This window comes from Phasianus colchicus, chromosome 3 (assembly GCF_987193195.1).
Source record: "Phasianus colchicus chromosome 3, bPhaCol1.hap1.1, whole genome shotgun sequence".
Classification (NCBI taxonomy): Eukaryota; Metazoa; Chordata; class Aves; order Galliformes; family Phasianidae; genus Phasianus; species Phasianus colchicus.
This window is the reverse complement of record NC_143438.1, coordinates 847,804-2,001,236: the sequence shown is the minus strand read 5'-3', so window position 1 is coordinate 2,001,236 and position 1,153,433 is coordinate 847,804. Positions and strand designations below refer to the sequence as shown.

The window sequence follows — 1,153,433 nt, the reverse complement described above, 5'->3', positions numbered from 1 at the left end:
ACTGTTTTTTCCTTTCCCTTTTTCAGGTCATCAATCTCTTACAGTATTCTGCCTTTTATCCTTATTTTCACTAGAAAGCACATTCTACAAGTGAAAACCTGTAGGAGATATTCCTCAAGCTGTTCAACTTCCTGGTGCCAGAGTATTGCTCAAGACAGGTTTTGTTTTCCTGCTGCTTTGACACAGTTGTACTCATTTACTGTAAAGAGGGACAAAATTAAGAATATTAAATCTTTTGAAAGACCAGCACAAATCTCGCAAAAGACTGAAATGTAACTGGAAAAAAAAAAAAAAAAGTAACTGAAAACGTTAGTGATTAGAAAAAGGTGTGTAGAGGAAGATAAAGTTACTCTAGCTGAGACTGTAAACATTCTCCATGGAATATGTCAACATCCCTAGCTCTTGGGATGCTGCAAATTAAAAATGCTCATTAAGTGTTTCCAGATTCAGATATAGCACAAAAATTTCCTATGGGAAAACAGAGTGCAGGACAATTTGCTGTAACCTACTACCACTACAGATGAGTGGAAACTGTGTTAGAAAAGCCATGGAGATTCCAATTGCTTTTCAGCTGATGCATATAAAAAGCTACTTTTAACCTTGAAAGAACTCTTGAAATCAAAGAAAGGTTTTCAGGTTTCTTAAGGAATAGTGAAATCTCTTTATAAGAACACTGGACTTTCTAGACAGAAAAATTATGCTATAAAATATAAACAGTATACAACAAGAGTTTATAATCCAGGTTCATCAGTGTTTACCTACAGTGCAGAGCCATGGATCAGTGGAGATAACAACTTCCTGTATTTTGCAGTGCTAAAAGAAAATGATTTTATATAATAGGAGAGGCTGAAAGACCCAACAGTTTTTTCTTAATGTTCTGCCATGGTTACTGCTTTGTGTCATTTTGGCTTAAGCAAGCAGAGGAAGAAAATAGCACTGAAGAGGAGGCAGAGGGTAAAAAGACACAGCCTTAGTGAAGGACACTTGGTTCCAAAAAGAAGCCTTGAGAAAGGGTTTTATTTCACGGAATCACAGCATGGCTGAGGCTGGCAAAAATCTCTGGGTTCATTTGGCTCAAACCCTGCTCAAGAGGAGCCACCCAGATCACAGTGCCCTGGCCCATGTCCTGGTGATCTCCAAGGAAGAGAATCCATAGCCTTTCTGGGCAACCTGTATTGTACAGAAGTGCTTCCTGGTGTTTAAGGAGAACCTCTTGTGTTCTAATTTGTGCACTTTGCCTCTTGTCTTGGCATTGGATACAACTGAATAGAATCCAATACCATCCTCTTCACATCCTCCCTTCAGATCATGGGCATCCAACATTTTGGCTTGCCTGGGCTGCAATGAGGAATTATCTTTGGACACACATAAAATATGTAGATCACTCCAAAAGTAGTGCTTCCTTTTTTCTTCCATGGAAACTGCAGCAGCTACAAAGAGCACAATAACACCATTTGATAGAGAATATTCTGAACTACAAAACGCTATTTCTCAGCGTAGTCACCACCATTAGCTATGCATTCTCACCTGCAGCGAACAAAGCCTGCATGCCACACTCATAAAAATCTGAACCAGCAGAGGTGACCTGCTGTTGCCACTGCTGAAACACACCACCACCTCACAGTGCTAACATCCACTGTTTGATCTCCATAAACATTCAGCATGTGTCCATGAATGCCAATGAGTAATCTTTTCCACGTGGAAAAATTAAATTCCACATCCTTAGCTTCATATATACTACCATGTCAGATACCGTTTTACCACTCTGCCTTTCTGCTGCCATGCGTTGCATGGCAACAAAACTTTGAACATTGAACAAACAGAACATTGGTGGAAAGGTTCAACCTCTACTACCATGCCAGCAACATCTGCCTCTGGGCAATGAGGCAATGTCGTATAACAGGAGGCATTACTTTCAGAGCAGACCTTGTATGTAATACAGTTAATATATATAAACAACAAAACGTTTTAAAAATGTTTTTTATTAAAACATGAAAAAGGAGAGAAATGCATTAAACTAGTGGGATATTTGACCTTGTTTTTGCCAAACTAAGCCATCAATGTCTGGTTCAGTGGAAATGGTTGCAATTCCTATCGGGTTCTCAAGGTGCTCATCAGACATTTTTAATGAAATTTTACTCTTCCTATACTTCACACTTGGAAATATTTGCTCACAAATGTAGGTACTGCCAAGAAGTGATGACATGAAAAAGGCATGATTGTGAAGAAAGGGATATTTTTATCCCATAGGATAGGTCTTAAAAAAATCTGGTAAAGAGACATGATCAAAAATTTTGGTTAAATATCTAATTGTAACACTATACATTCCATTTGAAAATTTGTAGATAATGTATAATTTTGATGAATGTACTGTTGCAACTACACAAAAAAAAATTGATGATTTTTTCATCAACCTTGAAACCCATTCTCAATTTCCAGTATCAAAAGAGAAAGCAAAGCTTTCTTCTTTTTGCTGTTCAGAGGACTGTGTATAGTCAGTGTATCAAAATGCACAACATTATTTGCCATAACTTGAGTTAGCACCACACTGTGCCTTTCATGTGTCCTGGTTTCAGCTGAGAGAGCGTAAAGAGCACTTTAATGGTTTGATTGTTGCTGAATGATAACTGCATGCTGGGTCTGGGACAAGATGCTCACTGGGGAAGAGACGCTGCCATGATGGTGTGGGGCAGTGAATGGGTTGCAGTGTAAGGCATGTTGGGACACACGTGGCCCACAGGCCATGGGTTGGACATGCTGTAAATACCTTCAGGTATTTGTAGATTTTAATAACACCTGCCTGAGCCTCCTTTTTTCCAGGCCGAACAGGCCCTCTCAGCTTCTCCTCCTGGAGAGAGGCTCCAGTTCATAACTGGACCTAACTGATCATGGAACAAAGAACCAAAAGATTTGTCTTCTACACTGCCTGGGGTTCAGGAGTTGGCACTTCATTTTCACAAGGCCATGAGAGTACTTAACATTTCCAAGCTATTACAATCAGATTTTAGCCTTAATCCCTTGTTTACCTACAGAACCCTATAATTTTGTCGAACTCCTCACGTCAAAGGGATAACTCTCCAAATCATCCTTGATGTATTAAGCTAGGTACTCTTAAGATTTTATTTAAAGCAACAGAATAGGCTACAGGTTTCATTCTCAAACATTCTGATACTTTCAAATGTATCCAAATTTGATGGATGGATAAATGCTGTCATTTCAGCCAAGCAGTGCAGTAAGCTACTTTGATCATCCATATACAGCATGGAAATCCTCAGAGAAATGTGTTATACCTCAGCAGGAAAGATTCTGAAAAATGTCCTCCTACACATTCTTACTTTTAACCCACAGAAGTAATAGTAGTTTCTAGCTCAGGTTTTAGCTTCAGTTGGATGAGAAGAGTGAACTCAGAGTAGGCTGCCATACTCATTATATATGCACTTACATGATTTTTGAAGAGTAGCCTAATAAGCACCTAATTAAAATTGAACCTAACATCACAGTATATTCAGTTATGACTAATTGGCATTAGGTTTACATACATAATAATACAGTATAATATTACAAAGTTATGAAGTGACAGTAGTGAGAAGGCGCACACGCAAAAAAAGATGAACAATAAATGACTTTAATTAATTTGGCTGATGTGTCTGGAGTAATTCTCACGTAAGGAAGAGCAGAGCTACAGAAGCAACTTGCCATGAGTCAGAAAGAATACAAGCATTCAGATTTTAACTGTAGTGCTGGCTGCAAAAAGCACTCCCATTGACACTTAGTCCCCTTTGGCATTCACAGGCAGACTTTCTGAGGTCAAGGAGGCATGTACATGACCTCTCTCATGACTTTTGTCATAGACTTTGCCAGAGGAAGTTAAGAACATGGAATGAAAATAAACACTGGACCACACTTAATAAACAATGGTTGTCTCTGCTCGCCCCACCCAGAAGTCTGAAAAAGAAAAAATAAATCTTTCATAATGAAGCACGAGCAGACTTAAATGCAAAGATAATTAAACTGTATACAGATATGTATATGTACACACATACATAAGCAACTCTAAGGTCATATTTGCATTCATTTCCACCCTTTTAAAGAAACAGTTTCTTAGGAATAGTGAAATCTAAATGCAGCAAATAGTAATTTGGTAAGAAATAACTCACAGTTAGACAAGTCTAAAATTTCAATATTACCCTTCAGATGAACTAGAAAAAGTATTATCTAGGAAGGGCACACAAGACTTAATATTTTTTCTCTATCCACATCTAAGTACAATGGTGCTTCTGAAAAGTAAGCTACTCAGACAGGTGCTGGGGTTTGTCCTGGATCCTATGTGGAATAGCAGCCAAATGGGAGCTCACCCATGTTGTAGTCTCCTGCTGCTGCCTGGCAGTGGACAAAGCAGCCCCAGTCTAACCATGCTGGTGAGCTTTTGGATCGTTGGAAATGCATCAACCAGTGAAGGACTGGCATTGCAGCTGTGGAACAGTTAGCAATATTCATAGCAATTTATGTGAAAACAAATGAATTTGAAATTATACTGTTGTTTTGTACATAAAATCCTGCTTCTCCAAGCACATGAAGCAGATTATTCCTTTGCTTATAAACTTAAAAGTTTAACACTTAAGCAAGTACTTTATCCCCAAACTCCCACAATAAATAAACTGTTCTTCTCTTTTCCCAGTAGATATTAATAACCACTCAAATACTTCTGCAGGCTGAAGCCCTCCCAAATACATATACTTCCAAAATTAAGCCTGCATTACTAGGCAATGCAGCCCAACGGATGAAGCAGTTAGTTGATAATGTCTCAGCCTATGCACATTTCAGAAGTTTCACTTAGTGGCAGCCTGATCCCATGGACAGAATGACGACTGGAATCCTGAATTCATGAGGTATGCATTTGGAACACATCTTTCAGTTTTGTTTCTTCCCAGTGCAATCCAACTCACACATTGAGATTGCTTTGAAGAGGGCACTGAAGTCCAGTAAGAAGAAAACAATCAGGAGATTCACTTCAAAACTCTAGATTAAAAACAAACAAACAAACAAACAAACAGAAAACCTACTATAGATGCAACCAAAAGCAATTGAGATAGCAAATTCTTATTATTTCAGCTGTTTAAGCTAACCCAGTCAGTTGGCATTGGATCAGCCAGAGCAGAATGCTTGTCAAAACCCTACATCTTCCATCATTCTGCAGGCTAATTATCCCTAAGAACCAGCATCTTAGTACATCTGCTTATTCACGTAATGAACATCTCCAAATCAAAGCAGGAACTGCCAGTATTTGCAGTTGAACTGAGCACTCCTGACATGTCCTTCTGCTTTCAAGTCATCACACATACATGATCATCCAACAATCCAAGGTTCCAAAGTAAAAGACACTATGAATTTTGATAGATTAAGGATACTCATGGGGAGCTGGGGGGGTGGGGGGAAAGAGGGGAGGGAAAGTGGTTCAAAACAGTAAAAACAGAAACAGAAGCCCAGAGCATATAAAACTCAGGAGAAGATTAGACACTTGCTAAGCTAAGTAAAATAACTCTGTAAGGCTCAGCCTTAGCCAAAGGTAGGCGTTCTAGCCAATTATTTGAAGAAACATTGAAATAATTTGCCCAGGGGATTGTCCAATCCTGCCTGCATTCACCCTCTCCTCCACCAGGGAAAGCACTCGAGAAACTTCACATTTCCTAGTGTAATTTTAATCTAACAAGGAAAAAATATATTCCATTCCTTATTCTGATTACATTATTTTCAAATGAAAAATACCTTGTGTATATTTTATTGAAGAAATCACCTATTTTCTTAACTGTTGTTACTAAGACGTTATTTTTTTACTGTTATTGACACAATGAAAATATTCTCAAATGTAATATTATATTGGCTTATTATATGTCTTTTTCATAAAAATTCAACGTATAATATAAACAAAAGCAATGTCATACATTTCACATTCTGTGAAAAAACAATCAGCATTTCAAGATTGCAACAAATTCTATTTGATTCTGGAACACATAGCGTGGTGAAGACTTACATATAATTTCCTGCTTTTATTAAAAAAGTAAATATTCCTCAAATCAGTCTCCAACATGTAAAAGCACAAGAACAAACAGCTGTTATAGTTTATAGCTGTCTTATTCATTCCATTTCTTTTTTTAACAATTCTAACAACCTTTTAAGCAAACACAGTGAAGCTTAATTCAATATAAATGCATAGCATGATGGCTGCACTTAACAAGTACAGTAGTCTCTCTCTACAATCTCTCCTCTAATTTTTGTAACCCTACTGTGAATCAAATTAATTGATACTGGAATGTACGAAAGTTCAGTGGTTGCTTCTGAACTCAGGGAGCCCAGCAAGAGGCTGCAGGATTACCAACATTTGTTGGTTGACCTGGGGTGGCCCTGGATGCAGAGCAGTGTATGGTCTTCCTGATCCATTTCTATCATGGTTCTGGTCTGGTTCATACTCTTTCCCAGACTCTCCCTCTCAGCTTGGAGACTTTCTCTACCCTCTCTGAGTTAGTACTGAGCAAGGCTCACTTGGCATAAGCCAGGCCCCAAATAATTTGTGCCACCTCAGATCTGCCTGAACTGCAACAACCTTGTCTCAAATACCCGCTTATGTTCTTAGGATCTTGCAGGTGTTCAAGCATAAAGTTCCATGAAACCAGTGATGCCCATTTCTCTAAAGTCTCTCCCAGGTCCCTCCACACTCCCTGTCACTCAGTATTCTCTGTCTTTGGGGAAGGCTTCCTCAAAATATTATAAATACAGATACTGAGTGAAATGATGAGAAGCACATTCAGGGAGATTGACAACATGATCATTGAATGAGCATTCAAAAATGTCTAAGTGATTCAAGGGAGAGACTGGAAGCCTGTTTACAAATCACATGTTCTGTAAAATTAGTAACTCCCTTTGGGATGTACCTTTCAACCATACCACACTTAATGCAGACACCATATAGGTGTTTCCATCAGCGTTTTTAATTTGTTGTATATACAAACAACTCCAAAAAGAGTCACAGACTGGAGACCCAGTATGTTGTAAGTATTAAAAGAGGAAACCTAATCAAATGCAATCTCTTGCAAAAGTGTTTCAAAAGAGAAAACAAATTCTTTTTTTTTTCTCTTTACAAAAGCAAGTTGGTGCAGAGGTCCCAGAAGGGGACAAGAGAGTATTTTGGACTGTGTGGATTAGATGGACTGGCACATCAGAACTGCAGACAAGGCCACAGTTTGCTTTCACCTGGAGGGGTGTTCAGTATATGTGGGAATACAAGAAAGATTATTCAGAGCAGCAGCTGTGAAACAAGATAAGCAATGCTGAGAACCAAGGACCCCTCTAGAAAAAGAGAAAAAGCAAAAGGAACGTGGCTCTGATTGGATAAGAGCCTGCATCCACAGTTACAGAGTGTTGGTGGAATACTCTGTTGACATGTAAAGGTGGATGGGAAAGTTGTAAGGGTAGATGGGGAAGCTAAAAAAGGAAACTTGTGAATGCATATAAGTGATGGTGAGAACTTGTAATAAATGATTTGGATCGTTCACATCTGAGTCTGTGCATCAGATGCTACTAATGGCGCCCACTGTGCGGGGCAAATCAAGCCAAGACTGAGTGAAATCAACAGAGAGATTGTTTTGTGCATGCCCGCACTGTTTTGCAGGACAGAAGGAGCAACAAGTAAATCTCCAAGTATTACGGTTAGTTTTAAAGTTTCAGAATCAAAAATATCCCAGCCCAGTAAATCCGGAGGACGAACCAAATCTTCTCCCTCCTGATGATAATTTGAAGGGAGCAGGGAGGAAAAGTTTGTCTACAGCGTGCTACAATGCTTTAGAGCAGTGCAGAAAAGAAGCAATATTACAGGGTGATGCTGATATGTTGCAAGCCTTTACTGTGTTGTATCATGCAAATCAGCCCCCTCCCCCCCCCCATGGAAATCCCTACCTTATGAGGCAGTAAAGGAGCTAAGGAAGTCAGTGAGAGATCATGGAATTCAGTCTGCCTTTAAGTATCATCTTTGAGTTGCAATTGCACTCCTCATCCACCAGGACCCTGAAGTCCTTCCCCACAGGGCTGCTCTCAAGGAGTTCTTCCCCCAGTTTGTATAAATACCTGGAATTGCACCGGCCCAAGTGCAACGCCTAACACTTGGCCTTGTTGAACCTCATTATGTTCACATGGGCCTCTCCAGCCTGTCCAGGCTCCTCTGGGTTGCCTCCCTTCTCTCCAAAGTATCAACCTTACTGCTCAGCCTGGTATTGTCTTAAAACTTGCTGACGGTGTACTTGATTCCATCATCTATGTCACTGATAAAGATGTTGAAGAGCACTGGTCCCAAGATCAACCCTTGCAGGACACCACTTGTGACCAGCCTCCACCCTGACATAGAATCATTGATCAGAATCCTTTGACTGTGACCAGCAAACCAGTTCTTAATTCATCAAACAGTTCATCTTTCAATTCAAATCCATACCTCTACAATTTAGAGAGACGGATGTGGTGAGAGACCATGTTAGTGTCAAAGGAACAGTAGCACTCCCGTATCATTACCCGTCCTGGCTACTCAGCGAGCCTCCTGACCAAACCACAAGTCCCATCACAGTTGGGTCAGTGGTGAAGCAATGGCCTTCTTTCTGCTTTGTCCAGCCTTTCTCACACTATTACACCTGCACTGCACTGGGCTGATGATCTCTCATTTTCTCTCAGGAGACTAAGACCAAATGCTGTCTTGAGGACATTACAAGAAATACCAAACCTCTATAGTTTCCCAACAAGGCAGAAGTCACAAACAAGCAGGTTTTTGTGAAGTATCTGCATGAGTTCTGCAAATTATTAATGAGAAAATAGAACAATCCAATAAATAATGAAGTTAATAGCAGTGGTTACATGGCATTTCCTTTTGTTCAATTACTCCTTCTAAGAGAAATACAAAACAGCTGTTCCAATGTTGTACCAGCAGCTTTTTCTGGATTTCAGTATCATAGGTTCAGGAAGGTGCTTTTTCAAACTTGTTGGAAACACAGCAGAGCTTCTATAAACCTGTGAAACCCTGGGTAAGCATAAATGTTGAATATGCAGAGTTCTCTTCCTCGAGACACGAAGATCCTCTAAAACCATTTTCAAGTTACCAAATCTATGAGAAAGGGTAGGATTTGAGAGAAAAGTCCCAAACAATTCACAAGCAGCATGTTGTCTAGACCCTCCCAACGCCAGCATCCAGGGCATTGAGTGCACCCTCAGTAAGTTTGCCTTCAAGTTGGCAGGAAGTGTCAATCTGTCTGGGGGGTAGGAAAGCCCTACAGACAGGTATGGACAGGCTGGATAGCTGGGCTTAAGCTAGTGGGATGAAGTTCAGCAAGATCAAGTGCCAGGCCCTGCACTTTGTCCACAACAATGCTACAGTCTTGGGGCAAAGTGACTGGAAGATTGTGTAGAGGAAACACAATTGGAGATATTGGTTGACGGTCAACATGAGCCAGCAGTGCGCCCAGGTGGCCAAGGCCAATGGCATCCTGGCTTGTATCAGAAATAGCGTTGCCAGCATGAGCAGGGAAGTGATCATCCCTCTGTACTCAGCCCTGGTATTTGCACCTCGAGTACTGCATTGTTTGTGCCCCTCACTACAAGAGACTGATGCCCTGAAGCACGTCCACAGAAGGGCAACAAAAGTGGTAAGGGATCTGGACCCCAAATCTTATGAGGAACGACTCAGGGAGCTGGGATTGTTTAGTCTGGAGAATAGGAGGCTCAGGAGTGATTTATCACTCTACAAATACCTGAAGGAAGATCATGGTGAGGTGGGTGTCAGCCTCTTCTCCCATGTAACTAGTGATAGGACTAGAGGGAATAGTCTCAAGTTGTGCCAGAGGAGATGGAGGTTAGAAGTTAGAAAATAATCCTTTTCCGAGAGAGTGGTCAGTTGCTGGAATGGGTCACGTAGGGAGGTGGTGAAATCATTATCCCTGGAGGTTCAAGAAACACTTAGATGTTGTACTGAGGGACATGGTTTAGTGGGAAATATTGGTGGACTGTTGAAATGGATGATCTTAGAGGTCTTTTCCAACCTTGGTGATTCTATGATTCTATCCAGCAGCAACAGCTGTATCTATGTCTGAATGATAACCAACTGATGTATTACTAATCTGTGTACATGAATCCCAGTTTCCAGGCTGACAAAGAAATCACCTTGACAGGACGGATGTGCATTTTCAATGATCTGAAAAACAGACATTATGCAGAATAGTATTATGCAGAACACCGGGGTCTTGTGTGCTGTTTGTAGCTCAAGGACTGAATAAGCTCTAATAAGTTGATCCTCATCTCACTGCCTAAAGGGCAGAGCAAAAATGGAAGCCATAAGATAGACTGGTTGCCAGCTAGTGAAGACATATTATTCAGATGATCAAAGAACAATTAACTAATCACAAGGGAAGAGTGACCCCCACAGGACAACTGCTCTAAGAACAAGAGCCTCCCTCTCTGAAACTCTTCCTGCATCTATTATACTACCTGCTCCTGCCTGCCTCAAAGGGGTCTCAGCTTCTCTGTGGAGTCTGATGTGCAAAAGCAAACAAAAACCAGCATGCATGCAGCTGGGAAAATTCCTAGACTGTGTTGTGGCTTCAAGTCCAATGTTACACAGCTTCTGCTTGATAGGGGCCAGTGCAGCGACAGTTCCTTGCAGTGTTCCCAGAACAGGGAGCCGGGAGATTTTGATTTCATCTACAAACTCCCGTATCAACTTTCTCTCTGACAACGGCACCTTGTGGCCAACCATGCATGTAACAAAACTCCTACTCTGATGAAGATGGGATCTTAATTTCAAGGGGGTGCTTACTCCATTCTATATCCCCTTTTTTCTCTATGGATTTGGTGAATCATTCTGCAGGCCAGGTGGATTGTTGTTGGAACAAAATTGAGACTAGTGCCAAAATCCATGCAGGTGCTGAGGCATAAATAATACCTGGCAAAGCTGCATTTTCACCAGCCTTATTAATCTCAGACATCATCCTAAAATGAAGCCAGTGCTTCCAGTGACTGTATGGCACCATCAGCACAACTGCTCCTCCGTACAGGTCCATCACCTTTGCTGCAAAAGAGTATAGCTTCTCTTTTTCTCTTCTGCTTATTTAAGATACATGCTTCAATACTCACCTCTTACAGCCTTTTCTGATCCCTGTTTGGGAAGCACACACCATAATCCTGCCATAATCTAGGGTCCTTTTTGGCAGGTCACAGTAGAAGTAACAATGTTTTCTCTGTCTACAGACAGGTGTTCCTGCTTTCCAGATTGGATTCAGGCCAGGCAAAACCAACCAGGAAATCTCTTTCCTACATTAAATTATTTTTTCAGATGGAAAGATGCACCCAAACACTGTGACACTTCCGACCTTTGCAAAACTTATAACATCTTCTGCAAGGTAATAATATTTTTTCTAGTTTTCCAACATAAGCTGGAAGTAGCATTGCATTCACAAGCATTTGTTCTCATGGAAGACTTCAACCACTCTGACACTTGTAAAAGCAACACTGCCAGGCACACATAGTCTGGGAGGTTCCTGCAATGCATTGAAGAAAATTTTCTGAACAGGTGGCAGAGAAGCCGACAAGAAGAGTTGTGCTGCTGGCCTTCACTCTTACTAACAAGTAAGGGCTGACTGGGAATGCATAGGGGAAGCCTATGATGCAGTTATCATGAAATAGCGGAGTTCAGGATCTCACATGGATGAAACAAGGCAATAAGAGTAGGATTGAAACCCTGGACTTCCATAGAGCCAACCCTGATTTCTTCAAGGGCCAACTTGGCAGTATCCCATAGGCAGCAAGTGGCCTGCTTCCTGACCCACAACATCATGGCAGCAGATATTCCCCACCAAGCAGCACAGCCCAGAACCTGGCACGCATCTGTCACTCAGCAGCAATCAAGCATCGGTGCCCTATTTACACTGTCTTGGCTGAAATCAGGAAAAGGAAAGGGCACAGAGTAGTGCTAACTGAAGTTATGGCAATTCTGTGTACTTTGATACATTGACTAGACACAGACCGGAGAACAGAGAAAAATAAGCAGCTTGGCTTTCCATTTTGATATAGGAATTAAAGAATGGATTTCAAGATTTATTTTAAAAATCATCAATTTTTTTGTATATTTGTGATTCTACTTTCAGTTGACATAAACTACCAATGAATTTTCAAGTGGAATGTATGGGATTGCAATCATAGAATCATAGAATCCTTAAAGTTGGAAAAGACTTTTAAAGGTCAGTTAGTCCAACTCCCCTGCAATGAACAGGGACATCACAGCTAGATCAAGTTTCCCAAGGCTGGATCCAGCCTCACCTTGAGAATCTTCATGGATGGAGCCTGCACCCACCACAGCACTAGGTAACCTGTTCCAGTGCCTCACCACCTCACTGTAAAAGACTTCTTCCTTATATCCAACATAAATCTACCCTCTTTAAGCTTGAAGCCATTTCCCCTTGTTCTGTCACCACAGACCCTGCTAAAGACTCTGTCCCCTTCTTTCCCGTAGCTCCCCTACAGATACCAAAAGGCCACTATCAGGTTCCCTCAGAGCCTTCTGTTCTCCAAGGTGAACAACCCCAGCTCTCTCAGCCTGTCCTTATAGGAGAGGCATTCCATACTGTGGATCATTTTTGTAGCTCTTCTCTGAATGCACTCCAACAGGCCCAGGTCTATCCTGTACTGAGGAGTCCACATCTGGATGCAGTACTCCAGGTGAGGCCTCACCAGCACAGAGTAGAGGAGTGGGATCACCTTCCCCAAACTTCTGGTCACGCATCTTTTGATGCAGCCCGGGATACTGTTGGCTTATGTTCAACTTTCCATCCACCATTACCCTCAGGTCTTTTACGGCAGGGCTGCTCTCAATCCTTTCGTCCCTCTGTTTGTATTAGTAAAGGGGGTTGCCTCGACCCAGGAAAATCTGTTCCATGATCTTTCCTGGCACAGACGTGAGACTGATAGGATGGTAGTTCCCAGCATCGTCATTTTTACCCTTAAAAATGAGTTAAAGATGAGTATATTGTTGCATTTTTCCAGTCAACAGAAACTCCGGCTGGTGGAGTCACCACGACTTTTCAAGTATCATAGAGAGTGGCTTGGCGACTACATGAGCTAATTCCCTTAGGACTCCAGGATGCATCTCATTGGGACCCATAGACTTGGGGACGTTCAGGTTCAGGTGGTCATGAATCTGATCCTCCACTACCATGGGAGAGACACTGCTTCCACAGTCCTCTCCTGCTTAGCCAAATGCTTGAGGGCTGTGTGGCAAGCAGTTATCCGAGAAGACAGAGGCAAAAAAAGTTGTTAAGTACTTCAGCCTTCTTCTTGCCTGTTGTTACCAGCCTGCCTGTATCATTCACTAGGGGATGTATGTCCTCCTGGACTTTCCTTTTCTGGCTGGGGTCCTAGTAGATGAAAAATGTGACACGAGCCAACAGTGCATACTTGCAGCCCAGAAGGCTAACAGTATTGCCAGGCTGAATTAAAAGAGGGAAGGCCAGCAGAGAAAGGGAGGCAATTGTCCCTCTCTATTCTGCCCTTGTGAGACCCCCCTCTGGAGTACTGTGTCCAGGTCAGGGGACCCCAGCACCAAGAAAGATGCAGAGCTTTTAGAATGGGTCCAAAGGAGGGCTATGAAGATGATCACAGGACTGGAGCACCTCTCCTATGAAGACAAGCTGTGAGTTTATAAACAGGAAGGAAACTGACTTGTTACTTGGGAAGATAGCAATAGGACAGGGGGGAAAGGCTTTAAACTAAACTAAAACTAAAATTTTCATTAAGAGTACCGTGAATTGCTTGAACAGGCTGTGCAGACAGGTTGTGATGCCCCATTCCTGGAAGCATTCCAGGCCAGGTTGGATGAGGCCCAGGGCAACCTGATCTGGTGGCTGGCAACCCTGCTCACAGTTGGGAACTAGACGGTCTCTGAGGTCCCTTCCAACTCAAGCCATTCTATGATCAAATAAGTGAGGTTTTACAACTCAACTTGTTGTTTTGTGTGGTTGGTTTATTTTTTGTTTGGTTTTTTTTTGTTTGTTTTTTAATGAGTTTTGAGAGTATTTCCCCAAAATGATTCAGAACTATGCATATATTGCAACGTCAGGTGTGCATTTGCAGCATTTTGATCCATAGTTCAGACTGCCAGTGAGTGGCATTAACAGCATCTTCGTGAAAATCTGAACCAGCAAAGGTGACCCGCTCTTGCTACTGCTGAAACGCATCACCTACTGCCTCACTGTGCTAATATTCACTGTCTGGTCTCCATAAATGTTCAATAAGCATCCACAAATATCAATGGGTGACATTTTTCTGCATGGAGAAACACAATTACACATCTTTGCTTCATAGAATCATAGAATTATAGAATTACTCAGGTTGGAAGGGACCTCAATGATCATCAAGTCCAACCACAGCCTAACCATGGTACCCTAACTAACAACCCTCTGCTAAATCTTATCTCCGAGTACCACATCCAAACAGCTCTAAAACACATCCAGGCACTACTTTCAGAGCAGCCTTCATACTCAAAAACAGTAATTTAAATTTCTTGCACCTCTATTCAGGCCAGTATCAGTGTCACCCTGTGATATTAAGAATTATAATGACTTAAAGCAGCTACCACATAAATTAGACTGCTGTAATTACTCAGTATCCTTGTAAGTTGCCACTCTTCTATTAGACTGTGAAAAGCCGAGTAGGTTCAAATCCATTTTTGAGATTGTAGTAGAGTTTAATAGCAGAAGATTGATGTAGATTAGTTTGTCAATTTTCAGGACTTCTGGAGAAGAATACTGGCATTTTCTTCTTTATCATTTACTGCTGCATGTCCCTTCCACAAATACCAATGACAGCATCCCATAGAATCTGCAGAACAATGTACATACAGTGATTAGTTCCAAGATCACCTTTTGAAAGGGAAAATTTCAGTACAGCATAAAGTCAGTGTACCACTGACTAGTGCTGGAAAACACAGTTACCTTCTGTGAAGATTTTAAGGTAGCTACTGACAACTTAAAACAACAGGAATGACACTCACTAGACATTCCTAACGAAAATATTTTTAAGGAGTATGACTGACTGCTTGTTTCTGAGGATACAAATCTATGCAGACTGATTTATTCCAATTAATGAAAGAGAAAAATATCCAAACATCCAATAATAACTTTGCTCGTATTTCTGTGGAACTTGGCAGCATATGCTTATGATTTTCAACATCGCTTTGCAATGAACTTGCAAGATAATATTTTTCTGTTTTGCATGAAGAAAATTTCTAGCTTTGCTTTGGATATTACATCTTTTTTTGAATTCCTATGTAACTATTAACTCCTTTAATTTCACAGCTGACTTTGTATATATAATACAAAGAAATGGAGAATAGAAGTATTTTAAAAATAGTATGTCACTTCTGTAAACACTATCTAGAATGCTATTTGCTAGGGGCAGATATACAGATTATTCTGAACCCTAATGGCTGAAAAAAGGCTAACACCATTTAGATTATTGATTAGAAATATTCAGCCTCATCCTGAATCACCTTGGTCTGGCAATAGTAGAAACTAACAAATTATAAGGAACTCAAAACACAAAATGCACAAAATGTAATTAATTTTCAAAAGTGTGCCAACATGTGGAATTTTCTGCAGCACAGCAACTATATAAGAAAAAAAATATATATTTTATCCAGAACTGCTCCATAGGTGCTCTGAGGTCATATACTTTCAGTGCTTGTTTGCTCACTAGTGATGTATAGAGCAGCAGTGTTGCACTCTTACACTAAGTTTAGTTTCACCAAGCTACACCACAGATGGTCTCTGAAGAATTAAGTTTCTCTTTGGTGTCTTATTTAGGACCCACTGCATTATCCTGCTACCCCCAATTAATATGATTAGAAGACCAATCAGATTGTGTTTTTTTTTTGCCAAGGTCCTGTTTGTCTAACAGGACTTGCCCAAGATCCAGGCTTCTGTAACACACTAACCCACATCTTCAACAGATCTCTCAGTCAGATAATCAGACTGCATGAACAGGGGTTACAGGGTTTCTGTCTTGCAGATATAGTTCAAACAAATCCCAATGCTATGTTTGTACTATCTGCACTGCCTTTTTCACTGTCTAGCCAGATGATGGTTCTTCACATCTTGAGTGTCCTACTGGTTTCATTTTTCAACTTGGTTAACAAGCATAGACATAAAACGCAATCACCATAAAACTCAGCCATCATAAAAGAAATATAACTATTGACTATTTTATTTAAACTAATTATTTTTAACTGTTTAGCTAATTGAAATACTTCATAATCCTGTATTTCATGTTCTAACAACTAAAGCGACAGTCCCACCACTTCTCCAATCTCCACCAATTCTCCCTTATTTTTTTCTGCAAGCTTTTTGTACTCATCTCCTGACTGTCCAAACAATGCCAGGCCTGACGGAATACCTCTCTCCTGACAGATCAGCTGCCCAGTGGATAACGTCCACTGTGTCGGGATAAATAGATTACAACAGCCTCTCTTTTTCCTACAAACCCAGATGAGGAAGGCAGTAAATATTTCACACACAAACACAACATTCAGTTGTGTTAACCAAACAGTAAGCATCCTCTAGACAACAACTTCCTATTATCTGAGTTATTCCTATGCCAAACGCTGCCCAATCTGACTACCGTTTTACTGCCTATCTACGTGAAGAAAACAAAACTTCAACACGTTATTTTTATAAACACCAAAATCAGGTGGGACCCACGTACTTTTTCAGACCAGGTCTCACAGCAGATCCCCTCTGACTGTATTTCAATTTGAAAAGCTGCTTCTGCATCAGCGGCAGCACTTCTAAGAGACTCGTTTGGCTGCTGCGCGAAGGTCCAGCACGGAGCCCTGCGCTGTAACTGACGGACGAAGAACAAAGCAGGGTATTAACTTCCTTCCTCAGACAAATGCTGAGTGACAACCCAGGAGCATCGGTAGCCCTCCAGAGTAACGCAACGCCTCCTCAGCCCCTCACATCGCGCTTTTCGCGTTACGAGCTCGCTCTTCGAGTAGCTGAAGGCTACGTTATCACAACGTACTGCTAATATTTTACAACTGCTGCACGCCAAACTTATCCTGCCTTATACGCCACCCGCTCAAGGATCAGAAGCTCTGACCGCGAAAAAGCAATTGCTAAATAACCCCAAAACAACCCCGATCGGCCCGTCTGCGCAGCCGCCCTTCTCCCCTCAGGCGGGGCTCACGCTGCGGGGCTCACGCTGCACGCCAGCACGCGGCGCGCCCTCACAGGCTGACTCCGCTCTCCTCCCCTCCCCTCCCGCCCCCTGCAGTTCCCGCCAATCCCGAGCGCCGGTGTTGCGTCCCGACCCCGCGAAGCCCCGCCCTCCCCCGTCGCCGCTCGGAGCGCGGCCGCGCCCGCTGCTCGTGGCGGCTGCCGGTTGGCGGCCTGCGAGCAGCCAATGAGGAGGCGGCAACTCAGAGCAGGCGCTCGGCCGTGCGCGGAGCCTGCGGCCGGTCGGCGTGCGTCCGAGTCGCGGGGGGTCGGAGCGGGGTCGCGTTGTTTTGCTGTGCGGCGGCGAGATGAGGCAGCGCGGGCTGTGGCGGCTGCTGCTGCTGCTGCTGCTGACGGCGCAGCTGGCCGTGCTGGCGGCGCAGGAGGACGGCGGAGGTGAGCGGGCAGCGGGAGCTGGGAGGGGCGGAGGCCGCCGGGCGAGCTGGGGCCGCGATCGGTCGGCGCAGGGAGCAGTCGGTGCAGCGATCAGTCCGAAATTGACGTGAAGCCAAGCTTGCTGTTGGGGAACAACTTGGGCTAGGGCAGTGCGGTAAATGCGCTCAGAGAAAGGCGAGGCTGGTGCTGGTGGTCGTGGCTGCCAGCCCCTCTGCGGACACGTGAAGGGGAAGGAAGGGAACGTGCGGTCAGTGGTTGCTTTATGAAATGGCTATTTGAATCACCTGGCGACGTATGACATGTCTTGACTCTTTTTTTCTGGAGATGGGGTTCACCTAGAATGATAGAATTGCTCAGGTTGGAAAAGACCTTAAAGAGCATCAAGTCCAACCGTGACCTAACCGTACTACTGTAACAATCCTCTGCTAAATCACGTCCCTGAGCACCACATCCAAACAGTTTTTAAGCACGTCCAGGGATGGTGACTCAACCACCTCCGTGGGGAGCCTATTCCAGAGCTTAACCACCCTATCTGTAAAGAAGGTCCTCGCTGTGCTCAGACTGAGAGATGCGATAACGCCCTTCTTAAAAGGAAACTCAGGCAGAATCTGAAAGAGCTGCACCTAAACTCCACAGGCTTTCGTACAGGATCCATTTCACCTGAGGAAAAAATAAGCAGGCCAGATTTCCAGTAAGTGTTGAAGAGTGAAGCCAAGCGTGTGGGTTAGTTTCAGAGTAACCCATCATCCTGCCGGTCAGCACCACCTATGTGAAGTTTTAAAACAAGGGTCAGCTTCACTATTTATTTATTTTTTTAATTATGTACTTTTGTAGAAATTTCTGGGAATGTTTTGTTGGAGTTTTACTGGAAGACAGGTTCTAGCAAAGCTGTTGTTTCATTGCTTTGACCACCTTCTTTGCATGTGGCTTCGAGAAACAAAAATACTTCCTTGCATGCAGCTGCTTTGTAGAATGAAGATCCTTAATGAAGGGCGCCCCAAAGCCCCTTATCTCCTCAGGTAGTTCATGAAGAGCTTCAGCCCTGATATATTACAGGTAGCTCAGGTGGCTGTAGGTGTTGGTGAAGTTGTAGATTCCAGGGGGATGAGTTCGTGGGCTTCCCAGCAACATGTGCTCTGCTTCAGCAAGGGGCAGGATGGAGTGCTGCTGTTCAGTGCCTCCCTCCTTTGGGATGAGGAAGTGCTCGTGGGTATTTGTGTAGCAATCTAAATACCTCCCTGTCAAAAAAAAAAAAAAAAAAAAAAAAAACAACTTGGTGTTGGCAGACAGGCAGCTACTTCCAGTGAAAGATACAAAATTACTTCAGTGGTATATGTTGCATCTTGTGGTTTAGCACTTCACCTCTGCAGAATCTTTGTTGCTTTTCCAGACTCTGAGCATTTCCTGGGCTCCATCAAGAGAGGGGTGGCCAGCAGGGACGGGGAGGTGATTGTTCCCCTCTACTCTGCTCTGGTGAGGCCCCATCTGGAGTACTGTGTCCAAGTCTGGAGCCCCCAGTACAAGAAAGACAGGGAGCTGTTGGAGAGGGTCCAGAGGAGGGCCACAAAGATGATCAGGGGACTGGAGCACATCCCCTGTGAGGACAGGTTGAGGGAGCTGGGCTTGTTCAGCCTGGAGAAAAGAAGGCTGTGGGGTGACCTCATTTCAGCCTTTCAGTACCTAAAGGGAGCCTACAAACAGGAGGGGAATCAACTCTTTGAAAGGGTGAGTGACAGCAGGACAAGGGGAAATGGTTTTAAGCTGAGAGAAGGGAGATTTAGGTTGGATGTCAGGGGGAAATTCTTTACAGAGAGAGTGGTGAGGTACTGGAACAGCTGCCCAGGGAGGTTGTGGATGCCCCGTCCCTGGAGGTGTTCAAGGCCAGATTGGATGGGGCCCTGGGCAGCCTGGTCTAGCATTAGGTGGGATGGTTGGTGGCCCTGCGTGTGGCAGGGGGGTTGGAGATTCATGATCCTTGAGGTCCCTTCCAACCCTGGCAATTCTGTGAGCATACGCTGCTGATACGGCTGTGTGCCTTCTCATCAGGGAAGAAAGGTTAGCATTGTGAGCACAAACAAGACTAGCAGCCTGATGGTTAGAATCAGAGCTGCATGAGAATTGACTGACAAATTTTGCTCAGACTTTTTTTTGTCAGTGGAAGTCAAGTCTGACATGCTTCCCTTTGAAAAGCAACAGGCATGGTACAGCTCACTGGGAGGGAGTTCAGGCACAGACCAACCTTGGACATCTTTTTGTGAAATATCCCTCAGAACCATGGAGCACTGTTAGTAGAAGTTGTGACTGCTGAACCCCTTGAAAAATTGGCTTTTTCACCATGGTGTTCCCAAGTGTAAATGAATGCCCTGGTAGTTCTCTCTGGAAGCTTAATCCTTTATTGCAACTGTTCTGATGCAGCAACAGAGAAGCTGTTGTCCAGTTGTAAAGTTTAGCTTCAATCAGATAAAACAATGCTGAGAAACTTGATCCAAAAACTCCTGTTGTGTGAGAAATGATCTCCTGTGATCTTTCACTTCATCAGACTTGAATATTTTAGTGTCATACAAAGTTGCATTCAAATCAAAATAAGCATATCTTCTGCACGAGTGTATTGTTTTGTGAGAGCTTACACACTTTTTATCTTTTTTTTTCATGGAAAAATGGTTGCTGCTGTTTAATGATATGTGGCGTTTAATGTCTGCAGTGAGCTTGTTGCTATGGTTTGCTCTTGGCCTGAGAATAGGCTGGGAATTCTTTTTTATTGCCTGTACCTTCCCGCTGGATATTACATGCTTCTAATGCTTGCATTTCAAATTTCAGGTGAAGTCAGAAGTATTTTCAGCATTCTTGTCTTGGACAAGTAAACTGCATGTATGTTGTCTACTGCCTACTGCAGTCAGTCGTGTCAACTTAGACAAAAGCCAACTAAACTGTAGATAGTACACTGTTTTGAACAATGAAACTTTCAACTTTCATTGTACTTCTTTTAATTGCTGGAGCTTACAGTGGTAAAAGGTCCTTAGTTTCAATGATGTATGGTTTATATTAGGGATAAGGTATTCTCATCGCTTGTCCTCTGACAGAAATTCCTTTAGAACCATTTAGTAAGATTTGACTAAAATTATAGAAGTTTTGACAAAAATCTTTAAAAGATGTGAACAATCAAATGTTAGAGGAACAGTCTCATCTTCCAAATCAAGGCAGACTGAACTGTCTTGGTGCAGATTTCATGTGTAAACCCTGCTTCTCTAATTTAGCAAGTGTCTTCTCCAAAGGCCTGTTTTGGATTGGTGGTCTTAAGCCAGAGGCCTCACCTGAAGTTCCTGAGGGCAGTTCTGACTCCATTTGTTTCACAAGGGCACCTCGCATCTCCACACATGTTGAGTAGGAGTTTTGGGGTGCTGTGTGATGTTGCTGTGATCCTGCACTCACTCAACAAGTCTGACATTGGATATCAACTCTGTGCCCGTCTCGCCCAAGGAAACGTATCTGATGCCCTACTTTCCCATGATTCAGGAAGATACCAACATACTTTAGTAGCAAGTGTTGCATAGGTTGGAATATATTAATTCTCACTGTGTCTCTTTTAACTTGCTTTGAAGAGCAAAATATGTAGTGAGACTTGGGTGAAGCTAACAGTGTATGTGTGGAATTGAAATGGGGCACGTCAAACACCTGAGTCCAGTTCCTTTGCAAACGTGGGCAGCTGCCGAATGTGAAGGAGGAATTAACCTGTTTTGATGCTTTCTTTTTCTAACTATGAGGTATATTTAATCTGTCATTAAGTTGATAGGCTTATTTTAACGTTAAACTTCACACAACCTAATCTGTACCGATTATTATTTTTTTTTTTACATTTTTCTTTTCCAGAATCTGTTATACAAGAAGTTGATGATGAAGAAGAAGAAGAAGATGATGATGATGACGATGATGATGATTCTGAAGTTAAAGAAGAAAATGGTGTGCTAGTTTTGAATGATGCAAACTTTGACAGCTTTACTGCAGACAAGGACACTGTGCTCCTGGAGTTCTACGCACCATGGTGGGTTTGCAGCCTGTGATGCCTCCTTAAGTGCAGTGTGAGATGGGTGGTAGGAGCTTCTTTGGCAATGTGCAGTCCTAGAAAGTGTGATTGGAAGGTTGTTGATTTTGAGGTAGAAATAGTTACTTGTTTGCTTCTATTTTTTTTTCCCAGTTGTTTTTATTGGAATGGTTTTAAGGAGTGAGAAATTCTTGATGGCATTTTTAACACAGCAGTTGGATAATGTGAAAAAGCAGATATTTGGATTAGGACTGGTTTTAAAGATTTGTACAGGAGTCGTGCTGTGATGTTGGTCCTGGAAGGCCCCTTGCTCCTGTACCATAAGAGTATGTGTCTGTCTCCACAAGTGTCATGGAGATCATTCAGAGTCATAGAATCACCAAGGTTGGAAAAGACTTGCATCGCTTGTGCTGAAGGCTCCTGTGCCAAGGGCAGCACTGTCCTGGCTCTGTCTCTGCTCTGTACCTGTTGTAGAACAGGGATTATTTCAGTCAGGCCCTGAAAGGCCATGTGATGTGACTTGACAGCTTGCTACCTTGTCCTATTGGCCTACCAAGAACGTGTGCGCTCATATAAATAGAGAAAGCTTCCCTAGTTAGGAAGTTGTCCTTCAGAAGTTGGAATCTGTGTCTTTGTTGGAAGGATGTTATGATGTGAGGACACTGCTGCTTTGTATTACTAGTTTTAATAGTGCCTTGTGTACTGCTGTTGTACTGGTGTACGCTGAATAACACCAGGGTACTACAGGGTGCTGTCATGGGTACAAAGATCTTTAGGCAGAATGCATCTCCTCTTGCATTCTTATGGGCAAAAGTAGTAGGATTATTAAAGGGAAAAGCAAGAGTAAATGTTTGCAGTCAAGGTGATTATTTTGTGCTAGTGTTTCAATGAAGAGGGGGGAATATGTTCTTGCTTGAAGTAGACTTGGCTTTTAATTAATACCAGTCTCATCATGCAGGATTCTATCCCTGTTTGGTAGCAGTAGTTTGCTAGCATGAAAACTGAACGTGAAGTATAGCATAAGGATGTGTAAGAACCACAAACTGGTGTTTTTTCTTTTTTTTTCTTCTACATTCCCTCCTGCCAGTTGAGAGACTAAAGAATACAGGCTCTTGCATACTAGTTTCTATCTTTGTTTTCCTTTGTCTCCAGTTTATCAAACTATATTCACTTCTTTGTATGCTTTGTATACTGGCCCTGTTGTGCCAGCTCTTTCAGCAGTAGCTTCTGCTCTTCCCAGAGAATTCTGAGTAGACCAGGTGCTCTGATGCCGGGGTGTGTGTGAGGTGAGGATTCATTAAGGCCCAATTAACTTCTGGTTCATTTTTCTCTTCAGTTTGAATTTAGGATACCATGTAGAGAAGATGAACCCAAACTAGGGAGAAGCTGAAGTCTTGAGTGAGATGGTATCTGGGGGCAGGGAGGAGAAGCACAGTACAAGGTTTGCAACTTTGTAAAAGTAATTACTAAATTTTTTTACAGTGGCTTAGAAACTTAGAATGGAGAGTGGAAAAATAAAAGGTTGGGATTTGTACAAACAGTAACTGTCTGTAGTTTTTCTTGCCCTCACACCACCATCATTCCTCCCTATCCCTCTTCCCACTCTTTCTCCCCCCTTCCCAGATCTGAAAATACAGCCAGACAAATAGTGTTAGGTTGGTGATGTGAACATCTGGCAGAAGGCCTTCTCGAAATGCAGAGTAGCAAAATACTCCTCCATGTCTGTCTTGCATTTGTATATCTACATATGTATTCCTTTGACAGGTGTGGGCATTGCAAGCAGTTTGCTCCTGAGTATGAAAAGATAGCCAAAACCCTGAAGGAAAATGACCCTCCTATTCCAGTTGCCAAAATTGATGCTACTGCAGCCACTGCACTAGCAAGTCGTTTTGATGTCAGTGGTTACCCAACCATTAAAATCCTGAAAAAAGGCCAGCCTGTTGACTACGATGGCTCTCGAACAGAAGATGGTAAGCATTGGTCCTTGCAGTTCTTTGTAACAAAGCAAGGAAGTGTATGGTCTTGCTGCTTGAAGGGGTTATTATGAAGGACTTTGATTTCAAGTTCCATCATGTGAACTAGAATAATATTAGGAAGGTTGAAACTTTGCCCAGTCTTCTAAAGCCTGTTTAGAGGACAATTTTGTTGGTAGTGGGTGGTTCTCTTAGTCATGGAAGACTTCCTGAATAATGGTTTGATTATAGTAGGAGGTATTGTCGTGCTTTTTGAGGGATTGACCTGTAGGAAACAGCAGGTCTGTAAATTGTCAGTGGATATAAAACCAGGTATTTCTCACTTCATGAATGTGTCCAGCTTCATTGCAGTCAGAAGGAGAAACTGCCTTTTCTGTCTCCTTAGAATGGAATTTATGTAGTAATTTCTTAATGTAATAATATGATATCAATTGTTGCATTTGATATACTACAGAAATGATAGTGCAAACTTTGTAACTGAGCTATTGAACTGTTTTTCAGCAATTGTAGCCAAAGTCAAGGAGATTTCTGACCCCAATTGGACCCCTCCACCAGAAGCTACTCTTGTATTGACCCAGGATAATTTTGACGATGTTGTGAACGATGCTGACATAATTCTGGTGGAATTCTATGCTCCATGGTAAGCAAGAAGGCAGTTGCCTCTGCTTTCCTAGCGCACCTGTTCTGAACACACTTGGTGAAGCTGTTTTGCTATTATGCCTCTTCGAAGTCTTCTAAAGAGGCTCGCAGCTCATCCAGTGCAGAGGAAGAAGGTAGCTAGCAGGGCCTGGCTTATTAAAACTGCCCTCCACCCTCCAACTTCCTTAGGTGTGGACACTGCAAAAGGCTTGCTCCTGAATATGAGAAGGCCGCCCAAGAGCTCAGCAAGCGCACACCTCCCATTCCTCTGGCTAAAGTCGATGCCACTGCTGAAACTGAGCTTGCAAAGAAGTTTGATGTTACTGGCTACCCAACTCTGAAAATCTTTCGCAAAGGCAAACCTTATGACTACAGTGGTCCGCGAGAGAAATACGGTATTGTGACTCTTAATCTTCTTAAGGGCTTGACTACAAATGCATAAGGGTATAGAGCATACACATGTGTTCATAAGAATAGCATGGGGAAGGTGAAAAAACATGGTCTTGTATCTACATATGCCATCAGTATAAAGTTGTTTCATCTTTGTAACATCACTCTATGCTCCTTAACAAGCTCCTTTAATATAAAAATAATTTAAATATGCAAGCAAGCAGTATGAGTAAATGGGCAGCCATTAGTTACACTTGAATGCCCTATAAGGGCTGGTGAAATGCTTAATACTAGCCTGTAGAAAAATTAGGAATAACCAAGTGGAATACTGTCTTGTAGCAGGGTCATGAGATGGTAAAGGGTCTAAAATTTCAGAAAGGTGGGTTACTTGAAAGGTCAGCTGACATACCTTGAATTCCTGAAACCAACCTAAAAGAGAATACCAAGAACTTGAAGACTATGACCATTTTTTTTATCACTTTGTTGGTTATTTTGGAAAGATTGCACAGAAATGAACGTGTCAATGTGAAATATACTATTATGCTTTTCTATAGAGTAAGTGCCTGAACCTTTCAGTTCAATAAATATTTAAGCAACTTCTTGGGTGTGGATTTGTCTAACAGGTATCGTTGACTACATGATTGAACAGGCTGGTCCTCCATCTAAGCAGATTCAGGCTACGAAGCAGGTACAGGAATTTCTGAAGGATGGAGATGATGTCATTATCATTGGTGTTTTTAGTGGAGAAACTGATGAAGCCTATCAGCTCTATCAGGAAGCAGGTAATGTGTGCTTTAAATTATTAGAAGCGTGCTTTGTTGAGCCTCGTTGCTCAAGGCTTTGGGCATGGAAAGTTCCCTTATTTAGTCTCTGAATTCAGTAAGGGGAGTTTAAAAAGGGAAAAGGAAGAGAGAGACTCAGAGATGATCTTCCACTTCTATTAAAGGGAGGAAAAACCCTCATGCTAGATCTTGTGCGCGTAACTGAAGTCACAGTAAGTCACAGGAAATAAAATACTCCTGATGTGGTGTCTCTAAAAATACATGATCTACAGAGATGGGAAAATTCTTAGCTGAGGAACAAATCAAAACGTCTTGCTAGGTATACCATATGCTTTTGCTGGTTTTATACTTGACCATTCCAAAGGCTGGACTCTGCTGAGCTTGTTCAGGCTGGGGGAACTTGAAAGAAGAATCATTATCCATCTCTGAATGACTTTAGCTAGACCCTTCCTGACAGTGCTTATTCTTAAAAATTGTTGGTCAAGTTAAAGCACTCTTCAACATGTCAACAGTGTTTATGTGTCAGCGGTGTTTGCTTCCAGTGAAAAGCACTGGAAGTGCCCTCTAATGAACATCTGTGTCTCATGTGATTGAACTACACGCAGCCATTCTTGGTTTCTGTTTGATTATTCAGAGTAGTAGGGGCAAATTCTGTACTTATGCTTGCTTCTGACATTGTTTTCGTCTGGATGCTCCAACATGGAAAGATACAAAACTGTCTCCCAGGTAGCCCCGAAAGAAATGGATTGATTAGGTGACTTCCAGAGTTCCTTTCCAGCTCTGCTCTTATTTGGAAGAAAGCCAAAGAGTAGGTGACTGAAAAAAGCAGCTGCTTCACTGTGTATGTTTTGGAAGCTGTACAGTGCTTTTAAATACTTATTCTAAATCAAATAGATAAGCAGTTGAGTAGCATTCAACTAGTGCTTCTCAAAGTATGTTTTCTCACTCTGTTTGGGGGCAAGAGCTGTTCTCTAAGACCCTGAGTTGTTCCATGCCTGCATGAGTGACTGTCCTTACAGTAACAAGATTTAGGTTGAAAGCCATCAATTCAGTTCTTGGTGACTTTTCATTCTCTTTAATTTGAATCTTTTAGCTAACAGTTTAAGAGAAGATTACAAGTTCCATCACACCTTCAGCAACGAGATTGCAAAACAATTGAAAGTATCTCCTGGAAAACTGGTTGTCATGCAGCCGGAAAAATTTCAATCAAAGCATGAATCCAAGATGTATGTTTTGGATCTTAAAGTGAGTAAGAATATGATTGCTTATAACATGTCCCTTCCTTATTCATGTATGTACTGATACTAGTTTCTGGTACTGTGTAACAGAATCAGTGCTTACATGATGTCTTGTCCCCATTTTTTTTTTTCTTTTAAGCAGCATTCTACAGATGAATCAGAGATCAAAGAGCATGTAGTGAAACATGCTTTGCCTCTAGTTGGTCATCGCAAGCCTTCCAATGATGCTAAAAGATATGCTAAGCGTCCCCTAGTGGTTGTCTATTATACTGTTGACTTCAGTTTTGACTATCGTGTTGGTAAGTTAAGTTTGCTGTTCTTCTGCTTTAGAAGGAAACAAATTAGAAATTACTAACCCTGCTGCATTCTGGTTCTTCAGCTACCCAGTACTGGAGAGGCAAAGTCCTAGAAGTAGCCAAGGACTTCCCTGAATATGTGTTTGCTGTTTCTGATGAGGAAGATTATTCTTCTGAAATAAAAGATCTAGGTCTGCTTGAGAGTGGAGAGGATGTAAATGTTGCCATTCTGGATGAAGGTGGCAAGAAATATGCCATGGAGCCGGAAGAGTTTGACTCTGATGTCCTCAGGCAGTTTGTGCTGGCATTCAAAAAAGGTAAAGGATTGTTTTTCTTTTTTTTTCTAAAGAGCCATTTGCTTTGCTTTTTCCTTCAGTGGATACTCTTCTGAATTATATTCACGTGTTATTCATGGCTGCACTGAAATCATATGTGAAGTCTTAGAATGCTTTATGGCTTAAATCTTATTGGATGTTCTTTGCCTCCCCCATCCTTCCTTTTTTTCTTTAACCTCACTCCATTAACTTTGCCGTTCAAACTGTGCTGTGACATCTAGCAGTATTTTAACAGATGTATTTGGCAAGCCTGAAATGTTCTCGTAGCTTTGAAGTGTCAGGTGATTGTTCGTATTCATGGTTAGAGTAATACATAAATGGCTGTCAAACACATTATGGCTGGATACCTGTGAGCAGAGGGAGAAAGCTTCTAAGGTACTGTGAAACAACTTGTCCATGTTTCACAAGATCACTGTACTAAATGTCATCAGCAAGCTGCAGTGTTTCCTGCAGAGGTGAAATGGATTACTAGAGCAGTGCTTTTCTTTGGTGTGAAGATGTACTTCTTACCCTTTTTTTCTTAGTGGAAATACAACGGTTGCTCTTACTGTAATTAACAATGGTGTGTGTTATCCTTTCTCCTAGGAAAACTGAAGCCTATTGTGAAGTCACAGCCAGTGCCAAAAAATAACAAAGGGCCTGTGAAAGTGGTAGTGGGTAAAACTTTTGATACCATAGTAATGGATCCAAAGAGTGATGTTCTCATAGAGTTCTATGCCCCGTGGTGTGGACACTGCAAGAAACTAGAACCGGTGTATACTGAGCTAGGCAAAAAATACAAGAATGAGAAAAATCTAGTCATAGCCAAGATGGATGCTACTGCCAACGATGTGACAAATGATCACTACAAAGTGGAAGGATTCCCTACCATCTACTTTGCTCCAAGGGACAAGAAGAACAATCCTATTAAATTTGAAGGCGGTGAAAGAGATCTAGAGCATTTGAGTAAATTTATAGAGGAGCATGCAACAAAACTCTCTAGAACAAAAGAAGAGCTTTAGATAAGATGAGGGTGATAAAGAATTCTTTGTACGTTGTAGTTTAAAGAAAGTTACTGACAAAACTTCAATGAGAGAAGAATTCAGCAGCTTGAACAAGGAAATTCTTGAGCAGTAAAGTAATTGCAATATCTCTTTTTGTATTACAGAAAAAAATTCTGGACACTGAACTTTGATACAATTGTCTTGTTTGTTATAGATCTATGGAGGAAAAATACATCATTTATTTTTTTGTGACTACCTTGAGCTTGATTCTTCTTGATTCCAATACAGCTGTGGTTTTTTTTGTTGGTTTTTTTTGTTTGTTTGTTTGTTTTTAAGTTAAAAGAAACTACCAAAAAAGAGAACCAAATCCTTCTGCCAAATAGATTTGTCTGATTTGTTGGTCTGGTTATTTTGGTGGGCTTGGGGGGGTTAGCCAAGCTTTCTCTTGCTATATTTCTGTGTATCTATTGAGGTGACTATTACTGTATTCAGTGCTGAGAGTAAGAAAGGGTGTTGGTTTTTTTTTTGCTTTTTTTTTTTTTTTAAGTGTGGATAAACTATTAAATCCTACTTAGATAAGACAAAGTGAGTTGCTAATTAAATACATTCTAGGCCTTGTCTGCTTTTGCTTTGTGCATCTCTGAAGAATGGATGATGCTATAGTACCAATTTTTTCTAATTGAATTCTAATTACAAGTTCATATTAACCAATTTATATATGTAGTCTTCTCAAAAATAATGTCTAGTGGAAGTAGTGCTTGGATTTTACCAGATCTATGCATTGATGTCTCCTTTTTAAGAGGAGAAAGTGTTTGCTGGTGATTCTCAAGGAAAACAGGCTGAGATATTCTCAGTGACCCCTGGAAAAACACCAATTATCATAGTCTCCTCTTTTTCACTGTAGCTTTCCTCTTCTATCCCTAAACATCAGATAAATATTAAGCTTAGGCAGTGCTTCATCTTTAAGACTCAGCCCAAGTGTGTTGCCTTCACATCATTTGCTGTTTCTGTTTACAGCTTTTCTGTAGAGCCTTCAAAAGCCATGATCTTTGGTAAGTGTCTCTGCATTGGCAACAGATTGGACTTAGCTGAGCATTAACTAATGTTAGGGACAATGTTTTCAGCTTTAAAGAATGTATACAAGTGTAATAACACATTCTGTCCTGCGTCTGCCAGTTGCTATCAGTATCAGAAAGAAGTAAAAACAGACCTTCTAAATCTGTTTTCAAGCATAGTTCAGTTTCTGTCCTGAAACAGATACTTTGCCTTTAGGAAGCTGGATTGCACTTGTTCTTGTGATACATTAGTTACAGGCTTGCAGAGATTTATTCCAAAGCAGATGCCTGACCAACAGGAGAGCAGGGATAAATATAGAACATGTAGAAGGGAGGGGAAAAAGTCCCTTCTTGGTGATGAATATTACAACTAGGACTGATGCTGATTTCTTGGGACTGTGTCAAAGCTGACAAATTCCCACCTCCTCCTTTAGCTGCGAATTTACTGCTGGTGCTGTGCTGCTGCTGTATATCTTTGCATCCCACAGGAGGTGGTGTGGACAGAAGCCACAAACAAAGTTCACCAGCTTGTAGAAATTTTTTGCAGCAATACAAGGCGTGCTGGCACAGTGCTCCTTCACACTTTCCCTAACTTCTGCATGTGGAGGCACCCAGGGTCACCACTATTTCAGAGCCTAAATTATTTTTCTGGGGTGGCAGAGCTTAAGTCAGAGCTGTGTCTCAGAGAAATAAACCTAGCTGTAGTATTACTAATTTAATTTCTATGTGTCTGTGAGCTGAAAGAGCAGGCGCTGTTACCACTGTTGTGGGGTTATAAGTATCAGGGAGAATGAGGAATTCTTTTCCTTATGTTTGTGTCATTTGGCTGTATTTACTACAAGTGTTTGTGCTACCTTAGCATTTGTACCCCATAACTGTTGTATTCATCTTCACTGCTTTTCAGTAAAGTAGAGAATAGTGTTGACTTTGAGAACAGTCACACTGGAAAGCAAACTGTTTTCCTGTATTGTGTTCCCTGCTGTCAATAATAGACTTTGTGATGCTGAGTCCTGTGCCAGTGTTCTTGCTGGGATGGCTTCATTATTAAGCCCCTGCTGTATAGAACTATCTATGTGAAGGGTGATTTAAAAAAAAATATTTTTAATGTGCTTCATGTCTTTTAAGGAGTATGAGTCATGCCATCTTTTGGAATTTCTATCAAAAGTGTTATGCTTGTCTGCTTTTCATTTTCTAGCACATTAGGATGCTTTCCTTATCTACAGTTAGGCATTACCTGCATACCAGTGATCATTTTTGATGCTACCCCTTTTACAGAAGGGGGAAAAAATGCATGCAGTGCAGAAAATGAAGAGGGATTGTCACTCGTTTGCTCTCACCCATAACGACACGAACATATGGAGCCATCTTGGGTTGTAGTTACAAGTGGAGCTACAACAACTCCAGTTTAGGCTTCAGCGCTGGTTTTTGTAGTAGTAACAGTTCTCAGGCTCCAAGGAGCTTGGCCTTGTGTAAATTTCTTCCAGTGTGCTCACGCATACAGCTTAGAGAAAGCAGAAATTGACCTGTAACCTAGTACAGTTTAGAGCTGAGTGTTCAGGGCAAAAACAAGGACAGGGGTATGAAGCACCATCAGCATAGCCAGTGTTTTGTAATGTGTTAGTATCTATGCTAACTGTAAAGCAGTAAATACTGGCCCGGGGTCTTGATATTGTGTTAAATGCTAGCTTTTTTTTAGTACTGAGGACTACAGTAGAATATGTCTCTGCAATAAGTTATTGTATGGTTCCTATTTCAAATAATTTTATTATTATAAACTGTTCATTATGGTGATTTGGGGATGGACCAAGATCTGACTGGTAGCAAGCAAGGCACTGCAGAGCAGGAAACTAGTCTGCAAAGTCTATCTTAGCTCTTATAAGACTGTGTTCAGGCAGCAGGGTCCTGGAAAGTGAAATGTGAATTAGTGTGTATGACAAAGGCTAAAAGGCTCCTCAGAAAGTAGCATGAGCCTAGTGGTCAGATTTCTGTCCTAGCTCTCAGGAAAGGACAGAAGCCACTGTGAGCTGTCTGTGCACCAGAATACTTTTTGGTCACGGATCAGAGGACTGTGTTCTGCAGCCTGCGGAGTAACTGCATCAAGTTTCATGTAAGCAAGTATGTAACCCACTTCATTAAACTGATACAGGGCCATGTATTTGTTAAGGCTTTAGCTTGCTGTACTCAAATTGTTTATCTCCCTTTTTGGCACAGATCTGTGAGCAATCCTAGCTGAAGGCATTGTAATACTATAGTACCTTACCCCAGTTGCCAAGTATTTCTGGGACATGAAGCATGAGGTGTGGGCTGTTGCATGAATCACTGCACATCCCAGTGGCATCAGGGACTTTCCCTGGTGCCCTCTGCTTTCTGAACCTGTAGTAGGCTGCAGGAAGCCACAAGCAGAAGAAAACTGGGCACACACAACCCTGCTTGTTGTCAGTGTCCAGAATCTCATAGAGCACACAAGGCAGCTCGTTCAACAGTCACTTGTCCCTGGAGCAACTGCTTTAGACACTGTTGTGCCTACTTTCAGAGACCTGAGCCACAGACTGCTGTCACTTCAACATCCATAGTGAAGTGTGCCATGAACAGCTGATCTATGTGGCCACTCTAGTCTTCGTATCATGGATTCTGGGGCAATTTTTTTGGTGGGAGCTGGGGTAGCACTGCCCATGTTGGGAAGTATTTGCATTGGGAAAGATGCTGCATGTAGGGAGAGAAACAGTTTCTCTATGATTTACCACAAATCTGCACATCGGCGAGGTAGAAGATTTCCTTTCAGAAAAATGCTGTTCATTCAAATCCTAACCTGTATGTCCTTGATATAATTAAAAAAAAAAAAAAATAGTGGAGGACATGCATCTTCATTTAACACAAACATGCAAAAGCTTATCACTTTCTATCTATATCTTATCACTATCTATAACTCAGTCTTCTGATGGATTTCCTTATACTGGGGTTTTGAACAGCTATTTGTTTCTTCATGCGTGAAAGCTGATTCCTGTCAACCTGCTCTTGATTAATGTGCTACTTGCTTTATCTAAGCTACGTAACCTTCCTGAAATTCAGTATGTTTTGCCTTACATTAGAGGGGAGTTATTCTGCAGTACAGCCTAGCAGATTACTGCTGAAAGTGACAGAAGCAGTGGAAAAGAAAATGCAGCAGAAGATGGACTCAAAGAAAAAGAAAAATGATAGCCCAGATTACCATAAAGGCAGAGAAATCAGGACTAGATGGGATCATTTCCTACTTATTTTAATTGCTTTATATAGCAGGCCAAATTTCCAGCTGTTAATCGAGCCTAATAACTTGCAATTAAGCTAAGCATCTGTTCAAAAAAAGAAAAAAAAAGTGTGACATAACAGAATATAGAGCTTTGGTTAAGTGCTGATGCTACACTAATTTAAATATAAGATCTGGATCATGTTGTGAAAGTGATACTTTTATGAATAAGGAAGGCAATGTTGCGTTCACCTGTGAAGTGACGCTTCTGCCTTTACCTAAAAAATGGTCTTCACAGAGGGCCTGCAAGTAGTTGGCCTTCAGTAGTGCTCGAGATCCTTCCAACGAATCTGAAGGAGAAATAATAAAACCTGTAACTACAGTAGATGCAAATTCAGAGCAGAATTTATTGGTGTACTAGGCAGACCACTGAAATATAAGTAGCCGTATTGATCCACTCCTATTTTTCTGAAGGATCATCCTTAGTGTGCAATTCAGACAAAGCTGTTAAATCTTTAAATACGGAAGCCATTGCTTAAGTGAAAATAAACTCACAAGGGGATGTTCAATCCATCCTTGTTCACTGTTTTTGCTGTAGTGAAAATGTCCATTTCTCTTAGGAGTCCTTTTCTGTCTTTTACCAGGATCCAATCTCCGGGCTGAATGCTGCGCACCACAAAGTCTGAGGTGAAGGTTTGTGCTAACTGGCCTGCTGCCAAAGAGATTTGATGAGAGACAATAAATTGCCCACATATTGCCTTAAGTAAATATCGCTTTTTTCCTACTCTCCTCCAGGTCAGAGTGTGCTTGGATAAGGCATTCTGAACACCGACTCATAGGGAAATACCCTTATGTCTCCCCTAGGTTTTGCACTTGTTTGGGCCAGGATCAAGACTAAAGGTAACAGTCTGACCCAAGGGAAGCAAGTTTCTATTACTAGTTACAGAAAATGTTTCTTCGAGGTGCCAGAGGGTCCTATTGCATCCCTAGCGCGGTTACCGTTCCCCACAGCACCTTCCCAGTGAAGTGAGTTCCTCTGTCTGAATCTATTGCCTTTTTTATCTCATACCTGAGAATCATTTGTTCCGGGAATATCTTTATGATGAACCTGGAAGTCACCAAGGCTACAGGAAATGCTTCCAGCCATCCTATAAGCTGGTGTGCTGTCACTAGTAGGTATTTAAGTCATCCATCCTTGGCGCCTCAGTAAAATCTACCTGACATCGCTGGAAGGGTCACGCTGCCCAGGGTTGGCCTCCTTTTGCTATTTGCTTTATTTATTATTTACTTCAGCACATCTCTCAGTGTCTCATTTTGCTAGGGCAGATAGCCTTATGGTAGCAAAGATTTTCTTAAAGGCTCCCATTGAGCCCCAGCAGCTTCCCTCGTTGTTTCAAAACTCGTCGGGTAGGCCAATGGCTTGGGTAGCCACTGTTTGCTGTCCTCTGTAAATCAGTTCTTCTTTTTCTCCATCCCCACTACTTTTAATTATTTCTAACTCCTCTGGCAGGAAGCACATTTTATTCAGCAGCAGCTGAGCTATGAGTAAAGGGAAGATCTTAGATACTTCAGGCAGAAGTGCTCCACCACTTCTTCATCTGTCAATCAATTACCCAGATTGCCTCAAATGTCTTCTGAAAATCCTGCCTGATGTCCCCTGACAAGTATTATAGTGGTAGATTCACCATCTTCAATAGGGAAGTAATTAAGCACTCACTGGCTATTGCTTTTCTTCACAAGTTAACAATCCTCTCAGCTTTTGGTGCCATTTGGCTTCCAATCCTTAAAAAAAAATAAAGCTATTTGCCTGTTGTGGTTTAATCCAGCAGGTGGCCCAGCACCACACAGTCATCTGCCCACTCCTCCTCTATCCTGGTGTGGTGGGGAAGATAACCGGGGAGAAAAATTGAGAACTCGTGTGCTGAGACAAATTCAGGCAGAAAAAATGACTGATGCCCAGCTAGGCCCCAAACAGTGGAGAGATGGACTCCCACCTCCTTAAGAACTGCTTCCCCATGATATCATAGAGTATGAAATACCCTGAAATACCCCTTTTGCCTGTTTTAGTCAGTTTTAATTCTGTTCTCTCTCAGCTCCTTGGGCCCTTTGCTGTGAATGGCCTGGGCTCCGTATGACACTGCCTAAAAACACCAGTGTGTCATCAACATTGTGCATCTCCTAGAAACAAAACATAGCATCGTATCAGACACGCTGAAGAAAATTATTCCATCTTCTTTCTCTCAACTGAATTAATCCTGGCCCCAGTATACAAAACGTACTAAGTAAAATGTCCTCCATGGGGGGGTCCTCTGCCTCTTCTCCCCATCCCACTGTCCCCCCTTCCAACAAAGGTGTTATTACCCGGTGTAGAATAACATAATCGTGTCACAAAACACAAAAGCAACATTCTATTTCCCATTTTCACAATCATTTGAAAGAAAGGCTCAAACTTGTTCACAGGTCTTTTCAACTATTTAATGTGCAATACATTTCCCCTGCATGAACTAAGAATTCTAACTGTCTCATTACTCTGCGTTTTCTCCTGCTTGTCCTCGGGGGACACCTGAAACCTCTTCTGAATGGAAGAAATCGATGCACAGAAACTTACCAGCAAAGCTTTGTTAGCAGTAAGCAAGGTATCCTTTATTGGCAGCACTGGGGTAGGATTGAGATAACCCTCCAAGAATGCCCCACCAGTTGATCGTTTGTGAACAGGTAATATTTTCACATGTATTACATACTCTTTACATTCCCAATTCATTATCCTATCCACTCCCCATGACTGCCTAACTGACATAGCCTGATTCGGCAAACTTCAATGCCATCCGGCTTCCCTCCAGCATCGTGATGGTCCATCGTTAGTCCATTGTTAGTCCTTGGGGTCCTTTACTTCCTCCCAAGATGTCTGTGGAATGCAAGGACAATCGGAGAAGTCTCTGCACACACAGATAAGGAAGACAAAGGGGAACATCTTGATGCTATCTGTCACATTTTAGGCGTTCCCTTGTTATTTCTTCGGCCTTGTTACATCAGAACAGCTTTACATTATGTCTCCCTGTTTAAAATCACAATTAATCATCCACAACATCTAAAGACAACTGTGTTGTTTTAAGCAAGCATTAACAGATGTTTTGTGTGATTTCTTCTTCAAATCACTCTCCTTACCTTCAAATCACTCACCTGAAAGAGGTAATTCAGCTCCAAAAATTCCCTCACCCCCTAACTTCCCTTTGTTTCTTCTTCCATTATTTGACACCACCTACAATTCATCACATCAGCTATCTTATCTGGAGGGGGTTAGATTTTCGATTTGCAGTTTCCCATGATTTCCTGGTGTAGCCCAAACCACGGGGTTGACTTCTGCATCTGCTTCTTCTGATAATTTATGCAGGGTTACTATAGTACCAGATTTGCTTTATCTCTTGGTTATATTAATCTGCATTTCCAATTTAGCCATTAAATCTCCTCCCAGTGAATTACAATCACAATTTGGTACATACAAAAACTCGTGCATCTTACCTTTATCTCCCACATTGATTAACAGTGGTTGAAGGAGGTGTACCCTTTCATCTTTTCCAGTGACTCCTTGAATTACTGAAGATGTTGTCCTTCTCTTCACTGGACTTTGTTCTGACCAGGAGCTGCCTCAAGACTGGCTTCTCTCTGTGGACAGCTTCTCAAACAGTGCCCTCTTTCTCTGCATCCCCAACACCGATCCCTTCCTGGCTTAGGTCAGGGAGATTCCTGTCTTGTTATGGGATATTCAGCTCCCCCTCTACTCGGGGATCTCCTGAAACCTCTCCAGCCCTCCTCTCCCTTCCTCAAGGTCTTACAGGTCCCTGCACCCCTCCCTAAGGAGGCTGAAGCCCTCGTTTTTACCTTTTCCTCATCCTTTCTCCTGTCTGTGGCTGTTCCAGAACTTAAACAACATTAAAAGGTTATCTGGGGGTATCAAAGAGTCATCACCCTCCTTGCTGAGATTCCTTTCCTCCACTTACTGCTGCACTCCCTCGAGTGTCCTTCCCCTTTTACTCACCCTGGTCACTATTTCAACTCACTGATGAGATTTCTTCACAGAGTCTCCAGCTCCTCCATTACTTCCTTTATCTTTCTTTACGGTCTTCCTAGTCTGTCATCCTGTCTGTGTCTGGGATGGTCCTGAAAACTCAGTCCCCTGGTGCTGATGAACTCCAAAAAAGTGAGGGAGCCCATCAGCTCACTCAGACACCCGCTGACTCCAGAGTGGACAGATCCCAGATAGCATCAAGTTGTTGGGAAAATTTTACTCAAATGATCGAACAAAGGAGTCTGGGGCTTTATTTGAATAAAGGGAGAGTCCACTGGGACACAGCCCTGTGGGGTCTCTCAAAGTATTGAGTGACAGAGCCCCTCTTTTATCCCTGTACCCCAAAGCTAGTGAGCTCTTCCCCCTTTCCATTGGTTAAGGTGATAAGAGTTACAGTAATATAGTTAAGCTTGCTAGTGTTCGTTGATGTCCTGCAATTTGTGTTTAGATAACAGAAAGTGATAGAAGGAGATAAGGAAGCTCCGCTGAGTCTTTGTACCAAGGAAATAGCAGATTGCGTTCGGAATCGGTCACTCGATCTGTAACATACTTCTGCATACGTAACAGACCTCTTGGAAAACTTCTGCACATGTAACACGTGTATATGGACTGAAGATCTTTTGATGCATCCAGTTCTAGCAAAGAATGTCTGCTTTCTCACACTCCAGCTCAAGGCTTAGAGTTCCTGATCGACCATCTTATGGTAGCAGAGGTACTCAGGGTTCACATTCTTCTCTGTTGCTTGTCATGCACTCATTCCTCCCGGTAGGTACCCCCGTTTGTTTCCTTTGTTCACACATACTTTGTAATCTGGATTCAGTTTGTTGCTTTGTCCAACTAGAGTTATCCCCCTCTGCCCTGTCAAGCAGTTGATGAAGCCTCTTTGTCCTGTCAAGAAAGCAGAACTTACAAATAATTGGCAAGCTAGCATCTCCTGCCATATATCTGCAAGATAAGTTTGTTTAAGCATTTTTTCCTCTCGGGCTTTAGTTTGCAAGGACACGATATCCCTTCTTTTTTCATCTCACCACAAAAGTCCTGACATGCGCAGACTTATTATGCTTCTGAGGTGGGATTTCCTTACACCCCGTGGCTTCAAACTCACGACCCCCTTCCCCCCGCCCCCCAACTACCGGCACCCGTGCTTGCTGCAGAACCAGACGTGTTTAAAACCGAAAGCAGTGAAAGCAGGTAGGAGGCGCCGTCTTCTTGAAATACAGGTTTAAAGGCTCTGCTTTCGCTTTTTGAGCACTTTTCCCAGGACCCAGCCAATCCACGCGGCTGCAATCCGCAAAAAGGCCAAATGAAAGCCTGAGCGAAAAAGACCAGTCAAGTGCAGTAGTGGGAAGGGGGGAAAGAGAGAACGAGGAGATCAATCTGTAACTGACTGTGAACAATCAATTGAGACACCCCACTACCATCGGACCAGCCAGCAACTGCTGCCACCTCCTCAATATTTATAGCTCTTATAGTTTATAACTTTCATGTGATGGTGATGCTAGCTGGCTATCGATGTCTACACATCCTCTCTTCCATCCTCTTCCACTAGCAACACACTCGTGTTTATAGTTGACTTCGGATAAAAGCTTCGATTTCTTGTACGTGTAGGAGAAAAACTCCTCCATTCCGGGCTGTCCGCAGCCGCACTGCACTCTGGGAAGCCGGTATGCAAATCTAGAGGCGCCTCGGAGCGCTCGCCGCTCGCTTTCTGCTGGGATTGGCGGCACGGAGCGTGCAGCCGCTCGCTGCTTCTGGCCGTGCGCCGCCGTTCCTCGTTGGTCTTTCTCGTTCCTCCCTCTACTTTTTTTTTTCCGCAATATCAACTCTGGCAAATTTTATCCCAAGCGGGCAGTTTTTCCACAAAAATGACTTCCTGGATCATTTAATTACAATATGACTGCTAGCAGTATGCATCTCCTGCCATCAGCGTATGTCACTGTTCTTAGAATCAGGTAATCATTCGAGTTGGAAAGGACCATTAAAGGTCATCTGGTCCAGCTCCCCTGCAACGGAGAGGGGTATCTACAGCTAGATCAGGATGCTCAGCCAGGAATACTTTGATTTGTACAGTACTGGATTAGTGTTCCCATTGACAGCTGTAAAGAAGATGTTCATTAAGGTCTTGGATGCCTGTAGCCTGCACTTTGTTCTCAGTTGTACATGATTTTATCTGGTAAAAGACAAGATAGATTTCCTGTTCTATGGCCTTCACAGCTCAGTGGCTGTGTTTCTGCATCACTTGTGAGAGGATGCAGGGCTCAGTTTTCTCCTCAGGACTGGCTTGCCAGCCAAAGCTGGTCCTTTCCTCCTGAACTGTCCTGTTTTATGTGCCCAAGCTGCGTGTTGTTTTGGTGCTGACCACTGAATAGATGTGTTTGGTACTTCAAGTACCAGTGCATATGCTAGAGACTGACTACCTATCCCTCACAGGATTTTCATGTCATCTCCTACCAATCCCTTCCCAGAACCATCTACTTTTTCTTTTCCAACCGCAGCCCTGTAAATTGCATCTGCAATTGCTATTGCACGACCAACTGAGAGCAGTCCATGTGACAGTAACAAAATCTCATGCAGTAAACAGCTGAAAAATCTTTGGGCTGCCTCAGAGTGGCACGTAATTATGGGCAGAAGTATGAGACAGGCAAAATTATGACAGGAGAGGAAACTCTCCCCAACTCTTGAGCAGAAAGATAGCTGAGCAGTAGGTGTAATACAGTTTAATTTATTTTGAGGCGCTGTGTTTTCTCAGCAGGAGCAAAACCTGAAACACAGAAGGTGGTAAAGAAGAGAGGCTATCTTTCCTGTAGTTGGTCTGGAATCATGTGATAAATGTTCTTTCTTTTCTTGAATACTAAAAATACTCATCTGTTGGGAAGATACATAGCAAGAAGATGAAGTTCTTCGTTGTTTGAATGCACTATTAGTAGCAATGCTTTGACTTTTTGTTTTGCAATAAAAGCTGCAATATTATTAACTATCCCAAACTAAAAGCTTTGTAACTGATCTTTATCTTATGTTTGCAGAACATGGACTGCGATTAAATGTAGTCACAGATAATCACTGAGATACTGATCTCCTGTACTTTGATATCAACTTATTCTTTCTGCTTTTCTCCTATGAAAATTTCATTATCTGTATGTGTTGCTACTACAGAGTGACTTCTAGTCTGTTTGACTTAAAGGCTGTGCTTTTTCAAACCTCGTAAGATTTCATTTGAAACTTAGCAGATGAATACAAATTTCCAAGTTTCAAAATGTTATGAAGGTAAGAAATTTTCTGGAGACATAATCATCAAGCAGATGTAAAAGACACTGTATGTCATTCTTACCTTCAGAGAAAAAGTACAGCGTAAAGATTTGCTGTTTGGAGTATATGGTGAGCTGACAGCTGTGATAAGAATTTATCAGCTGACCTAGTGAATGTGAAGCCAGACATGAGATGTAATCATCAGAGATGACCAGTACGTTTTTAGTAGGCTTCCAAATATTTGAAGTCAGAAAGTCCTGATGTTAAAAAAGTAAAAGTCTCGATTTTCCACTCCCCCAAATTCACAACTGCTTATTTTTTGAAGAAAATGTTTTGAGGCAAACTTTTTCCTACAGCCTTTTCCGTATACAGTGGTTGCCTCTTCTTTCTCCCAAAACTACTGACCTTTGGGATATTTTTGAGAAACCATGATGTGAACTGTACATTTGGAGTGTACTTATTACCCCAGACTTTTGCACAGATTTCATAGATTGGGATTAAATTTTGCCATTGGGCAAGCTGCTAAGGCTTTTTTTTTGACATAATCTTGACGTTGTTTTATCCTCAAAGGTTTGGTAAACTGAGTCACAGCTGGGAAGAGTGGTTTGTTAACAGGATTGGCAGAATGTAGAGCTATCATCCCTCTGGTGTCTGAGTTTAGAAAAGACCTCCATGACCAAAAGAAGCAAAAGACAGAAAATACACGTTAGACAAATGGTTTTTATCTTACTTGCCCCCAGTAGGCTAAGCAACATTAGGAACTTGCACTTGCATAGTAAATGAGTACTAAGAAATGAGACAATATGTGACCTTCATGGTTGAATCTGTGCGAGGCTGTATCAGTAATTAAAGTGAATGCAAGAAAAAGACTTATTGTCAGTTACAAAAACAAAATAATGGATATGTTATGATATAAATGATAATTGTTTATGCTGAGAGCTCCCTATTCAACTGCAGTACCTGGTGCAGGTGCATCGGGCTGCCTCTATCCCACAAAAATGTATAGGGCATGGGATGTAAAACACCGAAATAAAAGATTTGGTCAGTACATCAGTTCTGCTGGAGCCCTAAAGAGGGTTGTACTGTTTTAAGAGATTTTATTCAAAAATGTGTGTGCAATGGATTGCTTGGAGGATTCAGCAGGTAGGAAGGAGAAGTGGTTAGGAAAAAAAAAAAATCAAGATCAAGTTTCTCAAGCAGGAAAGAGAGGAAAAAAATTCTCTGTGAAGGGAGAGCAAAAGAGAATTGTGTGCTGCAAAATAAAAGGAATAGTTAAGTCACCTGAACGTGTTGGTGAATAATGCAGGCATCTTTTCTCAGGCTCTGGAGACTGCCTCGGTTTTATTAAATTTATTTTAATAAATAAATAAAATATTTTAATTTGTGATTAATTCATTTTTAATTAAATTTGCAGTAATGCTGATTTTACATAGCACTTCGAAGACGGGTGTAAAGGAGGCCTCTCTCACCACAGACATGATAGCATCAAATGCAGCACTGGGCCAAACCTGAAGTTCATCCCCCCAGCACCAGCAGAAAGAATCCTCCCTGTGGGGAGGCAGGCAGTGCCTGGGAAAAGGAATGCCCCAGTCAGGCACCAGTAAGACTGCTGGAATGGGAAGAGAAACTGGCAGAGGCCTTTCTGCTGGCAGGGCAGGAAGGCTGCTGGCACAGGCAAGGAGGCAAGCAGCAGCTCAAAATGCAAAATGCTGTTTTGAACCTGGATCAATAAATCCATCTACTCAGTAAGAAGTCTAACAGGCTGCCTGTTATGCAAACATGGATGCTGCAGCATTAAGTGAACATACCACCCTTGTGCTGAGATCGCTGTATGGGCCACAGCTATCTCTGATCAGCACCTCAGGTGGCTCTATGCCTTGCATATTAACTTTAATTTCTGACTCTAGGATTTCAGTATTATCCCTGGAGAATAACATCTACACATGCTGATCCTTCAAGTCTTGTCTGCTTCTCCAGTTTTTCTTCTGCTCATCACAAGCTGTTCCTCCTTCCTTAATCAGCATTAGTGAGCTGCTCCAAGGGGGAATTAGGAACCAGAACTCCTAGCTTGTAGGCATATAACAAAAAAAATAAAGAAACAGACAGAAATCCCTCCTGGCTTGTCCTCAATCAATTTTATTATGGAGTAAAAAAGATTGCAAGCCTCAAAAGAAAATATTTCTAATACAAACACAATTTGTATCCCTCACGGTACAGAAGCAGAGCCCTCTTGAAATACAGATATACTCTTCACAGTGACATTGCATGGCTGCTTAAATGGTAACTGACTTGGGACTCCATTCAGTGCTTTGTTCTCTTGGCTGAAGCAGTTCTTTGTAGTTAAATTGTTACTGTTAGTATAGTATTAAAGTATACTTAGTTTTGTTCTCTCACAAAAATGCAGAGGTACAGATGGGTGTCATAGGTCCTGCATCCGACAGAAAGCTAAGATTCTTTCATTATGAAATTTGTAGCTTTGTAATGAGGATCACCCCAACTTCTGGGGGGTATGAACACTCTCTCCTGGCCTGTTCAGATGGGTCCTGCTCTCCTGTGAGGCAAATGGACAAGCCAGGAGGAGGCAGATGGTGGAAGGTCACGTATGTGACTATTGGCTGTTCCCTGTCCTGACAAATTCATCCAGAAAATGGGAGAAAGGCTCCAGGGTGCAGGGTGATGAGGTTTCCGTTCACAGCCTGAGGGGACATTTTTTAAGACAGAGAGGTCAGGAGAAGGATCGTAAGTGGGGAAGTTGGATGTTTCCAACCACAGCACAGCGCCAGAATAGGGGACACAGTCATCACGCTGATTAACAGCACTAAATTCTTTGTTTATATGTGATCTAAGCGAGTTATCAGAAGGCCATCTTTGGTCCCCATTAAGAAAAACTTCTACAGCATTTGAGAAGGCAGAGCAGTAAAATACTGTAAGAGAGAAACAAAGAAACATGGCAGAAAATGCTGAAGGAAGACAAGTCAGCAGAAACAATAGCATTTGAGTCAGTAGACTTCAATAATTTAACAATAACTGCACGTTTCAAATAAATGAGAAACTCTGATATAATGAACCCACTGAAAAAAGAATCTGTTGTGGCTGTAAGGATGTATGCCTGTCAGCTTCATTAATGTCACATCTAGCTTTAAGAAATGAAAACATGATTGCCTAGTCTATAACAAGAGGGCTGAGACTGATGGAGAAAAGGAGCTTCAAGCAGCTACCTGTAGGAAGTAATCAGAGAAATGTTTGAAGATCAGTACTGCCTCAAATGAAATTACCTTTCTGTGTAAAACCAGGGCCCCCACCTTGCACAGCTTTTGCATTCTCTAGTAATCAAATGGTATTGTTGCATAAAGCACCTAGAGGAAATGGTTCTCATATCTACTACGTAGAATGTACAGGCACTCAATCATCACTTAACGTTTACTATTTATATTTTTGACTGCTATTTGAGTTTCTCATTCTGTTAAAACCTCACTTGCAGTTTTAAGTATAATGTAATAAAATAGAAAAAAAATATAAGTCAAGCAACATTTGCTTACCTTACTCCTCTACCCCAGAAGTGAGTAACTCTGCTGTAGTACAAATGCCTTTGAAGCAGTGACTGTTTTATTAACAGTGGTAAATATATATATATATAATATAAATGTAAATTATGTAAATATTAAATGTCATTTATTCCAGAAAATCAGAAGCTACCAAAAGGGAGCGTCAGCTTACAGATTAAAGGAAATAAAGGCAAAGAGCTGTTGAAGTGACAAAAGCATTTGAAAAAGCAGAGGAAGGATGAGAAAAGTTAAATTATATGTATAATACCTGAACTCATACTGAACCACTGTTTCCTTCTGCACGTTAGATCAACATCAATAGTATTTCAGTGATGTTCCACTGTCAGTAGTATAAGAAAAAGCAGAATTTCTGCACCAAAAGACTAGTCAAATGCAGCAGTGGGAGTGGAGAAAGAACAAAGAAATCTGTAACGGACTGTGATCAATTATTATAATAGCCATTGCCATCGGACCAGCCGGAGAACATCTGCTATCACAAAATATTTATAGCTCAAGAATATTTCAACTTTGCAGTTACGGCAATAATGCATTTTAGGTTTACAACACAAAATAATTGAATTCACTTTTAGAAACTGTAGAGTTGTATTTATCTTAAGAACGCACCACGTAATTTATTTCATTTGGGCGTTTGGCTTTTGTTGCCGACAGACACCGTTGCATGATGGGTAAGCAGTATGCAAATCAGCAGCCCGAAGCTACGAATAGCGAATTGGTGGAGAAATCTGCCGCTTTCAAAAGGAGCAGCCTAGCGCCTGTGTGGACAAGTATTACGAGGTGATCTCTGATGTGAAGGTGGTAAACACTGTTCCCATCACTCGTTAGCAAATAAAACAGGTAGAGCTTAAGCTGGAAGCCCTGTATTGAATGCGCTCCATGCTTACACATCCGTGCTCGTAGCTCTCCAGAGGCAGACAAGCAGCATCGTGCACTTACACACACGTACCCCTCCCGTTCTGTCTGCCGTCACTTATAACTAACAGCTTTTTTATTCAAGAAGGGCTGCTGGAGCCTTTTTACCACTGGCAACTCTGTTATGCAGCACAGAGCTTCGAAATAGGAGTCAGGGAGGGCAGCAGCAGCAGGTGAGAATGGATGAGATCTGGGTGACAATAGATACTAAGAAACTATCCTTGAAAAATAGAATGACAGAAATTCCCACCCAGGAGTAAAGTAAATGCCTCAAAAAATATATTATTTTTCCTGGATGATCTTAAAGTGCATTGGGTAAAGAACGCATCCAAAATGTACAATTTTTGTGAAATGCTCTGCTTGCAAGCAAAGCGAGTTTTAAAAAATATCACCCTCTTGCCCAACTCACTCACATCCCCACCGCCCACCTCTCCTGGTCAATGCAGAGAAAACAACTTCAGCAGCAGCGCTGCAAACTTCAAGGAGAAAATAACCTCAGTTCTGGAAAGCAAAAGGCACGAAGTATGAGAAGGGTTCTGGTTGGTGTGGGTCAGTCCGCTTCTATGCATAGGACAATGATGAGGATGATTAATTACTACACAGGGTCAGGAGTTGTTCCGCCCTCCAAAGTCAGCATTTTATTCACTGCTATTTAGTTTTACGGAAGCTCTTTTCGTTATCTCCTTTCTGACTGCCTCGCAAGAGAGACTTTCAGAGCACTTCTGATTTAAGTCTGAGCTCCTGAGGTCTCACCTTTTCTCCACTATTCAGTGATTGCATATAGGAATACGCATAAGGGAATTCCCATGCAACAACTTTGTGAAGATGAAGCAATTCCCCGTGCACCATCCTAAGAGCCACTCAGGAGGTGGTTGGAAACAAATGAAATCCAGTGATTTCCTTGCTGCTCACTGGCTGAACGTACACAGGGTGCAACGCAAAGCTACTTGCAGGCTCTACACGTGAGCAGGACTCTGCTGCAGAAGTTTATAGAGGATTTGTCAGATTCGCAGCAGAAAAATAGGCTTTTTTTTTTTTTAACTCAATCACAGCTAGCACTCATTTCACTTTCTACCATTTTGGTATCTGTTTTGCTGTGAAATTTATTTCCCACCATGAAGTTGCAAAAAATCAAGCTATTCACAGCTGTCTTTAGTGCTTTGTCATAAAGCCATTGTTATGGCAGGCTCCACCACTGTCCTTCTCATCCTATTTTAGAATTGTTAACAGCTGCGTATGCACATGAATTAATCCCTGTTTTTACCATTAAGATATATTGTCTTCTGCTTTGAGTTTTTATGTCTCCATTCTCATGTATACTCTCCATTTTTCACAGCAGGGCCCTCTTTTGCCTACTGCAGAGGTCTTCAAGGGATTGTAGGATTAGACTGGAAACAAACAAACAAGGAGATGCAGCTCCATAATTGTGATATAATTATCATGGAAATACGAGATTGTTTGCACAGCTGGAGTGTTGGAGTAGCTATAAATGTCCAGAAGATATAGGCAAAGATGGATAGGTGGTGGAGTTGTATGTAAAGGAATGGCCTGACTGCTGAGAACTGTCACTGGAAAATAGTAATGATCAGGCTGAGAGCTTATGGGTGAGATGTAAAGACCCAGTCAAAGTAAACCTCACAGTACATTCTTAATGCAAGCTGTCTGATCAACACTGAAGGTGAGTTGTTCTTTATTCTACTACCAGAAGTATCATGCTCTCAAGCTCTGCTTGGGTGCTTCAGTCACTCTGCTATCTGCTGGAAAAGCAGCACAGCAACCTACAAACTGGGAGAACTGGAGTCTGTGGAGGGAGCTTCCTGGTGTAAAGGATAGGAAGCCCAACCAAAGGGGATGCGTTACTGGACAAGTTATTCACCAGTGTGGAAAAACTTACTGGAGAGGTCAGGATTAGAGGTAGCCTGGGCTACACCTAATGAAGTACAGGAACAACCAAGAGACCTACTGATAGGCAACATCAACTGAAATTAAAGTTTCTGAGAGGAGATGGTTGGAGTTATGTAAATAAAATAAGCAGCAAAGTAGTTTTCTTATTTGAAAGTGATAGAAGTACATTTTAAGCAATTTCTTCTATAGTTGTATAAGAGGAGCAAATTAAATTTAGTCTTTGAATAGCTTATTTTAGGCTAATAACAATTAACATGAAAAGTCTATAAATATTTTGGTCAGAATCTCTTGCCACTAGAGGAGGAAAGCTTATTACTCTGATTCAATAGTATTAAGACATTGTTAAACTAAAAGTGGACATGTTAGAGAAACATTTTCTCCCAAATTCAAAACCTTCAGAAAGTTCTTGAAAGACAGAAATCCTGTTCTAATTTGCAGTTTTAGAAATTACAATGTAAAGATTTTTCCTTAGATGAAACAGCCATGTGCTGTGCCCAAAAGTATGGTGTCCCTGTCAGATCATTTCTCAGTGTCTGAAATATCCTGTCATAAATAGACACAAAAATCTTATTTTAGGGCTATGTTTGTACAGCAGGATAGCTATTTTCCTGCTACACGTAGTTTGTGATAATCTTGAAATATTGCAGATGTATTAAGACTCCTGGAAAGAAAGAACAAGGAGCACATGCTTGAAAGAAATTTAGTTATACTCATAATCCCATTTTGTATTGAGTGAATGCTTTTAAGTCTGTAATGAATTAGAGAGCTCATCAACAAGGTACAGAGAACAAAAAGAAATTATTAAAAAAATGAATCTCATACTGTCATATGCAGTCTTGCACTCGAGTTGGGGCAATCCCAAGTGCAGATACAGGTTGGGCAATACAAAATAATGGCTTGAACACAGCCCTGAGAAGGATTTGAGGGTGCTGGTTGGTGAAAGGGTCAATGTGAATTCAACACCAGCTGGCAATGTGCACTTGCAACTCAGAAGGCCAACAATCATTTGGTCTGCATCAAGAGAAGCAGGCCAAGGGAGGTGGCTCAGCCACTCTACTCTTGTGAGACCCAACCTGGAGTACTGTGTCTAGTTCTGGGGTCCTCAACACAGGAAGAACATCGAGCTTGTTGGAGTGCGTCCAGAATATTATCAGAGAGCTGGAATGCCTCCTCTACAGGAACAGAATATGAGTTGGGACTTTTCAGCCTAGAGAATAGAAGGCTCCAGGGGCACCTAATAGCAGCCTTCTAGTACCTGAAGGGGGCCCACAGGAAAGCTGGAGATGGACTTTATAAGGGCATATAGCAACAGGACAAGAGGAAATAGCTTTGAACAGGAAGAGAGTAGATTTAGACTAGATATTAGAAAGAAATTCTTTACTGTGAGGGTAGTGGGACACTGGAATAGGTTGCCCAGCAAGGTTGTGGATGCCCCTTCCTCTAGAAGCATTCAAGGCCAAGGTGGATGGGGTGTTGAGCAATCTAGTCTAATAGAAGATGTCCCTGCCCTCCTTGCCAGGAGTAGGAATTGGATGATCTTAAAGATCCCTACCAACCCAAACCATCTTATGATTCTATGATCCTATTATTTTTTCACTGATCAGTTCTCACCAGGAAACCTGGTCATCCACAGGAAATTTGGATCATGAAACACTATTTTTATTACTGCAACTTGACAAAAGCTGTGATGGTTTTTAAAACTGCAGGAGCCCAGGGAACTTCAGAACATTATAAAAAATAAACAATGTGTTGCTGTAATTGGATGGGAAGTATCACAACAATCGTGGGGTAGCAAAGTCTTCGGCTACAGCAAATGAGAATGAGCCCAAATACAGCAGCCACAGACATAAAAATGAAGGAAAGAGTGACTTACCTTCAGAAGGCCTCAGGTAAGCAGAGACCTCCAACAGAAGATGCCTTCGCTTTCACTGCCAACACTTAAATGAGATCTGGGAAGGAGTGGTGCCAGGATCCACACCTTCTGGTCACTCAGGTGCATTGCTTACACCTGAGATCCCCTGGGTTGGTCCTGCCTTCCCACCAGGTGCACAATCACAATTTCAGGCCATGACTTAAAATTTCCGCCACAGTTGCTATTAGAAAATAGCAAAGTAAAGGGGAAAACAGATGTCTTTGGGATCTTATCTCCACCCACTGAAACTCTACTGAGAGAATGAATCACTTGGAAAGATTATTTTTTTGTCTCCATACTCTTGTATTTTCCATTGCTAGCTTAAAACTGTATGAAAATCAAGGAGGTTTTTACTTCTCAGTGCTTTGAATGAGTATCCTGGGAAAAAAAAGAAAAAAAAGATCTTTTCTGACATATGAGCTATGCTACTGTTTGTTAAGATTAACAGTATTGATAAAATATTTCCTGTTAAGGAAAAGTTGCTATTCTTAAGGAAAGAGTTTTGACTAAAATGAGTTGCTTTTCCCATCTGCTGCAATAGGAGGAGCCATCTCCTAGCCTTTACATCATCAGAACTAATGATGTGAAAACAATCATAGGTTTGCATGTTGCTTGCATTCAGTGCACTTAGGAATATAGTTTACAGAGCATATTGAAATGTCAGGTGAGGTCATTTGTTGCTTTTAGTAAATACCTGTACAACTCAAACTAATATTAAATGTAGAAATGTTGAGTAGCACACTATTTGAAATACTTTGTCACCTTTTAATTAATCTGTAATAATTAAAAGTAACCATATGTAAACAATAATGATAGATTCTGTAGTAACATTAACTCTCTCACTTTATATGTCAATTATTTTGTTTGTAGATTAAGTCTTTAAAGATACAGCTGAAAACACAGACAGCAGAGAGGAAGTCAGCATTAAAATCAACTAAGCTAGTTGGAAGACCAGTGAGTTAAAATAAACATACTAACACAAGCTATATGTAGAAATCCTTGTGAGCTCTTACCAGAAACTGTCCTGTTACATTCCAAGTGGCTCTTCACTGTATTATTAGATTTATATTGAAAAAGTTCATACAGAAAATGAACTATGTCCCCCACTTCAGCTCTGAACTGAACCTCAGTTCATGCTGCAAGGTATCTAATTAGTGTGATAAAAAATATTGAATTTGAGACCATGGTTCCACTGTTGCTGGAACAAAATCAAGGATGAAGTTCAGAGTAAGGAGCATGGGACCAATATTGATGACTTTCTGCAGGATGGCCCAGCTTCCATCAGCAGGGTTTACGAATATTTTGGGTCTCTGCTATGATAAGGGATTATTATAGAACGATAGAATGGTTTGGGTTGGAAAGGACCTTATAGATCATTTAGTTATAGCAGTTTTGCAAAGGGCAGGATTGCCACCCTCTAGACCAGCCTGCTGAAGGTGCGCCACCAGGGAAGGATTATCCACAGTTTCTCTGGGCAACTTGTTGCAGCACCTTGCCACTGTCTGAGTAAAGAACTTCTTCCTCACATCTCATCTAGATCTCCCATTATTAGTCTATAATGGTTATCCATTCTATTTTAAACTCCCTGATAAAGTGTTTCTCCCCATCTTTCTTGTAGGCTTCCTTTATTTTATAGCATTAACAAAGCTTGCTATAGCAGACAGTCTGATAACCTACTGTATAATCAGTGAATATACAAGTGTTATAATTAAGGAATATACAAGAGAGTTTGGCTAAGCAGGTTATTAAACCAAATAGATAGAGGGCTTACCTTTGTCCTAAGCTCCCTGGAAAACTCCAAAGGAGGGATCTCCAGAAGAAACCCTTCCTCCCAGCTACTCAGCTCTTAAATGGGTCCAGGAGAGGTGCAGCCAGGCTCCACCCCTTCCAGCAGCACAGCTGAATTACTTTCACCTGTGCTCCCAGGGCTGACTCATTGCTTGCCTCAGGTGATCAATCAGAGGTTCAGGCTGTGATTTAGCAGTTCCCATACACCTCCTCAGTGTATTATGTATCCGGTGAGATGTCTTTTCTGAAGCATATCTCAGATAGAAAGGGTTAGTTTCACCAGCATTTCAGAACTTCTTTCTGCTTTCTTGCATAATTATTCAAAAAACACAATAACGTTTTGAGATATTGGATTTGTTTCAAACTACTAACTGCAGAGAATTTTCTTTCATTTTCCCCTACTCCATTTCCCCCTAGTAAATGCCACTTGACACTCAAACACTGTGGGAAGAGTTATATTAATGAAATAAATATGTGAAGTCCATTTTTCTGACAGTTTGTCCTGCTGAATTTGAGGATTTTTTTAATGATGTTTACAGAGTTGACCCTGAATCATTCTGACTTCTTGAGAACAGCAAAAAAATTCTGACTTCTGGAGAACTATCTTAAATTAAATTACTGGAAAAATCAATGGACAGTAGGATCCTCCAAATGTGTCTGTGGAGTGAAAGATTTTTGGAAACGAGCAGGATTTTCTCAGAGGCTGCTAAGAATACAGAACATTTGTCTGGTATGATAACTCATAACCAAGGCCAATTCTCAAGAGATCAGTTTCTATAGAAGCACACAAGAACCACTAACCACTAATTTTTTTTCTTTGAACAGGTCCAACTTTACCACAAATCTTTCACATTTCTTAACTGTTTCATAACATTTCATAGCTTTTTTGTGTGAGCTTTTTTAATGGGGGGGGGGGGGAAAGGGGGGAGCAGAGGGATGGGGGTGGTTGTTTCTATTGTTTTATGTATGTGTAATGCTGGTTTTTTTTCCCAATTAAGACACCATAGATGAATTCCATGTTCCTTTTGAGGAAACTGTCTTAACTTACAGTTTGCCATGAAACATGTGCATCTTCCTTTCTTTCTGAAGATTCTTCTGTCTGCTTAGATTCTTTCTGTCAAAGGAGTAGACACTTCCACAGCATTGTTTCCTATTTTGTAACATGCATTTTTTTATATCAAGTAAATGTAGGATGACCTACTGGAAGGCAAAATATTCCATATTTCCATTGGTATTTCATAGGCCATTCATAGGGCAACAATCAAACAGCTCACTGAAGAAACTTCATCTGGATTATAGCTCAACTTACAAGGTGCTGAGTTGTGCTCTTTGATGACAGCAACAGGATCTGAGGGAATGGAATGCCATTGTTCCAGGTGAGGGCATGGTTGTTGATTAGGAAAAGGTTCTTCAGCAGAAAGTGGTTGGGCATTGGAACAGGCTACTCAAGTCACTGGTCATGGCACCAAGCCTGTTAGAATTCAAGGAATGTTTGGGCAAAACTCTCAGACATATAATTTAGATTTGGGTGATTCTGTGTGAAGCCAGGAGTTGGACTCAGTGATCCTTATGGGTCCGTCCCTTCTGATGCACAATATTCTGTGATTTTATGACTCTACACTGAGTATGAGAAAGGGAGAATTTTAAGTCCAACAGGTACATTAACATGTCAACATGACTGAAATGTAGCCAGAATGACAGACTCGAGTCCTGGGACTTACAGAAAAGCAGCCAGATGTAGAGGGAACAGCATGTTTTAAATTTATCTTAGAATTGCTATAGAGTGGCCCTGACCATTTTGTCTTAGAAACATCTTTCTGCCTTACAACCCTGATAAAGGTATGAAAAACATTATAAATGAATCTAAAACTTGCCTTTTGGGACAGGTACTAGGAATTCTTCTGTGGTGGGAAAATGTCACAAAACTCAATTTTCATTTCAGTCCTCCTATCTAGCAGACCTTTGCACAGAACAGATATAAATCCATAGAAAATGTGGCAGGTGACAGTCTTGGTAATGTATAATCATGAAAAGCACATACTTGCTGTATTTCTCTTAGACAAGAATACTTTTGCTAATTGCTCTGTGTGGATAGAATTTACATTATTTATCTCTGATCATCACTGGGGCTTAATAATTAGGTCTTGTCATGGTGAATACAACCATCATTTTTTTTGTGTGTGAAATAGGTAGTAGAACTTATAGTGTCCCTCCTCCTCAATATATCAAGTCTCATAGCCTTCAGTGTCAGTGTTTTCTTCTCCCCTTGCTTTTTATTTAAAACCATCATCAGTACTTCTTTATATTCAAAAGTGTGAAACATGAAAGGTGTATACCGAAGGAGATCATAAAATATTGTTGACGTAACAATTTACCAGAAAGCTGCAAATGAATCTTAATAAATATCTGCATTTTAATAAAAAGTGGTAGTTATCTGTAACAAATGGCAGAGGATGGTAAAAATCAAGTCTTTGTGAAATATTATAATACTCACAGAAAGGTTAGTTTAACTAGCAGTAGTAATTCATGTTGACTCGCTACTATTGGACCAGCTAAGCTTGCCTTTCAGCTTTTATATAAATCTCTTAAATTACTGTTCCACCCTAATTAGGATGACTCTTAACTAATATAAGTGAATATAATGATAAATCTTCACTATGAATTTGTTTTGTGAGCACTAGTGCATGAGGACTCTGTGCCCTCTCTGTATTTCTTTGTGTTCTTGGATTGTAACAAATCCATGTGATGGGAAATACATGTAAATGACCAAACTGTAAACTCTCTGTGGTGTTAGAACATCATTTTAGTTATTTGGATACTGAGACAAAGGTGTGTTTAGTTACTGAACTAAAAATAATATGGGGCACTTTGTAACTGCTGCAGAAATGCAGATTATTATTTTTTTTTCTGATGTCTTTGGACTGTAATTCAGAAGAAAAAATATGACAAAATGCAGCAGATGGCAGTAATGTACAAAGGAAACATGATCCTTTGCTTATCTCAGGATTACTCTGAGCATGCAGACTTTATTGCTCTGCACACTGACTGGCTAGCCTCAAGCTGCCAGATGACTCCATTGACTTGTCTGGATTTCGACTTGCTTTAGTATGTTTGTCAGCATGTGTCTTACATCAAGATCCAGACAGGAAGATTCAAAGCTGAGTGCCTTTACAAGATCAAAAGAACATCATGAAGATGCTGTCAGTGTGAATAAACAACCAGAGAGAAGAAATAACTGTTGATATGAGGACACAGCTACTCAGAATGTCATCCTGACTTCATTTTAGATATATTTTTAATGCATTTGCAACTGTAATTAAAGGAGTGAATCGGATAAATCCCATTTAATGGCTTTTAAAGAGCAGTGTTTCATTAATCCATATCTATGGAGAAAAGACAGATCAATATGGCTATCCTGAACGTTGCTGGGGTATGAATTTCATTGTATGTTTCCTGCAAAATTTATAAAAACTTTCAGCTAAAATAAAGCATGTATTAAGGAGAAACTTCAAGTGTTATCTAAGTGTTTCAAGGCATTATAGCACCCTAGGAACATCTATCTAAAAATAATACAAAACATAAATTATTTGTTGTTTCATGCATCTCAGAAGAGCGTTATGAGAGAGGTCTGCAAATCCATTCTAATCCTGGCCTCTCTCACTCTCCTTTCTGTCAAATTAATAGTTCTAGGCTTATGAGGTACTCATTCCTCTCATTAGAAACAATTTTTGAAATAAACTAGTCAATGAAAATGAAATTAATTATTTCATGGTGTATGGGAACTGTTAGGCCATGGCCTGAACCAGTGATTAAGCATCAGGGGAAGGGACATAGTCAGCCCAGGGAGCACAGGTGGAATCAATTCACCTGTGTGATTGGACCCTGACTCTATCCCTCCCAAACTTCATTTAAGGGCTGCAAGATGCAAGGGAAGAACCTCTACTTGGAGACTGCTTCTTTTGGAGTGTTTGGCCTTTTCCCTCAGAAAAAGGTAAGCAGTTCCTTCTTTATTGGAACAGTCACTGGATTGTGACTGTTGTCTTTCTTGGGTTTAGAACGGCTATATTTCCTGCTGCCTATTCTTATGTGTGCTCATCCAGGCAGGAGTTCAGGTGTTTCTGAAGAGTTGCATGATATCTTGTTCTTCAGTGACATTTAACAATGGACTTTTTGAATATCTTTTGCAGAAGAACCTGGAGAGATAAATTGAAAACCACGGACTATTTATGCCGTGATGGGAAAAACTGTATCTGTGTCATAATGTGAAATAATACCAGCATTGCAGCAAACTGTCTCTCTGTCATGAATGCAGTGTAGACTAGACTGTAAAGTATAGCTTGACCCTGATGTGCTCAGTCATAGTTTCATGTGGTAAAGGGGTGATGAGTATGGGAAATGGTAGATCATGGCCTGAACCAGTGACTGTATATGTGGTAAAGGGGATGTGGCCAGCCCTGAGAGAACAGGTGGAAGCAATTCACCTGTGTGACTGGAAGGGGTGGACCTACTCCTCTCTAACTGAGGATGCATAGCTTCAAGGGAAGCACCTCTTCTTGGAGACTGCCTCCTTTAGAGTGTTCAGCCAACCCTGGTCATCAGAAAGGGGTAAGCAATTCCTTCTTTGTTACTGGGTTGTGATTGCTGCCTTTCATGAGTTTAGAGCAACTACGTCTGCTGTGACCTGTCCTTACAAGCACTGAGAGAGAAAACAAAACACTGTTCTCTATCAGTAATGTGATGGATAGAAATGAATGCTATTTGCTGTAAATAAACTAATTGAAATTATGAGAAAACCTGCTGTGTTCTGAGTGATGCTCAGTATGCATGTTTAAGCATTTATGTCAAAGTATCTGTGGATTTCATAGTGATTCATGTAGCAGCTCTTTAGCCTTCAAAAGGAAGATGTTCTTACACAGTGTGAACCAAAAAACAGAGATGATATGAAGACTATGCAACATAACCTCAGTTATCATGGATTATCATGGATATGTCTTTAATGTGAGCCAATTTTTCCCAGCTGAGGAGTCATGTAGAATAGGGTTTGTTTCTGTTGGTTGAATGCTTAGATGCTCCTGGGTTGAGGAAAAAATGGTTCTTCTATTTTATGGATTTTAGTTCACGCTGTGCCCATTGCCCTACTTTAGTATCTTTTAATAGTCTATTTTTATTAGGCGTATCACATGTTTTCTTAATTACAGGTATCTGAATGAAATTCATAGTCTTAATACTCTCATTTTTTGGAAAACAGTTTTAAGTGTAAGTTTTCCTTGAATGTGGTGAAGTGGAAATTCGAATCAGTGGAAGTTCTGACAGTGATAGGCCATGCTGCAGTCAGTTCTTTGAGTCATTATGTGCGTGTAAGTAATGAGATACTGCTCAATTTCTTCTGTGGATGAGATATTGAAAAGGATAATTACAAGAAACACTCCCTCCAAGAGGAAGAAATTTTTTTAAGTAAGAAAATGCCAACGACACTTCAAAGGGATTATGAATATAATTCAGAAAGAAGTGGTATAAAAGAGGAAAATGTCATAAGCAAAATATAAACAAAAAAAAACCCACCAAACGAGAACTGCTTGTGGGTGTTTCTATTCCTGCTTTGTAGGAAGTAGGAAAAGATAATTAAAAATAGGAAACTCACTGTATTATGTTTACACTTGCAGAACAAACTGAAGATGTGCAACACATGGTAATTAAAAAAACAGCTAGATTTCTATTTTAGCAACATAGTTATGCTACATGCTAATTATTATGGTTTGAACAGAATATTAACTAGTAGGGACAGTTAAGCCTGAACATAAATCAAGGTGTTAAAAGAATAATTTTGGTGGATCCTTACATCTGTAGTTCTTCCGTTAGCTTGCAATTATATTTACTTGTACAATGAAATGCTAATTGTAAAATACCTGTAATTAAGAAAACATGTGATATGCCTAATAAAAATAGACCATTAAAAGATACTAAAGTAGAGCAATGGGCACAGCGTGAACTAAAATCCATAAAATAGAAGAACCATTTTTTCCTCAACCCAGGAGCATCTAAGCATTCAACCAACAGAAACAAACCCTATTCTACATGACATTTCATTGTACAAGTAAATATTAATTGCAAGCTAACTGAAGAACTACAGAAAAAGCTGTAGTTTTGACCATGTTAGTGGCTCAGTATGGCTGCATTTAATCATCAAAGGCATCTGGATAAACATGCTCTCAGTTCTCCCTAATCCATAGCAAGTGGATTATTCTTAATGTCTGTCAAGACAATGACTGTTGGTTTGCTTTTTGTGGTGTTGGATTTTTTTTCCCCCTTAGTCAAATAGGAAACTGGCCAGGAGTTCCCTGACCTTGTGGTCACTTTTAGAATTTGCTCAGTGAGAAAAGTTGTCTGTGCCATGTGATATCCCACACATTTCAGCAGAATTCTGCCTACCCAAAGGGAGCCTCACACTGTCCCTGTCAAAACGTGGCACTGCCCATCAGCAATGATCTGAACGCTCTGTCTGCTTCACGTGCTACCACTGGTAGAAAGATACAGGAATTGGAACTTGGTTGTAATTCCATTTGGGATTCACAAGGCTGAATAAAATCCAGCTGACTCTCTAGTTCTACAAGACTAACAGTAGTTAAGGTTAGTAGTTTAAGGTCTAGTTCTGTCAGCAGTGCAAGCACTAGAAGTCAGGGAAGATATACACCACACAGTAAAATAACAATTTTAATAACATAGAGGATTTTAAGACTTTGCCTTCAATGTTTTCTAAATATTTGACTGTTATGTAATAGTCTAGAAATACTCTAATTGTAAATACAAATATTTTTAACTGCAGCTTTTTCGTGAGGGTAGTTCTTGCAATTAAACAACAAAGTAATATTTTTATATCACTTCTGCCTGCACTACCAGAACTAAAAATAGAAAATACTGTTATTTAACCTAGCACTGTTGCATAACTTCCAATAACGCATTGGATACATTAAGAAAACTCTACATCACCTGGAAGGAACGTGGTGTTTGATTTTTCCCGCATGAAACAGTGATATGCAACTTAAATGAAGTCAAAAACATTTTTGTTCTGGTATAATATCTTTTATTTCAACATAAAAAAAAAAAAATCATAGAAGTAGATACTTGTAGAAAGCAGCAAGAAGCTCTAAGCAACTGTTTTTTTTTTTTCCCCTGTGCAAAGACAAATCAGTCTGCAGTCCTAAGAAATCATATGTGTGTGGCCTTTCCTATAAAATACCTTTCTTGATCTGTTGAGTCAGCTGCAATTTGTAGTAAGCTTGAAAGCTGAAGCAAACATGGCACTGATTCAACAGGATTCTTAAACCTGCACTTCTCAGGGTTTGCTGAATAAGGAGCTCTGATTGCAAGACATCATTATGTGATTGTAGACACCTTCATTAATGCATACAAATATACACAATCATGACTTTTACTAAAAGTATCCTAACTGTGAAATTAAGATTCAAGTTTTAACACTGTTCTCTGATCCCCTGCAAGTAAGCATCTTTACTCTTGTCTCCTGATCAGTGTGGGACTAGCAGAGACCTACAGCAGATCTCAGGATCTGGAGGCCAGGATTCGGGCATATGAATAAGCTGCTGGCTGGCTCTTTGAAAAGCAAACTTGATTCCGTAACTTAAAAAGTGAATTTAAATAGTTATCTATTTCATCTTTCAATGAAATCTGATAGTTTACAATTGTTTTCTATCAGAAAACTTTGCTGCAATTTTCATTACAGCATTCGTGATTTACAATTAGAAAATATCAGAACAGTGGACCAGCTGTATTTCAAATGTCTTCAAGGTTTTCTAATCTATTACACATTTTGTTATGTGTTTTGGATATGTGTGGTAAGAAGATAACAGTACTGGTGTCAGACCATTATGTAATGATGTACTCATAGTCTTGGATCATCTTATGTACATGTTAGACTTGAGCTTCAGTTTTTAAAACCCAATTGTAAGGGTGATCACACAAGACAGGAAGGATAACACGTGGATTTGTCAATGCATGGATGAAAAGCTTGAGTAAAACAACAAAGCAAAATCAAGGAGAAGCAACTGAAAACCAATGACTAGGAAAGAGAATTGAATAAAACAAGAATTCATTGAAAAATATCAATAATTCTAAAACTATCAATCATTAAATTGCAGAACTAAGTACTTCACAAGAGGGTCATGTAATATGTTGTAATATGTCAAAACCACAGATTTCAAAGCTTTAGACTAGTGTTTGTCTATGTTTAATGACATGCTATTCCTCTCTGCTTTTCCCTGCATGAACTACTCTGTATATGGGTTTGCACAAGTGTGATTATTTATTAGGAAATCAACCTAACTGTCCAAATGCACATGCAATTATTATAATAAAAGGCCATTTTGCCAATAGGTGAATGTTATTAAAATACTTTTCCTCCAAACTTGATAGACACTTATGAGCCATTCAAAAATCTCAAATGAATACTTACGAAAGAGGTGTCTACTATTAAAAGTTATGTAGGCAGTAAATCTCTGAAGTTCCTGGTTGAAATGTCATATTCTTATGATACGGAATTTCCAATAAATATGAAGGCAAATATTTTACAGTGGATATATCAAGTTCCAACTTTAACTTTGCAACTGATTTAAAAAAAAATGAAGCATATGAAAACAGTTAAGCAAATGATTAGAGACGTTCTACTGAAAAACAGTAACGTTACATTAAAATCAACAGACAAGACTAGTATACTGAATTTTGAAGTGTATTGAACTGCTACGCTATTACTGTTTTCCAGAAATAAGGCAGGTAGAAAGTGCTTTCCATAGCTTTTTTTTTTTTGGGGGGGGGGGTCTTTGACATACAAATATACAACTTTTGGTTATATTTTTTTTATAATGAAAATACTATAATTCAAACGAAGCTGCTCCTTTTGCTTTTTTTCATAGAATCATGAAATGGCCTGGGTTGAAACGGATCTCAAAGATCATCTAGTTTCAACTTAGCAGTATCTGGGTGGTTGAAATCTTCCATCAGGACAAGAGCCTGTAAGTGTGACACCAGCCCAGGCTGCCCAGAGCCACATCCAGCCTGGCCTTGAGTGCTTCCAGGGATGGGGCATCCACAACCTCCTTGGGCAACCTGTTCCAGTGTGTCACCACCCTCTGAGTGAAAATCTTCCTCCTAATATCTAATTTAAATCTCCCCGTCTCAGTTCAGGACCATTCCTCCTTGTCCTGTCACTATCCACCCATGAAAACCATTGTATCCCCTCCTGTTTATACACTCCCTTGCTTACTGGAAGGCCACAATGAGGTCTCCCCAGAGCCTTCTATTCTCCAAGCTAAACAAGCCCAGTTCCCTTAACCTTTCTTCATAGGAAAGGTGCTCCAGCCCTTGGTTGATCTGCTCTAAGAGCTCCACGTCCTTCCTGTACTGGGGGCCCCAGGCCTGGACGCAGTGCTGCAGATGGGGCCTCACAAGAGCCGAGCAGAGGGGGACAATCACCTCCCTCTCCCTGCTGGCCACCCCTTTTTTCATGCAGCCCAGCACACAGTTGGCCTTCCGGGCTGCAAGCGCACACTGCTGGCTCATGTCCAGCTTCTCATCCACCAGGACCCCCAAGTCCTTCTCCACAGGGCTGCTCTCAAGGAGAACTCCCCCCAGTTTGTATAAATACCTGGGATTGCCCCGACCCAAGTGCAGCACCCTGCACTTGGCAGTATTGAACCTCATTAGGTTTTCATGGGCCCACCTCTCCAGCTTGTCCAGGTCCCTCTGGATGGCTTCCTGTCAATGGAACTGCACTGTTCAGCTTGGTGTCATCTGCAAACTTGCTGAGGGTGCACTCGATGCCATCATCTGTATCGTTGATGAAGATGTTGAAGAGCACCGGTCCCAAGACCAACCTCTACCCTGACACAGAACCATTAAGTCAACCCTTTGACTGCAAGACTGCAACCCACCAACCAGTTCTTAATCCATTGAACTGACCATCTTTCAAATCCACGCCTCCTCAATGTAGAGAGAAGGGTGTGATGATGGACCATGCAAAAGGCTTTGCAGAAGTCCAGGTAGATGACATTTGTTACCCTTCACTTGTCCTCTGATGCTTCACTCCATCATTGAAGGCCATCAGATTGGTCAGGCAAGATCTGCCTTTGGTGAAGCCATGCTGGCTGTCTCGGATCTCCTCTTTATTTTGTATGTGCCTTAATATAACTTCTTGGGGGGGTCTGTTCCATGATCTTCCCAGGCGTGGAAGTGATGCCCATCAGCCCTACTTCCCTGGGTCATCCTTTCTCCCTTTCTTAAAAATGGGAGTAATGTTTCCCTTTTTCCAATCACCGGGGACTTCACCAGACAGTCATGATTTTTCAGATATGATGGAAAGCAGTTCAGCAACCACATCAGCCATCTCTTTCAGAACCCTAGGATGGATATCATCCAGCCCCATGGACTTATATACATTCAATGGCATGAAGAGGTCTCGGACTTGTTCCACTGTTACAGTGGGGTAGAATCCACTCCCCAAACCCTCACCTAGAGGTTCAGGGTCCTGGCAGATGTGTGAAGCCTGACCACCTGTGAAGACTGAGGCAAAACACTCACTGGGTACTCAGCTTTTTCCATGTCTGAGGAAGCCAGCTTTTCACTGCCTTTAATCAGAGGGGGAATGCTCTCCTTAATCTGTCTCTTTTTGCAGTGCTCACATATAATAGTAATATCTGAGAAACAAAAAACATTATAGGTCTTTGTGCATGTAAGACACCATTTTGTCAGGCTGCCCCTCTGCTGCCATCTATTGCATGACAATAAAATGGAATTTTGGTAGGAGGTAATGCTTCCAGAGCAGCCCTCATATGTATATATATGTACACATGTGCTTATTTTATACATGAAAAAAAATAAGGCCAACTAGACATAATTTGTCTTGAGACAAAATTTACAAAATAGATGTTCATCTGCACCCAAACTTGCTTTCACTAGTTATGTCTAACAGAATTTTAAGTGGAAAAAATCCTGCAAAACTGCAAACTTATTTCTACAGGCTTACAATGTCATAATGTGACACATATAATGTGGCATTACAGATATTCACAAAGAAGGTAAAAACAGGCTCCCTATGGTTTTTCAACTATACCTGTTAACATTTGTACCTATATATATAAAATATCCTTTTCTGTTATCATAGAATGTCTTGGGTTGAAAGGGACCTTAACAATCATTCCATTCAAAACCCTCTGACATGGGCACTGTTGCCAGCTACTACATCAGGCTGTCTATGGTCCCATCTGACCTGGCCCTGAACACTTTCAAGGATGGGGCATCCACAACTTCTTCGGGTGATCTGTTCCAATGTCTCACTCTTTTCTCTCTGAGTAAATAATTTCTTCTTAACAACTAATATAAAATTATCCTCTTTTAGTTCAAAGCCATTCCCTCTTTTCTTCAACTCTTAGACCAAGTAAAATGAGCTGTGCTCAGCTTTTCACTGACCAGCATCCTCAAGCCCTTTATTGCAGGGCTGCTCTCAATGAGTTGTTCTTCCAGTCTGTATACATATCTGGGATTGCCTCCAGCTCAAATACAACACCTTGCACTTGGCCTTGCTGAACCTCATTAGATTCTTGTGGGCCCACGTGTTAAGCTTTGTCCAGATCCCTTTGGATGGCATCCCTTCCTTCTATTGTGTCATCTGCACCGCTCAGATCAGTGTCATTTGCACAATTGCTGAGGGTGCACTCAATCCCACTGTCTATGCTATTTATAGAGATGACCCCAAGGTGGACCGCTGGAGGACACCACTCATCATCAGCCTGGACATCAGTCATTGGCCACAACCATCTTGCTGTGACCATCCAACCAATTCCATATCCACTGAACAGTTTATCCTTCAAATCTGCATCTTTTCAATTTACAGATAATAATATGTTGTGCAACTGTACAAAAATCCTTGCAGAAATCCAGGTAGATGACAGCAGTAGCTCTTCCTTTGTTTCCTCTTGCTTCCACTCCATCGTTGAAGGCCACCACATTGGTTAGGCAAAATCTGCATCTGTTGAAACCACGCTGGCTTTCTTGTATCACTTCCTCAAATTGCACGTACCTTAAAGTGGCTTCCAGGAGGATCTGCTACATGATCTCTTCAGGTACAGAGGTGAGGATCATCAGCCTGTAGCTTCCTGAATCTTTCTTTCTCACGTTCTTAAAAGCAGGATTGATGTTTCCCTTTCTCCAGTCACTGGGGACTTCAACTGACAGCTATGACTTCTTAAATACAATGGACAGTGGCTTGGCAACCACACCAGCCAGTTTGTTGTGTCATCAGGCCCAATAGACTTGTACATGTTCAGTCTCATCAGGTGGCTTCAAACTTGCTCGTTTACAGTGAGAGGGAGTTTTCTCCCCTGATCCCTGCCAAGAGATTTAAGGATATGAGAGACATGGAAAGCCTGACTCTGACTGCCAGTGAAAACTGGTGCAAATATCTTGTTGAGCATATCAGTCTTCTCTGTCTCCATAATAGCCATTTCTCCTTTCTCATTTATCAGAGGCAGTATATTCTCCATGACCTTTTTCTTCTGAACAATGTACCTTCAGAATCGTGGAATGGAGTGGATTAGAAGGCACCTTTAAGATCATCTGGTTCCAACCCCCCTGCTATAGGCAGTGACACCTCCTTTGCAACCTGGTCTCGAGTCCCTCCAGGAAGGGGACATCTACAACCTCCCTGGGCAACCTGTTCCAGTGTCTCACCAGCCTCACAGTAAGGAATTTCGTTATAATATCTAGTCTAAATCTACCCTCTTCCTGTTTAAAGCCATTTCCCCTTGACCTGTCACTACATGCCTTTATAAAAGTTGGTCCCCAGCTTTCCTATAGGCCATTTTTATGTACTGGAATGCCACTTCCAGTGAAGGTTCCTCCAGAGTCTCTTCTCCAGGCTGAAGAGACCCCAACTCTCAGACTGTCCTCGTAGGGGAGGTACTCCAGCCTTCTGATCACCTTTGTGGTCCTCCTCTGGACCCTCTCCAACATCTTGGAATCTCTTGTTATTTTTCACCTCTTGATATTATCCCTCGCCAAGTTCAGTTCCATCTGTACCTTGACTGTCTTGGTTCCATTTCTGCATGTATGGATGGCATCCCTGTATTCTTCCCAGGCCACATATCCCTACTTTCACTGCACGTACATTTCCCCTTTTTCCTTCAGTTTAACCAGCATTTCCTTTTTCAGTCACGAAGGTTACCTGCCTTGCTTTCTTAGGCTCTAGACAGAGAGCTCTTGTGCATTCAGAAAGAAGTCCTTGAAGAGCTGCCAGTTCTGTTCTTTTCCTTTGTACCTAAGACAGCTTCTCAGGGGATCTAAGCAAATCATTTTTTAAACAAACAGAGGTTAACTCTTCTGAAGTTGTGAATACCCATCTGTGGTCTTTGTCAGGACCATATTCCTTGAGATCATTAACTTAACTAGGCCATGGTCACTATAGTCTAGACTGCCTGCTTTCTTAACATCTTTGATGAGTTCACTTGCAAAAGGTCCAGTAACTGCTTTCCTCTGGATAGAATACTTGGACCAGGAACTCCTCGGTGCACTCCAGGAGTCTCCTGGATTGCTTGTAGCTAGCCATGTTTCTTTTTCTGCAGATATCCAGGTGGTTGAAATCCTGGCGAGACTGTGAGCCCAATGCTTCTTGTAGCTGAAGCAATGAAGCTTCATCAATAGGCTCCTCTTGATCAAGTTTCCTGTAGTGTATTCCAATCATCAGATGGGATGGCAGTCCTCTAGAGAAAGACATGATTTGGCAAACAGAGTATGACTTAGGAAAATGCTGATATTCTGCATATCCTTCCATCTTTCCAAGTGTATTTGGTTTTGGATGTAATTAGCTTTAAAGAGAGTAAATTTATTTTTTATTTTTGTGGGCTTATATAGCCAAAAGGGCTATCTGGCATTATACGCAAAATTAATCATTGATGAATATGAAAGACCAATGGCAAAGATCAAATTATGTGACTTCTGCTCTGACTGAAGTTAGTTTTTAGTTGTACATACACTGATAAAACTAAGATGGGATCCAATACAGGTAACTCTCACATTTTCAAAACGAAGATGAGGTCAATAAATATTTATAATGCACCAAGTGAAAAGGAGACCATGAACATCTAAGGATGTCATTATTAGAGTGGAAACTTACCATATTAAATTGTCACTGATACTCATTTTTATTTATTTATTTATTTTTTAATTATAAACCATTCTGTATTGGAAGATTTTAATGTAACACTAAAATACAATATCACAAGAAAAGTATGATTTAAAACATTATATTTGTTTTTGTTAGTCAAAATTGCCCACACCTGGATCAGCTTATCAGATTAGAAAGGGCAGGGTGCCATATCATTAACACCACACAGCAAGCAAATGCTTGTCTTCATTTGATCCCTGTAGACCTTCAAAGGGTCACAGTCTGGCCGTGGCAGTGACATCTTCCATGGATCATGGTGCTCAGCTGAAGTGCATCCTCAGTGTGAGGGACTGCAGCCTGTTTCTTTAAGTAGGTTAATAGTTGAAAGTAAATTAAATTTGTGAACAGTTCATCTTGTATTTGTCTTTGGCCTTACAGTGATGCACAAAAGGACCTCTTGAATATTTCTAAGCACAGGATTGTTAAGGATATCAGACTGTCCACTGGAAGTGCTGCATTTTTTGTGAGATATTCAGATCTGGAGTGGATGCATTCTGCACCAAAGCAGGGAATTGCCTCAGCTTGTTGACGGGGAGCCTTGTCAGGGAGAAGCTGATGGGTGCCATTGTCCTCTGTGTTGCAGCAGCATTCTGATAAAGCTCGGACGGAGCCAGGAGCAACAGCAAGACCACCCTTTGCATATGTAAAATCTGCCACTAGGGAGCCCGCTGACCCAGGAGCAGGGCAAGAAGGAAGAGCAAAAAGGGCATGGTGTGGCACAGCACAGCAGTTTCTGAGGGCAGTTCGCATAGGGCACATGAAGAGGTAAGGTACCTCTGTGCACTCGAGAGACTGGTTCACCTATTGATTGCCTCCGAGACAAGAAATGTAGCCGAGGTCTCTGGTAGGCAGAAAGCTCTGGTAAGAAAGTGGCTACTCAGACAGAATGCCTGACTGTTGCTGCTGGTGAAGGGCAGCGAGAGATTCCACTTGTGTGAAGTTTCAGCAGGTGGATCATCTGCTCAGCATGGTGACAGAGCTCAAGGAGGAGGTGAAGAGATTAAGGAATATCAGAGAGTGTGAGCAGGAGATAGATTAACGGAGTAACTCTCTGACAAACCAGCAAGAAAGACACAGGGTCTTACACCCCCAAACAGTGGTGGACCCCCTGCTCTGCCATCATTGAGCAGAGGAAGGTGATTTAAGGGAAGAGAAGGAGTGGAAACAGGTTCCAGATCGGAGTCACAGGTATCGCCCATCCTGACCTACCTCAGGTCCCCGAGTGCCCCTGCATAATAGGTTTGAGGCTCTGGAACCTGAGGGAAAAGTAAGTGAGGATGTGGTGGGAGATCCACCTGTGAAGTTGTGTAGGGTGAGGTGATGGACTCCACACCTCAAGACCACCTCCACCAGGAAGGACAGAAAGGTTATTGTCATAGGTGACTCCCTTCTGAGAGAAACAGAGGGCCCTAAATGTCGGACCCTACCTGTAGAGAAGTGTGCTGCCTTCCTGGGGCCTGAGTCAGGGATATTTCTAGGAAATTTGCTAGTCTGATTTGCCTCTCTGGTTATTATCCTTTATTGATAGTTCAGGCCAGCAGCAAGTCGCTGAGAGAAGCCTGAAGATTATCAAAAAGGACTTCAGGTGACTAGGGTGGTTAGTGAACAAAGTAGGCATACAGGTTGTATTTTCCTCCATTCCGTCAGTGGCATGGAAGGATGCTGAGAGGAGCAGGAAAACCCATCTCATAAACACAGCTGAGAGGCTGGTGCAAATGCAAGTTTTTGTTTTTTTTTTTCTGCTGAGCTGGCAGGGAAGAAGTCCGACATGGATGAACAGGGAGCTTTTCCTGAGACTCCAGGAGAAAAAGAGAATCTTCCTCCTGGGGAGGAAGGGATGGACAACTCAGGGAGAGTACAAAGAAGGTCTTAGGTTGAGCAAGGAGAAAATTAGAAAAGCAAAAGCCCAGTTTGAACTCAACTTGTCTGGGGGTAAAAGAGAACAAAACATTTTTTAAAAATCAACAGTAAGAGGAGGAGGGCTAAGGAGAATCTCCATCCTTTACTGGATGCAACGGGGAATGTGAGCACTGGGAATAAGGAAAAGGCTGAGGTTTACAGTGCATTCTTTGCGTCTGTCTTTAAAAGTCAGATCAGTTATCCTCAGGGATACCCTCAGGTTCTACCCTCTGATCTGGAAGTCTCTGATGGGGAGCAGAATAAACTCCCCACAATTCGGGTGGAAACAGTTGGAGACCTACTACTCTACATGGACTATCAGAAGTTCATGGGGCCAGATAGGATCCACTCATCTATCAGCACTCCTGGTGAATTGGAGAGGTATTGGAGGCTTGCCAGTGTGACTCCCATCTACAAGAAGGGTCATAAGGAGGATCCAGAGAACTACAAGTCTATCAGCCTGATCTTGGTGCCAGGTAAGTTTATGGAGTAGATCATCTTAGAGAGATCACGCAGCATGTGTGGGATAGCTGAAGGATAAGGCCTAGCTAGTGTGGGTTTATGACAGGCAGGTCCTGCTTGGCCAACCTGATCTCCTTCTACGATTGAGTGACACACCTGCTGGATCAGGGAAAGGCTATTGACGTAGTCAGCCTAGACTTCAGCAAAGCCTTTGACACCATCTCCCACAGTGTTCCCCTGGAGAAGCTGGCAGCCCATGGCTTGGACAAGTACTGTCTTTGCTGGGTAAAGAATTGGCTGGATGTCTGGGCCCAAAGAGTGGTTGTAAATGTACTTAAATCCAACTGGTGACTGGTCATGAGTAGTGTTCTCCAGGATTCAGTACTGGTGCCTGTCCTGTTCAATACCTTTATTGATGACTTGGATAAGGGCATTGAGTGCACCTTCAGTAAGTTTGCAGATGACACCAAGTTGGCTAGGATTGTTGAAGTTCCTCATGCTTCTTCATTGCATGGAAGTCACACATACATACCCACTGCAGCTCAAGTGCTCTTTTGTAGATTCTTTTTTACAAAGCATGTCACAAACTGAAATGTTTACACAGTGTGAATGCAGAGCTTCCACTTAACAGCCGTCCAAGCATGCATCGTGACTATGCAAATATATGAGTGCTTCTCCTAAAGTAATGCCTCCTATTTCATTATACGAAATATATTATTCATTACATGGTCCACAATGTGAGAGGCAGATGTTGGTGGTGTGGTATCAGATGTAGTCGATGGCATCGATTGACACTCACCAACACTTGCTGAACATTCACAGAGAACAAACAGTGGAAGTGGTGGGTGATGTGTTTCAGCAGTAGTGACAGCAATGTGAAATGCAAGCCATTTTCCAGACAGACGTGCAGAATTTTACAAGTATGTTATACAGGATCTAGTTCATTACTGGCAACAGTGCATAGGCGATGGTGGCGACAATGCTGAAAAATAGTGTTTTGCAGCTGAGGAGGTGTTCCATCAACCAGTATTATTGTGCCCTTTCCATCTGTTGTAGTTTCATGAAAATAAATAGAAGGCATTACTTTTGGAACAGCCTGAGTATTTCTGCATCTGAGACACCTTTGCTGCAACTGCTGGATAGAATCTCAAGGCCCCTGAAAACCATCATTTCAGGGACTGGATGTTTAAAACCATGCATGTTTGTACAGTGATGCAGCACGAATATCTTTAGATTCATGCTTTGAGTAAATTCAATGCATCCTCAGAGCTGTAGCTCAATTATGTATTGTATATACAGTGTTTTGTTGTGAAACTTTGTGAAGACAGATAAATAGAAACTTCATTAAGGTAGAAATTAAAGCAAAGACAGATCCATAGTTCAGGGAGCTCTCTTGAAGTGCGCAATTGGGGAAAACTTCATGCTTGTCCAACATACAGCAAGTACCACACCAAAAGCATCAAATTAGCTTCATCAGGCTGCATAAACAGAAGGCTTTTTGTTTTTATTTTCTCTCCCACTCTTGTCTGAAAATAAAACCTTTTTGGAAAATAAATAAATGAAACCCTACGTGCATGCTCTATTAAATGTAAGAAACCAGAAATTGTGTAATGTTCTTATACCAGCTCTGCCATCACTGAATGGAGTGAGTCTTTCTCCTTTTCCTGTTTCCTATTCAAGAGTATCAGACCTAAATATCAAACCTAGCTCAATCTCCAGAAACTTCTCATTTTTGAGAATAAGGTTTTAAGATCTGGAACAAAAAAACTGAACTGTCCACACTCCTTTAGAAAAACAAAATCAGAACTTTTTTAAATAATAAAATGCAATTTAGAAATACAACAACAATACAAATAACAAAAATAACTGAATACATTGCTTGCTGTGTTTTACTGTTCAGAGCATACTGTAAAATACATTACTGGATATACGCTGTGACCAAGTTAATGTTTCAGTAGAAGCTTAGCATTTGCATTTTGTGACTGCTAACATCTTGCATTAGTGAACTCTGCTGAATACATGAAAAGTTGGACTCTTCATTTGGTGCACATTAATAAAATTTTTCATGGAAGTTGAGTCTTCTTGATTAATTTTTTAAAGGGATAAACATCTGAATCCTTACTATTACTTCTGAGCTTAGTGCTGGATATTAAATATGCCTGAAAAGACCAATAGAAACCACATGGACAGAAAATCCTCAATTATGTTAGGAAGATAAACACTGTGCTACTGCCCCAAAAACCTACTTATAGTTATGTTTTCTAGTTGAAGTCATCTGCTAAGTTTTATTTATAGGGAAGTAATCTTGCCCCTGTACTCAGTGCTGGTGAGGCTCCGCTTCAAGTACTGTGTTCAGTTTTGGGCACCTCGGTACAGAAAGGACATGGAGGTGCTGGAGCAGGTCCAAAGAAGGGCAACAAGGCTCGTGAAGGGCTTGGAGAATGTGCCCTACGAGGAGAGACTGGAGGAACTGGGGCTGTTTAGTCTGGGGAAGAGGAGACTGAGGGAAGATCTTATTGTTCTCTTCCAGTATCTAAAAGGTGATTGCAGTGAGTGGGGTTGGACTCTTCTCACGGGTGACAGGTGACAGGACGAGGGGAAATGGCCTCAAGCTGTGCCAGGGAAGGTTTAGGTTAGATATAAGGAAAAACAACTTTACAGAATTGGTTGTTAAGCACTAGAACAGGCTCCCCAGGGAGGTGGTTGAGTCAGCATCCGTGGATGTGTTAAAAAACTGTTTGGATGTGGTGCTCAGGGACATGATTTAGCAGAGGGTTGTTAGAGTTAGGGTAGTATGGTTAGGTTGCGGTTGAACTTGATCTTTAATGTCTTTTCCAACCTGAGCAATTATTTGATTTAGTAGCAACAATCTGACATTTTAAAGCTTGATTTGCAACGGAGCTTGCATGTAAACATGCCTTGAAAATTGATGTTTCAAATAGTTAGTTGTAAACTTTTTGTGCAAGTCTGCAGTTTGTAGTGAGAAAAGAAAAAAGCAGCTTGCAAAAACAAGTGCAGACCTTGAGTAGCTGTTATTTGTTTATTCAGTATTCATTGCTTATAATCAATAGCAGTAAAAATGTTTATGTATTTGGACTTTTTCCTTAAGTTTACCAATGTAAGAATCTGTACAAAAGCATTTTATTCTCCATTTATGCATCATTTAGTCTCTCGAATTTTAGTCAACTCTGTTTCAAGACATGACAAGAGATGGGTGTGTAAAGGAGTCAAGGCTTTTTTGAGTAATGCATGTAAAGTATAGAATACGCCAATTAACCAACTATCACAAAATTTATTATGTTTTATTTCAAACATCTGACCTTTTCCTAATCTTGTCGTTCCTGAGGAAAAACATCTAGAATTCACATTTACCTGATGTGAAATAAATAATAAAAATGGAGCCTATATATGCACTACTCACAGAACAACAGAAGGGATCCTGTTAGTTGAATAACCTACATTTCAAAGGCTAAACTTCATCAGCTGATGATGAATTGGGCCCAAGTTTGAAAAATACTCGGACATAGCCCCACACAGCCTCAGCAATTGTGCAGATGACACAATAGAAGGAAGGGATGCCATCCAAAGGGATCTGGACAAAGCTTGACAAGTGGGTCCACAAGAATCTAATGAGGTTCAGCAAGGCCAAGTGCAAGGTGTTGCATTTGTGCTGGGGGCAATCCCTGATATGTATACAGACTGGAAGAACAACTCATTGAGAGCAGCCCTGCAATAAAGGGCTTGGAGATGCTGGTCAGTGAAAAACTCTACATGAGCCAACAGTATGTGCTTGCAGCCCAGAAATCAAACTATATCCTGGGCTGCATCAAAAGAGGAGTGGACAGCAAGACAAGGGAGGTGATTGTTCCCTTCTGCTCTGCCTTTGTGAGGCCCCTGAAGTACTGTGGCTAAGCCTAGGGCCCCCAACACAAGAAGGGTATGGAGCTGTTGGAGGAAGGCCAGAGAGGGGCTGCAAAGATGGTAAAAGGGCTGAAGCACCTCTCCTATGAGGAAAAGCTGAGGGATCTGTGCTAATAATTCTTCAGTTTATATTTTACAATTAGCTTTACAATCAACTACCTAAGGTTTGGATAATGTCACTGGTAACAAGAATCCTGAAAGAGGTAATAACGTACCTCTCATGCATATCAACAGCAGTGGGCTCAAAGCAACCTACTTTGGAACAGCTGATCACCCCATGTAGAGCTACATTTATGCAAATGAAACCAGGCTTTGACATGTTACTGCTTAATTTTTTTTTTTTTTTTTTTTTTTTTTTTTGGTCTCCAAACTACAAAACAAGTTTAGCTCTATTTTACATATATTAAGATTCCAAACACTTGACTCATTAGTCTAATCAGAAAATGGAAAGACCACACAGGTATATGACTTGTTCAGCAACCCTGACCCCATTCGTTCTTACAAGTGCAATAGCCTTGCCCTTTACTCATGCATAAAAATGATCACAAAAGCAAACAATGGCATGTTCATTCACTTTATTAATTCATCACTGTTTCATTCACTTGGTTGACTCAGTCTTTCATACTTAAATCTTTAGAACGTCATCTCATTTTGCAGTAAGACACAGGAGTAGTGCCAATTAAAAATTACTTAAGACTCACAGATTGAAAATATCTAAATTACACTCTCAATCCGATTGGTATTAAACTTCATGAAACAATCCCTCTATGTATGCTGTACATAAATTAAAATCTCATGTAAATATTCAGTGCTGCACAAGTCTTTTCTGACCTTCTCTTTTTCTCTTTTTACTGTACTTGCTTTGAAAGCAAAAATGAGTTTCTGCCTTTGGTATTATGCATTTAACTAAGCATTATGGAGGATAAAATGTAGCCAGCTGCACGTAAATTTAAGTTTTAACACCTCTATATTCATCAGCCATCAGACTTCCATAAAGCATTTCTCAACATCAGACTGTGCAGACACTCATTTATTTAAAATTTTATTGGCTACAGTCCAGTACATGTAATTAGTCACTTTAAGTTCCATTAATTTCTCTTCATGCTATGTTTCATACTCAGGAACAAGTCTTCAGAGAAGGAATATAATATAATATTTCTCAGTTGTTACAGCAGTGGCCTTTTTTTTGTTCTATGATACAAGTTTATACAAATTCCAACCAGTGATTTTTCTATTAAGTATCTGACTAGCACATTCACCTGGTCAAATATAACTTCACCAACTCATCTAAAGACCAAATGATGCATTAGTGATGGTAGACTTTGATGTACGGGTATGTTTGTATTTGTACATATACATATGAATCTCTGCAATGGTGATTCTTTTGGTCATAAAACAAACAAACAAAAAAACACTTCTGTATCACCATCTGATTTTAGAAACAGAACACCTTTCTTGGAACAGCAGGAGAGTTATTTCTGTTTTTATCATTTTGATCTTCAAAAATACGTGTATGATAAAGAACCACGAATTTGGCAAAAAAAGACTGCTAACTAACTACAAATCCTTAAGGCTAGAAAGTAAATTCTTTGATACAAAGTCACAGCAGTGAATGGGTCTGCACAATAGTTTTTGAAATTTGCATTTATTTTTGAATAAAGCCATCACCCAAGGCTAAGACTGAAAAACAAAAAGCCAGGGGTATTGTAATACTTGCTCTCTGTTGGAAGGGAAGGGATGGGTACCTAGACTTGCCACACTCTATTTACACATGACAGACAAAGAACAGGAACAGCTTAATATGGTCCCCAACTTCATAGAATTTTTCTGCAACCAAGGCCCAAGAGATTAAATCTGGAATTTGCTATCATCTAAAAATCCTCCTGAATCGTAAGAAATACAGCATATAAGCACTAGCACAACCAAACACTAGCACAACCCCTTACTTTTAATGACTTATTTTAAATCTGTTTGTGAGTTTCAGTTTTTAACTTCCAGTGTAAACTCTTTATCACACATCTTAAACTGACATTTTGACAATAAAACTTACTATTCTGGAGAGATTTTAACAGATCCTCAAATCCATCTACAAAGTGTAGATTTTCCCAGTTTTGTCCAGAAAATAATTTATTTTTTTTATTTATTTTTTTTTTTTAATATCAGTTTTAACCAAGTTTATGTTACTACACATTACTTTCATTTTCAACTTTTATGAGATGACTAATGTGGAGTATATGAGTTCATGTGTATACACGCACACATATAATTACCTTAATAAAAAAAATTAGCTAGGGTCAACACCTTCTACTATTTTATATGTCACAATTAGGCAATTATGTCATAGGACTGCACCTTTACAAAAAGAGAAATGAAGGTGGGTGTATGAGAAAGAGAATAAGAAGGGGCAAATAAGGCATAATATAGCAGTGTAGAAAATTCTCAAATATGTAGGTTACTCTGAAAGTAATGCCTCTTATTTATCTCCTTGGAAACTATGACAAAGAGCACAACACTATTCAATAGAGTAAATTCTCAGCTAAAAAAACCCCTATTTTTCAACACAGTCACCATCACTAACTATGCCAGTGTTGAACAAGAGCCAGTATGCTACTCTTGTAAAAATCTGCAACAATGATTTGTCTTTCATGTTGCTGTCATCACTGCTGAAACACTGCCTCACTGTGTTAACACCCACTGTTTGGTCTCCATAAGCATTCAGCAAGCATCCATAAATGTTAGTGGGAACATTTTTTCCTGCATGGAGGAACTCAGTCACGCACCTTTGCCTCGTACACATTTCCATGTCAGACACCATTTTATCAGACTGCCCTTCTGCTGCCACAGCAACAGAATGTAATGGATTTTTTTTGTGGGAAGATTCGACTTCTACTGCCATACCACCAATATCCACCTCTGACATCTTGGGCCAACATAATAAAGTAGGAGGTGTTACTTTCAGAGTAGCCCTTATAGAATAGGAATACTTAAAACTCAGGCCTTTAATCCTGGATGTGGGTCAAAGGGAGGCCATCTATTAACTCCCATTGAATGCCCACTTGAAGGTTTATATTTACAGCTTTTTCTCCTCAGGAAAATCTTTGCCTATGACTGGCATGCAACAATATCATAGTACCACACTGACAAATACAGCTGAAAATAGGCTCTGGAATATAAGCTCTCAAGTATATGCTTTCATGGCATATGCTTGACCATTTTTATTAAAATCAAAGATTTGAATGTATCAGTAAATACAGGTCAGGAAAAAAATAAAGAGAAAGGTGAAAAACAAGCAGACAAAAGAATGTATTTTTCCTACACAGCTAAAATATCTTCTGTGACAATAAGATTTCACTTTTCTTTAAAGTGAAATCATCACCTACAGGTAATTTTAACAATCAAGTTAATTTTGAATTGAGGCATTTAATCTTTTTTTTTTTTTTTTTTTCTTTTTTTTTTTTTCACAGTTTGAAATGAATGATTACATGCAGTAAGTTTTATCTCCACATGTTAAGAAAGAGTTAATAAAAAGTCACTTATTCTGCTTCTGTTATTGCATGAAAACAACATTGGACTTTTCATTTTGGCAACATTTCTTCTTAAGCAAAAAGATACTACACTGTATTTGACACAGTGCCATAGTTTGAGTTAACTGTGTGATGCACCTACACCTTTATTTGACTTGCATAACCTTCTCTCAAAGGGAAATGAAAAATCTCCTTGAGCTCATCATGATGGACCACCTCAGATCTGTTTCTGATAGATCTACAGTGGTCCAGCATGTTGAAAGTATGAAATGTATTACACCCCGTATGGTAATGCACTATGACACAGGAGACGCAGTGTGTGAAACTTGGCAAGCCTGAAAAGCACTGGCTAGGCATGAGGGGATCGTGTCTGCTGTAACTGGGCTCCTAGATTTATTCATCTGGCCTAACAGCCTTTGTGTTCAAAGTTACTTCAGCTGTACACTGAATTCAATTCTATGGATAAGCAATAGAAATAGTCGATAGAAAAGCAGAAACTGTGTCCAGTTCTGGGCTCCTTGTGTTCAATTCTGGGCTCTCCCAGTTCAAAATAAACAGAGATCTCCTAGAAAGAGTCCAATGGAGGGCAACAAAATGATTAAGGGCCTGGAGCATCTCTTCTGAGGAAAAGCTGAGAGACCTGGGACTCTTCTGTTTGGAGAAGGCTGAGAGGGGATCTGATTACTATTTATAAACATCTTAAGTGTAGGAATCGAGTTGATGGGGCAGACTCTTTCCAATGGAGTGCAGTAATAGAACAATGGGAAATGGGCAGAAACTGAAACACAGGAAGTTCCACGCTAATGCAAGGAAGAACTTCTTTACTAGTAGAGTGACAGAGCACTGGAACAGGCTGCCCAGAGAAGCTGTGGAGTTTCCTTCTCTGAAGGTATTCACTATACACCCAGACACTCACCTGTGCAACCTGATATAGGGAATGTGCAAGGGATTGGACTCAGTGATCTCTTCCAACCCCTGCAGCTCAATGGTTCTATGAAATAGATTGTGAAATGGGACACATGGTTACATTTCTTTCAGGGAAATTAGATCCTAAGTACCATCAGGAATCTACAGAAAAACATTGTAAAATGTATTTGATCTTGAAATAGCTACATTGTCATTAAGTAATCAAGTATTGCTAAAAATTAACACAATAAAAGAACTGCTTTTTTTTTTTTTTTTTTTTTTTTTTTTTAATAATGTAACAAGTGGTCAGCTCTGGTTGGGTACCTGCTGACTCACACTATGTAGTTACTGCAGGGTGTTACAATTTTATGCCTTTACAAATTCATCATTTTAGGCTCCCCTTTTAGTTCTCCACATACATTTCTATGTTTGTAAAACCTTGTCAAATTCACATGGACTAAAGTTCAGGATTTGATCCACAAAATATGCCAAGATACCTGCAAAAGTACAGGTTAGAGTTAGGAATTGAATGAATATTGAATATTCAATGTGAGGCACATCTTCCGATGCTTGAAACAGCATTACAAAACTAAATAAATTCAAAGAAAGAAAGAAAGATCTTACTTCTAACAGCCTACTGGATATTATTTTCAGTGCAAAAGGCTTTGCTTGTAGGGCAGTGCAATGGTAGCTGTAAAAAGGCAGGGTGTGCATCCTCTTTCTCTCTCCACCAAAGAGCACATGAGTTCAAAACCAGCTAGAAAAAAAACTTTCAAAGCTATGTGACTGTATGGGAACTGCTGAATCACAGCCTGAACCTCTGACTGACCACCTGAGGCAAGCAATGGGTCAGCCATGGGAGCACAGGTGAAGGAAATTCACTTGTGCTACCAGAAGGGGTGGAGCATGGCTGCACCTCTCCTAGATCCCATTTAAGAGCTGACTACCAGTGGGGAAGGATCTCTTTTGGAGATCACTGCTCATAGAGAATATTGTAAGCCTACATTATTAGTAAGCATTTTCCATTTATTACTCTCCTGTTGCAATAATCTTACTTAGCTAATCTTGCTTAGCCTAACGTTCCTGTATATTTCCTAATAATAACATCTGTATATTTGTTGATTATACGCTTGGTGAGCCAGCAGGCCAAATATACTAAAATTTGCATCATGTCTTTTCTATGGAATTTCTATAACTGGGTCAGGGGAGGATGGTACCCCTCTAGATAAAATGATTCCAGGGCAGATCCCAGGATGTGTGGGATCTCCCTATTATGAACTAGTGATTATCACTGAAAAATGGGGTCCCCTATGTGTTATGGGAAATATCTCCCCATATCGCATGGCAGATTACTTTCAGGGACTTAGCAAAGATATACTGATCACAAAAGAATGACAACTAGCTGCCTCCACGGTGGCATGGGTGCTATTAAATGTTTTAAATCATGCTGAAATTAGGAATAATACTTTAGAAAATGAAAACTAACTTCTGAGAGAGTGTATCAAAAAACTGGAGCAAGAACTTGGAATTTTAACAGAGAAGAAACCAATTCTGCATCTTCCAATTGGTTAGGTTTGCAACACTTCAATAGATAATGACCAGACTCTTGAATCAATGACTCGGTTAATCAGGAAAATAAAAATTCTAAATTAGATCTCGAATCTCCAATTGCGACAGATCTGCTAGAGGTCCATCCTGTTATAACTCATAAAACAAAGGAAATCAGAATAGACTGGCAGGGGATCAGAGGCTCATTTGCATGTAACAGCCTGGCCATACATGGCAATGGAATTCATGGAGTTACTACAACGACTTTGGCAGAAGCCTAGAGAAGATGTACCAGCTTGGTTATTAAGACTGTGGGATTCTGGGGCAGCTATGGGACTGGGGGAAAACATAGCAGAACACTTTCCAACAGGCAAAACTGGCAGTTAAACAAGTCCAGGCATTGGGTATATTTGATCCTACCCTCCCAGCCTGCCTCAGCCAAAGGAGTAGCCTATTTTCATCACCATTGAAAGAAGAACTTCAGAAGGTCCTAGGTCCTGTGACGTATCACAGTGATGCACCAAAAGAAACATTAGTTGCTTCTGTCAGAGAAAAGTCCTGTTCAGAAGAGAAAATATCCTATCCCTGAAGATGCCTGGTACACAGATGGGTCCAAAAAGGGCAACCCAAGTAAGTGTATAGTATGCCATCCCTCCACCGAGACAATCTGGTTTGACGAGGGGGATGGTCAGAGCAGCCAGTGGGCAGAACTGTGAGCCATGTGGATGGTTATAACCAAGGAACCCTGTGATGGTATTCTGAATATCTGTACAGATAGTTAGTTGGGCTGTGTATTGGGGATTCACTCTTTGGATTGCACAGTGGGCCACCCAAGAATGGACTATCCATGCCCAACCAATCTGGGGCAAAGACATGCGGTTAGACATATGGAATACAGTCAAACACAGGACTGTACATGTTTACCATGTTTCTGGTCATCAGCCCCTACAGTCACTGGGAAATGATGAAGCTGACACTCTGGCCCGAGTTCAATGGATTGAGAATTCACCATCTGAGAACATCGCCCGTTGGTTACATCAGAAGTGGTGCCATGCAGGACAAAAGACAATGTGGGCAGCTGCTAAAGCATGGGGGCTGCCCATACAGCTACCTGACATCATCCAGGCATGCTGAGATTGTGACACTTGCTCTAAGATGAAACTGAGATCGTTGCCCGAAACAACAGCCCATCTTGCTAGAGGACACAATCCTCTCCAGCGATGGCAGGTAGATTACATCGGGCTCCTTCCTCGGTCTGAGGGGGCGAGATATGCCCTGACCTGCGTCGACACTGCAAGTGGGCTACTGCAGGCCTATCCAGTACTGAAAGTAAACCAGGCACTCACTAAACTGATGTCTGCCTATGGGACACCTCAAGTCATTGAGAGCGACCAAGGGACTCATTTTACTGGTGCAGTGATACAGCTCTGGGCAGAAGAAAATAACATCGAATGGCGATTCCACCTGCCATACAATCCAACGGGGGCAGGCCTCATTGAACGTTATAACGATATTCTTAAGGCTGCCGTGAAGACAGACTCCCAGTCCCTGCAGGGGTGGACGAAAAGACTGTATGAAACCTTGCGGGACCTGAATGAAAGACCCTGAGATGGCAGACCCAGTGCCCTGAAAATGTTATAGACAACATGGGCCACCCCGCTTAGGATCGAAATCATGGGCACTGATCATCTGGTAAGACCTCACATCGGCAATGAAAACCTTCTGCTTCCTGCCCCTGAGAATTTAGATCCAGGTACCCATAGAATAAAATGGCCTTGGAAGGTGCAGGTAGGACTGCAGTGGTGTGGCCTACTTGCACCTTGGGGGAGGTTATTGGAGGTGGGAAGCTCAGTGGTCCCTTCAGTAATAGGTACGTGGCCTACTGATATTGTGGTCAAGACTCCAATCTTCATTGCTAAAGGGACCCCCATCATGTCCCTGTGGCAGATCAGGACACCCCCTCTGGTGCCTGACATAGTTATGCAGCTGCAGATATCTGGCCAGAAGGTGTGGTACAGGCGGCCGGGACATGCCCCAGTACAAGCTGAAGTGTTGACCCAGGATAAAAATACGGCCTGTATCTTGCCCTGGATGGCAGACCTTCCCCTCCTGGTACCCCTGAAACATCTGTACTACTCTCCATGAGTCTTTGAGCCTTCAGGATCACCGGAAGGAACGAAATGCCATCAAAGCGTTCCAGTGTTGCTGTCAGATCACGTGTGACACCTGGTGATGGTCTATATGGGACTGATGGAACATAGGACAGACCTGCACCTCACGACCGCATGCCTCCAGTAACATCATTGAGCACTGGCTCATACAAGAATATCAGTGTTCACTGATTGTCACTCATCTTGAATTGTACCAACATGCATCACGATAGAAATTGTGTGAGTGTCATTATGTATCAGATCTCTGTATTAGGAAAAGCTTACCCTCTAGTCAACTCAATCATTAGTTCATGCTATGAAGGGGTGGAGTGTATGGGAACTGCTGAGTCACGGCCTGAACCTCTGATTGATCACTTGAGGCAAGCAATGAGTCAGCCCTGGGAGCACAGGTGAAGGTAATTCAGCTGTGCTGCCAGAAGGGGTGGAGCCTGGCTGCACCTCTCCTAGACCCATTTAAGAGCTGACTGCCACTGAGGAAGGATCTCTTCCTGGAGATCTCTTCTCATGGAGAATATTGCGAGCCTGCAACATCGGTAAGCATTTTCCATTTATAACTTTCCTGTTGCAATAATCTTACTTATACAGGAAAGTTAGGCTATTTCTTAATGAAAGAATGTTAAGAATCCAGATGTTATAATTATATAGTGACTAAAGAGTAAGTCCACCAGACTGCACTGCAGAATGGACTTGCCCAAAAGCTAAGCACAGCTTTGTTACAGCTAGACCTCCAAGTATAAGGGAAACAACATTGTGATCAATAAGTCAGAAGGTAATTTATGAGAATTGTCCAGCCAAGATTCCTGAGTGGCCAACAGTGGGGTAACCCAGCTATGCCTGTCTTAAACAAAAAGGGTATGCAATGGAAATACTGGCCAACGCTTATGCATATTTCAAGCTAAGGCAGTTCCCCGACTGTTTTCCCCTGACAGATGGAAGAAACACCATGCAATTCTGACTGCAGGAGTCAGCAGATTATCAGGATAATAATTAGGAAAACAATGCATAAAGAATAATCCTTGTCTTGGAAATACCACCTTATTTGAGACATTAAAATCTTTAAAATAAATCAGTCAGCTGTTGAGTTTGCCTTGTAGTAGTGTACCTCTTTTTTTCTTTATATTATTATACCTGGACGTGAGCAAGGCCTTTGACATAGTCCCCCACAACATCCTTGTCTCCAAATTGGAGGAATATGGATTTGTTGGGTGGACTACTCAATGGATAAGAAACTGGTTGAAAGGCTGCAGACAGAGGATGGTCATCAATGGCTTTATGTCCAGGTGGAGGCTGGTAATGAGTGCTATCCCCCAGGGCTCTGTTGTGGGACCGGTGCTCTTAACATCTTTATCTATGACTTCAGTGATGGAATTGAGTGCACCCTTGGTAAGTTTGCTGGTGACACCAAGCTGAGTGGTGCGGTTGACACGGTGGAAGGAAAGGATGCCATTCAGAGGGACCTCAACAGGCTGGAAAGGTGGGCCCAGGTGAACCTGATGAGGTTCAACACAGCAAAGTGCAGAGTTTTGCACTTGGGCCGGAGGAATCCCAGGCCTCCACACAGACTGGAAGGAGTGGTCCTTGAGAGCAGCCCTGCAGAGAAGGACCCAGGGATCTTAATAGATGAAAAACAGACCATGAGCCAGCAGTGTGCTCTTGCAGCTTGGAAAGCAAATGGTATCCTGGGCTCCATCAGAAGAGAGGTGGCCAACAGGAACAGGATGTGATTGTCCCTCTCTACTCTGCTCTTGTGAGGCCCCGTTTGGAGTGTTGTGTCCAGGTCTGGAGCCCCCAGTGCGAAAAAGACAGGGAGCTGTTGGAGAGGGTCCAGAGGAGCCACAAAGATGATCAGGGGACTGGAGCACTTCCCCTATGAGGACAGGCTGAGGGAGCTGGGCTTGTTCAGCCTGGAGAAAAGAAGGCTGCGGGGTGACCTCATTGCAGCCTTTCAGTACCTAAAGGGTACAGAGGTGAGGGGAATCAACTCTTTGAAGGGGTAGATGACTGCAGGACAAGGGGAAATGGTTTTAAGTTTAGGGAGGGAGATTTAGGTTGGATGTCGGGGGAAGTTCTTTACAGAGAGAGTGGTGAGGTGCTGGAACAGCTGTGGATGCCCTGTCCCTGGAGGTGCTCGAGGCCAGGTTGGATGGGGCCCTGGGCAGCCTGGTCTGGTATTAAATGTGGAGGTTGATGACCCTGCCTGTGGCAGGGGGGTTGGAGATTTGTGATCCTTCCAACCCTGGCCATTCTGTGATATTAATATTGCTGACTTTTTTTTTTTAAAGTGACATATAAGTAAATCTCAAAGTAAGCAATCATAATTAGGAATATCCTATAACATTATTACTCAACTAATGAGTCAGATCAATATTAGTGAACCAGTACTAACAAATCCTGATTTTACCTTTTTATGAAATACCTGAACAGTCACTTTTCATTCATGTATTGAGAACACAGAAAAATCTCTTCAGGAGACTTTCTTGTAAAAGAGAGGCAAAAGATTTCAACAATTCCCCAAGGATTCAAGCCAAGTAAGATACTTTTTCCCAGAGTCTACTTCTATTTTGATTGTTAAGTAAAATACATATGTGTTCAATTTTAGTTACTTTTCTCAGAACTATTACATTTTGCCACCAGAACTGACTCCTTTCAGAATAACTCATCAGAATACCAGATTTCATAATTATTTCAGAAACCTTTTTAATATTTTTTTTTTGCTCGCATATCTGGTCCAAATGCATCTTCATAAAGCAGATCAGTGTTCAGACATTCTTTAATCAGGAAAATGCAGTAGAAACAGAAAAACATTTGAGTGGTTTACTCCGTAAAAAACAGAAAGTCTATAAGTAACTCATTACAACATTAAACATCCATGTGAAGAAAAAAAGCCATTTGCCAGAATTCTCCAGGTTTTATTTAATAGCCCGAATGATCAGAAAATTGGCACTTAATGGATATCCTCACTGAGGGTTCATCACTTTAAGCGTCTAGACCTGAAACTCAGTGTGGAAAGACTGTTTTCACGCAGTGCAAAACAGAGTAGTTCCATTCAAAATGTGTTTTATTCTCTAGTAAGCATTAGCTTCGCATACAGCAGCTGAATAATTTTCTGTGCAAGACAGAAAAAGTGAAGTCTGTACTACAATCTATTTCAGTGTTGGCTGCGTAACACATTATTTTTCACCTTCTGACTGACTATACTACTTACTGTAAGTTACCGTATGCTTATTTATAAGTTATACATATATATATATATGTGTAAGTTACATACTTATATGTGTAAGTATTTAAGTTATATACTTTTTGACTAAGATCAGATCTCATGAATCTCAATTCTAACAACAACAACAACAAAAAAACTACAAGTTCCAAGCTGCGAAGAGGCTGGGTAGCCATTTTGGTGGTGGCAGCCATCTTGGGGCAGAATAGATTTAAATAGCTGAATTTTGAGAAATGGCTGATATTTTGTGAAGTTGACAGTTTAACGTAATCTTGGGAAAGGTCATCTACTCTGGTAGAATCAGAGAAAGAGTATGGCAATATGTCATTCTGTGACATGTAAACATAAGAAGAAATCATTTCTGTTCCATGTTAGAAGAACTCTGAGCCTCGTTTGGCCTACGATGCAGCTGGAATTTTTGGGCATGAAGCTGTGTTAGTGATCTTTCATAGGATTTTTATCACTCAGAACCTCATTGTGGTGGACAGTGCTCATTTTTGGTCTTCACGCAAAGACGAGATGGGGCAACTGGAGGCGTCACGAGTGACTCGCAAGGGAAGGGGAAGGCAATGCTCGTTAATGAGAAACATTGGGAGCAGACAGCGAGAGGACGAGGCTCACAATCTGTTCTACTTCAGAAGCAGAGCTGAACACAGGAGGCACAGGAAGGAGAGGTGGTTACAAGTGCAGGTGAAACAGTGAGAAACTTATCGTGGCAATTTTATTTTTCGCCAACAAAAAAGCAGCAGCGAGACAACAGAAGGCTAAAGGGGAACGAATCCTTGAGGTTTGAAGTATATCCTTGTCAACGTGACTTGGGCACGGGTCGCAGATTAGAAACGAGGGAAAACGGTAGCAACCTGAAGCTAAGTATCACTAGCAACAGGATCCCAGCCTTATGCAGAACGAACGCCTTGCTGTTGCTGTGATTTACCACAGCACTGCGTCCAGGATGGGACACAATGGGATTCCGGCAGCTTAGAATCCACACTGTGTGCAGAGCAGCAAGGCGCCGCGAGGAGCAGCAGGAAACAAAACGGCAGACGCGCCCCAGGTTTGGGCGCACGAAGCTCAGACGACACGGCAGGACGCCGCATCACGTATCGACACGGCGCGAGGCCGGCAAAGAGAGAAGCCCGCCGCGGCGGGGAGCGGGCCCTGCTGAGGTAAGCAGCTCCCGCCAGCCCCGCCCCCAGCCCCGCCCGGCTCTTCCCGCCCGGTCGCCGCCGCGCCTCTCCCACGCTCGCCCGTCCCGTCCCCTCCCCTCTCTGCCGCGCGCGGAAGCAGCAGCGCGACTGTTAAAACCGTTACGGCTCCCACTTTCGAACTGATTCAAACTCCGGCACCGAGCCGCGAGGCCCCTCCCCGCTCCCGTCGGGCCCCTCGCCTCCTTCCTCTCCCCGATCCCCGCGAAGCGGCGGTCGGAGCGCCTCAAGCTCCGGCCCCGCCGCCCGCTCGGTTTAGACGGACGGGCGAACGGAGCGCAAAGCCGCCCGCTCGGGCGAGCGGCGCGAGAACAAAGAGCTCCCCCACCCCTCCTTCCCGCCAGCACGTGGGGCGCGGGCCCCGCCCCTCGCCCCGCCCACCGCCGGCCCCGATTGGCGCGGGGCGCTCCGTCCGCGTCCGTCCAATCGGGGCGGCGCTCGGCCCTCGCCAATGAACGCGATAGCGATTGGGCCGCTGTATTTGGCGCTCGGTCCGGGAGGGTGAATCCGGCAGCCGGAGGCAATAGGGGAAGAAGAGCCGGGAGGAGAAGCGGCGCCGAGCGGCGGCGGCACGAGATCGGAGCGAGGGGACGGGTGAGCGGAGCGGCGGCACCGCGGCCGTCGAGCGCAACCACCGTGCGGGCGGCGGGCCGGGAGCGGTTATTTATAACCGCCTCCCTTTGTCATGGGCGGGCGGGGGGGCAGGCAGGCAGGGAGGGCGCGACCGCCTCGGTCCCGAGCGGCAGCGCCGATGGGGCGGCGGGGAGCTCGGGGCCGGCTCTGCAGCCGAGGGAGCGGCGCGGGGCCGGCGGTGCCTTTTGTCTGAGTTGGCTCTGTCCATCCCGGCCGCGCCGCGCTCGACGGAGCGGAGCCTTGGGCGGTGCGGGGGGGGGTGGGGGCGGGGGGGTGGGGGCGCGATTGGCGCCGTGCGGGAGAAAGAGCCGGCCGGTAGGTGAGGTCCGAAAGGCGAGAAGTCCGTCTCGTCCGCCTCGCCCCCTGAGAGAGAAGCGGGGTGCAGAAGTTCTCCTTGCGCGGCGGCAGCCCCGCGTGCCCGCCGTGTCCCGGAAGCGCAGCGCTCGCACGTTGCCGTCCCGCCGGTCAGCCCGCGACAGAACGCTCCTGTGCCGGGCTGCTTTCACGTGCGGCGAGAGCGGGAGAGTGAGAAGGGAGACGGGGGGGGGGTCAACCTGTCCGGCCGGCTTCCTCGTCGGGAAAGGCGGTCCTGAGTTCGGAGAGAGCTGGAACTGCTGAGTTGGAGACCTCGTGTCGCCGAGCGCGGGTGTGTAGGGCGATGTCTGAGATGGGAAAAGGGAAGGAGCTGTGCTGGAGCAACAGGCGTGTGTGCGATGGGACAGAGGTGATGAAATCCGTGTGCTGTAGCACAGCGTGCGTGTGTCCGGTGTTAACAAGTGTGATCATCCAAGAATGGGCAAAAAAAAAAAAAAAGAAAAAAAAAGCAGTCTCAGCATAATGCAGTCAGAACGGTATAACGAACATGTACCTGGCTCAAGATACTTTTTCGAAGTTATGACACACAGTGTTTCATTGGAACTAGGGACGTGTGTGTTTGTTTGTTTTTTGACTGTCGAGCTGGAAGTTCGGATTCTTTGTCTCTAAGTAAAATCATGTAGCGATTTCAGCAAGCCCGTTTATTTGTTGCAGGATAGGTTTGTCTTTCTGTAAGTCTAGCAACTGCAGATCCAACTGTTCTGTGTTTCAACGAAAGACTTTACCGATATTTCTAGTACAAGATTAACTTCTAAACTGAGATTTTCTCATACATAAGTCCTTTCTTTTTCTCTTTTCCTCCTTCCCCCCGCCACCTCCCCCTTTTTTCCCCCTTTTTTTCCTTTTTTCTTTTTTTTTTTTTTAGGGGTTGGCACATTCAGGTTCTTTGTGATTTGTAAAAATAAAAAGGTCATTCTTTGTTTGTCCCCAGTGTCTGTATCAAATTGAGAGTCCGGGGAATGTTTATTTGTGATAACAATAATGCATCTTCAGAAGGGTGAGTATTACTTGTCCACAGTGTATGACAGCTATTCTTGCTTTAGACTAGATCGTTATAATATAAATAAGATTGACAGTGTCTTTCAGAAAATATGCTTCCAGTACTTTAGGAGATATCATTCAAAAGTTTTATGCAACGCGTCGAATGAATGTTTTTTTAATTTTGAGAGCTGGTGCTTTATCACTTGTGTACTTTACGTTTATTCCTTCAAAATGTCATTTCTCGTTACAGAGAAAAATTGAGGGAAAGTACCCCCCTTTTTTTTTTTCCTCTTTTTTGAGAACTCTGCGACAGTAAAATGCTTATGAGATGTCAACAGTTACTATCTTCTGGAACTTCGTAAGAATTCAAGGTTTTAATTCAGGAGAAAAAATGGAAAAATATATATTTTTTAGGCATTTTAAAGTATGTAATGTTACTCTGAAAGTGGCAGGCACTGAAAATCCTTATTGTAAAAAAAAAACAAAAAACCCATGAAATATCTTTGCTCAGTTTAAAATCAGGTGAAGCAGTAGTCCATAAGCTTAGGCTGAAGACTTGAAATTCAAACTTTTTTGCTTTCCATGTGGTATTTTTTTCCTTTTACCTAGAATTTTCAACCAGTTGAAATATGGTGGGTGGCTTGGTTGAAAATATGCCTTCTAATGGGTTTCTGTTTGTTCTGTGATAGTATGACATTCATAGGTGAAATGTAAATGTACTTTGCCTTATCTGCAAAGAAACTTAGCTTAGCAAGCAAGGAATTCTTGTAGTACATTAGTGAGTGTACTAATTGAATATATGGAGAGTGAAAACTAACTGCTGCTTTCTGTGAAGTAACACATGTCAGAATAAGCTCCATGTAGTAGTGTGCTCCAACAGTGCCCACAGAAAAGCTGGTGCGTTTCAAACATCCTCTGGAAATTAATTTAAAAAAAACAAAAACCTCTCCTTGTCAGCATTCATTCACAAGAACGTTCCGCTGCTTTAGCTGAATACATCATATGTACATTTTATTGATTTCACATCTATATTGTTGAAGCTGGAGAACAGTTTTAAAAGGCGGTGTTATCTTCATTTGATGAAGCAGGGGAAGTTGCTGTAATACTGACGGAAGGCAAATTTAACAAATGCTTGCTCTATGTTGTGCTTGAGCAAAAGTATTGTAGAAAACTCTAGTGATGGCTATAGTCTGCACGTTTTGTCCTCCAATTAGCTATGATTCACTCTAGCTGACTTGAAGCATCTGAAACTTTAGGGGGAACAACATTTTCCTCAGCAAAGATGTTGAGAATCTCAGGATCAAGAGTTTTTGTTTTTGCTAAACCAGAAAAATGCAGAAGTTTACTGAAACAAGTAGATCTTTGCAGAATTATGTGTCCAAGGAAAATTCAGCTGACCAGAGTTTGAAAAAAAAAAAAAAAAAAAAGTTGAGAAAATGGAACGTACTGTGAATATAATTCTTAATAATTTTGTGTGATGTTTGCTTACTTGAGAAAAACTAAGACTGCCCTTAAGAAAAGCTGTCAGCTAGTAATGAGAGGATTTTTTTTAATTTTAATTTTTAACAATACTATTGCAACCACCCTTGGAGTTGGATCATAGAATGAAGGTGGAGAGTGCTGCCAAACTCACTGTAATGGCATCTGAAGACAGCAGCTATGTTGTCTGTGTCTCCAAATGTATTTATGTAGGTACATTTAGCATCTATGTATATGACTTGTGCAAACATACTGGTATGGCTAAATTCAGTCTTTAAGAGGATGACTTACTCAGTGGTGTCATAGTTCAGGTGATAATTTCAGTGAAGCCTGTATGTCTGGGGAAAGGAAGGTGAGACAGAAAAGCCTCATATGAAATTGATGCAAAAAAGGGAGAGACCTTTTGGGGGAACATTGAAGATGTTCCTTCAATTTAGCTGATTACTTTGATTTGTTTTTGGAGTATATGCCATGACTTTTTGTTGAGTTAAAGATTAAAAGGAAAATAAAAAAGTGCTGGGTATTTGACATGTTCTAACAGATGTCAGCTAAAGACTTTGAGATTTATTACAGTGTGTGAGGTAGAACTAAAGAGTGAGATTTGTTGGAGGAGGAAGTAGATTCTGATGAGGCCCAAACGAAAAGCAGTGACATTTTCTAAAAACATGAATGCAATTTTCTGTAGCTGACAATAGCAGGCAATTTGATTGATACAGGGTTGTTTTATCTGTACATCTAGATTTCCGTTAACTGCGGACATGTTCTGGGTCTTCAATGAAAGCAAAAAAGCTACTTCCAAATCTGCATTAGATAGCTTGAATTAATTAAGTAAACTTAGGTAGAGGCAACTCTAAAAAATAGGAGTGAAAATTCAGTACTACTGCAAATGATAATCTTGCATTTTAAACTTAGTTTTTTAAAAAGTGAAAAACAAAGGAATATTTAAATATATAGCTTATTATTTAACTATAGGCTTTTAAATTTACTAGCACTTAAAAAACAAAACAAAACAACGGGAGATGTCTAAAACACATCTTTATATTCTTTCTGTGCCCATAAAAATATGAAAAAAAAAACCAAACCCAAAACAGTTAGATTGTTGTATGTTAGACCCTTATTTTGGCTATCTGGCCTAAATGTGCAGATAGTGTTGCAGTGATGTACCTCTCAGCTCAATGGGTGAAGAACACTTTCTTCTTGGAAGGATTTACAGTGTTTACTCTGCTCCATGTAATGGTAAAATCAATAGTACTTATAAGGTGAGATGACCATCTGGAAATCTAGTTATATACTATGTGTGTCCTAAATGTGGATAAAAGTAACGGTGTAATGATATGAGTGGATCAGTGCAATACTGGGAAGTGCTTGAAAATGTGGCATAATATTTCTAAAACTTCTGATTTGGATATATAAATTTATAGTAACAAATGAGATAAAGCCAACAGAATATACTGTCATAATTCTGTATGTAACTAAAACTTCTTTAGTGTGCAACTGCAAGGAATATTTCAGAATTGTCTTGTTTTTATGTATATGGTGCCTGCGTAGAAATAAAAAATGCAGATCTTGTATGCAGACATAGCAGTCCATGTCTTGGGCTTTCTAGGATGTGTTGTAAATCTACAGGGGAAAAAAAAAATCTTCACCGGAGTGTCTGATTGATTTACACTTCGTTAATCTAGAGCCAGCTCTGTTGTCTTTGTCATTTTATGTTGCATTCATTTTTTTTCTCTCATTCAGCCTTTTATACAGTTGGTTTCTTCTACCATGCATTCAGCTTTTCACAGCCTATGTGTTCAGTTTAAATCTAAAAGCCATCAAACATAATTTAAAGCGATAGAGTAGTTGAAAGGAAGGAAACTTAGGTCTTAATAGTAAAAAAAAAAATTATATATAAATGTATACATGCATAGGTATTTATATATATATATACAAGGGAAGCTCTGCTAGTAATACCTCTATTTTACTGTGTTGGCTCACAATGTCCAAGGCAGATGTTGGTGGTAATAGAAGTATGGCAGTAGAAGCTGAACCTTCCTGCCAGTATTCCATTACATTTTGTTGCTGTGTGACAGATGACAGGAGAGGGGCAGTCTGACAAAATGGCATCTGACGTGGAAATGTGTGTGAAGCAAAAGTGTGTGATTGAATTCCTCCATGCAGAAAGATTGCACCCACTGACGTTCATAGATGCTTGCTGAACATTTATGGAGGCCAAACAATGGATGTTAGCACAGTGAGGTGGCAGTGGGTGGTAAATTTTAACAAAACTTAATGTAAACTTCTCTTGGATTAATCATCATATATATATACTTTATGGGGATGCTGTATGCTATACCCAGTTATTTTGAGGGTTTCAAAACAAGAGGTGATTAAATGACCCGCTTGCTTTCATTGCTTGAAGCTTGTTTAGAGACTTTTTTAGATCAATTTACTAAATGTACTAAATACAAATTCAGCTACAGCATTTACATACTTCCCTACTGTAAATTCTGTTTGAACTTACTGCATACATGGAAATGTAACAATCATTTTGAAATTTTCAGCTCTTTGCTTATGCAGAAAAAGAAGTATGTCGTAGCTGTTGGACCACTTAACTGTTGTGTGGCAGGGATTTTTCAGTAGGGAGTATTGTTTGTGTGTGTGGATTGAACTGAAGAACTCCTAGATATTTTAGAGTCTTTAGACTAACAAAAAAAGGTGGGCCAACAAAACAAGTTAGAGTGGAATAGTCACTGCATTTCATACCCTAAAATATTTTGCCTGTGTAGACATGCCTTAAGTGGTGCAAGTACTATTTCTTCTGCCAGGTTTATCCAGGATATCAAAAAGATTTACATTAAAAGAGTTGGAGGTGTTAGACAACAGAGTCTATGGATGAGTGTGAGTGGAGAAATGTGGTGGAGTGCATTTGTAGAACTAAAAGTTTGTCTGAAACTTTACTATATTCTGACAAATAGCCAAACTTGGTCTCGTGCAAGAGATGTGGATGTTTTAATGGTGACTTGTAAAGAACATTGTCAAAATCAGGCCCAAAACTTTTTGCTGTCCTGCTGTTTGGAGTTTAAAAATGTTTAAAATGTTTTTTTGATCCAGAGATCTGTAGGCATGAATGAGACTATTTAAAAGCATTATTCATGCAAATATCCCAATAAAGAAATAAACAGTTGGATTACCTGCTATGTGGTGTGTTGCTGATGTTGCCCAAACTGAAGTAAGTTTTCTCATTCTGTGGGTGAGTGAGAGAGAGGAGAGATGTGCATCTCTTCCTGGTCAGCTTACAATGATGGTAGAAACTCCTGAAAAGAATATTCAAGCAATATGGCTTTAAACTTTGTGAAGGAACTATTAGAGGAGAAAACAAAAAATAAAATATTGTGGGAGCCAAATTAACACACTTAAAAAAAAAAAAAAAAAAAAAGTGGAGAAAATGATTGAAGAAAATGTGATTGCTAGCATTGCCTTGTTTCCTTCCTGTCTTGATTTACTCTGTGAGGTGAGTGTTATAAATGATATGAGTTTCAGTATGATTTGAGTACAGTCAGAGGATTATCTGCAGTCTTAGTTGTTTAGCACTCTGGGGAGTGGGGAATTGAATCTATAAGGCCATAGTTTCACAGTGTGGTTAGATGGTGGCAGTGGGTGTGGATGCCTCACTTTTCTTCAGCACAGAGGACTGACTCTCTCTCCCTCCGCTGCAAAAATGCTGGTGCCATCAGGAAAGAAATGATAGCACAGATATGGTTACAAGTGGCAGGTGTTTCTTATTGTAGCTAGCAGTGCTGGCAGGATGTCAGGGTGATACCTAAAAGTCCATGCCTCTGTTCTACATACAGCTTTTATCTGGGATAATGTTTGGTCAATGAGAAACAGTGTTTGAAGAGATCCATCTATATGTTAAAAACGGGTTAGAAAGGAAGATTAATTAAAGATAGATGTGCTTCAAGCAAGCATGTGGATGGAAAACAGGGATTGCTTCCAAATCTGGACACTGGATCCCAGCAAGATCTAGGGGTGCAGTGTAAAGCACTGTGTGTAATTAAGTTACAGAGCTGGAACAGAGAGCAAGTATGTCAGTGAGTCTTCTGAGTTGCAGCTAATGGCAGTGGCACTATGTGATTAGGGATATACTACTACGTTTGATACGTTTGCATGTTTTTCATGACTTTTTTTGTTTGATTTTTCCATAAAGTATGAATTCATTCTGTAATGTTTCATAGTGCTGGGGCATTTGCTGATCTTTGAATCTATTGCAGAAAGCATGAAATAATTAGTTATATCTAAGCGATCTCACATTTGATTTGTTTGCTATTTGAGTCAGGAATGACTGTAAAGAGTATATACAGAATGATGCTGTCAGCCATTGGAGGGCTAAAATCAGCTATTCAAAGAAAATGATCACATTCATGATGAGCTCATTTACAAGGTCTTGCCTACGCTACTGCTAGTTAATAAACATTCCAACTAATTTTAGTTTGAAGATACTGTAAATAAATCAGGTTCTTAATGTTATTTGTTTAGTTCAGCATATGGTTATGAGATGTATAGACTAGGACACAAAATTTAACAGCATGAAGAAATGAGTGAACAGTGGGCTGTCATTTCTTACAGGAGAATGTCATTGGATTGGATTAAGTATATTATGAAACTCTTAGTTCAGTGATAGCTGTTCATGTAATTGTAAGAAAAAAGGTTGTGTGCAATTTTTTTTCTATATGATGACTATCTGGATCAAGATAGCATGCGATGGTTGCCAAAAGAGTGAATCTTTCACAATGTGGTGATTTTATTTATTTATTTTTAAGCATACTTTGAAAGAAGGATGAGGTGTAGAGGGTTTTTTCTAACAATGAAATCTGAAAAAGTGAGGGACTGATTTAACAAGGAAGAGTAATTAACTTTAAAACGAAATTAAATGTAAAACTGATGATTTTTGAAAAAAATCTGTTGCATCTGTGTTTTCAAAACTACAGAAAACTTTTATATTGTAAAGATATAAGGATTGATAGATGCAGCTTAAAGAAGCTGGTGACTCTAGCTTAAGGCTGAATACAATAGGATCAGAAAGATTCTGGAAGTGAAAGCAGAAAAATCAGTTGCTGACAAGGTGAGAATAAGCTCCTGGATGAGTAATTCCTTATAGGTAATTATAAGGGGGTGGAAAATTTTTGAAGTAGTGAAGAAAAATATGATTAGGACTTAAAATACTTGCTTAAAGAACATAGGAAAAAAAATGTGAAGTATCTTGAATATTCTAAAGTATCAATTGGGATCTATCAACCCCAAGGGGCTACTGAGATGGTAACAAGTGAGAGCCTGTTGTCTGGATACATTAATTCAGACAGTGAACAATTGTTCCTTGAAGAACTTACAAAGTTACTACTTTGCTATATACTAATTAAAGGAAAAGTGGTCTTTAGCTTAGCTTTGAGAGGAGCGCTGCATTGTAAGTTCTTTATTTTAATCTTGGTAAGTTTATGGAGAATATTTAGTATTATCGTTAGACTACATTCTTAATTAGTGAAGTGCTTTTCTAGTTTGTCCTTTTTTTATTAATATTTTCAAGAGGAGAAACTGAAGGTTGTACTGTTAAGTGGAGAAGGCCTCATTCAATTATACAAGCACAACAGGATTGCAGTGGGAAGAAGTGTGTGAAATAGCTAGTTGTGGAGTTCTTAAAGGAGACTATAATGTAAGGGGTGTCTATGCTAATTGGAACAACCAGTGATTGTACACTGAAGTAGAGTTCAGTTTGATTAAGCTCTTAAGCATTTTAATTTAGAAATTATTGTTCCCTTTATAGTACTTGTGTTTTCCAAATTATACTTGTAGTTGATTGAAATATCAAGAATTTTAGAGAGTAGTGATGATTGTTTTCATCTTCTGGAATGCTAGATCAGAATTTAAAAGGCAATCAAGCTCTATAGCATCAGCTGTAAAAGCAGTGTGATCCTTGGTTTTGAGATGGCAGGCCCAGCATAGAATTGTATTACATAATATTTTAGATTGGCAGGGAAATAAGGAGATTATCTGATCCTGTCTCCCCCTCAGACAAGGCCAACACTGAAATTGCATCAGGCTATTCAGTGTCTTTTTAATGCCACTTTTTAGATGATTTCAAGAATGGAGGTTCCAGAATCTGTCTGTTAAGTGTGTTGCTCTGCTGGACTGTACTCAAAGTGTATAACTTTATCTCTGTATTGAAGTGAAATCCTTGCTGAGACTTGCTTGTTGCCTCTCGTACTCCCATTTAGCATAGATGAACATGTCACAATAGTAAGGCTGGAATACTACTTCTGTGATCATCTGGCTTTAGCTCTGATTTGTGTAAGAAAGCACACGGCTCATGGAACTGAATCTTTTATGCATTTGTTGAAATTCTCAAAATGACTCTTCCAGTTTTGATAAGGTCCAGAAAAGGCAAAAGCATTATACATTTGAAAGATTCTGTTTAGGAGGTTGCATTCCTGTATGTGGTTTTCTTAAATAATTTTTCACTTCCTATTACTAGTACAAATCTAAGACTTCAAGATGATGGTTCTATTGACTCTTAAAAAAAAAATAAATTACTGTTGATTTGGAAAAAAATATACATATATATGTATATTTCTGTGTGTGAGGCAGGACTGAACTATAAGACCCAGGGTCCACTCCTTAACCTCACTTAAAGTGCTGACAGTCAAAGGAAAAGCATCTCTACTTGGAGCTGGCCTCCTTTGGGAGTTTTTCAGTGAGCCCTTATCCTTGGTAAGGGTAAGTTCTTCCTTCTTTATTACCTAATTATGACCACTACCTTTCTTGAGTGATTTGAGAATGAGTCGGTGACAGCTATATCCTCTGCCTTATACAAGACAAGGTGTGCATCTTGAAATCACATAGAAGTAATCACCAGATTTACTCATTTGATGGTGCAAAAACTTGAGAGGAAAAACAAGATTACACGGTGTGAATGTGTATGCTATATGTGGTATGGAAGAGAAGTGTTCTAATCTAATGCAGGAAGATAAGATGCTCCAGCAGGTTGCTGATATTGACAAGAGCAGCTTTACTTTGTTTCCTTAGCCCTGGTTGCATGGCACTTCTTCCAGTTTGGGTGCTAATCAGGTCAGCGTGAGTTACTTTGACTCTTTGGTCCAATTAGGAAATTGTATTTTGAGGGTAGAACAAGTCTGATCTAGCTTAGCTGATCACTGCACTCAAGTTTACCATATTTGCCATGTAAACTCTGTCTGAAATGCTAAAGTATTTACACAGATGATGAAAAGGTATATGCTGTTTTAAGGTCCTATTCCTCTTCCAGTCCTAGCCAAGAAATACATTAGGATTTATTTGTCATCAGCTTCTAAAAGCAAATAGGTAAGTAAGCGTGCTTAGCTTAGGTTAAGTTGGAATACTTTTCAAAGTTAAGTCATGTTAGGCAACTGTTAAAGCATTCATAATTTGATTGTGCATATGTCAGGGAGGGGGGGGGGCACTGGCCTCAAATCTGAAGACTTTCAAGACATCAAAACATAATACTATGAAGGCAGACTGCTGATTTTTAGAGAGATTTCACTGCTTAAACTTCAGTGTTGCAAGTACTAATTGCAAGTAACTTAATTGCGGTGAGAATGGTCATAATAAATTCATGCCTATTTGTAGATCCAGACTTCTGTTGCTGACTTTCGGTGATGCTGTACTACCTGGAAGATCTGTCTGTGACTGTCATTGGTCTGTCTTGCGTTAGGGCTGATACTAAAATGTTTTGCTACCCACACTGCAACTGAAACACAGGCTGTTAATTCTTGTAAGCTGGGGTATTTTGGCATAAAGGGAGAGTGAGAGTAAACATTCTGAGAATTGGATACTTCCATACAGGCAGACATTTCCTTCTCAGATTAAGGTTATGGTGCTGGTATATCTGAAACTGTTGATTGTTCTTGTCCTTACATTAAGTTCATTAAACTTAATCATTTTTTTTCCTGTTGGTGATAGCTTGTCTAACAGTTTTCATCTCTTGAGCAATTGAGTACATTTGCAGAATGTGGAATCCTGTTAGAGTTGGTCATGAATGTTACTACCCCACATTCCTCACCAGCCACTGATGTTCCAAAGAATGGGGAAGAACAAGTGAGCTGTTGAGAGTTGGGTGCACAGCCTAGATTCATGGATTAATCTGCTTCTTTACTGCACTCTTTTTCATGATATCTAAGAGGTTAAGCCTTATCATTCTGCTGGCATTTGTTTGACCAGTGAATGGCGCAGCTTGCATGGATGGCTTCATAAATGTTTATTGTTTCTAGCTGGTAAGAATAATTTTAATGTACTGGTACATCTATGTGACAGAGAGATGATGTATCTCGATGGACATCACTGTTGAAAGTGGGGCTGGTCTGAGCTTCTGCCCTCTCCAGTTTCAGTTTTTTGCCTCTCATTTCTGCTTCAGTCTTGCTCTCTTCCCTTTTTGTTGATTCAAGTATTTCTGTGGCTGCTGAACAAGCCTGTTTGCAGAATTGATTTTGTTGAAAATTTCTGTTTAAAAATGAAATTTGTTTATGGGCTGTTCAGACAGATTTTTTTTTTTCCTGACCTAGTTTGATTAATAGAATCGTAAGTACTTAAGCTCTCACAAGAGAGGAGGTTGAGCAGAGGTGGAGATGAGTGATGTAGGGCCTCTGATACAGAGGATATATGTTTTTTCTAGGCAAAACGGATGCCAAACAATGTCTGAAGATGGTTTAGCTTTAAAATAACAGAAAATGTTAGATATGTCTTAAATGAAGTATTCTCAGTGATGCAGAACTTCAGCACAGAAAATAGCATGAAGTATGTTTCAAAGCATAGACATGTATTTCTTGGTTAAGATTTTTAAAAGTTGAGCTGCACTGTATGCTTAAAATTCTGTGTTTCTATAATATAGAAAAAAAATGCTGCAGTGTATTCTCAGCTATTATTATTAATAGTCAGCTATTATGACTAATTCTATGAAGAGTGAACATGCTCTATTTGGATACCATTAATAAACTGTGCTAGTTTTTCTGTTGTACTTGCATAAGATATTTCTGTTGGTGTGGATTAGCGTCTGAAGTGCAAAAGGTGGCAGTAGCCTTGAGAGTATTTTTCTTTATATGGAAATAAGTGTGCAAGTTTGCCTAGATAAATTTGAAAGATATTTTTTTTTCTCTTCAGAAAACCTAGAAAGTAGAGCAATAAGCAACTGCAGAAGTTCTGTTCATAGCACAGGTGCAAAGGCTGTTCATCTGCTAGGAGTGTTTTGTCCCCTCACCCTCTTCTCTTGCTTAACTTAACATGTTAGTAACTCTGAAATGTTAGCAACCAACAAATTTTCTTGCTTTGCCCAATAGTAAAACTGTTTTGTGACCATAGTTTTTTCAGCAATCTGCACACTATTAATGAAATATTGGAATAAATAGAGACAAATACTTGCCGTGCAGATTATAACAGTAATTTATAATTAAATTTGATAAAATTTTTTTGAAGTCTGGCATTGTGTGTGTTTTACTGATGGTTTATTTTCATGTGCTTGAGAATTGTAATAAGAATCTACTGGAAACTGCTTACCTTTAGAATAGATTCGTTAGAAAGTATTTGCTTGTTCTTCGTTTAGGGTGTGTGAAATAAAATACTAAGGAGTACATTTCCAAGAGTTTCAATTAGTAAAGTTTGGCTAACACAGTTGATAAATGCACAGCTGCAGTTAAGCAATCATTTAGCAGTACTTAAATGTTGTTACTTACTGCTGTATTAAATTTTGCAATTGGAAAATGATTTGAAGTTTTTTTATCAGATGATTTTTGGAAGTTGAATGTTCTGGAAGATAGACGTTTAGTTGTACTCTGAATACATTGATTTTGGTACTTCACATTTAGGTTTTTGTTAATTTTCTAGTAGGGTGGATTTTTTTTTTTTTTTTTTTGAGGTTATGAAGAGGTCCTCTCAATCTCTTTTTCTCTTCTGTTGCTAAAATTCTGCTTTTTGAGCTGAATGTGAAAATCGTTGTCAACTATGCTGCCTGAACAGCTTTGTTTCATTTTTGTCTTAATTTGAGGAAAAGCATATGAAGTATGCTTAGACTGAGGGATATAAATGCTGTCTGGATCTGCTAACAGTTTACAGTTAAAGAGCTAGTCTGCTATTCCAGAGCAAACCAGCATGTGAAAGCAGTGCTTCTTTATGGTATAATTGTGTGCACAATTCTTTTTCCCAATGTTAATCAGAGTTCCTAACAATTCCTTTCTGATTTATAGCCATGCACAAATTGCTTACATTACCATTGTGGGTAGTATCATAGTATGGCTGGAGTTGGAAGAGACCTTAAAGATAGTCCATTTTCTGCCCGGGGCCCCATCATCGAACAGATTGTTTTAGGGAATTAAAAAAATAAAAACACAATTGTAAAAGTGAGGTTTTCACTTATATTTGGTCGATTTCATCCAGCTTACCATGCGTGCCATCACAAAGATTGGCTACAACTCAGCCGGCACTGTTGGAAAAGGTGGGCTGATTGTAAACTGCTGCTGAGGAAATCACTTGGATGAATATCTTCATTGTGTAGTATTGAATCTAAATGAACCATCACTTTGGATGCCATAAACTTGTAAATGAAGCCAGCTCAGATGTATGCTTTGAGCTTACTAGTGCATGTGGTCAAGAGAACTTAATAAATGTCACAGTATTCATGTTATCAGTGAGGTAGAAGAGATCTAGAAGTGTGATGCAGTTTTCTGAGTTGGGCTGTGCAGTTCTGTAAGTCCCCCTAAAACTTGAAGTACTTAAAAGCACATGTGGGTGCATGCACACCTGGCTTTATGTGAGGTTCTTAAAGTCCTCTGATCCCCAGACAGAATTATTTTATTCTTTCATTACTTCAGGCCCCAGAAAACTATTAGTTGGTTGTTCATTGGTTTGCATCAGGTTAAACATACCCTTTCTCTGTTGCATTTTCTATTCTTTTTCCCCTCGTACTTTCAGAATTGAAACTGTTGGTTAAGAGTGATCTGACGTGCAGTATTTTATCACTCTATATGTAGGTTTAAAGTAGATTAACTCACTGCAAAGACCTGAGAAGCTGTGCTATGCACTGTATGTTTGATTCTGAAGTATCTCAATTTCTGAGCAGTCAGAAGATGATGTAATTTGTTATGTTTTTGAAATATAGTATAATATAAAGCCCAATTGTAGAATTAATAACAGCCTTTTAAAAGTGCAGACCCTTGCATTTATTCCCCATTCTTTCCAATTTGGAAATTTTTATTTTTTCTGAAATTTGACAGGGTAGCCAGAGGAGCTTAAGTATAGTTCTTGGCAGTAATATGACTGCTTGAGTAGGCTGCCTAATTTATAGAGTTGTTTATGTTCTTGTCTTGCACTGATGGATATTATCAAAGTGACTGAAGAAAAATAGGATGCTATTTAAAATAAGGCTTTTCTGTGGGCGAAACAGAAACAATATGAAAGTATTTTTTTCTATACTTTATTGTCTCTTGTGAATTACAGGTATGTTGTAAATACTGTAGCTGCCTACACCTAGTAGTTGTCTGACTTAAACTAATGCAATTTTTTAAAAAACTTTCTGTAAAGCCTATGGATCTTGCACATTAATTATGAAACACTTAACAGAGTTTATTTAAAACACAAGCATGTGTATTCTAGCACACTAGTTTCTTGTTGCCTTTCATTTCTAGCTATGCAAGCATGAATGGAAAAAAAAAACCAATGCATTTTTTTTTGTTTTGATGGTGCTCTGCTTTAAATAACATCCTTCTTTTTAGTATGAATCTCTAATGGCTAATCCTATCCACGCACTTAGTTATACTGTAAAAGCATTATACCTATGGCATCGAGGTGTTTGTAATATTACAAGAAATGGAATGGATGAGATGGCAGTGGAGCTGGGGATAAGGTGTGGGAACACTTGGCTGTACGGAGCAGGCACTATGGGGTCGGTTGAGTTCTGTAGCATTGCCCTCTTGGAAGGGCTGGCTGGGTTATGATCAGTATTGGACCCAAGGGCATAAGACTTTGCATTTAGGTGGGATGCACGCATCCCTTGCTTTTCATGTCATGAAGATGATTGTCTAGTCTGGAATGAGATAATTAGTCTGTCCTTGACTGGCCAGATAGAAGCTAGAATTTTTTGGAAGTGATCTGCTGCGTTTCTCAACCTTCCCTGTTTTGTGGAGGGTGTGTGAAGTTCTGGCAGGTTTTCCTCCTTAGAATGAGGCCAAATAAGATCAAGCAAGATTACTTCAGGAGGTGGGCTTTCTCTAGAGATGGTATTGCTGTTTTGGAGTTATGCTTCCTTTCTCATTTTGTTTTGGAAGTGATATAAATTGCCCTTAAATAAAAACTGAGTTGACCGCACTGTTTTCTTCTAGATAAAATTTTCAGGACTTAAACTGTTAAATGATTTCTGTAGACTCTCTGTGCAAAGAAGATGAAGAAATAAGAAAGAAAGATTTGAAACAATAGAAATAGCTAGCAGAATCCAGAAAGGATAATAAGACAGAAGGAGGAGATGGCCTGGGGGCTGTCTGAATCAGATCATTACAGAAAAACAATCTAATATCATTTTTTAGTTTGTTATATGGAAAATGTTTAACGTTATACTGTCTTAACGTTATACTGTCTTATGATAGGTTTCCTTCTGTAAGAATTCATCTATCTCATTTTTTTCATTTCTTACTCATGATCCTGCATACGCTATGCTTCTCTATGCAACTCATCCCAGTTTCTGAAGCTTAGTTTCTTAAATGCATGTTTTTTGTTTTTTTTTGACAAACCTTTTAGTTGGTGTTAACAAAATGCCACTGACAATTCCTATAGTCCTAATACAAAGGTGTCAGACCAGCTGCACTATGGGAATTAACTCTGTTCTGTATGAAAACGCCTTTTTCTTACAGCCTGCCCTCCCCATTTTTTTAATATTCTCCTGAGATTGTGGACAAAAACAAACAAACAAAAAAACCCAACAAAGAAAGAAAACAAACCAACAGTCAATTCTTTCTTATGTGTTGAAACACTGTAGTTCTACCTTGGAGATATTCAGCTGCCCAGAATTATACAAATGTGGTTCACTTGCTGTCATGGATTTATGGGCTGGTAGGGGCCAGTCACGGAACTGAGCCGAACTGGCCCATAAACCATTGACACTTCTTTTGAAAGACTTCTAAAAGCCAATATTGAAAAAAGTTTTCAATATTGAAAAAAGTTTTCTCATGGTTTTTCAAGGTTAGAACAAGCTTGGATACAAGTTTGGATCTTTAACTCGTTGCATTACATTGCAAGTAATTTTTGTATAACTTCTGTGTGTGTACACTTCCTTTTCACTCAAGTGCTTTGTCTTACTATGGACTTAGCATTTAAAAGGACATTTCTAGGCTTTTTTTAACGCTTATTTGTCTTAACACACTGTGTGTATCCCACTTATCTTTGCAGATTAACATTATTACTTTATCTAGAAAAACTTTTTCATAGGCAACTTAGCATAAGCAATATTGTGTTTTTTTATTTTCTGTCATTTATTTGCTACCTTCCAAGCAAGTTAGTTATCCATGTTGTACCCCAGACAGCATCTTGAAACTACCACAAGAAGAATGTCCTTGTAAGTCTCATTGTTTTCAGAGGAGTGGCCAGAGTGTGCAGTGTGTATATCATCTTGTCAACTACAAAGTATTATTTTCCTTCCCAGTTTATTATATCGTTTAACAATTATGTTTATTACTGAGAAACTGTTATGCTAGATTTTTTTCTCTTGGGTTTTAGACCATAGTTATGGGATTTTCTGAGACTGTTTCAGGTATGTGAGAGAATGATGGGAATTCTGGTTATTTTTGTTGTTGTTAATATAACTGTATGTGGTTTCCATATAGATGTGTTTTTGATGGATAGGCCTTATGCGGCAGTTTAATTTTCTTTAAGAAAACAGTAAGTAGAGTTAGTAGTGCTTAAACCAAATGCTGAATGGCCTGTTGATTTGTTACTAAAATTACTTTTTTCAGTGTCTATCACTGAGGGGGTGGTTGTTTGCGTTGGGATGGTATTCAAAGTGTCTGGTTGGGCACAAAAAAAAAAAAAAGGATATAATAGGTATTGAAGAATTATCTCTGTCCTGCCCTTTCCATCACTCTTACTTCCTTTGTAAGCAGACTGGTTTGGTAGTACTAATGACACTCTTTCTTACAGGTTAATCATGGGACAAACAGGAAAAAAATCTGAGAAAGGACCAATTTGTTGGCGAAAACGTGTAAAATCAGAATATATGAGACTGAGGCAGCTCAAGAGATTCCGACGTGCAGATGAAGTAAAGGTATAGGATGCTTTGATTCTCTTGTTTAATAACTGTTACCAGAATCAATTTTAAGTACTGAGTGACTCTTAAAGTTGTCCTGCATTTAGCACCTGCAATAACAATTTTGTGAATTTTTTTGTTAACATACTGAAAACTTGTCTTAACTCTAATCTTATAAGCAGGTGTGTTACATTTGTATGTGGTTGAATCAAGCATGCTAAGTATCAGAAGAGACTGAAGAGAGAAAGTATGGCAATTTGTTTAGCCACATACTCTTTTCTAATTCCATTTAGAATTTAACCTTTAGATCTCTAAACATGATAACTTCTTTTCAGTCCAAGAAAGTGATAATGAAATCTATTGAGCCTGAGTGACATTTAAACAAAATTGGAAGAGTTCAATGTTGAGAATTTTTAAAAACTATTTGTGTTTTTAGTGAATGTTGTGATTCCTAAAGATTTTAGCAGGTGAGTCTTCAGCTTATTTGTAATGTTCACAATTGTGGTTAATTTTTAGAGTATGTTTAATTCTAATCGTCAGAAGATACTGGAAAGAACTGAGATCTTAAACCAAGAATGGAAGCAGCGTAGGATACAGCCTGTACACATCATGACTTCTGTGAGCTCTTTGCGCGGGACCAGGGAGGTTGGTTAACATGTGTTGTGGTAATTCCACTTACAAGGTTGTTAGCATGTTTTTGTTTGATTAACTGGAAAGTTGGCTGTTCTTTCTTTTCTAGTTTTACATGACTTCTCAGCCAATTTTTTTTTTTTATAAGTAAAGGAATAATTTATGTCCTTTAGGTGACTTCTATCTGGAAAGCAATAAATAAGTAGCAGGTTGCATAGCTTTGAGCAACATGTGAGTCTGAAACTTATTTGGATTGTACTTCAACATCCATTAATCTTTTCATCTCTCTGATATTGGAAGTCTAATCTTGGTCCTTGATGGAGCTGATCTCCAGTGGTACAAATGAGCAGATATACTTTGGTTCTTATTGAGTTAAAGCACATGGAAGCTGTCAATGCAGCTATTTGAATAACTCTACTTTACACTAAGTAAAGTCTTTAAACAAGTATGTTCTGTAAGAAGCCAATTCTGATGTCAGCCTGCTCGGCTGTTCAGATTGGCAAGTTAGTAGCTCCTCTCCAACTTCCAGTTTTAAGTGGAGGTTCAATTTATCTTATGTTAGTTGCACTTCTTCAAATTAAGACAGTTTGAGGGTGCATCATGTGTGATAATCTGTAAAGCTAGTTCTTTTTCAGTAGGATAAGAATGAAGATTTTACTGTGAACAGGTTAAAAAAAAATCAGATAAAACCACATCTTTTCTATGGAAGGAAATCAGTCAGACTTATGCTTTCATAACTTTTTGGAGGGAAGCTCGTGTTGTGTGTATCAGGAAGGTGCATTTGTGTGCTTCACTATTTTCTTTTAAACATGCTTGAACGTGCAATTACTCATGTCTAGCTGCACATCTGTTCTATGGCAGTGTAGAGTCAGAAATTCTTGAAAACAGATGTGTACATTTTTGATAGTAAAAGATCATGTCACCATTCGTCTTTTTAAATTTTTTTATAGCCTGGCTCACTATTTTATGTTAACACCCTACGCGAATTGATGGAGCACACTAATAACTGTATTAAAATGCAGTCTGTCTTATGAATTGGAAGAATTCTAATGCTTGAACTATATAGAACACTGGGTGGTTTTGTTACCTGACTGAAAGATTTTGAGAAATTCCATGGTTTTGATTGAGACTGTGGTGATACAGGTTTTCTCCAATGGTTAGCCCAGTGAGTGTCAACCAGAAACCTTAATATGTTCTGTTAGGCTAATAAATATCTAGCTGAGTTCCATACCTAAACAAGGGAAACAGAATTGTGACACAGTTCTAAATGCATTCAACCATTTTAACTTATCTTTGAAATTGGAAGTCTCAGGTGGACAATAAGCTGAAAGTAATTATTTTTTGCTTTTGTATTTTTCTCTAAGATTAAAAATTTGCTAGAAGACTGGTAGATAGAAAATATACCTTCTTTCAAGTCAATGTTTTAAAGCACTATCATAATATGGTATTTTGAGTATTTGTATACATGGCAGAAATCTAACTTCATGGCCCACAGATCTTAAATCTGAAACAAAAACCAAACAAACCAAGAAAAAAATGAAAAAAAAAAATCTAACTTTTGTCATTCTACTGGGTACTGCCTCTGTATGTTGTTTGTTACATTACTTTGTATATTTCTTTAGAAATGTGAAGCTCTGTTCATCTTTCTCTTCTGGAAAGGAGAAAAATCTCTTGTCTCCACTTCCATTTTTCATTTCAGGTAGCTGTGAGAGCTATTCTAAACGTAGTTTTACCTAACTCCTAGTCTTCGTTGTACTTTCCCTACTATTGTATTTTCCTATCTGCCTTTTTTTGTAAATTTTTTTGGAGATTTTCCATATTGTTCCTCAAATATTTGAGAAGAGCTGATCTGTTGACTGGATTGAAGAATAACCCAGAAGTTATCTGTATTCTGTGACATGTCTGGCCTTTGGAGGCTGTGTAAGTCTCCAAAAAGAATGGAGTCCCACAGCTGACAAGGATGTGTTCTGAGCTGAATATTGAGTCTTCTTTTTTCCTCTATTCTTTGTAAACAATAGGCATAATCAAAGATTTGAGGATAGGATAAAGATAAGAAGTCAATATCAGGGAAGCAGAGCAGGAATTAACAAGACACATGGAGCATCTTTTTCCAGAAGGTGTCTTGATGGTATTATAATACTTTTTTAACATATATTATACATGATTTCTGCAGTGAATTGATCTAAAGCCAGAGGAATTCAACTGCCACTCTGATGGCTTGAGTAAATAGTCTAAGACCAGCGTCACAGCAACAAGTACTAAATCTCTTCTGAAATACCTGAAATAGCTTATATTGTAGGCTGAATAGTTTGAATAAAATACTAAATACCTTAAAACAGCCATTTTACTATTATGTGGAGGGGGAAAAAAAAACCTCCACCATGATCTATTAAAAAAGGTACTAAACCAGAAATAATTCTTTTTTCCTTCTAAACTCGTTCTTGTTAAGCCCTGAAGGTCTGATTCATTTTTCAAAGGTGGATCTAGCTAGTTTTGGTAAACACTTGTTTTGTTTGTTGTAAAGTATACTTCCTTGATTTTTATTTTTATTTTTTTCTGAAGTTGCTATTGTAAGTGTAACTTCAATCTCTGATTTCAGTGCTCTGTTACCAGTGACATAGATTTTCCAAAACAAGTAATCCCACTAAAGACTCTCAATGCTGTTGCTTCTGTGCCTATAATGTATTCTTGGTCGCCCCTTCAACAAAATTTTATGGTAAGTTTAAAAAGGTGGTGTTGGAAGAAATATGGGTGAAAAGAGAGGAACTTACTTTTCACTCTTAGTTCTAAAACTATCATTAGTTGCAAACTAAATCTATATTTTTAATGGCCTTCAGTATCTCTAAAACAGTGCTTTAAAGAGAGCCTTAATGACAGGTTACTACGTATGTTGTATTGCATTTTACAAATGTAGCTTTGAGTGTTTATATAATGATAAACATTTTCTGAGAGATATCAATATTCTTATTTAAGACGGTTGAAGAACATACCTGAGCAGAATGGTAATTTCAGTGGAATAGAAATAATTTAATCCTGAATTAGTCTTCTCATGTAATGGTGATATTAGCAGTATAGCCTTTTCTTATAATGAGTTTTGTTATATATATAAGCTTTCATGTTAATTTTCTGATATAGATATCTGACATATTTGAAAAGGTTAACTTATTAAAAATCTTTGTCACAGTGGCTTTTGCAGAAATGGTTACTACAGTAATCATAGCAAAGTGATTTAAATAACCAGTTTTATCAGTATGTTCAGAGTTCCTCCACTTTTTTTGTTTCTACTTGCTTCCATTTTGTCATTATTTGGGTATTTTGCACTGCTGCAGAATCATGATCAGCAGGAAAGTTTGCGTTTATTTTCCTAACAATAAGGTTCTTCTGAAATACTGGAAGATGCTGTTGAGTATCAAGGTCTGTAAATTCTTCTTTACAGACAAAACAAAACTGACAGTGGCATTTGCATTAAATTGTAAGGCATGTTTCTGTGCTAACTGTTTAGACAACTTGAATTTAGAGTGTTTCTATATTATGTTTCCTTATCTCTAATAAAGAAATGAAAGGGTTATTTCTATCGCATATTAACATGGATGGGAAGCAAGGAAGGGAGAATTAATTTATCAGTGTAAGCTTTCCAAAAGCTAGGTAGCTTATTGTGCTGCTTCAGTAGAAGCTTTGTTGTAGCATAGTGCTAACCTAAATGCTAGGAGTTATTGTCAGTACCTTGAGCTAGTCACAACTGGTACAAAATAATGTTGATTAAACATGGGGGAGTTTGGTTTATTTAGTTAACTGTGAATATGGTTAATATGCTCAATGTGCTCAAATGGTTAAGCCAGTTTAACTGTGATATTTAGACATGTGCGGATTGTGAAAACATCAATGCTGACACTGCCAACTGGACATGTAACTTAAAATTGTTTGATCATATCTGTTGTTACTAGGTAGAGGATGAAACTGTTTTACATAACATTCCATATATGGGAGATGAAGTGCTTGACCAGGATGGTACCTTTATTGAAGAGCTGATAAAGAACTATGATGGGAAAGTGCATGGAGATAGAGGTGAGCCCAAACACTTAGGTATATTTATCACTTCTTCCTACATAAACAGTTGCTGTCAGTTTTGTTTATTAAGGCCTGATGCTTGCCTATTGCAGCAGTATTTCTAGAATTCCTTCTCTATGTAAGTATTGGGTATAACAGAGTCTGTTTAAATCTATTGGTTTTCGTGAGGATATAGACTATTTAAGTATTAGTACAGAGAAAATGAATGCATGTATATACTTTTTTTTTCCCAAGGCCTTAAAATATTTCTTTATAATTCCTAGGTTTAACATGGAGAATTTTCTGGTCTTCAGTGTTCAGAGCTTTGAAATACAACAGTATAATGTTCTGATGTATGCCCTACCTCAGAAAGTGGCAGGAGAAGCGTGCAAAACTGATTATGACAACATTTACAAATGCAATTCAGTAGAAAAATTTTCTTTTCTTGAGTTCACGGTGTACTACTGTTCTTTCACTGTGTACTACTACTTACTACTCACTTCTTACTACTGTGTACTACTACTTTCGTTGGTTATCACAAATTACTGGCTGCTTTAAAAACATGAATTCTATAAATCAGATTGAACAAAACTGTCCTGGTGGTACACTGTATGCATATATATTCACAGGTGTTGTTTTTCTTTGAATCAGTGGATCTGCCAACTCTATACCCACTCAGAACGATTTACACAAGGCTAAACATTTTTCGTCGCTTATGAAAGTTAAGCTTGCAGTAGAAAATATTTGATGTTATACCAATCTTGTTGGTTTACATCAGGCATTTGGATAGCTAGTGTCTTTACACTTCTTGAAGAACATTAAGTTTTTGCCTTTGGATAGTTTTATGAATTTGCTGATGGTTGGTTGTCTTGTCAGAAAACTGATTAGGTCAGCATGTTGAAATTACTAGTAAGTGTATCCTGTTACTAATTTCACCATTTCATCAAATGAGTCTATCTTTAAAATTAATCTTTTTTCACTGTCTCATTTGCTATCATGAAATTAGAACTTACTGTTACTAGGGGTACTTTGTAACTATCTCTAAAGTTGAAAGAACGCTTTTCATTTTCCTGATATATTTTTTTTTTCATTATAGCCACACACAAAGAACTTAAATGCCATGGAAATCTGTAATTCAGAGACACTCTCATATAGGAGCCAGAATTATAAAATATTTCTGTAATTGTAATTCTGATAGGAAAATTCATACTAGCCTGTGTGTATATATTGAGAATTCTGTTTAAAACATCCAGATGATGTAGCTGCCTGTTTCCATTGTTTACATAGGAATAAATCCATTAGCTTCCTACATATGTATGCCTTCTGTTCAAGTTCTAAAGTATAGTGATAAACAGTACAGTTCCCACATGGCTCAGTTACTTTTGGAAAGTAACATCACTATGTACAGTTTTTCCCTCTCTTCAAAATTACGTTTTTGTCTGTCTGTACTGTCCTGTGATTTTCTGAGCTAGTAAGCAGATACGGTGTTGTATCCTTCACTTTTCTCATGATTTTATTTCATTTCTATCTGAGGTGTTTTGTTTCTTTTTTAACATTTTGCCAGTGGAATCTTTAATGGGGGAAGTGATGCTGTGAAACTATCAACCAAAAATATCTTCTCTAGCTAAGGGTAGCTTCATAGGCTGTTTGCATGCATTGCCCAACTAGCTTTACCTAACCTAATGGAATTAGACTTCTGGTATAAAACTTCTTAAGCAGTCCTGTTAGTAAGCCTACTCTTTTCTTTAAGAAAACTTTTCAAATTTTTCTTCTCTTCTTCCTAGTTGTCACTTTAAAAAATAAACGCCAAGTGCTTTTAACTCTTCTTCATTCATACAAGGAGGCAAAGTAGAAAAAACACAAAATTGCTTTTCATAAATTAAGAGGTTTTACCATAATCCAAGTGTAAAGAGGATTAAAAATACTTCATGTGCACGATGTGATTTTTTTTGTTCACTCCCAATTTTGCTGAATTTCAGAATGTGGATTTATCAATGATGAAATATTTGTTGAGCTGGTCAATGCACTTGGTCAATATAGTGATGATGAAGATGATGATGGAGATGACAATCCTGATGAAAGAGATGACAAGCAAAAAGATCGGGAAGGTAACAGGATGGGTATGTCTGTCTGCAGACTTCAAAAATAAGACCAAAAAGCTCTTTTATTTAATCACTTGATAAATTTGTTCAAATCATTCTACTTAATAGTTTTCAGATCTGAAGTAACATTATTTTCTTCATCATGTCCTTTGCCATTTAGTTCAAGAATTATACAGAGAATACTACAAAAATGCTTTTGCTAGTTTTCTTTCTCTGTGACTTAAGACATTCAAATGCTCACAAATCAGTTGGGGATCTAAATATGTATCAAAGTCTTAATAAATAATTTAGTACTCAGAAAATTGACTAATACTAATCTTAAGCAGGCAGAGTTCTGAATTGCCATCTCCATCTGCTGGTGAAATAGTGGTTTCTCCAAATTTTATTAGTGCAGTTCTGTCAGCAGGGAAGATCACTTTAAGGAATTTACTTTAAATTCTTGGTAACTTAGAAATAAACTTTGTTTCTTTTATTAGGATTTTGGCGAAGTCCCTCTTTTTCTGAATGCCTCTTTGAGGTAGCAAAGGAGCAGAAAAATAATTTCTTTTGTTTTGTTTTCCACACATTTTCCTGCTTTGACAGAGAAAGAAAGCCACCCACCTCGGAGGTTTCCATCTGACAAGATATTTGAAGCCATTTCCTCAATGTTTCCAGATAAGGGTACAGCAGAAGAATTGAAAGAGAAGTAAGGGTATTTCATATATTATTAGTTTGTAATATGAAACAAAGATTCCATGACTTCATTAAATACTTGTTGATAAGGAATCTTCTCCCATCCTCTTAACAAGCTTCTAGCTTCTGTAGCGGTTGTATAACTTCTAACTCCCTTTGAATACCACTTGCAGATGTTCTCTCTAGCTGAGTGAAACAATGAAGACAGGTTTATTTGTCTTTCAAACTAATGAGAAGTGAGTGCTTGCATGTGATTAATAATGTCATTTGTTAGCGAATAATATATATGAGATGGTGATGTTCATGAAAGTAAATGCATGCCTTCCTAAAAATTTTATATTAATGAGTATAGAATTAATAACTTGTCACACTATTTGCTGATGAACAGCCACTTACCTTTCCTACAATTTGTAAAAATTTGTTTCTAAAAACACATAGTGTTACTGCAGTTGAAAGTTACTATGGTTTTTATTATACTGAATAGAAACTTTGTATTTCTTTCTCTTAAGATACAAAGAACTCACTGAACAGCAGCTTCCAGGAGCTCTTCCTCCTGAATGCACACCAAACATAGATGGACCAAACGCTAAGTCTGTTCAGAGGGAGCAAAGCCTACATTCTTTTCATACACTTTTCTGTAGGCGTTGTTTTAAATATGATTGCTTCTTACATCGTAAGTACTATTGTATTGTGCTTCTATATCTTTCTTTTTGCAAGTTGGAAAACTTAAAAGAACCATGAGATGCAGTACTGAAAGAAAGAGGAAAAGTAATAACAGTAATATCACTGAAGCTTACAAAAGAGTTCTGTCCAGGTTGATGTTACTTTATGGTGGAAACTATCTCGTAGAACCTTGAGTGTACCTGTTAAGGTGGTTTGTTATCCTTTTTGCATTCAGCAATTTTTATAGATATTATTTCTCTTCATATGGTCTACAAGAAAACTCCCCTTTTTTTCCCCACTGTAGTTATACTTTTGCAGCTTTTGTGGAGAAACTGAGAACTGAGTGTATTTCTCCATAAAAATATCTGTTGTTTAGCAGACTTGCTTCATCTTCCGTGAGGGAGAATGAATATCCATGAAGTTTTATCTTCAGTTCTCCTAGGTTACTTTCTAGCCATGTTGCATCTACCTGATGATTTGAAGAATAGTTTCAGTCATTTGAATTGTAGCAACTGTGATATCCTTTCCACTGTATTCCTTCCATGTTGCACCATTCTTCTGGGGAATTTAATGAGAACTTCAGCAATTACACACGTTTTCTTTTGCAAACAGTTAAAAATAAGATTCTGTACTGCTGTGTGAGACCGTTCTTTGAAAATGGAGTCAAGCATGAAAGGAAACCTACCAGTCAAAGATGAAGTGGTTTGGACTTCTAGTTGAATACTGCAATGCCCTCTATTCAAAATTAATTTTCTCAACTGACTTAACTGCTCCTGTGTATATTAGACTGAGTATATGTACATGTCTATCTGGAAATCTTTGTGCTTTGTCAGCAGCTCCTTGTCTAGCACATGTGCATTTTGTATTTGTACTTCCTGCTGAAGGCTTTGCACAGAGCTGCTTCTTTTTGGTATCCCTTATTTGCCTTTTGGTTTAAAGAGGAACTGGAGTTATTGTCAGATGGGAGGGAGGGGGAAATTTCTAGTTTCATCAGTGTTTGTGGCTTTTGGAGTTGGGTCAGTTAGTTTCACTTTCTCCCTATATTCCACTGGCAGGTCTTGAAACTACATGCTGAGAAGCTCTTTATCCAGCCATCTTCAACATTGTGTGTTGTGTTAAGCTGTAGGTATTGTTTTGAAGTGTCTTAGTTACCCGGGTGACTCATTTTTGTGTGGAGCTTGGTTTGTAGGACAGGGAAGGGAAGCTGTGTGCTACCTCTTGGCCTATCCGTTAGTCTGGACCTTTTGGTAGTGTCAGTAGTCTACCAGGGAGTTTGAATGTCAGTCTAGTTTTCCTATTTCAAAAACATTTTGGTTTTTAAGACAACAAGAATGGAAGGCTTCTTGCAATAGTGTTGGGTTTTTTGGTCATTTTTCTCACTATTTTTAGTAACTTGAAATAGTTTTATACCGTTTATGTAGATATATCTTTATATAGATTTACCTTTTCTAATTATTTTTTAAGCTTTTTAGAAGAAGAGATGAACAAATATACAGATCCATTGGCCCTGCAGGGATGCACCTACAAGTGCTGAGGAAGTTGGCAAATATGATTGTGATGCCACTTAATATTTGATCAATTGTGGTAATCTGTAGAAGTGCTTGGAGAGTGCAGAAAAGCAAATGTCAGTTCTATCTTCAAGAAGTGCAGCAAAGAGGATGCAGAAAACTAACCCAGGTCAGCCTTACCTTGATGTCTGGGAAGACAGAACAACTAACCCTCATAAGCATTTTTAAGCACAGAAGGTCAGGAGTTCTCCATATGGATTCAACAAGGGAAAGTTGTGCTTAACCAACCTGATGAGTTTCTTTAGTAAAATGACTGGCCTGGTAGATTTAGGAAGAGTGGTAGGTGTTGTCCATCTGGACTTCAGCAAGGTCTTTAACAATGTGCCCATAAGATTCCCATAGAAAAGCTGTTGAAGTGTTGGCTGGATGAGCAGATTGTGAGGTGGCTTGAAAATGCTGAGTAACTGGATCTAGAAGTCAGTGGTGCGAAGTCTAGTTGGAGGCCAGGAATGAGCAGAATACATTGGAGTGAATGCTGGGCCCTGTCCTGTGGGGCATCTTTGTTAATGATCTGGATAATGGAGAAGAATGCACCTTCATGGTTGATAGGTGGGGAAGTGGCTGAATCATGCAGCTAGCCAGAGGATAATTAAGTGCTGGAGAAGTGTGCCAACAGGGATCTCATGCAAGAAGTGCCAAGTCTTAAACGTGGGAAGAAGTGAAGTAACCCTAGGCACTAGGACATGCTGATAGTCCCACAGGTAGACAGCAGCTTCATAGAAAAGGCCCTGGAAGGTATGGTGGACATTAAGTTAAGCATGAGTCAGCAATGTGCCTTTGTTACAAGGAAAGCCCATGTTGTCCTGGGCTGCTTTAGGCAAAATATTGCTGGTAGATTGAGAAAAGTGGTCCTCCTCTCCTCCGTTCACTCTGGAGCATTATGTCATGGCAGTGTGAAGTTATCTGCAATGATTATGCCCTTCATCAGAATTTGTGGCACAGTCATTGTTGCCAATTTAAAAAAAATAATTGATCATTGCAAAGAGATCTCTTGAAGCCTTACTTACGCATTCACCATATAACTTTCAGAACAGGTACTGAGTGTAGTAAACTGATATTTCAGTCACCATTCCCTAAAGAGATACCCAAATCTTACCTCCACAATGATTAGTAGATTCCTTCTGCTTTCTGTAAATTAGATTCCCTCTGCTTTTTTTTTTTTTCCTCCTGTAGTAACACCAAAGAAGTTTTTTTTGTGTGTCTAGAGGTGGAAGTTGATCTGTTAAGAATCAAGAAAATTCAGCTGTGTGGCTTTTCTCTTTCTATGACTTTTTTAGACTTACAGTCCAAATGCATTGGATTAACTGCTGAGGAATAAGAAACTCTTCAACAGAAGAATACACTCGTTATCAGATGGCTACAATAATAGATTATAGCATATCTGCAACAATTTGACTAACTTTTGAACAAGTTGATAGCATTTCTACTAGCACCCTAATGAATTATCCACATGTTCTCTACTTGCAATTGGCAAACACCTCAGGATAATGTCCTGGTTTCTGTAGATGATATTTTGGATTAATTGTCCTGGAGATGTGGGTGGTGGGCTGCAGTTATCTGCTTTGAAAAGTAGGTTGAAAATTCTCTGGAAAAGGCATTGAAAATTTAAGAGAAATGAATACAAGCATTGTATTTATTCTGGTTTTGATTTCCTAACTCCCACTCTTGCGTTCTGGTTTTGTTAACTTTATCCTTATTATATATAGTTTCAGATCTTTAATCTAGAAAGTTTCAATTAAATATTAGAAAAGCCATCATTAATTATTTAATGTGTCAAGTCCCTTGATGAGCTGGCAATCCCTTTATGTGGAGATAATGACATTACTGAAAAAACTTGTGTACCAACTTCATTTGCTGACAGCAAGGAATTATGCCTAAATGTCTGAACTAGCAAAGAAATTAGAAGAAGAAAAGATATCAGGTAGGGAGAATTTCCCAAATAGCCTGACTGTGAAGCAAATGTACATTTCAGGTTAAGCTACCCTGTACTCTCATGAAAATATGAGAATTGAGCCCACTGGGGATGAGACAAATAATAAATCACACAGATGGAAAACAGAGCAGTTTTAGAGTAAATTTGAGGAAATTGTTAAAGAAATATGGACTTCAGTTCTTTAGGAAATGATACAATGTTGTCTCCCATTTTGGAAAGTACATCTGATATTTGGAACATTCAGAATACAGCTATAAAAACAGTTTTGTTCTTGTAGTAGTCTTTTCTTTTGTAGCAAGCCATCCAGATACCTCACAACAGTTGTGATAGATTCTGGTTATAGTGGTCAGTATTATATTTTGTTGTATGTTTTTGAAATAATGGAATACAAGGCATGACTCTTAATTTAATTGTAAAGTACAACATTTCATCTTTCTGGTTTAGAAAAGCCAAAGGATTTGTCTTGCTTCCTTACAAACAAAGTGATTTTTTTTTATTTAAGGGGAGATACGTTTTTAATAGATAAGCAGTCATTTTTGGACTTCATAGACACTTGTAAAGCAAATGTATTTATTTCTGCACATTGCAACAGTCTGACATAGATCATTGCCTACAGATGTTTCACTGTGCTCTTGCATTTTTGCAAAATCCTTTTTCTTTTGGTATGATGGGAGAGTAAAACAAGTTGATCTTGAGTTGTTAAAATGCAAATTTTATTAACTATTAAACTATGCAAATTTTAAGATGCAATCTTATGTGGTTTTTTTTTCCTCTCCTCCATTTTGGATTTGGGAAGCTCCCATCATTTTGTTTCTTGAAAGCAGAAGGGTAACTTCACCTTAAAATGTAAGCTTTCTTCCTCATTTAACTACTTCTTACAGAAAATATGAACGCTTCAAGGATATGTGAAACATATGTGACACAATGAAAGTTTTTAAATAAATGTGTAGAAAGAGTGGAAGAAAGGCTAACAGCAGCAACATGCATAAATTACATTTCCTATACTTGCTTGTAATCGGTTTTTACATATCTATATCAGTATGTGGTGAATTGAAGTCTTCTTGTGTTTCCTGATTTATAAAACATCTGTGGAGAAAAAGATGCAGTATTTAGTTAAATGTTTTATATCCTTTTATGCTTTTTATTTTTTTTTTTAACACCAGCCTTGGAAGAATGCATTGCTCCCCCAAGATCCCTATGTGTGAGATCTCTACAACATCTTCCCTTATGGGAGGGAAGCATGTAATGATGGTTTTAAGATGTCAGAGAAGCCCCCTTAAGATGTACACACTAGCACTGACTCACTTTCCCTATTGCTCCCAAATCAAGTGCTAGAAGAGTTATGTTATAATTCAGTTGCTGGCAGATATTGCTTGAAAATGTAATAACTACTGGGAAAGTTCAGTCTTGAAGGCACAGTGGTGGATTAATATAGCAAGAAACCTCATGTAGAATCTAGAAATAAGTAGGAAAAGCTATGGTGGTGGTGTACTGAAGGAGAAAGATGTGAGTTCCGTTAATACAGAAGAGGATGGATTTGTATGGGTTGAGAGGGAAGGGCTTTGTTCTTTCAGTTCAAAAAATGGTACTTCACTGAGTGATGAAAAACAAAACTATAACTTAAAGTAGCTTATCTGTAACTGTGTTTAAAAAGTGCCTGGGATTACAGTATTTTCTGACAGGAGTCTCTTTGGCCTTCATGGAGTGTTAGAGAACAGGCAGCTAGTGCTGAGTCTTGTGTTTTGTTGGTTTTTCTTATTAAGCTTCAGTACACTGACCACTTACTTTTTCTTGTAGTTGTATGTGCTACTGTTACTACATCTATGGGGGAAAAGTATGTATTGGAGGACTTAAAAATATATATAGAATTGTGGAAAATGATATTATTTTTGAAATCTCATAATTTGGGAACTTGAGTGTGTCAGTTCCTATGTGACTCTAGCTGCAGATTTCCTGCGTTCAGTGGGGATTCTAGGGAGTTCCTAATGCTTCCAGTGAACATGCTCTGTTGAGAGGCAAGTATCATATGATAGAAGATCTGGTGAAGACAAGCTCTGGCAAAAAATATGGCTGGGGAACTTAGTCACTCTGTAAAAGTATTAACATTGCATTTGTAATGTACCCAGTTCTGCATCATTCTAAGTCACTGCTCTGCAGCTTGAGTGCTTTACAGATTCCATCGGTATACATGAGCATTTAAGTCTGCAGCTTGGAGAGGACTTAGTTTTGGTGCTGATAACTAGTAGAGTAAAAATGATCATAGTTCCTTCCCAGTAACTAAAATGAAAACTGGGTTATTTGCTTTGTTAAAGCGTATGGAGTTGTTAATTAACTTTTATGTAAAAAAAAAAAAGGTAAAAATTGAACATGGGATGCGTACAGCTTGAGAGATGATCATTCATAGGAGAAGCTCTGAATAGTTCAATTTAACTTGGTGGTGGTAATCAAGTTTGTTCTGTTTGTTTGGAAGTCAAATATAAGTAGGTAGCATCTATCTTGAGGCTTTTTCCATTTTTTCTAATTTTTATGCTGTTCTTGGTAAAGTCTTGGTAAATCTTGTGTTTTTAATACTATTTGAGGTTAGATATCTAATGCATTTATTTTACTTTTAAGATTTGCAAATGTTATTTTCTTGATTCAACAGCATTCCATGCAACTCCAAATACTTACAAAAGAAAGAATACAGAAACAGCATTAGATAATAAGCCCTGTGGACCGCACTGTTATCAGCATCTGGTAAGATAATTTCAAATGAACTGTAAGAATTTACTAAAGCACAATTTCTTGTAAGTACACCAAGCTGCACTTAATGTTAGGATGTGCTATGTATATGAACATGTTTGTACCTGCAGGCTGCTTGCAGTCAAATGTGTCATCTTCAGTTTTTGTGAAAAAAAAGTGTTAGTCACAAAATGGATGTTTGAGTAGGAATGGCTTTTCACTCTGTTACATGTAGCCTGACATACTTGTAAGGAGGTAAGATCATTTCCTACTAACAGTGTATTGCTGTCCACACACTAGTCCAAACTAGTCAAAGAACTGGATTTTACAGACTTAACTCTCTCATAAGTTGCCTATCAACTAAAAATTGGACAGATTTGTTTGCTGAAGAAGGGTTATTGCCAGAATCTTTGTTTTTTAAGGAGCACAAACAAGAGAACTCATACTTCCCCTAAATGAAACTACATGTCTAATCTTCTGATGTAAAAACTTCCTATCTATTATCATACTCCTTTCCACTACAAAACAAATTACCATACTGATGGTCTTTTGAAATTGCAGAATGCTTATTGTTTAGATGCCATGTGCAAAAAGAGTTCTTGTGTTTTGGAAGGACTCTGTGGAACATTCTCACTACTTCTGTCTCCTAGGAAGATGAAAGCTTACTACTGAATAAATTGTATTTTTACTTGGCAGTGAAAGTGAAAATAGAACTGAAATAAATACTTGGTAAATGTAGATTTATCATAACATCAGAAGCATTCACGTTCATGATAGTAAACTTGAATATGGAGAGACCTTAATTGCATCAATGTTATGGGTAAATTAACTGGAATTTGTGTACGTGATTAAATGTATAGAATAATATGCAGGTATCCCACACCTCAGGCAACAGGTGGAAACGCTCCTAAACTTCTAACGAAAATCAATGTTTTGTTTTTAGGAAGGTGCAAAGGAGTTTGCAGCTGCCCTGACTGCTGAGCGTATAAAGACGCCTCCAAAGCGCCCAGGTGGTCGCCGAAGGGGAAGACTTCCAAACAACACCAGCAGACCTAGCACACCAACAATAAACGTGTTGGAATCAAAAGACACAGACAGTGACAGAGAAGCTGGGACGGAAACTGGAGGAGAAAACAATGATAAAGAGGAAGAAGAAAAGAAAGATGAAACATCCAGTTCCTCTGGTAAGGCTAGTCAAAAATTCTATTTGGCTTGACAGCATGAATCCACCTCATGCAGTGCAATTTTAGAAGCAGTGTATTTGAAACACTTGGAAATCAGTGGATAAAGCAGAGTAACAATGAGTTTAATAGATCTCTGTAACAAAATGTCCAGATCGTCTCAACTTAGTTTAGAAATGAGGTCTGTAACTTTAATAGCCAGTGTTACCTAGTTCTGGACTTCAAGAGCTGGGTGAAAGTTACTGTTTTGTTGTAGTGCTTAAATCAGTAAAACCAACAGGACTCTGGGCTATTTTTTAACTACAGTTGGGTAGATTATATGTTTTTAAAGGCTGTAGAAACTTCCTGAAATATAACCTTACATTGATTCATACTTTCAATGATTATTTATTACAGAAGCAAATTCTAGGTGTCAAACACCAATAAAAATGAAGCCAAATATTGAGCCCCCAGAGAACGTGGAATGGAGTGGTGCAGAAGCCTCAATGTTTAGAGTTCTTATTGGCACTTACTATGACAACTTCTGTGCAATCGCCAGACTAATTGGGACCAAAACATGCAGACAGGTAAGGAGGGAAGCTATTACTGAGGATGATAGTGTTTTACTTTTAAAACCTGAAATACAGTAGTATTACAATAGTATTAGTTAATAATAGTATTAATTACTTCTGTAATTCAGGTATTTCTGTAAATACTAATTAATACTATTTCTGTATTATTAATTAATAGTATTAATTACTGAAATAGAAAAGTAATTTCTTTGGTTTTCCCAAGAATGTGATGATCCAGAATTCATGCTACAATTATACAGAAGTTAATTTAATTTAAAAACAGATTTAAAACTTACAAGAGGCTATAGGTAGAGTATCTATTCTACAGTGACAAAAATAATCAACCTTGCAGATCCATCTTTTTAGCATGTTTAAGATACTGATTGGAGGAAATAGTAATACTATAGTAAATTAGCAACTTTCTACTTGTGAGAGATTTATCATGGATGTATTTTGGTATCTCTTGTTAGGTGTATGAGTTTAGAGTAAAAGAATCTAGTATTATTGCTCCGGTCCCTGCTGAAGATGTTGATACTCCTCCCAGAAAGAAGAAAAGGAAACACAGGTAAATCTGTTACTAAATGCCCTTTGCATAACAGAAAATTGGAGATAGAGGGGATCTGAACAGAAGGTATTTTGAAGAAATAGTCATCCATATCCTTCCTTTTCTTTTCAAAAACAAAATTTGCTGCAATAAAACACTTCTTTGTTTTTTTTTGTTTGTTTGTTTGTTTGTTTTTCCCAGACAAAAGCACCACCACATGGGGATGGGAAATGTTACATTTGCCTCCCTTCCTCCCCCTTTTTTAGCTTCCTAAAGAGGCAGATTCTTGAAGGTTTATTGCTGCAAATAATCAAAGTGTAGTTTGAAAATACTCTTCTATATGGCCGGTTACAATATTCAAGAAATGGCAGTGGAATTTTGAAGCAATAAATACTAAATTCACAAGCATTATACTAGTATTAAATAATGACGTATTATTTTTCAAATCAAACCTGTGCTTTTTATGTTGAAATGTATTGAATCAAAAGATTCAGGTGATGGTTAAGAAAAAAAAAATGTAACTGTAGGATAGCTTTTTAAGGGACATGGCAGGAATTCCTTTGTTACACCCAGCTGCATTATCAACTAGAGCTTCAATTGAAGAAAAAGGTCAATAGACTGTTAATTGCAGCTTCACTTTTAATAATAAGCTTCAATTAAGTACAAAATAAAGCTGTATGTTGAGCCAGAAACACCTTCTAAAACAATTCCTGTTGAAATTTTAAACTTACTATCTACTGTCAGTGAAATGTAACTTTCTTTGGGAATACTGAGGTTCAAAAAACATAGCTCAGTGTTATGACTGTTTTTATTCCTGGGGATAAGAAAATAGGAGATAAATAACTGACTGAAAGTTAGCAAGAACTTTTAGGAAGGAATAAGTATGCTTTTTTTCAGTGTTTCTTATTTTTCCCTTCATCTTTCCTTACCTTCCCTTTGTTCATTCTTCCTGTTCTTCCAGTAATTCCAGGTATCTTTATTATTTCCAGCCTTAGTGAAATTCCTAATGTTGATTTAAAAACTGATGGTGGAGTAGAACGTTTCTGTTTTGTAGTGCAGAAACAGCTGATGTAAGCTAAGAAAAAAATCTGGAAGGAATCGTCTGTTCTGAGCAAAACTTATTGATTTACTTTTTTTGTCACATTTTTCAAGTTTGGGGGCATTTGCTGGACTTCTTTTTTTAAATCTGGAGCTAATAGGTACAGTGCAAGTTTAGAATATGCAGTTGGGAATTAGCTTACTTTCAGGTTCTTGCAAATTGCTATAAAAACAATGCCACTACATCTGTTTCTAAAGTGCGACTAAAAGGCTCAAGTGCACTTTGAAGCTGAAATTGGTTGTATAGGTAGCACAGTGACATTGTTTCTGGAGGAGTTTTGAGTCTTTTGTATGAAATAAGTGGTCACGTGCCAGCGTGTGGAGTTTCTTGCTATTTTATTCCTACTAGCTGCAACAAACAGGTCTTGTATACCAGTAATTTAATTTTGAAATGCCTTTCAATTTTCACTGAAAGGTAAAATCACTTTTTTCCTTCAATTTCATAGAATATGGCAATCAAGCAATATCTGTTCAGTGCCCAATAGCCTTTCAGAAAGGAAAACTGTTTAGTCCACGTACATACTAGTATAATCTGAGCACTGTGTAAAGATGTCACACAACTGGGATGACTGGGAAACCACCTGCGAGTCTTTCTGTTTCTTATTCTGTTTGAGTTTATCCATTCGTGGAGTAAATCCACTTCTGGAAGGACCAGTGTCCTGTCCTTTGCTCTTCACATTGCAAGAGTCTGATCTGTGATTTTTACCTGTGCTCATGAGGTGAAAGGCAGCATTCACTGAAGAGAAAAGCAGTTGCAGATGGCTTAGTTAATGGCCTTTTCTCTCTGATTTGATAGCTGATTCTCTTAAGGCTTTACTTCAACATGCATATAGTATCATCAAAATGAAAATTCTAACCTTGCAAGTGAAACTAGTACTGTTAGCTGTATGACACGTCTTCCATGCCATCTTGTACCCATATGGGTACACTGAACAACTAGTTGGTATGGCTGCACCCATCCTGGATAGTAAATACTCTCTCCCTCCATCCAGTGTCTTTTTAGTTAGATAGTTGCAGTAAGATCGAGAACCAGAAAAAATCTTTATGTAGTGGTTTCTGGAGATAGTTTGTGTCAACTTTCCTTGGCAGGACTGATAAGTATTCTGCATAGGAAGCAGACAATAGAAAAACCTGAGAGAACAAAAAATGCAGAAAGCATGGCTATATGCTGAAAGAAGGGTCCTTTGTTCACTCTCTTACATATTTGTTTTTCCTTGGCTGGGAGCTGACTTACATGCTTGCTTTAACTAATTGGCACTTTCTCCCATGGATTGATAAGAATCTGATTGTAGTGTCATATAATGCTGCTGCTTGATTTCTTTTCTCTCCCTCCCCTTTCTCATCCTCTATTCAGATGTGAGTTTACTTAGTAAGCTTTATTTGAAAGTACTTTTTTTCCCACTTCTCTCCTCTTTCATCCTGCTTTTCCCTACCTTCCCCCAGACTGCTGCATGTGTCTAAGTAGCTTTATACAGTTCTGCATAGTGTTTATGGTACAAAGATGTATGGCAGCAGAGAAGAACATGAATATTTTTGACAACTGCTGTCATAGCGCTTCTGGAAATGCTTGCTTTCAAAACTGGCTATCAAGCAGGTATCAGCTATCAGATGTATACAAATCCACCTATTTGCTTGGAAATCTGTTTACAGTTTATTTTTTTCTGTAACATCATGTTGCAAGCTCTTTCTCAACCGTCTTCTTGCCTTCACTCCCTAGTCCATGAGATCAGATCTTCTCTTCTGATAGAGATAGCAAATTAGAGGGTGGATGCAAGACATCAGTCCATTTCTGATATGGTACTTGGACTTCAACTTCACGGACTAGTAAGAGGAACTTACAGCTCTTCCTGACAGTCCTTAAGAGTTATGAGGAAATGGCTGCAGTATTTGGTTTTATCAGTCAAATTTACCTAGTTGGTGAGTGTTGGCAGCTTTGTGCTGCCATCTGCCACTTCCCTCAAGTCACAGTCATGCTGCATGCAAGCCTTGTTCATTTCTTGCCAGGGTCTCTGACACCGGTCGCTGTTAGGAGAGCAGCAAATCTGGTGCCTTTGTCATTGTGACTTCCATACTGATCTCTGTACTGATCCTGGGTTGTTGGTATTCCGAACTTATGGTTGATGATGATCTTTGTCATATTCAGGTGGCCACGTCAATATAATCCACTTTCCCACAAAACCAAAAAGTCCTAGCTGGCAACTAGTCAGCAAGTGGCATTTTACACTAAGGTATTAGGATAGCTGTAAGGGAACTGTTGAGTCATGGCCTGAACCCCAGTGATTGAGCACCTGGCGAAAGGACGGAGCCTGCCCTGGCAGTGCAGGTGAAGGCAATTCAGCTGTGAAACACGAAGGGGTGGAGCCTGGCTGCACCTCTCCTAGACCCTGTTGAAGGGCTGAGTGTCACTGGAGGGATCTCCAGAAAGAGATCCTTCCCCTTTGTGGACTTCTCCCCTGTGAACCTAGATCTTTGGAGACAGGTGAGCAGTCCCTTCTCCTTCCCTTATAACAACTTTCTATTGTGTTAGTCCCTCTGTCATTACACCTCTTGCATCAACTTTCCATCATGCTGATCTTTTTGATTGTTACAGGTAGTGCTTAACTTGAAATAAGTATTCATATTAATTGCTAATAAAATAATGCTTTAAGGAGTTTTGTATTCACAGAAAGCTTTGAAGGGTTTATCATGCGTTTTGGGAAGGATTTGTTTAAAATCTGTTTAAAAGTGTTTCCTACATTTGCCAAAAGCCAGCCAGCAAAAAAAAAGTTTGATGCACATTAGAGTAATTTAAGTCAAAATTGCACTTGTATCAGTGTCTTCCTTGAAAGAGTTTATGTTCATAAATATATGCTGGCACCTTTTTTCTTTTTTTTTCTTTCCTCTTCTAGAGCAAACCACTCTTGATAAGAATGTCATCTACTTCTTGTAGTGTTTTGTATCTCTGGTGGGTAGTCTGGTTCTGAGCCCTGTCCACAGCTTCAGTAGCCTTGATAAGTCTGCCACTGTGCATGGCAGGAAGGTGCAGCACACCATTGAATTAAAGTAGAAATTGAGATAATGCATTTACAAAATAAAGTACTATGTAAAAACTTCAAGCTGAGGTGGTACAGTGGGAGATTGAGATGACAGACTTTTAAAATATTATTTTACAGATTTTTTTTTTAGTATTACTGAAATTCAAGTGCTAACAAAAATGCATATAATTGAACAAACCTTAAGAAACATCAATTTCTACTTTAAAGCTAGTGAAATTTTCTGTCTAGCATGTGTGTGTTACCTAAGGCCAAACAGATACTTTTTCTCGATTCCCTGCTCCTGAAACTTGCAATCTACAAAATAAAGGAGTAATAATGACTTACAAGTACATTGAGCTATGTTGTGGTAAGCAAAAGCATGCTATATTTCAACAAATGTACATTCCACCTTCTCCTAGCCTCTGCCCCAAAGCAAACTTGCAAAAGCACTGTTTAGGCAATGTAACAAAGAAAGAGAATGCTGAAGGGCAATTTTAAGGATTTAAGAGAGGTATGTAAGGCATATAAAGTTTGAAGCAGAAGGGAAACGGCTTAGCACTGTGATCCTGTTGGAGATTAGCAGATAAAGGGTGATACCTGGCTGTGATCTTGAGGAGACTACTGGTGAGGTGTTGAAGAAAACAGCTGTGAGAATTTCACTCCTCTATTTAGATGTGCCCCTGCGTGTTTGCAATTCAGTATACTTCCTTCTGCTGCTGCCTGCTCCAGTGCTTTCCTATTTGCAGGTTTTCCTTAAAAGCCAGATGAATTTAAGCCTAGGGCTGGGTAGATGCTGCTTGTACAATCTTGGGACTAGTGCAATGCTGAGGGGGGTGGGGGGAATGATTAGTCTGCAGTGTTGATACAGTCAGCTCCAAGGAACTGGAACAGGGTGCTTCTGCTGCAACCAATCCTGTGGGTCTAGCAGACATTTATGTTACCAGAAACTTGCCCATTTTAAATCAAATATGGGTACAAGATGCAGAGGACTTTCCCAGCCCACTGCAGGTGGAGTGGAGTTCCTGTCAACTTTCTTGTGTTTGTTTTGTGTTTTTTGCAGGTTGTGGGCTGCTCATTGCAGAAAGATACAGCTGAAAAAGGGTTAGCATCTTTCCATTCAATTTATGTCCTGAACTTTTAAGATCCTACTATTGTTTTTTTCGGTTTGGGTTTTGTTGGTTTTTTTTCCCCATTTTCAATTTTAGGCCATTATATACTTTCCATAGGGAGCTAGAGATATAAAGCAAGCTCTCATTAGAGATATAGTAGAGGTAAAAGGTATTAACTGATTTATATAACTGTTTGGAAATAGTCTGTATAACTCAGAAGGAGGCTGAATTAACAACTTCTTATAGCACGTGCTGATAAAGTATGGAAAACAGTACCAGGAGCTGCAGTAAAAAGCAGCATTTGCCTTTAAAAAGAAAAAAACTTAAAAAATTTGTTGAGAACAACATTAAAAGAAAAATTGATTCTTTCCCCTTTCTCATTGCTGATGGATCATTTTTGCAAACACAACAAACGCTCAGTACAATTAACAGGAAACATAATCTATGGCACCAAATTCTCTTCACTGCTGTATAGATAAAGCTAGACTTTGCTCCAACAGTCCCTTCTAGCCTGTAAGATGTTGGCTTTGTCTGGATTAGAAAATTGGCTTTGGAAAGCTTGGTATTGTAATGAATGGGTGTTATTTTGCCCACGTGTCTGTTTTAAAGTTGATTGTTTGTTTCTCAAGCGTAAAAATGACTTAATGACTTGGAGCATTTGAGCAAATTTATTTTGCTAGATAAAAACAATGTTACTCTGGTGCATATTTACACAGGAAATTATACTATTTTAGCTTCATTTTTCGGTTTGCCACAGTAGAGAGTGTTCAGCTCTGAATACACTTAAGCAGCTGAGTAATGGGAAGAATAAGATGCACGAAGATGCAAGCAACTAGTGGTATCAAGCACCTAACTAATATTACATTTTTTTTCTAAACACACACCTCCCTTCTTTCCCCTCCCACCACTGATGGTAGAACTGGGTCTGTTTGGTTTTGGGCTTTCTCAGTTAAGGGGACTTCAAGGGAATTTCTGCTTTAAACAATGAGGGGAACTGCACGTTGTTTGCAACTTTCACTATTAAAAATGTTGCAATTTTTATTCAGATGGTTCATCAAACCATGTTTACAACTATCAGCCATGTGATCATCCGCGTCAGCCTTGTGACAGCTCATGCCCTTGTGTTATTGCTCAAAACTTCTGTGAGAAGTTTTGCCAGTGCAGCTCAGAATGTAAGTAAAAGTAGACAACTTATCTATAAACTTTCCTCACTGTTTCAGTATCTTTGCTAGCACTCTGTCCCCTCTGCAGGCAGTGTTTGTGAGAGCACTAAACAGTATCAAACAGTTGAAAAGGAAGCACGTGTTCAATTTAAGTTGGCCCTCTTAATTAGTCATTGAACAAAGTCAAAAGCAGTCTTAATGATTGGACTCGAGGAAGAGTGAAGTAAAATTGGAGGTGTTAGGGAGTCTTGGGACTCTTCTGTCTCTACTAGTAGATGTTATTTTAATTTCCCTCTCTTTGCTAGACAGTTTGAAGAACATCTCTCAATCTTTTTTTTTTTCTTTTCCTTGCCTCTTGAATTTGGGAAGGGAGAGAATATACTGTCCTCATTCACCATTTTTGCCACTGAATAAAAATACAATCTTGGCTTTCTGTGGTCTGTAATAGAAGCAATGCTTTTCCAAGCAGACATAGAATAGCTTTTACTGAAGAAAGATCTCTAACTTCTCCCAGAATTCTGCTTGTTAATGGCTGTCATAAATGTGTCCATATGATGATTTATTGTGTAAAATGGTTCTGTTTAAGACCCATCACCTTTTAATGATTTGAGCCTGAGTTCCTGCTTACATCCCACCTGTGCATCTCTCCTAGCTGGACTGCTGCTAGAGGTGTTTTGAGCATAATTCTTTTTTTGCTCCAAAACTAGCTCAGCATTTCTCAGTTCAGAACTACAATGGGCAGATTACTTGGAAGTCTTATACTCCCTCTCTGCTGTGTTGAGCCTAATAACGTATCCTTGCAAAATGTCAGTGCTTGACAAATGCTGTGAATCAGCATTTCCTGATGCAAGTCTTTCCTGTTGGTATTTTTCCAGCCATCTCTGACCACAGCTGCAGGTCAGTCCTTGCAGTGGACACTGGCAGTAACTCTGCAGGGTCCATGCAGGTCCATTAGGGAAAATCTCTGAAATTATGGTCAGGCACTGTAACGGGCTGCCCAGACAGGTGATTGAGTCACCATTCCTGCCAGGTGCCCAAGAAATGTGTAGATATGCCACTTAGTGGGGAAATGCTGGGTGTAGGTGGATGTTTGGACTGGATGATCTTAGAGGTCTCTTCCAACCTTAATGATTGTGAATTTATAGTAATTCACAGAATGGCCAGGGTTGGAAGGGACCCCGAGGATCATGAATCTCCAACCCCCCTGCCATGTGCACAGCCACCAACCTCCACATTTAATACCAGACCAGGCTGCCCAGGGCCCCATCCAACCTGGCTTCAAATACCTCCAGGGATGGGGCATTCACAGCCTCTCTGGGCAGCTGTTCCAGCACCTCACCACTCTCATAGTAAAAGAATTCCCCCTGACACCCAACCTAAATCTTCCCTCCCTCAACTTAAAACCATTTCCCCTTGTTTTTCATGATGTCCTACAAAGAAATCAATGGTTATGCTTGTTGTTTTTAATTGTTATTATTGTTTATTTTTTAATATTGATATGCTGAAAGCTATAGTGTTTTATTTTTACTTGGTACTTTTTCACACTTGCCTTTTTTTTCATCTATTCCTTTGTAGGCCAAAACAGATTTCCTGGATGTCGTTGTAAAGCACAGTGCAACACTAAGCAGTGTCCCTGTTACCTAGCTGTTCGTGAATGTGATCCTGATCTCTGTTTAACTTGTGGAGCAGCTGACCACTGGGACAGCAAAAATGTTTCTTGCAAGAACTGCAGCATTCAGAGAGGATCCAAAAAAGTATGTAGATAGTCACAGAACTATGTGCCTGTTGCCTTTTATCTTTTTTTTTTTTTTTGAAGTGTTTGTGTTTTCATACCAGAGAACAGAATTTCTTCAGCTTCATCATTTCAAACAGGAAGAAACAAATCCAATAAAGCAAGCAAAAAAAAAAAAAAAAAAAAAGGGAGGGGGGAGGTTGTGGTGGTGACAACAAGAAAACCTTTCAAACATACAAAAAACAATCAAAAATAAAATCAAAAGGGAAGATAACATAGATGACAGCTATCTTGCTTATATGTTGCTTTTAAGTACTGTATACGTTTTAGCATTTTCCAACACCAAGTTAGCATTTCTTGTGTTTTCTGAAAAATACCGTGGAAGGATCTCTTCTTTCTCCCATTCAGGTTTCACTTGTGATTTGCAGATAGGCTGCAGTTTTGAAGGGTAACTAGCTGCTGGATCAGTACAAGAAAACTTCACTCAGACATTAGTACTGGCTATTTCTATGTTCACTTGTAGATTGTAATGCACTTAACTTGTACAAAGCCTACCAAGTATCTCTGTGAAGCTTGTTCAGCTCATTTAAAATATCAGTTTGATATTTTAAAAACAAATTCTTAATTCTGCTCTGCAGCATCTTCTCACAAGTTGGTCAGTCAAACAATGAGTTAATCAGCATTATGCTCCCATCAGCAAACCTTCCTAGTCTGAAGTTCTTAATGTCTGTTTGTGCTTGTCAGTTAGAAGAATCCTTGTGTCAAGGTGGGGAGGGAAGGTCAATCTAAGCCAACCATGTCTGTTGTTTTTTTTTCTGTTCACCTCCCACAGCACTTACTATTGGCACCTTCAGATGTGGCAGGCTGGGGAATTTTCATCAAAGATCCTGTACAGAAGAATGAATTCATCTCTGAATACTGTGGTGAGGTAAAGGACACCTCTGGTTATGTATGAACTTAATTGGTAGAGTTGTGTGTTAGAGAAAATCTCTTGGTTTCAAACCAAGTTGATGTTGTTCTCTAGAGAGAGAGAGTGAGAGGTGACTGGCTAAGTATATAGCTACTGCTCCAAATCCAAGAGTTAAATGGTTGAAATGTCACCAAAAGTTGAGGCTCTTAAGAGAATGAGTACTGGAGTGCCATTTTTAATCTTCGATGTGATTTTCACTAAAATTCAGTGAGCACTTCCATTAAATGTTATTCCATGGTTTAAAAAAAAAAAAGATTGAAGACTAAATGACTTACACAGTCTTACTTTTTAAGCTGAAAAGCAATTCTTTCTTCCTACTCTGAAAGAACTTATTCATGCTAAAAGCAAGCTGTGATTGTTTGATAAACCTAGAATATTCTTCAGAATGTCTTGTTTTCTTAGCCTTAAGCTGTTACAGTTACAAAAGGGGAGAGGTGGTTTACAAGAACTATTTCTTTCAGATTATCTCTCAGGATGAGGCAGACAGAAGAGGAAAAGTGTATGACAAGTACATGTGCAGCTTTCTGTTTAACTTGAATAATGGTACGTGTTTACTAGTCACAATCCTTGCAGCACAAATAAAATGTCTGTTCACAATATAATTTGGCTCTTTTTTTTTGCTGGCAGTAAGACTATAAGCAGCTCTTTCAGTTCCACATCTTTTCCTAGCTATTTGCTGATTCCTAATACTGAGAGCAGAGGGTATTTATATAAATGATATTCAAGGAGATATTAGTGAAAGAGCCCAATAGACAAGGCAGCTACAGACAATGAGTTGAGAAATTGTAATTTTACTCCATGAAATACTTACAAGCATTAGTAAACTAGCCTGAATACTTTGTCTTTCTAGGTATTATTTGAAATAATTTCACTGTGAGTTAAATAGCTGTAAATTGTGAAGGTAATTTTGTGTGGGGAGAAAAATGTGCAGATGGACAGCTGCTGCTGCTTGCAGGAAATAAAAGACTATACTGTGTCAGTTATGGAATACAATAAATCATTTGAAAGAAAAGCTTTGCCTTCTGTAAATGTTGGCTTAATTTATTAATGGAGCTACCCTTGTGGAGTAAGGGCAGAGAAGCTTCCAGTGGGAGCTCCTGTGGCAGGAGATGAATGGACTGCAGAGGGTGGGGCAGTAGGATCATTCTGAGCTGCAGAATAACAAAGCTGCTATATAAAGATGTGCCACCTCTTCAGTGTAGAAAGTTGAGCGGTTGTCTTTTCCAGCTGCTACAATCTAAGCATATTAATCATTAAACAATTACAAAGAGACTGTTTGTAGGTGACCTTCCTATCGCTTATGGTTTTTACTCCTAGATTTTGTGGTTGATGCAACACGCAAGGGAAACAAGATTAGATTTGCAAACCATTCAGTAAATCCCAACTGCTATGCAAAAGGTATGTTTTATATTTAGCTTTCATTTAACACTGTATAAAGTGTTGTGGGATATGTAAATATGCATTTTATCAGTATTTACCTTAACATGAGTTTGTTTCTTTTTAACAGTTATGATGGTTAATGGTGATCACAGAATAGGAATATTTGCTAAAAGAGCCATTCAGACTGGTGAAGAACTTTTCTTTGACTACAGGTTGGTAGATGTTTCCTCTAACTTCTTTTTATGACATGTTCAATTAGTTACCTGTATTTCTAAGCAGATCCAAATGAGTTACTGTACGTGCTTCCTGATAACTTCAGGTCTCAGCACCTGTGAGCAGTGACAGGCAGTCCTCTGGCTATTTTATTTTTTTTTAATTGAGAAAAGCATTTGGCTAAGAGCCTTGTGAACTTGGAAAGGTGGCTTGTATCAATAAAAGAAATGTAACTTAAGAAGGGAGACAGACTTACATAATGTTTCTGTGCAGATGAACATAAAACTTCCTCTGGTACTCTGGCACTTCCTTAGATAAGCAGTGCAGGTTGTTTCTACTATTATTCAGAAATGGGTAAGGAAAGCTTGTTTTATTACAGAGAAGTGCTTGCTAAGATAATCTTGCTAGAGGAGAACTTACCTGTCTAGTGAAAACAATATTATGTAAGTCAATTTTGAGAAATGCAATTAATTGAACTTTAGCAGTGAGTACAGTACAGAAAGTGTGAAACTTTACGGACTACTTACTCCCTTTTGGATCAAGCTCCTCTAATAGCATTTCTTGAATGTTCAGTATTGTTCTGCCTTTGCAAATTTACACAGGAAGTAAAGGCTTCAGTGGTGAGGAAACTATGGGAAAGCAGAAAGCATTCCAGACTGTGCTGTGTTATGTCAGAACAATGAAGCTGAAATGCTCCGTGCTACTGCTCCAGTGATACCAGTTTTTATTTTTGTTCTTATTTTTATTTCAGATATAGCCAAGCTGATGCCCTTAAGTATGTGGGTATAGAAAGAGAAATGGAAATCCCTTGACACCAGCTACCTCTTCTTATAAGCATACAGCTGCCTTATCTTCAGGAAAATCTAGTACTGTGGGCAATTAAAAAAAAAAAAAGCTATTTGAAATTCTGTGTTTGCAAAGTACTGTAACAGTAATTTATAGCAACCAATTTAAAAAAAAAAAAACTTTTTATTGCCTTCTCACCAGCTGCAGTGTTTTGTACCTATGACCTTTTGCAATAATGTGGTGTGGTGCATTTTTCAATCTTGAATAAATGATACTTGAACTTCTTCATTTTTATGGGAATGGAGTTGAAATTCTGTTTTAGCCAGTTCACAACACTTAATTTCTAAATAAAGGCAGTACATACTTGCCTAGTTCAGTTCAACTGTAATTGTTATTCTTCTACTTCTGCTCTGCCTTATCAGTCCTAATGTGGGGTCAGTTGGATTTAAAGATGGAGGCAGATGGATTTAAAAATGGAGGGAGTGTACTCAAAAAAAAAAAAAGTGGAAGGGAGGCTGGGAGGAAGTAGGTAGTTGTAATGATATATGAAGCTACAGGTGTTAATGCCAAGTTTAAGATGAGTAACATACTTAAAAGCTTTCCTTCTACCTGTGTACTAGCTTAATATGCAGCTTCCCAAATAGGTGCCATGATTTTGTCTACTCACTTCACTCTATAGAAATAACACAGACAAGATTCCATTTGTATCACATGGTAAGGGAACAGGTAATGGTGACTCCAGTAACTGCCACCCTGCATGGGGGGTATCTCTCAAGCTGCAAACAGAATAACATGACTAATTATGTACGTACCTCACTTGAATCAAACCGGTCTGAGACCATTTCTGTTGTATCCTTTGTATTGCTTAGCTGTAAGCAACAACTATTTTGCTTCTAGTGATACAGATTCCTCTCTTATGTTATGAAATTTCAATCTAAACTTGTTTAGAGTGCGCTATTGCACTGCTGGAGTCCTGTTCCCTTCTTTCCTGTAGCTGCCCTTCAGATATTGAAAGGCTGCTATCAGGTCACCTTGCAGCCTTCTCTTCTCCAGGCTCAAGCCCCAGCTCTCTCAGCCTGTCCTTGTAGGAGAGGTGTTCCATCTCTGGAATCATTTTTGTGTCCATTCTATATATGCACAGCCACAAATCCATATCTCTCCTGTACTGAGAGCTCCAAATCTGGATGCAGTACTCCAGCTGGGGCCTCACCAGTACAGAGAAGAGGGGCAGGATCAGCTTCTGATGCAACCCAGGATAGGGTTGGCTTTCTGGCCTGTGAGGGCACACTGTTGGCTCATGTCCAGCTTCCCATCCACCATTATCCCCAGGTCCTTTTCAGCAGGGCTGTGCTCAACCCTTTCATCCCCCATTGGTAGTGAGGGTTGCCTCAACCCAGGTGCAAGACCTTGCATTTGGGTTTATTGAACCTCATGTGGTTCACCTGTGCCCACTGCTCAAGCTTGTTTCTGTCCCTCTGGATGGCATCCTGTCCTTCTGGTGTGTTGATCCCACCATTTGGTGTCATCAGTGAACTTGCTGAGGTTTTGCTTGACCCCACTGTCAGTGCCATTTATGAAGATATTATAGAGTATTGGCATCTGCACTTGTCACTGATCTTCACCCAGACACTGAACCACTCACTGGCCTTGACTTGTTGAGGAGTGTGTTAAGTTGTGAAGGGGTGGCTTTCCTTTCTCTGGTCATTTGTGACGAGTAACCCAACAAGACAACTTATCTCCTTTTGCAGAAGTTAATTCCTCCCTGCTTAGATAAAGTACATCTGTTACATAGAGCTAAGTTGACAGCAAGTGCTATTTAAGAAGAGCTCTGCACAATACAGTATATAAACTATACTAAGCAATCCTGCTTTAACCAGTGATGGCTTTGAGGGGCAGCTTGCAGTACTGTAGTTCTGGGCTTCCACAGGTGATTATCATTTTTAATGCCTCTTTAGCACCATGCTACTACTCCTTTCTTCTACAAAGCTCATCTTAAAATCTTCAGAAGGCATTTCAAAAAATGAACAACAAAGTGTTTCTATTAATTGTAACCAAGCATGGTTAAAGTTCTTTCAGTACAGGAAGAACAAGCTTGCAGAAGCTCAAGTGCAATAAGATACTTTCTCAATTTTTAAAGTATGTCAGGATCACATCTAATACTCCCCAGTTCAAGCTGGAACTTTGTGAAAAATCAAATATCTCTATAGATCGGAGCCTAACTGTAACCGTAAAACAGCTTTTCTCTCAGAAAAATGGGAAGCCACCATGTCTAAAGGTGAATAAGTTGTTTGGATGCAGAAGCAGAAGTCCTTTCACCATCAAGGACAAAAAAGATAAGAGAGAACTGGAAAGGCAGCTTTTTGTTTGTAACATGTAGAAAACTAGTATTTACCTCACATACATATGTTGAACACACAACATTCTGATAAGATGGAATAAAACTTGGTCAATCATGTATATACATGTATAGCAACACTCATATTTTATTCTCATCACAAGTACTATTTAGTAAGAGTTAGTCTTTAGGAACACAGTTTTCTGTTCAATGAAATGGGCAGCCTTAACCTTATTCAAGGCAGTACTTAGGGAATCATAGAGGCTGGAAAAGATTCCCAATATTATCCAGTTCAACTACTGCCAACATTGCCCACTAAACCATGTCCCTAAGTACCACACCTACACATTCTTCAAACAACTCCAGGGACAGTAACTCAACTACTTCACTGGCAGCCTGTTCCAGTGCCTGACCACTCCTTTAGAGAAGCTTTTCCTAATATCCAACTGACCCCTAAGGCCTTTCTCACTAGTCCTATCACTAGTTAATCAAGAGAAGAGGCCAACCCCCACCTCATCACACACACACCTTTCAGGGAGTTGTAGAGAGCAACAATTCTGAAGTCCCTCCTCAGAAGAAACTAAACGATCCCACTTCCCTCAGCTGCTCCCCTTAAGACTCGTGTTTCAGTGCCTTCACCAACTTCGTTGCCCTTCTTGTATTGAGGGGCCCAAAACTGGACACATCATGAGGCTGAGTACACCAAGATGCTCACCTCCCTGGTCCTGCAACTACGCTATTTCTGATAAAAGCCAGGATGCTACTGGCCTTCTCAGCCCTCTGCACACAATACTTGCTTGCATTCAACCAAGTATTGAAAAACACCCCCACATCAACATGTAGGCACTGCCTGGGGTTGCTGTGACTTAAGTGCAAGATCCAGCACGCCATCTTGCTGAACTTCATCCCCTTGGCCTCAGCTCATCAATCCTGATCCCAACTTCCTGTTCTTACAGAGGGTGTATGAACTCCCTCATCCAGATCACCAATAAAAATGTTAAACAGGACCCAACAGCTGAGGAATACCACTTGTGACCAGGCCCCAGATGGAAATAACTCCATTCACCAAAACTCTGTTTTCCCAGCCCTCCAGCCACTTCTTTATCCTGCAGCACACATGCATGTCCAGGCCCTGGCCTGCCAGCTTTTCCAGAAGACTGTGGGAGACGGGGAGAAGAGTGATATGATGTATTAAAAAAAAAAAGGTCAAATTTCAGATGACCAGGGATGTCCACATATATTTCACTTATCTTCTGTTCTGCTCTCCCTTGTGAAAGGAGCACAATTTTCTTCTTTTTCAAAACACATTTCCTCTTAAAAAGAAATAACATTTATGTTTGATTACAGATAAAAGTTAATTTCTTCAGAGAACAGCATACTTTAAATCACCAGGAAAGGAGGAAAAGCAAAACAAATTTCTGTAGCTTTCATAACCATTATTATACCTTTTATTTACATTTAGAAATCATGAAACTTAATAAAACCAAATGCAACTTGTACAGAAATCTTTTAACTTTTTTTTTTTTTATTTATCACACATTAAAAAATGAAACACACTATACAAATGGTTTTTCCATAGCAGATTACACATGGGTCCATTCAGACTTGCTCTCAAAGTGCTGCCAACATTTGTAAGTGCTGCCAGTGATGGCAGCTGTTTACCATATAGCCAATGTATTGATTTAAATGCAGTAGCATGCAACCCTTAAATGAGAAGGGTCTGATTCCTCTCTGTTCTTAAATTAGGTTAAATGGCATTGGTGTCCATATTTACATACTTGAAATGTATCAATCCTGAGCAGTTCTGATGTAAATCTGAGACTGGCTGATGGGGAGTCCTGGTCTCAGTTATTAAAAAGGGAGGTCCAAATGGCAGCAGGGTGGCTGCTATGAAGTTCCGTTGCTTTCATTCTTTCCATCACATACCTATTTGCCGAGTGTCACACAGTCAGAAAATTGCTAATAAAAACATTAAGCCAAGTAACTGTAGGTGTCCTTCTCACCATCGACACGTTCCAAGTACTCCTTCTCAATCAAGATATCAATGCATTTCTATGGGGAGAAACAAAGGTAAGTGGAGAGAGACTGGCAGAATGCTTCTGGTTACTACAAGCTTTGAACAATTCTGGCCACTGAAACATATGCCAAGTAGAGGATGGCAGTAGGCTACAAGCACAGACAAAGGCAATTCACTCTCCTGTTTCTGACCACAGCCAAAAAGAGGAGTCTCCACTAAACTGAGTTATGCTTACTTGTGCCATTCATGGTAGTGACTTGGAGATCAATTCACTATTCTACTCACTGCTGAGCAACTTAGTAAGACTGCACCTGTTTAACTTTTTGTTTGCTCAGTGTTTACTGAACATTGCTACTGTAGTAACTAGTTGCCTAGAATAACTTGTCTGTATGCATCTCTTTCAGCATCGGTGCCTGGTTTGGCAATGGCTCTCCACTGTCTGTTCCTTGCTCCACCTGTCCCTCCAGGATGGAAAAAACCATCCTTGACAATGCTAAACCAACTAATCATGAAACCATAATTAAACCATAATCCCTTCCCCCCCAACACTTTGATTCTTGAGGAGATTAGGAAAACTAATACATTAACCAGGCCTGCAAAGAGGTGGAACTTGCACAACTGTTAGAGCAAGTGGGTAGGCATGGAAGAGGGGCTACTGCATGCTGGCGTTGATGCAAAACTACGACAGTTTGAGAAGTCGTAAAAGAAATCTGCATTTTTCTGCTTAAAATATTTACTGCTTAGTTACAACTTTGAAAATCTGTTTCTACCCATTTCATCTTTTTAGAATCATAGAACATCCCATGTTGGAAGAGACCCTTATGGATCATCAGGTCCAACTCCTGGCTCCACACAGGACAACCCAAAAAAAAAAAGTCAGACCATATGTCTGAGAGCACTGTCCAGACACTTCTGAACTCTGGAAAACTCAGTGCTGTTACCACTTCCCTGGTAAGGCTGTTCCAGTGCCCAACCATCTCTTTAGTGAAGAAACTTCACCTGATACCCAACCTGAATGTCCCATCACAGCTTCATGCTGTTCTCCTCAGGTTCTATTGCTGGTCACCAGAGAAGTGATCAGTGCCTTTTCCGCTGCTTCCCTTTGTGAGGAAGCTGTAGTCATGATGAGGTCTCCCCTCACATCCACGCTTAACAAACCTTCAGCTCCTCAAAGAATCCCCAAGGTTGGAAGGGACCTGAAGGATCATGAATCTTCAACTGCCCTGCCACACAGGCAGGGCCACCAACCTCCCCATTTAATACTAGACCAGTACTCAAGGTAAGGCTGCACCAGTGCAGTACAGAACAGGGCAAATCACTTCCTTTGACTGGCTAGCAATGTTGCACTTGATGCACCCCAGTATATGGTTGGCCTTCCTGGCTGCCTGGGCACACTGTTCAACTTGCTGTCAACCAAGACCCTCTCAGCAGGGCTGCCCTCCAGCATCTCATCCCCACATCTGTATGAATAGCCAGGGTTGCCCCTTGGTGCAGAATCCAGTACTTGCTCTCAGGCAGTAGGTGGTTACCCAGCTATCTAATTTTCTCTGCAATGCCTCTCCATCCTCAGAGGAAACCGCTTCTCCCAATTTAGTACCACCAAACTTGCTCAAAACATCTTCTTGTTCTACCATCCAAGTCATTTATGAAAACATTAAAGAGAACTTGCCCTAAAATGGAGCCCTGGGGAAGTCCACTTGTGATTGTTTGTCACTGAAGTGATACCATTTGGGCCCAACCTGTCAACCAATTGCTCACATATCACATTGTTTTTGTCTAGCTGTATGCTGGACATTTTGTACAGCATACTGTTGAGAAACAGTATCAAAAATTTTACTGAAATCTAAAAAGATAACATCAATCAGCTTCTCTTTGTCAGCCAGATGGGTGATCTTGTCCTGTTTAACTAAATTTCCTTGTATGACGTTTCCCTTATGAACTTATGTTGGCTGTGACTAATGATGACATTGTTCTTCATGTGTTTTTCATTAATTCCCAGCATAATTTCCTCCATAATTTTACCAGTCACTGAAGTGAGACTAACAGGCCTACAACTGCCAGAATCTTCTTCCTTGCCATTCCTGAAAATTGGAATGTTTGCCAGCTTCTAGTCAACTGAGACCTCTCCAGATTCTTAAGACTGCTGGAAAATAATTGAGACAGGTCTCATGATGGTATCAGTCAGCACTCTGAGTACCCTGGGATGAATTCCATCAGGTCCAGTAAGCTTATATGCGTCCATGTGGAGCAGAAAACCTCACACATGTTCAACTTCCAGCAAACTCTGATCGTTCCTACAGTCACAGATCTCCAACCCAACTGGGGCACCTGGAGTGCCAGAGCTCATCATTAGTGCTAAAGACAAAGGCCAAGACTGCATTAAACTATGCCCCATTTGTAAGATGACCATTCTCAACAAAATAATGTTCTCTCTGGTTCTCCCCATTTGCAGGTAACATATTTAGTTAGTATTGGTCAGCCTCAACTTGTAACCAAGATTCAGCCACAAGAATTCTCTCTCTACAAAGGCATGCAGTATCCCTGTAATATTCCCATATTACCTCACCTTGCTTTTAGTGATCATACATTTTCTTTTCCTGCTGAAGGTTCTCTAGAAGAACAACCCTGTTCAGCCAAGCTGAAAATGACCAGCACTAATGAAGCCAAATGCCTTCAAAAGCAGTTTCCCAGGGGACTTTACTACCTACTACCTGAGCTGCCTGAAATTTGCTCTCCCCATATCCAGGGTTGAAGTTTTGGTGGCAGTTTTCCTCCAGTCACCAAGGGTTTAAAATTCAACTGCTTCACGGTCGCTATGACGAAGATAGCCACCAAGCACCACTTGACTCAAGAGATCTCTGTTCACAAACAACAGATCTAGGAGGGCACCTTTATTCATCAGCTCCCATACCAGGTAATTGTTATCAAAGTGTTTTAGGAACCTCCTGGACCTGTTTGTATCAGCTGTGTGGTGTTCTCAGTTAATGCCTGAGAAACTGAAGTCCCCCATGAGGGATTAGGACAGTTGATCTAGAGGCTTCTCTTAGTTTTGTAAAGAATAATTCATTGGTGTTGTCATACTGGCTGGGTGGTCTACAGCAAACTCCCACAATGACATCTCTTTATTTGCTTGTCCTTTAATCCTGACCCATAGGCTCTCAACCACATCGTTCCCAAATGACAAATCTGTACAGTCCATCATCTGCAGGAAAAGCCTTTTTTTTTTTTTTTTAAAATGGAGTTGTTGTGATACAGGGAGCAGGTTGATTTGCCCTAGGTGACCCCTCCAACTCAGATGCACCTTCATTCACACAGTCATTAGCTTATCCCTAATGTGTAAGGGCATCTGGGAAAGTGAGGTAGACAGGGAGGGAGGTTCATCTGCTGCCCTAAGCAGAAACACTTGCTTTCATTTCTCCATCTCTTAGATCTCCTTTTTTTTTTTTCTGCTGTGGGGAGAGTATAGAAACCCTTGTTTCTTGTGTTGAGTGGCTGAAGAATCATACTCCTGAAACAGATTCAGTCGTATTTCCTTTTCTGACTTCCTAATGCTCCTCAGCCTGCCCACATCCTCCTAAAGCTCTACCAACAGGCTAAGCATCTCTTTAACCTGGGTACTTTTTCCACAGGGGTACTCACTGCTACCAACAGCCACTGGCTGAAGACTTCAGCAGACCCTGTGCCTGAGACCTGGATGGCCACCTGTTCCCTTAGGAGCTCTGTCTGGGTTGCCACATTGCTCCCTCTGGCTCGAGAGGCCACAGGAGACACAGAGGACATGGCTTTCTTCTGGATGGATGCCATGGTGGAACTCTGCACAAGCAGATTACAGCCACTGCTGGAAACCACAGTGATAGCACCCTCCCACATGAACTGCCAAGCCAACTGCCATGCCATGCCATGCCTTTGAAGATGTTTTTTTTAGTTTCCTTTTTTAGTTCAGAAAGATATATTTAATACTCCTCACCAAAAGGAGGACAGAGAGCAATAATTCTCACATACCTTAATTACTGGAACGCGTGGCTTGAACCTTGAGGACAGCTGTGTTAACACTTCTCCAAGTAGTTGCTGGTGTTTTAGAACCTTCCTCATTTTCATGATTCTTACAATAGCAGCCTGCACAACAAAGTCAGAAAGATATGCTTGGGAGCTTGTCCTGCATAAAGCTATTTTATTTCTTCAGTGGATCACATCTACTACCACAGCAGTATTGTAAACACAACTTCAGCAGGAGGTGGGGATAAACTTATCTACTGTAGGAAAAGACAATGGCAGATCTCCAGCTCTAACCTACCCAAAAAAAGGGTTACGGTCACAATCCAGTTAAAGAAAAAGATTTGCTTACCCACCCCAAGGATTAGGGCTCACCAAATACTCCAAAAGGAGGGATCTCCAGGTAGACATCATTCCCTTGTGGCAGCCAGCCCTTAAATGAGGCTTGGGGTGGGGTGGAACCTGAATTGCTTTTGCCTGTGCTCTCAGGGCTGGCTGTGTCCCTTCACTTGGGGCTCAATCATTGGTTCAGGCCTTGACTTAGCAATTCCCTTACACCTACAGAGCGCCAACTATTCACATTGATTTTTAGAACTCAGATTTTACATAGAATACAGTCAAGTGTTTTTCACATAGGAATTTTAAGAACTATGTTACTACGATCAGTAGAATAACAGTACCACCACTAACAAAAAAAATTTGTATAACATGAAATATTACTTATATATTTAACCTTATTGTGACATTCTTTTAGTAGTACATTTGTAATCTCGGGGCAATTGGACAACATCTCACTGATGTGCATTAACTTTTGCTTAGCCCTGAAGAAGAAAGGCAGTTAGAACTTGGGTCTTTGAATGCCCCTTCCAACTGAAGGACCCTATTAGATCTACTTTCTGTGCCTCCTCTACTTCTTAAGTACTTCTAAATGAAGTGACAAAAAATACCTTCAAGTTCATCTAACCCAGTATTTCCAATTTTCAGTTAGAACAGAAGTCTCATGAGCAAATGCATCCATGGAACCCAAATACCAACATGTTAAAACAATATGGAGAACAGTATCACAGTATGTCTTTCTACTCTTTCTATTACAGACCAGAAGGAACTTTAAAACTGTAATATATTTTTAGTTTCAGCCTATTACGTAGGAATGCTACACTGCTTTTAGTTCTTTGCAGTCTGCTTCACTCAAGGATTATAAACTTGAAATTTTTTGTGCATTGTGCAGCAGAATCCTGCAATGTAAGTCACCTGAATCAGTAGTTTCCTATCTTCCTCTATATTTTTATGTGTAGTTTCTTGCTCCTGCTTCTGTTCAGTTTTCATTGGCACATTGATGTTCACCCTTAACTTTTTGCTGTAAAGAAAAACAGAAGTTCAGATGAATCAGCCTATTTTCATAATTAAAAAAACCCACAAAAATCTCACCAAAACAACTTACACACCACACTATCAGAATTTTACAAGGAAAGTGGACTTCAGCACTCCTGAAAGTTTTAGACAATATTATTCAAGTTAAATAAAAGAACAAACAACCAAACAACAGAAACCCCAAATATCTATGCTCTGGTTAGAATGGTAAAAAAGTCACCAGAGTGGTGAGAGCAGCTTAAAATACACGAACATTAAAAACAGCACTGATTAGGTAAGAAAAACTACTGAGAATCATGTTGAAGTTATCACTGCACTTTACACTCTGAAGTTCTACAATGAGCCTGCTGATGTTCTCAAGTTATCTCCACCGGATGAATATTTAAGTGCTTGGCCTCTGCCAACCACAGAATATGAATTATTTTGCCAACTGCATTTAAGTCATGCACCTTATAAATTATGCAAAAAATACATAAGATTCAAGGAACAAAATGGAGATGTGAAGACATTAAGGTCATGACAGCCCCTGTGACAAAATCAAAGTCAGACAGCTGAAATCTTCTCTATTTCCTTATTAGCCATCTGTATCCTCTGAAGCTGATATGGGGATCCATATCTGAATTGGTACTTGAACTCAGGAGCTTTCATTTCAGGAATATCAAATTCTACTAAAATTTCAAAAGCAAACAAGGTGCTATCCATACTATCAACAATATATAGCTGAAGTTTTTCCCTTACTTTTTATAACCAAGATACAGCTTTATTAAGGTATCCGGTTTTAGCTCCACCTCATCAACATTTGCATTTTCATCTTCCAAAACCTGGAACAAAATAAACAAACATATGTTAATCAGTACATTTTGCTGACTGTTAAGCAAATCATAAAAAAAGCAAGAGGTACTTACAAGTAATTTTGATTTCAACAGTATCTGTAGAACTTGTGCCAAGATATCCTACAAAATTACAGAAAACATCAGCACAGCCAGCCAGTCATCTCCTTTCCTTTCCATAAATTAAAATCCTTTAATAAGAATACACAGATTTACACTAAGAACTACTGAGTGCAGAACACCATAAAATGAGCCTGGAAAGCAATAAAAAAACGTACTCCACAGAAATAAAATGTAGTGAGCCTTCTTGGGTGTTAGGACATAGTACCCTTCAACTGGCAACTACCATTAAATTCCTTATAAAGACTAATTCCAAACCTCCCAGTTGTCGTGCTATAAATCTGCTTGCAAATCACTCTTAAGTTTAAGAAATCATTTTTCTTCAAGCCATGTAAATATAAGTGCCATGCCAAAACTTAAGCCTCAAGAAGCAAGCACCTTCTGTTTTCTGATTAATACATTTCTCTTGTCTTCAGTACAATAGGAGGTTGGTTCTGCTTACTTTCACTAGTCAGTCACCCAGATGGCTATACCAGTCAATGTTCTGTGCAAGCCTGCAAAGTTGCCATTTTAGTACAGTCCAAGTCTTCTGGGTTTCACGTTGCTAGGTTTCATCTGTATGGAGTTTTATTGTATTCCAACTACAATCTGCACAAAACACTTATTCTACATACAGATATCTATGTTTGCATCTATCTACAGAAATCTGCAAAAAGGCATCTGTAATAAATGGCAATCCTGTGGAAGACTTCTGTATTCGCTATAAACTAACTGCAGTGACATATTAGATTTGCATTTCTAAAATTAAAAATTAAAAATCCACCTGACTAGGGATTGCCAAGCTTTCCAGAAGTCCCAGCAGACTTGATTCAGTACTACTAAGAAAAGACACAAATGCCAAATAAACATTGGGCCACAAAAGCTACTTGGGAAGAAGAAGAGGTGAACCTTTTCTACAGGAGACAGTGAACTTATGACATACAGATTTTGATACGATTACATACATAACCCTTGAAATGCAGAAAACAGAAATGCAAAACACAATCATTTAGAAAAAATGCTGTTCCTCCTATAGTGCCATCTTATTAAATACCAGGGGTCAGCATGAAGCTACACAATTCATTCTAGTGACAAGGCAGACTAAGATTTATCAAAAGACTAAGCAGTTAGTAATTACACAAAAGTAAACCAGGGAAGCGCATCTGCACCTTTAGGACAGAAACCAATTCTGGCTCCAAGCATATCTAAACACAATTTCTTACAATAGCAGGAAGAGCCCTGACGACCAAAAGTGCAGTTAAATGTGCAAAGGCACTACCATTTTTATTTGAGTACTGTCTGTCAACTGCTGCACGGTGTAGGCATCTTCTGTGTTGTACTGCAGTAAAATTGCCATCTGGAATGTGGATGCCTACCAGATACAAAAATCAGAATATGAGAAAATACACACACATACTTACTGAACTTGAGCAGTTTGAAATTCACCAGTGTAAAAGTACACACTGAAATAACTGGACAAAGGAAAATAGCCAACTAGTGCTGATCATTACACACACAATACAGATACTATTTATACAACCAGAACTCCATCTTCCAGCATCATCTAAACATAAAGACTAATATTCTGAGCATTTAACTAGCTGCAGACACTTCATAATCTTTTCCTCTACCACTCCCTGACTTTTACTCGTTTACTGTTCATTAAATACCTACACAGATTACTGAATTAATCTTCACAACCCTACTAAATCTAGCAGAGTAACAAAACCAGACTTACAAGTGAACAGCTATCAGTAGCTTATCAAACCTATCAAGACTGAGTTAACGTATGTTGATTATAAAAGTTCAGAGACTAGGATTATCTTGTTTCTTCTCACTGTTTTGAGCTCTCCTACTTTTTGAGAGAATGCACACAGAAAAGCTAAACATACAAGATGTCTTTCACAAAGAGGCTGCAGTTGCCTCACACAGCGCAGCTTGAAAACCATTTAAGCCAAAAGTAATACGTAAAATTTCTAAGTCAAATTTATTATAAATAGGTCTTAAGTAATATCATAGTAAATAGATCAAATATATAATAAAGGTTCTATTTATCATAACACCAAGAACTTTGTTGTTTTTTTTTTTTTTTAAAGCCAGTAGCATTATTCACATGAGTAAAGCAAATGAATGCTTAGTAGTTGAACACGTGTATACATACACACACACACTAATGCAACAATTAGGAAAATGAATATTTTGACATACAAATATAAGACTGCTCAGCTCACTGTATCATCAACTAAAATTCATTTGTGTGGGGGTACAGGTATTCTACATGAATTCTGCTCAACTAACTACATACTTCACTGTTTTAAACACATTTATCTATGCAATGATCCCTAACTGTGAAGAAAACCAGTTATCTCCAAAAGAGGATTGAAGAGACTGAGCAGCTCATCCTAAACACATGAAAGCACCAGAGCAGAGTGTGAATGCAAGTCTCCTAAGCAATCACTGCAATCAGCTCTAAGACTGCAAACATCACCAAGTGTTTCTATTGACACAACCTATTCTTACCTGTAATGTGTATCTATTTTTGAAACAGTTAGTGACCAGTTCCCCTTTGGAAAGCTGATACAACCACGTTAATTTTCTTCCACTATGACGACTGGCATAAAATGCAGTAAATCTCTGATAGCTCCGTTCTAACTGTATAAAAAAGAACAAGAAAACCAACAATGTTGTTTTCCTTCACCCACTACTAGAACATGCTGTAGAACACCACACAGGAATTAAATCTGATCACTCTATACTGCCATATTGTTTGAAATTAAAAACATCCACATTCTTCAGTCTGGATGGTAATTCTCCTTTTTAAAAGCATCACTAACAATAAAAATCTAAATAAGAATCTAAATTTCATTCTTCCCTTTATGAAATGAGAGGCAAGATGAGGTGATTTAACAAGCATGATACTCCACTAATAGCAGTTAAATTCAAGCATTAAACATTCATATCTCATCTATTTTCAATATGCGCTCAGTAGAAAACTAATGGTTACAGTATCCAACCAGTTTATTGGACAGAGCAGAAGCAACTACCAAGGAAGTTTCTTACATAGTAGTATATTAAAATAGATATGCTAACAAATTTTTCAATTACTATATAACGCTTTGAAATATCATTAATCACCACCTTTCTACAGGAGAAGGAAGCTAGATATTTCACGCAAATTCCTCCTGCTACCTTCACTCATTTATCTTGTTCCAAACATCCTTCAGCCAAAAGACAAGTACAAAATATGCATACAAAGCTTCTAGACAAAAAAGAACCTTCTAAGCCTCTCTGATGCACCAAACAAAACAAACCACAAAAAAAAAAAAAAAAAAAACAGATGGACACATTTAGCCTGGTAACTTCCTTTCTTGCTTATTAATTTCATTGCTCAGTTGAACAAAGTTCAGAACCTTACCTCAGAGGGCAGAGCAAACGTGCAAGACTGCTGAAATGGCCATGATCCAGAACTCAGCACCTGTATGCTGAAATCCACTGGAAGGGAGAAGAATGCACATTAGTAGGACGAACTGCATTATCATCCTTGCTTCCACTTGTTGCTCAAATTTGAGTTCTAACACAAGGACAGGAAATGGTTCTGCCTTGCTCAAACTGCCACAGTGAAAAATCATTCAACAATGTATCTTTTTTTCTTTATTCAGACCATAGAACAAAGGAATTCTTACAAGATGATGGAGAAAGTTGAATAAGTTTAGGTTTTCTATGATAGTCATTAAATTTTCTCCCTTGTAGAAACTTTTAGCCTGTTTCTATTCCAACAACAGACTGCTCACCTAACATACAAATTTACGTGTATTGAAAATGCATCACAATATATGTTGGCAAGAGCAAAAAAAAAAACCACACAATTAGATTTGTAAGACATTTTGGATATGTTAACAGGTATAATACAAGAAAACTAAATAAAATTTAAGCCTGAAAATACTGTAACGTAATCCAGCAAATAGTTATTGGTTTTTGAAAGTGTTTGTTTCAATATACTTCAATTAATAGACTTTCTTCCAAAACAAAACAGTAAAGCTTTCTAACAACTTAAAACACAGCATCCTTTTTTTAATGCTTTTGTTGAAGATAGCTTAAGCTATGTTGTGCTCAAAAGCAAAACCATTAAAACCATTACAAAAAGACAGGACTCAACTTGATTTGATTATGTACCTAATCGTGAGTTGCAAAAGCTATGAAGTGTTACCAGACAATAAAACACAGACCTAAAAAGTCTAGTATAAAATCTATCTTGGTCAAAATAACAACTCTAAACTTTGGGGATTATGATGTGCCAATTAAGTATTACCCTCATGTAATTAGCTTTTATGTGTAGAAATAAGACAAAACTAAAAGAACTCAAAAGGTAACATAAGTAAACATATATCTTACAATCCAGTGGTTCTGAATTGGTCAGGTGCTTTTTAAATTGCTCATTCAAGTCCTTGCTTACACCAATATCTTGGAACATCCGCTGCAACTTGGATGTATATTCAAAACCACAAGCTTGCTGGATTTAAAAAAAATAAAAGGACATATGTCAGCAAGATCCATTTTGACAATAAAGAATGAAAACAAAGAATTCTGAAAGGAGCCCATTTTCTTAAATGAAAACGTACAAAGCTCAGTGTTTCTCTTATTGAAATCCCAACTAAACATGCTCTTCATCAGAAGCTGAAAACTGTTTTAAAAATGGGAAAGCACATAATGAAACAGACTACTAGATCATTACATCTTATTTTGTTTGACTTCGTACAAACAAGGGTTAACTAAATCAAACTGTTCATTTGGATAACAATATCTAAGTCATCTATTGGATGAAAATATATTTAATCCCAATCTGACAGATCTGCACTCCAAGTTCACGGGAGTTTAAATTAAAAAAAAAAAAAATCAGAAGTGGAAGTGAACTCAACTGTGTACTTATTTGGTTATACATGACACAAGAAAAAGCATGAAATGAAAGTACATACATCAGTGCATTCCATGGCAGTGTGAAGACCTGCAATATGGTAAATCATGGGACAATCATGGAATACTCACTTTAAGTTTAGAGATCATGCTTGCCTCAGCATCATCACTAGCACTGTTCTGATGTACAAGTCTTTTTGCAAGCATTTTAGCATAGAATTTTTGAAACACATCTTTATCTTCAATGTATTTGAAGACAACCATCTGGAAAAATAAAAGGTAAGTTGTAAGAAAAAAAAAAGTAAGTAGTTGTAGTGAAAAAACTGTAAGAGTATCTGCTTCATTAGCAGAGCAAATCTGGACCTGAGCAGTTTGAGGCTTTTTTTTGTGTGACTTTTTAAAAAAAAAAAAAACAGTTTAAAACACATTAACTGTGTATTCCAAATCAAAAATCTAATTTATTCATAAATCTACATAGCCACAAGTATTATTATATAAGAACATATTGCAGACACTATCTATACACACATATATATAAAAAACTGAAGTTAGCAGAAATTCCCCCTACTCGCTTTAAATAAGTAATTTGTATTAAAATAAAATACAACTAGTCTCACAGATGTGAAGATTATTACTGAAAAGCTACTGAAATGAAGCATACAAAAGAAAAGGTTTGATCTCATCTGACTTATAACTGACAAATATTAGTGACTGGTCAGAACGTAAACTGAAGAGAACAGATATTTACAGATATCTTACCACTTGATTGAGTGTATCTTCCAATTCTGCTTCTTCTGGATTCTTTGAGCTGCAATGAAAGAAGTGCATTTTTTTTTTTTTCCTAAGATTCTCCAAATTGCTATATTAAACCAACTTGAAGGAAGTATGTGGAAATTTATTTCATAAATAAATACAAATTGAATAGTTTGGGGACCAAAGACTCTTAAGAGGAAAAGGCGCAATGAACTGAATATTTGTGTCTTTATTTCATACAACACACATGTGAGCATATAAAGCATGTGATTCTGAAACAGTAGGTAGAACTCTTGTACCATTAACTGCTTGGGACTTCCTGATAGTCTGATATTTCTCAGGATTTCTGGAATTAGATATCTTTTTCTTTCTGCTTTCTTACCTGCTGCTAAATGCTACCATCGCTTCTTATCAAAGGTAATACAGAAAAAACTGCTCAGAGAGCTGGGTCTTGACTGGGTGACAGCTAACCTGGCATCACACTCTTTTCCTCCACATCATGCTTACACATCAGGTATACCTAATATATCATGTATATCTATACACTGCAGAAGGGAAAAATCAATCCTTTTCAGGAGGAAAAAAGAGATGATGGGAAGAGGAAGAAAGAGTAACTTTTCCTGGTTTTATTTCCCAACCTCCCTACCAGAAACAGCTAGCAAACATGTCAGTGACAAAACTGACATAAATCCAGCATGAACTGGACTGACATCAACTCACTTTATAAGCTGCTTAATCATTTGAAGCCACATGCCATAATTATGAATTGATGATAAATCAGAAAAGTTTTTGTCCTCAATTTCTGCCCAGATGGAAGGAGATACAAAGAAAATGACAGGAAGAAAGCAAGAGCTTTAATGGAAAAGGGGAATGTGCATCTTTTCCTCATGACACACACGTATACTATAACTCAAATTTCAGAAAAACAAAGAAAATAACATCTAGAACAGAAAACAAACAAAAAAACCCTGGAACTTAAAAAAAAAAAAAAAATTGAGCTTATATTACTACAAGAAAAAAGTACTACTACTTCCCTATTCCTCCCCCACACTTCTTTAAGAAGTAAAATTATCTCTAGGATATTCCCCACCGATTTTTATTTTTTATTTTTAAATCAGAATTTGGTATAATTAAGTTGTCTTGAAACGCTTTTGAAGGCACAGAAAAAAACTTCTAAATCCTTTTAAAACAAAAGCCAATCTGGAATAATAATTTGTCTTCAAAAACATACCTTTTCTTCAGTAAAGAATCGCAGTATCGTGCCAGTAGCTCTGGGGATTTACTGGATGATTGAGCCATTTTTGTCACTGCATTATTATTTATAAATCGACCACAAGCCTATAAATCACAAAAGACAGTGAAATTTTTGGGAAATGAAACTCCAGGGATAGAAAATGGTTGCCATACTTCAACACACATACTTACTTTGTCTAGTGCAGCCACAAAACCGGCATCATTGTTGAATGCTGACATGACTAAAGCATTGTATTTCTTATGGACATCCAGCACTGTCTGTACATACATTTTTGGATCCTGTAATAAAGAGAGATTACTTTCTCCTTCCTCCAAAATGAAGTTATTCCCTGGCAAAACTTTCGTGGTGAAAATGTGCAGTGTGTTAGCAGTTTACTACTAATGTCATGAATAATATCTTTGACACATCCTCCCCATAACATCCTTCTTGACAGATTGGAAAGATATGGAATTGATGGGTAGACTGTTCGATGGATGAGGAACCAGGTGCAAGACCACACCCAGACAGCAGTGGTCAATGACTATCTCTGGACAGATCAATGACAAATGATGTCCCTCAAGAGTCAGTACTGCGATTGCTGCTCTATAATATTTTTATCAATGACACTGACAGTGGGACTGAGTGCACCCTCAGCAAACAAACTGCATCCAGAGGAGGGCCACAAATAGGAGCAAATGGATGGAATACCTCCCATATGAGGACAGGCTTAGAGAGTTGGACCTGCTCAGGCTGGAGAACAGAAGGCTCTAGGAAGGACAGATAGCAGTATCTATAGAGGGGCTATAAGAAAGAAGGGGACAGATTCTTTACCAAGGTCTGGAGTGGTAAGACAGGCAATGGTTTCAGACTAGAACAAAGGAGATTCAGATTGGATATCAGGAAAAACATTTTTACAATAAGAATGGTGAAACACTGGAACAGGCTTCCCCACAAAGGCTGTGGAAGCCCTGAACTTGAGGACATTTAAGGCTATATGAGACTCTGAGCAATCTGATATAGCTGTAGATATCTCTGTTCATTGCAGGGGATTTGGACTAGATGAGCTTTAAGGGTACCCTCCAATTCAGAAGATTCTATGATTCCACGTCTGACTAAGTATGAGTAAGCATTACATACTATTGGTACTAGTATCTATCCAGACTAGTTTGCACTCTCCTGTCGGACCAACATTACTGGAAGCCTTCATTAACAGCAACTAGGAATAAAACCAAAATCACTTAGTCAGACATGGCCAAAAATATGAGCTTTATCCTGATCAGACCTGAGAGATCCAGGCAATTATGAATTGGCAACTGTTATAGGAAATGACTGAAAAACATTCTCTGTGCTAAGAATGTAACAATGTATTGCCAATACATACAATTTAGTACTGAGATCTCAATCACCACTGACTTAAAAATTACCAACTCAACACATAATGGCAGCCAAATATCAGTAAGCATGAAACTTATGGCACTCATAATGCAAGTGCTGCATGCAATTATTAACCTCTGCATCTGCATAAAGATGTAGTGGTCAGTAGAAACCATGAAAAGCAACCAGAACACCAAACAGTAACTACTTTACAGGAATCTAAGAAGGCTAGAAATCTCCAGCTAGTAGATCTGAACTTTAAAAACAGGTACGATCGAAGTCAAAATATCAGGAAGATGAGTGAAAAGATGAGAGTTCACAAAACTCATTTTAAAACTAAAGGGCACTTGATGAAGGTAATAGCACACAGGTTTAAAACAGATAATATATATTAATACATGTAAGTAGTGAACTTCTGTAACCTGCTGCCTCAGTAGACCTCTGGAAACATATAAGATAACCAGGACCAAAAATAGATGAACTCATGTACAGCAGGTCCATGAACAAAATGATTGTGCATTAAGTGTTCCTGTTAAATCTCTACCATAAGAATTCCAGAGGCTATGAATAAATGGCAAAAGATGGGCAAGGTTTTATCAGGATCCTGAAGAATTTTTTGTTGCCACTGAATTCAGATACAGATTATGTAGACTGCCAAGCTAAGGCTTTATTTGAGATAGAGAACTGACAGATTACTAAATAACTTGTGGGCAAGAAATTGAAGAGAACTAGAGTACATCTGAAGAGCAGTCTCCTGATTACGACACCAGAAAAGATAACCTAAGGCACTAGAAGCAGTAGTCTTCTGACTGAAGAGCGGTCTAATCAATATAGATAATTGAGTTTAGAACACAACTCATTCTGCAGTAAAAATCTAAAATAGGTCACATGAGTTGAGCTGGTATCACTTTCATCTCCACTGACTACAGAAAAGCTGAGAGATGTTTGCTCAGCTGACTGTTCGGACACAGTGCAGAAACTGAGGTTAGAATCAATCCTATCTAAATGTGGTAGAGGACTTACAAAGCAATGACGAAAAAAGAGACACAGCAGAGTAAAGGATACTGGAAGAAGTGGCAAGATGCTTCTCAAGGAAAATCAGTCAGAAATAGAATTGTGAAAATACACAAGAACAACACACAAAAAAGAAGAAAGGAACAAGAAAGAGATAAAGAACATAATTAACAAACAAGAAAGCACTGTGATCAGGAAAAGTTTAAATGGATAGAGTTGAAGGAATGAATATAGATCTCAGGTTTCCTTTTTCTCAAAGATGAGCTAATTCCAATAAAAAGGAGTTTTCACTTTTCTATGAACTTCAAGGCCCAGGTATGAAGAAACTTGAGAACGATAACCCATGGATGGATGCATAACTATAGAACACGGTTGATTTCTAAATTTAAGGCGACATCTTTGAACAAAACAGAAGATTCCTGAAGTTACTTTATGATTCAGAAAACCTCAATATTGTTGAAAAGCTACATACTGACAGTTACAGAAGTTAACAGATGAACATGAACTTCAGACATGTAAAACACGTTCATCTGAAAGCATTGTTTTTATTGCTGTCCATGAAGCTGTTACAGGCTACTGCTTCAGTGTTTAGCAGCACTATTCTAAGCACTATTAGTAGTGCTATTTCAGCAGTATCCAAGACAATTACTGATTGAAATGAAATCTGTCAGAAGCAAAATTTCATCCTGCTTTAAATTGAATATAAACCTTTAGTAAATTTTAATCTTAATCTTGCTTTGTCTTACTCTATTTTTATTGCTTATTTTCTATAAGAAGTGTCACATTGTCTACATTCAAAAAGGCTAACAATAGTTTTAAGCAACTTTTTAATGCTGCTGAGATTCAGCCCCAAACCCTCCTCCTTCTCCTTACCATTCATGATGTTTTTGCAAATAGAATGCGAAAAGAATAAAGCAATTCATCAAAATATTAAAAACAAAACTTCTTCAGTCTCATTCAAACAACAATACTGAGATAAGATAGAAACGAAATAAAATACAAAACGCTTCTTATAGCATGGACTTCAAACTATAATCGTAGTGTAGGATGCCATATTTGCACAGCCAGCTTTATGAGCAGCATGAAATCCTGACAGCCAAAACTCATAAGGAAAAGAAACCTCAGAAAAAAGAAAACAACAACAACAATTTGGTTGTTGTTTCAAGCCTATTACAAATGTGTGAGAATTGTCTAGTCCGCACAAATTGAATGACCAAGAAGGAAAACACATAAGGATTGAAAATCTGAATTTGAGGAGGGTTCTTGATATAAACAATATCATGCAAAAAGCAATCATGTACAGACATATCTTTATGGGGATACTTGCATTTAGAGCTGCTTCGCCACATTTCTCAATTGCAGCTAGACCCTGATTATGAATGTGAGTTTCCAACAGCTTTTTCAGCTCTCCGAGGCCATCCTGGATTCGAGATACGAGATTATACATACGCCCCAAGTCTGAAAAATAAGGGAAGCCAGTATCTTATCTGTATTACCTATAACTCCAAATTATCATTTAAAAATTGCCAATATGAGTTCAACAATCAGCACTAATGAAAATATGCATTCAAATTCTATGGTAAAAAGTAAGAAAAGTTCAAACAAATTATCTAGTATATTAAGTCTTTCCATTGACCTCAAAAGCTAAGACAAATTCAATAGAAAACAATTAACAACCTTAAATACTAAAACATTTTACCTTTACATTGCTACTTACCAAGAAGGAAAAAAATATTTCATTTACAGAAATACGCCTACTTCTGATCATTCTAGTTTTCATACGTGTATGATTTAAAAATAGAATTTAAATCCTCTTATTTATATGAGGTTTTGAATTTATATAATGAATTAAGACTTTAATTAGTGTTACCGCTGGCTGTGCCAGAAATACAAGATTCTCCAGCTGACCGTCATCCTATAAAATTTATCAAGAACAGGACAGCTTTTAAGAGAAATGTTAATATAGAAAAGGCAATAAGTGGTGGTACTTCAACTTGTGGCAGCAATGGCAGAAATGATAGGAAATGCAAGGCAAACTGGGACACTGATAACACGTTTGGCAGACACACTTCTTAATCTGCCAAAAAAAATATATCACATTTAGCCATCAACAGGATTTGTGTTATTCGCAAACCAGAGAGGAACTTTAAGCCTAAAAGAGACGTCTGGATTGGTGTACCTTCATTTTTATCAGCATCCAATAAATTCTGAAACTCTGTATGAAATATCTCCAGGTGCTTTTCAATAAGTACTTGCTCACACTTTCGTGCTAATTCATCTTGTGTGCTCTCATGGAGATACACTTGAACCCTACGTTGCTCCTCAAGAAGGCGAGCCTCAGCCTACAGGAGAGAAAAGATAAACATGAAACCTGTATGAAAAATCTAGTAGCAGAAAACCTGTATATTAAGTAAACTCATCTAGAAAACAAACAAAAACCAAACATCTCAACTAATTCTTATGGTACACCTTAACAGACATTTCTCCAGGACTCATAATGTGGCTTCTGCCATGCTATTCACATATGGAATCAATGTCAATGCTGATGAGTAACATTTTATACCGCTGAAACAGGCGGAGAATTAAAGAAAAAGTTGTTTTTCCTTGTCCTTCTGAACAAAAAGTTTTCACATCTGTTTGAAAGATCTGTTGTCAGAAAGAGAAAGCTGGTTACATAGTATGCTTGCAGTTTTGGCATCAGAAAGCTCCCCAGCTACAGACTTAGCACTGTTTAAAACAAGCATGAACAAGTTCTGTGCTTGCACAAAACTGCAGTTAAACAGTACAACCATTACAAACTTAATTGAAAGTTCTCATATACATTCTCACACAGGAAAGCTTCCCAATAACCTAGAATCACTTAAATTGTACCTATATTTAATTTAGCTCATCTTTCTAGCGAACAAAAATTCTAAAAAGCACTCGGGGAACTACTTTGTTCTAAAATGTAAAACAGAAATTGTTTATGTAACAACTGTTATACAACAATATCATAAATTATTTAAATCAATAATTCCAACAAGATGCTATCTCCAGTTAGAATTCAATACACAGACCTTCAGTGAGAAAGTAAGGTATACAGATAGCATGCATTATTAAAATACCCAAACAACAACAAGAACCATTATAAGATACTTTTGTGAAAGTAAAAAATTCATTAAGAATTCCTGGTGTAAAATAAAGCTGAGGGACAAGCCCATCTGAATTTTAAGTTAACAGTTCTGATAACTTGCATAAACTCTCTTTACCTGTCCAGTAGAAAACAGACAATAGAGAAATCAGTCAAGACTGATAGCCTCAATAATTCCCCTTTCCCTAAGGTCACATCCCTTAGACTGTACCATTTAGGAAGATTTAAAAAGCTCTGATCGCATTTACTGTAGAGTCTAATACACACCTTGATCAGTTTAATTAATTAAATCCCAGTTTTAAATCCCAGATCAGTTAGAAGGAGATGCTAAGACAGCAAAAATGGCTATATATATGGTCATTATATATACACACACACAATGGCTGTATATACACACACGCGTACATACTATATAGTCAGAGACTACACACTTCCTTGCTGAAGGTTTTCCCTGCCTTCTAACAGCTTTCTATACATTCTGAGCTTCAAGCAAAGCAAGTTGCTTCTGTGAGTTTTTGAAGTTTAAGGTTCAGTTACTATTAAGTTCATTCTACTTGTCACTAATCCCTAGTTCTTGAAATAGCAATGACCTTCAGACAGCTTTTTACTGTGCAGAGGAATCCTGCATGAGCCATTCATTTGCATTGTGAACAGCTGAAATTCCCTTATTCTGTTATATCTATACGTGCAACTATGTAAGATATATAGTAGAGGATGAAAGTAAAGAAAGTGAAGGGGAAAACGCAAATGAATTCAACAAGAATGTAAATACAGATATGCCAGGGAAAAACTGATTCTGAATAGCTATTCTAATGCACTTAAAACCGGATTCATTTTACAGCAGTATTTCTAGTACTTTCCCTCAAAAAGTCTTTTTTATTCTCCTTCAGTAAGTCATTAACTGAGGAGATGTACTAAGAAAAAAAGACACATCTGTGTAGATCTGAAAGCAGTGCCTCCTATTTATTTCCATGGAAACCAGAACAGCTACATGAAGCATAACAACACTACCTGACATAGCATTTTCTCAGCAACAAAACTATTTTTCAACATAGTCACCAGCATTAGTTACGCCTTTTCACCTGCAATGAACAAGCGGAAGTGACCTACCGTCACTGCTGCTGCTACTAAAATGCACCACCCACCACCTCACTGTACTAACACTCACTGTTTGGGCTCCAAAAACATTCCGCAAGCATCAATGAATGTTAATGGATACAATTTTTTCCACATGGAGGAATTCAATTCCACACAATTCCATGTCAGATGACATTTTGTCTAACTGCCCCAATGCTGCCAGGCAACAAAATGTAATGGAATACTGGCAGGAAGGGTCGATCTCCACCAACATCTGTCTCTGATATCACAGGCCAACATAAAATAAGAGGCATTACTTTCAGAGTAGCCTTTATATATAGCAACATTTGTCTAATATGGAACACAAACTATTTATTTTAAATTCAGCCAATAACCAGGCAAGAAATAGTACTGTTTATCCAGCTTACTTTTAATCACCTTGTCTCTGGTTTTGGGGGATCCTAGACATTAACAATTTAAATCCTAACTCTGATGATCAGAATTAACGCGTAAGGTTCAGTAACTGAAAATATTTCAGATCATTATTAGCATTCTAATTTCTCTATGGAGGTCAGCTTACTCAGGAAGAGATTTCAATAATGTGCTAGCACACAAGTTCCTCATACAAGAACAGCAAGTTGCAGGTCTAAAGCAAATGGTTAATCTGGTGTCAAATTCTGAAGCCTAACAAAAATTTCTGTCTAACACCCTCTTCTGGTTTGCCCACTAAGAAATTTTCAAACATTCACTGTGCTTCCTGAAACTCACTCAGGAGACAAACTTCAGAACAGATTAAAAGGAAAACACAGATGCAAATCACCTCACGGAACAAGAGCTGATTGATTTTGCCTCTATAAAATAACTCATTTTAAGAAACCGATAATAAAAGTCAAGAATTTTTTTTATTATTTTACCTCTACGCAGAAAATAACCTACCTTCTTCATGTACTCTGTGACTGGGTTCTGTTGTAAGAATTCAGTACTTTCTCGTGTATAAAATCTCTCTGTGTCAGCAAGAAACTGAGATTCAAATGATTCTTTATAGACAGTTAGTGTAGGTCCTTTTGCAAACGCATCATCTTCATTCAGCCCCAGTTCCACTAAAAAAAATGAGCAAACAATGATAAGACTATCTTCTATGAAGTAGTCCCTTGCAAATACCTTCCAGTACCTACAGGAAAGCTGGACACAGACTTTTTATAAGGGCATGTAGCAACAGAGCAAGGGGAAACGGCTTTAAACTGGAAGAGGGCAGATTTAGACTAGATATTAGGAAGAAATTCTTTACTGTGTGAGTGGTGAGACACTTCAACAGGTTGCCCAGAGATGATGTGGATGCCCTCTCCCTGGAAGCATTCAAGGCCAGGCTGGACAGGGCTTTGGGCAACCTGGTCCAGTCAGAGGTGTCCCTGCCTATAGCAGGAGGGTTGGAACTAGATGATATTAAATGTTCCTTCCAACCCAAACCATTCTATGATTCCATGAAGTAAACAGGTCACCTCCCCTCTAACTTAAATGAAGGTAATCAACTGTGACAACATCAGCATCGCTTTTTTTTTTTTTTTAAGCAAGCATTTATTTTGCATTTAAAAAATAATCAGTGTAAGTTGTTACTCATATAAACTCTACTTCCTGATACTACAGATTACAGGAAATGATAAACTCCACATTCATAAAACCTGGTTAAAACTACCCTTCCATATTTCCCCTCTTAGAGTTACAGGTTATGAGCATATATATTTTTAGCAATTAAACTGATAATTAATCTGTATGGTGAAACTCTCAACTTTATGCAAATGAAAAAAAATGAACATTCAATTTCATCAGCTATCATGTTTTTACCTCTCTAGTTTTTTCTCCTACAAAACAGAATAAGCACTCAGTGCTCTTGTATATCAATTCTCTTTTCAACCTTGACAACTATTTTATTATTAACTGTAGTTGTGTGTCTACCATCTCCACGTACATAAAAAGAAACTTATAGTAAAATAAACATAGTTATATCAAAAGTATCTACTGGACATCCAAGGACGTGGCAGCCTACTTCTGAATTCTGATAAGATTATTATTCTAACTTTTTAAAAAAGAAAATAACAAAACAACTTTAATGGAATCTCATTTACCGTAAGATTGTACGACTCCACTGATCAGCCTTGTATTGATAGTTTCACCATTTCTTTCCTTTTCAATCAATTTCAATACAGCATTTGTTACCTTAGGGAACAGAGAATAAAAGCAGGTCAACAGAGAAAACTCTGATAGGTCACAAACAGGATTTAATCAGGTATGTATTCCTATATTCAAGACAAATTAAGCCCTTTAAGAACAAAATTTAAAGACACCTGAAGATATAAAATTTATACAAACATTACTGCCAGTATACTACAGCTCTAAGTTCTACAATGTGACTATACTACAGTTAGTCATGAGCCATAAAAGAGTATGAATATGCTTAAGATTTTTGTGCTTGTTCCCTTTATTTCAGTTTTTTCATTCTTAAAAAAGCTTTAAGTACTTAAATGAAACTTCTGAGTGTTTTATACCTGAAAAAAAAGAAAACTGCAAGAGCAGAACTTCAACACCTATACCTTTATGCAAAGAAAGCTACTGACCATGCTGATGAGTGAAGTGGTGTAACTACTTTTCTTCAACTGAAATCTAATTTGTACTTAATAAAATACTTCTTTTAATCATGAAATACTGGTAAATAAGAGCGAAATATAAATAAATAAATACAATATTTCATTGTGATGTAACTTGTTGTTTTATATTGATCGAATAAACTAATTCAAAATATTTGGTTGACCTGAATTTCCCAGGCATCAGTATAAACGAAAAGGTTTACAGTAATACAAAAAGAGATCAAAAATCCAGGTCTGTTACTTATCTGTTTTTTTTTTCACTGAATCTTTACTTTCTCCAATTTTAATACAACACTGTCATGTACATACATCACACAGATGTACATACATCATGTACTCCTGCCTGTCCTGACAACATTTAAGTACTGGAATTTCAGGCTTCATAAATGCTTTAGAAGTTTATATTGGTTAAAAAATAACAATACAAAAGGAAAATTACATGCCTAGCTGTCATTCACACAAAGAATATATCTGCTAATCTTACACTTACATACGATACAAAAAGGATACAACTTGACATTCTGCTTCATTTAAAGACTTTTTTTTAAGACCAGCTTTTTTTTTTTTCTTTTTTTTTTTTTTTTAAGAATGCCAGGTATTCTCTAAGCAAAGAGGGAACACAATGGGTTGAATATGGAAGTACAACCATTGGAAAAAACAAAATTCAAGACAAAGTTAATTCCTTCAAAATAATTATATTTTTAACATCATAAAAAAGCAGCAAAAAGATCTGCTTTATTTTCTAGGGCTTTTTTTTTTTTTGCACCTGAAATTCTCCCTGGAAGAGTTATAAAATTAATCCTCTAAAATAATGCTACAATTATATAATCTATATATACCTGCTTATTTAACGGCCTGAATAAGCAGTCTCTCCAGGTCACCAAGGCAAGCTGTAAGTAAGGGAAGGGAGATGAAAAATGGAATAAAAAAGTACTTATACACACATGCATAACATATACACACAGTAACTTCTAAGAAAAGCTGATACAGTATGCAAAACACTCCAAATTTTTATGATTATGTGGCGGTGCACATATTTCTCATTCAATAAAACAGATTTACAACAAAATCACCATTTATTTTGTTACTAATTCCTCCTATGGGGTTCCTTTTCCAGACTGAGAGTGATCTCCCACCAGCTCTGAAAAATAATGAACTTTGCAACTTTGACAATGGACAGCTTTTTCTATTGAGGATATTCAGGCTGGCACAATCCCTTAGTATGGGACTAGTGAAAGGTAGAACAATTGAAAGGCAATTAAATAAGGATAAAAACTGATATTCTATCCAACGTAAAGTTATTTTAGTGAAGTAGTAAAATAACATCTCTTTCCTAGTGCATCACCAGCAAGGACAATCCTTACCCTTTACTCTCAGAAGGGTTCCATATTTTGGATAATTATGTTCTTTCCTTTTTTTTTTTCCCCTTTTTTTTTTTTTTTCTTTTTTAAATTACTGTACATTTGGGGAAAAAAAAATTATCAATATCAAATCAATTTTCCAGTCTGTTATTGCAGTCAACACTTGGCTTGCGTCTTAGCAGCTTGGATGCTAGAGATCTGAAGTGTGTACTGAAGCAAACAGAAAAGAACTGCAGTTCGTTCCCTGTTCTCTATTTGAAGCATTTGACTGAATTCTATGTGGAAAACTGAGTCCACACAGATAACAGCACATACAGCAAGTATTCAAGTCAGCTTGTGACAATCTAATGTTGGTAGCCTCAATGGGTACAAAGTGAGTACATCTCATGAAGCATTTACATATATACTGAGTTGGTGGGGGGAAAGGAAGGGTATCCTAAAAGGACACTGAAAGGAGTCAAACTTCTTTCAGCAAATTGTACAACAATGCCCACTTAAAAACTTCTGTGAACTTCGTACAAGCACTAAATTTTCACGAGCAATGGTAATACAAATACAGCAAATGCCAGCAGACAGAATGAGCAAACCACTCACTTCAAAAAAGTCACCTACCGAATAAATTTCATATATTCCTTTACGACCTTCATCACACTCACGACGAACCCAGTGTCGATTGAGGTAGGCACATATCCCATTCAGTACTTTGCTTGAAAACCTATAATCTTCCCACTGTTGAGTGTAGAATTTCAACACACTTTCATCCATCAAATCCTCACCATCCTAAAAAAAAAAAGTTTGCCAGTAGTGTAGGGTAATTTTAAAGCGCAACAGAGACACGTATAGGTGTACAATATATCTACACTAAGCAATAATTTAGAAGGAACAATAAGGGTTAATGAATTTATTCTTGCAATAATAAAGCACAAAACAAAAATGGCTCTTCCTAAACAAAGAAAAAATAGATAAATAAAAAATAATACACAGAAAACCACCCACAAAAAAAAAAAACACAGACAAAACTCCAGGAGACTCTACTCCCTACAAGAGAGCAAGACAGATCTGCACTGGAAACAGGCAGCTAGACTAATGAGAGTGATCTGTAAAATGCACCAGGACAACCATAAAATATTCAAAAAAAAAAATAACCTCTTCACCCACTCCTACTGCTATTACTTGGGTGGCTGAAACAAATGAGCATAGATGGATAAGGTCTTCTATAGAAATGTGTCAGGTAATAAATGGAAACAGTTCGAATTATCATGGCAATAAAACAGGCATGCATCCTGGATAAAACTGGGAGCCAACTTTCTGTCTTGTAATTAATTTACACAGCTGCATACTTACAGGACTCAATTCTTTTATTGTTGCTCAAAATTAAAATCCTAGAAGTTAAAAGCTTAATATTGAACACCTTCTCAAAAATAACTAGAAATTGCTCTCTTACAAAGCAGCCTTAAGGGTAATTAGCAAATTAGTGTCTAACATCAGACATTTTCAACATTACAGGCAACCATCCTCTCAGGATTACTAACATGCTAGTTAACTGATTAGAAAGTCTGGCTACACTTGTTCAAGTTACAGGACAGCTTAAGTTGGCATCTGATTTTACTTTAACAACCCACATACATAACTCTTTTGCAAGATTAGGAAAAAAAAGCTCACGCCAAGGTAGATCCTACAATACCTTCTAATGGTTAACAGAATAACTGAGACAAAACAAGTTTAAGTTAATTCAATTTACTTTTGATGACTGCATACAGTTCTAATTTTGCAGGTATGAGTTTTCTCCTCAACTCGGCCCATCTTACTACAAATACCAATCCACTATCTTACCTTAAGGAGATTCGTCAAGTAGTTCTTCAGGAATTCTTTTAGTCGTTTGTACAATTCCAAACCCACAAACTGAGCACCTCCAGGTGTCTGACCTTTTTTCGATTTAGAAGGAGGTACTCCAGCTCCTCGTGCTTGATTAGACTGGTGTACACTAGTACAGTAGTTATAAACATGACTAACAAGGAAGTTAAGGAATATCTGTGTGAGTATAAGCTATTAAGAATACAATTAAAAAAAAAACACATTAATTTCAAGAAGCTGTTTTTATATGGTCATAAATGACCTAACCATAATACGTTACAAGACACATTAACGAATGGAAAATAAAAACAAAACTAGAAAAAATAATTTTAAGCAGAATTATCTGTAGCAGAATGTGCAGAACTGAGAGTTTACAGCAAATACTGAAACAAACACTGAACTTACATAATGCTTAACAAGACCACTGGGAAAACAAAGCAATACAGTTCGTTGACATTATTCCAAAGCAGTAAGTGGAAATCACATTGTTTGAAACACTTCATGTAAGTAAGCAAAGTGGAAGAAGATGCACTCCACAAAAAAGAAGGAGACTAACAACTGAACTTCAACTGGATATAGACTTGGATGCCACAAGAAGTTACTCTGATGATTCACTCAATAAATTATTAGCCAACAAGAACAAAGATGCTAAGCAGTTACACTTCTGTTGTGAGTCTGAGGGTGCTGTCTCTGTGACATCCCTTGCTAGAATAACACTGTAGTAAGTAATCTAGAAGGTCTAATACAGTTTTAACTTCTGTTAAAGCCAAGCTTTAACCACTAGACAGGCTTTGCCTGTGGTATGCCACACATTAGGAAATTAGTATAGTACTATACAGAATTCCTCATTGAAGAGAGTAATGTCATACATTTTTTCTCTGGATATAAAACTCACTCTTCTCACAAAGAAAAGAAGCAGGGCTTATCTCACTGCTTAACTTTAAAATACGTAAAGTGCTTTGGATCGTATATGGAAGACCCTTCACAGTGACACAAGGAATATGGGGCTTTGATTCATAAACACCCAGCTGGGAATCTTGCCTCCTCCTTCCTTAGCTCTCCTAAACCAAGTGGCTTTGAGCAAGCCTAAGAATAAAATGACAGTGGGTAATTCTTACAGGTTTGGTAAATACTGCCTGATTAGAATACTTCCTGCTCTTCTCTAACAACAATCCCAATAACCTTCAGAAAAATAAACAAACAAATAAAAAAAAACAAAAATAGAAGACATAAAACCTTTTTCCAACTCTGTACACTTTGCTATTTACAATCAAAACTTCTTTTAAACACTGAGATAGACTTAATCTTTTATCCGTTTCCATCCAAAGCAATCCCAGAGCTGCAGAAGAAATTGTATTAGTAGTGACCATCTTTATTCACTATTCCAGCTTGAGTCTTGCTAATCAAAGTGTCCAAAATAACACTTTGAGCTCTACTTTAGTTGTTCTGCACCTGTTATGTTGGACTGCCTGTATAACAGGCAGCTTGTAAATGCAGAACTCTGACACATTACACATAAAAGACTACTCTCTCACACTTTCTTACCCCAGATCTACATTCTTACCAGCTAAACCTAACTACTGACAGAAAGACACTGACATTCTCAGAGATGTCCAGCCCTGCCTTTTGACAGAGCTTTAGCTTGGGGCTGCTCTGTGTTCACTGAGCTGAGTATGTGCACTGCCTTGTGCTTGCCCTATCCCGTGAAAAGGAGCTCAGGAGAAACCTTATGGCTCTCTACAACTACCAGAAAGGACATTTTAGCAAACAGGGTCAGCCTCCTGTTCTGTCACTAGTTACCTTGAAAAAGAGGTAATGGCCTCAAGTTGTGCCAGGGGAGGTTCAGGAATGATGTTCGGAAAAATTTCTTCTCAGAAGGAGCAGTGGGGTATTGGAACACACTGCCCAGGGAGGTGGTGGAGTCAAAAGAGGTCACAGGCATGAGTTGATGGTTGGACTAGGTGATCTTACTGGTCCTTCCAACCTTAATGATCCAATGATTTTATGTTCTGCTTGCAGCAAAGTACCTGTTAGGAAATACTTCTGTGGACATTTGCACGTAGTGATTCTCACACTATAACAAGAAGGGAAGTTAATTTGCCAACAGCCTGCACTATAGTGAAATTGCACTCCTCCCCAGGCTTCTGGCTGCTAACTTCAAGCTTACACTAGCAAACAAGCAAACCACCTACAGGATGAACAGATTAATCTTTAACTTCCACCTCATTCTTATGGTGAAAGGAGATCAGATCTACTTATCTGAATTAAAATTTGAGGTGGGAAGATCAAAACGAAGCTTAAAAATGTATACAGCACTGTGTGAATTAAGATGAAAAATCTTTCAGAACTTTATTTTTCCCTAAAGCTCTTTAAAAATGTGACACAAGAAGCATCCAGAGACAAAAACTAGTTTTACCACCTTCAGTACAGCATACACTGCTTTTGACAATCTCTACTTTAAAAAGAGCGGGTCAAAAGAACAGTGGTCCCCACAAAACTATTCCATAGTGAGTTTATGGCCCTGTACATCATCGTTTCCTTGAAGGAAAACATCCTGACATGACAATGCACCTGCGTGCTTCACCTCATCTTTGCCACCTCCTTTTTTCCAATAGTACAGGAGTTCACACACAGCACCATCAATTTGGGCTGGCCAAGTAACTGCCATTACATTAGCCATTTTCCTTTTCCCACATCATTTGCTGAGCAGTTCTGAACTTTTGTCACATGGAAAGTGAAACACACTCAGCAGCACTGCAAATACACCACCAAAATAGAAGCTTGAAAGTGCCATGGCCACCTCTAAACTAACTTCTGCCCCAGAAAAATGCTAAAATACTCCATGCAGGAATTTTTTCCTGAAGAAGCAGGTGCGAAGAAAAAATATAGGAGACAAGTATCAGTTCTGTAATACAACACAACAGGAAAACACTTGCACTTTGTACAGATGATACAGATAAGTCAGTTCCACAAGTCCCTAATCTTAAGTAAACTCAGAAGCCCCATTTTCTTTAAAATGGATTCCCCTTTAAGTGAGGCAGCTGGGTCCCCACAGCTTTTCCATACTGCTGTGAAAAATTAGCATAGCTGCAATAAGTCTGCTTGAGGAACAGATAAATAAAAAATAAAAGGAACTGAAGAGAAAGTAGAAATAATATAGTACAAAGCTATACAGCAGAGAAAAATTACAATAAGGCTTTCAAAAAGGAGGAGGTATGCAACAACAACTAAGCCAAACAACTTCCCAATCAGTTTCTATCGCTGCTTCTAATCCCTTTCATATAAAAATCAATTTTAGGCATAAATTTGCTATTTTGATTATCAACAGCAGCAGTTAGCTATACGCTGAGTACTCTTGTCATTTCAAGGGTAAGTCAGGGTAGAATAGTTTCAGATTTGGCTACACTTGTCAAAAATTTGTATTTTTGTTAATAATTACAAAGCTATGCAAGAATAACATATACATAGGGAATTATTGAAAACTCTGACCAAAATAGTTTTCTATACTTGTAAAACCACTTCTAATAGAAGCAATACAAGTTATTATTTAAATAGAAAAGTATTTCACATATTTTCTTCAGGAAGATTAAAGTAATTTCAACACAGATGCATCCAATTTTGTAACACAACCTCATGCGTACCTAAAGTTTCCAAGAGAAGTAGACAAATCTACATGACTTAAACTGCTTATTAACCAGATTAATAAAATTCTGTACAACTTTCTGAAATCATGAGGTTGCCAAGATCACATCACTTTTCAAAATAAGCGCTTTCAACTTGAACTTCAACCTCCTGAGGAGTTGCAATGGAAAAACAAAACAAAGTACCACAAAATAACCAAAGAAAAAACTCATAAAAATAAACACAAAACCAGAAGAGTTAATTCTTTTCAGGGAGGTATCAGCAAGAGTCTCTTCTACATGCGTTAAGTTCATTCAGAACACGAATTTACAAATACCCTACAGAGTTTAAGCAGACCAAAGGGAAGAAGAAAAAGAATCACACATTTCAGTCTTTGTACAACGCACTACTGCTCTGTTACGCCATTCCCATTTTAGCCAGGGAAGGACTGAGGCAGAGAAAGAAAGGACCTGCTACAGAATCAGTCATGCATTTACTGTGAGAATTCAGGCATAAAACTCTGATACATTAATGTATGTCTGAGATCTGAGAAACTTCCAGCAAAAACTATTTGAAGACTAGCAGGTAACATTCTGTTTCCCTCTGCATGGTATAAGCTCAAGAAAAGAGCAGAGAAATACTGAAGTGCAAGGAAAAAAGGCATTTTCAAACATAAATACATATATAAAGTCTAGAGCCTTTATTTGAACATGCAAGAACCAACATAACTGAGGCTGTTTTTACGCTTAAAGTACTTGAATTGACAGAAGTCTGTTTTCTACAGAATATTCTTGGTTACTATAGAAGCAAGTAGAATAGGAAGCAATCAGCATAGAGAAGAAAATTAAAGGAACTGATCACATTAGTATAAATACACTCTGCACTTCTTTCAATCCAAAGCAGCAGCTTTCACAAGAATACCTAAGACCATGCGATTATATCTACATTTCCGCACAAGTAGTAGTAGATCCTTCAAAAAGCATAAATATATACCATTACTTCTATCTTCACATTCCACGTAAGCATTAACTGGTAGAAATTCTAATAAACATTATATTGAATTTAAATAGGATTAATAGTAGACAGCTGAGGTTGCTTTGATGCATCCAGAGTAATCAAACCATTTAACATTAAAATGAAAGAATGGCTTTGAATGAAGGAATTTCAAAAGGAACGCTTTCTGAGGTTTAAGAACTGCATGCCCTAACAAGCTGGTATCTTTTTCTGTGCAGAAAGAGTAACAGTCTGTTCAGAGGGAAAAAAAACCCACACTGTACTGCCTAGTAATATCAGATCCATGTGATCAGTACCCTCTGCTTATTAAAAACCTTATTAAAGACAGGATTTTTAGTGAAAGCCCCTAGGACAAGGATTCCAACGGAAGCAATTACAGAGACCTTGGCAAATAGTTGCCAAGGGAATAACATGATGCTGCTTGGGCAGAATATTTAACTGGTACTGACTATCCACAGGTAAGAACACGTTGAATGTATTTAGGTATTCTATTTTATGAACGGGGAGATTATCCTAAGTCATCTGGCATTTTTAAAATGTTAATACACTATATCATTATTTAAGGTTTCTCTTTTTGCTAACATCTGAGATGAATTAACTACCTCAAAAGACACATCATAATAACCTTTTTTCATATGCTTGCTTACATTTTATATGCTTACAATTACTTACATTTCATGCAACGGATAATCAATAACCCATGCTGCCATTCTAGAAATATAGTTAATCTTCTTTACTATTTATCTTCCCTGGATGAAGTTGATGCTTGCCAGGTAACTCTATGCTTGCTTGTAACACAGCCTAGGACATTATTGCTGCAGGAGTTACTGGGCTCTTCAGTCCTAGAAATAGTCTAATTATCTGGGTAAGAGACAGAAAAGCACCCGAATAAAGTACTTCATTTCAACTGTGGAGGGCCAGGGGGAAAAACAGTCATCTTTGAGAACAAGCAGTATTTTAAAGGAATTTTCTTTCTAAATGGAAACTGTACGTTCTCAACAGGAAATAAAGAACATGCACAAGAATGTAATTAAAGTACAATTCATCAGAAGTTGGTAAACAATGGTGAATAAATAAGACTGCTAAGGTGCTCTGGCACAGCAAAAGAGAACCACATCAATATATGCAGTACTAAGAAACATTTGGGAATGGTCTGATCTGACAAAAAAAAATCACCTTGAAATCAGAAGCACAAATTAATCTAGATTAGTAAGATTAGGGATGAGAATCTTTCAAACTACCATTCAGAAACAAGATTTCTTGGTTCATCTCTCCAGTATTTCCAAATCTAGAAAACCTTTGGAATAATCCCTGTGTTACTTACGCTAGAAAAAAAAAGGAGAAAAATACTATCTTAAATACAAGCTCTGACCCATACTCAGAGATTGAAGCCAGTGTTTCACACAGGAGACTCTCTAAATAAAGAGAACAGACAAGAAATTGGATCTGCATCCTAACAGTCTGAGCTACACAACTCCTTCTAAGATTCATTTGAAAAAAAAAAAAACACAAAAAACTTGCACATCTCTTATCAATTCTGGCCCAAAATTTAATAGCAGACAGAAGTAAGGGCAGCTGTGCTTACATTAATGGTTATTTAATGGTTAATTAGAGATATCAAACATGTTATTTCAGAAGCAATATCTCATCCAAATAAATAAATAAAGATAAAACAAGTAAAATAAAAGAAAACACAACACAGTGGGAGAGCACAGGCAGACAAAAAAAGGATGAAGAAATGACTACGCTGTCCACTTCACAAAATTTCCAAAGTTGGTGTTGCATGATCTGGCATTTTTTTAAAAAAAGAATAGGATTGATCTTCAGACATTACAGCTGCAGCTGAAACGAATCTGCTTTGCTTTCTAATCCAAGTTTTTTCATAGTCAGAGCCTCCCGAAAATAAGTCTATCCATCTTGTGGACTTGTTGAGCAAACGTTTCACGCATAGCATTTAAAAGGGCAGAAACCTTTAAAGCACCATTTTGGACATACGCACTTGATACAGAATGTAAACTCCACTCTTATCATCACAGCTGTTTTAAAACTCAGCCTAATCAGTGCCAAATATTGTGAAGTACCACATTATTAAATTAATCCACAAATAGAAGTCAACCACCAGAATTATGCACTAAACAAATTCACTTATGAAAGAAGCAAAACTTACCTTAAACTCTTCAGGCTCAGCCTCTCTTGCTGCTTCTCTTGAAGCAACAGCAAGAAGGAAATGAGAAGTTAATGTGCAACATACCCCTTTTTCATCCCATGAACACTTAGGAATATCAGGTAGAGAAGAAAAAGGCCAATGTTTGTAAGAATAACAGTATACTAAGTATGTAGGTCACCCCAAAAGTAATGCCTCGTTTGTTTCCATGGAAACTACAAGAGCATAACAACACTATTTGATAGAGCACATTCTCAGCTACAAAACACTACTTTTCAACATAATCATCACCATTAACTATGCACTTTCACCAGCTATGAACAACAGCCTGCATGGCAGGCTCCTAAAAATTCCAACTGTCACTGCTGCTGAAACAAACCACCCACCAACTCACTATACTAACATCCACTGCATAGTCTCCGTTAATGTTCAGCAAGTCCACAAATGTCAATGGATGCCAGTTTTTCTATGTGGAAGAATTCTATGACACCTTTGCTTCATACACACTTTCCAGTCAGATGCCATTCTGTCAGACTGCCCCTCCAACTGCCATTTGCCACAGCAACAAGATACAATGGAATACTGTCAGGAAGTTTCAACCTCTATTGCCATACCAACACATGCCACTGATACTGTGGGCCAATATAATAAAATAGGAGGCATTCCAACATTCCATTACATATGAAACTTTTCAAACTTCTGTAGATTTCTTGCACTTGGTCAAGAACAATACCACTACTAGCACCACAAGGAATCAGTCTCAGAAAAGACCTCAAGTCTTAGAAAAGTTCTGATCCGAAACCAAATGGTATTCCATCTTCCCATCTCTACTAAAAAAGTAACCTAGATCCTCAGACTGTTCAAGGTTTTTTTCCTTCTTAGGAGCACGAAGTCGGCAGGTACAGATAAGATTCTATAACCATTCTGATCATGTAATCACACGTACAGAAAACCAACTTCTGTCTTCTTACAAAGCTCAGAGAATCACAGATCCTTATAGCCTCAAAGCTTGTCTTTTCAAATAAATTAATAGTGACTAAAACTTGAGGTGCAATTCCAAATATGTATCAAAAAAGCTTTGAACATGGTTTTATGTATCAGAATAATAATCTATACAAAAAAACCTCAAAGAAAAAAAAAAGAAAAATATCACAGTTGCTTGAAGCAAGAGAGGAAATATATTCAACTATTATTTCTTTAATCATAGTTGTCTACATGCTTGGCTTGGCTGTACAACAATCTTTTTAAGGAGCACTTACTCTGCTATATAATCGGTTTGTAAAGCAAACACTGACCAACAGATGCAGAACAGGTCTGGTGAGAAGTTTTATCTTACTGTAGTTCCTCATCAAATCCATTTATATACTTCTTCCTCAAAAAGGCAAAAAAAGTAGGATTACTCAGTTTCCAAACAAAGTTTGGAAATCAAACACTGAAGCTGTGATACAAAAAGAAGCACAATTCTCCTTAAAATTAGTGATTAAAAGCCTTTGCACGTTACTTGACAGAAACAAGTTGCTCGAAATCTTCCAAATAGAAGCTTAATAAACACATATAGCAACAATTGCCAGCATGGGAGATGATGGAAAATTTCACCAATTCTTAGATTCAAGCTTGAAATTCAAGATAAATCCATTGTGCACATCCTCACACTAGCTGGAAAATTATAAAATCAACTCAGAATAAAGTACTATTCTGATGTTAAGAAAGGAAAAATTTTCAAGGTAACTGGAGATGACTGCAAATAAAGCGTAATGACTAAAACTAACATAAAAAGGGAGAAAAATTTTGTTTCTTTCGCCGTATCATTGACTCAAAATTAGACCAACTAATAGAATCACTTTAAATATCTGTTCTGTCAAAGATAATCATAATCAGATCTGAAACTCAGACGTATACATCATTACAGTTTTCCAGACAACAGATTGTTTCCGCTTATTTGCCAGACAAATTAAACAGAAAAGGCTAATCTTCAAAATTAAAACATATTCTTAGAAGCGACTAAGTCAAATACAAAGCAATTTTGAGTTTAAATATATAAAAAACTATCTTATACTAACAATGAAAGCATTAATTGCTTAGACGGTAGGATACGTGTAGAGTTCCATATATCTGGATTTTGCCATGCTTTGTCTGGTGTAAACCTGTTGAATTCCAGCTCTTAGGTCATCCCATATCTGGTCAAGACCAATTTGTTTAAGTCCATGTGGGTTCTGACTCCTATTAGATGACATTTTTTATTTCCTGTAAGGTCTTCCAGTGCAGCAGCCTGAGATCTGGTTATTCCTCCATCAGAATCACAAGTAAAGTAACATTCTACACTCAGTTGCAGTAATTCAGCAAGAGATTCTCTATATGCAAACAGCGATGTTTCCCAGGAAGATAACCTGCATGAGGGAAAAAAAAAAAAAGTATATATTATAAAACATTCCACTAGAGAAAAGGAGAAAATTAATGGTATCATTCACACAGATAAGAAATCCATTATGAGATCTGAAATACAAGAAACAAAGAATTCTGCAGTTTAGTAATTTGCTACAAAACATGACTATTAGTGTCCAGATCTGTCCAAAGTCTGTACATACCTCTATCGGTGTTGCTGACCAATAAAAGCCTAATGCTAATAAGAAAATAGAAGCAACTGTTCCAAGTAGCAGATAGTATCCTACTAAGAAGTGTTTCCTTTCTATACAACAAGGAAACCCTAGTGCTTCACATCAGCTCAATGTTTAGTTATAACTTATGGTTTTAACAAATATCTAAGACAACCAGAAGATACTAAATATCATTATTTTTCTTCTTTTATCACTAAACCTTTCCAGATTTGAGGTTCTATCACAGGTAATCTTAAAATCCAAGGAATTTTGGACGAATTTTTATCTGGCAAACGCATGCCTACGTGAATTTCTATGTTAAGTAAATGAACATCACTTTCCTGATGTGCTTGTATGAACAAGAGAACACGCACTATTTGGTAGGAAGAAAACTAACTGAGTGCATAAAAGAAAGATTTGCTTTTATAGAAGTCCTCCACTGTAGCAATTAGAATTAGCAATACAGAATTAAGAGATTCCCCTATGTGTCAAAGCAGTTAACTTGGTAAAAAAAAAAAAAAAAAAATTAACAAGTAACCAACTTGTAATAAATAAGGATCAACTGACATTATAGACCATTTGCTGTGAAACATTATTACGATTTGTTATGCTTCTATAGAGAAAGAAACAGTGCCTTATGATAATGGAGCCTGCACCTGCCAAGGATCACATGCAATGTTTCGTAATTTCAAAGATAAGGTATACCAAGGCCTGATAAACCTTATTATTTATTTTCATCTCTTTGCAGTAGAATACAAAGATGCTCTCCCAGGGTCTACAATTTGACATCTGTTCTTTGTCACAGCCACTTCTGGACTACTGCACATTCCACTTGAGATTTCATGCAGTTTTCAAGGGTCAATATTACATTGTACCCCCCGTGTACGACCCCCTTGCAAATTATAGGTGGTGGAGGGCTGGGAAGGGATGACAACATTTAGGTTTTTTCAATCAATGAATCAGCCTTTCCACAGTAACACAGAAGCTAACAAACCTCATAGGCCTTTACTATCTGTCATATCTAAGCATTCAAACCTCATTTCAAAGTAAAAAAACAAACAAACAACATTTAGAAGTATTTCCATTACATCAATCTGTGCAACAAGTATTGTCTCATTTCAATCTGTTTCTAAAGCTAATTTTTCTTTTACATGAGCGACAATTACGTGGAAGATTAGGGGGAGAAAAAACAGGAACAAAAGCAATATATAACCCATAGAAGGTATATAACACTTAACTTTGCTGCTTTGTGTTTCTACAATTATGGCAAACTAACTAAGAAAGACACACTGGAACAATGCATCACACTAAAGCGTAAAACAAATCATATCTTATTCATATTTAATGTCCTAAACAAGTGAGCCACAGAACTAATAATGAAGGAATTTCACAGCTTTGCAACGAAAGCCAAGAAGTTCAAAGGTACAAGAGTGGCTATTCAGCTCTTTTTGAGGCCATAGTTTGAAGTGCATGTTACACACCCACAAGCCTGGACTACAGTCCTAGTAGTCCTACAATCCTATTGTGCTGTAAGAGGAAGCAAACAAATTAATTTCATCTCTAGAATCCAAGATAAACAACTTCTAATTTCTGGTACTACTTGAACTCTCCACGTAAGCAAAAAAAAGACAGTTATGAACCTATATACTACTCTATCAGTACCTGTAAAAAGTAACTGACCATTACTCTTACTTATCTGTAAAAAGTAAACAGCCTAGAATTTGAACATAGTTTAGAAAAAATAAATAATACATATGTATTTGTCCCAACTCCTACAAAATACTTAGTCAACGTATAAAAGTTCACAACAGAAGACCAATCCCTTAATTAGCTAAGAGAAGGTGCTATAACCATCACAACAACCCACTCAATGATGCCATTCTGTCACACTGCCCCACCGCTGCCAAAATACGATGGAATGCTGTCAGGAAGTTTCATCCTCTACTGCCATACCACCAAAATAAGCTGCTAGATGTTGTGGGCCAACATAATAAAACAGGAGGCATTACTTTCAGAGCAGTTCTTGTACTTCTCCCAAAACTTTAGAACAGAGAGATGTGCTACTCCCTCTGCTTTCCTCTACTCGGGGTGGAACACAGCTCATATGCAAGGCATCAGATCTCACTTGAAAACAGCATCTTGAGTTTTACTGACCTTTTAATAGTAAGCTCTATTTCTTGTAACTATCCTTTATGAGGAAAATAACGTGCATGTTGGATAGGTTCTATAAAAAGAGTTAATTTTCAGGAATCATATATAAAAAGCACACTGAAATCTGCCTGACTTACTATGTCTCAAGTCACATGCTGGAATTACTACTTTATTTTGATGTCCCAATACAACTTCTGCCTTAAGAGTTATACAGCCCATGTACTGTCCTCTCATAACCATTTATTTCTAGACTATAGTTTTAAAAGACAGTTTACTTCTGCAACTGTATAAATAATTACAGATGGAATTTGAAGCTGCTAGCTTCTTGATCCACTGAGAACTTGCAGGCTTTTTTCAACTGATCAAGATCCCAGGGAGCCTTTTGCTGGGTTTGGATGTGGGAGATTTTTTTCCTATTGTTGTTATTGTTCTTGATCTTATTTCCTCCCACTCTCCTGTATTTCAGCAAGTCTGATCAAGAATTTCAACAGATGCTCTTGTACTCAGCAAACAGCAACTTTCAAAGAGACTATCAGCAGTTTGGCTCCCAGAGTCTCATAACCTAATAAGTCTATTTACTCTTCATATATCCCCACTTGCAGGCAGTTCTATAGATATAAAACAGTCTAAGACTCCTCAAGTCATGCAGAAACACACCTTTAGGAAAGGCATGTAAATGAAGAGAGCCAAGAACAACATACCTTCTTCCACTGCCAGCTAATCCATAAGATGCAATTTACAACATTACACAGTTACAAGTATTAGCCTGGGCAGAAAGGAGGACAACTTAAAAATTCTCTTCCACTTTTCACTTTTGTGTCTTTAAAATTTACATAAACTGTTTCTAGGAATATATATATTTTTTTTTTCAAGATTTTCTGTTTAACTTCTCAAATCTCACAAACTCTAAAGGATACAGCCTCCATCTAGCACATTTATTTCTGAAGGAGGGGGAAGAGGCAGGAGAAATAATTCTGTTTTGTCCCTCTACTCACTTGCACTAATCATTTACAATTTCTAAGACACTTCCTATAATCACGTGCCTCCAAATTAATTATTATCAACTAAGTTTAAGTGAGGTTATCATTATGAACTCAAAGCTCCAACATAATATAGCTTAGTTGAGCCATGGTCCATTACACAACATTTTACAGCACTGTGGTTTCTGTCCAGAAGTATTTTAGGTCACTAAACTGTATAACCAGTTTATTCATGTAAAATGACCTAATCCTTACAGCAAGACTAGAAGCAAACAAGCAAGCATATACTTCACACAGTACAAACACGTAAGTAATCAAAACCTAGACAATCTGCCTACAGTAGACATTTATTTCCACTGTTCCAACAAAATGAATCCACAACTACTCTTTTATAAAAAAAAGTTATTCCAAAATCACAAATTATATCAATACCAGAAGAGAAATATTCCTTTTTCCCTTTTCAACTCTAGCAAAGATAATTTAAGAAACAAATTATGCAAGTTACAACGCTCAGTATTTCTGTATTATTATTACACACACTACTGAGCTACACGTAGTGTGGAAATCTTTAGTTCATCTTTTTTTCAGGAGTTAAATTCAGTCCCTGTCATTAAAAAAAAAAAAAAAAAAGAACGTAAGGGAATATGCTTAATTTGACAGTACTTGAATACCAAGCTATGCTCATGTGGTGTACAGTTTGAACAGTTACTAGTTTACCTTAATGAGCTTTAAAGTTGTCTTCTTCCACCTTCTTTCTGTGAGTTACTACTCCAACAGACAGTATCTAAAGCTCTACAAGGAACACACTTCTACCTTCATTCATGTACCAATGACTAAGTTGCCAACTGGAAACAAGTTATTCCTCACAGGTAGAAAGATATAAAAATACAGATGAATTTAAATATTTAAGCAAAACAAGGAAGTAATGGGAAATTGCAGTTTTCACATGTTCTTAAATTATGCATAACTGTGTTCACTAAAAGACTTTTAACTGACATTGTTTTAACTTGCATGCCTAATTTCAAGGATTTTTCCAAAAGATGACAGTTCCTGAGAGCATAAAGAAAGTTTCAATGTGCTGCTTTTTTACTTCTCTCTACTTATTCTTTTACTGATTCTCAACATTGTTCCATGGCTTCTTGTTTTCAGCTTTACCCGTATCTTTCTTGAGCAAAAGTTCCTGAAGCTAATGACAGGAATCTCAGTACAGTAATGCATTAGCTAGTGCAAAATGAACAAGTGCTGTCTCATAAACAAAGGCTAAGTCTAGACAAGGCAAATTTTCCTGGTACATCTATACAGTCCTCTCCACTGGAAGTTGAAGTAAACTTCTGTAAATATTAATCATCTACTAAGAAAAGTTTCAGAGTAGTCTTACTGTATTGACATCAACTTCATAAATAAGAGACCACATCCCTAACACAAGTATACTTCTGAAGTGAACACGTCTTCTCTAATTTGAAGTCTCACATCTTTTTGTGTTGCAAGCGAGATGTGTTTTATTGTTATTCTTTCATTTGTTTTAAACTGAGTGTGCAGTGATAAGCCTTATAGTTTCTTAAAATACTGATTGTTTTCAGCCCTTGCATCATGGAAAAATGAAGGCAGATGACATGAAGAAAAACAATACTGAGTGCAGAGAATCAAGTCAAGATATGAGCATGTTGAAGAGGAGTAAGAAAGGCTTTGACAAAAAAGATGACCCTCAGAAACAGTTTATCTGTACTCCTGCTCTGTGACTTAAAATATATATGGATACAATCTGAATTAAAAAAAAAACACAACACATGCCTGGGTAGACAACATGGACCAAGGTGCATTTACTGAATTAGCAAGGAAGGTGGAGCTGATGAAAATGAGGGAGAGCCAGTTGTGAAAGCTGCTTGGCATATCATGTATCTGCCATTGTGAAGGCAGAACAATGTACCTTGCTTTTCTTAAAAAGCAAGTTCAGCAGTAGTAACAGCAGGGAATCATACTGAATTCGATTTAGCAAGAATAAACAGAGTAGGCTCTGGAAACTCTGAAATACCCTGAGCCGGCTTAGAGACCCTATTTATCCTGTAAGATCAATTCTTACAGAGAAAAAAATTTCTAAAAGCTCTTACCAGTTTACCCGTTTACCAATTTAGTAGGTTAGAACACTGATCCTACAGATCTACACCAAGAAAATTTTGGTCTGGTTTTACAGTTCACTTCAGTCACAGTATCACAGAATCATCAAGGCTGGAAAAGACCTCTGAGATCACCTAGTCCAACTGTCCACCTACCAGCAATGTTGCCCAATAAACTGTGTTCCTTAGTACCACGTTCCTTAGTACCACATCCACGTGTTTCCTGAAGAGCTCCAGGGACAATCACTCAACCTCTTTTCTGGGTAGCCCATTCCAGTGCCTGACCAGTCCTTTAGAGATGATGTTTTTCCTAATATCCAACCTGAACCTCCCCTGGCACAACTTAAAAGTCATTACATGTTGTACTGCTGCCAGTTACCTGGGAGATGCTGACCCTCATTTCACTACAACCTCCTTTCAGGTAGCACTCTCTACAACTAAGATCTCCCCTGAGCCTCTTTTTTTTCCTCCAGACTAAACAATCCCAGTTCCTTCAGCTCCTCCCTCATAAGGCTTATGTTCCAGACCTTTCACCAGCTTTGCTGCCCTTCTCTGAACATACTCCAGGGCCTCAATGTCTTTCTTGTAGTGAGGGGCCCAAAACTCAACACACTACACAAGATGTGGCCTCACCAGAGCTGCACGCAGGAAGATGATCACCTCCCTGCTCCTGCTGGCTGTGTTGAACATTCAAGACAATTCTCTAAGTGTCAGCACACATCACTGTGCATCATAGTACCATTCAGTGCACCAACACATACAAATTCATACTGACCTGTTAAACATAAAAAGCAATTTTCACTTAAAATAATGTTCGCACTGAAAGTTTCTACATTGCACTTGGAGACTGGTGATTCTTATTTCTAAGTAGTACTAATGTTTACAAGTGTCTGTCAGTCCTGACTAGAATCTCCTCCCAGCAGCATACTAATTTCACAGCATCTTCCATCTTGGTACTTCTGCTAGAGAACTGCCTCATTAAAGTCTAAACAGGGATTCACACATGATTTTTTTTCTGGCTCAACTAAAATATCTAAACTGTGAAAGCACAATCTTATAGCAAAGAATTTATACTGCACAAAAAGATTCATAAAGTCAGCTAAATTTCAGCTAGTTTTTAATCACTTTTAATCTCCAACAGCTGCAAGAGGCAATACTGGTACAAAAGTGAAACATCTTAACATCTTAAGTGAAGCAAAAGTTAAAACTGATGCACATCTCTAACAGCCACACCTAAATCCTTATTATCCCACACCATTAAGTCTTAAAGCTAAGCCTGCACCTAATGAAATCAATTTTAATCAATTTACTTAAGCATATTTATCTTTGTGTTTCACTTCTCCTACTAGTGATGGCACACCCACAAAAGCATGCTTTCAGAGATCACAAAATTTTTATAATAAAGCTAGACAGTAAAAGAACAGACTGCTTTCTTAAGAATCACAGAATCACAGGGGTTGAAAGGGACCTCCAGAGGTCATTGAGTCCAACCCCCCTGCCAAAGCAGGCTTTTTCAATAAGTGTTTTAAATTGTATGGTGAAGTTTCTTCCTTGACTACCCGTAACATTTGCTCATGGTAGTACTATCACAAAAAGCAAAGCAGAAAGAAAAACACCCAACAAAAACGGTTTACTATAATCCTTCTTCGCCCCTCCACCTCTGCCCTCCCCAATTAAGTCCTGCAAACCTTAGATAAACTTTCCAGATTTTTTTTAGACAAAATTGCAAAGTCTACAATGCTGTGACACTGGATAAAATGAAGAACTTACATATGAAATTAAGCTTAAATTACAGAAAAAAGCAGAGTGAACCTCATATAGCAAACTACTCATAATGTAGTTCTGAAATCTAACCACGTTCCAATTCCGCAGTTACATTACAGTTAGGTTCTAAGTTACAGCACTACATCAGTGCATACCAGCGCAGGACAAATTTGCTACTTAATTCTGTCTGTAAGAGGTCCCAACTGTGCCGTAAAGCAACCAATAGTCAATCTGTGGTAGTTCCTCCATTGAAAAACCTCCATTTCTCACAACAAAAAAATTTATATATATATATATATATACACACATATATATACACACATATATATATATACACATACATACACACACACACAAAAAAAGAAAAACATACAAGCTCAATGATTCTCTGTAACTTTCCAAGCACTGAATTTACTTACGTTTGTCTTTTCCTTAAGGAAAATCCCACTTTAACAAGTAAGGGCAACACAACAGTGTCAGTACCAATAATAAAAATTTTTAAGTTTACACCCTATACAGGGTGTAACTTGCTTGCTTCCTCAGACACACCAAGTTAAGGCTGCACAGCGAGTACAAAGGCAGAACCACCACCCAGTTACCTTATCTAACCCACTCCTGCCCTCAGCAAATTGGAAAACACAGGTTAAAAAGCACAATATGGCACAACGTGCATCAGTACTCATCTATACCATAATGACAGTTCCAAATCTTCAAATTTAGTAATGCATATTTTTGATGTTAAAACAAGTGTAAGTGAGACATCTTTGAAATGACTTCATCCACTAGGAAAATTTTTTAAAAAATAAGTTTAAACGCCAGAGAAGACTTCATGTATAACCTATCTACATAACTACTGGCTCCCAGTATGTGACTCATCATTAAACTGGGCCCTACTGAAATAAGTGTAACTATGCAGAACTACACGCTACTTGAGAAAGTTAACAGTTCTCAGAGATCTTAATGTACAAATTGTAAGAAAACACTTTAAGCTGAATACCTGAGATAACTTTTTCAAAGTACTAATATTATCTGCCTAACAGTACAGCTAGAATGCCCTACATTACACCACGATGGAGAATGGAGTCAAATTCAAAAAAGCCACCCTCAGATCAGTATCCAAATGAGGGTATGCATCAATATAGATTAATTTCAATGCTTTAAAGAAATGCAATGAAATCTTCTCATGCGGTGGAAAAAGGACGATAGTGAAAGGAGGATAATTTAGTTAAGCCAGCACAATCATTTTGTCACTTCAGCAGTGAAACGTGTATGCCTAATTCAGGTGCCCAAACTGTAAACTATTCTCAATATAGAACAGGCAAATAAAAAAGTTTCCTCCAGAGGGGTAATTCAGCTCAGAAGCCCAGTTCAGCTGCTCTGAGTTGTTGTCACTCAGTTGAGAAAACAACATCAAGTCATCAAAATTAGACACCAAACTTGGATTCTAAAGTTAAGTGCAGAAATTACTCTCCAGATTCAATGTATTCTCCACACTGCCACAGGACAGCAGCATTTAGTGTTTAAATCATACTCAAATACATCACAACAGTAAGATTGGTTACATCTCATAACCTTAAGAACCAAAGCAAGTAGAACAGACCTAAGAAATTTGGCAGCAACTCCTGAGAAACAAGAGAAATCACAAAGCAGAGGGAAAAGACTACAGCAGTCACCAGCAGGCACCAAGTGCCAGTGCAATACACTCCTAACCATCAAATGACAGTACTGTAGCAGCTCACTACAAGCATATCTGGAGCAAAAACCATTTACTGTGGTACTAAAGAAGTTTCTTACTACTTCCTCAAAGCAAATGCATCCTAAACACACTCTGTATCTTCTAAGAACCAACTTAAACTATTACAACAATACAGTATTATGAGTATTTAGCATAATTTAAGTCACACAGCCACTAGGTATTCCTGCTCCCCATGAAAAACTTTTGGCAGGACTAAGAGGATGGTCTGAGCTGGAATTTCTTTTTCTAGACTAGCATCAGGTTAAGCATATATTAAAGTGATCATATATGAAGGCATTTATTGACAAAAGGTTATTAAGGAAGCCAGTAACAAACAAATGAAAACAAAATAAGGTGAAACAAGCAAATAATCTGTAATCTCCTAATGCTTAAAGATCAACTAAGCTCACATTCCATTCCTGTCAAAGGCACAGCTGGAGAACTTAAACACAAACGGCAGGAGATGGCAAGTGAGCCCACAGAGGAAAGGAATATGTCAAGGGAAAAGAGGTGAGATAACAAAGAAGATTTTTAAGACAAGAAAATATGATCAGAAGGGCAAAAAACAAAAACAAACAAACAAACAAAAACAGCATCGGTAAAGGAAATAGTTACTGGGACGAAGAAAGCTGAAACAGAAAAGGTCATAAGGGAATGATGACGATTAAGAAATATTGCTTGAAAAGGAAAAAAGGACTGGAAAAGAATCCTAGTAAGGACACAGCTTTCAGTGGCAGACAAAGTTACTAGGAGACAAAGGAGGTGATAAGCTGCAATGACAAAAAAATGCAGGATTAGCCACCTGAATGGAGGCAATAAATACATGAACAAACAATCAGGTAAGAGGTTACCTGGGGGGGAACCTCTCCCCGGGAACACGGCAGAAGGGAGCTACAAGGGAAAGCCTGAGTCACAGCACGCTTTCTGATAGAGAGAAAGCTGGGGAAGATGAGAAGAACAGAAATAAATACTTTAGAGACGACGGTAAGGGGTTGGAGGACACAGAGAAATTTAGCTACAACCACACAGGTCCAAACAGACCTGAGAGCCGCTAGAGCTTTGCGATGGAGACAACAGGGCGAAAGGCAGCCACATGGAGAAGGCAAAGGAGAAGCGAAGGCAGGCAAAAAAACTAACACCGCTGACGAGCCAGGCTACGGGAAAAGCTGCAGGAGGCTCACGATAGAACAGACGAGGCCTAGGACGAACGCGGCTCGGGCGTGCAGCCCTAGGGCCGATGGGAGGGCAGAGGAGGTGCGGGGCTCCGGGAAGAAGGGCCAGGATCCGAGAGAGACGTAAGGCTGGAGCAACGACCAGGTCCGGGCCACGTGCCGGGAAGGGCCGGGCCGCGGGAGGGATGGAGGCCGGGCCGACCTCGGGACGGCAGCGGGCACAACAGGCGGATCTGCGAGGGCAGGGCTGCCGGCAGCGCGGGCCCCCGCGGCCCGGCGGGGCGACGTAATTCCAGCGCGTAGCGAGAGGCCGCAGGTTCGAGGCCGGAGCTGCGATCCCGTCAGACAACGGCTCCCGCCGCCTCTGGAACGCGGCGTTCGCCCGGGAGAAGAAAGGCGGGCGGGCGGGCCGGCCGGGCTCAGCCGCTCCCGCTCCTCGCCGCGCCGCTCAGGGCCGAGCCGCGCTCCGTCAGGCCCCGATCGCCTCAGCCCGGCCGGGCCTCCCCGCCCGACCCGGCTCAGCTGCGACACGGCACCGCGGCCTCCCGCACTCACCAGTATCGCACGTCCCGCAGAGTCAGGCCGCGTCCGCCCGCCCCTTCCGCCTCCGCCGAGCCCAGATCCGCCGCCGCCTCCCCTCGGCGCGGCTCAGAGAGCGCGAAGGCGCCGCCCCCCCGCCCGGCTCGGCGCGGAGGAGACCCGAGGCGCGGGTAGGCCCCGAAGGTGGGCGAGAGGCTGGCAGAGGCGGCGCGGCGCGACCTCTCCCCGCCTGAGCCACCGGAAGGGATCGGCGTCGCTCGAGCCTCGCGGCCGGAACTAAAAATAACCGGCAGCCGCGGCGGGGAGGGGTTTGCCCTTCGGCTGTGCTCGTATCCGCCGGCTTTCCTCCTCCGGCTGCCCGGCGGAAATGACAAGGGCAGGTGTGCGCAGCCGGAAACGGCCGCGGTGGTGCGGCGGCCCTCGGCTGTGTTGTGCGCGTCCTGCTGCACCTCAGGGTCGCCCGGCCGGACCCCAGAGTTTGCCGCTGCCGGAGGCATCGGGTGTTCTCGCTTCCAATCTAAACTGCTGAGATTCACACCCTTCCGTGATGAAATCGCGGATGCTTTCGTATTTGTTAGATGCGGATTCTTTACTTGCACTGAGCCGCTGAATTACACGCTATCCAGTTTCAAAGTTCCAATGAATGCTAAAGAAGATCCCCGCCTGGCATTACTAAACTAAACGGCTCTCACCCGAATGGCAGCAAGGGCTGTTAGCTTCAAGTGAACGCTGAGCTGAGAAATGACAGAGAGATTATCATCATAACCTAAACATAACTAGAAATCTTAATGTAATAGTGAATTACAAATAAAATAAAATCAAATCTCAGGGAACAGCATTATGAAGAGAATAGTGTAGAAATTCTTTGAAAGAAAAGTTGAACCATTCGGTTTGCAAGCTGGTGGGGAGATGTCTGACTGATAGAGAAATAGATCTAAACAAATAGAACTAAATAGAACTAAATAATTGTGTTTGTGGTCCGTGAACAAACGTATGGGATTTTAATGCAGGATGATAAAATACAAACTCCTAGCTTTCGCATCATGGTCGTTGTGGATTGCAAGAGGGGCAGTTAATTTTTAACAGCATGGAATGGATTATGCAAAATCATACTAAAATTAAGACAGGTAATTAAAATTAAGGTTTTGGAAAAGTAATGTTTTGGACTCCGTCCTGCCTTAAAATTCCGCAGTCGTCAGGAATAAATATTCATGGAACTGTGCTGCAAAGGAGGAGAATGGGATTAATGGATCCTCTGTATTTTGCTTAGTCAAGGCTCTCTGTACTGTATCCTCCCAAACTATGCAAACTTTCCCTGCCAAGATAAAGTCAAATGCTGGTCTGAATTATACCTGAAGGTACTTAAAGCAATTTGCATGGAGTCATAAAAAAGTTTTGTTCTTTATATGAAGAATTCTGCCCAGAAAATGTAATGCTTCTTATGAAGAGAGAAATGGGGAAGCAACAAAAGAGAAACAAAAGATTTCTTTGCTCTCCAAAATGTTTCACTTGGTTGCTGGCTCCATCAGCTTTATATGATTTTCAAAAACCAGCCTTCTTAAAGGTTAAACTCAAAGCCCTTAGTCACTTAAGTGCTTGCAAATATATTTCCCTCTAACAGTGCCTTCAGCACAGCCTGCTGAAGTGGACACAAGCAAAACCACTGATATAGCTCTTCCAGTGAAACAGCTCTGGTTTAACTTGAGAAGCACTGTCTGAGAAACTGGTGTAATGTAGAGCATGGACACATCAGTCAGCTGGCATCATAGTGCTTATATTAATTTTGTCCATGGAGACATACTTTGCAAATATTATTCTTAGGCATGACTAAGTTTCTGGTTTGCCAGTATGGACTGCACTGGAGTAGAGTCAGTGTTAGTCATCCTCTGTGTTGCATCACTGTGGCCAGCTCTGCACAATACAGTAAAGATGAGGAAGGGTGAGAGCAAATAAAGTAGTATGAGGAAGATGGAACCAAATCCAATGGACTGATAAAAGATAAGGACTCGTTTTTTTCAGTCTTAGAAAGTAAGTTTTAGTCACGTATTTTCAAATAGTTATATTTACAGAGGAACTCCACCACCTTCCTGGGCAACCTGTCCTAATACCTCACCACTTTTCCTGAGATGTTTTTCCTAATATTCAACCTAAATTTCCCCCTGCACAACTTAACGTCATTACATATTTTCCTATCACTAGTTAACAGGGAAAAAAGGCTAACCCTCACATTGCTACAACCTCCTTTTCAGGTAGTTGTAGAGAGCTAGAAGGTCTCTCCTGAGCCTCCTTTTATCCAGACTAAACATTCCCTGTTCCCTCATATGCTCCTCATAAGACTTGTGTTCCAGACTCTTCACCAGCTTTGTTACTCTTCTTGGGACTCAATGTCTCTCTTACAGCAAGGGGCTCAAATCTGAACATAGTGCTTGAGTTGCATCCTCAGCAGTGCTGAGTACAGAGGGATATAGTCTCTAGTCCTGTGACTAAACTGTTTCTGTTACAAGCCAGGATGCCATTCACCTACCTGTCACACTGCTGACTCATGTTTAGCTGGCTGTCAGCTAACACCTCCAGATCCTTTTCCTCCTTTCCAGCCACTCTGCCCCAATCCTGTAGGGATGCATGGGGTTGTTGTAACCAAAATGCAGGACTCAGCACTTGGGCTGTTAAAGCTGACACAATTGGCCTCAGTTCATTGATCCAGCCTATCCAGATTCCTCTGTAGAGCATTCCTACCCTCAAGCACATCAACACTCCTCCCAACTCAGTGTCATCTGCATACTTACTGAGGATATTCTCACTTCCTTTGTGCAGATCATCAGTGAAGATATTAAATAGGGCTGGCCCCAATACTGACCCCTGAGGAACGTCGCTCATGATTGGTCACCAGCTGGGATTAACTCCATTCATCACCACTCTCTGGGCCCAGCCATCCAATCAGTTTTTTACCCAGGGCCACAGATAAACAAGGCAAGTGGAAAAGAAATGAGCAAAAAGTATGGGAGGAAAGCAGGTCCTGCACTAGATTGGGGTTTTTGTTTGAGATCTGAGAATTATGCATGTTGCTGTTTGTTTGCGTTGATTTGTTGTTACTTTAAGGAGGCAAGGCACAGTCCTCTACTTTTAATTGTGATGCTGGTAGTTTCTTTGGCACCCTGAAGAGATAGGCCAAAAAAAAAAAAAAATCCACACTGTAAGATGGAGACATCATGTGTAATATGATTCATTCATACACATACTGAAAAAAAATCCAGTTTCAGGGTAAGTGGTCACAGAAAGAAAAAAGGAAATGAATACTAAAGTAAATATCACTTTTTTCCCCCCAAATGCAGAATGTTTACTGTATTTTAAATTGTCCAGTGAAATTTATGCGCATGACTTGAAAGGGGAGACATTTCCTTCAGAAGAAGCAGCAGCCAAAAATATCAAGGACAAACTTCATGGGATAAATCAACTCCAGAATGAGTTTACGAAACTGCTGAGAGGGATCTGCTTTTAATTTCCAGAAATTTCTCACTTGTTGCAGTGTTCTACTACATTGAGACTGTACTAGAGTTCCCAGGAATATATGATGAAAGAGTAGCTAATAGCAGAGAGGCTACTGCTGAACTTGCTTCTGTCATAACAATTAGTGTAGAGTTATGCTACAGAGATTCCCAAACATATTCACACTTTCTAATCAGTGAGAAGGTACTTAGTATTTTTAATTTCTTTGGCCATACTCAGCATGCTCACAAAATGGGACACAAGTTTGAAAGTCTCCCTCAAAGACATCTTAGCTGTAGTCAAAGTTTGTCACTAACCGATACATTTATTTGATGAATTTTAGGTGGTTTTTTTATATACGTTATAAAAACATAACTGGAACTACTAGGAGTCTTCAGTACTCAATGCAGTTAATGAATTTATATATGCACATCTGACTTTTCTTAAAGGTGTGCAAGTTTTAATTACTATTATTTTCATCTCAGTTACTTAGTCCAGTGCTTCCAATTTTGAAGCATACAACCTGTCAGTGAAAGCGATGAAGAGGTCCTGCAATTTACTTTCTGCCAAGAAAATCCTTCAGATGCCATGAGCACTAAGAATGTTATTATGATTTGATTGGAGCAATAGAGTAATAGAGATGCAAAAATAAGTTATTGTGTGGATATGCAAGGTAGGTGAAGGGAGAGAAGAGGTTTTGCTGAAAAAAAAAATCACTCAGGAGTAGATTTAGCACTAAGCTGGTGGCACAAACACTGCTGTGCGTGTGAGTTTGTGATGTAACTGGAGCATATAGAAGGAAAAAGACTATAACCATGTACACTAGCCTGATAAATCTCTGAGCACACATGCCAAAAAAAAAAAAAAAAAAAAGTTTGATCAATTTCCCAGTAGTTAGTGGGAGGTGGTGGTTTGGTTTTCCTCAGTACTGTGCTACATACATATAGTCTGATAAATTTTTAATCAGATTTGAGAGAAGTATGTTATATTTTCTTTCTCTAAAGAAAGGTATTCCCTGAGTCCCAGAGTGGAGGTTAATCACATCTGACTGTGACGCTGTCAGTGGTGTGACTCAAATATTCAGACCTAAAGGTAAGAGATTCTCATAGTCCAAAGGCAAGTTTTTTTTCCTGCACTGTGAAAAGCAGCATGGAAAGTTCTGAATTATCCATCTGATCTTATCACCAGGAAGGATATATTTATGTCTGGAAGTCTGCTCAGCACTCAGTTCCAACCAGTCTTGTGAGCGCAGCACAGTTCCACTATCCTTCCTTGAGAACAGATGAACCCAGGGCTACTCAGAAATGAAATATAGCTAAATGATATTGGATCATTTGATAAGTCAAGCTTCTAAGGAGTTTGATATGAGTTCGGCACTAGCTGAGTAACGATTTTTCTTGCTACAAGTCAGAGTGACATTTTTTATCGTGCAACCTGGTAGAGTTGTCTGGATACTTTTCATGTACATAGTGGATAAGGATGCCCTAATGCATGTTTTTTCCATCCTTCTTCATAACCAGCATACTTGGTACTCCTTTGTGCATCCTCAAGCCCTGACAGGAGCTACATTTTCCAGATATCTGGAGTCTGTTCAGAGCAACCTTCAGTAGTCTTGCATATCAAGAGTTTGTACCAGAACAGTTTCTCTGTATCTCATGCATTCTTGTGAACTGTATTATGATGATTGTATGTTTTTACCTCCAGGAAGTAGCTTAAAATATGCTCCTACTCTTTTTGTTCTTAAAGAAATGCCATCAGAAATCAGTGGAAAGTATTCTCTATTCCCAAGGTAAAGACACAAAGTTTCACCCCTTATCTAAACAAACTGCTTTCTCAGAAGTCTTATTACTTCTCGATACTATGAGTACTTTGTATTCAAATCTAACATTAACAATTTAAAGGAAAAATGTTTTGAATAACCTCTCTTTATGAGATACTTAACAGTCATTTTCTTTTCCAGGAGAAAGTTGGTGTGGATAACTTATTTTGTAAATTATTGCAGATCACAATAGATGTACATTTTCAGGGTTTTCTTTTTCTGGCCAGAACAACTATATCCTTCTTTTCTTCCCTTTTTTTTTTGCCGCCCTTCCCCTCCTAGGTCTTCACATTGTTTGACATAACGCATATTATTTGACCTGGAAGGAAATAGTGTGTCTATGAGTACCAGAAACTGAGTTTTGTTTTCTTTTCAGTCAGAGCATTGCAGAGATCTATAAATTTGCCTTATTTACAAGAAGAATGCTCTTCTAAAGTAGCATTAGGCTTTGGCTATGCTAGCATGAGCCTTTCTCACCATATACTGCACTTTATAGAAGTGAAAAAGAGTAGGAGAGATTCTCTTGCTATTACACCCTGCAGCTGGGAGGTGGGACTTCCTGCCTGTAGGTTCACATCTAATAGCTGAAAATGACTAAGCTACAGCTGTCATTTTTCAAAAATGTATTACATTTGCCAGAGAAAGCAAGGATTGTTACGAGTGCTACAAGAAAAAGTGTTGTCAAGCTGATGTAAGAAATACACACTGACTATAACCATATTTACTCATATGTAGTATCTACTGAAACACAAAATATCCTCCTCTGGGGTCTTCCAATTTCCACGCCATAGGGAAACTCTTAGGTCACTGCTTGAGCTGGGGATTGAGCACCTGGTGGAAGTGTGGGTGGCCTAAGGAGCACAAGCAAATGTTTGCACCTGTGCACACAACCAGACGGGGTTAGACCCAAGGTGGAACCACCCTGGACTTCTAAGGGCCAGACACTGAAGAGAGGGCATCTTTTGAACTAGGCTGCTTGCTGAGAAGTGATTTTGCTTCTTTTGAAGAGAACACATGCCTAATGTCAGATAGAGTCTCAAAACAAGGCAAAATTGAGCTTAAAGCCTTTCTGTGGTGGTCTGCTGGTCTTTGTGTGTGGCTAATTATTAATCTCTTTCAGATCGTAGATTTAAGGGACAATACAATTGCTTCTAGTAATGCTTAGCTATTCCTGTTAGGCTATATTGCTGAACAGATGCTTCTGAAGATTGTTTGACTGTATTGAATATCTCTTTCTTTTTCTGGCAGATCTGTTTTTCTGAATGTTTCAGTCAAGAACATTTGACTTAGTTTGTAAGTGATTGTTCCCATTTTAAGACCTCATTCTTCCTTTTAAGCTGAATATAGTTAGTTCCTAGCTTTGAGAACCTCCCTCTCTTTAACTAGTTAGAGGCTACAGGTATATTTTTGTCCTTACTGTTACTTCTTGAGGGGTTGTGAACCAAGGTACAGTAAATATCAAACAAAATGTTCAGGGAAGGGATGAATGGTTGACTGCAGTAATTAAATATACTGGGAAGAAGTGATAGATTTTGCAGCTTTTCTGCTGAGTGGTGTAGCAATTGGACAAATCAGTGTGATGGGAAAAGGCATTTCACCAGAGGTGCAATGACAGAAGGATCAGCACAATAGAAAGATGCTGGAAAGAGATAAACTTACCTGTATCAGAAGATTTCACGTTCACTGAGGAAAGCTTCACCAAGGAGAGATCTCCAAAAAGAGATCCTTGCCCAGTGGCAATCAGCCCTTAAGGGGGGGGTCTAAGAGAGGTACAGTCGGGCTCCACCCCTTCTTGTCACACAGCTGAATTGCCTTCCCCTGTGCTCCCAGGGCTGACCCAGTCCTTTCCCCAGGTGCTCAATTCAGGCTGTGACTCAACAGTTCCCATACAAGCGGAAAGTTTGAGTTTCAGGATTATCCATCACGGCTCATAAATCAGTGCCACTATCTATCATGAATGTTTGTATAAGCTAATTGAAATAAGAGATCATCTGTCCTTCCGAATTCAGAGGTACCTGGAAGATTCTACCTCTTCCTGTGTTGTCACCATTTGCCTTTTGATTTTGCAGAGATCACGTTGTTTTTCACAAAGACAAAGCTCTGCATGTGGAAGGTAGGTAGTGCCGTATCCACATATTGAATAAGAAGGCACTCTTAAGAACAGCTGCACCAATAAGGTAATCTAGTTAATCTGCTGCTCTTTCATTCACAGGTAGCTGCAGGCCAGTGTTAACATTGGCGAGTCCTCTTGCTTGTCTGTGTCACCAAGAATAGCACAGGATTGTACTTGTCCTCCAAACTGCTGATTTTGCTCTTCTCTACCAAGTGCTTTTCACCTGAACTATTGTATTGGAAGTCTGCAACAGACTGAATTTTAGCACTGAATGTCCTGACCACAACAGTAAGTAGCCTGCCAGAGGATTTCTAATTCTTGCTGCTGAAGACAGTTGTATGTTTGATTCTAAATCTCATCATCTTGCTATCTCTCCACCTGGGAGCTGCAGGTAGATAGCTGATCACTATGATATTTCAGTCTGCAGGCAGAAATGGGAATAGGTTTGCTAGAGCGCTCGTGGCTACTTGAGGGACTATCAGAAAAGAGTATCACGATATCAGACATACATTGGTAAGAACATCAATCCTTTTGGCATCTTAGGTTTGTGGGTTTTTTTCTCCAGAGGTTGGCAAACATTTTTATGTCAGTGACCACAGCTTCTTTAATTCTTTAACTGTTCAGGAACCTGGGAAATCAGTACTTGAGTGATGGTCTGAACAGTGAATGATCTGAATTGGTGTATGTAGGGGAACTGTTAGGTCACAACTTGAACTGGGAATTGAGCACCTGGAGAGAAGATGTAGGCTGCCTCCTGAGAAGGAGTGCTGCATAGTCAGAAATCCCCTTCACCAGCTGGGTGCGTTCATCTCTTCTTTCTGCATATGACTATTGGCCTACCTGTAAGTTCTGGTATAACTAAGAACCTCTCAGAAGAAATTTGGTCTCTTTGTGAGCAGAACAGAGTATAAACAATATTGTAACACAAGTGGTTCTTTGGCATCGACAGAAACAAGAAGTGTTTAAAAGTATTACAGCTGGAACCCAATAATTAAAAATAAGACACTTGGTCTCTAGATTCTTAAGGTCTAGCACAACCAAGACTTTGAGTTACTATGAAGAAGAGTTAGCAAATATCCAAGTATATATTTTGTGTCGTTTCTGTCTAGATCAGATGAGTTTCAGTAATTTGCATATTGAGGTAGCTGCCAGAATGCTTTAATGTTTTATTTCAGAAGACTGAGAAAACCTAATGAATTTTTACAGGCAGAAGACACATTTTTTTGATTAATCACAACCACCTTCACACCATCATGAAGAACTGACTTACATTCAGTTGAGCAAGTAATTATTTTTACTCTAATTCTGGTGTGTTTTTTTCATAGTCAAGTACAAGCTTTTTTCAAACCCAGATAGCAGTGGAAGATGTACTTTTCTTTTTCTTGAAAAGAAAGCTAATTTGCAAGTAAATTATGAAGGAATTAAAATTACTGATGCTAAAATAAACCGAGAACACTGTGTCACTTGTGACTTATGCTTTTAGTTATTTGCAATTACAATTTGCTTTTATTGTTCAGTAATATATGGTAGATCTCCCACATATTTTTGAAAATTCACCTAGTTTGATGGATAACAATTTTGTCTCTTCACTAAATAAAAGAATGCATAAAATGAATAATGATAATATTAGTATGTGGAGAAAAAAAAAAAAATCCATTGTAACTACACTGGATGATAATTACAGGAAACAATGCTTCCACTCCTTGCAATTTGTCACAGACTAAAACCTGGGACCATTTGGAACACTATATACTTAAAGACATTACCAAACTACAACTGCCCCCTGTAAACAAAAGTACCTGCAGAAACTGAGAATGTGTTTATTTTACTCTGATTTCCACATTTCAAATACCACAAGTATTTCTGGTCAGTGTATACTTACTTAGCATTTGTACGTCTATCTGTATGAACTGCAGTTACATGACATGGACAGACAAATGTCTGGAGCTAACATGAATTGTTCAAGTCCAGGTGTCATCAAAAGTGAGGTGCTGTACTGTGTGTGCCCCTGCCTCCATGCAGATGAATTTTCAATTCCTGCTAAGTTTATCTTTTCATCTGGAAAAATAAAATAGTGTGAACTTTGATCCTTTAGCTCAAGTTTGGAAAGGATTACTTGTGTTTAGGGTCATGGCAATTTTCTTAAATCAGAGTATCAAAAACTTGCCCCACTTCTGCACCATTTAAGGCTATCTTTGGAGACAGTGCTTTGCCAGGGAGGAAAATAATGTTAAATAGTACAAGTCATTCCCAAGGCAACTAATCCCTGAAGAACAGCATATAAAAACATTTGAAAATAATTCTGGCGACATTGAGGTTGGCAGATAATGCAGTTGCACTGTGCACCTTTACTGTGAATGGATAATTCACAACCTGTGAAGTTGTAGGTTGAAAACATTTCTTATCTATGTATTGGCACTAACTATGATGTTGATAATTCCTTGTTTCCATACTGTGTAAGATGACATAAAACTGGGATTCATTTTGACTAAGATGGCCTAGCCACTGTTTTGAACTTGCTTAGGCTTTTCTAGACCTTTCTGTGTTCAAGAAAGCATTTGAAATAAAGCAGGTGAATGCCTGTGTGTAATGAATTGACTGGACTGGAAGGTTTACAATGCATTAGAACACAAGTGAATAAAATGCTAAATATAATATAGTTTTCCAGGTGAACAGCTTTGATTATGTCTAATATAACTATAGATAACTATAGTCACATAAATATAGTTGGTAAATTCCTGATGGTAGCTGATGCATCACTCCAGACAATCCAAACAAGCCCTCCATATACTCTAGCCGAGTGTCAACATACTTGCTCAAGATGCCAGACACTACTGCTTTTTATCATAAATGTGAAAAATTTAATATTTTATTTAAAACACCCTGAATATGCCATTTAATATTGGAAGACCACCTGAGGAATGAAAGAAAACTCCCTCTCCAAACAACTGGAAGAGAAGAATGTTATTGGTAGCAGTCAGCATGGATTCAACACGGGGAAGTCATGCTTGACCAACCTGTAGCTTTCTGTGATGTCATCACTGGCTGAGTAGTTGGGGAGAATGGTGGATACCATTCTCAATAAGAGCAAAAGAAGTATCTTGCACCTGGGGAGGAATAACCGCATGTACCAATCCAAAGACCTGCTGGAGAAAAGCTCTGCAGAGAAGGACCTGACTGTTCTGATTGGCAACAAGTTGTCCATGGGCCAGCAGTGTGCCTTTGTGGACAAGAAGGCTGTCCTGGGATGCATTAAAAAGAATGTGGCCAGCGGGTTGAGGGAGGTGATCTTCCCCTGCTCCTCTGCCCTGCTGAGTTCATATCTGCAATATTGACTTCAGTTCAGGGCTCCCTGGTTCAAAAAAGACAAGGAATCTCCTAGAATGAGTCCTGTGGAGGGTAACAAAGATTATTAAGGGCCTGAAGCATCTCCCTTATGAGGAAAGGCTGAGAGACCCAGAACTCTTCAGTCTGGAGAAGAGAGAGCTGAGAGGGAATCACATAACTGCTTATAAAAGTGTGAGAGTCAAGTTGATGAGACTCTTTTTGGTGGTGAGCAACTGTAGAACAAGGGGAAATGGGCAGAAACTGGGAGACAGGAAGTTCCATGCTAATGCAATGAAGAACTTATTTACTGTTAGAGTGATGGAGCACTGGAACAGACTGCCCAGACAGGTCATGGAGTCTCCTCTGGAGTTAGTCAAGATCCACCTGGACAGCCACCTGTGTGACCTATTGTAGGGAACCTGCTTTAGCAAGGAGGTTGTGCTCTATGATCTCCCTCCCAACTCCTGCAATTCTATGATTACTGCAACTTTCCCATCTTAACATCATTTCTTCTTGTTAAGACTTTGAGTATTTAATTGTAAGGTGTCTTCAATGTCTCCTTTTATGTTTCCTCTGAGCTGGGAATGTAATTTTCACAAATCATGCAAATAAACTGGATAATATGCTAGTGCCCAACTGCTTTATATAGGGAAACTGGCCTGACAGGTAAGAAGGCTTGTGTGATCTCCTTTGAGGACATGGGATAGTTTTTGGTTTTTTTGTCATCTATGACATTTCTGCCCTTGAAAACAGCAGGTACCCCTGGTAAGTCTCATAAAATTCCTGCTGATACCCAGCCATCAAAGGACCAAAACAGCTGTGCTAAACTCTGGCTGCACTAGGTGGCATCACCCATGTGAGCATCAGTGTTTTAGTCCACTTGGTGTGGGGGAGTGCTGGGGCTGCTGCCTTCCCCATTGCTCTCAGAGGGTGGAATTTTCTTGTCATTGAAGTGTTTGTTAATGCACTGATGTCATTCCATTGGTGTTCAGTGGCACCTAGAACAAATTACTTCTCTGCTTCCAAAGATAAGGAATTTGTTGGGGAGAGGGAAAGAAAGGTTTTCTTAATAAATCTTCCAGTAACAGGATCCTAACAAGCATAGCTTCTGCTTTAGTTTAGCTGTAGGTTTTTGAAATGTTCTGCTTTTAAACTGGAAACTGTGTACCACAGCTTTCCAAAACTGAGGCTTATTGCTTCATATTTGTGCAGCTGATCTGGACTGAACTGTAGTGGTGCTTAGCAAATGTAAGTTTCCATGTGTGCTCTTGGTGTTCATCAGTGAAAGTGCTTTATCTAAGTGCCACGTAGTTATATCTTCAGGTGGTAAAAATTTGATACTTTGAATAGAAGCACAGAATCTTTGTAAGGTAAGGTTAATCTTCTGTCACTTTATAAAAGTATATGTATGTGCTCATAAAAGTATATGAGGTGCGCTCATTACACTTAGTTGTCTTTCTCTTCTGAGTGTCACTAATGGAAAATGCAAGCTTTATGAAGCAAATTTTTAAAGCAGTTCATAAGCAATTGAGAAGACTTTAACCCCTGTGTAGGTTATATGAAGAAATCAAACACAAATGGAATGCACAGTGTCTGTAGCATGCCTAGCCTCGTTTTCTATAAAGAACAAAGTACCAAAAGTATTTACAAAAATGTTTTCTACAGAAAGCAATCATCTACTCAGAACAAAGCAAGCAATGCATGAAAATAGACTAGCAACAAGAAAAAAATGGCCAGTTTCTTCTAGCTGGATATGCTATTCTATAACACTCACAAGAAATCAAGAACAATTCAGCAGTAGTCTTGTAGAATTGTAATCAGTTCTCTTCACAATACATCTATGTTGTAGTGAATTATTGTATTGTGGAAGTGGAAATAGGTGCCCTGAAAGACTACAGTTGCCTATATTTTTTAATGTCTGAAGTTGAAGATATATATGCAGTGAGATTTTCTACATATTTTTCTTGCTTTTAACAGAAGTTAGGTTTATACATGCTGTTATAAGTAGCATACAAACTTCTGTTTGCAAGTTGAAATAGATGAATTCTAATTCATTTCATTAAATTCAAATTCATTCTAATCAATTTATTAAATTTAATTCATTTATTACATTTAATTCATTTATTAAACCATTTTTCACGTCATCTGTTTGTGTGTCCCCCTGCAGTTCCCCCCCAGTTTTTAATCCTAATTTTTTTTAAAGGCTGAATAACATTTCCTACTTAAAAAAGAACAAAAAACAACCTTACAAAAAAACTTCTTGCTGGATTTTTCTCATTGATTTTTCTGGACACTTTTCATTCCTGAATTTTTCATCTTAGATATTTCATTTCTCATTGATTTTTTTTTTTCCAGATTTGCTCACTTGTATTTCCCTTTCCCTGTGCATTTTTGTTAAATGTTTTTTTCTGAAATTTCCTTACTTCCATTTTCTGTCTGGTTTATCCCATGAGCTTTACTTTTGAGAATCATGAGTGACACCACACAAAACATGACAGAAAATGTTCAGCTTAACATCAAAGACTGAAAAACAATCATTGGAACACACACAAAAAAGAAAATATCACTGATGTGAAGAAGAAGGTCAGGGTATATTTTCCATTTATCAGGAATTCTTTGATCTTGGAGAGCCTCACGCGGAAGATAAGCATTACACAAAGTGTAATGGATGTACTTGTTGGTGCATTTGGTGAATCAGTTTAACATCTGTATCTGCATTTTTACAGCTATGGTTTTTACAAGAAAACTCTATTTCTGCTCTTGATATTCACTTAGAAGTTATAGGCTTGAGTAAGGCTGCTCTCTCTTACAGAAAATGACACCCAAACAAACGGATGACAAGTGTTACAAAGCTGAATCACTGATCGTACTCTGCTGTTTCTCATTTTAGTAGCCTAAGGAAAGAGAAAAGTTGGCTGATCTTCCAGACACTGAGCACGGCCCTCCACAACTCAAATAGAGCAAACAGACTAAGCAGCTTCTGGAAAACAGAAGGACTTTATTAGAGTAGCTTAAGTTAGGCCATTGGTTTTCAACTCTTAATCTGAAAGAGTGAGCTACAAATTACATAGAAAACCTGGGAGAGCAGTCATTCAGATCTGGGATTTTCCAACCTTCAATTACGGTACAGTATGCACTCCAGGCTCCGGGGAGACCTTGTTGTGGCCTTCCAATATTTGAAGAGAGTGTATAAACAGGAGGGGAAATGGCTGATTACAGGGGTGGATGGTGGATGGTGATAGGACAAGGGGGAATGGTCTTAAACTGAGACAGGGGAGGTTTAGGTTGGATATTAGGAGGAAGTTTTTCACCCAGAGGGTGGTGAGGCACTGGAACAGGTTGCCCAAGGAGGCTGTGGATGCCCCATCCCTGGAGGCATTCAAGGCCAGGCTGGATGTGGCTCTGGGCAGCCTGGTCTGCTGGTTGGCGACCTGCACACAGCAAGGGGTTGGAACTGGATCAGCATTGTGGTCCTTTTCAACCCAGGCCATTCTGTGATTCTATATGGATTTTTAATTGCACAGCAAATAATTTTGAATACAATATGCCCCCATTTTCACATGTTGTCTCTGTTCTAAGTTCTGTTTCAGCACACAGAAATATCACTGCAGACTCTAAAGGAGTATGGCAAAGGCTGATGATGTGGCTGGACCTGTTTTCAGTTCAATTCTGTATCATCTGAGAGCTATGCATATATAATGACCACAATTACATTGCCTACCTGGACCAATAACTCCTTCAAATCCCTTCCCAGACATCAAATATGTAGTGAAACAATAGTGTCTATGAATGGAAGAACTGTGGCCCAAAAGAGCAGGACGATAGGCTTAAGCTGTAACCCAACTTGCTGGACCCATTTGTTCTTCTGCTGTGGGGAAGGTCTTAGGCAGTAGTAGACTAAAAGTACTACACCTTCAGGTGTAGGAGTCCTAGTGACGAGGCACAGGCATGAAAGCAGAGTAGGGTGCTGAGGACTTGTCCTCCTGTGATGTCCAGCTGCAGGAACAGAGGTGTTACACACAGCAGGACTCGGCAGGCCAATATGAAGGCTGCTCAGAAGCAGCAGGTAAGAGGCAGGGGCAGTTCTTCTCACCTTTGCTCTGAGGGCAAATATAGCACAACCACCTGCATGGGTTGTTTTTTGCTTTTTTTTTTTTTTTTTTTTCTGGCAGAAAACACAATTATCAAGGTAGTAAAGATGTGTTATATATGTGTGTTTCATGCAGTTTTTAGCTAGTACTTTTGCCCCCACAGAGACTTACTACAGTGTACTAAGCAAGCTGCAGCAGAGAATTACTGGCTTCCTGGAGGCACAGCCCAGACTGATCCATCCTTCACTGTTTCCTCATAGATGTTAACATATCAACAAGCCCATGTTTTGAAAGGTTTGCAGGCAAGATTTTTGTTTGACAAGATTTTGTAACGACAACAACAACAAAAAACCAACTTTCACTAATAACTTCAATATATGTACCACTGGCTGGGTGGAAGCGTTTTTTTCTTTGGCAGAAGAAGCAAGCCACTGCATGTGAGCAATCAAATATAGGGGGTTGCTTTCAGATTCGCTGACTAGCATTCCTCTTTTACTGTGCTGCTTTTGACTTTGTCCATTTCTGACGCATCAGATATGAAAAGTTTGCATTGATGAAAACACAAAGTACAAATCCTGTTCAGTTCTTTTAGCTCCCTCCAGTCTAAACATGCCTGCAACCCACAGCAGTTAGGTACCCATTCCTAAGGAGAAGTTGAAGAAGACAACTATTTACTGTGTGAAGCAACCTTCGAACTTTACATCAGTCTGCCTCCAAACTTCTAGGTCCAAAAGCAGTACCTGAGACACTAGCAATTCCTGCAGCCCTACTGTGTGCCTGATTTTACAGATATATGTTCAAATCTGGCTGAGCAGAAGAGATTGCACTGACATCTGCAGTGAGTGGCAATCAGTTACAGGCAGCAGTGTGGTATTCACCATATGGTATTTGCCCCCAGTAAAGGAAGGACGTGGAGCTCTTGGAGCAGGTCCAGAGGAGGGAAACTAAAATGATCAGAGGGCTGGAGCAGCTCTCCTATGAGGAAAGGTTGAGGGAACTGGGCTTGTTTAGCTTGGAGATGAGAAGGCTCCAGGGAGACCTCATTGTGGCCTTCCAGCATATAAACAGGAAGGGAAATGGCTGTTTACAAGGGTGGATAGTGATAGGACAAGGGGGAATGGTCTTAAACTGAAACAGGGGAGGTTTAGGTTGGATAGTAGGAGGAATGTTTTCAGCCAGAGGGTGGTGAGGCACTGTTCACAGGTTGCCCAAGGAGGCTGTGGATGCCCCATCCCTGCAGGCATTCAAGGCCAGGCTGGATGTGGCTCTGGGCAGCCTGGGCTGCTGGTTGGTGACCCTGCACACAGCAGGGGGTTGGAACTGGATGAGCATTGTGGTCCTTTTCAGCCCAGGCCATTCTGTGATTCTATGATTTACATTTATTTTATTAGATATAGGAAAGTCTTCAAGGGAAAAAGCTTAGGGAGGTGGTTAGCTATTTTTTTTTTCTTTTTTTCTTTTCTTTTTGAAAAATGGTTATTAAAATGTTACTAGATTGACAGCAAATGAATACTTAAAAAATGAAATGAGATGTTAAAAAGCAACAATATCAGTTACCATTGTCATGGATTTTTTTTTTTTTAAAAGAGTTGACTTAAACCATGTTATCTCACCGAGAAGCAACCTGATTCTATTGCTGTTACAGAGAAATGTTGGGGTGTAACCATGTCTTTTCACACTCCTAAAAAAATTCAAAAAGGAGGAAAAAAATATTTGCAGTCCTCAAGCTTTCCATTGAGAAATAAATTTTTGCCAGATAATTTGCAATACGTTTGCCTAGCAAATCTTATTCATCCACTCTATTATACAAGCTTGGTAAATCCTGTCCTTAATATGCAAAGTACACAAGAAGATGCTATAAGAAACGTGGGCTTGTTAATTGCAGGGTGTTATCCTGGAAGCGTATTATTAAATTTCGTGTTCTGGAATAAAAGGAGCAACGTCTTTCCTCTCCTATGCCTGACTACTCGATCGGTTTTGCGGCAGTCGATAGGAAGTTCTGCTTACTAATGCTGCTCCGCACAGCAAACAGGCGCCTACGAGACGAAGCAGCCGCCCGAGGCTGCCCCCTGGTGGCGACATCTGGCAATGCGGCCGCCGGAGGACCAGCGGGAGCGCGTGTTGGGCATTAAGGGAAGTAAAACGGGTATCCATATAGCAGCAGGCTATGGGTTTAATCTTTAATCTCTCACACTTGTATGTGTGATCCCCTGAATCCCAGGTCCCAGCAGTGATGCTATCTCTAACACAACATGTAAGAATCTGGATGATTTTGATACACTCTAGAATTATGAAATTATCATAGTTATTAAATTATTAAAATGCTGTTATGGGGTCAGGTGCGTATTTACCTTTCAACATATACTTAATCAAGACTGCTGCTGTGAATCAAGATAAGCCCTCAGCTACCATATCCAAAATCTGGGAAGAAAACTCTCTAACCCCAGTATGGTGTTAGGAAGCAGCATCCCTTTATTCCTCACTATATGTACCAGGCCACTAGACAAATCAAGCACACACTATCAGAGTTCAGGCTGTACATTTAAGCAGTTAAGACCCACATATGCAGTACACTGGCATACATATTCATTCTTTTCCAAGAACTCATTAATACATACTAACGTCCTTCTGGGCATGCGTGGTAGAGGATTCTTGTGGTCTTAGACCACTTACTTCCTCCTCATTTTTTCATCACCTTCTTCATGGTGAACTTCTTCATGGTGAATTTTGGCCAACCTTTTAGCTATTTTTCCCCAGTTTTGCAAGTTTCCATTGCTTGCTATGTACTATCTTGGTGCACTGTAACTCAAAACAATATATGTGAAATCTAGAAAGAAGTCCTTGCACCTGATGAATGCAAAGATAAAAATAGTTTATCATGACTTCAGTGCTTCTGTGAAGTTGGGTCATGTATCTGTGATTACTCTGACCTAGGTAGGAAACCTTGCATTTTGTTATGTTAAACCTCATTAGGTTCACAGTGGCCCACCTATGTGTCAACTGCATCACTCTGCTTGGTGTGATTGGAAAACTTGATAAGGGTGCACTTGAGCCCATCACTGATGTCACTGATGAAGATGTTGAAGGGCACTGGTCCCAAGATAGACCCTTAGGAGGCAATGCTCACCACCAGCTTCCACCTGAACATAGTGCCATTCAACACAACCCTCTGTCTACAGCTTTCCAACCAATTCCTTAGCCGCCAGTCCTTAGTCCTTCCCTCAAATCTGTATCTCCCCAGTTCAGAGAGAAGGATGTGGTTGGGGACCATGTCAAAGGCCTTGCACAAAGATCAGGTAAATGATATTGTTCACCTTTCCCTTGCCCACCAGTGTCATCACTCCATCATAGAAGGGTACCAGATTGCTCAGGCAAGATTTTCGCTTGGTAAAGCCATGCTGCCTGTCGTGGATCACCTGCCCACTGCTCATGTGCCTTAACATGTCTTCTAGGAGGATCTGTTCTATGATCTTCACAGGCACAGAGGTGAGGCTCAGCGCCCTGTAATTCCCTGGGTCATCCTTCCTCCCTTTCTTGTAAATGTCAGTGATGTTTCCTTTTTTCCTGCCCCCAGGAACTTCACCCAATAGCCACATGATGCAACCACAGCAACCACATCAGCCAGCTCCTTTAGGACACTGGGATGCATGTCATCCAGACCAATAGGCTTGTATACATTCAGCCTCTTGAGGTGATCACAGACGTGCCCTGCCTCTAGAGAGCCGGGAGGAATTTACTTCCCCTGTTCACATCTAGAGGCCAAGGGATGCAGGCTTCACTGGTATGAGGCAAAAAACTCATTTAGCACTTCAACCTTCTTCATATCTATCATAGCCAGTTCTCTTTTCTCATTTACTAAAAAAGTTATGCTCTCTTAGGCCTGCCTTTTCTGGCCACTGTACCTATTGGTTGTTTTTAAACATCCTTCACCACGTTGAGTTCCATCTGTGCTTTGGCTTTCCTAATCCCCTGTCTGCAGGTCCAGGCAGTATCCCTGTATTCTTCTCAGGTGACATGCACTTGTTTCCACAGCCAGTACAAACCTGTTTATATGAGATATAAATATTTATATATTTTGCTATATAAAACCTATGGTTTATGTAGCGCATCAACTACAGAAGTGGACCTCCCTTTCTCACTTTCTTATTCTGAGGGCAGAGAGCTCTTTTGCTCTCAGAAAGACATCCTTAATGAGTAGCAAGTGTACTTCCACTCCTTTTTCTCTAAGTACAGCTTCCCAGAAGATCTCATCCAATAATTCTGTAAACAGCCTGAAGTTCACTCTCACGAAGTTCAGAGTTCTGACTGCGCTCTTTGAAAGGCCCACAATCCTCAAGATCACAAACTCAATGGTCACTGCATGGTCACTGCAGCCTAGGCTGCCTCCAATCTTAATGCCTTTAATTATCTGTTCTGCACTGGTGAGCACAAGACCCAGCAGCACGTTACATCTGTTTGGTCTATCCAATACTTGAATGATATCATCCATGCACTCCAGGAGATTCCTGGATCTCTCACAGCTCACTGTGTGGTTTACCCAACAGATATCCAAGTGGTTGAAATCCCCCATCAAGACAAGAGCCTGTGAGTGCAACACATCCAACATTTCAAGGAAGAAGGTCTCATCAGCAGGCTCCCCTTGATCAGGTAGCCTGTAGTCTACCCCTACCACCAGCTGCTCTTTATTAGTCCAATCTTTAATTCGAACGCACAGGCTCTCAACCTGCTCCTCACCATTTCTCAGAGGGAGTTCCTCACAGTGGATCAAATCTTAGAGGACAAGTCCCCCACCCTTACTACCTAGCCTATCCCTTTTAAAAATGTGATACCCCTCTATAGTGGTATTTCAGTTACGGGAGTCATCCCACCACATGATAGCAATGAGATCACAATTTTCCAAGCACATCACAGTTTCCAACTACTTCTGCTTATTTCCCATGCTGTGTGAGTTGTGTAAAGGCACTTCAGCTGGGCATTCTGACACATACACCTTTCTAGAGGGGCCTCCTTCAAACTTCCAGAAGAAATCCGAAGTTTTCCCCCACTGCTTCCTAAAGGGAAACAAGGATGTTTCAGATGGGGAGTTGGCAATTTTACCTCCTCTGAGGATTCCCTGCAAGATCCTGTAGGATAGTTCAGAGGTTTTTCCATGAAATCTCCTGGTGTGACAGCAACCCCAAGACTTTCTCTGTCTTGTTGCACACGACATTTTTCCTCCATTAGATCTAGTATAAAGCTCCAGCTGCCCTAAAGCCCAAAAGTCTTTTTTGATAGTTTTCAGGCTTCTCTGAACTACTACATTGCCTGAACAATCAGTAATGGGTAGAAATCAGAGAGGCAAACCAGATCTGGGAGTTTTCCAATTATGTCCTTGACATGGGCCCCAGTTGAGTCTGGTGTCACCTACAACAATAACCCTTCTGTTTTTCTTAGCAAAGGCAGTCTGGAGATGCAACGTCGACTCCCTCACCATTGGCAATATCATCAACAAACCTTCCCATGCCTGCTCACTAACCTCTTCAATTTCCATTTCCTCAAACCTACTACTCAGTGGCACATAGGGAAGTAAGGTTGGCAGGGAAGTGGTTAAGGGAGCAAACTGATCTTGGTATTTTTTTTCCTGATGTAGTAGACAATAAGCACTGTAATATCTGGAATTTATTTTAATACCATTTTATCTGATAGCACAATAAAAGGTGATACAGGTTGATGTTAGTTTAAGAACCAATACATTAGATTAACAAAATAAATGCATGAGGGATAGTTCTAAAATTTTCCATTACAACTTTAGTGGGTGCATATTGTTATTTTCCTCAATAATTTTGCACTGGGGACATATCTTTTGCCTCAAATGTGCAAGGACATCCTCTGATTCCATCTATATTTTTTAAAAAAGCTTGATCAGTTAGCCTAGAATACTGCATAAAGTTCTGGGGATAGAAAGCAGAATAGGAACAATAAATGTAGGAGAAGGAAGAGGAGGGCTGGAAGTAGCAAAAGATCAGCTGACAAGAAAAATTTTTAATAGATTAACGGTTTCTGAAACCTTTGTCAAAAATGTATGTGTGTGAGAGAGAAAATTTCTCACCAAACTGCTGACAGAATCTGTAACCTTTCTATCTCTGTTTGCTCCTGCTTACTTTCTAGAATAAATTTCTTTTCTGTTGTCCCCCCCCAGAAGGCTTGAATCTTGTTATTCGCCTTGCACTAATTTATGCCAATGACCTCGGGCAGTTATGATAGGTTAGTGATTTTGGAACGAAACTAATCTTTTGGGTTTTTTTTTTTTTGTAACCTAACTAGTCTTTGCCTTAGAAATTTAGCTGCTGTCTTTCCAGAATAATGATGTAGTGCTAGACCACTGGTAATAAATTAACTGCAGAAGAATGAAACTAGACAGGGAAGGAGGAACTAAATAGAGAAGTGCTTAGCTATGCAGATGATGCGATTCCTGGTCAGGCATGCTTGGCTTGGTTCAGGATGCCTGGCATCAGTGTCATGAATAAAGAATGCCTGTTTTCTAATATCTCATTGGAGTTATAGAGTTATTTCCCAATTTTGTATGACAGTTTGACTTTTCATTAACCTTTCTATAGCATCAGAACTCATGTCCATAACATTTAATGTAACTCCATGTTGCTTCAGATAAAGCTAAAATAGCAATTGGAAAGAAGATATATTGGATACATGTTGATCTTTACACAAGGGAAGAAATTAACATTGATTCTTTTGTGGGTAAAATGTTTAACAGAAGTATTTTAGAACTCAAAAGGGCTTTTTGATTTTATGAAAAAAGTCATTATGCAATGTTTTTAAATACAAACAACAAACTGAATAAGAGTAACATTCTCTTTCTTCATTTCTTTCAGTGTTTTTAAGCATGAAGAATACCATAAGAGGAAGTCAACCAGCCTTTCCTTAAAATCATTTGCATGCTGAGACCATCTTCTAATTTGCATCCTTCAGTATCTTTCTTGTTTGACTCTCTAAGTGCAGTGGGATCCCCTGTCTTTGGTGACAAACTTACTGTTTGTTTGCCAGCACAAACGAGAGTTAATACCTCTCATTCCCTCAATCATTCTTTTATCCAGGCCTTATCTTAATGCTAATACTTCCACTCCTTGCTAATTTTGGCCACAACGTCATTTTTTGTTGTGGTACAATGCAAAGGCATTCACTGAGATAAAGGCTAGGACTGGAACTTTATTTGCTTCTAGTATCACTTACTAAGTAAAACATTTCATTTGCAGAGACAAAAGACAGTAAGAAGTAGGGAAATGCAATGAATGAAGAATTGGATTTCTATGCATAATGATTCTGAACTTTGTCAAAAGGCTGTATTTTTCAGTGTTTTAAATATTCAGAATACTTCAGTCCAGTGAACAGTCAAGACCAGCAGAGAAGCTTTGACCAGGCAGGAGATCCAGCCCTGATGCCCTACTTGCCTTGCAACAGCTGGCTCTCAGCTGGATTAAGGAAAACCTTGTGTTCCACCAGTGACTGTGATGATGTATGTTTTGTTTGTAAGAGCATATAATGGTTTAAGTTCAGTGGCATTATTTTCAGAAGAGCTAAGCATGCCTAAAGACACCTAATCTGTACACTATTCCACACCGCTCCTTAGGAAAGTGAAGAGTCAGCTAAACCTTTGATTTGCTCAGGCTGATCGGTCTAATGAAATCAGATCCAACAGAAAGACTGTCTTTCATTGCCAAGTCGGGCAGTTAAAGCTTTAGTGCTCTAAAAAGCAATAAGAGTTGCATTTTGTGATAACAATCCAGAAGCTTGATCAGCGTATGTGTGCAGAATAGAAGGTGTTAGAGAGTTAGATTGTGTGTTTGCAGCAGAAGCTTCCAATACCCAGGTATAGATCCTTACTGGACTTATGACTTTCTTACAGAATGGGTGATTCATGACAGATGCTGAGCAGGAAAACAGAGCGGAGGCTAGGACACCCTGAGCAGGGCAAGGAATTAATCCAGAAGGCCTGAGCAAAAACCATCATGATGGAACATGAACAATGTGAGCTTTTGTAAAGAAATCTAAATAAATGTAAATATATAATTAAATTTCTGCTTGCTAGTACAGCATAGGAGGTATCATGAGACAGGAACTGGGGCTTACTATCCTTTGGATATTTTCTGATACGGGTTTTTTCTTAAACAAGGCTTTTGTAAGTAGTAAAGGAAGGAAGAATACAAAGTAGGGTAAGGAAAGCCTGGCATAGGATAAAACAGGTGTAACAGCTTCAAGAAATATTGCCCTCCTGTACCATGGAAATGTACAAAACAATCCTAAAAGAAATAGGTTGGTGGCTGGCTTCATATGGAAAAAATGGATTAGCAATTGTGCTATGTAGATTATAAGCCTGCAGTACTTAGCCAAGAGGAAAAAGGAAAATAAAAACCAGAGATGGGAGAAAGGGGTATATAATGAGAAGTGTTTCACTTGCATGTGTGATTTCTCTCTTGCCATAAAAGGCTATTGCATTAACAAAAAATTTCCTGCTTCACTGAGATCCTTGCCTGATTGGAAATGACTGGAGCTGAGCATTTCTCACGAAGGTGAGGGTTAATTTCCCAATTGCAGATGTTTCACAGAAGTGTTTGCTTTCCCCATGAGGTCAGCCTCCCCTCTATCCCACTACTACAGCCTTCTTTCTGTGACTTAGATGCCATGTGCACTTGGGACTGGGAGATGATACAGTGGAAATTCCATCCGTAAGTGCTAGTGGACTCTGACCCTCTATGCCCTGCAATGAACAATGCATATGGAATGCCAAGAGACCTCTTCAGAAGACATTTATCTGAAGGACACACAGATTCTTTCAACATCCACGCTGTTCTTCTTCCTGCTGAAGTCAGCTCCTATAGAGTGCAGCATTTGTGTATTCACCACTTAGACTGCATCTTCCTTTCATACCTACTTGTGTCAATGTACCGAAAGCTATAAGGTAATGCTTCGTGCTGCAGCAAATAGCTGCTAGAATGAGTCATCCTGGTGGAATCCTGGGGGAACTTGTCTCTCCTCAAACTGCAGATGTTGTGGGGTTAAGCAGAAAACAAAATCAAAAGATAAAACCCCGCCCTCGCTTGCATCCACATGCTTATGCATATACAAATGCCAAGTTTGTTAAAATGACAACATGTGCTAAAGCTCTTGTAACTTCAGGCCAACTGGATTTTTCTGAATCTGGGACTCTCCTAAAGCAGCTTTCTGAGGAAGGAAAGGAAGACCAATAATCACACAGAAATGGTCAACTATTTGTGTGTGTGTGTGTGTATACACAGTCCCACCTAGTTCCTGACCAAACACGGTTTTTTACTGATCCTGAAATCAACGAATCATTGAATGGGTTGGATTGGAAGGGACCTATAAGACTGCCTACTTCAAACCCTCCTGGTATTTGCAGGGACACCTTTGAATAGAACAGGCTGCTCAAAGCCACATCCAGCCTGGCCCTGAATGCTTCCAGGGAGGGGGCATCCACATTATCTCTGGGAAACCTGTTAAAGTGCCTCACCACCCTCACAGTAAAGAATTTCTTCCTAACATATAGTCTAAATCTGAGCTCTTCCAGTTCAAAACATTTCCTCTTGTCCTGACACTACATGCCCTTATAAAAAGTCCATCTCCAGCTTTCCTTTAGGCCCCCCTTCAGGTACTGGAAGGCTGCTATGAAGTCTCCTCAGAGAATTCTTTCTAAGCTGAAAGAATTCTATCTCTATCAGCCTATCCTCACTGGGATGCTCCAGCCATCTGATCATCTTTGTGGAACTCTACTCGAGTCACTCCAACAGCTTCATTTCCTTCTTGAGTTGGGGGCCACAGGACTCAGTACTCCAGGTGAGGTCTCATGGGAGCAGAGTAGAGGGGCAGACTCACCTCCCTTGGTCATGCTTCTTTTGATGCAAAATGATGAAGAGTTGCATTTAGCAGGAAAAGCTGTGAGAACATCTGTTTATGCCAGTGTTTGAGCCTTGGTGCACTTTCTTCCCATCCTTATCTAATTGTACCACTGAATTTGGTTAGGTTCTGTATTTCTGTGCTAATTAGTGTGGATTTCTGTTACATTTTTCCCCCAAGGGTTTTCCATGACACACTCAAAATGGAAATGCATGTGGATGTAGAACGTGTCGCCCATTTATTTGGTCATCGGTGCAATATGGGATGCCTAACACTCATTTGAGGTATCCTAGGGCCAATTGAAATGTCATTTGCTGCCCAGCTTAACTATTCTGTAAAAAATCCTACAGAAAGCCATTCAGACTACAATGTCTTAACACATAGACTGATATTGTAAGAAATGTCTTTATATGTTTCAATTTGTAATTCACAGATACGCAACATCATCAATGTAGGTAGAAACACCAGTATTTCTCTACAAAGAAAATGTATTAAGGAATATCATGATTCTGTGATAAGTTTCAGATTCCAGAGTGACAAAAGAAGAATGATAAGGTATGGAGGTCTTTGTGCTTGACTACACACTGCTACCCGAGCAGCATAACAAACAGCAATGTTGAAGACTTCGTTCTCAGATGCAAGCTGGTGCATGGTGCATACAAAAGATTCATACTGACAGTTAAAGCCTGCAGTGCAATAAGCAAGTCAGTATTAACTTTAAGGGGAAAAAATACAAAACCAAACAATTAAAAAAAAAAAACAAAAAAAAACAAAAAACCACAACCAAAAAAACCCACAGTCTTTTATTACTTTCCTAAGAGAAGAGCTGGTGTGATTCTGGGACTACTGTTCCCTCCAGACAGACTCTCAGGTTTGGGTTAATTCTAAGAAGGACTTAAAACAGTCTATCTAACGTCCTCATACCATGAAGACAACTTCATGCAGGAAACCACAACCACATCCAACAACTATCTTTGCTGAAATGTAACTATTTTTATAAGCAGCAGATGGCACTCTTTAGATTAACTTGCTCTAAATAATTTGATATTAATATACAAACATACGTTTACACACACACAAATTTTTGTCTCTTAACTAAAAATTTAAAAGAGAAAATTCCATTTATTTGTATTTAGACTGTTGTAAGGGACATTTAATATCATCTAGTTGCAATTCCCCTGCTATAGGCAGGGACAGCTCTGACTAGAACAGGTTGTCAAAGCCCTGTCCAGCCTGGCTGGGGAGAGGGCATCCACATCATCTCTGGGCAACCTGTTGCACTGTCTCATCACCATCACAGTAAAGAATTACTTCCTAATATTTTAATCTGCCCTCTTCCAATTCAAAACCATTTCCTCTTGTCCTGACACTACATGCCCTTATAAAAAGTCCATCTCCAGCTTTCCTTTAGGCCCCCCTTCAGGTGCAGGAAGGCTGCTTTGAGGCCTCTTCAGAGTCCTCTACTCTCTAAGCTGAAGAGTCCCAGCTCACTCAGCATGTCCTCATAGGGGAGGTGCTCCAGCCCTCTGACATTTTCCTTCCCTCCTCTGGACTGGCTCCAGCAACAAAAAACAGCTCAAAACAAAGACAGAGCACAAATTTTAATCCAAAATTTCCAGGGCTTCGTGCCTTCTCTGCGCTATTTCCAGTTTTCCTATCCATTTATTTTACTCCATGTGTAAAAAGATGTCTGCTTTTTCCATGTCATCCTCTTTCAGGACTACTACATGACCTAGGCGGAGGAAAACCATCCCCACCAGCAAAAGAACTAGCCTTTATCACAGATTCTCTACAACATGTTCCCAATAGTATATGCTCGGGGTAGTTTATTTTCTTTTATCAACCTTTAAGGAGGGTGATGTTTACAAGAATAAGCACAAACTCAGAACGAACATCACTTTGCACTATTTTTATCTTCAGCAAGGTATTTGACACTATTTCCCACAACATCGTATTACGAAACTTAAAAAGTTTAGGATAGATGAGTGGACAGTGAGGTGGATTGAGAACTGGCTGACTAGCAGAGCTCAGAGGGCTGTCATCAGTGGCACAGAAACTAGTTGGAGGCTTGTAAATAGCAGTGTTCCCCAGCAGTGAGTTCTAGGTCAGGTATCGTTGGACATCTTCATCAGCAACCTGGATGAATGGATAGAGTCCACCCTCAGCAAGTTCACTGATGATACAAAGCTGGGAGGAGTGGCTGACTCACTTGAAGGCTGTGCTGCCATTCACCGAGACCTGGACAGACTGGTGAGTTGGACAGAGAGGAACTTGATGAGATTCAACAAGAGCAAGAGAAAAGTCTTGCACCTGGGGAGGAATAACTGCATGTACCAATCCAAAGACCTGCTGGAGAAAAGCTCTGCAGAGAAGGACCTGACTGTTCTGATTGGCAACAAGTTGTCCGTGGGCCAGCAGTGTGCCTTTGTGGACAAGAAGGCAGTCCTGGGATGCATTAAAAAGAACGTGGCCAGCAGGTTGAGGGAGGTGATCTTCCCCTGCTCCTCTGCCCTGCTGAGTTCATATCTGCAATATTGACTCCAGTTCCGGGCTCCCTGGTTCAAAAAAGACAAGGAATCTCCTAGAATGAGTCCTGTGGAGGGTAACAAAGATTATTAAGGGCCTGAAGCATCTCCCTTATGAGGAAAGGCTGAGAGACCTGGAACTCTTCAGTCTGGAGAAGAGAGAGCTGAGAGAGAATCACATAACTGCTTATAAAAGTGTGAGAGTCAAGTTGATGAGACTCTTTTTGGTGGTGAGCAACTGTAGAACAAGGGGAAATGGGCAGAAACTGGGAGACAGGAAGTTCCATGCTAATGCAATGAAGAACTTATTTACTGTCAGTATGACGGGGCACTGCAATTCTAGAGGTCTTTTCCAACCCCTACTGTTCTCTGATTGTGTGATTTTAGTGAAGTTGGTGATTTGAATATCCTCTTCCTCTCTTGTTGCACAGGCAGAATGCACACAGAATGGCCCAGGTTGGAAGGTACCTCAAGGATCATGAATATCCAACTCCCCTGCCACAAACATAGGGCCACCAACCTGCAGATCTGGTACTAGACCAGGCTGCCCAGCGCCCCATCCAACCTGGCCTCGAATACCTCCATGTATTGGGCATCCACAACCTCTCTGGGCAGCTGTTCCAGCACCTCACTGCTCTCTCTGTAAAGAACTTCCCCCTGACATCCAACCAAAATCTTCCCTCCCTCAACTTAAAACCATTTCCCCTTGCCCTGCAGTTATCTACCCTTTCAAAGAGTTGATTCCCCTCCTGTTTGTAGGCTCCCTTTAGGTACTGAAAGGCTGCAGTGAGGTCACCCCGCAGCCTTCTTTTCTCCAGGCTGAACAAGCCCAGCTTCCTCAGCCTGTCCTCATAGGGGAGGTGCTCCAGTCCCCTGATCACCTTCGTGGCTCTCCTCTGGACCTTCTCCAACAGCCCTCTGTCTTCCTCATACTTTTGGCCCCAGATCTTTCTGTGTCTGAAGTTGTGATGCTTATCTCTGTTGTGATGCTGCTTATTCATACACTTATCAAACGCTATCATGGTGTTAAAGAAACCTTTATGTCGGTGGCATGTTCTGACACACCCAGTACTACAGCAAACCCTTTCTGCAAGCAGATTGTCACAGTGGTATTGAGATGCCAGCCACACTACGCCTGTGCTTGGGGAGGAGGAGATGCCTATGTGCTTTAATAGATGTATCAGGCATTTGCAAGTGAATTAATATTCAGTACATGCAAGATGATATCAGAAATGCCATTGTGTGGAAATGAAATGACTAATCCTGCTTCTCATTTATACCTCTACCAGGGCTTATAATCATAGATGTTCAAAATCAGGTGCTTCGTTGTACAGCAGGAAATATTCTAAGAAGATGATTTACAGCAATTATTTGTAAGAAAAGCGTATTCTCTGTGTCTGTGTTGGTAGTTTGAATCTGTTGCTTTTGCATTGGTCATGTGATTTACAAAGAGGTAAAACAACTGAAAAGAGAAGCTAGCAAATGCTTTATGCAGAAGGATCCCCTTCTTTCTTCCTCATTGTCTTGTGTGGAGAGTTTTAGAGAAAAGAACTCAAAGTCTTTATCCTGGATCAAATCCAGTGTGCAAAAGATAATTGTGATTAGCATCTTCAGTTCTGATGAAGTTTTGTAAGCTTATTTTCAATTCAGATTTTATGGAAGTAGTTTTTTGAGGTATTTTTAGCCTAAAATTATCCAAAGCTCCAAGTAACAAAATCAAATTCTTGACAAAAGTCAAAAATTCCTTTACAGAATAGCAGTAAGTCTCAAGAACATCCTCTGCAGCTCATGAGAGTATCAATTGAGGTATGTTCAATCCGAAGCTTGGAGACTGAGCGCATCACTATGTTGGCAGCTCTGCCTTACCCAGCCCAGCCGTGGGTGTGTACCCATTGCTCAGCAGCAATCAAACACAAGCATTCATTGTCATTATCTGCACTGAAACCAATACGCCGGATGGCGCAGTGCATTGCCAACTCATGTTGCAGCAAATAATTTTATGCATTTTGATACATTGGCTGAACGTAGTCATGTGAGCAGTGAAAAATAGGCAGGTTTGCGTTGAAAAAGAAATTTGAACGCAGGTTTCAGGATTACAAAAAAAAATCTTTTTGTTTGTGTGTGTGTGTGTATTTGTGATTCCTCTTTCCGTCAACATGAAAACACGACCTGTGGATTTTCAAATGGGGTGCATAGGGTTGTAATCAGATATTCAACTCGAAAATTTGATCCCATATCATTATCTGAATTTTATGTCTTACCAGAGGAAAAAATATCCCCTACTTCACAATCATGCTTTATAACCTTCAGAATCATGCATTATTATTACCTGGAGCTGCATTTTGAAAGCAGGCACATTTGTGGACAACTATTTTCAGGGGAAAAATACAGAAAGAGTAGAATTTCATCCCTGCGAGCTCACGAGGCTTTGCAGCTACTTTCTTTGAACCATTCTGATGAATTAATTTCACAAAAACAAGGTTTTTATGGTTTTGCCGCTCTTTCTTTTCTTTAATTTTTTAAAACAGCAATACTGTGAGGTTCTGTCAAGCCTAGTCAACAAGGTGAGGTAAAACCCTACCTGTGGAAGACCTGAAGGAATACTTTTGGAAAAATCACAGAGATAATTTGAGGTAAAGGAATCCAGAAATGTCACTAGGTCTTTCTGTTTGTCCTAGTTTCAGCTAGGACAGTTTTTTTTCTTTTGTGGTGTCCTGTATGGTGTAAAGTATTCGCAGTGGGAGAAAACTGATGTTGATATCACATCAATCTTTTAATTGTTGCTGAGGAGTGGCTGCACCATGCCAAGTATGATTCAATTTCTAGTATTTTCCTGCTACCAAGGGGGGCTCAGGGGTCACAAAGAACTGGGAGAAGGTAGAATCAGGACAGCTAACATAAACTGGCCAAAAGGTTATCCTATATCATATGATGTAACACAAAATTTTTAAAAATATCTTGTATTTTATCATTACTGTCATTTTTCTCCTTTTCCCTATCCTTCTCTCTCAATCCACAAGTTCAACTTAATTTTTTCCTGATTCTCTCCCTTACGCTGGTATGGTGTTGTGGGCAAACAACTGTGCAGTGCATAGCTGCCTGATGGGCTAAACCCTAACAGTGGTTTGTATGGAATCTGCACAAATAGCCAGTCAGGACTGGGAGGTATTGATGCCTTTAGTTCTTAATTGACCTGAGTATTCCAAAGGTGCTTCCAGTTTCACAGCTCGAATTCATTTTAAACCAAACTGGTGCAATGAAGCTTCTGAAAACAAAGGAAAGTAAACAAATCTTCCTCCCAGGTTTTATGGGTGATTTAGAGAAGAAGTAAAGCTGATTTCACATTCCTGCATTGCCTTTCCACAGCAGCCCCTTTCTTTCATCCCAGTTCTCTGTTTAAATACTTTCCATACCCTTTTGGGATACAACAAGCCTGGCAAAGCCTCTCTTGGGGTTTTTCTTTCTGTCATCCCCTTTTGTCTCTGTCCAGGCAGCATCACAGTCCTCCCTATGCTGCATCTCCCCTCTGCTCTCACACCAAACACCAGCAGCCCCACCCCAGGCAGCAAACAGCACAGCACACCAAGATCTGTGGCAGTGGATTAAGCTCTAGCTGCTGTGCTGGCTCCTTTAATCATGGAAATATCAGCAGCCAGCTGCAGGAAGCAGTGTCTGCCTGTATTATGTGAAAACTGACTATCCATGGGCACAATAAATGAGGAAGTCACAGACTAAGTGTTATTCCTATGTACACGCACAGTGTAGAATCAAGCTGCCTATCTCATTAAACAGTGGCAGGGAACACTGTCTAGAAATAAATTTTTGCAGGGCTGCAGATGTTTCTGGACATCAGTGCTACAGATCCTGTCGTCAGCGTATCATTATAAAATGCACTGCATCTCTATAGGCAAATGCAACAATTTAATTGAGACTGGGACAGAGTGCAAAATATATCTGAAAATTTTCTTCTGCATCTGTGCTTCATGACATGATGAGATTGTTTCTGTAGCAAGTAGAGATTTAAAACAAACAAACAAAAAACTATCTCCTTGCTCATTTGCTAGTGTTTTGTTTTGTTTTATAACTCGAATAGCACATCAACTCACTGTTTTGTAGGACCAAAGTGGTAAGGAGATATTACATGCTCTGTACAAACACACAACAAGTACATATGGAAAAGGTGACTAAGGTGATAAAGAAGCAATCCAGAGCCTGAAAATCCTTAAACTGCAAACGTTTGGCTGCTTAGGAACTATTCCAAGGACTATCCCAAGTATATAGAGCCATCTACTTACCTTGTCATCACCATTTTTTGGGAAGAAATTTTGCTCAGTTATCTTTATCCCAAAAAGAGACAGAGAAGAGTAATTTGCTTTCTTTATTCAAATAAAGGGTCAGTCTACTGGGGACATTTCCTGGTATGATCTTCCAAAATATGAGGGGTTGTAGCCCTCTTTTATCCTTATTTCCTGACCACATTGTCCCACCTTCTTTCCTCTTTGGCTGCAGTACACAGAGTCGACATAATACACATTTCCCCTGGCATGCGACACCCCTTCATATAATTCACTGTATGTGTAATTAACTCCAACTTTATGCTGCCCAGGGAGGAGAAGTTAATTTTAATTAGCCTTTATGTCTGTGTAGTAAGTCCAAAGTTCATAAGTTCAAGTTGTCTATAGACTTTTGTAATTAAAATATCATTTGGTGATGGTGTACATACACCGAGTGGAAAGGAATTTGCATGTTTCTGCAGAAGTTTGAGAGCACAAGCATTTTGTGCAAGATCTTCTGCACAAATCATTTTGCATGGCCATCGTGTTTGGAAGCCTTTTTTTAGTCTCAGTTAATCCTTTTCTTATCATCTGATTATCCTTGCAAAATTTTTTTAACATAGCCTGTACTATTTCTTCCAGTGTAGTTCTGGTGGCAGATGTATGCCTTGGCACCACTATCTTCCTTACCTAGTAATTTCTGCGAGGGAATGGAGTGCACTACTCATCACACATTCTACTTGGCCCATATCTATTATCAAAAAACAAATCCCTATCAATAAAATGGCTCCAATCCTTGCCAGACAAAACCCAACTGTCTAGTCCCAGTGACTGGGCACTGTGAGGTAAGTGAGCCATTCACTGTCATCTTGTTTAAAATTTTTCATTAAATATTCTAAATTCTCAATCTTCTCTTCTACCAAACTAGGAACTATCAGTAATACGAAAACGACACCTTGAAATTTCTTGTGCCAAAGATTGTGCGTTAGTAACAGATAATCAGTAGTTGCTCTATTTTGATTGATCTCATGTCTGATTTCTCCTAATTCCTTACTTAAGGCTGTCAGAGCATGGGAAGTAAAATTAACTGTTTTTGCAAGGGTGAAAGCAACCATGGAAAGCTGTGACTCTCCCAGGCATGGAGGTGATGCCCATCAGCCCTAGTTCCCTGGGTCATCCTTTCTCCCTTTCTTAAAAATGGGAGTAATGTTTCCCTTTTTCCAATCACCAGGGGCAGACGGTCATGATTTTTCAGATATGATGGAAAGCAGCTCAGCAACCACATCATCCATCTCTTTCAGAACCCTAGGATGGACATCATCCAGCCCCATGGACTTATATACATTCAATGGCATGAAGAGGTCTCGGACTTGTTCCATTGTTACAATGGGGCAGAATCCACTCCCCAAACCCTCACCTAGAGGTTCAGGGTCCTGGCAGATGTGTGAAGCCTGACCACCTTTGAAGACTGAGGCAAAGCACTCACTGAGTATTCAGCATTTTCCATGTCTGAGGAAGCCAGCTTTCCACTGCCTTTTATCAGAGGGGGAATAGTCCTCTTGATCTGTCTCCTCCTGCCTATGAACTTGTGGAAACCCTACTTGTTATCTTTCACATCCCTTGCCAAGTTCAGCTCCACCTGTGTCTTGGCTTTCCTGATCTTACTTCTAAACGTGCGGACAACGTCGCTATCTTCTCAGGCTACACAACCCTGCTTCCACTTCCTGTACATTTTCCCTCAGTTTAAGCTGCACAGTGATGTTGGTTGCCTGCCTCCCCTGCTTGACTTCTTCTGTTGGGGGATGGATAGCTACTGTGCTTGCAGAAGTGTGTTCTTATAGAGCTGCCAGCTCTGTTCTGTTCCTGAGACGTTAAGGACAATTTCCCAGGAGATCCCATCGACAGTTCCTTAAGCAGCTGGAATTTTGCTCTCCTGAAGCTGGTCCTGACTCTTTCTGAGAGCACAAGTGCTCTCCATTCCTCTGAATTAGAAAGCGGGCAGAGCAGGTAGGAAAACAGAATGGCATGGCTCCACAAGCACCTGCTGGGCACATTGATGGCAAAGAAAGATGAGTACAAGCCCTGGAAACAAGGGTCACCTGGGAAGAATACAGGGATGCCATCCGGACTTGCAGATGTGGGATCAGGAAAGCCAAGGCGCAGGCGAAACTGAACTTGGTGAGGGACGTGAAAAACAACAGGAAGACTTTCTACAGGTACATTGGCCAGAAGAGGCAGGCCAAAGTGAGTGTACCTCCTTTGGTAAATGTAAAAGGAGAACTGGCTTCAGTGATGAAGAGAAGGCTGAGGTACTGAATGAGTTCTTTGCCTTGGTCTTCACTGGTGGCCAGGATTCCAGTACTTCTTCCATCCCTGGACCCTGCATCCCTAAACCCCTAGGTGGGGACGGGGGTGGTAAATCCCCCCCCCCCCACTGCAAGGGCAGAGCAAGTCCAAGACTGCCAGAGCACCTCCCCTATATGAAGACAGGCTGAGGGAGCTGGGCTTGTTCAGCTTTGAGAAAAGAAGGCTGCAGGGTGACCTCATTGCAGTCTTTCAATACCTAAAGGGAGCCTACAAGCAGGAGGGGAATCAACTCTTTGAAAGGGTAGATAACAGCAGTATAAGGGCTGGAGGAATCCCAGGCATTTATGCAGACTGGAAGGAGCGGTCCTTGAGAACAGCCCTCCGGAGAAGGACCTGGGTTCTTGATGGATGAAAAGCTCAACATGAGCCAGCAGTGTGCCCTTGCGGCTCGGAAGGCAAATGGTATCCTGGGCTCCATCAAAAGCGGGGTGGCCGGCAGGGTAAGGGAGGTGATTGTTCCCCTCTACTCTGCTCTTGTGAGGCCCCATCTGGAGTACTGCATCCAAGTGTGGAGCCCCCAGTACAAAAAAGACAGGGAGCTGTTGGAGAGGATCCAGAGGAGGGCCACGAAGATGGTCAGGGGAGCACCTCCCCTATGAGGACAGGCTGAGGGAGCTGGGCTTGTTCAGCCTGGAGAAAAGAAGGCTGCGGGGTGACTTCATTGCAGCATTTAAATACCTAAAGGGAGCCTACAAACAGGAGGGGAATCAACTCTTTGAAAGGGTAGATAACTGCAGGACAAGGGGAAATGGTTTTAAGTTGAGGGAGGGGAGATTTTGGTTGGATGTCAGGGGGAAATTCTTTACAGAGAGAGCAGTGAGGTGCTGGAACAGCTGCCCAGAGAGGCTGTGGATGCTCCATCCCTGGAGGTGTTCAAGGCCAGATTAGATGGGGCCCTGGGCAGCCTGGTCTAGCATTAAATGAGGAGGTTGGTGGCCACGTGTGTGGCAGGAGGGTTGGAGATTCATCCTTGAGGTCCCTTCCAACCCTGGCCATTCTGTGATTCTGTGAAATATCTTCTTAGGCTTTCAGGATCTTGCAGGTGTTCATGACACCAGGGATGCCCATTTCTCTAACGTCTCTCCGAAGTGCCTCCAGACTCTCTGCCACTCAGTATTCTCTGGCTTTGGGGAAGGCTTCCTCAAAATGTTATGAATACAGATATTGAGTGAAATAATTAGTATGTTGAGGGAGAATTACATGATCATCATGATCATCAGGTGTACATTCAAAAACTACATAAATGTAGGGACTGGGAGGCTGCTTAACAATCGCAGGTTCTGTGTAATTAGCAGTTCCCTCTGGAAACAGTATTAAAAGAGAAAGCAGATTCCTTTTTTCCTTTCCTCTTTACAGTAGCAGGCTGGCAGTGCTGAAAAGTTTACAAATATCCCAGAATATTTGAAGTCTGCCTGGACATCAAGGTCTTGTTTTCAGCAACCTGCAGTACTGATAAGCTTTCTAACAAAGCTCTCTGAGAGCAGAGAGAGATTCGTTATAAGGCCAAAAAAGTGGTTGATGCCTGCAGTCTCCTCCAAGAATTTCAATGCTTTCTGGGCTGGTACAGCCTGGTTCTGTGACTAGCATGGAACCATGTCCAGGAAGGGGAAAAGGGGAAAGGGTAGGGAGATGGGCCTAAAGAAAAAATAGCGGCTGTGATCTCAGGAGAACAAACTAGATAAGATACTGGAATGCCAGATAACACACTATAATGCAAAATAAGACATTATAATTGAAAGTGGAACTATTAAATAAAAGGAGTGTCCAAAAACGTAAGTCCTTACTAAGTAAGCTGAGGAGATATGGCTTGGAGCAGAGATTTGTCAGAAGATCAAAAAGAGGAGGCCAAGTGATCTACAAACTGCTTTTATCTTTCCCTCTGAGTGGGAATGGTGACAGAACTGCGAACAGTCCTCAGGGAGATGTAGTTCTTCTCTTCTGAGACAGCTGGAACTATCCAAAATCCATGGAACAGGAGCATTAAATCTTCAACTCCTAGTGCACTACATGATGTTATGGAGTGCCAATAACAAAACCCATAAAACCACGACAACTATCAAAAATGGGTAGCAATCAGAAGAGCGAACCAGACCCAGGAGTTATTTGGTGATGCCCTTGACCCAGGCCCTTGGAAGGAAGCACTCCTCCTTACGAGCTGGGTTGGGTCTGCGTATAGGGCCCTCCCTTCCAATGAGAAGGGAATCACCTACCACCATTATCCTCCTGCCTTTCTTGGCAGAGGCAATCTGTCTCAAGGTATGGGGATGACCATCTCACCCCAAGCCTCTTCCTACATGGTTTCTCCCTCGCCTCCCCACTCAGCACCCGTTCAATTTCCAGCACCACAAACCTATTTCTTTGGGGGACACTAATGTTTCATAGAGCAAAATACCTGCCACAGGGATTGGATCTGGAGTCGGGGGATTTGTCTTTTGGTTGGTCAGGGTATGGCTGATCCCCCGGTGGTCTGCAAATGTTCAACACCTGGGAGATCATCCAGGTGATTAATAAAAACAGACAGATCAGTCCCATCTCTGGGCCACAGAAATCTGAAGAGCATTTGTTTTTTCAAAACAAACAAAAAAAAATGATCAAGATTTAAATATTCAAAATCATCTGTACATGCACACACTCAAAAAAGCAGTCCTCATCCGGCAAGGCTCTTTTAATTTTGTACTTTTACCAAACCACAGTACATACTTCAAATAAGGCCTAACAGATTATACTCTTAATAAATTTACAAACAGTTTATTCTCTGTAAAGAGATAATATTATTTTTGTAAATCTTGTGTATTTCAATGAATTATATGTTTATTCAAGCATAACATAGCAAATGTAGCCATAAATCTGTAGACTAAATGTCTATAACAGAAGAATCCCAGATACAGTATACTTTCAGATTAGGATTTATTTTAATATATATGTTTTCATTTAAATAGGGTAAGTGTCATATCCTGATTATGCTTTCTCTTCCCATGGAAAAGTTGTGCTCAAGAAAGAAAGCTGTTGACTGGAGTAACTGCAGACGGGCACCATCTTTATTCACCCACCAGAAACCTGGGCCAGCTTTGTAAGCACACAAACTTAGGACCAATTCTCAGCCTGCTGATTTGGAAGGAAATTGTGTGGGAGGCTGGCTTAGCTTTCCTGATAGCTGATGACCTTGGTGCCGTCCTGGCTACAGACTGCTTTACAGCAGCAGAGGTGAGATAGGAAAGCACAACCACATTTCTATCTCTAAACAGGAGCTCAGGTTACTGAGATCAGGCTTGTACACATGGCATACTGAGGATATTAAAAAAAAAAAAATAAGAGTAAGAGAAAAGAGGGAGTAAGGTAGCCTGCCTCAGTAGCAATTTTGGCAATGTTTTGTTACTGTTTTGTTTATGAATGTAATTCAGAATCCTTATTCATGTCCTTGTCCTTGCTGGGCCCCTTTCCTGCCTGAGAGGCTATGTCTGTAGGCCAGTGATTAATAGTTTACAATCTTGTTGAGCAAAGCTAGAGAAATAGCAGTACCTCAACAAAGTGTGAAAAGCTGAATAGATTGCTTAAAGACATTTTGCTAAGGTCCTCAGACTGATAAATGACATGGGCTGTGCAAAGCAGGTGCTTCTGTCATGTTACATGGCAATGATGGTTTCAATCTGTCTCTCGAAGGCTTATAGAAAAGTTCCTGCTTGAGCCCAGTGTGTCCCTGCCAGAAAACCAACAAGGAAAATAAAAAAGACACTGAGACAAAAACCAAATCAAACCATGCAAATTATAGCTGAGTAATAAAAATTAAAACCAAATCCTCACCCACTTGCTGCAGAACCAGCCGTTTTGTAGCTCCTAAATAATAAGAATTTGGCAATAATTACCATGCACAAAGTAAAGGCCACTTATAAAACATCTCCATAAAAATATCTATTTCTATATCTTTATTTATATATATATCAGGAAGAAGCTTCACACTGAGCACATCCCAACCACTCTGTAGTGGTGAGAATCTGTTTAATCCCCATGAAATTAAGCACTATTCGTTAGGGCTGAATTCCACGTGTAGATCAATACAGATAAGTGCCAGCAGGCTTCTACTAATTAATCAGATGGGGTAGAACTGTCAAGGAGCTGAAGCCTTTCAGGAATATCATGCCAAACCATGGTTTTGTATCAGAGGAACCGCATGGGCTTTGGCTGCTCAATGCAAAGAACAGGTCACTAGGACTGAAGATATTTTGTATCATAGCTGCACTGCCTGCAGATGGGATCTTGATCCACTGAAGAGTAGAGCAGAATGAATGATACTCCTTAACAGAGCAAGAGAGGGATGAACTGTGTGAAGTGGATTTGTGGAAAGCCAGTTCTCTGTGCTTCAGTAACTTAATGGGAATCAAGTGATACCATAATCTTCATTCAAAAATTACTTCGATCCCACATCTTAACTAGGTGGGGTTTCAGCAGATTTGACACAATGTAGGAATTACAGTGGACTTAAGTACAGTATCTCAGAAACTTCAAATGCATGAAGCAGGTGATTTTTTTTTTTTTTTTTTTTTCCTTCCATGATATGCTGGTCCAACGTAAATAAGATTCTTTAATAACAGGTGTTGACAATTTTCTTACCTGTGCTAATAATAAACATTTTTAAGGATGCTAGTTTGTTGCCCCTTTTGAGATGGACTTTTAGAACCCCAAGTAACTGAAAGCACCAGGAGCAATGGTTTCTTCATGCCACTGTGTATACTCCTTTGGAGGATACAGTGGCTTTGTATACGTGCAAGACATAGCAAAAGCAGCAGGGAAAGAGAAAGCTGAGAGTTCATTCTGACATCTTGTGACTCTGTAACCATTTTTCTATTTACCTTAAAATGTATTTTGCCACACACTTATTTTAGCATTTATATATCTTGGGAAAAATGCGAAAAACAACAAAAAGGCTGTTCTCAATGGAATGAGGCGCAGGCCCATTGTTTTTAGACACTCGTTGCCAGATAGTGCCATCATTCTGGAACGCATGCAGACAAGTTATAAAATAGTACTGCAGCTGGCAAAAAAATGCTACTTTCAATCACTAAGTCCTATAAGCAGATAAAACCAGCTGCAAATATAGCACAAGACAGGCATTCGGTGTCATACACCTTTCCCAATAAAACAGCCACATTTTGCTGTGAAGGAACTACACATTCTGTCAGGAAAAGGTGATGGATTTATCAGTGAGAAGAAGCATTTCCGAAGGAGAGGAAGAGATGGAAACAAACCAGAACTGTTAGCCAAGCTCTTTCTGTGCTACCCTTGCAGTGGTGGATAAGAACTTAGTAAACACGGAGCGCTGGATGTATACTGAGATCTTACTCCTACATACTATCAGCAACAAAAGCATCATTGTTGTGTTTCAGGATGTGCATCAAAGGGGATTTCTCTTTGTTCCACGGCCCTTTATGCAGTTTCAGGGCTAAAGATGGTGTTAGTGCAAGTTATACAACAAAGCTCTGCAGGTATCCCTTATATTCTAACAAAAACAGTCTACAGCTATGTAATGACACAGTGTCCAGCCCTCCCAATGAAGTCCATACTTTATGAAGGCAAACCATAAATGCATGTTTAAACATGTAACTAAAATGGACCTTTAAGACAAAACAGTAATGGGTTTAGGGCCAGCTTGTGAATGGCTCAGCCAAGGTCAGTTTGTTTTAGTAACACATTAACTAGATGTACAGTTTAGGTAAAGAACATTAGCATAAAGGGTTTGACTACCTTTTCTTTACTAAATGAACTTTATTTACCTTATATACATGGACATGGCTTGAAAAAAAAATAGCACGAACTTGACTAGTTGCTAGCCTAAGCCAAGATTAAATCTGAGAGGGCTGTTCTGCTGGGAATTTTCTCTGTACAGCCTGCTTCAGACTGACTTGGTTCACCTAAAGTTATCATTTTTTTTGCCGACTCAAGGGTTTCATATCCAGATATTTCTTCCAGAAAACACACAAAAAAAAAACAACCCAAGAAAACCCAAGTGGAAGCAGTGGAAGCATATATAACATTATCAAAAGCTGCTGCATCACAGAAAGTAACTTTGTTACTTGATTTAAGAATATTTGCAGAGTATTTTAATCTGAACTTCTTTTTCACAGAGGCAGTTCTGGTTGTGCTTTATTATACCATATGTAAAATGTACTTAACTTTTCCAAGATGATGGTTGAAAAATGGAAAAGTATTAAAAGAAACAATTAACTGTGCAGGAATCTACTGAAACAATTTTCTTTTTAACATAAAGTAAATAAAAAAAAAAATTACATCTGCTACTTCTCTTCCTGGTTCTTAACTAGTGGCCCTGATTTTGAGCACAGTGCTTTAGGAATTCTGCTTCTATGTGAAAGTCAGAGTTTAATTTACAAATATTAGAGATTTGTTAATTGCTTTTTGGTAACTTGGTCCAAGTCAGCTGTCACTTGAAGAAGTATGTGAAATACTGTAGTGTAAAGTCCAAGTTTGTCTCCAAAATTACATTTAATTTCAAGAATGAAGGATTCTGCTAGTACTGCAGGCTTAGGAATTTGAAGGAATTTTGTATGTAACTTTTTAATTCATCATATGTTGATGCCCTACGAGCAAGAATTACTCCAGAGCTGTGGATCTCACATCCAAAATACTCTTTTTTTTTTTCAGGCCCATATGGTTTTGTCCTCATTGAAGCTTCCATGGCGACAGAAAGAAGAAACAAATTTGCTCAGTCTCACAGTGCACAAGTATTGGAATAGCTTTAAGCTTAAACCTTTGCTCCCTTCTTTTTCCTCTAGGACTTTCCTATACAAATGACAAATGCCCCTCTATCCCCTTCTAGAGGTTTCAACAGCAGTACAAATGAACAGTCCAAGCATGGTCACAAGGCATTACTGGACCTTGCCACAATTATACATTCAACAAAGCAGGGCCTTGCAGTTGGGTTAAGGCAATTCACCCTGCAGAAAAAGAAATAGGTTAGGACAGTCCCAGTCTCCTTGATTCTGGAGGCTGTTGCACCCTCTGTTTCTTTGCCTAGAGCATTCTTATTCGGATGTATTAAATGTAGCACTTCTATAAAATGCTTCACATAAAAAAAATAATAATAATAAAGTCTGATAAGGTAGTTTATTTAAAAAAAAAAAACATGCAAGTCTGTTGAACTAGCACATTTTTCTCGATGACTTCAATAAAAGGCTCACATTCATAAGGGAAAGGACAGTTATGGTAGGACAGGGAGGCAAACCACTCCCAGTCATTTTTAGCACGTAGCTCTTGTGAAGCTGGCAATGCCACTGAATTTGCAATAACAAACATTAGCAGAAGTGGCACTAGACTGCTTGCTGCTATCAAAGGAATCAGAAAGAGAAAAAGCTCAGTCATTTTGATTCCATCAAAACTCTGTGGTCAGACTCAGCTCACTCCAGCAGATACAGATTTACTGTGCTCAGGGTTCTCATCTGTAACACAGTCACAGCAGCCTGAGATGCAAGGAATATGTGCACACATCTTAATAATTCATCCCTGGCTTCAGTACCCTCTCTCTTTATAGATAACTGTGCTGTGAAGTTCTTTTTTATTTTATCTTTTTTTTCCATGTACCTTGAGTCTTTTTTTATGAGGCCTCTTCTACTTGTAACCTTTTTCAAATTGATTTCCTTGCACTAGAGAAGAAAAAAATTACAGACAATGATAACAATGAAAAAGCTTTTAGGTTAATTAAAACTACTTAGAATTGTTTTCTTTCTTTTTTCTTTTTTTTTCTTTTTCTTTTTTCTTTTTTTTTTTTTATTTAGCAATCTGATTTCTAGTAGAACTTCAGTTAAAAGGAAAGACATTCACAGAAGATATTAAGATATGAGGCGTACATACATGTTGTTCTTTCATTCTAATTTACATGCTGTGGCTTTTTGATTTGTTTAATTTCTCTAGGATTGGCAATAGAATCTGATCAACAAAATACAGGTTCTGCTGTTCAAAGACGAAAACCTTTCAGAGTTACCATGTTTGCTAGGTGACATGGCTCAAGGGAGAAACCATGTTAAAAGCTATTGCTTATCAAAATGAGATAGCTTCCCATTTCAACAGATACCCTGGAAATTAGATGCATCTGCCATTAAAGGACATAGTTTGAATTAAAACATAATTATTTACTAGACTATTTTAAACAAATTCTTATCACTACAATAAACTTGTACATATACACCACCACTCTGGCAATCTTAGTAAAATATTTATGGTAACCATCCTTTGACATACATCATGCTAGCTAGAGCACGATACTAAAATACTATCATGTTTGAAGTCTTAATCGCTACAGGAAATATAAAAGGTAAAGGTAAGGTTTAAGACAAGAAAAATACAATGTAGAATTGTTCCAGTACCAATTAAAGATGCATATTCTTATGTAACACACTGGAATCTCCAATTAGTAAACATGGAATAAGCAATATGTGAAAGACTTGTTTCGAAACCAACAGATAAGACTCTGGATTTCCCCTCAAAGCTGAGTTGATTTGTTTTTTACCATTTTGGCTCTTTGGAGCTCCACAGCTCATTTCCCTGCGGTCTGTGTGTGTTGTGAATGAGTACTCAAAAGCTGCTAACACAGAGGATTCTGGTCTTCAGCCCAGTCTTGCACTCCCCAGAGCTGTTGGCAGTTTTGCCATTGATCTCAAGGGAATCAGCACAAGCCTTTCAGAAACACAGCTGGGATACTTTGGTGGCTCAATCAGTGCAAGAAGTAACATTTTCCTATGCAGTTTGAATAGATGAAGCAGCTAAAAGCAGGTGATACAAGACTGCTTAGTTTAGTGTCCTCTGGGGGAAAAGCACAGGTTCTTATAAAAGCAGGCTCCATTCTACTCTCCAACAGATTTTCCCATTACAAGCATTTGGATAGCACCTGTCAAACAACACTGGCACAAATAAAAATGGGTAAACTAAACTATGGGTGTTGTTGCAACTTCCAATAATAGGCCCATAGGGGAAGAGATTCTCAAAATAGTATGGTGTTAGCAAAAATATCCAAGCTACATTTCTGAGCCTGCTCAGAAAGTAGGCCAGTGCCTATATTAAGCTTATTACATTTTCAGAAATTAAATGCGAGACAGAAAAAGGAATTCACCTAGTCATGAAAGACATGACTACATGTTATGAACACAATTTACACAGAGAACATATGATAGTCTAAAATATCATGACTAAGATCCACTATAAGAGGCAGGATTAATTCAGAAAGTTTCTAAAGTTATGAAGGCAATTGTATCTGGAAAATAGACCATCACCATTTTGATACAGCATTAGTGAACTTCACTTACAAGAAACATGGTGTCCAGTGGAGAGATGAAGATGCATTCAACTTAATTTACGAAATGTAAATCCTGTCTTTTGAAATTTAAGACATGCATTTACAAGTATTGCATGTGCAATAGTCAAAGGTTGTTTTCCAGAAATTCTTGCTTGCAGGATTGTGAGAGCTAAACTGGAAATCTTTTGGAAAGTCAGTGAATAGATGCCACAGACCCCATTACCATAATTCAACAAGTGTTTCTAGCTTGGCCAAGGACTCGGATAGGCACACAGACCAAGCCATCTTTCCCTTCTAGTACCATGCTAAGGCATTTGGCTACTTTGTCCTCTAGCATCAGAGGATTCCAGCTTCTCAGTATACATGAGTCCGATCCCCGTCACAGACATTAAGTTCAGATTAGTAATTTTTTCTGCAAACTGAATTCCAGTCTATGCAAATGATGCTGTATTCACTGCTCTTGATAACTTGAAGTTGTAGGAAAGGATGTTTTTCAGGGTGGACTAAAGTACAATTAAAATCAAATATAGAATATCATATAGAAAAGTGAACACCAATTACAGAAAGTCATCTGAAATTGCAACATAGAACAACCAAAGTATTTTGCTGAATAATCAGTGGTGCAGGCTGGAGTCATCCCAGGCTGATATTCTCCAAAGGATTAGAGTTTAATCTTACGCCCACAAGTAAACATGATCAGGGACTCATCTATTTAATTAAGCACAAGAGAGGGAGATGCTGATACTGGAGGCAAGGCAAAAGACTGTAGAGCACATGGATGACAGAGGTAGCTTTCATGTTTACCTGAATACCTCTGTCACATAAAATTACCTGAGAAACAGTAAATCTCACTCGAACCGTTTTGTATGCTAATTCCAAATCCATGAACAGGAAGAAATCAATGGATTTGATTTGGTCTGATACATGTCCAATGAATCCGCCAGATGACTTTATTCTACCATCCTTAAATCAAACTATCTATCCCTGTCTAGCTCTCAAATTGTGCTTACAAACTTCTCGTCAGGTAAAACTCAAATATTTTCCTCCCTCTCTGTGATTTTTTAAAATTAAATTTTAAATCATTACCTATTATAATAAAAATACAATCAAAAAGATAAGGAAATTAGTGATGCCAGCACTGATCAGTGTAGTAGATTTCAGATTTGGATTTGAAAAATAAATCCTTCTTACAAAGAAAAATGGATTAAATCTTCGCATACTAAACCCATCAATATTAAAAGATAAAGCAAATCTGAGACTGTCACAAGCATAAAAGGAAATTCTTGGTGTTGCATCTGTTCTTTTAGCATTCAGGAAATGTTTTGCAATACATTCATTCTCCTGTTCCAGCAAAACCTGCCCACTAAGGCCCTAAATTTCTGTGCAATCAGACCTGGAGGACCACGCATACCTGCACAGGGCAAGCTACGGCTTTTTTGTTGCTATCAAAAGATACAAGGTCTTCAGGCAGCCCCCTTGCCTTTCTACTACTGCCGTCCTGCTTCTCAGGTGGGATCTGCAACTTCCCTGGTCTAAGAGGGGACATGGGGTAAAATGATGCACTTGGCACTCACCGTGACATTCTTAAAAATGCTTTAGATAAGTAATAGTTCAGGTGAATCTGCATACTGAAAAATATGTCTTTTCTAGCACCGTGTGTTTTTCACGTGCTCTTGAGGCAGAGCTTTCACATCTTTGTTGCTTCATTTTTCTTCCTGTGCAAATGCTGTCAACAAAGACTTTCATCAGAAGGCAATTAAAAAAAAAAAAAAAAAAAGAGGATTTAAAGTATGAATTGTTATGCCAAAGCTGTAAAAAGTATCATGTGAAGTCCATGAGTTTAAATACATTGACTAGAACTGTACTAGTTAATATTTCTGTGACAGTCTATAAAAAAGAAACAGAAGCAAATGAAGTTTGGCTATAATTTCCTACTACAATGCTTATGCCTAAGTCCAGGATATACACACCAGCACATCACAGGCAGAGCTGAATTTAGTCTGGCATGTACCTTGGGTCACCAGTGCCCTAGCCAAAGACACAAGAACAGGTCTACAGACTTGCACAGCACCATCTGCCCTCAGAGTTCACAAAAATAATAAAAAATAAGATTGCTGTGCTCTCTGGTAGAAGTAGTAGTAGTAGTAGTAGTAGAGGTCATAATAATATTTTTACATTGCTGATGAGAACTGTACAGAATCAATGAAGTATGTGTGTCAAAAAAAGATGAATTCTGCCAGGATTGACAAGAGCCGATGATATTTTGAAAAACTGCAAGGTTTAGTTGCATTAAGTATCCTTCCTCACCCCTCAGTTCTGCCCCCAGCTCTGAACACCTGTTCAAACACCACCAAAATGAAGCATAATACAGTGAAGGTGCAGGGCTGATAGCAGCCTGTGGGGAAGTGGCCAGATAAGAAGAAACACAACATCAGAACAAAGTTCTGTCACTTGTTCTCAGGACAGAACCACCTCCATTTTAAACAGCTTTTTTAAAAAAGTAGGGGAAAAAAAAAAAAAAGGCCCCATTTCTTGTTCTTTAGAATACCTCTAAACACACACACGAAAAGATAGTTATTACTGGAAATTTTAACCAATGCTGAAGCTGTGAAACAGTTCTTTGTTACAATTGTTCGAATACAGAAGGGCAATTCACTGTAAGTAAATGTTTAAAAGTATTTTTCTTAAATGCTTGTGATATTTTTCTCCTCCAGTCTCAGTGATTTTTCCTGTCACTTGCTCCTCTAGTTGTGCTGATCTTTTTACCATATGTGTGCTCAAGTTTCCAATGCAGAATGTTCTCTCCCCACTGCAAGAGTCATTCCAGTCCCAACCTGGCCCAGCTTGTATCCCATCCCAAGCTCCCTCTCTATGGGCTTAGATAAGCCATTCCTTCTTGCTCTCGTCAATGGTCTCTGTAAAGTTGGGGTCATTGTTCATGATGGCAGCATCGGCGCTTTCAGCTGACTCTGCTCCTTTGGCCTCATTGGTGTGGTAGGTTCCCTTGTGGCGAAACATGTAGCGGATCAGGAACACCAAAGTGCAGAGGATGGTGAAGATCACCACAGCGATGACACCTGAGCAGAGGAGGAAAGAAAAGATGACTAAAGAGAAGAACAGATTCTGATACAAAGAAAGAGGTTCATAGCTACATGGGCAGCTGAATATCACCACAGTTGCTTGGCTTCCACTTCTCTAAAAGTTGTTATAATAAATGAGGGGAATCTGCTAGTGACTTCCATCCCATAGTTTATCTTTTATATTAATACCTAGTTACAGAGGTGAGCTTCATTGACCTTTAGGCAGAGGATGCTGTGTTCCTAAAATGAGGGGATGAAATGGGGATATGATGTTGGCTGGGCAGCTATTCAGAGATAGAGGACATTAGAGTATCATCCAGGATGAAGAAATTACATTTGTCATTTAAAAAAAATCTCATAGTCAGACAGAATTATTTTATGTCACTTATGTTAAATGTGTTGGGCAGCCAGATTGTTCAGGCATGGTCTAAATTTTCTGAGGAATGCAATACTATCCTCACTATTTGGTTGGGTACCAAAGTAAAAGTACTAAAGTAAAAGTCATAAGTGGTAATAATAAAATAAAATAAAAATGAAAAATAACGTAACAAATCAAAACTAAAGCAACTGACCTAAACCTGGTTATGGAATCACAGTCCTTTGTTGGGGACACAGAAAAGAAACAAGAAATTCCATTTGACTACACATATTACTATACTTAGTGTTGCTTCACAAGACAGAATATCTCTCACCACCACCGTGTCATTTTATACGCATCTAGAACTGGCTAAAATATATTAGGATGACCCTTAAAACATTTTCATATGCCTTCAGAATTTGCTGCACTACCAAAGTTGTCTCCAGAAAATTCTGGTGTAACACTTCAGTACAGTGGGATGGAGTAGGGCAAATTGCAGGTATGCATAAATTTATTCAGGATCCAAGCTGGAGACGGCTTGGCTGAAAGTCTTCAATTTAATGCTAATTTAAGATCCAAGTTCTGGCATTACGTCCCATCACCTGAGGACCTATCACACAGAATGGCACTCCCAGGCACATAAGTTGTAGCAGAACCTGGCCTTGAAAAACAAGGCAAGATTATGAGTTATTTCTGTCAAGAGTGCAACTAATGTTTTTTTGCCATAGATTCATGTTGAATCTGATGTAACTGGAGAAGTGTCCTTGCGATTTAACATAAATGAATTACTCTATTACCACAAGTAAGTACTCAAGAATAGATCCTCACAAGCATGCTTGCTATGTGGATTAAACATATGAATATTCTGATTTGGTTAAAATTGAATTGGAGGGAACAAACTAAGTGAAAACAAGCCATTTCACTAGAACAAATTACCTGAACAGAATTATACAAACTTCTTCTTTGGTGTAATTTTCCCAAAGTCAGTTCTTAGCAAATAGATTGAATATGTCACCAACTGCAACTAAGCCTCACAGCTGTGCTGCAAAATCTCTTAGGAAAGTAGATATTTTTCCTACCTCCAATAATAGCAGAGTTTCTGTTAACTCCATCTCCTATAGCTTGACCGTTGTATGGGAAATCAGCACTGGCTGTAAATAGAGAATTAAAGATTCACGTTATAATATCAGCAGAACTTACCAAACTAGTTCAGAAATGCATCTGACATACTTACATACAATTTAAAGAAAAAGTAAACAGATGATATTTATCTAAATAAATATGAAAGAAAAATATCTTTCACTATTATCTGATCCCTTATGACTTTTTGCTTCCTCCTCAACAAAAACAAAAATAAAACAAAGGAGGTACTTTCAATAAGCATTGCTGTTTAATACAGAAGGTAATTTTATTACTCTACTAACCTAAATATGGTGAGTTTCATTAGCAAAAAACCAAAAACATAAATACATCTTTCTTTCAAAAGCGTGTGAACTCACGCGTGGTTTTAACCTTGAGGAAACATTACAGAGGCTTTTAAAAGACAATCTGTTCTAGTTCAGCTGGGACAGAGTTGAGTTTCTTCATTGTGTTTGATATGATGCTATGTTTTGGCTGTAGGAGAAAAACTCTGTTGCTGAGCAGTGCTGTACAGAGGTGGTTTCAGTTTTTCCGCTTCTTGTACTGTCCTGCCAGTGTGGGGGTTGTGGGGGCATAAGGACCTGGGAGGAAACAGAACCAGCTGACCTATACTGGCCAAAGGCATATCCCATACTATATGACATCATGAGGGGAATTGGCCAGGGGAGTCTGCCATCGTTCAAAGATTGGATGGATGTTGGTCAGCAAATGGTGAGTTCAGTGCACTGCTTGTTTTGTGTGTATTTATATAGAGACAGCAATTATACATATATAAAATTATCGTCACTGTTATTTCTCTTTTCCTCCTTTGTCTTAGTATACAGTTTTAATCTCAACCTACTTTATTTTTCCAATTCTGCCCCCATCCTACTGGGAGGCAGGGAAGTGAAAAACTGTGTGTTCTTTAGCTGCTCGTCAGGTTAAATCACAAAAAATTTCATCAATTCAACCTGTCATCAAAATTTTTCTTTATAGTCAGACACAGCAACTAGATGCTGCAGTAACTGTAGAACCTTAGGGAGCTAGGTGAAGGGCTGCAATAATTTGCTATTTTGTCAGTGCTATTGATTTTGGGATAGGAAAAATGTTTTTAAAAGACTTTCATAGAATCATAGAATCCTTGGAGTTGAAAGGGACTTCTGAAGGCCATCTAGTCCAACTCCCCTACAAGGAACAGGGATGACTGTAGCTAGATCAGGTTATTCAGGGCATTATCCAGCCTCGCCTTGAAAGTCTCCAGGGACAGGGCATAAATCACATAACTAAGTATCCTGTTCCAGTGCCTCACCACCCTCACTGTAAAAGACTTTTTCCTTATATCTAACCTAAATCCACCCTCTTTGAGCTTGAAGCCATTTTCCCTTGTTCTATCACCCCAGACCCTGCTAAAGAGTCTGTCCCCTTCTTTCCTGTAGCTCTTCTATATGTACTAAAAGGCCACTATCAGGTCACCTCAGAGCCTTCTCCAAGCTGAACAACCCCAGGTCTCTGAGCCTGTCCTCATAGAAGAGGTGTTCCATCCCTGGGATCATTTTCGTGACCCTTCTCTGAATGTGCACCAACAGCTCTATGTCTCTCCGATACTGAGGACCCCACACCTGGATGCAGTACTCCAGGTGAGATCTCACCAGTGTAGAGCAGAAGGACAGGATCATCTCCCTTGACCTGCTGGCCATGTTTCTTTTGATGCAGCCCAGGATACGGTTGGCTTTCTGAGCTTTGAGGGCACATTGCTGGCTTGTGTCCAGCTTCCCATTCACCAGTACCCTCAGGTCTTTTTCAGAAGTGCTGGGCACAATCCCTTCATCCCCTAGTTTATACTGGTAATGAGAGTTGACTTGACCCAGGTCAAGGCCTTACACTTGGATTTGTTGAAACTCATTAGGTGAACCTGGACCCACTGCTCAAGCATGTCTAGGTCTCTCTGGTTGGTATCTCACCCCTCTAGTGTGTTGACTGCACCCCACAGCTTGGTGTCATCAGCAAACTTGCTGAGGGTGCATTCGACCCCACTGGTGATGTCACTGATGAGGATATTAAAGAATAATGGCCCCAGCACCAACCACTGGGGGACACCACTCATCACCGATCTCCATCCAGACATTGAGCCACTGACCACCACTCTTTGGACTTGATCCTGCAGCCAGTTCTTCATCCATCTAACAGACAACCCATCAAATCCACATCTTTCCAATCTGAAGAGAAAGATGTTGTGGGATGCCACGTCAAAGACCTAACTGAAGTCCAGACAGATGATGTCAGTGGCTCTTCCCTTGTTCATTGATGCAGTGACACCATCATAGACGGTGACTAGGTTGGTCAAGCAGGATTTGCCCCTGGTAAATCCCTGCTGGTTCTCCTCTATCACCTCCCTGCCTTCCATGTGCTGTAGCATAGCTTCCAGGAGGATCTGTTCCATGATCCTCCCTGGCACAGAGGTGAGGCTGATATTTTCATTTAATTGGAAATGGTTCAAATAATCAAGGACTCTAATTCCTAATTATGTCAGTACTTAAAACCCAGCTGTATTTTTCTTGTCTGATGGATTAGGTGATATTTTAATAATTTGATTTTACAGCCAATGATGTATTCACTATACCAAAAACCGTCTAAGGGAATTCAACTGGCTTTTTGTTAGCATGAAGTAAAAACCACAATAAAGTTCCTTCTGTATTGTGAAGAAGCTGTACAATGGAATGAATTGCTTCAGCTTGCCACATGGCCTGAAAAAAGGTTTGTGTGTAAACTCTCAGGGAGAGTTGAGCCAGCTCTGTATGGTTGTCTGTGGAACAAACAAGAGAACATTTCTCAGGACTCAATGAAGGGAGACTGGCCAGCAGTTTTTGCCAGTGGCACTTGTCTCTGACATTTATTGGCACTCTATCTTCTAAAAAACACATTTCTGTGCCTCTCTAAAAGAAAAGCTGTTCTGAATGTCAGATAAATTCACAACTCCATACTAGTTTCTAACAGAGACATCTTGGAACAGTATCTGTACTATTATCCTTACATCAATGAAAAGGAAGGACTAAAAGTAGGAAAATAAATCCGAATTTTAAACTTACACTCTCAGACCCTCAGGTAAAATCTGAAATCTAAATGTCTCCATTTAGAAAATTATTAAGTTTGCCAAATAGCTCTCTAATTCAAAAGAAGGTTCCTATCCATCCCAGCAACACTGCAGCCAGTCACAAGTCCCACCGCTTCCTGCTGAGTGAATAATTTTGCTTCACTATGGTAGGTGTGATTTTACATCTATTATTTTCAGAGGTAGGTTTTTTCATGACGCTTTCCACATAGAAGCCTCTTGCAAATTCACAAAATTGAAATGTAAAATGACTGTCAGAGTAGAAAAGTGGTCCAGAAAGTGGATGTGGGCAGAGAAATCAGCGTGTTCTGGACAGCCAGGGGTCAGGCCCAGCCAGCACAGGTTCATGAAAGGCAGGTCCTGATTGACACACCTGATCTCCTTCTATGATCAAGTGACCTTCCTGGAGGGAAAGGCTGTTGACATCATCCATCTTAGTCTTCACCAAAGTCTTTGACACTGTCTCCTACAAGATTTTCCTTGAGAAGCTGGCAAGTCTATGGCTTGGATGGTTACACTCTTCACTGGGTAAAGAACTGGCTGGAGAGCCTGGACCAGAGAGTAGTTGTGAATGCAGTTAAATCCAGGTGGAGACTGGTCACTGGATGTTCCCCAGGAGTTGGTACTATTCTGTTCAATATCTTTATTGACCTAGATGAGGGCGTTAAGTGCACCCTCACTTACCCTAAGTAAGTTTGCAGATGACACCAAGTTGGCAGGAATTATTCATTTGCCTGGCGGTAGGCAGGCCCTACAGAGATATATGGACAGTTTGGAAAAGACCTCTAAGACCATCCAGTCCAACCATTCACCTACCCCCAATATTTCCCTCTAAACCATGTCCCTTAGTACAACATCTAAATGTTTCTTAATACCTCCAGAGATGGTGATTCCACCACCTCCCTGGGCAGCCTGTTCCAGTGCCTGATCACTGTCTTGGAGAAGTATTTCCTAATGTCCAACCTGAATCTCTCCTGGTGCAACTTGAGGCCTTTCCCTCTAGTTACATGGGAGGTGATCCCTACCTCATCACAGCCTCCCTTCAGGTAGTTGTAGAGAGTGATAATAAAGTCCTTTAACACGATAATGCTATTTGGACTAATTATTTAAACTAAATTATGTTATATATGTTCTATTAGCTCAAAAAACATTTTGAAAGGTTTAATTTTTATAGGAGATACTGAATCTCAAGTGTTTTTACACTGATCAGTTCTGATGAATCACAGAAGCACAATGGCTGAGGTTGGAAGGGACCTATGAAAGACATCTTGTCTAATCCCCCCGCCATGCTATGCATAGAGATTATGGAAAATATAAGCTTTTCTACTAAAAAATCTAATTTAACTTTTTTTTGGTGAAACCTCTCAATTCATGTCATTATGCCAATGTCAAATGTTTATAAATTAAAAAATGCTCTGAAATGATGGTTTAATAGAAATACTGTCCTTTGAGTACTTCTGTACAAAAACGTCTGTGACTGTGTGGGAGAGTAATTGAAGATTACAGAAGAAAGAATAGTTGGAAGATTATGTAAAAAATGCATGAAATTTGAAATGAAAAATAGGAATGCTAAGAATGAATAATTAGACCATTTGGAGAAAGCTTAGCAAACACTCTCTGGTCAGCAAACTGGTACAATGTAAATTCCCACCATTAGATTTCAGAATCAGCTACCCAGTCAGCCGAGATCATTGTTTCCCCACTGGGAGCTTCATCAAACCTTTCAGTTTACACTGCAGACAAATTTTGCTGTCCATACCCCTAAGCAGAGGAGGAAATGGGAGTTTTATGAATATTTTGCTCTGAGAGGGCAATACAATGTTCTTTGTTTTGGTCTTAAGAAGTAATCTTCCTGGTGAAGGGATAGAAAAGCTTGTACCTTATAAAAAGACTTGGCCTTGCAGCTTACTCTCCTTCAGATAAAGCCCGGATGAAATATCAAACAGGGAATGCATTCCCTTCAACGGGATGGCTTAGACTATTTCCTCATTTTCCTCTTTGAATGTTTGTTTCCCAGTAATAACATTTAGACTTTCTTTTGCCCACAAGCAAGTACTTGTACAAAGTAGTTGGAAGGCATGATCAAAACACCTTCTGCATTTACGAACCAATATCTGTATACAAAATATTTTTCTTCCTTATTTTAAAATATTAGAGCAGGTAGTTACAAACAAGTCCTGCTTCAGATGCATTATTTTGATCACTTTCCATTCCACATTTTCAGTTGATTTGCAGCATGTAAGAACATATTCATTCATCAAAGACCTAAATTCATCTGTCTAATTCCTGGTAGTAACACTTGTTTGACACTGGGTCTCAGATAAGAACTGCTGACCTAAGTTATCACTTTCATGAAAATTTTATGAGCAAGGCTTACATTTCACCTGTTAAGGAAGACAAACAAATTTATAATTAACATAAAACATGAAATGCTTTGGTGCTCTCACAGCAAGTAAAGTGCTGACCAATGCCTTTCTGTATTATATAATTGCTGATAACAGACCCACAAGGAATATTTGAGTGAAACAAAATACAAAATTAAAATCCAGACAAATGAGCAAGAAAATCAAAGAGCAAACCTTAAGTAAAGAAAGATTTGCCTTTACGGAAGGAGAAAGTAACACACAGATTTGTTCTTCTGCAGCACCTATAAAAAAATACATGTAGCATTTCACTCTAAACTTGGTGTATTATATGTATATAACCTCGATGTTAGCATTTGCTAACTCAGACACTGTGTATTGTGGCATTAAAAATTTGTTATATGTAAGAGACAGGTCAGAGTAGGCTGTTTCAATCTAAACATAACTGTAACACAGGAAGTGAAGTTCTTTTCAGCCTAGGGAAAGGAAAAAGAAGGCAGTTACATGAAGTACTTGGGTATCCATATGCTTCTTACTCCATTTTTTTACTCATTCATTCCATACCTATGTTCCAAGTTAGAATTGTGCTTGTGGAAAAAAATTCAGCCTTTGCAGAGGATCTTTTCAATATTGCCACCTTCTTGTCTTGATGTTAGGTAGCAGTATTAATGCTCAAATCACTACTCATGGAATAGCTACAATGCTGGTCTCTCAAAGAATGCCAGTTTGGCAGCTTGACAGCTGTCTGATACATTCGACAGAATGTCACAAATTTCACAGTGAAATTAGGTATTTTTAATGATCAGAGAAAGCTATATATAACTGTGTGAAGTAAGTAGATGATTTTTGTTCTCAATCAAAACAGTCTTACAGCAATTCAAGCACCATAATTAAGAGAGAGAGTGCCAGTTCCCACATTACCACTGTTTTTCATCCTTCCAGTGAATTCACTGATGCATACAGGACATTAAGCTCAGGATGTGCTATCAACACTCTTTCAGTGTCCACAGTCAGGAAAAGATCCTTTTGTTCATGTGTCCATAACCTATGATGGTTGCTCTACCAAGTAATGCTTTTGATTCCTTCTTCCCACTGTGAACTCAATGACAAAGGCAAGAGTTTCCCATCCTGGCAGCCACATCCATGCCAGTGCACTTCTCACATAGCTTCTCCCCAAAAACTGCTGCTCAATCCCCTGGGATGTGGTACATGGTGGTACAGCATGGGAACCTATCTAATGAGAATCTGAATCAGGAAGGTGGCCTTCAGTGCTGTCACTTGTAACATGTAGCCCAGAAACTGCCTGTTATCATTTGCTTAGCAAAGATAACCAGTTAGTCAATTAGGTGAGCATGGATCATAAGGCCTACATTCAGCCCTTTGACACTCTGCTCCTGGCACCATCACCAAAAAAAAGAGAGTAAATTTGACAGACATTTTAATCTTGATGACAGTGGTGCATATCTTCATGCAGTGGGTTTGCTAGACGTGCTCAATATACATTTCAAAGCAAGCTGTTTATTCTTAAAACACAAGGCCTTTCACCTTCATCAAGAATAGAGATCCATTAAGTCAGAAAAAAATCAAATCACACACTTGGAAAAAAAAACCACTGCAGATTTAATCCACTCACATTTAATTCTCAATGTGATGATGAAGCTAGCATGGGTTTAACTAAATTCCATATTAAATACTGCACTGCATTTACACACTTAGAATGAATGCATCTTGCAGCTCCATACTGGCTTTTGTTTTCATATGTATGCCAGACAGGTAATTCACTGGCTTTAGACAATATGCAAAGGTGGACATAACATTTTAAAATAACCTGGTCATCGTTTTTGCTTCCCTTCTACTCTTCAGGTAAGCAAGACAAATTGGATTGTCTCACAAGAACTGATATAATTGAGATGGGAGGAAAACACAGGAGGGGAACAATATTGATGATCTGCTTAGTTTTGATTAGTGTCTCTTCTTTTTTTTTTTTAAGCCACCACAGCCACATTCTAGAAACAAATTACTTGTTGAATTCCTGTGCTTCATCACCACCAAGAAAAGATTACCATAGCAACAGAAAAAGAAGTATTCCCAAGCTGAACAAGATAATGTTCTGATAGCATGGCAAAAAGCCAGCGGTGGATGGGGAGGGACGGAAATGATATTTTTGCACTGGTAAATTTTTTTTTAGAAGAACTAATATTAGAAATCAGAAATATGTTAATCCAAGGCCAACAGAAAATGCAAGACAACTAATCTAGAGGCTGAATGGCTCATTTGTCTAGAGAGCAAATCAAAAAGCTCTCTTATTGACAAAAACCCTGAACTTGACCTTAAGGATCAGTTACATATGAATGACTGATATGTGTCTTTATGGCTTCCCCCCTTTTTGTCACAGCATCCACAGTGTTTTGCAAGTAACAGGAGGTGCCCACCATGGTAACTATATAAAAGAGTTTAAGGCAAACATCTTATGTAGGCCAGCCACCAGGCAGAACCTGCTTAACATCTAGTTAACTATCCACAAGGTATGATCCAGTATTGCAGTTTAGAGGTGAGGGAATCATTACTTTACTTCCACAGCTACCTGTCTTATTTAGACACATACCCTTTTTCATTTTCACTACTAATCACCTGTTCTCAACACTTAATTAAGTTCATTTTAAAGAGAAACCAATGACACAATAATATAAATAACAGATAAAAAATATGCATGAAATGACAAATTCTACATGCTGCTTTAAAACACATGCTCCTTGTAACCATTTCTTTGCAGCAGAGTGAGTGTGAACATCCTGTGTCTTTTGCTTTAACACCAATACAAATGTTCCCATGAGCTTCAAAAGAGATCTTTGCCTTTGCCCTTTCATCCAGTTTAATGAAGAAATAAATTCACAATGAGAGCACCAAGACTATTTCAGCTCTGCAATCAACAGAAACTATTACTTACACCATCAACTTTTAGATTTTCTCCTTCCACACGTTTTGTGTTAAAAAGTTTTCTAGTGGGGTATGGGCAACAAACAAAATAATCTGTGCAAACTGCCGATTTGCTAATGCATTGTGACACTATTAGCAATGTTTTCGTTTATCATTCACCACCATCTATTTCTAAGTTAATGCAATTTACAGTACATATTTTTCCTGAAACTGAAAGAGATCCCACTGTGTCAGATCAGAGGTACTTTTACAAAACCTGAGTAGTTCTTATTTGATGTTGCTAAATGAGCTCTTGTGGTACCTCCTCTTGCTATCAAGGAAATTTAACTCAGAGTGGAAATCTGAAATCATTCACACACAGCTCCTTTCTACTATATATCTACTAATATCCTTTCTACTATCCCCATTCACACATTATACCATAATTGTTGCACTCTCTAGCATTTCCTTAGTAGTCTTTAAAGCAATATAATATTTTCCCTCTACTGTTGCTGAACACTGGTGAGGACAAGAGGGGCAATGCCTAGCTTTAGTTCTTACTAAAGCTTCTCATCACTAGAAGTGAACGTAAGCCATCATGCTCTGGTTGCCCAAGACTGAAACAGCCAAGTAAAACCCTGCTATTACAAAAAGATTTTTTTTTTTTTTACTGGGCAAAAGCTAACAGATCACTTGAAGCACCCTAAACACATGCTACACAGTCCCCGATACCCTTCATGACTGAGTACTGCAACTAATCAAGATTAAATTTATAATTTTTTATCTGTCAGGTCAAAGTAGAATTGATTCAGTACAGCTTTCCTATGCAAGACCAAGCACAGTAGCACAGGGCAAGGACAAATAGAACATGCTTTTTTAACACGAATGAGCTATCAGGAAAAATTCAACTATCTTGCATAAATCCAGCCAGTCTTTTGTCAGCTTGCAGTCAAATTATCTATTGGAAAAAGATTAAAAAATTAAAACAAAAATTAACAACCAATACACGTTAACTGCGCAGGATTTACAGAACCACTTAGTTTTCAAGAAGTTTTTGGCACGCTTTTTAGAGACATGAGTCAGTGAGGCAAAATCTGTCAGGAAATGTGCTTCTATGGAAAAAGGAGCTTAGAACATAACCTTCACATACAAACTAATTTCATAATTTCAGAGAAAAAACAGACTACTAAGGTTTCTGATGAAATAAATCAAGTAGGAGGTAGGAAACCGGAATGGCTCCACAAGCACCTGCTGGGCACACTGATGGCAAAGAAAGATTAGTACAAGCTCTGGAAACAAGGGCGTGCCATCTGGGAAGAATACAGGGGTGCCATCCGGACTTGCAGACATGGGATCAGGAAAGCCAAGGCGCAGGCGGAACTGAACTTAGCGAGGGACATGAAAAACAATAGGAAGACTTTCTACTGGTACATTGGCTAGAAGAGACAGGCCAAAGCGAGTGTACCTCCTTTGGTAAATGTAAAAGGAAAGCTGGCTTCAACGGACGGACAGAGAGAAGGCTGAGGTACTGAATGAGTTCTTTGCCTTGGTCTTCACAGGCGGCCAGGATTCCAGTATTCTTCACGTTCCTGAACCCTGCATCCCTAAACCTCTAGGTAGGGAATGGAGTGGTAAATCCCTCCCCACTGCAAGGACAGAGCAGGTCCGAGTCCACGTCATGAGACTGAATGTGTACAAGTCTATGGGGTTGGATGGCATGCATCCCAGGGTTCTGAAGGAGCTGGCTGAGGTGGTTGCCGAGCCACTGTACATCATATTTGAAAAGTCGTGGCTGTCAGGTGAGGTCCCGGATGACTGGAGGAAGGGTCACGTCACTCCTATTTACAAGAAAGGGAGCAAGGAGGACCCCGGGAACTACAGGCCGGTGAGTCTCACCTCTGTGCCTGGGAAGATCGTGCAACAGATTCTCCTGGACAACATGCTTGATCACATGAGGAATGAGCGTGTGACCCATGACAGCCAGCACAGCTTCACCAGAGGAAGGTCATGCTTGACCAATCTGGTGGCCTTCTATGATGGAGTGACAGCATCGGTGGACAAGGGAAAGGCGACCGATGTCATTTACCTGGACTTGAGCAAGGCCTTTGACATGGTCCCCCACCACATCCTTATCTCCAAACTGGAGGGATGTGGATTTGATGGGTGGACCACTCGATGGATAAGAAACTTTCTGAAAGGCCGCAGACAGAGGGTGGTCATCAATGGCTCCATGTCCAGGTGGAGGCCGGTAACGAGCGGTGTCCCCCAGGAGTCTGTCTTGGGACCGGTGCTCTTTAACATCTTTATCAATGACATCGATGATGGAATCGAGTGCACCCTCAGCAAGTTTGCTGATGACACCAAGCTGAGTGGTGTGGTTGACACGGTTGAAAGACGGGATGCCATTCAGAGGGACCTCAAGAGGCTAGAAAGTTGGGCCTGGGTGAACCTGATGAGGTTCAACACAGCAAAGTGCAGAGTTTGGCACTTGGGCTGGAGGAATCCCAGGCATCCCTACAGACTGGAAGGAGCGGTCCTTGAGAGCAGCCCTGCAGAGAAGGACCTGGGGTCTTGATGGATGAAAAGCTCAACATGAGCCAGCAGTGTGCTCTTGCAGCTCGGAAGGCAAATGGTATCCTGGGCTCCATCAGAAGAGGAGTGGCCAACAGGGACAGGGAGGTGATTGTCCCTCTCTACTCTGCTCTTGAGAAGCCCCATCTGAAGTACTGTGTCCAGGTCTGGAGCCTCCAGTACAAGAAAGACAGGGAGCTGTGGGAGAGTCCAGAGGATGGGCCAGAGCATTTCTCCTATACGAAGACAAGGTGAGGGAACTGGGCTTATTCAGCCTGGAGAAAAAAAGGCTGCGGGGTGACCTCATTGCAGTCTTTCAATACCTAAAGGGAGCCTACAAGCAGGAGGGTAATCAACTCTTTGAAAGGGTAGATAACAGCAGGACAAGGGGAAATGGTTTTAAGTTGAGGGAGGGAAGATTCAGGTTGGATGTCAGGGGGAAGTTCTTTACAGAGAGAGTGGTGAGGTGCTGGAACAGCTGCCCAGAGAGGTTGTGGATGCTTCATCCCTAGAGGTGTTCAAGGCCAGGTTGGATGGGGCCCTGGGTAACATGGTCTAGTATTAAATGGGGAGGTTGGTGGCCCTGTGTGTGTGGCAGGGGAGTTGGAGATTCATGATCCTTCAGGTTCCCTTCCAACCCGGGCCATTCTGTGATTCTGTGATTCTGCAATAGGAGATTGCATGTCATCAATAGTGAAGAGATGCAGTAAAACCTTGGTAAAAAAAGGTTTGGTGGCATGAAGGGAATGAGAAGTTTTAGATCAAGAAGTATCTGTATTTGGGACCTTCATCTCCAGAGGAAGCTCCTCTTCTTCTTACTAACCCTGTTACTAAACTTGCTAACCTACCTTTCTACTGAAGAAGAGCGGAAAAGAAGGGCTGCAAGGAATTGTTTGAGATTTTGAAAAACAATGACAAAGGTATGACCTTGCCACACGCTTCTCTTGCATACCAAAACTGACAGAGAGACAAATGCATTCTCAATGATAATAGGACTACTTAGTGTCAAAACCAAACACAGTCCCGGTTTTTCCTCTCACATTTTAATTTTATACCACTGTGAAGCCATCAACTTGCCAGGACAGTTTCTAATTTATGTTAATAAATGAAATCAGTAAAACTAGAAAAAAGTGAAATCAGAATGAGGCCAAAATATGACGCATGTCAATGCAAACATGAATGCAAATTTAAAGGGAACTGATTTTTTTTTTTTTTTTTCTAAACTGTATATCTAACACCCAGCTAGAAGAAAAAATACAATCCTCTGAAGTTAGGAACAGTACATCCAAAGACTGTCAAGCACAATGCAGAATAAGATTGCTGAGATCAGAAAATTGTTTCTAGCGTAAGAGGAATGCAGTAATGACTGATAGGATTTCCCATTAAACATGGCCTAAGAAAAGCAGACATTTCAGAATACAAATCAGCACTTTATAAATACATTTATGTCTAAAATTACTTTTTTTTTTTTTTTTTTGTATGAAGCTGACTACAATAGAATTACTAGCAATTCAACAGAAGAAATACTACCATGCTTAATCTACACATACTACCAATGTCTTGCTTACTACATATCTAATACTACAAAGTACTACCACAGCAGCATTATGTTCCTTCACAAATCTAAAAAAAAGCCAACAAAACATAAGCAACAAGAAGAGGAGGAAAAAAAAAAAAAGATATATTTATTCTCTGAACTGCTCGGCTGACTTAACATGGAATGAAGCCCAGTTTACCTGAATCTAAGTGCCATGGGTCAGTTGCAGCAGACATTGGTGGGATTGTCAGTGGCGATGCTCCACAGTTGGATTCCACCAGTTCTCCTTGAATGTGGACGTGAGAGGAGGTATTGGTAGATCTCAAAGCTGCTTTGAGGGGAGCAATCTGGTTGAACTGTACTCTTGATAGGCAACCAGTGAATCCTGGTGTGTTGTATTTATATATATCTTGGTCGATCTTCCCAATTTCTATAGGAAATCAAGAAACAAAAAGATATAGCAAAACAATTCACTGCTTTGGAAAGCACGGTCTTAGCTCTCACATCCCAGAACTCAGTTAGCTCAGTTCCAAAGTCTCTGTTTCAGGAGACTAAGAATGTTTCAGACCCTGTCAGATTTCTTTCCATTTTGCTACAGAATAAAGCAAGAAATCTTCAAACCTTGTTGAGACATGGTTTTGGTATGCTATCATTAAAATGAAAAGCTGGGGAGAAGGAGTCATCAACAAACAAAACACCAGGAAAAAACCCTCTCCTCTAAGAGGTGGTGAAAGAGAAGTTACAGGATAATTGTGGCTGGAATGTCTCCTCAAAGCTTCTTCATTCACCCCAGCTCCTTGCCCCAGTCTGCCCTGATTGGTGAGGACCCTATCAACAGAACCATTGCACAAATTTGTGCCATTAGCATTCACACTCCATTGCAGTTCACTTCTTTTCCCTCCCATTTCATCTCAGAGATCAGATTTTGGATGACAAGTTGAGCAACATACCATGGTACACCAGGACAGAAAACATGAAGCAGCCCGAGGTTGCTCAAAGGCCACCTCTTCAGATAGGAATAATGCTAAGGGTTTAAAGAGTTACTAAAAAACAAAACAAAACAAAACACAAAACCAAACAACATATAATTGCAAGATTGTGTCATAAAAAAAAAAAAAAAGAAAATACAGACCTGAGACAGATGCTTCTGCTGTGAGAGGAGTGAGGAAAAAGTGCAAAAGATTTTTTTTAAGCATAAAAGCTAGGGGAAGAGCTAGGAAGTAAAGCACTTCTAGGTTTTTGTGCTACTGAACATAAAAGAAAACAAAACAAAACAAAGACCACATGAAGTTAGTAGAAAATGCATTTCAAACCTTTTGGATTAGTTTGTGTTCTGCTCTAACCAAACTAGGCCCAATTATAACCTGCAGGCAAACAGGCATGCTAAAACCTACCATGCAATATGTAACAGTGCTATTTCTACAAGTACTAAGGGTTTTGCATCATAGATATGTACAAGGAGTTCCAAAGCTATAAACCAGAGTATTTTCAAGCTGGATTTTTTGGGGTGGTTTACACACTGGACATGAATTATTGGACAGCTGGTGGAAACTGGACAAATCTTATGCACATTTAAAGCAACTTACTGATTTTCACACAAACTTAAATTGTACCTTTTATGTCGTGGCAACCAATTTAGAATGAGAAACATGAAACATTTAATGCCACACCTAACATGGGTAAAAGAAGTGACAAAAATTGAGTCACAAAATCTGATAATTAGTAGACCCATTAGCTCCTTATGTGATCCTTACTACAAGAATTGATTTGTTCTATCTCTTCCATTTTCCTTTTCCCTTCTCACTTGAGAACATCCTCCTCCTCGCTGCTAGTGCTTATCCAGCTTGCATCAATATTACAGCCATGTTTCACAAATTGTCAGTGAGCACTGGCTGTCACATGTGAGAAAGCAGAAACATGCTCAGACTTGGCTAGAAACTAGCTAAAATTCATTAACATAATTGTATGTCACGTCAGTCTTATATCCAACCATCTTTTAAGAAAGTAACCTGACTGAACAATTAACATCATCTCCTTCAAAAATGTGGTGTTAAGAAAATTTTCCATACTTAGGAGAAAAGCTGTACAAAAATTGGAATTCATGCACCTGAATGCTACCTCTATACGACATCTATCAAAAAAGACTCATACCTGACCACAATATTTACCATCTCCTACTTCAGAATAATATTTATGATATTTTCAGTGAATGGCTGTAACGTTGAGTAATCCTTACAATATAACAGTTAAAAGATCACATTCCTTGTTCAACATGGTAACCTCTCAATAGCTGTTTACTGATTATCTTTTATTCATATTTTTATTCAGTCAGTGGGATTTTGTGTAGCATTTGCTAATAGCCTTCCACGTACAATCTTGAATGACAAGAGCAAAAATCCATGCATATGATCAAATTTAGTGGCTTCAGAACCATTCTTCTCTATACTCTGTGAATAATAAAGGATGGACACTAGATGCTGAAAGAACTGAAGAAGAAAAAAAACGAAAAGCACCCAACAAGACACCATACTAATGACCTGCGTTTTTGTTTAAGACAAATGATAGTTGTGCAAGTCGTATCATGTAACTTACTATCAACTCACACAACATCAATGCTAAAACAAGATGGATTGAGTTCTCTGTGAACATATTCCTCTATGCACATCCCTTGGGGTTCTGCACACTGATACTCTAATGTTAGGCTGATTCAGGTCAGTTTGTTTAGCAATAGGGATTAGTACATTAGTTTAAGAACAAATATATTAGTTTAGCAAAAGTAATGAGTAGTAGTTCTAAAACTTTCCGTTTCAACTTTACTGGGTGATGAAGTGGGATCACTATATACACTGTAAGAACAAACTTTATGGATAAGCAACTCATCCTGTTATGCAAGCAAAGATGCAGAACTGAAAAGTTTGACACTAGACAAGAACCTGTACTGAGCCCTTAACTGTAACAGGTTTAAGAGTTGAGTGTGAGGAAGACATCGAGACCTTCATCCCCAACCACCAGGAGGGGCTCCAAAGACCACTGAAAGGACCACAGAGAAATACTACCTATGCCTGAAGAAGGGGTGGAACAATCTGCTAGTTCTAGGACTCATTCAGAATGTAATGAATATGCATGACCTAAGCCTTTAAATCTGCAACTACTGATTCCTTTGGTGTTCATGTTTGGTGTAGTGATCCCCCTGCACCTAGAGCTGTGATAAAGGGAAGACCTGCTTGACATAACTCACTGGTGTGTCGAATTACTTTGGTGGGTTTTCTCCACTTCAGTGAATAGTCTTGTTTTCCTCAATAATTTTGCACTGGGAGGTAATAGAATACTTTCATCCTTTGCCTCCATGATTTTGCCTCACAAGAAGCACAGGAGTCATAATAGAATACTTTTACCTTTTGCACCCAGTAGGTGCAGGGACATCTTCCTTGGATTCCACATATATTGTTTTAAAAGCTGCTTACTAGGGCCTAATAATCAACGGAAGTTATCCAAATTGGGGAAAAGCGGCTGAAAGTTATGAATCCTTGAAAAAAGAATGAATATGTATGCCAAAGTACTGCATACGTATGTCTTGACTGTTTAAATGTAGAACCTGAGGTCTGAAAGAGCGTACTTGCTTGTCAAGTCACCTGATACATATCGTGAGGATAAAAGGAATGCCACTTTCTAACACCACATTGGAGTTAGAGTTTTCTTCCTAGATTATGGATGAGAAGGCCATTATACTTTGCCTTTGAATTGTGAGAACAGCTTTTCCATATTATGAGAAAAGCCTTTTGCATAGCTTGAGAGGATACAAGCTGAAGGACTGGAGGCTTCCTTAAATGTAAGCTCAAGAACAAAATGTGGAGGCCGTGAAACTTGTCGAGTAAAGATAAGAAAGTAGAATAGATGTCTTGTTACTGAAGATAAGACAGCAAAAAGCTCATCACAACACCAGTGAGAGCTGGTTTGTGCTATCCCCCTCTTAAAGGACTGGAAATTCACAGAGAGGATGATCAATTACTAGCCTTCATCCTGCAGCCATCAGAGACCCCCACCACACTCTTACAACACATGCCTGAAAGGGTGGGACAGTATGTTAATTATTTCTTGGAATTTCTGCCTGTGTCCTTGGTATGTCATGAATATGTATACGCTTTAAATATGTAGTTGCTGCTTCCCTTGGTGGAGCAATCCCCCATTCACCCAGAGCTGTAATAAAGGGAATACCTGCTGGATGTAACTCACTGGTGTGTCTAGTTACTATGCTGGTTTTCTTGGCTTCACCTCCCTGAGTATTTTAGCCTGCTGTAAGCCTAACCTTTGGAGAGTGTACCAATTATATAATGAAATATACCTTTGTTGTTACGACTAAAATTCAATTTTCTCCCTGTAAGAAAGGAGAGAGAAAATAAAAAAGAAGATGACAGTCACATTACTGAAAGGAAATGGACAGTGCAACTAGCTTCCATTGTTCTAAGCTGGTGAAATGTTGTAAAAATTGATATTATAGCATATAGTATTATTAGCAATTAGCCATATTAGTATTATTATTTTCAGATCTAATACACTAATATGTTGGACCCTGCCCACAAGTATTTCTGTAATGAAAGACTTCCAAAAATACCATTAATTGGCTTTTAATAATTTTACCTGGTTTTAACCATTTGCTTTTTTGACAACATAACATGCAGGCATGAGATGAAGGCCATGATTACACAACATTTAGGCAAACCCATCCTAATAGAGGCACATTGCAGCATGTAAATGCTTAAGATTGAACATTCACATAAAAACTATACAACTGCTTACCCAGATTAATTACCATTTAAAAATGTACATAACTACTGCAGAGTATACTAAAAAACATCACAGATACTGCTACATCTTGACTGACTATAATTCAGTCAGTGTATACTTAATCTCAATTACTTGATGAAGAAAAAACAAGGATAAAGTTTCTTTACAAAATAAAATTTGGGAAGAACAAAGGAAGGATAGGGGTCCCTGCAAAACAAGATAAAGAAAAAGCTGAGAAGAAGAGTTTCAGTTCACAAGGATCTGGTTAAGCAAACTTATCTTGAAGGTATATGGCAGGAGATGTTAGCTTAGCACCTGCATGTAAATCTTGTTGGCTGTGTAGAACAAAGAGTGATAGCCTTCAGTGGATACAAATACAGTTCTAGTTGGGCAAAACAGCAAACTCAGATTACAAAGTATGAATAAACAAAGGAAATTAAGGGGGTACCTACTGGAGGGGTGGCTGATAGATGAATCAAGAAGAATGTGAATACCGAGTACCTCAGCCAGTGGGGAATAGGGAAAGGGCTCACTAGCATTAGAGAACAGGGATAAAAGAGGAGCCCTCAGAGGTACACCCCAGTGGACTCTCCCTTTATTTGAATAAATAAAACTCCCCTCTGTCTTTTTCAAGGACAAAGATGATTGAGCAAGCTTATTGGAGCAGAAACTTTCCTAACAACTTGAGGGCTCATCTGGGATCTGTCCACCCTCTGGTGTAGGCAGACATCTAAGTGAGCTGACAGGCACCCTCACTGATTTCTTCTGATCAGCTCACTCTGGAGTTCATCAGCACTGGGGAATTTACTGGGTTCTTAGGACCATCCCAGAGACAGATGGGATGATGGACTGGGAAGTCCATGAAGAAAGAAAAAGGAAGGTGTAAGAGACTATTTCTGCACCTTTGTCTCAAAGCTTGCAGCTGGACAACTTCAACAGATGGAGAAGACCAGGCAACTCTCAGAAAAGTCCAAGACAGTCTCAGACAAGCCCAAGAAATCTTTTGTCTGAAGACTTGCAGGACAAAGGCAAAGAGAGAATAAGCAGCTGCCAGAGATAGGCAGCTGCTAAATGGCTAATGAGCAGCCTTTTGTGGGCACATCTTGAGGGAGATAACCATCCAGAAGATCTGCGTGCCCACAGGTGCTGCACGTGACTCTAGTGCCCAGGAATGCTGCACTGGCAGAATAAGAGGATGAAAAAAAGGCACCTACAACTAAGAAACGGTGTGCCCAATATTGGATGCCTTGTGCCTGCTGCCTGATTTTTCTGGGCCAGCTACCTGAGACCTGCCTGTTTCTCCTGGACTTGTTGTCAGTTGCCTTCCATTTACCTGCTTGCTGCCTAAGGCCAGCTATTTTGCTGCAACCTCCCCCTAAACCCTTACTCCTGAACTGGCCTTGGACCATCGGAACAGAGCACAATAGGACCCTGCTGGATCCTTGGTGGTGACTATCCCTGCTTTACGTAATTCTTGATCTTTTCCTATCTTTTCTATGGCCTGCCTTCCATTCCCCATTGCCCTAACTTGTAATAATCACCAGCCTTTCCATTCCCCATCACTTTAATTGATAATAAACTGTTTGGATGACATTTGACTGAGCTTGTGTCTCAGTCTCATTCCAGGTATATCAAAGAATCTCCCCTAATGGAGGAGCCGAGGACTCTGTGAAGAAATCTCACCAGAGGCTCAACTAGCACAAGCTTTACTCTTGGACTTTGCAGTGTATAATATCCAACCTGGAGACTGGATCCTGGTGAAAGACTGGAAAGAATCACAATTCACTTCATGTGGAACAGAACATTTCTTGTGCTGCTTACTACGGAGACTGCAGTAAAAACTGTGAAACATGGATGGATCCACCATACTTGTGTTAAACCTGCACAGGCCCAGACAGCTGGACCTCAAAGGTAGAAGAGAATGGAGGTCTACTATTAACATTCACTTGAAATTGGTCAAGTAGTGATCCTGAGCTCCTAGCCTCTAGGGAAGCTGAAGAGGATGGCAAAAGAGGGAACATGGAGGTCACTGAGTGTTACTGAAGGAGTATGCTGCCTGGAGTCTACAGATATGGGCATGGACATGAATGAACCCACCCAATTTTTGTATACCAGGACTATCATTGATTGGGTAAAGTGAGTGGATAAGTAATATGGACTTTGACAGGAATTTGTTTCCACGAGGATTGCTAGTTTTTCTGTTAAGTATAATTTTGCTTTTTTGTTGATAGCAATATGAGGGCCAAATTTCGAATAGTACTACTTTGCACTCCAGGAGTCATGGGGTTAGAAAATAATTTGCTCCTAAAACTAATGCAAGGGTTGGGAAACTACAAAATCTCACTAGCATTACTACCTGACTACTGATACCAAAGTCAGGTAAAGATCTTCTCCAATGGGAAATTTTAACTCTAAAAAAGCTCTAGTGAATTAATAGACATTAGCAGAAAGGCCAGACAAAACTGAATAAATGGCATCATAGAGGGAAGTCTCATGGCGTTTTGAATGGAAAGAAAAACCTCAAGACACAAATAGTGTTGATCCTCATTGTAAGGAAACTTTCACTCATACAGAGAAAGGGGCAGTAGCCGATAAATGAAATTGTAAGGTAGAATATAATTGTACCAGTTTCAGATAGGAATGGATTAGAAACCCAACTGGTATATGGCAGGCAATGGCTGCTTGTTGAAGTTGTAGAAAGCTCGATTATATGGGAGGAAATCTTGGATGATCAATCTCATGTAAATCCTTTGCTTTCCCATTCACTGGATATACAAATTCACCTAACCACCAATTTACTACTGGAGCTTTAACTCTTTGCCCTCCTCAGAAAACAAACCCTCTGTCCATGACATTTTGGGGAAAAATAAAATGATCAGAGGATTCTGAAAAATGGCAAGGACCATCCACTTCAGTAAGGGTAGGAGGGATTTCAGGCTTTCTTTGCACTGGGAATTATGGCTTTAGAGAATAGAATACTATTGTCCGATCTCACTTGGCAAGTTGAAAGCCTTGCAAATACCACTGGGCAAGGTGAGGATGAAAACATAATATTATTTTTCTGCTGAAAATTATGTGCTACTACTGAAGAAGATTTTACCCATCTAGATGAAAAGTTGTAAAAAAGATCTATTTTTGAGCATGCTGGTGACACAAGGTGCCATGAATGAGAACCCACAAATTGAAATTAATTATTCCTTGAATCTAGAAGAAAACAAAAATATCTATAGAGAAAAAAAAGGTACATAAATCCCCTCTCCCCCCCCCCCCCCAAAAAAAAAAAAGTTTAAAACAAATGTTTTTACCGAATGTATGTGCAGATTTTTTTTTTTTTTTTAATATTAGCTGATCAGTGCATTATTATTATTGTTGTTGTTATTATTATTATTATTTACTAGGACTCTGAAATGCCAGTTGATACAAAGTTATAAAAAATTCTACTTGCACAGTGTTCAATACATATAAAGAGGATCCAGACATCCATTCATCGTGAATTATGCTACATTAGGAAGGAAGTTGAAGTATGCTTTGTGGATACAATGTACCTATTATCCTGCTATGAATTCCCTTGGAGTTCAGTAGTGGTGCCCTCCACAGTAGAAAGAAGGCATACCAAAGGATGCTTCTGGTATGGCCAGGCTTTCAGTAAACACTATAGCCATCCAGCTCTTTTTTTCTTTGAAACTGGGAAAGCTCTGGCAAAAAAAAAAAAAAAAAAAAACAAAAAAAAAAAACCAAACACATAGTGGGGCAGGGAGAATAAAAGCATAAGCATAATAGATATGCTCAAATGATTTTGACTGAGACAAAAGATGCCTTTTAAACAAAAGAATCTCGGAAGCACAACTCATCGGTATAATTTACTAGAGACTATTTCTTATACATCTTAATCAGGACAGCTTATGAGTTTTGATTTGAAAATGGTGAAAAACAGAGCTGCTCAGATTTAGGATGATGACTTATTGATATGTGCCCATTCGTGATGAGAAACACAACAGTGTAACAATTCTTTTGGGGTCAACCTTAGCTACAGTAAAGAATCTTGAGTTCTCTTGTTCCCTGCAGTCAGAAAGACACATTGTTATATTACCCACTGCTCAAAGAGCAGCCTATAGGCATCTTAAGCACCTCTGTGTTACTGTAGTCACAGTGTACTGAGATTAATGAAACATTTTCTCTTATTTGAGGATTTAATGCCTAACTTCAGCTATTCAGTGCACCATCAAAACCTAGCACAGGCTGATACTTGAGAACTCACACGGTTTAAAAAGCATGGAGAGATTAAATCAGCTTGAACCCCAATCAATACACAATCAGTCTGAGCTGTCATATATCCACACGACCGAAGCAACAGGGAGAAAGAAGTGCAACTGCAATGCTCCCAGTAAGGCAGATAATGCCAGATAAAGGATAACTACATTCTGACACATCACCTACCTCTTCTAATGAACATGCTGCACTGTGAAGCCCAAGTACCTGTTTGCCTACTGGCTGTTTATCTCTACTGTCTTAAGATCAGCAGTATGTATGAAGAAATACTGACAGTACACGTGTAGATGCTAAGCATGGCACCAGATATGCTGCACATCCACAGTATGAAGAAAAGAAGTTACACTCCCAGGCTGATGCTTAATGGAGCTGTAGCTGTGATGTAAAATTACAGGATAGGCACCAAACTGAACTGCTGTAAAGACTTAACCTCAAGCTTTCTTTGCAATTTCAGTTTATTGTTCAAAATTCAGTAGTTGATGTAAATCAAGTACAAAGCACTAGGAACATTATTTTTTTGGCCATTATTTGAAAGAGTGCATATTGCTCTCTGCATGCAAGAGAAGGTACTTCATTACGGAGGACTTGTTACAGGGGTGCTGTGAGCAGCAAGAGAGTGAACAACCCTGAAAGCAGGGACTTGAGCTTCACAGGACCTGAATGCAAATCACTACCACCTACTCCTACACAAATTCCAAATCCCACAAAGCAAACATGCTTTTTTTCTAGTGGGTACCTGGATGCCTATCCTTTTATAAGAAACCGTAGATTGTAAAGAGCAATTTTCTTCAGACAGTTTGTATCTAGACTGACAAACTCACTGATCACTATTTGAAATATAGAGAAGACATTATTTGCAGTGTATGAAGGACTCTGCCAACTGTCCCAGCCAATAGCTTTGTGCAAAAAGCATACAGTGTATTCATTTGCTGTCTTGACACTTAAGAAATGGTCCTATCCATGGCTTATGCAAGAGAAAAATTACTTTTGAAGACTGTAACAGCTCAGAGTGAGCTACAGTTGCAATAGCAGCTCCACTGTTAGTGCTGAAACTAAAACCATTTCCTTCAAAAATGTTTTCAGTGCTTTGAGCATGCACTTAAAATGATTGAACCAAGCAAAAACCACACAACATCAGAGGGGGGGAGCAGGATGGGAAGCTGTGCTGCTGGACGACTCTAGAACAGTTCCAAAACAGAGCCGTACCTTTAAGGTCACTGCATAGTGAAGATTGTAAATCACTAATTTGAAACATATGCCAACCAAAGTTTAATTATTGCAGAAATAATTGAGACTAACACTGGCCTGCGGTTCTTCAATTAAAAAAAAAAAAAAAAAAGCGCTCCTAATAAAACCAAGACATTATTTGACAGAAGAATGGTTTTGCATTGCCACTAAGAAAGGTTTTGAGAACAAGTTGCATTTTTCCCCTGCTATTTTATACCTATATTAGTTACTGAATGTTTCAAGATTGTGTACTTCGATTTCCTGCAGTTTTCCATTTTACAATTCCCTGTAGAGCCAACAGTTATGTTCACTGCCTTTTAGTGAAAAAATAAAAAAATAAAAATAAAAATAAAGAAATAACTGATGCTGCAAGGTCTTAGTATTTGCATTGTCAAAAATCCCACAGAATTAAGGCCAGCCCAGAGCATCACTTTCAAGGGAAGAACTGCTGCTGACTTACTGTGTAACCTTAACTCAGCCACTTCAGATACCCACCTCAATTCTCCTCCTCTCTCTTAGCAGGGCATGGAGTATGTCCCCAACCTTCTAATTGGGATGGCAGTATGTGTCCCTTAAGACACTTTGAAATCTAAGTAAAAAAGGTATGGACAATGCTTTTAAACATGATTTTTTTTTTTTTTTTTAAAACATCCCACAAACTTCTCATGACTTTCAAAATGTCACTGACAGAGGTACAGTTTGTACTGTACATTTCTATTATTAAAACATAAAACCCTCCCAAGGGCAATGGAACAATGGAAAATCAGGGCAAAAGAGAAGATATTCACATTTCTAGAGACCACTGTGAAGCCAAAGAATGACATTGTCAAATGTTTACTCTCTAGAGAGAACTGAGAAGTGTTCAGCTGGGGTCAGAACCCCAATGGGAGGTAAGAGAGCTCTCTGTATCAGTGAGACCAAAGCCCACAGAGGTTCCAGGGGAAAAGGGACCTCTTCATACATTACACTTTACAACCAATATCACATACAGTCACTGCATGCATTTGTCCAACATTTTATTTCTCACTTGGATATCTAATCATTTTCCCCTGGTATGGGAGGCAAAAAGACTGTTGTTTAAAGCAGGAATTTTGTTTGTATGGACAGCTAAAAGCAATAGGCATTCACCTAGACCAAACATGTCCAAGCTCACAAGGCATCCCACCCCCTTTCCATGATTTAAAGGTGGCTCTTCCCCGCCAAGCAGCCCCAGCCATGCACCGATTGCTCAGCAACAGCCAAACTGTCAGTGCACTATTAGCATTGTGCTGACAGAAACCAGGGCATGGGAAGGGCAATTCTGTGCAGTGCTGACTCAAGTGATGACAAATAATCGTATGCATTTTGATATACTGGCTAAACACAGGGCTCTGAACAGTGAAGAATACACCTGCTTTCTGTTTCGATAAAGAAATTTGAAAACAGAGTCATACAATCAAAGAATCCTAAGAGTTCAAAGGGATAATTTAAAGATCAAGTCCAACTTTGTTTCAATTAACAGGGACATCTATTGCTCAACCAGGTGCTCAGAGCCTGGTCCAGCCTGGCCTTGAAAGTCTCCAGGGACAGGGCTTTCAAAACATCTCTAGGCAACCTATTCCAGTGCCTCACCATCCACACTGTAAGAGACTTTTTCCTTATACCCAACCTAAATCTTTTCCCTTTAAGTCTGAAATGTTTTTCCCTTGTCCTATCACCACAGACTCTGCTAGAGAGTATGTCCCCTCTAAATACAGAAAGGCCACTCACAGGTTCCCCTGGAGCCTTCTCTTCTCCAAGCTGAACAGCCCCAGCTCTCTCAGCCTGTCCTCACAGGGGACGTTTCCATCCCTCAGATCATTTTTGTGGCCCTCCTCTGGATGCACTCCAATAGGTCTATTGTCTCTCCTGAAATGAGGGCTCCTCATCTGGACACAGTGCTCTAGGTGAGGCCTCACCAGCACAGAATAGAGGAGCAGGATCACCTCCCAGACCTTCTGGCCTTGCTTCTTTTGATTAAGCTCCGGATATAGTTGACTTTCTGGGCTACGAGGGCACTTTGCTGGCTCATGTCCAGCTTCCCATCCACCAGTACCCCTAAGTCCTTTTTGGCAGGGTTGTTCTCAATCCTTTCATCCCCCAGTTTGTACTGGCAGCGAGGGTTGTCTCAATCCAGGTGCAAGACCTCGCACTTTGATTTGTTGAACCCTTTGAGGTTTTCCTGGGCTCATTGATCAAGCCTGTCTAGATCTCTCTGGAAAGCATCCCATCGCTTGGGTGTGTCAACCACACTCCACACCTTGGATTGAATAAATAAACAAACAAACAAACAAATAAATAAATACTCCATCAATTTACATTCATGAGATCATTTTCAGTTGATATAAATACGTGACCTAAAAAATTTCAAATACAAAGTCGCAATCAGCTACTCAACTAAAAAATCTGACCTTATGTGCTATGACCAAGGTGTGTCATTGAATTCCTCCATGTGGAAAAAATTGTACCCATTGACACTCAGCGATGCTTTCTTAATTGTTATTGAGACAAACTGTGAGCACAGTAAAATGCTGGGTGGTGTTTTTCAGCAGTGGAGACAGTAGGCAAGATTTTTACGAGTGCGGCATGCAGGCTCTTGCTCACTGCTGGGGAAAATGCATAGCTAATGGTGATGACTATGTCAAAAAATAGTGTTTTGTAGCTAAGAATTTGCTCTATCAAATAGTGATATTGTGCTCTTTGTATCTGTTGTTGTTTCCATAGAGGCATTACTTTTGGAATGACTTACATATATGTGGCCCAAGACAATTTCTATTCATTAAAATGTGGTCCAGGCAAGCCAAAAAGTTGGACATATTGCCTAGACTATAGCCTGAAATGACAGAATGGAAAACAAACGTTCAGTCAGGCTGTACCATGCATTGCAACTGCAAATCCTGCTGGGGGATAATGGAAATCATTTGACTGACAAGTGAAGTGCTCAGAATACATTTATTCCAAGATGCAGAAATCAGCAGTTCCCAAGGTAAAACTGCTTAAGAAGTATCTCACATTTAGCTTCAAGATCAGTGATTTTTTTTTTTTTTTTTTTTTTTTCCCTCACCTCATCCTCTATGCTCTCCACGTGATGCAGGAGCAGTGGGATCATGGATGGAAAGCAGCAGAGAAGAACAGACTACGTATTTTTCATTCTCAACAATAACATCTACATTTCTCAGCAGACAGGCTCGAAATAGCATGTGGAAGTGGATGATAGGGAAGAAGTAATTACATAGCTGAAGCTTCTTAAAAAAAGCAATAAAACCAAAACAAAAAAATCCCTGAAAAAAGTGAGTAATCTTCATCATTTTTTATATCAATATCAAAAAAACGTTTGATTTGAGAAAAAAAACAATCCTCAAAACTCAGTGGGACAAAGTATTTCAGCAGATTTACAAATTCATTCCAATTCAAGCTCAAAATAAATTATCTAGACAGCATCTTTCATAACATTAGAGAAGAACGTAACATAAATACATTGAGGTGGCATTAGAATGCAAAAGAAATATGAGGTTTCATTCGCATAGTTTCTCTAAGTGTGCTTTTATGTCTTATGGAAGCAAGATGTATCATAACTCAGCAAATTCCTTTCAAGCCAGAAAATAAACAATCAAATCAGATTCTTGCAGTGTGGAGTCAAAAGTAATGTGCATTTACGTAATGTGCAATCTACATTTTGGCCAAACTCCAGAGCATTTGTTATATTGTGTGTTTGTTAAAATTGTAATAAAATATTATAAAATACTATAATAAATTACTATAAAATACTACAGCCTGATTGTTATTATGTATTTTTAGCGGTACCCTTTTATGACTTTCATAAATGTCCTCAGGCTACACTTAATCTTCTCTATAACCAGCTTCAAATATCTTTATAAAACTGCAGCATCATCAAAGTGTAGGCAGGCTGAAATTTCTCCTCTCACCTTCTGCCTCCCTTTTTAATCTTATTATTCTGTTCGTAGATGGAGAAAAAGCAAGAATAACCAGCTGGAGAAGATTCATGGTATGAATCTAAAACTCAAACTAGACTTCTAAATAAGATTATCTGTATTCCTTTACCATGTATGCCTTATATTAACTTGCTGTTTTCTTAAAGTTTTTTTTTGAAAAACAAAACAAAACAAAACAAAAACAAAACATTAAAAAATATAAAGCTCTGCAATCTTTTTGTCAAGAAACCGCATAAACTACATTAGTAGTGGACTCTAGTATCGCCAAGTTCACCTGTCCCACACAATTTTTTCTTATTTATTTAATAGAAATCTGTGGCTACTGCACCTACAGTGTTAGATTTCAATGCAGTGTAGGATATAAATCAAGTTTTTTCAGCAATGACATATTTTTCAGAGGATAACCACACTGGTACACCATGGACAAGCAATGATCTTTCTCAGTTGTGGAAATATGTTTTAGTAATCAAAGCATGGACTGGCAAGAAAATGAAAAGGTTGATGCCATCGAGGACATGGGAGGATTGGCTGACACACCCGAAGGCTGTGCTGCCATTCAGCAAGACCTGGACAGGCTGGAGAGCTGGGCAGTAAGAAACCAGATGAGGTTTAACAAAAGCAAGTGTAGAGTCTTGCACCTAGGGAGGAATAATTGCATGCACCGGTACAGGTTGGGGGATGACCTGCTGGAGAGGAGCTCTGCAGAGAGGGGCCTGGGTGTCCTGGTCGACGACAGGTTGGCCATGAGCCAGCAGTGTGCCCTTGTGGCCAAGAGGGCCAACGGCATGCTGGGGTGCATTAAAAAGAGCGTGGCCAGCAGGTCGAGGGAGGTGATCCTCCCCCTCTACTCTGCCCTGGTAAGGCCTCATCTGGAGTACTGTGTCCAGTTCTGGGCTCCTCAGTACAAAAAAGACAGGGATCTCTTGGAAAGAGTCCAGCGGAGAGCCACAAAGATGGTGAAGGGCCTGGAGCATCTCTCCTATGAAGAAAGGCTAAGTGAACTGGGTCTGTTTAGCCTTGAGAAGAGAAGACTGAGAGGGGACCTGATCCAGGTCTATAAATATCTAAGGTGTGGGGGGCAGAGTGGTGAGTCCAGACTGTTTTCAGCAGTGTGCGGAGACAGGACAAGGGGGAAATGGCCAGAAGCTGGAGCATAGGAAGTTCCGCACCAATGTGCGCAAGAACTTCTTTACGGTGAGGTGACGGAGCACTGGAACAGGCTGCCCAGGGAGGTTGTGGAGTCTCCTTCTCTGGAGATATTCAAGACCCGCCTGGACGCCTACCTGTGCGACCTGGTGTAGGGATCCTGCTTTGGCAGGGGGGTTGGACTCGATGATCTCTGGAGGTCCCTTCCAACCCCTACGATTCTGTGATTCTGTGACATGAATACTGTACCTTAGCAGGTCCTTTTTCTTTCCACAGTTTGATTCTGTTTGTCTTACTTTCTCATTTTGAATCTATTTCTTTTCTTGGATCAAAACACCCTTCTTTTATACAGCCAGTAAAAATCTGTATGTACTACTGAAAGGCACCATTTATTTTGACAATTGGAAACACACTTTAAGACAGTGTAGGAAAAAATGAATGTGTTTTTTTTTTTTTTTTTTAGCAACAATTTCTTTTATGCATTTTTTCTAGAACTGTATGCCACACAATTTGAAGGTAAGTCATATGTGAACAGCCTCTATTATGTCTCAAAGTGAGTGATGGGGTTCATCTAAGCAAAGCTTTTGCTTCTTTTCTTTGTTACATTTATCCACACATGGAATGTGTTGTATTTCCACTGCTCAAGCACACATTTATGCAATAAATTCACTTCTGAAAACTGTTGCTATTCAGTGTGCAATGTCAAATTATCACACAGATGTCACAACCACGTTAAATCAGATAAGTGAGATACCTTGTTTGTTGTCTTTCTTGTAATAAAAGGTCATTGACATTAAATGAGCCAGAAGTCATACAACAAGATGGAAGATGTATGATGATCCACCCAGCACAACCTTCTGGATTGCCATAAACATATGCTTCAAACAGTGCTGAGATGGAGGCTACACCTGGCATTTTATTTTCAGTTACTGGCAAGACTGTCTTCCATGAATGCATCCAGTGCTTTTGGAAGCCATTAACGTTTTGGTCTCCGTGACATCTCATGGCATTTAGTGCCACTGTTGCAATATTCATTGTGACAAATGACTTCTTTCAGTTCATTATAAGGCTGTGACTCTGTTTATTGGACATCTCAACTTCTTCCATTGCAGAAAGAACAGCAGACCTCCACCCTTCAAGGTCACCACTGCATTTGGTAGCTCAGAAAGTCAGGTGAGATTTCAGCCTTCAGACATTCCAGTTACAGTGTCAGAGCTGGGCAGAAGATCCTCCCTTACACTGGGCAGTGGGACACACAAGTCCATAGAGAATGAAATGTCAAAAGCCTTGCACCATGCTTGTGTTTTCCCCAGGTCTATAAAATACATCAGGGATGAGAGAAATTGATGTGCTTTTGATACTGTTGGTGGAAAATTGCCAGCCAACAAATTCCTCTCCATGAAAGTAAGGAAGTACACTTCCTGTTCCAGTCCTGACAATCTCAGATATAACCCGTATCATTTAACCACGTATGGTTTTTTACTGCTTTTTAGATCTGATGTAGAATATTACATTAGGCATCCTCAGTATGCGTATTTTGGACTTTCTATGATATACTTATCAGCAGCCTCACTTGGGAGTTAATGACAATAGGTAGCATAGACATTTTGACACAAAAGACTGTGTGGTAGGATGATGGAAGCAGATAACATGCAAGCATTAACTTTGTGACCACCTTTCTACTTCATAAGATGGAGTAAACTCCACAATTCTAGCTGGCCTAAGGCAATCTGTGCCTCAGCCAACATACTTTATTATTATTACATCCAGACAAGCATGTAATCAGGAACTGTGTTGGCACAGTGTTATTTGCAGTACGATGGCTTTGCTAACAAGCTGCTGCAAGTGCTCCCACCCAAACACTGAAAATGATTTTTGGGTATTTTTTAATCTCAAACCTAAAGGATTTCTTTCAAGGAAAACTGAAACCTTTGATTAAACTGTATTAAAGATAATAATAATAAATAAGATTAGGATTATAGCCTCTCCTAATGCTTGCTTTGCTACAGAGATATATTAAAACAATGCATTAAGTTAGTTCAAGATGCTATGCTGACAACAGATAGAACAATTTGCTTCTTTCTTAAGTCTTATATTCAATTAGGCTTCAAACATTCAGCTTCACATCAGTTGCGTCAGGAAACCGACGTGTCCAACAGACTGCTTATTAACTTGCCTCTTTAATAACCACCTTGGAAAACAAACAAACAAACAGTAAACAACTTACAGGTGGGGTTAAGCATCCGCCTCCGAAGGTGATCTCCATCAGATCTGTCCATCAGATCTGTCCTTCCCTTTGAAATGCCTCTCTTTCCCCTCACCCCCATTGAAACTGAGCCCCATGCAGAGATTAAGCGCTTAAAGGAGGAAAAATAAAGAAAAATAACCTCAAGCTGGAATCTTGGATGCGCGCACCGCAGCTTTGTTCGGGCGGCAGACGCACGCTCGCGTATCTCGCATTGAACGGACTCTCGTGGGCGGATCTCTGGCCCCTGCCTTCCTGAGCTTCCAGGCAGAGGCCTGGCGCCGGTTCATCACACAGGAGCCCGGCCGTACCCAGCGCTGCCCCGTGCGGGTTACCTGCAGCCGCCCCGCCTTGCAGTGCCGTGTCGCGCCGTGCCTCCGCGCCCTGAGCCGGCCCGTGGCTGACACAGAGCCATGCGGCAGGTGGAGGGAGGGCAGAAAACGCGGAGCGGAGCGGGTGGAGGAGGGAATACGCGGACTGGATTCGGCGAAAGAGCCGGGCGGAGGCCGGGGATGGTGTTGGAGGCTGGCGTGCCGGCCGCGGCTTGGCGGGCTGTGGCTCCTTGTGTGGATGCCCACTGGCTGCTGGGGCCACGGAATGCCATGAGAGAATGCCTCAGAAGGCATGAGAGTGGCTTGGGAGCTGTAGGACTCATACATAGAAACCACCAGCCTTTCTGAGTAGTTCACCAGACAGCCCAAAGCTCCCAGAGATGGGTAATGACACGAGCCCAGCTCGGTTGCCCCATTTGTATTTCTGTCAGCAGAACCATTTTAGCACTAGAAGAACATTAAAGCTTATAAATTATCTTTGTAGGACACGCCTCTCAACATCCAGGGCTGGAACTGGTGAGCAGCCTTCTCAGGGATAAAGTGACCCCTTCAGTGCTAGACACTGTTCTGGTGTTGGATAGGTTTTGAAAGGCATAGTTCAAATACTTTATTAACAAAACAATGAGGGAAACCAAATAAGAACCTGAATAGAATGGCTTTAAAAAGTTAAAATTACTGAGAAAACTTCACATCCTTCATTTGAGGATGACAGAATGGAAATCCACAAGCTTCAGAGCACTGGAAAATAGTAAAGGACACAAAGGAAGGATTATAGCCACCAGTTACCAACACAGAACCCATCTGTTTGCACTGAGACTGTAAGGTCTCCTCTTCTTCTTCCACTTCAGACTGAAAACTATTTTGTTTCTCTTGCTCCTCTGATTGCACTGCTGCCTTCCTTGCCTTGCTTTCACTCCATCAGCTGTGCTGACAAATGGGAGAGGGTTTGCTGTGCTGGGCAGGAGGTTGATAGGGCAGAGGACAGACAGGCAGAACTTGGGGACTGCCATAAGCCAGAATAGTGGGCTGCATTCCGTGGGGTGACTTGCCTTGACTATTGCCATCATCCCCCATTTCATTGCTGCTTGTGCTGTGTAGCTCTGGGGGAAAGATGGAGGCTGCCAGCGCTTTCACGCACCAAAAGTACTGCTACAGCCAAAAGAATCTACTGGCCAGAGGACAGGGAATTTTATGGGCCTGTCTGGCTTGTCCACCAGCAAGAAGGAGCCAGACGTGAACAAGCAATGCCAACAAATTTAGCACTTTACTAGAAATGTGCTGGGGCCTAATTACTGTAATGGGAATAATTGATGTTGGAAGAACCAAGATGGAGGTAACATGGGACTAGACTTTCAGACTGGAAGGCCTACCAGCTGCATTTCGAGAGACCAAGTAAGAGATCAGCAGGACCTTATGTAAGACTTCCATCCACCTACTGTGGTATAACGTTTAGGGCACTTATTGCACACTTTCACTTCCCCATCTGCATCCTGTAGACTTCAGTATCACATAGAACAGCAAAAATTTCCCGTGGTCCCTGCTGAATCAGCCAGCTATTATTGCTATAGGAATAGCCACTATTACCTTCTCCGTGATGGTGTAGACAGAATATTTTAGATGAATTCCAGAAGAAAAGCAGTAATTCCTCCACTCTGTATTTGTAGAATGATTTCTTTACATTATTGCTTCTTAATTTGACTGAGGTCTATTATCTTTGATTGTTCTGAAGGAAGTGAGGTTTAATGTAATAAAATTGATAACTATTCTGCACAGGCACACTATGTCCTGGTCTTACTGAGTATTTGACCCCCCCAAAAAAAAAATAATAATAATGTATCCTTAGTCTCAAAGTGAGTTTCCTCAATGTCCACAAGCAACGCGTGGCACTGCTCATATTAATACTTAAACGAACAACAGAAAACAGGAAATAAGGAATCTGTTGAGTGGTTATTTTAAATAATTCTAGCAGAGACAACAGGCAACGTGTTCAAGCAGCAGTTCAGCTGTAGGTATTGAAGGCACCAAGAAATTAACAGAAAGCTGAAATGTCTGTTGTGTGTCAGCTTGGCAGTTTGCAATTTAGAGATACTCAGAATAAATGTAAATTAGTTAGCCCACGGTCTGGAAGGAGTCAGCTGCAGAGGGACAGAACTCTAAGCAGGATATTTATTCCACCTCTTGGAATTATAAAATAATAATCTGGTAGAAAAGGACACTGCCAGTATCAATTTTTAAATGCCTGTAATTGTAAACTCTGAATCTGAGATGCGAAGGGAATGGAAAACTCTCACTTATAATTACACTCTTGAGAGACAATTTGCTTGACAGGAATATTAATTTCTGGCTACACGGTGCTGAGAACAGCTTGAGATATAAAGAAGGAAAGGAACACTGTTTGAAAATCCATCATTGGTGAGCCTATATTTGAGAACAACTCAAAACAACATGATCTTAAATGTGAATTTCCCAACATGTATGCTAGTACCATGTATGAAAAGAGGATGGCAGTTATATCTTCTGTTGTGTTGGAAAAAACTCTTATTCTCATTTCATGTAGACTTCAATTGGCGTGCTTATTCCATATTCCCATACAGCCAGTAGTAAAGCATCATTAGATTTTTGAAAAATACTTGTTTTTTCTTTTTTTTCCTCTCCTAAATACATTACTGTCTGACACAAGGTAATTAGTTTGGATTCCATTATGATGGATAATGATGGACTAGAAGATGGTGGTTGCTTAGGGACCAACAATCATAAAATCATAACCTGATTACATTCAGTGTGTGATGTACGTGCTTTAAAAAGCCTAACTGTACTAGGCAAATATTGAACTGCAGAGGGAGTAGAGGCAGGAAGAAATCCATGGATGGAAGTGGATATTTCAGAATAGGTATCTCAAATAGCAAGGCTCCGCAGCCTCAAGACGTATGAAAATATGAATGTTTCTCTTAAAGGAAAACTCCAAGCAAAATCTAAAATGTGTAATTCATTTGAATCGATTCCTTAGTATTCTTTAAAAATTAGATATAAATTGAAAAGATTACTGTCTCTACAGTGTTTCATATACCTTCAAGCACAAGAGAAGACTGGAACATTCTGTAGGTTGTGTTAAATATATATATATATATACAAATGGATGATTAACTGTTTAATAATTAGCCCAACACTATTTTTCCAAGCAGTGGAAGCAATAACTTAGAATTCCATTATTAATACATCAGAAAAGATTTCTTAAATAAATTTCAGATTTCAGACTCTGAGTAGAGACTTGGTCAACCATGAATAATGTTTTCTAATGTCAAATACTACGTCTACAAAAAATGAATGCATACTATTTAGTATATCCAACAGAGAAGGCAGGACTTACATTTAGCTACTATTGCTACTCAGAAAATAAAGAGTCTGAAGAGTATAAAATGAATGAAAGGCAGGCTGAAGAATACAGACAAGTTGAACACAGCTTCTGGCTATAATCACAATTATTTCTTAATTAAATATTTTTTATCTTTGCAATTGCATTGGAACTGTTCTCTTGAAGTTACAGTGTGAGGTGAGGGCCTTAGGAACTAATCACATGTAGCCGTTGTCCATCATTGTTCAGACTGATGAAAGGTTCAGCATTCTGGTCCGAAAAACCCTCCTACCAGTAACTGTTGCAGTCTATTGAGAGAGAATTCATGCTGCAGTGAAGAAAAGGAATTGCATTTACTCTCTTAGTTATTAAAAAAAATTCTGTCCTGCAGAATTAAGTTTGAGGGGGATCTTCTACTTTAATCAGCCCTTTCTAGCTTTTTCTTTCTTTTTTCTTTTCCCACATATATAGTTAAGACTGATTCCACTGAAGTGAATAAAAAAAAATATTATAAAAAGTTCACTCCCAGGATTTGGTTATGATTTTCTGCTTATTGCTCCATTTTATGTGGTCCTGTTAAATCATGCTTCAGTATAAGCATGATGGTTTTGTGAAGCTGCCTAATTAGGTACCTTTTTGCATCCTCTGAGACCTATATTTAAGGTAATGGCTGCTCAAATTCAAGAGGACGGAATTATTTTTGGGAGAAAGCACAAGAGCTTATTCATTTTGTTAAATGCGCCTGTCATTATTAAGTGAGAAGTACCTTTACAAAATCTGATGTTTTGTTTGAGGTCCAGAGGCACGCTCAGCTTTTCCATCAAGTACTCAATGGAAAACAACACAACTTTGCTTTCAGTGTTACTTTTGGCATCTCTTGCATGCTACTGGAACATCAAGACCCGTCTCTAGCTAGCTCATTACAGCAACCTCTATTGCTCCCTTGGTTGGAAATCAAGAAAACATGCACAGGTTTTCTACTTGTCATGGTTTTTTGATTTCTATTGTTGGTATTCCACATCATAACATCATGTAAAGCAGTGGGAGTTAAGAGGAAGAAAGGTGGAGCTCCTGGCAGGACCCCAGCTGCTCTCCCTTTCACTTGCTCTTTCCCATTCCGTGGCGGAGTAGCACGTGGTTCCCTGCAGTCTACTGAATAAGACCTCGGTTTTGGACATTCTCTTTCTCATTTTGTTTGGTTTGATGGCCTCAATCCCAATTGTATTGTGTTGTATTGTATTATCTTGCATTCTGAGATCATCGTTAGTGAATTAATGTTCCTCCTCAGATCATTGCCAATGTTCTGTTGTTTTTTAGACCCATCTACTATCTCCCTACCCTTCCCCCCCTTCTTGGAAAAGAACTATTGAAATAAAAAATCCACCTCCCTTAACACACTGGTCTGAATCACCAGTTTCTCCAGTATGTGGTTTGATCCTGCAACCAAGACCTATTGTAAACCTGACATTCCCAAGAATACTATGTCAGTAAAGATTAAAAAAAAAAAAAAAAAGAAAAGAAAAAGAAGACAGTAGAAGACTATCTGTAAAGTGTTTGTATAGCTCATAAATAGAGAGATATTTGGCAGTAAGACAGAAGTTTGCTTTATGCCTTCCCTGTCTTCAATCAGAAAAACTGGATTCCAGGGTTCTTCTTTATAAAGATTGTTGAAAGGAAATAATACAAATAAAATGGAAGAACTCATTAAAAATACCTATTTCATATCCTACTTTGACGAATGCTGACAGTGTAAAGTACACGTGGGGCTTCAGGATACTCACAAGCAGAAATGGTGCTTCTACAGCTCGTTTCAGAAGGGCCACATGATTCAGAATGCTATCAGGTTTTGCAATCGTGCAACAACAGATGGCATTATGCTATTTTAAGCCATTTCAGAAATCCCAAACGAGCAGACCAGTTTACTACATCATTGCAGATGACACAATGAATGCACTGCAAAACCGTTTTGAAATACTGCCAGCACAGTTTCAAGCACCGTCTGTCTCCATGCTATTTAACGCGTGCTGCCTCTGTAACGAGGTTACCAGGGTAAAAGGCTAACTGGTCATGTGGGTAGTTCAACAAGCTTTGAAAAGCTCACAAATAGTCTGATGAGAAGGCCGATTGTCCTACTCCTTTATTATTTTTATTATTATTTTTATTAATTTTTCCTACTAGATATCTCCTCTGGAATGCTGGGCATTGCAAGGTCAGGGTGGATGGAGTTCTGAGCTCCAAACCAAACTGTACGTGTTTCTGTTCATTGCAAGGGAGTTGGACTAGATGACCTCTTAGGATCCCTTCCAAATCAAACGATTTTATGGTTCCGTGGTTCTATGTTTTGCCTCTGCAAAATAAATCTCTGAGCTCAGTGAGACTTTGATGAGATTGTTGTATAAGACAGACCTCAACAGTGTAACAGGAAAGTAGAAAAGTGAGAGAAATTTTAGAGGACATAAAAGTGAAAAATAACGTCTATGTCAGACGTGGATCAAGCTGTAATTGACCAGAAAATAGTAGTGATAGCAGTCTCAGAGCATAATACAACAGTGGCATTTACCAGGACTCAAAATCAGGCCTGTGATTGGTATTCTACAGCAAATACAAAGAGCTTTCACTATAGATATTTCAGAAAAAATGTCATGTAGCAGATGAGGAAAATATAAAACTTTTCCAGCAGTAGAAACAAGAGAGAGGTAATAAAATGACAGCTTTGGAAGTACAAGTGCTTTCCCAATCACTTCCTAACTGCCCGGATACTCTTCATTGAATGGAAACATCACTTGATGGTATATTGCAGTATAAAGACTGAACATGATCTAAAAATAATTAGACACTTTGTTTGGAGTGTTTGAAGTCTCTTGACCAGAAATACAGTTCCTTGTGATGAACAGATTTATTTGTTGCTGATTTGAGATTTTATTTTTTCTTGTCTGAATGCCTTTTCAATTTCTAAAATGATGTACCAAGCATAAAAAGAGATAAAGAATTAACATGACAAGATACCAAAGACAAGAAGGTAAGATAATTAAAATAAGATTTTCTTTTTTAAAAATGAATATATTAGACATGATTCTGTTCTTCAAGGAATGAAGTAATTATCTCCAATCAAAAGGGTAATAATGAATAAACTGGAAACATTTCAGATCTAAATCAGAGACTCAAAGAGAAAATTAGATATTTAATTAATACATATAGAAATGCATGAACTGTAGTATCACCAGAATGGAAGAATATTCAGATGGGATTTCACTGCAAGAAGGGAAATGCTATTTAAATAGATAAAAAAACTCCAGTCTTTAGCATGCCAATGCATGCACACAATCTAGGAAGAAATCAGTTTCCTTCAGCAATCTGCTTGGATCATTTTCTTTGACATTTCTACAAAAAAAACCATAAAAATATCTATGTAAAAATCAACATATTTCAAGAGATCTCTGTTCAAGTAAGTGATGCTGTTTATGAAATACAGATTACACCTGCCTATTAAGGTTTCCCATTCAGTGTTTGCTGCCCATCTTATTAACCACCACTTTTTTTTCCACATGCTCCTTTATTTTGCATTTCAGCTGTTTTATTCTTTCTTGTTCTCTTGGAAGTATTACCATAACTTAAATCTTTTATTATGTTGATGCTGATTTTTTATTTTGCCTTGGCTTTTATGGAATTAAAACAACTGTTTTTAAATGTTTTCATGTCATGTTGCTCAGGCACTTAGAACAAAATCTTTTCTTTGAGAAAACATGATTGATTCAGGCTTCTAGGTGGTGTAGTGTTAATTTGCTGTCTGAGTTGGGGAGAAGACAATTGTTTAATGCTGGAAGAATTATTCACAGAAATCTGGAAAACTTTCCTTATATAATTAGCATATATATAATGTGTATGTGTATGTGAAGATTTCTAAGCTAGGAAATCTTAGTTTTTTTCATCATGATCTCCATGCTGAAATTTACTGAATTAGTATGACTTCTGGAATGCTACTTGTTTCCATCACTCCACAGTACACAAACTATTACCTACTGATCAGAACATTTTAATGTAATTTGAGGACAGAATAAGCCACTAAATATTCTTTTACCTCAAAGAATAGAAGATTAGTTCTTTCCATCTATACTTCTCTATACTGATAAAAATAAGTACTTTAAATACAGCATGCTGATAGTTTCAGCATTGCCACACACATATGGCAGCATTGAACTGCATAAGGAAAACTGTCTGACACACTGATAGATGTATAGTAATGCTGAAATATTCTGAATATAATGAGTTTACTGGGCATAACATTTATCCATGCACCTGCTAATATATCCACAACATCTTCCAATTCCCTATCAGTACCAAGTGATGCTTAGCTTCCCAGTAGGCATTAAAAAATAATTATTATACTTAGGATTTTTGTGGATGAATCCATCTGAAAGCTAAAAACAAAATATTTTCTTACTTTCTTCTCTATCTCCAGTTCATTGCTAACAGAAGTCTGATTCAGGCACCAGTCTAGAGAATAATCGTTAAACTGGAATTAGACTGTAGAGTTTTAAGTTGTAGTAGTTCATTTTTCTCAATAGATAGAAAATTTATGACAACTTGGTACATTTGCCTTAGAAGTCTGGCTGACACGTTTGTTGAGCAGTTAAAAAGCAAAACAGTGAGGTTGGAGGTAAGAGCAGGAAACTTTCTGTCAGTTGGTCAAACCCTGAATGCCATTGGAAAGGCAGTACTGAAAAAAAAGATCACATAAACCCATACAACAGCTTTCCCTTACCTACAGAGGGGATAACAATGTGTTAATAACTTTATTTATGATACTGAAGTACTGTATTGGAAATGCAAGAGGATGGAAATGTGCCAGCACAAAAGCTGTTGTAATTAGTTAGGAGTGGGAGTTGAGGTAAAGATACCAGGGGCTGTGGGGAATCTCCAAGGAGACAGGCTGGGGACTGGAAGAAAAATGTGGAAGAACTTATATGCACAAGGCTTTGAATATGTCTCCGCTATATTATAATCTGGCTCATGTTTAATTTGTCTTTTAATTTGAGTGAATGCTTTAGTATGGGAATTATGTAAATGGTAAATTTCTTAAAAACCAACAACCTAACAGTCATAATCACAGAATCACAGAATCACAGAATGTCCAGGGTTGGAAGGGACCTCAAGGATCATGAATCTCCAACCCCCCTGCCACATGCAGGGCCACCAACCTTCCCACCTAATGCTAGACCAGGCTGCCCAGGGCCCCATCCAATCTGGCCTTGAACATTTCCAGGGATGGGGCATCCACAGCCTCTCTGGGCAGCTGTTCCAGCACCTCACCACTCTCTCTGTAAAGAACTTCCTCCTGACGTCCAACATAAATCTCCCCTCCCTCAACTTAAAACCATTTCCCCTCATCCTGCAGTTATCTACCCTTTCAAAGAGTTGATTTCCTTCCCCTCTGTAGGCTCCCTTTAGGTACTGAAAGGCTGCAATGAGGTCACCCCGCAGCCTTCTTTTCTCCAGGCTGAACAAGCCCAGCTCCCTCAGCCTGTCCTCACAGGGGAGGTGCTCCAGTCCCCTGATCATGTTAGTGGCTCTCCTCTGGACCATCTCCAACAGCTCCCTGTCTTTCTTGTACTGGGGGCTCCACACTTGGATGCAGTATTTCAGATGGGGCCTCACAAGAGCAGAGTAGAGAGGGACAATCACCTCTCTGTCCCTGCTGACCACCCCTCTTCTGATGGAGCCCAGGATACCATTTGTTTTCCAAGCTGCAAGAGCACACTGCTGGCTCATGTTGAGCTTTTCATCCATCCAGACCCCAGGTCCTTCTCCACAGGGCTGTTCTCAAGGCCCGCTCCTTCCAGTCTGTATGGATGCTTGGGATTCCTCCGGCCCAAGTGCAAAACTCTGCACTTTGCCGTGTTGAACCTCATCAGGTTCACCCAGGCCCACCTTTCTAGCCTCTTGAGGTCCCTCTGAATGGCATCCCTTCCTTCAACCGTGTCAACCACACCGCTCAGCTTGGTGTCATCAGCAAACTTGCTGAGGTGCACTCAATTCCGTCATCGATGTCATTGATAAAGATGTTAAAGAGCACCGGTCCCAAGACAAACCCCTGGGGAACGCTGCTCGTTACCGGCCTCCACCTGGAAAACCATTGATGACCACCCTCTGTCTGCGGCCTTTCAACCAGTTTCTTATCCATCGAGTAGTCTACCCATCAAATCCACATCCCTCCAGTTTGGAGATAAGGATGTGGTGGGGACCATGTCAAAGGCCTTGCTCAAGTCCAGGTAAATGACTTTGGTCGCCTTTCCCTTGTCCACCGATGCTGTCACTCCATCGTAGAAGGCCACCAGATTGGTCAAGCATGACCTTCCTCTGGTGAAGCTGTGCTGGCTGTCTCAGATCACACGCCCTTTCCTCATGTGATCAAGCATGTTGTCCAGGAGGATCTGTTGCACGATCTTCCCAGGCACAGAGGTGAGACTCACTGGCCTGTAGTTCCCCAGATCCTCCTTGCTCACTTTCTTGTAAGTGGGAGTGACGTGACCCTTCCTCCAGTCATCTGGGACCTCACCTGACAGCCACGACTTTTCAAATATGATGTACAGTGGCTCGGCAACCACCTCAGCCAGCTCTTTCAGAACCCTGGGATGCACGCCATCCGGCCCCATAGACTTGTACACATTCAGTCTCATGAGGAGGTCTCGGACCTGCTCTGTCCTCACAGCGGGGGGGGGGATTTACCACCCCAGTCCCCACCTAGAGGTGTAGAGATGCAGGGCTCAGGGAAATACTGGAATCCTGGCTGCCAGTGAAGACCGAGGCAAAGAACTCATTCAGTACCTCAGCCTTCTCTCCGTCCGTTCTCCTTTTACATTTGCCAAAGGAGGTACACTCTCTTTGGCCTGTTTCTTCTGGCCAGTGTACCAGTAGAAAGTCTTCCTGTTGTTTTTCATGTCCCTCGCCAAGTTCAGTTCCGCCTGCGCCTTGGATTTCCTGATCCCACATCTGCAAGTCCAGACAGCATCCCTGTATTCTTCCCAGGTGGCACGGCCTTGTTTCCAGAGTTTGTACACACCTTTCTTCTCGCTCAGCACGCCCAGCAGGTCCTTACTGAGCCACGCCAGCTTCCTACCTCCTCTGCCCGCTTTCTTGTTCAGAGGGACAGAGAGTTCTTGCGCTCTCTGGAAGGCATCCTTGAAGAGTAACCAGCTCTCTCAACGTTTTTGTTTTTAAAGACAGCAGTAAGTAAGTAAGGAATGGAAAAAGTCATCACAGAAGTAGTAGAAATGGGCTTGGTGTGTTCTATACACACCTTCAAACAGGCAAAAACTCAAATCAAGAAACAGCTGTGTAAGCGGTAGTGCTGGAAAAGGTGTGAATCTGAATCTGAATCACTGCCACTAATTTCTGATGGGGAAAACAAGGAGGACATATCCTGATTTAAAACACAAACTGTTTTTGAGAGGGGGTTTTAATTCCCCCTCTCCTTCCATGACCCCCTCTCTCTACTCGTTCTCCTAAGAGTAAAGCAGAAATGCAATGCAGCTGCAGTGTATTTACTTTGCTGTATGAGTACAGGGTCCAGCATATCATCCTGATTCCAGCAGTTATAAAATTAATGCACTGGTTTCAGTGCACTTCTCAGTAGAAAGGTCTTGGCAAGCTTAGCTGCCAGCCAGGCACCCATTAATTTCTAGAGGGACCACTGTGACAACATTAGGACAACAGCCTTAAGCAATTAAGAAATACTGTATACATTAAAGGGGAAAAATCTGCAGGCTTCTGCAGGCTTGCACGCATTTATCAGAGCTGCTGACTAGTATTCTTCTTCAAAGAGCACCTGCCAATGCAAAATGCCATTTGCTTCAGCTGAAAAAAAGCTAAGACATCACTTAAAAATACTGCTTTTTCATTTTGATTCAGAAACTCTGCAGGTCCACGTGTACTGTGAAACAACCATTTTGCTTCCTTGTTGTTAGAGGAAATGCTCTTGACTGTCTGTGCAGGGCGATGTGGGGACTGAAGAGGCTGCCCAGTAATGTGTCCAGTATCTGGTGTGTTATGCGATAAATCTGAAAAGCAGCCTTGACAGAGGAGAGCTTAGTGTCTTAGTGAAAAGTGAAAATTCTATAAATATTAAGATTCATCCCCCAAGAGGACTGGCTACCATTTATTGAGTTGCAAGGATCTAATATCTCTTCTAGCTGAATGTATGCAGGAAATAATTTGAGAACTATTTTGAAGGTATTTGATATTTTCAAATATTTAGCTTTTCAGTGTTCTGCTAGGTAGAGTATCGTGGAACAAAGCACTGGAGGGAATAGAGGTCAGATAAATCTGGTTGATATTCAAGAATCACCTCCATTGAAATCAGGAGCAATGGGACCCAATAACCCAAAACACAAGTAGGCCAGTGTGGATGAACATGGGGCTCCTGGACAAACTACAAAAAGGAAACCTACGGAGCATCAAAGCAAGGATGGGTATTAGACACAAGTTTTTTTAAAAAAACAACAACAAATAAAAAAAATTACCACAGATAAGGTACAGTTGCATGAAATCTGATCCTTATGGATTAGTGAAAGTGGGTTATTTTATAGGTGTGCTGCAAGGGGGAGGAACGTAGTACTTGCATTTTGTTGTTGCATATATAGACTAAGATGGTATTATGGCAAAGTAATAATATTGCAGCAAGAAAAAAATGAGAAATTATTAATGAGCTGTCCTCTTAAATAAGTAGGAAAAAAAAAATGTCTGCCTTCAATTTTCTACTTAGAAATGCAGCCAAGAGCTGAAATGTAACAATCAGGAAACAAATGTTTTATAAAAAATGATCTAGAGAGGAAAGCAAGTCATTTAAATCACAAAAACTTGACTGTAGGTCACATAGCACAGAGCAGCATTAAGCAGAAGTACTTGATCTGGCTCATATATGGGAAGCAAGGTCAGCAGAGCCTCCCAGCTCTGTTAATGATGCCACTGACATCCTTCTCAAGGCATCTTGCCCAGTGCCATTACTTCTACTGCAGTTCACTGTGTGAACTGTCACAGTTTCTTTTCCCAGCTCTGCATCTCTGGTGGGAAAGCAGAGATTTTCAGGTTTCCTTCATGACAGAAGTTGGTCTCTATAGGAGCACAGAGTGTCAGTGACATGGTTGCCATGATATGAAGGTACTGCCAGATTGGTACACAGATGTATCCATATGACAAGGCACAGGTGCTGAGCTGCTTTTCCATCCTTCTTTTCTGCTGTCTCATCCAAGCATACCCGATGGATGAAGCATTTGCTGCTTGTACCACATCACATCTCCCCACAGTAGGTGGCCCTGCATCTGTGGGCCATCTTTCAGCATGGCCAGTAAGGCAGAGTGGGCTCCTACAGCTTCCACCAGCTTTCCCATCTCTTTGACCCCAAGATCTTCACTCTCTAGAACTTGATTTGTTTTGGGAGATTTGATTGCTGTCATGAACCTCATGGCTTTAAAAGGTAGCCTGCTTCATCCAGTTGAATATTTAGGTGCAGATGATACTGAAGTTTCTGATAGGAAACATAACCCTACAAAACTTAATAATTCATCATCACTGCCACTTGATATTTCTTATGAGTGGAATAAGTATTTTCCAAATATACCATTATATCCAAATCCAGATATAACGTGGAGTATTTTCCTCTTCTAGATTCTTTCATGATTAAAACCAAGAAACTTACTTTATACATATTAAAATCAAAATATATGTCACACAGTACAGTCTTCATTATCTGAATCACTTATCAAAATACAATGAATAGAATCAATTTCTCAAAATGGTTTATTCAGATTTTTGACAAATCCCAACCATTCTGAAGCTCTTGACTGCTATATGTAAACATTTTCTAGTCACAGAATCATAGAATGGTTTGGGTTGGAAGGGACCTCAAGGTCATCAAGCTCCAAACCCCCCTTGCTGCAGGCAGGGCCACCAACCCCCTGATCATCTTTGTGGCCCTCCTCTGGACTCCCTCTAGCAGCTTTCTGTCTTTCTTGTACTAGGTGCTGCAGACCTGGAGGCAGTACTCCAAATGGGGCCTCATAAGGGATGAGTAGAGAGGGACAATCAACTCCCTGTCCCTGCTGGGCACCCCTCTTTTGATAGAATCTAGGATACCATTTGCCTACGGTGAGCTGTAAGAGCACACTGCTGGCTCATGTTAAGTTTTTCATCCACCAGGACCCCTGAGTCCTTCTTTGCAGGGCAAAGATTGCCCCTCCCAGTCTGTATATAAGCCTGGAATTCCTCTGGCCCGAATGCAAAACCTTACACTTTGCTGTGTTGAACCTCATTAGGCTCACCTGGGCCCACCTTTTGAGTCTGCCGAGGTCCCTCTGAGTGGCATCCCTTCCTTCCACTGTGTCAAACACACCACTCAGCTTGGTGTCATCAGCAAACTTGCTGATGAAAACTTTTTAGTTTTCTTGTTCAGTGTGTACAAAACTTTCTACTTAACTCCTTTATAAACTATTGCACTTAAGTCTTAGTAGAATCTTTTAATATGAAAACAGTATAAGAAAAACTTAAATTTAACCTATTTGCTATTTTAGCAATTATGTTATTTCTGCAAGTTAATGAGCATTAGAAGCACTTCTGAGAAAGAATATGCCCATGTTAGGGGGGGTGAAACAACTGATAGAGAATTAAATTAGCTACCTACATTTAATTTATTAAGCCTGTTATTCAAGAAACAATCCTTTCAACTGTCAGTTTCTTTATGTACCACTTCAATGGGATGTAGGTGAATATTAACAAAAACTGAACAGATCTTATCAATGAATTCTAGGGCAGTATGGATGACTGCGTGAGGATTAGTTTTAAATCCTCTAACTAGTGGCTAGAATGTCCACAGCTCAACTTTCAAACTTTCAAATTAAATTGGATACTCAGCTGTCTCCCTTCATATGCTTTTTCGTTGTATTGCTTTCCAGATATTTCCAGGGAAAAAAAAAACAAACGTTCAAACATGTCTTTCAATTCTTTGATTACATTCCAGAGATCTAAGACTTTATTATCTGAAACAAGAGGCAAGTACCAAAGAACACCAAGTCCTCTTTTCTAATACATCAGCAAAGAACTCCTTAAAGGCCACAAAAGATCTCAGTGGCTACAGTTGTATTTGAGAGTAGTGAAGAGTATCTTCATGAGTGCTGTGAAAAGGGTATTATTGGCATTATTAACCTCCCTAAAATGTAGTGTTCAGAAATCAAGTGTGATGGTAGTAGTGTGTCTACTGCAGAAGTAACTCAAAATAGAACAGTTTGCAAAGGTAATTTAAATTATTTTTAAGCATGAGAAATCACAGACCTTGCTACATTAAGTTTTATTAGTGTCCTGTTTGTCCATATTTATAGTGCAAGAGCAGAAAAAAATAATGCTAATGGTTTGAGTGAGTAATATCAAAGATGACTCAGAAACTTTCAGCAAAGTACAGTTATCTGGTTTTCTATATTCCACAAAGATGCCCATCTGAATCACAGATGGGCATTTGGGCTACACTGAATTGGGAAGGAGGAAAAGGAACATCTCTATGAACAAGCAGAAAAAATGTTCTTGGTTCAGGAAGGAAGTTATACCACTAGGAAAAGTGTATTCCTTTAATGAAAAAAAAAAAAAATCTTAAAAAATACTCAGACTTCTAGTACTGTTACATATATAACAGTACAGACACTGAAGTATATTTACGTAACAGTACCTGTATATTATTTTAATTATTAACAACTAAGTTTGAGTTTTCTTCACTGTTTAGTTCATAACTGGGAGAATAGGACACACATTTCAACAAGAACAAAGTGAAGCAAATTTTATTTATCTTGCCATTTGTGTATTCTCAAGCACCTTTTCCAAAAGATTTCGTGGGAGAAATGATTAAGAGAAGATTAGACAATAATTTAATATTAAATTAATTAATTACAATCTTTTTAGAACATTGTCAGTTCTTTATTCTGCTCTACTGTTCCAATACGTGTTATGGCTTATTAAATTTTTGTACTTTATTTCCATTTTTATTACATTGGGGAATGGAAAAAGAGGGTGCTTGACTGTTGAAGTAGTCTTTCTCAGGTAAAATACAAGTAAAATTTTGATTTGCTTAAAAGAAAGTAAAATAGTTTGAGAAGCAGTATTTGAAATTCCTGTCCCTCTGCTTCTTGCACAGCTTTTGCAGTCACTCAGCTTCTGTACTTCTAGACTCAGGTCAGCTCCAGCTGCTAATAGAATTCTTGGTCTTCTGATTGGGTGCTGCTCTTTCCTGTGAGCTCTGTATTCTCTTCTCATAATAAAAGAGATAAATTACCAGAGACTCCATTAACTTTTTGCATGTCTTTTATAATCTCTGATTCTTATGTTGCCTATGTAACATGGAAGCATATTCTGTAATTCCTAGTCTAATCAGGGCACACATAGCAGACTATTCCCATCTTTATTTGTTACATTATTGATTGCCCTGAAAAAAAATCCCACAAGATTATAGGAGCAAGCATGAAACCAAACAGAGATCGCCACTACCCAAAGGATGCATGACCTGTTCATGATTTTATGTTTGCAAATACTTACTGTGTGAGAAAAGTACATGTTTTCAAGGTGCTAAACTGAAATCAAATTTGGCTAAAGGATAACAATATGACAGCTTGATGACACTATTACCCTGTAACGGCATTGTGCCTGACAATGTCTTACGGTATCAGCATTTTGGAGGTGCCTCATCATCTACAGCTCAAGAAATCTTTTAAAAATAGTACGAAAAGAGTTTTTTGAGAGGTCATTCTAGCTCGATTGTTTAAAATGATTCCATTTGATATGTACAAAACCCCAGTGCAGCTTTAGTGAGAAGACTGCTCAGAAGAAAGGTCTGAAGCGCTTGAGGGAGAGGTGAATGAGGATGCAGTGGGAAGTCCATCCATGAGGATGTCTACAGTGAGGTGGTCGACTCCACACCTAGGAGACGTCTTTCTGAGAGGCTGTATTAGTTGGCCTGATCCTACTGCAGGGATGTGTGCTGCCTCCATGGGGCCAGGAGACCCAAGTCAGGAATATTTCTAGGAAATTTCCTAGTCTGATTTGACCCTCTGATTATTATCCTTTATTGATAGTTCAGGTTGGCAGCAATGAAGTTGGTGAGAGATGCCTGAGGATTATCAAAAAGGACTTCAGGGGACTGGGCAATTAGTGGACAGACTGAGGGTATAGGTCATATTTTCCTCTATCCCTTCAGTGGCAGGGAAGGGTACTGAGAGTAGCAGGAAAACCCATCTCATAAATACATGGCTGAGAGGCTGACACAGTTGCAAGAATTATTTTGATCATGGGGTGGTTTCCTCAGTGCTTGGCCTGATGGCTGCTGATGGTTCTCACCTGTCTGAAAGGGGGAAATGAATCGTAGCCCAGGAGCTAGCAGGGCTCATTGAGAGGGCTTTAAACTAGGTACAGGGATAGGTGCACAGTTGGGCTGGATGACCTTAGAGGTCTTTGCCAACCTTGGTGATTCTTGATTCTTTTTTTTTTTAACACTACTCATGACAAACATTTGCTATGCCTGGACATTTTTTTAATAACTCTGTATTTTCACACTGCTTTCTTTCAGTGGAGTGCTACAGCCTGACATTTCCGTAGCTGAAAATTACTGAGAGAGATTTGTAATTTCATGTAGTCATAAAGGAGATCTTTCTGGAAAGTGGCGTACATTTATGGGAGAGAAAGCAGCACTTTCTAAAAAGAAAATGTTAATTTATTCCTATTGTATTTAAATGAGGTGTTTATGAACTAGCCACTGTACTGCAAATTAAATAGAATTTTATAATGGCATCTAAACCTGAGGATCACTAACTGTCATGGTCAATGTTATGGCCTTCTACTAATATATTACTGGTGGCTGAGATACAGCGAACCTCAGTGATGGTTTTGGGTTGACTGATTCCTAGTCAGGAAGTTGCCCCTTAGTTATATCTTAATACAAGACGTAGAGCAAACAAAGATGATGACAGAGCCTTTATTTGAGAAATAGGTGCTATAGGAAAAGATATCAAAGAGAAATTAACTCACCCCTCCCAGTAACAGTTTGGAGAAAGGGGAGAGCTGAGGAATGCAGCCTGCTTACTCATGCTGCTGGAGGAGAAGGCGGGGGAAAAGGGGGACCCACGCAGACTCAGATTGCACATGTGCTCCCTGAAGCATCACTGAGACAAAAAGGGTGGCTTTAGCCCCCCCCTGTTCCAGGCAGTCATGTATTTGTTCAGGCTGTGACCTTGGAATTCCACTACACCAGGCAAATAAAAAGGGCCAATGAACCCATGCTGAGTATTGCCAAGACTATAGTGCTCTGGCAAGTTTTAAGCTAGATCACTTTTGTAACCGTGATGCACGTTGTTATCTACAGCACGGACATGACAAAAGCCATTCAAAATGGAACAAGCAATCTTTTGAATTAATTTCTTCTCGGTGGCATTTAATTGTGTTTTAGCTGTTCCCTGAAATATGCAGATGAAGAATATGTTAATTCTTCTATCAGAAAGTGTTTATGTAAATAGCAAGTGTGTAGCTTGAAAATTTTTTGGACGGTAATATCTAAAAGCCATAATTAGGCTGGTGGTTCTGTAATTCAACTAATGAGAGCATATCTTTTATAAGAAATATAAAATAACCTACAGTCAAAGGTCTTAATGGGAAAATGTGAAATTATTTCCAATAACATATTTCTTTCCATTTTATTTGTGATGATGGGATTTGAGCAAATTATTCACAGTGAATAATTTAGCCTATGAATTACTACTTCAATATAAAGTACCTGTAAGAAGATTGTCTCTTCACATTTATCCATTACTTAATACTGTTTGAGAATATTTACTTTATTTTACTAAACCTTGAACAGAGGGAATTTTTCTGATACTGAAAAGAGAGGCAGAGATTGGACATGTTAGGTGAAATGATGTAAAATCTAAAGAATCATGCCTTGACATGGTGATGATTTTTTCTTCTTTCTCTCTTTTTTTTTTTGTTTTTATTTTTTATTTTTATTTTTCATTTTTATTATTTCTTTTTATTTTGGTCAATTCTGTCTTCCTATTATCTTAGTAGAGATCTATTTTGATTTTTATTTTTTCCTTGAAGTACGTTTGGAGAAAAATTGTAATGTGGTTTCTTTCCAGTTCAGGTATACTTTCTATTTCTATTTCCAGACTGCCTAACACTGTTTTATAATGCACAAACCACGGTGCTCTCACATCTCTGTTTCCACTGTCTATGCTATTGTAATTTTATAGGACCAGCAGCAGATTTCATTAATCCTAGGAGATCTCAGTTTGTTCATTTTCCCTCTCTGACCTTTTGGAACAGATATATTTGAAATAGAATAGAACTATATACAACCCAGTAAAGGTGAAAAGATTTCTCTCTTCCTATAATATAGGAAAATTCTATGGCAAAGACATGCCACCATAATGAAATGCAGAAGTTGGGAAAAGATCATTTTAATTACTGAAGTTTATTATTATTTTTTAAAAAATTCAATTACTTTTCAATGTTGTTATCACATAGTTTCGAATGTCAGATAAGACTTATGCCTCTTCAAAATGGCGTAAACTGTATATTTACAGTCTCCTCATCTATTTTATTTTTTTCATGACCAACATATATACACTTTGCATAGAATGGAAGAGCAATGAGAATACTGTCTACAAATTTTTGCAGAGTGACATATAAAGAACAATTTTCAGAGAAATCTTAAAGCTTAAAGGAAAAAAAGAGCAAATTATAAGAACAGTGAGACTCTGACATCCAATCACACACTGGTATGAATGCTAGAATGGCATGAAATAAAAAAGGCAGATGAACCTTTGGAGGTGTGAAATCTCCACAGAAGATCTGAGGACCAATAGTCAGTGAAGTCTTTCTACAGAGAGTACTGCAATAAGGAAGTGCAAGGGCAGCCACCAACTACAAAGTACAGGAGAGGCTGAGAGATGAAATGACCTGAGGAATTGGTGGGAGAGGACAAGTTGAGGTGATGCACCAAGCTCTACTTAAGTTTTTGAAGAGCAGAGCTGGCTGTACTCAAGACACCAGCAATTACCGTAGCACCCAATTGTGCTACACCCAATCCAGCTTTTTTGTGGTCTGCCATTCTACTTCTTTGGAGCAGCCATCTGGAGAAGGAGCAGCAGCTGAATACTACAAGATACTGAAAAATTGAGAGAAGTTGCAGTGCAAGTAAACAAAAAACTCTTGGTTTTACTCCACTTCATTCCAGTTCTTAAACAAAAGATAAAATCCACTAAAGCTGCCCTGATTTCTTCCACAGCTATTATTGAGGAGGCACTGGCATTTCTAAGTGCTTTTATGGCCTCCTTTCTGATGAGAGGCTTGTAGGTGGGGGGTGTTCCTTTCTGCATACAACTTACAGATCTAATTTCTTGGCAAAATCAGTTAAATCAAAAATCAGGGTCTGAAAGAAAAAAATACGTAAATTTTATTTTAGTTCTTTTTTAACTAGAAGAGTTGTGGAACATTTCTGTCACTACCATAAACACTTCAGAGAGTACAGTGTGGACAGACAGATGGATTTGAGGCCAGAGTGGTAGGCAATATTAAATCCCAGAGGAGTTTTAACCAGGCTGATGCAGGGTTAGTGTGGAAGCACTTGGTAGACAAGAAGGGAAGATGACCAGATATTGTACCTTGAGTGATAATTAATGCATGTACAGGAAAGCATATCTTTAATATTCAGCTGCTACTGTATCAGAAAGTTTCCTAATATGACAATATTCATATTTACTCTCTCTGAGTTTACAGTACTGAACATTAATGCTGACGATGAGAAATAAAGTTGTAGGCAGAGTTACTTTGAAGCAAGTTAGTGGATGAATTTACTGCATGCTAGCTGTTTTCTGCTCATTATCTGTGAAAGTCTGATAAACTACCTTGCACTCAGATTATCTGTCAAAATAAAGAACCACAGAGCCAACTCAAGCTGTGGAGCCCTTGCTGCCACATTGTTGGTACATATAATGACTGGTAACCTCATTATGATCATGAGGTAGAAGTAGATACATGTCAAAGATGTATAGTAAAAGAATACCTTTATGTTACATTCATAATTTTATATTACATTCGTAATCTACTTACATTTCTGAATTATATTTTAAGTGCTGAGCACAGCACCTTGCAGCATCAGAGACCTAATTCTAAACTGTTATTGGGGTAAATTATTCCTTTGTTTGATGTTAGCTTCATATCAGACTATGGAAACATCAAGCAGCATACTCAAACTGTCAATGATGACAATGTTCAGGTCTTGTACAGATATTTTTTCCAAGGCTGTTGAAATGCTCTTTTTGGAGATGGTAAATGTTCTTGAATAGACATACTGCAAATGTCTAAACAGTGCAAAACACCAAGGAAATAGCACATCTGTAGGTAGGCCTTCTATCTCTTCTTTTTGAGCAATCCCTACTCAGAGAAAAGACAGTCCTGAGTTGATTTCCAGAATTTCTCTTCCACTGAAGAGCATTGCCAGACGCTCTTTGAAGCAGGACTACAGACTCTAAAGTTTTTTCTCTTTCTAAATATTCTTTCTGGAAGTACCTGAGAAACAATAGGGTGAGCCAGAGGTGTTTAATGGAGTCTACAGTGCTAGTTGAAGTTCTGAAATGATAATCTGTACATACTAGAGAAGACATACCATGTTAATTGTTTCCAAATAAATATGTAAGTGTTTCTGGTATCTTTTGATTTGGAGTGGTTGGTGGAGATGGACTGCAAACAAGGCACATATTACCTTTGCTTCCCTACTCTCAACAGCAAATCCAGTCTGATGGCAGTGTTTCTGAGCTCAATAAAATGTGCTGTTAAGAAACCCTCAAACTATTTCTGTTCAGCAGAATGGTACTTTTACAAAATTATGTTGAATTGTGCAGTTAGTTCTTTAGTAATGTATATTAAAACTTAAAGAAGTAATTGTATGGGAACTGTTGAGTCACAGCCTGAACCACTAAACCTCACTGATCACCTGGGGAAAAGAACCAGCTCAGCCCTGGGAGTGCTGGTGAAGGCAATTCAGCTGTGTGATCGAAGGGGCAGGACCCTGGCTGCACTTCTCTTAGACCCCCATACCCCCCTTTAAGGACTGACTGCCACCATGGAAGGATCTCTGGTTGGAGATCCCTCCCTTGTGGAATCTTTACTGTGAGCCTAGATCTTTAGAAATGAATCAGTACTTTTAGTTTTCCTTTGAAATACCATCCTATCCACACTGGTCCCTTAGCTGTTTCACTCCTGTATCACCCTTCTGCTGCATTAATCTTTCCAATTGTAACTACTCCTCCTTCATTTATATGATACAGTAGAGACATCAGTTCTCCCTATATAAAGTTCATATAACAGAAATTGCTGTAGGTCTTCAAAAAAGGATGTGAAGACAAACCTAAGCATTGCGTCCAAAACCACAGCACTTAGAAGGAAAAGTGAACCTCTGCTCTGTGCTGACTCAGTACTGAGTCTCAAGTTGCAGCACAAATGGGAATTTAGGTTCAGATCTGAACTATGACACGCAGTGAGTCATGCCATATTGTTAACTTTTTTTTCTCTTTAATGCTGTCATCTTGATTACTAGCTTCTCCCTCTTACCATGCCTGCATCAGCCATCAGAGCCTAAGTATGTTTAAGTAGCAGATTAATCACCTTCCTTGAAACATTAACAATTTCCTTCTGTTTAGTTTACAAAATCTTGCGTTTCTCTAGTGCTTTTACAACCCTTTCATGTAAAACAAGATTGTTGATTATTTATCTCCTTCATCTTTATTTCGTACCTCAGATCAGAAATTCATTTTGCCCGTGTAAGAATGCTAGACATACTGAAAACCTTTAGAGTTTCCAGAAGATTGGACATGTTTTCTATCATTGTTTTTAAGGTTAGTGAGCAACTGTGTTTTCTGAAAACTATTTCAGGAAAGCAGAAAATACTTCAATTTCTAGAAGAAGAAATACTCGTTGATTACTACTGCAATTCAATCATTTATTTTTGTTCCTAGCCTGACTCTCCTGATTTACAGAAAGTACTATAAACAGTTATGAGGCACAGAAATATTTCATGATGATTTTTATATCAGCCATAATGTTGTAACTCCTAACGCAGAATGGTGTTACAGTCGTAGGTATTATACAAGTGATCATCACTGATTGGCAGCAGATGACAGCTGCTGCTCCTGTGCAAATAACCCTAACAAAAAAATGGAAATAAGACAAACAGAAGGTCAGTTCCTTAATAATATAGGGCCTTGCCACCAAAGAATTGCATACTAGGGAAGTAACAGAAACTGAATGCAACCAGTGCCAAGCTAGAAGTGAAATATGAGACTACTGCCATATTGCACTTTTAGAGAATGTAGTTGCAGATGGGCACAAGTTATAACTTGGTGTATGTATTCAGAAACTCCACTGGTGCCACTGGAATACATGTAGCCAATATGATGTGACAATTAGAAGCTTTAAAGATACTGCATCTTCTTTGCCCTTCAAACTGCTGCAACAGTATTGACAGTGTTAACTGTGCTCTTCCCTCATTCAACATTACGCTGAAAGTCGCATAGTGAAGCTGATAAATAGTGGTGGTCAGCTGCATGATAATATTACACCAGAAAATTCACGTTTCTGAAGATAAATATGAATATTCTATGTTGAAAGGAATATATTTTTTGTTGGTGGTTTGTTTCTTCACTACAGACTTGCTCTTACTTAATAAAATATCCTATTCTGCAGAAGACAATGAATTAAGAAGAGAAGATTAACCAGAATAATCTTAATTCCTCATATTCCCAAATTTGAAAAAGTAAGCATTTAAAAAATGAAGGAATAAATCCTGGGAATAGTAGGATACAACAAATAGGATAGGATATAGCAAATAGGATAGGACATAACAAATAGGATAGGATATAACAAATAGTAGGGTATAACAAATAATACAGTTCATAGAATGGAAGTGGATGAAAACATGAAACAGAGATGCAGTTTTGTGAGGGTTAAGTTCATAAAGAAGCAGAGGAAAACAGGAATATAGTCTACTTATAAGTTACTCCATTAGGATATTGCAAGACCTTTGCCTGTTCCCCACCCCTAGTTAGCAGAGGAGCTGAAGGTGATGCATTTGCCGTGGCAATGTTTCCTAACGACAACCTTCAGCTGCATGTATTCCATTCCAAGCCATTCCATGATTCTATGCATTTATAGGACAGATACTATCAGGACAGTGGTTACTCCTTCAAATGTTAGATTTGGAACTTTCTTTCAATTTCAAATTTCAACGTACTATATTTATAAAGAGTCAGAGGAAAATAAAGTGTGAGTTTCAAGGTATTTAAAACTTCCTTTATTAAAATAAAATTATATTTACTTGCCTTAACTATTATTTTTCCTTATTTCTCTATTCTGAAAAAGCCCTGTGAATCCTACAATCAGGCTCTGGATATTAGCAGGATGAAGTTCTTTTGTTACCAAACTTCATCTTTAGTAGGATCCAACGGAAACAGTCATAGGACTCTTGAAACTCTATTTTCAACCATATAATTAACTTTTTGCAAATAAGCAAGTAATGTGAGCTGTCTTGGGTCTACATCTGTAGAAACAGAACTGAATCAATAATTCATTTTGTTTGGATTTATGAAATGGTTATCAAGCCTTTCAGTAACTACACTTAAACAAGTAGCCTAAATAAGAAAGGTTGAGCCATGACCCATCTGGGCCACCCAGCTCTTGCAGCTCTTTTATTCTCCAAGAACGTCTAGAGAAAATTTCCAATCAGAGTACTTAAATGTAACAAAGAAATCAGCACTTGGACATGGGGTGATGTTGGAGGCAGCTTGGAGGTGTGCCATGTTGTGCTGTGAATAGGTTAAAAATTCAGCTTAAAAAGAATAGTCTAGACCTGCAATCTGTGTCACAGTTGCATCTGTGTTGTTGCCTGACTGTGTTACTGGTTCAGCAATTCAAAAGCATTGAACTCCACAAGATTTTCCTTGTGGAGTTCTGTCTACTCACTCTGCAGTCAGCATATTTGAAGTTTAGCACACTCAGTGTTTCCTACTTTCTCTTTTGTTTTGTGTTTTTTCCATTCTTTCTTTTCACTTCACACTACACAGTGTGTTGTTTTCTACTGTGTTTTAGGAGTTGTCCTTTTCTTTCCCTTCCCTCTTTCAATGTAAATTTTTCACAGAAGTATTTTCCCTCTTGTACGCCTGTCGCCATGCTCATCTTATAAAACATTGACTCAATAGGGAAAGAGCCAGTTTTACTGGATTCAAACAACAATTCACCATTGTTAAGGTTATTTAGAAGACTGAATTGTGGAGGCAGTACTGCCATACTGTGGTAGTTTCTTAGGCACACAGATCTTTCCAAAGAACATCTTAAAGCAAACAGAACCTCTCTGACAATGATTCCATTATATGAGATGGTCACAACTATTACATTAAGCAAATTAATAGATTTTTATCTTGATATTTTTGCTAACAATTATCTGTGAGGAAAGTGTCGACTTTTTTTTTTTTTTTTTTTTTTCTTTCCAGCAGAGTTATTCCAGTTGCTGGATGCGTCAGCTGAAGTCCTTCATCTACCTGCTTGAATTAATGGAAGAGCAGCCTGGCTGAAGATGAAGACAGCTTTGGTCTGACTGCCCTGATCCAGAGATGAAAATGCAGATAATTTCCAGTTACTCAACAAAATCATACCACATAGTTTTTTCTATTTTCTACAGAGCTGACCTCTTTTGAGAGCACCAGAAAATACTTAACAGCTCTTTTGCTATACAACCATTTTAAAGACCTCTGATTTCCTATTTCACAGGAACGTAACGCATTAAATTTTAAAAGCAGAACAAATGGAGAAGTGTTATCTTTGAAAAGTCACATTAGCTACAAGGTCAATTGCTTTTCCACATCAAAAAATAGTGCACGGGGGTCACAGATTGCTGTCTTACACAACTTAAAAGTCTGCAATTTTCTGAATTAAGCACTTCACTTAGTTCAAACAACCACATTACCCTACAAAGCACTTAGAGGAAATAATATCAATACCCTCTCTCCCTGAAAACTGAAAAAATGTACCTTGATTGCTGCAAATGTTGGGGGAATCATTGAATCCCGAAGTGAGTAATTCTGGAAATTTATTTAAAAGGTCAGTAGTGGAGAAACTGAACAATGGAAATTAGGATGGCCTAAAAAGAAGATGAGCGCAGTTTGAGATGGATCTGCATTGCCTCTCAAGTTCATCTGGGGAGCTGGTCCGGAAGATGCTGTACTGAGGAATGGTGGTGAGTTTCATAAAGGGGAGGAAAATGTACAGAGGGTTACCTCAGTTACATGTCCAGCGAGTGTCCTGCTGCAGAAGTTACACATATCATTGCCCCAGGTCCTTATAATTTTTACTGTTCTCTGAAAATACCTAATGAATTAACGGATTATAAAATGAAACCTTACCTATGACTTTTCCTAGGAAGAGTGCCTTTGGGGAGTTGAACTGAATGTCAGATGCTGCTGGCAGGTTATAGGTTGCTGGAGGGTAGTGATCAATCTGTGAAAAGAGAAATGAAGTGATGAATATTTCAAACTGGTCCTCCTGTTCACAGTGATACCAAATGAGACCTACTTTTCAAAGCTTATGCCAACACAATATATATGATATATGCTGATATGCTCTGCTTCATTTTGATAAAGGGGAAATATTAGTTAATACTCCTGCTTCCATATCTGCCATCTGTAGGATACAGAAAGCTTGGAAAGGACAACACTGGATACGTATGCTTTCTGGTTGTTGTAGAATCATTTCAGCTTTTGCTTGCATACTTCCATATAATAATTTAAAACAACAGAAATAACATCAAAATCAACAACAAAACAGCATGGTAAGTAAATTTTAATTTGGGACCTGTGTACTGCTAAATCTACATTTACATGTTTTGCCCATATGAGAATAGCTGGGAATTTGAGACAAATGCAGGCATTGTCCATTCGCCTTCTCTCTCTGAAAATTCATAAATTAATAAGACATACATTTTTGTACTTCATGTTTATTATTTTCTTTTTGAAAATGCTGTTCAACTTAATTGTGATGATACCGAGAGAAATCTAATAAATACATTCTAAAGTAATCAACGTAGCTAAATAATTTATTCTATAGAAAACTACCTAGTATGGCACAACAATCGCTTTATCCTGTAACATTTTTTCCTATTTATTGAGTTTTTTTTATATAACAGAAAAGTGTGGATAGAGGAAAAATAACACATGGCCTATGCTAGTAATAGTACTATTAAGCTAGTTCAATACAGCCCAATAGAGTTTTTATGCTTGTAATTTATAAAGGTGTTAAGGATGAGTTTTTACTTTGTTGTTTTTGGTTTTGTTTGTTTGTTTGTTTGTTTTCTTTAACTGCTTATAGCACAAGCAGAACATCAATTTTTATTATATTTTTCTCTGGTCTTACTTAGGTGGGAAACATTCTTATTTCAGAATACAAATAATAATGACTCAGTTCTCAGAGCTCCCGTGGTACTTAACAGAAGGGTTATTAAATTGTATAGTATTGAGTTTGGAGAGTCATATTAGGGAAAGATGGATGAAAGGACTGATGCACAAAGCCTGATTCTCCAGCCTGTCAAATGCCAAGATTTTAACTGCATGTAATTTCTTTACCTGCAGTAGTACTCTTTCTCATACATTTTAATGCACAGAATTTGTCTTCTAGATTCTCCTTTCATGTGTATGACAAAATAAACTGCGTATTACCGGGTACTCTGGTACTTGTCAACATTGACAACATTTCCAAAGTCAGTCAGGAAGTGTTAAATATTTATTTTTATCATGACATGGAAACTGACTTGTGAGTTTGGTTAGATACTATTAAGTCATAATAACTATTACCAGTCTGTCAGTTCATTTCTCAATGCATTGTGGGTGTCCTCGAGTCATAGCAATGGTCCAGATTTCCATTTAAAAATATAGGAATAAGTAATAAAGCAGTCATCCCTGCCTAAGAATGCTAATTGTGTCCACAAGATTTACCTTAAAATGAAAAGTAAATTTAAGTGACAAATCTCTGTGAGCTTTTACATGAATAAGTACAGTGTTAAAGATGTGGGAATTCTGGAATTAAAATAAAATTGGTACGTTAGATATGTAAAGTTACAGCTTATTTCTTTGCTGGAAGAATACCAGGCTGCCTTCTATCCATGCAATACAAAAACAGCTTTGAGGTCTGACTTTACAATCATCTATAATTTGGGTTTGGATTACCTAATATAAAACCTAAAGCTTAGTTATTTTAGGTAATCAAACATACTGTGTTTGCTAAGAAGCTCTTCTAACGTAATGTCAAAAATTCTTCAGGAGTAAAAGAGTACTGTAACCCTTACATTGTCCTACCAGACACAATTCTCTAGCTTTTTATTTGCATTTTAAACAAGTGAAAAGATACCATTACGCTATGACTGATAGCAAAATACTGATAGCACTATAAGAGGGTTGGTCTGAATGTAATGCCTTCCATTATATTATGTTGGCCCGCAATGTGAGAGCTGGATGTTGATGGTTTGCCAGTGGAAGTTGAATCTTCTAATCAATTTTCCATTAAATTTTGTTGCCGTGTGATAGACAGCAGAAGTTGGCCAAAATGGCATCTGGCAAGAAAGTGTGTATGAAGCAATATGTGTAACTGAACTCCTCTGTGTGGAAAAAATGGCACCCAATGACATTCATGGGCTCTTGCTGAGTGTTTATGGAGATCCAACAGTGAATGTTAGCACAGTGAGTTGATGGGTGAGTTTCTGTGGTGAGTTGATGGGTGGTGCATTTCAGCAGCAGTGACAGAAAGTAGTGTGACCAGCAGGAGTAGGGAAGTAATTGTTCCCCTGTACTCAGCTCTGGTGAGGCCGCACCTTGAGTACTGTGTCCAGTTCTGGGCCCCTCACTGCAAGAAAGACGTTGAGGCCCTGGAGCGTGTTCAAAGAAGGGCAACAAAGCTGGTGAGGGGTCTGGAGCACAGGCCTTATGAGGAGCAGCTGAAGGAGCTGTGATTGTTCAGTCTGGAGAAGAGGAGGCTCAGGGGAGACCTTATTGCTCTCTATAACTACCTGAAGGGAGGTTGTAGCGAGCTGGGGGTCGGCCTCTTCTCTCATGTAACTGGTGATACGACTAGAGGGAATGGTTTCAAGCTGCGCCAGGGAAGATTCAGGCTGGATATTAGGAAATACTACTTCTCTGAAAGGGTGGTCAGGCACTGGAATGGGCTGCCCAGGGAGGTGGTGGAATCCCCTTCCCTGGAGGTGTTCAAGGAACGTTTGGATGTTGTGTTGAGGGATATGGTTTAGCGAGAACCATTGGTGATAGGTGGATGGTTGGACTGGGTGATCTTATAGGTCTTTTCCAACCATAGTGATTCTGTGATTCTGTGATTCTGTGAAACAGCGAGTCAAGTCTTCTGTTGCAGGTTTTTACAAGTGTGACATGAAGTTCATCGCTGATGAAAATGAGTAGCTAATGGTGGTGACTGTGTTGGAAAATTGCATTTTATATATAAGACTGTGCTCTGTCAAATAGTGCTATTGAGCTCTTTGTATGTTCTAGTTTCCATGGTAATAAATAAGAGGCATTAGGTTTCCATGGGAACAAATAGGAGGCATTACTTTCAGAGCTCCCTATGCTTATGGTCACCAGTTCTGTGATTTTGGAAACAGGGATGGTGTCAGAGTGTGGTGGAGGAGGAAAAAACAGGGTTCTAGGGCTGTGCTGCCCTCTCTCCTCTCTCTTCTAGAGTTTTTCCAATTTGGTGAGAAATCTCTATCCACATGAGCAAAACACCCAAGCACAGGAATATCCACATGCATGCCTATGCACTAAAGTCTTCCACTGATTTTTCTGTGGCAAAGCTTGAAGTTATAGACCACAGCAGGCATTTCAGAATGGGTTCAGTTGTTAAATGTTTTAAGGGTTTAACAACTCTGTTTGTTAAGTTTTGGGTTGTTTTGGTTATGGGTTAAAATAAATAGCCATAAATAAATACCTTAAAGTTGTTGATACTTATTTCCTATCCTTGTCATCAATAGAGGGCAAATATTTCTGATTAGCAATGGATCTAGCTTCTGCTCCATTGACAGCTCTAGCTTGTCTTATAGTAACGGGGAAGCCTGCATTTCTTTCCACGTCCAACTTTATGGGATGTAGGATGCACCCTTCTCTCCAGGGACCAGGAACGAAACAGTGCACCAGAACACAGCAGTGAGTGAATGGTGAGGTCTTAATCCTCTTGTTTTAATTGCTTGTCTTTGTTCTAAACTAACATTATTATTTTTTTAAACTTTTATTATTATTATTATTAAGAATTTTAAAGAGAATTTAAAAGAGGATTATTTGAGGTCAGTAAGTTAAAAAACCACACTGAATTCTTTCCAAAGTTGTGTTTGACTGCCATCCAGTGGGGTGCTCAATTAAGCAGCTGGAACTGAGATATTAGCAATCTTAATATGAAATACTGGGCTGTCATTTTAATATAAGACACAGAGTAAAAAAAATGAATTACTGGTGTCAAATGATATTTGAAAAAAGATATTACATTATTTAATGAGAATTAAATAGAACCTCTGCATACAGAAAGTTTAATGTCATGAATTTATATTAAAATACAGTTACTAAGTTACATGTAAGATTTTTCATTGCAGTTATTCTTCTTTAAAAAAAATATTAACTTCTTTTGATCTTAATATAAACACACAGTGTGGCTTTGAACACCACACAGATGAAAGTACATGGCAATTTCTGAGGAACCTGCAGCTTCGGCTCTCAAGTCACATTACACCAACCACACTGTCTTTATCTGAAATTGCTGGGATTTAGGCAGAACTTCAATGAAATGCTATTTCTTTTAAATTACTGTTCACTTGGATAATGCTACTAATCTTGACAGTAGTGCTTAGATTAACAGGCATATCAATCTAAGGGCAAATACACTACGTGCCATGTCTTAGAGTTCTCAGAAAAATCATATGTAATTATATAAAAATACATACAGTATGTATACAGACACATTTTATTCAGTGCAGGTGTATCTACATCTGTGTTGTTGTCAAACCATCCTGTTCGTATACACTAAGGTTTTTCTTTATGCTGAAGTCATTTTATAAGAAAGATTTTCAAAATGATATGCAACAGTAATGCTTACCCTTGCAACATCTGAAGTCAACAGATCTTTACTGTTGTGTTTACTAAGAGCAGAATAATGAAGGGGATGGTTTATCCTCATTAACAATGCATGTGGATTGCTTTGATAGCAATGTCTCCTATTTTATTATGTTGGCCAACAATGTCAGAGGTGGATGTTGGTGGTATAGCAGCAGAGGTTGAACCGTCCTGTCAATATTCCATTAAATTTTGTTGCCATGCAACAGATGATAGCAGAAGGGCAGTTGGATAAAATTGAGTCTGAAATGGACGCGTGTACAAAGAAAAGGTGTGTAATAAAATTCCTCCATGGGGAAAAAAATGGCACTCACTGGCATTCATGGGCTCTTGCTGAGTGTTTATGGAGATCCAACAGCGAATGTTAGCTCAGCGAGTTGGTGGGTGGTGCATTTCAGCCGTAGCAACAGAAACAGCGAGTCACCTCTTCTGTTGCAGGTTTTTACAAGTGTGACATGCAGGCTCTTGTTCATCGCCGATGAAAATGCACAGCTATTGGTGGTGATTATGTTGAAAAATAACGTTCTGTGCTCTATCAAATAGTGTTACTGAGCTCTCAGTATGTTCTGGTTTCCATGGAAATTAATGAGAGGCATTATTTTTGAAGCAACCTACATATTATTTATTTTTTGTATTACTGCAGTGATGTGTCAGCTGTATTAAAACCCTTGTACATTGTTGGACAATGGCCTTTTGTGCTAAATGCTGTAACTCTGCAGAACAATAAGATGGTTTCTACTCAAAAAATATTTACAAATTTAGAATAGACTAAGCATGAGAGCATAAGCTAAAAAAATACAGCATGTAGGTGCATAAGCATAGCTCCTCCTGAGCATGACAGTAGTGCAGGACAAAGCAGAAGTAGGGTGCCTTTAATACTTTGTCCTTTTTAATACAACGAGAAATGAGTAAATTTGGTTGGCAGTTATGGCAGTTCCTTAGAACGATCAAAGTCATTCTCACTGCACACTCCTTCCTTAGCGTGGCAATGGTGTTTCACTGATCTTTTTCTGCCAGAGAGGGTCCTTGACAGAGGTTATTGCAGATCAAATCAGAGCGAGAATTCTGATAAGCCAGAGGCTGTAAATAAACAGTAAAGCAGATAAAAAGAGGACCATAAACTCAGCATTTTTTACTGGCTTAGACCTTCAGCCACGCTGCTCATTTGGTACACAAGGAGACATATACCTCACTGGCACAGTGCAAGGCAAACTTAAGGTTTGCACTGAGTTTTGAGCTTCTCAGAGTTTCTGTAGAGGCATAGGTAATACTGTTTTAGATGCTACTCAGGCCACTTCAAATCTGTTTTGCCTGTTTAATGCACTGGCTTACCTATTGCAGGTTTTTAAATGTATAAGTCAACTGAAGTCTCTTGTAATTTTTTTTTTTTTTCCCCCAGGGATTTAAATAAGAAATGTGTTTAATAAGGAATACAGAAACAGGAAAAAAAAATAGATGCACTGAAGAAAATATGTATATCTGCCTAAATACTCAAGTACTTTCTGTGCAGTAAATTTCTATATTTTTCTGGTCACTGTTACTCTAGTAAATTAAGTAAAGTGTAATTTGCCTCAATGTAAAAAGCAAACAAAAACAATCAAAAAACTAAACATTAAACATTTTGATAAATTTTAAATGGAAATTGAGATGTATCAGAGGCTGAGGAAAGGGACACTATTTATTCTGGCCATTTTCATTTGAAACTCTGATGCTTCTTTCAGATCTTTTATTGCTTTTTTTTTTTTTTTTTTTAGTAGATGAGTTGTATCAAATGTTAAGGAATCAATATAATTTCACATTATTAAAATTAGATGTCTACCTAAAGATGACTTTCACAGGTCATTAATTTGCCCAACTTTGTTGCCATATAATAGAAAGAACCTATTTCATGTTGAGTTTCGATGTTTTTAGGTTTAATGTTAGAATGAAATAAATAATGATTATTTTGTTCTTGTTTCTTTAACATGAATAAAAATTGATGCCAAAACAGCAATTGTACAGGGTAAGGTGATTACACACACATTCACCATTGGAAATACATTATAGAATCACAGAGTCATTTGAGTTGAAAAGGACCCTTAAAGATCATCTAGTCCAACACTCCTGCAATGAACAGAGATATTTACAGCTAGATCAAGTTGCTCAGAATTCCATCCAGCCTGACCTTGAATGTCTCCAGGGATGGGGCATGTACCACATTTCTGAGCAACCTGTTCCAGTGTCTCACTACTCTTATTGTAGAAACTTCTTCCTTATTATGAATCTAAATCTCCCCTATTCTAATTTGAAGCCACTTTCCCTTGTCCTATCATAACAGATCCTGCTAGAGTCTGTCCACTTCTTTCTTATAGACCTCCTTCAGATACTGAAAGGCTGCCATTGGGTCTCCCAAGAGCCTTCCAGTATTCCAATCTTTGGATCATTTCTGTGGCCTTCCTCTGGACATGCCCCAGTAGGTTTCTCCTGTGCTGAGGACTCCACATCTGGTCACAGCACCCTGGGTGAGGCCTCATCAGCGCAGAGTAGAGAGGCAGGATCATCTCCCTCAACCTGCTGACCACGCTTCTTTTGATGCAGCCTAGAATACAGTTGGCTTTCTGGGCTGCAAGGGAACATTGCTGGCTCATGTCCAGTTTACCATCCACCAGTACCCTCAAGTCCCCTTTGACACAGTTGTGCTCTATCCTTCCATCCCCCAGCTTGTATTGATACTGGGTGTTGCCACAACCCAGGTGCAAGACCTTGCACTTGGCTTTCTGGAATCTCATAGTTCTCTTGCACCCAGTACTGGAGTCTATGTAGGTCTCTCTGGATGGCACTCTGTCCCTCAGTTGTGTTGAGTGCACTGTACAGCTTGGTGTCATTTGCTAAGGTGCTGAGGGTGCCACTATCCCACTAGTGATGAATACATATCCCACTATTGATGAATATATGAAAAAGCACCAATCTGAGCACTGACCCCTGAGGGACCCATTTGTCGCTGATCTCTGTCTGGACATTGAGCCATTGATGACCTATCTCTGAGTACAAACTTGCAACCAGTTCCTTGTCCATTGAGCAGTCCGCTTGTCAAATCCATACCATTAAAATTTGGAGTGAAGGATGTCGTGGGGGACCGTGTCAAAGGCCTTACTGAAGTCCAGATAGATGACATCAGTGGTTCCTTTGTCCACTGATGCAGTTATGCCACTGTGGGTAGTACACCACAAGGTAGTTCAGGCAGAACTTGTCCTAGCCACGCTAGTTATCCCATATCACATCCCTGGCTTCTGTATGTCTTAGTATAGCTTCCAAGAGGATCACTCCCTGATCTTTCCTCTCATTGAGGTGAGCTAAAAGGTTGGTAGTTCCTTGGGTCATCTTTTCTACTCTTCTTAAAAATGGGCATGATATTGCCATTGCCTTTCTTTCCAGTCACCAGGTACTTCACCTGACTGCCATGAGCTCTAAAATGTCATTGAGAGTGTCTTGGTGCATTAGCCAATTCCCTCAGAACTCTAGGATACATCTCATCAGGACCCATACACTTAGGGATGTTCAGGTTTCTCAGATGGTCACGAGTCTGATCTATGCTTACAGATGGAGGGATATTGCTCCCTCAGTTCCCACCTTCTGAACCATTCACTGGGAGACTGTTTGAAGAACAGTCGTTAGTGAAGACTGAGACAAGAAATTGTTGAGTACCTCAGCCTTCTCCTTGTCTGTTTTTACTATCTTGCCTGTGTTGATGTGGAAATTTTCTGGCTGATGTATACCTGTGAAAGCCTTTATTTTCCCCTTGCTAAATCCAGTTCCAGTTGGGCCTTGTCCTTTCACAGTATCCTGATCTACATCCCTAGAAGCATTCTTATGATCTTCCCAGGCTATTTATCCCTACTTTCACTACCTGTACATTTTCTTCTTGCTCTTCGCTTGTACAGAAATTCTCGATTCAAACTTGCCAGTCTCTTGCCTTCCTTCCTGGTGGGGCTCTTTATCACTTGGCTCAGAAAAATCAGTGTTTCTTTTCTTTTTATTTGGAAAGGTCATTTAGGATTGAAGGAATTATCTACTTGATCAATATTAGCTCTGATTTATTTTCAAAATCTCTCATATCAATACTTTTTTTATATTACATGGTCATATTTTTTCAGCTATGAGCTAAGAAAATTTTCTTATGACTTCTGATTGAGTACAAGAGCTTAGTTGCTATGGCTAAACTGACTGCTAATGCATTAAACAAGCAGATGTATTTCATAGCTCTGCTTTAGAAAATGGTGTGAGTTTGCCTTTCTGTTGCACTACTTTTGAATAATATATTGCAGCATAGCAATACTTTATAGAAATAAAGTATCTCTAGGGATTTTAAATAATTCATGTTAGAAGGAAAGACTCTGCTATTAATGGAACAAATGATTTTTCTTTTTCTGTATACACTGCTTCTTTTTCCGATAATTAGAAAAAAAGATTACAGTCTGATATTAGTTATGGTTTACATGTTTCCTGTGGTTTAAGTCCTGGGTATTTGAAACATGTTCAGTTCTGCTGCTACTCAATTTGTGCATACTGACAGGCTGGTTTATTTCAAATTATGCTCCTTCTCACTTGAGCTTGTTAAATAATAGGTAAATCAGTCATTAAATGAATCATTCCATTGCCCCAAAGTATGTTGTAGACATACATTTGCCTAGAAAATGAAGGAAATTGATAAATAAAGATGTTTTGATAACTACCATTACCACATCTAGTCCTAGGGCAAACATTTTCAAAATGAGACAGAATGGGACAATTTTCAGAGAAGAGTTAAAAATTAATTTTATAGCTCAAAAATATTAGACTTCTTATGATAAGAAAAAATAGTTCAATTTATTTAGCTTCTTACAGACAAGATGAAAAGATCTTTTAACTAGCATCCCTAAGAATATGTGAATCGGAATGACATCTGACACCAAGCAACTCTATCATCTATCAGGCATAGATATAAAGATCTCAAAGTTAAATGCTGATGTCTGCTGAATTAAAATATAAATTAGTTGCAAATACTTTACAGGATTTACTCTTAGCCAGTGGATGATATGGCCAAAGGATATGGTAAATCTTCTATTGTCTAAAATCTTTGAAGTATTTTTCTAGAAAATGTGTTACACTACTATCATTACTTTTTGTGTTAGCTACAGAATATCATTTGTTGAAATTTTATGGCTTGTGTTAAAGCAAGATATCAAACAGAGTCACATTTTTTTCAAGCTTCAAAACACATGAAACAAGATTGTTAGCTATGATTCTACACTACAGTAGTGATAATAGGTGAAATCACAACTTCATCCAAGTCTGTGAGAACTTTCTGCTCACTTTAATGAGATCAAAACTTAATTTTTAATTACATGGATATATTCATTGCATTTAAGCTCAATGCAATGCAGACTGCCTCCTTCTACTTTACCTATTTTTGTTATTGCTATTATGCTTACCATTTATTTTATACTTCAGGTTAGTTTTGAATTAACTATATTTAATTTATTTTTAAGCATTTTCGTGTTTGTAATGTTATCTCTACTTCTATAGTGCAAAATAGAAGAGGTCAAAATGGAAATAAGAGTGCAGACTTGCAAAAATTCTGCTGCTTCTGGGTTTCGGCTGGGTCATGGGCAAATCTTTCAGTAATCATTTTTCATGGAATCCAGATATTTCTACTGCCTCTGGTGAAACTGGGAAAATGGAGATCTGTACAAATATATTTTCAAGGCTATTCTGAATGCCATGAGTAGCTGAGACCAGAATACCTTTTTGGGATTATTCTGAATCTTATGAACACTGGAGATTAGGCCAGGATTTCCATGAAGCCTCTGGATTATGTTCACTTTGCATGGTCAATAACTAGTATTAGAATCATAGAATCACCAAGGTTGGAAAAAACCTCCAAGATCATCTAGCCTAAATGTCCTCCTACCACGTACATTTCCCCACTAAATCATGTTGTATTTTGATCATCTTCTATTGTTGTGTAAACTCTCTCTATTACAGTTCTCCAGATTGTTCCAGCATGAAAGTGGGAACTGTCAGGTGTCCTTGGATAAGGTCTTCTGAGCATATATGTGCAGGCTGCTGCTAGCAGATCTGAAAGTAGATGACTGGGCTTGGGAAAGTTGATCTTGTGAAAATTGCTCATATCTAATATTTTTCTGGAACAAAGAGGACATTAGGAAATAAGACTTGTAACAAGAAATGGCTTAAAGAATACATGAAGAATTGGAGATCTGTTTAAAATGTGTAACAGTATTTTAGTCTGGAAATAGAAGGCTCAATCTGATTGTGTTAAGCATCAACTTTACTCCATTAAAAAGTAAAGCACATCATACTTTTTTTTTGTTTGTTTGTTTGTTTGTTGTATAACATACTGATATGGTTTTTGTTCAAGGGAACAATAAGTAGGCTTTGAAACCTACTGAAGTCAATGGAAGTTCATTTGTAGGCAGTGAGCTTTGGATCAGAACTTATTGTCTGAGACTGGTAAGGAATGCATTTTCTCAAATTAACGTGAGACAATCAGCAACACTTTGTGGACTGTTTTACATTCATAAGTATTTCTTTGGACAGAACCAAAAGCTGTTTGCTCTTGAATGGGAAGACTCAGAAATGTTTTTCTGGCTGAAGACTTGGTCTGGGAGCAAATATTTTCAGCTTGATACAGCAAAGCTGGGAGGTGATATCACTGTATCCTGTGAAGGCAAGGTACAAGCTGGTGTCTCCCTACTTCCTCGTCTCTGCTGATTTAAATTTGTAAGGCATGGAAGATAGAAACAGAAGAGCTCCTGCTCAGATCCCTGAAGCCAGAAACTCTGACTGCAAGGAGCAGTCTTGACCGCTCTGGACTGTCAGTAAGAGAATGTGTACATTTGTCATTGTCATCATCTGACCATCACACCTTTGGATGACCTATCACTACCAAAGTACCCTCTGACAGTAAGATATCACTGGACTGAGGACAGGTGAAACACTTCACTGTGTTGTGTTTGTATATTTGTCTATTTGTCTGTCTCTTTTTCCCCATTATCTATCTTTTTTCTTCTTTTATTCATTCACTTTTTGTAGTATCCATTGCTTAGGTATTGTTTTTGAACTTTTAGCATATATATAACTCTTGTGCCAAAATACTCTTACCTGTAATGCTTATTAATAGTTAACAGCAAATTAGCCAATTCTACCTTCAAGTAGAGTACTAGTTGTTGTTAGAAAGCTCTCAATAAATTGATTTATGTTATTCCTCTGAGTCTTGGATGATTCCATTGCAGTAGCGACCCCTGATGACTAGGGGTGGCACGACTCAGGAGATCTCTGCTGAGCCATGAAGTCTTCTAATGAAGACAAACAAAATAAGGCTTGCCTTCCAAAAACTAAAGCTCAGCTCTTGAAATGTCATTTACTGGGATAATGCATTCTACATCTGTCAGTCTGGGCGTTTTCTTGTTCATAGGTAAATTAATGAGGTTTTATGATTACAAGTATTTGGTATTATAGTTGAGGTTAGAGAGAGGAATTATTAGCCAATCTCAGTTTTGTGCCCTTCATTTCAAAAACAGAGAATATGAAGATATTTGCCTTGGAATTTATGTCATTTTTCTTTACTGATACCTAAATCAACCACATGTATTTAATCTTATCCTTGAGAAACCACTGGCATCACAAATAAGAGCTTGTTATTTAATGTATAACTAAGTATTGATTTGTCTGCAGTCATTGAATTAGAAAATTGGAATGGAAAACCCATTTGAGAGGTGTTTGCTGCCACCTTTCATCTTGACTGTCTTGGCGTATTAGGAATAGGGATATAAATCTAATGAAAATAATTCACAATACAAATATTTGTTCTTGTGCTTATGTTACGGATATACGATATTGTGAATGCATTTATTTTGAAGCTCAACTTAATATAGGTTGGCTTAGCAATAGGGATCAGTGTATTGCTTAAGGAGCAATACATTAATTTAGTAGAAGGAATCAGTGTATGCTAGTTCTAAAACTTTCCAGTTTAGCTTTACTTGTTATGTGAACGGACTTGTTTTTCTCAATTATCCTGCTTCACAGAAGCACTGAACTTGCAATCAGACTTTTATCCTTGCATCCACCAGGTGCAAGGACTTTTTCTTGAGTTCCACATAAACTGTTTTGAGTTATAGTGCACCAAGAAAGAAAGTTGCATAACAAGAAATGGAAATTTGACTAATTGTTAAAAAACAGCTAAAGGTTGGACAGAAGTCACTGTGATGAAGCTGATGGAGAAATAAAAAGGAGGAAGTGGGTGGTTGTATAACCACCTTAGATGCAACCTCACATGCTCAGAGGGGCATTAGCAAATGTTCATGAGTTCTTTGAAAAAAAAAGAATATGTATATCGATGTATTGAGTATGTATGACTTAACTGTTTAAATGTAGAACCTGAACTGTAGGAGCACACACGCGCTTGATTTATTGAGTCGCTTGGTATGTATAGTGAGAAATAAAGGAATGCCACATTCTAACATCAGTTTGGAGTTAGTTTTCTTCCCAGATTTCAGATGGCAAACTCAAAGTTCAACTGACCAGAGAGTAACTCTGACTTTAAATAATAATCATCATCATAAAATCTCCTAGCTTCCAGCACTGGATGAAGTCTTGTATGTTGAATAATAAGTTTTTTTACAATGAGAATCATGAAAAAAGTCTGGTTCACATAGTTCATTATGGTAGCAATTTATTGCCTCACTGCAGATTTTTTAAATCTCTCTGTCACTACGAGGATATTATAGCAAGTTAGAAAGACATATTTTAAGCATGAGCTTGCTATTGCGACTGCAGAAATACTGAGTGCTCTTGGTTTCAAGATTTGATGAGAAATAAATCATTCTTATGACATTTTTACACAATGTGGAAGTGTGAGTAACAGCACCAGCAAGCAAACTGTCTTCTTTAAAAGTAAGCAAATCAACTGCTCTTCAGTTTGGAGAAGAATTTAGCAGGAAATAGAAGTCTACTTAAATGTTCATTGCTTAGATCTGCAAGAGAAAAGCCATACTTCATGATCTGTCCTCCTGATAGCTGAGAAAAATTATATTGCTATTATATATATTTTATATTTGAAAGTGGTACTCATTTTCAAGTGAACAGTCTACTTAACAGATCCATCTTTGTTCCCGTCTCAATTATGTAACCAAGTAAGTAACAAAATCAACCTCTTATGGAAAAAAACCAGAACTGGATAGAAAGCTTTTTCAGGATATAACAAGGGTGTTATTTCTGGATTTTTTTTTATATGGGTTCCCTACTTTCCCTATTCTTGTATATGCATCAAATGGAGTCTAGTTTAATAAGATTGAAATGGATCTTCTTCCCAATCATATAAAACAGCTGTGTTCTAAGCAGACTGATTGAGAGATGTTTACCTCAGCGAAGAAACACTAAATAAAACATTTTTTGCTCATGAAAGCCCTAGGTGACAACTGCCTCATCATAAACTGAGACGAAAAATCTTTAGAATTTAAATGTAGGTGGGATGATGCAAGACAGGTATACTTAACTGAATATGTGTTTTCTGACTGATTTCATCTGATTTCTTCAGCAAATCATAAAATCATTAAAGTTGAAAAAGACCCCTAAGATCATCTGGTCCAACCATCAGCCATCAATAATTTATTTAGTCTTGCAACTGTCTAAATCAGCCACATATGACTCCATAGTATAAATGCCACATATCTCCCAAATTTAAGCCTTTAATAACAGAAGGCAGCCTTATTGCTCTTTATCTTCCATTTAGCAGTGAGAGAGAGAGAGAGAGAGAAGAAAATTGAAATGCTTCAGCATGCGAGGAAGATGCATATATCAAAGTACAGCCCCTGGCCTCCTAAAATCTGAAAAGCTGTTATAAATATCACCAATATATTTTTCAGTATATATGTTATTTTATTAGTGTTAATTTTAGTTGACAGCCTCAGCCAAATGACATTGTAATCCATTGAAAAGGTTTCATTTTAATGCCTGGAAAAAACAGCTTTCAGGGATCTATTTTAATCTGTAGGTAGATTATACTGCGATAGCTACACTTCTGGCTTGGTTCCCAAGGAGACTTCCTCTATTTATATTTCATTTATTACTGGTTTTTTATTTCATTCTTATGAACTATCAAATCCATATTAATCCATCCAAACTATCTGACTCTCCTGCCAATAAAACTGTTCTCATACCCTGCTGCAGTCTCCATGTTTGTAGATGGGACAGCCAGGGAATGAAAACAGAGTTCTGTAATGACTACACAGAAAAGGCTGACTAGAAATATTGATTTCTTCTTGCAAAGCTCTCCTCAGTTATTTAAATTCTATGATATTATCTCTAAGATTTGTGAACTAAGATACAAAGAGAAAAAGTTCCTGTCAGTGTGGTACTGAAAACTAAGTAGGCCAGAAGTACAGGTGCCATCAATAATACTCTCCTGTCTTAGACTCCTGCCACATAAACACTGAATAATCTGCTCATCTTTCCTTGTGTGAACAGCTCTTCTATTTCACTGAACAGCAGGGTAAATTTAAATTTTAAGACATTCTTATTTGCAGACGCAGGTCTTAAGGCATGATATTTATTTGTATGTCAGCATCTACTGCCATTTAAAATGCTGTAGGTTATCCCTCGTGGTTTTCAGCTACTGTTCCAGAATAGTGCAGGTTTATCCTAAGCCTCAGGCTATTTCCCACTCAGATGTTTCTGATGTCCTTGAGCATCTACAATGACATATGTTTTATCCCAGCTGTCATCACGCTAGAGCAAGGATTTGAACAAATATGACTCAATGCAATAGAGAGAATAGCTTTTGTTAAGTCCTAGGACTGAGATTTCCAAGCAGAATACCATCTACTGTATTTTTATTTCCCACATTGCACTGATATCCTCAGGGGAAAGGACGTCATCAAATTACAAAATGTTACAAGCTACAAGCAATAAACTAGATGGAACCAAAACACATTTATTGTCTGCTTACCTGTAGTATGATGTCCCGTTCATTCCGTGTGATGTTAACAGTATGGGGCTGTCCATTTGCCATGTTTCTGTGGTCAACATCAATGTTATATGGCTCCTTGGTACCTCCTAGGCTGTACCGAATTTGCAGATTCCCTAATGAAAGGAATGTGAAAAGTACCTTCAGATACGTCAATATTTATTCACCAGTTATTTTCCCCTCTTTATTTCCTCATACCACTGTTACTTAACATTTAAATTGCTCATGGCTGCTATCTGCTGCAGGAGAATTTTAAAAAGGGCTAGTATTTTAGATTGTTCAGCTATTGGACTGAAAACAACTTTCAGTTTACAACTCAGAAGCATGACAATGATCAGCATCTCAAAACCAGTGTTTGTACATTCTCTGGATTGCAAACTAAACAAATCAGAGCTATGCCTTGAACAACTCAGATAATTATTTCAAATTTGAGCACATCAAGTAGCATGCTGTTGTTGAGATTATAATCCCTGCTGTACTAAAATTATTTGAAGTTATATAAAGTATGAGTTTTTTTTTAAAGAATAAAATGATATGCCTTGAATAAAGTGAAATTGCAACAAATTTACGCTGGCTTTCAATCAACACAGAGGATTTGATTTCCTTGCTCTCATCTTTTACTTTGGTTGACATATGACCATCTGGATTTTATGGAAATTTAATAGTATGTGGTAGAATGAAAACTTCAGGTTATACTGTTAGAAAAGAGTAATCAAAAGTTCTAAACTGATATGCTGCCAGTGTTATTTTCCAAATAACTGTCTACTCTTCATAGCAGATTTTAACATTCCTTTAAAAGGAAGGATTTTTGAAAATGGAAAAGTAGGCCTCATTATTGATAAAAACCTGAAATGTTCTGGGCCTGGAAAGTATCTCAAGGCCTTTAAAACTACATAATTTTGGGGGGTCACAAAGGCACCATTTGGAATTGAGATATATTATCTTTTTATATTCCACCAGTAAATGGTCTATCTCCAATATCCAATAATCACCAAATTTTTTATAACGTATTTTATGCTACATCCACATTTAGTCACCTCATTCATAGTTGGATTTTCAGAAAAATAGTGCATTACACTGATACATGTGGTAATGATATTATTAAGCTTGCTAGTGTTTGCTGATGGATATCCCTGCCCTGCAGTTCATTTAGGTAGCAGAAAGAGCTGTGTCTCTGAACCAAGGAGATAAGGAAGCTCTGCTGAATCTTTTTACCAAGGAAATAGGAGATAGATCCTGCTTGGAACTGGTCACCAAATATGTAACATACTTCTGGGAAACTTGCATATGTAATATAACTCTGAGTAACTTCTGCATATGTAATATGACTCCTGGAAAACTTCTGCATGTGTAACACAAGTTATGCATATATGCTGAAGATCATTTATATAAAGTATGCATGATGGAAGGATTACCCCCATGAATCCAACACTGCTATTAAATGTCTAACCCTCCAACTTGAGTCTTAGAGTTTCCTGATTAACTGTCGTATGGTAATAACACTTACTATTGACTACAGGGGATGTTGCCATTGATTATGAATCATTTATTTCAGTGCCTACATGTTGTTGCCTACTTATCACCTTCATAATGCTATTTTATGGCATGGATCTAGCTGTTACAAGAATTTTTTTTAGAAATGATTTATTGTTTTTGTTTGTTTGCTTTGAGAAGAAGTGTTGGAAGCTTCGGCTAATGAAACACCTCAAAAATGAAGAGTTACATCAGACAAAATCTAGTAAAGCAGAATCAGTATTCAGGTCTTGTGTATTTTACTTTTAAATGACAAGGGTGAAGATAATTTCTCATTAGTTCAGAGTTCAACTGGATGTCAAACTGATGTTATTATCAATTGTTCCTTCAGTGGAAAGAATCCAAAGCAGTTGCTTACCGGATGGCTTGACAAGCACTGCCATGAAGTCCTGGGTATAGGAACTGATATACAAAAGGACACAAGGGGACTTGGTGGTACTGAAGCTGAAGCTGAGTTCTTCTTTATTCAAGTTATGGTTGGTCGCTGTAATCTCAGGATCTGTAGAACTCAACAGTGTTCGGCTAACTAAATCCTTCATGCTAGTCCCTGGGGAATGGAAGTTGTAACGAAGCCACATTCCTTCTTCAAAAAATGCTCCAACATCTTGAAAATAAGAATAAAAGAAAAAAAAAAAAAGAAAAAAAAGAAGACAACAACAAAAAAAGAGTCAACAACAAAGGGAAAGTCAAATTGAATGCGCTGACACTTCTTGTTTGAAACATATTACTGTTGACCTGAGCAGTACTAATATGCACATGTTACTACTGCTGCATTATTTAAAATCTTTCCTAGTATTTAAGTTAAAAGCCTCACTGTTTTCCAATGATAACGAAAAGGATAATGGAGATTATACTTTGCTATGAATCCTGGATGCCTGGATTCACACAGTTAAGGAAAGATTTCTTTCAGGTCACAAAGAATATATATACCTACATTCCATACTAATACCACAGATCAGCAGAACCACACTTCAGATTTAATCTCAGAGAGGTCTTGCAGTAGATAATGTTCCACAGAAGGAGATACAAGGAGGAGAGATTTAGGAGGCACCATTAGCAAACACTGTCAATGAAAAGGAAATGCAGAAGTTCTGACCAGCAAATTCCAGTAGATTTGGAATAACCTCGCAAAGGAATGAAGATGATTTTTGAACATGAAATATTTGAAATATCATTGGACAAAGCAGTATAATATAATCTTCTTCAACCACTGTCCTTCATGAGAGTTGCCTAATAGGGATGACTTATGGGAAAAAAATTAACTGGGGGGCTTGACTTATGGTGGGAAACAAGTCACCTGACATATAGCTCTCAAGAGGTGCTGCTCCACAAAGTTTTCAAAGCAATCTGAGACAAAATCTCATTTTAAAATACTCTGGAAAGAAAATAAAACTACTTTTACCAGAGTTAATACTTTAACTAGAAAAAACATTGCTACTATTTTGCATTATGATAAATTCTGCCTATCTTTTAACATTGAAAACGTAATTCAAGGTTGTCATTCTCATAGTGAAGGCTAATTTTGACAGGCCCCTATGGGAATCACTGCACAATTGCCTATAATTTATAGAGTATAGTCTTCTTGGTCTATTGAGAATCACTGGACTAGTTTTCTATGACAATCATTCATTCGCTGATATTGTAATACTGGATAGGCTTTTCTATCTGGAACAATATAATTAAAGGAAAATACAAACTATGTGTGATCTTACTTAAGGAGACACCTTTGTGAACATTTATAAGGGATTAAAAAAAGATGAATAAATACTATGAATATAGCAAATAAGTACTGTATTTGAAGAATAGTTGGAAGCAATGCTCAAAAACATCACCACTCATTAAAAAAAAATCCTTCATCACTTAATATCTTTTGATATATAAAGAAGTTGCCATAGATTGGTACCTTTTTCCCATCTAACTTCTGGGAAACTAATACGCTATCTTTATTTAAAAGGAAATATTCTTTTATCCTCTTTTAGTACTTGGAGCCATCATATCTTTCACAAAATTCAAAGCAGAAGTGTTATCACAAAATGTATGAAGCAAGATGTACATTTTACAAGCTATGTTGTGATATAGGTTGACTCAGGAATAAGTCTGCTGTCTTTATTCCAAGTATCTGAGCACAGAACAGATAAGAAGATGGGTGAAATTACTGTAGATTTTGTTGATGATTCTTTCCAGAACTTTGCTAAATCTGGTTCTGGAAAAGTTTATGCTTATTTGTTCCTACATAAAAGTTCTCCAAACCTCAAAATATCATGATCTATCTCACTGTGTGGCCACATAAAATATGGAATCAAGTTGTGTTCCCAAGGTACTGTAAGTAATCTGATCATTCTGATAGATTTAAAACTATCATTTGATGGCAGAAATCTTAAATAACCTTGAGATAGTCATAAGACATGCAATTCAGTTTAACAGCTATATTTTACAGTAAGGCTCAGTTTAAGCACTCCTGGATTAAACATGAAAGATCCTAACCTGAAACTGTGATGCTTCTGCTGTTCACAGTGGGGTTGAAAATGTGTGGTAGTACTTAAAGTAGTATACACTGTAGAACTAAGCATATGTAAGACTGGTTTAAATATATATCCTTGCAGCATCTAGTTTATTCTCCTTCAACACCTGCTTATGGTTTACACAGGGCATGGTACGCTGGGAAGATCTGCTATCTGACAGTGACAGCTGGCAGCCTCTGCAGAGACTCCAATTACACACAGCACACTGATGTAACATTGTGTGTACAGCTTCTTTCTCCTTCTGACCCTTCTGTCATGCTTTTTATTTTAGATGTGATTTTTGGGATTGCCCAGTGGTGTGGTTGTCCAAGGTATTGTGCATTGGGACTACTGGGACTTTCAGTCCTGACCTCAGTGAGACGTGGGGCTGAACTGGAGGCTGTGCATATTTCACAGCTGTAACTGTTGTTAATGAAATTCAATTGTTCATTACTGCAAAGAAAGCTGTAAGCCATGGGCGTCCAACCTTTTGGCTTGTCTGGGCTGCATTTCGTGAATAGAAATTTTCTTGGCTACACATATGTAGGTAATTCCAAAAGTAATCCTCCTATTTATTTCAGTGGAAACAACAACAGATACAAAGAGCACAATATCACTATTTGATAGAGCAAATTCTTAGCTACAAAACAATATTTTTTCAACATAAGTCACCACCATTAGCTATGTATTTTCACCAGAAATGATCAAGAGCCTGCATGCTGCATTCATAACAGTCTGACCAACTGTCACACTGCTGAAACACACCACCCACCACCTTACTGTACTCACATTCACTATTTAATCTCAATAACAATTAAGAAAATGTTGATAAATGTCAGTGGGTGCAGTTTTTTCCACATGGAGGAATTCACTTTGCTTCATACACACTTCCATGTCAGACATCATTTTGTCAGACTGCCCCTCTGCTGCCATCTGCCACACAGCAACAAAATGTAATGGAATATTGGTGGGAAGGCTTAACTTCTACTGCCATAATACCAATATCCACCTCTGATATTATGGGTCAACATAAAACAGGAGGCATTATTTTTGGAGCATCCCTCACAAAATATACAATACCGTTACTATATTAATAACATAACATTTTAAATATTTTTCTTAAAACACTGAAAAATAAAAGAGGGGGAGGAACAAGAACGTAAAACTAGTGGGATATTTGACCTTGTTTTTGTGAAACTAACAACCCAATCTGGTTTGATGGCAGTGGTTGCAATTATTGTGAGGTCTCAAGGTGTTTATAAGAGATTTTTGATGAAATTTTACTCTTCCTGTATTTCATTCTTGACAATAATTGCTCAAAATGTGCATACTGCCATAAAGTGATGACATGATGTCATGGTTTTATTATCTTTTTCCCCTTGTCATGGACACAGATCTAGAGATAACTCCATGACAGTTATTGGTGGAGAATGCAGGTAGTCTGAACAAATCTGAACTTTTTACATTAGCAGGAAAAAAAAAAAAAAAAAAAAAAAAAGATTTCTTAAAGTCAGAGATTTGCAGAGTGCTGTAGCTAGCTTTGACCTTCATAGATTAGATTTTAGTCTAGGCAGTCTGCCAGACTCTGGACACTGTTCTGAGTTTGTTTTTTTTTCTCCTTCTAGCAACTGCCAGCCATGGATTTGTTCTTTATTTTAGGAGTGCTGTATAAAGGGCTAAAGGCCATTATGTTTTTTTGGGATGTATTAGTTTCTTATTAAGTTGATCATGTTCTGTTTTGGAGCTTTATATGTATATAACCAAGTAAGGGCACTGATGGAGACACATGCCTGGTACCTATATACAATGTTGTATGATTTGAACATTGACAGTTACATCTCAGAGGGAGCAACTAATTTTATAAACAATTCAATGTTTATACCAGTATCCAGGTTCTCTTCTCAGTTCCTTATGCATTTTTGGAATTCTGGGTTAATGTTATCAATTCCCCTTGTATTCCTCTTCATTTACATTACCTGGAAGAAGCCTTCCCTAAAACCAGAGAATGTTGAGTGGCAGGGAATACGGAAAAGTTTAGGAAAAATATTAGAAGCGTGAGGAACCCTGGTGTCATGGGATTTCACTCTTGAACACCTGTGGTTACCAGAGAATGAAATTTGCCCTGTTCACAGATGGATCATGTCTTATTGTGGAGAAGAATCGCAGATGGAAAGCTGCTGTGGGGAGCACCACAAGACAAGTTGCAGAGGTCACTGAAGGAAAAGGACAATCAAGCCAATTTGCTGAAGTAAAGGCTGTCCAGCTGGCCTTAGATGTTGCTGAATGGGAGAAGTGGCCAATGATTTTTCTTTATACTGACTCATTAATGGTGGCAAATGCCTTATGCGGGTGGTTACAGTAGTGGGAACAGAACAACTGGCAACAGAGGGGTAAAACTAGTTGGGCTGCTGAACTGTGGAAAGACATTGCTGCCCAAATAAAGAATATGGATGTAAAGGTGCGCCATGTAGATTCTCATGTGTCCAAGAATCGGGCTACTGAAGAACAGCAAAATAACCATCAGGTAGGTCGAGCTGCCAGAATTGAGGTGGCTCAGATAGACTTGGACTGGCAGAACAAGGGTGAATTATTTCTAGCTCAGTAGGCGCATGAGTCCTCTGGCCATCAAGGAAGAAATGCAACATATAAGTGGGCTAGAGACCGAGGGGTGGACTTAACTATGGACATTATTGCACAGGTTATTCATGACTGTGACACATGCACCACAGTTAAACAAGCCAAGAGAATGAAACCTCTCTGGGGGGGAAGGTCATTAGCAAAAGTAAAAATACTGGGAGGCATGGCAGGTTGACTATATCACCTTGATCATGACATGTGTCACGATCTTACAATGGTAAGCATTATGTGCTTACCATGATGGAGGTAACCACTGGGTGGCTTGAAACATATCTTGCACCCCATGGTACTGCCCAAAAAACCATATTAGGTCTCGAGAAGCAAGTCCTATAGAAACATGGCACTCCAGAAAGAATTGAGTCAGATAATGGGTCTCATTTCAAAAATTCCCTTGTGAATACTTGGGGCAAAGATCACGGCATTGAGTGGATTTACCATATCCCTTATCATGTGCCAGCTTCTGGTAATCTTGAACAATACAATGGGTTGTTAAAGACTTTGTTGAAAGGAATGGGTGGCAGAACATTTAAGCACTGGAGAAACATTTGACAGAAGCCACCTATTTGGTCAACACCAGGGGATCAATCAAGAGAGATCTTACCCAGTCCATCTCCCTACATATTGTCAAGGGAGATAAGGTCCTTGTAGTACATGTAAAGGACATGTTGGGAAAAGCAGTTTGGTTCTTTCCAGCTTCTGGAAAGGGCAAACCTCTCAGTGGAATTATTTTTGCTCAGGGACCTGGGTCCACTTGGTGGGTGATGCAGAAAGATGGGGATGTTCAGTGTGTACCACAAGGGGATTTGATACTGGGGGCGTGCAGTCAGTAATTCCATGTCTGTATATAGATATATGTGTGCAATGGATTTTAATTATTGTTTGTTTGTGTATATATATATATATATGCATATATATATATATATATGTAAAGCATGATATACTGATGTGGAATAAGGGATGGAATGCCATGGTTTTATGATTTTTGCTATCGATATTACATATCAGAACATCATGTAAAGCTTGGGGAATTAAAGAGTTAATATTCCAGTTGTGTGGGCTGACAACTTTCCGGATATGTGGTCCTCAGAAAGAAGAAGAACATATCCCAAGAGACTTAATGTTCAGAGAGGCAGATAAGACCTGCAGGTCTCTTGCTGCCTGGCACTGTGTGGGTGTGCTTCCCAGCTGTTTCACCCCCAAAGGCCTTTGCTTTTGGACACACTCTTTCTCATTTTATTTAATTTATTAGCCTCAATTCCAATTATATATTGTGTTACAGTGTGTTATCTTGCATTCCGATATCATATTTAGTAAATTAACTTTCCTCCTCAGATTGTTTTCACTGTTCTGTTTTTAGGCCCATCTCCATTTCCCTACCCTTCCCCCTTTCCCCTTTCCCAGGGGGTCCCCAGCCCCATTAGTCACAGTACTGGGCTGTACCAGCCTGTAAACCACTGACACCCCCTCTCCCCTTTCCTCCCCTTTCCTCCCCTTTCCTCCCCTTTTTGGGCTGGTGGGCCTGCTGTCCCTGTCACAGACACAGATAGATCTAGAGATAACTCCCTAACACTTAAATAAGTTGTGATTGTGAAGTGAAGATTATTTTTCTCTGCTAAGATGGGGATTATGAAAGTCCATTAAATAGACATGCTTCAGCCACCTTCTTTTATGTCCATATATTTTGATCTTCATTTCCTTCTGTCATAATGGAGGTTTGCCCTTTGCTGAAGATGCTCATGCATTAAAGCACTTCACCAAAAACTAAGGGCTGTTCGTCAGATCACAAGATGTTCTAATGAGTCTTTAGCGTTATTTTATAAATCTCCATAAATACAGTGTATTTCTAGTGCATAGTCACAAGCAAAGCATGTGACTGCTGACCTAGGTAATGGCTTTTACTGTTCCTGCATACAGGAATTTCATCAGGTTTCACTGTATGGCTCTACTTCAAAGACAAATAATAAAATGTGTCCATCACAACTAGAACCATATGAAGTAGTGCCTGGGAATGTGAATGCAATGATCTCAATTAATTTAATAAGCGGTTTGTGATGAGCTGTAGAAGAATGGTAATGTATATTTAGCAATGTGTTATATTGTTTATATATATATATGTATAATGTATACATGGTTAAATTCTTCATATCAGTCTCCCAGTCCAGCCAGATGCCTGCAGCACAGACAGTGATATTTTAGGCATTTTTTCTCTCTTCAATGTCATTATTTTTTTCTCTTCACCATCCTAATGAAATTTGGAACATATTGAAAACTCTGTGTTCTGGAGCAGGAAACTGGAAATAGAGATCAAATTTTTTTGAAAGACTTCTAATTTTTGCCATCTTCCCTTTCATTGTCTATGTTTTCTTTATCAACAGTAAAGTTTATGTAGGTACCAAGTACCTAGCAATTCTGCTGCACTAGTGTAGGGGTGCTAAAAACATCTCTTTATATCCATAAGATTTAATAAAAAAATTCAGATTGCCCATTTCCATTCTTTGAGTGCAGAAAACCAATGTACTCATCCAGAATATCCCCAGGCACTATTTACTGCGGATGACTTCACGGGGCTGCTCTGTAAACCCAACCATGAAATACTAGAATAAGAGTTAAAGCATAAATTAAGCACAGAATAGATTGGTTTGGGACCATTGTGTGATCAAAATAATAATGAAATCTCTGTAACAAATGGTGTTGATAATGAGATATTAAAAACAAGTCATTTCCAATCCATCAAATTTTACATTGTAAAGTTAAGTGGCATTAAGACTTCTAAATCAAGAAAAGCAGTTGAACACCTTGTAAATGTTGCTGAATGATCTAGACTTGAAAACAAAGAGCCAGCAATATTCCCTTGTGGTCAAGAAGGCCAATGCTACCCTAGGTGCATAAAAAGGAGGGTGGCCAGAGGGTGGTTTTCTTCCTCCTCTGCCCTGGTGAGATCTCATCTGGTGTACTGTGCCCAATTCTGGGCTCTTCAGTTTAATAATAATAGAATCATACAATGATCATGGAAGGGCTTGAGTTGAAAATGACCTTAAAGATCATCTCGTTCCAAACTCCATAGACTAGGCAGGATTGTCAACCACTAAATCAGGTACTCAATCAGGCTGTCCAGGACCCCATTCAACCTGGCCTTGATCATATCCAGGAATGGGGAACAAAGATTATTACAAGGAAAGGCTGAGAGACCTGAGACTCTTCAGCCTGGAGAAGGCTGAGGAGGAGATCTTGTCAGTGCTTAAAATGTGCTTATAATGCTTATGATGTCTTCTAAAGACTTGTACAAAGTGTTTGACCCTGTCCCACATGACATCCTGGTTGCCGAATTGGACAAGTACATTTGATAGATGGACCACTTTCTGAGTAAGGAATTGGCTGAGTGGTTGCATTCAATGAGTTGTGGTCAATGGCTCAATGTCCAAGTTGAGTCTGGTGACAAATGGTATTCCTCAGGGACTGGTGGTGGCACCAGTGCTATTTGACATCTTTGTAGGCAACATGGACAGTGGGATTGAATGCGCCCTCAGCAAGTTTGCTGATGACACCAAGCTGAGTGGTGCAATTGACACACTAGAGGGAAGGGATGCCATCCAGAGGGATCTGGTCAGACTTGAGAGTTGGGTCCATGCAAACCTCATGAAGATCAACAAGGCCAAGTACAAAGTCCTGCACCTGTGCTGGGGTAATCCCAACCACAGATATGGGCTGGATGGTGAGTGTTGATGAAAGATTCAACATGCACCAGCAATGTATATTTGCAGCCCAGAAAGGCAACCATATCCTGGATTGCATCAAAGGGAGCATGACCAGCTGGTCAAGAGAGATGATTCTGTCCCTCTACTCTCCTTCTGTGAGACCCCACCTGCAATACTGCATCCAGTTGTGGGTCCCGCAATATAAAAAGGACTTTGAATTGTTGGAGTGGTTCCAGAGAGGGGTCATGAAATGATCAGAGGGTTAGAGCACCTCCCCTACGAGGACAGGCTGAGGCATCTGGGTTTGTTCAGAATGGAGAAGAGAAGGCTCTAAGGAGACCTTATAGCAGGCTTCCTGTACCTGAAAGGGGCCTACAGGAAAGCTGGGGAGGGACATTTATGGGACCAGGTAGTGACAGGATGAGGGGAAGTGGTTTTAAACTAGAATACGGTAGATTTAGCCTAGATATTAGATGGAAATTCTTTACTATGAGGGTGGTGAGACACTGTAAAATGTTGCCCAGAGATTATGTGGATGCCCCCTCCTTGGAAGCATTCAAGGCCAGGCTGGGTGGGGTTTTGAGCAACCTGGTCTAGTGGGAGGTGTCCCTTCCCATAGCAGGGGGGTTGGAAGTAGACAATCTTAATGGTCCCTTTCTATGATTCTATGACATACTATGAGTAGCAGCATTGCTGCTTTTACAAAATATCAAATTTAAATCATGGATGCATAATTTGACTTGCCAGTAAGAAGTATTAAACAGGATTTAGTTTTTAAATTAATAAAATCTCAAAAATTGATTTAATTATTCACCCATACTCTGCCTTCTGCATATTTCATTTACCTTTAATGCAAAATGGTCCATCATATGCTGTTTTGGAGCAATCACAGGAGTAGCCATTGTATTTCTCAACACACTTTCCTCCGTTGGCACAGTACATTCCATAGCTTGTGCAGTGGCCAGAGCAGCCAGGTTTCACCCCTAGAGTGACTTTTGCTCTTTCTTCCAAGTCCAGTGTTATCCCATTCATCCTTAATGAGCGAATGCAACCTAGGAAGCCCTGCTGTCCGCCTGCAGCACCTGAGCAGAAATATTAAAAAGACAACAGTGAAGAGTTTTATAGGAAATATCCTACTAGGCTTGTGACAACAGGTAAGTAAATTAAGTAATTTATTTATAAAAGAGAGGAATTACCACATCCTAGTGAAATCGAAATCAGTGAAAAGTTAAACCTCAGTTTTCAGACTGTGCCAAGAATATACCTAAAGAGTAAGTGCCTTTGCTTTACACTTATCAAGCTTTAAGATTTTTAGAGATGACCATAGAAGAAATGGGCTTGGCTACATTGCTAAGATATAACTTTGTTTGGTAATTATTGCTGATGGTTGCTAATTATGATATCATAATATGTTACATATTTGAAACATGTTTAATATATTTTAAAACAGAAATGGAGAAAGAGGGAGTAAGAATAAAGATGCTCATTTCCAAGCAACATCGGGCATAATGCTAAATTGCCTAAATATAGGGAGAAGGACACAGCACTGAAGAGCTGTATTTGAAAATATAGAAAATCTGGATTGGAATGTTTTTCTTAGCAGTCACTAAGGACTTTTTTTTTTTTCTTTTTTTTTTCTGGTAAATACCTGCTGAAAAACATGAGTCTATCTCAGAAAGTCTTACTCAGAGCTGGATTAAAAACAAACAAACAACAACAACAACAAAACCCCAAATCCTGAAACTGCAAGCAAAAAACAGTGAGAAGTTGTCATACAGTGCTCTCATCCCTTTGATTACTGCAGTGCCACAGATGCTGAAGAGTCCCACATATGCCTGAGGAGATCTGAACACTCATCTCTGCAGAGCACAGAGTACCTGGATAGGGCAGAGGACTAAATACAGACCATCTGCTGCTTCAAATCAGTCACAGAAATCAAAGACGCTGCTTCAAATCTGTGTCTGGTAACTGGGTAATTTGGATTAAGAGGAGACAGTTCATTCTGGTCTCTTTTGAAGTGCACAGGGTAGAGGCCATGCTGGTGTGGTTCCACTTTATGCAAAATAATATGCACCATGGTGACAAAAGAATTCTAACGCTTACAATTCTCACATCTTTCCTGTCCTGATGGATGTCCTAGCCCCTAGGATTTTAAGTCACGCTTCAGGTTCCCTCATTGTCCCAAGGAATATTTATCACAGAAAAGGGAGTACTGAAATAATTCTTATTCTGTGTCACTCTGCAGGCTGTGATACTCAGAGTGTTCACTGAGGACATTTGAACTCACATCAATTCTCTGTCAGACTCGGCTAGAATTTAAATCAGAGACACTATTCTTTGTAAGTTATAGGAAATGTATCTGATTCAGAAAGAAAGTCAGCTGCAGGTTTGGACATTCAGCTTTTGGCAGTACAAGTACCAAGTATTTTAAAAGATGGATGGTATAAGTGTTAATTCAAAACAATTTATAAAAATCAAGAGTTATTAGCAATTCCCCAAGAACTCAGGTTTGAATATTTTCAGCTTTTTCTGTTTTCATAAAAAGTCTTGGTGTTTCTTAAGCTTTGTCTTCTAAAAAAAATTCATATTTCAATTTACTTGGAAACAGGCTTTTATTGGGATCACAGTCAGCAGTAAAGGAGAAACTCATTGTGTAAACAATGGCTATATCTCTGGTGACACTTGTAAAGTGGTCTACAGCAACATGTGCTGCTTACCAAGGAGGGAACGGCTTTAAACAACATTTTGATTAATTTCTGCTGTTTTATCTGGACTAACATGGAAAAAAATAAGGTAACATCTGTTTTTTCTTCTTCCTTCCTTTCTTCACTTAACAGATATGTAAAGAGGTAGGAAGGTGCTGCTTCTTTGCTCACTTTCTTTTAATTCCAACTACTGGCACTTGCCATGTCTGGCCTTTGGATTCCTAGGTCTAGCAGTCAGAGAAATACAAGTACAGCTGGAATAACATGCTAAAAATGCACTAGAAACCAGCGTCTCCAGAAAGCGGCTGTATTCATTTGGTTCTGGTGAATGAATTTTTTTGTGGCACGATGTGATTCTTTCCTACAGCAAATGGAAAAACAGCCCATATGACTAAAGAGAAATTACTGCAGTAAGACCAGAAGCATGGACAGTGACCAAACCTGTGCGACTAGGATGGACACAGCAGGTTCACACAGTCCTGGCATGATCTATACAGAGATTTTAAATTCAATTGTAAATAAGTACAAGTGAGAGAGAAACTGGCCAAAACAGGAGTTTGGCCAAAAAATGACATGTTGCCAGTACAGAATATTTTCTCTTAGCTAATCCTCTTATCTCTGTAGTTTTGCAGGTGCTTGTCATTTCTCCTTCTGTATTATTTTTTCTCAAATATTTGGGAAGGCATCTTCCCATGTTAAATTAACTGATGCTTGCTAGAGATGAGGCAGAGAGTTCATCCAGTACCTGAAAGCCTGGTAATTTTCTCTGCACCTTACCTACATAGAGCTGGCTGTACAATTCCAATCGTGTGTGTCCTTCCGTTGGTGCTTTCCGGACTTCTGGTGGCAACTGATCTACCTGCAGGCTGGCCTGTTTGACGTTCCTCTCTGCACTGACCCGATGCCACTGGTCATCATTCAGCTGATTGGGAGACCGGACGATTATTTCCACAGGTCCATTTCCAACATCAAATGAAAAGGAAACCTCTGTAGCAGCTGAAACATTGATCAAATCCATATTATGCTGTAAACATATACATCTACACTTTTTAAACAGAAAATATTTAAGTAAAGATACATACTGCTCAGACACCCTTCAGAATTTATAAGCACATTTAGCTCCTTCTAACATGAGGAGAAATCAGAGAAATGGCTTTCCAAGAAGCCATTCTGAAAATGTTCTACAGCGCGTGACAGAAATTAAACCAGTTAAAATTAACTCAGAGTGAAATATATCCCAAAAGAAGAATTTTTATTTCCACATATATTTTCAATAATATCAGAAAAAATACGCTCACAAACTTTTAAAACATCAACAGATCCTGAAATAAATTCTTTTTTTTTTTTAATTTTCAGAGCTTTTTTTTTTTTTTTTTCTTCTTCTTCTTCTGGGAGGCAGTTAATTTCTACAACAAACTAATACATATATGAAATGGTGGTAAATAAGTGATGTGAAATTTTATGACTGAAAAAGGAATAGATTCTCAGCAAACAGTATAGCATTCTATTCATAGTAAAAATGAAAAGAATGTTTAGATATTCTACAGATGTTCAATAAGCTCTACTAGACATTCCATCAGATCATATCCATCATGATATATCAATATAATTGATACTGGTGGTTGTACAGGGAATGTACGTAGATGATTTTGACTGAAGAAATATAAATTTAAATTTCCTATTGAGACTTAATTTATATTAAATGTATTTTAAAAAATATTTTACAGTGGCAAAACACTAGATGAAACAGTTACCACAGAATGGGTTATTATTGACAGCATTCACAAAGGAGCAAAAATAAAGACACCTGAGACTTCCATTTGATTTGTTTTTCTAAAACATACAAAGCTATAATGCCATTTTATTTTTCTGAAAAATCTCTGGTCAAAGCTTGTCATTAAAGAAATAAAGATGCTTCATTTTAGTGCTATCACGCCTTATAATTTGAGGTATTCTGACAATAAACAAAGGCTAAATAAGCAGTAGAGTAAAATCTCTTCAGTACTTCTGCTGTATCCATGTTTATTTTCAAGGAGATGTCCCTTACATTTTGCTTTGAAGAAACACCTGAGATCTCTTCACTGTCAGGCTTGTCTTACTTCCAAAACACTATCTTTCCACAATACTGTAAAATGAGAATGCCTTTGTAGAATATTCCTCTTATTCTGAGGCAACAGACAGCACTATTGATATTTTTATGGGTTCCCTGAGTGTAAAACCATCCTGGATTTTGGAAATTTCTGCAAGGATACTTCTTGATTTGCAAGTTTTTGATCTTCTGGAAGGAATTGGAAGTGTTTTTTTTTTTTTTTTTTTTTTTTTTTTTTAAATAAGGGAAATTATTTTTCTTTTAAAAAAAAAAGTGAAATGCAGAGATACATCATGCAGAAGTCTTAATGCCTGTACAGTCCAGCTATATGCATGTCTTTATATTGACTGTTTCACAGTCTGAAGACCTATTTTATAATGAAATTCATGCTTAGCGAAGAGAATCATTAGCTCTAATGTAAAAATAAGAGCACTAGACATATAAATTCATATTATATTCTTATAACGAATCTTATTTTTGGGGGGAAGGAGAAGCATCCCAGAACAATCTTCTCATCAAAGTTTTATTTTCAGCGCAGGTACCTACTGACTTGCTGAAAGTTAGAGATGTGAAAGGGCAGCACAGAATCTATGGGTTGTACTTATCCATCCCTGGGCAACATGAACACACAAGTCTTAAAAACCAAAGGAGAAGAAATTATTTGCTAGATTGAAAAAAACCCATGAAGGACATCAATGAAAAGATCAATCCAGATAATCACTGGCTGCATGGCAGCATCTTACATGCAAGTTCTGTTGCTAGTTCTGATTCTTAATTCTCTTCTATTTGAATGAAAATTTCAGTCCACAGTGTAATAATATTCTTCAACCAGGGCAGCATCTAGATAAAATGATTTGTTTTGGCATTTTATTAGAAGAGGATGAGCATCTGTGGTGGGTTGACTCTGGTCAACAGCTCAGCAGTTGAACAGTTCACCTGTTCACCCTCTCATTCCAACTTTCCTCAGAGAGCAGGAAGAGCAAAAGTGAGAAAAATCGTGTGCTAAGACGAAGAAAATTTAATAGGTCAGATAGAGAGGTTAGAAAAAGTAAATTAACAAGCAAAACAAAAAAAATGTCTCACTACCTCCCACCACTACCTTCCACTAGCAGAACAATGTCTAGCTTGTTTCCAAACAAGGACCACCTTTGCAGCCCTATCACCTTCCTCTCTGCACCCTAGCTTCATCCCACCCAGACCCAGTATAATATCAAATTTATTCAGAAGTTCAGTTTATTATTTATTTACGTGGAATATAGCAACTGTTCAGGTTTTTTTTTCTCTCTAAAAGTATAGTTTTCATTTTCTCTATATCTATACATACAACCTTGGATTATGTGGCATTTTGGACTCAAATACATCCTTATTTGACACAAAAATGGTACTATTCTGACAAACTTTTGAAGGGAAGGATTAAAAATCATTTAACATGTAAGCTGATTAGCTGTTCACAGTGATCAGCTGGATTTTTCAGAAACATGTACGCAATGAGCAGTACAGATACCTGAGATTTCTATAAAGGCCAATCACTTTGTAGCTCAGGAAGTGAGCTTCCATTATGACCATTTTCTGTCTTACTAAATACCATAAAACTCAAGGTGATTCTTTTAAAAAATGTGAATGTGGATCAAACTTTGAAAAAACAACTGAAACTGCTTAATTAAGGTATTAAAAAAGAAAATATATATATTTAGTGTATTTGGTCAATATCAAGTTTTGAGATGGAAATTCCATAAAACTGAACAAGGATGAATTTTTTTTATGCTCTTCTGGCACATATACCCTCTCAGTAAATTGAGGTTTGTGGCCTTGTGGCTACACTTAGATTTACAATTTCTGTGCCTTGTGCAATTATATGTAATTAAATCTGAACATGTTTCTTTCATCAATTCAATTTTCAAAGGTCTTAGGTCATAGCCAGCCATCCGTTCAAAATGTAGAAGTGCAACTTTGGCAAACACAATGCCCTTCTCATTTTTCTTACTATATAGAAGTAACTTTTTTTTCTCTAACATGGGGGTTCACTGCACAGATTAGACATGTTCTGTCTCTGTCTGTGGGTTAAGAAGGCAGACAAAAAAGAGCATGCAGCATTACACGATCTTGGATCTTATACTGCCAAGGTAGTGAAGGAAGATGAAAGTTGGAAGGTAGGTGTATGGCAACTGCTGAATCACAGCCTGAACCTCTGGTTGATCACCCGAGGCAAGCAATGAGTCAGCCACAGGAACACAGGTGAAGGCAATTCAGCTGTGCTGCCAGAAGGGGTGGAGCACCTCTCCTAGACCCATTTAAGAGCTGACTAGCAGTGAGAAAGGATCTCTTCTGGAGATCCTCTTTGGAGTTTCATAGCAAGCTCAGGATACAGGTAAGCATCCTATCTACTCTGTTTTGGTATAATAACTGCGTAGCCTGGCTCTCTGGTACATCTCATAACATCTGTACATTCATTGATTATACAGTAGGAAATACAATGACAGTGTACCCAGTAACTAGCCTAGGTTAACTGGTAGATAAACACAAAGACTAGACTCTAGTGGTACTGCTGGAGTCAGTGCTGGTTTCAAACTTACCTAGTATCTAATCCAGCATTCTGCCCTGGGATGATGGGGTAAGATGTACTGTCAGATGATTTGCTGATGATTTAAAACTAGAAGGAATAGCTGATATACTGGAAGTTTGTGCAGCCAACCAGAGGAATCTCAGCATATTAGTGAAACAGACTGATTAGGAACCTTATGCAGATCAGCACATGAAAGTGCAAAGTCCCTCATCTGCGGAAGAACATCCCCAGCCACCAGAACTTGCTGGAAGCTGTGCTACTGGAAAGCAGCAGTTCATGTACCTCAGCACCCTGGTGAACGCCAATTTGAACACAAGCCAGCAGTGTGCCCTTGCTGCAGAAGAAGGTGAATGGTATCCTGGGCTACATTAGGTAAAGTACTATCACCACTGAGAGAAGTTATACTTTTCCTCTATACTCAGCCCTAGTGAGGCCACATCTGGAGTCCTGTGTCCAATACTGGTCCCCCAGTACCAGACAGACATGGATATACTAGAGAGAGTTCAAAGAAGGGTGATGAAGGTGAACAAAGGACTGGAGCACCTATTCTGTGAACAGAAACTTAGAGGGATCTCATCAGTGTCTGTAAACATCTGAAACGAATGTGCAAAGAAGACAAAGCAAGGCTCTTTTCAATTGTGCAATAAGCACAAACTGTTACATAGCAGGCACTGTCTGAACATCAGGTAACAATTCTTTAATGTAAAGCTGGTTGAGCTCTCTATGGGGATATAGTTGAAATCTTTTGGAATTCTTTTTCATAAAATCTAGTGCAATAGAAGGTTGACAGGTTATAACACCAGTTGTTTGCTTATGAAATCAGTTCATTTTCTTTATTCCCCTTGATTAACCATTGTTTTGGGCTCCCCAGAACAAAAAAGACAGGAATCTCATTGAAAGAGTCCAGCAGAGGGCCACAAAGATGGTGAAAGTCCTGGAGCATCTCCCCTGTGAAGAAAGGCTGAGTGAACTGGGTCTGTTTAGCCTTGAGAAAAGAAGACTGAGAGGGGACCTGATCCAGGTCTATAAATATCTAAGGTGTGGGGGGCAGAGTGGTGAGGCCAGACTCTTTACAGCAATATGTGGAGACAGGACAAGGGGAAATGGCCAGAAACTGCAGCATAGGAAGTTCCGCACCAATGTGTGCAAGAACTTCTTTACGGTGAGGGTGACGGAGCACTGGAACAGGCTGCCCAGGGAGGTTGTGGAGTCTCCTTCTCTGGAGATATTCAAGACCCGCCTGGACACCGACTTGTGTGACCTGGTGTAGGAAACCTGCTTTGGCAGGGGGTTGGACTCGATGATCTCTGGAGGTCCCTTCCAACTCCTACGATTCTGTGTAATGTTTACTTCTCTGGGTAGAACTAGAGTATAGCTATGAGGTTGTTCACAGAGGCTCACATGAAATGAGGCTACAGTGATCCCAGCAAGTACAAGGAAGAAGATAAAATGCATAGCAATTAGCAGCAGTATATCACTCAGAGTGAAGGTATATTTCTGGAGCATGGCACCAGAACGGTTTTCCTCTCTCTTCAGATGACTAAAGTGTCTATCAGATACAGATTTTGCACTTGTGTTCTTTTCTGGCAGCTAAAAGTATACATAACTGCTGTGTCCCTGTAACCTTCGGTTCCAAAAAGTAAATCATGAAGTTATGTGATTTCAGTTTTTCTTTATTGCATGATTAGTTCTCTTGGGTCCCATTAAGGGAGTCGAAGATATTACAGACGTACTAAATGCCTTCTTTACCTCAGTCCTTACTAGGAAGATAGGACTTACTAGGGAAAAGCATGGAGGAAGGGAGAAGTACCCTTGGTAGAAAAAGTTTGACTTGGAGAACACTAAATTAAAGTGTACATTTGCATGTCTGTGACTCCTGAAAACATACACAAATCAGTACTGAGAATGCTGGTTAGTATAATTGTGAAGCCAGTCTCTCCAATTTTTGAATGATCTTGGCAATTGAGAGAGGTGACTGAGGACCAGAGGAAAGGAAACATCAGTCCTGTCTTCAGAAAGGGCAAGAAGGAGGGCCCAGGAAACTACAGGCTTCTCAGCCTCAACTTGAATCCTGGGAAAGTGATGAAAAAACTAATCCTAGAAATAATTTCCAGTCACACGCAAGGCAAGAAATGATTTTATGAAGAAAGTAGATTGAAAACTACCCGAATGATAGGGTCTATAACATAGGTGGTGTGAGGGCTTGCTGAAGGCCAGTAACAAACAGTAAACCCCTGGAGTCAATATTGGGTCCTGTCCCTTTCAAAATTATTAATGATCTGGATGATGGGTCAGAATGCATCCATAGCAAGTTTACAGATGACAAAAAACTGGAAGGAGTCCCAGAGGAACTTTGTCAGTCAGGAGAAACGGACTGACAAGAAACTCATACGGTTCAAGAAGTGTAAAGTCCTGCATCTGGGAAGGAATGATCCTCCACATCCTTCCTGTACTAGGGGCCCCAGGTCTGGATGCAGTACTGCAGATGGGGCCTCACAAGAGCTGAGTAGAGGGGGACAATTACCTCCCTCTCCCTGCTGGCCACTGCTCTTTTAATGCAGCCCAGAACACAGTTGGCATTCTGGGCTGCAAGCGCACACTGCTGGCTCATGTCCAGCTTCTTGTCTACCAGGACCCCCAAGTCCTTCTCGGCAGGGCTGCTCTCCAGGAGATCTTCCCCCAGTTTGTATAAATACCTGGGATTGCCCCAACCCAAGTACAGCACCCTGCACTTGGCCTTATTGAACCTCATCTGATTTTCATGGGACCACTTCTCCAGCCTGTCCAGGTCCCTCTGGATCCATCCCTTCCTTTCCAGTGTATCAACTGCACCTCTCAACTTGGTGTCATCTGCAAACTTGCTGAGGGTGCACTCGATGCCATCATCTGCATCACTGATGAAGATGTTGAAGAGCATGGGTCCCAAGACTGATCCCTAAGGGATGCTGCTTGTGATCGGCCTCTCTCTCTTGTGACAGAGAACCATTGATCACAACACTTTGGCTGTACCAGCCAGCCAATTCCTAATCCATCAAACATTTCATCCTTCAAATCCATACCTCTCTAATTTAGAGAGAGGGATGTGGTGAGGGACCATGTCAAAGTCCTTGCAGAAGTCCGGGTAAATGACATCCACTGCCCTTCTGCCGTCCACTGAAGCTGTCATCCATCACAAAAGGCCACCAGATCAGTCAGGCATGATCTGCCCTTAGTGAAGCCATGCTGGCTGTCTTGAATCACCTCTTTTATCTCGTAAAAGACCAAAATGGTTGTCCAGCAGGCAAAAATTGATTTTGTTTTCAATAGAGTTTGACATATTTGAGAAGATAAATACAGGTTATGTACTGTGGTTACCTGTGACATGATTTTAATTCAAGGGCATAGAAAGACTGTTCCTGTTACATGCCTAAGATACTCAACATTTTTGTTCAGTAAATATTTGTAGGCTGCCTGAAAAAGATGAGTATAAATGAAGAAACTAACAGAGCACGTTCAGTTTTAGCATTTAACACAAAGCTGACTGGACTTAAAGAAAATTTCCTTGGATGAGTGGTTGGACTAGGAATGATTTATTATGTGTTTTCACTGCAATACAAATTGAAGTTGAGGACAACTGTGTTTTCTACAGCCAACCATTTCCCACCTTGAATTTTACATTATTTGTACCTGATAAACTGTGCCATAAAATTTCTACCTTTTGGCATTTGTGGTAATGAGAAAAGCACCCCAACACCCTTGAAAGGGTGCTTCAGGGATGCTATACAGATCTGTGCAGTGCAGGACTTGTTGTCATTGGGGATTACCAACCTGTACTCAACAACCCATACTCTATCAGAGACTAAGCTAATTACAGCAGAGCTACTGATCTTAATTTTCCCACATCCCTATGCCTAAAGTTATCTATTGGTCAGTGTTAGCAAGTTCTCCATTCAGAATTTTTTTGCTGCTTTTGACTTGATCCCACACAGAATTCTCAGCACCTATGCCCTTTGCTAATTAGGCACAAGAATAAAGAGATAACAGATCATCTCACGTGGGTCATCAATTGCCATGTTTGAATATCAGGCTTTTCTATACACATACCACTGCTGAAAATAAATCTTACCTGTAGAAGATTTATACTTGCAGTTTTTCAGATATGGTGGTTTGTATTTTTTTTGTTTGTTTTGTTTGCTTCCAACTTTCATATTGTCCCAGAATAGGATAAGAGTTTGAAAAAACAGGGTCAAAGATTTCCCCGAAGAATTTAAATGCTTTTCCATTTAATTTGTCAGCATCCTACTGGCCCCTGGGATGGAGATATTCTTTAGTTTCTTATATAGTCTTTGACATGTGGCTTATGCAAAGTGCTTTCCCAGGGGATTGTTTTTCAAAAAAGGTAACCTTCTGCTAGGAGAGCAGAATAACAACTGAATTGAAAAAAAAAAACAAAAAAAAAACAAAAAACAAAAAAAACAACAATGAAGGTCACAACAGTCTCCCTTCTCAGCTACAAAGATAAAGCAGGGGAAGACGTAAGCTGCATTTACATTAACATATCGCAATTTAAAGAGAACAATGTAGAAAACTCATTGATTTCATAGAATTCCATTTCTGGATACTCCTGAAGAAAAGCGTGATAAAATTATTAAAATCTGTAAGAAAATATATGAACTGATCATCTGTTAGAGCTTTCAGTCTGGGGGAACGAATGCTGTTAAGGAGGAGGCAAAAAGCAATGGGAATCATGGTTCACGGTCGTCACTGTTCCTTGGCTGATTTTGGAGAAGTTACGTATGTCTCAGTTAAGTAGCCTAGAAGCAACCAAACACAAGAAGGAACAAGGGACTTTTCTCTTCAAGTATAAATATTAGCTATTAAAGTGCTTATGGGTGACTAAGTTAGAAACAAGGCAGCAAAGGGAGCCTTGTAATTGGCATCTACTTACAGGCCACCTGATCGAATGGAGGCTTCTGATGAGGCCTTCCAGCTCCAGAAGGTGTTGCAATTGCAACTGTTTGTCCTGCTGGGAGACTTAAACCACCCAGAGATCTGCTGGAAAAGAAGCGTGGTGAGATGTAGACAATCCAGTAGGCTACTGGAATGCAATAAGGATAACTTCCTGAGTCAAATAATAGACAGCCCCACCAGGGTGATGCAATACTGGACCTGATGCTCAAGAATGCAAATGAACTGATTGGTGACATCAGGATTGAGGCTGTCTGGGCTGTAGTGACAATGCTGTGGTTGAGTCCATGCTGCAGAGGGATATGAGTCTGGCAAGGAGTAAAATTAGGAAAGCTACACTTCAGCTCTTCAGGGAGTTAGTCAATAAAATACCCTGCGAAACTGTCCTCATAGGCAAGGGTGCAGTATAGAGTTGGCAGATCTTTAAGGAAGCTTTCCTCAGTATACAAGAGCTCTCCATCCCCAGGTGTAGCAAGGCAGGAAAGGAAGATAAAAGACGTGGGTGGCTGAACCAGGACATGCTGGTCAAACTGAAGAGTAATAGGAGATGCACAAGCAGTGGAAACAGGGATACATACTGTAAGAAGAATATAAGGAAGCTAGACTGTGTAGGGATGGGGTCATGAAAGCCAAGGCCCAACTTGAACCAATATTGCATGGTGTACCAAGAACAAGAAAGGCTTCTATAGGTACCTCAACAAGAAAAGGAAAGTCCAGGGGGGTGTACCCTCACTAGTGAGTGACAAAGACAAGCTGGTAACAATAAAAAGAAGTCTGAGATACTCAACAACTTTTTGCCTCAGTCTTCTCTGATAACTGCTCATCATGGAGTTTCAAATGTTTGGATCAGTAGAAGAGGATATTTGAAGCAACATTCCTCCCACTGTAAGCAAAGATCGGGTTCATGACCACCTGTGGAACCTGAACACCCACAAGTCTATGTGTCCCTATGAGATGCATCCCAGATTCCCAGAGGAAATTAACTTATATAATTGCCAAGCCACTCTCAATATTTGAAAAGCCAAGGCAATCAGGTGAAGTCCCAGATGACTGGAAAAAAGGCAACAACACACCCATTTTTAAAAAGGGTGAAAAGGATGAACCCAGAAACTACTGACCTGTCAGTCTCACCTCTGTGCTGGCAAAGATCGTGGAGCAGAGCCATCTGTAAGGTATATGGAAGGGAGGGAGGTGATACAGGAGAACCAGAATGGCTTCACCAAGAGCAAAATCTGCTTGACCAACCTAGCAGCCTCTTATGATGGTGCAACTGCATCAATGGACAAGAGAAGAGCCACTGACATCATCTGTCTAGATATCAGTAAGGTCTTTGACACAGTATCCTATAACATCCTTTCCTCCAGATTGGAAAGATATGGATTTGATGGGTGGACTGACTGTTCAATGGATGAAGAACTGACTGCAGGATCAAGTCCAGAGAGTGGTGGTCAATAGCTCAATGTCCAGATGGAGAACAGTGATGGTGCTGATATTCTCTAGCATCTTCATCAATGACATTGACAATGGGGTTGAGTGCACCAAAACAAGTTTGTTGATGTCTACAAGCAGTGTGGCACGGTGAACACACCAGAGGGATGGGATGCCATCCAATGAGACCTAGGCAGACTTGAACAGTGGCTCCAGAAGAATCTCATGAAGTTCAACAAATTCAAGTGCAAGGTCTTACACTTGGGTTGAAGCAACATCTACTACCAATACAAGCTGGGGGATGAAACAATGAACACAGCTGAAAAAGACCTAGGGGATGGGAAGCTGGATGTGAGCCAGCAAAGTGCTCTCACAGCCCAGAAAGCCAATCGTATCCCAGGCTGTATCAAAAGAAGCATGGTCAGCAGATTGAGGGGAGTGATCCTGTCCCTCTACACTAGTGAGGCCTCACCTGTAGTACTACGGAGTCATCAGTATAGGACCAACATAACTGTTGGAGTACTGCATCCAGAGGAAGGAAATAAATATGTTCCAAGGGACAGAACAGCTCTCCTACAAAGACAGACTGAAAGAGCTAGGGCTTTTCAGCCTGGAGAAGAGAAGGCAGCAAGGTGACCTGATAACAGCCTTCCAATAAGTAAAAGGAAAGAAGGGGGTACACTTGCCAGCGGTGTCTGTTGTGATAGAACACATGATTTCATGGTTAAAGAAGGTAGATTTATATTGGTGCAGGAAAAGGTATGTTGGTATGGTCTTTTACAGTGAGGGCAGTGAGGCACTGGGACTGGTTGCCCAGTCATACAGTGGATGCCCCATTCCTGAAGACTCTCAAGGTGAGGCTGGATCAGGCTCTGGGCAATCTGTCTGAGCTGTGGATGTCCCTGTTCATTCCAAGAGATTTCACAGAATCATAAAATCACCAAGTTTGGAAAAGACCTTGTCATGATTTTATGATTTTTTTGTTATTGATATTCCTGTGGACTGGGAGTTAAAGAGTTAATGCTTAATTAGTTAATTAGTTTTGTGGACTGTTGATTTTTCCAGGTTCCAACTTCTCAGAAGAAAAGAACTACATATCCCAAAAGGCTTTTACTGTTTTGTTTCCCTTTTCTGTTTAGAGAAAGAGGAAGGAGAGGAGCACCCAGAGAAGCGGCCCTCAAGAAGGCTGCTATCACTGACACCAAGAAAGGCGATAGCAAAAACTAGAAGAAGGTGAAAACAATAGCATCACTATCACTACTTGACCTCTGAAAATGACTGAAATTCAAGGTTTGAGAAAAGATCTGTCACGGCACCCAAATGAACCCACTGTCACCTGCCTACTTCAGTATTAGGACAAGAGGGCCAAGAGTGTGTAGTTAGATAGTAGAGAAGCTCATCAGGTGGGAAGCATTGCTAAGGATTCAGCTACTGACAAAGGTTTTAACAGATGTCAGGATGAGGCCTTCACTTTCTGGAAGCAGATGCTGTTAGCTGTAAAGGAAAAATACCCCTTCAAAGATGATCTGATGTCTGAGATAAAGAAATGGACTACTATGGAAAAACACATCCATTATTTGAGAGAATGAGCCGTGGTGGAAATCTTACATGACCCCATGTTCTTTCTCAATAATCCAAACCAGGAGCGTGATCCTGAGAGAGTCAGGTACACCAAATCTGTGGCAGAAATTCACAAGAACTGCACCAGAAAAGTATGCTGGTACACTAGAAGGAACACAGAGCAGAGACATAAGACAACACCTTTTCTGAACTCATTATTAGACTTCATGACTTTTAGCAACATTTAAACCCTCCACAAACTTGTTTCTGACATTTCAGAAATAACTGAAAGACTGGATAGAATAGAGAGTAAACAAGAAGGAGGAACTGTCTACCTTGCTTCACTGTGATGAACCCGATGAAACCATGGAGGCTTCAGAGGCACCTGATAAGGATTGGGATTATCAACACGATCTACTAAAGGGGATGATCAAATTGATTTCCTCTCTATCTGTATCATCTAATATCCCAGCTATTAAAAGCAGATGTCTTCCTACTTGAGCAAGTGACAATAATAATGCTATGTTGTGTATTGCCTTGTGGTGTTACCTACATGAGCATTGAGAAGATATGAAGAAGTGGCATAAAAAACCCACTCCTGCACTATGTGCACAAATAAGAGAATTGCAAAAAGATCAACCACCAAGGCAAACTTCCCCAAGAAGGGATTGCTCCAGTTGCTGTGGGACATGGCAAAAACCATAAGGGTCCTGATCATGACTGATCAGGAGGAGAATGATAGAGGTAACAATTAGAGGGGCCCTGTCCCCAGCCAGTGTGATGGGAAAGGGATAATAGAGTATATTAGACTGTGCGACTGACACATCAAAACCACAGACATGTTAGTGCAGTGCACTCTAACACCCTTGAGTGACAAAGAGAGAGAATCAATTTATATTTCTGGAGTGACTGGGGGTTCCCAAGAGTTGTCTATATTGGAGGCTGAAATAAACCTCACTGGTAAAGGCTGCCAAAAGCATCCTATCGGGACAGGCTCAGGGGCTCCATGTATACTTGGTATCGATTACCTTAGAAGGGATATTTTAAGGATCCCAAGGGCTATTGATGGGGCCTTGGAATAGCAGCTGTAGACACAAAAGATGTTAAGCAGCTATCTGTTTTTCCTGGCCTATCAGAAGATCCATCTGTTGTGGGGTTGCTACAAGTAGAAGAGCAACAGGTACCAATAGCTACAAAAACAGTGCACAGATGGCACTAACACACCAACAGGGATTCCTTGCTCCCTTTTTGTGAGTTGATTCATCATCTAGAGATTCAGAGAGTGATAAGCAAAACTCACTCACCTTTCAACAGCCCCATATGGTCAGGGTATAAATCTAGTTGAGACTGACAACAGATTACTGTGGTCTGCATGAAGTCACAACCCCCACTGAGTATTGCTGTACTAGATATGCTAGAACTCCAATATGAATTGGAGTAAAAAGCAGCCAAGTAGTATTCTACAACTGACGTTGCTAATGTCTTTTTCTCCATTCCTTTGGCCGCAGAGTGTAGGCTATGGTTTGCTTTCACCTGGAGGGGGTTTCAGTATATTTGGAATCGTTTGCCCCCAGGATGGAAACACAGTCCAACAATTTGCCATGGGTTGATCCAAATTGCACTGGAACAGTGCAGTGCTCCTGAGCACACACTGTAGATTGATGACACATTTGTGTGGGGCAATACAGCAAGGGACGTTTTCACAAAAGGAGACAGGATAATCCATATCCTTCTGTGAGCTGGTTTCACTATTAAGTGAAACAAAGGGTCTTCACAAGAAATTCAGTTCCTTGGTATAAAGCAGCAAGGAGGACGTCATCATATCCCAGTAGACATGATCAAGAAAATTACACCCGTATCTCCACCCAGTAGTAAGAAAGAGACACAATCTTTTCTGTGCAGAGTGGGCTTCTGGAGAATGCATGCTCTAAACTACAGCCTCACTGTTAGTTCCCTTTATCAGGTGATGCGGAAGAAGTATGGTTTTAAGTGGGGTCCTGAACAGCAGGAGGCTTTTGAGCAAATTAAACAGGAGATAGCCCATGCCGTAGCCCTGGAACCAGTATGGATAGGACAGCATGTAAAGAATCCGCTACACTGCTGCTGGAGAGAAAGATCCCACTTGGAGCTTATGGCAAAGAGCCTCAGGAGACACTCAAGGCCCGAACCCTAGGATTCTTGAGTCAAGCATACAGGGGTCCAAAGAGTACTACACTCCAATTGAGAAGGAGATATTAGCCACATGTGAGAGGGTTCGACCTGATTCCAAAGTAGTTGGTACTGAAACGGAGCTCCTTTTAGCATCTTGACTGCTGAAACTCAACTGGATGTTTAAAGGAAAGGTTCCCTCCACCCATCCTGCTAACGATGCCACGTGGATTAAGCAGACTTCGCTGGTTACTCAGCAAGCTTGAATGGGGAACCTCAGTCATCCAGAAGTCTTAGAAGCGATCATAGACTGGCTTGAAGGTAAGAAGTTTGGAACATCACTAGCAGAAGAGGTACTGCATGCTGAAGATGTCCACCATACAACAAATTGCCAGAAAACTAAAAGAAATATAATCCATCAGTGAACAGGGTGTGTCAGACAGAGGGGAAACGTCAGAGATGGAAAGCTGCTGTGGGGAGCCCTACATGACAACTTGCAGAGGTCACTGAAGCATAAGTCAAGCCAATATGCTGAAGTAAAGGCTGTCCAGCTGGCCTTAGATATTGCTGAATGGGAGAAGTGGCCAATGATTTTTCTTTATACTGACTCATTAATGGTGGCAAATGCCTTATGCGGGTGGTTACAGTAGTGGGAACAGAACAACTGGCAACAGAGGGGTAAAACTATTTGGGCTGCTGAACTGTGGAAAGACATTGCTGCCTAAATAAAGAATATGGTTGTAAAGGTGCGCCATGTAGATTCTCATGTGTCCAAGAATCGGGCTACTGAAGAACAGCAAAATAACCATCAGGTAGGTCAAGCTGCCAGAATTGAGGTGGCTCAGATAGACTTGGACTGGCAGAACAAGGGTGAATTATTTCTAGCTCAGTAGGCGCATGAGTCCTCTGGCCATCAAGGAAGAGATGCAACATATAAGTGGGCTAGAGACCGAGGGGTGGACTTAACTGTGGATGCTATTGCACGTGCTGTTGTGAAACATGTGCTACAATTAAACAAGCCAAGAGAATGAAACCTCTCTGGGGGGGGAAGGTCGTTAGCAAAAGTAAAAATATGGGGAGGCAAGGCAGGTTGAGTATTTCACCTTGTCACGATCTTACAATGGTAAGCATTATGTGCTTATCATGATGGAGGTAACCACTGGGTGGCTTGAAACATATCTTGCATCCCATGGTATTGCCCAAAAAACCATATTAGGTCTCGAGAAGCAAGTCTATGGAAACACGGCACTCCAGAAAGAATTGAGTCAGATAATGGGTCTCATTTCAAAAATTCCCTTGTGAATACTTGGGGCAAAGATCACGGCATTGAGTGGATTTATCACATCCCTTATCATGTGCCAGCTTCTGGTAAGTTTGAATAATACAATGGGTTGTTAAAAACTATGTTGAAAGGAATGGGTGGCAGAACATTTAAGTACTGGGAGAAACATTTGGCAGAAGCCATCTGTTTGGTCAATACCTGAGGATCTATCAGTTGAGATGGTCCTGCTTAGTCCAGCTCCCCATACACTGTAGAGGGAGATAAGGTCCCTGTAGTACATGTAAAGAGCACGCTGGGAAAAGCAGTTTGGGTCTTTCCAACTTCTGAAAAGGGCAAAACTCTCTGTGGAATTGTTTTCACTCAGGACCTCGGTCTACTTGGCAGATAATGCAGAAAGATGGGGATGTTCAGTGTGTACCACAAGGAAATTTGCTTGAATGCTGGGGGAATGTTGTCAATAATTCCATATATGTGTGTGTTTAATGATGTAAATTACTGTTTGTATGTATATTAAGCATGATGTAGTGATGTGGAATAAAGGGTATAATGTCATCATTTTATGACTGTTATCACTATTCCACATCATAACGCTATGTAGTGTGGTTGGATTTAGAGAGTTAATGCTCCATTTTTGTTGTTTGTCTATTTTTTCCGGATTCCTGGCTCTCAGAAGAGAACTACATATCCCAGAAGATTTTCACTTTTCTATTTTCTGTCTAGTGGGAAAGATAAAGCTGCTTGCAAGTCGTGAGACTGCCCTTTTACTTCTTGATCTTACCCTGTGTGCTCCCCAGCCATCTCACTTTCACCATTAGAGTAAGGCCTTTAGTTTTGAACACTCTCTTACTCATTTTGATTTATTAGCCTCAATTCCAATTATACTGTAATATATTATCTCATCTTATTCCTATATCATATTTAGTAAATCAGTTTTCTCCCATAGCTCATTGCTGCTATTATGTTTTTAGAACCACCTCTCTTCTCCCTGTTCCCCTTTTCCTCCATCCTCCTCTCCCAGGGTGTGGGCCTGTGGGTTCCTCTGCCCCATTAGTCGTGCAACCAGGCCGAACAAGACCTGAAACCAGCAACAGACCTCTGAGATCATTCAGTCCAACCATCCACATATCCCAGTATTTCCCACTAAACCAAGTTCTTCAGTACAATGTCTAAATATTTCTCAAACACCTCCACGAACAGTGACTCCACCACATCCCTGGGCAGCCCATTTCAGTTCCTGACCATTCTCTTGGAGAAGTAGTATTTCCAAATATCCAACCTGAATCTCCCCTGGCTCATCTTCAGGCCATTTCTTCCAGTCCTGTCACTAACTACATGGGAGAAAAGGCCAGCCCCTCCCTTCAGATAGTTGTAGAGAGCAATAAGGACACCTCTGGGCGTCCTCTTCTCCAAAATAAATGATCCCAGCTCCCTCAGCCACTCCTCATAAGGCTTGTGCTCCAGACCCTTCACCAGCTTTGTTACTCTTCTCTGAACATGCTCCAGGACCTCAATGTCTTTCTTGTAATAAAGGTCCCCAGACTGAACCCAATATTTGAGGTGTAACCTCACCAGGGTTGGGTGCAGAAGGATGGTCTCTTCTCTCCTCCTATTGGCATGCTATTTCTGTACAATCCAGGATAAGAAAAGAAAATGACCACAACAGCAAGACTAGTATAAAGGAAAAAAGTGGTGTTCTCAGAAGAGTTCTGATAGGAAAACTGTATTTTAAGTCAAACCTTCCAAAAACTGTGTAGGAAAGCTGAAAGAGAGGAAAAAAAAATATCTACTTTCCCTCCCTAACAATATTTTTAATGTAAAAACAAATCTAGAACTTGTGACCAACGAGGTATGATTTCTAGAAGGCTTATTTGCAGAAAAATTTACACCCTATCCAGCTACCTCTTCTGTAAGAAAGTTGTCAGCTGACAAGCCAGCTGTCAAAGTAATGACTGTCTGTAGATTTACTTACGTATGTAAAACTGAGGCTTAAGATAGTTCTACATCTCTACCTACTGTTCCTTGAACGGTAATAAGTAAGAAGCTGTCAGAGGAGCTGCTTGATAATAGGAACAGCCAAAAATTTTAGTCACATTCATAGCAGTGCCTTATCACTGCATTTTTCATGACAGTCATCCTTGTCAGTTGTTTGGAAAAAATCAGTTTCTTAGATTATATAAACACATTCTTCTCTTCCTTTCTCCCCATTCTCAGAGATTACAATACGAAGCTTCATTGAAGACACATGAAGATACTCTACATTCTGCAAGAATGCACATCTTTTTCTTATAAATCTTGAGAGTTAGAAAATAAGCTGTGTAGTTATTACACCTTAAGACAGCATATCAATAAAACAATTTCATGTGCATTACTAGTGGCAACTGCTGTGGTCTGAATACAGTACAAAATACCAAACTTCTTTCCAAAGACTGGAATCTAAGAATCAACAAACCAAATGATTTGTTTCCTTTATATATTTACCAAGTGCAATAAAGTGATTACAAAAATCAGAACTTCACAGCTCCTGATCTGTACAACTGAACCTATGCTTCACATACTACAATTATATACAGACATTTAACATGTAGGGGACAAAGAACAAAGAACTTGCACTTTTTGCTGGAAGAAGACACAGATTTTTTACTTTCTACAATTCCAAATGGAAAATGTAAAGAAATCTTTTTTTTTTTTTTTTTTTTTTTTTTTTTAAGGAAGTAATTCTTCAATGAGGATTGCACCTGTACAAGGCAAAGAAAAAGAAAATATATCCACTGTTTGAACTGCAGCACCTTGCAGCAAATATATCTCAAATACTTTTACATGAAAAGCTTTAGTGCAAAATAACAGTTCTGGTAGAGAATTTGACGGGTTAACTAGAAAGTACTTTGCCAAGGGCAGCCTTCTCTAGGGTTTAAAGGTAACTCTAATTATCTTACTGACTTCATTTTGTGTTCCTATTAAGAAACAAATTCACACATCAATTTCATCAGAGTTCTGTAAAGGTGAAGTAAACTCTTAAAGAAGTTGATGGTCTGTAAGCCATGCAAGGAATATTTGAAAACCTGAAACTCTGGTTTTCAATTCAGTGAATTCCAACAAAACCTAAGTGCAGATTAGAATGAAACAAACTGTAATGAAAACTAGATAAAAACGCTATTAATTATATAAATGCATAATTTTGAAAAGAGAATGAACTCGTCTTTGTTGCTAAAACCACAGTATTTAACTCTTTTTGAGCTGTGACTGGTATAAACTTCAAGTTATGGAAAGGAGTATTCTCCAGGACTCTGAAAATTTCAAAACTGAGTTTTCAGGAAAGAAAGGCTAGAATGAATGCAATTATGTTCAAGTGGTCTGCTCTGTACAGTTCAGCAAATGCATTCAGGATAGTTTTGTTCAAGAGCGTTGAACAGCAGCACTACATTTGGCCTTACAGGCTGTTTCTACAGATGATATTTCTGTCATAAAATATTTGTAATCTATGGCTTAGATTCAGGTACTGGAGATTAGAGTTGAATAGAGGCGAATGCCAAGCCACAGCAAAGTTAGCAGGCTTCAAGCATAGGCTTAAAATAAAACTCTTGTTTAACAGTATTTAGGTACCCTGCCACATTGCTTTCTTGATTTGGTACATCTATTCAGCAAACAACTTCAATGTTACTATTATTTAATCTGTGTCGAGTTCAGAAGATTTATGGCTGCTTTCAGGTCACCTTTATTAACTGCTATTGCCACTTTTAAGAGGCTTGGTACAAAATTCATGTGTCAGAAGAACAAGAAGCTCTGGAGATGCTCACCTCAACCAGCTCTAAGTACTACTTAAATTCATAATTAAATTAGAAATATCTGCCACTTTATTATTTAAGGGCCACGTTCCTTGTTAATACAAACAAATACGTTTCCTTGACTCATTAGGAACTTCAGCTGTGGATTACAGAAAACTGGAGTTAGTAACATCAACTAAGTTCCTCATAGAACTACAGGAAAAAGCTGTCACTTGCTTCGAATTTGCCACTTCACTCTTTCTAGAGGAGAAAGTTGAGTATCTTTTAAAGGAGCAGTCTCGCTGTTTCTAGATTCCCATGCTGCAGTTTGTGTGGTTAGACTTCAAAAACTGTCAAAAAGAGCTTTTTCTTTTTAAATTAGATTCATGCGTGTAAATCTTATTTTATACAAATTTGAATCTGTATAAAAACAGATACTACACTGAACTTCTCTCTTTCAGCATGAGCAACTTTTGCCATTGAATTTCCACATGTACATTTTGAACTGAGTTCTTGACCTAGCTTCCACAGCAAACAGAAGTAGAGATACTCTTCTCTATACTAGAGTACAGACAAAGAACTTGTTATGCTCACAGAGCCATAGTGCTGTAACACATCTCTAGAATTTGTAATAACAAGTGCATGTAGCACTGCAGGCCTGCCACTACTCCAGTTTATGGCAGGTTAAAAAGTGTTGAAGGAGAAGAAAGGAGAAATAAAACATTTTTTTCTCTCTAATTCAACCACTTCAATTTCACTAAGAAGAGTACAGCTAAACATTTCAAAGTCTTTCTTGGAATGCTTGCCCTTGGAACATTAGAAATTTAAATAATAAAGTTGATTTGCCCCCTGATATATTAAGCCCTCTTTTTCAGATCAATAGCTTCATTATCAAATAATGCTGGCAAAGCATTAATTATATGAGATTTTTAGAAGAGATTTTAAATATCACATGCGATTTTTCAGCTCTGGATCCTTACAGTGCTGCTGATTAGATATGTCTCTGAACAGAGAGCTGAAGACATATATTTTAAAGTAATACATCTGGCACACGATTTTGAAAAATATTCTTAAGTCCTTTTTATAAATGTGTTACCAGTTCTGTCTATTTCTTTCCTTCATAAATAAATCAAATAGACTTCAGCTGTTCCTCCTGGCAACCTGAAAACAAGTCAAATAGTTTGATTTGGAGGTTCATTTCCTGACTTAACTGAACTTACATGTTTTGCTAAACAATACACTTCTCTTAAAATCAATTATCTGCTACAAACCAAGCAAAGTTAGGGAAAAAGCAAATACTTACATTTCAGCTCTAGTTTGATGAAGTCAGTATTCCCCAGATTCTCAAGAAATACTCCATCTGAGGCTGATGTTTTGAAATAGAAAGAGATATCTGCACTGGTTTCCCCTTGGAAGGTGGAGAAGTGAAGGTAGGATGATGATGTGATGAAAGAAGCTGCATTCCAGTAGTTCCCTGCAGGGATGAGACAGATGAGAAACAAACATTTGAGTGCTGTTTGGAAATTTGAAAATTTTAACATTAATATATGCTACAGTAGTGTCTATACTAAAAGAATCAACACATCTTCCTTTTATTACTTTCTTTCCACTTTTCTGGTTGTGTCATGTCTAGTTTCTGATGCTTGTATTCCCAAATTCTTGATTTATGATTTCGAGTAGAACATAAATGTGCTGTTAAGAGAAGCCCTCAATAGAGTACAGTTACCACTTTAAACATGTAATAGTAACACTGAACTTACAGGTGATACACCATAAGGGGAAAATGCTGATTTGGTGGCTGACTCACCTCAGGCACAGGTCACGTATTCGTATATTGCCTCATGCAGAGCTAATTTGCTTTCAGAATTACTCCACACAATACACATTTCTGAAAATGTAGCCAGATCTATTAGAAGTCTCTTAATATGTACCACAGGAAGAATCCTGTATATGAAGCTACACAATATAGCCACAATTAACACAAGCCCCTAAGAATCCTCTAATGTTTCCCCTGGAAAAAGATTGTCATCAATGATATCCAAGCACTATAACAGTACTTAGCTAGTAAGTACTAGTACTTAACTAGCTAGACACTCAATATTTATGCAAAATAGCATCACATCATAAACGCACAAAAAATTCGTAACATACTGATGTAATGCAATGAAAAGCACAATGACGGCAGAGCAGCAAGATCCCAGGCTGCAGCAAGTGAGGATCAGCCCAAGCACAATAGCAGTGGGTGCAAAAATAAGAAAAAGAAACTGCTTACCTTCAGAAGACCTGTAAGGTCCTCAGGTAGACAAGGACCTCCAAAGGACATACCCTCATGCCCTTTGCCAGCCCTAAAATGAGGCCTGGGAAGGGTGGATCATGGCTGTACCTCTTTGGCCACTCAAGTACATTTCACGCACCTGAGCCCCCCTGGGTTGTCCCTGCCTGCCTAATGGTACTCACTGTTTCAAGTCATGACGTAGTATTTCCAATACACTCAACCCATTCACAAGATAAACCAATGATTCAGCAGGTTAAAAGTAAGCTTTTTCCATTATGGTGATCCAGTACACTGTGACATTTTTACAGTTGCCCACTGCAAAGTGGACTGTGAAATTATGAGGCAACAGATGACTGCTTCTGTCCTTCGAACAGAACTTAATGGTTTTTCTGAAGGCACATAGTTGCTCAGACCAGCGAAGGTTCAGCTTGTGTTCCCTGAGTACAATATAGTCTATCACTAGCTGTCAACACTGATCGCACTATGACACTGGAGTGTATTGATGTCATGTTTCTCCTCCCAGTGATCCTGTAGGCTTACAGAGACTAACGGGCAGTAATGTAGATGTTTCAGAGGTACAAGGATAACTATATCAGGTACCAAAGGGAGGGACTCGACTTGCCACAGGGACATAATTAATGTCCACTTAGCAATGAAGACCAGAGCTTTAACCACAATGGCTGTAGACATTGTACCAATTACCAGCGGGACTACTGAGCCTCCCATCTCTAATAATCTTTCCCAAGGTGCAAGTAGACCACACCACTTCTGACCTACTTGCACCTTCCAAGACCATTCTCTTCTATGGGTACTTGGTTCTATGTTCATAGGGGCAGGGAGCAGAAGGTTATTTTGGGTTTTACCTGTCAGTGCCTGCAACTTGGATCCTAAATGGGGAGGCCTATGTTGTCCATAATATCTTCAGGGCAGTGGGTCTGCCATCTCTAGGTCTATCATTCAGGTACTGCAGGGTTTCTTACAGTCTCTTTGTCCACCCCTGCAGGGAATGAGAGTCTGTCTTCAGAGCAACTATAAGAATTTCATTATAACACTCAATAAGGCCTGTCCCTGTTGGATTATACGGCAGGTGGAATCACCACCCAATATTCTTTTCCAATGCCCAGTGTTGTACTATTGCACCAGTAAAATGAGCCCCTTGGTCACTCTTGAGGAGTCCCACAGGCAGCCATCAACTTGATGAGTGCCTTGATGGTATGTGCCTCGATAGTATGTGCCTCATTAGCTCCTGGCGATGGATAGGTCTGCCAAGATACTTGCTGCATCAGTGCAGGTCAGGGCATATCTTACCCCTCAAACCAAGGGAGGGGCCCAATTTAATTGACTTGCCATCACTGAAGAGGATTGTGTCCTCTAGCAAGATGGGCTGCTGTTTTGGGCAACTGTCTCAGCCTTGAAGCAAACACTGTAATCTCAGCATGCCTGGGCAATGTCAGATGGTTGTATGGGCAGTCCCCATGCTTTAACATCTGCCCACATTGTCTTTTGTCCAGTATGCCACAGCTTCTGATATAATCAGTGGGCGATGTTCTTGGATGATGAATCCTCTAATCCATCAAACTCAGACCAGAGTGTTGGCTTCCTTGCTTCCCAGTGACTGTAGAGATTGGTGGTCAGAAATGCGGTAGACACGTACGATCCCATATTTAATACATTCTTTATGTCCAACCACATATCTCTGCTCCAGCTGGGTCAGGCATGAATAGTCCATTCCTGGTTGGCCCACTGGACTATCCAAAGAGTGAGCCCCCAGCACACAGCTCAACTATCTGTGCAGATGTTCAGTATGCTGTCACTGATTTCCTTTGTTACATCTACCAACACTACTCGCAGCTCTGTCTATTGGTTACTCTGACCATCCCCCTCTCCTAACTAGTTTGTTTCAGTAGAGAGATGGTATGCCATTGCTCTCCACTTGCTCAAGTTATCCTTGCTGGACCCATCCATATACCAGGCATCTTCAGGAATGGGATATTTCCCTTCCTGAAAAGGACGGTTCTCCAGTCGAGCAACCATTGTCTCTTCTGGCGTATCATTGTGATAATGTCCTAGGATCTTCTGAAGCTCTTTTTTTCAACTGTGACAAAAGACAGACTAATCCGCTGGCTGAGATAGGCAACTTACTGTACCACTGAGCATGCTTAGCTGCCTGTCTTAGAAAGGTGGGTCAGATCTTCCACCCACCTTTAAACTGTCAAGGTTGTCTTAACTACAACTTTTGTTCAGTTTATTGGGTCTACCGCCTGTAAATTGGACTATATGCGGCCAATAACTGATTTTTCAATCATACTATACCTCCCTTCTGCTCTGTGCCAGACCTGAGACCAGAACCCTTACAGGGCTTGAATGGAATTCTGTCTCTTCCATGTGCCCCAGCCAACCTATCCTGAATTATATAGATACCTAGTCTGGCTGGAAAGAGTAGGATCAAACATACTCAATGACTGGGCCTGTTATGGCTTCAAGCTGTGCCAGGGCAGATTTAGACTGGATGTTAGGAAATACTAGTTCTCCAAAAGAGTGGTCAGACACTGGAATGGGCTGCTCAGGGAGGTGGTGGAGTCACCGACCCTGGAGGTGTTCAAGGAACTTTCAGATATTGTGTTGAGGGATATGGTTTAGTGAGAACTATTGGCGATAGTTAGATGGTTGGACTGGATGATCTTGTAGGTCTTTTCCAACCTTGGTGTTTCTGTGATTCTGTTCATTGATTCTGTTTAACAGCTAGTTTCGGTTGCTGGCCACAGTAAGGGAGGATCCACTCAGACATAATAGTAGTAAGCACAGAAATAAGGGGAAAGACACTGCTTACATTCAGAAGGCCTATAAGGCCGTCAGGTACAGAAGGATCTCCAGGTGAGATGCTCTCATCTTCATTGCCAACCCTTAAATGAGGTCTGGGAAGGGGTAGATCATGCCTCCACCCCTTCTGGTTACTCAAGTGAATTACATGCATCTGAGCTCCCCTGCGTTGGCCCTGCCTTCCTATCAGGTTCTCAATTACTGTTTTGAGCCATGACTTAGCATTTCCACTACAGCATGTAATCAGTGATAGACTGAAACATATAATATGTATATATATTATATATATAAAATGCATATAATTATATATATGTAATTCAAATTCATTCATTTCAAATTAAAATTATTAATATGAAGTCATTAATTCACAACAGGTCAGCGCTCAGTATTCTGGCTAAATTACACAGCAAACCACATTCTATCACAGTTGTAGCCCTCAGAGATTGATTCTCTGCTCTTTTATTTCTCTGGTTACCACTAGATGTATGTAATGGAGCACACCGCAGCTCCAGAAACTTAATACTGTTTGTATAACATTACTGGCCCTCATCCATGTCAGACATTTTATAATTTGTGTAATTTATAAATCTCTATTCAAATTTAAATTGAAAATCTAAATTATCAGAAGAAAGCTATAGGTTTAAATACTTGTGTACTCTTCCCTTTCACATTTCCATCCCTTAAGAGGGAGGGAAATTCCATTTCCTTAATTTAATTCTGCCTCCCTTAAGAGAGCAGAATGGGTGGCTTTGAGAAAAGAAGCAGCTTTCCATTTTACTTCAGTCAATTCCAGGAAGAAAGTTGCAACAGAGTGTGTGTGAGTAACATGCTTGTATGAGCAAATAAAAGGGGACCAAATAGGCTTCGTACAGTAGATACACATATATATTTTCTGAATTAACCAGTTAGGTTATGTCAACTGTTTTTGAACAGAAGTAGCATTTCATATTTTCTTTGTCTATGTTGTAGTTTCCACAGAAATAAATGGGAGGCATTACTTTTGGTGCAATCTACAGATGTGGAGTCCAAGGCAATTCCTCTTCATTCAGTGTGGCCCAGGGAAGGCAAAAGGTTGGACAGCCATGACTTACGTTTTCACTGACTATGAAACAGTATTAGTATCCTCTTCTTTCAGGGAAGAACATTACCAAGTTATTCTATTTTCTATCCTAACTTATTGTATCCTATTCTGCTCTTCTCTTCTCTATGCCCAGCAACATCTAAATCAAATATTCAAATATTTGAAGGAGCAAACACCATCTTACAGTTAAAAGACATTTACAGGATCATATATTTTTGCCCTAATGAAAGGAACATGGTAAGACAAATTCTAGCTTCCATTTTTGTAAGCTTCCAGCTTTCCATTTTCTCCTTTTGTGACCAATATTTTTGATTTCAAAATTAATGTTGTCAGATGAAATTTTTCTTTTCCCCTGCTCCATACCTTGTCCCACTCACATAACTATAAAATTTAGTTTAAAAAGAAATCAGATTATTTATCTGCAGACTGCTGCAATCCGATAAGTAGATTCACCCTGTTCCTAACTTAGGTGTGCTAGTACTGAAATAGGATAATATAGGAAAACTAACAGTAGGATAATAGTTTGCTGAAGTTTACTATAGGACAGAATGGGATGTTTTCTTTAATGACTCAAGGTAGTATTGCAATGTATAAGAAAAACTACTCTTCAGAATGGGTAGTATGTACTCCACTACTGTAGACGTAAATCAGGAAATGTTATACTGACCTTAACATCTTTTAGTTCTTATAGAACTTGAATATGCCACTGCTTTAAAATCTCTTCAGCTTATCCAATCTTTTAACGTTACAAGGAGTTTTCTGCAACACTGCTATAGCTGAAGAGACACGATTGAAATTAAGAATCCAGCAAAAAAAAACAAAACAAAAGAAACCTATATGCACATGAAGCTTTGAAGGTGTTTTTAAATGTGTGAAGAATGCCTTCTTATTTTTTATAATAAAGTGGCATATGTGGCTATTACACCTGGACACAAAGCCTAACGTCCCATTTTCTGTTTAACTCTTGCAAGTATTTCTGCTGAGCAGCTTTAGCCAACCAGGCTCTCAGAGGAAAAGACTAAAGCCTTCCTCCTGATTCCATGAGTTTTAATCTTGTGGGAAGAGAAGTTAAAATGATTGAAATGGCAACATGAAGAATCACATCCAGCTTTGGATGATGTACAGTCAATGAATGTGCAGATGTTACAGTTATGAGATAAACCAGAGAGCTTGGCTACTCAGTTATTATACCAAAACAGAATAGATAGGATGCTTACCTATATCCTGGGCTCACTGTGAAACTCCAGAGGAGGGAATCTCCAGAAGAGATCCTTCCTCACTGGTAATCAGCTCTTAAATGGGTCTAGGAGAGGTGCAGCCAGGCTCCACCCCTTCTGGCAGCACAGCTGAATTGCCTTCACCTGTGTTCCCGTGGCTGACTCATTGCTTGCCTCAGGTGATCAATCAGAGGTTCAGGCTGCGATTCAGCAGTTCCCATACAGAGGGCAATAGCCAAGCATAGAAAACTCGAGATATTGACATGATCTGACATTACTTCTGTGTGAATATGGCCGAATCAGAGGTTTCTGCACAAGAAGAATCCAAGATTTGAGCAAATTTCCTGGGCTTTCTGCCAGTAAACCTTACAACTGAGTGTTGCTATCAGCCCCTTAGAAAGGAAGAGAAGAAAAATGGCATGCAAGAAAAGTTCTTGTCCTTCTGATAATCTTAGCATGTGAACATGTATGTTGGAGGTGCCCACTCCAAATCCTGGATTTTATTTTAATGAACAGAAGCGCTCTGCAAGAGGCTTGAACTGTCTGAAGGTAAACACTACTAATAAAAAGTAGAAGTAGGGTGAAAAGTTGTTCCTCCTGCAAAAAGGAGAAGAGAATCTGGTATCTCCCTTAATTGACACTGTCCATTTGAGTTTCAAACAGTATCTGTCAGTTACTCAGCTTTTAAGGTCAATATTTAGCCCGGAATTGTAAAAACACATGGACAAACAAAAATCTAGGCAGAAATCACAAGCTTTTGGAATGAGAATAATTCACATCAACAAATGCTTGTTGTGAAACAAAACTGATGACTACGAGTCTTCATGCTTTTTCTGCTGTCTTTCCTGTTTTAAGGTTTATCCTATAATGAAGCTTTCTCTCAGAAAATCTTCTTCATTGCCTGATTCAACTCCATGTCTCGTAATATTCATTTAATAGTGCATCCGTTTATTTGGTATGGACATATCAGAGAATGTGTTAATAGCTTTTCCTGTACAGTTGTTGAAGTGAAAACTAGAATTCATGTTTTGTTTTGCTTTTAGTTTTTATTTTTTCCTCATAGGAGCTGTGCCCTCTTGGTCAATCTTATTTTTAGCCTTCATAATATTCACTTCCTGCTTCAAGAGTTGTCAAGTTCTCCAACTTGTTGGAGGCTACAAAATGGTAGATAGATGAACAACATAGTGTGCAAACCAATGCTTTGTGGCGGTATTTATCCAGTTGTTACATTTTCTGCAGTGTTTCTGTTACTTGCCTGCAATTCTCAATTTCTGTCTGACGAAGCCAGGCTCCAGATGCAACTTCAGATTAAGGTGTTTCTCTCTATGTTATCTAAATTGCTGAGTTTATGCTCATCTCTAAGATCATTTTGCCAGAATTTTGAAGGCTGAAATCGCAGGGGAGGTAGTTTTCTTGTTTGTTTGTACATTTCTTAACAGCCTTGCTATTATTTCATGTCCTTGCTGGATTACAGCATATCCAGAGAGATGTAATTTTGACCAGATGCTACTTCTCTGAATAGAATAAAATATACAAGTTACCATGCCTGCTGGATCTGTGAATTCATGCACAGCAGTGCCTGGCACGCTGACAGATGAGTTGTGTGTTAGGCCTAACATGGTCTTAAACATGCTATCCGAGATGAGGGAAACAATTATTCAAGCAAATAGTGATCTCTCTGCATCTTACAGTAATGGAAGGAAAATGGAGTGAGAGGAGATACAGTCATGTCATCAGCTCATCTGAACTACACTTTAAGAAGTTGTAAGGCTTTTATTCTGTGCTCTGCTACATTGGGTATCGTGGCTGCATGACCTCAAAAGTCTGCTTGGAGTTTTCAGAGGTGTTCCTTCATAGCGCAACTCCTTTTTGTGCCACATGCATGTCAAAATCACCATGCACATGAACAAACATTGCTATAGTGGCCAAAGCGATGAGGAAGGCAGGCTAAAATTTCATCTTCTTTTGGTTTCACAAGAGACTTTCAGAGATATTTCTTGGCACTTCTGAGGCCAAATTTGTTATGTGCAGCCACAGCTCTGTAGATAGTTCTCCATAAGTGTTTGCAAAAAATAATCTGCTCCTAATCATCGTGCAATAGAATAACTCCTATTAAATCTAAGCTAAATGCATGTTAAGGAACTTAAATTTGCAGTACTACCTGATACAAACCACCAGAAGTGGCAGTTTTGATTCCATTACTCCTAGCTTTATCACTATGCCTCTAAATGACTTATGACCATGGGTAACTCATAATGCTATTAAATTAAACACTGACTTATTACTGAAGTAAAAGACTTCAGTGACTGTCAGGCTGGCTTGTTTTGCAAACCATATTTAATGGCAGACTCAGCTGATACACCTTAAACAGAGCTCAAACAAATGAAATATGCTTTGTTTTACGTGAAAGCAGACAAAAGAAAAGACTGGCTTCTGACTGTTCACAGTATTGTTTTTCAGATTTTTTTTTTAACCTCATAGGCCAAATGGGTAAAGGAATGACCATATCCACTGCTGTCACTGGTGGCTAGAAATAGTAAACAAAACCATTATTTATATACATCACCTCCTGGGTTTTTATCACTTCTGCTTTGTGCTAGCATTGCTAGTCAGACATGGGACTGATAATACCCTTCCTAAAAATTCAGTTGCAACAATCTCATTAACATCAAATGGAGCATGTGCAGGAATGGCAGTGCTTTCTCTTTTATGGCTGCTATTCACTCCTCCTAGAGTTCATCCAACACCGTAGCAGGTTCAAGCATAAATCCTGCATCTACTGTATTATATTTGAGAAGGAAGAAGAATGAATACAATGCACAATATTGTTACAATATAATTATCTATTCAGCAAATGCTCAAATCAATGGTGAAACCAATCCATCACATTTTCAGAAGTCTTACAGGAGAAATATGTGACCCCAGAAATATTGGAATGTTGAATTACTTTCTTATATGATTGCTGATCTTCAACACCTTGTAGCATTCACATTTCTTCGTTCTGACACGGCCCAGAAATCCAATTTATTCCTTGTCTTTAAAAGTTGTCCACCAGATGACAGCAGAGTACAATTTTTAGACCAAGGCTGATCAGGAGGGAGTTTTGCCGTTACTTCTAAGGAGCAGTCAACGAACAGCTTAGCTATTTAGATCTTTTTAGATCAGATTCTTTTTCCTTGCCTGCTCGTGTTGAAAACACAGTGTATTTCCCCATTACATCAGATCTCCAGCCAGTGTATGCCATCCTCAGAGAATGTGTTTCAGGCACCCTGTGACTCCAATCCTTGGGACTGTAGATAGCCCAATTGGTTTGCAGCCCTCCTGTTTGTCCTGTACAGGAAGAGCATCAAGGAACTGCTGGGCAAACTCCGGAGGAAGTTTGGCATTGGCCTCGGTGCCTTCTCTGAAGTCTCTCCCTCTATGGAGAGACTATGTGGCTATGTGACTGTATGTCTCTTTGCAGTGCATTCACATCCCTCAGACCCCTCATGGCCATATTGGGAATTGCTTATCGGTTTCACTCCCCTGTGCTTTAGAAATGAAAGCCTGCCCTCCCCACAGCCAAGTTTACAGCAGCTGTCTGACAGTCTTTAAAGACAAGACATTCCTAAAATGTACCGGTCTGGGGCTGTGAGGAATTGGACATAACAACTTCAAAGCCTGCTGAGATATCTTCTGTGCCTGCCTAGACACAGATTACCCACAGGCTGTACCCATCACTCATGAAATATTGGTGGCTAATTGATGTGGCATATTATCTGACAGTTTGCACTGAATAAGTAAATGTCCAGGGCCATAGCTGCTCTGGTTTCCTCTCATGACACTGCATGCTCTGCCAATCATGTGTCCTGACTGCCCACATCCCACCCTCTTCCAAGGTGCATTATGTCAGTGCTGGGACTCAGTCTTTCCCATTTTTCTCCAACATTTTCCTTCACCCTTCTTTCCATGTGGCTTTCAATCACTGTATCTCAAAACACATTGTAATTTCTCTGCAATAAAGACAAGTTTTTGTTGTTTTCTTTTCTCCGCAATAAACAGTAAATGCAAACCCCAGTAAAAATTGAGAGTTTCTACTTCCACTACAAAATGCACTAACTTATTTCATAAATAAGGACAAAATGATCATATAGTATTGCGCAAAAGAAAAAAGCCAGTGTATGGTGGGCAGACAGGAGACAGCTAGAGAGAAAAGAGTTTTTCTCGAGGGTGGCTAGAGCAGCAGGCAGTATTCCTTGAAAGCCTGCTTCATCCCCAGAGCAGAAGGAAAAGCTCAGGGCAGACTTTGACTCTCTGATTCATAATCTGCTTCCTGGGCTTCTCCAGTGATAGCTTGGAAATATCCTGTCAGAATGATTTCCTCAGTATCAGACAAAGTGTGGCAGGGAATTCTGCTATGCATGGTATCTGCCCAGGAATATGTGCACAAGTCTGGCATGGGGTATCTGATACACTGATAAATTATAATGGACATATTCCTCAGGTAATATGAATAGGAAGAGTGATGCTTGAGAAATCTGTTCAGACTGTGAGAAGAAGCTGAAGATAAAACAGTCTTATAGCTTTAAGAGAACAGTTTCATTTTATCTTGAATTCTTAATGCCAAATGGAATAAGAATTAATCCTTACATTTTTATCCCAACAATTATCCACATGACATTTCTGCAGTTCTTCCGTTAACTTTCATATTTCTTCAGTGGAGTTCATTTCTATATATTTCTTATTCAACGTTCTACAGGAGGCAAAAATACTGTATAGCAATCACTGTCAGGAGAAAAGCACCAATCTTTGGAAATAACCAATCTGCATGTTTTTTTTTAATTGTGTTGGGCAAAAGACTCCTTTGATTTGAAAGAAGACAGAGGACATGATGAAAGGCAATCTGTGCCACTTCTACTGATGCTCTTGAATGCCTTTAAGAACTGCATTCATATCTCCTGAAATATATACATACACAACTTTGAGGGGACTGCTCATAAATTAACCATTTCTACATCCTTTTCATGCATGGTGGACTTGGCAAGTGCCAAAATAAATCAGCCCAACCTTACTAAACCTCAGCTAGTTGAAAGTCTGACAAAATATTTTCATTAACAAAAGTCCCTTTCACCCATTAGAAAATGAGGCAGTGAAATATCCTTATCCTGAAGATCAGAAAACTGGAGTCAGATTTCTCTATGCTGGCAGATACACAGTTGGGAAAATACAAGCCATAGTAGTGAGGTGCAGGAACAGCTGCCCAGAGAGGCTGTGGATGCCCTGTCTCTGGAGGTGTTCAAGGCCAGATTGGATGGGGCCCTGGGCAACCTGGTCTAGTATTAAATGTGGAAGTTGGAGGCCCTGCATTTGGCAGGGGGATTGGAGCTTCATGATCCTTGAGGTCCCTTCCAAGCCTGGCCATCCTGTGATTCTGCGTGATTCTTTGAGGGTAGCATCTTGTCCTGTGGTATAACAGTTGTAAAAACACAGGCCTGTCACCTTTGCCTGTAGGTACTACAGGGATAGATGCTGAAGTAGCTATCTTTATAAAAGTTTTTCCCTTTCTGGGCATAAGCTGAGATAGTTTAAAATCTTGAGGACTTTTGGAATAATATTCTTTTATTTCTGCACCATAAAACTGTTCAGCAAGACTCAGAAAGAGAAGAGCTCTTTTACACATCCATACTTTTTCTCATATTTGAAGTACTCAGCATTGCACATATTGAACAAACAAGTGGAGCCTGTCTTGCTAGATTCAGAGGAATTTTTCTGGTGTATTCAACTGTGTCCAGGCCTGATATTGTGATAAGTCCCTGAATGGAAATTTCTTCCTCACCTTATATCACCTTGGAAGTACAGTGAGAGCATTCACAGCACAAGGAAATACGGAACAGTCTGATAGCTCCTGTATATGTGTACCAAGGCAGAGCTAAGGCCTACAGGGCATGTCAGAATGTATATCTGTCTCACTATCCATGTTGCCAAAGTCTGGCTAATGTTGAGATCCTTCTATAAGTTCCTTCTGTGTCTAAAACCATGAACTCACTGTAATCCACTGTAACCTCCACCTCAGTGAAGTCTCGAGGGGACCAGCTCTAGAGCAGAGTGCTGGGAAACATTTCCCAGTGAGACAATACTGCAGTTAGAACTGCAAACTCAGAAGCGTGGATCTGCAGTGCAACATAGGCAGAGTCAGGAGGAACAACAGAATCTCCCAACATTTACAAAGGCAGCATCTATGAGCAACCCACCAGCATCCAAGGCATGGCGCATCAGTTTGCGTAGCAGTTCATGCAAGCAGGGCAAGCAGGGAGAGCTATCACTTTGTTGGCTAGAGAGGTACATTCAGTAGGTGATTACTGCCTTCTAAGCACAGAGCCATAATCCTCTCATTATAGGATTTGCACCCTCTGAGAACAGAGACCCTATCATGGAATCGTAGGGGTTGGAAAGGACCTCCAGAGACCATTGAGTCCAACCCCCTCTGTTGGTATCAACCCAACAGAGAGCCAGAGCATCTGCACCCATGGGGAAGGAAGATGAAACCCAGATGGATCCTTGAGGCAAATGTGCAGCCACCCAGACCACTGTCTGCACCTTTCACAGGCATCTGGGGTCAGTGGTGAGAACAGCTGCAAGAAGTGTGAGCTAGCTGATGATCTCCCCAGGTTAGTGATGAGGCTACAAGTTGAAATATGTAGCTTAAAAAGCGTCACAGACACCAAGAGGATGGAGCAAAGGAACTACATTCTGTCCTCAGAGGGGCAGGTTCCACCACAGAAGAAAGTGCAAGATCCAAGGCAACCTGTCTCCCCTCACTGCCAGGTTGAAGACAAGAACTCAAAGGAAAGGAATGAATGGAGGTAAGTCCATGGCCAGGACTGCAAGTGAAATCCTTCCTTGTCTACTCCATCCCTCTAGGTATCTCTGTAGAACAGGTGCAAGGCTCTGGATGTGGAGTGCACATCTCTAGGTGATAACAACTACTTACACTAGAGAAATCAACAAAACCTAGACAAGAAGTCTTTCACCATTATCAAACCTACATTGTTAAAGAAGAAGAGATTGGTATCAGTCGTAGGCAGCTATTCCCTGCATGGAACTGAACACGCAATATGCTGAGCAGACCCTTTTCTTAGAGAAGACTGCTACCTCTCTGGGTATCAAGTAACAGATATTGCAAAGGAAACTGCCTACCCTGGTACTGCTTTTCTATGCAGGGAGTGGTGAAGCAGCTACATACAGTTCAAAAGCCATTAAAAGGGGCTTCAGGTTCATGGCACATCAGCAAAAAGATTTGAGGGCACAGCTCATCCTTTCTTCCCTGCTCCCTGTACTGGATTAAGTACATTGAAAGAAATTGAATGATCCTATTGATAACTACCTGGAATCATGGCTGGTTCCATTGCCAAAACTTTTTTTTTTTTTTCCTAGACAGCTGAGTGGCCTATATGTTATCAGGCTTCCAGGCACCAGATGGATCTCACCTTTATCAAAGAGCGAAGTGGGTCCCTGTGGAAAAGCTATCAGGGAACATTGGCAGGGCTTTAAGCTAGGTTTGAAGTGGGAGGCCTGCTCATGGTAAGGCATGGAACTGCATACCTAGGTTAGAGAGATAGGGTGCCAGCAGGTGCCCTCAACCTGCTGCACATTTGAAATCCTATGACAATTAAGGCAACAGGGAGACTCAAAGTAAATACTTCAAAGGAATTAAGGTGTTGAGCCTGTTGATGAAGTCTTCTTCCTCCTGCTAAAGGAGGTGTCACAATTACAGGTTCTTGCCCTGCAGGGGGACTTGAAGCACCATAATACCTACTGGAAAAGTAGCACAGGGTGCTGTAGGAAATACAGGAGGCTCCTGGAATGCATCTCACTTTCCTAGCCAACTGATAAACAACCTCCCTGAGGGGAATGTGATATGGGACCAGTTGCTCACCACTGCAAATTAACTGATCGGTGACATCAGGACTGGAAGCTGTCTGAGCTGTAGTGACCATGCAGTGGTGGAGTTCACACTCCCAAGGGATATAGGACAGACAAAAAGTAAAACTGGTGTCATGGTTTAACAGTTTTTCATTAGTATTCCACATCATAATATCACACAGAGCACTGGAAGTTAAAGAGTCAATGTTGCAGTTCCATGGATTGTTGCTATTTCCAGTCCCTGAACTTAGAAGAGAAGAATGAACTACAACTCCCAGAAGACTTCATTTTTCCATTTCCTTCTTTCATTTGGAGGGGAAGATAAAACTGACTGTGAGTCATATGTCTCTCTCTCCTTCATCCATTTTGCCTACAGAATTAGAGTAAGGACTTCAGTTTCGGAAACTCTCCTTCATTTTATTATTAGCTTGAATCCCAATCATACTGTATTATATTTGTATTATCTCACATTCCGTTATAATATTTAGTAAACTAGATTTTTTTTTTTCCCTTAGCTTTTCATCAAAACCTTTCTTGGCTTGCCTGCCTCACCACCTCCATAACCCTTGACTGATTTCCAGTCACTTAGGCATCACTTTCAAGCTCTCATTTCCAATACTTGATCTTTGTTTCTGAAAAGAAGAAACCTCTTGTTCACAGAGCATTAGCTGCCTGCAATTATTAGCCTGTTCTGGGAGTGTAGCCAGGAAATTGATAGTAGGATAATGAGTATTGGATTTGCAGGAAATGCTCCTTCCTCTTGTCTCTGATATGTGTGTTGGGAAGACAAGGGAACTGGTTTCTGATCTGGAAGGAAGGAGAAAGGAGAAGGAACAGCTTAGGTGAGGATTTCAAAGATACAAACGAGGATTGTGGTTTTGTGGGTTGTTTTTTTTTTTTTGTGTGTGTGTGTGTGTGTGTTTGTTTGTTTTTAATACAACAGCTTAATAACTGTTTTCACCACACTATACTGAGCCATTTCCAGCTCACATTGCTGATTTTTCCCTGACCACCTATTTTCTTAATGCAGTTTTCCAGACTATATTGAATTCTAAGTCTATTTTCATTTCTCCATTTCCTTCTCTTCTCAGCATTACACTTGCAGTCTACTTGTCTAGCCTTTTCACAGAGTCAAGGAATACAGTCTCACATTTTCAACAGGGATTGTCCCTGGTCAGCCAGTTAATGAAAATGAGCAAATCAAATGTGAACATTCACAAGATTCATACATTTATGATAAGGATAAAAATGAATACTAGGGGAAAAGAAATTTGATTGAGGGGTATTTAAAAGGGAGTCAGTTAAAGATATTTAATTACTTCTTTATTGTCAGTTCTAATATGGTAGCAATGGCTTCAGCTTATTTTCTTTAGCTGACACAGTTTGTTATTCACCACGTCTCCATGAATATACCCAGCACACAAACAGAATGCCTTGCAATTGCAAAAGACTATTATGCTAATAATATATGCATAATAAAATGTGACTGCATTATCTTTTTGCCCTTAATAAGACCAGTTTATATTTTTGCAATTTATGATGCATTTTTTTTTCCCTTTAAGATATCTATTTGCATGGTTTTTTTTTTTTGTTGTTGTTTTTTTTTTTTTTTAAAAAAAAAAGAGGATGGAAAATACAAGGAACAGTGCAGGGCAAGTAGCCCAAATGAATATATTCAGGATGAATATATAGCATTTCTAATTATGGTGCAGACAAAAAGGAAGAAAGCATTTATACAAGGATTTCCCTTCCTCTCTTAATCATATGGGACATAGCTGAAGAAGTAGTCAGCTTCTGACACCTCAGAACAATGCCAGCTGCCTCTGGAAAAGGAACCGGACAAGCTAAAGCAATACCATGTACTTTTGCCTATTGTCTTCTTGTTGGGACAGGTGCCAGAAATAGTCTGAACTCTGGCAGATTACCTGGGAGATTATTGAAAGCCATACAATTTCCAATAGCCAGTGGCTCACAGAAATACATAAAAAAGCTTATAAATATACAATCATATGTATATATACGAGCCTACACTGACTTCATTTCTCCATTGTGACACCTAGTAATTTTACTGACATTCTTTTAATGGCAGTTATAAATAAATGTGACATTGCATCTGGTTCAGCATTGCTTATGTACTGTGGTGCAGATAGCATGGTCTTGCACAGCAAGTTTCTCAGAGAGTTTAATGGAAGTGTTGATAATTCAAAGTTGTTAATTCAGTTCAACTTGAATAATTCCTGGGGAACTCTGAATAGACAAGAACATATTAGATGATATGAGTTTCTGTTTGGTCAAAATAAATTAGAAGTATTCAGATAATCCATTTAATTTAAGTAATTAGCAAACTGTCTTTATACATTTAGTTTTAAATAGATGGATAGGTGATGCTTTAGCAGAAACTTCAGTCTCAGCATCTAACACTCATTATTCCACTGAGCTCTGTTTCATTGTGTCAAAATGATGGAGCATGCCACTTATCAAGAAGCTAAAACTATGAAGTATGAAATATAAATAGATATTTCAGTATCACAAGGGTGCTGAACTGTCTGGAGATTTATTAAAATGCGCAGCTAATACACCATCTATAGTAACCACAGATTATGTTTTTTTTCATTGTTTCCAAGAAGCATTGTTGAAGAAACCACCAACTTAAACAGTTTTGCATAGGAAAAGGTAAAGCTGTAGTGTAACGAGGCCTTTCAAGCCTGATTATATAACCCATCTGCACCAAAACTAAGATAACTTCTTGCTTTAAGTTACATTTAGTATACTGCAGGCGTTTACTCTGCCCAGTGTTTACCCCTCTCAGACATGGAACTGACTATTTTTTCTGGCTCATATTCATGTTTACACGACAGCGGTGCCCAACATCTTTGTTCAAGCGTGATACAGAACTATGGGATATGATATTTCAAGTCAAAGAATAAATTAATATAGGATCAAAAATATTGCTATTAAGAATTTATTGTATTCAGCATTTCTGAAGTTTCAAGGGCCCGAAGTATCTCCTCAAAGCCATTCTGTCTATTTGAAGGGGTTTAAAGTAACCATAGTATTACCAAATTAACCACTCTGGAAGAGTTCTTGTCAGATTGGAGCAAGTCGTGGTCTTTGCAAGAGGTGTTCATAAGGTAGTAGGGCTCCTGGGATTTTTTTCCTCTTCAGTAACTAGGAAACACTCTGCTTAGTTCCTCCATCCACAGGTTTGTCTTTCTTTCTCACTGCACTTCCTGAGAGTCACCGTACAGAGTCTTAACAGAGATTGTAAGTCCAATGATTTCCATTTAAGTTGATAAGATGTTGTCATCAGGATTCCGTGTTGCACATACGAAGCAACTTGACACAGATAATTAGAATTATTTGCTTTGACGTAATCTAAACCTGTGACAAAGCTGAGAGTACTACCTTACCACCAATCTTTCTGGCAGTGTCTTCCTTCCAACAGGCATAATTAATAATAGCTAGTAAAAATTAATGAAATTATTTCATGAAATATAATCTTTGCCATACTCTCCACACGGAAGCAGAAATCACAAAGTAAAGCCATGCTGACATATGCAGTCCTGCATTTTGAATTCTCAGCTTTCATCCAAGCAGTTTTTAATGGAGATGTTAGTAATTAAAACAGAGTAAAGCAACGGTCATCCTCAATAGTCTTGTCTACAGAAATTGCAAAAAGAAGTAGACAGTTGAAAGATGAATTAAATTAAAAAAAAAAGAAACTGGTTATTGCTTTTCTTTACAAACTATGTAAGAGCATTAAGACCATAAGGCATTTTCCTTACATTGTAATCATAGTAAATATAGATTTTAAAAAGTGCTGTAGAAGCACTTGAAATCAGAAAGAAATCTTAATCAGAAAGCCTGTTTTCTATGCCTCTTATTCGTGATGAATGAAATCAAAGATTAAATAAATAAATCAAAGCTTAAATTAATGTTGAACAGTGGAAAAGAGATTTTATTTTTAAGCTGATATTGTAATAGTAAGTGGTATGGGTAGAAGAGACAAATATCTAAAGACTGTTCGTAGAAGTCTTACTAGCACAAGCGTATACTCAGATGGAAGACTGGATTTTTCAGGGCAAATTTGATGTCAGGACTGATGCAATAGTTATCAACAGCACTCAGTTCAAGCTGTGACAGTTCACCATCACCACAGTTTAAATATGTTTTGTTTGTGCCTTTGGGTTCTAATAAATTCGTATCATTTTTTCATTGTATGGTTGCAATCCCTGCTGAAATCTTTGAGAGCTTCTGCAGCATCAACAACTGCAGCTGCTTTAAATCATGTTTATATTGCAACTCTTGACCTGTGTCTGCCTGTCTTACTAACCTTACAACAGTAATTTTCCAAGTAATATTGCATAACCTTCTTTTGCAATAACTCTAGCTCACTGTTACAGAATCCAAAAGCCCCTAAGTGCTATATTGTAAATACAGATATTTAGGGCATTCTTTTAGAAGACAGATCCTTCCAAATGAAATTTTATCTGTGTCTTAGCTTTTTGAAGCCTTTATTCCTGAGGGTCTGACTTTAACCTTCCTCTGATAAACTTAGCTTGAGTGGCACTACTGAAATACACTGTGTGATTCCTCCAGATTAAGTATGATTTAGTTAGGTGCAGGTTAGCTTTTTATTATCCCACAAGAGTTTTATACCCAAGAGAAAACATATGTTACAAATCCTCTGAGAGAGGCAATGCTGTGTATGCTGAATGTGTTGTCACTTAATTTACAACCAAGACTCCAGATAACGACTATATATGGTTCAAGGCCTTCAGTTGCCCAGGGTATTTAGTTAAAAATATGCATGAGGAGATAAAATAACATGGAAATCTTAGGTACTGTTCTAGTCTTAATTTTCAAAACTTTTGCATACAATATTTCTAAATGATTCATTAAGTATTTATTTTATGCTGTAACTACACTTCTGCTCTTTTTTTCTCCACAGTTTTCTTTGAAGTACTCTTTCATTCTTGAAACTGACTTTCAAAATTAGGCATTTTATTCTGTGTAGTGAAGAAGACAAAAACTTTAATGTTTCTTCCTACACACACTGACCAGGAAAAAACAGGTAACGTAGTCTATCACCTAGCTCAAATTCTATAGACAGTCATAAAGCCTATGCCAGGCTAGAAGCAAACTTTCACCTGTGTTGCATTGGAATTGCCAGTCTGAACTAGTGGGTGCCCAGAGGAGGGGGAGCCCAGATTCTCTGCTCAACTCAGTGGTCCTGCCAGAGTGCTTACAGGAGCATGCATGCACTCTGAGTCTGAGCAGTTTGCCCCCTACCTCCGCATCCCTGGAGGTTTTCAAGGCCAGGTTCGATGGAGCCCTGGGCAATGGGTCTAGTATTAAATGTGGAAATTGATGGCCCTGCCTGTGGTGGGGGGAGGGCTGGAGATTCGTGATTCTTGAGGTCCCTTCCAACCTGGGCCATTCTGTGATTCTGTAATTACAATTACCAATCTGTAATTACAGAGTATCTCTTTATCCCTGCAGAAAGGGATACGCAGATGGACACTATAATGAAAATTAATTAGCAGCTTGTCCATGATTGATGATGAGTCAAGGAAAAGCTCAGCCCATCTACTTGCTGGAATGTAGATTCTCTTGGACCAATCCCAGAGAAAGCAGAACAGATAGCATCCTGATAATTGTATAAGCAGCTGGCCCTATGAAGATAACCCCATGACTATAAGATGTCATGCCTATATAATCAACTTTCAAACCAGATTTGTTTTTACGTAGAAATTCTCTCAGAGAAAGATACAGCAAGAAACACTATGTGCTGCTTTCAGCACTCTTTTTTTTTTCTTCTTCAGTAACACACATGAACTCCAGAAAAATGAGTCTTGTGACACACAAAGACAGCAGTCTTGTTTTTACTTCTCTCACATTTCTGAACATAATTTGAACCCAGGGCCTCGCCACATCAGTTGTTCCTGATCATACTTTGTACTTGGTTTTGAAAGCGCTGTTATTTCTCCAAGAAAACAGCCAAACTCTATTTTGATTGTACAATGAGAAAGGTTTATCATGCCCTCTGAATAATACAAAACAAGCCTCATGGTTTCTAAAATCTCAAAATCTAGTTTTCAATTCCTTTCTTTTTGACTCTGCTGCAAGGAGCTTGGTGTTACCGCTTAGACAAGTATGAAAAGGAAAGAAGGCAATGCAAGTGTGAGACACATCAAATTGACAACTGCTGTTCTGGAGTGAGGAGACAAGCATGCAGTCACCATGCATCAGCATGACAAGGGTGGACTATGATGTATGTCCAAGGGATACCAGGACAAACTTATTAATGAACCTGTGCTAAGATAAACAATAAGAAAATGCATGCGTTCATAACAATCAATGTGATGGAATGGTGATAGTGGTAAATGGTGATAATGATAAAAGGTGTAATGACAAAGGGACTAGCATAATAGAAAGGTGTAACAAAAGAAAAAGTGTTCACCCATCTCTGGAGAGATGGGCTTGTAATAGAAAATCCACAAGAGAGGGATCTCCAATCAGAGATTCTTGCACAGTAGCAGTTGGCCCTTAAGTGATGTCTAAGAGAGGTGGAGTTAGGCTGCACCCCTTCCAGTCACACAGCTGAATTGCCTTCAACTGTGCTCCCAGGGTTGACCGAATCCTTTCCCCAGGTGCTCAGTCAGTGGTTCAAGCCATGACTCAACAGTTACCATATAGTGCTAAGCAAGAGGTTGAATTAAAATACGTATGTCTTTTGCTGTGGTCATGATTTTATGATTTTGTTATTTCACATCATGACATTGTGCAGTGCACTGGGAGTTAAGGAGTTAATGCTCCAGTTCTGTGAATTGTCGATATTTCCACGTACCTGATTCTCAGAAGAGAAAAACTATATATCTCAGAAGACTTTCACTGTTGTATTTCCATTTTCCATTTAGAGGGAAAGATAAAAGTGCTCACAAGTCATGAGATCCTATTTGTTTTACTGTTCATCACTGTGGTTGTGTGATCCCTAGCTGTCTCTTCTTCAGCATTAGAGTAAGGTCTTCAGTTTTGGACTATCATTTTGAGATATTAGACTCAACTCCAATTATATTGTTCTATCTTGCATTATAATATCATATTTAGTAAATTTAGTAAATTAAGTGTTCCCCTCAGATAATCACCATTAACAGTTGTCAATCTCTTGCCCTTCTGTTGGTATAAAATGATAACAGCGAGTCTTTTCAGTTCAGGGGGAAACCCTTTGTTGTCTAAAACAAAGTGCATGTAGTCCTGCTAGACAATACCTGGAGAAGAGATCTTTGGACAAACGTGTCTATTTCTACCTCATTTGAATGAGACCTTGCCTAATTTTCACTATCAGTTTAAGTTCCTCATGCAAATAGAATAAAATTTTGCTGTTTCTTCTCTTCAGAACTTACTACTCTTGAAATTTCTTTATAAAAGATTCTGCTCCTGAAGGCACAGATATGTAGGAAATTTAACTACTTTCAAAAAAAGAAAAGCCCCAAATACACACAGACACACAAAACAGCAACCAAGAAAAGGAGAAGGAAAGAAGAATAGAAAGAAAATGGTCCTATATTTAATGATTGCATTGGAAAATTTTTGTAAATAGATGCATAGTTAGAAAACAGAACTCAGAGAAAGAAATGTACATTTAAAGAGACTCAATCTCATGCTGTTTTTATTTGCAATATTGTAATATGTTAATTTGAATGCCACATTAAAAGTGTTTATATTGTGTGTATTGAGACAGAGCACACTTGCATTAAATAACTGTATGTACTATATTATGCAACATCAGATGTTTGTCCTGTCAAAACCTTTCCTAAAGCTCATGTCTATCCCAAATGGAATCTAAATCCTGAATACTGAAACTGCAGTGAAGCACATTTTTACTTGCTGTTGTGGAACTATAATATTGCACAAAATTCTGAGATATATATGCAGCTGAATCTCATGAAGATAGACTGCAATTATTGCAGCTGCTACTTTTTCTACATGGGATAAACTAATAATCAGAATTAAATTTATGGTCACAAATTTGGAACCTGCCAGATAATTGCTTGCTCATAGTTTACCATCACTAACCAAGAATAATAATTGAAAAGAAAACTCATACAGGCTGTAGAATTCACTAAGTTCACATTTCTTATCCCCTAACTTTGCTGCCAAGTCTTTTCAAAATAATATAAGATAAAATAATAAACTTTTTAATGAAATATAACACAAGGTACTATGACTAGCTGGTTGGGGTTTTTTTTGTTGTTTGTTTGTTTGTTTTAGCAGACTAAACCTGTAAAACAAATGTCCTTCAGTACTTGGTTATCATTTAATATCTCAAATATATAAGCATTTAGAAGTATTTTTTTCTTCATATCAGCAAAGATTTTTTTTTTTTCTCTGATCCTGAGATGTTCCCTGTGAAGAGCAAGAGATATGGAAAGCAGATCTGAATATCCTATCATGTTTTCTGAACACTACACTGGCATATGGGTGTGTGCATACAGTAATGTAAATTAAAACAGCTCCAGAGATAGCTGCTCACATCTTCCTGTGAAGTTGTTTCAATTCTGCAGCTACATCTCCATCATTTCTGCTCCTGCTAGGCTCATTTTCAGACTTTAGAGAGAACAGCAAGGAAGAAATACAGACCTCCTAAGATCTTCCCTCTTGTATCTCTCTCATATGGACTTTACCTCCAAGAGTGACCCAGAATTAAGATCCTATCATGAGCAAAAAATTCAAGTTCCATGTCAGAAAATTTAAAATAAAATAACTACACAGGCAATGCCTTATATGAAGGAGAGTCTGATACTAGGGAAAACACATATTAGGACCGGGAAACCTGAAACCTCTAAGAACTTCAGAAAAGAGTAGGGGCTATGCAGTCAGCAGATATGGATAAAAACATGATATACCTTCTAATATTTTGAGAAAATATCCCTACAGGGAATAGTGCTTTGAGATAAAACTAGTTCAGTAAGTATATTTGAATTAATAGGAACAATTCTGAGATACAATGCCACTGATTATACCCCCACAGAGAAAAGACTGGCAAGAACACTGGAGGTAGCAACAGACTACCCATTAGATTGCTCCATAGGAGAAACAAATAATCTGCCTTTCCCTGTTGCTCTTTTCAGTTCAAAAACCCCCTTCAACTTTCCTAGAGATACAAAAAATTGCCAATAAAATTAAATGTAGTGCATTCTGAATACAATGATTGACCATCAATTTTCAGGTCTGTAATGTATTCCAAATCAGTTGACTATAAAGGTTAACTGAATTATTATTATTATTATTTTAGTAGTTGTTATGCTGTAATGTGATTTAAAAGTCAGCAATAATAGCCAAGTAGCAGAATCCTAGGCTACAGCAAATGAGAACAAACCCAAGTGCAGCAGCTTTAGATACAGAAACAAAGAAAGAAAAACTGCTTACCTTTTGAAGGCCTCCAGTAGGCAGGAAGCTCCAGCAAAATACTCTTACCTCCCCTGCCAACACTTAAATGAGAACTGGGAAGGGATAGATCCTGACTCCGACCCTTCTAGTCATTCAGGTGCTTTGTATGCATCTGAGCTCCCCTAGGTTGGCCATTAAATGAGTGAAAGAAAAGTTATGGGTACATAAAGCAAGACTGTATTTTTATTTTAATGTAGGTATTGGAAGGTACCTCTGGAGATTATCTTGTCCAACTCTCTCTGCTAAAGCAGGTTCTCTAGAGTAAGTTGCACAGGAAAGAGTGCAGGTGGATTTTGAATGTTTCTAGAGAAGGAGACTCCACAACCTCCCTAGACAGCTTGTTCCAGTTATAAGTCGCCCTCAAAGTAGAGTACTTTTCCTCATGATCATATGGTACTTTCTATATTCCAGTTTATGACTGTTGCATCTTGTTTTGTCCCTGAGTGTAGAGAAAATGCTAAGTCCTGTCTGGAAACAGTGATTGAGCACCTGGTAGGAAGGCAGGATGAACCCAGGGAAGCTCAGGTTCAATGCACCTTAGTGACCAGAAGGGGTGAAGCCAGGATCTACCCCTTCACACATCTCATTTAAGGGTTGGCAGGGGAGGCAAAGGTACTTCTCTGGAGATTCCTGTGTACCTGAGGCCTTCTGAAGGTAAGTATACTTTTTCTTTTATTTCTAGGTTTCCTACTGTTGTGTTTGATTGAATCCTCACTTTCTGCAGCCTGGGATCTCGCTGCTCTGCTGTCACTGTTGTATTTTTTATTATGTTATCCTTGATGAGCCAGCAAGGAGTGACAGCAGTGTATGTACATAGAATGGATTATCTTAAAAAGATAACATACTGGCTGGTTATTGGGACCCCTAATACCCCAGAAGTTGAAAAAAGATCTTCTAGGAGAAAACATAGAATTCCTGTGTTCTTCAGGACTGAGTGCTGCATGGGTTATTGAAGATTAATGACCCATAAGGGACAATGGTCCAATTCTTAAATCCTCTTCTAAAGTGGAAGAATTATTGAAGAAACTAAAGCAAATTTTCCTAACAACAGAGAGAAGAATAATAGCAGCATCTGCTGTGGCATGGCTTCCATGACTAACATTAACACATATAATTTCCTTTGTTTTTTTTCTTCAGTCTGAGGAGTTGTGTATTTCTCAGCTTTTTCTCTGAGGGAGGCCTCAAATAGTACAGGCCCCAAATAGTATTTTTGGCCGCTGCTAGACTTTCTTGTCTTTCTTGAACTGAGGAGTTATGAAGCTTTCTTAACTTCTTTCGTCACACTAGAAGTCTATCCAACTCTGCATCCTTCTGCTCAGGACAGTGGTGGAAATATATAGATGAGTACAAGCCCAGGACAAGTAGATTATAAAACTCCCAGTAAATATTTTTGAAGGACTGAAATATATCTATTTTCTTATTCAGAAGCAGCAGAAGTATATTTATTAACTGTGAGGGTAATCTTCATCAGTTTGTTGATCCCTTTGTGCATACCTAGCATTTGCAGTATCCTTTGGCAAGAAGAATGTACTGATTTTGGTTTGTGTATTTTTAAGAAGCTACCTTCACTAAGGATCATTAAAAGTCAAAATAAATTTTCAAAAAGAATTGCTTTCATAAATTATAGCTTTGGTTATTAAAACTTCCAAAATTTCCTTACCAATTTCACATTACTCAAGTTCTTCATGTGTTGAACTTTGAATGCTACAGCAGTAGAAGTTAGCAGGAAGAGTAATTTTTGTTTGAATTAAAAATAAATAAATAAATCTCTGAGCAATGTAGAATCAAAACTACAGCTTGAAAATGCAAAACTGCTGCTATTATTGCTAGCAGTCTAAAAATATAATGCAGTGCACTATCGTTAAGATGCTTTACATTTCTATTTTATAGCTCATATCGATCTTGACAGTTCTGTCTTTTCCTACATATAGAGAGGTATTGTATATGGGGTAAAAAAAAAAAAAAAAAGTATTAATCTACACTTTGCACAATGCATAATTAAATTCATATACTACCTTGGAAAAATCTTCACTCTAGAAACAGTATTCTTTTAATTTTTTTTTTTTTTTCCAAATAAAAATTGACATTTTAATTGTTCTAATCTGAAAAGTCTGACAGTGAATTTGTTTTCATGTATTTATCCATTTAAACAAAAGCGAAAAACAGCACGGCACTGAATGATTTCTATTTCCTCTTGAAATTTGAATTCCAAACAAGTTTTAGTATAAATTTTTATTTAAAATATACCAAGAAAAATTGGAGAAAGTAATTCCAAAACACAAGGAAACAGGGGAATGAACATGTGGGAATAACACAAAACTGCAAGAGGGGAGTTTTATACTGGGTATTGAGAAATGTTTCTGTACTGTAAGGATAGCCAAACACTGGAAAGACTTCCTAGTGAGATGGTTGATGCTGCGTGTGTGTTGGTGATAATAAGGCATTTGGATAATGCCTTCTTTAATATTCTTTAACTTATGGTTAGCTCTTCCTCCCTAGTCTAGTCTCCCTTCTCATCTTCTTTTTTTGTCACACTAGCAAAAGCTCCATGTACAGCAGAGCACAGAACCATGTCCAGATAATTTGTCTCTGCTGCTGGATGAATTGAAAACTGATGAAGAAACGTGGTGGCTATGTTTTGTCTCTCCTCTAGACTTCATGTGAGTAATGAAGGTGACTTTTTTCCTTATAGGCAAGGCTAAGAACAGAACAAGATTTAGTACAGCAACAGAAATTGTATTTTTGAAACGTATCAGGCTTTGAGTGCATCCTGTTATGGCAGGATTAGTATTCATTTCTTTCTAGAGGTCAGGGACTATTCGGTTTACTCTTAGGTAAAAAATAAACTATGTTGAGGAAAAGAAAACATTGTTAGAGTTCATAGCATCAGTATTTAAGATCCTTGTTACAGCTACACTTTTTCTACATAGATATGGGTCATCTGTGTCTCTAACGAGTCCTTTCAGAAGTGTGTGTGTGTATACATATAATGGGCAAAACAGATGGTCAGGAAAATGAATTCAGAATACAGAAGAAAAAGGTTAAAGAGGTAAAAGGAATGAAGAAGTCAGAGAAGACATTCTGTAAAATCCTGTAAAATATATTAGAATTTAAAAGAATGTATATTTCCTCTAGGGTTTAGTATTCTTCATGCTTGCAAAGTGTCCTTTCTCCCTTCGCTATTTCAAAAGTATGGAGATGTCAGTATGGATATTTTGGAAGATGAATACTCTTGCTGTGCTCTGCTTTGACAGGAATGAAACTGAGCCTGAGACAAACACCTTAGTTTGTTGTCCTGCAGATGGGCAGGAAAAAAAAAAAAAAGCAAAAAAAGCATGGTCAACACTCAATGAAGGTTGACTTCTTAATGAGAGTTACCTTGTTTCCCAGATATATAATGTTTTTAGTACTTAAACTGCAAAGTACTCTAAGAACGACAAACTCATCAGATGTTACAGCTGGCAGTAGTTCTTATTGCAACTGTGTTCTTTTGATTTAATTCAAATTTCCAGGCACCGCCACGCTGATGTTCACTCAGCTGGAAAATAGTTTGCAGAAAGGACCAAGGTGTCTTGGTGGATACCAACTTGAACACGAGTTAGCAGTGTGACCCTAGTGCTAAGAAGGTTAACAGCATCCTGGGCTGTGCTAGGCAACGTAACAACAGCAGGTCTGGAAAGGTGATTCTTCTGTTCTACTCAGCACTGGTTAAGTTCTCTCCTAGAGTACTGTGTCCATGTCTAGGCTCCCCAGTAAGAGAAACATGCTGGAAAGGGTCCAGTGAAGATTATTAAAAAGCTTGAATGTCTGCTCTTGGAAAAGAGACTGAGAGAGACGGTTTAACCTGGAGAAAAGACTCAGGAGGAGATCTCATGAATGTACAGAAATCCTGAAGGGGGGGTACGAAGAAGACAAAGCCAGGCTCTTTTCAATGATTCTTAGTGGCAGGACAAGAGGCAATGGGCACAAACAGGAAAAGATTTCCTCTGAACATCAAAAAGCACTTCTACACTGTGTGGGTGACAAAACACTGGAATAGACTGCCCAGAGAGGCTGTGGAGTCTCCTCCCTGGAGATCAGAAGCAACCTGGACATGGGCCTGTGTATCCTGCCCTGCAAGTGTATGTCCCTGCAATGAGCAGTGCTGGAATAAATGGGCCCAGAGGTACCTTCTCTCTTCAGCCACTCTTATTTCTGTGATCTCTGTTATAAAAAATGTCTTTAAACTATTATTAGTGTTGTAGAAGACTTAAATTAGCATTAATATGAACATTTCAGCATGTATTCAATGCATATTTTAAAAAAGAGAGAAAATGCTGTGTGTAACTTCTAAGTACTCTTTGAAAGAACTAGCCTACAACTACAACTTCCATTTCCAGAGGCTGCATTTTGCCTTGCTGGTGCAGCATACAGTAGTCTACAGTTTTGACACAAAAAGATACCATTAAACCTTTTCAGCCCTGCTATTTGCATCTGCTCTTTGCAGAAACAACCTCATGCTTTTCAAACAGAGAAGTTAAATGACTGTAATTCTAAGACTTTTCAAGTAGGATTGCTGTAAGCTCCAAAGAGTAAATGGGTAGAACTACTCTGTATTAATTTGAGAAAAAAATGGTGATATCAAATTAAAGGATTTTTCACTTATCTTTTTTTTTTCAGCCCATCTGAACTGATAAAAGTTAAAACCTTGACTGAAATTATGAAATTATAAGTGTTTTCCAATTTCTACTTTTTTTTTTTTTTTTTGCCTCATTGTACACACCTCACAGAAGATGCACTTTTAGTGCAGAGAAGAGGAAGCATGAAGAGAAACTGCAAGCTTACTTCTGAAACTTGCTCCGATTTATGGCACTTCACAGGTTGCTACTTTAGTTTGGAAGTGAGGATGTTGAAACATAAAACTTTAATAGTGGAAGTTCTCCTTGGCCTCAGCAATGGTAAAGGGAACATGTTTTCATATTTCTTCATATTTCTCATACAGTTCTGTAATCAATATTTTTCCCACTTTTGTAAGTTTGACCACAGAAGACAAAGGTCAGAGAAAAAATGAATAGAGCAAAAGCTTTTCAGACTTCTAAGGACTTTTCCAAAATGCACAGCTTTTAACTCTGTGATAATAAGTACTGCAGTTGATCCTTTGAGACCGCCTACAAATCTACATAAAATTGTAGACTGACATACTTACACAGAGAAAAATCAGGATTGCATTCCTTAGAAAATCCTGGGGATGTGATATACACCCCACGTACTGTGTGTTCTCAATCCTTTCATCCCCCAGCTTGTACTGATAGTGAGATGCAAGACCTCGCACTTTGATTCGTTGAACCCCATGAGGTTCTCCTGGGCTCGTGAGTTGATGACAGGAATGTTTAGAACAAAAACAGTCTGAAACAATCCCTACAGTTGAGCTACTTTAAAGTTTTGTATTAAGACATAATTATACCTAACAAGGTTCACTGGTGAAGAGATAATCGGTGCAAGTTCACTTAGCATTGAAGGTCCTCAACAACTTCTCTATTAGTTTTTTCATTTGGTGGCTGGACACTTCACAGTGTTACTGAGTTACTTTGTATTTTGTTTTATGCTAGGTGTTATGAAGTTAGAGCAGATCCTTCTATCCTGATATACTCCGCTCTACTTTCACTCACTTTTCTATATCTAAATGAGACTAAGTTAGCACAACTTACTTACATATATCAACAACAACAAAAAAGGGTCTCTTTACTTCACCTTCAATGATTTTTTGCCTCTTTATGCTTTTACAATATCAGTTAGTGCTGCAGGAATACGTAGGCTGAAAATACTAAGGTCAGGAGAAGTTTCATCTAACCAGATGAACATAGATATTTTTTTCCCCATTTTATTTCTAAGATTATACAGATTTATGGGGTGAAATTTAAAGATGACTGTAAATTTATGTATGCACATGATTGATGGGATTCCAACAATTTATGATTCTGCAGTTTAGTCTTCAGCTCTTAGTTACTTATTGCTTTACTGACACTCCTCAGCATCTCTCTCCATACCATGGGAATTTTTTCATCACTTTATTTTTAGATTTTGTATCCTGCACAATTGCTGTTATAATTTTGCCATTGGTAAGTTGCAAGACATATGCATTCTAGTAACATAGATGATAAAACTTTATAAATAATAATTAAAGCTCAACCCTAAGACGATTTGGGTTCAATATGAACAACTACTTTATACCATAGAATCATAGCATTGCCTGGGTTGAAAAGGACCACAATCATCACCTAGTTTCAACCCCCCTGCTGTGTGCAGGGTCGCCAACCACTGAGACCAGGCTGCTCAGAGCCCCATCCAGCCTGGCATTAAATGCATCCAGGGATGGATGTACTCTCATATCATCTAGCAGACTAGTTTGCCTTTGCTTAAATTCCCTAGGAATTTAGAAACAATACTTTACATAAAATACTTCATTCTTTTTTTGTTTTAAGAAGATAAAATTAGCCTGTAATATAATCATAATGTTGATATAAATTTGAATAAAATAATCTCTTACATTTGAATTCTCTATCTCTGAAATATTAAGCTCAAAACTCCTCCACGAATTTTCACTTTTTTTTTTTTTTTTTTTTTTTTTTTAATGATCAGTTGCAGAATTGAACATGGGTGATGAGTACCATGTATTTTTCCTACTTCAGCAAACACATAAGGATATAATTTATTAGTTTTGAAATCCAAACAAACTTCCTTCTGTAGTTTATATCAACATACATATTTAGCTAGGACTGAAAGCATGGGAGAATTCCGAACTTAAAGCATATAAAATATCTCTGACACTTTCCAATTTAAACTTCCTAATGAATCTAGGAGGAGTGGAAATGTAAATTGTGAAATTGTTTCCTTGTACCTAAATTCAATATTTGTGTAAAACAGGTGTAATTTTAATTCTAGAAGACAGTAAATAGTGCAGAAAAAAATAACTGGCTGGAAAATACACAGTAAAGACTATGAGGATCAGACATATGTCTCATTATAATAAATGCACGGAGCATAACTTTTTCTTCTCCTTAAGGACAACATTGTAAATTGTATTCATAGTGAAAATACTTATTGATTGTATAATCTCTAATATTTTTACACACAACCAGGTATTGGCAACAGTCACATAAGTCTTGCTCTTCTTATTCACATTCCCAGACTCTAGCAGATCTTGGTAAATCTTGAACAGGTTTAAAAAGAAGGGGTTAAGCTACATCAAAAGTCAATGCTTGCTATTGAAAATTTCTCTTTTTTTTTTTTTTTTTTTTTTTCCTAACAAGATCAGTCCCATATATATAGTTTTCCTTTTCTCTCTCCCCACCTATTTCTGATGTAGGGACTTGAAGAATACTGACTGTATGCAGTAGTGGTTTTCCCTGTATGCCCAAATAGAACTATATTTTTACTTTTTTGTTTATTATCCTACATTACTTGTAGATATCCTGCAGCTTCAGGCAAACTATAAAAAGTCATGTTCCTCTAGGATGATGGTTAAATTTTCTGTGATGTGTATTTCTTCCTGCTCTGTAAGATGTGTAGAGCTCATAGGTACGGTTTGCTTTCAGAAAGCAAAAAACAGAACAAAACCTGATAGTAAAAGGGATACATTAGATAATATATGACCTATGAGTCAATGTGATTCATGTTAAAATTGGGTCATATTACAAGTATTTATTCCAGAAATACACCTGTATGCAAATTTATAACTGAAAGAGTCTTACAGCCAAGTGACAAACTTCAGAAAATGTTTTCTGGTTGAATGTTGAGAGCTTGTAATGAGTGCATGAATACAGGAATACCTTGTCCTTACCAATGAGGAGGAGCTGGTGAGTAATATGAAGCTCAAGGGCAGCCTTGGCTGCAGTGACCATGGAATGGTGGCGTTTAAGATCTTTAGGGTGTCAAAGAGTGTGCACAGCAAGCTTGCTCCTCTGGACTTCAGGGGAGCAGACTTTGACCTCTTCAGGGGCAGAGTGACATGGGGGAAAGCTCTGGATGGAAGGCGTGCCCAAGAAAGGAAGTCAGTAATCAAGGACTGTTTTCTCCAAGCTCAGAAGCAGTGCATGCCAAGAAAAAGGAAGGCAGGCAAGAATGCCAGGAAGAAACTGTGGATCAGCAAGGAACTCCTAGACTTACTCACGTTCAAAAACAGAGTTTATAGAGAGTGGAGGCAATAATGGGTTACCTGGGAGGACTACAAAAATATTGTCTGGGTAGCCAGACATAATTAAATCTAGCCAGAGACTGACAGGGGAACAAGAAGAAAATCTACAGATATACTAGTGATTAAAGGAAGGTCACGGAAGATGTGGGCCCTCTTTGGAAGGAAACTGGAGACTTGGTCATGAGCGATATGGAGAAAGTTGAGGTGCTCAAGGACTTACTTGCCTTAGTCTTGACTGGCAAGGACTCTAGCCACACCACCCTTCAGAAAAGAAAGGTAAGAAGAGGGAGAAGGAAGTTCTGCCTGCTGTAAGTGAGGATTAGATTTGAGATCCAAAGAACCTGAAGGTGCACAAGTCCATGGGTCCTGGCAAGATCCAACCATGGGTTCTGAGGAAACCAGCGGATGAACCTGCCAAACAGCTATCCATCACATTTGAAGGATAATGGCAGTCTGGTGAAGTTCCCTCTGACTAGAAAAGGGGAAACACAGCCCCATTTTCAAGAAGAGTAAAAAAGAAGATTCAGGGAACTACAAACTAGTCACTCTTACTTCTGTACCTGACAAGATTATGGAGCAAATCCTCCTGAAAGCCCAAGTAAAGCACATGGAAAATAAAGATGAGGTGATTGGTGGTAACCAATATGACTTCACAAAGTACAAATCATGCCTGACAAACTTGTTGGCTTTCCACGATGGAGTTACAGCATCAGAAGATAAATGAAGAGCAACTGACGTGATCTATATGGTTATATACAAAGCATTTGACACTGTCCTAAATGACATCCTGGTTGCCATATTAGAGAAAAATGGATTTGATGGATGGGCTACTTGCTGGAAAAGGGATTGGTTGGATTGTCACACTTGGAGAGTTGTGGCTCGTTGTCCAAATGGAGACAACCATGAAGTAATTTTATCTAGGTATATATAGCTATTAAATGACTATAAAAGAGTAGATTTGTTTACTTAGAAAAAGTAGCTCATTTTACTCTGTTGTGTCACTGAGAAAAGAAATCACATAATAATCACAGCAATATGATTAGTTCAACTGGATGATCCTATCCCAAAGCATGGGTGCCCATCAGTACTTATTTTATCACCTTCAACAGATTCCACTGAAAAATCAAGTAACTTTGAAATACTGTTTCTTGGATTCTTTAATGGAAAAGGAACTTCTATTTCTTCTGCTTTGCTGGTAGAATCAGAAGGCTGTGTCAAAGGGTGAGAAGAATATTGTGATAATCTTTGAATGTATCTGTATTGTACATGCAATACATATTATCCAAGGCAACAAATACGTGATGAGGAAAATAGCTGTGGAAATTAAGCAGAACTTTTTAAATGATTACTAAAGGCAGATACTCTGAAAAATAATAAAACTCTTAAATGTATCAAGTGTTGACCTATGTTTACAGTACAATTTCCAACTGATTGGAAATTCATAAGGTTAATAAAAATAAATGTATATACATAAACTCAGCAATAAAAGCAAAATTTGGGAAAACACAGATACTTTGATTAGTTTTCTAACTCAAATAACAAAGAAAACCATAAATGGGATTAAATACCTGAAGTTCCCATTGTGCTTTCAGTCTAATTACTAATTCAAAAATTAAGAAATAAAATATTTTCATCCTTAATCATGTCAAAGACATCATCTACAAGCACCCAGACTAGAACTTTTTTTTTAATCACTGACCTTAATTTTCATTTGATAGTATTTTTACTTCTAGAAATCAGCAATGCAAGTCACTACAATACTTTAATATTCTACTAACATTTTGATTAGCTCTTTCACCTATTATAATTTTTATCTATTTATTTATTGCTGGTGTACTTTCCAGCTTATCTTGGTTTTGTAAAAACAACTTCACTTTTCTTCTGACTGTCAACACGTTCCCTAGATGTACAATTAGAGAACTCCCTTTGTTCATAGCTTTAGTGTGTTACCGAGATCTGCAAGCTAATGATATGGCAGTGTTATTTTCTCTTGAAACTCAGGGTACCATTAAAAAAAGCTAGTTCAAGATGTTAAAAGAACAGAACTGTAAGGAAGAAGGGAAAACAAATCATTAGGTCATGCTTGTTAAATAGATTCCTTCTGCTATGAATGTATATTTCTGTGTAATGTTAGCTTTCAAGGTATTCTATGTCAAAGAGCTATCACTGAGTACCCAAATAAAGCATGGACTAATAAGTTTACTAACCATTTTTTTTCCAATATACTTTATTATTATTATTGAAATTTGTCATCATCTTCATTTCAGCTGACACTAACAGGAATGAATTTCTTGTTTGTAGCACAATCTAAGCTTAGTTTACCACTTTTTTTTTTCTTCTGGGAAGCATATAATCAGTTTGGAATGTAATGCAAATGGGCTTGGATACGCAAGAAAGAGTAAATTTATTTTTCATGTTCACGAGAATTTTGCGTCACCAACTTGTAGATGCGATAGAAAAGAAGTCCTTTATGGAATACATTGCTGATGAAAGGTCAGTTAGAAGGAAGGAAACTGAATGATACAATACAGATTTTTTTTTTTATTTATTACATGTGCTGAAATAGCATGCTCTCAGCTGCCTGCACTTACAGATAGCAAAGGCCAGCAGCTCTGCTGTACCCTTACAGTTGCAACTGGGCTTAAGTGACATGTCAGTGTTTCTACACCTAATAGAGAAGTAGCTATGAAATACATCACAAATGATATTGTAATTCTGATGTGAGAATAGAGTCTCTTACGTGCAGGGAAGCAATATCACTAGGCTATGCAATGTTCTACCATTTGCAACTATTACAGAAACATGACATGTATATGTGTAGCACTGGCAAGCCCTGCACAGAAATCTTTCCAAATAAATAACTTTTTGCTTAACTGGTTGGACATTTTTACTTTTAACACCTTTCTTCCAAAAAGCTGTATTTCTTACCTAATTTTCATAGCACTAGCTGGATCGTGTTTTCTACTTTAATAAAAAAAATTATACAATGATAACTACATACAAAATATATGCAACAGAACTTCTTTTGTTGACAAAAATGTCAAGATCTTTAGTATTTATAATGTTGGTTTTGATGCATATAGTGCATTAAAATATGGATTAATTCAGTTTTCTAGAAATCCTTTCCATAAATTCATCAATTTTGATTTTTCTTCCTTAAAGAGCAATGGCGTATTTTGGAATTTTCCCCAGGGCAAAGAACACTTTTTGCAGCAATATATGGTGAGACAGTAGAGGCCTTGAGTATGGCAGGTGCTGTATGTGGTCGAGAAAGAACATTAAGGAGAATGCAGCATAAATGCAGAGAACATGAAATGGGAGCTGGCAAGGGATTGGAGTTTGTGTTATTGGCTGTGAAAAAGCTTATACCAACTTCCTGACAATAATACTTGGTCAGGGAATTAAATTCAAACTAATTCATAGGCCAAATTATATCTCCACAAATTACATCTGCAAAGTTGCTGCAAAAAAATCCATTAATCAGGATGTTAGGAGTACACCCATTCAGTTCCCTAAATAATAAAACCTACTGTCTCCTCAAATGAGGTTTCATTTGTACTAATATTTAGAAATGACTCAGGCTTCAGGGACTGCTAATATGAGTAATAGCATCACATTGATTCAGGATATAAGGAACAAATGTAACAAAGGTTCAAGAAAAGTAGTATTCATTATTAATCATTAGTTGCAAGAGCTTAATATGAAAATGTCAAACAGCTGAGAAACAAACACATAATGACCTGTAATTAGTAATATATAAATAACAAGCACCATTATAGGCAATATGAAAGTTTGCAGGCACCTCATTCTCCTGCTCATTAGCCATTTGATTGATTAATTACCTCCAGAAAGACTACAAACAACCAAAAAAAAAAAAAAAAAAAAAAAGAGCTAAGTGCACTCAGCTGTATCAGTGAGCAATGGCTTAGAGCAAGCATGTACAGCCCACGGGCCACATGAGGCCCACCATAGCTTGCAGTGCAGCCCACCTCGTCTCCACAATTTAAAGGCAGCTCTTCTCCATGGAGCAACCCCAGGCACACGCCGATTGCTCAGCAACAGCCAAACTCTCAGTGGGCTATTAACACTGTGCTGACTGAAACCAGGGTATGGGGAAGACAGTGCAGTGCAGTGCTGACTCAAGTGAAGGCAAATGATTGTATGCGTTTTGATACATTAGCTAAACACAGAGCTCTGAACAGTGAACAATATGCAACTGTGCTTTCCATTTTGATAAATTTGAAAACAGAATCATACAAACCTTAGATTTGGAAGGGACCTTTACAGATTATCTAGTCCAACTCCCCAGCAGTTAACAGGGATATCCACAGCTCAATCAGGTGCTCAAGAGTCTGGACCAGCCTGGCCTTGAATGTCTCCAAGAATGGGACTTCTACAGCATCTCTGGGCAACATGTTCCAGTGCCTCACCACCCTCACCACCCACGCAGTTCTTACAGCGGCTTTTTCCTTATAGTCAACCTAATTTTTCCCTCTTTCCCTGCAGCTTTCTCTTCCAGCTCTTTCAGCCTGTCCTTATATGGGAGGTATTCCATTCCTCAGATCATTTTTGTGGCCCTCCTCTGGACATGCTTCAACAGGTCAGTGTTTTTCCTGCACTGAGGAATCCACATGTGAACACAGTATTTCAAGTGATGTCTCACAAGCACAGAGTAGATGGACAGGATTATAGAATGATAGAATGGCTTGGGTTGGAAGGGACCTTAAGGATCATCAAGTTCCAACTCCCCTGCCACCAACCTCAAGATCTGGTACTCGATGAGGTTGCCCAGGGCTCCATCCCACCTGATCTTGAATATCCAGGGATGGGGTATCCACAACCTCTCTAGGCAGCCTGTTCCAGCATCTCACCAGTCTCTGCAAAAAACTTCCACGACACCTAACTTAAACCTCCCTTCCTTGAGCTTACAACCATTCCCCCTTGTCCTGCTGCTATCTACAAGAGTGAAAAGTTCCCCTCCTGTTTATAATCCCCTTTTAAATACTGGAAGGCTTCAATGTGCAGCCTTCTCTTCTCCAGGCTGAACAAGTCCAGCTCCCACAGCCTGTCTTTGTAGGGATCTTATTAATGTTTACAAATATCTTAAGGATCACCTCCCTCACCCTGCTGGCCATGTTCCTTTGAATGCTGCCCAAGATATGGCTGGCCTTCTAGACTGTGAAGGCGCACTGCTGGCCATTCCAGCTTACAATTCACCAGTACTCCCAAGTCCATTTTGACAGGGCTGTGATTAATCCTTTCATCTTCCAGCTTGTATTGATAGTGGAGGTTGCCTTAACCCAGGTGCAAGACATTCCACTTGGATTTGTTGAACCTCATTGGGCTCTCGTGGGCCCACTGCTCAAGCCAGTCTAGGTCTCTCTGGATAACATCCAGTTTCTTGGGTGTGTCAACCACACCCCCGACTTTGGGGTTGCAAGATCACAAAAGAGAAAAAAACCATCAATTCACATTTGTAAGACCCTTTTCAGTTGATATAAATACATGATGTACAAAATTTCAAATGGAATATACAGAGCAGCAATCAGATATTCAACTAAAAAGTCTCATCATGTCTCTTTAACTGGGTTTTCATGATCCTTATTTTAGCAGAGAAAAATGAATAATAGAAAAAGAAGCAAAAAATGGTTTGAGTTGGAAGGGACCTATAAGATCATATAGTTGTAAACTCTTGCTATGGGCCGGGACATCTCCAACTAGCCCAGTTGCTCAAAGCCCCATCCAGCTGGGCCTTGAACACCTCCAGGGAGAGGGCATCTGCAGCCTACCTGGGAAATATGTTCAATTGTCTCACCACCCTCACAGTAAAGAATTTCTTCCTGAGTCTTGTCTTCTTCTGGCTGAAGAGCCCCAGCTCTCTCAGCCTGTCCTTGTAAGGGAGGTGCTCTATCCCTCTGTTCATCTCTGTGGCCCTGCTCTGGACCTGCTCCGACAACCCCATGTTCTTCCGGTACTGGGGGCTCCAGAACTGCACACAATACTCCAGCTGGGGTCTCATTAATGCAGAGTAGAGGGGCACAATCACCTTCCTCAACCTGCTGATCACACTTCTCTTGATGCAACCCAGAATATGGTTGGCCTTTTGGGCTTGCAAGCACTTTGATAGCTCATATTGAATCTTTCATCAATCAGCACTATGCAATTGTATATTTTGCGAGGGATGCTCCAAAAATAATGCCTCCTGTTTCATTATGTTGACCATAATATCAGATGTTGGTGTTATGGCAGTAGTAGACATTCCCACTAAAATTCCATTACATTTTGTTGCTATGTGGCAGATGACAACAGAGGGGCAGTCTGACAAAATAATGTCTGTCACCTAAGTGTGTATGAAACAAAGGTGAGTCACTGAATTCCTCCATGTGGAAAAAATTGCACCCATTGGCATTTGTCGCTTTTTTCACAATTGCTATTGAGACCAAATAGCGAATGTGAGTACAGTGAGGTGGTGGATGATGTGTTTCAGCAGTAGAAACAGTTAGTCAGATTGTTCTGAGTGAAACATGCAGGCTCTTGATCATTGCTGGTGAAAATACATAGATAATGGTGGTGACTATGTTGAAAAAATTGTGTTCTGTAGCTGAAAATTTGTTCTATGAAACAGTGATGTTGTACTCTATCTGTTGTTGTTTCCATGGAAATAAATAGGAGGCATTACTTTTGGAATGACCTATGTATATGTGGACCAAGATAATTTCTATTCATGAAATGTGGCCCAGGCAAGGCAAGAGGTTAGATACCCATGGTATAGGGTTTTTCAGCCCTGAATTTTAAGAGATGTTCTTGTGCAGTCTGTGTCACTGTACCTACATAAGCTTACCTGAATAATCAAAGTTGCCACATCTACCATAAAGACGAATACCCACATTTTAAATGCAAAGATGAACATGCTGTTTCATAGACAGTTTCTCAAGTCACATCATCCTTTCATGCTTTGACTAGGCAGCCACTTGCCTAAAAATAATTTAGTTGATTCCTCATGCATAATTTAGTAATGTTGTATTCTTTCTATGCAGTATTAAGCAGAAGAAAAATAGACAACTTACGATCTCCTTGACAACGCACAGGACCCACAGATATCTTTGCTTCAGACCCAGGCCGGTCAATGTCTCCAACCACTACTTGACTCACTGGTAGGTGCTCTTTGTATGACAGCATCCCAGAGTCTTTTCTCCTGAATCACAAGAAAGCAACCGTGAAATACATGATTTGCTTCATTGTTATTATCATCCAATGAACTGATGAAATAACTACACCAGTACAATTTTATTCTGAAAAATTAGACTAGAATGTCATCAGTTTGATGAAAATACAAAGAAAAGCATAAATTTGCTAAAAAATGGATGGATGAATAGCAGGAATACAATAAGAATAGTGGGTTGTTAGTTTTTTGTTTGTTTTTGTTTTGATTTGTTTTGTTTTTATTATGACAATTCCTGGACTTAGCTGGAATTCTTAGGGTTTTTCTGCTTTCTGGCCTGACCATCTAAATTTGCTGTTGATTTCTTTGCTGATGTCTTGTGAGTAGGAATGAAAGTAAGACTTCCTTGTAGCCTTGTTAGCTCTAGATGTTGCCAGTTACCATCATATTGATATGACCTCCACATGCTAAAGAATGTTTCTTTTACATTGATTATTTTTAATAGTAGACTAAAAGAGAACCGTTAGAGTCTAATTATCTGAAAAGGCTTGTCATGTTAGTTCTGTTATTTCTAACACTAAAAGTATAAGTCCAAAAATATAAATCCAAAAAATATGGGTATGCAGCCACTCCACAAGTACTATTTCAGTTAGTAAGATATCTAAAATTCAATTCAGTCATGTGCAGAAATTCCTCATTCCAATTGCCATGAATAACTGTCTTTTTTTTCCATCTAGACCAAATCATTATGCACTTGTATAACACTCATCATTTACCATTTCAGGAGATTCTGCTGGTACGTTAAGGACTATTTCCTCCAAATATAAAATGAAACAAACCAAATTTAATAAGATACTTCATCTCTCAGTTCTCTTCATTTCTGTATGAACATATTGAAAAACAAAAGTATACACATTGTAAGTGTAGTGCTTTTTCTTCTTAACAAGACTACACAATTTAACACAAAATAGAGTAGGAGGAACCGTAACAAATCCATCTATTCTGATTTCTTTTTCCTACTTTGTTTCTAGCTATACCTTGCCATGTTATTGAGTACATGAAGTAACTAACTTTTTCATGTGATGTTCCTTTGCATAACAATAAGATAGGATGAAGGATGAATTCAGAATCTGGAAAAGAAGTGCATAGCGTGAACGAAACAGTGAAACAGGAACCTGAAAGTCTTTCTTATCTTTAAGTTAAATAACTCCATGATCTGACTTATTAGTAACTGGGAAGTAGAGCAGGCATTTCATGATCTGCAGTAATGCTCAGTATTTTCCACTACTGTCCAGTCACCATCTTCACTATGTCCTTCTGAATAGATGGAAAGTATGATTCTCTTATTTTTTAAAAACAAAATACAATTAAAAAAATGAGAAAATAATTATCACATTTTTGAATAACAAATCATTAGAACGGGCATCTCTTCTCTATGATGAAGAGTATAATTAGATTCAATTACTAGAATTTTTCGAACATTTGGTTGTCTGCTCTCTTTAACTGTATGTTCTTCCTCTTCAGGTTATTTGCCTTTCTTCCTGGGCCCTTTGTGTTGGAGAGATCATTAACTGGCTGTGGTTGAACACAAATACTAAATAAGATGAAGACAGGTTGGCAAGGAATCAATGTCTGTTAAAAAGGAAGGAAAACAGAATGCAAAACCCTCACAGCTTCTTGTATAGATTATGATAGACTGCAGCTTACTGTTTTTTTTGTTGTTGTTTTTTGTTTTTTTCCTTCTTTTTCTTTAGGTATCAATACCCTTTACAAAGGTTTCTTTGTCATTAATTTGGAGACAAGAGATGTAAAAAGAGGGAGATTAAAATAGTTTCCCTTATACGAAAGAAAAGAGACTAACAAAGTATGCTGTCCTAATCTTCTACCTCTGCTAACAGCAGAGAGACATAGAACCCACTCCTTTATAATGAAGGATATTTGTAGGTCATCACTTTATTCTTCGTGATATTTTCTTTTGAGATTGGATTTCTCTGCTGCTTACTTTCAGAGAATTTCAGAGAACTTTCAGAGATTGCCTAAAAATGAACGCAATCGTTTGAAACAAACGATTCTTCAAAGAATGGTAAAAAGAAAACTACTGGCATTCCTCTTCTTTCTTTCCCCTCTCACAGACAGATCTAGTATCTCTGCTGCAAAAAAAGGATGTCAAAAGGTAGTCATTTAATTGTCACCATTGGAGCTTTCCTCTTTTGAAGGAAATAAAAAGTCTTCCTCTAGTGATCATGTTTCTATTCATTTTTTTGTTGTGTGTTTGTATTTAATGATGTGGTCAGGTGCTGTCATGAAAGTGAAGATAAGTATTACAGCTGTTTTCAGGAATATTTTCTGACAATTTGTTAATTGTCTCATCATTGTAGAAAATGCAGTCTCCCATGCAAAAGAACCATTATTGAGTGGTACAAGACTAAAAGTTGGGAGAAGTGACATGTCTCTTCTCCAACAGATCCTGTGTAATTTGATTGCTCTTAAAAAATAAGAAAAAGAGGCAGAATGATCGCTTTTGCAGCATCTGTGCACTAAAAAGACAAGTACTATGAGAAATATTACTTGTACTAGAATGGCTCTTCTAGTACTTGTAGTAGAATGGCTCTTCTACGCTTTTCTGAGGTACCTGCAGATCCTGAAGACAGAGAAATCAGTGCTGACAAAGACATAAGAGTTACAAACTAAAGACTGACTATAATGATAGACTTCGTATTATATATTTAGAAATAACCACATCTGGAACACTCAATTCCAAAAAATGTTAATACTTTTGCCAGTATCTAAAGATTTTGCACATTAAGAGTCCCTGAAGTTTTTCCTCACAAAAAAAAAAAATTCCCTTAAAAGAGTAAAAATTGAAATCAGAGTGTTTCATATTCTTATTAACAGCCAAGTGGAAGATGTCTGAATCTGATCAAATCCTTTAATTATTACTAGGAGTTATTTATGACGTCTCAGCATAATTTTCTATTTCTAATTTCTGTTCCTTTATAAAACTGTCTGCAAAGTCCTTCAGAATGTCTTTGAATGAAGGCAGCAGATATTAGTGTAAGATTTTTCATTCTTTTGACTATGAACACCTTTTTACTTTTTATAAGCATTATGTAATATGTAAAAAGGAAACTTATGTTTCAGCAAAAAAAAAAAAACCCAACATCTAAAGTAACAGTAATATTCTATATTAGATTAGTTTACTTATATAGTAATTTTATACAGACTTCTGATAACAGTGATATTAACTTTCTCCTTCTTTCTTAGACATTTCAGTTATCAGTGTAGTCCTATTCAGGTAAACACAAAGACAATGCTACAGGTACAAATGTATTCAGTTACAAAGAAAGGTTTATATGATCTGAAGAACTGGAACTGTTTGAATATGAAAAAAAAACAATGCTTTTTGAATGGGAAGTGGGTGGAAAGTTAAACAAATTGCTTAATTATACTTATTACTAATAATGTGAAGAATACAATCTCTCTAGAATTCCCAATTAAAATCTGCATGGTTGTCCAACTCTCACAAGCATTCATATTGTAATTCATGAAATTCTATAAATTCTGAAATTCTATACTTAGGCTGCTCTGAAAATAATGCCTCCTATTTAATTCCATGGAAACCTCAACTGCTACAGAGAGAACAATAGCACTATTTGATAGAGCAAGTATCTGACTACAGCAACCTGAAAGGAGATTGTGGTGAGGTAGGGGCTGGCCTCTTCTCCCATGTAACCAGCAATGGGACTAGAGGGAACGGCATCAAGTTGCAGCAGGGGACATTTAGGTTGGATATTAGGAAATAGTTTTTCTCCAAGAGAAGTCAGGCGCTGGAACAGACTGCCCAGGGAGGTGATGGAGTCACCATCCCTAGAGGCGTTCAAGAAACATTTAGATGTTGTACTGAGGGACGTGGTTTGGTGGGAAATATTGGTGATAGGGGATGGTTGGATCTTAGAAATCTTTTCCAACCTTGGTGATTCTAAGGTCTCGGCTACAAAATACTACTTTTTAACAGCACGATTAGATATGCATTTTTGTCAGTGAGGAATGAGAGCCTGCATGTTGCAGTTGTAAAAATCTGCACTGGAGGAAGTGACCAACTATTCCACAGCTGCTACAATGTTGTTGCCAGGAAGATGCTGTCCACTCATTCCATCATTCATAGAACCATAGAATGTCCTGTGTTGAAAAGGACCACATCATCATCTTTTTTCAACCCCCCTGCCATGGCAGGATCTCCAGCTACTAGACCAGGCTGCCCAGAGCCACATCCAGCCTGGCCTTGAATGCCTTCAGGGATGGGGCATCCACAGCCTCCTTGGGCAACCTGTTCCAATGTGTCACTACCCTCTGTGTGAAAAACACAGATAATTAAAAAAGAGATCTTTTTGTTGAGTAAAGAAAAGTAGGTGCAGCTATAAGGTATAGGCAAAACAAAGTTTTACAACGGGTTGTTCCATGGAAACTGCAGAGCAAAAATAAGGAAGTTATTCAGACTTCTTTCATTTTTTTCGAGAGAGCTTGTCTCCTGAAAATCTAAATAATATGATCAAAGACTCTCTCCTCCTAGGACTCAAATTCCAAGCATAATCAAGTCCATCCTTTAACACTATTTACTAAAACTAAATTATAGTAAAGACATAATATTGGTTGTACATCAAGCACAAGTAATCCATGTAAAGAAAATAGAAAAGATATAATGGGTTAAATGACCCATTCATTTATATACCTACACTGACAATCAGATCTGCATTTAGCACTAATCACTTAAATAACTTTGAGGAATATTTCCTCCCTACTCTTCCCTCCCCTCAACCCTCCCCCCAAACCAACAATGCAAAGATAGGTTTAATTCGCACATTTTTCCTGGGTTTGAGAATTAGATATCTTCGTTTTGCAGATTGCCTATCCCTTCCCTGGCCTTTAGGCAGAAAATTTTTTTAAAGTGTATGAGAAAATAAATTTCCCCCTTTGAATACCTCTTGAATTTTTCTATCTTGTAACATGAACATTTTTAACAGAATCCAAGTTCATTTGAGTTACTATAAACATTGCTATGAGGACTATATGCTTTATTGTTTATTGTTGTTGATTAGAAAACGATTATTTGATGAGTCATATAGTATGCAATTCAAAAACTTGGTAATAAAATGCTTAAATTGTTTTAAGTTTGTAAGGATTTCTGCTCTTCAAAAAAATCTTAAGACATCATGAGTTTCTAACAACCCATGACAACATGATCATGGCCAAAGGAGGCTGATGATGAAATATCTGAGAAGTTTTAATTCTCTTTACTTACAAAAGCAGTGCTTTTTGGGACTGCAAAAAGTCCTGGATATGTGCCATGGGGAAGCCAACCCTGAAGCAACCAGACTGTGCTTCTCTAATCTTTCAAGCGAGGTTCAGCAGCATTTTTATCAGCATTAGGTGAAGACAGAAATTAAAATGTAATAGCTTGAGTGCAAAGGCCTAAGGCTGATAGCATTTGAACCTGCTGCATTCAGAACTTTGACAACACTGTGCTACACTTTAATGCAATAAATACATTAACGTGCCAGTTGTTGATGTATTTTTTTTCTTTCCCGATGGCTCAAATGTAGTTTACTGCAAAAAAATTATTGCCTTAAAATAAAAATCTATGAGAGATCTCATGGGTGTAAGAGATACTTAGAAATTTATCACTTCTGCCTGTAAGCCAAGGCTACGCAAGTAACACTGCAGAGGCTGCAGTCACTGAGGACACCTTTCTGCTATTGCAACCAACCACACTACTTAATCTTCAGAATCTGATCATACCCCAGATAAGAACAATTTGGCTGCTCTATTCCAACACTTGCCCTTAGAAGCTGATTCAGAACTTTCATACCCTAATTTCCATGTTTAAATATTTGATTCACAGGACATTCCTTTTTGTGCTCACAAGTGTGTTAGAGTAAATATTTCTTCCTTGTTTATGTTTACCATAATATATTTTTAGGGAACAATATACCACAGCTGTTTAGCACTTGGAATACTGAAGAGAATTCAGACACAAATAAGCTATTGCCAGCCTCATCTAGTGCACGTAATGCTGTGCAAAGTCTAGTTTTGCACTGAGAAGAAGTTAGTCTGTGCTGACAAGGACTACAGTTGAGCAATAAGACTTTCCAAAGGCTTTCTGAAGAACATATGTGTAGAAGTGTACTATGGGATCAAAAAAATGTATGTGTAGAAGTGTACTGTGGGATCAACCTGCTCCACCATGCGTCTATAGACAGAGGCAGTAAGACACTGCTCAGGAAAAAACTATAAGCCTGGTCCTTTCTGTTATCTGCTGACCTTCTTCTTCCTTAACAGTTACCATAATTATATTAAAAATGTTAAGGTGTACAGGTGCTTATAGTATCCATTTATTTCCCTGTTGCTTATGAATCTACTAAATACTTTTCTGACTGTATTTGCACAATGTTCTGTGGTAGTATGTTCTAGAAGTTTATTATCAGCTTTGTAGGTAAGTAGTTCTTTTCCCTATCTGTTCTCATACCAATTAAGTATTACAAACATGGCTGTAGCTAGATTTGACTGTCACTGTCTTATGCTTCAGTGCACTACATAAGTATGTTAATAGTGTTCTGTTATATATTAGCATCTCTTTTTTTTTTCTTCTTTGTCAAATTACAAAAATAAATAAATAAATAAAATAAAATAAAATAAAATAAAAAAATAAATAAACAAACAAAACCACCCTATATGTACACAATAATAATACCGGTTCAAATTACCCCAATTCTTTCTGAGTAATGTATTACATCTTAGGAACACAAAATAGCATAGATAGATTAAGTGAGGAAATAATGCTCGTATATTACTAAGGAAGGGAACTTCAGAAATGAAAATGTATGGATTAACTGTTCTCTAATATCTTCCAAAGTCCTACCAAAAAAAAAAAAAAAAAAAAAAAAAGCTTTCAAATAATAATAAAAATAATAGTGAGTTCACACAGTCAATAAATGCAACAGAAGTACTTTTTGCAGACACATTCTTCAGCTTTATCAGTATAATATATTATACTGATAAAAGAATTTATACTTGGCTGTAAGTGATTTGCAAACTAGATATCTAGCTTGAAAAGCTGGGTTATACTGGAGTTTGAAAATTAATTCATACCCTCTTCTATAAATGCAAAGGAAATTAAAATCTGAATCACATGTACAGGTGTGTACTTATCAATTTCTTGTGATTAGTGTAGTATTTACTAGTGTTCTTTAATGACAGGATAGAAGTGATTCTACAAAATACTGTTAAAAACAGCTGACTAAGTCAGACATAGCTGATTTAAACCAAAATTTCCAGCATTTGAGAAGGCCTCTGTTGTATTTAGAGAAGCTCTATATTAGAACAAGATAGATCTACACAGATGCATACATGTATGCATATAAGTATACATATAAGGAGGTAACTGTCTTAAGTTGGAGCATGGGAAATTGCTCCAACTTGAGTAAGGGTGGTCAAATACTAGTACAGGTTGCCCAAAGAGATTCTGGAATTTCCTTTCTTGGAGCTTTTCAGAACTCAGATACAGACCTCAACCAACCAGTCTGGTTAGATCTGCACTGAATAGCAAGATTGGATTAGGGGTCCTAGATGCTACTGAATTACTCTGTGCTCCAATGAAGGTAGGCACCTATGCATGTATGTGCAAAACCTAACAATTGTCAATGACTCCAAATAGATCTGTCTTTAGCATTTAGTAATCTTAAATTTCTGTTCTTCAGCTCAGTCTCTTTAATGATCTTCCACTTCTTTGCCCAAATTAATCAATTCCAGTATTTATCACTATTCTGAACACCATTTAGCTGTTCTCCAGTTTTCAGGACAGAAGCTGAAGATATCCTTTTGGTCTGACCTGCTTCACAATCATTACATACGATAATTTAATAGTTTAAAAAGTCATATTAATAAAATAAGTTAAATGAGATTTGAGCTGCCTGTTCATGTTTTCCCACAATCTGCTGTCTTTATTCAGAGGATTTACATTATTAGATATTTCTTTTGCTGTTTTTTTCTTTCCCACCCCTCAAGCCCCTCAGTTCATGAAGGAATAAATAATTCCTCTGCTTTTCATGACAGCGATAAAAATTTTCTTGTTCTAGGTTACTTATTAAATAAAATGGCACCAGGAGACAATCACAGTTTTAAGAGCATTATTTGAAGTGTGTTGTGCCAAATAGAAACATGAATTTAATTATTGAGTCTTCTAAGATTTTAAGATTTCTGATACTGTTTTCTTCTAGAAAAAAAATAGTTAAATACCTTAAATTTGATACTTAAATACTTAAATTCACGCTGTTTTTTGAGATGTTTTAATTCTACAGTTAAACTACAGACCACTAAATGTTATTACCATACTTTCCTACAGTGTCTTTCTCCACCCCTGCATAGACTGAGAGTCTGTCTTCAGGGCAGCCTTAAGAATACCATTATAGTGTTCAATAAAGCCTGCCCCTTTCACATTATATGGCAGTTGGAATCTTCATTCAGTGTTGTTTTCATCTGTCCAGCATTGAATAATTGCATATAAAATGAGTCCCTTGGTCGCTCTCCATGACTTGAGGTGTCCTGTAGGCAGCCATCAGCTTGGTAAGTGCCTTGACGGTATATGCCTGTTTTGCTCTGGATCGGCCTGCATTAACTCACTTGCGGTGTTGATGCATGTCAAGGCATATCTTGCCCCCTCAGACTGAGGGAGGGGCCCAATGTAATCCACCTGCCATCCCTGGAGACATCTGTGTCCTCTAACAAAATGGACTGTTGTTTCAGACAATGATTTAGGTCTCATCTTGGAGCAAGTGTCACAGTCTTGGCATGCCTAATGTCAGATAGTTGTATGGGCAGTCCCCATGCTTTAGCAGCTGCCCATGTTGTCTTCTGTCCTGCATGCTGCAGCTTCTGATGTAACCAATGTAAGATGTTTTTAGATGGTGTATTTTAAAACTGTCGAACTTGGGCCAGTGTGTTGGCTTCATTATTTCCTGGTGACTGTAGGGGTTGGTGACCAGAAATGTGTTAGACACATACACTCCTGTGTTTAACCACATTCCATATGTCTAACTACATATCTCTGCCCCAGAAGGGTCAGGCATGGATAGCCCATCCCTGGGTGATCCACTGTGCAATCTGAAGAGTGAGCCCCCGGTACACAGCCTAGCTACCCATGCAGATATCCAGGATACCATCACTGGGTTCTTTGGTTATAACCATCCACACGGCTTGCCACTGGCCACTCTGACTATCCCCTTTTTCAAACCAAATTGTTTCAGTGGAGGGATGATATGCTACCGCTCTCCATTTGCTTGCATTGCCCTTGCTGGATCCGTCTACCAGGCATCTTCAGGAATGGGATATTTCCTTTCCTGAATGGGACTCTTCTCTGGTGGAGCAACCAATGTTTCTTTCTTTTGGCACATCACTGTGATACATCACTGGGCCTAAGCTTTTGAAGCTCTTCTTTCAGTGGTGATGAAGACAGATTACTCTTCTGGCTGAGACAGGCAACCCACTGTGCCACCATCTGTGTGTGCACCACCCCATCTCAGGAAGGTGGATCAGATTTTTCACCCACCCCTGAGTCAGCAGGGTGGTCTTAACTATGATCTCAGCTATTTGGGTTATTGGCGCTACCACCTATAATGTAGCGTAGGCAGCCAATAGCTTTTTCAGTCACACTGTATCTTTTTTCTGCTCCATGCCAGACCTGAACCCAATGGGGCTTTTAGTGTTGCCACAGGCCCCAGTCAAACCCATCTTGAATGACATGAACATCCACTTTGACTGGGAAGGTTGGGTCAAATATATCCAATGCCTGGATTTGTTTAACAGCCAGTTTTGCTTGTTGGAAAGCCTTGTGTTCTATTCTTCCCCAGTCCCATAGTTGCCCCTTTTTCGTGAGTCTGTATAATGGTCTCGGCAGCTGCACTGAATGAGATATAAAAGAATGCCAATACCCCAATATACCCAAGATTTCCTGCAGCTGCTTTGGTGTTGTAGGGATTGGGAATGCCTGAACCTTATTTATTACAGCACTGGATAGTACTTTGGTCTTTTCTGACCAAACTAACCCCAGGAATTTCAAGGACAGGCCTGGACCTTGCACCTTCTGAGGATTTATAGCCCATCCTCTTTCTTGCAGATATCTTGCAGATATCTTGCAGAATCTGCCACCTGTCGTACTGCCTCCAGTGAATCAGATGTCAACGGGAGATCAATATAATGATACAAGCTAACATTATTAGATTTTTCCCAATTTGCTTCATCATGCATCACTAGGTTATGACAATACGCTGGCGAAAGTACATACCCTTGTGACAGGAACTGAAAAGTCCACTGCCTGCCTCTCCATGTAATTGCAAGCTGTCTCGAGATTCTTCAGCAATTGGAATACTGAAGAATGCATTTGCCAGGTCTAGGACACAGTGATAGGTTTTTATTTCCTTACTTAGTATGTCCATTAAGGAGGCAATATTGGGTACGGCTGCTTGAACAGACAGCGTGTCCTTAATTAATTCTCTATAATCTACTGTCATTCTCCAAGTACCATCTGATTCTTGCACTGGCCGTATGGGGGAATTATATGGTCTATGTGCAGGTTTTATAATCACAACTTTTTCTAATTCCTGCACCGTCCTTAATATTTCATCTTACACCCCACAGGAGTCTATACTGTCTCAAATTAGTAAATCATCACAGTTCTGGCAGGCTAATAGGCTCATGCTTTGCATGGCCGCTCAATATCGCCTGGATCACCCAGACATTAATACACCTCTTTCTGAACTCTCCTACGGTTGTCTGGAGAGCCAGACCTCATAAAATGTCTATGGCCAAGATGTGCTCTGGGACTGGGGCAATAGACATTTTATGCTCCTGGAGTGGGAGATGCCCAACCCCCAATTTCAAACATGTTTTGATGACAGGAATGGTCTGTTCCCCAAAAGCCCTAATCATTATTCTTTCTCCTTTAAATTCAGTTGGATCACTGTTGACAATTGAAGTTTCTGTGCCTGTGTCTACCAATGCCATAACTTGTACATTTTTCTGGGTCCAAAAAATTGTTAGTTCAACATAGGGTCTCCAATCCTAACTGGAGCCTCTACTTACAGGGGAACTAACACCACCAGTCATGCCATAAACTGTCCTATGAAAAGGTCTTTATCCTCAGGTGGCTCAGGCATTGTAGCTCGAGTCACCTGAGGAGGTTTTTTCCTTCTGTTAGGGACTATAACATCCTCTAAGTTCCAAGTTCTTCTTGGCACTTGTTGAATTATTCATATACCTGATTTTTTTGGAACATTTTGAAATTTCTGATCATCTCATAGTTGTTTCCACAATTGAAGTGAAATATGATTAGGCTGACGATTGGTTTTGGCAAAGGCCACCCCACCCTGTATGAGATCATTAAACACTTGTTTCTGGGACATCCATATGGGTCCTGATCAGAGTGCCCATGGGACAGCCTTTCTGGTCTTAATAATTGGGAGAATCTCAGCTCCTTTTACCTCCCAAATATTAAACCTTGTTCTTAGGCATTCTGTTTCCCCCAAATCGGCTACAACTGGGCATCCTGTTGGACAATGGCCTCCAAGGTCACTAGGGAGTTCAGTATGGACTAAGGTTCCATAAAGGTGGGAAGGAGTCCGTTGTAAAATCAGGTCTCATTCCTGCTGAAAATTTTGCCAAGTCTGGGCTATCAAACATTTCTTCATATACTGCTTCTCTTATGCCTAATTCATGAATATAGGTTTGAAGGTCCTCCATGGAGGACCATAAACCTGTGTGCAATGGTATGCTAGTCTTTTTAGGCCAAATCACGCAGCATGCTGCCATCAAACAATCTATTAATGAATAATTTTCATCCTGGTGTTGAATTGCAGTGAATTAATCTTTGTTTAAGGGCAGGATGTGAGGTAATGGACACCAACTAAGAAATTTATGGTCCATTAACCACAACACTTTCTGCCCCTGAGTCCCATGACCTTAAAAGCCAGGCTGGTTTGCTTTCTCTAGGCTTCTGTTGAAATCGTTGAACTAAATCCATTAATTCATTTGCTGTATAGTGATGAGCTGTTACATACAAATGAGTTTGGTCAGGGGGCACCCCGCTAGTCTATCTTGTACTTTCTTTGTTTTCTGAGTTATTATAGGATGGACCTCAAAGGGATCCATCTCATATGGAACCTCAAGATCCAATCTGGAAGCTTTGTTTTCTGAATCATTATTTAGGAGCCTGGGTATTTTCTAATGTAATGTTGCAGACCTGTTTTATCGGGAAAATTCTGCTTGATTTTTTTCCTGTTAACATGTCAAGTTGTTGTTCTAGGTTTTCAATACAACCTTGTAGTAGTTGATTTTCATTTTCTGAGGTATTGTTTCATATCAGTGAATCAATGCTTGATTTAAAGCATTTAATAATGGTCATGCCACAGTAGATGCAGCTAGCTGGCGCTCTTTTGTAATTAAGATACCTTTATCTAATCCCTGAAAATAATCCTCCATCTCCCCATCGTGGGATGGGGAGAAAATATTTCCAGTAACCTGCAGATGACACCATTTCTTAATTATAATTGCAGGTTTGTACTAGGGTGATCCCACAAATCTTGGGATATGTCCAGGGATAGTCTTATCTAGGAGGGCAATGTTCTCCTATTTAAAGACACTCCAAAGAAAGAACATGTAAGTATTTTAGTTTGGCTGGCTTGCCAAATGTTACAACAGAAAGGATCAATGCGGTAGAAAGGCGATACAGGAATGTAACAGCAAAGGGACTAGCATGGATAGGATTGTATTTCAAGGCAAAAGTAAAGATGTTCACCCGTCTCCAAACACCTAGGCTTACAAGAAAGACTCTACAAAAGTCCCTTCCGGCCACACATGTAAATTGCCTTTACCTGTGCTCTCAGAACTGACTAGGTTCTTTCCCCAGATGCTCAATCAGTGATTCTGGTCGTGACTCAATGGTTACTATACAGCAAGTGACATTAGTCTTTTAGATATAGTAAGGTAGTATGCATATTGTAATAGTTTTATGGCAAACAGCACGCTGCATAATATACTTGCATTTTTACTTTTATTTACCAAGTCTTTTGCAGTGCTAAGTTTCAAATGGACAACATGAGCAAAGGATGAAGAATGAAATGATTCTTCTTCAAAAGAAAGAACAAGCTGAGGTACTCAGTGAGTTCTTTGCCTCAGTCTTCATGAGTGGTCAGGCTTCCCATTTCTTCTAGGACCACGAGCCTCGAGGTGAGGGTGTGGGGAGTGGTTTCTGTCCCACTGTAACAGTGGAACAAGTCTGAGACTTCCTCATGAAATGGAACGTGTATAAGTCCATGGGGCCAGGGTTCTGAAAGATGGCTGATGTAGTTGCCAAGCTGCTCTCCATCATATTTGAAAAATCATGTCTATCTGGTGAAGTTCCTGGCAACTGGATAAAGGGAGATGTTACTCCCATTTTTAAGAAAGGAAGAAAGGAAGACCCAGGGAACTACAGACCAGTGAGCCTCACCTCTGTGCCTGGATAGATCATGGATAGATCATCCTAGAAGCTTTGTTAAGGCACATATGAGATAAAGATTTGATTCATGGTTTCACTAAGGGCAGATTGTTCCTGACTGATCTGGTGGCCTTCTGTGATGGAATGACAGCTTGGGTGGGCAGGGGAAGGGTGATTAGATGTCATCTACCTGGACTTCTGCAAAGACTTTGACATGGTCCCTCACCACATCCCTCTCTCTAAATTAGAGAGGTATGGATTTGAAGGATGAAATGATCGATGGATTAGGAATTGGCTGGCTGGTCACAGCCAAAGTGTTGTGATCAATGGTTCTCTGTCAGTCTGGAGGCTGGTCACAAGTGGTGGCCCTCAGGGGTTGGTCTTGGGACCCATGCTCTTCAACATCTTCATCAAAGACATAGACGATGGCATTGGGTGCACTCTTAGCAAGTTAGCTGATGACACCAAGCTGAGCAGTGTAGTTGATATATTGGAGGGAAGGGAAGCCATCCAGAGGAACCTGGACAGGCTGGAGAAGTGGGCCCTTGAAAACCTAATGAGGTTCAATAAGGCCAAGTGCAGGGTGCTGCACTTGGGTTGGGGCAATCCCAGGTATTTCTACAAACTGGGGGAAGATCTCCTTGAGAGCAGCCCTGTGGAGAAGGACTTTGGGGCCCCGGTAGACAAGAAGCTGAACATGAGCCAGCAGTGTGCGCTTGTAGCTTGGAAGGCAAACCATGTTCTGGGCTGCATTAAAAGAGCAGTGGCCAGCAGGGACAGGGAGGTGATTGTCCCCCTCTACTCAGCTCTTGTGAGTCCCCATCTGCAGTGCTGCATCCAAGCCTGGGGCCCCCAGTACAGGAAGGATGTGGAGCTCTTGAAACAGTTCCAGAGGAGAGCCACTAAGATGATCAGAAGGCTGGAGCACCTCTCCTATGAGGAAAGGTTGAGTGAACCAGGCTTGTTTAGCTTGGAGAAGAGAAGGCTCCAGGAGACCTCATTGTGGCCTTCCAGTACTTGAAGGGAAAATTTAAACAGGAGGGGGAATGGCTGTTTATGAAAGTGGATAGTGATAGGACACAGGGGAATGGTCTTAAACTGAGTCAGGGGAGGTTTAGGTTAGATATTAAGAGGAAGTTTTTCAACCAGAAGGTGGTGACACACTGGAACAGATTGCCCAAAGAGGTAGTGGAGGCCCCATCCCTGGAGGCATTCAAGGCCAGGCTGGATGTGGCAGCCCGCTCTGGTGGTTGGCGACCCTGCACATAGCAGGGGGATTGAAACTAGGTGATGATCGTGGTCCTTTTGAACCCAGGCCATTCTATGATCATTATCTTCAAGTTCTCCATTAATTATTTTCAATCATCTTTTAGGGCCACTAAATATTTCTTGAAACATTATCATGCACATCAATAGTCAGCAAAGAAGTCTGTGCCTGTGAGAGGTAGATTGTGTTTTTGCAGTGGAAATTTCTGGTATTTCTGCATGTATAGTAGGATAAGTTGCCTTTCACAAAGAAAGCTGCTGAACAGAATAAAGTTGAGATTGGGGTGTTCTGACCTAGGTAGATTTGGCACAGCATTAGGTATGGTAGGGGTCAGGAAGGGTCTGGTACAGGACAGAACTAGTGTGCTAATTGTTGAAAATATTGTCTTCCTATCACCATAAAAAGTACAGAACATACCCAAAAACAATGGGTTGGTAACAGACATTCTATGGAAGCATAATGTAGCAACAGCTTCAGAAGATTGTGAGCCTGAGACTCTCAACCACTGAGTGCCAGGAGAGGCTTTACCTGTGTCAGACCTAGGGTATGTAACAGAATGGATTTCACTGACTAGTTGAGCAATTTCTCCCTTGTCAGTAGGGGGTGTGCGCCCATTATTACAAAAATAAATAAACTGCTCTTCACAGAAATCTTTGCCTGATCAGAAATTTTTGACCTTGAGCATGTTTCTCACATGCCATAGTGAGAAATTTAAATTGTATCCTCATGACGAAGTTCTAATTGAAGACATTTTCCCAGTAAATACACCCATAAGATCACATCGTGTCTTCTCAGATCAGGGCTACGTAAGAAAAATTAGCCTGTAGAATAGAAACCTTGTAAAATCTGGGTATTACAACTGTCTTTAGTATCAAAGGAGTAGGAACCAAAATGCTTTGTAGATTTTTACATTTACTGTTCAGTTGATACAGTTTGTCTACCTCTACATTGTTGCTCTTTTTTTTTTTTTTTTTTTTTTACGAAACTCCACAAATAGTCATGTGTAAAGTAAAGACTTGGTTTAACAAATAACCATGGAATTTCTTGTTGCTAGTAACAGCAACCTCAGAAGTATTTATTTTCTCATTTGAATGGTGGCCACACTCTTAAATAAATGATCTTTGTAGGCAAGTAAAACTAATATTTTAAATTTAATTTGATTCACTTTTCTCTGAGTTAATCTCATAGAGGCCACAAATAGTGGATAAAGTTCACATTAGTGGGATTATTCTGGGTAAAGCTCTTCCCAGTTGTAGTTTCCCTCCTGGCCCACTATCCATAAAACTTTACCATGAAAAAATAATTAAATATTAACATTGAAACAACAGTATGAGTCTCACCTAATATTTTAGATGCAGATTACAAATATGCATAAATTCCTTAACAATATCTACTATCTGTCCTATTTACCTATTTACTTTCTATTATCAAGGACCAATAATCAACATAAAAGGCACAATCTAATATCAGTACCACTTCCAGAATCCTCTCTTTTCTTAATTCAGAGAGAGAGAGTGTAAAGTTGATTGTGAGCTTTTAAAAACATTAACACAATCTTGTCCAGAATCCAGATATAGCAAGACTAAGTTATAAGTTAGCAACCTGAGAAATACCGTATCATAATTGAGTTCAAAATGGACATAACCAATCCTGGACTTATATAAAATAACTCAGACATCAGATTAAAAAAATAAATTAAATCAGGCACTAAGTTTTGATAAAGTTTAAGTTTAGACAAAACAAATATTGCAGATTGCTTAAAGGTTTTTCATTTGTCCTCTGTGTCTATCACTATTTTTTATTTTTATTTTTTTCTGGATGACTGCAGCATCATTCAGTACAGGATGAATACAATGCTCTTTCAGTAAAAGATTATTCACAATTCTAATTTATTCTCATGCTTCAATACCTGGACTGTCTCATATTAAAAGTATACTTCAACTTATTAGGTAATGACAAAATTTCCTTGTTGTATTTTCTGGATTTTGAAAAGTTGTGGCAGCCAGCATGAGTCCCCAGTTACTGGGAAAGGGGAAACACATTGTTCATTTCTAAAAAGGTAACAAGGAGAACCTGTGGAAATACACACCAGTCAGTCATAACTCTGCAACAAATAAGAGCGTGGCAATCATGTTAAGATATATGGAAGACAGGGAGGTGATTGGAGACAGTTAATGTGGCTTGATAAAGGGCAAATCAAGCCTGACTAACTTGTTGGCCTTCTTTTATATAGAGATAGCACATATGGACAAGGGAAGAACAACTGATATAATTTACATGGACTTGTGCAAAGCTTTTGATAAGGCTCCACAAAAAATCTTTGTGTCTAAGTTGGAAAGACATGGATATGATGGATGGACTAATCAGTGGATAAGGATTTAAAACATCACAGTCACAGTGGCTCAATGTCCAAGTGAAGGCCACTGATGAGTGGGGTACCTAAGAGGTCTGTACAGGTACTAGTACTGTTTAGTATCTTTATTAACATTGACAGTGAAATCGAATGCACCCTCAAGTACATTTGTGGAGGACACCAAGCTGAGTGGTACAGTTGGTATTCTAGAACAGGCATATCCAATCCACAGTATGCAGCCCTGTGCAGCTAGTAATATGCCCCAACCCCCCACCATAGAGCTGCTGCTCTATCATGGTGGTGGCTGCTCCCTAGCTAGTGGTCCATCCTGGCCCCAGGCATGCACTCATCACTCAGTAACAACTAAAACATTAGCCTAAGACAATTCTTCTCCACTCAACACAGTTCAGGCAAGCCAAAAAGTTGGATGCCCATGCTCTGGAAAGAAGGGATGCTCTCTAGAGGGATCTTGACAAGCTTGAAAGTTGGGCCCATGTGACTCTCATAAATTTCAACAGGACAAACACAAGGTCATACACTTGGGTCAGGGCAGCATCCATACAAACTAGGCAATGAATGGATTGAGAGTAGCCCTACAGAGACAGATTGAAAACTGGACATGAGCTGAAAATGTACCACTGAACAACAACAACAAAAAGTTAATCACAGCCTAAGCTCCATAAAAACAAGTATGCCTGGCAGATCAAGAGAGATGGTCCTCCTTCTCTACTTTGCATTCATGAGATTCCACCTGGAGTACTGATGGAGGTCCCAGTCACAAGGTAGAATTAGATTAGATAGAATTAGGCTCTACCTTAGTACTGTGTTCAGTTTTGGGCCCATCACTACAAAAAAGACATTGAGGCCCTTGAGCATGCTCAAAGAAAGGCAACAAACCTGATGATAGGTATGGAACACAAATGAGGAACAGCTGAGGGAACTTGGATTGTTTAGACTGGAGAAGATGAGGCTCAGGGAAGACCTTATCACTCTCTACAATCATCTGAAAGGAGGTTGGAGTGAGGAGGGAGTTGCCCTCTTTTCCCAGTTAACTAGTAATAGTGGCCTTAAGTTGTGCCAGGTAAAGTTCAAGTTAGACAACTGGAGAACTTTCTTCTCAGAAGTAGTGGTGAGTCATCAGAATAAGTTGCCTAGTGAGGTGATGGAATCCCTGTTCCTAGAGGTTTGCAAGTAAAGGATAGGTGTGGCACTTAGGGTCATAGTTTAGTGGACATGGTGGAGTGACAGTTGGACTAGGTAGATTTTTGTGGTCTTTCTTAACCTTAATGATTCTATGATTCTATGATAAGGAAGAATTTTTTTACTATGAAGGTGGTTAAATCCTAGAAATTTTGGCCAGAGAAGTTGTGGTTGATCTACCCCTGGGAGTGTTGAAGGCCAGGCTGGATGGGGCTTTGAGAGACCTGGTCTTTAGAAGGTGCCCCTATCCATGGCAGGGGGTTTGGAACTGAATGATCTTTAAAGTTCTTCTCAATCCAAGCCATTCTACTATTCTATTATTCAATGACTTTAAGCTGCTATTGATGAGAAAAGTGCTCATAGAAGCATGAGTCTAGTCAGTCATTGAACATTGCATACCGTTTAAAAAATACCACCTATATTATAAGTACATACTCTGAATCATCAGATGAAAAAATATTTAGTTATCTCGTGCAGAGCGCAGTAGCTTCTTCTGAAATAAAAAGCCTTGTTCTGTGATAATCTTCAGGCTTAGATCTCAGTACTTTTTTTTTTTTTTTTTTTTTTTTTTTTTTTTTTTCTTAATGAAAAATGAATAATGAGGGTTAGAGTCACTGGGTGAGTGACTTGAACTCGTATCTCTCACATTATTCAGGCAAATGCAGCATTAGTACTCCATAAATGAGAAATGCTAGAAAAAATGAAGTTGCAGACACAAAATTAAATGTTATATTGTAATACAAACTAACATCATGTAGACAAAGTTGCATGGGCAATGAAAATGATACTCATTCCTATTTGGACTTGACTTTTCAACTTTAGCTACAGTTAAATGTACTTGAAAACACATTCCTTACAGTTGACAGTCACAAGTACTGTGAGTAAAATGAAAATGAAAACATGGGTAGATACTTCGAGTAAGAGAATTCAGAAACATTATTTTTCCTTCATTCTATAGTAGGGAAGAAAATATTTTAATAAAAGACATTCAGAATAACTGCAGTAGTTGCAAAAGTTAGGAGATTCTGGTCATCCTCACCATTGTTTATAATCAGCATCACAGTTGCAGTAGTACTTGGGATCAGTACAGTTGCGTTCAATTCCACAGGCACATTTCTGAATACCAGGTCCTGATCCACCCCAATAGTAATGCTTCTCATTGGCTTTTCCAACCCACCACGTATATGGATTCCCTTCTGAAAGGAATGAAAATGAAAGGTTACGGTACATCACAGAAATAGATCTCCATTATGCATTAACTGGGCTCAGATATTTAATATGCAGACATTTGTAACACATAACTGGACTGCCACCTTGCATTTCTGGCAAACAAATGCACTCAGTTACCACTGAACAAAGGACCTTGCCAGGTAAACAAAGCACATTTTCTTTTCTGTATTCACATGATTTATAATGACTGAGAAGAATTAAATATTTTTGTGGTGTTCAGGGACATGATTTAACAGAGGGCTATTAGTTAGGGTAGTATGGTTAGGTCATGGTTGGACTAGATGATATTTAAGGTCTTTTCCAACCTGAGTGATTCTATGATTCTATCTTCTATGTTCTTTGTTCTCAGTTTATATAATCAAAATATGTGGGTAGGTTCCATAATTATTTTCAATTAATTTCAGATTCATATATTTAGCTATCAGATAGATTATTCAATATTTATGCAAAACACTTGATTGAAACATACATTCTTCTTACACATGCACAAAACAGCTTTTATTTGGAAATTAATCTGTTTTCACTTGAAAGCAAGTGCGCTCATTGTGGTCTCTCCATCTGGCCCAAAGGAAACCAGAAAATCCCTAAACATCTTAGCCATTTTTAAAGAATACATGTAAAAGTTTTGATTCAGTACTAGAGCAATGGTAATTTGACCTTCAGTATTTCTTGGCATTGAGTTTGTAACTTCATATTTTTATAAACATCTCTAAGCTGATTTCTAATGTTTTTGGACAAATGAAGACTCCTAGATGTAATTTAAAAAAGTAAATAAATCCCATCCTTATTTAGAAGTCACCTTTTATGCCTCCAGTTCAGCATATGAGAATACATGAGCTTAACTTCAACCTCAAGAGAGCAACTCAGTCAACTGCAATACAGTTAACTTGGTGCTTTTTGACATTTAGAAAATATGATGGAACTCAGCCTATAATCATTTCTATTTACAATGTTTTTTTCCCCCCACCTGTACTGCTGTGCAACCTATTTACTCCTTAAATCAAATGAAGCCATTAGCATGAAATTCACTTATTAATAAATTTTATAGATGAAATTCTACAAAACAAATTCTATTTTTTGATAATTTTCTGTCTATGTATCTCTTACACATCTCACAAAACTGACATCCATAATTGTAAAAACAGAACCTTATAATTAAAGTAGATCATCTAGACCATAAATTTACTTATCTCAGACATATGTGGAGAGAGATTCAGACAAACATTTAAAGAAAATTCCAGAGATAGAGAGTAAACAAATATGATCAGATATGTTAAGCAAACAAGAACAAATGAAAAGAACCCGAGAACTCTCTAAAATATGCACTTTGTTAAATGATTTTGATTGTTAGGTATTATATAAAATACTACATTTGAAAATACAGTAATGAGAAAAATTCATGATTACTGAAGATTTTTATTTTGTTAATTTGCAGCATATTGTTAATATGCTGCACAGTTTGATCATTCAGTCTAGCACTAATGCAGAGTATGGTAATAGAATCTGGGATTTAAGTTGATCATTTTGGTTTCTGTGAGTTGACTATCATGGAACTAACTATTGTGAGCTAAAAGAACATGGCATGTAAATGATACAACAGCATTTTCAAGTTGCAATATGATCTATCATATATGAAAATATGCAGTCCTGTCCTTCAAAAGATTGTTTAATGCAAGTTGTGTAATGATAAATGTCTTTCCAACAGCTAATGATAGAATGTGGTAGCTTCCTGATGGGTATTCTTAGAGATATTCTTATTCCCTCAGAATAAGAAAACAGGAAGGGGAGGCACGAAATTAGAATGGCTTTTCAAGGTTCTGCTGGACAAACTGAGGGAAAAGAACAAGTACAGGTAGTGAAAGCAAGGGCATGTCACATACATAGATCAGAAGAGACAGACCAAAGAGAGCATATCTCCCCTGTTAAATGAGAAAAGAGAATTGGTTACAACGGATAAAAAAAAAAGGTTGAGGTACCCAATAAGTTATTTGCTTCAGTCTTCACTAGAAGCCAGGATTTTCACATCCCTGAACCTCATATCCCTGAACCCAAACCTCTAGGTGGGAACTGGGGAAGCAAACTTCTCCCCACTATAAAAGTGAAGCAAGTCCAAGATCAACTCATGAGATGAGTGTATACAAGTCCATGGGGTGAGATGGTATGCCCTCCAGGGCCCTAAGGGAGCTGTCCGACGTAGTTGCCAAGTTACTCTTCACCATATTTGAAAAACTGTGTCTGTCAGCAAGAAAAAAGGGAAACATTACTCCCAGTTACAAGAAAGGAATAAAGAAGGACCTGAGGAAATACAGGCTGGTGAGCCTCACCTCTGTGCCTGGGAAGATCATGGGACAGATCCTCCTGGAAAACATGTTAAGGCACTTGAGAGATGAGTGGGTGATCTGAGATGGCCACCGTGGTTCATCAAGGAAAGTCCATCTCTGACCAATCTGGTGGCCTTATATAATGGAGTGACAGCATCGGTCAAGGGGAAGGCAAAAAATGTCATCTACCTGGATTTCTGCAAGGCCTTTGAAGCAGTCCCCCACCACATTCTAATCTCCAAATTGGAGAGATATGGATTTGAAGGGTGAACTATTGGGTGGATAAGGAATTGGGTCAAGGTCGCAGCCAGAGAATTGTGGCCTACGGCTCTATGTCCAAGTGGAAGCCAGAGATGAGTAGTGTCCCCTATGGCTCTGTCTTAGATCTGGTACTCTTTAGCATCTTTATCAGTGACATAGACAATGGTATTGTGTACACATTCAGAGAGTTTGTTGATGACACCAAGCTGAGTGGTGTGGTTGTACAGCAGAAGGAAGGGATGACATTCAGAGGAAACTTGATAAATTCAAAAGGTGGGCCCTTGTGAACCTAATAAGGTTTAACAAAGCAAAGCAAAGGGTTTTTTACTTAGGTTGAGGTAATCCCAGATATGTATACAAACTGGACGAAGAACTCCTTAAGAGTTCTGAACTCCTTAAAGTCCTGAAAAGGACTTAGAGGTTCTGGTTGGTGAAAATCTTAACATGAGTCAGCAGTGTGCGCTTGCAGCCTGGAAAGCCAATGGTATCTTGGGCTGCATCAGAAGAGGGGTAGCCAGCAGGGAGAAGGAGGTGATTGTCCCCTTCTATTCTACCCTTATGAGGCCCAAGCTGGAGTAATATGTCTAGAGCCCAAAAGTCAGAAAAGATGTGGAGCTTTTGGAGAGGGTCCAGAGGAAGGCCACAAAGATGATCGAAGGGCTAGAGCACCTCTCCTGTGAAGACAGGCTGAAGAAACTGGACTTATTCAGCTTGAAAAATAGAAGGCAGCAGGAAGACCTCATTATGACCTTCCAGTGTTTAAAAGGAGTTGATGAACATGAGGGAAACCAACTTTTGACATGGGTAGATAGAGATAGGATAAGGGGGATTTGTGTTAAACTAAAGGAAGGGAGATTCAGATTAGATGTCAAGGGGAAGTTTTTTACTAAAACAATGGTGTGGTGCTGGAACAAGTTTCCCACAGAGGTTGTGTATGCCCCATTCCTGGAGGTGTTCAAGGTCAGGTTAGATGGGGCTCTGAGAAATCTGATCTAATACAAGATCTAGTGGCTGGCAACTCTGCCTGTAGCAGGGAGGTTGAAACTTGATGGTCCTTGAAGTCCCTTACAACCCAAGCCATTCTATGACTCTATAAGATCCAACACGCTGTTCTCCCTTCTCAAAATGACAAGGAATAAATTTGAGTTAAAAAAAAGGTTCATGGGTTTGAGATAAGAACAGGGAGCAGTTACCATAATGGATTAAACAGATTCTGTAGATGGAGATTAATGTTATTTGTTGCCTGTTGATAGCAGACTAGAACAGAAAGAACCAACTGTTTTTATCTTGCCCTGAATGGCACAGGGGAATGGGGTCTGAGGTCAGTCTCTAGCACTTAATCTTGCCACTCCTTCATGGTTATTCTCTGACCCTACTCCAGCATGGGCTCCCTCCCATGGGATGCCATCCTTCCTAAACTGATCCTGAATGGGCTTTCCACAGGCTGCAGCTCTCCAAGGGGCCATCCTTCAAGACTGGAATGTCTCCAGTGATGGACTCTCAGATCCTTGTTATCAAGCAAAGGACTACATGATTCAATCAGTAAGCTCTTCATCCAGAAGTGAAACTTCCAGTTAAAACATGAAAAGGAAATTATATTACTTAGAGGTAGAAACAGGTAAACTGGATAGAAGTGATAGCAGGATTACAGACTATAGTACTGGGTGTCACAGACCAGAATGACAGATAAAATAGGGCATATTCTAATTCACTATATTATAAATGAGATACAGTTTTATATCTAAACTGTGTTATAGCTTAGATGGGCGTATTTTTTATATCTATTGTTTTCAGTGTTCATTACGTAGGGATCTGGCTCACAATCAGGAATGCTATGCAGATGTATTGCTGATGTCAATATGACAAAGTGCAACAAATAGTAAACCTTTGTAATGGAAAAATTGAAAGGTAAATAATAGGTAAAAAATAAGCATGTACGACCACATTTTGTTTCTCCCATTTTGCACTGTTTATACCTCTACAGTTTCTTTCTGAGAATGTGGGCTTTGTTTTCTTTTTCCATTTTGGAAGCTGTTGGAAAGGGTTATGATATACTGTAATACAAAGACTGATAACTAATGGATATCATTCTAAACATCAGATTATTTAATCGTTCATAATTATTTGGCTACAATATCAATACTACTGATCATATTGAAATAAAAGCGTATAAATTCAAGGAAGGAAAATTCAATGGAGGAAAAACATTGGAGAAAAAAAGTTACACGTGAAAGTTGCCAAGTGTATTGTGATCGATCACAAGAATACCAGAAGCCATTTTTTATATTATTGAAATTACCTTTTCTTAATGTAGTAACAAGTTTTAAGTTGTGACAGAGCTTTTTTGTTGCTGTTGCCTGACTTTTTTTTTTTTTTTTCCCATTCAGGCTTTTTGGAGCAATAGCATTATAAGAAGGACTAGGAGAGAAACTCACTGACTACCCTGGAGATCTTCAATAATATTTGAATAGGTTTGAATAACTTCTTGACAAAAAAACTGCTCCATGAACATGAAACAACTCTCCTTTGAGGACTGCTGAAGGAAATGTTTAACTTGATGCACACCAAGTAATGACCAGGATGCATTTTCATTTCCTTTCCCAAACCTAAAACCAAACATAATACCTGTGTTATGAGAATAGACTTCTAAGGGCAAAATGGCCAATTTCATTTAAATTGCATAAAGGGACATAGAAGTTTGGCCAGAATATCAGATTCAATTTTCATTTTTAGTGATTCAGAACTCTTTCCAAAAAAAGGCTTTAAGATTTACATGCAATATAGTCAACAGTAGTTGCAATTTCTTTGTAGTACTGGACTTCGGTTAAAATGTATGCTCTTTTATTTAAATCTGTGTATAATGATAGCTGAGTTCTGCAATTATTAAGTCAAGGTAGATAAAGAACCTGGTCATTACATTTTGGCTTTTTTTTATTAAGCGTTCCCCTTCACAGAAAGTTCAGGAAAAAATGAAGAACTAATATAACTCCCTTGTCACAGGTCTTTGAGTGTCATGAAAAGGAGATTCCTTTTTCAACCCTTTCCATAAATGTACCTGTATGAAATATTTCATTTCATACAAAAATATACCCAGACAGGGTTAATGTAGTATTAACAGAACTCTTGACATTCAATAATATATTTATTTCTAATATAGCAGATCATTCTCAAAATATGTAACTTTTACTAGCACACTTTATCCTTGACTGAGTGTTTAATAAAATCTATGGAGTTTATTATTTTTGAATGCAACTGATTAATTAAAATGGCATTAATTTCAGTACTTCAAAGCTATTGTTTCAAAGATTTTCAGTTCCAGTAACAAAAATGCTACCACACCAAGGCAGTTCAGATTAGGCAACTGAGTAAAGTGGACAGATACTCCATGGCATTCAGAAGTTCCATTTACAACACAATCCACAGAAAGATGTGATTTCTAATTTTAAACTACTTGGAGAAATTAAATATTTCTTTTTTCAGCATTTCTTCCCAGTCTCACCATTCTTCCTTCACTAGAAAATATCACTTTTTGCAATAACGGTCCGCAAAAAGATATTTTCATCTCCATCAATTGCACCCTTTTCAGCTTGTGGAATCAAAGGAGAAGCACTGCTAACTACCCAAGACTCTTCCATTGGTTTCCTGCTTCAGATTTTTCTCATTCCTACCACTTTATCTGGAGAAGAATAGAAACAGATGATAATTTCGGCAGCCTTGCTAAGAACACGGTCCATCTCATCCCATATTCTGTGCCTGACAGAGGTAATGAGAGGCAATAGATCTGAATTTAGATACTCGTGGTTCATTACCTGTGCACTCCCCCAGCATCCAGACACTGCATTCAAGATGCCAGGGGGTATTTTTCTGCATGTCTCTTGTCAGTGTCTGTTTATAGTCCATGAATTTGCCTAATTCCTTTTTTATACTATCAGTACCTACAATACAGATTAAAAATTTGTGGTGCACGTAACTTGCTCTAGATAAGAATGAGTGTGCATCTGCTTGCCATCCACTTTTTTCTAATCTTTATTTTATCTTAATAATTAAAGGGAACGGTTTATTTCAAAGCTAAGAACTTCCGAAAAACAAGAACTGAAAATTACTCATTGGAGACTTTGCCCTGCTCTAACAGCTATCCCACCCTTTCTAAGCTTATCTACAAGGAGGTAATGGGATACAATATCAAAATCTTGATGAAGTCAAGGTAGACAACATCCACTGCTTTTCCCTCATCTACCCAGACAGTCATGACCTCATAGGAAGCTAATAGATTGGTCAAGCATATTTTCCCTTTGGTGAACCCAGGTAAAGTACTCCTGTACTTCATGTTAAATGCTCCCATATTTTAAGTTGAAAGAAATTAAAGCCATTATAAAAACCAGAAGGACTTTAGGAGTCTTTTCACTTATGAGAATGTAATATCTGGCACTTCATATGGAATATGGACACAGTCAGTAATTGGTTTTTGGGTAGCACAGGCCTTTAGTTTGGTTGATGAGGCTGCAGCTGCAGCTGCTACTGCTGTCCATTTTCTTTCTCCACTGACTCTTGAGGAACTTCAAAACAAAATACCTCTTCTTCTCCATTTTGTCTCCACTGAAGTATTAAGAGCAATAGCAGTGATAATAGGAGTGATATTTCTATGTCAGAACACATCAAATCACAATCAGAACAATTTTTTCCACTTTTTTTCCCCCAAATTACATGTCGTACATACATAGATATTGGCTATATGCATGGCAGCCACAGTGATGATTCTCAGCACTGAGGCTTACAGAAGGCGGATTATTGAGTATATTCAAATTGAAATTAAGGAAGCTCCGCAACACAAACAGCAATAATTTTCTTCAATAAAACTGAAGGTCCAAAACCAAGACATCTGTTAAGAAAGGCTTATTTGAAACTGAAATGGAAAGTGTAACAGAAAAATACTCCTAAACAAGTTTCTTTTGTCAGGACCAGGAGTTTATCTTCCTATCTTCACAGCCATTGCTAAGACCTCAGCTGACTTTAGAGCTCCTCTAGAAAAAGCTGAGGAAGATTCAGCAAAGTGTCTCCCCTAAAGATTTCTGCAAGGAAGGCTCGTTTAGAGCTTTTTGTTTTCCTTGGGAGTTCCGTTAATGATGATGCTTTCAGGCGTGTTTCCACCTGACACTACAGCTGCGTTGCAGGCGCAGACCTCTGACTAGGACTCAGGCCCAATGGACTGGCACCCTGGCTGAATCTGCCTTTTCATCATGGACTTGCCTGATGATTTGATAGGCTTTCTTTGTATGAGCCTGGCAGTCGTCTCTGGGACTCACCCTGACTTGCTTTGGAAATGCCTTCAATATTAATATTAACGAAAATAAATTGACAGACCCTTGATAACAATACATGAAAGTAATGTGTTTTCAAGTGTTCAGATCAGGTGCAGGCAATAACTTTATGCAATAAATCCATAATTTTAGCGTACTTCTGTACTTGTCATTTTTACATTGTCCTCTACATCTTCTCTTTATCTCTTATGACAAATGTGGTCAGTTCACATAAGGAAAACTGTTGCCTCCTAACCATTTATTTTAAACGTGTTTAAAGAAAACAGCTATCAACAAATGGCATTTTGAATACACCCTCAACAAAACAGACTACAACAAACATGGAAAAGACACTGTATAATGTATTTTTTATCTATATGGTCTGTTAGTTGACTGTCATTGAAACAGCATGTTCATGGATTCTTGCCAGAATGAAAGTTTAAAAAGGGAGGGATCTGAATCTCATTTCAATGATGGGTTGAAAAATCAGTTTTTTGAATAAGCAGGCCTGAATCCCTAGTTTATCTTACAGAATTTTCCTCAACTTGTGCATCACAAGGATTTTGCAAACGTGCTGTCCTGCTGCATTGTAGTCAATACAATCTGAGGGCTATCCCACAGTGTCCATGCTCCACAAGGCACAGGGCACTGTGAGTTCTGACAATTGTTAAAAGAGCTGAAAGCCCTGGGATAAAATGGTAAAAAGCAAACTTGGTTACACTCTGTAAATATCTAGTGGAAAAACAGAAATTTCAAAAGCCATTATGAAATTTCTCACTGCAGTTAGCTAAATAGAAAATCATCCCACCGGTAGAAGATGAAACCAGAAAACTTTAAGCTAGAAATAAAGTTCAGTGAATTTCTTTAACCTTTGGCACAATTCAACTAGAATTATCTTTTTTTACCACTACACATTTATATAATTAAAAATGAGATCTTTTCTAATATACACAATCTACGTAAATAGAAAATGATAGACTTGTTCTATACAGGAGGACAGATTAAATGACTGTAAAAATTCCTTCTGGCTTTATAGTCTACTTTGCAAATAAAAGATAGTGGCTACTCTCGAATGCTACTTGGAAGCTTTAGTGCATAATGTGACCGATTTTCCACTTGTACTTGCTAGGTAATTTATAAGATGAATACTCCATTATTTCTCTGCAAACAGCATTAGATTCCTGTTTGCTTTTAGAAGTGTATTTTAGGGCAGTCACTTTTTGTGTCATTAAATGAGTTCTGAATCTTATAGATCTCTTCTTATGTTTAACTGCTATTATTTTATGACTGGTCTGTGGTTATAAACTCTACAGCAACATGTGACATTGTCAAGCTCTCTCCTTAGCATGCTTTGGTTGCATCTGTCCATCAATTCCTAGTGAGAAATTGCTTCCTCCATTAGTCCCATAGAAATACAGAGTGATTTAAAATCAAAGGGATGTCTGGAGATAATTCCAAACAGCTTCTCCAAACAGTACTAACATCAAATTAATATCAGAATACTTAACAGCTTGAAAATCTCCACAGACAGATTCCACAACCTTTCTGAGCAACTTGTTACAATGGTTACGTTTGCTCAGTGAAGATTTTCTTTTTTTCTTTTGACAAGCTGGAATTTCCTCTGCTGTAATTTATTATAATTATTTGTTGTAATTTATGCTCATTGTGCCCTAGACGTTCACTGATAAGTTTATTTCTTCACTCTCTAAAACCACAACTTATGAAATAGAAGACAGTAATTAGATATTCCCTCTAGCTTTCTCTTGTTCAGCTTGAACATATTCAACTTTTTCTTCTCATACTTTGACGTTATCCACTCTAGCATACAAAACTTTCCTGCTGGACTTGCTCCAGCTTTTAAGTGTCTTTCTCATGTTTAATAGTTCCAAATCAAATTCTTAAACTTCAGCATGTAAAGCTTCCTCTGAGTGATAACCAGTCTTCAGCATACTGGCTATTCTGGTACTATCTGTGAAATAGCTGAGTGCCCACTGTAAACCATGGTCTTTAGGATGTACATTGCACTGTAACGAGTCCTGTTTGTTTCCATGGAAACTACAACAAAGACAAAGAGCACAATATCACTATTTGATAGAACAAATTCTCTACAATAAAACACTATTTTTCAGCATAGCTGCCACCATTAGCTATGCATTTTCACCGGTATTTTCAACAAGAGCCTGAGCATGCATCACACATAAAAATCTGCACCAGCAAAGGCGATGAACTGTTGCTGTCACCACTGCTGAAATACACCAGCCACAGCCTCATTGTGCGCACATCCACTGTTTGGTCTCCATAAATATTCAGCAAGCGCCAATGAATGTCAGTGGGTGCAATTTTTTCTTCTTGGAGGAATTCAATTATCTACTTTTTCTTCACATGCACTTCCATGTCAGAAGCCATTTTGTCAGACTGCCCCTCTGCTGCCATGTGTTGCACAGCAATAAAGTGTGATGAGGTACTGGCAAGAAGATTCAGCCTCTACTGCCACATCACAAACACCCACCTTTGTGTTGTGGGATAACATCATAAAATAGGAGACATTACTTTCAGAGCAGTTAAATAGTATTAGCTCTGATAGCAGATCCTGAAGAGTAGACATACTGATTTTTAGTTTTTAATGTTCTGTCTGCACTGAAAGTCTGAGAAGAGCCATACAGATTATTTTTAATAGCCTTTCCAGGATACACAGCAATCGTGCTTTTTAAGATATTTATACGATACAAATAAAGACATTTACTCCTCACTTATAAACTATTTTGCCTTGATATTAATTGAAATACATTTAGATATACTTAATTTGTGCTAAATAATACAAAACCTTGATGTTTCTCTTCTAAGTCACTTATGGTGATCTTTTAATTAGGTGCAGTTGTTTCCAAAGAACTGTTGTTTAGTCCAATTAGGCTACAAAATATCTAATTTCATAAGAAGAAATAATGCAATTTGACAGTTTTAGTATATTTGGACTGATTACACAACTCACTGCTAGCTTTTAGATACTGATCTCTTTCCAGAGAAACTGGGAAAAGATACTGATGGCCAGAATGAAACACTTAGTTCTATACTTAGCAAGTGAGGTCTAGCAAGATCTGCAAGCTAGTGTTTCTATTAATAAGCAACTTTTAAAATTCACTACATTTTCTATAACAAATGTACATTTAAAAAAAATCCTACTGTAGTCATTTGTGTATTACCAGCAATGGTCATGCCCCAATTGCTGTCTCTTCTTCATGTCTTAAACTCTGCCAGTCTCTGGAAGAGTAGAAGTATTATATAGTCTGACCTAATAAAACCAGTAGCTGAGAGTCTGATTAACTGATGGACCAAGAGAACAAAGTGCTATCTGAACAAACTATTACCAGGGAAATCTGTCTTTGGACTGGGACTGGACATATTTGTTTCAGAAAGAGAAACATATTCAAGGACTGAATCAGGTAGTAAAGAGCAGTTTGTAACACAGTTCAGAATGTTTCAGTTTTTCCTAAGAAATAATCTCCAGCTTTGAATCATACACTCGAGATATTTGGAGCTGCATATGGAGCAGAATATACTCTGATCTGTGAGCTGTTCTATGATAAGGCATAAGGAAACAATAATTATGAATGAGCTGAGAGCTAAACTCATCAATTTTGTATGCAGCTGTGCTGGTTTCACCACTGATGGCTATCTGAATTCCACCACAGTGTTCTTTCCTCTAAAGGAGAAGAAAATAGACCTCTGTACCTGGGAAGATCATGGAATAGATCTTCCTGGATGACATACTTGATCACATGAGGAATGAGTGTGTGGTCTGAGACAGCCAGCACGGCTTCACCAAGGGAAGGTCATGCCTAACCAATCTGGTGGCCTTCTATGATGGAGTGACGGCATCAGTGGACAAAGGGAAGGCAACTGATGTCATTTACCTGGACTTGAGCAAGGCCTTTGACATGGTCCCCCACCACATCCTTATCTCCAAATTGGACGGGTGCAGATTTGATGGGTGAACCACCCAATGGATAAGGAATTGGTTGAAAGGCTGCAGACAGAGGGTGGTGATTAGTGGTTCTGTGTCCATGTGGAGGCTGGTAAGGAGCGGCGTCCCCCAGGGCTCTGTTGTGGGACCGGTGCTCTTTAACATCTTTATCAGTGACATCAACGACGGAATTGAGTGCACCCTCAGCAAGTTTGCTGATGACGCAGTACTGCAGATGGGAACTCACAGGGGCAAAGTGCACACTGATGAAAAACTTAACATGAACCAGCAGTGTGCACTTGCAGCCTGGAAGGTCAGCTGTATACTAGCATGCATCAAAAGATATGTAGCCAATAAGGCAAAGAAGGTGATTGTCTCTTTCTACTCTGCCCTTGTGAGTTCCCATCTGGAATACTGCATCCAGGACTGAAGCCCCAAACACAGGAGAGATGTGGAGCTTTGGAGAGGATCTGGAGGAGGACCACAATGATGATGAGAGGGCTGCAGCACTGCTCTTACAAAAACAAGTTGAGGGAGCTGGGCTTGTTTGGAGAAGAGAAGGCTCCTGGGAGAGCTCATTACACTTTGCAATATTTAAAGGGAGATTATAAATAGAAGGGAGACTGACTTTTTACATGGGCATAGGACAGGTGGGAATGCTTTTAAGTGGAAAAAGGGGAGATTTAGATTAGACATCAAGGGGAAATTTTTCACAAAGAGGGGTGCTGAGGTGCTGGAACAGGCTGCCCAGAGAGGTTGTAGATGTCCTGTCCTTGAAGCTGTTCAAGGGTGGCTTTGTTGGGACCATGGGCAAGCTGATCTAGTGCCTGATCTATAGGTTAGCAACGCTGCCCATGGCAGGCAGATGATTTTTGAGGTCCCTTCCAATCCAAGTCATTATACCATATGAGATGCCAAATAGTAATTATGCACTGCAGTATTAAATCTTCATATTTTGGTTTTACGAGCTAATTTTTTGAAAGAAATTCTTGAATTGTTGTGAAGCAGTTATTTCTTAGATAGTTGTAGAAAGCAGCCAATGTGTTTATTCTGTACTTTGATCTTTCAATATAGAATTTAATTTTGGTGCAATTTTTATCAAAAAATGAACTTTAATTAGTGAGAAATTGGATCAGTACTTATCATTGAGTACAATGAATCAATATTTTCTTTTTTGGAAAGAGTATTTCTTTTCCTGGATTATGACATCTGATACTGCTAATTAGCTGTTTATCCATTATTTGCTGATGATGGATGAATGAGTGATCTTTGACAAAGCGCAGTCTGCTGCGATAGAACTGCATTTATAAAGACACTTGGTCTTTGCACTGCTTAATGTTGTGCCATGAAAGGTGCAAAGCTCTTCTCATTCACAGAAAGCCAGTCTTTAACATAAAAGCTCCTTCCCACCTTAATCTAAATTAGGGAGTAAGAACACCTAAGTCATGTTCTAAGCCCTTTCCTTTTCATCCCTTGGTAACTTAGTTGAAAAGCTGACCAAAATAAAAGAAAATCTTTAATTTCTTGCAAAGTATCTGAGCAAATTGGAGTCATGTGAACAATTTTTGAGGCTCATATCTTTCACTATTCATTTGAGACAGCATCCTCTTTTATTGGGTATAGCTATTCCTGGCCAGCAATCCCAACATTGATGAGAAACAATTTTGTAATGGGTTTCCTGAAAAAAAAAGAAAAAACTAACAAACCAACCAAACAAAAAAAAAAAGCACCTTCCACTCTCTTTCTCTCATCCCATTAAATCTATCATAAAGTTTTTAAGAGTCTAGTTAATCCTTTTCAGAAGAAAACTCATTTCCAGTTGGTGATTTCCAGTTGATAAGATTTAAGTATTTGTTAAATAGTAAAAGGAAATTGTACATTTCTGATGTCTAGTTTATGTAAGTATTAAAACTGTTCAAAAAACTCTTCCTTCTAGAAAAGGTACAATAAGCATAAACTTGCATACATATTTATATATACACTATTTCTGGTGCTTCAGAATATAGCATTTATAGTGCGGAGTTTTGCTTAACTCCATGGAAATTACAGTAAGCCTAAAGTCCACAGCTGTGCTGTGAGCTTTGATTAACAAATGTCTGGTAGGAAGATAGAGTCTACAGAAGAGTTCTCACTGGTTTTGATGAGCTTTGATTCAGACCCAGTGCCTGTACAAAGCAGGAAATTTGTCTCAGCAGAAGTGACTGAAATGATCCTTCCTGTATTTCTAGTTCTCTGATGAGATGATTTGTGGATTTAATTAGTTTCATTGATTTACTTCATATAATTCCTTTTTTTTTTTTTTTTTTTTTTTTCCTTATGGGATCTGTTTATTTTAAGGACAAGAGAGTCCAAGACAGAGAGTCCTCTATATGCTCTGACAGCATATAGAACAGATATCCAGTATCATATCACAGTAAGCTATAATTCATTACTTATCGGAACAGACCAGATGACCAATTTAAAATATCCTGCAATCCTATGATAACAGCAGAATTGACCTTACAGTTGTTTTTGTAATTTCTAATACTTTTTGCAGCAAACTTTTCCCTGTGTATTGTTTGCTGTTCATCCACAATATTTTTTAATTCCTGAACTGCAAACCATAGACAAATACAATTTTCTGTCAGTATTATTGGTATGTCTAAAACATCATATCTTACTTCACCAAAGATAAATCACTCATATTTTTCTTTTAGTCAGAAATTCCTACACCACATTCGTCTCTTTTGTTTAATTACCTAATTTAATTTTTACATTTGTGAAGATGGCACAGTTTAAGATTACTTCATCCCTAAAGTATTTCTTGTGAATACTTGCACATTAATCACGTATGAAGAATGTCAGAGTGTTTAAATCTTAATAGAACAAATCTACACTTCAGTTTTCATACCATATGGGTTCAGAATCACAGCAGCATGCAGTTTCCTATACCCTTAGGATACTAAAAATTCTCCAAATAATCAGTGATCATACCAACTAGAGATTACACAGGGACCTAGGGAAAAGAGTAAAATTCACATTGCCTTGAACTAAAATTAATACAGTTATATTAAGGATATAAACAAATCAATAAAACAAAACCCAAGATAAAGTCAAAGACAGAAACAAATGGTCTTACATTACAAGTTGAAATATGAGAAGCTGGAGATGAAGAAATAATGAAGCAATGGCAGAAATTGATCATAGGTTCTAGCCGTAAAAAAATATCATCTAACATCTAACAAAAATCTAACCAAGTCTAATATTCCCAATTCTGTAATTTATATTAATGAAGGAAAATACTAGTTTGGAGTTGTATTTATGTGTGGTGGAGAATGCTTTTTCCTACGCTAGTTATGTGCTTTGGGAGAATGCAAATGATTCCATCACTTAAACCCTACATAAAAGAAAATGTGGTGTTTAGGATCTTGATTAAGATGGTCCTCAAATATGTGTTTTGGCACATGCTTTGTCCCTAAACCACTCTGAATGAAGTTTGCACTTATTACTGGTAAGGACTAGCATGAGCTTTATACCTTGCTACCAGTCCTTGTCAAACCCTATTCTGGATGCACTGCAATTACTTTCATGGACATTGCATTTGATCACAGAATCACAGAATCACAGAATCACAGAATCACTAAGGTTGGAAAAGACCTACAAGATCATCCAGTCCAGCCGTCCACCTATCACCAGTAGTTCTCGCTAAACCATGTCCCTCAACACAACATCCAAACGTTCCTTGAACACCTCCAGTGTTGCTGACTCCACCACCTCCCTAGGCAGCTCATGCCAGTGCCTGACCACTCTTTCAGAAAAGTAGTGTTTCCTAATATCCAATCTAAATCTCCCCTGGTGCAGCTTGAAGCCATTCCCTCTAGTTCTAGCACTAGTTACATGAGAGAAGAGGCTGACCCCCAGCTCACTACAGCCTCCCTTCAGGTAGTTACAGAGAGCAATAACATCTGCCTTGAGCCTCCTCTTCTCCAGACTGAACAATCCTAGCTCCTTCAGCCGCTCCTCAGAAGGCCTGTGCTCCAGACCCCTCACCAGCTTTGGCACGCTTCTTTGAACCTGCTCCAGGGCCTCAGTGTCTTTCTTGCAGTGGGGGCCCAAAACTGGACTCGAGGTACTGAAGTCTAGGTAGACTACATCAACAGACTTTCCCTAATCCAGCAGGTGGGTCATTCAATCATAGAAATAGATCAGGTTGGTCAAGCAGGACCTGCCCTTTGTGAACCCCATGCTGGCTAGGCCTGTTCCCCTGGTTGTCCCGCACTTGCCGTGTGATCTCCCTCAAGACAATCTGCTCCATAACCTTCCCTGGCACCGTGGTCAGGCTAAAAGGCCTGTAGTTCCCCGGATCCTCCTTACAGCCCTTCTTGTAGATGGGAGTCACATTGGCAAGCCTCCAGCCTTCTGGGACCTCGCCAGTCAACAAGGAGCGCTGATAGATGATGGCGAGTGGTTCAGCTATCACCTCTGCCAGTTCCCTCAGCACTCTTGGGTGAATCCCATCTGGCCCAAGGACTTATGACAGTCCAGCTGGAGTAGTTGGTCTCTGACTGAGTCCTCCTGAATTGCGGGGGGTTCCATCTGCACCCCAGCTGAGACTACCAGGTCAGAGAGCGGAGTTCCCCGAGGATACCTGGTCTGACCTTTAAAGACAGACACAAAGAAGGCATTCAGAACCTCTGCCTTTACCTTATCCTCAGTGGTCACATTCCCAGCCTCATCCAGTAAAGAACGGAGATTCTCTTTAGTCCTCCTCTTACCGTTGATGTATTTGTAAAAGAGTTTCTTATTCCTTTTTACCCCAGCAGCCAGGTTGAGTTCAAGCTGGGCTTTTGCCTTTCTGATTTTCTCTCTACACATCTTAACTTCTCTGTACTCTTTCTGAGTCGCCTGTCCCTTCTTCCACAGGAGATAGATTCTCCTTTTTCTCCCGGAGCCTCAAGAATAGCTCCCTATTCATCCACGCCAGTCTTCCCCACCAGCTCATTTTGCAGCTCAGGGGGACAACCTGCTCCTGCGCCTTTAAGACTTCCTTCTTGAAGAGCAACCAGCCAGATTGCGGCAGAAGAGTGAATTTCACCATCATACCTTAATTGTTCATTATGAATTCCTACTCTTTTGGAGAAAAGCTAGAAATATAGACAAAATACTGTTCCAAAATGGTAGATAAGTCTTCACAAACTTGTGCAATGCATGTATTTCTTTTTGTCACCAGTTCACTCATTTTAAGGTGAAAACTGTACCAGTCACTGTGAAGGATGACTTAGTACACAACATCTGGAAAAGATTTAGAGTTTTTCTGAACAAAAGACAATAATACACAACAAGTAAAGTATTGCTAATTGAACATTCAAATGCTTTTTGATGAAGAATTTAGTGAATACTGTTATTACAATGTGCGAAATTTCATTGTTTATTATAATGTCTACAGAATATCTGCTGGCAAGAAGACAATCTTTTCTTTCACATTTTGAATAAATAAATTATTTGATTCAGTTATTATTATGAGTGATTTGCAGTTGAATTGGTGAACCTTCTTTGTTTTGTACAATTTTGTTAACTTTTTTCACTTGTTCTACTGTCACTTAAAATATGTACAGACTACACTATGCTCTTCCTTCCTTTTTTGGTTCAGTATCTTTATCTGGTATTTTTAGCGGTCACTCTAGCAGGTCCAGTCAAAAATTGTCTGCTGTTTTTAATGGATATAGCAACATACATTTTACATAACTGATTTGTTTTTCAGTATTTTATGTTTTAGTTAATGCAAAGATTTTATTTCAGTGGTACTCAGCTCAGATGGACGCTGAGACATGAGTAAAATGACCCAGACTGTGCTGTATACTTACACAAGCAATAAACAGAAGATCCAAGTGCAACAAACTGCAGACCCTTCCTGGATGACTTTATGACAGAAGTCTTCCATTGAGGAAGTACTTCTGAAAGAGTGATAAAAATTGGAGCCCTGAAGAAAGAACTTAGGATCTCTAAGTACGACACAGGCCACCAGCTTTTTTTCTTCACTTTTATCATGTTTGTTTCCAGAATACTATTGTGACTACTACTGAGATTCCGGCAAGATGCAAAATATTATCTTCTATTTTATAAGCTCAGTTGACCCTTTATTAACTGTTTCTTTCTTTCTCTGGAGCTTGTCTTTTGCCCAATACCACAAAACTCCTTCAAGATTTTTTATCAAGTGATTACAATTCCTTATTCTCTCTTTCTTTTGGCTGCAATAATAATTGCTTAAATAAATACCATACTCTTTTCTAGCATTTTTTTTTCATTTTCTATACTTACATAGAAGTCCCATTTTTATCTATACATTTACTATTTGGAATAGTAGAAGAAACACTATCTAAGTCTTTGATTTATTCAGGAAAAATAATTCTCAAATATGTGTGATTTTTAAAGTGGCTTCTGTGATTATCTGGTAGATTATAAGTACTAAAAATGAATATTAGAAAGAAAGCTTGTAACACAGAATTCCAATGCACATACATACTGTACTTTAAGTCTTGAAAGGCTAATCTTCATAGTAACCACTTGTAACTCTCTTCTGGGAATTAAAACACAAAAGCTGACTCCCTCCACTGAAAAAAATCTATTTCATTTTGACACCTTAAACCGTATCTCAGACATTTGCTGATGCAACAGTCTTATTCAAAGGAGGTACTTCTGCCTGAAGCATTAAAGACAGAGATATGCTCCAAAGCACATTTTTTCTCACTTTCTTCCTCTCATTTATTCCAGAAGGAGGCTTTGTCTCAACCTGACTGTACTAAGTCACATGAACTGCATATGTTTGCCCTAGTCTGCACTGGCTGTACCTTTATATAGGTAAAAGTGGCCACCTGACAGGTTCCTGACTTGGCTGGTTTTCAGCTGTTTCACAGACAGTGAAGAGATGATGTGCATATTGTCTGCAAAATAAACAACTAGTGTTTGTGTTCTGGCAACGTAATCTCAAATAATGAGTGGTGGGATTTGGAAACTGATGACAAGACTATGAAAATAAGATGAAAGTTCCCCAAAAAATTCAGAGGCTGAAGTTATCAGGAATACTTCATAAAGTATCTTCCTGAGTGTCAGAGAAAACTAGAGAAAAAAAAAATCTACAAAGAAAGGAAAGAAAAAATTCTGAAAACATGAGGTATTGATTAAATAGAGCAAACATTAGTATAAATCTGTGCGTTTTTAACTAATCATTCTTTTACCCTTCTTTTAAGAACAAAAAGAAAAGATGTACATTTGCTATAAATGCAAAAAAAAAAAAAAAAAAAAAAAAAGAAAACAAAATTAAACGGAAATGTCATGCATCTCTCCAACTGGATTTGTTGGGTATTTCTAACAATCTGAGCAATTTCTTTATTCTGAAGTGAACTAAAAACAGTATAAGGAAGAAAAGAATTGAAAATAAGAAAATGGAAAAATAAGATATGTGAAGATATTTAAATATTTATGATTCAATGTACTCTAAAAATTATTTGAACATTCTACAGTGTTGCCTTTGGCCTTTGCCCATGTTAGTGGACTCCACAGTAATTATTATTACCATTAAAATGAACTAATTACTTTATAAATTTCCTTCATTGCAGATAATCATATTCTTGCCAAAAGTGTATATATATATATACACTTATATATATATATATATATTTACTTCAAAAATAGATTTTCTACTGTTGGGATTTTAGAAATGCAAAAGTTCAAAAGCTGCTGAGCAGATTTAATAAAAAATATAAATATTTTACAAATCCTCATACTCCTTACACACAGCCCCAGAATATTCTGGGTGAGGGGTTGGAATCTTTAATACTTTGCAAATTAAACCCAATCTCCTTTTTTTTTTTTTTTTTTTTTTTTTTTTTTCCCTAATCTGTAAGCTAGGAGCAGAATGTACTATATTTTTCACCCACTTCCTGTTGAATCCAGAATGCATTTATTCACGCTATATAAAAAAGTGCTGTATCTACGATTATCATGCAAAGCAACATTGCAGAAAAGTTGAGATCCTTTTTTAGGTTCTATTAGATTCAAAGCCAGACATGTAACTTTACAATTCAGTAATAATGAAAACCAAAGACAGCATCATTTTATTGGATAACACATTCTAATAAAAATGCCTGCCATATAAAAATGTTTGCTATCAGTAAATGAATATATATAACTCAAAATTTACAGATCTCAAAGCATGTTATTATGCATTTATAGAAAAACTGTAGAAGATAAGCTTGTCTAAGAGCAAAAATAAATACAAGGAATAACCGGATACACGTCTGGTGGCAATGGAGTTATAAATGGAATATGCAGTATTTCAGACTATATTCCTACTATTGTGAACTTCATTATTGAATTTAGCTATATGTCTGACTATCAGATTGATGATTTTTACTCCTTAATTTCTAAACTATGCTGTTTGTGGATGAATTTAGGGTGCAAACACTGCTCCAACAAACAGTGTTACTGAAAAACAGCATCATTTCAGATGCTGGGCCTGACAGGTGGAATCAGTATGAACAGTCACACAACAGACACACAAGAGGTTTATAACATCTTACAAAGAGACAATTTATCAGTCACAGTAATCTTTTTCTCATGTAAAATTAGTTGTGAATTGTTAAGAAAGAATTAAGTTCTGTCTCAAACAGTTGCAGTGGTTTCAACTAAAACCTCTTTCACCATGAGTCAACAAGATTTTTTTTCTTTTAAATGTGAGTGACTAGCAAAATTGTTTCAGGCATAGTAGCAGAAATGAAATTTTAAATAAGTTTCAAACTTAGACTGACACATTTCATAAAGAGCTTTTGTAATATTGATGAGTAATTTTGATGTATTAGGATTTTTTTTTTTTCAAATGATTGCATAAAAGTGCTTCATAAAGCAAGCCTGTGAGTGAGAAAGTGTGATAGAACACAGCAAGCTCTGTTATCTATTTATTACTAACAACAGCTTTTAAAGAAGACATGACATTTGTGAATTTGTTTTTACAGTAACTCTACCATGATAGGTAGAAAACCAATATACTAAAATCTCATGGAAAAATAATCTGTTCTGAATGCTTGATAATAATGACTCAAATGATTCATTAGTTTCAAACCAGAAATACAGAATCTGATGCAATGGGATTTGGATAATTTTCAGAAAAAAAGTATTAACATTGAGCTGATGTGTAAGTATTCAGAAGTATTTTTTGTTAGTATTTTTAATCATTAGGATTTTAGGAAATAAACATCTGAAGAGTTATTGTTCAATTCAAATGAAATTCTTTCTTTGCCCTGGAGAAATAGGTCAGTAGCTTTTCTCATTCTAAAATTTTAAAAATTTTGAAGTTTATTTTATATAGCCACTGCACACAGGTAACGGTGACCTGTGGCTTTCTCTGTGCTAGAAAGACTGTGCAAAGTGTAAAGGAAAAAGGGATTACTGTCTGCATCCCCTGCAACCACTTCATGAGTGAAACTATTCATGTGCTAGCATCCAGGTTAAGGTTTGCAGTCACAAACAAACAGCATTTTCTTCTTGTCAGAAGCTTCAGACATGCTACTACAAACAGGGTCCTGTGAAATCCCAGGTTAATTTGGGGCTCTGCATTTCAGAATGGGTCTTAGAGGAAATGAAGTGCAAGTCAGTGATAAAGATGAGAAATTTAGAAAGCATTATGTATAAAAAAAAAAGATTGAAAGAAAAGGATTATTTATCTTAAGAAGCATTTAAGATGCTACTGGAAAGAGAGAAGAACTCTTGCCTGGGACTCAAAGTTCAAGAAGGAAGGTTCAGATTAGGATAAAATCTACCTCTAAAGATGGTGTAGTGCTGGAATATCTTGACTGTAGAGGTCCTGACAGTTAGTGGACATTTTCATTTAAAAAAAGCTGAAGGTTAAATTTCAGTCAAGCACAATTGGCCTGCTTTGATAGGAGGTGACATGGAGAAATCAAACCCTATAGGATATAGAGAAGGTATGTTTTATTGGCAATTGTGCATAAGCCCTGGTGCAAGGGGGATAATTCCTCCAAGCTTGGACACTGTCTGGAAAAATCATGCTACAGATATAGGCCAAACTAATACATAATCAATAGCTTTCCTAGAATTTGGATACATATTCATTACATCCCTGAGAGTTCATTAGCAGGCAGACCCTCCCCGCTTGTGTGTGCATAGCGGGTCGTGGGATGAAGACTTGCTGTGATCCTCGTGAATGCTTCTGATCTTTCTCGTTGTAAACTTCTGACCTAAAGGGGGTGCATCCCCCCAAACTGGTTTCTTCTAGCCCTGTGGACATCTAATCATCTCTCTACCAAATGTCCTTGGGCTGTTCTCAAACACTTTTCATTATGGCCTCCATCCCCCTCACTATCACAGACCCAGTGTCTTCCATCCCTTATTTTCTAACAAGCTCTACATTCTTGCTTCTATAAACTATCTCTAACTACTCCCCTTCACTCCCCCTATTTTCAGTCACTGTGAAGCCTTCTTGCCTTTTTTACTTTCACTTATGGGGGCCCTTCTCACCTTTCAGGAGTATGGATTAAATCTCCCTAATTCTCTTCTAGCACTCTATTTCCATAAGAATCTAACAGACTGACTCTCTCCAGACATACTGTGTTCAACTACAGGAAGGTAAGATGGAATGTAGTTTTCACCGGTACCCTGGAAAGTCCAGGACCCATGGGGTGGAACAGACATCAATGCTTGCTGGAAGCTGAACCTCCCACCCAAATAGCCTTCCATCAGCTGGCACATGACAGGCCAATTAGCCAACTGCAGTGGGGTTGAGATTTCATATGGTAAGGAAAACCAACAATTGTATGAGATAAATAAGTGTTCAGTAAATCGACATGTTCAATAAACTTACATGTTACAGGAATGAGAATACTTGCCATGCCACTATGTACTGGAAGTATGAAGATATAGTAAGACATCTGCATGATTACACAAATAGTAGCTATGAAAACACGGTCATTACTGCAGTTGACGTAAGAGCAGAAGAAAGGAAAAATAAAAGTTGTGCTTTCTGCTAATTGTCACATCTAACCTTGCCTTTACAGAGAGCAAAGTGGACACACATCAAGACTATTTTCCTGGCAACGTTGTGGATATTTTGTGCCAACACACTGGTGACTCAAAAACACTGGAGTCTGTAGCCACCCAGATTCCTTCAGGTTATGCTTTGCTTGAGCAGTATCAGCGTTCAGCTGTGGAATGGGTGCACTGTATTTCCATTTTGTTGCTTGATGCTGTGCAGCTCTCACTTCAGAGTAAGGTGATTTCTGCTGCTCTAACTCCTGTGAAGGAGTAATTACTTTAATCCATTCTTGAATCTTCAAAGAGATAATAAGGAAATCCTATTAAACAAAATACTAATTTATTCTTCCAGAAAATGGCAGAAATAGAGGCTGTCAAAATGTGATTCTTTGTAATTTCTGATCTTCAAATATAATTTCTGTTGTCAGAACTGTCATTTTAATTACTGTCACATAAAAAGCAAGATGCAGACCTATATCACAGCATGAGCCATAACAACTGCACTGCATTTTTCATTACTAATATGTGAAGTTTTCTCACCAAACACACAGTGTCAACTATACTTCAGCATGGTCCATTTTTACATTTAGTCAAATTGCAGGAAAATCTATAGCTACAGAACACTTAGTATATTTTCATTCTGAAAATGCATAAGTCTTATCCCCCACCCCACAACCAAAGCCCTCCCTGAGAGCAGACTGTTGCATGCAATGGATGATCCAAGGATGTATGTATTTTTTACAGGGCTTTTGCTTTTCTGAGGAACAGGGAGAGCTCTTACTGTAGACAAGTAACACACTGCTGAGAGAATTTCAAGCAGAGTCTCAGGGAGATGATGCAGTGGTTCACAAGACTCTTTACTCCCATCCTTTAGCTACTGACCTGCAAGAAATGCAGGCTATATAGGAAGGCACACAACAACTTGATCTGCTCCTTCCTCCTCAACAGCCAGGATTGCACCTCTATTTTCTGTCCGAGGATTGAGTTCAAAATACTGAACAAGTGGTCTTTCTGAAGACCACTGAAGAAAGGTGTCATGGAGTTATCTAGATCAATTTATGCCTGTTACAGGGGGACAGTAGGCTCATGGCCCCTGGCCATAGAACCGGAGTATTAACTCTTTAATTACCTGTGCTTTGCATGATGTTATGCGTGGAATATCGATAGCGAAAAATTACAAAATCATGACAAAAGGAAGTACAACTGCCTATCTTGAATATGACAGTTCAAGATGAAGCATTTGTGAATACAAGTAGGGAAGTTTTATATGACTTTGTCACCTTAAAATGGATCAGTCTTTGCAAAACATGACCTGTGAAAATTCCACAGCAAACACTGGGGGTGGAGATGGGGAGGGGGGAAATTTCTTGTGACTGGGGAACTGAGATACCAAAAGCAAAATATTGCTGGGAAGAATAGCCACTTAACAGAAGAGTATGCTGTTTTATGTAGGTAAGACTGAGGGTAAAGCAACCAAATACCTCCTTATTTAATAGGGAGACAAAAAATATCTTATTCATCCATTGGATCTGCATATTTGAAAGCTACATCCTTTATTCAAAGACAGTGTTTAGCCTCTTACTGTTTTCTGATCACATTTATCTATTGTTGCAGGATGTCATAAAAAATTAGTAATTTTTTTTTTTTTTTTTTTTTTTTAATCCCTGAAAAAGGTGGAAGCTATTTTGGGAGATTTCCAATAGTTTTAAATTGCATGTGAATTCTTCTATTTAAAACTCCTGACTAGCTTTTCCTGATAATGGCTCTTCTTTCACCTGAAGTCCTGCTACTCTCAAGTTCTCCATCTCCTACACACTTGAGGCATAGTTCTCATCTCACTCATTTATTGTCAGTGAAAGCGATACAAGTGGCACTAGGCCTTCAGTCCATAGAACTGAAGGCTTTTCATATCAAATACACCATTATCCAAAAAATGAACTCCAGGAGTTAGGTCTCCAGGGAAGAATGGGAAAGAAAAATACAGTTCTTGTTTCACTTTTTAGCTGAAAAACTAGCCTATAATCCTGTTATTCACACATAATGGATGACACTAGGAACTACTTCATTACCAAATCTGCTTGTGCCACAGGACAAAAAAGAATAATAAATAAAATCATAAAAAGATAAAAGGAAGCTGGCAGCATTTTTAATAGTCCTTAGAAGAAGCTAAGAGTAGTCCTCTACCTGTAAATAAGCATATCCAGCCAGATTGGTAATCAACAACATTGGCACTAATAACCTCTGGCAACATGGAGGCATGCGGATGCCAGTTAGGATTCCTGCAATCATTACTGAAGAAAGAAGGAATAAGTACTGGAATTTGCACTGATGGGGGAAATGGAGGTAATAAAAGTATTTGAGAGTAAGAAGATAAAGTTTATGGGCTAGAAAAAGTGGCAGGTTTTGAACTAAAGTTAAGCTTTTCTTCCAAATAAACTGCATCTCAAGCACACCACTATTTAGAAATGGAAAGGAAAATGTATTTTCTGTCAGCAGTTTGAATATAACTGACCATTTTAAGGCAGAAGCCGCTGGAAAATTAGCTGGTGTTCAGCCATGGTAAAAACTGAAATAAGAAGTTACATACAATTTTCCAGTGACATTTTTTGAGGCCTAATCCATTGGCTTTCTACAGTACCTTCCCTTAATAATGTTCCTATCATACAGGAAACATCACCCAAAAGAGTGCATTGGAAAAAGGATTCTGTAGGTACACTGAAATTAAACAGAAGACAGCCACTGGGAACAGAGTCAATCAGCTGACAGTTTTTCAGAGGAATTATGCAGTTATCATCCGTTTCCCTGAACAAAGTAAAATTTCCATACTGTGACATAGGTGTTCGCGTTAGTAAAAATTAAAAATGATTCAGGCACATTGTAAAGGTATCTTGTGAAACTGAGCAGTTGAGAAACAGAATAAAACTAAATGTTGATAAATGTAAAGCAATGTTTATGGGGAAAAGAATCTTAATGTGCAATAACATGCTCCGAATGAGTTTAAACACTCAGGTAAGAGATATTGGTATTGTACAAGTCCTATGAAAAAGTCAGTAAAGAATTTTGAGTACTAGGAAATATTGATAAATAACTGAAGGTCAAAACGGAAGACACCATTCTACTATTATATAAATGAACTTACATTTTTTAACATTATCTGCACTAATAGTATTCAAATCAACTCTCAAAAGTTACGGATATGTTAGAAAAGGCATTGAGTAAAGTTGAAGGAAGATCCATGGAATATAATGGTACCTGTTGAAGAAGAAATTGAATACATAATGTTGTTGAAGCTGCATTTCCCCACAGTGGAAATGATATAAATACAGATAGAATGTTACATTATCATAAATGCTGTGGGAAATATTAACACAGATCTGCTTCTAATAAATAACATTTACATGTCAACAAATGAAATTATCAGGTGAGAGTCAGGAAACAAAAGAACATATCTTTTAAATGTAGCCCATACATTTTTTCATGTGATGATACTATGTGCATTTGAAAAAAAAAAATGAAGGAAGAAATGACTCCTTAAAATTTTAGTGGTGTAAAGATATCTTCTCCAGTTCAAGAAACCCTTGAGTCACAGACTCAGGAAAGCTAGGAATAACATAAAATATTTACTATACTTTAATCTTCTCATACAGGCAGATACTACTTTTTCTAGACAGAGAATGAAAATTTGGCTTTTTTATTTGACTCAGAGCTCCATTCTTATGATTTCATGCCCTTCATACTCTCATGCTCCTATTGCATTGAAAAAAGGAAGAACAAAATAAGCAAGATTTGCAGATATATTTCCAGGACTTTCACCAACACAGAGGCTAGTATTACAAACTGTCTGGAATAAGAGAAACAGTGGTTCAGGTTAACCTCTGAATGTATTCTTATCCCCAGCTAAATACTATACATTCAGCCTTTCAAACTTTGCATATAATAACTATAACAGACTATTTTCTATTGATTTTACACACAAGATTTAGAATATCATTTAGAGTGCAGCCTTTGAATGATAATTTATTGAAAGAAGCATAGGTATTTTTTCTTATTAAGATCAGGTTAAAAAAAATAATCAAGAGGAAAGAGATAAAAAGCATATGTAAGTGAAATAAGACCTTAAATTTACTTCCTAAACTGTTTCTTTACTTGCTCTCCCTCATAAGTTGTGCCTTGGGAAATGAAACTTAACAAGGGTAAATAATAATAATTAAACATCTAAAAATGAACAAAGGTTTGGAGTTAGCCTATCAGGGCCTCTGAAAGTCCAGAAATTTGGTGGTGATAAACAAGAGTGCATAGAGAAATCAAAAAAAGAAAGTCTTGATTACAATGTCACAATCACAAGTGATTCTTTGTATTTATTTTCCACCTATTCTCCCACGAAATGATTTTATAGAAACTATATCATTCCAGTCTATATATGCAGAAACTATTTACCTTTCACTAGCAAAAGTATCTGTATCTCTGGCAAATCATTGTCTATTTATTTACCTAAATTATTAAAACCATTGTGCTGAGATGCTTTGAAATAGCCCAAACAGAGCACCTAGGAACCCTTCAGCATCTGAGGATTCCACAGAAAGTGCCATCAATTCTTTTTTCCTGTTTTAAGGGCAAGATTCCTAGCTTCACTTTTCTGACTTGAAATGGAATAGAATGCATAGAACAGAGCAATGCTTAACTACAGTTATAGCTCATTGTGATCATATTATTTTAAATGAAAGGAAGAAAGATTAAAGATTAATGAAGATAAATGGATCCAGTAAATTACATTACAAGTGAAAAATATGTTTAGTGAAATCTTTCACAGAAAGAATGTATAACTAGGTTAGAGACAATGTTTTGTTCTTATGTTTAAACATAAGAAACATTGTGTACCTATAAAATTAACATCAAAATTAGGATACCATTCCTCTCAAATGTACAAATCTTAATTAGAAATCTTAATAACAAAATATTTTTGGTCAGATACAGGTTTGTAAACATATTGTGCAGATTTTTATTTTATTTTGAGCTCATGAAGCAAATCTCTGTATATTGCATCTACATTCAGATACATAGTATATACTATGACATAATAAAACTTTTGTGATCGTGGTAAAAGAATGTCACCTTTTACACAGGCTTTGTAGTAGCATATGGATAGCTAATTCTTTCTATAAAAGTCAATGACAGACAGTCTTTTGTTTCCTTCTGGTTTCCTTCTAAGACTTTATGCTCAAATAACTTGCCTGCACTTATATTCTTCTAAGAAATCATATTATCAATCAAAACACAGATCAGATATTTCTGAGTGATTTCTCATGTTTCCTGATACTTAGTTATTTTGCAGAAGTGTCCATTGTGATCCAAGTATACTTAAAAAATTATGAGGAACAGGAAGGCCCAAGGTCTTCACAGAATCACAGAATGGCCAGGGTTGGAAGGGACCTCAAGGATCATGAATCTCCAACCCCCCTGCCACATGCAGGGCCACCAACCTCCATGTTTAATACTAGACCAGGCTGCCCAGGGCCCCATCCAATCTGGCCTTGAACACCTCTAGCGACGGGGCATCCACAACCTCTCTGAGCAGCTGTTCCAGCACCTCACCACTCTCTCTGTAAAGAACTTCCCCCGACATCCAACTTAAATCTTCCCTCCTTCAGCTTAAAACCATTTCCCCTTGTCCTGCCATTATCTACCCTTTCCAAGAGTTGATTTCCCTCCTGTTTGTAGGCTCCCTTTAGGTACTGAAAGGCTGCAATGAGGTCACCCCGCAGCCTTCTTTTCTCCAGGCTGAACAAGCCCAGCTCCCTCAGCCTGTCTTCATAGGGGAAGTGCTCCAGTCCCCTGATCATCTTTGTAGCTCTCCTCTGGACCCTCTCCAACAGCTCCCTGTCTTTCCAGTACTGGGTGTTCCAGACCTATACCTTCCACATAGAACATACAGCTATTGGTAAAATATAAAAATAAAAGACTAAATCAATAAGAGAACCTAAAGCTACTTCAGTCAGAGCTCACTTATGGTACTGTAATGTTTAATCATGATTGCACCACCTTAAACTTCAGCAAAACAGGAGTTACTCAGGAGCTGCAGACATACTACAAAAGAATGTGCTTTAAAAGCTGAAAAGTAACTAAAGCCACAGAAAACTCCAATGTCAGAGCAAGACTGATGCATGCAAGATGTTAAATGTGACTCAGTGCAGGCTTAGAGTGCCTCATGTTTTTCACTTATTTTCATAATATACTCTTTAATTCCACTTACATCACAATTAAGATCCCACATACAGAAACAAATAAGGACACACTTCTCTAAGAATGTGCCACTGAATTCTTTACCTCATCAAAATAGATCTGATTACTTAAGAAATGAAAGGAAGCAATAAGCTTAACTTTAAATTTTAAACCAAACTCAGGTAAAATGCTTAATGAACGTCAGCAGGTTCCTGCTCATATAGAGACTGCTATGTAATCCTTAAATTGTCAAATTAATATGAAGCAATTCTGTAAACAGCAAACACACTGTGAAACAGACCAATAATCTAGTCACAGGGAATGTATATTGCAGGTGTGTATTAAAACTCATTCACCATATTTGGAATTTTATCGAGTATTTTAAATATAAATGCAAAATTACAATCACAAAAAATAACGTCACCCTGTGACACACTCATGGTTTTGATTAACAGTGATGTTAAGCTTTTCAAAAGTTTTAGATAGAGTAGTACTTCTTTTCAGTGTATGGGCTATTCAAGTAGTATTTCCCTTGGTGGGGGAACAAAGAACTAAATTTTTCACAGCAGTTTTTATTTGTGTACTTGTGTCACAGAATGTTTGTGAGTTTTAATTAAAAAAAAAAAAAGAAAAAAGATGACTGTCAAAATAAAATATGAGATAATGACATCTGATTACTGAGAAGTAGACAGATACTATATATCAAAAATATGTACCACATTAAAGTTCAAAGATTTTCAAAGCCAGTATACATTCAAAAATAATCATGAACAATTACAACTCAAAGAATGATACAAAACAGAGAGAATACATTATTTGTATCATAAAAGTTATTAATTAAAAATTTTCTAACCCTTTAAAATATGTTTTGTTGAATTAAGTGCACACTTTAGTGGAAACATTATCTACCAAAAGTATGTATCATTCAGCAAAGTCTAACATCCCTGTACCATCAATGAGATCCTTAAGAATAGAGAAGGAAAAAAAAAATAAAAAGAAAAAAAGAACATATCAAACAAAGAAAATCTGTTAGAACAAATTTTCCCATAGTCTGTACTGCATGCATAATATTTTGAAGTTACTAGGACACATTTTATGCCTAAATCCAGCCATATTTCCAGATTGACATCAAATTGATGATACTCATTCTATCAGAATTCAGAGTGTTCTCCAGCTGTGTTACTACTAGCAAAGTTTGCAGACTAAAGGCTCATTATACGGAATAGCAACTATCCCCTTTCTGAATAACTGAAATAATCACCAAAGTGTATTTCAGAAGAAAATTCAAACTCAGAAGAGTCTTTCAGCATAAACAGATGTTCACTGTTGTCTCTCCCAGCATTTGCTCCCACAGCTACCTGCTTCTGTCCCTGTGGAAGGTAGCTGTGGAGGAGTAGCACATCCTTGCTTACCAGATCTAATCCCACTATTCACTTCACTGATTTCCACAATCAAGATAAAATTTCATGCTTTTCAGCTCCCTTATGCTCAATAAAATCAACACTTCAATAGGAGTCTAAATATCTTTTTTTTTTTTTTTTTTTAGTATGTTACAGGCAGCTCTATTAAATCCCATTCGGTTGCAGCTTGGCAGACAGGCTTGTAGATAGCAACAGGAAAGCAAAGACGCACCAAAGATGACTTACACTTCACAAATGCAAAACATTAGCCTAAGGTTTTTTTTGACAAACCTGGAATTCACTGTACTACTTGTCAAGTTAAAACGACTTTATTCGTAGAGTTGAAAACTGAATATGATTTTTGTTAAAGCAGAATGTTTGGATGGCTTTTTACACAACAAAACAAAACACCAGACATGTATTTTCAGAATTTTTCAAGAGTACTGGCTGAAAGAATCATGTCAGCCTGCATCCACCAAGCTGTATTAAGTTAAACAGTATGCTGGTGTATACAATACACAAGTTATAAACAATGTTATATTTAATTCCTGTTCTCTGCTTACACAAAGTTCACACATACTGTAATAATGGGAATGTACTTACCAGAAGAAAATATAGCAAAAAAAAAAACAAAAAAATAAAAAAACTTGAATTGAAATCTATAAAAAGTGAATATAATCAGATGATAGCAAAATCTATTTGACAATCAAACAAAGCACATTTTAATCCTGATTTGTAACTGCTTTTTGCCTGGATGACTATGTTTAGTCATAAGCCAGTTTCCCTCAAAAATTAGGAATTTATATTAATGCAGTGCAAAGACAATGCAGTTAAAAAATATTTCTCCATTAATTTTAGTTTAGTATTACACTAAAAACAGACTGAATGAAAGAATTAATAATATGTAATTATTTAACTATCGTAACTAGTAAATATATAACTAGTAATTGGTACATGTTAGGGAATGACCTGCTGGAGAGGAGATCTGCAGAGAAAGACATGGGTGTTAAGGTGAACAACGGATTGACCTTGAGCCAGGAGTGAGCTCATAGTCAATGCTATCTTGGGATGTATTAAAGAGTGTGTCCAGCAGGTTGAGGGAAGTGATGCTTTTCATCTATTCTGCCCTGCTGAAGCCGCATCTAAAATACCTTGCCAAGTTCTGGGCTCCTCAGTTCAAAAAAAGATACAGATCTCCTAGAAGGAGTCCAGCAGAGAGCAACAAAGGTGGTAACAGGCCTGGAGTACTTCCCATATAAAGAAAGAGTGAATAACCTGGATCTGTTCATCCTGGGGAAAAGAAGACTGAGGGGGGATCTGGTAATTTTGTAGATATCTAGTTCTAGAAGTAGAAGGGAGAGGCGAATGGACGAAGCCAAGCTCTTCTTGGTGGTGCATAGTAATAGAACAAGGAGCAATAGCCTAAAACTTGGACATAGAAAGTTCCATATAAACACGCAGAATAACTTCTTGATAAGGGTGATGAAGCACTAGAACAGGTTGCCCAGAGAGGTTGTAGACTTTCCTATGGAGATATTCAAGACCCATCTGAACACCAACCTGCATGACCTATTGCAGGGTATCTGCTTTGGGAGGGGGGTTGATAATCAGTAATCTCTTGAGGTCCCTTCCAAACCCTGCAACTGTGGAATTCTGTAATATGGTACTCAAGTCTTCAGAATGCCTAATAACCACAGATAATATATAACTTTAAATCTGGCTGTCTGCTTAGTAACAGTGATGTAATTTGGATGAACAGAGCCAGTTCTCTTAAAAGAAAAGTGAATTTACAAAATGGAAGAGGAAACTGAGGTTTCTTATACACCACAGGAATATATTTCTCCATACAGATACACACGTACATTGAAGGTATTTTTGTTACCAATATTTTTTTAAACAACAACAAACTTGACAACCACTAAATAAAGCTAGCCAGGGCCAGATCCAGTTGCCTTGAACACCTCCAGAGATTGGGGATCCACAACTTCTCTGGCCAGCTTGTTTCAGTGCCTCTTCACCTACTGATTAAAAAATTGAAATCGAACCTATATCTCCTCTCTCTTAGTTTAAAATCATTCCCCTTTGTCCCATCACTATTAAACCACATAAGACGACAGTCTTGCTCCTATTTGTAAGCTCCCTTTAAGTTTGAGAAGGATGCACTGAGTCTCTCTTCAGCCTCCAAGGTAAACAAGCTCAACTCCCTCAATCCTTCTCAAAGGAGAGGTTCTCCAGCCCTTTGATCATCTTTGTGGCCCTCCTCTGACCCAATAAAATAGCTCTGCACTTTTCCTGTGCTAGGGGACACAGGACTGGGTGCTGTACTCCACATAGGGTCTTACTAGTGCAGAGCAGAAGAGGAGAATCACCTCCCTCTCCGGGCTGTCTACGACTGTTTTGATGCAGCACAGGGTGCAGATGGAATCCACATTATCTGATTTTTTTTTTTTTCCATCTTTTACAGTGTCTACACCTTCTGCAAATATTTGTCTTGAACTATATTTCTCAACATTCCAACAGGAAGCAAAAGCTTGAAGTTTAAGGGACTGTAAAATATGCAATTACAAGAACACTCAATGTGCAATCACACCAGATTGCATAGCTCCCAAATTATTTACTAAGAAATGAGGTAATAGAAACTGAAACGTGTATTAGGCCATGACCAACACTAGGATATGTACTTTCCCTTTCAAATTTTATACAGAATCTTCTAGTGAGCTTATAAAAATAGATACTAAAAACCATTGACAGTAAAAATCACAAAACTGAAGAGCTGGCCTTTTAGTGTTTATTCTTCTCAAAGGCTTAAAAGATTCTCTGTATGAAAACTACTTTCTCACACTCATCACAGTATAAGTCCCTATGTTACCACATTTATCCTTGAATAACAAGGTAATGAACACAAGAGTGTATGTAACTTCTTCTGCTGTCAGTAAGTACTGCTCCCAGTCTACTATGAGCATATTTAAAATCACTTATCTCCAACCTGGAGCTGATGCAGGAGTGTATTTAGTAGTCAATATTCTACTTAAATTTTACTGAGCACATCCTTTGAAGAAGTGGAACCTTGTTCCGCTGCCTAATTGAAGTACTCTAAGAAAGTTCTGTTCCCCACATTTCACTTTAGCTCTGTGCTTACAAACTGCCTACAGAACTCCCTCTTATAATACGACAGGGCAAGAAGAAAATGGCAAATTAAACTAAGAGATTACAGATCTTATATTAAGCAGTGCTAAACTCCCACAAGCCTTTACACACAGCCGAAGGTATAAAAGTAAAATTAAAATTGAATCAGTTAGAACTCTGATAACTCTATACTTTCAAATATACCATGGCTATAACTACTTAAAATAGGCTTTATCCAAGACCACCAAAGATGAAGCATTACAGTAAAATATCAGTACAGAACAAAATTATACACTTTGATGTCTCCCTGGTGTGTTACAGGACCTGCACTCTGCAGGTTTCTTGTAGTTTGCACTGAACATTTGTAATTTTCTTGGGTGTTGCTGTAGATCTCTTTGAATCAGTATTCTGGTCTTCCTTCCAGATATCTGGTAAAACTGATTGTCCCTAAAATTGATCACATCACAGGAGAACAATATACCTGTAATGAAACTTCAGAACAATCTCAACAGATTGTGATTTGAGGAGTAAATATGAGGGAAGTGACAGATGGATTCTGAATTTATGTCTGTTTGAAGAAGACCTGCCCAAACTGGAAGGTCTGCCTTAGAATATACAGATTGAATCTTGGAGTACTGCTTTATGTTTTTGTTCAAAACCTTTTCCCCCATGTCTGTTAAGAAAGCTAATCATTACTCATGGCATTTTTTTCAAAGGGCTGAACAGAATTTTCCTGTTCTCATTTGTGCAAGTTGGAGATGTTGCAGCTCAGATCACCAACTAAGAATGCAGGAATTCTGCCACTGGATCCAATTTCACTAGAGTTCCAAGGTAGATAAGATTGGAGAAATAGAAAGATTTTGGTCCAGCTTCTTTGTTCAAGGTACTGTTCCTTATACACAGCATATAAACAGTGTATTTTTAGAAAGCACTTATTGGAAATATTATTCTGAACAACATAAAAATAGAGTCGATAATTTGAGTCAGAGAGGCACTGCTTCTAATGTATATTGAATGATTATACTCCAGTTGTGATTAGTGGCTCCTATTAGGAGAATATCAGTTTCTGCACAGAGTCAATACTAACAATCCTAATCTGCTCAGGGAATTATACTCCTAAAAGAATATTTTACTCACAGGTGCATTTACCTCTGCTAACTTCTAGGTGCACAGTTTTGATCTGCTAAGTTTTCACATTTCTTACCACTAGAATGATTCCATATATCTGAACATCGATTTACAAATAATTGGAGGTCCTTTGAGATGAAAGATTATTGATTAATATAAGTAATATGTAAATACTTTAAATCCTTCACACCTTCTGATCTCTGTGTGCTTGTATTTCTGCATACTGAGCCCAGCCATTTCAATAACACTTAGTCCCACTTATGATTCTGCTGAAAAAAATGTGAATGCTAGTGAATATTATAGAGCCATTATAACCAGTTTTGATCACGTTTCATCTTGAGTTTCAAGGAAGAGAACTATTCCACCGAAAAAAAGAAAACAAAACAAACAAAAAAAGCATGCTTAAAGATTACCTCCAGGCACTATGAGGTCAGGACATCTGTAATATCTACATAAATTCATCTTCTTCCATCATGTCTAATTTAATTCTAGGCAGAAAAGAAGATACCTACTTTGCTCTTACACTCTTGTGAAAATGATTTTTATGATTTCTTCTTATTATTATTTAGACATTTCCTCTCAAAGATCATGTATCAAAGGCAGATAAAAAAAAAAATCTTGAGCTTAATCAAAAACAAGCAGAATTATACTTCAATCCACACACAAAACTGAGTTTTTTGGAGACACTAGCAGAATACTGTCACAGTTCATGCATGCACAAGAAGAAGTGAGGAAAGAATTATTGTATATAATTTCATGCATAACAGGCAAGATACAGTAATTATCTTTGGCCAAAGAATACATCTTGTTCTGTGCATAACTTTTATCTTTTACATATTCATTAAGCTATTTGTATTAATATGTTGTTTTAAAATGAGTCTAGTCTAATTTTGCTGATTAAAAAAAAAATGATTACTAGCTCTCATTATTCTCTAAAATCCCTGGTTAATTACTTGTTATTTAGACTAAAAGTGCAATCGCTAATGTGATTATTGTGCTAATAGCCAGCACTCTTGCTTCTGCTTTTGGGGATAAATCTGTTTATGTACTTAGCTATAACTATAATCCAAATGTCCTTTCAAATTATTGCTTAGTCTTGATCCATAGTTAAATGTTTTCAAGAAAAAAATATTATGCTGATGTGGCCTCAAAGTAAACCTGTCAGTCTCTTCAATCTATATGCAGTTTTATAGTCTACATGTAGACAACTTCCCAGAACAGATTCCAGAGAGGAAAATGTTAAGAAGTGAAGTTTTTTCCCAGAAACAATGTACGTTGTATTTTAGTGAAACAATTACCAGCAATTTCTAAGTTTAGTTCAGCTCTATTTTATGTCTGCTCATGCAATCTCTGAAACAGTTCTATTTCAGAGAAAGCTGCTAAGGGGAATTACCCACTGCCATAATTCTGAAAGCAGATTGTGAATTTAGGAAAGGAGATGCACAAAATCTTCCATTCAGCGGCTCTCACCATTACCTGTTATCAGGTTCCTTATGCTCTTTTGGAAAATTAAATAAAATCACATTTGGATAAACAGAGGATTTTGAAGGATCAGCTACACTGTCCCTTGTCTCCTTTAGATGGTTTAGCCTGATTTTTTTTCTTTAGATCTGTTTTACATAACTTAAAACAGTAAGTGAATAGTAAAATTCCATCGCTATTCACAGGTTTCACAGAGTAAATTTGATACAGTTTTTTTTTCCTTTGTCTCCTTACCTTTTATGAAGTTGTTGCTTTTTTGTCATGCAAGAATTACCAAAGAATAGTGAAAATTTTCCTTCACTGATGAAACTGAATATTTTTGCAACTTACCTAACTGGAGAAACTTGGCCAAGATGAGCACTAAATGCACTAACTTTCATACTTGCATCTCAAACAGATAATGTAATACAGTAACATTTCTGCTGTTGGACATTTGGCTAGGTTCACCAATGCTTATCTAAAAAAATATACGTAGTATTAAAAACATCACTAACAATTTTCCCTGTAAAGGAAGAGTCTGATGTTAAGCTCTCAAATACAGATTTAGACATGCTGATTGTATTATAGGATTTTTTAAGAAGTGGAATAATCAAGTGGGCACTTAAGGATTACTGCCCAACTATTCCAAATATTAGATTTGCACGCTGATTCAGCTAATAATCTTAGCTATGACTATAATGACCCTATTTTTCTTTGAAGCAACCCTTTTAAACAGTGGTACCCTGCCCTTCAAAAATAATCAAGAATATTTTGGAGCCATAAATAATTTGTCTCAGATGGATATCTGAGAGCAGTGAAACTGTTTGTTTAATTAGAAAACAAACAAAAAGCCTGTGAATGGAATTTCAGGACTGCCTGATTAATGTAAAAGTGATGTTAATAGGAATAAATGTGCTTGTAACATAGCAACTCAGGCTAATTCACTCAAAATCTTTCTGCTGACAGCTCTCTTCAGTTCTGGGTACAAGCTTAGGTTTTCAAGCTGAGAACTAAATTTTTCTAAAATTGACATTTTCCTACATATCAAACCTTAACCGTGTTCAACTGTTTGCTTCATTGTTTAGCTTCTCATGAACTGTCCAGTGTTCCTTATCCTTTGTCTATCTTTAAAAATATTAGGACTGCTCCAAAAGCAATACCTTTTTTTACTTTTTTTATTCTGTTGGCTTAAGATATCAGAGGCAGATGCTGGTGATATGGTAGTAGAGGCTGAACCTTGCCACCAATATTCTGTTCAACATTTTTTCCATGCAACAGATCACAGCGGAGGGGCAGTGTTCCAAAATGGAGCCTGACATGGAAGTATGTGTGAAGCAAAGATGTGTAATTGAATTCCTTCATGCAAATAAAATGGCACCCACTGACACTGATAGATGCTTGCTGTACATTTATGGAAATTGCAAAGTGAATACTGACACAATGTGGGGTGAGTGGTGAAACACAGTGAAACAGTGGTTCAGCTCTGCTGGTGCAAAATTTTATGAGCATAATATGTAGGCTCTTGTTCATTGCTGGGGAAAACATAGAGCTAATGATGGTGACTATGTTGAAAAATAGTGTGTTATAGCTGAGAATTTGATTTATCAAATAGTGTTACTGAGCTCTTTGTATCTGTTGTAGTTTCCATGAACATAAGGCATTACTCTTGGAGTGCCCTACATATGTTATAATAAATCAGTCCTTGACATATGAAATGACAGACATCTCTGAATTGCTCTGAAAACCACATCTGAGTCAAAGCTATGAAAATATGATTTGATCGTAAAGCCACTGCAGATTTTTTCTATCTATAGTGAGTTTTCCAGATTTCTTTAATGTGTAAAGATTCAGAGTTAAAGGGAATTTAATTAGCATCAATTTCATTCCCTAAAATTAGATAAAATATCATTTTACTGTAATGTGTAAAACAGACTGCAGTCTTAATGTTACTAATAAAATGGTTTGTAATGGATGCAGTGTCAGTTGACCCTGTGAACTCAAAATACCTGTATGACATCTATGAGCTGTAAGAAAACATTACTTGGAATAAATGGCATATAAATCCCTGCAAAGCCTTAACAAAAAGTCAGTCTCTGAAAACACAAAAAATAGACTTAGTAGGTTTTATATTGTTGGTAATAACAGGTATATTTTTAATAAAATGAGATCTAGAAACTGGTCTTTCTTAAGATCTTATCACAGTTACTCGCTCTCAAGTGTGATTAACCTGTAGTGCACATCCAGAAGACCTGCATGGAAAAGTCATGGTTCCATCTGTGGCAACAGGTCAGGAATACATCATAGTAGGCAGTACTCTTTTACTAGAACATGCAAATGCTTTTTGTCATGCTGTGCCTTAAAAACCATTGAAAATGACTAGAAAAACAAAGTTATGTTTCTAAACTATTGTTTGTGGAATAGTTCGAAAGTAACAACAGGATGCATAAAACATTGGTCTAATCAATGAACCGGAATGAAAACTAGATTCAAATACCCAACTGAGACACTTAGACACCTAAAATACCATGGATAAGGGGTAGAGACTGCATATTATCCATTAGCTATAGTTCAAGCTGGCAGTGATGGGAAAAGCTAGAGGGCTATCAAAAGGGACTTCAGGGGGCTTGGGGGTAGGTAGTTGATGGAGTGGTGGTACAGGTGGTATTCTCATCTATACCTTCAGTGGCAGAGAAGGATACTGATAAAACTAGAAAAGCACATCTGATAAGTACATGACTGAGGGGCTAGTACCACTGCATGGTTTTGGGTTTTTTTTTTGTGGGGCATGGGGTAGTTTACTTAGCATCTGTCCTTACAGTTGTAGATGGGTCTCATCCATCTCAAAGAGGAAAATGGATTCTTGCCCAGGAGTTAGCAGGATTTCTTGGGGAGCTTTAAACTAGGTATGAAGGGGAATGGGGATAAAATGAATCTTGTTTGAGATAGGACTGGGCTAACAATGCCAGGGTGAGGCCAGTATCTTGGCTGAAATTCTTCTACACCAATGCACACAGCCTTTTTAATGCTGCCTTTATGTCTGTCTTTAATAGTCAGACCAGTTATCCTTGGGGTACTTAGCCTCCTGACCTGGAAGCCTGGAATGGGGAGCAGAGTAAACCTTCCATGACTTCGGTGGAAACAGCTAAAGGCCTGCTAGTGCACCTGGACTGTCAAAAGTCCATGGTGAAGGGACAGAAGGGATGCACCTGAGGGAGCTGATGGCAGTGACTGTCAAGCTGCTTTCCACCATTTATCAGTAGTCCTGGTCAATTATTGAGGTACCAGATGACAGGAAACTAGCTAATGTGATGGCCATCAATAATAAAGGTCATAAGGAGGATCTGGAGAACTACAGGCCTATCTGCCTGACTTGGTGCCAAGAAAGGTTATGGAATAGATCATCTCTAATGTGATCAAATAACATGTGCCAGACAATCAGGGTATTGGGCCAGTCAACATGGGTTCATGAAATGCAGGTTCTGCATGATCAACTTCATCCATCAGACAAGTCATCTGGTCATAGAAAGAGATGAGGAAAAGATTGTTGATGTGGTCCACCTAGATGTTGGCACCATCTCCCACAGAATTATCCTGGAGAAGCTGGCAACTCATTGCTTCAACAGGCATACTAATTGTTGGGTAAAAAAACTGGCTGGATTGCTGGACTCAGAAAGTGGTGGTAAATGGAGTTAAATCCAGCTGGCAACCAGTCATAAGTGGTGCTGCTTATTGGTCCATACTGGGAGCCATCCCATTTAATATCTGTATTGATGATTTGGATGAGAGAATTGAGTGCAACCTCATTAAGTTTGCAGATGACACCAAGCTGGAGAGGACAGGTCAATCTGCATGAGGGTAGGAAAAAGGCCCTACAGAGGAACCTTGAAAGGCTGGGTTGATGGGATGAAGTTCAACAAGACCAAGAGTCATGTCCTACACTTTGGTACAACAATACCATACAACACTATAGGCTTGGAGCAGAGAGACTTGAAAACACATTGGAGGAAAGGGTTCTGGGGGAGCTGGTTGATGCTCATCTTAATATGAGCCAGCAATATGCCCGGTAGAATAAAGGCCAATGGCATCCTGGCTTGTATCAAAAATAGGGTATCCAACAAGACCAGGGAGCTGACTGTCCTTCTGCACTCAGTGCTAAGGAAGTCACAACTTGATTACTGTGTTTAGTTTTGGACCCATCACTATAAAACAGACATTGAGACCCTGAATCATGTTCAGAGAAGGGACAACAAAACTGGTGAAGGACTTGGAGCACATGTCTTATGAGGAGCATCTGAGGGAGATGGGACTGTTTAGTCTGGAGATGGGGCTCAAGGGAGACAGTATTGCTCTCTACAACTATCTGAAAGGAGGGTGTAGCTAGACAAGATGGGTATTCTCTTCTTTTCCTAGATAACTAGCAACAGGAAAAGAGGTTTTAAATTGTGCCAGGGAAGGTTCAGTTTGGATATTAGGAAGATTTTCTTCTCAGAAGGACTAGTGTGGCATTGGAACAGGCTTCGTAGGTAAGTACTGCGGTCACTGTCCCTGGAGGTTCTTAAGGAAAGGGTAGATGTAGTAATTAGAGATAATGTTTTTTGTGGGCAACATTGGTGGTAGGTGGACCTTTGGACTAGGTGATCTTAATAGTCTTTTAGAACCTCAGTGATTCTATGATCAGACTGGCACAAAGCTGCTGGTTGATTTGTCTCGTATTTTATCTGCAAAATACCAAAAAACTGTAGTCATAGATGAAATTGTGTGATATTCTGCACACTGGAATTGCAATCCACCTGCAAAATTTTGTTGCAAAGGGTGTGTTGTGTACCCAGCAGGTAGCTCAGCACCGCATATCTATTTACTCTCACCCTCCAAGGTAGATGAGAGAGAATTGGAAATGTGACAGAGAGCTTGTGAGTTGACATTAAAACTGTTTACTGAAATATAAAAGGAAAGCAGAAAAAAAAATGTGAGAATGTACATATCTTCACAATGTAACTTCTTCCCACTGAATGACACCCAGCTCACAATACAACTGGCATCTAACTGATACTCTGATTCAGTGCAACAACTCATTCATCTCTCTCTGACTGACATCCAATCAATCCCCAGGTAGCAGCTCATACCTAGCCAGCTCCTCGCAACTTTATTGCTTTCTGTATGATGTCACATGGTATGAAATAAGTCGTTATTAATCCAGACCAGATGTCCTGGCTCTGCCACATCCCCTGTTGCCATGCTATAATGGCAGTAAGTCTTCACTGTGGCCCTGCCCTGCCTGCACTCCCATCACTCAGTAACAAGCACAACATTGGTGTGCTATCAACACTGACTTAGTTAAAACCAATGTAGCGTAAAATCAAATAAATGGAAATTCCTCATTCCGTAAAAAGAATAAATATACCATAAAAGAAGGGGCTGATTTTCTACCTCTTGTTCACTTATCAATGGTGTTAAATGAGGGAAAACATTCCCACCTGTCACAAAAGCATGTCTAACTAGTAGTTAGGTTAGAATGTTTCCACTCAGGAGTCACTTCTTGAAGCTATTATAAATAAATTACTTTTCTTTTTTCTTTCTATTGTCCTTAAAAGTGTACAGCATGCTATCTTACAAACACAGGTATTTGAAGATTGTTTTTTTTCTCCAAGAGGAGAAGAAAAATGCTGTTTCATTGACTCTTCCATGAGAAGAGAAACTTTGTCTATGTAGTATGATGATTAGGGCCTGCAGACTAAGAGCCATAGTAAAGCCCACTAAAATGATAATTCATTCAACAGTCAGGGGAAAAAAAAAAAAAAGTGATATCACTGTAAGTGATCTTTTAGGATAATTCAATCTTCCACTTTTGCTAAAATGGTTAGTTTTAGAGATGTTAACCATGTTGCTTTCAAACCCTACAAACGTAATGGTTAGCACTTCTTACAAGACTTAAACAGAATCAGACAATTCTTTATTACACACTCATTTTCAGGAAACAATACTTATGAATACATTTATATGGCTATATATATGTGCTGTTAGTTGCATTCATACGATAGTCAACAGATGCTGAAAGACAATAGTTCTCATAGATTTGATGCTTTATACACTGCCTTTTCCCTTTTTCTTTACTTTCTCCCAGCTTGTCCTAAATAAATGTTCTGTCAGTAGAAAGGCAACAGATAATTAAATAATCCCTTCTGGTTCTCCTGGTTGCTGGATCTCACAGAAAGCTGCATAGCCAGTAACGGTAGCTTCTTGAATCTCCACAACAGAAAAGAGATGTCTTCTATTAGTTATGCCACTGGTCATATATGATGGTAGACTTAAGTAAACGACATATTTTAGGCTCTGACTTGAATGATGCATAGTTTTCTTCAAGAATTGGGTTTGGTGATGTTTTAGAGAGCTGTCACTTGCAAGAACATCAAAAGTGTCTGAGCTACATTTTATTCTCCACAAGAATTTCTTGTCAATATTAATTTACTCGAAAAAGCAATTATCCAATTATCTTCACATTTAAATTACCTAAATGTCCAGGTTATGATTGAATTCATCAGTTACTGAAATTGCACCTGCAAATCCTATATCACAAATATAGTTGTTAAATATTCATGCTGATTTTCTGTAATGGATATTAAACAATTTAATTGCATTATTAATAATTCCTAGCATATTTAAGCAGTTTTGTAAAAATATTCATTGCTGGAGGTATTTTTCTTTGTGAAGGAAAGGAGAGCAACCAAGGAAAACAGTATTAGTTTTTCCTTTTCCTTCTGTGGTCAGCGCCAAAGGTTGGCTACTACAGTTCCATAGTCAATGTGAACAACAATCAGAAATCAACTTACATGGGAAATTAGTGGTGACTTTTAATGTTCTCAGAATGGATGTTCTACTCTTTTTTACCAAAGTCTGAGTACTCCACTTTGGCAAGAAGTATCTGCAGTTTAAAATCATTGCCATTGCTCTCATACTGGGAGAACTCAGGTCAAGAAGAGAAAATGGACTGAAAGAAAAAAAAGCACTGCTGTAAAGATAAATTAGCAGAGATAAAAACTTCTTCAAAGTATACAACTCACTGAATTGGTTTTGTTCTTCAAAACTCACCCAATTGTTCCTGAAAGTGACTTATCAAAATGTCTGTATGATCTGCATGTACTTACAGAGAGCTAGATAAGCTGCATGGGAATTACATTTTCCAGAGTTCAAATTTAAAAATACGAACAAAAAGTATTATTGACAAATCTAATATCACAACTGAAATACTAATATAAAAATATGCTAGTTACAGAGAGACAATCTCCCAGTTGTCTTCCTTTCCTTTCCTCCTTCTGGTGGCCACCTCACAGAAACAACTGTCAAACAACAAAAGAAAAATAAAGAGAGCACTACTGTAAAGGATTTGACAATTTATCCACTGTTGGACATTCTTGATATTTTTCAAAAGCCTTCCATTATACTGCAGTGATCATATCTGGTATTGAACTGCTACAGGGGTTGACACTGATGGCCTATTTAATTACACAGTGGTCTGCCACATCTTGAAATGTCTACTTTGTAAAAACAGATGGACATTTAAAGCTTATTTTTTCTCCTATTCTCAATGTTTCAAGATGAATTGGCTGCCTCCTACAGGTCTTCACTGTACAAATCACATATCACTGAAAGACCAGATTAGACCCAGCTCTTAGCTGATTGCTTGCTTCATTTCTATAAAGGAAATGGGAATGGGATTGTGGATTGGTTGTTGCAATTGTACAAGCTCCAATGTCATAATAATTAGCAAAAATACTTCATCTCTGTCATTCTGAAGCCTTTAGAGATTACAGAGAATCAACAGCTCAAGGAAAACTAGTCTGTACTCAGGCTGGTTATCAAATGTATTTAAAAACATGCTTGCATAATCTCATTCTCCATCATGCTCACTGTTGTTTTACTTCAGATCTTTTGGGTTCTTTCACTTCCCTCTCTACCTTCATATCTCCACCTCCTTATAAAACAATATCTCCATCTGCTTATAAAATGAAGCTTTCCTCAGGTGAATAAAAAGAATTATTTGAAGATTTTATTCACCTGATTCATTGTTCCCAAACTAAGAGAATGGTTAATGAGAGATGCGATACTGGGAGTCTGGTAACAAAACATTTTACAAGATGAGATTATTTAACAAATGTTAAATTACAGATTTTCACTTGTAGTCTTCTCCAGGAGATGGGATATTTCTTAATTGTATAAATAGAGAAGTATTGTTGAACCTGATCAAATTGTCCAAAGGACTTGAGCTATCATACATAAGAGAAACAGCAAGAAAAATCTGTACTGCTTAAAGACAGTGAAAATTCATCCATATTAGTAACTTCAAGCATTTCTCAAGAACATTTCTTGGTACTGTAATGCTATTATCTAGGCCATTTCAGACTGCACTTGAAACAAGTCCTAACACACTTGACAGCAACTCAAAAGATGTTTAACCTCAGATGGCACCAGTGCCAGTTGTTTTTCACATAAGTAAAGGTATGCCCTTAAAAAGAACTTTATTCTTTTGATTGCTTATGGAATCCTGTTTTAAGCAAGCTGGTGTCTGTGCATTTCTTCTAATTGTCATAAACTACAGCAATTCTGTAAAATAGAGAACACAGCAGTCTAAAATATTTATTTGATCATTCTAAAATTTTTTTAAAAAATTGTCACATAAACTTCTAACCATTACATTTTTAAGAAAGTAATTGACACATGGCATATCTGTAGACATGCCTACTCTAAGTCTAAAAATGTATGTTCACGGCATGCAACATGTTATGAATACTGCTTCTTTGATTAAGCTTGTAAATTCATATGGCAAGGTATTATGCCATAGCAATGGTTGCAATGGCTGTGGACCAGTTCAGTACCTCTGGAACATCAATCTCTGCAGAAATCTCCACCACTTGTTTTTTAAACAAATTGTCTTAGAGAAAATAAATGAGTTAGATGGAGGTTTCAGCTAATGTAGATAGGGCTTTAATTGCCCTTGATGGTTTTTTTTGCCTATAATTTGTGATAAGTGGGTACTGAATGTATCACAGCTTTTGTAATCCTAAATAACTTGCGACAGTAGATAGAATAAAGTCCTGCTGGTGGGAAAATGCATCTTTTTTATTTGCATTGAACCACCTACCTACTACATTAGGACTGATATGATGAGAAGCAGAAAGTTTTAATCAATTAATTTGATCTGCTACAATATGGTCATAAAGTTGATAGATGAATGAAAGGCAGTGGATGTAATTTTTCTGAATTTCAGGAAGGCTTTTAATATCACTTCTCACAGCATAATTCTGGGTGAATTGTTCAGCTGTCAGATAAACCAGGATCATGATTTACATATGACTTCCATATTGTATCAATTATCCCATTACATCTTGGTCTTAGAATATCCTCACCCTTTAAAATTTATGCAATTAGCTTATTTGTCTGGATTCTCAGTTTATATTCTTGTGTTAACTCTCACAAGATTTGTTTGTTTGTTTGTTTGTTTAATTTTTATCATACTCTGTGAAGAAACCTGGAAATGAATGTTTGGGTTCTTTGGTTCCTCTTGATTTAGAAGTCTATACCATATTGAGAAGTAGAATGTGGCTTATTATTTCACACTTCTGCCTAATTTTCAGATTTTGTCTTCTGCCAAATGTTTCCTGATTTAGCTGAAACCTTTTATCGAATAAGGAAATTACTTCAGCCTTGCTATGCTAATACTTATAGCAGATCTTCCATCTATTTTCACATTACATAAAATGAACTAGTTCTTTGTTATAAAAATTTTTAATTTAGTTCTTGCACTATAATGAAAGGAAAGCCTGTGGATGTTATTTACCTAGACTTCAGTAAAGCCTTTCACACTGTCTCCTACGGTATTCTCCAAGAAAAGACAGCAGCTTATGTCTTGGGCAAGTTTATTTTCTTCTGGGTGAAAACCTGGCTGGATGGCTGGCCGCAGTGAGTGGTGGAGAATGGAGCTGAATCCAGTTATGACTGGTCATTAGTGGTGTTCCTTATGGGTGAGTATTAGGGCACGCCCTGTTTAATATCTCTATTGATGATCTGTACAAGAGGAGTGAGTGCACCATCAGTAACACTGCAGATGACACAAAGTCAGAATGAAATGTTGATCTGCCTGAGGGTAGGAAGACCCAACAGTGGGATCTGGATAGGCTGATTTGACGTAGGAAGAATATATTTCACTGTGAAGAAGCCCTTAGTAAACAACTCGTGATCACGCAAATTAAAGGAGCAGCATGTCTGCTAGTCACAAGACGTCTTGGTTGTTTATATCCAGTATTAAAAATGTATCAAATATAAAAAGCAATGAATTGCTTAGGTCTGTATGAGAGGGTTGAAGCTGTAAATAATACAAAATAACTTTTTTTTTGGCATAAATTCAAAAATGAGCTGACAAAATTCTCTATCTTTCTGTTTCATAAATAACTTACTGGAAGGGGAATTTAAGACACGAAATGGTAATTACTGGGATTACCATCATTCTGGAACATGTAGGATTATATTCTGTTCCTTGTCTATTTAAAAACAATGTGTCAGAACTCTGAAAAAATGTATGAAAACTGGTATTGCTGGTGATTTTCAAAGAAGCACCTAAACATACACATGGGCATGTGTGGAGTTAGAGTAATAAGACACGTTAGGCCAGAGGTTACAATAATTTCATTAAAAACTCCATACAGGAACTTCACCATGCTCCTCTTGTATTAATCAAAAGACTCATTATCTTTAGCTTTACTTATTTCATTGTCTCACCATATTATTAATCTATAACTAAGATCTTAGCGTACAAGAAACTGCTATGAAATACAAATAGTGATTATAATCACTGGATTATCAATACAAAAAAAAATACTTTTTCTGACTATTGAGTTTTACTACAATGTATGTTTTTTGACAAATAGATTATTTTAGCATTTAAGGGAAATATTTTCTCTGTTGTTTTATTGAGAGATGTTCTTTTTATAACACCTAATTTAACCTTATATTTTTTCATTCTCATACAGTTCTATAGTATTTTTATAATGTCTTCTGCTCTCATGAGAAATTTCAAACAGAACAGAATATTTCTTCTTTTTTAATATATAATCTATAGTAAAATTTGTTCAAATATTTCCAGGAATTATCTCATTGCCCCAATAAAAGCTTCTTTAAATGTTATTGCATTTCCTCAAAAAGATTAGTTATCCTTTGAGTTTCCTAGTATAATTATTCCGTTAGTTTTTTGTAAAACTGTATTTTTGTATAATGAAAGTAAGTGAATTCTGTTGTTAAAGTTTCAGGGTAATACATGTTCATTTAAGTATATTTCTTTTTCATTTGTGAGTATTTTAATGTAAAACCGAAATCATGGTGCAAAACCAAAATTTTTATCTGAGCCAGACATGGTAACTTACACAAATATATAAGTGCTACATCATAAGAACTTTTTTTATTTATTCTTTTATTTCCCACTTGATTTATATTTATAAATAGTCAGCAATACTGAAGTGTATTTTTTTTAAAGGATGCTATCTTTTGTTTGAATGTAGTTTAACTGAAGACAAAAATTCATGAATTGTCATTGGTGACAAAAAAAAATTCATTCTCCTATGACTCAGAAAGTTAATAATGAAAATCAGCCTAATTTCCTGCCATATTTTGATTTTAAATTAGTGAACAAAATTTTATGATTTAGTACCCAAATTTACCCAAGAACGTAGTCAGTAAATATCTGGTCAAAATTAACAATGAACTAAGATTTCTGTATTAGATAACTCTAAGAATTCATCATGAAAAGAAAGAAAATATTTTGAAGGTAAGAGGATTCAAAGTATTTACCATATAGACAGTAAATATTCAGTAGTAGTTGAGAATTTAAATAGCAACCTTGTAAAGGAAAAAAAAAAAAAAAAAAAAAAGCACAACAGCAGAAATATATAGCTTCAATTCTAAAGAAACAATTGTTTTTAATTATTTTAATTGTTATGCCTTTTTAAATTGATTCACTTCTATATTTTTCCTCTTCCTCTTACTTGCTTTTGGCTGAGAGATTTGGTGTTCTTCAGCCTAGGGAAGAGAAGGTTCCAGAGGGACCTTATAGCTTCCTTCCAATACCTGAAGAGGGCCTCATCATAGGATGAGGTTGCACAAATAAATTGGTAACTGATTTTCTTAAGTCAGTCTCTGTCTGAGAATGAACCTACAAAGTCTGGAACAATTCCATATTTCTAGGTTCAGGTAAATGATGTGGCCATGCACAGTGCTTTGTCCTCCCTTTTGTTCCCAGCCTCAGGAAAAGGAAAAAAGGTAAACTGTTAAGAGGACAATAGTACTGCACTCTGATCAAACTTCAGGGTGAAACAGCTGAGGATTAGGACACAGATTTTTGCCCCAGCTGTGTTTGCAATTGCACTGACTGTTTCTGTATATATGCTGTGGGGTCTTCTGTTTGGCCAGGACTAGTGAATCTTTGGAGCATACAGGAAAGTTACTGTCCTTTCATTTGTTTGTTAGAAAGGGCTTCAGTGCTCTTGTTATTCCACAGGCTAAATGCAATATTCCATCTAAATTATCCTAAATTTCCCTGAATTGTCCATTCATGTTTTTGGGATTGGTATAGCTAAGCATTTTTTTTTACCTAGTTCAATGATTTTCTTGTAGCGCCATTCTTCTGACATACTTACCTCCTCATATAGCTGTTTCACCTTTGTTTAGAATTTGGTAAGTAGATTAGCCACAGATTGGTGACTTCCCATGATCCCTTGCTTGTATAATAGTGTTATGACGTTCACATATGATACAGTACCATCCTTGTCTCTGTCGATTGTATAGACATGTGGAACACATCATATGGCTTTGGTAATTAACTATTCATAACTACCCATCTGTTAGATGAAGAGATTCAGATAGACTACATGAGTATCAATGATAGGAAAATATAAAAAGGTACAGAAAGTTGAATTCCACATGAATTAGTGGAATTTAGAGATACTTTGAGTTGTTACCATTGCAAAAGATGACATTTCGATCTGATTATAATCAAGAGATTTCACAAATCAGTGAATTAGAAAAAATCAAAACAACAAAACCTTAAAATTCTGTGGGAATGAAATTTTATGAAAGAGAAATATCCCAGATATTTCTCCAGATCCATTATTTCTTCCTTGGATACAGAACCTGAAAATCCAGGGGTGTTCAATTCTACTTTTTCTCCATCCTAAAGCTAAGGGCTTGGAGTTTCTTCTAGTATCACAGGAAAGATATATTTAGTTCATACTGACATGACAGCTTCAATTTTGCTTTTAGTATCTAATTAGTACTAGTATTTTCTTGCCTTTTATAATCATTTTATGATGACACCAAAATTCTGGAATTTTTAGTCCACTCTGGGGGAGATAGGTTTAGGCTATTAGTATAGTTTTTATTACTGAGTTATGGCAGTTTAACAAGATAAAAATATATGCTCTTACTACAATAACCACAATTAGAATAATACATAATTAATTTTTAAGGAAGCCATAAGGTTTAAACTCCAAATTGTTCTTAAGTGCTGAAGATCTTTGAATATGTATTTATCTAAAGTTTCCATTCAGTACTCTGTTTTTCCAGAGGAAAACTCAAGAGATTGCAAATACTTATGTAGATTGAAAAATTAAGACAGATAATAGATATATCCTGAAACTAACTGAGGTTTTATTTTTTTTTATCTGGTTAACAGGAGGTTAATATGCATCTTTAAAATCAGACTAGGCACTTTTTTTTTGGTAGCAGATCTAGTTGTTTGAAGATGTTAAATAGCACTGACTGATGTTTTTCATTTGTCTGTCTTACATTCAATACAATGAACACCGCATCCATATGTGTTTATTGTATTACATCAAATTAGATATGATTGCACTTAGAAGTCACATTGACAGTTTTTCAGTGATAGATAGATAGATAGATAATCAAAGGACTTAGTTATGGATTGCTACTCCCAAACCAATATGAACTGCAAATTCTTAATTTCATACCGATGGTGAGTTTATATCTCACATAAGACTGCGCAAATTTTAACAACTTCTGAACTTGAAATTGTATTTACTTTGACCTATTGCATATTACAATACCAAAACCACAGAGAAACACTAAACAAGAAAAGCACTAAATAAATAAAAGTAGCATTAGAAAATGCTGTTTTTGTTTAATTCTGTGTTGTATAGACAGTAGAATACAAACACAGATCCATGGTCTCCAGCTGGCTGAAAGACATTGCCAAAAATACTGTGGTGATCCAGACCAAGCACCCATACAAACATGTGGCTGTCAAAGTCTCTGGCTGCAGGGAATGCCTGAGCCTGGCACAAGTGCTGGGGAGTAGCATGTGATGTGAGCAGATCGACAATCTGCTCTGTCTTGTGTAACAGCTAAAGGAGAAGGTAAAAAGATTAAAAGGTATCAGAGAGTGTGAAAAGGAAATCAACTTGTGGAGCTGATCCCTGGCAACCCTGCAAAAAAGTAATGAGGGGCACACTCAGCTAGTGATGATGGATCCTCTGCTGTCTCAGAGCCAGGCAGAAGAGGGGACCTGGAAGACAAGGAGAAATGGAAACAGGTTCCTGCTTGGGATGACAGGCGATCCCAGTCCTGGCTTATCTCACCTTCCTAGGTACCCCTGCACAACGGGTACTAGGCCCTGGGATTCAAGGAACAGGTAAGTGAAGAAATAGAAGAAAACCCATCCAGAGAGCGGTCAAGGATGAGGCAGTCATCCCCATGCCATAAGACAGCCTGTCAAGAAGAAAAGAAGGGTAATTGTCATAGAAGACTCCTTCTGAGCAGTGCTGAGGCCGACTGGATCCTACTCATAGGGTAGTCTACTGCCTCCCCAGGACCTGGGTCAGAGACATCAGATGGAAGCTCTCTGGTCTAATGCAGGCCTCTGATTATTACCCACTTCTGGTCTTTCAGGTAGGTAAAAATGAGGTTGCAGAGCAAAGTCTAAGGGCTGTCAAGAGAGACTTCAGGGGATCGGGGCAGTTACATTATGAAGCAGAAGCTCAGGTGTTAGTTTTCTTGATAACTTCAGTAGCAGGGAAAGATACAGAGAAGAACAGGAAAACCCATCTGATCAACAGGTGGATAAGAGGCTGGTGCCATTGGAAGATTTATTATTTTTATTATTTGTGGGAATACAAGAAAAACTGTCCAGAGCAGCAGCTGTGAAGCAAGATAAACAGCATGAGAACCAAGGACAACTCTAGAAGAAGAGAAAAAGCAGAAGGAATGACTCATGGCTCTGATTGGATAAGTGCCTGCATGCATGATTAAGGAGTGTTTGTGGAGTACTCTGTTGACATGTAAAGGTGGATGGGAAAGTTGTAAGAGAAGATGGGAAAGCTAAAAAAGGAAACTTGTGAATGTGTAAAAGTGATATGAGAATTTGTAATAAAGGATTTGGATCGTTCATATCTGAGTCCATGCATCAGACACTGCAATTATTATTATTATTATTATCATTTTTATCATGGGACAGTTTATTCAGAACCAGAACTGCTGGCAACAGATTGGGTCCACATGGGTACAAGGGGGAAAAGTTTTCTAGCCCAGGAATTGTTAAGGTTCATTGACAGGGCCTTAAATTAGGTTTGAAGGGGGAAGGAGAATAAAATCAGGCATTCCAGGATTAGAGGTGAGACCAACAGCCCAGCTGAAGTGCACATGTACTAATGCATTCCACATGGGCAACAAACAGGATGAGCTCGAAGCTGTGGTGTGACAGGAGAATTATGACTTAATTGCCATCACTAAAACATGGTGAGATCATTCTTATGACTGGAGTGCTAAAAGGGAGGGCTACGAGCTCTTCAAGAGACATAGGCAAAGAAAGAAGGGTGGTGGTGTACCTTTCTGCGTTAAGGAATGTATTGATGTAGAGCTCAATACAGGGAATGATAACTATGAGTCATGGATGAAGATCATGGGGAAGGCCAGTGAGGCTTACATCCTTGTGGGACTCTTAGACTGTGCAACTAGAATGAAGAGACAGACAAACGACTCTATAAACAGCTGGAATAAGTCACATAATCACTAGCCCTTGTTCTCTTGGGGACTTTGAATTTACAGATGTCTGCTGGAAATACAATACAGTGGAGAATAAGCAGTCTAGGAGTCTAGGAGCATACTTGAATGTGTGGAAGATAAGTTCCTGACATAGCTGGTAAGATACCCTACTGGAGAAATACCCTACAAGACCTTCTGTTTACAAACAGAAAAGGACTGGTAGGAGATGTGGTGGTCAGAAGCTGTAATGGGCATAGCAACCACCAAATGATTGATTTTTCTGTTCTTGGTGAAATCAAGAATATGGTCAGCAAAACTGCTACCTTGGACTTCTGGAGAGGAGACTTAGATTGTTGCTTGGGAAAGTTCCTTGGGAGTCAGTCTTTAAGGACAAAAGGGTTTCAGAAGGGTGGACATTGCTCAAGAATGAAATCTTGAAGGCACAGGAACAGGCTTTCTGCTTGTGCCTTAAAATGAGCCAGCTTGAAAGAAGACTGACCTGGCTGAACAGGGAGTTTCTGCTGAGAGTCCAGGAAAAAAATTCACAGTCTATGGGAGAAGGGTCAGACAACTTGGGAAGAGTACAAGGACGTCACTAGGGAATGAAGAGGAAAAAATAGAAAACCAAACAAGAACTAAATCTGACCACCACGATTAAAGATAATAAAAAGGGCTTTTACAAATTAATATTTAATATTAATAAATAATATTAATAAAAATATTACCAGAAAGAGGAGGGCCAAGGAGGGCTCTAGTCTTTATTGGATGAGGCAGGGAAAGTTATCACTGAGGATGAGGAAAAGGCTGATGTTCTCAACGCACACTACACTTCTGTCTTTAATATTAAGACCTGTTATCCTCAGGGTACTCAGACCCCTGAGCTGGAAGAGAAGGATGAGGAGAAGAACTATCCACAAATCAGAAAGGAGCAGTTTGCAACCTGCTACTCCACCTGGACAGTCACAAGTTCATGGGGTATATGGGATCCACCCAAAGGTACTGAGGGTGCCGCCAGAAGTGATTGGAAGCTGTGGAACAAGATAAACAGCATGAGAACCAAGGACACCTGTAGAAGAAGAACGTCTCACGGCTTCGATTGGATAAGCGCCTGCATGAACAGTTGAAGAGTGTTTTGCAGAATGCTCTGTTGATATGTAAAAGTGGATGGGAAGATTGTAGGGGTGGATGGGAAAGCTAGAAAAAGAAAACTTGTGAAGGTATACAAGTGATATGAAGACTTGTAATAAACAATTTGGATCATTCACATCTGAGTCCGTGCATCAGACGCTACAAATGGTGCCCACCGGGTGGGACAAATCAAGCCAACATTGAGCAAGCCTGGTCCGGCAGTGCCGCCTGACTGAACTACAGAGAAATTGTTTTGTGCATGCCTGCACTGTTCTGCAGGATAGAAGGTGAGCAGTCGGGAACTGTGGGAAGTTCCCTAATGAAGGAACAGCAACTAAATCTCGCAGCATTACAGTTAAACATTTCAGAATCAGCCTGTATCTACCTCAGCATTAGTTACTTTTCTTAAATGGATAAGCAAAAATGTCCCTGAATTTCCAAAAACTGGATTCTCTTTTGATGGAGGGCATTGGGACAAAATTGGCGCAAAACTCTGGAAGGCTTCTGTTACTAAAGACAGAACAGCTGCTAAACTTTGGCATCAAATAATGGAAGGGCTTAAACAAATTTGACAAGGAAGAATTTCTTCCGACTACTCCCCATCACCCTACCTCCCACCCCTGCTGCTGCCCCTGGGTGCAGAAAGCAGCTGCAGCCCAGATTCGATCCGCTGCTCTGACCCCACCCCTGGTCATGGAGAAGAGAAATCGAAGGCCCCTCTGGTGCTGCTGCCCTCCACTTTGCCTCCAACACTCATCCCGCTCCCGCCCTCCACTTCACCCCTGATGCCCGCCGCATCGCTCGCTTCCTCTGCCCCACCTACATTTCCTGCTGCTGGGTCTTTGCAGCCTGCGTGTAACTTGGTTAAAGACAAGGACAAACCGGAACCAGAGGAACTTTCTGATCCTGGTCCAGTAGATCTGGAAGACAAACCGAGCATTTTCCTTCCTGATGATAATTTGAAGAGTGCAGGAAAGAAAAATTCTTCTACAACGTACTACGGTGCTCAAGAGCAGTGCATAAAAGAAGAAATATTATGGGGTGATGTTGATACAATGCAAGTCTTTCCTGTGATGTATCGTCCAAATCAGCTCCCCTAGTGGAAATCCTTGCCTTATGATGCAGTAAAGGAGCTAAGGAAGTCAGTGAGAGACTATGGAGTTCAGTGTGCCTTTACATATAACCTTTTGGTTGCAATTGGTGACAGTTATGTTATGACCCCTCATGACTGGAAAATTCTGTTCTGAACAATCCTGTCTCCCATGCAGTGTACCGTGTTTATGGCTGAACACTAAGAACAGGCTACCATCCAGACTATGAATAATTTGAATAACTTAAATCATATTGGGATGGAGGAACTCGTGGGGCCGGGGGTCCGGGCAACACTTTAGGTCCAGGCACAGATGGATAGGCAATGCCTTGAACAAGTGAACACTTTGGTGTTGCTTGCTATCCGTCAGGTACCTGGTGCTACTTCATCTAATTCCACATTTTCATCAATTAAGCAGGGGGCTGCCGAGCCCTACATTAAATTTCCTGACCGTTTACAAAATGCGCTAGAGAGACAAGTAGAAAAATCAAGCCACTCGCATGTTTTGCTTAAGCAATTAGCAGTAGAAAATGCAAATGTGGACTGTCAAAAAGTTTTACAACCCTTAAAGAATGCAGATCCATCTATTACTGACACAATTAAAGCCTGTCAAGATGTAGGCACAGAAAGTCATAAAATGGGCTTGCTAGCAGACATGCTGGCAGCTCCACTCCATGCAAGGTCAGCTAAAAGAATGAAATGTTACAGTTGTGGGGAACCTAGTCATGTACAAAGGGACTGCAAAAAGCCTAAGCAAACAAACAGAAATGCATGTGCTATTCCAACTCACCCCTGTCCCTGGTGCAGGAGGAGGCTACACTGGGAGAGAAAATTCCGATCTATACTCCCTGTTGCTGCACGGCACTGCAATCTGCTGGGAAACGGGAAGAAGAGCACGAGATCATGTGCCATGACAGCAAATATGGTCCCGAATCCGTCAGCCACTGCCTGGCCAACTCAATCAGACCAACCACCGCCAGCAGTGCAGGAGTGGATTTGGCCACTGCCCAGTCGGTGATGCTGACTGACAGCACCGTGACTCTCACTCCAACAGGTGTCATGGGCCCCAATGGGGATGGGCATTGAGCCCTCTTATTAGGACATTCTTCTGTTACACGGATGGGACTTTTTGTTTTACCAGGAATTATAGATGCTGACCACACTGGGGAGATTAAGATAATGGCATGGATGCCCTCACCTCCCTGCTTTATTCCCAAAGGCAAAAAAAAATATCACAATTAATTCCTTTTCATTCTATGGCTGAACCTGGCATCAGGAACTGAACTGGTGGATTTGGAAGCATGGACAAACTTGCCATGCTATGGACCACACAATTGTCAAAAGACAAACCATTGTTAACGTGCTTAGTAAACAGACAGATATTAGGCCTAGTGGATACTGGAACAGATGTTACCATCATTAAGTTAAGTGAATGGCCCTCTGAGTGGCCACTAAGAGACCCTAATTCTGCTATCATAGGTGTTGGAGGTTTGCAGCTGCCCAAACAAAGTGCCAGAATTTTATGTTTTGAAGGGACTGATGGTTGCATCGCTCATGCTTCTCCTTATATCTTGCCAGTTCCCTGTACTTCATGGGTTTGTGTGATCTTTTAAGTCAATGGGGCATGATTTTGCAGACAAATTTTCAATAAGGACCACTGATCGGCAGCAACCTATATCCCTGGCTTGGAAAACAGAACAACATATTTGGGTAGATCACTGGCCTTTAACAGAGGAAAAGTTGCTGCATTTACATGAGCTAGTTCAAGAACAGCTAGCTGCTGGTCACATACTACTGTAATATGTGACCTTGAAATACTCCAGTCTTTGTCATCCTCAAAGAGAATGGAAAATGGAGGCTTTTACTGGACCTGTGCGCTGTCAGTGCAGTAATTGAGCCCATGGGGGTGTTGCAGCCTCGTCTTCCTTCACCTTCAAAGTTACCTTCAAAATGGCCTATAGCAATTACTGATTTAAAAGACAGGTTTTTTTACATTCGACTTCATCCAAAAGATTCACCATGATTTGCTTTCTCAGTGCCCTCCATCAACCAACAAAGCCCTGCTCAGCGGTATCACCGGACCGTATTATCACAAGGAATGCTTAGTAGTCCAACAATATGTCAATTGACTGTAGCAAATGCATTACAATCAGTACAAAAATCTAGACCTCATGTCCTTATTTATCATTACATGGATGACATATTAATAGCAGCAGAACAAGAAGAGGATCTAAAGGATGCTTTACTGCTCATCCAGCAGGCAGTCCAATCTGTCAGTTTACAAATAGCAGAAGAAAAGGTACAGCTTAGTTCTCCATGGAAATATTTAGGATGGAAAATCCATTCTTAATAAGAAAAAAGGGGGAATAAAGGAGACATACGACAAGGAAGATCATGGAAGGCTTTGCTTGTGCTGAATTTTTTGAATTGTGATCATACAGATACAACTTGTGTGGATCGTCATTTTGAGGCCTCCCCAATGCTCAAGGAACGGCTAATGGTCAATGCTTGGAATATGGCCACAGGGCATTGGGAAGGTCCCTTACCACTGATAAGCTGGGGTTGTAATAAACGATTTGGATCATTCACATCTGAGTCTGTGTATCAGACACTGCATGTATATACCTCAACAACCTTGTAAGAAAACATGCAATTATGGCAGGAAAAGATACAGTTCAGTAATGGCTAGTTAATTGCTTGTAATTAATAGATCAGTAAACTACTTAAATCTTGACTGTGTTTGAATTACTTTAACTGAGCGGTTTCTTCCTGAGAAGGAATCAACTTGTGAAGTGATGTATTTCCCAGGTGGCAAAATGTGAAAATACTGAGCTGCTGTTCTGTCTTCTCAATTTTCTCTGTTCTCCTTGAAGAAATTTAAAACAAAAAGTCTATTCTAATTGGCTATTGAAATGTATGAAAGATATAAAGGAAGAGTTTTGAACTAAAAAAGGATTTTTGATCAAGGCCACAAATAGTGTCCTGATCCCATGAAGTTTGTAGAGGTTTTATCACTGGCTTCAACAAAATCAGGACTTTCCACTTTCTGAGGAATATGACATTTCTTTTTATTTTCATTTATTTCTGTGGGTATGATACTGGAATGATTTATATAGAAAGATCTGTGGTGGAAGAAGCTATGTAAGTACCTGGAACTGTGCTCAGAGATGAACAGGGTGCCATAATACCTCTAAGAAAATAAGGCAACACTCCAGGAAAAAAATATATATATATATATATATATATATATATATATATATATATATATATATATATATATCTTTCTTTATATGTATATGTATAAAGAAAGAGAGAGATAGAAACAGAAAGTTGTGAAGTTTTTTTCCCCCTTACCCTAGACATCATAGACAGTGGCCAACATTTCATAGGTAAGAAAGAAAATGAATTGTCCTCCTCTGCTAACACGCAAACACTGCTGTGCAATGTGTACAATTACAGATGTTATGCAAACAATGTAATATGATTCCTTGTTACTATCTAGGTTAAAATTACTTTCATTTCTTGCTTCTTTCTCCCACTCACAGGTTAAAAAAGAAAAAACAAACAGAAAAGAAACACTTTGAAGAATATCTCCAGAAGGTCAGTTTCCAGTCAAAGAAGCTAGCTTAGAAAGATTTTATAAGATAATTACTCTTTTTATGCAAAAAAGTAAAAACATGGTGAAAGAGACATCTGCAAATTACACCTGAAACATTTCTGAGGTTAAAAGTGTGAATATTTAGAATTGAAAAATACCCCCCTTTTTTTTTTTTTTTTTTCTTTTCAGTTCCTAAAAGGAATGTGTCTTTCTTAATTACTTTAAATCTGGAAGCAGAAGCAAACATATGAAATTACAATATATATTTATTTTACTGCAATATATACATATGCTAACAAGTACAATTTAGTACTGAAATAATAGTTCTACACATTCATATAAGTAGAATCTAACACTGTGCTCTGTGTAAACTCTATGTACATTATATCCAGCTCTAGTCCCTAAGTACATTCAATTTCAAAGGGCTTCCCCAGATACATATGCATATACTACACTTCTGAAACATGTGCAAACAGTGAGCGTATATCCATCAGCAGAATCTAATCATGTTACCTCTAGTTATAAACAAAATTCAGAATCCCTTTTAAATTAAAGGTCAAGAAAGAAAAAATATTTCTTACTTTGCAGAAACTTTTCACTATGCTAAATTAAGGAAAATAATAGCAACAAACTAGCAGAAGTATTTCTAGTTCAGGAACAGAAGGGAGGAAGCAGAGGAGTAGCAAGCATTACAGTTATCTATTAACTAACAAAACACTTAGGAAATAGTGATAACATGCACATGTGTGCCAAATGAATCCTAATCTGTACCACCATTAGAAAACATATCAAAATAAATGAGGGGAAGCGTCATGAAGTGAAGTACAACACTGTAAGCACCCAGCCATTAATTTAATCTGAAATGCATTTAACTCCTTCTATAAAAATGAATTCATTTCACAATCACAGAAATCATATTTCCATATATAAGGCAGTCTTCGTTAAGTTCTATTACAGAATTATTTAATGTCAAATGCTATCATGCATAATTAGAACATAGATACAGTACTAGGTACAAATTAAAAGAGTTTCTAAAAACTAATTCCTTCTTTATATGCTCTTATTGATTCTGCAACTAGTATTTTTGTCTCTATCAGTAAAGCTAAGATTTTGTAAGCAGGCACATACGTTATTGCAAGATCTCTATCAGTAAAGCTACAGACTAAAATGAGGAACTTACAGTTAATTTACTCGTAATTAACAGCATATAGCATTTCCCATACAACCACATTACTGACCATGCCAGTACTTCCGTGTTGTGTAAAACATCGGATCACCCCATATACCCTTGGTTTAAGAAAGTGTTACAGATATATTAGTGGGAAATTCCAACAGTTATTCAGACAATGCCTTTGGCAACTGTAGCATATGAAGACTGACAAGTGAATAACTGGGATAAAATTCAAATAATTTTTTCAGTGCCTTTGATGATTAAACTTCCATATCTACCCTGTTTACCAAAACCTGTTTAAGAAGCAACAAATCTGACTGAAAAACATACAGATCTGTAACACAATAACACAACCAAATTCATTTTAGTAGCAAGTACAAAGGAAGACTTTCCCAAGAAGATAATTCCGTGTGGATTTTCAATTATTTAGCTCTTTGCTTAGTGAAGAAGAACAAAGAAATATTTTCACTGAATGGACAGGTCTAAATGCAGAACTTGATATTTTTTCAGATAAAGGTGTTTAAGACTTCATTTAACTGATAACCCATTCTCAGCCTACCTGGTGTATTCAGCAGCCGGGACATCTTGCAAGAATATGAGATAAACTGCTCACAGTATTCAGCACTACTGGTAATAGCAGAAATCTGGTCCATTGTTGCACTGTAATTTAGCTGCAGTACAGATACTTTTTCTAGGCTGTTGCCTCCAACGGAAGTCTGCATTTGCAGATCATGATACACAGTTGTCCATACTTTATCCTCTGAAATTTAGAATGGAAAAAGAACAGACAAGAATTAGTAAAAGACATACAATGTAGCTGAATTAAAAATAGTCTTTGCCTTTGACAACACATGAATATGTTCTGCGAGGGAATTTTGTGTGGACAGGGAAAAAGGACATTATACACAGTCATCAAGTGAGATCGTATACCTGAAAGAATGAAAGCCTGAAACTTTTATTGCCCATTTTAGTTTTTTTGCCCATTGTAGATTTGATAAAAAATATACAATCATAGAATTGTCGGGGTTGGAATGGACCTTTACAGATCATCTAGTCGCCCTGCTATGGGTAGACACATCGCTCATGAGAGCAGGTTGTCCAAAACCCCATCCAACGTCACCTTATATGCTTCCAGGAATGGGCAATCCACAAATTCTCTTTTGCAACCTCCTCCAGTGTCTTGCCACACACATCATGTAGAATTTCTTTCTTTTATCTCATCTAATCTACCATCTTTCATCTTAAACCATTGCCTCTTGTCCTATTACAATAGGCCCTTAAAAATTTCTCCATCTTTCTTAAAAGCCCTCTTTAATTATTGGAATGTTGCAGTGAGGTATCCCAGAAGCCTTCTCTTCTAAACAACAACAACCCATTCAGCCTTTCTTCATAGGAGAGATGCTCCATCTGATCATTTTTGTGGCCTTCCTCTATATCTGTTTCAAGAGCTGCACATCTTTCTTGTGCTGGAGACCCCAGATCTAGATGAAGTTTTGCAAGTGAGGCCTGATTATTGCAAGGATAATCACTTAGCTCACCCTGCTGGGCACTCCTCTTTTGGTGCGGCCCATGATAGTATTGGCTTTCCAGGCTGCAAGTTCCCTCTGTCAGCTCGTGTTGAAATTTTCATCCACCAGTACCTTTGCTCTTTGTCTGCAGAGCTGTTCTCAACCCAATTATCCTCTAGACATGTAAGAGTTCTAACATGCTAGAAAGGCAGGTTCTAAGCCATTTAGAGACCCTCCTTGGATTTCTGAGCCAGAACTAGTCCTTAAAATACCATAAGAATGGTATTAGCAACAGGAGCTGTATTGGATCTCATGTCTTTGAAGGGAGCTTCAGTCAGATACCAGATTCCAGACAATGAAGCCCTGATACGTCCTCTCATAATGAGAGTATTTTGGACTTTACTGTGGGCCCCTGTGTGAAGGAAGGTGGAAACATATTCATGGATGGATTTAGATTGCCTTTATTTAGAATGGGCTGAATGCCTCATGGACAGAAGAAATGCATGAAAAAAAACTTTGCACTACACAGCCAAAACACAGCATGCTCATACAGATTACCTATCACCAAACAGATCTTGATCGCTGTAGTAGAAATGCTAAATCATAGACTGAAAGAGTGTTTGAACACTTAGTAGGAAAGCACAGCCAGTTCAGGGGAGCTCAGGTGCAAGCAATGCACCTAAATGAGCAGAAGGGGTACAGCTAGCATCCATGCATTCCCAAACCTCATTTAAGGGTTGGCAGTGGAGGCAAGAGTATCTTGCTGGAGATCCCTGTCTACCCAAGGCCTTCTGAAAGCAAGCAGCTTCTTTCCCTGATATCTGAGCCCACTGCTGTTGCAGTGTTAGAATGAATCTTACCTTGCTGCAGCCTGGATTCTTGCTGCTCAATGGGCATGACAGCAGTGTACGCACTTAGGATGGATTACCTTAAAAGGACAATGCATTTACTGGTCATCAGAATTACTAATACTCCAAAAGAGGGAGAAACTCTGAATTTCCCATGGCTGAGTGCCTAATTGATTATTGAGGAATATGACCAATAAAAGCAATGGTTTAATTATTAAATCCCCTTCCAAGATTGCAGAATTTCTGAATAGATTAGAACAAGATTTCATGACAACAGAGGAAAGAGTAGCAGTGGCATCTGCTGTAGCTTGGCTGCTACTACTAACTATAAATGAATTTCATTCCTTGGAGGAAGAACTGAAAGGTGAAATGAGCTCTTAAAAGCTCATATCAAACAACTGAAAAATTAAATTACATTTATGATGGGGCAAATCACCTAATCTTCACATGGTATTTCCCTTCTAAAATTAAGAACTGTATTATTAGAAGGTGAAAAAGACTTAGATCAACGGAATCCTTGGATCCTGGTTGAATCTAAAAAATAAAAGGAAAATTAAGAAGATTGAAGTCCAACTAGAGAATCTGGAAACCTCGTATCCTCTAGAAATAAGACCAATAACTACTCAAAAAACTGAGCAAGTGCAAGATAGACTGGTGGAGTTGGGAGTCAAGGAGTGGCCCCCTGCCCACACTCACATTACAGGTGACAAAATGCCTGTACACGGGAGCTGAACTCATTGATTTATTACACTGATTTACCCAAACCACAAGAGAGCATACCAGCTTGGCTCTTAAGATCATGGGACACGAAGGTCGAGTGTATGGTTATTAATGGTCTGCAGATTTCTAAACTTGCATCCATCACTGCACATCCAGCCCTCAGACAAAGACTATATGTGACTGTAATTTTCATAATGATGAAAATTATTGTCTGATTCATAGAGTCACAGAATGGCCTGGGTTGAAAAGGACCATAATGATACAGTAATGATGAACAGACCTACCAGACTCACTTTGGTGCCAAGGAAGGTCTGAAAACGAATAATCTTGGAAGCTATTCTGGACAAATTAAAAGTCAACCAGGGGATCAGGCCCAGTCAGCATGGGTTTACGAATGGTAGATCCTGTTTGACAAACCTGATTTTGTTCTATGACAAGGTGACCCGCTTAGTGGATGAAGGTAAGGCTGTCAATGTGGTCTACCTGGACTTCAGTAAAACTTTTGACACTGTCCCCCACAATATTCTTGGGGAGAAGCTGGCTGCCCATGGTTTGGATGGGCATACACTCTACTGGGTGAAACACTGGCTGGTGGCTGGGCCCAAAGTGTTGTGGTGAATGGAGTTAAATCCAGCTGGCAGCTGATAAGCAGTGTCCCCCAGGGTTTGGTACTGGGGCTGCTTCTATTTAACATCTTTATTAACGATCTTGATGAGGGAATTGAATGCATCCTCAGTAAGTTTGCAGGCTACACCAAATTGGGAGGGAGTGTTGATCTGCCAGAGAGGAGAAATGCACCACAGAAGGGCTTGGATAGACTGGATTGATGGGTCAAGATAAACTGTAGGTATTTCAGTGGGGTCAAGTGTAGGGTCCTACATTTTAGTCACAACAACCCCAGGTAACCCTATAGGTTTGGGAAAGAGTGGCTATCTAATGGAAAGGGACCTTGGCGTACTGATGGACAGTCAGCTGAATATGAGCCAGCAGTGTTCCCAAGTGGCCAAGAAGGCCAATGGCATCCTGGCTTGTATTAGGAATAATGTGGTGAGCAGAACTAGGGAAGTAATCCTGTCCCCGTACTCAGCACTGATGAGGCCCCACCTTGAGTACTGTGTTCAGTTTTGGGCACCTCAATACAGAAAGGACATTGAGGTACTGCAGGAGGTCCAAAGAAGGGCCATGAGGCTTCTGAAGGGTTTGGAAAATATGAACTATGAGGAATGACTAAAGGAAGTGGGGCTGTTTAGTCTCAAGAAGAGGAGGCTGAGAGGAAACTTATTGCTCTCTTCAAATACCTGAAATGTGATTGCAGTGAGGGTGAGGTTGGTCTATTCTCACTGGTGACAGGACGAGGGGAAATGTTCTCAAATCGTGCCAGAGTAAGTTTAGGTTGGATATCAGGAAAAACTTCTTTACATAAAGGGTTGTTAAGCACTGGAACAGAGTCCCCAGGGAGGTGGTTGAGTCACCACCCCTGGATGTGTTTAAAAACCATTTGGATGTGGTGCTCAGGGACTTGATTTAGCAGAGAGTTGTTAGGTTGGGTTGGACTTGATGATCTTTGAGGTCTTTTCCAACCTGAGCTATTCTATGATTCTATGATTCTACGTGAGAAACTTTAGGAAAATGAAATGATTACTTTTAATTTCTTATTCTTATTCTATTTTCTTTTTTTTTTTTTCCCTCAGTTTTGCAGAACCTATTTGTACATTCCACTGTGTGCTTACATTTAAAACATAAGCAACAACACAGTACTGGATATGTATACTCTTTTTTTGTGCCTGATGCCACAACCACAGTATATTTTCACTTTAAAAAATTACTCTTGAATTACTCTTGAAGAGTACTCAAAAGCCACAGCTGGTGCTGAAAACAGAATTTATTTTCCATAGTAGAAATCACTATAATGTATCAGCAGTTCTCAGTGTTGTTCTTTCCAGTGCCTGTCTGATTAGTTACCAATACAGTTCAAAGTGCTAGTTATGATTTTAAAAACCCTAAGTGGGTCAGGATCTACTTATCTGAAAGACTGCCTTTACACATCTGTCTCAGTACAAATTGTCTGACCTATCTCTCCAGACATAGAACAATTTATGGCAGTCTCAGAGTTAAGATCAGATTTCTTTCTCACACACACATTTATTATTCAAACATATGAATTAATGGTAATATGAAACAATGGTAATATCTAGTCTACAACAGGCACTTGCTCTGGAGTCTTTTGTATGTGCCTTGCATCCCTCTTCAAGTATCTCCCCCTGCCGGTGACAATCTCTCTCCCCTGGTCAAACTGGATTAAGGACAAAGCACCCACAAGCCCAAAGTGATACCGGTTTCTGAAAAGAGATACATATGAGATTCAGGGACTGTGACCCCCTAGAAAGGCAAAGTTACTGTTTCATACTCTAATAGCAATTTCATATTCTAGCTGCTGATGTTGAAGTCCAAGACTCACAGGTATGACACATTTCCAGTGCAAAAAGATTAAAATTCAAGCTTATTGTGCTGACATTTGGGGAAAGTCAGGGGACAGATCTATTTTATCAGCAGCCCTAAATTTGAAATCAGTGGAAGTGCTGAGATGATTGCCATGTATTAACAGAATAAATAAATAATATACTCCCAGAGCAAAAAATTACCCCATTTTCATCTTTCATGATCACAACTTTCTGCCTCAGCATATCAACACAGATGACTGAGACAGGGTAGCTCAAATGAGAATGCCCAACTGAGAAATTAACCACACAAACCAGTATTAAAAGCAGAAAACAACAACAAACAAACAAACAAAAACAAACAAAAACAAAACAAATAGACAAACAAAATGAAATCCAAGACCCACACAACAAAACAAAAACTTAAGTGATTTGATGAAGTTTTATACTGTAGTCTCAGAAACGATGAAAGATAAATCATTCTAACACAAGTTAAATACATTAAAAAGAGGAATACAAGAAAACTCATATTTTGTTTCTCCTGTAGGTGTGGGAAAGACATTAATACCTTGACAGAAAAAAAAAAAAAGTAATATGACATTCTGAGAAGTTACCTTTGGATAAACCACAGACATTACTGAATTAGTTTTCAACAAACATAGCATGTTAGGATCATAGAATCATATAATATACCATGCTGGAAGAGATCTACAAGCATTATTGAGTCCAAATCCTTGCTCCACACAGGACCACACAAGATAAAACTCTGCGTCTCATAACATTATCCAAATTCTTCTTAAACTCCAGCAAGTTTGGTGCAATGATTGCTGCTCCAGGCAGCCCGTTCTAGTGCTGGACCATACTCCTGGTGGGGAATCTTTTCCTAACACCCAGTCTGACCCTTCCTTGATACAGCTCCGTGTCTTTCTCTCAGGTCCTGTTGCTGTCACCAGAGAGAAGAGCTCAGTTCCTGCTCCTCTGCTCCCCTCATGAGAAAGCTGTAGGCTGTTATGAAGCCATCAGTCTCCTCTTCTCTAGAACGAACAAACCAAGATATTTACGTTGTGTTCTATATCTTTCAAAATCTTCATAGTTCTCCATAAAGTGTTCTCTAACAGTTTTATGTATGTATATCGAGTTGCCCAAAGCTACATGCAGTGCTTGAGGTAAGACTGCACCAATGCAGAGCATAGTGGAAAAAATGATTCACTCAGTTGGCTGGTAGTGCTAGGCCTGATGCAACCCGGAGTATGATTGGCCCTTTTAGCTGCTATGGTCCATTGCTGATTCACCTTCAACTTCCATCAACCAGGACCCCATCTAATTTCCACTGAGCTCATCCCTCCACCTGTTCATATACTTAGAGTTCCCTCATCCCTGTGCAGAATTCTGTATTTGCTCTTTTCAAACTTCATATATTTTGGAATTGTTCAGCTCTCCAATTTGTCAAGACATCTCTGCAAAGCCTCTATAACCTTGTGGGGGTCAGCAGTTCCTCTCAATTCAGTGTCATCCATAAACTTACTAAGTGTACCTTCAAGTCCTCTATCCAAGTCATTACAGAAAACTTTAAAAAGGCTGGTCCTAAAATGAAGCCCTGTGGAAACCCATTAATGACTGGCCGCCATCCTGGTGGAACTCCATTAACTGTACTACCTTTATAGCCTGACCTGCTATAGTTCATCCACCATATTATGTATTTATCTAGCCATATGCTGGACATATTTATCCAGTAGTGTATTGTGAGAAATAGTATAAAAAACTTTGCAAAATAAAATATAAAAAATTTACAAAAATATAGAGTTTAAAAAAAAACATTGTTGTATTGGTAAATGGTTACATATGCCTATGCATATTTTAAATGATGCAGCACTGAAGATATTGAAATTAATAGCTTTGGTTCAAAAAGCTTATGAAATGAAGAAGTTACTGCCTTTATCAGACTATAATGCATGATGTCTACGTTTTAATGACCCTAACCTCTCCCACGAAAATTTCTTAGCAATAATTTTTCTTTTGCCTACTAACATGAATTATGAAAAATCCTATTTTCCTCGATGCTAACAAACAAAAAAACAAACAAACAAACAAATAAGGATTAACAAATAAAGCACAGTTACCTGTCATGTTGCAGTAAACTTTCAAAGGTCCCAGTGCTCCACTTCCATCTGGATCTATCCAGTAGTAATTTGAAGTTTTGCCCAAGTGTTTGTATGCTTCACAAGAGAGCTCATAAATAGCTGGAATAAAATAAAATACAGCAGTAAGGATTTTCATATCCTGGAGGAAAAAAAAAATAAATAAATAAAATCCACAAAGACAATAAATTGTCTTTATTTATGTTTCAAGAACCATGCCTTTGTCATTAAAATATCACTGACTTGCACAGAAAACAAAGAATCTTTCTGAAAAATACAGAAGTGGTTAAACTCCTGATGCATAAAATTTTATTTTATTTTATTTTCACATGAGAAAAAGGCAGAATGGGAAGAGAAATCCAGTAATTTGGAGAAAAGGGAAAACTGAGCATTTTCAAAAGTAACTTTTCCATTTAGTTTTGTTTTGAGAGATATATGAGTTTTGTTTTATTTTTTCTTGAAGTGAATTTTAGATTTTTTTCAGGTTTAATTACAATTCAGAATAAATTCAAGTCTTGACATTGTGAACTTTGTCAGTACAAGTAATACCTGCCCCTAAATAGTTCTGCAACTGTGTTAGCACATACCTACATATGTATACTCTGTTGCAGGAATGTCTAAAATGCCTCAGTATTTACTGAAGAAATTTAACTGACATAGAAGCTTTCTTTGGTTCTTGTTTTACCTTGAACTCTGTATACTCCTTTTTAATTCAAGTCATAAATCCTCTTGTCAGATTCTGCTGTATGAACAGCTCAGACATAATATTATGATGAGTACCATTGAAAGGCTTTTTTTAGTACTGCCCACACTTTCTTTGGAATTTAGGATTATTTTGACGTGAATTATAATTGAACACAAATCATTTTATGCACAGAAAATGTTATATATATTATGTTATACAATTCTTTTTTTATGTAACATTACTTTTTTTGTTTATTTGTTTGTTTGTAATTCTTCTACCATGTCTAGGATTGGACAACTTTTTTATATGTTTGTTTGCTTGAAATCAATCAATCAGCTCTTAAAATAAAGGAAATGTTTGCTTAACCTGATTTTATATTCACTCTAAAATTTCATCAAATTTTTTAGCAATTCTTACAACTGATCTGCCACAAGACTGATTTTATTTCTGATGTCCACAAGGATGAGATGTTTTGTTGGTCTCAGATGCAGGAGGGAAAGCAGATTTGGAAAAAAAAAAAAAAAAAAAAAAAAAGAAACCCTCAAATTTTAATGTGACTTGAATGCAAAGGGTTGTTATATATGAATGAAGAAAATCTTTGTTATTGCTAAAAAAATAAAATAAAATAAAATAAAAATAAAATAAAATAAAATAAAATAAAATAAAATAAAATAAAATAAAATAAAATAAATCTGTAAGATGTTACTTGTTCATTACAGGGTCTAAAGTCAATTTAGTAGAAGTAGACACTCATTAAACTATGAACTATTCCAAGTCATTTCCCATTTCCATTTTTTTTTTCCCAACCAGAAATATATCCCTAGCTCTCTACATATTATGTAAGTATAACCACAAAATAGCAACATTTTTAATAATTGTGACACTGCAAAACAAATTTTAACAGATGGTATATGGAGACACTTGCTCAAAGTAAGAGACCTTCATGTTCAATTCAGATGGCTAATTGTAGCCAGTAATGTAACAGCAAATAATTGGAAAGCTCAGGTAGACTAGGCAGCTTTGCAGGGGAATGGAGTATGACACAATAACAAGATGCCAAAGGAGAAGATGATGCAGAAGGAAAGGTGCCACAGGAACACATTGTGATTCAATGTTTCCTTCAAATGAGCTTTTGAAATGCTGCAAAAAAAAAGAAAAGACCAGTGAAATATATATCAGGTAAAACTAGAAGATCTGTCAAACCAAAGAATACCTATAGTAGTTGAAAAGATAAACATTTGACAAGTCATAGATGTAGAAGTCATTCAAGTTCATTAAGTCCTGTAAGAAAATGCAAGTAGAATATAGCTAGGAAAAGACCTTGACAGAATAAAATAAAGTAAAATAAAATAAAATAAAATAAAATAAAACAAAACAAAATAAAATAAAATAAAATAACAAACAAACAAAAAAAAACTTGAATCAGAAGATTGGTAAAGGTTACTATAAGGAAGCAAAAACAATCAATAGATCTAGTAAAGGACAAGTCAGCAAAATGCAAGACTTCAGTGAGGGGAGATCTTATTGCTCTTTTCAAATATCTGAAAGATGATTGCAGAGAGAGCAGGGATGATCTCGCCGGTGACAGGATGAAGAGAAATGGCCTCAAGTTGCACCAGGAGAGGCTTAGGTTGAATATCAGGGAAAAACTTCTTTACAGAAAGAGTTGTTAAGCACTAGAACAGGGTCCCCAGGGAGGTGGTTGAGTCACCACCCCTGGATGTGTTTAAAAACCCTTTGGATGTGGTGCTCAGGGACATGATTTAGCAGAGGGTTGTTAGAGTTAGGGTAGTATGCTTAGGTTGTGATTGGAATTGATGATCTTTGAGGTTTTTTCCAACTTGAGTAATTCTATGATTCTATGATTCTATAGAGTATAAGTGTAAGTGGAGAAAAATGGCTAGAGAGGAAAGAACAAGGAGAGGGACAGGTCTTACACTCATTATTTGTTTTGAAAGATAGGAAAAAAAAGAACCCAAAAGCTGAAACACATGGGGGAAACAGATTTCTGTTCTTCAAGCCAGTAAAATTAACATGCAGAAAAAAGTGCATTTGCTTTCTTGGTAGTTGGTCAAAAACCACAATACACCTTTAGCGGAATTCAGAATATATCAAAATATCAAAATATTTCAAGCTAAAGGTAAAAGTCACTACAGCTGCCTTGATGGCCAGATACGCAATTTCTAGCACAATGCATTCAGGTATTAAAAGAAAAAAATCAGTTATATTCTTTCTGGAAAGAATAGGAGAAAAACCTCAACAAATTATTTTCTCACTCATCTTGACATTCTCTCACATCATATCAAAAACTTTAAGCAGTAAGAGACAGAGCAGACAGAGCAGACAGAGCAGAACAGAACAGTTATCTGAGCTTTAATGATCATGGGAAAAGTACAGAAGAATGAAAAAACAGAAAGAGTAGCAAAAATATGGCAGTCTTTTAAAAGTTTAATCACCTGAATAATACAGATCAAACTGAGATGACCAAGTCCACATCATGCTAAAAGTTGAAAGTTGCTGAGTTCTAAAACAAAGTATAAAGATGTACCAAAGGAAGAAAAAAGAAAAATGTCATTTAAAGTTTTAGAATAAAACACCAAACTTCTTTAACAGTAGTAGCACTGGCAGAAAATCTAGTAATCTAAACATCTGACAAAATAACTACTACTGTATTTTGAAGTTCACCATTTACTATGCCATGACAGTGGGCTTGAGTATGACTTGATAGAAGAAGTGTCTCTTACAAAAATTAGCTGAGGGGGGCAGAGTAAGGGAGAACAAGTTAGGAGTAATACAAAAGTTAAAAACTTTCCAACCATGTAGAATTCTACAGCATATTCATTGATGAATTTACTCATGAGTCCTATTTCACTTCAGAAGAACTTCTTAACTGAACAGCTAAGGGAAGGTATTTCTTTCCTAGTTTTAGAATTTTAACAGCTGTGGAAAAATATATGGTTCAGAAACACAGTTTACAGAATACTCTTTCCAGCTCCAGATTGTTAGCCAAAAGATGGAAAAAGACAACTCCCCTTAGGATGTTGTTGTTGATTTTCCTCATGGAGGTAAACAGATGTTCTTAATCCAGTTTTACTTTTTGACTGATTGTCTCACTCCAATTTATAGAAGGGAGATGAGGTTCTTTTAATATCTGTATGCCCGGCGTTATAAATCCTAATCAGGGAAACAGGAAAGGGAAGGAGGGCAATAGAAAAGAAGCAAGAATTGCGTAAAGCAGGGATAGTCACCACCAGGATCCAGGAGCAGTCCTGTTGCATGCCGTTTCGAAGGTTTGAGGCAGAAGCAGCAGGGGCAGAGCAGCAGCAGCATGGTCAGCATTGGGCAGCAAGCAGGCAGCAGGAAGAAGTCGCAGAGCCAATCCAAGGGGAAGCAGCAGGACTCAGGTATCAGGCCCAGGAGAGTCCGTCAGCAAGCAGGCATTCCGTAGTGAGGAATCTGACGGCAGGCACTTCTGCTCTTCTTCAGCATCGTGATAGAGTGCAGAGCAAGTCCAGGAGGGAGAGAGGCAGGTCATGAGGCATCTCATGGCAGAAACCTCTTCTTCACGAGGAATCTGTTGCCAGAAAACCTCAACCTCATGATTGTAGGTCCCCATTTTATCCTTCTTCTTTTCCTGCCTACGTGACATCCCTGGGTGCTTGAGCAAGAGTCATGTGAGTACCCCCTGAGATGGCCATCTTCCTTGAGATAAATCCACACAAAAGGCCATTTCACAGCCATTAAGCTGCAGCTTATCTCTCATTGCCCCTGGCCTTGTCCATCTGTGTCCCTCAGACAAAGGATTTCACAACCCTTGCCCAGGACTTGCCCGGACTTGTTCATCTGTGTCCCCAGCAGACTTTGAGACAATGATGTAAAAGAATAATCTCTTACACTGATACAAAGATCAAGTTATCCCAAATACACACATCTGATAGCACTGCTGTTGGCTATCTCTAAAAAGCAGAGTAACTGAAAGATAAAAAGGACTTAGCAAACTCTAGGTTGCTGTAACTCTAAATACATGCTTTTACCATAGAGTTCCAGTAAGACTTCAACGAAATAAAGTTTCTTCATCACTGTAAAAAGGCAATTTTCTTTTTAGGGCTGTGAAATAGCCTGCTTTTACATGTGTAAAACTAATAAACGTGAGACCTATCTTATGCAAAATGGCAAAATGAACATATTACTATATGGCGTCTTTTTTTTTTTTTTTTCCTGTAAGTGAATATGGTTGCTGCAGGGGATAAACTCCTCTAAGATGTTGCTAATGAAGGAATACATCTCTTCAGCCTTACGGGAGCACAAGATAGGTGTAGGTTCATTGGAATCAATAAAATTAAAAAATCATAAAACTGACAAAAATAGGAGTGCATCACATCCGTGAAGCCCAGCTATACCTCTCCATCACTTTCAATTTCCTAGGAAAATACTGAAAATTAAATGGTCTACAAAGTGCTGGAGTTCATATCACTCAAGTGGGTTACAGCTCTTAAATCCTTTTAAAGGGGCTAAAAGCATAAACAGAAAAATGAGAAAGAGGAACACAACAAATTTACTTCATAAATACAAGAGTTGCTCCAAACACATCTGTTGTAGTATCAACACAGGAGCATATGAGCTATCTAGATCCATGGAATGCATTGATGATAACTTTCTTCTTCAAGAAACAGAGAAGCCAACAAGGAGAGGTTCTGTGCTAGACTTCGTTCTCACCTATAAAGTCTTCTCTGCAGTTATTATGAAAGAGTGGAATTCAAGATCTTCAGGGCAATGAGACAAGTGCACAGCAAGCTTACCACCCTGCACTTCAGGAGAGCACTTTGGCCTCATAAGTGATCTGCTTCATACAGTACAATGAGATAGAACCCTGGGGGGAAGAAGGGTTCAAGGAAATTGGTTGGTATTCAAGGATTACCTCCTCTAATCTCAGGAGCAATTAACCCCAACCAAGAGGAGGTCAGGTGAAAACACCAGGAGGCCTGTATGGATGAACAAAAAGCTCCTGGACAGAAGCAAGCACAAAAAGAAAACATACTGAGGATGGAAGCAAGGACATACAGGATGGGAGCAATATACAGAAACTGTCCGAGAACCTGTGACCAAGTTGGGAAAACAAAAGCCCAAATAGAAATAAATCTGTCCATGGGCATTGAAGAGAACAGGAAAATCTTCTACAGGTATCTCAGTGATAAAAAGAAACACTAGGGAAAACGTGGTCCCTTTCCTGAAGGAAATGGAAGACTTAGTTTCCTGAGACAGTGAAAATGCTGAGGAACTGAATGCCTTCTATGCTTTAGTCTTCACTTCCAAGATGGATCATCAAGAATTCCAGATCCTAGGCTGAATGGCTGGAGAAAGGCTGATGTATCTTCAATGGAAAAGGATCAGGCAGGAACTACTTGAGCAAACTGGAAATTCCTAACTCCATGGACCCTAATGCAATGCAATTGTAAGTGTTAAGGAATCTGGCAGATGTGATTGTAAGGCTAGTCTATACAATCTTTACCGAATTGTGGCAGGTGAGGGAAGTGTTCAAAGATTGGGGAAAAGCAAACATCACTCTTCTCTTCAAGAAGGGTAAGAAAGAGGAATCAGAGAACCATAAACCAGTCAGTCTTGATCCTTGGGAAGGTGATGTAGCAGCTAATATTGGGAAAAAAGTTCCTGGTACACAAAGTAGAAGAAAATAACTAGCAGTATTTAAAGTTAGCAGCTAATTCCCCACAACCTTATGACCTTCCTTGTGATATCATGTATTATGGAATAATCCCTTGCCCAAATCAGGTTTGCTGTTCTGTCTCTACCTCATTCCCTGCTGCTCTGTCATCATGGTAGTGGCTCCTCCCAGACCAGGTGTGCTCCCATCACTCAGCAACAACCAAAACACCGGTGTGCTAGTAACATAGTTTTGGCTGAAATCAGGACAGCTCAGAAGGATTATGCAGAAGGGGTTCCATAAAACCTCACACAAACAAAGGCAACATAATATTTAAATGTTAAAAGTGTAATTTATATTGGTCTTATAGATTGAATAGACTGGGAACACAATTCTAACTCCATTCAGATATAAAGTGCATATTATTAATTCAAATTATCAAGGTTGTAATTAAAACCAATTTATAACCTATTTGAAAAATATCTAGTGTCTTTTTTTCCTTGCTTATTAACAGATGAGAATTAAATTTTAAACATCAGAAGTGTCGTTATACTATTACTACCGGTAGCGTAACCCTACCATACAAGACTTCTTTTTTTTTCCTTCTATGTGTTTTAAATCACTGCCATTAATTAATCAAATTAAATGTCCCCATAATATCTCCAATAGCCTGATAAAACACAAATCATAGACCTTTCCAAAATATTTTAGCATAGATTTTACATTGTAAATCAAAACTTGGATGTAACAACAAAAATACACAAGTAATTCTTAAAAACTTCAAAGGAACTCTTTGAACATGTAAATGATGAAAGCAATCCATAGAAAGAGTAGTAAGAGTCATTAATAGAGATGCACAAGTCACAGACATATACTCATCTGGTTACAAATCTCTAAGGTACGATACCTGCAACCCCCATCAGTCCCAGATGGAGCCTTTTTCATACATGGACATCCTAAAGAGTCTGAACTTGAATTGTAGATTAATCAGGCTCACTCGTGATCTTACAATTATCTAAGTAACAAGAACAGAGAACTAAAAAAAAAAAAAAAGGGAAGCAAAAGACTTTAATTTGCTGATTCAAGATCAATTTTATTGTTTTTGATAAAAATCTGCTGTACTTCATGAAACTAACAAGGCTCAGTAATGATGAGACTAAGTCTTGTTTTACTGGCTGCAGTAAAATCAGCACAGATATTAAGAAGATTTCTCAGGAAATAACAGAAGTAGAGCTGAATGTGAGGTTCTCTGGTGGACTGCAGTATTTCATTTTTTACCAGATTATTTGTTCCAACACTAGCTGCATCTGATAGAGAACAAAAGCTATTTCCCACCTCAAACTGACTCTTCAGCAAGCTGTGCAAAACACATGTAGATTTTCAGTCTTCACCCTAAACAGATTATAAACTTCTTCTCACATGTGAAGTCAACTGTTAAAATGGTTGGTTTTAAATAAACTGTAGAGAATAAGTTGGAAATTGTGTTCTTATAGAGGCTCATCTGCTCTTGAGTGGTGTGTCTTCAGGCCAATAATGAGTTGAAACTGAGGTGTTGCTCACCCTACCGATGGCAATACAATCCTCCTAGAACTTAGTGACAAGATCTTGGTGTCTGGAGATCTATTTTGTGATCTCATGTGATAGCTAGATCAATAGATCTAAACTGTTCAGAAGAAGTTGTGCAAATGAAATCCAGTGCTTGTTTCTTATTAAGAATTAAAAGTGGCAAGTGGTATAGATGCATACAAAAACTGACTAGGAAGCAATACCATTTATCTTCACATTTTTTGAAGAACATAATGCTTGTCTGGTACATTATAACTCACTGAAGTATCCAGAAACACTGTGCTTTAAAGCTAGCATCTCTGTGCACTTTTTAAAAGCCGTATACGTACTATCTTGCTTCTTCCACTTAACTGGAATCCAAACAGGATGCTAAGCTAAAACTAAAAAAAAAAAAAAAACACAACGAAACAAACAAACAAACAAACAACAACAACAACAACAAACCAATAAAACAAAACAAAGAGAAAAAAAAAAGAGAGAAAAATCCACCTCTTCTTCCTTCTGGAAAATTCTTCACATTCTTTGGACACTTGCACAAGTATTATGGTTTTTTTAGAAAACAACACAAGCAGGGTTGCTGTTTTAAGGGGCCAGGCCACCCGTTACCCCTGGACAGGTTGTGCAGTCACTGAAGGGCACTGTCCCCAGGATTTTAAGGACAATGTTGATAGTCCAAGGGAAATTCATTCATGTGAAGAATTGGATAAGGCCCAGGAAGCCCAAGCACAACATGAGGGCTGGGCACAAACCTAACCCAGGAGAACTCAGGGCAGACTGGTGGATCCTAGCACCAGCCACAATTTGACCACCAAGACCTATGAGCAGATGGGGTAGGAAGTGGACTCAGCAAGAATATCAGGCAATTGGGATGTATTAGTACTTTCAGGATATGTGGTTTCCTCTGTACATAACTACTTCTTTAAATCCCAGACATCAAAGATGTTTACCAGACTCACTCATAGGCTTATTAAAAATCCAGACTGAAAAAGGAATTTTTTTGTTACCTCTGCATTTGGGAAAAAAATAAATTAGAAACAGCTTGATTCCTTAATTTCATAGGAGAAGACTAAATAAAAGTTCTAGTAAAGAACACATGCATGATAATGCATACCCAAAGTATGTTACTTGCGAGCAAAGGATGTGAAAGAAAATTAATCAGTGGAGGACAGTTTGAGAGACTGAATAAAAACAAACATGAGGAAAGTAAGAGACATTAACTCCTTTCTTCCGTCACTCTCTTCAACACACTAGCAAAGAGCCTCAGAATATCCTGGATGAAAATAGATAATACAACTTTTTGTTTCCAGTTTGTAAGAATGTCCCCAATGACTTTCCTGAGAAACTTAACTATTTTTTATGTACTGTTTAGTCTTCACTTCAGTATTTTTTTCAGGAAGATAGTTTGAAAAAATAAAAAAGGAAAAGAAACAAACAAACAAACAGATTTATTCTTCCAGTTGTTGTGGGGGTTTTAAAGGATCAGGATAGGAACATAATTTTAATCTACTAGGCCCATGAAAAATAGATAATTTCAATTTTGGCCTCCTGGATATGTTTTTGATTCTTCTTTCTTAAGGCAGAGCTATATGAATGTACAGTTAGATTTCACAGTACAGGCCCTGGGTACTCAATTCTGGTTTTAATGCTGAAGGCTTCATATTATCCTTGAAATATATAACTGGTTTCTATTAACATGAAATTCTTATCGACATCAAACCAAAATCTCTTTCTGAGCACAGATGAGAAAGCTCTAGTATACAGCTGATAGATGGTATCAACTATTAAATTATAATGCAATATTCAGATGACAGTTAAATATTAAAGTAATGAACTGAGGAAAATACTCCAGTGTTTTTAAATTTTCTTAAGCAGAGGTTCTGCTAGTCAATTCTGACATTTTAGACATTTTTGAAAAACGTACTAGGGAAAAATGCAAACTACTTTCATCTTGGAAAATGTTAGCAGCTTTACACTTCTTCTTAGTTTTGTCAAAAATGACATTTAACACTTGGATTAGTAGGTTATTCTACTGTTTCCTGGAGGCACTCTAGTTGCCTGTACATTCTGTTATGATAATTAGAGCACCTATGTGTTCATCATTATACAACCTGACACATGAGAACCTAAGTATCATTACTATTAGTGGACGGTCTCACCTATTTCACTCAGATCAAGGAAACAAGTAAAATAGTCTGCAGTGTTATTATCAGTTGCAGGAGTTGCATTTTTGAAAGTTTGTTTTCAATTGTTTCTTCAGATTCTCCACTTCTTTCTATTAAACTGTAAGATAAAAATGTTTCCACAGCCAGTGAATTATTAGGAATTGTATTGATCTCATAATGCATTAATATGTCTGTGGATCTGTAAGTCATTGCCTTTTCTAGGTTTTTTTAATAAATCTGTTTGAGTTACAAAATAAAAAAGTTCTCAAAACTCTCCCTGTCTTTGCCACTAGTGAAGTGGAAAGCCATACTTGTTTCTTATGACCATGTATTTGTAAATTTGTAAAATTTTAAACAAAGTTGAAAGCATATTTTGATAAATCATGTTATTATTCTTCTGCTATGAAACAACAGTGTTGGCAAGACAAATACTGTAACACTATCTTTTCTCATCTAGACTCTGAATGTAGAAAATCAAATGTTTCAGATGTTCAGCTGTATATTCTGACGCAATTTCTAAGTGTGTCTTCTGCAGACAAGACTAAGTATTTAAGGCTGTGGATGTAGTCTAGGATGGCTGGGTCCAGAGAGTAGGAGTGAACAGAGTTAAACCCAGTTGCTAGTGGTACTCCTCAGGGATCAGTACTTTAGTACTTTAGATCAGTTATTTATGATCTGGGTGAAGAGATTGAGTGAATTCTCAGTAAGCTGGAAGGGCACCATGTTGGGAGGAAGTGTTTATCTAGCTGAGGGTAGGAGGGCTCTACAGGGAGCTCAGGATAGGCCGAATTGCTGGGCTGAGCTCAATTGTACATGCTTTAACAAGAGTAAGTGCTGGGTCCTGTGTTTGTGTCACAGCAACCTCTTACATTGCTACTTAGGGCAGAGTGGCTGGATGAGGAAAGGGACCTGGGAGTGTTAGTTGACAGCTGGCTGAACATGAGCCAGAAGGGTGCTCAGGTGGCCAAGAAGGCCAATGGCACCCTGGCTTGTATCAGAAATAATGTAATCAGCAGAACTAGAGGGTGCTTGTCCCTCTGTACTCACTCCATGTGAGGCCACACCTCAAGTACTGTGTTCACTTTTGGGCTTCTTACTACAAGAAAGTTATTAAGGCCCTGGAATATGCACAACGAAGAACAAAGCTAGTGAAGTATCTGAAAGAGATCTTATGAAGCAGCTAAGGGAACTGGGATTGTTTATTCTGGAGAAGAGTAGGTTCAGAAGTGACTTTTTTACTCTCTACAAATACCTGAAAGAGATCGTGGTGACATAGGGGCCAGACTCTTTTCTAAGGTAACTAGCAACAGGACAAGAGGGCCTCAAGTCGTACTAGAGGAGATTTAAGTTGGATATTAGGAAAATTTCATTCTCTGAAATAGTGGTGAGTTATTGGAAAAAGCTGCCCAGGGAGGTGATGTACACTGTCTCTGGGGGTTTTCAAGAAAAGGATAAATGTGAAACAGAGAGACAAGGTTTATTGGGTAAAATGTCGATAGATTGAAAGTTGGACTAGTGGTCCTTACCAACCTTAATTATTCTATGATTCTAAATTTGTATTTCTCCTTTGCTTTTATAGAACTAACAAATAACTGAATGTAAAATGGACTTTATTCCCTTCTGTTGAATAATTAAAGATTTATAAGCAAACCACTTCCTTTTCAATATTCTCGAAGGAAAGGAGATAGTACACTGGTAAAAATAGAGACAATGTTTATTTGAAGGTGTCTGAACCTTTCTTTGTTTTTGGTTCAAAGTTTGCTTTCCGCGGAATTTCTTGTGATAAGATTCTGACTTATCTAGGAGATGACAAGGAAAATGAGAGACAGTTCTTAATGGCTCCAGGAAACATTTCCCAATATATACCAGAGAACTCTTCATGTTAGGGCACACTTGGGTAAGCTGTAAAGCTTAGGCAGATATTAAAATGTAATTGATACAACAAAGCTTAAACAGATTATGCCTACTCTTAATTATAACCTTAATTAATTTTAAAAATAATTTTGTAACAGTTTCATTTCTATAAGTCATGATTTTTAAATAAATGTATTAATTTAACTTTCAGTCTTGACTAACGATAAAGTTGATGTTATAGCCCGATATTTGCCAGGCCACAGCGTTCCCTTGGGCACTGTGTGTTAGCCAGAGCAATCTGGCAGATTTCCAGGGTGTTTACTATGCAATGAGAGATACAACTTAAACTTTGGGTACCCAGCAGTAACTGTAAAAACACCAAATTTCTATGGATTAGAGATTACTGCAAATGGTAACTTAAGCCTCTGACAAATAATGAGAAGGTGGACACATGGCTTGAAATCTTAGCATGTCTTTGAAAAATGAAGAGACTTTGTAACATGAAGGCTCTTGTTTATCACTGAAAAAATGAACAGCTAATGGTGGTGTCTATTTCAAAAAAAAAAGTGTTCTGTAGCTAAGAATTTCCTCTACCAAATAGTATTATTACACTCTCTGTATCTTTTGGACTTTCCAAGGAAATAAATAAGAAATGTTATTTTTGGATCAGTCTATGTATATTATGTAAATATGCATGAAAAAAAAAGCCATTTTGATTCACAAGGTTTTCAAGCAAACATTTTTCTGATTCATTTCAGGGAGATTATCCCTTGAGTATGTTTTTGAATTTCAACTTCAAAGAAACCTAAAAAACTAATCTGAAATTCAGCAAAGACTTGCCTTGTTGCAGGTCAAAAACTCAGGTTAATGTTAAATTCCATGACTAAAGCAAAATCAATTCACTGACAAAAGCCTTCAATATCACAGAATTACACTGCTCCTTTGAGTTCAGCAAAACTCAAGTTCTAGAAAATCATAAGGAACAGAATTAAGATATCCACTATTATAATCTTGAATCCAACATTTTTGAGGAATACCCTGTTACATACAGAGCACAAACACAGGAATCACTGAAAAAAGAAATATTTTTCTGCAGAGTAATAATATATATATATATATATATATATATATATATAATTATGCTATTAAACAAATGGTTTTAAGTAAGATAGTACTGAACAAACACTTGTAGTACTACGTCTGCTTGAACAATTTCCTACTCCATAGAGTCATGACATCTGCTAAATTTTATAGCTTTTTCACACAACTCATAATCCTGTTCAAAATTACTTCCAGTTATTTTTATACTGTACAACAGTTGTCATTCCAACTTCCTTTCTCCTCCAGCATCTCTTTTATACTGCTTGACTTGTATTATCACAAACATCAGAAATATCATAAGATATTGAAAGGTAACACCATACAGATTCAAGAACAGATACACTCCGTGGAAGTAGGAAAGGACATACTGAGTCAGTATCACTGTAGCAGAGATGAGGACCCAAATCTCAGAATAAGCTAACTACAACCTTTAGCAAACTTCAGCTAATCCCCTTATTATTTACACTTCTGTTCTACTTAGAACACAGGTGGAATATGCTCTTCTATTTACTGATAACTATCACTTGCTCTGTAAGGGCAGAATAAAGGTTCTGTAGGTCTATACTTAAACATTATATTTTTTGTTTTTCACTGATTCTGATGCCCTTGAATTGGAACTCCAGAAAGTTGCAAGACTTCACATATTCTGATAGCACCTCCACTTAAAAAATTTCAGCTCACTCCATTTTTATAGGAAAGAAGACTTCTGAAATTATAGCAATACAAGTTAAAAACTAAAATGAGGTTCTTGGAATATAAACAAAACAAAAACTTATCCATCGAAGTTAGAAACTTCAGCTGAATTAAAAAGTAAATTTTGAAAAATGCATCTCTGAATGACAATGATAATGTAATCCCATGTGCTTTATACATCCCATAACTAAATACAGGACAAAAGACTTCAAATTCCCCTTCTGGTATTGCAGTCCAACAGTGCCCTTTACTTGCTTTATTACAGCTTATCCATAAAATGCAGGTGAAAATCCTGTTAAGCTCCTTTAGTTCTTTCCTTTTTAATGACCGTGATTTAAGAAGTTACATCATCCATTCATTCTTTCCTTTGTGATTCAAGAAGGGAAGTTAGACCTCTTAGGTTATATGTTAAGTCATCTACCCTCCCAAAAAGGAGCAAAAGAAGTCATTAGCAGGAAGGAGAGCACAAATGATAGCCTGCAAGGCTGTCCAAGGTCCAGGCATCAGCAACCGGGAAGACAAGGATCTAAGGCCAGATACAAGGTGGACTGCCTTAGCCCAATCGCTGGAGAAATCCACCACGTGTGTGTAAATTATTCCAATCTTCCTCACGTGTTTCCCCTAGTGAATCTCCATCCTACACAGCTACTGCTGCCGTATAAAATTGAGTGCTCTATGAGTTGTGCAGCTTGTGACATACATGTACACATGGTGCACCTGTGCTGTGTGTGCATGTCCCTACTGGGAATGGATGCAGCTGCAGGAATCTTGCATCTGTCTGGTGGTTAGATTCAGCATGACACATTTTCCTCTAACAGATTACACTCGTTTTCAGACACTTGCTAGATAAAATATAATTAATTAAATAAGCTTCCATCCCTACATTTCTCCAGTTAAACACCTTAACAGCCTATCATTTGCTTAGGAAGCATGTTTTTCCAGATGTTCATACTGGAACAGTAAAAACTCTATAAATATAATACTTCCAGAAAGAAACATATGCAGTTTTTGATTTGTTTAATCAAAATACTACCTCGTTCTAAATTCTTTCTCAAGAGTACATACATGCCATTTACTCTTAGGTAGGAAAAGTGTTGCCCATGAAATTTGTCCTCAAGCACAAGTACTTCAAGTATCTTCCTTTAGTAAACATTTATTTGCCATTTAACTCATTCAATTTCACTAGCTCAGTTGCCAGATCATGAAGGACTGTGACACTTAATATATATGTATTCATAGTTATTATATAAAATACATTACCTCCCATGCTAATACATTATTTCAAAACAGAATAGATTTTTGTGTTTTTTTTTGTTGTTGAAACTCGGACACTTGTGAATTATCACCATTATTCTCATTACTTTTTTTTTTTTTTTTTTTGTTAAGAATGAAATAATCTTTTTCTATCTTTCTAACAAGTTACACTGTTGTAGCTAAAGAAGATTATATTTATTTATATCTTTATCTACATGATAAAGTAGAAATTCAAATTTTCAACTGTTCAGAGGCATCGTTATGGTCTCTTGAATATTAAGAGGCAACTTGCTAAAGAAAGAAAAGAGAAAAAGTAAGGACTGGATATATTTCCTACATTTTCCAGACATTTTATAACACTTTACTTGGCAGATGAATATTCTGTTTTTAGTATATAAGGAAGGAACAGAAGACACATATAAGTGAATCTGCATATGCTTCAGAACCCGTATCAAGAGCAACTGCAAGTGTTTCTTTTCTTTCTGTGCTTTCATATCATATAACACAAGTAGAGCTCATAATAAATATTCTTACTTGCAAAACATCACAACAGAGTGGATAGCATGATTCTAGAACAGTTGAAAACCAGTTCGTAAATGTGACTCGTGATGAACAACCAGAAACTGTCTCTTGCAGTGGTCAGCATTTCCCTGCAATAGCCAAGGTAATAATCACTGTGTCCATATGAAATTGAGGATGTTTTTCATCGGGATACTCAGCTAAGACAACTGTTCTGCTTTTGTCCTGTGCATGGCACAGAATAGTACTATATAAATGCAGCCCTAGGGACACAAGGTGGAACATGTTGAATTGAAATTTGCCTTAGGAAAAAAAAAAAAAAAATTAGGTTACGGGATGTTTAGCAAGCAGAGAGGAAGACTGAGTTTTTAATTTCAACTAAAAGACATCAGTGCCTTCTGTACTCAGTTACAGTTTTGAAATGGCAGTATGGCTTACAGTTATGACAAGTTGTCCCGCTGTATCCAGTTCCATCACAAGTACACTTGAAGCTGTCCCACGTCTGGGTGCATTTGCCATCATGTTCACAGTGATTGGGCACACACCTGTCAGAATAAGATACAAAGAGAGGAAAACAACTAAATGAGCATCAAAATTTACACATGGCTAAACTAGGAGCTGCACAAATATTATATCATGTCCTTGCCTGATAATTAATCCTTGTTATGTTATGCATAATAACAGAATTGTATCCAAACACAGAAGTGTACAAGTGATGATTAATCTGCAGACCCTGCACAAAAAAAAAAAAAAAAAAAAAAAGGGGGGGGGGATAAAGGTAGAATGCAATTGCTTATCATGAATTAAGGTTCTAAGCTAAGCATTTCTGATGCTTAGCTGTCAAAACAAAAAGAACATCACAAGGTGCATTTCCTTCAGCTGTACTGGTAGTGTCATGTTTCATGGAGTGATCAAAAGTTAAGAAAAGAATGCCAATGATTTTCTATTGAACATTCTATTGCCAGAAATGGGATAAAGTGAGAAAGATTGCCTGCTGGTTAGTAAGGAACTTACTAATGCTGCATTACTAAAACAAGGTGGTACAGTCTTCAGTATTAATGGTACAACTGTATTTTCTTCACAGGGATTCATGGCAAGTGCTATTCTCCTTTATCCTATCCATTTGGACACGGACAGTGGGATTGAGTGCACCCTCAACAAATTTGCAGACAACACCAAGCAGAGTGGTGCTGCTGAAATGCTAGAGGGAAGGGATGCTATCCAGAGGGACCTGGACAAGCTTGAGAGGTGGGCCCATGCCAACCTCATGAAGACCAGAAGCGCAAGGTCCTGCACCTGGTCAGGACAATCCCAAGCACGGATAAAGGCTGAGCAGAGAATGGCTTGGGAGCAGCCCAAAGGAGAAGGATTTGGGAGTGTTGATTGACAAAAGATTCAGCATGAGCTGTCAATATGCACTTGCAACCCAGAAGGCCAACCGTATCATGGGTTGCATCAAGAGAAGTGTGACCAGCAGGTTGAGGGAGATGATTCTGCCCCTCTACTCCGCTCTCATGAGACAACCTGGAATACTGCAGCAAGTTCTAGAGCCCCCAATACAAGTTGGAGCAGGCCCAGACAAGGGCCACAAAGACGATCAGAAGGCTACAGTACATTCCCTACAGAAGAGCATGCTGAGAGTTAGGGTTCTTCAGCCTGGAGAAGAGAAGGCTCTGAGACCTTACATCAGTGTTCAGTACCTGAAGGCAGCTGATAAGAAAGCTGGGGAGGGATTTTGTATAATGGTGTATAACAACAGGATGAGGATAAATGTTTTTAAATAGGTTTAAATGGTTTAGACTCTTCATTTGTCTAACTTTGACAAGGACATATAGATTAAGTTTCCTGAGTCACAAACTGGAATTTGACTCAGACCAACCACAATTCAATGAGATAGTATTTAATAGTGGTTTATTTATTTTACAGTGTTCTCCCTGAGCTAAACCATGTGCTCACAAATCTTAATGATGTGTGTGTATTGTTCATTAGTAGCAATGTAAAATGCATATTCATTTAAAATCCTCTTCCTTTTATCTATGCACATCTCCCATCTTCTTAATTTGTGAGATTTTGGGATAAGAAAGAAGATTTTAGTTTATATTTGCTGAGGGTTTATGACAGTGGAATTTCCTCACTTCATTGCAGTCAACTGGATCAAGAGCAGTAATGAACAGTAACAAAGAAATGAATGACCTTTTTACGCTTCACTATTCTCCTCTAAATCATCATTGAGCATATTTATATTGGTTGGTAATCTGCTTTTTTTTCCTTTTCCTGTGATGATTCACCCCTCTCTAAGCAGCAGCATGCCTAGCTAAAATTCTGTACAGAAAATATTAAGCATAGTTTCAGCTGACTTATTCCCCTGTCCTTTCTGTGTGTCCTTAGTGTATACCTGTATTTTATCGTTTTATTGAAGCCCTATAATATTTTTGTAAATTACAGTATAATGAATGTTTTAGATGTTTAAGACATGCTTAAGACAACAAAGGAAGTACACTCCAACAAATGAAGTGCTGTGCACATGTGTGGTCACAGCTCTGTAATAAATATAGAAATACAATGCTTAACTCACAACCTATTACTTAATCAATTTTAAATTCACTGAAAACAGATACATAGAGTAATAACTCATTCATTACCTAGAACCTGTGCAATGAACTGTTTTGATGCCAGAAGGCTTCCTGTTGAAGCAGTAAATAGGTGCAAATATATGTACGTGTGTGTGAGATTCTGCATAAACATATACAATATATTTTTTTTCCCTGCAGGAATGATGACAATTTCAGGCTTTTGAAAATGGAGAGCACTTTCAAAAAAACCACAAAACATTCATATGAACTGCAAAACTGTTTTCAAGGACAATTTAACAATGAGGATAAAACAGTTTAAATAATATGTATTTGACTATAAAATTATAATAACATGACCCTGGTATGCCTAGAGCATTGCTGGGAACCTATTATTCTACATAAATACCCTTGTGATTGCCCTATAGAAAAATTGACTATTGATTCTTATTTGAATGTAATTTAATAGCTCTTTATTCTATTTTTCAAGCAGCCCAATTTCAGCACAATAATCACTAATACAGTTTATTATAAACTTTGATTTTTCAAGGTTTTAGATTTCATTTATAAAAATGAAATTATAAAAATTTATAAAAATCCAGAAATCAGCATACAAAGAATAAGATGTAAAAGGAATAAATAGTAGTGTACTGCCAAACAGGTTGCTGCAAAGCACTTGCAACTGGCTTACCACTTAGTATTTCATCAGAATAAGGATAGGCTAGAAGATAGTGATACAAAATATATTTTAAACAGAAGAGAAAAAAGTCCCTACAAAATATTTTGATTTTGCTAGACAGTTCGGCATGAAATATTTTACACTTCCTTGAAACAGTGCTCAGTGGAAAGGTGGAAAGTGCCAGTTTTGATTAATACCTCAACTTGAGTAGATGTTGGAAATTGAAATCCTTGAAATATGTCATTTGAAATGTTCTGAATGAATACCAACTTTTTTTCCAATTTAAAGCAATTTTTTATTTGGATATATATGTTAAAATATGCTGTATGCTTAATGCTCTACCAAACCAAGTAATAATGTCTTTCAAATTTCTATTTCAAAATGAAAGCATTTTCAGAGTGTGCACTGGGTTGTTGCAGTTGAGTGGTACAGTACTGAAGAAAAAGTTTGAAGGTATGTAGCTTTGATAACTGCTTTGATAGTTAATAGTTGAAGCCTGCTCAAAGTAGTAAAATAAAAATAAATATAAACCACCGTTCTTCATATATAGCTTGCATCTTTGTGCATAATGAAAACATATGGTCAATGCACTAATGTAAATGAGATGATTTCTCAAAAGTCATTCAGGGGGCTGTTCCTCAAGAATAGATTGAATTATTCTAATCAGTATTTACTAAAGCCTGGGGTTCTTTTGGAGAGGAATTATAAGAGGATATCTCCGCATAGTATCATAGAACTCTCTGTAAAGGCAGATGGGGTAAAAAGAGAAATTTGGGTCATATCAGATTGAACTAATATTTAGGATGGGTTGTACTTCTGCAACATTGTTCAAAGCAGAGGTTATCGATCTGAAAAAAAAAAAAAGTGGAAACAAGACATCCTGGTAAAGGCTATCAACTCTTAGAACAGCAATTTCTGTAAAAGAATCAAGTGTTCTAATACTCTTAACACCAGTCATTTAAGAGACAAAATATCTGGATGTCTGAAATAATTGTTGTGGCTAGCATGACAAAGTAGAACCAACTAATACCCATGTCAGGGTACTTGCACTTGCATACCAGCACAGAGGATCTTTTTGTCTGTGTTATGTTATTTGATTTTATTTAAATGAAGGAATTTTGACCATTTCAGTGGATATTTACTAAGGTCTTTTCCTTTCACTTATAGACATAGTGCCATACGTAAATAAAAAGAATGAACCATGGTAACTGCTACAGAAATGGTTATCTTTTCATTGCTTAACTACTTACAGCAACAGCTGTATTTTGAACAGAAATCCTTATTAGAAGAAATTTGTGCTTTGAGTTCAGTATTCGTAAGATGAAATACCTTATTCATAAGTATATTGGCCATCACTTGCACAGGTATTATAAAAATACAATCTTAATTTCTTTAGAGATTTTTTTTTTTCAGTATGCAACACCAGCAGCAGAATGAAATAAACCATCACTATTTCCATTTCAATATAAACTGGATACAAAACTAAAAAATGGTGTAATATGAAGTAGCTAACATGGATTACTAAGATAGCAATGCAAGACAAATGATAATTAAATGTGTTTATAATATGACAATATGGCTATTACAAGGAAAGGGTTATTAAATTTTTGAAATGATGCCTGGTTATTTCCCTTTCAGTAGAAGAATATTCCTTTGTCTTTTGCTCACTATTAAAACCAACATTAAACAGAATGGATAGCAAACACTTCTAGCTTATTATCCTGAATCATATAGGCTGTCCATCTCATTAATGGCTTTACTCACATCCATCTTTTCTTTTTCTCCCCAAATTTTGCTCTAACACTTTAACTTTAGTTCAGTGTAATCCCTGCTACTTCATCTCCCTTTTCTACAACAAATTTAAAAGAAACACTGAAACAATGTTTTCCTGTGATCAAGGCCTTTTTAACAGAAAGTAAAGCTCCAATATCTAGAGCTTTATAGCTCTTCTCTCCTTCATAGAATTGTAGAACCTCAGGGTATCCTAAATTGAAAAGATTGCTTAAGAATGACTGAATCCAATTCCTGTCTCCACACAGGACCACCGAAAATGCAAAATCTATGTTTGAGAGTGTTGTCCAAATACTTCTTGGACTCCAACAGCTTGGGGCTGTGTTCACTGCCCTGAGGAGCCTCTTCCCATACATGATAATTGTCTGTTGAAGAACCTTTTCCTAATACCCAACATGATCCTCCCCTCTGTGGCATTGCCTCAAGTTCTAGGATGATATGCTTCCATTTACACATAGCAGGTAATACATGAATGAGCAGTGCAAGAAAAAAAAAAAAAAAGTATCTTAGGTTTTCAGTCATCTCTTTGCTAACCTGTAGTTACAAAATAACAAATACTGTCACAAAAGCTATCAGTGCCCATAGCTTCTGGACAGGTACCACAGGAATGCATATATTACCTTTTCTTCCTTCCTTGTTTACTCTGTCCTAACATACACCACTAGAATACTTAAGCCTGTTAGAGATAACTACAGTTTTAGCTCTATATTTTCAGTCTCATTTCTAGTTGTGCTTGAGCAGGCTTCCTTCATGCCCAGTTCCCTAATGTAATTTTGTAAATCTCCCATGGATGATACTGGTCCACTTAATGTTATACTTTTGGCTCCTGTATCCCATAGTTTGAGTAACTAGGGTGTGGGGAATTTTTCCATGGCTCTGTCAGAAGAACTGGCTTAGAACCATTAGTTCAGCTGCTTTATTGGAGCAAGCTGTAAAACGTAAGGTGATTTGAGGAGGAAGCTGATCTTCCGGTGATACCTTTCCCACTGGCCTTTCTTGTACTTTCTCAATTTTTTGCATGAGTATAGGATGGATTTTTAGAGGTTCTCTAGGAGCTCCAGACTTGTTAAAACTCTTTTACAAAATAGTTAGGGCTATGAGGATCTAATCTCTTGGGGTACTCTTTTCTTGCAATTGGCAAGACCCTGACTTGAGGTATTGGGCCAATTTAGATAATTTTATCTGTAAGCACAGGAAGCTTATACTCAGGCTCTTTGATTCAGTTATGCAGTAAACTTGTTTCTTCCTTGATTTTGTTCTGATGTATTTAGATGGTGTAATGCCATTAACAGAAGCCATGCCACAGTAGAGGCAGTGAGCTGTCTCTCCTTATTATTCATAATGCACTTTCCTAGGCCCTCAAATCAATTAGCCAAATGGACTGAAGAGTTAGCAATGTTTCCCTTATCTCTCACCAGCCCCCATTTTTCTACAATAGAGGCTAGCCCATGCCACAGGGAGCCTAGGAATCTCAGGATGTGTTTGGATAGCTCTTTTTACAGGGGACAGATTTCTTCCATCCTTCTACACCTTTCAGGAAAACCATAATTCTTCCTTTTCAGGAGACCTGAAAAAGAAGTATCTTTAGAAGGTCAGTTCCTAGCTCACTGCTGGTGTTGAGCAAAGGAAGGCTCAAGAGTGAGAGGATTTCTTTTTTTTTTTAACCTTGCTTCTTGGAAACTTCAGTAGACTCTCATTAGTTCTTCTACTATGTGCTGTTGAGTTTTTTTGTTTTAAATTCCAGGAGTCATTCAAATAACTTCCCTCACTTACAAAATAAGCTCCCACAGTCTAACTCAAGCAATTTTTACAGATAATTTTCCAGGAGGCCCTCTTGATAGCATGTTGAAATTAGATCTGTTGCAGAGAAATCACAAATCATTTTGCAGTTTCATATTAAAGGAGAAGTGGGCCGTCCAGGCACAGATAGAAGATAACAGTTAGTGCTTGATCTTAGTTATTTGGAAATTCAAGAGAATGGTAGTTCAGACATCGCATTGAGAATATAAACTCAGCTGACAAAGATGTCTACTATTTGACCATCAGAAGGTACCCCAGGATCCCACTGTATTCATTTAAATATTTTCACTTTTTTTTTTTTCCCATAGGACATCTGTGTTTGTTTGTTTCTATGGCTGTTCGATCTGTTAGTTTCTATACTTCTGACCAATTCTGGCAAGGAACTGCAATTTTCCTTGAAAATACAATGGTAACTGTGTAACATTCTGTTATTTTTCTCATTCATTAAACAGAAGGATGACATGAGATCACTTAGAAAATCTTTTGGTCAGAAGGAACAGTGCTGTCCTCTAAAATGGAAGACACTTAGAAACATTAGTGTTCTCCAAATTTCCCAGAAAATTTTTAGCTAAAGAGGCCATGCTCTAGTTAATACATAGTGGAAAACAATGCCGCAGCAACACTCTGCAGATCTAAGTCAAAGAGTGTGTAATCTAACTAGAGGTGATGCTGTCTATTGTCCTAATATTACTTCCCATAATACCATCCAAATCAAACTGTACCTTAGAAGTATCCTTCCATCAAAGGAAGAGAGAATCCTTCATAATGATGGAAACTAGGCATCCAGAAGAGAGATGCTAAGTAGTCCTCTGGCAACCAGTTACAAAAAGGTGGAGCTGGGTAGATGATTAGTTGTGTAGGCATGCATGCTGATAGCTTCTTCATTCAGCTTCACTCACAGAAAGTCACTTGTAGGTAGGAAGGTTGTTTTTTTTTTTTTTTTTACCACCTGAATCTGAGAATCAGTTTCTCTTCCACATGCAGAGCTGTAAATGGTACCAAAGCCTGTTTATTCTAACTTCCCATTGCTTCCTCAATCTGAGTTAATCATCCTCCAAGAGAGAAGTTATTTGAATGTGCTGCCCTGTACAGGCTCTTGTGTTACAACAGTTCTGAGCTGTCACTGTTGTGACATTGCATTATAACTACTTTTTCAACAACAAAAAGATGGTATCTTAATATAATTATATTTTCCTGGTGCATATTAAGCATCTTATTTCTTTTGAAAGTCTAGAAATTAATGTAACAATAGAAATGGACTGCAGTTACAAGAAAAAGTTTTGTATGAGATCCCCATCAAATTCCCAAGCCTCCTTTTACTCTCTTATCCTAAATCTAGCAAATGTTGCAAATGGGCTATGAGAAGTGGAATTGTTTGTACTTAAAGTGGTATTGTCTTAAGATACTCATCTATTTATGATCATTATACTCTACGCAGCATGCTCAAGAATAATGGTCTCAATGTTTTTCAAAGCAGATAGTAGCCAGGTGAGCTCAGTATCTTCTCACTGAAAGATGGAAAGAAGAGACCTGAATTTTTTTGTGCTGAGCTGTTCTTATCACTGTGCATAAAAATGATAGATTACGGTGATATATGCCCCTATAAATGAGATCTATATATTCCCATTAAAAGCTAACTATATTTACAATATTCCAAGATCTAAGTGCTTAGGGTTAAAAAAAAAAAAAAAAAAAAAAAAAAAAAAAAAAAAGCAGACAAAGGAAGGAGTGTGTGCAGCTGATAGAGCTTGAAATTTATGACAGCCATTATAAGAGTATCTACGAATTATAGCAAATTATTCTGGATCTACTAATTTGTTGAAGGCAAATTTAACCTAGGCTTAAAGCAGAAGTTAAGTCATAGAAACTTTTATTCAAATATATTTTGTTGAAATACAAATCAGAATATGTGCAGAAACTAACCACTAGAAAATGGAAAGGAGAGAAAGCTCCTCCATTTAGGGAGAAACTAGAAATGTTTGCACAATAAGGTACGTGCCAGGATAAAATGGACTAATTAGATCCTGGAAATTCACATCCTTTCTCTCTCTAGTGTTCACTACTTTGTGTTACAGACTTTAACAGAGGCCTTCTGCATCCTGATATTAACAACCTGGACATCATCACCTTATGTGACACTGAGCTGTGGAGTGTTGTTGACACACCAGAGGGATGGGATGCCATCCAGAGGGTCCTAGACAAACCTGAGCAGTCGGTCCAGGTGAACCTCATGAGGTTCAACAAATCCAAATGCAAGATCTTGCACCTAGGTTGAGGCAACTCCCATTACCAATACAAACTGGAGGATGAGAGGATTGAGAGCAGCCCTGCAGAAAAAGACCTGGGGAGGGTAATGGTGGATGACAAGTTGGACAAGAGCCAGTAGAGTGCTCTTGCAGCCCAGAAAGCCAACCCTATCCTGGGCTGCATCAAAAGATGTGCAGCCAGCAGGTCAAAGGAGGTGACCCTGTCCCTCTACTCTGTGCTGGTGAGGCATCACCTGGAGTACTTCATCCAGATGTGGAGTTCTCAATACAGGAGAGACATAGACCTGTTGGAGTGCATCCAGAGAAAGGCCACAGAAATGATCTGTGGAATGGAACACCTCTTCTATGAGGACAAGCTGAGAGAGCTGGAGCTCTTCAGCCTGGAGAAGAGAAGGATGCAAGGTGACCTGTTAGCAGTCTACCAGTGTCTAAAGGGAAACTACAGGAAAGGAGAGGGCAGACCCTTTAGCAGGGTATGTGGTCATAGAACAAAGGGAAATGGTTTCAAGCTCAGGGAGGGTAGATTGAGGTTAGGTGTAAAGAAAAAAAATTCATACAGTGAGAGTGGTGAGGCACTGGAACATGTTGCCTATTGATGTGGTGAGTGCACTGTCTCTGAGGACTTTTAAGGCAAGGCTGGCTCAGGCCCTGGGCAACATGATCTAGCTGTGGTGTCCCTGTTCATTGCAGATGAGTTGGATTAGATGACCCTCAGAGGTCCCTTCCAACTCTAAGGATTCTATGACTATTTTTTTTTTAATCAATGTCTAGGAAATAGTATTTTCCCAGATTTACCAAGACATAGCATGCATGAGATTTGATCTGATTCTCTTCAGAAATTTTTTTGTATGCCTTTGGACCAAAAAACGCATACAGAATATATAGAACTCCCTGAGGGCTTGATTTTTTAGGATGAGATTAGTGCTTGATGTCATGTTTGCTCATTACCATTCTACTTCTCCAGGTTATTCCTTTGCCCTCACTGTGCATCAAGAGTGTTTGCTGGTTAGAGAATATAGTCATGCTGAAATGGATAACTACTCAAAGGGCTGTATGGAAGATTACAGTGGATGTACGGCCCAGATTATGGAACATTAAGAAAAACCTCACTCATACTAAGTGTGACAGAGGAGGTGTTGTCTGGAATAGTACATTGGCACACCCCAGACAGCAGTGGGGAATAGAGATATTTTAAAAACTTGATTTAAATATTTTTACCTCGGACAACTTCACAGGACCAGGCTACAGCAGCAATACCACTGGAATCATTGGGCATCTGTGCTTCATGAACCTGTTCATAGTCATAGAAGTAAATGTTCTGAATTTTATTAGAATAGTATATTCAGGAACTATATACTAATAGTATATTTAGGAACTAATAGTATATTTAGGAACTATTTGGGAGATTCTTTGATACCATGTACACTGCAAATCTTGTTGTGACTATTGTGCTGTAGCAAGATGCCAGAATATGGCAGATATTAAAATGTAATAAGATATGAAGATCACAAATTCTGACAGCTTAAGAAGGGGTCAGAATGAGACACTGACATCTTAAAGCAAATGTTCACTTATCTTAAACATTTTGAGAGTAATAGAATTGTGATACTTCTGCTGGCTGCTAATGATCTCGTGGTATTTATTTATTTTGTGAGGATAGCATAATTAAAAAAAAAATTAAGCTGTGTGTCCTAACTGCAGTGACTTTTATCTGTGATTTTTATTTCACTACGTGCCTTTCAGTTGTCTTCAGAACTTCTTCTAATTTTCTTTATCTGCAGTTCTCTTTGCAAGCAAAATTAATCATGTATCCTTGGTTTCACAATACTGCTATTATTTGACATCATGTATGCACTATTTCCATTCAGTGACATCGTGCTCAGAGCTTTGGTATGAACTATGTATGTTATCTTCCACAGCTAGGTAAGCCCAGAATTCTCAAGTGACCATATAACAAACTAACCTATTGGAGATTCTCACTCACATAAGGTTCATATATTGTAAATTCTGTTAGCTTGGAAGATCCTGATCTGATTGTCTCCCAGGGTAAAACAAAATTATAAAAAATAATTTCTTCTCCTATCTATGAGGAAAATAATTACAGGTCTTCATGTGTTTTAAGATTTTAAAAATCATATTTGAATTTATTAATGCAAATAAATAAGGGCAATGTGAAATATTCTTTAAGTACATAACAGCTAAAAGGAAAATGGGGAAAACTTTGGCGTCCTGCTGAATCAAGCAGGAAAATTGGTGATATCCAACAAGTATTGGATATTTTCTTTGTCTCAGTCTTACCCAGTAAAACTGACCATTAGAAATTCCAGGAACCTCAGATCAGAGGAAAGATCTGAAGCAAGAAATAGTTATTTTTTATGGAAGAAGACCAGGTTAGGGAGTACTTCCAACAAAGTGGATGTATGTAACTCCATAGGGCCTAGTAGGTTATACCTGCAAATCTGAGTAAGCTGGCTGATGCCATTACGAGGCCACCATCATTGAAAGCCCATTGCTAATGGGGGAGGTTGTAGAAGCCTATGCACCTGATGGCTCATTATGGGCACTAACATTTTTCAACGCTTTTGTTAATGAACTGGGTACAGGGACAGCATACTCTTAGTATGTCTATAGACAATTAAAAAAAAAAAAACAAACTGGGAAGAACATCTGGACTTGGGCAGGCTGAAGAAGTAAAATGCAACAAGGAGAAAGGAAAACTCTCACACTTGGAAAGGCACTTGTACGAACTGTTGGCTCACCACCTGGAAAAGAGCTTTGCAGAGAAAGCCCTAGAGGTAATGCTGTTCACCAAGCTGACCATGAATGAGCAATGCACTGTTGTGGCAAAAAAGGCCAAAGATTTTTGTTTATCTGTCTAGCTCATTTGTTTACTAGCACTCTTTCTCCATCTGATGCACAACGAAACCACTTTTCCTCACACCAGATACTTCTAATTAAACCTGATAATGAAACAAAAATACTAGGTATTATTTTATGATCCTTCAGTTTCTAGCAGTCAGTTTTGTCAAAGGAGCTCCTGGTTAAATTATAGTTCATAGCCTATTGTGAACCATGTATTCTTCTGTTTGTGAGGTAATACCATTATCCTGTAAAGCTTACTCATTTTCTAGGGGAAAATAGCAGTATAATTTCACTAATCTTGCACGGAATTTCATATTGGTTGGAGCTGTGATTTCTGAATTACAATCTCCTCAGTATGAACTATGCAGCTATTCATAACTTGTATGTGACCTATCTTTTCAAGAATGGTGACTCAATATTAAAGTCTTCCTGAGTAGCTTGCAAAACTCCAGGCAAGCTTTGGTAGTTGATTTTCTCTCCTCTGATCTGTAACATATCGTGAATGTTTGGCTGTTATATGTTTGACAGTGCTGTGAGGCCCCCAAATTGGTCTCTTGTTCTCTTACTATAATGAAAGGAGGTGGCTCACAAGATAATCAGGAGAACACAAGCTCTCACCTGTGCAACCCAAAGGGGTGGAACCTGGCTCCACCTCTCTTTGACCCCATTTAAGGGCCAACTGCCACTGGAGGAGGATCTCTTTCTGGAGATTCCTCCCTGGTGAACTTTTCTTTGTGGATCTGGAGTCTTCTGATATCAGTAAGTAATCTTTTTCCCTTCCTATCATGCTGATCCTCCGATCTTATTGATCTGCCCAATTGCTACATTTGGCAATCCAGGCAGGTGCTTAATTATGATGGATTACTTTAAAAAAATTTTGTGATGGCTGGTTGTTATGGTCCTGAATACACTGAAAGAAGAACTCCCTGGGGAGACCCCAGGATTCTTAGGTTTTCCAGATTTGGTTTTTCGGATTATTGAAGAATGGGAACCTATAAGGAACAATAGTGCCATTATTAAAACCCCATCAAAAATGGCTGATTACCTGAATAAATTAGGACAAAATCTTTTGACAACTGAGGAAGGAATAGTAACAGCATCTTCTGTGGCATGATGGCTGCTTCTCACTATTAATGCATTTCATTCTTTGGAAGAAGACTTAAAAGATGAAAGTGAGCTTTTGAAAGCTTGTATTAGACAGCTGAAAAATAAAATTACATCTTTGATGGGGGAAGCTGCCCCACCTTTAAATGGAATTTCCCCTTTGACATTAAGAACCAGATTACTAGAAGAGGAAGAAGACAGCTCAGCAGGATCTTTGGATCCCAGTTGAACCCGAGAATATCAAGCAAACTGAAAGTCAACTGGAGGATCTGGGAAGATGTGTATCAATGATGTGGTTGGTTTTTTTTTTGTTTTTTTTTCCCCCTAGAAATCAGTTTGGGGGAAAAAAAAAAAAAAGACCTGAGTTGTAAAAGCATGATAGAAATTGAAGTCTACTTTATAAGTGTATATTGGTTTATCTTTAAAAAATGTCGGCCAGCATTCTTGCCTAGTTCCTTTAATCACAAACAATTTCCCTTCAAATCAATTTATGTCCACTAGAACAGGATTCTTCAAACAAGACTCAGTCCTTGCACATGATCTTGTCAAAGCAAGGGAGTGAGAGAATCACTGCTTGGGTGCCTTGCAGCCAGGCAAGGTTAACCACCACAGTTGTTTATAGCAACAGATAAATAAGATGGAACACAAATAGAATTTTCATCTGAACAAATATCAAAGTAGGTTTTGCTTACTTTTTAGTTGATATGAAGCTTCTCAGAAAATATAGAAGTCAGCAAATTCATTCATTTAGAATGGTGAATCATTAATATAAATTAAGATACAAATCACTGGTGTCCAGAGCCTAGTTATTTCACACTTGCAAAACCTTACCTTGCTAATGTAGTCTGTATATTAAAAAAGAAGGGTAAAATTGAAGGGGATGTAATTTTATTTCATGATACTTACTAGGGTCTTATTTTTACAAGCTGATGAAAATACCTGAAAACTTGAGTCTGCAATATACAGAAAACTTATACTTCTTATTGACTTCAACTGGGATTGATAGTTGTTTGAGCCTGAAAAAGAGGCCTCTCACCGTGATATTAGTTTAGTTAAATTTAAAATATATACCTCATCTATTAATGAGATATGTAATATTAAACTCTATAGTGAATTCACTTTGCTTTTGTCCACCAAAGTAGAAGAAAATTATTGGATGAAAGAACTCAAAAATGTACACATCAAAGAACGGTCAAAATACTACTGAAAAGTAAAGTTAATGTAAGTTGTACTGGGAATGATGTGGCATTCCTTTAGAATATGTCTAAGGTTCTGTATCAGAGTATTTTGGCTCATAACTGAAAACTAGATTGATTCTTGTTTGCAAAGCATGGAGTGAATATGTTAATCTAAGTAGAATGAAACAGTTCTGAACTCTGAGATCAGATGTTATTTTCATAATGCTGCTACTCACACTCCCTGGGCAGCAAGAGAAGGAAAACAGTATCAGTGTACTTCCCTGTTAATGCCATCTGTAACGATTATATTGATAAAGTATATAATAAAAAAGTTTATTAGAATGTATATTTTAACTTTTTAAACTGTGAAATCCTTACTTATTTAGTGGCTGAGTGTAAGTTATTTCTCATACAATTAGAAATAATATGCTGCAATGTATATAAATTAATGAAAGGCAGGATTAATTGTGTAGACCACATAAAAATATAAGATGTTTTTTTGTGAATCTAAAAATCAATTACAAAAGTTTCATTAAGTATATAAAGTTATAAGAGATTTCTAAAACAAGACTGAAATATGAATGTGTTAGTCCTGTAACAGAAAACGTTACTTGTGTTTGTGGAACATTTTCATATATTAACAGTCTGAAACTGAAAAAATATTACAATATTAGTATGGCTGTAGTTTTGGAAGAGATATAACAGTGAGTAAGGCAGCTTCTGTAAACGATAGCAGTTCAGTTTCAGTGTTCTCTGTCATTTAAGGGTAGAAAGTATGATTAGGGTGCAACCAGTTGCATGGGAACTGTTGAGTCATGGCCTGAACCACTGATTGATCAACTGGGGGAAGAACTCTTAGCCCTGGGAGCACAGGTAAAGGCAATTCACCTGTGTGACTGGAAGGTCATGAGGTTCCACAGAGCCAAGAGTAAGGTCTTGTATTTGGGTCTTTGCAACCTTTGCTGTCAATACAACCTGAGAAATGAAAGGATAGAGCAGAGCCCTCAGAAGAGGACCTGGGAGTACTGGTGGATGGTAATCTGCACATGAGCCAGCAGTGTGTCCTCACAGCCCACAGAGTCAGACATATCCTGAGCTGCATCAAAAGAAGAGTGTCCAGCAGTTCAAGGGAAGTGATTCTGCCCCTCTACTCAGCACTGGTGAGACCTCACCTAGAGTATTTCATTCAGAGAGACAAGGACCCTTTAGAGCTTGGCCAGAGGAGGTTCACAAAGATCCAAGGGATGGAACACTTAATGGAACTGGGGCTGTTCAGCCTGGAGAAGGTTCTAGGGGGAATCCAATAGTGGCCATTCAGTATTTAAAGAAGGGCTATAATTAAAAATAGGACAGACTCTTAGCAGGGTCTGTTGTGATAGGACAAGGGGAAATTTTTTCTGACTAAAAGAGGGGAAACTTTGACTGGATTATAGAGGGGGGGGAAAAAAAAAAAATTACAGTGAAGTTGGTGAAGCTCTGGAACAGTTTACCCAGAGAGGTGGTGGGCACCCCATTCCTGGAGGCATTCAAGATAAGGCTGGATCAGGCTCTAAGTAAATTGATCTAGCTGTAGATGTCCCTGCTTATTGCAGGAGTTGGACTAGATGATCTTCAAATGTCCCTTACATCACAAACAGTTCTGATTCTTTGATTCTATACAGGCAAGTGTCCAATTGAAACACTACTAGAACTTCTGAGTCTGTAGGATTTCAGGCATGTCTTTCATCTTATTGTAACCCTGCTCTGGAGATTATGACCTTATCTCTGTGTAGTGAGGTCCCACAGGGTAAACACAAATTGGAGATGAGGGTACTGCCTTTAAAGAAAGGTCCCTAAAACTCTTCATCTCACAAAGAAAAAGCAGGCCACTTTTGCCAAGAGCTCTGCATACAGGCTGGCTTGGTGGTTGACCCACTAGCTAATGGAAACTGGACGAAAAGACAAGGGAGTCTTAACTGAATACTTTAACTACAGTCTGTGCAAAGTGCTTGTAACATCTTGGGCTGCACAGGAGTTCAGCCACCTGAAAGGAGTTGTTCGTTAGGCTTCACCAGTTTACTCCTGAACCTGATTGTATTTCTGTGTGCTTTGCTCGTCTCCAGTATTTTGCTGGGAAGCATCACAATCAGACAGGGTTAAGATATCTGTAGAAAAGAAGAAAGTATCTGGGGGCAAAGGGAGAAGTGATAACAAGAGAGTGAGCAATCCAGAGGGCTAGATCCCACAGAACTATCATGAGTTCTAAGGAGTGGCTGGAACCACAATGGTGTTATTGCCTAGGAAATTGTGGCATAATATATGGCACCAATAACCGGGAATCCACTATAGTGGTATCGCTCTATATTATCACTATCTGCTAAATTGGATTACCTCTTCTAATTACTTGTGTATAGAAAACATGCGGCCAGAGAACTGCCGGCTTTCCATGTTGGGAATCATACCTCTGAAGATCACTGCAAATAGATGGGGGGGAAAAAAATATCTCAAGCCCACCTCAGAACTTATGCTGACAACTATAGTTTCTATTAACTAACCTCTAAAGGATGTTTTCTTCAGATGGATAAATTTTAAAAGATTTTAAGAGATGAAATTTTTGCAATTATCTATACGTAACACATACTGCGGATCCAACTGTGCTTTCAAATAAGATTTAGTTCACGTGGAACTAAAAAAAAAAACAATTATACCTACACCTTAAGATAAAATGTGCAACATGAAGACCATGTTAAAATTCCCAGCTCAGAGGAGTTGTCATGGACATATTAAGCATATCTCAAATTTATTTTCATTTTAGTGTAGAAAAGCCTATTTAACAACCAGTTATTCCTCAGTTCTTCATTTATTGCATAAAAATGTTACTGGTATTGCAACAAATTACTTACTAAGGAATGTCAAGTACGCGTGATCATCTAATGACGTAACTCATACAGAAAAATCCCATAGTTTTTTTTTTTTTTTTTCCCCTTATTGTTTCCAGTTCTGTGAGTATTAAAAGATTATTATCTACCCATAAACAGTTTAAAAATACCCACAGGCATCTTTTTTTAACTGCAGTTAGAAGTTTTGAAGGAAAGCAGTACAATATCGAGCTGGAAAAACCTCTAACATATATATAGAAATAAATGTGTCATTTTGAGGTATTTCAATTTCTGAGACTTATGCTGGGGGGTCTCATTTTTCCACTGGTAAAATAGTCTTACTATTCCCGTGAATTCTATGCAATTACTCTTTAGCAGAAACAAATTGCTTGAGGCAGTTCTACAAAATACATCAGTTTGAAAAATAAATGCACCCCTTGGCTGAAACTGATATTTTTTTCCTAAGTACAAGAGATTGTAGTAGTTACCTCCCAAAGAATGCAGAAAAGTGGACTGCTAAGCACAAGTAGCATAATAATTGCATTAGTAACGATTAGAAAAACACACACACACAAACAAACAAAAAAAACCCAACTATCCTTACAGTTAGTGAAGATATACTGAGGTAAATGAAATCTTAATAATATTTGAGCATCTAACAGTAGTTCAAAAAGATGAAATTAAGTTGTAATACAGAAAAAAAATATTGAATTGCCAATTTCTTCAGTATTTTCTCACAAGAAAATCACTCGTGTTACAACAATAAAAATGTATTTTCTATTGATTAACAGCTTTAATAATATGAAGTAACAATTATTATAGTGATCTTTCAGAATTTTCATGATTTAGAAAATTGCATCCAAGAACATTAAAAGAATCGGCTGAGAAGTTTCATGAACTGTCAAAAAAATCTTAAGACTGCAGTGGAGGTTTTGGAAAAAAAAAAAAAAAAGCCAGTATTACACCAGTACTTGAAAAGAGGAATTGAGATGAATGCAGAAACCAGAGACAGCTTGATAGAAATCTTATCAAAAGGATAAAGAAGAAAAGTAATAGACAGTAGATGTGTACAAGTGAAGAGTGGTTGAAGAGAAATGATGAGCAATATGAGAGGTGAGAGAGATGAGCTTACCACTTAAATATTTATATGAGAGAGTAGACCTGGATAGACTTTGTTCAATATTCTGGAATTGACCATTAAGAAACTTTAATCCAAGGTGCTGTTCTGTTAGGAAAGACAAACTTTCTGTTTGGTTATCGTAACTCAGGTTTTTAACAAAGCAAATACATAAGCTAGCAAGTGATTAAAGGGCTCATGGAGTAAGAAATGGGTTTGTGTCAGTCTGATATCAAATGATGCAACAGCAACCACTCACAGTCAAAATGTACATAGTTCCTTGCAGAATCAGCTATCCAGACAAAAGTGCCATTGGTAAGCTTTTATGACTACATTAATGATTTAACAGCTGGGAAGGGATGCTATAAAATATCACTCAAATTTCTTGGTAAAATGAGCTCACCTGAACAATTTACATTTTAATACTCTTAAACACAATCTCTTTGAATACAACCTTCAGTTAAAAGGACAGTAATGTGGTACCTCTCCATGCTAAGTCTAGACAACCAGTTAAAAATAAAATGAAAATTACATGTAAGAACAGGAACATGAGCCCTAAGCATATAAACCAAAGAGTGTAGGGAGGGAAAAAAAAAAAAAAGAGTACTGATTTCTGTCTGCTACATTAAAAATCTTTTCATGAGCAAGTAAAGAACATATTCTACAAGTGAAGATAAGAACTTCCTGTCAGTTTACTTAATATTTAATGTTTGAATAAATCAGATTAGTACAGAAAAAATCCATGAATAATAGTTAAAATCGTTATCCAAACTTTTTTAGTACTTATAATTCTTATTGCTCACTCTTCAATGATCTCTCTGGGTCTATCTGTTGATCTTTCAGTTTTCCCTAAGAAGAATGAGGGCAGACGGTGAAGAGAGAGAGCTATTATGGGATCCTTATTAGGAGAAATTCAACGTTCACAGCATTGGAGCTCACTTTTCCATCTTGGGTTGTTCCACACATTTTCCATAACAGTCCTTTTTGTCCAAGCAAAAGGTTGAAAGTTAAATAAAAGCTTCCCCTGCTCCCAGGTCAAACATATAGCTGCTTTTTTTAGAACAGAGACCACAGGATCTGTCAGCTCTTTGCTGTCTAGGGAATTTACTGAGCTGAAGCCGAGGCAGGTCAGACGGCAGATTGCAAATGCTAACCAAGCTACAACCAGCTAGGCCCAAGAGCCTGCTATCAGTTTGACACCAAGTCTGTTGTCTTCTACTACTTATAGTAAAAAACTGAGCTGTATGTTTTGACTAAAACTTTACACTAAAAATAAAAACAATAACCAACCAATGGATAAATTAGAAGAGTTTGAGGAGGAGCAGTAGTTTGGAAGATCACACCTGATCGTCACTGTCTATAGATTCACAAAATCTTCTATTGAATATGATGAAGAAGCTTTCAAGGAAGACTTATTATTTTTTTATTTTTTTTGATAATGAGATCTGAACCTAGATGAATTCCAGGTTGAAATTAAATATATCCTTTTAACTGAAAAAACAAAACAAACAAACAAACAAAACCCACCAAAAACAACACTGGGGAACAATTGTCTTAAGATATAAAAGGCTTTCTATGTCTTGAAATAATTGTGTGAAAATTGTCTTTAAAATAATAGAAAAGAAAAAGAGGAGAAAGAATAATTGATGAACTATTAATACAGTAAAACTTTATCTTTTATAATTCAAAGGGTTTAGGCTAAGGGATCTTCGTGATTTGTTCTGATCATAATTTTTTGGTAATCTACTCTGTCAATTTCCTGTAGGGTGATCTAATTTTCCTATAATTCTAAAGATGATCCTACATCTTGGAAAAATCAGCAAAAACAAAATCTTCATTCAATCCCTGGGTTTTGTAAAGTCAAGATTTAAAATCTTAGAAGCCAACTCAGGAGTGTGTATAGCATTAGCACATACATCTTAGTGTGCTGTTAGATCTCATTTTGATGTCAGTTTGTGTAATGGAACTGAGTTAGTCCATTGCTAGACTTTAGTGAAGGAAATGCAAAGGAAATGGCAGAGCTGAGGTTTATTGTAGAATTAAAAAGTGCAAAAATAGAAAAGGCACATCATTAAGTCCAGTTACAGTAGATGCAGATATTTCTCTCTTGTACCAATAGAAAGAAACTGGATTTTAGCAGTTGGAGTTCTTTTTTTTTTTTTCCCCCCTAGAAACTACTGCAGTTTGGTATTTTGCCTTTATTAGAAAAGTGAAAAGGAAAGTGAAAATAATAGCTACCCTCTGTATAATTGACAGTGGATTTGCAGCCTTGGTTCACAAAAGAGGAAGTTAATGGATATAACATATGAAAAAACTATCTTGTCCATGTGCACAATCTACTGTAAAATGTTGAGACAGCTTTTGATCAGAAAAGTACTCAGCATTCTACAAAAACCAGGAGGATGCACTGGTAATATTTCCAGACAGAAAGTAAATATTTTAAGTGAAAAATTAGAAACCCTTGAAAACTATGGGACTCAGTGAAAATTAGAATTTACCTAGCATCACAGCCTAGAGAACAATTAAGATCTTTCCTTATAACCATTTTACGTTATTAGATTAATACTTATGATTTGATCTGTTTATTTAAATCTTATTTTCTTGTTCATTAACTTCTGAAAATGATTAAAGAAAAATTTTCATAGTATTTCAGCATGGAAGTGAAAAATCTCTCTAGATAAAAGTTTTCCACAAAATTCAATGGGAGATATTTCATAAATTAAATTCTGGAAACCAAAATCTTTCAGTAACACAGTCATACGACAGTAAGATTTTGTATATTATTATCAAATAAATCTTTCTGGATGTCATTTCACTATGCTATCTTAGAAATGACTACTATATACATCTATAAAAAAAATACAGATAAGTCAATCAAATAGGTTTTTCTACCAACTTGTTTGACTCAGTCTTTTAACAATGATCTAAAACAGTACTTAATATTGATTAAATGAAATCCATACATTGTCATATAGACTAGTCACAACAATCATGAGACAGTGACATGAAAAGTGCTAAACAGGACCAATTAAATTTTTATTATTTCTCCTAGGTTGGTTCAATTCTGAAGTTCCAGCCTGAAGTGCCAAAATAAAAATTTGAAGTCAATTAATTGCCGCCTTCTATCAAGTCTGACTGAGTGATGAAATGTCATAACAAGAGAGAAACAAGAGAGAAACAAGATAAATGCAACACATGTACAAACAATGATTAGCTTTTTGAAGAAATAAGAATCAAATGTTTTTTTAAGAAAATGGCTCTATAGGTCTAAAGTCTAAAATACCTTAGAGAAAATATCTAATTTTGCTATACCATGTCAGTTCAGTTTAAATTTTTGATTTAAGTGCCCTTGCAGGCAGCTCTAAGTGCTTTCAAATCTTAGCATACAACATCATTCATGTCTAGGCCCTGGCTTGTACTATTTTGTTAGACTGTCCTTTGCAGCTGTCTGCTACATGGCAACAAAATGTAACAAGATATTGGTAGGAAGGTTCAACATTTACTGCCATCAACATCTGTCTCTGATATTATGGGCCAACATAATTAAACAGAAGGCATTACTATCAGAAGAAACGTGAAATCGTACAGAATAATTAAGAGTAATAAATAAATAAAATAAAATAAAATAAACCTGGAAGAGAGAGGGTCAATCCAAGTCTTTATCTGCTGGCTCTCCATGTTCACCTCTGGGAAAAGACAGGAGAGCTCTTCCCCCAGCCTCTGGAATTGGAAATCATGAGGAGGTTCCTGGAAAATGCAGTACGTTCTAATGTCTCTCTTGGAGAGTCAGAACTCAAGTGAGACTGCTAGAGATAAACCCAGCTCTGCAGCACACTGTGTCTCTGCATTCAAAACCCCATTGTGCGATGTTATTATATGGAATACTGATAAAGCCAGGACAGAAGCAAAGGATATTTCTCTCTGGTAAGGAAGGTCTAGTGAAAGTTAGATAAAGGGACGTGATCAGGTTTTTGAGTTGAATATTTTATTGCAGCTCTATACATTCCATTTGAAAATTTGCAGATGAAAACGGAACTGAAGATGGTGTCACAAACATAACTTGATATTGCTGCCAATTTTGAAACCTATACTTAAACTCCTTTATCAAAATGAAAAGTGTATTCTTTGCTGTTCAGAGCCCACTGTTTAGCCAATGTACCAAAATGCATACAATTATTTGCCACCACTTGAGTCAGCACTTCTCAGCACTGTGCTCCTTGTGCCCTTTTTTCAGTTGAGTCTGTTACTGGCACACTGATGGTTTGGTTGTTGCTGAGTGAAGGGTGCATGCCCTGGATCACTCCGTGTTGAAGAGTTGCTTGCTGCCTATAAAGTGCAGGGTAGGGGGATGGCTATATTGCAAGCCGTGCTGGGCTGCATGCAGTCCATGGGTTGGACACTGCCTGCAGCTAAAGCTGGCAGCAACCTATGTAAACTTCACTGGCTTTTCTTCTTTAAAGAATTGCCACGGATACTGTTTCCCGAATAGATATGCCACATACAGCAAAATTAGTGAGCAATTAATATAATGTAACTTACTTTCAATGGAGTCCAACACAAGCTTGTGGGCAGAAACCTTACTTCTGTAGGGCTGCTAGATTTTTCTGAATGAAAAACCTGAGAGGGTCATCTTAGCAATCTGCCTTCAACTGTTATTGTTTCAAAGGTATTATTATGGGATCTGTTCAATATTTGCTGTATAGTCTCATGAGAATACAAATTTCATATAAAAGGGGGAGCTTTGTGGAGGTTTGCTCAGTGTTTACTTCTTTCTAACAGGAGATAACAAAATCATTAAGCATGAATATAACAAATTGTGTGTACAAGCAAACCCCTGCAGAAAGTAATTCATTTAAGGGAAAACAATAAATGACTTTCCAGACTGAGCTTTCAGTTATGATCTTTATAAAAGTTATAGATTACTTCATTTCATTAAACTTCCCCAATGGTGACATACTACCACAGGACAAAAGAAAAGCAGAGGTTCTGCCAAACAGAGATTTTATAACTGCTACTGTTGACAGGTTTTTCAAATCCTTGCCCTAATGTTCTTACCAGATTACTAAGAGAAGGTAGGCATGCACCTCTGTGAGAGCAACAACTTATTTCTCATGTACAAATAACATATTCAGTGTAGAACATCCAGTGTGTTTCTGGGCAGCACACTGACTCACAACCATGCTGGTTGAAACAGCTTGTTTCAGGATTTGAAGCTGCTAGAATTAAACAGCAAAGTTTGCCCAGACACGCTTAAGGGTAAGACAGACAGGAGTTGACCAGAATAAAAGAGTTTGATTAGCAGACAATTTTAAATGCTTCTGAGTCAACTGGATTGTCTCCCATGTCAACTCAGGGATTCTGGTTATCTCTGACAGGCATGGAATGAGGATGCATTATCATCACTTTCCCTTCCAAGAATGACAATGGTAATTCAGTCTCCTGTAAACAACTAGATAGAGACAGCTAGGAAGAAGTGCTGTGTATTGATGATCCTGCTTGATCCTCCTTGATGATCCTGGTGATTCTTGATGATCCTCCTGTCATGAAGGCTGCAGATGGAACTCACCTGTCTGCCAGGGGCAAAAGGATCCTAGCCCAAGAACTGGTGGGACTCACTGTAAGGTGCTTAAATTAGGTAAGAAGAGGGAGAAGGACAAAATGAGGGCCACTGGGGTTGAGTGGGTAGTTTGAGGCTCAAAACAGACCTTAATGGGTGATGAGAGTGGAGTTCAAAGGGATGGAGAGGGGCAGGGGGATGCTGCTTCCCTCAAGTGTCTGTACACTAATGAGCACAGTATGGGAAATAGGAAGAGTTGGAGATCTGCGTGCAGTCGCACGGCCACGATCTCATTGCAATCATGGAGACGTGGTGGGACAGCTCGCATGACTGGAATGTTGTCATGGAGGGCTATGTGCTTTTTAGGAAAGATCAGCTGGTAAGGCAGGGTGGCGGAGTTGCTCTTCATGTGAGAGAGCAGTTAGAATGTATTGAACTCCACCTGGGGGAGACTGGTGTAGCAGTGGAGAGCTTGTGGGTGAGAACCAAGGGGCAGGTTGGTGCGGCTGACACTGTTGTGGGTGCATACTACAGGCCCCCTGATCTGGAGGAGGAGGTTGATGAGGCCTGCCATAAGCAACTGGAAGTAGCATCACGATCCCAGGCACTGGTGCTTATGGGGGACTTCAATTATCCAGATATTTGCTGGAAAAGCAACATGGCCAGGCACGCACAGTCCAGACAGTTCCTGCAGTGTGTTGAAGCCAACTTTCTGGTGCAGGTGATGGAGTAACCGATGAGGGGTTGGGTGTTGCTGAACCTTATTCTCACTAATAAGGAAGGGCTTGTCAAGGAAGTAAAGGTCAGGGGCAGCTTGGGTTGTAGTGACCATGAGACGGTGGAGTTCAAGATCTTGAGTGGAAGAAGCAAAGCAAGAAGTAGGACTGCTACCCTGGACTTTAGGAGAGCCAACTTTGATCTCTTCTGGGACATACTTGGAGATATCCTGTGGGCTAGGGTGTTAGAAGGTAAGGGGGCCTGTGAGAGCTGGTCGGCATTTAAACAACCCTTCTTCTAAACTCAGGATCAGTGCGTCCCTGTGAGCAAGAAATCAGGAAAGGGTGGCAGGAGACCTGTGTGGATGAGCAAGGAGCTCGTGCACAAACTCAAAGGGAAGAAGGTCTATGAAATGTGGAAAAAGGGTCTGACCACTTGGGAAGAATATAGAAATGGTGTCAGCGCCTGCAGGGATGCAACGAGGAAGGCTAAAGCCCACCTGGAATTGAATCCGGCAAAAATGATAAAGGATAATAAAAAAGGCTTTAAGTATGTTAACAGTAAAAGGAAGAATAGAGAGAATGTGACTCCCCTACTAAATGAGGGGAGCGTTCTGGTGACAGGGGGTGCTGAGAAAGTGGAGATACAGAATGCCTTCTTTGCTTCTGTCTTCAGTGAAAAAGCTCTCCATCAGGAATCCCAGACCCTGGAGGTTAGTGAGAGAGTCTGGGGAATGGAAGACTTCCCTTTAGTCAGGGAAGAGGCGGTCTGAGAGCACCTAGGCAACACCAATGTTCACAAATCCAGGGGACCCGATGGGATGCATCCACGGGAGCTGAGGGAACTGGCGGAGGTGAATGCTGAACCGCTCTCTGTCATCTTGGAGAATGGGGGAGGTACCTGAAGACTGGAGAATAGCCAGTGCCACTCTGGTCTTCAAAAAGGGCAAGAAGGAAGATCCAGGTAATTACAGGCCACTCAGCCTCACCTCTGCCCCTGGAAAGGTGATGTAACAGTTTGTGCTGGATGCCATCACCAGACAACTGGAAGAAAAGGAGGCTATCAGAAGTACTCAGCATGGGCTCACCAGGGGGAGGTCGTGCTTGACCAACCTGGTAGCCTTCTACGATGTTGTCACTGGCTGGGCGGATGAGGTGAAGAACAGTGGATGTAGTCTACCTTGATTTCAGCAAGGCATTTGATACTGTCTCCCACAACATCCTTATAACAAAGTGAGGAAGTGTGGAATAGACGAGTAGACAGTGAGGTTGGTTGAGAATTGACTGACTGGCAGAGTGCAGAGGGTTGTCATTGGCTCTGCAGAGTCTGGTTGGAGACCTGTAACCAGCGGTGTTCCCCAGGGGTCAGTGCTGGATCCGGTCTTGTTCAACATCTTCATCAATGACCTTAATGAGGGGATAGTGGCCACCCTCAGCAAGCTTGCTGATGATAAGAAGTAGGGAGGATTGGCTGACACACCCGAAGGCTGTGCTGCCATTCAGCGAGACCTGGACAGCCGGGCAGAAAGAAACCAGATGAGGTTTAACAAAAGCAAGTGTAGAGTCTTGCATCTGGGGAGGAATAATTGCATACACTGGTACAGGTTGAGGGATGACCTGCTGGAGAGGAGCTCCATGGAGAGGGAGCTGGTGGACGACAGGTTGGCCATGAGCCAGCAGTGTGCCCTTGTGGCCAAAAAGGCCAACGGCATGCTGGAGTGCATAAAAAAGAGCGTGGCCAGCAGGTCGAGGGAGGTGATCCTCCCTCTCTACTCTGCCCTGGTAAGGCCTCATCTGGAGTACTGTGTCCAGTTCTGGGCTCCCCAGTACAAAAAAGACAGGGATCTCTTGGAAAGAGTCCAGCAGAGGGCCACAAAGATGGTGAAAGGCCTGTAGTATCTCTGCTATGAAGAAAGGCTAAGTGGACTGGGTCTGTTTAGCCTTGAGAAAAGACTGAGAGGGGATCTGATCCAGGTCTATAAATATCTAAGGCGTGAGGGGCAGAGTGGCAAGGCCAGACTGTTTTCAGCAGCGTGTGGAGACAGAACAAGGGGAAACAGCCAGAAACTGGAGCATAGAAAGTTCTGCAGAAGTGCACACAAGAACTTCTTTATGGTAAGGGTGATGGAGTGCTGGAGAACAGACTGCCCAGGGAGGTGGTGGAGTCTCCTTCTCTGGAGATATTCAAGACCCACCTGGACACCTACTTGTGCAAGCTGGTGTAGGGAACCTGCTTTGGCAGGGGGGTTGACTCCATGTCTGGAGGTCCCTTCCAACCCCTACAATTCTGTGGTAGGATTTTCAAGTTAAGGGCTCTCTGGGATCTATTATTTTTCCCAAAACATCATCTACCACTCCCCTCACTCACCTTGAGATTAACATCAGTTTTCTACTCTCTTTTCTACTCTCTGCCTGTATCTATTCTGTACTGAACCAGGAAGAGCTTTAAACTGAGCTCTTTTGTGTTAATACAGAGTATAAAAGTCCCTGTAACAGTTAGTGTAAACTTCCCCATATAGGTATACAGTCTGTGCATGGCAAAGGAGAGAAAAAGCAATACGTATTTATTTATATAAAGTTTTTAAGAGAGATGTCTGTGAAAAAAAAAATGTCTGTAAAATCAAATGCTTTGGGGGCGGGGGAAAAGGTTAAGTATTTATCTCTGTACAGGTTTCATTTCCATGTGACCTAACCAAATATTTGGCCCATAATTCCTATTTTCTTATCAGGCTCACTATATATCATTTTCTGAAATAAACTTTGATCACTACACAAAATTATGTAGCATATCACGTTGTCCATAAATCTGCTTTACAAATTCTTCTCAATAGTATACTGCAGTGTTAATGAGGTGCTTATTTAAGGCTAAAGCCTTAGTTTTTGTTTTAGCAAGAACAAGCATTTATCATGAACAAATCTACCTGCTCTAGATAACAATTTCAATAGCACTCTCTTCATAATATAAATAGGGATTTATAGTGTTTGTTTTCCTCTCTCTTTCTGAAGATTTTAATCAAGAATTAAATATAAGACAAGGAAAAACTGAGGATTTGGGGAATTTCTAACTTGTTAGACATCAGACTACAAGTATAAGCCCCAGAGTTGCTTGAAAAGTTCTGATCTGAATGCTGTTGGCTACAGTAACTTGTGAAATATAAGTGAACATAGAAAAAAACACCACATTAAAAAGGACATACATATAAAAGTGTTCAAACCATTTGCATTTCAAACTGTTCTAATTTAAGAGCAACTAATTACATTATTAAGCTATTTAACAGGCAGTGCCATTAATCATACTGTTCCAAATAGGGAAACATCTCATGTTTTAAAGTGATTGTAGCCCTCACTAAGAATTAGAGAAAAGAAAAAGCTTATTTCTCTCTCCTTTCTATTCTACAGTAGTGCAGATCTATCCACTTCATGTTGCCTTGCTTTTAATCCCTATCCTCTCTACTCCTGAGTATATCCTTTCCAGGTCCCCAGCTTCCATCTTTATGTGCATCTTCTACTTTCAAGGTGCCCTCAGCTATTCTAGAATGTGTTGTTCAATCTGTTTTGGCTCTTACCACATTCTTAAGAAAAATATAAATGAAAAGATCATAGATTAATTCTCATGAACTTTAAAAAAAAAATCTCAAATTTTTATGAAAGACAAAGTTGTTCTCAATACAGCCTGTGTGACTACTCTACCTAAATGTTCATCTTTTGCCTTCATTCCTCTTTCAAGCACTGGCAAGTGCCATTTTCATCTCTACAATCTAAACAGGCAACTGTTAAAAATGGATGTGGCGCTGTCCTTGTTGAAATAACCATCAATAAAGCTTGTTTGGCAAGCCCAGGAAAAAGTGGGAAGAATCAAATTGAGTGAGAAAACATTCTGAAATCATTCCTCTTTTCACAGCTTATTCCACAGAGTTAATGTACGTTCAGTGTTCCCTCAAGTATTCCATAATGACTACCATTATGACTTTTTAGAACTAGTGACAGTAACTCAATACCGTTTCTGTTTCAAATTCTATGTTAACACCTTTTAACATTTAATCAGTACTACTTCAATGTATTCCACTGACCTATCTTCAGATAAAGTGATGAATCCTAAATCTCTGGAAAAAAAAAATTGTCACAAGAAATTTCATAACTTTACTAAGTAGGTCAAATAATGAAATAAGCACTTAGTAAAAAATCATTCCTATACTTTCTGCATAAGTCATACCCTTACATGTGCATTATAACAAGGGAATAGTATTATCTTAGACAAAAAAAAAAAAAGAATCAAATGAAAAATACCTTTCTGAGAAAAGTTTACTATAAAGACTATTATGATTACCAAAACACATGGAATCGCTAAACATAATTTATTTGAAGCACTAAAGCCAGCTCATAGCAATTCACTTGACTAGCCTGTAGGCCCAAAGTATTATTTAATAAATCTGCATATATTTCACTAACTTCAAAACTCCCTTCTAATTAAGGATAATTAGAAGGCACGGTCAATCTCTTGAGGATACCAAACTGCTGTATAAGCATCTTAAATCAAGCAATGTATATCTGCATTTTATCTCTACAAGATAATGAATTTTAATTCTCATTTACCTCAGTCTTCATCCAATTTTGCAAGCTAAAAATTATCAGTTAAGTGGGATGAAGGCTAATTACCTACACTTATCCAAATTTTTCCAACTTCATGAAAGGGAGAAAGTCTGTGAACATATGGGAAAACTCAGTTCATTCACTTCACTGGCATTTCTCATTTTTGATGTGTTAGAATGGACATTTTTTCCACAATTAAAAAATATTGAAGAAAACTAAGATAAAATGTCAAGAGGGAACACAGTTAAAATCTCTTATTTTTGGCCATTTCCGTAGAGCAAGTAACCTTCTAGCTGCATACTGAACTGTGTTAAATATGGCAATTGTGGTACTGTGGTACATAGGTATTAAAAGCATCATCACTGCTACTTGAGTCATCACCTATGTCTGTTGATTTGCTTTTCTGGAAATGGATCATGAATTAAATGCATTTGAAGTGATCCTATTAAAAGCTTTAGTATTTTCAAATCATTTCCATATCAGAAAGTATTTCCACATATAGAGGTACATACAGTTTCAAAGAGAAGAAGGGAGATGGAGAGGGTTTGTGGGAAGTGCATAGGCACATCCCTTCTGATGGGAAGATAGGCTGAAACCATGATATGGATTCAATTCTTCTCTTGTCCTGTTTCACTTTAGTTTTGTGGAATTGTCTTGGGAACAGATCAACTGTAAAGCAGGTCCAGTTGCAAGCCTGAATATTTGTATATTGTGTTTCTCATGCAGAACTGCATGAAGAAATTTTCCTTCTCATGCAGATGGAAAATTTCTTCTTCCTCACTGACTGCTTCACCACTGAACTGGCAGAGAGAGCTTGTAAACAGAGGAGAAGATCAGAAACTTGAACTTTAAAAAGCTAAAAGTAAAGAATTTTAAGACTGAAATGATCTCTAATTTCAAAAAACCTCCCTGTTTTATCTCTGGTTACACTGTGGCCATTTTTACACATTAGCATGCTTGAAGTACTCAGTTAATTTAAGGAATTATTTCAGATTTTGATTAGCAATCACATGGTATAGACAATATATCTACACAGGATTAGAGCAGAACACTGACATTTTGTCATACAGAGGTGAGCAATAATCACCACCCATAAATGCACTGCCACGTCTGGCTTCTTGCATTAACTTTAACATGAAATCAGAAAATTAGTATCTAATTCATTTCAATGTGATACAGAACAAGCCAAGCATTGTACACCAACAGTTTTTCTTTAAAGTTGCATAAATCCTACATAGCTTACAGAAACATACTGGGCACTATTTTGAAATCATTTTAGTGCCTCCTCCTTATGATCCTGAGAACTCTACTTTAGCCATAACCAGATCAGGTGAGTTTAACAATTCTCTGAAGCTCTGATAAAGTTGGTTATTAACAATTCTCTTTCAATGCCCACTGTTAAAATCCTTAAGTACAACTGTACCATTTGGACTGTAACAACTCTGTTAATGTAAAAGAGATGTAACAAAGACTTGTTCTGCCACAAGCAGTACAGCATGTTGATCATTGTGAGAACAATACAACTTCCAATGCTAATACAATTAAAGTCAAGGTACAGATGGAGGGACTTCTTCCCCCCCCCCCTCGGTAGTATTTTGACTAACTAACTATATATATGTATACACACACACAGCACTTGTACAGTTTGGCCAGTGGTAAAAAGAGAACGCCCTTTAGCATCAATGTTCCCTGTTAGTAAGACCTCAGTCTGTAAGTCTAGATGTAATAGCAAAGCATCTGAGGGGAGAGGACTAAAAATAATAATAATAAAACAAAACATTTGATCAGCATCTCTCTTTCCCAAGTATAAGCGCAACACTAATGTAACCATTCTTCCTGCATCTTAAACAGAAAACTGAAATGCAGAAATCTTTTCCATATTGAGCTGGGAGAATTTGCGTCTTCAGGATCAGTTACCTCCAGACTGATGCAGCACAAGAACTCATCACGCTGAGTACCTTTCATCATATATTAGATAAAATTGTCCCCTATCCATTCTGGTTAATCATGAAAATTTCCATCATTCCCAACTTCATGGTTTTTTTTTCCTCCAAGCAAATGGGGGAGAGGTCTGCAATAAGAATAATTTAGTGTGACAGCTTATCTTTCTGCCTAGTGGGTGTCTTCATAAAAATGTGGCTATGAAAGCCATTTCCATATTGATGAAGAATGAATTATTTCTGATATTGATGAAGAATGAATTCATCCTGATACAGAGTGAAACAATTGTTCTTTCAAAAAAGCAGGAGGATCTCAGTATCACAGGCATAAATATCCTCCTCATTCAGAGGTAATGAAGATAAGTTATAACACACGTGGCACTTAGCTAAATATACAATAAATAAAGTTATACGTAATGACATATTGTTAAAAGAGTCATTGTAAAAATCTCACTTGAAATAAGGTAGACTATAAAATCCAGTTTTATTTTCAAGCCTGACACCACTACTTCTCAGTAAGAGTTGCTCTTGAAGTGCAAACTACAAAGAAATAAAATTGATCACGGGAATGCAACAAGCCAGGTGGCATCTCAATTCTTATAAAAAAAAGAACTGTAAGTTTATAGGCACACTCTCCTAATTTCCACTGATCACAGAATTGTTACTCTGCTTGTCACATGACCTGCTAGTATATAGAAAGCATAGAAGACATGCTTTGAATTTTAGTTATATATATAAAATTTTTTTATAGTAGTTGTATTTATTGTTTACATGTACTTTTACATCAATTATGCATTTATATATACTTAGTATATATAAAGGTGTACAGCAAATTTAAAGGTGGCAGAAAAAACGTGGAATACTTTGTATATAAAGAAAATATATGTAGATATCTGAAAAATATTGCTTATTACGCCATATTACAAATACATTGTCTATTTTTGTTATGTAAAATTATAAAATGCATATTAAGTATGTAAAATACATTAACAGTTCAATGCATCACAATGTATTCCTCATATTTAGCATGTATCATTGTACTACAATATATGAGATACTTAAATATAGCATATATTGTATAAGGAAGTATGTACATGAACTTCAGTTTGAAAGTAAAGTGCTTGACATATAGGAAGCTTCTATTTTTCCAAAATTACAATGCATTTCTCTGACTGTAGTAAAACCACTGTCAGGTATTTTTAGTAACACTAATACATTGAAAAGGCTAATTCCAACTAGCTTCAATTTGACAATGGAGTTAATGCTAGTGTCTACTAGACTAAGCAGGATCAATACAAACTACTCCTTGAGCTTAAGTTTATTCACTTGGGGAAAAAGCAGAGACTAAATTAAATGTACCTTCACATAATTTCTTCTAAGTCTATTTCCAAAAAAAAAAAAAAAACACCAAAGATTCAAAATAAGATTCAAATTATCGAATACTAACAACATGAGTCCTTTCTAACATTAGTATGGTAGGAGACAACATATTCTTCTCTTTCACTTCAGCCCTTCATCCATTACCCCTTTTCACTATGATTTTCAACTCTCAACACGTCCATGAGAAGCAACAATCCGAAGAGTCCTTGACATGCCAAAACCATGTCACTGCCACTCCACAAAGGACACTCTTCAACCTTAAACTGCAGTACCCATTCTGACTAGGATGAAGTTATGTAGTTAAAGTCCTTCAATGGCAGCCGGTACAGTTGATGTTGTGGCTAAAGCACTTTGGAATACATCACTATTTTGGCCACTGTTGAATAGGGCTTGCACAGAAATGAGGTTCTCCTTCCACAGAACCCTCTCTCCCAGTGTAAACTGGGGATGGGCAAAATACAGGGAGAGGACTGACCAAAGGCTTTTATCTCATATGACATCATACTCAGCAATTAAAACCTCAAGAAAAGGAGAAGAAAGGAGGAATATTCATGGTTATGGCATTTGCTGAGGATATTCAGAGTCAGATGATTTGTGGAATTCCCACCACTGGAGATACTTATCATTTGACTGGAAATGACCCTGAGCAACGTGTTGCAGTTTTGGAATTGGCCTCACTTTGAGTAAAAGTTGGACCACATGAACTCCTGATGCTTCTTGTAACCTAAATTATTCTAGAATTCTTCAGTCCTGTGATCCTTGCTTTTTTCAAAAGAAAATTACAAAAAAATCCATGTTCAACTTTCCAGCAGACATGCAATTATTTAAAACTTAGGTAATTATCATGAGAAGCTTGAGAAGAGTCACTTACTCCTTCCCTGTCTGTCCTAATACACTGCAGTTAATAGTTTTAGATTTGCTAAATAACAAGACCTTGTAAATTAGAAGAAATAGAAGTCAGCACAAGATTAGTAAGTAAATCTCAAAGCAAAAGCCTGCTACTGTATTAAGATTTTGCAATTATTGAGTTACTTCTAAATTATTTTTCTCAGATTGGTGGGAAATAAAACAGGAAAACACAAACAAACCAGAACAACTAGGCATTATTTCAATCAAGTTTATGCATTTATTACCTGGAAACTTGTGCAAGTCTGCACACACTTATTTTAGTTCTCTGAGGAATTCATTGATACTAGAAGGCAATGGATCCACAAAACAACTTCTGGCTGCAAAATGATTACTATAATATCTATTTAAGAAACTTATAAAACATGTGACTTCTGAATAGTTTTCTCTATTAAAGACAGTCATGACATGAATTGAATTTGGCTTACAATCACTTTTCACTCCCTCTGTCTGAAAAAGTAGGAACTGAAGATGAAATCTCCCTCCAAGAACTGCAAAATCCACAGAATCACCAAGGTTGGAAAAGATCCGCAAGATCATCCAGTCCAACCATCCACCTATCACCAATAGTCCTCAATAAACCATGTCCCTCAACAAAAAAATCTAACCGTTCCTTGAACACCTCCAGGTGACTCCACCACCTCCTTGGGCAGCCCATTCCAGTGCCTGACCACTCTTTCAGAGAAGTAGTATTTCGTAACATCCAGCCTAGATCTCCACTGGCGCAGCTTGAAGTCATTACCTCTAGTCCTATCACCAGTTACACAAGAGAAGAGGACAACCCCCCCTTCAGGTAGTTATAAAGAGCAATAACATCTCCCCTGAGCCTCCTCTTCTCCAGATTGAACAATCCCAACTCCCTCAGCTGCTCCTCATAAGACCTGTGCTCCAGACCCCTCACCAGCTTTGTTGCCCTTCTCTAAACATGCTCCAGGGCCTCAATGTCTTTCTTGCAGTGAGGGTCCCAAAACTGGACACAGTACTCGAGTTGCAGCCTCACCAGAGCTGAGTACAGGGAGGCAATCGCTTCCCTGTTCCTGCTGGCAAGACTGTTTCTGATACAAGCCTTCTTGGCCACCCAGGCACACTGCTGGCTCATGTGCAGCCAAGCATCAATCAATACCGCCAGGTTCATTTCCTCTATACAGTCTTCCAGCTATTCCACCCCAAGCCTGTAGTATTACCTGGGGTTGTTGTGGCCAAAGTGCAGGACATGGGATGAGGTTCAACAAGGCCAAACACCATTGGCTGCAGCCCAGCTTTCCAGATCCCTCAGTAGGGCCTCACTACCCCAGGCATATCAACACTCCCAGCCAACTTGGTGTCATCCGCAAATCTACTAAGGGTGCAGTCAATGCCCTCATCCAGGTCATCAATCAAAGAGGACAGGCTCCAGCACCGACCCCTGGAAAGCACCACTCGTGACATGTTGCCAGCTGCATTTAGCTCCATTCACTACCACTCTCTGGGCCTGGCCTTCCAGCCACTTCCTTATCCAGCCAAGCCTGTACTTGTCCAAGCCATGGGCTGTCAACTTTTGCAGGAGAATACTGTGGGAGACAGTGTTAAAGGCTTTGCTGAAGTCTAGATAGACTATATCAACAGCCTTTTCTTCATCTACCAGATGGGTCACTAGATCATAGAAGGAGATCAGGTTGGTTGCCCTTCATGAACCCATGCTGGCCAGAAACCTAAAGCCATCATCTTTATCATCTAAACATCTCTTTATACTCTGTATACTTCCAGAATATGTAGAATGTGCGTCAGTATTAGAATATTAGTGATTCTGTGACTTACCTGTCAATAATGGCACACATGTCAATGCTGACATTGGCAAAGCTTCCCAGCTGGCCCTGCTCCACTGCTTGCAAATCCACCAGCTGATCATCCACATGAATAAACTGCATGCATCCTTGAAACGAATGGTGAAATAGAGAGTGATCCGAGTCATTCATCTGTAGAGGAAACCCTGGAATGCAGCAGAAGGAATAGCATTAATTTCACATACTGATAATCAAGGCAGATTTTTTTTTTTTTTTTTTTACTGGAAAAGAGATGTTTTCTAGACAAGAGAAAAAAGGCAAAATGGGGTACAGTTACTAGATTTCATTGCTATGCTATTAAGTCACTGGAACTACTTGCAAGAATTTATACAGTATAGCTGATGATTCTTCCATTAGTCTTCTGCTACTTTTCTTCTCTCCCATCCCCATATCACTATTTCTAATTAATTCTCATTTTAAAATCAGTTTAAGGAAATTGAGAAAAGATTAATCTTTTTAGCATATTTTAAGGATCACATTGCAATTTCTCAGTATATTTCTGTCACATATTTCATGAAACATCATCCCAGTTCAGATTTCTGCAGAAGAAATCTTCCTATACAATACTTGTGCTCAAAACTTTCTACAAACCTAGAACTAGCTCTGAATTCCATGCCTATTTCTGAAAAAATCTGAGAACAATGTTTAAAATTTTCATTTTTGCTCTGAACGTGTTCATTTATATGCTAATTTCATGAAGGTTTCTTAAGAAAGATGAGAATGAATTAGATTCTTGACCCAGGTGAAAGAATAGGGAAATGGAGAACATGTATATATACCATTGCTTAGCTGAACGTCCTTTATAGTTGAATGTATCAATTTACCTGAGAAAAATATCCTGGAAAAGACAGTGCAGTGCCTTATCCATTACTCACAATTGTTTAACAATAGATGGCCTCAGTACATTCATCTAAACAGAATATTTACATAAAGAGTAGGAAAGAAGAGAGACGGGCTGACAGGCATGTTCAATCCAAGTCCCATGGGCTTCATGCAACACAGCTCAACTTGAACTGAAGTGCAAGCCTTTTACTGCTGTGTCATCACATTGGCAGCTCTGCCCTGCCAAGCAATACGACCTGGCCCTGGACACTGGGAGGGCACAATACACTGAAGACAAGTAATACTGCACAGTGATTGGTTTGCAAGGAAATTATGTTAGTTTTCAAAGATTACAGTTCAAAAAGACACTACATACAAAAAACATGCTGCCAAATTCAATGCGTACTAGAAATTCTTTGTAAAGACAAAATAGCAGAACTGATAGAAGTCAGTCTCCTCAACCAAATATTTTTAGAAAGTTAAAACTCAGACTCCATTTTAAAAACAAGTTATGTTAATAGCAAATCTGACTGCAAAAAAAAATCAAAACAATTTCCTCACTGTGAGTTTGTTAAGCAACGTATGGAAAAACGTGGAAACGTATGTTTCTTTATCAGAACACATCTTTTTCAGTAGATTTGGAGAGTAAAACTGATAATTTCAAATTTTATGCTCTGGCAATACATGAAAATACTGATGCTACAGATATAGCTCATCTTGCAAATTTCATTAGAGGTACTGATAACAAATACAGTGACACTGAGGAAATGGCTTCTTTGGTGCCATGAAAGGTACAACTAAATTTGTATAAAGCAGTAAAAACTATATTAAAGAAATTTAACCTTTGCCAATCTATATGGTCTAGCTACTGATGGTGCCCCAGTGATGACTGGAAAAGAAGAGATACTTATAAAATCAATAAAAGATGTAATTAACACCAGTAACTTATGTTTGATGAAATACCATTGCATCTGGCATCAAGAAAACTTATATGCAAAAGACAGAAAAATAGATATGTCCTGCAAATTCTCATCAAATCTGTGAATTTCATGAAGTAGAAGGATCTGAATCATTACCAGTTCTAGCAGTTCATTAAAATTACAGATGTTGATTATGGGGTCATAGAATCACAGAACGGCTAGGGTTGGAAGGGACCAAGGATCATCAAGCTCCAACAACCCTGCCACAGGCACAGCCACCACCCTCCACATTTAATACTAGACCAGACTGCCCAGGGCCCCATCCAATCTGGCCTTGGACACCTCCAGGGCCAGGGCATCCACAGTCTCTCTGGGCAGCCTGTTCCAAAACCTCACCACTCTCTCTGTAAAGAACTTCCCCCTGACATCCAACCTAAATCTTCCCTCCCTCAACTTCAAACCATTTCCCCTTATCCTGCTGTTATCTACCCTTTCAAAGAGTTGATTCCCCTCCTGTTTGTAGTCTCCCTTAAGGTACCAAAATACTGCAGTGAGGTCACCCTGCAGCTTTCTTTTCTGTCTTTCTTGTATGGGGGCTCCAGACCTGGACACAGTACTCCAGATGAGTCCTCACAAGAGCAGAGTAGAGGGGGACAATTGCCTCCCTGTCCCTGCTGGCCACCCCTCTTCTGATGGAGCCCAAGAAACCATTTGCAAGAGCACCCTGCTGGCTCATGTTAAGCTTTTCATCCATCAAGACCCACAAGTCCTTCTCTGTAGGGCTGCTCTCAAGGACCATTCCTTCCAGTCTGTATATATGCCTGGATTGACATCATCATTTGCTTTTCTGAAGTAAGGTGGCTAAGTCAGGGTAAAATGCTAGAAACGCTCTGCAAAACTATGGGCTATCATATGTTTATTCAGAAAGATGGTAAAAAGTCTGAAAAATACATAATGATTTTGCAGACTTTTTGTTACGATGATAACAGGCCATGCAGTTCTTGACAAGGGAAACAGTTCACAGAAATTTATTTGGGTAGCTAAGACAAATTGTATAGCTACTATTCATTCTTTCACTTTCATATTCAATTCAATTCAATGCTTTACCACTCTCTTCAATAGCATGGAAACTGCTATTACAATAACAGATAGCAGAACTGAAGGCCAAAAACAACCCGATAATAACATCAGCAGGAAGAAGGAATGAACACCATTCTAAATTCTGCTCCTGAATACAATTTACAGAGTGCCATACAAAGCATTGGACTGGCTTCACAGAGAGAGCAATGAATGGAGGGCAGAAAGAAGCAACTGCAAGTTGAGACTGCGTAGCGCGGCAGATATTACTAAAATAGTCACACCTGAAGTCTACACCAAAATAGGATTAAGATACACATTGACCAAATAAGTTTGCCAGTTTATCTGTATGACTGACTGTTGTAAGCTAGAGAAGCTGGAAGTGCTACTGCTTCTACTTCAAGACTGATTAGTTGAGGATTCTGAATTCTGCTATATATTCCTGTATAATCAATGAGTATACAGATGTATAATTGGCAAATATACAAAGAATTTAGGCTGGTCTTCAGAGAGTGCATAGCTGGAAAGATTATCATGTTGGAAAGGGATATCAGAAATGAATGGAAAAGCTTACCTACATCCTGGGCTTGCAAAAAAAACTTCAAAAAGAGCAATCTCCAAATAGAGATCCTTCCTCAGAGGCAGTCAGCCCTTAAATGGGGTCTGGGAGAGGTAGAGCCAGGCTCCATCCCTTCCAGTCACACAGCTGAATTGCGTTCACTCGTGCTCCCATGACTGACTCATTGCTTGCCTCAGGTGATCAATCAGAGGTTTAGGCTGTGATTCAATAGTTCCCTTGCAGTACCGATGGATAAACAGTGTGATTTATTTACTCATATCTCTTTATTTGCCTATCTACCATTGTTGTTTCAGTAAGGAATTGGAAAAGGGTTATTTTTAAGCAGCAGTATAACTCATTGCATAAATGTTGAGGCTAATTGTGAATCAAGGCATTTTAGTATTCTATTAACATAACATATAGCTAATAAAAATGAGACCATTTTAGAAATCCTACAAGGAGCTAATTTTAGAAAACATTTCCCTATCCATGGGATAAGGAAACACACAACTATTTTCAACCATACACTTCCTTTGCTCTCACAAACAGCCTTCCTTAATAGTTATTTTTTTTTGTTCTTTAATATTGCTGCAATAGCTTTCACAAAATGCAGTTAATAAGTATCGTGTTATAAAAAGAAAACACCTCATTGGGTTCTTATTTTTACCTTTAGCTTAATTTTTAAGTTAACAGTGGCATACTAACTCATATAAGCAACAAGATTAACTGTATATATAATAGAAATGTTGTTTTCAGTCTATTAAGTATACCTAGTAATTTTGGTGGAGCCAAAGATTTAGACACTAGATAACTCCAGTACAAGTCAGTAAGGGCAAGGCTGTGTTTAAATCAGTAAGAGATCCCATGGATTGTAATTGTTATTTCAATGCACAATAATGCTTTTCCCTTCGAGCTTTCTGTTACAGAGGGATGATTCACTTGCTGATTCTTCCTACACTGAGTCAAATTTTAAATGAAATTCTATAAAAAAGCTTGATAGCAATGCTGTTACTGGGAAGGAATTTCTTGCAGACAAGAAAAATGTACATTTATGAACTACTAATACATTGCAATTTATACAATTCAAACTGCTAAATACACCTTAAACTGCATTATTTTGAAATTTTGACATCCTTCTGCCTTTCTTCCTCTACTAAATCTGAAACTTACCAGTTTTTGTTTTGTTTTGTTTTGTTTTTGTTTTTTCCATATTTCAAGCCCCCCAAAATACGGATTATTCTGCAAAGGTTGGATATGGATTGAATCTTAACTTCAGCCAGAGTACAAGGAAATTTTTTTCCAGGATGTCACTCTGTCATTCCAAACTAAAAACAGCTACAGGTCTAAGTTCAAACAACCTAAAATTTTAAAATCTACCGTTTTCATTCATACTATTTTCCATTAGAATTATCATTCTACTTTTTCATGCTGTTGGACCCATGCAATTTTCTATGCAATTTTAATGTATTAAATACAATAAAAATCATAATATATTTAATAAAATACCTAAAAAGAGAAAAAAAAGTATTTCTTTGCCAAAGTCAAGATTCATTACGCTTCTCTTCTAATTGCCTGAGTAAGATTATAGCAAGAAAACTATAAGAACAGAAGTGTAAGGAAGAATTGTACTAGTAATATAATAATGAATATAATCAAAAGAGAATAAACATCTAATGCACCAGCTGTTTCTGAGATCTGGCCTAAGAATAGTATCTTGTACTAGGTTTTTTTAAAGAGAGGTTCAATTTTTAACTGCTCAACAATGATAATTTGTGAGGCATTATCTGGCACGTATTTAACTCGGATCTGACAGTGATTTTTATCTGCATGGTTTTTCAGCTATACACCCTAGGTCTTTGCTATCCAGAATGAAGAGAAGGAAAAATTATTTCTCTAGAAAGCAACAGTGTAACACCACTGAAGAGCCAAGTGATCCTTAACTTTCTATACATCATTAGAAGATGATTATCTTTTTTACCCACAAAAAAAAAAAAAAAAGCAAAAAACAAAACAAAACAAAACAAAACACCACAAATCCTATGTATATTGATGATGTTATTTTGAAGATGCAACTGGTGTTTCATACCTGCACCTACCCACCTACATTCACCTAACACTTTCACACAATGGAATTAGAACAGTGTCTTTAGTATGAAGTAGAACACAGGCAATAACTTTACAAAACTAGAATTTTACTGCTCAAGAAGCAAGAAATAAATTAAACAGACTGTATAAGTGATCAAAGAATTGTAGGGGTTGGAAGGTATATCTGGATATCACTGAGTCCAACATTCCTACTAAATGAAGTTCCCTACAGCAAGTCACATAGGTATATGTTCAGATGGATCTTGAATATGTCCAAGGAAGGAGAATCTACAACATCTCCAGGCAGCCTGTTCCAGTGCTAGGTCACTCAAAAAGTAAAGAAATTCTTCATCTTAGTATGGAACTTCCTGTGTTCCAATTTCCCTTGTTCTATTGACACACATCACTGAGAAAAGAAGTCCAGCACCATTAACTTTAATCACACTCTTAAGTTATTTAAAAATAAAAGTATGAGATCCCCTCTCAGCCTTCTCTTCTTCAGAAGGAAGAGTCCCAGGTCTCTCGCTTTTCTCACATGGAAGATTCTCCAGGCCCTTTATAATCTTTGTTGACTTCCACTGAACCCTTTCTAGGGGATACCTGTCTTTTTTTGAAATTGGTAGTCCAGAATTGAGTACACCATTCCAGATATGGCCCCACCAGGGCAGATTAAAGACAAAGGATTGTTTTCCTTGACCTGCTAGCCACACTTTTTTAAATATATTATGCACCTCAGAATACCATTAGGCTTCTTGGCCACAAGGGCTGGCTCATAGCCTACCTGTTGTCCACCAGGACGTTTAGGCCCTTCTCTGTAGAGGTCTTTTCAAGTAGATCAGCCCCTAACACAAGGGTTTTGAATCTTTTGACTTGCTAGGCCACACTGAGCAAAGAATTGTCTTGAGCCATATATTTGAGGCTGTATCAGAAATAATACCTCCTATTTATTTCTATGGAAACTACAACAGATACAAAGAGCATAACAGTACCTGATAGGACAAATTTTCAACTACAAAATTCTATATTTCAACATAATCATCACTACTAGGAACAATTAGGTCACAGCCCAAACTAGTGATTGAGCATCTGGATATATGTGGCAAGCAATTCACCTGCATGACAGGAGGTTGACTCATTTAAGGGCTGGCAGCCAAGAGTACCTCTACTTGGAGATTTTGTCCTCTGGGGAATGTTCCAGTGAACCCTAGTTTTTGGAGTAGGGTAAATTCTTCTTTTCTTAGTATCAGATTATAGCTAAAGCCTTTCTTAGGTTATCCAAAAGCCAGTTAGAGGCAGCTACGTGCCTCTATTTTATGCCTTACAACCAGTGTTAGCTATTCATTTTCACCAGCAATGAACAAGAGCCTGCATGCTATACTTACAAAAATCTGCAGGAGTGGAGGTGACCCACTATCACCACTGTAGAAGTGTACCACCCATCACCTCGCTGTGTTCACATCTACTGTTTGGTCTCAAAAAAAAAAAAAAAAAAAAAAAAAAAAAAAAAGGTTCAGCAGTGAATGAATACCAATGAGTTTTTCCTCAATGGAGGAATTCAATTAACTACCTTTGCTTCATATACACTTCTGTGTCAGATGCCATTTTGTTAGACAGCCCCTCTGTTGCCATCTGTCACACGGCAACACAATGTAATGGAATGTTGTCAGGGAGGTTCAGCCTCCACTCTTACACTATTAACATCTGATGTCATGGCCTACCATAATAACGTAGGAGGCATTACTTTTGGAGCAGTTCTTGTAAACTATATAATAGTTTACATACGTAAGTAAAATAACTTAATTTTTAATGCATTTTATTAAAACAAAAAAGAGGGCAACAGAAACTGATGGGGTTATTTGACTGGGTATTGACTGGGTTATTTGACCTCAGTTTTGTGAGAACAGTATGTCAGCCTGATTTGATCAAAGTGGTTGCAATTCTTTTTGTGTTCTTGAGGTGTTCAGAGATAAATTTATTCTTCCTGTGCTTCATCCTCAAAAGTAGTTTGCAAATATATACTGCCAGAGGGCAGTGATGTGAATAAGGTGGGATGGTGAAGTAAGGGATGTTTTTCCTCTGGTAAGTGAGGTCTTATGAAAGTCTGGTGAAGAAACATTGAGTTGGATACTAGACACTATTTACATTACATAAATTAACTGCAATTTTTAAAATATGAACTGAAGACAGAATCACAGGTATACCAGAAAATTAACTTTTTTTTCCCAGCAAGCTTGAAACCTAGTCTCAAACTCCCTTATCAAAACAGAAAGCATGGCTACTTGTTTTTCACTGTTTACAGTATTATGTTTAACCAAAATACCTAAAACTATTTGCCATAATTTGAGTTAGTGATGCTCTGAGCCCTCCCATGTCCTGGTTTCAGTTGACACTGTTAATAGCATACTGATGTGTGGTTGTTGCTGAGTGATGGATAGCACCTGTGGCCAGACTGGGCCAGTAGCCAAGGAAGAGCTCCCATCACGATGGTGAGGGGCAGGGGCTACACTGCTTGTCAGGCTGCACTGAGCCACCTGTGGGCAGTGGGTTGGAGGTTGGATAGATCTATCCTAACTTGTATTGATGCATACAGTTATTCCTCCCCAGGCATTGGAGTCTACACTTGCTCTTTTTGTACCTCACCAGGCTCCTCTCTGCCCAGCCCTCTAGTCTGTTCAGGTGTTGCAGAATAGCAACACAGCCTTCTGGAATTATGAATGGCTGGAGCTAAAACATATTTTTATTTTCATTGCATTGCAAATTTGTAAAGCTATGGAAATGCTCAAAAACAGTAAACAAGGAAGTATTTGAAGGAACACATGACTAAACTTTAAGTTCCAACAGTTTCACCTGTTTAATTGAAGTCATAGTTCTGTATAAGGGAATACTAGGACTAAGTTTGCCAAGACAGTTGGATCCATGTCTAGTAACAGGCATGAACTGTCCTGAAAATAATCACAACTTTAGAGTCTCCCCACTTGGCGTGGCACAGGAATGCAAACTAGAGCAGGAATGATAAGTCTTCTGTGCATTTCAAAAGATAATCACTGACTTCTTAAGTCTTCAATTTTCCTAAGAAAATCATCTTTACTTTTGTCTTCAATGTTTCATTTATAAAAATAAAGGCTGAGCATACAATTATTGTATCTTTGCTATCTTTGCTATTTTTAAACTCATCTGCAAGTCTCATATAGACCACAGTGTCTGGTGGACTGTACCAGGTAAGAGGAAATGCACATATAGCTCATCTTTGTTCTCAGGTCACATAATATATGGACTACACTTCTCAAAAAAAGTCTATCCATTTTATCACTACTATGCATATAATGCATTTGAACTGGATGGGAGTACAAAAGGGATGGTTCAGAGTGAGTAAATGTGATGAATACTTTGCTGCTTCTCTGGCTCTGGACATGTGTCACTGCATCGAGAATGAGAAAAATCAAGCTGCAGTAGTTTCTCATGATGTTATATTCAGTTCTCATTCTTCTCCCAGAAATGTGGTGGTGTTCAAAAACTGTAGAGATAAAACATCTCTCTGCAGTCATCTGAGCATGCAGAGAGATAAAAATGAACATAGTGCTGTTGCAATTACAAGGTGAATGAAAGCAGGTCAAGATCCTGCTCGTAGATCATTCGTGTCATTTCTGTCTTGGCTGGACTAAGTCTAACCAAATCCCATGTTGGGATGACTGCCAAGATGATGAAGAGTGGGGCCGGCTGCATTCACTTCTCTTAGCCACTGCTATAAGCCATCCAAGTGAAGGAAGAAGTCTTGAGACCCACAAGGAGGTGAAGTGGTCAGAGATAGCATCATGGTAAAGAACAGCAATGCTGAGGATCATAGAATCATAGAATCATAGAATTGCTCAGGTTGGAAACGACCTTCAAGATCATCAAGTCCAACCTCAACTTAACCATCTCACACTTCAAAAGGCTTTGAATGTTCCCTTTCTTTCAGCCGGCAAGTCATTTATTTACGTATCTCTCCACAAGAACTGTGGCAATTCTGGGAGCAAACCAGCCTTCATCAACTTTCAAATGGCATGGAGCTTCAAACCCCAAATAGGTCTGAAGTCTGAAGATTTGTCCTTGTTATCCTCACATCCATCATGGCTATGAAAGGTCAAAAGAGTTTGTCTTGCCCGCGCTGCAGAGCAGACATCTGCCCAGCTTCCTCGAGCTACAGCAAGCTTTCAAACCAAATGGGCCAATAATAGCTTTTAAAAATTATCATCAAGAAATGAAGGGCTTGGCATCACAAATCCACTTAGGTAGCTGTAACTACAGCAAATTAACATGAAACTGAAGTCGGTCCCAAATGAAAGCTTGTCTCTGAGACACTGGAGCCTGAAATGGCCTTTATGATGTAAATTTCTATTAAGTACCAGCAATCTTTTGTGCTTCCTTCTTTATCATTTTACTTTCAGTTGGCTTCTTTCCGAGTCTATTTTAGCAGGAGATTTCCTAGACATGGGGACAAAGTAGCTGTCAGTCATGTTTCTATTTATGCTTTCTGAAGATATTGATGGTCAGCTGAACTATAGACTAGGGCTATTTAAGAGAAGTGTGTGTGCTCAAGGCTTGGGTTGGAAATCTCTCTGCTCTGATTTCCTAGGCTGGATAGCGTGGTTCCTATTATAAGTGTGTAGCAGACCTAGAATGGGTCCAATGGGCTTCTGGGGTCCTCAACAGTCATTTTTGGGGGTTTGACGGAGCAATAAATCCATCAGAGACACATCATGGGGACAGAGAAAGCACAAGAAGTCCTGTTCTGGTTTCCTTCACTTGCTCAATCTCTAGCTGCCATAATGCACAAATTTCCAGCAGCTGACCTCGCAGATGGCTATGGATGTGTTCTCTCACTTCTTGTGTGACTGCTGTGGAAGTACACATTGTAAGATGCCCCTTGATTGTGTGAGGGCTAGGTCCGATCTGCATCCACAAAGGCAATGAGGTGCCCAATGCCCATTGATTTCAATGGCACAGAGAAATCCAAAAAACTTCTGAGAACATGCTCCTTGCTGTCAGGCTCTCTGTTCTCCATGTTCCTCAGTGCCACATCTGCACTCTTCCTGAACACCTCCAGGAAGGGGATGATCCCATGATAACATCCAGGCCATTTTAGTCCATGCTGCAGAATCTCAAGCACTCTGCAGGGAGAGGTGATACTTCGGCATAATGGAGTCCTTGGGCAGTTAGTCAGCAGGTTCTCACATCACCACATTCCTAGCGCCCATTCTGAGAGCCTGGATCAGTGGGATGAAAAAGATATAAGGTAACCAGCTGCTTCAGGGACTTTGTTGCAAGTGGATACAACACTGTGATGAGATGTTTGAAAAGCAGTAATAGATAAAAGATAATGGCTGCTATTCCTTTCCATCAGACTGGACAGAGCTGGCTGAGCCTTCCCTCAACTCAGTGCTAGAGCTATTGTGACTTGCCTAATAATTCTGCTTTAGGGGCCCAGCAAAGCGGAGAAGAACACCCTGCTGAGTCTGGGTGAGACAGCCCTCAGATACATCTGCTGGGGTGGTTGTGTGAAGAAAACAAGCTTCTGTCGCTTGCACAAACTTTTCCAGCTAGAACATGCAAAGCCATTTGCAAGCTGGATTGGAATGCCTGCTGTTAATGCATCCTTAATTGAGATAAAAATTTCTGAGAGATCCTGTGGAACAGTGAAGCACCTACAGTGAAGAGCATCATGTACATCCTTCCATAGTGTGCATTTGATGTTATTGCTTATATTAAGATCTGCAGGCCCAGGACAAACATACAAAATACCTGCACAGATAAATATGTTACATCTTCTTTTAGTTCACTTGCTTAGGTTAGCTGCAGGCTGACGTATGTTAGAGTACATCTTAAAATCTTCAGAGTAAAATATTTTGAAAGCAAACCTATTAGGGTCAATACAATGAACTTATAATACCCATGGTTAAAAAGGAGGGGAAGTAAGACCATCAGTAAATTTCTTTCTAAATGACCTGTCACCTCTAAGTCTGCAGCTGGAGGCCTGCAAATGGATCATTCTATTACCGGTAATGAACTTAATTTTAAAGTGATATCCACATCAAATTTAATACAGCAGTATCAGTTTTGTTGTCTATGATTCTGTATCATCTCTAAGTTCATTAATAAATGTGTTGTGCAATCTAAGAAAGTGCAACAGCATTACATGCTCATCACTGAACTAAAAAATACATCGCATTTAAAACAAAGTACTTCTGTTCATTAAATTATTCCATACAATAAATAAATAAATAATAGTACGGTATATAAAAACGTACAAAGTAATTTCTAGAAAGTGTGAATTCAGAATCACCAAGCTAAAGCTTCTTGTCTGTTTATACCTACTTAATGAACGAACGGGTAGTTATTCAGTCAAGACTTAAGACTCGGACTTTTAAAGTGCTTAAATGTGAATTAGTATCCTATGAGATTGTAGTTGATTGCATTCATGCTTTGACAACTCTTCACCTTAGAAAATCCTATGGCTCCTATGTTTAAAGACAGACTCCCCCATACCGAAGGACTGCCCACGAATGAGATGAAACAAAAAACAAATTCCTGCTCTTGTAAAGTCTCTGCCTTTCCTTCCTTCCTTTTCAGAAAGGGTGCTGGGTGTTTCGCAATAACTGTAACATTTGCTCAGTGACATTTTGGATGTTTTAACCCTTCAGCCATAGCTCACCACATGGTTTCATGTGGTTTAATTTACTCCCTCCCCAACACTTCCAAGTCATGGACTTCCACTGCAGGATTGTTCTATTTGTTGGAGCGTTGCTAAGAGCTTTCTAACCATGATATCCAAATATCAGTGAGAAAAATTAAAACTGAGTTTCAGTGGATATCAGCCCAGTCATGGTATATAATTACTCAAGATCACTAAATATTATTATTTTCAGTCCAAGATTCTGCATGCAAACACTAAGGTCAAAGAGGAGCCCGACAGCCTAGCTGCTGAAGGGAAGAGTTGGATAAAGCTAGTAGAACAGAGCTTGAGGGAATTCTCTCTTTCAGTATAGCTGAAATGGCAAGTGGGACAAAAGCAGAAGGGGAAATCAATTCTTATAACAAGATTTGACAGCAATGGAATGGCAAAACCACCACATGATGGTTACATTCTGGTGAACCTAGTTGTAGATCAATGTTAGCACATATTAATTCACCAAAGTTAATCACACCTGAAGCAGTCCATGTACATGGCATGTACTTTGGCCTGGATGATACTGCCTTATTGATTTTATGTGTGAAATCTGTTCTGTAGAGTCAGATAAAGTCACAAACATAGCTAAGATTTTTAAACATTGTATGTTGACACACCAAATTCTACTAGTTTAATTGCAGTTGTCTCATGCTAACTCATGGCTCTTATTTATTTACAAAGCTCTGAAGTATTTAAGCCTTGAATTGCATAACTGCTATTGTTCAGGATCCCTGTACTTCGTATGATTCCTTTATCCTCACTTTATCTTGTTTTAATATTTGTTCCCTCTTTCCTTTTTATTTCCTCCTTACTGATACCTGAACTTTTCTTCCCTTCTGTTGAGTTCTAAGCTTGTTTTCCCATGAGCCCTCCAACTCAAAATAATGGAGCAGAGTAAGTTTAGCAAAGTTGATTAAAGTCATTTTCTGCATTTTCTGCCTTGGCAAGAAGTAGAACAGGGAATTCTTGTGTAAATCTCACCTACTTTGGATGGTAAGCCAAAGAAATCTGTGCTATAGTTGACATCATACATTACAAAACATTTATCTTTCAAAAATCTAAACTTCTTTGTGGGGAGAAATAAACTGCTGACTTTTGGTGAGTCTTTCCTAAAAAGTTCTAATCTGGGATATGAGTTCTGTCCCAGTTCAATATAATTTTAGTGCAGTTATAAAGTATGTGATGCTCTCCCTTCTCTCCCTTAGAAATCAATTTTTGTCATACAGTTGTACTCAGGCTTTTACTACAAACATGTTGTTTTAGAGCAAATTTGTTAGTGGAACAATGACCTTGAAACTGCTTTAAAGAAGGAAAGACTGGTAAAAAAAAATGTCATACTGTTGCATGCTGTGAATTATGTTTTTATTTATACCAGCTGCATCATTGGACAGACAGATTCCATAATGTAGTAGATTTTATATTCCCTGAATAGAGGAACTGATTGCAGAAAAATATTTTATAAGTAAAAGGAGAAGGCTTTTAGGCCATTTTTTTAATGGACGTGAATAGCTGAGATTTAAGACCAAAACACACAAAAAAAATCTCAGTTCTGGAATAATTAGAGAGTAAAGATCCATCTAGTATTGAGTTATTTACTTCATTCCGACTATGAGATATATTTTATCACCTTGTACTATAGTGCAAAATATTTACTTTGTTCATTAGGGCAATGAATGTATGGCAGATGTGAGAAAAAAGTGAATACCATGAGTACAATAAAGAACACATGCACTACCGAAGGGTGGATGACAGACTGTAATAAGTCATTACATCTTTAGTGCCTGTAATAATTTAAAAGCATTATGCATTTGGGAATACAAGCTTGCCATCAGAACATAGTATATTGATTCAACAGCAAATCAGATTAAGAGAATGGTATAAAAAGACTTTACAAACCCCCTGCCCTTATTCATGATGTGTCTCATCCCACTCAGTGGACTTGGAGGAAGGAAAGTAGATTTTGAGGGATGTGAATCTTTTCCTATCTCTTGAGCTGCGCCTCCCCTACTCAGCAGAGGTCACTACAACAATGGAGTCATTTAAGACTCGGAGGAGTAACACCCATCAATTTATTGAGAACTTTCTTAAAAACAACCAATCTCCTATTTGGAGGTAAAATTCAGTAATTTGCTAGTTACAATTAATAAACATTACAGGTAATACAATATTAGGCAACAGCTACTACAAAGAGTAAAAGAATAAAAGATTAAGAGAAAAATAGAAAATGAGGAAAGAGAAACAGACAGACATACAAGGTGGTTCACCACTCCTCTTTCCAGCAATGTCATGGTGTCAAGAGCTGATATTCAATAGTGTTGGGTTGTCTAAGGTTGTGCTGGTCAGTTGACGATGACTAAAGATAACAGTACAAACTTTTACTTATAGTCCAAAGTGGTCAAGCCTGTGCCAGTTAACACTCCTGGGCCTACCCATTCAAAGGCAAATAGCTCCAAAGAAATGCTTTAAGATATAAAACACAAAAAGTGATACTGACTGCCTCATTATGATTTGGGACATTCCTTACCAGTCTCAGACAATGAAGAAAACTCATTTGTAGAACACGTAAACAAGGAACAAGTTTGGTGCTGTCTCTTGGTAGCTTAAAATGGCTTCCTAGCCTAGTTTGCAAGATAAAATTAAGTAAATCATGAGAATGTGGAAATGTGAGAAAGATAAAGGATTTGGGTATCCCTAAGTAACCGCTGAATTTACAGCTTGGTTTTCATGCAGACTGACAAAGCAGCAGATAAATTTTTACCAGTTTCATAAGGAAAGCAATGACGAAGAACAGAAATTCTAGAGTTTCACATTACAAGACAATGGAGACAGCTGACTTTTCAAATTTCATAATATTCTGGAAAATAATTTTTATAAATTTACAGTTAGTCTCATCACACACATTGCCCATATGTGAAAATTTCAGCCCTCCATTCAAGTAAAGGAGAATGCAGTTTGGGTTTCAAAGACAGAGAGCTAGTAAACTTATTGCCAGCCCAATCATGTCCTCCTTCAGCTATGGAAGCAGTTGAAAGACAATGAAAAAATTGCCATGATGCCTGAACCACCTGAGGTAAAATACCTAGCCATAGGATAGTCTGTGGTATGACGGGGGATGTTAGTTCCCCTAGGGCCTCCAGACGAGACCAGAGGTGCTATGTTGAGTTGATACTTTCTTGGTCCCAAAAGAATATTCAAAGGGTCATGGCATTGGTTGATACAGGTGCAGAAAAGTGGGAATTTGACCAAATTTAATGGAGATAGAGTGATGATCGGTGGCTTTGGAGGATAGACCATTCCAGTTACCCAGACATGGTTGAAAGTGGGGCTTGGGCATCTCCTGCCCCGAGACTATAAAGTGTCTATTGCCCCAGTTCCAGAGTGCATCTTGGGCATTTTGTAGATCTGGCTGTAGTAGTTGTCCCAGAGTCGACTGTGGGAGAGTTCAGACTTCGACAGAGGTGCATTAGTGTCCAGGCTCTACAGCCAATATTGAGAGGTCATGTGAAGCATGAGCCTACTAGGCTGCCAAAACTGTGCCGGATTACTAATTGGAGACAATATAGACTCCTGGGAGGGCAAGATGAAATATCAAGGGTGGTGCAAGAATTAGAAAAAGTTGGCATTGTAAGACTTGCACATAGCTCATATGATTTGTCCATATGGTCAGTGTGAAAGTTGGATGGAACATGGAGAATGACAGTAAATTATAGAGAATTAACCAAGGTCATGCCACCTATTCATGCAGCCATACCCAATATTGCCTCCTTAATGGACATATTGAGTAGGGAAATAAAAAACTACCATTGTGTATTAGACTTGGCAAATGCATTCTTCAGTGTTCCAATTGCTGAAGAATTGCAAGACCAGTTAGCGTTTACACAGGGAGGCAGGCAGTGGACCTTACAGGTTCTGCCAAAAGTGTATTCGCCAACGTATTGCCATAAGATAGTGGAACGTGACTTAGCTAAATGGAGAAAACCTAATAATGTTAACTTATATTTTATACTAATGATCTCCTGTTGTTATCTAATTCACTGGAGGCAGTAGGCAGCAGACTCATTATCTGTCTGCAAGAAAGAGGATGGACTATAAATCCTCAGAAGGTGCAAGGTCCAGGCCTGTCCATGAAATTCCTGCAGGTTTGGTTAGAAAAGACCAAAATACTACCCAGTGCTGTAATAGATAAGGTTCAGGCATTCATGGTCCTGACAACTCCAAAGCAGCCACAGGAGATTTTAGGTATATTGAAATATTGGCGTTCCTTTATACCTCATTTAGCACAGCTGCTGAGACAATTATACAGACTCACAAAAAAGGGGCAACTATGGGAATAGAGGAGAACAGAACACAAGGCTTTCCAACAGGAAAAGCTGGCAGTAAAACAAGCCCAGGCATTGGGTATATTTGATCCTACCTCCCCAGCTGGGTTGGACTTTCATGTCACTCAGGATAGCTTTGGCTGGGGCTTGTGGCAACACCAGAGTTCTTTTTGGACCCTAACTGGATTCTGGTCTCAGGTCTGGCATGGAGCAGAAGAAAGATACAGTATGATTGAAAAGCAGCTATTGGCAGCTTATTCCACATTACAGGTGGTAGAGTGGATAACTCAAGCAGCTGAGATCATAGTTAAAACCAACCCCCCGATTCAGGGCTGCAGTGTAGCCTAGGCACGATGGGTCACCTATCTTGGCCAGGGGAGTAGTCTGTCTTCATCGCCAAAAGAACTACAGAAGATCCCAGGCCCAGTGACGTAACGCAGTGATACACCAGAAGAAGTATCAGTTGTTCCTGAAGAGTCCCGTTCAGGAAAGAAAATATCCTATTCCTTAAAATGCCACATACAGAGACGGGTACAGCAAAGGCGTCATGAGCCAGTGGAGAACAGTAGTATACAATCCCTTGACTGAAATGATCTGGTTTGAAGATGCGGATGGTCAGTGTAGCTAATGGGCAGAACTGCGAGCCATATGGATGGTTATAACCAAAGAACCCGGTGATGGCAACCTGATGATCTGCACAGATAGTTCGGCTCTGTACCAGGGGCTCACTCTTTGGGTTGTACAGTGGGCCATCCAGGAATGGACTATCCATGCCTGACCCATCTGGGGCAAAGACATGTGGTTAGACATATGGAATGCAGTTAAACACAGGACTGTACGTGTCTACCACGTCTCTGGTCACCAACCCCTACAGTCACCAGGAAATGATGAAGCCAACACACTGGCCCAAGTTTGATGGATTAAGAATTCACCATCTGAGAACATTGCCCGCTGGTTACATCAGAAGCTGCAGCATGCTGGACAAAAGACAATGTGGGCAGCTGCTAAAGCATGGGGACTGCCCATACAACTATCTGACATTGCCCAGTCATGCCAAGACTGTGACACTTGCTCTAAGATGAGACCGAGATCATTGCCTGAAACAACAGCCCATCTTGCTAGAGGACACAATCCTCTCCAGCAATGGCACATCGATTACACTGGGCTCCTCCCTTGGTCTGAGGGGGCGAGATATGCCCTGACTTGTGTCAACACTGCAAGTGGGCTAATGCAGGCCTATCCTGCACTGAAAGCGAACCAGACATATACCACCAAGGCACTCACCAAGTTGATGGCTGCCTACAGGACACCTCAAGTCATTGAGAGTGACCAAGGGACTCATTTTACTGGTGCAACAATACAGCACTGGGCAGAAGAAAATAACATCGAATGGCGATTCCACCTGCCATATAATCCAATGGGGGCAGGCCTCATTGAATGTTATAACGGTATTCTTAAGGCTGCCGTGAAGACAGACTTTCAGTTGCTGCAGGGTTGGACGAAGAGATTATACAAAATCTCCTGAATGGAAGACCCGGAGATGGCAGACCTGTGCCCTGAAGATGCTACAGACAACATGGATCTCCCCGCTTAGAATCCAAATTACGGGCACTGATCATCAGGTAAGACCCCAAACTGGCAATTAAACTAATCTGCTCCCTGCCCCTGAGAATTTAGATCCAGGTACCCATAGAATGAAATGGCCTTGGAAGGTGCAGGAAGGATCGAAGTGGTGAGGTCTACTTGCACCTCGGGGGAGATTTTTGGAGGTGGAAGGCTCAACAGTCTGTCCAGTAATAGGTACGTGGTCTACTGATATTGTGGTCAATACTCCGATCTTCATTGCTAAAGGGACCCCCATCATGACCCTATGGCAGATCAGGACACTTCCTTTGGTGCCTCATATAGTTATGCAGCCACAGATATCTGGCTAGAAGGTATGGTACATGCAGCCAGTGCATGCCCCAGTACAAGCCGAAGTGTTGACCCAGGATAGAAATACGGCCTGTATCTTGTCCCGGAGAGTAGACCTTCCCCTCCTGGTACCCCTGAAACATCTGTATTACTTCCCATGAGACTTTAAGTCTCTAGGATCACTGGAAGAAATGAAATGCCATTGAGGCATTCCAGTGTTACAGTCAGATCATGCATGACACCTGGTGATGGTCTGTGTGGGACAGATGAAACAGGATGGACCTGCACCACATGATTGCATGCTTCCAGTAGCACCACCAGCCACTGGCTTATGAGAGAGCGTGAACCTCAACCATATACTGATCATCACTCATCTTACACTGTGTCAACCTGCATCCCAACAGACAATTTTATAAGCACTGTGGTGTGTTGGATCTCTGTATAAGGGAAGGCTCACCCTCTAGCTAACTTGATTGTTGGTTCGTGCTGTAAAGGGGTGGAGTGTATGGGAACTGTTCAGTCATGGCCGGAACCACTGATTGATCACCTGAGGCAAGGACTGGGTCAGCCGTGAAGGCAATTCAGCTGTGTGACCAGAAGACCCCATTTAATTGCTGACTACCACTGGGGGAGGATCTCTTCCTGGAGATCCCTTTTTTTTGGAGTTTTCCACCATGAGTCTAGAGTATGGGTGAGCTTATGTACTTTGATGGTTTCTTTTTCACCACGATAATCTTTCCAACTATAACACCTGTCAAGTAAGTACCATCCAAACCACGCTACTCTTCCATACCTATAAGGACATGCTGAGAGATCTGTGACTGTTTAGCCTAGAGGAGACCCATGTATTCTGGGGAGAGCTGATAAGTGGCCTTTCAGTATTTAAAGGAGAGCTATAAGAAAAAGGGGACATTTTCTTTAGCAGGGTCTATTCTGATAGGACAAGGAGAAATTGTTTCAAACTAAAAGAGGGAAAATTTAGACTGGATTATAAGGAAAACAAATTTTTACAGTAACGGTGGTGAAGCTCTGAAACAGTTTACCCAAAGATGTGGTGGATGCCCCATTCCTGGAGACATTCAAGATCAGGTTGGACCAGGCCCTGAGCAAACAGATTTAGCTGTAGATATCCCTGTTTATTGCAGGGGAGTTGGACTAGATGAGCTTTAAATGTCCCTTCCAACTCAAATGATTCTATCATTCTATGATTTTTTTCACAGAGTGTGTACTCAAGCACTGGAATGGCCTACTCACTGCAGTGGCCCCCATCAGTGGGGCTCGAAACAATTTTAAAGTGAAACCACTCAGTGTGTCATGACTAAGCTAAATCTTGTGACAGAAGCCATTCTTTCATGTGTATTATTTTTCCCAAACACTCTTGGTTTCTTAGCTGAGCTAAGATAGAAATTAACAGTACACTAGTACCAGTCTAGAAATCTGCAGAGACATCAAACATGAAAACCTGTCTGGAAATGGATGTGCTCATACAGAACATCCCACACTGCTAGAGACATCCTGTAAACCTTATCACATCCTGCTAAGTACCTGATAGCACCATGATCAGGCATGATATTTACCTGTTTGAGTATATTACATCTGGTCACAGAACAAAGCTGGCTGTGATCTCCCAGAGCTCTGACTTTTTACCAGGATTAATCTCCATGTCTTTAATTATGGAATTTGTAGACCTGCCTGGCAACTGTACCCCTTCCAACTGATTAACTGTGGTTCAGTCCTTCACTTGGCTTTGCAACTAGTTCTGCACCAGTGACAGTAGTGTCCCTGTATAAAGGTGGTTCCACCTGCAGGCAGCTGGACAGATGGTTGTTGGATAGCAGAGACCCCTTGACCTCATGGCCCGTGGAGGTTCCATTGAAGGGAACCCATACATGGGATGAAGAGGGGGCTGAAGATCCTGGAGGCCCCTATGCCCAGTGGGAAGCCATTCTCTTTAGCAAGCAAAATGTCACAATGGAGCCATCCCCAAGAAAAAGGCCCTTCATTTGCCCTTCCACCTCCTTCAAAACTGGGGCAAATATCCACTGACAGGCCCCAAATCCCAACACTGCCATATTCTGATCACTATGAGATTAGAATCCCATTGCCATGGCCTCGTGACGTCACCAGTCATATCACTATCTACTATTTGAGCCCTATGTATATCAGGGCACTGTGGACAGAACTTCAACCACTGAGCAGAAGAGGCCAGTGCCAATTTATCCTCCTGTAAGACAGGCAAGTAGTGAATTTTCAAGGAGGCAGGGTGAATTATCCTCCAAACAAGAAGTGGAAGGTGATACAGAGGTTCCACATCATCAAGTCAATGGAAGTGGGTTCACCTGAGAGCAACGAAGAGCCCATGGAGGTGGATGCACAGTTGGAGGAAGAGCTGATGAAAGTGGCTCTACCTCCATCAGTGCAGAGCCATTACCATTGAATTGCCAGTCAGTTATGTTCTGATAGTTGTCAGCTTACTTGGAATAAAGATTTCACTGATAATTTTTTCTTATGGAAAAAAAAAAAAAAATTAGTCTTCTATAACTATTTAAGAACATCTTCTCAGAGATAATACTGTTGCCAGATCAGTAAACAATGCACCACTATGCACATTTCAGAGACCTTTTCTCTATTTCAGTTTTCTTGCCAAGCTGGGCAGCCCTATCTTTTGAGACAGATTTTCCAGCCTTTGCATAAACTCTTTTATCTCCTCTACTTAATGTAGTTAGCAAGCTCCTAAAATGTGAGCATCCATTGATCTATTGCCACAAACTGTATGTTTTTTCCTCTGTGGGGATTTGGGTCATAAAATCCACACATTCTTCTGATCCATGTAGTTAGATATTTTGCAGTTTGTATTTTTACCCAGCTATTTCTTCTTTGTCTGTTATCTTTGGTTTGTTCTTGCTTCTTTGCTCCTTTTGATTTCTTTTTGATTTCTTACAAGTATATAAAAAAGACTAAAGTACAGAGCTTTTAACTGTAACCCTTTTGTGTTGAAAGCATAGTAGAGAATTTTTGGAATAACTCATTACTATAAATTAGTCTTTTTATTGTTGTCTTTTTTTTTTTTTTTTTTTTTTTTGAAGGGGGGAGAAATAGCAATATTTCATATTTCATTTCCCTATTTTTAATACATTGGATCGTGTATTTTGTACTAGAATGTGGGGCAGACTGAAGATGGGACTGAGCCCTTACAGAAACGTATGTAACAGAAGACACGCTAAACAGTTTGAGAACTTGCAGTTATCAGTAACCAATATGTGATGTTTCCATAGGTAAGGGTTTCTGTTTAAACGGATAGCAAGTAAAAGATCAAACAAGCGCACCATTCACAGTGACTGAGTCCTATCTAAAAGAAGCATGTAGGTTTAGTAGTTATATTAAATGTATCTCTTCATAGGCACTTGATCTTGAGGGACATTTTTCAGGTCAGTCTGAGAATGGAAAACTTTAAAAAACTGGTTTGGATTGCTCAGTAGCACTGTGCCATCTAAAGACTAAGTGTTTTTGGTCACCTTGAAATGTAGAGAAATTCCCTTAAACTTCTTTTTGATAGAGTTTAAAGGGAAGACAATTTGAAGAGATCATTACAACTGATAAGTCTGACCTTGACGAAACGAAGAGCAGTAGCAGAGAAAGAAAACTAAAATATATCCAGTGGTTTCGTGCTTAACAAGATACTGGAATCACTGCTTCAAGTGTCTGCTCGTACAACAGTCTGAACTACAACCTTATTTTTTATAAGAGTATGCTTCCCTACCATTATTATTGAATACAATAAAAGACCAGAAGTTGAGATTTTTCTGAATGCTCTTAAATGAAATCCATGATATTTTTCTCACAAGTTCCATACCTTTGAAAACTGAAAATCTGCAGAATATTTCTTGCTTTAGAAAAAATTCTGTTTCTAAAACAGTTCTGCAATGACAGAACTGAACCACTCATACATAGAAATTATGCCATTTTCAAGTAAATTAAGTTAAAAATTTGGAGATATTATTCTGAACGTGCATTTCTGTGGGAAAGTCTTTAAATGATCTTACTGACTAAGATTTGCCTAAACCAAAGCAAAGACTTGACTGATTTTGATCAGAAGCAGATCAGGTTGATTTTGGAACATTCTATGTGTTTTCATAGTTGCTGCAAACAGAGTGGAATTTGTTAATACTAGACAAAAATTTCATTCAGATTGTTTTGGGAATTTATGTCATTTAATCAAATAGAAAAAAGTATGGATTACATAGTAATACTCAGAGTCAGAAAGTGATGAAAGCTTCAAAAGACTGCTATTTTTTAATCCATTTGCAATAGTATCTATATATTCCAATTATAAATGCTTTAACCAGGTAGAAGAAACCAACCATTAGTAAACAGTTCCAAAATACTATTTTAGGGGCATTCTTTCACTTTGCTAGTTAGTTTAAGCAATTTGTACTCACTCATTATGCTAACAGCAATCACAATAAAGAAACAATTTGCTCTGCTAACAAGGTTCCAACTAAAACTGTGCTAACATTTGCAGCAAAACTTTAAAACAAGATGCTGGGGTTCAAGAAAGAATATTCAGAGCGAAAGCTGTGAAGCAAGATGAGCGGAATGAGAAAGGAACCAAGTCAAGTAAGCTGCGTGATAACAACCCTGACTGGAGGAAGAGTGCATGGCTAGGAACTACTCATGACTCTGATTGGATAAGCCCTTTCATACATGGTTAAGGAGTATTTGTGGAATATTTTGTTGACATGTAAATGCGGGTGGGAACATAAGAGGAGAAAACTTGTGAATGTATATAAGGGATGTAAGAGGAAAATAAATGATATAGATCATTTACATCTGAGTCCATGCCTTGAACACTGCAACAATACATTCTATGTGTTCTGAATTTCAGTATTAAATCTGTTTATGCTCAGTAAAAGGTGTGCTCAAAACCTAAACCTTTAAAGTAAGACTAAGAACAGTACTGTGCTAGGAAAAATGTATTTAACTTATAAATCACGTAAACCCTCTTGTATCAGCTGGAAACAGAGAGAACACTGAGAAATCAGGTTATAGTCCATGCTCTATGCCACTGACACACTGACAGTTAATGCCTTGCCTTGCTGGATAACATGAAAACAGGCTTCTTACTGTTCTGTTATGACTTTTCTTTTTTTTTTTTTTTTTTTTTTTTTTTTTTTTTTTTTAATCAAAGCTTGCTTCCTGGGGTGTTTTGGTTATAAGACTATAACTGACAACTGCAAATTATCTGGTGGGATGAGTGATGGGTGTCACCATGCAACAGTACGGTCTGCTTATAAAGATAAGCAGAAGCAGGACAAACAGCCTTTTTCAGCAGTGTGCTTTGAAGGAGCTGACCACTGCAAAAGGCACTAATGCTTGTGCATGGCAACGAAGGCACTACTCCCTTCTGGCTTATCTGTTGGGACAGGTATGTCACACAGACAGAGAGAAAAGAAGAAAAAGAAAAAAACAAACGATCCTGAGATACAGAGGATAAAAGGCCTTCACTAAACTAAGGACTTTGGAGAACTCCTAAGATACAAAACCCCTGGGGGAGAAGAGCTCCCGGAGAAACCTTTGATGGAAGAATTCCCCGAGGGGAAAAGCTTCTTCAGAAGAACCCCCCCAGGACCTGCTTGCTCCGAAGCTTCCTGGCTTTCTCCCATTCTCCATGCTGACTGGAGGAGTTCCTGAGATCAGTTGACCTATTATGAACCATGCTGGACCCACAGTGGTGACAATCTCTCTGGCTTTCTACAAAGACTCCTTGCTTTTTATTTCCTATCTCTTTTCTATTACCCATCTTCCCTTCCCCATATCCCTAAGCAACTAGGATTTAAATAAACTGGTCGGGCTAATATTTGACCTGTTGTATCTTAATCTTGCCATTGGGTATACATATATTAAAAGAACCTCTTGTCCCTCCTATAAATTGGAGTGAGGCAAATATATAGAAAGAGTGTCAAAGTCTTTGTGCAGGATACTATGTGGCTGCATTTGATTACATAAATATTAAAACTGTGTGCCCACTGTTACCAGTAATCTTCAAACTCAGTTGAAGTTACATAAAGGTCAGTTGTTCAGCAGAATTATGCAGGCGTATAGATAATAACTTTTTTTCAGAAACTACAGAAATTTTGGACTGCCAATATGCAATCCAGTGTAAAATTTTGTCTATTGACACCATAACCTTCACTGGAATCTTTTATTTCATTCATGTGTTTTAAGTAAGATCTATAGAAGCGATCCAGGTTATGAAATATTTAAAATCTTTGAAAATGTTCACAATAGTGACAGTGTTAGCTATATACAAAAAAAAAAAAAAAAAAAAAAATTGTAAACCAGTGGGATATGTTCATTTTTAATCAGACTTTTTTTTTTTTTTTTTTTTCTTAGTCATAGAAAAGCTCTGAAAATGTGATTTTCCTTGTACCAAAAATGAGACATAAAAGAGCTTGTATATTTGACTCATCCCTTAGGAGAAAGTAATAATTGCTCTCTGGAATCTTACAAAAAAAATGTCCAAAAAACATTTTTAAATCTTATCAATATCAACTAAAAATAAGTGGTTTTAGTCACATTTTATCATCCATGGCATCTAATAGAATGTCATAGGTTGATATCACAATACGTGGTGATCACATCATTTCCCATGTCTTGAAGTGAAAACTTATTTGATTTTTTTTGTTTCCAACTTCCTGCATAAAAAGAAATCAAAACCAACTGATTTCTCTTAATCCTCTATGACCTTTCTGATTTTTAAAAAGATTTATATCATCTATGTTTTCCATTTTTAGTCCATTTTTATTTCTCTTTGTACAGAAGGTGTCTCATGACTTTGATCACATTTGTGAGCTTCTGTTTTCAAGATATTGGCATGCTACATCTTTATACAGTGTTTGTTAATTTGTTGCCTTTTCCTTTCCTAATTAGTCATGTCAATTGTAATCCCAAGAGAATATGGTTAAATGGCAAGTCAGTTCAGATGTTTGTTTTTTTTTATGAATCATTCATCATACATCAGATTTTACTCAGGTTAAATTCATCAGTCTTTAAATATCCTTCTGAAACTCTCAATTGTTAGGTCTTGAATGACTTTTTTACCCAGCATGTGACAATACTGAAAATGAATTTGCAATCTCATTACTGAAAATGGCAGCATACTACTCTTGTCTCTCTCTCATCTAATAGCTGTGCAAAGCAAATGTACTAATGTTCATTCCCATGCAAGAAATGTTGGTAGCATCTATAACACCCAGTCATGGCATGCATTTTAACAAGTACTGTGTCCTTCAGAATAAACCAGACATAGAGAGTATTCTGTTTAATAGTAAATAGTGCTACTAACAGGAATAAATTAGACTTTACCAACAGTGAATTCACATGGAATAAAAATATTTAAAATATCACATAGAGAACTCAGAGTAACATATTCTGTTAAAGGCCATTTTATTTCAAACTATATTTTAAACTTATTTAAGCATAATTCACATCACTAGGGATGTCAGAGACAGAAAATGGCTTGGTAAGGATATTACAACATAGCTAAAAAATGAAAAATATCTGTTTATTAAGACCTTAAAAAACAATCAGCTGGGACACCTAGTCTCGGAAATACTAGCCTTCTAGTATCCACAGAGTTAAAAAAATAGTTAAGTGTTCATTTGATAATGACCAGCTACCCATATAGAGCATAGTGGGAGACAGGGGACATCCAGGTTAACTCACCAAGTATCATATATCAAGGTACATACATTGAATAAATAAGAGACAGAATTTGGATTCTTTTCCTTCATTTTGTAATGTGATAATTAAAATTTTATGTTCAGTAGTGGGTGTGGAGTAGAGGAAGGAGACTAGAGAACACAAATCCTTTTTTCCTCTGTTTAGCCTCCCATGTGGGATCAGCAGAGATAAAGACAGCCAGCTGTGGATTTCTCTTCTGGTTACTTTATGTGAAAATATTTCATTTAGAATAGAATAGAAAATTTCTGCAGGCAGCATAGACTATGCCTTTGACTTTTTGAGCTTTTCTATTCCTAGATGTATATACTGTCACTGCTTGCTACAAGCAATGTCTTTTCTATTCTTGTACTTCTTGTAGAGAAGAAAATACACTTAGCAATGAAGGTGATAGACTTAAATGAAGCTAAAGCCATGCAATCCATCAAAATTTAGGCAACACTGTGTCTGATGTTCAGGAAAGTTAGTAAATGCATCAACAAACAGATATTTCTCTTCAAAGTTCAGCAGACTAAAGTGCAGTTTTTGCACAGTTTCTTCTCTAGTTCCTAAAATGATACTGTTTCTAAGATCAACTACATCATTACAGATGTTCAGTTTGCACCCACTTCTACTCACACTATATTTTAGACTCATCCAAGTATTTAAGGGGTAAGATGCTTATTTATAAAATTTAACAGGTTAATTTATACTGGATATTTCCAAATGAGCTTCTCTTTGCGTATATTGAAATACAAAATCTCTCTGAAGAAAACTATTGTCAAAACATGAAACTCACAGACTGTTCAGTTTAGTCTCATCTTCCCAAAAAACACTGGGAAAAAAAAACCTGTATCCTCGTGATCCTGCAAAAATGATTTGTGTGAAGAGAAGGTTCACAAGCCTTGAAATGAAACAACACAGAGTGTTAAGCTTTTAGTGAAATTTTCTAATGAAATAAAGCCAGTTAAACATGGTTTGGAGTTCAGTGCAAATAATTCACATAGTTGAATATGCCAAACATATTTTGCAGTCTTATCTTCATTATTAAAAGACATTCAAATAATAATAATAATAAATAAATTACAACAACTAAAATAGACTTATTTTCTTTCTTTTCTTCTCATGCTTTATGTTGTGCTCATTCTTTAAAACACAAGTTTTTAAAATATGATACTTTTCATTCATTGGATGAATAAGGAAAAATGAATAACTTGATACCATTGCAAAATATATAACTTTAAGTACTGTTTCTTCAGCAGAGATACATAAAAATAAAAAAAAATAAAAATAAAAAAAAAAATCAGTACATTTACATAATGCCTGTAACATGAGTAGTGGCAGGTGGGGATTTTTCTTTTTCTACTGTACTGAGAATAGTTTACGTAGCTTCTAATAAATAAGAGTGCATGCAGCAAACAAAACTGTTAATTTGTTTCCTTTATGAAAATACTGAGTACTGAATCCAAACTTCATGCATGTACAAGTTCTTGCAGTTAATTATTTAATATAATGTTATATTTTCTCCTGAATACATCTAAAAGATTAACTATTGTTCATGTCACCTTCCAGATGTTACTTGAGGTTATTTCTGATACAGTGAATCTTATTGCCTTCAGTAAAGATGAACATTGATTTGGACCCATATTTTTAGTAGTCTGAAGCAGAATGCAGACTTTAAGACTTTTCTTTAAATATATACCTGAAGGAATGTAAAGATAAACAAGTAGAACTTTGATTAATTTTATAGATGATACAAAATCACTTTTGATGTACACAGAAATGCTCATTCACAAGCTTCCAGTAAACACTGAATACTACTTGTAGGGTTCTAAAATATACAAAAGAAGGATAGCCATTGAGGAAAAAAATGTGAACTGCCTTTGTAGGACAGGTATACATTGAAGGATAGTATATGCTTCTGAAATGCAGATACATATACACAATATCTGGTTGCAGCACTATACATTACATGTAAAAATTTGCAATTTATGTATGTGAACTGAAAATAAAATCACAAGTATATAAGAAAAGACTTTTTTCAGCAATCGTGAAACCTATTTTCAAATCACTTTATCAAAACAGAAAGCAATGTTGTATATTTTCCACTGTTCACAGGATATTTCCACAGGCTAATTTGGCAAAAAGCAAGCCGTAGCTCAAGAGCCATCTTCTCCAGAGTAGTAATGAGAAAGCAGCAACAAAAAACTGCTTTATACTGAGATGAGGGGAACATAACCTTAGAGCTTTCATTTTTCCTATATTTTCCAAACAAGCTTGATTTCTCTTTACATTCAATGCTTAAAATGATTTAAAGACTCAATTATCATACACACACACACACACACAAAAGATTTCACTGTGGGTTGTTTCTTTTTTTTTTTTTTTTTTTTTTCTCCTGCCTGAATAACTCAACACAAATGTGCTATGCTTGTAGTGGTTTAGAGATTTTTCTAGTGCTGTGATCCACATCCTGATGAATTTAGTTATCTACTACTGCTTTCTTTTAACATATGAACACTTACTAACATATGGAGTAAATTATAACGAAACCAGGATTTCAGAGAAGTTAAACATAAATTCTTTGAGACAATTTCTGCACATTTGAATTCCTGCCATGCAGGTTTGATAAATGCAGTGTAACAAGGCTCCACCATGTTTACTACACCTCTCAAGGAGCAGAGGTTGAAGCTATACTTTTGCCAACATTTGTTTCAGATTTGAAATGACAATTCAAAAGAAGATGATGCTGAATAGAGTGACAATGAAACCACATAACTGTAGGCAAGTGCTGCGTGAGACAGAAGGCGGGCAGTCCCAAACACAGATATACACTCTGGTGAAAGTAAAGATAGTCCATCCTCATCACTTGCTAAAAAGAACAAGACATGAAATTTCCATGTGATCTTTCCCAAAGATCTCAGAAGTTGATGAGAAGTGTGGTAGTGACAACAAAAAGAACATTTTCTTTAAATCAGGAAGAAATTGTTACATTTCTGAAGGTTGCTGTCATTGTTGCACTTTTCATTGTGTTACAGTTTCATTGTTAAATTTCTGCTACAAAGTATATACCATCAGATCTTTGAGTGGTTCTTGTACCCATTCAGAACGGACTGTGAAAGAAGGCTGTAATAACTTTTCAAATATGAACATCATTGTGCTCAGAAGTATGTTTATTTGCAGAAATTGATTTGTAACCCATTTGTAAATGGTTTAGATGCTATCATTTGACATTTGCACTTTTCCTCACAAGAGATGAGTAGCTGAGATGTTTTTCCACAAGTCTTAGTTCTATTCAAAATAATGACTAATATTCAAGGAGTATGGAAATATTAGACCAATGTCCCAGCTGAGCTCTAAGTGAAAGACAGATATGCAATAATCTATTAACAAAACCTTTTAATAACTATGTCTAAAAATGGTGTTTTGTATTTCTAAACTTTGATAAGATGGAAGAGATATGATATGCACCTATACTGACAACACATTTGCAATGACTTCAAACAAAGTAAATAAGCTAGAACAGACTGAGATGTGCCTGAAGTTCAGTTTCTTCCAGAGGAGAATCTTTCTCACACACAATCCTGGCTCAGGCAATCTGATTGTTTACAGGAGTTATAATATCTTCTGCTTTTTCAAAGAAGGAAAATTCTAAGATGTTGAAATGTTCTGGTTTCAGAACACAAAATCTTTTGTTTAGAAATGAGAAGTTGTTTCAGGGTATGTTTAGATCTGAGAGACAGGATGTCACAGGAGCAGAGGCAAGCAATCTAGGCACTCAGAGCAACACAGCTGTTTGTGAGTTTTAGTCAATATATACACACTCATACACGCACAGACATCCTTTTTTGAAATAATCCCCATAAGCAGGAAGCAGAAACTCCATAAGCCAGTGCATTGTTACTTACTGAGCAAACTGCCAAAAAGGAGAGAGAAAGAACATGCAGACAGTGGATTCGATAGGTAGTGCTAGCAGGACATCCCCTGCTTCAAGATGCACTTTTCCTCTCTCTCCTGCCACAGCCTCTCTCCTGCTTTTATTCTTCCCGGGGTCTGCAAGGTTTTTTTCCACTTGCATGCTGTACCCACGTGGCCAGTGCTTGATACAGAGCCCAGGAGGAACACTGCTTGCAAAAAGTATTTGCAAAAACATGATAAACTATCAAGGTCAGTTCTCTCTACAGAACAAGATATTTGCAGCTACAGCCACAAATATCAGTTCCCTTAAAACTGTCGGAATACTTTGTTCCATTACAGGACCATTCTTCAGTCAGGGGTCTGACTGTGTCTCTGACACAGAAGTTAAAAAAAACCAACCAACCAAACAAACAAACAAAAAAAAAACATAATAACAAATGAATATTTAAATCAAATCCAAATCAAGGAAGTAGTACTTCTAGGAAATGTTTATTTTATTGATAAAAATGTTCTAAGCCTCTTGAGTCTCTTACACTTATTTGATGTAAGAAGATGGCTAACGTTTCTCACCTCCTTTTGTAGCCCCAAATTCTCAAAGGTGTATATGACAGAAGAAATGTGAAACACCTGAGGTCCACTACTGTGAAAAGGTTCTATTGTCTGAGACTACTCCATTGGCATGAGGTCATCTGAAGAACCCATTCAGTAAAAAAAGAGAAAAATATAAGCTTTAAAGGTTTACCAGAAGATGATCACTTTTAACTAGCTTCTTGAGGATCCTGACTCTTTTTTTTTTTTTTTTTTTTTTTTAATTTGTTGGATAGTATGTCAGAGTTTGTCTCTTATTTTTGTTTAAAAGTTCAACTCTCATCCATAATCTCTTAACTATTTAGTACTACAAGATTAAACATCACTGCTACAACATCTTTTATTATGTCACCTGTTTTTTTTCAGAGCCAGAAAAATTTCTCCTGATTGAGTTTTCTCGGGGCCATAGACCAGTTGTCTCACATACTGATTGAGCAAGAAATCAATAGTTTAATGCATTTCAACTCAAAGGATAACTGAATAAGTAGCCTTCTATGGTTGAACTTAGTTACTTTTATTTAACATCTTCAGAAAGCTTAAATGATTGCCAATTCATCTTCCCAAGGCAATCTCTTATTTACACAGTTCTTTGTTTCACATGTATTTCCCATCATGTAGCTATTCCTAATCTACTGAAGACATGAATATCAGGCCATGTAAGCATAATTAATTCTGTGCCTATTTAAACAGCTAAATTTAATGATCTAGGGATTTCAATGGACCTATACTTTCATATCTCATGTTTACTACAGGAGACTAATGCTGTTATAGCATCTCTAGAGTAATTTATGAAAACAGTGTTAACTGTATAACTTCTAAGGATTGTATGAGCTTTGAAAGTGTAAAAAAAAAGTGTAAAAGAAATCTGTCTGGGAAAAGACAAGATATAAAGGAGGGCAAAAGACTTTCCTCACCAAATATTTGAGATTTTTTTAAAGAACAGTATCAGAATTATTGCTTGATTTTAATTTGTCTGCGGTCGACTCACAAAATAACTTTCACATATCATGATTTCCTCATGAATGCAGACAAAGAAAAAAAAAAACTACTGATAGGAATTAATGTAAGAGATCACTGAAAATAGAGGCAGTTCCCTATGACTTTGATTTACTAAGAAAAGTCACATCTCTGCAGGGATGGGAGTATAGGTATGGCATGAGTAAAGGGACAATCATGTATCTTGTCTGGTTCTTCTCTATAGTCTTTCATTTTTACTGGAAGAGCAAAGTGTAGTCTTTCACTTGAAGGAGAAAGCTGCAGGTACTCACATTCAATTACATCTACAACAGAGTATTGTAGCCAGTCTTGGAAATAGAAAGCCCACAGTTCATCTCTCCTCTGCAATAAAATAAAGGCATGATAATAGGTGTCTAAAGGGATACTCTCAGAAAGACTGAAAATGCATGTTCAGCTGATGTTTTAATATTGTTCTAACAAGATTCTAAATAAGAAATTTTCAGCAGTTGACTTGCAGGCCATTTATAGAAGAAGGGAAAACGTTATTTCAATAGTGATCTATTGGCTAGTTTATTTCATAGAAAATGTGACCTAAAGAATATTCCTAAAAAGAAATGGAAAGTAATCAAAACTAAAGAGCAGAAACGTTCTGCATTGGTAAGGTATAAATATATGTATATAAAGTATAAGCAGTGTACAGAGTGCTCAGTTCCTCATTCCATGGCACTACAGTCAACCCAAAACCCAAAAATGTGATGGAGTTTTTAGTTTCAAGTTTGAAATGTGTCATCCATTCAGCCTTCTGTCATCTTCATCCCTTTTCACCAGATCACTGAGAGATAAATATGAGACAGAAAAACAGGCTATATTTTAATCAAAGAAAAACAAAGGAAATTAAGATCAAATAATCTAAAATTATTGAGATTAACTTTCAACAGTAGAACATCTTCTGCATGAAAAACAGAAAATTATTTAAGTTATTCCTAGGTCATCTTATTCTAGTTGTTCAGTTTACATCTGCCTTAATATTAAATGACTTCTGTAGAAAAATGCTACAGAACAAAAATAATTTCGGAGCTAGTCAGAACTGTTTCTAATCTACTGGAGAATTGGCCTGTACTGCAGGTGTAATAGAGTCATTAAATGGTGTAATTAGCTTTTTATGATTCATCAGTGATCGTTTATTTTTTGAAATGCAATAACTATGGACTATGGGGATGAACAAATCCATTATGTTTCTAAATAGTACCTGTGTTTTCCAATACAATTTTCCAAAAGATTTACTACTACTGTGAAGTTACCATAAGCATTGCTACAGCAGACCACTCTGTCACTGGCATAGCCTTATAGGGCTTTTCATGAATTGATATAGAGCACATTTTCAAGAGGAATAAAAAATCAGCCTGGACTGAGAAGTATTTGTAGGGAAGTGAAGAGAGAGTCAAAATCAAACAACAAAAAAAAAACATGCTAAAGGAAACAATTATTATTATTATTATTTTTAAAGCAACACAGAAGAAAGGATGAGAGAAGTTGTTCAGGAAGTTTTCAAAGGTTCAGTGATCTATTATGCTTTCTCATCTAGCTTTCTCACCAGCTTAACTGATACAAAATGACCAAGGGGATGTCTCATAAACATATGACATCATGTTGAACTATAAAATGGGAGGGTTGGACAAGGAAGTGGGACTGCTGCTTCTTGGGGCTGGTGGTGAGCAATTGCACTGTGCATCATTGTTTTTGTTGTTGTTCTGTTTTTTTTTTTTTTTTTAATTATTCTTGTTTGGTTTTTTTTCGCCTGCCTGTGTTTTTTTTTTTTTTCTTTCCTAGCTTTTATTAATTGTCCTTATCTCAATCAATGAGTTCTCACACTTTTCAGTTCTGCTCTCCAACCCACTGAAGGGAAGAGAGCAAATAAGTATGTGGTGTTAAGCTGCCTGCCAGATTAAAAAGAAAAGAAAAGAAAAGAAAAGAAAAGAAAAGAAAAGAAAAGAAAAGAAAAGAAAAGAAAAGAAAAGAAAAGAAAAGAAAAGAAAAGAAAAGAAAAGAAAAGAAAAGAAAAGAAAAGAAAAGAAAAGAAAAGAAAAGAAAAGAAAAGAAAAGAAAAGAGAGGAGAGGAGAGGAGAGGAGAGGAGAGGAGAGGAGAGGAGAGGAGAGGAGAGGAGAGGAGAGGAGAGGAGAGGAGAGGAGAGGAGAGGAGAGGAGAGGAGAGGAGAGGAGAGGAGAGGAGAGGAGAGGAGAGGAGAGGAGAGGAGAGGAGAGGAGAGGAGAGGAGAGGAGAGGAGAGGAGAGGAGAGGAGAGGAGAGGAGAGGAGAGGAGAGGAGAGGAGAGGAGAGGAGAGGAGAGGAGAGGAGAGGAGAGGAGAGGAGAGGAGAGGAGAGGAGAGGAGAGGAGAGGAGAGGAGAGGAGAGGAGAGAAAAGAAAAGAAAAGAAAAGAAAAGAAAAGAAAAGAAAAGAAAAGAAAAGAAAAGAAAAGAAAAGAAAAGAAAAGAAAAGAGAGGAGAGGAGAGGAGAGGAGAGGAGAGGAGAGGAGAGGAGAGGAGAGGAGAGGAGAGGAGAGGAGAGGAGAGGAGAGGAGAGGAGAGGAGAGGAGAGGAGAGGAGAGGAGAGGAGAGGAGAGGAGAGGAGAGGAGAGGAGAGGAGAGGAGAGGAGAGGAGAGGAGAGGAGAGGAGAGGAGAGGAGAGGAGAGGAGAGGAGAGGAGAGGAGAGGAGAGGAGAGGAGAGGAGAGGAGAGGAGAGGAGAGGAGAGGAGAGGAGAGGAGAGGAGAGGAGAGGAGAGGAGAGGAGAGGAGAGGAGAGGAGAGGAGAGGAGAGGAGAGGAGAGGAGAGGAGAGGAGAGGAGAGGAGAGGAGAGGAGAGGAGAGGAGAGGAGAGGAGAGGAGAGGAGAGGAGAGGAGAGGAGAGGAGAGGAGAGGAGAGGAGAGGAGAGAAAAGAAAAGAAAAGAAAAGAAAAGAAAAGAAAAGAGAGGAGAGGAGAGGAGAGGAGAGGAGAGGAGAGGAGAGGAGAGGAGAGGAGAGGAGAGGAGAGGAGAGGAGAGGAGAGGAGAGGAGAGGAGAGGAGAGGAGAGGAGAGGAGAGGAGAGGAGAGGAGAGGAGAGGAGAGGAGAGGAGAGGAGAGGAGAGGAGAGGAGAGGAGAGGAGAGGAGAGGAGAGGAGAGAAAAGAAAAGAAAAGAAAAGAAAAGAAAAGAAAAGAAAAGAAAAGAAAAGAAAAGAAAAGAAAAGAAAAGAAAAGAAAAGAAAAGAAAAATCCTCTTAATATCTAACCTAAATCTTCCCTCTTTTGTTTTAAAACCATTCCCCTTTGTCCTGTTGCTATCAGACTGTAAAATATTGGTCTCTATCCTGTTTGTAAGCTTTCTTTAAGTACTGGCAGGCCACAGTAAGATCTCCCTAGAGCCCTCTTTTCTCTAGACTGAACAAGCCTGGCTCCTCCAGCCCTCTGTTAATCCTCATGGCATCCCCTGTATCTGCTCCAACAGTAATGCATCTTTTTTGTGCTGGGGGCCTCAGGCCTGCATGCAGTACTCCAGGTAAAGCCTCAAGAGGGCAAAGTAGAGGGAGATAGTCATCTCCTTACTTTGCTGGCCACCTCTCTTGATGCAACATGCTAGTGGTATAGCACTGTGGGCTGTAAGCTCTCTCTGTCTGTATATATATGTGGGATTTAAATGTTTCAGCTTTGTAGTCCAATTTTGATAATTTATGCAGACAAAACAGCATTATGTCACTGACTGTAAGAGTCCATAAAGTTCTTTCTTCAGAAATACATGATTTCTTAAAATCTACTTCATAATTTACAAAACCATCACTAATAAGCATTCCTTTGGAGTCTTAGACCTACAGTTTTACATGACAGGATGTGCGTTCTTCACTGGAAGGTACTAATAACATCTTTGGACAGTAGATATGCAAATAATTTAATTGACTGCCTACCCTAGACACTGACTGCCTGAAGATTGCTTATATAGTAGAGACAACAGACAGTAATTATAAATTCTATTGGTATTCCAGTCAGCTTTCAGGTGAGTCAGTATTTACAGTCAGCACTGAGAATCATTCTCATCTAAGACCATATCAAACAGAAACAAGTCCCTTTTACCCGAATAACTATATTTTTGCTCTGTGTATCTCCCATTTTCACAAATGTATTTGCAAGTTCTGGACCATACCCTGATATTTTCCTCTTATTATGATGTTATGACACATTAAAGCAGACTTCAAAAGATATTTATGCTCACAATTGTATAGAAAGGTAAATTTTCTGAAAGATGCAAGTCAGTTGTCTGGTAACAGAATCAATGATTTGTAGAATATCTTGAGTTGCAAGGGGCCTGTGTAGGAAGGTAGGCAAATTTTTGCTTAGTTTTATTTATAATAATAGCAGGGTTTTTTTTATGATCTTAAAATCTGAAATGCAATAGAAAATTTGGTTCCGATTTAGAGGAAGGAAAAGGAGAATCTGACATAGGTTCTATCATTTTAAAGAGGAAAATCAGGTAACTCTATACATGGAAAATCCAAAAACAAGATCAGTAAGTCACTTTCCGAAACATGAAAAGGCTTTTAAAAATATATGCCCTATTGATGATACTAGGAATTTAGATATTTTGTTTGTTTTTTGTTTGTGTGTAGATATCTTGGATATGCTGAATTGTGGCTATGGACAATAAACCCGTTATATACATCTGGAGACAGAACCCTGATAACCTAGAAAACAGTTTAATCATAGATGTGCTATTACATTACTAATATTCACTATTATTTAGGAGCATGATTATTTTCAAACGTTGGGAAAGAATATGCATATACTGTTCACATCAAAATTCAACTTGGACAGACATATTTGTGATTTCTAATGCCATGATGATGATAAAAATACATATCTCCACAATGCAATTACTCACCACCCACCAATCAATGCCTTGCTAATGACACAACTGTCTGCTGACCAATGCTCCACTACCAACATAAGGTCTCGTTGACTGATGCCCAGGAATCCTTGAGCAGATGCCAGTCAATTTGTGACCTTCTCATTATGTCACATGGTATGGAATAACTGCTTAACTAATTCAGGCCTGCTCTCCTGGCTCTGCCTGTCCCCTGCTGCTGCACCATAAAGGCACTGGCTCTTCCTAGCCCTGCACTGATTATTGCACAGTCAGCAATAACCAAAATATCTGTGCTGTTAAAACTGTCTCAGCTGAAATCAGGACAGAGGGGGAAGAGTAAAATAAATAAAATAGCAAAAGAATAAAATAAAATAGCAAAAAGAATGGAGTTCCTTCATTTCATTTTTCTGAGAAACTTCGAGATACATAAACTTCAGCTTAGAAAGAGAATTATACTATATAAAATAAGGAGAGAACATCTGAAAATTGCATTCATTCATTTTTAAGTGGGCAGACATTTCCCATCTCTAATGGCTCAAAAGTTGAAGTTATTCCAGCAGGACTTGTGCTTCCATTCCTAAATTCATATTATCATACATTTTATTTTTTTTTAATTTGTTTTCATGAAGTATCAGTTTTCTGCATGCACCTATCTTTCTTTGGGAGATTGATTTACTTCCAGCATTTCTACTTGCACTGTTGTAATCAAGATGTTGATGGACTGACATATTAGAACATCACCGACAAAGTTATTGACAGTATTTAATCACTGAATGTCAGCAGTATTTTATTTGTTCTCATTTGTATGGCATTAAAATGATCTCAATGAAAGAAACAAAACTATGAATGATGTAAGACAGGAAACTAAGAATTAAGTGGCAATGTTGATTAGCCTCTCTTCAGTGCTATCACATGCGCAAAAGAAGTATGATTTTGTGTTTTAGTGTTGACTGGGGGAGAAAGCAGATGAGATGATAAAAAATTGTATCATAACAAGTAGCAGAGAGAAACTTAGATGTCTACACTAATCTGTGCTTATTTTTTTATTTATTTACTTAAACTGAACAGTGAAGACAAATGAAGATTCAAACAGAAAAAAGAAAGAACTAGTAAACAAAATCACTTGCTTGTTTTACTCAGGTTTATAAATTCTTTGTATTTATGTTCTTTGCTGATTAACTGACTCAAAAATATACTATATTTTTAATAGAGATAGTACAAGTGCTTCTGGAATCTCAAGTACACTATCTAGGTAGTTTGACCATAACTATAACAGCTATTATTGATGGATGCTCATAATGATAAAGAATGGACAACTTGATAAAAATCTGTTGTGGTCTTGTGATTTTTGTTGTCGGTATTCCAAATCATAACATCATGTAAAACAGTGGGAGTTAAAGAGTTAATGTCCTGGTTCCGTGGACTGCCTTTTCTGGGCATTTTGGGTTCTCAGAGGGGAGGGGAGCAGTTCCTGGAGGACTTCACATGCAGAGGAAGAAAGGTGGAGCTCCAAGCAGGACCCCAGCCTCTCTGCCTCTTGCTGACTCTCTTGGTTTGCCGTAGAGAAGGCACATGGCTCCCCTTAAGCCTAGATCAAGATCTTAGAGTTGGATACTTTTCTCTCTGTATTGGAACTGTTGAATCATGGTCTGAACCTCTAATTAATCACCTGAGGTGAGTACTGAGTCAGTCGTGGGAACACAGGTGAAGGCAATTTGGCTGTGTGACCGGAAGGGGTGGAGCCTGGCTCCACCTCTCTTAGACCTCATTTAAGGGCTGACTGCCACTGAGGAAGGATCTTTCTCTGGAGATTGCAGCTCATAAGGTTTTTTTTGTGAGCCTACAACACCAGTGAGCTCTTTCCATTTATCTCTGATTATCTTTTCTAATGTGATTTTCCAATGTGATAATCTTACTGGCTTAACATCTGTACACTTATTGATCATGCACTCTCTCATTTTGATGGGTTTAGTAAATTACTGTTCCTCTTCAGATCATTACCACTGTTGGTTTCTTTGTTTGTTTTTCAGACCCATCTGTTATTTCCCTACCCTTCCCCCTCTACCAGAGTGCATGGCCTTGCTTCATTAGTCAGAGGACCAGGGCTGGTCAGGTCATAAAATGGCTAGTAGTCCTTTTTTTCCCCTCTCCATGACAAAATTAAACACTCGCATACTCTTGTTGTAGATAACAGATTTAAAGACAGCCAGGTACGCACACAGAAGAACCCTACATATATGAAATAGAAGAAGGTGCATTTTCTTCTTGTATTTTACTTCTTTCTTCTCCCTCTTCCTTCTAGCTCCTTGGTAAGACTTTAGACCAACCCAAATTTCAGAAAAAAATAACTCCACTCCAGAAAAAAAGAGCCTATACAGAATACATTTTGTACAGCTGTACAGAAAGGATTTACTATATGCCACAGACTGGCATCTCATAGGAAACTTACTACATAGTCCATTCACCTTTGCTTGTCAGAAAAAGCAGCATAATAGATTGGCAGATGTTCACTGTATACCTTTGTTCTCGCTGAAGTTTTACCACTCATACGAAAAAACTCATCTTTAAGGCAGTAAAAAGGTGAGGGAGAGGAGTTGCGATTAAGATTAAATGTTATAAAATAGACATAATTTTGATTTATGTCACTAATCAGGTATGTCCTCTGGGCAGTAGTCTATTTGGTGGTTGGGTGCAAGCTTAAGATGTCTCACAACCCTTATCTCTAGTCCTTATCTCCAGCAATGTAAATTAGGTTAACCAACTCATTTTCACTCTGTGTTTCACTTTCTCTGCTCATCCTTTTTGTTTTATGTATACAGTTGGAAACAACAAAGAAGCATCATTCTCTGGAGGTTAGTAGGAAAAGATAACTCACTCCTTTCCAAAAATCCAAATCCAAGTCAAGTAAGAGAAAATAAATAAAAACAGCGAGAAGAAATTTATACAGGAAGGTAGTAAGCTATTAACGCTAACTCTCTCAAATTAAATCTAGAGAAATATATTGTCTTTAGCGTATCTTCTCCCAGTTTGAATAAAAACAGGCTCTCTATGAGTTCTAGTCTTGCTGTCTATCCCTTGGTAGATTCTCAGTAGTGTGGAAGACTACAGAAAAGGCAAAAAAGGAGGTGGAAAAGAACTGTGTAAGTACAGAAAAGGATTCTAATAGAAAATGAAGAAACCCTTGTATAATTTATTAGTCTGCCTTAAAACTAGAAAAGTCCCAGAATTAGTTTTGTGGGCAGAAATCACAAGATTCTGATTTATTTATTTATTTATTTATTCCAAACGTTAATTATGGTACATAGTGATGACTACCAAAGTAGGACTTTTACAAGTGTCTCTGTTGAAATAAAAACAAACTGAGGAAAAAACAGAACAGATTTAGGAACAAGTTCTGATTAAAGCTGTGATTTCACAGAGTCAGTCAGGTGTGGTTTCTCCAAAAAGCCAAATTAAAATGATAACCAAAGGTAGCTATTAGACAGGAAGGTTGACTATTTTCGGTGTGTTAACTACTTATTCTTGTGGTTAACCTCAGTGTCCACAATACGTTCATCTCCATTAGTCTTTCTATTTGCAAGGACAAAGAGTGGGAAAACTCTCACTCACAGACATGTTCCTACTTGTGCCAACATTTCTAATGCAAAAAAGAAATATACAGCCACCCTGGGTTTCTGCATTCCCTGTACTTACTTTTATTGTTATTAAGGACATGATCATAATCAAAATCCTATGAGTAAAATTGATGACTTTTTCAGACATCACTGTGAATATATCTGTGTGAAAGTTAAATTAATATCTGTGATTTGTTTGGAATATTTATTCATTACATTTTGCATGATGATGTTCTCCCTGCCCATTCAATCTTTAATCCATTCCAAATTCTGATAAATGGTCTGTTTTATTATAAAATTAATATTATGGAATATTGCCAGTGAAAAGTTTTGACGAGAAGGTATGAAAATGATAGTTTTTTATAAAAACAGTTATTGTCTGCAGAATTCACATTTATGTCTGTGGTATTTTCTTGTAGAGAAAGCCGTGGTTCTTTTCACAGAAAGAAGTACATGTAGTGTCTGCCTTACCACTTTAAGGTAATACTCATTTCATTGTAATTACTTTTCTCTTTAAATTCTCTGTGATACACTTGCAACTGTATTTACTGCAGTGCTGAGACTCTAAACTATTGTTCATCCAAGGCAAAAACACTGTGTATACTTTGTATTAGATATTTTAATACCAGGAAACCAAAATATAACTAACAATACTTAATTTGAGGTCACTGAAAAGGAAAGCTTGGAGAACCTGATATTTGCACACACAAGAATGAATTAGGAAAATTTAGATCAGAAGTGAATATGTTTTCAAAGATTTATAGAATTGCTGATTTTGCAGTTTCTGAAACCAAAATATATCATCCTTTGAATTCAAGAGATACCTCTTCTGTAACCACTTATGCATATTTGCAGGACAAAACAACAACAACAACAACAACAAAACACAGTTCACATATTATCTATGTCAACTTACTCCTAATGAGACTAATAAAAACACTTCATTTGATAACAATTAGGTTTTGCAAAGGTTTGAAGTTCCTATCTCACTTTGAAAAATATTCTGACCATAATCAGCAATACCTGTGGTATATGGACTTCTAATGGCTCAAAATACTGAACATGATACGGCTTTAATTTTTGAAAGCTCTCTATTCATAATAATTACAGCTCTTAAAAAACAACAACCAAAAAAAAAAAAAAAAAAACACAAAAGGCTAAAATCAGTGATATTTTCTGTCTTCAGGTTTCCAAAACTGAAAAGAAAGAATCTTCTTTCTCTTAGTTCCATTTAAGTAGGCGACTAATATTGAGACAGTCCCCATTCAGAGGATGAAATATTCTGGGAAGATACAGAGATTCAAAGATTCAAAGTTGGATCATCCCTTGTACAATATTTTTCTTTTTTTTTTTTTTCCCTCTTTATTTTTTTTTCAAGACAAGGTGTAAATAGATTCTTTGAAGTAAAATTCTACCACACATTTTTAACAAACAGCTCATAGCATAACTCATGACATAACTCAGTCATTTCAGAAGATCCAAATATTAAGTGACTGAACTACAGTCTGAGCTTCATCTCACACAGATCAAGAGAACAGCATTTTAAGCGGATGTTTATTATGATTTTTCTTACCTCCAAATAAATATTTCTCTCCAGTTTTAACTTGTAGAGGGCTGTTCGTTCGAACAGCTGAAGCTTCATCTCCGTCAATGGTGAGAACTGCAAAATTTTCTTTAGCTAGAAATCGAACTTCATGCCACTGCCCATCATTGAGACCAGAGCCTAGAAAGAACAGAAAACATAGAAACATTTTACATTTATTATTTATAAGTGGCTAGTGTGCCTCTTCCAATCTCTTTATGCAAAGTCTAATGAATTCTATTTCAGAAATGAAATAATTTCAGTGTGAAAACCAGGCAGCATTATTAAAGTAGCTATTAAAATAAACATAGCATTATCATGATAAATGCAAATCTTGAAACTACTGAACTGAGTAAGTTACTGTCAAGTAAGTATAAGTGTTTTTAAATATACGTTATCTCTTACCATACCCACCGAAAAGCCACATTCTACATTTCTCTAATGAGAAATATATTTTAATCATTTATGTGACCAAGCTCAAAAGGAAAATATATTGATCAATAAATTTAATTATAGTCAACAGATCCATACATGCTAGTGACTGCTGCAGCTATATTATGCTTACGATAGTTGCCTTTATCTAAAGCTACACATTTGCAAGAAAAAGGAAAGAAAAAAAGAGAAGTGAAGAAAACTTTTGTGGAAGGTGAATATGCAGATAACCTTGTAACTGAGATGTGAGTTTAGTCAGGGAAAAATGAAGACATTATCACAAATCCATTGTAAATCCAGCAAATGTCTACCAAAATCCTAAACCTTACAGGATCACTATGTTCCCTATAATGACAGTGTGTGTATATGTATGTGTGTGTGTCTGTGTGTACGCGCGCATACCAGAAATGAAGTACAGAGATCCATTCATTCTCTTTCTTTTTTTCAAACAACAACAACAAACTGTAACCAAAAAAAAAAAAGCAAACAAACAAGCAGAAGAACTGAAGTACTGTTTCAGTTGTCTCTAGGAGCTAGTTGAAAGCCATCTTGCTTAGCATGTTTAGTTGGCTTTTTATGAACAGCAAAAGAGAAGAATGTTCTGGACATTTTTTTTGGAGGTAGCTTGCATGGTATCAACAAGAAAGTGGCAAACATTCTCGTAAAAGAAAGTTCCAGATTACAGCACCCTTTTAAAGTAACAGATCTTCACCTAGAAAAAGGTGCTATCATCTTACAAAATGTACTTTGCCAAAATAAGCTGCAGTGTGATGCAATACATTGTGTCTAAAATTAAACAGAACATGTAATATCATCAGAAATAAAAAAGAAAACCAAAATTTCAGTATATTCAAATGACATCTCTTATGAAAAAAAGGCATAAATTTCATGGCAAACAGATAAACTTAGACATTTAATGAACAATTTTTCCAAATGTTTCTACATGTTTAAGATACAAGATCAAGTTCTCATGTAAAAGAGTTTTATATATTGGAATACTCTTGAAAAATACATTAGTGCAAATATAAATAGCAGATACATTTCAAAATCATGTCAGTAAGGAATATTTCTGTCATGGCTTGGTCAATCTAGTATAAAAATAAATGAATTTCAAGTAAGATTTCTTTTGTTTATGAACTCCTTTTTTCACTATATTTTACAAACCAATAAGAAAAACACAGAATTCCAACTCACAGTTACATTTTACATGTAAACTCAGAGAACAATTTCTTTGAAGTATATGCTACTGTAGCTGAAGTGTATGAGACTATAGCTAAAAATCCCAGTTTAACAGCTTGAAATGATCTATAATTCAAAAAAATTGATTTCAGTTTTTGTCAAGGAATTCATTATTACCCTGAAATGAATGGCAATGATCACAGACTTCTGGGCAAAATAAAACTTTTCTATGAAAGGATGAAAGTAGTAGCTGAGTCTCTTCATTCATGAGTCCATAGAGAGGTACATTTAAAGCCTTTCCTACAAAGGAGGATATTACAGACAAAAAACTATAGAATGTGATGCAAAAATATCAACATATCTTTTACTGCCATTCCTTCCATATCAAGAGATAAGCTTTTGCACAATGACAAATGATAGCTAGAGAAATTACTTCACAACTTTAAAGGGTTCTTCTGAGTACATCTCCTCTTGAAACACTGAAACATCACTGGTTTTCTTTTTCGGCACTGAATTTTCAGTGCTGTGTGATGTATTAACATGGCAAGCATCTCTCTCAAATAAGTAACTTTTAAGGACATTCCTCTCCATCTTGTGATTTTTTTTTTTTTTTTTTTTTTTGAGATTGTTAACAAAATACATAAAACCTAGTATACTTCTGGTTATTCTGATTTACGTTTTGGACTGTATACCTTAGGCAGCTCTAAGAATACTAAAAAAGCTTCATCGGAACCCTGTTGCTCTAGTATGACGTTTTAAACAACACTAGAACATAGACTAGAACTACATTTATAGACTAAAAAACCATAGTGCCTCTCAGAAATCATCAGGCTGAGTAATTGCTTACTGCTGTACGTTTCACTTTCTGACTAATTTTTATTAGAGAATTTAGCTTGCTCTATTAAGAACTGTGAGATGTAGACAAGAAAAGAAATTAGCTCTCTTTTCTTGAGAAAAATATTCTAATTACTGAAGAAAAGAAGAAAACAAACTTTTGCCATCTGTAATATGATTGTGACGCAGTGGAAAGTGAAACAATGACAGCAGAGCAGCAAGATCCCAGGCTGCAGCAAGTGAAAATACACTTAGGCATAACAGTGCAAAAAGAAGATGATGTTTTCCTTCAGAAGGCTTCAAGTAAGCAGAGACCTCCAGAGATACCCTTGCATCCACTGCCAACCCTTAAATAAGATCTGGGAAGGGGTGGATCCTGGCTCCATCTCTTCTAGTCACTCAGGTATATTGCATGCACTTGAGTTCCCCAGTGTTGGCTCTCCCTTCCTACCAGTTTCATGCCAAGCTGGAAGTGAACTTGAATTCAGTTGCCAAGAACTAGGGAGGCTTCTACAGGTACCTCAACCAGAAAAGTCCATGAGGAAGTACCCTCACTAGTGAGTGGCACAGTCAGGCTGGTAACAACAGAGAAGAAGAAGGCTGAGGTACTTAACTTTTTGACCTGTCTTTTCTGATAACTGCTCATCACACAGCTCTCAAATGTTTGGTTTGGTAGGAGGGGTTTGGGGTAACTATGTCCCTCCTGCTGTAAGCAAAGGTTCTTGACCACTTGAAGAATCTGAACATCCACAAATCTATGAATCCTGATGAGGTGCACCCCAGAGTCATAAGGGATTAGCTGATATAGTCACCAGCCACTCTCAATGAAACTTGAAAAGTGGTGGCAATCAGGTGGTGTCCCGGGTGACTGGAAAATGACAACAACACATCCATTTTTTAAGAATGGTAAAAAGGATGACACTGTGAATTACTGACCCATCAGTCTCCCCTCTCTTCCAGGAAAGCTCACGGATCAGATCCTCCTGGAAGCTATGCCTGTGGAAGGCAGAGAAGTGATATGAGAAAGCCAGCATGGCTTCACCAAGGGCAAATCCTGCTTGACCAACTTAGTGGCCTTTTATGATAGTGTCACTGCATCAGTGGACAAAGGAAGATCCACTGATATCATCTATGTGGATTTCAGTAAGGCCTTTGACATGGTAACCCACTACATCCTTCTCTCCAAATTGGAAAGATATGGTTTTGATGGGTGGACTGTTTGATGGACAAAGAACTGTCCTTGATGAAAAAAGATCAGGGAGTTCAGGTGGATGGGAAGCTGGAAATGAGCTAGAAAATACCCTTGCATCCCAGAAGTTGAACTGTATCCTGGGCTGCATCAAAAGAAGCATAACAAACAGGTAGAGGGAGGTGATCCTGCCCCTCTACTCCGTGCTGGTGAGGCCTCACCTGGAGTACTGCATTCAGATGTGGAGCCCTCTGTACAGGAGAGACATAGGCCTGCTGGAGAACATAAAGAGAAAGGCCACAAAAATGGATGGAACACCTCTCCTATGAGGACAGGCTGAGAGATCTGGAGCTCTTCAACTGGAGAAGAGAAGGCTGCAAGGTTACCTGATAGTGGCCTTCAGTATCTAAGGGAGAGCTTAGATGCAGGAAAGAATGGGAAAAACTCTTTAGCAGGGTCTGTGGTGATAGAACAAGGGGAAATTATTTCAAGCTAAAAGAGGGTAGATTTATGTTAAATATAAGGAAAATGTTTTTTACAGTGTAGGTAGTGAGGTACTGGAACAGGTTGTCTAGTGATTTGGTGGATGCATTATAAGCCTGCACACAGCCCATTTAATGCCCCCAGTCGGATGGCACATGGAGAATGATGGTGGATTCCAGAGAACTAAATAAGGTCATGTCGCCTATTCATGTGGTTGTACCCAATATTGCCTCCCTAGTGGACACACTAAATAGGGAGATAAAAACATATCACTGTGTCCTAGATTTAGCAAATGTGTTCTTCAGTATCCCTATTGCTGAAGAATTGCAAGATCAGTTTGCATTTATGTGGGGAGGCAGGCAGTGGACCTTTCAGGTCCTGCCACAGGGATATGTGCATTCACCACATATTGTCACAGTCTAGTGGCGCGTGACCTGGTTAATTGGAAAAAACCTGATGACGTTAACTTATGTCATTATATTGATGATCTCCTGCTGACATCCGGCTCACTGGAGGGAGTAGGGCAGGCGGCAGATTCATTAACCGCCTATTTACAACAGAGGGGATGGACTATAAATCCCCAAAAGGTGCAAGGTCCAGCCTGTCCATAAAATTCCTGGGGGTGGTTTGGTCAAGAAAGACCAAAGTGCTACCTAATGCTGTCATAGGTAAGGTTCAGATGTTCCCAGTCCCTATGAGACCGAAGGAGCTGCAAGAGTTTCTAGGTATATTGGGTTACTGGCGTTCCTTTATACCTCACCTAGCGCAGCTGCTAAGGCCACTGTACAGACTCACAAAAAAAGGGGCAGCTGTGGGATTGGGGGAAAACAGAACAGGACGCTTTCCAACAGGCAAAACTGACAGTTAAACAAACCCAGGCATTGGGTATATTTGATCCTACCTTTCCAGCCAGGTTGGATGTTCACATTACTCAAGACGGCTTTTGTTAGGGCCTGTGGCAATGCCAGAGTTCTGTTTGGACCCCTATTGGTTTCTGGTCTCAGGTCTGGCATGGAGCAGAAGAAGATACAGTATGATTGAAAAACAGTTATTGGCTGCCTACGCTGTGTTAGAGGGAGTAGAGCCGATAACTCAAATGGCTGAAGTTAGAGTTAAGACCATTCTGCCAATTCAGGATGGGTGAAAGATCTAACCCACCTTCCTAAGACGGGGTGGTCCAAGCACAAACAGTGGCACGATGGGTCGCCTACCTCAGCCAGAGGAGCAGTCTCTTCATCACCCTTGAAAGAAGAACTTCAGAAGATCCTAGGCCCAGTGATGTATCACAGTGATGCACCAAAAGAAACACTGGTCACTCCACCAGAAAAGAGTCCCATTCAGGAGGGAAAATAGCCTATCCCTGAAGATGTCTGGTACTCAGATGGGTCCAGCAAGGGCAACCTGAGCAAGTGGAGAGCAATAGCATACCATCCTTCCACCGAGACAATCTGGTTTAAAGAGGGGGATGGTCAGAGCAGCCAATGGGCAGAACTGTGAGCAATCTGGACAGTTATAATCAAGGAACCCACTGACGGTATCATGAATATTGCATGGATAGTTGGGCTGTGTACCAGGGGCTCACTCTTTGGATTGCACAGTGAGCCACCCAAGAATGGACTATCCATGCCCAACCAATCTGCAGTAAAAACATTTGGTTAGACATATGAAATACAAACACAGGACTATATGTGCCTACCATGTTTCTGGTCACCAGCCCATACAGTCACTGGGAAATGATGAAGCTGACAATCTGGCGCAAGTACAATGGATTGAGAATTCACCATCTGAGAACATCGTCCATTGGTTACATCAGAAGCTACGGCATGCGGGACAAAAGACAATGTGGGCAGCTGCTAAAGCATGGGGGCTGCCCTTCAGCTACCTGACATCATCCAGTCATGCTGAGATTGTGACACTTGCTCTAAGATGAGACCGAGATCATTGCCCGAAACAACAGCCCATCTTGCAAAAGGACACAATCCTCTCCAGCGATGGTAGGTCGATTACATTGGGCCCCTTCCTCGGTCTGAGGGGGCGAGATATGCCCTGACCTGTGTCGACACTGCAAGTGGGCTAATGCAGGCCTATCCAGTACTGAAAGTAAACCAGGCATATACCATCAAGGCACTCACTAAACTGATGTCTGGCTATGGGACACCTCAGGTCATCGAGAGTGACCAAGGGACTCATTTTACTGGTGCAACAATACAGTGCTGGGCAGAAGAAAATAACGTCGAATGGCGATTCCACCTGCCATATAATCCAACAGGGGAAGGCCTTATTGAATGTTATAACGGTATTCTTAAGGCTGCCGTGAAGACAGACTCCCAGTCCCTGCAGGGGTGGACAAAAAGATTCTATGAAACCTTCTGGGACCTGAATGAAAGACCCTGAGACGGCAGACCCATGCCCTGAGAATGTTGCATACAACATGGATCTCCCTGCTTAGGATCCAAATTATGGGCGCTGATAATCTGGTAAGACCCCAAACTGGCAATTAAACTAATCTGCTCCCTGCCCCTGAGAATTTAGATCCAGGTACCCATAGAATGAAATGGCCTTGGAAGGTGCAGGTAGGACCTAAGTGGTGTAGCCTACTTGCACCTTGGGGGAGATTATTGGAGGTGGAAGGCTCAGTAGTCCCTCCAGTAATAGGTACTTGGCCTACTGATATTGTGGTCAACGCTCCAATCTTCATTGCTAAAGAGACCCCCATCATGTCCCTATGGCAGATCAGGACACCTCCTTTGGTGCCTCATATAGTTATGTAGCCGCAGATATCTGGCCAGAAGGTGTGGTACAAGCGGCCAGTGCATGCCCCAGTACAAGCTGAAGTGTTGACCCAGGATAGAAATACGGCATGCATCTTGTCCCGGAGAGCAGACCTTGCCCTCCTGGTACCCCTGAAACATCTGTATTACTCCCCATGAGTCTTTGATCCTTTCCGGATCATCAGAAGGAACGAAATGCCATCAAAGCGTTCCAGTGTTGCTGTCAGATCACGTGCAACACCTGGTGATGGTCTACATGGGAATGATGGAACATAGTACGGACCTGCACCTCACGACTGCATGCCTCCAGTAACATCATTAAGCACTGGCTCATAAACGAATGTGTACATTCACCAATCATCACTTGTCTCGAATTGTACCAACATGTGTCACGATGGAAATTGTATAAGTGTCGCAAGATAGCAGATTTCTGTATTAGGAAAAGCTTACCCTTTAGTTAACCTGATCGTTGGTTCATACCATGAAGGGATGGAGTGTATGGGAACTTCTGAATCATGGCCTAAACCTCTGATTGATCACCTGAGGCAAGCAATGAGTCAGTCCTGGGAGCACAGGTGAAGGCAATTCACTTGTGATGCAGAAGGTGTGGAGATTGGCTCAACCTCTCCTAGACCCCGTTTAAGTCCTGACTACCAGTAGGGAAGATTTTTTTTCTGGGGATCTTTCCTTCTGGAGTTTTCTAGTAAGCCCAGGACGAGGGTAAGCCCTTTATCTATTCTTTTTTTTTGTGTAATAACCTGCTTAGCTAAACTCTCGTATTTTTCTTAATTATAGTATTTGTGTATTCATTGATTATACAGTCACCAACACAATGCAACTTCAACAGTGAAATATGGTACAAAACAGCAACAGCTTTGCAAATGTCCTGTATAATTCTTATTCAATAATGAATCCTTAGTAAATAAGTATATTTATTATAGTAAATCTATTGTTTCATGTATGATTTGCCCTCACATCACAGAAATGTTATGGAAAATGATTTTCAAATAAATGCTCTATAAATTTGGTGGTTTAATTTTATTGTTGTTAAAACATAATCAAATAACATCTGAGATTTCATAGCATGTTGAATGAAAATCAGATTTCATTATGGATTGTACTTTGTGTCTTACTGTCAGGAAAAAAATTTGAAGTAAAAAATAAATAAATAAGTAAAAATCAAGTGACACATTTACTAAAAGACTTTTTCCATTCGTTGCTGTTTAAGTCATTCAAAGCAGAATAATTTAGTCACCTGTTTATAAAAATATTTTCACTTTCACTTTGCTTAAAATTTGGTTAAACAGCAAAGAAAATATGGTTTGATTAACCTTCTTGTTCTATATATGCTAACTTCTTTTAAACTTCTATGAACCATAAAACATATTAATGGTCTAGGCTTTACTCTACTTAAACCCAAATTTCTGATTAGATACTTCTCTATCTGTAAGCAAAGTGTGTCATACACTTACAGTGGCATTCCTTCAGAAATTCCCATCTGTCTTATGCTCATGAACTAGCTTTCATTCTACTAGTATTTGTGGTGTTTAGTATCACTCCCTGTCATGAATCCAGAGGAATTTCACAATGGGAATTCTCAGGAATGAGCATATTTCATCAAGATTATTTGGGTTTATGTATGAGTTATACGAAGTGTGCAACTACAGGGGACTAAACACAGCATATTAAAATGAGTGATTACAGTTAATGCATATAGTGTTCTGTAGGTACAGCTCTCATAGTAATTTGTTTAAATATTAATATATTTACATTCAATGGGAGAAAAAGATAGGAAGTCTTCATCATAGACCATCTGAAAATGAGAAATTGCTGCTTGTTAGGAAACATTAGCTCAGAATTTAAATCAGGACCTAAGGACAGAAGAAGTAATTGGTTTATGACAGGTGTTTTTTTATAAACAATACCAGTTACAACTACAGCTTCCCTCACCGTTTTGCCATAAAATAATGATAAAACTTCGCCACTGTAACAATCAAAAGCAATCAACTTCCTCTGCTTCCTTTTGCTCATTCACATATAGCAGGGTTTAAAAATCATTTTCATTAAGAACTGTTTTTTTAATTTTACTTTTATAAGGAACTGATATATAGAATGCATGGATACACAGATTTGTGGATTTGTATCTACACATCTGCTGTAGAACACCATCCTAGTCCATACTTACTACCTTAAATAGGATACAGAGAATCCCGAATTTAGTAAATTTAGTGTTTCAATTGGCCATAGCATCCTTTTTTCTTTAAGTGGTTGTGCCGCCTTCTCTCTGAGCTGATTTTGTAATGAGTGTTTGTAGAAAAGTGTGTATCTAGTTTAAGGATAATAATAATAATCTTGTTACATCAAGGAAATGATGTTTTTTTATCACCTATTATTATGAGAACCAGGACAGAGAGAATTCTGCCTGCCAAAATTATATGTCTTACAGTCCTTTAGCTGCAGCATTTATAGAAACTAAGCAAAGTATATTATCTGTTTCTGCATACACTAGCTCTCACATCTGTGCTCTCAATTTTACTCTGTCTTCATCTATTTCACGTTTCTTTTGTTCATATCTGCTGTCAAGTTAGACAGAAATTTTCATTGTTAAATTACTGGCAGTTTGCTTTTTCTCCTCTACTGTAATCAAGGAAATGGGATTTCTCAAGAATTCAAATTGTTACATTCTTTATATTTTTTAAATCCTCTCCCTTTTTTTTTTTAAATCAAAATTTGTTTCCCTGTGTAAAAAGTATTAATTCGCTTCAGAGAGAGTTCTTCTATTTAGGATTAAATTAAGAAATTCTAAGTGCAGAACATTATTCCATATTAAAGTAATTAACAATTGACAAGTATGAACTGGTTACAAGTGAGACTTACCTATCTCCCAACACTAACAGGTTGTTGTTCTGCTCTGTGAATAGAATTCCCACTATTTATGTTGTGAATGAACCATAATTATAATGAAATTTCTTTTTCTCACTAGTCCAAATCTGAATATATTAGCCATATAACGGGTTACAAAAACATTTACCCTAAACTGCAAAGAACTTCTTAATGAAACAGACAACATAAATAAAAGAGAATGCAGAGCAGTGTATGTATGTAAAGCACAAATGAGAAAGCAAAGCTCTCAGACCAAATCACAGTTGTCTAATAAAATATTAGATGCATTTGAAATATTCCTATATGGTCCTATATTTAATAATAATAATAAATAAATAAAATTCCAAATTCTCCTCCAGTGAGAACAGAATAAAAAAATACGATTTCCAGCATGATCAGATGCAACTTTCTTATTAGATCCTTTAAAACACCACCATGATAGATCGTAAACAAGTCAGGTTAATTCTAAAACTAAGGCAATATTTTTGACAGCTCTGGAGCATGAAAGCAGACATTTGAACATGAGGTGTTACATAATGAAATTATACTAAACTCTTATGTTTTTACGATTTTTGTTATTGGTATTCCACATCATAACACCATACATGGCACTGGGAGTTAAAGAATTAATGCTCCAGTTCTCTGGATTGACAACAGTTTCAGGTACCTGGTTCTCAGAAGAGAAGGAGAGTTACATCTCCCAGAAGACTTCACTGTTCTGTTTCTGTTTTCTATTCAGAGAGAAAGATAAAACTATTTGCCAGTCATGAGATGTCCCTTTTTCCTCTTACTGCCCATTTCTGTGTGCTCCGTAGCTGTCTCACCTTCAGCAATAGTGTAAGGCCTTTGGTTTTTGAATCGTCATTTTTTTTTTTATTTATTAGTCTCAATTCCAATTATACTGTATTATATTTTGTGATCTTGCATTACAGTATCATGTTTAGTAAATTACCTTTCCTCCTCAGACTGTTGCTGCTGTTTTGTTTTTTTAGGCCCGTGTCTCTACCCTTTCCCATTTTCCCCTTCCTCCTTTCTCAGGGCCTTGGATCCATGGGTCCCCCCCACCCCTTTAGTCATGGAACTGGGCCAAACCAGCCCACAGGCTGTTGACATTGATAAAACAAAAGAAAAATTATTTCTTTTAAGTGTACACTGAAATCAGTGTAATAAAATGAGCCTTATGAAAAATACTATTTATTTTCAAAGATTCCATTTAACACTGAAATCAATGAAAGAAGTAGAATGAGAAATGCGTATTTAAAATTCCTGTGTGAGTTACATGAAATTTTTTTCCTTGTACACATAAAATAACAGAAACAAAGCTTATTCACAGTATTATTACTGTCACTTTTAGCTTCTGGTCTATCTTTCTAACTACAAGGAGTAGTCAATGAAAACTAACAATTTAAAGGATTCTTCCATCATTTTGCAGTGAAATGTCTATTTTAAGTACGTATGGAACTGATAATGTTAGCAGGCAGAAGAAAGATAAAAGCTCTTTGAGGCGTCTTGAGGCTGTGAATAAAGATGAATGAAATTAATGTTCATGATCATAAAACATAAATCTATAACAATCAAAGAATTACTGATATTTCCTAATAGTGGAAAGTTTTTAAATCATCATTAAGATGACTATATCATTACTTGGTGTGAGAATCCTTCTTTGTTTTTTGGCTCAAAGCTTGCTTCCTGAGGTATTTCTTGTGATAAGACTCTGATTTGTTGAGGAGGCAAGTGATGGGTGCTACCGTGTGACAATTGACATCCCTCTGGGAACATCTGAAAGCCCCTTCCCCAAAGTTGCTTACATCCAGAAGACAGTACTCAGGAGTGTTTACTGGAGGAAGATCTGGCCTGTGACTAAATAGCTCTAGCTTGGTATGGGAAAATTGGGGAGTGACACCATTGTGTCCTGTGAAAAACAGGATGCAGATGGGCATCCCTGCTCCCTCTTATCTGCTGGCAAGGCCTGGAAGGTGGAAACAGGAATTTCTGCTGAGATCCCCAAGCCAGAAGCTGCCACTCCAAGGAGAGCTGACTCAACCACTTTGTATTTGAACTGTCACTGCAAAGACAGCTGACTCGACCACTTTGAAAGCATTGAAAAGGGGCCATCATCGCCATGGTCATTGTTGTTGCTGTCTTCAACAGTACAACAACAGCTGATGACCCACCACTACTGAAGATCAAAGGCTGAACTACGAACCACACTGGATCCATGGTGGTGACTATGTCCCTCTTGCTTCCTATAAAGACTCCTTGCAGCTTCTTTCCTATCTTTTCTATCTCCCTCTTTCCCCATTACCCTAATTCATAATAGCGTCCGTCCTCCCCTTCCCCTAATTAAGATCTGTAATAAACTGGTCGGACCAACATTTGAACCGTTGTTTCTTAATCTCATGCTGGGTATACATGTATTAAAATAACCTTCTCTCCCTCTTATTAATCAGAGATAACCCTGGCAGAAGCTGGTTTCTTCAGGCATTTTAATAAAATAAGAATAAAACAAAGCAGATACGTCACTGAGCAGAGTAAAACCGTTGAAGTTTCATCTAACTATAATTTCTCTTGTAATATCTGTGATATAAAGAAAGCAGAGTCTCCAATCTCTCAGGTATGTGCTACAGCACAGCACATCTCTTTTCCTTGTGTCTTCAGCCTCTTCAAACTTTTAATTGGCATCACAGTAACTGAGTTTCTCTTGCAATTCTGTTTCAGGTTCTGAGCAATTTTCAGGCTTTTAGTGAGTCTTTGAAACTTAGGTCCATGCTGTCTGCAGGCTTTCTATAGAGACTGTGTGTGCTGCTACGTTCTGAATAAGTTTCACTATTAATTTTATGGCTGGCTCCCTCTACTTCAGTATAATATATAAGTAGTGAGACCTTCATATGTGTATTTTCTAAGGATATACACAGAATTTTCATGAATTGTAATTAAGAATTGAAATAAGAGTTATTTCTTTTGTAGCTTTCTTCAAACAGTGGCTAATGCAAAGGGCCTACCTAGTACAGCTAGAATCATCATGGAATCAAGCTGAAAATCATTTGAGCATATTTGCAACAAAACTACTCTTAAAAAATAGAGTATTTTTAGACATGCTAATTAACCAATTTATACAGAAAATAAATAAAGATATTAAAAACAAGCTGTTCAGGGCTTGGCATTTTTGTAAAAGAGTGTCTATTTAGCACTTGATATGAACAGTACTTGTATGGATCTGATGAATAACTGTTGTTACTGCTAGTTCACATCATAGTTTTCTTCTTAATTCCTTGGTTTTATACAGATGTAAAACAACTCTATTGAGACTAACAGAACCTCTACCAATTTGGATTTCAATTTATTGGATTTTTTTTTTAATGGTTAGCAATTTAAATAAACATACTAAAAATGTGCACAGTTAGTTTTCTTTTGTCTTTGTCAAAATGGTAAATGGTAATTCTAAGCCAGGTAATTCATAGCAGTGAGCCACCTGACATTTGTGCATTATTTACAATATTCATATCTTCATCTATGCAGCTCTTCAGTTCAGTGATGACATGCTATCATATAAAAGAGTCCACGTCATCATACTCATAAAGAGTAACATAGAGAAAAATGATAAGTGAAACAAGATTGCTACTACGACATTCAAATAGAATTTTGATAAGCAAAGATAGCACAAGTGTCCAAAATACAGTTAATCTTGCTCCAAATTTCTTGCCAGTACCTTATTTCTTCTTCCAACCCAATCTCCTCTGGTCATATATATACTAATTTATGAGCTTTAATGTAAAATATTTGTGAATCTTCTAATTTTAAACTCCAGTATTACAAAAAATACTCCAGTTTTCAGTAAATCCAGAGTCTTGACAAACTTTGTACATCTCAAAGCATAACATTTAATTATACTCCATTAAATAGTATGTGCATCTTCAAATAGAGAAACTGGTTGTTACAATCAATCAGTTAAATACTGCGCTGACTAAAGTGACTGTATGGAGCTTGCAAGTTCTATCATATGCAAAAAGTTTTTTTTTTTTTTAACTTTTTATGACTCACTTTTAATCCAGAGAAGCACTTAAGAAAAATTTCCATTAGAAATTTTAACATGGCAAAATTACAGATCTTCTGCTTTTGAAAATCATAATACTGTACAGAAAATTATTTCCAAACTTCCCTTTAAAGGAATATATATGACTGTGCATATGTCATATATACTTTCATTAACATTTTAAATCTTAATGATTTTTCTAGCAGAAGAATACTGAAATTTAGAAGACAAACTTCAGCATCACAATGCAATTGTAAAATTGGATTACATAGGTTCAATTGCAGTACAGCAATCAAACTGAATGATTGGCAGTCAGCTCTTTATAGATTAGTATCCCACTATCTTCTATAGAGGGTATTTCTTGTATGGAATCAAACAAAAAATTATGTTTCGGGATGTACAGGATTGTGAGCCTAGCATTTCATACACTAATTGCTTAAAAACTGAAAAAACAATGTTTCCACTCAGTGCTGAAACCCACTTGGTTTCAAAATAAAACAATGAACAAAATCAGCCCTTAACCCTGTCACTGAATGAAAGCAAAAATGCTTCTGAGCACTAGCCAAGCTAATAAGATTTGGCAGTGATCTCTGATGCTACTTTCTTAAAGACATGGGAAATGATCAACCATGTGTCTATTTTGTCAGAGAAGAATCTGTGCTCTTGGACATGCTAGTGCATAATCCCCATTGATGACAACACAATTCATCAGCTTTGGAGAAAAAAGATACCCTTCTTCCTGGCTCTGTCTTAGTAAGTGCATATTAGCTACTTCTACAACTATCAGTAAGTCTTGGGGCTGGTTCTGTTTAAGATCTTTATCAGTGATGGAATTGAGTGCACCCTCAGCATGTTTACTGATCACACCAAGCTGAGTGGTTATGTTGACACAATGGAAGGAAGGGATGCCATTCAGAGGGACCTCGACAAACTCGCAAGGTGTGCCTGGGTGAATCAAGTGAGGCTTAACAAAGCAAAATACAATGTTTTGATCTTGGGGTAGAGGAATCCCAGGCATATATAAAGACTGGGAGGTGCAATCTTTGAGAGTAGCCCTGCAGAGAAGGACCTGGGGGTTCTGATGGATGAAAAACTTAACGTGAGCCAGCAGCATGCTCTTGCAGCTCGAAAAGCAAATGGTATCCTGGGCTTCATCAGAAAAAGGGGTGGCTAGCAGGGACTGGAGTACTGTGTTCAGGTACAAGAAAACCCCCAGTACAAGAAAGACAGGGAGATCTTGGAGAGGGGGAAGTTTTACCTAGAGAATGGTGAGATGATGGAACAGGCTGCCCAGAGAAGTTGTGGATGCCCCCTCCCTGGAGATGTTCAAGGCCAGGTTGTTCAAGGCCCTGGGCAGACTGATCTAGTATTAAATTTGAAGGTTGGAGGGCCTGCCTCCAGGAGTGGAAGGGAGTTGGAGCTTGATGATCCTTGAGGTCCCTTTCAATCCAAGTCATTCTATGATTTTCAGCATTGCCAGTAGTAGACAAAACATTTCCTACTGTGTCTGTATTTCTATGGACATGTACAGAAATAACCCCAAAGATGAGAATTTCCCTAGACATTGCCAGTCTTTTGCTCATGTCATTGGCTCTGATCCTTGGCAAATCCCATTCCCAAAAGCTACATTTTATTTTGAGGAAGCCTGCAGAGAACATCTCCATTCATAATGTAATCTACATTACAAACCAGTGCAACCACTAACCTGTTCTACCGTGCTGGAGTAGGAATTTTTTATTTTTTTATTTTTTTATTTTTTTATTTTTTTTGCCTTCAGTTACTGCTATTAACATCAGAGATCTCAGTATGTCTATTTGGCCTGTTTCCTTTCTGGCAGTCCTACTGGTCATCTCAGATAAATGCTTCACCAGTATGGTTACCTTAGAATATTATAGCATATATCCCATTCCAATAGGCTGACAGTAAAATTTTAGTTTCTGATACTAGAACCTGTGAATTGGATTAAGTGCAAAAGACATGCACATGTGCTCTGTGAACTCCATTTTGTTTACCCCTGAGTTTGAAATTCTGCTCTCAGCTAGTACAACTGTTAATTTACAGTATTTGTTCAACTTACATACATTTCAGATGATTGGGCACAACAATACAACTAAATATAAACAAAGAGTTAATCTCTCAAAACAAATTAGAGATCCTTATTTGTGCAACACACTCCTGAGGGAGATTGGATCTTACCTGAAATGGTAATTTTAGAAATACAGCTATGTGTAGAAACCTACTGTGTATTAAAAAATAAAATAAATTAAGCAACTAAGACTATTGAATATTAGCAATGTGAGGAAAAAAATCTTTTCTCCTTTCAGTTTTCTTCCACATTGCATTTACATATTTGCTAGTTGAAGCCTTCAGATGTTTGAATTTTAGGAAACTGACAGAAGCCATGCCTGAATCACAGTTTGAGGAACTTTTTATTTCATACAGGCATGCATACAACCAACATATTAATGTTTTTTTTTACATACATGCCCCCAAAATAGTGGCTTTGTCTGGTATAGAACACTAGAGATCATAATTTTCACACATGCTTATCAAATCCAATTCAGCAGAATTTTCCAGAGGCATCAAAGGAAAATAAGAATTTTAATAAGTCATTTCATTTCTGGAACCTTAGTTACTGTATTTGCAACAATACCTAATTTATTTATTGCTAATAACTTAGATGAATTATGTTATTTCTTCTTCTTTAATATTTGCTACATCACAATAAAATCTTTTAAATGGCTGTATAATAATCATTTAACTTATGAATTATGAGAATGAACTGCATTCTCACTTACTATGTGAGTCACCTGACAAACATAGTAGATATGCTGAAATGTCTAAATATATCGCCACTGCAAATGACAGGAGTCTTAAAATCAAAATCTGTATTTGCCTAAGTTACTTTAAAACCTTTTCTATTTTTCACAGGAATTTGTAATAACAGAAGGATTGTAACAAAGAGCAATCTGGTTGTTTTTAGGAATTTTCAAATGTATCTCTGAAAAAGTAATTAGGCATAATAAGAAGCCCCAAAGCCCTCGTCTTTATTTATCCCACTCAAGCCTCACTGGGGAGCTTGCCTCATGCAGTTTACAGTTTGTTTTAATGTCTCTCACATAGGCTTTGAACCCTAAAGGTTTTTTTCCTGTCATTCTTCATAATTACATGGTAATTGTTACAAAGAAATTGAACTAAATAAAAAAAGTAGTCGTGTTAGTCAATTAAGCAAAAATTCACTTTTTGCTAGCATAAGATCTCACATTCAAATTTTTATTTTTTTTTTAATTCTATGTTTTGTAAAAAAAAAAAAAAAAAAAAAAAAAAAAGGTTAATAATAAGGATATACTGTACACCTTTGTCAATGATTTACGGGCCAATCCGGCCCAGTTCAGTGCCTAGCGGGGCAGGGGGAACCCATAGTCCCATGCCCCAGGAAAGAGAAAAAGGAGAAAAGGGTAGAGACGTGGGCCTTAAAACAAAACAGTAGCAACAATCTGAGGAGAAACAAACTAATTTACTAAATAAGATATTGGCATGCAAGATAACACACTATAATACACTGTAATACAGTATAATTGGAATTGAAGATAATAAATCAAATAAAATGAGACAGAGTGTCTGAAAGCCAAAGGCCTTACTCTGATGCTCTGATGAGTTTGCATCCACAACAGAGAAGAGCCAGACGATAGAAAAAGGGGAGGGCCAGTGATTTATGGTTGGTTTTTATCTTTTCCCTCTGAACAGAAAACTGAAACACAAGTAACGCAAAGTCCTCTGGGATATGTAGTATGTAGTTCTTGTCTTCTGAGAACCAGGTATCCGGAACTATCCATGGAACTGGAGCATTCACTCTTTAATTCCCAGTTCACTACATGATGTTATAATGTAGAATATCGATAACAAAAATTGTAAAATCATGACAACCTTGCATACTAACCAAATATTAACATACTAATTAAAAACTCTTATTTGAAGAATATTGAAGTATTCTGGAGATTCTTACTAAGAATTAGTCTGAGACTGACATCTTGTACATTGATTTTCAGTGGTTCATTTATCAGTCAGTATAAGCAAAGACCAAATTTTTAAACTACAGTCAGATGTGTCCAGTTATTTCTTCGTGCTTATATTCACATTTTGGATGTTATATATCCACTTCTGCTGCCTCATTAAGTGATAAAATAATTTTGATCTTCAGATGCTGACTTAGAGGCTGTTTCATATATCACTGCATCTACATAACATAAAAATCCCTCTTTTGGGAAAAAGTTGCTATAATATTTAGAAGATTTCAGAAACAAAGAGAGAGAAAATGAGTTATCTTGATATCCACATGGCCTAAAATGCAATGTTTGGTTGTTTATTATTTTCTTATTTTAAAAAAAGTATGGAAAACTACTAGCAAAGTTCTTCTCTTCTGTTTGTTTGTTTGTTTTACAATATTATTCTTATGTTATTTTTAATAAAGTACTATATTTAGAGATAACACCTGGAAATTAGTATCAGATGTAAAGAGAATTCATTTTCAGCCTACTGTATGTGTTATAAAAGGGAGGAAATGAAAATAACTTTTCTATGCAAAACTGCAAGCTTGGAATTCAATAGGCATGGAGTTTTTGCAAAAAATTCCGCAGGCACACTCAAAAATATAAGATCTACTGCATGAATGTGGAATAAAATTTTGAAAAATACACATTGTTGTACTGTATTTTCCATCAGAATAGGGGTGGTCCATCAGAAGAGAGGTGGACAGCAAGGGCAGGGAGGTGACTGTTCCTGTATTCTGCTCTTCTGAAGACTCATCTGGAATACTGTGTCCAGGTCTAGAGCCTCCAGTACAAGAAAGACAGGGAGCTGTTGGAGAGGGTCCAGAGGAGGGCCACAAAGATGATCAGGGGACTGGAGGTTGGTGGCCATGCACATGGCAGGGGGGTTGGAGATTCATGATCCTTGATGTCCCTTCCAATGCAGACCATTCTGTGATTCTGTGATTCTGTGATTCTCTTTTCCCATTTTATTAACAAAAATATGGTTAATTATTATTTCTACATGAAGAACTATGTAAATTTCAGACTGAGATTATGAATCTTTCAAAAATCACTGCAGGTGATTTTCAGATTTTCATGCATCTGTATTCTTACTTCCTCTAAGAAATATGTTCATAGCAAAGCTTGCCTTTTTTTTTTTTTTTTTTTTTTTTTTTGGTATTACTAACTAGAGTTTTCAAATTAATACACAAAGCCAAAAAGAATGGGGGAAAAACAGAATTTTAAATATCTCCCTAGTCATAGTAGGAATGACAAGTAATGAAATCTCTATTTTGGTTATTTATTCTCATTAGGAAGGAAGGCATAGTGATCCAAATCAGACAAACCACTTTTCTTGGTTTTTTTTGTTTTTTTTTTTTAATTTACTTTCATCCTAAAATTTTCTACACAATGGCCTGGGATGTACTGGCTGTGTTATGTACCCTAGGGAAAATAGATACATTCAGTAATAAATCTAAGATTTCATTGAGAAATGTAACTTACATGTTCTATCAAAGTATCTATTGTTTCCTAAGAATCAGCATGTTTCAGCGTGGTGCAGAGAAAGGTATGTATAAAGGTGGCAAAATAGAAAATCACATAAAGAGGTAATTAGGAATGCAAGCCATGAGATAAGTAGTGCTGTGTAGTGGCACTGTGATAACGTGTACCGTCTGCCCATTCCCCTGCTCATTCACCTTCCTGGCCCCCAACTTCTTTCCTCAACTCTCTTCTTTGGCCTTGCCTTGCTCACAAGGCCTGCACAGGAAGACAATGAACAACAGTGCTGATAACACTCTTGCTAAAACCGTAAAGCTGTCACAAACAGAGAGAATAGGTAGCAGACTTCTGATTCAACAGCTAAGGACCAATTGAGAATGAGCTTAAAAGGTGACCTATGACTATGGTAAACCACCTTACCTACATAAATAGTGAGCATCCCAAGAGCCCCCTTTGAGCTCTCCTGCATGGCAGCTGGCTGCACAACAGGATCTTCCCTTTAGCAGCAATACCTTTCAAGGTTATGCTGAAGTGCACAGTATAATGCAGTTGATTTTCCATCCATGACAGGTACCTGCTGGATAGCTTCTGCGTTTTGGCGGTGCAGCCTCAATCAAAAATGCCTCAAAAGACATTAGAACTAACTGTATTGCTTCAATAGGAAACCAAAAGTCAGGGATAGAACTTCCTCAGGATCCATCCAAAACTAATTAACAACTCATTAGTTTCTAACTAATAATATCAAGTGTTTGGTTTTGGTTTGGTTTGGTGTGTTTTGTATGCGTGTGTAAGTTTATATGTGAATTTTTCATTTTCATTTTAATAAGTGGCTTTTTTTCTTTAGCAACAGACTAAAAAGAAGTGATTCAGGCAAAGCCGCAATTAATTTTATCATGTGAAAAATATTTAATTTTCCCACAACAGTGATGAAATTGTTGGCAAATGGTCTTCAGCTCTGCTATACAAAAAGACACATCCATTTAGAAAACTGATTTAAATACTACATTGAAAAAAAGTCTACTTTTAAAATTTTTGAAAAACTATAATATGTATAAAATGTTTTTAAAATGTAAAATTTCATTCATACACAAAAAGCCACTTAAAGATTGTATTTTGACACTGAACAATGATAACAGCAGTAAATGACTACTCTTATTTAGCCAAAGTAACCCATAAAGACTGCATGGGATTAAGTTTTCTCTTGCTTAGACATTCCTTAAGAATATACAAATTATTTACATTGTTAAAATGCATTTAAAGATACATTAACACATGTCTTTGAAATGAGATGTTGAGAACTAGTACATTTATTGTTTTGATGCTTAACTTTACATATATATTGAAAAAGGTAGTAATCTCTAACCTATTCAGTATTAAAAATAATCAACACAAATTTGAGGTAATAGAAAATTTTCCATTTGCTTTTCATATATTTCCTAGCACTTTCTGGAAGTCCCATGCTTATTCACACTTGTTCTTTTTGGAGAGGGTTTAAAAGATTATTTGCTGTATTTTGCCTGATATGTGAAGTCTAAGATTATAAGTCAGCCCTGCACAGACAAAGGTTTTTCAGAAACATTAAAGAAACCAAAATAGATTTCAGAAAAGAAACCATGTTATGAGATGGTGTAGCGGAAATACTAAGTCACCGCTTGAGACAGTGATTGAACATCTGATGGAAAAGTAGGGCCAACATAGGAGAGCTCAGGTGCATGCACCTGAAGGGGTGAAACTAGGATACACCCCTTCCCAGGCCTCATTTAATGGTTGGAAGTGGAGGCAAGAGCATCTTGTTGGATATCCTTATCTACCTGAGGCCTTCTACAGGCTTTTCAGAAAGGATAGACGGGATAGAAGGGGTGGGGGAATTGCCCTCTGTGTTAGAAAGTAGATAGATTGCAAAGAGCTGTGTCTAAGAAACAGCCACAATCAGATTGAGAGCTTCTGGGTTAAGATCAAGGATCAGTCCAGTAAAGAGCATCTAGTGGTTGGGGTCTGATATAGGCCACCTGGTCAGAGAGAGCCTGTTGACAAGGTCTTCTTGATTCAGATGCAGGAGGTGTTGCACTTGCAGGCTCTTGTCCTGATAGGAGGTTTCAACCACCTGGATATCTGCAGGGATAGCAGCGTGGCAGGTGGCAGACAATCCAGGAGATTCCTGGAGTCTGCTGAGAATAACTTTCTAGTCCAGGTATTAGATAGACCAACCCAAGGTGAAGCGTTATTTGACCTGGTGCTCACCAAAGCAGAGGAGAACATTAGAGAGGTTGAGATTGAAGCCAGCCTGGGCTGTAATGACATTGCCCTTGTGGAGTTTGTAATCTTGAAGAATGTAGGCCTGGCAAAAAGCAGAGTCAGGATCCTCTGTTTTAGGAAAGCAAACATCTGGCTGCTCAAGGAATTGCTGGAAGGGGTCCCCTGGGAAACTGTCCTTAAGGGCACAGGACATGGGTACAGGAACAGTGCTGGCAGTTCTTTAAGGACCCTTCTGAGAGTGCAACATCTTTCCATCCCCAGCAGAAGTTGAGCAGGGAAGACAGGTGACCAACATGGCTGAGCAAGGACCTGCAGTTTAAACTGATGGAAAAGAGAGAAAAGTACAAGAAGTGGAAGCAGGGCTGTGTAGCCTGGGAGGAATACAGGGCTGTTGTCTGCATGGGTAGAGATAGGATTAGGAAAGCCTTCCAGCAGACAAAACTAGCTGTTAAACAGGCCCAGGCACTGGGTATGCTCAATCCTACCCTTCTAGCTGAACTAGATGTCCATGGATGGTTTTGTCTGGGACCTATGGCAGTACCAAAATTGTGTTTGAGCCATGGTCTCAAGTCTGGCATGCAGGAGAAGAGAGGTATTGTATTTCTGAAAAAGTTATTGGCTGCCTACTCCACATTACAGGAGTAATTACAATAACCCAAACATGTAAGTTAGAGTTAAGATGACCTTGTCAATTCAGGGATGGTGAAAGATCTGACCCACCTTCTTAAGACAGGGGTGGCCCGAGCACAGATAGTGGAACAATAGGTTACCTATCTCAGCCGAAGGAGTAGTCTGTCTTTGTCAGTTGAAAGAAGAACTCCAGAAGATCCTAGGCCCGGTGACATATCACAGTGAGACAATGATTGCTCCACTGGAGAAGTCTCATTCAGGAAGGGAAATATCCCATTCCTGAAAATGCGTGGTATATGGATGAGTCCAGCAAGGGTAACCCGAGCAAGTAGAGAGCGGTGGCATACTATCCCTCCACTGAAACAATCTGGTTTAAAGAGACAGGATAGCCAATGGGCAAAACTGTGAGCCATGTGGATGGTTATATCAAAGAACTCAATGAATATCTGCAGAGATAGTTGGACTGTGTACCAGGGGCTCATTCTTTGGATTGTACACTAGGCCACCCAGGAATGGACTATCCGTGCCCAACTGATCTGAGGCAGATCAGTCTGTCTCAGTCTGTCTCATGCAACATATGGAATTGGGGTTAGACACACTCTTACATGCCTACCATGTTTCTGACCACCATCCTCTGCAGTCACTGGGAAACAATGAAGCTGACACACTGGCTTGAATCTGATGGATTGAGGATTCACCATCTGTGAAAATTGCCCACTGGCTACATCCAGAAGATGCCAGCAAAAACTAATAGGGGCTGCATATACAACTGTCTGATATCACCCAGGCATGTCAAGACTGTGATGTTTGCTCCAAGACGAGACTGAGACGGTTGCCTGAAACAACAGCCGAGACCCACCTCCTTAAGATGGATGGCCCAAGTACAGACAGCGGCATGATGAGTCTCCTGTCTCATCCAGAGAAATTGTCTGTCAACACTGAAAGATGAGCATCATAAGATCCTAGGACCAGTGACGTATCACAGTGATGTGCCAGAAGACACAATGCTTGCTCCACCGGAGAAAAGACCCATTCAGGAAGGGAAATATCCTATTCCTGAAGATGCCCAGTATACAGATGAGTACAAGGGTAACCCATGCTACTATACTGTAAGCACAATAAGTCCACTGTTAAAATCTCAGCAATAGAAAGATAAACTTGAAAAATGCCAATTTTAGTTCTTCTTTCATATTCTATAAATTAGAAGGAGCGAAGAATCTAGAACAGACAAAAGTTGACAGATAAAAAAGAAATAGCTTTGCTGGGCAAAAAGAATTCAAAAAGTGGGGAAAAAAAAGAGCAGAAAAATGTATGGATTTAAAATCCCAACTACCTGTAGAGGCAAAAATATAAATCTGGACCAAATGATAGGCTGTCCAAGCTGATGAGATATGGAGGCTAGTGAAAAGGACTCTGAGAAGTGTGTAGTCATTTATTGCTTACTGAGCTAGCAATAGCAATAGCATTATTACTGGGAAGACGTGCTTAAGTAATTGTAGTAGACTAGCAGAATTTTTTCCCCATATGAAAATATCAGTGGTGAAATCATCAGAGACTGTATTGTGTTTGAAGCAAGTTGACAAACTCATCAAACTCTAACTATGTGTTAAATTGCAGAAATAAAATTATTCAAACAAAACAACTATGCTGCAAGATGGAATTGCTAAGAAGAGAAAGAATGCTAAGAACTAAAATCATTTTCTTCATATTGCAGCTATAAAGTTATTCAGCTGGAATGCACATTCTTAACTTTTCAGGGACGGGTTCTTTCTGTTACAGTCTGAAAGTACCAGAATATTATTATTCTACTTTTTAAATGCCTATCTCCAAATTGTAGCCTGAAGTAATCCATGGACAGTAGCTATCCTCCTTTTAGTATGCCATTAATGACCCTTTTGCTTAAAAACTATTGTCCTTCCTGACAAGTGGTACTGAAGTCTTTTTCAGAAAACATTCATATTTTCTTCTAAAATGAATTGTGCTTGTGAAATAGCACATTTTAGGTGTAATTAGTATGTGCATTTATACTTTATAGATGCTTTTCTCTCTTTGCTCCCACAATAAGTATTTTTGTATTTCTCTCTTCATGTATGTAAAATGAAGTATGTTAAAATAAATATAATATAAATGAAATAATGTATGGAAAACTAAATGTTAGATTAGGGCTCGATTTGATTTCAGTTGCATTTGCAGTCCCACCCAAATAAGTAAATTAAATATGGAGGAAGGGGTAAATATAAATGTTATGACACTAGACTGTTAGGAATAATCAAAATAACACCATTAACACCGTAGGAATGTCCTTTAAAATGGTTAAGTTACTTATGGCATGAAAATGGAAGATTTTGCAAATTTACCCACTCTAATGGGTGTTGTATTGTTATCATTTTAGAATGCATTGATCAGAGCAAAGATGAATGCTGTGCTCCCAAGTCTGTATCTTGTATCCATACAAGAGACATGCTACAATAAAAATTCCAGAAAGTGTGAATGGTTACAGAGCATGTACCAAACAAAGCACTTTCCAGACTTTATATTGTCTAAGATTAAAAAAAATATATAAATTTATGTATCAAAAGACTGTAATAAGTATTCCCCAGAGCTTTCTCCAGGCTAAAAACTCACCTTTCCTTTCTTGCTCTCTCTTTCTTGCTCTCTCTCGCTTTCTCTTTTTCTCTCTTTCCCTCTTTCCTTCTTTCCTTCTTTCTTTCCTTTTTTTTTTTTTTTTTTTTTTTTTTTTTTTTTTTTAAATTATTCTTTCAATAAAACATAATTTTCTAGCTTTCAGAATTTTGGGAACTGAGCAGCCTTGCAAGATAACTTGCAAATTTGATTAGATGTATTGTCTTATGTTACATACACAGTTCCTTCAGAACATGCCCTATTGTTTTTGAAGAAAGAGAAGAAAGAAATGTGTGTATCCCAAGAGGGAGCTAGGGAGCTCGGAGGATCTAGGGAGCTGTGGCTGGTTAGCACACTGATGGATTTGGTAGTTCCTTTTGAACTGTACCAGGTACAGGAAAAGTTCGGTACTCTTCTATCTCCACACTAAGAGAGAGAATTAGTGAGTATTTCTTGTTTCATAGTGTTTTATGCCATTCCAGTCATACTGAATATAAGGGAGCATGTCTTAAACGTGCATTTTAGGTTTATCTTTCAGCATCTCAGGCACCTTCAAATAAAACAGCAAAGCCTTTTCTTTTGCTAACTATTTTCGCTTGCAGAATTTATAGTACATGTTTAACAATACTTTGATGTATGAGTGGATACAAGTAGCAAACTAAATTTCTCTCTACGAAAAAAGAAGTATAATCCAAACTATGTTAGAAACACTGTTCAAGTTCTGTAAAACATTATCTCCAATGAAGTGAGGACAATTTCTTTGATTCAGGACTTCATCCCAAAGGCTTGAAATAATTAATTAGATTTTTGAAATTCACTATCAATCTAAATTAGCCTGAAGTGTAAAAATACTTGATAGAAATTATTTCTAGTCTTGTTTTTCAGCATACAGATAACCTTACAGGAGGGGGGGAGAAGAAGACAGAAAAGGTAAAATTTGGATAAATTCAAACATACTTTTTCATATTTTATGTACAGATTGGGAGCAGACCTGTGGAGAAGGGCTTGGGGTCCTGGTAAGTGAAAGGCTTGACATGACATACTACAAAGCTTTATCACTCAGCAGACATATCACTTCTTTCTAACAGAACAAAAGCCAGGCTTGTTCTCCTTAACAGGAGAATGCATCAGAACCACGTTATTCTGTCCCAGGCTCAGTGCTATCAGTAACATCAGCTTAGAGTTGCAAGTTCCAGATCCCAGAGACATGTGATCTGGTATCACTCTTTGAAGAGGTAATTGTCTAAGTACCAACATCAGAATATTAAATTTGTAGTTTTATTGTTGTGTGCTCCTTCTGTGGAAAAGCTGTTTCCACTTGGCAGCTGGTTTAAATGCATGTACATAAATTATATGCATAAACTGTATGCATAAAGAGGTGTTAGGAGAGCTTGAACATTTTAATAAATGAAATCCTCCATTATGAGAGCTTAGATTAGGTCTTTCCGCTATTTTAAATCTACCAAAATAACAAACAAACAAACAAACAAACTCATTTTTTGCTTTTTAAATGAATATATTTCAGGGGAAAAGATATTGGATACCATGCCTCTAAACATGTTTCTCTTTAGTAAGGAAGAATTCTATGAAGTATAGAGTTTTCAGTATTTGTGCTCAGTGAAAACCTTTGATAAAATCATGCTTCACATTAAAATGAACAATGTATTTCATAGTGGCTGCTTCACAGCAAGGCAATTAAAGGTGTTTTTTCCTGTTGTTGTTTATCTTTTTTTTTTTTTTTTTTTTTTCTGAACTCAAATACATAAATTTAATGAGTAAGCTTTCCAAAGACAGTGCTGTCCAAAGCTTTGGACAGTGCTGTCCAGAGACTCTGCTGTTCCGCTTACAGGATCAAAAGGACTTTGGTTGCTCTGTCTCACTTCAGTGATTACCTGCTGCTACTTCAGCAGCATTTTAAAATGAAAAGAAGCAATTTGCAAAAACACCTAAAGGGACTCACCATCTTTTGAAGATATAAACATAGTAAACACAGAGCTATCAACTTAAAACTAGAATTTTGTATTAGTTCTTACATTTTACTATTTTATGTATTTCTGTAGCTCATGTGAACTTATATGAAAAAATCTCCACAGTTAGACAATGAAGACCATAGATGTTGCAATTTCAAGGAAACACTTCGATAGAAATTGCTTTTAATTCTTTTGGCATACATAGAAGATGCGAAAATGCACATCATATTTTCACATGAATGTAGTAACACAAAAAAAGTTCAAAGCAGTAACTGATACACTCAATTATAAAAGCTGCCCTTCCTGTGCAAGAAATATAACTCAGCCCTAGGGCTAGATGCCATTCTGTGTCATTGATGTAAACCTGGAGGATAGTACAAATACTCTGAATTTAAAATGGCATGACTAAAAATGGAGTCTTTCCTCTAGCTTTTAAGTTTTAAGAAACATAAAATATGTACGTATGCTTGGCAACTTTTCCTTTCATTATATACAAAAGTGACTCTCTCTAAAATAACTGTCAAACTAAGAGGGACTGTCAGAAACCTATCACAGGAGGTAATCTATTTGCTCAGGTTGCTGAAGAGCAGTGAAAAAGTAGATATTGAGTTTCAGTTTTCAGCACATAAATTAAAGTCCCATGCCTGTAATTAGGTCTTCTACCTTCCAAATAGAATTTTAAAAAGGTTTGATACATGATTATTTTAAATTATTTTTCTATAATTGGTTAGTGGTATTGTGGAACACATATTTAAGGATTAATGATGAGAAAGATTAGAAATCCAAAAAGTGTAAAATTCCATGCAAACTCAATTAAGTTTCATGGACATTTCCATCAGAAAGAATGGAAATGAAGAAAGAACGGAGCCCCCAGGCTGGTTGTTGAGTGAGAATTACTGCTTACCCAGCATCCGTTTGCTTCATCAAATGTCCCCCATCTGCTCACAGAAACCTCTCTAAGATGCTTTTCTGAAGAATATTTGGCAGCATGTTTCCCAGGGCTGATGCCTAGAGGAGAGGGTTACATGGAGACTTGCTGTCTATCTTGATGGCAAACCCCTCCTAAGTAGGAATCCAGAGCTGGTGACTCACTTTGTAGTCTTGTATAGGTCTGGGGCAAGACAACATTATGGCAGTGGGGAGATATTCATGGTCAGGCTGGACAGGCCTCTGAGGTCTCTGACCTCTGTGGGTGTCCCTGTTCATTACTGGGGAACTGGACTCAATGGTCTGTAAGAGTCCCTTCCAACTAAAAAAAATTCTATGATTCTATGATTCTATGAATATTCCTGGTTTTATTACAAGTACAAATACTGATAAAGCCTACATTCAAATTGTTTTTTCCTTGCTTTTGGAGAAGCTAAAACACTAGCACTAGGAGTTTTAATCAACGTAGATAATAGCTTGTCAGTTGTTATGCACAGTGGTACGTGCACCCAGTTTGAAATTTCAGTGCCATTAATGTTTTTAATTTTTTAAGTGATATGACACAGTACATGCAATCAACAATAATGAACATACCATGGTTCAGGACCCCTGATCTCTCAGCTAGTAATTTAAAATATTATGTCCTAAATGGAGTCTAGGTCCCCAGCACTATTTCTCTCTCTCTATTTGATCCCTAAAAACAACTGTTTTCTTGCCAAAGATTTTGCATCGTTAAATCTCCTTTCTGAAACAATGAATATTGTGTAGTTGCAGGCCACTTTTTCAAACCTGTGGACATTCCCTTTGCTTCTACTTCTTTAAGCAACCTGCAGTTGCAATACACTTTTGCAGTACAGTCTTGAACCTCTATTCCTTGTTTTTCAGTCACCATGGGCTGTGTCTGTGCTGTCTTTGTAACCAGGACAAGGGAATGACCTCTTTTCTCCCAGTCAGTTTTCTCAACACATCTACTGGTGTGGACTAAGCAAGCAAAGGCAACAAGAAAAGCAAATACAATTATACTAGCAGGATTATCATTTATTATAGATGATAATCACATGTTGGTTTGTCACTAGGTGTGTTTAATCAACTACTTTCTTTCTGAAATAAGAGTGAAGATAAAAGTTCAAATAGGATTCCTACATGTCTCATTTTCATTAAAGATTAGATCTGCTACAACACGATGAACTGAGGATAATATAATGTAACGTCCAAACACTTTTTTTCAAGTAATGTTAACACTGAATGAAAGGTATACAGGCTTCAATGAAATTAGGCAGTTGAGGCCTAGTTGAATGCTATTTGTTGTTGAATGGTATTTGTGACAGTGTTGAAAGAAATGGCTGATGTTATTGTAAAGTTACTGTCTGTCATCTATGAAAAACGGTGTTCTGCACAGGTCTGTGAGTGTTAGAAATGGGCTTTCTTGAAGAGCTGTCTTTATGGAAAAGGAGGCATTGCTTGCCAACTGGTAAATTGGGGAAAAAAAAAAAAAAAAAAAAAGTAACATTTCTGATTTCCAATTTAGTTATTAGAAAATCCCCATCATCTCTCTTTATATTATATGAATACTCCATGGTGTCCTTGGGATGACAAGATGCCTGTACTGCTATTTAGATATGCACAAATACAACAAATCCATGGGCAGATCTTTCCCCTACTGCATTTTTTTAATGTATTTCTTTATTGCTAAACTAAAAGGAAAATAATAGTAGAAAAAATTCAATCACCTTAATCAGCACATGCAAGTCTTAAAAATCTTTTTCTTGCTCTGACTGGTTTGAGAGCCTATTGTACTGAGAAGCAAAAACAGATTACAAGTAAAACACATAAAACAGAATACAAGCATGTCTATTTCTAAGTTCTCTGGTACTCAAAAATCTAAATACCTATTCATGTAGCTGCATTCATTGCTTTAAGTCATTAGCCAAAAGTAAATACATAAGGAGAAACAGAGACAAAATTGACCTTATAAGAAGAAAATATATTTTAATATTCAAAATATTCTAAGTCACCATGCTGCCCTTTGAAGACAGCATTCATGTCTCATCTTGATCATGCTGACAAGCATCTCACGGGTATCTGCTTTCACTTACGTTGATTGTACAGTTTAGTATCTGTAATACTGAAAAGACCTGATGGGAAATGTTACCTTCCAAATTTTGCTCTGTGTATATGCATTTCCTATTTAAACCCTCACTCAGCAAGAGAAGGAAAAACACTTCTCAGTTTCAGTGTAAGTGCCCCATGGAATTTTCTACAGGAAAAATATCACTTTAGATCTGTCAGACAATAACATTTTATTACCTCAAGGATGTTATCTGAACCTGAGGTCTAATATCTAAATGAACTGCAGTTCAGATTATTTGAGATTTAGCAGAAAGACAGAGGGATGGAAAGCTTCATAGAAGGATTCTATGGGGAGAAGTCTCATTCATTTATTGTGGATAAATATGATGAAAAGGTATTCATATACCAAGTTTTAATAACTGTATGGTTAACAGGAGGAACAGTAGACAGCTTTGAGCAGCAGCTGACATACAGAACAGGAGAGTTGGAAGAGGAATATTTCCAAGAAGATTAATTTAATTTAAAGGCAGAATGTTTTGGCTAATGGAACGTTCTCTGTTAAGTTGTGTTGAGCAAAAGGATATATATTCTCTTTCAGTGACTTATGATTTCTATGGTGAGGTGAAATCCAGGGGATTTCCACAGAGCTTGTTATATTTAAGGAAATAATGTTTCAATTTGAAAGGTCAGAACTGTCTGCAAAAAAACAACAAGAAAGAAGATAAATACCTGATAAATTGAAAGATGATTTTAGAATCTACCGGCCTGAAAACTTTGCTTTTTCTCCAGAGGTATAGAAATACTTTTCTGTATTAAAAGAGGAATTTAAGGTTTGCTGCCAAAGAACGTCAGGAAGCCATTAGATTATCCCCCAGGAGTTCTATTTTGAATATTATCATGTGTTCCTCAAGAAAAACATTATTCCTGCTAAGGCGTAGGACTCTAACCTTGACCTTGTTGAACCTCAAGAAGTCCCCCCCCGCCCAGCTCTCAAGCCTGTCCAGGTTGGAGTGAAATGGCAGCACTGTATCAGCCACCCCTCCCTGCCTTGTACAATCAGAAAACTTGCTGAGTTTTCATCAAGGGATTTTTATTAAGTCTTTAAGACTTACATATGTACTAAAGACTGAAGGCTAAGATGAATGTTAAAGTAAAATATTCTGTAACACTGAAAGTTTTGTTACTGGTTGTTACTTGTTTTTTGTTGCTTGTGCTATTTACCAAGTCAAGGTCAAAGACTACCCATTTGGCTGCTGTCAAACAAGCTACAGCCATCTCAAATAAATTTTGAGATTTTGGTTTGCCAAGTAAAAATGAAGTCTGTTGTTTTTTTCTTGAAATGCAAAAATCTTACATACTACTCTATACTATTTGTAATCATCTAGATTGTTTCAACACAATAAGAGAAAATAAATATGAATATAACAATTTTATCATTATATAGATCAATTTAAATGCCTTAATCAGAAGCATAGAGATTAATCAGAAGCGTGGAGATTAGACAGAGACTTGAAAAAAGCGAATTCCCATGAATTGTGAACAATTTATCCAAACTTTTTTTTTATCACCTCATGCTATGTTAATCTCTCAAAGTTACTGTATTTACATGGAAACTACTTTATTTTTGCATTCATACTTTCCATTGGACCATGTTAGAGTACTATATCCCTTCATACACCACAGAAAATAGAAGAAGTAGAATTAATTGGCATAAAAGGTAAATGATAAGTATATTTAGTGAAAAATAAATTTAGTGAAAAATATATTTGGTAAAAGAATAGCTCTCACTATTTTTTTTAACTGCCAATTAATTGATTCTGCCTGTTGATTATTTGATTTTCTTGCCTCAAAACTTCACAGCTTTATCTTGTAAGTTAATCATCCTACTGACCCTATAGATAATAAACACAAGCCCGTGTACTAGAAGTGAAGTTCATTTAGATGTATCTTCTATGCATTATTTCATTTTTATTTTGGAAAGTTTCACCAAAATATGTAAAACTACAGCTATCTTCCTGTCTGTGTGGGAACTGCTAGGTCACTCCCCAAGCCAGTGACTGAACACCAAGTGAAAAGCCGTGGATAACCCAGGAAACCCTCATTTAAGGGGACAGCAATTCTATTTGGAAATTGTGCTTTTCCCAAGATCTGCTGGACTTTGGGAAGAGTAAGGGGTTTTTTTTTGTTTTTGTTTTTATTATTTCCCCCTGTATTGCTTTCTAAATAAAATTGTAATAACTTTACAGGTGTGCTCCTATCCTAACAGAAGGCAGTATTGTTCTTTCCCTTGTTGTATGTTATTGGTTAGCCAGGCTGGAGCAACTTTCTAAAGATATTTCCTTCCAAGTCTCCTGAAAAAGAGAATACTAAAAATGAAATGGCATTTCTAGGGAATCATCTGGGAAGGCTCAGATAGGAAAAGACTACCCTATTTGATAAAACTTTGCCTGGGCACATAGACAAAAACTGAGCTCATGAACCTTGCGCAGTGATCTAAGCAAAGGCAGAAGGAAGGTGTCCTGGCATGGCTGCTTATGGTAGGAAATATAGGGTGTTGTAAACCAGAACTTTGAAATTTACATCTGGCACTACCCACCCAGCCCTTAGGCAGAGGTAATACACTACAGTTGAATACAGTGAGGAAAATTATTCATTAACTCAATGGTTGATGGCTGTGTGCTGCATAATGTGGTCAAATAAAAGTGACATAGCCATAAATATGGGTCTATGATCATCAATAGAAGACTTAAAAAATCATATCAGGGAACTGGGCATGAAAGAGACAATTTATGAAGATATATTTGAAAGCCTTGGCCTTGTAAGATTTTCAGCAGGAATGAGGGACTAACAGGTCCCATGTCATCACTATGTCACCTTGGTGTCAATACTGAGCCCCTTGGAGGCCATAGTACAACAGGCCACCCAGTTAGTGGTGGATTTAGGGGAGACAAAGCTCCTAAGGGCCAAGTGCAATGTCAAAGTCACAGAAGGTTGTAAGTCCACCTACAGTCCTTATACAGGAGACTGGCGCCTAGAGTAATTCAATCAGGACTCATCTGGGTCTCTAAAAAACAAATATTTGATTATTGAATTAGAGTCTAACTTAAAAAGACAGATTAAAAACAGCCTAATCGGGTCCTATCATAACTGTGAAAGCAATTAAATGATATACAATGATTCCAATCCTCCACCAAGAGGGAAGGAATCAGAACTGTAGTTGCTGAATTAGGTATAAACATTCTGGTAAGCCAAGTCAATAAGAATCCCTCCCAGGCATCACAAACTACTATTACAAATAATTTTATAAGGAAATTTGTTGTGCTCACCTACCAGCTAGAAAGATGGGAATCCAAGTGAATTTAATATATTGGAAGACTAGATCTTGTTTATCTTGTTCTGTTTATTTGAGCTCCATTCATGTTAAGATAGAGTTCACTGAATATTTTGGAGGAATCTCAAGAGAATGAATAATAGAAAAAAAAAGGACTCTCATTCCACGGTAGTCTCATTAGTGCAGAAATGTGCAGTAATAAACTTTGCTGTCTGCACATTAGCTTATGGTTCTTCCGTGTAATTCCTTCCAATCAATTCACCTAACTACTTCTAAGGCTAGATTTAGATCATGTCTTGAACTCAAATGCTGAAGTTTTAGAATTTTTTAGCATTTAATTAGCATTAAAAGCTGCTAATGTGCGGAAGTTGGTAAATTATGGTGAATAAGAACTAAGAGGCTTAAGCTTTTCCCAGCAAATATATGTCATTACAGGTAGTAGGCATAAGTACAGCAAGGCTATGAAATGCATGACACAACTGCAACTAGGTTGTGATTTTAGTTAATTTGATCCTACATACCTCCCATTAGACAGGAGTGAAATTATTTATATTTTTCTCGTGCAGTTATGTGGAAGGCTGTACAATAGACTTTATAGAAAATTCTTTATCAGCTTTAAGTAGAAAGTAAGTGCATCTTGTATGTCTAGCACTGCTACAGTCAGACCTCTTCTTACCAGGGTCAGACCATTTTTGAACTCTACATAAGACCTCCAGTTTTGTATGCTGAAGTCTACTGATTCCTTTCATGAGAAGGGAAGAAGAATGTTGCTGTGATATTAGCCTAAAAATAATGGCATTCATTCCACAGTCTTCTCTGGCAGATGTCATATTTTACTCTTACATTCACACATATAACTAATTTTGTCATTCACTGACTCAAAGAAGAAAGAAAGTATTAAAAGAGATCAAGACTTACACAGAATGACTAAGCAAAAATAAGGGTCCATACAATGAAAATGAAATAAGTGAAAATGAAATCAGTGAAAATGGTAATTCTTCAAGATATCTCAACTGTGATATTGGGTTGCATGGAGACAAAGCATAATGGATATAAAAACAAATGGCTTCATGGGAATCTTTGATCATTGGCTGCACTGGCTATATAGACTGAAAAGTTTTATTCTGAATATTCAATTCAGCTTACTTCAGAACAAATTCAGAATATAGATAGGCTACCTTTACATCACAAGTGTTGAGAAATTTTTGTTGCTGTGGGGAGTGGTCTAAAGTAACTACAACTAGGCTTGCAGTAGTTGTTATGTGTGTTTTCTTTCCAGTATGTAAAGTCAATGAAATCTGAGAACAGTTTCATATCGAGATATGGGCATCATTAGTAACAAATTGATGAATTTCTTCTCTCTCATGTTATTTGGCTGGTCAACACTTTAAGTATCAGAAGTCCTCAATAATGTCTCTTCTGAGCCTTCTCTTTTCCAAATCAAACAAACCCACATGGTCTTCTTCTGCAGAGCTGCTCTAAGTCCATTGATCACCAAGTCTGTGCAGATTTTTGAGATTGTATCAACCCAGGTACAGGACTTTTTACTTGGTTTTGTTGCTCATGTGCTCATTCCTCAAGCCTGTCTGGGTTTCTTTGGGTGCCATCCTTTCCTTCTGTTGTGTCAGCTTGGAACCAACCTTGCTGAGGGTGTACTCAGTCTTACGGGCTATTAAAGAACTCTAGTTCCTATTTAGACCCTTGAGGTACATGCACTTATCATTGGTTTCCACTTGGATACTGAGCCATTAATCACAATTCTCAGGATGAGGTCACCCAGCCAATTCCTTTCTATTGCATGGTCCACTCTTCAAATCCTCAACTCTCCAATTTAGAGACAAGGCTTTTGATATGGGGTTGTGTCAAAGGCCTTACAGAAGTCCAGATAGATTACACCAGTTGCTTTTCCCTTCTCCACTGGTGCTGTCAGTGTTATGAAAGGCCATCAAATTGGTCAGGCAACATGACTTAAGACATTTTGGCCGTCTCTAATCAGTTCCTTATCTTCCATATGCCTTAATGTAGAACTAAGGAGGATCTGTTCCATGATCTTCCCAGGCACAGCTGTGAGACTGACTGGTGTATAGTTACCTAGGTCTTCCTTTCCACCTGTGATGTTTTCCAGCTACTGGAGACTTCACATGGCTGTCATAACTTTTCAGATATAATAGTTAGTGATTCAGCAGCAATATCAGCTGGTTCCCTCTTTACCCTAGGATTCATCAGGCAATTTTATGAAGTGCATGAACTGAAATGAACATGCATCCTACCTTCCAGAAGCAGACCTAATGCTCAGTAATTCTTTCATACAGCACTTCCCAAACACTCCTTAGATAAGTAATGAAAGCTTTTAGTTCTCCAATATGAGTATACAGTATGCTTGAAAAACGCCATAGTTTTTTTCATACTGGCCTTGTGTTTATAACAGCTTGCAGAGTTTCTTTATTCTAGATTATTCTCAACAAGGGTATACATTACTCTCTCCTGTTGAAACCAAACGTTTTTGCACAGAAGACTGAAAGAGTTATGGAAGAAAGAAAATAAGAGGCTTTGCAAGCAAGGAGTGAAATGTCTTCTCATTTTGCTCAGAATAAAAATATTTGTGGTTTCTTTCTTTTTTTTATTTTAATAACTTTTGTTATTCCTGTAACCCTTGCTCAATGAAACACACAATAAAGGATTTGATTCAGTATGAATAAATATGCAGCTACAAATTTGATTCTTAAATTTGAAAAATTTAAAAATTTCCAGTTTTGAACTCTATTATGCTTTTAAACAATACCAACATAATTGTTATCAATTGAAAACACTTACCTGATGAGATATCTATTTGATTCTTCTTTACTTGGGTAACATTTATATGAACGCTGACCTTGCCTTCATTAATGTCAATCTCAACATTCCCCAGGCCATCTGCAAAGTTGCTGAAGACAAGAAGTCCATTGGGGTTCCAGGTTCGGAAAAGGAAACTGAGTGAAAACACATCCTGGCTTGGACGTCCAGGAACTTCAAGATAACTGGTGGCATTGAAAAAGACAGGCACTGTATGTGGCTCCACACAAGAAAAACTTAAATTTCCCTGAGTAAAACACACACACACAGAAAAAAACAAAAACATAAGTAAAATCATAAGATTCCACAAAATTCATAGACAGCTCTAGAAAAGTATTCTAGGTTACATTTAATCCAAAGTTTGCTGTAGTCAGTGTAAGCTCCACGTAAAAATGTATTATTAATATCATTACTGTTATTATTTTGATGTATTTGTTGATATTTCTGTTTTTCCTAGAGGCTTGTGCCAAAGAATGACTTAATTATATTTTGCACCGTACTTATGTGTAGTAAGATGCACACTGTGCCCTTTAAATTGTCATCTAAGATAAACCTTGCATGAAAACATTAATATTCCCATTTCAAACAGGAAGAAATGAATCAGAGAGAAACTTGAACCTATTCATGGTCAGCAAAGACACCTGTAAGAGGGTAATAGCTCATCTTTTCATGAAAATGAAGTCAAGTTTCCAAAATATCTTTAAATAAACAAGTCTATGTACATATACAATGTGTGAGGTTTAAAAGAAAGACATATAGTAACTTGTGAGCAACTATCTTCTCTGTTATGTTTTCTGCTGGATAATATTAAAAAAGCAAATGCAGTAATTCATGAAGCTGAATGATTTGGAGTAGCTGACCATGAACAAAATCTAATAATTGTGATAATTCAGTCATTTCCTTTGTAAAAGAATTCAGAGTTTGCACTCTGTAAAATTTCATTCCTAGGAAAACTGACAAAAGTCTAGTAAATTATCCTGAATTTATAAGCTTTAAAATATATTTGTAATAAGACCAGAACTATAGACATGAAATATTCACTCAGGTTCTAATGTCTTTTCTCATGAGAGAGGACAACACCAAGCCATATTATAGACACTATTTTTTTTCTTTGAAATAATAATCATTGTGTAGCTCTTACTTTATTACTTTATAACATAATGCATTTATCTAAGGCAATCTCTCTCAAGAACTGACTTTTTAATTAATCAATGCATAGAATACAAAAACTTCTTCTATTGAAGAACAGCTCTACTATGTGGCAAAGTGGACCGTGTTTTATGATTGGGTTTTCTGATGTACTATGGCAAACCAATATTCTGTGGTAATTTCAATTTAGTTTTGGAAGGTAAGATTTTATCTGATACAGTACAGAAATGATAGTGATGATCAGGGCAGCAGTTCTGTTGCTTTATATTTCCACATTAAAAATTATTAAGGACTGAACAACATTGTCTCAGAGGTACTTAGATGTTTAGATATAACATTCATCTGAATACTGTTTAGAATTCGAGTAGGAGTCACATAGTCAGATATCATGGTCAGCACGTAAATATTTTAAACTCCAACTTACTGACTTCTTGTAACTTTTTTTTTTTTTTTTTTTTTTTCACTTCATGTTGCATAAATGCACCTGAAAATTCACCTTGAGGGAAGTTAAAGCATTTTGAAGCCAGACAATAAGTTTGTAAGATCTGTTTGAGGATGTCCTAAATAAATCTTCTTAGAAGTACTTGTTTTCAACTGGAGCATTTAATCTATAATATGAGTTAGAGAAATTACAACCACTTTTTCAGTAAAACCAAACGACCTTCCTTTAGCTGGTCTGACAATCTCCTTGAATTTATTTTTTTTTTCAGACTAAAAGTAGCCCAGAGAATTTATTTATTTATTTATTTTTCATCTTACTAAGCAGTAAGTCCAAATAGCTAACACATTTATTTGGATACTGTTAATCTGAGCATTTCCAGATGTGTCACACATTTTTTTATTCAATCCTAGATTTAACATACAGAAACAAACAAACAAACAAACAAACAACAACAACAAAACCCTAGAGATCAACTGAAATACCATTTGTAATCCTTTGTTAACATTCTCAGTATAAAATTCACCTTATGAGTAAGAAAATTTATTCTGTTTCTGTGTTGGGGAAGCCCCGCATAGATACGGAGGTCAACAGCATTTTGTAAGAGCTGGCACCTTGTGGTTCAGTTACAGACACCAGCCACAGATATCATTTAAGTAGCACTCAGAAAGCACTTTGTTAAACATTTATATGTTTTTCTTAAATCATTGTTAATAAGAGGTACTAACAATTTATAAATAAGAAGAAGTCTTTCACATCCAATTGACACTCTCAACGCATACTGATGCATAAGATACTTGCATGTAAAGCACTTCCTTAGGCTACTGGTGCCAAATACATTCAATTTTTATTATTATTATTTTTTTAAAAATAAGTGAGCTCATTTACCATGAACACTCTAACCGCATAAAAGTTTTCCTGAGGAAGTAACACATAATTCCAATTTCTCTGCTATCCAAAACTGTATTTTCCCTGCTGAACCATTTAGATTAATCTGAACTGAATTATCAGTTCCCACTATCACTGTACTTCACAAGAGAATCCCTCTTTTAAACAAAGCCCATTGGATACAGATTGGTCACTAGATCTAGCTAAAAGTTAGAACTAATCTGCAGCTTGTTTCTGTAAAAGAATCCCTGTTTTTCAAAGAGTAAGAGATTCTTTTGTATAGATTCAGAATAATTTACTGAATAGCTCTGTGGGCAGTGAGACATGCAAATAAAACATGTAGCATGTATTTATACTGAAATATGTGCATTTATACAGAAATTATTGGTCATATAGAAGAATTACTTGTAACACATTGGAAGGGAAATTGTGAAAATATCTTTATTTGGGCAGTTAGAACTTTGCATTATGATCCTTATCTTGCAAATTACCTTCAAATTTACATTTTATAAATCAATTTTGCTTTGAGATGTTATCCTTTGTGGTAATACTGCCAGGTCTTAAAACTTTTCCCATTTAATTGAGATACTGGCTGAAAATAAACCTGTAAAAGTGAGGTAATGCATTTACTAAAACAACAATAATTGCTATATCAGGATGGATCATATATTAAAGGCAATAAAACTCTGATTAATAGCTGTCAGGTTATTTCTTTATTTTTCTCAAATATTTATTTGAGCGCAACATACTATAAATATTTTAAAGAAAAAGTTTATCTTATATTTGTACATGATTGCACTCAGTAATACATGGAAGAGCAGCCACTGAAGTGGGAGGATCATAAGCCCAATGTATGTGAAGAGAGAGAGCAATAAATTTGATTCTTCTCAGCATTTTTCTGTTACAGGTTTTGAGAAACTTGTTAGATTTTAGTACCTGTAAATGTAAATGAAACCAACATAAAATACCATACATAACCTTATTACTTTAAATAACATAGAAAATATGGATTGGAAGACTCGTGTGCATGTTCTTTTTTTCTGTCTTAGACCTGAATAAAGCTGTAAAGAAGAAATTAATGCTCTAGTAAGTCACTGTCAACTCTTGCAAGTCCATTTGGGAGAAAATTTGACACTCCATTTTTTTTTCTTGTTGTCCTTCTATCTCCTACTCTCCTTTCTGTGTATGTTTATTATTAGCCTCATTTCTGTGAAAACAAATCAGGCTCCATTAATAAAAGCAAAAACTGTTTAAGGCCATCCATCTTACTCTTTCTCCTCAAAGGTTTGCTGCCACTTGTTCTATCACAGAGGACTGCAAAACTTTTTTGCTCCACATTGTTACCCTCTAAAGATAAAATGAATAAATTGCTGAAGAAGATGTTGAAAGACTCTTAATGGTGCATTTATGATCATAACATACGTATTTGTGAGACCTAAGGATTTTTATTCATTCTATTTTTGTTCAATGTAAAATCAAGATTATCTTCTTAGATTTTCTGGACATCCTCGTTGTATAAATTTAATTTTTTACTCCTTTTCCTTGTACAACTTCTGAAATCTGACAGTAAGAACATTTTTATTTTTGTCTCAAACCTCTTTCTTATTCTTTGTCCATCTATTTTTTTTTCCCCCTATGATGCTTCTTATAACTTTACCAGTTACTTTGTGTTCCATTTCATTACGTTATTTATTTTTGCTTTTTCTTTAGGGCAGGATATGTCTACTGCTATGCATCTGCACAGTTCCTACAATGGAGCTTTGATCCTGGTTGGATTGCTTAAGTGCCATTAACATAAACGTGGTTAACAAAAATAGTAGTTTCAGCTTAGTATTTTTCATGCTAAATCAGGTTCAAAACTAGAAGAATAAAAGTTTTTTTGTAAGAAACATAAACATCCATGTTGATTTCATAAGTGAAACTGATTCTGTTTTTGAAGAGCGGAAGAAATTTAAATAATTCATCTGAAAGCAAAGTTCACTTCTGTTTTTATATTCTCAGAAGTGAATCATCAGATTAAACTAGCATGCCACAGTTTAGTGGTAAACCTCTAACACTACCAAATCTACATATGTAGATTTTGCTTTAATGTCACAGGCAACAGAATGTAATCAACTAACAAACAAAACAAGCAAACAGAAAATTCACATCCAAATAAACCAGAAAGAGGAGTTTATAGACACTCTACAGAACTGTTAGCTGTGCTATGCTTTTCAAAAGCTGGAATTTGTCCTACAGACATCTCAGAAGTTGCACATCTGTCCAAGAAGAATCATTGCACTTTATTTCTACTGTACATGTTTATCTTATATCTTATTCTTCATTACTGTTATGTACTATGCAAAATACATAAAGAAAAAAGCAGTAATCAAACTATACATACTGTGAGCAGGGCTTTGTGAAGGCTGCAGTACTGTACAGAAGAAAGCCTTGAACAGATCTATCTCAAATTCAGGGTAATAATACATTTATTTCCTACCCACATTGCTCATGTAATCCACCAACTATTTTAGGAACGCCTAGATTCTTAAAAATACAGAAATTAAAGTGATTTCCTGATCAACCCTTACAGAAAGACTCAAGTTTAAACATGAAAGCAACTATGAATGCTTTGGAGAGAAAAAAATAGAATGTAATGTTAATAATCCCTGTAATGTTAATAAGCTAAGTAACAGTTTCAAAGTTTAGTATCTTGATGCTTTACGGAGCTCCCATAAAATGGCTCTGAGCCTTCCCTTTCTAATGATTTTGCACACCCACACAACTTGCTCTGTGGGGATGGAAGATAACAGGATTTAGATCCTTGACACACTGCAATTGATTTAACAATAAATATTGTCTATCCTAGTTTTGGGTTACTATAAGATGAAAGCAAAAATGTATATACTGATCTACTGGTTTTCTTTTAAAAAACATTCATCTGATGCTGAAGGCTAATTCTGTAAAGCTGAAACTTAAATCCCAGCAGAAACAGGTTCCCAGATATTAAAAACAAACAAACAAACAAACAAACAAAAAAATCATAAAAGTATGTATAATGAAATCTTTAGGCATGTGACAAACTTTGTTTTATATATTATATGATTTCAGAACATCTGTCACACACACTCACAAACTTTCCTTAGAAGGAGAAGCAGAAGTTTAGATGATGATAAAGTTATGTTCTTACCACATTAGAAGGTTCCAATTTCTTCCTTCTAGCAAGGTCAGTGATATTATTGCCATTGTAGTTGATGCTCTCCATACAGCCTTTGAAATTTTTTCTGCTGTTAGAACTTGGCTTCCCAGAAAAAGGCATGCCTCCAAAGGTTATCTTTGAATGTATCAGAAAATGAAAGACAGTTACTGGAAGACAAGGGCTTAGAATTTTTGCTTACTAGAAAAAGAAAGTATCAAACAAGTACTGGAAAAGTAGGAAAAAGTCTATGATGAAGTCATGACTGCAAATATTTTTGGTGGTAAATTGTATCTGTTATTAGGTTTTCCCAAATACAGAGAAAATATGTATCACAGTTACATATAGACTGATCTGATCACTGCTGTTCAGTACCTGTTTCAAATAACTAACAACTTGAAATAAGTGTCCATTTTAGTACATTTTCAATAAAGGTAGATTAGAGATCAGTCAGATAGCCTGATTTGAATCATTCACTCAGCTCTAAATATATGCCAGAGCTTAGAATACAATGTAGCAGTTGTAATTATGGCTTCAATACAATGTGTTTGCTTCTCATAATACTTACATATTTATTTTATCTAGAAGAATTTTAGAGAATCACATAGTTCAAAAAACTATCTCCTGTTAAACAGGCTCACTTTCCAGTATTGAGAACATGATTTTATCACGTAGTTATATATAGAGAGATAGATATATCACGTAGTTATTAAGAAATTACCACATAATTTAGTAGGCCAAAAAAGAAATATTTATTTATTTATGACCAATTTAATTACCCTGGGTTACCCAGAGACTGTAGTGCTAAAACACTAAGAAAAAATAAAATTTTACAAACTAGAATTGCTCATTACTTCCCGTTACTCCATAGGGAATACACAGTTCTCTACACTATCAGTGTCTTCCTGAAATGTTTGGAAGTGAATAAAAGCTACATTCTTTCATAAATATTTTGCAGCCCAAATATGAAGAATAAAGGATTCATGAGATTTGTCTTTGCAATCTATGTTAAGTATTTATATCAAATATACTGAGGCATAAACACTGATTACAACTAGAATTCCTAGCCCAAGAAAGCTCACAAAAATTTCTACTTGCAGTCTCCTGCTGAGATTTGATAGAGCCAAGCCTTCAAATATAATTCATTGTTATCTCAATTGGCTGTTACTGAGAGCATGAAAATGCAGCTCAAAGGAATTATTTTCTATTTTAAAAGTAAGAGACATTGGCTTTGCATACAATAATTGTATCATTTCAACTACTTCACTGAAAACTAAGGTTTTTATAAATAGTACACACCAGCTATATAAGAATACTTTGCATGCGCATCCTCAGATGTTGTTCAATAATTTGACTTTACTTTGACTTTACTTCAAGAAAGAAAGAAAGAAAGAAAGAAAAAAAAAAAAAAAAAAAAGGAGCACAACTGGAGAATGTAATTGTAGTATTTTATTGTTGTCAGATGGTCTTTTTGGGATTTTGACCAAAACAGCATTGGTAACACACTGGTGTTCTAGCTTTTGCTGAACTGTGCTTACAGCATCAAAGATTTTTAAGTTTCTCCTGTTTCCCTACCAGCAAGTAGAATGAAGGTGCATAAAAAATTGGGATGGGACACAGCCAGGACAACTGACCCCACTTGACCAAAGAGATAACCCATACCACTTGACATTGTGCTCAGTTACAAGCTGAGTAAAAGTAGGAGGAAAGTAGGGATGTTTGGAATTACAGTGTTTTGTATGAAAAATTGTTTTGATTCATTGAGATTTACCACCTATAGATTAACTTATCATAAAGGCAATGTAGTTAAATGTAGATTAACATCCAAAGTCATTGAGTTAATTGAGAGTAAAGGGTGGAGAACTCAAGGCTCTGCCTTTTATATGAACCACAGAGCACGTTTTCATACACATTAAAACAATTTTCATTAAACATGAGAAAATCTATGTAGATGGAGATTGAAATGTACCTTTGGGAACTGCCAATGAGGTCTCTAATGCCAAAGAAGAGAGAAAACTGTATCTCCTGGATTCCATTCTTATTGCTTGTAATACATTTATTATTTATATATATTATATATATATATATATATATATAAATTGGCTTGTGGTACTCTAACATTTTCTGTTGTTCAATCAATTGAAAATCTTTAGTAAAATCAACTTATATGATTTTCTGGTAGCACGGTTCAGGTCTTCTATGTCCAATTAGTGGCCCAACACTCTGATGAGTCAGTCACTCCCTGTAGTTATGTATCATCCATGAATTTACTGAGGGTCTATTCAATCCTATCATCCAGGTGAATGAATGAAGATGTTAACCATCCCTGAGATATTCAGATTACTCTCGGTCTCCAATTACAATTTGCTACTCACTGCCTTCTGTGTCTGATCATACAGCCAGTTTTGGAACCACCTCTGCTCATCCAGTCCATATACTTCAACAACTTCTCTTTGAGGATATTATAGGAGATGGAGTCAAAAGCCTTACTGACATAGGCAATATGGTTTTATCTCCCCTCATCCATTAGGCTCACCATTTCATCATAGAAGCTCATCACATTGGTTAAGCACGACTTCACCTGGGTGAAACCATGCTGACAGCATCTGTTTATTTTCTTGTCCTTCATGTGCCTGGAAACAGTTTCCAGGATTAGCTATTGATTCACCATCTGAGGGATAAAGTGCCACCAACAGGACTGTAATTTTCTGACCCCACCCCATCCTTCCTGAAGGCAGGAATAAGTTTTATTTCAATCTTCAAGATCTTCTTGAGCAAAGATTATCAAAAAGGACATCACAATGATAGCATTCATGAGCGTGTCACATCAGGGCCCGTGGACTTACGAGTGTTTGGTTTTCTCAAATATTCCATTATCTGATCCTTGTCTACCAGGAGTACATGTTCCTTTTTCCAGTTTCTTCCTTCAGGTTTTTATGACAGCTTTTCAGGCTAAGAGCAAGTGTAGTGTAGTGTAGCGTTATTTCTCATCAACACTTGTGGGCATTAACTGACTGATCAAACAAGTTTTTTTGTAATTTACTGTTTCTTTATAGAAAGAATTTATTGATGGTGCATTTGTGATAATATAAGGAAGTACTTACTTTCTTAAGAAGAGCAAAATCATTGGTAAGTAGAAAAGTTCTGATCTGTTTCCTTTGCTACAAATTTATATTAGCTGTCACTAAAAAAGAATTCTGCCTGATTCAAGTGCAAAATGTGCACCTGAAAGTAATAGCAGATGGTATGATTTTTTTTTTTTAATCAATTTTGTGCTTACAGCAGCTGCTTAGCTATAGAGTACTCTAACCTTACTGAATTACATAATCTCCCATTTTAAAACAAAAGATTAAGATGAGCCTTATAACAGATGAGATCTGTCATGGTTTTATGATTTTTGATTATCAGCATTCTATATCATAACATCATGTAGTGCACTTGGAGTTAAAGAGTTAATGCTCCAGTTCCAGGTATCTGTCCCAGAAGACAAGAAGAACTGCATACCCCAGATGACTTTGCATTCAGAGAAGAGATAAAATCCCTGGCAAAGTCATGGGAACTCGTTCTCCTCCCTTCTGTTTGTCCCAAATGCATGTCTTGCCTGAGCATTAGAGTAGGGCCTTCATTTTTCAGACACTCATTGTATTTGATTTATTAGCTTCAGTTCTAACATATTGTATTATACTGAATTATAGTGTGTTATCTTACATTTCAATATCTTATTTAGTAAATTAGTTTGCTTTTCCTCAAATCATTGCCGCTGTTCTGTTATAGGCCCATCTCTTTATCCTTTTCCCTTATCCCTCTCCTGGGCACGGATCTGAGGGTCCCTCTGCTTGGCTGTCATGAAACTGGGCCAAATCAGCCCATGAACTGTTGACAAGATCTGATAGAAAGGATCTGATGAAGGGAAACTAAATTTATACCTAAGGGAATAGATTATTTGAAAGAAATGTAATTCTTTCATTATCATGTTATTAAAAAAACAACAACAACAACAACAAAAAAAACAACAAAACATTTTTAATTATATCAAGTTTCTCTTCCTATTGGACTTCTCTTTATAAAGTAAATTTGAATGAAAATGTATAGATTTCACTATCTACCTCATAATCCAGGTCCAGATAATCAAATTCTCCATTAGTTCTGAAATGCTGAATGTGTCTATCCAGGGTTAGATTGATGTTTCTCCCGTGGCGCTCTATGACGATGGAGTGCCAGTGGTGATCATCTAAGAGACTGCCAGTCATCACGGATGTGTGGCCATAAATAGAGCCAAGCTGGTTGCTACCTAAAGTAAGAATGGAAACAAAAGCAATTTTCATTTTATGTTAGTTAGGCAAACATTTTCCTCTCACTCTGTCAATACTTCACCTGAATCATGTCACACAGTCACACACTGGAGAAATTCAATTCACTATGAAGATAAGATCTACCACATGGAGATTTGATGCCATAAGAATACAAATACCTAGATCACATACATCAATAATCACACTAATGAACTCTATAAATATTTGTCATAGTAGGCATATGAAGGTGTATCAGGGAAGCAGTAGCTACTTTCAGTTGCAAAGTTGTATTAAACTAAGTCTTTTCTGTGTTTTAATTCACATAGTACTGAAATAAAAAACTATCACTCTTTTTAGAATAGCCTTTGTATTAGATAGCATTTGAAAACAGGCTGATAAAAAGTCTTTTCAGTCTGATAACACCTTAATAACTTTTATCCTCTGTAGACTGCCAGTATAGCTAGACTAGTTAGTCTGTAAGAGTGTCAGGGCAGAATGAACCAATAGCAGCTAAAAATATCTTCTGCTAATACAACTTACTTTAGTCTTCCTGTGTTAACCTTCCCTTTTTTGCACTTGGGCCAGAGGAATCCAAGGCATTTAAACAGACAGGAAGGAGCAGTCCTTGAGAGCAGCCCTGCAGAGAAGGACCTGGGCGTCCTGATGGATGATAAACTTAACATGAGCCAGCAGTGCTCTTGCAGCTCAGAAAGCAAATGGTATACAGGGCTCCATCAGAAAAGGGGTGGTCAGCAGGGACAGGGAGGTGATTGTCCCTCTCCACTCTGCTCTTGTGGGGACCCATCTGGAGTACTGTGTCCAGATCTGGAGCCTCCAGTACAAGAAAGACAGAACTGATGGAGAGGGTCCAGAGGACGACCACAGAGATGATCATGGGACTGGAGCACCTTCCCTACCAAGATAGTCTGAGGGAGCTGGGCTTCTTTAGTCTGGAGAAAAGAAGGCTGCAGGGTGACCTCACTGCAGCCTTTCAGTACCTAAAGGGAGCCTACAAACTGGAGGGGAGTCATTTCTTTGAAAGAGTAGACAACAGCAGGACAAGGGAAAATGGGTTTAAGTTGAGAGAGGGAAGATTTAGGTTGGATGTCAGGGGGAAGTTCTTTACAGAGAGAGTGGTGAGGTGCTGGAACAGCTGCCCAGAGAGGTTGTGGATGCCCCATCCCTGGAGGTGTTCAAGGCCAGGTTGGATGGGGCCCTGGGCAGCCTGGTCTAGCATTAAATGTGGAGGTTGGTGGCTGTGCATGTGGCAGGGGGGTTGGAGATTCATGATCCTTGAGGTCCCTTCCAACCCTGGCCATCTGTGATTCTGCAATTTTTCTGGGAGGCAATTAAAGTTAACGTAAATGCAGTTTTGCAGCTTACTGCTGTGCTTTCTGGAAACTTTTGCCTGTGTAGCTGTGCTCATCAGAGGTCATATTTCACTGCAGTCTGGCTGACATAACTAAGCCAGAAAAGGTAGGTAGTATATATCTCAAGTGAAGCAGCAAATGACAAATTCACCAAGAAGTTTAAAAAATCGCTGCACTGCCCAATAACTCAGTGTATTCTTCTATGTTTTAAATACATGAGAAGACAATGCATTCCTGGAGCATGCCTGAAAATCAGTAAAGATGTGCAAGTTGACAACACATTCTAGCAAATCACACTGCCATGGCTTAATACAGTATTTTCCTACAAATGATCTTTACTGCTTTTTTGCTGAAGGTTATTGATCCTTCTGAGAATTTTCACCAGCTTCAGTGGATCCAGTGCTTCATAGTATAGCTTAAAAAAAAAACAAACAGGACCTTCTCCCTGCCTATCTTCAAGCTCTGTTTCTTTGTAGGAAGGTTACTGAACTGTGGCCTGTAGCTTCCCATACAGTAATCTTTTTTTGCTGCAGATTTTTAAGAGTGATCCTTATTTCCCTAGCATTAAAAACAGCATCTTTCTTTCACACAGCCACTTGATTGTGTTCTTAAAATGAGATAATGACAATTTCCACTCTTGAAGATATTCGAAGCTCTGGATACTTGAAGCTCTGGATGTACTTATGGGCAACCTGCTCTAGCTGATTCTGCTTGAGCTGGGGGATGGACGAGATGACCTCTAGAAGTCCTTCCAATCTCAACAATTTTGCAAGTTTCTGAAGATGAAATTATAGCTGAGGCAAATACAGTTCTCCCAATCCCCTACCAATCCTTTCCAACAAGTTTCTAACAATAATATATTGTTGATCTTCATTTTGATTTTACTTTCATGTTATCTCACACAAAGTGGGGGGACATAGGACAGGAAGTAAAAAAGAACAACATAAAAGGAATGATGAATATTTTCACAAAATTAAATTATGTGGCCTGCCATATCTGAAGAAAAAGAAGGATATAAGTTCTTTTGAGAACTGCGGTTTAACTTGTCACGTAGCTAAACATCACACAGCCATTCACTCTCTCCAGACTCCCCCTTTCCATCCCAGATGGAATGAGGGAGAGAATTGGGGAAAAAAAAGAAAAAAAAAAAAAAAACAGGAATTGCAGGTTGAGATAAAAACTATACACTAAGAAAGAAGAGGAAAATGGGAAGAAATGCAACTATAAATATATAAATGCATACTTTATACAGCCACAGTGCAATTACTCTCTACCTACTGACCAATCCACAGCAATAAATACAACTCCCTGCTGACCTGTGGCCTGCCAGCAATGCAAGTTCTTACCCCATACCAACCAATGCCCAGCAACCCTCAAGGGGTGTCTGTCCCATGTCCTGGCCTTCATCAATACTAGAGCACTTCTCCACCAGTCCAAGTCAATCTACATCCCCATCCCCCTTCAAACTTAGTTTACAGGTCTTTGGATGAGCCCTGCTAATTCCTGTTCCAGAACCCTTTTGCTACTGTGAAATAAACCTTTTCCATGTATTACTGTCAGGTCTGGTGTCTTATAAAACCAGCCATGATCAAAGAACTCAAAGCCCTGCCTATAGCATCAGTCTTGTAGCCAGGCATTTATGGACTGGATCCTTCTATTCCATCCCATGTCATCACCTGAAAACGAAGGGAGGGAAGAGAAAATAACTTGTGCCCCAGACCCTTTCACCAACTGTCCCAAGGCCTTGAAGACTTTCTTCATTCCCCTCAGACTATGGGATGCAGTTTCCTCCCCATCTGTGGAAGATCAGCAGAGGGTAGTAGTCATGACCTTCTGCATGTCATATTTTATAGAATAACCCTTGGCCTAATTCTGGCCACCTGTCCTGGCTCCACCCTCCCCTTGCAGTCATGCGTATAGTGGTGACTTCTTTTTCCCACTAAGTGGCCTGTCCTGGCTTGGCCATGGACATGCTCCCATGACTAAGCAAAAGCCAAGACATCTTTATTTCAGCTGAAACCAGAACAAGTGTTAAAAAGGACACAAAAGCATACAAAAAAAAAAAAAAAAAAATTACCTAAATTTAAATTTAGAAAAAGTTTGGCTTTCTTGAGTTCCAAGGTGATATAGTCTCCTTGTTGTCCTTCTCCATGGAAAATTACACCTTCACTTTCAGAGGTCTTAAATTTCAGAGAGATGACATCTTTCAATGTTTTCATTTTCTTGTTCCTGAATCTGTATGGTAGCACTACGTGGCCATCAAAATTGATAACATCAGCCCCTAATGAAGAAAAAAAAAAACAAAAAAATATAACATTGTTTATGAGCGATTATATATTCCAGTAGCTATTGGAAAAACAGATACGTTGTATGTAGATTGTATCTGAACAGAATAAAAACTTGTGCAAGTGCAGTATGCATTGCAAATATATTTTCTATTGACCAAGGATTATTCCTATAAAAAGTAGGAACGAGGAAGGGCATAAGTTTAATTCATAGGATGTAAAAAAGCAGCATCAGGAAAACAAATACTGCCACAGTACTAATTTTATTCTGACTTTTCTTAAATGTATTTGCTTTCCTATGCATTTTCTTAACTAGTTGACAACTTCTGAGTTATCATTAATTACTCATATTATGCCTCCTAAAATCAAATATATGCATCTGTGAAGACTGTAATCACTAAGACATGAAACTAAAAAAATTGTGTAGGAGTTTTAAAATATTTTTCCTTGCCTTGTTCAGTTGTATATAGAAATGTTTGATAAAATTTAGCTTCAACTGGTCTTGAGAAGAAAAAATTCTATCATTTGGACCAAGCTTTTATCTAGGTTTGGTTTTATTCAAAATCAGGGAGGAAAACTGAGGGATGCAATGATTATCTTTTAAAGTTAATCCAATATTCATGTAAAAGTTGCATAATATACTACAAAATTTGATATATTCTTATTTTCATTTTTTTAAGAATGAGACAGAATTTTTCACAACTTTTTTTGGATGCACGGTCCAGAAGTAATAGCTACAGAATTTCATTTCAATGAACAGGCATACTTCTAGTGAGTTTTGAATCTTCTCTTTTAAAAACAGTTCAGTAAAAGACTGCAAACATATAGATCTTTAAAATTTTATAGATTTCTTTAATAAAACCCTTTAAAAGCCACTTAACCTGTGACCAGTAACTAGTGCTCTAGCTATTATTTCTATGAGTATTTCCTCCTCTCTATTCACAACTAATAATTTAAATTCTTTAAAAATAATTCTTTAAAATGTTGATCTTTTTAAAGAAAAGAGTCTTCCCCACTTATATTCTACGGAAGCGTCCACTGTTATTGGCACAACATATTAGTATAATTCATTTCATGTTCTGAATTAAATAAAAAATAAAATTTATCATAAATTCTTCAATTACATCTTCCTTATTTTTGCCTGCTTCTATTGTGTGCCTATTTTCTTGTGTGACTGCTTGTAACTTTCTAAAAATCCTAACTAGTTTTTGTTATCATGGTGGAAAGTAACTTAAATCTTTCAGACCTTCTCAAAAACACACAAACAAAAACATTCCATTGTGCAGTTAGTGCAGCAGAATCTTAAAAAATTCCATTATAGCATTTTGTACATGATTAATATTACATATAAATGATTAATAAATTGTATATATTTCAGTTCAAATTTAGGTAGTCAACATTATCCGCTATTATGTTAAAAAAGTTGCCTTTGTTTTTGGCAACATATGTCAGACATGCATTTTAAAAAATGCTTACTTTGAAGTAATTCTTGAAATATTATTTTTCATCCAGATTCAGTGAAGCGCCTATAGAGATGTCTACAACCATGCCTAAATGTCTGGGAATTTAGGGGATACCAAAATGATCTGCTGAGTCAATTTTTACGAGTTCTGAGTCCTCAACTGCTATCAAGAGACTGCTTATGTACAGCATCAATGTAGGCTTCTTTTCACATTCTATAATTTCCAGGAACATTTTTGCAGTGATAGAAAAGTTATCTGAGTGTCAGAGAAAAGCAAGCTTCATGATGTTTATTCTTTACTGAAAGTATGTACAAACAGAACCAATGTTTCATTCTATTTCATTGTCCAGTCACAAAATCCACAACACATCTTCTATTCATTAACTAAACAACAGTCAGTTGGGATCAAGGCTCGCAGTTATGTTTATTAAGTGCCTGTCCATACATCCTTTCACCATTAAGCAAAGTGAGTTTTCTGATATACGCACCAACACATTATGTTTCTGTCCTTCAGGATTTTTCCAGCTAGACCAGGCATGTCCAACCCATGGACTGTGGACAACATGCAATCTGGCGCAGCCTGTCAAGAGGCCCAGCCTCTGCCCCTCACCACCATGGTGATTAGTCTTCTTAACCTACCTGCCTGGTCTGGCCCTAGGTGCTCACCCAGAAACAACCACACATAGATCTGCCACTAACATCATGTTGACTGAAACCAGGAGCTCAGTGTGCAGGTAAGTCAGGTTATGGCAAATAATTTTATACTATTTGATACTTTAGCCAAAAACAGTACTGCAAACAGTGAAAAACATGCAGTCATGCTTTCTGTTTTGATAAAGGAATTTGAGACTATATTTCAAGACTGATGAAAAGAATCTTTTTTTCTTTTCTTTTCTTTTCTTTTCTTTTTTTTTTTTTCTTTTGTGTACTCATGACCCTATTTTCAGTTCCCATAAATTACCTGCAAATTTTTAAATGTAATGTGTAGAGTTACAATCACATATTTAACTCAAACATTGATCCTGTCTCTTCATCAGACTTCTGTAAGACCTCTCTTAGCAGAGACAAACATTCCTTGCTTCACCACCCCATCTTATTCATGTCATTGCTCTCTGATTGTACATAAATTTGTGAACAACAGTTATCAAGGATGAAGCACAGAATGAATGAAATTTCATCAAAAGTCTCTCACTAACACCTTGAGAACTCACTAGGAATTGCAACCACTACTATAAAAACAGACTTGTGCATTGATTTCACAGAAATGAAATCAAATATCTTACTAGTTTTATGGTTCCCCACCCCCCCGCCCCCTTTTTAAAAATTAAAAATTGAAATGTTTTGTTACTTACATACATAAACTATATTATATATTTTACAAGAGATGCTCCAAAAATAATGCCTCCTGCTTTATTGTGTTGGCCCATGGTGACAGAGACAGATGTTGAAAGTGTGGTAGTAGAGGCTGAAACTTCCTGACCATATTCCATCACATTTTGTGTGTGACAGATGGAAGCAGGATGGTGGTCTGACAAAATAACCTCTGACACAGACGTGCATAAGAAGCAAAGGTGGATAATTCAATTCCTCCAGGTGGAAAATTGGCTCTCATTGACATTCACTGGTGATGACTCAACACTGATGAACACCAACAGTGGATGTGAATACGAGTTGGTAGGTGGTAGATTTCAGCAATTGTGACAGCTAGTCTCCTCCTCTGGTGCAGGTTTTTACAAGAATGGCCTGTGGTTTCTTGTTCATCCCTGGTGAAAATACACAGCTAGTGGTGGTGATTTTCTTGAAAAAATAGTATTATGAGGCTGAGAATTTGCTCTATCAAATAGTGTTATTATGCTCTTTGTAACTGTTGTAGTTTCCATGGAGACATTACTTGCAGTAACCTACGTACATGTAGCCCACAAAAATTCCTCTTTTCTCAGAACATACCAGGCAAACCAAAAGTATGGAAACCCATGCACCAATCACTAATTCATAGGTCACTCTGAAAGTAATGCTTGCTATCTAGTTACATCAAACTATAATAGAGGTTTATCTAGACATGAACCAGCAGTATGCCCAGGTAGCCAAGAAGGCCAATGGCATACTAGCTTGTACCAGAAATAGTGCTGCCAGCAGGAGCAGGGAAATGATCATCCCTCTGATCCCTCTGTACTAAGTTATAGAGAGGCTGCATCACAAGTACTGTGTTCAGTTTTTAGCCCCTGACTAGAAGAAAGACATTGAAAGCCTGGAGTTTGTCCAGAGAAGGGCAATTAAACTGGTGAGGGGTCTGGAGCACAAGTCTTATGAGGAGCAGCTGACGGAACTGGGATTGTTTAGTCTGCAAAAGAGGAGGCTCAGGCATGACCTTATTGCTCTCTACAACTACCTGAAAGAAAGTTGTGGCAAGGTGAGCGTCGGCCTCTTCTCCTTTGTAACTAGCAATAGGACTAGAGGGAATGGCTACAAGCTGTGACAGAGGAGTTCAGGTTGGATGTTAGGAAAAGCTTTTTTTCCAAAAGATTGGTCAAGCACTGGGATGGACTGCCCTGGGAGTGGCAAGTTAGATCAGAAAAAGGTAATACTTTCTTTCTCTACTTGAAACAGTCATAGGCTCCACAAAATTCTTCCTGTGGAAGTAAAAGAGATTAAGAAGACTGAGGGGATAGATTCTATAGTGCAAGTTTCCTCATGTCTCTCTATGACATTGTTACTCTACATTCTACTGGAGTAAAAGGCACCTACAGAGCATTTTTATTTCATGTTATTTTTGAACACAATTGATGTAATAGCAGCTTAGTATCACCAAAATAGACATGTCACATCACTGGAAGGTTTTCAGGCTCTTTCCAATTGCCTATATATATATGTACAGATATATATTAATATGTAGATATTTTCATGGATCACCTCAACCTATCATGACTTCCACAGCATTGACTTCGCATCCTATGAAGGAGGTCAAAGGAAAGAATTTAATTTTCTGCTGTTTGTAAAGTCCCCTATGTAGAACATATCACCTTTCCCCTAAGATCAGCTGGTAACTCTTTGTAACATCAGCATAAGTTACCTTGACTGTCAAGCATGTGACTCACATCTAATCAAGACTTTGACTAGATTTTTGTGGGTTTGTGGGTTCTCAATACGTAGCTCATGAAATACAAGTATCCTTTTCATACCTGGATCAGTCTTTCAGTCATGCAGTTATGTTCTTTTCATTATCAATTTACATAAATTAATATCACACACTTTAACAGAGTCAAGTAAAAGTATCACATATTTCTAAAACACGGCCCTGAATATTATGCTTTGAAATCATTCAATTAAAAAAGAAACAGGATTAATCTTTGATTGAGTAGCTTTCTTTTATTCCTAGCTAAGCTACCAGCATGTGCACTGGCCTATATAATAATTCAATATAATAATTCACCTAAAGATTACATAGCAATTATGTTTAAGAGTCATTATGTATAGAAAGATGGTAATGACTTATGTTCCTTCTACAATGACTCTCAGCTATTTAATATCACGATAATAACCATGACAAGAAATGGTACTTAGACAGTAAAACATATTGTTCCTATAATTGAAGCGTAAATATATAATATTTTTCATCCTTAGTCACTAAACTAACTACCATTAATAGGAAAGAGACAGTATATAAGTGTATACATATATGTTTATATATTTGTTTATATATTTACTTAGTGCACGAGAGAGACAGGAAAAGAGGAAGAGAGACAAAAATGTGGTAAGATAGGAAAAAAGTAACTGACAATATTGAAAATAAATATATGCATTTAAATAAGAAATATAAATCTAATTACTTTAAACCTGAATTCTCCACTGTTGGATTTCCTGAGATATGGATAAGCACTATTGACATGTTAAAAATACAACACCACTTTCATCTGGCTAGGAAAATGTATTAGCCCTTAATCCAATACATTTCTGTGATGCCACATTTAAGCAGTTTTCCTCTGAAGAACAATAAATCAGAATATCTTGAAGAAGGTGTTAAAAAATCTGGTGACAAAAGTGACCCCAATTCCAAATCTCAAAGGAAAATAAGTCACCACCCACAGTCTTATTAACTTATTAGACTTGGGTAGGCTTGTTCAGATATTTTTTGCCGTATACTTGTGTCTACTTGAAGAATTTTGTAAATTTTGGTCAGTGAACAAAATCTGTAAAAGAGATTCCTTTTTGAATTCCAAAATAATTCATTTAATTAATTACAAACAATTTTGAATTAGACTCAGACTCCAGAACTTCCCTATTTCCTCTTTTTTCTGGTGACGGAAGTGTAACTATATGTCATGGTTTTAGATTTTTGTTCTCAGTATTCCACATCATAACATCATGTAGTACATGTTAAAGCATTAATGCTCCTGTTCCATGCATAGTAGATACTTCGGGGTACCTGTTTTAGAAGAGAAGAAGAACTATATCCCCCAGAGGACTGCTCACTGTTCTGTTACCATTTCTGCTCAGTGGGAAAAATAAAAACCATTCGTAGATCTCTTGACTTCCCTTTTTTGATTTTCTGGCTCATCTCTGCTCCCAGCCATATCACCTCAGCTTAATTAGAGTAAGGCTTCTATTTTTCAGACACTCTCACTTTAGTTATTAGCTTCAATTCTAATTACGTTATATTATATTGTATTATAGTATGTTATCTTGCATTCTGATATCTTATTTAGTAAATTAGTTTGTTTCTCCTCAGATCATTGCCACTGTGCTGTTTTTAGACCCATCTCCCTACCTTTTCCCCTTTTCCCAGGGCTTGGATTCGCAGGTTCCCCTGCCTCATTAGTCTATTACCTATGTTAGTGTCTGAAAACTGCTAGAATAGAAGTAGAATAGTGCATAGAGGTGCTCATTCACAAAAACTCAACAGTGATTTCATAACAGCTAATTTAGCTACTTTGATAAACGTTACTGCCTTGAATTACTAAAAAATTCCTGCTAAGAGCAGGTGTCAGTGAATTTACATTGGACAGAATAGCAGTGTACTTTCCAGAGAAATGCTTGTGAATATATCTGAAATCAAGCCAACAATATTCATAGGAAATTTACCATTCACACATATTTCAAAATTGCCAATGGCTTCTACACGATCAACTCTGCACACTTCTTACAAAACATTTCACTGGGATTAAAAATATAAAGGTTCTGTACTAATGATTGCTGGCAATCTTAGGTGAAATTTTTCTCACTTTTTTCACTTACATTAACTCTATTTCATCTGACATACTTTTTAGATTAAAACATTTTTAGAGTGAGGATCTTCACTTTCAGCATTCTTTTCTTAACATATTATGTGAGCCTTATGCTGCTGTATGGGCACTAATGCATATACTAATTCTGTATGACTAAAAAGCATTAACCATGAATCTATCCTTTAAAAGCATCTATCTTTCAAAAATGTAAGATGTATCAAAGAGCCTCTCACTGGGCTACCATATTCCACACACGTACAGTATTTTGTTGTTGTTATTAATCACGGGCACCAAAATATCATTATGAAAATTTAAGCACATAAACAATATATTATCAACATACTGCTCTGATGACCAAGAAGGCCAATGAGTTCATTGAAAAGAGCATGGCCAGAAGGTCCAGGGAGGTGATCTTCCCCCTCTGCTCTGCTCTGGTCAGGCCTCACCTGGAGTACTCTATCCAGGTCTGGGCTTCCCGGTACAAAAAATGCAGGGATCTCCTGGAGATAGTCCAGCAGAGGACCACAAGTGACCTGGAGAGTCTCCCCTTTGAGGAAAGGCTAGGTAACCTGAATCTTTTCAGCCTTGAGAAAAGAAGACTGAGAGGGGATCTTATTAATGTCTATAAATATCTTAAGTGTGGGAGTCAAAGGGACATGGCCAACCTCTTTTCAGCAGTCCATGGGGACATAACAAGAGGAAATGGCCATAAAGTTGAGCATAGGAAGTTCCGAACCAATAAACAAAAGAACTTCTTCACAATGAGGGTTACAGAGTACTGGAACATGTTGCCCAGAGGAGCTCTGGATTCTCCTTCTCTGGTGATAATCAAGATCTGCCTGGACACCTATCTGAGTAGCCTGCTGTAGGGAGCCTGCTTTGGCAGGGGGGTGGACTCAATGATCTCTAGAGGTCCCTTCCAACCCCTATGATTCTGTGATATTTTGACAAACAAATTGATTTTTTTCCCTCCTCAAGCAAGGGGCACTGCTCAAAATCATAACAAGAAAATCTCATATTTTGATATTATTAATGATTGATGACTAATTGCCTACGCAGAAATTACTTCAAAAGGTTCTAATCTATTTTTTCCAGGAAATTCAGGTAATGTCAGCATGACAACACATCAAATTTGCCATTGGACTCTTTGCAGTTTGAATCTCAGTACCACTAAGTTAGCTGATCTCATGTTGGAGATACATTACTACATCTCCTTCCACCATTAAAAACTGAGGAAGTTATGTCCCAGCACATCAGCCAAAGAAAATGTCCTTTTTTAAATTTTCTCACAACCAGGGAGAGAGCCAAAGGTAATGTGTTTGAATGTTGTCTTTAGGCATGACAGTTCATTTGTGAGGACATGGGCACCTCACTGGCTTGAAATCTGCTGCAGTTTGACATTTCCTTTATTATTTTTTTCAAAAGGCAATATGTAGGCCATAAGATGGATGGGACAGAAAAACACCACATCAAATACAGATGCATTTTGCATATACTATGATGAATACTTCTTCCCGTTTGAAAAGAACATCATGAAGAAAAATGAAATTTAAGTTCCCATTGTGTGATTTATTTCCACTGCACTGAATATGAATCTTGTTGTACATCTCAATGAATTCAACTTGAAAAAGAAAAGAATTACATTTGCCATGGTGCTTGAAAATTGTTTGTATTTCTTTCTATTAGATAAAATGTATACACAATATTCAGTATCAAAGTAGTAAAGGCAAACATTTTATTCATATACTTTAGAAACCTGCCAGAAACCCTCAAAATAAATCCGTGAGGATATTCCCTAAGATGGTGAGAATGCTGTGCCAAGTTCTGAGTGCAATATCCACTGGAAGTGCACCAACAGCACTTGACACATTCCAATGTTTCTATGAATCTTGAAGAACAGGCTTTTCCTTATTTTTTTTCCTATTGATTCCTATTTCACTGTTGTTATTATAATGCTGGTATACTATTAAGAACCTTATTTTTTTCTAGCTTTTGTTCAAATTTGTCTCTAAAAGTGGCTCCAGAAAATCAGTTAAGATGAATGATATGAGACATACTTGATCTAAAAAACTCTACTTGTTAGGGAGTTAGGGAAAAAAAAAAAAATTCCATGGGATCATGTTTTTCTTCCATAATCCAGTAATTTATTTTCCTGAACAGCTAATTTTTCATTTTTTTCCCAATCATAAAATCTCCGAGATCTCTGTTTATTGTATTAATACTTATAAAAACAGGAGTATTTTGTCCTAAGAACCTAATACATGGTGCATGCCGCCTTCTCTTTGAAGTAAGTTTATTCAAATGGCTAAATCAGAGAAAAAGAAAAGAAGGTGGTGCTGAAGGTTTGTTAAATCCTGAGACTGAACATGTAGTTCAAAGACAGGTAAAAATATCTTCAGGATGCAATTTAAACTGCTTAGTTTTCATTTTCCTGAAGTTACATTATCATGAAAATTATATTCCTGAGAAAGGGATGGGCAACATGAGAAGAGTACAAAGAAGTTGTTAGGATATGCAGGGAGAAAATTAGAAGGCAAAAGCTCAGCTTGAACTCAACTTAGCCTTTGGGGTAAAAGAAAAGAGAAAACTTTTTTACAAATATTATTAACAGAAGAGGACTAAGGAGAATCTCCATGCTTTATTGGATGTGTTGGGGAATCTGACAACTGAGGATAAGGAAAGGCTGATGTTCTCAATGCCTTCTTTACATTTGTCTTAAAATGTCAGACCAGTTATCCTCAGGGTACTCCCTCCCTGACCTGGAAGTCTCAGAGACGGAGCAGAATAAACCCCCCATGATTTAGATGGAAACAGAGACCTACTGCTCCACAGTGACTAGTTATTGAGGTCAGATAGGATCCACTCAAAGGTGCTGAGGGAGCTGGTGGAGGTGATAGCCAAGCTGCTTTCCACCATCTATCTGTGGTCCTGGTCAGCTGGACAGGTTCCAGAGGATTGGAGGCTAGACAGAGTGACTCCCATCTACAAGAAGGGTTGCAGGGAGGATTCAGAGAACTTCAGGCCTCTCAGCCTTACCTTGGTACCAGGAAAACGTATGGAGCAGACCACTGTGAGGGAGATCACATGGCATGTGTGGAACAACCAGAGGATCAGGCTCAGCCAGCACAGGTTCATGAAAGGTAGGTCATGCTTGAACAACCTGATCTATCACCTAGTGGCCAGAAGATTTCCCTGCAACTGTGTATGTATTTATTCTTCATTGTGAAACCTAGCATTTGATTTTACCTCTCAATGGGAAGAATATAATTATGCTCTGAATCCAGGTACAGTAAGGAACTGAGTTTACTTGAAAACAGATAGTCTTTGTTTTCATTATTTATTAAAAAATAAATTGGAAGAGCTTCAGGTCAATAAAAAAGGCCAAAACTGACTCTCTCATAGTAAACAGACAAAACAGATCTCAATTCTTATTAAATTTCTGAACTTACTTCTATGAAAAAACAGCAAAGAAAGGAGTTGCACCATCTCATAAAACATTTTATTTACTCCGTGAATAAATGAGCCATGTAATAGACAAACCTATCCATAAATACTTTAAGTGTATGTCTGACTAGATGGAGACCTTGATTAAATATTTACATCCGAATGAAAACAGGAAGATGCACAGTTGACCCATGAAATATTCAGTATTTCTCTTTTTCAGCAGATATCACTAAGTTTAATCTGATGCTATGTAATCTTTCAAAAAACATCTTTTAATGTTTTAATGCTCTAAGAAAAGTCATTACTAATGGCTAATTTTTTCTTCCTAATTCACATTCTTTATTCTTTCTTCATATAATTATTCTTAAATGCCTATTCGTCACTTCTTACACCTGATGAGCTCATATTTAAATTGAACATTCAAAAGGAGCTGCATACACACTGAATAAGAAATATGCAGCAGAAATAGTTTCAAAGTGCTGTACGAAACTAAATCTCACATAGTAAAAATCTTGATCATTATCATTCAAATTTATATAGTTGACTCTAAAAAGAAATGTGTGCAAGAATGAGTCTAGTTCTGACTGGGGGAAACTCACATTTACTCACTGTTGTCTAAGATGCAAAAACATGTTTCATTAAAGACCACCTTTAATGCATGTATAATCCTTGCTTTCATTGTCAAATGTAAGGATCTGTTACTACACTGGTATCACTTGCCACTCCGTTTACAGTGAATTTAAGTAAACTCAGTTTTTACTTTTTTTCCTGACCTGAGACAGGAAAAAAGGCTTTGAGTTTCAAATGATTTTCCTTGTTCTGTTTATCAGGCTGTAATTTGGATGGTCAGTTGTACTTTGTCCCCCCCACCTCCCTGACAAACCTATTCATAATTTTTAGCAGTCTATAACAATTTAAGGTTTGCTGCTGTTGCAAAATTTAAGACTTTCAAATTCATTAGTTGCCAGAGTAGTTCTGGAAAGCCTTTCTTTCGTAGTAATTGTTTACATGGCATCTCAACTGTGCTGATTAGCTTTTCCTCGCCTATGAACTGTAACATTTGTTTCAGGCTTCATAAGTAGTCAGTACCATCAGCCCAGTCTCCTTGGTTCTCAATTGCTTTCCTTCTCTAAAAGCTGAAGGAAGACAGAAAAAAAATAATTTCTTTTCAGGAAGAGTATGAGGAACACCTTCATATCCAGTAAACAAGGATTAACATACATACATAAGAGGGAAGTTCTGGAAGAAATGCCATCTACTTTATTATGTTGGCCCACAGAGTCAGAAGCAGATGCTGGTGATATGACAGTAGAAGCTAAATCTTCCCACCATATTTTGCTCAATTTTGTTGCCATGCAGCAGATATCAGCAGAGGCGCAGCCCAACAGAATGGCATCTGACATGGTGTACAATTGATTTCCTCCATGTAGAAAAAGTTGCATCCATTGACATTCATCAGTGCTTACTAAATATTTGCAGAGACCAAACAGTGGATGTTAGCACAAAGGCAGAGGTTGTGGAGGAGTGGCAACAGCAATATGAAAATCAAGCCATGTTCCAGACTGCCATGACAAGTTTACAAATGCAACATGCAGATTCTCATTCATTGCTGGTGAAAATGCACAACTAATGGTGATGACTATGTTGAAAAGAGTTTTTTGTATCTATGAATATTCTCTATGCAATAGTGCTGTCATGTTCTTTCTATCTGTTGTAGTTACGTATTACCTACATATATAACATACTTAAAATACTTACATACATACTTAAAATGTGAGGATAGCAATACTTATGGAAATTAAATATTTTATTCCTGTGATTTCAGTTCTTCATCCACTCCCACTGTTTTACTTTTTCTAGCCTAGTGTGGTTATTTCATATAAGTTTTTTAGCTCTGAAATACAGACACTAGAATAAAAAATTATCACATTTTTTCCTCAAAATTTTTTGAAGTCACTGTCTCAAAAGTTGCATGCTCTTCTAAGAGCCTGTGAAGAGCAGAAAACAGTCCTACAGCATCTGAAGTTCCATCAGGAACACAGCTTTACTCACAAAGATTAATCTTTGAAGCCAATTGTCTTTCTTGAATTTCCAGATCTTTAAATTAGGAAGTATCCTCAGAAGCCTGTTGTTCAAGGAATTAAAAGAAACAACTCTTTCTATATCAAAAATCTCTGAGGCTTGTTGCAGGTTGAAAGATTTATTGTGTGACAGAAGTTTCCTATTCCACCTCTCTCTATCCTCTCCAACTTTTCTCCTGACAAAGGGAAAAACAGCTGGGCCTGGATGACTTGTCCAAGGCAAGTGGCAGGACTGTTCCTGTGCTTCACTAACCTTATCATAAATATTTCATCTTATATCCAGGCTAAATCATAGGAAACCATTAATTTGGTCTGGCAGGACTTTTCCTTGGTAGGTCCCTTGATCATCCTTTCTACCCTTCTTAAAAATGGATGTGACATTGCCATTTTTTACCATTTGCCGGGGACTTCAGCTGACTGGCATGACTTTTCAGATATCACTGAGAGTGGCTTAGCAACTATATCAGCCAATTCCCTGGGATGCATCTCATTGGGACTTGTAGACTTAAGGATATTCAGGTTCCTCAGATGGTTTACAGCAGGAACAACAGTGGTCCAGCAGTCCCTATCTTCCCAACCATTCACTCAGGGGTTTTGTGAAACCAGTCACCAGTGAAGACTGAAGCAAGAAGGTTGTTGAGTGCAGATTCAGAGAGTCAAGTTGCAACAGTTTCTGATAGAAGATGTCTTGACTGACAGGAATATGCTCACTTAGAAATTGGGGAAATATTGATTATCTTTTGCTCGTAAACAAATCAGATTAAGCTACAGAAGGAAATGGAAGTTTTATCAGTTAGAAATGTATAGAAGATTCATAATATAGTAAGAATATATCTTCATGAAAATAAAGGACTCCAAGATTCATTAAATTTTACTTTTTTCAAACTTAGAGGCTGCAAACAGCATCTGTTTATCTTTACTTCTGGATTAGAGATTTTTTCTTGTATTAACCTCATTAAACATGACAAAAAAAGCGAAAGTTTTAACACAATACTTTCTGTGTCATCAAATTATGCAAGATTTTTTTTCAGATGATAAAAAAGAATATGCATATCAATAGTCATTTTCAAAAACCCACTAAAGAGTATGTTTCCTTCTTAAAATTAATGCAACCAGCTCTGTGTGTTAGCTAGTTTCACAACACCAGATATTTGTGTTGACACAAGGGTGAACTTTTCACTACACTACTACATAGGGTATAAACTATTGTATTTAATATGCAAAGGGGCAATAATATTCAAGATTGAAGTATCTAAGAAATGCATGTAAGACATAACTCCAAATTCAAAAAGTGCTGTTACTGAAACTCAAAACGTTTTGAGTTTTCATGCTATGTGTGAAAAAAAAAAAAGACTTTTTTATTAATTTCAGCATGTAGAAAACTAAATTATCTTGTGTCTCTTGTAAAGAACATCTACTTTCCCTTCTTTAAACTACTCTTCCTTTGTGCTGTCAGAGAAATTTTTCTGTGGGAATTATGTGGGAGGCTTACACTGCTTGAATAGTTTTTTTCCATTTATCCTATCACCACTACTTAGACTGAACCAAATAAGTAAGCCATGTAAAAAACAATTTTTGCTTAATTTGCTACACTGAAATAAAATCAGATGCAATATGACAGCCATTCACAGCTTAAACACATATAACGGATTTGGTCTGTAAAGGAAAATGATTTCCCTTAGGGTTTAGTAAATACCTGTCTAATCATTTTAAAATGACATATACTATTGAAGAATTAGTCTTCCAAATATTTAGTCAGAACAATTCATTAATCTTATTCCATACATTAGTATTGTTCTAAGGCCCAAAAAATAATTTTAAAAATGAACATATATTTGATATTTTTCACTCTAAATTCTGAAATAGTGGTGAGTGTCAGTGTGTAGATATTTATACATACATATATTTGAGCTTCAAAAGCATTAAGCATAATGTCCTTCATAAATTAACACGTGAAAAACAAAACACTTCATGTCATTATTTGAAAATATAAGTACATATCCTTCATATCTCTACATCAAGTTGAAAACTGCTGACATATTTCAGTATAATAAAGCACTGCTGTACAAGTAGATATTTCATAACACATTACAGTTCCTAACAAAAACATCAGCTGGAGTCAATGAAGGCCTCATATATATTTCAAAATAGGAATCTCCTCCCCACATTTGATTATCTCTACTGCTTTTTTTTTTTTTTTTTTTTTTTTTACAAAATCCCACACTTGAAAACTTCATTGATCACTATTTAATGGAAAAAAGATAATGGAGTTAAAAATTTTAGTAATTAAATGTGTAAGACACTAAATACAAAACTTTGCCCCCCAAATCCTACTCTGTTATTTTCCTCATGACAGCTCATCTGATCTTGTATTTTGGATTTGTGACTAAAACAATATAAAAAGTGTTTTGACAGTTGCAGAGCTGATCTTGCAGTTTCAAGACTTCCTTTTTCTTACATTCTGCACTGACAATTCTCCTTTTCAAAAAAGAGCATTTTAAAACTCAAATTTCAAGCTGATAAAAGGCTGATTTTTTAAGCAACAAAAAAATCACTATTTTGTAATTGTTAGATTTGATTGAAAATTTTCATTTCTGTGCCTTAAGGTAGGTACAGTTCATATGTCATATTTTCTTCCTGTGGGATTCTGGAAAGCTTTCTATCTTGTTTACTTGCAAGAAAGAATAAACGCAAAGTGAACGAAAGGATGTTTTTTTTTTTTTTCAAGATACTATGAAAAATTTGCAAGATGCTTATGACAGGGAGGGAAGCTGAATTTTGCACAGATAAGAATTCAGGCTGTTTAAAGAAAGGGCTATAGCAGTACCAAATAATCAAAGATATTACAAGTTACTGCTGTTGCTTCTAAAGTTCTTCTCAGTCTGAGATTATACACTGTTGGGAACTGAACAAAAAATTAGTTCAGCAAAGCTTTATAGAAACCAAACTACTTTTAGGACAGGGAAGTAATCCTACTTCAAGGAGATATATAGAGCGAACTTATTCACTGCAAAAAGCAGAAAAAGATGCAGTACTGAAATATGCAGAACTCTTCTGTTAACTTTATGTTGCAACAACTGAGTACTTCTCCATTCACTAATGAGCTAAAACCTTTTTTAAAAAAAACAGTATTGATTGTGACACTGAATATTATAACGTTATGAAGTCTGACACTCCCAGTACTTACTGTCTTCAATCCTTTTTTCTTTTTTAAAGAAAGAACCCTGCTTTTGTTTTACTTCCTGAACTTTCTAATTATTTTCTAATATTCAAAATTTAATATGATATCCTCACATTCCTACTCACCTATTGTTCCAACTTTTTATTAAAAAAAAAAAAAAAAAAAAAAAGTGTAAGAAAACAACAATAAAAAAAGAAGAAAACAAGAACCACAACTTATTTCTTTTCATCAGGGTGGGTACTTCTGGTAAGTTTCTGAGTCCTTTGGACTGCTTTCTTCCAGCACCAAAGCTGCTACTACTTCAGTAGCATCAGTACTGTTTGGAATTTTAGAATAGATATTCTGTAATAGCAGTAACTTTCAAGTGTATGTCCTCATATAGTATAAAGAACCATTTAGTAAAGAAAAAAAAACAACAATTCTTACTCTGTCTAATCTTACTAATAAACTTTAATTCATCTTTTAAGGAGCAGCTCTGTCATTAGGAACCACCAAAATAATCACAAATTTGTAAGAATTGGAAGGGACGCTTAGAGATCATCTTGTCCAACTGCCCTGCTAAAGCAGGTTCTCTAAAGTGGGTTGGGCAGGAAAATGTCCAGGTGGGTTTTGAGTATCTCCAGAGAAGGAGACTCCACATCTTCTCCATAAACTTTCTGCATTTTGTCTAAACAAATGAAATAAACTGTGTAACAATACCAGTATTTAAACTATTTACCACAAGACAAAAAATATACCACCTCATTGGCAAATGAGAGTGTTATCCAGAATTTTCTATTCTTTTTTTTTTTTTACAGGCTTCATATACACCAGCTCAGTATCAGATTTATGCTTGGCTAATACAGCGAGAGCTGTAAGATAAATTATATTTTAAATTGAAGTTGGCATTTTCAAAGTTCATGTTAACTTCAGCAAGGGAAAACAGACATCTTTTTTGCTTCTTTTAGATGTGCCATACATCTTCACAGAATGATGTACAGGCCTGGTTTGTAGTCTGCTTTTGCTCAAGGGATGTGTGAAAGTATGATATCTCACTTCTTACTTAATACTGTAATACTAATTTTGCATTGCCTAAAGTACTAATGGCAAAAATATCGGTGAACTCAAAGAAATTTCTTGGCTAGTGTCTGTCCTTATTGTATATAAGAATTCAAGCCTTTTTCATTGCACTTCAAGCAGTGAAACAGAAAAAAAAAAAATGAAAGAGTAAATCAATATAGAATACACAGCTTGAAAGAAAAGCTGGTTTGTACGTCAAAATGAAAAGAAACTTAATGGTCTTCCAAGCCCATCTCAGCTAAGAGAATGAGCAGAAACATTTTGCTGAATTGCCTAAATAAGTAATTGCATAGCTCTTATCCCAACTGACCAACAAAGTTAACTTTTTATCCCTAGTCTTGAAGTCTCATTGCTCCAAGATATTTTTCACAAGAAAATTGAACTCTAGAACTGATCAAATATAATGAAATAAATATTACAATCTTTAGTGCAATTCATGAGGCATTACAGATCACTGAGGGTAAGCTGAGGGTAAGTGGTGTTGTAGGTTTTTCTTTTTTCTCTCTTATTTTCTTCACTGTCTACCAGAAGAAAATGAGGCCTTTTACTTTTTATATTATGTTATGTCACTTGTGTTTTCAACTTCATGAAGAGAGAGATGCCTAATTAGGAAGATCAGAGTGGACTGCTAGATCATTGCTGTTTAATACTGTTAGTTCATCTGCTAAATACTGTGTTATTTTATTTTATTTTATTTTTTCTATCTAATTGGATATTTTTTTTACTGCAGAGAAAATTTGGTGAAATCATTACAAAGAAATATGGATTGATGGGATGTTCAGAAATATTTCTTGTTAGAAGTGTGTGTGCACACGCGCATTTCACTGCAGTTGCTTGCCTAAATTCTGTGATAACATGGAAAGCAAAAACAGGGCTATCATAGGCTTTGCACTTTGCAGTGCTGTTCATAATCATAAGTACAAGGAGCCCTGGAAGCACTGGATTTTCCATGAGAGTTTGACTGTCTCAGAATTTTGTTTGAGGTAGACTTGGGCAATCTAGTAAATCTAGTAGAGGTACATACTCTACTGGAAAAGCATTCTGTGATAAAGTTTTTCTTTCCATAATACCTTGAAATCTATGGGTAGCTATAATATTTTACCAAATGTTATCACGTATAACCTTGAATATAACCTTGTAAGAATGAAACTTATTTTGCAGTATGTAGAAAAATAACATCACATATAAGTACTATTATCTTAACTACAGCTAACCCAGTTCATCCTTTCATCAAGAACAAATATGTACAATATGATACTTACATGATCTTTTCATAATTTGTCATGGAAGTTTTAGATAAATAACACTGACAGAATGTACAGCTGATGTATTTGTTTCAGTTGAGCTGACCAATGCATTCATATCTACCATAACTGCATCTTGTTGACTCATTAGAAAATTACCAATACTTTTCATATGTTTTAAAAATGTTAAAGAAGTGTCCAAGAATAACCACACTTCATTTAAAGAAAGAGAGTGGAATAGGAATACTTTCTTAGAGACATTTTCAAAAATGAGAGCAGAATCATTCCCGTAAAACAAGTATGAAGTACAAAAAGACTTCTCTGGAAGAATCAGAATATAAAGGTGCAAAAGGATCCCTCTGAAAAACAAAATCAAACATCAAAACAAAGAAAACAAAAAGCACTGTGAAGCTGTTTAACCTCTGTGTTGGGGACCTAAAGGTCTCTGACTGAAGAATGATCCAGGATGGAACAAAATATTCTGACAGTTTTAAGGGAACTGATATTTGTGGCTGTAGCTGCAAATATTTTGTTTTGCAGAGAGAGAAGACCTTGGTAGTTTATCTTGTTTTTGGAAAGACTTGTTTTGCAAGCAGGTTTTCCTCTTGGGCTCTGTATGACGCACTGGCCGTGCAGGTATGGCATGCAAGTGGAAATAACCCTGCAGACCCTGGGGATAGTAAAAGCAGGAGAGAAGCTGTGGTGGGAGAGAGAGGAGGTGAGAGTGCCAGCAGGGGATGCCCTGCTGGCACTACCTATCGAATCCACTGCCAGAACGTTTCTTCTCTCTCTTTTTCAGCTCTTTACAATCTCTCAAAGATCAGTAAGCAAAGATACACTAACTTAGTGAGTTTCTGCTTCCCTTATGGAGATTATATAAAATGGATACCTGTGCGTGTATGTTGACTAAAACTCATAACTGTCTGTGCTGCTCTCAGATCCAAACATACCCTGAAACAACCTCTATGAGGGATTTACATCCTGGTATGAATTAGTCAAAATATTATCAATAAGTTGAGGGAGATAATCCTTACTCTTCATTCAGCTGTGTCCAGTCCTGTTCTCTATCAGCATGAGAGACCAAAGGCCACAAATACGATGAAGGGATTGGAGCACATTTCCTCTGAGGGAAGGTTGAGAAAGTTGGAACTGCTCAGAGTGACCTTATCAATGTGTGCAAATACCTGTAGGGAGGATGTGAAGATGACGGAGCCAGGCTCTACTCAGTGGTGCCCAGTGACAAAACAAGAAGTAATGGGCAGAACTAAAACAGAGGAGGTTCCCTCTATATTTCTGGAATTGCTCTCATGGTGAAAGTGATCAAGCACTGGCACAGGTTGCCCAGAGAGACTGCAGAATATCTCTTTAGAAATATTAAAAAAAAAAAAAAAAAAAAAAAAGAACACACCTATACGTGGTCATCTGCAATTACATTGCAACGGCTCTGCATAACCAGGTTACCTCCAGTGATTCCTTCTAACCTCAAATGTTTTGTGATTTCTATTATTTGGAGAAAACACAGAAGGGTATGGTTAGGCAACAAAAGGCTAACTGGTCTGGATACATACAGGGGTCAAAGCCTTTCACAGTTTACCAAATACACAACAGAAATTCAGCCAAGCATGACTCCTGTGAAAGAATTCTAGTCTGTCTTTATGTAAGGGAATTATATGGGATTTTTATCTTACTAAGAAAGGCTGAGCAAGTATCTCCATTAACATCTAATTCATAGCTCCTGAATATAAATACAAAAGAAAATACGAACTATGATTAGATACATGGATGCAAGAAAACAGAGAAGAGGATACAATTTACTCTACATTTCATGTACTGTTTTCAAACTGCGTTACATATGAAGAGAAAAACAACTGATCTTAGTACCTTATGTACTGTATGCAACAGTTAGAGAAAAAAAAAAAACAAAAAAAAACCAGAACTTTAGAATGCTTTAAAAAAGTTTTAAATATTTCTTTTTATAAGCTCTCTGCTTCTGTTTTCATAGAATCTTAATTGCCAACAAATCTGATCTGGTTCATATTACATATGATTTTGAGAATAAAATACACGGAAATCTAAAAATTAAATATTTATTCCTCGCTGTTAGTTTGTATAAGGCTTTCACCATTATGTTTAAGACAGACAACAGTTGTGGGTTTTTTTTTGTTTTGTTTTGTTTTGTTTTGAAGTTCAACTATTTGAATTATATTTACACTTACTCAGTGTGAAATATTCCAGAGTTTTGTGTTTTATTCACTTTGGGATGCTAACCTTACAGGAGCATGCTGGTCATATGGTTTTCTTGAGAAAGAGCTAATTGCTCTCAGAAACAGATATGTGGTAGGTACTTTGAATGCACTTTGTTCCTCTGGAATGAGGTCAGACAACATACATAATAGATCCTATTCTAATAATTATGTGATTACCACTTCTAGTTTCATGGTTAAAACATGACAATATGTTATATAGTAGCATTGATAAATCATTCCTGTTTCAAGTTACAGCTTCAGTGAGCATTCATTACAGTTTAAAAGAGAGAAAAAAAAAAAAAAAAAAAAGAAGGAAAATACAGATGAGACTGTAAATGGTGATCATAAATATCTATCAAGAGCTCCATCCAAACAGCAAGATGCATAATACGTGTAGTTTTATTTTTGTGGTTGTGAGACAGCAGTTTTCATGTCCATAACAGAGGTAGAGCAATTCTCACAGCATCCACTACTACCAGCATTAATGCATTTCTGTGAAGCATTTAAATTTATGCAGTTTGAGACACAAAAGTATACTAGAACTGTTCTAGATATTGAACTTAACTTTAAAAAAGTGTGTTTTCTTTCAGCAGAATCATTTGAGTTGGAAGGGACCATTAAAGGCCATCTAGGCTAACTTCTCTGCAATGAACAGGAACGTCTACAGTTAGATCAGGTTGATCAAATCCTCATCTAGCATGACCTTGAATGTCTCCAGAGATAAGGCATTCACCACATCTCTGGGCAACGTGTTCTAGTGCATCATTACCCCTATAGTTAAAAAAAATAAATAAATATTTCTTATATCCAATCTAAATCTCTCCTCTTTCAATTTGAGGTTATTTTCCCTTGTTCTTTCACAACAAACTCTGCTAAAAAGTATGACCCCTTCTCCTTTACATGCCCCCTTTATGTATCAAATCTGAAGGCTTTTCTACACCAAACTGACCAGCCACACCTCTCTCAGCCTATCCTCATGGGGAAGCGTTCAGTCCCTTGGCCCTACTCCAGAAGTGTTCCAACAGGACCATGTCTCTCCTGAACTGATGACTCCACATCTGGACACAGTACTGTGGGTGAAGTCTCACCAGCACAGAGTAGAGGGGATCATGTCCCTCAGCATGATGGACATGCTTCTTTCAATACAGACAAGGATACGTTTTTTTGGGCCATGAGGGCATATTGCTGGCTCATGTTCCAGCTGGCAATCTACCAGTACTCTCAATCCTTTTTGGCAGTGCTGTACTTCAACTGCACATCCTTGTATTAACAGTGGAGGTTGCTGTGACGCAGTAGCAAGATTTATATTTGATTTTGAGGTTTTCAAGCCTGTCAAGGTCCCTCTGGGTGGCATCCTCTCCCTCAGGTAGGTCAACCTCATCACACAACAGATCCCACTGTCAATACCACTGATAAAGTTATTGAACAGCACCTGTCTGAATACTCACACCGAGGGACGCCTCTTGTCACCAATCTCCAACTTAACATTTTAAGGACACCCTTCTGCAAGTGCAAGAGCTCTCTGTCCTCCAGCAGAAGAAATCAAGCAGAGGAGGCGGGTGACCAGCATGGCTGAGAAAGGACTTGCAGTTTAAACTGGGGGAAAAGAGGGGAACGTACACAAAGTGGAAGCAGGGTTGTGTACCCTGGTAAGAATATAAGGATGTTGTTTGCATCTGTAGAGAAAAGATTGGGAAAACAAGGCACAGATAAAGCTGAACTTAACAGGGGATGTGAAAAAATAAGAAGAACTTGTTCTACATGTACATTGGCAGGAGGAGACAGACCAAGGAGAGTGTTAGTACTCTGATAAGAGTGGATGGAGAGATGACTTCCTCAGATAAGGAGAAAGCTGAGGTGCACAGTAAGTGCTTTGCCTCGGTCTTCGCAGGTGGTCAGGCTTCCCATGCCCGTGAGGACCCTGAACCTCTACATGTGGGTGAAAGGAGTGGATTCTGACTCACTATAACAATGGAACAAATCCAAGACCTCATGAAACTGAATGCATATAAGTCCATGGGGCTGGATAATATGCATCACAGGGTTCTAAGAGACATGGCTGAGATGGTTGCTGAGCTGTGTTCCATCATATCTGAAAATCATGGCTGTCTGGTGAAATCCCCAGTGACTGGAAAAAGGAAAACATGATTCCCATTTTTAAGAAAGGGATAGAGGGTGACCCAGGGAACTACATGCTGGTGATCCTCACCTCTGTACCTGGGAAGATCATAGAGTAGGAACCATGCGAAGGCACCTACAAGATAAAGAGGTGATCAGAGACAGCCAGCACAGCATCACCAAGGGCAGATCTTGCCTGACCAATCTGATGGCCTTCTGTAATGGAGTGACGGTATCACTGGACAGAGGAAGGACGATGTCATCTACCTGGACTTCTTCAAAGCCTTTGACATGGTCCCTCATCACATCCCTATATCAAAATTGGAGAGGTATGGACTTGAAGAAGGAATTTTTCAATGGATTAAGAACTGGTTGGCTGGACATGATCTGTGGTTCTGTGTCAGGGTGAAGGCCGGTCACAAGTGGTGTCCCACAAGGGTCAGTCTTGGGAACAGGGCTCTTCAACATCTTTGTCAATGGTCTGGCCAATGGCATCAAATGCATCCTCAGCAAGTTAGCAGGTGACACGAAGCTGAGCAGTGCAGTTGATACATTGGAGGGAAGGGAAACCATCCAGAGGGACCAGAACAGGCTGGAGAAGTCAGCCCCTGAGAATCTAATGAGGTTGCACTTAGGCTGGGACAACTCCAGGTATTTATAAGGGCAGGAGGAAGACCACCTTGAGAGCAGCCTGCAGAGAAGGACTTGGGGGTACTGGCAGACGAGAAGCTAGACATGAACCATCAGTGTACATTTGCAGCCCAGAGGGCCAACTATGTTCTGGGCTGCATTAAAAGAGGAGTGTCTAGCAGGGAGAGGGAGGTGATTGTTCCCGTCTACTCAGCTCTTGTGAGGCCCCATCTGGAGTACTGCATCCACACCTGGGGCCCTCAGCACAAGAAAGACACAGAGCTCTTGGAACAGGTCCTGATAGGGCTGCTAAGATCAGAGGACCAGAGCACCTCTTGTATAAAGAAAGAAAGGCTGAAGGAATTGGGCTTGTTTAACTTGGAGAAGAGAAAGCTCCAGAAAGACCTCATTGTGGCCTCCAAATACTTGAAGGGAGCTTATAAACAGTAGGGGAAAGACTGTTTACATGGGTGTATAGTGATAGAACAAAGGGGAATGGTCTTAAACTGAAACAGAGGAGATTTAGGTTAGAGGTTAGGAGGAAGCTTTTCACTCAGATGGCGGTAACACACTTGAACAGGTTGCCCAAGGAGGTTGTGGATGCCCCATCCCTGGAGGCATTCAAGGCCAGGCTGAATGTGGCTCTGGGCAACCTGGTCTGCTGGTTGGCAAACCTACCCGTGACAGCAGGGTTGAAACTAGATGATCATTATGGTCCTTTCCAACCCAGGCCAGTCCATGATTATATGTAAGCAATGCTCACCTTTAATCACCAGTGCAACACAATATGAACTTCTAGGAAAAAATAAATAAATTCTATTCCCCCATTATCAGAGAAGGGATCCTGTTGCCCCTTCACTACAGCCAGTTTTAGTGAGGTTTGAACAGTCCCTACTTTCAGCATTCTTTACTTCATTCTTCCCCCCCTCGTTCCCTTTTCAAGCTTTTCTCCGTTTTGATTTCTTTCTTTTTCACTTTCTTCTTAAGAGTTCTTCTTGCTTTCCTTTCCTCTTGGCCTTTGATAAAAAGAATTTTCCTATCTAGATGTTATCATGCTTTTTTTTTTTCTCCATTAAGTTAGGAATAATCTTGTCTATAAATAGTGATAAGCATTTTCAGCATCACAGTGCATGTGTAGGCTTGTTCAGTCAAGAAATCAGACGATAGGACCAGCAGAATATATATTAACAGATAATTAATCTACTTCCTATAGTAACTTTTGATGAAGTAATTTCTAGCTTTCTTCTGATGTTTTTATTTTGGTAGTTTGTAATATATTATTAAATAGCTATTATTTTTGTCCGTATTTCCTATGACAAAAGTTCACTAAAAATGGAAATTTTTCTAATAAAGAACTGATCAGCAGTCTCTTCAGATAGAATCTGAACAGAAACTTCAGTGCTTTTTTTTTTCCCTGAGAGTCAATACAGTTTAGAACCTGCTAATCCTGACTGCATCTTTCACTAATGTTTGAGGTCAAAAAGCTGAATCTTGAGGGAAAAAAATAAATAATACCTGAAAGCTTACAGTAACTAATACACTTTGAAACAGCAATGATAGAATATACTGAATAAATGTACCTTCCACGTGAAGATTTTTATATCTTCTGATGAGTTATGCAACTTATTAGAAACAATGTTAAGAAAAACTATTGTAATTTTATTTTATGATTTTTAATATTGTGCTTGCTTCAAGCTGTGAACTACTGTTGTTCTCTTAAAAAAAAAAAAAAAAATCAAGGAAAATTGCACCTAGGTATGTATAAGGTTATTATTTTTAATGCTAATGTGCAAAGATTATGCAGAAGCATACTTTAGATATGATCCCACTGATTCTTTGATTCACAACTAACTGTCCATTAAAATTGAAAGATACGTTGTAGATAAGCCAGCTTCTTATGTGCCTGAAAATTGAGTAACAGATTTCCAATTTTAGAGAAATTACCTGTTTATATATTTTATTCACTTATTTGTTTTTTGATAAAACACAATCAGGTTATGTTTTGAGCTTTTAAGAGGGAAAGTAAATTTACAAGTAAAAAATTAAAAACTGTATAATGTAAAAGCTAAAAGCAAGTTTAATAATTATCGACTTATATAGATTGCTGTAAAATTTTCAAATTATCAGAAAAAGTCTGGAAAGAAAGAAGTATTCCAAATTCCAAAAAATATTCCAATATTATTCCTGAAGGATGCTTTCCCAGGATTTACTGGGATCTTTACTGGACAAAGTATTTCCCCTTCAGCTCAAACTAGCTGTGTGCTCTGGTGGCCAGGCAGGGTCCTGTCCACCTCTCCCCAGATGGCCACCTCTGTCTTGGCACCAAACTATCCATCCCATAAGTTTACCACTAGCTGGCGGAGTCCCAACTCCAGTACCACCTTGCAGGCTCACATGGCCATTCCTGGTAATTCTTTTGACAACAAAAGCTCCTGTGAGACCATCCTTTGCATCTCCATCCTTTTCCCTTGCCAAAATCTGTCATTTCTTCTTCCCCAAGTCCTCAGGAATAGGGGAAGGCAGAGACCAGCATTCTCTGAGCTGCTGTGCCAGGACAACAGGAGTCCAGCAGAAGGACATGAGCTGACTGGGGCCCTGAGAATGTGTCAAACAAGTTACAGAAGTGGCTACTCATGTGGAGAAGATGACTTTGGTTCTGACATGAAGCAGCCTGAAGTTCAGCATGAAGGTCATCTTTTCAAGATGAGGCATATTGAACAATTGATTCAATAAATAAAAAATGAGTAATACTTAAGAAAATGAACTCACAAAAACAACAAAAACAACACATATTTCTCTCTCTATTTTTTCCCCCCTTTTGGACCTTGAGAATCTGCATGTGGATTCTTAAGTCCCTACCTGGTGTCCCTGGTATGAAAAAGACATTGCCACATGGAGCAAGAGCTCAGCCAGGGCTGGTGAGAGTCCAGGGCACCCAGCAGTCGCAGCAAAGGCTGAGGGAACTGCCTACAATCAGTATTAAAAAAGTGAGTGTTACCTACAGATGCTTATTGGGATTGTGGAAGATCATGAAGCCTGGCTTTTCTCACAGGTGCTCAGTGACAGGAGCACAAGCGGCACCAGACACATGCTGCAGCATGGACATCTTCCAGCTGGGAGAAAAAGACTGTCCCCATGAGGATGCGTTCCCAGAAAGCATGGGGGTCTCTGTCTTCCCCATGATATCTAACCTTGACTCAATCTAGCTGAATGTAACTCCCCTCCTCTGAAGAAAAGCTGTGAGATTTTAGCTTGGACAAGGCTTGGGGGATGATTTATTGTAGCCTTTTGATACATACAGTGGGCTTAAGAAAGATGGAGAAAGACTTTTTCTGATGATCTCTAGTGACAGGAGAATGGGGACAATTTAAATTCAAAGATATATTTAGATTAGAATTAAGGTAGAAATCTGTCACTATGAGGCTGTTGAGGCAGTGTAACAAGCTGCCCAGAGAAGCTGTGGATGCATCAGTGGAAGAGCTCAAGGTCCAGTTAAATGGCACTTTAGAGTAACCTCATCTAGTGAAATGTGTCCCTACCCAGGGTGACACTTAGTAGAATGAAAAGGCTCTCACTGTGAGGGTGCTCAAACGTGGAACAGGTGACAGAGATACAGAGGATCTCAATCCTCCCCAGATTAACCAGATATAAGTAAGCTTCACTGAATCTAACCTAAAGAACCAACAACCAATGCTTGCAAGTTGTATTCCGTTCAGAGGCTTTCCTCAGAAAACGAGTCAAAGAAGAGAAGCTATGAAGCAGCGGTGAAGGGACAGCTGTCCCACTTACCCCATTAGTCCAGTGGACAGTTCAATGGTACAATTTTCTGCATCTATACAAGGCATAGAAAAAAATATAAGAAGTACCCAAGCAAAAGGGGTGCGTTGAGATCCTCTGGTACCATGGCAACACTGATGTCACCAAAAACAACACAACTAACTCAGTTTTCTTTAGTTCAGTAACAGTCTGTATGATTGTTTGCAATTTCTTCCTATCTATCATTTAATATTTTTATGCAGTTCCATCACTTCTATGGTCATAGAAGTCCATCTTTTCATTAAGACAATTTAGTGAACATTATTATTATGAGTAATAAAATATTATGAGAGGTTGGCAAAGAACCATTTACATGGATTATGAGACCACATAAGTATCTTCACAATTTAGGTGGAAAAAAAAGTGTAAAAGAATAAATATGTATTCATATATTTACATACATATGGACATATAGTTCATTCAGCATAGGGAGTTCCAGTGGCCATCAAGACACTTCAACAGTTTTTTGATCATGAAGGTTTGTTTGTTTGTGAGCATAGGCTGATGAAACAAAATGTCCAGTATATCTATCTAGTGGCACTGGACAAAAGAAAATTGGTTAGGTTCCACACAAGTTAAATAGTGGCTTTCTTATCTACTTTAAATATTCCCTGTGATATTTTGATGTAATACATAGCTTTGGAGAGAATGGAGTTTCTGTGAAGTACATATGGCAACCATAGGAGAGGGTGATGGAGATATGAATAGTTGGTAGCAATAGCATGACAATGGCAAAGGAAATTACAAGTATCACAGAAATTTTTCTAATGATGAATACAGCTGATGAATGTGGAATTAATAGTGAAGAGGAACAATGGTTTCACTTAAAGTCACTACAGGCAGATAGGATTAACTTGTCAAAATCTGTTCAAGCTCTAATTTTTAGCACTTCAATATTTTCAAAACAGTTATTGTAAATATTCCTTTCAAATACTTATGGCTTAAGCCTTAACAGCATCTCCAAGTCTAATTTTTTTTTCTCTTGTAAATATTCACATGACCAAGATTTTGTTCACTGTACTATCTAAGGAGTAAATAATCCCCATAAAAAAATGTTCATTTCTTCATAAAATGATAAGGTCTGACTTGTTTATTTTTCTTCTTTTCTCTCCTTCCTTAAAAAGAAATCAGTCATACATCAGAATACTCTAACAGTAACATTTGACATATAGCAAGATAGAACTAGTCCATGAGCAAAGGTATCAGTGACTCCATTCCACTCATGCCATAAGATTTCAGCACCCAGAAGTCCTCATAAGGTTATCTTAAAAAGTGCTATCAAAGACTGTTCAATAGGAATGCTACTGGTTTTTTTGTTGTTGTTTGTTTGTTTGTTTGTTTGTTTGTTTGTTTTGTATGCATTAATCTGCTGCAGTATTGTGATTGAAGGAACTATTCGTATGGCAATGATTCTGCAGGAGCTTATTATGAACTTCAAAAATCAGTGATAAAATACAATATATATTGTAGTTGTCATAGCCTCCAGATGCCTTGAATTTGCTGATTGTCTAAAAAATTCATAAATGGGAACATGACGAGAGACATCTGTCTATCATGTCTCTTTACTCTCTGTCTCAAAAAGAGCTTGAATATAAATATTCCATCAGCTTTGCATTAATGAATTCAGTGGATACTTTGCCTTCTGTAACATTACTTTCTTTCCTATGACTTGCTTTTTGATAAATTTTTCCTATGGCTTGCTTTCTGATAAATTATGTCACTGGAAATGTAAAGATCCTTTCTCCTCTTTTGAGTGTATTAAATATATTATATGTACCTGAAACTCTACAAGGGGGATGGGGGGCAAAATGCCTCCTATACTGTCAGAAAAGAGCAAGTCTGACACTGCCTTATGACACTAAATATGGACAAGTCTCTGGAGCTGGACAACATGTATCTCAGAGTCCTGAACTAACTGACTGATGTGGTTGCCAAGCTACTCTAAATCATTTCTGAATATTCATGGCTGTCAGGTGAAGGTCCTGGCAAGTGGAAAAAGGAATCATCACTCCCATTTTTAATAAAGGGAGAAAGGAAAATCTGGGAGACTATCGACCAGTGAGCCTTACCTGTGCCAGGGAAGATCACAGAGCAGAACCTCCATGAATCTACTCTAAGGCATGTGCAAGAAAGGAGAGGGGGGTGATTCAAGAATGCCAACACAGCTTCATCAAGGATAGACTATGCCTGACCATAGAAGTGCTCAGGTTGGAAAAGACCTCAGAGACCATCAAGTCCAACCACAACCTAACCAAACTTACCCTAATTCTAACAACCCTCTGCTAAATAATGTCTCTGAGCACAGTGAACAAATGGTTTTTAAACACATTCAGGAAAGGTGACTCAACCCTGCCTCTGGGGAGCCTATTCCAGTGCTTAACAACCCTTTCTGTAAAGAAGCTTTTCCTGATATCCAGCTTAAACTTACTCTGGCACAACTTGAGACCATTTTCCGTCATCCTGTCACCAGTGAGAAGAAACCAACCCTGCACTTGCTGTAAGCACCTGTCAGGTACTGGAAGAGAGTAATAAGGTCTCTCTTCAGACTCCTTTTCCCCAGACTAAACAGCCCAATTCCTTCAGTCGCTCCTCATACGGCATATTTTCCAAGCCCTTCACAAGCCTTGCAGCCCTTCTTTGGACCTGCTCGCACCCCATGTCCTTTCTGTATTGAGGGGCCCAAAACTGAACACAGTACTCGAGGTGAGGCCTCACCAGTGCTGAGTACAGGGGCCAAATTACTTCCCTAGTCCTGCTCACCACACCATTCCTGATCCAAGCCAGGATGCCACTGGCCTTCTTGGCCACCTGGGCACACTGCTGGCTCGTATTCAGCTGACTGTCCATCAATATACCAGGGTCCCTTTCTGACAGGCAACTTTTCAGCCACTCCTTCCCAAGCCTATAGGGTTGCCTGGGGTTGTTGTGACCAAAATGCAGGACCTGACACTTGACACTATTGAATCTCACACGGTTCACCTTGGCCCATCAATCCAGTCTATCCAGGACCTTCTGTAGCACCTTTCTCCCCTCTGGCAGATCAACACTCCCTCTCAATTTGGTGTAGACTGCAAACTTACTGAGGGTGCATTCAATCCCCTCATCAAGATTGTTAATAAAGATGTTAAATAGAAGCGGCCCCTGTACTGAACCCAGGGGGACACTGCTCATGACCAGCCGCCAACTACATTCAACTCCATTGATCACAATTCTTTGGGCTTGGCCATCCAGCCAGTGTTTCACCCAGCAGAGCATACATCCATTCAAGCTATGGGCAGCCACCTTCTCCATGAGAATGCTGTGAGGGACAGTGTCAAAGTCTTTACTGAAGTCCGGGTAGATCACATCGACAGCCTTACCTTCATCCACTAAATGGCTCACCTTGTCATAGAATGAAATCAGGTTTGCCAAACATGATCTACCATTTGTAAACCCATACTTACTAGGCCTGATCCCTTGGTTGACTTTTAATTGGTCCATTATGTCTCCTGAGATTATCTGTTCCATAATCTTCCCTGGTACTGAGGCGAGACTGATAGACCTGGAGCTACCAGGATCATCTTTCCGTCCTTTTTGAAGATGGGTGTCACATTTGCCAGTCTCCAGTCCACTGTGACATCCCCGGTTAGCCAGGACTGCTGAAGGATGATGAAGAGTGGCTTGGAAACCACATCCACTAACTCCTTCAGCACTCTAGATGCAATCCATCTGACTCCATGGACTTTTGAGCATTCAGCTTCTGGAGCAAGTCCAAAACCATCTCATCCTGGATTATGCAGGGCCTATTCTGTTCCCCATCCCTATCTACCAGTGCAGGAGGCTGTGTTCCCAGGGAGTAACAAGTCTTACTATTAAAGACTGAGGCAAAGAAAGCACTTAATACCTCAGCTTTATCCTGATCCTTGGTCACCATGTTGCCCTCGGTGTCCAACAAGTCATGGAGGTTCTCTCTAGCCCTCCTCTTGCTGTTGATATATTTATAGAAATATTTATTGTTGTCTTTTATCTTAATGACCAAGCTCAGTTCTAACTGGGCTTTGGTTTTTCTAATTTTCTCTCTGCACAGCTTCACTACATATCTGTAATCGCCTGGAACAGCTTGAAAAGCGGGCTCATGTAAAATCAAATGAGATTCATCAAACCAAAATGTAAGGTGTTGCCACTTGGGTTGGAGCAATCTCAGATATGTGAACAGACTGGGAGAAGTACTCAATGAGAGCAGCTCTGTCAAGTAGAACTTGGGGGTCCTAGTGGATAAAGAGCTGGATGTGAGCCAGCATTGTGCACTTGCAATTTGGAAGGCCAACAGTATACTGGACTGCCTCAAAAGAAGGGCAGCCAACTGGGTAACAGGAAGAAGTTGTCCCCCTCAGTTCTGTTTTTGTGAAGTCACACCTGAAATACTGTGCCCAGGTCTTAGGCCCTGAAGACAGTAAAGATGTGGAGCTGTTGGAATCAGTCCAGAGGGCAGCCACAAAGATGATCAGAGGGCTGGAGCACCTCTCCCGTGAGGTTCAGGAAGTTGGGCTTGTTTATACTGGAGAGGAGGATTGTTTTTCTGGGGAGACCTCATTGTGACCTTCCAATACTTCAGAGGAGTTTATGAACTGGCAGAAAACCAACTTTTTTCATGGTCTATTAGTGAGAACAGGCAAGAATGGTTTTAAATTAAAAGAAAGGAGATTTAGGTTAGATGATAGGAGGAAATTTTTTCTTCATTGTGGTAAAGGACTGGAAAAGGTTGCACAGAGAAGATGCAGATGCTTTTTCCCTAGAGGCATTCAGTGCCAGTCTGGATCAGGCCCTGGGCAACCTGATCTAGTGGTTGATAACTATGTTCATGTGAGGGCATTGGAACTACATGATATTTAAAATCCCTTCCAACATAAGTCATTCTATGATTTTAAAATGAAAGCTACAACTCCCGTTGACTACAGTATATATTTTTTTTTATGTTAAATATTTTGTTTGCTTCTCTTCCCACACAGTTAAAATCTTTTCTAAATTTGACATCAGCACTTATTCACAGAGAGAAATGTAAAGAACATTTTCAATCTTACTGTAGAGGGAGCCTTTAATCTATTTATTTATTTATTTATTTTTGTGACTTCCAAGAGATCTATTAGAAAGTAACGTCACATCTGCAGTTTCAAACATAGAAAAATCTCAAAGCAAGAAGGCAAGCAAATAATTAAATGAATAAGAGCACCTTGAAAGGAAATATTTTGTAATTTTACAAACTTCTCTAGGGAATAGATGTCATCTCTAATTCTCTTTTAAAGTTGAACCTTTTTTTTTTTCACATTGCTGTGTAAGGAAGAATGTGGTTTCCATTTCTGACACACAAAAAATAATGTGTATTTTATCAGCATACTCAAGAAAAATAAGAACAAATCAATATGGCAATTAATGACCACGTATTTCAATATGTGGTTTAATGAGAGTTCTTAATACTCTGAGACTAATAACCAGATTGCTGTATTGTGCAATGAAATATTTTTCTTAAGCACTAAGTTTATGACTTTCCAATTAAACCTTTACTATGAGAAAATGTGCAAGTTCTACATCTGAAATATGTTCTCAAATATTCTCTAAATAAAAGACTGCATTCAATATAAACCTACAAACTTGAAGAAAAATATATGATTGTAAGGTATTAAGCAACCTTTTGCTTTAGGTAATGTTTCAAAAATTTTCACAAATTGGATTAGATGCCCATGTTTTAATCAGGCTTAAAAAATTGCTACTTATCTATACAGTCAGTTTCTTCACTGACAGCAGGATTAATCTGCAAATCTCACTGGTTAATGACAATGCTTCAATATACAATACTAATTATAGGGCTAAAAGCTTTGCTCCTGCTGAATTCCATATCTATGGAACAATGTAACTTTACATAAGTTGCTCCAAATAATGCATTTGAAAACAAGTTTGGAACTCTCAAACATTATTCTGTTTTTCCAAGAAGTCATAAGACAGTGAACTTTTCTTCTCTACTGCGCTGCTGCTGTCTACTGGTTTCAGCATACTGACTCAAGGACAGCCTGATTCCTGCTTCTAAAATCTACACAGTATTTTAGGAGAGGTTTTTTTTTGTTTCTTTTTTTTGTTTGTTTTGTTTGTTTGGGAGGAGAAAGAAAAAAAAAGTTCCCATAGACATATAAATGTAAAACATTATTATTAATGTCATTAACAAAATACTGAAATAACTTATAATACTAGCAGTTCAATGCTTCTCTTCGAGGAAAACAAAAGGTTAGGTTTCTTACTTCAGTTGTCTGTGAAGACAAATTTTATCAGTATTTTTTTAGTTGATTCATTATTTCCTTGATAGATGTGTTTTATTTTTCTCCAGAAATATGCAGTCTTTCAAGCAAACAACTTTTCATCCAGTGACAGAAATAATTTTGTTAGCCAGCTATGCTTTTCCTCACATTTAGTTTCAGACTCCAAATTCATCTTGTAACGTGCTTACAGTGCATTAGATATCAATTTAATTTTTTTTTTTTTTAAAAAAAAAAGGAAACAAAACAAAAACCTAAAACCTTTTGCTTGTAAATATTTTTGGCTAAAAAAAAAAAAAAAAAAAAAATCTACAACTTAAAAATATTTTCTTTTTTTTGTTGTTGTTTAAAAAATGTTGTATTAAAAAAAAAAAAAAAAAAAAGTTGGTTTCTGTCTCCATATACTTGTATTTGTATTCAAAGTAGATATACTTAAATGTAAAAAAATGTAATCATGATGTGAAATCAACCATGTTATAGTATTGGCTACACTTAAAACAGCATATAAAATATTTTAGTAGAGTGATGGCAAATTTGGTTCATTAAGAGCCTTGTACACAGTGCTACCTAATACTTCAGATGATCACTACCTTTTTGAACAAGAACCAACTTGTTGTAGGGTAACCTACAGTTCCTCAGATAACAAATACAATGTGTTTTCTTACAAACGTATCCAACACCCATTAATTCCCCCAGCACAGCCCTACAAACACTGCAGCAAGTTTGATTTAATTTTTCAGCTAAGTTATTTCAGCTGTTAAAAAAATTATATAAGTTTAATATAAATTTTAAAATGAGGCTTTAATTCTTTGCATGGAAATAGGAAAAATAATACCAGAATGTGATTCTCAATAGTGTTTAATGAAAGCACACAGCCAAGTCAAAACAACGGAAATCACAAGATATTTTTGCTAGTTAATTAACATAATTGCTAGTTACCATGACAAAGTGTTTCAATAGGCCTTAAATCACTTGATGTCAATGGAAGAGCCTTCAAGATAGGTGCTTCTTAACTTGTTCTAACACTTTTTTTTTTTTTTTTTTTTAAGATAAATCTCAAGTATTTATTTCCCCTAAAACACCTACAAGAATACTGTACTAAATTTGCATAGAAATAGGACATCAGACATTTACAGTTTGCAGGCATGTGGACTTCACGTAAGCACCCACAGGATCAAATTCAAGGAATGGTATTTAGAAACTACACTTGCTTTTCTTAAAACTTGATCTGTTGTGCTCTTAACCACTTGCACCATTGCTCATCTCGTTGTTGTTTTTTTTTTTTAGAAGAGATTCTAAAGTTATACTCAAATATTAAAGGAAAAATCTCTGAAAAACATGTCATATTTAGACAAGATGAGCTTCTTCAATTGAATTTTTACTTGTTTTATTTTTATCTTTGTCATCAGGCAATGAATTATGTCTTGTTTCCCTCTCAAGACCCAGCATGAAATGTATCTGAATGCTATCTTTTCCTCAACTGGTCTATTCAAGTCTTCTGCAAAAACAATTTTGAAGATCAAAAGTAGTGATTTCAAAGCACTCTTACTAATTCTAATGCTGTATTTCCTATAGAAGAGCTAACTAGAAACTCAGAATAAAGGATACAGTAAATATTAAATTAAGCTCCAGTTATTACAATTAGTAATCCTGGAATATCTTCATGCATTTTAGCAAAAAGCACTTGAGATTCAGATTTAATCTGAAATTCAAAGACAGTTTCTATTTAGATTTTTTTTTTTTTTTTTAAGGAATATAATGGAAAAACTTACAGTAGGAGCAGCCGTAGACCTCAATTCTTAACCCAATTTGGCCTTCTCCATTCCAATCTAAAGGAACTATACGTACATAGCGAGCAATGACTGGGTGTTGCAAATCATGTCGGACCACACTATCAGAGTTTGTGTTTCCAGGAAATGCCTAAGGGAAAGAATAAGAAAATTATTTTATTATTTCTATCTCATACACTGTAAAGATTCTGTTATGAAGGAAAATTTTAGGTAGTGAAGACCTCCGAGTGACTAGTTAGCACTTAAGTTTGGTTAAAATGTTTTCTTTGATACTGAGCAAATGAACAGTGGTTTTAAAAAGTTTTGTAGTGCTCACAACACAAACACTGTAGCACTGGAACCTCGTGCTTTCTCCACAATAGATACAGTAAATGCAGATAAGAGCTGCTGCTAGATAAGAAAGTATTTTGCATCACTGATCCATTGCTCAGTTACTAAAACATTTATAAAGATGTCCAAAAGGGTTGTTCTGTGACAAGATACCCATCCTCTAACAGATTACAAACAGCAGTCACTGTCTTGTAAACAGAAACACTGATATATCCTATTTCCTACAGCAGACCCTCCAATTTCTCAAATTTCCAGGAATACAAAGATCTTTCTTTATTTTTTATGTACTACCTTCTGGAAAATGAGCACACAGTTTCTCTCCTAACCATAGTTACCTCCCACAGCAAAATCAGCTCTTTTTTGACTTTGGAAGTCAAAAAAGTACAAAACACAGTACTCTGTCATGGTTTTATAATTTTGTTATCGGTATTCCACACCAAACATCATGTAAAGCACGGGTAATTAAAGAGTTAATACTCCAGTTCCATGGACTGACAACTTTCTGGATGCCTGGTTCTCAGAAGAAAGGAAGAACTACACATCCCAGGGGACTTCATGTTCAGAGAGGAAGATAAGCCATGGGAGGGAGTCATGGGATCTTGCTCTCTGGCTCTCTTGCTCACTGCCTAGCAGTGTGTGGGTCTGCTCCCCAACCGTGTGCCTTCAGTTCAAAGTAGGCCTTTTAGTTTCGGACACTCTCTCTCTCTTATTTGATTTATTAGCCTCAATTTCAATTATATTATATTATATTGTGTTATCTTGCATTCCGATATCATGTTTAGTAAAATTAAGTTTTCCTCCTTAGATTGTTGCTGCTGTTCTGGTTTCTGGGCCCAGCTCCCATCTCCCTTCCCTTCCCCCTTTTCCGTCCTGTTTTTGGGCCAGGGGGCCTATGGGCTTGCTGCCCCCTGTCGAGGGCACACGTTGATCTAGATAACTCCGTGACAGACTCTCAAGTAAAATTTAAAAATGACTGAAGTAAATTCAGTGCTTCTTTTGTAATTTTGTACCTCTTGGTAAAAGATTTCATAGTACTCTGCTTAAAAGTAAATGATATCTATCTGTTAACATAACAGATTTTATTGTCTTTTCATCTCATGCACAAACCATTTGTTTTCTAATGGTAAATGTTGAAGATTGCCATTTAGTTATTTTCAGCATTTTCAGAGAAACATAAGTCTTCATGAGTAATTTTCAATAAAACGAGTATCTTGGAGCAGTAAACAAAGAAAGGTGATCTTTGCCACACAAATAAACCCATATAGAATCCTACAATACATTCAAGTACTGGAAATAAAAAGAAATGAAGAAACAACTAGGCTGTAAATATATCTACTGCAAAATATAGTCATCAAAATTTTGTAAAGCCAAAAATTTAGGTTGACACTTTGCATATAGATACAGCACTAGATATTTCAGATGAGTATCCATCTTGTATACTGCACAGTAGATCTAGGTGTAGGTAAAGATTCACAGAACCCTTTCCTTCATGAGCTAAAAAAAAATAATGCATGTAATATTTTTTATAAGGTTGGTTGTTTGTACTGCTGCAATTATTGTGCTAAATAATGATGAAGACACTCGTGGCTTCATAGTAAAACTTGTTAGGTACAAAAATTAATGCCTGTGAAGCACTTCCATATTTGAGTGCTAAGCATTTATGAGAAATACAATAGTTCTGTATTCTGAGCTGAATAGCAGACAGACAACAACAAAAAGCACAGGCTGAACAAGAACTAAACAATCTATTGAATAACTGCCTATTTTCTGAGTCCTGTTCAAGGAATCACAGGACATTATGTCATGAATAAAAAAGCTGATCCCTAAACTTGAATTTTATGAATACTATGTCAGAAAGACTTAGAACCAGGAGGTATTTGATAGTTTGAAGGTTCACATTGATCTGTGATCAAATAATATTTGCTGAATGCATAAACGTCGTCAAGAGAGAATAGGGTACTTTGTCATCAGCTTCCTAGATAATTAAAAAGCATTCCATTTTGTCTCCAGCAGAAAAATATATTTTAAATTCAGCCTTCATTTAGATAGATTTTATAAAGTAATATATGTTCTGTGGATAATATCAGACCAAATTCTATTGTTATAAGGCTGAATAATCAATTTCCAGGAGCTTGTGAACTATGTATTATTACTGTAAAATCTCCTTTTCTGACTGAGAAAGTCAGATTCTCATTAAAAAATGAATTAACAAAATTTGCAAAGCTACATTTGTCAAGGTTAATAAAAAGTTTAACAAGATTTAAAAGTAAATAATATATATATTTTTGTTTTTATTCTACACAGAGAGTGATTTCTAAATAAAACAAACAAACAACAACAACAACAACAACAAATCACAGAAACACACAGTAAGAACCTCTCTTCTTTCCTTCCTCCCTCTACTTCCTTCATGCAAAACTACTTTTCAGGAAAAGCTGGAAATATTTGTGTAAATTAAACAAGACAGCTAGCTTACTGATCTCATTAACTCTTTATTATAATTATTGCCAGAAAGGTTCTTTCTGTGGGTAATGTAGTTTTTCTTTAAGCCAAACTGAGAATAAGACCACGACAGCTCACCTGTTTGTAAAACAGGTACCACTGCCTCATCAGTTCAGTAAACTGCCTTTTTTACAGGCCGCTTCCATTTATATAGTAAGTTCTTTAAGCTGCTTTATGTTTTCATCTCATATTAGAAGAATAACTTTGGGGATGTTGTGAGTCACAATAACTTCTCTCAAATACAGTACTCCATACGACAGTAATGTATGTAGTAAGAATGAAGGAAGGTAAGAAAATATGCCTGCAATTCCTTTCTAAATACTTGTTTTGAACACATGTTCAGTGGAGTTTTCAAAAGTACTCAGTACGAGGTTTGTAACTCGCTTTCCAAAGAGTACAATTATGATTAGTGTCATGTATTTTTCAGAAGTTACTAGAGCAGATTTATAGAACAGATAATATGTATTTTAATGGGCCAACTAATTACACCACAAAAATAGGTAAGCTTGCAGCACAGGATCTTTCCTCAGGAAAAGCATCAGCAATTAAAGCTGAATTTAGGTCTTTGAAAGGTCTTTGAAAGTGATTTTGTTTTTACCAATATTCTTCAGCTACATTACTACACATATAAATACTTTAAATATATCCAGTAGAATTTTATTTGCGTTAAGAAAAAAAAAAAGAAAGAAAAAAATGAAGTGAGTTGTTTTAAATTTGGAGACAAAGTTAGGGAAACTTAATATTCAAATTCAGTTTTAAAATCTATATTTATAATATAATGAAATCAACAAAAAGCAAATGCAAAACTGAATTATAAATTCAAAACTGAATTTCATTAACATTCAGCTAAAGAATATTAATTAAGTAAAGCTGACAAAAATAGCTTTGGTTTTCTGTAGAATAGATTTGCAACACCATTCTATGAATAAAACAAATAAATCATAAAACCTTATTTTGAGGCTTTCATCATCTTTTACAACAACAACAACAAAAAAAAAATAAAAAGAATTTGTCATAATTTCAAAATTATCTTTGAAGTAAGAAATTTCAAAACTGAAAAGTAATGTTATTAAGTGAAGAAAATCCTCTTCAGCCAAAATTAATTTATCCAGGTGGATTAGTTTCTGTACAGATTAACAGTTTATTCATGCACAATCGTAAAAATTGTTTTGATGTATGCTTTATCTACGGTGATGTACACCTGGTGCAATGCAGGGAATAGCAGCATGACATTTATTATCCAGTTAAACAAAGAAGGACTGCTTTTTTCATTACTTATCCATTTATGTTTCTCGAATGCTACATTTTGCCAGTGACACTGTAGCAAGGGTAGACACAAGATGGCGATAATTTATGAGTCTAATCTAGGATTCTACCATTATTTTGATACAGTAATAGTGAAAACACTACAAAGATTCTGTTCCATGGCTTTACAGCTCTATAAATGACTCTTGTTATTTCAAACAGAGCTTGCATGTAAAAACACATGTGCATAAAAGTGCATTATTATGAAATATGGAAATGACCATAGACAGAAAATGTCTGTGGAAAACACAATTACATCTTCTTTGAGAATTCCGAGGTGAGTTAAACACAGAACTGACTAGGCCAGATAGAAAGAAGAAAAGTAATTTAATAAGTTAAGAAAAGCTTCTGAGACACTTCTGCTCTCATTGTATCAGCTCAAAAGCATTTAAATCCAAAATGCAAAGAATGATCATTTACATCAATTTTCTATTTCAATTTCCATCAACAAATAATTATTCTATTTTCTTTTTAAAAATGGTTTATTAGTAACAAGTCTCCTGCACAGTCTTGTGTGGAAAATATGATTGGATATCTTTGTATCTTTCTGCATGTTAGTCTTCTCAACTCTTTGGAGCTTACTGGGCGAATTTCAATTGCATTTGATGAAAAAGGAGATATAAATATTCCATGTTTTCGTGAAGTTTCAAAAAGGAAAAATTCATTATTAGGAAAAAATATGCATCTTACTACATTCTACTAACAGGTTTCTGATATGACTAAATACAGCTCTTTTCTATGCTAAAATATTTCCAAGCATTTTGAAATAGAAACGAAACTTGGGTCACATTGTTCTCTATTGATTCCCTGGGGGCTTTCTTTAGGTCCCACATCTGTTTTTGTCTACTTAAAACATACCGTAACCACGTGTACATAATTAGATCTATTTCACCTATTTCATCCACTACATTCAAAAAAAATAATGATGAAAGCTGTACTTGTAGCCTTTCACCCTAAAACATTTTAAATCAAAACCATGATTCACCACTGTAACACTTTTTACTTTTAGAACATAATATGCTAACACTTTATAATGTGTGTAACCTATGCTACACTTCAAAGGACCTTGATCTCATTTGCAGGAGATCAAGTTTTTATTACTTCAATAGTAGTCTCAATAACTTTAAGAGATAAATCTGACTTCTGTTCAAAAATGGCTCTTATATATCTCAGTTCTTCACACTGATGCACGGAAAAAAAAAATCAGTTCGAAGACAGAATTTGAGGAACTGTACAAAATGATATCCTGATATCAGGATTACATGTTCAAACAGTGTTTCAACCTTGTGTATTGATGTTTGTGGTTTTCTTAAGACGCAAAACAAAGAAAAGCAACAATACAAACATGACCACTCTTTCTAGTAAAAACTTAAATTTAACTGAATGCAAGTTGAAAAAAAGCACTTTTTTTTTCCTCCTCTAGGAGTATCACAGTCAATTATCTTTGTTAATATAGTTGCAGTAATGAAGCATTAAGTTAACATCCAATCTCCCTCCTTGTACATTTCAAGTCCAAGAATGAATTGCCTTTGTTATCCTTCTGCAAAATTGTTGTTCATACCATTTTATGCACAGAAAAGTCATCAATTTATTTGTACATTTGCTAGGGAAATTAACTACTTCCAGTCAGTTAATCCTTGGCTAAATTTACAAAACAACTATTTGAAGTAGGACATCTGAGAATGCACGTGTGTATAAGCTGTTAATTTGTTCCACCACAAACCTCTCTCTACCCCTAAACTTCATACTCATTAAGTGGACATAGGGATGGATATTTTAGTTTTACTCTAGAGGGTATCACAGTTTCCTAAAGATGGCAGCTCAGAAAAGGTAGCAAAGAACTCATGTTTCTCCAGATTCTGAAATTGAACATAATATTCCATAAATGTTCAAAATATCTCACAAGCAAGTATCCCACTCCTTTCTGGTGTACATACGAAATGTGAAAGATAAGAAACTTTCAATTATTCGCAAAGATAGCAGATACTTTTACAGAACTGAATAATGAATAGATTTCAACCTTTGTGCTGAATCATGCAGATTTTGTCAAGATGACACCAAATTAGGAAAAATGTCAGATTTTTAAAACATAAAATATACACCAAGTATATTAAAATAACATTAGATTGTGAAGTCAACACTGAAAGGTTAGAAATAATGTTTCCTGCAGAGTCTTTATGAATTCCTAAATAACATTATGGCACTGATTTACTTCCATAAACACACACTGTTTAGTCCCTAGAAAGTCATACTATAGTGAAATGATAATTATTTGTCTTAGTATCCTAAACAACTGAGGCTGCAGTACCTTGAGATGCTTTTTGTTTGTTTGTTTGCTTTCCATTTTGAAACACATTCAATAATAAAAATGAATGAGATTGATTTGAAAGCATTTGTTGATGAGAAACTATCCTTGTCTTTTGTAATTTTTTTTAGGATTAAAGAACCAGTATTCACACTAGCACTGAGTTTGTGAAAATACAACCTTTCAGCCTTTTCAGACTTTGAATAAAGTTACTTCTTTGCTGCCATGATAAAACAATAGCATAATTAGTAACATTTTTATTAACATATTTGGGAGTAGTCATTAATGTGCTCTTTAACTAAGCAAATTTTAACTCAGGTCAGAGGTTTAAATTCAGGTCAGAGGGCAGACCCAGAGATAACTTCGAGCTTCAAAATGAGTAAGACTGATAACATTAAAATAGTTCCTTTATTTGCATGACAATCTGAAACATGCATATTACCCAACCCTGCATGCTGCCAAATGGTAACATATAGGATATGCCATACAGTACAACTACTGAATTCTCTTTGCAACTGCTTCACATCTCCCATTTGATGCTCAACAAATAAGCTGCAAATACATATTTATTGGCATTTAATTTCCTATATCCTATATCTTTGGTACTGAAAATGATTAGACAGTTTTGACTCAATCTTTCAGTGCCCCAGTTAAACATACGAAATAGGGACTAAGAATCCATTATAGGATTTTATAGGGTTGCAAAAATAAAATTAATTAAAAAAAAATACTTTTTTAGCACTTACTCATATATTCACATCGGTAAATTAGAAATCTATGCTTTTATAGTCAGTGAAGCAAAGTGGGAGACACTAACTAAACTAAAACACTTCTTATGCAGCAAAACATCATTTTTTTTTTCCAGATTGCAATGTAACTGTGAATTAAAAAAGGGAGAATAAAATCACCTTAGTTCTGAGAGTTATCAAATGACTCATCCACATTAAATTAAATAAGAATAAAGAAAGTCTGAAATGGTTACAAGAGAATAAAAACTGTTTGTCTCCCAAGGAGTTGTGCGATTTTATTCGTTAATACACCAAAAATGCTAGATCTCAAATGAAAGAGATGGGAAGAAAACTAGCAATTGCTGAAATCATCACATCAGAAGCTCTCCTCTCACTGCTGCTGGGCTACAGAGCTCAACAGTATCAGGAACTCTAGCCTTGTGAAGGGTAAGCACAGTAAGAGCCATGGTTTCCTTTCCTCTCTGGAACTGATATACTTAGCTATTTTCACTCACTTGCATACTTTTTAAATAACCATTAAAAATTTTTCAGAACAGCATGTATTCTTTGTACACCAGTCTGGTCTCAAAGTCTAGTGTCTTCCAGCTGACTCCACTACTCTATTGGTTTACTCTCATGAAACCCAAGAATTTGATTACGTTACTAGCAAGCACACTAATGAGAGTTAAATGGAAACTGAGCACTGCCATTCCACATCTCTTCAATTTAGTTCATCTAATTCTCTGATTCTGAGATTATGCAATGGTCAGTAGGGACATAGGAAGTAAAAAAGTGCACACATTTGATATTTTATTTGGGTATATATTAATGTAAAGAATTTTATTTGTCCTTGATAGAAAATCTTCAATTTATAACTATAAATCAAAATTGCAATCCTTGCTCTTTTCATATTCTTTCCTTTCTGATGGGAAAATACTGACGGTAAGCTTTTTAGGATCAACTATCCTCAGTTACGACTGGTTTTCATTTGTATGTGAAATTTCCAAGGACTACTTTTCAGATTATTGCAATTCTGTCTAGACTATCTGAGTGCAAGGAATAATCCTTAAATGAAAAATGTGCCATACGTGAAACAGTTTGTTTCAGAAATATAGCTGTAAGTCAAACTGAAGAAAAAAAGTAATGGAGAATAAATTATGGCTATTGTGTATTAAATGCTTGAAGTTGGAAGTTAATATTGCATACTAATAAAACAATAGATCATAAATAAAATATAAATATAAATATATAAATAAAATAAAATAAAATAATAAGTTATTTTCCTTATAAGAGTTTTTTTAAGAGTACAATTAACATTGAGATTACAGTAAGTTGCAAAGTAGTTATTCATAATCATAGGAAATCTAATAAGTACTGGTATCTGACTTAGGGCAATCCTGTATAAATATACAGGCTGGAGGATGAGAAGTTGAAGAGCAGCCGCACAGAAAGCAGTCTGTGCATTCTGGTTGATGGTGAGCTGAATCTGAGTCAGCAGTGTGCTATGGCAGCCAAAAGGGCCAACTGTACTCTAGGGAGCATCAGATGAAGGTAAGGATTGTGCCACTCACCTCTGTGCTGGTGCAGCCACAAACTGAGCTCTGTGTGTTCTGGATGAGAAAATGTAAGAATTACATAAAACCATTAGGGATCATCCTAAGTAGGGCTGTGAGGATGATGAACTGTCCAGAGGGCAAGGCACATGAGGAGTTTCACATATGTGTCCAACAAGTGAGTTTAACACTGTTGTTGACACCCCCCACACACTCCTCCCCCATGGTGCCTCTGTACAACGGGTATGAGGTCCTGGGTGAGGAAGGCCTGTCTGAGGGTGGGAACAGCCTGCTTAGTCTAGACGTGCTAACTAAACCAATCGAGGAAAAGCCTTCCACCAACACAAAGACTACTTAATTGAAGAAGAAGATATGAATATCAGTTGTAAGTGATTCCTTCCCACAGAGAACTGAAGGTCCAATATGCCGAGCAGACCCTCCTTTTAGAGAAATCTGCTTTTCTTCCTACATGGTACTGGGTTTGTGGGCATCGTATGGGGCTCAACTTTCTCGAAGAGGAAGAAGAGTGCTCTAGGAAAAGCTAACTGTGCTCACTGGGACGGCTTTAAACTAGGTGTGGAGGGGGACAAGGAGGATAGTGAGCCTTCCCCTGGTGGAAGGCATAAAAATATTAGTGGGACAGGGTGCTGGCAGGGGCCATAATGGACCTCCTGCCTTGAGAGGTATTGGCAACACTGCAGAACATACAAAATTCTATGATAATAAGGCAGTAACTGCTGGAGCAACAGGAGAAGGCAATGGGGAAATTCAGGAGAAATACCTAAAAGGAATGAAGGAGTTATTCTTTAAAGAAGTGACAAGAGCAGCTGCTAAGGTAATTAATGACTTTTTTTGCCACAGCCTTTTCTGATGAGTGCTCAGCACACAGCGCTCAAAATACTGGTTCACAGTAAGGGGATTAGAGAAGAAACATCCTTCCCACTGTAAACAAAGATCAGGTTCAGGATCACCTGAGGAATCTGAACATCCACAAGACTATGAGTCCTGATGAGATGCATCCCAGAGTCCTGACGGAATTGGCTGATGTAGTTGCCAAGCATCAAACATATTAGAAAAGCCACGTCAGTCAACTGAATGCCCTGGATACTGGGAAAAAGACAACATCACACCAATTTTTAAGAAAGTAAAAAGGACAACACCAGAAACTAGCAACCTGTCAGTATCTCTCGTGTGCCAGAGAAGGCTGTGGAACAGATCCTTCCAGAAGATATGCTAGGGCACATGGAAGACAGAGAGGTGATACGGGAGAACCAGCATGGCTTCACCAAGGGCAAATCCCGCTTGACCAACCTACTGGCCTTCTATGATAGTGTCCCTGTGTCAATGGATAAGGGAAGAGTCATTAATGTCTGTGTGGACTTCAGTAAGACTTTTGACATTGTACCCCACAACTTCCTTCCCTCCAAATTGGAAAGATATGGATTTGATGGGTGGACTGTTTGACGGACGAAGAACTGGCTGCAGGATCGAGTCCAAAGAGTGATGGCCAATGCCTCAATGTCTGGATGGATATAAGTGATGAATGGTGTCCCTCAGAGGCTGGTGCTAGTTTTCTACTAGAGAAAGCCAGTCTGGTTTCTTTTGAGGAGACAATATTCAACAAAGAGCTGAAAATACTTCTGCAGCTTTTTCAGTTTATGTTCACTTGGGTAATTTATTTGCACAGAAGAATAGCAAGAAGTATGAATCACTCTCTTTAAGGGACAAACCAGTAATTTTAAATTCCTGTATGGTAACTACACTGAAGAATTATTTCAGCAGCAATATCACCAATATTGCATACTAATTTACAGTTCCTTACTTATGAATACATGAACTGAAATTATTCTCACAGCTAATCCAGTTCTTATGAAAAAAAAAGCCAAATCAGTGTAAATTTCTTTTCAGAAAGTCAAAGGTGACCCCTCCAAAAAGAAGCTGATGAAAAATGATGAGAAATCTGCTTCAGGTAGAAGCATGGGGAATAAACAAACTGCACCAAGTGATAAAGCCTGAAAAACTTCATCAAGCAAAATAGAAGCAATCCAGGAAATTTGGAAAAACAACAACAACAACAAACAAACAAAAATAAAACAAAACAAACTTAAGAACTCGAGAAAACAGAGGGTAAAGATGAGAAGAGTGATAATGGTCCTAATCAAGAAACAACTAAAAAAGAAAACCTGAAGAAAAGAAAAGCATAAGTGGTAAAAGATTGAGTTGTAGTTTTAGATTAAACAAAAGGAAATCAAGGCCACACTAGGACAGTTAGAAGGGAAAGGTTTAATAAACCACAGATGTAGAGGAACAAAGAGTGTATTATTCAAGATAAAGTGTAGTTTAGAGAATACATGAGTAGAGAGGATATCTTGTCTTTTGGAAAGATGAAGGAAAAGAGATTGCAAGAACACATGGTTCTGCTGGAGAGAATACAGTGAGCTCTTGAACTCTGAAAGAATACAGAAATTGCTGAAAGGGAGTGTCATGAGAGAGAATGTGTACAAATAATGTATGAGCAAGAAGAATGCTTGCAAAGAGAAAGGGAACAATTAGAAATAGAAAGGTAAAATCTAGAGGGAAAGGATGGAATGAGAGCATTTTGAAAGAGAGCAAGTTCTTATTGAACAGGAACATCAAAAAGAAGCAGAGTGAATTGCTTATGAAAGGAAGGCACTTCATGGACAACAACTTCATTATGAACAGGGAAAGAGGAATGCTTTGAAACATCCACACAATACATATCAAAGAAGAGATTATCTTTACTGGAATGAACGTAGCTCATTCTGATTCTAGTTCCAGAACATCTAACAGTCTTTAGAAATCTCTCACTTTGCTTCAATGATATAACAGTAAATGATTAAATCATTTTCTTTGTAAGGAAAAGATGTATTTAAATCACTCTATCAAAATCTTGTCATTCTTCTCTATTGCTCTTTTCTTTTTCTGGTTATTAAATGATATTTACATCTTAATCTATTTTGCTAAGATACAAAAGTCCTCCTATTTCAGATGCTAAGATCTATTCAGGGGCATTTGACCTAAAAGACTTTCAGAATTTTGGAGTACTTTGTTTCATATAAACATGAATAGAACTATAGGGAAATCACAGAGGAATAGTATCTCTTCCAAAGGAACAAAAACCTCCTGAAATAATAAAGCTTCAAAAGAAACAGAAGCATGAAATCAGATTATTTGCTTTAAAACAAACAAACAAATAAACCTACCTTCCATTATCTTATGTTCATTATATTGTTTTCTTTCTTTTTCTTAAGCTACTTAAGATCAGGTGTTTAGAACTGTCTTCATTTTCCTAGGAAGGAGAACAGCTTTCACATTCAAGTAGAAGGACATATAAGCATGTTTGAAGACAGTCACAGATTGTAATTCTGCCTCTGAGGATCAATCAGTAGTACTTTTTTGATGTGTATGAAAGGAATATTTGAAATAAATATATTCAAGGCACTCTTTCTGATATGAATTTTCCATCTGCTTGTGGGTTTTAATATAACTTTTTGCGTTCAGAACTCTTTTAATCTCTGAGTTCTAGAAAGGATCCACATGCATTTCATTGATGTTTCCCATTGCTATACTACGTTTAGATCCTTTTGCTCATATCCTGAACCATACAGTAGAAGATTCCTAACCCATGATCTTCTATTGAGAAGTTCTTAAGGAAGTTATTTTTGGAGCATGGACTTTTCCTAGTACAACTAGGAGTAATGAAAGGCAAATTGACTAGAGGTTTCCTATGTCAAAACCATCGTTGGTAACTTCATCAACCTTATGAACTCTTGACTTCAGTGACTCTAAAATAGTTTAGAATAGTTATATTTGTTCTCTTCCCTTGTGACATGTTCAGAGAGTACTGCAGCTACAGCTAGAAATTTAGGCATTTATTAATATTAAATAGCAACAGTAGTAATTTTCCTTCTTTTTTGCTAAGCTTTACCTGCTAATTCCTGACTTGTTTAATAATATTTTTTTTTTCCTTCTCTAAGTATCACTACTCAGCACCATAAAAAATAAGTAAATAAAATAAAATAAAATAAAATAAAATAAAATAAAATTAAATTAAATAAAGAAGAAAAGCAATAGTCAGAAATTGATTTTATATAGATTTTTAGAAACATTTCCAGAAACATTTCCAAATCTTTCCCAGTCATCAGGGCATTCAGTTGACTGTCATGGCTTTTCTAATATGTTTGATGGTTGGCAACTACATCAGCCAATTCCGTCAGGACTCTGGGATGCATCTCATCAGGACTCATAGTCTTGTGGATGTTCAGATTCCTCAGGCGATCCTGAACCTGATCTTTGTTTACAGTGGGAAGGATGTTTCTTCTCCAATCCCCTCACTGTGAACCAGTATTTTGAGGGCTGTGTGCTGTGCTGTGCACTCATCAGAACAGGCTGAGGTAAAAATTTTTTGAGTACCTCAGCCTTCTCCTTATCTGCTGTTACCATCTTGCCTGTGTCACTCTTTCGGGGGGGTACACCCTCTTGGACTCACCTTTTCTGGTTGAGATACCCGTAGAAGATTCATTTCAAATACATATTTTTATTTTTATTTTATTTTTATTTTTTGTGATTTATTTATTAAATTTATTGCTCCATGGCATTTATTCAGATTTAGCAAGGCCATCCAATGATTTCATGTAAAGCCAAACATTCTGAGAATTGTGCTTTCTTTTCAAATGAAGAAAAACCACTTACATGTACATGTAAAATTTGAGAGAACTAATCAGCAATACCACTTGTAGGTGAGGAAACAGTCTGATTAAAGCAGGGGAGCACGCTGAAGAGATGTGAGACTAGGCACTTTAAAAATTTAGAATACAAATTTTTGCCAAATATTTAGTTAATAAAAAACCTCAGCACTGGGCGTGGAGTCTGGACATCCTCACTTCTAAACTTGTCTTAGCCACAGAACCTCTCTCTTTTGCCACTTCAAGCTTTACATTTTCTTGCTTTGCATTTCAAATGTTAAAATAATCAATATTTAAAATATAGTTTATATGATGGATCTGATCCCTAAAAATTGATTTCAAATAATCAATAAAAGCCAAATAGAACTTTGTCTCAGGTTTTGGAAATACATACAATGATAACATGGCTATCTAGATGCACAGAAACAGAACTGAGGAAAAAAAAACTATTACAAAACAACATTCTCTTTTTTAAAATGTTTTAACTAAAACTAAAATGTTTTAAGTAAACTATTCACTTAATTTGCAGAATTTTTAGACTAGCTTATTTAAAGCACTGCAGGTTATGTGGGGAATATATTCTGTCATAACACTGTAGCTCATAGTTTCCTAAATTTCCAAATTAAGTGAAAACCTGATGGCATAGAGATTACTTACAGATTGTGATCATGGTCAAAACGGATTTACCTTGGGGAAAAGTAATTTGTTTCCAAACAAATAACATGAGATGGAGAGAAACAAACACAGAGAGCATAGAGCCTATGTTACTGCCTGCTTTTCAGGCCTACGCCACCCCTCCATTTCTGACCCTTCTAACTGTCTCAGAGCTGATCGTCTCTGCTGACCTTTCCTCCTCACACCTTTCCCTGCTTCAGCACAGGCTCTCCAGAACAGCACAATGAACTCTGCTGGATGCACCTCCTCCCCGAGCTACTTGCAGGATTGTTTCTCACTCTTTTCCTCTTAATGCCAGGCAGCATTTTGGATTTCCAAGCTTTCTTCATCCCAAGGCACTTGCCCATGGTTGAGGGACCTGACTGCACCCTGTGGTGGGGTCAGTGGAGCCAGCTGAACCAGCTGTGTCTGGCACAAAGCAGCTACACCTCACTTCTCACAGCACTGTGGCAATCTGTGCTTGCTGCTTCCTCAGCACCTGAATTTGGTACACTCACTCAAAAGTATACTTGCTTTTCTAGGGCGTACATTATTCCCTCACCTAAAATCTAAGAAATGACTGTACTATGTTGCTATGTTGTTGCTAGCTTCTCCCCCACTCCAGCTCTCTCTTTTTTTAAAAAAAAAAAAAACTAATAGATGGAAAACAATTCCTAAAAGATTCAAGTTTATTTATTTGCAACAGAATTTTCCTAAACTTAATTTTACACTGTATTATAAATCTTAGAATATTTAACATTTAGTCAATTGGTAACTAGTTATTTACAAGTCATTTGTTAATTTATGCAGCATGAGGTATCTGATTTATCTGATTCTGGTATGTCTTTCTTCTTATTATAATTTCAGCAGTCAGGATTTTTTAAAAAAGGAAGTGGTGATATTTTGAGTCTAGCTTTGCTTTGTATCAGGCTGCTAGTTGTATCAATGAGTTGAGATGATAGCCTTTATGGACTGAATAAAGGAAAATTTAGATACCAACAGAGTGCATCTCTGCTATTAATGGTCTCATGTTTTCTTACTGGTGTAGAAGCAGGCAACAGAAATTTTAATATACAAAGTTAAAGGCCCAATGTTTGTTTTACATCACCTACTTGCTAGTTAAAAGGATCTATAACAGCACAGAGGAGTGTGGTTTTCTTGCTATTCAAAGACCCAAATTCCCCAGGAAAGGATTGGTAAAAAATGGTGAATCTTGTGTATATTTTTCCATTTTTCCAGGCTGAAAGAGCTGAGCTTGTTCAGCCTGGAGAAAAGAAGGCTGCGGGGTGACCTCATTGCAGCCTTTCAGTACCTAAAGGGAGCCTACAAACAGGAGGGAAATCAACTCTTTGAAAGGGTGAGTGACAGCAGGATGAGGGGAAATGGTTTTAAGCTGAGGGAAGGGAGATTTAGGTTGGATGTCAGGGGGAAATTCTTTACGGAGAGAGTGGTGAGGTACTGGAACAGCTGCCCAGAGAGGTTGTGGATGCCCCGTCCCTGGAGGTGTTCAAGGCCAGATTGGATGGGGCCCTGGGCAGCCTGGTCTAGCATTAGGTGGAATGGTTGGTGGCCCTGCGTGTGGCAGGGGGGTTGGAGATTCATGATCCTTGAGGTCCCTTCCAACCCTGGCAATTCTGTGATTCTGTGATTCTGTAATATTTCCCTTTTCCAGTAAGAACAGCTATTCTTATTATAACTAGCTTAATATTATAACTAGCTTAGTAATATGATCTTCACTATTAATACATTGCTATTCTTCAGTGAAGTTTATCCATTCCATTAGAATTAGTATAAGAAAAACTAAAATAGAGCTTGAGAGTACTTTGAAACCGTGTTTACAAATGTTCAGAATACCTGCAGGAAACATCTTTACAGCGGTTTGATAAAACTTTGTAAATACATGTAATGCAATGGTACAAGCACCGGAGCCAGGAATGGTGGTTGGAAGTTTTATTTTGTTGCTCACATACTGTTTGAATTTAGACCGAACAACTCATTGTCTATGAAACTCATTCTGTCTGTAAAAAGGAGATAATATCCATTATACCCTCAGAAGTCTGTTCTCAGTACAAATTTTTGTACTGATCCTTTAAAAATAAAAACAATAGATGCACTGTTTTTACATCTCTCTTAAAATATAAAATATAAATAATTACTATTTATTTATTTATTAAAAGAGAGACTCACTGTCCAAATGAGAGCATTATGATAATCTAGTAAGAAGTTTAGTAGACACAGAACAGACTCCTATGAAACAGTTCAGTTAATGAGTTCTCAGTCAGGGTCATAGTGAAACATTTAGAAGGTTATTCACTCTTAATTTCAAAACTTATAGTAATGGAAGACAGAATTGACAAACACCCTACAGAAGATCATCCAATAGTTAATAATGTTTACTCTTTAAAATAGGCTTTATTTTCACCTAGGCTATATCTGTTTTGTTCCTCTAGAAATTGGATCTCATTGTGCCTTTTGCTTTGTATTAAGGAATAGTTCAATGTTATGCATGTCATCTCCTTTGCAAGTTCCTGGCAAATTATGATGAAACGGATACACTTGCAGAACATCAAAGTAATCACGTAATTAAGCCAAACTGGTGGTTTGTCTGGAACAACTTGCAAAATGACAATGTGATCTAATTTGCAAAATCTGTATAGGTTTGGTTTTAAACGTACTGGCATATTTTTTAATTAGTTCTTCTTCCTCTGTCACTGGTGTAAAAAATCAGACTTAAATAACAGTGTGGGTTTCTATTCTTTTTTTGTTTCCAATTATCAGTCTCATTACTTATTATTATCTAGCTGGGATTGTATATTGTACAATAACAGAAAACTTCCTCACAGTCTTTGTACTTCATATAAAATCAGCTGTAACTTAATTCACAATGACATAAACAATGTGATAACACCATAGCTTATGCTTCCATTTAAAATTTATCATTTCTATTTTTGTAAAATAACATCAGTTCGTATAATCTGCGTACAATTCAGTCTGATTGCTTAGAATAACTTGTTACAAATGTTAAATATCTGTCATGCTAATATATCATAAGACATGATGAATATGTAGTTTTTAGGAAGAGTGCCACAAGAGCTCAATCCATCTTTGAATAGACACATTTTTTATAAGGAACCTATTTCATACTCATACATAAAACACAGTTGTTTAGCTTTGTTTATCTTCGCAGAAGCTTGCTTAAGAATATAAATAACACATTTTATAGAAGACAGAAAGAAAGGTAGAAAGAAAGTAGCAGTAGCACATCCTTCTTTTCATAAATTCTCTTAGAAAGTTAACTGAGTTTCATTGAAGGGAATGAATCAATGGTCCTTTATAAAGGAAAAATCAATTAGAAAGTCATTACATAAAAGTTAGCATTCAAAAAATAAAATTATATATTAAAGCCAATTAGACTGTATGTCAGAACTACGGTGAATTGCACTTGCATTGATGTATGCAAAATCATTAACAACCTCCATGCCCAAGAATCGTAGAGAGTGAAAAAGAACATGTTTATAGACAACTGAATTTTCTTTTGCAAGCTATCTCAAGCAGCAGATGACTTCTCTGGGCTTTTTAAGAGGTTTACTTTGTCTATCTCAAGTGTTACTGTTATTACTGAAATTAGAACACTTGAGGCAACACATAAGACAACAGCCACTCCTGTGGCATCCAGGAGGGCTATAGGAAGAACAGGAATCCCAGTAGAGTCTTTCTCCCAATAGCTTGCTGTAGTCCTGGTGTGATTTGTGTTTAATGCCACACTGGAGAGGCAGATGGTGTTAAACATTGAGAAGGAGCACTACTGAGCATCTCACAGAAGAGCTGAAGTCCCCTCCTGTGGATGCAATGGGACAGTCAATCTTATTTATTTCCTTAATGACAGCAAATAGGCTAGCTAACTTTTCGTGTTTGGGTCTGCATCACAGAAGATTAATGTATCTCTCCCTGATGGGTTTGTTCTGAGCAATCAGAAGCAGAAGAAATCTCTCCCTGTAAGTCAGATGCTGTAGCTTGCAAAATTAAACATTCTGATACAGGTTGTCACATCATACCACTGCAAGGGATGGGGCATTTCAACTGTATCACAGTTTCAGGATTTTTGTAATTGGTATTTCACATCTTAACATCAAGTAGTGCACTGGGAGTTAAAGAGTTAATGCTCCAGTTCTGTGGATTGTTGATATTTCTAGGTATAGCTGTCTCAGAAGACAACTATATAGCCCCGAGGACTTTACGTTTTTATTTTCTGTTTGGATGGGAAAACAAAACTGTTTGCAAATCATGAGACATCTCCTTTTTCCTTTCCGCTCATCTCTACAGCGTGTGTGCTCCCTAGCCATCTCACCTTCAGCGATAGAGTAAGGCCTTTGGTTTTTGGACACTCTCTCTCTCATTTTATTTGATTTCTTAGCTTCAATTTCAATTATATTATATTATATTGTGTTATCTTGCATTTCAATATCTCATTTAGTAAATTAACTTTTCTCCTCAGATCATTGCTGTTTCATTTTTAGGCCCATCTCTCTACCCTTTCCCCTTTTCCCCTTCCCCCTTTCCCAAGGTGTGGGTCTGTGGGTCCCCCTGACCCATTAGTCATGGAACCAGGCTGAACTGGCCTGTAAACCATTGACATACTGCATCTACCATTAGAGGTTCAATCCTAAACACAGTAGATAGAGAGAAAAGGAGACACAGAAGTCTGAATTCATTACATATGTTTCTGAACACATATTCAACATAATACACATTTTAGTTAGATATAACTGAAATGCAAATGGCATGCATTTCATTTCAGAAATGAGATGCATTTCTGAGCTGAGGTAAAAACTATGTTTAGTCAGAAAAGCTGAATTAGGGTACTTAGTGCCAGAGATGCTTAAGTAACAAAGACATCCCTATAGCTCTGTAGATGTGAAGGAGGTATGAGATGAGACAACAACTGCTAGACAGACAAAATGCCTGAGTGTGCCTCAGCTGGTGAAAGATACCTAAATTCAGAAACATAATTTGTCCTAGGTACCTAAAACACTTCAGTATGAGATGTATACTGTCCTAACGCTATCCATTTATCTTCTAGCAATATGTACTTAGATTAGAAAAGTTCGTATAAAAGTCTAATCAAATGTTCTGATAATGGTTATTTTTATATTTGAATTCAGGTATAATGGACCATAGGGTCATAAAGAATAGATGGTGCATATACAAATTCACATCCACTTCATAATTTATAACAATTAGTAATTTTGATGACAGAATACTAGTGCTTGGGAACAAACATACCAAAAACTACACCCATTTGGTCTAGAATAGCAAACAATCACCAAAGTCAAATAACACAACTCAAAACACTTAGTACTCCACTAATAATTTCAAAATTTAGCACAAAGGACATTATTTTAAAGAGTTAATCTGGATATATGAACAATAAACAGAAAAATAGAAGAAAAAAAAAAAACATGAAAAAATGAAAGCAAATAATAAAGAAAGATTGTTAAAGAAAAAATGGTTATGACTGCTACTGGAGTACTGTGTTCAGGGAATCCAGAACAACCACATATTATATTCTTATTCACAGAATCACAGAATCACAGAATCACTAAGGTTGGAAAAGACCTATAAGATCATCCAGTCCAACCATCCACCTGTCACCAATGGTTCTCATTAAACCATATCCCTCAACACAACATCCAAACGTTCTTTGAACACCTCCAGGGTCGGTGACTCCACCACCTCCCTGGGCAGCCCATTCCAGTGCCTGACCACCCTTTCAGAGAAGTAGTATTTCCTAATATCCAGCCTGAATCTTCCCTGGCGAAGCTTGAAACCATTCCCTCTAGTCCTATCACCAGTTACACGAGAGAAGAGGCCGACCCCCAGCTCGCTACAACCTCCCTTCAGGTAGTTATAGAGAGCAATAAGGTCTCCCCTGAGCCTCCTCTTCTCCAGACTGAACAATCCCAGCTCCCTCAGCCGCTCCTCATAAGGCCTGTGCTCCAGACCCCTCACCAGCTTTGTCGCCCTTCTTTGAACACGCTCCAGGGCCTCAATGTCTTTCTTGCAGTGAGGGGCCCAGAACTGGACACAATACTCAAGGTGCGGCCTCACCAGAGCTGAGTACAGGGGAACAATTACTTCCCTACTCCTGCTGGTCACACTGCTTCTGATACAAGCCAGAATGCCATTGGCCTTCTTGGCCACCCGGGCACACTGCTGGCTCATGTTTAGCCGAGCGTCAACCAACACCCCCAGGTCCATTTCCTCTACACAGTCTTCAAGCCATTCCACCCCAAGCCTGTAGCGTTGCTTGGGGTTGCTGTGGCCAAAGTGTAGGACCCGGCATTTGGTCTTATTAAACCTCATCCCATTGGCTTCAGCCCAGCTCTCCAGCCTGTCCAGATCTCTCTGTAGGGCCTCGCTACCCCCAGGCAGATCGACACTTCCAGCCAACTTGGTGTCATCTGCAAACTTACTGAGGGTGCACTCAATGCCCTCATCCAGGTCATCAATAAAAATATTGAAAAGGACAGGCCCCAGCACCGACCCCTGGGGAACACCACTCGTGACCGGTCGCCAGCTGGATTTAGCTCCATTGACCACCACTCTCTGGGCTCGACCCTCCAGCCAGTTCCTTACCCAGCCAAGAGTGTACCTGTCCAAGCCACGGGCTGCCAGCTTCTGCAGGAGAATACTGTGGGAGACAGTGTCAAAGGCCTTGCTGAAGTCTAGGTAGACTACATCAACAGCCTTTCCCTCATCCACCAGGCAGGTCACTAGATCATAGAAGGAGATCAGGTTGGTCAAGCAGGACCTACCCTTCGTGAACCCATGCTGGCTAGACCTGATGCTCCAGTTGTCCCGCACTTGCCGCGTGATCTCCCTCAAGACAATCTGCTCCATAACCTTCCCTGGCACCGAGGTCAGGCTAACAGGCCTGTAGTTCCCCGGGTCTTCCTTACAGCCCTTCTTGTAGATGGGAGTCACATTGGCAAGCCTCCAGTCTTCTGGTACCTCACCAGTCAACAAGGAGCGCTGATAGATGATGGAAAGCGGCTCGGCTATCACCTCCGCCAGTTCCCTCAGCACTCTCGGGTGAATCTCATCCGGCCCCATGGACTTGTGACAGTCCAGTTGGAGTAGAAGGTCTCTGACCGTTTCCTTCTGAATCATGGGTGGTTTAGTCTGGTCTCCAGCCGAGACCACCTGGTCGAAAAGTGGAATATCCTGAGGATAACTGGTCTGACCTTTAAAGACAGACGTAAAGAAGGCATTCAGGACCTCTGCCTTTTCTTTATCCTCAGTAGTCACATTCCCGGCTTCATCCAGTAAAGAATGGAGATTCTCCTTAGTCCTCCTCTTACTGTTGATATATTTGTAAAAGGATTTCTTGTTTCTTTTTATTCCAGTGGCCAGGTCGAGCTCGAGCTGGGCTTTCGCCTTTCTGATTTTCTCCCTGCATATCTTAACAACTTCTCTGTATTCTTTCTGAGTTGCCCGTCCCTTCTTCCACAGGAGGTAGATTCTCTTTTTCTCCCGGAGCTTCAAGAATAGTTGCTTATTCATCCACGCCGGTCTCCTTCCCCGCCGGCTCATTTTGCAGCTCAGGGGGACAGCCCGCTCCTGCGCCTGTAAGACTACCTTCTTGAAGAGCAACCAGTTGTCTTGGACCCCTTTACCCTCTAAGACTGAATCCCAGGGGACTCCCCCTACTAGTCTTCTTAACAGTTCAAAGTCCGCCCTCCGGAAGTCCAAGGTAACAGTTTTGCTGTTCTTCCTCCTGGCTCCACCAAGAATCGAGAACTCTACCATCTCATGGTCACTCTGTCCAAGACAGCCCCCAGCCTCCACATCTTCCACCAGACCTTCTCTGTTTGTGAACAGCAGGTCTAGCGGGGCAGCTCCTCTCGTAGGCTCTCTCACCAGCTGCATCAGAAAGTTATCCTCTATACACTCCAGAAACCTCCTAGACTGCTTCTTCTGCGCTGCGTTGAATTCCCAGCATATGTCAGGGAAGTTGTCCCTCATTTAATCGTTGCTAGCAAAACCTATGCTTTAAATAAAATGCTTTTATACTAACTTTTCATACATTAGATTTGATTTCTAAATCAAAATATACCTGTCAGGTTTCAGTGTAGGATATTTATAAAGTAGCCAGTATTAAATAAATTGTTTGAATATTTATTTTACAACTTGAAAGTCTATTTTGCAACTGTAGCTCATTTTCTTTGGCTCTACTTCAAAAAAAAAAAAAAAAAAAAAAAATCCTTTTGTGTCTCACATGTCTTAAGACATCTTAAGTCACTGCATGTGTTTAGGAGCTGGTTGATCACATCTGAGAAGTGCTTGTAAAAGGAAGCAACTTTGTAGTATCTTTTATTCCAACAAGTTAATCAATAAATCCGCTCCGCTTTCATTGCGCATCATCTGTAAACTGAAAAGCTGAAGGCTGACTTGCATATTTGCTAATGCACTAATGCAGTAAATGATAAGAATATGTAAGTAGTTGATTCTAATCACAGCCTTGTGAAGCTATATTGCAGAAAGCAGAATTAAATCCATAGGGCTACCCTGGACATCTGTTGTGTGGAGCTCTGACTTTGCAATTCCTATTGACAGCTACATCAAACATCCGAGTGCTTGAAATATTGAGACCAGAACTATTTAGGCTCAAATGAGATGCTGCATTACTGCATTACTAATCAGAGGAATGTTCATCAGTTCAGACATCTACAAGTTAGACACTATATTTCTATCTAAACTCTGAATTTTAAATAGACATGTTTTCTTAGAATGTAAGAATATTTTACCATTGTGTGCACTGACACAGCTAATCATAGCAGCTAATCATAAATGAGCAGATTTGTAGAAAGATTCAAACATTAAGTGTTATTATCTGGAGTATTACGTTCAGGTCTGCGGCCCCCAATACAAGAAAGAAAGGGAGTAGTTAAGGTCCAGAGGAGAGCCACAGAGATGATAGAGGGATGGAGCACCTCCCCTACAAAGACAGGCTAAGGGACATGGACTTGTTCAGCCTGATTAAAAGAAGGCTACGGGGTGACCTCTTGGCAGCACGTGACATGGAGAGAGTATGGAGAGATCAACTTTTCACAGTCTCAGCAAAGATATATTATGCTTCAAATTATGATAGATTCAAAGAAAAACAGAGATTATGCGTGGAAAAGGGATGACAATCTGTTAAGCTTATTACTAAAATGCTATCAATACTGAAGGCTTTTGTGAGGTTAAGAATGTAAACTGGGAAATAAATGGAAGAGCCAATTAAAGTTCAATAAATATGCAGTAGAACCGCATGACTCAGGAAGTTTTTGAGCCAAAACTAATTCAAAAGTAGAAGAACACTGTCTGGAAGCAACATACCTATTTTTTTTTTTTTTTAATATACAAACAATGTGGGAGACACGGTAGATGAATCTTTTGTTGAATACACTATGGCCATACTTAAATTATTTTTGTTCTGCTCTGTGCAGTACAGATTCATTTTACTGAATCATTCTCATATTACAAATGGAAAGGAAATTTATCTTGACATATTTGAATTCTCTCTATATAAAATGTGTTTATAGTTGTTTGTTTGTTTGTTTGTTTGTTTTCCCAGCAGAAATAAAACTAATGTTAATGTATAAATCACAGGAAAACTTCCTTCCCCATAATATTGGCAATTCCTCTCTTGAGGAAACATGAAAGTTGTATATAGAAACAGGGAAACAGAGAGTCTGTGTTACCAAAGAAACATAGACTTACTTGCTACAGATAACACAAAGAAAAAAAGAAAAACAAAACAAAACAAAACAAAACAAAACCCTTATAACTACTGTTTATGAAAGCATTGACTGAAGTATGTTAACGAGACAAAAATGGTAATGGTAATAAAAGATGTAAGAATTGCGAAATATTTATGAATAGTATTAACTTACAAGTTGGAACAAGGTTTCTGACCGGCAGTAGGGGTGGAATTCTGACATAAACTTCAAATACAATTAGTGGTGTTAAGAATTCCATCTCAGAGAAGAGTCTGACTTTGTCAGAGGAATGACAAAATTTTGTTGCTATCTACAGCTCAGTGTTAGATATGATCGTTTAAGAAGTCTCAAGCAGATTCCTTTCAAATACCCATGTTTGAATTTCTTTTTTAACCTAAATATAAATTTTAAAATATTCTGTAATGATACTTTAGAGAAATTTAGAAAGTTTCAGGATTGGATAATATCAGAATTCTTCAAGAAGCTAGGTAACGACTTTCTAACAAGCTACTAGGCTTAGCTTTGTTCACTGTTACAGAAAAATAAACTGCTGGGGCTGTTCAGCCTGGAAAATAAAGGTGACTTTGTGGCAATCTTTCAGTTTCTAAACAGAAACAATAAGAATCATAGAATCACAGAATTGCTCAGGTTGGAAAAGACTTCAAAGATCATCGAGACCACCACAACCTAAATATACTACCCTAACTCTAACAGCTCACCTCTAAGTCATGTCCCCGATCAGCACATCCAGACGGTTTTTAAACACATTCACCGATGGTGACTCAACTACCTCCTGGAGGAGCCTATTTTGGTGCTATCAACCCTTTCTGTAAAGAAGTTTTTTCCTGATATCCAACATAAACCTCCCCTGGTACAACTTGAGGTCATTTCCCCTTGTCCTTGCCCAGAGATGTGGTGGATGCCCTGTCCTTGGAGACATTCAAAGACAGGCTGGACCAGGTTCTGTGCAACCTGATCTAGCTGGGAATATTCCGTTCATTGCAGGGAAGAGGACCTAGATGACTCTTCATGGTCTTCCAACTCTAAGAATTCTATGTTTCTATGATATTCAAACACACACTACAGTAGTTTTCAGCATTTTCAACTACATTAGAGATAGTTTCCCAAAAATGTTCTCTTTTCATAGAGTGAGAAAAACAGTGTGAACTTGTCACCTGGAAAGTGAGTGGCTTTCCTGGGATAACAGTGTCTCAAATACTAGAAGCTCATATTATATAATTTTTTTTCTCGTGAAAACAGGAAATAATAATAATAATAATAGTAATAATAATAATAATAATAATAATAATAATAATTTCTGTTTGTCTAAATTTAAGCCTCTGCTCACACAATGTGCGTGGCAGCCCCATTATCATCTTGATGTACCTACTTTGTGTTTCTGGTGCTGGGGAGTCCAAAACTGAATACAGACATTTACATGCAGTGTTGCAAGTAAGGTAAAATTTATTTATCTGATTTCTGTTCTCTTCAGTTCTGATAGGTACTTTTATAACATTCATATGAATAATTTAAATTAAATTTATTCTATGTTTGTTTGTTGTTTGTTTTTTTCCCCCTCAGGTGTTGCAATGCTGAAATTTATGATTCCAGGCCACATAATTCAGTGTTGATAGTTTATGAATTTGTGTTCCTTGCATCAAAAATTTCAACTCATCATTGAAGCAACATGGCAGCAACAGCTAGAATGAAAAGTACACTAGTAGTATTTAATTTAAATATTTTCTTTGATATAGCATCCATCTGGTATGCTGTTACAATTGTTCATATTATAGCAATAAATTTATGCTAAGGCAGTAATTTCTTGCCAGTGAACATTTATAGAAGGCATTCATGCAATGCATGATCATTTGTATTCCATGTGTTTTCCACTGAGTCTAGACATGCAAGTCACTAACTCTGCCTAAGAAGTTATCATTGTGCTGAATATTTCTCATTTTATATGACTATCATCACTTTTCTAACTTAAAATAAATACTTGGATTTGTTTTCTAAATAAATTTTAAATGATGCTTTCTGCATCATTTTCTCATACTAATTCATCCCAAATGTGGCTTTGTTCAGCTGGTATTCATTAGGAAACCTTGCAGGGGGAAGGAAGAGGAGAGGATGCTGTGTACTCTTAATGTTCTAGGACCTACGAATCATCCTGGTGGCAATTTTTCTAGATCAGATAAGTAATTATTAACCATTTATAGGTTTCAGCAACTCAGGCATGATAAAAAAAAAAAAAAAAGAAAAGAAAGAAAAGAAAAGAAATGCAATTTGCAGAGGAATTGGGTATTCAGAAATTCTGTAGCACTTCATATTTTGTAAAACATAAAAGCTTTCAGTCTTGTATGACAAAATTACAAAAATAAACATCAGGACTTCACATTGCAAGACCTAATTGCAAAAGATGTGAAACAACACAGTTGCTATTGTGAGCTCATGACTTTAACTGCCATAAGAGTGTGCATCTGAAATTTAAGTCATACATATTTAAGGTCATCTCATCATGTAAACATCATTTATAGCTATTACAGGGCTGATTTTTCCAGTCACCAGGCAGGATTATATGCTCTTATTGAAGCTAATGTGCTGTTTCAGTGGTGCCAAGATTTCACTAAATTGGTCTTTCTTAATCTTTATTTTTTCCATCCGTTACTTTGCATAATCTTGTTTTGAAAAGCTTGCATATAAGTAAAAAAAAGAAAAAAAAGAAAAAAGAAAAACAGAGGAAAGCTAATAAGAACAAATACAGATGGTAAGTTTAATGTTACCAATGCTATGTAGTTCCCATCCAGTGAAGGCCAGGAGTTAAAGAGCTAAGGAAAGAAAGTTAAGCGATGGATTAAGGGGATACAAGCAATATTCCAGCAGAAGGGTACAAACATTATTAATATGCTATATAATAGAGAAAGGAGGGTCTTCCCAATTGATGTGGAAACATAGAAATAAATAGATGTAATTTATCACTATATTCAATCTCAGACTCAAGGCTATATTCAAACTGAACCAAAGTTTTTTGTCTTGAACTTGGTGTAGTGGTGTGGAAACAAACATCTTCCGAGAAAATATCCTTCACCATGGAACTATTAATAGCTTTTCAGAGTTTCAAATGTCTGATAGCAAAGGCCTCTAGCTAGATTAAATCTATGTGTCTGCTGAAAATAGTTCTACAGAAAGTAAAACTATAATCCAAATTTTAGTTAAAGGAGACTTTTCTCTTTCAGATATGTTGCCTTCCACTCAAATATAATCATAGTGAATCTCATTTTTAAGTTCCAGATGATCCGTAGGCTGACCTCTACAGATGCATCATTAGCGTGCAAGTAAACATGCTGACCAAAGTAAGCATCCATTGCACCAGGATACAGAGTACGCACCATAACAAATTACACAAATAAGTGATTCAAGTTCTGGCTCTCAGTGATTTTACACCCATCCTAGTTGAAGATGCCAAATCAATGAACTAAATCTCTGAAGAGTGATGAAACAGAGCAAGACAATAATGAGACTACACAAGTCCTGTAGACAGATATTCTATTTCTAGAAAAGTGAATTTTCTGAATTTTAGACAATGCAGTAGCAATCCAGTTTAGAGGCTTCTGAACACTATAGGTTTTGCATCTCAATAATCTTTGTCATTTATTTCTATTTTGAAATTTTTCTTGGGCCAATTAGTGTTGCATATATGGGTTTACGTCATGTGTACCAGCTGTAAGACTGCCAAAGTGTGCATGAAGTTGCATAACTACAAGTTATGGCACTTGGTAGGATCTTTCCTTAAAATTAAGAGCATGGCCAAGTTGCAAAATGTTACTTATTAGAAGACAGTCAAAGACAGTCTTATTATTTGCCAAAAGTCTTCAGTCAACCAAGAAATCCTCAAGAGTTTTTAAATCACTTTTCTGATTTCTAGATGTATCTAATGGTACCTTTTCCTGACTTTAAGAGTGACTAGAATATCAAATAGATCTCTTAATATCACTTGTAACAGCATCTTTGCACACATAATGCTTAGGAACATATTTTGCCTAGGCCTTCAAAAGCAGTACAAGATGAGAAAGCAATCACCAGTTAGCAAATTCCTTTCTGTAGCAATTTTGCAAATAAATACATTTTAATCATTGTGTTAAATAGCCCACTTGGGAAAAAAAAGAATATAGAAAACCTCTAATCCGCATATTCTCTTCTGTCACTAAATGACATAAAAATTCATGGTGTGTTTGCAAGTCATGTCTAGTGTACACAACAGTCGACCTAGAACTTCACATGAGATTTATATATATATATATATATAAGTGCATCTATTGAGCCACGCAGATCTCCAACCTACAAATGGAAATAAAGCAAGTGTGTCCATAGGACCACAACTTTACTGTAAGTACATATACCTTATGATCTTTTAAGTTATCTTCTTGCTGGCTTTGAGCAAGAACAGTACACATTTCAATCACTTTCTACATAAGGAATATAAATTTGCATTGTCTTTTCTTGAGGAAAAAAAAAAAAAAATATATATATATATATATATATATATATGTTATACATATCCAGTAATAGTAAGTTCAGAAAAAGCAACAGTTACAGGTTTCATATCACATTTGCAACCTTCATACCAAACCATCCTATGGGTGAAAGTGCAGGGATTGTCTGGGAAACTGTTCAAACGTCTGTAGAAGGTTACTGGGTATGTAAAATTCCTAATTTTTTATTAAAGAGATACAGAATTAGGAAGCAACATTTTTCCATTTCAATAAGGATAAAGAATAAAAAATAATTGATATTTGTGCTTTAAGTGATGACAGAACATATTAAAAATATTATTGAGCACAGCAATTGCTTCCTGTGCTTAGAAAACACTACTTCTGCTACAGATAGCTAGAAAATTTCGCCTTTGCATTAACATAAAAGCAAAACACTGCAAGTTCACATAATAGATAGTGAACAGATTTCTGTATATTTCTTTTTCCAAAAGCATTTGAAGTAAAGTTTAAAAGCTATTTTAATTACTTCCATTTAGTATGTTTTAACATACGTCTTAAAATACTTGAAGTATACTAGATGTATATATTTATCATTATTCCCCCACAGCTCACAGAAATATAAGGGCTGACTGCAACTGTGGAATACTCCCTTGTGGAGTCTTGCCTGTGAGTTTAGCTCTTTGGAGACAGGTGAGCACCTTTGCTTCTCTTTTGAAATATAATCTTATTTGTGCTAGCCCCTTTGCTGTTATACTTCTATACCACCTTTACACTGTGTTTATCTTTTGATAGTAACATTTGGCCAGCCAGCTAAACTAAAATGTCCTTTCTTTGGAATGTCTTTAAATGGGTTAAGGGGGAGTACATTACCCTCCTAGATAAGACTATCCCTGGACATTTTCCAGGGTTTCTGGCATCGTCCTACTACAAAATAGCAGTTATAATTGAGAAATAGGGTCCCCTGTGGGTTATCATAGAGTTATAGAATGGCCAGGATTGAAAGGGGCCACAATGATCAGACAGTTTCAACCCCCTTGCCACAGGCAGGGTGACCAACCACTAGACTAGGCTGCCCAGAACCACATCCAGCCTAGCCTTGAATGCCTCCAGGAATGGGGCATCCACAGCCTCCTTGGGCAAACTGTTCCTCTGCGTGGAAAAACTTTCTCCTAATATCTAACCTAAATCTCCCCTATCTCGGTTTAAAACCATTCCCCCTTTTCCTTTCACTATCCACCCTCATAAACAGCTATTCCCCCTCCTGGAAATATTTCCTCCCCATCTTGCATGATGGGTTATTTTCATGGATTAGATAAAGATATCTTCATTACAGAAGAGTGCCAGTTAGCCACATCTACTGTGGCATGGTCATTATTAAATGCTTTAAATCAAGCTGATATATCAAACAATATCTTAGAAAATGAAAATCAACTACTACAAGATCGTATTGAAAAATTAGAACAACAAGTTGACATTGATCGGAAAGAAATCAAGCATACCAGCCTGGCTTTTAAGGTTATAGGACTCAGGGGCAGGAAGTGTTGTGGCTAATGGATCAGAAATTTCTAAGTTGACATCAGTTACCTCACAAACTGCCCTTAGATAAAAATTATACGCTGCCATTCAACACCAGGATGAAAACCATTCATTAATAGATTGGTTGATAGCAGCATGCTGCATGACATAGCCTAATAAGACTGACATGCCATTTACATTGTACCATAGAGGACCTTCAAACCTATGTTAATGAATTAGGCATGAGAGAAGTAATATATGAAGAAATGTTTGCTGGCCCAGACTTAGCAAAATTTTCAGCAGACATGAGACCTGATTTTACAACAGACTCCTTCCCACCTTTATGGAACTTTAGTTTTCATACTGAACACCCTAGTGACCTCAGAGGTCATTGTCCAGCAGGCTGCCCAGTTGGTAGCTGATTTGAGGGAAACAGAGCACCTAAGAACAAGGCATAGTTTTTGGGTGGTAGAAGGAGAGTTCTCTCCATTATTAAGACCAGGATTGGACCCCATATGGATGTCCCAGAAACAGATGTTTAATGATCTCATATGGGCTGAGGTGGCATTTGCCAATATTGATCAGCAGCCTAAAATAACTTAATTTCAACTGTGGAAACAACTATAAGATGATCAATAATTTCAAAATACTCCCAAAAAAATCAGGATTATGAATAATAATTCAACAAGTACCAACAAGAACTTTAAACTTAGAGGACTTTATAGTCCCTAGTAAAAGAGAAAAAAGCCTCCTCAGGTGACTTGAACTATGATGCCTGAGTCAGCTGAGGCAAAAGATCTGGCCATAGGATAATTTATGGTGTGACAGGGATATTAGTTTCCCTGCACCTCGAGCTTCCAGACAGGAGCGGAGGCCCTATGTCAAACTAACAATTTTTCAATCCTGGAAAAAATGTACAAGTTATGCTCTGGTGGATACAGGTGCAGAAACTTCAATTGTCTATGATGATCAGACTAAATTGGAAGGAGAAAGAGTAATGATTAGTGCTTTTGGGGTACAGCCAATTCCGGTCACCTGAATGTGGTTGAAACTGAATCTCAGAGTACATCTTAGGCATAGACACTTCATGGGGTCTGGCTCCCCAGACAACTGTAGGAGAGTTCAGATGTCAACAGAGGTGTATTAGTGTCCAGGCAGTGTAGGTGATATTGAGCAGCCATGTGAAGCATGAGCCTTTTTGCCTGCTGGAGCTGTGCCAAATTACTTATGTACGGCAGTATAGACCCCTCAGGAGGCAAGCTGAGATATTAAAGACTGTGTAGGAATTAGAAGAAGCTGGGATTATAAGACCTGCACATAGCCCATATAATTCCCCAATATGGTCAGTGCAAAAGTCGGGTGGAACATAGAGAATGACAACAGATTACAGAGAATTAAATAAGGTCACGCCACCTGTTCAAGCGGCTGTACCCAATATTTCTTCCTTGAAGGACACACAGAGTAGGGAAATAAAAAACTATCACTGTGACATAGACTTGGCAAATGGATTCTTCAGTATTCTATTTGCTGAAGAATCGCATGACCAGTTTGCATTTACATGGGGAGGCAGGCAGTGGACCTTTCAGTTCCTGCCACAGGCCATAACCTGGTGGTGTGTGACCTGGCAAATTGTGAAAAACCTAATAATGTTAGCTTGTATTAGTATATTGATGATCTCCTGTTGGCATCTGATTCACTGGAGGCAGTAGGACAGGTGGCAGATTGACTACCTATCTGCAAGAAAGAGGATGGGCTATAAATCCTCAGAATGTGCCAGTTCCAGGCCTGTCCATGAAATTCCTGGGAGTAATTTGGTCAAGAAAGACCAAAGTATTACCCGGTGCTATCATAGGTAAGGTTTAGGCATTCCCAGTCCCTACAGCACCAAAGCAACCGCAGGAGTTTCTTGGTACATTGGGGTATTGGTATTCCTTCATACCTCATTTAGTGCAGCTGTTAAGTCCATTATACAAACTCATGGAAAAAGGGGCAACTATAGGAGTAGGGGAGAATGAAACATGAGGCTTTCTAACTGGCAAAACTGGCAGTTAAACAACTCCAGGCATTGGGTATATTTGACACTACCCTCCCAGCCGAACTGTACATTCTCATCACTCAGGATGGCTTTGGCTGCAGCCTGTGGCAATGCCAGAGTTCCATTCAGACCCCCATCAGTTTCTGGTCTCAGGTCTGGCATGGAGCAGAAGAAAGAAATGGTATGATTGAAAAGCTGTTATTGGCTGCCTACTCTGCATTACAGGTGGTAGAGACAATAACCCAAACAGCTGAGGTCATAGTTAAGACCATCCTGTCAGTTCAGGGGTGTGGGAAAGATGTGACACACCTTCCCACAGCAGGGGTGGCCCAAGCCCAAAGAGTGGCATGTCAGCCAGAGGAGTAGTCTGTCTTCATCACTGCTGAAAGAAGATCTTTAAAAGATCTTAGGCCCAGTGACATATCACAGTGATGCACCAGAATAAGCACTGTTGCTCCACCAGAGAAGACTCCTGTTCAAGAGGGGAACTGTCCAAGTCTAGAAGATGCCTGTTACAGGGATGAGTCCAGGAAGGGCGTCCTGAGCCAGTGGATAGCACAAGCACATTACCCTTGACTGAAACAATCTGGTTTGAAGAGAGGGATGGTTGGTGTAGCCAATGAACAGAACTGCGAGAAATATGGATGGTTATAACCAAGGAACCTGGTGATGGTATCATGAATATCTGCACAGATAGTTGGGCTGTGTACCAGGCATTCACTCTTTGGACTGCACAGTGGTCCACCCATGAATGGACTATCCATGCCCAACCAATATGGGGCAAAGATTTGTGGTTAGACATATGGAATGCAGTTAAACACAGGACTGTATGTGTCTACCGCATTTCTGGTCACCAACCCCTACAGTCACCAGGAAGTGATGAAGCTGACACACTGGCTTGAGTTTGATGGATTGAGAATTCGCCATCTGAGTACATTGCCTGCTGGTTACATCAGAAGCTGCAGCGTGCTGGACAAAAGACAATGTGGGCAGCTGCTAAAGCATGGGTGCTGCCCATACAACTATCTGACATTTCCGAGGCATGCCGAGACTGTTGATGCTGAGACATTTCAATAAACGGTGGCCAGACTCCTGAATCAACAGACTTCGTTGAACAGGAAAATTAAAAATCTAAATTAAATCTCAAATCTCTGATTCTGACAAATCCACTAGAAGTCCATCTTGTTATAACACAGAAAACAAAACAAAACAAAAAAAATACAGAACAGACCAGCAGGGGTGCCACCTGATCAGTGGCCCCCTGCCCAGACTCATTTGCATCAACAGCCCATCCATACATGGCAACAGAATTGATGGATTTAGTACAGCGATTTCAGCAGAAGCCTAGAGAAAGTGTGCCAGCTTGGTTATTAAGACTGTGGGATTCTGGGGTAGAAATTGTTTTGGTGAATGGCCTAGAAATAGCCAAGTTGGCCACCATGACTGTCCATCCTGCTCTCAGGCAGAGGTTATACGCGGGTAATCAATATCTTGATGAAAACCATTCTATAATAGAATGGTTAATGGCAGCCTACTGTATGGTATGGCCGAATAAATCTGATATACCTCTACATACAGGGATGTGGTCCCCCATGGAGGACGTTCAAAATTATGTCTGTGAACTAGGCGTAAGGGAAGCAATTTATGAAAACACATTTGATGGCCCTGATATGGTCAAATTCTCAGCAGGGATGAGAGACTTAATTCTACAGCAAGCTCACTCTCATCTGCATGGTACTTGGGTCTCTGTATTAAATCCCCTGGTGGCCTCAGAAGCGGTAGTCCAGCAGGCTGCCCAGTTAGTGGCTGACCTAAGAGAAACAGAACGCCTGCGGACTAGGCGCAATATTTGGACATTAGAAGAAGCTGAGGTCCTGCTGGTGACTAAAACCAAAATTCTGGCTACTCGAGCTCCTCAATCAGGACCCATAAGTGTCTCCCTAAAACAAATGTTTAATGACTTAATTTGGGCTGGGGTCCAATTTTCTAAGATTGACCGCCAGCCCAACCATATCCTTCTCCAGCTTTGGAGACAACTAAAGGACAACCAAAAATTTCAGAATTACCCTAAGAAACCAAGGGTAAGGGGTATAGAGAGAATACCAACACGACATGGAACTTAGAAGATTTCATTGTTCCTAATAGAAAGAAAAAGCCACCTCAGGTGTCTTGGGCCATGATGCCTGAGCCACCAGAAGCAAAAGAATTGGCCATAGCATAATTCGTGGCATGACGAGGGATGCTAGTCCCCCTAGGGCCTCCAGACGGGACCGGAGGCCCTATGTAGAATTAATGATTTATTGGTCCCCAAAAAATATTCAGAGTTATGGCATTAGTGGACACTGGAGCAGAAATATCAATTATCTACGGAGATCAGATCAAATTTGATGGAGACAGAGTGATGATTGGTGGTTTTGGGGGACAAACTATTCCTGTCACCCAAACATGGTTAAAATTAGGGGTTGGGTGTTTCCCACCCTGGGAGTATAAGGTGTCTATTGCCCCAGTCCTAGAATACATCCTGGGCATAGATATTCTATGGGATCTGGCTTTCCAGACAACTGTGGGAGAGTTCAGACTTTGACAAAGATCTATTAGTATTCAGATGGTGCAGGCAATATTAAGAGGCCATGCAAAACATGGGCCTATTTGTCTGCTGAAACCGCACCGGATTACTAATGTAAGACAGTATAGACTCCCAGGTGGGCAAGATGAAATATCGAGAATGGTGCAGGAATTAGAAAAAGTGGGCATTAGAAGACCTGCACACAGCCCTTATAATTCCCCCATATGTCCAGTGCAAAAGTCGGATGGCATGTGGAGAATGACACTGGGTTACACTGGATTACTGAGAATTAAATGAGGTCATACCGCATATTAATGTGGGTGTACCCAATGTTGCCTCCCTAATAGACACATTAAGTAGGGAAATAAAAACCTATCATTATGTCCCAGATTTAGCAAATGCATTCTTCAGTATATCACAAGATCAATTTGTGTTTATGTGGGGAGGCAGGCAGTGGACCTTTCAGGTCCTGCCACAGGAATACGTGCATTCACCAACATATTGTCACAATCTAGTGGTGTGTGACCTGGTTGGTTGGAAAAAAACTGATGATGTTAACCTGTATCATTATATTGATGATCTCCTGTTGACATCCAACTCACTGGAGGCAGTAAGACAGGCAGCAGATTCATTAACCATCAATTTACAACAGGGATGGGCTATAAATCCCCAAAAGGTGCAAGGTCTGGCCTGTCCATAAAATTCCAGGGGGTGGTTTGGTCAGGAAAGACCAAAGTACTAACCAGAGCTGTCATAGATAAGGTTCAGGCGTTCCCAGTCCCTACAACATCAAAGCAGCTGCAAGAGTTTCTAGGTATATTGGGTTATTGGCGTTCCTTTATACCTCGCCTAGTGCAGCTGCTGAGGCCACTGTACAGACTCACAAGTCACCTCTGAGACACATTCAAGCACACACATAGGTTTTTTAGGTTTCAGATGTGCCCACTGCTATCAAATTCCATGTTCTCTTGTCTTGCCTGGAGATGAGGCAATTTTTTTGTACTCGTGGCCAGTAATGAGGGTTTTCCAAGAGAGTCTTCCAATGTTTGAAATGAATATGTGAATCCTCAACTCATGGAATTGCTATTAATTTGCTTTATAGTTATCATACAACTATTCTCCCTGAATAATCAGCCACATACTAACATTCAGTTGCTTTTGTTACAGAAATAATTCAAATGGAATAATAAATGGAAACATGAATTTGTTCTGATTTTAAGACTCATAAGCTGTGTAAGATATAACCACTGAAGAGAAGTCTTCATTATGTCCAAGAAAAAGCAAAACTCTCACAGAAATATCACTGCCATGACAAGTAAGCAAAGTTGTAAGTGGCTTTAATCAACATATCTGCAAAAAATAACACAGACTGATGGCAGCTGAGCAGCAGATTTGAAACATAGCCAAATTCCTGTTGATCACCAGGAGTGAGATACAGATCTTGTGAACAGAATGCTGAAAATAGAATACTAGCAGTTTAGATAAATACAGTCATCTCTGAAGCATGATTGCTTTTAGAAAATTTGCTACCTATGGAGTTAACATTATATTTTCCCAAGAAGAAGGATATTTCCAAAGATGTTATTTTAATCCTGAAGACATAAATAGAATACTCTTTTTCTACTTCTAATATTAATCCATTTGCAAATGTTGTAATGTTAGATTTTGCTTTAGAATAATTGTATGGTCTGAGAAGTAAATGCTTTTGGACTCACCAGCGTGAAAGAAGTAAAAAAATAAAAATATTCTAACCTAACCCTCACCACATACACCCCTTTGCTAAGTAGAAAACGAGGCACAGAGACTTTGAAGGTTCCCTCCAGTGGTCTACAGATCTGATTTGATTCAGAGATAGATAGAACCACAACTTCAAAACAGACAAAACCAGAATCCCTACAGTAGAATTTGGATTATAGTGCGAAGTAATTGCCAAGAACAACAAAATGTTCACTATCTTTTTTTTTTCTTCTTCTTTTTCTTTTGTTGTTGTTGTTGTTTGTTTGTTTTAAAGACATCTAGGTTGAACAACTGGAATTCCTAGATGTCACTTAAAACATCACCTAGTCTTAAAAGTAGAAGAATCATATTCATAAATGAACTTTTCTATCCTAATAACTCAATAACTGCAAGTGAAAGGAAAAAGCGGTATGTGGAAAGCGAGATTAATTCCATGGAGACACTGAAACAACTCAGGGAGAGAAGATACTAAATTCACAAATGAAAAATGACTTCCATAAAACATTTAAGAATACATTGAAAGTGAGGCTAACATACAAGACATACCTTTTGATGTATTTTAGTAGTGCTTATAGATGATAAAAAATTTTCAACTCCCATGGTACATAAAATGTAATAAAGGATCTCTTCTTACTTACTGTTAATAAAGAAACCAACAGCTGAATGTTTGCTTATATAACAAATCTCATTGTGGACTTGATGAAGATGTTCAAAGAATACTCTATAGTACTTTGTAAAAAAGAAAAAAATAAACCACTTGTTATGATATACCGATTCACAGAGTGCCTTGGGTGCCTTTAGAAACCACTATGTTTTGCAAAGTTACATTTCTTATTAAATTAATTAAATCCTTGTGATTTTTTTTTATTTGTTGCCCTAAACAATGAAAAATCAAATCTGTTCAGTTGCCTAGATAGACAACTATTTTGAAAGTATTCAGGACTTTGAAAATACTAAGTTTTATCTTTGGGGATTTAGATTGGACAGAATAGTTAAACGTGAGGTACCTGAAGTTTATCTATACTAGATACGTTAATGTTTTTTCTCCATTATAAAAATACATAGAGATAACAGGAATCCAAACCAGTTTAGTATTTTTATATAATATTTATTAATATAAACTGGTGTTTCAAAGTGAAACTCTTTGAATTCAAATACTCAATTACTAGTTGAAATATGATATTACTTTAAATATTTTATTACAAAAAAATGATTTGGGTGTTAGGTAATGAATACTGAAGTAAATGAATGTTGAAATTATGTGCTAGACATAAAATTAGATGAAGAAAAAAAAAGTGATAATTTATTCAACCATCAATTACGTCTGTATGACTGACTGATTTGTAAATGGGTGTAGCTACACAGCAAAATTTATTCTAAATTGTTGTTCCAATTTTATGTGAACCATGCTTGGAGAAATCAGTGTCAAGTTTGGAAAAAACTGGAAAAACATGTTTACATTTTACTGAAAATTCTTGAAGCATTTTCTTATATCAGTAGATACTTCTGATTTTATGTTATTTTATTTTTATTTTCTTATACTGCCTCTCCAGCTCAGTAAGGAGGAGATTTAATGATCTTTTTTTCACTATGTATCACCTGGAAGTGGAGGGAAACTATGTTTCTCTGTTAGTTAGGACAGGAAATAATAAATATTCAGCAATTCAAGATGGACAGTATCCAAGAGGGAGAGGAGGAAATAGTTTTCACTGCAATATTTAATTCCTTCTTTCTTCTACCAACAAAATGTTGAAGCCCCAAAGGACAACCTGATTCTCTCTATGGAAAATAGAAGAGAAAATAATCTGCTTTTAAGAAAGCTAGACATTTCAGAATTCTTTTTAAGACAATAGATGATACTGTTGACTAATATCCTATAGAGTAATTTGTACTTCAACAGAAATCTCTGCATACTATTTTCTTTTTCAATTCTCTGTCCAGGATTGCTGATGGCCATCTTGTTTTTAATAAACATGCCAGAATTTTGCAATGACTTTATACAGCACTGAAAGTTATCATTCTGCCTTTTTTATATTTAGCATTCAGTGAAAATGAACAGTAGGCTTGAACTAAGATACACTAATATTAGACAAAAAGTAATACTAAAGTTACTTCTTAATTATTATTTAATCTTTGGAATTTTCTATCTGAACAAAGTAAACTGAAGAAATAGCATAATGTCCTTTCCTTTATACATATCTTCTACTCACTGAGATTTTATTTCTTTTTTTTTCAAAACAAAATTAAAATAAATGAAAAAAAATAACAAAAGAAAAATCAGTAGCAACAGACAGATGAAAGTTAACATCCATTTTATAATATTTTTTTAAAAGAGTTCTATCATCAAAATCAAAAGGTCAGATTTTCTTAAAGCGTACTGTTACTTAAGAGACTGGCAGCTAGTTCTTCATTTGTACAGAGGGAGCCCAATCTTGTTCTTGAGAAGTTTCTGTTTACTGCTAATACAAGTTTTAACAAGATTATTAAGCTTGCTAGTGTTTGTTGATGAATACCTCTGCCCTGCAATTTGCTTAGATTAAAGAAAAAGCTGTGTCTCTGAACCAAGGAGATAAGGAAGCTCTGTTGAGTCTTTGTACTGAGGAAATAGGAGGTCCTTAGAATCAGTCTGTGAATAAGCAGCATACATCTGTGACACTTGCATATGTAACGTACATCTTGGAAAACTTCTGCATATGTAACACAAATAATGTACATATAAACTGAAGGTCTTTTGTGTAAGCTATGCATGATAGGAGGATTACCCCCAGGCATCCAACACGGCTGTTAAAGAATGTCTGCTTTCTAACACTCCAACTTGAGACTTAGAGAGTTTCCTGATCAACTGTCTTACAGTATCATTTTGCAACCCATATGGGACAATGCTCTTGCACCTCAACTCTTCCTGGGATCACAGAACCTCAGCCAGAACCAAGGTATTCTTGGGAGGACCTGTATTTTGTTACCTGCCTGTCAGATATGATGAAAGTTGTGCAGGGTAGGGCTAAGGATACTGGTAAATGGGTTAGAGGACCCATAACCATGGCAGTTGTCATCAGGTGCACTTATTTGATTGTTAACTGTCAGTTTGTGCTGTTACTTAACAAAGAACTCACCCGTGCATCATTAAAATGGGCACTGGATCATCTAGGAGTGAAGGAATTTAGAAAAAATCACCTTTGGGCTGTGTTTTAAGTCACTGGAAAGAGATAGCTCGATCTCCTGGTGTGGTTATGCAGAAAAATGATTGAGGTGGGCAGTAAAAAGAATTTCTGGTAGCACATGATGCTAGGACTCAGATACAATCATTAGCTAAGATCTTGAACTGTAGGTGGTATCAGATAATGGGAGAAGAATAATAACTGTATGGAGCTGTTTTATGCTGAAATGCTCTTTATACTGAGTCAACATCCTGAATGGCAGAAGCATGGGATCAGATTGGTCTGAACATGTATATACATATACAGATAGACTCACAGCAGGCATTGGGTTGTACTGCTGAGACAAGCAGCTGGAAATGATGATCATTTGTAGAAACTGTGTTGCAATTAAGATACTTTTTTCAATTGCAAATTTAAACAATTGAAAAGCAGCTGCTGGTAGTGATTGGAATGACCTTGAAAAGGTAGTTAATGCTTTGGAAATGATGATTAAAACTCAAGATCCAATTCATGGGTTTATGATTTTTTGTTATTCGTGTTCCACATCATAACATCATGTAGAGCACAGGGAGTTAAAGAGTTAATGCTCTAGTTCCGTGGATTGTCAATATTTCTGGCTATCTCATTCTCAGAAGGGAAGAACAACTACATATCCCAGAAGACTTGTACTGTTCCATTTTCATTTTCTGTTTAGAGGAAAAGAGGGAAAACTGCTCACAAGTCACAAGACAGTTTCTTCTTTTATTGCTTGTCTCTTCAGTATGTGATCCCTAGACATCTCACCTTCAACATTAGAGTAAGACCTTTGGTTTTAGACACTCTCTCTCTCATTTTAGTTGATTTATTATCTTCAATTCTGATTATATTGTATTACATTTTATCTCACATTCTGACACCATATTTTGTAAGTTAGTTTTCTTCCTTAGCTTGTTTCCACTGTTCTGTTTTTAGGCCCATCTCCTTATCCTTTCCCCTTTTCCCTTCCCCCTGAGCATGGGTCTGTGGGTTCCTCTGCCCCATTTAGTCAAGGAACTGGGCCAAACCTGCCCAGAAACCATTGACAATCAGATTGGAAAGTTATAGAAGTTACTGTGCTGTTTAGAAAAATAAATTATTCACAGGACCATGAGGACCCAACTGGAGGATCAGGTGGCAGTGACATGGGACAGTCTTGCTTCACCGTACAGTGCACCCCTACCCCCACTCCCACCCCTCTTAGTCCACAGACAGAACACTAAGGGTGGCTGCAGCTGGAGATCCTGGCTAAGAAAACAAACAAACAAAAAACAAAAAACAAAAAACAAACAAACAAAAAAAACCCAAAACCAAACCAAACCAAAACAAAACAGCATGCTAATTACAAAATCACACTGGAAGTGAGATTTTCTGTATCTACAGAGACATAGGAAGCTACAGAGTGAAGGGAACTGAAAGTATTTTCCCCAGCAGAACTTCTGGTTAAAATCAAGTTGGGAGAGGATGAAACTGAAATAGTGTTTGGTTGCTGCAGGAGCTACTCATTCAGCCTTTATAACAAAGAAATATGAATTAGACTACGACACTTGAGAACTGCTGGTTAGATAGGAAAGTTAGAAGCTAGATCATTCTAAAAGATTTTAAAGTTTAAAATTCAGAAACAATGGGTGACACACCAGTTACTGTATTTACCAGGAGCACCAAAGTCTTTAATTGGTAAAAATTAGAGGCAGAAAGAAAATTTGAAGATGGAATGATAGAAGTATTGATACCAGAGTCTAAATTTGTCCAAGCTACAGTATTATTGTTACAAGAATCTAGGCCACTAAAAAAATGGAATTTAACCCAAAGTGGAAGCTGCGGTGGTGCCCTTCTTCTTGGCAGGGAAGTGCCTGGAAGATCAAAGAGAGCTGAGTTGGTAATGATAGAGCCAAAGCCAGGATTAGTACTGGTAAGGCTGAAACAGTATTTTATAAAATTATAAGCTAAGATGGGGTTGGCATACAAAAATTCTTAAAACATAATTTACTAAGAGAATTTGAGTAAAAGTATAAGCATCCAATTTTGCATATTAAAAAATTCTTCCTCAGTGATTTTGCCTCACAAGAAGTACTGGAGTCACAATAGAATACTTTCATCTTTTGCCTCAAAGTGTGCAAGGACATTTTCCTTAGATTCCACAGACATTGTTTTTAAAAAGTGGCTTGTTATTTTTAGAAAGTAGAAATCATCTGAGAAGGAAAACAAATACTAACTATAGAGCAAAATATAAGTTAATTGGGATTGAAGCTAATAAATCAAATAAATGAGAGTTCCTGAAAACTGTAGTTCTTACTCTGATCCTCTAGGGAGCAAACAGATAGTCTTGTGATTTCTTCCAAGCAGTTTTACCTTTCTCTCTGAATGGGAAATGGAATAACAAGTGTTCGGGAACTGTAGTTCATTATTCTGTTCTGAGAATCACATACCCAGGACTATCAACAGTCCACAGAACTGCAGCATTAACTCCCAGTATGTTACACAATGCTTTGAAATATGTAGCAGAAATGCTAAGTCACAGCCTGAAACAGTGATTGAGCACCTACTGGAAGGCAGGGCCAACCGAGGGGAGCTCAGGTGGCAAACAATGGACCTGAGTGACTGGAAGGGGTGGAGCCAGGATCCACCCCCTCCCAGACCTCATATAAATGTTGGCAGTGGAGGCAAGGGCCTCTCACTGGAGGTCCCTGGCTTCTTAAGTCCTTCTGAAGGTAAGCAGCTTTATTCCTTTGTTTTTGTATTCCTAGCTGTTGCTCTTGGGCTTATCCTCTCTTGTTGCAGCCTGAGACTCAGCTACCCTACTGTCATTGCTGTGTTTTCCATCACGTTATAGCATTATGATATGGCATGCTAATAACAAACCTCAAAGCCATGACATTACATCTCTTATTCCATATCACTAAGTTATGCTTAATGTATATACAAACAATAATTAACATGCATTAAACACATACATGCACATATATGTACACATATATAAACACACATAGAATTACTGCACTCCTCTAACATCAAATTCCCTTGTACACATTGAACTTCCCCATCTTTTTGCATCACCCAATAAATGGATCCAGGTCCTTGAGCAAAAACAGTTCCCTGCCTGAAGCTGAGAAGACTCAAACTGCTTTTCCCAGCATGCTCTTTACATGTAGTAAGGGACCTTATCTCTCTCTACAGTGTGTAGGAAGATGGATTGAGCAGGACCACCTGGATTAATAGATTCTGGTGTTGACCAACCAGGTGGCTTCTGCCAAATGTTTCTCTGATACTTAAATATTCTGCCACCCACTTCTTTCAATGTAGTTTTTAACAGCCCACTGTATCATTTGATTTTAGCAGAAGCTGATGTATAATATGGCATATCATAAATTAATTCAATGCCATGAGTTCCAGTTTGGTTCCAGTTACTAGTAGAGAATTCTTGAAATGAGTCCCATTATCTGACTCAATTCTTTCTGGAGTGCTGTATTGCTATAGGACTTGTTTCTCAAGACCTAATATGGTGTTTCAGGTGGTGGCATGAGGTATAAGATACGCTTTGAGCCACCCACTGGTTGTCTCCATAACTCTTACCATCGCAGGTTTGTGGCAAGGTGATATAATCAACCTGCCATGCCTCCCCATATTTATACTTTTTCCATTGCCCCTCCCCCCAGAGAGGTTCAATTATGGCACATGTTTCACAGTCATGAATAATCTTTGCAATAGTGTCCATAGTTAAGTCCACCCCTTGCTCTCTAGCCCATGTATACAATGTATCTTTTCCCAAGCGCCTGAGGTCTCATGACCCACCAAGCTAGAAATAATTCACCCTTTTGTTGCCAGTTCAAAGCCACTTCAGTTTTGGCAGCTCAGTCTACTTGCTGGCTATTTTGTTATTATTCAGTAGCCTGACTAGTGGGCACATAAGCATCTAAATGACATGCCTTTACAATGATATTCTTTATTCAGGCAGCGATGTTTTTCCACAGTTCAGCAACTCAAATAAGTTTACCCCTTCATTTTATTCCCACTGCTGTAACCGCCCCCATAAGGCATTTACCACAATCCATAAGTCAGTTTAAAGATAAAGCATGTGCCGTCTCTTCTGTTCAGCAATATCTAAGGCCAGCTGGACAGCCTTTACCTCTGCAAATTGGCTTGATTCTCCTTTTCCTTTGGTAGCCTCTGCAATTTGTTGTGCAGGGCTCCACCCAGCAGTTTTCCATCTGTGATGCTTCCCCAGCATGATCCATTAGTGAACTGGGCATATTTACTTTTATTTTCTGGTAATTCACTCTATAGTGAGGACAGTCTAGCACATGATACCTCTTCTCCTGGCAATGTTTCAAACTTTTTACCTTCATGTCAGTCCACAAGCACTTCTAAGATTTCTGGGTGACTGAGATTCCCCATCCAAGCTCACTGAGTAAACAGAGCAATCCAAGTACCATTAGTAGCATAATGGGTGGGGGGGAACCCTCGTTTTAAACATCCAGTTCAGCACCGGTTGTTGAGGTGCTAAAAGGAGCTGTGTTTCAGTACTTATTAATTTGGTAGCAGCCCAAACCCCCTCATACACCATTAATATCTCCTTTTCAGTTGGAGTGTAGCACTCGTTGGATACCCTGTATACTGGACTTCAGAATCCAAGGAATCAGCCTCAAGTCTCTCATGAAGCCCTTTGCCATGGACTTGAAGTGGAACCTCTCTCCAGCAGCAATATAGAAGATGTCTTGTGCATCCTGTTCCATCCATACTGGCCCTAGGGCCACAGCATGGGCTATATTCTGTTTAATTTGCACAAAAGCCTGCTTTTGCTCAGGACCACATGTAAAATTATTCTTCTTCCACATCACCTGATTATGGGTACTTACAATGAGGCTACATGAATTCTTCAAAAACCCACTATGCCCAGAGAAGATTGAGTGTTGTTTTTACTAGTGGGCAGAAACATAGCAGTAATTTTGTTGATCATATCTGCTGGGATGTGATTATGTCCATCTTTCCACTTTATTCATAGGAACTGAAATTCTTGTGCAGGTCCTTCCACTCTTCTCCACTCAATAGCAAAATTAGCTCACAGGAGGATTTGGATTATTCTCTCTCCTTTCTTGAGAACTTCCTTCACTGTATACTCCACACAGTAATGTCATCAATGTACCAAAAGTGGTTGGGAGCACCACTCTGTTCCAATGCAGTTTGGATAAACCTGTTGCTCCAGCAGGAGAATGTTTGCATTTTAGTAGCTGAGAGCTTAATCAGTTTGATAAGCTCCTTCATTAGACTGTTACTTCCAGGATAGCTGAAATTATAAGCATGTAACAGAGGAAAACAGTTGTTCAGTGTTCTGAAGTGGAGTAGTCAGTTCAAATACTAGGGGATACTAGGGGTCTTCTCTGTTGCTTCTCATACCTTCCAAATGTTGTTGCTAGTGTACCATTGTACACTTTTGATGCTGTTCTTGTGAATTTCTACTATATACTCAGCATACTCTTAACTTTCTTAGGATCACACTGTTGACATGGATTGTCAGGAATGAATATGGGGTCATACAACTTTTCCACCATGGCTATTTCCCTAAGGTACTGGATATCTTTTTCCTTAGTGGTCTATTTCTTCAACTCAGGTTTGAGGCAGTTTTGAAGAGATGTTTTCCCTTTGCAGCTATTATACTTGTTCCCAGGATGTGGGAGTTCTGTTCAGACATGTTCTAATTCCTCTGTCAATGGCTGAGTCTTTAGCAATGCTTGCCAGTTGGTGAGCTTTGTTACTATCTAGCAACAAGCTATTGGCCCTAGTGTCCCCACATCAAAGTGACCAGGTTACAACAGGCTCATTTGAGATCCTTGCAAACTACTTTCTTGAACCTTGGATTTTAGACATCTTCAGAGGTTGTCAAGTAGTGGTAACAGTGACCTCCTTTTCCTTGCTCTCCTTCTCATCTTTCAGTTTTTCCTGTTGTCTTTCTCACTTTCTCAGTAGTGGTGTTTTGTGTTGTTTGTGGTGTGTGTGTTTTTTTTTTTTTTTTTTTTTTTTTTTGTAGAGGGCCTCTCACATCGATTTTCCTCTACTTTGTCCCCTGCTGCTGCTGCTTTCCATTCTAGATGCGACAATACCCATTTCTGTCCTTCCACAGGGGCAACTGACATTTACCTTCCGTGATTGATTAGGCTGTGCAGTTTTAATGCTCTTTCTCTATGATTTGACTAAGGGACTTCCCCTTGCACTTTAGATCTCAGCTCAAAAACTCTCCAAAATAATATTATACAGGTCTTGGTAAGAACAAGCCAAGTCCCAAATAATTCACACCTCCTCAGATGTGCCAGAGCTGTAACATCACTGACTTAAATCCTTGCTTAGGTTCTCAGGGTTCTGCAGGTGTTCAAGAGTAAAAATTCAATGACATCGGGGGTCCTCACCTCTCTAAGATTTCTCCTAAACCCCCATACGCTCTCTACTACTCAGTATTCTCTGGGTTTGGGGAAAGCTTCCTCCAGATAACGTAAATGAGGAGGAGTACAGACTGGAAACACGGTCAACAAGAATGTCATTGATAGTGCATTCCAGAAACATATAAGGAACTGAGTGGAGAACCTAGAAGACTGTTAAAACAGTTTGTTTATAAAATTAGCTACTTCCTCTGCGATGTAACTGTTAATACTCAAAGCATACCACGTGGCATACAGGTACTAGATAGGTGTCTCCATCAGTGCCCCTAATGGTTAGATACATATATAACTCCAAAGCAGAGAGTGGAGGACTTAATTCTTAGAACATACTAGTTTCTTATTAAAATTCTGAACATAAGGACATTTAATTGTGCTTGTAAAATGAAGACTGGCTTTATAGTTGGCACAGTACTAAAAAAAATTAATAGATTGATGCAGTGTCCAGAGTCTGGCAGGCTGCCTGGCTGGGAATTACTTCTTCAACCACACTTGCCTGCAGGTGCATACAGTCAGTGGTCTTTTAAATACTGCCACTTGTACTGTCCTAGCTGAAAATGTGGAATATAAGGCACAAAAACCCTTTTGTCATAGTTATCTCAATAAAATAAAATAAAAAATGAAATCACTGCATCAGTTTTATCTCCCCTATTCTTTGCACTCAAGGCAGGAATTAGGATTCAGAATTATTCATATTTTAATTTACTAATCTCAAGAAGATCTGCTTAGTTGTTCCATGACTGAGAGAAATCAGTGTCCTTAATGTATCATTCTTTTGCTTTGTACCTAGAGATGGACAAGCAAGTGCTTCAGCAGAAAGCTGTCACACACAACCATCAGCACCTAAGACTATGTAAGAGGCAGTCAACACTAAGGAGAGTACAGTTTTGCATTATACAAAAAGTCCATAATTTAAGTGGTTACCAAGGAAGGCTCAACTTTCTTTTGATGGAGATCTTAACATAAAATTTACTTGTGGATTTATGTGTGTACACATATGTATATTGCAATAGACATTTAAGGGAACAGCATTATACAGAACAAGCATGTGTCTAAGTAGAATTAACAAGAGAACAATATAGATGTTATACTTGGAAAACAGAATGGTCCTCACTTTGTCAAGGACCTCATAGCTTTCTCCTGTGCGTTTCTTTTTGTGCAAGCACGCAGTGCATGAGAACTCTCTAGTTCATTTTAACTAATGTTTGAATGTATCTCAGTATTGAAACTCTATTCAAACCCTATATAATTATGCCGAATTGTGACTGAAAACAGACTTACTTTAGAATAGTAGACTTGGTAGTCAGAATCCGAGAAGAAGAGAAAGCTCTGCTCTTCCTATATCAGAGCTGAAAGGTGTTCTAACTCCCAGAGTCAGGCTCATATTATTTGTAGATAGTAAATGTTTCAGTCTGGCTTAAACCATTCTGCTTTCTGAGTAGCCCATTTAGTAGAACCTGAGTGACCTTGACCATACAGTAATATATTGTACAAACAACTTCTACAATTGAAACATAGACTTCCCCAGGTTGAAAAGGACCTCAAAGACCATCTAGTTTCAACCCCCCTGCTATGTGCAGGGTTGCCAACCACTAGGTCACGCTGCCCAGACCCACATCCAGCTTGGCCTTAAATGCATCCAGGGATGAAGCATCCATAACCTCCTTGGGCAATCTGTTTCAGTGTGTCACTGCCCTCTGAGTGAAAAAATTCCTCCTAATGGCTAACCTAAACCTCCCCTATCTCAGTTTAAAACCATTCTCCCTTGTCCTATCACTATACACCCATGTAAACAGTTGTACCCCCACCTTCCAGTCCCTTCAAGTACTGGAAGGCCTCAATGAGGTCTTCCTGGAGCTTTCTCTTCTCCAAGCTAAACAAGCCCAGTTCCTTCACCCTTTCTTTATAGGAGAAGTGCTCCAGCCCTCTGATCATCTTAGTGGCCCTCCTCTGGACTCATTCTAAGAGCTTCACATCGTTCCTGTACAGAGGCCGCAGGCCTGGACACAGTACTCCAGATGGGGCCTCACAAGAGCCAAGTAGAGGGGGACAATCACCTCCCTTTCCTTACTGGCCTCCATTTTTTTTTTTTTTTTTTTTTTAATTGCAGCCCAGGATATAGTTGGCTTTCTGGGCTGCAAGAGCACTGCTGGCTCATGTCCAGTCTCTTCATCTTTTGAAAAGTAAAGAAGCGAAGCAGGAAATATATGACCTTTTGTAGCTACTTAGATTTCATATGTTATAAATGTTACATGATTGTAACCTTGATCACTGAGGTTAGCTGCTTTTGAGCTGTCCCAGCTGGAATTGCAGTGACTTGAGTTAGAGGTACAGGAAAGTTTTGGTCAGTTCCTTTCTCAGGAACCTACTCTTGACCTAACAGAGTAGTCTAGCAGATCTCAAGAGAGCAGCTGACATGGCTTGGGTATTGCCAGGGCAATGGATCAGTATCCATGCCACTTGCCTTAGAAAAACTTCTGGGAGTGCACCACTAACACACTGAGGAGAATGCAGTGCGTGCACAGCACCCACAGCAAACTACAGCACCAGGTATACTAACATGTGCAGCAGGCCACAGAAGTACTGCCTCTCCTTGTTATCTATTTGCAGTCTCCAAGACCACAGATTTGTCATGGTCTCCACCAGGCACTTTTCTCCATAAAGACTGTGGCAACCCAACCAGAGGCACTGCCCAAGACTGTGGCTGTTAGGTCCCCGGCTGCAGGGAGTGTCTGAGGCCACTGCTGCCCAGGGAAGATGGTTCAGAATGGTGGCAGAACTCAAAGAGGAGATGGAAAGGTTAAGGATGATCAGAGCGTGAGAGGCAAACTGACTGGTGGAGTAACCCCTGGCATACCAGAGAGAAAGTAGCCAGGGAGATACTCCCCAGAAAGTGATGGACCCTGTGTCCCATCACTGCTGGGCAGAGAGGGGGGACCTGAGAGATGAGGAGAGTTGGAAGACAGTACCAGCTTGACCATGTGGGTAAAACCCTTCCTTGCCAACCTCACTTCCCCAGGTGCCCCTAAGTAACAGATCTAAGGCACTGGAAATGGAAGTGAAGGTGAGTGAGGAGACATGGGAAGGTTTGCCTAAGATGTTGCCAAGGGGGTGGCAGTTGACTCTGCACCTCCAGACTCCAAAGACTCATCTCCAGAATGCCTCTGCTAATAAAGACAGAAGGGTTAATGTTGAAGGTGATTCCCTCCTTGTGGGAATGGGGGGCCCCATATTCAGACTGGATCCGACTCAGGGAGTTATGCTGCCTCCCTGGGGCCCAGGTCAAGGACATAATTAGAAAGATTCCAGATCTGATCTACCCCTCTGATTACTACCCATTACTGATATTTCAGGCAGGCAGTGATGAAGTAGTTCAGAGAAGCCTGCAAACTACCAAAAAGACTTCAGGGCTTTAGGGCTGTCTGTTGAGGGAGCAGGACCACAACTAATACTCTCATCTATCCTTTCTGGGGCAGTGAGGGATGCAGAGTGAGCTTGGAAAACCCAAGTAATGAGGGTGATGGGAGGAGGAGATGCTGGTGCTGCCACAAGAACTTTGGGTTTTTTGACCATGGGGCACTTTACTCGGCACCTGGTCTAATGCCTGCTGATGGGTATCACTTGTTTCTAAGAGGGAAATGGATCCTAGCCCAACAGATGGAAGGGCTCATTAAGAGGACTTTAAATTAGGCAGGAATGGGGAATGAGATCAGGTTGAGAGCTTATGGGTTAAAATCAAGGATCATTCCAGTAAAGGGCATCTAGGGGCTTGTGTCTGCTACAGGCCACCTGATCAGGGGATCCTGTTGATGAGGCTTTCTTGCTTCAGCTCCAGGAGGTGTTGTGCTCACAGGCTCTTGTCCTGATGGGGGATTTCAACCATCTGGATATCTGCTAGGATAGCATCATGGCAGGTGGCAGAAAATCCAGGAGATTCCTAAAGTCTGTTGAGGATAACTTCCTAGTCCAGGTATTAGATGGACCAACCCAAGGTGAAGCCTTACTGGACCTGGTGCTCACTGATGCAGAGGAGCATTGGAAAGGTTAAGATGGAGGCAGCCTGGGCTGTAGTGTACAGTCTGTGATCTTGAAGAATGCAGGCCTGGCAAAAAGTAGAATCAGGATCCTGAAATTTAGGTGAGCAAAATTCCAGCTGCTCAGGAAACTGCTGGATGGGATCTCCTGGGAAATTGTCTTTAAGGGCATAGGAACACAACAGATCTGTTCTTTCTCTTCTAAGGACACCTTTCTGCAAGTGCAAGAGCTCTCTGTCCTCCAGCAGAAGAAATCAAGCAGAGGTGGCAGGTAACCAGCATGACTGTGCAAGGACCTGTAGTTTAAACTGAGGGAAAAGACGGAAACATACACGAAGTGAAAGCAGGATTGTGTACCCTGGTAAGAATATAAGGATGTTGTTTGCATATGTAGAGAAAAGATCGGGAAAGCCAAGGCACAGATAAAGCTGAACTTAACAGGGGATGTGAAAAAATAAGAACGTGTTCTACAGGTACATTGGCAGGAGGAGACAGACCAAGGAGAATGTTAGCCCTCTGATAAGAGTGGATGGAGAGATGACTTCCTCAGATAAGGAGAAAGCTGAGGTGCACAGTAAGTGCTTTGCCTCGGTCTTCACAGGTGGTCAGGCTTCCCATGCCCGTGAGGACCCTGAACCTCTACATGTGGGTGAGAGGAGTGGATTCTGATCCACTGTAACACTGGAACAAGTCCAAGATCACCTCATGAAACTGAATGCATTTAAGTCTATGGGGCTGGATGATATGCATCTCAGGGTTCTAAGAAACATGGCTGATGTGCTTGCTGAGCTACTTTCCATCACGTTTAAAAAATTTTTGTTGTTGGGTGAAATCCCCAGTGACTGGAGAAAGGGAAACACTACTCCCATTTTTAAGAAAGGGAGAGAGGGTGACCAAGGGAGCTACAGGCCGATGAGCCTCACCTCTGCACCTGGGAAGATCATGGAGCAGATCTTCCTGGGAACCATATTAAGGCACATACACAATAAAGAGGTGATCAGAAACAGCCAATATGGCTTCACCAAGGGCACATATTGCCTGACCAGTCTGGTGACCTTCTGTGACAGAGTGATGGTATCGGTGGACAGGGGAAAGGTGATGGATGTCATCTACCTGGACTTCTGCAAAGTCTTTGACTGGGACCCTCACCACATCCCTCTCTCTAAATTGTAGAGGTATGGATTTGAAGGATGGACTGTTGGATGAATTAAGAGGTGGTTGGCTAGTCACAGTCAAAGGGTTGGGATCAATGGCTCTATGTCTGGACTTGGTGAGGGACATGAAAGATAACGAAAGGGTTCTATAGGTACATAGGCAGGAGGAGACAGACCAAGGAGAGTGTTATCCCTCTGATGAAAAGTAATGGAGTGCTGGCTTCCTCAGACATAGAAAAAGCTGAGGTGCACAATAAGTGCTTTGCCTCAGTCTTCATGGGTGGTTACGCTTCCCATGACTGCCAGGACCATGAGCCTCTAGGTGAGGGTGTGGGGAGTGGTTTCTGTCCCACTGTAACCATGGAACAAGTCTGAATCCTCCTCATGAAACTGAACATATATATATGTCCCTGGGGCCTGATGATATGCATCACAGGGTTCTGAAAGAGATAGCTTATGTGGCTGCTGAGCCACTCTCCATCATATTTGAAAAAAATCTGTCTGGTGAAGTCCCTGGTGGCTGGAAAAAAAAGGAAATGTTACTCCCATTTTTAAGAAAGGGAGAAAGGAAGACCCAGAGAACTACACACTGGTGATCCTCACCTCTGTACCTGGGAAGATCATGGAGCAGATCCTCCTGGGAACCATATTAAGGCACATACACAATGAAGAGGTGATCAGAAACAGCCAGTATAGCTTCACCAAGGGCACCAGTATAGCTGACCAGTCTGGTGGCATTCTATGATGGAGTGATGGCTTTGGTGTATGGCGGAAGGGTGGTGGATGTCATCTATCTGGACTTCTGCAAAGCCTTTAACATGGCCCCTCACCACACTCTTCTCTCTAAATTGGAGAGGTGTAGATTCAAAGGATGGACTGTTCAATGGATTAGGAATTGGCTGCCAGGATGCAGCCAAAGGGTTGGGATCCATGGTTCTGTGTCAGGGTGGAGGCAGGTCACAAGTGGTTTCCCTCAGGAGTAGGTCTTGTTACCAGTGCTTTTCAACATCTTTATCAAAGACATAGACGATGGCATCCATTGTGACCATAGGAAAGTGTTAAATAGGAAAGAGAAAATTTCAAATGAAATTAGAGGAGTAACCAGGTAATCATAACAGTCAAAACCTTCACCAGCTAGTTTTAAAAAGCTCCTCTCCTCTTGAAAGCTGTCTAACTTCTACTTAACTTTAGCAAAGACCAGAAAACAGTACCCATTCCACTAGACTTCTTATTTTTAATGTCTTTGCTCACTGGAAGCACTAATGTTAGGAGGTTCCCCAACAGGGGCTGTTGTGCAGATGTAACATAGTTCCTGTTGCTACGTGTGCTGTTGCACTTATATATGTACCATATTCTGTTAGTACTGGAAGAAAATAAGCCTTGGAAAGACTGTGTCAAGCACTAAAAAAAAAAAAAAAAAAACTTTGTTAGCAAAGGACTCCACTATTGCAAAGGTATATTAGGGTTCCGCTCCTTGTATTTACCTCTCTGTATAGTATCTGGAGAATACTGAAGACTAGCTTGCACAAATACAGTAATATTCCAGATACCATGATTTTTTCTATTATTTTCCCAACTCTCCCAGTCATTTAGATTCTGGAAAGGAATAAGGATTTGATCAATCATTGGTAATGTTGCTGTCTTCTTTTCATGATCCTGATTCAAGCATTTAGCTGAAAGAACAGTAAGTTAGGAAGTACAAGAAAAGGATCTGAGAACTTACTGGCTATGCAGTTAATTGCGTGCAAAATTTAGTGAAAGGTGACAAAATTACTTTGGAAAGTAAATCATTTTATTGTACTATGCATTGCAAGTAGTAGGAGGCAGTGTTAGAGGAACATCTTTAGCTCAAATGACACAAACATTATTCTGTGAACTCAGAAACTACTGTTTCAATTGTACGCTTTCTGTTTACATAACTTAGACATTATTGTTGTATAATCCCATCATTACTTGTGACCCACCCCCTTCTGTCCCTTTTTACTGCATGATTATGACAAAAAGCCAATTACAGTAAGTAGATTTTAGCATCTACAAGTTACATAATCTCAACTTACTTAGATGACAGTGCAGTCTCAGGAAAAAGAATGACTGAAAAAAAGATGACTAATATGGAACAAAATAACATCTAAGTAAAAATCTCATCTGCAGGCAAAAATCTACTTTATCATTATGGAAAATATTAAATGGATGATTAGTGTTACTTGAACAAGTGATAACAATTATGAAATCTATTTTGACAAACTAAGAGAAAGTAAAAAAAGTGTTTGGCAATTTTTCAGAAAAATCATTACATAAACTCTGGGATAGAATCAAACAAAGGTCTGAGAAAATGACTTGATTCATAATAAACATTAGGTAGACCATCAAAAAAATGTTTGGACTACTAAAAATAAACAGTTCCCAAATCACCAAACCCCACCTCTCTGTTTCACCAGAACTTCTCATAGATGGTGAAAGGCGGCTTGGCAATCCCCACTGCCATTTCTGTTGGCTCCTTCAGGTGGATCCTATCTGACTCCAAGGACTAGTGACAGTCCCCAGGTGGGACTGTCTCTAGTCTCTTTCCACCTGAACTGTGGGAGGTTTATTTTGCTCCTTAAACCAGGCTCCTAGGTCAGGAGACCGAGTACCCTGAGGATAACTGGTCTGACTATTGTAGACAGAAGACAAGAAAGCATTGTGAATCTCATCCTTTTCCTTATCCTCAGTGATCACGTTCCCTGTTACTTCCAGTAAGGGATGGAGATTCTCCTTGGTTCTCCTCTTAATGTTAATATATTTACAAAAACATTTTTTGTTGTCTTTTGCTACAGTGGCCAGGTTGAGCTCATGCTGGGCTTTTACCTTTCTAATTTTTTCCCCTGAATATCCTACCAATTTCCTTGTGCTCTTCCAGAGTTGCTTGTCCCTTCTTCCATATGAGGTATACACCCTTTTTTCTCCTGGAATCTCAGAAAAAGTTCCCTGTTCATCCACAATCTTCTTCCCTTCCAGGGTCTTCTTCCCTTCCAGGACACCTTACAAGACAAGAGTCTGTTCCCGTGCCTGTAAGGCTTCCCTCATGAGAAACATCCAGCTTTCCAAGACCCCTTTGCCTTTCAAGACTGAGTTCCAATGGACCTTCCCTGTCAACATCCTGTATAGTTCAGAGTCCACCCTCTGGAAGTCCAAAGTAACAGTTTTGCTGACCTTACTCTCACCTTCACCAATAAAGTTATCTTCCCCACATTCCAGAAACCCCCCAGACTGCCTCCTCTGTGCTGTACTGTATTTCTAGCATATATCAGGGAAACTGAAGACCCCTGTGAGCTGTTGATTGTATGACTTCTGCCCATAGCTCATAGAATGCCTTGTCCATCTCTTCATCCTGAATAGGCAGTCTATAACAGACTCCCAACAAGATGTCAGCCTTGTCGGTCTTTCACCTGATCCTTATCCACTTGACCTTATCATTCCAATCCTGAGTTCTGCAGCATCAAAACATTAACTTAGAGAGTCACACCACCATCCTCATTTTAGTGTCAGTCCATTCTGAAGCACTTATAGCCATTCATTGCAGCACTCCCATTGTGGTAATGACTCCCCTCTCTTCCCCCTGCCCCCCCTAAATGTTTCAGTGATGGCATATAAATTCTAGTTCTCCCTCCCATAATGGCTTGCAACTCCTTTTGTTTGTTGCCCATGCTGCGTACGTTGTTGTAGATGCACTTCTAAGAAATCCTTTGATGACACCAGGCACTTAGACATGTATTTATCAGACAGGTTTCCTGTTCTTCTCAGTATCCTTCTCTGTAACTGAAGAGACAGAGGAAAACAAGACCTGTATTCTGGCCCCACTGATAACCACCCCAATTCCCTGAAGTCCCTTTGGATAGCCATCAGGCTTCTCTCAGTGACTTCATCACTGCCAGCCTGAGCTATCAGTAAAGAATAATAGTCAGAGGGGCAGACAAGGTCAGGAAGTTTCCTAGTAATATCCCTGACCCAAGCCCCAGGGAGTCAGCACACTTTTCTACAAGAAGGGTCTAGCCAACATATTGGGCCCTCGATATCCCTCAGAAGGGATATGGATAATTATGACAATTATGACCTTTTTCCTTCTTGGCAGAGGTAGTCTTGAGAAGTAGAATTGACTGCCTTGCCCTAGATGGATGTTCAGAACATCCTCCTTGGTTCTGCAGCCACCTCCCTGTTTCTGCTGTCTGTGCTATTCATGATACAAGCCAGGGATGCCTTTGACCTTCTTGTTACCTGGGTACATTCATGCTCAGCTGGCTGTCAACTAACATCCCTGGGTCCTTTTCCTCAGTACAGCTTTCCAGCCACACTGCTCTAAGACTGTAGCAATTCATAGAGTTGTTGCAACCAAAACTCAGCATTTCATCTTATTAAAGCTCTTACAATCAGTCCATCAATTCTGTTTATCCTGATACCTCTATAGGGTCATACTACATTTAGGCAAATCAATACCTCCTCCCAGCTTGATGTCAACTGCAAACTTACTGAAGGTTTACTCAACCCCCTCATTCAGATCATCAACAATGGTGTTAAACAAAGTAGGTCCCAATACTGACCACTGAGAAACACCACTAGCAATTAGTCACCAGCTAGATTTAGCTCTGTTCACCACCACTCTCTGGGCCTGGACATCCATTCAGTATTTTAATGACTACAGAGTAAAATTTTCCAAGACACAAACTGGCAGTTTTTCCTCAGAAAATACTTTGGAAGATAGAGTCAAACGCTTTACTGAATTGTAGGTAAATTATATCCACAGGTTTTACCTTGTCTACCAGGTGGGTCACCTAATCATAGATGATCCAGTTGGTGTGAGAATCCTTCTTTGTTTTTTGGCTCAAAGCTTGCTTCCTGAGGAATTTCTTGTGATAAGACTCTGATTGATTTGTTGAGGAGGCAAGTGATGGGTGCTACCGTGTGAAAATTGACATCCCTCTGGGAACATTTGAAAGCCCCTTCCTCCAGAGCTGCTTACCTCCGGAAGAGAGTGCTCAGGAGTGTTTACTGGCTGAAGATCTGGCCTGTGACTAAATAGCTCCAGCCTGGTATGGGAAAGTTGGGGAATGGTACCATCGTGTCCTGTGAAAAACAGGATGCAGATGGGCATCCCTGCTCCCTCTTATCTGCTGGCACGGCCCGGAAGGTGGGAACAATGGAGTTTCTGCTGAGATCCCCGAGCCAGAAGCTGCCACTCCAAGGAGAGCTGACTCAACCACTTTGTATTTGAGCTGTCACTCCAAAGACAGCTGACTCGACCACTTTGAAAGCATTGAAAAGGAGCCATCATCACCATGGTCGTTGTCGTTGCGGTTATCGTTGTCAACAGAACAACAACACCTGATGACCCACCGCTATTGAAGATCAGTGACTGAACTACGAACCTCGCTGGATCCATGGTGGTGACTATGTCCCTCTTGCTTCCTATAAAGACTCCTTGCTTCTTCTTTCTTACCTTTTCTATCGCCCTCCTTCCCTTCCCCATTACCCTAATTCATAATAGCGTCCGCCCTCCCCTTCACCATCTCCCTAATTAACATCTGTAATAAACTGGTCGGACCAACATTTGAACCGTTGTTTCTTAATCTCACGCCGGGGATATAGATATTAAAAAGAACCTCCTCTCCCTCCTGTAAATCGGAGCGAGACAGTTGGTCATGCATGAGCCTGGCTGATGGTGGTTGGGTTTGGCTGTTGGGTTTCACATGTGATTTTGTTGAACTTTTCTGCTTTATTTATCTGTGCCAGAGGTTTACTGGAAACAGAACAGATAGATACAGCTAGATAGTTTAGATAAAAATGAAAAAGCTGTTGTTGAATTGCAGTGTAAGTCTTCAGGAAAACAAGTATAGCAGTAACAAATCTCCTACGTTAAGAGACAGGTTTCACATTTTGTCACTTGTAATGAAGTTATGAAATTACAAATTTCATGTATCATTCTACTTGTCTCTGAAGTTTGTGATCTCTGGAGATACTGTTTAAAAATCATCTGTGCACTGCTGAATGTCACTATCATCATTATATGGTTTCTCTGTTTGTACTGATAAATTAATGCATCCCTGTTTAACAAGGTACAAGTAGCAGCAATATGAAAAAAAAAAAAAAAAAACTTTCATACTAGTAGTCTGTTAGCATTCCTTGCTCTAAGTATAAAGCTGTTGCATTTATTTAGTTGGGTGCTAGCAATGTAAAAACACAGACATATCTGGCTAAAAAGTAGTTTGTGGAAATGCTGCTGCTTAGTCATCTTAATTTGAAAATATGTACCATTTGGGACTTGCTACACAGTTTTATGTTGATGTCTTTACATAGACCTTTTTATAGGAGCAAATGAGCTAAGAGATCACTGTCAGAATTTATCAAATGTGAGAATACTCACAAGTCCCATTTCACTAGCAAAGAATACTCAGCCTGAAAAGCAACTTCTAGAAATCTATGTTGTAATCCTTGTTAAAGGAGGCTTAACTGAAGTAGTCAGGTAGGAGAGGGCGTGATGCAGGAACAAGGAAGACACTGAAGTTTGTTGCCTGTTGTAGCTCTATACAGAGCAACTATATCAATATTGATCAGATGCAAGTAAATCTTGTCAGTAGACTGAGAAAAATACATTTTCTGACTTTAAAAATAGTTGATAGTGGGATGCTTAGATCAGCAGATAAAAAGAAAAAGAGATCTAAAAGAAAGATATCTGGAGAAAAAAAAAATGAGATATTACAGACGATAAATAGAATTCCAAAGAATTAAGTATTTTGTACTGTTTTTGTAAATTTTTGAGGATTAAAAATCATACAAGCTGTTTAAAGTCTTTAATTTAAATTTAAAGCCTTAACTTGGCCTGATTAACTGATTAACTCTTGTTCATAACTTCAGCTTTGGTGTTCAGTCATGTAACTGAATATGTAATTTGAAATGTTGTCTCTCTCAAATTGAAGAGACTGAAAAGGAGCGAGCAGACCTGGTATCTTTTTGAGGACACCTTCCCGAGAGCATAAGGAAACAGAGGAAGCAAGAAATTAGCATGGCTGATCAAGGGCCTACTAATTAAACAGATGGAAAAGAGAGGCACATATAAGCAGTGAAAACAGGGATGTGCAACCTGAAAAGAACACAGAGATGCTGTCCAAACGCAAAGAGATAAGAAAAGCTAATGCACAGATGAAACTGAACCTGATGAGAGATGTGAAGAAAAAAAAAAAGCAATCGTACAGGAACACTGATCAAAAATGGAAGGCCAGAGAGAGTGTACACACTCTGATAACTGAAATGAAAGAAATGGCTACAAAAAACTTGGAGAAGGCTGAGTTACTCAGCAAGTTCTTTACCACAGTCTTCACTGTCGGTAACTCTTCCCACATCTCTCAAGTCCACAAACCTCTAGGGAGGGAATGGGGAAGCAAAATCTCTCTCTGTAAAACAAGTCTGAGATTACCTCATGAGTCAGAGTGTGTACAAGTCCATGGGACCAAATGACATGCCTCTCAAGGTCCTGAAGGAAGTGGGTGATGTAGTTATCAAGCCACATTCAAGAAGTCACAGATGAAATCCTCAGTGATTGGAAACCAAAATATATCACTCTCTCTTTTAAGGAAAGGAGGATGGAAGGAACGAGGATACTACAAGCTGGTGAGTACCACATAGGCCTTGGAATATCATCCTGCAAGAGATGGTTAGGCACATACTATCTGAGGAGATGAGTCAAGACACCCTGCATATCTTCACTGAGGGTAGATTGGTCAGGCACAATCTCATAGCTTTCAATAATGGTAATGGCATCAGTGGACTAACGAAGGTTAGCTGATGTAATCTACCTGGATTTCTGCAAGGTCTTTCACATAGTTACATAGTTCCACACCACATTCTTAACCAAACTGGAGAAATAAGGATTTGAAGGTTGGACTATTCAATAGATAAAAGATAGGTAGGATGGTCACAGACTGATGGTTGTAGTCAATGGCTCTTTATCTTTAGGTGGAAGCTGATGACTAGTGGTGTCCCCTAGGGCTGTCTTGGGAAGAGTTAACTTTATCATAGACAGCGAGATCAAGCTTACATCCACAAGTTGGCAGACAACAAGCTGAGTGGTGCAGCTGACAGAGTAGAAAGAATGAATGCCATCCAAAGTGACCAGGACAAGATTTAAAAGTGAGCCCACATGAACCTTAAGAGTTTTAACAAGGCTGAGCACAAGGTATTACGCTCAGGTTAGGACAATTGCAGATATGTGTACAGATTGTGTATGGACTGGGAGGAGAACTCACTGAGAGCAGTCCTGTAGAAAAGGACTTGGGGATTATGGTGAATGAAAAGCTGGACATGCACCAGCAGCCCAAAAGTCCAATTGTATACTGAGCTGTATCAAGAAAAACTGGGGCAGCAGGGTGAGGGAGGTGACTTCCTCCACCACTTTTATGAGGTGTTATCTAGAGTATTTTATCCAAGCCAGGAGCCACCAGCACAAGAATCACAAAGAGCTTTTGGAGAAGATCCAAAAGAGGGCCATGAGGATGGTTAGAGGGAAAGGCCAACAAGGCTGACATCTTGGTAGGGGTCTGTTATAGACTGCCTAGCCAGAATGAAGAGATGGGAAAGGCACTCTATGAGCTACTGGCAGAAATTCTGCAATCAATAGCTCATGGGGCTCTTTAGTTTCCCTGATATATGCTAGAAATACAATACAGCACAGAGGAAGCTGTTTAGGGGGTTTCTGGAATGTGGGGAAGATAATCTCCTGACATAGCTGGTAAGAGAGCCTGCCAGGGAGATGCCTCACTAGACCTGCTGTTCACAAAGAAGAAATGGTGGGAGATGTGGTGGTCAGGATCTGTCTTGGGCAGTGTGACCATGAGACAGTAGAGCTTTTTATTCTTGGTGAGAGTAAGATCAGCAAAACTGGTCCATTTTAGCAAAGACTTTGTGTTGGTCAGCTGCATACTAGAAGCTCGCACTGAGGGAGAATTCACAGAAAGGTAAATACCACAGCACAGCACCACAAAAAGAGCCACTGGGAAGGGAGGGCACAGATCTTGAGGTACAGCAGCACCAACATGGTGTGGATGTGGGTAAGAGCAGCCGAACCCCCAAGCGTATAAAAACCAGCCACTAGAGTGCACAATCAGGACAGAAAAAGAAGGCTTGGAGCATCAGTTTACACGGACAATTAATGCAGGGCAGGCAAACAGGGTGGGCGAGTACCCTGCGTGTGCTAGAGATAAGTTCATCATTACCCACAAAGCACAGGGTTGCCACACTCTAAGTGCAGGATTATCATCCTCCAAGGACAGAGACTTAGTCATGTATACATCTGAAGGAGTTAGGGTGTCTGCCCTGTCAGCAAGGATTTTGAAAGCATGGCAAAAATGGATGGCAACAATACAGCTGTCCAGACCTCCGGCTAGGAGGCTACAGGATGAAACATGTAGATTAAGAATATTATGGGGAAGAAAAAGGAAGGGGAAAAACTACAATTCACCCATGCACACACAAGTTATTCCAAAGGAAAAACAAAAACAAATAAACAACAACAACAAAAAACAAGACAACAGTATCCCATCAGGTTGAGGAAAACACTTGTCAGGCTGGAAGCAACAACACAAATGAAAGGAATTGAAGTAAGCAAGTCCATGCATGAAACTGCAAACACAAATCCTCCATGCCTACTCCAGCCCCCCAGGTGCCTCTGCAACACAGGTATGAAGCCCTGAACGTGAAAGGAAAACCGATCTGTGGGTGATAACAGCTGACTCAGACTAGAAAAACCAACGAAACCAGTGAGTAAAAGACTTCCCTCAACATTAATACTACATGACTGAAGAAGAAAAGATCGGTATTGGTTATAAGTGATTCCTCCATACATGGAATTGAACGCCCAGTATGCTGAGCAGACCCTCTTCTTAGTGAATTCTGCTGTCTTCCCAGTATACTCAAGAGAGAGACATCACCAAGAAAATAATAGCCTGGTATGGTCAAGAGACTGCAACCCCTTACTGCTTTTCCATATGGGGAGGGATGATGCAGCTACATGTGAGTAAAGGGTGATTAAAAAGGATTTCAGGGCCTTGGGACAATGGCTGAAGGAATTGAATGCACAGATCATCTTTTCTTCTATGCCTTGAAAAGGCAGTGCTAAATACATTGTAAAAGAAGACTGTAATAAAGAGATATCTACTTGATATAACTCATTGGTATGCCAAGTTACTTTGATAGATTTTCTCTGCTTCAGCATCTTGCATTGAGTGAGACATGGAAATAAATCAATATAATCTTATCATAAAGTACTTAGCTTTGTGTTGGTGCGGTCACCAGAACTTTTTTTTTTTTTTTTTAAACAACCAAATGGCCTACATGACAGCAGATTTGAGGACACCGGTGGGGTTCACCTTTCTCAAAGGGAGAGAAGGGTTCTTGTGGAAAACTAGCTGGGCTCACTGGGAGGGCTTTAAACTAGGTCTGAAGGGGAGAGGTGGGTGGGATAGTGACCTTCCTGTGCTAAGGCGTGGGATGACATAGCTATACAAGAGGGACAGGGTGCTAGCAGGGGCCTTGAGGAACCCACTGCCTTGAGAGGTGCTGGCAACACTGCAGCACATACAAAAATCTACGATGATGAGCCAGCAACTGCTGGGGCAACAGGAGAAGGCCAAATCAAGGGAAATACTTAAAAGGAATTAAGGACTTTATCTTTTAAGGAAATGACAAGACTAGCTGCCCAGCTGAAAAGCCTCTACACCAATGTTCTCAGCTTGGGAAATATACAAGAGGAGCTGGAAGCTACTGCAGTGTAAAAAAAAAAAAAAAAAAAAAAAAAAAACAACAATATAAATGTTGTCACCAAAACCTGCTGGGATGATTCCCATGAATGTAGAGTGTTGCTATCAACCGCTACAAGCTGTTCAGAAAGGACAGGTGAGGAAGGAGGGGAATGGGGTATTGCTGTCCACATGAAAAAGGGAATAGAATGTGAAGAGTTGTCCCTAAAGAATAGTCATTGAGTCATGAGCAAGTTGAAAGCCTACGGGTGACAGTTAGAGACCAAGGCAGCAAAGGGAGCCTTGTGATCAGTGTCTATTGATCCAGTCAAGTAGAGCCTGTCAATGATACCTTCTACCTCCAGCTACAAGAGGCATTTGCAATTGCAATTGCCCATCCTATTGGGGGACTTCAACCACCCAAACATCTGCTGGAAAAGTGGCACATCGAGCTGTAGACAATTCAAGAGAATCCTGGAATGCATTAAGGATAACTTCCTGGGTCATGTAATTATGATGGCATCACCAGGGGACACATAACATCAGACCTGTTACTCACCAATACAAATGAAATAATTGGTGAAATCGGAATTGGAAGCTTCCTGGGCTGTAGTGATCATGCTATAGTTCAGTTCACACTCTAGAGGCATATGAGACCTTACATTCTAGGAAAGCTATGTTCCAGCTCTTCAGGGAGTTAGTCACCAGAACACCCTGGGAAATTGTCCTCATGGGCACAGGTGCAGAGCAGAGCTGTCAGATCTTTAAGGAAGCTTTCCTCAGTATGCAAGAGCTCTTCATCCCCAGGTGTAGCAAGTCAGGAAAGGAAGGCAAGAGACCGGCATGGCTGACTGAACCAGAACTTGCTGGTCAAACTGAAGAGCAAGAAGAAAAGGCACAGGTGGTGGAAACAGGGACCTGGGTAGGATACCTGGGTAGAGTAGAAGGAAGCTGCTAGGCTGTGTAGCAATGGGGTCAGAAAAAACATGGCCCAGTTTGAACTAAACTAGCAAGGGATGCCAAGAAGAGCAAGAAAGGTCTCTACATGTACCTCACCCAGAAAAGGAAAGTCCCCAGTGAGTAACACAGGCAGGCTGATGACAACAGACAAGGAGAAGGCTGAAGTACTTAAGTTTTTGGCCTGTCTTCTCTGATAACTGCTCATCACACAGCTCTCAAATGTTTGGTTTGGTAGAAGGAGATCAGGGAAGCAATGTCCCTCCCATTGCAAGCAAAGAGCAAGTTCATGACCATCCTTGGAACCTGAATATCCACAAGCCTATGGGTACCAATTAGATGCAATCCAGTGATCAGAGAGAATTAGCTGATGTAGTTGCCAAACCACTCTCTACGATATTTTAAAAGTCATGGAAATTAGGTGAAGTCCCTGGGGACTGGTAAAAAGGCAACATTACATCCATTTTTAAGAAGAGCAAAAAAGGATGACCCTGGGAACTACTGACATGCCAGTCTCACCTCTGTGCTGTGGAAGATCATGAAACAGATCCTCCTGGAAGCTATGCTAAAGCATATGGAAGACAGGGAGGTGATATGGGAGAATCCATGGCTTCACCAAGGGCAAATCCTGCTTGACCAACCTACTGGCCTTCTATGATGGTGTCACTGTGTCAATGGACAAGGGAAGAGCCATTGATGTCACCTGTGTGGATTTCAGTAAGGCCTTTGACATGGTACCCCAAAACATCCTTCTCTCCAAATTGGAAATGTACGGATTTGATGGATGGACTGTTTGATGGACAAAGAACTGGCTGCAGAATCAAGTCCAAAGAGCTGTGACCAGTGGCTCACTGTATGGATGGAGATAAGTGATGAGTATTGTCCCCAAGGAGTCATTACTGGGACTGATACTCTTCAATATCTTCATCAATTACATTGACAGTGAAGTTGAGTGAACCCTCAGCAAGCTTTCTGATGGCACAGAAAGTGTGATACAATTGACACACCTGAGGGATGGAGTACCACTCAGACTTGAGTAGTGGGCCCAGTTGAAGCCCTCATGAGGTTCAACAAATCCAAATGCAAGATTTTGCATCTGGTTTGAGGCAACACTCACTATGAACACAAGTTAGGGGACTGAAAGGGTTGAACAAAATCCTGCCAAAAAGGACCAGGGGGTACTGGTGGATGAGAAGCAAGATGTGAGCCACCAATGTGCACTCGCAGCCCAGCAAGCCAATATCCTGGGCTGCACCAAAATCTAGCAGACTGAGGGAGGTGATACTGCCCCTCTACTCTGGTGAGATCTGACCTGGAGTACAGCACTGAGCTATGTAGTCTTCAGTACAGGAGAGATGTATACCTGTTGGAGCACATCCAGAGGAGGCTAAGAAGAATGATCCAAGAGATGGAACACCTCTCCTATGAGAAGGAAGAGCTGGGACTCTTCAATCTAAAGGAGAGAAGGCTCCAAGGTTACCTGAGAGCAGCCTTTCAGTATTGAAAGTGAAGCTGCAGAAAAGAAGGGGACAGACTCATGAGCGGGATTTGTGGTGACAGAACAAGGGGAAATGATTTTAAACTTACAAGAGGGGAGGTTTATGTTTTCTTTTACTGTGAAGGTGGTGAAGCACTGGAACAAATTGCTCAGAGATGTGGTGGGTGCTCCATCCCTGGAGACTTTCAAGGTGAAGTTGGATCAGGCTCTGAGCAATCTGATCCAGCTGTGGATGTCCCTGTTCATTGTAGTGGAGCTGGACTGGATGGGCTTTAGAAGTCCCTTCCCGACTCCAAGGATTCTATGATTCTGATTATGGTAACATTTGTAATGTTACCATAAATAGGTAACACTGAATGTGCTCAAACATATTCAAAAAAGAAGTTATATTATTTCCCTTAACAGATTCCACACAGAGAAAATTTAGAAAATAAGCTTCTTTATAATAGCACAGATATGCTATTATACAGATAGATACAATTTATCTATCAAGTCCTTTTCCATAGGGTTTTGAAAAACTTGTCAGTGTCAGTCTGAATTTCAGAAGGTTTCTCATTAATGCCTTTATTTTTTTTTTTTTTAATAAATAGAATGGCAGTGAGTGTTACATCAGTTCAAAGAGATTTAAGCTCCACTATATCAAAATAAACATTTTCCTGCATCCACATACTTTCAGTTATTGGTGCTCAATGCATAGGTTAGCAGCATGCACCAAGTGTTAAGCCTTATTGAGTTCAGTGAGAATTACAACTCATTCGCTCAGTACAGCTGTAAGATGATATACTGGCAGTTGCAAGTAAAAAGAGCAATCCTTATAAAATCAAGCTGTGGTAGATAAGGATTCAGAACCATGGTAGCCAGATAAGACATTTTCTGATGAAATTAATGAAACACAGGTTATTTCATGAGGAAAAAAAAAAAAAAAAAAAAAATCCACATGGAAGAGATGTTTGAATTTGAAAACAAAGTTTTTCTAGTAATAAAATATCCAGAGAATTAAGAGCCAGTAAAAGTGATTCTGGTCACTTAGCAGGTTTTGCTATGGAGATAGAGACATACCAGACATAAAAATCCTGCCAGACACAATACATCAGGGCATCCTTAAATACAGAACAGCAATAAATTCACATTATTTCCAAACAACCTCAGGGCCTTACAATAAACACTAGTCAAAACATTCCCATTAATGTATCAAAGCTTCTCTGCCTAGGGCTGCACAGTGTATGATATTCTAATAGCAACCCAGCAACAAACAGCAATACACATACTATTTTAATCTCATTTCATATTCCTAAAGTGTTCCCATAACCGTACATTGAAAATATATTTTAAATATAACTTTAATTGGTTTAATATAAGTACTTCTATTGAATTAAATTAAGAAGAGAAGAAGCCACTCATCTAGCAAATGCTTCTGTGATGTAAGCTTCTACTCAAGATCTTACTGTACCCAGACAGATGCAGCAAGTATCAAACTGGAAAAAAAAAAAAAAAAAGAAAAAGAAAAAGAAAAGAAAAAAAAATCTTTTCTAACATATTTCAAAAATATTGTTTAAAGTCATAAAAAAGAAAAAGATGGATTTCCATGAAAAAAACAGCGACAGTTTTTGCTAAACAAGTAATTCTTGTATATCCTAGTAGAATGTGTATATACTAGAATGAATTCCTTCTTCACTGGAAGATACTATACACAAGTTCTTTGTATTCCCAGGGCACATGAGAGATACTGAGAGATACTGTTTAGGACTCCTCCTCAAAGCTTGCTATGAGAGACTATGTGGGATCCCTTATCTCAAGGACTGTCTGAGCCTTTGTCTCAAGGCTTACATGAAAGCCCACAGTCATTTCCTGTCTTGCCAGTCCTGCCTATGCATGATTGCCAGGGGAAACGAAGATAAAACCAGAAAGAAAAACTGGTTCTGACAGGGTCCAAGGTATGGCCAAGCAACCTTCTGGGTGTGGATCTCAGAGGAGTACTGTGCCCAGGTTGGAGCCTGCAGTACAAGAAAGACAGAGCTGTTAGAGAGGGTCCAGAGGTGAGCCACAAAGATGATCAGGGAGCTGGAGCACCTCCCCTACCAAGACAGGCTGAAGGAGCTGGGCTTGTTCAGCCTGGAGAAAAGAAAGCTGCGGGGTGACCTCATTGCAGCCTTTCAATACCTAAAGGGAGCCTACAAACAGAGGGGGAGTCAACTCTTTGAAAGGATAGATAGTGGCAGGACAAGGGGAAATGGCTTTAAGTTGAGAGAGGGAAGATTTCGGTTGGATGTCAGGGGGAAGTTCTTTACTATGGGTGTGGATGTGTTCAGGGCCAGATTGGATGGGGCCCTCGGCAACCTGGTCTAGTATTAAATGTGGAGGTTGGTGGCCCTGCCTGTAGCAGGCGGGTTGGCGATTCATGATCCTTAAGGTCCCTTCCAACCCTGGCCATTCTGTGATTCTGTGAGACTGACCAGCTGAGAGGGAAAACATATGCTGCTCATGTGCTGTTACTTAGGAATCCAAGATTGCCAAGAATGCAAAGGGCAGTATAAATGACTCTTCGGACAAAGGGCTTGAGAGAGATAGAGAGAATCCTCCCAACTGACATTAGGATATCCTCATACCAATGGAATGCCACTGGAATCCACAGAAATGACTACCTCTTGCTTTCTATAAAGAACCCTTGCTTTTATTTCTTACATTTTCACTATTTACTGTGTTATTCAATATCATATCTGTTTCAGTATTAAGAATTGCTGAAATTTGCATTTCTGTTTTCATTTTTTCTCCTTTGATTTCTCCTTTAAATTTACTTTTGTCTGGAAACAACTATACTCAGGTATGGAACTGATGGAACACAGGAACTATATAGCATGAAATACACCTTTCTCTCACAGATATTAAAAAAAAAAAAAAAAAAAAAAAAAAGAATTGAAATACACAAATCCAAAGGGAAAGACAAAGTACTGTGCAATAAGATTTCTAAGCGTATTCTCTATTTTCAGGATTACTGCAGTCACTACAGCCAGGAAGAATATGAATTTGAGTTTAAATTTCCTATGCTGGCTATGCTTGTCTTACGGAGTCTGACTTGGCCATTGCACTTACAGGATCTACCTTACAGAGTCATTTTGTACAAGAAATTTAAAAAACAAAACAGAACAAAACAAAACGGGAAATTCTTCACCATCCCATTTCCACACTGGCAAGTCTGTCTCATGATGCTACTACAATTGTCCAGAAAACTTTCCTCATGCTCAGGCACCTTTCCTGTCTTTGCAACTTACTAACAGTTAATAAATACGGTACATTCAAGATTAAAAAGAGGTGAGAATATCACTTCATAAAATAAAATTCTGTTTAGGAAAATTAAAGTCAATACTCTAGTGATGTGGGTTGTTTTTTTTTTTTTGGTTGTTGTTTGTGTTTGTTTTGTTGTTGTTGTTTTTGTTTATTTGTTTTTGGATAATCTGGGATAGCTTGTGATTTTTATACATTCTCAAGATACAGGACATAAAGAGCAGCTGTACTGCATCTACCAGCTTGCGAAGCAAGTACAAACACAAAGTGCAGAGTTCTGCACAACTCATCACATACTGCTGTAGGTTATAATTACGTTCTGTAACACAAATAATTTCCCCTGAATTCACTAAACATTGCTAATTGCTAATAAATAGATACATGAAATATTTCCTTACAGAAAAGCTGTCAGTATTTCTGTATTAAGATACAATATAAGAATAAATCTTTCAATAAAGCCCTCAGAAATACTGTCTGTTTTGGAAACAGTCACAGCTGGGACAAAAATCACCAAATCACATACTGCTGAAAGATTTTTCCTCCCAGGTATTAAGAACAGATTATTCCTGTATTATTAAGCCTGACTGTCCTGCTTTATATATCTCTCAGACAGTCAGCTTCATAGTCCTCTTTCTCATTCCCTTGAGAGAAATTCATAATTTCAGTAGTAGTTCCTTTTTCTACCTCTAAGATAATACAAACACTAAAGTCTATCAGTATTTTTATATACATAATAGCCCTTGAAAGTAAAACCTTTTATATTCAAAGTGTAAGCATGAACTTTATTTCCTCCCAAGATGAACGAGATCCTTACAATGCAATTCCTAAAAAATCTAAAAAAATCTAAAGCAGTTTTCCTCTTCACTCCTGCTTCCACCCATCTCCAGCTTTTCATTTTCAGAATCCAGTCTACCACAGAGAATGCGTTTTCAATAAGTTTCAATGCTCTAATAAAAAGCAAGTCTGCCTGTATATACTCCACATATTAAGAAAGTTCCTGTAACACAAACCAAACCACTGACCTCATGCTGCATCTTTGATGTTCATTTTTAATAGACCATAATAAAGGACAGATCTGACAAAAACAAATCTAAAATATAACAAAATTAAAGCTTGTCTGATTTTACAGTACTCCTCCAATGAAACGTAGTAGTTAATCAATTCAATTTGGTTTCAGAAATAATTCTGTTGTTCTCAAAGTATACTTTTTCAAAAGATCATCCATCTAAATTAACCACTATGAGAACAGACATGTCAAATAATAGCTGTCATTTTTTGTCAGCAGAATAGAAGCAACTGTTTTCAAAAAGAAGGAAATTAGCAGCTTATCTATGAAAACATAAAAAAAAAGAAAAAAAAAAAAAAGCAGGACCAAATTATATGCTTCTCTCTAAAATTATTACAGCAAACAGATTCCTTTAACTTCAATATGGAAAACACCACATACATTAAAAACATACACATACACAAAGAACAAGCCACTTTTCAAAATAAAATATTGGAGCAGAATTCTCAGAACCATTTCTGTGCCTCACTTTTATCCTATGTAAATCGAAACAGTGGAACAACAACAACAAAAAAGTTGCTATGCATCTTTAATAACTGCTATCATCCCAAGTGAGATATTGCTGAGGCCTAGATAGGTCTCTTGGAAACAGCTACATCTTGAATTACCACATTTTGAGCTATTCTGTTCTGTCCTCACAAATACCATACTAATGAAATATAGAAGTGTATAGACCCTAAAAATGCAATCAATCAACATGATTACAGCATACACTTTCATTGCATACCAACGACTTACCCAGATATTTCCATCCTGATGGTAAGGCTTCCAGTTTCTCCCTGTATCACTACAGAGCATCCGATACTGAGTAACCCAGTCAGAACTGCTATACCTGCCTTGAGTTGCGATAGCACTGATCTGCTTCCTATTACCAAAATCCACCTGCAGCCACTGATAATGATCACTGTCTGATGGAGACCAGCCTCCTGCACCTGTTGGGTTGAAACAGAAGAGAGACGTAGACCTCAGACACTTACTTTGAAGGGAACACATTGTGAAGATGTTGATTGCTGGAAGGCAGACCAGCTGTGAGAAGTATAATAGAAAAAAGCATAAATGTACAAAAGAAATATGATTGCTTTTTTTTTAAAAAAATGCATCTTCAATATAAATTCAAATGCATTAACTCTGTTGACTTAATCATTTTATGATGTAGTTATAATGATTTAATGGGTTGCTTGCTAGAGACTCAATATGTTTATTATGCCGTAATTACACTTTATTAGTTTTTGCCACATTATAATTGTTCAAAGGCTGACTAATTTGCCATGAAATTCTTTGTTAGAGTCAGTTGACACAAATCAGTAACAATCTCAGGATTTCATAAGCACTTGAAACAGCATTTCACATTAAAGAGATAATACTGATCAAGAGTCTGCCCTCCAGGACAAGATACAGGCTGTATTCCTATCCTGGATCAACACTGCAGCTTGCACTGGGGTATGACCTAGCCAACATTAGGCACCGAAGGGGAGGAGGGGGGGAAGGGTCTTGATCTACCATAGGGACTTGATAAGGGTCCCCTTAGCAATGAAGACCAGAGTGTTGACCACAATGTCAGTAGGTCATGTACTGATTATTAGAGGGACTACTGAGCCTCCTACTCCAATAATCTCCCCCAAGTCGCAAGTAGGCCACACCACTGCGGTCCTACCTGCACCTTCCAAGGCCATTTTATTCTATGGGTACCCAGTTCTAGATTCTCAGGGGCAGGGAGCAGATTAGTTTCATTGCCAATTTGGGGTCTGACCCAATTATCGGTGCCCGTAATTTGGATCCTAAGGAGGGAGGCCCATGTTGTCCATAGCATTTTCGGGGCACTGGGTCTGTTGTCTCTAGGCCTTTCATTCAGGTCCTGCAGGGTTTCATAGAGTCTCTGTCCACTTTTGCAGGGACTGAGAGGCTGTCTTCAAGGCCACCTTATGAATACCATTATAGCATCCAATAAGAACTGCCCCTGTCAGATTATATGGCAGGTGGAATTGTCATTCAATGTTGTCTTCTTCTGCCCAGCATTGTATTACAGTACCAGTAAAATGTGTCCCTTGGTCTCTATCAATGACTTGAGGTGTCCCATAGGCAGTCACCAGCTTAGTAAGTGCCTTGATGGTACAGGCCTGATTCACTCTCAGCACTGGATAGGCCTGCATTAGCCCACTTGCCATGCTGACACAAATCAGGGCATATCTTCCGCCTCACACCGAGGAAGGAGCCCAGAGTAATCTACCTGCCACTGCTAGAGATGACTGTGTCCTCTAGCAAGATGGACTGTTGTTTCAGACAACAATCTCAGCCTCATTTTGGAGCAACCATCACAGTCTCGGCATGCCTCGGCAATATCAGATAGTTGTATGGGCAACCCCCATGCTTTAGCAGCTGCCCATATCGTCTTTTGTCGAGCACGCTGCAGCTTCTGATGTAACCAGCAGGCAATGTACTCAGATGGTGAATTCTCAATCCATCAAACTCAAGCCAGTGTGTCAGCTTCATCACTTCCTGGTGACTTTGGGGGTTGGTGACCAGCGGTAGACATATACAGTCCTGTGTTTAACTGCATTCCATATGTCTAACCACAAATCTTTGCCCCATATTGGTTGGGCATGGATAGTCCATTCATGGATGGACCACTGCGCAGTCCAAAGAGTGAATGCCTGGTACACAGCCCAACTATCTGTGCAGATATTCATGATATCATCACTGGGTTCCTTGGTTATAACCATCCACATGGCTCACGGTTCTGCACATTAGCTACACTGACCATCCCCCTCTTCAACTTAGCCCTCTTAAAAGGAAAAAGCTTAGCTATAATTATATTATTAAATTTATAATGCAATGCAATTTTATTTTAGTGGATTCATAATGCTGAGTCAGATTTTGAAACTGACAAATGTTCATGCCTTGTAAATTAAAACTAGGTTTGTGAAAGCATTTACCTACAAATCCATTGAACAGTTGGTTCAGAAAATATCCATTTGGGAAAACTTGGGCGCTTAAATTTCTCTTTCTTTCACTTACGTTTTAGGAGAGTCAGAAAATTTTCTTCACATCATGTTTAACAAAATGTAAAGATATTTGACAGTATATTTAAAGTTATGATGTGAAAGCAGATGGAAACATGAGTACTGTGTATCATATGAGACAGTCACCTTCTAACAGTTGCTAGTAAATGCAACAAGACTTTCAGCCAATATTACAGAGAGCAGCAATCATTCTGTTGGTTGCCTGATCAAATTTTGTATCTCAGTTTTGCATTTCCTTTTCAGCTTTTCCAAATAAGTAAATAAATGTATAGTCAAAAGGATGAAGGAGAAACACATTCAGTTATAGTGGATCAGCATGTGAAGGGAATGATCTGGGAATTCCTCTTCCACTTTGATTCATCAATGGCGTAATGTTAGGGAGCTGATTTATTTGCTCATTTGCTTTGTGATTTGTATGTAACCTGTATTGAATCAAGGATTGATAAAGGTTGTTTTTTTGTTTGTTTGTTTGTTTTGCTTGTTTGTTTGATGTTTGTTTTTCAGATTAATTTGGAAGAAACCTGGATTAGATACAATTCCCTCACAAATCAAAGTACTTGAAATTCTTTGTGTCTTCACTCAAGAAGTATTCATTCTAAAAATCTCACATCCCCAGAAACGTGCATGTGCTTACAGCTAAGCATAATAATTAAATATTGTGTTGAATAAAAATATCTTCCTCACTAGAACAGAAGGAACCTATCTGATACCGGACATAGAATAGAGGAGAGAATGACAAAGTATTTTAAAAATTTTTGCCTTTTAAAAGGAGTACTGAGTTAGAAATTCAAACCTGCTTTTTACAATAAATATGACAATTTTTAGAAATACATTTGTTTTTATAGAATAACAAATTATCTTTAGGAATGAGCAAAATAAGCTAAAGTAAACTTTTTGTTTTTAATTATCACTGGTTGTATTCTGAATTATATTATTTCATTGTTTGTATTTTTTAATGTGGTGAAAAAAATAGACATTGGATACATCTGTAATGATATGTACTTCATGTACTACCATTTTACTTCATGTACTGCCTTTAATGAAAAATACACTAAAAACTATGAAATCAATGTGACAAGAATAATTGGAAATATACAACAACTATAAAATATTTAAAATATATTAAACATGCATACAATATAGTTTACTTTCATTAATCAGGCAAGAAGCACATATTGATAGTAGAGCTGTAACAAACAAAGAAACAAACAAACAAACAAACAAGCAGACAATATCTGCTTCCTATTTTTACACTATTCCAGAATTTATTGGGATTAATCACACTCAATAAATAATTGACTCAGTGAAGTTAACTAAGAGTCATTGGGTACTGTCATTTATACTGGATAGCACTCCACTGCACAAAAAAAAAAGACAACTAATTTCAACTTGTGCAAGAATGATTGTACATGACCGTTTGATAGCAGATACCAGAGAACTATATGTTCAACATATGTGGTACACAGATATTTATTCATTCAAGCAACCTTCATGCACAGAAAAGCCTAAAAATCTTAAACAGAAAAGCCAGCCAGAGAATGTCTGTTGATAAAGAAGGCTGTGAAAGACTTTTTTAAACTTTTATTTTCAAAACAGCTACAGAAATTTGCTTGATTTGCTCCTACTGCAGACAGATGAAACAACATCTAATGAGTTTACTACTGAAAAAGATATTCAGTGATGCAGAAGATGCACAAAACTATATTCAAAATTAGAAGAAATTGTATAACATGGTGTAAGGGACCAATGAAGAACTTGACTCAAACAACAAGTTTAGGAGAGGAGGTGGGAGAGGCAGGCAAGATCCTGAAGAGGAGGGGCAGCAAGCTTGTTTACCGGCTTCATTTTATGGCAGCTTACTGAGGAGGGAGGTGCATGATCACTAGAGACCCTCACCAAAAAACTCCCAAATTTTCTAGAACCCTCTGCTGTGCAGATGGAAATGTGTCACCACCCCAAGCTTGGACTCTGACCAACTGGACTATATAAAGCTGGACACTCATGTTTTGGTATTTTTGGTTGACCTACCACACATAGATCAAGATCCCAGCTAAAGACAACACTTGATCTGAGGATGTGGTGAAAAATCTCTTCTTTATTCTCTTCTTTTTCCTTTCTGTCTCTTTTCACTTGTCTTTTTCAGTAGCCATTGCCTAAACATGCCTTGAATTAGTTGACTAGGATATAATATCTGTGCCAAGTACCTTTCATCCACAACACTTAATGTTGTTAGAAAGTGGTCTGATTTTCCTCAAGGTAATAGGTTGGAAAGCTCAATGAATTCTTTTAGATTGTTCCTCTGAGTCACTTGCCCTAGAATTTATTCCTGTTTTAGTCACAGTTATTCATCATCTCCTGTCTCAAATCATAATATAATACCAGTACTGCAGTAAGTCTAGTTTCCTGCACTTTTGAAACCAAAGGTTTCAGTGGTATAAATGAAAGAAGAATGTGAAATATAACTAGGAAATGAAATATTAAAAGCTATAAATTTAAGATCTAGGGTTGGTGGTAGTTATTATTCAAAGGTTAACTTTGTTAATTTTAGAAAACTTCTAACAGCCTTTCAGCAAGGAAACTTAAAATCTCTCTTCTTTAATAGCTATGTAATAATAGCCTGAATCATTCAGAGTTTGCATCTGCATATTTGTATGGGAAAAATACAACCCAAATTTTCAATGACAAATAACACTTCTAAGTCACTCTACTATTGTCAAAACAATATTTTTTGATACTTTGCTATTTTCCATGCTACTTTCCTTACTACTTGTCATTCCTTTATATAAAAGATAAATCAAGAGAAAAAGGAAGACTTTGAAATACTAAAATCACTCACCTAATGCACTTTAGAGAAAATATGGAGAGTCGTTTTCCAAGTACCTTAGAAAACAATGTAACAAACATCTAAATGGCATGAATCTACCCAGACTGTTAGTCAACTGTTTAAGTAAGATCAGTGACAGTTTCCATTTTTTGTTTGTTTACTATTTGTCATTGTAGATACTGAACGTGTGTATACAGACAATAAAATGTTTAACTTTACACACAGAAAACAGAAGTACAACATTTAGTGGTTCTATTAACACTGATAAATGCAAGTGCAAAAGACTTGCATGGTTGCAAGGGTTGCACTTTTAACCTCTATCAGGCAGAGCCCTCTAAACCAACAGCAACCCTTATAAAGGAAACCACTGTCACTTAAAACAATCTGTTTCTGATATTAACATGGATAAGTATTTTTTATTTCTTTATCATAAATAAAATGTATTGTTAAGTTTCTTATCACAGAATCACAGAATGGCCTGGTTTGGAAGGGAACTCAAAGATCATCAAGCTCCAACACCCCTGCCACATGCACGGCCACCAACCTGCCCATTTAATATTAGACCAGGTTGCACAGGGCCCCATCCAACCTGGCCTTGAACGTATCCAGGGACGGGGCATCCACAACCTCTCTGGGCAGCTGTTCCAGCACCTCACCACTCTCTCTGTAAAGAACTTCCCCCTGACATCCAACCTAAATCTTCCCTCTCTCAACTTAAAACCATTTCCCCTTGTCCTGCCGCTATCTACCCTTTCAAAGAGTTGATTCCCCCCCCTGTTTGTAGGCTCCCTCTAGGTACTGAGAGGCTGCAATGAGGTCACCCCGTCACCCCGCAGCCTTCTTTTCTCCAGACTGAACAAGCTCAGCTCCTTCAGCCTGTCTTCGTAGGGGAGATGCTCCAGCTCCCTGATCATCTTTGTGGCTCTCCTCTGGACCCTCTCCAACATCTCTGTCTTTCTTGTACTGGGGGCTCCAGACCTGGATGCAGTATTCCAGATGGGGCCTCACAAGAGCAGAGTAGAGGGGAACAATCACCTCCCTGCCCCTGTTGGCCACCCCTCTTCTCATGAAGCCCAGAATACCATTTGCTTTCCGAGCTGCAAGATCTGCTGGATATTGTTCAGTTTTTCATCCATCAGGACCCCCAGGTCCTTCTCTGCAGGGCTGCTCTCAAAGACTGCTCCTTCCAGTCTGTATAGATGCCTGGGATTCCTCTGGCCCAAGTGCAACACCTTGCACTTTACTGTGTTGAACCTCATTAGGTTCACCCTGGTCCACCTTTCAAGTCTCTCGAGGTCCCTCTGAATGGCATCCCTTCCTTCCACCATGTCAACCACACCACTCAGCTAGGTGTCATCAGCAAACTTGCTGAGGGTGCACTCGATTCCATTGTCAATGTCATTGATAAAGATGTTAAAGAGCACCAATCCCAAGACAGACCTCTGAGGGACATCACTCATTACTGGCTTCCACCTGGACATACAAACATATATTCATATGTTTGGATTTGTAATCTGATCACTCTTTTCAAAGTAGAGATTTTTTAGAATGTTTTAAAAGTTCTTTCAGAAGAGAACACCAATGGAATTACAGACAACAACATGAACAACTCTGATAACAGGGAAATAATAAATACCAGTGCTCTGGAAAATGCCAATATTGATATTTAGAAGGCAACAGTTATTGAGAAAACAGCAACATGATTATAATCAACCTCTACTTTACTTATATCAAATCTGTAAAAAACAAAAAAGTGAACAAAACAAAACAAACAAACAAAAAAAACCTACAGAATTGACAACACTATTTCTTCGTCTCCAGAATTCAGTATTAGAACTTACCCCAACTAAGACCACATTTACTAAAAAATGGCAAATTAGACCCAAACATTAGCATAACTCCCCGTGAGTTTCAATAGAAACTTTACAGAGAAGCATGAAGAATTGTTCTCAAGTAAGCTTTCACTCTCAAGTAAGGATCTAAATTACTTACAAAGCATAAAATACAACTGACAAAATCTGTGGGCAGCAGAAGCCCTAATTCACTTCAGCAAGTACTTTTAGACTTTCTTAGACTGATATTGTCTTCCCCTCCACTGAAAAATAGGCAAGGGGAAAAATATTCCTAATTATATTTCTCAAAATATTTTAATTTTAATTTAAAAACTCAAAAATTAAGACTAAATATTACCCAAGAGATAACAATAGTTATCTGGATACAGTCCACATGGATTTTTTTTTTTTTTTTAAAGAACATTATAATCACTATATTATTTTTAAATCTCAACAGATCTTTCTTGCAGTAAATGCAATTAAAATACATCCTTTGATGTAGTGTCTGCTTCTTAATACTCACTGCTTCCTAGGATATCTTAACTGAGCACAAATCATATCTGAGTGATCAATCTGTTGGTAAGGAACAGTGTTGATGTCTAACAGTGAAAAAGTGAAAGAGATCTAGTAGCTGTCATTCGCAGTTGTCAAACTCAAAACAGCATAAAAATCATAAGCCTGAGGAGCCTCATATCTTGAGCTGTTCAGGAACACTGAGCAGCTTTCATTTTAATGAATACATCACTTTAAACTGTGCTTTTCCCATCTGTTCTGCATTCTGATTACATACACAAAAAGAAGCTCATTCACAATTTCATCCTAATGGAATCTTAGAACTTGGATGAGACTTAAATATGCAGTGTGCATCATCTATATTCAAAACATCAAGCAGCTTCTTCTCCATGAGATGTTTTCTTGTTCTGCAGACTGAAAGCTGAGGCATGGCAATGGTTCTCTGCACCTGGCATACAAACCTCTGGCATGCAAAATAACCACAGTGGCATTCAAGAGACAAGGAAGAGATTATAAAGATCTCCCTTTACTGATAACCTTGTTTCAATCAAGAGGACACAAATCTTTCATTGCATGTTTATACATTGTAGCCCTGCGGTTTTTAAAGCAAGTCTGGTCATATTCCTGACAATAGCTAGCAAAGCTACAGCTAATGCATAACAAACAGTAGACATTCCCTCTGCAGTGCCCCTGCTGAGTGATCAAGCCCTGATTAGCAGATTCTTACCCAAAACTTTACTGATAGTCAGATAAGGAGCTGCTGTAATAGTAAAGTTCTACCATCTGTGACTGAATAGCATTTACAGCACTTTGAAATCCAGATACAAGATGATTACTACTGATGATCACTGGTATTTCCTTATAATGTTTCTTGTAGTACAGATGACTACCAAAATCTCACATTCAGTTGAGCACTGATTACCCACCCCAGGTCCACTTCTTTCTCAGGGTCTTCCAACTACTCTGCCCTAAGCCTATAGCATTGCCTGGAGCTGTTGTGAACCAAAGTGCAGAACTTGGCACTTGATCTTATTAAACTTCATCCCTCAAGAATAGCTCCCTATTCATCCATGCCAGTTTTCTTCCCCTCCAGCTCATCATATGAACTTCATTAGCCTCTGCCCATTGATCTAGCCAGTCCAGAACCCTCTGTCTGGCCTTCTTACTCCTTGGCAGATCAACACTTTTTCCCAATTTGGTGTCATCTGCAAACTTGCTGAGGGTGCAGACAGTGCCATCATCCAGGTCATAAATGAAGATAATGAACAGGGCAAGCCCAGTGCCCTGGGAAATACTGCTTGTGACTAGTCACCAAACTGGATTTTACTTCATTCATAACCACACTCTGAGCACGACCATCCATCTAGTTCTTTACCCAGCAAAGTGTATACCTGTCTAAGTGTGGGAGACAGCAGGTTTTACTGAAGTTTAGGTGGGCTGCATCAACAGCTTTTCCCTTGTTCACCCAGCAGGTCATTTGATCATAGAAGGAGATCAGGTCGGTCAAGCAGGACCTGCTTTTCATGAATCTATTCTGGCTGGGCCTCATTTGCTGGTGTCCTGCACATACTGTATAATCATGCTCAAGATGATTTGCTCCATAACCTTTCCTGGTACTGACATCAGGCTGGCAGGCCTGTAGTTCTCTGGATCCTCCTTGCTGTCCTTCTTGTAGATGGGAGTAATGTTGGCAAGCCTCCAGATTACTGGGACTTCTCCAGTTGATCAGGAATGCTGACAGACGATGGAAAGCAGCTTGGCTATCACCTCCACCAACTCCCTCAGCACCATTGGGTAGATGCCATCTGTCCCCACGGACTAGTGACAATCAAGGTAAAGTAGTAGGTCATTGTTTCCACCTGAATCATGGAAGGTTTATTCTGCTCCCCACCTAAGATTTTCAGGTCAGGGAGGAGAGTGTCCTGAAGATAACAGGTCTGACTTTTAAGGACAGATGTAAAGACGACATTGTGAAGCTCGTCCTTTTCCTTATCCTCAGTGGTCATGTTCCCTGTTGCGTTCAGTAAAGGATGGAGATTCTCCTTGGCTCTCCTCTTACTGTTAATATATTTGGAAAAAAGTTTTTTGTTTTCTTTTATAGTGGTCAGGTTGAGTTCAAGCTGAGCTTTTGCCTTTCTGATTTTCTCTCTGCACATCTTAACAACTTATTTGTACTCTTTCTGAGTTGCCCGTCCCTTCTTCCATAGGAGATAGATTCTCTTTTTCTCCCGGAGCCTCAAGAATATCTCTCTATTTATCCACGCCAGTCTTCTTCTCCGCCAGCTCATCTTATGGCTCTGGGGAGGCAGTGTGCTCCTGTGCCTTTAAGACTGCCTCCTTGAAGAGTGACCAGCCCTCCTGGATCCCTTTACCCTCCAGGACTGAATCCCAAGTGACTGTCCCTACCAGTGTCCTGAACAGTTCAAAGTCCCCCCTCCGGAAGTCCAAGGTAGCAGTTTCCTTGACCCAACCCCCCATCCAGACTTCACCAAGAATTGAGAACTCTGCCATTTTGTGTTTACTATACCTAAGACAGCTCCTGACCTCCACATCTCCTATCAGCCCTTTTCTCTGAACAGCACATCTAGAGGGGTATATCACCTGGTAGGCTAGGCTCTCTTACCAGCTGCATCAGGAAGTCATCTTCCACATACTCTAGAAATGTCTTAGACTACTTCTTCTGCACTGTATTGTATTTCCAGCATATATTAGGGAAGTTGAAATCCCTCATGAGAACAAGAGCTAGGGATTATGGAACAACTGCCAGCTGCTTGTAAAATGCTTTATCTGTCTGTTCATCCTAGTTAGGTTGTCTATTACGGACCCCCAACGTGATGTCTGCCTTGTTAGCCTTTCCCTTGATCCTTACCCATAAAGATTCAACTTTTTTTGTTCCCAGCCCCAAGATAAACAACATCAAAACTTTCTTTTTTTTTTTTCTTTTTTTTTCCTTTCCTGTAAGTCTGGCAGGGAGTTACTCCACCAATCTATCTCCTGCTCTCGCTCTCTTATATTCCTTAATCTCTTCACCTCCCCACTGAGCTTTGTCACCGTACTGAACAGATCATCCACCTGCTCACACCTTATGCAGGTGGAATTCCTGCTGCCCTTCATCAGCAACAACAGGATCAGGAACTCCCTGCAGCCAGAGACCTGAACCGTCTAATTTGTAGGCACACACTCCATCTGAGCCACTGCATTCTTTATTTGTCAGAACTTTCTGCCTAGTAGAGACCATGGCTGGATCTGTTGTCTGTGAGCCAGTCTCCTGAGTAGACAGAGATACTATGCCTTCCTTGCCCTTCCGTGTTCACTTGCCCTGCATGACCTGCTCATGCAAACTGCTCTGCCATGTCCTGTTGAATAGTCTTGTTTATTGTGCTTCCTAGTGGCTGGTTTTCCGCAAGCAGGAGGTGATCCCACCGCTTCTCCTGGCTCCATCCCAACCACTTCAGAGCACCTCTGCCACACAAAGCGTAATGGTGCCCAGCAGTTGCACCATGGCAGGGCTGCCTTTCAACTAGCTGAGGCAATTCCCTGCTTTGGAATGGAATGCTTCAGCTCCAGAGCAAAGTATCTCACCAAAAAGAGTTATGTTACCTCTAAAACCAATTATGAAGTATGCTAGATGCCTCAGGATAAAACTCCAGTGCCTAAGAACTGAAGCTAGGCAGCAGAGGTTATGTCTTTGGTCTTGAAATTGATTGACTTTGTTTTAGTACCTGATTTGCAAGGATTGTCCTCTTTCTGTAAAAAGCTTCCTTAATATAGGCAAATTCTGCCATGTGGAATACTATACTTGTGTTACCACCTATATACATCATCTCCACGTACAGGTGATACTTCTGTGAATGCAAACTTGAATGCTTTTGAAACAAGTACTCAATAGAAGAAATACAAACATTTAGAAAAAGTATGAGAACTTCTATCACATTTTATGGGTATGATTTTCATGTATGTGAAATCGGAAGAAACTGATTGCAAAGAGTAAGAAAGACCTGTACTATGCTGTCTGTAAAAGTCAAGTACAAACTCTTTAATCATTCATTGTCTGCGGCCATTCACTCCTGCTTGAGTGCAAACAAAGAGATACATTCTGAGTTGAATTAGAGAGCTAACTAGGTCTGCCTTTAGAAATGATGTTGATAAGAACACAGACATATTTATTAGCTATTTACAGATTAATATCCCAGTGCTGCTTCAGAATATTTAATGTTCAAATCTGGGTTTTTAGGATAGCTGGTAGTGGACTTAGTTACTGATGGGATAAACAGTTATTGCTCTAATGGCCCTTGGAAAATATGGAAAAGGTATATCTGTAATAAACACATCCAGCCTGGCTGTCTACAAGGCTGCCAGCAACATGGATGATTTTCTGCTGGAGTCAGCTGTTCATTCACTTCAGAAGCTACTAATTAACTAAATTGAGTTTTGCTGGAAATAATCTAGCTGCTCAGATATCTCAGGCTGATTTGCTGACTCTAGATGTCTGTAGCCCTAGACAGCTTCCCATTTTGCTTATGGCTTCAGGTTGTCTTAGAAATGCTGCTTCTTCAAATACTTGTTGGGAAATAAGATTTTCACACAAAGATGAACACAAAGCTCAGTATTAGTATTTTTTTTTCCTTCCCCCTCCCCCACCATTTAGACGTGCATCTAATAAGCTAACCATCTACTGTGACCTCTTCAATTAACAAACTGGAAAAAATTTCCATCCTTTTCTGTTTTCATCAGGTTATGGCAAATTAACTTAAGCCAATGTTGCTTTATTTTTATCCAATTATTTGAGCTTAAAATTCCACAGAGTTTACTTTGATTGTATTTTTAATGAAAAAGATGATGCTTTTCTTTTAAAAACTTCCTTTTTCAGTGAACCTGTCTGATCTGCATCTACATTAATTAATATTATTATTATTGTTTCTTCATTTTCGGAACATGATTTTTCCTTCCCATTCAGAGTCCATTCTGTTGTCTTCTTGCAGTGCATATTTTTCCTATCATTTTATATATTGCTACAGGTGCAGAAAGGACTTGTGGTTCCAGAAGAGTAAGCTATAGCACGCATTTTTATTTGTACTTATAAGAATACCTTTTAAAAAATGTGAGTATTTATGAATAATGTTTAATTAGGATCAGACTGTTGAAGTACGGTTTTAAGGTCAACTGAGTGGCAATCAAAACTGTCTTCCAAAGATGAGATATTCATGGAGCTTCACTGAATTGCATTACAAATGCAAGCAGGGCGGATATACATTTTGTAGCTGAAGTTGTTAATTTGAAGGTGAGGAATAAGCACAATAGGTTATATATTTACGTATGAGGCAGATTAGGCACATAAGGAAAACATATGAATCCAACAATAATGTTTGATAACTAAACATTAGTTATTAGGGAACAAACGCCTTTCTTAAAACATTATTTCTAGTTTCAAAAAACTCTCTAATAACAAGATGAGCCTGAATTGCAGATATATCTAAGAAAAGGAACAAAAACAGAGGTAGAAATTGAGTTTATAAAAAAAATAGAAAATTTATCAAAAGGCAATTTTACTAATAAATGTGAAAGTTTTTCCCTTTCAGTGTCCTAAAACTAAATAAAAATAGGACACAGCTGTTACTTGAAGTGTTTCCAAATTGTTACAGAAATGCTTCCATTTATGTGTGCAACATGAAGAATTTTATGTCTGGTGTACAGATGCTTTCAATGATTTATATAAACTGCTAGAGTATTTTTTAAAGTCATGATTAACTAGTTTTCCACATTTTTAAAAATGCTAATGTTTTTAATAAGTCCTACCAGTTAACTTGCCTTGAATTCTGATCAACTGATTTGGCCTATTACATATCACATGAAATACTTTTGTCAAATAAATTGCTGCCTTGTATAATGTATGTTTATATAAAGCGTGCATTTACAGAAAAGATCTTTTTCAAATTTACAAGTAGAATGTTCAATTATTTATAGACTCTTAACAAAGCTTTATTATAGACAAACAAATGCTAGGTGGATGACAATACTGTTTTTTACTTATGGTTATTACCATTATGTTAAGCTACCTCATCTATTACTCCTAAGTGCTTACCTACATAGACATTGTTCAGTAACCTGGACAGTGCATTTACAAACCACTACACCAAATTTTATAACAAAATTTGAGTTATATTGAATAACATTAATCATAACAGGATGTAACATCTTGTCTACATGAGGAGGTTGTCTAGTAGACAACAGGTTGTCTACATGAGGAGGCAATATTTAAGGTGAGGATTTACAGTGTGCTAATTAATGCACACTAACTCTCTACTATCCTTCTCTGGGTGATGTTAAGGCAGTGAGCAATACTGTCTTGAAGGTTTTAATATCTATACTAGAAAGATCCTAGCCCAAGTACTCGGGGATTTCCGCCCTTAGAAGGCGGAATGCTCATAGTCAGAGTTGATGCAGAATTGATCTCATTGACTTGCTAGGAAGGATTTGGGAAATAGAAGAATCATGTGCCATTACGAATAACATCTTGCATTTTCTGTACAGAAACCAAAATTAAACACTCCACTAAAAAAAATAAACTGTCTCATTTGCACCTATATCAACACTTAAAATTCCTGAAGCTTGTTTTATAGGTACATCAATAATTTGCATAAAAGGTCAAGGTCAGAGCCATGATTAAGAAGCAAGATGAAAGCACTGACAGGAGTTACATAGTGGTGATAGAAGTCCTGCTTTTTGAACATCAGCTGCTTTACAGAAGTTTCCCCCACATTATATTATCAATTTTGTTGGCAGCTTCAGATTTCTGATTAATACTGGACTTGAAAGAGAACCCAAGAAGCCGAATTTCTTCTGTATTTCACTGTGCAAAAGGTAATTTCCATACATTTTAAGATTCATTATGACCTTCATATTTTCACTGTCTTCTGGGATTATTGTTGAAGTTCTGAGATTGCTCAGTTCCAGAGCTTCCAAATATATTATATAATATTACGTTATACTGCCGTAATGTAGAAATTCTTCCCTAAATTAAAATGATATGAGGTAGATGATGGGCAGCATTAATTCCTGTACCAGTGAGAATTTTAAGGTCTAATAGTTTGGGTATTATTAGAAGGAAGATTGATAACGCGTTATATCAAACTTGTGCTAAGAATCCTCATGATGTGATACAGTTCACTGACTCTACTGATGGCTGGTCATAAGATGTAAGACCTTAAAATCTTGGCATTACACATGTACAGGTTTTAGATAGCTTTTTCATAAGCTCTAGAATGAGTTAATTGAAAACTCTCCTTTGTTTCCATTTTTGTTGAGAAGGTGACAGCAATACAGAATAGTTTTGCAGAATAGGTAGGACAAAAATGAAAGCAACACAAACCTATTTTAATTTATTAACTAGATTTCAATTAAAATGTGTTTACTGCAATCAGTAACTTAATGACATACATAAATGCAAATGACTTCTGTTAGTCATTTTGAAAAGGAAAATTTTGCAAAGGTAACATATTTCAAGTTACTCCAAATATTACATTTCATCTTTTAATGCACTGAGAATTCTAAGTTCAGTTTGCGTAGATATAGGAAATATTTACTGAGAAAATAATTATATTAAGTGTGCACAAAATTAAAAAAAAAATATATAATTTTATCTAATATTCCAAGCTTTTGCTTATAAGCCTCTAACAAGTCAAAACTAACAGTGCTCTTTCTTTCCTAAACCTACTTACACTATACAATTCATCACATCTTTCTAGTTTTCTCTTATGTTTTGCAACATCTCAAATTTCAAAGGTTTTTTCTCCCTTTTCTGCAGACATAGCAGGAATAGCAGGAATTAATCTACCCTGCAATAATTCCAGTGTGATGTGTTCATAAGAAATTATATTGCAGAGAAACCAGTGTCCTTTTATTACAAAGAGAAGGCAGAAGAGTCTACAGTTTCTTTGGCCTTCTTGTTTTTTATTTCTTTCCACAATAATAAAATGATAGCATTTTTCACAGCTACTATTATTCAAAGCATTCAGAAGGTAGAATAAGCAAGGCCACCCATGGAAGTTGGGATGTTGGGAGTCACACCTACTCTGTAATCTCAGGCTTCTGACTTCCTGGTTGTGGAGATAAAATCAGTGCTGTAACAATTGCATAAATCAAAGATTCACTAACATAGACACTAGGGCTTCAAATTTATATACATTTTAAATACAAGTTTGCAAGAAATTGACAAACCTGCAAGTAATCACTGAAAATTTATTTATCAAATTGACAATTTCTTTAATAAAAGCTAACTGTTCTTTTGTCTGTTTACTTCTTTTAAATCAAGCTCATTTAATTAAAGCAAGCTCTCTTTGCTTACATTAGTGAGAAATAAGGATTAGAGCAGGAACAAAGGGCAACATAGAGGATAGGAAGCTAAACAGGTTAAGTGAACAGTTACCTTTTGTAAGCACGTTGTATTTAGTTAGTCAATTCTGGACTTTCTCTTTATCAAGTATGTGTAATAATTATTACATCAGTGGAGACTTACAGTGAAAACTGTAGAATGCTGTGAAAATATGAGAAACATCCTCACATACTAAAACAAAACACAGAATACCTTAAACATATGTCCTAAAGTTTTCAGATCCATGTTTACTATTCCACGAAATTTTAGTACCGTTTGCCTAGATCACTAGTTACAGGATTTGTGTAGAAAGTGATAACAGATATTAAGAGGAATTTTATGGATGTTTCTGTTTCTGAAACCTCCTAAGGGCTGATGAAAATATTAAGCTCTTTGGTGTGTATCTTTCCATTTGCAATACTTCTGGCAAAAGCTACAACCTTCTTAATAACATGATGTGACTGTGCAGTCAATCAGTGTCACAATGAATAGAATAAAATAAGCTATCTATTCTACTAAAGTATCTTTTCCAGTCTAGAGTAAAATGTCATGAAAATAGCAAGGAAATTTAAAATTGGATTGTAGAATTTTCAAAAGTATATTTCCTCAGCTTAAGAGTTTGAGGCTCGAAGAGAGGAGAGCTTTTTCCTTTTAATGACTTGAGCATAGTGTGGTTTAAATAGCATATTCAATTTGGGAACTTATTAGCCAATAATGACTCTTGGGAGAAAAAAAAATATATATTACTGGTTTCATTAGTAATATCTGTAATTCCATGATGTAAGAAAATAATTCAACGTTAAATCTGAGCTATTTTCCATCATTTATAGAAGCAGAAGTATAAACACAGTGAAGGTACAATTCCCTTGTTAAACATAGTAATGAGTATTGTAGTAATTTTACTGGTATTAACATAAGGAAAGTAAAACATTCATATAGAACTTCAGTTTTGAGAAGTATATACGCCAAACTTTGTCATACTAAAAGATGGATAGCAAGAGTCTAATTCAGTATTTAAGCAAAGAGATGCAAGAAAAGTAAATAAAAGTAAAAATCTAGTAAACTAAAAGGAGAAATAATCATTAAATCAGTGATGCTCTTGCCCACATGACATTATATATATATGTGTGTGTATGTATATATATATATATATATATAAGTTTTTCCAGTAGCCTTTTTTTTTTTTTTTTTTTCTATTTTAGGAGAAGTAATAGAAACCAGATGAGCTTAACTATGATCATGACACAGCAGGATTAAACACAAATGATAAGCATTGTTTTAAGATTAAACTTCTCCCTAGCTTCCTTCAACAGTAAGCAACTGAAAACAGAAATTGAATGATGCAATATCTGTCAAAAATTCTGTTCAGACTTACTGTAAGAGAAAGAATTAGATCTGTTAAAAGATACATAATGAAGTCTTCTGAAGTAAACTAACTCCTGCCCCGTTCTTGAGACATCATAAGATGTTAATCTGTTTTCATTCATAAGACTTCTAAATTTCCAAAGCAATAAAAGATGTCATGCACTAGCCTGCAGACCTAAAATTGAAGAATCTGCTGATGCTAGTGACAGGCCACATGCTTTGCATTAATTCAGCGAAGGAACAGGACTGGAACTATTCTCCCTAAGTTTGTCTTTGACTTCTGTTTAAGTCACCTTGTAATAGCAACTGGGGAAAGGGATACATATATGGAAGTGTGTACAACAGTAACTTTTTATTCTCTTTTTGCCTCTCTGCCAAAAAATGTGTGTGAAGTTCCTGTAGTAATAGAAAAAGCTGAACATCAGAAGATATTGCAAATGTGGGAAATAAGTTAAATCAACAAAGCAAACCAGAACTCTTGTCGTTTTGCTCCAAAGACCGTGTGTAAGAGATTATTTTTTCCACCATTGTCTCAAAGCTTGCTGAAGAACACTGATGGACACATCCTGGGCAAAGGTTGAGAAATCCTTTGTCTAAGGGACACAGATGGACGAATCCAGGCAAGTCCTGGTGAAAGTTGACAAAATCTTTTGTCTGAAGATTTGCAGAACAGGGGCAACGAGAGATAGATAAACTGCTGCTTAATGGCTGGGAAGAAGTCTTTTGTGTGGGCTTATCTCGAGGGAGATAGCATCATCTCAGGGCATCTGCGCATGACTGACCCAAGTGCCCAGGAATGCCACAATACAGAAGAAAGATAAAAAAGGGACCAAGAACCATGAGTGTTAGGTGCCTCACATCAGAAGCCTCAAGAGCTGACGCCTGCATGCTGATGTACTCTCCAGGGGCCTGCTACCTGAGACCTGCCTCTTCCTCCTGGACTTGCTCTGTGTTCTACCTGCTTGCCACTCTGCTGCTGCTCTCTTTCTGCACTTTTGCTTCAGACCATCAGAATGGTGTGCAACGGGACACTGCTGGATCTTGGTGGTGACTATCCCCGCTTTATGCAATTCTTGCTTCTTTCCTACCTTTCCTATTGCCTGCTTTCTCTTCCCCATCACTCTAACTCATAATAGTCGTCGGTCTCCCCTTCCCCATTTCCCTGATTAAGATTTGTAATAAACTGATCAGACCAACATTTTAACTATTGTTTCTTATCTTACATCAGCTATACATATATCAAAGAACCTCCACTCACTCCTATAAATTGAAGCAAGACATGACTTTACAAATATTTCTTTACCTTATGAACACTGGTTTGTCCTTTTAGCCGATCTCAATTATGCAACTGTACTATGTGACTTCACTAACTTTATAAATTTGACCCATGCAACAAGTTTTTTAGTTGTATTTTTTTCTCTCTCTCCGTGGTGTAATTACTGTAACATGCAATGAAAAAGATATTCATTCTCTTTACGAAAACAAGACAGCTAAAATTTTGTTGAAACACACTGTAGCACTAATGCTTTATAGAAAAGCTTTTTCATATTTAAAAAATTCATGCATTGCTTTTTCTCAAAGTTGTGAACATGAAGTTGTGAGTGCTCCTTACCTCCTCTCTTGTTTAACTTGGCATACCCAGGCACATAGCTGCTTGTCATTGATGATGAACTGCTGAAGGAAGAGTGGGGTAATGCTGAGACCAGGGGTTCATCACACTTTTCTGAAACACAGGAAATTTTATTTATTATTTTTTTTTTATGCTAATAAGTATTCATACACGTTAAAGGGCAAGGCACCCTTTATTTTTATTTTGTGTAGTAACACAGTTGTGTCACTTGTGTATGTGCAGAACACATGTGGATACATCCCATCATTTCAGTAAAAACTTGTTTAACCAGGAAGGTGGCTCAGCACAACATAGTTGTTCACTCACATCACCTTTTCTAGTGGGATATAGGAGAGAATAAAATAAATTAAAAAAGTAGAACTCATGGATTGTGATTAAGCTATTTACTAAGATAGAGAAAGGGAAAACAGAAACAGTCATGTAGTTATCTCTCTCCTCCTCCCTCCCTCCCTCTCTATCTCTCAATCTATTTATATAAATGTATGTAACAAGTGATGCAGAAATAATTACTTATCACACAACATCCTTTCCCCCTCAACTGATGCCCGGCTAGCCCTCTGAGCAGCAAAAGAGAGGAAGACGAACTCCCACTCCTTTCAAAATCCCTTCTGCTTTATACCATGTGATACAGAATATGCCTTTGGCCAGTTTAATTCACCTATCTTAATTCAGTTTCTTTCCAACTCTTTGGGCCCTTTGCTGCAAAAGGCCTTGAACCTATACAACATAGCTTTGAAGGTAACTATAAGCACTGGTGTATAATCAACATTGTTTTTCTCCTAGAACCAAAACACATGATCGTACTAGACACTCTGAAGAAAACAGTTCATCCCAGCTGAAATTAAGAAAAAGCACAAGAACAAAGAACTAAATATAAAGAGTTCAAGAAAGTTATGACAAAATTATCTAATGGTAATGCCTGCCATGGACCACCACTCTCTGTAAGTGGTGTTTATTTGTCTGTTATTTATCTGTTTATTTACTATAAACAACAACAACAACAAAAAACACATAATAATGCCTGCCTTTATATATCTAGAATGCTTTTGATGATATACAAACATAGTGCTAAAGAAAACTATAATGAAATCTTTGTGAGAAGTAGATAGTATACTTTCAGTTCTGAAATAGAAGTGCTGATAACCGCTTACCTTAATAGAGAAAATAAATTAGGACATGTGAATAAATGACTATGAATTATTGCATATTACAGATTTACTGAAAAAAGGAAAATAATCTTTTTCTTAATGTAATCTCTATAACCCATTTGAGAACTTCATTAATATTTTACTTAGTATAAAGAAGATTAATGTATTATTTGCATCTAAGATGGTAAAAACCCAAAATGGGAATGTTTGTTTTTCTTATAAAGAAAAAAATTAAACCAAATCTCTTCCTGTGTTGTTTGAAATTATGCAAATTAGAATGGATAGAACCGGCTTTTGATTTTTCAAATATTTAGGTCAGATAAATTAAGTACTTCCCTTTATTCTCGTTCAGTCATGAGTTACTTCAACAGACGTGTGAAATTCCAAGGTTAATTTACTCATTTACATTTCTAATATGAGCTATTATGCAAGAAAAAACATAACCTGCACCAGTCATCTTCATTAATCTTTTTAAATATGCAGAATGCAATACAGGCTCTGCTATAAATGGAAACATCCTCAACTTATGCATCTGGAAAACATTACTCTTTCCTGGTAGGCAGTATAATTAATACTCAGTAGCGTGTGATTTTGGTGCAATTATAAAACTATGAACCAGCAAACTAGATCACATATTGAAACAGAATTACTGCTATCTTCAAAAGAGGAGCTTTTAAATGAAAACTAAGGTAATTGTGAATGAATCAATTGATTTGTAATTTAGATTTCCAAGATTTAAGTTTCATGTAAAAAAAAATTAAACTAGTTACGCCACAATAGAAAATGAAGCACAAAAATATACACAAACACTAGTTTGTGAACCATTACGTTGACATTTAACAAATAAAGAAGTTTTGCTCTTAAATTTCTATGAGATTGTTATGGAAGAAAATAAAATTCACATCAGCATACACAAGCACAGGCAAGAATAAAGGGCAATTGCTTCACACTGAATTGAAGGAAAATTCTTGACTTTAAAGTTCATTGCCATGGTATTAAATAATAAAATTTTGACAATGGATAATACATTATTTTAAATATATATATATTTTTATACTACAAAACAGAAGTACTAATTCCACTCCTCCTTCCTTCCCTACTTCGACTCCTGCCACACAGCATGTTTGTCACAAATCTGCAGTGGAAGAGGCCACAGTGCCTTGTGGCCACATCGTGTAATCCAAGCAGGATGCTGGGGGCACATATCACCCCCAGCAGAGGTCACTTGGAGAACACTTGGAGAAAAGTCCTACATCTTGGATGCCAGGCTGCCAAAGTAGCATGAGGTTAGAATTTAATATTAGAAGTGAGGAGCAGATTGAAGCAATCGTTACAAATTTTGTGGTAAACATCATGATCACAGAAAGACAGAGTTGCTCAACCACAAAAGTTTTTATAATGTAACTGTTTATGTATTGTACATTTTTGACATCCATAAAAACAGGCATTCAACTTAAATATTTCTAGCAAATTACTCTCACTGCCACTTCTTTATTAGTGCTATCTAGGTAAGGATTTGAAGTCATTCTTCATTAATTATGATGCCTAGGTAAACACTGTCCATAGCAGGGGGGTTGCATCTAGATGATCTTTAAGGTCCTTTTCAACCCAGGCCATTCTATGATTCTATGATTTAAAAACAGAATGGTATATTAATGAAAAATATACACTCTACATTTTGTTTTCACTTTCCTTGTTTTTCACTTATTCCTCCCCAGCTATTTTTAAAACCAGTCACAATATGAAAATATACAATTACAATGGAGAAAGAAAAAAAAGAAATCTTAATATGTATGTGTACACACTGAAACATATATATATATTATGCACACCTGTAGAGCAAAAGTACAGAATTTTAGTACATCATAAAATATAATGTAATAAAAGCATTATCAGTGTCAGGTAGGGCTCATTAGGAGTCTACCTGCTTTGTGGAAATTAAGAGACCAAGGACTTTATCGCACCGTAACAATACCAGAGAATGGATGTGAACACAACTGCAAAAGCTTTTTGTCATACAGCACCTGAACCTGCATTCCTTATATATTCACAAAATCAAGATTGTTTTTTTGAGAGAACGTTTTATAACATTTTTAAAATCAAATATGTTTGTGTGAATTTCCTCTCTGTAATGTCATATCAGGGAGTTGGGGTATAGAGGACAATTCTAACTTAGTAAAAGAACAGTTGGAATAGAAAGCTGTGGATACAGAAGAAGTCAAACACTCACGCAGTTGGTAGTGGGAGGCCATTAGTACTATTATCTAAAAAACATGTGAAATAAAAGTACTATTCTAAGCCCTTAAAAAAAAAAAAATCCCCCCAAAAACATAAGTAGTCTTCATTTCTGCAAGAAAAACAAAATTGAGTTTTAAATGTATTAAGAAACAACACAGCTGAAACAAACAAACAAAACAAAATCCTCTCGAAATGGTAGAACTTATTAGAACTTATCAGACCTTCTTTTACTGATCTCAGAAACAATAAATAAAATCCTTTTTATTTTGACAGTGATTGTTACTACTGTTAATGAAGTCATAAAAAAGGAAATATGTAAACTTGTTTGGAAATAGTAATAGCTTTTAAATCATCATTCACTGTACAGTCTACCTTGTCTCTTTGATTCATTAATCTATCCCACTGGGATCAAAATAATGGAATAAATAAGCTTGATATAGACAAAAAAATAAAAATGAAACTCCATGGGGACTATAACTGCATTTGTCAGTTGTCACTGTTGTCACAACTGTTACAGCCATTAATATGTTTCATTCATTGCATGTATGCTTTAGAAGTATTGAATGTGGTTGTCTGCTGTCTCTGTCTTAGTTTAATTGAAATGGCCAACAACTTTCCTTCATCATTATCCAGAGCTACATTTGCATCCTATGACACCCTTTGAAGACCAACTAATAAACTAAAAAAAAAATCAAATAAAAATACCTGACTTTGTCAATGTTTAAAATACCATCCAAGGACAGGACATCCACCACATCTCTGGGCAGCCTGCTCCATTGCCTCACTGCTCTTATTGTGAAAAAACTTCTTCCTTAATATCCAATCTAAATCTCTCCTCTCTTAGTTTGAAACCATTTCCTATTGACCTATCACCACAGATTCTGCTAAAGAGTCTGTCCCCTTCTTTCTAGAAGCCCCCTTTTAGGTACTGAAAGGTTGCTATCAGGTCTCCCAGAGCCTTCTCTGTTTCAGATGAACAGACCCAGATCTCTCAGCCTGTCCTTACAGGGAACGTCTTCTATCGCTTGTATTGTTTTTGTGGACCTATTCTGGACATGCTCTAACAGGTCTGCATCTCTTCTGCACTGATAACTCCACATCAGTACACAATACCCCAGATGAGGTCTCACCAGGGCAGAGTAGAGGGACAGAATCACCTCCCTTGACCTGCTGACCATGCTTTTTAAGATGTAGCCCAGGATGCGGTTGGCTTTCTAGCCTGCGAGGGCACATTGCTGGCTTGCGTTCATCTTGCCATTCACCAGTATCCTTAAGTATTTTTTTGCAAGGCTGTTCTCTATCCTTTCATTCCCCAGTTTGTATTGATAATGGGGGTTGTCATGACCAAGATGCAACATCTTGTACTTGGATTTGTTGAACCTCATGAGGTTCACATGGATACACTGCTGAAGTCTGTCTAGATCTCTTTGAATAGCATCCCACCCCTTGGGTTTGTTGACTGCACCACATAGTTTGGTATCATCCACAAACTTGCTGAAAGTGTATTCAAGCCCACTGCTGATTTAATTGATGAAGATGTTAAAGAGCATACGTTCCAGTACTGACTCCTGAGGGACACCACTTGTCAATTATCTCCCTCTGCACATTGAGCCATTGACCACTACTCTCTGAGTACAATCTTACAACCAGTTCCTCTTCTATCAAAGAGTCTACCCATCAAATGTATATCATTCCAATTCAGAGAGAAGAATGTTATGGGGAACCATGTCAGAGGCCTTATTGAAGTCTAATTAGGTATGGCTCTTCCCTTATCCTAGTTGGGACAATGCTCCAGCAACTTCTGCTTATGTATTCCTGGAAACTTTGGATTATTCAGTCTGGAAAAGAGAAGATCAAGAGGGGATCTTATCAAATATTTAATTGTAATTAAGTGTCAAGAGATCAGGACCAGGCTTTTCTCACTGGTACCCAGAACAAAGGGCAACGAGCCCAAACTGGAACACAGGAAGCTTCTTCATCTGAACAGAGGAAAACTATTCTTTGCTTTGAGGATGACAGCACAGGGACAAGCTGCCCAGAGTGGTGATAGATTTTCCTTCTCCGGAGATATTAAAAATGTATTTCTGCAAGGCCTGCTCTAGGCAACATACCTTAGCCAGGGGATTGGACTAGCTGACCTCTAGAGGTCTTTTAAATTCTGTGATTCCTGCTCTTGTTTGAGATATAGTCTAGTGAATTAAACACTGTGGATTCTAGGCGCATTAATATTTCTGTTGGTTGTTATTAGAGGTATGCTAATTCCCATATGCATTTATTGAGTTTCCAGCTACCCCATAACTGCTTTTCACAAGTGCTTGGTAGTCTATTCTTTTTCCTGAGCATGTTATGGGCAGATCACTCTTTGTATTCCAACTGGAGAAGTCAAATGTGTTTAGAGTAACTAACATTAGCACAGATTAAACTCAGAAGATCTGATTATCTCCTCTGCTCCCTAACTTTAACATATTAGGGATAATATTTTAAAACAGGAGTCTTATGCATTACAAGGATTACAAGTTCCTTTAAACATCTATTTTCCCTTGTACTTGACAGAAATTTTCATGTAATTAACTATTATTAGTAAAGGCAACTCATTAAGATTTGTGTGTGTGTGTTTGTAACTGAATGTGTTATGTAAAGGAGAAGTGGTTAAGACTTTTCTCAGTCAGAAAACTGTAGCTTTGTGTATTTCTTGACTGGGACATTTTTTAATTAATTTTACTTCAAACTGACTCACGTGTTTCACATTCAACTAGCAATTGCATATAGCTATTTTGGGCTCAGCACAATATTGTTGTTGTGTTTACTTACCTTTTTGCAATAGAGTTGATCAGCTTCTCAGGTTTTATTTTTTTTTTATTTTTTAAGAAAATAACTAAGTATATGGCATCATAATTATGCCTTAAGGATAGCATCCTAAAGGAACATTATAATAACTAATTATTATTTGATAGAGAATTGAGACTGAAGATTTTAAAGGAGGGGTGAATTTGTGGAGTTTAGTTTTTTTTTTTTAAAGGGCTGTTCCTCAATGCACTGTGGACCATGACAATAGGAAAGCCTATAATGTTTAATCAGAAGCATTCTTGATATGTTGCCATCTGTTGTTCTTCATGGATTTAATTCACAAATCCAAATGGATTTTTTTGGTTTTGAAAAAGCTGTACACACTTTATTCTTTGCTAGATCTTCGGATGCAACTTCAAACTACTTATAACAGATATTTTTTATTAGAAATGGGAGCAGTATACATTTGTAAACATTTATGAACATATTGTTCTTAGGCATTCTAATACACTGCTAGATATTAATGTCAAAAACATACAGATGAACCACAGGTTGCCCTTTTCATTTTCTCAAGCAGACCACTTTGATAAGATATATCAACAACTTTACAGGTGATCCATTTATTGATCAGGATGCTAAACATTTGAGCAGAATTCAGTGAAGAATTGGACCTCAACAAAGTCAAAAGGTGGGCCCATGTGAACCTAATGAGGTTCAACATAGCAAAGTGCAAGTCAAAGTAATCCCAGATATATATACAGACTGGGAGAAGAACTCTTTGAAAATGCCCTGTGGAGAAAGACCGTGGGGTTCTGGTGGATGAAAAACTGAACGTGAGCCAGTAGTGTGCTCTTGCAGCTTGGAAAGCCAGTGATATCCTGGACTCCATCAGAAGAGGGATAGCCAGCAGGGACAGGGAGGTGGCTGTCCCTCTCTACTGTGCCCTCAAGGGGCCCCATCTGGAGTATTCCATCTAGGTCTGGGGCCCCTAGTACAAGAAAGATGTGAAGCTGTTGGTGAGGGTCCAGTGGAGGACCACAAAGATAATCAGAGATGTACTTGTGCACTTGATCAGAAAAACAATTCCAAATTCTATAAGAGTTCAGGACATATGAAGAAGAAAGAATTATATTATTTTCTTCTGAATTATCTCAGATCTAACTTGTTGATAAATGAAATTTGGAATTCAATTAGAGGCATAATTCTACAAAGCAAGTCACACTGTTGTATAATCAATGAAAATTATATAAAGGAATATTATATAATCAAATAATATTAAGATGCTATAATAATGAAAAAAAGCAGGAGAGCTAGGCACAGCAAGACAAAGAGAATAAATAGGATGCTTACCCATGTTGTAGGCTCACTCAGGAAAGACCAGTGGAGTAAATCTTCCAAAGAGAGAGAGATCCTTCCCTACTGGTAGTCAGCTCTTAAATGGGTCTAGGAGAGGTGGAGCCAGGCTCCACCCCTTCCTGCAGCACAGGTAACTTGCTTTCACCTGTGCTCCCAGGGCTGACTGATTGCTCGCCTCAGGTGATCAATCAGAGGTTCAGGCCGTGATTCAGCAGTTCTCATACAACCATGTTTTGCTTCTTATTGTTACTCAGTCTAAATTTTTATGCAAGAAAAATGAGTTAAAGAAATCTTATATATGTACATAATTTTTTTGAAGGGGTATTAAGTAAAAAAAGATGGCAAATACGTTTTTTTGGGTTGTAATTTTCATTTATTTTTTTATTAGGGAATGATACAGTCCAAAAGTCACAATAGCCATTGATATTCCACAGAATACCTGAGCAAGTCATGGTGATAAATAAAGTGTCAGGATAAGCACATTATTCAGTCATAGAAGGCCCCAATATCTGGTTTCAAAGAGTGCTACAGCCTCATCTTAGTTCTGACTTTTTGGTTGGACTTCTTTCCTTGAAGTACTTCTCCTACTATGTGAAACAATGCCTTTCTGACCAAAGAATATCACAGAAGATGCACCAGAGACCAAGTATCTACTATATACAAAATGCATTGTGACTAAAATGACTAAAATATTGTGGATTATTTTTTGTTCTCCAAAAGCAAAGCCATGTGTTTTCTTGTATAGAACAAAATATGTAAACATTTCAAAATGAGCCACTTAACTGGAAAAACATTTCTGAGCGAGTTGTAAGATCCGCAGAATCTGCCTGTGATGAACAGTACTATGAATGCAGATCTTAACTGTAGTGCAATGCAGGCAGAGACTGAACAGTACTTATGGAAAGATGCTCCAGCACTCTTCATTCAGTTCTTGCATTGCCTCACAAATAATGCACCTGATTTTGAAAGGAATGGACTAACCCCCTCCCCAGTGAAATGTATTATGCTTTGTCTGTATTTGGTGCATTAGTGTAGCAAAGAAAGGAAAGCTTCTCATAAAAAAAAAATGCAGAAAATACATGAAGCAGGAAACTGAGTTCTGAACTTAATGGTGATCAAAACTGATTTTATAAGAGCTTAACCACATAAGGGCTAGCGTACCATTGATCCCTTGTCTTTTGCTTTGGAGGTTGAAACTTTGATTTTTGGTTAAAACAACTACAACTAATTTTTCTTAAATAGCAACAGATATGTCTATAAAGGCCTAAGTGCTCATATTAACTTTTTTATCTTGTTAGAAAATCTTGTTCAGAAAAGCTCATTAAACAGAACAGCATATCTGAAAAATAAGATGATCACAGGCCATTCCTTCCAATTTTAAGGATATCTAAAAAAGTTTCAAAACCTACACTTTACTACCCTTTCTGGATTATGAGTTCCTATAAGGTTTTAAGTGATGGATGACAGGAGTAAATAGAAAAGTATGCATTTATAGGACTTGGCAGCCGTAGTAATGCAGATGTTCATATGGTGGCAGGACCTTGCAGGTAAGGAGTTTATCCTGAGTCATCAGCATGGCGCATGCTCTGTTGAGGATGCCCCTTCAGTAAGAGAGTGTGGGCAGCTAGCAACCAGGTAACATCAGCCCACCAGAAGCACCTAGCAACCAGATGTGAACAAGCGGACTTTCATTGCTTCTCTGAAAAAACACACAGGATTACAACAATGATGCTGACTAAATGCAATGTTAAAGCATTAAACGACTTTTCAAGTCTGTTCAAGGGCATCTACAGAACACTAAATTTATTCATAAAATGAATTTGCTGTAGTTAAACTGCTACATCAAGTTTTAATGCTATCTTCAGAGTGATATTTGCTCCCAGAACATGACCCAGAGGTATGAAGGTGAGAATGGATACTATCCTGAGTTCACACTTTATTCTACATTTCAAGCAGCCACTTAAATTATTCTCATTGAGATATATGCATTATTACCCACAATTTGCTTGCATCAAAGCACTGCTAAGTATATTCAAATATGCTTATTCAATAGTGTGCTGGGAACATTAAACACACTGTATTGTCAATCACCATTAACACAGCAAGAGTGATACTTTGCAATAAGAGTCTCAGACTTTAGCAGTTTAAACATTTTCATCAAACCTGAGATAACTTGCAAAATACTCTGAAGTCTTGCCTTTTAACAAATGGATTAATTACTTTACTAGTACATAACCATAATTGTTCTGGATAAAGCTCCACAGAAAGGTTGAGGTGAAAATTATTTATTTTTTAAAAAATTCAATTACAAATGAATAAATGGCATCCAGACAGATTGAGGAAAACTTAAACTACTTCTAAGATGATACTTCATGTAAAAGAGCACCTTCCAAACTTTTTTCCAACCTACTCACAAATTTATAAATATAGACAAATCTAATAAAGGAAGTTTAATTAAGATTTTTTTTTTCCTGAAAATTGAAGTCAGAAGGTTGTGTAAACAAATAATATAAGTAAACACAATAGGGAGAAAAAAAAAAAAAAAAAGTGAAACTGATACATCATGACCCTCTGATTTTCCTCAGTAAATTTGTATTGATTAATATCTCTATGAAAAAAAGAAAAACTTCTCACTTTTGTTCATGTCATTCTCTGTATGAATTTCATTAAGTCACTCTTAATTTCACTGACTAAGTTAACTGTTATGTTCAGTGTAGTTTACCAGGATGTGTAAAGAATTAATTTTCTCTTATAATTGAATGAACAAGACTAGAAGAAAATAAAATGTGTGACTAGGTGATCTCATTAAACCAGAATGGTCAGCTTTACTCCCTTATGAAGAATGATGGAATATTTTTTTACTGAACACCCATTATCATAATGGAAAGATATTCTATGCTTGTTCTTAGACAAAAGGCCACAGAAGATATTTTACTGATTTACTGCTTTTGCTCAATAGGGAGATTTCAGAATTACTGAAACTACATCTGTTTAATTAATGAGGCTTTTCCATCATCTTCTTTCAGTTTGGTTGTTGATATACACTGGAAGTACATATACAAAATAGAAGTACTTCATATGTGTATATACAAATATTATTGAGAAGAAAAATGAAGAGAACCAAAGGCAGGAGAGCACAATCATGATTTTCACAGCAAAAGTTTGCAAATTTCCCCTTCATTCTGTTCCAGGTATACTTAAGTTCTAGTTTATAATAAATATTGAAATAAAACTTGCACTGAATGTTAGGACTCATTTTTGATCATTTTAAGATGGTGGCTTCAAACAGGAAAAAAAAAAAACAAACCACAACAAGTACATAAACAAAGAAACATTGATGTTTCTTTATCTCGCTGACATTGTGGATAAATACAATATCCACATATAGCATCCAATTAACAAAAGAGCTACAGTTACTCACAATTCATTTTTCATGTGTTTCTCAAAAACTTGCTGTTGTGGTTTCACCCAGGACAGGAGGAAGAAAGAGGGCAGAGAGGCCTCCCTGGACCCTTTCATTCTCCTGTCCATTTATCAGGAAGAAGAAAAACAAAATGACTCAATTAAGATAAGGAGAGAGAATAAATTTACTGCAAATGGTAAAATAATGTAAAATAATTATGTAAAAAAAAAAAAAAAAAAAAAAAAGGAGCTACATGTAGTAAATCAAGCAAATGGGAGAGAAGGATTTTCTGACCATGCTGCTACTGTGCTGCTGAGAAGTGAAGATGGAACTTCATCGTCATCACAAAGAATCAGAGATTATGTAGAGCATACTGAAGATGTAGCCTGCCTTTTCTCAATGGATATTCCTCTTGGAGAGCTGGAACTCATGAAAGAATAGCTGAGATTGCAAGCAGGTAGACCCAGGAAGTTCAACTGGCCAAGATTTCTAGGAGCTGACCCAGGAGCTGCATCTTCCTGGGACTATGTTCCAACACTAAACAGATGCCACACATTGTCATGATATGGAATAGTGATAAAATCAGAACACATGCCTTCTGTCAAAATTCACAGGAGTAGTTTCTATCTTTAGGTCCACATTCTCAGAAATAAGTGAAGATAAATAATTAAGTTTTTTGCTTAAGAGTTCTTAACATGTTGCATCAGGAAGAAATATATAAAATCTGGAAAAGATTATGAGAAAAGCAGTCAAGACTAACAGAACTTCCCAAAGGCAATAAATCAGAAATCATGTACTACTGAACATAAATAGTATCTTATTTCAACCATAAAAAGCTGATAGTATCTGAATAGTATATATATGATACTCTCTATTGTTAACAAACCAGAAGAAGCTATTAACCCACTATTATATCCCCCCAAAAAATCTCAGATAAGAAGACATTTCATTGCTGCAAATGTCTAAATGGCTCTATTGAAGCTTAAAGAATGTAGTCAAGTTTTACTGCCCCAGATGCAAATTCTTTGTTACATACATATATATATATATATATATATATAAACTTTGTAATTCCAAATAAAAATCATGATTTAAAATATTGATTAAAATTACCATTCATTTTATCATAGCAAAAGAATTTGTCATGTGATAGCTTTTGAAATGCTTGGAATTACGTGACATAATATCTAGATTTGTCAATTTCTTAATCTGTTACACAGTCATGTAATTATAGAATCATACGTTCACCCAGACCTTGAATATCTCCGGGGAAGGGTCACCCACTGCCTCTCTATGCAACCTGTTCCAGTGCCTCTCCACCCTTACTATAAAGAGCTTCTTCTTTATGTCATCAGGGAAACATTCTTCTTGATCGGTCTCCTCCTTCGTATGTACCTGTAGAACCCCTTCTTGTTATTTTTCACATCCCTTGCCAAGTTCAGTTCTATCTGTGCCTTGGCAATCCTGATCTTATTTCTACACATCCGGACAACATCCTTATATTCTTCCCAGGCTGCAGAATCCTGCTTCCACTTCCTGTACATTTCTCTCTTTTCCCTCAGTTTATGCTGCCCAGGGCCCCATCCAATCTGGCCTTCAGGGACAGAGGGGGCAACCACAACCTCTCTGGGCAGCCTGTTCCAGCACCTCAACACTCTCTCTGTAAACAACTTCCCCCTGACATCCAACCAAAATCTTTCCTCTCTCAACTTAAAACCATTTCCCCTTGTTCTGCTGTTATCTACCCTTTCAAAGAGTTGACTTCCGTCCCGTTTGTAGCCTCCTTTAGGTACTGAAAGGCTGCAATGAGGTCACCCTTCTTTTCTCCAGGCTGAACAGCTCCCTCAGCATGTCTTGGTAGGGAAGGTGCTCCAGTCCCCTGATCATCTTTGTGGCCCTCCTCTGGACCCTCGCCAACAGCTCTCTTTCCTTCTTGTACTGGTGGCTCCAGACCTGGACGCAGTACTGCAGATGGGGCCTCACAAGAGCAGAGTGGAGAGGGACAATCACCTCCCTGTCCCTGCTGCCCCCCCCCCCCTCTTCTGATGACGCTCAGGATACCATTTGCTTTCCAAGCTGCAAGAGCACACTGCTGGCTCATGTTCAGTTGACGTGAGAGTGGTCTTTCAGTATCTAAAGGGAAACTATAGGAAAAAAAGGGGACAGACTCCTGAGCAGGGTCTGTGGTGGTAGAACAAGGGGAAATATCCTCAAGCTCAAAGAGGGTATATTGGGGTTAGATATAAGGAAAAAGTCCTTTACAGTGAGGATGGTGAGGTACTCAAACTGGTTGCCTAGAGATGAGTGGAAGCCCTGCTCCTGGAGACCTTCAAGGCGAGGCTGGATCACGACCTGGGCAATCTGATCTAGCTGTGGATGTCCCCGTTTGTTGCAGGGGAGTTGAACTAGGGGACCTTTGAAGGTTCTTTCCAACTCAAAGGATTTTATGATTATAAATTAGGGAGATACTTCCCAGATATTGTAGCATTCTCTAGAAGAACTGCTTGTCAGAAAATTTAAGAGGTGCTCAAGTGATGTACTAGCTCAGTTATTAAAACTGTGCTACAAGTAATTTAGGACTCACTCTCCTAAAGCTTTACACAGAAAATTCTTGGTACTCTGACAGCATTCAATAACATGAAGATTCACTGTAAGACTTTCCTCCATAGCTATATGAGACAGGCTTTGCATCACCTTATAGCCCCAGAGACAGGTGGGCCCCTGTCTTCTGCTGTGGGAACCCACACACCACATGTTTGGTGTGAGAGTCTTCTGGGACGGAACTCTGAAATGTACCTTAATCTGTCTCTTAATTAGATGACCTACAATCCCACAGCTTGTAAAGCTCTGACAACCCTTGTTAGCTGCTGCAAGAAAAAAAAGCTGTCTCTTGTATTAACTGAGGTTGATGAGGGTAGCTGTGCAACTTTTAACCTTTATCAGGGGAGTAAGGAGACAGAACCAGATTGCAGTCTGAAAAATGTATTTAAAAAAAAAAAAAAAAAAACAAAACAGGCCCTGTAGAGGAGGGGAGACCCATCAGCAACATAAAACTTTTCCCAGCAAGGAGATCAAGATAAATTCTAACCTTGACCTTCTCATTCTTTTTGATGAAGGCTGGCATTATTGAACTTAGGATCTAACGGGTCACTGTTAAGGTGAGCTTACATTAGGAAAGGGGGGGTAAATAGAAGGAAACTATTATTACAAGTGTTCTGTGTGGGATGCTCACTTCCCTAGTTCTGCAGGATATACTCTTTCTGATACGAGCCAGGATGCCAGTGATCTTTTTGGCAACCTGGGCACACTTCTGGCTTATGTTCAGGCAGCTGTTGATTAAAATCTTCAGATCATTTTCTGCTACACAGCTTTCCAGCCACTCTGACCCAAGCCAGTAATGTTTCATGGGGTTATTATGACCAAAGTGCATACACTTCGCCTCATCCAGCTAATCAGACCCTCCATAGGGCCTTCCAACCCTCATAGCTATTGACACTTCCTCCCACCTTGTTGTCACCTGCAGACTTACTGAAGGTGCACTGAATCTCCTTGACCTCAAACGTAAATGGCTCCAAAACTTATTGCTGGAGGAAACCTCTAGTCACCAGTTGGATTTGACTCATTTCTGTAGGAATTTGCATATGATCCCCTGGAAATTTCAGTGTAGAAATACATACGCGCTGTTTTATATTTATAAAAACATACATCACTGTTTTAGGATGTACATACATTACTTCACTGTTTCTTTCTAGTCATTTTCATTTTTACTGTTTGTATTTAGCAGATAGTGTAAGCAAGAACATTACAAGACACCAAATATTATTAATATTTTACTGTTTACTATTTTAATGAGCTAATAAATATTTAAATTATAAAACATATGGCCAAAAAAGGTGATCTGATATCCATATCTAAAATTTCATCCACCATTTATTCCCAATAATTTTGTTGTGGAAACAACCTATCTTTAAAGAATGCAGCCAATTTTGATATTTGACTTACTCAGAATTTGTTCAGTAGTTCATTACAGATCATAGCCATTAGAAAAACACATGCTTTTTCTCACTGGAATTCATCTTTTTTTTTTTTTTTTTTTTTTTTCCCCGTTTTAGTCAGTAGTTATGTCTTAAATCTCAATTTAAAATATATTATACCTACACATCTGCCTGCTCAGATTACAGTATCAAGGGACTGCAGTAGCTTTTAACTTCAACCACTGAATGCTAATGCTGAACTGACTGTAGAACATGACACAGTCTTTTTCCATAACCACTGCTTTTTGGATAATACTTTGTCCTATAGGAACATCATGGTAGAGGAAAAGGCATTGGGATGCTTTAATATATGCTGTATAACGTGCTGCAGATGTCATGTTTCATTTGGCTACAAATATCCTTAAATATCCTTTTTTTTTTCCTTGAAGAACCATTATTTAGTATAATACATGTTGGTTTTTTTTCATTTGCAAGTTTTACCAGAAGTGATTTTAAAAATTGTCTGATTTATGCATAGTTTTGTAAGATCACCAGAAAGATCCATTACATTTTCAGTATAACCCATTACATTTCCAGTCTAACTGGAAATATACCTACTTCCCCTTCTTAATTCGGTTATTATTATCTTCTGAAAAGCATACTGTATATCATTAATTATTCACACTTTAAAACACAGAATAAATATTTCATTAATGCCATATTAAGCTTTTTATGTTGCTGCTGTATAGAGCTTAATATGCTTGCAATTTTACCTTTCTGGTTAGACCACCTTAATCCTTTTGAGACAAATATCCATTCTTAGATTTTGATGTACTGAAAATGCTGTACGATGATGATGATAAATAATGCTATATAAAATGTACTATTTGAATGAAGCAATGATAGAGAAACTGTACAAAGAGCAAAACTATGTCTGATGCAATCAGACAGATCAACTGTATGTAGATGTGCGTGTTTTATCCCCAAATGAAATGAACTTTTTATTTCTAGGAAAGGAAGAACACCTATATTTTCATTTAGATTTCCTATTCACAGAAAGAGCTCAAAACGCCCCAATCAATATCAGTCAGTCAAACAAACAAAACAAAACATTCTTCTCTTGCTACGTGTGAACAAACCTAATTCTTGAAGGAGACCACTAGCAGCTAGTGCAAACTGGAATATAGTGAAAACTACTTCTATCCACAGGGATTGATAATACTGCAATAAAATGATTATTAAATTGCAATTAATAGCTCTTCTGTGGCTTTCTACTGAGTCTAGTTGCTTCTTATTCATAGATCTCAGCTTGAAACAAGGAGAAAATGCAAATATTTAGTGCCATATAGGATTCCAGAAATGTAGTTCAACAACTTAATACCTGGTTTCTGAAAAGTCCTTATTGAAAGAAGTCAAGTAGTCAAGTAGTATCTAGTTAAGAAGAAAAATATACTCTCAGTATAATCCTAAGCAGTAGGTAAGAGTCTTAGGGAAGGATGCAAGAGATTTTTGAATTACTTGATATTCTGACTGATGAAACACTAGAGATGTTAACAGTTACTGTTCAGAAGTTGTTAGCAGAGATCTTGAAAAAGCCAAAATGATACTTCTACATAGAAGAGGAAAAAAGGAGAAAGAAGATAATGTTATCCCAGTTAATTTAGCATCAATTCTTAGAAAAATACTGTGGCAAGTATTAAAATAATTTTAAAGCTCCCAGCAAGCAAGATTATAGCAACCAAACTATTTGTCAAGAAAAAATTATAAAAATAATATTGTTCTATTTATGACAGTATTTCTTTTGTCTTCCTGTAAATAAGTAATACTATATTCTTTAAGTGAAGAGTTTAGCACAGCTTTAAGGACTCATGAAGTATTCTTATAGGTAACCTAGGAAAACAGCTAGAAGAAAGGAAAGAAACAGTAAAATACTTCAGAGTTGTGTAAATGCACCTCTCTATAAATGGTTATTATGGACAGATATCCTAAAATTGAGTTCAAGGATGTCCCGTGTGTTAAGGAATATACATCATTATGACTGTCAACAAGAACAACATAAGGAAAAATATTGCTTTAAGATCCAAAAGTGACGTAAAATTGGATTTTGCATATATGCTAGAGGAACAGAATTCACTGCTACTCAACTGCAAATACATCTAAGAAAAAACAGGGATAAGAATTCTACAGATAGGCAGTAACAATCACATACAATAATACAAGATGGAGAAGGACAGTTGGGCAGAAGGCAGAACTATAAAACGTTGAGTAGAAATCAACTTCATCATCCTATCGAGGAAAAATTAAATCTGACTGGGATATATGCAGAGGAAAATGTTTAAGTCTTCAATAAGACTACCCATACTTCACTGTGAGCATCACTTGTCAAAAAAGAGCTGGAAAATCATGAGAACAATTTAGAATCGAGCACTCAGAATGATAAGAAATACAGAAGACATTCACTGTGTGGAGTGATTGAATGAAAGAGACTTGTTTAAGTACATCTTCTCCTCATGTCTCAAAATCACAATATCTGTTCAAGTCTTAAGAGAATTATGTAAGTAAGAAGAAAATGCTTTATCACTAGCTTCAGCAGGAGTAAGAAAAAATCAAACAACATCTGGTGAAAGATTTAAATATATGCAGTGATCCATTGTCTGTCGAGGACAGACAACCTGGGAATCTGAGGAGAATCCATCACTCTCAATCTACAACAGCTACTACATCTCTGAGAAACAGCTGTCTACAAAAAAGTAGCTCATGTCAGGAGGATGGTGAGGATGCCACTTTTCAGCCTTATGACTAATTTTGCTATTTGAAATCTGTACAAATGATGAAATATTAAATAAAAGCTTCACAGGAAAAGAAAGAAAAATAAAATAATAAATAAAGTAATAAAGTAAATAATAGATTGAAATAGCCGTATAATTTTAGTTAAGCTAGAATACTGATTAATTACTATACCAGCCAGTAAATACATTACATTACCTTTCCATATAGGTTTACTCCTTCCATTTTCATTTACTTTGGTTTTATTCTTTGTTTAATTTGAGTTTAATTCTTCCCCACATCCCTGAAGGCCAGGGAAGCCTATTTTCTTATATTAGAGAATACTAGGCTTTAATTAGATGCTCACAGGCCTATGGGTTCAGGCCTTTGCAGTGTCTTAAACTAGTATTTTGCAAGCACAAAGTAAAAATAAAAATAAAAATAAAAATAAAAATAAGAATAAAAATAAAAATAAAAATAAAAATAAAAATAAAAATAAAAATAAAAATAAAAATAAAAATAAAAATAAAAATAAAAATAAAAATAAAAATAAAAATAAAAATAAAAATAAAATCTATCAAACAGTTCATGTTTCAATTTATCTTTCAAAGGAGTTTTTCTCATAATTAAATGTGAGCTTACAGGTAAACAAAACAAATCAAAACAAAACAAAATCTAAACCTACAACCCTACATTGTACATTATTAATAGAGCACAGAAACAGAAATGAAAAGTATGGACACTATATTTAAACACTAAAATAGCTTTGAAATTGTGACAGTATTTTTTTCAAAAAGAAAAGCAAATAAAGGAGAATTTCTCAAGATAATAATCACTTGGTATTTCATTGAAGACATACGGACACAGATTCTCTGTAAAATTACATTTATAACAATATTTTCAACACGTCTCCAAGTTTTTTTTTGTTTTGGGTTTTTTTTTTTTTTCATAAATTCTGTGACTAGATATCTGTTAAGCATGATCTTTCTGTACTGCATTCTTGGCTCATCTAGCATCACAGGCAGATTAGTAAAGCTGTCCCAGCATTCAGAGTGAAAAGAAGAAAACCAGGCAGAGTTATTGTAAGAGTACTTTCAAATCAGTCACCACAGGACCAGAGACCAGGAACAGGATTTATAGAGAAAATAGAAAAGTGTGAATTCTCTTAAATACACAATGATAACCAAGGAGAAGACACCAGGCTTTTGCCTCCAGTGTTACTTATATGTAGAATCTGTGTCACAAAATCAGAAAATGTCATATAATAGTGCCCTCATAATTGGTCTTAATTGTTAAATAATTAATCTCCTTAAGAATTGAAAATGTGTTTTATATTTGGGCTATCACCTTTTCCTAAGAAAAGATTTCTTTATTTCTAAGTCAAATATTGAGACTCAAATCAATCAATAGCAACACCAACCTAACAGATCACCAGCACTGGGCATCCAACCCAGAACACTGCTATCTTTAAGGGAAACCAAGTTCCAAACACACATCCTGTTCAGGACAAAGAATGATATCCTCTCAAACACTTTCTCTGCAGACTTTCTGTCACATTAGTTCTTCAGTATGGAAACAAGGATTTATATCTGGGAAAGAAAAGTAATTAGGAAACACTCAATGACATAACACATATATCTCTAACTTCTGTTATCTAATTTTCTATTGTATGCTTTGTCAGAAACTTACTCTTTTTAAAATCTTCTTTTCATATACAGTGCTTAGAGCTTCTATTTTTATGCAAGTATATTACTAAAGAGAGTAATGAAAAGACAAGCTTCAGGTATGAAAATTGCAATTTTATTTTTATTTCAAACTCATCTGTCATCAAGGAAAGGTAAACAAGTACAATACATCAAAGTTACAGGTGCAAATGCAATCCAAATAATCATTCTGTGCTACCTGCTGTCAGCATGGACCAGCAAGCAAGGATTATATATGTATTTGTATGTCTCCTTCATCTAATGAGGCTTTATATAACCTGATAGATTGAATTATCTTTTCTTAGGGTTAATTTTAATCTTATTATTCTTTTGTTAACATCTTTTCCAAGTAATTTACCTTAAAGAACATTTTTCATTTCTTAAATGTGTTATCAAAGCTAAAAAATTCTCTATACAAATTGATCATATATAATATCAGTAGTACTTCATTATTTTTTAGTTTTTATCCAGAAAAAGTGGTCTGAATAGTCTTTTCACAAATTCTTTTTATGAAGTCATCCTTTCTTCGAATTGTTTTGTCAAAAAAAAAAAAAAAAAAAAAAAAAAGAAGTGTTGAAGTATAAAAGTCTGTATTAGCTATATGGAACAAGCAATAATTTCAGAAAATGTACACCAATATGTACAAAAGAAACAACTCACCCACTAAATATTTTCACCGCAGGTCAGAGTGGCTGGAAAGCTGTGTAGCAGAAAATGATGTGGAGGTTTTAATCAACAGCTGTCTGAACATAAGCCAGAAGTGTGCCCAGGTGGCCAATGGCATCCTGGCTTGTACCAGAAACAGTGTGCCCTGCAGGAGTAGGGAAGTGAGCATCCGCCTGTACTTGGCACTGATGAGACTACATCTCAAGTACTGCGTTCAGTTTTGGGCCCCTCACTACAGGAGAGACACCGGGGCTCTGGCACGTGTCCAAAGAAGGGCGATGAAGCTGGTGATGTAACTGTAGCACAGGTCTTATGAGGAGTGGCTGAGGGAACGGGGATTGACTAGTCAGAAGAAGATGAGGCCCAGGGGAGACCTTATCACTACCTGAAAATAGCTGTGGTGAGGTTGGCCTCTTTTACCAAGTAACTAGCACCTGGACAACAAGTAACAACCTCAAGTTAAAGCACGGTTAGTTCAGTTAGGTTATTAGAAAGAATTTATTCTCAGAAAGAGTGGTTAAGCATTGGAACAGTCTGACTATGAGCTGATGGAGTCACCATTCTTGCAGATGTTCAAGAAACATGTAGATGCAGCACTTACAGACATGATTTAGGGGGCCTGGGCGAGATGGGATGGTGATAGGTCTAGATAGTCTTAAGAGGTCTTTTCCAACCATAATGATTCTATGATACCATGATTTCTAAGGTCTGAAAGGACACAAATAATATGTACATGCTTATGGTTCATAGGGGACTTAGTATAGCACTCTCCCTTCCTCCCTTCCTTTTCCCTTTTTTCCATGCAGTGCTGATGCTGTAATATGCAGGAATATCACCTTTTCTACATTTAGGTTTCCTGTTCTGGCCTTTTTATTTTACGCATAGTCAGTTATCAGTAATTCATTATGAATACTGAAAGTAAGTTCAGGAGCTGCTCTACTCAGCTCTTGCTTTCCTTGTAGAAACATGCTCTGTAACTGTGGTTCTAAAATTTTTGAGTTACATTTCTTTCTATAAGCATGTCCATTTTATGAGATTTTGTAAGGCTAAGAAACCAGTTTAAACCTATGCATTTAAATGAAATTGCCAGTAGGAAACAATGTCAATAGGAAGTATAACAAAACACCCCTGGAAATGTGAATGAAACAGCAACTTATTCCACTACATGCCTAAGGTCAATGTGCTTATTACAGTATTGGCTGTCCTCTTCTTCAAATTCATTCCTATTTTGTTTACTAACAGAGAAAGTCTGCTAACAGAGAAAGTGTTATAAACTCATTCACTTCTTACTTCTTCAGTTTTATTTATGAGTGGAATGATAGTAGCTTACGTAAAATTATATGGCTAATGTAAGCTCACCTTAACAGTGACCAGTTAGATCCTAAGTTCAATAATGCCAACCTTCATCAAAAAGAATGAGAAGGTCAAGGTTAGAATTTATCTTGGTCTCCTTGCTGGGAAAAGTTTTATGTTGCTGATGGGTCTCCCCTCCTCCACAGTTTTGGATCCTCCCAGGGCTGTTTTTTTTTTTTTTTTTTTTTTTAAATACATTTTTCAGACTGCAATCTGGTTCTGTCTCCTTACTCCCCTGATAAAGGTTAAAAGTTGCACAGCTACCCTCATCAACCTCAGTTAACACAAGAGACAGCTTTTTTTTCTTGCAGCAGCTAACAAGGGTTGTCAGAGCTTTACAAGCTGTGGGATTGTAGGTCATCTCATTAAGAGACAGATTAAGGTACATTTCAGAGTTCCGTCCCAGAAGGCTATCACACCAAACATGTGGTGTGTGGGTTCCCACAGCAGAAGACAGGGGCCCACCTGTCTCTGGGGCTATAAGGTGATGCAAAGCCTGTTTCATATAGCTATGGAGGAAAGTCTTACAGTGAATCTTCATGTTATTGAATGCTGTCAGAGTATCAAGAATTTTCTGTGTAAAGCTTTAGGAGAGTGAGTCCTAAGTTACTTGTAGCACAGTTTTAATAACTGAGCTAGTACACCAGTTGAGCACCTCTTAAATTTTCTGACAAGCAGTTCTTCTAGAGAATGCTACAATATCTGGGAAGTATCTCCCTAATTTATAATCATAAAATCCTTTGAGTTGGAAAGAACCTTCAAAGGTCCCCTAGTTCAACTCCCCTGCAACAAACGGGGACATCCACAGCTAGATCAGATTGCCCAGGTCCTGATCCAGCCTCGCCTTGAAGGTCTCCAGGAGCAGGGCTTCCACTCATCTCTAGGCAACCAGTTTGAGTACCTCACCATCCTCACTGTAAAGGACTTTTTCCTTATATCTAACCCCAATATACCCTCTTTGAGCTTGAGGATATTTCCCCTTGTTCTACCACCACAGACCCTGCTCAGGACTCTGTCCCCTTTTTTTCCTATAGTTTCCCTTTAGATACTGAAAGACCACTCTCTCGTCAACTGAACATGAGCCAGCAGTGTGCTCTTGCAGCTTGGAAAGCAAATGGTATCCTGAGCGTCATCAGAAGAGGGGTGGCCAGCAGGGACAGGGAGGTGATTGTCCCTCTCCACTCTGCTCTTGTGAGGCCCCATCTGCAGTACTGCGTCCAGGTCTGGAGCCACCAGTACAAGAAGGAAAGAGAGCTGTTGGCGAGGGTCCAGAGGAGGGCCACAAAGATGATCAGGGGACTGGAGCACCTTCCCTACCAAGACATGCTGAGGGAGCTGTTCAGCCTGGAGGAAAGAAGGGTGACCTCATTGCAGCCTTTCAGTACCTAAAGGAGGCTACAAACGGGACGGAAGTCAACTCTTTGAAAGGGTAGATAACAGCAGAACAAGGGGAAATGCTTTTAAGTTGAGAGAGGGAAGATTTTGGTTGGATGTCAGGGGGAAGTTGTTTACAGAGAGAGTGTTGAGGTGCTGGAACAGGCTGCCCAGAGAGGTTGTGGATGCCCCCTCTGTCCCTGGAGGTGTTCAAGGCCAGATTGGATGGGGCCCTGGGCAGCCTGGTCTATGTTTTTACACTGCAATAGTTTCCAGCTCCTCCTGTATATTTCCCAAGCTGAGAGCATTGGTGTAGAGGCTTTTCAGCTGGGCAGCTAGTCTTGTCATTTCCTTAAAAGTTAAAATCCTTAATTCCTTTTAAGTATTTCCCTTGATTTGGCCTTCTCCTGTTGCCCCAGCAGTTGCTGGCTCATCATCATAGATTTTTGTATGTGCTGCAGTGTTGCCAGCACCTCTCAAGGCAGCGGGTTCTTCAAAGCCCCTGCTAGCACCCTGTCCCTCTTATATAGCTATGCCATCCCACACCTTAGCATGGGAAGAGTCACTATCCCACCCACCTCTCCCCTTCAGACCTGGTTTAAAACCCTCCCAATGAGCCCAGCTAGCTTTTCCACAAGAACTCTTCTCCCCCTATCGGGTGTCCTCAAATTCGGTGTCGTGTAGGCTCATTGGCTGTCCAAAAATGCAAAGCCACAAAGCCAGGTATTTAAGATCCTTTTGATTTCTTTCCACATCTTTACCCCATACAGGAATCAGAGAAGAAAAAATGATCTGTGCATTCAATTCCTTCAGCCGTTGTCCCAAGGTCTTGAAGTCTCTTTTGATAGCCCTTGACCCACCCCATCTAAATGCTTCATCTCTCTCTAAATGGAAAAGCAGTAAGGGGTTGTCGTCTGTTGGCCATATGAGGTAGATAGTTTCCTGGTGATATCCCAGAACAGAGTATATATTAAAATATGAATAATTTAGAATAACTGCAATATTAAACATTGAGTAAATTTCTTGCCACTAAATATTGAATGCTTAGCTGGCATTTATGAAAGCCAAGCTGAGTTAAAATCTCCAAGAAAAGATGACTTTTATTTTTCCTTGGCTTGAACAGTGTCAGTAGAGTGTTCTACATGAATATGTGCATGCAATCAAAAGCAAAATGAGTGGAAACCATTTCTCATTACAGCTCATGATAATGAATCGTAAGTGTATAACACCAATATACTATCAATGGCCCACATTTTTATGGGTCTTTTATTTTTTATGTGTGGATGATAACACATGAGGGAAAATTTGGCCCTGGTTTCAGACAATATAACAAATTGTTTTATTTATTTGTTCTTTGGTAAAGTTTTTTTTTTTTTTTTTTTTCCTCCTGCAGTCCTAATCTTGTGCCTCCTACCCATTATGATACTCTTCCAATTCTTTCTGGTAGATTTCTAGTAAATAATACTTCATTCATAATCATAATTTTTCCATGTATTGGAGATGATAAAATCAAAGGATTCTGAAAAAAAAAAAAAAAAAAAAAAAACCAAAAAAAACTTTACTTAGTTCTCACCTATTCAGAAAATCATCACAAGAGAGATCAAACAGTAGTCTTACGAGCCTCCAAGATCATCCTTGGTCATCTTAGTTCAGCTGAATAAACTCAGAGCTTAATTCTATTGTCTCTTTGAGGAATAAATATTAATTTGGGAATCCGGAGCAAGAAATTTGTTATCTGCTTTATAATTTTAACTTGCTTGTAAGTGTCCCCTACTGGTCTCTGGTCCAGTCTACAGTGTATGTAAATTTTTGTATGCATGTTTTTGTACTGTATTGTTTTATTTTATGGTTCTTTAGCACAAGTGAGACCAGCAGACGCTTACTTCCAGGGATGCCCAGAATGAACTGCATATTGGTAACTTATTCCACTTATTCCTCACTTATTCAGTGCTTGTCTATTTTGCACTGCTTGGAAGGTTACTAGCTGTGATGAAACCACATGTTTGTAATTTGCAAATGATGGACTGATATCACAAAATTTAGTAAACATCAGGCTATATTCATATTAATGGTATTTTGAGTATATTTGTTCATTTATTGTTTAGGGTTTTTTTTTTTTTTTTCATTTTCTGCTCTTTTTTTTTTTTTCCTTTTCTTTTCTTTTCTTTCTTTTTGTTTTTTGTTTTTTGTTTTTTGTTTTTTGTTTTTTGTTTTCCATTTTCCCTCATTTGGAAATCATTTTTTTTTGTACATGCAAATATATCCTACTATCACAAGACTGATCAGAACTGAAAAGCAGTATACTGAGCTAACTGCTATGAATTTACAACTGAAAACTGTAATATTGACAAGGCTCAATTCTGCTCTCATTGCACTTTTTTTAGATAAAAAAAAGGTGTTTTTAGATTAAAAAAAAAAAGCTGCCTCTTCTTGAAGTCAATTATAATGCTTTGGTATCACAGCCAGAACTGATGCTCTTCTTTGTATGCCTTTCAGAAAATCCAAAACAACTGCAGGGAGAGAACTTTTTCTGAATTTCTGAATGTGCAACACATCCATTCATAAAGTCAGTCTGAAAGATGACAGTACTCAAAGTGGATTTTCTACAACTAGGAAATATCTCAGAGTATTTTCCTTGTGTAGTCACTTAGCAAAAGATTCATTTTCTGAGGTATCTGTTGAGAGTAAATATTTTATTAAATGGGAGCATAAGGTAGGCTGTCTCTTATATCCTTTAAATGTGACTTGAAGTCTCAATGCAAATATCTGTCTCAGTCAATACATGATCACATTCAGGCACAGAATGAAATTGATTAGTGGTGACTGAATTATCTTGATGGAAATTGAAATCCCCAGCTCTATTTTTATTTATTTATTTATTTATTTATTTATTCCAGGTAAAACACTGTCCAGCCAGTGCAATCATTCAAAACACAGTAGGTAGTGGTAAATGTAGAACGGTTTGTGTTAGAAGGGAACATTAATAATCTACGTGTGGTGTCCCTGTTCATTGCAGCGGAGTTGGACTAGATGGACTTCGGTGGTCCCTCCCAACTCTAAGTATTCTACAATTCCATATCTGTGGGAGAGAAGCTCCCAAGGTAACTGCGTGATGTCTACGTGATAATGACCCTGACAGGAGGAAGAGCGTGTGTCTAGGAACTCATGTCTCTGATTGGATATTCACCTGCATGCACAGTTAAGGAGTGTTTGTGGAATGTTTTGTTCACATGTAAAGGGAGAAGAGAAAGTTACAAGAGAAAACTTGCGTATGTATATAAGGGATTTTAGAACCTGCAATAAATGATTTGGATCATTCACATCTGATTCCATGCCTCAGACGCTACATTAAGCCACTCTCCAACATATTTGAAAAATTGTGACTGTTCAGCAAAGTCCCCAGGGACTGGAAAAAAGGAAACCTCGCTCTCATTTACAGGAAGGGGAAGAAGGAAGACCCAGTGAACTACAGGCCGGTGATCCTCACCTCTGTGTCTGGGAAGATTGTAGAACAGATCTTCCTAAAAGATATGTTAAGGCACATGACTGATGAGCAGGTGATCCGAGACAACCAGCATGGCTTTACTAAGGGAAGGTCATACCTGACCAATCTGGTGGTCTTCTCTGATGGAATGAAGACATTCAGAGGGCAAAGAGAAGGCTACCTGGACTTGAGCAAGGCCTTTGACATGGTCCTCAACCACATCCATATCTCTAAAATGGGGAAATGTGGATTTGAGGGGTGGACCTTTTGGTGATAAGGAATTGGATGGATGTCTGTAGACCATTGGTGAATGCCAATATGCCCAGGTGGAGGCCGGTGATGAGGGGTGTCTCCCAAGGTCTGTTTTGGTACTGGTGCTTTTCATTATCTTCATCAATGACATTGCTGACAGCTTCAAGTACACTCTCAGCAAGTTTGTGGATGACACCAAGCTGAGTGGTGCTGTTGACACCTTAAATGGAAGGAATGCCAACGAGAGGGATCATGAAAAACTTGAAAGGTGGATGTGTGTGAAAGTAATGAGGTTCAACATAGCAAAGTGCAAGTTTTTGCACTTGGGTTGGAGAAAGTGCAGATATGTATACAGAGTTCTGGTGGATGAAAAACTGAACACAAGCCAGCAGTGCGCTCTTGCAGCTTGGAAGGCCCATGGTATCCTGTTCTCCATCAGAAGAGGGGCAGCCAGCAGGGACAGGGAGGTGATCGTCCCTCTCTACTCTGCTCTTGTGAGGCCCCATTTGGAGTACTGCATCCAGGTCTGGGGCCTCCAGTACAGGAAAGAGCTCCACAGGAGAAATTGGAGAGGGTCCAGAGGAGGGCCACAAAGATGATCAGAGGGTTGGAGCACCTCCCCTACCAAGACAGGTTGAGGGAGCTGGGCTTGTTCAGCTGGAGAAGAGGAAGCTGGGAGACCTCATTGCAGTCTTCCAGTATTTAAAAGGGGATTATGAACAGGAAGGGAACCAACTTTTTACAAGGGTAGACAGTGATAGGATGAAGGGGAATGGTTTTAAGCTCAAGGAAAGAAAAGATTTAGATTGGATGTCGAGGCAAGTTCTTTACAGAGAGGGTGGTGAGGTACTTGAACAGGCTGCCCAGAGAAGTTGTGGATGCTTCATCCCTGGATGTATTCAAGAGCAATTTGGATGGGGCCCTGGGCAACCTGGTCTAGTACCAGATCTGGTGGTTGGTGGCCCTGCCTGTGGCAGAGTGTTGGAACTTGATCCCTGGAGTCCATTTCCCATCTCCCTGGTTAAGATTTGTAATAAACTGGCCAAACCAACATTTGAACCATTTCTTAATCTCGTGCCGGGTATACGGATATCAAAGAACCTCCTCTCCCTCCTATAAATTGAAGCATGACATTTATTTACTGGTGTAGTCAAAGCAGGATACCTGCTTCCAGATATAGTCTGAAACTTTTCTGTGTTTACCTCCTGGAGCTGCAAGGAGTGATATTTTGGAGAACTTAGACATGAGCACTTTTCCAGGAAGACTGCTCTATATTCTGAAACGTTACTGTATACCTCTCTGGAACGTATGAATTAGTTCTGACTATGTGTGTGCCTCCTCCAGAAGACCACTCTGCATTTTGTGATTTAAGTATCTCATAACTTAAGTGTGAAATTTGGACCTTTTTGTGTGCTCCCCTCAGAGAAAGGGAAGGATGCTTTGAGCATTTGCATTTGATAATTGTCTGTTTCCCTGAGAGATAAGGAATCACTTGAGCTTTTGAATATGTGCACCTCCTCCTCCCTCAGTGTAGATCTTTCTGCCTATTGAGAAATGAGTAACGCTATGAAAAGTGAAGATGTATTATTTGACCTTTTAGAAAAGCATGGTGCTCAGCCCTCTTTATCAGGGGTGGATTGGGCAAGACAAAACTTGCATAACTTGCAGAGTGTTTCAGACCATATTAGTGTCCTACAAAATGAGGCCCATATCTGAGCCATAAAAAGAAAATCATTTATTTGTGCAGTACTCAGGGATACTTTAAAAGCTGCTGTGGAGTTCTGAGATGAAAAGCATTCGGCAGAAACCCAAACTATACACGCATTGCAGGAATCAGTTAAAGTAACATGAGAATTGGTAAAAACTCTGCAGAATCAAATAGTGAACGTTGAGGAACAATAGAAAGAGGAAAATGTAATTCAGTTTTGTTGCAAATGTTTTTTAAGGAACTGCTAATGTATAAGCATACCAGTGATGTTGTAACAACAACAACCAAAACATGGTTGTTGGAAAGTGTCTAAGTTTTGATAAGAGATGTATATGTTTCTGAGATAACCTGTCTTATGGTTAATACAGTGGGATTTCCTACACACACTATCCTGTGAAAGTTCTGTATACTTGAACTTGTCATACTAGTATTTATATCTCTCAGCATTTGAATTGCTTTGGAATAGCTCAAGTAGGAATTTCTCAAGATGCTAAATCATCTTAGAAAACATTGCTGGGCAAGTCCACATGTTGTCAATGTGGACTAGATAAGCTTTTGGTGAATTAACTGAAGTGTAAAATTATATGGTTATTCATAAACACCACAACCTCCATTGAAGAATTCCCATCTGGATACTGGTTTAGCATCCTTTCACAAACACTGGGACTTCCTGGGTGGGGAAAGCAGCTGACACAAATGCCTCTATTTGTTTTATCTATTTATTTATTATTATTGGTAATTGTTAAATATATGGTTATTGTCAAATGTCTGGTTGTCTCTTTCCACTTTCTTTTATGTAACTTTTATTATGTAACATTCATGTCACCACTCCTGAAGAGTCACCGGGTGGTGTCTTTGGCAAATTGAATGACTCTAATTGTTGTCGAAAAATTGAATGATAATGATAAAGTTGTTAAACAAATTGCCCACGGGGAAAACTTATGCTATTATATTTACTATGTGCTGTTGCAGCTCTTACTTTTTACCTTGTATGATTCCATGTTTTACTCAGCTTACACAGTGTATTGTACTTTGTAACCACTTCTACTGACGGACAAGTCCGACAGATCAGGGTAACAATTGTAACCAAGCCCAAGAAAACTTTTGTAGTGATTGTGTAACAATTAACTTCCCCTTTCCCTTCCCCCCTTTTCCCTTGCACTTTTTTCCCCTTTTTGTTTTCCTCACCACCTATTTTGATCTCTCCAGGTATTGGTTGTCCTGTTTTATTTTTTGTTTTTGCATTAAATTGGATAAATTGGAGCAAGACAGATGTCCAGTTGTTTGAATATCTCCAAGGGGGAACACTCCACAACTTCACTGGATAACCTGAATAATCAGTCACTCTCATAGCAAATAAACGTTTCCTGATCTTCAGGCAGTACCTACTCTGTTTGCACCTAGTGCTTGTTTTGTCACTGAGCACCACTGAAAAGAGCCTGTCTTTCTTCTTTTCATTCTCCTTTCAGGTATTTATAGATATTGATAAGATCTTTCCTGAACTTCCTCTTCTCAAGTCTGAACAGTCCCAGTTCTCTCAGCCTTTCCTTGTAGGAGAGGCTGTCCAATATCTTGGTCATCTTGGTGGCCCTTTGTAGGACTCTTTCTAGTATGTCCAAGTTTCTTTTCTGTGAGGGTACCTAAAACTGGATGTGAAATTCCAGGTGCGGCTTCACCAAGTCTGAGTAGGAGATAAAGATAATATTCTTTGACTTGCTAGCAATGCTTTGCCTAATGCAGCCCAGCATACCATTAGCCTTCTTTGCAGCAAAGGCGCATTGCTGACTCTTGCCTGATGTGACTCTGTGCTGGGTGGCCCCTAGCATATTCTAGTGCCTGGGGCTGTTCCTTCTCATATACAGGACTTTACAATTTTTCTTTGTTGAACTTCCTGAAGTTAAATGTATACTGCTATATGCTCCAAATTGATTCATCTGTCACTGTCATTAAAGCCGTGATTGAAGTTCCATTCTAGAAGCTAAGGAGTGGCTTTATTTAGTGAAGTTAACTGAGTTATATTTAAAAAATAGTACAACATTCCACTGGGCTATCAGAAGAGAAGCAGTATCCAACTTAAACAGTATTAATTGATTTCCTAAACTGCTCTCTCTTCTCATCTTCTGTACTGTTTAATTCCAGGAACCCATACCCTTTCAGTTCTACTGGATTGTAAACATGTTTTTGAAGTTCCTATAGGTAGAAATGGTTTCTGATTTCAGTTTTATGAGTCTTTTGCAGCTTTAACTCTTGTCTTCATGAAATATGAGTCCAGATGAGTTCTAGTTTGGCTGCATATAACTGTCCATCAGCACTGATTAAATATCACACTGAATTTTTGCTTTCTCTTATCCTACATTTCATATTTCAGGAAGTTCTGAAAAATTGTTCTTTGCATGCTTTGGCTCATGTTAAAGTCAGACAGTATAAGTGCCCAAGTTTCTCTGATCTAGATTTGAACAAAAAAAATGTAAAAGAATAACAGTAGATTTCTCAGGCAGATAAGCTTGAATCAATTGTTCACTGCAAATGTATGAGGGGTGAAACTGCACATGCAAGATGATATATCTTTTAAGTTGTTCATTAGATTGTGCTCACAAACTGTATTCTTTTATTTAGGTAAGAAAGTGCTTTTTTTTTTTTTTCTCTCAAAAGATATGTTTGTTACTGCTATATGGAAAATAATACTTTCAAATGCAGTGTTAAAATAAACATTTTTTCTGACACTTCAAATGTTGAAGAACAGTGTCTGAAATCTCATTTAGAGGTAATACTGGTGCATTTCCAGTTCTCCACATGACAACAGCCTGCAGTAATATTCTTCCACTGCCATTAGTCTCTCCACAGCCCAGATTGCCTGCTCTCTCAACTGCTAATTATATAGTAAATACATTCATTGTCATAGCAGAAATATTTATCCCCGAGAAAGAAATCTTCAGTTGTAATCAACCAAACAGTGCCATCCTTCCAGGTGGATGAATGAGAACTTAAGATCAATAACATGCATAGATTGACTTTCTGAAGCTCAGATTCAAATCAATGTTTTTCAATTGCCTGCTACAAAGACTAGCTCACTGTCTTTCTGGCAACAATCACAGAGAATGCTTTTTTGTATATTTTAAGACTTTGAAAATTTTCCTAGAGCAGGAAAATTTAAATCCATAACAGTAAGGTGTGTTTTACTTTTTTTCTTTTATTAGATTTAGGAACACAGAGCAAATGCGGTTTTTATCTGTTCCTAATGAACAGGAACACAGTCTTTCTTCACATGGCCAATGTGACACAAAATACTTATTTTCAAAAATCAGTCTACTCTGCAAATAGACCAAGGCAACTGGTTGGAAGCTTATGTTTTCATATATATGAAATTACACTATATTGGTATACAGGATGCTATGGTCATTAGGAAGAGTATACAGTCTTTTTTTTTTTTTTTTTTTTTCCAAGGGAAAAATAGAATGTGTGAGGCAGCTGCAAAACTGGGACAGAAATGAGAGATGCAGCAAACTTTAAAGCCACATGCAATAAACAACATTTCCTCAGCAACTGTTAAAGACCTATTGGATTTTAGCACTATTTTCCATTGCTTGTAGAGAATAGCAGAAGTTTTCCTCTGCTCTTTTTGTCACTCAACTAAGTTAGATTTTGACAATAATATATATATATATATATAATAGTGGCAACATAATAAGGATGACATGCTAGCTTAAAGGTACATGACCAGATAAAAATATTAACTACAATGCCCTTTAGTAAGCTCACTTTAAATATAAAATGAATCACTAAATGAAGTAAATATTGCAGCTTCTGTTCAATGAACTATCTTCTAAACCTAGCTGCATCACCTCACTGTAACTAGTAGGAGCACCTAATTAAAATGCCTCAAAATTAGAGACAATAGTCAATGACTAAAACAGTCATTTTTCATGACAAGAAAATGACAGAATCACCAAGATCATCTGGTCTGACCATCCACCTATCACCAATAGTCCTCACTGAACCATGTCCCTCAACACAAAATCCAAACGTTCCTTGAACACTTCCAGGGTTGGTGACTCCACCACCTCCCTGAGCAGCCCATTCCAGTGCCTGACCACTTCTTCAGAGAAGTAGTATTTCCTAACGTCCAGCATGAATCTCCCCTGGTGCAGCTTGAAGCCATTACCTCTAGTCCTATCACCAGTTACACCAGAGAAGAGGTTGACCCCCAGCTCACTACAGCCTCCCTTCAGGTAGTTATAGAGAGCAATAAGGTCTCCCCTGAGCCTCCTCTTCTCCAGACTGAACAATCCCAGCTACTTCAGCCACTCCTCATAAGGCCTGTGCTCCAGACCCCTCACCAGCTTTGTTGACCTTCTTTGAACACACTCCAGGACCTCAACTCTTTCTTGTAGTGAGGGGCCAAAAACTGGACACAGTACTCAAGGCATGGCCTCACCAGTGCTGAGTACAGGGGAACAATTACTTCCCCGATTCAACCTTATCATCTCCATCCATAAGTTCAGTAACATTAAAGCGCTCTCTAACATAGAGAGCCATGCTGCCACCCCTCCTTCCTTGTCTATCCTTCCTGAAGAGTTTGTAGCCATCCATTGCAGCACTCCAGTCATGGGAGCAGTCCCACCATGTTTCCATAATGGAACAAGAAGGCAAAAAAAAAAAAAAAAAAAAAAAAAATTAGTTAGAGCACCAAGCTCTCAGTGTGTACTCCTACTGTATCTTTAAGTTTGGAGATAATTGTGTACAGATCTCTTCAAACATTTTTTGTGGTATGAAAATTTGATTTCCCAGGTTAGAAGGAAAATAGTCTACTCCATTTAGACAGTTGCAGGAAATAAGAATTGGGGTTCACCTCTCTTTAGGCACTGATTTAATACTCTATAATATTCAACATAATGGACATTGTGTAAACCGTGAAAAGTTCAGAAAGCTTGAAGTATTGTTCTTCAAGCTTATTAATGTTTTAGTTGAAAGAAAGTACTGTGATATGAGTACAGAACTGATTTATACCAGGGAGGAAACATTAAGACTTCCATATAATCAAATGAATTAGAAGTACCATGCCTAGAAAAGGAAAATGCTGTAAGATAGTGCTGTGTCGTATATAACTGATACGTGTTATGCTTGTGAACAAAACACTATTGATATGTCATAATGTAATTCTTATCAGGAAAAGAGGGAAAAGATGACCAAATATGGAATAACAAAACAAATGCGTCTCATTGCATAGTGCTCTATTAAAGCCATGAACAGAGTTGTGTGAAAAAACAAACAAAAAAATAAAAAGAAAAGATATTCTTCAGATCAGAAAGGAAGATTTAGTCATTTATTCAAGTTAAGATTGTTAAGATTTTGATTGACTGGAGCAGACATACAAAGTGAGAAAAATCACTTCAGAACTCACTCTGTCAAAATAAACGCCACTGTGAAACATTCTTGTTTCTACATAAAAACAATACCAAACTCAATGAAAGAATCTCAGTAATTTCTCCTTTTACTTGGAGGCTGGAAAAGATTCAAAAATGCTATCAGTGTCTAAAGGCTTTCCTCAGAAAAGTAAGGTAAATGCCATCTTCCTTCTCCATCCTCTCATTTTTTCCCCCTCCACTTCATTATTTTCTCTGGAACTGAGAATGAAAATACTGTTTTCTGAGGAAGACTATATATATATTCTGAGAATGCTGTTTCCTGCTGTTTTTATTTTCTACTGTTAAAACTGTTGGGACAAATTCTCCGAGCCCTTCACTAGCATTGTTGCCCTTCTTTGGATCTGCTTCAGCACCTCAGTGTCCTTTCTCAATTGAAGTGCCCAAAACTGAATGCAGTACTCAAGGTGGGGCCTCACAAGGCCTGAGTACAGGGGCAGGATTACTTCCCTAGTCTGTTCATCACATCATTCCTGATACAAGTCAGGATGCTATTGGCCACCTAGGCACACTACTGGCTCATATTCATATGTTCCCCTGAAACAACGTAAAACAAACCTGCCTAAACCCAAACCACAATCCTGTTTAATTTACTTTATTCTGATACACAATACTATTGTTGGAAAGCTGATACAGAATTTTCCACCATTAACAGCTGAAAGATTTTCTCATTTCCAGGATCAGTACAAGAGCAGCATGCAGTCATAGCTTTCATAGGCATCACTACTCAGTTTACCTCATATCTCCTTCAAAAGTCTCTGAACTCATTAAACAGAAAGAATTTTCCCAGATGTAAGTTACAAGCTCTCTAGACCCTCTAATGCTCCCACTGAAAGCCAGTTTGATATTTCTCTCTATAACAGGTGATAAAGTCACAAGTTTATAGTTTGAGCTCCTCTGCTGCCTTTTCATTTGAGGACTGGGCCTGGCTGAAACACAATTTACTCTCCAGACAACAGTGCGATGCTCTGCACTTACAGCCACAGCAGCACTGATATTATGCTGATGTTTGGATGTTGCCAAGGAATGCTGGCAAAGGAGCAAGGCCTCCAACACCTTCAATGGCTGAGACTGGGCAATAAGTGAGGGGGAGCACAGCTAGGTCAGCTGGCCTAAATCCACCCAAGGGATGTTCCATATGGAATGGCATCACATTCAGCAATAAAAGCTAATGAAGGGGAAGCTCTTATGTAAATATCTGCCCACCTGCATAACTGCTATGCATGTTGAGGCACTTCTTTCAAAGGTGTGGTCAAACATTACTGATGGGAAGTAGACACCAATTGTTTTCACCTTTTGCTTCTTATTTTATTCTCCCTCTTCTTTTTCCTTTGATTAAACTGTTCCATATCTCAGTCAGTGTGCCTTTTCTATCATGTTTTCTTTCCCTGTTCTTTTGAGGAGGTGTGGTGAGAGAACAGTGTGGTGGAGCTTAGCTAGCCATCAGAGTGAAACCATCACAGTGACAGTCTATCCAACCTGATTTTATCCCAGGAAACAATTTGACTTCATCCAGAATACTATTTAAAGGTTTAGAAGACTTTCATTTTTATGCTTTTTGTTTGTTTGTTTGTTTTGTTTTTAGTTGGATGGAAAAAGAAAGAAAATGAATTTGAGCAAATTTAAAAGACACAGAGCTAGGTCCACATCATCAAAAGCCAGAAAAAAAGAGCCATCAAAAGTATGACACTGGGATTAAAGAAAATATATTGATACTAAGAAAAATGTGAAAACCTGTTTTCTTTTTCCCTACTTCAAATATTGCTTTCTTCTCTATCTTTGCAACCTATTTAGCTACAGTAACTACGGTAATGAACATAAGATTTTATGAAATCAATAAAGCATATCTTGAACGTGATAAAGACCATCAATAACTGCATTAGATATTGGCCTAGAATTTTTTTCATTGGATATGTTCTCCCAGAGATGGAAGCCAGAAGGAGGGGTGATTTACTATTGCATATTAGTTGTAATTGATGGGTACTCGCTAAATTAAATGATCAGTAACTGGAGGTTAATAAAGTAGAAGTTTGGAACTACTTCTTCCACTTTCCTCAAATCTTGGCTAACTAAGAAAAAATATTTTCTCTTCCTCATAGCCTTTTCCTAATAATTTTTTTTATAACAACAATTGGTTGCTGCCAGACCAGCTATAAAGCCAATGGATTTAAGCAACACATCTTTACTTTTTGTGTATGTGGCAGAGAAAGCAGCCTACTCTTTGCACAGATAGCCTCAGGATGCCACTACTACCCAAATATCTTCTCTCTGCATTAGGATGTGGGAAGAACAGACAACTGAGGGATTTCAAACACATAATATGCTTCAATAGGCATGGATTTGGGACTGACATATTTAAAGATTCACATTAGATTTTGATCCGAATTCACGCCCCAGCATGAGTTGTAACAGAAACATTAATACTGTCTCTACTTCTCAGTAAATTGGTAAAATTTCCTCAAAAATAATGACCAAGATTTTCTGTTAATTTCCCTTTTAAGAGTGAAAGAATGCAGAGATCCTTCTCAGGATACATAGGAATATACGCTTCCAGCTCTATGCCAGGAAAAAGTTAGTAACCTTTAGCCATCCTAGTAACAAGCTCCAAATAATTGTTAACCCTGCTCTCATATCTTCTGCCTATAACACAGGCTACCAACAACAGATTTAATCCATGCTCTATCTCCGGAAAGAAAATCAAGAACACGTCCTTTCCTCTCCTAAGCTTCCCCCTTATTTTTTCCTGGTTACACAAGGGGTATGTCCTCTCCAGGTGTGTCTATTGGCAATCGCTGTACTAACAGGAACAATGATGAAAGTCAGTTTTGCACATTAGCTTTGTGAACTCATTTAAGAAGTTTACATTTTTTCCCCCTTTAGGTGTTGGTAGTTTAAAATAGTCTAAATTATACTGAGGACTACATGAAATGAGTGGAAAATGGAAATCAGAAGTTGAGAATTTATACACGTCACCATGAAATAGAAATACCTGCTCCAGTTTATTTCTTTCCATCATTGGAGGAGTTCAAGGGGAGTCTGGATGTGGTGCTATGAGATGTGGTTCAGTAGCTTAGTGGGTAGTAATAGTGACAGGAGGATGGTTAGACTAGATGATCTGGTAGATCTTTTGCAACCTTGTGATTCTATGATTTTTGTTCAGAGTGGCTATTACCCTCAGAACATTGTCTGGTTTATCAGAGATTAAACCCCCCTCTGCTGTGAAAAATTACAGTTATTGCAATGTTCAGAAACAAAGGAAGGAATTTAAGTTTAATTTACCTTTTTTTCCCCAAGTTTCTTGAAAAAAAAAAAAAAAAAAGCTCTAAAACAAAGGCATCAATTTTAGTTTTCTGCATCACATAATAAGGAAAGTATAAAATAAACCTTTCTTTAAAGTTCCACTTGGATAATGTGAATATTATCTTACAGTTTAAAAATAGGAAGAAAGAGATCTTCTCTCATCTTCTCTGAATTAACTCCTTTCAGTATGAATCCTTGAAAAAGGCTGGCAAAAGTTTTAATTTTTAATGCAGTACTTTGCTATGTACTTCATTTAATTATTTATTGCTGCTATTAATGCTTTTGTCTTTGTGAGAAGGCTAAAGGGAAGAGATTTTCTCTTTTTTCACAGATGAATGCAGTCAACTTTTCAAATACTTTAGCAATCTCAACAGAAAAAAAAATAGAATGGCAGGCTCTGTGGAATTTTTCCACACAACACAAAATGCAATCAGGATTATTAGTGTTTTGTATTCCATTGATAGCTGTATGTATAATATATGTCTGAAATATATTTTATTTTAAAATATCATATGAGAAAAAAAAAAAAAAGACAAGGAAACATTTTGTTTTCTCAGAAGAATAATAAAATGCTCCAAATTAAATTCTAGATCTTGTGTCACATGTTAGTGAAGAGTGATATGACAGCCTATTCCCAGCACATACATTATCAAGATTGTAAGTACCAAATCCAAAATGTATCTGGCTGACAACATGCTGTGTAGACAATAGCATGAGTTATATTTATAATTAATGATGGAAATACAGAATGGTCAAAAATAGTGGTCTGTGTTTTGCCTCATGTTGACAAAAAAGACCATGTGGTAGGTGCCCTTTGATGTTTACTAAAAGCAAATCTCTTTCCCTTGTTCATTCATTTACAAAATTGGAAAGATATTTTTTGAAATATCGTTTAAATGCTCTCAGGAAATATATATATATATATTTGAAGATTAATTTAATGGTTCTAAAACCATATTTTTCCATCTGCGTAGGTAAGGATGCTCTTTTATTACCCCAGAGGATTTTTTGGTGTTCAGGAATCTGGTAAATCAAGGTCAGGTCAACCCCTAGGTGACAAATCAAAGAATCTAATACAGAGAAGGTACTGAAGATTGCATACTTTGAAGTATGATGTCCTAAAGACATTGAGGCTATTCATTTCTTTAAAACGTTCATAGTATCTTAGTCATTAATTTGTAAAATCATTTAAAAATTAACTGACTGATTTTTGTCTCAATTTCACAAAGTTTGTCCAAAATTCAAAGAACTCCTCCAAATTAAGAAAATACTAGGCTTATAGATATGTTTTGTTAGCTGCATATATGATTAAAATGTGAAAATATCCAAAAGTTATTTTGGATACAGGAATTTCTTTATGTGCACTTTTTGCCCAGGAGGAACCACTAACATGGAGTTCATTATTAAAATAGTGACAGATCTAGGTCACAGATACAGAGGAGGTATAGTTATTTAAGAAGACACAGGAGCTCACTTAACCATATTTCAATTAGAAGGGATTGTTAAAATTGCTGCACTGCATTGCTTTAGGGCTTTCAGAAATATTTGCTGCTGCCTGGGGCAGCTTGACGGCATTTTGCAACATAGGATGCCAAAATAAGTGCCCAGGCAAATCTCTCTCAGGACAGCTGTTCAAATAGTTAAAAACACTGTAATGTAAAGGGAAAGAGCATGATGATATAAATATATTAACTTTTGTTTTGAGACTTTTCTGAGTGTAGTGAAGAGTTTACACACAAAACTCTGAATGGCAGAACACTAGTTGCTAAAAACACTTATTTTCATTTAATAGAAAAGTTGAGGTTGACAGTATCAAATTCTAGGAATTATTTTTTGGGGACAACATATAGGACATCTGACACTTCTGTTTAATTCGCCGTGGCTCATGCACATAAGCATGTTAATGAAAGAAGGAAGATGCAGGAAAGTATTGGCTGGTCAGAGTCACCTTAGTCCATGGGAAGGTGATGGAGAAAATTGTCCTGGAAAACAAGTGATGGATGTAATTTGCATAGATTCACAAAGAGGAAATCATGCTTAACTAACTGCATGGCCTTCTTCAATGTAGTGACTAGCTTGACAGATGATGAGAGAGAAGTGGATCTTGTTTACCTCAACTTAAGTAAAGCCTTTTACCCTGTCTGTCATTACATCCTCTTAGACAAGCTGACAAAGTACAAGCTTGTTAAAGAATAGTAAAGTGGTTTGAAAACAGGGCAAATTAATAGGCCTACAGAGTGGTGATCAGAGGCACAGAGTCCTCTGCATGCCAGCCACTAGTGATATGCCGAAGTAATTAATACTGAAGCCAGCAGTTTAACATCACCATTAGTGACCTGGGCAATGAGGCAAAGGCAGAAACAGAAAGATTGCAGATAATGCAAAACTGATAGGAATATACCGAAAAGCTGTGTTAACACACAAACAGACCTCGACAGGCTGAAGAAATGGGCTGACTGGAACTTCATGTTGAAACAAGGGAAAATGCAAAGCCCTATTGCATGGGGAAGAATAACTCTAGCACCAATGTACACTGGCTGTTAGAAGGCAGCTTTACACAGAAGGCCCTGTAGTCCTTGTTGACATCAAATTGACAATAAGCCAGCAATGCATCCTTGCATCAAAAGCAGAAAACAGCATCCTGGGTTGAAGAAAAACACTGACAACAATTAAAAGGAGATTATCTTTCTTCTTTATTCAGCACCAGTGAGCCATGACTGGAACACTGTGTGCAACTCTATTGGTATGCAATATGGCCTTATAGGTGTGAGAACTGAGCAGGGCTAAAGAGATAATTAATAAGATGAAACATACTGAGAGATATGGGATGATTCTTCCTGGAGAGAGCCTTTGCAGGACAGATCGTATGAAGAGGGAGACAGACTCTTCTCACTAGTGCTCACTGACAGGAGATGAGGAAATGGATGCACAAAAAAAAAAAAAAAAAAAAAAAAGTCTCCATGAAATACCATCTGAACAAAAAAAATAAAAATAAAAAAAAATTATAGTGAGTAAGGTCAATCATGAAAACAGGCTGCCCAAGGAGATTGTGGTGTCACAGTCTGTGGAGATACTCAAACTTGGACTAGCCAGGGTTGTGGAAAATGTGATTTAGATGACCCTGATTGAGCAGGGAGGGTTGGAGTAAATGATCTCAATTGGTGCATTCCAGCACAAATAGCTTTGTGATTCTGTGATTTTATTTTCATTCCCGATGAAAGTATGAGGAAATATTTTCATGCCTTCAAAACAAGCTTTAGGGTTGTCAGAGTCTTCCATGTTTCTAGAGTTCTTGAGATCTTAAAATACAGGAAGACACGCATAAAACTTCATTCTGCAAAAGTAATTAATGATTTCACACACACAATACTTAGAACATTCAGAATTGAATTCTCACTGCCTGCTGCCAACATTTAACCTCTGTCAGTACAGGAAATATCAGACAAACTGGTACCAGAGTAGGAACATCTTAAAAAAACCACTAATGGTCCACAACTATGACATAAGAAAAAATAAATCTAAAAAAAAAAAAAGCTACAGAAACCCAAAATTAATAACATACATTTTAATTAATAAACATAAATTAAACATAAATATAAAAGCATAACAATCATAGGAGAAGCACTCCATTCAATCACATTTCTATGTTGCAAACATCACAACCGGAATGACTCAGTTCAATGAGATGTGCTTCAGAAAAAAAATGAATATAACAATACTGATGTCTCCTATGTCAAATCATTTGAGTGTTACTTTCCCTGCTAGTGGCATAAAAAGAGGAAGAAAAAAAGCCAAAACAGCACATTTTTTTTCTGCATTTATCAGATACTACAGCATCCTCTCAATTCAGTGAAATAATACATATTCATCAAAGTAAATAAGGGTGACCTAAGAACATAAGGCCATCTGCCTACTGTAAGTGTCTACCCTGCTGTGGTCAAAATGGTCACTTGTCTGCAAATCTTTAGCACATTACTTATTCCCAGTATTGACAAGCCTGAGAATAAGTCCTGCTTAGAATAGCTAGATGTTTGTGCAATAATATGCAATCCTGTATCATTGCTACCAGATTTTCAAGTCCCTTATATATGTAAAGCAAAACACTGCAGACTGAGTGAATGGGGAGAGAAGTTCTTTTTCTTGTTCAGATCTTCAAAGATAATGATGCTTACATAAAAGGCAGGCAAGTTTTTATTTCTAAAACAAACAAAGCAAAGTAACAAACCAAACAAACAAATAAAAGAAGTCAAGACTTTTTCTACCAGATTGTGAATGTGAATCGTAAAAACAATTTATTTAAGCAGATGATTTCTTTCTGATTTGTGAGATTTCTTCCAGTGCACATCGTGTCTTAAATGCATTCTTACTTCCTCTGCTTAGAGTAAGTAAAGCTGATGGCTCTTATGAGCTTTGAATTTTATGTTGGATTTCTGGTATAAATTTTAGTGATGCTTTGAACATTATCAGTGCTATTCTTAAGGGAAACTACGAATTGAAGTAGAAATTATAGAAAGTTCTGTACTTATCCTATGGGTGATTCCACGCAGTTCAAAAAACTCTTTACAAAAGCTAAAAACCCATTGGCCTAAAAGTAAAAAAGCAAAACAAAATCAAACAAACAAACAGAAAGCATCACCTGGCAGGAATTAACAAAAAGTTACGTAGAAGAATAATAGCCGAAGTGTAAGGTAGGATATTGTGCAGCTAGAATATAATAGTTTGAAAGGGGAGAAATATGAAATACATTTTTGTGGAGCCAATTTGATACCTTTCTTTTTATAATTTATTGTTTTCATTTTATTATTTTTGTTATTGGTATTCCACCTCATAACACCATGTAGTGAATTGGGAGTTAAAGAGTTAATGCTCCAGTTCCGTAGATTGTTAGTAGTTCTGGGTACCTCAGTCAGAAGAATGAGCTACAGCTCCCAGAAGACTTTATTTTTCGATTTCCATTTTCCATTCAGAGGGAAAGATAAAAATGACTGGGAGTCACAAGACTAGCTCTCCTTCTGCTCATCTCTGCTGTATGTGCTTTGTAGCCATCTTGTGCATTAGAGTAAGGCCTTTGGGTGCTCTTTCTATCATTTATTTTATTTTTTATAATTATAATTATACTGTATTATATTGTATTATCTCACTGTCTAAACACTTTCTTTGTTTTTGGCTCAAAATTTGCTTTCTGAATCATTTCTTTTGGTTAGACTCTGACTTATGTAGGAGATGAGAGGTGGGTGCTGTCCTGTTGCAAACAACATCAATTTGTGGACAATTTTACACTTGAAAGCATTTCTTTGGAACTGTTTGCCTCTGGAAGAGAGTGCTCAAGAGTGTTTACTGGTGGAAGATCTGGCCTGTGACCAAATACTCCAGTTTGGTATGGGAGAACTGGGGAATGATATCATTGTACCCTGTGAAAAATAGGATGTAGGTGGGCATCTCCCTGTTCCCTCTTATCTGCTGACAAGGAGCGGAAGATGGGAACAAGGAGTTTCTGCTTAGATCCTGAAGCCAGAAGCTGACAGCCCGAAGGGAGCTGACTCAATCACTTGGACTTATAAATAAGTTTGTACTGTTGTTGTCATAGTTGTCGTAAACTGAACAACAACTCCTGATGGCCCATCACTACTGAAGATCAACACCTGAACTACAAACTACGCTGGAATCATGGTGGTAATTATCTCTCTCTTGCTTTCTGCAAAGACTGCTTCCTTTTATTTCCTATCTCTTTTCTATTGCCTGCCTTCCCTTCCTCCATCTCCTGAAATGATTAGGATTTGTAAAAAACTGGTCAGGCTAACATTTGACCCCGTGTCTTAATTGTGCTGTTAGGTATACATATAGTAAGAGAATCTCCCCCCTGCAAATTGGAGCAGGGCACTCTCATTCTGCTATTACAGAATCACAGAATCACATATTGTCCTTCTGCATTGTTGGCAATCTTGGATTCCTAGGTAACAGCACATGCTGCTATGAGCAGCATATGTTTTCCCTCTCAGCTGGTCAATCTCACAGAATCACAGAATGGCCAGGGTTGGAAGGGACCTCAATGTTCACGAGTCGCCAACCCCCCTACCACAGGCAGGGCCACCATCCAATCTGGCCTTGAACACCTCCAGGGACGGGGCATCCACAACCTCTCTGGGCAGCCTGTTCCAGCACCTCACCACTCTCTCTGTAAACAACTTCCCCTTAAATCTTCCCTCTCTCAACTTAAAGCCATTTCCCCTTGTCCTGCCGCTATCTACCCTTTCAAAGAGTTGACTCCCCCCGTTTGTAGGCTCCCTTTAGGTATTGAAAGGCTGCAATGAGGTCACCCCGCAGCTTTCTTTTCTCCAGGCTGAACAAGCCCAGCTCCTTCAGCCTGTCTTGGTAGGGGAGGTGCTCCAACCCTCTGATCATCTTTGTGGCCCTCCTCTGGACCCTCTCCAACAGCTCCCTGTCTTTCTTGTACTGGCAGCTCCAGACCTGGATGCAGTACTCCAGATGGGGCCTCACAAGAGCAGAGTAGAGAGGGACAATCACCTCCCCATCCCTGCTGCCCCCCCCCCTCTTCTGATGGAGGCCAGAATACCATTTACTTTCCGAGCTGCAAGAGCACGCTGCTGGCTCATGTTAAGTTTTTCATCCATCAGGACCCCCAGGTCCTTCTCTGCAGGGCTGCTCTCAAAGATTGCTCCTTCCAGTCTGTATAGATGCCTGGGATTCCTCTGGCCCAAGTGCAACACCTTGCACTTTGCTGTGTTGAATCTCATTAGGTTCACTCGCGTCCACCTTTCAAGTCTGTTGAGGTCCCTCTGAATGGCATCCCTTCCTTCCACCATGTCAACCAAACCACTCAGCTAGGTGTCATCAGCAAACTTGCTGAGGGTGCACTCGATTCTATTGTTGATGTCATTGATAAAGATGTTAAAGAGCACCAGTCCCAAGACAGACCCCTGGGGGAAGCTGCTCATTACTGGTCTCCATCTGGACATAGAACCATTAATCACCACCCTCTGTCTGCGGTCTTTCAATCAGTTTCTTATCCATCAAGTGGTCCACTCAGATTCACATCCCTCCAATTTGGAGATAACCACATCAAAGGCCTTGCTCAAGTCCAGGTAAATGACATCGGTCACCTTCCCCTAGTCCACCAATGTCATCACTCCATCATAGAAGGCCACCAGATTGGTTAAGCATGACCTTCCTCTGGTGAAGCCATGCTGGCTGTCTCGGATCACACACTCATTTCTTATGTGATCAAGCATGTCATCCAGGATGATCTGTTCCATGATCTTCCCAGGCACAGAAGTGAGACTCACCAGCCTGTAGTTCCCCAGGTCAACCTTGCTCCCTTTCTTGTAAATGGGAGTGATGTAACCCTTCCTCCAGTCATCCAGGACTTCACCTGATAGTCACGACTTTCCAAATATGAAGGAGAGCAGCTCAGCAACCACCTCAGCCAGCTCCTTCAGAACCCTGGGATGCATGCCATCCAGCCCCATAGACTTGTACACATTCAGTCTCATGAGGCGGTCTCTCTGCTCTGCCCTTATGGTGGGGGAGGATTTACCGCCCCAGTCCCCACCTAGAGCTTTAGGGACACAGGGTTCAGGGATGTGAAAAATATTAGAATTCTGGCTGCAGTGAAGGCTGAGATAAATATCTCACTCAGTACCTCAGTCTTTTCTTCATCATTGAAGCCAGTTCTCCTTTTACATTTACCAAAGGAGGTACACTCACTTTGGCCTGTCTCTTCTGGCCAATGTATCTGTAGAATATCTTCCTTTTGTTTTTCACGTGCTTCGCCAAGTTAAGTCCAACCTGCGCCTTGGCTTTCCTGATCCCACGTCTGCAAGTCCAGACCGCATCCCTGTATTCTTCCCAGGTGACACGCCCTTGTTTCCAGAGCTTGTACTCACCTTTCTTTGCTCTCAGTATACCCAGCAGGTCCTTGCTCAGCCATGCCAGTTTCCTACCTCCTCTGTCCACTTTCTTATTTTGAGGGATGAAGAGCTCTTGTGCTCTCAGGAAGGCATCCTTGAAGAGTAGCCAGCTCTCCTCAACATTTTTGTCTTTAAGAACAGTATCCCAGGGGTTCTTGGCCAACAATTCCTTGAACAGCTTAAAGTTTGCTCTTCCAAAGTTCAGGGTCCTGACACCACTCTTTCCCAGGCCCACATCACTCGAGATCACAAACTTGACCACGGCATGGTCACTGCAACCCAAGCTGCCTCCACCTTAATACCTTCAATGATCTCCTGCACGTTGGTGAGCAGCAGGTCCAGCAACATTTCAGCTCTGATCAGTCTATCCAATATCTGAACCAGTTATCATCAATGGATTCCAGGAGTCTCCTGGATTTCTTGCAGCTCTCCATGTGGTCTTTCCAACAGATATCCAGATGGTTGAAGTCCCCCACCAGGATGAGAGCCTGTGAGCACGATGCTTCCTGCATCTGAAGCAGGAAGCCCTTGTCTCCCCTTGATCAGGTAGCCTGTAGTATACCTCTATCACCAGTCAACCTTATTCCTGTCCTTAATTCTAACCCACAGGCTCTCAACCTTTTCCTGACTGTTTCTTAGAGGGAGCTCCTCACAGTCTATTTACTCTTTGACATAGAGTGAAACTCACCCACCCTTCCTACCTCACCTATCTCTTCTAAAGAGCTGATAGCCCTCAGTGGTGGTATTCCAATTATGGCAGTTATTCCACCATGTTTCCATGATAGCAGCAAGGTCATAACTTTCCACGTGCATCACGGTTTTCTTATTTAGAGGATTGTCCTGCTTATTTCCCGGTCTGTGTGCATTAGTATAAAGGCACTTCAGCTGGGCTTTCTGTCTCACCGCCTTTATAGAGGATCTAGGTTCCCCTAGAACAACAGCATCCCCAGCACACCCCTGTCCCAGTCCATCCCTTTGTACTTCACTACCCATTACCCATCAAGTTCGGTATGAGCCCTCGAATGACCCGCTCAACCCCAGTGGCCCTCATTTTGCCCCCTTCCCCCTTCATACCTAGTTTAAAGACCTTTCAGTGAGTCCCACCAGTTCCTTGGCTAGGATCCTCTTATTCCTTGGAGACAGGATACTTCCTTCTGCAGCCATCATGCCAGGTGCTGAGTAAATCGCCCCGTGGTCCAAAAAAAAAAAAAAAAAAAAAATTCCTGTGTTTGCACTAACTTCTAAGCCATTTATTTATGAGTTGGGTTTTTGGATGCTCTCAGTATTCTTCCCTGACACTGAAAGTATTGAAGAAAAAAAAAAGAAGGTATAGAAGAAAACACCACTTGTATGCCTGTTCCTTCATCTACTTGCCCCAGTCCTCAGGCTTTTCTCAGCAACTTTGTCACTGCCAGCCTGAACTATCAATAAGGTGTAATAAACAGAAGGGCAAGTCGTAATAATTGGAAGGGCGAATCAGTTCAGGAAGTTTCCTAGAAATGTCCCTGACCCGTGTCCCAGGAAGGCAGCACACCTCCCTGTGGGTAGGGTCTGACTTATAGGGCCTTCTGTCCTCAGAAGGGAGTCACCTATCACAACCACGATTCTGTCTTTCTGGGTGGAGGCAGTTTTGAGGTGTGGGGTCGACCACTTCACCCGAGGCAACCTCACGGGTGAACCTCCCTGCACACCCTCACTCACCTCTCCCTCGAGATTCAGGGCCTCAAACCTATTTTGCAGAGGCACCTGGGGAGCCAAGGATGGTCGGGATGGGGGATGCCCACTTTGCTGAGCCCATATCTGTTTTCACTCCTCCTTCTCTCTCAAATTGCCTTGATTTGCTTGGCAATGACAGGGCAGGGTGTCCACCACTGTCTGGTGCCTTTCTGGGAGAGAGTTACACTGCTTTTGCCACTGCTGCACACCACCCAGTTCTTCACTATTGTTGTTAGGGGTAGGACAGGATAGAGGGCTCACCTCTCTCTGAGGAACACCATCTGCCTGCCAGTTCCCCTCTACCACCTGTTTGCAATGCTACAAGGGGTAACGTCCTCCCTGTGGAGCCTCAGCTGTGTGCCAAGTTCTTGGGGCTGATAGGCACTGGCACCACCATTCAATCTCCCTCTCACATTCCCTTATGGCCCTCAGCCTCTCCACCTCCTTCCACAAGACTAAGTCATTTAGCTGGTCACATCTTACACAAGTGCTGCCTCCATCGCCTGGCACTGCAAAGGCCAGGCTCTGGCACTCATCACAGCCAGTGACTTGTGCACTAGCATGCTGTTTTGAGACTTCAGTTTGAGTCTCCACAATTTTCTTAGCAGCAGCCTTCCTTTCATGCATGCATGGGACCTCATTCTGGGTCTCCATATTCTTCTTGGCTGCAGTCTTCCTTTTACATGTGCATGGGACCTCTGTCTGGATCTCACACTTTTCGTGGCAGTAGCCTTCAACCAGTGTGCAGCCATGGCAAACCAGCAGACTCACTAACACTATTAGATAGCCTTAATGGGGTGTGATCGATCAGCCCCAACCTGCTGCTGGTAGTGCTGTCACCTCATTCACCTCGTTATCAGGCTGTTAACCCCCATTCCCCACCCCCCCCCGCCCCCCCGCCCGCAATTATCACTCACTTCAGAGTGATAAAAACCTTCCTTACTGTGAATCAGTGACTTACAGTTTCTCCTTAAAATAAGCCAAGTGATTCTCACACCCTTACTCCTCCTCTCTGTCCCTGCTACCCAAGGCATTTTCTAGGCAGGGGGTGTGGATGCAGAGCCTGATCAGTCACTGCACTTCTGGCTGGGACAGCCACGAAGCAGCGAACCTCGATGATTATATTTAGAAAAATGGTTTTCTCATTTGCTCATTGCCGCTATTTTTTTCCCCTTGCTTAGGTCCATCTCCCTACCTTCCCCACTTCCCCTTTCCTGGGGCATGGGTCTGTGAGTTTCTCCACCCCATTAGTCATGGAACTATTTGACAGGGCCAGAATCACTGACATTCATATTTTCATTTGTAGTTCTCTTCAAGGCAAACATTTGGGTGGTGAACACCTGGAATTCTATGCAACAATTTTGCAGTGTTTCTATTTCATTTGTTTCATTGGAGTTCTTGAATCTTTTGTGATGCAACACAAAGCATTCATTTCTTCCATTCAGATAAGCTTTCCAACCTACAGTGAGGTTTCTATATGATCTGAAGACTGCCAGCTTGCATCAAGAATTATTGCTGACCTGCATGTATGGATAGAATTTGTTTATGCATAAAACAAAAGCAGAACAGTGACCACTTACAACATTTTATGTCAGCAGTAGTCTCGTTTACATTTAATAGGAAAGGGTCAAACTTCCAGCCCCAGTTCTGTACTTCACTTCAAGAAATGTAAATATTTGGCCATTGTTGCACTACAGTCAATCTGTCTTTCTCCTTTTGGTCTACTTATTCTGTAATGTCATGCTGTACTATTAACACTGTTACTCATTCTACAGTTTTTTTCACCGAAGGCAGTAGCAAGGATTAATTACCAAGGATGATCTGCAGAGATTTAGAAGTATGCAAGGCATACAGGTTACATGCTAGAAATTGACCAAAGAAAATACATTTACTAAAATAGGTCACGTATCAGAGACATCAGATGGTCATTTAAACAAGGAATCTGACAATCCGAAGCAGCGACAGTCTTATTATTAGCTTTGATGCATTCATACTGACTGTGCTGCTACATTTTCCTTCTATTCATCTCATTTTCAACAGTAATCACAGTTGCATCACAAAAACAGCTTTCTCAGGCAAATCAGTTTCAGAGGCTGCACTGGTGAGGCCTGGAGTACCTGGACTACTGCACAATGTGAAGTCCTCAGTAGAGGAGAAAGATAGACCTGTCATATAATGTCCAGAGGAGGACCACAAAAATTGTCCAAGGAATTAAACACCTCTTCTACAAGGGCAGGTTGAAAGAGCTGGGATTGTTCAGCCTGGATAAGAGGAGACTCAGGGGAGACCTTATTGCTCTCTACAACTACCTGAAGGGAGGTTGTGGTGAGGTGGGAATTAGCCTCTGCCTCCTTGTAACTAGCAATAGGATGAGAGGAAATGGTGTCAAGTTGCACGAGGGGAGATTCAGGTTGGACAATAGGAAATGCTTCTCTGAGAGAGTGGTCAGTCATTGGAACAGGCTGCCCTGGGAGGTGGTGGGGTCACTTTCCCTGGAGGTCTTCAAGAAACATTTAGATGTTGTACTGAGGGACACGCTTTAGTGGCAAAATATTGGTGATAGGTGGACGGTTGGACTGGATGATCTTAGGGGTCTTTTCCAACTTTGGTGACTCTATGATTTTATGGTACTATGATTCTGTGACCTGATAGGAGACTTTTAGTATCTAAATTCTATGATTCTATGATTCTAAAGGGAAACTGAAGGAAAGAAGTGGACAGAATCTTCAGCAGGGTCTGTAGTGACAGGACAAGGGGAAATGTTTTCAAACTTAAAGATGGTAGATTTAGGTTGAATATACAGAAAAAGTCCTTGACAATGAAGGTGATAGGGTACTGGAACTGGTTGCCCAGAGATGTGGATCCCTGGAGAGTGAGGCAGGATCAGGTCCTGGGCAACCTGATCTAGCTGTGGATGTCCCTGCTCATTGCAGGGGACTTGGAATAGATGGCCTTTAAAGGCCCCTTTCAACTTCAAAGTTTCTATGATTCTATGAAATAAAACACTGATTACGTGCATAGATAGTGTTGTCCTCTACCTACAGGTCTCTGTGCTGTCCCACCACATTGCGATATTATATATCTGACAGTAGTGTGAAGAAACAAACCTTCACTAATAGAAATCATCCTGGGAATATCAGGATTTTATATTTATTTTCCATCACTCAAATGTTCCAATGTATTTACAGTTCAGGAATTTTAAGGAGATAGTAACTGCTGAAATTAATGAATCTATGGAGCAGTACTCCGTAAGACCACATTGGCTGGCAGTATTGACAAATTCTCTGATGATTCAAAAACAAGTTACAATATATAGCTCTAAAACAGTCAGGTTTCTTCCAACTTGAACATTTTTTGTACTGCCTGTTGAGTACTTCCAAGTTATGACCTCAGAGGTTTTTAAAATCTTTCTCAAATGAAATTCTATTCACAAAATACTGAATCATGGTTTTATTAAGGATGAGTACAACCAGTATTTCTTTCCAAATCAGAATGAGATAGGTGATCTCCAGTTAATTTCACAAAAGTCATATTGAGAAGATGATCTTGTACTCTCTCCCTCTGATCTTAGCTAATGAAGATGGCAGGATATCCTGTCCTCACACATGATCTCTCCTATGTCAGGATATGCACCCTGTTCATAGAGCTTCTCATCATTTTGCTGGAGAAATGGAGAAGTGTTCCTGGAGAGAGATGACAGAGAGAAAATGCTGCTTGCTTCCTGTTTCTCCACCTCCCCACCTCAGCAGAAGGCAGAGTTTAGGACTGTTCTTATATATCTCTCAACAGTACTTTTCCCAGCTGTTAGATAGAGGGTACATTTAGAATAGCAATATGACCTTTGTATCAAAAGATTGCTCAGCAGTGAGCTTCAGGATGCTGTCCTAACAAGTCATTATTTATTAGCTTCATAGCACAATACAAATAGCCCTGAGCTCTCTTACTTCAGAAATCAGTAGTAAAAATATGTAGCCTTTCCTAGCCAGTCCATACTGACTTTATACTCAGCATGAGCAGAAGTTACAAGCAATATTTTTTGTATTATGCCAAAAAAAGTCTCCACCAGGAAATGTTTCATTTATTTGGCCTTTAGTTTATCTTGAAATCTGAGCCTTTTTAGTACATATAAGCACTATCAATCTACACTAAAGAAAGAAAGGATTCAATAATAATAAAGTAAAAAAAAACCACGAACAAAAATAACCACATTCTTTCATACTTAAACTTTTCTGGTTGTTTCTTCACTATCTTCACAGACGCCATTCTTTCTAATGTCCTAGTTGCTAATCTTTCTGATCACTTTGCATAGGATCCAAAAGAAATTTTAGTGTGTAATTTCTGTACAATGCTCCACTTTAAAATTATATTATCTTCTTGTGGAAAGTCACCATTTTTGTGCATTTATTCGCATTCTCAAGAGGAAATTTTTTATATCATATTTTAGCTACAAACTGTCTCTGAAGCAAATTTCAGATGATATTAAGTGAAATAAGCATTAAACATTTGAACTAAAACATCCGGTTGTCATAAATCAAAATCTCCTTGTTTTATTAGCAAAGGTTAATTCTAGCCATGAAAGAAATTTGGGGGAATACTTCAATGTTGAGGAAGTTATTAATACTTACTAGGTTTTAACCTATCTTCTAAGCCTTGGGCAAATTGCAGGATTTTTTTCTCAGTTCAGGAGATTAAATTCAGAAATAATCTATGAACTTAACAACTGATTAATTGATCAACTGAAGAGAAATTTTGTTCTTTGAGGATTTAGCCTTCAAATCATTTTGAAATTTGATTGGACTCATCTCCAAAAGGAGGTTATCTCTTTGGTTAGGATTTCCCAGAAATATACCTCAGTGTCTTGATCAAAACTTCAGAACATCATTTTATCATGATAAGAGAAAAAATGCTGTTCAGAGAATGACTGTACCTATTTTTTATGAGCATGTAAACTATCAGAACACTAGATTTTGTGTAACTACAAATAACGTTTAAAAAAACTCAGAAGAAAAAAATCTACAAAAAAAAAAATCAGATTAAAAGAGAAAGTTTGTTTGTTTGTTTTTTAAAGGAAAGAAAAGAAAAGAAGAAAAAAAGCAAAAAGGAAAGGCTTTTCAATTTTGTAAATAAATCTATTTGGCAGTATTTCGTATTAATGACACTTATCTACTCCTTTCCTTGCATCAGTGAAAGAAAAACTGAAACCTTTACCTTAAAGAAAGGATTTAAATTGGCATGCAGTTATCAGACACAGTGTACAATAATAAAGGAGAGAAGCAACTTTCAGATATGCCTCTTCCTTCAGCATTTCCAGTTGTCCTTTTAGGGAAGGTCTACATTTGAATTTCAGATCAGTCACTTTTCAAGAACTGTCCCACTTACACTGTGGCATGGTACACAAATTAATTCACTTTCAGATTGATCTACAGTGAAAGCTGTCCCCTAATAATGATTATTTGGTCCATTACGTCCACTGTGAGCCAGTCCAAAATAAAATAAAAGTCCTGGAAACACTAGGAGTGCTGACTTCTCAACAGCAGCTCTGGGCCCATCCATCTTGGCCAGTCCTACTTGCTAAGATATGGCTCAGATATGCCCTTCATGTTGATGGTATTGCAGTAAATACTGAACCACCTCACCAGTTCCTATTATGATTTGTTGCCATGTGACAGATGGCAGCGAAGTGGCAGTCTGACAAAACACCATCTTACACGGAAGTGCATATAAAGCACCTATAAATTGTAATTGATTTCTTCCATGTGGAAAGCATTTCACTGTGACTATGCACTCCCCCTGCTCCCCACCATCACCCTCCTTCCCCCAGCTCCTTTCTTCGACCTGACATTGAAGACAATGCCTTGTGCAGTTGGACTATGAGCAACAGTAATAATAACACTCAAAAATATTAAGAATCACAAATCTGTCTCAGACTTGAGGGTTGAAAGAACTGATAGCAGATGCCTGATTCAACAGCTGAAGATCAACTGAGCATGCATTTAAAAATAAACTTATGACTATTTGTCAAACAGCTTATTCCATAAGTAGTGAGAAGCCCAAGAGCCCCTTCAAGCTTTCCTGCATGGGAGATGGCTGCACAACATCTATTTGAACAGGGATGCCTCTAGAGGCTACACTTGTGCAGAGATCCCTTACAACTTGATGTCAAGATGCCTTGTTGATACAGGTAAGTGACTTCTTATTAGTTTTAGAATTTGATAGCATCTTAGATTTTTTATAAACTTTGTTAGTTTCATTAAGATAATATCTTAGATTGATTGTAATCTTTGTTAACATTGCTAAGATGATATTTGATTGTGCACATGTAATCTCTGAGACATAAAACATTGACTGAGTCTGGGACCAGGAGTGGATTCAGCTGCATCTCTGTTCCTTACCTTTCTGGTAAAGCAAGGGGATCCATTTTGAACTTCATGACTCAATGCAAGGTCCTACCCAGTCTTTCATGTATAATCCCTTAGACAAAAAACATTTATCAAGCCTGGGATTAGGAGAAGATTCAGCTGCACCTATGCTCCTTACCTCTGTGATCAAAGAAGAAGCAGGGTTCCTCTCTGAATCTCATGACTCAACAGGACAGTGTCATATAAGTGTGTTTAACCTACAGTTTATGCAGTAAACTAGATAGCTAAGTGTATCAAGCCATCTTGAATCTTATAAAGTCACTATTAAAGCCCTACATTATATATATATATAATGTCAGTAAATACATTCTAGCTTCTCTCTTACCAGTGCAATATAGTGTAGCAGGTTTCCATTTGTGACATGTACCCAATGTCATTTGTGGATGCTTGCTGAACTTTTATGGAGACTGAATTTTAGCATATAGAGGTGGTGGGTGGTGTGTTTCAGCAGTGGTGACATTACTTTTGGAGCAACCCCAGAGCATATTTGTGTAAAACTGCTACTAACTAGAGGAGATTTTAGAGCAGTTCTAAGTCGAAATTCTCCTATATAGTGGAAATTATTTTATAATTTTATCTTGCTATGTATAACTTAACCATATATAATTTTACTATCCCTTTACATTTCATTTCACAATTAATCTTTACAAAGTACCTTAATTTTTTCTACTGAGTGATAAATAATAATTATTATCTTATGTATAAAATAATTTCATCTGCTTAACATTTCTGATTTCAACTCTTTTTCTCCCTTCCAGCTACTCAGTTCATAGTAAAAGCATGTAGTAGCATTACATTCTTGAGAAAAAAATCAAGCCGTGCTGATGTTCATAAGTCCTGAAAACTAAACTGAAAACTAAACTCCTTCCAGAAGAACTATTAATTCCTGGACATTGAGATAAAAGATGCTTAAGTTCTGAAACTGTCCTGTCCTCTTGGATGCAATCAAAATTAAAAGACTGATATTTGAATAAAACTATTCATAAGAATTACCAGTGGTCGACCTGAAAGAAGCTAATGGCTGTTTTTTTTTTTGTTTGTTTGTTTGTTTTTAATTTATTTTTCCCCCCACAAAACTCTTTTTTACAATTTAATGATTTTATGTATCTATGTGAATATATTTTAGCAAAGCTGAATCTTGGAGAGACTCACTATCACCATATAGTCCTTCTCTTTACCTTCTGAGATATCTATTAAGTTCTGGAAGAAAAGCTTAAAACTTGGCATCTCTGCGGAGAAGTATCTGACAAATATGAAAAATGACCTTATGCTTCCTAAGACCACTTGAGGTAATTGATCTACAAATACACACTGTCAGACAGCAAAGCAAATTATAACCAGCCACTAAAATCACAAGTAGCTCAATAAATGATTTCCTGACATTTCATTACATTACTGAGGCAGCATATCTGTCCTTTGGGTCTCACATCACAGCAGGTCTTATTTTCTTTGTAAACTCTAGGTAGAGATGCACACAAAGAAGAAAAAGAATTTAAACAATTCATGAACATAACATCAGGTTTGTCTTGAAAATGGAAATGTCTTGCTAGGTAATTTTCTCAAAATCTAGACCATAACAACAGTTTTCTGCAGGTTTTTCTGACTGGTACTTTCTGATGGTGTGCTACAGTACTGCATGTATTTTCCCATAAGAATAGGTAGTAAAAATGTGCTACATTTCAACTTACAGGATATGATTAAAAAAGCTTTTTCTAGGATTTCTCATCTATACAAACAACAGCAGCAGATGAAACCTCTGACTGCTCAGATTGTTATTCTTTCTCCCTCTCCAAATAATTACGAAAGATCCCAAAATCCATTTCCTGACAACTGAATGACTTAGAGCATCAATAATTCCACAAGCACATTTTGATCCCCTGCCAAGCATCAAGTCAGATATATTCAGAACTAATATTCATCAGATGTTCAGTGACTATGTATGAAAAACGGATTATTTCAGGCCAAGTCTTAATGTACAGCTGTCCTTAGAATCAAAACTATTACTTTTGCTAGCAATTTCAAGACAGCTACAAATAAATAGGCCATAGAAAATGAACTGTTTTCTTTCCCCTAGAGACAAATGGATCATCTAACATACAAATGTTTGAACATCTACTACAGCAATACTAAGCAATTACATCATCAAATCATCAATCACATCATCAAAGCACTCTGTGAGTACTTTAAATTAAAGTACAATCTTTATAACTCTTTGTTTCTTTTCCAAAAAAGAGAAGACTTCATTTCCAGGTTGTCTATCCGATGGAGCACACGAGTACTGAATTCTCTCAGTGCTAATGAAGTGCTAATGAATGAATGCATTTGTGCATTGTGAATGAAAACTCCTTGAGTTTATGTAATAAGAATATACAGATAAGGAATTTAGGATAGCATCTTTAAATTTACATATTTTGATTGTCTCTAAATAATTTAAGCGCTTTGTCATATCTAACTATCACAACTCAAGTTTGATTTTATGAACAACTTAAGCAATATATTAATAAAAGCTACCAGTAGATGAGCGGTATTAAGGGCTGTGGTGGAGGATAGTTCTTTTTTTCTTCTGGAGATTGACAGACAGGAAATTAAAAGGTAAAGAAAAGAAAACAGTGAGGAGGAAATTGTTTCCTAAGGGACAAATAGTGATGAACAAAGGCCTTCACACATGACACAGAATTTAATATAACTTCTGTTTGTTTGTTTGTTTGTTTGACACAAATTCTATTTACAAATTTATGGTAGGAACTTTGGGAAAGTTGTTATTTGGACTTGTACATAACTTTTTAACTATGTACTTTTCTTCATTTAAATGTGCTTTCTCTTTTTCATCAATTTCTGTTCCACATACATAATACAAGTAAGTAAATATAGGATAACAATCTAAGTATTCATAGATCTCAAATTTTAAATACTTATTTCAGAGTAAAGATAACAGAAACATGGCAAAAACCATCTCAATGATTTTTTTTTGTTTGTTTGTTTTTTCTTTCACTATTACATACATTCATTGTCTTTTTTTTTTTTTTTGTCTTTTTTTTTTTTTTGTCTTTTTTTTTTTTCCCCATGGAAATTAATTTTAGGCAAAGTTTTGCCACTGCATTTAACTCAGCTGTGGTTCTGAATAAAAGAGGGATGAAGGCAGTTTGTGATTTTAAAAACTTTTTTTATAAAGAGGGTCAAAAATCTGAAAATCAGCTACCTCAAAATCACAAGCTTAGTTTCCTAAGCCAGCAATATATGGATTTATTCTCATGACTTTATCAATGATCTGGAATAAGAGAAACAAGGCAAACAAGGGCAGAAAACAAACAAACAAACAAACAACAACAACAACAACAACAACAACAAACAGAATCAAAATCAATGGGAACTTTTTAAAATTTCTTGTTGGCTGATGGAAGATTCAACATGAGCCAGCAGTGTGCACATGCAGCCCAGAAGGATAACTGTGTTCTGGGGAGCATCAAAAGAAGCATCACCAGCAGGTCAAGGGAGGTGATCCTGCTCTACTGTGCTCTCGTGAGACTCCACCTGGAGTACTGCGTCCATTTCTGGGGGACCTCAAGACAAGAAGGACATGGAGTTGTTGGAGTAGGTCCAGAGAAGGCTCATGAAAGTGATCAGAGGGTTGGAGCACCTCCCCTAGGAGGACAGGTTGAGAGAGCTAGAGCTCTTCAGCCTGGAGAAAAGAAGGCTCCAGAGGGACCATATAGCAGCCTTTTAGTACCTGAAGAGGGCCTACATGAAAGGATGTGTAGTGACAGGACAAGGGAAAACAGTTTTAAACTGCAGGAGTGTAGATTTAGACTAGATATTAAGAAGAAATTCTTTACTGTGAGAGCGGTGAGACACTGGTACAGTTTGCCCAGTGAAGTTGTGGGTGCCCCTTCCCTGGAAGCATTCAAGGCCAGGTTGGATGGGGCTTTGAACAACTTGGTCTAGAGGGAGGTATACCTGCCTGTAGCAAGGGGGTTGGAACTAGATGATCATAAAGGTCCTTTCCAACCCAAAAAATTCTATGATTCTATGATTCTTTCTTTTTTTTTCTGAAGACTTCCTATACAAAAAAATAAAACAGCTAAGCATCTTACTGTACTGGGTTTTCTTCCAGTCAATTTTTACTGTCTTGTCTTCTATATGTCCTGATGTTGCTCTAGCACATGGCAAGAGAAATACTGATAAAACTTGCACAAGGCTAGTGGAACTAACTGTAACAAATTTTTGTGTGGGATACCAGTTTGCACAGGCAGTTCCTTGTTTTCTAGAATCCACTGCTTTGGTATTAATGTCAATAAATATTTTATTTTTTTAAAAAAGTACTTACGCTAAATAAAGACCACTCCAAAATAATCACTGGTGAAATCTGGACACCACATATGGACATGCATGTATCCCCAAGTGATAATGAATAGTTAGCTTCTGGAGTAAGAATTTCTGACTACAGGAGTCATTGAAAGCAAAGATCCTTCAGAAAGAATATCTGAAAAGTCATGACTGTCAGGTGAAGTTCACAGTGACTGGAAAAAGATAAACATTACTCCCACTTTTAAGAAAGGTAGAAAGGAATTTGTGGGAAACAACAGGCTGGTGAGACTTACTTCTCTGCCTAGGAATGTTGTGAAATATGTCCTCATGGAAGCTGTGTTAAGGCACATGAAAAGCGAAGAGCATGTCCCATAGAATTTCACTTATATAAGAAGTGTTTTGTATTTAAAATGCACATCAATTTCTTGAAATATCAAATTACAAATGTATTTATTCCAGCTAAAGTTTAAATGCAAAAGTAATCAAGTTCTTTTTATCTTCTTCCAGTCTGTTAGTTTTGAGCAGTAATGAAAACAAAGCTGTAAACCAAAAATCAGGCAATAAGGTATTGAAAACCTGTTCTTCTAAAAAAGAGTAGAAGACATCTCTATTAGTTATTATTTTTCTCAAGAGGAAATGCAGTAGAATTCTTATATTCAAAGCATCACAAAGTGGAAAAACATGTTGGATTCTCCATCACAGCAATATATATATATGGGGAGTAGTGATATTGAAGTTATATCCCATACTTACATCTATATTAGTTTATATTTATATCTAGATGTAGGATATTCTTAGACATCACTACATCCAGAAGTTACTTTCCTTAACATGGAACTCAGAGCCTAATATATTTATTATTCCACAGAAAGAGAAGCAAGGAAACCCTTATTTGTTTACATATAATGAAATGCTTCACAAAAAAAAGTGGCTAACTTGTCCATGTTCAAATACATATCCATTCGTCCTATATGCACTTCTCATATACGAAGTATCGTGAAAACTTTTTAGAGCACTAAGTATTTTGATCTGTTCATCACATTTTTTCCCAGGAGTCCCAAGAAAATAAGAGGAAAATCCTCTCTCTGTAGCCTACTGATTGATGTTACAAAACTGCAAACACAAAAAAAAGTATCCTGAAGTTAATCAGAAGTAGCTACCCAGAAGGCTTGAAAACTGCGCTATTAGTACACTGTATTTTAGCACATTTGTACATACATTAATATATATGTTTATTTTATATGTGTACTCAACTATCAAAACACATATCTTTAAAAAAAATTTTAATCTTTTTAAAAAATCTTTTAAAAAAATCTTATATCTGTAATAAGTCTGAATATAGTCATGTTACAAGTTACAGAATTGTACTAATGTCTGTAAATCTATAACTGTAAATATCTAGAGCTTTCTGACATTATTGTTTGGATTTAATATTCTTAAACCTTTTCTCAGAGAAAGCCAGCTACATGTAGTAATTTAACAAACAGCCAAAGTAGATGATAAACCAAAATGAAAATAAGTGTGAAAATAAAACGCATTTTCTGCTTATTTCTGTGTTTTAAGATGACAGTAGTATTCCTGGTAGAACAGTCAAGATAAATTGAAAGAAAGAAGATAAACTATATAGAATTCTGAATTTTAAACAGTATAGCTTTCTTACCCTCTTTTGAACATTTTTTGATAACCTTTATCTATCTATCTATCTATCTATCTATCTATAAAATCAAATTATAAACTTCCAATATTTGACTGATAACCCATTTGCTTTTGTTGTCACGTGACAAAATTCCCTGGCTTATCTATCAGCAGTCTGTTAGATCTGTGCATAGTGCAAGACATATTCTTCTTGAATTATGTTGTAACTTTTATCTGACCTTTCACATAGTATAGTTTAGGTAGAAAAGAAATGCATGTTCATGAACAAATTTATGTATTTCCTGATATATATTCAGGTCACAAGCTGACAAAGAGAAACTACGCAATGATGTTTCACTCAAAACCAAAAAAGAGGAGGCAGGATCATTCTCCAGAAGAATTTTTCTTTTATTTCTTTTCTAATAGTTTGCATGGCAAATAGATATTTCAATTCAATTCATTTTCAAAATACATGAATACAGTCTCCACTAGTTTTGTATAAATACTCAAACATTAAGGGAGAAGAATGCAACAGAAGAACTGAAAATTCTGTGGTGCTACTGCAATCTTACCAATAGCCATATAGATGTAAATTAAATAAGATTCTGAAGACTATTTGGACAAGTGTTAAAACTTTAAACACCAAATTAATTATCAGTTAAGAAGCAGAGCACAGTCCTTAGCATTGTCTAAAGTAAAACATCAGAGTTTCAGAAGCAAGAAAAAAAAGGAATCACATTACTAATCCTATGAAATATATATCACTACAGTTTTGTAGTAGTACCATAGCCCATTCCCAAATATAGATATTTATCAAATTTTTAAGAATGTTGTGTTTACAAAATACTAATAAAAAGAGACTCTGTTCAAGCTTTCCTCAACATACACAATTTGTGGGCAAAAACAAACATCAACATTCACATGTTTGGAAAGTTAGCTACACTCTTGGTGGTAAGACAGTTATTGTAGGGACAAGACAGACTAGGTCTTGAAATGTGGTTCATTACAGATAAAAGAGTCTGTTAAATTCATCAGTAAGAACAGGCAGGAACAAAAAAGGCATTATCTTCAGGAAAACCAGTTCTCTAAAGTTTTTTACCAAGTTCTTCATTAGGAAAAAAAAAAAAAAATCATATTTCTATATTTACATGAAGGTACATGGAAGTAAAGAATGTTTTGAATCACCCTCAGTTTTAATTTCCATATTTTTGGAAAACAAAAACAGTATTTATTTACTGTGTATTAACCATTAAGGGATTTTTAAACAAAGATAGATGTTTTGATAAATTGAATTCCATGAAAGAAATTACTATTTTTTCACAAATGAAAAATTAAACAGATCTAATCAGTTCTTATGGTTTTCCGCTTTTTTATTGGTGGTGCCTGTTTTGTTTTGTTGTTTTGTTTTTTATTTGGGGGTTTTTGTTTGTTTGTTTGTTTTTTAATTGTTGTTGTAGTATACTTTATTTTTCTTACTCCACTAAATATCAAATTATACCACAAGGAAAATGTAAAGACAGCTACAAATAATCATTCTTTGGCAAAAAATCCGTCTTAGATAAGCCTTTTTTTGTAAGTCTCATTCAGTGAAGACTGAGCCTATTAGTAATGCATTCTGTCATGATATAAATTCAAATCATAAAATCATAAAATATCCATAGAGGTGACTCATAAAGATCACTGAGTTCAACTCCTGGCTCCTCACACGACTATTCAAAAATCAAATCCTATGTATAAAAGCATTGTCCAGACTTTTCTTGAACTCCAGCAGGACTGGTGCCTTGAGGAGCTTTTTCCAGTGCCTGATCACCTTCTTGGTGAAGAACCTTTCCCTAATTCTCAGTGTGACCTTTCCCTGATGCATTTTCATGCTGTATATTACAGCAGATTGTATCCTGATTTTAAGATAGAAGAATTCTCCAAGTACTGTATTTCATTAATATATATATATATATATATAGGAGGAAGTCACATTTTTTTAATGTGGGAAATCCGTGTTTGATTTTTTTTTCATTAAAAAATCATTTTAATATTCCAACAAGTTTAATCGTTGATTTTTTTTTTTTTTTTTTTTTTTTTGGTGGGGGGGGGGGGGGAGAAGGGGAAGGAATTGTTCAACTTTTCTTGCTGTATTTTATTTCTATTTAAAGCAAAACAACACATTATTAAACTGAAAAACATCCATGTAGAAATTAAAAACTGAACGGGTAAAACAAAAAAGTAAAAATAGTCTAGCATTATAACCAGTTAGATATAAAAAAATTCCTAGTTGACCCCTAATCCCTCTTCAGTGATATAGTCTCTCAATCTTCATTCAAAACTGTAGGAAAAGAATGTCTCAATGTTGAAACTGATGATAGACAGATTCAAGTCAAGGTTAGCAAAGAGAATTTTCAAGTCAAGTGTCTTTTCCTGAATTGTTAAATTCTCCCCTACAAGATCTTTTATCTGACTCTTCTTATTTAGTTCTATTAGCATAAATATAAAATAGAATTTAAGCTAAGAATTATTAAATAGCATTAGTCCTCAATAAGGTTCTTTTCTTTATGGATTTTCTTTGAAAATACTTTATAAGGGTGATCTTTATAGGTGTTTATTCTTTATTTCACAAAGAGGAATTCTAGGGTTACAACTTAAAAAAAGATTAACTGTGAAACTGTGGACAGCTTTAAAAAGACATCTCCTAGTTCAAAGTCTTAGTACTGTTGAAGTTAAATTTATTCTATCAATGTTATTTTAATCTTACATGTCAGAGGATGTTTACAGGGTTTTTTTGTTCTTCTAATGATCACTCTTCCTAATATTTGACATAGACAAAATGCCTGCAGATTATATCACTTTAGACATAAATGACTACAAATGTTCATCTTTCTAATAGGAAATAGGATCCCTTCCTTAACAGGAAATAAGGTTGCTTATTTATCCTACTAAATTATATAAGCATAATTTAAGAGTTGTAATTTTAAATAAGCTCACTGATGTTAATGAAAATAGATGGTTTTAAGGATTTTATATCTTAAATTAAGCTATCCTAAGCTGTCAGAATTTGAAAAGATGGCTTTCTTTTTCCTGGAGAAAAACATCACTGTGTTAAAAATTACAATGATAATAATTACATGAATGTGCGAAAAGTTACATACGAAATAATGAGAACCTAATACATCAAGATACTGGAGTTAGAATATTTATTATTTTGGAGAATATTTATTGTAATTACTTTTTATTACAATATAGACTATGTGTAACAAAAAATATTAAAGGATATTAGTCACAGAGGATGATTTTTCTCACATCTCCTTTCAAATCCTCATACAAAACACTAGGACTATGCCTGGTTTCAAATCACATTGCATGTGTTACCTATTCTCATGATTTTTCCCTTGAGTGCCTGACATGTACAAGATGTTTATTGATGTTTTACGTTAATATAATTTTCTCTTATATTAAATGGGAAAATTCTGAATCCTACTGAGGAACTGAAGTTGTTTGTGCTTATGCTCTGCAGATATAACTTTGGATATAACATATCTTATTGCAGATATATCTTTGGATATAACATTCTACATATTGCATTCACCAGAGAAAAATCCTTAGTTAGTATGACCAATATAGGTGAACTCATGTGACTCCTCATTGAAAAACAAAATACGTTATTATTTAGAGCTTAATCTTCAATTATATCATTTTATCATAGCAGAGTTATAATTCTGTCATAATTTGACAGAAGTCTATAAGTGATGCAGTACAAGAATATGCATTATACAAATCTGAACGGGGATCCCAAGTGGGAATACAAGTATTCACAGGACTAAATGGGATCTTATCTTCAGTGCTAAGCTGATTAACAGTTTTCTTTGCTGTGGAATTTTAGCTAACAAGTTTCTCATTTTAAAGGATTGCTGTAGGAGTTCCTATTAGCTTGTATAAATTAAGTTCCCGGAAATTAGGTTTCCTGAAAGCTGCCAAAAGTGTTACCCTAGTTCCTATCATGCCCCTTCCCTGGTTCTAATGACTTTTCATTGCCTGCAGAAACCACAGACATTTTCACATTCATAAAAGTGTTTCTTAAGTTGAAAAAGGAGTTCTTCAAATAGTGATTAAAATGTAATTACTTGAGGCCTTGCATGGAGCAGTGATGCTGAAATCAGCATTAATTTCAAAGTTTTTGAAGGTATACAGAGAGGTAAAATTACATTTCTTATACATTATTGCTAAGTTACATACATGTACACTGATCTCTGTACCCACTGCAGCACAACTGTCACAACCTATAGAAATACCATAAATTAAGTACAGCAAGGATAGATGTTTGTCTTAGGCAATTTATTCAAACCATTGTACCTGAATAATATTTCTACTGACCTTGTTAGAATGAAGTAATTTATATGCTCCAAAGACTTCATTCAAAAATATATGACTTCTTTCTTTCTTTCTTTCTTTCTTTTTTTTTTTTTTTTTTTTTTTTTTTTTTTTTTTTACAGACAAGGTTACATGGTTACACAAAGAGGAGATGAGTATTTGCCAGCTCTCACTATGGAAAGTAAATCACCCCAAGTCACTTAACAGGATAATTATATTACATTATTATGTTACAGTATAAGGATTCAATAGTGTGTGTTAAGATGATGTTTTTTCTCATGTGTGATCTACCAAGGCTTTATACATCTCTTGTTTCTTTTATGTTCCAGACACAACATAAAATTTAAGAGAACTGTAAAGTGAAATGGAGATGAAGAAGTTTCTTCTGTGCAAACCTCTCATACAGGCAATTCAGCAGGTTCAATACAACGAGCAAAGGACAAAGAAAGTCAAATGGTGGAGGAGTTCTGACATACATCCTGCTTACCCCATCTCTCACCCTTCTATGACTTGGTATTGGTCTTGACAACCTATACAAGCTATAGCTGCCATAAAGAACTATAGTTTCTTTCTAGATCACCAGTGCCTGTTTTTGCAGTTAGTTATCATTTGTTCTGATTTTGAGGCATAGTAACGCCAATCCACAGCTATAATCACATCTAACCAAATGTGGGAAACCTCATATCAAACACAGATACTTCTAATTACCTTAACCTTCCATTATAAACATCTGAAATCATGTTTGTATAATTCTTACCCTAGAGATCACTATTTACTTTATTCTACAGAAGTTAATTCTCAATTAATTGCTCACTTGATCTTTCACTTCTTGCCTCTACAGTGAATGACATTTCCAGTACAGTTTGTTCTAGTCCTTAGTGCAATGGAACTCTGGACAAATTGTGCTCACTGACTCTGATATGTTTTGCCTCTAGAAAAATATATTTTTTTTAATGCAGTCTTCCTGATCCTCCTGAAGATGTATAATTATTTACAAAATCTCTAGATATTCCGAACAAAGTCACATATGGAGCAGCCTGTTTTGCTCTGTTTGCAAGTTTGCCTCACCTTCTACATAGAACTTAATATACTTTGTAAACTGTAACAACTAAGATTTTGCAAATGGGTTAACTGATGTAGAACATTAGATTATGAAGTGTTTTCACGAGACAGTGACAATCTCTCAAAGCTCTGGCCTCGCTTATATGAAATCTCAGTTTGATACCCATTCACTTCTCCACTCTGAGGAACAGTTAGCATAGTATAAAATAATATGCTATGCAGGCAGATGTCCTGCTTGCTGCTGGGTAAAAGAAAAATTGTGTATCATAATGGATGAATTAAATGTCATCAGCATCTCAAGGAAGGCACATCCAGACAGCTTTGCCAGAAGGAATGTTAGTGTAAAGTTAAAAGGATCAAGAAATAGAACATATATGTCTTGGACAAAAGGAAGAAAATGGCATAAAAAAAACCATCACAATAATTGTTATTTGTAACAATAGTTATCTGTAACTTTCAGACACCTATTTTTCAACACATCCTTATCACTACTTAAATTCTACTGAAAACAAACAAACAAACAACAACAACAACAACAAAAAACCTTTAATAGAAAGGTTTATAACGTTAGAGAAATGGCTGGGGATTAGACTTGATGATCTCTGAAGGTCCATTTTAACTCCTACAATTCTGTGATTCTGTGATTCTCTGATAACTGTGGAGTCCCATGTATCTGCTATGCACAAGGAAGAGTAGTTTCAGAGTATTGGTAGAAAAATACTCATTAATGTCATTGGAGGTATAGATGATTAAAAATTAATACAAGTTCAATACTCAAGAATTTCTGAAATGCAATGATTGTCTGAAATTTAAAATATAAATTTTGCTATGATTTTCAGGAATCGCAGCAGGATAAGATTGTGCTTATTTAAAAAAAAAAAAAAAAAAAAAAAAAAAGCTATTTCATTTTTGTGCTTATTTTAAAAAAAACCTATTTTATTTTATCTGGAAATGTTGCTTTATATTACATGGAAAGAATCCTCCTTTGAAGTGGAAATAGGTCTACCTAAAGTAAAACTAATAATTACATTGTAAAAAAATTTATTTCAGAAGAAAATCAATATTTGGGGGAAAATAAAGTTTTCTTTTTTGAATTAATTTATTTACTTGGGAAGACAGTAGATGAAAAAAATTTCTTCCTTTTTTTTTTTTTTTTTTTTTATTTGAAAAAAAAATAGAATAAGATGTCTTTAACATAAAAGAAAAAGAATCATCAATCTATTCAATGCTTCTGTGTAACTTCAGCAACAGAAATCTATCCACATCTGCTAATCAGTAAAATCTAATATTTTTGTTGAAATAATTATTTTTTTCAGACAAAGACACACGACTTTGATTGGCAAAAAAAAATCTTCTAAGGAAAGAAACTAGAATTTGGACACTCCAAATTAGTTTCAATGTTCACTGAAAAAACAGTCTGGCAAAAATAATGGAAAAAGAAGATGATGGGAAAAATATGTTGCTGTTCAAGAGATTAGATCCTGATCTAAGGATAAAATCGTATTACGTAATTGAAAAAGTGTTGCACAAAACATTTATCAAATAAAAAAATAAAAAATGTAAAAATATGTAATCATAAAAAAACAGATCCAGTCATATATACTTTATACTGAAATGTTAGTTTTCATTAGAAAAACCAAATTATGCCATACTGATGGAGTCTTGTATAGAAAGTGGATAGCAAAGGTGCATATATGCACAAATTCTTCATAAAAAAAATGTGGGATTTCTTTTTGTGTATGAAATACATATATTATATATACCTAACGTGCTCAGTATTCCCTGTACAGATTAACTCAGGATAAGTACAAGGGTTAGTTGATCATTTCTTTCAGTTGACTTTTGCTACACTGAAAATCTACCAGTAGTAAGCATAAAAGACCCAGCTCAGATACATACAAAAAAAACATTGTAACTAGTATCTCAAGAGCAAGATAAGAGATGTTACTACGGAGGTCTCTCCAAAAGTAGTGTCTCCAATTTATTTCCATAGAAACTACAACAATGAGCACAAGGACACTATTTGATAGATCAAATTCTTAGCTATGGAGTACTATTTTTTAATACAATCACTACTATTAGTTATACATTTTCAATGTACAGTACAAGAGTGTCTCATTAAGAAATATCACAGCCAAAGCACATCAAGTATGCAGAGCTTCCTGAATTGTTTGACTATTTATAATAACTTAAAATGGGATGTTGTTAGTGACAGTGCAATCTTTTTTTCATTTCCAATTGCTCTTCCAAAAAAATTAGAAATACATACCAGATTTAGATGAAATACTGCAAGCAATATAACTTCTTTTCTTTTTTTTTTTTTTCACAGTATGAACCACTTTAAAAAACTTTGATAGACAGTATGAGAGGTGTGTAGAGACATGAAATTTGCAGTTGTGCTGGTACATATCTGAATGGTCTTTCAGTGTCCTATTTTTTTACTACAGTAAATTTCCTGATTGTACAGTGGCTTCCAACAATGAAAATTTTCCATTATTCGTTTAGAGAAAGAAAAAAAAAAAAAAAAAAAAAAAAAAAAAAAAGGGAAAGGGAAAAAGAGAGGTAAAGGGAAAAAAAGAAAAGGAAAAGGAAGAGCCTTATTTACCTCTGTACTAAAGTAATTTTTCTCTTTATGCTATCATCTTAAAAATATAAGAATCTTTCCTGACTTTTTTTTTTTCTTTTAAATTAAATATTAATAGAAATATGTGAGATTCTAAGAAGAAATCATATATTGTTAATCTTAAATACCCTTCTTAAAAGAAGTATATGTGTCATGGAAATGCATAAGCACTATACTGCCTTATAATATTTGAGGTCTAACAGTGCTCTCCAGAAGACAGTCTATGAATGGAAGTAATGAAAAAGCCTTGTTCGTTTTGTTTTATTAATATATCTCTCAGAAAACTTTTTCTTTTGTATTAGATCAAACACTAGACTGATTAGTTTTACTTCCTGCCCTGATATACTGATATATTTTTATGATACTAGTACTTCTTAAGGTGAGCAAAAGAGTTGAGAGTTCCTGTTCTCTCTCTCCAGCAAATGATAGATTTCTACTAAAGCAGAAGGTTGATTTGGTTAGGGGTAGGTAAGATCAGATAAGGAGGGTCATGTTTTGTTTTTATCATTGCTTATACTTCTAAGATCTATGCAATGTAAATGACACAAGCTTTCATCAGGCTAATGTTCAGCTCCTAAAAAAGTCAACCCCAACATGAATCAGGAAGAAGGAAAAAGCAGTTTTAATATATTGTCTCACAAGACTCCGTGATGAGTGTGTTGAAGTCAGGGTGAGTGTGATATTTTTGCAATTTCAGAGATACTCTCAGAATACACCCTTCAGCCTGCACTGGACTGCTTCAGGAGCTCTATATGACCTCTTGTAGCATCTGGTGCTAATGTTCTAGTTAAGCAGAAAGGTGTGCTAGTATTACACCTTTACAAAGTGTTTCACATTCTTAAAAAGTTTTCAGATATGAACGTATTCAACCTAAAAGCAGTATTGTACATGTAATATTCTCTATTTTATAAATGAGTGAATGAACAAAGGTTAAGATTCTGCATTATGCTACTAATTAACTTTAGAAGTTAGGAGAGAAAAGCTGGCAGCAGTGGAGAGAAAACTCAGAGATGCAGAAAAATGTCTCTGGTACTGTGGTCTTCTTCTCACTATCCTTTTGCATTTGTACCTTAATAAGTACTCATCACTTATGATTCCAAAATCAGCTGAAGTTACTGGACCTTATCTAGGCATAGGATTTTGAGGAAAGTAGCAACCTTGTCAGCCTTAAACTATAGCAAATAAGGCAAAGATGTCCCCTACTGTAACAGCAGAGCCTGTAGGAATGTATCCCTGCATCCTACTTACATATGTGAGAAAAAAACTTCAAACATTTCATAAACTATGCTTTCATGAAGATCAATAAAAATTTTGTATTATACAAGAGAGAACACCCAAGACTTATGTTTAGGCTCCAGATATACAGTGTTTGTGTATGCTTTTTTATTTCTATATTGTTTTCAAAATTAACATGAACTATTCTCACAAAACTTCAGAGCAAATCAAGAAATATCATAGTAACAACAAGTAAACAATTAATCTGCTCCAAAAATTCCAATAATTTGCAGGAGTAAGAAATGGTATGCCTGGAATTGCTGCCAGTGAGTGTGTTCTTTTCTTCTGTTCATTTATAAATTACATACAAACACAGTGTACATATGTACACAGACTTTCTACGATGGGCCTAAACCTGCTCTGTGTATGACTCTTCTCAAGTTTCTGAGAATTACTGATCAAACCTTCATTTATGAACAATATGGAAGTTCACATCATTAGTTTTAAGACTGACTCTGTCTTATGTATGTTTTAGCTAAACCTGGTCTTCATACTATATAAATATTTGTTTGAGTAAAAGGGATGGAGTGTGTTCATGAACATAATTGAAACACTTCATTATTTTTGAGTTACAGCTATATAAATATATCAAAGTAAAAAGAAAAAAAATATATGTCACACAGCCACAAATGCTTTTTTTTTTTTTCCTTTTGCTTAACATCCTCACATTTTTTGTTATAAAAAAAATTCATTTCTGATGATATACATGCAGTGGGAGTTACTGTTAAAGGGAAACAGTAAAATCTGTGTGGTTTAACTTTGAAGAGCATAATTATTGCAATATCTATTGTTTTGGTTTTAATTTCCCCTCTAAAACCACCTTATAAAATCTGAAAGCTGTGTTGCACTTTAAAATAAACACATTTTGGTACAGATCTTGAAATTCTAGAATCCAACGAGGTTCTTACTGGAAGTTTTAACTGTGTTATCAAAAGTCAGCCTTTCAAGAAGTCAGGGTATCCAAACCTTGGCAAAAGTGACAGTATCAGTCCCTAGGTAAAAAGGGAATACATAGCAAAAGAATGTATTAAGAAAGATAATGAAATTTCTAATTAAAGATAAAAAATCATAGAATAAAATGGTCTGGGGTGAAAAGGACCACAATAATCATTTAGTTTCAACCCTTCTGCTATGTGCAGGGTCACCAACCAGCAGACCAGGCTGCCCAGAGACACATCCAGCCTGGCCTCAAATTCTTCCAGGGATGGGGCATCCACAACCTCCTTAGGCAACCTGTTCCAGTGTGTCACTACCCTCTGTGTGAAGAAATTCTTCCTAATATCTAAACTAAACCTTCCCTGTCTCAGTTTAAAACCATTCCCTCTTGTCCTATTGCTATCCACCCTCATAAACAGCCATTCCCTCTCCTACTCATAAGCTTCGTTCAAGTACTGGAAGGCCACAATGAGGTCTCCCCAGAGCCTTCTCTTCTCCAAGCTAAAAAGTCCAGTTTCCTCAACCCTCACAGAGTGATGCTCCAGCCCTCTGACCATCTTAGTGGCCCTCCTCTGGACCTGCTCCAAGAGATCTGTGTCTTTAGTGTATTGGGGGCCCCAGGCCTGGACACAGTTCTGCAGATGGGGCCATCTGCCCATCTGCAGTACTACATTCAGACCTGGGGCCTCACAAGAGCTGAATAGAGGGGGACAATCACCTCCCTCTCCCTGATGGCCACCCCCTTTTTAATGCAGCCCAGAACACAGCTGGCCCTCTGGGCTGCAAACGCACACTGCTACCTCATGTCCAGTTTCTTGTCCACCAGGATCCCTAAGTCCTTCTCCACAGGGCTGCTCTCAAAGAGATCTTCCCCTAGCTTGTATAAATACCAGGGATTGTCCTGACACCCTGCACTTGGCCTTATTGAACCTCATCAGGTTTTCATGGGCCCACTTCTCCAGACTGTCCAGATCCCTCTGGATGGATTCCCTTCCTTCCAATGTTTCAACTGCACTGCTTAGCTTGGTGTTATCCATGAACTTCCTGAGGGTGCACTAGATGCCATCATCTATGTCATTGATAAAGATGTTGAAGTGCACCGATCCCAAGACCAAATCCTGAGGGACACCACTTGTGACCAGCCTCTACCTTGTCACAGAATCATTAATCACAACACTTTGTCTGCTAATTCCATCGAACAGTCCATTCTTCAAATTGATGCCTCTTCAATTTAGAAAGGAGGATGCGGTAAGGGACCGTGTCAAAGGCTGTGCAGAAGTCCAAGTAGATGACATCCATCGTCCTTCCCCACCCACCAAATAAATATAAATAACTATGCAGATATAATATTTGTAGAAATTAGTATTAAAAAACCTCATGGAATACATATCTATTGTAAAAAACAATTTGATTGCCCTTCATTTCTTTTTCCAATATGAAAAGGTGTTCCACAACAGTAAAATAAATAATTTAATTTTTAACTTATAAAATAAAACAGTTCTGAATTACTCTAGCACATGAATTTTAACATGTGAAAGCAGTTTTCATGCTGGAATTAAAATGTGAACAAAGTCTTTTCTGGACTAAGCCATACTGAACTAGGAAATAAGGAATATGTTCCGAGAAAAAGGATTATAAATTAAGCGCCCTCATTTTCTTTCCTTTATTTGAATAGAAGCATTTCTTCTGTTATTCTAAACTTTTGATTTTTTTTTTTTTGTATTGTTTAACATTTTAACAGATTCCTCTAGCAAACAAAGAGAAATTCCTTCATTGAAATCTACATTTAATTAAATAAATAAAAGAATACAGTATTTCTCTTCCATCCTCCTGAACTATTCAAAATAGAACTATTTTGAATAGAAAAGATTAGAAAATTCATTCAAGCATTTTTCTTTTATAGAATCATAGAACGGCTTGTGTCAGAAGGGACCTTTCAGATCATCTAGTCCCAGCCCCTCTGCCATAGGCAGGGATACCTCTCTCTAGACCAGGTTGCTCAAAGTCCCATCCAGCTGGCCTTGAATGCTTCCAGGGAGGGGGCATCCACAACCTTACTGGGGAACCTGTTCCAATGTCTCACCACCCTCGCAGTAAATAATTTCTTCCTAATATCTAGTCTAAATCTATACTCTTCCAGTTTAAAACCATTTCCCCTCAAACTGTTGCTACATGCCCTCCCCAGATTTCCTGTTGGCCCTCTTCAGGTACTGGAAAGCTGCCATAAGGTCCCTTCAGAGCATTCTCTTCTCCAGACTGAAGAGCTCTAGCCCTCTGATCATCTTCGTGGCCCTTCTCTGGACCTGCTCCAACAGCTCATTGTCCTACTTGTGATGAGGCCCTTAGTACTGGACACAGTACTTCATGAGAGCAGAATCACCTCCCTTGACCTGCTGGTCACAATTCTCTTGATGCAACTCATGTTACATTTGTGTTTCTGGGCTGCAAGTGCACATTGCTGACTCATGCTGAGTCTTTCATCAACTGACACCCCAAAATTCTTCTCCTCAGAGCCACTTTCAACTGTTCTCCAGCCAGCATGTATTTGTGCTTGGGATTGCCCCAACCCAGATGCAGGACCTTGAGCTTGGCCTTGTTGAACTTCCTGAGGTATGCATGGGCCCACCGCTCAAGCCGGTCCAGGCCCCTGTGGGTAGCCTCCCTTCCCTCCAGCATGTCAACTGCACCACTCAGCAGTATGTATGCATTTTAGATTTCTTTTGCGGTTGTCATGACACAGAACAATTTCCTTTTTTTCTTTTTTCTTTTTTCTTTTTTCTTTTTTTTTCTTTTTTTTCCCCGAGAAGGTTACAAGTAAGTATTCAAATCTGCTGACATACTAGGACCAAATAGCTTACCTAAATTTGCTTCACAAAGCATGGGCAATTCTGTTACTAAAATATTTCTGTAATTTCAGAATAAATGCTCTTTCTTTTCCTTTTGCAAGATTTCGTCTATTAGGTAACAATGTTTTTGCTTAGATTCTCTTAACATCTTATTAGTACTGCAAAAGCCCTTGGCAGATATAAAGTAGATTGAATATTTTAACCAAAAACACTTTGCCCATGACAATCTAGGTGACAATTCATTGTAGGTATAAATTTATGAATTTCATTTCTGCACATTTTTGAAAAGCAAGTATTTTATTATGCATATTCTATAGCTTTTACGCTTTGCACAAAGGAAAAGTAAAGGCAATTCACTGAATACTGTCATTTGGGGATAGTAAAGACATTTTCTGATGCAGATCTCCATAGTGGACAGAATAATAAAAATGTAAGAGGTGAGTTTTTTCTCTCATTTTATGTTTTCCTGCTCTAGGGCTGTCCACCAATCAGACTCCTGCAAAGGTTTATCTTCTCTTGTTCCTTTATAGGAAGAGTAAAAAAAGCAATCTTTGAGGAAGAGTAAAAAAAGCAATCATTCTGACTCTGCTCCCTCCCACAGATATTTGCAAACCTCAGTGAAGATGCTATCACAGAACAGTTATTTTTAAGACTATTTTCCTAATTCCCACTGCAAGCATAATGGTGATCTAAACACACAATTCTTTACCATTGAAATTAGCTGAGTTGATAGCAAAATTCAAAACAAACCATATCTCTACAAATTCAAACTTTATTTTCCTCAAAAATCACCCATCTCATTCTGTTTTTATTTTTTAAAATTATTTTTACCAAAGACTTCAACTGGAATGTTTATGAGCAAATAGCAGGAAATAATTTCTCATTTGTTCCAGGTTTATAAATATAAGCCTGCCTTATATTTTTATACAAGTTTCAATTTTCAAACATTGTATTCAAGTTTTTTCCAAAGAAGCTGTTGTACATTCAGAAGCTAAATAATATAATCCCAAAGCTACATATTAATGTGATGCACTGTGGAATATTTACAGGAGGTCACTTTCTGAAAGGTCCACTTCTTGAGAGAAGGTAAATCCCCAGGGTTGAATGTAGTGGATAGTTCATTCCATGATATTTCTTGAGGCAGCATCAGAGCTGCAAACCTTAGACTGTTAACAAACACCAGGGGAGCCTCCTATGCTGACTGGTGTGATGAAAAAACAACACGGAGTGTGAGCAGAATGGAGCTCCCATGGCCAAACCCCATGATCATCTTGCAGGGATGGACTTGACACTGTTGGAATTGATAAACTATCTTGTTTTCCTGAACCAGCCCCAAGACAAACATTTTCCACTTTTCTGTAAAAAAAATGTTGTCTGAGTAAACTTCGCAAAGCAAAATATTTTTGAGTGCAGTCACTCAAGCTCCATCTCTAAATAAGAAAATAGCATAAAAATTGCCTAAGATAGAAGGAATTTTGGAGAAGAGATCAACTTAGACAAGTTGGGAGGACACTGTTCCTTCTGGGCTCAGTTCTTTGCCATCCACATTCTTGCATATTGGGTAAGATTTGCAGTCTCAGTTATAATGAGAGCTTCCCCAAGGAAACTTGAAATCTATATAGAGTTATTCCGTGATTTATTGTGTTTGTAGTAGGCCTTATTATTCATGTTCTTGGTTAAACTTGTATGCTTTGCAGATAATGTATTTATTGTCAGTAATCCAGGAGAACTAGTAATCTGCTGCTTAAATAAACTGCATAATTCACTAACCCAGCCCTGAAAATCCTCATTGGGTGCAGCCAAATTCCTTGAGGGTGGATAACTCAATGATCTTAGTGGTCTTTTCCAACATTAATGATTTTATGATTCTATAGTTCTACTCTATGAACATAATCGTACTTAGAATGCCAAACTGGGCAATGCTCAGAATCTAAGCTTAGCTGCCCCGATCCCAGTTTGAGGACAAACTGGAACACAAATGGGTTCATTTTCTCTCAATTTTTTCCTCATTTGTCACGCAACTTACATTTACATTAAAAATTAATCAAAAAAATTTTTTTCTATTTGTGGAGAGTTTTACAAGACTGCAATGGGATTCTTCTTTTCTTTTAAAGGCCTGAAGATGAACAGGTTTCGAACAGCTTTATTCACAAGTCAGTTATTATTTTTATTTATTTTTATTATTTTATTTATATATAAATATATATATTTATATATATTTATTTGTGTTTGAAGTAGCGTATAATAATTTATCACTTTCAGAAATGAAACATATTTACTTTGTTAGAAAATCTCAATATTATAGAAAATATATAACAACAGATAAAAAGTACTCTCTCACTATAACTGCCTTGGATTATTTTACCCAGTAATAATATAATACATGTAATAATTTCTGAAAAGGAGAGGCTGGTAACCATAGTGAACCTGCTCAGTTAATTCATATTCTGAAAACAAAGACAGAAAAAATGCATTCTATCCATTTCAAAGTTTCTTTTTAAATATATCCCCACCTATTATCCTCTTGTATTTCACATTCAGTTTTACTGGACACTTGTATTGTAAATGTCCTGCTCTTATACAAATACCTTGCTGAGATTATTAACAAGAAAGTAAAGGAAACTGTTTCAGGCATGCCTTGTTGTTATGCTTCTGTTGCATTTTATGCCACTGCCCAGGTAACTGAATTGACTATCAACAAGTTAATCTCAGAAACTAAAGCAGTCCTGAGACTAGGGTGATACTATTAGACTGTCCAAGCTAGGCATCATCCTCAACTAGTATTTCTGGATAATACTACACTTCAAAACAACCTCATACCAGATCATTTGGAATTGATGCTAAAATTTTTAACACTGTTCTTTATGGTGTATATGGCTGAGGATCCCAAGTTCCCTTTTCAAAAGTAATATGCTGCTTAGAAATAGATGTTCTGCAGCAGTAATGCCTGACACATTTTGAAAATGGGGTAAAACTGAGCTTTGTAGGCACCAATGGGAAAAAAAAAAAAAAATCTTTGTATCTGTATTCTCCACCTAAAACAGGGAAAACTGTATGTGGTTGAAACAGAAGATGAAGAAGTCAGAAAAAAAGATGCTTTCCAAACTTACGGAAAGGATTGCCATCTTTCCTCCTATTTTAGCTTTCTTTCATATAAGATCAGACCAAATAAATAAACTTAATGATATCCTAAGATGTTTCTATGTTTTACTTGATGACAAAATAAAACAGCATGATTTGTGATATATTTTAAAACTTGTATTCTGATGAACTTCTACTGCATGCTATTGCAGTAATCATTCAAAATATGAACTTGTTAAATACATTTTTCACAAGTAGTTAAGCCAATTTGTCCTATTTCTATTGGTGTTCAAGCATCTTAGAATAAATACAATATATAATGTAGCTCTCAATAAAAAGATGCATTTTTATAAACTTTCTATGAAAGGATATGTATCGTTTGGCAAATATCTAATGGGAGAAAGTGAATTAGAAAAAAATATATATCTAAATAAATATCTCATGAGCAGAAGAAAAGCAACAAAGACTATGTATTGCCAAAAAGCAAACTGTTCACAAGAAACTCCTGATAGAATCTACAGATCAAATCACATGAATTCATAGAAAAACTAACTTTCAACAACTTCTGAATTGCAATTTTTTTTTTGGCCAAAAAAACAACAGTGCTAATGATGCTTTTAACATACTATTTCTACAAGCAGATTGCTGAGCATATACTCAAATACTAACAGGATAAAACAATTTGTACTGGACAGGGAAAGAAACAATCCTATACTTTTTTTCTGTTCTCAGATTCTTAGCTTATATGAATCTTAATAAAAAAGAAAAAGTAAAAATCATACTACTTTTTATATATGGGAAAAAAAAAATCAAAAATCCATCAAACATATTTGCTTATTGGATGACTGGGAACAAGTTTACTCTCTTTTATGAATAGTCAGAATACTGCTAAGGGAGGAAAATTACTCAATTTGGAAAAATACTGCCTTACTGCACTTGGGTCATAAGTGCTGTGGTATAGGCTTGGAAAACTCTTGAAAATTGCTGTCCAGAACAAGACCTGGGAGCGGTCAGTGACAGTCAGCTGAACATGAACCAATGTGTGTCCTTGTGGCCAAGAATGCCAATGGTAACCTGGCCTGTATCAAAAAAAGTGTGGCCAGCAGGACTAAGGAATGATTGTCACCTAATGCTCAGCACAGATAAGACCACACCTTAAGAACTGTGCTCAGTTTTCTGGCACCTCCCTATCAAGATAGATATTGAGTTGCTTGAGCATATGTAGAAAATAGCAATTAAGAGACTGAAAAACATGGGTTATAAGGAACAACTGAGGGAAAAGGGATTGGGAAGAGGAGCAGAAAGAGAGACTTCATTGCTTTTCATGAGTACCTGAAAGGAGGTTGCAGTGAGGGGGATGACAATCACCTTTTCCATTTAACAAGTTATAAGACATGAGGCAATTGTCTCAAGTTGTACCAGAGGAGTTTTATTTGGATGAATAATTTCTTCACAGAGACATTTATTTCCTTGTAATTCTTCCTTTGACAGCACCTGGACTGAGGCAATCCCAAACATCAGTATAGACTGAGTAATTAATAGATTGAGAAAAGAGTGAAGGTTTGTGAATTGAGAAGGTTCCCCAATGCCTACATGTACCACTACATGGATGATATCCTGGTCATCGCACAAAGAGAGGTGACAATGACTAAAGTTGTGTCAGTGATCATAACAACAGCAACTCAGGCAGGATTGCAGATCACACAGGACAAAGACCAAAAGACACTACCTTGACTATATCTGGGCTGGAAGATTTCAGAGACCCAAATCCATCCACAGACTCTGACTTTGGGTACCAAAGTTAGCACCTTAAATGATCTGCAAAAGTTATTGGGTGCCATAAATTTGGTGCAACCCCTAGTGGAGATTTCTACAGAGGATTTCCACCCCTCTTCAGATTACTGGACTTATCAACACCATGGCATTTGACATTGGCAGCATCGATAGCTCTGGATACTGCCTTCTCAAAGATGATCCAGCAAACAGCACACTGAAGAAAACTTGATCATTCTATCAGACTTGTTGTTATCAACTCTCCTTTTCAATCCTATGGACTGTTAGCGCAGTGGGTCAAGAGGGACTCCAACGCCTTGGTAATTTTGGAATGGGTATTTTTACTGCACAAATTTGTTAAGACTGTTACCACCAGGGTTGTTATGGTAGTTATGGTCATTTGCAGAAGAAGGGGGCATTTATTAGCATTGGTGGCATGGATCCAGAGAAAATCTATGTCCATTTGATCTCAGGAAATGGGATTTTGTCTTCTGCATGTCGCAGCAGCTACAGTGCGTGCTGGTAGGATTTTCGGGGCATTTTAATATTCATCTGCCAGTGCACAAGCTTTTACAATCATTCATTCTCTTTATTTGTTGCCAGCTTTTAAATTATCATTAACCCATCTTGTAGGTGCTCTTACTGTTTTTACGGATGGATGCGGAAGGACTGGCTGCAGGGTCACGTTTGAAGAGGTACTGCCAGGACCAGGAACAGTAATGTCCATGTCACCACCAGATCTCCACAGCTTGTGGAACTTACAGCAGCGGTCCATGTGTTTGAGCGATGGTCTGAACCCATCAATATAGTGACAGATTTTTTTTAGGGTGCAGGCATTGTGATGCAACTGGAGCATTCTTATCTAGAGGAAACAACTAAAGCACAGTTGTTCACTCTTCTTTTGCACTTAAAATGGTTTCCAGACCATCACTTGGAATCTTACTTCATTCAGCATGTTCGCTCTAATTTTTCTCTGCCCTACTTCCAAGGATAATGTTCAGGCAGACAAACTGTCAGGAGCAATTGTTGTCCTAGATCAGTTTGTCCAAGGACGTTTGTCTCATGATTTTTACCATCAAAATGCAAAGGCAATACAGCGTGCCTTCCAACTGACCATGGATCAGGCCCGACAGATCATACAGTCCTGTCCAGACTATCAAACTGTTGCACTAACACCCTCTATAGGCGTTAATTATACTTCACCTAACATCTCAGGATCTAGTAACCGTCTGCTTAGTTCGCCAGCAGGAGATTTTCTCATCTGTGGGGACAGGGTGTGACCTGCTATCCCCTCTCACATCAAAGGAGGTTCATGCAATTTGGGAAGACTAACTTTACTAACACCTAATATCTCCATGATCACTCACCACTGGAAGTGTCTTAAAAGAAATGTACATGCTTTTTAATCACAGTGTAAGGACAATGTAGAATTTTGGAACCCTGGGGGAATAATAGCAGCATCCTTTTTAGCCCCAGGTGTTGCATCAGCTAAAGCACTGAGAATGCTTAATAAACTTGGATGCTGGCTGGCCAAGCAAATGAATGCTACTTCCTTGGCTCTAAGCAGACTGCTACTAGATGTAGACTCAGTATGACATGCTACGCTACAGAATCGTGCTGTAGATAGACTTTTTGCTGTTAGCTCAAGGTCACTGGTGTCAGGATTTTGGTGTCATGTGTTGGATGAACTTGTCAGATCATTCAAAATCAATACATAAAAGCATTCAAGATTTGTGGAATGGAGTTAAGAAATAACAGTTTGATGATGGGTTGGATATATTTGGAGGCCTCTTTGGAAGCCTGGAAGTGTGGATAGAGAATCCGTTAAAAATAGGCGTTAGTTTGTCTTATTGCTTTTCTCTGTGTTTTAATTTGCGTTCCTTGCTTATTTCAGCACATTCAGAAAAAGATACAAGATGCTTTAAATCATGCTTTTTCATTAGTAAAGAAGGAGGAGATATGGGAGATGGAGATGTCGGCTTGACCTCTTCAAATGCCAACTTGCTGGTAATATGGTGCTGGGAAAGACAGATGAACAGAATAAACAGGGATGTTTTGTAGCAAGGCATAAGATAAGCTCTCCGCTGTTATGAAGACTTGTTATGGAACTTACTTGCTTTCTAGCCAATGGATGGTTAGTAGAAATTTACTGAATATGCATGTTAGAATAAAAGGCTTGCTGGTGTAAGTAAAAAGTATATATATAGACATAGCAATAAAGAAAATCTTCCTTGCACAAGAACCCTGTGTTGTATTGCAAACTTGTGACAACCTACCACCAGTACTTCCCCACTAAATCATGTCCCTTAGTACAACATCTAAATGTCTCTTGAACACCTGCAGAGATGATGACTTAACCATCTCCCTGTTCAGCCAATTCCAGCACCTGGCCATTCTTCGAAGAAATTTTTCCTAATATCTAGCCTGAATCTCCCCTGGCGCAACTTGAGACCATTCATTCTAGTCCTATTACTAGTTCTCTGGAACCTCTCTGGTTGATTAGAAATGTTGATAGATGATGGAAAGCAGTTTGGCGATCACCTCTGCCAGTTACCTCAGCACCCTCAGGTGGATTCCATCTGGTTCCATGGACTTATGACAGTGGTACAATAGGTCTCTGTTTCCACCTGAACTGTGGGGGTTTATTCAGCTCCACATTTTAGACTTGTATGTCAGTGGGTAGAGTACCCTGAGAATAACTGATCTGAATTTAAAGACATAAGAAAAAATGGTATTGAGAACTTCAGTCTTTTCCTTATCCTCAGTGGTCACATTCCCATCCAGTAAAGGATGGGAATTCTCAGAATTGTCCAAGACTGCTGAAGAACAATCCTCTTAGACATAGTGCCTATGTTTTAGATAGTCTTGCAGAGCCCTATAAGAGATTATTCTTTTATGCCATTGCCTCAAAACTTGCTGAGGAACAAGTCCAAGGAAGTCCTGGCCAAGGGGTGAGAAATCCTTTATCTGGAGAACATAGATGGACAAGCCTTGGGCAAGGGTTGCAAAATCCTTTGTCTGAGGGACACAGATGGACAAGGCCAGGGGCCACAAGAGAGGGATAAGCCACAGCTTAATAGCCTGGGAGCCGTCTTTTGTGTGAGCTTATTTCGAGGGAGATAGCCATCTCCAGGGGTACTCACATGACACCCATTTTAGTGTCTTTGAACAACAGAATAATTTAAGTAAATTGTTTATACATCTAAAAAAGTAAGATTTTCAACATAATCAACTTAAATATGTGTTGCAAATGAATGGGGCTAAAAAACACTCTCCTATTCTATTGATTTTATTCCAATTTTTAAGAAAAAATACAGTATTAATCTGATGGAAAAATTTCTTTCCCATCATAATTCCAAAATTTTTTTTGCCATAACCTTTAAATATATAGACATGAGAATATTATACTTTTTTTTTTTTTTTTTTAATAAAAACACCAGTAGTAGAAATGCTTAATTTCTCCAATATAAGAAATGCTTCAAAATATCTCGAAAAATATTTCTGCTAAGAGATTTTTTATTGATTTTTTTTGTTATAGTACTTGCTTCATTTTTTGCACCTAGGAGTTAAGAAAAAAAACTGGCTAAAATGTCAAGGAGCTGCAGGATTTTATGGAAGAAAAAAAAAAGAAAAAAAGTAAAATGTCCAGGAATTAATATCTTTGACTGAAAACAGAGATCAAGGACGTCCTGAAAAAAAGACTTCAAAACATCTACAAAACTAAAAGAAAAGATAGTAAAACAGTGAAAGTAGGAGTGTTACTGCATAAGAACACAGAATGCACTGGTTTATTATTTAATAATGTAATCTAAGAGAATCCAAAGGAAAAACTGTTGGGCAGAAAGGTGAAGAATTGGAGGATTAATTGTAAGCCTTTAAGAGCCAGTTTTTCCTGATTCTAAACTCTTGTCTTCAGAATAAATGCTACAAAAGTTTTAATTTAGAACACTTTTAACTAAGATGGCTCAATACCTAACCTAATTTCAGCAGTGACCAAACCTGTTTAAAATCTTTCATACTGGAGAGTCTGTATTCATTTAGTTAGGTCGTTCTGAACTTCAGAAAAATGAAATTTTTGAACTTGTATTGTTCCAAATAACAATTACTAAAAATGATTCATTTAAAACACTTCTTGTTAGAAAACTGACTTGCAGAAATGACAGGTTCTTACTGCACAAAGTTTGATCTGTGTACATGATGCATATTCATTCCCTCCATGGGGAGGACGTTTATTTTTTAACAAACCACTGGCAAGAATAGTAAGAAAGAAAAAATAGCTGAATACTATTCTCCATCAACCTCCCCACTACAAATCAGTTTCAAATGAGCCTGTAACTTTATCTCATATCATTTATGAAGTTAACTGGTTTGCATAGGATTTTGCAATAACTATGCAAACTTCTGATGATCTCACACTAGCCAAAAAACAAAAAACAAAAAACAAACAAACAAAACGAAAAAACAAACAAAAAAAACCCCACTGAGTTTTGATTTCAGGTATCAAATTCTATTTCCACAAATATAGAAATCTTACTATAAAATATGTTCATCAACTGTGAACTTAACTATACTTGTCATAGTTTTAGCCACATTTCAGAGAAAAAGTTTCTTTGAAGGAGAAATCACAAGCAAGCAAACAAAACTACTTGGACTTCTTTCAAGAAATACCTATGAGACATTTTGTTTTGGAGCTTTACCGTAACAGTCTATCAAGCATTGTCTGACAGTTGACTCCTTTGATTTAGCTGGATTCAGTGGAGGCTAGTAAGAGACCTAAAGGATAATCAATTTACCTTTCAATCCAAGGCTGCTAATTGCCACCAACAGATGAAAATACAAGCCAAATTTGTACTGGAATAAACTGTAGAACTAAGATGTTTTGTTAGACTACCAAAATAATTATATGGGAAATTGAGAGGGAGAATGTGAAGAGGAAGGCAATTATTATAAACCATGGGAGAAGTAAAAATTTATTCTTTTAACATAGCAAGTGATCATCAAGGGGAAGTTTCACTTAACCTTCTGCTTTCTGATTTGCATAAATATCACACCACTGAAGCTCTGTTGCTGCAAAATCTGTAAACTAAAATTTAAATTCTACTTCTCAGCTATGCAGCATATTGAGCATACATGTCAGTTTTAAATTAAACTGTTTATTGTCAGTTCAGGAACTGAGAGTATTTTGCATAGTCTAATGGACAGAGCACTGCACAACTGTGACAGCTACTCGCCAATCTGTTGTGTAGATGTGAGAAATATGCCTTTTTTGATCTGTCTCCATTTCCCTACTTAGGTCTGCTCTACTGACCAAATTGAACTGTTTTCCTTCATAAGAGTATCTATCTGTGTCTTCAAAGATATTTCAGATTTATTTTTATTGTTCTGCTTCAAAAATAAATCTTATTTTTATAATCAAAGTTACATTGTTGTAATGTAAAGTTGCAATGTTAAAATCACAAAGAGATGTATTAATTTACTGAAAATTACTGATATAATTGATTATTAATTTGGTGGTATTCAAAGCACTGTAGTGTCATTGGAAATCGCTACCCACAAACTTTCCTCTTCTGTCCAGAAAAGTATTTCTCATTACCTCTTTTGCTATGATTCTTTAATTTAGAATATGAATTCTGAATATATTGGTTTTGTTTTCTAATGCATTCCTGGAAGTTTCAAATATAACAGTGGACCTATTTGAGTAATGCAATATACTGAATCAGACTGTAGACATTCATCTGTATACTACTGCCCATCTCTTATTGTTGCTGGATGCCCAACAGCTTTAGATGATGGCTGAGTACAAAGCATTGCTGTTGTAACCATTACAACCAAAAGTAGTAGGACCTATTTTCTGCATGTGTTACTTAAGCTTTGTAATTTGTTGAGAATTTATACTGATATTGAACTACAGTTACAACTACAGTTTCCAGAGATGATGACTCCACCATCTCCCTGGCAGCCCATTCCAGCATCTGACCACTCTCTCAGACAGTAATTATTTCCCAACGTTCACCCTGAATCTTCCCTGGCAGAACTTGAGAAATTTCCTCTACTCCTATTGCTAGTTACATGGCAGAAGAGGCCGACCCCCACCTCACCACAACAATAATTATAGAGAGTGATAAGGTCACCTTTGAGCCATATCTTTTCCGGACTAAATAATCTCAGATCCCTCTGAGACTCATAAAACTTGTGCTCTAGTGCTCCAGACAACCTCACCAGCTTCATCGTCCTTTTCTGAACATGGTCCAGGACCTCCATGTATTTATTGTAGTATTGTAGTATTGTAGAGGGGCCAAAAACTGAACACAGTACTCAAGGGGCAGGCTCACCAGGGCTGAGTACAGAGTGATGATCACTTCCCTGCTCCTGCTGACAATCACTATTTCCAATACAAGCCAGGATGCCATTGGCCCTTTTGGCCACCTGGGTATGCTACTGGTCATGTTCAAGTGTCAACCAATAACACCAGATCAATTTCCTCTACACAATCATCCATCCACTCTTCCCCAAGCCTGTAGCGCTGCCTGGGCTTGTTATGGCCAAAGTACAGAACTCAGTACTTCATCTTGTTGAACTTCATCCCATTGCCCTCAGCCCCGCTACCCAGCCAGTTCAGATCCCTCTGCAAGACCTTTCATCCGCCAGGTAGAGACAAAAGATCTCAGAGTGCCAACTGAACATAAGCCAGTAGTGTGCCCAGGTAGTCAAGAAGAAGAAAAGTACCTTGGTCTGAATCAGAAATAATGTGGCCAGCTGTACAAGGGAAGTGATTATCCTCTTGTCCATAGAGCTGGTGAGATTGCAGCTTGAATACTGTTTCCAGTATTTGGGGCCCCTTGCTGCAGGAAGGACATTGAGGTTCTCAAGCATGTGCAGACAAGAAGAACAAAGCTAGTTGAAGAGACTAGAAAATAAGGATCATAAGAAATGACTGAGGGACTTGGGGTTGCTTAGTCTGGAAAAAAAGGTTAAACAAAAGCTTCATCACTGAGGTCTGAAAGAAGAGAGCTGAAAAGGAACTGGAGAGAGGAAGGTGGTTAAAGAATGTCATACTCAACCAAATTCATCATACAACGTATTTTAAACTTTCAACTAGACTTTACATGTTCTTCCATATGCTTTTATGACTCCAGTGCTGCAGAGAAAGAAAAAGCAAAAGGATGTGATGAAGTTTGAATCAGAGTGTCTGTTTCAAGAGGCTTTATACTCCGTAGACTGCATCTTGTCACAAGACTGCTCATGGGAAATGGGGAGTCTCTTTCTTGGCAGGGTGAGAATGCCACTAGTTAAAAACAGAGCATACCTTGGTGTGGGAATACAAGAAGGACTGTACAGAGCCTTAGAGCAAGATAAACAGCATGAGAACCAAGGACACCTCTAGAAGAAGGAAGAGCTCATGGCTCTGATTGGATAAGTGCTTGCATGAATGGTTGAAGAGTGTTTGTAGAATGCTCTGATGGCATGTAAAGGTGGATGAGAAAGTTGTAGGGGTGGATGGGAAAGCTAGAAAAAGAAAACTTGTGAAGGTATATAAGTGATGTGAGAACTTGTAATAAACAATTTTTTTCATTCACATCTGAGTCCGTGCACCTTGGAGTTCAACTTCACCTGAATTGGTTAATTCAGGTAACTTCAGTTAATGAAAGACAATCATCTTTTTCCTCTTTCACTGTATTTCCTCAAACCATTGAAGAACTTACATGAGTCTTTTCCCCCTTTGAGGTACAGCAAGTTAAATAGTGATTTTCATAAAGTCTGGCTATTCTACTAGTTAACTATGAAACCACATAACATGCATCTCAGATATTCTTTTGACATAAGATTTGAACATAGTCCAACAGAGGTCACTTCAGAAATTTTTTCTGTGTATCCTATAGTCTAAGATTTTGCAGTGAATTGCTAAACTCATTGCAGAAGCATGAAGCTATGTGAGAGCCAAGATTTACAGGGTTTTTTTTGTTGTTTGTTTGTTTTTTTACTATTTGTGCCTACCTCACCTTCTTTCAACCTTTTTCAGTAGGAAAATTAGGAATGGCAAATGAGAGAGAAAAAAACTAATTGAAAAGAAAGAGAATATGAAGTGTCCTGCTTCTTCATTAAAAATCTCTCAAAAATGTAGTTTACTGAAAGAAACATTTTTTTTTTTTTTTTTTTTTTCCCCCATGGAAACAGAAGTTTGAATTCATAAGCAATATTCATTATTATGAATTTGTATAGTGACTTAAACATGGTCTAAATTCGTATCTTCTAGACCCTCAATTTTCATGAGTGAAAACTGAGTCCAAGAGCACTATGAACAGCAGTCATTTCATCTTAAACAGCTATTCTCTAAGGAAAAGCAGATGAGAACAAACAAAATGGTAGGGATGTCAATCATGCATCTTAACAACATTCAGAGAATTGCTGGTTTTGATGACAACTTCTTCCCAGACTTATTCTGAAAGCTATGCACTTTATTCAAATCTGCAATCACTACAAATCAGTGTCAAAATTTCTGACCTCATTGAGAAAAAAAAAGAAAAAAGAAACTGAAGTAATTTTAGTATCTGTAACAAAAGTATTGTTGGCTTACATCAATGTCTCTGACAACAGAATCTGACTTAATATGTGTTGTGCAACAAATGAACACAGAGTTGAAGGCTCAAATATAAAAATTTAAATACATACATTTTCCTAAATCACTGTAAACGACAAAAGCATTTTTGCAGCCTTTCAGAACTCTTGAATTTTTTCCCATCTAAATACTTAATAAATACTTAAATATTCAATGTGAAATACATAGTGAACATAATTTGTTTTTACTAATTTATTCATGAAAATTAAACAAGCATTCTAACACTGATTCTTTCTGGGACTGAAATTATACTTTTTCACTGGTATGTTGAAATGCCAGTGTTGTTTATACATCAAATTGCTAACAGTTTATTTGCAGTGCTTGGAAGTGTGAAATCAAAGTTTTTATTAGGAATGTGGGATGGAAATAAACGGATAACAGAAGCATACTTGGAGAGTTAAGACCTTGCAGAACACTTGCCTGTTTTCCAACAAGCTTGGTAGTTAATGAAGAAGAATCACGTACAAAAGGGGAAACTTTAATGAATTACTTAGTTAAATTTTATGGTACTGAACTTCAATGAACTATAAATTCCTGTCTACTTGCCATTTGTCAAGGACACCTGAACTGTAAGTTGTAAGCTGCCATCTCAATCCATACTCAGTCACCATGAATCGTGAGCTATATCATAGTTGTCAGGAAACCAGTATTGAGCCAAAAGTCATCTTCAGATTAGCATCTTTTCTTGAAAAGATTAAAATTTATTATATGCTTCCAAATGTTGTTCAAGCTGCAAAAGGGAATGAAGCTGAGAATTACAAACCTCTTCTGCCACTCACTAAATCTGTTCTAATAGGATTTTGGCACCAGTGTGAGAGAGGAAAAACAAAAGAAAGTGATGAGGTTTGAATCAGAGTATCAAACCAGAGCAGTGGCACAGTTGTTTCTGTTTTTTATATTTCTTGGTGCTCTCTGTCAATAGTAACCCCAGCAGAAGAATTCTGATTTAAAAAATGAACAGTTAACACATGTAAAGAGAAAGATGCAACAAAGCACTGGTTTCTTTGCTCTTTTTTGACAGTGTGATTTGGGAATGGAAAACCATTCAGATTCTCAGGCTCAACTTTCAGAATACAGCTGGAGAGAATTCAAGAATAATTTGTGTTGAAGGGTTATATGCTGAGGAGGAAAATATCTCTTATTCCTAAACCACTAATGCCCTTTGTATTCAGTTATTTCCCCCCATAATGAGAGAATCTAAGCCTTCGTAATGAATACTTCATTTAACATGATGTTCATTATCAAGGGAGTACCAGAAAATTAGAAACAACTCAATTCAGGTGTTGGATATATTTAATCACAGAATCATAGAATGACTTGGATTGGAATGGACCTAAAGGATCATCAAGTTCCAACACTCCTGCCACAGGCAGAGCTGCCAGCTGCAAGATCAAGTACTAGAGCAGATCACCCAGAGCCTCATCCAACCTGGCCTTAAACACCTCCAGGGATCAGATGTCCACAACATCTCTGGGCAATCTGTTCCAGCACCTTACCACTCTCCAAATAAAATACTTCCCCTGACATCAAATTGAAGTCTCCCCTCATTTCATTAAAATGATTCTTTCTTGTCCTATCACTATCTATTTTTGCAAAAAGTTGATTTCCCTCACATTTATACACTCCCTTTAAGTATTGGAAGGCTGAAATGAAGTCTCCCCATAGCCTCCTCTTCTTCAGGCTGAACAAGCCTGGTTCCTTCAGCGTATCTTCACAGGATAGGTGCTTCAGCCATTGGATCATCTTTGTGGCCTTTCTCTGGGCACTCTCCTGTGTTGGGGGCCCCAAATTTGGATGAAGTACTACTGCTGGGGCCACATGAGGGCAGAGTAGAGGGGGATAATCACCCCACTCCACTGGCAACTCTTCTCCTGATGGAGAGTTGGGTACCATTGGCCTTCTGAGCTGCAAGTGCATGGTTCTGGCTCATACTCCATTTTTCATCAGCCAGAACTCCTAAGTCCTTCTCAGCAGAGCTATTCTCAAGGATCTCTTCTCCCAGTCTCTATATGTATCTGGGATTACTCCTTGTGCTTTGCTTTGTTGAACCTCATTAAGTTCACAATGACCCACCTTTCGAGTTTACCAAGGTCCCTCTGGATGGCAGCTTCTCAGTGTCCATTTTTTAATATGAGGTCTACTCCAAAAGTAATGCCATTTTTTTATGTTGCCCCACAGTATCAGAGACATTGTTATGATAGTAGATGCCGAACCTTTCTGCCAGTACTCTGCTACATTTTCTTGCCATATGACAAATGGCAGCAGAGAAGCAGTCTGACATATTGGTGCCTGATGTGAAAGCGTGTGTGAAGCAAAGGTGTGTAATTCAATTCTTCCATGAAAAAAAAAAAAAAAATTACACCTACTGACATTCATATACTCTTGCTGAATGTGTATGAAAACCAAACAGTGGATGTTAACACAGTGAGGTAGTGGTGATGCATTTTAACAGTGGAGACAGTGATATGGAAGACAAGCCATGTTCCAGATGACCATGCATATCTTTATGAGTGTGACATGCAGTCTTTTGTTCAGTGCTGGTGAAAATGCATAGCTAATGGTGGTGACTATGTGAAAATAGTATAGAGTAGCTGAGAATTTGCTCTATTAAATTGTGTTTGTATTTTTTGCAGTTTTCATGGGAACAAATAGGCTACATTACTTTCAGAGAGACGTAGGTTTTTAAGTGTCTTGCATCTTCTTACTCCCCACAAATGAAAGTATGATGAGATGTTCTCTACCACAGATCTAATATTCATATCTAGAGACAAGTAACAAGAGCTACTTCTAAATGTGTCAGACTGGACTCTACTAAAAAGAACATGGTAAAAGTCCCAAACCACATAGATGTACAGCATTAACTAGATCAAAATTCTCTTTCTGGTTATTCATGAGCTATTTCTCAGAAATCTTCAACAGGTAATCAGGAAAATAAGGTCTTCCATCAGTAGGCTCAACAATATGGACCACAAACATTTCAAGGAATGTGTAAATAAAAGGTGATTGCAAAATTGTACAAGGGTCAAAACCTTTCCAATTCTTTCTGTGGCATTTCAAATGTTCTTGCCTGAGGGGAGACTGTAGTTTAACATGTTATATCTTCTACTGAAGTCATCATACATTGGTTATGCAGTGAAAGTTAAAGAGTTAATGTTCTGGTTCTGTTTACTGCCTTTTATGGGCATTTTGACATTTCGGAGGGGAGAGGAGGGGCAGCATTCCCGGCAGATTTGGCGTGAAGAGAAAAATAGGTGGAGCTCCGGACAGGACCCCAGCAGCTCTCGCTCTGGGGCCTGCTCAGCTCAGTGTGGAGAAGGGCACATGCTTCCCTTGCACTATCATGGGGACTCACACTTTGGGCACTATGGTCTCTCTCCATTTTGTTTGATTATGTTGGATTTAGTAAATTACTGCTCCTCCTTGCCATTCTCTTTCTTCTGTTGGACCCACTTGCTAGCTCTCTGCCCTATCCCTCTCCCAGAGTGTGTGGCTTGCGGCGTGCCTTGCTGTGGGGCCAGGGCTGGCTGGATTGTGCAACAAACTGCTGGAACTCTTTTCTTTTTTTCCTTCGCTCTTTTTTATTTTTTATTTTTCTTTTTTTCATCCGTACTTGTGCCCCTCCACCCTCCATAGACTTAGATCTAGGGATAACTCTGTGACAGGAGGTATCAATGCAGATGAGGAACAGCATATTCATAGAATCATAGAATTGTAGAATCACCAAGGTTGGAAAAGACACACAAGATCTCCCAGTCCAACCATCCACCACCAGCAGTTCTCACTAAACCATGTCCCACAACACAACGTCCAAATGTTCCTTGAACACCTCCAGGGTTGGTGACTCCACCACCTTCCCGGGCAGCCCATTCCAGTGCCTGACCACTCTTTCAGAGAAGTAGTATTTCCTAACGTTTAGCCTGAATCTTCCCTGGTGCAACTTGAAGCCATTCCCTCTAATCCTATCACCAGTGAAAAGGCCGACCCCCAACTCACTACAACCTCCCTTCAGGTAGTTATAGAGAGCAATAAGGTCTTCCTGAGCCTCCTCTTCTCCAGAATGAACAATCAGCCGCTCCTCATAAGGCCTGTGCTCCAGACCCCTCACCAACTTTGTTGCCCTTCTTTGAACACACTCCAGAGCCTCACGTCTTTCTTGCAGTGAGGGGCCCCAAACTGGACAGTACTGAAGGCATGGCCTCACCAGTGCTGAGTACAGGGGGACAATCACTTGCCTGTTCCTGCTGACAACATTGTTTCTGATACAAGCCAGGATGACTTTGGCCTTCTTGGCCACCTGGCACACCGCTGGCTCATGTTCAGCCGAGCGTCAGTCAATACCCCCAGATCCATTTCCTCTACACAGTCTTCCAGCCACTCTACTCCAAGCCTGGGGTTGTTGTGGCCAAAGTGTAGGACCCGGCATTTGGTCTTGTTGAACCTCATCCCATTGGCTTCAACCCAGCTATCCAGCCTGTCCAGATCCCATTACTGCTGTTTCAAAAATGATGTACATAATAACAATTTTTTAAATAAGTCCATGGTAAACTGTTACAATAATAAGTTACTGTTACAACTGTTACAAATAAGTTACAACTGTTACAATAAGTTACAAAGTAAACTTAGTGTGCTCTGCTGAAGAATGGGGAGATGAATGGAGGGAAATCAGTAAGGAAAACCACATAAGGTAAATTGATATTAACCGAAAGTAACCATAAAAAAATAGTTACCAATTTGCTAAGGCAGACCTGATAAACTCATCATTCCACCCCTGGAGAAATATGGAGATCATTTATCAGTAACAATTACATGATATGCAAGTTGTGCATGAATTTTCTAACACATTCAAAGAAATTCAGCTGAGCAAATTTCTCAGCTTGGCTTTGTTCATGTCAATCTGATTTAACAGTCCTATCTCAGATAAACCATAGTTTGCATTTCACAGAGCTGCAAAAGAGCATGAAACAAGTAATCAAGGTTATCACTGGGTATTTCCAACTCATATTATCAGATTAAAAACAGCAGTTAGCACCAATATATATATATATAGATGTATATATATGTATAAATGTAAAAGTAGCAGAAGGAAAAAGCTAGAAAAGAAGCCCATGTGTGTTACATATTGGATTTACTATCACTTACGTGATGTTAATAGATCTGAGCATTTGCAAAAAATACATCCCCTAGAAGCACACCTACAAACAAATGGATGGATGGATGGAGGGATGGAAGGAAGGAAGGAAGGAAGGAAGGAAGGAAGGAAGGAAGGAAGGAAGGAAGGAAGGAAGGAAGGAAGGAAGGAAGGAAGAAAGGAAGGAAGGAAGGAAGGAAGGAAACCATGATAGTAGTAAAGGAGTAATTGACCAGTTGGACATAGAAATTATGGGTTTGCATTAACTCAGAAATATTAAGTATATTTACTGCAGAGTACTATCATGATTTTCCTCAGAAAATTCTTCCAAAATGACTGAATTTATAATCACTAGATGCGACATAGCTGATGCAGTAAAATCCTATAGTGGACCAGAAACTAACAGAGCAGTAATTTAAGCAGTTTGCTACAAAGCAGTTTGCTTTAGATGTATTCTCAGTCTTTATTAATTCCAACTCAATGAACTGGTGGTAAAAATGACATAAAAATAGTAAAGCACATAAAACACAGAGTCAAACTGATTCTAAATCTTGATAAATTGCAAAGCAACATTACGAAAGTGTGTTAAAATTTTAAAACAGAAATATCTGTATTCTTCAACAGCTTTCTGAGAGTTACCAGAGTAACTCTGTGAACCTTCTCAGGGAATGCCTATGTGATACCTCTTAAATTAAGCAAAACTAGAAGATGTAGTCCCTGAATACATCTAATGAATTCTATTCAGTATCTGATATTGCTCATCAGGATTAGACCAGAGCAAGCTCAAAGTACAACTCCCAGATTATAACCAAATACTGTAGCCTGAGATTCTACTGCTTTGCTATACAAATCTGCTCCTGTTGGACAAAGCTTTTTGCTAATGCAGAAAAAGTAAGTAAATAGAATAGTATTGTAAATAAAGTACAGTGAGACCAGGGAGAAGACCATGGGTTAAAAAATGTTTTGCAGTGAAGAGAACTCTACTGAATGAGAATATGTGAGAAAGAAATTCTGAAGACTTCAGCAGATCTGTGTTTTCTTCAAATAACTCTCATAGAAGTAGTGAGAATACAAGTGTAATAGAAATGCCCTCAAAACTTTGCCACTCAGAAAAAGAATTATTGGATACAAATTCCAAACCAGGATTCAGTTTACTTTACTGCAGAAGTTAAGATTGATTTATATTCTTGGTTGATGTGTTTGAAAGGAGATCTGAAAATACTAAAACGTTGTAAAACTTCAGCTGGATTTTTATTGTACAGTTAATTATTAGAAAGCACTCTTACAAAAAACAAAACAAAACAAAACAAAACAAAACAAAAACTAGAAATATTTTTTCTTGATATATAAACAGATGATTCTATTTTATAATTTGACAGACCAGGTTTCATTTTAGAAAACAGTAGCCTAAATGCATTTTTAGTACCCAATACTTCAGTATGAAGTAAGAGGAACTGAGAATGAACCATCTGTTATAAACCTAGTTGATAAATTACCTTGAACTGGAATGTATATCCACATTTCCTGAACAAAGAAATGGAGATAGCCTAGCTGTTTTTTTCCTTGGGGGTGAGAGTTAAAATAAACTTTAAAAAATAAATAAAAACTGAAATATATTTCAAATCTGCATACATATCTATGGAACAGGCAGAATCTCATAGATTTATCATCCTCTAGTACTTGTATAGTTGGTGCTTCACTTAGCAAACAACTAACCCTCCAAATGAGTTTTAGATGCAACATTGTTCTTATGAGATGAACATTTTCAAACATGAAAGACATGCGTCTGCATCTCAAGGTGGAAACAATGACCCACCAAGAAATAAGCACTTATATAAAATGTTTATGTAGATTTAAGAAAACCTGTCACTCTCTGTTCCACATAAATACTTGGAAATCAAGTTTCCAAGTCACTCAGAGAAAACAAATATCCAAAAGAAATGTCTTTCTAACCTATGTTTGAAGTACTTTCCTCCATCACCACACTCCTCCATAAGCAAAATTATAACTTTTTTTAGAAGAAGCTAACAATTATAGACTTAATTTCATATGCAAGTTCAATAATGATTTGAGGTGTGGAAGAAATTTGTAAGAGTAAAAAGAGTATGGAATTCAATAAGAAGAAGCACTTTCTTAGGTCACTAGGTGTTTCATGCACCTGTGATTCTTAGTACCATGTAATCCTCAGTATTACAATGTTGACAGAAAAAGAAAACAAAAACAGATTCCAGTGGTCAAACAACAAACTTATTTAGGACTGTTATACAAAGATGACTAATATGCAGCTTTTCTTTACAGTTCTTTTTTAGAGTACACTTCAGGTTTGTTTGTCATTTGAACTTAACTACTGAGCATCTACAAAAGAGATCACCTTTTGTTCTCATGATTTTCTGTTCACATTTGCTGCTATCTGATTGAGTTGCATTTCAGAAGAGCTATATTTTGATGCAAAAATGTGGTAAATTACTCAGGTAAGAATCTCCTTGCACTTTTTTCTTCTGCTCTATGTAATAAAATGAAGGGAAAATGCAAACACGTAGGATTATTCATCTATCCCATTCAAAGCTCTTAGTATGCAAGCACATACTTAGGCCAAGAACAGAACAATTCAAAGTCAGAGATCCTTCAAAAGGAAATAAAAAAAGAATATAGTGAATTTAAAAATCCAGACAGGGTTGTTGGGCTGTTTATTCAAAATAATACATTTTGCATTCTGCTCAGTGTTCTGAAGTTGATGTTATGTTGTAAATGACTTCAAAGACATTTTTTATACTATCTTGCTAAAGAAACAGATGTAAATCTGACACAAATCAAGGAACAGAAAAATCGGCTTGGAAGGGGGGTAGAATAACCTTCTATGAAATGTTCCAATCTATCAAATAGTTAGCAAAGAGATTGTCAGCATGCTGAAAAACCAAAAGAAAAAAAAAAAAAAAAGTCAATGCTTAGGACTTCTGAATAGCTTTTCAATTCTGCAACGGTATTTTTAGAGTTAACTACAATGGGTACAGATAAATCACCTCATGTTTCATGTTCTTGACCATATGTGGCCTAGGGAAACATGGCTCAGAGCCAAGTCTTGTACGCTTTTTCATTTCTTCACATTGCAGGATTTTCAGGTGCTCTTTAGGACCTGTGTATGTTCTATTTAATTAGTGGTACCTCAGAGACAGACCGTTCCTGCAGGTACTTCAAACAAGCAAGGTCAAAGCAAGGTTGACTTACAGTGTACAGACCCTGATTTTCTAGAACTATTTGCCTACTTCCCAATTATCTTCTCGTCCTCTAAACAAAATCTAAGATTCAGGCACAGCCAATGCAGTCTCAGCTTTCTGCGTCTAGATATTCTACTAAGAGATTTGGTAAATCATATCCTCCAAACCATTACAGAATAAATGACTAATGAAATGGGTTTCTGGTACTATGTAGCACTCAGACTTCCAGTACATCATCTTATGTCCGTCAATCTGCAGTCAGTCAAAGAGCACAAGTGCAGTATTTATCTGACAAAAGTAGCCTTCTGACAATTACATGAAACCACTTTTTTGCCCATTTATTTGATCCTAATTTGCTGTGAGGCAAGAGAAACTAATGCTTTGACTGGGAGGTACTGGATAGATGACTGAACTCTTCTACCCATCCAATATTTCTGGATGATAAAGAGGAGATGGATGGTAACCTTAAGAACAGTAGTACAGCTTTTACCACACATGATCAAGTACTTGTAAAACTTAGCTGCGAGCTTCACTCTTGCATTCTTCTTTTTGCTTCTTTTGGCGTTCCAGAGGATACCTGTTCTCTAGTGTGTTCATCTTGGCTGGGGCCACGGGAGATCAACCCTCTAAGAGGCACTGGGGATTCTACATTTCCTCAGTCAAGAGTGGCAAATGATTTTACATTTGGCTTCTCAGTATACACAGTTTAATCGATCACCACCTCCAAGGACCAAAAAAATACCACAAGCATTTTAGATGCCTAGGAAAAGTTAGCAAAATGCTCCTATGGCACAATCTAAGGCTATCTATGAGAATACCAGTGATGGAAGTATTTTCCAGAAAGTATTCATATTTTAAGCAAATGCATAAGTTTCAATTGCTATAAAGTAACAAAAATTGGAGATATAAAATAACACTAAAAGGGACAAAATCACCTAGGAAGGCAGAAATTACTTTCTCTTATACCTCTGCAGTCCCACAATCAGTACTGAATGTGATAACAAGACTACTATCTAAAATAAAGAAAAATATTACTTTGTTGCTCAATATTTTGCTAATGAAAAATGCCAATACCAAGTGGCAGAAAGCATATTTTTATAACCTATTTCAATTTTCACAGTTAAAATTCTCTTAGAAGCCACATTTCTACCAACACTGATGAAACAGCTTTCCTGGTAGATTAAACTGAAGTGATCCAAGCTAAATTTATTTTCTGCAGATAGATAGGAAACACACTAGGTAACAAATACTATTCTACACAAGCAGAAAATATTTTCTTTCAATTTTTAATTGTTTTCAACATCAGTTTTTATAGCATATATGATAGAAATGCATGAGGTTTTTTATTTCAAATTATTCAGCAGCTCAACAGATTCTCCCCCAGTATAGAATAATATTAATATTGCCAGGGATTAACCTGACAGGCAGCTGAGCATCACACAGTCATTTGCTCATTCCTCCTATGGGTGGAGGAACAAAATAGATCACAAACATTCAGCAAGTGTCAACAAAAGTCAGTGGATGCCATTTATTCTGTGTGGAGGTGACTGCCCTCTCTACTCTCCCTGTGTGAGGCCCCATCTGGAGTACTGCATCCAAGTCTGTGGCCAAGGCACAAGAAAGATGTGAATGGTTTAAAGGATTGCTGCAAAGATGGTCAGAAGGCTGGATTGTCTCTCCTATGAAGGAACTGGGCTTGTTCAACCTGGAGAAGAGAAGGCATTCTCATTTGAAGAATCACACAGTTCTTACAGTATGGGTAAAAAGCAGACTTTGAAGGCATGGGTTAGAAAACAGCAAAGAACTGTGCCAGAAAATGGAAGAAAGAAAAGCAAGAATTTCTGTTTGGCCACAACTCAATTTAAGATGTCAGGCATCAGTGACCAAAGTGAGATGTAGAAATTGAAAGAAATCACAGGAAGAAAGAGAAAGAAATAAAGACAAAACAAGTTAAGAAATATATAACGTGTTTAGAAAAAAAAGAACTTGAGAGTTTTTTTGCTTTAAAGAATGTTCATGAAAAAGGAAAGAGAATTAGAATTTTTAAGATGAAATGTACACTAAATTTCAGTGCTGTTCATTGTGAGCATTATTAGTTGTCCAGAGAAAGGATTGGCTTTGGTTATATAAATGGTATTGTTCTATTGATGATTTAGCTGCATCTCCAATATAAACTTGTAATGTAAACAAGATCTGTGAAACACACAAGAGGGACATTATGCACCCAATGTAAATGACTAAGAGAAGAACACTCATTAGCTTCTTTTCAACTGCTCGCTTCAATATTTCAATTCCCTTTTGTTCTTCACTATTAAAAAAAAAAAAAAAAAAAAAAAAAAATTGAACATACATACTTTCTGGAAAAAGAAATCTGTTGGAGGCAACTGATTTGTAAGCATAATATGCCAGACATATCACTAATAGACAATCACAGCAATCTGAGTGTCAGGCAAGATAATTCTTACCACTGCTACAGTAATGGTAAATGTAATATGTTTCACTGAAAAAAAAAAAAAAAGCAGTATAACAGTTACAAAGCTAGCGCCATCATTTCTGTCTTTTTGGCAGGAGCACTTTTGAAGACCTCTCTTCCACTTAAGCATATCTCTAGGGAAAGAAATTATGAGTAGCATTTGGAACAGACACCATGGTCATACACAGAGATTTAGTTCAAAGTATGGCTACAACCTGAGTGCCACATAATAAGAGCCAATACCTGAAGTTTCACTAGAAGAATAATGGTAAACATGATGGAACACCTCTCCTAAGAGAGCAGGCTGAAAGAGCTGGGGCTGTTCAGCCTAGAGAAGAGAAGGTTCCAAAGTAAGCTGATGGTGGCTAGTGATGTTCATATTAATACATTATTTCATTCACAACAGATGAGTGAAAAGGTAGAGGAAAAGATCACAGATGCTGGTATTTTTTTCCATCACCTTGGCCATGATTCACCCACATCTAAACCATTACTTGCTTTTACAGCTGTTTACCAATATACATATAAGAATTTCATGAATACAGATAAAGATTTACAAAGCTAAAAGAACATGATCTAATAACTCTATATGCAAAGTTTTAAGAAGTAAAAAATTCTACTCAATCACTTCCCGTGTGTATAAATATAATGCCTTTCCTAAATAACTTCCTTCCTAAAAACCTTGTCCATTCAATACATGTAATAAATGACATTTTATTAATGATTGGAAGGTCAATATTTGCTGCAAACTGCTAAAACCTACAGTGAACCTATTACATTTGTTCATTTGTTTTTAATTTTCTATGGCACTTTACAGAACAAAGATGTGCTTCATAGAACTTTAAAATGGCAGTAAAATGAAATATGATATCATTCCATTTTTTAAAAGTTGACTGAGACACAGACAACTAAAGAAAAAAAAAAAAATTTGGACCAAACTTGACAACTCCAACAAAAGATTTTTTAGAATGCCATTATGATATGGTACTTTATCCATTCAAACTAGCATTCCCATTGGCTTCTGTAATTACTGTTCAGCTTTTCTGCAAGGTATTTCCACAGAAATATCAAGTTGTTGCTCTGAAAAATGAGAAAACTATGTATCAACCACTTGTGAGAAGTACTGTTAACTGCCTGATGTTACAAACAAAAATAAAGGCAAGAACAGAATCCTTGGGGCAGTAGATCTAGTAAAAATTCACCATCCCATTCACTGCCTAATGACTTTCAAAAAAGACTTATATCCTTTGTTAAATGAAATATGCTATTCAAAAATCTTGTATTTACCTGCTTAAACAAAGTAGATAAAGCAAAATGTCTACTAACAGTAAAGTCAACAATAAATTAAAAAAAATAGGAAGAACAGTACATTCTGGAAGAATAAAACCCAGAAAATTACTGAACCCTGAGGGCACTTTCATCAGAAGAAATATCATTTCTTTGGTATCAAAGCATGAAACCAAGAAAAGTCAAAAATTTCAGAATGCACTCAAAGAGGTATAAACACATTCTGATAGCAAATCAACAACAGTATATTGTGCAAGAGTCTTTAATACAGCTTGAAATGAGAGGGGTGCAATTCCTTGATCATCATTACACAACTGAGTTCCACTGCAAAAAAAAAAAAAAAAAAAAAAAAAAAAAAAAAGTGAGTAAACCTAGTATTATACATGGATGAATTCAGAAGGGTAAAAGAATTAGTGAAGTCTTGATTGTCATACAAGAAGATTAAATCATGCTACAAGTTGTAGACACACTGTGTAGAAGATGTCCAGTGATATATTTAGTAGAGACTACTTTTGATCAACTTATTTCAGAAGATAGAAGGTAGAGGAAAGATATTATTATGGAATCATAGTGTAAAAGAACCATTTCAGTTGGAAGGGATCATTCAGGGTTATCTACTCCTCTGCAGTGATCAGGGACGTCTACAACAAAATCGGGTTGTTCAGATCCTCATCCAGGCTGATCATGGATGTCTCCAAGAATGGATCATCTACCACATCTCTGGGCAAACTGTTCCAGCGTTTCGTCACCCTTATACTAAAGAACTTCTTCCTTATATCTAATCTAAATCTCCCCTCTTCTAGTTAGAAACCATTTTTTCTTGTCCCATTACAATACACTTTGCTAAAGTGTCTGTCCCCTTCTTTTCAACAATTCCCCTTTAGATAATGAAACGCTGTGAAGTCTCCCTGGAGCTTTCTCTCCTCCAGGCTGAGGAGCCCTGTGACAATGAGGCAGGGATTCAGATGTGAATGATCCAAATTGTTTATTACAGGTTCTAACACCCCTTATATGCATTCAAAAGTTTTCTCTTATAACTTCCCCACCCACCCTTACATGTCAACAAAACATTCCACACTCTTTAACTGTGCATGTAGGCACTTGTCCAATCAGAGACATGGGTTTTTCCTAGCGACACGCTCTTCTTCCAGTCAGAATAATTATCATGCAGTCATCAAGCAGCTTGTTTGACTTGCTTTAATCTTCTCCTGGAGATGTCCTTGGTTCTCATTGTTGCTTTCTCATGCTGTTTATCTTGCTCCACAGCTGCTGCTCTGAATAGTCTTTCTTGTAATCCCACAGAGTCCTGAATCTTTCAGCCTGTTTTCGTAGGGGAGATGTTCCATTCCTTGGATCATTTCTGTGATCCTCCTCCGGATGCACTCTCACAGGTCCACATCTCTCCCATACTGAGGACTCCACTTCTAGACCCAATTCTCCAGGTGAGGTCTCACCAGCACAGAGTAGAGGGGCAGGATCACCTCCCTTAATCTGTTGACTACACTTCTTTTGATGAAGCCCAGAATATGGTTGGCTTTCTAAGCTGTGAGGGCACATTGCTAGCTTATGTCCAGCTTCTCATCCACCAGTACCCCCAAGACGTTTATTGGCAGGACTGTGCTCTGTCTTTTCATCCCCTGGCTTGTATTGTTAGTGGGTGTTGCAGTAATTGAGGTGCAACACCTTGCAATTGGATCTGTTAAACCTCATGAAGTTTACCTGGGCCCCCTGCTTGAGCCTTTCTAGGACCTGCTGGATAGTATCCTGTGCCTCAGGTGTGTTGACTGTATTACACACTTGGTATCATATGCAAACTTGCTGAAGGTGGACTTGATCCCACACTGATATCATTGATGACAATATTTGAGAGCACAGTTCCAAGTACTGATACAGGAAGGACACCACTGGTCACTGGTCTCCATCTAGACTTTGAGCCATTTTACACCACTCTTTGGGCACAATCTTGCAAACGGTTCTTTCTTCATTGAATAGTCCAGCTGTCAAATCCATTTATTTTCAATTTGAAGAGAAGTAAGTTATTGGAAACTGTGCCAAATGCTTTACTGAAATCCAGATAGATGACATGAATGGCTCTTTCCTTTGTCCACTGACACAGTTATACCATCATAAAAAGCTATTAGTTTGGTCAGGCCTGCTCTTGGTAAAGTCATGATATTTATCCAATATCACCCTGTCCTCCATGTGCCTTAGCATAGCTTCCAGGATGATCTGCTCCATGATCTTCCCTAGCACAGAGGTGAGACTGACAGGCTGGGATTTTCCTTGGTCATCCTTTTTCCACTTCTTTGAAATGGGTCCAATATTGCTTTTTGTCCAGTCACCAGGGACTTCACCTGACTGCCTAGATTTTTCATCAAGAAAAACATCAAGAGTGCCTTGGCAACTACATTCCTCAGGACTCTGGGATGTATCTCATTGGAATCCATAGACTCCAATGAAGTTGAGATCCCCACGTGGTTGCAAATCTGATCTTCGCTTACACTGAGAGGGACGTTGCTCCCCTAGTTTCCACTTTACAATCCCTCCTCTCAAGGGCTAGGTGAAGGACAGTCACTAATGAAGACTGAGGCAAAAAAGTTGTTGAGTACCTCATCCATCTCCTTGACTGTTGTTACTAGCCTGCTTGAATTACTCACCAGGGAGGATAAACTCTCCTGGACTTCCCTTTTCTAGTTGATGTACCCACCTTTCTTATACTTCTTTGTACCTCTTGCCAGTCTAGTTCCATTTGGGGCTTGGCTTTCCTGACCCCAACTGTACGCAGACTAGAAGCATCCATATAGTCCTTCCAGGTTACCTGTTCCTGCTTCCAATACCTGTTCATTTTTGTCTTGCTCTTCACTTTTACCAACAGATTCCAGTTCAGTCACTTTGGTCTTTTGCCTTCCTTTCCTGTCTTCCTACACCAGAGAATGGAGAGCCCTTATGCCCTGAAGAAAGATCCCTTAAAAGATCTTCCAGCTCTGCACCACTCTGTTGTCCTTGAGGACAGATTCTCTGGGGATTTTGTTGAGTAACTCCAACAAAAAGTTGGAAATTGGATTTCTGAAGTAGAATCTCCTGATTTTACTCTTTTCCATCTGATATCCCATGGAAGTATGAACTTCACCATAGCATGGTGTATGGGAACTGTTGAGTCACATCCTGAACCACTGAGTGAGCACCTGGGAAAAGGACCCACTCAGCCCTGGGAACAGAGGAGAAGGAAATTCACCTGTGAGACTGGAAGTGGTGGAGCCTGACTCCACCTCTGTTAGACCTCATTTAAGGGCTGACTGCCACTGAAGGAAGATCTCTTCCTGGAGACTGTTCCTTGGTGAAGCTTTCCCCTGTGAACCTGGAATCTTCTGACTCAGGTGAGCAATTTTCTTCCCTTTCTTTATAGCACCTCTCCATCGTGCTAGTCCTTTTGTTGTCACAGCTTTGTTGCAATGCCTTTCCCATTGTACTGATCTGTCCCATTGCTACACATGGTCACTATAGGCCAGGCAGCCTCCAGTACTGATGTCACCAATCAGTTCAACTAGTTCTGGTGAGTAATGAGTCTGGTATTGTATCAATCTGGTAGGGCTTTGCCTGGCTCAGGAAGTTATCCCTGACAAGTTCCAGGAACCTTCTGTATTGCCTACAGCTCACTGTGCTATTTTTCCAGCAGATGTCAGGGTAGTTGAAGTCCTTCCAGCAGGATGAGAATCTGTATTCATTACACCTCCTGTAAGTGAGGCAAGAAGGCTTCATCAATTGGCTCCACTTGATCATACAGCTTGTAGTAGACACTAATCACAAGGCTCCCTTTGTTGCCCCAGTCTCTAAATCCAACTCGTAGGCTTTCAACTTGCTCATGGTCATTTTTCAAGGACAGCTCTTCACATAATTTTCCTATTATTATTTTAATCATATTATTTTAATTATATCATGGTTTTCCAGTAGCATAGTTGCTTCCAGCTCCTCATGTTTATTTTCCAAGCTGAGTGTATTGGTGTAGAGGCACTTCAGCTGGGCAGTTGGTCTTATCTTATTGGAGGAGAATTCCTTAATTTCTGTGAAGTATTTACCTTTAATCTTTCTGTCACTTTCATTACTATAAGATTTCAAGAGTACAGCAGATTAGAGGCCCCTTCTAGCATCTTGTCCCTCTAAATTATCTACACCATCCCACACTATCTTGCGTGCAGAGATTAAATAGATATTTTAGATCTCACTATCACTCTTCTCCCTTCTCAAATCTAGCTTAAAGCCCTGTCAATGAGCCCAGACAACTCCTGGTCTGGAATCCTCTTCCTCCTTTGATTTAGGTGAATCTCATCTGCCTCTAGGTGGCCTGATGCCAAAAAAACTCTCCCATGATCAAAACCAAAAATTCCTCCACCAACCACTTAACCATATTTTGATCAGGTGGGTCTTCCTGCTTCTCTTGATATCTTTGCCTGCTTCTGAACAGGTGGATGAAAACACCATCTAAGCTTCCACTCATCAAACTTACTGCCCTAATGCCCAGAAGTCAGCCCTCAGGCTTTTCCTCACAACCTCATCACTGTCTACACAGAATACTTGGAGTAGACAATAATCAGAGGGCTGCATCAGACTAGGAATCGTTAGTAATGTCCCTGGCCTGGGTTCCAGTGAGACAGTACACTTCCCTGTGAATAGAGTCTGATGAGCTTATCTGGTCATTAGCTCCTCTCAGAAGAGAAACTCATATGACAATCACCCTTCTATATTCCTTGACAGAGGCTACCTTGGTATGTGAGGGTGACTGACTCATCCTAGACAGCTCTCTGGATGGGATTTCTTCAATTTCTTTTCTTACCTGTCCTTCATGTTCCAGAGCTTCATACCTGAAATATAAGGGCACCTAGGAAGGTGAGGTAAAGTGGTACAGAGGTCTCCTGCCACCTCAAACAGGAATATATCCCCATTTTACCTTGTATCCCAGGTGCCCTCCCTGTGCTTCTCTGCAAGAGAACAGGGAGTCAGCCAGAAGACTCTCTTGCAGGGAAGTGAAGGAATGACCTCAAGTTACACCAGGAAGCACATTAGGAAAAGCTTTTTCTCTGAAAGAGTGGTCAGGAGCTAGAATGGACTGCCCAGGGAGGTGGTGGAATCGCTGTCCTGGGAGGTATCCAAGAAATGTTTAGATGATGTACTGAGGGACATGCTTTAAGTGAGAAATTTTGGTGGTAGGTGGACAGTTGGCGTAGATGATCTTGAAGGTCTTTTCCTAACTTGGTGATTCTATAATTCTATTTTGAGGAATGACTCTACCAGTTGATCTCCCTTTCACATTCTTAGATGTTTCTTAATGTTTCTGTCTTCTCCTTCAGTTGCACAACCAGGCAGCAAATGAATCACCATTATGGTAATGCCATTAGCACTACATAAGCAATGTACATGTTAAACTTAGTGGATGCTTTTCAGTGAATTTGCTCTGAGACTGAGAATTTTGCCATGCTACCATTCCACCTCTCCAATACTGGTGGTATTACTAAGGCATTCAGTAAAAGCCATAGCATTGCACTCTGTGTTCTTTACATCTGTTTACTCTTCTGATATAATAGAAACACTGAAAGAAAGCCAAGTGACTATCCAATATTTTTTTTCAAAACAGTTTCTTGAAAAAATAATCCATAATTCACAGATTTTCTTGCCAACATTTCCAGTTATGGAAATGGGTAAAATTAATATGACAAAAAAAAAAGGATCTGAAGAATAACCCAAATACTGTAAGCTTTTACATGGCAAAATGTATTCATTCATAGAAAGGAAGGTGTGTATAATTCAGTCTTATGCTATGATTATCATCAGTGGCCCCACCAATCTTTCCGTTCACTTTCGTCACTAAAATGAAAAGCAAGCATGAGCAGAGATGGCAGGCAGTGTACAGGCCTTTATACAGATTTACGAGTTTCTGCTTAGTACATTGATTGTACACTTCATTTCCCAAAGAAGCCTGAAATAGGAAGAAATACACAAAGAAACAAAGGAGAAAGGGAAGCCTGAAGTATAGATTTTTTTTCATTAACCTCAGGAGAGAATAAAAAAATCTCACCACACTGAAACAAAGAAAACATTCTGCAGCTAGTTAAATTGTGGAAATTCTTTTCTTTAAATTATTCTAATGATTTCCACACACAATTTATTGATTAGTCAGCTCATGTAGATGGATGGATATTTAAGAAAAGATGAACAGTGGTCAATTGAAATGACAACCATATTTATCATTATCAAGAGCTACCTGAAAGATCATTTACCACAATCATCTTTTCCATCTGTCTATCTAATAGTGCTTTTAATGAAAGAGACAAGTGTAACTTAACATTTCAATATCTCTAAATAATTAGTTATGTCATTGTTTTGTGGCCACACATTTTCTTGGATATTTATCTTTTTTCCTTTAAAGTGGAAAAATTAGAATTGGGCAGACTTCAAAATCATGAAATATGAGATCATATGTTGACAAATTATACCACTCAAAGTTGAAAGTAATTGTAATTAAAAAAATCCATCTTATTTAGAAGACAACTTCCTGTCATGTAAAAATTGGAGAATCTAGTGAGCGCTCTTAATAGTTGAGTTAAAAGATGCTAGTCAGTGCAGAGTATTTTAAACTGCAAAACAAATCCTCATGGTTTTGTACAGGCATTGATCTAATTGGAATAAGAGCCTTCAATAGTGGACTTCACATTTTTGTTTTTACTCCCAAACATCCTCTAGATATAATTCAAGAAATCATCTGTTGTTAATTCATCACTCTTCAATAAAGGAAAAAGCAAATATTCTTACTGATCCAGCCAGCACCTTTTGCTCAATTTTACCCAGACCTTGCTCTTCGGTACCAGATCATGTATATTCACTGAATCAAAGAATAATAGAATACCTTTCCTTTGGCAAGGTCTTGTGCTTCCATCCAGAGCAGAATGAGGTAGAGCAGGTTCCACAGAGTTTAGTCAGGTCTTGAAGATGTCCAAGGATGTAGATTCTGTAACCCTTTCCAGAGTTTTATCACCCATGTAGTAACAAAAGGGCACGCTGCTGCTCAGGTGCTTGTTCACACAGGACCTCCTGCAAACTTCCTTACAGACAGTCATACTCTAGCACGTACAGGTGCATGGGATTATTCCTCCAAAGATGTGGGACTTGGCATTTCACTTTCACAGAATCATAGAACATCCCAAGTTAGAAGGGGTCCACAAGAGTCATTGAGATAACTCCTGTTTCCGCACAGGACTGGGGAGAAGCTCAGCCACCCTCTAGTGAAAAGAACTATTCCTATCACTGGACTTGACCTTTGCCTGATGCAGCTCCATGCCATTCCCTTGGGTCTTATCACTGTCACCAGAGAGAGAACAGAATCCGCCTCTCCACTTCCCTTGTGAGGAAGCTGTAGGCCACCTATTATCTACTGCTGTGTAGAAGAAAAAGTGAAGTAAGACTAGTGTGAACTAAGGTCAAAATTTGAAATCCAAATTAATTAGTTCCAGATAGCAAAATAAATAGGATACTTGAAGTCCATGACAGCTACCTGCCCTAAGCACTGACATGTACCAGTCAGGAAACTTACAGCTAGAATTGCAAGTATATATTTTCCCCTACTGTCATTTTGAATACACATTCTCAGCATTAAACTTACCTTAGAGCAAAACAATCACTTTCTTGTCTTTTTTTCCTACTCTCCATCCTCAATGTCACCTTTCAAGAGAGCTTTCAAGAGAGTAAGCACTCTACAATGAGAGTGAATGAGTATGTGTAATTGACACTGACTCTATGCAGCTGCAGAAAGGGCAAGCAATCTCAAGTTTCACTGCCAGTGGCATTATACTAGTGGCTTTCTCTTTGATTTAGTACTCATTTTCACAATACCAACACCCTTTAATGGCATATTAACTAACTCTATTATATTTTATTTTTAACAGAGTTCAGTCACACAATCGGTGTCTTCACACTTCAAAAACAACAGAAAAACAGAAGGTTTCAGTTAAAAACTTCTAATCCACTCTCAAAACAATGAGGAAACAGATCCATATGTAGGTCATATATGTAGATAGAAAACACCACCGCTAACAATTGCCAGAGATAAACAAGAGTCTTCAAGACATGCTAGTAAAATTCTGCACCAGCAGAGGACCACTGTTGCCATCACCATTGCTGAAGCACAGCAGTCATCACCTCACTTTGCTAACGCACACTTTCTGATCTCCATAAACATTCAGCAAGCTTCAATGGATGTCAGTGGGTGCAATCTGTTTTTGGATGTAGGAATTCAATTGCACATCTTTGCATTATCTGCACTTCCATCTCAGATGCCATTCTGTCAGACTATGTCCCTCTGCTGCCATACGTTGTTGCATGACAACAAAACTTAATGGAATATTGGTAAGAACATTCAACATATAGTGCCATACCAGCAACATCTGGCTCTGATGTTGGTCACTGAGAAAGATGGTTTTGTGAATACATCTTTTTTTTTTGTTTTCTGGCTCAAAGCTTGCTTCTTGGTGATAAGACTCTAACTGATAACTGCGAATTATCTAGGGGGGAAAGTGGTTAATGTCACCGTGCCACAATACTTCTGTTCATTATTGTAAAGATAAGCAGAACTGGGACAAGCAGCCTTTTTCAGGGGTGTGACTTGGAGGAAATGACCAGTGCGAAAGGCAATAATGCTTGTGCATGGCAACCAAGGCACCACTCCCCACTGGCTTATCTGTTGAGCCAGGTGTGTCACACTAACAGAGAAAAGAAGAAAAAGGAAAGATACTGAAAAGTGGGGGATAAAAAATCCCCACTAAACTAAGGACTTTGGAGAAGAACTCCTAAAGAAAAGAAACCTTTGACTGAGGAATTCCCTAAGAGGGGAAAAAAAAAAAAAAAAAAAAAAAAAACCTCTTAGAAAAGAATCTTTTGGGGTGATTGGACAAGTTCCTGAAATCAACAGAAAAACTAGGAGCAACATTGAAAACCTTGCTGGTGACTATCTATCTTGCTTTCTACAAAGACTCCTTGCTTTTATTTCTTATCTTTTTCTATCACCCATCTTCACTTCCCTATCTCCCTAAAGTACTAGGATGTCTAGGATGTGTAATAAACTGGTTGGGCAAACAATTGACATGTTGTGTCTTGATTTCACTGTTGGGTACATGTATCAAAAAGAACCTCCTCTCCCTCCTATAATTGGAGCGAGACAGTCACTGTAATAAAATAGTAGGCATTACTCCACAACCCTCATGCATTTTCCTTTACAAATAAATTATATGAGCTCTTTGTTTTCTGTGTTTGGTAAAATGAACTGCTTAAAAAAGCATACTTTCATGTTCCTTACATCAGGCTTATAAAGAAGCTCTTTTTTTGACATGATCCTACTACAAATATTTGGCATAGCTAAATTTTTTCCTAGAAAAAAAAAAGAACGACACAGGACATATTAATGCACATCTCACATGGTAAATAATTTCAAAAAAAAAGTATGAATCAATTAGCTTAACAAAGCAGAATCTTGGTCAAAATGAGTTTCCTAACCCAAATCACTACAGAGGAAGCATCCACTCTTTTCAGAAGCTAGCTAGAGGTTAACTCAAATCTAAAGACTCTTTCATTTTCTCACTTCCCCATTTTTCACTACAAATAAGGACTCTTTAGTTGATTAGAGAAAAACAGGTATGCATTACAGAAGTAATAGATAACACTGTCTGGTTGCTGTGTCTTCCTTGAGCCTGAAATAATATCAATGGGACCTTCCGCAAACGTGAGAACCACAGCTTTGGGGAAAAATGAGCAAACATGAGCAGTTCAGTAGAAGTTCTCATATAGACTTGAATAGAGTATAGTGAATGGCAATCACAAATAGAGTTATTTTTCCATGACAACCTTACTTGTATGATTTCAACAGGCTGAATCTTTTGAACCAGAAAATTCTCTAAAAGGGGGATAGTGAACACTTCAGTGGAAGGAAAGAAATATCCCAAATTAAAATCTCCTACTAAGTACCATATTCTTTTTTCATTTACTTTCAAAAGATTTTTTTTAACTTTCTCAATAACTGTAACTTGAAGAAAATATACTGTCAAATTAAACTCTGTTATGTTGCTGAACAAAGTAATTCTTAATATTTTCATTTTAAAACAAGTAAAATATATCATAAATTTCATTAATATATTCATTACTAGCACAACAATGACTTAATAAATAAAACCTTTCCTGAACAGTATATCCATATGTTCATATAAACAACTGGTTTTAACATGATTCTCAATAGTAGTATCTAAAGATTACCATTATTAAATGATAAATTACATCTTTATATATCATGGCCTCAAACAATACATTTTGAAATGTATTCAATTCATAACCAATATCTCACAGTTTTAAATATGTTGCAAACTGAAGGTTTAATGATTAATACACCCTATCTAATAATCCTTCTCTGTTTTCAAACTAACTGTAGAGATAAGGAAAAAATAATAATAAAGCCATGTTTAAATAATAATACCAAAATATCTATAATAGTGGTATGCATATTTGCCTTCCAGTGAAAGTGGTGGGAAAGACAGTAACTGAATACTACATCATGGAAAGACTGGTTTTAGTGGTACAGGTGCAGTGCCACACAAATGCAGCTCAGAATGATCAGGAGTAGTTGGTAGTAGAAGTCCTGGTTAGCATGAAGCCAAAGAACTTAAAAGCATCTATACTGTAAAAACACTTCTTCATTGATTTAGTTCAATTTTTCTGCAGCAAAATATTTTACCAAGAAAAAGAGCATATTACTTAGAATAGGGATTAGTCACTATGTTTTGGTTGTCACAGATATGTGTTTTAACTTTGCTTTTTGCAAAGTACAATCGTGTAACCATGCATGTTTAATTTTAGAAACATATTATCCCATACCTGTTAATAACTTCAAATTCAGTAAAAATATGCATGCACTTTATATTGAAAAAGAGTTTATATATATATATATTTACAGAGTATTCTTTCCCCCTTTCAGTAAATGCTTCACTAACTATTCTTTTGTACCACAGGTTTTACTTGCAAATATAAAGTGTGTTCTCTAAGTAGCTAATATTTACCTTAATTAATTTCAGGTAAGTATGATCAAAGACACTCTCAGGAATTACTTCTTCAGAAATCTAGACAATTTGCTTGATTTTAAACATCCTTATTTATTTCTTTTCAAACATCTGACAACAGTCATTTACTGTTAACATACTCAGTGAAAATGTTTGAACTAGTCTCTTAGAAAAAAATTCTTATACTGTTATCCCATTGTCCCATGCTACACAAAGTGAGCTTCTTGATATTAATGGGACAATTTGAACTACTGAATAACAACTATTTTGCAGACAGATAAAAAAATATTTTAATAACATTAAAACTCAAATGAACTCTGTTATGAAAGCTAGTAACATGGTAGCAAATCTGAATGCAAAAAAAAAAAAAAAAATCAAAACCATTTCCTGATGGTGAGCTTGTTGTACATAAAGCATGACAGATATTATGATCCTGATTAAAAAAAAAAAAAAAGATTTTACTAAAATCAGTTTGCCTCACCAGGCTATTGCTATAGTCAGGTGAAGTGAAGAAACAGGAAAATCTATTGAAAAAAAAAAAAAAAATGGAGAGCAAAGCTGCTGGTTTCAAATTTTATGCTTTGACATAAAAATACTGATGCTACAGATATGGATCAACTTAACATTTTCATTACAGGTATTTACAATGGATATAACAACACTGAAGAAATGGCTTCTTTAGACATCAGAAGAAACAATTAAATTTCTTGATTTATATGAGGCAGTAAAAAATAAATAAATTGAAACAATTTTCTTAAAACTTTGTCAACATTTCTTGTATAGCTACTGATGGTGTCCCCGTGATGGATGGTTAAAAAAAAAAAAAAAAAGGGGGACTTATAAAATTAGTAGAAGCAGCTGTTACAACTAGTAACTCACATTTGGTGAAATATAAGTGCATCAGACATCAAGAAAATTTATGAACAAAAGCTTTGAAAATAGATCATAGATTCACAGAATCACCATTGCTGGAAAAGACCTACAAGATCATCCAGTTCATTGTATTCATCTATCATCAGTATTTCTCACTAAACCATATCCCTCAATAAAACATTCAAACATTTCTTGAACACCTCCAAGGATAGTGACTCCACCACCCCCCCTAGACAACTTGGTCCAGCATTTGGCCACTCTCTGAGAGAAAGAGTATTTCCTAAAGTCCAACCTGAATCTCTGCTGTTGCAATTTGAGGCCATTTCGTCTAGTCCTATTGCTAGTTACATGGAAGAAGAGACCAACCTCCATCTCACCTCAGGGTCCCATCAGGTAGTTGTAGGGAATGATAACAGTCACCCCTGGGCCTCATCTTCTCTGGACTAAACAATCCCAGCTCCCTCAGCTATTTCTCATAAGGCTTATGCTCCAGACCCCTCACTAGCTTCATTGCTCTTCTCTGAATACACTCCAGGGTCTCAATGTATTTCTTATAGTGAGGGTTCAAAAACTGAACACAGTACTCAAGGTGTGGCCTCAACGGGGCTGAGTACAGAATGATGATCACTTCCCTGCTCCTGCTGGTAGCATATTTTCTCATACAAGCCAGGATGCTTTTTGCCTTCTTGGCCACCTGGGTATGCTGCTGGCTCATATTCAGCTGAGCCTCGACCAATGACCCCAGATCCACTTCCTCCATTGTCCATCCACTCCTCCCCAAGCCTGCAGTACTGCCTGGGGTTGTTGTGGCCAAAGTACAGGACTCAGTACTTTGTCTTGTTGAACTTCATCCCATTGGCCTCAACCCAGATACCCAGCCAATTCAGATCTCTCTGCAAGGCCTTTCTTCCTCAGGGTAGATGGACACTTCCTTTCACTTAATGTCAACTGCAAACTTACTGAGTGTGCACCAAGGGCCCTCATCCAGGTCATCAGTAAGACATTGAACAGGACAGGCCCCAGTACCAATCCCTGGGGAACATCACTTGTAACCATTTGCCAGCTGGATTTAACTCTACCACCCCTTGGGCTCAGCCATCCAGCCTATTCTTTACCTAGCAAAGAGTGCATCAGTCTAAGCCACAGGCTGCCAGATTCTCCAGGTGAATACTGTGGGAGACAGTATTGAAGGCTTTTCTGAAGTCTTGGTAGATCATAGAAAGAGATCAGGTTGGTCAAGCAGGACCTGCCTTTCATGAATGCATGCTGGTAGATCTGATCCCCTGGGTGTCCTCCACATGCTGTGTTATCACAGTCAAGATTATTTGCTCCATTATGTTCCCTGACACTGAGATCAGTATAACAGGTCTGTAGTTCCCCAGAAGTTCTTTCCCAATCATAACTTTTTGTCAGTACTTACATTTGTGAACACTTGTTGCCAAGGATGAAACACAGGAAAAGTAGTATTTCATCAAAAATCTCTGATGAATGCCTTGACAACTCACTAGGAATGTCACCCACTACCACTGAACTGGCCTGATTGCATTAGTATCACAAAAACAAGGTCAAACATCCGACTAGTTTTATGTTTTTGTTGTTCCATGTTTTTTGTGTTTTAATAGAAATACATAGAAAATAAATCATGTTATTTTTATAAAGTTTATTATATATTTTATTTGCAGCCCTGTCACAGTCCTGGCCCAGTTTGGCCTGGTTCTGTGATTAAATGGGGCAGGGGGACCCACGGACCCATGCCTTGAGATGGGCCTGAAAACAAAACAGCAGAGAAAACTTATTTACTATGAGGCAGATACAACATACAAATTAATGTATAACACAATATAATAGAATATAATTGGAATTAACCTAATTGATCAAATAAAATGAGAGTGAGTATCCAAAACCTGAAGGCCTTATTCTAATGCTGAAAACAAAGCAGCTAGGGAGCACACACCACAGACATGAACAACAAAAAAAAGAAGGCCAGTCTCATGACTTCCAACAGTTTTATCTTCTCCTCTGAACGGAAAATGGAAATGGAACAGTGAAGTCTTCTGGGAGAAGCATTTCTTCTTCTCTTCTGTGAAAGGTACCATGGAATTATTGACAATCCATGGAACTGGAGCATTAACTCTTTAACTCCCAGTGCACTACATGATGTTATGGTGTGGAACACCAACAACAGAAATCATAAAACCATAACAGTGGCAATTCCTGCTCGCTTTGTGTGGCCTAGGAAAGCCAGGAGGTTAGACAACCATGTTTTAGAGGTAACAATTCTTACGCAGATACATTAAGATAAATTACATTTTCTAATTAGCTTGACTGAGACAGCACCATCAGTCATAACTAGTACTGATAAAGCATACTGAGCAGAAATGATTACTAGCTGTACAGTAATGCTGACTGTAACACTGCAGCATCCTCATGATGGTAAAATGTATTATTTGATCAGGAAGCACATCACTGCTAAACCATCATCAGCAGTTGTATGTTTCTGTCATGTGTTTCTCTTATTCAGGTAAATTTCAAGTGCTGACCAATGAGTAAGCCATTCATGCTGTGCCCCTTTGCTGACTCCAATCAATAAATCAGACAGATTCTGAACACAGATGATTAGAATCAGGATAAAAGCTTGTTTCACTTTTCCATGCAGTATAATGCTGTTACGTAGAACCAAGTGTCCAAGCATAGGCTGCAATTTTCAAAAGTTCCCTTTGATAGCCTTCCTAATTTGCTTTCCCAGTCAAATTTTCTATATATTTCAAAAGTTTCATTCAATTATACAGCCTTTCATTTATGGCAAAAGAGTATATAATTTATTCACATTTCATATTTACATTATGTGAGATAAAAACCGGTGAGTGATCAGCACAGCCAAATACATTTAATCTAATTGGTTTTATTTCCCTTTGAGGATGACTGACATCAACATCTAAAAGGTTTTCAACCCTCAAATTCACCTACATGCAAACATTTTGATAAGGTGTCTTTGTGCTGTTCTAACATTTTTTAACCAGAAAAAATAGATTTTAAAATACTTTTATAAAAATTATTTTTCTCATACTAACATTATGGAAAAACAGAGAGTTTAAAAAAAACTCTCAATGTGATATGAATTTTCTTGAAAAAGAATTTAATTTTTAAGTCTTTAAGCATTTCAGAGCTATTCATGCACCTGCTAGGTAACCAGCTGTGCATTCAAGTCTACGAAAAGCTGAAGAACATGTTCAGTGACATGCAGCTTTCTAGTTTCAAATTTCTAGTTCAAGACTTTCTCATATAGTTTAGTTCAAACATCTGAAACAACAGTAGTCTTCATATCATGATGCAGAAAACCAACCATTATTCATTTTTGTCTAACTTACCAAACTCATCTGCTCAATGTGAAAGTATTCTGTTAACATAATAGTAAACAGTATCTAAAATATAAATTGTATGTAACAGACAAAGATCTGCTACCTTTAACACCTCATCTAGCAAAGCAACCAGTCACAGTGCCACTACCAATCACAGTGTCACTTTCAAACAAATCAGACATAACATTTTCATTATCACTCTCCCACTATATTTTCCTCAAGGCTAAGAAGCTATTAAACTCTATCACCATTTTCACCCACGCTCTGACTAAAATAATTCAGCTTTGAAGTGCCACAATTGTAATCAAATAGGAGGAAATTTCTTATGCTAGTATTGAAGTTGAAACTGTGATGGCACTTCATTGAGCATATTTTATGCTTATGAAATTATAATCCTAGCACCTTTTTTTGCTGATGGATCAGTGACTGTAGTAGTTAACACATCTCTACAGTGCTAGTCCTTCAGATACTTCTTTTCGGAGAGATGTTTGATCTCCTAACATTAAAAAAAAGGAAAACCTTGATTGAGAAAGACAAAAATGTATGAGAAGAATATATATTTTGATTTAAATATGTTTATCCTGTATTGCACTACTTTCTGTGGAAATATCTTATGTGCTAATTTCTTTGCACAGTAGAAGAGTAAGCAATAAGAAATCACTGTATATTTTGAAAAAAATATATATATATAGTAACAAAATATCTACAACAACAACAGTAATATCTAAATGCAATGATAAAAAATGAGCTCAGTAATGGATGTTTTCCAGATACATTTCTAGCTATCATCAGCTGTAAAATCTTCACTCCGATAGACACTTCTCTTCATCAGTATGCTCTGAATAGTAAGCAAGCAAATGAATTATTTAAACTTGACTGCAAAAAGATCATGAATTGATCATTGAAGCTTTCAGACATGAGGTAGAATAACCATCAGATTTAGTCAACCTAATTACTTCACACTTTATTCCTAGAAGCAAATCTGTCTTTAGGAAAGGATTTACATGTAAAATCATTACATGTAAAATTCAGCTAGAGAGATCTATTACATCTTCTCTTGTTAAGAAGCTCATTGTTATTGGATTAATTCTGTTATTTGGCCGTGCCTGCAAAGATTAGATGCTTAATATTTCTAAAATGCTACCTTTCATTTCAAGGCAGTGATTGCACAGTAATAGTCTCAAGACAAAATTCCTTCTCTCAAACATAGTAGACTGGATGCTTCTCTCTGATTTTTTGAAAAATCTAGAACAGAACTAACTGAAGCCCCTCTAAAAAGCAGTGAGTCCTTATTCACAATGGTTTCTGACTGCAGGTATTCCCAGGCACAGAGGCTTCAGAGCATGATGAAATTCACATCAGGATTCCTGCCATTCTCTTACAGCTTCACTTCAGTCAAAGTTGTCAAGATATCTACTATACAAATTAAGTTCCCATTAAACACAAGAGCTTTAGAGTTGGTTTAAATTCAATATTCAGACATAAAACAGATATAGCAGTATGCATAGTCTTCAGAGGAAACAAAAGGTCAGGGAAAAGAACTAAAAGTTCTGTAGGCTATCTAAACTGAAATGTAGTAGAGCTTTTGCATGGGATAATTTCATTTTAAGATTCATTATAACCCTAAAGAACATCAGACACTATGTGCAATATATTAAACATGATTATGCACATTAGTAGTGTACTTGCTTGTTTTTCCTAAGCAAGATCTGCAGTTCAAATAATAAGGGAAATTGAGTTATCCCTGGCCTACATTAACAAAAGACCCACATTAGGTATTCAAAATACTTTATGAAGACTAGGCTCTCATATTTCTTGGAAGACCTCACAAATATATTTTTACTAAAGTTAGTTACATAAAATTTAATTTCTCCTATACAATTTGGAAGTGATGGCTTTTCATTTGGAAGAACTGTTCTCAGTGGGACCAAAGATCCAATAAATATCTAGTCTTTGACAGCTAACTGAAGGTGAAATGTAAAGAAGAACAAACAAGTTGGATACTATGCAGCCTTCCCTCTTCCTAAATTTCAGCAGTCAACAGTTTAAAGATTGTTATAGCAATTTAAGAACTTACTTTACTTTCATCTTTGCTATTGAATGTTTTGTTCAACATAATATTAATGTGTACGAAAGCTGCTTTTATTAGGAAATCAAAATTAGGAACATAGAATCATACAGTCATAGAATAGCTTGGGTTGGAAGAGACCTGAAGAATCATTAAGTTCCAACTCTCCTGCCACAGGCAGAGCTGCCAGCTGCAAGATCAAGAACTAGATCAGATTGCCCAGGGCCTCATCCAACCTAGCCTTACCTTCAGGGATCAGATGCCCACAAAATCTCTGGGCAACCTGTTTCAGCACCTTATCACTCTCCAAATAAAATACTTTCTCCTTACATCAAATCTCCCCTCCTTTCATTAAAACAATTCCCCCTTGTACTATCACCATCTACTTTTGTAAAAAGTTGATTTCCCTCTCATTTATACACTCCCTTTAAATATTGGAAGGTGGAACTGAAGTCATAGAATCATAGGATGGCCTGGATTGAAAAGGATCACAACCATCATCTAGTTTCAACCCCCCTGCTATGTGTAGGGTTGCCAACCAGCAGACCAGGCTGCCCAGAGACACATCCAGCCTAGCCTCAAATGCTTCCAGGGATGGGGCATCCACAACCTCCTTGGGCAATCTGCTCCAGTGTATCACCACCCTCTGTGTGAAAAACTTCCTCCTATTATCTAACCTAAACCTTTCCTGTCTCAGTTTAAAACCATTCCCCCTTGTCCTATCACTATCCACCCTTGTAAACAGCCATTCCCCCTCCTATTTATAAGCTCCCTTCAAGTACTGGAAGGCTGCAACAAGGTCTCCCCAGAACCAACTCCAAGATAAAAAAATCCCAGTTCCCTCACCCTTTCCTCATTGAGGGGTGCTCCAGCTCTCTGATCATCTTAGCGGCCCTCCTCTAGACCATTCCAAGAGCTCACAGAATCACAGAATGACAGAATGGCCAAGGTTGGAAGGGACCTCAAGGATCATGAATCTCCAACAACCCTGCCACCTGCAGGGCCACCAACCTCCCCATTTAATATTAGACCAGGCTGCCCAGGGCCCCATCCAACCTGACCTTGAACTCCTCTAGGGACAGGGCATCCACAACCTCTGTGCATCACCTCACCACTCCCACAGTAAAGAACTTCCCCCTGACATCCAACCAAAATCTTCCCTCTCTCAACTCAAAACCATTTCCCCTTGTCCTGCAGTTATCTACCCTTTCCAAGAGTTGATTGCCCTCCTGTTTGTAGGCTCCCGTTAGGTACTGAAAGGCTGCAATGAGCTCAACCCACAGCCTTCTTTTCTCCAGGAGAACAAGCCCAGCTCCCTCAGCCTGTCTTCACAGGGGAGCTGCTCCAATCCCCTGATCATCTTTGTGGCTCTCCTCCGGACTCCGTCCAACAGATCTCTGTGTTTCTTGTATTGGAACTCCAGACCTGGATGCAGTACTCCAGATGGGGTCTCACAAGAGTAGAGTAGAGGGGAACAATCACCTCCCTGTCCCTGTTGGTCAGCCACCCCCTCTTCTGATGGAGCCCAGGATACCATTTGCTTTCCGAGCTGCAAGAGCACACTGCTGGCTCATGTTACGCTTTTCATCCATCAGGACCCCCAGGTCTTTCTCTGCAGGGCTGCTCTCAAAGACTGCTCCTTCCAGTCTGTATAAATGCCTGGGATTCCTCTGGCCCAAGAGCAAAATTCTGCACTTTGCCATGTTTGCCTCATTAGGTTTACCCAGGTCCACCTTTCAAGTCTGTTGAGGTCCCTCTGAATGGCATCCCTTCCTTCCACCATGTCAACTGCATCACTCAGCTTGGTGTCATCAGCAAACTTGCTGAAGTTGCACTCAATTCCGTTGTCAGTGTTATTGATAAAGATGTTAAAGAGCATCGGTCCCAAGACAGACAGTCGGGGGACGCCACTCATTACTGGCTTCCATGTGGAAATAGAACCACTGATTAAGGTCTGTGGCCTTTCAACCAATTCCTTGTCTGTTGAGTGGTCCACCCATCAAATCCACATCCCTCTAATTTGGAGATAAGGATGTGGTGGGGGACCATGTCAAAGGCCTTGCTCAAGTCCAGGTAAATGACATCGGTCACCTTTCCCTTGTCCACCAATGCCATCACTCCAGCACGGAAGGCCACCGGTTTGGTTAAGCATGACCTTCCTCTGGTGAAGCCATGCTGGCTGTCTCAGATCACATGCTCATTCTTCATTTGATCAGGCATGTTATCCAGGAGTATCTGTTCCATGATCTTCCCAGGCACAGAAGTGAGACTCACCAGCCTGTAGTTCCCCAGGTCAACCTTGCTCCCTTTCTTGTGAGTGAATGACCCTTCCTCCAGGATCTCACCTGACAGCCATGACTTTTCAAATTATGAAGGAGAGCAGCTCAGCAACCACCTCAGCCAGCTCCTTCAGAACCCTGGGATGCACACTATCCAGCCCCATAGACTTGTACGCATTCAGTCTCATGAGGCTGTCTCAATGGGGGAGGGGGGGATTTACCGCCCCAGTCCCCACCCAGAGGTTTAGGGATGCAGGGCTCAGGGATGTGAGAAATAACGGAATCCTGGCTGCTGGTGAAGACTGAGGCAAAGAACTCATTCAGTACCTCAGCCTTCTCTTCATCTGTTTTACGTTTACCAAAGAAGGTACACTTGCTTTGGCCTGTCTCTTCTGGCCAATGTACCAGTAGAAAGTCTTCCTATTGTTTTTCACGTCCTTTGCCAAGTTCAGTTCTGCCTGTGCCTTGGCTTTCCTGATCCCACATCTGCAAGTCCAGACAGCATCCCTGTATTCTTCCCTTGTTTCCAGAGCTTGTACATACCTTTCTTTGCCCTCAGTGTGCCCAGCAGGTTCTTGCCGAGCCATGCCGGTTTCCTACCTCTGCCCATTTTCTTATTCAGATGGACAGAGAGCTCTTGTGTTCTCAGAAAGTCATCCTTCAAGAGTATCCAGCTCTCCTCAACATCTTTGTTTTTAAAGACAGCATCCCGGGGGATTTTGGCCAACAATTCCTTGAACAGCAACGCTTCAGCTCTGATCAGTCTATCCAATATCTGGACCAGAAAGTTATCATCAATGGATTCCAGGAGTCTCCTGGATTTCTTGCAGCTCTCCATGTAGTCTTTCCAACAGATATCTGGATGGTTGAAGTCCCCCACCAGGATGAGAGCCTGTGAGCATGTTGCCTCCTGCATCTGAAGCAAGAAGGCCTTGTCAATAGTCTCCCCTTGATCAGGTGGCCTGTAGTATACCCCTATCACCAGATGACCTTTATTAGTCCTGTCCCTATTTCTAATCCACAGGCTCTCAGCCTGTTCCTGACTGTTTCTCAGAGGAAGCTCCTCACAGTCTATCCACTCTTTGACATAGAGGGCAACTCACCCACCCCTCCTACCTCGCCTATCCCTTCTAAAGAGCAGATAGCCCTCAGTGGTGGTATTCCAGTTATGGGAGTCATCCCACCATGTTTCCATGATAGCAACAAGGTCATAACTTTCCAAGTACATCACGGTTTCCAACTCGTCCTGCTTATTTCCCAGTCTGTGTGCATTGGTATAAAGGCACTTCAGCTGGCATTCCATCTCACTGCCTTTATAGAGGATCTAGAATTCCCTAGAACAACAGCATCCCCAGCATACCCCTGCCCTAGTCCATCCCTTTGTACTTCACCATCTTCACCCATTAAGTTTGGTATGAGCCCTCGAATAACTTGCTCAACCCCAGTAGACCTCATTCTGTCCCCTTCCCTTTTCATACCTAGTTTAAAGACCTTTCAATGAGTGCCACCAGTTCCTCAGCTAAGGTCCTCTTACCCCTTGGAGACATACTACTTCCATCTCCACATCCTTCCTGTACTGGGGGCTCCAGGGCTGGACGCAGTACTCCAGATGGGGCCAAGTAGAGCGGGACAATCACCTTCCTCTCCCTGCTGGCCACTCCCTTCTTAATGCAGCCCAGAACACAGTTGGCCTTTCAGACTGCAAGTGCACTGCTGGCTCATATCCAGCTTCTCATCCACCAGGATCCCTAAGTCGTTCTCTGTAGGGCTGCTCTCAAAGAGATCTTCCCCAGCTTAGGAATTTCCTGGGATTTCCTGAACCAAGTGCAACACCCTGCACTTGGCTTTATTGAACCTCCTTATGTTTTCATGGGCCCACTTCTCCAGACCATCCAGGTCACTCTGGATGGCCTCCCTTCCTTCCAATGTATTAACTGCACTGCTTAGCTTGGTTTCATCCGTGAACTCGCTGAGAGTGCACTAGATGCCATCATCTATGTCACTGATAAAGATGCTGAAGAGCACCAGTCCCAAGACCGACTCCTGATGGACACCATTTGTGACCAGCCTCCACCCTGACACAGAACCATCAATCACAACACTTTGGCTGCTTCCAGACAACCAATTTCTAATCCATCAAACAGTCCGTCCTTTAGATCCACACCTCTCTAATTTAAAGAGAAGGATGCGGTAAGGGACCGTGTCAAAGGCTGTGCAGAAGTCCAGATAAATGACATCTATTGCCCTTCCCCTGTCCACTGATGCCATCATTCCATCATAGAAGGCCACCAGATTGGTCAGGCATGATCTGCCCTTGGTGAAGCCATGCTGGTTGTCTCAAATCACCTCTTTATGTACCTTAACATAGCTTCTAGGAGGATCTGCTCCATGATCTTCCCAGGCACAGAGGTGAGGCTCACCGGTCTGTTCCCTGGGTTTTCCTTTCTCCCTTTCTTAAAAATGGAAGTAACGTTTCCCTTTTTCCAGTCACTGGGGACTTCACCAGACAGCATGATTTTTCAAATATGATGGAGAGCAGCTCAGGAACCACATCAGCCATCTCTCTCAGAACCCTAGGACGTTCAATTTCATGAGAAGGATTTGGACTTGTTGCACCATTACAGTAGGACAGAAACTGCTCCCCACACCCTCACCTAGAGGCTCATGGTTCTGGCAGACACGGGAAGCCTGACCACCAGTGAAGACTGAGGCAAAGCACTCTTTGAGTATCTCAGCTTCTTCTATGTCTGAGGAAGGCATTCCCCTTTACCTTTTATCAGAGGGGGAACACTCTCCTTGGTCTGTCTCTTCCAGCCTATGTACCCCTTCTTGTTATCTTCCACATCCCTTGCCAAGTTCAGCCCCATCTGCGCCTTGGCTTTCCTAATCCTATCTCTACACACACATAGGCATGTATTCCTCCCAGGATACATAACTCTGCTTCTACTTTGCGTACATTTCCCTCTTTTCTCCCAGTTTAAGCTGCAGGTCCTTGCACAGTCATGACCATCGTCTGCCTCCCCTGCTCGACTTCTGCTGGGGGGTGGAGTGCCATTATGCTCTCAGAATGGTGTCCTTAAAAAGCTGCCAGACTTGTTCTGTGCCCAGGCCCTTAAGGACAGTTTCCCAAGGGATCCCACTTAGCAGTTTCTTGAGCAGCTAGAAGTTGTTCTTAACATACTCAAGGATTCTCCTGGATTGTCTGCCATCCGCATGCCACTATCCCAGCAGCTATTTGGGTTGTTGAAATCCCCCATCAGGGCAAGAGCCTGCGAGTGTGACACCACCATCCTACAGATGAAGCAAGAAGGACTCATCAACAGCCTCCTCCTGATCAGGTGGCCTGTAGCAGACCCCAAACACTAGATTCTTGGACCAATCCTTGATTTTTACCCACAAGCTCTCGACCTGATTGTGGCTGTTCCTCAGACACAGCTTTTCACAATCTATTCACTTCCTAACATAGAGGGCAACTCCCCCACCCTTCCTACCCTGTCTATCCCTTCTGAATAGCCTGTAGTCCTCAGTCAGGGTATTCCAATCATGGGATTCATCCCACCATGTTTCCGTGATAGCAATTAGTTCATATTTTCCCAATTGCTCCACAGTTTCTAGCTCCTCCTTTTTATTTTGCATGCTGTGCACACTGGTGTAGAGGCACTTCAGCTTGGCTATTGGCCTCACTGCCTGCTCAGAGGAGCCCTCCCTAGTACCTCTAGGACAAGTCCGGGGTTTTCCCTTACCACCTCCCAAGGTGGCAGCATTCCCATGTGCTTCTCTGTCACCCAGTACACCCCTTCCCCCACCATATCTAATTTAAAGCCCAGCTAATCAGCCCAGCCAGCTTGTTCCCAAGAATATTTGTGACCCTCCTAGCCAGTTGGCTCCCATCTGCTGTCAGCATTCCCCTTTTCTCAAGGCTGTGTCCCGAGCCATAGTACCCAAAGCCCTGAGTATGACATCATCCACAAAACCATTCATTCAGCATGTCCACCCTCCCCCTTTTGTGCGGATCCCCGTCACCAACTGAGAGGACAGAGGAGAACATAACTTGCACTCCCAATCCCTTCAGAAGTCTTCCCAGAGCCCTGAAGTCCCTTTTGATCACCTGAGAACTTCTTTTGCCTACCTCTTCATTTCCAATGTGGAAAATCAGTAATGGATAATAATTGGAGGGCTTAACCAGGTGAGTGATGTTCTTAGCAACATCCCTCACCTGGGCACCAGGCAGGCAACACACCTCTCTATGGGACAGATCCAAGCAGCATATCAGGCCTTCGGTTACCCTCAGAAGGAAGTCCCCTATAATGACAGCCCATCTTTTTTTCCTGACTGACGTTGTAGCAAAACAGGGAGCAGACTGACTAGCAACCTCTCCTGCGCAGATGGACTTTCACCAACATCCACATACTCCATACCGTTCAGCTTCAGAGCCTCATACCTGTCATGTAAGGGTACCTGGGAAGGTGGGCAGGCTGAGGGACAGTCTGCTTGTTGCTCTGAACTGGAATTTGTTTCTATTCCTCTCTGTCTTTGAGGTCGCTGCCTCCCACCTGACTGTGAGAGGGCAGATGATCCCCCACTGCTTGAGGAGCATTTCCCCCACACCCTTTCCGTAAGGATAGCATAGTGCAACTCCCCCTCCCATCATCCCAGATGCTCCTCAGTCTTTCTACTTTCTCCTTTAGCTCTACCACCACGCTGAGCAGATCATCCACCTGCTCACACTACACACAGGTGGTATCTCAGCTGCCCTGCTGTGGCAGTGACAGGGCCAGGCATTCTCTGCAGCCTGAGACCTGAACTGCCGCATGGACATTCATGCTTTCAGTCTGAGTCACTATGCCCCTTTTAGCAGCAGCTCACCCACATGTGGTGACCATGGTTGCACCTCGGTGTTTCCAGAGAGCAACGACCTGTTAAGTACAAGTGCTAAACCCCTTCTATATGGTAAGGTGACCCACCTGCCCGCCCTGAAAATCACTTTCTACACAGTGAGATAACAACCCACCTCCCTCCGTAGTCATGCAAATGGGTGACTTACCATTTCACCTCAGTGATTCACACACCCTGACTCCTCCTCTCCATCCCTTTTCTAGGCAGAGGATGTGGATGCAGAACCGTTGCCCTGGCAACGCCCACTTCTCATCAGCCCTCTCGTGAGAGCTGCCTTGCTGCTCGGTTGTCTTGGGGATCCCTGGATGAAATCACCCTGCACCTCGTGATCAGTCGCTGTGGTTCTGTCTGGGACAGCTCCAGAACAGCGAACTTCAGTGATCAAGTCTCCCCATAGCCTCCTCTTCTTCAGGCTAAACAAGTCTGGCTCCTTCAGTGTATCTTCACAGGATAGGTGCTTCAGCCATTGGATCATCTTTGTGGCCCTTCTCTGGACACCCTCCAAAAGTTCCACACATTTCCTGTGTTGGGGGCCCCAAACTTGGATGAAGTACTCCAGCTGGGGCCTCATGAGGGCAGAGTAGAGGAGAATAATCACCTCATTTGCCCCACTGGCAAACCCTCTCCTCATGGAGCGCTGGGTACCATTGGCCTTCTGAGCTTCATGTGCACAGTTCTGGCTCATGTTTTGTTTTTCATCAGCCAGAACCTTTAAGTTCTTCTCAACAGAGCTACTCTCAAAGAGAGTGGTGTATGCATATCTGGGATTATTTTTACTCAAGTGCAAAACCTTGCTCTTTGCTTTGTTGAACCTCATTAAGTTCACAAAGACCCACATTTTCATTTTATCAAGGTTCCTCTGAACAGCATCCCTTCCTTCTGCTTTACCAGCTGCACCGCTCGGCTTGGTGTTTTCAGCAAACTTTCTCAGCACTCGATCTAATCATCTATGTAATTGATAAAAATGTTAAAGAGTACCAGTCCCACAGCAGATCCACAGTGGAGGCTCGTTACTGGCCTCTACCTGTACATAGAGCCATTGGCCACAACTCTCTGGCTGTGACCTTTGTTTTTATGTTAAATAAGTTTGATCCTATTTACTCAATTACTATAAATATATAAAAGTGAATTAAACATAGGAAATACAACATTTAGGAGAGAAGGCACTGAAGACAATGAAACACTGTGAAAAATATGTATTTATGACTTAAAAGGTATTGAAAATACACCTCGTGTTCCCCCATTTTTCATTTCTTAATTCTTTAACAATATCCAAAATAACAATTTCTAGCAGCATGTTGTAAGAGAACTGCTGAATCACGGCCAGAACCTCTGATTGATCACCTCAGGTGATTGATCACCTCAGGTCAACCCTGGAAGCACAGGTGAAGGCAATTCACCTGTGCTGCTGGAAAGGTGGAGCCTGGCTCCACTTCTCCTAGACCCCATTTAAGAGCTGAGTAGCAGCAGGGAAGGATCTCTTTCTAGAGATCCCTTCTTTGGAGTTTTACAGAGAGCCCAGGGCAAGTGTAAGCACTTTATTTATTTTCTTTTTGGAATATTAACCTGCTTTAGCTGAACTTTCTTGTTTATTTCATAATTGTAACATCTGTATATTCCTTGATTATACACATGTACACATCAAAGTTTTTTTCTTTAGCTTGGCTTTTATAATTTCTGTATTTCACTTCTACCATGCTACCATGTAGCCTAATTATATAGTTAACTTTTGTAATATGTAACTTCAGATGTAACTTACACAATTATGCTTCTATCTGTTTCAAGTAGCATTTCCTATGAAGAACTAATTTTTAGAGTCTGTAACCAAACTAACTGAAGTAATGTGAAGTAAAGCAGACAAACCTGAAGTATGGGTCTGAAAATGTTTAGTGTTCTTTTTATGCTAAAACTCAAGCACATATTTATGAAGCCTGCTTTTCTATTTTTTTTTTTTCAGATTTATAAAGAAGTCTGTTCTTGGGAAGTTGTTATTGTTTTCAGAAGGTGGCAAAAATCATAGAGCAGCAAATAACAATTATTTCCAAGGGTTATGTTAAACAAAATGTGCTCTTTGTGATCACTTAAAGCATAAGGCTTGACAACTGAATATAATCACAATAGACAGCAAATGTTATTGCTGGAGTTGATTCCACAGTGTTTTTGCAGCACCTTCAGTCACTAATGGGTATTTATAAGTGTAACTATATCACCTCTGATTTAGTTTGGCAGACTGGATTTTATTTTAGGCACCTTCTGTCACTACAGAGAATCGCTCATCCTGCAGTAAGTATCCAATTCATGCTGTGATGCAACTGTTGAAGTTTTTTTCATACAGCTTGTTTTTTTTTTTTTTTTTTTTTTTTTTTTTTTTTTTTTTTCCAGACTGAAGAAAGCAGGCCACTCTGGAAGGTAGCCATACTACTTGAGCTGCAGACAATCAATTTTGTTGTTCTAATTTCAGTTTCAATACAGTATTTTTCAATATCTTTTTCAAGAGAAATTGAGGGCTTATGATAAATAAAAAATGAAACAATTCATTATTATTCATTAATTATTTTCAAAATATATGTATCTCTAAACATACAACCTCCAAGTTCATGGGCACTGACAAATTGTAATTATTAGATTAGACGTGTTAAGTTGTCTTATTTTTACAGAACAAAAAAACACATGCTTAAAGGTAATTTTAGTCTGATACCCTATCTCCTACTTCCAGTTGGGATATACTGAATTAACTAATTTTATTCTGATATCCCCACTGTACAAAACTATGTAAAGCCTTGAAGGATTTCTGTACGTATACAAATATTTGTTAGTGGTTTTGTTTCTTTACTTGTTTTTAAATGGACTCTAAGCATTTGCGAGAATGAATATTTCTTCCCGTCTGTACCTCCACCACACTCGTATTCTGTTTTCCATTCTCATTGTCATCTCCAATTTTTCAAGAGCAACTCTGACTGTCTTGGGAACTGTGCTCTTTAACGTTTTCATTAATGACATAGATGATTGAATAGAATGCACCCTCAGCAAGTTTGCTGATGACAGCATGCTGAGTGGTGCAGTTGACACAATGGAAGGAAGGGGTGACATTCAGAGAGGCCTCAACAGACTTGAAAAGGCAGGCCTGGGTGAAACTAATGAGGTTCAACATAGCAAAGTGCAAGGTTTTGTCAGAGAAATCACAGGTACATACGCAGACTGAGAGGAGCCTGGCGGAGAAGTACCTGGGGGTCTTGATGGATGAAAAGCTTAACATGAGCCAGCAGTGTGCTCTTGCAGCTCAGAAAGCAAATGGTATCCTGGGCTCCATCAGAAGAGGGGTGGCCAGCAGGGACAGGGAGGTGATTGTTCCTCTCTACTTTGCTCTTGTGAGGCCCCATCTGGAGTAGGTCTGGATCCCCCAGTACAAGAAAGGGAAAGAGCTGTTGGACAGAGTCCAGAAGAGCCACAAAGATGATCAGGGGACTGGAACACTTCCCCTGCAAAGACAGGCTGAGGGAGCTGGGCTTGTTCAGCCTGGAGAAGTCTGCTTACAATCTTACAGTACCTAGAAGGAGCCTAAAAATAGGAGGGGAGCCAACTCTTTACAAGGGTAGATAACTGCAGGACAAGGGGAAATGGTTTTAAGTTGAAGGAGGGAAGATTTAGGTTTGATATCGGAGAAATTCTTCTCTATGAGAGTTGTGAGGTGCTGGAACAGCTGCCCAGAAAGGCTGTGGATACCCTGTCCCTAGAGGTGTTCAAGGCCAGGTTGGATGGGGCCCTGGGCAGCCTGGTCTAGCATTAAATGGGGAGATTGGTGGCCCTGTGTGTGGAAGGGGATTGGAAATTCATGATCCTTGATGTCCCTTCCAACCCAAGCCATTCTACATGTCAATGCATCGACACATCTATGCTAATTGTGTTTAAAAAAAAAAAAAAAAAAAACCTCAAATGTTCTCCTTAAAAGAACCCAAATTCAAAGATCTTGAAAAAGGGTTGCTTTATCTGGTGCATCTTTTATCTTTACACAGTTTTGTGTAACCTGAACATTTACATAGTATTGTAACTAAGTGCAACTCTCTGATACCATAATCTCACGGATATGAGGACTTGAAGTCATTCTGTAATATAAATAACTGCCACTGGAATATATAGTATTATATATTATATATTATGGAATAATTTAAATCATAATTACATCTAGTCTATGTTACACACATGTTAATAATGGTGTTACTATAAATGACAAATACTTTCCAGTAATTATAATGGCTTTCAAATGTTTTAAGTTCTGTAACAAAACTGCATTGATAGACTTTTTGCCTTGTGTTTTTCAGTCAGATAACAAACAACATTTTAAAATTATTTATGAGGAAGGAAGAAAAAGGAACTATGTTACCAGATAATGCATAGTTTCTTTTAAAACACTTAATGTTCCCTGATTTCAGCAGTAGAAATTTATCAAGGATAACAAGAAAGAAAAATTGGGGCAGAAAAGTTTGATTCACAGCTCTACGAATTCATCTACAACAGCCTTGTTACTGGTTTAATAAGTGACAGAATATCTTCAAAAACATCTCCATTTACTGTTAAAAACTATTTTTCTCCTCTACATCAAAATAATTTAAACTCCTGTGAAGAAACTGTCAGATTTTTCCTTGTGCTATCAGAAAGAGAAAAGATCAAGCTCTAATGAGTTGTGAAGCAGGTCTGCTTTTTTTTTTTTTTTTTTTTTCCTCGTCACTTACATAGATTGTGGTGTTAGGGGATAGCACTTGCCTGAGACTAGTGAGGAGTGTCTCAAATCAACATGAGGCAATCAACATCACTTTATGAGCAGTTTTACATTTGAAAGCATCTCTTTGGAGTTGTTTGCCTTTGCACGGAGCTCTCAGGAACAGTTTGTTGATTGAATACTCCGTCTGGGAGCAAATGAAAGCATCTTGATACAGTAGATTAGGAGATGATACTATTGTATCCTGTGAAGACAAGATACAAGCTGGCATTTCCCTGCTTCCCTCCTTATCTGCTGTCTTTAATTGGCAAGGCATGGAAGATGGAAACAAAGTAGTTCCTGTTACAATCCTGACGCTCTGAAAGAGCAGGCTCGACTGCTTTCTAAGAGTTTGTCCTGTATCATTAGTAACATCAACTGAACAAAAACAAGCCCTGACCACCCACTACTACAATGAACAGGGACATCTACAGCAAAATCGGGTTGCTCGGAGCTTCATCCAGTCTGATATTGAATGTCTCCAAGAATGGGGCATTCACCGTATGTCTGGGCAACTTGTAACATTGCCTCACTACTTTTATTGTAACAAATCTTTTTCTTTTATCTAACCAAATCTTCTCACTTTTAGTTTGAAACCATTTCCCCTTGTTCAATCATAACAGATCATGCTAAAGAGTCTGACACCTTCTTTCTTGTTGCTCCCCTTTAGATACTGGAAGGTCTCCCCAGAGCCTTTTCTTCTCCAGGCTAAAGAGCCCCAACTCCTTCAGCCTGTCCTCACAGAGGACGTGTTCCATTCTTCGGATCATTTCTGTGGTCCTCCTCTGGATGTATTCTAAAAGATCCACGTCTCTTCTCTACTGAGGACTCCACATCTGGATGCAGTACTCCAGGTACACCAGCACAGAGTAGAGTGGCAGAATCACCTTCCTCAACTTGCATGCTTCTTTTGCATGTTTCTTTTGATGAAGCCTGGGATATGGTTGGCTGTCTGCTGTATTATCAGCATTGATTAGACTATAGTACCAAAGTTAACCATAAGAAGTTTCTCTTTCTTGGGAAGCTAACACTGAAGTATTCATCTCACACTCAGGCAGGCCTGCACCAGTTCACTGAAGCTACAGAAACCAATGAAGAGTTTTCTTTATGCTGCTGTTCTAAGTATGGGTGAATTACATAGATGGGGAGTGGGACCACAAGAAGATTCAATGAATCCTACTGTGAACTTGGGAAGTTTACATATCTTATTCTGGTCTCTATCATCTTTGCTGTTTAGTACATATAAATAAATAAATAAATGTTACTTAAGTTATTTAAAAATATTTTCAAGTTGTAATCCTGGCCCTAAATCAGTATAAATATGGTTTAATGCTCATCAGTAAGACATACAAATTATCTCTATTGTGCTCTTCCCCTGCTTATATTCTGAATTTCCTTGCATCTTCTGCAGACAAATCTTGCCAATGTTTTCAAACCGATTTGGGTCAGGTTCACTGATAAAACTATGGGTAGAAAATGCTTGTCGTGCCAGATACAGCCATATCAGAGCACTTTAAAGTGCTTGTCAGGGTTACTATTACTAATGCAAAAGAAAGCAACTTCTCTGTCATCACATGTGGTCTGAATATCACTCTATCAGCATAAAAAATGTTGATGTGGTGAACATAAAAACACAGCTATCTTCTTTTTCCTACTGAAATCGGAATAGGGATTTTACACAAATATATGTAATAATCACGTTTACATAGCAGCATTACTACATTATCCTCTATTACTTGTCTCTATCTTTTTTTTTCCCCCACTCAGCAGTGATATAGATTATTACTTCTATCAGTATTTCTCAGTTTTGAAATGTTAGATCTATTTGAAAGTGAACTCCAAAGATCCACTGAACAATCACAGCTGAGAGGATATGCTTTCATTGCATGTCTGCACTGCAGTGCTATGTGCATACAAGCAATTATGCTGTTCTTGTCTCTAAATCTGTGCTGATGCAAGAGTCTTTTTTTGATCTGTGTCCATCTCAGGCTCATTTGACATCTTATCTTTCCCCCACTCAAAATTTCTGAGTTTGGTCAGAGGATAGTTCTTTCACTCAATTCTTTTGCTTGCAATGATACATTTAACTTAAGAGTAAAATATTTAAATAGCTTTCTGAACTTCAGCATCTGAGATTAGGATGCTGATGATATCCAATCCTAACAGTTTCACTGACAAATGAGTATGTATCATACTTTTTTTTTTTTTTTTAGTGATAAAGAGGAAAGACATTCTTTGCATTCTCAGCAGTTTCTACAAGATATAAGCAATTAGTAAAAAGGCTTGAAATACATATAAGCAGGAAATTAGTTAGATAGTTCTGATACTCTTGCATTTAATTCCATCTTTCTGAAGTAGTTCCTCTGAATTCCTTTACTCCTGGGAAGATATCATGTCAGAATTTAGGCTTCAAAATGCAGAACAGTGGCTTAATGTATGTACAAAGAAACCATAGAAGAGCACTAAAGATATTCAGGAAAGCTGTATTTTCTATTACTTGGAAATATTATCTGAAGAAAATACATGCTTAATATACACAATTCAGTCAATACATATTACAAATTTGTTTTTAAGTATTATGTATATTTGGTATTTCCAGTAGCAGAGATACCAAAAATAGCAACTTAACCAAAGATACCTTATGCTAAAGGCTAACTAACAACACTCCCTCTTTATTTCAGTGCAGGAATAAACATTATTCTTCAACAGTTTTCATTTTATTAAATATAATCCCTGCTACTGTTCTAGCAATGAGCATGATCTAGCTGGGATTAAAGTGGAATACCAAAAATTATTTGGGTTAATTAAGATAGAAGATTGAGTGCTTCCAGGGAGAAAATTCAAATTCACATGTATATTTAGTATTCCTGGCTTTCTCTTAGCTCTGACTATTTACTTTATTTCAAATTCATCCCATAAATTATTCCTTCATTCAAACTGTGTAGCTTAGGATACAGATGTGGGATTCTCCTCTTGAATATAGTGTCCTATATAGTTTCTTCATTACCCAAAATTTTCTTGACAGAATTAAATGAAATCCTTTTATTTAATAAAATACACCAACAATATCTGGTGAATAAACATCCTTTCATTATTTAGAACAATTTTTTTATGTAAATGAAAACATTTTCAAAGAAAAGAAGCAACTGCACATCAAGCTCACGAAGTTTTGAATAATCTTTGGAATGGGAATATTTAACTTCTCTACCGCCACTTCATAACCTCTGTAATTTGTGAAGTTTACTTTATCAAATGTCTAATTGCATATTTTTTTCCAGATCTAAGATCTTCTTGTTCTGTCCTCTTAGTATTTCTCATTTGTATACACTTACTATTTTAGTCAGAAAATGTCTTTCCTGGACTCCAAATGAAGGACCCAAAGAGTTAATACTTCCTCTTTAAATGAACCAATTTGCCCACGCTCATCCCTGGGCACTTCTCTGTTGCTTCTGGTGACCCACTCCAATAAATTTCAATAATAGTAAATGTGTTGGTTCTGCCTGACTAACCTAATAGAATCATAGAGTCATAGAATGGCCTGGATTGAAAAGGATCACAACCATCATCTAGTTTAAAGCCCCCTGCTATGTGCAGGGTCACCAACCACCAGACCAAGCTGCCCAGAGACACATCCAGCCTGGCCTTGAATACATACAGAGATGAAGCATCCACAACCTCCTTGGGCAATCTGTTCCAGTGTGTCACCACCCTCTGTGTGAAAAACTTCCTCCTAATATCTAATCTAAGCCTCCCCTGTCTCAGTTTAAAACCATTCCCTCTTGCCCTATTGCTACCTACCCTTGTAAACAGCTGTTCCCCTCCCTTCAAGTACTGGAAGGCCACAATGAGGTCTCCCCAGAGCTTTCTCTTCTCCAAGCTAAACAATCCCAGTTCCTTCAACCTTTCTTCATAGGAGAGGTGCTCCAGCCCTCTGATCATCTTAGTGGCCCTCCTCTGGCCCCGTTCCAAGAGCTCCACATCCTTTCTGTATGGGGGGCTCCAGGGCTGGATACATTACTCCAGATGGGGTCTCACAAGAGCCAAATAGAGGGGCACAATCACCTCCCTCTCCCTGCTGTCCACCCCTTTTTTAATACAGTCCAGAACACAGTTGGCCTTCTGGGCTGCAAGTGTACACTGCTGGCTCATATCCAGGTTCTCATCCACCAGGACTCCCAAGTCCTTCCCTCATGGCTGCTCTCAAGGAGATCTTCCATGATGGCATTACTGTGTCGATGGACAAGGATAGTGCCACTGCTTTCATTTATCTGGACTTCAGTAATGCATTTGACAAGACTCCCCATAATATCCTTACCTCCAAATTGAAAAGATACGGATTTGATTGATGGACTATTTAATGAAAAAAGAACTGGTTGCATGACTGTACCCAGAGTAATGGTCAATATCTCGATGGAAATCAGCTACAAGGTGCGTCCTTTGGGTGTGCTCTAATATCTTCATCTATGATATCGACAGTGGAATCGAGTGCACCCTCAGTAAGTTTGCTCATAGAATCATAGAATTTCTCAGGTTGGAAAAGACATTCAAGATCATCAAATCCAATCATCAACCTGACCATACTACCCTAAGTCAAAAACCCACCACTAAATCATTCCCTGAGCACGACATCCAGATGAGTTTTAAACAAATTCAGTGATGGTGGCAGGGATGGTGACCTCCCTGGGGACCCTATTGCAATGCTTAACAACCCTTTCTGTAAAGATTTTCCTGGTATTCAGCCTAAACCTCTCCTGGCAAACTTGAGGCCATTTCCTCTCATTCTGTCACCTGTCACCAGTGAGAAGGGACTGACCCCACTCTCGCTGCAATCACATTTCAGGTATTTGAAGAGAGCAATATGGTTTCCCCTCAGCCTTCTTTTCCCCAGACTGAATGGTCCCAGTTCCTTTTGTCACTCCTCATAGGACACATTCTCCAAGCCATACATATTCACCAGCCTTTTTTCCCTTCTTTGGACCTGCTCCAGTACCTCATGTCTTTTCTGTACTGAGGTGCCCAAAACTGAACACAGTACTCAAGGTGGGGCCTCACCAGTGCCAAGTACAGGAGTAGGATTCCTTCCCTAGTCCTGCTCACCACATCATTCCTGATACAAGCCAGAAAGTCATTGGCCTTCTTGGCTACCTGGGTGTACTGCTGGCAGTACACCAAGGTCCCTTTCAGTCAGGCAACTTTTCAGCCACTCTTCCCCAACACTGTAGGGTTGCCTGAGGTTATTGTGACCAAAATGCAGGACTCAACACTAAGCTCTGTGGTGCAGCTGCCATGCCCAAGGGACAGAACAACACCCAGAGAGTCCTAGACAGGCTCAAGCAGGGGGCCCAGGTGAACTTCATGAGGCTCAACAGATCCAATTGCAAGGTGTTGCACCTAACTACTGCAACCCCCACTATCACCATCAGCCAGGAGATTAAGATAGAGCACAGTCCTGCCAAAAATTCTTGGGGGTATTAATGGGTGGTAAGCTGAAGATGAGACAACAATGTGCTTTCACCTCCCAGGAAGCCAACCATACCCTGGGCTTCAGCAAAGGAAGTGTAGTCAACAGGTTGAAGATGATGATCCTGCCCCTCTACTCTGTTCTGGTGAGACCTCACCTAGGGGACTGGAGCACCTCCCCTATGAGGACAGGCTGAGGGAGCTGGGCTTGTTCAGCCTGGAGAAAAGAAGGCTGCGGGGTGACCTCATTGCAGCCTTTCAGTACCTAAAGGGAGCCTACAAAGAGGAGGGGAATCAACTCTTTGAAAGGGTGAGTGACAGCAGGACAAGGGGAAATGGTTTTAAGCTGAGGGAAGGGAGATATAGGTTGGATGTCAGGGGGAAATTCTTTACGGAGAGAGTGGTGAGGTACTGGAACAGGCTGCCCAGGGAGGTTGTGGATGCCCCGTCCCTGGAGGTGTTCAAAGCCAGATTAGATGGGGCCCTGGGCAGTCTGGTCTAGCATTAGGTGGAATGGTGGTGGCCCTGCATGTGGCAGGGGGGTTGGAGATTCATGATCCTTGAGGTCCCTTCCAACCCTGGCAATTCTGTGATTCTGTGACTACTGAGTCCAGATGTGGAGTCCTCAGTAGAGACGAGACACAGACCTGTTAGAGTACAGCCAGAGGAGGATCACAGAAATGATCCAAGGAAAAGTTGGGCTCTGCTGCCTGGAGAAGATAAGGCTTTGGGGACACCTTCCAGTATCTAAAGGGGAGCAACAAGAAAGAAGATGCCAGACTCTATAGTAGGATCTGTTATGATATAAAAAGGGGAAATTGTTTCAAACTAAAAGAGGGGAGATTTGAATTAGATTTAAAAAAAAAAAAAATTTTAATAATAAGAGTAGTGAAGCAATAGCAGATATTTGGTGGATTGCAGCATTTGAGGCACGGACTCAGATGTGAACAAATTGTTTATTGCAAGTTCTAACGTCCCTTATATACATTCACAAATTTTGTATTGTAACTTTCCTACCTCTCTTTACAGGTGAACAAAACATTCCACAAATGCTCCTCAACTGTGCATGCAGGTTCTTATCCAATCAGAATCATGAGTTGTTCCTAGCCACACACTCTTCCTCCAATCAGGGCCATTGCACAGCTTACTTGACTTTTGTTTGTCTCTCCTACAGCCTTCCTTTGTTGTCAGCGTTCCTTTCTCACGCCTTCTGCTTTGCTCCACAGCTTCTGCTCTGCATAGTCTTTCTTGAATCCCAGCAGTGGATTCCTCATCCTTGGAGATATTTGCAAACAGGCTAGATGCAGCTCTGAGCAACCAGATTTTGCTGTAGACGTCCCTGTTCATTGCATGGAAGTTGAGCTAGACAACTTCTAATGGTCCCTTCCAACTTAAATTGTTCTGATTCTGTGATTCTATGAAATTCTTCTCACTAATCAAAAAACAGAGGTGCTTTGTGTTAAATCTTGTTATCTGAAAGTCTTGGTTTTACAAGATAAACAGTGTACAGATAACTTTCTTCTTGCTTTTATGGAATAACATCAGTATGAGATGTGGCTTTTTTTTTTTTTTTTTCATTGCCAGACAAGAAAAAGCATCTGAAAATTGCTTTTCAGAGTTGGTCTGTATGGCAGAGAAATTGCTTACCACATCCTATCCCTTTTCTCCAATTCACTTGATGTCCTGAATATCAGGCAATACACAGAATACAAAACAGAGCTCTTCCTTAGGCTATATGTCTGGCTAAAGAAACAACAAAAATGGCCCAGATAAGTCATTGAAAAAAAAGAACCTTAATTTACATGCTCAGAATTTTGGATGACACTTCATATTAGCATTTGAGATGGAGAACAGAAAGGTTAGGACAAAAGGCCAAACTGACTTAGAACCTCTGGTCCTCTTCACTTTCAGTGAGCTGCTGCTCTATTATGTAGTAATTAATATAATATTCCCAACAGATTTTATTTCTAATGATTTCCGTATTTCATTTTAGATTTGATTTCTTTGAAGCAAACAAATCCTCACAACCCAATCTTGCATCCTTTTCCACATTTGTTTGTTCTTCTTTTTTTTTTTTCCCCTGCAGGTCAGCCGACAAATATTTATGTGAAACGTCATTCTTGAAATAGCTTTTTTTGTCCCATTCATGTACTTCATGATTCTCAGCAATGTATAATTCCCTAATTCTATATAATCAATTTCAGACTTGAAACATTAAGAGATTACAATCAAAGCAACCGTGCTAAAAACAAAAATACAATTTTATTTACTCCTTATATTCATGAAGGGAATTGAAACGAATGAAGGAAGAGTTGTTATGGAACATCTACAGCAAGTTTCATCTGAAGAGCTCTTAAGTACATAAGAAAATGTTAACACATGTTACTAAACATTGGAGCTACATAAGTGATAGTATCCATGGAGGAAGTGGTACAGCAAACAAGAAATGAGAGAGGCATTGGAAGTGAGTGTATGGCATGCAGGCTAGCTATGCATCAAGACACAGTACTTTCCCTGGCAATGTACAATGTACATCTACTGCTATCAAAGTCCAATATATCAAAGAATCACACAAAATAAAAGTGTAAAATTCATTACATAAAGAATCGTATGGGAACTGTTGAGTGATGGCCTGAAGCACTGATTGAGTACCTGAAGACAAGACCTGGTAAATTCACCAGTGTGACCAGAAGGGATGGAGCTTGGCTTCACCTCTTAGACCTCGTTAAAGGGCTGGCTGACTGCCATTGTGGAAGGATCTCGGACATCCCTCCCCTGTGAAGATTCTACTGTAAGCATAGATCAGAGATGGATGAGTACTCCTTTTGTAATGTTTTTCCATTGCGCTGGTCCCCCTGCTGTTACAAGAACTATATAACACCTTAGCAGAACCATTGTGAGCATAGCAATACTGCTTTTTTTTTTTTTAAAGTCTACTCCTAGCTAATCAATCGCTTTAGTAGAAAAATCATGGTATCTGTAAAAAGTATATATCCACTTCACAAGTTCTAGGAACTTCACAAGTTTAAACATGAAAACAAAAAAACTTTGTGAAATTACCTTCTACTTGGAAACTGTTGCCCAAAGATTTTTTATTCTTTTTTTTAAAATTTATGAAGTACATAACCGGGAGAGTAAAATAGTAAACTACTGAGTTAAAAGCAAAGTATTAACAAGATAGCTTTGATAAACCTTCACATACCTTTCCACATGGAAAAAAATGGTGGTGACAGTAGAGAATATTTAAGCCTGTAGTAAAAGGTACAGAATGAGCAAACACCTGAAACTTGTTGAAAGAAACAAGATTTTTTTTTTCTGTGAAGAATTGCCTCTATTTTCACCGAATAACGGACTTTTGCAGTCATTATCAGACAAAAATTTTATCCCCTTTCTTATGTAAAAGATGAAACTAAATTAAAGCATGTATTCAATCTTAATTTATGAATATTTTGAATGCATGTTCATGTGATATTAACTCAGCAAACTTTAAGAAGGGTAATCTATAATCTGTTAGACATTCAATAAGAATAAATAACATACTCAAATCATTAATAGAAAATATTAAAAAAATCACAGATGGGAATAGAATTCATAATTAAATTTCTGATTTTTTTTTATATTTTAAGAGTGCAAATGTAATCACTCAATACTAAGAAAACTCTTTACTAAAACTGAAAATATGAAAAATCTCAGAAAAAGTTTTACAGAATGAATACAACAATATTTGTAATTAGATATCATTCATGATTTTTAGATGTCTTCAAACTGTCCTTTCAGTAGGATTGTGAAAATTAATATCAACATGGACTAATAAATGTGTCACTGAAATAGATGAGGTTAAACACACACTTATATAGTCATGGAATAATAAAATAATCTGAGCTGAAAGAGACCTATAAAGAACAATGAGTCTAACTTCTCGCTCCACACAGAACTATCTGAAATTCAAGCTCTGTGTCTGAAAACGTTTCCAAATGCTCCTTGAGTTTCAGCAGTCTTGATGATGTGACTACTGCCTCAGGGAGCCTATTATATGACATGACCACCCTCTTGGCAGAGAACTTTCTCCCAGTACTCAACTGGAAACTCCCTCATCAGAATAGGCTCCTTGCTATTCCCTCACATCCTGGCGCTATCACCAGAGTTCAGCACCCACCCTTCTACCTCCCCTTGTTAGGAAGCTGTAGGCTACCATGAGGGCTCAGTCTCCTCATCTGTAGGCTGAACAGATCAAAGGACCTCAGCTGCTCCTCATACATCTTGTCCTCTGCACCCTTCACTATCTTCATTTATCTTCTTTTATGCAGTCTTCTTTATGCAGTCTTCCATTGTGACACCAAAAACTGTGTATGTATAATCAATGAATATTAAGATGTTACAATTATGAAATAAACAAGAGAGTTAGGCAAAGCAGGTTATAATAATAAAAAGAGAATAGATAGAACACTTACCCATATCCTGGGCTTGCTTTTGAAACTCCAGCAAAGTAGATCCCCAGAAGAGATCCTTTCCCAGTGGTAGTCAGCTCTTAAATGGGTCTAGGAGAGGTGGAGCCAGGCTCCACCCCTTCCGGCAGCACAGGTGAATTGCCTTCACCTGTGCTCCCAGGGCTGACTGATTGCTCTCCTCAGGTGATCAATCAGAGGTTCAGGCCGTGACTCAGCAGTTCCCATTCAGCGTATAATATGCAAGATGACGCTGAATCATTATAGAAAGGGATGTTTCCTTCCCTGGGCTAGCTAGCATTGCTGGACATGATACACCCTAGGGTATGTCTGGATCTTTTGGCTGCTAGGGCACACTGCTGACTCAGAATTCACAGAATTGCAGTGGTTGGAAAGGACCTCCAGAGTCCAATTGAGTCCAATCCTCTGCTAAAGCAGGTACTTTACAATAGGTTACACGGGTAGGTAGGTCTTGAATATCTTCACAGAAGGAGACTTCACAACTTCTGGGCAACCTGTTCCTGTGCTCCATCAAACCTTAATGTAAATAAATTATTTTGCATGTTTTTATGGGACTTTCTGTGTTCAAGTTTTATGACATTTCTTCATGTTCTATTGCTATGTAAAACTGGCCACTGTGATGGTGTACCCTGCCCTCACACAGAGACTGTATGCTGATGTTCAGTATAACACTGAGAACCATTCGATAGTAGACTGGTTAATGGCTGCATGTCACACGTTTTGCCCAAACAAATCAGATATTCAATTAAACACAGGATTATGGTCCTCCATGGAGGACCTTCAAAATTATATTCGTGAACTGGACATAAGAGAAGCGATATATGAGGACTTGTTTTGAAAGCCCAGATATGGTAACGTTTTCGGCAGGTATGCTAGATTTAATCTTACAGCAGGCCCCTTTTCACCTGACTGTCCCTGGGGAAGGATCTCTTTCTGGAAATCCCTCCTTGTGAACCTGGAATCTTCTAGTATGGATGAGCAATCTTCTTCCCTTCCTTTGTAGCACCTTTCTATTGTCCCAATCTTCCCATCATATTGATCTGCCCAATTGCTACAGCATCTATTGTCTCAGTGTGTACAATAAAATCCTACTAAAATTAAATTAAAAAAGAAAGAAAATGATGCTGATTTGCAGATAAAACCTACAACTTGCTAAAGGGTTCTTTGTGTTTTAGTTACCTTATGATTAAATGAGAACCATGTTGCACAGTGCCTAAGTGGCAGCACCTGGTATTCTATATACTGGAGTAGAGAGAGCTGTGAGGTGGAAGGGGGTCGAGATGAAATGCTCCTGGCTGAGTGCAGCCTGGAATTAGAGAGAATGAGAGTGTGGCTCTATGAGTGTCTGGTATCCAGCTAAAGTCAGTCGCTACTAATGTTTATGCAAATATAGAAGTTGCCTCTTGGATCTTACTATAGAGGAAGTGTGTCTCCGTCCATGCCTGGCAAGACTATGGAGCAGATCGTCCTAAGCCCCTGTGCCCTACTAAGGCACAAGGAAAAAAAAAGATAAGGTGATTAGTGGTAACCAACACCGTTTCACCAAGGGCAAGTCATACCTGACAAACTTGCTGGCCTTTTACAGTGGAGTTATGACGTCAGTGGATAATGGAGAGCAACTGATGTCATCTACCTGGACTTGTGCCAAGTGTTTGACAATATCCTGCATTGGTGACATCTTTGTCACCAAGTTGGAGAAAAGTAGATTTTATGGATGGATCACTTCCTTATCAGGAATTGGATGGATGGCCACACTCAGAGGGTTGAGGTTAATGTTTCGAAGTGCAAGTGGAGATCTGTGATGAGTGGCATTCCTCAGGGATTGGTGCTGGGACTGGTATTATTTAACATCTTTATAGGTAACATAGACAGTAAGATCACCCTCAGCAAGTTTGCAGATGACACCAAGCTGAGTGGTGCAGTGCAGTTGACATGCTAGAGGGAAGGGATGCAATACAGAGGGACCTGGACAGGGTTGAGAAGTGGGTCCATGCCAACCTCATGAATTTCAGCAAGGCCAAATACAAGGTCCTGCACTTGTGTTGGTGCAACCCCAAGCACAGATACAGGTTGAGCAGAGAATGGCTTGAGAGCAATTCTGAGGAGAAGGATTTGGGAGTACCAGTTGATGAAAGATTCAACAAAAGTGGACAATGTGTGCTTGTAGCCCAGAAGGTCAACCATTGCATCAAGAGAATTGTGACCAGCGCATCAAGGGAGATGTTTCTGCCCCTGTGCTCTTGTGAGACCCCACCTGGAGTGTGTCCAGTTCTGGGGCTACCAATGCCCTCCTGCTTAAATGATTTCAAGTTTTTGGAGCGAGTAGGTCCAATGGAGGGCCAAGAAGATGATCAGAGGTCTGGAGTCTTTCCCCTAGGAGGACAAGCTGAGAAAGCTGGGGCTTTTCAGCCTGGAGAAAAGAAGGCTCCAAGGAAACCTAAAGGCCTTCCAGCACCTGAAGTGGGGCTGCAGGGAAGCTGGAGAAGAACTTCTTATAAGGGCATGTAGTCACAGGACAAGGAGAAATGGTTTTTAACTGGAGGAATTTAGACTGGATATTAGGAAGAAATTCTTTACTGTGGGGGTGGTGATATACTGGAACAGGTCGCCCAGCAAAGCTGTGGATGCCTCCTCCCCGGAAGAACTGAAAGCACTCAAGGCCAGGCTGGATGGGGCTTTGAGCATCCTGGTCTAATGGGAAGTGTCCCTGTCCATAGAAGGAGGGTTGGAACAAGATGATCTTACAAGTCCCTTCCAACCCAAACCATTCAACGATTTCATGATTCTATGATTGTAAATTTTATTGTGGTTGGGTTTGTTTCTTCCTTTTAACAGCAGCTTTCTGCCTTTGTTTGCAAAACTTAAGTATACTTCATGTACAGTGGGTTGAGTATCAAAATATTCTCCTCAATTTATTTTCCATTTTGCACTTTATTCTTTCTTGCTAGACATCCTTGCTGTCCTTCTCATATCTGGTGAGCTAAGTAGTATGTAAAAGACTGTGCACAAAGAAAATGAACAAAAATTCAAGCTATAATCTCTAGAAATCCACTAATGGTCTTGTTATATCCTTAAAGGTAGGGATAAAAAAAAAAAAAAAAGAATAAAAAGGGATATTCTGTGTGTCCCTACTAGGAATCCTACTGCACATTCAAAACAATACCAACATGAATTAAGCAAAATCTTGAATAAAAGAAAGACTAAGGTTTCTCTTGTTTAGTTTTTGAAAATTGGTCAATGCCAATTATTATTGCCATTATTGAGGTTCAGCATCACTTTGTACCTCTTAGGCACAATATCCCAATGGGATCTTGCTATTGTTTACAGAATGATTACAGTAAATTAGTGAAGGGCTTCAAAAGAAAATATGCTCATTTTTTTTTCTCAGCTGGAAGATCAGAGAAAGTGAGGATAATTACAATCACAAAAAAATGTTAAAAAAAAAAAGTTGATGAATCTACATAAAAATGCTTTTCTTTAGCACTTAACAAAGAACAGTTCTGACCCTAGTGGAAGGAAATTGTTCTTCATTATTTTCAGTAAGTGTTTTCAAGCCATTTATTTTTCAGAAAGTTGAGATTGTTCAAATACGTTCATTAAATTTTTTTATATATTCATTTCATATTTTCATTGTTTTAACCTTTGATTAAAATTCTAATGAAAAATTTATCAGAGTAAAACATGTTTTTGACCCTTATCTACATATTCCATTACACTGGTTTGAACTTTTCTTGGTGCCATGTGCTTATTAAACCAGTGTCTCATTCTCCCTCCCCAGAAGAGCAAAGGGAGTAAATAAGATAAAAGGTCATGGGCAAAACTGCCTTGACCTATGGAAAATGAATTAGTTGCAAATTAGTAACAGATAGGACAATGAGAAACAAAAACAAAACTGGAAACACTATCTCCCTTCTTCTCAGGGTCTGCTTTACTCCAGACTCCTCTTAGTTTGGTGAAGGGATGTGCTATAATTGTCTTTGCAGTTCACACCCATCTCCTTCCTCCTCCCTTTTTTCCCCTCCTTCATCATGCAGTCTCTCCCAAAGGACACTGTCTTTCACAAATTGCTCCAGTGTGGGTCTTTCCATGGGATGCAGTCTTTCAGGAACAAACTTTTCCAGTGTGTATTTCCACACTGCTCCTACCAGAAAATCTGTTCCAGTGTATGCTCTCCACTGTCTGCATCTTCCTTGAAGGCATATTCAGCTGCTATGACATGGATATATACTAAACCTCAGCAACTTTATTGAAAAACATCTAAAGTTTGCACAAAATGCAATTTGCTATCAATTAGCTGTAAATCGAGCATAATTTAAATATTTATCTTTGCTCTAACATTTCTGAATTTCATGTGTCTCATCCTGCAACCAGCCTCAGGCCTCAGCTGCCCCCCCTAAAAATGTAATGCTTACAAAGGCCTTTCTCTTCCAATTCTTTGAAGAGGACTCCTATGTTAGGAGAGTGGTGGTTGTTGCTACTGAGCTAATATTCCAGTAATGATGAAGAAAGGAGGCGAACACTTTTTAATGGTGAGTTTTAATTCTCAATCTCAGCACAGCAGGGAGCAGGAGCCAGATTAACATCTCTACCCCAATAGAAGGTATTTCCTGCCCATGACATTTTCTTTGCAGAGCTGCCCCTCACAGGGTGAGGGGCTCAAGTTGAGCAAGGGTTGCTCCAGACCTTGCAGATAGTATCAGCTCTGAGAGGATGCTTCTGCTGGAGGCCAGACTCTTAAATGCAGCTGAAACATGGCCTTGAATTGTCCAGAGCCCCAAATAAGTGTCTTCCTAGGCTTTCCTGCACAATGAGTTCCCCAGTGCAACTGAAAGACAAATTTTACACAAATAAGACTAGAGTTTCAGTCTCTTAAATGTTTTACATAGCGACTAAGTGGGACTTTCCAGATCACCTCCATCCCAGAAACACAAGCATTAAAAAAAAAAAAAAGACAACACTTTACCTTCTGGACAAAATAACATCTGCTTTTATGCCATTTTCATAGAACCATAATCATAGATTGGCCCAGCTTGGAAGGGACATTAAAGACCATTTAGTTCCAACCCCCTTGCCATGGTCAGGTTTGCTACTCAATATATCAGGTTGCACAGGGCCTTATCTGAAATGGTCTTCAATGTCTCCAAGAATAGGGCATCCATAAATTTAGGTAACCTGTTCCAGTGCCTAACAATTATCTGAGTAAAAAAATTCTTTCTAATATCTAATCTAAATTTCCTCTCTTTTAGATTAAAATCATTCTCCCTTGTCCTGTAACTTCTAGACAGTGTAAAGAGTCATTCTTCTTCCTGGTTATAAGTTCCCTTCAAGAAGGTCACAATGGGGTCTCCTCAAATCTTCTCCTCTTCAAGCTAAAGCCCAGTTCCCTCAACCTCTCCTCAGAAGAAACATACTCCAACCCTCTGATTATCTTCATGGTCCTCCTCTAAACCCACTTCAACAGCTCCACATCCTTCTTGTGCTGTGGTCCCCAGGCCTGCACACAGTACTCCAGATGAGATCTTACTAGGGCAGAGTAGAGGATGGCAATCACTTCCCTCACCCTGCTGGCCATCCCTCTTATAATGCAGCCCAAGACACAGATGGCCTTCTGGGCTGCAAGCACACACATGCTCATGTCCAGATTTTGTCTGCCAGAACCATCAAGCCCTTCTCTGCAGGACTGCTCTCAATAAGCTCTTTTCCCAGTGTTTATGCACATCTGGGATTTTCCCAACCCAAGTGCAACACCTTACACTTGGCCTTGTTGAACCACATTAAGTTCTTATGGGCCCACTTTTTAAACCTATCCTGGATGGCATCCCTTCCTTCTATTATGTCATCTGCACCACTCAGCTTAGTGATATCAGTAAACTTACTGAGGGTGCACTCAGTCCCACTATCTGTTGTTAATAAAGATATGGAAGTGCAGCAATTCCAAGATAGACTGTGGGGATGCCACTCATGACCAGCCTCTACTTGGACATAGAGCCCTCTGTCTCTGATGATCCAACTGTTTATCTACAGAATATTCCAGCCTTCAAAAACATATCTCTACAATTTACTGACAATAATGTCAGTGGCTGTGTATAAGTGCATGTAAATAACACCTATTGTCCTCCCTTGGCTCATGCTCATCTGCAAAATTTGGTTTTCCTGAGGAAAACCCAGAAATGCAGAAGGAAGATAGCAAGTTGAAGGAATATTATCTGACACTCATCACCTGACCTTCAGATACATTTTCATTCCATCCATTATGACTCTTACAGTAAGCAGGAGTGTTTTAGTTCATACTTGTTTTTTTTTCCTTCCAAATTTTGCCAGTAGTGAAAGAGATATTTTGCTGATGTAGATGCTGTTAAAGAATAGGTGCAGTGTATCAGAGATTTTGTTTCGTGAATCAAATTTTAAACATAAAAAAAAGCATGAGTTTTTGAATGAACTTACTGGTATTAGATTTTAAATAAATAGATTTTAATCCTAATGTTCTATGGTAATGACCAAAGGTTGTTTTACTGCTGTCTACAACTGGATCTAAAAGATGACATTATACAGACCAGTCCAAATCGGTTTTATACAATTGTATGCTGCTAATATATCTACTCATCCAGTGTAAATAATTAAATCCCTTGACTTAAATCCTTTGATCTAAATCCTTTTAAAAATTAAATCACATGAAGTTAAAATATCATGAAACATTTTTACCTCTCTATCTCTCTTTTTATTCCAAAATATATCACTGCTAAAAACAGATTTCCATAATAACATGAGCAAGAGATTTTAAACTACTTTAAGACCTTCCAATTCTTATTTCCTGGCTTGTAGGAAGACAGAATTGTAAGGATTCAAAATATTCAATCGCTTCACTACTTCAATCGCTTCACTACTGTACAAGGAAGGTTTATAAAATTAAAATGTCTATTGCAAGCCTCATTTAAGCAATGCCCTTGACACATTTACTGGAGTTCTCAGCTTTTATTTGAGACCAAACATTTTAAGTACTATTTAAAGTAAATAAATAAATAAATAAATAAATAAATAAATAAATAGATAGATAGATTTATATCAATCAATTGAAAGTTTGAGTAGGATATTTAAAGTTACTCCAATAACTCTAAACAGTTTTCAAAACAAACAAACAAACAATATTCCAAAGTAGCTAGCATTTACAGGACAATTATTTCATCATTCACTTCTATTTATACTATATATAAGTAGAATATGAATACTGTTTCCAAGTGTCCTTTATTACTTTCTGTGAAAACAATGTTTTATCAGCAGCTGTTAATTTAAAAAAAATGCATAAAGTATTGCAGAAATAAATTTGCTGACACTGAAGATGTCTGAAGTTTGTTTACTTTGCAGAATAAATGAAACAAAGTTCATTCAATTGACAGGATGGCATGCTGCTAGACATTTCTTTCCAACGAAAGAATTTCTCAAAGTGGAGTTACAAAATTCCATTCACAAACTCTTTGGAAATCAAAAATATAACCAAAAATATATCTCATAAGCCTGTAAGAAAATATATATATATATATTTATATATATATAAAGGGAAAATATTGCCCATAATCACTCTTAGCAAGGCAGATAAAACATCAGACTACTCATCAAGTCCAAATTTTTTCAGTAGAATGTATTTCCTATCCTTGAAAAACTTACAATACAACTATAATAGCATTTAAAAATATAAAAATAAACAAATTGCATTTTAGATAACCATTAAGAAGCACTTTGGATTGCAAGATCAATTCTGCAGCTGAGAAGAGAAAATAAACCTTGCCACAGACCCATCCAAAACTGAACTATGAAATGGAATGGAATATACACTGATCAACGATTTGCCAATAAGAAAATAAAAATTAAATCGATGAATATATCTAGGAAATTAAACTTTTATAATCTGGAGTAAGAAAAAGAATATATTTTGTCATGACTAATGCAGAGTTCATTCAAATCTGTTGATTTAATAATCAAAAGTAAAATATCAATATTCCTGCATAGATTCTTTATTTTCCTTTGTGTTTATATCCTTAAGAGAAAATCTATCACTTTGCCCTCAGTATGAGAAGAACTTATATGTACAGAAGTCTTGTTCAGAAGCTTTGTGAATTAATGTATTTTCTAAGGAAAAACGATTCATTCAAGAAGTGGTATGTCAGAAAATGAGGCTACAGTTATAATTTAAAGATAAAAATTAGTTTACATAAGATTAATCATTGTGCCATATTTGTTGAAACAATATTATTAATTATCATTTTTATTATTTTTGAAACATGCTTTCAGATACCAAAGTTTTGAAGCTTTAATTTATATCTTAGTTTTGACAAAAAAATAAATATTCATTTGTTTCTCTTTCTCTCCAAAATATAATTTCAATAGAAATGTTTTTCATTTCACTTCATAAATAGTGCAAAAATGTAATAGTTACTGTGAAATAAAGAATACATTCTTCTCCTTTCTCATATGTATATATATTTATGCTAGATCTAGTCTATATGTTACCATTTAGTGTAACTGAAATGGGGAAGACATGGTAGAACTGATGTTCTATTGATTTGTTACCTTTACTTCTTAATTTGTGTTTTCCACATAAATGTGCTGACTGAATCCAGCTTCCCTTATGAAATATTCATCCCTTTTCTGGATCTGAGAATAAATACTTTGCCATGAGGCAGATCCATAAAAATGCTGGTCTTCTATCTGCTGTTGTAAATCAGCAACCGTATGACTTCTCTGTCTTTCTTTCTGTGAGAGATAAGTTTTCTTCTATGGGTTTCCTTGGCAGGGGTCATAATAAAACTCACAGAGATCTATTTCTCTTTGAATTTTCAAAATATGTGTAAACAGATCAACAGATCCCAAAATTATTGGCAGCAGTGAGACAAGGAGCTGGACTATTCTATCTCCACTTCCTTAAAACAGTAGGTTAAAAGTAAATATTTGGTTTTCTTGTGACAATTTCCTTGTTAAATCAAAATGAGTTGAAATCAGAAAACAAAATCAGAAAACAAAATGAGTAACTCATGACCAACTTAGAATCCAGTTCAGTCATCCATAAGATTTTCACAGAAGAAGAATCTAACCCATAACTTAGACAATGTGTTACTTGTTTTCAGTTGGGCTGGATTCTTGAAGAAAAAGAACTACAAGTAAAGTGTTACAAAAATATTCATATATGTGATCAAATATAAGTGATCTTCATTTTGCATGTAGCCCGACGGGCAGTAATTCTACTGAAGTCACAAAAGCAATATAAGAATTTGTGCAATTCTAAAAATTGTATGTCTACCAGGAAAACATTTAAAGCTTCATTATCAAAACCTGGTTCCATAATATCTTCTATCAAATACTGATATGAATTATCATTATTTCTTTCCAGAATATACAATTTTTGGAATGAAATAGTTCAATGACTAAAATATTTTCATACAAACATACATCTCTTAAAACAAAACAAAACAAACAAACAAAAAAAAAAGATAAAGCATCCAGTCTATATAATCTGTCACTTAATTTAGGTTGCATGTTCTAGATACAAATTAATCTCTAATAAATATGATATCATGAAGAGTAAAAAGAATTCAATATTTTGCTGCTGTGCATACTTAAATGTTAGAAAAGTATTGTTCAACTCTAAATATTAAAATCTTTAAAAGAATTCTAGAAACCTTTAAAACTGTCCCAAAGTAGAAAATTATCATTCGCTGGTAATCACTGGTAAAACAAATAGAAGTATATACTTCTTGTTTCATACATACCAGTGCCATTAGTTTAATTAAAATATTTAATAAAAATATTAAAATAAAGAACTTTTTTTTCCCCACAAATAAACTTGAATTATACATACAGATGTATTGTAGCAATGACTTTATGTGAATAATTTACTTAAATAAAACAAAAAGGCAATAATTTACATATTATCTATTTTTCCATGTTAAAAAAATATCTAAAAACAGAATGTTAAAAGTTCCAAACTCAAAGGATTTTCTAAATTTGAATAATAAACATGACAATCCTTCAGCAGCTTTCCTTTTATCACATTAGTTCCACAAACCAGTTTATCTGAGTGCATTGTTCACATGGAAAAAAATCTCATTCATTTATAATTGCCTTATTAATTGAAACTTAATTGCATTATATTGCAAGGACTTTTGACAAAGCTTTGGAAATCTAGATAAACATAAATAATTTAAAGTTCTAATAAAAAATAATTTAAAATATAAACTTCAAAAGGAAGAAATTGAAAAGCTGTGAGTTTTTTATTTGCTTTGCAGAATATTTATGCTGTACCAACAAGAAACTACATTTTCATCAACTTTTCAGTTTTCTGCTTATGTATTCTTTCAGTGAAAAGCAATATGAATGGATATTTTACTAGAAGGAAGAAGTTAACAACATGCAATAATCATATTTTTCTGAAATTTAAATTTCCAATAGCTTAAAATAACTGAGAGTTGCAATCATTTTCTGAATAAAATATTTTGGAATTCAAAAAAAAAAAAAATCTGATGCTACAGAAATCCTTGGTAAAATCAAACAGTTTCGCTATTAAGGGATTTTAAAATAAAAACAAATCGTATTTATCCATGCAAAGATGCAGCTAGCATAGACTGAATCATAAATCTTTTGAAAGCAGCAGAGTCTTGAGAACAAAAGTTTGAAATGAATAAGTTAAAGAAACACATGCAGCAGCATAGGAAGAAAGAAATAATATTGAGTGAAATCAGTGTCACTTGTCTCAGATATGATCTATGCAGAGGTGTGTAGATTATGCTCTCTGGCCTTCTGCATTAATGCAGAAGTGCTAAACAAAAGTAAAGCAGAATGTAATTCCAAAACTAGGAATATATTTGTACAAATTTCTATTTTGGTTGCTTTTCCTTTCCTCTTCTTTTCTTAACCTAGTTTTGGGGAAAATTCAGACATTGGTATATGAATATTTTCCACAGTTCTGACATAAAAGCTATGAATTTACTGATAGAAGTAGAGAAGAATATATAAGGAAAGACTGAACACATCCAGTAGAATATGAGTTGATTTATATTGCACGTATGGCCTAGAATCTAAAAGCTCTAGTATCCTACTTGCTTTGTAAACTCAAAACAAAAAAATAGTTACACCTTTTCTATTTCAAGACCCTACTCACTATGAACTCAGCAAGAGACAGACAGCAAACATTGTAAAACTGAATGGCAAACAAACATATTAGCATAGTAATGCAGAATAGCTTTGACACTGCAAAGTTCTATAGCAGAAAGCAAATTTAGGAAAGGTATTTGAAGAAAGAAAATGAGGCGTTGTGATAGAGACTTCTCACAAATGTAGCTGTACACAGAAGAGACAGGAGAATACAGATGGCTTGGTGGTAAGTAGAAGAAAGGAGACAGAACTGGGGAAGGTAATAACTTGGATTTGGGTAGGGAGAAAGGGAAGAGAACAAAAACTAAAGGATAGATGATGAGGTAGAGTGAAACACTTGGGGGGGAATAATAAAGAAGAGACTGAAATAAGAAGAAAATTTGTATAACCTGCCATAACTACTGCTAGTGAGAATTAGCTTAATTTTGCTGGAGTCAGTATAGTTATATATAATATGCTGATTCACTGAAACTGAAGATATTTTCTCATACACAGAAGTTCCTCCTATTACTATCATTTTTGGGGTAAATTTTAACTCTTAAACACTTTGACCAGATAAAGTCTTAAAGTAATGCTCTTATAATAAAAAATAACTTCAATAAAAAAAAATACTGACAAAATATTATCTATCAGTATTTAAAAATAAAAAAGTACATAATAAAAGATAGTTAGATTTACTTGGAATTTCTTTGTGTCTTCCCCCAAAACAATGTTTATATTCCTGTAGTATCAAGATTACAGTTTAATTTGACAATAACCTTTTAAATTAAAGAATAATAATATCATGATTTCATGTAACACTGAAAATTTCAAAACAGAGCATAAATTCCACTACCTCAATTCATTTCTATCAAGACATCTGCATGACATAAGGAAACACAAACTACTTAAACAATAAATGATGAAGTAAAAATATAAAACATGATACTGTGATTTAAGATCAATTTTGTAAAATAGATGTTAGCCTGCTTGACTGTTTTTCATTTACATCAAATTTTACACCAAATTTCAGTCAATCGAATGTATAGTTCTTAGTTATAATCAGTACTAAATACAGACAAAGCAGTACTACTGAGGTGTACTTCATTTACATCATTTCAAAAACCTTTATTCCTATTGAGATCAAGTGCCTCCAATAGGTTCCACCCATTTAGGGGTTATATGTAGAAAGTACTTTAATGTGCAAAATGATATGCATAGATCATAGAATCATATAATCATAGAATCCTTAGTGCTGGAAGAATCCTCTGAGGGCCAACTAGTCCAACTCCCCTGCAATGAACAGGGACACTACAACTAGATCAGATTGCCTGGATCATCCAGCCTCACTTTGAAAATCTCAAGGGATGGGACATCAACCACAGCAATGGGCAACCTGTTCCAGTGCCTCACTACCCTCACTGTAAAAGATTTTTTCCTTATATCTAGCCAAAATCTCTCCTCCCTGAGCTTGAAGATATTACCCCTTATTCTGTCCCCACAGACCCTCCTAAAGAGTCTGCCCCTTCTTTCCTGTAGCTCCCCTTTAGATACCAAAAGGCTGCTATCAGGGCACCACACATCCTTTTCATCTCCAAGCTGAAGAGCCTCAGCTCTCTCAGCCTATTCTCATAGGAGAGGTTTTCCATTCCATGAATCATTTCTGCAGCCCTTCTCTGGACACACTCCACATCTGGACATAGTACTCCAGGTGAGGCCTCATCAGCACAGAATAGAGGGGAAGGATCACCTCCCTCAACCTGTTGACTACACTTCTTTTGATGAAGCCCGGGATATGATTGGCTTTCTGAGTTGCAAGAGAACATTGCTGGCTTATACTCAGCTTCCCATCCACCAGTACCCCCAGGTCTTTTTCAGCAAGGCTGCACTCAATACTTTCATCCCCCAGTTTGTATTGGTAATGGGGGTTGCCTCAGCCAAGGTGCAAGACCTTGCACTTGGATTTGTTGAACTTAATGATGTTCACCTGGACCCACTGCTCAAGCCTGTCTATTTCCCTCTGAATAGCATCCTGTCCCTCTGGTATGTTGAACACATCCCACAGCTGGTGTCTTCAGAAAATTCATTGAGGTTCACCTGATTCCACTGTTGATGTCACTGATTAAGATATTAAAGACTATCAGCCCCAGTACTGAGGCCTGGGGAGCACAACTCATCAACGATTCCCATTGAGACACTGAGCCATTGGTTACCACATTCTGGACTCAGTTTTACAGCCAGTTCTTCATCCACTGAACAGTCCACCCATCAAATCCTTATCTTTTCAATTTGGAGAAAAGATGTAATGGGGTACCATGTCAAAGGCCTTACTGAAGTCGAGATAGATAGTATCAGTGGCTCTTCCCTTTTCCATTGGTGCAGTGGCACACCATCATAAAAGGCGACCAGGTTGGCCCAGCAGGATTTGCCCTTGCTGAAACCACACTGGTTGTCCCATATCAATCATCCAGAATAAGATGTATTTAACCCACAAATGTTCAGTGAATCATCAGAGGGATTTACCCTTTAGTGAAATGAGGTCACAACCATTCAAATATGAGAAATGATATCCAGCTGAAGAAGGAGATGTTTACATCTCCAAGTGATACAACACATAAATTTGAAATTAAGGTCAGCTTTCCTCTTAGAGAAGGAATAAGGATATAACAGTTAGGGGGGAAAATGTAGAACTATCTTGAGATTGGGAGGCTTTCAGTAAAAAAAATCTTCTGCAAGAAGTAACATGCAGCATGAAGAGAAATATATTCTGAAGAAAGATCCTTGAATGGAGCTTCATTTAATGGGATGAAATTGAAGGTATATTATTTGCAGAGTCTGCTTCTCTGCCTCCCACCATGCTAGAAAATCACAGCTGAAAGAGAAAGAGGCTGTTTTTTAATCAGTACAGAAGTACACTCTTTCTTTCAATTCTTCGCCGATCTTTTATCAAATTTCAATATACTTTGTTGTCTACTTACGATGTAATTTAATTACTCTATTTGCATATTATCTTTCCCTGGCTGCAATTTAAATTGTGTAATATAACTGGACAACCATGAGTTATTCTTCACCCAAAAATTGGAAAAGGATAAGGAAAAACTGAGCAATATTAATTATTTTTATTCACTGTGTAGTTTGTAGTCTAAATTAAAGTGGGATTTAATAGAGAGTGACTTACAGGAGGACTAACAGATGCTTTTGGAAAAATAATTTAGAAGCAGATGTACTTAAAAGAGGAAGTTGCAAAAACATATTTCCACGCCATTAACAATAGGTTGTGCACATATTATATAATGAATCCATGATGAAGAAATGAGTGCTACCATAAAATTGCATGTATCAGATTGCAGCCAGGAAGCACTCATAAACTGTAAGACTCTGAAATTGAACATATTTCAAAGCTATTTCAAAAGTAGAACTTGGAGGTTTTCTAGGCAGAATAAATTACTTTGCAGAAAAACTAACAGTGCATGCATTTCCAAAAGGGAGGAAAGAGTACAGCATGGCAGAACTGGAATGACTCATAGTCCAGAAAGAAGAAAGACTGTAGGTGACACAGTTTGTTAGGAGTCTCCCTTGAGAGAGGCGAAGACTAACATTTAAGAGATTAATAGGCATTTCATCAAGGATAGAAATGCATTCCCATGCCTTTTATTCTGTTTTCAAATTTGCATATGTTCAGAACTATATGAATGTATAAATAACTGTGAATATTTTGAACTTAACACAATTTTTTGAAAGTACCATTTTGACACAAATGAAGAGAGGCAGAATCTCTAATTGCTTTGAAATGTCCATATCAATCATTTTAGCAATGTCTGTAGATCAGTGCTTGTCAAATTAAATCCAGACAATACAAAGAATAAGACCTACCACAGGAAGTGATACCTTGATCTAATTATAATCTACTGCAACATGTTTCTATGCTTTCCCTGACTCTAAAATATGGAAATGAAGGATTGAGGTGGAGGAAGGGAAACAAATCATCTAAATCTTGTATGAATATAATGTATCTGAGAGGTCATCCTTTTTGAGTGACTGATTCTTTTTGCCAACAGTGTAAAAATACATGCAAAAAAGTAAAGAAGCAGCACTGATACAAAACAGGGAAGAGTAAAGAACTCCTTTGCAATTAATTTCACCTGTATTTGATACTGTATTCCATCATATATTTATGTTTTGACATTTTTTTTTTTCACACATTCCCTCTCGATAAACAAACTAAATAAATAAATAAAGGTTGTGTGAGGGAGAGATATAGAATTGGAATAAAGGTGAGGAACACAGGCAGTTCAGGGTGTAGTTCTTCTTCTAGGACATTTGGAAAGTTACAATTCTATATTGCACTTACAAAATTGTTTTAACTGATTGGATTACACATTCTCATCTAAACTGCATTAAGACTGGATTGCAAATATGCCAGCTGTGACCAAAACCAAAACTGAGAATTTTCACAGTCTTTACCCCAACATCAAGTCACCAATGCTGCTGATTGATATATGTACTAAAAATTCTACTCTTGAAAATTGCAATTAACTCATCACTATCAGAAATTACTATCCACATTAAAGTTGAACAGAATGATCCTTTAACCCCAAAACATAATTGCTGGTAGCTCTCATCACTCTTTACTCTTCCTTGATTAAAAATAAATAAATAAATAAATAAACTTTTCACTATACTGTATAGACTCTGTATTGCTTACAATTTTCAAAGTCCCTTGTAATGAAACATGATTATTGACTGGAAAAGGGGTGACATTACCCTCGTTTTAAAAAAGGAGACAGGGATAACCTGGGGAATTACAGGCCAGTGAATCTGCGCCCAAAAGATCACAGAACTCAAAACTACACTAAGATACACGGAAAACAGAGGTGATGTGTGACAGCCAACATAGCTTTATTAAGGACAAATCATACCTGACAAACTTGGTGCCCTTCTGTGACAGAGTTAAAATAACCAGGTGGATAATGGACATCATCTATTTCGAGCTGTGCATTTCATACTGCCCCACACAACATTCTTCTCTCTAATAAGAGAGACATGTATTTGTTAGATGGACCACAGGGTAGATAAGACACTGGCTTTGAAATATCGTGGTCAATGATTTGATGTCTAAGTGGAGATCAGTAATGAGTGGTGTTCTAAGGGATACTATAGGGCCCATGTGAATGTCATGTAGTTCAATAAGGACAGGTGCAAAATTGTGTACATGGGCTGAGGCAATCACCAATATCAGTACACTCTTGGTCATGAATTGATTAAGAACAACTGTGTAGAGAAGGATCTGTGGTGAATGAAAAAGTGAATATACAAGTAAGATGGTAAGTGAGCTTGCAGTCCAGAAAGCTATTTGTATGCTGAGATACATCAAAAGAAGTGTAGCTAGCAGGTTGAGGGAAGTGATTCTCCCCCTTTGCTCTTGTGAACTCAAATTATTTCATTCATCTCTGGGACTCCCATCATAAGGAATACATGGAGCAGCTAGGTTGGGTCTAGAGGAGAGCCATGAGGATGATCAGAGGACTGGAATACCTCTCCTGTGGAGAGAGCTTGAGGTGTTTAAACTAGAGAAGAAATAGTTCTGGAGAGGCATTATAGCAGCCTTCCAGTATATAAAGGAGGCCTACAAAAGAAAAAAAGGACACTAAACAAGTGAGTATAAGGGATGATTGTTTTAAACTAAAAGAATATGTATTTAGATTAGATATTAAGAAGAAATTCTTTACTCAGAGGTGGTGAGACACTGGGATATATTGCCTGGAGAAATTGTGGATGCCCAATTATTGGAAGTGTTAGAGGTAAAGGTGGATGTGATTTGGGGCAGATTTATCTACTGAGAGATCCATGGCAGAAGAGTAAATGATCTTTAAGGTCCCTTCCAACTCATTCTGTATTTCTGTGATTCTATGATGAAAGTAAGTTGCTAAGAAAATTTTCTAATTGCTTTGTGTACATATCTTAGGTAACGTGCAACTACAGTGGTGAATTTTGCCTTAATAGCCTAAACATGTACTTTTTTTACATAATGTAAAACTTTGTAGGCAAGGAGACTGTCAGATCTGGTATCCTTTAGTAAGTATGTCTAAAGAAGAAATTGAGAAACCTAGCTCTTGGAAGTATCCACTGATTTTTTTAGAAAGTAACTATAGAAGTCCTTTCGCACTACAGTTTTCACCTAAGGTAGAAATATAAAAGTACTGGTTTGAGTTCTTTTTCTAAAAAAGAACCTAAAAATCCTGGAAGAACAAAGTTTTGTCTGAAGTGAATAAATCCTAGAATAGTACAGAGGCTAGGAGCATTATGGGAATATAGATACAAGGTTTATTTCACAGAAGATAGCAACAAAGTGATAAACAATAAGAAACTGGATATTTTATGGCTATCCAGTGAACCATTATTACCTTACATCTAGTAAGTCCATATTAATACAAAACCTCCACACATTTACACCCATGCCAACCCATTAGTTCTAATATTGTAGCATCTAAGAAGCACTTTTGACCTTCCATTTATATACAGATTGTATACAGAGGTCAGCTAAAGCCCATTCACATCAGCACCCTTATGGTTTTCCAAGTGGAAAACTTTTTCCTCACTGTTTTTTTTCTAATTCTGAGTATTTTTGTTGTTTTCTTTTATTTATTTATTCCTTGTAACGATATGGCTACATAGATAATCTTGCCTACAGTTTAATTTATTATTCAACAGTGAATTGTACTAGTTTTATTTTTAAAAATAAAAAGACACTATCTGTGAACCATTCTGTATTGAAATGTTCTCTACTTTCTGTTTATATAGATATATTCAGGATTTCTTGCTTCTCTTTTTATTTTCTTCACAGAGCATCCATATTGAGAATATTTGGTTTAAGGACATTATAGTGTAACCCACTGAAGAACAACTTCATAGCCAATATTAAGGAAATTATGTAGTCAACATGTTATTTTGATCACTCTTTGAAATAATTTGCTGTTACTGCTCCAGATATCATTTTCCTCATTTTCCTGATATTAACAAGCTCAGAGACACATGTACTATTTTCCAAGTGTTTATTAAAGGAAATTAATTAATACACTTTTTTTTTTTTTTTTTTAATAGGAAAGTCAAGTTATTCACCTCTAGTCAAAGCAAAGCATATGGCCATGTGTTTTTCTTCAATAAATATACTCATTCAACTTTCTTCTACTGGAAGTGTTGGTGAATAATGAATAATGAGGGAGAATTACTTTACAGGGATACTTATTGAGCTTAGTCTCTCATTTGCAAAAAAACCTAATAAAGGGTGGGAAAAAGTACAGAACACTTTAAGATGTGGAATACATACTGGGATGTTAATTGTAATTTCACCATCATGCAAATCAGTTGCAGGAACTGCAGTGCTTTTCTGAAATATGTTTGCTTGTTTCAAAATTCTAAGGACCTGGCAGGACAGCTGGGAAGTAGCAGCAATATATTACATGGGACAGTTCCATGAGTGACACTGACAAATAATCTAGTACAAGATGCTGGGAACAAACAAACAAACAAATATGTGGCATGAGAAAATATTTGGATTTTTTTCATGACACAGAGTGGGAATTTAAGTTTTTTCAGCCTTGAGTCTAGTTTTTTTCCTCACGTTTATTTGTTTATACAGTGCTTTGGCTCCCTGGTCTCTGCAGTGCATTCATTCAGTTGTATGTAGGTATAGAAATTAATGGAGTATAACATATGCAGTACTATAATCACTATCTTTCTCTGCCCATTGTGTGCAATTGGTCATTACATTTCAATATAACTAAAATTAAAAGCTAACTCCTAGTTCTTTAGTATGTAACCTGAACTATTCATAACTGAAAACCAGATTTAGATGCAAAACTTAAATATTACAAATCATGAGTTTAAGATGAAAAAGAAACAATGCCAGGATAATTTTGGAATTAAAACCTGATGTTTTCTGTACTTAAATCTCTTGTGTACAGGAATCTCTCTTTCACTTTCTCTTGATTAGCTCTGCAACGTGCAGCCAATTAAATTGTTGATTAAGACTCCCCTGAATTTGATTTTCTTGTGTGTTTTTGAGACACCCAATCAAGTGATAACTAATCTAGTGAGTGATCAAAGGAACTGATACATTAGTGTCACAACAAAGAAAAGAAATACACTTTCTTCACAAAACATAATATGCAAGGGGCTATCATTAAACTTTACAATACATCAGGGAAAAGAAAGAAATATTATTTATGCTAAGCACTAACAGTTAAATAGATTTTGTTCTTTGTTGTGATCCACTGTGTAACTGGAAGAGTATGACATACTGATGGCATTTGTAAAATGACAGTATGGTTCTTACTCCATTAAGCAATTTGACATATTTTCCACAAGCCAAAGCACTTTTATGCAGAACGTTTTTTTTTTTTTTATGCAAAGCATTTTTATGTAACACAAATATCTGTCAATGTGAAAGAACAAGCTAAATAACTAAAAGACAGTGATGGCCAAGAAAATAGATCTCTATTTCAAGGTCTCTCTCTGCATTCTAAAGGATTTTAAAATCGCAGAAAAAATCCTTTGTCATTCAACTGTGCTATAGAATTTTGACTTTGATGAGGAACACTTGAAAAGCTCCTTGTTGAATCTTACTTAAATATACTCAATATTTTTAAATGCAGCTTGAACATGGGAATTTGGTGGCAGTCTTGATGTTGTATGTCCTTATTCAAACTATTCAGTGTATTCTGTATTCCTGCTACCCCAGAGTTAAAAATCCAGCTGCTATGAATACCAGGATCTTGATACCTCAAGTTCTTTAAAATGACTTGCTTTCAGCATAGAAAAGACTGGAAGAAATCTAAGTGTGGCCTTAGCTACCTGAAGAGTGGCTACGGAGAAGAAAGAGACAGATTTTCCTCAGTGGTATACAATATGAGGATTAGAAATAGCAGTCACATGATATAGCAGGGAAAAATCTCCTTGGAAATAAGAAGAAATAGTGCAACACTGAAATAATTTCATTAGAGAAGCTGTAGAAACTCCATCCTTGGCAATTTTCAAACCTCAGTGGGACAAGCAAATCAGGCAACCTACTCTAACTTTGAATTTATTCCTGTGACAAGTGAGAGGTTGGACTACATGGCCTCCAAAGGTCACTACCAACCCTAATTTTTCTATTATTCTAAAATTTTTCATTTATCTTCTGAGAATAATCTATTGTCTATTGTTTCACAGATTCTGCTCCTTCTCGAAGCAGGTCTGATAGACTTCTACATGCTAGACCAGACTAATTATTTCTTAAACCATAAACACGTTTGTTTTTTTTTTACAGTCCTCCATCCAAACATAATTACTTGTCTTCAAATCCACAAAACCAGGATGGGCTGCCATCTGATCCCAGAGAGAAACCGTGTCTGATCCTCAAGTTCACCACTGGTGAGCTTAGTGTACTTAAACATGTTGTTAGCACATGATACATAAGTAAAGAGATCTGGAAATCAAAGAAACTGGTAGAGTCAAGATGCTTCGCCAAATGCTTAATCTGTTGAGGAAGGCAGATCAACCCCAATTGCTAAGAAGATGACTGAAATGATTGAAAAGTAAGCAATACTGACATTTATAGATAATAGTAATACTTCAAAAATATGTGATATATCTATTAGTCATTTTACGGACAACAGGCTGTCTTACAACCGCTGTTCATATATAGTAATTTGCTTCTTATTAGGAAAAAAAGTTTTGTTTCCATATTTAAAAATACATTTTGAAAATTGATGCTTTACATTTCAGTTTGAACATTTGCCTTGAGCTTAACAAGTGGATAACTCTCATACTCTAGATGAAAATCTAGTTTTACAAAAATTTACTGGGATATGCACTAAACTAGCAATGACATTAAATAATTGTATGCAGTCTTGATGTTATTTTTAGCAGGAAACAGGCAAATAATTGCCATGTGTTATTGTCATCTAGCATAAAAAACAGCTGGGAGTAGACTTCTAAGTACCAAATTTAAATTTTAAAGACTGTTTATATTAATAGTAGCTTGACTTGGAAAGGTGTACACTCATTCTTAAAACATAAAATCTTTGTGACAGTTCAACGATTTATAAGAACCTAAGAATACACATTTTAATAAGGACAAGACTAAGCAGCCATCATGTTTTAAGTAATTCTTCTTACATAACAATCTTTGTTAAGACTGAATTTTGGAAATCAGTTGCCCTATTACTTCCTCAGGTATCTTATCTCCAGCTGCTTGTCCCAGACCACCTGGATCTTCTACAAGTCATATTCCCTGTTCGTCAGTTGTGCCTGCACCAGAAATTCTTCTGCAGTTCGTGATATAGTGCAATGCATTGCTATTTAAGCACACAACCCAGTTCTCTGGTTTGTAGCACAAAATAAAACTTGGATTTATTTTAGCCTGAAGAAAAGAATGCCATTAAACCTTACAACCCTGTTTGTGCATAAACTATGCAAATAATTCAGTCTGAACTTCAAAAGGGTTATGCAAATTAATAACATCTTTCTTATACTACAAGAATAGTGAAACTGATAGCTAAAGAAAATATTATATTTTTTTTATTCCTTTCATATCCTATATGGAATTTGAAACTGAATTCTTGAATAGGGATTCTAGCCAGATTAGCTTTTTTTTTTTGTTTTGTCCATTGCAATATTGGTCTATACTCACTCCTTCCCATGTGTGATTCTTAGAGCTTATAGAATATATGTATGATTTCCAATCACCAGTTGCAGGAGTCTTGAGTAAGTACTAATGTTGCATGACTTAGATGGAACATATCCGAAAGAAGCAGAATAAGGAAAACAAACAAACAAACAAACCACAAGATTAAGACTGAACAGTTGCACTTAGGTATCAGAATTGGCTCCATTATGTAGACTCATAATAACTCAATATAATTTGTGTGTGTGTGTGTGACAGCTTTATTAAGTATTAAAAAGCGTACTTGTTGTGTTACTCCAACTCTACTTGGGAACTGTAATTATCCAGTGTGAGTGGAAGCATGAATTTTTACATAAAGTTTGTTTGTTTGAATATAATTTTATCTGAAACTAGAGGATTTCTACTCTGAGTTTGCTGTTAAATTAATACAACTTTGTCCAGGTATTGGCTTTCTTCTTTTGTGTATTTTTAATTATGCTTAATCATCGTAAATATGAAATCTCTTTATAAAATCAATATCCTACCTGTTGCATTTCATTTCTGGAGCTGAAAATGAACTTCTCAATTTCCATTCTCTTATTTTGGGTAGAGAGAGGAAGCTCAAAGATTTCCCCAGTTGCTTAAGAAGCATGTATGAATAAACACTATGTGTATAAGCAAAATCATTATGAATTGCCTATTTTCATAACACAGAGGGGTTTAACAGAGACCCCAACTATCTAATTAGTCCATCCCTCTGAGCAGTATAGTGCCTACTGCCTGAACCTACCTCACACCTACCCAGCCTCATCCATTACATTTTCTCCGCTGTTCTTTCAGTATTTCTACCTATAAGAAAAATGTTATCTTTATAGTTATCCTCCCTATGGTGATACTCAAGAGAAGAATGGAAGACTTCAAAGTTTGCAGGCTTGCTGCAAGGAATATATCTGTATGCCAGAAACCTCACAGAAAGAACTGCATCTGCAGTCTGGAGACATCTTCCTGCTGCACTAGGAATCCTCTGTTATCCCAGAAGATTGTAACGTCACATTTATGTAAGCTCTACTCTATCTGCATACAGAGCATGTTAAAGACTAATTCCTCACCTTAGTTTCATCTTTTACAGATTTCACTGGTTTCATTAATAATATTAAATATTACATATTTGAATTTAAAATAATTTGCTTGCAATTATATTTAATTCATGTATAATTCTTTTAATATAGTATTTTGTTATTAAGTCAATAACGTGCTTCCTCACAACTAGTGACTACTGTTGAAAAAGCACTGGCTGAATCCTAGGGGGCTCTCACATATGTGATATACTGTTACTTGTTCAATTACGTTTAACTTTGAGAGACAAAAAGGCAACTGTTATTGAAAGATAGCACATGCTTTGTAAGTGATGTCAGAAAGAAGATGAACCCTGAACCCATATGCTTTCAACATGTACTGTGTGTTATCACACATTTACACAAGTCTTTATATATCTTACAGCAGATAAATAATAAAAAATAAAAATAAAAATAATAATTAAAAAAAAAACACCATATATCTATTATGGGATAAATCATGAAAAAACAGAGAACCAGAAACTTTTTCTGGATGTATTTTTCCTTGAGCTGGGGAAGAAACTCAAAGATGTTAAGATTTTGCATTTGTAGGCCATGTTTGAATATCTTTTTTCTCATCAGTATACTAAAAATTTTTAAGCTTCTGCATGTCTGCCTTTCAAATGAACAATGCACTATGCATTAATACTCTGATGTTAGTCATTCTAATTTTAAAATAAAATAAATAATAAATATTACATTCTATCAAATTATTTTAAAATTTTTGTTAACATCAGCGGAGTTATTTTTAAGTGAACATTAATGAGGAAAAAAAAAACAGAAAAACAATCAGGTTTTAACTTTCAAAAAAAATCATTTTTCTGTTGCTTAAAAAAAAAAAAAAAAAAAAAAAAAGGCATAATGAAAACTTTGAAGAAGAACAACTAAGTAAGAAGACATACTCTAACTTTCACTGAACTTGATCAATTTACATATGCTTCTGCTTACTCCGAAGACAAAGATTTGGTAAAAATGATAAAAAACTCAGAATCATTCTAATGCTTCTATATGTATTTGTTGCATCCCTCTTGATTGTTTTTCAATTTCTTTCCTGTATCTAAACTAATATATTTTACATATTTTACACAAATGTAATCAAGATTACCCAAAGGAAGCACTTTTTTTCCCCATCTTTAAATCTTAAGTCTAAGGATGTTCTCACAAAAGCACAGTCACATTTTCAGCATTCTCAGAGATGAAGGGATAAGAGGGATTAAGCAAGAGATATGTGCAGAAAAATAATTTCCATTAAAATCTCCGAGCCAAATTCAGTAGCTTATCATGAATTGGTCAAAAATAGGAGTTAGGCACAAAATCCTGAAGACAGAAAATAAATATCTACTTTGTGAAAGACCACAATTATTGAAAACATGAATTTAATGAGAAAGAAGAAATCACTGTTGTAAAATAAATGTGTAAATTAACATTGATGGAAATGTAAAGAGGAAGAGATATTTGAATTAAATTCTTATGTTGTCATAAGTTATATTCTCTACCCACTGTCTTTTGCACTTCTCCAAGTACCTGCAAACAATGCTCATGTTTTACAAGAATCAACTAAAGCCTTTAATTTACACTTTTGGAGAGAGTCTCTTTTGCACACAGAAATTCATCAGGAAGAAGAAACATGAATGATTCAAGTTCCAGCAAGTGAGTTAGCAATTCATTGTGCTCAGGCATCTGCAGTTTTGACTCATGACCTAACACAGCAGTTCTAACTTACAACTTGTCTTCCTTTGTTATCCTTACAACTAGTTCTTGCCTAGAATTAACAGGGTCATTGAAAATCCAATTTTGTTTGGCTTCACTTCTTTTACATTGTTGTGAATCTGCTCCTAAACACTACTTAACAGCTCAGAAATATAAAAAAAAATGCTGTATCACCCTCAAACTTTTATCATCATAATTCAACCAGACCACAGCAAAATTTAGTTGGCATAGGAGCTTTGAATTCTGAGAAGCATTCTCACATCAGACGGTGTCTTCTTATGATTAAGTTTGAAAACAAGGTCATTACTGAGAGTTTAAGTCTGTTCTGGATTTTCAATGTTCTGTTTCATGTTTGAATGTTCCTAAGGTTACAATTTGGAAGTCAGGTGGAGGTTCTATTCTACAGAAACAGCATATTTTACAAAAATAATGAAATAGTTTCTGGACAATTACCTTTTTTCTCCAATTTTTAAGAAGCAATCAAAGCTCTCCAAAGCAATCATACTTAGAGCATTCAGTACAATTACTAGTTTTCATAAAATGTTCTAATATGCCTTGGAAAGACTATTCTATTTCCAGTGAGATCTTCATCACAGAAAACGAATGACAGTCATCAATTTACATATACCTTGCAGTGAATCAGAGATTTCTTCCCAGGAGGTCTAAACCATTTGTGTTCTCTCCCAGACAGTAAGCAGCAATACCAGCATCTCATTTTATAGAGAACACTGTCATGTTAAACGTTCACATTCTTGATTAATTAGAAGCTGTTTGAGATTCAAAACTTGATCTAATAATCCCACTAAAATGCTCATTTCCTAGCTGCCAAATTTGTTCAGTTCAGTGCAGGTAGAATCAAAGAATCAAGATGACCCGCAAATGCGATGCCCATCTTCAACACGGGCTGGAAAGATGATCCTGGTAGCTCCACACCTATTGGTCTCACCTCAGTGCCAGGGAAGGTCATGGAATGGATAAACTTGGGAACATCATGGACCAATTAAGGTCAGCCAGGGGATCCTAGGATCCTCATCCTCAAAGTTTAGTCTGGTATGGCAAGTGAATATAGGCATGCTTAGTTCTGTTGTAGCCCCAATATTCACTGGGGGTTCTGCCATGGCAAGATTCCAAGTGGATTGGAATGATATCATCTTCAAGGTCCCTTCCAACTCAGGACATTCCCTTTCTCTATGCTTATATGATTCTATGATAACATAGGATGCTTCAAAAGTATTACTTCCTATTTATTCAGATGGAAAATACAACATACACAAAAAGAAATAACACTATTTGAAAGAGCAAGGTCTTATCTACAGAACACTATTTTACAACATAGTCACCACCATTATCTTTGCCAGTGATGAACAAGACTCTGCATGCTGCCTTTGTAAATGTTTGCACCAGCGGAGGTGACATACTATTGCTGCTGTCACTCTTGAAACTCACCACCTTTTGCCTCATTGTGCTAACATCTGTTCTTTAGTCTCCATGAACATTCAGTAAGTGTCAATAAATGTCAGTGGGTGCAGTTTTTTTCTGCATGGAGGAATTCAATTATACACCTTTTCTTGTTATGCACTTCTATGCTAGATGCCATATTGTCAAATTGTCCCTCTGCTGCCATCTGTCACATGGCATCAAAATTAAATTGAATATTGGATAGATGGTTCAGCCTCTACTTCCATAGCACTAACATCCACCTCTGATGTCTTAGAACAACATAATAAGAAAGGAGGATTCACTTTCAGAGCATCCCTCATACTCAGTAACATCTAAGTCTTAATTCATTCTTCCTTGTTTAAGGTGGCAGATATAGTGTTACTTTGTAACATCTAATATGATGCACCAATAAGTGAAAAATTTATTTTCTTAAGAAAAAATGTAAGAATGAGATATCAAAGTATATTATACAACTTTTACTTAGATCTAAATTTTTAAAATCTTATTATCTGCTCAAGTTGTATGTAAGTTGGGATCTTTCATAGGCATGAATCTCTACTGTTTTATTCACTCTATAAAAATTTTAGTTAAGTAGTTTATAGATACTACTACTTCATTTTAGTTTTTAAACTTTTTTTCACTGGACTGGACATACAATGTGCCCATAATGCAAAGGAAAAGAATAAGTCTCTAGAAAATATGAAATTCTCCATAGGCTTATTAGACCATTCAGATCCAAAGTTCTTCCAATTTTATCTGTACTTAAGAGTTTCTTAAAATAATAAATGTACTTTAATCTAATATTGTTAGACTAAAGTATTACTTTTCATGCTGTTGAGCAGTCTCACTGCAGTGATTGCTTTTGATCCATTCTCTCTTTTAGTTTCAAATATCACTTTTTCTTTCTTCTTCCTTTTTTCTTTTTTTTTTTTTTTCCCTCAAAAGAGAGCTCAACTATTCTCTGATGTATTTTTACAACCATAGAATAATAGTCACAGAATTGTTTGAGCTGTAAGGGATCTTTAGAGATCAACTCATCCAACTTCTCTGCAATGAACAGGGATATCTACAGCTAGATCAGGTTGCTCAGAGCCCAGTCCAGCATAATCTAGACGATTCTAGGGACAAGGCATCATGTTCCAATGCTTCACCAAACTTACTGCAAAAACCTTTTTTCCTTATATTCAGTTTAAATCTCCCCTCGTTCAGTTTGAAACCATTATCCCTTGTTCTGTCACGAAACACACTGCTAAGTAGTCTGTCTCCTTCTTTCTTATAGCCTCCCTTTAGATACTGAAAGCCCACTATTAGGTCTCTCCAGATGTCAGTATCACCTGCAAGTTTACTCTGTCATCATTCTTATCATTGGACCTATGTTTTTTCTCTTACAATATTTACTTCTCTTGCACTGAAAGGCAACTCAAAATATCAACATTAGTATGCAGGAGGAATATTCCTCCTTCTCTTAATAGTGAGTTCAGACCATGCATATACTGTCAAGAAAATTGGGCAGGGACTACTCTTTCACAATGAAGCCACTGCATAGTACACCTGGTGTCTACACACCCTAAATATATCATCCTCATACTTTGGTGGCGATCAGTCAGCCTGTTGGGAATACTAAAAGCCTTAACCCAAACTGCCTATGACCATGCTGGTGATTAAACAATATGGGTAATCACACGGCAGTATTTGTGCCCTGAACTAGTTCCTATCAGCATTTTGATAGTGATGCTGCCTGTGATACATATCCAGTCAAATATACACAGAAAAGACAGGTGGCTACTTATCATTGTTAATGATACACTGCATTTTGACAGATAATTAGTTCTACTTTGCATAATGTGGTCCCCTAATTAGTTAAGCAGATCTTAAACTGTTCACTGAATACATCTGGTGTGAGTGACAATACTGAAAAAAAAAAAAAAAAAAAAAAAAAAAAAAAAAGTAAAAAGGAGGGAGAGAAAGAAATTATAAAGAGACAAAAAGACAGACAGATAACCCCAGCAATTTTCACTTCTAGACTGGCAAACATTACTTCAGTGGAGGAATGTTTTGAAGTAAGTAAATTGCACTCCATCACAGCATAACTTCAGTAACACTAATATGCAATGCATAGCCTCACTTGTAGTTGTACCTGTAATAACTGTCCGTAACTACAACCAGTAAATACTTTGACCTGCATGCCTGCCAAAAGAGTTAACAGTACTTTGCAAGTTACAACGCAAAAATTAGAACAAACCCATGCTGCCATATTGCAGAATCATGCCACAACTCATTATTTGCTGCTACGCCATAATCATGGATGCGAGGATTTCAAAGGGAAATGTTTCAAAATCTCTGGAAAATTCCACTACTAGAAGGGAGAATTAAGGACCTTAAATCATTGATGAATGGACTCAAACAAGATGATGATAGCTGGCTTCTCAGCTTCCTCTGGTCAATGAGACTGACAGGGTGGGGAGCCTGTCTGATACAAATCCAAACTACAATAGTGGTGGATTTATCTTTCTAATACTAGGCATTGGTCTAGTGAAGTGTGTGATAAATAGGCTTCTCTCTTATTTCTTTACTCCTTCTGGATACTAAGTATGCATCACCACTGTGGATGACACCAGTGACAGTGTTGACATGGGGCACAACATCAAGCAAAGTCTGAGACACAGGGTGGAATATGGTATTAAAGTGGCATTTCTTTCTGCCTCAGAATGTGACAGCACTATATAGAATGGTAACACTGTGAATTTTTGCTCTCTTTCTGATTGGTTAAGAGATAGACTTGTTGATCACTTGTGACTAGCAAAACAAAACAGTACCAATCCTGTGAAGGCTGCAGGAAAATAAACAACAACAAACAAACAAAAAAAAGTCTGTACCATAACACTCTTGAAAATTGCAGAATAAACACTTGTTGTGCCAAACCCAACGAGGAAGCCAAGATTTAGCTGTCTTGCTTAAGGTAGTCTTGTCTCTCCCCTACTCCCCAACCACAACTCTCCATGACCACCATGCAAAGGAAGAAGTGCAGCTGCTATGACATATGGACAGTAATGATACTGGATGCTCTCTGCCTGGCAACAACTTCCAGTCCAATTGAAAGAGGCCATCGTATGGCATAAAAATATTTCCAACCCCACAGCCCCACAGCACACATCCCACCACATCCTCAACCACCCTAGAAGAAGAAGAAGGAGGATGGATCTTTAGGACATCACAGGAACAACAGTGGTGACTTCCTTTTCTCTCTGTTCCTTTTTTTTTCTCTCTCCCTCCTTTTCTTCTCTTCTTCCTCTCTTGCTGTCCTGTCTTTAATAAATAAAAACACACTCTTTTTCAGTCAACATCTTGACTCCATTCCAAGTCTTAATTTGGAAGGATTAGGATCAGTATAACAAAGAATAAGCCTCTTCAGCTTGTAATATTTATTCTATACCTCTACAAGAAATCAAAGGACCTCTCTCTATTTTTTTCAAGATTCACAGCTGCATTTTCTTTTTTTTTTTAATTTTGAGGTCTATCTTTATTACTGCAGACATCTTTTCCCACTAGAAATCCTATGAATGCTTTCACTTACTAGTCTATTTTTCACTATACACGATACGATTTACTGTGGTAGGCTGAGCATATCTGCAGTTATCAGATGGCTTTGCCTGAACTGAAGCAATAGATAACAGCCCTACAAACAGCTTCTGCAGCACGTTTTTTAAATCCCATAGGCTCAGAAAACTGTAGCAAGTACATACCTAAGTATATATTCTATAAATGTCCTAATTGTGCCTTCAGTAGATGCACATCTGCGTGTGTTAATGTCCATGTATCAGTGAGCTGTTCCAGGGCTTGTTCTCAACTCTCATACCTCATCATCTAGACCCCGAGCTCTTTCCCTGCAACTGCACACAGATACTGAGAGCATTCAAATGCTGCCACACTATGTGATGCACAAAAGACTCACAGCATGGAAGCAGAGAGCATAGCAAAATCAGCATTTTTTCTTTTTCTACTGTGGTAAAATGGTTTGACCTACAGTAGTTTCTGGAGGTGAGGTTTTTTTTTTTTTTTTTGATTGCTTAAAAAAATTAGATAAGGTTTTCCAACTTTTTTTTTTTCTTTTTTTTTTTTTCTGTTCACACTTTGCATATCAGAGTGGAATCTATATAGATAATACATACAAGATCTCATGGGAAAGGAATAATTCATTGGTGATGAAACTTTGAAAGGAATACAGACAAAATATGTATGATTTTTTATAACCTGATCCTTAATGTAAAAAAGAAAGAGTAGAATTTCAATTCTTGATACTGGATATAAGAAGCTGGAACAGTTTTTGGCTTAAAGCTTGTTGAGCAGCATCCATCCAAGGCATAACCTGCTCAACAATCTTTTGTAGTTAATGGTGACCATGAGCACAACAGTAAGAGAAAAATACATGTCTGAAAGACCAGGAAAAACCTTTTCGGCTGTTGCTTCTTTGAGGCATTTAAGCTGACTTATGGGGGTCATCTTGAAGGAGAGGACCTCCATGCAGTCAGTGTGCAGATCTAGCAGCCCACCGTGTGACAATCATGTGATCAATGGCTAATTACCCAAAGCAAGGGGTATGTACTATGGACATGCTGTTGCCCCCAATGGACAAAACAGAAGTACCTTTGACAACTTCCATTGCCCCCGACAAAACATACATAAATGCCCCTGGTAAACAGCTGCAGCCCCTGTCAACCAAGAGAACACTATGAAAAGAATAAAAATCTGAAGAATTCTGAGGAAGAACAGAAACCACTCCTCCCTCCCCCGAAATTCCCCCCCATTCTCTATGCCCCCCTCGCCTCCCCCCCACTGAACTACAGCCACATAGCTCAACAAGACATCGGTGACTCCCTGCCGCCTCCATATGGGCCAACGAGACGTTGCTGGATCCCTGGTGGTGACTATCCCTGTTTTGTAAACCTATCTTACTATTGCTAACTTCCCGATCTTCCCCACATTCCTTAGTTGCTTAGAATTTGTAATAAAATGCATTTGGCCTTGCTTGCTGCCTGAATTTTCCTCCATGTATATATATGTTGAAACACCTCAAAAAATTGGATCGAGATGCTGGACCTTTCAAGTGTATGAGATTCAAGTGATCTTGAAATAATTATTTCTATCATAATTTTTTGAAGAATTTTCAGTTTATGCATGTTTACAAAACCATTTGAAATACAAAACTACTTTGTGCAGTTTAAAGATAAGAGACATGTAAGTTTAGATATATGTCCACTAATCTTCAGAACCATAAATAACCTTGATCCTTTCTTCCCCTCAGCCTTGCTTAATAAGGAATAGATTTCCTTATTAATAAACTGGTCCAGAAGTCAAAGCCAAGTAATCTGGGGAAGAGGTTTGTTTTTATCTTTTATTTCTTATAAGTAAATTGGAAGGAAGATGAATTTGCCAAAAGCTAAAGAAACCAAAAAAGCACAGATATGACTTACTTTCCCTACTAACACTAGGTAAACTGGTGAGGTACTAATAGCTACTGTTTAACTGAATATAATTTACTGTTGAACTAAATCTGGAGTAATATTGCTGTCCAGAATATCTTGCCAGTGAATGTAGGTAAAACTGTAGAACTCTCAGCAGCAAGCATTTAAATAAAAATCAGATAATCACTATTAAGCCAAATTCTAGGATGTCAGGCTCTTCAGCCTCTGGCCACAAAGATATTACTGAATCAATTTTAATTACTGATACTTTACTAGAGCTTAAGTAAAACATATCCAGTTGGATTGTTGGCTCAATAAAAATAAGAGACAATCTAATTTTGAAGACGAATGCAATGTTGCATTTCTCATCAGGAGGAATATCTCTGCCTACACACTGTGATTACAGAAGAGGAAATTCTATATGCACTTTCTAAGAGTTAAGAATGATCTAGGCATTCCAGGTAGCAAAGATTTTAAGCTATTTTATTTTGTTGTTGGGGATTACAATATCAGTTTTAGTCAATAATCCTGTGGTACTATCTTTATTAGCATTTTGTTTTTGTTTTCTGTGGAGTGGCATGTGATTTTACTGAGCTATTTTTGATGAGGTTTTTTTGCTCAGAGCAGATAGAGTTTTTATTTGTTTTTGTTTTCCCTTTAGGACAGATACTTGTACAAATTTGGACAGATAAAATTACTAGTAAACTCATAATCAGTTGAGCAAAGAGTTTTGACAAACAAAGAAATTTAAAACTCCACAACATTTTGGTTTCAGTCTGAGTCAATATTTATAAAATATTATTCTGCATATCTTTCCAAAGATGACTTACACTGGTAAACTTCAGAAAGTGAACTTACATCTTTTTTAAATGCTTATGTATCAGAGTTCTTTAGGGGTAAAGGATGAGGGAGAAGAGAAATGAAAGATTTATTTTGCATACTTATAATTTCAATCACAAAAATTGAGAGAAAAATTTCATCCTTCCTTGAAGTAATATATATGCATATTTAAAATGCAACTTCAACAGAAAAGTTTTCCATGTGTGAATTTCGTATAGATGACTCATTTGTCTCTTAAGAGAAATTGAAGCAGAGTTTTGAGCATGTTCCTAAAGCAGGCAAGCATCGATTTTTAAAATCCATATTTTTTTACATCCCAAATAAATATACAACTAGAAGGCTAAGGACATGGCAGCAGTGTAATCTTCTGTCCTGTTTTGCAATGGACACTTATTTTCAAAGGTATGGAAAAGCTGAACTAAATATAAAATAACATAAACTAGTTGATCATGCAACATTAGTTTCTAGCTTTCCTCTTTAATGGGGATGGTAGACCTGATTTTGATTTTCCTATATGTTCACTCAAGTTTCAGATTTCCAGATAAAATGAATCTATTGAACTATTCCAGATGAATATGCATGCGTGAGACAGTCAGTCCTTTTTTCTCTGTTCCTTCTTCTCTTGAAGAGGAAAACACAATGCTGGCAGAGAACAGATGATCAGAGCTACACACACAAGAACTTAGTTTTTAGAATTAACTGTTGGTTAGCATTGTCCAGCAAAAAATACATTAAAAACTATGTAGAAAAAAAAAAGTCAATTTGGGGTTGTTTTATTATTTATACATATTTTTATGTCATTTTACTCTCAGAGTCTTCAAAATGTTCCACAAAGAAATGCAAATAGTACAGACTAATTTCAGCCTGTTGTGATCCACTGTTTGGCTTGCTCAATTAATACATTACAAATTAATATAATTGAAGATGTTGTTAATGCCCCATAATCTCCCATATGCAATTAAGTCATATATTTGTGGGAGCTGTTACAACAGTGTACTTAGGTAATTTGTGAAAGGCTGGGTTTAATTGGATTTCAGCATCTTTTAATAAAGTCTGGCAGCTAGAAATATGTAGTAAAACAGTACAGCGCAACCACAAGCTAATCCCCTTTGAAGTACAATGTTGCAGGAGCACTCTCCAATTACTGCACCAACTTAATTAAGCTCCTACCAAGAAAGGGCTCTCAAGTGTGATTCTCCAATTTCAAAACATGGTATGTAATGTTATTTAAAGAATTAGGGAAAATATGAGTAAATTCTCTGTAAAGAAGCATTTACTTTGGTGATACCTACATTTTTCTGTTATTAAAAGCTACAGAAAACAATCACAAAAAAAAAAAAAAAAAAAAAACCAAACCTCATTTATTTATTTATTCCACACATTATTGAAACTTCATTTTCTTGGTCATTTATACTGCACTTTGGGTCTCCTAAGTGGCATTCTAAAGAAGCCAGAGATATAACCAGAGGTATATTCAGAGATATAATCTTAATAATTTTAATCTGAAACAACTATCTTGTCATTTGCACATGGATAATTTTGTTTTATTATATTGCATTATTATTATCATTGTAAGTTTTTACATTATTACTATTTTCTCACAATAATCTCTTGAAATCAAGAATTCAGAAAGATATTATTCCTGAATTATTCATCTAAAACTCATTCTTCAGGTCATTCAATAATCATCTTTGTTGTTATTTGTCTTACTGAAACAAAAAATTTAGAAAGACAAGTAGGATAAGCGAGTGTCAGTTAAAAGATAATGGCAGACTTGGAGGAAAGAAAACATTCTTTTTAAAACTATTATTAAACTTGCTTCTCCTAGAAGGTCTTAATTATTGAAGAAATCTCTGTAGTATGACTTTTTGCTTTTGCTTTTATTTTGCCATTTGTGTAATAGATACATGGGGGTTTTTGTTTGTTTATTTGTTGTTTGTTTGTTTGTTTGTTTCAATGATCGTAGAAAACTTCGCAGACAAAAAGAACTCTGACCAATACCTATTGTCCTTTTTATTTCATTTTTCTATTTATTCATCTTTATGGCAGGGAAAAAAAAATAACCATTTCAAGTGTAAATAATTAGACCAAGAACTTCAAGGATATATTTCATTTAAGTCTGAAAAACTAGAAATGATTTGCTCAACTCATTTCAAAAAACTTAAATAATATTTCGGGAAAAGTTACTATCTGCAATTTCCGTGGAAAAACAAGACTGTTTTGTTAAATTAGCCCAGAGTTTAACCTGTTTTTGAAGTACTGCACAATCTTTTTTTGACACAGAACTTTAAATATTTTATCCTTTTACACTGTAAACAATATTTTTAAATAACATACAACTTATATTCATTAAGAAAACTTACTGATTACTGCTTTTGGATACTGTACTGTTGGCTCAGGAGGAATGTCTTCCAACATAAAGCATGTAAATCAATATGTTACTTTCTTAATTTCATCAGTGTAATTGGAGGATATACTTCTAATTTAAAATGAATTTCATTTCCATATTTCATGCACTTACCAAGCAATAGTCTACAGTCAAATTCTGCTTTGTTGAATTTGAAAGTACCCACGCTGTTGTATACAAATGAAAATAACAATTCCATTTTACTCTTCTTTTGGTATTAACCCTCCCTGAGTTATACCAATGCAGAACCAAGTCAGATATATAAATCAATAAACATGAACAAAGCAGAAATCCCTTAGCCAGCTCTGAACGACTCTTTTTTTTTTTTTTTTCTCTTTCATAACTTCATACATCCGTAAGGAATCTATTAACCAACTGTTTCATTCATACTCTTTCCTGACAACATAGGTTCTCTTTTAGCTATTTCAAGTGTAGTTTACATAAAAACGATTCAGCATGCTTGAATTCAGAAATACCAAAAGATAAAGGGAATCCATTCTTCACTAAGATCCTTGTTTTCTTCAGACTGCTTGATATTTGCCTTCCTTACAAACATGTAGATTGGTATAAGTTCATGCATTTACAGATGTTCTTATGTGTTTTTAGGCCACAATCACATTTACATTTAGAAAGATACAAAGCGGTTAATCTGTTCATTATCACTAACACAGGAAATACATTTCATTTGGAATTAAGTCTTTTTTTTAATGAAAAACAAGTTATCAGCAGTCTTTCTTATTTTTGATTAACAATTTCTGCAAGCAAAGTGAATGCATATGCAGAAGTTTCAGATTAATGAGACAGATTTGTAAAGTCTTATTTCATATTTTTTGGCTATAGTAACAGTGTGATCCATTACATCCCATAACCCACGTGCTAAGGGGATTTGCTTAGTTAAATAAGCAGTATGTTAAAGTTTGACTATATTAAAAAAAATAATAATAATACTATTCTGTGGGAATAGAAGAAAAACTGTTCAGAGCAGAAGCTGTGGAGCAAGATAAACAGCATGAGAACCAAGGACACTTCTAGAAAAAGAAAGAATGTCTCACAGCTCTGACTGGATAAGTGCCTGCATGAATGGTTGAAGAGTGTTTTGTAGAATGCTCTGTTGACATGTAAAAGTGGATGGGAAGGTTGTAGGGGTGGATGAGAAAGCTAGAAAAAGAAAACTTGTGAAGGTATATAAGTGATGTGAGAACTTGTAATAAATGATTTGGATCGTTCACGTCTGAGTCCGTGCATCAGACGCTGCAAATGGCATCCATTGTGTGGGGCAAACAAGCCGAGGTTGAGTGAGCCTGGCCCGGCAGCACCACCAGACTGAACTGCAGAGATTGTTTGGCGCATGCCCGCATCATTCTGCAGGACAGAAGCTATCGTTCAGCGGATCGAAGGATCTTTTCTCAAGGAAGTTAACAACCCTGCTTTGTTTGCACAGCTCAAGCGAGTTTTACATTATGTCTCTCACTGTACTCTTCCATATTTCATTATGCATATTCAGTAGCACACTACGTTCACATCTGAGTCCGTGCATCAGACGCTGCACAATTCCAAGGCACTTAGACTTTTTTCTTATAAATTTATTTGTTACTTAATCTTCATAGGCTTTTGAAAGTATTCGTAACAAAACTGTTTAAAAAAAAAAAAAAAAAAAAAAAAGTTTATTTATAGTGTTAACATCCACTTCCTTTGTTTCTTGAAAAGAGAAGGTAAAGCATAGTACTCTTCTAAATTCAGTCTGGACCTGCTACTTTTCTATAATGGACACTGCAATGGCATTGTGATTTGAAACCAGCTGAAATAAAACTTCACACAATTTCTAGAATTTTTCTCCATTTTATTAAAAAAGAACAAAAATCGCATCAAGATCCACATTTCTTTTTAAAGGGGGAAGGCTATGGTACTGTATTGACACCTTCTCCAACCCATAAGTACTTCATTGTCAATAACCAAACCTTTCATACACAGTAAGGGCTTTTCTTGCTTAAGTACAGTTTATATTCTTACCTTAAACTCCGCTGACCCTAGAGTCTGATGACAATAGTACCTACACTTTAGCTGAACTCTCTTGTACAAGATCACTTCATCACCACTTTTTAGATGTATATCTTCTTGGGGGAAATCACATGCTACACTTATGGAAAATCCTCAAATTCATTCACAGAATATACAGATATAGATATATATATGTTCATCATATTTCATCATGACAGCTTTCTTTGGGAGGAAAAAAGTCCAAACATTCAGGGATTTTTTTTAAAATTCACTTGATAAGAGCTCTCACAATGTGATCAGTAAGAATTGCTCAACTCCTCATGTGAAAAAGCAAGTCTACTAAAGAAAATTACGATGATCTAAACATCAAGGAAGTTCCTTGAGGGAAAGGAAAGAATGGCGCATAACTTAAGAGCCATCACTGTTTAAGCATCTCTCCTAACTAAATATCTCTTGTAATTTAATATACTTGGAATAGTGATTTGTGATTAGTAAACTTTTCTCAGTTTTCTTCAGTTTCAGTTAGTAGCTAATATTTATGTTCTTTACCTTTATTTCCTGAGTGCATTCACATTGCCAAATTGTCCTTCAGGAAATAAATAAATAAATATTATTCACATTATACACATTAATGCAAAATCACTGATATTATTCTTCCTTACTATTTCTTCCTTTGGTTTACTTTCCAGAAATACAGATTTCTATTTAAGGATCATTCTTTTGTATTCTTGGGGATTTATGGATAAAAGAGTTTGTTAAAACAAAAGGTCATTCAATTCCATCTATCTTTTGAAATTTGTTTTTAATCAACATAAAAAGTAGCTGGTATAGCCACTAATAATACAGTAGATTATAAAATGATTTGGTTTTGTAAATAGCTTTATTTTTTTCTTTAATAATGCTATTTTATTATGAATTTAAAAGAAAAACACCACGCTTTACTTCATTCATAATAAAGAACATTTCCTGAAAATTCTCTAGGATTTTATCCTGTACCACCAACCACTGATTTGTAGAACATACAAATAGATTTTTTGCTAGTAGTTTTTTAACTAAGATTATCCTTAATCATACTGTCAAAAAAAAAATCTGTCAAAAACAAACATACAAACAAACCCAACAAGTTTATCTTGTAACTTTGTAGGAAAAAAAATAAAAATAAAATAGAATTTCAAGTACAGAAAAGACTTACAAAGTTTTGGAAGATTTTCCAGGAGGCGATGTATAGAGCAGATAAGAAAAAAAAAACACAAAAAAACATGCAACTATATCACTGATCACAACAAGCTCACTCAGAACTAATGAAATGGACATTCACCTCTAGCTAACAAACTGGGAAATGACTCATCTATGCCACATGGACATGAGACATGAGAAATATAGGCATCAGTGTTCATGAAAGCATAAATACTGACCATTAATATCAAAGTCTGCTTACACTCTCTTCATTATTTGGTAAATAATGCCGAGTAATGGCAAGTAAGTCAAAGAATCATAGTCATTTTATATGTTCAGATTGGTAAGTAATATCATATACCTATGTGAATAAGATGAAATATTAGGTGGACAATAAATAATGTACAGAAATGAGTGTTTTGTGTTGCTTTTTTTTTTTTTTTTTTCTTTTCTTAGTTGAAGTTTTAGTTTATCATAGTTTATCAAGGATCATGAATCTCCAACCCCCCTGCCACACGCGGGGCCACCAACCATTCCACCTAATGCTAGACCAGACTGCCCAGGGCCCCATCCAATCTGGCCTTGAACACCTCCAGGGACGGGGCATCCACAACCTCCCTGGCCAGCTGTTCCAGCACCTCACCACTCTCTCTGTAAAGAACTTCCCCCTGATGTCCAACCTAAATCTCCCTTCCCTCAGCTTAAAACCATTTCCCCTTGTCCTGCTGTCACTCACCCTTTCAAAGAGTTGATTCCCCTCCTGTTTGTAGGCTCCCTTTAGGTACTGAAAGGCTGCAGTGAGGTCACCCCGCAGCCTTCTTTTCTCCAGGTTGAACAAGCCCAGCTCTTTCAGCCTGTCCTCATAGAGGAGGTGCTCCAGACCCCTGATCATCTTTGTGGCCCTCCTCTGGACCCTCTCCAACAGCTCCCTGTCTTTCTTGTACTGGGGGCTCCAGTACAAGTAGTAGTGCTATTCTAATCATGCAGGTTACTCTGGAAGTAACTCATCCAATCTGTTTCCATGGAAAATACAACAGATACAAAGAACAGAAGAACGCTATTTCATAGACCAAGTTCTCAGCTGACAAACATTACTTTTAAACATAGCCACCACCATTATCTATGCATTTTTGCCAGCAGTGAATGAGAGCCTGCATGCTATGCTCATAAATATCTGCATGGCCTTCCAGAACAGAACTTATTTTTCACATTGCTTTTGCCACTGCTGAAATACATCACCTACTGCCTCACTGCACTGAGAATCACAGAATCAGAGAATGGTTTGGGTTGGAAGGGACCCTTAAGACCATGTAGTTCCAACCCCCCTGCTATAGTCATGAACACCTCCATCTAGACAAGGCTGCTCAAAGCCCCATCCAGCATTCTTTGAATGTTTCCAAGGAGAGGGAATTTACAGCCTCCACTCTTTGGTCTCTGTAAACATTCAGCAAGTGTCAAATAATGTCAGTAAGTGCAATTTTTTCTTCATGAAGGAATTATGTATCTTCGTTTCATGTGTACTTCCATGTCAGACACCATTTTGTCAGACTGCCTCTTCACTGCTATCTGTCACTTAACAGCAAAATTAAATGGAAAGTTCATCTCTATTGCCATACCACTAACTGAACTTGTGGGCCACCATAACAAAAATGAAGGCATTACATTCGGAGCAGTGTTTCTTTATTGCTTAAGAGTTAAATGTATGTTAAAAAAATGTATATGTAATCTAGTTACACTTCACAACACCAGGCACTTTCACTGTGCATACAAATAAGTTACATATTAAATCTACAGAGATAGCTCAATAAATTTGTGAAAAGGTGCATACTTTTCTACCCCTAGCTTACCAACCAACTCATACTAAAATGAAGATGTCAAATTATTATTTGCCAAGTGTTAGTTTATCCAGTATCTTATCCCATTTTCTATTGGGTAGGTGTTGCCAAGCAGAGACAATTAATTTGTAACAGATATCATACATTTGCAATTTTAGCAGATATATAAATATCTACATAGAGCAAATATTTTAATATTTCATTCTCAATTTGTCAAATACAAAACAGGATTGAAAGATTTTTTTGAAGCAAAATCAAGAACACCTTATTCATACTGAACTGCACATACATACTCTGCGGATATTTCATTTGAGACTTCAAGGCTAATAAAGTCTCAGTCATATGCAACTAAATCACATTAAGTTCTTTAAATTTGACGTACTATATGTCATCTTATTGTATACAAGCTCATGCATTAAATGGCATATGCTGTTTAGATTTCCCTCTGGATTTTACATCACTCTCCAGAATAGACCCTGTCTTAGTAAATTCTCCAAAGGGGAAATAAATAAATAAATAAATAAATAAATAAATAAATAAATAAATAAATTTTGCAGCTGGCAAATTAAAAATTCATCTGATCATTTTCTGGACTTACGCAGTTTCAGTGAGATGGAGTGTGGTCAAGTAACATTGCTATTCATTCTTGATCATTTTTATTTGTATAGATTCAGCCCCTGCTATAGAAATTGATTTGTAAGGATATGATTCTGTAAGAATTCCTGTATCAGATGTACTCTGTCAAGGGGACATGCAAAACTATGAATTGTTTATTAGACACTGGATGCCATCCATTAGTAATAAAAAGAAAAGCACTGGAAGGCACACTACGTTTTTTTTTTTAAATGGATATTTTTAGATGGCTTGAGAACAGTTTGAAAAAGTTTGCTATCAGTTCATATCATCCAAGAACAAGCAGAAGGTTCTTTGATCACTTGACTTCTCTAGAGGATCTAAATGAAGAGTGACTATGAAGAAAAATGTAAAAAAAATGGCTTATTGCACTAATAGCAAAAATAATCATATTACATACATTGAGTTAGTGGAGTTGTCTCCCTAGTCATCGAAGTATCATCAGGTTTTGACTATTTCATGCCTTCCTTTATAAAATAACTCTGGTTTTACACACAACTTTTCTTATTTGAAATGTATACAGTCAGTCAAGAAAACATGATGCTAAGAGAATGCTTTTCATAACATGACTATATACACAAGGCCAACTGGATTTAGTATGATAAAAGATCTTGCAGTATCAGTCTCAGCATCATAGAATCATTAAGCTTGGAAAAGACCTTAAGATCATCTAGTCCACCTGTCAAGCCATCAACACCACAACCACTTAACCATGTCCTTTAGTACCACATCTCTTTTCTTGAACACCTCTGGGGACAGTGACTGCATCACTTCCCTTGACAGCGTATTCCAGTATTTAACCATGCTTTCATTTTTTTATAATACCCAACCTGAGCCTTCTCTGGCACAACTTAAAGCCATTCCATTTCATCCTATCACTGATTACCTAGGAGAAGAACTCTCTGTCAGCTAATATCTCCAGATTCTTTTTTTTTTACACAACATTCCAGTCATTCTGCCCCAAACCTGCAGCCACATATCAGGTTGTTTAGGACAAAGTTTAGGACCCAGCACTTAATCTTGCTAAAGCTCATGCAGATGGTCTCAACCCACTGATCCAGCCTGTCCAGATGCCTCTGTAGGGCCTTCCAACCCTCAGGCTCACCAACAATTTGGTGTCAACTGCAAACTTACTGGGAGTGCACTCAATCCACTCTTACAGATCATCAATATTAAGTATTAAACAGGGCTGGCCCAAATACTGCCCCTAAGGAGCACCACTTGTGCCCAGTTGCTAGGCAGATTTAACTCCATTCACCACTGCTACTGTGCGAGGCAGAGTCAAAGGCTTTACTAAAGTCCATAGCCTTTCCCCCATCCATTAGGTGGGTCACCTAGTCAGAGAAGATCAGGTTGGTCAAGCAGGATTTGCCTTTCACATACCAGTGCTAGCTAAGCCTGACCCCTGGTTGTGCAATCACATACCATGTGTTCACACTCAAGGCAATTTGCTCCATGACCCTTCCCTCTGGGAAAAAAGATGTTAATGCATAAAAGTCTTGCTTAAGTAAAAGATGATCTTTTTCTCTGGTGAACAGGGAATTAATATTATTATCCAGCATGATAAAAGTTACATTGTTGAGAGTCCTGGAACCATCCTGCTAACTGCTGTGCACACAGCCATATTAGAATTCACAGTAGAAAATACTGATGAAGAACAGGGAAAAAGGAAACTGCCTGAACACTATCCCTGCTTTTTCCAAGAAGAATGAAATATATTTTCTGTAAGTATTTAGTGATGCATCTTCCATTCAAATGCACTGTTGAGTAGTAGAGAAAGAAATAATTAAAGTTATGCTAACATACTTATGTGAAGACAAATTTAGTCTAATAAGATATTAGTATATTATCAAAACAAATAATAGCTTCTGTGTAGCTATCATTATATGTCAGTATGAAAAAATTATTAATTTATTTATTTGGTTTCATGTTAGGGAAAATATAGGAAGAAAGTGGGTGAGCAGCTGAATGCTAATTTTAAATATTCTATTTTCATACAAAATACTGTACATGCTGATTAGTGCTGACCTATTTTGCCATTAAAAACCACAAGGTCAAGTCTTCTCACAGAGGATAGTTTTATCAACATTGTATAATACAGACCCACTGCTTTCCAAAATACACGAGTTTACTTTAACTCTGCTGTTAGAAGAAGGTAGAGATATGCACTTGGATATCATTGAATCCCAAGAAGGAATTCTGTCCATATCTCTATTCACTAAACTTTTAGCTGCCCTCCTTATACTTTCACGAGAAAGGTGAGGAAGAAAAACCCTTCTGTACTCCACATGAGAAAATCAATGAGCCAGAAAAATAACATCCCAATAAAAATCTGTGAGAAGAACAAAGTTCAGATTAGCTGCGCAATCCACCCTACAGAGCCAGTCTGAATCTTCAGTCTTGGTCTCCACTAAACATTTCCAGGGAAATGGTTCTTTGCACTCCAAGTACTTTAAACTATAAATGCTGCCAGAGCAGTATACCAGTCATTCTTTCGGCCACCTTTTTCTTTCAGATATTAATACACACAGATTACACAGGATGAAAAACAGGAAGAATGAGAGCAAGATGTAGAGGAATCCATTGACAGTGTAAGCAAAATGAAGCAATAGGAAATCCACTTTTTTCTTCAAAACCTTTTGAAGTACTTCAGTACAACTTTTATCTCATGCTGTCTTTGCTCCTTGTTCTGTTCTGTAATGGTAACTGTTGAGAACTGAACTGGGGAAGCAACTGATGTCACCTACCTGGACTTCTGCAAGGCTTTTCATGTGGTCCCCCTTATCTTTAAATTCGAGAGAAATGGATTACAAAGGTGAATATTTTGAAGATAAGAAATTGATTCGTATGACAAAGCCAGAGGGTTGTGGTTCCTGGCTCTATGTCCATCTGGAGGCTCAAAACAAGCAATGTTCAACATAGATTCATCTTTTGTCTGATCCTCTTTAACATAGAATCATAGAATTGTTCAGGTTAGAAAAGACCTCAAAGATCATCAAGTCCAACCACAACCTAACCATACTCCCTTAACTCTAATAACCCTCTGCTAAATCAAGTCCCTGAGCACCACATCCAAACAGTTTCTAAACATATTCAGGAAAGGTGACTCAACCACATCCCAGTGAAGCCTATTCCAGTACTTAACCCCCTTTCTTAAAGAAGTGTTTCCTGATATCCAACCTAATCCTCCCCTGGCACAACTTGAGGCCATTTCCCCTCAACCTATCACCTGTCACGAGTGCGAAGAGAACAACCCCTCTCTCACTACAATCACCTTTCAGGTATTTGAAGAGAACAATAAGGTTTCCTCTCAGCCTCCTCTTCCCCAGGCTGAACAGCCCCAGTTCCTTTGGTCTCTCCTCATAGGGCATTCTCCAAGCCCTTCACAAGCCTTGCGGCCCTTCTTTGGATCTGCTCTAGCACCTCATGTCCTTTCTGTATTGAGGTACCCCAAACTGAACACAGTACTCGAGGTGAGGCCTCACCAGTGCTGAGTACAAGGGCAGGATGACTTCCCTAGTCCTGCTCACCGCACCATTCCTGACACAAGCCATTGGCCTTCTTGGCTACCTGGGCACACTGCTGGCTCATATTCAGCCACCTGTCCATCAGTACACCAACGTCCCTTTCCATCTGGCAGCTTCCCAGCCACTCCTCCCCAAGCCTGTAGGGTTGCGTGGGGTTGTTGTGACCAAAATGCAGGACCGAATATTTGGCCCTATTGAAACTCATGCAGTTTACCTTGGCCCATCAATACAGTCTATTCAGATCCCTCTGTAATGCCTTTCTCCCCTCTGGCAGATCAGCACTCCTTACCAACTTGGTGTTTTCTGCAAACTTACTGAGGGTGTATTCAATCCTCTCATCAAGACTGTTAATAAAGATGTTAAATAGAAGCGGCCCCAGTACTGAGCCCTGGGAGACATAGCTCGTGAACAGCCATTGACTGCATTTAACTCCATTAAGCATCTTTATCAGTGGCATAGATGATTGGATTGAGTGCAGGCTGAAAAAGTTTGATGATGACAGCAAATTGAGCAATGAAGTTGATACAGCAGAAGGAAGGGATACCATCTAGAGTGAACTTTACAGGTAGGCCCTTGTGATCCTCATGAGGTTCAACAAAACAACATTCAAGGCTTTGCACTTGAGTCGAGGTAATCCAGTTATGCATACAAACTAGGTGAGGAACTCTTTGAGAGTAGCCCTGCTGAGAAGGATTTAGGGGTTCTGGTTGATGCAAAAGTCAACATGAGCAAGCAGTGAGTGCTTGTAGCTCGGAAGGCCAATGGTATCCTGCACACCATCAGGAGAGGGGTAGCCAGCAGAGACAGTGTGGTGATTGTTCCCCTCCACTCTGATCTCTTGAGGCCCCAGCTGAAGTATGACATCCAAGTCTGGGACCCTAACAAAGGAAGGCTGTGGGGAGGGTTCAGAGGAGGGCCATAAAGATGACCCATGGGCTGGAGCACTTCTTCTGTGAAGATAGGCTGAAGGAACTGTTCTCGTTCAGCCTGGAAAAGAGGAGACTGCAGGAAGATCTCATTGTGGTCTTCCAGTATTTAAAAGAGGTTCATAAACATGAGGGAAACAAACTTTTTATAATGGTAGATAGTGATAGGACAAGGGGGAATCATTTTAAACAAAAGAAGGGAGATCTATGTTTCATGTCAGGACAAAGGTTTTTTTACTGAAAGAGTGGTAGGGAACAAGTTGCCCAGAGAAGCTGTGGATGCCCTGTCCCTGGAGACGTTCAAGGCCAGGTTGATGGGGCCTTGGGCAATCTGATCTAGAATTTCATCTAGCAGCTGGCAGCCCTGCCTGTGGCAGGGGAGTTGAAACTTTATGATCCTTGAGGTCCATACCAACTGTCAATGGTTTGCAGGCTGGTTTGGCCCAGTTCTGTGACTAGCAGGGCAGAGTGATCCGCAGATCCGCACCTCTGTAAAAGGGAAACTGGGGACCCCAAATAATTAAAAACGGCTGCAACGATCTGAGGAGAAACAAACTACTTTACTAAATATGGTATTGTAATGCAAGATAACACACTATAATAGATATATATTATATAATAATTAGAATTGAAGCTAATAAATCAAATATAATGAGAGAGTATCTGAAAGCTGTGTGCGGTTGGGATGAGCAGCAGAGAGGAGAGGTGAAAAAGAGAAGATCTCATGACCTTGCCAGGGGTTATATCTCCTCTCTGAAACAAAGTCTTCCGGGATATGTAGTTCTTCTCCTCTGGACAGGTGCCTGGAACTGGAACATTAACTCTTTAACTCACAGTGCACTACATGATGTTATGGTGTGGAATACTGATAACCAAAAATCACGAAACCATGACATCAGTGCAAGCCATTCTATGATTCTATGATTCTCTGTTGCACTAAAGAAACACCTAATAAGAAATAAAAGAGTTCTAACACACAAAAAAAGCTGTAACATATGGTAATCTGGCCACAGCAGTAAGGGTACTATTTTTAAAGCTTTCCTTAGTGCCCTAACCACTCTTAGAGAAAGAAAATTGTTCAGCAGGTTTTGTTTGTTTGTTTGTTTCACAGTTATTTTGTAGACTTACTTAGTGAATTAAAAAAAAAAAAAAAACTATTTTGCAAATGTACCTTTTCAAGTATGTGCTTGTGGATATAGGATGTTGTTCAATTACATGTTGTTTAAGAAAACATTGATATAATTCCAAAAGAATATTTTTTCTTTTGAAGTAGATAGTTATGTAATTTTAATAAAATATTGTTTTAAGTAATGATGTGTAATAACTTACAGAAATTGTAGTGCTCATGTTGATCTATAATACATTTAGGCATTGAGAAGTTAGTGAAGATACTGAAGCTAATAATGTATTAAAAGAAATGCTTTATATTATAATCAAGAATGGCTTATAAAGACTAAGAAGACAATTTCTTCTGGTCTACTGCTGCCTGATGTGAAAAATATTTTAAAGGTTTTTTTTTTAATGAATAAAGACCATTAACCTTAAAAATTATCAATTATAAGAAATGATCTTCAAAGAGAAAAAAAAAAGAAAAGATCAACTAAAAGGTTTTTTGAAAGAATAAATATGCATATGGAATATACGTTGTGGAAAAAAAAATAAATTTGAGCTGACGTACTACAGAAAAGATTACAGTTATTCACAAGATTTTACGAGGAAAGAAAGAATAGCAATGTATATTCTGATTCAGAAACACAGCTTCATCCACATATAACATCTAGATAAGGTCAGATCAAAGATCCATCTAATTTTCATCTCCCATAACACCATTAGAAATTATATATTAGGGAAGGATTGTAAGAAAAGATAATGAATTAAGTTAGCTTTCTTTCCCAAACTGCCAGTGCATTTTAATGTCTAGCTCTTATGTTTACATCTCTAAAATATTCTTTTGCTGTTAGATTTAGAACTAAGGTAGACAATGAAAACTGCTAGCTTGCTCTTTTCAGTGCATAGAATAGATTACTTATGACGTAGATTGCCACTATCTTTTTAAAATTTGCTATTGGTAACTTGTATTATCAAGGATCTTAGTTCTTCTTTCAAATAAGCTGTTATTTCTTTCATATATGTTTATATATGTATATATATTTGTAGGAAAATGAATATTGAACATGTTTAAAACAAAATCAAAACAAAAAAGAACTCCTATGGTGTTCAAAAAAAAAAAAAAAAAAAAGAAAGAAAGAAAAGAAAAGATTTACAAATGGAAAAATTTTCTGTAGGAAACAACAAAAAACAACTGTCACACATTCTCTGGAATTATTTCTCTTTAAGATCTTCTTTTCAGATTGTCACATACGGACCAGAGGTAAAATGTTATTGTTAGTACATTAACTGCATTTAAAAAAAAAGCTAGTGAGGGTTGGTTTTATTGACTCTCTAGACTAATTACACTGACTACTGAAACATGTAACCCAACTGTTTCTTTAGGCATGATGTTTCAGCTCTCTAGATTAAGCATTCACTATCATTATAATTCTGTTTTCTCTTTCAAAATGTTTAACTAGAAAAAAATCATACCCTTCTGAAGAAAGTTTCTCATCCTGACAGATCTTTTTAGATGTCTGAGTATTGAAGTGCTGAATCTTGTACTTTGATGTTATTTTTAACTTAAAATTTTAGATGAACATTTGTTCTTTGCCTTATTTTAAACTCATTTCTGTTTTCTAACGCACAGGAAAAAATATATTACAATCCATGCACTTCTGTTTTAAGGATATACTGATCTGCTCAGATTAATTCAAATTCCTCTTCCCCTTTATGCTCAAAGGCATTAACCTGTTCTGCTAATTTTATTCTGAATTGCTCTAGAAATTCTAGCATAGAGAGACAGGCATATATCTAAAGAAATCAAATTTTGGCCTTTAATTCAGCTCAACAAATAGCCGAAAGTGGAAATACAAGCTTTCCACTTAATCAAGACTACGCAGATGAGAATGATATCTGAAATAGATAAACACTACCCTCAGGCATGTCAAGTCTATTCCCTGCCTTCCTTGCACTGTCATTTGCCTTTCCTGGATATGCTATCGTGTGACTATATTCAATATTTTTCTTGGAAACAATTGACAGACTAATAATTTCCCAAATCCCTGTGAAATCCCATTCTAATAGGATGCAGAATTCTGTTTAAAAATTGTAAAAGGATAAAACAGTTCTATCACTTTCTGAAAAAGGTAACAGACAAGCTTTGGAAACAATATGCTATTTTTTTAAGAAGAAAAAATGACCAGCCTTCACTCCCATTCCTCTCTGCAGTAGGAAATCACTCCAGTGATCACAGAATGGTTTGTCTGATTGCATGTTTGCAGATATCATTCACCCAGAGTAGAGGATCAGCAGAAAGCTCAAACTCCAGATAGAAATCAGTCAGCATAATTAAGTTCTAGAGATTCATGCTGACCTCCGCCTCAAAGAACATCATCCTTTTAGTACTGCTGACATTTCAGAATGAGGTCCAAAAACATTTACATTCCTCAAAGAAAGAAGAAAATTTGAATACAAAGATTTTTACAGTAATTTACCAGCATTTCACAGAACCAGACACAATACATCAGCTGTTAATCTTAGCCATTATATCACACAGCATTCATAATACTTAGAAATTTCTTCAAAATTACTTCAAAATACATAGAAATTTTCATTCTAAAACAAGACACAGAAAAGCTTTGGAATGTCAAGATTTTAGTAAAACCTCCATAGAATTTCAGCTGTTCAAATGTACTTTACACTGCTTTTGTGAAAGTGATATTAAATGTAGTGTGAATACATATATGAACATATAGACACATTTGAGATAATCTAAAATCACATTTTAACTTGAAAGGTTAACTCATTTCTAATTTCTAATTTTTATTTATTTATTTTACTGGAACTCATAAAATAATAGGAAACTGCAGAATCCATCTTTTAAAGCATTAATAAATTGCTTATTGGAGTTATTTACATTTCACATCAATTTTATGCACACACTAAAACATATGAAGAAGTCTTACCTGTCAGTATCACCTGAAAGAAATACGAAAATTTATAGCTGAGAAATGTGCATGACTGAAGCCATCATTTGCACTTGAAGACAGTAGTGCAATATGGAAGAGCATGAGCTCAAATCTGTTAGTTACCAAATAATCTCATTACTTACTGCAAGATGCAATTTTCAGATTTCATAGCATTACACAAATACTTTCAATAAGGAACTGCAAAGATCATGCTTAATATGTAAGCCTCACAAATGCTAGTTCAGATTTTTTTTTGCTGCTGTCACGGTTTTATGATTTTTGTTATTGGTATTCCACACCGTAACACCATGTAAAGCACTGGGAATTAAAGATTTAATGCCCCACTTCCATTGACCATAGATTTTCCGAATACTTAGCTCTCAGAAGAGAAGAACTACATACTCCAGAGGACTTTGCATTCAAAGGGGAAGATAAAGGTGCTGGCAAGTCACAGGACTCTCTCTCTCACTGCCTAGCAGTGTATGGGTGTGCTCCCCATCCATTTTGCCTTCAGTTAAGAGTAATGCCTTCAGATTTGGACAAGCTCTCTCTCATTTTATTTGATTTATTAGCCTCAATTCCAATTATATATTGCATTATATTGTGCTATCTTGCATTCTGATATCATATTTAGTAAATTAACTTTCCTCATCAGATCGTTGCCACTGTTCTGTTTTTAGGCTCATCTCCCTACCGTTGCCCCTTTCCCTTTCTCTTTTCCCAGGGTGTGGATCTGTGGGTCCCCTACCCATTAGTCACAGAACCAGGCCAAACAAGCCCATAAACACGCTCCCTCCTCTCCTCTTTTTGGGCTGGTGGGCCTATGGGCCTGATGTCCCCCTGTCATGGACACAGATAGATCTAGATGACCCCATGTTGCTTTATTACTTTTAATAATAACTGCAAATTCCAGTAAAGATCCTACTGTGTTAATTACCAATGACAATAACTGTCAACCAGACAGTGGATTTTACAGAGATTTTAGTCAAACTATCAAATAGAAGACAATGAGTACCCTGAATGCCATATGTCTGATCAACTTCATTTGTCTGAAAATTACTATGTGATATAACACAAGGCTTCTGGAAAGATTTAGACTCTAAGATAGGGTAAAAAAGCAAGGGTGATAAAACCTCCTTAGCCTGGACATCCACCCATTCTCTTTACAGACTGAGGTTAATATTTCCAGTAACTAAGCAAGCTTGGTAGTCTCTCCATGGCATTGCTGTGTAACGTTCTTCAAAAATTCTGTCTGCTGGAAAGAAGTGTTGAGATGTTCTGGTTTTATCAGTATTCCATCACGTGGAAAGCTGTTTAGTACTGGAACACAGTGCTGGGGTGTTGCATTTCCCGGATCCTAGCTCTTAGCAGTCTCAGCTATTCTCACATGGGTCTGACTCTCCAAGAGGAAGATATGCTGAGAAAAGATGGACTACAGTTTTCAGAAGTCTCCAGTACTTCTCATGTGATTTCCAATTCCAAGTGGTGAGAGAAAATTCTTTCATCCTGGGCAGCACAGATAGAGGCATGGTTAATGGACAAATACTTTCTCTCCTGTTTTTTTTTGTGTTTTTTTTTTTTAACCTGTAATTCCCATTTTATATCATTACCTTACATTCTTTTACCTTTAGTAGCAAATTAGTTCTCTCTCCTTATCTTAATAGGGCGTCTCCATTTTTTATCTTCTCCTTGAAAAGGGAGTAAGAAGGTAAAAGATGCCAGAGGGCTCCTCATTGCTTGTGATAACATCAACCAAACTGTGACATGGAAAAATGAGGATAATCAATACTGTGAAACATTCAGCTATGCTAATGCAGACGGTATACATGACTCAGGGGATTTAAATCACAGAAAAGGGAGTCTTTGTGATTTTGTGTTTGTTTATAAAAGCCATAGTGAATTCCTCAAGAAATTGTAAATAAAGCCTACTAGTATTCAGAAGATACTTCCTTTTATTTTTTAAGTCTTGAAGGAATACCTAAGATATTTGTAAAAATTTAAGAGAATATCTTAATAACCTAATAACCTTCATAGAGTGGGATGCTAACATGAGTAGTTTTGTCTACTTTCAAACACTGAAAAGATTATGGAATCCTTAATTTAAATAACCAGGGATGGCTAGAGATAGTCAAAGAATTTATTTGTTAGATCTTTAGAGGTCTTATTAGTAAAGAAAGAATTAAAGGAGTAATATCTCCTAACAACAGCACAATCTGGAAACTGAATATTGCCTTTCATCAACTAGAGTATAAGCATCCTAAATCAGTTCAGAAGATGACTATTCTAAATCAGACTTCCAAATTGCTTTTCAATATGAGCAACAGATACAAGCATTAGTAATTGACACCAAAACTTGTTAAATGTTAATTATGAAATTAAAATGTTTTAGCATTGTGTGTACTTAGTGGTTGTGCCCTGCTTACACATGGCATGTTTTCACCATTTCCTCCTACCTATTTTGGTACAATTGGTATTAGGCTTCCTGCATACTTATTTAATTGCAGATATGCATGGGTGGAAACAAAAAAAGAAAAAAAAAAAGGCATGTACATTGTATTTTGTATAGCTACATGATCAAGTGAATATCAGGCACAAATCCTCACTAGAACAGAGTGATGAGACACTTTGCCTCAAACCACTTAGTAGAAATGCTCCTGAGAAGGTGTAGGTAATACACGATCTGACTGAAAGTCTGTACAAGTAAAAAATACTGTAAAATCAAATGGACTATGTTCATCTCCTAGAAAAATGAAGTGAATGAGTACCTTTTACAATATTGTCTACAACAGAAGCCTGTTTAGGATCCTTGGGACTGTTAGTGTCTTCCAAGGTTATAAATTCTCACATAAATGTTTGCAATACTTCTGAGAAATCATCAGTTTCTGCTAGTTACTCGGATAGATTACACAGGCTTATAAAGGAAACAAGAAAAAAACTTATGCATCCAAAACTATCCAGCATCCCAACTCATGAATAATTAGCCGGAGGAAAAAAAAAAAAAAAAAAAAAAAAGAACTGAACAGAAGAACAGAAGTAACATCAAGATTCTTTCCCCTAGTTAACAGTAGCACAGTAGTATGTTCTGTCTAATATGAAATGTATATGACATAACATGTTTAAATTTAAAAATAGATTCTTCACAGTATTTTATTTATTATCTGAACCTACAAATTAATCATAAACGTCACTCAAAAGGACGTTAAGAGTAACATGCGAGTAATATCAGTAACTTGCATTAACTTCTCCATGTATTTTCTGGAAAATAAGGTTTGGTCAAATCACTTTTCTTATTTGTAGTCCTGCCTATCAAACATGAAAGAAAACCAAGATGACAGTAATTAATCCAACTAATAATGGTACTACACAGTCTCTTTGAAAACTTGTTGATTTCAAGTGTAAATCTATCATCAGTGAACATGTTATTTACAGACTGTCTCTGCAAAGAATCAGACTGTTAAATTGTTTCATTCTGCAAAGAACTCTTATTTTCACTGCTTTGGTATTTTCACAACTAAGCAATTACTGTGGGTGTAAAATGTGCTGCTCTATTACCTAGGTCTATGTTTAAATGGGCAAATATAAAATAAGTGTTCTGAAATGCATTTATTTCCCAATTGTAGCATCACACTTCTTTTAGGAATAATTTCTTAGAGGGCTCCAGTTGTCTCATTTGTAATGTCATCCCTTTTAGTCTCCTTTGTAATTGTATTTTTCAGACTTTCAATGAAAGAAAATAATCTCCTAAATTTATATATACACCTTATGTATAATTTTGATGACTACTCTCTTTTTTTCTTGGAGGAAGTAGGGTAGTTGTTTGATGTGTTAGCAAAATGGAGAGAAGCAAAGTTAAAGAAAGCATCAAGATATCAGCCAGTGTAACTAAGGAATTGTAAATGAATTCTGAAATCCTAAAGCTGTAAAGTACTAGAAATGTCCAGGTCTTATACAGTTACATTAAACATGGAGTAATTTTAAGAGATCAGTTAAACTTGTTGCTGATTTAAAGACAAGAGAGGTGGGTTTTTTCTTCTTCAAATGCATGTGACTAACAATAAAATTAGAAACATTAACAATTTTATAACTTCTTTCTGACTTTCATGGAAGAGAAAAAGAAAATGAACACCCCGTTATAAGTTTACTAGTAAAAATAAAATTGATATGACAAAGACATACCTTGTGGATACAATAGTGTGGGTTATTTCAAAAGAATTCAAATTCAAGCTCAGTAATACACAGCATTTGCAGCAGTTGGAGTTCTGTGAGTCTGTATCTCTTATATCTGTATTTTGTGTTATCGTTTTGTTTTGTAACTCAAGACAGGCACAGGTCTTTGGATAAAGGAGAATGAATCCCAAGCCTACAATCCCGTGGTACTGGAGTTTTTTGCAGACACAGTCCATCAGTGGCTGGGAGTTCTTATGCCCTTGGTTCAGGTGAGCACAAGTAATAGTGAAAACAAATTGCTTTTTACAAAAAGAGAAACTAAACTGAATAGGAGAATGCAAAAAAGGAAAGCCTTTCTCCAAGGAAAATGTCACTATTGCTTTAGTGTTGCTTTTAATTTGAGGCAAATTAGACAGGTGGAGACAGTGAACAGAAAGAACATATTGGTCAAGTGATTAAAATCTGACAGCCTAGAGCCATTACTCCTATGCAATTACTACATAAAGGAACAATTGCAAAATAGTCTAGAAACAGTTAAACTTAAGTAAGTTGTGGTGGTTTTGGTTTGGTTTTGGTTTGGTTTTTTTTGTGCATATTACATTCAGTTCCTCTCTCTTTTCCATTCAGGTTTTAACTACACCTGCACACTGATAACCGAGACGTAGCTTAGATAATATATAGCATATATATGAAACATATTGTATATGGCTTCCTGTTAGTATGCAATAAAAGGTGAACTGTGATAAGAGCATTAAAATCAACTGGAGAGCATTTGCACCTGTTCTTCTCTTACCCTTTTCCCATCAAATAAAGGAGAAATTAGCAAGGCTATAATACCTGCATGAGATAAAAGATCTGAAACATTTTTCCTTGCCATTCTCCAAAAAAGACATTCTCTCATTCCAGGAAAAATTTACATATACTAAAGTTGTTTCTATGACTTCAAGCTTTGGAAAAACTGGAAGATAACACAGGCCCATATGCATTTATTTTACTGTGAAAGCAGAAGATGCAAGCAACAATTCCCAGGGTCAGGTTTAGTGTTTATTGAGCTAATTAGGATTAAAAAGAAATGTTATTAAAATTAAGTATACATTTTAAAGAACAAATCCTTCTTTGAACAGATAGACAAATCATAGAATCATGGTTGGAAGAGACATTTAATATCATCTAGTTCCAATGCCCCTGCTGTGAACAGGGACACTTCCCACTAGACCAGGTTTCTCAAAGTCCCATCCAACCTGGTTTTGAAAACTTCCAGGAAGGGGGCATCTACAACCTTGTTGGGCAACCTGTTCCAGTGTCTTGCCACCCTCACAGTAAAGAATTTCTTCCTAATGTATCTAATAAATGTACTGTCTTCCAGTTTAAAGCCATTTCCCTTATCCTGTTGTTATATGCCCTTCTAAAATGTCCTTCCCTCGCTTTCCTGCAGAAAGGGGTTTCAGTACTGGAAGGCTACTATAAGGTCTCTTCGGAGCCTTCTCTTCTCCAGGCTGAAAAGCCAGGTCTCTCAGCCTGTCCTCATAGGGAAGGTGCTCTAGAGCTCTGATCATCTTCATGGCTCTTGTGCTGGGGGCTCCAGAACTGGATGCAGTACTTCAAGTGAGGTCTCACAAGATCAGAGTAGTGGGGCGGAATCACCTCCCTCGACCTGCTGATCACACTTCTCTTGATGCAACCCAGGATACAGTAGGCCTTCTGGGCTGCAAGAAGGAATTGATTAAAAGTTCAAACTGTAGATCCATGTGAAAAGAAAATCCAAATCCAGGTTGTGCACTTTTATTAAGAGGAAGAATTGTAGTGATTTTTGAATCTTACTTTTTTGCAAAAGTGCAACATCACTGAAATATAATTGAAAAGAAATAGTAGAACTGAAGTGTACAAGGAGAAAAAAACATCATCAATGAAGTTCTTTTTGAAAGGTTGTTTCTATTATCATTTTTTTATTATAATAACTCGTATTTTATGACCAATTCTTTCAAAGAATGAAGATAAGTCTAACAATGAACTTGCAGTATTCCTAAAAATATTTTTTCCTGATTTTCCTTTCTTAAAAAAAAAAAAAAAAAAAAAAAAAAACAATAAAATTATTTTTCTACTATATTCAATAAACAAAGGAGAAAAATGGAAAAGATGAAATATAAGCCAAATGAGACCATAGAAAATTGATCAGGTTTCATACACAACTTTCCACACTACTACACAACAGACAGAAAATGTGAGTCTTCTAATAGCATTCTTTATTATGTTTCTGTGTATGAAAAACAAGTTAGTGCATGGACATCAGATGTATTTTACATTAGGAAAAAAAACATACATGTTCGTTCCTCTGAAATTGATTATGCTTTATATGCCAGATGAACTCATTCACTAATATTTGGGCACTAATTGGTTGTGCTACTACATCCCTTTAGAATATGGCTCCAAGAACAAATGTGACAAAGATTACATTAGGGAGTGTGGTGTAATTTTCTTCTAGATCCGGAAATAAACAAATTGATATGATTTATATTTATTTATTTACTTATTACTAATACCTGATTAACAGTACCAGTGGTCTCATCTGGTTTTCCCTTCATCCTCTGTCTTTTCTTTTACTTACCACAAGCATCTCACAGAAGAAATCACATCAGGTTTTAAATTGTTACTGCAGAGATAGGTGCCTGAAATTCAGTAAAAATGACTGATACCTTTTAAAGAAAAGATCAGTATTTTATACCTGTACTTACCAGCTGATAACTCAGTAAGTCCTATTTCAAGATGGTAGTTTCATGAGAACATTCAAATTAACTGCCAGTTAAATGACAGCATTTTTATTACTTTAACTCTGTTTAGCGCTTGCTATTTCTACTGTAAATTAACATTGAAGGTATTTTTCAACAGAATTGGATCTGCAGTCATTTCCTTAACTTCTTAGCAAAGAAAAATTCATTAAAATACAACTAAATCTCAAGAAGCTCTCATGTTACATTCCTTAAAAGAGTACCTGTATTTTCATGATGGTCTGTATGGGAACTATTGAATCATGGCCTGAACCTCTGAACCTGAGGCAAGCAATGAGTCAGCTGCAAGAGCATAGGTGAACGCAATTCACCTGTGTGACTGGAAGGTGTGAAGCCTGGCTCCACCTCTCCTAGACCCCCATTTAAGGGCTGACTGCCACTAAAGAAGAATCTCTCTGGAGGTTACTCCTCTGGGAGTTTTTTCTGTAAGCCAAAGGCACAGGTGAGCTTTTCTGTTTATTTCTGATTATACCTTTCCAACATGATAATCTTTCCAGCTATGTGCTCTCTAAAGATCAGCCTAACTTCTCTGAATGCTTGTTGATTGTACATCTGTATACTCACTGATTATATCTAGTCCAACCAGATGTACCTATTTATATACATATCCAGATCAACATCTGAGTTAATAATGTTGAATTAGGCATAAAACCAGCTTTTTAAAGTATCTTTTCAATCACAAAAATAAAAGAAAACAAATGTCTTTTAACAGGTGAAAACTGAAATCTGGGAAGAACTAATGGTCATATTAAAAGAAAAATGCACTTCTAAGTAACTATATAAAAAAATTCATAGTACTTCTGTGGAGAGTTCTGTAATTCAACTTAGTTTTTTGATTACTTGAATATATACTTAAATCAAAGCTTGAAAGATGAATATGTGACTATATTCTGAGCTCCCTACATTTACTATTTTCCTTAATGGGATACATCTCCCACAAAGATAATGTTTTTCAGTTCATACTGTGTATTTCCTTTGCATTCTTTGTTAAGAGAATGCATTAAATGAAAGCCAGTTGATCTGCACTGAATGTGTTATCAATAAAACATAAAAGAAGCTAAGCATTGTGTAGAAATAATAGTCTCTCATAGTCTGCTGACAAATAGCAAATAAAATTGTTATTTTCACTAAAAGAAAGAGGAGTTTTCTGAGGTTGACTACAAATAAGTGCCTATACTTTATTAATCTGAAAATGTTCACCTCATCCTCTTCTATCTCACATGTTGTTTACAGTAACTCAAACCTTAAAAGTTTGTATTTCTGAATTACATATAGAGTTTTCCACTCAAGTGCTTTAAACTCAAGGCCTCTGAATTACCACATCCCAAATAAGTATTTAGAATTCTTTGATTGTCTCCCCTTGTTAAAATGAAGTTCATCAGGCCTTTTAATAAAAATAAACAGATTCTAAATCTAATGAAGAGGCAATAAAACAAATTGTCATGTTTCTTGTCAGTTTGTAACAGCTTCTACTGTGACAGTGCTGGTAAGAACGAAAGATGTATCAGCAATAAAGAGAGTAGTATAAAACAACAGAGGCAGTAGGCTAGAAAATAATCAAGGAATCTATTGCCCTCATATGTGATGCACATGCAGAGACAAATTGCTAACCAGATAATCAAACCTGTAGCACATTCTGAAAATAAATTCCAGTTATTACAAAAATGTTTTTATCTGTGAATGGTAACTGTTGAGTCATAGCCTGAACCACTGATTGAACACTGGGGGAAAAAGACCCAGTCAGCCTTTGGAGCACAGATGAAGTCAATTCACCTGTGTGACCGAAGGGGTGGAGCCTGGCTGCACCTCTCTTAGACCCCCATTTAAGGGCTGACTGCCACTGTGTATGGATCTCTGATTGGAGATTCCTCCCTTGTGGAGTCTTTCCTGTGAACCTAGATCTTTGGAGACAGGTATTCACCTTTAGTTTTCCTTTGAAACACCATCCTATCTGTGTTGGTCCCTTTGCTGTTATACACTCCTGTATCACCCTTCTACTGTGTTAATCTTTCAATTGTAACAGTCTAATACTCAAGCGGGCTGGACTATTAACTGCAGATGACACTTCAGTTTCTGATAGAAATCAGAAAGCATTATTTTTTTAAAACATTCTCTTCTTGTAAACAAATGGCACTAAATGAAATGTTCATTGATGGGTAAAAGGCTCTCTTCTGGGGTCCCTGTGAGGTTAACTACACTGCAGATATAAGTCAAGGCTTCAGAATTCATAACTTGTAGGACATGTTGATATCTTGTGGAAAAAAAAAAAAAAAAAAGTGCTCATTTCAATATATTTCCTTCTTTTCCTAGCATTTTGTGGTTTAACCCACTGGGCAGTTTGCTCACTTTCCCCCCCCCTTGCCAGTGGGACTGAGAACAGAGCCAGAAAATAAAGTAGAGCTGAGACTAAAACTGTTTACAAAGACAGAAAAGGAAAATAGAAATAATATTATATCTATATATTTATATAAATATTTACAAAACAAATTATGTGCAAAGCAGTTGCTTTGCCTCCCTAAGGCCTATGCCTGTTCAGCTCCCAAGGAGTGGCACCCACTCTGACCAACTTCCTCCAGTTTTATTGCTTTTGCATGATGGTTTGGAATATCCCTTTCGCTGGTTTAGGTCACCTATCATAGTTCTGTCCCATCCCAGCTCCTTGTGCCCCTCAGCCCTCCTCACAGAGAAGATGAACTAAAATGTCCTTGGCTCTGTACGGCATTGCTCAGCAACAAATAAAACATCAGTGTGCCTTCAACATTGTTTTGTAAAGCCAATCATATTAGAGACTATGAAGAAAACGAATTATGTTCTGGGTGAGACTAGAACATTTGAAAATATGGGGAATTATCTGTGCTGTCTTGATGGAAGTAAGAGCAGATTTCACTGCTGATCAAATATTTTTTCTACTTTTTTTTAATATACATGTTCCTACATAAACTTCTCAGAGGACAAGAGGCAATAGTGATGCATTCCTATATGAGAAATTCTGCCTTGATGTAGCAAAAAGGATGTTTACTAAAAGAATGCATAGTTTGCTCAGAAATATAGGGTATTTGTTTCTTTGTTTTTCTTTGTTTTCTTTCTTTCTTTGGAAGTCCAACTGGATGGACACTGAGTAATCTGCTACAACTTTGAAATTGGTTTTGCTATGAGCAGGAGTTTAGTATTCTGAGATCCTTCCATCCTAATTTTTTTTTTTTTTTTTTTTTTGCAATTTTATGATCAAAATTTCAGCTCAGTTTTTCATAAGCAGTGACAGTATATTCTGATATTCTATAAATGGCTGTAATCTCAAACTTCTACTTACTAATCTGGTAGTTCTAGACCAATTAATTTTTTCTAAACTTCAACTCAAAGTGTTTTTAATTCATCTATGTTTACTATTTCTCTGTTCATTTTTGTATAGCCAAGAGGGCAGTAATATTTGAATCGCTGAGTTTTAGTGTTCTTCTTTTAACACACTGAATTTAACCTTTTGAATCACTGAATTTTAGTTTTCTTTAACACATTAGTCCATTTCTACTCATATATACTATTATCCACTGCTGTATCTAATTCTGTTATTTTTTCCTGTAAAGTGCTTTGACACTTTAATATAGCATAATGAAGCTCATTTTCTTGTATTTTTATAACACCTTTGTTAACATCCCATGTGAATACATTTTTCTCCTGGTTCTGTGGTTTCAAAGAATATACTAATATAGAATATTCTTATTTTTTACAGGGAAGCCTTTACTTTCTTGAAAACTATCACATGCTGGGGAAAATACATCCTGATTAATATTCTGAACCCGCTGAAATAAAAAGATTTTCCACTGAATTAATGACTAGCTGTGTTTCATTCTTGTACTGAGACTGTCATATCTAACACAGAAATAAGTTGCATTTTATTTTTGGTTTGCATCATTAAAAAACAGTATGAAGACCAAACAGTCCCTTATCTATCCACAAATCAAGGCTCTTCTATGTGTCTTTTTTTTTTTTTTTTTTGAGGGTTGTGATATCTTTTTTTTCCTTTCTTGTTTTCTGAAAATGATATTCTTTACAGAGCTCTTTCTCTATAAACAAAGAAGTTCATCCATGTAAGGAATCTTTCTAGGGAATTTTAAATTGAGTAACTTATTTTTCTTGGTTATCCAAGATATATTGGAAATAAAAGCAGTGCACTTCATATTTTTAGTTTTAGAAAATTTTAAATGCATTTCTTTATTTCACTATTTCGGCCACTGATTAATGTTCTGCCATTACAAATCCTAAATTCTGTGAATCGAATCAGTTTTCGATTGATTAATATACTGAGCTATTTTCTGTTTTGCTATATGATTTTTTCCTCAATTGTGCATTTATATCGGTTTATTTCAGAGTTTAATATTTTGCTATACTAACATTAAATACTGTATTCTCTTAATACTTTTGAAAATGAGAGGTGGTCAAGTACAGCTTTTCTGATATACTGAAAAACAGCATTTGTTTTCTTGCTGTAAAACATAGAAAGAACATGAAAAGCAATTTTTTTCTTTAGAGTAGGAGTGTTGACTGCAATAGAAGTCAGAAATTCAGTTTAATGGTAGTATGTCTCCCATTCCTGGAAACATTAAAGGTCAGGTTACTCTGGGCATAAGATATTCTAGTTTGTTGTGGGGGAGCTGGACTAGATGACCCTTAGAAGTCCCTTTCTACACAAATGATTTTATGATTCCATAACTTCTCAGAAAATATTCTCAGAATGGAAGTCTACTCAAATTCCGTTAAAAAAAAAAAATAACAATGCATCTTTTCTGTTCTCTAATCTATCTAAAAATCAAGAAATTGGTTTTCTTTCAAAATTGGAATTCAGTATTTCATAAAAATGTTTCAAATTCTCAGCAATTTTTGAAGTATTAAGTAATCTAAGCTTCATAGAATAATAAAATTTTTAATTGGATGGGACCCTTAACGGTCATTTAGTCCAACTCCCTTGCAACAAACAGGGAAATCTACAGCAAAATCAGGTTGCTCACAGCCTGAGTGTCCCCAAGGACAGGGTTTCCATTACATCTCTGGGTAACCTGTTCCAGTGCCTCATCACTCTTATTGTGGAAAAAACTTCTTCCTTATATCTAATCTAAGTCTCCCCTCTTTTAGTTCAAAATCATTTTTGCTTGTCTTATCACAATAAAGCCTGCTACAGAGTCTGTCTCTGTCTTTCTTGTAGTCCTATTCAAATAGTGAAAGGCTATGCTCACATCTTTCCGGAGCCTTCTCTAGTCTATCTGGATTTCAGCAAGGCCTTTGATACTGTGTCTCCCACAAACAACATCCTTATAACAAAGCTAAGGAAGTGTGGGATAGATGAGTGGACAGTGAGGTGGGTTGAGAACTGGCTGACTGGCAGAGCGCAGAGGGTCATCATTGGTGGTGCAGAGTCCGGCTGGAGACCTGTAACCAGTGGTGTTCCCCAGGGGTCGGTGCTGGGTCTGGTCTTATTCAACATCTTCATCAATGACCTTGATGAGGGGATAGTGGCCACCCTCAGCAAGTTTGCTGATGATACGAAGTTGGGAGGATTGGCTGACACACCCGAAGGCTGTGCTGCCATTCAGCGAGACCTGGAGAGCTGGGCAGTAAGAAGCCAGATGAGGTTTAACAAAAGCAAGCGTACAGTCTTGCATCTGGGGAGGAATAATTGCATGCACTGGTACAGGTTGGGGGATGACCTGCTGGAGAGGAGCTCTGCAGAGAGGGACCTGGGTGTCCTGGTGGACAACAGGTTGGCCATGAGCCAGCAGTGTGCCCTTGTGGCCAAAAAGGCCAATGGCATTCTGGGGTGCATTAAAAAGAGCGTGGCCAGCAGGTCAAGGGAGGTGATCCTCCCCCTCTGCTCTGCCCTGGGAAGGACTCATCTGGAGTACTGTGTCCAGTTCTGGGCTCCCCAGTTCAAAAAAGATGGAGGTCCTCTGGCAGAGGACCACAAAGATGGTGAAGGGCCTGGAGCATCTCCCCTATGAAGAAAGGCTAAGTGAACTGGGTCTGTGTAGTCTTGAGAAAAGAAGACTGAGAGGGGACCCGATCCAGGTCTATAAATTTCTAAGGTGTGGGGCAGAGTGGTGAGGCCAGACTGTTTTCAGCAGTATGTGGAGACAGGGTAAGGGAGAACGGCCAGAAACTGCAGCATAGGAAGTTCCGCACCAATGTGCGCAGGAACTTCTTTACGGTGAGGTGACGGAGCACTGGAACAGGCTGCCCAGGGAGGCTGTGGAGTCTCCTTCTCTGGAGATATTCAAGACCCACCTGGACACCTATTTGTGCGACCTGGTGTAGGGAACCTGCTTTGGCAGGGGGGTTGGACTTGATGACCTCTGGAGGTCCCTTCCAACCCCTATGATTCTGTGAACAGCCCCTGATCATTCAGCCTGTCCTCATAGTGGAGGTGTTCCAACCACTGGACCGATGGTTTTTATGTCCTTCCTCTGGATGCACTATATCAGGTTTAAGTCTCTCCTATTTTGAGTATTCCTCGTCTGGACATAGATATTGTGAACTCAGGTGAGTTAACTGCAGTATGCAGATTGGTGTCATCTGCAGACTTGCGGAGGGTGCACTGTTAAGTCACTTATGAATATATTAAAGATCACTGGTCCCAGTACTGATCCTTGAGGGACATTGCTTGTCACTGATCTCCATCTGCACATTGAGCCATTGACCATCACTCCCTGAGTTTGATCTCACAGCCTGTTTCTTGTCCATTGAACAGTCCACCTATCAAATCTATATCTTTCCAATTTGGTAAGAAGGATGTCATGGAGGATCATGCCCTTATTGAAGTTCAAATGGATGATATCAGTGACTTCCCTTGTCCTCTGATGCAATTATGCCATTGTAAAAAAAAAAAAAAAAAAAAATCGGTCAGGCAGGACCTGCCCTCAGTGAAGCCATGCTGATTATCCCATAACACCTCTCTCTTCCATACAGCTTGTATAGCTTCATTTGTTTGATATAGGGGGGAAAATATGCTTTCTGTCCAGCTTCTTTGCTCAGCTCCCTCATTCAGTAACTAGAATTGGAAAGATTTAATGTCCCATAGTACTTGCCAACTACATTGAAAGATGTTAACAGCAGAGGTTTCCTATCTATTGCTAACATGTAAAGCATTATTCTTTTTTTTCAGACAGTTGATCCCTAAATTGATTTTGTTTGTTGAGGTTTTAACTGAGAACACAAACAGGAAATTTAACATAGGTTATTCCTTCAAAGGTAGGAATGTCCTTGTCACCACTAGCAGAAGAGATCTGAGGTTTTCCTTTTCAATTAATATTTCTTTAGCTATTCTCTGTATTGGTGCCAGTTTGCACATGAATGGATGTCATTAATAGTTTAGAAAATTTAAGGCCTCTAAATTTTTTGTAGTGAGAAACATAACCAAAGAATATGTCCAAAGAGCATGAAGATGACATACTGCATTTATCAATCCAAGCATGCAAATAATGAGAAATTCTGTTTATCATTTAACTTCCTTATACAGTGAAGGTTTGTGCAGTAGATGTATTTCATTAGTAGTCAAAACAATCTGTTTACCATTAGAGAGAACAGAGGTCATCTTTCCAATGACCTGAGAGATTTGACTTAGACTCTAGCAAGAAGCTTCTGAATAATTTATCTTAAGTATAAGTAATGAATATGGATGTTACCTGGAAGTTAGTTATTTCTCTCAAAACAGGAAATTATTTAGCCTTGAACTTCAAGGAACAAAAATTTTACAACTGTACGTGTATCTAGGTTAGGTTAACATCCAAATGCTGAATGGTGTGATTTCTTCACTGAGTTCCTGTGCCAAATTTGCTTATCTTAATTGCTAGGATTCCTTGTCACTAGTAGTATTTTTGCAGTATTTTGAACTTCTACTTGTGTAAACTAAACACAATTTCGTAAAAAGTATTAAAATATTTGTGATTTATTAATTACTGTTTATTTGTATAATGCCAGGAAAATTGCGGGCAGCTTTTTAAGAAGCTGTTTGCTGTCAGTCAAGGATTCTTTAATACCACACTTGCAATGTTTTGTTTCCATTTTCCGGTTGATTATTTTGAAGAGAGAGTTCCAGGCACATGGAGGGAAAAAAGAAAAGAAAGAAAGAAAGAAAAATGAAATTTTTCTTTTTGGGGAAAAAAAAAAAGGATTAATATTACAAACATATAGGATACATTGCTAGTCTCTAATAAGTTTTTTTGTTGTTGTTGTTTGGGGAGTTTTTTGTTTGTTTTGTTTTATTTCTTACCAACATATCAATTTCAATTTCTGCAGCTTATGTGATTTACCACCAAATAAAATTATTTTACTGATGGAACAGTATGGATGAATTCATACAAAACTACTAAACACTGAACTTCTTTACAGTTCCTCCTTGCAAACTGCCTTGTTAGAAAATTAAGCATGTAATTCTCAGCTTCAGCAAATCAAGGCTTTTCTCCATAAAGCAGTACTATGACACACTGTCCAGAAAATGGAATGTTTAGTCTCAGATGTTCACACTGCATGCAGTCACCTACTGAAAAGAAAATTTAAGCTAATTTGTAGTTTGTCTCATCCAGAAGTTTGAAGAAAACCACACTGAGGTCCATATGGCTATAAGCTTCTCCTGTAGGCAATACTGAATAATTTCAATTTACTTCAGCTATCACTGCGCTACAATGCCGTCATAAATCACAGAGTAGCTATGATTCTGTGCCACAGCTACTCTTTGCCAGCCTCCCTATTTCTTTGTATATTTCTTTTACTTCCTATGGCAATTGCACCAGAATCAAGCTGGAGAGTAGAAGCCACTCCCAAATTTAGTCTAAAAAAAAATTCCAAAGGCATGAACAATATAAAATTATGTCAATAACTGAAGATCTGTAATACAACCATCACTAATGCAATAAGATATAATACTTTTACAGAAGATGAAAAATGTCATAATTAATCTTTAATAATACTATTTTATACATTATAACATTGTGGTCAAACATCCTGTAGCATCGCAAGGATGGGTTGCAAGTTCTAATAGTCATTTCTGATGGAAAAAATATGTCATGTGATTGTTTCCAATAAAAACACTTGAAGACAAATAACTCTATTCACTGACAAATGTCACAAATTTTCCGTTCCTTGTAGAAGTGAAAACCATTTAACTATTTAACCATATTAGCAATTAAAAAATAACACCCACAAACAACAACAAAAAAAAGTGTTTTTCAGACTGAAAGTTGAGCCTTCCTTTCTTTTGTGTAACTTGATGTTTATGATACTGGCCAGTGCTGTCACACAGGATGAGAAGATCATATTTTGTGTGGGACTGGGTACAGCTTTTCATATCACATCATTCATTTCTAAAATCTTACTTCTCAATCCAGTCTTGTATCCTAATAATTAGTCCCTAAATTCTTTGTTGCTCGTTAAACACAATAGAGCTTTTGAACTTTTTTTGGTTCAGTGAAAGAAAGCATTGATAATTTTTTTCAGTAAGTATAATTTTCCTTTTTTTAAAAAAATATATAATATTTAACTATGAAAAGCAAAATCTATCATATTTCTAGTCACAGAGAAAATTGCTAGCTTGTTTGAAATTTTTTCAACAGTACACTCTTACGATGTGTCATTTTGTTCTACTGTGACAAAACAAACAGTTCTCTGGAAATCAAGCTAAATTAAATTTTTCAACAAATGATATTTTTCACATTTCAGTGAATAAATATTTAACTTCAATGTTGGAATTTACTGAGAGGTTATATTCTGTAATCTTGATATATTTTGTTTATTCAAGAACATTCTTTGAGGAATTTTCAACAAAAAAATAAATTCTCAAGCAATGTCTAATATTAAATACGTTAATTCAGAAAGGCAGAGATGTGCTTAATATTCACGTAGTCCTTAAGAAATGTTATCAACACAACAATATTAAAAATAAAAGTAAACTCCGTATGTCTATTTCCCTCTCTTTATTTTTTTTTTTTTTTGTATCATCCTTTTTCATTCTTCATTCCAACATGTAGATGATCACATGTTTAACAGTAATGACAGAAACTTAATTAAACAAGGTCAATTTTAAATAATGTACCTTCAAAAAGCCTCCCCTGAAAAAATGTTATGCTTTCTTCAATCTCTGAGTACGAATAGGCAAAATGAAAGCAAAAATAAAAGCAGCATCTGGACCCCCCAGCACAAGAAGGACATGGAATTGCTGGAGCTTGTCCAGAGGAGGGCCACAAAGATCATCAGAAGTTTGGAGAATTTCCTTTACAAGGACAGACTGATAGATTTGGGGTCTTCAGCCTGGATAAGAGAAGACTCTGAAGAGACCTACCAAAGGCCTTCCACTACTACAAACGTTTTACTTTCACATGTTCCAGTACCTAATGCAGATACTGTATTTACAGGTGGTTCTGGCAAGACATATCAAATGGTGGATCTCTGATGTGTGGCTGCTACATAATGGTGGTCAGATGTGCATGTTATTGATGGGTCACCTCAAGTTGTAGAACTTCCTGTGGTAGCTTGAGCTTTTCAAATTTTTGCAGATCAAAAGCTTAATATAACAACTGACTCTTTGCACATTACAAGTATCATTCAGCAAATTGAAGGAAGGATTAAGGAAGTTAACAACCCTGCTTTCTCTGCATAGCTCAAGAGAGTTTTGCATTATGTCTCTCACCATACTCTCTATTTTATTATGCATATTCAATCATACACTACATTGCCTGGTTCGTTAACTGATGGCAACCATAAGGCTGATCAAGTCACCTTTAATGCCCCTCAATTATTTCAACAAGCTCAACTCTCCCATCATTTTTTCCATCAGAATAGAAGAGCCTTACAAAACCAATTCCAAATGAGAGTGGATCAAGCCCCTAACATTATTCTAACATGCCAAGACTGTCAGACAATTGCCCCTTTGTTTCAGATAGGGACAAATTCCCATGGCACAGCACCTCTTCAACACTGGCAAACAGATGTCACTCATGTTCATGAATTTGGCCATTTAAAATATGTACATGTAACAATAGATACTTATTCTTCTTAAATGTTTGCTGCAGCACATGTGGGTGAATGCAGTCACAATGCCTGTAAACACTGATTATCTGCTTTTGCTGCTATAGGGATCTCACACACTGTAAAAACAGATAATGTACCTGCATATATTTGTAAGACCACTCAAATTTTTTTCTGAGAATGGAGGGTTAGACATGCTACAGCATTCCTCATTCTCCCACTGGACAAGCTATCATTGAATGTGCTCATCAAACATTGAAATGTACTCTTAACAAAAAGAGAGAATACTGGAGGCACACCACAAGAAAGATTACATGAAGCTTTGCTTGTGCTGAATTTTTGAATCATGATCATACAGATACCTATCTCATTCACTGCCAGCATGTTCCTTCTCTCTCCTTTCTGGTGGTTTGCTGTCTCTCAGGAGTCAGTAAGTAATAATGTATTAGCTTAGGGAGTTTCTGTTTCCCACTTACGGGATTATCTAAAATGGATGCCTGTGTGTGTGTGTGTGTGTGTGTTGGCTAAAACTCATAAGCCTCTGTGCTGCTCTGAGTGCATAGTCTGTTTGCTCCTGAGACATCCTGTCTCTCAGGTCCAAACATACTCTGAAACAGTACCACTCAAACTTTAGCCACACTCACCATTTTAGGATGTTAGCTGGCTAAGGAAAGCAATACCACTAGTGATGCTGTAGGATATTGATCCTATCCTATATGCAACTTTATGAAATCACGCAGCTGATTTTCTATTATTAACCCAAGGGCATGGTTGTGAGGACTTTAAGAGCATATGTTGTATGAATTATAGCGATTATTCAAAATCAGTATATCAGAGTATACAAAAGTTCAAGATTCTCTCTAATCAGTGACTGGTTGAATGTACAGAATGAGACCTTCAGGGATTCTTTTCCAGAAGGAAACTTGGGCCATGGGCCAAACATGTGTTTGTTCTTTTCTTAATGGGTTCAACAGTATTTCTTGTCATTATGTTATGTTTGCCTTGTCTCTTTTTATGTTCTTCTTAAGTTATCAATAGAAGCCTTGATCAAGTCATGATAATCTAAATGCATCCAGCAATACTATTACAAAATGTTATACAAAATGAAGGAGAAAGCTCTAAATCAGGCAGTCAGGATGCAGTGTACAAGGCATGATTATGTTATTAATATGATTAATGTTATTTTGTAGTATGTTAATAGTTTGCTAATAAAAAAAGAGGGGATTTGGGGAATACAGGAGAGACTGTTCAGAGCAAAAACTGCAGAGCAAGATAAATAGCATGAGAAAGCAAGGTTGAGAACCAAGGACATCTCCAGAAGAAGAGAAAAGTGAGTGAAATGGGCTGCATGATGGCAGCATGATAACAACCCTGACTGGAGGAAGAGCAAGTGGCTAGGAATGACTCCTGGCTCTGATTGGGTAAGCGCCTGCATGCATGGAGTGTTTGCGGAATGTTTTGTTGACATGTAAAGGTGGGTTGGAATGTTAAAAGAGAAACCTTATGAATGTATATAAGGGATATTAGAAACTGTAATAAATTATTTGGTCATTCATATCTGAGTCCATGTCTCACATGCTGCAAGTAGTAGTGAAAATATTAATAGGTTTTCTGATAGAATTTGAATATTTTCAAGATTTCCCCAGCTGTCTGGCTGTGTAAAGCTAAGCATATCAGAAAAGTTCATCCTTTATGACATGGAGGAGCCAGTCTACTGGCAGTTAAGCACATATTATATGGTTCAAATTGTGAAAAACCTGAAGTATTGCAAAAAAATATTACAAAGAAAAGTTGATGAAAAACTGTGAATGATAACAAGATGTGAAACAAGACTGCAATTTTTCAGGTAAGCCAATATGCATAACAAGTGTAAGATAGAAGACAACAGATCTAATGGAGGAAATACTAATACAGAAAAAAATAAAAAATCAGATCTCACTACTTGCTTGCAGAAAGTCATACACACATTTTTTCACAACAGATTAAAGGAAAAGAAAAAGAGAAAAACCCACACAGAAAAGTTCTAGTCATGTGCTGTGCCTATGTATAGACAGAAAAAATTGAGTTTAAGCTGTTTCTCAGTCTATGAAGTTGAGCAACAGGAAAATAGATCATTCCAGTTGGGAAGCTACAGAAAATTTGAAAGATAATAAGCTATAGCAATATCTTGTTATGGAGGAAAACATTCTACATAAAGTAGATTGGGGCAAAAATTCTATGATGAACTAAGGTTGAAAAATTTCTGTTATGTCAAAAGAATTCAATGAATCATGTGCCCTAACTGAGATGGCTCTGCAATAAAGAATGGTAGAGCCTAGTATAGTGAATCTCACACCTCAAGAACACTTATACTACTAGTGTGAAATGTCAAATAGATATCTGCCAGATGTTAACTGTGATTTGATGTGTCTATGATTTGATGTACATCCATTTCATACATCTATTTCATGTAGAGTGCAAATGCAATCAACTTTGATTATGATGTGCTGCTGTGGGCACTTTGGAAAAGACTGATTTGTTTTTAGATGATTGCATCTCTTGAACCATTAGAGTTCTCTTGCTGAAAATAACTTTGTATAACTAGTATTGGAGGACCATTGATTTCTACATAAAAGGCCTAAAACAGACAGTAATGATGCACTAGAATTTTTCTGAGGTCTCCACTTGAATGGCTTTTAAAATCCTACAGGCTGAAAAATGTATTAATTTAATAATGCATGTGACCATTTAATGTATCTTAAAAAAAGGAAAGGAAATTATTGTAAAATGTTGTAGACCAAATAAATTTTTGTAGAAAATCTACAGATAACGTTCTACTAGCAATTTATTGGGCTTAACTTCAAACAAATCTTAAAACATTCTTAATCATTACTTAATATTTTTTTGGTGGATTAAGTAAGTAAGCCTTGCTGCCCTGCTGGACATGTTCATGGGGCCAGATGGATTGCAGCCCAGAGTGCTGTGGGAGTTGGCGAATGTAGTTGCCAAGACATTCTCCATCATCCTTCGACAGTCCTGGGTAACTGGGAATGTCTGGGTGGACTGGAGAATGGCAAATATGCTGACCATCTTCAAAAAGGGCCAGAAAGATAATCCAGGTAGCTACACATCAATCAGTCTCACCTCATTGCCAGGGAAGGTGATGGAATAGATAATCTCAGGAGCCATCATGGATCAATTAAAGGTTAGTCAGGGGATCAGACCCAGTCAGCATGGGTTTATGAATGGTAGAGACCTGTTTGACAAACCTGATTTCACTCTATGACAAGGTGACCCGCTTAGTGAATGAAGATAAGGTTGTCAGTATGATCTACCTGGACTTCAGTAAAGTCTTTGACACTGTCCCCCACAACATCCTCATGAAGAAGCTGGCTGCCCGTGGTTTGGATGGGTGCATGTTCCACTGCATGAGACACTGGTTGGATGACTGGGCCCAAAGAGTTGTAGTCAATGGAATTATAACCAGTTGATGGCCAGTCATGAGTGATGTCCCCCAGGGCTCAGTACTGGGGCCGCTTCTATTTAACATCTTTATTAACAATCTTGATGAGGGGATTGAGTGCACCCTCAGTAAGTTCGCAGTCAGCACCAAGTTGGTAAGGAGTGCTGATCTTCCAGAGGGGAGAAAGGCATTACAGAGGGATCTGAATAGACTGTATTGATGGGCCAAGGTAAACTGCATGAGTTTCAATAGGGCCAAATATTCGGTCCTGCATTTTGGTCACAACAACCCCACGCAGCCCTACAGGCTTGGGGAGGAGTGGCTGGGAAGCTGCCAGATGGAAAGGGACGTTGGTGTACTGATGGACAGGTGGCTGAATATGAGCCAGCAGTGTGCCCAGGTAGCCAAGAAGGCCAATGGCTTGTGTCAGGAATGGTGCGGTGAGCAGGACTAGGGAAGTTATCCTGCCCTTGTACTCAGCACTGGTGAGGCCTCACCTCGAGTACTGTGTTCAGTTTGGGGTGCCTCAATACAGAAAGGACACTGAGGTGCTAGAGCAGATCCAAAGAAGGGCTGCAAGGCTTGTGAAGGGCTTGGAGAATGCCCTATGAGGAGAGACCAAAGGAACTGGGGCTGTTCAGCCTGGGGAAGAGGAGGCTGAGAGGAAACCTTATTGTTCCCTTCAAATACCTGAAAGGTGATTGCAGTGAGAGCAGGGTTGGTCACTTCTCACTGCTGACAGTTGACAGGTTGAGGGGAAATGGCCTCAAGTTGTGCCAGAGTAAGCTTAGATTGGATATCAGGAAACACTTCTTTAAGAAAGGGGGGTTAAGCACTGGAATATGTTCCCCAGGGATGTGGTTGAGTCACCACGACTAAATGTGTTTAGAAACTGTTTGGATGTGGTACTCAGGGACTTGATTTAGCGGAGGGTTATTAGAGTTAGGGTAGCATGGTTAGGTTGTGGTTGGCCTTGATCTTTGAGGTCTTTTCTAACCTGAGCAATTCTATGATTCTATGATTCATCCCATACCCATGGAGAATTGCATGCATTTCATGTCTTGTGTTAGCTTTAGGAGTAGACCTATTTTTAAAAAAAAAGGTGGTGGAGACTCATGATTACCTGTTCTTTGAGCCACACCCCTTCCACCATGCACAGAACCACAGTACAAGATGGTACAAGAACTATCATGCAGGGAGACGTGTTCAAGTCATTGTAAAACATTAATAAATCTGCAAGAATGATTTCACTGAAAAAATCTGAAGCTTTCTTTCCATGTCGTTGAACTTTTCTATAGCTAGAATTTAACATACATTGTATTGTATAAAAGCAAGAAAGAACCCATAAGATTTATTATTCCCAAACCAATAAGGGCATTCATGCTTACTGACAAACCATTTATATTCATACTGAATGCTCATCTTATCAGAGGAGCTTAAAATTAACAAAAGATTTTTCAATGTGAGAAACATAAGACCACCCTTCTTTGGCAAAGAATGAAACATTAATAGAACAGAATCCAGTGTGTACTATAATTTCATGAGATAGTAAATCCCTCAACTTAACTCTTGGTGAGCAGAGATATGCTACATGACACTATTAACTTTTATCAGGTGGAAGAAAATATTTATGAGGCCTTTTACAGAATAAACTTCTCTGCGTTAGGTAGAGTATGCTGTTAAAATAAAGTTTAATATCACTAGAAGCCAACTCAATCATAGATGTGTTAGAGCTAAGAAGATGGCTCCAGAAATATAATGGTTTAATCAATGTTGTTCATTTGCAGTCAGCTTGGCTTACTTCCCTTCCTCTTTCTCACCTTTTCTGCCTTCCCTATCCTATGAAACTGGTCATTGCATTATTCAAACACTATTCATGGTCTGGGATGAAGGAGCAAGCAAATGTGCATTCTCTAAGATCTCACAGAAGAAGCCATATGTAGATGTTGAAACAAAATAAAAAAAAAAAACTAAAAAATGTAGGTTTGATCCTTGGACCCAGAAGTTATCCAAAAACATATTCCTATCTATAGTAATGTCATAGATGGCTTTCCTCCTTCTATGAGTGTGCCAGTGGATTAAGCTTCATCTTCCATAATGGGGTATCTGGAGGTGCTTTTGCTTAGTGAAGCCTTATTCTTCTCTGGGAAAGATGCAACTGCAGGAATCTTGGACTTATGCTTTGACAATCAACAAATAACAGTGCTTCCTTAGACAAACTAGAAAAAAGTTTCCAACCATACTGCAGCTGGCTGCACAGTACAGTTTTTATTCTACTCCAGTTATATAGGGCTTATTCAAAAAAGATTGACTGGAGATGTGGATTCTTCATGTTATTCAATAATGAAAACTATGGAATCACAGAATACCCTGAGCTAAGAGGGATTCACAAGAATCATTAAGGCCAACTCCTGGCTCTACACAAGAGCCGTGAGAGCATTGTCCAAATGCTTCTTTGAACTCTAGAAGTCTTGGTGCCATGACCCTAGGAAGCTTATTCCAGTGCTCCACCATCCTGTGGTGAAAAATCTCCTAACTCCCAATCTGACGCTCTCCTGACACAGCTCCATGCCATTCTCTTGGGTTGTGTCACTGTCGTCAAAGAGATCTGCTCATGCCCCTCCACCCTCCTCACGAGGAATCATGTAAAAACAGAAATAATAAAACAGTTTCCCAAAAATCCCCTCCTAAATGAGTAATAATATTTATTTTCCTAAGTGACATTTATCAGAGAATTGTACTAAGTTGTGATTAACTCTTGCCACATAATTTAGGAAAGAAGAACTTCTAAATAAAATCAAGTGCTAAAAGTTGCTCTGGTTCTTACAAGCCACACGAGTTTCCAGTTGTATAGTTTTGTGAGTTGGTAAGTGATCCAGATACTATAGATACATTACATTCATTGCAGGCAGTATTGATGTGCTGTTTACAAGTTGCCTTTAAAAAAAGAAAACTAAAGAAAAATCTATATTTACATTTGAACCCTTCTTGATCCATGTTCTGCTCTACTTCTTGACACAGATGGGCAATTAATAGCAATTAAGTTAATAAGCACTCAGTAAGTTACAGCTTATCACTACAGCATAATAAAATAAAATGTTCTATTTAAATGAGGGAGTTACTACATATTGTCAATAAACAGATCTGAAATATGGGCTCAAGCTTTAAATCAGTTGCTGTGAAAGATGTCAAGTAACATTTTGTGGAATAATTAGAAACGGTTAAACAAAAACAATAGAAGTGCTGTGTAACCCTTCATAGAATCCTAGAATCTTTAAGGTTGGAAAAGGCCACTAAGATCATCTAGTCCAACTATTGACCCATCATCACCATGACCATTAGACCCTGACCATAAATGCCACATCTACCCTTCTCTTGAAAACCTCCAAGGATGAAGGTGGGTCCACCACTTTGCTTGGCAGCCTGTTCTGATGCATTACCTTCCCAAGGGAGGTTCAGGTTGGATATTAGGAAAAATTTCTCCTCCAAAAGATTGGTCAGGCACTAGAATGGGCCACTCAGGAAGGTGGTTGAACAGTCTCTGGAGGTGTTTAAGAAACTTTTAGATGTTGTATTAAGGGACATGGTTTCCTGGTGGTAGGTGGGCAGTTGAACTAGATGATCTTGGAGGTCTTTTCCAGAGTTGGTGATTCCACGTTTACCATTCTTTCTGAGAAGAAATTTTTCCTAATATCCAACCTGAACCTCTCCTGGCACAGATTAAAGCCATTACCTCTCATCCTATCACTAGAAAAGATTACTCCTTTCAGATAGTTGTAGACACTGATAAGGTCTTCCTGAGCCTGCTCTGCTCCTGAGTAAACAACCATAGTTCCCCCAGTCACTCCTCATAAGACTTGTGCTCTAGACCCTTCACCAGCTTTGTTGCCCTTCTTTGGACATCTTCCAGGACCTCAGTGTCTTTCTTGCTGTGAGGGGTTCAAAACTGAATATAGCACTCGAGGTGCAGCAGTGCCAAGTACAGAAGGATGATCAACTCCCTAATCTTGCTAACTACACTATTTCTGATACAAGCCAGGATGATATTGGTCACCTGAGCACAGTGTTCTCATGTTCAGCTGGCTGTCAACCAATAACCACAGATCCTTTTCCTCCGTGCATCTTTCCAGCCACTCTTTCCCAAGCTTGTAGTGTTCTACAAGGCTGTTGTGAACTTATTAAAGCTCATATAACCGGCCTAAGCCCACTGATTCAAGCTGTCCAGAAACCTCTGTAGGGCCTTCCAACTCCCTAGAAGACCAACACTGCCTGTCAACTTGGAGTCATCTGCAAACTTACTGAGGGTGCGCTTCCCTCATCCAGATCACGATAAGGATATTAAACAGGGCTGGCCCCACTACCAAACCCTGACATTCACTAGTGGAACACCACTCATGACCAGTTAAATCCAGATGGATTTAACTTCATTTGCCACCACTCCCTGAGCCCAGCAGTTCAGGCAGCTTTTTACTGAGTAAAGAGTACAATTCCCAAACAATGGATTGTTAGCATCTACTGGAGAATACTGTGGGAGACAGAGTTAAAGGCTTTCCTAATGTCTAAACAAACTACATCTTGCTCATCTTCAAAAAACAGTTCTTTTCCATATGCAGTATTCATGTCTATATTAAATACCATCATTGGATAGAAACAGGAAAAATTTAAAAGTACTCTGCTTACGTTCAAACTTAAATATGAACCCAAAGAATCATACCTCCAGTCTGGAAGCTTAACACAACAAAGGATAGCTCTTTTTTTTTTTTTTTTTTTTTTTCCAAAAGAAAGACAGAGTTCCAAATTCCCTCAGACATCAGAATGCCTATAGCTCATTGGGCTGAAAGAATTAAGAAGAAAAACATAGTGCTCTTTGAGTATTGCTTTTGAAATCAGCTCATTATATGTTGTAGTCCAAACATTTTGATTAAGCTTTGAGGACAGTCCCTACTTGGAAATAATTGTTCAGCAAGTAGAATCACAAAATGGTCTGGGCTGGAAGGAACCTTAAAAATTATGTAGTTCAAACTCCTGACAAAGGACAGGGACACCTTCCACTAGGTTAAGTTACTCAAAGTCCCATCCTGGCTTTGAACATTTCCAGGGATGGGACGTTCTCAACTACTCTAGGCAAAGGACAGTATTATGATCTCTCTTGTATAAATAAGGGACCAAGCCAAGAGATTTATAAAAAACTGTTGTCATCTGGCATGTAGAAAGTACTTGTATAAAGTGGCACTTTATTCAAATATGAAGAGACAATGTTCTTCATGTTTTAGGCTGCAGGAGTCTCTGGACATATGCATAGTCAGAGCAGAAAAGGTGGATAAGGTTAAAAAAAAAAGAATTATTATAACTATTTTTGAAGGAAGTAGGAAATATTTGGCATTGATATAGTGGTTTATTTGGAAGAGTATTTCCTGGACTGTAGTAACAAAAACAAATTTTGTAAGAGTATGACAGAAAATGTGACTCAATTGCAAAGAAGGGATTAGGACTTACTTCAATATTCTACCCGCTGATGAAAGGCAATCTAAATTCAGACTTCTGACCTTACTGATGACTCACAGTGCTCAGTGCAGTAGCACCTTACTGTTTAACAAGTTTAAGAATACTGTTCCATTTCTTCTTTAAGAGCAACGTTCATTAGGTACTATATATAGACATGCTCATTCACAAAAAGAAAGTGTTGGAATAATTTATTAAGCTGGTCTAAGATCGTATTGTGAACTATTAGTGCTGAATTGCTTTTACAAAACAGAAGAGCATAACTGGACATACTTCCAGTAACACATCTCAGAATGCGCTATAGTGTGCTAGTCAAATTTATCAATGTTATTTTTTTTTAATTACTGTAGTAGATCAGCAATGTTTTCTGTATGCAAACATTGCTTTTTTGTTTGTTTGTTTGTTTGTTTTGATTTTTTTTTCTTCCTTTTAAGAAAGCTAAGAGATTGTCAATCCAGAAAAGTAAAATCATGCTAAGGAAGAACAGTAAAATATTTCATATGTCTCAACTTTTGTATCCTATGTGCCCTAAAGTACCACAAACAAAAAGAAGGAAAGACTGAAGGAACTTATATGAAAGAAAGGTAACCATTCTTATATGGTATTACTGAAAAAATGAAAATCTGTACCCACTTCTCTTCACTAGGATCTTTCAATATTTTCTTGATACACATTCAAATGCATCTAGTGCATGGCTGTAATCTTTTGGCTTGCACGGGCTGTAATGAGTGAAAAGGAATTGTCTTGAGCCACATAAAAAAAGTATAATATATTTAATGTGTATAAGAAATGAAACTCTTCTATATATTACAACATTATTATATTATGTTATGCATTTTATTAAAATATAAAAAAGAGAACAACAAACAAACAAAACTAGAGGGATATTTGACCTTGCTTTTGTAAAACTAATGCATCGGTATTCAGTGGAAATGGTTGCAATTCTTCGCGAGTTCTCAATGTGCTGGATATTCTTCATGAAGTATTACTTTTCCTGTGCCTCATCCTTGGAAATATTTGTTCATAGATGTACTTACTGTCAAAAAAAACATCATAAATAAGGCATGATTATGAAGCAAGGGATACTTTTATCTGATAAGATAAATCTTATAGAAGTAAAGAGCCATTATCAGAATTGAGTTGAATACCTGATTGCAGCTCTACACATCCTATTTGAAAATTCACAGGTAATGTATTTTTGTTGATGGAAAATTGAGTTGCAAATATGCTGGGAAAAAAAAAAAAATTCTTCTTAATCTTGAAAATTATTCTCAATTTCCTATATCAAAGCAGGACTGCCTGTTTTACACTCTTTACAGAACTGTGCTTAGCCAGTGTACCAAAACACATAAAATTATTTGCTATAACTCAATGAGCACTACACTTTGCCTTGCCATGCTGAGAATGTAGCCAAGCTGGGCCACTCAGCAAGGAAGTGCTGCTGCCACTGTGTGGGACAGTGAGCAGGCTGCAGAATGAGCTCTGCACAAGCCCTGAGGTTGCTGGCTTGGACTTACCAGATATGGTCCATTGTCTACTTCTTCCTGGTACTGCAGTTAAACAGCTCAAATAAATACTTTGAATAAAATACAGATACCAACTGAGTTATGCAAAAAAAAAAATCATATCAAAATGCATTAAAGTAATAAAAAATTAAGTAAAGTCACATCACAAAAACCCCACGTATAATTCTGAATAAGGAAAGCACAAGAATTATTTGTTTAATAAAAGATGTTATCAACAGTGCTTTCCTAATGAATTTTTTCAACAAATACATTACGGCAACTTTTGCACATGATACAACTTTTGAATTAGTTAAGTCTGAATAAACTCAGGAAGAGCTTCTTCAGAAGCAGTAGCAGCTTATTACAATACCAAATACTGCTCTGCTCTTTATGCACTTGTAGTTTAAATGTCTAATTCCAAAATCAAGCATGTTGGAAGCTCTTTCAAAATGTCCTATCCCAGTCTCACATCCCTACTGTTCCTCTGCGAAATTTCATTTCCATTATATAAAGCTATCACAAACATTTGAAAGTCATAATACTAAGAATTCAAATGGTTTCTAGAATAGTATATTTCGGAGAGGTGTAGAACAGAGTACATAGGATGCTTGCAAGTTTTGTAATCTTACTTTTCCCTCGGTTTCTTTTATTATTTTTCTTTCCCATTTCTCCAATATTCCCTCCAATAAAGGAGGGCAATAAAATTAATGCATCTAAGGTCTTTGAGAAAATTTCTTCAAGAAAGAAGTGTTTGGAAGGGACAGAAAAGAATCAAAGAATCACAGAATCACAGGGTTAGAAAGGACCTATAACATCATCCAGCCCAGCCGTCCTCCCATCACATTACTACCACGAGCTACAAAATTATATCTCATAACATCTCATCCAGATGCCTCTTGAACACTGCCAGGGATGGTGACTCCACCACCTCCCTGTGCAGCCATTCCAGCACCTAACCATTCTCCAAGAGAAAAAGTTTTTCCTTATGTCTAATCTAAATATCCACTGACACAACTTGTGGCCATTTCCTTGGGTCCTTTTTGTTGCCTGGGAGAAGAGGCCAAACCCCTCCTCATCACAACCTCCCTTCAGGAAGTTGTACAGTGCAATGAGGCCTCCCTTGAGCCAGACTAAGAAATTCCAGACCCCTCACCAGTTTCATTGCCCTTCACTGGACACGTTCCAGGGTCTCAATGTCTTTCTTGTAGTGAGGGGCCCAAAACTGGGCACAGTAATTAAGGTGCGGCTTCAACAGTGCTGAGTACAGGGGGGTGATTCCCTCCCTGCTCCTGCTGGCCACATTATTTGTAATGCAAGCCAGGATGGCATTGGTCTTCTTGGCCACCTGGGCACACTGTTGGCTCATGTTCAGCTGAGCATCAACCAACACCCCCAGGTCCCTTTCCTCTTCACAGTCATCCAAACACTCATCCCCAAGCCTGTAGCGCTGCATGGGGTTGTTGTGGCCAAAGTGCAGGACACGGCATTTGGTCTTGTTGAACCTCATCCCATTCACCTCAGTCCAGTGATCCAGCTTATCTAGATCCTTCTGAAGGGCCTCCCTACCCTCAGGCCTCCCTACCCTACCCTACTTCCTCCCAACTTTGTGGCATCTGCAAACTTAGTAAGAGTACACTCAATCTCCTCATCTAGGTCATCAATAAAGATATTAAACAAGATGGGTCCCAGTACCAACCCCTGGGAACATCACTTGTAACAAGTTGCCAGCTGGACTTAACCCCATTAACTACTACCTGTTGGGCATGGACCTCTAGCCAGTTCCTTCTCCAAAGAAGGGTGTACCTGTCCATGCCACAGGCAGCCAGTTTCCCAGGAGAACAACATGGGAGACTGTGTCAAAGGCTTTGCTGAAGTCTAGGTAGACTACACCAGCAGCCTTTCCTTTGTCTACCAGTCTGGTCACCCAGTCGTAGAAGGAAATGAGGTTGGTCAAACATGACCTCCCTTTCATGAACCCATGCTGGCTGGGCCTGATCCCCTGGATGCCATGTATGTGGCATGTGATCTCACCCAAGATGATTTGCTCCACAACTTTCCCTGACACTGAGGTCAGGCTGACAGGCCTGTAGTTCCCCATATCCTCCTTACAGCCCTTCTTGTAGATGGGAGTCACATCAGCAAGCCTTCAATCCTCTGGGACCTCTCCAAATAACCAGGAGTGCTGATAGATGGCAGAAAACGGGTCAGCAAACACCTCTGTCAGCTCCCTCAACACCCTATGGTGGAGCCCATCTGGTCCCTGGACTTATGACAGTCCAGATGGAGGAGGAGCTCTCTAACTGTCTCCACCTGAATCACCAGGGGTGTATTCTGCATACCATCCCAGACTTCCAGATCAGGACATAAAGCACCCCGAAGATTGTTGATCTGACTATTAAAGGCAGATGTAAAGAACACATTGAGGACCTCAGCCTTCTCCTTATCCCCAGTGGTCACATTCTCTACTGAATCAAGTGAAGGATGGAAATTCTCCTTGGTTCTTCTCTTACTGTTAATATATTTGTAAAACATATATCTTGTTCTCTTTTACTGCAGTGGCCAATCTGAGTTCAAGTTGGGCTTTTGCCTTTCTAACTTCCTCCCTGCATACCTTAGCAACTTCCTTATAATCACTCCTAGTAGTCTGTCCCTTCTTTCAGAAGTCCCACCAGACTCAAGAATACCTAGCTCCTAATAGGAAAACTATATGTGACCAGCATAAAAGAGAAATATCTAAATGCTGGTCTCACACACAAAAAAAAATTGCATTCATTTCTGCCTCTCCCCAGATCTGTTTAATATTCATACCAAGTCACTTATAGGATTCACTACTTATATCTAATTCTGGGGCAGCTAAGAATGATTTTGCCTTTTATCAGCTAAAGTCACAGATGTACATCTACCTGTGTCCCCTTAAGTTCCACGAGCACCATTAGGACTATTTACACACTTGAAATTAGGCTTAAGTGCTTTCCAAGAGCAGTGTAAAGCTGGTAACAATTTCATCAGATTAATTCTGAGTAAAAGCAACACACAAATAGGACCTATCATACCAGCAGTTTTTTAATAATTGTGACAGAGTTCATAAGTCCCTGAGAGCAGTTATGCTTAGCCTATTACTATACTTTATAAAGGATCATTAACAGCTATTTGATGATCAGAGGGCTGGAACACCTTTTCTATGAGGAAAGATTGAGAAAACTGGGCTTCTTTAGCTTGGAGAAGAGAAGGCTCTGGGGAGACCTCATTGCAGTCTTCCTGTACCTGAAGGGAGTGTATAAACAGGAGGAAGAACTGCTATTTATGAGGGTGGATAGTGATAGGACAAGGAGGAATGGTCTTAAACTGAGACAGGGGAGGTTTAGGTTAGGAATTAGGAAGAAGTTCTTCACACAAGGATGGTGACACACTGGAACAGGTTGCCCAAGGAGGTTGTGGATGCCCCATCCCTGCAGGCATTCAAGGCCAGGCTGGATGTGTCTCTGGGCAGCCTGGTCTGCTGCTTGGCAACCCTGCACATAGCAGGGGGTTGAAACTAGATGATCATTGTGGTCCTTTTCAACCCAGGCCATTCTGTGATTCTATAGTGCTATATTATTGATGACATAGAATGCTTACTATCCATATTAAATCAGCTTTTTTGTTTGTTTGTTTTTGGGCAGGATGAATGAGGAAAAAAAAAAAAAAAAAAGAAAGACTAAGAAGTATAAATCTTGGGCCATATATGATTATAATGAGCTATTCACAATCTAAAACTTTACCTTATTAAAATCTGTCATGAAAAGCCTTAATTATTTATCCCTCTGAGAAAAATATTTACTTTTCCTGACAGTTAATTCTTCACTTATAGATGATCATATAGCAATATTTGGCAGTGTCAGTGAAAATACTAATATAAGCTGGAAATGAAAAGCAGACCGTTTTTTGTTTTTTTTTCCCCCTTTCTAACATCTGACATTAAGATGACAAAAGGAAGAGTTGAGAATATTACTTAAAGACAAGACTGAAATCCAAAACACTTTTTCTTCACAATCCATCTTTTCCATTCAACTTCCACTTCACCAGAAAATAGAAATAAAAAAAATAAACATAGGGGAATAATTAAATTACTGAGAACATAAAAGTTATTGTATCTACATCATAGAAATACCAGTAAGTTATTTACCGTATATTCATTCTACCATTACTAATTCCAACGTTTTCTTCATTATTTAATTGACTCTTTTTCCGGATGATACCACTGCTAAAAACGTGGCAATGAAAAATGAAAAAGTATAGAGCATAATGGCATTAGTGCCATAAACGGAATTTGTGATAAAGCACAACAGATGCAAAGGTGAATGCAGTGGTCTAGCTGGCACATTTGACTTATTAATTTATCAAGTGAACAGAATCTAAAATGAGAATTTAGTATATGTTTATCATCCTTGCATCATTCATCAACAGCATACTGCACAAAATTATTTACATGCCATTGCTAATTGTGTCTTATTTTTTGCCAGGTATCTGCAGAGAAAGATTCCATTCAATTACAGCACCTAATTTTCAGTGAGATTCTACTTTTTAACAGTCTTGCAAACAAGTTTAAGTCAAGATACAAGAAGTATCTTGTACTTGTACTTAAGTCAAGTACCTTTGCCTATAGTAGGATGTAAAGCAACAGCTCTCTATGAACGTGAAACCAAGACTTCTCCGTCTGGCTGTATTCAATCTAACCTTGACTTGCTCCAATGCATCTTCACAGTGGTACAGTTAGCTCATATATTCCTTCTGCAGTTATTTCAGAAAATCTCAAAATAATATTATTTTGCTTGCTTGACAATATGCTGAGCAGCAGGTGTAGAATGAATAATAAGTAAAATGATTTCTAAGAAATGAGCCTACCCATACTTCCATACAAAACTGCATCAGTACCTGCAACAGGGAGATTAAGAATATTCTGACTTTTTAAGGACACCATTCCTCAATTTACACAAAGAAGAAAATACATATTATAACCATAGGTAGCATATCAGAAGCAAGAAATGGATTTTAGATCTACTACTGACAGCATTGTAATTTTCTGATAATTTTCAAACAAACAAAGATGCTATAAGCAACTGCTTTCTGCCTGCTAGGTTCTCACAGCTATGCCCTTACTTTTAGCTTGATTTTACTCATTTGCCAACATCATCCCACACTCTTAGAATATTTCCTCCTGCTTTTCTGACTATATAACTTCCTGCCCCCTTCCCTCACCAGTAAAAAACAACTACTCTCCCCTTTAATTCTCTAATAGGATTCACCAGCTTCATCTATCTTAAAGGCAAATAACACAAGAGTTAACAATGTGCCTGAGATTTTTTTTCCACATAGGCTTCTACAGAGACACATAGTGTTTTGTTCTACTACTATGTGAAAAATATTAGCAATTTTATTTTATATTACTATAAATAAAGGAAACATTGTGTAGGTTGACTGAAAATTATTTTTACTTTACTTTTTGTAAAGATACAGATCTGAGTTGTAGAACGTTAACTTAATGCAAAAATTAATTAAGGTGTGAAGAAAACCCTGTTTTAAAGGCTTTAAAATATGTTTTTCAAATATACTTTAGCCACACATTAACATATTTTAAGTCCTACTCTAAAGAGAATTGATCTAAAAGTACACTGGAAGAGAGATTACATTTTATGAATAAAATAAATCTGCATATTTATGGTAGAATACACTATAAAATACAACTAAAATGCATGTAAGTAAACCTCATAATATATCTTGCTGTGTTTTGCTTTCATAGGAAGCCTTCAAAATATTATGTCAAGCTGCAAAAATGCCTGGTCATTTTTTTATAATTTATTATCTACGATTGTACATTTCTAAGAAATAAAAGCTCAGAGGCTAGTCTTTGTCAGTGCTTAATATTCTATTGTTTGATATTTAGCAATGAAAAAATAATTTAGAGGTAATAAGCTTAATGGCTTGCTGATGTGTTTTGTTTTGTTTTGCTTTTGTGACATTTGAAGGACTACTCTTCTTTTTGCTTTCTCTTTTTTCTTTTTTTTTTTTCCTTTTTTCCTTTTTTTTTTTTTTAATTCTTGTTCAATAAGTATTCTGATTAGCATGATAAAAATAGTAAATATGAGTGGCATTGTATGCCACATCTGGTTGGTCCCCTACAAGTTATAGCTGAATAAATAATAATGATGCCAGAAAAACCTTGGAAAAATAAGCCACAACTCCACTATTGGTACTACCAAAAACAATTTATGTAAGTAAATCTTTCCTTGATCTGACATATGAGCTATATTTGAAGTTATCTAGTTGTAAAACTAATTTCATTGGTTACATTTAATGTTTTTATATGCTGAAAGATTGAGCAGATTTTCATAAATGAAAGTAGGCTAATACATGTATATATTCAAAATATTTTGAACTGTACATGGAAGATCAAGTGTTATGGTATGATAAATGGCTCAGTATATTTTCTTCAGGTCTCTAAGCACCAGTTTACTCAAAGCACTCCCTTCTGATAAAAGCATGTGTATTTGATGCAGGTTACGTAAAATGTTGATGAACTGCTAATTTATTTACTGATAATCTGATTGCAATTCTCTTTGGTTAAGATTCCTTTATGTTCTGAAAACTGAGTAAAATGTAAAGTTTATCATCATATATAAATATGTGGTTATTTGGTTTCAGATATTTTTGTTATTTTGTTCACCGATAGCATCTTGTATGAAGGTAGTTCTTATATAAAATCCTATAAAATATGATATTCCACAAAAGCTCTAAATAATTATACTTAAAAATGATGGTTGTGGGTTTTTTTGTTTTGTTTTGTTTTTTGTTTTGTTTTGTTTTGTTTTGTTTTCCTCAAAGGAACCTGGTTCACTGACAGAGGAAAATGTGTTGATTTTTTGTATTTAGAACTAATATTTTCAGGGATATTTATGTCATTGCCATTTTCCTAAAATATGTCTGTAAAAATACAGAAGTAGTAAATAGTTTGATTTCTTCCTAAAATGAAAATACAGTGTCTACACTAGGAATGAATATGATTAGATTATAATGACTGTACATTCTACCAAGTTTAATCTCACTTTGATTCTCACACTGCAGCTTTTGCAATAACTTCAAGTAATTGTGAAAGCTTTTACTTTTTAACGGAGACCTATTTTTATGTTATTTTTAAAAACAGATATTTATGCTGAAAAGGCTATTTGAATTCAATTCACTGTAACCATTCCATGTATTCCATGTACAGAGCTAGCATGTGCTCTGTTTCTTTCAAGATGCAGAAGACAGATGAGAGGGCAGAAGATCCTAAGTTAGCTTATACTGAATTCTTCAAGAGTGAGAATAATTTCCTTTCTTTTTTTTTTTTTTTTTTTTTGAGTCTCTTGACAGAGGCTTTCAGCAACACAGAAGCACATCCATATGAGCCAATGCCTTTACCTCCAGCAGCTCCCAATGATAAAAGAACAGAAAGGTGGGACTGGGTGAGCCAGTCAGGTTGAGCTCCTAAGATACTCAGAAACCTGCATCTCTAAGGAATTTTGCTCAGTTACGCTGGAATTATATTACTATTTGAACCATCACATGATAATCTCTCAACTTTTTCACCATGAACATATCTCATGCCATATATTTAGTTGACAATTTTTACACAAGAGACTGTAAGTTTAAACAAGACAAGTCAATAGGTAGTCAGACAAAGCTAATTATGAAGAAAGTTAATATAGAGAGAGGAAAAACTTCATACTTTCAAGTGACAATGAGGCTAATTTGGGAAGCAGACAATGTGGCTGAAGGACATGAATAGAAGGACACAAAGGACACAGATACTACAAGTGCCAAATGTCACCTATCCAAGTCAGCTGATGATACGAAGTTAACATTTAAGTAAAATGTTATGTTATATTATGACAGCAAAAATGAATCTACTCAAAATGACGGTGTTTTTCTTTACTGTTGAGGTAGATCTCTGAGATACACCTACTTCAAAGTAATACGCTGTAATATATTCATTACGAATAACTTAAGTCAATGACAATGAGTGTGCTCAAACATAAGTTTGCTCCAACCTAACTAGTAATATGTGTACATCAAACTGTGTAATATGTGGTGTTCTTCCTGTTATAAATATTAAGAAAAAATATGTATGTTTTTCCTTTAAAGGCAAGTTTGAGGATGTTAAAATATGATATCCCTCCACCAAAAAAATGTGTCAGATGTGTGGTTGAAAAATGGACCAGTTTGTGTTTTCCAGTTTAGCAATCAGTTCAAATGGACTTGCAGGCTGCACAGAAAAATTTTCCTCAGCTCAGAGATTAGGCAAAATGTGACAACATCTATTTATAACCGAGGAGAGTGCTTATTTTTGCAGTCAAAGATCTTTGCAATTGGAAGACAATAGTGTTTTGTTTTTGTTTTTTTTTTAACTATTTCCTCAAAGCATTTAGATTTCCTTTCATAATTTCTCCAAGTAGTCTTCTGCAAAGCTCTATTTAAGAAGACACTAGTGTCTGCCAGAATATATTTTTGAATATATGGTACGAAGATAGAAACACTGACCTCTTCATGAAAAGTCTCGCCAAAATGTTGTAAGATGTGAATGTTTTAATCCTTGTAATTTGAATTAGGAAAGAAGATGATAGTTTCTTTTAGCTATAAGGTCAGTCACATTTTTGATGTGAATCTTGAATAACCTAAATACTTTGAAATTTATTTCTAATATTTATCTAGGAATAAAATCATAAGAAAATCATTCACAAACGCAAAATGCAGGAGAAAGATCTTGCAGTTTAAAAACTTTCTCTCTCTTCTTTTAACATTTTAAAACCAAGGTTTATCCAAAGTTCTACTTTTAAATATGTTCTCTAATATACAGCTTCTGACTGAAGTTTAGATAATCACAATGAAGAAAGTCATATTTCTACACTGAAGACTTCCCCTTTATTGTTACTCATATCTGTTGTCCCACTCATATCTATATGTCCCAGTTTAATATATGAGTCAACCAACTTTATGGCATCTAGCATTATCAATGTACAGATTTATATCTGTAAGTTCTCCATCTCTTTAATGGAATATAACCCTATCATGCTGATAGGTAGATCATTACCATTTCATTCCATACTGTACTTCTGTCTCCAATGTTCTGGAAAAAATAAACTGTTTTGCTCCTCTTCATGGGTAATGCTCTTAAGTCTGTTATAACCATATGCACTAATTAAAAACAAACAAACAAACAAGATACAAGGTGGATTTCATGGCAAATGTTGCTACTGTTTAATGACAGCAATTGGGAATCATAGGCTTTGTTCTAGCGCATTCTCTAAGTCCAACTTTAATGGTGTTGCAGAGCTGAAAAACCAGGCTGGAGAATTTGACAGAACACTGTATGCAGGTATTTCTCCTCTTCCTCTCCTTGCACACTAAAGGGAATTTTCACATCTGCAAACTCACAATGACTTTCAATCTCATAATGTGAGAAGGGATGTAGATGTTTAGTTTTCATTAGGCTTATATGTCCTCAAGTTCAGTTGATATGGGCAAAAAGTCTCATTAAATATAAACGTTCTTGAACATTTATATAAATATGTAAATAAGTTTATATAGGCCTAATAGGCCTAAAAATTATCTAGTTAATGTATCCATATTGTATCCATAAACATGCATTGGAGACTGTGGTTGTATGCACACAGCAATTTTAGCATGCAAGTTCTTCTTTCGAATTTTGAAATTAGTCAGACAATATATATTTTCATGCGTGCTTTATTGATTTCTTGCTGTCAGTTACATTTCTCAGTGTAAAAAACCTCCATTTCATTGTTCTCAGGAAGGTAGAGGTATATTTTGCATCCTAAGGCATCTACCATTTTCTTCCTATGTACATATAATTTTCATCCTCATGACTGAATTATACACACAAGGGACAAGATAAACTGGAATGTTTTGTGCTATTCTCTGTCAGAGAATTTGACGGAACACTGTATGCAGGTATTCTCCTCTTCCTCTCCTTGCAGACTAAAGGAAACTTCCATATCTGCAAACCCACAATGGGCTTCAATCTCGTAATATGAAAAGAGATTTTTTTTTTAATTAGAATGTTTTGGTATGCACTTATAGTAATATGATGGTTTATGAGATGATACTCAGACTGTCTGTTACCACTCCTTTCACTGCCGGGATAGACACTTAATATAAACTTGCCAACATATGCAAGTTTGACTATTTTCGTTTAGCTGAGATTTCAGGAAAAGAGAATAAAGCTTGTATCTGTCCAAAAGAAGATACTTGAAACATTGGAAGTATCTTCACTTTAATTTGAGTACAAGGCTGACTTGAAGAGAATAATGTCATGAACAAATGTAAGGGTCAACAAATGGTAAAAAGGAAACACACACATATGTGTTGGGTGTTTACTTTCTTATGTGCTTAATAAAGCATAATTTTATTATAGAATTGCAGAGAAATATCATAGAAGCAGCCTAACAGGCCACTAGTTTCTCCTACCTGGAAAAAAAATAGCAATTCAAATTAGGGTGAAGAGTAAGAGTAATTGAAGTTATATAAAATATCTTGATTACATCCACGTAGATTAACTGTGCGTTGGACCTGAACCAAGAATCCAAGTGCTAGTTTGTGAATTCTCTCTGAAAAAAATATTTCTGTTTAATAGGTTCATGTCAAACCTAAGGAAAAAAAACAATTTAAATTATTTATTTAAGTGTAAAGCAGAAAATGATAGACTACAGAAATGATGAGAAGATGCATCTCAGCATAATTTTGAATGATCTTAGCAGTGAGAATTCAAATCATAGTTTATAAGACTTTGGCTTTTGTTGCCGTTTTGATTGTGTCAACTCAAATGAATTCAATGAAACCTCAGAGTATTAGTTTTTAAAAGTCATCTTTATATAATGTCTGGAATTGAATGCTTTTTTTTAATCCAAACACTGTCAAGAGTTTAAACTTTTGTAAATAAAAAAATATATGAAGAAGTAAAGAATTATATGAAAAAATCTGCAGAAGAAATGGACTCCTACTTTCATAAATGAGTAGATACTAAGTTACTATTAGCTTCATGATTATTCTCATCAACTATTCAGCATTCAGTGTTACATTTCAGAATCTTAACATCCTCATTTTCAAAGAAAACTAAATAAATTGCCATCTTTCTTTCTTCTCACTGTAGATTTCAATGATTACAAGTTGTTAACATATTTTTGCCTTTACAATAATCGTTTTTTTCTCTGAAACTGTAAAACTTTGCTGATAAAACCGAAGTCAATGTTATCAGAAAGCCCCCAGTATAATATATAGTCTCATACAGCAAGAAAGAACAAATTACACTAATCTAGCAATTTTACTCTCAAATTAAACTCAGCTTCATAAAAACTGAGAGGAAGAGAAGAAAGAACAACTTCGGTAGATACTGAAGTTGAAGTCTTCAAGAGTGGCTACTGATTTCCGAAGACCAACTCAAAGTATGCTAAGAGTAGCCCAGATGTAAAAGGCAGTGTTTTCTTTATCTCAATCTCTTTTAAGATATCTTACACTGGACACCCATATGTGGGTGTCTGTCATAGTTTGGCCTGATTTCTGTGACAACCTAACTCAATGTCAACATAACCAGCTGACAATGGCCTCATTCAGATACTGCAGAAAATCTTTTCTCAGACCTTAAATTTCATCCATTTTCAGAGGTCAAATAGTAGTAATGGTGACAGTGTCTTCCTCACTTTCCTCTTCTTGTCTTTTAATTTTTGCTGTTGTCTTTTTTGGTGATAGTGGTCTTGTTGAGGGCTCCTTCTCTGGGTCTTGCTCTTCTTCCTCCTCGTCTTCTTTCTGTTCTAAATGAGATGATAACTGTTCTCATTTCTGTCCTTCCACAGGGGCAACTGATATTAGTATTCATGCCTTCTGTGATTACTCAGGTTGTGCAGTTTTGAAGCTCTTTCTCTCTAGCCTGATTCAGAGGCTGTTTTTGGTTCGAAGACTGTATCATTTGGCTTAGAGGCTTGCCTGGTCTAGTATTAAATGGGGAGATTGGTGGCCCTGCCTGTAGCAGGAGGGTTGGAGATTAATGATCCTTGAGATCCCTTCCAACACGGGCCATTCTGTGATTCTGTCTTGTTCAGTTTCGGAAATTCTCTCCTTTACAAAACAGTATTATACAAGGCTTAGCAGGAATAAGACAGGCCCCAAATAATTTGTGCTTCCTCGGATCTACCTGAGCTGCAACATCCCCATCTTAAATAACTGCTTAGGTTCTCAGGAACTTGCAGGTTTTCAGGAAAACTCTATGAAATCAAGGGCATCCAATTCACTAAGGCCCCTCCTAGACCTCCCCATTTCCCTTGCCATTCAGCACTTTTTGGCTCTAGGAGTGGGGAAGACTTTCTCCAGATTCTGTAAATAAAAAAATCCAATACCAACACAAAGAAGCACATCCAGGGCAACTGTCACTGTCTGAACATGCCACAAACTTGCAGAGTGCCCAAGAAGTTTGTCATGTATCATCATACATTCTGTAGAATTATTAACAACCAAGTACCACCGAAGAGTACTCCCTAGAGACCATAAATGTCTGAATATACTTTCAGCCATGTAGCACACAATGGTCTCCTGGTTTAAAAACAAAACAAAACAAATAAATAAACAAACAAAAAGAACCACAATAAAACAAAGTGAGTTCTGAGGAACATTGTCTGGTAAACAACTTTATAGATAATCTTAGAAAACCTTCTAAACACAGAATACACCATTTTTGCCTTTAGAGATGTTGCTAGTTGGCATGATGTTAGAAAGAAGAGGAAAAAAATAAAATTGGTGCAGTACCCAGAAAGTTGGCAGGACTCCCAGAAATCAAAGCCTGCAGGATACAGTGAAGATCTCTAACAAAGCTCTCTGTAGTTTTAGAGTTCATAGAGGTTTGTTTTAAAACTTCATTTCCCACCCAATGCACCAGAACTATCTTTGTTTGGCCAGGTTTCTGTGACAACGGAGTGAAGGGACACACATATCCATGTTCCAGGAAAGGGAAGGTGGGGAGAAGATGGGAAAAGGCAGGGAGATGGGCCTGGATGAGGGAAACAACGACAACAAGTCAAAGGGACAAAAACTCAGTTTACTAAATATAGTAGCTGACTGTGAAATAATAAAATACAATTCAATATGATTAAAATTGAAGATAGTAAATCATACAAAATGCAAAAGAGAGAGGGTTTCTGAAACCTAAGTCCTTACTCTAATGCTTTAAGCAAAGAAATCAGGGAGCAAAAAAGAGAAGTCTCCTGACTTCCAGTTCATTTTCTCTCTCCAACCAAATGGAAAATGGAAAAGGAAAAAGGAAGTCTTCTGGGAGTTCATTCTTCTCTTCTGGAGGAGGAGTCTGGAACTCATGCATTAATTCTTTAAGCCCTAGTGCACTGTGTGATGTTATGTTGCGGAATGCCAATGAAAAACCATGAAACCATGATGGTGTCCCAGAGTGAACAGACTAATTCTTTGCTTTACTTTCTGACATAAAAATATAGGCTTGTTTATTATCAAAAAGGTAACTACGTTATTTAATTCCTATATTTCAGGATCTAAATTCTCTCAGTTATAGCTAGCTCAGATATCCCTGTGTTGTGCTGAAATCTGCATTGTAGTCAGCTCTTTTAGATTGCACCATTGAACAGTCTTGAACGGAAGATGTATAGAGATATAAAAGGTTCCTCAAGATATAACTGGTGTCTTGAAAAGTATAATCAACTGCAACATGACATATATTCTTAAATGATAATTATGCCCATCTATTTAATTTGTAATGAAGAATGTAGTTCTTCATCTTCCTGGACAAATGTGCAAGATACTTCGCATTATGTTATTAGGAGGAGCATAATAAAGAATTGTAAATAGTGATGGTTCAGACTCTCCATCCATTGACACACAGAATTCCTTTGTGAGAATTTTCAAGGGGAAAAGATAAATCATTGGAACCAAAAATATTTAAGACAAAAATAAACCCAGAAAGAAAATTATTATTAAAAAAAAAAAGGGGGGGGGGAGAGGAGGGAACCACCACTGAATATTTAGAAAAACGTCCTAACTTCAGCCTCAGCTGTGAAACTCAATGTGCAAATAAATAAAAAGACTATTAAATAAACTACTAAGCTCACATAAAGGTTTGTTAACATGTTACTGGAGTCACTATGTTGAGACTGTTAAACATGAGGTGTAACAGTTTTGATCCAGGTGGTGGCTACTCAGGGACTGACTTAGCAGCAATAGCATCCCAGAAAGTTCTTTAGCAGACAATTCCATCAGACTGCTTCTGGCAGTGGTGTAAAGGAATAAACTCTCCTGTGAATCACACAGACTAAGAAAAGGCTGGTCTTCTGATAAGCACTGAATCAATTTCCCAAATTATTTTCTTAAGGGGAGCCCCTATATGAAAATGAATACCATATATATATAAGTGTATATATATATGTATAATATATATGTATATATATAATTATATATATATGTGTATAAGAGTGCATAAGAAAAGATTAATTCTACAAAACAAAAATAAAATTGCAATAAATATAGGTCTGAATCATATTTCTTTTAATTGCCCATTTCAGTGTTTTATTAGAAATCCATATTCAGCAGGTAAAACATTGACATTTTGTATTATTAGAAACTCTCTATGGATTTAAAGTATAATTTGTATATCTGAAGAAGTGAAATTATTTCAGCTAGCTAGTTGTAGGACTAAGGTTAGTTTGACATTAATCAATAGTGTTGTTCTCCAAGACCTTCAATATTCTCCAAGGACCAATAGGATCCATTATTCTCCAAGATCTTCACAAGCCTTGCGGCGCTTCTTTGGACCTGCTCTAGCACCTCAGTGTCCTTTCTGTATTGAGGTGCTATCCTCAATACAGAAAGGACACTGAGGTGCCCCAAACTGAACACAGTACTCAAGGTGAGACCTCACCAGTGCTGAGTACAAGGGCAGGACTACTTCCCTAGTCCTGCTCACCGCACCATTCCTGATACAAGCCAGAATGCCATTGAACATCTTGGCTACCTGGGCACACTGCTGGCTCATATTCAGCCAACATTCAACCATCCATCAGTACACCAACGTCCCTTTCCATCTGGCAGCTTTCCAGCCACTCCTCCCCAAGTCTGTAGGGTTGCGTGGGGTTGTTGTGACCAAAATGCAGGACCCAACATTTGGCCCTATTGAAACTCATGCAGTTTACCTTGGCCCATCAATAAAGTCTATCCAGGTCCCTCCTTATGAGGAAAGGCTGAGTGACCTGGACCTGTGCGGCCTTGAGAAGAGAAGACTCAGAGGTGATCTTATTAATGTTAATAAATATCTTAAATGTGAAAGTCAAAGAGAGATGGACAACCTCTTCAGCAGGCTGTGGGGAAAGGACAACAGGAAATGGCCATAAGCTTAGGAGCATAGGAAGTTCCACATTAATATGCAAAGGAAATTCTTCAAGATAAGAGTGACAGAGCACTGGAACAGGTGCCTGGGGAGGGTGTGGATTTTACTTCTCTGGAGATATTCAAGACCCATCTGAACGCCTACCTGTGTAGCCTGCTGTAGAAAGCCTTTTTCATGTGTTTTAATTTTAATTTTATATGTTTTAATACACTGGCTAAGAACAGTTCTGTAAACAGTGAAAAATACGCAGTCTAGTTTTCTGCTTTGATAAAGGAAATTGAGAATAATTTTCAACATTAACAAAAAATTGTTGGTTCTTTTCAGCATATTTGCAACTAAATTTTCAGTCAACAAAATTACATTAGCTGTGAATTTTCAAACAGAATATGTAGAGCTAAAATCAGGTACTCAAAATTCTGATAATGGCTTTTTACCAGACTCCTATAAGATTTATCAGATAAAAGTATGCCTTGCTTCATAATCACACCTTTAAAAACTCACTAAGAATTGCAACCACATCCACTGAATAAGACTGATGCATCAGTTTCACAAAGCAACATCAAATAACCAATTACTTTCATGGCTTTTTACACTTTTTTTTTTTTTTTAAATATATACTTTAATCAAATCTATATATGCGTATTAAACTTTTGTTTCTCATTCTATGGGAACTGCTGAATCATGGCCTGAACCTCTGATTGACCACCTGAGGCGAGCAATGAGTCAGCCCTGGGAGCACAGGTGAAGGCAATTGGAAGCACCTGGAAATCCAGGTGCTGCTGGAAGGAGTGGAGCCTGGCTCCACCTCTCCTATACCCATTTAAGAGCTGACTACCAGGAGGGCAGGATCTCTTCCTGGAGATCCCTTTCTCTGGAGTTCTACAGTGAGCCCAGGATGTGGGTAAGTACTCTATCTATGCTCTTTTGATGTAATAGCCTGCTTAGCCAAGCTCTCTTTTTTATTTCATAATTATAACATCTATATATTCATTGGTTATACACTTGGTGAGCCAGGCAGGCCAAATATACTAAAATCTACATTGTGTCTTTTCTATGGAATTTCTATAAATGCATCAGGGGGAGAATGCTACCCCCCTAGATAAAATGGTTCCAGGGCAGATCCCAGGATTTGGGGGATCTCCCTATTATGAACTAGCAGTTATCATTGAAAAATGCAGTCCCCTCTGTATTATGGAAAATATCTCCCTGTATTGCATGGCAGATTACTTCCAGGCACTTAGCAAAGATATACTGATCATGAAAGAAAGAGAATTAGCTGCCTCCACAGTTGCATGGCCACTACTAAATGCTTTAAATCATGCTGAAATGAGGAATAATACTTCAGAAAATGAAAACCAGCTTCTGAAAGACCATATTGAAAAGTTAGAGCAAGAACTTGGCATATTAACAAAGAAACCAATTCTGCATTTTCTCATAGGTCAATTTTATAATGTTTCAATAGACAATGACCAGACTTGTGAATCAACAGACTTTATTGATCAGGAAAATAAAAAAATCTAGATTAGATCTTGAATCTCTGTTTTTGAAGATCCACTAGAAGTCCATCTTTTTAGAAAAAAAAAATAAAGTACAGGACAGACCAGCGGGGTGTTGCCTGATCAGTGGCCCTCTGCCCGGACTCATTTGTACATAATAGCCCAGCCATATATGGCAACAGAACTGATGGATTTAGTACAACAACTTTGGCAGAAGCCTAGAGAAAGTGTGCTGGCTTGGTTATTAAGACAGGGATTCTGGGGCAGAAAGTGTTTTGGTGAATGGCCTGGAAGTAGCCAAGTTGGCCACCATGACTGTCCATCCTGCTTTCAGGCAGAGGTTATGCGTAGGTAATCAATATCTTGATGAAAATCATTCTATAATAGAACAGTTAATGGCAGCCTACTGTATGGTATGGCTGAATAAATCTGATATACCTCTACATACAGGGATGTGGTCTCCCATGGAGGACCTTCAAAACTTTATCTGTGAACAAGGTGTAAGGGAAGCAATTTATGAAGACACCTTCGATGGCCCTGATATGGTCAAATTCTCAACAAGGATGAGAGACTTAATTCTACAGCAAGCTCCCTCTCATTTGTATGGTACTCTGGTCTCTGTATTAAATCTGCTGGTGGCCTCAGAAGAGGTAGACCAGCAGGCTGCCCAGGTAGTGGCTGGACTAGGAGGAACAGAACGCCTGTGGACTAGGTGCAGTATTTGGACACTAGAAGAAGCTGAGGTCCTGCCAGTGACTAAAATCAAGACACAGTCTCTTCGAGCTCCTCAATCGGGACCCATAAGGGTCTCCCGAAAACAAATGTTTAATGATTTAATTCGGGCTGAGGTCCAATTTGCTAAGATTGACCGCCAGACCAACCATATCCTTCTTCAGCTTTGGAGACAACTAAAGGACAACCAAAAATTTCAGAACTACCCTAAGAAACCAAGGGTAAGGGTTATAGAGAGAATAACAAAAACATGGAACCTAGAAGACTTCATAGTTTCTAATAGGAAAAAAAAAAAGGTGTCTCGGCCCACAATGCCTGAGCCACTGGAAGCAAAAGAATTGGCCATAGCACAATTCATGGTGTGATGAGGGATGTTAGCCAGTCCCCCTAGGGCCTCCTGACAGGACTGGAGGCCCTATCACGGAATCGTAGGGGTTGGAAGGGACCTCCAGAGATCATTGAGTCCAACCCCCTATGTAGAATTAACGCTTTATTGGTCCCAAAAAAATATTCAGAGAGTTATGGCACTTGTTGATACTGGAGCAGAAACATCAGTTCTCTATAGAGATCTGATTAAATTTGATGGAGACATTGATGATTGGTGGTTTTGGGGGACAGACTAATCCTGTCACCCAAACATGCTTGAAACTGGGGGTTGGGCGTCTTCCACCTCGGTAGTATAAGGTGTCTATTGCCCCAGTCCAGGAATACATTTTGGGCATAGATATTCTATGGGGTCTGGCTCTCCAGTGGGAGAGTTCAGACTTGGACAGAGATGTATTGGTATCTGGGAGGTGCAGGCAATATTAAGAGGCCATGCGAAACATGGGCCTATTTGCCTGCTGAAACTGTCGGATTACCAATGTAAGGCAGTATAGACTCCCGGGTGGGCAAGATGAAATATCGAGAACGGTGCAGGATTAGAAAAAGTGGGCATTAGAAGACTTGCACATAGCCCTTATAATTCCCTCATATGACCTATGCGGAAGTCAGATGGCACGTGGAGAATGACACTGGGTTACAGAGAATTAAATTAGGTCATGCCACCTATTCATGTGGCTGTACCCAATATTGCCTCCCTAATGGACACATTGAGTAGGGAGATAAAAAAAAAAAAAACCAAAAACCTATCATTGTGTCCTAGGTTTAGCAAATGTGTTCTTCAGTATCCCAATAGCTGAAGAATCACAAGATCATTTTGCGTTTACATGGGAGGCAGGCAGTGAACCTTTCAGGTCCTGCTACAAGTGTACATGTGTTCACCAACATATTGTCACAATCTAGTAGCACGTGACCTAGCTAATTGGAAAAAACTTGATGATGTTAACCTGTATCACTATAATGATGATCTCCTGTTGACATCCGGCTCACTGGAGGCAGTAGGACAGGTGGCAGATTCATTAACAGCTTATTTACAACAGAGGGGATGGGCTATAAATCCCCAAAAGGTGCAAGGTCCAGCCTGTCCATAAAATTCCTGGGGGTGGTTTGGTCAGGAAAGACCAAAGTACTATCCAGTGCTGTCATAGATAAGGTTAAAGCATTCCCAGTTCCTACAACATCGAAGCAGCTGTTTCTAGGTATATTGGGTTACTGGCATTCCTTTATACCTCAGCGCAGCTGCTAAGGCCACTGTACAGACTCACAAAAAAGGGGCAGCTATGGTACTGGGGGAAAACAGAACAGGATGCTTTCCAACAAGCAAAACTGACAGTAAAACAAACCCAGGCATTGGGTATATTTGATCCTACCCTCCCAGCTGATTTGGATGTTCACGTTACTCAAGATGGATTTTGTTGGGGCCTATGGCAACACCAGAGTTCTGTTTGGACCCCCATTGGTTTCTGGTCTCAGGTCTGGCATGCAGTAGAAGAAAGATACAGTATGATTGAAAAACAGTTATTGGCTGCCTATTCTGCGTTATAGGCAGTAGAGCCGATAACTCAAACAGCTGAAGTTGTAGTTAAGACCACTCTGCTGATTCAGGGGTGGGTGAAAGATCTGACCCACCTTCCTAAGACAGGGGTGGCCCAAGCACAAACAGTGGCATGATGTGTTGCCTACTTCAGCCAGAGGAGCAGTCTGCCTTCATCACCCTTGAAAGAAGAATATCAGAAGGTCCTAGGCCCAGTGACGTATCACAGTGATGCACCAAAAGAAACATTGGTCCACCAGAGAAGAGTCCCATTCATGAGGGAAAATATCCTATCCCTGAAGATACCTGGTACACAGATGTGTCCAGCAAAGGTAACCCAAGCAAGTGGAGAACAACAGCATACTATCCCTCCACCGAGACAATCTGGTTTGACGAGGGGGATGGTCAGAGCAGCCAATGGGCAGAACTGGGAGCTGTATGGATGGTTATAACCAAGGAACCCGGTGATGGTATCCTGAGTATCTGTACAAATAGTTGGGCTGTGTACCAGGGACTCACTCTTTGGATTGCATAGTGGGCCACCCAGGAATGGACTATCCATGCCTGACCAATCTGGGGCAAAGACATGTGGTTAGACATATGGAATACAGTCAAACACAGGATTATATGTGTCTACCATGTTTCTGGTCATCAGCCCCTACAATCACCAGGAAATGATAAGCTGACATGCTGACCTGAATTCAATGGCTTGAGAATTCATCATCTGAGAACATCACCTGTTAGTTACATCAGAAGCTACGACATAGAGGACAAAAGACAATGTGGGCAACTGCTAATGGGGACTGCTCATACAGCTACTTGACATTGTCCAGGCATGCCAGGATTGTGATGCTTGCTCTAAGATGAGACTGAGTTTGTTACCCAAAACAAGAGCCGACCTTGCTATAGGACACAATCCTCTTCTGCGATGGCAGGTCAATTACACTGGAGTCATTCCTCGGTCTGAGGGGGTGAGATATGCCCTGACCTGCATCGACACTGCAAGTGGTCTACTGCAGGCCTATCCAGTACAGAAAGCTAACCAGGCATGTACCATCAAGGTACTCACTATACTGATGTCTGCCTCAAGTCATTGACACTCATTTTACTGGTGCAGCAATACAGCTCTGGGCAGAAGAAAATAACATTGAATGGCAATTCCACCTGCCATATAATCCAATGGGGGCAGGCCTCACTGAATGTTATAATGGTATTCTCAAGGCTGCCCTGAAGACAGACTCCCAGTCCCTGCAGAGGTAGGTGAGAAGACACTATGAAACCTTGCGGGACCTGAATGAAAGACCCCAAGATGGCAGACCCAGTGCCCTGAGAATGTTGCAGACAATGTGGGCCACCCTGCTTAGGATCCAAATTACAGGCACTGATTATCAGGTAAGACCCCAGATTGGTAATGAAAATAACCTTCTGCTCCCTGCCCCTGAGAATTTAGATCCAGGTACCCATAGAATAAAATGGCCTTGGAAGGTGCAGGTAGGACTGCAGTGGTGTGGCCTACTTGCACCTTGGGGGGGATTATTGGAGGTGGGAGGCTCAGTAGTCCCTCCAGTAATAGGTACATGGCCTACTGATATTGTGGTCAATGCTCCAATCTTCATTGCTAAGGGGACCCCGTCATTTCCCTATTGCAAATGAAGTCACCCCTTTGATGCCTGATATAATTATGCAGCTGCAGACATCTGGCCAGAAGGTGTGGTACAGGTGGCTGGGACATGCCCCAGTACAAACTGAAATGTTGACCCAGAATAGAAAGACAGCCTGTATCTTTCCCTGGAGAGCAGACCTTCCCCTCCTGGTACCCCTGAAACATCTGTATTATTCCTGTGAGTCTTCGAGCCTTCAGGATCACCGGAAGGAGTGAAATGCCATCAAAGCATTCCAGTGTTACTGTCAGATCACATGCAACATCCAGTGATGATCTACATAGGACGGATGGGACATAGGACAGGACCTCACAACCACACGCCTCTAGTAATATCATCGAGCACTGGCCCATAAAAGAATATGGACATTCACCAGTCATCACTCATCTTGGATTGTACCAATGTGCGTCACAACGGAAATTGTATAAGCACCCTGATATAGCTGATCTCTGTATTAGGAGAAGTTTACCCTTTAGTCAACCTGATCACTGGTTCATGCCGTGAAGGGGTGGAGTGTATGGGAACTGCTAAATCATGGCCTGAATGTCTGATTGATCACCTGAGGCAAGCAGTGAGTCAGCCCTGGAAGCACAGGTGAAGGCAGTTCACCTGTGCTGCTGGAAGGGGTGGAGCCTGGCTCCACCTCTCCTAGACCCATTTAAGAGCTGACTACCAGTGGGGAAGGATCTCTTCCTGGAGATCTTTTCTTTGGAGTTTTACAGCAAGCTCAGGACAAGGTTAAGCACCTGATCTATTCTCTTTTGGTATAATAACCTGCTTAGCCAAACTCTTGTTTATTTCATAGTTATAACACCTGTATATTCATTGATTATACATTCATATATACATTAACAATTTAACGTGCTTTATACGTGGCCAAAGGCAATTTCTTTTCTCTCAGAATGACCCAAGCAAGCCAAAAGGTTGAGCATCTATGTTATGTTTACGTATGCATTAAAGAAATGCTATAATTTTTTAAAAGCTGTCCACATCATCATCACAACATCATCATGGTTATAAACTTAGAGTTCAAAATGGGATATTGATGTCAGTATGTTGAAGATAAACAACAAATACTGTGACAGTGGATAATGAACCTGTGACTTCTCACTCTTAAGCTACAAAGGAAAATATTACATGCTACCCAAGTGCACTTTGGATATGCTGTAATTTCTTTTCTCTGAAAACTTTTCTGAAGGGAAACTTACACGATCTTACTCAGATTTTTTTCACACTTCACCTGAAGAGACAATTTATATGAGATGCAGTGTGGAGAACAGAAAACTAACCAAAAATGAATGATACAGGTAAGATCAGTGTTCTATTTTGATTGCACATAAATCTTAACTGAAATTACTTTTAAATTTTGTATGATAATACAGTATTGAAAGCAGGTGGTCTGGAAAGCGGCTTTTTAATTTCTGTACTATTTCATCAATAGCTCTATCATATCAATAGAGTTATAATTTTCAGTACTTGTTTATTGAATGATCTGTTGAATGCAAATTGGGGATTTGAGTCATTTTCTGACTTTTCTTGTACAAAAGCTGATCTGAAGAACTATATTCCTCTTATTAATCAAAGGAGTGTATTTTTCTTTTTCTGTTTTTCTAAAAATAAATGTCCAGGTGAAAATTAACTTCTTTTCTTGGGCAAAAGCATTTTAAATACTACTTGTACTGTCGTTCTAATTTATTAGCACATCCTCTTCTATGGATGCTTGCCAAAGGTGGCTGAAATTAGCTGACCTGCTTTCCCAAAATCCCTGTTGAGATCCTGTGCAATTAACAGTTCCTGTACTTAGTATCACCTAGTGCACATCTAGTCTATGATCAAATAAATATATACCAAGGCCTTTATTTAGTTTTGATACAAACTCTGACATTAATGAAATCTAAAAATTCCTCCTGTCTTTTCAGAGTTTCCTTTTCAATTTGTGTTGGCAGGTCTGCCGAAACTTTCATTGAAAGATTTTGGGCAAATTTATACTCACTTGTGGAGGAAGGTGCTAAGTTTGGCTTAGTTCTTATCAATTGGCTAAACAATTCCCATTTCTTTGCAGAAAGTGTTTAATTTGTCAGCCTTTGCTCTTGTGCAGAATAAGTCCCTGCTCTTCCAGGGTAGATGCCCCACTGCTGGTAGAATACTGCCAAGGAACTTGAAAGAGAAATGGACAACATTTTGTGGCCTCAGTTAATAATATTATTATTATTCAAAGTGACATTCTCATGAATTGATATTGAAATGAATTAACTTAACAGCAAAATTTGCAAAGCTACCCAGTGGGCATTGACCTGCAATTGGGAGTGGAAGATTCATGTATGTTTTCTGCACAACTGAATGTCAACATTCAACTAGCTAATCTCTTAAGTCCTCATCAATTTTATGATGAGACAGAGAATTTAATTACAATCTGAGTTATTCATGTTGAGCTCCTAGCTCCCTATAAAGGCACCGGGTACATTCAATGTAAAGCTGGTCCTAACATTATTTTTCTTACTATTTGACTGACTTCAAAATTACTTTCTCAGAAGCCAACATGGACATCTGCTGAGTAGTGAAAATTTTAAGATGATATTTTATATGCAGACTATTACTCCATTCATGGTAGCCTAGACCTGCCTCCTCACTACTGTACAGCATTTGAGCTAAGGGACAGTGAGATTATTATCAAGACGTGTCCTACTGTATTGATACATTTATCAAAATTCAAAATAATAAAATGTATTTCTTTCTAAATTGGTAAAATTTTTGTCAGCAAAAAAGATTTTCATTGGTGGTTGGACTAGATGATCTAAGAGGTCTTTTCCAACCTGGATGATTCTGTGTGTCTATGAGCCAAGAAAGATGTTCACAGCAAGTTCCTTGTTTAATTTCTGTATTATACAATTTAACTATGGTAAGAAATATTTAACTCATGGATGTTCAATATTTTTTCAATGTAGCAGTATCTTTGACAATAATTTTGAGTATTAATTAACAAATGTTAATATATCTCATATTGTTTTATGTTATTATATATAATTAAAAATTTGTTAATATATTAACAAATGATGAGAATATGACTTTAACTGCAAATGTTAAAAAACAATCTTGACTTTTCAGTGTGAACAAAGTGTGACTAAACCACCCATTCAATCCTGTTTCAAGTTTCAATGCTTGAGGAAATCAGAGCTCCTAGAAATAGTGCTTGAACTGCTATTAATTATGATCAGATCATCTGTTATGATTGTATAAAGTATAGCATTAATTATACTACAAAGATACAGACAATATATTGTGAAACTTGAGTAATACTGGATTCCATATCAATGACAGAAATTCCTTTAACTGAACATGCATTCATAACTATTAAAAATAACTTTAAGTGCATTATGCTCTATGATGACTTTCTGACTTGAAAGTTCAGATATTTTCATGAATACTAGACGGTAAATAATTTATAAACAGCTTGTCTGGAAGAAAGATATTGTCTAGTTTTTCAAATTATTAAAATGCATACAGAAGTTAGCTTTTAAATATCTGAAAACATTCTGGTACAAGATTACGACACTCTAGATTATCAGTCTTCAGTATACTTTAGACATTGAATTTCAAGTCCATCAACTTCATTTGATACAAATTTAGTTTTTTTGAAATATTGGCCAGGAAGTCACATTTAACAAAGTCAGATAGAACTTAAAAATAACTGACAACTCTACCTTCTATGTGCTATTCAAATCATATGCATTTCAGGGCTTAATTTCCTGTGGTTTTTTTTTCAGTCTTTCTGAGTAATTAAAACTGACAGGTCTTACGTACTCTAAAATTCATTGTTCAACACCAACTAGAAAAATAATCTTTTATCTGAATAGAATGCAACCTTTGGCACCAAAAATCCTTTAACTTTTGAAAGGTTCAGCCTGTCTAGGAATAATATTGGTAAGGAAAACCAAAATTTTGTTGTTTTTGAGAGATCTGAAACACTGAAGAGTTACACAGAAACCACTAAATTTCTAAACGTGCAAGTTCATAGTCTTAATGATTTAGTGGTCAGGTGGAAAAGTACAGTAGTTCAGGGAACCCTTAGTTCTCTGAAACTGTTGGCAAAAGTATGTTTAAAAATTCAACCTTGGTTAAGTTTGCTCAGTTGCACAACTTACAGTTACGCCAGCAATCCTACATTGTTGGATGCATTCCTACACCAACAACATGCAGAACCTCAAAAGTAATTCAAAGTGACTCTGCATTTGAAGTCCAAATCGATCCTGTCACAAAGTTTTCAGAAATATATTCAGGGATATGTCTGAACTAGAAAATCTGACTAACTGCAGTAAACCTTGAATCTGAGTCCTGTTCCAAACTTCAGTGCTGACTTCCATCTATAGGGTTTCCTAGTCAGAGGAATTAAAAGGGATGTCATGGACAGAGTCCTTACTCTTTTTTTTTTTAACTTGATATATCTGTGTTTTTTATATGACTTAATTGTGTGTGTTTCTATTTCAGTATCAGCTTACGCTGTTCTCTCATTCTATTTTGCATGACTCAACAACTGTAAAAGTCAGATACATGATCTCAAGCCAAGTTCTCAGGTAAGTTGTTCTATTTGAAATTTTGTCTTCACAGAGAGTTTGTTAGATCTTGATTTACAAGACAGAATTACAAATAATGAGGTAGATAGTACAGTGAATCATCTACTATATTTCTAAGTTAACATCCAAGATCTACGCTCTTGAAAAATCTAGCAAAAGGGTTCTGTAATCACTTTCATGCATAAATGAAAGACTGAAAACTTTGACAATATTCTTCAAGATAGAAAAGGCAGCAATTGTGCCTAAGAGTAAAATATGGTTATGAATGAACGAGTGAATGGACGGATGAGTAGAAGATTTTTCTTTCTCTTAATATCAACTTAGGTTCAAGAGACAGAGTTAAAGAAATGTCAAATTAATTTACTTTCTGAAAGATAATTTCTTGTCTATGAACTCAATGTAACTTACACAATTCATATAAATGGTCAATATAGTATTTCAGGGTTTTCATCAGAAAATGTCTGATATTATGGCAGATTTTGCTTTGTGACATCATCATCATTTCTGTCCCCTTTACAAAAATGCACACATGGCACCACAGTGTGATGGAAACTGCATCATTTGAGCTGCCACATTACAGATTTAATAAAAAGACAAAAGGAATGTCCTTCCCTACTGGGAAGAAAGATCAAATCAATTCCCACCACTGATCATGGTCTACAATAGAAATAATGTTGGTATTTCATGAAAGGCAAATGTGTTGCAACAAAAGAAGAATGATTTTGAATTCAAGTTATAAACATTCTCTATGACTGACAGAATTCTGAAGTAAATGCACTTTAGAAGCAGAGAGAAAGAAATGAGTGAAGACTGGAAAGACCATTTCCATGGGACTTGACTGATATGACAATTATGTTTAGAAATGGAATATGACCATCAACCCTAAAGTCCAACTAAATCTTCCCTTTTGGTTTGGAGCAATAGAAGTGACTGTGCCAGAACTGTTGGAAAAGATACTACTTTCTTAAGCCTTGAAAACAACCATAATCCTCTATCCTACTCAAGGATATGTTTTCAGCTACTGTCTAACCTTCCTTTTGAACCAGAAGAAAAGGAAGTTAGTTGGTGGGTTAACATTAACAGCAAGCAGATTAAAAGAGGAAGGGGGATAATGTTCCATGATTTAGTGGCAGAATGGGGAACAAAGGAGAAAAAGAGGAGAATCAGTATACTATCTATTAGGCACGTTTTACAGTTCATAGGTCTTCTCAGAATCATGGAATCATTGGATGGTTTAGATTGGAAGGAACCACTTGGGATCACCTAGTCTGATCTCCTTCAAGCAGGATCACCTAGAGCACATTGCCCAGGATTGCATCCAGGCAGATTTTGAAAATCTCCACTGAAGGAGACACCACAGACTCTCTGGGCAACCTGTTCCAGTGCTCAGTCATCCTCACAGTGAAGTTTCTTCTCATATGCAGATAGAACTTCCTGTGTTTCAGTTTGAGGCTGTTACCAATTGTCCTCTTGTCAAGCATCACACAAGACAGCCTGGTCTCATCCTGTTGATACCCTCTTTCAATATATTTGTACACATTAATTAGATCCCCTCTTAGTCTTCTCATCTCCAGGCTGAACTGCCCCAACTCTCTCAGCCTTTCCTCATAGGAGAGGTGCGTCAGCCTCATAATCATCTTTGTAGCCCTCCAGTAGGATTGCTCTAGGAGCTTCATAATTTTCTTGTACTACATAGCCCAGATGTGGCCTCAGCAGGGTTGAGTAGAGGTGGAGGATCACCTCCCTTGACTTGCTGGTTGTACTCTTCCTAATGCAATCTAGGATAACTTCTTGTCCATGTGAGTACATTGCTGGCTCATGGTCAGCCTGTTGTCCACCAGGACCAGGACTCCCAGGTACTTCTCTGCAGAGCTGCTTTCCAGTAGGTCAGCCTCCAATTCCTATCTGACTATATAATATGTTGATATGGAACAGGCGGCACTTGCGCAGAGGGAAAGGAGAAAACAAAAGGGAGGGCAGCAAATAGGTTAACGAAGCTACCATCCTTTAATTGACAGTACGGTGCACTAATGGTTTCTAGAAATTTACAAACACACTTGCCATGGTTTTATGATTTTTTTTATCAGCATTCCACAATATAACATCATGTATAGCACTGGGAATTAAAGAGTTAATGCTCCAGTTCCATGGACTGCTGATTTTTTTTCTCTCTCAGAAGAGGAAAACTATATAGCCCAAAGGACTTTGCATTCAGAGGAAAAGATAAAACTTGCAAGTCCTTTCTCACTGCCCAGCACTGTGAGTGCTCCCCAGCCATTTCACCTTAGAGTAAGGTCTTTGGTTTCAGACGCTCTTATTTTTATTTGATTTATTAGCCTCAATTCCAGCTATATTGTCTTACATTGTGTTATTGTATGAATCCTTCTTTGTTTTTTGGTTCAAAGCTTGCTTTCTGAGGCATTTCTTGCACTAAGACTCTGACTTATCTAGGAGATGAGAGGTGAGTTTTGCCATGTAGCAATCAACATCACTGTGGAAATGTAAGATAAACAATCTTACATTTGAAAGCATTTCTTTGGAGCTGTTTGCCTCTGGAAGAGAGTTCTCGGGACTATTTACTGGTGGAAGATCTGGCCTGTGACCAAATAACTCCAGCTTGCTATGAGAGACTGGGGGATGATACTATTGTATTCTGTGAAGGCAAGATACAAGTTGGAGCCCCCATGCTCCCTCTTATCTGCTGGTAAGGTCCAGAAGATGGGAACAGAAGGAGTTCCTGCTGAGATCCAGAAGCTGTCACTCCAAAAGGAGCTGATTCAACCACTTTGGACTTAAGTAAGTTTGTACTGCCATTGGGAAGTTAACTGTGGTCACCATCGTCAACTGAACAACAGCCCCCGACGACCCATCACTAATGAAGACGAACCACGCTGGACCTGACCATGCTGGACCTGTGGTGGCAGCATCTCCCTCTTGCTCTCCACAAAGACTACTTGATTTTATTTCCTATCTTTTCTATTGCCCACCTTCCCTTTCCTATCACCATAATCTGCAATAGTCGCCAGCCTCCCCTTCCCCATCTCCCTGATTAAGACTTGTAATAAACTGGTCGGACCAACATTTGAACTTTGTTTTTTAATTTCACATCAGGTATACATATATCAAAGAAGCTCCTCTCCCTCCTATAAATTGGACTCCTATAAACTGGAGTGAGACAGTTATCTTGCATTCTGATATCATATTCAGTAAATTAACTTTTCTCCTCAGAGCCTTGCTGCTGTTCTGTTTTTAGGCCCATCTCCCTACCCTTCCCCCTTTTACTCAGTCCCCTTTCCTGGGGTATGGATCCATGGGTCCCCCTGCCCCATTGTTTACAGAACCAGGCTGAACTGGCCTATATGCCACCAACCCCCTCACCCTCCCTCCCCTTTTTTTGTGCCAGTGGGCCTGTGGCCTTGTTGTTCCCCTGTCACAAACACAGATAGATTTAGAGTTAACTCTGTGACAGCACTACAAATTAACTTCAAATAGAAAGGAAAATCAGCATGCTTAATTTATTGCATTCAGAGTAACATTAATCAAATTTCACTTAATTATCAGAGGAAGAAAATTAATATCTACCTTTAACACTGCCTGCCATCTGAACTGTTTCATTTCTTATCAGTTTTTCTCTATTTCTTTGTACTACTATCCTACATATATAATTGATGGACTTATCAATTAAAATTTGATGACAAGAAAAACATTTGCTATTTCAATTAGAACCATATACAATATTATTAATCAGCAGTACCCATTTAAACTAACAGCTTATTCAATGGAAGAGCAACAATAATAAAGTTCATCAATTTTGTACTGAAAGAAATGTGATTCACACAGATAAAAGCAAATAATATCTTCTGTAAGTCCATAAAAATTCTTTCTTGGAACTCTTCACCGCAGTAACAGGTACATTTTGGAGTCAGTAGAAACAGGAAGTTGCAGAAGAGAAATGGCTGTAAGCTCTATAATATCCACCTTAAGGTGGAGGACTCGGGGAAATCAGGGTTCTGATACTTTTCTGTAATATGAAGGATGTTATCTAAACACTTTTTATCATATTCTGTCTGGCTCCAAAATTTTGAGTGTGTCAACACGCTTAATTGTGTCTATCCGCTACCAATCATAAATTTCCTTCATCTCTTGCAAAAATAAGCACCAGCACAGATATTTTGATAATTCTTAGTCGGTGTAACTTGTGCACTGCTCTGACTGATCTGCCATACTGTCTGTACTGACTGACTGACTTACATTGACAGCAGGGAGCCAGAGTAACCTCTGCAGTAGGTGGAGGGGAGGATGCCGGGGTGGGGGAGGAGTTCATATATATTATCATAGTAGTCAGTGATGATTTTATCAACCACAAACAGAAAAATTTCAAACTCTTCCTGGATACTCATTCAGTGCTGAGTCATATTTAGGCATGAGTGGTCTTCAAGTTTGCATTTAAAGTGATTATCAGCAACTGAGAAACTGAGAGGGTCTGAGAGACCTTTCTGAAGTGAAGATTTATTTAATTTTACTGAATATATTTCCTGACAGAAAGGTGTCACTTTTAGCTGAGGTAAATAGGATTATGTTATTGTAGTCTAACAGCTGCTTTAACCTATGTATTGGCCTCATACCCTACTCCATTAGCTTCAGCAGCAATATTGCCTTTCTATAAAAGGATAAGTACTGAACTATATTACTGAACTATTATATTATGTAATGAAAACTTTCAGCAAGTTCACAGAAACGAACAAACAAACAACAACAACAAGAAAACCCTGAACATTCTTGCAGATCTGAAGGAATGATTTGGAGCTCTGTGACCTCCACTTTCATTCCTTATATTTTTAACACATATCTCATAACCCTAGGAACCCCTCATTAAAGAAACAATGACTACTACCAAATATTCCCAGAAAAGGAGAGAAAAGTTTGATGGCAAGCTAATAGTATTATTTTACTTCTACAAGTTCATCCAAATGTTTTCTCCAGCTGGCGTATTTTCAACACAAAATCCTTTATAATTTAGAAAAAGAGCAATTTAATGTTCAAAAAAGAAGCTTTCTTAAGAGTGTATCTAATGAAAATAGGATTTTATTTTTACTTATTTCTCAGCTTCAATTAGTAGTTCTTTATTCTATAGCTAATTGACTTTTTCTGAGCACAGTTTTGATTTTTTATATCTGTTTGATCTTGTTTCAGCTTCTGTTTATTCAATGACCCACTGACAAATAGGCAAGAAAGCAAAACTGAAGGAAAAGCTCCACATCTGTCATGCTGGAGAAAAGCAGGAAAATTCCCTCTTCAGATACGAAGAGGGCAACATGCAGAAAGACTGTTCAGTTCACCTCCAAGAATATAAGATTTTGAAATTAAAATAACTTTGTGTAATAGGGAATATAAATGGGAAAAGGCAAAATTGCTGTCAGAACAATACAGGAACGTAGATTCTGGAAGTTCTGGTTTTATTTAGGAAGAAAGAGATATATTTCAGTTTCAAAATAGCAACAACCACAAACAAAACCGAAAAACAAATCCAAAATAAGAACAAAATTGAGTTAGAATTTTTTTTTCATTTTGGATTTCAAATATTTATTCATATATTTATATATATAAATATAAAATAAACAAATACAAAACTTTTTAAATCAAAGACCTTTTTTTCTTGTCTAGCAAAAGATACAAGTGTCCTATTATGAAAATAAATAAAAATAAAAATAAAAATAAAAATAAAAATAAAAATAAAAATAAAAATAAAAATAAAAATAAAAATAAAAATAAAAATAAAAATAAAAGATATTCCTACTTCTTTTTCCATTCAAAGTCATATGTAAATGAAATAAATTTCAACTTTGCTCAGTTGTTTCTATAATCTTAACATTCATTCTGTAACTAATTTATTTTGCACAACCTAAGCTTTTGTGAATGAGAAATTCACGGTGCTCAACAAATACTGCTCAAATCCACTCTGTTGAAGAGTGTGGCTTGATAATGGGCTATAGGAAAACTCTGTAGCATCTTAAAAGTACTACCTAAATTACAGGAGCACATGCCTCCATTTAACTTCAGGAGTTTGCTTTGGAATAGATAATACAGGAGTCTGAGAGGAAAAGTCTCCCTAGAGCTCTTGTTAGCTTGGAGAACTGCCCAGCTTGCATCAGATTATCATAACACTGCACACTTGGCATTTCCCTACATCTCTCATCCTAGATATGTGTACAGACTGGGAGAAGAACTCACTGAGAGCAGCTCTGTGCATAAGAACTCCGGAATCCTGGTTTGTGAAAAGCAGGGCATGAATCAATAGTGTTGCACTTGCAGCCTGGAAGACCAAAGGTATCCTGGGCCGCACCAAAAGAGAATTGATCAGTACGGAGAAGGAGGTGATTGTCCCTCTCTACACTGCCCTCAGGAGGCCTCGTCTGGAATACTGTGTCTAGGCCTTGGAGCCCCAGCACAGGAATGACAAGGAGTTGTTGGAGCACGTTCAGAGGAGGGCCATGAAGATAATCAGAGGACCGGTGCAGCTCTCCTATGAAGAAAGTTTGAGGGTACTGGGCTTGTTAACCTTGGGAAAGAGGTGGCTCCAAAGAGACATAATTGAGGCCTTTCAGTACTTGAAGAAAGCTTATAGGCAGGAGGGAGACTGACTTTGTAAACAGTCTTATAGTGATAGGACAAAGGGGAATGGCTTTAAATGAAAATGAAAAGAGGAGAAATTTAGGTTAGATGTTAGGGAAAAAATTCTTTTCTGTGGTGAGGCACAGAAAGATGTTACCCAGAGAAATTGCAGATGCCTCATTCTTGGAGGCGTTCAAAGCCAGGCTGAATGGGGCTCTGAGGGGCCTGATCTAGTGGTTGGCACTATTGGTTATTGGTTGCTGATCCACAGCAGGGAAATTGAAACTAGATGATCTTTATGGTCCCTGTCACCTCTAGGTATTTTGATTCTATGATTCTTCTCTCCTCCAATAACAAATCATTTAAGGAAAACAGGAATTCTTATTTTTATTCTGCTTGATACAACAGAGCTAAACCTAAGATTTTGTTTTTAAATTTTTGTTTGTTTGTTTGTTTTTTAATCATTTGACAATGAATTGTGGAGTATATTCTCAGATTAAGTGCTGAGGACAGTGTGTAGGAAGTATCAGTAGATTTTGCCACCATGAATTCTGCTGACTAGTACAATACCCCGTGAGAGCAGTGGAGCTAATGTCACAGTGTGTAACATATGAATAAGGACGGCAAAACCTGAGTCCCTTTTGCATTACAATACAGAGTGAATTATGAGTGGAACAGCTACAAACTACAGCTCATATGACTGGAGCTAGGTGATACCAAAACATTGTTCTGACCAACAAAGTATAAGCACTGGTCTGCTTCTGGAACAGACATTTCTTTGCAGAATAAAATTGTATTTAAAAATATCTGGGGGTCATTCTTTAGTAAGAATACAGGGTGTCATTCATTTTCCTTTCCATATGCCACTGACCCACTTGAAGTCCAAATTCAGATAGTGGGAAAAAAAGAAAACATGCAAAAGAAAGAACATTGGAGTGAATTACCAAGGGTGATAATAAAAAAGATCTTCATACTCAATTTCTGGCATTTTAACCACTCTCTATTTTACTGCAAGTTGCCTAATTAAATCTGCTGCTTAACAGTGTCACTTAAAAATGAAAAAGATGATGGAATTCATGGATTAAATTGATAATTTAACATCTTCCTTCCACACCCTGTAATTTTATTAGATAAAAGTAATCATATTTTCAAATGAAAAAGTAGGCCAGCAAAAGAAAGTCAGTTTCTGTGAGGCACTCAAGAAAGCAAATGTTTGGTTGTTGGTTACTGAATCAGTTTCCTTCAAGGCAGTTTTTTAAAGTAGTAGAATAATGGAGTTATATAATTTAAGACTCTGTTTTGTTTGGATGTATTTTAAAGCGGCCAGTGGCAGGCTTTGTCAATATATTCCACTTTGAAATAAAAGCAAGCCTTTATATTTTGCTAATATGCATTGTGCTTTTAAATATCCTACTTTAAAAAGGACTGTAGTTTACTGTCTACACAGGTCTATTCATGACAGTCTTAGCACTGATGTCAAAAACTTGTCATTTCCATCCCAGTCTGATTATCATTTATTAAAAGAACAGGTCTACTTCATGAAAATTCTATTCATGAAGGGACCACAGTCCAGTGCCTTCATGCTCTTATCATTTTATATAATGTACATATCTGAATTTCAGTTAAATATGGTAGATATAAGTGAAACTCTCAGCCTGCTCAACACAGTTTTCTGAAGATAAACAGAATAAAATGTACAGAACTTAAGTGTCAGTGGCAAAACTATGTTTATCTCTTTCTTTACCCAAGATAAATAGAATGTAACATTGTGATCAAAGTCAAATCTAAAATAGAAGGTGACTGATATTTAGGTACTAAAATATTTCAAAATATTTGCAATATATCCTATTGTAAAGTCCCAAGCAATGTCATTCAATGCATTGGTATGGTTAAATATTGAAAGTGCAGATTGCCTAGAAAGAGCTTAGAGTACCTTATGACTTTCAACTGTAAAGGATCACTGCCTTAGATCTTACCACTACCATTCCCAAAACCACTGCCAGGATGCTGCATCTTTATGTAGCTCTTTTGTAACTCCAAAGTCACCAGATATGTTTTGTTTAGAGAAAATATATTTTAGGTTTATTTTCTTTGTCTTATTTTCAGTAGATCCCAAGACAGAAGATAGTGTTTCCTACATGCCGGACGGACTCTTAAAAGTGCTTGAATTTAACATTATCAAATGTACATTATGGACAGAATTACCATTGATCTGAAGGTCTGGCAGTGTAGCATTATCAGCCAGGAGATCAGACTCAGTGGAAGAACTTGCAACATACCAGCATTCCCCAATGAACAACTGCATTTATAACACAGGGAAAGAATATATACTCTGTATTCCATTAACATAGAGTCTTTAAAAATATAATAAATATCAAACTACATTCCAAATTCATTGCTAGGTGAGAAACGTGTCACATTCCTTTTACTCATTTTCTGATTTCCATTTTGCCTAATTACATCTTAAGAAACTTATTAAATAATTTGTCCCTGACTGAGCAATTTCCCCTGCCACAGATGGAATCACACAGACAGCCTCAAGAATTAGCTAAACTTAGATTGAATTCCTTTAAGACACGGCCCTCTATTCAAAAGGAACCTCAAGGCAACTTCATCATATGCTACCAACAAAATATATCAGATCCCTCAGATAACGTTATTGTCTATACGTGCGTATACATGGGGAAAAAAAATCTCATTTCAGTTTTTTTCAGATAGTTTACTTCAAATAGAGTAGTGTATTTTTTTAATTGGATGCAACTATTCCTGTTCTATAACAAACAATTATTTGAAAATATTTTATCACATAATAATATACATATAATATTTTAATCAAATAATGTTAAATTTATATTATAAAAAAAGATCATTATCATCAACAATATAGCTAACAGACACTTCTATACCCATATTATTCAATTATAATATCTGAATAGTCACTTATTTTATTTTGATTCTAGTATGTGTTTATGTATATATTTGCCTCATTTCAAAAAAGCATTTAATAAAATCTCTATAATTATCAAAAAATCAGGAATATTTCGATGCTTCAGGAACTTATTATTCAGCTTTACTTAAACACATTTTTAGACGTTGATTTGAATACAGATGGCCTACTGATTGTAGCCTTGAATGTGGTTCTTGATAGTCTTGTAGATCTTTCTCCAAATACATATATTTTCTTCATATGTATTTCAAATATTAATGATATTTTTTGGTTGTTCTTTGATAGTGATATAAATCCAGTAGTACGAGTAGTAGCTAGACCTCTTCAGAATTTAAGACTTCTGATTTTTTAAGAATAATTTCAAAATCATTAAATATATGCTTGGAGATTTGAGGAGCTGGTTGATGGCTGGGGGAAAGAAATGGTCACTCCAGTCTTCAGAAAAGTGCAAGGAAGAAGACTGAGGAAACTATAGGCTGGTCAGCTTCACTTCAGTCACTGGAAAGAACTAATGTTCCATTTCGAGGCACAGAGCACAAGGAAGTCATGAGAAGTAGTCAGCATGGATTCACCAAGGGAAAGTCATACCAACTTGATAAACTTATATGATGAAGTGACTGGCCTGGTAGATAAGAACAGAACATATTGACTACATATACTTCAGTAAACATTCATTGTCTGTCATAAAATCCTTATAAATATCCTTATGGGCTGGATGATCAGTCCAACAAGTGAACTAAAAACTGGCTACACAGCCTGGCCAGGAGTCTGATCCAGCCCTATTCAATATCTTTGTTGATGGACTGCATAATAGAGCAAAATGCACTCTCAGCAAGTTTGCTGTTGACAAAAAACTGCAGGTGTGGTTGATACTTCAGGGGGTTGTGCCACCATCCAGAGGGAACTCAACAGGCAGGAGAAATGGGCCCACTGAAACCTGTCTGATTATGGTCTCAAAATGTAACACAGGAGGTGCCATCTGACTGTCAGGCAACACTTTTTTATTCTGAAGGTGACTGGAACAAGCTGTCAAGGGAGGTGGTGAAGTCTCTGTGTTCAGAGATAATTCAAAAATCTTCTGGACACGGTCCTGAGATACCTGCTGTAGGTGGCCCTATTTGAGTTCAGGTTGAAGCAAATGGCCTCCAGAGGTTATTTCTGACCTCAATCATTCTGTGACTTTGAATTTTATAAATCAGAGTCTAAGAAATACAGAACAAATAAAATCAAAAGGATACCAGGCTTCATTTATCTATGCACAGAAATCATAATGATGATTATAGAGAAAAGAAACAACAACAACAACAAACAAAAAAACAAGTTTTTTGAAAGAAAAAAAAAAAAAAAGAAAAATGATAAAAAGTGAGAGAGGCAATAAGAAATAAAAAGATCCCTATCAGAATATGACTACACTCAAGTGGCTAAATTGTTAGTTGTAGAAAACACCAAAAACATGCAGTGTTAGGAAAAGAAACAATACTTCATAGTCAGATCACAGAGTAACAACAAATTGATTTGCATTCCAATGGCAACTGAGGAACATGTTAAATAGCAGCTAACAAGGACAGACAGTTTTAAACCAGCAGGACAACTTGTAACAGAGAAGGCTTCTGAGCACTGCTATTGCTGATTTTCAGTCACCCTGGAAAAAGTAAAGATGTTTCAGAAGACTGAAAGAAAGCATGCGTTGTCAATAATGAAGAAGATGAATTGTGCACTTATAGACTGTATCAACTGGCATTGACCCTAGAGAAATTAGTAGAACCTGATGAAAAAGAATTCAAAGGAAATAAATATAATTTAGTAGAAATCAACATTGATTTATAGAAAATAGATCTTTTTGAATCACTTTAATATTTTGAAGGGATTTTTTTTCTTTTCTTTTTTTTTTTTTTTTCTGATGACAAATTTAGAAGACATCAAATGTACATATATAAGCATCTATGTCTATTCCCAAATGTATTGTAAGAACATTTTTAACTCTTAAGGTTCTTGAATGGCAGCGTATAAAAGTTTAACAAACATTGCTAATTCTTATAATGAGACATGCAAAATGTCTCATAGTAGCTATAGCAAAGGAAATGAGTGTTTTCTAGTGAGAAGCATTAGAATTCTATTTTTCAGCCCTTCACTGTTAAATATCGTTATTATCGACTTGCAGTAAAATACACACTCTTTGAAGCTAAGGATGACCTTAAGTTTTCACGTGTCTCAAGCTTTTGACATGTAGGTCAGCTGGTGTAAGGAAACATTACATATTTCAGTGAGGCCATGAATATAATCATGAAGGTAGAATAGTTCCAGAGAGATTCAGTGCTGGAATGAAATGGGGCAAAATCTTCACATGTAAAGCAGGTGAAACCAAAATAAAACCACATAATTGTAGCTGAGATCAGCTATTCTTATTGTCCTTTTAAGCTATGAGTATGCAGGTTTGGGGTCATGATTCTCTCATGGCATTCTTTTGAAGCAGACTTTCCCATATATACAATACACAACACTGGCTGAAAGTTTGAAAGGATATATATATATATATCCTTTCAAACTTTCAGCCTATATATATATATATATATTTTTTTTTTTGTATAATTATGGATAAATATTAATAGAAGTATTCCTTATAATGATATTCTAATAACTGTTTTTTGGGAAGAAAAAAAAAAAAGAAGATATCTTAATGTCACTCATAATGCCTGATTATCTGATTTAACATGCTAGATTTAGGGCAGAGCAATTAAGCAGTGAAGGAATTTCAATTGAATTATTACTTGTGTACCCAGCTTTCAAATACGAATGAATTAATCAGGAATCAATGAAGACAATCTCTCCTGGCTTCAAGTTCAGCAAATTACTTGATGTGGTGATGAATCAATAAAAATATTACTGAACGTAGAGTCACTCTCCTGCTGGAGAGAAGGGTAGAGCAAGGGCAGAGAGTAAGATGATTAATAAAATGAGAAAGGAGTTATATGATCAATGGCAAAGAGATTACAGAGCACAAGCAAAAGTTTGTGGAGGTATGTGTTTTCAGAAGAAGACTGAAACTCAATTGGATACCGTCCCATGCTTACAGGCAGCTCACCTATCATTTCTAACATCCTGGCCATACTGAGTAAGAGGCAGGTAAGACATTCATCATACAACTGAGATTGTCGGGTAGCATAACATTTCCTGATGTATAACTGAAGGAAAGCATATTAGTGTACATCTTTCTAAACTCTGGAAGCATGTAGCCAGCAGAGACTGCACCGTGCAGGATATGCTTCTGACTCAATTTCTCAAGAAATAAATTTGTCTTCTAATTCACTGTAACTGCTGTTGTCTGGCAGGACTACTCCCTCTCACTCTATCCATTAGTGTAAAGAAATTATTTTATTTTCTCTGTTTGAGATGCAACTACTCTTTTTCATGATCCAAAACAGTCATTTTTTTAGAGAAATCATTAGTTTTAATTGTTGATTCTGTTTTCTAATTATTGATTTTTTCTTAATTTTCATTTTTTCTCATCTTTTTAAATATATTTGATCTTTTATCAGCATACAGGTAAAAGAAAAGAACTTTTACAAGCCCTCTTTATATCTCAGTGACAATTAGGGCAGAGTCTTGTGTTTGAAAGCTTGATTAGAGGGGTGTAAATTCATATTTGGACCCTTACAGTCTACTTATTTTAGGCCCAGCTACTCATCTCTTCCCTCTAAATTTCATGTTTTGATTGTCACCACAATAAATAATAGTGTAAGTATCTAAGACTATTGAGCAAAGGCAATTCAGAGATTCATCATTATTTAATTGATAAAAAATGGACATTGCCACACCTTTAGACTTGAAGTAAAAATGTTTATAGACAGGTAAAATGTAACATGTATACAAGCTGATATCCATGAGCAGAGATTACAAAATGTTCAATAACATGGCAGTTTTACAAAATCAAACAAAATGTTATGTTAATATTATATTCAGACAGATGTCATATTTCTACAATAAAATAATACTTTCCCTTTAAAATGAGTGTTCAAATATTCTAAGTAAACAAATAATAGATCCTAATATATCACATTTATCTGTGGCATAGAAAATAATTTGGCTAAATATGTATAGATACTCTATGACATCTAGAAAGTAATTTTAGCTGCTTTTTGTCTTGTTTTGTTTTGTTTTGTTTTGTTTTTGCATTTTAAGTTTTAACCTAACCTAAGTTTTTAGTGATATAAATGCAAAACAAGCAACAAAGATTCTAGCTATGTTGAATGGATCTTACTTTATTATTTATTTATTTAAAAAACACACACAAAAATTAAATGCTGATGAATATTAACATCAAATTTAAATAAATACTTCAATCCCTCAGCAGGCTCACCATGATTACCTAACTTAAATGTCTGAATGAATAAACTTCATAGGGGAATGTAAACCCGAAATAGCACTCAAGTTTTGGGGAAAAAAGAGACAATAGTGAAAGTCAGTATCCTTTTTTGCTCTGACTTATCAGTTCTTTGGGCTTAAGGAACAAATGTGATATTTGCTACTACAACAGCACATGAATACTGAAAAATTTCTCAAGCTGAAGAGGCCTCAGCTTTGTAAAGCTAACTGTAAAATTGCAGAGCTGTCAAAATACGAATGTGCACAAGTTTTTTCTAAATATCAATCATGGTCTTCAGAATACCTTTCAATCTATGATAAATTCAAATCTTGAGAAAATTACTCAAAAGTATTGTTTACTGATTACTAGAATTTCCAACTCCTATCATATTTAGGGAATTGACGTGTTCTGTAATTAGTTGGTGGCCTCAGAATAGTTACCGATATAATGACAACAAAGTAGCTGAACAAAAGAAGTGTGATAAAAGTAAAATCCATACTGGTTCAAAGAATAATCTTTTAAACATTTCTAATGTATTGTGGACTGAATGGTGAACTTTTCACTGACAGAAGTCATAACCATGCATTTCTGAAAATCAGTGACACAGTTTCCGTTTACTTCGGTGAGAAAATAGTGAAGATGAAAAACTGCATTATTTGTTCCACAGATGAAATTCTGGAAAGAATAAATTTGGGAAATCGTGTCCTGATCAAATTACTTCTTTCCAAGTATTGCTAAGCTTTCTAAAATTTTGAAGATTTACAAAAGTAAAAATTTACTCAGAGTTTCACCTGATGGAGGAGACTGTTGTTTCTTCTCTATCATTGTCTATGTGAAGTCACTGAAATCATGCATACACTTGCAAGTCTGTGTACTTTCATAAGACTTAGCATGCTTAAAATTCAAAGAATACAGGCATGGGCAGTGACACACCTCAAGACTTAACCAGTTATCTTTTGCATGATCTGTTGGTCAAGTTGCTGAGGTGAATCAACTTCTGCATATATATATTTATTAAAAAGTAGGAAAAAAGCTATAGTTTGTGCATAGCTCTTTATTATATTAAGATTCTTACAAGGCGTTAAGTATTGTTATAATTAATCAACATTGGATATGACATCTGTTGCTTTACAGCATTTGGAGATCCTAGTTTTAATAGCAAAAAAACTCTTAAAGGAAGATCTATGGCATATCAGAGCTCCATAGTGAGGTGAGTTATCAAAGTAGTTCTGCAGCTTATAATATCTGATTAATATGTAATAAGTAAAGAATATATTATCACAACTGCATGAAGTAAAAATTTTCAAATTTCATAAAATTGCTTTTGTAAAAATATGATGGTGAATCAGAAAATGTTTCTTATCTCCCTGCATAAGAAAAAGCCATTTTTCACAGAGACAAGTTTTCTGTTCCTGGTCTTTAAATATGCTTACAAACTTTCTTTCTGACCAGACCACTTACTAAAGCACTTTTTTTTTAAAAAAAAAAAAAAAGAATTAAGACTACAAGCAGAGCCAAAAGAACCCAAGCAAGGAATAGCTTTTAATACATTACTTCAATGGCATTTATAATTGATTCAGTGCTCTAAGGAAGGATCAAATTTTGAGTCTGACTTTCTGTACATAGATGAACATGTGCAATCAGGCGGTGTGCAGTGATGCACAGATGTAAACTGAGAAAGTTTGGCTTTTCACCCCAGTGTTGGTCCTAGCTGCTGTCACTAATTAGGAGATGACAACAGAATATTTATGAATATTTTATTCACATACAGAATTCTAGTAAAAGTATATTCATTTTAAAAGTCACCCTAAGCATTGTAACTCAGGTCTACGACATTTAATAAGTTATAAATACACTCTCATTTCCCTTTTGAATGTTTTCTTTATTATTTGGTACATGAACACTACTATGTAATAATAATTCATGAAAATTTTAATCTAGTTTGTAACTAAAATGTTCTAAAACTAAGCAGATCATTAATGTTAAGAAACTGTATGGTCTTAGAATAAACTTAAGCCCTCAGTTGAAAGCTTAGTTTATTTGTATTTTAAGACCCACGGATACAAAAGATGATTAAACCTTTAACCTAAATAAAAATGTTCTTGTGCATTTGAAACTAAAGTCTGTGGGATCCTTGATGTAATATCCACAGAAAAGGACCTAAACTAAAACCTGTTATTCAGGTGTAACAAAAACTCAAAATGGAATTCACTAGATTTCACATTATTTCACATAATGACTAAAAAATTATCTAGAAAAAAACTATATCTAAATATTTGGCCCCTACCCACACTTTCTCCATTCATTTGAACACCACGAACTGGAACTAATTCTAAATATTTCAGGATTTCTAAACCACTGTTCCAGTGCTATACACTGCTCTTCCAGAAGGGACATCACATCGCGTTTAGTATTTTTCCTAGTTTTTTTCCTAATTAACCCAAGCAATTACTAAATAAGGAAAATCTGAGTGACATGAATTCAAAGCTAAATTATGCATATTTTTGCTTTTCCACGAATCTTATTGATTCAATATACTTGTCCATCATTCAATTTCTACATCAATTATTGTAAGGTGTGGTTGAACTTCAACAGTTTTTCGGGGACCTACTGCAAATGCACTGAAGTATCAGAACTGTGAGTGAGTTTTAGTTGTTCTGTGTTGATTAGTTCTACATTAAATATAAATAGACAATGCACACATACACACACACACACAAAAAAAAAAAAAAAAAAAGAAAAAAAAAAAAAAAGAAAGGAAAACAAAACAAAAGAAACAACCAAAAAACTTAGCTGTGAAAGAAATATTTTTTATAATTTCATAGGTAGTCAGGGAATCCAGTGTTGAATCTCTTTGACATGTTCTTTAAGAGTAGAAGGGTACAAGTGGAAGTCAGTCTACCCATAGCCTTATTCTTATCCTTTCTGGTTTAAGCCATGTAAAAGTCTACAAAATTTATTTTCAATACTCCTTTTTATCTTGTGATGACCTCTCCTGGTTGAGCTGTTCATTATCCTTGGTTTCAGAAGTCATGGGATTCCTCTATGCTTATTCCAAAAACAAACAAGAACAACAAAAAGAAATTATTACTGAAGCATGAAAATCGTAACGATGAAATCTAAAGTAAGATCTGACTATGTGTGATATTGTACTGTATGTCGATTGTACTTAAAAATGGACTTTCAACATTCAGTTTCTCTTAAAAAACTAAATGATATTCAGAGCTTACAAAATTTTCACATTCTTAGCCAAGAGAGAAAAGTACTCAGAGACATCATTTTAACAACAGTTATAGACTTACTGACATTGCAAATTCAAGAAAAATTTGAGATGCATTATCATAAGTTACGTCAAATTCTTTTCTTTCCGAAAACCAGCATTTTCTCTGTCAGCGCAAATAGACTAAGAAAATCATGAGCTGTAAGCTCATATCTAGAGATTAATATTTCAGTGTACACCTCGAATCTTATATATGTTCTAATAATGAACTTCCTTTGGTTAATTACTACAAACTCAAAAAAATAAATTGCAATACAGGAAATAAGGAAATAAGTTGTACAGCAGTCTTAAGTCTTTCAGAAGAATTATCAATACGATGTTCAAAATCAACTGGAAACAAAAGAATAAACAAACAAACAGAAGATATAATTTAAAAAAAAAAAAAATCACCTTTGAGCATTGTCTAATCAAGAAAAAAAATAATAAAAGAAAACAGTAATGGCATTCATGATCAATTGCATGCAAGTCACAAACAGCAGAAGAATACACAGCATAGTAATCAGTTTGTATATCAAAGTGTGCAACAGAATAACCAGTTAAGTGGTGCACCAAAACACTGTGACATAGCACATTAGTTCCTACTGGAGTACCACTTCCCTAGCATTGCTGTATCTTTAAAAAAAAAAATTCTAAGCATGTGCATTCTCTTTTCTGAAATGTTGAGGTTGACATTTACTTCAAGATATGTTTGTGTTTCTATTAAAGAAATCTAGTTCCATTTCACTTTCAGGAGTCAGAAATTAATGCTATAGACTACATAAGGAGGGTATTGTATGTGCTTTGGAAGATGAATTAATATGAAGGACTCTTTGAACATCTGCCAAAAATATCTTAAACATGGAAATGTATATAAGTACATTTTAATTAACATTATATATATATATATTATATTATTAATTGAATTTTTGTTTCAGTAATGTAGCTATTAATATTAGATTCTCAGCTACTTTCTTTGAAATGTTAAACATTTTTTGTTGGATAATCAGATAACCTCCTGTAGGTCATTTTCAAATTAAACTACAGTAATTAGCTACTGAATGATATAAGTAGACACAGAAATAAGTAATATCAAAATCCTGTCACAGGAAAGCAGTATGAAGAAAATTAGTTACCAGGAACAGAATTTTGACAAGTTAAATCATATTTTTGTGTGTATGTGTGCAATCTCATTATGCAGACCTTCTTCACAATGTGAAGAAATAATATACAGAAGAAAAATTAGGTAGCTAGTCAAGACTATGCAGTAAATCTTAGGGATAATAAATATTTCCTAAAGTAAAGGTAAAAAAAAAAAAAAAAAAAAGGAACATCCCCGTAGTCTCTCAGACCAAGAAACAATGCAGGCAGTGCTGTAGATTTTCTGTTGACATGTAAGTAATTACTTAAGCACAGGAAATTCTGGAGCAATAATTGGGTTTTATTTTTTCAATATATACCAGACGATAACAGATAGGAACATACTAAGAAAGTAGCAGTGCTACTGATTATTGCATTTCTCCCTCCCACCCCCCAAGAAAACAAATAAATTAAATGATCCTGCAAAGGGATGTATATGCCATATACCTATGCAGTATACATTACATTCTAAGACAGTCCCCTAATTGAACAGTAGAATCAGCCCACATTCACATGTACACAATCCCTACACATCCATCTGTAACATTTCAGTACATTTCTTTCCTCTATAAACAGTGAAGGAAGTAAAGATTTTTGATGAATCTACAAAAATGTAATACTTCAGTATGTATTTCAAAAATACTTTGCAAATGACAAATGTTTTACCTGATTTGAAGAGAAAACAAACAAACAAACAAACAAAACTAAAAACACTGACATCTACCTGCAAATATCTTGCTGGAAACTACACATCAGTGCACATTGAAATCAAAGAATCCACTGATATTTTTCATACCGATGGCAGAACCGGGACCTGTTTAGATGTTTTGCATCCTGCCAGTCTAAAGTTCAGCATTTCAGCAAACATTAGAACATTTTTCTTCTACTTCTACCTCCCTAGGAGGGCAGTTTCTTCTCTCCTCTAAAATATCTCTGCTCATATTATTATGGAAAGCAAAACCGCATTCACAGAAAAAGTGGCCCAGGCTCAGCTCCTTCCCATCTACTTAACATCATTCTTTCCTCTTCAAATGAGATAAATTCTCTCTCACTGGCCCTTAATAAAACACTAGTTATGGAAACTGCTCACGTCTCTTCTTTTCCCTCATAAAACTGTGGAAATGAAGTAGTTCCAAATGCAAATTGCATACCTTCTGAGGAAGGTGAGAAAACAAATAAACAAACAAAATGAAACAAACAACAACAAAAGCAAACAAGCAAAAACAGCCCCAAACTTTGAACAGCATTCAATTCTTCTTCCCCTTTGACTTCACTGCAGAATGAAGACTGTATCACAGAGCAGGTCTTTCAACATTCCACACAAGCTACCATTAAAATCATCTGTAACAAAGGTCTAATGTGACCACTGAGAACAGTATCAAACCACGGTGTACACATACACAGGCAAATACGCAGAAAATCAAACACAAGATTCACCATCAGAGACAAAATAAACAACCTCCCAGAATTGTGAGAATTCCCCCCTGCCTTATTGCGAAGCTGAAATTTTGAATGCTTCTTAGAGAAGAGTACTTACGAGCAGGCAGAGAAGTCCTGGCTCTGCAACTGATGCTGCTGAAAATCCAGAGGAAGACAGCTGCCCTGCAGCCAGCGCGGGCAACCACAACCATCTTTCACTTCCTGGCTCCCTGTGCTCCAAATGCCAGATGTAGAATACCTGCCTTTCTCCACTTTAGATCCTCTCTTTGCTTCTCTTTCTCGGAGGAGGTGGCGAATAAGTAAAAGAGGCAGGGCTTTATGTTGGGGTAGAAGCCAAATCCCGTCTCCGTTTGCTTTCAGTGTTTGCAGCAGAGGGAGAAGCTCGCAGTACTTTTCTTTCTCTTGTTTCTCTGCGTTTGTGTGTGTATGTGTGCCTTCTCCGATTAAGGGGGTGGGGGGTGGGGAGAGAAGCCACGTATATCGTAGAAGAGAAAATGCAATTTCTGAATAGCTGCGGGAAGATAAGGGAGGGGGGGGGAGAGGGAAAGGGAGATGGAGAGGAAGGGAACGGAGAGAGAATTACGGAGCTGGTGGCGCTGCCGGCGCTGCTGATGCTGCTGTTGATGCTGCTGCTGCAGCCGAGCCCTTCTTCCTGTGCAGAGCAGTGCTGCCGAGAGAAGATCCCTGCTCAGATATATGTACAAGATGTGCATGCACAGGCAGCCGGGGAGCCAAACACACAGACGCAGGAACACGGAAAAGGAGAGGAAGAGAGAGGAAGGAAAGGCACTCCCGCGGCAGCGAAACAGGCCGAAAGCCTCTCTCCTCACGTATTCACCATCTTCTATCAGGTGGAAACGCGACCACCAGCCGCAGCAGCCTCCACCCGCCAGCCCGAAAACAGATCAGAAGGGAAAATCCTCTCCCTCGCGCTGCCCTCCCTTTTTTTTCTGCTTCCTTCAGCTCCTCCCTCTTCCTCTGCGCCCCTCCGGCCTGCAGGATCCTCCCTGTCTTCCGCTGTTGCTGTAGAGCAGGAAGCCAGGAACCGCCGGCGCTCCGGTGACGCTGTCCGCAGTGCTGAAAGAGCCGGCCCCCGTCTCGGCCCCGGGGCGCAATGACACCCCCGCGACCGGCTACTGGCTGCCTTCCTCGCTGCCGCTCTCTCGCACACCGAGGTGGTAGCAGCTCCCTAAGCACAAGCCTAAGGGATCCGAGCCAGGCGGGAGCAGGCAAGCCCTCCGAGCAGTCCTAGTTTTGCAGGCTGAGCACCATCCTGACTGCAGAGAGCTGGGGTGCAGAGCCTCTGATGCAAATGTGTTCATTCCATAATTTCTTCTCATTCTGAGAACGAGCCAGAAAGCATGCTACATTAAAGTATGAGCGTGGTTTTCACCATGATATAACTGAGCCAGCGTGGCCATATCCTAGCCTGATGGCTTAGGGGTTTTACTAGACTGACTTCTCTTTTCCATCCCTCCACATCCATCCCACCACTGTCTTTAAACAGACTGCCCTAGCAGTTATCACCAGATACAGTAGAATAATGAGGGTAGGGAGCTGTTCGTGGATTATTACAATCAATCAATGAAAAACATGAAAACAATTATTTATCTGGTGTTATATAGAGAAAGCTGAGAAACTGAGAGCCATAATTTCTTTACAGGTGCCACAAAGTAAACACAAATTATTTCAGTTAATAATACCACACTATTAACAAGTATCTACAGTTATTTAGTGAGTATGATGAGGTGGTTAAGACTGTTTAAAGATGAGATTTTCAGAAATGCTTCCGGATATTAGGACACTCAAACCCACACTCTTTCAGAGGGAGTGCACTGCCTACCTTTTAGGTCACTTTGAATAATTATCTGTACATAATACATGATATCTCAGGAGAGCTGTGGCCTAGAGGTTTAAGGCATAGGACATAGTTTCTATCCTGGGGGAAACTGTCCCTGTAAGCCTGTCCAAATGCTGTAACATTTCCTCCTTGGATCTTCCCTTCCCTTATCCACACCAGTATGGAGTTTTAACACATTTATATTTTAAGTGCTTTCAGAGAAGTAATGGCAATATGTCTGTAGTAAATATGGAATGAATAAAGTTCACAATGAATGCTAAGTGTCCTTATCTCTAGCTCTGTTTTTGAAAGAATAAATATTCTTACAGAGATTTATCTCTTTTCTCTGTCATCCTCAGTCTTCACCTTCTCATTCCCATTCCTTACATCCAGACACTTTTTGATGTTCAGAAATCATTAGGATAGGTGAGTTTTTGAGGAACTAAGAGTCAAATATTAACTAATGCCATTGAACTAGTTCAAACTTACATCTTTTCACAACTACTTTTTACCTCTCTTCTATTATCCGCCTGCTTTGTATCTTACAAATTCCCGTATTTGTGCATCTATATTTTCTGTTCAGAAGCATAGAGGTATTTTACTATCAGAAACGGGCAATATGTTCATGGAAAAAAGAAAAGCTTCTACCTCTGACATGAAAAACATCAAACCACTTTTATCCTGAGGTTCTGCAATACTTTGGTGTTCACTGTCCTTTATTATTCACATGAGTAAATGATTAAGAAATTCACTGAGTAAGCATCTGATCAATTTGCAAACCATATTTATTTTTTCAAGGTACTTCCATCAAGTGCAACAAAAATTATTTATTTGTTTATTTGTTTGTTTGTTTAAATATTTGCTCATCGCCCATTCAATTAAGTCTTCCACTGGACAAGAAATTGGTTTGATTTTAATTGTTCACACTTCACACTTCTGCATTTGTTAATTTGGTGTTTCAAAACCATTCTCAAATTGTTCCTAAGTGGGAACACAGTTTTGAAAGTTGTTATAAAGAATAAGAGAATTAACATAAAACTGGAAGACTCAGCAGGTCTATTGATGAGTGTCTCAGAAGTGGTAAAAAGACTGATTGAAAAGTGGAAGATTGAAAAATGGTACAAAGATTCCTTGTGGCTTGAGGTAGAAGAAATAGCACAGATTATTGCATTTTCTTCACGTCAGAACAAGATCAATTCTTAAAAACTGCATAAAATATTTAAATTCAGTAGCAACAGAAATGGGTTGTAAGCTTCATGCAATTATTTTTAGTAGAATCACAACTGGGGTCTACAAAGTCATTAACTTGACTATCACACAAAAATTATTACAAATACCTCAGGTATTTTTTAGCCCTAGAAGATATGTTAAACAATGTATATATGCATTTTATTTATATTTTTCTCCTCACTCCTCCCTAATTCAAGAAATCCAAGTTGAATATATTAAGCTTTGAACTGAAAACATGATCAAATTCTATTAGGGCAAAATACGAAGATATTAGATACTTCTCTCTTCAACTCTTCCTCTTAAACTTCCATTTGCAGAGTAAATGTGAGAATGTTTCTAAGCAAGTTGTGAGACTCTCCTCCCCTCCAGGTTGATCTGGTTAGTGGCAAGATTCAGCACACCTGTTCTGCAACAGGCAAATTCCTGCAATTTTTGTGAACAGGAACATGTTCTGTCCCCCTGTGCAACACAGGTTATAGAATTGTCCTCAAAGAGTGGTATAGGCACAAAAGGCCTGCTGAAGGAGGGACTTCAGCAAAGTTATTCCAGCAAAATTTAATCCTTCCCCTTTTTTCAGATCAACAATCCCACATAAAAATCAAACACACAAGAGACATCTCAGTCTACAGTTGAACACTTCCTGGCAAACAGGAAGGCACTAAAGTTTTAAAAGTTATTACAGTTACTACATCTGTACTCAAATTTTATTAAGCTTAATGGAAATTACACACACATATTGATGAATGAATTGATCATTCTGAATTTACTAGGGCTGTCAGGAATTGTCTGCTAAATGGAATTAATCCTGCTAAGGGGCTAAATTTATAGTATGTGAATGTCAAGAAGAAAAACACAATGTCAGAAAGCTTGAAAATATAATTAAGAATTTCAGACTCAGGGGGATCAAATGACATTCAATAAAGTGATCAGCTGGGACCACAGAAGAAAGTAAACCAAACTGAATCTGAAACTTTTGAATTCATTTTGGAACAGCCATGCTTATTTATTCCTAAAAATTACCATTTTAATGTGCTTTTTTTGCCATTTTATATTTTTAGTTGCTAATGATCACTTGAATGTCAGAGCTCTAAAAATTATCCATACTGGAATTTCCGTCTAAGTCTCAAGGATGGCAGATACGAGGTCTTCATACAGGAAAGATAAATTTAATGTTTTTCAAATTATGACCTAATGATAATATTTATTGAATTAAAAACCATAAAATAGGCAGCTCTATCACTGAGGGACCACACGGGTTTATTAATAACATGGATACTGGGACTCCTCTGAGGGAGAAGGAGGGCACATGAATACTGAAATCAATGTGAGAATTTCCTAAGACCTAAAAACAATATTTGTTTTCTAGAAGTTTAGAATTTTCCTAACCTTCCTAATATATCTGCAAATGAAGATGAGGATGCATTAGCAGAAATGAGCCTTTTGCTTCTTCCAGGTTCATGAAAATAAAAACATGGCATTATGATTTGCAATGCATACATTTTGGATTGTCCATCATTGTTTTCTTGGTGTAGAAGCAAATTAAAGAAATGGAAATGACAAAATATGTCTTGCACAAAAGTTTTCAGATTCATTCCACATTTTTCTGCAGTCTAAGCATGTGTTCAAGACAACAACTACCTTTATAAATTTATTTTGGAATATCTTGATGAATATCAATCTATATTACAGAGTGAAAACAGAAAAAAAAAAAAAAAAAAAAAAAAAAAGACCATACAATATATCTCAGTCCTATACTAAAAAGAATTTGCATTTTATAAAGAGAGAGAAACAAACAAACAAACAAACAACTAAATTCTGACTCAACAACTTCCTGGGCAGGGTAAGTGTTGAGGAAGCCAATGATCTCTTCTCCCTGGTAACTGATGGTAGGATGAGTGGGGATGGCAATAAGCTGCACCAGGGGATGTTAAGACTGGATAACAAGCACAATTTATTTTGAGGATGATCAGAGAAGTTGTTGTTGGCACATGCCTATCAGTGTTCAAGAGACGTTTATACAATGCCTTCAATAACATTCTTTAACTTTTGGATAGACTTGAAAAGGTCAGGCAGCTGGATAAGATGACCTTTTAAGGACTCTTCCAATTAAGCTATCCTATCCAATTCCATTCATATTCTGCATTATGATCAAAACAAGTAAAAAGACGTGGTGGTTACCTAACAGAAATTCAGCTCTTTTATAGTGATTACCACTCATATTTTGAGGTCATTTCCAGTGTAAGAGTTTTTGAAGAAACAGATGGTTCTATTTACAAATATACCTGAACAATCCAAAATCGTCTCCTCCAGGTTACAGTATTCATCTATACTCTAGTCTTTCTTTTCTTATTTTTCTTCTGAGTTTCTTCTGAGTTTGTCTTAGAAAACTGCATCAAGTGTTTACATCCTCATATTGATGGTTTTCATATTGGAAAATAATTTTGCATTCTTTCTATCTTACAAGTCGATGAATGAAAAATGGAAAAAACATTTGAGAATCACTTTCTAGAAACTGACTGTAATATGCAGACTATTTTATTATTCTGTTCTTCCATGGGCATACTTTTTTTTTTTTTTTTTTTTTTTAACAAACTGATTGTTTCAGGAAGTTATTTGGCAAAATTCACATAATCAGTCAACTGGGAGCTCAATCAGATCATGGGTGTTTGTTACATAAATAACACGTGCAGTATACGATTTTCTTTGAGTAAGAAGTACAGGATGAAGTCAGTAATAATCTGAATGCAATGGTTCTTGGAGCATTTCAGCAAATTCATCAGAAAATATACTGAAGTATATTTAGATAATTTTCATAACACAGATTAAGTTACTGAAAAACTGAAGCTGGAAAAATCTATTTCTTTTTCTTTCTGGAACAAAGAGCAGAATTATAACTCATTTATATTAAAAGTTCCCTTTTTATCAATTTCTTTCTTGCTTTTGTGGATTATCTAGCTGCTTTCTTTTTTAGTAATGTTATATACTGCTACTATCAATAGCAATAATATTTCAACTTGACTTCATAATTTCATACATCATTTAGATTTCTGCTAAATGACAAATACATTAAATGATATTCTCTACATCCTATTTGGATCTTGTGTGCACTGGACAAAAAAAAAAAAAAAAAAAAAAAAAAAAAAAAAAAAAAAGCCCTACTGAAACCAAAGAGTTTTGTTGTGGAATCAGATAACAGTGGAGTTTTATCCCTTATGTTTATATAACTTCTGAGGAAGTCCTGTCTGCACAAAGAGATAGGGAGCATGCATTTCCTAAGTGTATAAAATAACACTGAAGATGTTAATCATTTTCCAAGATCAACATTAAACATGCAGTGAGTTGAAGTATTAAACCATCCAATGAAGTTTACTAGAGAAATTTATCTAAAACATCCATTTAAAATATACATTTAAAATTATGCACTTAAATAGTCTTTTGCTCAGTTTAGTACATATTTGGGAAGCAATTCATGGATGCAGAGGAAAATATGTTAAAAAAAAAAAAAATGTATAGACACTGAATTAGAGTAATGTTGGAAATACTTCTTGTAATCTTTAAAGGAGAAATCTAAATCTATCTGGAACACTTCCTCCTGCTGTATGTGGGAAGAAAAAAGAAATCCTATTCTTTTACTAATACATAGGCTGCAAGGTATATCCTGGAGAAAAGACTATCTGCTCTTCTTATACTACCATTTTTGTCTGGACAAGGAAACACCAGGTGACTTTTGCAAGACAGGCACAATTCAGTGAATGCAGTAAATAATTCCATGGTAGAATAATATTAAGATGTATTTTTAGCTATATTTTAATTAAAATTATGAGCTGGATAGAAGGAAAAACAAACAACAACAACAAAAACAAAAAAAACCAGCATATTCCAAAAAGCTTGCTGTCTTTAAATTGACAGTGACTTCTGGTCCATATCTTGGGAACTTGTTTGGTAGAGATTTTAGAAATAATTCCAACCAGTAGCTGTAAACTACAGAGCTTTACATTAAATACATTGTGGCACTGAGGATACAGCCTCATTATCTACTCAAGACATATTTAACAGATTGTATGAGGTTAGTACGGTAATTTACTAAAGTTACTGAAGCATTGAAGCATTCTGAGCAAATATATATTTGCTTCCCTGTTATACTGTCTGTCTCATTCAATCCCAATTACCACACTAATAAACCATAGTTATCTTCATCTCCTATTGCATACAGTATATAGACACATGGCAATAAAAGAACTTCAGTGTACTACAATTTACTCTGTCTTATAATATTAGGAACATCCGGAGTCGTCATGTGCCATGCTATAAATTCTTTCATGAAATTGATTGTGGTTAGGTACTTTGTGTTACAGTTAGATCTGAAGATCCAGAAATTTTACATTATGACTCCAGGACTGCTTTTTATTAAGCATCTACAATACACCTAGTACAAATCACTGTAGAGGTCAGACATGACTGATTCTTCTGCATGCTACTTGAATATGATTACACTTAAAAGAGAAATACATACTGTTTTTTTTTTGTTTTTTTTTTTTTTTTCCTGTCTGTACATTGACCTGTCAGATAATTTTCTATTCATCTCTTGTATTTCATATTTTGTCCTGCTTCTGCTAAGATTCTGAGTTCTGACAAATATAAACAGACTTTAGGAATATCAACTATTTAAAGACTAGAAGCCTGGTAAGATTTTTAAAAGTGAAAAAATTGGATGAGCTTTCTGACAACTTTCAGAAGTCACCTGACATAGATATGCAGACAGAACAATGAAGCGGGCTCTGGGGGAGTTTCTAAGCAGTGCCTGAGGCTCACAATGTTGCTACTGTATCACATGCCTTGAAGAATGTTTCCATTCACCAGTAGGAGGTTTTCATTAGAGCCACTCACACTCCTTCTGCTTAAAACTGAAAAGTAGACAGTAAGCTTTTGGTGATCTGAAGAGGGTGAAAACTTTCTGGTATGGTGCTCTGAAAACCCACAATGTGTTTTAGTGTTGTACTGATATAAATTCTATGCTGTTATAGTTACATGCTATAAAAGGGATGACTGACTTATTCTTTGTGCAGAGTACTTCCACTGTAGTCAGTCTGATAATCTCTCAGGGAAAATATTAGCAGAGTATAGCAGCATATAAAACATGAAAGTTCTATAGGTGAAATAGATTAAACTAGCATGAAAAATACTCATAATTTACGGACTGTGCACTTTTTTTTTTTTTTTTTCTTTTTTTACATCATTCAAAAGTGATGCATTGTAATTTCTTAAAACTTTCTGCACTTCTTAGAACAGTGTTGAATGCGGAGAGGTATTTAATATCATCACCTATCACTTCTGAATGGTGTCAGATGTTCAGCACCTCAGTCAAAAACCTCAAAATATGTTGAAGTCCATATGGCTCTATTCACTTGTGTCTATGCAAAATTAAAAAGACCGTGTTATTTTATTATCACTTTCAAAAGACCTTCTGGTAAATGTTGAGAAGTAAAAGTAAGTATGTAAGAAAAGTATACTATCTCCTTGAGAAACAGAAAGAATGCAATCTAATTATAAGTACTGCTGTGACAAAAGCACTGAGTCCTACTCTGTTTCCAACTTCATGATAAACTAGGTCTTCATTGTTCTACCCACAGACATGCCTGCAAATGTGGGAGATTATTAGATGCAAATGAAAGACTGAAAGAACATTCTTTATTCACCGCTTGTACCCCTAGGGAAGACCACTCCATATAAGAGTTTTATGATGTGTGATACCATTCTGAAAGCCTCCTCTAGAGGGGCTGTAAATAAAACATACAACATAACCTGCTTTCTAGGTGCTTACCATCCACATGGTAACTTTTCTGCCAGCATGTGTACTGCCTACTTAGAAGTTTTCAGGACAAATATTTACCCATGCGAGGATGGCATGCATTAAAGATGTTGTCAGCTCCAGGGCAGCCACACTCCTTGAAAACCAGCTTTTTGAAATGATAGCAGGTCAGATGATGCAGGTGAATAAACACCTATGACTGTTATAGACACAATCACAGGGTTAGTTTGACAACTCAGATTGAAAAAAAATATATTATTCATAGAAAAAAAAAATTATCTCTTATTCATTATTATTCACCCTCAGCAAGTTTACTGACAACACCAAGCTGAGTGGTGTGGTTGACACGGTTGAAGGAAGGGATGCCAATCAGAGGGACCTTGACAGGCTTGAAAGGTGGGCCCGGATGAACCTGATGAGGTTCAACACGGCAAAGTGCAGAGTTTTGCACTTGGGCCGGAGGAATCCCAGGCATCCATACAGACTGGAAGGAGCGGTCCTTGAGAGCAGCCCTGTGGAGAAGGACCTGGGGGTCTTGATGGATGAAAAACTTAACATGAGCCAGCAGTGTGCTTCTGCAGCTTGGAAAGCAAGTGGTATCTTGGGCTCCATCAAAAAAGGGGTGGCCAGCAGGGACAGGGAGGTGATTGTTCCCCTCTACTCTGCTCTTGTGAGGCCCCATCTGCAGTACTGCGTCCAAGTGTGGAGCCCCCAGTACAAAAAGGACAGGGAGCTGTTGGAGAGGGTCCAGAGGAGGGCCACAAAGATGATCAGGGGACTGGAGCACCTCCTCTATGAGGACAGGCTGAAAGAGCTGGGCTTGTTCAGCCTGGAGAAAAGAAGGCTGCGGGGTGACCTCATTGCAGCCTTTCAGTACCTAAAGGGAGCCTACAAACAGGAGGGCAATCAACTCTTTGAAAGGGTGAGTGACAGCAGGACAAGGGGAAATGGTTTTAAGCTGAGGGAAGGGAGATTTAGGTTGGACATCAGGGGGAAGTTCTTTACAGAGAGAGCAGTGAGGTGCTGGAACAGCTGCCCAGGGAGGTTGTGGATGCCCCGTCCCTGGAGGTGTTCAAGGCCAGATTGGATGGGGCCCTGGGCAGTCTGGTCTAGCATTAGGTGGGATGGTTGGTGGCCCTGCGTGTGGCAGGGGGGTTGGAGATTCATGACCCTTGAGGTCCCTTCCAACCCTGGCCATCCTGTGATTCATTCGTCTTCAGCTTCAGTTGACAATGACTTCATTTCAAACTTTGATTGCTGTAACATCAACCTTGCTGCTCAGCCAGCAGTCTATGGGATTACAGCAAGTAAATGTCTGCTAAAACAAAACAATTGCATCTTTCTCCCTAACAAATCAGGTAAGACTCCATCTGAATAGACATCTAACTTTGAAATTGTCACATAATCCTCCCTTTACAGCTGACAGAGCGCTGGTCAGCACTGTCAATGTCACTTGTGATAAGATTCATGTTACACCAAAATAGAGTCATAACATCATTAAGACTGGAAAAAGTCACTATGTTCATGTAGTTCATCCACTCATCCATGATCAGACAAGTGAAGCACCACAAAAGGGCATATTTCTCTCCATCAACTATAAGAAGAGCTTCAAGTGTCTAACACAGCTGTGAAAAGGGAAATGTGTGAGATGAAACCTGACACAGAGTAGAGATTTTGTTGTTCCTCACAGTGTCTGCTTCAATTCCATGTCTATGCATGCAAGCAGTGCTGGTTCACTCACACTGCAGCCAGAAGAATGATATATTGGGAACTGTGGAAGTGCTGTACAAGGTACTTCAAGTTCCTTTTTCTTGCAAGAATAGTATGGATTTGAAGCTCACTAATTAACAGCAATCTAAAACTTTTGCTGTTAACAAGAAATCACAACAATTAGAACAATAAATAAGTAACAGAAAGAAATAATGTGTTCATGAATCAAATGAAGAAGATTGTATTTAGCAGCACATGTAAGCAAAATACAGTTTTGTAGCTCATACAACAAAATAAAAGTAGGAGGCAATTGTATTGCTTTTATTTTTGTTTGATTTTTATTCCATCTGTTTCTTTCTCTCTATTTTTTTTTCTCTTATAAAAGATGTGGGATCACTTTTGGAGTCATCTCACAGTAACTGCAATATAAAAACACCAAAGTACTGTGCTTCCCTTCAAACTAATGCAAATGCTGCATGAAAAAGAAAGCATTTAATTACACTTGAAGATTTTTCATTGTACTAACAGCTTGCAAATTATCAAAATTTAATAGCAAATTAATTAGTTTTAAACAAGTTAACTTAAACAAATTAATTAGTTAATTAATTAAAAAGAACCCTGTCTTTTTAAGAAAAATCTTGTTGAAATTCTGAGGGCTCTGCTGTAACTTTGTGAGAAAAGTTTAATTTTACTGTTTTCCTTCTGAAATTGAGATAAAGGAAAATTCCTTTGTCTCCACAATTTCTTTCAGAAGTCTGGAATTTATTCTACTCTAAGCTATATGCCAGGTTACACACTTATGTTTCCCTATGGAATCTTCCAGCTTCTCCATTTATTGTAGCGATCATCAATCTCAAAGTAAAATATAAAAGAACAAGACATACTGTATCTTTGAGCGACTGTTGAAGAACAAGGTATGTAGCATTTTGCTTTCTTAACAATATCCTAAAGTCATCCTATTTCTGTTGCACTGACCCTTTCAAGGGAGAACAATTTACTTTTTTTTGCTCCATAGATGCTCTCTGAGACTGGTAAGGAATGTCTCAAATGAACATGAGGCAATCGACATCACTTCGTGGACAGTTTTACATTTGAAAGCAAGTCTTTGGAGTTGTTTGCCTTCAAAGGGGGGGCCCCTTTTCTGGCTGAAGACTTGGCTTAGGGGCAAGTTTAATACAGGAGACTGAAAGAAGATACCACTGTAAGCTGGCATTTCTCTGCTTCCTTTTATTTCTGCTAATTTAAATTTGTAAGACCTGGAAGACAGAAATAAAAGAGTTCCTACTGAGATCCACAAAACCAAAAACTGTCACTCTGAAAGAGCAGGCTTGATCACTCTGGACTGCAAGTAAGAGTATGTACTGTCATGTTAGTCATCAACTGACCTCCACAACTTTGGATGACCTACCATTACCAAAGAACAGCATCTGACATGAAGACATCTCTGGATAGAGGAGTGGTGAACCTCTTTGCTTTTCTGTGTCTGCATATCTGTCTGTTTGCCTCTTATTCCCCATTTTCTATATTTTCTTTTCATTTTCTTTTACTCTTTCACTCCTTGTAGTAGCTGTTGCCTATTATTATCTATAACACGTATTAATCATAATTAGCAAATGAGCCAATTTACCTCTGAGTATGAGTTTGTTGGAAATATCTAGTAATATTCCTGATTTTTCTTCCAGTTCATTGGGAAGAGTGGTAAGCTTTATGTCATCCAGAGCTGTGTTATTGGGGTGAAGGTGCAGAAAATGTGTACCCAGCATTACACATACACCCTTTTTTTTCAGCTTGTATCATATCTTACGAGATCCTATTTTCCCAGGCCATCCTACTTGTGGCATCTAACTGTTCTGCAATCCCCTTTATTGCACTCTTTGTATAATTTGCAAATCTCCACTGATTATAATAGATGTAGTTAATCCAGTCTACATTCTCGTTGATCATCACCCACCAGGACAGTAACTCAAACCCTGCAGGAATTTTATTTCTCACCTTAAAATCATCACGGACAACAAGAAGTGAAAAATTTAAATCCTTAGCTTGCCCACATTTACTGATATTAGTATACTTTGCAATGATGTTTTTCACAAGAGATACATAAGCATTTACATCAAATGCTGCACTTATCAAATTAACATTTCCAACAATTACAAGAGCCCATATTACTGTCTTTGGATTCACAATTTTAAGGGTCTGGCTGCCTTCAGTTCCCATTGTGTTTGAGGGACCTTCTTAACTCTAGTATGATGTACCCACAATGCTTGTTCTTTAATTTTTACTGTTGTTAGCAGCACCTGGAACAGACCTACCCACCTTGGTTGGACAGTCTCTGCAATGAAACAATTTCCCTGGGTGAAAGGGGAAATTGTTGCAGGACGCCCAAACCTTGGAATAATGTCCTGCAACAATATCTCCGTTATTTCTTTGGCTTTATTGGTCCTGCAAGGGAATGCTTCTGACCAACATGAAAGGGTACTGGTTAGAAATAGCATAAACCAAAACACTCCTTTTTCCTGGCAGTTCTGAAAAAAAATTGATTCCATTGTTGCCCTGTAAGGTTCCCTTTCCCAACAAGCCCCACTTATACCCTGTTCCTGGTATAGGATTGTACAGTTACTTTCTGGTGTCCATACCTCCCCATATATTTTATTATGTTCCCTTAGCACCAGATTCTATAAAATACTAAAGGGCACAACAATGTGTCCATCTGGATATGCACCCATCTGTCAGCTTGCTCTCTTCTCTTCTAAATCATTAATTAGATTCCTATCCTCTCTAGAATACCATATAGGTTCTGACTAAGGTTCAAATACTTTAAGTTTACCATTTGGAATTAAAGCCAGTTCACCAATGTCTTTTCCTTCAGCTGCCTGTTTTGCCACCTGATCCACCATCATATTCCCAGTTTCCTGTACAGTGTCACTCTTCTTATGTCCTTTACAATGTATAACAGCCTCTTTGGTAGATTTACATCTGAATACATGCTGAATTTGTTTCCCTTGTGTGTAAGCAACCCTCGCTCTTTGCAGACAGTACCATGAGTGGGTACCACCCCAAAAGCATATTTAACATCTGTCCATACATTTAAGGTTCTTGTCAAGGCAGTTATTTCAGCCTTCTGAGCAGAAGTCCCCACAGGTAATGGTTTTGCTTCAGTTACCTTGTCAGTAGCAGTTACTGCATATCCTGCCTTACAGTTTCCTTGTCTCACAAAACTGCTTCCATCAATGAATCCGGGAATCCTCAGCATCATCCAATGGTTCCTCCTGTAGGTCTGACCAACTGGCATAGAAAATCTCCATGCAGCTGCACACTGCTGGCTTGGAGGTAGCTCTGCATTAGTGTTCTGGGTGTTCAGCAAATTGTTTCCTTCTCTTTGGTCAGTTGCACTTTCTGTTGAGAAACTTGATAGCCTTTTATATCAAGAAATTCAGCAAACTCACAGTCCATTGTACACAGTCTTCCTTTGTTACTGTGGCATCCACGTACTGCAGTAAAGTTCCACCGTGGGGTGGAGAAATCCAAGTCAGGTTCACGAGCTGACCAGTTCTCAAAAATCATTGGGCTGTTCTCTAAACCTAGGTCACACTGTCCAGGTTAACTGAATTTTTATTTATTTATTTTTTTCTTCTCTCTCCCTGTATTAGGGTTTTCCTGTTCAAAGGCAAGTAATTTTAGATTTTTTTTTTTTTTTTTTGGCAAAACCAGGAAGAAAAAGGTGTCCTTCAAATCCAGAACAGCAAACCCCACCTACTCATTCCTCAACTTGGTTAATAAAGTGTATGGAATTACCACCATAGATTGTATATCTTCAACATTTCTATTTATTGCCCTCAAACCTTATACCAAACTATAGCTCTTGCCATCCAGTTTTTCACTGGCAAAGTTGGGGTGTTGTATTTGAATTTCTATCCAATTAATAATCCAAAATCCAAAAAGTTATTTATTATTTCTTTTATCCTCCTACAATCTTGTATCTTCAAAGGGTATTACTTTACCCAGGCTGGGCTGGCTCCCATCTTTAACTTAGCTTCTATTGGACTGCATTTTTGGCTCTGTCAGGCATTCCTGATGCCTGCAGTCCTGTGTATACCTGGTTTAGGATTTACATAACTTCTGGGGGTACAATATTGCTTTTCCCAGTTCGTGTTAAAGCCAGACTTAAAATTTTGTCAATTGGTCTTGCTTGACACTTAGCTCTAATTTTCTTTACCGAATTTGATCTCTACATTCAACTGTTCTAATACGTCACGACCAGGTAATGGTTTTGGAGAATCTGGCATGTACAAGAATTTATATATTCCTACTTGTTCTCCTAGCCTGTATTTAATTGGTCCCCAAAAAGTAAACTTCTCTTGCCAGTAGCTCCTACAACTATTACAAAAATCATCTACGGGTAATAATTCTTGATGTAGTACAGAGTAAGAGGCACCTGTATCAGAAAATAAACCTCTTTACCCTGCTTCCCCATCTGCTTTCGGTCCAATGGGGGTGGAACTCTCCCTGAGCCCTTCCAGGTTCCCTCTTACCTCTTCCCAGAGGGAATCTCTGGGTCCTCAAGCCTTGTTCTAGTGCAGCAATAGTAACAGCTGCTATTGTTCTTCCCAATTTCCTTACTTCCCTGATATCTCTGTTTCACAAACAATTTTTCCAGATCCCTCACCTCTCTGTTACATCTCTGGACATCCCTGTTACACCTTGCTCAACTTTGCCTTCCTCAGCCTGTGTTTTTTCCCAAACCCTTTTAATTTTCCAGACTTTCATCACTACAGAAATTACTAACGTTATATTTCAGTTTCACCCCCTCCCCCCCCCACCCCAGGCTTCCAGTGCTCACTGGGATATCGGATTTCCTTAGATCTCTGTAGATGACGGCTATTCTCACTTTCAGTGTCCCGTCCCATCCCCATTCACAAGTAATACGCCCTCTACAGTTGCAGCGGGAGGCTCCCGCCCCCAGCTCTTCCTCTCACTCCGAGTTGTTCCTACAAGCCGCGGTGGGGGAGAGAAGGGGAAATAGTGCAGGGGATATATTCCCGTGCCGACCCAAACTCTAATATCACAAACTCACTGTTTTCTTTAACCTTTTTGCCAGTTTTTTTGTTTGTTTGTTTTTGTTTGCTTTTCCACAATTCCACTATTTGTACCCTCAATCACGTTTCCATGTACCATTAACAACTGCACTACCATATACTGTCAAGACAGTTTCTCCCACTCCCTTCAAAATCCACAAATCAAACAATACAATTTTTCAGCTTCCACAAACACCCAGCACTTGGTCTCTTGATTAGGGTACTCAATTATAAAACTGGTCCCATTACTCCATTTATGCTCCTGGTTTCTTATTCGATATTCCCCCTGGCTCACCAGCAATGTTTCTCTAGTGAGCCAAAATACAACCCGGTTAGTCTTCTCTGTATCACTTTAGACACCCATTGTTCCATAACAGCCTTATACACAACATAACATAACATTTTCACAACGTAAACACTTAACAACAACAAAGACAGTGACAATAATCAGTACAATTTATCTTCAAGATCCTTCCTCTCTCTGCCTCCCTCCAGAGCCCAACCTGCCCTCTGCATTCCTTTCCCACACTTGCATAGCTGTCCACCTCCTTCTTCTCCAATAAACAACATATCAATGATATACATCATTTCCATCCATGAGTAGAAATTAGGCCCTAGAAATTGATCTACTTGTTCTGCTACACTTACAGGATCCTCAATTAAGGAATTTATTTCCTTCTTTAAACTCCTAACTTTTCTACTAGTAAAAACAGCAGGCATTAGCATACCCTATTTCCCTTTGACCTAAGGAGTCTTCCCTAAGTGGATAAAGTGAAGTATTAGTAAGGTTAGTGTTAGAGAAAGGAAAAACTCTCCAGGTCCCATTCACATTACTCCAATTCCCTCAGTAATCGAGAGTGCATTCTCTCTCCAGGACCCTGCATGGGATCAGCAGTGCAGCCACTCTCCTTCTCTGGAGAGATCACTGCCGCTTGCATTGCTTTAGAAATTGAAGGGGGTGGAAGTTATCTAAGGGTACCTCGCTCCGATTCTCGGATTCAATAGGGGTGTACTGCTGGCACTTTGTCAAGTGCACAGGGCACCGCACACCAACAGCTTCCTCCTGAGACTCACCCGAGTCTCCACCGACTCCCAAGGCAAGAATTAAATTCCCTTACCTTGGTCCGTGCACGAAGTTACTGGGTCTGCAGGGGTCAATACCCATCCCTACCTGCCCCTTGGCTTTCACAGAGCCCGTCCTTTAAATCAGCGGGGTGCACCTATCCTGTCCAGGGCAGTAGGGTGACCCCCAAAGAGGCAATAAGAATCGCAGACGAGCCCCCAAATTGTTGGAAATATCCAAATAATTTTTGTCAGGACGGTATCTCTAATAAAAGCAGATTTTATTCGCGGTTGCAATGTTGGGCATCCCGCAAACAGGAGTACTCTAAGGACACAATGACAGCTTTTTGTACATTGTTTCCCCCTTTGCCTATCCCCCTCCCCTGTTTTCCCATTGGCTGGGTACTCCAGGTTCACAAGCTTATCAAAGTTTACATTTGTTAGTTGGTGTTATCTGGTGTCAGTCAGTAGGCATGCTGTTGTTTCCAAGATGTCTCAGTGCTCTTCTTGTCGTGTTGGTGTGGTGATTTTCTTCAGTCTTCATTAAACAAAGAGCACCAGGGGGCGGGGTGATGCCAGGCCTTCCTGATGTCTCTTCAGGCGCTTCCTCGGGTATGCCATCACTTGTTCTCTGATTTGATCAATCTCGTGCAAGATATTCTCGCAATGTGTATGATAATATATATATATACATATACTTATATACTAAGCTTGCATTCCTAGGGAAGGTTCGTCTAGAGGATAAATGATGCAAACTATCAGAGACCCTCCTTCCCCCCCCCCAAAGTAAAGTAGAAAGACTCCCAAAAAGAACTATGGAAGTGGAGACCATGAAATAAAAAAATATTATCCAACTCTAATGCAGAAACAACATTTGATTCCCACAAGGTGGGGTTAGAAAGCTCTGAATAAATTGATTAGTAATATTCCTCTGAGTCTTGGACGACTCCATTGCGGAGCAACCTCTGCTGAGTAGGGGAGGTGTAACTCAGGTGTAATCCTTGAAACCTCTGGAACAAGTTGCCCAAGGAGGCTGTGGATGCCTCATCCCTGGATGTATTCAAGGCCAGGCTGGATTTGGCTCTGAGCAGTCTGGTCTAGTGGTTGATGACCCTGCTCATGGCAGGAAGGCTGAAACTAGATGATCCTTGATGTCCTTTTCAACCCAGGCCATGCAATGATTCTATGAAATCCATTGAGTGTGACAGGACAGATGCACAGTAATACTTTCCTTTCCTTTCTGGTGACTGGATAAATATACTCAATCACTCCTAACTCTCCACCCTGTGCAAGAGGAGAATAACAATTAAAATCTTACAGATATGTGCTAGTACTTCTCATGGCATTTCCAAATTAGTTTAAGGCTGTGAGAGGTGCTTGATTTACATGTTTTCTTATACCAAATAAAATACTGAAATAAAATCACTGTTTCTCCCTTTGCTGCATCAAAGGATGGAGCATTTGAATCTGTGTGCTTTTCTTTTATTATCAATGACCAAATCTCTCACTAGCTTCATGGTGAGCTGGACTGAATCTATTATCCTTCAGAGTTCATAGTATTTTCCCTATATCTCACTATTTTCTAATAGCACTGAGGTAAACAGTACTGACTACTGACTCTTCTTTCCAGTTCCTTACTTAGTCAGTTACACCTGAGCATGAATCTTGATTACTGAATAAGAATTTTATATAGGAACAAGTTCTGCCTTCTGGAAGGACTTCTGTGTCATACAGTCCCAGAAAAAAATCAGTCTAATTAGTATTGGCTCTAACTCACACTTCTACAATATAATATATTTAATTAAACACAGTTTTGTTTTGTTTTGTTTTGTTTTTTTCAAAAAAAAAAAAAAAAAAAAAAAAAAAAAAGCGAAGATTCACTCTCTATTCTGACTCTGGTAGCCAAGTATTTCCTAAAGAGTGAAAACAAAGTAAGGTAGAGGAACAGCCACTTTTTAAGAAAGTTTCATATCTGATTACTGTATACTGTCTATGTACTGATAACTAGGAGAGTACAAAAAAAAGAAAGATGTTGACTCTCGATAAATCATTAATTGTGAAAGAAAACATTGGGATTTATTTTATGTTCCTGGAATGTTTAAAGAACCCCTTCTGACAAATGAAAAGGGAAAACTGGTCTCAGATGTGGAGAAGGCTGAGGCACTTAGTAAGTTCTTTGATTCCATCTTCACTTCCAGCCAGGCCTCTCATGCCTCCTGTGACCCTAAACTTCTAAGTGGGGGGCCAGTGAGCAAAATCCCTCCTAGTATAAGAGCTGAGCAAGACCATCTAATGGGATTGAATGTACCCCTCTACTTGGCTCTTGTGAGGCCCCATCTGGAGTACTGTGTCCAGGCCTGGAACCCCCAGCACAAGAAAGATGCAGAGCTCTTGGAACAGGTCCAGAGGAGGGCCACTAAGATGATCAGAGGGCTGGAGCATCTCTCCTACAAAGAAAGGAACTGAGTTTGTTTAGCTTGGAGAAGACAAGGCTCCAGGGAGACCTGGAAGGGTGGCCTTCCAGTACTTGAAGGGAGCGTATAAACAGGAAGGGGAACGGCTGTTTATGGGGGGATAGTGGTAGGACAAGGGGGAATGGTTTTAAACTAAGACAGGGGTGGTTTAGTTTAGATATTAGGAGGAAGTTTTTCACTCAGAGGTGGTGACACACTGGAACAGGTTGCCCAAGGAGGCTGTGGATATCCCATCCCTGGAGGCATTCAAGGCCAGGCTGGATGTGGCTCTGGGCAGCCTGGTCTGGTGGTTGGTGATCCTGCCCATGACAGGGGCATTGAAACTAGATGATCCTTGAGACCATTTTCAACCCAGGCCATTCTATGCTTCTATGATGAATGTGTACAAGTCTATGGAGCTAGTTGACAGGCATCCCAGGTTTCTGAAGAAACTGGCTGATATAGTTACCAAGACACTCTCCATCATATTTGAAAAGTTGTAGCTGTCAGGTGAAGTCCTCAGTGATTGGAAAAATGAAACATCACTCTCATATTCAAGAAATGGAGAAAGGAAGACTCAAGGAATTACAAGCCAGTAAGCCTCATGTCTGTGCTTAGGAAGATCACAGAGTGGGTCCTCCTGGAAGCGATGTTAAGGCACATGTGAGATGTGAAGGTGATCCAAGACAGCCAGCACAGCTTCACCAAGGGCAGACTGTGGCTCACCAGTCTGGTGGCCTTTTATGCTAGAGTGATGGCACTTGTAAACAAAGGAAGGGCAACTGATGTCATCTACCTGGACTTTCTGCAAGGCTGTCAATACGGTCCCCTACCACATCCTTATCTCTAAATTGGAGAGATATGGATTTGAAGGCTGGACTATTAGGTGGATAAAGAATTGACTGGATGATCATAGCCAGAGGGTTGGTGTCAGTGGCTCTAGGTCCAGGTGGAGGCCAGTGATGGTTGGTGTCCTCCTGGCATCCATCTTGGTAAAAGTACTATTCAACATCTTTATCAATGACTCAGATAATGAGATTGAGTGAATCCTCAGCAAGTTTCCTGAGTGCACTAAGCTGTTTTATTTGACAATAAAAGGGAGGGACAACATCCAGAGGGATCTGGACATACTTGAAAAGTGGGCACACAAGAATCTAATGAAGTTTAACAGAACTAAGTGCAAGGTTTTGCATTTGGCTTAAGAGAATTAGTACAGACTGGGAGAAGAGTGCATGACAACAGCACTACGGAGAAGAAGTTGAGGGTACCAAAGGATGAAAATCTGGACTTGAGTATGTTCTTGCAGCCTGGAAGGCCAGCATAACCCTGGGCTACCTCAGAGGAGGGGTAGTCAGCAAGGAGAGGGAGATGATTGTTTTTCTCTATTCAGCCCTTAAGAGGACCCATCTAGAGTACTGTGTCTTAGCATGGGACCCTCAGCACAAGAAGGATGAAGAGCTGTTGGAGCAGGTTCAGAGGAAAGTCATGAAGATGTTAAGGGAACAGAAGTACTTCTCTTATGAAAAAAGGTTGAAGAAGTCAGGCTTGTTTACCTTGGAGGAGGCTCTGGGGAGACCTTATTGCAACATTCCAGTGCTTGAAAGGAGCTTACAAGCAGGAGGAGGACTGACTGACATGATCTGATAGAAATAGGACAAGAGGGAATAGCTTTAAATGAAAAGAAGGGAAATTTACAGTAGGTACCAGGAAGAAATTTCTTACTCAGAGGGTAGTAAGATGCTAGAACAGGTTGCATAGAGATGTTGTAGATGCCACATCTATGGAGGCTAGGTTGAACAGGACCTGGGCAGTCTGATCCAGAGGTTGACAACACTGCCCATGACAAGGGGATTAGAATACATAATCGTTTTTCTTCCTCTCAACCTAACTCATTCTATGACTCTACGATTGGCTTACTGAAACTGGAGGTTTTGATTCATAGACTACAATAGAAGAAGCTTCTGTTCCCCTTATCTTGAAAAACCTTCAGGTAAGATGTCACTTTTTTTTTCTAATTTGGACAGAGGCAAAAAATATTTATTTCTCTAAGCACAGGCAGAAATCAAGGGTTGGAAGGGTAAGAGATTACAAATTCACATGCTGGTTCTAGTGAAGGGATTTAGAGCCACACTGGAGGGAGTAAAATGTATCATAACATTTTGAGATGACCTTTCCCCAGGGCAGTGAACTTTAAACTTGACTTATTTGATCCAGAGCCTGAAGTCACCAATAATCAGTTTGTTATCCCAGTCTGCCAGCAAGCGGTCTCTGAGCTCTAAACTCTTAATATAATTGCACAGTGTGCCCAAAAAGGCAGATGAGCTGGAGAGATCAATCTACAAAGGAAATCTATGGATCTGTCTCTCGCTTGCACAGAAAAAAACCTTACACGCTTCCTGAGACACAACAGCCAGAAAGAAAATGGGTTGATTGATGATGTAAAAATCCTAAAAAATGGTGTGTAGGAGAAATATTTCTTGAGTGGAATAAAAAATCAGAATAGATTTCCAGATCTGTCAAATTTAAACCCTCATGATTTCAAGAATTCCACCAGAAAATTTGTTAAATTCTTATATTTTTCCATTTATCCTTCTCTTCCTTCTCCCTCTTCTGGAAGACTATTCCAGAATAAGAATATTTTATTGGCCAATAATCTTTTTAAACTTCCAGACAAAATGTATTCGGTGTTGACTTGTGTCTATTTGCCGATGTGTCAACATTGCCCCTTATTGTGAAATTATGATTGAGTTATAGTCATATTAAAAACAAGGCTAAATATGGAACATTAGAAAAACACAGAAGTTTTCTGGAAATATATATATAAAAAAAAAGGCCTTCAATTTTTTATTTAATAATTGCTCACATATGTATAATGATACAGTCACAGGCCCCCCCACCAAAAACATTATGGAAAAAATAGGAAGTTGTTTTGTTTTTATTTTATTTTTACTCAGTGATATCAGACACTGTAAGTAGGAATTTCAATTCAGGAGATACACCAGGTTGAACACTTGCAGAAAGTGTGAAGCACCCTTGTACAGAAAGCTCTTCTCATCTTTCTAGGAATTAAGACAAGCTGGTTTAACTAGTCACAAGCTTTAATCATTTTAATCAGAAACTGTCACTTTCTGGAACATTTCCTTTTGTGTAAAATATTTTGCTCAAAAGGATGAGGTTTCAGTGGCGTATTTCACATGAGAACTGTGCAAGCTTCCTGTTCAGCAACATTCCAACACATGTGCTTTCATAAACATTTTGGATAACTTTGTCAAGGTATACAATTTACATTTCTGTGAATATTTAAAGGAAGAATTGTGTCAGCGCACAGTAGGATCAGACTTCTGGGAACCAGAAGTTTGTTTTTCTGAAATGTTAGAGTGAAAAAAAAAAAAAACCTCCACAAGAGATTTAACTTTCCTTCTTCTGAGAGATTTGTTAGTCCATGTAGGTAACATAGTGTTGGAAGCAAGGGAGAAACCACTTCTCAGACTCCTTGTCATATGTTCATATGATATTAGCTCACCAACCAACCAAAAACAAACAAAAAACATTTCTACTGAAATTGTTGTAATAGATTAAGTGTCCTATTCCAACAGCTACTCATGATTAAAGATTTAGTCATCATAAGATAAAAACAGAAGAAACTGAGATAATTGAGAAGTTGGACTGGATTTATCCTAAAAGCCTCTGAAAATGGAATTGGAAACTTATCAACAGTTTTTCTTTTCTCCGGTGTTAAATAAATACATATTTCCCCCTAATTTACTACTCATCAAAACCTACTGATTCCCTAAATGAAAGTGAAAAAATTGCCAGAATGACTGCATCCTTCAGATACCTGTGAACATTTCCACTGCATCTATTTTCATAGCCTAACAAGAGATCTCATCAGACAATGACATACTATCTGTGAACAAGTTGCTGTACACAATGAGTGAGAAAATTAAAAACTTCCTATTTTGGTCCTAAATTATAATATCAAAATTAACAATGACCATTATCTTGAAATTTGCTTTATTTGACAAAAGCAAAGTTCAACTTAGTGGATCACTAAAATCTTAAAAATGATGACTTCCATAATGCACTTACTTCTGCTCTAGCCATTCTTAATTACATAAGTATGTATTGACACAAATCAGGAAAAAAAAGTTAATAAAAATATATATAAAACCAGATTTTGGTAAACTCTGGTAAACGTTGATTTTGCTGATCCCTAGTGACATTCTACTGCTCTCAGTCAATTTTCTCTTCGATAATATGAGTAAGAGAAGACTCAAATGTACTGTTATTTTCACTGTGCATTATTTTAAAAGCACATAGACTCCTTTTGCTTGCTACTGTTTTGTAGCCCAGAGTACTCTGAACACAAGACTGCTGGAAAACATTTTCTTCTTTAGTAGTATTAAAGTGATAACAGACTTTTTTTACCCAGTCCTATGTGTAATGCATAGTGCCTACCTTCAAGTAGCACTGCTCGCCTTGGTTAGTTCTTGGAGATGGGGCAGGCTTTGAATAAGAATACTGTCATTGGATCTCAACAGTTATAGCATGTGACTCACTATTAGTTTTACTATTAGAAAAAAAAAAAAAAAAAAAAGAAAATAAATATTTATTAAGAAGTTTTGTTGAAAAAGTGATACAATATATATATGCTGCGAATGAAATGTACAAATTTTTAAACTAAATTCTCCCTTTGTTTGTCACGATAGCTGCACTCACTAGTAATGAGAGCTGTTCTGACAGGATAAATATTGGCACTTATTAAGTGGGCATATACAGCTACAGTTCTGTAGGAAACTCATCACTACGTCAAAGGTACTGTGGCACTATTACATCAAAACTGTTTGACATGCTCTCGACCCTTTATAGCATCTTTTTTCTCTAAGTCTATTAAAACAAGAAAAAATTCACATATATAGTTCAAAAAAGGAAAATCAGAGACATTTCTCCCAGGTCTAGGAGAATCATATCAATTACTTCCCAGGAGTAGTATAAGATAATACTAAAATAGAAAAATTGTCCACCAGGTGGCATGTAAGACATAGTATTAGGGTAGCAATACTGTAAATGCATACAGTTCTGCTTATGCAAGACATTTAACCTTTCTTGTTGGCTTGAGATCAAATGAACATCTATAATTATAATCCACAAGCTTTATCACAGAACCACAGAATCACAGAATGACGGAGGTTGGAAGGGATCTCAAGGATCATGAATCTCCCATCCCCCTGCCACAGGCAGAGCTGACAACCTCCATATCTAGTTCTAGACCAGACTGCCCCATCCAAACTGGCCTTGGACACCTCTAGGGACAGGGCGTCTACAGCCTCTCTGGGCAGCCTATTCCAGCACCTCACCACCCTCTGTGTAAAGAACTTCCCCGTCACATCCAACCTCAATCTTCCCTCCCTCAACTTAAATCCATTTACCCTTGTCCTGCCATTATCTACCCTTGTAAACAGTTGACTCCCTTCCTGTTTATAGGCTCTCTCTAGGTACTGAAAGGCTGTAATGCATCCTTTTCTTCTCCAGGCTGAACAAGCCCAGCTTCTTTGGCCTGTCTTTGCAGGGGAGGTGCTTCAGACCTCGGGTAACTTTGATGCCCTCCTCTGGACCCTCTCCAACAGCTTTCTGTCTTTCTTGAATTAGGGGCCCCAGACATGGATGCAGTACTCCAGATGGGGCCTCATGAGGGCAGAGTGGAGAGGAACAATCACTTCCTTGTCCCTGCTGACCACCCCTCTTCTGATGGAGCCCAGAATATCATTTGCTTTCCAAGCTGCAAGAGCATACTGCTGGCTCATGTTAAGTTTTTCATCCATCAGGAACCCCACATCCTTCTCTGCAGGGCTGCTCTCAAGGACTGCTCCTTCCAGTCTGTATAAATGCCTGGGATTCCTCTGGCCCAAGTGCAAAACTCTGCACTTTGCTGTGTTGAACCTCATCAGGTTCACCCAGGCCCACCTTTCTAGCCTTTCAAGGTCCCTCTGAATGGCATCCCTTCCTTCCAATGTGTCAACCACACCACTCAGCTTGGTTTCATCAGCAAACTTGCTGAGGGTGCACTCAACTCCGTCATCAATGTCATTGATAAAGATGTTAAGCAGCACCGGTCCCAAGACAGACCCCTGGCAGATATCACTTGTTACCAGCCTCCACCTGGACATAGAATCATTAATCACCACCCTTTGTCTGCAGCCTTTCAACCAATTCCTTATCCATCGAGTGGTCCACCCATCAAATCCAGATCCCCCCAGTTTGGAGATAAGGATGTGGTGGGGGACCATGTCAAAGGCCTTGCTCAAGTCCAGGTAAATGACATCGGTTGCCTTCCTTTTGTCCATCGATGCCACCACTCCATTGTAGAAGGCCACCAGATTGGTTAAGCCTGACCTTCCCCTTTTTGTTTTTATTTTTGTTCTCCTGTTTAAAAAAAAAACAAAAAACAAACAAACAACAAAAATCTTCTGTTACTTGCATTCTCTAAAGTGTTGATAATGTCAAGCTGTTTACCAATCTATTGGCCTTTCTGGTTTGAGCAAGAAATTACACTTAAAGTTTCTGTGCTTGTTTTTGTTTGCATGATAATTTCTACTCCTACAGTATCATATCCTTTTGATGTTTTACAGTTGAACAGGTAGAGTAATAAGGATAGAGAGTTTTGGCAAATGCAGAAACAATCATAGCACAGAAAGCAAAGCTTTATAAGTGTTCTATAGTTTGTATCATATCTGATCATAAATTGATAATCTTAAATTAAATAAAATATAACCCTGGCTTTACCTTCTCCAATCAAAATGGAAAGGGCTAATAGCCCCTCACAGTCAGGTTTATATAGTTAGGTTTTACATAGAATGTGCTCTGGAAAACTGTAGCAATTAAAAACAGTACAAAAAGAAATTTGAGATAATTATAATTGGCTAATGCATCGTAGCGATGGAAAGGATGGAGGAGAAGCAGAATTCAGAAAGTTTTCTAAAGGAAATAGTTCAAAGACATTCAAAAGTTTTCTTGCTAGGCTTCAACCTTCAATAGAGCTACAGACAATTTCTATGTATGTTTTGTGATTTCCAGCAGGTAAATTTCTCACTTAGAGTCATAGAATCATTCAGGTTGGAAAACACCTTAAAAATCATTGAGTCCAACCATGATCTAACCATACTACCCTAACTCTAACCACCCTCTGCTAAATCATGTCCCTGAGCACCACATCCAAACAGATTTTAAACAAATCCAGGGATGGTGACTCAACCACCTCACTGGGGAGCCTATTCTGTGCTTTTCTAACTTCAGCTCTGAGAAAAGAACAAAAATTCATATGGGATTCTTACTACCTTGCACTGTAAATCTCTGATTTCTGTATGGAGCAGGCCTTATAAGTATTTCTATAATTAGTCAAAACAGAGCAATTTTTTTCCTACAGGTTAAATACTGCCAATTAGCTGCTTACCTTTTAGAAAGTTCTCTGTCCTTTGTATTTACACAAGTCTTTTTCTAACCTGCTGTAAACCCGTTAGTCCAAGCCAGATAAGGAGTCTAATTTTAAAGCTGGAGATAGTGTAACACTGTTACTAGCTGACACTCGTTATTTTATTGCATTCTAGGCTTATGTAATAAACAAAAGAACTGCCTCATAGAAGAGACTGTCTTACTAATTATAATACAATAATGATGGTATTGCAGTTGTTTTTGGTGTTATTATTGCATATGTATATCTGCCTTTGCATTGTTAGTTCTAGAAGAAACTGTTTACAGGTATTGCTGACAATTTTCTTCCCCTTCATCTCTGTATTTTTCATGTTTTCCATTCTTTTTTTTTTTTCTTGTTCTTTGTTTCTTTTTTTTCTTTTCTTTTCCTTTTGTGTGTGTGTGTGTCTGTCTGTCTGTCTGTATGGTTGTTGTTTTAGTTTTTGTTTGTTTGTTGGGGTTTTTTGGGGGGGCAGGGGGCAGAGGGGAGATGGTTGTTTTAGTTTGGTTGTTCTGTCTTCCTGTCTGCTTCCAAGTTACTTCTGTTTATGTCCATCTCAGAAATCTGTGTTCTTATTATAATATTTAATGCAAATATGAAAAATATTTGCTACAGACACTTTTTCACTGATATTGATAGTTCACCCAACTAAGAAAATCTCATTATTCTTCAACAGTTAATCTACAAACTGATTAGCAGAGAAGAAGCTACTAGTAGTAACAAACAATTAAGAGGCCATGGCCATATTCATGGAAACCCTGTGGTGTTTTGTTTTTTCCAAGGAAAACCAGTTGATTATGTTCTGAACTTGCATAAATTAAAAATTTTTTTAAATGATAAAAATAAATAATAATAATAATTAAACAAAAATAAAAGTAACCATTCAAGCTGCAGAAAAATAAAATCATGGATTCTCACTACCACTGTTGCAGTATTTGTTTAGAAAGCCAAAATCATGGCCTCAATCTACTGTGTAAAACTGCATAACTTGACATGATGTCCTCCTATAAAGAGGGATTAAAAACAGAAATGAAATTTTAGAATCCATTTAAAAATCAATTTTACTTTATTTCCCTTAAGTTCAATAAGGAAACCCATTCTTCAGTTAAAAGAACGTGGATTGATGACAGCTATAACTAGGTGATATTATTCTATAGAATTCAAAGCTGTCTGCCAGTACTTTCAACTCTCCTTCTGAACATCACCAGATTTTACAAAAGAAGATCATTCAGATCAACACTTTAAACATACGCTTTCACTTTCAATAGCTATGATTTAAAATGGTACCTTTAAAGTAGTGACCAGGCTCTGTGCAACTTCCATCATTTGTAGTCTCACTATATTAACTACCTCTCAAGAATAAGGATTGCCCTCTTGGAAAAATTAGGTAGTGAATGTCAGTCTTACTGAGAAGACTAATGGTCATCACTTCATCTAAAAATAATAAAACATGGATCACACAAATATATATTTTCTTCTCTGGAGAAAAGCAAGAATTTTTAGAAGAAGGAGCATAAAAATCACAAGCAGCATGGATGTTCAGATTTTGTATATTCGAAGGCAAAAAAAAAAGAATTTTCACGGAAAATATCCATACAAAATATGTAATCCTTTATTGCCTTTGGAAAAATTGCATGTATGCAAGAGCAGTTGGTGAATCAGATGCTAAGGGAGTACTGCTTTGTCTTATCCACAAGGCAGCTCTTTCCACTTAAACACAACTTATAAACAGAATTATGTAATGTTGGAGGAAGCTCAAAAAAGAACTAGATTTAGTACCAAAAAACATTAAATGCTGCCGAACTCTTTTAAAACAGCTAAAAGGAAAATTTTTGAGTTTACTATACATTAAAAATTCTTTAAGGAAAGCTATCTTTATATTATAGGTCATCAAAATTCCAAAAGGTAATGCTAAGTCCCAGTTCTACTGATTATCAAAAGAATGAAAGATTGTCTTTTAATGCAAATATAAATTACATATTTTTTTCTGAGATATCAAAGGAATAAAAAGAGGCTAGAGGGTCACCCTAGATAGTTAACCTGTCTCCTATATCGTGATCTCCTCCATCAAGACAAAAAAGAAGGGCTGTTCTTCTAGGTGACAACCTTCTGAGGCAAAAAGAGGACCTGATATGTATGTAAACCAGATCCAACACATAGGGAAGTCTTTTGTTTCCCTGAAGAATGAGTAAGAGACATTATTAGAAATCTCACAAGCCTAGTACAGCCATCTGATTATCCGTTTTTGTGTGTGTGTGTTGGCAGTAGTCGTCAAATTCACAGAGGTCAGGCAATGTAAACAGAGGTAGGCAGAGGCTTTAAAAGTTAGGAAAAAGTGCTGATACCTTGTACAATTCTGAGATAACTATTTTGTTCCTTCAGTCTCCTGATAACCATTGTTGTGCTAGTATGTAGCTGTCAATTGAACTCTGTACCCCTTTGTGGTCATGTCTATTAGAACTAATGAGTCTGCTCTGTGTTATCATGGCTAGTTAAATTAGGCCGTGTCAGTTATCTGCAATGAGGAACTGTAAAAATGAACATGAGGTAATTAAGGTAAAGTTTATGAATTACTGGAATGTCTTCTTAAAGGAAAAAAAAGATAGTTACTGAAAAATATATTTTAGATTTTTCTAAATAAGTGCAGAATAGATAGAACATTATTTAAGCATACTGAAATACAATCATTTGAAATCTCCTTTGAATTTCTGAATCATGTGCCTTGTGTGCATTTTATCCTTAACAAAGATTCAGCTATCTGTTTGAGCTGTGTTCACCCATCAGTGACCTGGTAGGACTATATGTGAAGTCTGAAAAACACTGAAAAATAGATCTTGGGGAATACCACTATTACTCACTTTTCAAATAGAAATGTGTCATTGCTACAATTGGATCATTATCATCTTCAATAAATAAAAAAAAATTACATTTTTAAAACTCTTTCCTCTCTGTCAAATTTGCCTGAAAGGGACCTAGAATTTCAAAGAGATATGATGGAAGGTGAACAAGGAAGGTCATTGCAAAAATTGTCCTTTAGGGAACAAAACTTGCCTCTTTTTGAGTTAAATGAGAATCCTGCTATTCATTTGTGCATGCCCTATTTATTCATTTTTCTGGCCCACTCTTTTTTTTTTTTCACTTTTGCTCAGATTACTGACTTCCTTCATTCCCTAACTTTATCCTCTCTTCCTGAAAAGTGTTGTCACTTAAAAATGGCTTAGCATATCTACTCTATTTATTCTATAATGCCCTTGAGTTTTACATTGTAGTTGAAAAATTCACTATCACTGTAATCACCAGGAAGAAGAAATAGTTGCTTTAAACTTCTAAAGAAGTAAGATCTCAATTCTATCTGTCCTACAACTGAGAGTGCGATGAATGGATGTCACAAAAGGAGAAAAAACACAATCATCTAGGACATGTAAGGGTTAATGAAAGGTAATACATGGCTTCATGGCAATAGTAACACTTTTCTGATCATACAAAACAGCATGACAGTCAGCAGTATGCTAGGGTCGCATGTAAATTGGAGAAGTATGAAAAGGCAACTGCAAATTGCACTGCTTGTTACTAAAATTTGTAAAGAGCAAGATTATCTGTTTTGTAATTTCTTCAAAGCAGTCTAATTTTTCTATAGAGGAAGGCAAGGAAGGAGGTGATTTCTTTCACTATTTCTGCTATTTTAATGTCCTTATCTGGTTGAACTGTATCTCATTCTTTTCCTGTTCACAGTATGTTGTGCATTTATGTATCACAAGGCTTTTAACTTTTTATAACAACTATCATAAATATAATAAGTTGTTTTTTTTTTCCTTTTGTTTTGTTTCGGTTTTTATTTTGTAAGGCTAAAAACCAATTCTACTAAGATTCTAGGCGTGTCCTACCTGAACCCCACAGGACACACACGGCCCAGCTCAGCTCCCCCTGCTCACATCATCTGCCTCCTTGAGCAGCCCAGCCTGGCCAAGGGACACAGATAGGGTGTAGTGCAGTGCAGACAAATAGCATGGCACCATGCTTAATTTGCAAGAAAACGGTATCAGCTTTCAAAGATTACAATTTGAAAAGATATGAATTTGGAAAGGGCCTAGAGTCCCAACAGAAGAACAATCCTGGGATGGAACAAAGTATTCTGACAGTTTTAAAGACTGTAAATGCAAATATCTGTTCCTTGTATTTTATTGTATTTATTTTTAATTAGGGAGCTGACCTTGCTAGCTTATCTTGCTTTACAAGGACTTGTTTTGCAAGCAGGTGTTCCACTTGGGCTCTGTATCACGTGCTGGCGGCACGGATACAGCATGCAGATGGAAAAAAACGCTGCAGACTCTGGAGAGAGTAAAAGCAGGAGGGAAATTGCAGTGGAGGAGAGAGGAAAGATGCACTTTGAAGCAGGTGTTATGTTGATATGCTGATATGTTTTGAATGCTGCAGATATGTTTTGAATGCACTGCAAGCAGTCTCCTTCCTGGAGTTTTATCCATCTCTGAAAGGTCAGTAAGTAATATTGTGCTTGCTTAGAGAGATTCTGTTCTAGCTTACTAGCACTCCTATTGCACTTGCTTAGGGAGTTTCTGCTTGCCATCTTCTGGGGCTATCCAAAATGGATACCTGTGTGTGTGCATATGCCAAATAAAACTCATAACTCCATGCTGCTCTGACTGTGTAGTTTGCTTGCCTCTGCTCCTGAGACATCCCATCTCTCAGATGCAAACATATCCTGAAACAATATTATAGGCAGAATGCACGTCAAGAAATGCTTTGTAAAAACAAAATAGCAGAACTGAAAATAGCCTGTCACCTTAACAAATTATTTTGAACCAGTTAAAACTCAAAGGGAATCCTTAATAAAACTTGATAATGTGGCAGCAAATCTGATTGCAAAAAAATCAAAACCATTTTCTGATGGTGAGTTTGTCTCACAAGACTGGAGCCAGCTGAGCTGAAGAAATATGAAAGTCTTTTGAAAAAAATTTGTAGAGTTAAACTGCTAATTTCAAATTTTATGCTTTGGCAGTAGGTGAAAATGCTCCTGTTGCATACATCGCTCAACTACTCATTTTTGTTAGAGGCATTCATAATGAATATAGTATCACTGAAGAAATGGCTCCTTTGGTGACACTGAAAAACAAATAATTCTCCTGATTTAGGTGAAGCAGAAAAAAAAAAAAAAAAAAAAAACACAGAACAAAACAAAACAAAAAAACATTAGAACAATTTTATTTAACCTTTGTCAATATATCTGGTATACCTCCTGACAGTGCTCTAGTGACAGTTAGTAAAAAAAAAAAAAGGGAGACATAGAATTAATAAAAGATGATGCAATTACATCTGGTAACTCATTTGATGAAACATCACTGCATTGTACATCAAGAAATTTATGTGCAAAAGCTGTAAAAATTAATAATGTCATGCAAAACTTCATCAAAGCTAAGAATTTCATAAGGTTCAAGGGATTGAATCACTACTAATTCTAGGAGTTCCTTAAAAGTGTGGATGCTGATTATACTTCCTTCAGAAGAAGGAAGATGGCTAAGTTGGGGTATAACACTAAAAAGATTTTACAACGTCAAATCAAATCCTTTGCACAGTCAAAAGAAAAATTTGTGCCAGAATGAGAAGATTAAAAATGGTTCACAGATTTAGCATTTCCATTGGATTTGACCACTCATTTCAATGAGAGAGACATGCGTCCCCAAGATTAAAAATCACCTTATTTGTGGTATGTCTCAGACAATAGTAGCATTTCAAACAATAACAAGCTCAAGATATGGCAAGTAATTTCATGCATTTTGATACAGTGGCTAAACAGTTCTGTGAACAGGGAAAAATAAGCAGCTGCACTTTCCATTTTGAGAAAGAAATATTAAATTAGGATTCAAGACTCCCAAAAATATCATAACTTTTATATATTTGTGACTCCACTTTCAATCAACATAAATACATTACTTGCAAATTTTCAAATGGAATACATAGAGATGCAATCACTCAACTCAATGTCATGTCTCTTTACCATTCTTTCATAAGCCCTATCTTACCAGAGAAAAATATCCCTCTCTTCACAGTCACACCTTATTCATGTCATCACTTCTTGGCAGTACATACATTCGTAATTTTTACCAAGAGTGAAACACAGGAAAAGTAATACTTCAAAAATCTGATGAACACCTTGAGAACAGACTAGGAATAGCAACCACTGTTATCAAATAAGCTTGACGCATTATTTTCACCAGAACAAGATCAAACTAGTTTTATGTTTTTGTCACTTCATGTTCTTTATGTTTTTATAAAAATACATAAAAATAAATTTTGTTACTTCTACGCATTAAGACTATTACATATTTTATAAAAGCAAACAGGAACTGTCATGAGTAGATATATGGTCCAGGCAAGCCAAGAGGCTGGACAACCATGTCATAAGCTAAAGCATTTCAGAACTTAAATACAAAGAAGAACAAGAAAGATTATGTTGAACTGATTTTTGAACTGACCAGAAACAAGATTTTTGAGTACTACAGTCCTTATCTCAGATGTATTGTTTTGGCTCCATAAACTTTTGTTTTCTAAGTTTCTGGAAGAATTATTCCTTGAACAAAAGTAGTGGACATTTTAAATCTGGAATTTTAGAAGAAGAAATTAATAACTTGGAATAAATTACAAAAAAAAAAAAAAACAAAACAAAAACAAAAACTTGTTTATTCTTGGAAATATATTTCTTTGCTTGCTATTAATCAATTAAAACTGAGCCATGATATTTTTTACTGTGCTAGTGCACTTTATTGAATGTATCAAAGTACATAAGACATATTGATATTGTAACAATTAAACACAGAAACAAAGACTGTGTCTAAAAAACAATTCCAAAGTTTTAGGAAGGAAGGGTTTTTGTAGAATTCTGAGACTGCTTGATACATGAAGAAAGTGCTTTAGGCAGATTCACATAATTTAACTTAAGACACTCATTATCTATAAAAAAGTTTAATCTCAAGACTGGCAAGCAGAATTTGCAACAGGAACACTACTATGCAAATCAAAGAGCAATTCTGTTATCATGCTATATGCTAACTGCCAGACACTTGTTTGCTCTACAAAATATGCATTAATTTATCAAATTACCCCCCAAAATAAACAAAACTGAAGAAAACCTACACATTTAAAATGGTTAGGATTTGACAAAGAAAAAATGTAAAATGTTCAGAAGTGGCGAATCAAATTTTTGTTTCTTCAGAAACAAGCTCATTTCAGGTAAAAGCTATTAGATACTGCTATATAAAGAAAATACAAATTATAAAGTATAGTTCAATGTTATAAATAAGAACTAATTTTGAAAAGATAATTAGTGGCTTTCATGATGGTATAACTACATCAGTGGATGAGGAAAATGCTTGATATCATCTATCTGAACGTCAGTAGAGGCTTTGACATAGTCCCCATAATATCCTTCTTTTGAAATCGAAAATGTGTGGATTTGAAAGGTGACTGATGAACAAAGTTTGTGAGTCATACCTAGAGTGGTGGTCAGTGGCTCAATGTCTGGATAAAGATAGTAACAAGTGGTGTTCCTCAGGGATCAGTATTGGGACCAATGCTCTTTAATATTTTCAGCAATGACGTTGACAGTGGGATCAAGTACATTCTCATCAAGTTTGTGGATGACAACAAGCTATGCGATAAGGTTGACATGACGGAGGGATGGGAGGCTGTTCAGAGACTTAGACAGCCTTTAGCAGTGGGACAAGGAGAACCTCATGAGGTTCAAAAAAAATAAATCCAAGTACAAGGTATTGCATATGGATAATGGCAACCAACCCCTGCTATCAGTACGAGTTGAAGGACGTAAGGACAGAGCACAGCCCTGCCAAAATGGGCATAGGGGTACTGGTAGATAGCAAGCTGGACGTGAACCATCAGTGTACCCTCACATCCCAGAAAGCCACTCCTGTCCTGGACTGCACCAGAAGAATTGTGGTCAGCAGATCAAGGTGGATGATCCTGCCTCTCTGCTCTGTACTGGTGAGACCACATCTGGAGCACTCCATCCTGATGTGGAGTTCTCAAGTACAGGAGAGGCATGGATCTGCTAGAACATGAGCAGAAACGGAACACCTCCCCTGTGAGGACAGGCTGAAAAAGCTGGGGCTGTTCAGCCTGGAAAAGAGAAGGCTCTGGGGAGATGTGCCTTTCAGTATCTAGAGGGCTATAAGGAGGAAGAGGACAGACTCTTCAGCAAGATTTGTTGTGATAGGACAACTGTAAATGGTTTTAAAATATAAAAGGATAAATTTACATTGGATATAAAGAAGTTTTTTTTTACTATAAAGGTGGTGAGGCACTGAAACAGATCACCCAGAGAGTTGGTGGATGGATTACCTGTCCTTGGAGACATTCAAGGTCGGGCTGGACCAGGCTCTGAGCAACCTGTTCATATTCATTTCAAGGGAGTTGGACTAGATGGCTTTCTAACTCAAAAGATTCTATAATTTTATGATAATACTAAACTCAAGTCATATAAGTTACCCAGCAAAGATATTTATTTCTTGCATTAATTTTGGTGTGAACCAGTTAACACTGAGATAACATAAGTTTACTGAACTATTTCTAGAGTTTAGGCACTTTGAAATATCGGTCACAGTTCTTAAAGATGTATACATTTAGGGATCTATATCTATACTTAGAGACAGAGATAAATGTTATTTTTTTCTTATAATATCTTCATCCCTCCAGTTGCCATACACCTTCTCTCTCTAAAAAAAAAAAAAAAAAAAAAAAAGTGTTTAATTTATATATTCTTTATAAACATACAGAGATGTTTTCATCTTTGCAGATACTAATAGGTAACTGATTCCAAGGTACACATGTCCTTAATCAAAGTTAAAACAGGATCATAACTTTCTCGCTGTTCTCTTAACAGCAATTCTGTAATAGTTTTATAGCACCTATCAGAATCAGGATGTGCACTTGAATTCTCATCACACATTCTGCTTAGCTAATGAGCTTTTTTTTGCAGAACCTTAATCCAAAAACAATAAAAGTTGAAAGAAAATCCCTATTTCACTTCAGCAGACACTCAAATACATAAGAAAAAAAAAATTCTCCTAGATCTTTTCCTACTTTTTTGTAACTAACTTTTTTGACTACATAACTGGATTGTAATGCTAAAAAAGTAATACCCACTGTACTGTCTGCATACTGTTTCGAAATGTAGTATTTATGATAAATGAATTTTCACAGAACTGTTTTCAAGGATGAGACTGATCAATTTCCTGAAATTATGAGCCACGCTGATATTATTGATAAATAGAAACGTTCAGATAATAGATGCAAAATATATTATATTGCATAAATATAATCTTTAAATGCAATAAAAAATTAGTCTCACCATCTTGTTTGTCTGATAAATTTTCTAATAATTTAGAAGGACATGGAGCAAGATGAATGGGCGAAACACATCCATCTGTTCCAATAACAACTAACAAGTAAAGTGCCTTAAGTTTCCCTTGAATTTGTCAAATAACCTGCATATATCTTCAAAAATATTGTGAACTCTAACCATAATTCATCTCTTACAGATGGATTAAACTATTATAAGTATATATAGTATAAAGTATATATAGTATTAAACATTTTGAAAAATGCATCAAAAAATGAAAATTTGTATAGAATTAAAATTGAGATTTTGAGGTTGTGAGTGAATGGTAATCAAAGAAATAAAGTGAAAATTTAGATTTTGTTGAATCCCAGTGAGAACCCTCATGAAGGTAGTCCAGTTCACTAATGTAGTCTTTTGATATAGTCCTAAACTTCTACATTAGATTCAGTATTTGCTGGCCTGCTTGTAGTCATAACTCCAGAGAGATTTCCCCTGGGAATTTTACAGATTAAGTTTTCCTGAATCAGCTTCTACAAAACAAATGTTCCTCACAAAAACTTCCTCACACAAGGGTACTTTGTAAAAAGAAAAAGATTAAATACAAGGCAAAATATCTGCTGGCTCACTTAAACATTGTCCTTGTCCTGACAGTTTTAGCAAGCCATCTTAATTAGTGGTTGTAACACAATAAAAAGCACGACAGTGATAGCAGAGCAGCAAGATCCTAGGCTGCAGTGAGTGAGAACTTGCTAAACAGAACAGTCATGGGCACAGAAATAAGGAAAAAAAGCTACTTATCCCCGTTAGGCCTCAGCTAGGCAGGGATCTCCAGGTGAGATACCCTCACCTCCACTGCCAACCCTTAAATGAGATCTGGGAAGGGGTAAATCCTGGCTCTACCCCTACTGGTCATTCATGTGCACTGCATGCACTTGAGCTCCCCTGGCTTGGCCCTGCCTTACTATCAGGTGCTCAATCACTGCTTCAAGTGATGTCATGCCTGTTCACATGGCCAAAATCTCTAACACTCGGATCTGAACATTATTGTAAAGGCAGACAAAATTCTCCCAGTCTTTAATAACTAAAAAATTCTGCCAAGGCCTTTGTATGATCTGCATTGCATGTCATTCTAGAAGCTAAGTTCTGCAACAACCTGAGAACAATAGACTAATGTTAATCAAATCCAGACTAAATAGTGCCTTTTTTCTCTCTGCCTCCCTTTTCCAAGACTCACAAACTACATTTCAGGTATTGCTGTCAAGAATGTCAAAAGTTATGCTTTTAAGAAAAAAAGTTATCTGCTCATGGGTATGTTATTCTGCCATGTATTCACTATAAAAACAGGTTTAAAAAAAAAAAAAAAAAAGATGTTGCAGATAAGAAGCATTAAGAATGATTCTACAACATAATCACAGCTTCTCTAGTCTAATGTTTCTTCAAAAAGGCTGGAGAAATCAATATTTCTCAAAACAAGATAAATTTACTCCTTTTTATTAATTTCTCAGAAAACTGTAACATTCATACTGCTATGGTAATACTGCAGGTTATGTGCCTCTACAATCAATAGGTGTACAAAGGTTAGGCTTTGTAAGATTATCATGATGGAAAGATAATACAAATAAAAGGAAATGCTAACCGGACTCATAGGCTCGCAGTAAACACCACAAGGAGCAATCTCCAGAAAGAGATCCTTCCTCAGTGGTAGTCAGCTCTAGGATAAGACCTAGGAGACGGAAAGCCAGGCTCCACCCCTTTATGATAGCACAGGTGAATTGCCTTCACCTGTGCTCCTGGGACTGACACATTGTTTGCCTCAGGTGGTCAATGAGAGGTTCAGGCTGTGACCAACAGTACCCATACACTCCACCCCTTCACGGTGTGAACCAATGATTGGGTTAGGGAAAGCTCACCCTTTAGTTATTAGAGATCTGACACATCGCAACTCCTATATAGTTTCCCGTCGTGATGTATGTTGACACAATTTAAGGCGAACGATGATTGGTGAAAGTTCAAATTCTTCCAAGGGCCAGTGCTTGATGGTGTTACTGGAGGCACGTAATCATGAGGAGCAAGTCCATCTATCAGTCCCACGTAGGTCATCACCAGGAGTCACACATGATCTGACAGCAACACTGGAACGCTTCAAGGATACTTTGTTCCTTCTCGTGCTTCTAGAGGCTCAAAGACTCACAGGGAGTAATACAGCAGTTTCAAAGGTACCAGGAGGGGAAGGTCTGCTCTCCAGGGCAAGATACAGGCCATATTTCTATCCTGGGTCAACACTTCGGCTTGCACTGGGCATGCCCTGGTCGCCTGTACCTTTTGGCTAGATATCGGTGGCTGTATAACTATATCAGGCACCAAAAGAGTTGTCCTGATCTGCCAAAGTGACATGATGGGAGTCCCTTTAGCAATGAAGATTGGAGCATTGACCACAATATCAGTAGGCCATGTACCTATTACTGGAAGGACTACTGAGCCTCCCACCTCCAATAATCTCCCCCAAGGTGTAAGTAGGCCACACCAGTTTGGTCCTACCTGCACCTTCCAAGGCCATTTTATCCTATGGGTATCTGGATCTAAATTCTCAGGGGCAGGGAGCAGAAGGTTATTTTCATTACCAATCTGGGGTCTTGCCCGATTATCAGTGCCCATAATTTGGATCCTAGATGGGGAGACCCATGTTGTCTGTAGCATTTTCAGGGCACTGGATCTGCTATCTTTCATTCAGGTCCCACAGGGCTTCATTGAATCTCTTTGTCCATCCCTACAGGGACTGGAAGTCTGTCTTCAGGGCAGCCTTAAGAATACTGTTATAATGTTCAATGAGGCCTGCCCCCATTGGATTATATGGCAGGTGGAATCGCCATTCGTTGTTATTTTCTTCTGCCCAGAGCTGTATTGTTGCACCAGTAAAATGAGTCCCTTGGTCGCTCTCGATGACCTGAGGTGTCCCATAGACAGACATCAGCTTGGTAAGTGCCTTGATGGTATATGCCTGGTTTGCTTTCAGTACTGGATAGGCCTGCAGTAGCCCACTTGTGGTATCAACACAGGTCAGGGCATATCTCGCCCCTTCAGACCGAGGGAGGGGCCCAATGTAACCAACCTGCCATTGCAGGAGAGGATTGTATCCTCTAGCAAGATGGGCTGTGGTTTCAGACAACGATCTCGGTCTCATCTTAGAGCAAGTGTCGCAATCTCAGCATGCCTGGACGATGTCAGATAGCTGTATGGGCAGCCCCATGCTTTAGCAGCTGCCCACATTGTCTTTTGTCCCGCATGCCATAGTTTCTGGTGCAACCAACGGGCGATGTGCTCAGATGGTGAATTCTCAATCCATTGAACTCGGGCCAGTGTGTCGGCTTTGTAATTTCCCGGTGACTGCAGGGGCTGATGACCGGAAATATGGTAGACACAGTCCTGTGTTTGACTCTATTCCATATGTCTAAGCACATGTCTTTGCTCCAGATCGGTTGGGCATGGATAGTCCATTCTTGGGTAGCCCACTGCGCAATCCAAAGAGTGAGCCCCCAGTACGCAGTCCAACTATCTGTACAAATATTCAGAATACCATCACCAGGTTCCTTGGTTATAACCATCCACACGGCTCGCAGTTCTGCCCATTGGCTACTCTGACCATCTTCCTCTTCAAACCAGATTGTCTCGGTGGAGGGATAGCATGCTGTTGTTCTCCACTTGCTTAGGTTGCCCTTGCTGCACATATCTGTGTACCAGGCATCTTCAGGGATAGGATATTTTCCCTCCTGAACCACTGTTCTCTGGTGGAGTGACCAATGTCTCTTTTGGTGCATCCCAGTGACTGGGCCTAAAATCTTCTGGAGTTCTTCTTTCAGTAGTGATGAAGACAGACTACTCCCCTGGCTGAGATAAGTGACCCAACATGCCACCGTTTGTGCCTTGGCCACGCCAGTCTTAGGAAGGGGGGTCAGATATTTTACCCATCCCTGAATCAGCAGAGTGGTCTTTACTAAGATTTCAGCCATTTGAGTTATCAGCTCTACTGCCTACAGTGTACCACAGTAGAATTAGCAGCCAATAATTGTTTTTCAATCATACTATATATTTCTTCAGCTCTGTGCCAAACCTGAGATCAGAATCCAAAGAGGGCTGAACAGAACTCTGGTGTTGCCACAGGCCCCAAACAAAGCCGTCCTGAGTGACGTGAATGTCCAATTCAGTTGGGAGGGTAGGATCAAATATACCCAGTGCCCAGGCTTGTGTGACTGCCAGTTTCACCTGTTGGAAAGCATCCTGTTCCGTTCTCCCCCAGTCCCATAGCTGCCCTTTTTTTGTGAGTCCATACAATGGCCACAGCAGCTGCACTAAATGAGGTATAAAGGAGCGCATGTACCCCAATATACCTAGAAACTCCTGCAGCTGCTTTGGTGTTGTAGGGAATGGGAATGCCTGAACCATATCTATGACAACATTGGGTAGTACTTTGGTCTTTCCTGACCAAACCACCTCCAGGAATTTTATGGACAGGCCCGGACCTTGCACCTTTTGAGGATTTATAACCCCTCCTCTTTCCTACAAATAGGTAGTTAACAAATCTGTTGCTTGTCCTACTGCCTCCAATGAGTCGGATGTCAACAGGAGATCATCAATATAATGATACAAGTTGACATTATCAGGTTTCTTCCAATTAGCCAGGTCACGCGCCACTAGATTATGACAGTATGTCGGTGAATGCACGTACTTTTTGTGGCAAGACCTGAAAGGTCCACTATCTGCTTCCCCATGTAAATGCAAGCTGATCTTGTGACTCTTCAGCAACTGGAATACTGAAGAATGCATTTGCCAAATGTAGGACACAATGGTATGTTTTTATCTCTCTACTCGGTATGTCCATTAGGGAGGCAATAGTGGGTACGGCTGCACGAATAGGCGGCATTTTTAAACTCTCTGTAGTCCACTGTCAATCTCCATTTTCTATTCAACTTCTGCACTGGCCATATGAGGGAGTTATATGGGCTATGTGCAGGTCTTACAGTGCCTACTTTTTCTAATCCCTGTATCATTCTTGATAATTTCATCTTGCCCACCCGGGAGTCTATACATTACATTACTGATGTTTAGATTACTAATCTGGCATGGATTTGGCAGGCAAATCGACTCATGCTTCGCATGGCCTCTTAATGCCTGCATTGCCCAGACACTTATACACCTTTGTCAGAGTCTGAACTCTCCCACAGTCATCCAGAGAGCCAGACTCCATAGGATATCTATGCCCAGAATATATTCTTGGACTGGGCAATAGATACCTTATACTCCCAGGGTGGGAGATGCCCAACCCCCAGTTTCAACCAGTTCTGGGTGACTGGAATGGTTTGTCCCCCAAAACCTCCAATCATCCATCACCACTAAATCTGGTTGGATCTCCATAGATTATTGATGCCTCTGCCCCTGTATTGAAGAGTGCCATAACTCTTTGTTTTTTCAGGACCACAATATTGTCAGTTCCACATAGGGCATCCATTCCCATCTGGAGGCCCTAGGGGGACCTACATCCCTTGACACACCATGAATTGAGCTAAAGTCAAGTCTTTTTTTCCAGGTGGTTCTAGCACTGTGACCCAAGACACCTGAGGAGGAGGCTTCTTTTTTCTATTAGGAATAATGAAATCTTCGAGGTTCCACGTTGTCATTGGTAGTCTTTCTATAACTCTTACCCTTAGTTTCTTAGGGTAATTTAGGAATTTCTGATTATCCTTCAGCTGTCTCCACAGCTCTCTCCACAGCTGAAGGAGGATGTGATTGGGCTGACAATCAATTTTCATGAATTGGACACCAGCCCAGATAAGATTGTTGAATATTTGCTTTTGCAAGCCCCGATTGAGGATTCCGTGACAGTGGCTTCTTGGTTTTAATTACTAGAAGCACCTCTGCTTCCTCTTGAATACTTAAATATTGCTCCTGGCACGCAGATGCTCTGTTTCCCCTACATCGGCCACTAATTAGGCAGCCTGTTGGACCATAGACTCTGAGGCCCCCACGGGGCTTAGTAGAAACTAAGGTCCTAATATATTAAGGTATAGATGGGAGGGGGGCTGCTGTAAGATTAAATTTCACATATCTGCCAAAAACCTTACCATATCTGGGCTTTCAAATGAGTCCCCACATATTACTTCTCTTATGCCCAGCTCACAAATATAATTTTGAAGGTCCTCCATGGAGGACCACAATCCTGTGATTAATGGTATATCTGATTTGTTTGGGCAAGCCATGCAGCATGCTGCCATTAACCAGTCTATTACCAAATGGTTTCATTGGTATATCGAGTGGCAGCATATAATCTTTGCCCAAGGGCTGGGTGCACCATCATAGTGGCCAATTTTGATATTTCTGGTCCATTAACCATGACGCTTTCCACCCCGTAATCCCATAATTTAAGTTACCAGGCTAGCATGCTTTCTTTCAGCTTCTTCCAGAATCATTGTACCACATCCCTTAGTTCTGTTGGTGTGTATGGCCTAGCTGTTATACGTAAATGTGCTTGGGCAGGGGGCCATTGCTGAGGGGACACCCTTGCCAGCTATCATGTACTGTCTTTGTCTTCTGCATTATAATAGGATGGAGTTTAGGGAATCCATTGTAAGTGGAACCTTCAGATCTGATTTAGTGTTTTCATTTTCCTGCTCAACCGGGTCTGTTGTTTCAGAGATGTGGTTATTATCTATTGAGATATTACAGACCTGGCCTATCGGGAGATGCAAAGATGGTCTTTCTCCTGTTAGTATAATAAGCTCCTGTTCCAACTTTTTAATGTGATCTTCTAATAACTGGATTTTGCTTTCTAAAGTGTCAGCTCTTATTTCAGCTTGGTTTAAGGCATTTAATAGTGGCCATACCACTGTAGAAGCAAGATAACTACCATTCTTCAGTAATTAAGATGTCTTTACCTAATCCTTGAAAATATTCCACCATGCAGAATGGGGAAATATTCCACATAACACACAGGGGACCCTACTTTTCAATTACGGTTGCCAAAAGATAATAATGAGAACCCAGAAACCCTGGGATCTGCCCAGAGATCATTTTATCCATAAGTATTACAGAGGTTAGGCTTGGTAAGATTATCACAATAGAATGAAAACCAAAATAAGTGAAAATGCTCACCAGTGTGGTAGACTCACAGTAAATTCCGCAATGAGCAATCTCCAGAAAAAATCCTTCCTCAGTGGCATTTACCCTTAAATGGGGTCTAGGAGACGTGGAGCCAGGCTCCACCCTTTCCTGGTAGCACAGGAAAATTGCCTTCACCTGTGCTCCCGCGGTTGACCCATTGCTTGCCTCAGGTGGTCAATCAGAGGTTCAGGCCATGATTAACAGTTTCCATACACCTGAGCACTCTTTTCCAGAGGCAAACAACTCCAAAGAAATACTTTCAAATGTAAAATTGTCCACACAGTGATGCTGATTGCCAGACAGCAACGCCCACCTCTCCTCTCTTAGATAAATCAGAGTCCTAGCGCAAGAAATGCTTTGGAAAGCAAGCTTTGAGCTAATAACAAGGGTTCAGAAACAACTCCTACTGAGAACCACACTGGTTCTCTAAATTCAGTTGTAACCCTGCTTACAAAACACAAGATCATTGTTTTTTCCTTTCTCAATGCTAATCATGCCTGTATGGAAATAGTCCAAGCTGAGCTCAGACTTCAGTAGCGGTTGCTTTGGTCCAAAACCTGTTACCTTTCATGGCGGTTGAACATGTTCTTTCCTTTACTACAAGTGAGGATGTCTTGCTGTCCTGTGAACAAAAGCCATGCCTGTGGGAAATATCTACTTTAAGCTTACAACAATCCCACCTCACTGGAACTACAAGATGAAGTCATTCTGAACTCCTGTTTTCTGTAGACTCCTGATTTCAGAGGGAACCAAGTTTCAAGAAATCTTGAGCTCTTTTTTTTCTTAAAATAAATGAATCTCTACTCTTTCCAACATGCAAATACACTATGAGGGGAATTGCAGGATGTTGAGTTAGAACTAAAAATGATGGGAAAACAAAGGGAAGATAAATTACATTTTTCTTTTGTTCCATTAATGTTAATGTCTATGTTTATTAATGCAGAAGACAGTAGTAATTTTTAGAATCCATTTCTGCAGTATAACAGAGATAAATAGTTTAGTATGTTCCTGAAGGCAAAAAGATTTGTTCAAAAGAGAATTTTGAAAGGACATAAATATTTGCGAGTCCTAATTATCAACCTTATTTAGACCTCAGGTGTTTGTAGAGTTTGAGCATCTCCTCAGGGCCTTTACGTCTTAAAATACTGGTTAAACTACATTACTGATATTCTGCAATTAGAAAAACACAACAGTTATTAAGAGCAGTCAAATTTTAAAACAGAAGTTACTTGTTTATTGAAATATCAATAAATGTTTATTTCTATATAGTTCAAGAAAATACCCAAGTAATTTTCATATATTCCCACAGAATTCATATTTCACACGTACACATGGCAGTATAATATTAGATTTTCTAAACGTAAAAGAAACTCACAGTCTTCATTTTTTTTAGATTTGTAGCTGTAAGTTAGCTTTGGCACCAGACAAAACATACAGTTATATGTAAGAAAATACATCATTGCTAAGTACAAAGGTCAGTCCAAAAGTAATGCCTTCTATTTCCATAGAAACTAAAACAGATAAAAGAGCACAAAAGCAGTATTTGTTAGAGAAAATTCTCAGCTACAAAATGTTACTCTGCAGTATAAGCACTGCAATTAGCAGTCCATTTTCACCAGTGAAGAACAAGATCCTGCATGTTGAGCTCATAAAAATTTGTACCAGTGAAGTGTACTCACTGTTGTTGTTGCCACTGCTGAAATGTCCAGCTGTGCTCACCCCCACTGTTTGGTCTCCATAAACATTCAGCAAACATTGATGAATGTCAATAGGTGCCATTTTTTCTGCACGGGAGAATTCAGTATCACACCTTTGCTTTATATGTACTACGACATCAAATGCCATTTTGTCAGAATTCCCCTCTTTTGCTTATGGCAACAAAATGTAATAGGATATTATTGGGATGGTTCAAGCTTTACTGCCATACTACCAACATTAGCCTCTGATGTCACGGGCCAACATACCAACATAAAATACGAGGCATTACTTTCAGAGCAGCCCTCATACTTCCATTAATGTTCCAACACAAAGCATTCTATGATCCTATAGTATATTAATTAATTTTGGGGGTGTTTTCCTGTTAATGCTGAGGCCCTGAAAACTCAAAACATTTGTTAAGCTGAAAAATTGCAACAAATAATTTACTGTGATTTTCAGTTTAATTCTTTAATACATTGGAACATTGTCTGATTTGATTGACTGTTACTTTTATTATCTGAAAAATTCATTCTAGATAAAAGTGGTGTTCAAATGATAAAAAGAATTGTATTTGTTAGCATTTGAATTAACTTTAATAATAGTGTTTTACTGTAGGTCAGAGAGTTGAATAGCCATCAATTGAAGTCTTACATTCGTGTGACTTACCGTTGACACTGATAATGACAAAATCTTCTTTCTGAAAGAAAAGGTTTATCACAACAGACAGTTGTGATAAAATAACAGTAATTTTGGTGAGATGACCCTGTTATTTGCATTTTTTCATGGTTTTTCCATGAATAATATAAAATAAAAATATAAAACAACATCAAGAAATACTGTTGATAACAAGATACCCATTTCTCATGCAGAATTGACAAGTGTTTAAAGGAGCAAGCAGTTTAGGTAAGTGTACTACAGTATGATAGGTCTGCACATTCTAGTTTTATAATTCTTTAGCAATGTTTCTGAACATTTTAGTATCATGTTTATGTTTTTTTTCTTCAAAGATGCTGTTCAAAATGTGCTAGAAATGCAGATTTGGTAAAATTCATTCAAGAGATTAATCTAGTCAGTGGAAAGATATATTTGCCGCTACATTTGCACAAAAACTTCTGTAAATAAATTAAGTACAATAATTTTAGCTGCAGCACCAGAACTTAATGGAGCGAGCTCATGGACTCCATGACAGAGAAATGAAGTGAGATGTTGAAGTTTTGCAGCATTAAACAGGAAGGAATAAGGGAACTGTAAAAGATTCTGAGAAGGGATAACAGTGGACAGACTTGGGGAATAATCCTGTGTGTATTGAAGAGATTCCAGCATTTGCAGATCTTGAACAATGGCATAACTTGTAATTACAACTAAATATTATATCCCAGACAAAATTCAGATAAATTCTTCAAAATTGCAGATTTGATCTATCTTCTGCCAGAAATGGCAAAAACTTTCTTTTTTATAGAGAAAATTATACATTCAAATTTTTGTATAGATAGATGTAACAATTTGAGGTTACATTCATGCTATACTATTCCCTTGTTACACTTAATTTACCAGTAAAATAACAAATTATTTTTCATTTGACCCCTTGTATAGGAACTGCCTGCACCTCCCATTGATCAACTGAGGCGAGCAATGAGTCAGCCATGGGAACACAGGTGAAGGCAATTCACCTGTGCTGCTGGAAGGGGTGGAGCCTGGCTCCACCTCTCCTAGACCATTTAAGAGCTGACTACCACTAGAGAAGAATCTCTTCTGGGGATCTCCTCCTCTGGAGTTTCATAGCAAGTGCAGGATATGGGTAAATATTCTATCTATTCTGTTTTGGAATAATAACTGCATAGCCATACTCTCTGGTATGTTTCATAACTATAGCATCTGTACATTCATTGATCACATACCCCTGGATGGTCAGGTTACTTTATAAAAATTGAACCACTGTCTCTTTTACTCTATTTATTGTCTTTTTGAATTGACAACACAAACTGATCCATGATCATACTGTTTCCATTATCAATCTGTTCTTGTTTATAACTTATGAAGCAGGCAGAGAAAATTTGATAGGGATTCTCTTCTTTGTTGGTGGTTGTTATTGCTTTTTTCCCTGTAAGCTTTATTGATCCTGTAGATCTGAGTACAATATTTATTTGATTTTTAAACTGAATAAATAAAGTCTTGCAGTCAGATAAAGGACAACACTTATTAACATTAATGTGTCACGTTCAAGAAATGATCTTTCTAATCTAATACTTTACTGTTGAAATAGAAGGAAAATTTTAAATACACTGCATCTTAAATCTTAAGGTAGATTCAGCCGCTTGGATTTACGGGTTATGATAAGAATATGCTTTTGGTGCCTATAATTCTGCTTTGGTGAATGTCCATTTGTGTTTTACTTCTTTTTTTTTTTTCTCCAGTTTATACTCTTAATGTTTGGCTTGGTAGAAACTTCCTATTTTTCATTATTTCTCCCCCTCTTTTTCTTGTTTAGTTATTATTTCAGCATAAGAGTTCTATCTTGTTTCCAATTCTTTCCCTCATCCCACTGCGGGAAGGAGGATGCGAACAGCTCAGTGGTGCTGAGCTGCCTGCCTTTTAGATTCAGCCACTATAATCTTCTGTTTCTGTTTTCTTTTCCTACCTAATAAGTAGCAAGAAGGGAAGGCACTTAGCAGTATTTAAGTTGTATGGCTGGTGATGGTTTTAAAAAAATAAAATAAAATCCTTCCTTTTTCCTTTCCCCCTATTATTCAACCATCTGTTACTTCATTGCTGCTGGAAAATCCAAAACTTTCCAATTATCTGCTATCTCTTAAAATAGATGCTAGAGGTGAAAATTTACATAAGTTTATTACTGATCTGGGAGCTTGAAAGAAAGGAAAAAAATAGAGAAGCCAGTGAAATTTCTGGTCATATCATGGATTGATTATGGAGATGAATGAGTTATAATTATGCATATTTCAACCCATTATCTTCAATTAATATTATGCCTATATATTATTATCATTCCAGTTTGAATAAAGCAAATTAGAACTTGAATTAACTTACTGAAGGCAGAATCTACTTTCACTGGGAGAATTATATATGGGAGGAAGGAAATAGTAACCAAAGCAGTATAAATTCATTCTTGTGAAAAGGTAGGTATTTACATGCTACTTCTCTATCTAAAAATTATTTTTTTTAAAGGTGCAGAACGTAAGGCAACTCTTGCATCATTATTTGCTGACTGCTCTTCTACTGAAAGCAAGAAAGTTGGATAAGTAACCAGTAGAAGGAATTTCCTCAGCCAAGAGTGATGTTTGTGAAACACCTGAATATGGTGTCTTCCACTACAAACCATCCACAGGTTCACAAAATTTTGTAGCCATCAGACAAAACTTAAAGCTGCGTAGTATTGCATGGTACTGATCTAAAATCCCCAAGCTCATTTTGGTATGCAGCTTAACAAATCATAATTAAATGCCAAACTGTGTTATGGTGCATGGTTGAATATTTTGATTTGGCATTTGATTTGTAAAATCTTCATAAGCGTGTGGGTTGTCACTCTCAGTTTTTCTAAAATGAATAGAATTATACATGTGTATAATGCTGGACAAAAGTTTACTTATTTACAGAACTGAGGAAATCAATCTCAGGATAGCTAAAACTTCACATCCCCAAAGCAAGGAATCCTTACGCAGACTTACATACAGCTTGTCCCTGAAGGTACTGTTTAATTCTCTCTGATTGTACAAGTTTTCTATTTACCTAAGTGACTCTTAATAGAATTAATCCAAATCAATTCATCTGCTAACATCAGTCTTAAATTACATAATAAAGAGAATTGCTATCAAATCTATGTAAATAAGATGCATAAGTCAAGACATCTTGTATATATTCATTCTAATCCTTCTATCAGAAACACTGAGTCACTAGAATACCCAAGCTTTTCAGTATTTGTGTCTTAGACTTAATACTGATCCCTAAACAGCCTCTTTAGAATTCTTAGATGAATAACTTATTTTTGCCACCATTAAGCACTAAGTTTGAATTGTCTTGGATAGCAAGTTTCACTGCATGTTTCTGAAGATTCAAGGATGGGTGAAAGATCTGACCCACTTTCCTCAGGCAGAGGTGGCCCTGAAGACAGACTCTCAGTTTCTGCAGGGGTGGACAAGGAGACTCAGTGAAACAGCGGGACCAAAATGAAAGGCCTAGAGATGGCAGATCCAGTTCCCTGAAAATGCTGCAGACAACATGGGCCTCTCCACTTAGGATCCAAATTATGGGCAGTGATTATTGGGTCAGACCCCAGATTGGCAATGAAAATAACCTGCTCCCTGCCCCTGAGAATCTAGAACCAGGTACCCATGGAATAGAATGGCCTTGGAAGGTGCAAGCCTAAGTGTTGACCCAGGATAGGAATATGACCTGTATCTTGTGCTGGTGAGCAGAACTTCCCCTACTGGTACCTGTATGGGAGCTGCTGAATCATGGTCTGAACTTCTGATTGATCACCTGAGGTGAGCAATGACTCAGCCCTGAGAGCACAGCTGAAGGCAATTAACCTGTGCTGCCGGAAGGGGTGGAGCCTGACCCATTTAAGAGCTAACTACCAGTCAGGGAAGGATCTCTTCTGGAGATCCAGTCTGCTGGAGTTTCACAAGTGAGCCCAGGATATGGGTAAGCGTTCTATCTGTTTTCTTTGTGTTGTTATAACCTGCTTTGCCTAACTCTCCTGTTTAAGATGTTATAATTATGAAATAATATTCTTTGATTATACAGTACCCTTGAAACATTTATACTAATCTCTGTGAGTCTTTGAGTCTCTAGGACCACTGGAAGGAGCCAAATGCCTTTGGAGTATTCCAGTGTCGCTGTGAGATCAAGCATGATATCCTGTGAAGGCCTATTTGGGACTGATGGTCCATAAGATGGACGTGCACCAAACAACTGCATGCCTCCAGTAACACCATCAAGTGCTGGCCAATGACAGAACATGAACTTCAACCACAAGATAATCATCAATCGTCTTAGGTTTTGTCAATCTGCATCCTGACAGGCAATTATCTAAATGTTGTGTTGGATCCCTGTATTAGGGAGTGATGGCCCTCCAGCTGACTCAATTATTTGTTTGCACTGTGAAGGGGTGGAGTCTATGGGAACTCTTGAGTTACAGCCTGATCCACTGACTGAGCCCATGGGGAAAGCTCCCAGTCAGCTCTGGGAGCACAGGTGAAGGCAATTGACCTGTGTGACTAGAAGGGATGGAGCTTGGCTCCACCTCTCTTAGACCTCATTTAAGGTCTGACTGCCACTGTGGAATGACTTTTTTTCTGGATATTCTTGGTGAAATTTTCCCCAGTAAATTTTGGATCTTCTGATTCAGGTGAAAAATCTTTTTCCCTTTCTTTATATCACAGAACTGTTTTGCTTGTTCTTTCATCATTGCACCTTTGTTGTAATGTCCTTCCCATCATGTTTATCTGTCCAATTGCTATGCATGCTTTAACTTCCCATTTAGAAAATATTTAGCACTGGCTATGCTTATTTAAAATTTGTTTAAATTCACGTTCTGATTTTTGTTTACTCCTAAGTATTGAAGCTATTTCTGATTTAATTAGCCTGTAGCACTTGAATTGAAATAAGCTTTGTGTTATATTTCCATGATGTATGTAAAAGTCACTTGACATCCTAGATCTGCAAATATAGACAACATTTAAAGGATTAAGTCATTATCTGGGTGGGCCATCATTTGAACTTAAATTTCGAAAGTATCCATTAAAATCTAAAAATCTGCTCTGTACTTCCCTGTTCACTGATGCATATAAAGGATATAATTATCAGGGAGATAAGTAGCAATGGCAAGATCCCAAGTTCTGTCATTAGCTTAAATGGCCTTTTTAAATGAAAGCAAAGGTTAAAAATACTCATCAAGTCACTTCTGCTTAGGGTTATGAAAGACTTACTGAGTAGATTGCTAGATTGACTATGTGAGCTTAACGTCATTTCACTGAGGCAAGATAGGGCTTGGGATTGCTGATCAATTCACCTGTGGTTTTCATTTTCTGCACATTACTAAAATATCTTTTTCACTAATTGTTCAGCTTCTGAACTGCTGGAGTATGTACCAGAGCATTTAAGGTAATAAGGCATCAGTTTTAGTTTATCTTAAATGCAGGCATGATAAGCACAATGACTTTTTTTTTTCTTTTTGAACCTCTTTGAACAATGCAGCCAGACTGAAGAAATAAACTATCCTAGACCCAGTATTTACAAACTGATTGTGCTACATTTTCTAAACCATGATATCTCCTGACATAATTACTGGTATTAGGTCTTTTTTTATTCCAGTTTTTTTTGTTGTTGTTCAGCCCACCTGGCACAATTTGGACTTAGTGTGGGGTACAAATAGTTTAGGTTTCAGATTCACAGTCCGGCTCATGGTTCATAATTGGTATTTGTAACCTGTGCTGTGTAACACAATAATGCTGTCACAGTGTAATAGTACCAGCATCTACTATTTTCTCAATTGTTTGGTAATGTTCGAATAGAGACTTGAAGTATTACTATGAACAGTGAACCCAGTATTAATATTTAGCTGAGGATTATTAGAGGTTTTCTTTCACTTCTTTCTAGAGTCTTCTCCAGCCTGATCCTACCTGATTTTTCTTTATTCCTGTTTAATTCTTTCAATCATACTCCTTGTCTTTTTTTTTTTTTAAATAGTAAGATTCACTTAGAAAACAGATTCTTCCTACTTCTTATTCAGTTATAGAAATAAAATAAATCCTGTGTTTTTTTTTTTTTGAGCTTGAGTTTCTACTAGGAGAACCCAGGCTTTCAGTGTTCTAAAGACAACTTTTTGATACTTTTAAAAGACTGTAACTTGAATCTTGTTTCTGTTTTTCTATGTTATCACAATGTCATTTTATAGTCCCTTTTCTACTGAACATGGAAGCCTAGGTCAATTTCATAATATTGTAAAAAGCAAAATGTTCAGTAGCTGATTTTCCTTTGAGAAGGTCTTTAGTTTTTGAATGAGACAGAAAAAACATCATATAGAGTTATAAAGAAACTTAGGTGTACTTAGACACCTTCAAATGTGAAGTGCATAATGAACAGACAAACTCTTCAGGGAAGCCTAATTAGGACACTTGTATAACTCAACACACTTAGATAGCTTTTATTAAATCATAATATGATTGAGAAGGAGCTGCTGGGCTCTCCTTATGGAGGCCACCCCTGCTGCATTCCACTACCAAAACCTTTCTACATTCTTTTCTAAATACATGCATTTTAAACACAATTTTTTAGTTCTTAGTATTAGTCAGAAACTGTAGAAAACTCTGATGCCTAATTTGAATACAATAAGTGAGCACTTCACGACAACCAGAGGGTTCTTGAAAATAAGGAACTGAGAAAATCCTTGAATGAGTATACATCATAGCCTCTTGAAAATGAAGTGCGATAGGGCAGTCATAAAAAGAGTATGCTGCAGTAAAAGAAGGTGTGATGAGTTTAGTATATTAGTATTCCATTTATAAAATATTTCTATTTAAGACATCTTCCTTTATTGTTAGTCTGAGGGAAGCGCCAACTTTCTGCTAGTGAATGTTAATGATGAAAAGCCACTAGGAATGTAGGAATTGCAGTTCCTTGTTTTGAATTTGTGCACTACTTGGTTTTGTAATTGGAAACTTATACAATATTGATACAAAGGCAGAGCTACATAGTTTATATTGATATCAGGAATCATGACTCTTACCAGTTGTTTACGGAAAAAGAAATAAATGCAAAATTGAATTTTTCTCAACAATGACAGTGACATCTTCATAAATACTTAAATATAAAACAAATAACCCTCAGTGTAATTAAAGATTTATGCAGTGACAAGGACTTCTTAGGCACCATTTAAATGACAAAATAAATAAAAAAACATGTCCTTTTTCTCAGGAGCAGACATATCAATGACTATAATCAATAAAAACTAGTAATTGCACAAGAAGATCAGCAGCAGATGTGCACTGTTTATCAATAATGTATTGGGGGATAAAGCCAGGCCCTCTAAAGATGAGACTAGGTGAGTGGTAATGGGATTAGGGGTGAGGTGAGGGACTCAGCTGAAGTGCATTTAGAACAGTGCATGCAGTATGGGCAACAAACAAGAAGAGTTAGAAGTCATTGTGTGCCAGGACAGCTATGACCTAGTTGCTATTACAGAAGCATGGTGGGACTGCTCCCATGATGGAGTGCTGCAATGGATAACTGCAAACTGTTCAGCAAGGAAGAGTTAATGATTTATGGGCTGGTTTGGCCTGGTTCCATGACTAGTTGGGTGGAGGGATTTTGCAAAATCTGCGCCTCCAGAAAAAGGGAACAGGGGACCCCAAAATAATTGAAAACAGCGGCAATGATCTGAGGAGAAACAAACTAATTTACTAAATATAGTATCGGAATGCAAGATAACACACTACAATACAATATAATTAAAATTGAAGCTAATAAATCAAATATAATGAGAGAGAGAATGTCCAAAAGGTGGATAGGCCTCACCACAACAGTGATGTGAGATGCGCAGTCCAGTTGAGCAGCAGGGAGGCAGGAGGAGAGCTGACAAAAAGCAGGCAAAGAGTGCATCAGGTGATCTTGCCAGGAGTTATATCTCCTCTTGTGACTGCAAAGTCCCCTGGGGAATGTGGTTATTCTTCTCTTCCAGGCGGGTACCCACAGCTTGAGCATTAACAGTTAAACTCCCAGTGCCCCATATGATGTTATGATATGGAATTCCAAAAACCAAAAATCACAAAACCATGACATAGGCAAGGAAGGAGGGGTGGCAGCATGTTAGAGAGTGCTTTGATGTTACTGAGCTCGTGGCAGGGGATGATAAGGTTGAATGCCTATTGGTAAAGATCAGGGGAAAGGCTGACAAGGCAGATGTCCTGGTGGGTGTCTGTTATAGACTGCCGAGCCAGAATGAAGAGAGATGAGGTGTTCTGCAGCTGGCAGAAGATGAGTGATAGCCAGTATTTTTTATTTATTTATTTATTTATTTTACTGGATGAGGCTAGGAATGTGACCACTGAGGATAAGGAAAAGGCAGAAGTTCTGAATGCCCTCTTTATGTCTGCCTTTAAAAGTCAGACCAGTTATCCACAGGGTACTCCACTATCTGACCTGGTAGTCTCGGCTGGGGAGCAGACTAAACTCCCCACGGTTCAGGATGAAACGGTCAGAGACCTACTACTCCAACTGGACTACCACAAGTCCATGGGGCTGGATAAGATTCACCTGGGAGTGCTGAGGGAAGTGGCAGAAGTGATAGCCGAGCTGCTTTCCATCATCTATCAGCACTCTTTATTGACTGGTGAGGTCCCTGAAGAGTGGAGGCTTGTCAATGTGACTCCCATCTACAAGAAGTGTCCTAAGAAGGATCTGGGAACTACAAACCTGTCAGCCTGACCTCGGTGCCAGGGAGGGTTATGGAGCAGATTGTTTTGAGGGAGATTACGTGGCAAGTGCAGGACAACTGGGGGATCAGGCCTAGCCAGCATGGGTTCACCAAGGGTAGGTCCTGCTTGACCAACCTGATCTCTTTCTATGATCTAGTGACCTGCCTGGTGGATGAGGAAAAGGCTGTTGATGTAGTCTACCTAGACTTCAGCAAAGCCTTTCACACTGTCTCCCATGGTATTATTGTGCAGAAGCTGGAAGCCTGTGGCTTGGACAGGTACACTGTGGGCTAAGTAACAAAACTGGCTGGAGTCCTGGGCTCAGAGAGCAGTGGTGAATGGAATTAAATCCAGCTGGTGACCAGTCATGAGTGGTGTTCCCCAGGGGTCAGTGCTGGCATCTGTCCTCTTCAATACCTTTACTGATGACCTGCGTGGGAACACTGAGTGCACCCTCAGTAAGTTTGCAGATGACACCATGTTGGCCAGAAGCATCAATCTATCTGGGGGTAGCGAGGCCCTACAGAGGGATCTGGATAGCTGAAGCCAATGGGATGAGTTACAAGACCAAATGCTGGGTCCTGCACTTTGGCCACAACAACCCCAGGCAACACTACAGGCTTGGGGTAGAGGGGCTGGAAGACTGCATAGAAGAAATGGACCTGGGCATGTTGATTGATGCTGGACTGAACATGAGCCAGCAGTGTGCCTGGATGGTCAAGAAGGCCAATGGCATTCTGGCTCGTGTCAGAAATAGTGTTACCAGCAGGAACAGGGAAATGATTGTCCCCCTATACTTAGCACTGGTGAGGCTGCACCTTGAGTACTGTGTCCAGTTCTGGGCCCCTCACTGCAAGAAAGACATTGAACACCCATGAGTGTGTTCAGAGAAGGGCAACAAAGCTGGTGAGGGGTCTGGAGCACAGGCATTATGAGGAGCAGCTGAAGGAGCTGGGATTGTTCAGTCTGGAGAAGAGGAGGCTCAGGGGAAGACCTTATTGCTCTCTATAACTACCTGAAGGAAGGTTGTAGTGAGCTGGGGGTCAGCCTCTTCTCTCATGTAACTGGTGATACGACTAGAGGGAATGGCTTCAAGCTGCACCAGGGGAGATTTAGGCTGGACATTAGGAAATACTACTTCTCTGAAAGGGTGGTCAGGCACTGGAATGGGCTGCCCAGGGAGGTGGTGGAGTCAGTGACCCTGGAGGTGTTCAAAGAATGTTTGGACATTGCATTGTGGGACATGGTGTAGTGAGAGCTGTTTGTGATAGGTGGAAGGTCAGACTGGATAATCACGTAGGTCTTCTCCAACCTTTGGGATTCTTTCCTAAAATGGCAAGCAGAATTCATCTGGATCCAGCTTTAACTAAATGACATAGGAATGACTGTGTGTCCTTATCACGTGTTCCTGCTCTGGGGGGGAAAGGGCTGAAATAGATGGTCTTTTGAGCTCCCTTCCAATCTCTGGTATTCTGTGAAAACAGGAAAATGTAAAAAGTGTGTGATAAAATGAGCTAAAAAGATGATTGTTTTGGTCAAACCACTTGTGCTGTGAACTACTTGATCGCTTTTCGCATATATTCCTCTTAGTAAACTGGAATTCACTACAGTATATTTAAAACCCCATGTTACATAGATTAAAGAACACAAAAAAAGCAAGTGATATCTATTTCAACCACTTAACATGAAAACTTTGAGTTCAGATTTACATTTGAGTCTTTACTACTTTTTCAGATTGTGGATATCACTTTGTCTAGAGATTCATTGAAATAATTGCAGAGGAAACAATATACATGAGATATAGTCTTTCCTTTGTAACTGGTACTGCACAATACAACATCTGGTACTGCACAATACAACATCTTAGCATCTCTTTCAAAAGCATATAAAGGCCCATTTCAAGTTATCCAGTGCACTAAGAGGAAGATGATGCTGAGAGAAATCTCTGCCTGGCATGGGTGCAGGCCTAATTATCAAACCTGTGTCATTACAGCCAAAAGCTACCCATACAGGAAGATTATTCAACTTCCTTTCACAACTTCCTTTATTTGTGCTTTTGTGTAGCTCAGTAGCCATGCAATTTCTGTTGTTATTGGTATGCTAATTCACTAATTAAGCTTGAAAGGCAAAGGTACGTACACCCATTTGTCATCTGCATGAACTAACTGTGGCAATAACGAAACTTCTCTGAAGGGCTAAAAACATTTGCTATAAATGGATATTGAACTAATTCAAGCATTTCATGATACAGATGGCAGTAATCTTATGAGAAAAATCACCTGATATACACCACAAGATTGCCATCCTCTTCCTCAAAGATGCTTCAAGATCCTTCCTGTATGAATTCATCCAGCACACACCATCTGCTACATTCTTTCTCAAAATTCCCATTTTTTCCTCTTTACTTTTTTTTTTTTAAACATCCATCATCCCTCATATCTCACCTGTCACGTGACCAAAAACAGGGGTTAGATGTGCATGTAATGTGATAATGTAAGGAAACAGATAGTCAGAGAAATAATTGAACAGTGATGTGAAGCTTGTAATCTTTTTGTGTTTTTTCAATTTGAATACAGAGGCAGACTAGCCCTGCTTTAGAGCTGTGGTCTCCTAACACTCATCTTTGAATGTTTCCTTTTATCTTATTCTAGCCAAGTAGCTAGTAATAAAATGGGAATAACACACACATACTTCCTTTTAAAAGTTATGAAAGAAAAAACCCACTATCTTTCCTACAAAAAACTCAATTCCTCCTACCCCAATATCCACCTCTAGCAGTGGCTTAACAGTAAACAGCAAGTCTGTAATGAGTGTAGGTTATCTCCCTGAATCCTACTTGTTCTTGTTTCCAAGGGTGTGCTCAGTTTGTGGGTGTAATTAGCACTAAAAAAAAAAAAAAAAATCACCTGATCTGTCAGGCACTGACTTCCAAAATGCTGTTACATTCTTGATGATCATAACCTTCTCTAAATGTGAAATGCAACAAACAAATGCTGATGCCATGAATAGAACTGGAATAAAGAAAAAGAAAAATAAATTAGGCACACTGACTTTGCTCAACCTAGCACAGGAACTTTCCATCTGCATACACTTACAGCCTAAGGTATCTGAAATGTTGAGTCTGTGTAGCAGATGAGCATACAGGTTGATTGGAACTATGATTATTGGAAATAAGTACAGATTGTTAAATTGTCAAACTGCTTAATACTATATTAAAATTTAGGTCATCGCACTTTCAGTCTCTTAGGGCATCTAGCAAGAAATACTGTATAGCATCACTGGCACTAGATCAGGCTCTCTGGCACCAAGCTTGCCAGAGTACAAGCAGCATTTGGACAAAATTCTCAGAAATGAAGCTTTTTTCTTTTTTTTCCATTGATCCTGTGTGCAACCAGAGTTGTAATCGATGATGTGCTCAGTGTATTCTGTGATTCTGTGACCACTGGCTTGCACACAATTGTCTTTTTCTGATCTGTAATTGCAAACAAGCTCTGCCAAAGCTTCTAATTAGTAATGTTCATTTTTGCAGCAAGCATGCATAAAAAAATTGATCATCTACATTAATGTTCAGAAGCATTTACTACAGATGCAAAGTTTATCAACTTCTTATGCTACACAGACAACATAGCTTACAGATATGTTTACATGCAAAGTTAAGGAAATTTTGATTAGCTCATGAGCTTACTGTTTTTAATTTTCATGTTTTGGTGATCAAACTAGTAAATATACACAATCAAAGAGTAATTGCTACACTCCCAGTTCTGAATTAAAAGTGGAAATTGAACTAGCTAATTTGGATTTTGAGCAGATTTTTCTTACTGTGCAAGTGACAAATGCAACAATCCAACTCTGCAGTCATTTGATCAATAATTCTGGAACTTAGTTTTTGGTCTTCATTGATACTTTTTGATCTTTTGTTTAATTTTTTTGCTCCATTTTTAACCTAGTCCACATGCACTACAAATAAAAAAATAAAGAAAATGAAAGAGGAAAAAAGGAGAGAAAAAATGAAAAGTGGAGGAAAAGAATGAAAAAATATCACTGCTTTGTTGGGATAATAGTATTCAGAGATTTCTTTGCCACTGCAAAGTTGACCATTTCTGTTACAACTACTTTGACCACAGTAACAGTGTTCTACAAGTTATGTGGTCAGAACAAGGTAATGCGAGCTACATAGTTGAGGGAAAAACTCCTTTTGGAAATGATGATAAATTAAGGCTACTCTGAAAAAAAATAGCTTACTTAAAGGAACAGTTCAATTTAAATAATCTCTTTTGAATGGCATTTAGGATTGCTTTTAGAACTAACTTCTTACTTAACCATTAATACCCTATTAATAGGAATTTGTAGTTTAGTGATCACTTTCAGGTTCTTCATTATTATTCAAATAACACAAAAATGTTCAGAATATAATGCATTTTAAGCAAAGTGTATATGTGCTTATTAGAGAGGAGATCTAAATTGTTTTCATTAGTGCTTTCATTTTCTTCATGTTGCATTCCTATACTTCAGATGGGGCTTTGGCTATGCTGCTTCTATTTTTTCCATCAATATCCTACAAGAAATAGTGTGAGGCTAAAATATTGGAAAAACATGAGTTCATTTGAAGTCCACAATTAAAGCAAGATGATTCTTACACTGATGAGTGCCATTCCTCAGGGATCAGTGCTGAGACAGGCTGAGAAAGTTGGGGCTCTTCAGCTTAGAGAAAAGAAGGCTCCTGGGAACCCTTATAGTGGCCTTTCAGTACCTGAAGGGAGCCTATACCTGAAAGGGGAAAAGCTGGGGAGGGCTTTTATTATATATATATAATGGCATGTAGTGACAGTTTGAAGGGAAATGGCTTGAAACTGGAAGAGGGTAAGTTAGACTAGATGTCAGGAGGTGAACCAGATATTAGCAAGGGTGGTGAGACAGTGGAACAGCTTGTGGATAGAGGCATTCATAGAGAAGTTGTGGATGCCTCCTTCCTGGAGGTATTCTAGTCCAGGCTGGATGGGCTTTGAGCCATGTGGTCTGGTGGGAGATGTCTGCCTATAGCAAGGGGGTTGGAACTAGCTGCTTTTAAAAGATCCCTTCCAACCCAAACCATTCTATGATTTGTCTGCCAGATTAGACTCCAGCTCAGTATTCATATTATTCAATGGGTAGAATGAGTTAGAAAAGTATTGAATCTCTTAACCTTCCTGAAGAGGTAATTCTGAACATAGAAGGAACTTTCCTTTCTGAGACACATTTCTCATCATTTCTTGTCCAAAATGATTATTTTAAAGGTTGAATTTCAGGTCTCAATTGTTTAGAAGCCCTAATGAATAATCAAATAAAAATTGAACTTATATCTAAGCATGAAAACTAATGCTTAAAATTCAATCTAAAAATTATGGACCTGCGTGAACCAACTGGGATGGCTGAATATTCCAATATTATCTTGCATTTAGAAGATGAATTAAACTATTTTTCTTTGAGTAATCAATGAATATACAGATATTATAATTAAGAAATATATAGGAAAGTTAGGCTAAACAGGTTATCACACTAAAGAAGAATGAATGGAAAACTTAAAATTGTCCTGGGCTTACTGAGATGACTTCAAGAGGCGCGATCTCCAAAGAGAACCTTCCCCAGTGCTAGTCAGCTCTTAAATGAGGTCTAGGAGAGGTGCAGCCAGGTTCCACCCCTTCCAGTAGGGGAGGGGAGTTGTCTTCACCTGTGCTCCCAGGGCTGACTCATTGCTTGCCTCAGATGGTCCATCAGAGGTTCAGACCATGATTCAGCAGTTCCCATACATTCTTGTGAAATGAAATTAGAACAGAATCAAATGCAGTAATATCTAGTTTAACATTAAAAAGTTTAACCAGTTTTTTTATGACTATTTACTCTGTCCCCTTATAAACTTAACGCAACACAAGCAATAACTTGGCATAGAACAATCTCATTCAGTCTCCTTGAAGCCTCTGCATTTTCCATCTCATCTTCAAAAAGCCTTCCACAGTAGCTCCAGAGAAAATTTGTTTCAGTTTATTCCTATAAATAGATTACTTAAAAAAATATTCTTCATTTAACAGCCATTGTTGAAACATTTATCTTTCTATATAATATTTCCTTCTTTAATTAATCTTCAAACCAGGGCTATAAAGAAAAAGGAGAATGCAAAAAAGAAATCCTGACCTTGACATATGCATTCTAATATAGGATACACTTGGTATGCTAAAGCAAATCAAATCCACGCAGAATCTGCTCAGTTTTGAATTACATGAAGATTGCAAACTCCAAAAAACAAACCAAAAAAACCCCACAGAAGTGGTGTTATGTTTTTTAATATTTGAGGGCATTGAAATATATTTTGACATTCATATTTTAATGAATATGTTGTAGTTAAGTTTCACTTATATAGTTTTTATTCAGGATTCACTGACTAAGATGCATAATCTCAATTAACATTTTCTTATTTTTGTATTACAATTAGTAAAAGCATCACACTTGGAAGATTTCATTAAAAAAAATCTGTCAAAATTCTTTCTGGGGTACAAATTTCTAAGAATTTTGTAAATAAAGATATTTTTAATCTGAAGCTCTTATCATTCATGTAGTTAAGTATTTCTAAGACTAGTTCCTTTTCAACAATCTGCCTTAAGAGAATATAAGGTTACTAATACTCAATGAGCAATTTGATGTATACCAATTTTGTTCATTTCACATTTTAATAAACAGAATTTCTTTGGGCATAGAATGTCATTGTTAAAGATGTTGAAGACCACTGGTTCCACAACCAACCCCTGAGGTACATTGCTCGTGACCAGCCTCCACCCTGACACAGAACCATTGATTGCAACCCTTTGGCTGTGACCAGCCAACCAGTTCCTAATCCATCAAACAGTCCACCCTTCAAATCCATACCTCTCCAACTTAGAGAGGAGGATGTGGTGAGGGACCATGTCAAAGGCTTTGCAGAAGCCCAAGAAGATGACATCCATTGTCATTCCCCTGCCCACTGATGCCACCACTCTATCATAGAAGGCCACGCAAGATCTGCCCTTGGTGATGCTGTGCTGTCTGTATCGGATCACCTCATCATCATACGTGTGCCCTAACAAAGCTTCTAGGAGGATCTGCTCCATGATCTTCCTAGGCAGAGGTGAGGCTCACTGGCCTGTGGCTCCCTAGGTCATCCTTTCTCCCTTTCTTAAAAATGGGAGTAATGTTTCCCTTTTTCCAGTCATTGGGGACTTCACCAGACAGACACATTTTTCATATGTCACAGAGACCAGCTCAGCAACCACATCAGCCATCTGTCTCAGAACCCTAGGATGGATATCATCTCACTCCATCTATATACATTCAGTTTTATGAGGAGGTCTTGGACATGTTCCACTGCTACAGTGGGACAGAACCTGCTCCCCACATCCTCACCTGGAGTTTCAGTGTCCTGGCACAAGTTGGAAGCTTGACCACCAGTGATGAGCATAGAAGTATATTGAAGTATAGGGCATAATTATAGCAGCTTAAGATATTAGTGTCCTTTTACCACAAAAGCAAGTTAATGTACTTGCCTTCCAAATGAACTGAGCTAGAAGTACTCAAATGATTTCAGTTTTGCATGGAAAAATGTCTAAAAAATAAGTAACTGGGGAAGTCACATCTTAACTCCATAATAATTGGTTTACCTAAAATCATCCTTAAATCAGTCTGCTGTCTGACTTTTAAAAAAAAGTAACAAAGCACCTCAACAAATGTTATGTCATTGTCTCTGCTCAAGAAAATGCCTTTTTTGTCTCCTAGATTAAGATATTTTCGTTACACAGTGGACATAAGTTAGAACAAAGGAAAATATCATTTTATAGAAAACCTCATTTTTCATTACTCTAGAGTAAAATAATATCTACACAGTTTCAGAGTATACATAAAGAATGGAAAAGTTCATTTATTATTCCCTAAACTTTTGGTATAGTTTTGCAGAATTGTTATTATTTTCTCTCTTCCTCTGAATTTTGCTATTCTTGGAAACCCCTAAGTTAGTAGGTCTTTGTTGACTAACCAAAAAAAAAAAAGATATGGGAGACTGAGCTTCAGTTCAAAAATACTTGACCTAGACTGTTTTGCATAGATTTACCAGGCTACATCCACCTTTTTTAATATCTGAATTTAATTTCTGATTTATTTTCCCATTTTTAGGAAGACATACCTCATCTTAAATGTATCAGCAGATGTGGTTGTTTTTTTTTTTTTAACTTTTTCTCTCCAGAGGCTTGAGAACAGTACTTTGTTCTTAGAATAGAAAAGGTTATTTATAAATAGTAGTGTATACATTGTTCTTAGAATATTGCATTTTCTGCTGTCTTAAACCTTTATTAAGTATGGCGAGTGACACATTTGAGTGGCCACTGTGGAATGATAAACTGAAGATTCAGCCATATCCTGAAAATGTTTAGTTTATTTGAAGGAGGGAGGTTGTCTTGTTATATCTTTTAATCTCATTAATTTAATCTAATCTCATTAAGCATTTCTTAAGTGAATACTCCAAAAAAAAAACTTGAAGAGATCACATAACAAATTTTGGAACTACTACTGCTAACAGATAAAACTAATAAGCCTACAAAGTGAGCCAAAATTTTATAGGCAACAAAGGAGGACAATAACTATCTCCTCTGAAATATACAGTAAAGAAAAAATAAAATTTTGGACAAATATTATGTAGTTAGAAAAAAAATACATTGGTCACCCCTGTAGTAAGGTCTCCTGTTTATTTCCATGCAAATGACAACAGGTACAAAGAACACGATTTTACAGTCAATACACATACAATCAACAGGTATACAGAAATTAGACTTAGTATGATTATTGCAATGGAAAGATAATAAAAATAAATGAAATGCTTGCCAGTGTCACAGGCTTGCAGTAAACACCACAAGGAGCAATCTCCAGAGAGAGAGACCTTTCCTTAGTGGCAGTCGGCATTTAAATGGAATCTAGGAGAGGTGGAGTCAGGCTCAACCCCTTCCTAGTAGCACAGGTGAATTGCCTTCACCTGTGCTCCTGTGGCTGATTCATTGTTTGCCTCAGGTAGTAAATCAGAGGAGTTCAGGCTGTGATCAACAGTTCCCATACAACGATAACATTACTTGATAGAGAAAATTCTCAGCTACAAAATACTATTTTTTAACATAGTCACCACCATTAGCAATGCATATTTGATTTTAGCTATAACCATGAGCCTGCATGCTGCACTTGTAAAAATCTGCACCAGCAGAGGTGAACTACTGTTGTTGTCACCACTGCTGAAGTCCAACATCCTCCGCCTCACTGAGCTCATATCCATTTTCTGGACTCCACAAACATTCAGCAAGCGTCAGTGAATGTCAGTGGCTGCAATTTTTTCTATATGGAGGAATTCAATTCCTCAGCTTTGCTTCATCTGCACTTCCATGTCAAATACCATTTTGTCAGACAGCTTCTCTGTTGTTATCTATTGGATGGCAACAAAATGTAATGGAATACTGTTGAGAAGGTTGAGCCTCTACTGTCATGCTACCAGCATCGGCCTCTGATATTGCGGATGAATGTAATAAAATAGGAGGCATTACTGTTGAAGCAGATCTCAAACATACACATTGAATCAGCTATACCATTTTCTCTTCAACGGCATAATTTGCTTAGGCAATCAACACCATCAATAAAAAAACTACTGTATAGTGCACCAAGATCTACCTGACTTCCTAGTAATTGAGGTGCTGAAAATGTAATTTGTCAACTTAATCAATGTATATTGATTTTATATTTCCTTTGCCATAGTGTTTTTGGTATGTTGATTTTATGGCCACCAGACACTCACTCAGACACTCTCTCACTCTCCCTCCACAGAAAGCCAGAGAGAGATGCGAAAATTCATGGGACCATTACCTCAGAATTAAAACAAATTCAACTTAGTGAAAATAAATTTCATTTATTCATCCCATTCCCTGCTCAGCAGGTCTTCCTCACCCCTCCATTTCTGACTCCTTCATCTGTCGCAGAGTAGCTCCTCTCTGCTGCCCCTTCCTCCTCACACCTCTCCCTGATCCAGCATATGCTCTTCAGGAGCTGCAGGATAAGATTTGCTGGGAGCCCATAGCACCTCCTCCATGATCTTCTTACAAGGTGTTCCCATGCTTTTCCGGGAGCTTGCTTCTGAGCTCCACTCTTTCTGAGCTGCCTGCTCACTGGCTGAGGGGTCCTGTGGGGCATTGGGAGTGGACTAGAACTAGCTGTGTCTAGCTTGGGGCAACCCCAGTTTATACCATACATCAGCCATGCCATTATGGCAGGCCTTTCCACAGCTGGACACCTGCACTCAGTGCAATATTATTTTGATCAGAAAGGTCAAAATAATTTTTCAAAAGGTGAGTTGGGATTGTGTAAACATGCAACACGTATATTGATTAAAATTACATATATTTTTATTAGGAATACATTATTAATTCAATTGTTCAGGAAGTATAGACTCTGTAATAATAGATTCTTACAAAATCAGAATCATTTTAAACAGCCTAAATTTTCAAAGCACTCATTGAACTATACATAAGCTTTATTTGAGAAGCCTCTTATGCAAAAAGCCACTTTTCTCATCCTAGTGGATGAGCACACAAACTTTCTCTCAAAACAGTTTAATAAAAGGTTTATCTTAGTGAAAGTTAAAAGATTTTCAATGAAGCTGTTTTGGAGGTTATTATCCTTACCAGACAGTGGCATTAAGATATTGATTGGCTATTTACTGTGTAGCTTACTGTGAAGATACTAGGTGGGAGCCTGTTCAGTATCTTTCTTTGTATTCAGTTCACTGTGTCACTAGGGGACATACAACACCATGTCCCCTTTAACCTTCATTAATTTGTTTTTTTTGATGATAACTTTCTGATCCAGGTGTTGGATAGACAGACCAGAGGTGAAGCGTTGCTGGACCTGCTGCTCACCAATGTGGAGGAAATCATTAATGGTGTTAAGGTTGGAGGCAGCCTGGGTTGCAGTGACCACGTTCTCGTCAAGTTTGTGATCTTGAGGGATGTGGGCCTGGTGAAGAGTAGCATCAGGATCCTGAACTTTGGGAGAGCAAACTTTAAGCTGTTCAATGGACTGTTGGCCAAGATCCCCTGGGATGCTGTCTTTAAAAACAAAAATGCTGAGGAGGGCTGGTTACTCTTAAGGATGCCTTCCTGAGAGCGCAAAAACTCTCCGTCCCTCTGAACAAGAAAGCAGGCAGAAGAGGGAGGAAGCCAGCGTGGCTCCATAAGGACCTGCTGGGTGTGCTGAGGGCAAAGAAAGGTGCATACAAGCTCTGGAAACAAGGGCGTGTCACCTGGGAAGAATACAGGGATACCGTCTGGACTTGCAGATGTGGGATCAGGAAAGCCAAGGTGCAGGCAGAACTGAACTTGGCAAGGGACGTGAAAAATAACAGGAAGATTTTCTACTCATACACTGGCCAGAAGAGACAGGCCAAAGCGAGTGTACCTCCTTTGGTAAATGTAAAAGAAGAGCTGGCTTCAACGGACGGAGAGAAGGCTGAGGTACTGAATGAGTTCTTTGCCTCGGTCTTCACTGGTGGCCAGGATTCCAGTACTCCTCCTGTCCTTGAGCCCCGCATCCCTACACCTCTGGGTGGGGACTGGGGTGGTAAATCCCCCCCTGCTGTGAGGACAGAGCAGGTCCGAGACCGCCTCATGAGACTGAATGTGTACAAGTCTATGGGGCCGGATGGCGTGCATCCCAGGGTTCTGAAGGAGCTGGCTGAGGTGGTTGCTGAGCCGCTCGCCATCATATTTGAAAAGTCGTGGCTGTCAGGTGAGGTCCCGGATGACTGGAGGAAGGGACACGTCACTCCCATTTACAAGAAAGGGAGCAAGGAGGACCCGGGGAACTACAGGCCACTGAGTCTCACCTCTGTGCCTGGGAAGATCATGGAACAGATCATCCTGGATGACATGCTTGATCACATGAGGAAAGGGTGTGTGATCCGTGACAGCCAGCACGGCTTCACCAGAGGAAGGTCATGCTTGACCAATCTGGTGGCCTTTTGTGATGGAGTGACGGCATCGGTGGACAAGGGAAAGGCGACCGATGTCATTTACCTGGACTTGAGCAAGGCCTTTGACATGGTCCCCCACCGCATCCTTATCTCCAGATTGGAGGTATGTGGATTTGATGGGTGGACCACTCAATGGATAAGAAACTGGTTGAAAGGCCGCAGACAGAGGGTGGTCATCAATGGCTCCATGTCCAGGTGGAGGCCGGTAACGAGTGACGTCCCCCAGGGGTCTGTCTTGGGACCGGTGCTCTGTAACATCTTTATCAATGACATCAATGATGGAATCGAGTGCACCCTCAGCAAGTTTGCTGACAACACCAAGCTGAGTGGTGTGGTTGACACAGTTGAAGGACGGGATGCCATTCAGAGGGACCTCGAGAGGCTAGAAAGGTGGGCCCGGGTGAACCTGATGAGGTTCAACATGGCAAAGTGCAGAGTTTTGCACTTGGGCCGGAGGAATCCCAGGCATCCATACAGACTGGAAGGAGCGGTCCTTGAGAGCAGCCCTGTGCAGAAGGACCTGGGGTCTTGATGGATGAAAAACTTAATATGAGCCAGCAGTGTGCCCTTGCGGCTCGGAAGGCAAATGGTATCCTGGGCTCCATCAGAAGAGGGGTGGCCAGCAGGGACAGGGAGGTGATTGTTCCCCTCTACTCTGCTCTTGTGAGGCCCCATCTGCAGTACTGCGTCCAAGTGTGGAGCCCCCAGTACAAAAAGGACAGGGAGCTGTTGGAGAGGGTCCAGAGGAGGGCCACAAAGATGATCAGGGGACTGGAGCACCTCCTCTATGAGGACAGGCTGAAAGAGCTGGGCTTGTTCAGCCTGGACAAAAGACGACTGTGGGGTGACCTCATTGCAGCATTTCAATACCTAAAGGGAGCCTACAAACAGGAGGGGAATCAAGTCTTTGAAAGGGTAGATAACTGCAGGACAAGGGGAAATGGTTTGAAGTTGAGGGAGGGGAGATTTAGGTTGGATATCAGGGGGAAATTCTTTACAGAGAGAGTGGTGAGGTGCTGGAACAGCTGCCCAGAGAGGTTGTGGATGCCCTGTCCCTGGAAGTGTTCAAGGCCAGATTGGATGGGGGCCCTGGGCAGCTTGGTCTAGTATTAAATGAGGAGGTTGTTGACCCTGCATGTGGCAAGGGGGTTGGAGATTCATGATCCTTGAGGTCCCTTCCAACCCTGGCCATTCTGTGATTCTGTGATTCTGTAACATTTTACAGCCACCTACATTTTTTTTCTTCATGAATTTTCACTTATTCTCAAAGTATTTTGATCACACAGTAATAGGAATGTCTGATATCTTTTTATCCAATGGTTGTTTAATCCATAATGAAATCACTTATCTACATGAATGTTGTTACTTATAATGTTGCATATTAACAGGAGTAAGAGGTAAAAATGCAAGATATTTGATGATAAAATCAGCAAACACTCCAGACATAGCAATTATAGCCTAATTATTCTACAGAAACATGAAAATATGCATGAAGCATATATATACATGAAACAACTGTATTAAGCATGCTAAAATAACTGAAATTTGATTTGTCCCAAGAAAACATATGTAACTAAGCTTCTGCTTGACTTTAAGGTGCATACACTTTATTTCTTTGACTTGGGAAACACAAGCATGTGTGTTATTTTACTGAACACTCAAAGTTATTTCAGCTTTTTGGGAGCTGTATACTAATGCTGTCTAGTCAGAAAACTGCTGAAATGAGGGTTTGATACTCTGAAATCAGTGAACAGCATAGTGCTACTGATCTGTAATCTCTCAGCAGCAAAATAGAGAAATCCATGTAATTGATTCAGTGTCTGTGAGGAGAGGCAATACCTTTTAATACACTACCTCAGAGTGCTGGAAGAAAAAATAGACAAATTTTATTTTACCTGCTTCATTAAAGTAAATATAATGGAATTTGTTTGAGAGAAGAATGAATTCCTTTATATTGCAGATGGAAGGACAGAACCTGCTTGCATGAATCTATCCTACACTGACCTAAGCAGAAGCATTAGAGGTCATATAAATATTCCTTGTCTTAGTTACTGAATCTGGTCTCTACAATCTGAAGACACAATGAAGGTAAGGCTGCTTACACACTATTTTCAATAGTTTTTCAGGACAATAGGTTTAATGACATAAAAATGAATTAACTGACTCTCCTCTCCTTACACTCTATTAATTGAAGATAATTCAAGTTGAACTTGAAAAGCTGTACATACAAGATTTATTGTTCCCCATGGAATCTTAGTCCTGCTGCCTTTTATATCCATTCTGATATCACTGAATTGATCTGAAGTCCCATGGATAAGACAAGGAATTATATTAGATTTTTTCAAGGCTCAGCTTTCATCACAATATAAGATATCCAGTTATATCACCACCATTCCTGTACTCTCTTCCTACTCTCAGCTTACTGGGTTTCTTGTTATTTATTGATTTCTAAATTCAAAGGTCTGCATAAGGTACCTTTCTGGTTAAGCTCCTGTACTGATCTCTCTCTTTGTTTTATTATTATTTTTTTTCTTCCGTAAATTAATGCTAGTTAGTGATTGCTACCTGGGTCACTACCATCTTCTGCTCTCTCATCCCAAGTGTTTTACAAGAATGAAAAACTATTTACAGTTGAACTGTACTAACTCTGTCTTCCTTTACTGCATTTACCTGAAGTGCTTTAAAAGGACTCAATGAAGAACAGGGAAGTATTTTCAAATAATAGCTGTAAGTGATGACCAGAGAATAAGAAATCTCTGACCTGAAGTTAGAGGAGCTATTGACACTGACTACAATTCTGAATTGTAGTTCAAAGCCAAAGAAGAAACAATAATATTATGTCACTCACTGGGGAAAAAAAAAAAAATCCACTGTTAGATTTTTAGCAAATAAACAAGTATATATGATTATTGGAACTGTGTCTAAGTTTAAATAAATTGCTTTTATATGTTTACAAAAATTATTCTAAAGGATGATAGTTGATCTGCAGAAACCTTTTTGATTCTAAGTTTTTCTCAGTTTGAATTATAAAAACTGTAATTGTATATTCTGAACCCAGAAGAGAAAATCCAGATGGAACTAAGTCATTAACCTGAAGGATATTCTGATTTTTCTAAACATCTCTTGAAAAACATCATGAGCACTTGTTTATCTGCACTATAAGTTCTCAACATTGATTGTATTTTATTTTCTGTATCTAATTACTCTCCATTATGATATGTTTATACTAATGGAAAACTTCTATTTAATAGTGGAATTATGCATATTATATTCATATGGATCTGATCAAAACTAAATATTGCAGATATTTTTATAACTAAATCTTTTGAAAGGAAAGAAGTGTCATAATATATTTAAAAACCCACCACCTTTCAAGAAATAATGATCACATCATTTATGAGCTGGAAGTTCAATATGAATATTCATTAAAAATAATGATATCCTGACTGTCTTGTGGAAATATTACTGTAGCATCAGAGATTCCTCCTGAATTCTTCAACTGAGTTTATGCTTCCATATTTATTCTAAAATTCTGGAAATCTTGCGAAGGCAAGATGCAAGTGAGAGTTCCAGTATATGCAGAACTGCATCCAGGCCTTACATATGGAAAGTGCAATATTTTCTATGTTGATTTATTATTGTTGTTGTTATTATTATTATTAGGTTGTTTGTTTTAGCAAAGACATAAAGTGAAACAGATAAGTAAGACTGGGATCTCCTTGAGAGTCCAGCAGAGGGCCACAAAGATGGTAAAGGGCCTGAAGCACCTCTCTTACGAGGAAAGGCTGAGCGACCTAGAGCTGTTCAGCCTTGAGAAAGAAAGACTCAGAGGGGATCTGATCAATGTCTATAAATATCTAAGGTGAGGGAAGCAAAGGGACAAGGCTAGGCTCTTTTCAGCAGTGCCTGATGATAAAACAAGGGGAAATGGCCACAAACTGAAGCACAGGATGTTCTTCACAAATGTGCATAAGAACTTCTTCACAGTAAGGGTAATGGAGCACTGGACCAAGGCTGCCCAGAGAGGCTGTGGAGTCTCCTTCTCTGCAGATGTTCAAGACACACCTTGATGCCTACCTGTGCAACCTGGTCTAGGGAGCCTGCTTTGGTAGGGAGGTTGGACTAGATGATCTCTAGAGATTCCTTTCAGACACTACAATTCTGTGATTCTGTGGAATATGTGAGTTGGAGTTACAATAACAGAGTTAGTGTTAGTTTTCTTAAGGTCAAATACAAAAATAAAGGGAGGTTGAGAACATCATTTTCCTAATATTCATATTAATTTTCTCTGTTTAAAGGGATGGTAAATGTATATGCAAATGTTCTTATACTGAGTCTTGGCCTATTGAAACTCATACAGTTTGCCTTGGCCCATCAGTACAGTCTATCCAGGTCCCTCTGTAGTGCCTTTCCCCCCTCTGGCAGAAGAACACTCCCTGGTATTATCTGCTTAGTCTTGGATAAAAGAGCTAAATATTTTAATTTAAGTGAATGATTTTGTTAGGTATCACAAGTTCAGTCCTTGCTGGTGTTATGCTGCCATTATGACTAAGATGCACTATAAGCTATTTCTGTTTGTGTATATGAACTGAGTAAAGAACAGCAGTAATGTGATCAATGTCAGTGTGTATACCTTAACTAAGAACAAAATAAATTATTTTCTTCAGATGGTAGAGGCCAAAGTAAGAAGTTTTATTTTGTTCAAGATTTGAATGACGGTAGTATAAATCATGGTATAAATATAAGAGGCGGATCCTAAATTCTTGTACTAGATACAGAGATTGCCTTCATAGGCCAAAAGTAGTGCAGAATTTTTTTTTATTATTGTTATTGTTATTATAACAATGTGTTATTACCTGAACTTTGATGGTGGAGCAACAATTTCACTAAAATTGTTTTTCTTTCAATAATGTCATTTATATACAGTTAAAATAGTGTTCTGTTTTAAGTTATTGCAGACTGTAATACTTGAATGCACTGAATATGTGTTTAACAGTATCTAACCAATTAAGTTAATTTGACTGAAAAATGTACTACATGTTTTTTAAAGAACAGGAGTGAAAGATTGTAAGGGATTTGAAGATAATGTGGAATTGCTTAGTAAGTATTTTTTGAGCTTCTACCTGTATTTTGCTACCAGTTAAAATCTCCGCAAGCATTTAGTTATATTTTAACTGCATCTGAAAATTTAACAGTATGAATTCATTTTTATATGGAATTATATCTAATAGAATGAATCTATAAACCTTGAACATGCATTGGGTTTTATTTCAGTGAAATACTTATTGCCAATAGTTTTCACAGGAATCGTCAGTGTGCATGTTTGTTACGTGGAATGAAATAATTTATAAGTCTTCAGCACACAAGAACCTTTATAAACATTCCATGTGATTTTTTGATAGCAAGCAAAAGCATGACAGATGAATGCAGAAGAGATATTTGGGGAATTTTCATGATAATATTTACTCACTATATGTAATAAGAATCCAAAGTCACTGTAAATAAGAATGTTACAGATATTATTTCAGAAAGTTATGGCAATGCATAGTGAATGCTAGATATAACATATTGACATAATTAAATATAATAAAAAGTAATCTATACTTTGCATTGATCTGCTCATTGAACTTAACATTGTTGAACAATCAGTATTTAGAACAATAGTTTGTGATAGTTTAGATGGTAGCTGTAAGTTAATGCAAGGCCTCTGAGATACAAATGGCTGGCATACGTCAGGCAAATAAAATAATAAAGTACATGAAAAAGAATATCCACTAGGATGCCCTTCTGAAGGGCATTCCTATGTCCACAAAGATTGATGCTTCCTCCCAACTTGGTGTCATCTGCTAACTTACCAAAGATGCATTTAATCCCCTTATCTAAGTTATCAATAAAGATATTAAGCAGGACAGGCCTCAACATCGACTCCTCATGACTGGTCATCAGCTGTATTTAGCTCCATTCATCACTACTCTTTGGGCTCAGACCTCCTCAGAGGTCCTACCTATAATTTTGATTAGAAGAATAACACAAAAAAATATACATACTTCCACTCACTCAGTGGAATGTACTGTATACACAGGTAGTGTATACCTGTTTCCCAAGCACTGTGTTGGAGATCAGCCATTTCTAGTTTCATTATTTTACTTGCCAATGCATATTTCTCTACAGTCATCTATGCTCACTGCTTCGTCCATCTGAGACATCAGACCTAGCTTCAACACCTCTGCAGTACTGCTCTGATTTCAGCTCTGACTCAATGTGTATGAAGGTAGGAAGGGTTTGCAAAGGGAGCTTTACACGTACGCTTATACAAAATAAAGGAGCGCCCAGGGCAGTGGTGGAATTCCCATCCTTGGAGGTATTTAAGCAGTGTGGATGTGGTACTTAAGGACATGGTTTAGCTGTGGGACATGGCAGGTTAGGTTAATTGTTGGACTCAGTCATCTTGAAAGTCTTTTCCAACCTGGATGATTCTTTGACTATGATTCATAGTATAAATCTATGTTTTGACAAGTTGATATCTTGGCAAAAAGCTGAGCTGTTCTCTCAGCTCTCTCATTTCTCCTGAGCACAGGCTTATTTAACTTTCTCACACTCAGTAACTGCTTTTTCCTAAATTACCTGACAACTATCCATCTCTTCAGGTTTCATTTCCTTTTTTACATCTTGTTCTTACTTTGATGCGCAGTTTATTTTTCCCCAGCAGGATGACATTGCAGCACAGAACAAAAATGCACTAATTTTGTTCTCCCTTTCCATTTTGTCTTTAGCTAATAGCTTAGTTAAAGCTCAAATATCCTTAAAGAATTAGCTTTCCCTGACTTTCATTCATACATGATTGAGGCATTTTTTCTCTTTTAGTTGTGTTACAGTACTGTCTATATACTTCAGCAGCTACAGATTGATATTTAGGCTCTGTGTTTAAAAACGGCAAAGTTAGCGTTCCCAGATTCAGATATTGTTAGCTAGGAAGACAAATCTAGATTTATATCTTCCTTTCATTAAAATAAAATATATTATAGATCTCTCTGTATATGAGATTCCACTGATATACTATTAATGATTTTATAATGCTTTTAAATTTGTTTAAATCAGAAATGTAAATTGAGTACTGTGTTCAGTTTTGGGCCCCTCACTGAAAGAAGAATTGAGGTCCTGGAGCATGTCCAGAGAAAGGCAGCAAAGCTGGTGAGGGGTCTGGAGTGCAGGCCTTACGAGGAGCAGCTGAGGGAGCTGGGATTATTCAGTCAGAAGAAGAGGAGGCTCAGGAAGACCTTACTGCTCTCTATAACTACCTGAAGGAGTTATAACTACCTGTACTGAGCTGGGGGTTGGCCTTTTCTCTCATGTAACTGGTGATAGGACTAGAGGTAATGGCTTCAAGCTGCACCAGGGGAGATTTAGGCTGGACATTAGGAAATACTACTTCTCTGAAAGGGTGGTCAGGCACTGGAATGGGCTGCCCAGGGAGGTGGTGGAGTCAGTGACCCTGGAGGTGTTCAAAGAATGTTTGGACATTGCATTGTGGGACATGGTGTAGTGAGAACTATTGGTGATATGTGGACAGACTGGATGGTTATGTAGGTCTTTTCCAACCTTTGTGATTCTGTGATTCTATGATAACATAAAATTGTGTATTTTCCCTCATTCGTGCAATTTAACAAAACCAAAACCTCTCCTACAGATGCAAATTGGATGAACCAGAGAATTACAAAACCCCAGTTTTTTAGCAGTGCTTGGTGAAGTCTCATACTTTAAGTGCTGAAATATTTTGCTACATTCCTTAGTAATCAGTCCTTTTTTTTCAACAACTGTAGCAATACATAGTCTGACTATAAAGTGATGAAATGATTGAGTTCAAACTTGTCAGTGAAGGGTTGTCTGATCTGAACATCTGCAAGGCCTTTGATATGGTCTCTTTTCACATTCTTATCTCTACACTGGAGAGTTACATATTCAAAGTGTGAACTGTTAGGTGGATAAGGAATTGATTCAAAAGTCACAGCCTGTGGGTTGTGGTCAACAGCTCTATGTCCAGGTGGAGGCTGGTGAGGAGTAGTGTCTTCCAGTAGTATCTCTTCAGAGTAGTGCTCTTTAGCAACTTTATTAATGACGTAGATGATGGGATCAAGTGCACCCTCAGCAAGTTTGCAGATAACATCAAGTTAAGTGGTACAGGTGATATAACAGAAGAAAGGGACGCCACCTGGAAGGATTTGAACAGGCTTAGGGTTAGGTTTGAAAATTGTTCCCACAAGAAAGTAATGATGTTCAGCAAGACCAAGTGCAAAATGTTGCACTTGGGCTGTTGCAGTCCCAGACAGAGAGTACAGACTAGGAGAAGAAGAACTTGAGAGCAGCCCTACTGAGAAGGACTTAGGAGTCCTGGTAGATGGAAAAGTGAACATGAGCCAGCAATTCATACCTACAGCCTGGAAGGCCAACAGTATCCTGGGCTGCATCAAAGGAGAGGTGGTCAGCAGTGCAAGGGAGGTGATTGTTCCCCCCTATTTTGTCCTCGTGAGGTCCCATCTCGAGTACTGTGTCTGAGACCCTCCACTCAGAGAAGATGTAGAGCTTTTGGAATGGGTCCAGAGGAGGGCCATAAAGGCAATCAGAGGGATGGAGCACCACTCCTACAAAGAAAGGCTGAGGGAGCTTGGCTTGTTCAACCTGGAGAAGAAAAGTCTGAGGGGAGACTTCATTGTGGCCTTCCAGTACTTAAACGGATCTTATTAGCAGGAGTGGAATTCAAATTTTACATGGATGAACAGTGATAGGACAATGGGGAACTGATTTAAACTAAAAGAGGAGAGATTTAGATTAGATGTCAGGGAAGTATTTCATTGAGAGAGTGGTGAGGTGTTGGAACAGGCTGCCCAGAGAAGTTGTGGATGCCCTGTCCTTGATGGTGCTCATGGCCAGACTGAATGGGGCCCTGAGCAGCCTGATCTCATTTAGTTTCAGTATCTGATTTAGTGCTTCACAACCTTGCCCATGACAGGGGAATTGAAACTTGGTGACCCTTGAGTATCTTTCCAATCCAAGACATTCAATGATTCTCGGATACTCTCTGAGTCTGCTAGCTAATTTTTATGTATTAGCAGATGAGCCTTGAAATGAGTCTCATTAACTCCAACAGCATGGTACTACAGGCTGTATCATAGAAACAGTAAGAACAAGATTGTTTATTGTTGGCAATTAGGTAAGGGGTTGCAGCAAATCCCTGTTGTTGGAATTATCTCTAATCAAGATTGAAAGTAACTGTATTTTGTATCGTCTGTCTTGCATTAATTTTGAGATCTCCAGAACTACTACCTTCTGTTTTACTGCAAAAACTACCACAGATATTATAAAATTATATTCAAGTACTTGAAATCTTTTGCTTTTCCAAACACTATTCTGAGCTAAAATTTCTTAGTGAGATGGATAGATAGCATAAACTCATAGTTTGGTTCACTCTAAGCACTGTTTTCCTACTTCAGCTACGTAAAAAATAATCCCAGCATTCCCGTGTTTTGAAAAAGGGAAATGAATGGTATTCGCTCAGTAATATGCATTCTTCCTTGGAAAATCTGACCAAATTGATTCAGAGTAAGAGTTTTTGAAAAATCAAAAGACAGAAGGACACCAGACAGAAGCTGAAGGAGAAGTTGGAAAAAAAGAATGTGAGTTAAAGTTGATGGAGCAGTAGGAGCCAGAAATTATGATGGAAAACAGCAAAAGCTGCAGAGCAAGGAGAGTAAGACAGTTTATTTGACGCTGGTGAATAGAAATGGTGTGATACTGACAATGTTGATATCAGTCTGATTTTACCTTATAGCAGTGTAGAAGGATTGGAATGAAAGTGTGGGTCACAGAGGACCAAAGTCAGCATCTCAGGCTTCCTATAGCTTAGTAGCCTTTTAGATTTAGCCCCAAAGCCAGTTCTGAAACTCAAATATGTTTTACACCCAAACTATTTGGATTTATCTCTCTGATGGGACTTGTTCAGGTCCTTTGCCATGAGATGTGTAGTGCCTCTAATCATCATAATGTGACTGATGTTCAGACAAACACACATAGTTCCCGCTTAAGAAAAACTTGATTCACTAACAAAAGATAATACAGAATTTGTAGGCAGCCAATTTGGGGAATGCAGAAAATGTTAGATGTAAAACATGTTCTGATTATGGCTGCTTTTGAAATACTGCTGGATAACATGGAGTACGCAGCCTGAGAATAAGTGAAGAGCATCATCAAGGAAGTAATATATACAAAGGTAGGGAAAGGAACAGAACAAAAGAAACGGTAGAGCAAAAAAGTCAAGTGGAGAGGAAACAAGAAGTCTCTATTCCAACTCCTAGAAAGTAAGAATACTTCCCAAACCAGAATGGAAATCACTGTTTCTAAATCCTACCTTCTGTTCTTATACTCAGTCCTGCTCAAACCTTGCATGGATAATCAAGACAAAGAGAGACAGATAATAGTTTCTAATGGTTGAAAACTACTGACTAAGTTTAAGTCTATCAAACCTCTGATGGACAGTGCAAGAGTAGAAACTACAATGTCTTAATTTCAATTTTTGTTTTCAGAAAATGTAGAAGATATATAAAATATCTACTGTGAGAATCTTATTAATATCAAATCAAATGTTAGCAAGTTTCACAACTAAGAAGTTACTTCCAAACTTGATTAATGGCTTATTACATGATTTTTCTTTTACATTCTAGAATTATGTTATCAATTGTTATTTATTTATATAGACAGGACACTGGTTATATTCATTGAACAGGTTGAAAATAAATTTAATAATTGATCCGAGTTGTGTTAAAACAAAAACAAAACCAAAACCAAAAAAAAACCAAAAACAAACAAACAAAAAAAAGCAGATGCTTATTTGTATAGGACTAGGACGATATGGGCTAAAAGAAGCATGATTAAGATAATGGAGCCTCTTAGAATCAGTACTTTGCTTAAGAAACAGAATCCGCTCCCTGTGTCTCACTCAGAAATACGATGTAACTGATAGCTGGTAGGTCGTAGCTAGTAACACTTCTCAGGTAGAAGCTAAGCATACACAATTTGGGGGGAAGTTGTCTTTGAGATTTCTGCATCTGGTTTGCACAAAGACTGTACATACAGCAGCAAGCAAAAATATGTTTTGAAAATCTAAGAGAATGTAATCATAGGCAATTGAAAAATAGAGGCTTAGTTGTTTTAAATTGCTTTGCAGTTATAACAGATAATAGTGGTTATACATAAGAGTTTCGGTGTTATGTTTACCTCAGTTTCTACATGCCTCCATTTCTTACTTGGAAAGATAACTCTTTTGTCACAAAACTGTGTTGTAATAATGAATTGATGAGAGTTTGTGAAGCATTCACATATTATAGTGATGAATATTATGGAAAAGCCTGGAAAGTAATTAACTATTCTGTTTTCAAAGCACAGTTTGAATTCTGTGCAGTAAATAAGGTATGAAACCACTCACAGAATGAAAAAAAGTAAAATATTGAAAAGTTGCTGACTAAGTATGTGACTTACATTCTGTACCTAAGATGAAGACTTGACAAAAAAACAGCAAGTGATCATATAATTCAAGGCTGTACAATAATGGATCCTCAATGGCACATGAATAACATTTCATTGGGAAATATTAAATCTAGCATTTGCAAATATTTGTGTGTCTGACTTTGCAATTTAATACTACTATTTCTATGTAAGAGTTCTGTTATCTAATTAGTACATAACACAGGAATATTATCAGTGACTGGCAATTATGTAGGAGTATTCACGTTAAGTATAGCGATATACAAGTGTCTGAACTCTTTGTTTTTTTTTTTTTGTTTGTTTGTTTTGTTTTGTTTTTCTTGGCTCAAAGTTTGCTTTCTGAGGTATTTTTTGTGGTAAGACTCTAACTGACTTATCAAGGTGGTGACTGGTGAGTGTCACCGTGTGGCAATGAACGTAACTTTGTGGACATTTGAAAGCATTTCCTTTGGAACTGTTTGCCTCCAGAAGAGAGTGCTCAGGAACTTTTACTAGCAGAAGATCTGGCCTGTGAGCAAATAACTCCAGCTTCATGTGGGAGATTGGGGAATTATACCGTCATATACTCTGAAAAACAGGATGCAGGTGGGCACCTCCCAGCTCCCTCTTATTTGCTGACAAGGTGTGGAAGATGGGAACAAAGGAGTTTCTGCTGAGATCCCAAAGCCAGAAGCTGCCACTCCAAAGAGACCTGACTCTATCACTTCGGACTTATAAATAAGTTGGTACTGTTGTCATTGTTGTCATCATCTACCAAACAACAACCCTCAACAACCCATCACTACTGATCAATGTCTGAACTATGAACCACACATGGTGGTGGCTCTCTCTCTCTTGCTTTCTACAAAGACTCCTTGCTTTTATTTCCTGTCTCTATCACCCATCTTCCTTTCCCTATCTCCTTAAGCAAGTAGGATTTGTAGTAATCTGGTTGGGCTAACATTTGACCCATCGTGCCTTAATCTCACCATCAGGTATATATATATTAAAAGAACCTTCTCTCCTTCCCATATTAGGGAGACAAAGGTACCATATTATGAACAAATACCAGTGGCATGACAATAGAGGTAGAAAGATATATAGATGTTAATTTAAAGTAAACTTGTATTTCACTAAATAATACCTCTGAATTTATTTCTGGATTTCATTTTATTTTGAAAGATTTTCACAAATACTACCCACAGTCTCTGAAAAATTGATAAATGTAACAGGAAAGAAGTTAAAGGCACTTATGAAATTTAAATGTTATCTCCAAAGTTACTTCAACTTTTTCAATATCTTCCCAGGCTTCTATGTCAAACAATGTAACAGAGTGTGTATTTATTTTATCAAAGAATAGAAGCACTGGAGGAAGGTCTCATTACCTGAGCTGGAAGTGCCTTGTTAGGATTACAGTGCTAAATAAGCCCGTTTTACAACTACATGACTTCCAAAATGGACTCATGCAAAACACAAGTGTTTAAAATCCAAGAGTGGAAATAGCTTTGTTTCAGGTATATGGTTCTTAGTATTTTGCTTTTTCTGTTTCAAATGTAAGAGATAAGTTCCAATGACTTAATTACAATATGCAAGTAACTCTTACTGATCAGAAACATCAATCTACAAAATGTAGCAAGAAAAATGGAGTTGCAACTTAAGAGTTTCAATTTAATTCAACACTATATAAAAAACAGCACATCTGTTCTAGCTATGAAGGAGTGCTAGATTAAAAGAAGTGGCTCAGGTCACAGAATCATTTATGCACAGATAGTTATGCTCTGTAAGAGGAAGTCATTCTGCAGTTCTACAATTATTGGAATGGTGCTGACATTTCTGGTGGTGCTGACATTTCTGGTGTACTGGTATGGATTCTGAGACAGGAAGTAGGCTTTAATCACACCATATCTTCAAAGCCCTTCTAACTTTATGTTAGAACTGAGCAACAGAGGGTAATTCTATATTCATTCAACCTCCCTTTACATTTTGAGATAATCAGCATGACTTGTCTCGTAATTGTTTACAGTATGCTGACATTCAGTTCCAATCAAAGAGAGCTGTATCTGTATTTTTATAAATTTTCTTTTCCTTGGAAACTTTGTTGTTTTTATTTTGTCTCAGCCAATTTTCCTTTCTGTTAATAAAATGGAATTTACAGGACCAGTGATGCTTGTCATTGATTCTCCCTCATCTGATCTGCTTTTCACTGTTGAGTTGGTTCTCTCAGAAATTCTGTTCTGCCACAAGCAAATGACAAAGGACCATGCCTTTGAACTATAAGAACAGTTCCTGTACTGAAATGAAATAAAGAAATCTTTGTAATTTTTCTGTTCAAGAAGACTGCCAGTGTTTTCATATTTAACTGTTGTAGTGGAATTTCAAGATCTCAGCCTGAACCAACGGGTGAGCTATATGAGTGCCTGGAGTGAGCAGGGGGTGGTTTAGAGCCACCCCTTCTGTCTCCATGATACTTCACCTGCCATCTGAGTCTGCACGGGTCCCCCTCTCCCCCAGCCCTTCTCTGCTGCAGCCTGATGGTACAAACGAGGGAGGGTCATATTGCTCAGCTCGTCCTTTTCTCCAAACTGTTACCGGGAGGGGTGAGTTAATTCCTCTTGGATATCTTTCCCTATAGCACCTATTTCTCAATTAAAGGCTCTGTCATTGCCTACGTTTGCTCTACAACTGGTTGAGACTTTGACTGTAGTTCAGAATACACAGGATTCAAAATTAAAGCTAGGGGTTGCTTTATGTGCAAAAACAGTGACATTGGTGGGTAGCACATTTCCTATATGTAGGACAGAGACTTTTCATCATGCTTTTTTCCCTTTGTAAAAGATATATATATATATTATTTTTCACTAGTTTATCCTTTGGAAGTTTTTTTTCATGTTTTAGATATGTTCCCACGTGGTACATATGAGGTTTTATTCCATTTTGCCAGTAATTAGATACACACTGTAAACTGTTTTTTACAGTATATGTAAAAGAAAATGTATATACAGTTTTGATAGTTTACAAGAATATTTGATTATTCTAAGATCAGGGTTTTCTCATTGTCCTTTTTTATTCTAGAGCATGGTTGTCCAACATTTCAGCTTACCCGGGCTGCATTGAGTAACAGGAATTGACATGGGCTGCATATAAAATCTATAATAAACTTAATGTATATAAATAATAAAATGCATGTTTTACATATTTTTATAAAAACATGAGAAACAGGAAGCAACAAAAACAAAACTAGTGGGATGTTAGACCTTGCTTTTGTGAAACTGATGCATCAGGCTGGTTCAATGGCAGTGGTTGCCACTCCTAGTGAGTTCTCAAGGTGTTCATCAGAGATTTTTGATGAAATATTACTCTTCCTGTGCTTCACCCTTGACAATATTTTTTCACAAATGTACATACAACCAGAAAGTGATGTGAATTACAACATGAATATGGTATAACTGTGAACAGAAGGATATTTTTCTCTGGTAAGGTAGGTCTTATGAAAGTCTTTTAAAGAGATACAACCAAATTTTTCTTTCAGTTGAATTTCTGACTGCAACTCTATACATTCCACAAGAAAATTTGCAAATATTGTATTGATGTCAACTGAAAATGGGCAATGATAGGTGGATTCAGGGGATAGATGACCCCTGTAAACCAAATGTGGTTGAAACTGGGGTTTGGGTGTTTCCCACCCCAGGAGTACAGGGCATCTATCAACCCAGTTCCAGAGTACATATTGAGGATAGACATTCTGTGGTGTCTGACTCTCAAAACCAATTTGGGAGAGTTCAGACTAAGAGAAAGATGTATTACCAACCAGATTGTACAGACAATTTTAAGGGGCCATGCAAAAACATTTATTTATTTATTTATTTATTTATTTATTTATTTATTTATTTATTTATTTATTTATTTATTTATTTATTTATTGCCACAGTCGTGCCGGATTGTGAATACAAAACAGTGTAGACTCCCAGGTGGGCAAAAACAATAGTCAAGAGTGTCATCATCTTTGCTGCAGAAGGTACGCAGGCTGGTAATGTATCACAGTGAGACACCCAAAGAAATGATGGTCACTTGTCCAGAGAAGAGTCCCATATAGAAGGAGAAATATCCTATTCCAAATGACATTTGGTAACAGGTGGATCCAGCAGAGGGAACCCAAGTAGGTGATGAGCCATCACATACCATCCCTCAACTAAAACAATATGGTTTGAAGAGGGGGATGGATGGAATAAACATTGGGCTGAACTGCAAGCCATGTGGATGGTTATAATTCAAGAGACAGGGGAGACCACATTGAACATCTGTACAGAAAGCTGGGCAGTCCACTGAGGGCTCATGCTCTGGATAGTACAGTGGGCTACTCAGGATTGGACCTATCTGGAGCAAAGATATGTAGGTTCATATATGGAATGTATAGGCACAGGACTGTACAAACATACCACGTCTCTGGACAATGACCCTTGCAGTCACTGGGCAATGATGAAGCTGACACATTGGCTCAAGCTAGATGGCTGGAAAATACAAAAGCAGAGAACACAGCCCACTGGATGCATCAGAAACTATGACAGGCAGGACATATGGGCAGTAGTCAAAGCACGTGGGCTGCCCATAGAGTATTGGATATCATCCAAGAACATCAGGACTATGACACCTGCTCTCAAATGAGACCAAGACCTCTGCTGGAAACAACAGCCCATCTCGCTAGAGGGAACAACCCATTATAGTAATGGCAGATTGATTATATAGGTCTCCTTCCTTGATCTGAGGGGGCAAGATATGCCCTATCATATCTTGATACAATGAGTGGACTGATGCAAACCTATCCTGTAGCAAAGGGAAACCAAACCTATGCCATTACATCTCTAACTAGGTTGATGGTATCATACGGAACTCCTTACGTCATCAAGAGTGACAAAGGTACACATTTCATGGGTGCAACTGTGCAGAAGAGGGCCGAAGACCACAGCATCAAATGGTGGTTTCACCTGCCCTATAATCCAATGGGAGCAGGCCTAATAGATAAAATGGGATCCTGAAGGCCACTCTGAAGGCAGATTCATAGTCCTTGCAGGTGTGGACTTGCAGGGGTGAAACCTTGTGGGACTTGAAGGAAAGACCAGGAGATGGCAGACCCAGTTCTTCAAGAATGTTGCAGAAAAATTGGGTCTCCCCACTTAGGATGCAAATTACAGGCAAGGACACCTTACTCAAGCCACAAGTTGGCACCATGAATCACCTTGTGCTCCCTTCCCCTGAGGACCTAGAGCCTGGGAAACACAAGGTAAAATGGCTTTGGAAGGTGCAAGCAGGACTGAAATGGTGTCATCTACTTACACTTTGGGGGAATTCTTTAGAGGTTGGGAAACTGGTAAACCCTATGGTTATCAGTACATGGCCAGTAAAGATAGTAGTTGACACTCCAATTTTCATCACAAAGAGAACATTAAACACGTCCATGTGGCAAATTAGAGCCCCCCATACCCTCCCCCCCCCCCCTCCCCCCGTAGTACCTGATATAGTGATCCAGACCCAGATATCAGGCCAAAGGATGTGGTACAAAAGGCCAGGATATGGCCCAGTGCAAGTCGAGGTATTGACTCGACAGAAATGCAGCCTGGATCCTACCACTGAAGGCAGATTCACCTCTCCTTGTACCTTTCAAACATCTGTACTACTCCCCTTGAGGCTGTTAAGCTCACAGGACCACTGGCAGGAGCAACAACATTTCAGCATGCTTCAGTGTCTATGAGGATATGTCATGACACCAGGTGGTGGAGTGCTGAACTTCTGGAAATCAGTGAACACAAACTTGAACTGGTTCTTGAAGAAGGATGTTCCAGAAGGAACATCAAATACTGTCCCAACAGAACCATAAAAGACTGTCAGTCACCTTCAGTGTCTTGATTGTCTATGTCATGACATGTATTGTACCTGTACATTGCACTTCATGTTTCCAGAAGTACACAAAAATGTACTTTATGTACATTGTACTTTGTGTTTCCAAAACAGCAGGAGCTTACCCTTGACCTGCTCAATCTTTGGTTCAGGCTGTGAAGGGATGGAGTGCAGCAAAATTGCTAGGTCACAGCCTGAACCAATGGTTGAACACCAGTTGAGAGGGTGAGGCTATCCCAGGGAGCTCAGGTGCAAGCAGTGTGTGAGTGATTGGAAGAGGTAAAGTCCTTCTCACTTTTATTTAAGTGTTAGCAGCAGAGGGAGCAGTATCTCTCTGTGTAGAGTTTGCTCTTCTTTTGAGTTGTCATTATTTTTTGGGAGGGATGAGCTAATTTTTCTTCATTACCTCCTATGGTTCTTATAGGTTATGTATGCTTACCTGCTAGGTACGATTCTATGGTATTGTATGGTTACTTGCTATGGTGCTTGTATCCCATCAGAAAGCACTGTCATTACATTCTTTTATCATGGAACCTTGTTAAAAATTCTTTCTTAAGGTGACAGTCTTTTCTCAGTTCTACTGTTTTGTCTTCACAAGGCATTCCTTGATACGTGTTGAACTTAGCAATGTACTTCTCATATAATGTTTCAAACTGAAATTTTTGAAAACTGACACAATTTCCTTGCAAATTAAGCAGTGCTGTACTATTTTTCAATGCTGCTCTGCAAACCTCGCTATGACTCGGGCCTAGGCCTGGCCACTCTTCAGGGTAGAGCTGCTGCCATGATAGATACAGCTGTGGGAGGTGCAAGTTGCAGTGCAAGTTGAGTTGGGATACATGTGGCATGTGGGTGTATAATCAGTGAAAATAAAGATATTATGAAATGAACAAGAATGTTCTCAAATGCTGAATTCTCAACCCATCAAACTAGTGCCAGTGCCTCAGCTTCATCATTTCCCGGTGATTGTAGGGACCGATGACCAGAAACATGGTAGACACATATAGTCCTGTGTTTGACTGTATTCCATATGTCTAAGCACGTCTTTGCCCCAGATTGGTCAGGCATGGATAGTCCATTCCTGGGTGGCCCACTGCGCAATCCAAAGAGTGAGCCCCCAGTACACAACCCAACTATCTGTACAGATATTCAGGATACCATCACCAGGTTCCTTGGTTATAACCATCCATAAGGCTCCCAGTTTTGCCCACTGACTGCTCTGACCATCTTCCTCTTCAAACCAGATTGTCTCGGTGGAGGGATAGCATGCTGTTGTTCTCCACTTGCTTAGGTTGCCCTTGCTGCACATATCTGTGTACCAGGCATCTTCAGGGATAGGATATTTTCCCTCCTGAACCACTCTTCTCTGGTGGAGTGACCAATGTCTCTTTTGGTGCATCCCAGTGACTGGGCCTAAAATCTTCTGGAGTTCTTCTTTCAGTAGTGATGAAGACAGACTACTCCCCTGGCTGAGATAAGTGACCCAACATGCCACCGTTTGTGCCTTGGCCACCCCCGTCTTAGGAAGGTGGGTCAGATCTTTCACCCATCCCTGAATCGGCAGAGTGACCTTGACTCTAACTTCAGCCATTTGAGTTATTGGCTCTACTGCCTGTAATGAAGCGTAGGCAGCCAATAACTGCTTTTCAATCATACTGTATCTTTCTTCTGCTCCACGCCAGACCTGAGACCAAAAACCAATGGGGGTCCAAACAGAACTCTGGCATTGCCACAGGCCCCAAACAAAGCCATCTTGAGTAACGTGAACATCTAACTCAGATGGGAGGGTAGTATCAAATATACCCAGTGCCTGGGCTTGTTGAACTGCAAGTTTTGCTCATTGGAAAGCGTCCTGTTCTGTTTTCCCCCAGTCCCATAGCTGCCCCTTTTTTGTGAGTCTGTACAGTGGCCTCAGCAGCTGCGGTAGGTGAGGTATAAAGGAATGCCAGTAACCCAATATACCTAGAAACTCTTGCAGCTGCTCTGATGTTGTAGGAACTGGGAACACCTGAACCTTACCTATGACAGCACTGGGTAGTACTTCGGTCTTTCCTGACCAAACCACCCTCAGGAATTTTACGGACAGGCTGGACCTTGCACCTTTTTGGGATTTATAGTCATCCCCTCTGTTGTAAATAGGCAGTTAATGAATCCGCCGCCTGTCCTACTGCCTCCAATGAGTTGGATATCAACAGGAGATCATCAATATAGTGATATAAATTAACATCATCAAGTTTTCTCCAATTAACCAGGTCACGTGCCACTAGACTGTGACAATATGTGGTGAATGCACATATCCCTGTGGCAGGACCTGAAAGGTCCACTACCTGTCTCCCCATGTAAATGCAAACTGATCTTGCAATTTTTGAGCAATTGGGATACTGAAGAACGCATTTGCTAAATCTAGGACACAATTATAGGTTTTTATCTCCCTACTTAATGTGTCCATTAGGGAGGCAATATTGGGTATGGCTGCATGAATAGGCAGCGTGACCTTATTTAATTCTCTGTAATCCACTGTCATTCTCCACGTGCCATCTGGGGGAACTATATGGGCTGTGTGCAGGACTTCTAATGACCACTTTCTCTAATGCTTGCACCATTCTCAATATTTCATCTTGCCAACCAGGAGTCTGTACTGACTTACATTAGTAATATGGCCTAGTTTCAGCAGGCAAATAGGCCCATGTTTCGCATGGCCTCTTAATATTGCCTGTACCTCCCAGATACCGATACATCTCTGTCAAAGTCTGAACTCTCCCACAGTTGTCTGGAGAGCCAGACCCCATAGAATATCTATGCCCAGAATTGCGAATTCTAGTGGTTAACAGTTTAGGAAAGCTCCGCTTATGAGGAGCTGCTGAGGGAACAGAGATTTTTTTTTAATTTGGAGAAAATGAGGCTTGGGGGAGTCCTTATAGCTCTACAACAATCCAAAAGAAGATTGTGGTGAGGTGGGTGCTGGCCTCTTCTCCCAGGTAACTAACAACAGGATGAGAGGAAATGACCACAGTGACAGGGGAGATTCAGACTGCATATTAGGAAAAACTTCTCCAAAGGAGTTGTCAGGCACTGGAACAGGCTGTCGAGGAAGGAGGTAAAGTCATCATCCCTGGAAGTGTTCAAGAAACACGTAGCTAAGGTACTAAGTAACGTGGTTCAGAAAGCAATATTGATGGTAGGTGCACAGTTGGACTAGATGATATTGGAGGTCTTTTCCAACCCTGAAAATTCTACGATTCTATCTCAACTCCTTAAATTACCTAAATCTCATCTTCACAATCAATCAATCAATCAATCAATCAAACAAACAAAAAAACAAATATTTTCTATATGGAAGTAAGAAAATACCTTGAAATTCTTTACTACTAATCTGTCAAGCGTCTATTGAATGTGTGCTGTAAATTTTAACTACAGCAACTTATAATTATCCCTGCAAAAAACAATGTGGTGGGAAGGAACCACTAAATTTTTAACACAAATCTGAAAGTCTGGTGTGATAATTCTTACTGTAGAGGTCAACTTGTTGGGAGAGTCAGTGAAATAGTAGGATAATTTTTTTGTTTTTATACACAGTTTCAACTGCACAGCTATTCATTGTCAATATCCTATCTCAATACTTGTCTGCATAACCAGAACTTTATATACACCGAAGGCTAATCCTGTCTTTTTTTCTTCAGCGTAAATAAAAATAAAAGAGGGAGGGGAAAAAAAAGACAAAAAAATGCAAAAGAAGCATGTAGAACTCTTTATGGAATCTTTGTTATCTGTGGGAATGATGGTTTGTCACAGCAGACAAAAAGATCTTTCATACCTGTATGACATTCTCATCCAAACAGTTGTGCACATCCCATGGTTTATTTCTGTGAATGTGAGAGACTGGTATTTTAAAACCACAAGCTTTTCTTCTTATCATAATCCTTGCTCAGGTGCAGTCCTTTGAACAGTTAAATCAGCTTGTGAAACTGTGCCTTTTCACAGCAATTAATTGCTGCATTTTGGCGAAGTCAGAAAAATGTTTATCATCGTATGAAAGCTTGGAAAGCTTGTCTTCAGAAACCTCTTAATTTTGACAAAATTTTTGCATGAAGTATAACCAACTAAAAAGAGATATTTTGATATTTTTGATCCTTAATTTGTTTTTCTTGTTCAGCATAGCATTCTGGGGGCCACTGAAACTATTACATGGTTCCATATGAGAGAATATAAGCAAAATGTTTCCTTTTAAAATGATTTAGTCCCTTTTCTCCTAAAGATAGGAACTTGGCACTGAGATGTGCATTTCTCCTAGACCTCAGAACAGCACCTATAAGGACTGTATTAGCCTGAAATGGGTTAATACTACCTTTGAAACACCTCGGTTGCATGAATATCTTCCTTTAATCTGCACAGCACAGAGCCTTTCTCACATAACTGTCTTAGCAAATGTCCCATTCTGGAGTCAAGACTGTTGAAAACTGAAACGTCATCTAATGGACTTGATAGTTCATCAGATGGCTCATCATATGTTTTCAATAATGTTTTTTCATTACTCCTATGTCTAGATCTAGGCAGTGTCAATCACATAAATCATGATTTCTAGACTTTCACTTGATATGTACATAGTCCGAATAATTTGATGTGCTACAGGTTAAATGCTTTTTTTCTTTTATTTTTTCTTCCTGAATTAGTTATTTTATGCACTGTGTGTACCAAGATTGAAAGCGGAACTCACTTTAATCTTAGATCCCCTAAGAAGCTGCCTCTAGACATAAAATACTTTTTTTTTTTTTTACTTAATAGATTGCATCTTAGAAGATTCAGTGGAAATGGAACAAGGATGATTACAAAACACTTCTCAGTCTAGTTACTAAAACATGGTTAAGATAAAGCATTCACACTTTTTATTAACATTTATTCAACACAGAATTTTCTGCATTCCTCCGATATACAGTCAGCTTAAGTTCTTATGTATATTATTTTATAAACCACTATAATATTTAGGCTTAACATGGTGACTTCTCTCCTTTCTGTAACACCAGTTATTGATGTTACTGTCATGTGGGAGATTGCTTCCATGGAAACATCCTCTGCACTGTATGGTGTCTGTATTTGATTTAATACATTTTTCATGGCAAATTTTTTTCTTCGTTTTTACGATGGATTTATCACAGCCCTGAATTCCTGTGGCATTCTTGTCACAAATGCTGCTTTTGTTACACATCTGCATGCCAATCAATGTGATTCCGTCAGAGTTGTTGATATGACTTTGCTATATTTTCTATTACAGATACAGAGTATGTACTAGATCTTCTTATCCATTATATAAGTTGCAACTCATGCTGATCTGTTTAAAATACCTTCATAGTCACCATTGCATGGTTCTACACATTATTTACATTTGTACTACAGTTAAATGCAGCACTTCAAAAAGGAAAAGGAAGCTTTGTGGGTTATAGAGTTTAGGATATGAAGGGGGGACAAAAAAGGACAAAAGTAGCTTTTCAAGTGCCGAATTTTAGAAGCTACTAATGATTATTGAGGAAACTGTCTGTGATTTACTGCTGTCTGTTTTTGTTAACATATATCCAGAGAAAAATGAAAATGTTTCATATAAGAAAATTATCCAATCACGGGGCAATAAAAGGAGTTGAGTTTACTCCTCGTCCATCCTTTAGTAAGCAAAAAAGCTAGAGGAAAATCCAAGGAGTTTAGATAGATGCTGGTTACACTCTGAATAAGAGATTGATTACCAGCATGTCAAAGTACCTTATCTTTACACGTAAATATATGAGACTAGAAATGGAGATTTTTTTTTTTTTTTTTTTTTTGCTAATGTTTCTGATGTACTTGCTAACATAGTTATATGCTTCCTAGATACAGAGTCTAAAATCAGAGTCAAATATTAGCATTTATGAACTATTAGAGTCTTGTTTTGGAACAGAACAGAGGTATAGATGGCTGGATCATCTTGCTCTATTTTTCTGCCTAATGATATAAAAGTTATTTATAGGAATAGACATCTGACTTCGGACAGCTGACAAGTAACAGTACAGAGTTTGCACAAATCTCTCTGGTCTGATTCAAACCTTTGCACCAGCATAAGTCTAGTGAGTAGCAGATTAGTGAAGTCACTAGCTTCAAGAAAACTGTCAGGAGAGGCCCTGTCACTACAGCCACAGGTGCATCTACAAAGGATCTCTGAGATGTGTATGTCAGGTCCTGGCAAAGTCCAAAATGAATGTAATCTACCTTGGGCTTGGGACACAAATGCAACTGGTCTCAGAAGATAGAAAATTGTAACAGAATGCGTGACAGCTTCTTGTGTTTAGCTTCTGCATAAATGTTCACTTTTCCTGACTTAAACATAAAATGTTTAAAATTCCACTCATTCTGGTGGCAGCAGTAGTGTGAAACTAGTCAAGTGCTTCTCTTCTGGCTGGAAAATCTACAGGGAGAGCAATTAGAAAAAAAATTGTCAACACAAATGATGTTCAAGGCCAATGCTAATATTTCACTAGACCCCTCTGCATAAGAAATCCATCCCTCCAGTAAATTCATTTTTAATTTGAAAAAGATCTCTGATTCAGTCACACTACAGTCATTTTTAATTATACTACTGAGTGTATTGGGTTTCTCTTGCCCTTGCATGTTAGTGCTCCATTTCTTCTCTAGTGGTGACTCTGTAGGAAACAAGAAAGACTATTCAGAGCAGCAGCTGTGAAGCAAGATAAACAGCATGAAAAAAGCAAGACTGAGAACCTAGGACATCTTCAGAATGGAAAAGCAATGTCAAGTAAGCTGTGTGGTGGCCACATAATGATTGCCATAATTGGAGGAAGAGAGCGTAGCTAGGAACAACTCATGGCTCTGATTGGATAAGTACCTGCATGCATAATTAAGGAGTGTTTGTGGAATACTTGGGTGATGTTCAAAGGCGGATGGGAAAGTTGTAAAGGCAAGTGGGAAAGCTAAAAAAGGAAACTTATGAATGTATATAATTGATGTAAAAACCTGTAATAAATGAGTCAGATTGTTCACATCTGACTCCATACCTGGTTGCCGCAAATTGTGCCTGGGATTTTAACTGTCTTGTTCAGCTGGCTGGTGGCAAGACACACTGAATTTTAGGCTGCTGAAAGGAGCAGAGTTGAGCAGTGGGGCAATGAATGGGTAAATGTCCAAGGAATGTAAAGCAGTTTACCAGATGATGGAGGGTATTCTGCAGAAGCATCATGTGAAGCAGGCTGGTACTCTGAGCGACCCCTTTTTAATGCAGGAATGGATTTGAGGAACTATGAGGAGTTCACTACCGAAGGAGCAACAAGTAAATCTCGAAGTATTGTGGAAAATTTTAAAGTTTCAGAATCAAACTGTATCTACCTCAGCATTAGCTACTTTTCTTAACTCAATAAGCAGAAATGTCCCTGAGTTTATGAAAACTGGGTTTCCTTTTGATGGGGTGTTTTGGTACAAAATTGTCATAAGGCTCTGGGACACTGCTACTTGCTCAGGTACTGTAGCGCAAAGCCTTTTAGGGCCATGGAGAGCTGTTTTTGAGACTTTAAAAAAACATAAAGGTTCAGCAGGCTCAATAGAATCTGTGCCACCTCTGTTGTTAGGTACAACCTTAAATAATCAGGACGGGTCAGACAACACATTAGATCCCAGGCCGTGGACCCAGAGAAAGAACCCAGTCCCTCTCCCGCAGATGAAACAGCTGCTACTCTGAATACTGAATAGTCTTTCTTGTATTCCTGCAGTTTCTTCATTAGAAAGACATGGTCTTGAAATACAGTATACAAAGCAAGCCTGATACCTTATTTCATGTATGATGTCTTTTTTTTTTTTTCCTTAGAGATAAATTCATCCTCTTTCTTTACTTCTCAGTTATCACACAGAGACATTTTTAGTATCTATCACTATTAGTAAGCTAAAAACAGGTAGGTATGGGGAACAAAAAAGCAGTTTTCCCCTACTCCTTGAAATAGATGGGAATGAAAAGTATGTTTGAAGGCAGAGACTTAATGGACTTAATGGTAAGTAGGCACACTTTCTTTTAGATAAAGATATTAACTAATCAGATAGAAATTGCTGCTGTAGATTAAAAAAAAAAAAAAAAAAAAAGTGATTTCTTCAAATCCCAGTGGTCTCAACAGACCAACAGGTCTCAGCAGATCCTGCTAAGCTTTTTGCATGGGTATTTATTGGGGAAAAAAAAAAAAAAAAAAAAAAAAAGAACGTGCAAACAGAAATGTTAAGTGATCTATTGCTTACCCTAGATCTCAATGTCTTGTGAGAACTATCAGTTCTACATGGAAAACATACTAGGCTTTTGCTGGTACGTAAACAAGGACAGCATCCACACAGCTAGTTGTCTCCTACTACAGTCCTAAAAAATTTTCCACAATGATGAGAAAGTGCTCTTTGACAAAGCCTACTTCATGGGAAAGTGTCTCATCAGCATGACTGATAACCCATGTGTGTAACAGGATCAGTGTGCTATGGGAAACACAGTGGAAGAAAATCAAATCATCTGGATTGGAAGAATTAGCAGAGGGAGGCAGGATTATCTCAGATTTCTGTAATTCCTTTCACCTTATCATATGAACTATCATTTCTTGTCTGCTGTTTTTGATTCTTGCGTATTACCTTGTGCTTCTTTGTTGAAGACTGCAAAAAAATGCAGATTTTTGGTGTTCTGTATCTTCACAATAGAAATGACACTAGCTTTGAATTGCACTACTGAAGATATACTCCTAGTACAGTGAGCATCAGCATTCCCTCTATAGCCAGCGACAGCAGTGAAAATACACTGACTAGCCATTTGCTATTGACTTTTTTTCCTTGGTGCAATACTTTGTGTTAAATTTATAAGAAAATTTATGGGCTGGAGGAGTTCTATAACCTGGTAACCTGTGAGTTACTTTCTCCCTGTGAGCTACTTTTCTTCATTACTACTCTTCTGTCTTCACTGGTTGACTTTAAAGAAAATGATAAGTTCCGTTTTTTTATGTTTGCTTATGGACATGTAATCTGAAGAAAGATTCCCCCCTTGCTAAAGGAGGAAATGAGGTATATACATGGCAAAGTACACCTAAGTAGGTGCTCATGCTCTGGATAACAGCAGACCTATACATTTGCTTTTTGCACTTTTTTTAACACTTTAACACCCACTGATCCACATGATGTTCTGATGTGGAATATTGATGTGGAATACTGACAAGAAAAAAATCACAAAACCACAACTATTAAACAAAAAGCCAAAGAAATGTACAACTGAAAGACTAAATGGTTTATATTCTAGATCAAGTAGACTTGATATAGAATATAAGTAGACTTGATCTAGAGATTTCTGAACAGTCCTTTATTCAGTGAAAAATATCATCCAGTAGAAAAAGAAAGAAAACTCATCAAGGATTGTCCAACAGATTTGTAAAATAAGTCATGGGAATTTGGTCAGAGTTGCCTCAAGCTACCTTTTGTAAAAAAAAAAAAAAAAATGGTTTTACTATCTGTCACGGGGTTATCTCTAGATCTATCTATGTCCATGACAGAGAGACAGCAGGTCCACAGGGTCATCAGCCTGAAAAGGCAGAGGGGTATGGGGTTGGGAGAGAAGAGAACAAAGAGGAAAAGCAATAATATTAAATTGGAAAAAAAAAAAAAGGCCTTACTTTACAGCTGAAGGTGTGACAGCTAGGGAGCATGCATTGCTGAGACAAGCAGTAAAAGAGAGCAGTCTCTTGACTTGTGAGCAGCTTTATCTTTCCCTCTGAATAGAAGACATAAACAAAAAGACTTCTGGGATATGTAGCTCCTCTTCTGAGAACCAGGTACCCAAAAAATCAGCAGTCCACAGAACTGGAACATTAACTTTTTAACTCCCAGTGCTCTACATGATGTTATAATGTGAAATACCAATAACAAAGATTATAAAATTGTGACACTGTCTTAAGTCTCTACCTTATTAAAACTTAGCTGTGGTATTTTCTTTGTATTTTGCATTGTTTTTTAGGGAATATTCATAAACTCAGTCACAAGATATGAAATTAATATTTCAGTATATATTATGAGAGACTATGATTTTTAATAAAACTATAAAATTATTTATGCAAAGGAAATATACTTTCATATTGTGAGATGTACGTTCCTCTGGAAAGTTTTAATAAAATATTACTTAAAACATACAATTCACAATTCAACAAAACTGGTTCTTTCTAGAAAAGTACAATATCTCTTTACTTTGGATAGTCCTGCATAAGTACAAGCAAGTTAACCAGCAAGATGAGAAGAGTACACTAGGTAAGCTTTTAAACTATATTTATTATTTATAAGCCTAAGTCTTCACACCTTTCCCCTCTAGTATGGTCATATACAATTGTGCGTATATTTTCTATCTGTTTTCCTGGTGTTGTATGGCTTAGAGTCCTACTCTGTCCTATAGATTCAGAGCTTCTCTTCTCTTTATCTTACACTGTAGTTTATGGAAGAACAGGGAACTGTGAGCTGCTAAAATCAGCAGGTAGAGTTATGAGACTTTGGTACAGGAAATAATGTGACCAAGTTCTGCATCATCAGCTCCTATAAGGAAAAGACCCTGCTTATTCCTCTTCTTAATTCAGAGAAATACTGTCTGATCTTGGTCTTCATGGTCTGGCAACTCTCCAAACAAGCTCTCCTTTTTTGTGTGCTCCTTCAGAGAGGTTGATAAAGACCTTAGTTCCCAATAGTTTTGAGATGTTAGTGTCTATAGTATCAGAAGATCATGGAGAACTGAAATTGTTTTCCATCTTATTTTGGCCTTGTTTGAAAGAGTAATGCCTTATTTCTTACTTTTTTCATATGAGTTGCCTACTTCCTGGTTTGTTTGTTTGTTTCCTTCTTGTTGTGATTACTGTTTAAGAGGTGTGAATGCTGCAGGTCTAGGCAGTGGCTAGGTTTATCTGATAAAAACTGAGCAACAAAATGGAAAGGCATGAACTACCCAAGCAGAATATGATGTAGGGTGTTATAAAGATTATTGGAACATGACAGAAGAGCAACTGTGGTGATAAAGAATGCATTGAAGAGCACATGCTGCTATGGATCTGAGAAACAGATAAAGTGGTCGGTTACAAATACCTTTATAAATGGCCCATTAAAAGTTTTAAAAGTTTGGAAGAAAAAGTAAGAAAAAAAAAAAAAAAAAGAAAAACAGGTTAAAATAAAAAACATCTTAGATCATCTTAGTGGCACTCCTCTGGACCTGTTCCAAGAGCTCTGCATCTATTCTGTGCTGGGGGCCTCAGGGTTGGAAGCAGTATTTCAGATGGGGCTTCACAAGAACTGAGTAGAGGGTGACAATCATCACCCTCTTCTGCTTGGAGAGATGTGGATTTGGGGGTGGACCACTCAATGGATAAGGAATTGGTTGAAAGGCCACAGATGAAGGGTGGTGATTAATGGTTCTATGTTCAGGTGGAGGCTGGTAATGAGTGGTGTCCCCCAGGGGTCTGTCTTGGGGCCAGTGCTCATTAACATCTTTATCAATGACATCAATGACAGAATCGAGTGCACCCTCAGCACGTTTGCTGGTGAATGACACAATGAAAGGAAGGGATGCCATTCAAAGGGACATGAACAGACTTGAAAGGCAGGCCTGGGTGAGCCTAATGAGCTTCAACACAGCAAAACGCAAGGTTTTGCACTTGGGCTGGAGGAATCCCATGCATTTATACAGGCTGGAAGGAGCAGTCCTTGAGAATAGCCCTGAAGAGAAGAAACTGGGGGTTCTGATGAATGAGAAACCGAACATGAGCGAGCAGTGTGCTCTTGCAGATTGAAAACCAAATGGTGTCCTGGGCTCCATCAGAAGAGGGGTGGCCAGCAGGGACAGGGAGATAATTGTCCCTCTCTACTCTGCTCTTCTGAGGCCCCAAGACAGAGAGCTGTTGGAGAGGGTCCAGAGAGAGCCAGAAGATGATCAGGGGACTGGAGCACCTCCCCTATGAAGATAGGCTGAGGGAGCTGGGCTTGTTCAGTCTGGAGAAAAGAAGGCTGCAAAGTGACCCCATTGCAGCCTTTCAGTACCTAAAGGGAGCCTACAAACAGGAGGGGAATCAACTCTTTGAAAGGGTAGATAACTGCAGGACAAGAGGAAATGGTTTGAAGTTGAGGGAAAGAAGATTTAGGTTGGATGTCAGGAGGAAGTTCTTTACAGAGAGAGTGGAGAGGTACTGGAACAGGCTGCCCAGAGAGGTTGTGGATGCCCCGTCCCTGGAGGTGTTCAAGGCCAGATTGGATGGGGCCCTGGACACCCTGATCTAGCATTAAATGTGGAGGTTGGTGGCCCTGCCTCTGACAGGGGGGTTGGAGATTCATGATCCTTGAGGTCCCTTCCAACTTGGGCCATTCTGTGATTCTGTGAACTAGGCTTGTTTAATTTGGAGAAGAGAAGACTCCAGGGAAACCTCATTGTGGCCTTCCGATACTTGAAGGAAGCATATAAACAGGAGAGGGAATGACTGTTTACATGGGTAGATAGTGATAAGACAAGGGGGATTGGTTTTAAACTAAGACAGGGGAGATTTAGGTTAGATATTAAGGGGAATTTTTTCACTCAGAAGGTAGTGATGCACTGTAACAGGTGTCCCAGAGAGGCTGTGGATATCCCATCCCTGGAGGCATTAAATGTTAGGCTGTATGTGTCTCTGGGCAGCCTGCTCTAGTGATTGGCGACCCTGCCCACAGCAAGGGGGTTGAAACTAGATGATCTTTGATGTTCCTTTCAGCTCAGGCCATTTTGGGATCCTAGGATTCTGTCTCTGAAAGGAAGATAGTCTCGACTGAGACAAGGATGAGTTACTGCAAAAGAGATCTACTTCAGAAGCATCAGGTCCTCTACTTACAGTGATCTAGGAATGTCTGTATTGAACAATACTAGGCATAATTATTGTTACTCTTATTGAGGTGAATGTGCACTACTGAAGAAACATGTTGCAAGTGTTTAGTGAATATAACTTTATATCTTATTAATGCTCACACAAATGTGTCCTAGAATGAGGTAAAAAAATAATAATAATAAAAAAAAAAAAAAAAAAGCAGGGAGAGGCAGAAGGCAAATATAACATATATTCTTTTTCAATATCTTAACTATATGGTAATGGCATCTATGGTGGTTACGACATTAAAGAGTATTAACCCCTCTGTATGTACTTCTTCTGAATTCATATTCACTTGCCAAATCGCTTAAAAACTTAGGGATAATGGTGGATGGCAAGCTGGACATGAGCAAGTGTCCTCAAAACCTGGAAAGCCATTTTTATCCTGGGCTGTATTAAAAGAAGCACAGCCAGCAGATCAAGAGATGTGACATTGTCCCTCTACTCTGCATTGCTGAGACCTCACCTGGAGTACTGCATCCAGATGTGGAGATCTCAGTACAGGAGAGACATAGTTGGAGTGCATTCAGAAAAGGGCCACAGAAATTATAGAAGGGATGGAATACCTCTCCTATGAGGACAGGCTGAAAGAGCTAGTTCTGTTCAGCCTGGAGAAGACTTCAGGGAAACCTGATAGCAGCCTTTCAGTATCTGAAGAGAGCTATATGAAAGAAGGGAACAATCCTTAGTAGGGTTTGTTCTGAAAGGACAAGAGGAAATGATTTCAAACTAAAAAAAGGGGAGATTTAAGTTGAATGAAAGAAAAAGTTTTTTTATAGTAATAGTGGTGAGGCACTGGAACAGGTTTCTCAGAGATGTGGTGAGTGCTCTGTCCCTGTAGACATTCAAGGTCAGGCTGGATGGGGCTCTAAGCAACATGATCTGGCTGTAGATGCCCCTGTTCATTGCAGTGGAGTGGGATGAGACTACATCACAAAGTTATCTCTAGGTCTGTGTCTGTGACAGGAGGTACAGACCCGAAGAGAGGAAAAAAAGAACAAAGGGGAGGAGAGAAAAGAAAAGGAGTTAACCATTTACACCAGTCCAACAAAATTGCTAAATCCAACAAAATCAAACAAAATGAGTGTCCAAAGCCGAGGACTTACTGCAGGGGAACCACGTGCTTTTCTCCATGGGGAAACAAATGAATGAGCCAGAGGGAGAGGGGCTGGTGTCCTTCAGGAGCTCCACCTTTCTTCCTCTGGATGTGAAATCTTCTGTGGAATGCTGTTCCTCCCCTCCCCTCTGAGAAGCAAAAATGCCCAAAAAAGGCAGTCCACAGAACTGGAACATTAACTCTTTAACCTCTACTGTTTTAAATGATGTTATTATGTGGAATACCAGCAACAAAAAATCACAAAACCATGACATTCCACCCCTTATTCCACATCACTATATCATGCTTAACATGTATTTATATATAAACTAACAGTAATTAACGTACATATCCATATGCATATATATACTGGTCTTACTGACTGCACTCCCCCAGCATCAAATTCCCTCATGTGAGAGGTAGATTGTGTTTTTGCACAGGAAATTTCCAGTATTTCTGTATGTAGGTAGGATAAGTTGCTTTTAGCAAAGGCAGTTCTGACCTGGGTAGAATTGGCCAGACTCTCCTCTACCCTATATAATTACCATACCTAGTGCCTGTGCCATTTCTACCCAGGTCGGAAAGTCCCAGTCTCAACTTTACTGTATTCAGGAGCTTTCTTTGTGAAAAACAACTTATCCTATGCTACATACAGAAATACTGGAAATACTGGAAAAGCTGCAAAAACACAATCTACCTCTCACAATGTAACGAAAAATCTACTGTTAACCATGACTGTGGAGAGGCTAGTCTATAACTTTCTAACTCCAGTTGAGAACCAGTGAAATGAGAGAACATGCAAACAGACTGTGTTAAGAAAATGATTAAGAATAGACTCATTTTTCAAGGAGCTACTTGTTCTAAATGTACACAGGACTGAATACTGTGTTTCTGCTGGTTATTAAATTAATCAAAGTCTTCTTTATCAAGGCTAAAATTTGCTGCTGTTTATCTCGTATATCCTGCTTAATTCACATAGGGCCATTCAAGGCAAAAGTGCCACTGAGGCCTTGTATTTGCTCTCTACAAAAGGATAATTCGTAGTAATAACATTGAGAAATGTCTTTTTTGAGCTCAGTTCATCCTACTTGCATCCTCTTGTCACTGCATTCTTCAATCTACTTCATGAAGGTGTCCTATGTCTACTATTTATGTTTTTGCTTAGATGACCTTACTTAACAACATAGTCGAAGTGTTTACTACTTTTTGAACACAGCAGTTCTGCCTGAATTCAAGTGCAGTTAAGCAGTAATAGCATTGCCACTCTGTTTTATGAGGCCATAAGATGGTTCTGCTGAGTAGTTTATCCCAAGGTGGGAACCAGAATATTGCAAGGAAAAACACTCACGCAGCTCTTTTGCTGCAAAATATGTTTGTGAACAAACACTTTGAACAAGAAACAGCTTACTCAAGGGTAGATCACAATTTAAAAGGACTTTCACATTGCTTCTCTTAGACAGCTAGTCATCTCATAACCAGCATGTGTCACTGAGCTTTTTGATTTCCAACAGTACAGTACAGGCTGCAGCATTTATAGGATGGAATTTACTTATTAGGATCTCCATGATGAACTACACTAGTACAAAACCTTACTCAAAGAGCAGTTTATTTGAAATTAAAGGACAAGGTGCTTTGTGTTTCAACATCTGGATTAGCCTTGTGGAATCTAACAATTAAAATTGTATTAAAACATAAGGATGGAAAATTTTCAGTTCACTAGACTACTTTAAATGAAAAAAATTACTATGACTGTAACAGGACAATAATAAGCATAAAATGAAAATCATATGATATTCAGTGAAATCTGAATTGCAGTGTTTTTTAATTTTCATTTTTAGCTTAATAGGAACCTCTAGTTAAAACTTTGTCCTCCTGAAGCCAACAAAGATTTCACTCCATGTTCATAGTAACTACATAGTTACTACAGTAACACATTTTTTATTTGCTTAGAAGGCAATTCTGTTGATCTAGTTGACATGAGCAAGTATTTTATTAAAGTGACAAGAAAAAAAAGATCTGTGAATAACTGCACTTAAGCTTCACTGTGTTATTCTTTTTTTTATTTAAAAAGCCTTTGATTTAATGATTGTAATATGTACTACTAACTTTTAAAATGTTATATAAGCCATTTCCATTCACACTATATTTAATCAATAGAAAACCAAACAACCTGGACTACTGCAAAAAGCAGTGAAAATTAATTATAAGATGAATTTGCAGTTGCAGAAAGTTCTGTCGTTTCATCATTAAATCCATACTTAAACTCAGCTAAGCTTGTAGTGAGGTTTATTAAAAAATCAAAATCTAATCTACATAATTGGGCACCCTGATCTAGCATTAAATGTGGAGGTTGGTGGCCCTGCCTGTGAGAGGGGGGTTGGAGATTCATGATCCTTGAGGTCCCTTTCAACCCGGGCCATTCTGTGATTCCGCGATACTGTCAACCTCCGTTTTCCACTGGCTTTACACACTGGCCATATGGGACTGTTAAAAGGTGAGTGAGTTTTGCTGACCGCTCCCTAACTCTCTAGTTGACAAATTAACTTATGAATGGTAAGCAAGGAATCCCTGCTGGTGCAGTACTGCCCTCTGTGCACCGTTTTTGTAGTGATCTGTACCTGCTTCTCTTCTACCTGTAGTAACTCCACATCAGACGGATCTTCTGACAGGCCAGGCAAAACAGACAGCTTTTTAATGCTGTCTGTATTTACAGCAGTTATTCCAAAAGCCCGTCGATACCCCTTGGGATCCTTGAAATGCCCCGTTCTGAGTTAATCTATACCGAATATGCATGGAGCCCCTGGGCCAGTCCCTATATGCTGCTTCTGCCAGTTTTTACCAGTGAAGCTTATTTCCACCTCCAACACAGACAATTCTTGTGAGCCCCCAGTTCACTCCAGAAATATAAATTGATTCTGTCCCTTTATAACTGAAGGGCATTAGATTGCACTGTGCACTGGTGTCCATCAGTGCCTTATACTCCTGTGGTTCTGATGTGCCAGACCATTGTATCCACACAGTCCAATACACTGTATTATCCCTTTTCCCCATCATGCTTTACATGATGTTATGATGTGGAATACCAACAACAGAAAATCACAAAACCACATTAGATAACCTTTAAGAGTCCCTTCTACTCAAATGATTCCATGATTCTCTGACTTCAGAGGTGGATGTTGTTGGTATGGGAGTAGAGGCTGCCAGTAGTACATTATGTTTTGTCTGTTGCTACTCAGGGTCCCGCAAAATGTTATTCTCCTTCCACATCATTTGATGACAGGAGCTAACAATGAGGGTATAGTTTGGAATGCTCATTGTGCAAAAGCCCACTATGCCCTTTTCCTATGCAGTTTGGATCAACCAATGGCAAATGGCTGGACTGTGTTTCCTCCCCTTCTACCTTTGCAAAATCACTATGATTCTGAAGACTGAGGAGGAAAAACAAACTGTAACAAGTAAGCTCTCAGAACTGCGTAAAGCAGCAAGACAAGCTCCGTGTTACTAACAACTAATGCAACTAAGAAAAAATGATGGGTGATAGTGGTGGGTGATTCTCTTCCGAGGGGAACAGGGACACCTGTTTGTCATCCTGATACATTAATCTGAACAGGTGGAAGCAGCTTTGTGTTCAAAAAATATGGTCCTCATGAGGGACTTCAACTGCACTGATATTTGTTGGGTGGAGAACAATGCAGGGCACAAGCAATTGAAGAGTTTCCTGGAATACACTGATGATGACTTCCTCTTCCAAGGGGTACAGGAATCCACAAGAAAAGATGCTATGCTGAACCTTGTCCTCATCAGTGAGTAGGGGCTGAAAAGTAACATGAAGCTCAAGGGCAACCTTGGCTGCAGTGACCATGAAGTGGTGGAGTTCAAAATCCTTAGAGTGTCAAAGAAGGTGCACAGCAAGTTTGCTTCTCTGATCTTCAGAAGAGCAGACTTCAACCTCTTCAGGAAAGTACTTGGCAGGCTGATATAAGATAAAGCCCTGGAGGGAAGAGGGGGCCAAGAAAGCTGGTAACTACTCAAGGACCATCTCCTCCAGGCCCTGAAGCAGTGCATCCCAAGAAAGAGGAAGGTAGAAGAATGCCAGGAGGCCTCCCTGGATCAATAAGCACAATAAGAAAATCCACAGGGAGCAGAAGCAGTAATGGATTATCTGAGAGGACTACAAAGAAGTTGTCCAAGTAGCCAGGAATGAGGTTAGGAAAGCTAAGCCAGATAGAATTAAATCTAGCCAGAGAAATAAAGGGGAACAAGAAAAATTTGTACAGTTATAGTGATAAAAGAAAGGCTAAGGAAGATGTGGGCCTTCTCTAGAAAGAAACTGAAGACCTGGTCACGTGGGATACAGGGAATGCTAAGGTGCTCAATGACTTCTTTTCCTCAGTCTTCGCCAGCAAGGACTCTAGCTGCATCGCAAAAAGAAAAAAGTAAGAACTGGGAGAAGGAAGATCTGCCCCCTGTAAGTGAGGATCAAGTATGAGACCATCTAAAAACATGAAGACGCATGACTACTTGGGACCCCACGTGATCCATCCATGAGATCTGAGGGAACATGCACATGTAGTTTCCAAGCCACTATCCATCCTATTTGAAGGTCATGGCAGTCTGGTTCCTACAACCAGAGAAGTGCAACCTTAATAGCCCTCCATAACCTCCCTTTTCAAGGAGGAAAAAATCCAAGAACAGCTGTATGGGAAGTGTTGAGTCATGGCCTGAACCACTGATTGAGCACCTGGAGAAAAAATCCAGTCAACCCTGGGAGTGCAGGTGAAAGCAATTTACCTATATGACTGGAAGGGGGTGGAGACTGGGTCCACCTCTCTTAGACCCCATTTGAGGGATGACTGCCACTGTAGAAGAGTTTCTGTTTGGAGATCTTGCCCTTGTGGAGTCTTTCCCTGCAAATCTAGATCCTTGGAGGTGGGTAAGTATTCTTTTTCTGTCCTTTTGCTATTTTGCTCTTGTATCACTGCACTAATCTTTCCAACTGTATCAGTGGCTTTTTAGAAGTTATTTAATCTTTTTCAGGTTTGATCATTCTAAGAATTTAGCAGTAGTTTAGTAGTATGCTGTTCTATTGTCCTTTCACGTTTTTCTCTAATAGTTGTGGAAATGTGTTCTCCTTAGGTGGCACTTCCTGTGAATTCAAATTGTTCTTTGATTTTGTGAAAGATTTGACAGGTGATGTTTAATATACTGCTTCTAGAACCAATATTGCTTGAATGTACTGGTGTCAATCTCTGCCAGCTTCTTTGCTTTCATTTTCAGATAGCTCTCTAGATGTTTTGTAGTTTCTCTATTGTTACCTGTAGGCTCCATAGTTGTTAAATACATCCCCTGTCATGCTAATCTCCCTGGGACTAGATACAATTTGCCATAATCATTATCGAAGTTATTTCAAGGCTTTCTGTAGTGTCAGAAAGAGGAAGGAACAAGGGCTGGCTTCTCCTGTCACAGATAAAGTTGAATGATGGAGAAAGTTCATGTTTTGGATGGAGACCTGTGGAAAAATCTCTGCTGAGCCACACTTTAATCTCCTGCTTCTGCAAATGAGATGTAAGGGATGGATCTGAATATCTTGGTTTTATCAGGAGAACAACTCTCTGCTTAAGTTGCTCCTAGCTGTAAGAAAAAAGAATAAGTTTTTTAGGACTTTAATGCTGGCTAACTATAAAACAGGTGCAGGGTGATCTGCTTTCTTTAGATAGAGTAATAACGCTTTGTTTTTCCCAGTGTTCCTTACTTAGAGGTACAAACTGTCAACAGACAGACAAGACTCTGTGCCTCTGTGAGGGTACTTGGTTATCAAACAATTCCTGAAGTAGAGATTCTGGCCTTCCTCACAGAACAATGCAGCCCTAATAGGTTTTTCCATTTAATTTCTGCTCCTCCACAGTGAGCGGTAGTCTGTGTCATGACATAATAAATGAGCATACATTTATTTTTAGATCTGTGGAGTCTGAAATCTTTATTCTAGAGAGCTTGATTTCCTATCAGTCTTAACTGAAAAATTCTTTCTTTCAGAGCGTTTGGGAAATAGTGAAACAAGGCATTATTTCCTTCTTTCTATGTAATGGCAGGTACCCTTATCCTCATAACTTTCCTGCAAAGTAAGAATACTGTCTTTGTTAACTGGGGAAGTGAGAGACAGTAGTTTTTTGAGAAGCCTCAAAGTTCTTGAACCAGAGTAATTAAAAGTCTACAGAAGACTACAAATGAAAAGTGTACAAACTGTACTCAAAGTGAGGGCATGTATCATGTTTGAAACAAATTCCCATCACACCTCCTGAGATTTAGCCTGTAGTATGGAGGAGCCAGCTGTGCCTCCTTTAGTATCAAGACCATTTAAATATTTGTTTCAATGAGTGCGTCCTATCATAAAAAATGAAAGAGTCAGATGTTGTCTTACAGTGGAGAATAAATTAATGACTTCTACAACAGTGTAAATAAGGAAGCATATTTTTCCTATCTAGTGTTGGATATAATATTATAGACTGTATTTTGAGTTCTGAATATTTTGTAGTTTTGTCACATGATGCCTCTGGCAGTTCTCCAAATTATGACTCAGATTTGAATGATGTAATCTAACTTGTAAGATATTTCAGTTGTCCAGATGGGGCAGAATAGTTGAAGAATAGTATGTAGAGATAATAAAGACTCCCAAGGCACTTTTGAAAACCCACACATAGTATTTGCAGCGTCATCAAAATAAGAATGATATTATTTCAAGCAACCTAACTAGTTGTTAATAAATACAATTTCAAGAATATCTGTTGATGTGACCTCCAGGTGAAATGCCTAATATTTTTTCTTATCCTGTCACTTTTAAAATCTGTAGTAGTCCTGTTAAAACATCAGACAAAGGTGCTCAAAGTCTGTGAGTTTAAATCACATCTTCCATGTCTATTCTGTCTAGGGAGGTAACTTGCAGTAGAGTAAATAGTTCACATGCTGAACTGAATTTCAAAAGATTTGAAGACTGTAAGTAAATCTTTGGAAAACAACAAAAGAAGTCTACAAGCTATCAAACAAAATGACAATCTGTAAATGAAAAAAAGTTATAAAGCTACATGGGAGCTAAAAAGAAGTGGATAATGAAATTAGAATTTGTTTGGGAATAATTTACTAATTTAAACAGTACTTTCCCCTATTTTAGTTCTGAGTGTCAGAATGTGTGCTGAAAGCACAGTCACTGTAATGAGTTTCAAGATTTCTTAATGGAAGTATTTAAAACTAAAATCAACAGATGGGGAGGCAGGTGGTTATTCCTGAATAATAGGGTATAGTATGAGTTCGTTTAGAGTATTAAATTGAATAATAAGAAGTTCCAAAGTACAGAAGCAAAACAAGCATAGTACTATCCATGTTTTAAATAGCATTACTAGAGCTGTTTCTTGACTGGATCTGTCAGTAGATAGATATTAGCTGTTTCAAGAGAAGTAATACGGCAACATTAGTGCCTTTATTGCTGTATTTCTGAAAATAGCCAATGTAGAAAAAATAAGTTGAAAAATACTCTAGAAATTGTTAAGAAATAGGAAATGAATTAATAACTTTCAGAATGTACCTTATTGCCCATGATATCATTTGGAAATGCACTGCATCAGCTAGAGAAATTTGTCACTTCTATTAGAAGTGTGAAGATAACTTTGCTGAAATGCTTAGAAAGAAATCGGAAACAAATCCTTTAAGTCCTGAATGACTCACAGTTTTCTAAGTTTTGCTGTGATGTACTAAGTTTTATAGTTTGCAGAAAACACTGTAAGGCAAATCACATGGTTTCAAATTACATTATGATTTTTCACCAAGTCATAATTCTCTGTATCTTTGACTCTAAGAGCTACCATTTTCCTTGAAAGACTGTTTTTGCACTCCTACAGGATGCCACAGGCCAAACCATTTTCTCCTTTCAGAGCAACAAAACTGAGGGGGCAACTATTTTACTTAAAATGTATGAACTTTCATTCATTTATGACATGCTGTTGGACTAATTTATAGGAAATATTGCATCTGTAAACGTGCACTTAAGTTTGCCTCTAAAACAAGTACATGTGAGAGCTCTTGTTTATTAGGATTATGTGTATCCTACTGTTAAAAAAAAAAAAAAAAGTAAACTATACATTATACAAACTCTCCAAGACTGCATTCCCTCTTCCCATCCCATGGAAAAAAAGAGCTCCTCTTTTCCTTTTCCATCCTGGCAGGTTAACTTACCCATCAATAATAATGTATCAACTATGGCTGTATTATACTCCTACTGAGGATGGTGAGAAAGCCCTGTAAACAATCAAATAGAAGCCCTTCCCACTCATAGCAAAACCCAGTAATATTGGCAGCAGAACAAGACAAATTAAGCAGTTGTTCCCCTGTCCGTTATCCTCTGTTCAGCCTCAGATCTCAGAATATTTGCTAACATTTCAGTATGCTGCTTTCATAAGGAATTAAAATGTTCAGATGTTAATATCTCCCCTTACAACATCATGTATTTTCTGATATGGATGATAATTTTGTTGGAGTCTCTGTTTACTTGCTCACTTTCTTCTTATGCAGAAAACAATCTTCATTAGAGGAAAAAAAGAATAATAATTATTATGATATGCCTTTCATGAGGAATCTCTTTTTAAAACTTTCAGACTATAACATGAAGAAGAGAACTGCAGGCTATTCAATGATTATTGAGTATGCAGAGTACTTCCCCCAGTAGTTGGAGGGAATGCAGTGTAAAATTTTAGCTGTTAGAAATGAGCAGATTTCTGAATGTTAAGAATATAAATTCTGTGGGGGGGGGGGGACTTCCCCTCTACAAATGAGTAGAACTACCTATTCTAATTAGAGTTGTTATAAAGGTTATGCCTGATTCTATCAGTTTTTATTAACTTATGTTGCTCTTTATTAGCTAACTTTGAAGCATTTCAGACCTGTCTTCACATCAGTCATCAAACTTCCTTAAAAACAGTATGCTCTTTCAAGTCAGTAACAGCACCCTGAGTTTTGAAAAAGCAGGAATATTTTATTGTTACTGTTGTTCATGTTAACTATTTACACACTCTGTCAGCTTGGTAATGAGAGACATAGGTCTTTATCTGAAGATACAAAGTAAATAAGAACTTTCAGGAAAGTACATGGGATTAGAGTGAGATTTTAATGACTTTAAAAACACTTATTTTTATTTTTTTCTTTCTGTGTATTTTTTTACTTAATAGAATAAGAAAACATGGTAGAAAGTGGCATATTTTGCTAACTTTTCTAACTTTACATTGTCTATGTGGACTATTCTCTTGCATTCATTTTTCCCATGGTGACATACCACACAATACTCCTCCATAATATTCTTAATGACAAAACTAAAAGAAGAAAATGGTATGCAAACTCAAGAATCCATTCTTGTGGAGTAAAATAGTGGAATTTCCAAGGCTTTGAATTTTGATAGTTAGCACCTGCCTTCTGAATCCTGAAATAATCTGGTATAGTATTGTATAGTAGAGATTTTGGTTATGCAAAGAGTGCACAGTTCAAAGACAATGTTTCTCCAGGAAGATGCATTTCAATACGCTTAGGCAATGTCATGTTTACACAACTGTGTTTTAGTAGTCTTTTCAATGCATAAATTTTGTGCTGTGCTCTAAGGAACAAGACTAAGGCATAATTATGATGTTTTCCATGTATGTAGCAACTCTCAAAACAATTGGAATTGAGCATGTGAAATGCATCTCTGATAAAGCCTACATACTTTAAAAAAAAAAAAAAAGACTTGACAGACATTTGTTTCTTCGAAATGTGAGTGACCAATAGCTTAGGGGAAAGCATGTGCCTAAAATCTGTAGACAGAATAGAGAATATTTACAAAAATCAAAATTCACCTACTTGAAAAAATATCCATACTCAGATGATTTTCGTGCTGTTTGTCTCCAATGAATTGCTTCCAGGTAATGATCACTTCAAAAACTGTGCTTTCAATGGTGCTATAATTCTCTTCAACAGTCACCTTGGTTGCAGCTAATGCTTTTATTTCTGTTAGATAAATACATAAAACAACAAATATACATTTTTGTACTTTCCTCACTGATCTTTCCAGGGGAAAAAAAGAAAGAGAAACTGATGGCCACTGCCACTTTACAGTTAACTATCAAGTATCACTTTCTAAAGACATAACAAAGCAAGAGCAGGAATGGCAATATCTAATTACTAGCAATGCATGTAAACTACGTGTTGTACTTGCATAGGGCATTGAAACAACACAGGATTATATTGACAAATATAGGGTAACACTCTAGTGCTAAGAAATGATTCGTCTCCATGTGTCAGAAAACTCTGTTGGAGGCAGCTTTGAAATTAAAAAGAGACAGAGAAGAAGACAGGAAAGACCTTCGGACAACCTACAAAGAAAAGATAGAAAGTGGGTTCATTCAAGATGCCTAGTCTGACCAGTAATTTCCCAGCTATCCAGTATCCAATGTCTGCAGATGCACTGTCCAGGCTTCCAGTGTGGCACTAAATGTTCTGTTTTTCTTTTCCAACAAATTGGATATATTGCCATAGTCATAAAACATTATTTTCATACTGTGATATTAGCATTGACACAATTACTGAATGTCATATTTCAATTACATATATTTGTACAGCATATTATTCTTTTTGCTTCTGGAAATTGAAGATTTTTCTTAAATCAACAGAATTATTTTCTTTGTGGACAGAAATTAAATGCTTTAATTACCATAGACAAGCATTTGTAACTGCAATTAAAGACAGTTCTTCTGGAGACAGTATCAGAAGGCAAAACCTAGGTTTCAATTGAATAAGGCAATAGCCATTTTGTACAGTAATTGTATTAACCTGGAGTAAAAAGAGGGAAACTGAATGAAGATCCACTGGTTTGTTCATATCAGGACCACGTCAAAGAAATTGAAAGCTGGGGGTTGGGAGGGGAGGAATGAAAAATACCCCTCTTCCATTGTTTTCTATTACTGCATTGTACAAGATTTACATATACATATTTACTTAAAAAAAAAAAAAAATTCTGGGATTTCCAGTATTTCTAGAAAACATGGATGCGATCAGCAAATAAGTACTTCCATTGTATGCAGGTACTTTCAGCAGTAATATGTTTAATTCAAAAGTAATATCAGATTATTTCTGACTTAATTGTTAGATTGTTTGGAAAAGTAATAGTTTTCACTATGTGTTTTCATTTTGAGTTGCTTGCTTTTTTACATGAGATTTGCTTTTCTTCATAATATTACAATTCAGAAGATATATTATCTTTCATTACATGACTACTGAGTCTAATCATTCAAGCCACAGATACTTTCTGCATAAATAAATGCAGAATTAAGAAATAGCAAGTTTTACTAATCTTATTTATCTTGAAATTTAATAAAATACTGCTATTTTTAAATACCTTGTCTCTGCATTGTTTCTACAAAGTTCTTAGATAACATCTGTGTATTGCTAAGCAAAAATAGATTTCGATTAATATGTAAAATGAGCTGCATCTCCTAAAATTGAGTATTTATGGTGAGTATACTAAATATCTTGTTAGTTTTCTTGTAGTGTCAAGCATTTTAAAACAATTAATGGCATAAAACTGAGTTTTGAGAATTCACAGAAATATTAAGGAAAATTACTTTTGTGAGGATACAGTACCAACAGTTATCAATTCCAAACGATATAAGAAAAACTGTAAAATGTGTAAGCATTTTGATACATGTGCACAATGAATTTTGACTGATGTTGTGGTTTATATCTTGCAGGAAGCTCCGTAATGCTTGCTCACCCTTAATGGGCTGAGATTGGGAATTGGAAAAGTGAAAGTCTGAGTTTGAGTTAAAGGTACTTTAATAGGTAAAGCAGAAGCTGCACATAGAAGCGAAGCAAGAAGTTTATTCGTGAGTTCTCCCTGGCAGGTTTCCAGGAAAGCAGGGATCATCACACGTAACTATTTCTTGGGAGGACAAATGCCTTTACTCAAAATGATCCCCTTCCTCCTTAACCCCAATTTTATTGTTCAGCATGACATCCTATTGTATGGACTGGAATATTCCTTTAGTCAGCTTGAATCAGCTGTTCTGTTTCTGTCCCCTTCCAGCTTCTGGTACACCCCTAGCTGCTCTCTGGCAGAGAAGCACAAAAAATTGTATAAGCACTGCTAACAAAAACTAAAACAGCAGTGTTGCTGCTATTTCATAAAAATCCAAAACAGAGCACCATAGCAGCTAGTATGAAGAAAATTAATTGTATCCCAGCCAAAACTCGGACAGTTTTATTTCTCTAATTCTGTATTTGTGTGCACAATGTATCCATTTTTTTTAAGCATAATTGATTTTTACTTTATTCTTATTTTTTAATGTGAAAAATCGGAAGTTCAGTAATAATGTTTGCTATAAAAAATAATTACTATTTGGTTCTCTTTATGAATGTTTTAACCTCTTCATATTAATCTAGTCTGTTTTCTGGGTTCTTCTGTTTTCAAAAAACATACATCTATCTGTTAAGATGAAAATTTCTTACGACAGTTTCTTCCTGCTGCAAAATAAAAAATAAAAAAGAATGAAATGCATAGCAGAATTACAAGATGTCAATTTTAATTAGTTTCTTCATTATTATCCATTAAATCTGCTGGAAGCTATCCCTGCCCATAGGAAGGGACTGGAACTAGATGATCTTTAATTCCCTTCCAATTCAACTCATTCTGTGGTTCTATAATACTTGCTACATTACTTCATACTGTAACAAGCAATTAGCTCTCACATTCATAATATAATTCTAAAAAAAAAGTTATCCAGGTGCTCATGCACCTGCTATAATTTTATATATTTATAAATATATATATTTATAAAGTAGTTCAGCTGCTTAATGGAAGTTTAAGTTGATACAATTTCCTTTCATAACATGTAGCAAGAATAAACAATTCATAATGAATGATTCTGCAGAAAAGGAGGTTTTCACACTGAATACTGCTACCACTACTTTATCACAATTGCATCACTAACTTCTTGCTTAACAGGACTATTTTGTAAGATTTGGATTTGGGGTATTCTTTTTCCAACTAAGTAGGAAAAATATTATAATATTAAAACAAATGCCTTAATTTGACTCGGTCACAGTGTTTACTCTTCTTGATAGTAAGACAGACCTTCTTGGCAAACTATTTTTATTTTTAACCTAATAGGGATCATTATGATCATCTCACTCAGCTTCCTGCATAACATAGGTCATAGAACTCATTCTGGGATCACTGCCTGAATTCCAACTATGTGAACTCAAGCTGTGGCTGAACTACTATCTAAACTTTAAGTGAAAATGTGTAATTTGATGTTTCTTTCTGATGATTCTCTGCCTAAATGAAGATTCTACTGCTTATGCATTCCTTGCAAGATGCTGCCATCAGTAAATACATGCATGGTGAATTCTAAAACACTTTTGTATAGCAATAAAGTTTCTGTTGAAGCATCTTTGAGGAATATTAAACTTCAAATTTCTGCAGGACTTTGCACTTCATTTTGCTCTGACAGTTGAAATATATCTGCCAAGCAAGATCACTTTGAAGTTGCCCATATCAGAAGAGAAAGGTGCATTTTAAATTATTCATAGATCTCTGCTGGCTACTCACCTTTTCACAGACTTTTTTCCTCTCTTTCTTTTTATCATTCTTTATCTGGGATGAATTTAGTATCTTTATTGAACTCTCACTTCCATTAATAGGTATGGGAAATGTAAAGGCAAAGCTTCAACTGGTAGCAGAACTGGAAGTCTCATCTTGTTGAGCAGTTTCCCTGTGTTTGTCACTGGCAGCGATCTCATTTTGTTAAGGTACTCTACAGAAGAAGCACCTTTTTTCCCCTTACTTCACAGTGAGTATGTTGCTTTGTGACAACATACTGGGACAATCAGAGGTGAAAGATTAGTTGCCCAAGCAGGAAAAAATCTTTTATCTAACTCTGTGAAAACATGAGGTTATTCTTGAGGGGAGAGGACGAGAAGAATGAATAGATTGGTAACTATTAATTTTAGTTTTAATCTGTTGCAATATAGCTCCAGAAACTACCTCAATTCTTTTAATCCTTATTGTTTGTTTGTTCTCTGTGCTTGTAGGATTTATTTTATTCATCAGCTTTTCATTAAAACAAAAAAGAAAAGCTTTTATAATTCCTACATCCTTGTTATACTGGAGGCACAATTTATTTCCTTTTTTTTTTTATTGCACTCATTTATTTTTCATCTTTTTATCTATTAAATCTTGATGCATCTAGTCAAACAGATGGATTAAGCTGCCATGGTACATTATTCAAACATCTGATATCAGGTTTGAAAACAAAGTAAGAAGCCAGTGTATATTCAAAACCAGAAGACCTTGGAAAAGGAAATCTCAGCCAAGAAATAGAATATCGTTTTAAGATGCTATGTAGGAAAGCATATGAGTAACTAGGGAAGACTTAAGAAAAAGGTGATCTATTGTAGCTTATGCTGGGCAGCTATCGGAAAATAATCTTAAGAGTTGTCAACAGACTTACCAACTCTGACTTTCAGATTTAGGATTTAAGATGACTCATGGCTGTGACAGATCTTAGAATGTCTGGAAGCCTGGGAACTAGTTCTGTCAGGTGCTCAAAACCATGACATTGAATTGTCAAGTCGAATAGATTCAGAAAAGCTCTTGGATACTTAACTCTGGCCTCTGAAAAACTAGAATAAAAATCTTAATATAAGAGCAATTCCGTTGAAAGGCTATTTGGCTTAAAATTTTAATGTCTTTAGAGCTGTTTTTTGTTTCACTCTATGCCTTCATAGTAGCTGGAAACACACAGACACAAAAAAAGGCATATTAACATGCTGTTAAATTAATTCCTTAGGATCTTTATAGTAGAACTAAAGTACTGGTTTTTTAAGGTGTTTGTTATTGTTGTTATTTGTCTTGTTTGATTGTTGTCTGCTTGTACTCTGTATCTTTCCATGGAAAATGTTTGCTGATGTCATCTGGGTCTGCTGTAGAAGCCAGTCAATATTTTCTGTCCCATTAGAAAGATACTTTTGTCGTAGAATCATAGAAATGCTGAGGCTGGAAAAGATCCTTCAGTCGCTCCTTGTAGGATGTATTCTCCAAGCCTTGTGGCCTTTCTTTGACCTGCTCTAGCACCTCAGTGTCCTTTCTGTGTTGAGGTGCCCAAAACAGAACACAGTACTTGAGGTGAGGCCTCACCAATGCTGAGTAGAGGGGCAGGATAACTTCCCTAGTCCTGCTCACCACACCGTTCCTGATACAAGCCAGGATGCCACTTGGGCACACTGCTGGCTCGTATTTGGCCAACTGTCCATCGGTACACCCAGGTCCCTTTCCATCCGGCACCTTTCCAGCCACTCCTCCCTAAGCCTGTAGGGTTGTGTGGGGTTTTTGTGACCAAAATGCAGGACCTGACACTTAGCCCTATTGAAACTCATACAGTTAACCATAGCCCTCTGATCCAGTGTATCTAGGTCCCTTTGTAGTGCCTTTCTACCCTCAAGTAGATCATCTTTCTGTTGTCTGCAAACTTACTGAGGGTGCAATCAATTCCCTCATCAAGATAGTTAATCAAGATGTTAAATAGAGGCAGCCCCAGTACCGAGCCCTGGGGGACACCACTCGTGACTGGTCACCAACTGGATTTAACTCCACTGACTACAGCTCTTTGGGTTCAGCCATCCAGCTGGTGTTTCACCCAGCAGAGCGTATGCCCATCCAAACCATGGGCAGCCGGCTTCACCATGAGGATGCTGTGGGGGACAGTGTCAAAAACTTTGCTGAAGTCCAGGTAAACCACATCAATAGCCTTATCTTCATCCACTAAGCGGGTCACAGAACCAGACAATCACAGAATCGTAGGGGTTGGAAGGGACCTCCAGAGGTTATCGAGTCCAACCCCCTGCCAAAGCAGGATCCCTACACCAGGTCGCACAAGTAGGTGTCCAGGCGGCTCCTGAATATCTCCAGAGAAGGAGACCCTACAACCTCCTTGGGCAGCCTGTTCCAGTGCTCCGTCACCTCACTGTAAAGAAGTTCTTGCGCACATTGGTGTGGAACTTCCTATGCTCTAGCTTCTCACCGTTCCCCCTTGTCCTGTCTCCACACACTGCTGAAAACAGTCTGGCCTCGCCACTCTGCCCCCCGCACCTTAGATACTTATAGACCTGGATCAGGTCCTATCTCAGTCTTCTTTTCTCAAGGCTAAACAGACCCAGTTCACTCAGCCTTTCTTCACAGGGGAGATGCTCCAGGCCCTTCACCATCTTTGTGGCTCTCCGCTGGACTCTTTCCAAGAGATCCCTGTCTTTTTTGTACTGGGGAGCCCAGAACTGGACGCAGTACTCTAGATGAGGCCTTACCAGGGCAAAGTAGAGGGGGAGGACCACCTCCCTTGACTTGCTGGCCAAGCCCTTTTTAATGCACCCCAGAATGCCATTGGCCTTTTTGGCCACTGCTGGCTCATGGCTGACCTGTCATCCACCAGGACACCCAGGTCCCTCTCTGCAGAGCTCCTCTCCAGCATGTCATCCCCCAACCTGTACTGGTGTATGCAATTATTCCTCCTTAGATGTAAGACTCTACACTTGCTTTTGCTAAACCTCATCCAGTTTCTTTCTGCCCAGCTCTCCGGCCTGTCCAGGTCTCGCTGAATGGCAGCACAGCCTTCAGGCGTGTCAGCCAATCCTCCCAACTTCGTATCATCAGCAAACTTGCTGAGGGTGGATCACCTGAGGATGGTTCACCTTGTCATGGAATGAAATCAGGTTTGTCTGACAGGATCTTCCATTCATAAACCTGTGCTGACTGGGCCTGATACCCCGGTTGACCTTTAATTGGTCCACGATTGCTCCCGAGATTATCTGTTTCATAACCTTCTCCAGCACATTCTGGTTCTGGACCTAGGATCTGTAATACTACATGCTTGTCTTTTCACTCAGGTGTGCAAATTTTATGCTGATGAAGTTCTGCTGTTGGGAGACGGGCTATTCAAAGCCAAGCAATCTTTATAGCCTTTACACGAACTCTGCCAATGAACACTGACACTTATTTTCCTTATCTATTTTAACTGAAACACAAAATGGAATGGATTAATCTGAACTTAAATGACATTATTTTGTTTTGCTTTCTAAAATTTCCATATATTCTATTAAATCATTAATTATATGGCAAAGTTTGCTTTTTTGCATAAAAACCTCATTAACATAACTTTCCTTTCGAAAGAAAGTCCAGCTTTTCTGTGACTAACTTATATTTTTCTTGAAGCATCATCCATATCCATATTCAGCAAAAGGTAATCTGTAAAGCCAATTTGAATGAAATCACCTTTTTTGCTCTTTTTGGTTTCTCTATTAGAGTTGTAAAGGAGCACGAAGGTCAGAAGCTGCATAGATTTTTAGTGACATAGCTATGCAGCAATCTTGAAGCTCTGGATTACTAACATGAGAGAAGATGCTAGTGAATACTATCTGAACTGAGAGACCTTTTTCATTCTTTGTACCTTGCTACCTGGATGGGCAGTTTCATTTTCCATTGAGATTTGCAGAACCATACTTCTTGTGTATGGTTAACGCATCTTCTTAGTTTTCATTGGACTACAAAACCATTAACAGTGACTGAAAGAATATGTTTTACTTTTATATGTAAAGGATATATATAAGTTTTGTTTGAACTTGCAACAAGGAAGTTTGCAAGCTATAATCCCAGCTCTTGATGATCTAAAAAGTTTAATAGTGGATGCTGGACAATGTAGGGAGTGTAAAGATCTCAGAGTACTGAACTGCTTACATTGCCTCAATCCAGATACACACTCAGCCTCTGAGACTTTCAAAAGACAACTATTATCAGTCTCACTCTAATGTAATATTGCTAAATGCTCATGGAACCTCTGCTCTGGTCCTCAAACACCAAAAAAGAAGACAAGGTGAATGAATATTTTACAAGGATCACCTGGACCTGGCATATCAAAAAAGTATCATAAGCAAAAATAAAGAACATGTATGAGGAAGATTTCTCACATCATTGAAACTAATTTGCATCCAGCTAGATATAGGGTAAATCCTCATCCAAGATAAGATGCAACATGGCATATCTTAGCTACAAAAACATATGGGTCTAATTATGAACTTTCCAGGCAGTATAAGGAACCATTCCTATTCCACGTGATAACATGCAGAAAACTCTATGAGAAAGAGCATGCAGTCAGTATACAGCGATGTAGCCTAGACTGTCATCTTCATATCAGTTCTGAGCCAGAAATTACGTCAATCAGGCAGTTACTAAGGACCATCATGGCCAACGTTGTTCATGACTGTTTCATAGCAAATGTAGGAAGAAATCTTATCTGCTGTGAACTTGAATGATCACTTCCTTATCCCCTAGGAACTGACCTTATTCCACAGGGTACAAGAAAAAATGTTCAAAAGAGGATTCTCATTAATATGACAATAAAAGTCTACATGGTCATGAAAGGCTTTAGCAGGACTTCAAAAGAAATCATACAAAATGATGTCTGGAATCTTCCTCTATTTGTTTATCTTAGGAGTGGCTCCTGGACTAAAGATAAAGACGTTTCTAAAGGAATTATGCAATTATATAAATATCTACTCATAATGCCTTCTCAGTGGGAATCAGTGGAGTGATAGAATCATAGAACTGCAGAAAGGTTGGAAGGGACTTTTAAAGATCATCCATTTCCAACCCCTTTGCTATGGGCAGGGACATTTCCCATTAGATCAGGGTGCCCAAAGTCCCATATAGCCTGGCCTTGAACATGTCCAGGAATGGGGTACACACAGCTTCTCCTGGCTACTTGTTCCTGTGTCTTACCACTCTCATAATTAAGAATTTCTTCCAAATATCTGATCTAAGTGTACTTTCTTTTAGTTTAAAGTCATTACTTCTTGTTGTGTCACTACAATCCTTCATAAAGAGCTGCTCTCCATCTTTCTTGAAAACATCCGTAAAGTACAGGAAAGCCACTGTAAGCCACTGTGTCTCCAGGCTGAGCAATCTCTTCTCTCACAGTCTTTCTGCACATGAAAGGTACTCCAGCATCTTTGTGAATAGGGAATGTTCTGACCAAGGGAAGAACATTGCATTTACCTGTGTTGAACTTCATTATGTTCAAATGGACCCACATCTCAAACCTGCCACTGTCCATATGGATGGCATCTATTCTCTTCAGCGTTTCAACCACACCACAGGTTGGTGTCATCCACAAACTTGCTTCAGGGTGCACTCGATCTCATTGTCCATGTGACTGACAAAGATTTAAATAATGTTGATCCTAATACAGTCCTAAGAGAAGAGCCACTCATCACAGGTATCCACCTGGACATAGATCAATATGCTTCAAATACAGCTATCCAGTCAATCCTTTATCCGTCAAGTGGTCCATTCATGAAATCCACATCTCCCCATTTTAGAGACAAGGATGTCATGCAGGAAAATGTCAAAAGATTTGCACAAGTGGATGATACTAGTTGCTCTTCCCTTACCAGGAATGCTGTAAGGCCACCAGATTTGCCAGACACAATTTGCCTTTATTGAAGCAGTTCATAGCTATATTTTCCTGTGCATTAGCATAGTTTCCATGATATGCTCACAGAGGAGGGACTGATTGATCTGTCATTCCTGGGATCATCCTTTTTTTCTCCTTTTTAAATAATTGAGGTTATGTTTCACATACCAGTCACTGCAAAGTTTACTAGACTGCCATGACTTTTTTAGTAAGCTGTGGTTTACTTCTCAGGAGAGTAGCCTATCTGGCCCAACTGTTTCTTAAGACCTGCCCCATTCCAAAGTGCTGTAACATATAGCTGTTTGCCACAGTTAATATCTCAGTAGTCATGGCTGCAGATAGTATCTCCAATAGGGTTCAAAAGTCCTGTCAGGACAGGATTGATAAATTCCTAGCACGCATTCTGCTGCTTTAAGGTTTTCTCATGCAAAGACTCAGTAGCAGCAAAGGCCTGCTTATGAGCCTTCCCATGCCTAGCTAAATAGAAAACAGTGATTTGACAAAGGGTAGCCTCTTCTACTGCCTTTCATTCATGTAATTCTGCAAACAGATTGCAGAAGATTTTAAGCAGCAAAATGCCAGTGTGGGTTCTTTTGTTTGGTTTTTGGTTAGTTTTGGTGGATGCTGTTTTTTTTTCTCCAAGTTTTATCCACAGTTCAAACCTCTCCCTAGTCAGCAGGTAAGGAATTGTTCTGTGAATATGCAATCAGTTTCATGATACTGCATTCATCTCTTGTAATCAAGTTCCTCTAATCTCTATTTTTCTCTTTTTTTTCCCCACTAATATTATTTCAATTCATGTGTTACACATTTATACTTCAGTGCTTGCACCAGGTATTCCTGAAGACAAAGCAAAGCGTGCCCAAGTTAATTGTGTAGAATTACATTAACATCTTTAATTACAAAAAAAATACAAAATGTGTAATAAATCACCTGATTGAAGTCTGAAAACCTCTTTTTGTTTATACTTTTATTGATTTTTGTTCTCTAATCTCACCTACCTCCTTCAATCACTGGTCTCTTGCCTCCTCTATCTGTGATCCAAAATCAAAGTAATATACTTGAGCTAAACAATAGCTGAAATTTATAGAGTGACAAGGCATGCCTTTATCCACCAGAGAGACTCCTTCCAACTCTAGGAAAGGACAAACAATTCAGAGGTTTATTATTCCTTAAGAAAAGAAAGAAAAAAAAAAACAAAGCTCAAAAAAAATATTTATCTATAAACTGATGCTGAAGCAGCTAAAAGCAGTAATTATTTAGGTAAAGCAGGTAAAGCAGTGGTTATTCTGTATCAATTTCTGTTGGTTTTGTTTATCTTATTATCTCAAGGGCAGAATGAGTGGGACATAAGTCAAAATGTTGTGCAGTGTCACAGACATATTGTTCTGATCTCTCCTAATCATGCTGTAGCCTTCTCCACCTAGGCAAAATAGCCTATATAGAAATTTCTGTTTTAGGCAGAACTGGTTAATAACCATTGATATGGATGCTGGTTTCCAATGAGAAATAACGATTTCTGGTAAGTATGATCTGGTAAGTAAGGAATGTTAGGGCCAAAAAATGTAACATCATGTCTGACACAGCATCAAAAGTTACAGTAGCCTTAGATACTTTCTTCTAGTACGTATCTTTCTCTTAGTTGTGATTTTATGATTTTGGATTGGTATTCTACTTCTTAACATCACGTAGTGATGACATGGTTGGTCAGTACGTGAGGATCTATCAGTTGAGATGGTTCTCTCCAATTCAGCTCCCTAGAGAGGGAGAAAAGGTCATTAGTACATGTAAAGAGCATGCTGGGAAAGTGGTTAGGGTTTTCCCAGCTTCAGGCAAGGGCAAACCTCTCAATGGAACTGTTTTTACTCAGGGACTTGGATCCATTTGGTGGGTAAAGCAGAAAAATGGCAATGTTCAGTACCACAAGGGAATTTGATGTTGAGAGAATGTAGTCAGTAATTTCATGTACATATATATGTGTGTGAGGGCATGTAAAGCATGTTAATTATTGTTTGTTTGTACATAATGTTCTATGATTTATTAACCATGAGGTAGTGATGTGGAATAATAGGTGGAATATCATCATTTTATGATTTTTTATCAGCATTCCACATCATAACATCGTGTAGTGTACTGGGAGTTAAAAAGTTAATGCTGTAGTTCCATGGGCTGTAGATATTTCCTGTCTCTTGGTCTTAGAAGAGAAGAATAAACTACAACTCCCAGAAGACTTCATTGTTTCATTTCTATTTTCTGTTCAGAGGGAAAGATAAAATTCACTGGGAGTCACAAAACTGCCTCTTTGCTCTTTGCTCTCTGTTCTCCCTGGCCATCTTGCCTGCAGCATTAAAGTACTTCAGTTTTGGAAACTCTCTTTCATTTTATTTGACTTATTAGCTTCAATTCCAATCATATTGTATTATATTGTATGATCTTACACTCCACTATTATATTCAGTAAATTAAGCCTTTTCCCTTAGCCCGTTGCTGCTGTTTTCCCTATTTGGCCCATCTCTCCATCTCTCCACCTTTTTCCCTTCTCCTCTTTTCTCTTTCCTGGGGCTTGGGTCCCTTCACCCCCATCACAGAGGTAGGCCAAACCAGGCTGACCTGTGACGCTCCAAATACAGTCACATAGCATTTTAGAGATTTAGAGACACTAACATCTTTGTTATCAATTATCAACTTGCCTCCTATTTCTCTTTTCTTTTCACAAGCTAATGTTAGTTCTGTAAAATGTTAGCAGCTCCATAATGTTTAATTAGTAATACTCATTCGTTTTTCTTCTAAAGCTGATTCAAAGTGAAGTGTAAATATAGATTCTATTTTCTTTATTAATGTCCTAGCATTTACATGTTTTGACTGACAAGCTGAAAAATGTGTGTGGGCAAAGATTTTTTGAGTAAATTCTTTTCTAAAAATTTAAAAACCCTGTTAAGAAATAATTACTCCTAGCAGAGCTCTAGAATTATTTGAATACCTTGCTGATTATATTTCCCCAGTACTTACTGTTTTTATCATTATTGCATACTGGAGAAATTTAATGGCTATTGCCATGTGTCTCATACTGTTCCATTTTATTTCACAGGTCATTTGCAATCTCTTGAATGTGGAAGCTAAAGATCTTTATTGTATAAACAGTAGTATAGGAAAAAAGGTATGAAAATGGATCAGGATTTTATGTTTTCCTTCTGATTGCTTTGAAAACTGCTACAAAGTGTTCTCCTTAAATAATTTTGGCATTCTTACAATGATAAAATTTCATAGCAACACTTCAGAGCATTACGTCTCAATTCATACCAGATACAATGTGCTTCCAGCATAGAATTATGAAATGGTTTACTGCTCCACTGAGCTTATGTTGATTTAAATTTTGATAAAGAGAGGTACCAGAATGCTGTCAGACTAAATGCTTGCAATTTTCTTTGGCATTTTAGTAGGATTCACAGCTGTGAGACAGCTCACAGAATCATTCTTGCTTCTTAACACTGTGGGCCCTACACTCTCATTCTATATAGATTTTCATGGCAGAATGATTGTACAAGGAAGAAAAACCTGTTGAAAATCTCTGCAGAGAAGTCCAAGAATTACCCAAAAAAAGCAAATATCTGGGTTCACAGATACACTTAGAAGCCTACATATGGTTGATTTCAATAGGACTCTAATTCATAAAGGCATTTAGATGAATCCTAAGTGTCTCTATGAATTAAAGTCAAAGCTACATTCTAATCAGGAACAATCTACGTGGAGAAATTTCAAAATAGTCCAAGGTATGAAGAAGTTCCAGTGCAATTCTAAATGTAGGAGGGAGTACTCATGTATGTATTTATACTTATTGAACCTCTCACAGACTGACTTGTTAATAAATGATAGATTTCTCTCTACACCCTTGGACTTTTTGGTATAGTGTGTTATTTGACTGGGTATAGTTTCTGTGCATTTGTATCAGATTTGATGCTAGTTAGTACAGGAGTCAGAACTATGATAAAAAAAAACCTATACACTCTGTGCAACTGATTTAATGTTGGTAAATGCATGAGAAGGAGACCAACACCTGTTCCATAGTAAGCAGAATACTTGAGAGTGCAGTACAACAATCTCCTGGAAATCTCTTTGTATTCTTGACTCTTCTCTGCCTTGGACTGCTTAGGGGTTACTGTAGCCTAAACTATTCTCATACAATTCCTGTTTTTAGAATTATAATTTTCTCATTTCTTTATATCAGCTTCCAGAGAGGATAAAACTTCCACAGTCCTCAACTCTTTATGTTTGCTAGGCTGCATCATTTCAGAGATCATTGCCCAGGAGTTGTTAGTAATTATAAGACCTTTACTTTTTACACCTGCTGTTAGGTTCCCTCCAGAGCCAGAGTGTCAAAAAAACATTGCATGTACAGTGAGAAATTGCACTTAGCCTAGGATATATCTAGTCCACCGTTTTGAGAAATAATATAAAGAACTCAGGGTACTAGAAAAACAAAGGTCTTTTTTCTTTTCTATTCCAGGAAATAAAAATGTGTCAAGAGGTGGATATTAGGCTTTTGTAATCTGAGTTTGTGGATTCTGCCATATGCACCCAAGGTTCTAGCTCTACAGTATGTAATTTAAAGTTTCCTCTTAGTTCTTATGATTTAATTGTAGGGTATCTAACAAACATCTTAGCAGGCACAAATAGGATATGAAGTGATCCTTTTTTCCTCTCTCCTCATCTGGAACAGGAAGAAGGCACTTTATGATCCAATTAGTGACACCAGGAGCTCTCTAATTGCATTATAAGGCATCCTAATAGATAGATAGATAGATAGATAGATAGATAGATAGATAGATAGATAGATAGATAGATAGATAGATAGATAAGTAAATAAATAAAATTAGAGGATGGTTTTAAAGCCCGAAAAAAAAGTGTTATTTGACTGGTTGACATCCTGATAACTTAGCAGTTAGGGGATCCAAAATCCCTATACACTGTATTTTGTCACTTCACCGGTGTAAATGCACTGCATCACCCAGTCTCGTCTGGAGAGTAACAGCATCTTTTGTTGTATTGTAATCAGAGTGTGAAGAATGCTGTGAAGCTGTGCAACCAAACTAACTTGTGACATCTATGTATGTTGTCTTTCAAGAAAACTGCAGCTGTGCTACTCTATTTGTGGCTAGCTTATCCTGCTAAGAATCTTTTCTGCTTTGTTTTCAAACCAAGCTTACTGACATAGTATTTGGGAAATATTACATATAATAAGTTATAACATGCTTTCAATGTCTAAACGCAGTCTCTGTATAATAATTATCTTATTATTTTCAATAACTCTCACATGTTTTACTTTCTTGAGGGGGGGAAAGAAGGTACCAAAATAATACCTAGACTTACATCGTTGTTTCAGCTATAGATCACAAAATATTCTCTTTCTGCAGTTAAGTACTATCTCCATTGTGAAGACAGAAAAAATAAAAGGCAGATAGCAAAGCTATAAACAGAATCTTATCTTCTGATCCATAGTATACGGTCCTTCCTATTCACTGTATTAGTTCTGTACTCAAGTGCTTTTCTTCCATCACTGACAGAAATAATAAGTTCTGTAACCTCTTTTCAAGCTAGCCAATGAAAGATTGAATGTTTAAAATCAAAATGCTTAAATATACCTGATATAGCTCATAAATCATGGAAGTACTTGCTTTCCCTTACATTACAAACCGCACAGTTTGTTCTATCTATTTACTTTATTGATGCTGGAATTTAATTCAGCCCACTGCATAAATGAAACACTGTAAAAACAAAACAAAACAAAACAAAACAAAACAGAAATGAGGCTTCATAGCTTCTAGTCACTCGCACAGGAAGATGTTGACAGTACCATGGGCATCCTTAAGCACATTAAAATTGCATGGAAAGAGCTACAAATACAATTTGGATACACAAGTCATTGCTCAAAATTCAGCGTTAAGTTACCTGTACCCACTTCTTTTCTTCCTGACAAGTTTACACTGTTACATGGGGGATTCTTTGCACTGCCCTTTACACTGACTGCATGGAACCTCTTCAGTCTCTATAAAAATGTCTCTGAAAATCTCTGCCTTGCAGTGACAAGAGAAGTAGGTCACACCTCAGAGGAGAGAGATTTAGGGTCACAAATTATTTCACAAAAAGCGTGAGGGAGAACTGCTGGCTTTCATCTTTGTGACATTCGCACTGGCATAACAATTCACACACTAATTTACGTAAAACCACTGGTAACTGATAGTAAATCAAGAGATGCACAAGAATGCTCTTTTCTGCTTTTGTTTTACAAAGGCTCATTCTTGCTTCCTCCCATCTGAATTTCAGGTTGAACTGACTTCTGCTCAGAGCAACTGAAGTTACACAATAGTGTAGATAGTTCACAAGAAGAATGTTGCTGACATTAAAACTCCATTGATTCAACAAATAGCATACCATCTCGTTTAAGATTATTTCATGGCAGGATTCCAGATTCCAGTTTAAAATTCAGAAGTTTTAATCATAGAATTATAGAATGATTTGGGTTGGAAGGGACCTTTAGTGTCATCTAGTTTCAACAAGCCTGCTATAGGTAGGGGCACCTCTGTCTGGACCAGCTTGCTCAGTCCCATTCAGCGTGACCTTGAATGCTTTCATGGAGGGGGCATTCACAGCCTCACTGGACAACCTGTTCCACATCTCACCCCCCTCGCAGTAAATAATTTCTTCCTTATATCTAGTCTAAATCTACACTCCAACTTAAAGCCATTTCCACTTGTCCTGTTGCTACTTGTTGCCCCTCCAAAAAGGCCCTCCCCAGCTTTCCTATAGGTCCCTTTCATGTACTGAAAGGCCACTGTAAGATCTCCTCAGAGCCTTCTCTTCTCCAGGCTGAAGAGTCCCAGCTCTCTTAGCCTGTCCTAATAGAGGAGGTGCTCCAGCCCTCTGATCATCTTTGAGGCCCTCCTCTGGACCTGCTCAAACAACTCCATGTCCTTCTTGCACTGGGAGCTCCAGAACCAGATGCAATACTCCAAGTGAGGTCTGTCCACAGAGTAGGTGGTCTCCTCCTTTGACCTGCTGGTCACACTTTTCTTTATGCAGCCCAGGATACGGTTGGACTTCTGGGTTGCAATTGCACATTGCCAGCTCTTGTTGAATCTTTCATCAGTCGCATCCTCAAATCCTTCTCCTCAGGGTTGCGCTCAAACAATTTTCCACACAACCTGTATCTGTGCTTGAGATTGCCCCGACCCAGGTGTAGGACTTCATATGTTGGCCTTACTGAACTTCATGAGGTCAGAATGGGCCCACCTCTAAAGCCTATCCAGGTCCCTCTGGATAGCATCCCTTCCCTCTAGCATGTCAACTGCACAACTCAGCTCGGAGCCACTTGCAAACTTGTTGAGGTTGCACTCAATCTCACTGTCCATGTTGCCTACAAAGATATTAAATAACACTAGTCCCAACACCAATCCCTGAGGACTGCCACTCATCACCAATCGCCACTTGTAAATTGAGCCACTGACTGCAACTTTCTGAGTGCGACCATGGGAATACAAGAAAAACTGTTCAGAGCAGAAGCTGTGGAGCAAGATAAACAGCATGAGAACCAAGGACACCTCTAGAAGAAGAGAGAATGTCTCACAGCTCTGATTGGATAAGCACCTGAGTGAATGGTTGAAGAGTGTTTTGTAGAATGCTCTGTTGACATTTATATGTGAACAGAGCAGGTGGATGGGAAAGTTGTAGGGGTGGATGGGAAAGCTAGAAAAAGAAAACTTGTGAAGGTATATAAGTGATGTGAGAACTTGTAATAAACAATTTGGATCATTCATATCTGAGTCCGTGCATCAGACTCTGCATGCAACCATCCAGCCAATTCCTTATTCAGCGAGTAGTCCATCCATCAAATCTATTTTCTTCCAATTTGATGACCGGGACGTTGTGTAGAACAGTGTCAAGTGCTTTGCACAAGTCCAGGTAGATGACATCATTTACTTTTCCTTTATCCACTGATGCTGTAACTCCGTCATAAAAGGCCACCAAGTTTGTCAGGCATGACTTACCCTTGGTGAAGCTATATTGGTTACCACCAGACACCTTGTCTTTATTTTCCATGTGCCTTAATAGAGCCTTCAGGAGGATCTGCTCCATGATCTTGCCAGGTACAGAGGTGAGACTGACTGGCCTCTAGTTCTCTGATTCTTCTTTTTTTTTTTCCCTTCTTGAAAATGGGGGCTATGTTTCCCCTTTTCCAGTTGGTGGGAACTTCACCAGACTGCCATGACCTTTCTAAAATATGATGGATAGCAGCTTGGCATCTTCATCAGCCACTTCCCTCAGAACTCGGAGTCCCATGGACTTGTGCACTTTCAGGTTCTTTACATGGTCTCAAAATAAATAAATCATTAATGAAATTATAATCAAATTAATAAGTCATCTACAGTGATGGTCTGATTTTCAGAAGCATAAAAATATATTATGATTTAGATTTTATCTCAAATTCTATTTAATATAATTAGCATGAACATATGGCATATGATTCTGTCATAAATCATTTGTATACAACAAAAATACAGAAGTGTCATTATCTCCAAGAACATTCTGGGGGGAAAAATCACCTGTCTGCAATTTTGATCACTATTGTCCCTGTCAGACTCCACAGTTAATAGTAAATTTTCTTTTATCTCCATATTGTACAATGGCAGAAATAAGCTTTTTTTTATTATACAATCTTTCTCAGTGTTTTCTAGAATGACATTGGTAATGCTATATATAATCAAAAAATAACTTCCTTCTGTGAGACAAGAAGGATAAATATTAATGGAGAAAGTCTTTCAAAGCATTTCTGGAAAAAATACCATTATGTATAAATATAGGATTTTATGGCGTTTCTAAGTGGTAATGTTTGCAATTCCAACAGATATAATAAGGAAAAAATTTGCCCTATTTGTCAATCTGTCAGGAAATATATTTCAGCTTCAAGCATCATACTTCTGGGGTTTATAGAAATCACAAAGCATCTAATTCAGATGGAGAGGCTGAAGCTATAAGCAGTGCAATTAATATCTTCAATTCCTATCTTCAGCATCAAAAGAAGCTCAAAAGCTTCCTGAATCTGAATCCCAAATAGTGTCTTATAGGCCACATCTGGCTGATGCTGTTTATGAGAAACAATAATTGTTGGTATCAGGGATACAGTTGGTGATATACTCACCTTCTTACCTACTTCTTACCTAAGGTGAAGGCAGCATTGATTTGAAGGCTTGGAAAGTTTGTGTGACTAATTCTGCTGAGCAAAAGGGCTGCATTTCACATGTAGCTTTGGCAAAACCTAGAGACAGAAAAATCTACACCTCCCTGACAGCACACAGACATTGATTACTGCATTTTTTCACATTACAGTACAGCCACCAGGATTCATACTATTTGCTGATAACAATCTTTGCAGAGTGACAGTCTAGCCTTTTTTTTTATTTACTGTTGCATTTCAATAAGGCCCAACGCCTCATCTTGGCTGTATTTGATCCTATGCAAGCACTTAGGTACAATTAGTCCCTGAATAAGCCTTTCAGTTTAAGCCAGATTTATGGATTTGAAAGAACAGTGTTTTTTCTGTGAGACTCCAGTCTCATTGCTAATAGGCACAAGCAAAGCTCAGAAAAGGTATGTTGACAGTTCTTTCATTGCTGGAGCTGGATACCTGAGGCTTTATCAGCCATACCAAGGTAAAGAGAAATGCAGATACTCTTGCATTATTAGTTTAACTCATAACATTTGAGAAGTTCCCAGAGCATACAGCATCCATGATATTAAGCCAGAGGAATGCTGTGCAAGGAGAAGGAGGAGCTTGGCCTAAAAATTGCTGCAGCAGAGCTTGAAATACATTTCATAGAATCATAGAATCATAGAATCACAAGATTGGAAATGACCTATAAGATCATCTAATCCAACCGTCTTCACACTGCCACTGCTACCACAAGCTACTAAACAATATCTCGCAGCTCCTCGTCCAGACGCCTCTTGATCACTGCCAGAGATGGCGACTCCACCACCTCCCTTGGCAGGCCATTCCAGTGCCTGACCACTCTCTGAGAGAAAAAGTTCTTCCTTAAGTCTAACCTAAACTTCTTCTGATACAACTTGCGGCACACCGTATGTCTTTACCGTAAAGACATCCTTACTTTCCACAGTACCTATTTCCATAAAGGGACCAGTATTTCAGCAGAGAAATGGATAAGGCTTGTTTAAGTTCTAGTTTGTTCCAATTAGGTATCTGAGGTGACAAAGGAATTCAGGTCAAAATTTATTCAGGAATTTGGAAAAACAAGTGGTGCCAGCATTCTTTTTCAGGTCTTTAGTAGTCTGGTTCTATTCAACTGTAGCAGTTCTCTTAGTAGCAGCCTGGGTAAGGTCAACTCCTACGGTCTTTTCCTACCTGAATTCTTCCATGTATTTAAAAGGTCATGGCAACACATGGGCCGTGGGCCTCATGTGGCCCAGCACAGCAGGCAGTGTAGCCTTGCCCCTGCCCCACACCATCTGCCTCCTGCTGCCATTGTGGCTCTGCCCCACCAAATGTCCATACCCTGCCCTGAGAATGCACCCATCTCTCAACAACAGCCAAATGTCAGTGCTCTATTAGCACTGTCTGAGCTTAAACCAGGTCACGTGGAGGACAGTGTTGTTCCAGATCTAGATATTGCAAATAAGGGTATGCATTTTGATACATTATCTAAACACCACACTGAAGAGTGAAAAATATTCAGCTGTGCTTTTCATTTTGATAAAGGAATTTGAGAACAGGAATCAAGATTGCCTAAAAAAAATCTTCATTTTTTTAGTATATTTGTAACTTCATCTTCAGTAGACAAAAATACATTACTGGGAATTTTCAAATGGAGTGTATAGAGTTGGAATCAGAATTCAACTCAAAAATCTGACTATGTTACCTTACTTTTATAAGCACTATCCTACCAGAGAAAAACATTCCTCCCTTCACAATTACTCCTTATTCATGTCACCACTTTTTGGCAGTACATATATTTGTGAAAAATTATTTTCAAGGATGAAATACAGGAGTAAAATTTCATCAAAAATATCTGACAAACACCTTGAGAACTCACTGAGAATTACAGCAATTGAACCAGACTGATACACTGGCTTCACAAAAACAAGACAAATATCCCATAAATTCTTTGTTTTTGTTGTTATCTGTTCGTTTGTTTTAATAGAAAATAGTAAGATTTAAATAAGTTTTGCTACTTATTAACATGAACTACATTTTTTATTTTATAACAACTGCTCTGAAGGTAGCACCTCTTATTTTATTATGGTGGCCCATGATGTCAGAGGTGGACGTTGGTGGTATGGCAGCAGAGGTTGAACCTTCCTGACAATATTCCGTTACATTTTATTGCCATATTACAGACAGCAAAAGAGGGATAGTCTGACAGAATGTTGTCTGATTGGAAGTGCAGATGAAACAAAGGTATGTGATTGAACCCATCTATGCAGAAAAAAAATGGCATCCACTGACATTCATTGACATTTGTGAAAGTTTATGGAGACCATTCAGTGGATGTGAGCACAGTGAGGTGGTGGGTGGTGCAGTTCAGCAGTGACAACAGTCACAGTGGGACATATCCGCTGGTGCAGATTTTTCTGAGTGGCATGCAGGCTCTTGTTCAACAGTGGTGAAAATGAATAACTAATGGTAGCTAATATGTTGAAAAAGAGGGTTTTGTAGCTGAGCATCTTCTCTATCAAATAGTATTACTGTGCTCTAATAAGTTGTAGATCCATGAAAATATAGGAAGCATTGCTTTCAGAGTGATTTTTGTTATGCAGCCCAAAATATTTCCTGTTCACTCAGTGTGGCCCGTGGCAAGCCAAAAGGTTGGACACCTGTGGATTAGACCCTCTTGCTGATAATAAAAAATACAGATACTTTATTACAATGCTGTGAAATTGTCTGTGTCCCCCAGAACAGTGCATAGCAAGATTAATAAAAATGCTAAAATATTTATACTACTAAGTATTCCTACTCAACTTATGGAAGACAGGTGTTTCCCCAATTCAGCTGTTTTTAAATATAATCAAACAAAAGGAGGAAAAAAATATTGATCATGATGAAATAAATGCCATCAAACAAATAAAAGTCCTTATCAAAATTTGTTTTCAAAAAGGCAGGCAGGCTATGATTTCTTTTTTTTTCTCTCTTTTTTTTTTCTTTTATGATTCAAGCTCACTGAAAATATTTTTTCTAGTCAGCAATAAATTATCTCTTGCTGCTATGCAAAAACCACTTATTACCAAATTTTGATCAGAGATGTGTCTTGTCTGAGCAGTAAAAGTAATGCAATACATGAAGGGCTACTAAATAGCAAGTGCTGATACTTGCTAGGATATGCAGTTAAGAAGGAGGCAATAGACTATGAATGGAACACACAATAAATTCCTTCTTACAGCTATGAATGATAATGAGGGCTCATTTTCAAAATATTTTTTTGTGAATTTTTACACTTCAACAATAAGACTATACTGTTTATTTAATGCATATGTTTAAATCACAGCTGAAGATAATCACTGTATGTTTTATGCCTTATGCTTTTTTTCTGAAAACAGGGTAACCAAAGAAGTAAAACTAAGTATCTATTGCTTTCTTGTTGATGCAAAGAGGGCCTTGATAGCCTGGTAACCTTCAGGTGCAGGTGATTATACATAATGCTAGGAACTGCAAATAGGGACCTAGAATGTCATTGTTCAGCCAGCCTGTCAAAAGCTATCATCTTGTAACATTTGTGCACTAAAGATAAATGATAATTTCTTAATAATTTTGCTAAGTTTCATACGGAGCTTGTAAATAGCCAATATTCTACATTCAGTATGAATGAGAGAGAAAAATGAAGCCTATTCATACTTTGTAAAATAAATGGGGTAGATTTCAGTTTTTACTCTTCATGGATGTCTGTATTATCACCATTTCTCTGGGGACTATTCTGATATAATGAATATGCTGTCAAGCGCAAAGAAATATACTACATTTGGAGTGGCTGAAACATGAGTTTTATCCTAAATAAAGTGCTGAAAGTACTCTGCCATCTTGGACTCTTCAAAGCTTCAGCTGGCTTTCCAGAGCTCAAATTACATTGCCACAGATGTACAATACCTGCCACAATGTAGAATGTTAAGACAATAAAGGCAATTATTGGCAGTCTTTTCTGCAGTTCTGTTGGGCCAGTACTTGGTGTTTTTCCTCAAGGCATATCTTCTTCAAGGACCAGTAGCAGTTCTGATTCACATTCGCCAGTTCCCAAAAGTTCAGCAGTATGCCACAGGGTGTCACAATGTTATTTCATGGACACTGGAGCTTGCTGGAATGATGCTGCTCCTGCTGGCTGTGCTGTGAACTTATAACCTCAAAGAGTGTAAAATAGATGTTTAATAGGTACGAGGAGGGGGAGGGGTAGCTCTGCCCTCCATGATTGGATAGAGGCTGTATTTTGGTCTTGAGTCAACACCTCCACCAGTATCGGAGCACGTCCTGGTCCACAATACCATACCCTTTGGCCTGATATTTGTGGCTGAATCACCATGTAAAGTACCAAAAGGAGGGTTTTAATTTGCCACATGGACATGATTAATGTCCCTCTGCAATGAAAACAGGGGTGTCAACTATTACTTCTGCTAGCAATGCACTGATCACTGGAGCCTCTAACAATCTCCCCCAGGGTGCAAGGAGACCACACCATTTTGGTCCTGCTTGCACCTTCCAAGGCCATTTTACCATGTGTCTTCTGGGCTCTAGGTCCTCAGGAGAAGGGAGCACAAGATGATTCATGGTGCCAACTTGTGCCTTGAATGAGGTGTCCTTGCCTATGATTTGTATCCTAGGCAGGGAGGCCTAAGTTGTCTGCAACATTCTTAAAGCATTGGATCTGTCATTTCTTTGTCTCTCATTCAAGTCTCTCAGGGTTTCATAAAGCCTCTTGGTCCACCCCTATAAGGACTGTGAATCTGCATTCAGAGCAGCCTTCAGGATCCCATTATATTTTTTTATTAGCATGCTCCCATTGGATTATAGGGCAGGTGAAATTGCCATTTGATGTTGTTGTTTTCAGCCCACTTCTGCACAGTTGCACCCGTGAAATGTGTACCTTGGTCACTCTCAGTGACCTCAGGAGTCCCATATGACACTATCAACCCAGTTAGAACTGTAATGGTATAGGTTTGGTTTGCCTTTGCTACAGGATAGGCTAGCACCAATCCACTCAATGTATCAACACAAGTTAGGGCGTATCTGGCCCCTTCAGATCAAGGAAGGGAACCTATATCATCAATCTGCAATTGCTGTAATGGGTTATGTCCTCTAGTGAGATGGGCCATAGTTTCTGGCAAGGTCTTTGTCTCATTCATGAGCAAGTGTCACAGTCATGACATGCCTTGACAATATCTGGTAACTGTATGGGCAGCTCCCATGCTTCAGCTGCTGCCCAAATGGTTTTCTGTCCTGCATGTCATAATTTCCGATGCAGCCATTGAGCTATGTCTTCTGCTGATGTACTTCCTAGCCATTGGACCTGAGTCAGTGTTTCAGCTTCATCATTGCGCAATGATTGCAAGGGTTGATGTCCAGAGATGAGGTATGGTTAGGCACAGTACTGTACAAACATGTTCCATATATCAACCCACATAACTTTGCACCAGATAGGTTGGGCATGGATCATCTAATCCTGAGTGGCCCACTGTGCTATCCAGAACTTGAACCCTTGGTAGACTGCCCAACTATCTGTGCAGATAGTTGCTGTTGCCAGGCTTGTGAGTTATCACCATCCACATAGCTTGTAGCTCAGCCCGCTGGCTGGTTTGTCCATTCCCCTCTTCAAACCATATCATTTCAGTTGAGGTATGGTATGCGACAGCTCACCACCTACTTGGATTCCCTCTGCTGGATCCATCTGTGTACCAGGCATCTTCTGGAATAGGCTATTTCCCCTCCTGTACAGGACTCGTCTCTGGGCGAGTAACCACTGTTTCCTCAGGTGTCTCACTGTGATATGTTACCGGCCCAAGTATCTATTGCAGTTCTTCCTTCAGTGGAGATGATGACAGGCAGATCTCTGATTAAGGTAGGTGACCCAGCACACTACTGTTTGTGATTGGGCCACCCTGGAATGTGGGTTAGGTCTTTTACCCATCCACTGTTACAAGTAGTGTTAAATAACCGTGAGAATACTAAAATTAATTTATATTCTGGGTGTTATTTTAATGACAACACAACAATGTCCATTGAATAGTGAAAATTTCACCAAACTTCTCACCCTATATTTAGAGTTATTGCTGTTGCTGATGGTGCAATTCCAATTACAGAATCACAAAATCGTAGGGGTAGGAAGTGACCTCCTGTCAACGGTTTACGGGCTGGTTCGGCCCAGTTCCGTGACTAGCGGGGCGGAGGGATCCACAGATCCGTGCCTCCGGAAAAACGGAACAGGGGACCCCAACATAATTAAAAACAGTGGCAATGATCTGAGGAGAAACAAACTAATTTACTAAATATACTATCAGAATGCAAGATAACACACTATAATACAATATAATTAAAATTGAAGCTAATAAATCAAATATAATGAGAGAGAGAATGTCCGAAAGGTGGGTAGGCCTCACCACAATGCGGAGGGCTGAGGTGAGGTGCACAGTCCAGTTTAGCAGCAGGGAGAAAAAGGGTGGAGAGCTGATGAAAAGCAGGCAAAGAAGAGCATATCAGGTGACCTTGCCAGGAGTTGTATCTCGAGACTCTCTGTGACTGCAAAGTCCCCTGGGGAATGTAGTTCTTCTTCTCTTCCAGGCAGGTACCCAGAGCTTGAGCATTAACAGTTAAACTCCCAGTGCCCCACATGATGTTATGATGTGGAATACCAAAAACCAAAAATCACAAAACCATGACACCTCCAGAGGTCATCGAGTCCAACCCCCCACCAAAGCAGGTTCCCTACACCAGGTCGCACAAGTAGGCATCCAGGCGGCTCTTGAATATCTCCAGAGAAGGAGACTCCACCACCTCCCTGGGCAGCCTGTTCCAGTGCTCCGTCACCTCACCGTAAAGAAGTTCTTGCGCACATTGGTGCGGAACTTCCTATGCTCCAGCTTCTGGCCATTTCCCCTTGTCCTGTCTCCGCACACTGCTGAAAACAGTCTGGCTTTGCCACTCTGCCCCCCACACCTTAGATACTTATAGACCTGGATCAGGTCCTATCTCAGTCTTCTTTTCTGAAGACTACACAGACCCAGTTGACTCAGCCTTTCTTCATAGTGGAGATGCTCCAGGCCCTTCACCATCTTTGTGGCCCTCCACTGGACTCTTTCCAAGAGATCCCTGTCTTTTTTGTACTGGGGAGCCCAGAACTGGACACAGTACTCCAGATGAGTCCTTCCCAGGGCAGAGTAGAGGGGGAGGATCACCTCCCTCGACCTGCTGGCCAAGTCCTTTTTAATGCACCCTAGAATGCCATTGGCCTTTTTGGCCACAAGGGCACACTGCTGGCTCATGGCCAACCTGTTGTCCACCAGGACACCCAGGACCCTCTCTGCAGAGCTCCTCTCCAGCAGGTCATCCCCCAACCTGTACTGGTGTATACAATTATTCTTCCCTAGATGCAAGATTCTATAGTTGCTTTTCTAAACAGAATCACAGAATAACAGAATCACAGAATCACAGAATCACAGAATCACAGAATGGCCAGGCTTGAAAGGGACCTCAAGGATCATGAATCTCCAATCCCCCTGCCACACGCAGGGCCACCAACCTCCTCATTTAATGCTAGACCAGGCTGCCCAGAGCCCCCATCCAATCTGGCCTTGAACATTTCCAGGGATGGGGCATCCACAACCTCTCTGGGCATCCAGCACCTCACCACTCTCTCTGTAAAGAACTTCCCCCTGACGTCCAACCTAAATCTTCCCTCCTTTAACTTCAAACCATTTCCTCTTGTCCTCTTGTCCTGAAGTTATCTACCGTTTCAAAGAGTTGATTCCCCTCCCCTCTGTAGGTATTGAAATCCTGCAATGAGGTCACCCCGCAGCCTTCTTTTCTCCAGACTGAACAAGCCCAGCTCCCTCACCCTCTCTTCATAGGGAAGGTGCTTCAGTCCCTGATCATCTTCGTGGCCCTCCTCTGGACCCTCTCCAACAGCTCCCTGTCTTTCTTGTACTGGGGGCTCCACACTTGGATGCAGTATTCCAGATGGGGCCTCACAAGAGCAGAGTAGAGGGGAACAATCACCTCTCTGTCCCTGCTGGCCACCCCTCTTCTGATGGAGCCCAGGATACCATTTGCTTTCTGAGCTGCAAGGGCACACTGCTGGCTCATTTTAAGTTTTTCATCCATCAAGACCCCCAGGTCCTTCTGCACAGGGCTGCTCTCAACCGCTCCTTCCAGTCTGTATGGATGCCTGGGATTCCTCCGGCCCAAGTGCAAAACTCTGCACTTTGCCATGTTGAACCTCATCAGGTTCACCCAGGCCCACCTTTCCAGCCTCTCAAGGTCCCTCTGAATGGCATTGTTTCCTTCAACAGTGTCGACCGCACCACTCAACTTGGTGTCATCAGCAAACTTGCTGAGGGTGCACTCAATTCCATCATTGATGTCATTGATAAAGATGTTAAAGAGCACCGGTCCCAAGACAGACCCCTGGGGGACGCCACTCATTACCGGCCTCCACCTGAACATGGAGCCATTGATGACCACCCTCTGTCTGCGGCCTTTCAACCAGTTTCTTATCCATCGAGTGGTCCACCCATCAAATCCACATACCTCCAATCTGGAGATAAGGATGTGGTGGGGGACCGTGTCAAAGGCCTTGCTCAAGTCCAGGTAAATGACATCAGTCGCCTTTCCCTTGTCCACCAATGCCGTTACTCCATCATAAAAGGCCACCAGATTGGTCAAGCATGACCTTCCTCTGGTGAAGCCATGCTGGTGGCCATCACGGATCACACGCCCTTTCCTCATGTGATCTAGCATGTCATTCAGGATGATCTGTTCCATGGTCTTCCCAGGCACAGAGGTGAGATTCACCGGCCTGTAGTTCCCCGGGTCCTCCTTGCTCCCTTTCTTGTGAGTGATGTGACCCTTCCTCCAGTCATCCGGGACCTCACCTGACAGCCACGACTTTTCAAATATGATGGTGAGCGGCTCGGCAACCACTTCAGCCAGCTCCTTCAGAGCCCTGGGATGCACGCCATCCAGCCCCATAGACTTGTACACATTCAGTCTCATGAGGTGGTCTCAGACCTGCTCTGTCCTCACAGCAGGGGGGGATTTACCACCCCAGTCCCCACCCAGAGGTGCACCCATAGGATGCAGGGCTCAGGGACGGGAGAAGTACTGGAATCCTGGCCACCAGTGAAGACCGAGGCAAAGAACTCATTCAGTACCTCAGCCTTCTCTCCGTCCGTTGAAGCCAGTTCTCCTTTTACATTTGCCAAAGGAGGTACACTCGCTTTGGCCTGCCTCTTCCGGCCAATGTACCAGAAGAAAGTCTTCCTATTGTTTTTCACGTCCCTCATCAAGTTCAGTTCCACCTGCGCCTTGGCTTTCCTGATCCCACATCTGCAAGTCCAGACGGTATCCCTGTATTCTTCCCAGATGGCACACCCTTGTTTCCAGAGCTTGTACGCACCTTTCTTTGCCCTCAGCACTCTCAGCAGGTTCTTACGGAGCCACGCTGGCTTCCTCCCTCTTCTGCTCGCTTTCTTGTTCAGAGGGACAGAGAGTTCTTGCGCTCTCAGGAAGGCATCCTTAAGAGTAACCAGCCCTCCTCAGCATTTTTGTTTTTAAAGACAGCATTCCAGGGGATCTCGAACCTCATCTGGTTTCTTACTGCCCAGCTCTCCAGGCTGTCCGGGTCTCGCTGAATGGCAGCACAGCCTTCAGGCATGTCAGCCAATCCTCCCAACTTCGTATCATCAGCAAACTTGCTGAGGGTGGCCACTACCCCCTCATTAAGGTCATTGATGAAGATGTTGAACAGGACCGGACCCAGCACTGACCCCTGGGGAACACCGCTGGTTACAGGTCTCCAACCAGACTCTGCACCGCCAATGACAACCCTCTGTGCTCTGCCAGTCAGCCAGTTCTCAACCCACCTCACTGTCCACTCATCTATCCCACACTTCCTCATCTTTGTTATAAGGATGTTGTGGGAGACAGTATCAAAGGCCTTGCTGAAATCAATGTAGACTACATCCACTGCTCTCCCCCCATCCACCCAGCCAGTGAAACCCAGCCAATTCTGTTAGTGCTTGAAGAAAAAGACCATAGGAAATAAGGCTCTTCTAACTAAAGTCAGAATTTCCTATCTCACTTGCTGTATGTCATCCAAATAGCTGCTAGGTAGGCTGAGAAGATCCTCAGATAATCTCGAGCATAACTGTTTTAATTTGCCTTAAATTGTTCTGGACTCTATCTTTCCTACCCTACCATGAATGATGAAGTGCATCAAATGCATGCAGAACTGTTGTGTTGTTTTTTTGTTTGTTTGTTTGTTTGTTTTTGTCAATCTCTTCTAGATAATTTCAGGTGAGATGTGAAAATGCCAAATGCTGATAGAGTAGCATGCTCTGGGTTGTTCTTTTCCACTTCACCAAGCTTTTTCATTTTACTGTTCAGAAAATTGGCTCTTGTTAAAATTTGAAACCCAAATGTCTTTGTTGAAATTATGTCAGTTTAACTTCATAACGCCACATTATAAAACACTGGAAGTTTTAGGATTGTCAAAGAGAGTCTGAGGTATACTTGACCTTGCTGTCCTGAAAATGTCAGGATTTACCACAGTAAAAATGAGGTGGAGGGAATACGTTCCAAATATAAATGCTATCCTTACTTTTTAAAGGACCTATAAAAAAAAAAACCCACACATATATTGTCCCTATTCCTGGTAACAGTTGTGTAGACGAGCAGACTTTAACTTTCAGGTGCAGATTGTATAGAATGCTCATAGGGTTAGGGGTAATTATTGCTGTTTTAGGGTGATGTAGATGTACTTTAAAAACAGAAGATAACTTTATTCCCTTCAGATGAGGATCTTACACTGCCTGTGACATGAGAGCAGAGATTGCTTTCCCTTTTCCCTTATTGCTATATATTTGATTCACCCATCAAAATTCTGCATTAACTTTCAGAGCATCAAAGTACTGGTATATGTTCCTGCAGGCTAGATCCGTTCACCTCTGACACGAAAAAATGGGTTGTTGAAGTTCTTCTGTGGCACAAATACAAGGAGGGCAGAAAGTTTTCTGAAAAGAAAACCACACAAAGATATTAGGAAGAAAATATGAAATAAGAGTTTTGTCCTTCTTTCTTTTTTGTCAGGGAGAAGGGAGGTAGAAAGAAGATGAATCGCTGTTGTTTTTTAACCAGCTTTACATTGTCATCAGAGTCAGATCTTGAGATCTGCAGTCTCACTTTAAAGCAGAAAGAGCACTCAAATTTTTCATGTGGTAAATCTGTTCATGACTTTATAGGAGCAATATTTTATAAGCAGCTGGTGAGACAAGCACCTTGCAGTCTTTTTTTTTTTTTGGGGGGGGGGAGTGGGAGGGAGTACAGGACTAAACAGCATGTCTTTTTTTATTGTTCTCTAAAGAAATATGAAGTAGACATGGTGCTGGCTTTCTGTGCCTACTGATCCAAGATAAGCACCTACTCTGCCATGCAGTTCCTGTTGCTTATTCCTGAGTATCATTCTTTATGCCTGCCATTTTCTGAAAGTTTATTTGCCCTTCTTCCTGGATCCTACTTTCCTACAGATCTGTTCACCTTAATAGCTGCCTCCACAGCTGAAGTACTCAGCATGTGTCATTGTTTCATATGTATAAAAAGCTTTTTTAACTCTAAAGTGTATGAATAGAGCCAATTCAAATATTACTGTATCATTTAGGCAACATAAATATTAGAAATCATAATGAACAGAAAAATACATTTTTCAAAACCATTGAATTTTTTGAGTTTAAAGGGACCCTTAAAGATGATTTTATCTAGATCCTCTGTGATGAACAGGGACATCTACAGGTTGCTCAGAGCCTAGCCCATCCTCACTTCAAATGTCTCTGGGAACAGAGCATCCACCACATCTTTAGGAAAACTGTTCCAGAGCCTCATCACCCTGATAGTAAAAAACCTCTATCTTTTACCCAATCTGTATCTCTTCTCTATTTGTTTGAAACCATTTCCCCTTGTATCATTACAACAGACTCTGCTAAAGACTGTCCCCTTCTTTCTTATAGCTCTCCCTACAAGGACTGGCTGAGAGAGCTGGGACTCTACAGCCTGGAGAAGAGAAAGCACCGATGAGACTTCGTAGCAGCCTTCCAGTACTTGAAAGGAGCCTACAGAAAAGTTGGAGAGTCCAGAGGAGAGCCACAGAGATGATCAGGGGACTGGAGCACCTCCTCTACAAAGACAGGCTGAGGGAGCTGGGCTTGTTCAGCCTGGAGAAAAGAAGGCTGCGGGGTGACCTCATTGCAGCCTTTCAGTACCTAAAGGGAGCCTACAAACAGGAGAGGAATCAACTCTTTGAAAGGGTAGATAACAGCAGGACAAGGGGAAATGATTTGAAGTTGAGGGAGGGAAGATTTAGGTTGGACGTCAGGGGGAAGTTCTTTACAGAGAGAGTGGTGAGGTGCTGGAACAGCTGCCCAGAGAAGCTGTGGATGCCCCATCCCTGGAGGTGTTCAAGGCCAGGTTGGATGAGGCCCTGGGCAGCCTGGTCTAGCATTAAATGTGGAGGTTGGTGGCCCTGCCTGTTGGAGATTCATGATCTTTGAGGTCCCTTCCAACCTGGGCCATTCTGTGATTCTGTTACTTTTTAGAAGGGTCAGCAGCAACAGGACAAGTGGAAATGGTTTTTAGCTGCAAGAGTGTCAATTTAGACTAGATATTAGGAAGAAATTATTTACTGTGAGGGTGGTGAGACACTGGAATAGGCTGTCCAGTGAGGTTGTGAATGCCCCCTCCTTGGAAGAATTCGAGGCCAGGTTGGATGGGACTTCAAGCAACCTGGTCTAGACAGAGGTGTCCCTGCAGGAGTGTTGGAACTAGATGATTTTAAAGGTACTTTCCCACCCTAACTATTCTATGATACCTTAGATGCTGTAAGGTTTCTATGAGGTCTTCCTGGAACCTTCTTTTCTCCAAATTGAACAACTTCAGCTCTCTCTGTCTTCTTTGGGAAGATATTCCATCCTTTGGGCCATTTGTGCGGCCCTCCTCTGGATGCACTCTAACAGGTCCATGTCTCTCCTGTACTGAGGACTCCACATCTGGATGCGGTACTCCAGATGAGGTCTCACCAGCACAGAGTAGAAGGGTAGTGTCACCTCTCTCAACCTGCTGGCCATGGCTTTTTTTTGTTTGTTTTTCTTGTGGTTTTTTTTTGTTTTGTTTTGTTTTTTTAAATGAAGCCTAGGATAGAATTTGCTTTCTGGGCTGAGGGCACACTGCTGGTTCATGTCCAGCTTGCCATCTACCAGTATCCCAAGTCCTTCTAAGCAGTGTTGTACACAATCCTTTTGTACCTCAGCTCGTATTGATAGTGGGGGTTGCCTTGGCCTGGGTATAAGTCCTTGTAACTGGATTTGTGGGACCTCATGAGGGTCTCCTATTCCCAATCCTCAAGCCTGTTTAGGTCTCTCTGCACAGCATCCTGTCCCTCAGGCATGTCAATCACACCACATATTTTGGTGTCATCCACAAACTTATTGAGGATCCACTCACATGCACTGTTCATGTCATTGATGAAGATACTAAAGAGGAGCAGTCCCAATACAGACCTCTGAGGGTCATCATTTGTCACTCATCTCCACCATCTCATCGAGTCACTGACCATCACCCTCTGAGTATGATCTTGGAACCAGCTCCTCATCCATCAAAGAGTCCACCTATCAAATCCATGTTTCCAATTTAGAAAGAAGGATGTTATGTGGGACCATGTCAAAGGCCTTACTGAAGTCCAGATAGATGACATCAATGGCTCTTCCCTTGTCCATTTATGCAGTTACCTCATCATAGAAGGCCACTAGATTGGTCAAGCAGGATCTGCTCTTGGTGAAGCCATTCTGGTTGTCCCATACTACCTCCCTCTATTCTATGTCCCTTAGCATAAATTCCAGGAAGATATGTTCTGTGATCTTTCTTTGCACAGAGATGAGATGACACCTGTGTCACCCTTTCTATCCTTCTTAAAAATGGGTGTGAAGTTGCCTTTTTTAAAATCATCAGCACCTTCAGCTGATTGCCATGACTTTTCAAAATATCATCAAGAGTGACTTGGTAACTACATCTGCCAGTTCCCTCAGGACTCTGGCATGCATCTCATTTGATCTATAGACATACAGATTCTGAAATTTCCTGGGTGGTCACGAACTGGCCATCTACTCAAGAAGTGTGCAAAGAGTAGCTGCCAGTAAAGACTGGCCAAGTGGCAAAAATATTGCCTTTTCCTTGTCTGTTGTTATCAGCTTATATTGCTCACTATGTGGGATATTTCCTTTTCTGATTTACATACCCTTTTGTTCTTTTTCATACCCCTTCTCAAGGCCTTCCTGACACCAACCCTACACAGCCTAGCAAAATGCCCAGTACTCTTTCCAGGATAGCTACCCTGTTTCCACTGCCTCTTCTCCAGTTTGACCAGCAGGTATTGGTTCAGCCATGCTGGTCTCTTGCTTTCCTTTCCTGATTTGCTATACCTGAGGATAGAGAGCTCTTGTGCCCTGTGGAAAGCTTTCTTAATGACCCGCTGCTCTGCTCCACCCCCTTGTCCTTGAGGGCAATTTCCCTGGTGTTTTAGTTGACTAACTCCCTGAAGAACTGGAACTTGGCTTTCCTAAAATATAGTATTCTTATTTTACTTTTTGTCTGTCCTATATATCCCTCAGTGGATATAGGACATAAATTGCATGGTCAATACAGACAGGGAAGCCTCCAATCTTGATTTCAACAATCAGTTCAATTGTATTGGTGAATGACAATTCCAGTTTTACACCCTCCTGTTGGAACTGTCTATTATTTGGCTCAAGAAGTTATCCTTAATGCATTCCAGGGGCCTCCTGAATTGCCTACAGCTCACTGTGCAGCTTTTCCAATAGCTGTCAGGGTGGTTGAAATCCTCAATGAGATGAGAGCCTGCTATCACAACACCTACAGTAGATAGAGGAAGAAGGCTTTATCAAAAGGCTCTGCTTGATCAGACAGCCTGTAGAAGACACTAACCAGAATGCTCCCTTTGTTCCCTCATTCTCTAACTCTCACCATAAGCTTTCTACTTGTTCTTTGCCATTCTTTGGGGACAGCTCATCACACTCTCTTCTTTTTTTTGTTGTAGGGAGCAATACCTCCTCTTCTCCTTCCTTGTCTATCCCTTCTGAACAGTTCATAGCTGTCTGTAGGTACACTCCAATTGTAGTAATCATCTTACCATGTTTCAGTGATGGCAACTATGTAAGGGTTTTCTACTAGCATGATGGCTCCCAACAGTCTGTTTCCAATGCTGTGTGTATTGGTGCACAGGCACTTAAGTTGCACAGACAATCATGCTATCTTCTTTGAGCATAACTCCTTAATTCCTTTGAAGTATTTCACTTGAGTTTCTCTGTTGCCTTCTCCTGTTGTCTCAGTGGTTTCTGGCTCATTGACGTAAGATTCCAAGTGTGCTGCAGTATTGCCAGAACATCTCAGGATAGCAGGTTGAGGGCACCCATTAGTACCTCTCTCCTCCATACTAGCTATGTTGCACCACACCTTATCATGAGCAGTCTCACTAGTAACCCCTTCCCATTTCAAACCTTGTTTAAATCCCAGCCAAATGAGCCTTACTAGCTTTGCTCCAAGGACCCTCTTCCTATTTTGAGAGGGGAAACTCATTTTGTGCCTGCAAACCCAGCAACATGTAGGGCATGATATTATTATTATTATTAATAATAATAATAATAATAATAATAATTAATAATTGGTAGTGGCTGATACCACAAAGCCAAGTGTTCATGGACGACAGCAGTGGCTCTTGCCTTGTCCATTTATGCAGTTACATCATCATAGAAGGTCACTGGGTTGTTCAAGCAGGATCTGCCCTTGGTGAAGCCATGCTTGTTGTACCACATCACCTCTCTCTCTTCTACATGCCTTAGAATAGCTTCCAGGAGGATCTGTTTCATGATCTTCCTTGCACAGAGATGAGGCTGACAGATCAGTACTTCCCTGAATCTGCCCTTCTAGCCTTCTTAAAAATGGGTGCAGTGTTGCCCTTTCCAGTCACCAGAGACTTCAGCTGATTACCATGACTTTTAAAATATCACCAAAAGTGGCTTGATGACTACATCAGTCAACTCCCTTGGGACCCTGGGATGCATGTCATCAAGACCCATATAATTATGGATGTTCACATTCATCAGGTGATCATGAACCTGATCTTTACCTACAGTGGGAGGGAATTATTCCACCAGTCCTCACCTACAGAGCCATCCATTTGACAGCTGTGCAAAGAGTAGTTGCCAGTGAAGAGTGAGGCCAAAATTTGTTGAATACATCAACCTGCAAGTAATGTCTCCTATTTTATTATGTTGGCCCATGACTTCAGACATGGATGTTGGTAGTATGACAGTAGGGGTTGAATCTTCCGAACAATATTGCATTATATTTTGCTGCCATGTGACAGATTACAGAACTGACAAAATAGTGTCTGACATGGAAGTTGTACATGAAATAAAAGCATGTCAGTGAATTCCTCCATGCAGAAAAAAAATTGCACCCATTGACATTCATTGAAACTTGCTGAAAATTTGTGGAGCTCAAAGCAGTGGATGTTATCACAGTGATGCAGTGTGTGGTATGTTTCAGAAACAATGTAATAGCAGCTGTAAAAATGTGGGTCATCTCCACGAGTACAGATTTTTATGAGTCTACCATGCAGACTCTTGTTCATCACTGGCAAAAATGCATAGCTAACAGTGCGGACTATGCTGAAAAATAATGTTTTGTAGTTGGGAATTTGCTCCGTCAAATAATATTATTGTGCTCTTTGTATTTGTTGTAGTTTCCACGGAAATAAATCAGAGACATTACTTTCAGTGCAACTGTAGCAGTTAGCAACAGCTTTTTAAATCTTGGTGTAAAAACTGCAACTGAAATATTTCAAGAACTAAGTTGTTTGATCATATCTAAGTAAACACCCAATAAGAAGTGGCAGACTTATGGCCTGATTGGAAAACAATGGTATTTGAAGCATTTGACTCACATCTCATTCATCGTTTCAACCAAACAAATGCACTTAAAGATCCAAATTCTGGTTATAAAAAATTCTTTGTCCATAACATGCCTCCAAAATTTTCCTTTAAATTATGTTAGAATGTTTTCCTTCAGATATATTTTCAGTTAATTTATACCTGAGTGAGAGAAAATTATTATTACGTAGAAACAAAGATGAAGGAAAAGTTCTTACTGAAATTAGTTATGTGTGTCATCCTTAGCAATATGCTGAATGTATTCAAAATCCTGATATAGTGCATAGAATGAGCAACAAGAGTGCTCAATGTACCTACAGAAGTGGTAATGCAAAACTGCATTTCTCCTGTTCCTCACTACCTCACTATTCTACATGCTTCCAGTGTAGTCACTGCAAATGCACAGCGTGTTTAATATGCTGCCTTTTGGCTTTTTTTCTTAGCCTAAAGCCAATAGTGCTAGATGACACAGGACAGAAGGAATTATTGGGAAGAAAGCAGAAAAAAAACTGAAAGAGAAATATTGCAAAGAAGTTTAAAAAAAAAAAAAAAAAAAAAAAAAAAAAAAAGCACCCTGGAGCAATTTATTTCATAATTTATTTCATTGATGTGTATAGACATATATACAGGCACAGATGCACATGCACACTGTTATTCAATCTATAATTTATCCCACCCAGAGTCTGTGTTCATTTTTACTATGAAGTCACCACCTTTTGCCCCCTCTAACAAAATCAAAGACTTCTTTTGAAGTTGCTTTCTTTACAGTGAGCATGTTTTCTCTGCCCAGCTTCTTCCCTCTTTTCTTTTCTTTTTTTTCTTGAACTGTAGGACCTGTGGCAAGAAAATGAAATATTAAGTTTTGCACCTTTGTTCTAGATTCAAGCAGAAGGCTGAGGTCTGCTGTCTACTCAATCACAATTCTTTTGACAAAAATCTTGTTGGGGAGATAAAGATGGTGACAGATGATGGGACTGTTGAGCTCACAGTCAAGCCTAGCAGCTGCTGTCATTACCAGGACAAGACAAAAATAGCCTCATTCATCTGTGTTGTAAATGCATCAATGTCAGCAGATGAAACTGTCTCAGAGAAATGTAGGTCTGTTTGACGTGAGGGAGCATAAGCAACAGAAAAAAAATCAAAGCATTTCAGCAAATATGCAAACTGCAATAAAAAATGTGAAGTGTCTAGCTTTTTGCTCTGAACACTCCAGTAAATAAAGAAAGCTCTCCATTTAGAAACAGTTTCACACATAACACTGTGTAGTTTCCGCATAAAGCCTTCCATGTCAACTGGCTAAATATTAATACTTTTGCTATTAAAAATACATAGAAACAAGAACCTCATTTTGTCAGGCATGAGATCTCTATTTGAGGATTTGTGTATTGGATCAATAAGCAATTGGAACAAGATTCTTTTACACAGATGCCAACCTCTTTAATAGTCTGCGATTAGGTACTAAATCTCAAAAAAGAGTCCTGCTATTTACTGTTCTGTTTAGTGCAGGACTGATAATTCTTATGTGGTTAAACACAACTAACAATGTCAGAATGGCCAACAACTAAAGACAGTTTGTAATGACTGGTTGTAATGTCACTGCTGATCCTAACACCCACAAAACAATAATCTTTATATTTTATTATGAAAAATTAAAACACTATAAAAGAACAAACAAGGTGAGAATTCAGAAGAATAATATCTTCTTATATTCAGATTGTTAATTCTGTTAACTACAGTCTTAATTTGGAAATAATTTTTTTGGAGGTCTTCTTTGTGCACTGTTTTTACTGGACAATGAATTTCTATTGCAGAAGGGTGGTTTTACCCTACTTTGTTGAGATTTTGTATAGTCTCTAGGTCCCTGAACACTGCACAAGATTTTTTTGCTGACTTGCACGACATCAGAAGGGCTTCAGGCTGGCCTTATTCCCAGCCCCAGCTGCGAACAGTAGTTCAGGAGGAGCTGGCAAACTGAACCTGCCAGATCAAGTTGCAAGCTTTCCTCCAAAGAGGAGAAAGGGAATATTTGCACAGAGGCATGCCCTTACTGTGGACTAGACAGTCCCAGCAGCTCTGGTGATAGCCCCACAGTCATACTGCTATAGTCTCCAGCACCAGGGCTGGCTCACACCCAGCCTACTCTCTGCATCTCTATCTTAGAAGGTATGGTCTCCCTCCTGCAGTTCTCCGCATAGGTGGTCTCTAATTAATTCTGTGCTTAAAGTTTTAAAAACTACAGTCAGATCTTGGTAAGTGAGAAAGGTAAGCCATTTTCTTTCTCCTCATTTTCACCATCACCAATAATATGATTCTCCTCCGACATAGTTGTAGAAGCAGAATTCAAGACATTATCTCTCTTGAGAAACCTCTCTCATTCAGAAGACTCTCTCATTCAGAAGAAAGAGAAATATCCCAGTTGCACTGACAATTAAACTTCTAGCTTTGGTCCCATCCAAGGAGAACACTTGACACACATGGAGGGTAGGATTCAGATTTAACTTCACTTATACCAAACTAAGGTGCAAAACCATTTTGTTAATGTTAATGCAGAAGTTCGAATTGGATGCCAAATTGGATTCCTAATGAAAGACTTAGTAGTCTGTATTTTAACAAGGCACTTGGTATCCATGCTGTGCAGAGATGCAGAAGTTTTAACCTCAGACATTATATTTGCACTTAGCTCCATGTGAACTTTAATTAAACTTCACTGAAGTGATTATTTCTGTACTTTTTCTATTCAATTTAAAGAAACAAAAAAAGAGCCTTTATTTAAGGCTAATTTGGCCTCTATTTAAGGCTACTTGCTTTCTGTGAATTATGCCCTAGCATAGATTTTGATTAACTGAAACACTGAACTATAATGAATGACTCATAAGGAATATGAATGTACAAGTTTTTAACTATTAGTTTAAAATATTCCTATTTTTAGTATTCAAAGACATACTTATTAACAAAAAATTAGAAACATATATAATGCTGGAAATATTCTTATACAAGTGGGGGACATTATGTGTGGCAAGAGGGCTCCATACTCCCCTGGGGGTGTGGTAACAGAGACATTGGACTCCTTTGCTGGTACAGAACAAAGAAAGTTTATTGTAGGTCTTTACAACCTTTTATACCCATGCAACAACAGGTAACACATAGGAGCCAGGTGCCTTGTGTGTATTTACATCTGGCTCAATTTAGCATTTAATGACTTTCTTCGTCCCACAGTTATGGGGTAACACCTGGAGGTGTTCAAGGCCAGATTGGATGGGGCCCTGGGCAGCCTGGTCTAGTATTAAATGGGGAGGTTGGTGGCCCTGCATGTGGCAGGGGGGTTGGAGATTCATGATCCTCGAGGTCCCTTCCAACCTGGGCCATTGTGTGATTCTGTCAATTTTGTTTTCATTATTTTTAGGAAAGAATGTCTGCGGTAAAGAGAAGAGGAAGCATGTTAGTACTCCTAAAACCCACATCCTCACTCTCTTTTTATTAGCTTTGAGAAATTCAACCAAATCATATTATAAGAAAACTTAGAACTGTAAGGTAAACTCTGCAGCAGTCATCTATCTTCTAAAACTCTAAAGGTTAAAGATTATAGACCCATGAAGTATAAAATGAGTAAGACTAACTGTAAAATTAAAATGGTTCATTAACTGACACAAAACTGAAAGAGAAAATTTTTGGCTTATAGTTACAGCTTTATTAGAATGTACTGCCTAGATATTTTCAATTAGATTTTTGACTTGAACTTTGGTAGTTCATAAGAGTTTTCCAATTAGATTGTGGACAAATCCTTTCTAGTTTAAAATAAAGGAAATATTTCCAGAATGAGAAAACATAGTTCAAATTAAACATATATATATACACACACACACACATATATATGTATACACATATACACACACACACACATATAAAACAGTTTTGGTTTTTTTGTTTTTTTTTTTTTTTTTTTTTTTTTAGCAACAGTCTGATATTTCAGTTTCCTTGACATTTCTTTCCGGTAGTAGTTAGATGGTTTCAGCAGTTCCTGTCTCATCATAGAATTATAAGTTTTGGAAAAGACCACTAAGGTCATCTCATTCAACCATCAACCCATCACAATCATGACCACAAAACTGTGTCCCTGTGTTCCACATCTACTCTTTCTTGAAAAACTCCAGGGTTGGTGACTCCACCACTGCCCTGGACAGACTGCTCCAATACTTCATTTTTGTTTTGGAGAATAAATCATTCCTAATACTCAACCTGAACATTCCCTGGCATATCTTAAAGCCATTATCTCTTGTTCCATCTCTAGTTATCTTGAAAAAGAGGCCGACCTCCATTTCACTACAAACTTCTTTCAGGTAGCTGTAGAGAGCTAAAACATCTCCACCGAGCCTCTTTTTCCATAGACTAAGCAATCACAGTTCCCTCAACTGCAGCTCATAAGATCTGCATTCCAGAACCTTCACCATCTTGAATGCCCTTCTTTGGACACACTCCAGGGCCTCAGTATCTTTCTTGAGTTAGAGGCCCAAAACAGAACATTGTACTCAAGGTGCACCTTCATCAGTACTGAGTACAAAGGGACTGATTTGTTGTGACCAAAATGCAGGACTCAGCATTTGGTCTTGTTGAACTTCAAGCTGTTGGCCTCAGTCCATCAATTCAGCCTGTCCAGGGAGGTCCTCTGTATCCCCTTCAACACTTTCCTCCATCCTGGTGTTATCTACAAACTTATTAAGGATGCACTTAATCCTCTCATTCACATCAATACGAATATTAAACAGTGCTGGCCCCAATAGTGACACTTGAGGAGTACCACTTGTTACCAGTTTATTCAATTCTTCACCCTGTCTTCCAGCTCAGAGGGCTACGTACCCTGAAGATAAGTGGTCTGACTATTAAAGACAAAAGCAAAGTAAGCAGTGAGAACCTCAGTCCCCAGTGATAATGTTCTCTGCCACATCCAATAAAAGACAGAAGATACTCCTTGGCCCTCCTCATAGTGTAATACTTTTGTAAAAACTTCTTATTATCTTTAAACACTGGTGGCCAGATTAAGTACTTGCTGGGCTTTTCCTTTCTAATTTTCTCTCTGCAAATCCTAGTGACATCCTTATACTCTGTGTTGCATTGTCATTCAGGACTGACTCCCAAGGGATTCTCCTAACAAACATTCTAAACAGTTCAAAGTCTGCTCTCTGGAAGTCCAAGGTAGTAGTTTTGCTGACCCCTCTCCTGACTTCATCAAGAATAGAGAATCCAGTCATTTTGTGGTTCCTATGTCCAAGATAGCTTTCAACTACTACATCTCCTGAACTTCCACATGATATTCCTAACCCATGTCTCCCATGTCCCAGGGAGGCAGAAGACTCCCTTGTGAGTAGGGTCTGGGTAGGATATCAGGCTCTATGACAATCACCCTTTTGTTCCTGGTAGAGGCTGTCTTCAGGAATGAGGTTCATTGCCTCACTCTAGACAGCTCTCTGGATAGACTTTCCTCAATATTCTCACTAAATTTTTATTTGTGTTCCAGGACCTCCATACCTCATACCATACATACCATGCAAGGGCAGCTGGAAAAATGTGTTTAGATGGGAGGAGCATCACCTACAGCCCCAAACAGGAACCTGTTTCCATTCCTCCCTGCCACCCAGATACCCTCCTAACTGTCTGTGAGAGGGCAGGGGATCCAACCCCTACTTGCAGAGTGTCCTCCTGGTGCCTCTCTTGCAGAGAGAGTCAGGAACTGGCTCCATCAGTCAATCTCCTTTTCACACTCTCTGATGCTTCTAAATCTTTCTAGTTCCTCCTTTAGCTGTTCCACTAGATAGAGTAAATCATCCACTTGCTCACATTACACACTGGTGGTAGCTCTGATAACCCCCAAGTAAGCCAGGCTTAGACATTCCCTGCAGCCAGACAACTGCACAGATGCATTTGTGCAGGCACTCAGTTTGGGTCAGTACAGTCTTCTTAGCAATGAGTTTTTGTCCGAGTTAAAACTATGACTTGTCTAGTTCCACTAAGAATGTGAAAAGAACTAGATGAGCTGGCCTCTGCAGTTGGGAGTGACTGCACCCTCCCTGTTTGCCCTGCTTGTGCAAACTGCCACAAGAACTTCCATGCCACTGTATCTCGTCCCACCTGATGGGTTATGAGGAAGGTGAATTTTTGGAATCTTTTCAACAGGACACTCCATGTTCAACAGGAGTTGCTCCTACAAGAAGTCAGACAGTGAAGAAGAGGAACAATCCAAGACAGTTTATTGAGTTTTGTAACAACAACTAATCAGCTATTGCAAGGAAAATTAAGCAACTCTCTAACAACAATTAGTTAGCATTATAGATAACATAATTGGCATGTTACCTATCAACTACTCTAAGGCAAATTTAGACAGCTAATTTAGTTGTCTACAATTTAGTAACTACTAAAGAAAAATGAGCAAGAGAAGGTTGAGAGGAAAAAAGAAAAGAGATAGAGAAAGAGAGACATCAAGGCAGGCAGATAGAGTTTGCCACTCCTTAGATCCAATATTTCCTTAGGTCTGAAGTCGTGATCCACAGGTAGTGGGATGACAAAGGTAAACGCGTGTGTTCACCACTATATAGTCCAGTTTGTCTGAGACTGCCACTGAAGTGGCAACCTGCTTGTATCTAGAACATTCAGGAATTTTTAAAGAGGATATCTGACTGTTGTGCACTCTCTCCTCAGTTGTTTTTTTCCCTACCTGATGCTTCTCATCCATAAGAGGAAAAAGATACTGTCCATAAGAGAAAGTAAAAATAAACAGCTTATTACTGCCTCCACAGTGAATGTAAATAAATCTTACTGCTTCCAGTTTGATTATTTGACTCCTTTAGACTCTATTATGCATTGTTCTCTAGTTGTCAGTCAACAGATTCCTTATCAGTCTCAGATATGTGCCCTAATGATGCTCATGGTTGAGTTCTTTGCAGAACTGCCTGTGTGAGAAACAAGAGCATGATACAATCTAGATAAAATAAATGAAAAGGAAGTTCTTTTACCTTTGATCCTTTGTCATCTTATATCCTTGTAATGCCCCATAAGGAGTACTAACAGTACTGCAACAAGCATAACACAGGAGTAGGGAAGCCAAATGTATAATCAAAGAATATACAGATGTTACAATGATTAAATATACCAGAGAGTTTGGCAAAAAAGATTATTATACCAAAAGAGAATAGAAAGAGTACTTACCAGTGTCCTAGGCACACTACAAAACACCAAAGAATGGATCTCCAGAAAAAGATCCTTCCCTACTGGTAGTCAGCTCTTAAATGGGTCTAAGAGAGGTGGAGCCACACTCCACTCCTTCTGGCAGCACAAGTGAATTGCCTTCACCTGTGCCCCTGTGGCTGACTTACTGCTTGCCTCAGGTGATCAATCAGAGGTTCAGGCCGTAACTCAGCAGTTCCCATACACTCCACCCGTTCACGGCATGAACCAATGATCAGGTTGACTAAAGGGTAAGCTTTTCCTAATACAGAGATCCGCTATATCGCAATGCTTATACAATTTCCATCGTGATGCATGTTGGTACAATTCAAGACGAGTGACGATCGGTAAACGTTCATATTCTTTTATGGGCCAGTGCTCGATGATGTTACTGGAAGCATGCAATCATCAGGTGCAGGTCCATCTTATGTTCCATCAGTCCCACGTAGGCCATCATTAGGTGTTGCATGTGATCTCACAGTAACACTGGAACACTTTGATGGCATTTTGTTCCTTCCGGTGATCCTGAAGGCTCAAAGACTCACCAGGAGTAATACAGATGTTTCAAGGGTACCAGGAGGGGAAGGTCTGCTCTCCAGGGCAAGATACAGGCCGTATTTCTATCCCAGGTCAACACTTCAGCTTGTACTGGGGCATGTCCCGGCCGCCTGTACCACACCTTCTGGCCAGATATCTGCAGCTGCATAACTATATCAGGCACCAGAGTAGGTGTTCTGATCTGCCATAGGACATGATGGGGGTCTCTTTAGCAATGAAGATTGGAGCGTTGACCACAATATCAGTAGGCCACACCACTGCAGTCCTACCTGCACCTTCCAAGGCCATTTTATTCTATGGGTACCTGGATCTAAATTCTCAGGGGCAGGAAGCAGAAGATGGTTTTCATTACCAATCTGGGGTCTTACCTGATGATCAGTGCCTGTAATTTGGATCCTAAGCAGGGTGGCCCACATTGTCTGCAACATTCCAGGGCACTGGATCTGCCATCTTGGGTCTTTCATTCAGGTCCCGCAAGTTTTCATACAGTTTTCTTGTCTACCCCTACAGGGACTGGGAGTCTGTCTTCACGGCAGCCTTAAGAATACCATTATAACGTTCAATGAGGCCTGCCCCCGTTGGATTATATGACAGGTGGAATCACCATTCGATGTTATTTTCCTCTGCCCAGCGCAGAGACAGACATCAGTTTAGTCAGTGCCTTGATGGTATACCTGGTTTGCCTTTGGTACCGGACAGGCCTGCAGTAGCCCACTTGCAGTGTCGACGCAGGTCAGGGCATATCTTGCCCCCTCAGACCGAGGAAGGGGCCCAATGTAATTGACCTGCCATCACTGGAGAGGACTGTGTTCTCTAGCAAGGTGGGCTATTGTTTCAGGCAGCGATCTCCATCTCATCTTAGAGCAAGTGTCACAGTCTTGGCATGCCTGGACGATGTCAGGTAGCTGTATGGGCAGCCCCCATGCTTTAGCAGCTGCCCACATTGTCTTTTGTCCCGCATGCCGTAGCTTCTGATGTAACCAACAGGCGATGTTCTCAGATGGTGAATTCTCAATCCATCGAATTTGGGCCAGTGTGTCAGCTTCATCATTTCAAAGTGACTGTCAGGACTGATGACCAGAAACATGGTAGACACTTACAGTCCTGTGTTTGACTGTATTCCACATGTCTTTGGCCCAGATTGGTCGGGCGTGGATAGTCCATTCTTGGGTGGCTCACTGTGCAATCCAAAGAGTGAGCTGCCGGTACGCAGCCCACTATCTGTACAGATTTCAGAATACCATCACCGGGTTCCTTGGTTACAACCATCCACATGGCTTGCAGTTCTGCTCATTGGCTGCTCTGACCATCCCCCTCTTCAAACCAGATTGTCTTGGTGGAAGGATGGTATGCTATTTCTCTCCACCTGCTTGAGTTGCCCTTGCTGGACAAATCTGTGTAACAGGCATCTTCAGGGATAGGATATTTTCCTTCCTGAACAGGACTCTTCTCTGGTGGAGCGACCGATGTTTCTTTTGTTTTGTTTTAAATATCTATGCCCAGGATGTATTGCTGGACTGGGGCGACAGACACCTTTTACTCCCGGGGTGGGAGAGGCCCAAGCACCAATTTCAAGCATCTTTGGGTGACAGGAATAGTCTGTCCCCCAAAACCACCAGTCATCACTTTGTCTCCATGAAATTTGGTCGGATCTCCATAGATAATTGATGTTTCTGCTCCTGTATCAACAAGTGCCATAACTCTCTGGACGTTTTTCTGAGACCAGAATATTGTCAACTCTACATAGGGCCTTTGGTCCCATCTGGATGCCCTAGGGGGACTAAAATCCCTTGTCACGCCATGAACTGAGCCATAGTTAAGTCTTCTTTTTCAGATAGCTAGGGCATTGTGGCCCGAGACACCTGAGTTGGCTTCTTTTTTCTATTGCGAACAATGAAATCCTCTAGGTTCCGCGCTGCTGTTGGTACTCTTTCTGTAACTCTTACCCTTGGATTCTTAGGGTAATTTTGAAATTTCTGATTATCCTTCAGCTGTCTCCACTGCCAGCTGAAGGAGGATGTGATTGGGCTGGTGGCCGATTTTTGCAAATTGGACCCCAGCCCAAATAAGGTTGTCAAACATTCGTTTTCACGAGATCCTTATGGGCTCCAACTGAGGATTCCGTCCAGGTGGCCTCTTGGTTTTAACTACTGGAAGCACCTCTGCTTCTTCTGCTACTCGAACATTGAGCCTAGTGCGCAGACGCTCTGTCTCCCCCAAATCAGCTACTAACTGGGCAGCCTGTTGAATCACATCCTCCGAGGCCACCAAGGGGTTTAATATGGAAACTAAGGTCTCATATAGGTGAGGAGGGGCCTGCTTTATGATTAAATCTCGCATACCTGCCGAAAACCTTATCGTACCTGGGCTTTTGAACATGCTCCCAGGGCTCAGGCCGTGATTCAGCAGTTCCCATACACAATCTAGTAGAAGGAAATGCCCAAGACAGCAGTTTCCTTGGCAAACATCCAATGAAAGCACAACTTCAGCCATAATCAGGAGAGGTCCTGGGGTCCAGCATGTGTGACTTGGGGACAGAAAACGGGGCAGGAAACAGAGAGGGAAAGAATCTATGGTGGTGGATCCATTGTGACAGATAAGATGAGCTGAAGTAAATTTTCTGTGATGAAGATACCACGAGGCCTGTAATTGCCAGATCTGCATGTCACAGAGGTAGTTCTTTGCAGTGTTTGCAGTGTTTGAAAACCTGTGCTTCACTTTAAGGGCACCAGCACAATGATGCTGGCGGAATAAAAGTAGTGATTTGCAGGGTTACTTCTAACCTAGGGAACAATTAAACCCATCAAAAACTGATGTCATGTATCAACGTATGTCTAACATAAGGCAAACAAACTATGCAGAACAAATTGGGACATTTTAGGTGCCTATCTGGGTAGTAGCAGGAGTTGGTTCTGGTCCAGACTACATTTCCTTTCTTTTCAATGGGTACAGTCTTAATCCATGAGCAATGTTATTGATTTCAGTACTAGCAGATGTTGGATACATCTGAAAGTATAGCTTTCAGTTGACACACTAAGGCTGCTATGTAAATACCAGGAAAGGGAATAAACATTAGCAGAGGACAGCAAGATCCTGAGAATACACGACAAAGCTGATGAACAAATTATAGTAAAGTTAGAGATTTGAGTGCAAGTGGGCAGATGTACGGTAGGGGGTTGAAGGTGTCAATGATTCTTGGACCAGTTTGGTCCAGTTCTGTGACAAATGGGTCAGAAGAACCCACTGACCCATGGTCTGGGAGAAGGGGAAGGGGAGGAAGAAAAAGGGTAGGGAGATGGGCCTGAAAACAAAAACAATGGCAACGAGGGAGAAAACTAATTTACCAAATATAAATAGCATAAAGTGAGATAACACAATATAAAACAATACAATCAGAATTGAAGCTAATAAATCAAATATAATGAGAGAGATAGTGTCCAAAACCAAAGGTCTTACCTTAACGCTGAATGTGGCAGCTAGGGAGTATACACTGCACAGATGAGCAATAAAGATGGGGCAGTCTCTTGACTTGCCAGCAGTTTTATCTTTCCCTCTAAACGGAAAATGAAAAAAGAACAGTGAAAGTCTTCTGGGATTTGATGTTTTTCTCTTCTGACAGCCAGGCACCTGGAAATATCGACAATCCATGGAACTGGAGCATTAACACTTTAACTCCCAGTATACCACATGATTTTATTATATGGAATACCAATAACAAAAAATCATAAAACTATGAAATTCCACCCCTTATTCCACATTGCTATATTATGCTTTATATGTCATATATACAAACAAACAATAACTAACATGCATTAAACACACACACGCATATATACATGGAATTACTGACTGCATTCCCCCAACATCAAATTCCCTTGTGGTACATATTGAACATCCCCATTTTTTTCCAAGTGGATCCAGGTCCTCGAGCAAAAACAGTTTTGCAGAGAGGCTTGCCTTTTTCAGAAGCTGAAAAAAACACAAACCATTTTTCCCAGCATGCTCTTTACATGGGCTACAGGGACCTTATCTTACTGTACAGTATGTAGGAAGCTGAATTGGGCAGGACCATCATGATTGATACATCCTTGACCAACCGAGAAGTTAAACACTTCCCCCAATGCTTAAATGTTCTGCCACCCATTGCTTTCAACATAGTTTTTAACAGCCCACTGTATCATTCCAATTTACCAGAAGCTGATGCATGATAGGGGACATGATAAATCTGCTCAATGCCATGATCTTTGGCCAAGAGTTCTCTAGAGAATTTTTGAAATGAGCACCATTCTCTGACTCAATTCTTTTTGGAGTGCCATGTTGCTACAGGACTTGATTCTAAAGACCTAATATGGTATTTTGTGTGGGAGCATGGTGTACTGCATATGTTTCAAGCCATCCATGCCTCCACCATGGTAAGCACATAACGCTTACCATCACGTATTCTTGGCAAGGTCACATGATCAAACTGCTATGCCTTTCCATATTTATATTTTTGCCATCTGCTTTCCCCCCAGAGAGGTTTTATTCTCTTGGCTTGTTTAATTGTGGTGCATGTTTCACAGTCATGAGTAATCTGTGCAATAGTACCCATAGTTAAGTCCACTACTTGGTCTCTAGCCCGCTTATATGTTGCATCTCTTCCTTGATTGCCTGAGGTCTCATGGGATCACCAAGCTTGAAATAATTCATGCTTGTATTGCCAATCCAAAACTATTTGAGCCATTTTAATTTTGACAGCCCAATCCATCTATCAGTTATGTTGTTGTTCTTCAGAACCTCCAACTCTTGGACACATGAGCATCTACATGATGTACCTTTACAACCACCTTCTTTATTTGGGCAGCAGTGTCTTTCCACAGTTCAGCAGCCTAAAGAGGTTTACCCCTTCTCCGCCAGTTGTTTTGTTCCCATAAGGCATTTGCCACCATCAATGAGTCAGATAAAGCATTGCCCACCTCTTCCTCTCAGCAGCATCTAAGGCTATCTGGACAGCCTTTACCTCTGTGCAAATTGTCATGTGGGGCTCCACACAGCAGATTTCCATCTACAGTTCTTCTCCACAATTGACATTATCCATCTGTGAACAGGGCATATTTCTTTTCATTTTCTGGTAGTTCATTGTACGGTGGAGCCTCTTTAGCACACGATATATCTTTTTCTGGTGATGCTCCCAACTTTTTAATTTCAGGCCAGTCCAGTCCACGATCCTTTCTAATATTCCTGGATGGCTGAAGTTCCCCAATCAAGCTCGCATAATAAACGCAATTTACTTTCTCCAAGTGGCATCAGTGGCATGATGGGCGGAGGGAACCTTTCCTTTAAGCATCCAGTTTATCACTAGCAGTGATAGATGTGCTGATGGAGCTGCATTTCAGTACTGATTACTTCAGAAGCAGCCCACCCCCCTCATTCACAGCTAATATCTCCTTTTTAGTTGGAGTATAGTACTCTTTGGATCCCCAGAAAGATAGCATCAGAGCTACTGTATTGTACTCACAGTGGTTACAGGGAATCCTCAGCAAGCCAAATTACCATGAGCAAACACTGAATTCCGCACTGTTTTCCCAGAGAAACATATATAAGTATGTTAAGTATAAGTAAGTATATAAGTACAGCCTACAGCTTCTTATGAGACACAAGTATTCTAGTAAAGGCATTTGTGATCAAGAGAGCTATGCTGATTATCAGTTGATATTCTGTGAAAAGACAATTGAAGTGAAATAAGGGACAACTGACAAATTCTGTAGTTAAAAGAGTAAATTAAAATCACTAGGGCAGTAAAGGAGATCCAGCTTGTGCCAAACGAAGAAGATGAAGAAACATGGAAACCTGTGACTCACATAAGAATTGACATAAATTGGAAGTAAAGAGATTTCTTCTAGATTTTTTTTGCATGTTCAGTTTTTGTTCAGTCCATATTCTTGAGAAATATTAAATTTAATAGATCATGTTTGTATTTCCATACTGTGTCACACAAAATCTCACTCACAAGAGGATTTGTTCATGTACCTATGAAAGCAAGATTTAATGTTTTTCAACAATTGAAAGCTTTGGAAATGACTATTAGAACTGCAGAGTTGACTGCCATTTGACTTCAATGAGTTCTGTGAATTCCTCACCATCAAAAGTGTTGTTCAAAGTGTACAAGGGCAGCAGAATCAATCTCAGTACAAAGAGCTACTTTCTAGTTATTTTATAATACAACAGCCGGGGGAAAAAATGACAGGGAAAATGACAGAAAAGTCTGAACAGGAGACGCTGTTAAAATGTGCTGAAAATTAAATGAATGGGCTCTTTGACTTAGGAGATGGTCCATCTCCTTGAATTTAAAATACATACATCATAGGAAAAGACAAAATCACCATGACTTCATACGTTTCTGAGAGCACTGATTCAGTATGTTAAATGTTTCTTGATCCGATTAAAGAGATTCTGTAGCAAAATAATTCCAAATATTTCTGGTTTATGGAGTAATTTCAATGTTATTTCTCAAGTATTCTGAGAAAAATTCTTCGTAAGAAAGCATCTGCTATGTGATCATTGGGATGCACAGTTGTTAGTGACCTGAGTATTTTATAGAATGAAACAAAGTGATATATATCACAGGCTGAGATATCTCCCTAAGCAGGTTATGCTGAAATGTGTCAAAAATTAAAAATCTTGAAACATCTAAAAAAAAATAGAAGATTAATCTTTTCCCTCAAGTGAGAACTGACTTAGGAAGAAATGTTCTGCAGTATCAAGATATTCCAAGGAATGTTTTACTGGTCCATTAATGATTGTAATGGGAGCATTGCAATGTATAGAGATGATACAAAGGTGAATGAATTTCAGTGAAAGGCAAAATGCTCCTTCAAATTGTAGTCTCCGCAATGTTCTGAGAAATTTCTGGGTCAAAGCCAGAGATAAATACCATTAACATTTGTTGTCTATTTTTGCAGGGATGTGATGATGATAACTTTTCTGAACCACGTGATGTAAACTTCACACATTTTCTGATGTGTTGTTTCCAATGTGCAGGACAAGAGTAGCATAAGACATTTCTGAAACGTTACAAAAAGAAGTGCTGTATTAAAATGCAAATATACATATATACATAACGGAAATATCAGGTAAAGATAGCTTTGTCACTCTGCTTATGAATTAAGAAATTACCTATTACTTAAATGCAAAAGGAAAGTTGTTTGTCAGCAGCTGGTCACAGGCTGCTTGTTTATTTTCATCTCTCAGTCACAGATGCTTTGGAAGTCTTATGGATCTCTCCAAGGATTTGTAAACTCCACAGAATAGGCATATTATTGGTAATCTTAATTTCATTATCAATGTTTTCACTGGAAACAATTACAAATTTTTAAAAAATTGGAAAACAAAATGTAACACAATGTAACACAGTAAGTATTTCCTTCATTAATCTATCCCAAACATGTTATCATGAATGATTACTCAATATTCAGGGTCTTGCTGACTTTTTCTGTTAAAAAGAGAAACTCATTATGCAGTCAAGCGTCTCCTGCATGTAATTCCTCTGATTTGAGGACAAAGTGTGCAATGTTTTGTTTTCCTCAAAACAAAAACAAAATAAATAAGAGGCAATTTCCTGTGTTTCCAACCTGGCTCCTTTTTTTTCTGTCTCCTTCTCAGCACCGTGATACCAGTGCATTTTTTCCTGGCTTTTTCTGCTAGTAATTTATTTCTTTTTTTGTTTCTTCCTGACAGACAAACCTCAAGTGTCCCTGCTACACTGCAGCCCAATCCACAGCAACTGGCAGATCGTGTGGGTCATCTTCCACCTTGGTTTAAGGCTTTGAATAATATTCCAACCATTTCATGCATATTACTTTGTGCAAGGCTAAAATTCTTCATGTGGCAAAAATTCTTTACATGGCAGTTAACACACTTTAACCTCTCAGATGTTGTCAACAGTTTATGGGCTGGCTCAGCCGGTTCCATGACTAGTGGGGCAGAGGGATCTGCAGATCCGCGCCTCCAGAAAAGGGAAACAGGGGACCTTAAAATAATTGAAAACAGTGGCAATGATCTGAGGTGAAACAAACTAATTTACTAAATACAGTATCAGCAAAATATAATGAGAGAGAGGGAGTGTGTGTGAAAGGTGGATAGGTCTTACCACAACGCTGAGGTGAGAAGTGCAGTCCAGTTGAGCCGATGAAGAAAAGCAGATGGAGAAGAGCAGACAGAGAAGAACAGGCGAAGAAGAGCAGGCGAAGAAGAGAACATCAGGTGACCTTGCCGGGAGTTACATCTCCTTGCTGACCGCAAAGCCCCCTGGGGAATGTAGTTCTCCTCCTCCTCCGGACAGACACCCAGAACTTGAGCATCAACAGTCAAACCCCCAGTGCATTACATGATGTTATGATGTGGAATACTGATAACCAAAAATCATAAATTACTGATAACCAAAAATCATTAAACCATGACAGATGTTCAAAAGCTTTCTTTGTTTATCAGAAGATATGCCTTCTGGTAGCACTCAGCCTTCCTTAGCTTGACAGATTAGTGCTGAAGCTGTAGTTTTCAGAGTCTTGATGAACAAGGCTTGGAGAACAAGAATTTGACAGTGAAATTTCTACATTATTTTCAGACATTCTAAAAACTTTCCAGAAATGCTTATTCAACACTGTTACTGCTTCAAGAGGGGCAATTGATAGACTAAAGTGAAGAGGATAACTTGATTTTGACCTGTTCTTTTTCTTGATTGATACAGACACTTCTGACTGAGAGAAGTTTGCAGAAAAGCTTTGGAGTCAGGGACACTTTACATTTAAAATACCTTACCTTTCTCAGCATATTATTTTCCCTATTACTCCAAATTAAGGAGGATTTTGCCATGTCCTTTCATATGAATAATATTTATATTTCCACAGACATGGCAAAGAAACATGAGAATATTTTCTAATTATATTTGTCCATGGTGACGAGTAAGAGAAAGCAGAACTTTATCCTTTACAGATAAAATTTGTTCAGAAGACAATCACCTTTATTAATAAGAATAAAAAGTGCAACAGACCATCCCATCCAGAATACAGTATGCTTGGAAACTTACAAATTTAGAAACAGCCAAAGCTGTTTCATCCTCTGTTGTAAGGAATCATTTGATTACAGAAGGAAAATGAAAGAACATAATGCTGTGGAATATAATCTGTAGGTGCTTAAAGACATCTATTTCTTGCTGGAAATGCAAATGGTAACTTAATTTGACATCCATTTCAGAGTTAGATTTGTAAAGACAAAAAGGAGTTTGATTCCTTGCTGCAAACCACAATTTGGTTTGGAATTTTATAAGATGTGCTCTTCTACTATTTGCTAGTGTCATGTTGTTGCACCGCAACTGTTGATGCCAGGACTGTACGCTTTAATTTCCTAAATAATTATAGTCTTCCTTTTTTTTTTTTTTCTTCTATATAAAAGTGCTATACACAGACTTGGATGATCCAATAATATAGACCATGTAAAAATGCCCTGCAAAGCTTTAGCCCAAAATAATAACGCTGAATACAAATAAAGAAGAAAGACTGGGACAAGTCAGCATGAATCACATGGCATAGTAATCCAAGCTTATCAGAAAGATCAAATGTTTTTTGATATCTGTGCAAGAAACAAAAAAAAAAACAAGTGACAAATTCTGTAATGGCAGGTTTTTATTTACTAGGATATTGGATCTGTTTGTAGCAAATTCCCTTCATGTTCTTCAGATAGCATTCTGACTGCTGTACAAAAATAGTGAATGCATCCTGTCTGATGAAGAACTTGTAGGTTTCAGGTTTTGGAAGGCTTTTTTGTTTGTTTGTTTCCTTACACTGCACATTACTAGGAAGTTGGATCTAAAATTTAGCCACTTTGGTTTTCTGCTGCCTGTGACACAGTGGTGTTGTGTGTCAGTTTCAGGAACTTTTAAGATGATGGAGCTGAAACCTACCATGTGTAAAGGCAGCAGTTTTCCTTTGCTTGAGAGGGGCAGCTTCTAGGGAAAGGTCACTTCCTGCGAGCAAGGGAAGGCCTCTCAACTTTTTTCATCCTAAATAATAATAATAGTAATAATAATAATAGATCTAAAGCCACCCATAAAAAAACAAGCATGGTGTTGTGTTATTAGGTTGGTTGGTTTTTTTGTTTGTTTGTTTGGGTGTTGCAGAAGAGAAGTGTACAGGTATCTGTGGCAAGAGAGGCATGGGCTGATGCAGAACGAAGATGTTTATTGTACATGCTTACAACCTTTTATACTCATGCAACAACCCCTTGGTCACAAGTAAGAGCCAGGCACCTCATATGTATTTATGTCTGGAGCAAGTAGCTGCTGAGCTTGTTTACTCATTTGCTAGGTCTTTTGTTCAAAATGTCTTTCTCTGTCCCACATCTCCCCCTTCTCTATTAATAAAGAAAGGTGCAGTTCAGAAACATTCCCATTAGCAGCTAAACAAAAATTAACACACTGAAGTCTTTCCACTGTAGTTAAACTACAAACAATAGTCCATTGATCCCAATAATTCCAATTCTTATGGTTCTCTGGTGATGCAGTTTACAAGCAAACTGTGTCCTGTCCTGTCTTGTGATCACCGTGCTTTCATGGATTCTCACCTACATTACAGCAGATGATGAGACAGATGGCCATACCCATTGTGCTGATACCCATGTTGGACCTGTTCCTGTTGAAACACAAGCATAGCCTCGACCCCACATTATCAACAAATAGGTCCTTTCCCATTGGTTAGAGCTCAGATATTTTTAAATAATAAGAGCACAGTAACCTGTGCTCTTTCCTTGGCAGGAGTTAAACATTATGACCAAAGTGCTTGTAATTTGGGGGGCCCTCTGTTGTCCAGTGATTTAGAAAATTAAGAACACAGCACGTTTTAGCTAATCTTTCCTGAGGGGTTGTATCCGCGCTCTCTCTCTCTCTCTTTTTAAATTTTTTTTAGGGAAATCTGTTATTATTATTTTTTAAATCACTGAGATTACATATTCAGAACCAGAATTATGAAAGCCAGGCAGGTGCAGGTAAGATAAAAAGTTGTAAATATACACATTACATTCTTAAACACCAGAAGATATTAATACAGTCAAGTTGAATTATACAACCGAAGATGAGAAAGCTTCCTATATTGCCAGTCTACTGCACGTGAACACACATCATTTTATAGCAAATAGTGTTTTCTAATTTAGCTACATGCATTCACCTTGAATATCTGCTTCTAGTCAATCTCTTATCCTTTTAGTAAAGAAGAGAATCTTTGGATTCCCACAAGTATCACATAATGTTTTCTTTTAACAGAAAGAAAAAGAAATCTGTTCATAAGAGAAAGATTCCCTTTCTTGTAAGAAAAAGCAACTGCTACAACAGCTAAAAGATTCAGAAGTATACACTGCAACAATGCCAACAGCTGGAATGAGTGAGAGATCAAACACAAGCATTAAGTCTCAGCAGCAGCTTTCCACAGCTCCTGCTCCCACACGCTGACCATGAGCACCGAGTGAATGAGCCATAGGCTCAGGGTCTGCACGCTCTGCTGCAGCTCTGATAGCTTCCACTCCAGCACTTATTGCTGTGCAGATTCTCTCCAATAGCCCATATTGAGTACTTGTCAATTGTGCCAAGGACTTGCAATAACAAAGACAAAGACTAACTTTTCATAACAGAGTTCAGCAGACTACTGCTACTGGGGGAGCCGAGCCCCGGTTCAAAAACGGAAATCACGGGGTAGGCAAGAGCCAAATGCAATGTCAATGATGTCAAAGTCGCCCTCCCGCTCCCTTTCTTTGCAGATCACTCGCCAAACTTCACGTGGACTGGGGGGTTTCAAGTCAGGTTCCAATCTGTCCCCAACCTCATTAATCTGGGGTTTAAAGGTCCACTGTCCTTATCACCACAGTCGTTTACAGCAGCCCCCACCACAGGAGGAGCGGTGGGCTCTACTGGGATAGTGAATTCCACATGTTTTTTAAAAAAAACTAATCTCCAGGGACCAAGAGGTGTTTAGCCACAAGGTCAGAACACATAGCTGCATCCCACAGCCTCACTCCCGCTTTGGCCCACATTTCCACGTCATAGATCGTAGTCCCATCTACTTCTACATTACAAGAGCTTAAATTGATGCTTTCACTTTAGCTTTTGCAAAATCATTCTCATTATTTTGCAAACTGCCTCCTGCACCTTTGTTATACTGGTTGCCATTGTTCCCCGTTGCTCACCTCTGTCCTGCAGAAGTTCTTGCTGTGTGATGCAATGCTCCCCCCGTACAGGCTTCTATGTCAAGACTCATGTTCCTCTCAGTGCTCACTCTATGGCTTCTCCGAGTTTTGCGTTTCTCTCAACGCCCTCTCGGTAAGGCTTCTCTCAGCCCTGCACTTCTCTCAGTGCTTTCTTGATAGAGCTTCTCTCAGCCCTCTCTCAACAGGGCTTCTTTCAGCCCTCTCCAGACCAGTCTGCTTTTCTGTGTCCCTGTTCAGGCAACAACTGTGGCAAGAGAGGCACAGGCTTCCTTGCTGGTGCAGAACAAAGACGTTTATTGTACATGCTTACAACCTTTTATACCCGCCACAACTCCTCCATCACATGTAGGAGCCAGGCGCCTCGTGTTTATGTGTGGGGCAAGTAATTGCTGAGCTTGTTTACTCATTTGCTAGGTCTTCTGTAAATAATGACTTTCTTTGTCCCACAATATCTACCCATCTCCCCTGCTCTTGTTCTTCCCTATTCCAAACATTCAACAGCAGTCAGAGTAGGAAATATGTCCATGCCTCAGACCCTGCAAGTCACAGTGCAGCTAGAAGATGTGTTAGGTGCTAGGAAAATGTACAGAGAAAGCTTACGCAGGCTCTTGCTCTGCTTGCTGGCCCTCACAGTGAGGTGATTTGATTCCTCTCAACAAGGGAAGTAACTTCTTAAACAATGCAAAATATTGGCTCACAGAGAATGAGTTAAGAGTCCTTATCTTCTCTCTTCTTTTAGTTTAAATCAGCCAGCAAATTATTTTGCAATGTGAATCAAAATATAAGTCAACAAACATTTAATCATGGGAGTGCTGCAAATGGTTTTCAGCAGTGCTGCCACTTCTTGTATCTGCTGCTACAGAGTGGGACAAACTGGATAGAAATATGTGTCTAGTAATATAATAAAATGGTTACTATTCTTACATTATGTTATATCCATTTTTCTTCACTGATAGACATTTAAACCACAGAAGAGATTGCTGAGACTAGTCTGTGTTGTTCTGATTCAGACAATGAGTGGGTTTTATCCAGTCTTATCTAAATCTCGAAACAATTTGTCCTACAGTATTCTGAGAAAGAAAGCTTCCGTTTGGTTTTTCAGCACACACAATTGCAAAGCAATTTATTTAGCTACAAGAATTAAAAATTAAAGAAAGATTCTTATAGCTCTTATTCTGAAGTTACAATAATAGTGATGCCACAACACAGTTACTGAACACCTCTATACTTTAATGTATTGAAGCCCTTCACCAGCATGCATTATAAAATCATTCAAAGTTATTACAGGAATAACTGTCTATCTGATTCTTAATTGCTGAGGGTAAACAATTCTCTTCAGGAAAGAATTTTAACCAAAACATTTTTATTTCCTCAAGGCATCTCACTGCAATTGAGAGCCATTCACCATCTGGAAATGTTCTTTTTTTGGAAACAAAGTTTAACATTACCTTCCTAGACGCCTGTAAACTTTTCCTCCCCTACTAAGAAGAACCTGTGCTTCTCTTTCTTAATTTAACTTGCTTTCTCTAGCAGAGCCTATTCCTCATGTTTAGTCATTCAGGAACTGGAACTGTGTAGGAATGGAATGTTGTTTCTGCATTAGATATTTAAAAGGGGGAATTGATCTGAAGAAGTAGAGCACAGTGTATTTTGTATTTCTATATCCTTAGAAATAGCTGATGTGAAGAAGTAGAAATACCTAACACACTACCTACATCCAGAAATATGGTTGCTGAATTATGTGATTAATTCTTGCTTGCAAAACTGCAATAGTTTTTAAATGTTCCAGATAGTATAGGTAAAGCATTATGGATAGAAAGCAAATCGTAAGGCTATTCTGTTTGGATAAGAGACCCTCAGCAAAAGAAAACAGACATCAAAGAAGCCAGGGCCTCTACACAAGCCTGGCTTGCCTTGCTCTCCGGGTAGGTTGGGATGCAATAGGCAGGCATCAAGATACTCCCCCCTATCCTCCTTCCAAGCTTATCTTTATGAAAGGATGAGCAGATGTCCAGAAATGATGACTGAGTGTTGAATGAGCAAATGTGAGAAGTTGACTATTTAGCGATACATGCTTAGCTAGCAACAATTTATGTTCATCCAGTATCCGTATGTTTAGTTGAGCATTGGGAAGATTGTGAACCTGAAGTACTCACCCAATGAGGAACAAGGAGAAAAAGAGATAAGTGTCAAGTAATAGGGCATAAAAATGCAACGCTGTTTTCTGGATGCTCTCCTGCTTGCAGGAGGTCCGCCACTGCAATTGCAAATAAAATCTGCTTTATCAGAGATACCGTCCTGATAAATTATTTGGATATTTCCAACAACTGGTGCTGGTAAGGACAGATATTCTTTTTTGGTTTATTGTTGTTTCATTTGGGTTGCATTAGGCTTCTAAGCAGGCTATGGATAAAATATTTTCTGTAACTTGTCAATAAAATACCATGCATATTATAGAGGTAGAATAAAAAAAAATAATTTTAAAAATAAATAAATAAATAAATAAATAAACTGAGACAATCTGTCCAGTCTGGGAAGGAAATTTATTTCTTCCTTTTTTTCTTGATTGTTTCATCCCTTTTTGGTAGCCTATGGCACTGAATATTTCAGATAGCTGTTAGTAATGCTAATGTTTTGGAACTGCTGCAGACATCAGATGTGCAAGTACAATTTACAGAGGGTCATGTAGAGTTTCATTATTATTTGATGTCGTTGTTCCTATTATTGGAGAACATGGCTCAATTTATATATACCCAAAGTGAGACTACGGCAGCAAATGAGGCTAAATGCTGTCCAACTGATTTATTACAAACTCTAAGCAGCTAAGGAATGAGGGGAAGATGGGAAAGTTAGTGATAGTAAAGACAAAAATCCTAGACAACAGTTTATAAAGCAGGAATAGTTACCACCATGGATCCAGTGACAACTTGTTGGTCCATAGGGGGCTACAAGTCATTCAGCAATGTCTTGTTGACCTGCGGAGCTGCAGTTCAGTGGAGGGGGCACTCATTCTACCTTCGATCTCCTTGGGTTTTTATGTTCTTCATAGAATCATTTTTTGTTGCCAGTAGCAGCAGTTTGTTGTCAAGGGCACTTCTATTTGGTTTATCAGGGCTTCCTTTATTTGTCAGGGGCATTTATGTTCTATTTGTTAGGTGCAACAGCGTGTCTGTAGTACATGTCCCTCCCATTGGGTAACCAGCAGTTCATCATACAATTGTCAGCTGGTGGGCTGCTATGTATGCATATTGACTGTATGGTGATCCACTTCCACAAGACAGCCCCAGTAAGTCAACTTGAATGTCCAGAAGGAGCAACAGCCAAAAAGAGTTTCTCCTGATAGCCCAGCTGCACATGTTTCTCTTGCCATTGTAATCATGGTAACCATTAAACCCAAAAGCTTGCCAACCAGGTTATGAATCAAATGGGTGAAACTGAAAAAAGTTTTGAGCCAAAAATAGTTCCGTGGCTCAGCTTGTTAACAGTGTCTCATTGGTGGTACTAAGGAGAAAAGTATTGAGAGGAATGAGAAAAGGAAAAGATACATGTACAAATTCTAAATCTGATTTATACAGTGGTCAGACATTCAGCACTTCAAATTAGTAGGATAAAGCAATGCAGTAAACAAGATTAAAAACATGAGTGCTGCTAATGCACTTAACAGAACTCACTTTACCCCCTTTTCCCTTTTCCTTCCCATTTGGTGGGTGGGGGGGGGGAGGCAGGGGCCTACTGCCCCTTCCCTGTCACAGGCATAGATTTGTCTAGTTAACTCCATGACTGGTTGTTTTTTTGTCCATTATTTCAGATACATTCTAGTAGTTGGCATAGGTCATCATGTTGCAGTAATTTCTTTACTAAAGCAAGACTCATTGGAGCAGGTGGTAAATCTTGACTTAATATGTAATTGGATTGTAACAACTGATGTGAAGTAACTGGAACTGAGAAAGTAACACCACATAATGCTAGTAAAGCTACAAACACAAATATTGGAGTGATTGCTTGTAATATTACCTCTGAGTATAAAATTACAAGATATTCTCATACAGACACATCCTTTTCCAACATTGATAAGCACTGTTTCATTGGGATATATCTCAAAATGGCAAATGTTTTGCTAGGTGTCAAGATAAATGCCTTGAGCTTTGATGGCATTACTCTCAAAAATATGTCTTTGATATTCCTGTACACCACATGCACTAACATCAACAGTTTGCCACTTGTTTCCATTTTGTTAAACCCATACTCTATGTTCTAATGAGTAGAGTATATTCCCATTGCGATTCAGTCCCAGCACAATGACTGGATATATGGTATATACTGAAACATTGCATATTGTTAGGGCAAAAGCTGTAGCGTAGTTATTAACAGAATCATAGGTAAAATTAACTAGATTGTAAAATTAATGAATGCATCTACAATTAACTGGTTATCTTTTATATTAGTTCTTTCCCACTGATGTAATACATCAGGTAAGAGCCACTGGTTGGTTCCCAATGCTGATAGGGAATACTGCAAGGATGCTGCAATATAAAAAAGTTGCCAAGCAGGTTATGTTTCAGATGGGTGCCCCTGAATAAGCTTTGAGCACCAAATTTTTCCAACTTATCATATTTAATCCCATTAAAAATCTACAATAGGAACCATGCTGTGTCCTTGCCACTAATTAGTGGCAAGTGAACAAGTGAATTACTTTTCAGTCCATAGATCAGCTGAGGAATGTCTGATATCCTATAATACATCCAATCTGTTCTTTCATCATCTTGTTTTATTCTTGCTTATGCTGCTTTTGCTTTCTCACCTCCTTTTCAACATTTTTTCTTACCTGGCTTCATAAGCTGACAAATATTAGTAGTTGCCAATGCTTACCTCTGTTTTCTTACTGAATTATTTTGAATTTCTTTACTATTCTTACAAGTTTGTTTCTTATATAATAATCTCACAGTTCATACAGCATTGTTCCATTGTTTTCAAAAGCTTTCATTTCTTCACTAGTCTCTGCTACTAAATCTTCTTTCCTTACTTCATCGTGTCTTCCGGTTTAACCACATCTTACTGAACATTCTTTGTGATAAATATTTATTTATTAGGTGTACTTTCCAGTTTTGGTCCAGCAAATTAACACTGAATTAGCAGAACTGGGTTTGAGATGTCTGCTTTCTGTCTTTGTTTTCCACTCCTACAAGGGATTATCTCTTTAAAAGGCACAGGTGTGCACTGTTGGAGTCAATACAGCATGGAAAGTAATGCTAACCAGTAAGAACAAGGACCGCAACGAGCAGATCTTCATCATAGGAATTGTAAATAAAAGAGGAGAAAAGACTTAATGAAGCTGTGGAGCAGAGTCAGGCCTTAATACAGTAGAAACACTGCTATATGAGAACTTTTGCAGAGATTTAATACAGCAACCCTTTCACCTTACAAGCCAAATGAAAGCTGTGTTGCTGTGTTCCCTGGGTCCCTTTTCTGTACACACTGTGGGGGAGGTGAACTGCTGACACTCCTTGCTCCACCCACCCATGTCAGACCCGCTGTGCTGCCAGGAGGGCAGCTCAGTGGGCTACCTCACTCTCCCTCAGCTTCTTGGAGCTCATTTGTCATGTTTTTGTTTTTTGTTTTTTGTTTTTTGTTTTTTTTTTTTTTGCTGCAGTTCAGCCCCTCAACAGTTCCTCAGTGTGAGCCTCTGCTGCATAGCTGATCATAACTGCAGCATTTGAAATCACCTGTACAATACAATGGATATGGTTATGACATGTTGTGTTCCTTTCACTTGTCTTTCACATCTTACCTGCATATATCCATTGGCTGTTCACTGGGGGGGAAGGGAGGGTTCAAAAATTACTGCTGGGCTGGGTTTGCCCATACTCAAGAATAAAGAAAAAAAATTAACTATAAAGTTTCTGAACATATTAATATGAGGTATCTGTAAAAAATCAGGTAGGCCCCCCGTGCCTAACATTTTTTCTCAGAAGGCTATGACCTCCAAAGTGTTCTTGTACATGTAGATTTCAAAAAGAGTACACAAGAGTGGATTCTTTCTTGTACTACCAAAGTGGAACAGCGAAAGGAGAGAGAAAGGAAGCACTTTTTTTGTCTGTAAATAGCTAAGTCATTGCTAGAAACATCTCATGAAGCTGAATTTATACAAGTCTATGGAACCAGATGACATGCGTCCCAGGGTCCTAAAGCAGTTGGCTGATGTGGTTGCTGAGCTGTTCTCCATCATATTTGAAAAGTTGTGGCAACATCACTCCATGTTGGGGTGGACAAAGGGAAGGTGATTGATGTAATCAACCTGGACACGTACAAGGCCTCTGACATGGTTCTCACCACATCCTTATCTTTAAATTGGAAAGATATGGATTTGAGGAGTGGACTATTCAGTGGATAAGGAACTGGTTAGAAGGCCTTAGATATAGGGTTGTGTTGAATGGCACTGTATCCAGGTGGAGGCTGGTGATGAGCGGTGTCCCCCACGGGTCTGTCTTGGGACCAATGCTCTTTCAACATCTTCACCAATGACATCACAGATGGGCTTGTGTGCACCCTCAGCAGGTCTGTGATGACACCAAGCTGAGTGGTGCAGCTGACAAATTAGGAAGGGATGCCATCCAGAGGGATCGCGACAAATTCAAAAAGTGGAGCTGTACGAACTTAATGAGGTTGAACATAGCAAAATACAAGATTTTGTGCATGGGTTGGAGTAATCCCAGATATGTATACAGACTGGAAGAAAAACTCTTTGACAGTAGCCCTACCGAGAAGCACCTGGAGGTCCTGGTGAATGAAAAACTTAACCAGCAGTGTGCTCTTGTAGCTTGGAAGGCCAATAATATACATCAGAAGAGAGGTGGCCAGCAGGGAGAGGGAGGTGGTTGTCTCCCTCTACTCTGCCCTTGTGAGGCCCCATCTGGAGTACTGCATCCAGACCTGGGGCCTCCAGCACAAGAAAGATGCAGAGCTCTTGGAAAGGGTTCAGAGGAGGGACGCTAGGTGATCAGAGGGCTGGAGCACCTCTCCTATGGAGAAGGGTTGAGGGAACTGGGCTTGTTTAGCTTGGAGAAGAGAAGTCTTCGGGGAGACCTCATTGTGGCCTTCCAGTATTTGAAGGGAGCATATAAACAGGAGGGAGAATAGGAGGGTGGATAATGATAGGACAAGGGAGAATGGTTTTAAATTATGGGGAGATTTAGGTTAGATATTAGAAGGAAGTTTTTCATTCAGAAGGTGATGATGCACTGGAACAGGTTGCCCAGAGAGGTTGTGGATGCCCCATGCCTGGAGGCATTCAAGGAGAGGCTGGATGTGGCTCTGGCCAGCCTGGTTTAGTGGTTGGCAACTCTGCCCACAGCAGGGGAGTGAAACTAGATGGTTTTTAAGGTCCTTTTCAATCCAGGCCATTCTATGATTCTATGTTCATGAAGTTTTTCCAACTAGAGAACTTTACTCTCGTCAAAAAAAAAAAAAAAAAATCGGCTTTATCGAAGGTCACCAAGGAGAACAAGAGGAAAAGTAGGCACAGTCATGAGCATTTAATTGTTGGGAGATACTTGCAGCATCTGATGCACGGATTCAGATGAACAATCCAAATTGTTTATTATAAGTTCTCACATCACTTATATACATTCACAT

At 38.4% G+C, this 1,153,433-nt stretch overlaps 4 protein-coding genes, 4 long non-coding RNA genes and 1 pseudogene across 20 annotated transcripts; 6 read left to right on the top strand and 3 right to left on the bottom strand.

The window, feature by feature from the left end:
- Window positions 1-17,472: 17,472 nt before the first annotated feature.
- PDIA4 (protein disulfide isomerase family A member 4) lies at window positions 17,473-29,583 on the top strand. 2 transcript variants are annotated; one of them, XM_031592025.2, is made up of 10 exons: window positions 17,473-17,687; window positions 21,555-21,726; window positions 23,491-23,696; window positions 24,201-24,339; window positions 24,528-24,733; window positions 25,352-25,510; window positions 26,604-26,755; window positions 26,888-27,047; window positions 27,128-27,361; window positions 27,965-29,583. In XM_031592025.2, the coding sequence occupies exons 1-10, from the start codon at window positions 17,600-17,602 to the stop codon at window positions 28,378-28,380; spliced, it is 1,932 nt and encodes a 643-aa protein (XP_031447885.2). In that variant the 5' UTR covers window positions 17,473-17,599; the 3' UTR covers window positions 28,381-29,583. The 2 variants fall into 2 exon arrangements, with proteins under 2 accessions (XP_031447885.2, XP_031447886.2); XM_031592026.2 differs by having other exon boundaries at window positions 17,474-17,687; window positions 26,891-27,047.
- A 49,561-nt stretch (window positions 29,584-79,144) lies between these two features.
- On the top strand, window positions 79,145-129,247 carry EZH2 (enhancer of zeste 2 polycomb repressive complex 2 subunit). 7 transcript variants are annotated; one of them, XM_031592027.2, is made up of 21 exons: window positions 83,495-83,706; window positions 85,052-85,117; window positions 100,765-100,888; window positions 101,387-101,515; window positions 104,100-104,216; window positions 105,445-105,565; window positions 107,527-107,667; window positions 108,232-108,334; window positions 108,831-108,994; window positions 115,130-115,221; window positions 116,150-116,390; window positions 116,784-116,953; window positions 117,409-117,503; window positions 122,655-122,695; window positions 123,750-123,875; window positions 125,442-125,620; window positions 126,431-126,526; window positions 127,030-127,111; window positions 127,886-127,966; window positions 128,076-128,160; window positions 128,913-129,247. In XM_031592027.2, the coding sequence occupies exons 2-21, from the start codon at window positions 85,080-85,082 to the stop codon at window positions 128,971-128,973; spliced, it is 2,286 nt and encodes a 761-aa protein (XP_031447887.1). In that variant the 5' UTR covers window positions 83,495-83,706; window positions 85,052-85,079; the 3' UTR covers window positions 128,974-129,247. The 7 variants fall into 7 exon arrangements, with proteins under 7 accessions (XP_031447888.1, XP_089992920.1, XP_031447887.1 ...); XM_090136792.1 differs by lacking the exon at window positions 83,495-83,706 and adding an exon at window positions 84,019-84,391; XM_031592028.2 differs by lacking the exons at window positions 83,495-83,706; window positions 85,052-85,117 and adding an exon at window positions 79,145-79,223.
- Window positions 129,248-132,707: 3,460 nt separating this feature from the next.
- On the bottom strand, window positions 132,708-179,722 carry CUL1 (cullin 1). Of its 5 annotated transcripts, XM_031592035.2 has the most exons (23): window positions 178,807-179,722; window positions 167,836-168,128; window positions 158,922-159,096; window positions 157,701-157,868; window positions 156,567-156,617; window positions 155,209-155,299; window positions 154,022-154,185; window positions 151,058-151,220; window positions 150,206-150,336; window positions 146,682-146,789; window positions 146,488-146,594; window positions 145,263-145,311; window positions 144,636-144,767; window positions 143,985-144,102; window positions 143,008-143,084; window positions 142,113-142,244; window positions 140,872-140,964; window positions 139,569-139,616; window positions 139,402-139,484; window positions 138,544-138,649; window positions 137,302-137,415; window positions 133,286-133,334; window positions 132,708-133,208 (listed from the first exon to the last, which is right to left on the bottom strand). In XM_031592035.2, the coding sequence occupies exons 2-23, from the start codon at window positions 167,973-167,975 to the stop codon at window positions 133,201-133,203; spliced, it is 2,307 nt and encodes a 768-aa protein (XP_031447895.1). In that variant the 5' UTR covers window positions 167,976-168,128; window positions 178,807-179,722; the 3' UTR covers window positions 132,708-133,200. The 5 variants fall into 5 exon arrangements, with proteins under 5 accessions (XP_031447895.1, XP_031447893.1, XP_031447894.1 ...); XM_031592033.2 differs by having other exon boundaries at window positions 132,708-133,334; window positions 178,807-179,718; XM_031592034.2 differs by lacking the exon at window positions 178,807-179,722 and adding an exon at window positions 178,121-178,756 and having other exon boundaries at window positions 132,708-133,334.
- A 3,494-nt stretch (window positions 179,723-183,216) lies between these two features.
- On the top strand, window positions 183,217-187,653 carry LOC149918365 (uncharacterized). Its single transcript, XR_016464888.1, has 3 exons — window positions 183,217-183,369; window positions 186,309-186,722; window positions 187,416-187,653. It is a non-coding gene; the product is annotated as an uncharacterized LOC149918365 (long non-coding RNA).
- Window positions 187,654-224,510: 36,857 nt separating this feature from the next.
- Window positions 224,511-983,356, bottom strand: CNTNAP2 (contactin associated protein 2). 2 transcript variants are annotated; one of them, XM_090136789.1, is made up of 24 exons: window positions 982,357-983,356; window positions 722,523-722,633; window positions 703,724-703,917; window positions 634,423-634,570; window positions 599,656-599,859; window positions 596,023-596,207; window positions 591,911-592,054; window positions 586,248-586,512; window positions 550,284-550,433; window positions 508,595-508,766; window positions 473,921-474,027; window positions 457,972-458,091; window positions 450,897-451,097; window positions 390,923-391,079; window positions 371,444-371,571; window positions 332,759-332,929; window positions 312,455-312,673; window positions 309,818-310,054; window positions 300,498-300,743; window positions 298,589-298,722; window positions 282,853-282,946; window positions 239,250-239,480; window positions 226,515-226,586; window positions 224,511-225,074 (listed from the first exon to the last, which is right to left on the bottom strand). In XM_090136789.1, the coding sequence occupies exons 1-24, from the start codon at window positions 982,448-982,450 to the stop codon at window positions 224,875-224,877; spliced, it is 3,984 nt and encodes a 1,327-aa protein (XP_089992915.1). In that variant the 5' UTR covers window positions 982,451-983,356; the 3' UTR covers window positions 224,511-224,874. The 2 variants fall into 2 exon arrangements, with proteins under 2 accessions (XP_089992915.1, XP_089992914.1); XM_090136788.1 differs by lacking the exons at window positions 599,656-599,859; window positions 634,423-634,570; window positions 703,724-703,917; window positions 722,523-722,633; window positions 982,357-983,356 and adding an exon at window positions 599,255-599,364.
- Window positions 345,607-360,352, top strand: LOC149918364 (uncharacterized). Its single transcript, XR_016464887.1, has 3 exons — window positions 345,607-345,690; window positions 358,742-358,863; window positions 359,716-360,352. It is a non-coding gene; the product is annotated as an uncharacterized LOC149918364 (long non-coding RNA).
- On the top strand, window positions 846,730-850,701 carry LOC149918363 (uncharacterized). The gene is made up of 3 exons (XR_016465406.1): window positions 846,730-846,998; window positions 850,142-850,325; window positions 850,526-850,701. It is a non-coding gene; the product is annotated as an uncharacterized LOC149918363 (long non-coding RNA).
- LOC149918362 (uncharacterized) lies at window positions 959,201-965,583 on the top strand. The gene is made up of 3 exons (XR_016465405.1): window positions 959,201-959,237; window positions 962,416-962,501; window positions 964,907-965,583. It is a non-coding gene; the product is annotated as an uncharacterized LOC149918362 (long non-coding RNA).
- A 166,213-nt stretch (window positions 983,357-1,149,569) lies between the features above and the next one.
- LOC149918361 (uncharacterized) lies at window positions 1,149,570-1,151,322 on the bottom strand (annotated as a pseudogene).
- Window positions 1,151,323-1,153,433: the final 2,111 nt, after the last annotated feature.

What these genes read in the sequence shown, in the direction of transcription:
- PDIA4 (XM_031592025.2), top strand. Translation starts at nt 17,600, where the DNA reads ATGAGGCAGCGCGGGCTGTGGCGGCTGCTGCTGCTGCTGCTGCTGACG. An exon ending in TGGCTCTCGAACAGAAGATG is followed by an intron (nt 23,697 to 24,200) that starts GTAAGCATTGGT and finishes ACTGTTTTTCAG; the next exon opens with CAATTGTAGCCAAAGTCAAG. An exon ending in CAGTTTTGACTATCGTGTTG is followed by an intron (nt 27,048 to 27,127) that starts GTAAGTTAAGTT and finishes CTGGTTCTTCAG; the next exon opens with CTACCCAGTACTGGAGAGGC.
- EZH2 (XM_031592027.2), top strand. Translation starts at nt 85,080, where the DNA reads ATGTTTATTTGTGATAACAATAATGCATCTTCAGAAGG. An exon ending in CCCTTCAACAAAATTTTATG is followed by an intron (nt 104,217 to 105,444) that starts GTAAGTTTAAAA and finishes TGTTGTTACTAG; the next exon opens with GTAGAGGATGAAACTGTTTT. An exon ending in GAACTTTTCTTTGACTACAG is followed by an intron (nt 128,161 to 128,912) that starts GTTGGTAGATGT and finishes TTTTTATTTCAG; the next exon opens with ATATAGCCAAGCTGATGCCC.
- CUL1 (XM_031592033.2), bottom strand. Translation starts at nt 167,975, where the DNA reads ATGTCATCTAATAGGAGTCAGAACCCACATGGACTTAAACAAATTGGT. An exon ending in TCAGGCCGTTAAATAAGCAG is followed by an intron (nt 155,300 to 156,566) that starts GTATATATAGAT and finishes CTGTTCCCTAAG; the next exon opens with GTAACAAATGCTGTATTGAA. An exon ending in CACGCGTTCCAGTAATTAAG is followed by an intron (nt 133,335 to 137,301) that starts GTATGTGAGAAT and finishes TTCTCCCCATAG; the next exon opens with AAATGCATTGATATCTTGAT.
- CNTNAP2 (XM_090136789.1), bottom strand. Translation starts at nt 982,450, where the DNA reads ATGGTTGTGGTTGCCCGCGCTGGCTGCAGGGCAGCTGTCTTCCTCTGG. An exon ending in AATTGGAACCTTCTAATGTG is followed by an intron (nt 586,513 to 591,910) that starts GTAAGAACATAA and finishes TGTTTTACTCAG; the next exon opens with GGAAATTTAAGTTTTTCTTG. An exon ending in AAACTCTGCTATTATTGGAG is followed by an intron (nt 225,075 to 226,514) that starts GTAGGAAAAATA and finishes TCCTCTGCTCAG; the next exon opens with GTGTCATCGCTGTGGTGATC.